Below are 1153433 nucleotides of genomic sequence, written 5' to 3' on the forward strand. Positions count from 1 at the left end.
CTCCTGCATTCACCTTGTTCACGTTTTGCTCATCGTCTTGAATTTCCATCTCCCGTATTCCCCGTCTTTTCTCTCAACCCATGGAAAGGAGCACAAGTGCTGCTGAAGAGCTTGTTGCTTGAACCAGTGTTCAGGTAGTTATTCATAATCCTGCATGTAGTTTTCTATGTATTGTGAACATCAATGCAGCTTCAGTCCTGCAGCAAATAAAGCAATCAGTTCTAACCAAAAAGTCGAGATGTAGGCACTTTGGCAGACGGATGTTAGCATGAAGTTACTGGGATGCCAGTGATAATTTCGTTAAACATTATATGGGCCACTCATATAGGTATGGAAGCAGTCAAAGAAGTTTGGAGCAGCTCTGGAAGCAGAAGATTTGACACATTGGAACATGAATTGTCCGTTTTGGAACAGCTTAGTAAAGGTCAATGAGTGAAATATAGGCATATGAAGAAAAGCTGTTCCTTATTTTACTTTACAGAGCACCATTTGACTGTGGCAGAACAGTTCTGCGGAAGCCTGCAAAGCAAGTAAAATTTATGGCAGGAAAAATTTTCACCCACCCGAATTTAGCAAGAAGCTACGAAGGAAACCTGTACAGGTTTCTTGGAAACAACCAATAAATTACATAAGGGATGTGACAAGTAAGTGTGGCCAAGAAAAAAAAAATAAATGCTTTCCGTGAACATCGCTCACTCTATGTTGATAGGCTTATGTTAGTGCCACTGAAGTTCATTTTTTGCATTGAGAACACGCAGTTATTATATAGTTTATGATTTATTTTTTCTTTTAATAATAATGTCAGCCCATGAAGGGCCATTACAGGAGTGCAAGATACAAACACATACAATAAAATTTCAGTATGACAACAAAAAGCAAGTAAATGAAAAACTGCAGACGTCTAAGCAGAGATGCGAATCAGTTTAGATTCTATGCACCTTACAAATCCCCCCCCCCCAAAAAAAAGAAGTATAACAACCAAAAATGAACAGATACACGTTTTGCAAAGTTACGATATACATATTAGTTAGCGGCAAAACGAATAACGTGTACACATTGTAAAACCTCTTCAACGCATGAGGCTGACATGAGAGTCGGAAGCGCATTGAAATCTGCAATACCTCTCGGGATAAAGCTGTACTTATAACAGTCATTTCTGACTTGAGGGGGTGTGATGTACTGGCTATGACGATGTCTGGATATCTCATTTGTGGAGATTTTGTAGTACTTATGTTTGTCGACAAGCAAGTGACCAATAATGATGAGGTGAATATGTTTCAGTCGATCATACCTGGTGCGCAAATCTAGCGGAGGTAAGTCGGCAAGCTTACAAAGTTCAGTGGGGCTTTGACAGTAGCGATGCTTGTGTAATATGAGCCTTGATGCTAACCTCCGGATTCTATAATTTTTTTTGTTGGTTGAATTTAGTGTAGGGATCCCATACAGTTTCAGCATACTCCATGATAGGATGTATTAAGGATTTATAGGCTAAAATTTTTACCTCAGGTGCCGACGCAGTTATATTGCGCCCTAGGCTCCAGAGCGCTTTGCTAGCCTTATTACATATAGCATCAATGTGCTGATCCCATCTGAGGTGAGAAGTGAACAATATTCCTAGATACTTATGTTTATCGACTCTGCTAATAGTTTTACTACTTATATTGTAAAGATAATGCAAAACTTTTTTCCGTTCTCGTTACGGACATAACAACAGATTTAGCTGCGTTCAGTTCTATTTGCCAGTAGTGCCACCATTTTTTAAAACTTTTTCAGATTAGACTGTCAATTGGCCTGATCATTACTATATTGAATTTTATTATACATCACACAATCATCAGCAAAAAGTCTGACAGGAACACTAATATTACTGGGCAAGTGATTTATAAAGATTAGGAATAAAACAGGACCTAACACACTTCCTTGCGGAACGCCCGACACAACACGCGAATGGCGTCATGTGCACCACGCGAAATCAACGTATTGTTCTCTAGAAGAAAGGTCAGATGAAAACCACTCGATGATGGTGCGGCTTTGAAATACGGAATTAATCTTTGTAATTAACTTCGGATGGGACACTTCGTTGAATGCTTTCGCAAAGTCGAGGAAGATTATGTCGATTTGACCACGGGAGTTTAACGTTTCAGAGAGGTCATGTAGAATTTCAACGAGTTGGAAGGTTGCTGAGAACTCTTTTCGGAAACCATGCTCTCCAGGAAAAAGCAAGTTGTATTTTTTCAAGTGACAAACTAATTGTTTAAAAATAATTTGCTCGAGGAGCTTAGAACACGCGCGTGTAATAGAAATTGGTGTATAATTTGGCACTTCTGCAGTACTGGCACTTTTGTGTGTAGGTATGATTTTTGCGCGTTTCCATGCTACCGGGAAGCAACCACAATAAACAGAGGACTGAAAATTTCTAGTTAGGTATTTTGTGTTCCATTCTGCATATCTACGCAAAAACTCATTTGGAATGCCGTCAGAACCAGCACTTATCTTAAATTATTCAGCAAGCGATTTAAAACACCTTGTTGATTGATTTCAATGACTGCAATAGGTGGCCTAGCAGCTGTGTTGGCTACATAAGGTGTATGGCCATTATGTTTCGTAAAAACGGATGTAAAGTAAGCATTAAAATTATCAGCTTGAATTGCAGCAGTACTATAGGATTCTGAAGATAACGCTTTTGTGGATGGGTTGACGGAACGCCAGAACTGCGGTGCCTCTTTAAGGAACATCGTGAGTGAGTGTCACATTATAAAACTTGTCTTTACATTCTTTTATAAGGCATTTCAGGTCTTGGCTCATGTGTTGAATTGAGATCTCCTTATCTGGGGTTGGATACATCGAGTAGTCCCCATGTTTCCGCCTTAATCTTCTCTTTACATGTATAACTTCCCGTGTAATCCAAGGATATTTCCTTTTCATTCTTTTATTGCACTTTGTAATTTTTAATACAATCCATGACCGTTGCAGAATAGTAGTCCCATAAATCATCTGTACTAGTATTCGCCTCAAAGAGATGAAGAAAATGGTCGACTGAATGCTCTAAAAAGTCTAACACACCAACATCATTAGCAGAGGAAAATTTCTAAAATGTTTTATAAGGGGCACATGGATATGTTTCAGGTCCTAAGCTTAGAAATACTTGCACCATTTGATGGTATGAAAAACCATCCTCCTTTTTACATATTTCTAGGTATGGTATCAAAGAATCTGACAGAAAAATTGAATCAGGTATTGATGACTTAGTCTCACAGATTCTTGTATAATCCGTCACTGCCTGGGTTACGCCTAAAGAGAAAGCTAGCTCCAAAAGGTGGTCACAACTCGAAACCTCAGTTTATCTCGGTGAAAGTGTCGGCCAATCAATGCCGGCCAAGTAAAAATCACCTAAAAGTATAATATTATTGCCTTGGTGCATGTTAGAGTCCATAAATTTTTCTAAATACAAAATAACATCGACAAGTGAGTTAGGAGCCCTGTAAATACAACCAATAAGGACTTGTCCTTGACCCAACTTAGTTTTGATCCCGACCCTTTCCATCGCTCTCTTGGATCACGAGAATAGCATACGGTACACTGTTATTCATCAAGAATGCTACGCCTCCACCTCGACCTTTCCCATCTCTTCTGACGATTGAATACCCAGGGGATGTGACCTTTGCATCACTAACATCCTTACGCAGCCACGTCTCTGTTATACCCCTAACATCCGGTTCATGCTCTAACACAATGCTCTCTAGAGATTCCAACTTATTTAGGGTACTTCTGGCATTCACAGTAATGTTAAACTTTGCCTCTTTTCTTCGCAGTTGTCAGGTGTTTCTTGCGCGAAGTGGTTGCACAAGTTTGGCCCTTTTATTTTTATCTTCATCCCAACTGAACATTACAGTATTAACTTGCAATTTCTCGAAGATCAATGCCACTTTTGCTCCACCTTTCCTATCTTCAGAAAATTAATTCCACAGCTTCTTTCGCAATTCAACAATCCTTTTAGAATAATCTGTACTTGTAATTGCAACGAATATTTATTGCCTTTCTTATTCAATACGGTGCTATTGCAAAGGTTGTGGAATACGCTTAGAAATGACCTATAACAGCGTATACAACGACCTAGGTCATGTGTGGTCTTTTTTTTCCGACAAAAAAAGAATAAAAACATGCAACATTTTCTTTAAGAATTCACGCGATAATGCGCCTTCGCATGAGTAATATAAGTGGTCTCAGACGGAAACATTGTCATCAGTACACTACCTATATTACGAATGTGCAAATTTGGGGCATGGTCTTGTAAAGGTTCGTAAAGCGAACTGTTACCAAGATAGCTCTACTTCGCATTTGTTAGGGACTGTGCACGTACTTTCTCGTTAAAGAAAGTCTTCACGAATCCTAGACTGTTTTAAATGCTGTTATCGGTCACTTGTAACCGTCATACAAAACTTTTTCACTGACATCCCATCGATTAGGTAAATTTAAAAACTTATCTAATGAAACCTATTCGTGCACAATGAATTGGATATATTCGCAGTGGCTACCATGAACAACATTCATCTAGGTACAGTGAACGCCATTTGAGTAGTGCCCTCTAGTAATTATTAATTCTTGGCAACCTACCGTTGAGATAGCAGAATATCGCAGAGTAAATGTGAAGTGACGCACTACTCGTTGCATGTTTGCCAGTATTTTACATGTTTTTTGACACACTGGTTGGAAAAAAGACATGGACGGGCATGTTGATTGCACTTGAGCTGTGGTATGCAAGTATCCCTTGTCGTGCGATGGCATCTACATTAGACGGACGGGAAGTGGTATCAATGATTGCTTGGCGAGCATAGTTACAACCTTCATAAAAGATACTGAAGTGGGTCCCTTGCCATGCATTGCAAGACTTGTTGATGCAGTCACATTCAACTGATACACGAGATTATTGAGGTTCATGCCACTACCAAATGCATTAGGGTGTGCGTGAGTACTTCCTCCTTATCTTTATCAGGTAAGGAACTTTACTTTCTATGTTGGTCGGCACGTTTTCGATGACCTGCAGCCGTGTGCTTCTTGTAAGGTTGTCTCAATTATTTTTGTCATGTGCGCTATGAGCGGTCCATATATTGTGCACTAGGGTCATGGAATAAAACAAGTTGGAAGTTGTAGCTCATCCTGTAACCTGTCCTTTTTCTTTCATACTCAAACTGAGCTATGCTCAAGCAAGACAAGAATCCATTCAACCCGCAAGGGCGTCTGCGTCAGCAGTCGTTTGGTGTGTTGCAACACCGCGTGCCCAAGAACACAAGGGTTGGACCCTCTCGCGTGTAACCATGCGCGGCTTAGCCATGTCCGGGCAAAGGGGGATCCTCGGGGTTGAGCCGATGCTGGGTGTTCGGATCTTTAAGGCCCCCCGGCGGAGGCAACACACCTCTTTGGCCTCTGCTTCACGTAGACGGACTGACTGACCCACCCGGGGGAAATCGGTAGTTGCCTTTTCCTGTCTCTCTATCCCTCCAGCTTACGTCTTTCTCTTACCTTTCATCTTTCCTGTCTTCTCCTAGCTTCCTCTTACTTCCAATATAGTCGCAGCCTAGTACAAGACGGGAAAGCCGGCGTAGAGGACGTATGGAAGCACTTTATCAGAGCAGTCAACGCGACGTCGTTGTCGTCTCTGCTTTTTCCACTCGCGCGCTACTTCAGCGTCGTTCTCATCGCCTGGCACATACCCGCAGTGACCATATAGGATGTGGCATTTGCCCTCCCCTTTGAAAAAAAGGGCATCGTCCCGATGCACCAACGTCCGAAGGCTGTGCACAGACGGTGCAAAGGTGAGGTCATGAGGAAATGTATGGCTTCATACGAAGCACATGCACAACCTCGGGCAGATGCCACCGGCGTTTGGAGCAGTTATGGCTGTCGGGGACAACTTCATAATTAACATCGCTGATGCGGCGCAGAACTGTGTACGGGCCGAAGTATCTTCGCAGGAGCTTTTCAGACAGCCCCCGCCGACGAATCGGAGTCCAGACCCACACCTGGTCACCGACGTTGTACGTGACGGGTCTGTGTCAAAGATTGTAGTGTCGGACATCGTATTCCTGTTGTACTTTGATTCGCAAACGCGCAAGCTGCCTGGCTTCCTCTGCGCGTTGCGTAAACTCCTCCGCACCAGTCTCGTCGTCACCGCACTCGTGCGGCAGCATTGCGTCCAACATGGTTGTCACTTCGCGTCCGTAAACGAGGTTGAAAGGCGTCACGCGTGTTGTCTCTTGGCGAGCCGTGTTATATGCAAATGTGACATATCGTAAAATCTCGTCCCAGTTCTTGTGGTCGACGTCGATGTACATACTCATCATGTCTGCCAGAGTCTTATTCAGACGTTCTGTCAGCCCATTGGTTTGGGGATGGTAAGCCGTGGTCTTTCGGTGAGTGGTACCACTTAGTCGCAACACGGTATCCAGAAGCGCAGCCGTGAACGCAGATCCTCTGTCTGTTATGACCACTGCGGGAGCGCCATGCCTTAGGACGACGGCTTCGACAAAAAATCACGCTGCTTCGGCTGCTGTTCCACGTTGGATAGCATTTGTTTCGGCGTATCGCGTAAGATAATCCGTGACGACGATTATCCATCTATTTCCGGCAATAGACAGTGGAAACGGACTTAAAAGGTCCATGCCAATTTGTTCGAACGGCGCTTGCGGTATCTGAACAGGATGCAGCAGTCCAGCTGGCTTGCCGGGTAGGGCTTTGCGGCGCTGGCAATCCAGGCATGTCTGTGTGTAACGTTTCACGATCGACGCAAGTCTTGGCCAATAGTACTTGAGCCTAATTCTTGCTAATGTCCGAGTGTAGCCCAAGTGACCAGCGGTCGGCTCGTTGTGACAGGCGTGTAGGACTTCGTCGCGAAGAGACGCGGGAATGACGAGTAGGTAGCTGCTGCCACTAGGTGAAAAGTTCTTTTTATACAGAACGTCGTGGCGCAAGCAGAATGAAGGCAGCCCTCTGGCGAATAACCTCGGCACGCTGCCTGTTCTTCCCTCTAAGTAATCAAAAAGAGGAACCAGTTCTGCGTCCTCGCGTTGGTGGCGTGAAACGGCGACAGTATCTAGCACGCCTAGAAAAGCCGTGTCATCATCGTCGTGCACTGCAGCCTGAACAGGAGACCGAGAAAGGCAGTCAGCATCGGTGTGTCGTTTCCCTGATTTGTAGACAACCGTGAAGTCGAACTCTTGGAGACGAAGACTCCAGCGCGCTAGCCGACCAGCTGGATCTTTTAAATTAGTCAGCCAGCAAAGTGCATGATGATCACTGACAACGGTGAAACACCGACCATACAAATATGGCCGAAATTTCAGGACGGCCCACACCAGTGCGAGACATTCTTTTTCTGTCGTGGAGTAGTTTGCCTCCGTTCTTGATAGCGTCCTGCTGGCGTAAGCAATCACTCTTTCGGCGCCGTCCTGCCGCTGTACAAGCACTGCGCCGAGGCCGACATTACTAGCGTCGGTATGAAGAATCGTAGGAGCGTCGTCATCAAAGTGTGCGAGCACGGGAGGCGTCTGCAGGCGTTGCCGTAGGTCGTGAAATGCCCGTTGCTGGTCTTCACCCCATACGAAGGGGACATCTTCTCTGGTTAGATGCGTTAATGGCCATGCGATGCGCGAAAAGTCCGCAATAAAGCGTCGGTAGTAGGCGCAAAGTCCCAGAAAACGTCGCACGGCCTTTTTATCTGATGGCGTTGGGAAATTAGCAACGGCAGAGGTTTTATCAGGGTCAGGTCGGACACCTTCACGACTGACAACGTGACCGAGAAATTGAAGTTCTTCAAAACCAAAATGGCACTTTTCAGGTTTCAAAGTTAGACTAGCTGAGCGTATTGCTTCAAAGACCGTCTTTAGTCTCCGTAAGTGTTCTTCGAACGTGGCGGAGAAAACAATCACGTCGTCGAGGTACACCAAACAGGTTTGCCATTTGAGGCCTGAGAGTACCGTGTCCATTAGTCGCTGAAACCTTGCTGCCGCAGAACACAAACCGAAGGGGAGCACCTGAAATTCATAAAGTCCGTCGGGCGTCACAAATGCGGTCTTCTCACGGTCTCTCTCATCAACTTCTATTTGCCAGTAGCCGCTTTTGAAGTCCATCGACGAAAAGTAACGTGCGTTTCGTAGCCTGTCGCGTGAATCGTCGATACGCGGCAGTGGATAAACGTCTTTCTTTGTGATCTGGTTGAGTTTTCGGTAGTCGGCGCAGAAGCGCAGGCTACCGTCCTTCTTTTTCACCAACACGACAGGCGATGCCCAAGGACTCTTAGATGGCCGAATAACCCCGTCCTCAAGCATCGTCTTCACTTGCGTTTGTATCGCCTCGCGCTCTTTCGGTGCCACACGATAAGGATTCTGCCGAATTGGTCTGGCGTCGGCTTCGGTGACAATACGGTGCTTAGTGAGTGGCGTCTGGCTGACTCATGACGTAGATGAAAAGCATTTCTTAAACTCATCGATGAGCTCAAGAAGGCTGTTACTTGGTGGGACTGATATCAACCACAGGGGCAGGCATGGCCACGGTGGCCGTCACGTGCTCCACTGAGAGGCAGTCTTGTATTGAGGTAAATTCGTCGAAGTACGCAACAGCCGTGCCTCTAACAATGTGTCCACGTTCCCTGGTAAAATTCGTCAGCAGGAGTTCAGCACGTCCGTCGTGTACGTTAATTACGGCCCTGACGATGGAAACGCCTTGACTCAGTACCAGTGCGTCGATGTGTTCAGCGACACCAGTCCCGGTGTTCAAGTTGTCGCAGATAACAGGTACGAGGGCGCAGCTTCGCGGCGGAAGCGTGACGTCGTCGTCGGCGATACGTAAGCGGGGTCGCTGGCGCTCCGCGGAGTCGACGTCGTCGGAGCTCGTAGAAAATGTGACGACGAGGTCACGGACATTAATCACTGCACCGTACTCTCTCAAGAAATCCATGCCCAATATAAGTTCCTTGCAGCACTCAAAGAGAATGACGAGGGTGGCGACGAAGGTTTCACCGGCGATTACTATCCTGGCTGTGCATTTTCCGATCGGCGTCATCAACTGGCCGCCGGCAGTTCTGATCTTGGGCCCGGTCCACGGCGTCTTCACTTTTCTCAACCTGTCGGCCAGCTTTTCACTTATTATCGAAAAATGCGAACCAGTATCGACGAGAGCGGCCACTTGGTGGCCGTCAATGAAAACGACAAGATCGGCGCTGGCGGCATCGGTTACAGGGGGTGCGGTTGGAGACGTCGGAGTTTTAGAGTCGTCGGTCGTCGGTGATGGGGGCTCTTGGAAAGCTAGACGGTTTGCAACCTCACCCCCGGAGGTCGCTGCTTCTAGTTTCCTCGGCGGGGGCAAGGGGACCTGCCCCTAGAGGCGTCAGAAAAATCGCGACGGGTCGGTGGGGTATAACGAGCCGGAGAAAGGGAACGTGATCGAGGCGTCGCTGAACCTTCTGGCCGAAAGTTTGTAGAATTGTCGTCGCAGGTACGTGCAGCATCAAACACAGGGTAATTGCAGTTGGGAAACCTTGGATACCCGGCTGCGCGGTAGCGGCACGCGCGATAAACATGTCCAGCTTCGCCGCAATGAAAGCACAGCGGCCGGCAGTCAGCGGTGCGCCACAAATCGGTCTTTCGAAGCGGGTAGCCCACAGGGGATTGGCCGTAAGACCGAGGCGCAGCGATCGGCTGGCGGCGATACGGCATAGCTGGCGGCGGCTGTGACTGGCGAAAATATGGCGTCGGGGGTGGCGGTGCTGGCTGCGTCGTAGTGGTCGACGGTGTCAGCAGCATCGAAGTCACGGGAGGTGGACGACAGACAGCTTCCGCGTAGGTTAGCCGTCGCGGCACCGCCTGCTGGTCGGAGGACGAAAAGGCCTGTCGAACTTCCTCCCGAACGATATCAGCGACAGAAGCCACCGCTGGTGCCATAGGAGAAATCCCGAGCTGCCGGATCTCCTCTCGCACAATCTCCCGGATGACTTCACGCAGAGACGTGCCGTAGCTCTCAGGTAGAACTGAAGCATTCACCGGTGAGTTCGCGCAATCATATTGGCGGTACCGTTGCTTTAGTGCCCGTTGTATAGCGGTAGCCTCCTTGGTGAATTCGACCACTGTCGTCGGTGGATTCCTCACGAGTCCGGCAAACAGTTCCTCCTTCACTCCGCGCAAGAGATAGCGTAACTTCTTTTCTTCGGCCATGTCAGAGTCTGCTCTGCGGAAAAGGCGGGTCATATCTTCTGCATACATGGCTACGCTCTCGTTTGGTTTTTGAATACGGGATTCGAGTAGGCGCTGCGCAGTGTCTCTTCTGTCGGTACTAGTGAACGTGTCTCGCAGCTGGGTGCGCAAGGCATCCCATGTGGTCAAACTTCGCTCCCGGTTCACAAACCACGTCCGCGCGCTGTCCTGAAGCGCGAAGAAGACATTAGACAGCTTTTGCTGGGAGCCCCAGTCATTATAACTGGCGACACGCTCAAATTGGTCAAGCCAATCTTGGACATCTTCAAAAGCGTCGCCATGGAAGCTTTTTGGTATCTTAGGATTCTGCAGCGTCACCTGCGATGGAGTTGCAGTAGCCATGGCGGAAGTAGGTAGACGCGTTCCAGCGGGGTCCTGCAAAGGGTTGAACTCGGGCGTCAGGCCTAGCAGGCGGCGACTGTACCGGTGAACAGGAGTTTCGACGAACGAAGGTGATTCCGTTTTCGAGGTATGGCTCCGTGAAGGGGTGCCGAGCATGAGGCAATCCTACCCAGCACTTCCACCAAGACGGGAAAGCCGGCGTAGAGGACGTATGGAAGCACTTTATCAGAGCAGTCAACGCGACGTCGTTGTCGTCTCGGTTTTTTCCACTCGCGCGCTACTTCAGCGTCGTTCTCATCGCCTGGCACATACCCGCAGTGACCATATAGGATGTGGCAATATTTACACGCAGCAAGTGTTAACATTGCGTGAATAACCAACCTAGGTTATCTCATATTTGGTTATAATGATAACGTACAGCTGGCGTTTGCAGAACCTGTTTTTACAGTCCGTGTAACGTCCCCTTGTATGGCTCCACAGTGGGTGGCTGGCGTTATTGCCGAAAATTTAGTTTATGGCTATAGTCGGATACAACAGTAGAAAAAAGGGGAGGCCCCGCCCAGATCACCGACGCGCGACGTCCGATTGCCTCCGCGACTAAAATAATCCCTCTCAAATAATTGTGCTCCCGAAACGCGCAATTCTTGGTATAAATAAAGAATCTTGCATTTTGATGACTGGTTTAGTAGAGCTCTCATATGCTACAGAACTTGCCGGATCGAGACAGAAAAATAACCCTGTGCCTTCCACAACGCTGCCCGTCGTCTGCTCTTTAGCTTCATTGCAAGTGACGAAAGTAAAAAGAGCAGCTCTGCATGGCTTTTGCGCTTGTTTACATGTACACGGCACATTTACTACTCCTGTTGCGAGCTTCAAATGAATCAGTTGATATTGAACAAGTACTTATATAAAACGATGCATTGATCACAACCATTACAAACTCAAGATGCTCGGTGTCAGGGAAAGCACAGTGTTCAATGTGATGAGGGAAGTCAAAGCTTGGCGTATTTCGGGTGGCAAACTGTCGAAGCTCTCGTAAAAGCACCTACGAAATGCGGATAAAAGAAGACGCAGCACGAAATATTACACGTGCGCGCCGAGGTCGTGTGCGCGATTGCTTTCGCCACTACGAGATACCGATGGCCGTGAAGATCACTACCGATTTCTCGAAGCGTATATTGACACGTGTGCTTATCTTTATCGGGCGACCACGTTTCGCCGCTTAACAACTGTAATCGCACAGCGACGGACGCGCCTGCATGTATCCGACGTTTCTGGAAAGTTATCGATGCTTCTACCCGGCTGTCTGTTGTCGCCGAACCTTGTGTTATCTGATTTCATCGCGTAACGCGAATGGTGTAGAACTTTGTGGAAGGCACGCGGGTCCAAACGATTAGTCTGGAACATTCGACGACTGCTCTATAAAAGCCGACGCTCTTGACCCGCTGATCAGATTTCCGACGATCGCCGACCGTGTTCACTGCTATCGTTGTGCTATAAGTGTAGCCTCTTTTTGTTGGCACAGGTTCGCCCAATAAAAGCTAGTTTTGTATTCAACCGTATTGCTGCTTTCTTCACCGTCACTACCACGTGACATCAGGTAAAGGTGCTTGTGCGTTCATGTACCGAACGCCCCCGCAAAGCCGCTATCCAAGCCCGAAGCCCGAGGACAAAACCAACATCGCCCAAGACCAGCGTGCTAGCCGCAGACTGCAAGGACTGCCCCCAGAGCACGGACTTCTACCTGAGACGACAAAGAAGATCGTGGTCAAGACAACCCCAATGGCTGCCCCAGCGTCCCCCGTTATCCTACAACAACCTCGGGACCCACCAACCTTCCATGGAGCAGCGACTGAAGACCCGGAATCATGGCTGGAGACCTACGAACGAATCGCAACATTCAACAACTGGGACTCCGACGAGAAGCTGCGGCAAGTCTACTTCGCCTTAGAAGACACCGCCAGAACTTGGTTTGAGAACAGGGAATCGACCTTGACAACGTGGGACCTGTTCCGTACCGGCTTCCTACGCACCTTTACAAGCGTCGTGCGCAAGGAAAGGGCTGAAGCTATGCTGGACGCCCGAGTGCAGCTGCCAAACGAGAACGTCGCCATCTTTACGGAAGAAATGAGCCGTTTGTTCCGCCACGCCGACCCGGATATGGCCGAGGAGAAGAAAGTCCGCTTACTGATGCGTGGTGTAAAGGAAGAACTTTTCGCCGGGATGGTAAGAAGCCCACCGAAGACCGTCGAAGTGTTTCTTCGTGAGGCGATGAACATTGAGAAGACACTCGAGATCCGGAACCGGCAATTCGATCGCCGCACGAACTATACAAACTACGCCGGGGTTCAATCACTGCCCACCGACGACCTACGCGAGACTATCCGAGCTGTCGTGCGGGAAGAGCTACAAAAGCTGTTCCCCTCATCACAGCCTCAAGTGGCTTCGATTGCCGACGCCGTGCGTGAGGAGCTCCACCAACAGCTTGGAGTAACCCCTGAATCGCCGCAGCCTGAGCCGCAAGCGATGACCTACGCCGCCGTCGCGCGCCGTCAAGGTCCCCCTCCGCTACCGCGCCAGGGCCCTGTCACGCCGCAGTTCCGTCGTCCGCCGCCGCCGCAGCCAGCACGACCACCTGTCGTCCAGCGTACCTACGCGAGGAAGACGGAAATTTGGCGCGCTCCTGACCACCGCCCGCTCTGCTACCACTGCGGAGAAGCGGGTCACGTCTACCGACGATGTCCATACCGGGAGATGGGACTGCGAGGTTTCGCCGTGAACGCTCCGCGCTCGCAGCAAGGTGAACGCCCCCGGGATATCGCCGACTACCTCGCCGCTACTCAGTGGAGCTCTCGACGACCGTCGCTTTCGCCGTCACCAGGCCGCTACCTGTCGCCGCAGCGCCGACCATACACTGGCCCAGCCCGGGGCCGGTCAGCGAGCCCATATCCGGAAAACTAAAGGCAGCAACCGATGGAGGTGCGGTTGCTGTTCGTCGAACTGACGAAGATCCTCCGCCGCCGACGAAGACGCCGAAGAAACCATCTCGACGACATAATAACGACACGCCGCCGTCCCGAGGAAGTCAGGAAGCCAAGACTACACCGACGAAAGACGACTTGACGATGCGACGTACCAGCTTCAGTTCAACACGACGCAGCCGTGATCCGACGCCAAGACCCAACTGCAATGCAAGACAAAGAACCACCGACCTCGACGTACTTCTAGACGGCCACGCAGTCACCGCCTTAGTCGACACAGGCGCCGATTACTCAGTCATGAGTGGACACATCGCCGTCCAGTTAAAGAAGGTTAAGACTGCATGGGAAGGCCCTCAAATTCGCACCGCTGGAGGACACCTGATTACGCCGACAGGAATGTGCACGGCAAGAATTACCATTCACGACCGCACTTACCCTGTCACCTTCGTTATCCTCCAACAGTGTTCACGAGACGTCATTCTCGGCATGGACTTCCTCAACCAACACGGCGCAGTCATCGACCTGAAGTCGAAGTCCATAACGCTGTCGGAAGATCATGCGATACCGCCGGAGAGCCCTCGTAGTCACCACGCCTTGAGTGTGCTCGAACATCAAGTGAGCATCCCGCCCCGCTCCAGCATTGTTATTTCGGTCGGCACCGAAACACTCGCTGACGTAGAAGGCGTCATCGAAGGTGACCAACGTCTACTGCTAGACCGTGAAATTTGCGTCGCAAGAGGGATCGCTCGACTGCACGGAGGAAACACGAAAGTGTTGATGACAAACTTCAGCCAGGAGTTCAAGCACATCAACAAGGGCACGACGATCGGATACATCGAGGAAATTCTGGAAAACAGCAATGCGTTTGTCCTCTCGGATTCCGCCGCATCTACCCCGACAACCTTAGTTCCCGAGCCAGACTTCGACATAAATCCAAGTCTGCCCGCGATTAAGCAACAACAGCTCAGAAGTCTACTTCGACGATACAAAGAGTGCTTTTCAACGTCATCAAAGATTCGACGAACCCCAGTCGCAAAGCATCGCATAATAACCGAAGAGGGCGCTCGACCTCTCCGCCAGAGCCCATACCGAGTTTCGACGCGGGAACGCGAAGCTATAAGGCACCAAGTCGACGAAATGCTGCGCGACGACATCATCCAGCCGTCCAAAAGCCCGTGGGCATCTCCTGTAGTCTTGGTGAAAAAAAAGGACGGAACCCTGCGTTTCTGCGTCGATTATCGTCGTCTTAACAAGATCACGAAGAAGGACGTATACCCGCTCCCACGGATAGACGACGCACTGGATCGGCTCTGCAACGCTAAATACTTCTCGTCAATGGACCTCAAGTCTGGCTATTGGCAAATAGAAGCCGACGAAAGAGATCGCGAAAAGACGGCCTTCATCACCCCAGACGGCCTCTACGAGTTCAAGGTTATGCCATTCGGACTATGCTCGGCGCCTGCAACGTTCCAGCGTGTGATGGACACGGTTTTAGCATGATTGAAGTGGCAGACCTGTCTCGTTTACTTGGATGACGTCGTCGTCTTCGCCGGAAATTTGGACGATCACCTGAGGCGGCTTGCGACAGTACTAGAGGCCATCAAGTCATCAGCGCTCACTCTGAAGGCGGAAAAGTGCCGATTCGCTTACGATGAGCTTTTGTTTCTAGGCCACGTCATCAGCAAATCAGGAGTACGCCCCGACCCACAGAAAACAGCTGCCATCGCAAAGTTCCCGCAGCCAACCGACAAGAAGGCAGTGCGCAGATTCCTTGGCATGTGTGCCTACTATAGGCGCTTTGTCAAGGACTTCTCACGTATCGCGGAGCCGCTAACACATCTAACCAAATGTGATGTCGAGTTCAAGTGGGAAACGCCGCAGGCCAAGGCATTTCAAGAACTCAAACGACGCATGCAGTCGCCGCCGGTACTTGCACACTTCGACGAGGACGCCGATACCGAAATCCACACTGACGCCAGTAGCCTAGGACTCGGTGCCGTCCTAGTTCAGAGGAAAGAAGGACTTGAACAGGTGATATCGTATGCTAGCCGGTCGCTGTCAAAAGCGGAAAGCAATTATTCTACGACTGAAAAGCAATGCCTCGCCATCATTTGGGCTACAGCTAAATTTCGCCCTTACCTCTATGGCAGGCCATTCAAAGTCGTCAGTGACCATCACGCGTTGTGTTGGCTAGCGAGTATAAAGGATCCTTCAGGACGACTGGCGCGGCGGAGCCTCAGACTACAAGAATACGACATCACTGTAACCTACAAGACCGGACGAAAACACTCCGATGCCGATTGCCTATCACGCGCCCCCATTGACCCGCCGCCGCAAGATGACGAAGACGACGACGCCTTCCTTGAAATGATAAGCGCGGAAGACTTCGCTGAACAGCAACGGGCAGACCCGGAGCTAAAAGGCCTCGTGGAATATTTGGAAGGGCACACCGACGTTGTCCCCAGGGCATTTAAGCGCGGATTATCTTCCTTCACGCTTCAAAACAATCTACTCGTGAAGAAGAACTTTTCACCAGTCCGCGCCAACTACCTTCTTGTTGTCCCGTCAGGACTTCGTCCAGAAGTATTGCACGCCCTACATGACGATCCAACCGCTGGACACCTCGGATTTTCCCGGACACTATCGAGGATACAAGAAAAGTATTATTGGCCGCGCCTGACCGCCGACGTCGCCCGTTATGTCAGAACATGCCGAGACTGTCAGCGACGCAAGACACCGCCGACAAGGCCAGCCGGATTAATACAGCCAATCGAGCCTCCTTGCCGACCATTCCAGCAGATCGGGATGGACTTGCTGGGACCCTTTCCGACGTCAACAACCGGAAATAAGTGGATCGTCGTGGCGACGGATTACCTCACCCGCTTCGCTGAAACTAAAGCACTGCCGAAAGGTAGCGCAGCCGAAGTGGCGAAATTCTTTGTTGAAAACATCCTGCTGCGACATGGCGCCCCAGAAGTCCTCATCACCGACAGAGGAACGGCTTTTACAGCGGAGCTCACCCAAGCCATACTGAAATACAGTCAAACAAGGCACAGGAGGACAACGGCCTACCATCCGCAGACGAATGGTCTTACGGAGCGGCTGAATAAGACCCTCGCCGACATGCTAGCGATGTACGTCGACGTCGAACACAAGACCTGGGATGCCGTCCTGCCGTACGTAACATTCGCTTACAACACGGCGGTGCAAGAAACAACACAGATCACGCCGTTTAAGCTGGTTTACGGCAGGATCCCGACAACGACGCTCGACGCCATGCTGCCCCACGTCACTGACGAAGAGAATGTTGACGTCGCTAGCTATCTGCAGCGCGCCGAAGAAGCCCGACAGCTCGCCCGCCTACGGATCAAGAACCAACAGAGGACCGACAGCCGACACTACAACCTCCGACGACGCTTCGTCGAGTACCAGCCCGGCGACCGTGTTTGGGTTTGGACACCGATACGCCGACGAGGTCTGAGTGAGAAACTATTGCGCCGCTATTTCGGACCCTACAAGGTCATTCGACGTATTGGCGCACTGGACTATGAGGTCGTGCCAGACGGAATTTCGCATTCACAGCGGCGCCGCGTACGATCTGAAGTGGTCCACATGGTGTGTCTGAAACCCTTTTACGGACGTTGACGAACTTCCTTATTTTATTGTTTTCTTTGCTACGGGTGTTTTTCTTTATTACTTTAGTTTGTATGCAGCATCGGGTCGATGCTTTTTAAGAGGGGGGTATTGACACGTGTGCTTATCTTTATCGGGCGACCACGTTTCGCCGCTTAACAACTGTAATCGCACAGCGACGGACGCGCCTGCATGTATCCGACGTTTCTGGAAAGTTATCGATGCTTCTACCCGGCTGTCTCTTGTCGCCGAACCTTGTGTTATCTGATTTCATCGCGTAACGCGAATGGTGTAGAACTTTGTGGAAGGCACGCGGGTCCAAACGATTAGTCTGGAACATTCGACGACTGCTCTATAAAAGCCGACGCGCTTGACCCGCTGATCAGATTTCCGACGATCGCCGACTCTGTTCGCCGCTTTCGTTGTGCTATAAGTGTAGCCTGTTTTGTGGGCACAGGTTCGCCCAATAAAATCTAGTTTTGCCTTTCACAGTATTGCTACTGTGTTCTTAACGTCACCACCACGTGACAATATGGTGTTATGTTTGTGCCCTGGAATTTGCCGGCGGAAGGCCAGTGCTATGGTGTGTCGACCGTGGAGGCAGCATTGATCCCCGCATGGTGCCTGCTTCGGGCACAAGACTACGTGCACGGCTCGGGTTTCCTCGCGGCTGCACGGCGTCCACGACTGAAGCGGCCACAGGATCACGGACTGCTATTCGGCCCCTCCCCGTGCCGGCAGCAGTGCAACCGCCCCCCCCTCCTTCGTCCGGCGGCGCCCGAACCACGAACGACTCCCGCTGTGCTTGGGACGGTTTCCAAAGAAGGCTGTGTTTCGACCCCGTGCCTTGCAGTTGGTTTCCTTTGTCCTATGCGAGCTATAAAACTTCCCGGCGCACCATTCTGACCGACCGCCAGATCGGCCCGACGACGCAGCCCGACGCCGCACTGAGAGCGGCGTTAGGACCACGGAGGCTGCCCGGACCCTCTCTCTCTCGACCTTGTTTCGTCTTTAGGGGCTGTCTGGGGAATCTGGGGAATAAGGGGTGTTATTTAAGCAGCTTGCAGCTGCTATGTTGGTCTCTCTCCTAATAAAGGCGACAACATGTAAACATTGTATAAAGAATTCTTCGCCGAGAAAGCTCTCCTCGTCTCTGACTCTGCGTGAAGTGGGGTCCAGACCTCCTGCCGGCCACACATATCTCGGCACACGCAGCAATGGATCTCCCATCACTGAAGCGGTGAACTGTGCGTCGCCTGCTTGTCCAGATCTGATTTAAGCATGAGAAGAGGAGCCGCAATTCGGTGCTTATCGACCGGGATGACATCGCTGAATGGTGGAATCGCTAGCTTCTAGGCGTGGAGCGCTACATGCAGAAGGCCGAAAAATATTTTCCTGGACGAGACACACTGGGTCGATTGTGTGGATAGACATCGTGGTGCAGAAGCGCGGACGCCTATACGCTCGAGCAAATGTCCTGTCGACGGGTCTGAAACTACCTTCTGGAAAAGGCCAGCGCCTGATTGTGACACACATCGGCATCGAGGATGGCTTCGTCGACGGCTGCTAAGATAGATTCCGTGGCCAAAAACAGGCAACTACCACGAAGAAATGGACGGCAATCACTTCGAGGGATGGTTTAATGTCGTTCTGCAGAACTGGCCTGCTGGTAGCGTCATTGTTTTGGACAATGCACCTTACCATTCCCGGAGAGAAAAGAAATTGCCGATGACAGCTTGGAAGAACGAAAAAAATACAGGAGTGGCTCAAAAGCAAAAACATCACCTACAGTGAAAGAATGGTTACAAAGCAGCTGCTTGAGTTGGTAGCATCTGTAAACCACGCTTTCTGAGTTACATCGTAGACAGTGCAGCTGAAAGGGCTGGTTACATTGTACTCAGGCTGCCACCGTATCACTGCGAATTTAATCCTATCGAGCTCGTGTGGGCAAAGGGGAAAAATGGCATCGCTACGGACAACAGAGACTTCAAGCTGTCGATGGTCGAAGACGTCTTGAGGGAAAAAATCACGCGTGTGACTGCAGAATACTGGAGGAAGAACATTCACCACATCTGGATACGTCTGGAAGTGACCGCACCCAACCCATCATCATCCAAGTGGGTGAAGATGACATTGAAGAAAGCGACTCCGACTGCAAGCTGTCCGGCATTGAGCCACTCGATGAAGCACAACAGCTTCTTATTAACAAAAGAACAGCCCTTATTAAGGCTACCAAAATTTTGCCGGTGGGTTCGTAGCAGCAAAGCGTTCTCCCGTGACCTATCAAGTAAATAAACAGTTCATTTGGTGACATATTTCTATTAATGGAAGCCCAATTCTCAAAAAGCAACGTCCTGCACAGATCGTGCTCAATATAAGAATTGGCATGGAAACGTGCTGAAATGCTGGAAAATCTGAATGCAAATACAGTTATCAACCCTGAATAACTATGTGGGGCCCAAAATGCCCCTTCGGGCTGCCACTGTCCAGCTTCACACGAAAAATCAGTAGTCAACGTGATAGTGAAAGCCACTCTTAGCAGCCTGCACGACAAAGCACATTGTGCTTTGCGTGCAGTTGTGCGGCCCCTATTGTTTTTTCCAGCCCGTCGAGATGAATAATGCCAACGTCAGAAGGCCCAAAATACTCTATTGAGTGGCCACCTACGAGCATGATGGGCCCTGTGATGAAACAACAGTCGTCGGGGCACGCTTGAAAGGCACCTTTAGCATCTGCACTTCAAAGCGCAGCCATGTCCATTGTAGGTGAAACAGCAGTCGTCAATGCGAAAGTGACCGCCACTTGTAGCAGTTTGCTTGCAAAAGCACATTCATGTGGTCGCATTCATTTTGCTTATAGGGCTTAGGCAAGTAATACGGATAAGAGAACAATTATCAAACATCATTAGCTTAGTGAGGCCCAAAATACTCATTCGGGTAACTATTAATAGCAGTAGTTGAGGGCACGCTTCAAAGGCACCATTAGTAGTCTGCACGTCAAAGCGCAGTCAAGCTGTCGCTATTGTTGGTGATATGGCAGCAATAAACGCGAAAATGATAGCCACTGTTGGCAGCTTGGATGCAAAGACACATTCATGCGGTGGCATTGTTTATTTTGGTTACCTGGCCCAGGCAAATAATGCGAATAAGACAATTATCAAACGTCATTAGCTTAGTGAGGCCCAGAAAACTCATTTGGGTAGCTATTATTAGCAGTAGTCGAGGGCACGCTTGAAAGGCCCGATTAGCACTCTGCACGTTAAAGCGCAGTCAAGCTGTCGCCAGTGTTGGTGATACGGCAGCAATCAACGCGAAAATGACAGCCACTGCTGGAAGCTTGCATGCAAACACAGGGGCCACGACACCGCAGCTGTGATGCCACGCTCACTTTTCATGCTTGTGCAGGTGTTGATGGCGATGCTCGGTTCACCGTCGGCCGTCGCACTGCAGCGCCGGGGTTATCCATCGGAAAATACCGGACCTAATGAAGACACCAAGCTGAATGGTTTACGTTGGATGCGCAGTCAATCGTCGAGTCCGTCATCGGATCAACCACCCGTTCTGGATACGACTGCATTACTCGGCTGGCAACATGGAACCTTATCTACAACAAGCACAGTAGTAAAGCACACCCATTTCGACAGCACTTCGGGCCACGACACTGCAGCTGTGATGCCACGCTCACTTTTCATGCTTGTGCAGGTGAGCCTAAATGGCGCTTTTTCTTTTCGTAACAACGATGTGTTCTTATTAGCGGTGTCGTGGCCACCCGATTCAATGAAGTGTTTTCGTGATTATGTCTTGAATCTATGGCGCCTTTTGCTGCTTGGGGGCGACGTAGAGGCAAACCCGGGTCCCAGGACTAAACCACAAGAAGAAAAACATGATTTTGTATCCAGCACTGTTCAGTGACTAGATTCTAATAGTATAGGTATTTTAGAATCTTCGCTGCAGAGCTTCAAATTTTGGAAGCGACTGCTGAATTGATTGTATGTTAGTATCCTTCGCATTTTTCTAGTTTTTTCCAGTTTTTTCTCGTTTTCTTGTTTTTCTGTGCCTGATTCCGTTGACTGCTGGCACGTTCGTTCATCGATGCGCAATGTCTTTTCCCTTGATTGTATCGCTCCCTTCCCCCTTCACTTCTGCCTTTCCCCTTTAAGGTATCCGTCTTCTGACAATAAAATTTAGTTGGCAGTCAGCGCTTGTGCCTCGTCCTTGATGCTTTGTGGTTGCATTTGTTTGCGCTGTTGCAGTTTTTATGTCAAGTATGCACCAACTCGCCTAGAAAGAAATTTTAAAGAATAGTGTAAGCCACTCATAAGAAAGCGTCGACAGAACGAATCGTACAACCATCCTTTTAGTATTGCCGAGATGAGAGCTGCCTTGAGCGCATGCAAGAGCTCTGCACCCGGATCTGACAGAATCATGTATGAAATGATCAAAAACTTACACAATGACACCCAAGTTACACTACTCGCACTTTTGAACACTATTTGGGCTGTAGGATACCTTCCAACCGCATGAAAAGAAGCCATTGTGGTCCCTGTATTGAAACAAATAAAAGATCTTTCCTCAGTGGCAAGTTACCGCCCAATAGCCCTCACAAGTTGCCTTTGTAAGGTATTTGAAAATATTATTAATCGGCGACTCATCCATTTCCTTGAACTGAGAAAAATGCTTGATCTCTACCAGTGTGGCTTTAGAGAAGGGCGCTCCATAAACGATCATCTTGTACGTATTGAAGGATATATCCGTGACGCATTTGTACACACACAGTTTTTCTTATCCATATTCCTCGACACGGAGAAGACGTACGACACAACGTGGCGCTACGTCATCTTGAGAGACTTATCAGAAATGGACATATATGTCAATGTGCTGAACCTAATAGAAAGCTATTTGTCGAATCGTACCTTCCGGGTAAAAGTCGGTAATGTTCTGTCACGTCATTTTATACAGGAAACTGGTGCACCCCAGGCGAGGCATGCTCAGCTGCACACTCTTTATTGTTAAGATAACACCACGTCGTGCTTCACTGCCACTAGCCATATTTTATTCCGTCTACGTAGACGATATACAAATAGGTTTCAAATCCTGCAACCTCACAGTGTGCGAAAGACAGGTATAGCAGGGCTTAAACAAAATGTCCAAGTGAGCAGACCAAAATGAATTTAAAATTAACCCCCACAAAGTTCGTGTGTTCTCTTCAAAAGAAAGAGAGGCCTGGTTCCAGATCCTTGTGTAGAACTGGGCGGACAACAAATTCCTGTCAACAAAGAGCACAAATTTCTAGGTGTTATACTTGACTCCAAGCTTACTTTCATTTCACACATAAAATGTCTTCAAGCAAAATGTCTAAAAACAATGAACTTACTTGAACTCCTATCAACCACTACATGGGGTAGCGACAGAAGGTGCCTGTTGAATCGTTACAGGTGCCTAGTTTGATCACGACTTGACTATGGTGCCGTGATTTATCACTGTGCCGCCCGAGTGCGCTAAAGATGTTACACCCCATTCACCATCTGGGTATCCGCCTGGCCACTGGCGCATTCAGAACGAGCCCTGTTGAAAGTCTACACTTCGAGTCAGATGAGTGGTCACTCCATTTTCAGAGAACGTACATCACCTTTACCTATCTTCTTAAAGTTCGCTTAAATAAGGAACATCCATGTTTCACAACCGCTAATGACTTGACGTGTGAAACAATTTTTTGTAATAGACCCTCTGGGACAGGACCTTTGTCACTGCGTGTAAGAGAGCTAAGCGAAGAAACGGATGTTCCAATTCTTGAACATCGCTTAATGCCTCCAGATAAGCTACTGCCGTCCTGGGAGTGGTAGGTGATATACTGTGATGTATCCCTTGTAGAGGTCACAAAGGAAGTTTCTGACCTCCAAATCGCGATGCATTTCCGTGAACTTCAATCGAAGTACAGCTGCTCCGAATTCTACGCAGACGCGTCAAAATCACATGCTGGCGTATCCTACGCTGCTGTGTGTTCCTCTTTTTCTAAATCTGGTGTATTGAACCCCTTAACAAGTGTCTTCAAAGCTGAAGCCTATGCTGTATTATCTGCAGTAAAACATTTAAAGAAATTAAAACTTGACAAAGCAATAATATTCACAGACTCGTTTAGTCTTGTAAAAGCGCTGATTTCTTTGCAAAAGTTTAACAAATCATGTTTCAATTGAACTTTACTCACTCTTATGCGGTATTTATTTATCATATAGACATGTTGTATTATGCTGAGTACCTGGCCATAGAGGCATCGATAGTAATGTAATAGCTGACAAAATGGCCACATCACTCACATCACTAGCTATTACTCCTACGGCTACTGTTCCTGTCATAGATCTGAAGCCTTTCTTACGTAAAAAACTGCGAAACTACTGGCAACGCATGTGGCACGCAGAAAAAAAAATAAACTGCATAAAGCCACAGCTAGGTTCAATGCGCTCCTCAACAAAATCACGGTGAACAGATGTCCTATTCTGTCATCTCAGAATAGGACGCACATTTGGCACCCAAAATTTTCTACTTACTGAAAATGAGCCTCCAAGCTGTGGTAGATGTGGTGCGAGGCTGAGCGAGCTTCATGTCCTCGTGGAGTGTCGGGAGGCCGAAGCTGAGAGAAAGAAATATTTTCCTCTGGTATACCGGTATTACATCCCTCTTCACCCGGCAATGTTTCTTGGCCAGGAACCGCTATTTAACACCAAAGCAGTCCTCCGTTTCATAAATGATGTTATCTTACATGTTACAAGTCCATTAAATTCGTAGAGCATGCTCGTTCGAGAGGATGCCACTGCGATAACTGTTTTGCACAGCACATGCCTCCAGGCCCTTGTGATTCAAGGGCTCTTTGGAGGCAATAGTGTTCTAACAAATGTTAGAATCAGATAGATTTCATACATCGTATCATTCTTTTCAAATGCATTCTAATGTTCATAGTACACGTCACATATCACAGCCATAATTTTATTCTACAGATCTTACGCAATTTAGAGCGACTATTTTAAGGCCCTTTTGCAGCCACGTCACACCAACTTCATAGAACTCATAACTACACTGCGAACTCATTACTAACAGCATGACGCTCTTTGGCCATACATGGCCCTTGCGCCAATAAACACCAAACATTCATTCATTCATTCAAGAATCCATTCATTCAATTTGCGCCTTCGAACCAGTTTAGTGTCTAAAGTGCACAATTATGCTATTATAAAGGGACATTGAAACTATTGTTTTTCTTTAAGTAAATAAAGTTTAGTATGAAGTTTCACACTGCATTATGCAAGCTTTACTCTAATATAAATTTGTCGTCTAGAATGTGAAGGATCAAAAGAATTTCCAACCTCACATATTTCCAATGACATGTAATCACTACAACTTAGAGAAAAGGCGCTACGATCTCAAAGAAAGTCGCAGCTTCTATCCACGGTTGTTGTATATAGATGCAGTACGAAGCGAGAGAATATGGTGAAATCTTAAAGCTAAAACAAACGTAAAGGCTTGTACCAACACGCTTAAACAAGGGAGAACATTTCAAGACACATTGTGCCGAAATAAAAGAAAATAAATCATGCAGCTTCACCTGCACAAAACCGCGATCTGATAGTGACGCACGCCATAGTGGGGCGAGTCCGAAATAATTTGGACCGCCTGGGCTTCTTTAACGTGCAGCTAGATCTAAGTACACAGGTGTTTCCGCATTCTGCCCCTATCAAAATGCGGCCGCCTTGGCCGGCATTCGATCCCACGACCTCGTGCTTAAAAGCCAAACACCATAGCCACTAAGCAACCACGGCGGGTACAGCGCAGAGCTGTGAAAATTTTTCCTATACCAGAAATAAGATTTTGGCCAGGTGCTCAAGAAACGGGAAAATCGTGCCCTGTCTGGCGTTGTTCACAGTGCTCTACCTCAGCAAACCGGGACATGTGCACGCGAGAACGAGAGCACCAAGTCCGGCCATGGCTGGTAAACCATATGACGATACATTAACAAAATATACAGTAACTAAAACAAAAGGACGAGTACAAATGATACGTCTCCTTCACTTCATCACTTTAACTTCACTTTATTACCTTAAAGTCCTCGGTTAGGGGGTATTACGTACATAAGGGGTGGCTTTACAAATAAAGGTTACAGAGAGTGATCTTCATTAAAAACAAATACAGTTAAGTTGTCCGCAAAAGTTGAACACGTGATGGCTTCAATGTCACGGGGAAGGCTATTGCAGTCCACTACTGTACGAAGAAAAAATGAGGCCGCAAAAGTTGTGGTGCGAGCACGTGCGTGTGCGATGGAGTAAGGATGGGACGTACGGGGAGATATGCGCGCCGGTGGGATGATATACGGTGCTTGATTGAGTGAACTGTGAAACAATTTGGGCAACAAAGAAAGACTGGCGAAGCGGCGACGCACACAAAGATTAGCAAGATCAGTATTGCGTTTCAGGGATGATTTGCTTAAGTCGTAGGAATATGAAGAATGGATGAACCTAGTGGCATGATTTTGTACAGATTCTAGTTCGTTTCTTAAGTATACCTGGTGCGGGCTCCAGATGCGCGCTGCATATTTTAGTTTCGATCTGATGAGTGATTTGTACGCGAGAAGTTTTAGGACTGATGGTGCATGACGCAAATGACTCTTTAAAAAACCGAGGGATCTGTTCGCGGATGATAAGATATTGCTGATGTGTGCGTTCCATGAAAGGTCAGATGATAAGGTGGCGCCTTGGTATGATTGAACTTGTTCGACAGTCGAGTGAGATATTAGGTATGAGAATGATAAGGGATTAAGCTTGCGTCCAAAGGAAACGAGATTGCATTTAGTGGGATTAAGCTTCATTGCCGAAGGCCACACCACTGTTGTACAAGGTTAAGGTCATGTTGGAGTGCAGTTTGATCAGAAATCTTTGTAATTGTGCAATAGATGACACAGTCGTCGGCAAATAAACGGATATGGGAGGATACATGTACGGGCAGGTCGTTAATATATATGAGGAATAAGAGGGGCGCGAGTAGAGATCCCTGGGGGACGCCGGATGTTACTGGGAGAGCTGGAACGGCTATTTTTAATTGAAATAAACTGGGAGCGTTTGGTGCGAAATGCTGTGACCCATGCGAGAAGGTTAGGGTACAAATTCAGCTGGGAGAGTTTTAGTATAAGGCGTTTGTGTTGCGCTGTATCGAATGCTTTTGCGAAGTCGAGAAACATTGCATCGGTCTGAATGCTGTGGTCGACATTAGAACGTAGATCATGAAGAAATATAAGAAGTTGGGTTTCACAAGATAAATATTTACGAAATCTATGCTGGGAAGGATAAAAATAATTGTTAGTGTCAAGGAAGTGCATTATGTGAGAGTATATGACGTGTTCCATGAATTTGCCTGGCACGCTTGTTGGAGAAATGGGGTGGTAATTTAGGGGGGATTGTTTGTTACCTGATTTGGAGACTCGAATGACCTTTCCCTCCTTCCAGTCGTCTGGTGAATTTCCTGTTTCGAGTGAAAGGGAGAAGAGTATCGAAATATACACTGCAACAATTTCTTTAGTATTTTTAACACTTTGGAGTTAATATCGCCAACACCAGCCGATGATGAACGTTTTAATTTGTCAATGAGTGATGAAATGCCAGCGACAAATATTTCAACAGAGGCCATCATTGGTAGTGTCGTAGTAGGTGGCGTAGGAAGAAGCAAGTCGGCTTTTTCTGTGTACACGGTTGAAAACGCGATGTTAAAGGTATCAGCGCAACCAGCATCGCTTATAATTCCGCCTTTATCGTTTGTAAGTGTGACGTCATGTGTTTGCTGCGGGTTTAGGACTTCCCAAAATTTTCTAGGGTTAGTTTTTAGAATTTTAGAAAAGTCATTATGATGGAATGTCTCTTTCGTTGTCCGAATTACAGTATAATAAGCGTCTTCCACAATATAGTACCTGTTTCATGCGCTCGGACTTCCATCACATTTCGCAGTACGGAAATGGCGCTTTTTCTTATTTTCCAGTGTTTTTAAGTTTTTACAGAACAATGGTTTATTTTTATTGGCAAGAAAGCTTGCCGCGGAGATGAATTTATTAGTTAGGTAAGTAATTTTGTTCTTAAGCACTAGTCAGTTCTCATTGAGAAAACGGGAACCGAGATTGAATTCGAAAACAGACGGAAAAATCTCGTAATTCATTATTAATTGCTTCATAGTTAGCCTTATCGCACAAGTGACTTGTTTGCGGGATTGCGGGATGTTGGGGACGAAATTAAAAGGGGTATGAATGACTTTGTGATCGCTGATTTCCCGTAAATATACGATAGATTTTAAGCTTTGGGGCTATTCATTAGTACAAGGTCTAGAATGTTTGAATATTCAGAAGGGAAGCGCGTCGGTTCTGTTACTTGTTGGATGAGGTCAAAGTTGAGACAAACATTGATAAATTCTCTTGCTTCGGTATTTCCTGAAGTTGGTGAAGCCTGATTGAGCCATATAATACCAGGGAAGTTGAAGTCTCCGTAAAGGAAAATATGTGCATTGGGTTGTTTTTTAGTAAGCTGGGATAATATTTATTAAGTTCGAGGGCGAAATCTGGCTCAGTTCGAGGGGACCTGTAGCATACCCCGAGTATTATAGCTTCGGGAGGGGCACGACACATTCCCCATAGTGATTCCAGTTGCGAAGATGTACTGATTAGAGAGCATGATAGTTCTTTGTTAGTGGCGATGAGTACGCCCCCACCACGTGCATTTTTGCGCTCGTGGCGAAAGATTTTAAAGTTCGGCAAGTCAGCCAGTGCCTCCGTATTGAAATGCTGTCGGGGAGCCATGTTTCTGTTAGTATCAGTACACTACTGCAGGATGATTGTACTAGATTAGACAGGAGCACGCGTTTGGGCAGAAAACTACGTATTCTAGTATAAAGCACAGAAAATGAAAGATTCGCTCTTGCGCATTTACGGTGCTGATGGCGTGGGTGCTGACGGCGACATGATCCCTACGATACCGCTCTGACAATTCCTGCTGCAGTGTGAAAGAGATATCGCTGGGCTCCAATATGCAATGTTTTGAAACGTAATGAAAATGGTACGGATTTGCTCCTAGCAAAGGTAATGAGCTGTTTTCGGGCAGTTCGAAGTGGACGCGTGAAATCTTCGCCAATGCTGATGTTTGTGCCTTCGTGCCTTTTATCCACAGCGGGGCTGGAGGCGCTGCCAAACTTCCTGAAGCATGGGTGACAGGGAGGAGGCAAACGTAAGGTTCGCTTCGGTTGGCAGCAGGCACGAAGTTTCCCGAAGTGGCAGACGAGGCTGCCAAAAAGGCAAACACGAGCAGGTCGACGATGATACGGGCAATAACCTGCATAATCAGGATTAACTGGTTAGTGGTCTGTGTGGTGGAACAGCCGCGAAGCACACAGCCTACATCCTTTTTATATAACTGACGCATTATCTTCGCGTCTTTTCCCCCCTGTACGATATAGAGTTACACAGTTCTGCTTATTTCATATCAGCAGTATCGTCTTTACATCATATATGCGCACTGAGCACATCAATACGTTCTGGATATTTCATGAGCAGTTGTTCACGGCTTGAGACTCACGAAAGCGAAGTCAAATGCGATACTTTTAGAAATAAATAGAAAAATTGTTTACCTGCGACAAACTTTGCAAACCTGAAATAAATTACAAGCTTACCAAAATGCTTCGTCCAGGTTGGTGGTGGCACGCAGTCCGTTGGCGTTCACCGTTGCGCATTACGCTGTGCTGTTAACTACGCAGCCCTCGCTTGTAGGCGTGAGAAGAACATCAAAGTATTATTATTTTCTGTCAAATACTGCTCCCTCGTAAGGAGAAATAGAAAATTTTGAGCTGTCAGGCCTACCCCGGCATATCCGCGCACAAGTTTCCCGCACTCAAATCTCGCCGTGAATTCGAATTCGCGCCGCGTGCATTTCGATGAACTGTTGTGTCGCCACCTTGAAGAGTATGAATATGGACAAAACGAAACAAAGTTCTAACATATGTCCGTCTAGCTTTATTTATATTTATTTATTTATGTTATAAGACACATGCTATTTAGAAAATACCGCCAACAATGTTTTGGTTTAGTTTCTTTGGCCCCTCGGGCCCTCCAGCATATGTCCACTGTCAGCTGGCCTGCGGTCTTCAAACAAAATTCCTTACATATTGTGGCTCAATGTTGAGGACATTGAACCTAGTTGAATGGGGTTTAAATGGAGGGACAGTATTTCATTTTGTCGAGTATTGCTACTGGGGACAAAGCGAGTATTAGGCTGCTTCTCGTGGGCAAAAGGAGCCGGACGAGCAAGTCACGAAATGCAAGAAAACGAACGGCTTGCATGATTACTAGTACAGTTTCGCTTGGTTAAACAGCGAGAAACAGCATAATTACCAACCTAACAAATACAATGGACAGCCGTCAAATCGTTGGTCAATTAGACATGTTAGTGATGAGTCAGACTTTGGTGATTCTTTTGTGTTTGTCCGTTTGTAAACGTGTTGTGCAAAGCTTCGTTTATTCGATGTTGTGCCCCCCACCTTCACCAGAAAAAAAGAAAGAAAAGCGGCGTGTTTCTGTTGAAGCGGCACATGAAAGTTATACAGGTTTACGGGCAAGCCGCGCGTGTCACGGTCACGCATATCGCTCAATAAAGCACTTACCTAATCTAAGGAACGCATGCTGCTCCTGGCGCTATCGGCATACCAGCCGCACCACTAGTGGTAACGGCTAGTGGTAGGGGTGGTAAAGGGAGTGGGAAGGACCTAGAACCTCAGGGCAATACGAGAATATATGTTATGGTTCCACACCTGCTTACTACATAAATGTACAAAGTACATGCATCTTTGGTACATCACAGTAGTCATAATGCAAAAATAAACCTATTAAAATGAACTAGTGAACTAAAAAACCAAGGCGAACCTTCAATCATTCACGAGCAGGTAGGTTCACACTCAACTGGCTCGTGGAAGAGTACGCAAGCTGTGCCAAGAATCTTAATTAGTCGAACAATTAAGGGTGGTGAATGTCACGTGCAATGCCTTAAGGAAATGGATGCAGAAGTACGGCAATAGCTGTTGCACTGTCCTTGCTCATGCTCTATCAACTGTTTAATCACTATTATTTATTTAATTTTATTTTCACATAGTGGAGCCTAATTGGTTTATCGCAGGAGTAGGTTTGTACATTGCATATAACAAAATATTCTTCTGCACAAATAAACTTCAACACCTTAAGAAGCATGATAACTTCAAAATAAAAGATACAATCAGTATAATGAACACAGCATGAATTAAGCCAACCTATACAAAAAATCCTCTAAAGGCAGTGACCTAGTTTCATCTGGGAGTAAGTTGTATTTGGAATTGTATGAGGAAAGAAGCTATACTTAAATAGGTTGGTATGCGGTTGAAATGTTGCAAGGTTAAAATTGTGGCTGTTCCTAGTAGGTTTCAATTTATCAGAAGATAGCAGTTTTTTAATGAGTAGCCTGGGGTGTTAATTACAATATGCAACAATTTAAGGCACTCACGATCCCGCCTCTCGGACAGAGGTTGTAAACCGATTTGTTGAAGTCATTATTCCAAAAATAGGAGAGTTGGAATTTCCCCTCAAAAAGGCACTACTGCCTAGAAAATCACCTACAGTGCTTATCGAATGGGTGCCGCAGTGCTACAGTAGACCTGCAAAGGCGGGGCTGAGCACCAACTTAAAAAACGGAAGGGAGGCCGGACTCTCTTGAGCCCCGGCTATCTTTGAGCACTGAGTGTGTTGATCGGTATACTATATATTGTACTACCACGCAGTACAACGATGTATAATAATGATTAATGCAGTAATAATATGTATATATAATATTAATAATAATATTAATGATTCATATCTGCTACCACATCTACATCTCCTTCCTTCGTGCCACAAAAGATGTTTATTGAATTCTTGCTGCCAAATCAATAAATGTACTTCAAGGCATTGTCGCGTTGTCTTGACAGCGTAGAATAAGACACTGTAAACGGGACTTCAAAGCATTAGCTCTTTATTGGTCGAACCTGTGCCCAGAAAAACATCTGGCACTCAAAGAACAACAACATAGCGGCGAGCATGGTGTGTCATGCGCGTCACATGGCTCGTGAAAGGTCGTACCGCAATCGCTTGTGCTATATATAATATATACATACATTCCGCAAAGTAGAACACTATTTTCATCTCGCGTTGACTAATATCTTTCTGTTGTTAGTATGTGAAATGCAGTCCACAGAAAAAGGATATACAAGTATGCATATGTGTCAGTATAATCACGCAGTATCAGAATTGACGTCAACCAAACTGTTTCTTAATATCTGCAACTATTTGTATACATGGTATTTTAACAATCAGCCTAAAAGATTGCAGATTCTTCTCCTATATGCATAGTTGGTATATAATTGTGAATCAGCAACACACTAAAACAACGTTTTCCTCTAGCATAACACTCAAGCATACAAAGCTGAAAATTTATTGTGCCTACCTGCGCGTCATTTCACATATTTAAGAGGTGAATCATTTTTCTTTGTGTACATGTGCTTTGTGCATGGGAAAACATACAATTAACCTGCAGCATGTAGTACAGCATAGCTCACCTATCTAGGTCCCTTGCTGGTACATCATCTTATAAGGGCCTTACATCAAGCGCTCTTTTATTGACATGCTAAAGTTATGAAGGCAAAACTCATGTTTCATTCGTGCTTCTCAAGCGGGAGCCCTAATTTGTCAAGAAAGCAGCAAGCTTTTATGTGTCATTTTAAAATCTTGCTGCCGAGCTCTCTTTAAAAAAGTTCCATAAAAAAATTACCGTAAAATATATGCGGTTTGTATTTACCACTGGCACATACAAATATTAAAAAGCTTTCTTGAACCTTTTCCTATGTTGCCTGAGGACTTCCTTGTGTCAATAAATGCAGAAATTGAGGCATCAGAGTTACTAATGTTAATCCTGAAGGTTTTCGTACTTTGCAATGTGACAAATAAATATGATATGCTCTTGAGCTTGGGCCATCCAACACAGTTAATCTCTTGTAAAAGTTTGAAGTTGACTCAAGATGGCCCTTAGAGCTGCCCCACTCAAACTAGATTTCAATAGAGACGTAAGCATGGATGTAAGCATACAGATTTAAAGCATTAACGCTTTATAGATGGTGCAACGTAAAGTTGTCAGGTTTATTCTTTCTAAATATAGAATGAGTGACTCTCCTACTGGCCTAATGAATCAATATAATTATCAAACACTACAACTACGCATGAAAATACGTCTGTAGTTTCTTCTCTTCCTTAAAAACAACTGTTTGTACCTCGACCCAAAGGCTTATGTTAAACCACTTACAGCGCGCCGAACACGGCATCGTCACGCTGATTCTTTAGGAGCTTATAACACCCGAACTAACCTCTTCAAGTTTTCCTTCTTCCCGCGCACTGTAACAGATTGGAACAGCCTGCCATTATCACAATTGATAAACACCTATTAAATTGAACGCATGTGTCTGTAATACTAGGGGTATTGCCAAGTCGGCAAGGTTTGTTACTGTTTTCTTTTTCTTCTTTTTACACGTGAATTTGGCTTGATACTCTCCACATCTTCCTTATTCTATTATTTTCAGTATTTTGCAAAGGGTCGCTCGTTCAACTTCTGGTATTTGTTTTTTTCATCTCTCGATAGTGGTTTCAAGTGCTCATAAGTGTGTGATACTGTTCTAATGTTACTCAAGTTGTCTTCCTTCAGTGTATGTTCTCTGAATCTTATTGGTCGTCGCTTTAATTTTTGTTTTCTTCTGATATTTACATATGTTGCATTGATTATGCAAAAAAGAAGGGAGGCGTGCAGACAGGACACAAGTGTAGAGAAGTGGACAACACGAATGCCGTGTTGCATTTGCATTTCCTTTTCATGTGTATGTGTGTATGTATATATATAAGTACAGCTGTAAATATTTATATATTCTACCCCTCCTGCTGGGACACCCATTTGGGCCTGCAGTATTACATCAATAAATAAATAAATAAATAAATAAACAAATAAACAAATAAATCAACCTCATCATCATCATCATCATCATCATCAGCCTGGTTATGCCCACTGCAGGGCAAAGGCCTCTCCCATACTTTTCCAACTACCCCGGTCATGTACTAATTGTGGCCATGTTGTCCCTGCAAACTTCCTAATCTCATCTCTCCACCTAACATTCTGCCACCCCCTGCTACGCTTCCCTTCCCTTGGAATCCAGTCCGTAACCCTTAATGACCATCGGTTATCATCCCTCCTCATTACATATCCTGCCCATGCCCATTTCTTTTTCTTGATTTCAACTAAGATGTCATTAACGCGTGTTTGTTGCCTCACCCAATCTGCTCTTTTCTTGTCCCTTAACGTTACAGCTATCATTCTTCTTTCCATAGCTTGTTGCGTCGTCCTCAATTTAAGTAGAAGCCTTATCGTAAGCCTCCAGGTTTCTGCCCCGTACTGGTACTGGTAAGGCACAGCTGTTATACACTTTTCTCTTGAGGGATAATGCCAACCTGCTGTTCATGACCTGAGAATGCCAGCCAAACGCACCCCAGCCCATTCTTATTCTTCTGATTATTTCAGTCTCATGATCCGTATCCGCAATCACTACTTGCACTAAGTAGATGTATTCCCTTACCACTTCCAGTGCCTCGGTACCTATCGTAAACTGCTGTTCCCTTCCGAAACTGTTAAACATTACTTTAGTTTTCTGCAGATTACTCTTTAGTCCCACCCTTCTGCTTTGCCTCTCCAGGTCAGCGAGCATGCATTGCAGTTGGTTCCCTGAGTTACTAAGTAAGGCAATATCATCAGCGAAGCGCAAGTTACTAAGGTATTCTCCATTTACTCTTATGCCCAATTCTACCAAATCCAGGTCCCTGAATACCTCCTGTAAACACGCTGTGAATAGCATGGGAGAGATTGTATCTCCCTGCCTGACGCCTTTCTTTATTGGGATTCTGTCGCTTTCTTTATGGAGGACTACAGTGGCTGTGGAGCCGCTATGGATATCTCTCAGTATTTTTACATAAGGCTCGTCTACACCATGATTCCGCAATGCCTCCATGACTGCTGAGGCAGTCAATAAATAAATAAGCATTCACTAAATAAAAAGTCACCATCATCATCATCATCATCAGCCTGGTTACACCCACTGCAGGGAAAAAGCCTCTCCCATAATTCTCCAACTAGCCCGTTCATGTACTCATTGTGGCCATGTTGTCCCTGCAAACTTCTTAATTTCATCCGCCCACCTAACTTTCTGCCCTCTCTGCTACGCTTCCCTTCCCTTGGAATCCAGTCCGTAACCCTTACTGACCATTGGTTATCTTCCCTCTTTATTACATGTCCTGCCCGTGCCCATTTCGTTTTCCCGATTTCAACTAAGATGTCATTAACTCGCGTTTGTTCCCTCACCCAATCTACTCTTTTCTTATCCCTTAACGCTACACCCATCATTTTTCTTTCCAGAGCTAGTTGCGTGGTCCTCAATTTAAGCAGAATCCTTTTGCTGAGCCTCCAGGTTTCTGCCCCACACGTGAGTACTGGTAAGACACAGCTGTTGTACACATTTCCCTTGAGGGTAATGGCGACTTGCTGTTCATGGTCTGAGAATGACTGCCGAACGTACCCCATCCCATTCTTATTCTTCTGATTATTTCAGTCTCATGATCCGGATCCGCGGTCACTACCTGCCCTAAGTAAATGTATTCCCTTACCATTTGCAGCGCGTCGCTGCCTATCGTAAACTGCTGTTCTCTTCCGAGACTGTTAAACAGTTTACTTTTCTGCAGATTCATTTTTAGACCCAACCTTCAGTTTGACTCTTTGGTGAGTGACCATTCATTGCAATTGGTCCCCTGAGTTACTAAGCAAAGCAATCTCATCAGTGAATCGCAAGTTACTAAGGTATTCTCGATTAACTCCTATCCCCAATTCTTCCAAATCCAGGTCTCTGAATACCTCCTGTAAACACGCTGTGAATAGCATTGGAGAGGTCATATCTCCCTGCCTTACGCCTTTCTTTATTGGGATTTTGTTGCTTTCTTTATGGAGGACTAAGGTGGCTGTGGAGCCGCTATAGATATATTTCATTATTTTTACACACGGCTCGTCTACACCCCGATTTCGTAATGCCTCCATGACTGCTGAGGTTTCAACTGAATCAAACGCTTTCCCCTAATCAGTGAACGCTATATAGAAGGGCTGGCAATATATAATTCATGTTCCTTCAAACAAATTTAAATCTTCTTTGTCTGCTGCTTTCAGTGAACTTTGAAGATCAGCGAATAAAACAAGGATTTTCATCAGATGTTTAGCGTTCTATGGAAAAGCTATGTACAACCCAAACAGCCGCTGAACAGATGCTCACGATATGTGCATGATAGCCTTTTCATTACATGCTAAATTAATATTTGATATCCAGTTTCCGTCCATTTTTGCAGTCGTCACTTTCATGGCTCCCATCTTCCTATTATGTATGCTTAGGGACATGCCTCTCCTCTCTCCACCATGGTACCATGGTGGTGGCTGTATGCATTTACTCTCGTGCATTATTGTTTGTTTAGGTTTTCTTGCAGTACCACACAGGTAGAAAGGAGACATGTTATTTTGGACATTTCATTTTGGACGACATTATATTCCGCTATTCTACATTTATAATCAAAACGAGAATTTGAGTTTCCTTTGAAAGAACTCCATAGGCAACTTGGTAGGTTTTACTATACAGTGATTTCGGGTGCTTGATGAAACATGTATTTTCTATATTCTGTCTTTTTCTACTTTGTCGCTTCATCATGTCCTATCCTTCCATTTGTATGTCTCTTCAAGCACCCAAAACTAATGCAGGTTATTGTTTCGTTATTGATACATGGTGCCCTTAAAGGCATTCAGTATAGTGCATTACATAACGGGGGAGGGGGAGTACAACCATAGAGGAGATTACAAATTAATTGTTACAATAAATAATAAAACAGTGTACAGAACCAAAATATGCTAAGATTGTTTAGCTATTAAGAAACAGAATCTACGAAATAATAAAAATTTGAAAACGAAAGTTATGCGCACAGCACAATCAAATGTTGAAAATATACATGCCCACATAGACTACGGTATTAATACAGGTAGTTATTAGTAACTCGCAAAAACAACTAAACAAGAATGTCATAAAAAGGCAACTAATTAACAGTGCGTAGCACGTTGTAAAATTTCAGTGTCGGATTCCGTGGCAATATCAGAGGAAAAGCAGTTCCATTCATCGATGGTGCTGGGTATAAAAGAGCATGAATATTGTAACCTGTGACATGGTATGCACTTGGATTTGAGATGCTGATCCTGGCATGAAAAGACGACAGGCGGTGACTGCCAGAAATCATTGGGAAGAGAAGTATGATTATGAATTTTGCCAAGCAGGCAAAGACACTTGCATTTGTGGCGAAGGGATAGTGCTCGTAAATCAGTACGTGCTTTTAATGATAACACGCTAGTGTAAGATGAATAGTCGGAAAAATATGAAGTGAGGAGCCTATTTTTCAACAAATGCAATGTCATCGAAATGTATGTCTGCCAGAGTGCCATATTAGCGTTACGTATTCGAGCTCTGTGTGGATTAGTGCAGTATAAACAATTTAAGTACGTTGTCAAGAGCATGCTTTAGGTTTCTTTTGATGATGCCAAGAGAGCGATGAACTGCTGCAAAGATGGAGTAAACATGGTGGTTTCATGTTAAGTTGTAATGTAAATGAAAACCTGTGCTGGTATTTGAATGTTAAACTGGGATCTTCGAAATAGCCGATGACTTGTGAATTAATAATGCGTTCCGTAATTTGCAAATTGTACTGGTTAATGATATTCATTGGTAGTTAAGGGGTAAGAAACATTCGTCGGATTTATAGAATGGGATGACTTTAGCCACTCGCCAGTCCTAAGAATGAACCCAGGTGTATGTCACAGAGACACTGTGACACATTCTTGACTAGCTTGTTATTAAATTGGCTATGATCTGATGCAGATGAAGTTTTTAATCTGTTTTGTAAGGTAAAAATGGCCGAGTCATTAATAACAACTTCAGACTTATCAGATTACATGAGGAAGTCAGGGCATGCAGTCATGTATTCGCAGGTGGACACTCAAGAAAACATGTCATTTTGTAACTGCACACACTGTAGCTCGGGAGCTACATCACCACCTGAATTAGGACTATGTCAGGCTCAAAATAGGGGTTTATTACGTGCCATTATCTCTGTTAATCATGATAAATCATAGCCGTAATTCTGCTGACGTGTGGATTTTAGTAGCATCTGGTATTCTCTGTCACATAATATGTATCTTTGAGATGTCTTAGAATTTTTTTCTTTTATTCGCCATTCCTTAGAGCACTTCATTTTATTTATGAGGTGCTACAGGCGTTTATTGAATGTTTTGTTGCATCTAATGCTGAGAAAAAGGACAAACGTTTTGATATGATTTGCAAAGAAGTCTCTAAACATAGCCTAGTTCTCTTAATAGCTCGAGTGTGTCTGCAAAGGGGACTAATTCAAGATTATGCCGAGTAAAGTTAGCCCTATTGTAGCACCTAATGTGTTTTGCAGTGCTTTCTTCTTTGTTGATGAGAAGTTAACCAGACCTACTGTTACTGCATGATCAGGTAGCCCGTCCAGGTGAGTAATGCTGCAACAGATGAGAGGTTCGCTCGTTGAGATGAGGAGGAGGAATAAACGCTCATTTTTGAACCAGTATCCTGGATTAAGCCCCGGTTCTACTCTAGGTGGGTGGTCTCCTCATTCCAGGAACCCTCTGGCCTTCGCTGCCTTCTTGGCTCTGGCGACCAGGCATCGTTGTTGTTCCAGGTCCTAGGAGACGAGCGTAGCCTCCCACGTTTCAAGGAGGTCTTCGCTTTCTTGTCTGGCGTTATATTCTTTCGTTGAAGGCGATGCGTATGTATCTAGATGCCACGGACGCTCGAGCATCAGGTGCGCCAAGGCGTCTGGTAAGCCGCACATTGGGCAGTGGTATCCTTGTAGCATTGGGTGTAGTCTGTGCATGATTATTCCGTATGTGTAAGTGTTGCTCCGCAGTCTTTTGAGTGTGGTACTTTCTTCTTTGGGGAGCTTTGGGTAAGGTGGTGGGTACACACTGCGTTCCAGCCTATGACGTTGAAGGATCGCTGAGTAGGTGACCGCTGAGTAGGGCACGGTCTCTGCCCCTGCTGACGAAGACCGGGCATCTTGAGAGTAGGAAGCGTTGGCTCGGTAGTTGTGGCCTCGGGCCATGGCGTGTGCCACTTTGTTCTCCTCCAGCCCCTTATTCCCAGGAATCCATGTCACGCAGGTGTAGGGGATCGGTGTGCTGAAGTGCTTCAATATCTTTAGTGCTTCTGTCGACACGCGACCCTTAGTGTAGTTCCTGACAGCTGCTTCAGAATCGGAAAAAACGACAGCTGTGTCTGTGCACGTGGTAGTTGCTAGGGCGATCACCGCGTCTTCTGCAGTCTCAGGTTTTTGTGCACAGACTGTGGCTGACGCTAGCTCTTCGCCCTGAGTATCTACTACGTTCAGAGCGTAAGCGTTTCTCTGCGGGTATTTGGTGGCATCAGGGTATCTGGTGTCTGGATCTTGCCTGTGTCTTCGCCGTACGGCATCTACTTGGCTTGTCTTCTTTTCTTGTGTTACATGGGGTGAATGTTGCATGGAATTTGTGCTATATGCACAGGGATTCGCGGATGTTTGGAGAAATTTTTTTTTCGGTCCGTGGTGGCTATAAAGTTTTCACCGTAGCTCAGCCGTTGCATCACTGATCTTCCGGAGGGCGTGAGCTTAAGTTGCTCAAACTGACTGGCTTTATGATCTTCAGCTTATTCTTGTCAAGCGTTGTGTTCGCCAATCTTGAGAAGTCTCATAGACGAAGGCGTAGATGGTAGGCCCAAGGCGATTTTGATGGCTTTGCATATTTGAATGCTCATGTTTTTCTACCTCTTATGAGATCTGGAATATTGGCGAATGTACATGACGAACAGGTTGGGAGAGTAATGAGCTGAGGTAACGTAAAATGTAGACAGGAATGAAGTAAAATATGCTATTGAGCGTGAACAGCTGCGACACATTCTGTTGTATACTTAATACCGCAGAAAATAAAATTGCAATAACGAACAGAGTAGAATGCCGAAATAGCATGTGCACTTCATTTAGAATGTTTCGAAACTCGCTTGAACATGCATAATATACATCTTGGAGGGCTGCAGTATACACATATGATAACATTCTGCTTGACCATTGAAGTGAAATGCAAATGTGCTCTAGGAATGAACGAATGTTAGTTGGAACGGCAAGAAATTATTTTTTAAAGCGATGAGAATGCCACCTTCTCTGCAGTTGCATCATTCACAACAAAAAGTGTTGTATGCAGATGTGGAAAGAAAATTTTATTGGAGGCAGCAGCGAGGCAACACCTCGACGTTCCCACGTGGGAGACTTCAGGCCCCCGTTGGCGAAACCTCTGCAGGACTGTAAATAAAATTGTTACCAACCAAAAACGGTATCGTTTAGCCACGTCTTCGTTAGTACAAGAAGAGATGTCGCACATGAACCAATGAGTGATGGAAGTGACACTTATTTTGATACCACACTTCAACCGTTCGTGCATAAGGATGACAGGTTTGTAGAAGTGTTATGGGTGTGTGGTTGCATAAGCTTTCAGGTTCCACTCTTGTAGAAGATGAAGGTTTGGCTTGTCATTCCAAAGCCATGCTCAGACAGATGCACTGCACAGTTTACTTCAGAGTCGAAACATGTGTGCCATTGTTGACGAACAGCTTGTTAATAACCAAGAAAACGAAGTTTGAGCTGTCTCATACTGAATACAAAATTTAAAAAGTTAATAAGAAAATAAATAAATCTGTCATCCCGATCGCCTATTTGCTGTTCCTAAGTGATGGAGTAGTGTAAAAGTGACATATATTTATTTCTACATATTGTACTCAACCCAACGCAACAGTAAAGAAAGAGAAAAGAAAGGAAGGAAAATGTATTTAAGTGAAATTATACAGATGGCGCATCTTTTTTTTTCAAGCTCAAGTCAACAAGATATGTACATGTGAATACGATATGTGCATGCGTTAGAATAACTTTCACCAGTCATATTATGTCAACAAGACAACAAGGTGCGCGAATTGGTTAGGCTTTATGTTACTTTTGGTATCAGGTAGCGCAAAGGTACGATGAGTAGAAAATGTTATCAAGTACACAAGCAGGGCTGTTAATGGTTTGTAAACTCTTTTCTCTAATGCTATATGTCATATCCGCGACCACGGCGACCAGGCCGGCATGGACAAGCGTAGGTTACGATCGAGCTCTTGCTTGTCATTTCACGAGCTGATAACCAGGACTTATTACAATACCGCAGTTTCTTCCATTTCGTAATCCGGCTTTGGTAATGTTCCCGTCGTTGTGTGCCGTCTCACGTCCGCCGTACGCGATGCCGGCCGGGCAATAATAGATTGACTTTTGGGTGGTACGCTCGCTGCGTGAGGGAACCCCAATGGTGAAGGGCATGGGAAAACAGTCTATTCTTACGAGGCGGGGTTCGATACACGACCTGCGATTAGCCCGAGAATTCTTAGATTAACTGCGTAGCAGTAGCGTGGCTCAATGCTTCACGCTGCCCGATTGTAGACGGTCGATATTGAAACGTGTACTTATCTTTATCGGGCGACCACGTTTCGCCGCCTAACAAATGTTATCGCAGAGAGCGGGACGCGTCTGCATGTATTCGAAATTTCTGGAAATTTATCGACGGTTCTATCCCCTGTCTGTTGTCACCAAACCATATGTTATCTGATTTCATCGCCTTACGCGAGTGGTGCAGAACTTTGTGGAAGGCACTCGGGTCCCTACGATTAGTCTGGAACATTCGACGATTGATGTATAAAAGCCCACGCGCTTGACGCGTTGATCAGATTTTCGACGATCGCCGACCGTGTTAGCCACTATCGTTGTGCTATAAGCGTAGCCTGTTTTTGTGGGCACAGGTTCGTCCAATAAAAATTACTGTTGTCTTTCACAGTACAGCTACGGTGTTCTTCAACGTCACCACCACGTGACATCTGGTGGAGGCACTTGTGCGTTCATGTACCGAACGCCCCCGCAAAGCCGCGATCCAAGCCCGAAGCCCGAGCACAAAACCAACATCGCCCAAGACCAGCGTGCTAGCCGCCGACTCCAAGGACTGCCCCTAGAGCACGGACTTCTACCTGAGACGAGCAGGAAGATTGCCACCAAGTCCAACCCAATGGCAGCCCCAGCGTCCCGCGTCGTGCTGCAGCAGCCCAGGGTGCCCCCGACGTTCCGCGGTTCAACATTCGAGGACCCGGAAGCCTGGCTCGAGACGTATGCGAGGGTCGCTGCATTTAACAGCTGGAACAGCGACGACAAACTGCGACATGTCTTTTTCGCATTGGAAGACGCTGCCAGGACGTGGTTCGAGAACAGAGAAGCCACCTTACCGACCTGGGACGTTTTTGCAGACATTCACAAGCGTTGTACGCCGAGTAACAGCCGAAGCACTACTAGGAACCCGCGTGCAGCTGCCTAATGAGACCACCGCGATTTTTACAGAAGAAATGAGCCGCCTATTCCGCTACGCGACCCGGAAATGTCCAAGGAAAAGATAGTCTGGCTACTGATGCGTGGTTTAAAGGAGGAGCTTCTCGCCGGTATGGTACGAAGCCCACTGAAGACTGTCGACGAGTTTCTTCGCGAGGCCACTAGCATCGAGAAGATACTGGAAATGCTGAACCGGCAATTCAACCGCCGCACGAATTCGATAAGCTACGCCGGAGTTCAGTCACTGGCCACCGACGACCTGCGCGAGGCTATCCGAGCGGTCGCGCGGAAGGAGCTACAGAAGCTGTTCCCGTCATCACAGCCTCAAGTGGCTTCGATTGCCGACGTCGTACGTGAGGAGCTACAGCAACAACTCGGAGTAGCCCCTGAATCGCCGCAGCCTCAGCCGCAAGCGATGACATACATCGCTGTAGCCCGCCGTCACGTTCCCCCACCGCGCCCACGGCAGGGCCCAGTGACGACACAGTTCCGTAGTCCACCACCACAACCGCCGCCCGCACACCAACACGTCACCCCACGCGGCATGCCAAGGAAGACTGATGTTTGGCGCGCCCCCGACCACCGTCCGCCTTGCCATCACTGCCGAGAAGCCGGGCACATCTACCGCCGATGCCCATACCGGGAGATGGGATTCCAAGGGTTCGCCGTTAACGCGCCGCGACCACAGATTGGCAAACGACCTCGCGATATCGCAGACTACCTCGCCGCCACTCAGTGGAGCCCTCGACGACCATCACGTTCGCCGTCACCCGGCCGCTACTTGTAGCCGCAGCGCCGTCCATACACTGGCCCAGCACGGGGCCGCTCTGCGAGCCCATATCCGGAAAACTAAAAGCAGCAACCGATGGAGGTGCGGTTGCTGTACGTCAAACTGACGAAGATCCTCCGCCACCGACGAAGACGCCGCAGAGACCATCTAGACGACATTATAACGACACGCCGCCGTACCGGCGAAATCAGGAAGCGAAGATTACACCGACGAAAGACGAATTGACGACGCGACGTTCCAACTTCAGTTCAACACGACGCAGCCGGGATTCGATGCCAAGACCTAACTGCAACGCCAGACAAAGAACCACCGACCTCGAGGTGCTTCTGGACGGCCACGCAGTTACCGCCTCAGTGGACACAGGGGCTGATTACTCGATAATGAGTGCACACATCACCGCCCAGTTGAAGAATGTTAAGACCGCATGAGAAGGCGCTCAAATTCGGACCGCTGGAGGACACCTTATCACGCCGACTGGAATCTGCACGGCAAGAATAACCATCCACGACCGGACTTACCCTGCCCCCTTCGTTATCCTCCAACAGTGTTCACGAGACGTCATTCTCAGTATGGACTTCCTGGACGAACACTGCGCAATCATCGACCGGAAATCGAAGTCAATAACCCTGTCGGAAGATAAAGCGATGCCGCCGGAGAGCCCTCGTAGTCACCACGCCTTGAGTGTGCTCGAAGATCGTGAGCATCCCGCCTCGCTCCAGCATTGTTATTTCGGTCGGCACCGAAACACCCGCTGACGTAGAAGGCGTCATCGAAGGCGACCAACGTCTACTGCTAGACCGTGACCGTGTCGCAAGACGGATCGCTCGACTGCATGGAGGGAAAACGGAAGTGTTGCTGACAAACTTCAGCCAGGAGTTCAAGCACATCAACAAGGGCACGACGATCGCGTACATCGAGGAAATTCTGGAAACCAGTAACGCGTTTGTCCTCTCGGATTCCGCCGTATCTACCCCGACGACCATGGTTCCCGAACCAGAATACGACATTAATCCAAGTCTCCCCGTGATTAAGCAACAGCAGCTCAGAAGTCTGCTTCGACGATACAAAGGCTGATTTTCGACGTCATCGAGGATTCGACAAACACCAGTCGCCAAGCATCGTATAACCACTTAGGAGTGCGCTCGACCACTCCGCCCCAGCCCTTACTGAGTTTCGCAGCGAGAACCTGAAGCTATAAGAGAACAAGTCGACGAAATGCTGCGCGACATCATCCAGCCGTCGAAAAGCCCGTGTGCATCCCCTATTGTCCTGGTGAAGAAAAAGGACGGAACCCTGCGTCGATTATCGTCGTCTGAACAAGATCGCGAAGAAGGACGTATACTCCCTGCCACGGATAGACGACGCATTGGATTGGCTCTGCAACGCTAAATACTTCTCGTCGATGGACCTCAAGTCTGGCTATTGGCAAATAGAAGTCGACGAAAGAGATCGCGAAAAGACCGCCTTCATCACCCCAGACAGCCTCTACGAGTTGAAGGTTATGCCATTCAGACTGTGCTCGGCTCCTGCAACGTTCCTACCTGTGATGGACACGGTTTTAGCAGGATTGAAGTGGCAGACCTCTCTCGTTTACTTGGATGGCATCATTGTCTTCGCCGGAAATTTCAACGATCACCTTAGGCGGCTTGCAACAGTACTAGAGGCCATCAAGTCATCAGGGCTCACTCTGAAGCCAGAAAAGTGCCGATTTGCTCACGATGAGCTTTTGTTCCTAGGCCACGTCATCAGCAAGTCTGGAGTCCGCCCAGACCCGCAGAAGACAGCTGCCATCGCAATGTTCCGCAGCCAATCGCAAAGAAGGCAGTGCGTAGATTTCTTGGCATGTGTACCTACTACAGGCGATTTGTGAAGGACTTTTCATGCATCGCTGAGCCGCTGACACAGCTAACTAAATGTGATGTCGAGTTGAAGTGGGAAATGCGGCAGGCCGACGCATTTCAAGAACTCAAACGACGCATGCAGTCGCTGCCCGTACTTGCGCACTTCGATGAGCACGCCGATGCCGAAATACACACTGACTCCAGTAGCCTAGGCCTCGGTGCCGTCCTTGTCCAGAGAAAAGATGGACATGAACACGTGATAGCTTACGCTAGCCGGTCGTTGTCAAATGCGGAAGGCAATTATTCTACAACCAAAAAGGAATGCCTCGCCATCGTTTGGGCTACAGCGAAATTTCGCCCTTACCTATATGGCAGGCCATTCAAAGTGGTCAGCGACCATCACGCGTTGTGTTGGCTAGCTAACTTAAAGGACCCTTCAGGACGGCTGGCACAGTGGAGCCTCAGACTACAAGAATACGACATCACTGTAACATGCAAGTCCGGACGAAAACACTCGGATGCCGATTGCCTATCACGCGCCCCCATTGACCCGCCGCTGCTAGATGACGAGGACCACGACGCCTTCCTTGGGATAATAAGCGCGGAAGACTTCACTAAACAGCCACGAGCAGACCCGGAGGTAAAAGGCCTCTTCGAGTATTTGGAAGGGAACACCGACGTTGTCCCTAGGGCATTCAAGCGTGGGTTATCTTCGTTCACACTACAAGACAACGTACTCGCGAAGAAGAACTTCTCGCCAGTCCGCGCCAACTGTCTTCTTGTTGTTCCGTCGGTGCTGCGTCCAGAACTACTGCACGCCCTACATAACGATCCGACCACTGGGCACCTCGGTTTATCGCGGACGCTATTGAGGATACAAGAAAATCATTACTGGCCGCAGCTAACCGCCGATGTCGCCCGTTACGTCAATACATACCGAGACTGTCAGCGACGCAAGACACCACCGACGAGGCCAGCGGGATTACTGCAGCCGATCAAGCCTCCTTACCGACCTTTTCAGCAGATCGTGATGGACTTGTTGGGACCGTTTCCGACATCAACTTCCTTAAATAAGTGGATCGTCGTGGCGACGGACTATCTCACCCCCTTCGCTGAAACTAAAGCTCTACCGAAAGGCTCCAGAAGTTCTCATCACCGACAGAGGAACGGCTTTTACAGCAGAGGTCAACCGAGCCATTCTGCAGTACAGCCAGACAAGTCACAGGAGGACAACTGCCTACCATCCGCAGACGAATGGTCTCATGGAGTGCCTGAACAAGACCCTCGACGACATGCTAGCAATGTACGTCGACGTCGAGCAAAAGACGTGGGATGCGGTCCTGCCGTACGTAACATTCGCTTACAACACGGCGGTGGAAGAAACAACAGAGATCACGCCATTTCTGGTTTACGGCAGGAACCCGACAGCGACGCTCGACGCCATGCTGCCGCACGTCACTGAAGAGGAAAGTCTTGACGTCACTACCTATCTCCAGTGCGCCGAAGAAGCCCGACAGCTCGCCCGCCTGGGTATCAAGAACCAGCAGAGGACCGACAGCCGACACTACAACCTACGACGATGCTTCGTTGAGTACCAGCCCGGCGACTGTGTTTGGGTATGGACCCGGATACGCCGACGAGCACTCAGTGAGAAAATACTGCGACGCTATTTCGCACCCTACAAGGTCATCCGACGTATTGGCGCACTGGATTATGAGGGCGCGCCAGGCGGCATTTCGCATTCACAGCAACGCCGCGCACGATCTGAAGTCGTCCACGTGGTGCGCAATAAACCATTTTACGGACGCTGACGAACTTCCGTATTTTGTTGTTTTCTTTGATACGAATACTTTTCTTTATTACTTTCGTTTGTTTGCAGCATCGGGTCGATGCTTTTTTAAGAGGGGGGTATTGACACGTGTACTTATTTTTATCGGGCGACCACGTTTCGCCGCCTAACAAATGTTATCGCATAGCGCGGGAAGCGCCTGCATGTATCCGAAAATTCTGGAAAGTTATCGATGCTCCTATCCGCTGTCTGTTGTCGCCAAACCTTATGTTATCTGATTTCATCGCCTTACGCGAATGGTGTAGAACTTTGTGGAAAGCACGCAGGTTCCCACGATTAGTCTGGAACATTTGACGATTGATGCATAAAAGCCGACGCGCTTGACCCGTTGATCAGATTTTCGACGATCGCCGACCGTGTTGGCCGCTATCGTTCTTCAACGTCCCTGTGTTCTTGAACGTCACCACCACGTGACAATATTGTAAATTTGTCGTCAAAGTGAACATATTTGAATTTCGCTTGATTTCGCTCGCGTAAATGCTTTTAGTGACTAGCTGATTCCTTGGCTGTTACCAATCAATGTTCCCCAGATGCTCCTAGGTCCAAGCCTGGCCCGGACCCAAGTCAGCAATTGCTTGCCCTCCCCAAGCGTCGTCGTGACCGCGTTTGGCAAATGCGGCTAACAACTCTTCTTGTTTGGCCAGCGCTAGTAGAAGACTCATGATTTGTCAACAATTAATTTAGCGTGTTGATGGTACGTGATGCGTCGGTCGCGAACGAATCGCAGCTCTGTTGATATGCGCGTTTATTTTTTCTTATGGTGTTACACAGTAGGTGCGATTGCGATCACTTTATTCCAACGGTGGTGCTTAAAGCCAATACACACAAACACACACAGACGCATACATATATATATATATATATATTTTCCTGCGACGTCGTCGGCGATAGAGCAGGCAGGCGAGATCGAGGTGCCGTACTCACTAGGGCCGTTCCTTGCCGTGCTGCACGTACGCTATCACCGATGGGTCGTTTGTATGGACGGTAGGTAATAATAATAAAAGTTACCCCGAGAAAAATATTCATGCGACATACTGGTCCTGTGGGTAGGTTCATGTTTTCCGAATGGCACCGTATGTATGACTCGGTCGAATTGACACGTACAATTGAGAGGCTCTCGTGAGATATGCTCGCCATACGACATGGCGATGAAATGCTGTTTAGTATTTTTCTCGCACACTACAATAAACGAACTTCCTTTAAGCGTGTAGACGAATGATGAGCGCGGCATATATGCACAGTACCGTACATATTCGCCTGAAGAAGAAGATTACAAATGTTCACATGGTATTCACATTTTGTTAATTTAGTGATGAGATATGTGGGCCGTATGGACGTTTTGCGTGTAGTATAATACGCAATGTAGGAATGAAGTATTAAGAACACAACAACCAAATTTCTTGTCAAATGGCCAACCGAGTAAAATTTGCTTTTCAAATGAACAAACATGGCCCACATGAATGTCACATGCAGATTTTACAACTGACCTACCACATTTTTGAGTTACATACAGCTTGGGTATGCAAGCCAGTTTTAGAACATGGCTTAATTAGCAAAAATTTGCATAATCTTGAGAACAGCCACAATGCATTAGAGGGGCAGCCTTAGTTACTGTACACATTGCACTTTGCATAATCTGCACACTGCAGAGCACGTTGCATAATCTCTTTTGTACTCTCTGCATGCATGCTGCATGCAAGCTCATGTTTTCGAGAGTGCAACTAAGAAGGAAAGTGTTTGTTTTCTGTTAGGATGATGCGCTTCGGTGGCCAAGAGCAGAAACATGGAAATTATAGCATTTCTTTTAATATAGCTGCATTGGACCAGCAGGACCTACCTTTCATATCATGATTAAGGCAAGGCAGTAGGCACCTGACATAATCCACCGAATGTATCATCCAGTCTAAGTAATTGGTGAGCAAACTTCAATACCATGAGTGGCCAGTGTGCATTAGCTTTGGTATGACAGGAACAGTCTTGACTATACCAATGTGCATAAGGGGCACGAGTTGGCTCTGTTTGAAACCGCTTGGTGTGTCATCCTCTCACGTCCATGTCGTTTTTTGTTGCGCAATATCATTTGTGCATTAGTTGTCTCTGGCTTGCTCATTATAATAATGGTTCCATTCATAGTATCAACTGAACAGCATTACATAAAATATTAACTTATTGCACTAGAGTCTGAAGTGTGTTGGTTAGGCATGCATTTAATTATACTGGATGAGTGAGAGGCATATGAACACACTCAGTGCTGTTTTCCAACAGAGATTATTCAATCTATTGAGCAACCTGATTTTAAACCTTCGCATGTGACTCTTCAAGTCAATGCACATACATTTGCCCACATCTACTGTTTGTTCTATATTGATTTCTTTTTTACGAATAATCCCTTGGATTATATGAGATATTACAAGTCACGTGAAACATTGAAGGCCATATTAATGAAAACAATATGTCCTTTTAAAACAAGAAGCATAGACAGGCCATCAAAATGACAGCAAAAGTAAAGAATAAATTAATTGTTGGTTTAAAAAAAAAGCCTAATAAATTTGTAACCCAGGATGGAGGAGATACTACCTGTGGTGTCTACGATTTAGCTAGTGGGGAGGCCTGAATGATCGGCTGAACAAAAAATTTCACTGGTAAGGCACTTTGGAGGCCATACCACACAAAACTACCACTTTTTCACAGCTGTACTGATGGTTAAATGCTTCTACACAGTTTTAATGTGACAACTCCATCTGTCTGAGAAAATATATGATTAAATCACCCATGACATGTCTCTTGGCTCTTGAAAGTTGAGCTCCAAGACTGGTGTGGTGTGTATATCACCCACAGTAAGCAGCAGACTAGCAATACCAGACTAACAAGGGAATCACCCATTGCCATCACCTCTGACAATTTAGTCAATGGAGTTAGAGAGCTCTTCTGAATCACCTTTCTAACAGCGGAGTAACACTATTCCATATTTGAAACAACACAATTGGGTTTCTCTCACTGACCCAAATACCTCAAATGGATCCCGGCACATATGGGAGAAGTAACCACGAATGGTCCTCCCGACCTCAACGAGAAGGCCCACTGAGCCGCACGAGAACTGAGCCACCGCGGCTCGGAAAGTGACGGCCCAACACCCCGCAACCCCCACGGAAGGGGGAAGGACTGCGGGGAGACGACGACGATGAAGTAGCGATACAAGACGACAGGGAAAGACTGGTTACGAACCACGACATACTGACCCAATATACGAAATAAAGAGAATTATACCCACAGCCCCACAAACAATTCAAGAGGTCTCACTTGAGAGTTCTTTAGTTCTTTATTTGCATAATAATCAGGTTACAAATGGGGATTATACATACATACAGAGGGAGGTCCCATAGTCAATAGACTGTACAGGGGACCTCCCATTACAAATGAGTAGGATATATGAATACAAAGCAGCTATATGCAAAGACAAAAGACACCATGTTAAGTTAGTCACTAGCTTACGCAGAAACATATTGGAGAAGGTTGTAAACAGAAAGTTCCGAAACCCAGTACATTTAAACAGAGTAAATTCAACACAATATCCAGATGCGAGCTGCAAGTTCTGCAAGCTGGAACACGCATACATGGCACACATCTTATGGAAGTGCACACAGATCAGATCAATATATAGAGGACAAGATAGAACCGGACCTTCTCGAGGAGCGATGGCCAAGCGCTCTGACTAGCTCGAAACTACACAACCAGCTATGGGCTATACAGAGGGCCCGGGCAACGATTGAAAGGCTATGCCTCAAAGCACATAATGCCCGGGGTGCCTAAGCCCGGGCTGGCAACCTCGCAGGTCCTTTTTTTATTAAAGTTTGTTCCGTAAGTCTGTCCTTGGTTTTCAAAATTTACCTACCTAAACGCCATGTGCACCTTTAGAGGCATGTCTTATAGAGATACATTGGCAATTTAATGTTTCCACCATAGATGCTAAAAAGTCTCAATAGACAAAATGCTACTCGCTGACAGACGCTTCATTAAAAAAAAAACATTTGCCCTTTTTACACGCAATGCTTTGTTGAAGGTAACATTCGGAGCAAGTGAAAAGCACAATTAGGCCTATAATTCCCTACCTGTAATGATCCCTTGTACAAACTTGCTGTGAAACAGTATTACATGAAGCTACACTCACTCTCTACAATTGCAAAAGATTACTCTCTTCATTCAGGCAGCAGTGACATTTCTTTCCATTCATAATAAGTGAGTCAAAATGCCTATGCTCACATTTTAAAATGAGATATTTCCTGATGATGAATTGCAGTTAGGAATACTGCGTCCTTGACAGTGCTGGCAAAATTGATGCAGCAAAGGCTGTCAAGTTTGAACGTAAAAGCATGTATCGCATCGGAGCGAACTTTTCGGGGTAGAAAGACGGTAAGTGAGCTTGGTACAAGAGGTGCGGGTAGATACATGTTCTTCATGTTGTTGTGTGGTTTGTTATCTGCCATGGCATTGAAAAGGCCAGAGATGTCTCCCGGTATCTAGTGTAAGCAAACATTAAAAGTGAGTAGTTGCGAAGGTAGTTTATCTTCTGACAAAGCAATGTGGCTTTACTGTCTTGCTTCAGTTGTTAAAAGGCACTCTAGGAATTGGTGTCTGTCTGTATTTGGGCGGTGTTGATAAAAATGAGGCTGCCTCATTGTTGTCATCAGCCCTGTTCTGCAGACTGTTCTCATGTATGGTATGAAGCTCAAGTAGAGTTGCAGACATCCATTGTATAGTCCTTATTTTTATCAAGAGAGAAATAGTTGAGGCTGAATCATACTATGCTTCCATCTCCTGAATAAGCAGCATCTACACAAAATACATTGGTCCAAAGGAACATCAGTGTACAGCCGTACCATGGCCTTAAGTCTGTTCTTGCACCCAAGCAATCAGAAGTAACAGCAACATCATCATCATCATCATCAGCCTGGTTAAGCCCACTGCAGGGCAAAGGCCTCTCCCATACTTCTCCAACTCCCCCGTTCATGTACTAATTGCGGCCATGTTGTCCCTACAAATTCTTAATTTCATCAGCCCACCTAACTTCCTGCCGCCCTCTGCTACGCTTCCCTTCCCCTGAAATCCATTCCGTAACTCTCAATGACCATCGGTTATCTTCCCGCCTCATTACGTGTCCTGCCCATGCCCCCCATTTCTTTTTTTTGATTTCAACTAAGATATCATTAACTCGCGTTTGTTCCCTTACCCAATCTGTTCTTTTTTTATCGATTAACGTTACACCTATCATTCTTCTTTCCATAGCTCGTTGCGTCGTCCTCAATTTAAGTAGAACCTTTTTCGTAAGCTTCCAGGTTTCCGCCCCGTACATGAGTACTGGTAAGACACAGCTGTTATACACTTTTCTCTTGAGGGATAACGGCAACCTACTGTTCATGATCTGAGAATGCCTGCAAACGCACCCCAGCCCATTCTTATTCTTCTGATTATTTCAGTCTCGTGATCCGGATCCGCAGTCACTACCTGTCCTAAGTAGATGTATTCCCTTACTACTTCCAATGCCTCACTACCTACCGTAAACTGCTGTTCTCTTCCGAGACTGTTAAACATTACTCTAGTTTTCTGTAGATTAATTTTTAGACCCACCCTTCGGCTTTGCCTCTCCAGGTCAGTGAGCATGCATTGGATTTGGTCCCCTGAGTTACTAAGCAAGGCAATATCATCAGCGAATCACAAGTTACTAAGGCATTGTCCATTAACATTTATCCCCAATTCTTCCCAATCCAGGTATCTGAATACCTCCTGTAAACACGCAGTCAATAGCATTGGAGAGATCGTATCTCTCTGCCTGACGCCTTTCTTTATTGGGAAATGCAGTGGCATTTCTTTATGCCACTACAACATGCAACGTCCTTAATTCACATGATCCTTCACGTTGGATTAGCAATGCTGCCATGGTGTTCACCTGAGCATGTTTGTTTGCGAACAGCGGGAGAGCAGTTATTGCCCTCATCACGTTCTGAATAATGACCTCAATCTGGTCCCTCTGCTTCAGTGAGAGCCAGTAAAACTGAGCCTGATAAATAATATTTGGGTTGAGTACAGACCAAAGAACATTACCGGCTACTTCGGTACATGCTGTTCCACATTTAGAAGCAATCTTTTATATCAAGTGGAAGGCTCACATTGGTGTCTTCTTTATTTTTGCCTAGCCTATATGAACTGGTTCCGGATTTGCAAACATCGAGACCAAGTATCTGTACTTCTATTTCTTGTAACAAGAACCAGTGCCGTAGCCAGGAATATTTTGGTGCGTGTGTGTGTGTGTGGTGTGTGTGTCGGGGGGGGGGGAGGAGAGCCGGGGAGACATAAGACGATGTCTGCACATTGTCTTATGCCAGGTAACCAGAAATTTTTGGTTCGGGGGCAAGGGGTTACGTTACTGGTGTCGAGCACGCTGCAAGGCAATGCTGGTCTAGTCTGCTGTGGATGGAAACGCCTCTCTCAAACAAATTGCCAAGAATTGTTAGAAAGCTGTACTGTGGGTCCTTTTCCTTGCAGCAAGGTGTGTATTGTCACGTGGTCGTGACGTCAAAGAACACAGTAGCAATACTGTGAAAGGCAAAACTAGCTTTTATTGGGCTAACCTGTGCCCACAAAACAGGCTACACTTAAAGCACAACGAGAGCGGCGAACACAGTCGGCGATCGTCGAAAATCTGATCAGCGGGTCAAGCACGTCGGCTTTTATACAGCAGTCGTCGAATGTTCCAGACTAATCGTTCGGACCCGCGTGCCTTCCACAAAGTTCTACACCATTCGCATCACCCGATGGAATCAAATAACACAAGGTTCGGCGACAACAGACAGCCGGGTAGAAGCATCGATAACTTTCCAGAAACTTCGGATACATGCAGGGTCCCGCGCTGTGCGATTAAATTTGTTAGGCGGCGAAACGTGGTCGCCCGATAAAGATAAGTACACGTGTCAGTATTGTCCAAAATGAGTGATGCACAAATCATGTATGTCGCTGCACCTATTGCTGCCTGAAAATGTGAGCCACTATGCAGGAACACACCAGTACTAGGTGGTAGTGCTAGTAAATTGACATAATTAGCAAGGCTTCATTTTGCATAGACAAAGCTAAATGTCATTTTTGATTAAAATGGCTGTGACATATCAGTAGGCTTTGTTTTTTGTGGCTGTTATCTGGTTTTCATGCAGCGCCTGCATGGGCTGTAGTATTCTTGGATCCCTCTGACAATAAACATTTGCTTGTGAGTACTTCTTGCTAACTTTATTATTGATTTTCTTCTGGATACTCAGATCACCGTCTTTGCAATGTGGCCTCTGGCTGTTTCAGTTCTTAAAAATGCAGACTTGTATAATATGTTAACATATCTAAAAAGAAGCAGTATACACACTGAATACTAGAATTATAGAAAGCCACTGCTGTAAAATTAATGGTCAATCTCGGAAAGAGTGAGCTGAATTGGCGACAATGAATCATTTACTGAAGCTATAAAACCTGCTTTTCTGAATAACTTTTCCTAGACAAATACAACAATATGTGCGTCATGTTTTACAAGAATTCATAATATCTGAAACATATTTGCTTTGAAAATTTGTCCCAGGTGCCACAAGCACACTTAATGTAGAAGCTTGAAAGCAATACAATGACAGCCACACACCTCTACAACGTGGAATAAAAAAATGCCAGGTGGTAGCACACTGCTCACCGAGTTAAAATACAAACACATGTTGTCATTTGTTGAAATTGCTCTTTATTATTAAAAGTTCAATTCAGAACAAGTTACTGCATAGTGTAATAATGTTAACGTTGGTTTACATATCACATGCCCCTCTGCGGCAACAAAATGTTGCACATACGCAATTAATCATGCATACCCTCCAACGAAGAGTGAATTTTCTGGATCGAAAGTGAGTGAATAAAATGACATGTGGCTCATTTCTAGTTGCAGGTAAACTTGATGGCTGATGGCACTAAGGGCAAGCAGTAGTAGTATAAACTTTATTTCTCGTAGTGGTTTCGGCGGTCTGTGCGTCTCTCAGTCGAGGGTTCCACTGGTCTCTGTGGTACGCTGGGGTTGGTCGAAAAGATCTCTCTGGCTCTTTACATCTTCACTAGTAAGCCAAACATCCCACTGCCTGTTACTTGGCACTTGAGCCGTAAGGGGCGAATAGGAATTCGAAGGCTGTAGTTCATGTTGGTCATTTACACGCTGGTCATTTGGCAGCAGCATCATCCGGACGTGAACTCGTATCTCACGAACGCCGCTTCCATTTTTGAGCTATCTGCTGCTGTTACGGCGCCTGTCGGCCTGGCTTTCCTGGGGCTTGTGAAGATTGCTGATCACCGTGCCTCCGTCACAACCAGCCAGCATTCTGTTGCTCTGCACATGCCCAGACGCATCCACACCAGGCGCGGAATGGACTAACCTACGATGTCACCAGGATCTCCGCGCCACCTTGGGCCATAAAAGCGGCGGCCTCACAGTGAAACGAGTCACTTGGCGGCAGCAGCAGCTGGACGTGAACTCGTCTCTCCCAAACGCTGCTTCCATTCTTCAGGTTGGTGTCGCAACCCTATTCCGTAAACCCGAGCTCTATTTTCTGAAGAGCGCTTTCGCTGCGGCCATCTTGCATTTGTTAGTCTGTGTTCGTAATGTCCGTGTTATTCTGTTTTTTTTGGCGTACGCTTGTGACACCATGACATCGTTGAGAGATACTATATGTACTAAATGTAACGCGAACTTCAATGCTGATGAATGCTCAATGTCTTGTTGCGAATGTCTCAGGGCCTATCACTTAGGCTAATGTGCAGGGATTTCCGAATCCACGTTCGAGTCAAAGGAAGCAGAGCAAAAAAGCTATGGAAGTGTCAGGATTGCCGTAAACATTGCAAAACTGGCAGCTCAAGTCAGAAAGAGAGCGATGATTCTACTATTGCGAAGACGACGAAGTGTGGCGACGGGTAGGATGGGCTCCACATGTGCTCCCCACAGAAGCTACATTTTCGGCGAAATCACATCGGCGTCCAGATTCTACGTAATCATCGTGTTCCTGAAGTCAGCTAGAGCACTTTAACACCGAACTTGAGGGTGTAAGTGCTATATTTTGCAATTTAGGGCCACACCAACTTTCGATGCGGGGCCGCCCCGCTAAACCCACTTCGCTAGTGGCGAGGCCCAGCAAAAGCTTCGGCCGCCGCACCGCTGCAGATGGCAAACACGCTGCTCAATACCGACGCCGACAAAGCCCACCAATTGTCCACCCGGGCTCTGGAGGACGAGGACATGGAAATTCGCGAATCCCAAGGATTTCTTCCGGCCGCTGAGGAGAACGAAGAAGACAATGAGCCTTCGATCAATGTTACCAGTTGTGCCCGTCGTCGTCGGCTGCTGACACGCTCGACAACGCCCCAAATTTCCCGAACGCCACCGAAGCCCGTTCTCTGCCAAAGCCGACCGGCGATGCGCAAGCCCCGACAACCCCCCCCCCTTCCTGCCGATGATCACAAGTTGCTGGTTCGTCCACGGAACGGCCTGCAGCTCAACAAGGTGAGCCCAGGGAAGTTAGTAGACGCCATCACAAATGAGGCAAAGCTACAAATCGACTTCACCGGATTCGAAATACCCATTGACGAAGACTAAAACATCCTTGTTCTGAGCACTGCCTCAGAAGCTACGGCTTCAGCACTAAGCAAGATGTAAAAATTACAATTGATGCAACAACATATGATACTGCATCATACGGAATTTCCCCCGATAACTCTTGCAAAGGGGCAATATACAACATCGATCACGACACCACGCCCGAAATGTTACTTAAACGCATTGAATCTCCCGGATACGAGGCGCTAATATGTAGAAGACTTGGAAGCACAACCACCATCGGGATCACATTCCTGGGAAAAACAGTACCATATTACATCGAAATTTCTGGCCTTCTTCTGCGGTGCTACCTCTACAAGGGAACCGTGCCACATCGCCGAACCTGCAACGAGACAGGCCACACAGAGGACGTCTGCCCGCGGCCCCCCGCCACACCCAAGTGCAGAGAGTGTGGCACTTCGCTAACAACGGAGCAGCACAAGTGTCACCCTCGGTGCTATCTGTGCGGCGGGAATCACCCGACTGCAGCGAAAACCTGCCCCAACAGGTTCCTGCCGCCCGTCAACCGCCGGAAACCGCAGCAGACCCTGAGAGCAGGCCACGTGGCCACGTGGCGAGCGCTCAGCATCCCGCAAGTCGGGGTCCCCGAAACGACGCGGAGCTGTCCAGGGGACGAGCAGTTCCAGGCCGCGTTGCGGTTCCGGTTCCAGGCGCAGGACCTCATCGCGACGACGGACATCATCCCATGGCAGGACCTCGAGCCGTGGTCGTTCCCCAAGCGGTAGGAGGGGAAGCAAGGGAGCAGCGCAGGTCACGCAGCCGGTGAGCTGGGCACAGGCTGTTTCTCCCAAAGCTCGTCGGCCCCCATCCCCCGTTGACACAGAACTGGCACAGGCACACGCCCAGATTAGGCGTGCCACTGAAGAAAACGCAACACTCAAAGCAGAAATCACTAGCGTACACGCCTAATTCGTTGCACTTAGATGAATTGCTTGGAAGAAATAGCACTACCCCTACACAAAACACTTCAACCCCAACCCGGAGAAGCGGAAACGGGAAGAGCAGCCAGCTCACACAGTCACTTCAAATCTGAAACCGCAACGAGCATCCGCGCTGCCCACTGCACCGCAGGGAGTCATACCCGTCCAATATGCCACTGTCGAGAAGGTAGAAGAGGTAGTAGCAAAGGCAATTCAGAGCCTTCAGAGATTGCTATATGCAACTATGCAGCAACAACTCACAGCTATACAACAGTCAGCAGCACAGCAACAATTCGCAACTCAAGAACAACACTATAACCTTCAGTTGGTGGAACGCATCATGAGGCTAGAGGAACGCATACTAGCACTGGAAGCTCGTCAAAGCCGGCGCCCCAAGAAAACAGCTCATCAGACCCTACCAGAATTGCCCGGTTCTCTGGGATACCCAGAACCCCATCTTGTGCACGCATCACCACCCCTTGATAACCAAGATGGCTCCTCCTGAACATATATGCAGTAAGCGGGCGGGCTCCCCAGGCGAAACCACGGTGTGGCAGTGGAAATGCCGGGGCTACAAGAACAAGTATAGATCACTGATACAATACACCGCTGCATCAACAAGACCACCTGAAATCATCGCACTTCAAGAAACGAACACACACGTCCGCCTATCCGGATACGTCACATATGGTACCGATACAGGCGACAGCCTTCACACCCTGGTCAGTAAGAAGCTAGCGGCCGTTCAACACCATCTCCAGCAATCCGAATCACTTGTCATTCTGCTCGAAATTATCCCACAGGCAACAAAGAAGGGTCCATGTTTCTTCTAAACGTCTACTGTCAGCCGAAAAGTGCGCCATCGGTCCTCAAACTGGTTTTGGAGCAAGCCACGCACGCAGCAGGCAATCTTCCGCTTCTAATTGTGGCGACTTATAATGCAGCCGACCCCCTCTGCGGTTATGCGTACACCAACCCCAGGGGAAACATGCTTCACAAAGTTATTGTGGACATGGATCTCACACTCGTCAATGATCCAAGGAACAGCACGAGGCTCTGCACAAGTTTTCAGACACGAACCCCTAATTAATTCTCACCAGAATTATCCCCCAAGCTTGCTGGACCAATCTGGATGAGTACCTAGGCAGCGACCACGCGCTGCTAGCCACCGCTCTTCATGGGCTCGAATACAAGGGCAGGATAAGAACTGCTCGCCTCACGGATTGGACCAAGCGGCGGGAGATAAGAGAAGAAAGAGCTGTCAACGAACAGAGCTAACAGCGTCAGTCAATTAGGGACGGGATCGCTCAGCTTCACCAAGATGTGAAGGCGCACACCAATATGCTTAAAACATTCACCACCACTCCGAGCATCGACGCTCGCTTGCTCCACATGTGGGAAGCACGGCGTAGCCTGTTGAAGCGTTGGAAAAGGCAAAGATTAAATCGCAAGCTCAAGTGGCGAATAGCACTACTCACACAAGAGGCTACGGAATACGCTACCACGTTATGCCGTGTGAATTGGCTATCCCTCTGCGACAGCCTGAGAGGAAGTCTGAGTACTTCCAAGACGTGGAAGTTATTCAGGTATTTAATCAACCCAGCCAGCAGCGAAACGGAATCCCACCACAATAAGGCCCGAGTAATTCACCAATTTCCTAGAAACGAGGCGGACCTCCTTTTGACTCTCAAAGCCCAGTACTTCCCCACCCGGCCATCGGAGCCTCTGCCACCCTACACCGGCACCCCTAACGAGCTCCTAGATGAGGACATTCATCTACGTGAAGTAACAGCGGCGATAATGTGCTGGAGACGCCACACAGCCCCGGGAATGGACCAAATTACTAATAACGCACTTGTAAATCTTGACAGCCCCTCGCTACTAGAGCTTACTGCTCATCCTAACGAGGTATGGAGGGAAGGAAACCTTCCCGAGGACTGCAAAATGGCCGAGGTTTGTCTGATACCAAAGCAAGGCACGCCATGGGCCATTGAGAACCTACGGACGATCTCCCTCACTTCGTGTGTAAGAAAGCTACTAGAGCACATCGTTCTCAACCGGCTACAACCATTCCTGGAGGACCCGGCGAAACTACTAACAACAATGATAGGATTCCTTCCACACCTCTCAACTCAAGACATCCTACTTCAGCTGAAAGAAGAGGTGATTGTACCAGCGACACGCAACTCCCCCACGGCTACCCTCGCCTTAGATCTTAAGGGGCGTTCGATAACGTCAAGCATACAGCAGTCTTACAGAGGCTTAACGCGGGTGGCTGTTGGGCCAGGACGTACTCCTATATCAGAGATTTCATCTCAGATAGAAAAGCCATCCTAAAGGTCGGGGACAAAGCCACAAACCCCTTCCTACTGGGCGGGCGCTGCACACCACAGGGCGCAGTGTTACCCCCTCTCCTTTTCAATATCGCCCTAAAAGGCCTACCGCCGCTCCTCGGTAACATCCCTAATGTCGTCGGCCTACATGCCGACGACATTACCATCTGGTTGTCCACAGGGTCCATCGGGGAGATGGAGAATCGCTTGCAGGAAGCTGCAGACGTGGTGAGCGACTATGCTAAGTCATGCGGGCTAAGTCAAGCAGGCGATGGGCCTGCCGATCAGTACGTCCACAGAACTCCTACTACGACTAGGTGTGCACAACACGGCTGAGGAGCCGACCGAGGCACATTTAACCAATCAGGGAACAAGGCTGGCTGTTACGGAAGCGAGGAGGTCTATTCTTTTACGCCTGGGGCTCTCTGCCCCTCTGAGCGATCCGCCGCCTCAGACTGTGAGCTTGCCCCATGCCATCCGGAGAAACATCACCGTACGTCCTCTACCTCACAATATGCATCCAGTCCACCACACAGAGCGAAGGGAGGCCCGCGCCCTGGCCATACACGAGCGATACGGGACTTTACCCTCAACAGCCTATGTGCACGCGGCTTCTTGCCCCAGACTCGCAGCGACAACAGCCACCATAGTCGTCAACAAAGAACATCGGAGCAGCATTTCGCTCACACGAAACAATCCCCTCCAAGCCGAGGGAACGGCCATAGCCCTCGCGCTCTCCCAAACAGAGGTTGAAGTGATAGTGACTGACTCCCAACAGGCGTGCCGTAACTTTGCTAGCCGCAGAATTCATCCCACTACGTTCCGGATCATCACTCAAAATCCGCCAACGAGATCAGTCATGATCATCTGGGCGCCAGCTCATCAAGGCATTCCTGGCAACGAGGTCGCCAACCACGTGGCTCGAGATCTGACCCACAGAACAGACACCGAGGAATCTGAACCCGAGCGCATGCACCCTTTAATCTCGTACTGAGACATCACACAACACTACAAGCTAACCTGCAGAACATATTGCCGCCAGCATTGCGAGAACACAAGTCGACCGCCACATCCCAACTGCGTTTAAAAGAGCCGCCACACCGCAAGCGTCAAGAAAAGCACCGCAAGGCAACGCTGGGCCGGTGCTGACAGACCGGCGGCTCGTGCGCGAGAATCGGACTGGCACGCGACAGCAGGCGACAAAGAGGAGAACGACGTTAGAAGTAGCGAAGCTCAAGCGACGTTTTGTTGACGGGCACAGGTTCGCCCAGAATAAACTAGTTTTCATAGAAACGGCCGTCGTGACTGTTGGTTACATATCTGGTGGAGGTGCGGGGTATGACTTCAAGCCCCACACGCGCCAGGGAAGGTAGCCCGGATCCCCGAAGTTTGGAGCCAACGGAATTAACGCCGGTCCACCAACGCACGAGCCGCCGCATACGAGGTGAGGCCCCCGAGTTTGGTCCTCTCGCCGATTCACGAAGGGCAGCAGCAGCAGTCAGCCTAGGTACCAGTGCGATGGCTACTCAAGTGATGCCTCCTCACGTAGTCGTTGATTCACCCCGGACGCCAGAATCCTTTCACGGAGACAAATTCGAGGATGCCGAGGACTGGCTCGAAAACTTCGAGCGTGTCGCCAGATGTAACGGTTGGGACGAAACAAGGAAACTCCGGTATGTGTACTTCGCCCTGGAGGAATCTGCGCGCACGTGGTTTCAAAACCATGAAGCGTCGTTATCATCGTGGAACGACTTCCGACGAGAGCTGCTTGCTACGTACTCTAGCACGGACCGCAGAGAGAGGGCAGAAGCCGCTCTTCAGGCGAGGAACCAGAGAAACAACGAAAGTGTGACCATGTACTTTGAGGATATGACCCACCTCTTCCGCCGAGCTGATCCAAACATGGCTGAGGACAAGAAATTGCGGCACCTAATGCGCGGTGTGAAACAGGAGCTTTTTGCCGGCCTGGTTCGTAATCCGCCCCGCACGGTAGCCGAATTTCGATCAGAGGCGACGACGATGGAGAAGACGCTGCAGCAGCGTGCGAGGCAGTACAACAGAGATGTAAGCCTCGCATCATTTGACGTTGGGTCAGGAGCCCTCTCCAACAACATGGACATCCTACGCGAAATGGTGAGGTCCGTCGTAAGGGAAGAGCTGCAGAAACTGCAGCTGGCTCAAAGCCCTCCGCCAGTGTCCTCACTTGCCGATGTCATACGCGAAGAAGTCCGGCAAGTAATTTGTGAGCCAGAGCCTCAGGTACGGCCCCGCGCACAGCCAGAGCGTCAGCCGCGGATATCGTACGCTCAAGCTTTACGCCAGGACCTAGGACGCGCCGACTTTGGACGAACGGCCACAATACCCCAGATACTTCCTCGCAATGTGCCGCCCATGGCAGAAGGAAGGCCACGTAAAAGCGATGTATGACGCACTGCAGACCGGCGTCCCCTTTTCTACCACTGTGGAGAGGCTGGTCACCTATACCGGGAATGACAGTATCGCCGAGTAGGACTGCGTGGTTTCTCTGTGAATGCACCTTGCCCTCGAAATGGTGAGCGCCCTGATGAAATCGAAGCATTTTTGTCCACACGCCAAACTATTCGAAACCCCCCGCAACATGAACCTCGATCGGCAGCGCCCATGCGTTATAGGTCGCCCAGTCCGCGCCCCTCTTCCATTTCACCGAGGCGTCGCTCACAAAGTCCGCGACGGGAAAACTAGAGCCAGCGACCTGTGGAGGCAAGGCCGCTGATTCCCGGAACACCGAATGCCCTCCATCGCCAATCCGACAAGACGACGGCAGTGACGAACCGACGAACCAGCGCAGTGATGAAGCCGTTACTTCTGAGTTGCGCGTCATCATCGACGACTTCGAAGTGACTGCGTTGATAGACACTGGTGCGGACTATTCAGTTATTAGCAGTGTACTCGCCAGAAAATTGAAAAAGGTATTGACCCATTGGACCGGACCCCCAATACGTACAGCGGGGGGACACTTAGTCGACCCCGTTGGAATGTGCACAGCAAGAATCGGCATTAGAGGCTTTACATACGTCAGCAGCTTTATTGTTCTCCCTGAGTGTTCCCGTGAGCTTATACTGGGCATGGACTTTTTGCAAACGAATGGCGCAATTATCGACTTACAAGAATCACGCGTGTTGTTTTCCACAGAAAATGCTGTTACCATTTCTGATACAGAACAGCCACATATTTCCTCTCTCCGTATTGTGAATGAACACGTGACGGTGCCGGCACGGTGCAGTGTGACTGTCGTTGTAAGGAGCGACGTATTCCGCGACTATGAGGGACTTGCAGACGGAAATATCGGGCTGCTACTGGAAAAGCAAATATGCGTGGCAAGAGGCCTAGTTCACCTGCGTAACGGCTGCGCGGACGTCCTCTTGACTAACTTTGGCAATGAGGCACAACACGTGGCGAAGGGAACAGTCATAGCGTCTCTTCATGACTATGTACAGCTCGCGGATGTGTCAACCCTCCATGCAACATCACCAGCTTCTGTCACTTTAGACAGTGTCCTTACCTCTATCGACATTGACCGAGAGCTGTCATCACCACAAAGAGATAAGATTGTGAGCTTGGTCACAGAGTTTGCTGAATGCTTTTCGACTTCATCGAAAGTCCGCCGTACTCCCGTCGCAAAACACCGCATTGTGGTCGAAGAACCTGCAAGACCAGTGCGCCAACACCCGTACCGAGTGGCTCCAAAAGAAAGAGAAGCGATAAGAAGTCAAGTACAGGAAATGCTCAAAGACGATGTGATACAGCCATCCAATAGCCCGTGGGCATCTCCGGTAGTCCTGGTCAAAAAGAAGGATAACACCCTACGATTTTGTGTTGATTACAGGAAACTCAACCTCGTCACGAAGCGAGATGTTTATCCACTCCCACGCATCGACGACACCTTGGACAAACTACGCAATGCTTACTTCGTCTCTTCTCTGGATCTCAAAAGCGGATACTGGCAGATAGAAGTGGACGAGCGAGATCGCGAAAAAACAGCATTTGTGACACCGGATGGTCTATACGAGTTTAAGGTGCTCCCATTTGGTCTGTGTTCTGCGCCCGCCACCTTCCAGCGGATGATGGACACTGTTCTCTCCGGACTGAAATGGCAGTCGTGTCTCGTCTACCTGGATGATGTGGTGGTCTTCTCCACTACATTCGAGCAGCACATGCAGCGACTGAGAGCAGTTCTGGATGCTATTCGCACGGCGGGATTGACCATAAAACACGAAAAATGCCACTTCGGCTTTCGCGAGCTCCGCTTTCTCGGATACATTGTCAGTGCTGAAGGCGTCCGCCCCGATCCTGAGAAGATCATTGCAGTAGAAATGTTTCCGAAGCCAAGAGACAAAAAAGCTATTAGGCGTTTCCTGGGACTGTGTGCCTACTACAGGCGTTTCGTAGAAAATTTCTCTAAGATTGCCGAACCACTCACGCGACTGACAATAGAAGATGTCCCTTTTGTGTGGGAGAAGGAACAAGAAGACGCCTTCTCTGAGCTACCACGACGTTTGCAGAGTCCTCCTATACTTGCCCATTTTGATGAAAATGCCGAAACGGACATCCACACCGATGCGAGTAACGTTGGTCTCGGTGCCATACTTATTCAGTGGCAGAATGGAGAAGAAAAAGTTATTGCCTATGCGAGCCGTACCTTATCAAAAGCCGAGACAAATTACTCAGCTACAGAAAAGGAATGCCTGGCGGTTATATGGGCCATCAGCAAGTTCCGGCCATACTTATATGGCAAACCGTTTCAAGCAATCAGCGATCATCATTCATTGTGCTGGCTGGCGAACCTCAAGGACCCTTCTGGAAGACTCGCTAGATAGAGTTTGCGTCTGCAGGAGTATGACATCACGGTCGTTTACAAGTCCGGTCTCAAACACAATGATGCTGATTGCTTATCACGTGCACCAATCGAATCTACGTCACCTGAATACGAGCAAGATTTCCCATTTCTTGGGGCTGTAAATATGGCGGAAATGGCTCATCACCAGCGTACAGATCCGGAATTACTCCTGCTCATCGAGTACCTGGAGGGTCGACAAGTGAAAGTGCCCCGAGTTTTCGTCCGCGGATTGTGTTCGTATGTCATCCGGAACAACTTCATCTACAAACGAAACTTCGAGCACACTGGTGAGACGTTTCTACTTCTCGTACCATCATCGCTGCGAGCTGAGGTCTTAGAAGCTTGCCATGATGATCCTGCAGCTGGCCACTTGGGCGTTAGTAGGACTCTGGCGAGAATCCGCCAGAAATATTACTGGCCGAAGTTGATGAACTCAGTGCAGCACTATGTCAAATCATGCCGAGATTGTCAAAGACGCAAAACACCGCCACTCAAACCAGCAGGTTTTCTGCAACCGATACAGCCACCAGCAACACCCTTTGAACAAATAGGAGTGGATTTACTTGGACCATTTCCCGTATCAACGTCAGGAAAGCGGTGCATTGTTGTAGCAACCGATTATCTGACTCGGTATGCTGAGACATCTTCTCTTACAAAAGGAACCGTCATTGAAGTGGCTCAGTTTTTTGTCACACACATAGTGTTACGACATGGCGCACCTAAAGTACTCATAACAGACAAAGGAACAGCTTTTGTTGCCCGTTTGATGCAGTCTGTTATGAATCTAACACATACTGCTCATAGAAAAACCACAGCGTACCATCCGCAAACAAACGGCCTGACTGAACGGCTCAATAGAACGCTCGCTGACATGATCTCAATGTACGTGGACATCGAGCATCGGACATGGGACAGTATTCTACCGTATGCTACCTTTGCGTATAATACTGCAGTACAAGAGACGACACATTTCACGCCATTTGAACTTGTTTACGGTCGGACAGTAACAACGACCCTAGACGCGATGTTACCTGTAAACAACAGCAGTGAAGACGACCCTAACGTTAGTGAGTACGTAGAAAGGGCAGAAGAAGCACGGCAGTTGGCAAGGCACCGTATCATACAACAGCAAAACGTCGACGCAAACCGGTACAACCTAGGGCGAAGAGAGGTACAGTACAACCCCGGAGACAAAGTGTGGGTATGGACGCCAATACGTACGCCCGGTCTTTCGGAGAAGCTACTGCGCCGTTACTTTGGCCCCTACAGAGTATTTCGCCGGCTAAGTCCCTTAAAATAGAAGATGTCCCCTTTGTGTGGGAGAAAGAACAAGAAGACGCCTTCTCTGAGCTACCACGACTTTTGCAGAGTCCTCCTATACTTGCCCATTTTGATGAAAATGCCGAAACGGACATCCACACCGATGCGAGTAACGTTGGTCTCGGTGCCATACTTATTCAGTGGCAGAATGGAGAAGAAAAAGTTACAAAAAGAATACAGTATCAGTATCTAGCAAGTTTTTATTTCACATTTTTCATCAATCATTAATGACAGGTCAGATACCCCAAGATTGGAAAACAGCCAAAGTCATACCCATTTTCAAAGACGCTGACAAGAACTTAACTGAGAACTACCGACCGATATCACTAACGTGCATATGCTGCAAAATGATGGAACATATTATTGCATCTCATATTTACCAACATCTAGAATCGAACAACTTCTTTTTTCATAATCAACATGGTTTCAGGAGAGGTTTGTCGTGCGAAACGCAACTGCTTGAATTTACGACAGATTTACATTTTAACATGGACTCAAACCTTCAAACTGACAGCATCTTTCTAGATTTTTCTAAAGCTTTTGACCGCGTAGCTCATTGTCGCCTGTTTTTGAAGTTATCATCATTAAAACTTAATTCACTAACACTATCCTGGCTTCGAAATTTTCTTTCTAACAGGCAGCAGTTTACTTTCGCTAACAGCTTCTCCTCGCCCCTTTCAGATGTTTCATCCGGTGTACCACAAGGAAGCGTTCTTGGTCCCTTACTCTTTCTGATATACATTAATGACATACCCAATAACTTATCATCATGCATGCGCATTTTCGCTGACGACTGCATTATCTATCGTTCTATTAACACCTCCGATGACCACCTTATCCTCCAAAATGATCTTAACGAAATCACTAATTGGTGTGACACCTGGCTAATGACTCTAAACTCATCAAAATGTAAAGTGATGTCCTTCACCCGCAAACGCAATAACTTGGACTATTCTTACTGTATTAAAAATGTCCCATTATCTCGGACCTCATCATTTAAATATCTAGGCGTTAATCTTTCAACAAACCTCTCCTGGACTTCCCACATTACTACCATCTGTGCCAGTGCTTCTCGATCACTGGGTTACCTGCGACGTAACCTTCGGAACTCACCTCCACTTATCCGCAAACTGGCATATCAAACATTTGTTCGCCCTCGACTTGAGTTCGCCGCTCCAATCTGGTCTCCCCATCAAAATTACCTAATTACCATGCTGGAATCAATCCAAAATAGAACCGCACGTTTCATTTCCCGAAATTATAACTACCGTTCTAGCGTAACTCAAATAAAGATTCACCTATCACTTCAGCTACTAAGTAATCGTCGCGACATAGCCCTTTTGTCATTATTTCATAAATACGCCCACCACACTAACAAACATTCCTTACACCTAGAAACGCCATCGCTCACGTCGCACAGATTATACAATCATCATAGCTTCACGCGCATCTATGGTAAAACAGAAGCATTTAACTCGTCTGCAATTCCACGTGCCATTCGGCTCTGGAACAACCTCCCCGACAACATAGTTTTGGAAACTGACCGTGATAAATTCAAGAGCTCACTGAACTCGCTTAACCCATGTTAACCATTAATATCACACTCACTGCTCTGTATTATTTCTTTGCCTTTTTCTTGCAGTGTTATACGTTGTTACTAACTTATATTGTTCCTTTTTATTGTAATCATATGCAGCTTTATGTAGCTAATATGTTTCATGACTTTTAGGCTGTGCACTTGGCTGTTTTCACTTGTTATTGTTGTTAATTGTATGTACTTGATTGTATGCCCCCCTTACTCAATCCCCAAGAAGGGGCCTTGTAAGGTATTTTACAAATAAATAAAAATAAATAAATAAATTACGAGGTAACTCCTGAAGGCCAAGTCTGCTCCACACGACGCAGGACTCGCCCAGAGGTCGTACACGTAGTACGAATGAAGCCTTACCATGAAAGGCATTGACAACCGGAATTTGCACGTACGATCAAGCCTAGCACCAGCCATCCCCTGACCACTGTCCTTTTAAAGCAGTTGGCTTCTCTATAGGCCTTTTCTACGCATCGGGACGATGCTTCTTCGGAGGGGGCTAATGCCGCCAGCATTGCGAGAACACAAGTCGACCGCCACATCCCAACTGCGTTTAAAAGAGCCGCCACACCGCAAGCGTCAAGAAAAGCACCGCAAGGCAACGCTGGGCCGGTGCTGACAGACCGGCGGCTCGTGCGTGAGAATCGGACTGGCACGCGACAGCAGGCGACAAAGAGGAGAACGACGTTAGATGTAGCGAAGCTCAAGGGACGTTTTGTTGACGGGCACAGGTTCGCCCAGAATAAACTAGTTTTCATAGAAACGGCCGTCGTAACTGTTGGTTACAATATGCACCCCCACACAAGTCACTACCTAGAGAGCAGGAGCGATTCCTCCGAGCTCTACAGGTTAATACATTACCCCACCCAACCAGAAATCACCTCATAGCTCATACACAATTCTCTCCGCAATGCCGCTCCTGCGCAGAGCCCAGGTCCCTCAGGCACATAGTAGGGGGTTGCAGAGCGGCACCATTATATCCTCCGAACCCTTACCCCACTAACGAGCTTTGGGAGAGAGCGTTGGCCAGCTCCGACCTCTAGGAACAGCAACGGCTGATTGCGAGGGCCCAGGACGCGGCCCGAGCTCAAGGCATTCTGGAATGAGGACGCCTCTCCAAAGCTGCATTCTCCCAATAAAAATGTTTATTCTCTCTCTCTCTCTACTATTGCCACCGCGCTACTTGACATAAACCGAAAGCTTCATGAACTGCTTCCTCTGAAGAAAGTCGTTCAAGACATGGAAGAATCCCTGAACATGATGGCCAAGAAATATGACACCATTGTTTCTGATGTTGCGAGGCTCAATGGTGAAATTAAGGACCAGAAAAACAGAATGTCCAAACTTGAGGAAATCGGTGCCTACGCAGAAATCAAAAAAAGTTTCTTGTGCCGTTAACGACCTGGAATACGACAGTAGGAAACTAAACATTGGACTTCACGGCATCCAGAAAAAAAAACACAACGAATGTTTAATGTCTGAGGTTAACGCTGTTACGTCAAACCTTCAGCTCGCACCATTAACTGAGCAAAGCGTATCTTGGATCCACCGGTAGGCCTTTAACTCAGATAAGATTCCTGGAATCCTCGTACGCTTCTCGAATCAATCGACTAGGGATCAATGGCTCGATAAGCATAAATATTTGCCAACAGTTCAGAACGGCGCGTACATGATGGAAAACCTAACTACGCAAAACCGGGCCCCACTGAAGTTGGCTAAAGCTTGGGCGCATGAGCACGATTTTTGCTATGCATGGTACCGAAATGGCAATGTTTTCGTCCGAAAAGAAGAGGGCGATCGTGCGCACTTACTAAAATGCCCCAGAGACCTTCCCAAACTTGTTCGTGAATTCCTGCTGACTCTATTTGTATACGTCAACCATGTCTTATGATGATTGGGTGTGCCCTTATGACTTGTTTAAATACTTTGGGCCTACACACAGAAATGGAGTAAATTGCGTCCATTTGAATTGTCAGTCTGCTTGGAATGTACATGAGCTCGACGTATTTCTTGGCAGTCTAAGCGTCTCTTCGATTTTATCATGTTGTCAGAAACGTGGTAGCACCAAAACTTGGCAGTTTGGCAACCTCCGAACTACAGATGCTTCGCGCTGTCTAGGACGATTACACGTGGCGATGGAGTTAGTATTCTGGTTCGCGATGAATTAGTAGTGCAGCGTATTGAAGGTTTCTGTACTGTGACCGAAGATTTGAGGTCCTTTCAGTTATATGTTCAAATTTATTGGTTACTGTATGGTATAGGCCGCCTCATGGTAACATTGAGCATTTATTTCTGTTCATTGAAAACTTCTTTACTTATATCTCTAATAATCACTATGAAGTTATTTGGGGTGGCGACCTTAATATTGACCTACTTGCATTAACCCCCTTGTGTCGTGACATGCTACATTGCTACGGTTTTTCAAATGTTATCTCGGTGCCGACAAGAGTGACCGGCCCCACGCCACCTGTATCCATTTATTTATTACGAATTTCGCCGAGTGCAAAACAAAAGCTGGTGTCTGTTCTTCTGTTTTGAGTGATCACATGCCAATTGTTTTCAGTGTAAACCGTACCATTAAAAGATGTTCCCTATGTGAATTTTCCACTTGGCTAATTACCCAATTGCGAATGCAGAAATTTCGTGATGAACAGCGACACATTGACTGGAGTTCAGTTTTTCAGTCAAAATGTGCTAACTTCGCGTATGAAACTTTCTTGGGCATTTTTTGTGGGCTTTACGACCGGCATTTTCCAACTCGTACTAAAACAAAGCGCTCCTCAAAGATAAGCAAACCGTGGATCACGGCAGAACTATTCCAAGAAATAAAAGAAAAAAATAATAGTCTATATAACAAGTTTATCGCGCCCCGTGACATGGCAGATCTAGACACGTTTAAGAGATACTGTAATAAACTTAATAAACCGCTGCAGCTTGCTAAGATTCGCTAGACTAACAAATATTTCGAGTACTGTTCGAGCGATAGTAGGAAAGTATAGAAGAAAGTCAATTCGCTACTCGGTCGTTCAAATGAGGCCCTACTCCCAGTTATTATTAAGAAATACGGGGTTGATATTAGCGCTGAAATGTTACCTGATGTTTTCAATGATTATTACACCAACGTTAGTACGTTGCGCACAAATATCAGTGTTCGCCATTATATTAAAGCCGCGCCTCATGACACCATTTTTCTCCGGCCGACTGATGAAGGTGTACTTATGTGCATTTTTTTCGAATTTAAAAGATAGTAGCCCGTGCGATATAGATAACCTGCAGATGAAACCTGTTAAATATGTTCTCGATGTAATTGTCCCACTGTTAACGCATATTTATAACCTTCCACACGCTAGTGGTGTCTTCCCATGTAGAATCCAAGCTGCAACAGTGTTACCTTTCTTCAAGAAAGGTGACAAAACAGCTATGTCCAACTACAGGCCAATATCTATACTCCCGATCTTTTCGAAAGCTTTAGAAAAAATAATTTTTATCCGTGCATCTAACTTCCTTGAAACTAAAAACCCCCTCACTGACTCGCAATATGCCTTTCGCAAACACAGATCGACTCAGCTTGCACTTCTTCAGCAGAAAGAATACATTTTACAAAATTTTGAGAACCGGCAGCTTAGTTTAAGGGGTATTTATTGACTTTAGTAAGGTATTCGATTCCATCAGTCATGAACTATTAATAAATAAACTTATCTACTTAGGTATCCGCGGTGTCGCCTTTAAATTATTTCAGTCATACTTGCAGCACAGATGCCACTATGCGTTCATTAACAACAAATCGTCCAACTTTGTTGTGTTACGGAACGTGTTCCCCAGGACAGTATCCTCGGGCCTCTTCTGTTTAATCTTTACGTCAATGATCTCGTTAATATTGATCCCGATGCCAAATTAATAATCTATGCCGACGACACTACTGTCCTATTTTCGTCCAACGATGCTCCGGAGCTAGTGCCAGTGACTAACTCTTGTTTCGAAAAAATAAACTTATGGTCTCTAGAAAATCGTCTCAAGATTAACGCTGAAAAAACAAAGGCAGTTTTATTCCAACCGAAGAATAAGAACACCTGTCTTTGTAGGGACGTGGTGTTAGGGTCTTCTAAAATTGAACTCGTCCCTTCTGTGAAATCACTCGGGGTCTTTCTCGATGAAAATATGAGCTGGAGCGATCACATTGATTTTCTTGCAGTCAAACTCTCCCAAATTACCTGACGCGTTTTTTCTATTCGCTACATGCCTTGGAAGATTAAAATGTTAATTTATAATGCTTTGTTTGCGAGCCCCATTCATAATTGCTGCCTTATTTGGGGCACCACATCTGTTACAAATATTAACCGTTTGCTTGTAATACAAAACAAAATTGTTCACATAATTAGTGATATACCCTTTGACTCCCCATCTGAGCCACTATTTAAAAAACTTCAGCTAATTAAAGTCAGTGATATGTTTAACTACCGCCTTGCTCTTGGATAACTAAGAGACACCAAGCAGAACTTAAGCGTTGTTTCATCTCTGGCTAGATCAAAAGACAACATCCCATGTTATAACACCAGTTCCCCGTGGCGCATGTGCGTTCAACCTATGGTAACCAAATTACTTGTTACACTCTCCCCACTCTGCTGAATAACCTCAGATATGCGTCCATCAATGTACCTAATCGTTCTGGCAGAGAACTGTATAAAGTTTAATTCCCCAAGAATTGGGTTTAACCATGTACCTAATATTTTTCTTTTTAAGAGTTTTGTGTATCTATATATCTATATTGTTTATTTTCCGAGCTGTTTCATTTGCGAAGCAAAATATTTAAGTGAGATCTATGTACTATATGCCATTACTCTCTTTTCTTTCTCAATTTTCGTTGTTCCTCAGTCCTTTCTTTTTCTTCTTTTTTTGTCGCTCCTTGCTGTCTGCTACCTTTTGGACCTTCTGGTTGTTAGGAATAGTCAAGTTGTTGTTGTAGCAGCTTTTTTCCTAATTCATTGGCACTTTGTACCACTTGTTTTTATGAATAAATGTATTATTATTATGACTAAAGGTATTATTATTCTTATTATATGTTACATGAGCAAGATTTGGCAGCTCCCCGAACCAAGAACACGTGCCTTCATAGAATACAGGATGTATCTTACTGAGTAATTATAGGTGTAGATATCTGTTAGTCTGTACACAGCGCCAATCCCTGGCCTGTTCTCTCATAAGGTTGGGGTGCGGGTGGCTGTATTTTTGTCTCTCTTTTTCCTGGTTTTCGAAGGTATCATATTGGTCAATGGGGATTTCTTCAAAGGACAGACTAGTGCTCGGATGCTCATTGCTCGAGCAGTTCGGTCCGCCCTCTCATTTCACTCGAGTCCAAAGTGCGCCGGAAACCAAATTACCTCATGGTGCAATTCTGTGAATTTTGCATGGGATGGTACCCGTCATGAACGAACACCATGTTGCCTTAGAGTCCATCACTGGCAATGCAGATTGTTTCTTTAGCTTCTGCATCTCAAAGGGCCAGTGCAATGGCTGCTGCCTCTATGGTGCAGGTTGAAGGGTGGCGAACGGAGGTCGTTATCGCTGTGGACCATTTGAAGGCCACTATTGTGAATTTGACTGTTACCACTCTGCACACATCTGTGTAGTATATGTCTGGATTTCTTTCATATTTCTTTTGTAAAGCCTTTGATCGCGCTTTTCTTCGGCTTTAGTGGTGTTGCATGCTCATATGCATTGGGGTTGGGCAAACTAGAATTTTTTCTCTTGTTTGTCTGGGTAGCAAAACAGGTTTTTCCCAGCCATACAGCGTCTTCAGGGGATATCTCACCTTTTGCAACAGGGCCAATGATGATGGCCTACATAACAAGGAAATTGTTCTGTCGAATTCCGACGTTCTCTCTGTGGCGTGACCACTGCCGTGGCATGTTGTTCATATGTGTTGTGAATACCAAGAGCCTCCAGCTTTTTGGCGCTTGTGTTTTAGGGAGCCGTAGCTGCCCTGATGATGGAGCTCACTTGAGTCATTTCAACCTTATTTAGTTTTTGAAAGGCGAGGCTATAGGTCACCCAGCTAATAACGAATGCTTGCACAACTCTGACCGCCTCCGCTTCTTTGAAGCCTTTCTGTTGTTTCGTGACTCTGTGGATCATTCGTGCCACATTCCTTATTATTTGTGTTAATGTATCTAGGATGTGTGATGCCCTGCCCTTGTCTTGGTACAAAATGTCAGAATAAATTCAAGCATGTAGACACCAAAGGCAACAAACAAGAAAGAGAATCGAGATTGGCTGCGTGCTTTCGTTTAATGCAGTGAAACGTAACTAAAGTCAAAGTATGCATTTACACGACATCTGCGCATGTAAACGTTACTAAAATACCTGAAAGCCTGGCCTAGTAGACACATTCGCAGGCCTCTTTAAATTTATTCTATTTATCCGTTACATGACTATGAAAACGCAGTTAGTGTCCGCATACAGAAAAAAAATTGCGCGCTGTAACTGCCTGAAACTGCGACTTCGTTACCTATTTTGAGAAGTATGGAAGTGACTCCGGGAAAGTTTCTCTTTGCCGCAAACGCTTCACTTGTAAGCAAGTTCTTCCAATCTTGAAAGACGTGGTGCTGCACGGATTTCATGCTGCACGCATGGATTGGTGCCAAACCACTTGTTAAGCATGCACATGCATCTTTTGGAAGACGCGGACGTTGTTTTCTGCCAAACCACAAACCACAAGTTATGCATGCACATGCTGCTTTTGGCAGAGCGCGATCGTGGATTTCTGCCAAACGACGTGCTAAGCACGCCCATACTACACTTTTTAGCATCCGCGCATGGATTTGTGCCAAACCACATGTTAAGCATGAACATGCATATTTTGGTAGACGCGGACGTTGTTTTCGGCAAAACCACAAGTTATGCACGCACATGCTGCTTTTGGAAGAGCGCGCACGTGGATTTCTGCCAAATGACGCGCTAAGCACGTCCATGCTGCTTTTTTCGCCCCCGCGCATGGATTTGTGCCAAGCCACTTGTTAAGCATTGATATGCATGTTTTGGCAGACGGGGACGTTGTTTTCTGCCAAACCACAAGTTATGGATGCACATGGTGCTTTTGGCAGAACGTGCATGTGGATTTCTGCCAAACGACATGCTAAGCACGCCCATGCTGCTCTTTTTAGCACCCGCGCATGGATTTGTGCCAAAGCACTTGTTAAGCATGCACATGCATCTTTTGGTAGACGCGGACGCGGACAAGTGGTTTGGCACAAATCCATTCGCGGGTGCTAAAAAGAGCAGCATGGGCGTGCTTAGCACGTCGTTTGGCAAAAATCCACGTGCGCGCTCTGCCAAATGCAGCATGTGCATGCATAACTTGTGGTTTGGCAAAAAACAACGAACGCGTCGACCAAAAGATGCATGTGCATGCTTGACAAGTGGTTTGGCAAAAATCAATGCGCGGGTGCTAAAAAGAGCAGCATCGCCGTGCTTAGCACGTCGTGTGGCAGAAATCCACGTGCGCGCTCTGCCAAAAGCAGCATGTGCATGCATAACTTGTGGTTTGGCAGAAATCAATGTCCGCATCTCCCAAAAGATGCATGTGCATGCTTAACAAGTGGTTGGGCACAAATCCATGCGCGGGTGCTAAAAAGAGCAGCATGGGCGTACTTAGCACGTCGTTTGGCAGAAATCCACGTGCGCGCTCTGCCAAAAGCAGCATGTCCATGCATAACTTGTAGTTTTGCAGAAAACAACGTCCGCGTCTACCAAAAGATGCATATGCTTGCTCAACAAGTGGTTTGGCACAAATGCATGCGCGGGTGCTAAAATGAGCAGTATGGGCGTGATAAACACGTCGTTTGGCAGAAATCCACGCACGCGCTCTGTCGAAAGCAGCATGTGCATGCATAACTTGTGGTTTGGCAGAAAACGATGTCCTCGTCTACCAAACGATGCATGTGCATGCTTAACAAGTGGTTGGGCACAAATCCATGCGCGGGTGCTAAAAACAGCAGCATGGGCGTGCTTAGCACGTCGTTTGGCAGTAATCCACGTGCGCGCTCTGCCAAAACAGCATGTGTATGTAAAGCTTGTGGTTTGGCAGAAAACAACGTCCGCGTCCACCAAACGATGCATATGCATGCTTAACAAGTGGTTTGGCACAAATCCATGCGCGGGTGCTAAAAAGAGCAGCATGGGCATGCCTATAGCGTCATTTGGCAGAAATCCACGTGCGCGCTCTGCCGAAAGCAGCATATGCATGCATAACTTGTGGTTTGTCAGAAAAGAACGTCCGCGTCTACTAAAAGATGTATGTTCATGCTTAACAAGTGGTTTAGCACAAATCCATGCGCGGGTGCTAAAAACAGCAGCATGGGCGTGCTTAACACATCGTTTGGCAGAAATCCACGCGCGCGCTCTGCTGAAAGCAGCATGTGCATGCATAACTTGTGGTTTCGCAGAAAACATTGTCCGCGTCTACAAAAAGATGCATATGCATGCTAAACAAGTGGTTTGGCACAAATCCATGCGCGAGTGCTAAAAAGAGCAGCATGGGCGTGCTTAGAACGTCGTTTGGCAGAAATCCACGTGCGCGCTCAAAAGCAGCATGTGCATGCATACCTTGTGGTTTGGCAGAAAACAACTTCAGCGTCTGTCAAAAGATGCATATGCATGCTTAACAAGTGGTTCGGCACAAATCCATGTGCGGCTGCTAAAAAGAGCAGCATGGGCGTGCTTAGCACGTCGTTTGGCAGAAATCCACGTGTGCGCTCTGCCGAAAGCAGCATGTGCATGCATACCTTGTGGTTTGGCAGAAAACAACATCCGCGTCAACCAAAAGATGCATGTGCATGCTTAACAAGTGGTTTGGCACAAATCCATGCGCGGGTGATAAAAAGAGCAGCATGGGCATGCCTAGCACGTAATTTGGCGATCCACGTGCGCGCTCTGCCGAAAGCAGCATGTGCATTCATAACTTGTGGTTCGTCAGAAAAGAACCTCCGCGTCTACGAAAAGATGCATGTGCATGCTTAACAAGTGGTTTAGCACAAATCCATGCGCGGGTGCTAAAAAGAGCAGCATGGGCGTGCTTAACACATCGTTTGGCAGAAATCCACGCGCGCGCTCTGCCGAATGCAGCATGTGCATGTATAACTTGTGGTTTCGCAGAAAACATTGTCCGCGTCTACCAAAAGATGCATGTGCATGCTTAACAAGTGGTTTGGCACAAATCCATACGCGGGTGCTAAAAAGAGCAGCATGGGCTTGCTTAGCACGTCGTTTGGCAGAAATCTATGTGCGCGCTCTGGCATAAGCAGCATGTGTATGCAAAACTTGTGGTTTTGCAGAAAACAACCTCCGCGTCTACCAAAAGATGCATGTGCATGCTTAACAAGCGGTTTGGCACAAATCCATGCGCGGGTGCTAAAAAGAGCAGCATGGGTGTGCTTAGAACGTCGTTTGGCAGAAATCCACGTGCGCGCTCAAAAGCAGCATGTGCATGCATACCTTGTGGTTTGGCAGAAAACAACATCCGCGTCTACCAAAAGATGCATGTGCATGCTTAAAAAGTGGTTGGGCACAAATCCATGCGCGGGTGCTAAAAAAAGCAGCATGGGCGTGCTTAGCACGTCGTTTGACAGAAATCCACGTGCGCGCTCTGCCAAAAGCAGCATGTGTATGTATAGCTTGTGGTTTGGATAAAACAACGTCCGCGTCAACCAAAAGATGCATGTGCATGCTTAACAAGTGGTTTGGCACAAATCTATGCGCGGGTGCTAAAAAGAGCAGCATGGGCGTGCTTAACACATCGTTTGGCAGAAATCCACGCGCGCGCTCTACCGAAAGCAGCATGTGCATGCATAACTTGTGGTTTGGCAGAAAACGATGTCCGCGTCTACCAAACAATCCATGTGCATGCTTAACAAGTGGTTGGGCACAAATCCATGCGCGGGTGCTAAAAACAGCAGCATGGGCGTGCTTAACACATCGTTTGGCAGAAATCCACGCGCGCGCTCTGCTGAAAGCAGCATGTGCATGCATAACTTGTGGTTTCGCAGAAAACATTGTCCGCGTCTACAAAAAGATGCATATGCATGCTAAACAAGTGGTTTGGCACAAATCCATGCGCGAGTGCTAAAAAGAGCAGCATGGGCGTGCTTAGAACGTCGTTTGGCAGAAATCCACGTGCGCGTTCAAAAGCAGCATGTGCATGCATACATTGTGGTTTGGCAGCAAACAACTTCCGCGTCTGTCAAAAGATGCATATGCATGCTTAACAAGTGGTTTGGCACAAATCCATGCGCGGGTGCTAAAAAGAGCAGCATGGGCGTGCTTAGAACGTCGTTTGGCAGAAATCCACGTGTTCGCTCTGCCGAAAGCAGCATGTGTATGTATAGCTTGTGGTTTGGCAGAAAACAACACCCGCGTCTACCAAAATATGCATGTGCATGCTTAACAAGTGGTTGGGCAATATTCCATGGGCGGGTGCTAAAAAGAGCAGCATGGGCGTGCTTAACACATCGTTTGGCAGAAATTCACGCGCGCGCTCTGCCGAAAGCAGCATGTGCATGCATAACTTGTGGTTTCGCAGAAAACATTGTCCGCGTCTACCAAAAGATGCATGTGCATGCTCAACAAGTGGTTTGGCACAAATCCATGCGTGGGTGCGAAAAAGAGCAGCATGGGCGTGCTTAGCATGTCGTTTGGCAGAAATCCATGTGCGCGCTCTGCCAAAAGCAGCATGTGTATGCATAACATGTGGTTTTGCAGACAACAACCTCCGCGTCTACCAAAAGAAGCATCTGCATGCTTAACAAGTGGTTTGGCACAAAACCATGCGTGGGTGCTAAAAAGAGCAACATGGGCGTGCTTAGAACGTCGTTTGGGAGAAATCCACGTGTGCGCTCTGCCGAAAGCAACATCTGCATGCATAACTTGTGGTTTGGCAGAAAACAACATCCGCGTCTTCCAAAATATGCATGTGAATGCTTAACAAGTGGTTGGGCACAAATCCATGCGCGGGTGCTAAAAAGAGCAGCATGGGCGTGCTTAACACATCGTTTGGCAAAACTCCACGCACGCGCTCTGCCGAAAGCAGCATGTGCATGCATAACTTGTGGTTTCGCAGAAAACATTGTCCGCGTCTACCAAAAGATGCATGTGCATGCTTAACAAGTGGTTTGGCACAAATCCATGCGCGGGTGTGAGAAAGAGCAGCATGGGCGGGCTTAGCACGTCGCTTGGCCGAAATCCACGTGTGCGCTCTGCCGAAAGCAGCATGTGCATGCATAACTTGTGGTTTGGCAGAAAACAACATCCGCGTCTACCAAAATATGCATGTGCATGCTTAACAAGTGGTTGGGCACAAATCCATGCGCGGGTGCTAAAAAGAGCAGCATGGGCGTGCTTAGCACGTCGTTTGGCAGAAATCCACGTGCGCGCTCAAAAGGAGCATGTGCATGCATAACTTGTGGTTTGTGGTTTGGCAGAAAACAACGTCCGCGTCTGCCAAAAGATGCATATGCATGCTTAACAAGTGGTTTCATACAAATCCATGTGCGGGTGCTACAAAGAGCAGCATAGGCGTGTTAGCATGTCGTTTGGCAAAAATCCACGTGCGCGCTCTGCCAAAAGCAGCCTGTGCATTCATAACTTCTGGTTTGACAGAAAACAGCGTCCGCGTCTAGGAAAAGGTGCATGTGCATGCTTAAAAAGTGGTTTGCACAAATTCATGCGCGGGTGCTAAAAAGAGCAGCATGGGCGTGCTTAGTACGTTGTTTGGCAGAAATCCACGTGCGCGCTCTGCCAAAAGCAGCATGTGTATGTATAACTTGTGGTTTGGCAGCAAACAATGTCCGCGTCAACCAAAAGATGCATATGCATGTTAAACAAGTGGTTTGGCACAAATCCATGCGCGGGTGCTAAAAAGAGCAGCGTGGGCGTGCTTAGAACGTCGTTTGGCAGAAATCCACGTGCGCGCTCAAAAGCAGCATGTGCACGCATACCTTGTGGTTTGGCAGAAAACAACTTCCGCGTCTGTCAAAAGATGCATATGCATGCTTAACAAGTGGTTTGGCACAAATCCATGCGCGGGTGCTAAAAAGAGCAGCATGGGCGTGCTTAGAACGTCGTTTGGCAGACATCCACGTGTTCGCTCTGCCGAAAGCAGCATGTGTATGTATAGCTTGTGGTTTGGCAGAAAACCACACCCGCGTCTACCAAAATATGCATGTGCATGCTTAACAAGTGGTTGGGCACAATTCCATGGGCGGGTGCTAAAAAGAGCAGCATGGGCGTGCTTAGCACGTCGTTTGGCAGAAATCCACGTGCGCGCTCTGCCAAAAGCAGCATGTGTATGTATAGCTTGTGGTTTGGGAGAAAACAACGTCCGCGTCAACCAAAAGATGCATGTGCATGCTTAACAAGTGGCTTGGCACAAATCCATGCGCGGGTGCTAAAAAGAGCAGCATGGGCATGCCTAGCACGTCATTTGGCGGAAATCCACATGCGCGCTCTGCCGAAAGCAGCATGTGCATTCATAACTTGTGGTTTGTCAGAAAAGAACGTCCGCGTCTACCAAAAGATGCATGTGCATGCTTAAAAAGTGGTTTAGCACAAACCCATGCGCGGGTGCTAAAAAGAGCAACATGGGCGTGCTTAACACATCGTTTGGCAGAAATCCACGCGCGCGCTCTGCCGAAAGCAGCATGTTCATGCATAACTTGTGGTTTCGCAGAAAACATTGTCCGCGTCTACCAAAAGATGCATGTGCATGCTTAACAAGTGGTTTGGCACAAATCCATGCGCGGGTGTGAGAAAGAGCAGCATGAGCGGGCTTAGCACGTCGCTTGGCAGAAATCCACGTGTGCGCTCTGCCGAAAGCAGCATGTGCATACATAACTTGTGGTTTGGAAGAAAACAACATCCGCGTCTACCAAAAAAAGCATGTGCATGCTTAACAAGTGGTTGGGCACAAATCCATGCGCGGGTGCTAAAAAGAGCAGCATGGGCGTGCTTAGCACGTCGTTTGGCAGTAATCCACGTGCGCGCTCTGCCAAAAGCAGCATGTGTATGTATAGCATGTGGTTTGGCAGAAAACAACGTCCGCGTCAACCAAAAGATGCATGTGCATGCTTAACAAGTGGTTTGGCACAAATCCATGCGCGGGTGATAAAAAGAGCAGCATGGGCATGCCTAGCACGTCATTTGGCGGAAATCCACGTGCGCGCTCTGCCGAAAGCAGCATGTGCATTCATAACTTGTGGTTCGTCAGAAAAGAACGTCCGCGTCTACCAAAAGATGCATGTGCATGCTTAACAAGTGGTTTAGCACAAATCCATGCGCGGGTGCTAAAAAGAGCAGCATGGGCGTGCTTAACACATCGTTTGGCAGAAATCCACGCGCGCGCTCTGCCGAATGCAGCATGTGCATGCATAACTTGTGGTTTCGCAGAAAACATTGTCCGCGTCTACCAAAAGATGCATGTGCATGCTTAACAAGTGGTTTGGCACAAATCCATACGCGGGTGCTAAAAAGAGCAGCATGGGCTTGCTTAGCACGTCGTTTGGCAGAAATCTATGTGCGCGCTCTGGCATAAGCAGCATGTGTATGCAAAACTTGTGGTTTTGCAGAAAACAACCTCCGCGTCTACCAAAAGATGCATGTGCATGCTTAACAAGCGGTTTGGCACAAATCCATGCGCGGGTGCTAAAAAGAGCAGCATGGGTGTGCTTAGAACGTCGTTTGGCAGAAATCCACGTGCGCGCTCAAAAGCAGCATGTGCATGCATACCTTGTGGTTTGGCAGAAAACAACATCCGCGTCTACCAAAAGATGCATGTGCATGCTTAAAAAGTGGTTGGGCACAAATCCATGCGCGGGTGCTAAAAAGAGCAGCATGGGCGTGCTTAGCACGTCGTTTGACAGAAATCCACGTGCGCGCTCTGCCAAAAGCAGCATGTGTATGTATAGCTTGTGGTTTGGATAAAACAACGTCCGCGTCAACCAAAAGATGCATGTGCATGCTTAACAAGTGGTTTGGCACAAATCCATGCGCGGGTGATAAAAAGAGCAGCATGGGCATGCCTAGCACGTCATTTGGCGGAAATCCACGTGCGCGCTCTGCCGAAAGCAGCATGTGCATTCATAACTTGTGGTTCGTCAGAAAAGAACGTCCGCGTCTACCAAAAGATGCATGTGCATGCTTAACAAGTGGTTTAGCACAAATCCATGCGCGGGTGCTAAAAAGAGCAGCATGGGCTTGCTTAGCACGTCGTTTGGCAGAAATCCACGATCGCGCTCTGCCAAAAGCAGCATGTGCATGCATACCTTTTGGTTTGTGGTTTGGCAGAAAACAACGTCCGCGTCTGCCAAAAGATGCATATGCATGGTTAACAAGTGGTTTGATACAAATCCATGTGCGGGTGCTACAAAGAGCAGCATAGGCGTGTTAGCATGTCGTTTGGCAAAAATCCACGTGCGCCCTCTGCCAAAAGCAGCCTGTGCATGCATAACTTCTGGTTTGACAGAAAACAGCGTCCGCGTCTAGCAAAAGGTGCATGTGCATGCTTAAAAAGTGGTTTGCACAAATTCATGCGCGGGTGCTAAAAAGAGCAGCATGGGCGTGCTTAGTACGTCGTTTGGTAGAAATCCACGTGCGCGCTCTGCCAAAAGCAGCATGTGTATGTATAACTTGTGGTTTGGCAGCAAACAATGTCCGCGTCAACCAAAAGATGCATATGCATGCTTAACAAGTGGTTTGGCACAAATCCATGCCCGGGTGCCAAAAAGAGCAGCATAGGCGTGCTTAACACGTCGTTTTGCAGAAATCCACTTGCGCGCTCTGCCAAAAGCACCATGTGCATGCATAACTTGTGCTTTGGCTGAAACCAACGTCCGCGTCCACCAAACGATGCATATGCATGCTTAACAAGTGGTTTGGCACAAATCCATGCGCGGGTGCTAAAAAGAGCAGCATGCGCATGCCTATCACGTCATTTGGCAGAAGTCCATGTGCGCGCTCTGCCGAAAGCAGCATGTGCATGCATAACTTGTGGTTTGTCAGAAAAGAACGTCCGCGTCTACCAAAAGATGCATGTGCATGCTTAACAAGTGGTTTAGCACAAATCCATGCGCGGGTGCTAAAAACAGCAGCATGGGCGTGCTTAACACATCGTTTGGCAGAAATCCACGCGCGCGCTCTGCTGAAAGCAGCATGTGCATGCATAACTTGTGGTTTCGCAGAAAACATTGCCAGCGTCTACAAAAAGATGCATGTGCATGCTAAACAAGTGGTTTGGCACAAATCCATGCGCGGGTGCGAAAAAGAGCAGCATGGGCGTTCTTAGCACGTCGTTTGGCAGAAATCTATGTGCGCGCTCTGGCAAAAGCAGCATGTGTAGGTATAACTTGTGGTTTTGCAGAAAACAACCTCCGCGTCTACCAAAAGATGCATGTGCATGCTTAACAAATGGTTTGGCACAAATCCATGCGCGGGTGCTAAAAAGAGCAGCATGGGCGTGCTTAGAACGTCGTTTGGCAGAAATCCACGTGTGCGCTCTGCCGAAAGCAGCATGTGTATGTATAGCTTGTGGTTTGGCAGAAAACAACATCCGCGTCTACCAAAATATGCATGTGCATGCTTAACAAGTGGTTGGGCACAATTCCATGCGCGGGTGCTAAAAAGAGCAGCATGGGCGTGCTTAGCACGTCGTTTGGCAGAAATCCACGTGCGCGCTCTGCCAAAAGCAGCATGTGCATGCATAACTTGTGGTTTGGCAGAAAACAACATCCGCGTCTTCCAAAATATGCATGTGCATGCTTAACAAGTGGTTGGGCACAAATCCATGCGCGGGTGCTAAAAAGAGCAGCATGGGCGTGCTTAACACATCGTTTGGCAGAAATCCACGTGCGCGCTCTGCCAAAAGCAGCATGTGTATGTATAGCTTGTGGTTTGGGAGAAAACAACGTCCGCGTCAACCAAAAGATGCATGTGCATGCTTAACAAGTGGCTTGGCACAAATCCATGCGCGGGTGCTAAAAAGAGCAGCATGGGCATGCCTAGCACGTCATTTGGCGGAAATCCACATGCGCGCTCTGCCGAAAGCAGCATGTGCATTCATAACTTGTGGTTTGTCAGAAAAGAACGTCCGCGTCTACCAAAAGATGCATGTGCATGCTTAAAAAGTGGTTTAGCACAAACCCATGCGCGGGTGCTAAAAAGAGCAACATGGGCGTGCTTAACACATCGTTTGGCAGAAATCCACGCGCGCGCTCTGCCGAAAGCAGCATGTTCATGCATAACTTGTGGTTTCGCAGAAAACATTGTCCGCGTCTACCAAAAGATGCATGTGCATGCTTAACAAGTGGTTTGGCACAAATCCATGCGCGGGTGTGAGAAAGAGCAGCATGAGCGGGCTTAGCACGTCGCTTGGCAGAAATCCACGTGTGCGCTCTGCCGAAAGCAGCATGTGCATACATAACTTGTGGTTTGGAAGAAAACAACATCCGCGTCTACCAAAAAAAGCATGTGCATGCTTAACAAGTGGTTGGGCACAAATCCATGCGCGGGTGCTAAAAAGAGCAGCATGGGCGTGCTTAGCACGTCGTTTGGCAGAAATCCACGTGCGCGCTCTGCCAAAAGCAGCATGTGTATGTATAGCATGTGGTTTGGCAGAAAACAACGTCCGCGTCAACCAAAAGATGCATGTGCATGCTTAACAAGTGGTTTGGCACAAATCCATGCGCGGGTGATAAAAAGAGCAGCATGGGCATGCCTAGCACGTCATTTGGCGGAAATCCACGTGCGCGCTCTGCCGAAAGCAGCATGTGCATTCATAACTTGTGGTTCGTCAGAAAAGAACGTCCGCGTCTACCAAAAGATGCATGTGCATGCTTAACAAGTGGTTTAGCACAAATCCATGCGCGGGTGCTAAAAAGAGCAGCATGGGCTTGCTTAGCACGTCGTTTGGCAGAAATCCACGATCGCGCTCTGCCAAAAGCAGTGTGCATGCATAACTTATGGTTTGTGGTTTGGCAGAAAACAACGTCCGCGTCTGCCAAAAGATGCATATGCATGCTTAACAAGTGGTTTGATACAAATCCATGTGCGGGTGCTACAAAGAGCAGCATAGGCGTGTTAGCATGTCGTTTGGCAAAAATCCACGTGCGCCCTCTGCCAAAAGCAGCCTGTGCATGCATAACTTCTGGTTTGACAGAAAACAGCGTCCGCGTCTAGCAAAAGGTGCATGTGCATGCTTAAAAAGTGGTTTCCACAAATTCATGCGCGGGTGCTAAAAAGAGCAGCATGGGCGTGCTTAGTACGTCGTTTGGTAGAAATCCACGTGCGCGCTCTGCCAAAAGCAGCATGTGTATGTATAACTTGTGGTTTGGCAGCAAACAATGTCCGCGTCAACCAAAAGATGCATATGCATGCTTAACAAGTGGTTTGGCACAAATCCATGCACGGGTGCCAAAAAGAGCAGCATAGGCGTGCTTAACACGTCGTTTTGCAGAAATCCACTTGCGCGCTCTGCCAAAAGCACCATGTGCATGCATAACTTGTGCTTTGGCTGAAACCAACGTCCGCGTCCACGAAACGATGCATATGCATGCTTAACAAGTGGTTTGGCACAAATCCATGCGCGGGTGCTAAAAAGAGCAGCATGCGCATGCCTATCACGTCATTTGGCAGAAGTCCATGTGCGCGCTCTGCCGAAAGCAGCATGTGCATGCATAACTTGTGGTTTGTCAGAAAAGAACGTCCGCGTCTACCAAAAGATGCATGTGCATGCTTAACAAGTGGTTTAGCACAAATCCATGCGCGGGTGCTAAAAACAGCAGCATGGGCGTGCTTAACACATCGTTTGGCAGAAATCCACGCGCGCGCTCTGCTGAAAGCAGCATGTGCATGCATAACTTGTGGTTTCGCAGAAAACATTGCCAGCGTCTACAAAAAGATGCATGTGCATGCTAAACAAGTGGTTTGGCACAAATCCATGCGCGGGTGCAAAAAAGAGCAGCATGGGCGTTCTTAGCACGTCGTTTGGCAGAAATCTATGTGCGCGCTCTGGCAAAAGCAGCATGTGTAGGTATAACTTGTGGTTTTGCAGAAAACAACCTCCGCGTCTACCAAAAGATGCATGTGCATGCTTAACAAATGGTTTGGCACAAATCCATGCGCGGGTGCTAAAAAGAGCAGCATGGGCGTGCTTAGAACTTCGTTTGGCAGAAATCCACGTGCGCGCTCAAAAGCAGCATGTGCATGCATACCTTATGGTTTGGCAGAAAACAACTTCCGCGTCTGTCAAAAGATGCATATGCATGCTTAACAAGTGGTTTGGCACAAATCCATGCGCGGGTGCTAAAAAGAGCAGCATGGGCGTGCTTAGAACGTCGTTTGGCAGAAATCCACGTGTGCGCTCTGCCGAAAGCAGCATGTGTATGTATAGCTTGTGGTTTGGCAGAAAACAACATCCGCGTCTACCAAAATATGCATGTGCATGCTTAACAAGTGGTTGGGCACAATTCCATGCGCGGGTGCTAAAAAGAGCAGCATGGGCGTGCTTAGCACGTCGTTTGGCAGAAATCCACGTGCGCGCTCTGCCAAAAGCAGCATGTGCATGCATAACTTGTGGTTTGGCAGAAAACAACATCCGCGTCTTCCAAAATATGCATGTGCATGCTTAACAAGTGGTTGGGCACAAATCCATGCGCGGGTGCTAAAAAGAGCAGCATGGGCGTGCTTAACACATCGTTTGGCAAAAATCCACGCACGCGCTCTGCCGAAAGCAGCATGTGCATGCATAACTTGTGGTTTCGCAGAAAACATTGTCCGCGTCTACCAAAAGATGCATGTGCAATCTTAACAAGTGGTTTGGCACAAATCCATGCGCGGGTGCGAGAAAGAGCAGCATGGGCGTGCTTAGCACGTCGTTTGGCAGAAATCCACGTGTGCGCTCTGCCGAAAGCAGCATGTGCATGCATGTGCGTGGCATCGCTTTAGACCTGATTAGGTCATATCTGCGTCATAGATGCCAATTTGTGCAAATTAATAACATTTCATCCCAAGTTAAACCAGTTTATATTGGCGATCCGCAGGGTAGCATTTTAGGCCCTCTTCTTTTTATTACCCTTATTAATGATATTGTTAATGTAGATTTCGCCACCAAGTTTATTTTATATGCTGATGATGCAACCGCGTTGTTTTCCTCAAATAATGCTATAACACTGCTTACAGTTGCGAATTGTGTGCTTAAGAAATTATATACTTGGTCTCTCGAAAATGGGTTGAAAATAAACACAGAAAAAACTAAAGCAATTTTATTTCAAGCCAAGAATAAGAATGGTCTCCTGAAGGATGACATTATACTTGGCTCTTCAAAAATCATGCTCGTGAATTCCATTAAAACCTTAGGTGTTTTCTTTGATCATGACATGTCGTGGAACTGTCATACTAATTTTTTAACAAACAAGCTTTCTCAAGTTTCAGGCCTTCTTTTTACTATTAAACAGATTCCACAGAAGGTAAAACTTCTGCTCTATAACTCTTTATTTGTTTGTCACCTAAATTACGGCTGCCTGGTTTGGGGCACAACATCTGCCACTAACATTAATCGTATCTTTCGTCTACAAAAAAGAGCCATTCGTGTTGTGTGCAAAGTGACATTTGACTTTCAACTAATTCATTATTTAAAGACTTAAAGATACTTAAAGCTCCTGATCTCTTGAATTTTCGCTTAGCGTTAACATATGGTAAGGAATGCCAGAAAAACATTAACCACGTCAGGTCTATAGCCAACTTGACACGAAATAGAAGCTATTATGCTACAAGATTTCCGGAATATTGGTTTGTGCCATACCCACGTACCAACTATGCGAAACAAAAGCTCTCATATACTTTACCGCATTTATTAAATAAGTTAATGAACGATGGTATTGATGTCTTTTCTTGCAGTAAAAACAAGTTAATCAATTACTTTGGTGCCTATTAGCCTTTAACGTCTGTATAAGTAGGCTTCTTTTTATTGAGTTATGTATTTTTTCTATTGCTATCTGCTGTATGTACACTTGTATGAGAACGTTTACTGTTTTCTTTTTTTTTGTTTTTTTTTTGCCATGTGTTTGTTTACTGCTGCTGCTGTCACGAGAAGGATTAAGGACTAGTCAAGTTGCTCTTTTGTAACTTTTTTCCTTATATACTCCATAAACTTGCATATTTATGGAGATAAATTCATTCATTCATTCAACATGTGGTTTGGCAGAAAAGAACATCCGCGTCTACCAAAATATGCATGTGCATGCTTAACAAGTGGTTGGGCACAAATCCATGCGCGGGTGCTAAAAAGAGCAGCATGGGCGTGCTTAGCACGTCGTTTGGCAGAAATCCACGTGCGCGCTCTGCCGAAAGCAACATGTGAATACATAACTTGTGGTTCGTCAGAAAAGAACGTCTGCGTCTACCAAAAGATGCATGTGCATGCTTAAAAAGTGGTTTAGCACAAATCCATGCGCGGGTGCTAAAAAGAGCAGCATGGGCGTGCTTAACACATCGTTTGGCAGAAATCCACGCGCGCGCTCTGCCGAAAGCAGCATGTGCATGCATAACTTGTGGTTTCGCAGAAAACATTGTCCGCGTCTACCAAAAGATGCATGTGCATGCTCAACAAGTGGTTTGGCACAAATCCATGCGCGGGTGCGAAAAAGAGCAGCATCGGCGTGCTTAACACGTCCTTTGGCAGAAATACATGTGCGCGCTCTGCCAAAAGCAGCATGTGTATGCATAACTTGTGGTTTTGCAGACAACAACCTCCGCGTCTACCAAAAGAAGCATGTGCATGCTTAGCAAGTGGTTTGGCACAAAACCATGCGCGGGTGCTAAAAAGAGCAGCATGGGCGTGCTTAGAAAGTCGTTTGGGAGAAATCCACGTGTGGGCTCTGCCGAAAGCAGCATCTGCATGCATAACTTGTGGTTTGGCAGAAAACAACATCCGCGTCTTCCAAAATATGCATGTGCATGCTTAACAAGTGGTTGGGCACAAATCCATGCGCGGGTGCTAAAAAGAGCAGCATGGGCGAGCTTAGCGCGTCGTTTGGCAGAAATCCACGTGCGCGCTCTGCCAAAAGCAGCATGTGTATATATAGTTTGTGGTTTGGCAGAAAACAACGTCCGCGTCAACCAAAAGATGCATGTGCATGCTTAACAAGTGGTTTGGCACAAATCCATGCGCGGGTGATAAAAAGAGCAGCATGGGCATGCCTAGCGCGTCATTTGGCGGAAATCCACGTGCGCGCTCTGCCGAAAGCAGCATGTGCATTCATAACTTGTGGTTCGTCAGAAAAGAACGTCCGCGTCTACCAAAAGCTGCATGTGCATGCTGAACAAGTGGTTTAGCACAAATCCATGCGCGGGTGCTAAAAAGAGCAACATGGGCGTGCTTAACACATCGTTTGGCAGAAATCCACGCGCGCGCTCTGCCGAATGCAGCATGTGCATGTATAACTTGTGGTTTCGCAGAAAACATTGTCCGCGTCTACCAAAAGATGCATGTGCATGCTTAACAACTGGTTTGGCACAAATCCATACGCGGGTGCTAAAAAGAGCAGCATGGGCTTGCTTAGCACGTCGTTCGGCAGAAATCCACGATCGCGCTCTGCCAAAAGCAGCATGTGCATGCATAACTTATGGTTTGTGGTGTGGCAGAAAACAACGTCCGCGTCTGCCAAAAGATGCATATGCATGCTAACCAAGTGGTTTGATACAAATCCATGTGCGGGTGCTACAAAGAGCAGCATAGGCGTGTTAGCATGTCGTTTGGCAAAAATCCACGTGCGCGCTTTGCCAAAAGCAGCCTGTGCATGCATAACTTCTGGTTTGACAGAAAACAGCGTCCGCGTCTAGCAAAAGGTGCATGTGCATGCTTAAAAAGTGGTTTGCACAAATTCATGCGCGGGTGCTAAAAAGAGCAGCGTGGGCGTGCTTAGTACGTCGTTTGGTAGAAATCCACGTGCGCGCTCTGCCAAAAGCAGCATGTGTATGTATAACTTGTGGTTTGGCAGCAAACAATGTCCGCGTCAACCAAAAGATGCATATGCATGCTTAACAAGTGGTTTGGCACAAATCCATGCACGGGTGGTAAAAAGAGCAGCATAGGCGTGCTTAACACGTCGTTTTGCAGAAATCCACTTGCGCGCTCTGCCAAAAGCAGCATGTGCATGCATATCTTGTGGTTTGGCTTAAACCAACGTCCGCGTCCACCAAACGATGCATATGCATGCTTAACAAGTGGTTTGGCACAAATCCATGCGCGGGTGCTAAAAAGAGCAGCATGCGCATGCCTATCACGTCATTTGGCAGAAGTCCATGTGCGCGCTCTGCCGAAAGCAGCATGTGCATGCATAACTTGTGGTTTGTCAGAAAAGAACGTCCGCGTCTACCAAAAGATGCATGTGCATGCTTAACAAGTGGTTTAGCACAAATCCATGCGCGGGTGCTAAAAACAGCGACATGGGCGTGCTTAACACATCGTTTGGCAGAAATCCACGCGCGCGCTCTGCCGAATGCAGCATGTGCATGTATAACTTGTGGTTTCGCAGAAAACATTGTCCGCGTCTACCAAAAGATGCATGTGCATGCTTAACAACTGGTTTGGCACAAATCCATACGCGGGTGCTAAAAAGAGCAGCATGGGCTTGCTTAGCACGTCGTTCGGCAGAAATCCACGTGCGCGCTCTGCCAAAAGCAGCATGTGTATGTATAACTTGTGGTTTGGCAGCAAACAATGTCCGCGTCAACCAAAAGATGCATATGCATGCTTAACAAGTGGTTTGGCACAAATCCATGCACGGGTGCCAAAAAGAGCAGCATAGGCGTGCTTAACACGTCGTTTTGCAGAAATCCACTTGCGCGCTCTGCCAAAAGCACCATGTGCATGCATAACTTGTGCTTTGGCTGAAACCAACGTCCGAGTCCACCAAACGATGCATATGCATGCTTAACAAGTGGTTTGGCACAAATCCATGCGCGGGTGCTAAAAAGAGCAGCATGCGCATGCCTATCACGTCATTTGGCAGAAGTCCATGTGCGCGCTCTGCCGAAAGCAGCATGTGCATGCATAACTTGTGGTTTGTCAGAAAAGAACGTCCGCGTCTACCAAAAGATGCATGTGCATGCTTAACAAGTGGTTTAGCACAAATCCATGCGCGGGTGCTAAAAACAGCAGCATGGGCGTGCTTAACACATCGTTTGGCAGAAATCCACGCGCGCGCTCTGCTGAAAGCAGCATGTGCATGCATAACTTGTGGTTTCGCAGAAAACATTGCCAGCGTCTACAAAAAGATGCATGTGCATGCTAAACAAGTGGTTTGGCACAAATCCATGCGCGGGTGCGAAAAAGAGCAGCATGGGCGTTCTTAGCACGTCGTTTGGCAGAAATCTATGTGCGCGCTCTGGCAAAAGCAGCATGTGTAGGTATAACTTGTTGTTTTGCAGAAAACAACCTCCGCGTCTACCAAAAGATGCATGTGCATGCTTAACAAATGGTTTGGCACAAATCCATGCGCGGGTGCTAAAAAGAGCAGCATGGGCGTGCTTAGAACTTCGTTTGGCAGAAATCCACGTGCGCGCTCAAAAGCAGCATGTGCATGCATACCTTATGGTTTGGCAGAAAACAACTTCCGCGTCTGTCAAAAGATGCATATGCATGCTTAACAAGTGGTTTGGCACAAATCCATGCGCGGGTGCTAAAAAGAGCAGCATGGGCGTGCTTAGAACGTCGTTTGGCAGAAATCCACGTGTGCGCTCTGCCGAAAGCAGCATGTGTATGTATAGCTTGTGGTTTGGCAGAAAACAACATCCGCGTCTACCAAAATATGCATGTGCATGCTTAACAAGTGGTTGGGCACAATTCCATGCGCGGGTGCTAAAAAGAGCAGCATGGGCGTGCTTAGCACGTCGTTTGGCAGAAATCCACGTGCGCGCTCTGCCAAAAGCAGCATGTGCATGCATAACTTGTGGTTTGGCAGAAAACAACATCCGCGTCTTCCAAAATATGCATGTGCATGCTTAACAAGTGGTTGGGCACAAATCCATGCGCGGGTGCTAAAAAGAGCAGCATGGGCGTGCTTAACACATCGTTTGGCAAAAATCCACGCACGCGCTCTGCCGAAAGCAGCATGTGCATGCATAACTTGTGGTTTCGCAGAAAACATTGTCCGCGTCTACCTAAAGATGCATGTGCAATCTTAACAAGTGGTTTGGCACAAATCCATGCGCGGGTGCGAGAAAGAGCAGCATGGGCGTGCTTAGCACGTCGTTTGGCAGAAATCCACGTGTGCGCTCTGCCGAAAGCAGCATGTGCATGCATGTGCGTGGCATCGCTTTAGACCTGATTAGGTCATATCTGCGTCATAGATGCCAATTTGTGCAAATTAATAACATTTCATCCCAAGTTAAACCAGTTTATATTGGCGATCCGCAGGGTAGCATTTTAGGCCCTCTTCTTTTTATTACCTTTATTAATGATATTGTTAATGTAGATTTCGCCACCAAGTTTATTTTATATGCTGATGATGCAACCGCGTTGTTTTCCTCAAATAATGCTATAACACTGCTTACAGTTGCGAATTGTGTGCTTAAGAAATTATATACTTGGTCTCTCGAAAATGGGTTGAAAATAAACACAGAAAAAACTAAAGCAATTTTATTTCAAGCCAAGAATAAGAATGGTCTCCTGAAGGATGACATTATACTTGGCTCTTCAAAAATCATGCTCGTGAATTCCATTAAAACCTTGGGTGTTTTCTTTGATCATGACATGTCGTGGAACTGTCATACTAATTTTTTAACAAACAAGCTTTCTCAAGTTTCAGGCCTTCTTTTTACTATTAAACAGATTCCACAGAAGGTAAAACTTCTGCTCTATAACTCTTTATTTGTTTGTCACCTAAATTACGGCTGCCTGGTTTGGGGCACAACATCTGCCACTAACATTAATCGTATCTTTCGTCTACAAAAAAGAGCCATTCGTGTTGTGTGCAAAGTGACATTTGACTTTCAACTAATTCATTATTTAAAGACTTAAAGATACTTAAAGCTCCTGATCTCTTGAATTTTCGCTTAGCGTTAACATATGGTAAGGAATGCCAGAAAAACATTAACCACGTCAGGTCTATAGCCAACTTGACACGAAATAGAAGCTATTATGCTACAAGATTTCCGGAATATTGGTTTGTGCCATACCCACGTACCAACTATGCGAAACAAAAGCTCTCATATACTTTACCGCATTTATTAAATAAGTTAATGAACGATGGTATTGATGTCTTTTCTTGCAGTAAAAACAAGTTAATCAATTACTTTGGTGCCTATTAGCCTTTAACGTCTGTATAAGTAGGCTTCTTTTTATTGAGTTATGTATTTTTTCTATTGCTATCTGCTGTATGTACACTTGTATGAGAACGTTTACTGTTTTCTTTTTTTTTGTTTTTTTTTTTGCCATGTGTTTGTTTACTGCTGCTGCTGTCACGAGAAGGATTAAGGACTAGTCAAGTTGCTCTTTTGTAACTTTTTTCCTTATATACTCCATAAACTTGCATATTTATGGAGATAATTTCATTCATTCATTCAACATGTGGTTTGGCAGAAAAGAACATCCGCGTCTACCAAAATATGCATGTGCATGCTTAACAAGTGGTTGGGCCCAAATCCATGCGCGGGTGCTAAAAAGAGCAGCATGGGCGTGCTTAGCACGTCGTTTGGCAGAAATCCACGTGCGCGCTCTGCCGAAAGCAACATGTGAATACATAACTTGTGGTTCGTCAGAAAAGAACGTCTGCGTCTACCAAAAGATGCATGTGCATGCTTAAAAAGTGGTTTAGCACAAATCCATGCGCGGGTGCTAAAAAGAGCAGCATGGGCGTGCTTAACACATCGTTTGGCAGAAATCCACGCGCGCGCTCTGCCGAAAGCAGCATGTGCATGCATAACTTGTGGTTTCGCAGAAAACATTGTCCGCGTCTACCAAAAGATGCATGTGCATGCTCAACAAGTGGTTTGGCACAAATCCATGCGCGGGTGCGAAAAAGAGCAGCATCGGCGTGCTTAACACGTCCTTTGGCAGAAATACATGTGCGCGCTCTGCCAAAAGCAGCATGTGTATGCATAACTTGTGGTTTTGCAGACAACAACCTCCGCGTCTACCAAAAGAAGCATGTGCATGCTTAGCAAGTGGTTTGGCACAAAACCATGCGCGGGTGCTAAAAAGAGCAGCATGGGCGTGCTTAGAAAGTCGTTTGGGAGAAATCCACGTGTGGGCTCTGCCGAAAGCAGCATCTGCATGCATAACTTGTGGTTTGGCAGAAAACAACATCCGCGTCTTCCAAAATATGCATGTGCATGCTTAACAAGTGGTTGGGCACAAATCCATGCGCGGGTGCTAAAAAGAGCAGCATGGGCGAGCTTAGCGCGTCGTTTGGCAGAAATCCACGTGCGCGCTCTGCCAAAAGCAGCATGTGTATATATAGTTTGTGGTTTGGCAGAAAACAACGTCAGCGTCAACCAAAAGATGCATGTGCATGCTTAACAAGTGGTTTGGCACAAATCCATGCGCGGGTGATAAAAAGAGCAGCATGGGCATGCCTAGCGCGTCATTTGGCGGAAATCCACGTGCGCGCTCTGCCGAAAGCAGCATGTGCATTCATAACTTGTGGTTCGTCAGAAAAGAACGTCCGCGTCTACCAAAAGCTGCATGTGCATGCTGAACAAGTGGTTTAGCACAAATCCATGCGCGGGTGCTAAAAAGAGCAACATGGGTGTGCTTAACACATCGTTTGGCAGAAATCCACGCGCGCGCTCTGCCGAATGCAGCATGTGCATGTATAACTTGTGGTTTCGCAGAAAACATTGTCCGCGTCTACCAAAAGATGCATGTGCATGCTTAACAACTGGTTTGGCACAAATCCATACGCGGGTGCTAAAAAGAGCAGCATGGGCTTGCTTAGCACGTCGTTCGGCAGAAATCCACGATCGCGCTCTGCCAAAAGCAGCATGTGCATGCATAACTTATGGTTTGTGGTTTGGCAGAAAACAACGTCCGCGTCTGCCAAAAGATGCATATGCATGCTAACCAAGTGGTTTGATACAAATCCATGTGCGGGTGCTACAAAGAGCAGCATAGGCGTGTTAGCATGTCGTTTGGCAAAAATCCACGTGCGCGCTCTGCCAAAAGCAGCCTGTGCATGCATAACTTCTGGTTTGACAGAAAACAGCGTCCGCGTCTAGCAAAAGGTGCATGTGCATGCTTAAAAAGTGGTTTGCACAAATTCATGCGCGGGTGCTAAAAAGAGCAGCATGGGCGTGCTTAGTACGTCGTTTGGTAGAAATCCACGTGCGCGCTCTGCCAAAAGCAGCATGTGTATGTATAACTTGTGGTTTGGCAGCAAACAATGTCCGCGTCAACCAAAAGATGCATATGCATGCTTAACAAGTGGTTTGGCACAAATCCATGCACGGGTGGTAAAAAGAGCAGCATAGGCGTGCTTAACACGTCGTTTTGCAGAAATCCACTTGCGCGCTCTGCCAAAAGCAGCATGTGCATGCATATCTTGTGGTTTGGCTTAAACCAACGTCCGCGTCCACCAAACGATGCATATGCATGCTTAACAAGTGGTTTGGCACAAATTCATGCGCGGGTGCTAAAAAGAGCAGCATGCGCATGCCTATCACGTCACTTGGCAGAAGTCCATGTGCGCGCTCTGCCGAAAGCAGCATGTGCATGCATAACTTGTGGTTTGTCAGAAAAGAACGTCCGCGTCTACCAAAAGATGCATGTGCATGCTTAACAAGTGGTTTAGCACAAATCCATGCGCGGGTGCTAAAAACAGCAGCATGGGCGTGCTTAACACATCGTTTGGCAGAAATCCACGCGCGCGCTCTGCTGAAAGCAGCATGTGCATGCATAACTTGTGGTTTCGCAGAAAACATTGTCAGCGTCTACAAAAAGATGCATGTGCATGCTAAACAAGTGGTTTGGCACAAATCCATGCGCGGGTGCGAAAAAGAGCAGCATGGGCGTGCTTAGCACGTCGTTTGGCAGAAATCTATGTGCGCGCTCTGGCAAAAGCAGCATGTGTATGTATAACTTGTGGTTTTGCAGAAAACAACCTCCGCGTCTACCAAAAGATGCATGTGCATGCTTAACAAATGGTTTGGCACAAATCCATGCGCGGGTGCTAAAAAGAGCAGCATGGGCGTGCTTAGAACGTCGTTTGGCAGAAATCCACGTGCGCGCTCAAAAGCAGCATGTGCATGCATACCTTATGGTTTGGCAGAAAACAACTTCCGCGTCTGTCAAAAGATGTATATGCATGCTTAACAAGTGGTTTGGCACAAATCCATGCGCGGGTGCTAAAAAGAGCAGCATGGGCGTGCTTAGAACGTCGTTTGGCAGAAATCCACGTGTGCGCTCTGCCGAAAGCAGCATGTGTATGTATAGCTTGTGGTTTGGCAGAAAACAACATCCGCGTCTACCAAAATATGCATGTGCATGCTTAACAAGTGGTTGGGCACAATTCCATGCGCGGGTGCTAAAAAGAGCAGCATGGGCGTGCTTAGCACGTCGTTTGGCAGAAATCCACGTGCGCGCTCTGCCAAAAGCAGCATGTGCATGCATAACTTGTGGTTTGGCAGAAAACAACATCCGCGTCTTCCAAAATATGCATGTGCATGCTTAACAAGTGGTTGGGCACAAATCCATGCGCGGGTGCTAAAAAGAGCAGCATGGGCGTGCTTAACACATCGTTTGGCAAAAATCCACGCACGCGCTCTGCCGAAAGCAGCATGTGCATGCATAACTTGTGGTTTCGCAGAAAACATTGTCCGCGTCTACCAAAAGATGCATGTGCAATCTTAACAAGTGGTTTGGCACAAATCCATGCGCGGGTGCGAGAAAGAGCAGCATGGGCGTGCTTAGCACGTCGTTTGGCAGAAATCCACGTGTGCGCTCTGCCGAAAGCAGCATGTGCATGCATAACTTGTGGTTTGGCAGAAAAAAACATCCGCGTCTACCAAAATATGCATGTGCATGCTTAAAAAGTGGTTGGGCACAAATCCATGCGCGGGTGCTAAAAAGAGCAGCATGGGCGTGCTTAGCACGTCGTTTGGCAGAAATCCACGTGCGCGCTCTGCCGAAAGCAGCATGTGCATACATAACTTGTGGTTTGGCAGAAAACAACGTCCGCGTCAACCAAAAGATGCGTGTGCGTGCTTAACAAGTGGTTTGGCACAAATCCATGCGCGGGTGCTAAATAGAGCAGCATGGGCATGCCTAGCACGTCATTTGGCGGAAATCCACGTGCGCGCTCTGCCGAAAGCAGCATGTGCATGCATAACTTGTGGTTTGGCAGAAAACAACATCCGCGTCTACCAAAATATGCATGTGCATGCTTAACAAGTGGTTGGGCACAATTCCATGCGCGGGTGCTACAAAGAGCAGCATGGGCGTGCTTAGCACGTCGTTTGGCAGAAATCCACGCGCGCGCTCTGCCAAAAGCAGCATGTGCATTCATAACTTGTGGTTTGTCAGAAAAGATCGTCCGCGTCTACCAAAAGATGCATGTGCATGCTTAAAAAGTGGTTTAGCAAAAATCCATGCGCGGGTGCTAAAAAGAGCAGCATGGGCGTGCTTAACACATCGTTTGGTAGAAATCCACGCGCGCGCTCTGCCGAAAGCAGCATGTGCATGCATAACTTGTGGTTTCGCAGAAAACATTGTCCGCGTCTACCAAAAGATGCATGTGCATGCTTAACAAGTGGTTTGGCACAAATCCATGCGCGGGTGCGAAAAAGCAGCTTGGGCGTGCTAAACACGTCGTTTGGCAGAAATCCATGTGCGAGCTCTGCCAAAAGCTGCATGTGTATGCATAACTTGTGGTTTTGCAGACAACAACCTCCGCGTCTACCAAAAGAAGCATCTACATGCTTAACAAGTGGTTTGGCACAAATCCATGTGCGGGTGCTAAAAAGAGCAGCAAGGGCGTGCTTAACCAGTCGTTTTGGCAGAAATCCACGTGCGCGCTCTGCCAAAAGCAGCATGTGCATGCATAACTTGTGGTTTGGCAGAAAACAAAGTCCGCTTCTGCCAAAAGATGCATATGCATGCTTAACAAGTGGTTTGATACAAATCCATGTGCGGGTGCTAAAAAGAGCAGCATAGGCGTGCTTAGCATGTCGTTTGGCAAAAATCCACATGGCCGCTTTGCGAAAAGCAGCCTGTGCATGCATAACTTCTGGTTTGACAGAAAACAGCGCCCGCGTCTAGCAAAAGGTGCATGTGCATGCTTAAAAAGTGGTTTGCACCAATCCGTGCGCGGGTGCTAAGAAGAGCAGCATGGGCGTGCTTAGAACGTCGTTTGGCAGAAATCCACGTGCGCGCCCTAACAAAAGCTGCATGTGCATGCATAACTTGTGGTTTGGCAGAAAACAACATCCGTGTCTACCAAAATATGCATGTGCATGCTTAACAAGTGGTTGGGCACAATTCCATGCGCGGGTGCTAAAAAGAGCAGCATGGGCGTGCTTAGCACGTCGTTTGGCAGAAATCCACGCGCGCGCTCTGCCAAAAGCAGCATGTGCATTCATAACTTGTGGTTTGTCAGAAAAGATCGTCCGCGTCTACCAAAAGATGCATGTGCATGCTTAAAAAGTGGTTTAGCACAAATCCATGCGCGGGTGCTAAAAAGAGCAGCATGGGCGTGCTTAACACATCGTTTGGCAGAAATCCACGCGCGCGCTCTGCCGAAAGCAGCATGTGCATGCATAACTTGTGGTTTCGCAGAAAACGTTGTCCGCGTCTACCAAAAGATGCATGTGCATGCTTAACAAGTGGTTCGGCACAAATCCATGCGCGGGTGCGAAAAAGAGCAGCATGGGCGTGCTAAACACGTCGTTTGGCAGAAATCAATGTGCGAGCTCTGCCAAAAGCTGCATGTGTATGCATAAATTGTGGTTTTGCAGACAACAACCTCCGCGTCTACCAAAAGAAGCATCTGCATGCTTAACAAGTGGTTTGGCACAAAACCATGCGCGGTTGCTAAAAAGAGCAGCATGGGCGTGCTTAGAACGTCGTTTAGGAGAAATCCACGTGTGCGCTCTGCCGAAAGCAGCATGTGCATGCATAACTTGTGGTTTGGCAGAAAACAACCTCCGCGTCTGCCAAAAGATGCATGTGAATGCTCAACAAGTGGTTTGGCACAAATCCATGCGCGGGTGCTAAAAGAGCCGCATGGGCGTGCCTAGCACGTCGTATGGCAGCAATCCACGTGTGCGCTCTGCCGAAAGAAGCATGTGCATGCGTAACTTGTGGTTTGGCAGAAAACAACATCCGCGTCTACCAAATATGCATGTGAATGCTTAACAAGTGGTTGGACACAATTCCATGCGCGGGTGCTAAAAAGAGCAGCATGGGCGTGCTTAGCACGTCGTTTGGCAGAAATCCACGCGCGCGCTCTGCCAAAAGCAGCATGTGTATGTATAGCTTGTGGTTTGGCAGAAAACAACGTCGGCGTCAACCAAAAGATGCGTGTGCATGCTTAACAAATGGTTTGGCACAAATCCATGCGCGGGTGCTAAAAAGAGCAGCATGGGCGTGCTTAGCACGTCGTTTGGCAGAAATCCACGCGCGCGCTCTGCCAAAAGCAGCATGTGCATTCATAACTTGTGGTTTGTCAGAAAAGATCGTCCGCGTCTACCAAAAGATGCATGTGCATGCTTAAAAAGTGGTTTAGCACAAATCCATGCGCGGGTGCTTAAAAGAGCAGCATGGGCGTGCTTAACACATCGTTTGGCGGAAATCCACGCGCGCGCTCTGCCGAAAGCAGCATGTGCATGCATAACTTGTGGTTTCGCAGAAAACGTTGTCCGCGTCTACCAAAAGATGCATGTGCATGCTTAACAAGTGGTTTGGCACAAATCCATGCGCGGGTGCGAAAAAGAGCAGCATGGGCGTGCTAAACACGTCGTTTGGCAGAAATCCATGTGCGAGCTCTGCCAAAAGCTGCATGTGTATGCATAACTTGTGGTTTTGCAGACAACAACCTCCGCGTCTACCAAAAGAAGCATCTGCATGCTTAACAAGTGGTTTGGCACAAAACCATGCGCGGTTGCTAAAAAGAGCAGCATGGGCGTGCTTAGAACGTCGTTTAGGAGAAATCCACGTGTGCGCTCTGCCGAAAGCAGCATGTGCATGCATAACTTGTGGTTTGGCAGAAAACAACCTCCGCGTCTGCCAAAAGATGCATGTGAATGCTCAACAAGTGGTTTGGCACAAATCCATGCGCGGGTGCTAAAAGAGCAGCATGGGCGTGCCTAGCACGTCGTTTGGCAGCAATCAACGTGCGCGCTCTGCAAAAAGCACTATGTGCATGCATAACTTGTGGTTTTGCAGAAAACAACATCCACGTCTACCAAAAGATGCATGTGCATGCCTAACAAGTGGTTTGGCACAAATCCATGCGCGGGTGCTAAAAAGAGCAGCGTGGGCGTGCTTGGCACGTCGTTTGGCAGAAATCCACGTGCGCGCTCAAAAGCAGCATGTGCATGCATACCTTGTGGTTTGGCAGAAAACAACTTCCGCGTCTGTCAAAAGATGCATATGCATGCTTAACAAGTGGTTGGGCACAAATCCATGTGCGGGTGCTAAAAAGAGCAGCATGGGCGTGCTTAGCACGTCGTTTGGCAGAAATCCACGTGTGCGCTCTGCCGAAAGAAGCATGTGCATGCGTAACTTGTGGTTTGGCAGAAAACAACATCCGCGTCTACCAAATATGCATGTGAGTGCTTAACAAGTGGTTGGGCACAATTCCATGCGCGGGTGCTAAAAAGAGCAGCATGGGCGTGCTTAGCACGTCGTTTGGCAGAAATCCACGCGCGCGCTCTGCCAAAAGCAGCATGTGTATGTATAGCTTGTGGTTTGGCAGAAAACAACGTCGGCGTCAACCAAAAGATGCGTGTGCATGCTTAACAAGTGGTTTGGCACAAATCCATGCGCGGGTGCTAAAAAGAGCAGCATGGGCATGCCTAGCACGTCATTTGGCGGAAATCCACGTGCGCGCTCTGCCGAAAGCAGCATTTGCATGCATAACTTGTGGTTTGGCAGAAAACAACATCCGCGTCTACCAAAATATGCATGTGCATGCTGAACAAGTGGTTGGGCACAATTCCATGCGCGGGTGCTAAAAAGAGCAGCATGGGCGTGCTTAGCACGTCGTTTGGCAGAAATCCACGCGCGCGCTCTGCCAAAAGCAGCATGTGCATTCATAACTTGTGGTTTGTCAGAAAAGATCGTCCGCGTCTACCAAAAGATGCATGTGCATGCTTAAAAAGTGGTTTAGCACAAATCCATGCGCGGGTGCTAAAAAGAGCAGCATGGGCGTGCTTAACACATCGTTTGGCAGAAATCCACGCGCGCGCTCTGCCGAAAGCAGCATGTGCATGCATAACTTGTGGTTTCGCAGAAAACATTGTCCGCGTCTACCAAAAGATGCATGTGCATGCTTAACAAGTGGTTTGGCACAAAACCATGCGCGGTTGCTAAAAAGAGCAGCATGGGCGTGCTTAGAACGTCGTTTAGGAGAAATCCACGTGTGCGCCCTGCCGAAAGCAGCATGTGCATGCATAACTTGTGGTTTTGCAGAAAACAACATCCACGTCTACCAAAAGATGCATGTGCATGCCTAACAAGTGGTTTGGCACAAATCCATGCGCGGGTGCTAAAAAGAGCAGCGTGGGCGTGCTTGGCACTTCGTTTGGCAGAAATCCACGTGCGCGCTCAAAAGCAGCATGTGCATGCATACCTTGTGGTTTGGCAGAAAACAACTTCCGCGTCTGTCAAAAGATGCATATGCATGCTTAACAAGTGGTTGGGCACAAATCCATGTGCGGGTGCTAAAAAGAGCAGCATGGGCGTGCTTAGCACGTCGTTTGGCAGAAATCCACGTGTGCGCTCTGCCGAAAGCAGCATGTGCATGCGTAACTTGTGGTTTGGCAGAAAACAACATCCGCGTCTACCAAATATGCATGTGAATGCTTAACAAGTGGTTGGGCACAATTCCATGCGCGGGTGCTAAAAAGAGCAGCAAGGGCGTGCTTAGCCAGTCGTTTTGGCAGAAATCCACGTGCGCGCTCTGCCAAAAGCAGCATGTGCATGCATAACTTGTGGTTTGGCAGAAAACAAAGTCCGCTTCTGCCAAAAGATGCATATGCATGCTTAACAAGTGGTTTGATACAAATCCATGTGCGGGTGCTAAAAAGAGCAGCATAGGCGTGCTTAGCATGTCGTTTGGCAAAAATCCACATGGGCGCTTTGCGAAAAGCAGCCTGTGCATGCATAACTTCTGGTTTGACAGAAAACAGCGCCCGCGTCTAGCGAAAGGTGCATGTGCATGCTTAAAAAGTGGTTCGCACCAATCCGTGCGCGGGTGCTAAGAAGAGCAGCATGGGCGTGCTTAGCACGTCGTTTGGCAGAAATCCACGTGCGCGCCCTAACAAAAGCAGCATGTGCATGCATAACTTGTGGTTTGGCAGAAAACAACGCCCGCGTCTGCCAAAAGATGCATATACATGCTTAACAAGTGGTTTACCACATATCCATGCGCGGGTGCTCAAAAGAGTAGCATGGGCGTGCTTAACACGTCGTTTGGTAGAAATCCACGCGCGCGCTCTGCTCAAAGCAGCATGTGCATGCATAACATGTGGTTTTGCAGAAAACAACATCCGCGTCTACCAAAAGATGCATGTGCATGCTCAACAAGTGGTTTGGCACAAATCCATGCGCGGGTGCTAAAAGAGCAGCATGGGCGTGCCTAGCACGTCGTTTGGCAGCAATCAACGTGCGCGCTCTGCAAAAAGCACTATGTGCATGCATAACTTGTGATTTTGCAGAAAACAACATCCACGTCTACCAAAAGATGCATGTGCATGCCTAACAAGTGGTTTGGCACAAATCCATGCGAGGGTGCTAAAAAGAGCAGCAAGGGCGTGCTTAGCACGTTGTTTGGCAGAAATCCACGTGCGCGCTCTGCCAAAACAGCATGTGTATGTATAGCTTGTGGTTTGGCAGAAAACAACGTCCGCGTCCACCAAACGATGCATATGCATGCTTAACAAGTGGTTTGGCACAAATCCATGCGCGAGTGCTAAAAAGAGCAGCATGGACATGCCTATCACGTCATTTGGCAGAAATCCACGTGCGCGCTCTGCCGAAAGCAGCATGTGCATGCATAACTTGTGGTTTGTCAGAAAAGAACGTCCGCATCTACCAAAAGATATATGTTAATGCTTAACAAGTGGTTTAGCACAAATCCATGCGCGGGTGCTAAAAACAGCAGCATGGGCGTGCTTAACACATCGTTTGGCAGAAATCCACGCGCGCGCCCTCCTGAAAGCAGCATGTGCATGCATAACTTGTGGTTTCGCAGAAAACATTGTCCGCGTCTACAAAAGAAGCATGTGCATGCTAAACAAGTGGTTTGGCACATATCCATGCGCGGGTGCTAAAAAGAGCAGCATGGGCGTGCTTAGAACGTCGTTTGGCAGAAATCACGTGCGCGCTCAAAAGCAGCATGTGCATGCATACCTTGTGGTTTTGCAGACAACAATCTCCGCGTCTACCAAAAGAAGCATCTGCATGATTAACAAGTGGTTTGGCACAAAACCATGCGCGGGTGCTAAAAAGAGCAGCATGGGCGTGCTTAGAACGTCGTTTGGGAGAAATCCACGTGTGGGCTCTGTCGAAAGCAGCATCTGCATGCATAACTTGTGGTTTGGCAGAAAACAACATCCGCGTCTTCCAAAATATGCATGTGCATGCTTAACAAGTGGTTGGGCACAAATCCATGCGCGGGTCCTAAAAAGAGCAGCATGGGCGTGCTTAGCGCGTCGTTTGGCAGAAATCCACGTGCGCGCTCTGCCAAAAGCAGCATGTGTATGTATAGTTTGTGGTTTGGCAGAAAACAACGTCCGCGTCAACCAAAAGATGCATGTGCATGCTTAACAAGTGGTTTGGCACAAATCCATGCGCGGGTGATAAAAAGAGCAGCATGGGCATGCCTAGCACATCATTTGGCGGAAATCCACGTGCGCGCTCTGCCGAAAGCAGCATGTGCATTCATAACTTGTGGTTCGTCAGAAAAGAACGTCCGCGTCTTCCAAAAGATGCATGTGCATGCTTAACAAGTGGTTTAGCACAAATCCATGCGCGGGTGCTAAAAAGAGCAACATGGGCGTGCTTAACACATCGTTTGGCAGAAATCCACGCTCGCGCTCTGCCGAATGCAGCATGTGCATGTATAACTTGTGGTTTCGCAGAAAACATTGTCCGCGTCTACCAAAAGATGCATGTGCATGCTTAACAAGTGGTTTGGCACAAATCCATACGCGGGTGCTAAAAAGAGCAGCATGGGCTTGCTTAGCACGTCGTTTGGCAGAAATCCACGATCGCGCTCTGCCAAAAGCAGCCTGTGCATGCATAACTTCTGGTTTGACAGAAAACAGCGTCCGCGTCTAGCAAAAGGTGCATGTGCATGCTTAAAAAGTGGTTTGCACAAATTCATGCGCGGGTGCTAAAAAAAGCAGCATGGGCGTGCTTAGTACGTCGTTTGGTAGAAATCCACGTGCGCGCTCTGCCAAAACAGCATGTGTATGTATAGCTTGTGGTTTGGCAGAAAACAACGTCCGCGTCCACCAAACGATGCATATGCAAGCTTAACAAGTGGTTTGGCACAAATCCATGCGCGAGTGCTAAAAAGAGCAGCATGGACATGCCTATCACGTCATTTGGCAGAAATCCACGTGCGCGCTCTGCCGAAAGCAGCATGTGCATGCATAACTTGTGGTTTGTCAGAAAAGAACGTCCGCATCTACCAAAAGATATATGTTAATGCTTAACAAGTGGTTTAGCACAAATCCATGCGCGGGTGCTAAAAACAGCAGCATGGGCGTGCTTAACACATCGTTTGGCAGAAATCCATGCGCGCGCTCTCCTGAAAGCAGCGTGTGCATGCATAACTTGTGGTTTCGCAGAAAACATTGTCCGCGTCTACAAAAGAAGCATGTGCATGCTAAACAAGTGGTTTGGCACATATCCATGCGCGGGTGCTAAAAAGAGCAGCATGGGCGTGCTTAGAACGTCGTTTGGCAGAAATCCACGTGCGCGCTCAAAAGCAGCATGTGCATGCATACCTTGTGGTTCGGCAGAAAACAACTTCCGCGTCTGTCAAAAGATGCATATGCATGCTTAACAAGTGGTTGGGCACAAATCCATGTGCGGGTGCTAAAAAGAGCAGCATGGGCGTGCTTAGCGCGTCGTTTGGCAGAAATCCACGTGCGCGCTCTGCCAAAAGCAGCATGTGTATGTATAGTTTGTGGTTTGGCAGAAAACAACGTCCGCGTCAACCAAAAGATGCATGTGCATGCTTAACAAGTGGTTTGGCACAAATCCATGCGCGGGTGATAAAAAGAGCAGCATGGGCATGCCTAGCACATCATTTGGCGGAAATCCACGTGCGCGCTCTGCCGAAAGCAGCATGTGCATTCATAACTTGTGGTTCGTCAGAAAAGAACGTCCGCGTCTTCCAAAAGATGCATGTGCATGCTTAACAAGTGGTTTAGCACAAATCCATGCGCGGGTGCTAAAAAGAGCAACATGGGCGTGCTTAACACATCGTTTGGCAGAAATCCACGCTCGCGCTCTGCCGAATGCAGCATGTGCATGTATAACTTGTGGTTTCGCAGAAAACATTGTCCGCGTCTACCAAAAGATGCATGTGCATGCTTAACAAGTGGTTTGGCACAAATCCATACGCGGGTGCTAAAAAGAGCAGCATGGGCTTGCTTAGCACGTCGTTTGGCAGAAATCCACGATCGCGCTCTGCCAAAAGCAGCCTGTGCATGCATAACTTCTGGTTTGACAGAAAACAGCGTCCGCGTCTAGCAAAAGGTGCATGTGCATGCTTAAAAAGTGGTTTGCACAAATTCATGCGCGGGTGCTAAAAAAAGCAGCATGGGCGTGCTTAGTACGTCGTTTGGTAGAAATCCACGTGCGCGCTCTGCCAAAACAGCATGTGTATGTATAGCTTGTGGTTTGGCAGAAAACAACGTCCGCGTCCACCAAACGATGCATATGCATGCTTAACAAGTGGTTTGGCACAAATCCATGCGCGAGTGCTAAAAAGAGCAGCATGGACATGCCTATCACGTCATTTGGCAGAAATCCACGTGCGCGCTCTGCCGAAAGCAGCATGTGCATGCATAACTTGTGGTTTGTCAGAAAAGAACGTCCGCATCTACCAAAAGATATATGTTAATGCTTAACAAGTGGTTTAGCACAAATCCATGCGCGGGTGCTAAAAACAGCAGCATGGGCGTGCTTAACACATCGTTTGGCAGAAATCCATGCGCGCGCTCTCCTGAAAGCAGCGTGTGCATGCATAACTTGTGGTTTCGCAGAAAACATTGTCCGCGTCTACAAAAGAAGCATGTGCATGCTAAACAAGTGGTTTGGCACATATCCATGCGCGGGTGCTAAAAAGAGCAGCATGGGCGTGCTTAGAACGTCGTTTGGCAGAAATCCACGTGCGCGCTCAAAAGCAGCATGTGCATGCATACCTTGTGGTTCGGCAGAAAACAACTTCCGCGTCTGTCAAAAGATGCATATGCATGCTTAACAAGTGGTTGGGCACAAATCCATGTGCGGGTGCTAAAAAGAGCAGCATGGGCGTGCTTAGCACGTCGTTTGGCAGAAATCCACGTGTGCGCTCTGCCGAAAGCAGCATGTGCATGCATAACTTGTGGTTTGGCAGAAAACAACATCCGCGTCTACCAAAATATGCATGTGCATGCTTAACAAGTGGTTGGGCACAATTCCATGTGCGGGTGCTACAAAGAGCAGCATAGGCGTGTTAGCATGTCGTTTGGCAGAAATCCACATGCGCGCTCTGCCAAAAGCAGCCTGTGCATGCATAACTTCTGGTTTGACAGAAAACAGCATCCGCGTCTAGGAAAAGGTGCATGTGCATGCTTAAAAAGTGGTTTGCACAAATTCATGCGCGGGTGCTAAAAAATTGGAGGACACTTAAGCTTCGCCTTCAAGAGTGGAACGCGACAGCGTTACCATTGACCCGCCAAGGGGTGTAAGACAAAGCGCTACGGCGCAGGGATCACTTACGAGGCGCCCCGCATCGGACTGTGCGCCCACCTATCACACGGAGAGCGTCGAGCAACGCAGCGTTCTGCGCGGCAACGAAACGTGCGCCTGAGCAAACGGAACGAACCAAAGAACTCGGTGTCTCGGAGGGGGAAACGATCTACGCCAGCCAAACGTCGTGATCGGCACGGGCAGAGAGATGGACAGATAGTAATCTAAAGAAAGGAACGGCGCTCGATTCTGCAACCCGCGTGGGAGCACGGCGAAGCGTCGCCAGGGGAGAGGGAGTCGGGGCCGCAACGCGCCTGGCACCGGTCCGCGCACAGCACATCCCCAATGCGCACATGGCGCGCCACCTGTCGGGGCAGCGCCGTACATTGAGAGGAGGGGTCTTCTGTGTTTGCCGCAAGATGGCTCTGCGTGTGCGGTAAGCGCAGAAGAAATGTAGCGGAAACGTACTTCGCTATTCGTGTAAATGCGACTTCTGTAAGTTACGTGCTCATAATTACCGATATACACCGCAGTATAACATTCTACGGCACGTTTTTAAGGCAACACCGCGTTCACTAAAAGCGCGTTTGTACCGATTTCACGCATCGAACTCGTGGCTGAGTGGTAGCGTCTCCGTCTCACACTCCGGAGACCCTGGTTCGATTCCCACCCAGCCCATCTTGGAAGTTGCTTTTTATTCATGAAATACCTGCCATGATTTATCGCTCACGGCCAACGCCGCGGACGCCGACGCCGACACCCGACACCGACGCCGACGACACCGGCTTTTCTGCGACACGAGCTCCTTAACGCTATCGCGTTAAAAAGAGCAGCATGGACGTGCTTAGTACGTCGTTTGGCAGAAATCCACGTGCGCGCTCTGCCAAAAGCAGCATGTGTAGGTATAACTTGTGGTTTGGCAGCAAACAATGTCCGCGTCAACCAAAAGATGCATATGCATGCTTAACAAGTGGTTTGGCACAAATCCATGCACGGGTGCCAAAAAGAGCAGCATAGGCGTGCTTAACACGTCGTTTTGCAGAAATCCACTTGCGCGCTCTGCCAAAAGCAGCATGTGCATGCATAACTTGTGGTTTGGCTGAAACCAACGTCCGCATCCACCAAACGATGCATATGCATGCTTAACAAGTGGTTTGGCACAAATCCATGCGCGGGTGCTAAAAAGAGCAGCATGCGCATGCCTATCACGTCATGTGGCAGAAGTCCATGTGCGCGCTCTGCCGAAAGCAGCATGTGCATGCATAACTTGTGGTTTGTCAGAAAAGAACGTCCGCATCTACCAAAAGATATATGTTAATGCTTAACAAGTGGTTTAGCACAAATCCATGCGCGGGTGCTAAAAACAGCAGCATGGGCGTGCTTAACACATCGTTTGGCAGAAATCCACGCGCGCGCCCTCCTGAAAGCAGCATGTGCATGCATAACTTGTGGTTTCGCAGAAAACATTGTCCGCGTCTACAAAAGAAGCATGTGCATGCTAAACAAGTGGTTTGGCACATATCCATGCGCGGGTGCTAAAAAGAGCAGCATGGGCGTGCTTAGAACGTCGTTTGGCAGAAATCCACGTGCGCGCTCAAAAGCAGCATGTGCATGCATACCTTGTGGTTTGGCAGAAAAGAACGTCCGCGTCTACCAAAAGATGCATGTGCATGCTTAACAAGTGGTTTAGCACAAATCCATGCGCGGGTGCTAAAAACAGCAGCATGGGCGTGCTTAGAACGTCGTTTGGCAGAAATCCACGTGTGCGCTCTGCCGAAAGCAGCATGTGTATGTATAGCTTGTGGTTTGGCAGAAAACAACATCCGCGTCTACCAAAATATGTATGTGCATGCTTAACAAATGGTTTGGCACAAATCCATGCGGGGGTGCTAAAAAGAGCAGCATGGGCGTGCTTAGAACGTCGTTTGGCAGAAATCCACGTGCGCGCTCAAAAGCAGCATGTGCATGCATACCTTGTGGTTTGGCAGAAAACAACTTCCGCGTCTGTCAAAAGATGCATATGCATGCTTAACAAGTGGTTTGGCACAAATCCATGCGCGGGTGCTAAAAAGAGCAGCATGGGCGTGCTTAGAACGTCGTTTGGCAGAAATCCACGTGTGCGCTCTGCCGAAAGCAGCATGTGTATGTATAGCTTGTGGTTTGGCAGAAAACAACACCCGCGTCAACCAAAATATGTATGTGCATGCTTAACAAGTGGTTGGGCACAATTCCATGCGCGGGTGCTAAAAAGAGCAGCATGGGCGTGCTTAGCACGTCGTTTGGCAGAAATCCACGTGCGCGCTCTGCCAAAAGCAGCATGTGTATGTATAGCTTGTGGTTTGGCAGAAAACAACGTCCGCGTCAACCAAAAGATGCATGTCCATACTTAACAAGTGGCTTGGCACAAATCCATGCGCGGGTGCTAAAAAGAGCAGCATGGGCATGCCTAGCACGTCATTTGGCGGAAATCCACGTGCGCGCTCTGCCGAAAGCAGCATGTGCATTCATAACTTGTGGTTTGTCAGAAAAGAACGTCCGCGTCTACCAAAAGATGCATGTGCATGCTTAAAAAGTGGTTTAGCACAAATCCATGCGCGGGTGCTAAAAAGAGCAGCATGGGCGTGCTTAACACATCGTTTGGCAGAAATCCACGCGCGCGCTCTGCCGAAAGCAGCATGTGCATGCATAACTTGTGGTTTCGCAGAAAACATTGTCCGCGTCTACCAAAAGATGCATGTGCATGCTCAACAAGTGGTTTGGCACAAATCCATGCGCGGGTGCGAAAAAGAGCAGCATCGGCGTGCTTAACACGTCCTTTGGCAGAAATACATGTGCGCGCTCTGCCAAAAGCAGCATGTGTTTGCATAACTTGTGGTTTTGCAGACAACAACCTCCGCGTCTACCAAAAGAAGCATCTGTATGCTTAACGTGGTTTGGCACAAAACCATGCGCGGGTGCTAAAAAGAGCAGCATGGGCGTGCTTAGAACGTCGTTTGGGAGAAATCCACGTGTGGGCTCTGTCGAAAGCAGCATGTGTATGTATAGTTTGTGGTTTGGCAGAAAACAACGTCCGCGTCAACCAAAAGATGCATGTGCATGCTTAACAAGTGGTTTGGCACAAATCCATGCGCGGGTGATAAAAAGAGCAGCATGGGCATGCCTAGCGCGTCATTTGGCGGAAATCCACGTGCGCACTCTGCCGAAAGCAGCATGTGCATTCATAACTTGTGGTTCGTCAGAAAAGAACGTCCGCGTCTACCAAAAGATGCATGTGCATGCTTAACAAGTGGTTTAGCACAAATCCATGCGCGGGTGCTAAAAAGAGCAACATGGGCGTGCTTAACACATCGTTTGGCAGAAATCCACGCGCGCGCTCTGCCGAATGCAGCATGTGCATGTATAACTTGTGGTTTCGCAGAAAACATTGTCCGCGTCTACCAAAAGATGCATGTGCATGCTTAACAAGTGGTTTGGCACGAATCCATACGCGGGTGCTAAAAAGAGCAGCATGGGCTTGCTTAGCACGTCGTTTGGCAGAAATCCACGATCGCGCTCTGCCAAAAGCAAGCATGTGCATGCATAACTTGTGGTTTGTGGTTTGGCAGAAAACAACGTCCGCGTCTGCCAAAAGATGCATATGCATGCTTAACGAGTGGTTTGATACAAATCCATGTGCGGGTGCTACAAAGAGCAGCATAGGCGTGTTAGCATGTCGTTTGGCAGAAATCCACGTGCGCGCTCTGCCAAAAGCAGCCTGTGCATGCATAACTTCTGGTTTGACAGAAAACAGCGTCCGCGTCTAGCAAAAGGTGCATGTGCATGCTTAAAAAGTGGTTTGCACAAATTCATGCGCGGGTGCTAAAAAGAGCAGCATGGGCGTGCTTAGTACGTCGTTTGGTAGAAATCCACGTGCGCGCTCTGCCAAAAGCAGCATGTCCATGCATAACTTGTGGTTTGGCTGAAACCAACGTCCGCGTCCACCAAACGATGCATATGCATGCTTAACAATTGGTTTGGCACAAATCCATGCGCGGGTGCTAAAAAGAGCAGCATGCGCATGCCTATCACGTCATTTGGCAGAAGTCCATGTGCGCGCTCTGCCGAAAGAAGCATGTGCATGCATAACTTGTGGTTTGTCAGAAAAGAACGTCCGCGTCTACCAAAAAATGCATGTGCATGCTTAACAAGTGGTTTAGCACAAATCCATGCGCGGGTGCTAAAAACAGCAGCATGGGCGTGCTTAACACATCGCTTGGCAGAAATCCACGCGCGCGCACTGCTGAAAGCAGCATGTGCATGCATAACTTGTGGTTTCGCAGAAAACATTGTCAGCGTCTACAAAAAGATGCATGTGCATGCTAAACAAGTGGTTTGGCACAAATCCATGCGCGGGTGCGAAAAAGAGCAGCATGGGCGTGCTTAGCACGTCGTTTGGCAGAAATCTATATGCGCGCTCTCGCAAAAGCAGCATGTGTATGCATAACTTGTGGTTTTGCAGAAAACAACCTCCGCGTCTACCAAAAGATGCATGTGCATGCTTAACAAATGGTTTGGCACAAATCCATGCGCGGGTGCTAAAAAGAGCAGCATGGGCGTGCTTAGAACGTCGTTTGGCAGAAATCCACGTGCGCGCTCAAAAGCAGCATGTGCATGCATACCTTATGGTTTGGCAGAAAACAACTTCCGCGTCTGTCAAAAATGCATATGCATGCTTAACAAGTGGTTTGGCACAAATCCATGCGCGGGTGCTAAAAAGAGCAGCTTGGGCGTGCTTAGAACGTCGTTTGGCAGAAATCCACGTGTGCGCTCTGCCGAAAGCAGCATGTGTATGTATAGCTTGTGGTTTGGCAGAAAACAACATCCGCGTCTACCAAAAGATGTATATGCATGCTTAACAAGTGGTTTGGCACAAATCCATGCACGGGTGCTAAAAAGAGCAGCATGCGCATGCCTATCACGTCATGTGGCAGAAGTCTATGTGCGCGCTCTGCCGAAAGCAGCATGTGCATGCATAACTTGTGGTTTGGCAGAAAACAACATCCGCGTCTACCAAAATATGCATGTGCATGCTTAACAAATGGTTTGGCACAAATCCATGCGGGGGTGCTAAAAAGAGCAGCATGGGCGTGCTTAGAACGTCGTTTGGGAGAAATCCACGTGCGCGCTCAAAAGCAGCATGTGCATGCATACCTTGTGGTTTGGCAGAAAACAACTTCCGCGTCTGTCAAAAGATGCATATGCATGCTTAACAAGTGGTTTGGCACAAATCCATGCGCGGGTGCTAAAAAGAGCAGCATGGGCGTGCTTAGAACGTCGTTTGGCAGAAATCCACGTGTGCGCTCTGCCGAAAGCAGCATGTATATGTATAGCTTGTGGTTTGGCAGAAAACAACATCCGCGTCTACTAAAATATGTATGTGCATGCTTAACAAGTGGTTGGGCACAATTCCATGTGCGGGTGCTACAAAGAGCAGCATAGGCGTGTTAGCATGTCGTTTGGGAGAAATCCACATGCGCGCTCTGCCAAAAGCAGCCTGTGCATGCATAACTTCTGGTTTGACAGAAAACAGCATCCGCGTCTAGGAAAAGGTGCATGTGCATGCTTAAAAAGTGGTTTGCACAAATTCATGCGCGGGTGCTCAAAAGAGCAGCATGGGCGTGCTTAGTACGTCGTTTGGCAGAAATCCACGTGCGCGCTCTGCCAAAAGCAGCATGTGTATGTATAACTTGTGGTTTGGCAGCAAACAATGTCCGCGTCAACCAAAAGATGCATATGCATGCTTAACAAGTGGTTTGGCACAAATCCATGCACGGGTGCCAAAAAGAGCAGCATAGGCGTGCTTAACACATCGTTTGGCAGAAATCCACGCGCGCGCTCTGCTGAAAGCAGCAGGTGCATGCATAACTTGTTATTTCGCAGAAAACATTGTCCGCATCTACAAAAAGATGCATGTGCGTGCTAAACAAGTGGTTTGGCACAAATCCATGCGCGGGTGCGAAAAAGAGCAGCATGGGCGTGCTTAGCACGTCGTTTGGCAGAAATCTATGTGCGCGCTCTGGCAAAAGCAGCATGTGTATGCAGAACTTCTGGTTTTGCAGAAAACAACCTCCGCGTCTACCAAAAGATGCATGTGCATGCTTAACAAATGGTTTGGCACAAATCCATGCGGGGGTGCTAAAAAGAGCAGCATGGGCGTGCTTAGAACGTCGTTTGGCAGAAATCCACGTGCGCGCTCAAAAGCAGCATGTGCATGCATACCTTGAGTTTTGGCAGAAAACAACTTCCGCGTCTGTCAAAAGATGCATATGCATGCTTAACAAGTGGTTTGGCACAAATCCATGCGCGGGTGCTAAAAAGAGCAGCATGGGCGTGCTTAGAACGTCGTTTGGCAGAAATCCCCGTGTGCGCTCTGCCGAAAGCAGCATGTGTGTGTATAGCTTGTGGTTTGGCAGAAAACAACATCCGCGTCTACCAAAATATGTATGTGAATGCTTAACAAGTGGTTGGGCACAATTCCATGCGCGGGTGCTAAAAAGAGCAGCATGGGCGTGCTTAGCACGTCGTTTGGCAGAAATCCACGTGCGCGCTCTGCCAAAAGCAGCATGTGTATGTATAGCTTGTGGTTTGGCAGAAAACAACGTCCGCGTCAACCAAAAGATGCACGTCCATGCTTAACAAGTGGCTTGGCACAAATCCATGCGCGGGTGCTAAAAAGAGCAGCATGGGCATGCCTAGCACGTCATTTGGCGGAAATCCACGTGCGCGCTCTGCCGAAAGCAGCATGTGCATTCATAACTTGTGGTTTGTCAGAAAAGAACGTCCGCGTCTACCAAAAGATGCATGTGCATGCTTAAAAAGTGGTTTAGCACAAATCCATGCGCGGGTGCTAAAAAGAGCAGCATGGGCATGCTTAACACATCGTTTGGCAGAAATCCACGCGCGCGCTCTGCCGAATGCAGCATGTGTATGTATAGCTTGTGGTTTGGCAGAAAACAACATCCGCGTCTACCAAAAGATGTATATGCATGCTTAACAAGTGGTTTGGCACAAATCCATGCACGGGTGCTAAAAAGAGCAGCATGCGCATGCCTATCACGTCATGTGGCAGAAGTCTATGTGCGCGCTCTGCCGAAAGCAGCATGTGCATGCATAACTTGTGGTTTGGCAGAAAACAACATCCGCGTCTACCAAAATATGCATGTGCATGCTTAACAAATGGTTTGGCACAAATCCATGCGGGGGTGCTAAAAAGAGCAGCATGGGCGTGCTTAGAACGTCGTTTGGGAGAAATCCACGTGCGCGCTCAAAAGCAGCATGTGCATGCATACCTTGTGGTTTGGCAGAAAACAACTTCCGCGTCTGTCAAAAGATGCATATGCATGCTTAACAAGTGGTTTGGCACAAATCCATGCGCGGGTGCTAAAAAGAGCAGCATGGGCGTGCTTAGAACGTCGTTTGGCAGAAATCCACGTGTGCGCTCTGCCGAAAGCAGCATGTGTATGTATAGCTTGTGGTTTGGCAGAAAACAACATCCGCGTCTACTAAAATATGTATGTGCATGCTTAACAAGTGGTTGGGCACAATTCCATGTGCGGGTGCTACAAAGAGCAGCATAGGCGTGTTAGCATGTCGTTTGGGAGAAATCCACATGCGCGCTCTGCCAAAAGCAGCCTGTGCATGCATAACTTCTGGTTTGACAGAAAACAGCATCCGCGTCTAGGAAAAGGTGCATGTGCATGCTTAAAAAGTGGTTTGCACAAATTCATGCGCGGGTGCTCAAAAGAGCAGCATGGGCGTGCTTAGTACGTCGTTTGGCAGAAATCCACGTGCGCGCTCTGCCAAAAGCAGCATGTGTATGTATAACTTGTGGTTTGGCAGCAAACAATGTCCGCGTCAACCAAAAGATGCATATGCATGCTTAACAAGTGGTTTGGCACAAATCCATGCACGGGTGCCAAAAAGAGCAGCATAGGCGTGCTTAACACATCGTTTGGCAGAAATCCACGCGCGCGCTCTGCTGAAAGCAGCAGGTGCATGCATAACTTGTTATTTCGCAGAAAACATTGTCCGCATCTACAAAAAGATGCATGTGCGTGCTAAACAAGTGGTTTGGCACAAATCCATGCGCGGGTGCGAAAAAGAGCAGCATGGGCGTGCTTAGCACGTCGTTTGGCAGAAATCTATGTGCGCGCTCTGGCAAAAGCAGCATGTGTATGCAGAACTTCTGGTTTTGCAGAAAACAACCTCCGCGTCTACCAAAAGATGCATGTGCATGCTTAACAAATGGTTTGGCACAAATCCATGCGGGGGTGCTAAAAAGAGCAGCATGGGCGTGCTTAGAACGTCGTTTGGCAGAAATCCACGTGCGCGCTCAAAAGCAGCATGTGCATGCATACCTTGAGTTTTGGCAGAAAACAACTTCCGCGTCTGTCAAAAGATGCATATGCATGCTTAACAAGTGGTTTGGCACAAATCCATGCGCGGGTGCTAAAAAGAGCAGCATGGGCGTGCTTAGAACGTCGTTTGGCAGAAATCCCCGTGTGCGCTCTGCCGAAAGCAGCATGTGTGTGTATAGCTTGTGGTTTGGCAGAAAACAACATCCGCGTCTACCAAAATATGTATGTGAATGCTTAACAAGTGGTTTGGCACAAATCCATGCGCGGGTGCTAAAAAGAGCAGCATGGGCGTGCTTAGAACGTCGTTTGGGAGAAATCCACGTGTGGGCTCTGTCGAAAGCAGCATCTGCATGCATAACTTGTGGTTTGGCAGAAAAGAACATCCGCGTCTTCCAAAATATGCATGTGCATGCTTAACAAGTGGTTGGGCACAAATCCATGCGCGGGTGCTAAAAAGAGCAGCATGGGCGTGCTTAGCGCGTCGTTTGGCAGAAATCCACGTGCGCGCTCTGCCAAAAGCAGCATGTGTATGTATAGTTTGTGGTTTGGCAGAAAACAACGTCCGCGTCAACCAAAAGATGCATGTGCATGCTTAACAAGTGGTTTGGCACAAATCCATGCGCGGGTGATAAAAAGAGCAGCATGGGCATGCCTAGCGCGTCATTTGGCGGAAATCCACGTGCGCGCTCTGCCGAAAGCAGCATGTGCATTCATAACTTGTGGTTCGTCAGAAAAGAACGTCCGCGTCTACCAAAAGATGCATGTGCATGCTTAACAAGTGGTTTAGCACAAATCCATGCGCGGGTGCTAAAAAGAGCAACATGGGCGTGCTTAACACATCGTTTGGCAGAAATCCACGCGCGCGCTCTGCCGAATGCAGCATGTGCATGTATAACTTGTGGTTTCGCAGAAAACATTGTCCGCGTCTACCAAAAGATGCATGTGCATACTTAACAAGTGGTTTGGCACAAATCCATACGCGGGTGCTAAAAAGAGCAGCATGGGCTTGCTTAGCACGTCGTTTGGCAGAAATCCACGATCGCGCTCTGCCAAAAGCAGCATGTGCATGCATAACTTGTGGTTTGTGGTTTGGCAGAAAACAACGTCCGCGTCTGCCAAAAGATGCATATGCATGCTTAACGAGTGGTTTGATACAAATCCATGTGCGGGTGCTACAAAGAGCAGCATAGGCGTGTTAGCATGTCGTTTGGCAAAAATCCACGTGCGCGCTCTGCCAAAAGCAGCCTGTGCATGCATAACTTCTGGTTTGACAGAAAACAGCGTCCGCGTCTAGCAAAAGGTGCATGTGCATGCTTAAAAAGTGGTTTGCACAAATTCATGCGCGGGTGCTAAAAAGAGCAGCATGGGCGTGCTTAGTACGTCGTTTGGTAGAAATCCACGTGCGCGCTCTGCCAAAAGCAGCATGTGCATGCATAACTTGTGGTTTGGCTGAAACCAACGTCCGCGTCCACCAAACGATGCATATGCATGCTTAACAAGTGGTTTGGCACAAATCCATGCGCGGGTGCTAAAAAGAGCAGCATGCGCATGCCTATCACGTCATTTGGCAGAAGTCCATGTGCGCGCTCTGCCGAAAGAAGCATGTGCATGCATAACTTGTGGTTTGTCAGAAAAGAACGTCCGCGTCTACCAAAAGATGCATGTGCATGCTTAACAAGTGGTTTAGCACAAATCCATGCGCGGGTGCTAAAAACAGCAGCATGGGCGTGCTTAACACATCGCTTGGCAGAAATCCACGCGCGCGCACTGCTGAAAGCAGCATGTGCATGCATAACTTGTGGTTTCGCAGAAAACATTGTCAGCGTCTACAAAAAGATGCATGTGCATGCTAAACAAGTGGTTTGGCACAAATCCATGCGCGGGTGCGAAAAAGAGCAGCATGGGCGTGCTTAGCACGTCGTTTGGCAGAAATCTATATGCGCGCTCTGGCAAAAGTAGCATGTGTATGCATAACTTGTGGTTTTGCAGAAAACAACCTCCGCGTCTACCAAAAGATGCATGTGCATGCTTAACAAATGGTTTGGCACAAATCCATGCGCGGGTGCTAAAAAGAGCCACATGGGCGTGCTTAGAACGTCGTTTGGCAGAAATCCACGTGCGCGCTCAAAAGCAGCATGTGCATGCATACCTTATGGTTTGGCAGAAAACAACTTCCGCGTCTGCCAAAAATGCATATGCATGCTTAACAAGTGGTTTGGCCCAAATCCATGCGCGGGTGCTAAAAAGAGCAGCATGGGCGTGCTTAGAACGTCGTTTGGCAGAAATCCACGTGTGCGCTCTGCCGAAAGCAGCATGTGTATGTATAGCTTGTGGTTTGGCAGAAAACAACATCCGCGTCTACCAAAATATGCATGTGCATGCTTAACAAGTGGTTGGGCACAATTCCATGCGCGGGTGCTAAAAAGAGCAGCATGGGCGTGCTTAGCACGTCGTTTGGCAGAAATCCACGTGCGCGCTCTGCCAAAAGCAGCATGTGCATGCATAACTTGTGGTTTGGCAGAAAACAACATCCGCGTCTTCCAAAATATGCATGTGCATGCTTGACAAGTGGTTTAGCACAAATCCATGCGCGGGTGCTAAAAAGAGCAACATGGGCGTGCTTAACACATCGTTTGGCAGAAATCCACGCGCGCGCTCTGCCGAATGCAGCATGTGCATGTATAACTTGTGGTTTCGCAGAAAACATTGTCCGCGTCTACCAAAAGATGCATGTGCATACTTAACAAGTGGTTTGGCACAAATCCATACGCGGGTGCTAAAAAGAGCAGCATGGGCTTGCTTAGCACGTCGTTTGGCAGAAATCCACGATCGCGCTCTGCCAAAAGCAGCATGTGCATGCATAACTTGTGGTTTGTGGTTTGGCAGAAAACAACGTCCGCGTCTGCCAAAAGATGCATATGCATGCTTAACGAGTGGTTTGATACAAATCCATGTGCGGGTGCTACAAAGAGCAGCATAGGCGTGTTAGCATGTCGTTTGGCAAAAATCCACGTGCGCGCTCTGCCAAAAGCAGCCTGTGCATGCATAACTTCCGGTTTGACAGAAAACAGCGTCCGCGTTTAGCAAAAGGTGCATGTGCATGCTTAAAAAGTGGTTTGCACAAATTCATGCGCGGGTGCTAAAAAGAGCAGCATGGGCGTGCTTAGTACGTCGTTTGGTAGAAATCCACGTGCGCGCTCTGCCAAAAGCAGCATGTGCATGCATAACTTGTGGTTTGGCTGAAACCAACGTCCGCGTCCACCAAACGATGCATATGCATGCTTAACAAGTGGTTTGGCACAAATCCATGCGCGGGTGCTAAAAAGAGCAGCATGCGCATGCCTATCACGTCATTTGGCAGAAGTCCATGTGCGCGCTCTGCCGAAAGAAGCATGTGCATGCATAACTTGTGGTTTGTCAGAAAAGAACGTCCGCGTCTACCAAAAGATGCATGTGCATGCTTAACAAGTGGTTTAGCACAAATCCATGCGCGGGTGCTAAAAACAGCAGCATGGGCGTGCTTAACACATCGCTTGGCAGAAATCCACGCGCGCGCACTGCTGAAAGCAGCATGTGCATGCATAACTTGTGGTTTCGCAGAAAACATTGTCAGCGTCTACAAAAAGATGCATGTGCATGCTAAACAAGTGGTTTGGCACAAATCCATGCGCGGGTGCGAAAAAGAGCAGCATGGGCGTGCTTAGCACGTCGTTTGGCAGAAATCTATATGCGCGCTCTGGCAAAAGTAGCATGTGTATGCATAACTTGTGGTTTTGCAGAAAACAACCTCCGCGTCTACCAAAAGATGCATGTGCATGCTTAACAAATGGTTTGGCACAAATCCATGCGCCGGTGCTAAAAAGAGCAGCATGGGCGTGCTTAGAACGTCGTTTGGCAGAAATCCACGTGCGCGCTCAAAAGCAGCATGTGCATGCATACCTTATGGTTTGGCAGAAAACAACTTCCGCGTCTGTCAAAAATGCATATGCATGCTTAACAAGTGGTTTGGCACAAATCCATGCGCGGGTGCTAAAAAGAGCAGCATGGGCGTGCTTAGAACGTCGTTTGGCAGAAATCCACGTGTGCGCTCTGCCGAAAGCAGCATGTGTATGTATAGCTTGTGGTTTGGCAGAAAACAACATCCGCGTGTACCAAAATATGCATGTGCATGCCTAACAAGTGGCTGGGCACAATTCCATGCGCGGGTGCTAAAAAGAGCAGCATGGGCGTGCTTAGCACGTCGTTTGGCAGAAATCCACGTGCGCGCTCTGCCAAAAGCAGCATGTGCATGCATAACTTGTGGTTTGGCAGAAAACAACATCCGCGTCTTCCAAAATATGCATGTGCATGCTTAACAAGTGGTTGGGCACACATCCATGCGCGGGTGCTAAAAAGAGCAGCATGGGCGTGCTTAACACATCGTTTGGCAGAAATCCACGCGCGCGCTGTGCCGAAAGCAGCAGGTGCATGCATAACTTGTGGTTTCGCAGAAAACACTGTCCGCGTCTACCAAAAGATGCATGTGCATGCTCAGCAAGTGGTTTGGCACAAATCCATGCGCGGGTGCGAAAAAGAGCAGCATGGGCGTGCTAAACACGTCGTTTGGCAGAAATCCATGTGCGAGCTCTGCCAAAAGCTGCATGTGTATGCATAACTTGTGGTTTTGCAGACAACAACCTCCGCGTCTACCAAAAGAAGCATCTGCATGCTTAACAAGTGGTTTGGCACAAAACCATGCGCGGGTGCTAAAAACAGCAGCATGGGCCTGCTTAGCACGTTGTTTGGCAGAAATCCACGTGCGCGCTCTGCCAAAAGAGCATGTGTATGTATAGCTTGTGGTTTGGCAGAAAACAACGTCCGCGTCCACCAAACGATGCATATGCATGTTTAACAAGTGGTTTGGCACAAATCCATGCGCGAGTGCTAAAAAGAGCAGCATGGACATGCCTATCACGTCATTTGGCAGAAATCCACGTGCGCGCTCTGCCGAAAGCAGCATGTGCATGCATAACTTGTGGTTTGTCAGAAAAGAACGTCCGCATCTACCAAACGATATATGTTCATGCTTAACAAGTGGTTTAGCACAAATCCATGCGCGGGTGCTAAAAACAGCAGCATGGGCGTGCTTAACACATCGTTTGGCAGAAATCCACGCGCGCGCTCTCCTGAAAGCAGCATGTGCTTGCATAACTTGTGGTTTCGCAGAAAACATTGTCCGCGTCTACAAAAGAAGCATGTGCATGCTAAACAAGTGGTTTGGCACATATCCATGCGCGGGTGCTAAAAAGAGCAGCATGGGCGTGCTTAGAACGTCGTTTGGCAGAAATCCACGTGCGCGCTCAAAAGCAGCATGTGCATGCATACCTTGTGGTTTTGCAGAAAACAACTTCCGCGTCTGTCAAAAGATGCATATGCATGCTTAACAAGTGGTTGGGCACAAATCCATGTGCGGGTGCTAAAAAGAGAAGCATGGGCGTGCTTAGCACGTCGTTTGGCAGAAATCCACGTGTGCGCTCAGCCGAAAGCAGCATGTGCATGCATAACTTGTGGTTTGGCAGAAAACAACATCCGCGTCTACCAAAATATGCATGTGCATGCTTAACAAGTGGTTGGGCACAATTCCATGTGCGGGTGCTACAAAGAGCAGCACAGGCGTGTTAGCATGTCGTTTGGCAGAAATCCACATGCGCGCTCTGCTAAAAGCAGCCTGTGTATGCATAACTTCTGGTTTGACAGAAAACAGCATCCGCGTCTAGGAAAAGGTGCATGTGCATGCTTAAAAAGTGGTTTGCACAAATTCATGCGCGGGTACTAAAAAGAGCAGCATGGGCGTGCTTAGTACGTCGTTTGGCAGAAATCCACGTGCGCGCTCTGCCAAAAGCAGCATGTGTATGTATAACTTGTGGTTTGGCAGCAAACAATGTCCGCGTCAACCAAAAGATGCATATGCATGCTTAACAAGTGGTTTGGCACAAATCCATGCACGGGTGCCAAAAAGAGCAGCATAGGCGTGCTTAACACGTCGTTTTGCAGAAATCCACTTGCGCGCTCTGCCAAAAGCACCATGTGCATGCATAACTTGTGCTTTGGCTGAAACCAACGTCCGCGTCCACCAAACGATGCATATGCATGCTTAACAAGTGGTTTGGCACAAATCCATGCGCGGGTGCTAAAAAGAGCAGCATGCGCATGCCTATCACGTCATGTGGCAGAAGTCCATGTGCGCGCTCTGCCGAAAGCAGCATGTGCATGCATAACTTGTGGTTTGTCAGAAAAGAACGTCTGCGTCTACCAAAAGATGCATGTGCATGCTTAACAAGTGGTTTAGCACAAATCCATGCGCGGGTGCTAAAAACAGCAGCATGGACGTGCTTAACACATCGTTTGGCAGAAATCCACGCGCGCGCTCTGCTGAAAGCAGCATGTGCATGCATAACTTGTTATTTCGCAGAAAACATTGTCCCCGTCTGCCAAAAGATGCATATGCATGCTTAACGAGTGGTTTGATACAAATCCATGTGCGGGTGCTACAAAGAGCAGCATAGGCGTGTTAGCATGTCGTTTGGCAAAAATCCACGTGCGCGCTCTGCCAAAAGCAGCCTGTGCATGCATAACTTCTGGTTTGACAGAAAACAGCGTCCGCGTCTAGCAAAAGGTGCATGTGCATGCTTAAAAAGTGGTTTGCACAAATTCATGCGCGGGTGCTAAAAAGAGCAGCATGGGCGTGCTTAGTACGTCGTTTGGTAGAAATCCACATGCGCGCTCTGCCAAATGCAGCATGTGTATGTATAACTTGTGGTTTGGCAGCAAACAATGTCCGCGTCAACCAAAAGATGCATATGCATGCTTAACAAGTGGTTTGGCACAAATCCATGCACGGGTGCCAAAAAGAGCAGCATAGGCGTGCTTAACACGTCGTTTTGCAGAAATCCACTTGCGCGCTCTGCCAAAAGCAGCATGTGCATGCATAACTTGTGGTTTGGCTGAAACCAACGTCCGCGTCCACCAAACGATGCATATGCATGCTTAACAAGTGGTTTGGCACAAATCCATTGCGCGGGTGCTAAAAAGAGCAGCATGCGCATGCCTATCACGTCATTTGGCAGAAGTCCATGTGCGCGCTCTGCCGAAAGCAGCATGTGCATGCATAACTTGTGGTTTGTCAGAAAAGAACGTCCGCGTCTACCAAAAGATGCATGTGCATGCTTAACAAGTGGTTTAGCACAAATCCATGCGCGGGTGCTAAAAACAGCAGCATGGGCGTGCTTAACACATCGTTTGGCAGAAATCCACGCGCGCGCACTGCTGAAAGCAGCATGTGCATGCATAACTTGTGGTTTCGCAGAAAACATTGTCAGCGTCTACAAAAAGATGCATGTGCATGCTAAACAAGTGGTTTGGCACAAATTCATGCGCGGGTGCAAAAAAGAGCAGCATGGGCGTGCTTAGCACGTCGTTTGGCAGAAATCTATGTGCGCGCTCTGGCAAAAGCAGCATGTGTATGCATAACTTGTGGTTTTGCAGAAAACAACCTCCGCGTCTACCAAAAGATGCATGTGCATGCTTAACAAATGGTTTGGCACAAATCCATGCGCGGGTGCTAAAAAGAGTAGCATGGGCGTGCTTAGCACGTCGTTTGGCAGAAATCCACGTGCGCGCTCTGCCAAAAGCAGCATGTGCATGCATAACTTGTGGTTTGGCAGAAAACAACATCCGCGTCTTCCAAAATATGCATGTGCATGCTTAACAAGTGGTTGGGCACAAATCCATGCGCGGGTGCTAAAAAGAGCAGCATGGGCGTGCTTAACACATCGTTTGGCAGAAATCCACGCGCGCGCTCTGCCGAAAGCAGCATGTGCATGCATAACTTGTGGTTTCGCAGAAAACATTGTCCGCGTCTACCAAAAGATGCATGTGCATGCTTAACAAGTGGTTTTGCACAAATCCATGCGCGGGTGCGAAAAAGAGCAGCATGGGCGTGCTAAACACGTCGTTTGGCAGAAATCCATGTGCGAGCTCTGCCAAAAGCTGCATGTGTATGCATAACTTGTGGTTTTGCAGACAACAACCTCCGCGTCTACCAAAAGAAGCATCTGCATGCTTAACAAGTGGTTTGACACAAAACCATGCGCGGTTGCTAAAAAGAGCAGCATGGGCGTGCTTAGAACTTCGTTTAGGAGAAATCCACGTGTGCGCTCTGCCGAAAGCAGCATGTGCATGCATAACTTGTGGTTTGGCAGAAAACAACATCCGCGTCTAGCAAAAGGTGCATGTGCATGCTTAAAAAGTGGTTTGCACCAATCCGTGCGCGGGTGCTAAGAAGAGCAGCATGGGCGTGCTTAGCACGTCGTTTGGCAGAAATCCACGTGCGCGCCCTAACAAAAGCAGCATGTGCATGCATAACTTGTGGTTTGGCAGAAAACAACGCCCGCGTCTGCCAAAAGATGCATATACATGCTTAACAAGTGGTTTACCACATATCCATGCGCGGGTGCTCAAAAGAGTAGCATGGGCGTGCTTAACACGTCGTTTGGTAGAAATCCACGCGCGCGCTCTGCTGAAAGCAGCCTGTGCATGCATAACATGTGGTTTTGCAGAAAACAAGCTCCGCGTCTACCAAAAGATGCATGTGCATGCTCAACAAGTGGTTTGGCACAAATCCATGCGCGGGTGCTAAAAGAGCAGCATGGGCGTGCCTAGCACGTCGTTTGGCAGCAATCAACGTGCGCGCTCTGCAAAAAGCACTATGTGCATGCATAACTTGTGGTTTTGCAGAAAACAACATCCACGTCTACCAAAAGATGCATGTGCATGCCTAACAAGTGGTTTGGCACAAATCCATGCACGGGTGCTAAAAGAGCAGCGTGGGCGTGCTTGGCACGTCGTTTGGCAGAAATACACGTGCGCGCTCTGCCAAAAGCGCCATGTGTATGCACAACTAGTGGTTTGGCAGAAAACAACGTCCGCGTCTGCCAAAAGATGCATATGCATGCTTAACAAGTGGTTTGGCACAAATCCATGTGCGGGTGCTAAAAAGAGCAGCAAGGGCGTGCTTAACACGTCGTTTGGCAGAAATCCACGCGCGCGCTCTACCGAAAGCAGCATGTGCATGCATAACTTGTGGTTTGGCAGAAAACGATGTCCGCGTCTACCAAACGATGCATCTGCATACTTAACAAGTGGTTGGGCACAAATCCATGCGCGGGTGCTAAAAACAGCAGCATGGGCGTGCTTAGCACGTTGTTTGGCAGAAATCCACGTGCGCGCTCTGCCAAAACAGCATGTGTATGTATAGCTTGTGGTTTGGCAGAAAACAACGTCCGCGTCCACCAAACGATGCATATGCATGCTTAACAAGTGATTTGGCACAAATCCATGCGCGAGTGCTAAAAAGAGCAGCATGGACATGCCTATCACGTCATTTGGCAGAAATCCACGTGCGCGCTCTGCCGAAAGCAGCATGTGCATGCATAACTTGTGGTTTGTCAGAAAAGAACGTCCGCATCTACCAAAAGATATATGTTCATGCTTAACAAGTGGTTTAGCACAAATCCATGCGCGGGTGCTAAAAAGAGCAGCATGGGCGTGCTTAGAACGTCGTTTGGCAGAAATCCACGTGCGCGCTCAAAAGCAGCATGTGCATGCATAACTTGTGGTTTGGCAGAAAACAACTTCCGCGTCTGTCAAAAGATGCATATGCTTGCTTAACAAGTGGTTGGGCACAAATCCATGTGCGGGTGCTAAAAAGAGCAGCATGGGCGTGCTTAGCACGTCGTTTGGCAGAAATCCACGTGTGCGCTCTGCCGAAAGCAGCATGTGCATGCATAACTTGTGGTTTGGCAGAAAACAACATCCGCGTCTACCAAAATATGCATGTGCATGCTTAACAAGTGGTTGGGCACAATTCCATGTGCGGGTGCTACAAAGAGCAGCATAGGCGTGTTAGCATGTCGTTTGGCAGAAATCCACATGCGCGCTCTGCCAAAAGCAGCCTGTGCATGCATAACTTCTGGTTTGACAGAAAACAGCATCCGCGTCTAGGAAAAGGTGCATGTGCATGCTTAAAAAGTGGTTTCCACAAATTCATGCGCGGGTGCTAAAAAGAGCAGCATGAGCGTGCTTAGTACGTCGTTTGGCAGAAATCCACGTGCGCGCTCTGCGAAAAGCAGCATGTGTATGTATAACTTGTGGTTTGGCAGCAAACAATGTCCGCGTCAACCAAAAGATGCATATGCATGCTTAACAAGTGGTTTGGCACATATCCATGCACGGGTGCCAAAAAGAGCAGCATAGGCGTGCTTAACACGTCGTTTTGCAGAAATCCACTTGCGCGCTCTGCCAAAAGCAGCACGTGCATGCATAACTTGTGGTTTGGCTGAAACCAACGTCCGCGTCCACCAAACGATGCATATGCATGCTTAACAAGTGGTTTGGCACAAATCCATGCGCGGGTGCTAAAAAGAGCAGCATGCGCATGCCTATCACGTCATGTGGCAGAAGTCCATGTGCGCGCTCTGCCGAAAGCAGCATGTGCATGCATAACTTGTGGTTTGTCAGAAAAGAACGTCCGCGTCTACCAAAAGATGCATGTGCATGCTTAACAAGTGGTTTAGCACAAATCCATGCGCGGGTGCTAAAAACAGCAGCATGGGCGTGCTTAACACATCGTTTGGCAGAAATCCACGCGCGCGCTCTGCTGAAAGCAGCATGTGCATGCATAACTTGTTATTTCGCAGAAAACATTGTCCGCGTCTACAAAAAGATGCATGTGCGTGCTAAACAAGTGGTTTGGCACAAATCCATGCGCGGGTGCGAAAAAGAGCAGCATGGGCGTGCTTGGCACGTCGTTTGGCAGAAATCTATGTGCGCGCTCTGGCAAAAGCAGCATGTGTATGCACAACTTGTGGTTTTGCAGAAAACAACCTCCGCGTCTACCAAAAGATGCATGTGCATGCTTAACAAATGGTTTGGCACAAATCCATGCGGGGGTGCTAAAAAGAGCAGCATGGGCGTGCTTAGAACGTCGTTTGGCAGAAATCCACGTGCGCGCTCAAAAGCAGCATGTGCATGCATACCTTGTGGTTTGGCAGAAAACAACTTCCGCGTCTGTCAAAAGATGCATATGCATGCTTAACAAGTGGTTTGGCACAAATCCATGCGCGGGTGCTAAAAAGAGCAGCATGGGCGTGCTTAGAACGTCGTTTGGCAGAAATCCACGTGTGCGCTCTGCCGAAAGCAGCATGTGCATGTATAGCTTGTGGTTTGGCAGAAAACAACATCCGCGTCTACCAAAATATGTACGTGCATGCTTAACAAGTGGTTGGGCACAATTCCATGAGCGGGTGCTAAAAAGAGCAGCATGGGCGTGCTTAGCACGTCGTTTGGCAGAAATACACGTGCGCGCTCTGCCAAAAGCAGCATGTGTATGTATAGCTTGTGGTTTGGCAGAAAACAACGTTCGCGTCAACCAAAAGATGCATGTCCATGCTTAACAAGTGGCTTGGCACAAATCCATGCGCGGGTGCTAAAAAGAGCAGCATGGGCATGCCTAGCACGTCATTTGGCGGAAATCCACGGGCGCGCTATGCCGAAAGCAGCATGTGCATTCATAACTTGTGGTTTGTCAGAAAAGAACGTCCGCGTCTACCAAAAGATGCATGTGCATGCTTAAAAAGTGGTTTAGCACAAATCCATGCGCGGGTGCTAAAAAGAGCAGCATGGGCGTGCTTAACACATCGTTTGGCAGAAATCCACGCGCGCGCTCTGCCGAAAGCAGCATGTGTATGCATAACTTGTGGTTTTGCAGACAACAACCTCCGCGTCTACCAAAAGAAGCATCTGCATGCTTAACAAGTGGTTTGGCACAAAACCATGCGCGGGTGCTAAAAACAGCAGCATGGGCGTGCTTAGAACGTCGTTTGGGAGAAATCCACGTGTGGGCTCTGTCGAAAGCAGCATCTGCATGCATAACTTGTGGTTTGGCAGAAAACAACATCCGCGTCTTCCAAAATATGCATGTGCATGCTTAACAAGTGGTTGGGCACAAATCCATGCGCGGGTGCTAAAAAGAGCAGCATGGGCGTGCTTAGCGCGTCGTTTGGCAGAAATCCACGTGCGCGCTCTGCCGAAAGCAGCATGTGCATTCATAACTTGTGGTTCGTCAGAAAAGAACGTCCGCGTCTACCAAAAGATGCATGTGCATGCTTAACAAGTGGTTTAGCACAAATCCATGCGCGGGTGCTAAAAAGAGCAACATGGGCGTGCTTAACACATCGTTTGGCAGAAATCCACGCGCGCGCTCTGCCGAATGCAGCATGTGCATGTATAACTTGTGGTTTCGCAGAAAACATTGTCCGCGTCTACCAAAAGATGCATGTGCATGCTTAACAACTGGTTTGGCACAAATCCATACGCGGGTGCTAAAAAGAGCAGCATGGGCTTGCTTAGCACGTCGTTCGGCAGAAATCCACGATCGCGCTCTGCCAAAAGCAGCATGTGCACGCATAACTTATGGTTTGTGGTTTGGCAGAAAACAACGTCCGCGTCTGCCAAAAGATGCATATGCATGCTAACCAAGTGGTTTGATACAAATCCATGTGCGGGTGCTACAAAGAGCAGCATAGGCGTGTTAGCATGTCGTTTGGCAAAAATCCACGTGCGCGCTCTGCCAAAAGCAGCCTGTGCATGCATAACTTCTGGTTTGACAGAAAACAGCGTCCGCGTCTAGCAAAAGGTGCATGTGCATGCTTAAAAAGTGGTTTGCACAAATTCATGCGCGGGTGCTAAAAAGAGCAGCATGGGCGTGCTTAGTACGTCGTTTGGTAGAAATCCACGTGCGCGCTCTGCCAAAAGCAGCATGTGTATGTATAACTTGTGGTTTGGCAGCAAACAATGTCCGCGTCAACCAAAAGACGCATATGCATGCTTAACAAGTGGTTTGGCACAAATCCATGCACGGGTGGTAAAAAGAGCAGCATAGGCGTGCTTAACACGTCGTTTTGCAGAAATCCACTTGCGCGCTCTGCCAAAAGCAGCATGTGCATGCATATCTTGTGGTTTGGCTTAAACCAACGTCCGCGTCCACCAAACGATGCATATGCATGCTTAACAAGTGGTTTGGCACAAATCCATGCGCGGGTGCTAAAAAGAGCAGCATGCGCATGCCTATCACGTCATTTGGCAGAAGTCCATGTGCGCGCTCTGCCGAAAGCAGCATGTGCATGCATAACTTGTGGTTTGTCAGAAAAGAACGTCCGCGTCTACCAAAAGATGCATGTGCATGCTTAACAAGTGGTTTAGCACAAATCCATGCGCGGGTGCTAAAAACAGCAACATGGGCGTGCTTAACACATCGTTTGGCAGAAATCCACGCGCGCGCTCTGCCGAATGCAGCATGTGCATGTATAACTTGTGGTTTCGCAGAAAACATTGTCCGCGTCTACCAAAAGATGCATGTGCATGCTTAACAACTGGTTTGGCACAAATCCATACGCGGGTGCTAAAAAGAGCAGCATGGGCTTGCTTAGCACGTCGTTCGGCAGAAATCCACGTGCGCGCTCTGCCAAAAGCAGCATGTGTATGTATAACTTGTGGTTTGGCAGCAAACAATGTCCGCGTCAACCAAAAGATGCATATGCATGCTTAACAAGTGGTTTGGCACAAATCCATGCACGGGTGCCAAAAAGAGCAGCATAGGCGTGCTTAACACGTCGTTTTGCAGAAATCCACTTGCGCGCTCTGCCAAAAGCACCATGTGCATGCATAACTTGTGCTTTGGCTGAAACCAACGTCCGCGTCCACCAAACGATGCATATGCATGCTTAACAAGTGGTTTGGCACAAATCCATGCGCGGGTGCTAAAAAGAGCAGCATGCGCATGCCTATCACGTCATTTGGCAGAAGTCCATGTGCGCGCTCTGCCGAAAGCAGCATGTGCATGCATAACTTGTGGTTTGTCAGAAAAGAACGTCCGCGTCTACCAAAAGATGCATGTGCATGCTTAACAAGTGGTTTAGCACAAATCCATGCGCGGGTGCTAAAAACAGCAGCATGGGCGTGCTTAACACATCGTTTGGCAGAAATCCACGCGCGCGCTCTGCTGAAAGCAGCATGTGCATGCATAACTTGTGGTTTCGCAGAAAACATTGCCAGCGTCTACAAAAAGATGCATGTGCATGCTAAACAAGTGGTTTGGCACAAATCCATGCGCGGGTGCGAAAAAGAGCAGCATGGGCGTTCTTAGCACGTCGTTTGGCAGAAATCCACGTGTGCGCTCTGCCGAAAGCAGCATGTGTATGTATAGCTTGTGGTTTGGCAGAAAACATCATCCGCGTCTACCAAAATATGCATGTGCATGCTTAACAAGTGGTTGGCCACAATTCCATGCGCGGGTGCTAAAAAGAGCAGCATGGGCGTGCTTAGCACGTCGTTTGGCAGAAATCCACGTGCGCGCTCTGCCAAAAGCAGCATGTGCATGCATAACTTGTGGTTTGGCAGAAAACAACATCCGCGTCTTCCAAAATATGCATGTGCATGCTTAACAAGTGGTTGGGCACAAATCCATGCGCGGGTACTAAAAAGAGCAGCATGGGCGTGCTTAACACATCGTTTGGCAAAAATCCACGCACGCGCTCTGCCGAAAGCAGCATGTGCATGCATAACTTGTGGTTTCGCAGAAAACATTGTCCGCGTCTACCAAAAGATGCATGTGCAATCTTAACAAGTGGTTTGGCACAAATCCATGCGCGGGTGCGAGAAAGAGCAGCATGGGCGTGCTTAGCACGTCGTTTGGCAGAAATCCACGTGTGCGCTCTGCCGAAAGCAGCATGTGCATGCATGTGCGTGGCATCGCTTTAGACCTGATTAGGTCATATCTGCGTCATAGATGCCAATTTGTGCAAATTAATAACATTTCATCCCAAGTTAAACCAGTTTATATTGGCGATCCGCAGGGTAGCATTTTAGGCCCTCTTCTTTTTATTACCTTTATTAATGATATTGTTAATGTAGATTTCGCCACCAAGTTTATCTTATATGCTGATGATGCAACCGCGTTGTTTGCCTCAAATAATGCTATAACACTGCTTACGGTTGCGAATTGTGTGCTTAAGAAATTATATACTTGGTCTCTCGAAAATGGGTTGAAAATAAACACAGAAAAAACTAAAGCAATTTTATTTCAAGCCAAGAATAAGAATGGTCTCCTGAAGGATGACATTATACTTGGCTCTTCAAAAATCATGCTCGTGAATTCCATTAAAACCTTAGGTGTTTTCTTTGATCATGACATGTCGTGGAACTGTCATACTAATTTTTTAACAAACAAGCTTTCTCAAGTTTCAGGCCTTCTTTTTACTATTAAACAGATTCCACAGAAGGTAAAACTTCTGCTCTATAACTCTTTATTTGTTTGTCACCTAAATTACGGCTGCCTGGTTTGGGGCACAACATCTGCCACTAACATTAATCGTATCTTTCGTCTACAAAAAAGAGCCATTCGTGTTGTGTGCAAAGTGACATTTGACTTTCAACTAATTCATTATTTAAAGACTTAAAGATACTTAAAGCTCCTGATCTCTTGAATTTTCGCTTAGCGTTAACATATGGTAAGGAATGCCAGAAAAACATTAACCACGTCAGGTCTATAGCCAACTTGACACGAAATAGAAGCTATTATGCTACAAGATTTCCGGAATATTGGTTTGTGCCATACCCACGTACCAACTATGCGAAACAAAAGCTCTCATATACTTTACCGCATTTATTAAATAAGTTAATGAACGATGGTATTGATGTCTTTTCTTGCAGTAAAAACAAGTTAATCAATTACTTTGGTGCCTATTAGCCTTTAACGTCTGTATAAGTAGGCTTCTTTTTATTGAGTTATGTATTTTTTCTATTGCTATCTGCTGTATGTACACTTGTATGAGAACGTTTACTGTTTTCTTTTTTTTTTGTTTTTTTTTTTGCCATGTGTTTGTTTACTGCTGCTGCTGTCACGAGAAGGATTAAGGACTAGTCAAGTTGCTCTTTTGTAACTTTTTTCCTTATATACTCCATAAACTTGCATATTTATGGAGATAAATTCATTCATTCATTCAACATGTGGTTTGGCAGAAAAGAACATCCGCGTCTACCAAAATATGCATGTGCATGCTTAACAAGTGGTTGGGCACAAATCCATGCGCGGGTGCTAAAAAGAGCAGCATGGGCGTGCTTAGCACGTCGTTTGGCAGAAATCCACGTGCGCGCTCTGCCGAAAGCAACATGTGAATACATAACTTGTGGTTCGTCAGAAGAAAACGTCTGCGTCTACCAAAAGATGCATGTGCATGCTTAAAAAGTGGTTTAGCACAAATCCATGCGCGGGTGCTAAAAAGAGCAGCATGGGCGTGCTTAACACATCGTTTGGCAGAAATCCACGCGCGCGCTCTGCCGAAAGCAGCATGTGCATGCATAACTTGTGGTTTCGCAGAAAACATTGTCCGCGTCTACCAAAAGATGCATGTGCATGCTCAACAAGTGGTTTGGCACAAATCCATGCGCGGGTGCGAAAAAGAGCAGCATCGGCGTGCTTAACACGTCCTTTGGCAGAAATACATGTGCGCGCTCTGCCAAAAGCAGCATGTGTATGCATAACTTGTGGTTTTGCAGACAACAACCTCCGCGTCTACCAAAAGAAGCATGTGCATGCTTAGCAAGTGGTTTGGCACAAAACCATGCGCGGGTGCTAAAAAGAGCAGCATGGGCGTGCTTAGAAAGTCGTTTGGGAGAAATCCACGTGTGGGCTCTGCCGAAAGCAGCATCTGCATGCATAACTTGTGGTTTGGCAGAAAACAACATCCGCGTCTTCCAAAATATGCATGTGCATGCTTAACAAGTGGTTGGGCACAAATCCATGCGCGGGTGCTAAAAAGAGCAGCATGGGCGAGCTTAGCGCGTCGTTTGGCAGAAATCCACGTGCGCGCTCTGCCAAAAGCAGCATGTGTATATATAGTTTGTGGTTTGGCAGAAAACAACGTCCGCGTCAACCAAAAGATGCATGTGCATGCTTAACAAGTGGTTTGGCACAAATCCATGCGCGGGTGATAAAAAGAGCAGCATGGGCATGCCTAGCGCGTCATTTGGCGGAAATCCACGTGCGCGCTCTGCCGAAAGCAGCATGTGCATTCATAACTTGTGGTTCGTCAGAAAAGAACGTCCGCGTCTACCAAAAGCTGCATGTGCATGCTGAACAAGTGGTTTAGCACAAATCCATGCGCGGGTGCTAAAAAGAGCAACATGGGCGTGCTTAACACATCGTTTGGCAGAAATCCACGCGCGCGCTCTGCCGAATGCAGCATGTGCATGTATAACTTGTGGTTTCGCAGAAAACATTGTCCGCGTCTACCAAAAGATGCATGTGCATGCTTAACAACTGGTTTGGCACAAATCCATACGCGGGTGCTAAAAAGAGCAGCATGGGCTTGCTTAGCACGTCGTTTGGCAGAAATCCACGTGTGCGCTCTGCCGAAAGCAGCATGTGCATGCATAACTTGTGGTTTGGCAGAAAAAAACATCCGCGTCTACCAAAATATGCATGTGCATGCTTAAAAAGTGGTTGGGCACAAATCCATGCGCGGGTGCTAAAAAGAGCAGCATGGGCGTGCTTAGCACGTCGTTTGGCAGAAATCCACGTGCGCGCTCTGCCGAAAGCAGCATGTGCATACATAACTTGTGGTTTGGCAGAAAACAACGTCCGCGTCAACCAAAAGATGCGTGTGCGTGCTTAACAAGTGGTTTGGCACAAATCCATGCGCGGGTGCTAAATAGAGCAGCATGGGCATGCCTAGCACGTCATTTGGCGGAAATCCACGTGCGCGCTCTGCCGAAAGCAGCATGTGCATGCATAACTTGTGGTTTGGCAGAAAACAACATCCGCGTCTACCAAAATATGCATGTGCATGCTTAACAAGTGGTTGGGCACAATTCCATGCGCGGGTGCTACAAAGAGCAGCATGGGCGTGCTTAGCACGTCGTTTGGCAGAAATCCACGCGCGCGCTCTGCCAAAAGCAGCATGTGCATTCATAACTTGTGGTTTGTCAGAAAAGATCGTCCGCGTCTACCAAAAGATGCATGTGCATGCTTAAAAAGTGGTTTAGCACAAATCCATGCGCGGGTGCTAAAAAGAGCAGCATGGGCGTGCTTAACACATCGTTTGGTAGAAATCCACGCGCGCGCTCTGCCGAAAGCAGCATGTGCATGCATAACTTGTGGTTTCGCAGAAAACATTGTCCGCGTCTACCAAAAGATGCATGTGCATGCTTAACAAGTGGTTTGGCACAAATCCATGCGCGGGTGCGAAAAAGCAGCTTGGGCGTGCTAAACACGTCGTTTGGCAGAAATCCATGTGCGAGCTCTGCCAAAAGCTGCATGTGTATGCATAACTTGTGGTTTTGCAGACAACAACCTCCGCGTCTACCAAAAGAAGCATCTACATGCTTAACAAGTGGTTTGGCACAAATCCATGTGCGGGTGCTAAAAAGAGCAGCAAGGGCGTGCTTAACCAGTCGTTTTGGCAGAAATCCACGTGCGCGCTCTGCCAAAAGCAGCATGTGCATGCATAACTTGTGGTTTGGCAGAAAACAAAGTCCGCTTCTGCCAAAAGATGCATATGCATGCTTAACAAGTGGTTTGATACAAATCCATGTGCGGGTGCTAAGAAGAGCAGCATGGGCGTGCTTAGAACGTCGTTTGGCAGAAATCCACGTGCGCGCCCTAACAAAAGCTGCATGTGCATGCATAACTTGTGGTTTGGCAGAAAACAACATCCGTGTCTACCAAAATATGCATGTGCATGCTTAACAAGTGGTTGGGCACAATTCCATGCGCGGGTGCTAAAAAGAGCAGCATGGGCGTGCTTAGCACGTCGTTTGGCAGAAATCCACGCGCGCGCTCTGCTAAAAGCAGCATGTGCATTCATAACTTGTGGTTTGTCAGAAAAGATCGTCCGCGTCTACCAAAAGATGCATGTGCATGCTTAAAAAGTGGTTTAGCACAAATCCATGCGCGGGTGCTAAAAAGAGCAGCATGGGCGTGCTTAACACATCGTTTGGCAGAAATCCACGCGCGCGCTCTGCCGAAAGCAGCATGTGCATGCATAACTTGTGGTTTCGCAGAAAACGTTGTCCGCGTCTACCAAAAGATGCATGTGCATGCTTAACAAGTGGTTTGGCACAAATCCATGCGCGGGTGCGAAAAAGAGCAGCATGGGCGTGCTAAACACGTCGTTTGGCAGAAATCAATGTGCGAGCTCTGCCAAAAGCTGCATGTGTATGCATAAATTGTGGTTTTGCAGACAACAACCTCCGCGTCTACCAAAAGAAGCATCTGCATGCTTAACAAGTGGTTTGGCACAAAACCATGCGCGGTTGCTAAAAAGAGCAGCATGGGCGTGCTTAGAACGTCGTTTAGGAGAAATCCACGTGTGCGCTCTGCCGAAAGCAGCATGTGCATGCATAACTTGTCGTTTGGCAGAAAACAACCTCCGCGTCTGCCAAAAGATGCATGTGAATGCTCAACAAGTGGTTTGGCACAAATCCATGCGCGGGTGCTAAAAGAGCAGCATGGGCGTGCCTAGCACGTCGTTTGGCAGCAATCCACGTGTGCGCTCTGCCGAAAGAAGCATGTGCATGCGTAACTTGTGGTTTGGCAGAAAACAACATCCGCGTCTACCAAATATGCATGTGAATGCTTAACAAGTGGTTGGGCACAATTCCATGCGCGGGTGCTAAAAAGAGCAGCATGGGCGTGCTTAGCACGTCGTTTGGCAGAAATCCACGCGCGCGCTCTGCCAAAAGCAGCATGTGTATGTATAGCTTGTGGTTTGGCAGAAAACAACGTCGGCGTCAACCAAAAGATGCGTGTGCATGCTTAACAAATGGTTTGGCACAAATCCATGCGCGGGTGCTAAAAAGAGCAGCATGGGCATGCCTAGCACGTCATTTGGCGGAAATCCACGTGCGCGCTCTGCCGAAAGCAGCATTTGCATGCATAACTTGTGGTTTGGCAGAAAACAACATCCGCGTCTACCAAAATATGCATGTGCATGCTTAACAAGTGGTTGGGCACAATTCCATGCGCGGGTGCTAAAAAGAGCAGCATGGGCGTGCTTAGCACGTCGTTTGGCAGAAATCCACGCACGCGCTCTGCCAAAAGCAGCATGTGCATTCATAACTTGTGGTTTGTCAGAAAAGATCGTCCGCGTCTACCAAAAGATGCATGTGCATGCTTAAAAAGTGGTTTAGCACAAATCCATGCGCGGGTGCTAAAAAGAGCAGCATGGGCGTGCTTAACACATCGTTTGGCAGAAATCCACGCGCGCGCTCTGCCGAAAGCAGCATGTGCATGCATAACTTGTGGTTTCGCAGAAAACGTTGTCCGCGTCTACCAAAAGATGCATGTGCATGCTTAACAAGTGGTTTGGCACAAATCCATGCGCGGGTGCGAAAAAGAGCAGCATGGGCGTGCTAAACACGTCGTTTGGCAGAAATCCATGTGCGAGCTCTGCCAAAAGCTGCATGTGTATGCATAACTTGTGGTTTTGCAGACAACAACCTCCGCGTCTACCAAAAGAAGCATCTGCATGCTTAACAAGTGGTTTGGCACAAAACCATGCGCGGTTGCTAAAAAGAGCAGCATGGGCGTGCTTAGAACGTCGTTTAGGAGAAATCCACGTGTGCGCTCTGCCGAAAGCAGCATGTGCATGCATAACTTGTGGTTTGGCAGAAAACAACCTCCGCGTCTACCAAAAGATGCATGTGAATGCTCAACAAGTGGTTTGGCACAAATCCATGCGCGGGTGCTAAAAGAGCAGCATGGGCGTGCCTAGCACGTCGTTTGGCAGCAATCAACGTGCGCGCTCTGCAAAAAGCACTATGTGCATGCATAACTTGTGGTTTTGCAGAAAACAACATCCACGTCTACCAAAAGATGCATGTGCATGCCTAACAAGTGGTTTGGCACAAATCCATGCGCGGGTGCTAAAAAGAGCAGCGTGGGCGTGCTTGGCACGTCGTTTGGCAGAAATCCACGTGCGCGCTCAAAAGCAGCATGTGCATGCATACCTTGTGGTTTGGCAGAAAACAACTTCCGCGTCTGTCAAAAGATGCATATGCATGCTTAACAAGTGGTTGGGCACAAATCCATGTGCGGGTGCTAAAAAGAGCAGCATGGGCGTGCTTAGCACGTCGTTTGGCAGAAATCCACGTGTGCGCTCTGCCGAAAGAAGCATGTGCATGCGTAACTTGTGGTTTGGCAGAAAACAACATCCGCGTCTACCAAATATGCATGTGAATGCTTAACAAGTGGTTGGGCACAATTCCATGCGCGGGTGCTAAAAAGAGCAGCATGGGCGTGCTTAGCACGTCGTTTGGCAGAAATCCACGCGCGCGCTCTGCCAAAAGCAGCATGTGTATGTATAGCTTGTGGTTTGGCAGAAAACAACGTCGGCGTCAACCAAAAGATGCGTGTGCATGCTTAACAAGTGGTTTGGCACAAATCCATGAGCGGGTGCTAAAAAGAGCAGCATGGGCATGCCTAGCACGTCATTTGGCGGAAATCCACGTGCGCGCTCTGCCGAAAGCAGCATTTGCATGCATAACTTGTGGTTTGGCAGAAAACAACATCCGCGTCTACCAAAATATGCATGTGCATGCTTAACAAGTGGTTGGGCACAATTCCATGCGCGGGTGCTAAAAAGAGCAGCATGGGCGTGCTTAGCACGTCGTTTGGCAGAAATCCACGCGCGCGCTCTGCCAAAAGCAGCATGTGCATTCATAACTTGTGGTTTGTCAGAAAAGATCGTCCGCGTCTACCAAAAGATGCATGTGCATGCTTAAAAAGTGGTTTAGCACAAATCCATGCGCGGGTGCTAAAAAGAGCAGCATGGGCGTGCTTAACACATCGTTTGGCAGAAATCCACGCGCGCGCTCTGCCGAAAGCAGCATGTGCATGCATTACTTGTGGTTTCGCAGAAAACATTGTCCGCGTCTACCAAAAGATGCATGTGCATGCTTAACAAGTGGTTTGGCACAAAACCATGCGCGGTTGCTAAAAAGAGCAGCATGGGCGTGCTTAGAACGTCGTTTAGGAGAAATCCACGTGTGCGCTCTGCCGAAAGCAGCATGTGCATGCATAACTTGTGGTTTTGCAGAAAACAACATCCACGTCTACCAAAAGATGCATGTGCATGCCTAACAAGTGGTTTGGCACAAATCCTTGCGCGGGTGCTAAAAAGAGCAGCGTGGGCGTGCTTGGCACGTCGTTTGGCAGAAATCCACGTGCGCGCTCAAAAGCAGCATGTGCATGCATACCTTGTGGTTTGGCAGAAAACAACTTCCGCGTCTGTCAAAAGATGCATATGCATGCTTAACAAGTGGTTGGGCACAAATCCATGTGCGGGTGCTAAAAAGAGCAGCATGGGCGTGCTTAGCACGTCGTTTGGCAGAAATCCACGTGTGCGCTCTGCCGAAACCAGCATGTGCATGCGTAACTTGTGGTTTGGCAGAAAACAACATCCGCGTCTACCAAATATGCATGTGAATGCTTAACAAGTGGTTGGGCACAATTCCATGCGCGGGTGCTAAAAAGAGCAGCAAGGGCGTGCTTAGCCAGTCGTTTTGGCAGAAATCCACGTGCGCGCTCTGCCAAAAGCAGCATGTGCATGCATAACTTGTGGTTTGGCAGAAAACAAAGTCCGCTTCTGCCAAAAGATGCATATGCATGCTTAACAAGTGGTTTGATACAAATCCATGTGCGGGTGCTAAAAAGAGCAGCATAGGCGTGCTTAGCATGTCGTTTGGCAAAAATCCACATGGGCGCTTTGCGAAAAGCAGCCTGTGCATGCATAACTTCTGGTTTGACAGAAAACAGCGCCCGCGTCTAGCGAAAGGTGCATGTGCATGCTTAAAAAGTGGTTCGCACCAATCCGTGCGCGGGTGCTAAGAAGAGCAGCATGGGCGTGCTTAGCACGTCGTTTGGCAGAAATCCACGTGCGCGCCCTAACAAAAGCAGCATGTGCATGCATAACTTGTGGTTTGGCAGAAAACAACGCCCGCGTCTGCCAAAAGATGCATATACATGCTTAACAAGTGGTTTACCACATATCCATGCGCGGGTGCTCAAAAGAGTAGCATGGGCGTGCTTAACACGTCGTTTGGTAGAAATCCACGCGCGCGCTCTGCTCAAAGCAGCATGTGCATGCATAACATGTGGTTTTGCAGAAAACAACATCCGCGTCTACCAAAAGATGCATGTGCATGCTCAACAAGTGGTTTGGCACAAATCCATGCGCGGGTGCTAAAAGAGCAGCATGGGCGTGCCTAGCACGTCGTTTGGCAGCAATCAACGTGCGCGCTCTGCAAAAAGCACTATGTGCATGCATAACTTGTGATTTTGCAGAAAACAACATCCACGTCTACCAAAAGATGCATGTGCATGCCTAACAAGTGGTTTGGCACAAATCCATGCGAGGGTGCTAAAAAGAGCAGCAAGGGCGTGCTTAACACGTCGTTTGGCAGAAATCCACGCGCGCGCTCTACCGAAAGCAGCATGTGCATGCATAACTTGTGGTTTGGCAGAAAACGATGTCCGCGTCTACCAAACGATGCATGTGCATACTTAACAAGTGGTTGGGCACAAATCCATGCGCGGGTGCTAAAAACAGCAGCATGGGCGTGCTTAGCACGTTGTTTGGCAGAAATCCACGTGCGCGCTCTGCCAAAACAGCATGTGTATGTATAGCTTGTGGTTTGGCAGAAAACAACGTCCGCGTCCACCAAACGATGCATATGCATGCTTAACAAGTGGTTTGGCACAAATCCATGCGCGAGTGCTAAAAAGAGCAGCATGGACATGCCTATCACGTCATTTGGCAGAAATCCACGTGCGCGCTCTGCCGAAAGCAGCATGTGCATGCATAACTTGTGGTTTGTCAGAAAAGAACGTCCGCATCTACCAAAAGATATATGTTAATGCTTAACAAGTGGTTTAGCACAAATCCATGCGCGGGTGCTAAAAACAGCAGCATGGGCGTGCTTAACACATCGTTTGGCAGAAATCCACGCGCGCGCCCTCCTGAAAGCAGCATGTGCATGCATAACTTGTGGTTTCGCAGAAAACATTGTCCGCGTCTACAAAAGAAGCATGTGCATGCTAAACAAGTGGTTTGGCACATATCCATGCGCGGGTGCTAAAAAGAGCAGCATGGGCGTGCTTAGAACGTCGTTTGGCAGAAATCCACGTGCGCGCTCAAAAGCAGCATGTGCATGCATACCTTGTGGTTTGGCAGAAAAGAACGTCCGCGTCTACCAAAAGATGCATGTGCATGCTTAACAAGTGGTTTAGCACAAATCCATGCGCGGGTGCTAAAAACAGCAGCATGGGCGTGCTTAGAACGTCGTTTGGCAGAAATCCACGTGTGCGCTCTGCCGAAAGCAGCATGTGTATGTATAGCTTGTGGTTTGGCAGAAAACAACATCCGCGTCTACCAAAATATGTATGTGCATGCTTAACAAATGGTTTGGCACAAATCCATGCGGGGGTGCTAAAAAGAGCAGCATGGGCGTGCTTAGAACGTCGTTTGGCAGAAATCCACGTGCGCGCTCAAAAGCAGCATGTGCATGCATACCTTGTGGTTTGGCAGAAAACAACTTCCGCGTCTGTCAAAAGATGCATATGCATGCTTAACAAGTGGTTTGGCACAAATCCATACGCGGGTGCTAAAAAGAGCAGCATGGGCGTGCTTAGAACGTCGTTTGGCAGAAATCCACGTGTGCGCTCTGCCGAAAGCAGCATGTGTATGTATAGCTTGTGGTTTGGCAGAAAACAACATTTGCGTCAACCAAAATATGTATGTGCATGCTTAACAAGTGGTTGGGCACAATTCCATGCGCGGGTGCTAAAAAGAGCAGCATGGGCGTGCTTAGCACGTCGTTTGGCAGAAATCCACGTGCGCGCTCTGCCAAAAGCAGCATGTGTATGTATAGCTTGTGGTTTGGCAGAAAACAACGTCCGCGTCAACCAAAAGATGCATGTCCATACTTAACAAGTGGCTTGGCACAAATCCATGCGCGGGTGCTAAAAAGAGCAGCATGGGCATGCCTAGCACGTCATTTGGCGGAAATCCACGTGCGCGCTCTGCCGAAAGCAGCATGTGCATTCATAACTTGTGGTTTGTCAGAAAAGAACGTCCGCGTCTACCAAAAGATGCATGTGCATGCTTAAAAAGTGGTTTAGCACAAATCCATGCGCGGGTGCTAAAAAGAGCAGCATGGGCGTGCTTAACACATCGTTTGGCAGAAATCCACGCGCGCGCTCAAAAGCAGCATGTGCATGCATACCTTGTGGTTTGGCAGAAAACAACTTCCGCGTCTGTCAAAAGATGCATATGCATGCTTAACAAGTGGTTGGGCACAAATCCATGTGCGGGTGCTAAAAAGAGCAGCATGGGCGTGGTTAGCACGTCGTTTGGCAGAAATCCACGTGTGCGCTCTGCCGAAAGCAGCATGTGCATGCGTAACTTGTGGTTTGGCAGAAAACAACATCCGCGTCTACCAAATATGCATGTGAATGCTTAACAAGTGGTTGGGCACAATTCCATGCGCGGGTGCTAAAAAGAGCAGCAAGGGCGTGCTTAGCCAGTCGTTTTGGCAGAAATCCACGTGCGCGCTCTGCCAAAAGCAGCATGTGCATGCATAACTTGTGGTTTGGCAGAAAACAAAGTCCGCTTCTGCCAAAAGATGCATATGCATGCTTAACAAGTGGTTTGATACAAATCCATGTGCGGGTGCTAAAAAGAGCAGCATAGGCGTGCATAGCATGTCGTTTGGCAAAAATCCACATGGGCGCTTTGCGAAAAGCAGCCTGTGCATGCATAACTTCTGGTTTGACAGAAAACAGCGCCCGCGTCTAGCGAAAGGTGCATGTGCATGCTTAAAAAGTGGTTCGCACCAATCCGTGCGCGGGTGCTAAGAAGAGCAGCATGGGCGTGCTTAGCACGTCGTTTGGCAGAAATCCACGTGCGCGCCCTAACAAAAGCAGCATGTGCATGCATAACTTGTGGTTTGGCAGAAAACAACGCCCGCGTCTGCCAAAAGATGCATATACATGCTTAACAAGTGGTTTACCACATATCCATGCGCGGGTGCTCAAAAGAGTAGCATGGGCGTGCTTAACACGTCGTTTGGTAGAAATCCACGCGCGCGCTCTGCTCAAAGCAGCATGTGCATGCATAACATGTGGTTTTGCAGAAAACAACATCCGCGTCTACCAAAAGATGCATGTGCATGCTCAACAAGTGGTTTGGCACAAATCCATGCGCGGGTGCTAAAAGAGCAGCATGGGCGTGCCTAGCACGTCGTTTGGCAGCAATCAACGTGCGCGCTCTGCAAAAAGCACTATGTGCATGCATAACTTGTGATTTTGCAGAAAACAACATCCACGTCTACCAAAAGATGCATGTGCATGCCTAACAACTGGTTTGGCACAAATCCATGCGAGGGTGCTAAAAAGAGCAGCAAGGGCGTGCTTAACACGTCGTTTGGCAGAAATCCACGCGCGCGCTCTACCGAAAGCAGCATGTGCATGCATAACTTGTGGTTTGGCAGAAAACGATGTCCGCGTCTACCAAACGATGCATGTGCATACTTAACAAGTGGTTGGGCACAAATCCATGCGCGGGTGCTAAAAACAGCAGCATGGGCGTGCTTAGCACGTTGTTTGGCAGAAATCCACGTGCGCGCTCTGCCAAAACAGCATGTGTATGTATAGCTTGTGGTTTGGCAGAAAACAACGTCCGCGTCCACCAAACGATGCATATGCATGCTTAACAAGTGGTTTGGCACAAATCCATGCGCGAGTGCTAAAAAGAGCAGCATGGACATGCCTATCACGTCATTTGGCAGAAATCCACGTGCGCGCTCTGCCGAAAGCAGCATGTGCATGCATAACTTGTGGTTTGTCAGAAAAGAACGTCCGCATCTACCAAAAGATATATGTTAATGCTTAACAAGTGGTTTAGCACAAATCCATGCGCGGGTGCTAAAAACAGCAGCATGGGCGTGCTTAACACATCGTTTGGCAGAAATCCACGCGCGCGCCCTCCTGAAAGCAGCATGTGCATGCATAACTTGTGGTTTCGCAGAAAACATTGTCCGCGTCTACAAAAGAAGCATGTGCATGCTAAACAAGTGGTTTGGCACATATCCATGCGCGGGTGCTAAAAAGAGCAGCATGGGCGTGCTTAGAACGTCGTTTGGCAGAAATCCACGTGCGCGCTCAAAAGCAGCATGTGCATGCATACCTTGTGGTTTGGCAGAAAAGAACGTCCGCGTCTACCAAAAGATGCATGTGCATGCTTAACAAGTGGTTTAGCACAAATCCATGCGCGGGTGCTAAAAACAGCAGCATGGGCGTGCTTAGAACGTCGTTTGGCAGAAATCCACGTGTGCGCTCTGCCGAAAGCAGCATGTGTATGTATAGCTTGTGGTTTGGCAGAAAACAACATCCGCATCTACCAAAATATGTATGTGCATGCTTAACAAGTGGTTGGGCACAATTCCATGTGCGGGTGCTACAAAGAGCAGCATAGGCGTGTTAGCATGTCGTTTGGGAGAAATCCACATGCGCGCTCTGCCAAAAGCAGCCTGTGCATGCATAACTTCTGGTTTGACAGAAAACAGCATCCGCGTCTAGGAAAAGGTGCATGTGCATGCTTAAAAAGTGGTTTGCACAAATTCATGCGCGGGTGCTCAAAAGAGCAGCATGGGCGTGCTTAGTACGTCGTTTGGCAGAAATCCACGTGCGCGCTCTGCCAAAAGCAGCATGTGTATGTATAACTTGTGGTTTGGCAGCAAACAATGTCCGCGTCAACCAAAAGATGCATATGCATGCTTAACAAGTGGTTTGGCACAAATCCATGCACGGGTGCCAAAAAGAGCAGCATAGGCGTGCTTAACACGTCGTTTTGCAGAAATCCACTTGCGCGCTCTGCCAAAAGCAGCATGTGCATGCATAACTTGTGGTTTGGCTGAAACCAACGTCGGCGTCCACCAAACGATGCATATGCATGCTTAACAAGTGGTTCGGCACAAATCCATGCGCGGGTGCTAAAAAGAGCAGCATGCGCATGCCTATCACGTCATGTGGCAGAAGTCCATGTGCGCGCTCTGCCGAAAGCAGCATGTGCATGCATAACTTGTGGTTTGTCAGAAAAGAACGTCCGCGTCTACCAAAAGATGCATGTGCATGCTTAACAAGTGGTTTAGCACAAATCCATGCGCGGGTGCTAAAAACAGCAGCATGGGCGTGCTTAACACATCGTTTGGCAGAAATCCACGCGCGCGCTCTGCTGAAAGCAGCATGTGCATGCATAACTTGTTATTTCGCAGAAAACATTGTCCGCGTCTACAAAAAGATGCATGTGCGTGCTAAACAAGTGGTTTGGCACAAATCCATGCGCGGGTGCGAAAAAGAGCAGCATGGGCGTGCTTAGCACGTCGTTTGGCAGAAATCTATGTGCGCGCTCTGGCAAAAGCAGCATGTGTATGCACAACTTGTGGTTTTGCAGAAAACAACCTCCGCGTCTACCAAAAGATGCATGTGCATGCTTAACAAATGGTTTGGCACAAATCCATGCGGGGGTGCTAAAAAGAGCAGCATGGGCGTGCTTAGAACGTCGTTTGGCAGAAATCCACGTGCGCGCTCAAAAGCAGCATGTGCATGCATACCTTGTGGTTTGGCAGAAAACAACTTCCGCGTCTGTCAAAAGATGCATATGCATGATTAACAAGTGGTTTGGCACAAATCCATGCGCGGGTGCTAAAAAGAGCAGCATGGGCGTGCTTAGAACGTCGTTTGGCAGAAATCCACGTGTGCGCTCTGCCGAAAGCAGCATGTGTATGTATAGCTTGTAGTTTGGCAGAAAACAACATCCGCGTCTACCAAAATATGTATGTGCATGCTTAACAAGTGGTTGGGCACAATTCCATGCGCGGGTGCTAAAAAGAGCAGCATGGGCGTGCTTAGCACGTCGTTTGGCAGAAATCCACGTGCGCGCTCTGCCAAAAGCAGCATGTGCATTAATAACTTGTGGTTTGTCAGAAAAGAACGTCCGCGTCTACCAAAAGATGCATGTGCATGCTTAAAAGGTGGTTTAGCACAAATCCATGCGCGGGTGCTAAAAAGAGCAGCATGGGCGTGCTTAACACATCGTTTGGCAGAAATCCACGCGCGCGCTCTGCCGAAAGCAGCATGTGCATGCATAACTTGTGGTTTCGCAGAAAACATTGTCCGCGTCTACCAAAAGATGCATGTGCATGCTCAACAAGTGGTTTGGCACAAATCCATGCGCGGGTGCGAAAAAGAGCAGCATCGGCGTGCTTAACACGTCCTTTGGCAGAAATACATGTGCGCGCTCTGCCAAAAGCAGCATGTGTATGCATAACTTGTGGTTTTGCAGACAACAATCTCCGCGTCTACCAAAAGAAGCATCTGCATGATTAACAAGTGGTTTGGCACAAAACCATGCGCGGGTGCTAAAAAGAGCAGCATGGGCGTGCTTAGAACGTCGTTTGGGAGAAATCCACGTGTGGGCTCTGTCGAAAGCAGCATCTGCATGCATAACTTGTGGTTTGGCAGAAAACAACATCCGCGTCTTCCAAAATATGCATGTGCATGCTTAACAAGTGGTTGGGCACAAATCCATGCGCGGGTCCTAAAAAGAGCAGCATGGGCGTGCTTAGCGCGTCGTTTGGCAGAAATCCACGTGCGCGCTCTGCCAAAAGCAGCATGTGTATGTATAGTTTGTGGTTTGGCAGAAAACAACGTCCGCGTCAACCAAAAGATGCATGTGCATGCTTAACAAGTGGTTTGGCACAAATCCATGCGCGGGTGATAAAAAGAGCAGCATGGGCATGCCTAGCACATCATTTGGCGGAAATCCACGTGCGCGCTCTGCCGAAAGCAGCATGTGCATTCATAACTTGTGGTTCGTCAGAAAAGAACGTCCGCGTCTTCCAAAAGATGCATGTGCATGCTTAACAAGTGGTTTAGCACAAATCCATGCGCGGGTGCTAAAAAGAGCAACATGGGCGTGCTTAACACATCGTTTGGCAGAAATCCACGCGCGCGCTCTGCCGAATGCAGCATGTGCATGTATAACTTGTGGTTTCGCAGAAAACATTGTCCGCGTCTACCAAAAGATGCATGTGCATGCTTAACAAGTGGTTTGGCACAAATCCATACGCGGGTGCTAAAAAGAGCAGCATGGGCTTGCTTAGCACGTCGTTTGGCAGAAATCCACGATCGCGCTCTGCCAAAAGCAGCCTGTGCATGCATAACTTCTGGTTTGACAGAAAACAGCGTCCGCGTCTAGCAAAAGGTTCATGTGCATGCTTAAAAAGTGGTTTGCACAAATTCATGCGCGGGTGCTAAAAAAAGCAGCATGGGCGTGCTTAGTACGTCGTTTGGTAGAAATCCACGTGCGCGCTCTGCCAAAACAGCATGTGTATGTATAGCTTGTGGTTTGGCAGAAAACAACGTCCGCGTCCACCAAACGATGCATATGCATGCTTAACAAGTGGTTTGGCACAAATCCATGCGCGAGTGCTAAAAAGAGCAGCATGGACATGCCTATCACGTCATTTGGCAGAAATCCACGTGCGCGCTCTGCCGAAAGCAGCATGTGCATGCATAACTTGTGGTTTGTCAGAAAAGAACGTCCGCATCTACCAAAAGATATATGTTAATGCTTAACAAGTGGTTTAGCACAAATCCATGCGCGGGTGCTAAAAACAGCAGCATGGGCGTGCTTAACACATCGTTTGGCAGAAATCCACGCGCGCGCTCTCCTGAAAGCAGCGTGTGCATGCATAACTTGTGGTTTCGCAGAAAACATTGTCCGCGTCTACAAAAGAAGCATGTGCATGCTAAACAAGTGGTTTGGCACATATCCATGCGCGGGTGCTAAAAAGAGCAGCATGGGCGTGCTTAGAACGTCGTTTGGCAGAAATCCACGAGCGCGCTCAAAAGCAGCATGTGCATGCATACCTTGTGGTTTGGCAGAAAACAACTTCCGCGTCTGTCAAAAGATGCATATGCATGCTTAACAAGTGGTTGGGCACAAATCCATGTGCGGGTGCTAAAAAGAGCAGCATGGGCGTGCTTAGCACGTCGTTTGGCAGAAATCCACGTGTGCGCTCTGCCGAAAGCAGCATGTGCATGCATAACTTGTGGTTTGGCAGAAAACAACATCCGCGTCTACCAAAATATGCATGTGCATGCTTAACAAGTGGTTGGGCACAATTCCATGTGCGGGTGCTACAAAGAGCAGCATAGGCGTGTTAGCATGTCGTTTGGCAGAAATCCACATGCGCGCTCTGCCAAAAGCAGCCTGTGCATGCATAACTTCTGGTTTGACAGAAAACAGCATCCGCGTCTAGGAAAAGGTGCATGTGCATGCTTAAAAAGTGGTTTGCACAAATTCATGCGCGGGTGCTAAAAAATTGGAGGACACTTAAGCTTCGCCTTCAAGAGTGGAACGCGACAGCGTTACCATTGACCCGCCAAGGGGTGTAAGACAAAGCGCTACGGCGCAGGGATCACTTACGAGGCGCCCCGCATCGGACTGTGTGCCCACCTATCACACGGAGAGCGTCGAGCAACGCAGCGTTCTGCGCGGCAACGAAACGTGCGCCTGAGCAAACGGAACGAACCAAAGAACTCGGTGTCTCGGAGGGGGAAACGATCTACGCCAGCCAAACGTCGTGATCGGCACGGGCAGAGAGATGGACAGATAGTAATCTAAAGAAAGGAACGGCGCTCGATTCTGCAACCCGCGTGGGAGCACGGCGAAGCGTCGCCAGGGGAGAGGGAGTCGGGGCCGCAACGCGCCTGGCACCGGTCCGCGCACAGCACATCCCCAATGCGCACATGGCGCGCCACCTGTCGGGGCAGCGCCGTACATTGAGAGGAGGGGTCTTCTGTGTTTGCCGCAAGATGGCTCTGCGTGTGCGGTAAGCGCAGAAGAAATGTAGCGGAAACGTACTTCGCTATTCGTGTAAATGCGACTTCTGTAAGTTACGTGCTCATAATTACCGATATACACCGCAGTATAACATTCTACGGCACGTTTTTAAGGCAACACCGCGTTCACTAAAAGCGCGTTTGTACCGATTTCACGCATCGAACTCGTGGCTGAGTGGTAGCGTCTCCGTCTCACACTCCGGAGACCCTGGTTCGATTCCCACCCAGCCCTTCTTGGAAGTTGCTTTTTATTCATGAAATACCTGCCATGATTTATCGCTCACGGCCAACGCCGCGGACGCCGACGCCGACACCCGACACCGACGCCGACGACACCGGCTTTTCTGCGACACGAGCTCCTTAACGCTATCGCGTTAAAAAGAGCAGCATGGGCGTGCTTAGTACGTCGTTTGGCAGAAATCCACGTGCGCGCTCTGCCAAAAGCAGCATGTGTAGGTATAACTTGTGGTTTGGCAGCAAACAATGTCCGCGTCAACCAAAAGATGCATATGCATGCTTAACAAGTGGTTTGGCACAAATCCATGCACGGGTGCCAAAAAGAGCAGCATAGGCGTGCTTAACACGTCGTTTTGCAGAAATCCACTTGCGCGCTCTGCCAAAAGCAGCATGTGCATGCATAACTTGTGGTTTGGCTGAAACCAACGTCCGCATCCACCAAACGATGCATATGCATGCTTAACAAGTGGTTTGGCACAAATCCATGCGCGGGTGCTAAAAAGAGCAGCATGCGCATGCCTATCACGTCATGTGGCAGAAGTCCATGTGCGCGCTCTGCCGAAAGCAGCATGTGCATGCATAACTTGTGGTTTGTCAGAAAAGAACGTCCGCATCTACCAAAAGATATATGTTAATGCTTAACAAGTGGTTTAGCACAAATCCATGCGCGGGTGCTAAAAACAGCAGCATGGGCGTGCTTAACACATCGTTTGGCAGAAATCCACGCGCGCGCCCTCCTGAAAGCAGCATGTGCATGCATAACTTGTGGTTTCGCAGAAAACATTGTCCGCGTCTACAAAAGAAGCATGTGCATGCTAAACAAGTGGTTTGGCACATATCCATGCGCGGGTGCTAAAAAGAGCAGCATGGGCGTGCTTAGAACGTCGTTTGGCAGAAATCCACGTGCGCGCTCAAAAGCAGCATGTGCATGCATACCTTGTGGTTTGGCAGAAAAGAACGTCCGCGTCTACCAAAAGATGCATGTGCATGCTTAACAAGTGGTTTAGCACAAATCCATGCGCGGGTGCTAAAAACAGCAGCATGGGCGTGCTTAGAACGTCGTTTGGCAGAAATCCACGTGTGCGCTCTGCCGAAAGCAGCATGTGTATGTATAGCTTGTGGTTTGGCAGAAAACAACATCCGCGTCTACCAAAATATGTATGTGCATGCTTAACAAATGGTTTGGCACAAATCCATGCGGGGGTGCTAAAAAGAGCAGCATGGGCGTGCTTAGAACGTCGTTTGGCAGAAATCCACGTGCGCGCTCAAAAGCAGCATGTGTATGTATAGCTTGTGGTTTGGCAGAAAACAACATCCGCGTCAACCAAAATATGTATGTGCATGCTTAACAAGTGGTTGGGCACAATTCCATGCGCGGGTGCTAAAAAGAGCAGCATGGGCGTGCTTAGCACGTCGTTTGGCAGAAATCCACGTGCGCGCTCTGCCAAAAGCAGCATGTGTATGTATAGCTTGTGGTTTGGCAGAAAACAACGCCCGCGTCAACCAAAAGATGCATGTCCATACTTAACAAGTGGCTTGGCACAAATCCATGCGCGGGTGCTAAAAAGAGCAGCATGGGCATGCCTAGCACGTCATTTGGCGGAAATCCACGTGCGCGCTCTGCCGAAAGCAGCATGTGCATTCATAACTTGTGGTTTGTCAGAAAAGAACGTCCGCGTCTACCAAAAGATGCATGTGCATGCTTAAAAAGTGGTTTAGCACAAATCCATGCGCGGGTGCTAAAAAGAGCAGCATGGGCGTGCTTAACACATCGTTTGGCAGAAATCCACGCGCGCGCTCTGCCGAAAGCAGCATGTGCATGCATAACTTGTGGTTTCGCAGAAAACATTGTCCGCGTCTACCAAAAGATGCATGTGCATGCTCAACAAGTGGTTTGGCACAAATCCATGCGCGGGTGCGAAAAAGAGCAGCATCGGCGTGCTTAACACGTCCTTTGGCAGAAATACATGTGCGCGCTCTGCCAAAAGCAGCATGTGTTTGCATAACTTGTGGTTTTGCAGACAACAACCTCCGCGTCTACCAAAAGAAGCATCTGTATGCTTAACAAATGGTTTGGCACAAATCCATGCGCGGGTGCTAAAAAGAGCAGCATGGGCGTGCTTAGAACGTCGTTTGGCAGAAATCCACGTGCGCGCTCAAAAGCAGCATGTGCATGCATACCTTATGGTTTGGCAGAAAACAACTTCCGCGTCTGTCAAAAATGCATATGCATGCTTAACAAGTGGTTTGGCACAAATCCATGCGCGGGTGCTAAAAAGAGCAGCATGGGCGTGCTTAGAACGTCGTTTGGCAGAAATCCACGTGTGCGCTCTGCCGAAAGCAGCATGTGTATGTATAGCTTGTGGTTTGGCAGAAAACAACATCCGCGTCTACCAAAAGATGCATATGCATGCTTAACAAGTGGTTTGGCACAAATCCATGCACGGGTGCTAAAAAGAGCAGCATGCGCATGCCTATCACGTCATGTGGCAGAAGTCTATGTGCGCGCTCTGCCGAAAGCAGCATGTGCATGCATAACTTGTGGTTTGGCAGAAAACAACATCCGCGTCTACCAAAATATGCATGTGCATGCTTAACAAATGGTTTGGCACAAATCCATGCGGGGGTGCTAAAAAGAGCAGCATGGGCGTGCTTAGAACGTCGTTTGGGAGAAATCCACGTGCGCGCTCAAAAGCAGCATGTGCATGCATACCTTGTGGTTTGGCAGAAAACAACTTCCGCGTCTGTCAAAAGATGCATATGCATGCTTAACAAGTGGTTTGGCACAAATCCATGCGCGGGTGCTAAAAAGAGCAGCATGGGCGTGCTTAGAACGTCGTTTGGCAGAAATCCACGTGTGCGCTCTGCCGAAAGCAGCATGTGTATGTATAGCTTGTGGTTTGGCAGAAAACAACATCCGCGTCTACTAAAATATGTATGTGCATGCTTAACAAGTGGTTGGGCACAATTCCATGTGCGGGTGCTACAAAGAGCAGCATAGGCGTGTTAGCATGTCGTTTGGGAGAAATCCACATGCGCGCTCTGCCAAAAGCAGCCTGTGCATGCATAACATCTGGTTTGACAGAAAACAGCATCCGCGTCTAGGAAAAGGTGCATGTGCATGCTTAAAAAGTGGTTTGCACAAATTCATGCGCGGGTGCTCAAAAGAGCAGCATGGGCGTGCTTAGTACGTCGTTTGGCAGAAATCCACGTGCGCGCTCTGCCAAAAGCAGCATGTGTATGTATAACTTGTGGTTTGGCAGCAAACAATGTCCGCGTCAACCAAAAGATGCATATGCATGCTTAACAAGTGGTTTGGCACAAATCCATGCACGGGTGCCAAAAAGAGCAGCATAGGCGTGCTTAACACGTCGTTTTGCAGAAATCCACTTGCGCGCTCTGCCAAAAGCAGCATGTGCATGCATAACTTGTGGTTTGGCTGAAACCAACGTCGGCGTCCACCAAACGATGCATATGCATGCTTAACAAGTGGTTTGGCACAAATCCATGCGCGGGTGCTAAAAAGAGCAGCATGCGCATGCCTATCACGTCATGTGGCAGAAGTCCATGTGCGCGCACTGCCGAAAGCAGCATGTGCATGCATAACTTGTGGTTTGTCAGAAAAGAACGTCCGCGTCTACCAAAAGATGCATGTGCATGCTTAACAAGTGGTTTAGCACAAATCCATGCGCGGGTGCTAAAAACAGCAGCATGGGCGTGCTTAACACATCGTTTGGCAGAAATCCACGCGCGCGCTCTGCTGAAAGCAGCAGGTGCATGCATAACTTGTTATTTCGCAGAAAACATTGTCCGCGTCTACAAAAAGATGCATGTGCGTGCTAAACAAGTGGTTTGGCACAAATCCATGCGCGGGTGCGAAAAAGAGCAGCATGGGCGTGCTTAGCACGTCGTTTGGCAGAAATCTATGTGCGCGCTCTGGCAAAAGCAGCATGTGTATGCAGAACTTCTGGTTTTGCAGAAAACAACCTCCGCGTCTACCAAAAGATGCATGTGCATGCTTAACAAATGGTTTGGCACAAATCCATGCGGGGGTGCTAAAAAGAGCAGCATGGGCGTGCTTAGAACGTCGTTTGGCAGAAATCCACGTGCGCGCTCAAAAGCAGCATGTGCATGCATACCTTGAGTTTTGGCAGAAAACAACTTCCGCGTCTGTCAAAAGATGCATATGCATGCTTAACAAGTGGTTTGGCACAAATCCATGCGCGGGTGCTAAAAAGAGCAGCATGGGCGTGCTTAGAACGTCGTTTGGCAGAAATCCCCGTGTGCGCTCTGCCGAAAGCAGCATGTGTGTGTATAGCTTGTGGTTTGGCAGAAAACAACATCCGCGTCTACCAAAATATGTATGTGAATGCTTAACAAGTGGTTGGGCACAATTCCATGCGCGGGTGCTAAAAAGAGCAGCATGGGCGTGCTTAGCACGTCGTTTGGCAGAAATCCACGTGCGCGCTCTGCCAAAAGCAGCATGTGTATGTATAGCTTGTGGTTTGGCAGAAAACAACGTCCGCGTCAACCAAAAGATGCACGTCCATGCTTAACAAGTGGCTTGGCACAAATCCATGCGCGGGTGCTAAAAAGAGCAGCATGGGCATGCCTAGCACGTCATTTGGCGGAAATCCACGTGCGCGCTCTGCCGAAAGCAGCATGTGCATTCATAACTTGTGGTTTGTCAGAAAAGAACGTCCGCGTCTACCAAAAGATGCATGTGCATGCTTAAAAAGTGGTTTAGCACAAATCCATGCGCGGGTGCTAAAAAGAGCAGCATGGGCATGCTTAACACATCGTTTGGCAGAAATCCACGCGCGCGCTCTGCCGAAAGCTGCATGTGCATGCATAACTTGTGGTTTCGCAGAAAACATTGTCCGCGTCTACCAAAAGATGCATGTGCATGCTCAACAAGTGGTTTGGCACAAATCCATGCGCGGGTGCGAAAAAGAGCAGCATCGGCGTGCTTAACACGTCCTTTGGCAGAAATACATGTGCGCGCTCTGCCAAAAGCAGCATGTGTATGCATAACTTGTGGTTTTGCAGACAACAACCTCCGCGTCTACCAAAAGAAGCATCTGCATGCTTAACAAGTGGTTTGGCACAAAACCATGCGCGGGTGCTAAAAAGAGCAGCATGGGCGTGCTTCGAACGTCGTTTGGGAGAAATCCACGTGTGGGCTCTGTCGAAAGCAGCATCTGCATGCATAACTTGTGGTTTGGCAGAAAAGAACATCCGCGTCTTCCAAAATATGCATGTGCATGCTTAACAAGTGGTTGGGCACAAATCCATGCGCGGGTGCTAAAAAGAGCAGCATGGGCGTGCTTAGCGCGTCGTTTGGCAGAAATCCACGTGCGCGCTCTGCCAAAAGCAGCATGTGTATGTATAGTTTGTGGTTTGGCAGAAAACAACGTCCGAGTCAACCAAAAGATGCATGTGCATGCTTAACAAGTGGTTTGGCACAAATCCATGCGCGGGTGATAAAAAGAGCAGCATGGGCATGCCTAGCGCGTCATTTGGCGGAAATCCACGTGCGCGCTCTGCCGAAAGCAGCATGTGCATTCATAACTTGTGGTTCGTCAGAAAAGAACGTCCGCGTCTACCAAAAGATGCATGTGCATGCTTAACAAGTGGTTTAGCACAAATCCATGCGCGGGTGCTAAAAAGAGCAACATGGGCGTGCTTAACACATCGTTTGGCAGAAATCCACGCGCGCGCTCTGCCGAATGCAGCATGTGCATGTATAACTTGTGGTTTCGCAGAAAACATTGTCCGCGTCTACCAAAAGATGCATGTGCATACTTAACAAGTGGTTTGGCACAAATCCATACGCGGGTGCTAAAAAGAGCAGCATGGGCTTGCTTAGCACGTCGTTTGGCAGAAATCCACGATCGCGCTCTGCCAAAAGCAGCATGTGCATGCATAACTTGTGGTTTGTGGTTTGGCAGAAAACAACGTCCGCGTCTGCCAAAAGATGCATATGCATGCTTAACGAGTGGTTTGATACAAATCCATGTGCGAGTGCTACAAAGAGCAGCATAGGCGTGTTAGCATGTCGTTTGGCAAAAATCCACGTGCGCGCTCTGCCAAAAGCAGCCTGTGCATGCATAACTTCTGGTTTGACAGAAAACAGCGTCCGCGTCTAGCAAAAGGTGCATGTGCATGCTTAAAAAGTGGTTTGCACAAATTCATGCGCGGGTGCTAAAAAGAGCAGCATGGGCGTGCTTAGTACGTCGTTTGGTAGAAATCCACGTGCGCGCTCTGCCAAAAGCAGCATGTGCATGCATAACTTGTGGTTTGGCTGAAACCAACGTCCGCGTCCACCAAACGATGCATATGCATGCTTAACAAGTGGTTTGGCACAAATCCATGCGCGGGTGCTAAAAAGAGCAGCATGCGCATGCCTATCACGTCATTTGGCAGAAGTCCATGTGCGCGCTCTGCCGAAAGAAGCATGTGCATGCATAACTTGTGGTTTGTCAGAAAAGAACGTCCGCGTCTACCAAAAGATGCATGTGCATGCTTAACAAGTGGTTTAGCACAAATCCATGCGCGGGTGCTAAAAACAGCAGCATGGGCGTGCTTAACACATCGCTTGGCAGAAATCCACGCGCGCGCACTGCTGAAAGCAGCATGTGCATGCATAACTTGTGGTTTCGCAGAAAACATTGTCAGCGTCTACAAAAAGATGCATGTGCATGCTAAACAAGTGGTTTGGCACAAATCCATGCGCGGGTGCGAAAAAGAGCAGCATGGGCGTGCTTAGCACGTCGTTTGGCAGAAATCTATATGCGCGCTCTGGCAAAAGTAGCATGTGTATGCATAACTTGTGGTTTTGCAGAAAACAACCTCCGCGTCTACCAAAAGATGCATGTGCATGCTTAACAAATGGTTTGGTACAAATCCATGCGCGGGTGCTAAAAAGAGCAGCATGGGCGTGCTTAGAACGTCGTTTGGCAGAAATCCACGTGCGCGCTCAAAAGCAGCATGTGCATGCATACCTTATGGTTTGGCAGAAAACAACTTCCGCGTCTGCCAAAAATGCATATGCATGCTTAACAAGTGGTTTGGCACAAATCCATGCGCGGGTGCTAAAAAGAGCAGCATGGGCGTGCTTAGAACGTCGTTTGGCAGAAATCCACGTGTGCGCTCTGCCGAAAGCAGCATGTGTATGTATAGCTTGTGGTTTGGCAGAAAACAACATCCGCGTCTACCAAAATATGCATGTGCATGCTTAACAAGTGGTTGGGCACAATTCCATGCGCGGGTGCTAAAAAGAGCAGCATGGGCGTGCTTAGCACGTCGTTTGGCAGAAATCCACGTGCGCGCTCTGCCAAAAGCAGCATGTGCATGCATAACTTGTGGTTTGGCAGAAAACAACATCCGCGTCTTCCAAAATATGCATGTGCATGCTTAACAAGTGGTTTAGCACAAATCCATGCGCGGGTGCTAAAAAGAGCAACATGGGCGTGCTTAACACATCGTTTGGCAGAAATCCACGCGCGCGCTCTGCCGAATGCAGCATGTGCATGTATAACTTGTGGTTTCGCAGAAAACATTGTCCGCGTCTACCAAAAGATGCATGTGCATACTTAACAAGTGGTTTGGCACAAATCCATGCGCGGGTGCGAAAAAGAGCAGCATGGGCGTGCTTAGCACGTCGTTTGGCAGAAATCTATGTGCGCGCTCTGGCAAAAGCAGCATGTGTATGCAGAACTTCTGGTTTTGCAGAAAACAACCTCCGCGTCTACCAAAAGATGCATGTGCATGCTTAACAAATGGTTTGGCACAAATCCATGCGGGGGTGCTAAAAAGAGCAGCATGGGCGTGCTTAGAACGTCGTTTGGCAGAAATCCACGTGCGCGCTCAAAAGCAGCATGTGCATGCATACCTTGAGTTTTGGCAGAAAACAACTTCCGCGTCTGTCAAAAGATGCATATGCATGCTTAACAAGTGGTTTGGCACAAATCCATGCGCGGGTGCTAAAAAGAGCAGCATGGGCGTGCTTAGAACGTCGTTTGGCAGAAATCCCCGTGTGCGCTCTGCCGAAAGCAGCATGTGTGTGTATAGCTTGTGGTTTGGCAGAAAACAACATCCGCGTCTACCAAAATATGTATGTGAATGCTTAACAAGTGGTTGGGCACAATTCCATGCGCGGGTGCTAAAAAGAGCAGCATGGGCGTGCTTAGCACGTCGTTTGGCAGAAATCCACGTGCGCGCTCTGCCAAAAGCAGCATGTGTATGTATAGCTTGTGGTTTGGCAGAAAACAACGTCCGCGTCAACCAAAAGATGCACGTCCATGCTTAACAAGTGGCTTGGCACAAATCCATGCGCGGGTGCTAAAAAGAGCAGCATGGGCATGCCTAGCACGTCATTTGGCGGAAATCCACGTGCGCGCTCTGCCGAAAGCAGCATGTGCATTCATAACTTGTGGTTTGTCAGAAAAGAACGTCCGCGTCTACCAAAAGATGCATGTGCATGCTTAAAAAGTGGTTTAGCACAAATCCATGCGCGGGTGCTAAAAAGAGCAGCATGGGCATGCTTAACACATCGTTTGGCAGAAATCCACGCGCGCGCTCTGCCGAAAGCTGCATGTGCATGCATAACTTGTGGTTTCGCAGAAAACATTGTCCGCGTCTACCAAAAGATGCATGTGCATGCTCAACAAGTGGTTTGGCACAAATCCATGCGCGGGTGCGAAAAAGAGCAGCATCGGCGTGCTTAACACGTCCTTTGGCAGAAATACATGTGCGCGCTCTGCCAAAAGCAGCATGTGTATGCATAACTTGTGGTTTTGCAGACAACAACCTCCGCGTCTACCAAAAGAAGCATCTGCATGCTTAACAAGTGGTTTGGCACAAAACCATGCGCGGGTGCTAAAAAGAGCAGCATGGGCGTGCTTCGAACGTCGTTTGGGAGAAATCCACGTGTGGGCTCTGTCGAAAGCAGCATCTGCATGCATAACTTGTGGTTTGGCAGAAAAGAACATCCGCGTCTTCCAAAATATGCATGTGCATGCTTAACAAGTGGTTGGGCACAAATCCATGCGCGGGTGCTAAAAAGAGCAGCATGGGCGTGCTTAGCGCGTCGTTTGGCAGAAATCCACGTGCGCGCTCTGCCAAAAGCAGCATGTGTATGTATAGTTTGTGGTTTGGCAGAAAACAACGTCCGAGTCAACCAAAAGATGCATGTGCATGCTTAACAAGTGGTTTGGCACAAATCCATGCGCGGGTGATAAAAAGAGCAGCATGGGCATGCCTAGCGCGTCATTTGGCGGAAATCCACGTGCGCGCTCTGCCGAAAGCAGCATGTGCATTCATAACTTGTGGTTCGTCAGAAAAGAACGTCCGCGTCTACCAAAAGATGCATGTGCATGCTTAACAAGTGGTTTAGCACAAATCCATGCGCGGGTGCTAAAAAGAGCAACATGGGCGTGCTTAACACATCGTTTGGCAGAAATCCACGCGCGCGCTCTGCCGAATGCAGCATGTGCATGTATAACTTGTGGTTTCGCAGAAAACATTGTCCGCGTCTACCAAAAGATGCATGTGCATACTTAACAAGTGGTTTGGCACAAATCCATACGCGGGTGCTAAAAAGAGCAGCATGGGCTTGCTTAGCACGTCGTTTGGCAGAAATCCACGATCGCGCTCTGCCAAAAGCAGCATGTGCATGCATAACTTGTGGTTTGTGGTTTGGCAGAAAACAACGTCCGCGTCTGCCAAAAGATGCATATGCATGCTTAACGAGTGGTTTGATACAAATCCATGTGCGAGTGCTACAAAGAGCAGCATAGGCGTGTTAGCATGTCGTTTGGCAAAAATCCACGTGCGCGCTCTGCCAAAAGCAGCCTGTGCATGCATAACTTCTGGTTTGACAGAAAACAGCGTCCGCGTCTAGCAAAAGGTGCATGTGCATGCTTAAAAAGTGGTTTGCACAAATTCATGCGCGGGTGCTAAAAAGAGCAGCATGGGCGTGCTTAGTACGTCGTTTGGTAGAAATCCACGTGCGCGCTCTGCCAAAAGCAGCATGTGCATGCATAACTTGTGGTTTGGCTGAAACCAACGTCCGCGTCCACCAAACGATGCATATGCATGCTTAACAAGTGGTTTGGCACAAATCCATGCGCGGGTGCTAAAAAGAGCAGCATGCGCATGCCTATCACGTCATTTGGCAGAAGTCCATGTGCGCGCTCTGCCGAAAGAAGCATGTGCATGCATAACTTGTGGTTTGTCAGAAAAGAACGTCCGCGTCTACCAAAAGATGCATGTGCATGCTTAACAAGTGGTTTAGCACAAATCCATGCGCGGGTGCTAAAAACAGCAGCATGGGCGTGCTTAACACATCGCTTGGCAGAAATCCACGCGCGCGCACTGCTGAAAGCAGCATGTGCATGCATAACTTGTGGTTTCGCAGAAAACATTGTCAGCGTCTACAAAAAGATGCATGTGCATGCTAAACAAGTGGTTTGGCACAAATCCATGCGCGGGTGCGAAAAAGAGCAGCATGGGCGTGCTTAGCACGTCGTTTGGCAGAAATCTATATGCGCGCTCTGGCAAAAGTAGCATGTGTATGCATAACTTGTGGTTTTGCAGAAAACAACCTCCGCGTCTACCAAAAGATGCATGTGCATGCTTAACAAATGGTTTGGTACAAATCCATGCGCGGGTGCTAAAAAGAGCAGCATGGGCGTGCTTAGAACGTCGTTTGGCAGAAATCCACGTGCGCGCTCAAAAGCAGCATGTGCATGCATACCTTATGGTTTGGCAGAAAACAACTTCCGCGTCTGCCAAAAATGCATATGCATGCTTAACAAGTGGTTTGGCACAAATCCATGCGCGGGTGCTAAAAAGAGCAGCATGGGCGTGCTTAGAACGTCGTTTGGCAGAAATCCACGTGTGCGCTCTGCCGAAAGCAGCATGTGTATGTATAGCTTGTGGTTTGGCAGAAAACAACATCCGCGTCTACCAAAATATGCATGTGCATGCTTAACAAGTGGTTGGGCACAATTCCATGCGCGGGTGCTAAAAAGAGCAGCATGGGCGTGCTTAGCACGTCGTTTGGCAGAAATCCACGTGCGCGCTCTGCCAAAAGCAGCATGTGCATGCATAACTTGTGGTTTGGCAGAAAACAACATCCGCGTCTTCCAAAATATGCATGTGCATGCTTAACAAGTGGTTTAGCACAAATCCATGCGCGGGTGCTAAAAAGAGCAACATGGGCGTGCTTAACACATCGTTTGGCAGAAATCCACGCGCGCGCTCTGCCGAATGCAGCATGTGCATGTATAACTTGTGGTTTCGCAGAAAACATTGTCCGCGTCTACCAAAAGATGCATGTGCATACTCAACAAGTGGTTTGGCACAAATCCATACGCGGGTGCTAAAAAGAGCAGCATGGGCTTGCTTAGCACGTCGTTTGGCAGAAATCCACGATCGCGCTCTGCCAAAAGCAGCATGTGCATGCATAACTTGTGGTTTGTGGTTTGGCAGAAAACAACGTCCGCGTCTGCCAAAAGATGCATATGCATGCTTAACGAGTGGTTTGATACAAATCCATGTGCGGGTGCTACAAAGAGCAGCATAGGCGTGTTAGCATGTCGTTTGGCAAAAATCCACGTGCGCGCTCTGCCAAAAGCAGCCTGTGCATGCATAACTTCCGGTTTGACAGAAAACAGCGTCCGCGTCTAGCAAAAGGTGCATGTGCATGCTTAAAAAGTGGTTTGCACAAATTCATGCGCGGGTGCTAAAAAGAGCAGCATGGGCGTGCTTAGTACGTCGTTTGGTAGAAATCCACGTGCGCGCTCTGCCAAAAGCAGCATGTGCATGCATAACTTGTGGTTTGGCTGAAACCAACGTCCGCGTCCACCAAACGATGCATATGCATGCTTAACAAGTGGTTTGGCACAAATCCATGCGCGGGTGCTAAAAAGAGCAGCATGCGCATGCCTATCACGTCATTTGGCAGAAGTCCATGTGCGCGCTCTGCCGAAAGAAGCATGTGCATGCATAACTTGTGGTTTGTCAGAAAAGAACGTCCGCGTCTACCAAAAGATGCATGTGCATGCTTAACAAGTGGTTTAGCACAAATCCATGCGCGGGTGCTAAAAACAGCAGCATGGGCGTGCTTAACACATCGCTTGGCAGAAATCCACGCGCGCGCACTGCTGAAAGCAGCATGTGCATGCATAACTTGTGGTTTCGCAGAAAACATTGTCAGCGTCTACAAAAAGATGCATGTGCATGCTAAACAAGTGGTTTGGCACAAATCCATGCGCGGGTGCGAAAAAGAGCAGCATGGGCGTGCTTAGCACGTCGTTTGGCAGAAATCTATATGCGCGCTCTGGCAAAAGTAGCATGTGTATGCATAACTTGTGGTTTTGCAGAAAACAACCTCCGCGTCTACCAAAAGATGCATGTGCATGCTTAACAAATGGTTTGGTACAAATCCATGCGCGGGTGCTAAAAAGAGCAGCATGGGCGTGCTTAGAACGTCGTTTGGCAGAAATCCACGTGCGCGCTCAAAAGCAGCATGTGCATGCATACCTTATGGTTTGGCAGAAAACAACTTCCGCGTCTGCCAAAAATGCATATGCATGCTTAACAAGTGGTTTGGCACAAATCCATGCGCGGGTGCTAAAAAGAGCAGCATGGGCGTGCTTAGAACGTCGTTTGGCAGAAATCCACGTGTGCGCTCTGCCGAAAGCAGCATGTGTATGTATAGCTTGTGGTTTGGCAGAAAACAACATCCGCGTCTACCAAAATATGCATGTGCATGCTTAACAAGTGGTTGGGCACAATTCCATGCGCGGGTGCTAAAAAGAGCAGCATGGGCGTGCTTAGCACGTCGTTTGGCAGAAATCCACGTGCGCGCTCTGCCAAAAGCAGCATGTGCATGCATAACTTGTGGTTTGGCAGAAAACAACATCCGCGTCTTCCAAAATATGCATGTGCATGCTTAACAAGTGGTTTAGCACAAATCCATGCGCGGGTGCTAAAAAGAGCAACATGGGCGTGCTTAACACATCGTTTGGCAGAAATCCACGCGCGCGCTCTGCCGAATGCAGCATGTGCATGTATAACTTGTGGTTTCGCAGAAAACATTGTCCGCGTCTACCAAAAGATGCATGTGCATACTTAACAAGTGGTTTGGCACAAATCCATACGCGGGTGCTAAAAAGAGCAGCATGGGCTTGCTTAGCACGTCGTTTGGCAGAAATCCACGATCGCGCTCTGCCAAAAGCAGCATGTGCATGCATAACTTGTGGTTTGTGGTTTGGCAGAAAACAACGTCCGCGTCTGCCAAAAGATGCATATGCATGCTTAACGAGTGGTTTGATACAAATCCATGTGCGGGTGCTACAAAGAGCAGCATAGGCGTGTTAGCATGTCGTTTGGCAAAAATCCACGTGCGCGCTCTGCCAAAAGCAGCCTGTGCATGCATAACTTCCGGTTTGACAGAAAACAGCGTCCGCGTCTAGCAAAAGGTGCATGTGCATGCTTAAAAAGTGGTTTGCACAAATTCATGCGCGGGTGCTAAAAAGAGCAGCATGGGCGTGCTTAGTACGTCGTTTGGTAGAAATCCACGTGCGCGCTCTGCCAAAAGCAGCATGTGCATGCATAACTTGTGGTTTGGCTGAAACCAACGTCCGCGTCCACCAAACGATGCATATGCATGCTTAACAAGTGGTTTGGCACAAATCCATGCGCGGGTGCTAAAAAGAGCAGCATGCGCATGCCTATCACGTCATTTGGCAGAAGTCCATGTGCGCGCTCTGCCGAAAGAAGCATGTGCATGCATAACTTGTGGTTTGTCAGAAAAGAACGTCCGCGTCTACCAAAAGATGCATGTGCATGCTTAACAAGTGGTTTAGCACAAATCCATGCGCGGGTGCTAAAAACAGCAGCATGGGCGTGCTTAACACATCGCTTGGCAGAAATCCACGCGCGCGCACTGCTGAAAGCAGCATGTGCATGCATAACTTGTGGTTTCGCAGAAAACATTGTCAGCGTCTACAAAAAGATGCATGTGCATGCTAAACAAGTGGTTTGGCACAAATCCATGCGCGGGTGCGAAAAAGAGCAGCATGGGCGTGCTTAGCACGTCGTTTGGCAGAAATCTATATGCGCGCTCTGGCAAAAGTAGCATGTGTATGCATAACTTGTGGTTTTGCAGAAAACAACCTCCGCGTCTACCAAAAGATGCATGTGCATGCTTAACAAATGGTTTGGCACAAATCCATGCGCGGGTGCTAAAAAGAGCAGCATGGGCGTGCTTAGAACGTCGTTTGGCAGAAATCCACGTGCGCGCTCAAAAGCAGCATGTGCATGCATACCTTATGGTTTGGCAGAAAACAACTTCCGCGTCTGTCAAAAATGCATATGCATGCTTAACAAGTGGTTTGGCACAAATCCATGCGCGGGTGCTAAAAAGAGCAGCATGGGCGTGCTTAGAACGTCGTTTGGCAGAAATCCACGTGTGCGCTCTGCCGAAAGCAGCATGTGTATGTATAGCTTGTGGTTTGGCAGAAAACAACATCCGCGTCTACCAAAATATGCATGTGCATGCCTAACAAGTGGCTGGGCACAATTCCATGCGCGGGTGCTAAAAAGAGCAGCATGGGCGTGCTTAGCACGTCGTTTGGCAGAAATCCACGTGCGCGCTCTGCCAAAAGCAGCATGTGCATGCATAACTTGTGGTTTGGCAGAAAACAACATCCGCGTCTTCCAAAATATGCATGTGCATGCTTAACAAGTGGTTGGGCACACATCCATGCGCGGGTGCTAAAAAGAGCAGCATGGGCGTGCTTAACACATCGTTTGGCAGAAATCCACGCGCGCGCTGTGCCGAAAGCAGCAGGTGCATGCATAACTTGTGGTTTCGCAGAAAACACTGTCCGCGTCTACCAAAAGATGCATGTGCATGCTCAACAAGTGGTTTGGCACAAATCCATGCGCGGGTGCGAAAAAGAGCAGCATGGGCGTGCTAAACACGTCGTTTGGCAGAAATCCATGTGCGAGCTCTGCCAAAAGCTGCATGTGTATGCATAACTTGTGGTTTTGCAGACAACAACCTCCGCGTCTACCAAAAGAAGCATCTGCATGCTTAACAAGTGGTTTGGCACAAAACCATGCGCGGGTGCTAAAAACAGCAGCATGGGCCTGCTTAACACATCGTTTGGCAGAAATCCACGCGCGCGCTCTCCTGAAAGCAGCATGTGCTTGCATAACTTGTGGTTTCGCAGAAAACATTGTCCGCGTCTACAAAAGAAGCATGTGCATGCTAAACAAGTGGTTTGGCACATATGCATGCGCGGGTGCTAAAAAGAGCAGCATGGGCGTGCTTAGAACGTCGTTTGGCAGAAATCCACGTGCGCGCTCAAAAGCAGCATGTGCATGCATGCCTTGTGGTTTTGCAGAAAACAACTTCCGCGTCTGTCAAAAGATGCATATGCATGCTTAACAAGTGGTTGGGCACAAATCCATGTGCGGGTGCTAAAAAGAGAAGCATGGGCGTGCTTAGCACGTCGTTTGGCAGAAATCCACGTGTGCGCTCTGCCGAAAGCAGCATGTGCATGCATAACTTGTGGTTTGGCAGAAAACAACATCCGCGTCTACCAAAATATGCATGTGCATGCTTAACAAGTGGTTGGGCACAATTCCATGTGCGGGTGCTACAAAGAGCAGCATAGGCGTGTTAGCATGTCGTTTGGCAGAAATCCACATGCGCGCTCTGCCAAAAGCAGCCTGTGTATGCATAACTTCTGGTTTGACAGAAAACAGCATCCGCGTCTAGGAAAAGGTGCATGTGCATGCTTAAAAAGTGGTTTGCACAAATTCATGCGCGGGTACTAAAAAGAGCAGCATGGGCGTGCTTAGTACGTCGTTTGGCAGAAATCCACGTGCGCGCTCTGCCAAAAGCAGCATGTGTATGTATAACTTGTGGTTTGGCAGCAAACAATGTCCGCGTCAACCAAAAGATGCATATGCATGCTTAACAAGTGGTTTGGCACAAATCCATGCACGGGTGCCAAAAAGAGCAGCATAGGCGTGCTTAACACGTCGTTTTGCAGAAATCCACTTGCGCGCTCTGCCAAAAGCACCATGTGCATGCATAACTTGTGCTTTGGCTGAAACCAACGTCCGCGTCCACCAAACGATGCATATGCATGCTTAACAAGTGGTTTGGCACAAATCCATGCGCGGGTGCTAAAAAGAGCAGCATGCGCATGCCTATCACGTCATGTGGCAGAAGTCCATGTGCGCGCTCTGCCGAAAGCAGCATGTGCATGCATAACTTGTGGTTTGTCAGAAAAGAATGTCTGCGTCTACCAAAAGATGCATGTGCATGCTTAACAAGTGGTTTAGCACAAATCCATGCGCGGGTGCTAAAAACAGCAGCATGGACGTGCTTAACACATCGTTTGGCAGAAATCCACGCGCGCGCTCTGCTGAAAGCAGCATGTGCATGCATAACTTGTTATTTCGCAGAAAACATTGTCCCCGTCTACAAAAAGATGCATGTGCGTGCTAAACAAGTGGTTTGGCACAAATCCATGCGCGGGTGCGAAAAAGAGCAGCATGGGCGTGCTTAGCACGTCGTTTGGCAGAAATCTATGTGCGCGCTCTGGCAAAAGCAGCATGTGTATGCACAACTTGTGGTTTTGCAGAAAACAACTTCCGCGTCTGTCAAAAGATGCATATGCATGCTTAACAAGTGGTTTGGCACAAATCCATGCGCGGGTGCTAAAAAGAGCAGCATGGGCGTGCTTAGAACGTCGTTTGGCAGAAATCCACGTGTGCGCTCTGCCGAAAGCAGCATGTGTATGTATAGCTTGTGGTTTGGCAGAAAACAACATCCGCGTCTACCAAAATATGTATGTGCATGCTTAACAAGTGGTTGGGCACAATTCCATGCGCGGGTGCTAAAAAGAGCAGCATGGGCGTGCTTAGCACGTCGTTTGGCAGAAATCCACGTGCGCGCTCTGCCAAAAGCAGCATGTGCATGCATAACTTGTGGTTTGGCAGAAAACAACGTCCGCGTCAACCAAAAGATGCATGTCCATGCTTAACAAGTGGCTTGGCACAAATCCATGCGCGGGTGCTAAAAAGAGCAGCATGGGCATGCCTAGCACGTCATTTGGCGGAAATCCACGTGCGCGCTCTGCCGAAAGCAGCATGTGCATTCATAACTTGTGGTTCGTCAGAAAAGAACGTCCGCGTCTACCAAAAGATGCATGTGCATGCTTAACAAGTGGTTTAGCACAAATCCATGCGCGGGTGCTAAAAAGAGCAACATGGGCGTGCTTAACACATCGTTTGGCAGAAATCCACGCGCGCGCTCTGCCGAATGCAGCATGTGCATGTATAACTTGTGGTTTCGCAGAAAACATTGTCCGCGTCTACCAAAAGATGCATGTGCATGCTTAACAAGTGGTTTGGCACAAATCCATACGCGGGTGCTAAAAAGAGCAGCATGGGCTTGCTTAGCACGTCGTTTGGCAGAAATCCACGATCGCGCTCTGCCAAAAGCAGCATGTGCATGCATAACTTGTGGTTTGTGGTTTGGCAGAAAACAACGTCCGCGTCTGCCAAAAGATGCATATGCATGCTTAACGAGTGGTTTGATACAAATCCATGTGCGGGTGCTACAAAGAGCAGCATAGGCGTGTTAGCATGTCGTTTGGCAAAAATCCACGTGCGCGCTCTGCCAAAAGCAGCCTGTGCATGCATAACTTCTGGTTTGACAGAAAACAGCGTCCGCGTCTAGCAAAAGGTGCATGTGCATGCTTAAAAAGTGGTTTGCACAAATTCATGCGCGGGTGCTAAAAAGAGCAGCATGGGCGTGCTTAGTACGTCGTTTGGTAGAAATCCACGTGCGCGCTCTGCCAAATGCAGCATGTGTATGTATAACTTGTGGTTTGGCAGCAAACAATGTCCGCGTCAACCAAAAGATGCATATGCATGCTTAACAAGTGGTTTGGCACAAATCCATGCACGGGTGCCAAAAAGAGCAGCATAGGCGTGCTTAACACGTCGTTTTGCAGAAATCCACTTGCGCGCTCTGCCAAAAGCAGCATGTGCATGCATAACTTGTGGTTTGGCTGAAACCAACGTCCGCGTCCACCAAACGATGCATATGCATGCTTAACAAGTGGTTTGGCACAAATCCATTGCGCGGGTGCTAAAAAGAGCAGCATGCGCATGCCTATCACGTCATTTGGCAGAAGTCCATGTGCGCGCTCTGCCGAAAGCAGCATGTGCATGCATAACTTGTGGTTTGTCAGAAAAGAACGTCCGCGTCTACCAAAAGATGCATGTGCATGCTTAACAAGTGGTTTAGCACAAATCCATGCGCGGGTGCTAAAAACAGCAGCATGGGCGTGCTTAACACATCGTTTGGCAGAAATCCACGCGCGCGCACTGCTGAAAGCAGCATGTGCATGCATAACTTGTGGTTTCGCAGAAAACATTGTCAGCGTCTACAAAAAGATGCATGTGCATGCTAAACAAGTGGTTTGGCACAAATTCATGCGCGGGTGCAAAAAAGAGCAGCATGGGCGTGCTTAGCACGTCGTTTGGCAGAAATCTATGTGCGCGCTCTGGCAAAAGCAGCATGTGTATGCATAACTTGTGGTTTTGCAGAAAACAACCTCCGCGTCTACCAAAAGATGCATGTGCATGCTTAACAAATGGTTTGGCACAAATCCATGCGCGGGTGCTAAAAAGAGTAGCATGGGCGTGCTTAGCACGTCGTTTGGCAGAAATCCACGTGCGCGCTCTGCCAAAAGCAGCATGTGCATGCATAACTTGTGGTTTGGCAGAAAACAACATCCGCGTCTTCCAAAATATGCATGTGCATGCTTAACAAGTGGTTGGGCACAAATCCATGCGCGGGTGCTAAAAAGAGCAGCATGGGCGTGCTTAACACATCGTTTGGCAGAAATCCACGCGCGCGCTCTGCCGAAAGCAGCATGTGCATGCATAACTTGTGGTTTCGCAGAAAACATTGTCCGCGTCTACCAAAAGATGCATGTGCATGCTTAACAAGTGGTTTGGCACAAATCCATGCGCGGGTGCGAAAAAGAGCAGCATGGGCGTGCTAAACACGTCGTTTGGCAGAAATCCACGTGCGAGCTCTGCCAAAAGCTGCATGTGTATGCATAACTTGTGGTTTTGCAGACAACAACCTCCGCGTCTACCAAAAGAAGCATCTGCATGCTTAACAAGTGGTTTGACACAAAACCATGCGCGGTTGCTAAAAAGAGCAGCATGGGCGTGCTTAGAACTTCGTTTAGGAGAAATCCACGTGTGCGCTCTGCCGAAAGCAGCATGTGCATGCATAACTTGTGGTTTGGCAGAAAACAACATCCGCGTCTACCAAAAGATGCATGTGCATGCTTAAAAAGTGGTTTGATACAAATCCATGTGCGGGTGCTAAAAAGAGCAGCATAGGCGTGCTTAGCATGTCGTTTGGCAAAAATCCACATGGGCGCTTTGCGAAAAGCAGCCTGTGCATGCATAACCTCTGGTTTGACAGAAAACAGCGCCCGCGTCTAGCAAAAGGTGCATGTGCATGCTTAAAAAGTGGTTTGCACCAATCCGTGCGCGGGAGCTAAGAAGAGCAGCATGGGCGTGCTTAGCACGTCGTTTGGCAGAAATCCACGTGCGCGCCCTAACAAAAGCAGCATGTGCATGCATAACTTGTGGTTTGGCAGAAAACAACGCCCGCGTCTGCCAAAAGATGCATATACATGCTTAACAAGTGGTTTACCACATATCCATGCGCGGGTGCTCAAAAGAGTAGCATGGGCGTGCTTAACACGTCGTTTGGTAGAAATCCACGCGCGCGCTCTGCTGAAAGCAGCCTGTGCATGCATAACATGTGGTTTTGCAGAAAACAAGCTCCGCGTCTACCAAAAGATGCATGTGCATGCTCAACAAGTGGTTTGGCACAAATCCATGCGCGGGTGCTAAAAGAGCAGCATGGGCGTGCCTAGCACGTCGTTTGGCAGCAATCAACGTGCGCGCTCTGCAAAAAGCACTATGTGCATGCATAACTTGTGGTTTTGCAGAAAACAACATCCACGTCTACCAAAAGATGCATGTGCATGCCTAACAAGTGGTTTGGCACAAATCCATGCACGGGTGCTAAAAAGAGCAGCGTGGGCGTGCTTGGCACGTCGTTTGGCAGAAATACACGTGCGCGCTCTGCCAAAACAGCATGTGTATGTATAGCTTGTGGTTTGGCAGAAAACAACGTCCGCGTCCACCAAACGATGCATATGCATGCTTAACAAGTGATTTGGCACAAATCCATGCGCGAGTGCTAAAAAGAGCAGCATGGACATGCCTATCACGTCATTTGGCAGAAATCCACGTGCGCGCTCTGCCGAAAGCAGCATGTGCATGCATAACTTGTGGTTTGTCAGAAAAGAACGTCCGCATCTACCAAAAGATATATGTTCATGCTTAACAAGTGGTTTAGCACAAATCCATGCGCGGGTGCTAAAAAGAGCAGCATGGGCGTGCTTAGAACGTCGTTTGGCAGAAATCCACGTGCGCGCTCAAAAGCAGCATGTGCATGCATAACTTGTGGTTTGGCAGAAAACAACTTCCGCGTCTGTCAAAAGATGCATATGCTTGCTTAACAAGTGGTTGGGCACAAATCCATGTGCGGGTGCTAAAAAGAGCAGCATGGGCGTGCTTAGCACGTCGTTTGGCAGAAATCCACGTGTGCGCTCTGCCGAAAGCAGCATGTGCATGCATAACTTGTGGTTTGGCAGAAAACAACATCCGCGTCTACCAAAATATGCATGTGCATGCTTAACAAGTGGTTGGGCACAATTCCATGTGCGGGTGCTACAAAGAGCAGCATAGGCGTGTTAGCATGTCGTTTGGCAGAAATCCACATGCACGCTCTGCCAAAAGCAGCCTGTGCATGCATAACTTCTGGTTTGACAGAGAACAGCATCCGCGTCTAGGAAAAGGTGCATGTGCATGCTTAAAAAGTGGTTTCCACAAATTCATGCGCGGGTGCTAAAAAGAGCAGCATGAGCGTGCTTAGTACGTCGTTTGGCAGAAATCCACGTGCGCGCTCTGCGAAAAGCAGCATGTGTATGTATAACTTGTGGTTTGGCAGCAAACAATGTCCGCGTCAACCAAAAGATGCATATGCATGCTTAACAAGTGGTTTGGCACATATCCATGCACGGGTGCCAAAAAGAGCAGCATAGGCGTGCTTAACACGTCGTTTTGCAGAAATCCACTTGCGCGCTCTGCCAAAAGCAGCACGTGCATGCATAACTTGTGGTTTGGCTGAAACCAACGTCCGCGTCCACCAAACGATGCATATGCATGCTTAACAAGTGGTTTGGCACAAATCCATGCGCGGGTGCTAAAAAGAGCAGCATGCGCATGCCTATCACGTCATGTGGCAGAAGTCCATGTGCGCGCTCTGCCGAAAGCAGCATGTGCATGCATAACTTGTGGTTTGTCAGAAAAGAACGTCCGCGTCTACCAAAAGATGCATGTGCATGCTTAACAAGTGGTTTAGCACAAATCCATGCGCGGGTGCTAAAAACAGCAGCATGGGCGTGCTTAACACATCATTTGGCCGAAATCCACGCGCGCGCTCTGCTGAAAGCAGCATGTGCATGCATAACTTGTTATTTCGCAGAAAACATTGTCCGCGTCTACAAAAAGATGCATGTGCGTGCTAAACAAGTGGTTTGGCACAAATCCATGCGCGGGTGCGAAAAAGAGCAGCATGGGCGTGCTTGGCACGTCGTTTGGCAGAAATCTATGTGCGCGCTCTGGCAAAAGCAGCATGTGTATGCACAACTTGTGGTTTTGCAGAAAACAACCTCCGCGTCTACCAAAAGATGCATGTGCATGCTTAACAAATGGTTTGGCACAAATCCATGCGGGGGTGCTAAAAAGAGCAGCATGGGCGTGCTTAGAACGTCGTTTGGCAGAAATCCACGTGCGCGCTCAAAAGCAGCATGTGCATGCATACCTTGTGGTTTGGCAGAAAACAACTTCCGCGTCTGTCAAAAGATGCATATGCATGCTTAACAAGTGGTTTGGCACAAATCCATGCGCGGGTGCTAAAAAGAGCAGCATGGGCGTGCTTAGAACGTCGTTTGGCAGAAATCCACGTGTGCGCTCTGCCGAAAGCAGCATGTGCATGTATAGCTTGTGGTTTGGCAGAAAACAACATCCGCGTCTACCAAAATATGTACGTGCATGCTTAACAAGTGGTTGGGCACAATTCCATGCGCGGGTGCTAAAAAGAGCAGCATGGGCGTGCTTAGCACGTCGTTTGGCAGAAATACACGTGCGCGCTCTGCCAAAAGCAGCATGTGTATGTATAGCTTGTGGTTTGGCAGAAAACAACGTTCGCGTCAACCAAAAGATGCATGTCCATGCTTAACAAGTGGCTTGGCACAAATCCATGCGCGGGTGCTAAAAAGAGCAGCATGGGCATGCCTAGCACGTCATTTGGCGGAAATCCACGGGCGCGCTATGCCGAAAGCAGCATGTGCATTCATAACTTGTCGTTTGTCAGAAAAGAACGTCCGCGTCTACCAAAAGATGCATGTGCATGCTTAAAAAGTGGTTTAGCACAAATCCATGCGCGGGTGCTAAAAAGAGCAGCATGGGCGTGCTTAACACATCGTTTGGCAGAAATCCACGCGCGCGCTCTGCCGAAAGCAGCATGTGCATGCATAACTTGTGGTTTCGCAGAAAACATTGTCCGCGTCGACCAAAAGATGCATGTGCATGCTCAACAAGTGGTTTGGCACAAATCCATGCGCGGGTGCGAAAAAGAGCAGCATCGGCGTGCTTAACACGTCCTTTGGCAGAAATACATGTGCGCGCTCTGCCAAAAGCAGCATGTGTATGCATAACTTGTGGTTTTGCAGACAACAACCTCCGCGTCTACCAAAAGAAGCATCTGCATGCTTAACAAGTGGTTTGGCACAAAACCATGCGCGGGTGCTAAAAACAGCAGCATGGGCGTGCTTAGAACGTCGTTTGGGAGAAATCCACGTGTGGGCTCTGTCGAAAGCAGCATCTGCATGCATAACTTGTGGTTTGGCAGAAAACAACATCCGCGTCTTCCAAAATATGCATGTGCATGCTTAACAAGTGGTTGGGCACAAATCCATGCGCGGGTGCTAAAAAGAGCAGCATGGGCGTGCTTAGCGCGTCGTTTGGCAGAAATCCACGTGCGCGCTCTGCCAAAAGCAGCATGTGTATGTATAGTTTGTGGTTTGGCAGAAAACAACGTCCTCGTCAACCAAAAGATGCATGTGCATGCTTAACACGTGGTTTGGCAGAAATCCATGCGCGGGTGATAAAAAGAGCAGCATGGGCATGCCTAGGGCGTCATTTGGCGGAAATCCACGTGCGCGCTCTGCCGAAAGCAGCATGTGCATTCATAACTTGTGGTTCGTCAGAAAAGAACGTCCGCGTCTACCAAAAGATGCATGTGCATGCTTAACAAGTGGTTTAGCACAAATCCATGCGCGGGTGCTAAAAAGAGCAACATGGGCGTGCTTAACACATCGTTTGGCAGAAATCCACGCGCGCGCTCTGCCGAATGCAGCATGTGCATGTATAACTTGTGGTTTCGCTGAAAACATTGTCCGCGTCTACCAAAAGATGCATGTGCATGCTTAACAAGTGGTTTGGCACAAATCCATACGCGGGTGCTAAAAAGAGCAGCATGGGCTTGCTTAGCACGTCATTTGGCAGAAATCCACGATCGCGCTCTGCCAAAAGCAGCATGTGCATGCATAACTTGTGGTTTGTGGTTTGGCAGAAAACAACGTCCGCGTCTGCCAAAAGATGCATATGCATGCTTAACGAGTGGTTTGATACAAATCCATGTGCGGGTGCTACAAAGAGCAGCATAGGCGTGTTAGCATGTCGTTTGGCAAAAATCCACGTGCGCGCTCTGCCAAAAGGAGCCTGTGCATGCATAACTTCTGGTTTGACAGAAAACAGCGTCCACGTCTAGCAAAAGGTGCATGTGCATGCTTAAAAAGTGGTTTGCACAAATTCATGCGCGGGTGCTAAAAAGAGCAGCATGGGCGTGCTTAGTACGTCGTTTGGTAGAAATCCACGTGCGCGCTCTGCCAAATGCAGCATGTGTATCTATAACTTGTGGTTTGGCAGCAAACAATGTCCGCGTCAACCAAAAGATGCATATGCATGCTTAACAAGTGGTTTGGCACAAATCCATGCACGGGTGCCAAAAAGAGCAGCATAGGCGTGCTTAACACGTCGTTTTGCAGAAATCCACTTGCGCGCTCTGCCAAAAGAAGCATGTGCATGCATAACTTGTGGTTTGGCTGAAACCAACGTCCGCGTCCACGAAACGATGCATATGCATGTTTAACAAGTGGTTTGGCACAAATCCATGCGCGGGTGCTAAAAAGAGCAGCATGCGCATGCCTATCACGTCATTTGGCAGAAGTCCATGTGCGCGCTCTGCCGAAAGCAGCATGTGCATGCATAACTTGTGGTTTGTCAGAAAAGAACGTCCGCGTCTACCAAAAGATGCATGTGCATGCTTAACAAGTGGTTTAGCACAAATCCATGCGCGGGTGCTAAAAACAGCAGCATGGGCGTGCTTAACACATCGTTTGGCAGAAATCCACGCGCGCGCACTGCTGAAAGCAGCATGTGCATGCATAACTTGTGGTTTCGCAGAAAACATTGTCAGCGTCTACAAAAAGATGCATGTGCATGCTAAACAAGTGGTTTGGCACAAATCCATGCGCGGGTGCGAAAAAGAGCAGCATGGGCGTGCTTAGCACGTCGTTTGGCAGAAATCTATGTGCGCGCTCTGGCAAAAGCAGCATGTGTATGCATAACTTGTGGTTTTGCAGAAAACAACCTCCGCGTCTACCAAAACATGCATGTGCATGCTTAACAAATGGTTTGGCACAAATCCATGCGCGAGTGCTAAAAAGAGCAGCATGGGCGTGCTTAGAACGTCGTTTGGCAGAAATCCACGTGCGCGCTCAAAAGCAGCATGTGCATGCATACCTTATGGTTTGGCAGAAAACAACTTCCGCGTCTGTCAAAAATGCATATGCATGCTTAACAAGTGGTTTGGCACAAATCCATGCGCGGGTGCTAAAAAGAGCAGCATGGGCGTGCTTAGAACGTCGTTTGGCAGAAATCCACGTGTGCGCTCTGCCGAAAGCAGCATGTGTATGTATAGCTTGTGGTTTGGCAGAAAACAACATCCGCGTCTACTAAAATATGCATGTGCATGCTTAACAAGTGGTTGGGCACAATTCCATGCGCGGGTGCTAAAAAGAGCAGCATGGGCGTGCTTAGCACGTCGTTTGGCAGAAATCCACGTGCGCGCTCTGCCAAAAGCAGCATGTGCATGCATAACTTGTGGTTTGGCAGAAAACAACATCCGCGTCTTCCAAAATATGCATGTGCATGCTTAACAAGTGGTTGGGCACAAATCCATGCGCGGGTGCTAAAAAGAGCAGCATGGGCGTGCTTAACACATCGTTTGGCAAAAATCCACGCACGCGCTCTGCCGAAAGCAGCATGTGCATGCATAACTTGTGGTTTCGCAGAAAACATTGTCCGCGTCTACCAAAAGATGCATGTGCAATCTTAACAAGTGGTTTGGCACAAATCCATGCGCGGGTGCGAGAAAGAGCAGCATGGGCGTGCTTAGCACGTCGTTTGGCAGAAATCCACGTGTGCGCTCTGCCGAAAGCAGCATGTGCATGCATAACTTGTGCTTTGGCAGAAAACAACATCCGCGTCTACCAAAATATGCATGTGCATGCTTAACAAGTGGTTGGACACAAATCCATGCGCGGGTGCTAAAAAGAGCAGCATGGGCGTGCTTAGCACGTCGTTTGGCAGAAATCCACGTGCGCGCTCTGCCGAAAGCAGCATGTGCATACATAACTTGTGGTTCGTCAGAAAAGAACGTCTGCGTCTACCAAAAGATGCATGTGCATGCTTAACAAGTGGTTTAGCACAAATCCATGCGCGGGTGCTAAAAAGAGCAGCATGGGCGTGCTTGACACATCGTTTGGCAGAAATCCACGCGCGCGCTCTGCCGAATGCAGCATGTGCATGCATAACTTGTGGTTTCGCAGAAAACATTGTCCGCGTCTACCAAAAGATGCATGTGCATGCTTAACAAGTGGTTTGGCACAAATCCATACGCGGGTGCTAAAAAGAGCAGCATGGGCTTGCTTAGCACGTCGTTTGGCAGAAATCTATGTGCGCGCTCTGGCATAAGCAGAATGTGTATGCATAACTTGTGGTTTTGCAGAAAACAACCTCCGCGTCTACCAAAAGATGCATGTGCATGCTTAACAAGCGGTTTGGGACAAATCCATGCGCGGGTGCTAAAAAGAGCAGCATGGGTGTGCTTAGAACGTCGTTTGGGAGAAATCCACGTGCGCGCTCAAAAGCAGCATGTGCATGCATACCTTGTGGTTTGGCAGAAAACAACTTCCGCGTCTGTCAAAAGATGCATATGCATGCTTAACAAGTGCTTGGGCACAAATCCATGTGCGGGTGCTAAAAAGAGCAGCATGGGCGTGCTTAGCACGTCGTTTGGCAGAAATCCACGTGTGCGCTCTGCCGAAAGCAGCATGTGCATGCGTAACTTGTGGTTTGGCAGAAAACAACATCCGCGTCTACCAAAATATGCATGTGCATGCTTAACAAGTGGTTGGGCACAATTCCATGCGCGGGTGCTACAAAGGGCAGCATGGGCGTGCTTAGCACGTCGTTTGGCAGAAATCCACGCGCGCGCTCTGCCAAAAGCAGCATGTGTATGTATAGCTTGTGGTTTGGAAGAAAACAACGTCCGCGTCAACCAAAAGATTCGTGTGCATGCTTAACAAGTGGTTTGGCACAAATCCATGCGCGGGTGCTAAAAAGAGCAGCATGGACATGCCTAGCACGTCATTTGGCGGAAATCCACGCGCGCGCGCTGCCAAAAGCAGCATGTGCATTCATAACTTGTGGTTTGTCAGAAAAGATCGTCCGCGTCTACCAAAAGATGCATGTGCATGCTTAAAAAGTGGTTTAGCACAAATCCATGCGCGGGTGCTAAAAAGAGCAGCATGGGCGTGCTTAACACATCGTTTGGCAGAAATCCACGCGCGCGCTCTGCCGAAAGCAGCAAGTGCATGCATAACTTGTGGTTTCGCAGAAAACATTGTCCGCGTCTACCAAAAGATGCATGTGCATGCTTAACAAGTGGTTTGGCACAAATCCATGCGCGGGTGCGAAAAAGAGCAGCATGGGCGTGCTAAACACGTCGTTTGGCAGAAATCCACGCGCGCGCTCTGCCAAAAGCTGCATGTGTATGCATAACTTGTGGTTTTGCAGACAACAACCTCCGCGTCTACCAAAAGAAGCATCTGCATGCTTAACAAGTGGTTTGGCACAAAACCATGCGCGGTTGCTAAAAAGAGCAGTATGGGCGTGCTTAGAACGTCGTTTAGGAGAAATCCACGTGTGCGCTCTGCCGAAAGCAGCATGTGCATGCATATCTTGTGGTTTGGCAGAAAACAACATCCGCGTCTACCAAAAGATGCATGTGCATGCTTAAAAAGTGGTTGGGCACAAATCCATGCGCGGGTGCTAAAAAGAGCAGCATGGGCGTGCTTAGCACGTCGTTTGACAGAAATCCACGTGCGCGCTCTGCCAAAAGCAGCATGTGTATGTATAGCTTGTGGTTTGGATAAAACAACGTCCGCGTCAACCAAAAGATGCATGTGCATGCTTAACAAGTGGTTTGGCACAAGTCTACGCGCGGGTGCTAAAAAGAGCAGCATGGGCGTGCTTAACACATCGTTTGGCAGAAATCCACGCGCGCGCTCTGCCGAAAGCAGCATGTGCATGCATAACTTGTGGTTTCGCAGAAAACATTGTCCGCGTCTTCCAAAAGATGCATGTGAATGCTTAACAAGTGGTTTGGCACAAATCCATGCGCGGGTGCGAGAAAGAGCAGCATGGGCGTGCTTAGCACGTCGTTTGGCAGAAATCTATGTGCGCGCTCTGCCAAAAGCAGCATGTGTATGAATAACTAGTGGTTTTGCAGAAAACAACCTCCGCGTCTACCAAAAGATGCATGTGCATGCTTAACAAGTGGTTTGGCACAAATCCATGTGCGGGTGCTAAAAAGAGCAGCAAGGGCGTGCTTAGCCAGTCGTTTTGGCAGAAATCCACGTGCGCGCTCTGCCAAAAGCAGCATGTGCATGCATAACTTGTGGTTTGGCAGAAAACAAAGTCCGCTTCTGCCAAAAGATGCATATGCATGCTTAACAAGTGGTTTGATACAAATCCATGTGCGGGTGCTAAAAAGAGCAGCATGGGCATGCCTAGCACGTCATTTGGCGGAAATCCACGCGCGCGCTCTGCCAAAAGCAGCATGTGCATTCATAACTTGTTGTTTGTCAGAAAAGATCGTCCGCGTCTACCAAAAGATGCATGTGCATGCTTAAAAAGTGGTTTAGCACAAATCCATGCGCGGGTGCAAAAAAGAGCAGCATGGGCGTGCTTAACACATCGTTTGGCAGAAATCCACGCGCGCGCTCTGCCGAAAGCAGCATGTGAATGCATAACTTGTGGTTTCGCAGAAAACATTGTCCGCGTCTACCAAAAGATGCATGTGCATGCTTAACAAGTGGTTTTGCACAAATCCATGCGCGGGTGCGAAAAAGAGCAGCATGGGCGTGCTAAACACGTCGTTTGGCAGAAATCCATGTGCGCGCTCTGCCAAAAGCTGCATGTGTATGCATAACTTGTGGTTTTGCAGACAACAACCTCCGCGTCTACCAAAAGAAGCATCTGCATGCTTAACAAGTGGTTTGGCACAAAACCATGCGCGGTTGCTAAAAAGAGCAGTATGGGCGTGCTTAGAACGTCGTTTAGGAGAAATCCACGTGTGCGCTCTGCCGAAAGCAGCATGTGCATGCATATCTTGTGGTTTGGCAGAAAACAACATCCGCGTCTACCAAAAGATGCATGTGCATGCTTAAAAAGTGGTTGGGCACAAATCCATGCGCGGGTGCTAAAAAGAGCAGCATGGGCGTGCTTAGCACGTCGTTTGACAGAAATCCACGTGCGCGCTCTGCCAAAAGCAGCATGTGTATGTATAGCTTGTGGTTTGGATAAAACAACGTCCGCGTCAACCAAAAGATGCATGTGCATGCTTAACAAGTGTTTTGGCACAAGTCTACGCGCGGGTGCTAAAAAGAGCAGCATGGGCGTGCTTAACACATCGTTTGGCAGAAATCCACGCGCGCGCTCTGCCGAAAGCAGCATGTGCATGCATAACTTGTGGTTTCGCAGAAAACATTGTCCGCGTCTACCAAAAGATGCATGTGCATGCTTAACAAGTGGTTTGGCACAAATCCATGCGCAGGTGCGAGAAAGAGCAGCATGGGCGTGCTTAGCACGTCGTTTGGCAGAAATCTATGTGCGCGCTCTGCCAAAAGCAGCATGTGTATGAATAACTAGTGGTTTTGCAGAAAACAACCTCCGCGTCTACCAAAAGATGCATGTGCATGCTTAACAAGTGGTTTGGCACAAATCCATGTGCGGGTGCTAAAAAGAGCAGCAAGGGCGTGCTTAGCCAGTTGTTTTGGCAGAAATCCACGTGCGCGCTCTGCCAAAAGCAGCATGTGCATGCATAACTTGTGGTTTGGCAGAAAACAAAGTCCGCTTCTGCCAAAAGATGCATATGCATGCTTAACAAGTGGTTTGATACAAATCCATGTGCGGGTGCTAAAAAGAGCAGCATAGGCGTGCTTAGCATGTCGTTTGGCAAAAATGCACGTGGGCGCTTTGCGAAAAGCAGCCTGTGCATGCATAACTTCTGGTTTGACAGAAAACAGCGCCCGTGTCTAGCAAAAGGTGCATGTGCATGCTTAAAAAGTGGTTTGCACCAATCCGTGCGCGGGTGCTAATAAGAGCAGCATGGGCGTGCTTAGCACGTCGTTTGGCAGAAATCCACGTGCGCGCGCTAACAAAAGCAGCATGTGCATGCATAACTTGTGGTTTGGGAGAAAACAACGCCCGCGTCTGCCAAAAGATGCATATACATGCTTAACAAGTGGTTTACCACATATCCATGCGCGGGTGCTCAAAAGAGTAGCATGGGCGTGCTTAACACGTCGTTTGGCAGAAATCCACGCGCGCGCTCTGCTGAAAGCAGCATGTGCATGCATAACTTGTGGTTTGGAAGAAAACATTGTCCACGTCTACGAGAAGATGCATGTGCATGCTTAACAAGTGGTTTGGCACAAATCCATGCGCGGGTGCGAAAAAGAGCAGCATGGGCCTGCTTAGCACGTCGTTTGGCAGAAATCTATGTGCGCGCTCTGCCAAAAGCAGCATGTGCATGCATAACATGTGGTTTTGCAGAAAACAACCTCCGGGTCTACCAAAAGATGCATGTGCATGCTCAACAAGTGGTTTGGCACAAATCCATGCGCGGGTGCTAAAAGAGCAGCATGGGCGTGCTTAGCACGTCGTTTCGCAGCAATCAACGTGTGCGCTCTGCAAAAAGCACTATGTGCATGCATAACTTGTGGTTTTGCAGAAAACAACATCCACGTCTACCAAAAGATGCATGTGCATGCCTAACAAGTGGTTTGGCACAAATCCATGCGCGGGTGCTAGAAAGAGCAGCGTGGGCGTGCTTGGCACGTCGTTTGGCAGAAATACACGTGCGCGCTCTGCCAAAAGCGCCATGTGTTTGCACAACTAGTGGTTTGGTAGAAAACAACGTCCGCGTCCACCAAAGGATGCATATGCATGCTTAACAAGTGGTTTGGCACAAATCCATGCGCGAGTGCTAAAAAGAGCAGCATGGGCATGCCTATCACGTCATTTGGCAGAAATCCACGTGCGCGCTCTGCCGAAAGCAGCATGTGCATGCATAACTTGTGGTTTGTCAGAAAAGAACGTCCGCATCTACCAAAAGATGTATGTTCATGCTTAACAAGTGGTTTAGCACAAATCCATGCGCGGGTGCTAAAAACAGCAGCATGGGCGTGCTTAACACATCGTTTGGCAGAAATCCACGCGCGCGCTCTCCTGAAAGCAGCATGTGCATGCATAACTTGTGGTTTCGCAGAAAACATTGTCCGCGTCTACAAAAGAAGCATGTGCATGCTAAACAAGTGGTTTGGCACATATCCATGCGCGGGTGCTAAAAAGAGCAGCATGGACGTACTTAGAACGTCGTTTGGCAGAAATCCACGTGCGCGCTCAAAAGCAGCATGTGCATGCATACCTTGTGGTTTGGCAGAAAACAACTTCCGCGTCTGTCAAAAGATGCATATGCATGCTTAACAAGTGGTTGGGCACAAATCCATGTGCGGGTGCTAAAAAGAGCAGCATGGGCGTGCTTAGCACGTCGTTTGGCAGAAATCCACGTGTGCGCTCTGCCGAAAGAAGCATGTGCATGCATACCTTCTGGTTTGGCAGAAAACAACTTCCGCGTCTGTCAAAAGATGCATATGCATACTTAACAAGTGGTTCGGCACAAATCCATGCGCGGGTGCGAAGAAGAGCAGCATGGGCGTGCGTAACACGTCGTTTGGCAGAAATCCATGTGCGCGCTCTGCCAAAAGCAGCATGTGTATGCATAACTTGTGGTTTTGCAGACAACAACCTCCGCGTCTACCAAAAGAAGCATCTGCATGCTTAACAACTGGTTTGGCACAAAACCATGCGCGGGTGCTAAAAAGAGCAGCATGGGCGTGCTTAGAACGTCGTTTGGCAGAAATCCACGTGCGCGCTCAAAAGCAGCATGTGCATGCATACCTTGTGGTTTGGCAGAAAACAACTTCCGCGTCTGTCAAAAGATGCATATGCATGCTTAACAAGTGGTTTGATACAAATCCATGTGCGGGTGCTACAAAGAGCAGCATAGGCGTGTTAGCATGTCGTTTGGCAAAAATCCACGTGCGCGCTCTGCCAAAAGGAGCCTGTGCATGCATAACTTCTGGTTTGACAGAAAACAGCGTCCGCGTCTAGCAAAAGGTGCATGTGCATGCTTAAAAAGTGGTTTGCACAAATTCATGCGCGGGTGCTAAAAAGAGCAGCATGGGCGTGCTTAGTACGTCGTTTGGTAGAAATCCACGTGCGCGCTCTGCCAAATGCAGCATGTGTATGTATAACTTGTGGTTTGGCAGCAAACAATGTCCGCGTCAACCAAAAGATGCATATGCATGCTTAACAAGTGGTTTGGCACAAATCCATGCACGGGTGCCAAAAAGAGCAGCATAGGCGTGCTTAACACGTCGTTTTGCAGAAATCCACTTGCGCGCTCTGCCAAAAGCAGCATGTGCATGCATAACTTGTGGTTTGGCTGAAACCAACGTCCGCGTCCACCAAACGATGCATATGCATGCTTAACAAGTGGTTTGGCACAAATCCATGCGCGGGTGCTAAAAAGAGCAGCATGCGCATGCCTATCACGTCATTTGGCAGAAGTCCATGTGCGCGCTCTGCCGAAAGCAGCATGTGCATGCATAACTTGTGGTTTGTCAGAAAAGAACGTCCGCGTCTACCAAAAGATGCATGTGCATGCTTAACAAGTGGTTTAGCACAAATCCATGCGCGGGTGCTAAAAACAGCAGCATGGGCGTGCTTAACACATCGTTTGGCAGAAATCCACGCGCGCGCACTGCTGAAAGCAGCATGTGCATGCATAACTTGTGGTTTCGCAGAAAACATTGTCAGCGTCTACAAAAAGATGCATGTGCATGCTAAACAAGTGGTTTGGCACAAATCCATGCGCGGGTGCGAAAAAGAGCAGCATGGGCGTGCTTAGCACGTCGTTTGGCAGAAATCTATGTGCGCGCTCTGGCAAAAGCAGCATGTGTATGCATAACTTGTGGTTTTGCAGAAAACAACCTCCGCGTCTACCAAAACATGCATGTGCATGCTTAACAAATGGTTTGGCACAAATCCATGCGCGGGTGCTAAAAAGAGCAGCATGGGCGTGCTTAGAACGTCGTTTGGCAGAAATCCACGTGCGCGCTCAAAAGCAGCATGTGCATGCATACCTTATGGTTTGGCAGAAAACAACTTCCGCGTCTGTCAAAAATGCATATGCATGCTTAACAAGTGGTTTGGCACAAATCCATGCGCGGGTGCTAAAAAGAGCAGCATGGGCGTGCTTAGAACGTCGTTTGGCAGAAATCCACGTGTGCGCTCTGCCGAAAGCAGCATGTGTATGTATAGCTTGTGGTTTGGCAGAAAACAACATCCGCGTCTACTAAAATATGCATGTGCATGCTTAACAAGTGGTTGGGCACAATTCCATGCGCGGGTGCTAAAAAGAGCAGCATGGGCGTGCTTAGCACGTCGTTTGGCAGAAATCCACGTGCGCGCTCTGCCAAAAGCAGCATGTGCATGCATAACTTGTGGTTTGGCAGAAAACAACATCCGCGTCTTCCAAAATATGCATGTGCATGCTTAACAAGTGGTTGGGCACAAATCCATGCGCGGGTGCTAAAAAGAGCAGCATGGGCGTGCTTAACACATCGTTTGGCAAAAATCCACGCACGCGCTCTGCCGAAAGCAGCATGTGCATGCATAACTTGTGGTTTCGCAGAAAACATTGTCCGCGTCTACCAAAAGATGCATGTGCAATCTTAACAAGTGGTTTGGCACAAATCCATGCGCGGGTGCGAGAAAGAGCAGCATGGGCGTGCTTAGCACGTCGTTTGGCAGAAATCCACGTGTGCGCTCTGCCGAAAGCAGCATGTGCATGCATAACTTGTGCTTTGGCAGAAAACAACATCCGCGTCTACCAAAATATGCATGTGCATGCTTAACAAGTGGTTGGACACAAATCCATGCGCGGGTGCTAAAAAGAGCAGCATGGGCGTGCTTAGCACGTCGTTTGGCAGAAATCCACGTGCGCGCTCTGCCGAAAGCAGCATGTGCATACATAACTTGTGGTTCGTCAGAAAAGAACGTCTGCGTCTACCAAAAGATGCATGTGCATGCTTAACAAGTGGTTTAGCACAAATCCATGCGCGGGTGCTAAAAAGAGCAGCATGGGCGTGCTTGACACATCGTTTGGCAGAAATCCACGCGCGCGCTCTGCCGAATGCAGCATGTGCATGCATAACTTGTGGTTTCGCAGAAAACATTGTCCGCGTCTACCAAAAGATGCATGTGCATGCTTAACAAGTGGTTTGGCACAAATCCATACGCGGGTGCTAAAAAGAGCAGCATGGGCTTGCTTAGCACGTCGTTTGGCAGAAATCTATGTGCGCGCTCTGGCATAAGCAGAATGTGTATGCATAACTTGTGGTTTTGCAGAAAACAACCTCCGCGTCTACCAAAAGATGCATGTGCATGCTTACAAAGCGGTTTGGGACAAATCCATGCGCGGGTGCTAGAAAGAGCAGCATGGGTGTGCTTAGAACGTCGTTTGGGAGAAATCCACGTGCGCGCTCAAAAGCAGCATCTGCATGCATACCTTGTGGTTTGGCAGAAAACAACTTCCGCGTCTGTCAAAAGATGCATATGCATGCTTAACAAGTGGTTGGGCACAAATCCATGTGCGGGTGCTAAAAAGAGCAGCATGGGCGTGCTTAGCACGTCGTTTGGCAGAAATCCACGTGTGCGCTCTGCCGAAAGCAGCATGTGCATGCGTAACTTGTGGTTTGGCAGAAAACAACATCCGCGTCTACCAAAATATGCATGTGCATGCTTAACAAGTGGTTGGGCACAATTCCATGCGCGGGTGCTAAAAAGGGCAGCATGGGCGTGCTTAGCACGTCGTTTGGCAGAAATCCACGCGCGCGCTCTGCCAAAAGCAGCATGTGTATGTATAGCTTGTGGTTTGGAAGAAAACAACGTCCGCGTCAACCAAAAGATGCGTGTGCATGCTTAACAAGTGGTTTGGCACAAATCCATGCGCGGGTGCTAAAAAGAGCAGCATGGACATGCCTAGCACGTCATTTGGCGGAAATCCACGCGCGCGCGCTGCCAAAAGCAGCATGTGCATTCATAACTTGTGGTTTGTCAGAAAAGATCGTCCGCGTCTACCAAAAGATGCATGTGCATGCTTAAAAAGTGGTTTAGCACAAATCCATGCGCGGGTGCTAAAAAGAGCAGCATGGGCGTGCTTAACACATCGTTTGGCAGAAATCCACGCGCGCGCTCTGCCGAAAGCAGCATGTGCATGCATAACTTGTGGTTTCGCAGAAAACATTGTCCGCGTCTACCAAAAGATGCATGTGCATGCTTAACAAGTGGTTTGGCACAAATCCATGCGCGGGTGCGAAAAAGAGCAGCATGGGCGTGCTAAACACGTCGTTTGGCAGAAATCCATGTGCGCGCTCTGCCAAAAGCTGCATGTGTATGCATAACTTGTGGTTTTGCAGACAACAACCTCCGCGTCTACCAAAAGAAGCATCTGCATGCTTAACAAGTGGTTTGGCACAAAACCATGCGCGGTTGCTAAAAAGAGCAGTATGGGCGTGCTTAGAACGTCGTTTAGGAGAAATCCACGCGTGCGCTCTGCTGAAAGCAGCATGTGCATGCATATCTTGTGGTTTGGCAGAAAACAACATCCGCGTCTACCAAAAGATGCATGTGCATGCTTAAAAAGTGGCTGGGCACAAATCCATGCGCGGGTGCTAAAAAGAGCAGCATGGGCGTGCTTAGCACGTCGTTTGACAGAAATCCACGTGCGCGCTCTGCCAAAAGCAGCATGTGTATGTATAGCTTGTGGTTTGGATAAAACAACGTCCGCGTCAACCAAAAGATGCATGTGCATGCTTAACAAGTGGTTTGGCACAAGTCTACGCGCGGGTGCTAAAAAGAGCAGCATGGGCGTGCTTAACACATCGTTTGGCAGAAATCCACGCGCGCGCTCTGCCGAAAGCAGCATGTGCATGCATAACTTGTGGTTTCGCAGAAAACATTGTCCGCGTCTTCCAAAAGATGCATGTGCATGCTTAACAAGTGGTTTGGCACAAATCCATGCGCGGGTGCGAGAAAGAGCAGCATGGGCGTGCTTAGCACGTCGTTTGGCAGAAATCTATGTGCGCGCTCTGCCAAAAGCAGCATGTGTATGAATAACTAGTGGTTTTGCAGAAAACAACCTCCGCGTCTACCAAAAGATGCATGTGCATGCTTAACAAGTGGTTTGGCACAAATCCATGTGCGGGTGCTAAAAAGAGCAGCAAGGGCGTGCTTAGCATGTCGTTTGGCAAAAATGCACGTGGGCGCTTTGCGAAAAGCAGCCTGTGCATGCATAACTTCTGGTTTGACAGAAAACAGCGCCCGCGTCTAGCAAAAGGTGCATGTGCATGCTTAAAAAGTGGTTTGCACCAATCCGTGCGCGGGTGCTAAGAAGAGCAGCATGGGCGTGCTTAGCACGTCGTTTGGCAGAAATCCACGTGCGCGCGCTAACAAAAGCAGCATGTGCATGCATAACTTGTGGTTTGGGAGAAAACAACGCCCGCGTCTGCCAAAAGATGCATATACATGCTTAACAAGTGGTTTACCACATATCCATGCGCGGGTGCTCAAAAGAGTAGCATGGGCGTGCTTAACACGTCGTTTGGCAGAAATCCATGCGCGCGCTCTGCTGAAAGCAGCATGTGCATGCATAACTTGTGGTTTGGAAGAAAACATTGTCCACGTCTACGAGAAGATGCATGTGCATGCTTAACAAGTGGTTTGGCACAAATCCATGCGCGGGTGCGAAAAAGAGCAGCATGAGCCTGCTTAGCACGTTGTTTGGCAGAAATCTATGTGCGCGCTCTGCCAAAAGCAGCATGTGCATGCATAACATGTGGTTTTGCAGAAAACAACCTCCGGGTCTACCAAAAGATGCATGTGCATGCTCAACAAGTGGTTTGGCACAAATCCATGCGCGGGTGCTAAAAGAGCAGCATGGGCGTGCTTAGCACGTCGTTTCGCAGCAATCAACGTGTGCGCTCTGCAAAAAGCACTATGTGCATGCATAACTTGTGGTTTTGCAGAAAACAACATCCACGTCTACCAAAAGATGCATGTGCATGCCTAACAAGTGGTTTGGCACAAATCCATGCGCGGGTGCTAGAAAGAGCAGCGTGGGCGTGCTTGGCACGTCGTTTGGCAGAAATACACGTGCGCGCTCTGCCAAAAGCGCCATGTGTTTGCACAACTAGTGGTTTGGTAGAAAACAACGTCCGCGTCCACCAAAGGATGCATATGCATGCTTAACAAGTGGTTTGGCACAAATCCATGCGCGAGTGCTAAAAAGAGCAGCATGGGCATGCCTATCACGTCATTTGGCAGAAATCCACGTGCGCGCTCTGCCGAAAGCAGCATGTGCATGCATAACTTGTGGTTTGTCAGAAAAGAACGTCCGCATCTACCAAAAGATGTATGTTCATGCTTAACAAGTGGTTTAGCACAAATCCATGCGCGGGTGCTAAAAACAGCAGCATGGGCGTGCTTAACACATCGTTTGGCAGAAATCCACGCGCGCGCTCTCCTGAAAGCAGCATGTGCATGCATAACTTGTGGTTTCGCAGAAAACATTGTCCGCGTCTACAAAAGAAGCATGTGCGTGCTAAACAAGTGGTTTGGCACATATCCATGCGCGGGTGCTAAAAAGAGCAGCATGGGCGTGCTTAGAACGTCGTTTGGCAGAAATCCACGTGCGCGCTCAAAAGCAGCATGTGCATGCATACCTTGTGGTTTGGCAGAAAACAACTTCCGCGTCTGTCAAAAGATGCATATGCATGCTTAACAAGTGGTTGGGCACAAATCCATGTGCGGGTGCTAAAAAGAGCAGCATGGGCGTGCTTAGCACGTCGTTTGGCAGAAATCCACGTGTGCGCTCTGCCGAAAGAAGCATGTGCATGCATACCTTGTGGTTTGGCAGAAAACAACTTCCGCGTCTGTCAAAAGATGCATATGCATACTTAACAAGTGGTTGGGCACAAATCCATGTGCGGGTGCTAAAAAGAGCAGCATGGGCGTGCTTAGCACGTCGTTTGGCGAAAATCCACGTGCGCGCTCTGCCGAAAGCAGCATGTGCATTCATAACTTGTGGTTTGTCAGAAAAGAACGTCCGCGTCTACCAAAAGATGCATGTGCATGCTTAAAAAGTGGTTTAGCACAAATCCATGCGCGGGTGCTAAAAAGAGCAGCATGGGCGTGCTTAACACATCGTTTGGCAGAAATCCACGCGCGCGCTCTGCCGAAAGCAGCATGTGCATGCATAACTTGTGGTTTCGCAGAAAACGTTGTCCGCGTCTTCCAAAAGATGTATGTGCATGCTTAACAAGTGGTTTGGCACAAATCCATGCGCGGGTGCGAAGAAGAGCAGCATGGGCGTGCGTAACACGTCGTTTGGCAGAAATCCATGTGCGCGCTCTGCCAAAAGCAGCATGTGTATGCATAACTTGTGGTTTTGCAGACAACAACCTCCGCGTCTACCAAAAGAAGCATCTGCATGCTTAACAACTGGTTTGGCACAAAACCATGCGCGGGTGCTAAAAAGAGCAGCATGGGCGTGCTTAGAACGTCGTTTGGGTGTAATCCACGTGTGCGTTCTGCCGAAAGCAGCATGTGCATGCATAACTTGTGGTTTGGCAGAAAACAACATCCGCGTCTTCCAAAATATGCATGTGCATGCTTAACAAGTATTTGGGCACAAATCCATGCGCGGGTGCTAAAAAGAGCAGCATGGGCGTGCTTAGCACGTCGTTTGGCAGAAATCCACGTGCGCGCTCTGCCAAAAGCAGCATGTGTATGTATAGCTTGTGGTTTGGCAGAAAACAACGTCCGCGTGTGCCAAAAGATGCATATGCATGCTTAGCAAGTGGTTTGATACAAATCCATGTGCGGGTGCTACAAAGAGCAGCATAGGCGTGTTAGCATGTCGTTTGGCAAAAATCCACGTGCGTGCTCTGCCAAAAGCAGCCTGTGCATGCATAACTTCTGGTTTGACAGAAAACAGCGTCCGCGTCTAGGAAAAGGTGCATGTGCATGCTTAAAAAGTGGTTTGCACAAATTCATGCGCGGGTGCTAAAAAGAGCAGCATGGGCGTGCTTAGTACGTCGTTTGGCAGAAATCCACGTGCGCGCTCTGCCAAAAGCAGCATGTGTATGTATAACTTGTGGTTTGGCAGCAAACAATGTCCGCGTCAACAAAAAATTACCGACGATTACGTTACTTCCTAATGCGAAATTTGAGCGCAGCAGATAAGCTGTTTCACCTTTTCGATAGATTGAGGCAAAGAAATCGAGCAACACATGTATGCGCTATCACAGAATTTTTTTTTATATTTCCCGTACTCCTGGATCATCTCGACGGCGGCGACGGTAAGCTTCTGCTTCGGCGGCACGCACCTCTGGATTCTGACGGCGACGGCGCTGGGCCTCTGCTCTGGCAGCTCGTTTAGCAGCAGCAGCAGCAGCAGCAGCAGACGGAGGACTTCCATCGGTCGTCTCGCTCATGGCTCAGAAAGAACTGGCAGATAATTTCGCAGTGGCGAACGGCAGCGGCAATTTCGGCTCGGGCGGTGCACATATACAGATCCGCCGCCACCGATCTGGCTCTCTGATTGCCACCGCACAGGGGTTGCATTGGAGGAGGAGGGAAGAAAGGAATTAAGTTCGAGCCGGCGCTTTGACAACCGGAGACTCGCAGGAAGAGGGGGGAGGGGGCGGCGTGTACACCCAGCGGCAAACGATGGGGGCAGAAGCGCGCGCAGCAAGCGGACAACACGATAAAGGGAGGAGGGAAGAGATAGCAGCGACTGACTGATGCCGCTGACGCCGATACAGGGGGGGGGACCCTTTCCTCCTCTTTCTGCATGGCGGCGACGGTGTTCTATGCAGTCACGTTATCTTGACTCTCTAGCGGCGTCAGCGGCATCCAGCGGTATCAGTCGGTCGCTGCTAGCGCTGGGGGGATGAAAGGGGGGCGGAGCTGGTTACGAGGCCGACGACGACGCGAAACCCAGGAACGGACGCCAAAGAGCTGCGCTCTAAAAGATGCATATGCATGCTGAACAAGTGGTTTGGCACAAATCCATGCACGGGTGCCAAAAAGAGCAGCATAGGCGTGCTTAACACGTCGTTTTGCAGAAATCCACTTGCGCGCTCGGCCAAAAGCAGCATGTGCATGCATAACTTGTGGTTTGGCTGAAACCAACGTGCGCGTCCACCAAACGATGCATATGCATGCTTAACAAGTGCTTTGGCACAAATCCATGCGCGGGTGCTAAAAAGAGCAGCATGCGCATCCCTACCACGTCATTTGGCAGAAGTCCATGTGCGCGCTCTGCCGAAAGCAGTTGTGCATGCATAACTTGTGGTTTCTCAGAAAAGAACGTCCGCGTCTACCGAAAGATGCGTGTGCATGCTTAACAAGTGGTTTAGCACAAATCCATGCGCGGGTGCTAAAAACAGCAGCATGGGCGTCCTTAACACATCGTTTGGCAGAAATCCACGCGCGCGCTCTGCTGAAAGCAGCATGTGCATGCATAACTTGTGGTTTCCCAGAAAACATTGTCCGCGTCTACAAAAAGATGCATTTGCATGCTAAACAAGTGGTTTGGCACAAATCCATGCGCGGGTGCTAAAAAGAGCAGCATGGGCGTGCTTAGAACGTCGTTTGGCGGAAATCCACGTGCGCGCTCAAAAGCAGCATGTGCATGCACACCTTGTGGTTTGGCAGAAAACAACTTCCGCGCCTGTCAAAAGATGCATATGCATGCTTAACAAGTGGTTTGGCACAAATCCATGCGCGGGTGCTAAAAAGAGCAGCATGGGCGTGCTTAGAACGTCGTTTGGCAGAAATCCACGTGTGCGCTCTGCCGAAAGCAGCATGTGTATGTATAGCTTGTGGTTTGGCAGAAAACAACATCCGCGTCTACCAAAATATGCATGTGCATGCTTAACAAGTGGTTGGGCACAATTCCATGGGCGGGTGCTAAAAAGAGCAGCATGGGCGTGCTTAGCACGTCGTTTGGCAGAAATCCACGTGCGCGCTCTGCCAAAAGCAGCATGTGTATGTATAGCTTGTGGTTTGACAGAAAACAACGTCCGCGTCAACCAAAAGATGCATGTGCATCTTAACTAGTGGCTTGGCACAAATCCATGCGCGGGTGCTAAAAAGAGCAGCATGGGCATGCCCAGCACGTCATTTGGCGGAAATCCACGTGCGCGCTCTACCGAAAGCAGCATGTGCATTCATAACTTGTGGTTTGTCAGAAAAGAACGTCCGCGTCTACCAAAAGATGCATGTGCATGCTTAAAAAGTGGTTTAGCACAAATCCATGCGCGGGTGCTAAAAAGAGCAGCATGGGCGTGCTTAACACATCGTTTGGCAGAAATCCACGTGCGCGCTCTGCCAAAAGCAGCATGTGCATTCAAAACTTCTGGTTTGGCAGAAAACAACGTCCGCGTTTGCCAAAAGATGCATCTGCATGCTTAACAAGTGGTTCGGCACAAATGCATGCGCGGGCGCTAAAAAGAGCAGCATGGGCGTGCTTAACACGTCGTTTGGCAGAAATCCACGCGCGCGGCCTGCCGAAAGCAGCATGTACATGCATAACTTGTGGTTTAGCAGAAAACAACGTCCGCGTCAATCAAAAGATGCATATGATTGCTTAACAAGTGGTGGTGCACAAATCCATGTGCGGGTGCTAAAAAGAGCAGCATGGGTGTGCTTAGCACGTCGTTTGGGAAAAATCCACGTGCGCGCTCTGCCAAAAGCAGCATGTGCATGCAAAACTTGTGGTTTTGCAGAAAACAACCTCCGCGTCTACCAAAAGATGCTTGTTCATGCTTAACATGTTGTTTGGCACAAATCCATGCGCGGGTGCTAAAAAGAGCAGCATGGGCGTGTTTAGCACGTCGTTTGGCAGAAATCCACGTGCTCGCTCTGCCAAAAGCAGCATGTGTATGCATAACTTCTGGTTTGACAGAAAACAGCGTCCGCGACTAGGAAAAGGTGCATATGCATGCTTAACAAGTGGTTTGGCACAAATCCATGCGCGGGTGCTAAAAAGAGCAGCATGGGCGTGCTTAGAACGTCGTTTGGCAGAAATCCACGTGTGCGCTCTGCCGAAAGCAGCATGTGTATGTATAGCTTGTGGTTTCGCAGAAAACAACATCCGCGTCTACCAAAATATGCATGTGCATGCTTAACAAGTGGTTGGTCACAATTCCATGGGCGGGTGCTAAAAAGAGCAGCATGGGCGTGCTTAGCACGTCGTTTGGCAGAAATCCACGTGCGCGCTGTGCCAAAAGCAGCATGTGTATGTAAAGCTTGTGGTTTGACAGAAAACAACGTCCGCGTCAGCCAAAAGATGCATGTGCATCTTAACAAGTGGCTTGGCACAAATCCATGCGCGGGTGCTAAAAAGAGCAGCATGGGCATGCCCAGCACGTCATTTGGCGGAAATCCACGTGCGCGCTCTACCGAAAGCAGCATGTGCATTCATAACTTGTGGTTTGTCAGAAAAGAACGTCCGCGTCTACCAAAAGATGCATGTGCATGCTTAAAAAGTGGTTTAGCACAAATCCATGCGCGGGTGCTAAAAAGAGCAGCATGGGCGTGCTTAACACATCGTTTGGCAGAAATCCACGTGCGCGCTCTGCCAAAAGCAGCATCTGCATTCAAAACTTCTGGTTTGGCAGAAAACAACGTCCGCGTTTGCCAAAAGATGCATCTGCATGCTTAACAAGTGGTTCGGCACAAATGCATGCGCGGGCGCTAAAAAGAGCAGCATGGGCGTGCTTAACACGTCGTTTGGCAGAAATCCACGCGCGCGGCCTGCCGAAAGCAGCATGTACATGCATAACTTGTGGTTTAGCAGAAAACAACGTCCGCGTCAATCAAAAGATGCATATGATTGCTTAACAAGTGGTGGTGCACAAATCCATGTGCGGGTGCTAAAAAGAGCAGCATGGGTGTGCTTAGCACGTCGTTTGGGAAAAATCCACGTGCGCGCTCTGCCAAAAGCAGCATGTGCATGCAAAACTTGTGGTTTTGCAGAAAACAACCTCCGCGTCTACCAAAAGATGCTTGTTCATGCTTAACATGTTGTTTGGCACAAATCCATGCGCGGGTGCTAAAAAGAGCAGCATGGGCGTGTTTAGCACGTCGTTTGGCAGAAATCCACGTGCTCGCTCTGCCAAAAGCAGCATGTGTATGTATAACTTCTGGTTTGACAGAAAACAGCGTCCGCGACTAGGAAAAGGTGCATGTGCATGCTTAAAAAGTGGTTTGCACAAATTCATGCGCGGGTGCTAAAAAGAGCAGCATGGGCGTGCTTAGTACGTCGTTTGGCAGAAATCCACGTGCGCGCTCTGCTCAAAGCAGCATGTGTATGTATAACTTGTGGTTTGGCAGCAAACAATGTCCGCGTCAACAAAAAATTACCGACGATTACGTTACTTCCTAATGCGAAATTTGAGTGCAGCAGATAAGCTGTTTCACCTTTTCGATAGATTGAGGCAAAGAAATCGAGCAACACATGTATGCGCTATCACAGAATTTTTTTTTATATTTCCCGTACTCCTGGATCATCTCGACGGCGGCGACGGTAAGCTTCTGCTTCGGCGGCACGCACCTCTGGATTCTGACGGCGACGGCGCTGGGCCTCTGCTCTGGAAGCTCGTTTAGCAGCAGCAGCAGCAGCAGACGGAGGACTTCCATCGGTCGTCTCGCTCATGGCTCAGAAAGAACTGGCAGATAATTTCGCAGTGGCGAACGGCAGCGGCAATTTCGGCTCGGGCGGTGCACATATACAGATCCGCCGCCACCGATCTGGCTCTCTGATTGCCACCGCACAGGGGTTGCATTGGAGGAGGAGCGAAGAAAGGAATTAAGTTCGAGCCGGCGCTTTGACAACCGGAGACTCGCAGGAAGAGGGGGAGGGGGCGGCGTGTACACCCAGCGGCAAACGATGGGGGCAGAAGCGCGCGCAGCAAGCGGACAACACGATAAAGGGAGGAGGGAAGAGATAGCAGCGACTGACTGATGCCGCTGACGCCGATACAGGGGGGGGGACCCTTTCCTCCTCTTTCTGCATGGCGGCGACGGTGTTCTATGCAGTCACGTTATCTTGACTCTCTAGCGGCGTCAGCGGCATCCAGCGGTATCAGTCGGTCGCTGCTAGCGCTGGGGGGATGAAAGGGGGGCGGAGCTGGTTACGAGGCCGACGACGACGCGAAACCTAGGAACGGACGCCAAAGAGCTGCGCTCTAAAAGATGCATATGCATGCTGAACAAGTGGTTTGGCCCAAATCCATGCACGGGTGCCAAAAAGAGCAGCATAGGCGTGCTTAACACGTCGTTTTGCAGAAATCCACTTGCGCGCTCGGCCAAAAGCAGCATGTGCATGCATAACTTGTGGTTTGGCTGAAACCAACGTGCGCGTCCACCAAACGATGCATATGCATGCTTAACAAGTGCTTTGGCACAAATCCATGCGCGGGTGCTAAAAAGAGCAGCATGCGCATCCCAACCACGTCATTTGGCAGAAGTCCATGTGCGCGCTCTGCCGAAAGCAGTTGTGCATGCATAACTTGTGGTTTCTCAGAAAAGAACGTCCGCGTCTACCAAAAGATGCGTGTGCATGCTTAACATGTGGTTTAGCACAAATCCATGCGCGGGTGCTAAAAACAGCAGCATGGGCGTGCTTAACACATCGTTTGGCAGAAATCCACGCGCGCGCTCTGCTGAAAGCAGCATGTGCATGCATAACTTGTGGTTTCCCAGAAAACATTGTCCGCGTCTACAAAAAGATGCATGTGCATGCTAAACAAATGGTTTGGCACAAATCCATGCGCGGGTGCTAAAAAGAGCAGCATGGGCGTGCTTAGAACGTCGTTTGGCAGAAATCCACGTGCGCGCTCAAAAGCAGCATGTGCATGCACACCTTGTGGTTTGGCAGAAAACAACTTCCGCGCCTGTCAAAAGATGCATATGCATGCTTAACATGTGGTTTGGCACAAATCCATGAGCGGGTGCTAAAAAGAGCAGCATGGGCGTGCTTAGAACGTCGTTTGGCAGAAATCCACGTGTGCGCTCTGCCGAAAGCAGCATGTGTATGTATAGCTTGTGGTTTGGCAGAAAACAACATCCGCGTCTACCAAAATATGCATGTGCATGCTTAACAAGTGGTTGGGCACAATTCCATGGGCGGGTGCTAAAAAGAGCAGCATGGGCGTGCTTAGCACGTCGTTTGGCAGAAATCCACGTGCGCGCTCTGCCAAAAGCAGCATGTGTATGTATAGCTTGTGGTTTGACAGAAAACAACGTCCGCGTCAACCAAAAGATGCATGTGCATCTTAACAAGTGGCTTTGCACAAATCCATGCGCGGGTGCTAAAAAGAGCAGCATGGGCATGCCCAGCACGTCATTTGGCGGAAATCCACGTGCGCGCTCTACCGAAAGCAGCATGTGCATTCATAACTTGTGGTTTGTCAGAAAAGAACGTCCGCGTCTACCAAAAGATGCATGTGCATGCTTAAAAAGTGGTTTAGCACAAATCCATGCGCGGGTGCTAAAAAGAGCAGCATGGGCGTGCTTAACACATCGTTTGGCGGAAATCCACGTGCGCGCTCTGCCAAAAGCAGCATGTGCATGCATAACTTCTGGTTTGGCAGAAAACAACGTCCGCGTCTGCCAAAAGATGCATCTGCATGCTTAACAAGTGGTTTGGCACAAATCCATGTGCGGGTGCTAAAAAGAGCAGCATGGGCGTGCTTATGCACGTCGTTTGGCAAAAAATCCACGTGCGCGCTCTGCCAAAAGCAGCATGTGCATTCAAAACTTCTGGTTTGGCAGAAAAGAACGTCCGCGTTTGCCAAAAGATGCATCTGCATGCTTAACAAGTGGTTCGGCACAAATGCATGCGCGGGCGCTAAAAAGAGCAGCATGGGCGTGCTTAACACGTCGTTTGGAAGAAATCCACGGGCGCGCCCTGCCGAAAGCAGCATGTGCATGCATAACTTGTGGTTTGGCAGAAAACAACGTCCGCGTCTATCAAAGGTGCATATGATTGCTTAACAAGTGGTTTGGCACAAATCCATGCGCGGGTGCTAAAAAGAGCAGCATGGGCGTGCTTAGCACGTCGTTTGGCAGAAATTCACGTGCGCGCTCTGCCAAAACCAGCATGTGCATGCATAACTTGTGGTTTTGCAGAAAACAACCTCCACGTCTACCAAAAGATGCATGTGCATGCTTAACAAGTGGATTGGTACAAATCCATGTGCGGGTGCTAAAAAGAGCAGCATGGGCGTGCTTAGCACGTCGTTTGGCAAAAATCCACGTGCGCGCTCTGCCAAAAGCAGCATGTGCATGCATAACTTCTGGTTTGGCAGAAAACAACGTCCGCGTCTGCCAAAAGATGCATCTGCATGCTTAACAAGTGGTTTGGCACAAATCCATGTGCGGGTGCTAAAAAGAGCAGCATGGGCGTGCTTATGCACGTCGTTTGGCAAAAATCCACGTGCGCGCTCTGCCAAAAGCAGCATGTGCATGCATAACTTCTGGTTTGGCAGAAAACAACGTCCGCGTCTGCCAAAAGATGCATCTGCATGCTTAACAAGTGGTTTGGCACAACTGCATGCGCCGGTGCTAAAAGAGCAGCATGGGCGTGCTTAACACGTCGTTTGGCAGAAATCCACGCGCGCGGCCTGCCGAAAGCAGCATGTACATGCATAACTTGTGGTTTAGCAGAAAACAACGTCCGCGTCAATCAAAAGATGCATATGATTGCTTAACAAGTGGTGGTGCACAAATCCATGTGCGGGTGCTAAAAAGAGCAGCATGGGTGTGCTTAGCACGTCGTTTGGGAAAAATCCACGTGCGCGCTCTGCCAAAAGCAGCATGTGCATGCAAAACTTGTGGTTTTGCAGAAAACAACCTCCGCGTCTACCAAAAGATGCTTGTTCATGCTTAACATGTTGTTTGGCACAAATCCATGCGCGGGTGCTAAAAAGAGCAGCATGGGTGTGTTTAGCACGTCGTTTGGCAGAAATCCACGTGCTCGCTCTGCCAAAAGCAGCATGTGTATGCATAACATGTTGTTTGGCAGAAAACAACGTCCGCGTCTGGCAAAAGATGCATATGCATGCTTAACAAGTGGATTGGTACAAATCCATGTGCGGGTGCTAAAAATAGCAGCATGGGCGTGCTTAGCACGTCGTTTGGCAAAAATCCACGTGCGCGCTCTGCCAAAAGCAGCATGTGCATGCATAACTTCTGGTTTGGCAGAAAACAACGTCCGCGTCTGCCAAAAGATGCATCTGCATGCTTAACAAGTGGTTTGGCACAAATGCATGCGCGGGTGCTAAAAAGAGCAGCATGGGCGTGCTTAACACGTCGTTTGTCAGAAATCCACGCGGCCGCCCTGCCGAAAGCAGCATGTGCACGCATAACTTGTGGTTTGGCAGAAAAGAACGTCCGCGTTTATCAAGAGATGCGTATGATTGCTTAACAAGTGGTTTGGCACAAATCCCTGCGCGGGTGCTAAAAAGAGCAGCATGGGCGTGCTTAACACTTCGTTTGGCAGAAATCCACGTGCGCGCTCTGCCAAAAGCAGCATGTGCATGCATAACTTGTGGTTTGGCAGAAAACAACGTCCGCGTCTGCGAAAAGATGTGTATGCATGCTTAACAAGTGGTTTGGCACAAATCCATGTGCGGGTGCTAAAGAGAGCAGCAACCTAGGGCGTGCTTAGCACGTCGTTTTGGCAGAAATCCACGTGCGCGCTCTGCAAAAAGCAGCATATGCATGCATATTTTGTGGTTTGGCAGAAAACAACGTCTGCGTCTACCAAAAGATGCATGTGCATGCTTATCAAGTGGTTTCGCACAAATCCATGCGCGCGTGCCAAAAAGTGCAACATGGGCGTGCTTAGCACGTCGTTTGGCAGAAATGCAAGTGAGCGCTCTGCCAAAAGCAGCATGTGCATGCATAAGTTGTGGTTTTGCAGAAAACAACCTCAGCTTCTACCAAAAGATGCATGTGCATGCTTTACAAGTGGTTTGGCACAAATCCATGCACGGGTGCTAAAAAGAGTAGCATGGGCGTGCTTAGCACGTCGTTTGGCAGAAATCCACGTGCGCGCTCTGCCAAAAGCAGCATGTGCATGCATAATTTGTGGTAAGTTTTATACGCTCGCCGACAAGAATAACAGGATTAAGTGAAACTCTGATTGATCTTTGTGTAATTAGTCATGATGAAAGTGATGTTATACCTGGCACTTTTTCAGTCGATCTGACTGATCACTTACCTGTATTTTGTATCTTTTCTGTTCCAAAGACAAAATACATCCCGCTCGAATTCCCCAAGTACCTTATCGTAGTTTTAATCAAATGAGTCTCTCTGCTTTTCACTCGATGATCGAGTGTGTTGACTGGTCGGATGTTTGAGGAAGAAAATGGAAGCATTTCATACGATATCTTTAAACAAAAAGTTAAACGTTGCTATGAAGAAGCTTTTCCTTTGCGTTATGCGAAAAAAGCACATAAAAAATGTAGAACACCATGGGTAACAAAAGAGTTATTTCAAAGAATAAAAGCCCGTGATATTATGTACCGTCAATTTATTAATCTAAAAAAATATCTCTCTTCTAATTGAATATAAGAAAATTCGAAACAAGTTAAACTCTGATCTCAAGAGAGATCGATGTGAATATTACAAGATTAGGTTTATTGCTGTTTCTCATGACCCCCCAAAAAATTTGGAACGCATTACGATTGCTTATTAGTCAACAACAGAACAGTATCCCTGGTACACTAATTACTGATGGTATCGAATACAGTAAAGAGACTTTGTCAGATAAATTCAATTCACACTTTTTATCTTCAGGCGCATATTCATCTTCCAGCACTCAGCTAGGTGCACAGAAATATATATCCCCTTGCATTAATAATTCTATATTTATGTCTCCTTGCAGTGAATTAAGAGAAACTCTTTCCTTAAGAAGCTAAATAAAAATACTGCTGCCGGTAATGATGACACTAAAGCTACTCCAACTATTTTCGTTGCTTACCTTTTATTAGCACCATTGCAACATATTTGCAACAGAGCATTATCAAGAGGCATTTTCCAGTTAATATGAAAATAGCTAGCGTTGCGGTCTTGCACAAAGGTGGTCCTTTCAATAATCTTAACAATTATCGACCGATTTCGGTGTTACCTTTATTCTCAAAGGTTTTAAAGCACATAATAAATATAAGACTAGCCAAGTTTCTTGATGAACATGAATTCTTATCAAGGAACAATTCGGCTTTCGCGAAAAAAAAATCTACAGAAACAGCTTTACTTAGTATCAAAGAAAAATTAGCTAAGGATATTGATAGCAATGTGTTCACCCTAGGAATTTTTTAGACTTCCGAAAAGCATTTTACTCGGTCAAGCATAATATACTGTTTGGAAAATTACCACATTACGGCATTCGAGGGGCAGCTCTACAATTATTACGCAGTTAGTTAACAGACAGGCTGCAGTATACGTTCCTCACGGGTATAAATCTTAGCTACAGCCTTTGAAATTCGGTGTACCACAAGGTTCTATACTCGGTCCACTATTTTTTATTATCTACATAAATGATATCGGGCCAGTACCACAAACTTCCTCTACAGTTCCGTGTGCTGATGATACCAGCTTGTTTTTCTCTGGCAGCCGTTTAAGAGATTTAGAAACCGCGGCGAACGAGTGGTTGATATCGCTTTCATACTAGCTTGAGTGTAACCTGCTAGAATTAAACGTTAGTAAAACTAAATATATTTTATTCAAAGGCAGAAATAAACGCGAAGGTTATACCATTTCTGTTAGACTTAAAAATAATGACATCGAGCGTGTCCCGTTGTTTAAATTCTTAGGTGTACTTTTTCATGAAAATCTCAGTTGGACGCCGCAAATCAACAAAGTACATGCCAGTATGTCTAGATCAATTTCTGTCTTATAGAAACTTAGGTCTCTGGTACCAAACTGGCTAAAGCTCCAGTTATATTATTCACTAGTTCATTCTCATCTCAATTACTGTCTCTTAATCTGGGGTACGACTTCAGGAACGAACCTTAAAAGGTTAAAAATTGCAGAGAAGAGAGCTGTTCGCTGCATAGAAAATCTGGAACCAACTGAACACACTGCGCCATTTTTAACAAGCTTAAATTGCCTACTGTTAACCAACTTATTATTCTGAAGCCCGCCTTGTATATTCTCAAGGAAATTGGAAATGAATTGAGTAGTTATATGGCTCAGTGCTACCCTACTAATGTTCCCTATAATCTCCGACACGAGCGATTTAGAATACCGTTATTCAGAACCATTTACGGTAATGAAACATTGCTCCACTAACCTAACCTCCACTAACCTAACCTAACCATCTCCGCAACAATAGTTATATCCACGAACTTACTGAAAAATGTACTTCTATCCACAGTTCAAAGAAAAATGTTACAATGTACTTACTATCTGGTACTGTGTCCTAAATAAGTTCTTGAGTTAAAAAAAACCTTTTTATTGTTCTATAACCTCTGTGGTCTGCTGCGTTTTCTAACAGTTATACATTGCTAGGAATGGTTATGTTACATTTTGTATAACGCTTGCAGAAACTTTGTACTTTTTAATATGTTGCCATTTATGTACGCGTTTGTTCTTGTTATGGGTTATTGCTGTTGCATTATTGTGTAGTTCCGTTACTCAATTTAAGGTGCCTAATCGCGATGTTACTTCTGTTCATGAAAATCTTTTTGTGGTGCTTTAATGTACAAAGCCATTGTTTTTCTTCTTTTATTCGCACTGCTTCTGAGCAAATGCATGGGTGGAGGGACCTTAGTCAGGCAGAGTTCATCTGCCTTTAGTCCTTTCAACCCAGGCAATGCTTGTCTGAATAAACAAACTGAAAACTGAAACTGCAATTCTGCACCATGCCGATACATCCTGTTCTTGGGCAATGCCAGCGCACCTCTAGAACCACAAAGACGACCGCAATACCAGGGCGAAACGCATCGAAGGCCCGTCAGCTGCCGCATGATCACATGCTGCCAACGAGCAATCTAGCCAACCTAACCTATATATATATATATATATATATATATATATATATATATATATATATATATATATATATATATATATATATATATATATATATATATGCAGTGCACAGACTGGTACCCTAGGTAGGCGCTAGGACTCGCAAAATCTATAGTGTTCTCCACAACTTTGATGAGTACCAGGCCACCAAACTCCTTGCCCTGTGCACGTTGCTGTCTATCTTCATGAGCCTAGATCCTGATGCAGCCAGTGGTACCATGCTGCTATTTTCAAAGGCCACCACTAGGTGAAGCGCCAGGGCCCACCCAGGTCAAAGGTCATCGGCTTGGTCCGATACACAAACGACAGTAAACTTCTATTCGTCAGGACTATGGATTAGATTAGTAAATTTTATCTAACCGGTACCAATTTGTAACTACTAATGAACTTTCTTCTCCGTGATCGCTAGTAAGGTCCGGTGTGCCACAGAGCTCTGTATTGGGACCAATTTTATTCCACCACAAACATGGCTCCACAGAATAGTTTTGTTTGAAAACAGATGTGAGTGCATATGCTTGTATCGGACAGCGAGAACAAGTAGGAATCAGTAAGCAACGTCAAATACATGCAATCTGGCTTAAAAAACAAAACTGGTCAGTATTTTGTAATAGTTTTCTTTTGTGTGAAACACCTTCACCCTTGAAAAGTTCCTCGTTCTAAAAAGGTTAATATAGTGAAATATAGAAATATTTGGATTAATTTGAGTTATCACCTGGCCCAAGGAATTTCTAGTGGCAGCCTGTCTCGATCTCGCAATTCCTGGCACTCCCCAATATAGAGCATGCCTTACTGGTGCAGTGGTCAAGTGCTCTGCAGCTGTAGGAAACCGAAGGATAAGGGTTCATTGCACAATTTATGGCATTTCCAGATTTTTAACTTAGTACCATCTCTATAATATGTCGACACTATGCCACTAGACCATTGCTGTGCTGCAGTCATGATAATATTAATTAATCATCGTATACACAAGCTATACAGCTGGTTAGGCAAAATTTTGAACTCCGCGAGGAAGACGGGACGTGAACTGAAACATAGGCGCACACAAAGCACAGGTTTCCGACTGGTTTTATTTTGTGAAAGCGGAGAATATATAAGGTACTTCAAAGTAGTAAAACAAGGAGCAATTGCAAATAATTCGTGCACGCGGCAGTGACGAAAAATATTAAGGCCATGTATGCGTTAAGAGTGCAGGAGAGTGTTAATGTGCCCATCTAAGACTTTAATTCTTTCCTTGAGAATCTCCTCTTGCAGTGCAGGAGCTGTGACAACAAAAGCTGCCTGCCTTATCTGGAACAGAATAAATTCCTTTCGAAGGCAAACTCAAAAACAGAAAGAGAAGTCATCAAAACATTCCACATTGCTAAAACGTGTGACAACTAAGTTATCTCACCTTCTTGATCCCTATCAAGGAAAGAAAGATAATTCTTAGATGGGCACATTGGGACTCTACTGCGCTCTTAATGCACAGGTGGCCTTGCTATTTTTCGTCGCTGCGTCGTGCACAATTTCTTTATGAATGTTCTTTGTTTTGCCATATTGAAGAACCTTATAAACTATCTGCCTTTACCAAACAAAGCCAGTCGGAAGTCTACACTTTGTGCATGCATCTGTGTTTTTGTTCATGTCCTGTCTTCCTCGCACAGTTTAAAATTTTGCTGAAGCTACGAGCTGACTAGCCCAACAACATGCCTTACTTCAGTGTACAGGTGGGCTTGGTGGTAAAGCTATACAATGCCAGCTCAAGTGACCCCCATGTGCGTCTGCTCTTCCGTGTTCTCATGATGTGGCTCAGCCTTGAGTGCATGTGTAGTTTCAATACTGGCTACTATATTTTAACTACTAATATAATTTCTATCTTCAACTTCCAGCCAGACAGCGTACCTCATACTACATTCTGAACATTGCTGCAGTCTAGCAGCATTTCTGTCTAATGCACTGGCCTATACCACCAAATGCCTGAAATATGAAAAAAATCATGTAGATTCCAAACACAGTGGGAATTTATGTTACAGGAGGCATATTGAAGGTAAATGACTACATAGCATTGGTTCATATCTTCCAAACATTGCAGTGTTGACCAATGTGTTTGTGTATGGCGAGTGGTTGCATATATGACACAACCTTTGTGAGGAGAGTACGAATGCAAAGGCATGGTTGCTTTGCCGCTTTCCCAACACTTTGTGGTGGCTGCTGTTTTGACGAGTGGAAAACTTCGCTTATGCAGTATGCGCAAATTGGCACGTGCCTATTCTAGGCCCATCTCGTAGAACGGGTATGTGTCACTGCGACACAAGTATACAAGCCTTGCATGTAGTATTAAGTGTCATATGTCTCTGTGCATACACCTCTTGTCAACGTTCTTCACTAAACAAGCAGATGTCACCTTCATCTTCACTGCACAGACAACAGTTACACGTGATAAGGTGGCCTCCCTGCATAACATGCCTGTGACATCTGCTACTGCTAGCTTGCCAAGGCAAATACGCTTTCCATCATTTGAATTGCAACAATGCATTAAATATGAATGTTTCATAGATTCCGATTGACTACTTTACATAGATTTTAACATGTACGTTGGATCTACATGATTCCTTTTTGTACTCCAGTGAAGAAACATTACATCATAAGGGTAGTACTATGTTGCGCAGTGACCATGTTGTGCTAGCTGCTACAGTGAAGGGGACTTATAAATGTGAACGAATCCCAAAGGTGGTGCATTCTAACAAAGCACCTCGAAGTCCAGCCACAAAGGAAGAATGGGAGAGACTGACATGCTCTCAGTTTGATAAGCAACTTGTATATGCACACATGCCTGACACGTATTATGCTCTGTAATACACGTGCCGCTATCCCATACACACAGCTATGCATTGGCGAACAAGAAGTATGTGCGCGACAGTGGTCAAACGGTTAGAGTGTCAGGTTGTTATGCTGGGAGGCAGGTTCGGGCTTACTGTAACATTTTTGTTTTCAATGCAGAAGACCGAAACGAGTAGGGACGTAAAATTGCCTACTGCAAAGTGCTTGACATGAAGAAATAATTCTTTGCATTAAAAATGCCCAAATCTAGCACATGCAAGTGTGCATTCCCACATACCTGAAATGTTTTGAGGTGCAGCACATTGCAAATGCAGTGGCTTTGCCACAAGGTTGACATGTATAACAGTAAAGAGCGTAGCAACGATGGTAGCTTTTCCACATAACCAAGGTGCATTGCGGTGCAGCACATTGCCACAGCTGTGGCTTCCACAGAAAGCTAAGGTGCGTAATGCTGCAGGATGATGGAGCATGTTTTCAAAAGACACAACATAGAGGCTCTTTACATGCACTTCAATCATTTTATGAGCAACTGAAGTGGTTGTGAATGTCGCAACGATAAGCTGAAATGGGTGAATCCCAAACTCTTTGTAACATAACATCTGAAAGAATTAGTTGCTACGAGAGAACAAGTGAGATTAATCTGGCATGCTATGCATGCATGTGTAGCTTAATGGGTAAAGAATTGGGCCGCTGCACTAAGGACCCAGATTAACGACCGGCCATCAGGCACGTTACTAACTATTATTGAGCCTATCTGACTGGATGTACGAAGAAGCCAGGAGACAGATCATGGTAATGCTTTGCACAAGAGACAACGAAGCTGAACCCACGTTTTCTGCCTTGTGCTTGCAATGCTCTACCAAGTCAGCTTCAAGGGCAGTTGTCCCAATGTCAATTTTCTTGGATAGCTGCGCATGTGTACTAAGCATAGCCCTGGGAGTGCTAGGCAGCAGCACTCACAGTCATGATGGCAGATGTGAAGTATCCTTTAAAACACCCACATTAAAGAGAACATGATCTTAGAAGCTGGCTACTGGCTAATAAACACTCGTTCTCTGCCATGAGGCACCAAGGCAGCCTAAATCAAAACATCTGTATCTCATGAGCGAGCGAATCAGGGGAATCACGCAGCTTAATTTTTTGTTTATAACAAGCATGTGATGGCAACAGACAATGAAGCAACAGTGGCTATATAGAAAAATGGGTTAGAGCTGACGACAATCATTGGCAGCTCACACTATAATGCTTTCTCTACCATTTATTGTCTCAAGACATCTGGCAGCAAATCTTCTGGATTCTTCTTCTACTATGTCTTTTGCAACTGAAATTTTAAATGTTTGTTATACTTCATGGCAACTTAGAACACTTAAATGGTGAAGCATCTCCATACCTTACATTTGTTGACCAGCTTTGTCACCTTTCTAGAACAATAACTCTCTGGTGTGATACATCACTCAAACAACTACTGATTAAATCTGCCTTTAGGTGGGCAGTACCTGCATTAGACGCAGCAGCGTACCGTTTTAGCAAACGGATATACATACCACGCTCAGACAGAGCAAACCAAACAAACCAACAGCGACCAATACTTGTGTCCATTTGTCTTCAACGAGGCAGAGACAGGCCAGGTCTCGATAAACACAACAAATATAAGGTGTACGCAGAGGAAATAAGCAGAAGCTGTAAAGACAAATACGCTTTCGTTATCTCACTGCAACGAATGAAAGCCTCTGACGCCGCTACCGCGGTCAGTGCGAGCAGTGAGAAAGGTAATTAAATGCAGCCATTCGCTGCATGGGTAAATAAGAGGGGCATAGCGTAGTCATCCTATAGAGATGTAGAAAAATAGACTTAAGAACGGGATAAATATCACAGGACGACATTCACACTAGTTGAGTGCATGCATTGCTGGCGCGTGGAAGCTGTCGCTGTTTTTTTTTTTCGCATCGGTGCAACGCGTAGGAGCTGCAGTAGTAATTGTTGAAGGCACGAACGAATAAATTATCCTGCGATCAATGCGGGACCTGCGACAAGCGTTTCGCGTTCCTTCGAATTTCGAGATCACATCCACCACAGCTCGAATGCGCAACCGGTTTTTTTACGTGTCAGCAAGAGAACGGGTAATCGCACGACACTTACCGTTGCTCCAAGTACGTCGCGGTAGCACCTGCAGCTGGGCAACAAATGTCATCAAGTCCTGGCCCACCGCAGTGTCCACAACTTGAAGCTTCTAAGCATTCGCCAAAAACAAAAAAGGGGGCCACATCATGCATACAGTACGCGCGCGAACGAGACGCGAGCCATGCCGTCCGAGTTCGAGAATAGTTATTTCATAAAAGCACAAACAATGTGACGTCACATCCGGTAAAGTCAACTTGTCCTCCTTTCTCACCTTCTTTCAGCTAACGCATGCGCACTGACCACAGAGCCCTCGGGGGCGATGTTCAGGTCGGGAACCTAAGTAGGCGTCGCCACCCGTATTTCGTTCTTGCGCTGTCTAAGGCTTACCAAACGTCTTATCGTTGTAAGAGTGGTGTTTTTGGTGTTGTAGAACGGTAATTCACTGATGCAGAAGAAATAATTTTTCCCTTTAGTGTCCCTTTAAGCAAGCACCGGAGCACCGTTTCGTCATGGGAATGACGGTATATGTTACAGTGTTATGTTAAAGTGCATGTTATATGTTACAGTTATATGTTACATTTCTAGTACACTGTAGTATATGTGTCTGCGAGGCTCACGTTGGCTGGTGTTGTAAGAGGCTTCGTCTAAAGCGTGGATATGGCTACACAAATAACGCGTTCCCAAAGTAATATCTTCATGAAATGTTTCCATTCACGCATATTACATCTTTACTCATCTACAACGCATGACCAAGAGAAGAAAAGCAAGAACAGACGACAAAATGTTTCAAAGCGAGCGCGAATCTTGTCGTCTGTCCTCCAACTTTAGCGGCCCGCTATACTTTTTACGTATCATATAATAGTACATGCAATAACAAGTTCTCATTGGTAAAAAAAATATTTATGTAATAATAAAGGTAACACAGTTTTTTACGCGCTGTTGTAGCAGGAAATGAATCATCGTGACAGACGGAACGGTGCTTGCCAGGCGCGTCTTCAAGGTGTCCAGGCTCTTCGAGAACGTTGCCAATCCGAAGTCACAATATACCGGCATTCCCATGTATACCACAGCGCAGCAGAGCCAGATTTCCCTCTGGTAATGTAGTGAGAACCTCTATGGAACACGCCACGGCGTCGCTTAGAGCAAGCATCGCGCCTTCTCAAAAATCCCGAAACGATCCTGTCCCTAGGCACCTAGCATTATGTCACGTGAGGGATTTTTGTACGACATATATACGCACGCCCTCCAAACAGGGCTCGACGTGGCTCGACTGGCAAGCGCGGCCCTCAACGAGCGTTTCTTCGTGTTGGCCGCACCTCCCGCATTTCTTTATTGTCTAATTTCGCAGCTCAGAGGTACACACACATATATGTGGTTTGTTTCTTGCTGTACGATTTGTGAAGTGAAAACGGTAACTAATGCAGCGCCGCCCAGCAGTGTGCCTGCTCGCTTTCCGTAAAGGAAAAGCCAGCAGACGCGTTTCTGGGGCTGCCCGCGCAGTAATGTATAACATGGTGCGTACGAGAAATGACAGCAGAATTTGTTATATTGGCTGTTGTGTCAAAGCTTGAGGCACTTCCTTGAAAGGGGCTTTTTGGCGAAGTACCTATAGGCATCATGCTTGTCCGTGACGGAGAATGCATAGTTCGATAGAAGAGGTCGCATGAACGGCATAGAAACTGCTTCGATGAGTTTCAGCCTGTGCGGCTCGTCACTGTCCTCGCATTTCAACAGGTTAAAGCCACAGAGAGCAGGAACTGCACGTTCTACAAGACTAGTGAGGGGTTTCTCAAGGGCACGATTTTTCTTTAGTGCCTGTTCTGCAAATGTCCGCAGGTACGTGTCAAGGACAAATATGAGCTGGTACGAAGGATAAAGCAACCCACCTCGATCTTGGCTTCGAGTGAATGTCAGGAGTGGCTGATTTGTTACTGGCTTTGTGCAAAAAGCTACACAGTTTTGCAGTTAATTTGATCTGTTATAACACGAGCAACGTAGCCTCCAATGTACACTGTCGCGGAAATCTGAAGGGTGGGCAAGTGCAGAGGCAGGAACGTAGTGTTCAGCCGTTCTAGAGCAGTTATTGCAGTTTTTGCAATTTCTGACCGCGGCTGCACTTGTTCTGCCGGTCTTTTTCGAAGCAATGCAGAGGACATTCCGGCAGTCTCGCTGTGAGCAATCTGGGAAGGTGCATTTGAGGCAGCAATTCCTGTTTTAAGCACTTTCTCAAGTCCTGAAAGGGCTGCACGGACATCCAAGGTATCACTGCAACCCGAAGACATACGCAATGTCCCAAAGAGAGATTCTATGGGGTCACTGTTAAATTTGCGCGTAAGCACGAATGAAAACTTCTCAATACTCAGCAGGTACTTGATGCATGCCACAGTTGAATACGTAGTGATGATAAATGCTTCATATGCTTCGTTAGTCAAAAACCCCTTCGGATGGCTACGTCTCTTTTTCAAATCCCCCAAGTACATCGGCATAGTAGCTTCAAGCCACTCGAGCCGGTCATCAACATCATCATAATGCCGGGCATCTGCAAAGTTCTGACGAAGCTGCTGCGTTGTGTTGCTTGCCCAAGCAACAGAAAGACCCCGTTACAAAATCGGCCCGACGTCTCTGGCCGACTGCAAAATGGTTGGCCCGACCTCGGCGTCCGATGGAGGCCCGGTATCGGGGATCGACACTGGCCTCACGTCTAACGACTATCGGCAAGCGACTTAGGCCCGACCACTGTAGCCGAAGTGGCCGAGTGCACACTGAACGCGGGCCGACTACGACCCAACATTTCGTAAGCACCGGTTTGCCGTTGGCCACCTGTCGGGTGCGGACGGTTTTTTAAAATTTTGTTATTAGAAAACACATCAGATTTTTCTTTTTTTTTTGCTTCGTGTTGCGTTTTCAGGTCAACGATATACAGTTTATTAGAGGAGTTTAACTCGCGCTGAAAATTAATGTACGCGATATGCGCGTAATTCTCATGTGAAACATAATTAAACACCTCTAATTCTCTGTAGTCGTTAGTGTAAATACGCAACATGCAACAAAACAAACATGTGAACACAATGTTTTCTCTTTTTAGGTATTTATTTTGCAATCATAAAATACATTAATTTTTTTGTGCACCAGTGTTAACAATTTGCAAGTAGTCTTTGTTACCTGAAATAGTATGATACAGCTAAAGGACCGCGCTGGTCTGCTGTGAGTTTACCATACTGCCCGGGAGGCTCTCTTTCAGCCGTTCACGTGTTCTTGAGTCTGAACGATATAGCAACCGGCATTTCTCTGTCACCGCCGAGAGTAAAGCTTGGATAGTTACAGTGCTCATAAAAACCGAAACAAACGAACAAACAAATATAGTAATGAATAACTCTGTGAACCATGCAGATGATTTATATTGGACCTTTTTCACAGTCGTGTGCAAGAAATCTCAATCCTGACACAGCCACACACAAAATAGTTATTTTGTCGTTGCACATGCATGTAATGAACATATACTGTGCACTTTCAGTGAAAATTAGTGCGTTCAACTTCTGCGACGTGATTCACGCTTTAGAGTCACCCAAGGAAACATGAGGACAGGAAGGATAGATTTACTGACTTGGCTCACAATATCATTGCAGAAAATCAAAAAAAACATCCAAGCAGCGCGATAAATAAATACAACACATTGTTGCACAACAAAATAGCACGCAGACTGCCACAAGACAAATGTATAGGTACACATAACGTCGAGACCGCGACACACAATGGGATGTCGATACTAGGCTGCAGAAAATGGCACTTTCCAGGAAGAGCTTGTCGAACAGGTGCAAGAGCTCAAAAATGAGCTAAACAGGGAGCGTGATGCACGGGAGGTAGTTGAAAAGAGACTTGAAGCAGCCGAGGAAAAGCTGAACAGGGCCGCCATTGTGAACTAGAATGTGCGTGACAGTGGAACGCAGACCTCCGACGCGACATGCGAGGGAGTGTCACCAGCGTACGTGGAATTAGTGCAGCGTGATGAAGCGTTAGCTAGAAAGAGCGGCAGCTACCTCGAGGCCGCCGCGCGGAAAAAGCGCGGAGCCCAGGGGACAATGCCCCTTGTCGAGTTCAAATCACGCGGAAAAGGACAAAAGGAAGCTGGGAGAGGTAGGAGAGAGTGAAAAGGTGATAATCGCCGGCGACTCAAACATGGCTTAACATAAGAAGCCAACAAACACTGACACCGAGGACAACATAGGGGAAATTACATGTGCTTAATAAATGAAATAAGGAAACGATAAATAATGGAAATTAAAGTGGATGAAAAAACAACTTGTCGCGGGTGGGAACCTAACCCACAACCTTCGCATTTCGCGTGCTATGTTCGGCCAATTGAGCTACCGCGGCGCCGTTTTCCCATCCAATTTCTTGGGTATTTATGTGTCCTAGTAGAACATGGCTAGTTGCTCAAAATCAATTGTGGAGAGGGTGAAAGGCGATAAAAAAGTGGCGGTAGGGATATTTCCAGGGCGGACACTGGGTTCTGTCATGGGGCGAGCAAAAGAAAAGCTCGCAGAAAATGCCCACGTGCGCAACCTTGTCATAGTAGCAGGTGGGCTAATTGACGTCCTAAACAAGAAAGGGACAGGACTAGCCCAGCGCTTGGCCAAGGGGTGGACGACTTGCGCGAGCTATTTCCTCAGGTGCAGGTAGTGATGTGCACGGTACCGGAGGTGCCTGTACGTGACAGTCACGTACAAAGAGCCGTAGTGGCTGCTAATGAGGCCATATTGAACATGAGCCGAGAGAAGGGCTTCGAGGTTGTCGAAGTAAACAGGGAAGTGAGAAGTTGTGGTGGTTTTAAACAAGATGGGATCCACTTCAATTACAGGGTAGCACGAGAAGTGGGCTGGCGACTTGGTGGTCGCGCTGTTGCTTTCTTAGGGGGCCCGCGGGTGCTCAGGAGATCAGAGTAGGTAGTAATGAAGAAGGTCCCCTAGGGAAACATCAGAAGAGCATCGCCGTCAATAACAGAAAAAGGAGGAAAGCAAGAACAAGAGCTCGCCATGCAATAGGCTACATGAACATGCAGGGCGGCAGGAGAAAGGAAAAGTGGGCAGAGATTGAGGAGCAGTTACATAGAGAACAAATAGGGGTGTATGCGGTTACAAAAACGCACCTTAGAGACTCAGAACAGCCGCCAGTTATTGAGAATTATGTTTGGGAAGGGGGTGCAACAGAACTAAGTCGGAAAGAAAGGGAGAGGGAGTCGGAATGCTCATTCATCAGGGAGCCAAATGGAAAAGAGTAAATTCACAATGTCAAGAGCATCTTTGGTTATCAGGTACAATGAGTGGGAAAGAAACTTGGCTGGGAGTTACGTATTTGTGGACCGGAAAAAATTGCACAGAGAAGAATATAGAGTTAGTGTAATGCATAAGCGCTGATATTGAGGGTTTCGGGAATGATGCTGAGATTGTCCTATTAGGTGACATGAATGCCCACATACAGGATTTAGATGGCTATACCGACAATAATCGGAAGTCAATGCTAGCCCTTTGCAAGCAACGTATAACCTCGTGATCGTGAATACAGGGCCTAAGTGTGAAGGACAGATCACGTGGGAAGTGGGAAACCGGCAATCGACCATTGATTACTGTCTGATGACAGAAGGAATTCATGATAAGTTGAGAGAAATGGTCATGGATGAGGCAGTATAGGGAGTGACCATAAACGCATCATTTTGAAAATGGCATATGTAGTTGGGAAACACAGCAAGGAGCGCAAAATGGCCAGTGCAAATTTGAAGGCTGAGCAAATAGCAAATATAGTCACCAGAGTCGAGGAAGAAATTGGCAAATGGCCAAGTAAAGAGTGGGAATATGGTGAGCTTCTAAGTGTAATGACGACAGAAATGCGGAAAGAGAAACAGCATGTTCGTTGGAAAGGAACAAAGAAACCTAAAAGCTGGTGGAACAGGGAGATACAAGAAGCGATCGCAGAACGACGGAAAGCATCTCGAGAGCACAGGCAGCAAAAGGAGGCGCAGTTGCCGCAGGATGAAGTAACCAGTAAATGGGAAATATACCGGGAGAAGAAGTCTATGGTTCAAATACTGCTGCAAGCAAAAATAAAAGGTGAAAGTGAATGTTGGTTGTGAGAAATACCTGAGATAAAAAGGCCACACCTAGAATATTTTGGGACCACATAAAATTATTAGGCAAGAAGTCAACAACAATACAACATATCCTTGACGAAGATGGAAACAAACTGGACGGGGAAGCGACAATAAATTCCATCCGAAAAATAACAGTCGAATATTTCCAAGGCGATGACGAGGTTGCATTAGAAGAAAAAAAAGAGCATGAAAGAGACTGAAGTAGAAAAGGATCTGGTGCTGACAAATTTCAACTGGAACCAAGCGGAAGAGAAAATTCCTGAGCGCAGAGCCACAGGGCCAGTCGAGGTTCCCATTAGGACCTCGGCTAGGACCAAACTAGGCCTAACTAGGACCAAAAAGTAAGGAAGCTCTGGTGAAAGCAGTTGAAAAAACTGTAAAACAGACGAATGTAAGACAGTTGGCAACAAAGTAGAATGAATTTAATTTATAAAGGCAAGGGGGAGAAAGACAGAATTCAATCGTATAGACCGTTGACGATTACATCGCTAATATACAGGCTAGCAATGCAAGATATCAAATTAAAGCTTCAAGCTTGGGCAGAGTATAACGGCATTTTGGGAGAACTTCAGAATGGCTTCAGAATAGGTAGTCATTTAAAGAACTTACTTGTTCTTACTCAGTGTATTGAAATATCAAAAGCAGAAAGCAGACCGTTATATGTGGCCTTTTTTAGAAATTACAGGAGCCTATGACAAAGTACACCGCAACATTTTGTGGGATATTCTGAAAGGGGAAGGCTTAGGTGACAATTGTCTACAGCTTTTGAGAGAGATTTACCTAGAAAATACCATTTGAGTTAAATGGGAAGGGATGAGAAGCGAGGAAAAAGTTCATATAAACAAGGGACTGAGGTGCCCTTTATCCCCGCCGCTGTTTATGATGTACGTGATGAGGATGGAGAGGACGCTAGAACGAAATAATATCGGGTTTAATCTCTCATACAAACAGGCGGGTACAGTAGTAGAGCAGCAGCTCCCAGGTTTATTTTATACGGATGACATTGTGTTGCTAGCTAACAAGCAAAGTGATTTGCAACGTCTGTGTACAGGAAGGCAACAATTTAGGTTTGAAATTTAGTGTTAGAAAATCAGGTGTTATGGTATTCAATGAAAACAGTGAACAGACAGTGGAAATACAGGGCCAGGAAATACCCCGGGTAACAGAATATAAATACCGTGGTATATGGATAAACGAGGGCAATAGATATATGGGAACACAGGAAAAAACAATAACAGTGAAGGGGAAGAGAAATCCAGCCATAATGAAGCACAGAGCGCTATGGGGATACAACAGGTACGAGGTCCTCCGAGGTATGTGGAAAGGTGTAATGGTTCCAGGACTTACTTTTGGAAATGCGGTTGTTCGCTTCAAATCAGAGGTAGAATCAGGACTCGATGGGAACCAGAGGTCAGTGGGTCGCCTCGCATTGGGCGCTCACGGGAAGACTACAAATGAAGCTGTGCAGGGTGATATGGGCTGGACTAGTTTTGAAGTGAGGGAAGCTCGCAGTAAAAATTGAGTATGAGGAACGCCTGAGGAATATGGAAGAAAGTAAATGGGCAGGGAGAGTGTTCAGGTATCTGTACAGGAAAAACTATGATTCACAGTGGAGGAAAAGAACTAGGAAGCTTACCAGCAAGTGTGTGGCCTGTAAGGTGTGCAACACAGCAACAAAAACGGTCAAGCGAAAAGTCAGAGAGGCTGAAATATTCTCATGGGTGGTGGCAATGGAAAGGAAACCTGCCATGAGTAACTACTTAAGAGGAAAAAAGGAGATTGGGAAAGAAACAATTTACGATAACTCAAAGGGAAGCTGATTACTTTTCGAAGCGAGATCGGAATGCCTTAGAACACGCACCTATAAAGCGAAATATAAGAAGGAACAAGAAGCATGTGGTTGCTGAGGCAAAGCTAGGGAAACTATGGGGCATGTTTTATTAGAATCTGAAGACGATTTAGGCTGTCGATTTAGGCACCAATGGCCTCCTTGAAGCCCTTAGGTTCAGCGGGAGCAGTGGAAAAGTAAACATGTCCGGCAATAGGCATTAGGAAGAGGCGATTGGAGGATTGGTGGACGAAAAGTAGGGAAACGACAAAAAACGGAGACGTACAAAAGCAAAGTTAGCAATATGGGGTCAGAAAAAAATTGGAGGACGCTTAAGCTCCGCCTTCAAGAATGGAACGCGCTAGCGTTGCCGTCGACCCGCCAAGGGGTGTAAGACAATGCGCTATGGCGCAGCGATCACTTACGAGGCGCCCCGCATCGGACTTTGCACCCACCAATCACGCGGTGAGCGCCGAGCAACGCAGCGTTCGGCGGGGCAACGAAACGTGCGCCTGAGCAAGCGGAACGAACGAAAGAACTCGGTGTCTCGGAGGGGGAAATGATCTGCGCCAGCCAAACGTCATGATCGGCACGGACAGCCGGGCCGCTACGCGCCATGAAGGCCGACGCGATCATGGGGCTGACGCCTCGATGGGATCGTACTCTATCTCGCTTGGGAGTACCACGCAGACGCATGACTCTTCGCAAGCAGCTCGGCACATATCGCAGGGGACGCTTTCCCACCAGACACGCTACGGCGCAGCGATCACGTCAGAGGCGTCCCGCATCGGACGCTGCACCTAGGAATCGCGCTGTGAGCGGAAAGAGGAGCTGCGTCGCCTAAACACGAGAGTTCGAGTGTCGCACGCTGGAAGTTGGAATGGGAGAGAGCGAGAAAACTTATTGAACGCAAGGGTAGTGGGGCATCCTGGCACCGGTCCCCGCACGACTCGAAGGGGAGAAGCGGGCGAGTGGCGCGCCATGTGTCGGGGCCGCGCCGCACATTGCGAGGACGGGGCCTTCTGTGTTTGTCGCAAGATGGCTCTGCGTGTGCGAAGAGCGGAGAAGAAATGTAGCGGAAATGTACTTCGCTACTCGTGTAACTGCGACTTCTGTAAGTTACAGGCTCATAATTACCAATATACACCGCAGTATAACTTTCTATGGCAACTTTCTAAGGCATCATCGCATTCACTAGAGGCGCTTTTGTACCGCTTTGAAGCAGCGGACTCGTGGCTGAGTGGTAGCGTCTCTGTCTCGCCCTCTGGAGGCCTTGGTTCGATTCCCACCCAGCCCATCTTACAAGTTGCTTTTTTCTTTATGAAGGGCCTCCCGGGATTTATCGATCACGGCCAACGCCGCCGACGACACCGGCTTTTCTGCGACACGAGCTCTTTAAAGTTGTCGCGTCAAATTTGGGCGTGAGAGTTCATAGTATTTTTTTTTATTTTTTATGGTTTAACTTAGGTAGGACATTAGGCAGTATAATAGCAAGAGCTTGGTCGCGCAACCCACCGCCCCGTTCCAAAGGGGACGCATAATAGCCCGTCCCTGCTTTCCAATAGCCTCTTCATTCCTTCTGGGAGAGGGAGATGCGACAGCGCAAGACAACCACGGTTCTCCCAGACTTTGCCTTTTTTTTTCAGGCGCCTCCTATGAGCGCGTCGCCGTTTCCTTTCGGTGTGTGTGTGTTGTGCATGTGCGCGCATGCGTATGTATAATCAAAATATGTATTCTATATTTTGCAGGGATTGGTAGCTCTATACAAATATGTATATAGCTTATGTATACAATAATTTCGATGCGTCGAACAGTACTTTGGGTGCTATGTACGTTAGCATGTAGGTTCTGTTTTCTTTTTTGGGAGTATTGTCTAAATATTGTTTAATCTTGTTTTGTTTCCTTTTGCACTTGCTCATTATTCTATAACTGTTATTACCGTGTGCAATTATTTTTGTTTTAAATGTCTCGCCGTAAAGGCTCTGCCAAGCGAACGGGGGCTGCGGCTTTGTCAATCTGTATCCGACAGCGTTTTCTGCGCCTCCTCTCTCTGTACCTTTACAAGGCAGAAATAAATCATTTGAATTTTAATAAATATTTATCGTCAAAGCATCACGTCTATATGTGCACGAAGTTCGATATGTGCGTGCACGCACAAACAGTGAATACGCTTTCCAGGGAGCTTTGCACGAGAATGGTAGATACGCTTCACAGGAGACGGCGCTTGAAAAAACACTCATGATATACCATCAATTTATTAATTCTTAATTGCTTGATTGTTGAATGTCATTAGTGCATTGAGCAGAAATTGGAAGAATTTGATCTAACTCTAGTTCTTCCCAGTCAAATCCACGTCGACAGCAGAAATGCTCCATTTTATCATTTTCATTATATGCATGCAGGCTTAATTATTCTTAGACGAAGGGACAACAGCTACAAAAATTGCGGATTTTGACATCTCTTCAGAATTCGGCTTCGTATAATCGCTTCTTCCACCCTCCCCAATGAAAGCATCCAACTGAAATGTTTCCTAGGACTGTACACTTCACGAGTCGCTTGCGCTTATAATCGTTTGACGATTTGCTGTGATGCGACAGGGCCATTTACAATTAACACGCCGTTCACAAACAATTTTGCTTGAATCTTTCCGCAGCGCAGATATGACTATTACGAGAACAGTCTAATGCAATATCCACTTGATTAAATTTTGTTCCCCGTTAAATGGTTACGTTCTCGATAGTTTAACTACAAAAAAAGAAAGCAATAATGAACGATACAATAGTGTTGCAAACATATCCGTTTTTGAAGTATTGAAATCTTGTGCTTTTTGGTAAAGCAAATGTAATACTTACGCGATATGTCTTCTTCTTGCGACTTGCACACAGGTCCCCACATACTCTTGCTCTAAAATAGTGGTCGTTGCATGCGCCCCCGCATATAGGGCGAAAATAAATTTGATTCTGATTTCATAATTCAATCTAATTGCTAGAGTTCGATCAGTCCAGAACAAAACACAGAACCATCCTTTAGCCGGAAGATGATCTAACTGCCAGATGCACTGTCACTAACGTCTGTATGTGATGGTTGCTGTTTTTCCTCGTGTGATGAACCTCCGTCAACGCTTTTGTATAGCTGGTCTATATTACGTCATTATATATATTCGTCCGTCAACATTTGTTACGCAAAAGCAACAACAACGAAAAATTGCTGCCTCACTTCTTCAAAGCACTGCGCAGCCTGTCGGAACGTACTGACGGGTGTGAACGCATGGCCTGAAGACTCAATCTCAAAGTGTTGTTCAATTGCTGCCTGAACCACTCGTGAAGACTTTTCGCGCCTCGGTACTTTGTTATTGTCGCTTTTCTTGTGACCGATGACAAGACATTAAATTTGGCGGTATCTGCAAGATAAAAGCTGCATCAACACAGCTTCTTAAATATACAAATTGGCTCAGCGGCTGTCGGACAGTGTGCATGGTCCCTTGTGGCACGTCACTAAAAAACCAGTTAAACACTTAGTGTACGTGCACAAAATGACGTGACCACTAATATAACGTGAGAGGGGACTTTTGGTCTCAGAAAAAAACTATATATATATATATATAATGACACGTGTACTTATCTTTATCGGGCGACCACTTCTCGCCGCCTAACAATTGTTATAGCACAGCGCAGGACGCGCCTGCATGTAAAAGAAGTTTCTGGAATGTTATCGATGGTTGCGTCCACTGTCTTTCACCGCAACTTCTGTTATCTGATTGCATGTGTACGCGACGCGAATAATGTGGAACTTTGTGGAAGGCACGCGGGTCCCCGCGATTGCTCTGGAACATTCGGCGACAGATGTATAAAAGACAACCCGCTTGACCCGCTCATCAGATTTTCGACGACCGCCGATCGTGTTCGCTGCTACCATCATTCTTTGAGTGTAGCCTGTTTTTGAGGGAACAAGTTCGCCCAATAAAACTCTCGTTTCGTTAATCACAGTTTTGCTGCGTCCTCAACCGTCACTACCACGTGACGTCTGGTGGAGGTGCTAGTGCGTTCATGTACCGAACGCTCCCGCAAAGCCACCATCCAAGCCCGAAGCCCTAGGACAAAACCAACATCGCCCAAGACCAGCGTGCTAGCCGCAGACTGCAAGCACTGCCCCCAGAGCACGGACTTCTACCTGAGACGACAAAGAAGATCCTGGTCAAAACAAGCCCAATGGCTGCGCCAGCGTCCCCCGTTGTCCTACAACAACCTCGGGACCCACCGACCTTCCATGGAGCAGCGACTGAAGACCCGGAATCCTGGCTGGAGACCTACGAACGAATCGCGGCTTTCAACAACTGGGACTCCGACGACAAGCTGCGGCATGTGCACTTTACCTTAGAAGACGCCGCCAGAACGTGGTTTGAGAACCGGGAGTCGACCTTGACAACATGGGACCTGTTCCGGAGCGGCTTCCTGCGCACCTTTACGAGCACACTGCGCAAGGAAAGGGCAGAAGCTATGCTGGACACCCGAGTGCAGCTACCTAACGAGAACGTTGCCATATTCACGGAAGAAATGAACCGTCTGTTCCGCCACGCCGACCCGGATATGCCCGAGGAGAAGAAAGTCCACCTTCTCATGCGGGGTGTGAAGGAAGAACTTTTCGGCGCAATGATACGAAGCCCACCGAAGACCGTAGAAGAGTTCCTTCGCGAGGCCACCAGCATCGAGAAGACCCTCGAAATGCGGAACCGGCAATTCAAGCGCCGCACGACGTCTACCAAATACGCAGGAATTCAATCACTGGCCACCGACAATCTGCGCGAGACTATCAGAGCGGTCGTACGGCAACAGTTGCAGAGGTAGTACCACAGGTCGCAGCCTCAAGTAGCCTCAATCGCCGAAATCATCAAAGATGAGCTTGAGCGATCGCTTGGAGTCCCTGAGCTGCAACCAGAATCCCCGCAGCCGCAGCCGGAAGCTACGACCTACGCCGCCGTCGCCCGCCGTCAAGGCCCCCCTCCACTTCCCCGCCAAGGAGCTATGACGCCGCAATTCCGTCATCCACCGCCGCCAGCCCATCCACCCGTCGCCCAGCGCCGCTACGCGAGGAAGACGGACATTTGGCGAGCCCCCGACCACCGCCCGCTCTGCTATCACTGCGGAGAAGCCGACCATGTGTACTGCCGATGCCCATACCGCGACTTGGGACTGAGAGGGTTCGCCGTCAATGCGCCGCGTCCACAGCTTGGGGAGCGCCCACGTGACGTCGCCGATTACCTAGCCGCCGCTCAGTGCGACTCTCGACGACCGTCCTGTTCGCCGTCACCAGGCCGCTACCTGTCGCCGCAACGCCGTCCATACACTGACCCAGCGCGGGGCCGGTCAGCGAGCCCATATCCGGAAAACTAAAAGCAGCAATCGATGGAGGTGCGGTTGCTGTTCGTCGAACTGACGAAGATCCTCCGCCGCCGACGAAGACGCCGAAGAAACTACCTCGACGGCATAACGGCACGCCGCCGTCCCGACGAAGTGTGAAAGCAAAGAATACGACGACGAAAGACGACCTGACGACATCCCATACCAGCCACAGGTCAGCGCAACACAGCCGTGATCCGACGCCAAGGCCTAACTGTAATGCAAGACAAAGAACCACCGACCTCTACGTGCTTGTCGACGGCCATGCAGTCACCGCCTTAGTCGACACAGGGGCCGATTACTCCGTCATGAGTGGACACATCGCCACCCAGTTGAAGAAGGTTAAGACTGCATGGGAAGGCCCTCAAATTCGGACCGCTGGAGGACACCTGATTACGCCGACTGGAATCTGCACGGCAAGAATTACCGTTCATGACCGGACTTACCCTGCCACCTTCGTTATCCTCCAACAATGTTCACGCGACGTCATTTTCGGCATGGACTTCCTAAACCAACATGGCGCAGTCATCGACCTGAAGTCGAAGTCGATAACCTTGTCTGAAGATCAATGGATACCGCCGGAGAGCTCTCGTAGTCACAATGCCTTAACCATCCTCGAAAGCCAAGTCAGCATCCCGCCTCGCTCCAGCATTGTCATTTCCGTCGGCACCAAAACACCTGCCGACGTAGTACCTAGGGCTTTTAAGCGCGGATTGTCTTCGTTCACTTTACAAAACAACCTGCTCGTAAAGAAGAACTTCTCACCAGTCCGCGCCAACTGCCTTCTTGTTGTTCCGTCAGCGCTGCGTCCAGAAATACTGTACGCGCTACATGACGATGCAACCGCTGGGCACCTTGAATTCTCCCGAACGCTGTCGAGGATACAGGAAAGGTATTATTGGCCGCGCATGACCGCCGACGTCGCCCGCTACGTCAAGACATGCCGAGATTGTCAGCGACGCAAGAGACCACGGACAAGGCCAGCAGGATTACTACAGCCGATCAAGCCTCCTTGTCGACCTTTTCAGCAGATCGGGATGGACTTGTTGGGACCGTTTCCGACGTCAACATCCGGAAATAAGTGGATCGTGGTGGCGACGGACTATCTCACCCGCTTCGCTGAAACTAAAGCTCTACCGAAAGGCAGCGCAGCCGAAGTGGCGAAATTTTTCGTCGAGAACATTCTGCTGCGACATGGTTCCCCAGAAATCCTCATCACTCATCACCGACAGAGGCACAGCGTTTACAGCAGAGCTCACCCAAGCCATTCTGCAGTACAGCCAAAGAAGCCACAGGAAGACAACTGCCTACCACCCGCAGACGAATGGTCCCACGGAGCGCCTGAACAAGACCCTCGCCGATATGCTAGCAATGTGCGTCGACGTCGAGCACAAGACGTGGGACGCGGTCCTGCCGTACGTAACCTTTGCTTACAACACGGCGGTGCAATAAACCAGAGAGATCACGCCATTTAAGCTGGTTTACGGCAGGAACCCGACGACGACGTTCGACGCCATGCTGCCGCACGTCACCGACGAAGAGAATCTTGACGTCGCGACCTTTCTCCAGCGTGCCGAAGAAGCCCGACAAATCGCCCGCCTACGGATCAAGAGCCAGTAGCGTACCGACAGCCGACACTACAACCTCCGAAGACGCTTCGTCGAGTACCTGCCCGGTGACCGTGTTTGGGTTTGGACCCCTATACGCCGACGAGGACGGAGCGAGAAGCTTTTGCGTCGCTATTTCGGACCGTACAAGATCATCCGACGTGTAGGCGCAGTGGACTATGAGGTCGTGCCAGACGGCATTTCGCTATCACAGCGGCGCTGCTCACTACCTGAAATAGTCCACGTTGTGCGACTCAAGCCGTATTACCAGCGTTAATGAACTTTGGGACTTCGCGTAACCGACCCTTGGACTTTGTTTCTTTTCGTTGTTTTGTTACATTTCTTTAATAAATGTCCTTTGTGTTTCGCTCTCTTATATTTGTAGCATCGGGACGATGCTTTTAAGAGGGGGGTAATGACACGTGTACTATCTTTATCGGGCCACCACTTCTCGCCGCCTAACAAATGTTATAGCACAGCTCAGGACGCGCCTGCATGTAAAAGAAGTTTCTGGAATGTTATCGATGGTTGCGTCCACTGTCTTTCACCGCAACTTCTGTTATCTGATTGCATGTGTACGCGACGCGAATAATGTGGAACTTTGTGAAAGGCACGCGGGTCCCAGCGATTGCTCTGGAACATTCGACGACAGATGTATAAAAGCCGACGCGCTTGACCCTCTCATCAGATTTTCGACCACCGCCGATCGTGTTCGCCGTTACCACCATTCTTGGAGCGTAGCCTATTTTTGAGGGCACAAGTTCGCCCAATAAAACTCTCGTTTCGTTAATCACAGTTTTGCTGCCTTCTCAACCGTCACTACCACGTGACAATATATACATATATGTATCTATGTATATATATATATATATATATATATATATATATATATATATATATATATGTATATAACACGAATTGATGCCGCACGGAGAAACAGGAAACGACGTATAAAAGGGGGTGCTCGCAGGGCGCAATTTATGTCTCGTTACTGCAAACTGCCGTCGCAAAATGCAGTGAAAGGATGAGTGCCTGCACAATTACCCCTTGTTACAGTGACTTCTTTGTCACCGTCGGCGATGACGGTTTCTGTCCCCCATGCGACGAAAGTTATTCGGCAGGCAGCACTTCAGAAATACCCGTAATAGAATCGAATACGGCGAAGGCACTGTGCGACGATCCTCCGGGCGACTTCGAAGGCCGCTCGCTTGGCACGCCTGCACATCACCGCCGATCACAAGGTTTCGATTAATACGCCGTAACCATATTGATGCGGCACTAAGAGCGTTTTAATCCGGGAGGATAAAGGCGGCGCGAAATGAACAGCGAGAACTCCCAGCTCGCGCGCTCTTGCGCACGGTGAAATGTCAGCGTTAGATACAATAAAAGAAAAATAGCACACGTTATGTTCATGTCACGAACCCGATTATAATGCGAGGCGCGTTCCAAGGCTCGAAATTTCGGGGAAAAGAACTCGCGCTATATTCGTGCAGATATATAAAGTGCGTATCTTTCGCGTATCGCCTCTTCTCTGGCTCAGGTGCTCTCACGCTGCACAACCTCTCCCATAGCCGGTGACACTGGTAGCGGCACGTAAAGAACACCTCCTTTTATAGTAATGGTATTTCATTATTTCAATGGTCAACTTACGCCAGCATTCAGGCGCTCCGGCTACGTACGTGTGTCTTTGTGTGCGGTTGTACCCATGCGCTACTTTATGTCATTAATTACAAATACTTATTTAGGCGTAAATCTCCGTTAACGCATTATGGTATATGTTTTTATCAATGAGACGTCATTTCGGACGTTCGGTGGTCTCGATTTGTCACGTACCATCGCGCTCAGTACGAGCTACAGCGCGCGACCCTTTTACCACGCGCATTCGCGTTGTAGCTCACATTGAGCGCGATAGTGCATCATAGCCCCATATAGTAACCAGAAAACATGCATATTCTAACGCGGAAACCGAAAGTTCGATCACGTCCAACGGCTTTTTTTTCGTATATGTGCCAGCTAGAAGAAGTGCATAATATCTACCGGACGTTCATATATAAAATATCCCCAATGAGACTTCCGACGGATGCAGTTTCGTATACTGAGGCAGTACTTGCATGAGTCATATCTTCTATTAACCACCTGTCGCACCATTGCTGTGAACAGTTAATGTCATCCTAGAGTCTTGAATAGATGTGCTAGTAATTGTTCGATAAATGACGCAGTCGTCTGTGAACAAACGAACGTTGCAAGGCACGTGCAGAGGTAGGTCTGGCGCTTCCAGAAGAAAAGACCAACTTGGTCTGAGGAGACAACTCGCCACTGTGTTGTTCTGAGGCACTTATCAACAAGGGTCTACGAGCATATGCGGGGCAAGGAACTTCTGAGACTATCTAGCAGAAGCACTCTATGTGCATATGTCGGTATTCAGAAGAGAGATGGGCTTCACAAAACTGGCCTTACTGTCAAGTCTTTTTGAAGGTCGTAGACAGCTTTGAGATGCGAAGATGATATTATAATGGCGAAGCTTTATTTTAGATGAGGGCTATAGGTTGCGTGGGCGCTTGCATGCAGCGCGCAGTCTGCCATTTGGGAAGTGGTGCCATTGTCCAGAAGGCCCTTCCTCTTGCGCTGGAAGGAGACGTCGGGCCGACCGTTTTCGGAAGTCGGGTGGCCAGTGAGCCCGGCTGCCGACTATTTCTCAACAATTGGCCAATCATTGGCAGTCGGCTATGGTTGAATGGGTGTATCATGAAGAACAAACCAACGGTAAATGTGCTTCATGAATGTAATACAAGGGCCTGCATTTGCAAATGATACGCTGCAAGTGTGACCCGCTTGTTCTTTCAGGTGCTCCAAGGCAGCAGTTACAGCAGGAGACAGCACCTGCAGGGCCCTTCCGACATCCATTTTTTCAATATCGTTTGGGTAGGCATGCGTGCGACTGAGGTAGCGCACTGGCCTTACTGTCAAGTCTTTTTGAAGGTCGTAGACAGCTTTGAGATGCGAAGATGATATTTATCCTTTTGGCCCGATGTCATGGGCCAAGAACTGGGAGCGCACATTTTTCACAACATGGCAGGGATCAAAGCTTAGGAAAAGGGGTCGCTCAGGGTCAAAGGGATGTTCAATCCGATAAGTGAGACAGCCATATCCCAGGAGCTTAAACGCATGCACATTTACTTTGTGGTTCGTAATTACTTGATGGTTACTTTGTGGTTCGTAAGTCCGTAACAAGCCTTGTGATGCGAAACCCACAAGTTTCCACTTTCTTCATGGTGAAGAGAACGAGCTTGTGGAGTTGAGCGTCAGTCAGCCCTTTGGTAAAAAAAGTAGCCTACCGGGACTCTCTGAGACGCGGACAATCCGCTCATCACAAAACACATGAGCGAGTTTGCTAACATACTATCCTTGTGGTCTGCCGAGCCAAGGTCTGCGTGGCCAACAAAACAATCTTGCTGCTTGTAGTACTACAGTTTCTCTTTCACTCACATCTCGTCAACGATGAGAGAGCACACCCTGTACTGGGGTGCCTGCAAATTGTGGCATTGTGTTTTTAGCCATGCTTCAACAAGTTTTGTGAAGCCCATCTCTCCATTCTGAATACCGACATATGCAGATAGATTGTTTCTGCTAGGTAGTCTCACAAGTTTCTTGCCCCGCATATGCTCGTAGACCCTTGTTGATAAGTGCCTCAGAACAACACAGTGGCGAGTTGCCTCCTCAGACCAAGTTGGTCTTTTCCTCTGGAAGCACCAGGCCTACCCCTGCACGTGTCTTGCAACGCTCGTTTGTTCACAGACGACTGCGTCATTTATCGAACAATTACTAGCACATCTAATCAAGATTTCAGGAGGACATTAACTGTTTACAGCAATGGAGCGACAGGTCGTTAATGAAACTTAATCCTAAGAAATGCAACTTGATGGTATTTTCTCGTAGGCGCGACCAATTTCTTTACCAATACACAAATAATAACGTTCCCGTGTGTGCTGCGCAGTCTTGAAGGTGTTACTATATTGTCACGTGGTGGTCATGTTGAAGAACACAGTAGTAATACTGTGAAACAAAAAACTAACTTTTATTGGCGAACCTGTGCCCTCAAAAACAGGCTACACTTATAGCACAACGATAGCGGCGAACACGGTCGGCGATCGTCGAAAATCTGATCAGCGGGTCAAGCGCGTCGGCTTTTATAGAGCAGACGTCGAATGTTCCAGACTAATCGTTCGTACCCCATGCCTTCCACAAAGTTCTACACCATTCGCGTCACGCGATGAAATCAGATAATACAAGGCTCGGCGACAACAGACAGCGGATAGAAGCATCGATAACTTTCCAGAAACTTCGGATACATGCAGGCGCGTCCCGCGCTGTGCGATAACATTTGTTGGGCGGCGAAACGTGGTAGCCCGATAAAGATAAGTACACGTGTCAATACCCCCCTCTTAAAAAGCATCGACACGATGCTACATGCAAACGAAAGAAAAACACCCGTAGCAAAGAAAACAACAAAAATAAGGAATTTCGTCAGCGTCCGTAAAAGGGTTTAAGGCGCACCACGTGGAACACTTCAGATCATGCGCGGCGCCGCTGTGAATGCGAAATGCCGTGTGGCACGACCTCATAGTCCAGAGCGCCAATACGTCGGATGACCTTGAAGGGTCCGAAATAGCGTCGGAGTAGTTTCTCACTGAGTCCTCGTCGGCGTATCGGGGTCCATACCCAAACACGGTCGCCGGGCTGGTACTCGACGAAGCGTCGTCGGAGGTTGTAGTGTCGGCTGTCGGTCCTCTACTGGTTCTTGATCAGCAGGCGGGCGAGCTGTCGGGCTCTTTCGGCGCGCTGGAGATAGGTAGCGACGTGAAAGTTCTCCTCGTCAGTGACGTGCGGCAGCATGGCGTGGAGCGTCGTCGTCGGGTTCCTGCCGTAAACCAGCTTAAACGGCGTGATCTGTGTTGTTTCTTGCACCTCCGTGTTGTAAGCGAAGGTTACATACGGCAGGACCTCATCCCACGTCTTGTGCTCGAGGTCGACGTACATTGCTAGCATGTCGGCGAGGGTCTTGTTCAGGCGCTCCGTGAGACCATTCGTCTGCGGATGGTAGACAGTTGTCCTCCTGTGACTTGTCTGGCTGTACTGCAAAATGGTTTGGGTGAGCTCTGCTGTAAAAGCCGTTCCTCTGTCGGTGATGAGGACTTCTGGGGCACCATGTCGCAGCAGGATGTTCTCGACGAAAAATTTCGCCACTTCGGCTGCGCTGCCTTTTGGTAGAGCTTTAGTTTCAGCAAAGCGGGTGAGATAGTCCGTCGCCACGACGATCCACTTATTCCCGGATATTGAAATCGGAAACGGCCCCAACAAATCCATCTCAATCTGCTGGAATGGTCGGCGAGGAGGTTCGATTGGCTGTAGTAATCCTGCTGGCCTTGTCGCTGGTGTCTTGCGTCGTTGACAGTCTCGGAATGTCTTGACGTAACGGGCGACGTCGGCGGTCAGACGCGGCCAGTAATACCTTTCCTGTATTCTCGACAGCGCCCGGGAGAATCCGAGGTGCCGAGCGGTTGGATCGTCGTGTAGAGCATGCAGTATTTCTGGACGCAGCGCTGACGGTACAACAAGAAGGTAGGTGGCGCGGACTGGTGAGAAGTTCTTCTTCACGAGCAGGTTCTTTTGTAGCGTGAACGAAGACAACCCGCGCTTAAATGCCCTAGGGACAACGTCGGTGTTCCTTTCCAAATACTCGACGAGGCCTTTTAGCTCTGGGTCTGCTCGTTGCTGTTTAGTGAAGTCTTCCGCGCTTATTATCCCAAGGAAGGCGTCGTCATCCTCGTCGTCTTGCGGCGGGGGATCGATGGGGGCGCGCGATAAGCAGTCGGCGTCGGAGTGTTTTCTTCCGGACTTGTATATTACCGTGACGTCATATTCTTGCAGTCTGAGGCTCCACCGCGCCAGCCGTCCTGAAGGGTCCTTTAAGTTAGCTAGCCAACACAACGCGTGATGGTCACTGACGACTTTGAATGGCCTCCCATAGAGATAAGGGCGGAATTTAGCTGTTGCCCAAATGATGGCGAGGCATTCCTTTTCAGTCGTAGAATAATTGCTTTCCGCTTTTGACAGCGACCGGCTAGCATACATCAAGTTCTTCTTTCCTCTGGACTAGGACGGCACCGAGGCCTAGGCTACTGGCGTCAGTGTGGATTTCGGTATCTGCGTCCTCGACGAAGTGTGCAAGTACCGGCGGCGACTGCATGCGTCGTTTGGGTTCTTGAAATGCCTTGGCCTGCGACGTTTCCCACTTGAACTCGACATCACATTCGGTTAGATGTGTTAGCGGCTCCGCGATGCGTGAAAAGTCCTTGACAAAGCGCCTATAGTAGGCACATATGCCAAGGAATCTGCGCACTGCCTTCTTGTCGGTTGGCTGCGGGAATTTGGCGATGGCAGCTGTCTTCTGTGGGTCGGGGCGTACTCCTGATGTGCTGATGACGTGGCCTAGGAACAAAAGATCGTAAGCGAAGCGGCACTTTTCCGGCTTCAGAGTGAGCCCTGATGACTTAATGGCCTCTAACACTGTCGCAAGCTGCCTAAGGTGATCGTCGAAATTTCCGGCGAAGACAACGACGTCATCTTAGTAAACAAGGCACGTCTGCCACTTCAGTGCGGCTAACACTGTGTCCATGACGCGCTGAAACGTTGCAGGCGCCGAGCCCAGTCCGAATGGCATGACCTTGAACTCGTAGAGGACGTCTGGCGTGATGAAGGCAGTCTTTTCGCGATCTCTCTGGTCGACTTCTATTTGCCAGTAGCCAGACTTGAGGTCCATCGACGAGAAGTATTTAGCGTTGCAGAGCCGATCCAATGCGTCGTCTAGCCGTGGAAGGGGGTACACATCCTCCTTCGTAATCTTGTTCAGTCGATGATAATCGACGCAGAAGCGTAGGGTTCCGTCCTTTTCTTCACCAGGACTACAGGAGAGGCCCACGGACTTTTCGACGGCTGGATGATGTCGTCGCGCAACATATCGTCGACTTGTTGCCTTAGCTTCACGTTCTCGCGTCGAAACTCGGTACGGGCTCTGGCGGAGTGGTCGAGCGCTCTCTTCGGTTATTATGCGATGCTTTGCAACTGGTGTTTGTCGAATCCTCGACGACGTCGAAAAGCAGTCTTTGTATCGTCGGAGAAGACTTCTGATCTGTTGCTACTTACTCATAGGAAGACTTGGATTCACGTCGAAGTCTGGTTCGGGGACTATGCTCATCGGGGTAGAAACGGCTGAATCCGAGAGGACAAAGGCATTGCTGGTTTCCGCACTTTCCTCGATATATGCGAATGTCGTGCCCTTGTTGATGTGCTTGAACTCTTGGCTGAAGTTGGTTAGCCTAACTTCCACTTGCCCTCCGTGGAGTCGAGCGATCCCTCTTGCGACGCAAATTTCACGGTCGAGCAGTAGATGTTAGTCGCCCTCGATGACGCCTTCTACGTCAGCGGGTGTTTCGGTTCCGACGGAAATAATAATGCTGGAACGCGGCGGGATGCTCACTTGATCTTCGAGCACACTCAAGGCGTGGTGACTACGAGGGCTCTCCGGCGGTATCGCTTGATCTTCCGACAGCGTTATTGACTTCGACTTCAGGTTGATGATTGCGCCGTGTTGGTTCAGGAAGTCCATGCCGAGAATGACGTCTCGTGAACACTGTTGGAGGATAACGAAGGTGGCAGGCTAAGTCCGGTCATGAATGGTAATTCTTGCCGTGCAGATCCCAGTCGGCGTAATCAGGTGTCCTCCAGCGGTCCGAATTGACGGGCCTTCCCAAGCAGTCTTAACTTTCTTCAGCTGGGCGGCGATGGGTCCACTCATGACGGAGTAATCGGATCCTGTGTCTACTAAGGTGGTGACTGCGTGGCCGTCGAGAAGGGCGTCGAGGTCGGTGGTTCTTTGTCTTGCGTTACAGTTAGGCCTTGGCGTCGGAACACGGCTGCGTCGCGTTGACCTGTCGCTGGTACGTGTCGTCGTCAGGTGGTCTTTCGTCTGCGTACTTTTTGCTTCCAGACTTCGTCGGAACGGCGGCGTGTCCTAATGTCGTCGAGGTAGTCTCTTCTAGTCTTCGTAGGCGGCGGAGGATCTTCGTCAGTTCTACGAACAGCAACCGCACGTCCATCGGTGGCTGCTTTTAGTTTTCCGGATATGGGCTCCCGGACCGGCCCCGGGCTGGGCCAGTGTATGGACGGCGCTGCGGCGACAGGTAGCGGCCTGGTGATGGCGAACGCGACGGTCGTCGAGAGCTCCACTGAGTAGCCGCGAGGTAGTCAGCGATATCGCGAGGGCGTTCACCTTGCTGCGGGCGCGGAGCGTTGACGGCGAAACCTCGCAGTCCGATCTCCCGGTATGGACATCGTCGGTAGACGTGACCCGCTTCCCCGCAGTGGTAGCAGAGCGGGCGGTGGTCAGGAGCGCGCCAAACGTCGGTCTTCCACGGGTAGCTGCGCTGGGCGATGGGTGGGCGTGCTGGCGGCGGCGGCGGCGGTGGTCGACGGAATTGCGTTATTATAGGGCCCTGGCGCGGTCGCGGAGGAGGACCTTGACGGCGTACGACGGCGGCGTAGGTCATCGCTTCGGGCAGGGGTTGCGGTAATTGAGGTTGCACCTCCGGAACTCCAAGCGACCGCTGATCCTCATCTTTGACGATGTCAGCGATCGGGGCCACTTGAGGCTGCGACGACGGAAAATCTTCTGAAGCTCCTCTCGTACGACTGCCCTGATAGCCTCGCGCAGGTCGTCTGAGGCCAGTGATTGAACTCCGGCATAGTTTGTAGAGTTGGTGCGGCGGTCGAATTGCCGGTTTCGCATCTCGAGTGTCTTCTCGATGCTAGTGGCCTCGCGAAGAAACTCGTCGACGGTCTTCGTTGGGTTTCGTACCATACCGGCGAAAAGTTGCTCCTTTACACCACGCATTAGTAGCCGGACTTTCTTTTCCTCGGACATTTCCGGGTCGGCGTGGCGGAATAGGCGGCTCATTTCTTCTGTAAAAATCGCGGTGGTCTCGTTAGGCAGCTGCACTCGGGTTTCTAGTAGTGCTTGGGCTCGTTCTCGGCGTACGACGCTTGTGAATGTCTGCAGGAAGCCGCTTCGGAAAAGGTCCCAGGTTGTTAAGGTGGCGTCTCTGTTCTCGAACCACGTCCTGACAGCGTCTTCCAATGCGAAGAAGACATGTCGCAGTTTGCCGTCGCTGTTCCAGCTGTTAAATGCAGCGACCCTATCGTACGTCTCGAGCCAGGTTTCCGGGACCTCGAATGTTGAACCGCGGAACGTGGGGGGCTCCCTGGGCTGCTGCAGCACGACGAGGGATGCTGGCGCAGCCATTGGGGTGGACTTGGTGGCAATCTTCCTGCTTGTCTCCGGTAGAAGTCCGTTCTCTGGGGGCAGTACTTGCAGTCGGCGGCTAGCACGCTGGTCTTGGGCGACGTTGATTTTGTCCTCGGGCTTCGGGCTTGGATCGCGGCTTTGCGGGGGCGTTCGGTACATGAACGCACAAGCACCTCCACCAGATGTCACGTGTTGGTGACGTTGAAGAACACAGTAGTAATACTGTGAAAGACAAAACTAACTTTTATTGGGCGAACCTGTGCTCACAAAAACAGGCTACACTTATAGCAAAACGATAGCGGCGAACACGGTCGGCGATCGTCGAAAATCTGATCAGCGGGTCAAGCGCGTCGGCTTTTATAGAGCAGTCGTCGAATGTTCCAGACTAATCGTTCGGACCCGCGTGCCTTCCACAAAGTTCTATATCATTCGCGTCACGCGATGAAATCAGATAATACAAGGTTCGGCGACAACAGACAGCGGATAGAAGCACCGATAACTTTCCAGTAACTTCGGATACATGCACACGCGTCCCGCGCTGTGCGATACTTTTTGGGCGGCGAAACGTGGTCGCCCGATAAAGATAAGTACACGTGTCAATATCTAACGACTTATCCTGGCGAACACACTTCAGTAACATCATTTCATCTGCTAACAAATCGCTGGGTTTTCTCAAGCGTCATCTAAAACATGCCCCCAAACCTGTTAAACTACTAGCCTACCAGTCGATAGTCCGACCGAAACTGGAATATGCACCCGCCATATGGAATTCACACCAAACAAATCTCATCAATGCACTCGAAGCCGTTCAAAACCGCACCGCAAGGTTCATCCATTCCAATTATTTATATGATGTGAGCATATCTTACTTAAAGAAAGAATTGAATTTACTTCCCCTTTGTACGCGCCGGCGCACTGGGACCCTTTCACTTTTCCGTAAGTTTTATCACAGCTCGCTTAATCAACCACCCTATATCCTCCCCGCAGCCCGAATATCTCATCGTACACGGCACACTTTTCAAGTGGGCCGCCCTCGCATGCGCACTGTTACCTTTTCCGCCTCATTTTTTTGCCATGCCGCTGCATATTGGAACAACCGGCCCCACCAAATCGCCGCCATCATTTGCCCTTGTACGTTCATGGAGGGTGTCACTGCACACTTTTCACAATGACAATGACTTGTGTTAACAGACTTATATGCTCGTGCAACTTTAGTTTGTATTATTTAGGTCTATGTATTTGCGCTGACGTATGTAACACTTTAGCTCATGTAGATTTTTGTTGTTTGCATATTCAGTTATGTATTATGCAAATTATGTACTATTGTATTTCCATCCCTTATGTAATACCCCCATCAAGGGGTTTTTAAGGTAATAAAATGAAATGAAAAAGAAGAGAAAATGAAGTTTCTGAACTTGTCGAGCAGAAAAAACGCAGCAGGTTGCTTCTCCGAGGCTGCCTTTCTTATGTAACAAATTTTATCCGTAAGGCTGTCCTCTTTCAGGCGATTCAGCTCCAGGTTATATCTGTCAACTCTCTGTCGAAGTTGCTGGATTTGTACCTTGAGGTCTTTTTTTTCCGCTTCCATTTTGTCCTTTCCGCAATAAGCAAGCTTGGTGGCGCCCTGCCATCCACTTGGACACTTCGATCACACTTCGCCTTGTCTCCGCAATACCGGGTGTCGCACTGGCCCGCCGGCTCATGCGCGCAAAATGACACCTCCATGGAAGCGTCTTCTTTCTCCTCAGACATTGGTTTCTCAGAAAATAAAGATGGCAGGAAGATCGATGGGGTCGCGACAGCTTGAGAAGCATGCGTCTGTAGAACAACGGTAACACGTGCTCGCTTGATTACACTTGATAAACTTCTCTCCTGTACAGCCTTTGGCTGAAGATGACGGGGGTAATCGTCGAACACGGACGGCACAGTACCCTTCTTGAGCCTTCGTCTCTTGCTTTCGATAAAATCTTCTTGCTTAAAGTGCCGGCTACAAGCCTTTGGGTAGCAGGATGAGTCGTTTGGGGTCCATCCGTCCCGCCGGACTGCAGCAAGCCATTTTTGCCTCAACTCCCAAGCCCGACGGCAAGTCGTGAAACGCTATCCCAGCGGTTTTCTTCTTCTCGTCAGACTTGCACAGAGGCACATAACAGTGTGCCATTTCAGATGAAATGCGTTCACACAGAAAAAAAGCGCACAGTGAGGACGCACTCGAACAGAACCAATGCTCTCCTCTGACAACGTCTGAGAGAAAAAAAAATGCGAGAGGATCGCGCCAGCGGCGGGAGCTGGTTAGATGGATGAATGTTATGAGCGCTCACTTTGGAACGGGGCGGTGGGTTGCGCCACCAAGCTCTTGCTATTATACTGCCTAATGCCTAGGTTAAACAATAAAAAAGGGAAGAAAAAAGACTGTGAACTAGCCCACCCAAATTTTCTGATCCCCTATTTCGAATTGTGCTTTTGTACGCCTCCGTTTTTTGTCGCTTCCATACTTTTCTTCCACCAATCCTCTAATCGCCTCTTACTAATGCCTATGCGGACATGTTTACTTTTCCACTACTCTCGCTGAACCGAAGTGCTTCAAGGAGGCCAGTGGCGCCTAAATCGACCGATGGGTAGATATCTTCACATTCTAATAAAACATGCTCCATAGTCTCCCTAGCTTTACCGCAGCAAGCACATGCTTCTTCTTTCGTCTTATATCTCGCTTTATAGCTGATTGTTCTAAGGCATCCCGATCTCGCTTCGAAAAGTAACGAGCTTCCCTTTGAGTTATCATCAATTGTTTCTTTCCTGATTTCGTTTTTTTCTTCTTAAGTAGTTACTCATGGCAGGTTTCTTTTCCATTGCCGCCACCCATGACATTATTTCAGCCTCTCTGGCTTTCCGCTTGACCTTCTTTGTTGCCGTGTTGCCCACCCTACAGGCCGCATACTTGCTGGTAAGCCTCCTAGTTCTTTTCCTCCACTGTGAATCATTGTTTTTCCTGTACAGATACCTGAACACTCTCCCAGCACATTTACTTTCTTCCATATTCCTCAGGCGTTCCTCATACTCAACTTTACTGCGAGCTTCCCTCGCTTCAAAACTACTCCGGCCCATATCACCCTGCACAGCTTCATTTGTAGTCTTCCCATGAGCGTCCCATGCGAGGCGACCCACTGACCTTTAATTCCCGTCGAGTCCTGATTGTACCCCTGATTTGGCTGGTTGGATGGCTGGATGGAAGGTAGGAGCGTCCCCTTTGAAACGGAGTGATGGCAGTTGCCACCATGCTCAGATTTTTATTTTACCTTTGTTTTTTGTTTACCTGTGTTGTGTTATTAAAATTCTTGATTTTCTTTAAGTACGTCTTCCTACCCTTTTAACCTTATGTCACCTCTCTCCTTTTGAGCCACCAATCCTCCAATCGCCTTTTGCTAATTTCCACAACATATTTATATACATGGCTATTGTTATCTCTGAACCCTAGGGCCTAATGAAGCGTGACTGTGGCCGCATCGACATCGGGATTCATTCATTCATTCATGCATTCACAAAACTTTATTAGAGTCATAAAGTCCGGTCTTTTCAGACCGAGGCGGGCCGCGTCCACGTCGGCACCGCCAGGCCAAGCCTTATGGCGTCATCGTGGACCCTCTGGACAGCCCGTAGTTGATCTTGGTATGAAGAGCTTGATATCATCTTTTGCCAGTAAAGCCATTTTTATTCGGGGTTGGCGAGAGTCGCGGGACAGCCTGCCAGCATGCGTCTGATGTCAATGATGCCATCGCACACGTTACATTCTTTCCTCATTTCTCTTTCGGGGTGAATTTTATTTATGAAATACGGAGTGGGGTACGTCCCGGTTTGCAGTAAACGTAGCGTGACTGCCTGAGCCCTGTTCAATTTCACGTGTGGCAGTGGGAATTGCCTACGCTCCAAGTAGTAATATTTAGTGATGTCGTTGTAAGTTAGTAAGTGATATTTATGGTCGCCGGAATGGTAGTGAGCGTCGGTTCGGTTCTGACCGGCACGGCAAGCAAGTCCTCGTGCCAGGTCGTTCGTCACCCCGTTTAGGTTGGGCCGAGTCTCGTCCACTTGTCCCATATGTGCAGGAAACTATCGGATTTCAGCTTTGATAGTTTCGACCATGTCGATAATTTTAACCGCAGTCCCCGCGACATAGCCTTTGTCAAAGCTCTTAATTGCTGCTTTGGAATCGCTATAGATAAAAGACCATTTACGGTTCCTGATGGCTAGTGCAATCGCGGCTTGCTCCGCCACCGTGGAATCCTTATTGGAGATGGTGACGGCGTCCCGTACCTGACCCGGCTGTCTACCACTACGGCCGTGTAGGCCTCTTTGCCTTTGACCCAGGTAGCGTCTACAAGGGCCGCCTGTTGTCCTAGCTGTTCAATTTCTTTCAACAAAGCTTTCGCTCTCGCTTTTCTCCTGCTAACATTGTGTTCCGGGTGCGTATTTCTCGGGAGGGGGGTGGTTCTGATCGCGTTTTTAAGGTTTGCGCTTAATTCTACCTCGGATTCCTTCGGTTTCATCGATCTATAGGGGTCTGTCCCTATCGCTTTGAGTATAAGCCTGCCCGCTCGCGTGTTCGTCAGTCTTTCCTGCTGCGCCATCTGTTGCGCTTCCGCCATCTCTTCTATCGTATTGTGCACGCCTAGGTTCATGAGCTTCACGTTCGAGGTGCTGATGGGTATACCTAGAGTAGCCTTGACTAATTTTCTGATCATAGTGTTGAGCTTGTTCAGCTCCGCCTGCGACCATTTAAATAGACCTGCCACGTAGGTGAAGTGACAGAGAGCGAAAACGTGCGCTAACCTTAGAGCGCTGTCCTCACCCAGGCCTCTGCGTCTGTTGCTGATTCTCCTTAGTAACCTGATGACTTGGTCCGTCTTGTTTGAAATGTGTTGGATGGAATTGAGGTTCGTACTTCCCGCTGCTATGTGGAAGCCTAAAACTGTAATCTCTTTCACCTGCTTGATCGCGGATCCGTCGTGACAGCGTAAGATAATCTTGGGTTTCTCCCCGTGGACGTAGCCCCTGGGTCTTCGACCCCTGCGCCGATGTTTTAGGACTAAAAGCTCCGACTTTGCAACCGAACAGTTGAGTCCCATCTCGCCTAGCGTGCTCGCCACGGCGTGTATGCTCTCCTACGGTCTGGTCTCCGTTTGGCCTACGTTACCGTTGGCGCTCCATATGGTTATGTCATCGGCGTATATTGCAAAGTGTATACCTTCTATACTCTCCAGTTTCCTCGTGACTCTGGTCATTGCTAGATTGAATAACATGGTCGAAAGTACGGCCCCTTGCGGGGAACCCCTGTTTCCCAGGTTCATCACCTTTGATTTTAGTTCTCCTAGCGTGAGGCTTGCTTGCCTACCGCCCAGAAACTCCTTGACTACGCTGAATAGCCTCTCGCCCAACCCCAGCTCGGACAGGACCTCGAGGATGGCCTTGTGCTCTATGCGATTAAAAGCTTTTTCGACATCTAGTCCCAGAATTGCTCTCGCGTGCACCGGGTTAACGTGTATGAGCTGGTGTTTGATCAGGAGCATGGCGTCCTGAGTCGATAGTCCGGGGCGGAAGCCGGTCACGTTATACATGAGTATGTCATTTTGCTCGACGTATTTAGTGAGTCTGTTGAGAATCACGTGTTCCATAGCTTTACCTATGCACGATGTAAGCGAGATTGGACGTAGGTTATCCAGATGAAGCGGTTTACCCGGATTTGGTATGAGGATGGTGTTGGCTCTCTTCCATTCCTTCGGATAGTCTCCTTTTCTCCACAACTCGGTGAAATGATCCGTCAAGAAAGTGATAGACTCATCGTCTAGACTCATTAAGAGCTTATTGGTAATACCGTCTAGTCCGGCTGCCGATCTCCTAGAGAGACCATGGAGGGCAGCCTTTACCTGATCCTCGGTGAAATCGCGGTCCATTTCTTTGCACGGTCCTCCCATGTACTCCACGCATTCGTCGCTATCGCCCGGTTGTTTGAGCAGGAGATATTTGTCCGCGAGCTGTCTGATGACTACCTCCCGAGTCGTGTACTGGCTGACTTGATGTACTAGTTTTGTAATTGCCGTTCTCTTGTTTGACTTAGTGTCGCTCTCGTTCAATAGATGTTTGAGGATGTTCCAACTGCCTCCATGTTTGATTCTGCAGTCTGCCAAGTGGCAAACTTCGTCCCACTGCTGTTTCACGAGCGTTCTCGAATGCGCATCGATCTGTCTGTTTAGCAACGCTATCTTTTTCCTGAGCTTTCGGTTCAGTCATTGCGTTTTCCATCTTTGCAGGATGGATTGTTTGGCCTCGATCAGATGCGCGAGCCTACTGTCTATGCTCTGTATGTTTTATTCGGTCTTAATTTCTTTAGTGGCCTCGCTGAGGTCCTCTTCTAGCTGGTTGATCCAGGTCTGGAAGGACTGTCTGCCCGCTTCTATCGGTTCCAATTCTAGTCTCTTCGCTTTAACTTTCCTAAAAAGGTCCCAGTCTGTCCACCGCAAGGTTCTAGTCTCTTGTTTCGGCATACCTATACCTATGTGTATGATATAGTGGTCGCTGCCTAGATCGGTGCCCAAGTTTTCCCAACTAGCTTGTTTCGAGTTGTTGACAAAAGTTAGGTCGGGTGTAGAGTCCCTGCACGTGGACGTGCCACAGCTGGTGGGGAAAGCCGGATCTGTGATCAGGCACAGTCCCAGGTCCGTGGCAAGGTCCCACAACTCCTCACCTTTCATTGTATTCCAAGCGTATCCCCACGCTTGGTAAGGGGCATTAAAGTCCGCTCCGATGAAGAGCGGGAAGCTCTTTGCGACTGCGAGTGCCTTGTTGAAAAGTGCCCTAAAGCTTTGTTTCTTGTAGGTGGGACTGCTATAAATGTTTAGGCAGAAGATACTCTGCGCCCTGCCCTTGTTCCTTTTGAGTAGGACTTCTACTAGGATATACTCGATTTTAGTCAACCCGAGATGGATAGCGTGTACGATAAAGGGTAGCTTTTTGTCAACGAGGGTGGCCAATCCCCTCCCGCAATCTTTTTCTCTACATACCGATTTGTACCCGATTAGCTTTACTTCGTCCGCTAAAGTTTCCTGCAGCATACTTACTTTTGATTTGACTCCCATCGATCTAATTAATTGGCGCAGCGATGCCTTTTTGTTGAGGAATCAGCGACAATTCCACTGCCACACACAAAAACTGTAGGCGATATCCATGGTTATTGGATGGGCTAATTTTGCTGTTACCCGCGATCGATCTCTTTGGAGAGCCCCCTGACGTTCCGGAGAGCGATCTTACGCTTTCTGATCTATCGGCAAGAATTCGTCGTCGTCGCATCTCGTTTCGAGTTTCTTGAATCGCTGTTCGGCCGTTAACCTCCATTTCCATAGTTTATCCACCTTAAAGTTAGCCCTTTCCGTCGTCTCTCTAATTTCTTTGATTACCTCTTTCAGCTCGCTGAGGACTGAGAAAACCGAGTCAGTTTCGGGGATTACTGCTCTTTTTTTCGGGGCGGGGGAGCTATCTCCCTCGCTTGGTTCGTTGCTTTGACCTACTGGTCTGGCTACTGCTATGCTGGCAGGGCTCGCCTTAGCCTTCTTTTTCAGTTCTACTACCTGTTTGGTCAGCTCTTCGCTAGCTTTATGCAAAGAGTTTACCTTTCTAATCAACTGTTCTACTCTGGCCTCATTGCTTTCAGCCACCGCCGGCGTAGTGGCGCCACCGATCATTTTCACCGTACCTTTGACTTTATCCGCCCAGGCGGTCTCAACTGTCGGCTTGGCACCAGGTGTTCCATTTTCTAAGCGCTCCTGCGCTCCTCCTGACTTGGAGCGGCTTCTCTCCCTCGTGGCCGATCGTGACCGTACCACATAGGGTGTTTAAAATCTCTGCTTGTACGCCTTGTCTCCGGTGGGATGGTCTCCTCCGCAGAACTTGCACTTGGGCGTGCAAACGTGGTCCGCTCGTGGGTTGAGGGCTCCACATCCTCTACACTGAACAGAGTCCGGCGTGGGGCACACGTCCGAGCGGTGTCCTACCCTCCGACAAGCATATATCAAATTGTTTCCTGTAGAGATAACATCTCAACAAGGTCGGCCAGTAGCGCACAAAGTTTGGCACTCTCAGTCCACCGAAGAGGACGACGACTCAGCCCGACGTCTTGATGCCCTTGGCGGCCAAAGCGAGTGGGTTGCGCTCATGCACGATATTCCTTGTGATAGTGGACTGGGAGTCCCTGATGTCGACTCGTCTAATCACTCCTTTGCACGTGGCGTGCGGGGCTGTCTCGTACTCACCGACTTCGTACTCCGTTTCCACGATTTTGAAGGACTTGATTCTCACGTACCTTGCCGCATGGTCTGGTTCAGGCGTTCTCAGCACGACATTTTGTGTGAAGTTGGGGCACACCATGTCTTCACTTGCTTGCTCTGCCGTTAGGCCTGAAGCCTCGATCACTGCAGTTCCGATAGCGGTGGCACTTACTTTGCTCAAATTTAGTCCTCCTCGTGGCCTGATTATAATCTTCCGATGCTCCTCGGGCAGTTCGGGCATCCTTGAGGCCTTCACTATACGATTCTTGATCGAGCCGGTGTTGGTGGCGGGTCCCTTGTTGCCGCCGGTAGCGGCGTCTCCGCCAGACGCTTGCGACGTACTTGGCGTCGCGTTGACCGCGTTGCTGCTCTTCTTTCCAGCACGTGATCGTCGTCCGGTGGCGACTTGCCAACCGAAATCTTCCTTGTTGTTGTCTCCTCCCACTTCCATACGGGAGTCTGCCATGTCCGCCTGGCCCATTAGGGCGGCAAGGCCTAATGGGCACTGCTCCTCGCTAGGGTTAGCTCCGCATGTAGTGGGATGAAGAGAGAAAGTCCAATAAAATTGTCAGAAATTGGTTCCCACCTCGAAACTTCGTATCAGTCGAGTCTGGGCAACTTCACGAATCTGATGATGTGCTTAAAATTGTCGTGCCTCGAAAAATTGGCCAGCGGAACATCAAAAATACGGAGCCGATGTCAGAGACGTGTCTGCTCCATGCTTTTCTTCTTCCACATCGGGATTGATACCATTACATTTTAGTATGAGGTGTTCCATTGTTTCTACATATTTACCACACACAGTACATGTGTCTTCTTCTTCGTTAAATTTCTTTTTCTAGCTCCGCGTTCTAAGACATCCTGATCTAGCTTCAAAGAGTAGGGCACTGCCTCTTGAGTTATCATAAAACGCTTCCTTCCTGATCTGCTGTTTCCACTATCGATATAGTTCCACACTATGATTCTTTTCCATTCAATTTATCCAATCTTTACCTTCCGCGTTTTTAACCTGTCGTTTCATGCTCTGTCTTTCTCCGTCCTCGTGTCTGACATACTTACTGGTTAGCTTCCTAGTTTATTTCCGCTATTGTGACTCAACACTCTTTCTGTATAGGTATTTAAATACCTTAGCTACCCACTTGTTATCGTCCCATTTCCTCAGGCGTTTTTCATATAGGATTTTACTTTGAGCTTTCCGGGCTTCGCCCGATGCCCAGCCCATAACCCCCTGCGCTGCTTCGTTTGTGGTTTTCCCGTGGGCACCTAGTGTTAATCTTCCCACAGCTTTCTGACTTACTTCTAGTCTCGACTGAACCTCTGCCCTTAAACACAGGACCGCATTCCCGAAAGTAAGCCCCCGCACCATTACTTCCAAATAGCTCTCAGTACCTTATACCTATTGTACCCCCACAATGCCCTATGTTTCATTATCCCGGCATCTCTTCGCCCTTTTACTATGAGAGACTATTCGTGCTTTTCCGCGTACATGCGCCCTTTGTTTTTCCATACCCCGATATATTTGCATTCGGCTACTCAGGGTATTTCATGGCCTTGTATTGTAAGCTCATGATCAGTTGTATCGTTGAAAAGCATCCCACCGGACTTTGCTGCACTAAAACTGAAACCTAAACTGTCTCCTTCGTCTCCACAGTAATTAACCAGAATTTGCAAATCTTCCTGGCTATCTGCCAACAGTACAATATCGTCCGCATACATTAAATCCGGTAGTCGTTGATCAACAACCTTTCCGCCTAATCTGTACGACAGATTATACCCTAGAATGCTTCGTTGTAACCTTCTTTCCATACTTATCATATAAAGCATGAACAGCAGCGGTGATAGAAGACAACCTTGCCTTAATCATTTGTGTACCTCGACAGTTGTCGTACTCTTGATTCCTTCCCATGTTATTTCAACATTATTTTCTCGAGATATTTCCTGTTGGAAATAAATTACCTCATGACCGATACCTCCATCTTTTAATATGCCCACAGGAGTTCCCTGTTCATGTTGTGGTATGCACCGCTTATGTACAGGAAGCCTAAATACAGAGGTCCATTTTCCGCCGTAGCTATTTCTATGCACTCGGTAAGCACAAACAGGCTATCATCTAACCGCCTACCACTTCTGAACCCATTGTGAAGTTCTCTGAATATTCTATTATTTTCTACCCATGACTGCATTTTTAATTTCACCGCCTGCATCGCCAGCCTATATATAATGGATGTTATCGTAATTGGGCGGAAGAATTTTATGATCGTCTTATCGCTTTTGCTGTTATAAATAAAATTCATTTTACTTTGTTTGCAGCTGTGCGGAATTTGCGTATTTGTTATGACTGCCTCCAATGCTTTTATTAGCGTTTCCTAGCTTCTTGGGTCAAGTTCATTAATTAACTTGATTGGCATTTCGTCTATCCCTGCAGACGTGCATTTTGGAACATTTGCTTCCGCCTTTTTCTACTTAAGATTGGTCAGTTCTAAGCTGTTTTACCTTGGGCTGTCCTGTGTTGCTCCCTCATTTGGTGCGATTATTTAACCTATCGTCTTTCCTAAATGACTCAGCTATAACTGAACCAATGTAGTTCACAGCGTCATATCCCTGTAAACATTTTCCCTCGGCATCGTGAATCTGTTCCTGCTTTCTGCGATTCGCTTTACCCAGCCAGTTTACAGGGTTCCAGAATTTTCTTGACCCCCCATTAGTTGCATCGCGAACTTCAGTCAGCCAGTGATCACAAGACTGCTTTATTTTAGCTTGAACGAGGACCTGCACTTGTTGTTTCTTTTGTCGATAAGATTCCCATTTTTGGCCTATTTCCTCTTCAGATAACTTCGCCCTCCTTGCTTCTCTGTGTTCCCGTGATGCCAACCGTCGCTGTTCGATGGCCTCTCAAATTTCCTTATTCCACCAACTTCGTGGCTTCCTCTTTCCTCTCCACTGGTTTACCGCTTTTACTTCTTTTATTTTCGTACTAATGAGTAGTTCTAACTGATTATAATCCGACCTTTCCATGGGATGTTTCTCTATTGCTACCTCTATGGCGGCCGCTATTCGCTCGTCATTTAATTTTGCGTACTCTTTTTGACTTCCCTGCATTTCTCTTTTGAGCATGGCTCCCAAATGTAGACTAATACGCTTATGATCACTTCTGAGGCTGTACTTCCCCTCTTCGTCTATTTTCATTATTGCGAGCTTGCTGTGTAAACCCTGCGACATTCAGCAGTAGTCAATGGCCGTTTGTCTGTAACGGGACTCCCACGTGATTTGTCCCTCACACTTAGTTTCTCTATTTAATATAACTAGGTTGTGTCGCTCACAGAAGTCTAGCATCAACTTCCTATTACAATCTGTGTATCCATCCAGACCCTCGATGTGGCCATTCATGTCACCCAGTAAACAAATATCGGCACCTTCTCCAAACTGCTTTATATCGTCATCGAGACTAGAATCTTGTTCTCTTGCCTGCATTTGTCCCCTGTCCCAAATAAACTACTCCTAGCCATGTCTTTTTACCGGCAATTATACGTGATACCCAGACATGTTCTTTGCAAGTTAACTTTATTCTTTGCCAATTTGTTCCTTGATATATCAGCATACCTACTCCTCCTCCCTTCCTCTTCCTGTTGTTTGTACAGAGGTGACAAAATTTTCAATAGAGCGACTAATAAAAATAAGATCAAGCATAGTTTCACTATCTACGTGTAAGCGCGTCGGCTGTGTCAAAATTTGTTGGACATTATTTCTTAGCATAATATCAATCAAGTAATCGACATTCTGATCGTAACTGTAAGCAGCATAATCCCAGTTAACACCAGGCAGATTGAAGTCACCAACTAGAAGTATTTTATCCTGTGAAAAAGACGACATATACTCATAAAGGTCATTTAGGAACTGGGTAGGTTACTCAGGTGCGCGATAAACAGCGAATAATAAAAAGGATCGCCCGCAACAGCGAACGTTTATGCTGATACTTTCGTCGTTTTCAATCTGCCGAAGTAGAAAAGCAGGTATGCAATGTTTGACTAGTACAGCTACACCGCCTCCTCTGGAAGGCCTGTCACGTCGAAATACGTGATAAGAAGGTGGAAAAACGCTTGTGCTATCAATGTCATCGTGCAGCCAAGTCTCAGTAATCACAACATGTGGATCGTAACTTAAAAGGGTAGTCTCAAGCTGGGCAGTTTTGTTCACTACGCTGCGCGCGTTGGTGTTTAAAACCCGTAGATTCTTCGTAGTCGAACTAATTGATTGAGGGGCGGATCTTTGACGAGTATTTAATTCTATTCTGGAGTTTGTGTTTTCGTCCCACATAAACAATTTTCCATCTACTCGTAGCTTATCATTAATAAGGTTTACTTTCTTACCTAGTTCTTTTTCGCTTTTCGCACTCCCCCACAAAAGTTTCCGCCTTCTGTGCCTGTCCAGAGAAAAATCATTTTGAACTGCAGTTTTCGATCCTTTCAGCTTGTATGCGTTTTTCAATACTTGCTGTTTCTCGTTATAATCTTGAAAGCATATTATAACTGGCCTATTTTTGCCAGGTTTGCCCAACCGATGAATTCTCCCTACCGAGTTGCAGGTAACATTAAGTTTCTGTGAAAAGATGTCCCTGAAGACTTTTTGCTTCAGATCGTTAACAGTTTCGGCACTGCCTTCTTGTACCCCCAAAACAATCAAATTTTACCGCCTGCTGCGGTGCTCTAGGTCAATGATTTTTTATGCAGAAGATTCACCGATTGTTCAAGAGATGCAACGCGAGCAACTTGTTTATTGATTTCGTCGAAACGTAACGCCATAACTGACATTAACTTTTCCATCGTGCTTTGCTGAGTCCTAAGTGCCGCCGCTTCAGCGGTAAGTTTGTGTTGCCCTTCCAACAGTTCTTTCAGAAGGTCTGCAGTCTGTGGGTCAGGGTTCAACTCTACGTCGCCACAAACAAGAAGCTGGCACACACAATATACACTGTACGCTATGATAACGCACTGTTGTGGGCATGGCACGTCTGATACACTGCGGCAATCACTTCTAAGCATAGTAAAGTATGAACTAACCTGCACGATACAGAAGCTTCCCTTTGATAACCCAGAGGGAAGCTCATTACTTTTCGAAGCGAGATCAGGATGCCTTAGAACACGCACCTATAAAGCGAGATATAAGAAGGAAGAAGCACGTGCTTGCTGCGGTAAAGCTAGGGAGACGATGGAGCATGTTTTATTAGAATGTGAAGACATCTGCCCAGCAGCCAATTTAGGCACCACTGGCCTCCTTGAAGCTCTTGGGTTAGCGAGAGCAGAGGAAAAGTAAACATGCCCGCAATAGCGATTAGTGAGAGGCGATCGGAAAACTGGTGAAGGAAAACTAGGGAAACGACAAAAAACGGAGACATGCAAAATCAAAGTTCGCAATAAGGGGTCAGAAAATTTGGTTGAGGGAGTTCATAGTGTTTTTTTTCTTTCACCTAGGTAGGACATTAGCCAGTATAATAGCAAGAACTTGGTGGCGCAACCCAACGCCTCGTTCGAAAGGGGACGCTCATAACATCCATTCAACTAGCCGGAGCACAATAATAAAATAAGCAGCTGCCGAGCAATGTATTTTATTGAGCATGATCCCTCGCGCATAGATTTTTACTCTGACAAAGAGCGTGTCCAACGTTGTACCTGAGCCGATCAGTGTGTACCATAGCGACCACAAGGCTATTGTCTCCACCATCAAGGCCAAAAAATAATGGCCCACCAATGAAGACAAATAACGACCACTGATCAAGATAATAAATGTCCGTGCGTACCTCTGATCGAAATTCCGTCACCTCTGTGTCGCGTGCTGAACAGCTTCGCTGGTCGTCCATTTTCACAAAGTGGAATGGCTCATGAAATTTATGGTTATGTGTATTGTCTTTTTACATTCTCTATATAAACTTCTGTTGTATTTCATATGCAATTCTTGCGTTCTGTTTGTTCTTCTTAAGTTGTATGCCCACTCCCCTCTGCGATGCCAATAGGCATTGAGGTAAAAAAATTAAGAAAGAAAGCTTGACGCTACCGATATAAAAATATCATTCTGTAAAATTAGTGGCATGATCGTGAATACTACAAACGCACATGACGCGTGTAATTTTTGGCAACTTGCTAAATTCATGTAAATACTGAGAAAGATTATGGGTACACCAAAGATGCATGTTACACAGCGACTACACATTTATTAAGCTAAATTCAGCCTCTGGAACATGAAAAACGATGAGAGGAGTCATTATGCAGCAGACTTTGTTTTCCGCTCTAAATTTCTCATTGTAGAAAGATGTTACCCCCTCCATACAAAGTTACCCTATTAAATTTCTGTCTGTGGGGTGCCTGTTTCTATGTTTCCCTTGTCTCACGTGTAGGTAGCGCCAGAATAGAACACGCGCTGGACCTAAGCGGCCGCTCTCGAGGTCCCGCTGCACCACGGCTGGCCAGCCTAAAAAACAGTAGCCACTGCAGCTACATGACTGGGGCTCGCCCTGCGGCTCCCAGGGCGAGCCCCAGTCATGCCCTCCCCGGGTGAGCCCCAGTGAGCGAGCCCCAGTCGTGCCAGCGTCAGCGCACCGACTCGAGTGACGTGGCCTCACGCAGTCCGGCAGATTTCCCGCGATTGCAGGGTGGTTGGAAGTGGTTGTCCATCCGGTTCATCCAGCTGGACAACCACTTCCTTCTCAACAAGGTTCCAGGCTCTGGCTGCCACCTCCGGCCCCGACTTCTACGACGACTTGCGGGCCGCCGTCCTTGCTCACTATGTTACCTCGAGCGCTCAGTCCCAACCGCTCTCGCCATTTGAATTGTTGCGTAATCCCGCGTCTTGTCGTCCCACATCGCCTGCGTCCACCCGTGCCGATCGTCAGTACACGCCGGCCCCAGCATCAAACCTCTCCTCCGTCCGCGAGCCTCCAGCTCAAATGCAGCTGCGCGACGACTCTTTCCAACGAAGTCACTGGGCCAAACGCGAGCGCTTTCGGCTCGCGTTTGGCCGCAAGCTGCCCGCTTTCCGTTCGGGGGCACTTGGCTCATCACCGATACAGAGGCTCGCCCACCGGCTCCGCTAGGCTCAAATTTCACTCTCACAGGCACAGTGACGCCCCAAGCACAACCTTTGCACTCAGCGACCACCGAAATCCTGATGCTATTGGCTTTCCAGATTTCAGCGCAAGCAGCAGCGGGCGGGCCTTCCGATGTTCTGTGCTCACACTTTCCGCAGATGCAAGGCCTAGCGAAGTTTTGCAGGAGCCGCTCTACCGTCTGGGTTTCTTCAGCTTGAGAATCACTTCTACGTCACAAAATTAATGACCAACACTTGCGTTATCTCCACGCAATCCCCCAGCTGCTTGACGGTCTACTTTTGGAGCTCCAACTTCTACAGGCCCAGGCATCTACGAGAACCTGCGGCAGGTCACGATTTCGCACTGCAGTACCACTGTCGCTGCACCTCTCTCACAACCTGCGCTGCCTGGTACATCTCTCTCGGATGGCGTGAACCCGACACTACCAACGACGACACCATCTGCACACTTTACCTATCGCCTCCAAATCAGGCGAAGAGAAAGGTGGGCTCACGTGCAGGTAGCGCGAGAACACTCTAGCGCTCCCGACCGGAGCGATCGGGGTGTCGTCCGCGATCCCACCGTGCCTGGCCGGCGCCGCCTCCCGCGCTGCGCTGCGCTCGTCTAGTCCGGGTCACGTGGTCAGGTTTTTGCTCAAAACATAGCCACTTGAATAACTTCAAATATGTTCTAGAACAGCATTCAACCGAAATGGGCCATGATTTTTCCAAGTTTTTTATACACAGGTCAGGCACCATCAAAATATTTCGTTTTCCAACATATAGGCAGGATCACAATGCGAAATATTCCAATGTAGGCGCGTGGCTGTGATGGCGCACACTACACAAAGGCACGTGGTCCCCATGGCATCAGTTCACTTCGTTATTTTTCAAGTTGCACAACTTCTCACTCGCACTGACAAGTCGTCCACTTCACTCGCGCTGAAAAGCCTTGAAGTTCCATAGCTTCTCGCCTGCACAGACACAACATAACACGCAGTAAATAAAAGATGAGTGTGCACTGCCGTAGCAACCATCTAAATTGCTGCTATAACAATAAAAACCAGATGAATCAGATATCACAGGTTCCAAGCAAGCCTTATGTTAAACTATGCGTAATCTCCTGCGATCTCAATAAAAGAAAGAAATATCACGCACAATTAAGCGCTAGACGGCGAGGTCGAAAAACGGGGTAATTTAGTGCGTCTTGGCACAGCGAAAACGGGGCACACGGCGCTTTTTCTCTGCAGTCATCCAGCTTTACGCTCACGCGTAATGCAGCATGAGCTTGTTGTCACATATGTAAGAGCTGCCAGGATGTTTTCTTCTAGTTTTCAGTACGGCGGACAGTACTTTGCTGAGTAGTTCTGAGCTATAAACAAAACTTACACTTTACTATTCATTTCACCATGTTAACTTTATTTCAATGCCCCGAATTGAAGTGTGGGGTGCACCGTGGGTGATGATCATTGAGGGACGCCGTAGCAGAGCACCGCTATCTTTGGCTTAAGGTTGCATGTGCCGAGGAGAAAGTGGGTTGAAGAAGAGGAAAAAAATAACCTCTCAAATCAGCGACTGGTATATTTCTGCAGTCGTTTGATATTCGTTTTGTGAGTGATCAGTTCAAAATGCAATGATGTCGTTGCAGTGGAAGCTTGCCACAGTTACTCGAGAAACAAGCCAGGCCCATTTGACGGACATCGGATCTAAAAAAATGTAATCGAAAGGTGGCCGGGTAATAAATACGTTTCACTCAGTGCCAGTAAATGCGCCGCTCTTATTATGTACTTATTTTATCCATTATGTAGCTTGGGGTTAATTATGGCGTCGCTCTTAAAAGGAAAATGAAGTGGCCCTGAAATTGACTGATTGCCGTGCGCTTCTGTGAAATAAGATGGAAGGACGCCGCCGACACTGTCGTCCTTGTATTGCGTCCAATTTCACGCGCTGCAATTAGTCAATATTCAGACAACCAACTCTTATAGTGGCTTAGAACGACAGACAGCTGAGCTAGTTGGTAAGGATTCAATATGCAAAAAAGAAGTGAGGCGTGCAGACAGGACACACGAGTTGAGAAGTAGACAACACGAACGCCGTCTATCAACTGAAGGGAGCACTGAGGCGAAAAAAGAAAGAAGACACAAAACTCATCTGCGCATGCTCAGGAATGGTAACACCACGTGTCAGTCGGGTACACGTGTCGGTCTACGCGAGAGATAACTGTTAAGGGACTTAATCTCTTCCTTATGCAAAGTAATCGAAGGCTGACTCACGCACGCACTTCCACCATTATAGATATGCCATGCCTCTACCATAAGACGCGTATCTTCATTCTTATGCCTGTAAAATATCGCGCATTCATCTAACTCTGGCGTGCAGTTACAATCTCGGCAATGTAGCGAAAGATGAGAAGGCGATCCAGCGGTTAACGACCTTTTATGTTGCATTAGCCTGTGATTGATACACCGTCTCGTTTGCCCTACGTAGAACTGGCCACAACTAAGGGGAATTTTATAAAGCACACCCATACGACAGTCAGTAAAACTGTTGTTCTTATTGTGCTTCACTGGACAAATATCTGTTCGTTCTTGCCTTTTACCCGCTCCTTTTTATTCTGTACGGCAGCGCATATCTTACTTAGCTTATTGGCAGCAGTCAAAGCAACATTAACATCATATCTACTTGCAACTTTTTTAAGCCTGTGCGACACTGAATGAATATACGGAATAGCCACTACTCTTTTTTTGCTATTACTGCTTTCCGTAATCACGTCCGTCCCTCTCGAAACCGACTTCTTTAGGCGCTCAGCCACAGTGGCCACCGCTACACTAGGATAACCTGCTTCTAATAGGCGCCGGACCTGCGCATAAAAACTGGTGCTCATTTTGTGCATGCAGGATCTGGTGAGAGAAGACTTAAGGCACGACATGGCAATTCCGTTTTTTACTACTTTGGAATGCTTGGATTGAAAGTTTAGCAACGGCTTCGAAGATCTTGGTGAGTACTGCCAACAAACATGATTTTGTTCGAAGATCAAGGAAATGTCAAGAAACTGAATTACGCGTTGCTGAGGAAATTCCTTGGTAAATTTTAATCCACCCCATAAAGTTTAAGTTGCTCACTTACTGAGGTAGCAGCGGAATCAAATTCTTCCCTATTGCAGAAAATCAGATAATCATCAACGTAACGAAATATCTTGATAACGCTATCACCTAAGGCTTTCTCTAAGCAGTTGTCAACCTTACTCAGGTAAATGTTGCTAAGAATAGGGGCAACCTTTGAGCCAATACAAATGCCTGATTTCTGTAGAAAAACGCCATCTCTCCACCCAATCAGCGTCGACTTCAAGTACATTGAAAGAATTTCTAGAAAAGCTCCCGTGGAAACACCGCATCTGTCAATAAAAGCCGACTCTTGCACTTGTTCTTTAATGCACTCATTTACGGAATTTAGCAACCCATCAAGCGGCAAGGAATAATACAGGTCTTCGATATCCATACTAAAAGCTGCACAATCACCAGGATTTTCCTCTCTCAAATACTGAACTGGTGCCTGAGAATTACGTAAGCAAACGGGGTCTGAAAAAACTAGTGAAGCTAAGCAGTTCTGTAGCTAACTAGCGACAAAGACCTGCCACGTCCCTTTCTCTGACACTATAGCACGAAAAGTAATTTCTTGTTTATGGGTCTTGGCCGAGAAAAACAGTTCTAAGGTGAGGGATTTAGCTTTCGTGACATTACAGACAACCCTATCAAGATTATGTCTTGACAAGAGGTCAACCGCACGTTGCTTAAGTACTGAAGGCTTGAGTTTTACTGGCTGCAAATTCTTTTCTATGGCTGAAATCGCTTTTTCTGAAAACATGTCGTCTGGCATAATTACGAAATAACCTTCCTTGTCAGATATTACTGGTCTAAGTTTATGCTCAACAAGGTAATCAACTAACGGTCGGACAGGGTCAGGCGTCTTAAAATGAGAATTTGATTGTTTAATGCTAGCAATGCAATCCGAAATACAGCGTGAGCGTTCTTCTTCCGGGACGAACCTGGTTATGCAGCGCGGTATGCTTAAAACGTCCACGGGCTTTATGTTAAACTTAAAACAATGCTAGGACCTAAAGCAAGGGTTCTTCTATGGCTTTCATTTACGATGGCATCTCTAAGAATCAGTGTGTTATTTGACGGTGAATTATTAGAAAGGTGTTTCCTCTTACTTTGTTGAAGCTCCGGAAGATTCATCAGTAAGATCTTTATGAGGGCTAGTTCGTTCATATTTAGAACTGAGGTGAAGCAGCGCGAAATAGTAAGAAGGAAAGGGAAATAGTAGAAGCCTTTCATATAAGAAAGGCAGGCGATAAATGTGTAAGCACTCCCTCTCTTGCCTTGTCGGGAAACGAAATCACATTTTTGGAAGAAAGATTAAAATGTTGATTTGCAGATGTTCTTGCGACTGATGTGCGCATGCCTATGCTGAAGAAGGTATAAATGTCCGGTGAATTTCAAATAAACTTCCAGTTGGCAGTCAGCGCTTGTCTGTGGTATTTGTTTCCTTGTGTCCTCGTCTTTTTCGGGCTGTTTCACCTCAGTTCGAAGATTCATCCTCCATAGGAAGTCCGCGTGTTGCACGGCTAACTTATTCCAATCGGTGTAGGGGCGGTTCCAATAGCGACCGTCTCCCAGGGCCGCGCAACAGACCCTAAGACACTCCTGGTAGAACCTAACTTGGCGCTATGATTCAGCGGAAAGAATAGCTCCAATCCTCTTGGCATGCCCAGTTGATGGTTAAAGGAAGCCGCACATCATTTGAACTTCCAATGGGATGAGACGATTACGACTAAACCACGACATGGCTTTAGCGCGGAACATACATATCGCAATTAAGGAAGCTAACGAAGCATGATTGTGCAGATAAGTAGGGGAACATAAAAAAGGGCTCAGAGTACTAGAAATGAAGCTTAGAACGACGGAAAGCCGAGCTAGTTGGTAAGGATTCATTATGCAAAAAAGAAGTGAGGCGTGCAGACAGGACACAAGAGTAGAGAAGTGGACAACACGTTCGTGTTGTCCACTTTTCTACTCTTGTGTCCTGTCTGCACGCCTCACTTCTTTTTTGCATAATGAATCTGATAGTGGGCCCTGGAATCGTAAGTGTTTTCGGAAACTGTTGTTCAACTCTTAAATTACTTTCTTGATTGCCCGTTATGCTGCGCGGCAATCACCGATCAAATTTCCGTCGTAGCTCCACCCCTTTTATAGAGGCTAGAAAGGTTCCCCTAGTGTCGGGAGCGGGCGCCCTTACCCGAAACGCCGGAGAAACCAGTTTGGATGCTTGGCGTTGTAGTTGCTGCGCTCCTCTGCAGCGGGTTATCTTAGTTATCAGGTGCAACAAGCGGGGGAAAAACTTGGCTGAGCGTTACGTTTTTTGTAGACCGCAAGTAGTTTAACAACAGATAATAATAATAATAATAATAATAATAATAATAATAATAATAATAATAATAATAATAATGTTTATTGCCACAAAATATACAAACAACACAAGCAGGCCGGTCTAAGCCTTAGTTGGCTTGTAGGACCGTGCCTATGAATATGATAGACAAGGCAAAAAAAAATATACATAAATTGATGAGACATGAAGGAAAAAAAATAAAACGAGTGGCAGAAAATTGAAAAGAACAAGATAAAATTTGGTTATCTACATATAACAAAAGTTGAAGAGGTAAATATTGCGATGCAAAAAAAAATGTAAATGAGGTTAATTTTACTATAGCTGTTTAAGAAGTGTTTGAGCGTGCTTTTTGATGTCGCGTTAAATATTTCTTCTGGTAATTTGTTAAATATGACAGGCACATAAGCACAGCGTCTGGCCGCGCCATACCTTGTGGCTGAACACGGAACTACATAACGGACATGTTTTCTAAGCTCCCTTGTGGCGGCACTTTTTTGTTTGAAAGCGGAATCCCAGAAATGTTTAACGACAACTGTTTCTATAAGTAATGAATGGAAGTTCGGTAGACTAAGTTCACGGAAGATATTTGCAGATGTTACTATTGGGGAATTGTATGCAACATACTTAAGAATGTTTTTTTTTTAATCCGGTCTACCCTGCATCTCCAACGATCAGAACAAAAGCCAAAGACTGCAATGCCGTATCTCAACACACTGTAACCTAGGGCATGTGCTATAATCTTTTTTTTACAGAAAAGGGCGCAATACTTTTGATATTAAAGAACAGCCACGCTACTGACGTCAGTTTAGAACAAATAAGTGATAAGTGATGTTGCCACGATAAATTACTATCGAAATAAATTCCGAGATATTTAACACAACCCACGTATGGAATTGGCGCACATTTACAATGAACACAGTCTGACTGACGCAAGTAGAGAGGCATGTTAATAACTGTAGTCTTAAGTGGGGAGCGAAAACAAACAAGTTTTGTTTTTTCGGGCCTTTACAACAATTCCATTATTAGAAAACCAAAGCATTGCTTTGTACACGTCATTTTGAAGCATATCAGTGGACGTTTTATAAGAAAGGTGTCTCGCTAATAATACAGTGTCGTCAGCATACTGGAATACTGAACATTTCGAAATTACCAAAAGAAGTCGTTAACGAAGATATTAAACAACAATGGCGACAAAATGGACCCCTGAGGAACTCCAGCTTTTACCGGCAGCTTAGAACTAAATACGCCCTTATCGTCGGTAGAGACCACTTGAAATCTGTTGCTCAAGTAGTTTTCGAGAACCTCGTAAAAAGGCCCACGAAATCCCAAGAAATGCAGTTTACTTAACAAGATTTGATGATTCAGGGTGTCAAACGCTTTCGCTACATCTAAAAATTATTAGCGCACATGAGAAAAGATTCTGATCGAATGCCGAGAACAGTTCATCTGAAAATTCTTCAAGCAGTGCCACAGCACCACGCCCTGAAATAAAGCCAAACTGTCGATTGGTCAGGATAGAAAATTTGTTAAGAAAAGAAATCATAGTGTCGAAAAGAAATTTTTCTAAGACCTGAGCAATAATCGGCAATATAGAAATTGGCCGATAGTTTTCAATACTATCTTTCTTTCCTGACTTGTGTAGTGGTACAACAACTGCAGTTTTTAAGCATTCTGGTATTTCGCCGCCTTCCAAAAAAACATTCAGTATATGCAGGATAATATCTGACAGCGCATTGAAATTCCTTCTGATGGCGTGTAAAGAAATTCCATCATATCCAGTGGGCTTGTTAGGACGGAAACAGAAAATAATTTCTTCCAGATCACCCCTCAAAATTTTCGGAAGAAACGCCGACGCAGATACGGAATGCCCTAACGGCGGAGTGCTTGTATATGGAGAGACGGCCCTTTGGGACGCTTTAACAAAGTGCCTGTTGAAAGCATCAGCCACTTCTGTGGGAGGTTGTTGAAAAGCACCGAAAATAGACCGGTTATTGGAACTCACTCCTCTGATACGATTTACCAAAGACCAAGTTTTCCTAACATTATTTGAAGATTGTTGGAATTTATAAAAAAAGTAACGGCGTTTGGCGGCACGCAGAAGAGCTACAACTCTATTTCTTGCCGACTTGTATTCTAATCGCCGTCCTTGGTTTCTGGGATTTCTTTTGCAGCGTTTCCACAAGTTGTTTCAATACGAAATGGAAGCAAGAATTTCCGTGTTTATCCAGCAGTGACCCTTTCTTATCGGCTTTGCTATCAGCCGTGTGCAACGTAATTTAATATTTTTCATTTGCATACAGAACCTTTCATATACTTTGCCCGAAGATTCTTCTTAGGTTAAGGATGCCCAGTCAAACGAAACGATATGGTTATCAAGCTTGGATTAATAATAATATTTGGGGTTTTACGTGCCGAAACCACTTTCTGATTATGAGGCACGCCGTAGTGGAGGACTCCGGAAATTTTGACCACCTGGGGTTCTTTAACGTGCACCTAAATCTAAGCACACGGGTGTTTTCGCATTTCGCCCCCATCGAAATGCGACCGCCGTGGCCTGGATTCGATCCCGCGACCTCGTGCTCAGCAGCCCAACACCATAGCCACTGAGCAACCACGGCGGGTTCAAGCTTGGATTGATTAACAGTAGGGACAAGGCGTTTACGCTGCCCAGATCCAGTTTCCACCGATGACGTTCCAGACGCGTCTGGTAAAACAAGACGGCATGCTACAAAATAGTGGTCCGCCATCCGTTGTAGAATAGTACATGACCTAAATGAACAGCTGGGAGCTCTGACCGCTATGTGATCTAAACAATATTGCACTAGCTATAATTAACTAATTCCGCTCTAGTAGGAGCTGCAATTGTACATTCCAGACCATAAGCGGACAACGTAGATAAATAATCACAAACAGTCACTTTTTCAGGGCATAAAATATTGATATTCAAGTCTCCGATCAAGCAATATTGGTTTACTGAGCTCCACTGCCGCAGAGCTTCTTCAAGCTCAACAAGAAACCGTGAAAAGCTGCATGAGTGTGGTCGATAAATCGATAAGAAATGGACAGAAAATGACCTCTTACAAACTTTGACCATCATAGATTCGGCATGTACAAAAGATGCGTCTCCAGAAGAAACTTCACAGTTGTCGTTTACATAGAGAGCAATGCCTCCGCCACGACGCCCGCTTCGTGTGACAAAATGTGCGGAAAAGCCCTGCAAGGTAGACGTATCTAGGCAAGCCTGGGAAACATTGATTTATGTAATCACAAATACGTCTAGCATGTTAGCTGCCGATTCAGCCAGAAATTTAAATTCGTCCCAGTATTTACGCAGACTTCAAATATTAACGCTCACAATGGTAAAATCTTCATCAGAACTGCACGAAAATTCTTTTTTAGATGAACTGATGTCCGGTAGTTCACTGAAAGAAAAAGGCATGTTGGCTAAGCAATGTTTTCCAGGTCTGCTTGTTTACCAATTCGAACAAGAGACGCTGTTTCATTCTTTTTCACGAAGATCTTCCCTCCTTTCCTCCAACAAAACTGATAACCCTCCTCCTTTGCCTTCTTTCTCGCTTTCCAGAAGAGATCTCAGTTAACTTTGGTCAAGGTATCATGGAAGTAGATCTTTGGAAATGATGCACTTTCACGTAGTTTCTTCAGTTTTCCCCGCGCTTCAAGCCATTTTTCCTTCCAACTTACAGATTTAAAGCGCACCAAGACCACAGGTGTACCACTTATTTTGACTTTTAAGCGGTGTACGGCTGCAATATCGACAGACGAAAACACCGACAGGTCCAGATTTGCTGCCATTTGCGTGATTGTTTGTATTAGGCTTTCATTACTTTTAACTGGCAAACCGTGGATCTCAAGATTCTTTAGTCTCTCGTACTGCTCACTTTCATTTTGGTTTTCTTCTAGCTTTTGTATTACTATGCCTGAGTTAACACCGTTGTTTTCAGAGCTTCCAGTTCAGCGCAATCAGACATTTGACGTTCCTGGATGACCTGTTGTTGTTTCAAAACAGAATCATAGTTCTCTCACAAAAACGACACCGATCTTTCTAGTTCCTTAACTGATTTCGATACAACCTTGAACACTTCCTGCAGCAATAGGAGAGAATCAACCTTCTTACGCAGAATCGGCGACGATTGCAAACTTTTTCTGATTTCCCTTAGCTCATCCAACAGTGAAGACTCAGAACCACTGTTTTCCTCCAGTTCAGCCTCTGTGCAGCTGTTTAGTTTCTTGTTGCTTCTGCACGTTTTACAGACCCACGCATCTCTCTTAGCATGCCCCACAGTAGTGAAAGTGTTAGCTGCTATTCCAGAACATGACTGTCCTAGATGATACGAATATTTGCATTGAGCACACGACTTTAATTTTCCATCAGGAGGCAGAGCCTTATGACAGGAAATGCAGCTCTCATCTTTTCCCATTGTACAAGCAAACTAGTTAGATAATATAAACATATGCTAATATACACCAGAAGGGAAACTAATCTACAATACAGGCGTTAGAAGGGAGAAAACTGTTCGTTGAAGGAATTCTTGTCGAAACCCACACAGCTAGTATCGCTCACCAGGCGAAGCGCAGAAATCGTTAATGGCGCGACGTAACTGTCACTGGAATTGGCAGCTTGTGTCGCCTTGCAGAGAGCAGTGTAGAGCGACTACTATGACGAGCAGGGGGGCGAGGCAGGCACTTTTACGTTGAGAGGCAGCCCGCAGCAAGCAGAGACGCACGCACACTAGCGTTGCCCGAGGTAGCTGAGTGCTGCAGTAGTTTTGCGGAGAAAAAAAATAAAAAGCGGTGCGCGTGCTTACTGGTTGACCAGGAGAGGACGTCATATAATAATAATAATAATAATAATAATAATAATAATAATAATAATAATAATAACAGAGAGTAGTAACAGAGAAGAATAAAGAGTTAGTGTAATGCATAAGCGCTGATATTAAGGGTTTTAGGAATGGTGCTGAAGTTATCCTATTAGGTGACAAGAATGACCACATACAGGATTTAGAAGACTATACCAACAATAACGAGAAGTCAATGCTAGACCTTTGTGAGCAACATCACCTCGTTATCGTAAATACAGGGCCTAAGTGTGAAGGGCTCATTACGTGGGAAGTGGGAAACCGGCAATGAACCATTGATTACTGTCTGATGACAGAGAGAGATAGAGAGAGTCGACTTTTATTGAGCCCTTGGCAAAGGTTGGTGCGCGCTGGCACCAGACGGGGTGGAACCTTCTTCTCAGGTCCCATATGCGTCCAGCAGTTCCTGGCCCCTAGTCGCCAGAAGGAATTCATAAGTTGAGAGAAATGGCCATTGATGAGGAAGGGTATATCAGCATAGGGAGCGACCATAAGCATAAACAAGTCCCATTTTGAAAATGGGATATGTAGTTGGGAAAGAGAACAAGGGGTGGCCAAATGGTCAGTCCAAATTTGAACGCTGAACAAATAGCAAATATAGTCACTAGAGTCGAGGAAGAACTTGGCAAATGGCCAAATAAAGCGCGGGAATATAGTGAGCTTCTAAGTGTAATAACGACAGAAATACGGAATGGGAAACAACATCTACCTTGGGAAGGAAAAAACAAAGCAACCGAAAAGCTGGGGAACAGGGACATACGAGAAGCGATCACCGAACGACAGAAAGCATCCCGAGAGCACAGGCAGGCAAAGAAGGCGCAGTTGCTGCAGGATGAAGTAGCCAGTAAATGGGAAATATACCGGGAGAAAAAAGTATATGGTTCAAATACTGGTGCAAGCAAAAATAAAAGGTGAAAGTCAACCACTTTCACCTTTGTTGTCCACTTCTCCACTCTTGTGTCCTGTCTGCACGCCTCACTTTTATTTGCATAATGAAAGTGAACGTTGGTTGTGAGAAATACGTGAGATAATGAAGGCCGCACCTACAATATTTTGGGACCACATAAAATTATTAGGCAGGAGGTTAACAACAATACAAAAACATATCCTAGACGAAGATGACACAGACTATAAATAGAAGCGGCAATAAATTACGTCCGAAAAATAACAGGCAAATCTTTCCAAGGCAATGACAAAGTTGTAGTTGAAGAAAAAAAAGAGCATGAAAGAGACCCAGGTGGAAAACGACCTGATGATGACAAATTTCAACTGGAAGAAAGCCGAAGAGAAAATTCCTAAGCCCACAGCCACAGGGCTAGACGAGGTTCCCGTTAGGCTGATAAATGAACTGGGACCAAAAAGTAAGGAAGCTCTGGTGAAAGCAGTGGAAAAATTTTTAAAAGATAGACGAATACCAGACAGTTCGCGACAAAGCAGAATGAATTTAATTTACAAAGGTAAGGGGAGAAACATAGAATGCACTCGAAGAGACCCTTGACCATTACATCGGTAATATACAGGCTAGCCATGCAGGCAACCAAATTAAAGCTTTAAGCATGGACAGAGAATAATGGCATTTTGGGAGAACTTCAGAATGGCTTCAGAATAGGTAGGCGTTAAGATAACTTATTTGTTCTTACTCAGTGTATAGAAATATCAGAAGTAGAAAGCGGACCGTTGTATGTGGCCTTTTTGACATTACAGGAGCCTATGACAACGTAGACCGCAACATTTTGTGGGATATTCTGGAACAGGAAAGCTAAGGTGACGATTGTGTACAGCTTTTGAGAGAGAAAATGCTAAGAAAATGCCGCTTGCGTTGAATGGAAAGGGATGAAGAGCGAGTAGAAAGTTCATATCAACAAGGGACTGAGGCAGGGGTGCCATTTATCCCCACTGCTCTTTATGATGTACATGGTGAGGATGGAGAGGGCGCTAGAAGGAAGTAATATCTGGTTTAATTTATCAAACAAACAGGCGGGTACAGTAGTAAAGCAGCAGCTTGCAGGTTTATTTTATGCGGACGACATTGTGTTGCTAGCTAACAAGCAAAGTGATTCGCAACGTCTGGCTAATATCTGTGGACAGGAAGGCAACAATTTCGGTTTGAAATTTAGTGTTAGAAAATCAGGTATGTTATTCAATGAAAACAGTGAACAGACAGTGGCGATACAGGTTAGGCAATACCTCGGGTAACAAAATAAATATACCTTGGTATATAGATAAACGAAGTCAAGTCAATATGGAAACAGAGGAAAAAACAATAACAGTGAAGAGGAAGAGAAATGCAGCCACAATGAAGAAGAGCGCCATGGGGATACAATAGGTACGAGGTGCTCCGAGGTATGTGGAAAGGTGTAATGGTTCCAGGACTTACTCTTGGAAATGCGGTTGTTTGCTTTAAATCAGGGGTACATGGGTACTCGATGGGAACCAAAGGTCAGTGAGACGCCTCGCATTGAGCGCTCACGAGAAGACTACAAATGAAGCTGTGCAGGGGGATGGGCTGGACTAGTCTTGAAGTGAGAGAAGCTCGCACAGGGTGCCTACCAAGTTGACACTTCCAAATTCCCTGAGTTTTCCAGGTTTTCCCTGAGTGAATTTGCAATATTCCCTTAGTGACACACAACTTTGTTTTATGTCAACACGCGCTCCCTACATCATTTCGCCCAATGGTGTCACTCTCTAGTAAGCATGTTAAAAAATAAATAAAAAACTTAGTCCAGTTTGAATAGTAAGGAGTAGTGTTTATTTTATTCAAAAAGAAAACATAAGGGAGGGGTTAGTAAAATGCACAGCGAATAAAATATCTTCGAAAGAAATAGTAAAAACCATTGCAAATTGAGTCGAACGTTCTCAAATACGAATAAGAGATGCATGCGGAATATTTTCCAATATGAGCTATTTCTATCAACTGATAGCAAGCTAATTGGTATGAGGCCCGAACTTTATCACAAGTGAGATTATCTCGCAACAGCTGGTAAGTCAACCTCAACTCTCCTGACGTACTCTCAACTTGCACACAACACCTCAGTGTTGCATTTCACTGTTTTAAAGAGTTCCTTGTTTTTTGCTTGGATGAGGCACACCTGCATCTCGGCATCAGCGAACACTTTGCTTTTAGAGTGCAAGCTCCTTCAAAAAAGACATCGCATGCTTCCTTTCCTGTTCATTTCTGAATGCGTAGGTCCTTGTCTTCTTGTTCTCCTTCGGCAGCGCGTTTGCCACACGGACTATTTGAAGCATCCTCCTGTACAATTCTACAGTCAGCGTCCGATTTTTCGGACTCCCTAGGAACCACGAAAACGTCCGAAAAAATGAATGCGTCTTTTACAGCCCTTAATGATTCAAATCTCCACAGCCACGTCTGAAAAAGCTCCAAAAGCCGGCCTGTGACAGGAGATGGCGGGTGCACGCGTGTATAATTAAGGAATACATACTGTGCCCCGTGACAGTTGCCCCTTCCCACACTTGTTATGCTTAACAGCGTAACATTCCTGTAATAAGGCGAAGCTGACTTTCGGGAACCGGCATTATGCAACGCCTCGTGCTTTCCGAACTTCGAAGCCAATCGCGATGACCACAAAGGCGGTATCGATGCCATTGCTGACAGCGGCGAATTCTTTCAATGAAAAACACAACACAGAACGGCAAGAAGCTTATTACCGAACCTCGAAGCAGCTAGGTGGTGGCTACGGTGGTGGCTACGGCTGTAGGCGGATCTGCGTGCGAGTGTGCCGGGACGAGGCGACGAGGTCATCAAAATGACGGCGGTGGTGGTTTTGATTAATGCCGTTTCGGACCTGCGGTTACGGCAAAAATTCCGGAAAATCGGACGGTGAAGCGTCCTTGTGCCGAGATTTTAGACGTTCTAATACATTGACCCTATGAGGTATGTAGTTGTGCCGCGAAGCCGTCCGAATTATCTGGCGTCCGGAAAGTCAGCCAATTGTACTCTGGCAACTCCTCCAGCCGACGCGGCGTCTCAGACCATTAGTTACAATTCCTCTCTGTTGCTCGAGCCAGCATTACCGCGACTTTTGTTCCCTTTCAATAAAATTACAGATAATTTTCCCTGATAGAAGCACAAATTCCCTGAGTTTTCCCTTAGTTTTTCCAGACTACTAAAAATTCTACAGAATTCCCAGCTTTCCTGGTTGGTAGACACCTTGGTCGCAGTAAAATTGAGTATGAAGAACGACTGAGGAATATGGAAGAAAGTAAATGGGCTGGGAGAGTGTTAGATCATTATTCAAGGCGATACCATGGCATTTGTAGGATTCCACTGTTTCCACAGTGACGTCACCAATCCGATAAGAAAAGCGAAGAGGGTGATGACGACGGGTAAACGAGACAAGTTTGCATTTATTAGAGTTGAGTGTCATCAGCCAAACTTCGCACCATTCTTGTACCCGGTTAAGGTCGGATTGAACAGTTATTTGGCCAATGATGGTATTGTCTGCGCGGTAAATAACGCAGTCATCGGCAAACATACGGAAATGGCAGGACACATGTAAGGGTAAGTCGTTATTGTAAATTAAGAAAAGAAGGGAGCCAAGGACGGACCCCTGTGGTACGCCTGATGTGACGAGTGTAATGTTTGAAGCGCGGTTATTAAATGAGACATACGGTAAGCGGTCAGTTAAAAATTTCTCAAACCATCTTAGGATATCAGGATGGAAATGCAAACGAGAAAGTTTTAGTAATAGGCGTTGATGTGCGATTTTGTCAAACGCTTTCGTCCAAAATTATGGCACCTGTTTGTATGTTACGTTCAAGATTAGCATGAACATTATGAAGAAATAGTGCAAGCTGGGTCTCGCAAGAACGGCCTCTACGGAACCCGTGATGTGACGGATGAAAGATGTTGTTAGCGTCTAGAAAGTTCATAATATGAGAGTAGATTACATGCTCCATGATCTTGTAGGGAACACTTGTCAATGAGATGGGGCGGTAATTTAGGGGAGAATTTTTGTTGTCCGATTTGTAGACTGGAGTAACCTTCCCCATCTTCCACTCGTCTGGCATGGTGCCTGTGGAAAGCGACTGTGAAAATAATAAATATAGAAACTCTGCAGAAATGTATTTCGTGTTTTTTGTAGTATAGAGTTACTGTCATCGATGCCAGATGTTGAACACAACTTAATTTTCTCTATCACAGGTAAAAGCCCACGTACTGTGAATGTGATGGCTGACATGTTGCATTATATATTTGTGGTTGGCGGGATTGGAAGTGTGTCCATTTCATTATTGAAGACTGAAGAAAACGCGTTGTTGAACATATTAGCGCAGGTTAAAGCTGTAACTCATTCACCCAGCTCGTTAGTAAGATTATTGATACGCGCTTCTTTCGTGTTTATCACCTGCCAGAATTCTCTTGGATTAGTAGGCAAAGTGTTTGGCAGGACATAGTGAAAAAAGATTCGCTTGGCATCTCGAATTCCGATTAAATACGCAGCTTCGACAGCTTAATATTTCTCTCACGCAACTGAGCTTGTCTTAACTTTAGCGTGGCGACAAAGGCGCTTTTTTATTTTCTAGTCGTTTTAAGGATCTCGTAAACCATGGTTTTTGTCGATTCGATCGAGTGGTTATCCTGGGAGTAAATTGGTCGTTAGTTCACATAGTTTGTTTTTTAAACAGCCAGTTATCATGAATCGAATGGTGATTAAATTCATCTGCAAAGGTAGAAAAGAATGCTTTTAATTCAGTATTTATAGCGCCATAGTTACCTTTGTCATAGAAACAAATTATCTTCTCGTGTATGTCGCGTGGTGGGGGAGCGAAAGTGAAGGCAGCATGAATAACTTCGTGATCACTAAGCTCACGAAGATATGTAAGGGATGTTAAGCTTTTAGGATAAGTGGTTAGTATAAGATCCAAAATATTGGCAGATGTCCCCGACACACGGGTTGGCTCCAGTACTAGCTGTGTTAAATTGTAATTTAAACACACTTATATAAAGTCACTCGCTTCAGTTTGATTTGTTAGTAAAGCAGTGCCATTGTGCCAGTTAATGTCGGGAAAATTAGCCTCCTAAAGGAGAATAATAGGATTGGGATGCTGTGAAGTAATTTCACTTAATATGTTGTTCAAGAGATTAGAAAAGTCCGGTTGATGGTGAGGGCGTCGATAACAAACACCTAGCAGTACTGTTTGTGGGGAACATTGACATTTTAACCACAGCGTTTCCATGTGGCTGTCAATGTTAACTCGTGTGCACGGCAATTGTTGGTTCACCGCAATCGGAACTCGTCCGCCACGTGCGTCCCTCCGATCGCATCGATAAACGTCGAAGTTGGGAAGATCGGCCAGGACTTCTGCGTCACTGATTTCTTTTGTAAGCCACGTTTCTGTTAGTATCAGTAAGTTACTGGCAGATGATGACATAAGGTTTGACACGTGCTCACGCTTTGGCAGAAAGCTGCGTAGGTTCGTGAAAATTACTCAAAAGACAGATTATTATGTGGGATGGGAGGGCGAGTTCTTATATTCGTGGGATAATGCGATTGCTATGCTGTTTCTTTGATGGTCTGTGATGTCTCGTCAAATATGTAGCGTTTAGTACCTATGTGCAATGTTTTGTAACGCATGAAAAGCGAGCGGATTTTGCTTTCGCAAAAGCAACAAGGTCTTGCGGGCGTTCTGTACAGCCGACACTGTGTTCAGTGCCTTTGAACTTACGGCCATTTGATAGGACAGTCTCTTTTGTCTTAAAGTACGTAAATTTAACAATTATAGAGCGAAGGCGCCCAGCGGTATGCCTCCCGAGACGACGTGCTTGCTCAATTTTGTTTGTATCTATGTTAATGTTAAGGTGCTGAGAGCACAGCTGGATTACGGCTTCTTCAGACAGGGAGAATGTTTCCGAGGGATTAGTATCAGAAACACCATAAAAGAATAGGTTATTTCTACATGACCGGTTTTCAGCGTCATCCATACGCCGTTCCAAGCAAGTGGCCAGGTCAGTAAAGTTAGTAGTTTCTGCTTTTACGGCTTCGATTTCATTTCGCAACGGGATGATGCTTTGGCAAAGTTTTTTCCACTACTGTCATTCAGGAAGTCAAATCGGACACCATCTTATTCGTTGCCAATAGTTGGTTCTTAATGCCTTTCATTTCTGCGATTATTTCTTTTTGGCCGGCTGATAGATTTTGCAGCTCTTTTAGTACAAGGCCAGCACTATCGGGACCCGGGTTAGACTCGTCGTCTCCTGACAAGAGAAGCAAGGACCGAATGGCACAAACACTCTCAACAGCAAAAGCGACACAGCACCGGGGGCTCGGCAGCTGCACCAGAAGATAATTGCTAGACTTCTTTGCGAAAAGAGAATACTTGTTACCAACCTGCGTGGCGAAGAGCAACGGGTTAGTTGTCTGCATTGAGGTACAGCAACCGAGCCCACACAGCGGTGTCGACAACCGCAGCAGCTTTATACTTGGCGGGAACCCTAGTGCCCGTGCCCATGGGACCTCCCACAGGGAATCCAGCATCGAGATGTCGCATGGGGGCGCTGACACAGATGAGGTCGCACAGTCGATTTCTATCGCGTAGGCGCCAGATGGCGTACAAGGTGACCACGTGCCGGTTTCATTGATGAGGGGCAGCAGCGCACATTCCACTGTCGTGTTGATAACCGGAGTTATCGGTGATGACAGCTGCTCGCAGGTGACGATAGCTACGAGAACCTGCGTGGCGAAGAGTAACGGGTTAGTTGTCTGCATTGTGGTACAGCAACCGAGCCCAGAAAGCGGTGTCGACAATCGCGGCAGCTTTCTACTTGGCGGGAGCTCTAGTGTCAGTGCCGATGGGACCTTCCACAGAGAATCCAGCATCCAGATGTCGCATGGGGGCGCTGACACAGATGAGGTTGCGCAGTCGATTCCTATGACGTAAGTGCCAGATGGCGTACAACGTAATCACGTGCCGGTTTCATTGATGAGGGGCAGCAGCACACATTCCACTGGCGTGTTGATAACCGGAGTTATCGGTGATAGCTGCTCGTGGGTGACGATAGCTACGAGCACCTGAGTGGCGAAGAGCAACGGGTTAGTTGTCTGCATTGTGGTACAGTAACCGAGCCAAGAAAGCGGTGTCGACAATCGCGGTGTCTTCAAATGCCTCCCGCAAAGTATAAAACTTGGCGGGAGCCCTAGTGTCAGTGCCGATGGGACCTCGCCACAGGGAGTCCAGCATCCAGATGTCGCATGGTGGCGCTGACACAGATGAGGTTGCACAGTCGATTCCCATGGCGTAGGCGCCAGATGGCGTACAAGGTGACCACGTGCCAGTTTCATTGATGAGGGGCAGCAGCACACATTCCACGGGAGCACACATTCCACGATAACCGGATTTATCGGTGATGACAGCTGCTCGTGGGTAACGATAGCTACGAGCACCTGTGTGACGAAGAGCAACTGGTTAGTTGTCTGCATTGTGGTACAGCAACCGAGCCCACCACAATAGGGGAACAATAGACAACAATAGGAACAATGGCAACATCACAATAGGGGAACCGAAAATTTGGTTGTGGGAAATCATAGTGTTTTTCTTTCTTTTTTTATTGTTTACCCTAGGCAGGATCGACATTAGGCAGTATAATAACAAGCGCTTGGTGGTGCAACCCACAGCGCCGTTCCAAAGGGGACGCTCATAACATCCATCCATCCGGGTCTGTCACTGACGGCAGCCGAAAGAATGCAGATACAAGTCGCCTGTTTTGCGTAACACGTGCACAGATAGAATTTACCTTGTCCCTGCCTTTACGTTGACACCGTAGTACCATGGCCTGGTGCAATGCAACGTGCTGAACTTTTGTGACAATGCCTTGAAAAAAAAAAGGCCAGGTTTCGTTCTCCTTGCGCGTGAAAAATGCGCGTAAACTTAGCCTTCCAACTATTTAGCGAGAAGGTACTAAAGGGGATTTTTTTCTATAAAGGTCATCTGGACAGGCACTTTGGGACAATGAGCCGAGGAAGAGCTTGTGAAGTTTATGGAAAGGTAATGATTTGTAATGACTGAAGAATACCATCGAGAGGCCTCCGACCACACTCACCAAGAGCAAAGTTTTTTGAAGAATTCATTGTATTCCTTGAAGAATGGGAAGAATACGCTGCCAACCATAGTGGTGGATTTCCTAGCCCAGGAACTGCCCTTGGACTGCGTGTGACCACAAAAATCACTCTGTTTCTTTTAGACTACTTAAGTAGCTCACTAGGCTACAAGTACTTGTTAACGGCTAATCTTAGTCTGGACAAGATGGAAAATACCTTAGGTGTCGTAAGGCAATCATTTAGTTGTAACGACCATCCTTCACCTGAACAGTTTTTAATAACAATAAACAGCCTGTCACTCTACAGTCTGGCAAGCCCTCCTAAAAATGGGAACTCACCAGGAGGCTTTGTAGCCGCACTCTTAAAGCTATCTGATGTTGGAAAACGAAAGGCTGACTACTTAACAGAAATTATTGGTGAACAAATGGCAATTTGGAGTGTGCAGAATTTGTGTTAGAAACACAATTAAGGGAAGCAACTGAATCATGACAACTGTGTCGAAAAGCACAATGACAGTAGGTTGGTATATTACGTAGTTGGCTATGTTGTCAGAAAGTCTTCAAAAATATTTCCGTGCCCAGAGTGTGTCTCTTGCCTTCGTATTTTGCCCCTACAAGCGAAACATTATGGAAACTCCATATTAACAAGATAGCTTCATCATGGAGGCTTGATCTACCCTTTCAAAGCTGTTGAGGAGCTTGTTTCTAATGCTGAGGGCACATTTACTGTGTATTTCATAAGGAATCAGCAAGTGGAGTGCAGTCAGCATGGGCAGAGCTTGACAACAAACATAATTAAGTTCTATGCATTGATGAGGCTGCACGTCCTTGTAAAAGCAAAGAACATGGAACGGAACACACAAAGGGAAAAGCAGACGCTCCTGAAAATGAGGCGATGCCAGTAGAACGATAGTCGCGAAAATGCTCACTCTTTTTGCACATACAATTCCTTCGTTGTGCAATAATAAAAAAAACTTGTATGATAGGCTTTGAAAGCGCTCATCACTGCTTTTGTATACAATAGTGCGCAAAGCTGTAATAAACTATACGCACGAGACGAACAGAATGCATTCTCCACATTTGTGGGCTGATTGGTGTCGCTTCTCCTGTCGAAAGAAAAAAGACTCCGTTTTATTAGAACGACAGAAAGCTGAGCTAGTTGGTAAGGATTCATTATGCGAAAATAGAAGTGAGGCGTGCAGACAGGACACAAGAGTTCGTGTTGTCCACTTCTCTACTCTTGTGTCCTGTCTGCACGCCTCACTTCTATTTTTGCATAATGAATCCGTTTTATTACAGCTGCTTGCGTAGCTTTCATCCCTCAGGTTAAAATGGCAGTGCAACAGAGACGAAGACGAGATACACAGAAACGCATGACAAGCGCACTTGTCTGTATTTCAGTTTCACTGCCTTTTGAACCAGCTATGGGCGAACTCACCCAAAACAAAAGTTTCGTTTCATCGGTCGTCGCGATAAGCGTGCTCGCAAATTTTGTAAGGTTGACGGGACCTCATATATTATTGCGTGCCTGTTTTCTCAACTTGCAAACAGTAGCGACCGGCGGAAAGCGCCGATCACTTGCGAGCGTCTGCTGCGCGCCGGAGCCCACAAGAGCACCCGCCTTGGGAGCAGCCAGGTGACGCTTATTTTTCGGGCACAGATACTTTACGAAATGAATTCCTCAGTAATCGAACATTGTTCCTGGCATAGCAAGGTCGCGATGACTGCGTATTGCCAAGTTTCCTGCTCTCTAATTACCGCTGGTCGCTTTTTATTTAGCATATTTGAGACGCACAGTACACCCCCCCCCCCCCCATGTGCAGCAGTAGTAACAAAAAAAGAGTAGTGGCTATTCCGCACATTCATACAGTGTCGCAGAGGCTTAAAAATGTTGCAAGTAGATATGATGTTAATGTTGCTTTCACTGCTCCCAATAAGCTAGTAAGATATGCGCTGCCGTACATGCAGAGGAAAAAGGAGCAGGTAAAAGGCAAAAAAAGAACTGATATTTGTTCAGTGCAGCACAATAAGAACAACAGTTTTACTGACTGCCGTATGGGTGTGGTTTATAAAATTCCCTTTAGCTGTGGCCAGTTCTACGTAGGGCAAACGGGACGGTGTATCAATCAGAGGCTAATGGAACATAAAAGGTCGTTAACCGGTGCATCGCCTTCTAAACTTTCCCTGTATTACCAAGATTGTAACTGCACGCCAGAGTTAGATGAGTGCGCGATATTGTACAGGCATAAGAATGAAGATACGCGTCTTATGGCAGAGGCATGGCATATTTATAATGGTGGAAGTGCGTGCGTAAGTCAGCCTTCGATTACTTTACATAAGGAAGAGATTAAGTGCCTTAACAGTTATCTCTCACGTAGACCGGCACATGTACCCGACTGACACGTGGTGATACATCCCATTCCTGAGCTTGCGCAGATGAGTTTTGTCTATTTATTTTTTCGCCTCAGTGCTCCCTTCAGTTGATAGTCGGCGTTCGTGTTGTCTACTTCTCCTCTTGTGTCCTGTCTGCACGCCTCACCTCATTTTTGCATAATGGAACAAGAGGAAGGCCGCACATATATATATATATATATATATATATATATATATATATATATATATATATATATATATATATATATATATATATATATATATATATATATATATATATATCTTGTGAGACGAGGTTTAGGCAGCCAGTCTCTTCTTTATTCTCTCGAGTGAGAGCCCCACCACCAGGGTCCAAAACGGTGATGATGAGTATGTACAGGTGAGAATATGAGGCGTATGAATAATGCTCACACTAATTTCCCCGCACGCGCAAGCGGCCAGCCAGGCCGTGACTTAGCCAGGAGGGGAACGCCGAACGAATCGTTTTAGGCGCGAAACGTGAACGATCTCCGAACCACGACAACGATGGTCGGAAGAAACGTCTACGGGAGTAACGCGATAGCTCACGGGGGATGTTTGTTCGTTAATAATATAAGGTCCAAGAAAGCGGGATTCAAACTTCTCGCACAAACCGGGTGTACGAATGGGCGTCCAAAGGAGCACTTCCTCTCCAGGACGAAAGGAGACGTCGCGACGAGAGATGTCGTAACGTTGCTTGCGATCTAGCTGACTGACTTCTGTGTTGAAGCGAGCGCGTTGACGGCATTCCTCAAGTCTCGAGACGAACTGTTCGGGTATACTGGCCGAGGTGTTAGCTGGGGCATTGAAGAAAGCGGCGTCGATGGTGAATGTCGGGGAACGGCCGTTAACTAGGTAGAAAGGTGAGTATCCCGTAGTTCGTTGGATAGCGGTGTTGTGAGCAAAAGTCACGAAAGGTAAAAGTTTGTCCCAGTTGTCGTGGTTTGGCCCGATATACATGGATACGGTGTCTTCACTTTTCGCAATCGAGAACACAAGTCAGCACTAATAACGGAAAGCGATGCACCTGTGTCAACCAAGGCTTCGATTCGGACACCTTCAACACACACCAAAAGTACATTTGACGGGCGCTCCGGAGGAGTTTCACGTTGTCCAAAAGATGCAGCTTTCCCTCCTGAAGCTGTACCATTTAGTTTTCCGGGCGGTGATCGGAGGACGAAGTAGCCGGTCGTAGAGGGGAAGAAGAGCGCCGCATCGGTGATGGAGAGCGACGACGCGGGAAACGCAATGAACCGGCAGTGTGGAAGTCCTGAGGAGATGGGGAACGTCGTGGATAATAATCGTAGTCAGAACGCCGACGTCGTGGTACAGGGCCAGAAAACTGATCCCTTTCAAAGCCGTCATAGCCACGTCTTTCATCTTGTTGACGGCGTCGGCAAAACCTGGAAATGTGGCCACGGATGCCGCAGTAGTAACAAACCGGTCGAGGTGGGCTCCATGCGTTATAAGACGGAACAGGCGATGGTCTTGCAGTGATAGGATTCAGGGACATGTGCGGTGCAGGTGCCTGTTGTGGTGGCTGCTGGGAGGGTGGCGCTATAGAGGCAACCTGAGCGTACGTTGGCGTATGGATAGGGCGCGGGCTCGTGATTTGCGGGCAGGTCACGGCAGCTAGCTCTTCCCTCACGATATGGCGTAGGCCGCGACCAGGGGGCATCAGATGGACCTCAGGAGGGTTTGGCGAAGCTTGGGCGTGCAGTTCCTCACGGATAATGGAGCGAATCAAAGCACGGAGCTCGCTGTCGTTGGACGCCTTGCAATCAGACGTGTCAGGGTGTAAGCGGAGCATATGAAGGTCATCGAGACGCTGACACGTGCTGATGATGTCGGCGACGGTAGTGGGATTCAGCACTACAAGAGCATTGAATGCCGCAGTCCCAGTACCCTTGAGCAGGTGGCGCACACGGTCACTCTCTGCCATCGAGGTGTTCACGCGGCGGCAGAGGGCGAGGACGTCCTCTATGTACGAAGTGTAGGACTCGCCTGAGTGCTGAACACGCTCAGCAAGCTTCTTCTTAGCGATATCGGAGCGGACAGACGAGTTCGCGAAAATCTGGCGTAGATGGTGTTTAAAGATGCTCCAGTTGACCAAATCGAGCTCATGATTGGAAAACCAAGTTTTCGCAACTCCGGTTAGGTAGAAGGCGACGTGAGCAAGTTTTGCTGATTCGTTCCAGTGGTTAAAGTCACTCACGCGCTCGTATAGCTCCAACCAGTCTTCAACGTCGTCGCCTGGAAGCCCAGCAAAGAGCGGTGGATCCTTCTGAGGGGTGGTGACTGTCCAAGAAGGGGTTCCCGCAGGAGTAGGCAAGGTGGATGTCGTGGTACTGGTCTGCTGGTCTTGCGACATGGTTGAGTGCAGTTGGTAGAGGCGGCGACCCGAGCGAAGCTCCAGGGATGTAGCGTAGGTGAAGCTGGAGAGAGACCGGGAGCGAGAGGGCGAAGGAACCGGACAGCACACTCCACCACTTGTGAGACGAGGTTTAGGTAGCCAGTCTCTTCTTTATTCTCTCGAGTGAGAGCCCCACCACCAGGGTCCAAAACGGTGATGATGAGTATGTACAGGTGAGAATATGAGGCGTATGAATAATGCTCACAATATATATATATATATATATATATATATATATATAGTAACAGATACGAAAGGCACGGACAAGAAGAGAAGAAAGAGACGACGAAGAGAACGAGAAGTTTGAGAGGCCGGGCTGCGCTGCGATCACGCTACCTCTACGTCTTCGTCCGATCTTCCGGCGAAGGGACGCGCATCTCTCAGTTGTAGAACGGAACTGGTCGGCGCAGCAGTTGGAATGGGCCGTTGTTCGTCTGCGTCGTGGGACATATTCAACTCCGGTGGATTCGGTGGGAGTCCAGCAAGGCGACGGCTCCGTCGAAGAACTTGTGGTTCAGCCTCCGTATTCGGGTGTCGATTACCCAGCACCTTCCACCACAACTGTTACGATGAGTTGCGAAGAAATGGATTTATTTACAGGAGATGGACGATGTTCGGCGTTCGTGTTGTCCACTTCTCTACTCTTGTGAATGTCTCGATTGACGGAATACCGACCATGGCGTTAGTTGATACTGGGGCGACTGTGTCTGTGATGAGCCTCGCTTTCAAAAACCGGCTAGGCCACAAAGTTACGTTTTCTTGGAACGACGATATTACCTTTCGTGGAGTAGGCGGCGAGTGGCTTCATCCCCTTGGTGTTTGTGCTGTGAGTGTTTTGTTGGCTGGGAAAGTGTTTGTGTCGGAATTTCTTGTTCTTTCTCGTTGTTCGCACGACGTTATTCTTGGTATCGATTTTCTTGAACAATGCGGCGCTTCCGTGGACTGTGGTTGTGGCGAAATCTCATTGAACAAGTTATTTATATCAGCACATTCCGAACAAAGCTTGGGTGGTGAAGACGGGGACACAGACACACTCGGTGTTCTTGATGAAGTGATTGCACCATCGTGGTGCCTGACGCCCGTTCGTGTTTCTACAACTACTGTTGATGCTGATTGTGTTGACCTTGTGATTAGGCCTCTCCGCATAAACTGTGCTAAAAAAATATACTTGTGCCCTGCTCTGTCGTGTGCATGACGAAAGGAGTCGCCACATTGTGGGCGCTGAACTGTTCCGCCACGCCGGTTGTCCTTCCTCGCGGTATGAAAATCGCTCTTTTCGATGAAGCCGCATGTAGCTCAATAGCGGCACTAACTACGGACGTCTCTACAGCTTGCTCTCCTTGCGATAATCGCCATTCTGAAGAGCTAATGCTTGGCATGATCAGCAAGGCTCCCGGTACATCGGAACGGCAAGCACTGGTACAAGTCCTTGCCAGGCATGAGGCTGCATTCGACTTCACGTATGGAGATGCACCCCTTCATTTACCGTCGTCCCGCGCTCGTCACAGAATACATACCGGCTCAGCACACCCCATCCGCCAGAAGCCCTACCGAGTGTCATCGTCCGAGCGCAAAGTTATTGCCGAGCAAGTCAAGGAGATGATGAACAAAGGTGTCGTTGAAGAGTCATCTAGTCCATGGGCAGCCCCAGTAATCCTGGTCCGAAAAAAAGATGGCTCCTGGAGATTCTGCGTGGATTGTAGACATCTAAACGCAGTGACGAAGAAGGATGTCTATCCACTCCCGCGAATCGATGACGTCATTGATTGCTTACACGCTGCTTCTTACTTCTCAACCATTGATTTGCGATCGGGGTATTGGCAAATACCTATGGACCCTGCCGACAAGGAAAAGACCGCTTTCATGACTCCACATGGCCTATTCGAATTTAATGTTATGCCTTTTGGCCTTTGCAATGCTCCTGCCACCTTTGAGAGATTCATGGACACAGTACTACGTGGTCTTAAGTGGGAGATATGGATGTGTTACCTCGATGATGTTGTAATCTTTGGCCGCACGTTTGAAGAACATAACGAACGTCTCAGCCTCGTTCTCGACTGCATTGAGAAAGCTGGACTGGTCCTAAACTCAAAGAAGTGTCGGTTCGGCGGACGTCAAACACTGGTCCTGGGACACTTAGTCGACAAGGATGGCGTCAGACCCGATCCTCGTAAGATTGAAGCAGTGAGCTCCTTCAAGCCGCCGCAGTCAGCACGAGAACTCCGCTCATTCATTGGCCTATGTTCGTATTTTCGTCGTTTTATTCCTCGGTTTGCCGACATCGTTTACCCGTTGACAAGTATTTTGCGACAAAATGGATCCTTCAATTGGACACCAGAGTGTGACGCATCATTCTCTCAACTGAAGTTTATACTAACGTCAGCACCCCTATTGCGTCATTTAGATCCATCTTGCCCGACTGAAGTTCACACTGATGCTAGTGGAATCGGCATAGGAGCGGTGCTTGTACAACGTCACAGTGGCGCAGAACATGTTGTCGCATATGCCAGCCGTTGTCTGAGCAAATCTGAACGCAATTATACGGTTACGGAACAGGAATGCCTGGCAGCCGTTTTCGCCGTACAAAAGTTTCGATGTTATCTTTACGGTAGACCATTCAAGATTATCACCGACCATCACTCTTTATGCTGGCTGGTCGGTTTGCGTAATCCCTCTGGTCGCCTCGCACGTTGGGCGCTGCGCCTTCAGGAATACGACTTTGTGGTATCGTACAACAGTGGCCGTCGTCACGCTGACGCAGACTGCCTCTCTCGGATTCCTCTTGCGACTACCGACTGCGATGCTGAGAATTTTGACGACTGTCTCGCTGGTGTTACTCCTACGTTCCCTGACGCGGCAGACTTTCAGCGAGAACAACGGGATGATGCTACCCTTGAGCTGCTTTTTGTCGCCGCCCGTACTTCTAAAGGCAGCGGTCGCTTTACTGTCCGTGATAAATTGCTGTACAAAACTAATTACTCCGGGCATGGAGCACGTTTTCTGCTTGTCCCCGAGAGTCTTCGCTCCGACGTTCGACGCGCCATGCATGACGATGTGACATCCGGCCATTTCGGCTTCGTACGAACGCTGCACCGCACGCAGGAGCGCTTTTACTGGCCCAAGATGTACGAAAAAACCAAGCGCTATGTCGCTAGTTGTGAAACGTGCCAACATCACAAGCGACCGACCACCGCAGCCCTGGGTCCCCTTCGGCCATTGACACCGCCCAGTACGCCGTTCGAGCAAGTAGGCATTGACCTTTTGGGTCCATTCCCGTTATCTAACAAGAACCGCTGGATAATTGTCTGCGTAGACCATCTTACACGGTATGCAGAAACTGCAGCCATACCGTCTTCCACCGCTGCTTGCGTGGCGGTCTTCCTGCTCCATTCCGTGGTCCTTCGTCATGGCCCACCACCTGTCATCATCAGCGACCGTGGTCGCCAGTTCACGGCTGATGCCATTGAAGAGTTACTTCGTTTGCGCACTTCACAGTTCCGTCATTCCAAGCCGTATCATCCACAGTCCAATGGCCTCGTTGAAAGGACAAACAGAACGCTGACTAACATGCTTGCCATGTACGTCTCCTCCAATCATAAGAACTGGGACGACGTGCTGCTTCATCACTTATGTATACAACACGGCGAAGCACGAAACCACGAACTATAGCCCATTTTATCTCCTGTATGCAAGGTTACCGCGAAGCCCTCTGGACACTTTCTTACCCTTCGTTCTGCACAGTGATGATTCCGTATCGAAGACTTTGTGTCTCGCCGAAGAAGCGCGTCGAATAGCTCGTCTTCGTACTCTGGCCTCGCAGTCGTTCGAAAGAGCAATACGACGACCGTCACGTACAAGTATCGCTGTACAAGTATGCAAAAAGGTGACTCAGTCCTTCTTTGGACACCGCAACGCAAGCGTGGATTGTACCAAAAGTTCTTGTCACAATATTCAGGCCCATTTGTAGTTGTGGACCGCCTGAGCGAACTCACTCATGTCATAGCTCGCCTACTGTGCAATGGTCGGCGATCAAGCAGAACTCAGCTGACTCATATTGCTCGCCTGAAGCCTTTCTACCCTGCTTGTCCATCCTGACTCGCCCCACGGGCTTCGTCTGCTTGCGGGGAAATGTAACAGATACGAAAGGCACGGACAAGAAGAGAAGAAAGAGAAGACGAAGAGAACGAGGAGTTTGAGAGGCCGGGCTGCGCTGCGATCACGCTACGACCATCGTCCATCTCTAGGAGAGCACGTTGTTGGGCGAGTCGGTCGTACGTACTTAAAGAAGGAAATTGCGATAAAAAAGACACGGACGAGTAAGGACATGGACGAGCGCCCGTGCATGTCCTTACTCGTCCGTGTCTTTTTTAGCGCAATTTCCTTCGTTAAGTAAATCGTCCATCTCCTGTAAATAAAACCATTTCTTCGCAACTCATCGTAACAATATATATATCATTCATGAAAGCGTGGCGGTAGACCAAAAGCATGGACTATTATCAGAAATCATGAAAACCTGAGATATACCGGCAGCTTCAAGAAACAGCGGCGGAAGACTCCATCTCTTACTCCTAGCCTAAGCAGATGTTCTAGCCTTTATGACCTCAAAGCCTCATGCTAGCGTGCGGGACGTGGCCGCCCAAGTACCAGTTTCCAAGTCATCAGTTTGGAGGATTCTAAATGACGGCGTTTCACCTGTACCACTCTAACCAGCACCAACGCTTAGAAGATAGGAACCTGTAGAATCATATAGATTTCTCTAATTGGGTCCTCACATAAGCCCATTATTCACCGGACTTTTTGAGCAACATCATGTGCGAAGATGAAGCCAGAAAAGTACGCATTTGGGCTGGTTGGTTTATGATTACGAGCAATAAAAAACAGCGCTAAACAACAGGACGAGTGAATGGACACAGACAACAGCGCTGACTAACAACCAAAGTGTCTTTATTCTTTCAGTCAGCATGTATATGCTCCGCCGCTACCTCAAACCACAGAATCAAAAGAATTGGGCATGCGCAGGGGGGATAGCAATTAATGTGATAGGAAGCCAATCTCCTTCGGAAGGAGAGAAATAGAGGGGAGGCTTACATATGCTTCGCCGCTAACATGAATGTGGAAAGCTTCGGAAAAGATGAAGCCAATTTTCGCAGAAACACCTAGGTAAATTTGCATAATGCACACTATCAGAGCTACTCCAATCTACATTGGGTAAGGTGCAATCGGCACCAGTGCCAGTGGTCGCTCAATGTGTTGTTTGGAATTTACGCCGGTGCTATAATCGGTTTCAACTTCTTGGATCACACACTGACTGGATAGCATTACGTGAACAAAATCCTTGAAGGAGCAAAGTCCCACTGTCACGTCTTCGACTTCTGTAGTATCAGCAAGATGAGGCACCCGCACACAGCAGCAGCCGAGCACGAAACTGGCTGGATGCAACTTTTCCTGCACAATAAATTGGAAGGCATGCACCTGTAAATTGGCCGGCTAGGTCACCTGACCTCTCTCCAGCCGATTTCTTTCTTTGCGATTTTGTGAAAGATCATGCTTACATGATCGAGACACACATCTGATTAGTTCAAGGCAAGGATAACGGACGTCTGCTGCAGTATTCCGGCGTTGGTCGTCAAGAAAGGTACTGAAGATGTGATAAAATGGACACAATACTGCGTAGCTACAAAAGAAGACCTATTCGCATAGGTCCTCCTATGGAACGGAGCTTACAAATTCATAGATAATAAGGGCACACTGAAATCTGTTTTCTTTCTTTCTTCCTTTTTTTTTTGCACTGACATGTTGATTGTCAGCACGGCTCATTTAGAAGTGGTATGTTTACTTTCTTGATCGATTTTGCCTTTTTCTATACACGTCGGTCGCTTCCCGGTCAGTTTATTTCGCCTTTATTTTTCGACACGAACCTGTCTTTGCAGCACGTACACACCTTTATGAAAAATATAATGGTCACTTTAATTTGTTTTTGGTCCAAAGCAAGTTTCTGGGGCGAAATATAGCTCCGCGTCACTTTTTCGATGCCGTGCGAGCAAAGCTGTGATTTTGAAACATTCTATGCCTATTAGATTTCTTTTCGCATTTCGTGCGTGAGCAGCGCTTCGGCCACGTTATCAAGGTGCTTGTGTTATTAGTGTGACCAGTCGGCCATGGGAGACGGATAAGTGCGACATATAAATGAGAGAAAGGAATAGCTGCGAAGCCGCGAAACCTGCTGTTGGTGCTCCTTCCATACCATTATGTCTCTTCGGATTTGCGACAGGCAATGCAGTTGCTTTCAATCAGCTTATTTGATGGCATTGCTATATGGTGCGGGTAGGAGCGCCCTCACATGGTATTTTTCATACTTCGTGAGGTTTCTTTGCCAGTCAGAAAAAAATTGTCTTCACAAGTTCAACCATGTCCCATCGCCACATGCATAAACCTCATCGCAATCAACTCCTGTCAGCCTCGGATAGTCACACACTACCTCAAACAGGGAATAGTTGCTCCCGAAGTTCAAGTCTTCCTGGGTGGCCTGGAACCTTCATGGTGACACGTCAAAAGGATGTACAGGATAATGAAGTCTGAGAAAGGGCGGCAGGCACGTAGGTACAACGACTGGCTTTGGATCCTGTGCAACGAAGGCAAGGATCAGGTTGTAGGCGGCCGAGAATTCGCCCAGTCCAAAAGGATTGCCAAACAAGTGACTGAATTCCTTTGGCAAAGGTCAAGAATAGGCCTTCCAAAGCGAAGTCGACGAAACATTCAGCCAACAAAAGTGACACTACTCGGTGATGTTGTGCTCCCAGACGACGTTAGGAGTCTACTTCAAAAAGGAACGAAGTACAGCTTTGAGCCGCCGTCCAAGAAGCACCAGCTCCTCGCTACGGCCCGGCGAATGGGAAACTGCGCTGGCGAGACAGAGCGGGATCGAGCTACCAGTGACGCGGTGGATACCCTTCTTCGGACCGTGCGTTCGAAATCCACCCCTAACCCACCCTTCAAGAAGTTAACGGGCTTCCTACGGCAAAATGACCTCGTCGCGGTACAGTTGGACAAGGAGGATGGCTTCGTCATCCTTTCCAAGGGAGCGTATGGAGAGAGGGCCATCAGCGCAATTGAGAAGAATTTCAAGGCCTTGGATTTCAACCACAAAAAGCAAAAAACCGATGCGATCAAGATGCTTGAAAACTTCAACCTGGATGCTCTTCGGAAGACGACCGACAGGGCTGAGGTAGGTGTCTTGGAAGTTTTTTTCTCCGGCAAGACCCAGAAACCTGATTGCCCCTTTAGGGCTATTGTCTCTGAGAAGAAGACATGGCAGATGCAAGCAGGGCACTACCTGAAGCGCCATTTATGCCAGTTACCCCTGGATGAGCCTTTACTTGTGCGGAGCTCTAGAGAAGTCGTGCTGACTTTAGAACAAGGAACTTGGAGCAATGCGTACGCGTTTTCACTGGACGTTGAAGACCTGTATTATGCGATTCCTCATGACGGAGTGCTCAGTGCCATTAGGAACAAAATCGAATACTTTGGTGAAGTTAGGTTCAGTTGTGCAACAGGAGTGAACAGTGGCCAGTTTTTAGAACTGTTAAGCTTTTATCTTCATTCCACTGTCGTTAGTTTCAAAAACCAACAATATGTACAACGCAAGGGCATTTGCATTGGATCGTCGCTCGCTCCCATTCTTTCAGACATCTTTCTCAGCGCCTTTGACAAGTGTGTAAACAGCATGCTGAATCAGTCATGTGCTCCTTCCATAATGAGGTACGTCGATGACTACCTGGTGGTTGTTAACGACGTTCCAGGGTCTAGGCTAGATGACACTGTAGAATCGATAATTAACACATTTAGAAATGCATCGAAGGCTCTAAACTTCACGTACGAAAGGCCTTGTGATAACAGCATTCGCTTTCTGGACCTCAATCTCACTCTGATGAACACGCATGTCTGTTTCGAATACCAGCCGAGGTTGAACAAGCAGCTAATTTCATACGACACTGCGCACTCCAAGTTAGTAAAACGAGGAGTTGCAATGACTTGTCTAAAAGAAGCGCTAAACAAATCTTGCAACCCCAAAATCGAAATCAGTTTCAATAACCAAGTTTCAAGGCTACGCCTAGCCGGTTTCCCTTCAGTATTGATCTCTAGCGTTTGCGATAAGCTTCTTCAAAAGATCAAACAGGCAAGAGAAGGCACTAACACAAGAAAGCCATTTGATAGGAAGAGATTACATGTGATTCCTTATTGGCACAGGGTGTCCCACAACCTCAAGAAGGTGGCACAAAGGCACAGTATCAATCTTCTCTTCAGTGCACCATGTAAGCTGGCCAAGATATGCCCTATGATGACAAAATCAAAACCCGAACCATGCTCTAAGAAACATGCAGCGCAGTACACTGCTTGCAAAAGTAATGTCGTATATGAGATACCCCTAAGTTGCCAACAGGTTTATATCGGTCCAACCGGACGGTGTTTTAATGAAAGGGCGCGTGAGCACAATTGGGCCGTAAATAACAATGCGGGGGGCCATCTGGCAGAACACTGTAAACGTCACAATTGTCGTCCGTATCTTCGCGACACCAGGTTTCTGGCACGGTCTAGAGATAGACTAGAACGGGAGATATTAAAAGCTTTTTACATTGCAAAGGCCGAGGGCACGTGTATTAGTTGCCCTTCAGTGACGCTTACCGAAAAAGAGATAGCTTTTCTAATGAGATAGGGAGGTCGTGATGTCACGATGGGCCATTCTTGCTTGCATCCATTTAAAGTCCTGTTTCGTCAAGAAACATTTAGTTGGAAGTAGCGCCTTGTCCGTCGTACATGTTGTTCTTTTAGTCCGCGGCTTCGTAGCGCTCTTTTCATCAACTATGCAAAACCAACTCGCCCACATCAAGCTTCTGCTGCTTCAGAAAAAAATTGTAAGCAATTATTAGTATGTCACTGAAAACGCCGCAGTTAGATGTCATTTTTGGGGTGGCTACAAATGCCTCATTGACAATTTGATAATTAAGACAGTACTTCTCCAGTTAGATAATTAATTGAAATTACTGAATGAAATCTCAGTAACGAATAAACTACTGGCAGCTACGCTGTACTGGAAACAATTTATTTATTTATTTCACGTACTTTCAGGGCCCGAAGGCGTTACAGAATGGAGTGGAGTCAAAAACAAAAGTAATGCAGTAAAAATACAAACAGAAAGTATTAACAAAAATATTAACAAAAGGCATTCTGAACAGCGGTCTTGAAGTTGGTAGAGTCAGTGATGAATGTGATCGATGCGGGACAGCGATTCCAGTCCGTGCTTGTCCTAGCGATGAATGAGTCACTGTACGGGTTTGTACGGCACAACGGCACCCCGACTTTAGGGCTGCGGTCAGTGCGGGCCGAAATATAAGACGGAAGGGTAAGAAGGGTTTCTTTTAAAAGGGGTGTGAAATGAAAAACTTTGTGAAAAAGGGAGAGATGGGAACATTTGCGGCGTGATGAAAGATCAGGTAGGTTAAGAGTTCATTTCATTGAAGAGATACTTGCATAGCGAGAATAATTAGATAAGACAAAGCATGCACCGCGGTTATGAATACTTTCTAGAGTAGAAACTAATGAAGACTGAGTTGGATCCCAAATCGCTGAAGCATACTCCAATTTGGAGCGAACAAAAGTTTTGTAAAGAGTGAGCTTCAGGGAAGAAGGGGCAGAGCTAAAATTATAGCACAAGTAACCAAGCATGCCGTTAGCGTGATTATTAACATAGGTAATATGCGAGTGCCAAGAAACGTTATTTGATATGTGAAGGCCGAGATACTTGTAAGAGGTAACTGACGTCACATGTGCACCATTAATGAAGTTTGTGTGCGTGGCAGCGTTACAAGATATTCGCATGGCCTTGCATTTATTTGAATTTAGTTGCATGCACCAATTAGATCACCACTCAGTTACGCGGGAGGTCGTCCTGCAGCTCTTGGGAATCTGAAGTATTAGTAATGTTACGGTAAAGAACACAGTCGTCCGCGAAAAGCCTTATGGAAGAGCAAAGAACGCAGTTCGGAAGATCGTTAATATAGATTAGAAAGAGAAGTGGAGCCAGGCTGCTGGTACGTTAGAAAACCGAGAATTGCAGTGATTAGCATTTACAAACTGCATCCGGTTAGAAATAAAATGCACTACGTTTTCTTCGCGTAACACAACTGCTCTTTTTTTAAACCCATGGTGTAGTACACTTTGTAACCGAAATGAGGTCAAGCCGGATTAAATCGAAATTATAATCAACAGCAGTCATGCGCAGCGGCGCTTATACTCAGACTCACAGAAAAAGAAATAGAAAGAGAGAGAGAGGCTTAAGTTTCGCCAGAGAGGCAAAGCAGTATTAGCGACAGCCAAGTATGCGACAATTACAGAGGAAATATTACGCCACCAAGAGGACTCAGACTGTGAAATTGAACTGTCTCCCACTATGAGGTCTTGTATATACTCATAGAAAGTCGTCACTTTAGCGCTCAATTCTCTCAGGTGACATGAAATCTTTTCAACAGTAAGATTATATATATATATATATATATATATATATATATATATATATATATATATATATATATATATATATATATATATATATATATATAAATCCCCCGTTATCCTACAACATACATTAAATTCTCAGTTTTTCAACAACCAGTATGGGCACAACAGTACTCCCTTCAGCCACTGAAAGCCGTGTCGGTGCAGTAGTTGTTCTGTGTATATACCTGCGTGCATAGACGGATAGCTTTCATTTTCCAGGGACGGGGGCTTCGGCCCGACTAGCTTTTTGAACTCCATATATATATATATATATATATATATATATATATATATATATATATATATATATATATATATATATATATATATATATATATATATATTGTTGCGCGTTCTAAAACAGTTCTATTGAATTAAATAAAAGTTGAAGCACAATTCAGCAATGGTTATGCCTGCTGGTTGCTACACAAAACGCTCGACCTAGGCCGCTTCGCGCCATGTTTTCCTTATCTTTCAGGGCGGTTATACTGACACGTGTACTTATCTTTATTAGGCAACCACGTTTCGCCGCCTAACAAATGTAATCGCACAGCGTGGGACGCGCCTGCATGTACCCGAAGTTTCTGGAAAGTTATCGATGCTTCTATCCGCTGCCTGTTGTCGCCGAACCTTATGTTATCTGATTTCATCACCTGACGCGAATGGTGTAGAACTTTGTGGAAGGCACGCGGGTCCGAACGATTAGTCTGGAACATTCGACGACTGCTCTATAAAAGCCGACGCGCTTGACCCGCTGATCAGATTTCCGACGATCGCCGACCGTGTTCGCCGCTATCGTTGTGCTATAAGTGTAGCCTGTTTTTGTGGGCACAGGTTCGCCCAATAAAAGCTAGTTTTGTATTCCACCGTATTGCTGTTTTCTTCACCGTCACTACCACGTGACATCTGGTGGAGGTGCTTGTGCGTTAATGTACCGAACGCCCCAGCAAAGCCCGAGGACAGAACTAACATCGCCCAAGACCAGCGTGCTAGCCGCAGACTGCACGGACTGCCCCCAGAGCTCGGACTTCTACCTGAGACGACAAAGAAGATCGTGGTCAAGACAACCCCAATGGCGGCCCCAGCGTCCGCCGTTATCCTACAACAACCTCGGGACCCACCAACCTTCCACGGAGCAGCGACTGAAGACCCAGAATCATGGCTGGAGACCTACGAACGAATCGCGACATTCAACAACTGGGACTCCGACGACAAGCTGCGGCATGTCTACTTCGCCTTAGAAGACGCCGCCAGAACGTGGTTTGAGAACAGGGAGTCAACCTTGACAACGTGGCACCTGTTCCGTAGCGGCTTCGTGCGCACCTTTACAAGCGTCGTGCGCAAGGAAAGGGCCGAAGCTATGCTGGACGCCCGAGTGCAGCTACCAAACGAGAACGTTGCCATCTTTACGGAAGAAATGAGCCGTTTGTTCCGCCACGCCGACCCGGATATGGCCGAGGAGAAGAAAGTCCGCCTACTGATGCGTGGTGTAAAGGAGGAACTTTTCGCCGGAATGGTAAGAAGCCCACTGAAAACCGTCGAAGAGTTTCTTCGTGAGGCGACGAACATTGAGAAGACACTCGAGATCCGAAACCGGCAATTCGATCGCCGCACGAACTCTACAAACTACGCCAGGGTTCAATCACTGGCTACCGACGATCTACGCGAGACTATCAGAGCGGTCGTACGGGAGGAGCTGCAGAAGTTCTACCCAAGGACGCAGTCCCAAGTGGATCCAATCGCTGAAATCGTCAAAGAAGAGGTTCAGCGATCGCTTGGAGTCCCTGAGGTGCAACCACGATCACCGCAACCTCAGCCGGAAGCGATAACCTACGCCGCCGTCAAGGTCCCGCTCCGCGTCAACGTCAGGGCCCAGGTACGGACACACTGGCGTCAAAACGCGCGCGGCACGCCGCCGGTGGCAAGAACGCCGCGCGGCAGAGAGGCCACATCGGTTGTGCGCGCGGCGGCCGCCGTGGAGTCACGTGACAGCGCTGATCTCGCCTTGTCTCGAACTGCGCAGGCATAGGCGCGATATCGCGGTTGTCGCGCGCTTTTTCCTTGCTCGGTTAGCAGATACCAGCTCCTCGTCCCTCGTCATCTACCGCGCTGATCGCGTTGATTCCTGCAATGGCAGATGCAGACGACGACGTTCTGACGACGCGCTGTTTGTCGCGGCTGGCTCGGAGCGCTCGGTCGTCGATCGCGGTTCCGCCGCCGCCGCTGGAAGTTAACTTCGGCAGCAGCCAAGAGGTGGCGCTTAGGAGAAAGCCCGGACGTCTCTCATTGGTTCGCGGCCCGCGGCAAGCCGCCGAAAATGGCTCCTCGACCCATCCTCTGCGCGGCAGACCAAACCGCTTCCGCGGCAGGTTTCGCGGCACGCGGCGCGCCGCCGGCGGCGTGCCGCGCGCGTTTTGACGCCAGTGTGGCCGTACCTTAACGCCACAATTCCGTCGTCCACCGCCGCCGCCGCCAGCACGGCCACCCGTCGCCCAGCGCAGCTACGCGAGGAAGACGGACATTTGGCGAGCCCCCGACCACCGCCCGCTCTGCTACCACTGCGGCGAAGCCGGCCATGTGTACCGCCGATGCCCATACCGCGACCTGGGTCTGCGAGGGTTCGCCGTCGATGCACCGCGCCCTCGGGAAGGTGAACGCCCTCGCGACATCGCCGACTACCTCGCCGCTACTCAGTGGAGCCCTCGACGACCGTCCCGTTCGCCGTCACCAGGCCGCTACCGGTCGCCGCAGCGCCAACCATACGCTGGCCCAGCCCGGGACCGGTCAGCGAGCCCATATCCGGAAAACTAAAAGCAGCAACCGATGGAGGTGCGGTTGCTGTTCGTCGAACTGACGAAGATCCTCCGCCGCCGACGAAGAGGACGAAGAGACCATCCCGACATAATAACGACACGCCGCCGTCCCGACGAAGTCAGGAAGCCAAGACTACACCGACGAAAGACTACTTGACGACGCAACGTTTCAGCTTCAGTTCAACACGAGGCAGCCGTGATCCGACGCCAAGACCTAATTGCAATGCCAGACAAAGACACACTGACCTCGACGTGCTTCTCGACGGCCACGCAGTCACCACCTTAGTAGACACAGGAGCCAATTACTCCGTCATGAGTGGACCCATCTCCGCCCAGTTGAAAGTTAAGACTGCGTGGGAAGGCCCTCGAATTCGGACCGCTGGAGCGCACCTCCCCACGCCGACTGGAATCTGCACGGCAAGAATTACAGTTCATAACCGCACTTACCCTGCCACCTTCGTTATCCTCCAACAGTGTTCACGAGACATCATTGTCAGCATGGACTTCCTGAACCAACACGGCGCAATCATCGACCTGAAGTCGAAGTCGATAACGCTGTCGGAAGATCGTGCGATACCGCCGGAGAGCTTTCGTAGTCACCACGCCTTAAGCGTGCTTGAAAGTCAAGTCAGCATCCCGCTCCGCTCCAGCATTGTCATTTCCTTCGGCACCAAAACACCTGCCGACGTAGAAGGCGTCACCGAGGGTGACCAATGTCTATCACTAGACCGTGAAATTTGCGTCGCAAGAGGGATCGCCCGACTGCACGGATGAAAAACTAAAGTGTTGCTGACAAACTTCAGCCAGGAGTTCAAACTCATCAAGAACGATCGCGTACGATCTAGGAAATTCTGGAAACCAGTAATACGCTTGTCCTCTCTGATTCTGCCGCATCTACTCCGACGACCATAGTTCCTGAACCAGACTTCAACATGAATTCAAGTCTCCCCATGATTAAGCAGCAAGAGCTCAGAAGTCTGCGCCGACGATACAAAGGCTGCTTTTCGACGTCATCGAGGATTCGACAAACACCAGTCGCAAAGCATCGCATAATCACCGAAGAGTGCGCTCAACCACTCCGCCAGAACCCTTACCTATATGGCAGGCCATTCAAAGTCGCCAGCGACCATCCCGCCTTGTGTTGGCTGGCGAATTTAAAGGACCCTTCGGGACGGCTGGCATGGTGGAGCCTAAGACTGCAAGAATATGATATCACTGTAACCTACAAGTCCGGACGAAAACACTCTGATGCCGATTGCCTATCACGCGCCCCCATTGACTCGCCGCCGCAAGATGACGAGGACGACGACGCCTTCCTTGGCATATTAAGCACGGAAGACTTCGCTGGACCGCAACGAGCAGACCCGAAGCTGAAAAACCTTGTCGAGTATTTGGAAGGGCACACCGACGTTGTCCCTAGGGCAGTTAGGCGAGAATTGTCTTCATTCTTGCTTCAAAACAACCTACCCGTAGAGAAGAACTTCTCACCAAAGCGCGCCAACTACCTTCTTGTTGTCCCGTCAGGACTGCGTCCAGAAGTATTGCACACCCTACATTACGAACCGACCGCTGGACACCTCGCATTTTTGCGGACACTATCCAGGATACAGGAAAGGTATTATTGGCTGCGCCTGACCGCCGACGTCGCCCGTTATGTCAGAACTTGCCGAGACTGTCAGCGACGCAAGACACCACCGACAAGGCCAGCCGGATAACTACAGCCAATCGAGCCTCCTTGCCGACCAATGCAGCAGATAGGGATGGACTTGTTGGGACCCTTTCCGACGTCAACAACTGGAAATAAGTGGATTGTCGTGGCGACGGACTACCTCACCCGCTTCGCTGAAACGAAAGCACTGCCGAAAGGTAGCGCAGCCGAAGTGGCGAAATTATTTGTTGAGAACATTCTGCTACGGACATGGCGCCCCAGAAGTCCTCATCACCGACAGAGGAACGACTTTTACAGAGGACCTCACCCAAGCCATGTTGCAGTACAGTCAGACAAGGCACAGGAGGACAACTGCCTGCCACCCACAGACGAACGGTCTTACGGAGCGCGTGAACACAACCCTTGCCGACATGCTAGCAATGTACGTCGACGTCGAACACAATACCTGGGATGCCGTCCTGCCGTACGTAACATTCGCTTACAACACGGCGGTGCAAGAAACAACACAGATCACCCCGTTCAAGCTGGTTTACGGCAGGAACCCGACGACGACACTCAACGCCGTGCTGCCGAACGTCACTGACGAAGAGAATCTTGATGTCGCTAGCTATCTCCAGCGCGCCGAAGAAGCCCGACAGCTTGCCCGCCTACGGATCAAGAACCAGCAGCGTACCGATAGCCAACACTACAACCTCCGACGACAGTTCGTCGAGTACCAGCCCTGCGACCGTGTTTGGGTTTGGACCCCCATATGCCGACAAGGACTGAGAGAGAAACTATTGCGACGCTATTTCGGACCCTACAAGGTCATTCGACGTATTGGCGCACTGGACTATGAGATCGTGCCAGACGGCATTTCGCATTCACAGCGGCGCCGCGCACGATCTGAAGTGGTCCTCGTGGTGCGTCTTAAACTATTTTACGGACGCTGACAAACTTCCTTATTTTGTAGGTTTCCTTGCTACGGGTGTTTTCATTTATTACTTTCGTTTGCAGCATCGGGTCGATGCTTTCTAAAAGGGGGGTATTGACACGTGTACTTGTCTTTATCGCGCGACACGTTTCACCGCCTAACAAATGTTATCGCACAGCGCAGGACGCGTCTGCATGTAGCGGAAGTTTCTGGAATGTTATCGATGCTTCCATCTGCTGTCTGTGACCGAACCTTGTGTAATCTGATCGCATGTGTGCGCGACGCGAATAATGTAGAACTTTGTGGAAGGCACGCGGGTCCCAGCGATTACTCTGGCATATTCGACTGATGTATAAAAGCCGACGCGCTTGACCCGCTGATCACATTTCGAAGATCGCCAACTGTGTTCGCCGCTGTCGCCGTTCTTTGAGGGCAGCCTGTTTTTGAGGGCACAAGTTCGCCCAATAAAACGCTAGTTTCTTATTTCTCAGTTTGGCTGCTTTTTTCACAGTCACTACCACGTGATAATATGATAAGTATGGAAAGAAGGTTACGAAGAAGCATTCTAGGGTATATTCTGTCGTACAGATTAGGCGGAAAGGTTGTTGAGCAACGACTACCGGGTTTAATGTATGCGGACGATATTGTACTGTTAGCAGATAGCCAGGAAGATTTGCAAATTCTGGTTGATTACTGTGGAGACGAAGGAGACAGTTTAGGTTTCAGTTTTAGTGCAGCTAAGTCCGGTGGGATGCTTTTCATCGATACAACTGATCAGGAGCTTACAATACAAGGCCATGAAATACCCCGAGTGGTCGTATACAATTATATCGAGGTATGGATAAACGAAGGGCAGATGTACACGGAAAAGCACGAACAGTCTCTCATAGCAAAAGGGCGATGAGATGCCGGCATAATGAAACATAGGGCATTGTGGGGGTAAAACTGGTATGAGGCACTGAGAGGTATTTGGAAGGAAGTAATGGTGCCGGGGATTACTTTCGGGAATGCGGTCCTGTGTTTAAGGGCAGAGGTTCAGTCGAGACTAGAAGTAAATCAGAAAGCTGTGGGAAGATTAACACTAGGTGCCCAAGGGAAAACCACAAACGAAGCAGTACAGGGGGATATGGGCTGGGCATCGTGCGAAGCACGGGAAGCTCAGAGTAAAATCCTATATGAAAAACGCCTGAGGAAATTGGACGATAACAAGTGGGCAGCTAAGGTATTTAAATACCTATACAGAAAAAGCGTTGACTCACAATGGCGGGAAAGAACTAGGAAGCTAACCAGTAAGTATGCCAGACACGAGAACGGAGAAAGACAGAGCATGAAACGACAGGTTAAAAACGCGGAAGGTAAAAATTGGATAAATTCAATGGAAAAGAAGCATAGTGTGGAAGTATATCGATAGTGGAAAGAGCAGATCAGGAAGGAAGCGTTTTATGATAACTCAAGACGCAGTGCCCTACTCTTTGATCCGGATGTCTTAAAACGCGGAGCTATAGAAAGAAATTTAACGAAGAAGACACATGTACTGTGTGTGGTAAATATGTAGAAACAATAGAACACCTCATACTAAAATGTGATGGTATCAATCCCGATGTCGATGCGGCCAGTCACCCTTCCTGAGGCCCTAGGGTTCCGAGATAACAATAGTCATGTAAATAAATATGCGGTGGAAATTAGCAAACGGCGATTGGAGGATTGGTGGCTCAAAAGCAGAGAGGTTACATAAGGTTGAAAGGGTAGGAAGACGTATTTAAAGAAAATTGCGAATTTTAATAACACACAACACAGGTAAACAAAAATAAAAGGCAAAATCAAAAGCTGAGCATGGTGGCAACTGCCATCACCCCGTTTCAAAGGGGACGCTCCTACCTTCCATCCATCCATCCGAAGAGTGTGACATCGTATAGAGGATTGCTCGCGGACGCTCCTGTGCACGAGGCTTCAGCGACGTCGTTCGTAGCTATAGTACTCTTTTATCTTTATTAGCTAGTGTTTCGAAGTGCTTTCTTTTGCATGGAGTAGAAAGCAAATTTTGAATTCTTGGTAAGAGTAGTAAATGTACTGGCTTTGTGTAGGTCTGGCACCTCCCCCGTTAGGCCTAGGTGGTAGCTATTTGATAGGCTTATTTAATTCTTTCAGCTAGCTCTTCGGATTCTTACATGGGGTAGGGAGTGCTAATTTTTAAATTTTTGTTTGGGATAGCGGTCGAGGTCGGCTTTGCTCGAGTGATTTGGCGAACTTGCTCGCTGGGCCTAGGGACGTAGGCCTAGCGATGAAACCGAAGAATGTGAAGGCCGCGGGGGACGAAGAGCAAGTGCAGTGCGACGAGTGCCTGCGATGGTGTTTCCTTGACGAGACTAAATTCCAGAATTTAGCAGACGCGGAGGGGCCTAGCTTCACGTGCAGGCTGTGCGAGGGTGTCAGGGAAACATTCCGAAAATTGGAAGCAAATCGTGCAGCCAAGTTCGAAGAGCTTAAAGCAGGCCTGAGGGAGGAGCGGGAGAAGGGGGTAGCACTGCAGGCGAAAGTCGACCATTTGGTCAAGGTGGAAGTGGTCCAGGCCGCGCAATTAGTCAGGACAGTGGCTGAGCTTGAGGAAGAGAGGGAAAGGAGCGCTGAACTGAAAAGGCGGCTCGTTGTGCTTGAGACGCGGGCAGCGGCGAATGTCGGGTCAGGACATGAAAGCGGTGGCAGAAACTCAGAAATTAGGGCAGACCCTACAGGCGAAGTGGGAGGCAGGAAGCCAGAGCAAGCGGTCATCAGCTCGCCGCCGGTGAATCGGCGTAGTTATGGTGAAGCAGCGCAACATGCCCCGAGTGAGGCGACGCTGCAGCCACAGGGGCGCCAGCAGGCGCGAAGGAAGGGGCCGCAGACGCAGGATGGAGGCGAACGGTTCGCACACAGAAGGGTCCTGCTGATAGGGGACTCAACGTGGGGAGAGGGCGTGATAGCAAGAATGAAGGCGCACGGGCGAGTACAGGTAGAGGCGCAAGCAGACAAGGGCATGGCGGAAGCAGTGACTAAGGCGCGGGAAGTGGTAGGGGACAGCTTGGTCATTATGCATGCTGGGCTCAATGGTCGTGCTTAAGGGGAGAAGCCAGGACCTTGAGAGGCACATTGAGACTGGGCTTAGAGAGGCCCCCAGGAGGGTGCATGTGACCATATGCACTATACCAGAGGTGCAGGGCCAGATTTACCAGATAGAAAGGAGGGTGGTTGAGGCCAATCGGGTCACTAGAAGTCTGAGCCGACGACTCGGGTATAGCGGGATGGAGGTCAACTGGGACGTGTACGGAGCCGGCTCCCGGCCTTTTCTGCAGGATGGCAAGTCACTACAGTGGTGCCACCGGCAAAAGGATAGGGGGCAGGATGGGCCGCCAGGCAGCAGCTTATTTAGGAGGACCCTAAGCTCTGAAGGAACCAGTGTAGGCGTGGACGATTCGAGGCAGGAGCCACAAACAAGCAAACATCGGTACTGTAGGAGAGGCGACAGGAATAAGCACTAGAGCCAAATTAAGTCAGACATAGGGTTCACTAATATGCAAGGTGGCAGAAATAGGCTAAAATAGGAGGAAATCGAAGAGCAACTAAGGCAGGAGAACTTAATGGTTCATGGGTTTGTAGAGACACATCTTAGGGACATGGAACAATCGCCGTGTAACCCTGAATATGCATGGGACTACTGCAACAGAGTGGAGGGTAGCAGAACCGCGGGGGAATTGGAGCATTCATTCACAAAAATACAAATTGGCAAAGGGTCAAACAGCAATGAAAGGAGCATTTATGGCTGAAAGGAAAAGTAGCAGGGGCAAAAACACTTCTAGGCATTGTATACCTTTGGACAGGATCAACTACTAAAGAGGAAAACAAAAAATGTTGGACTGTATAGCAGCAGACATGAATGAGCTAGGAAAAGGATGTGAGATAATTGTATTAGGAGACATGAATGCGCATGTTGAAGATATGGATGGGTACACAGACTCCACAGGTCACATGCTGCTGGATATGTGTGAGAGGCTTAACTTAGTTGTCTGTAACTCTACTGAGAAGTGTGACGGGATCATAACATGATAGGTAGGGGGTCGACACTCGGCAATAGATTATGTGTTAATGTCACATAGGATGTACGATAGATTAGGAGCCATGATTATAGATGAACAGGGCTCCAGAAGTGTAGGTAGCGACCACAAACTTATAAAGTTGTGTTTTAAGAGGGAAACTAAAGCACAAACGACGCGTGAGGAAATGCCAGATGGGATTGTTTACTCAGAAGACCAAGTGGAAATAGCGACCAAGCAAATTGAAGAGGAAATATCAGAGGGTACTGAAACTGATTGGACTTACCCAAAGTTAATGAGACTACTTGAGCGTGAGGTAGGTAAGGCGCGAGTCAGGAAAACAAGGCAAGGGATACGAAAACTCAAGAGCTGGTGGGATGAAGAGATTAAGGAGGCCATAAAGAAACGTCAGGAAGCCTCCAGGGAACACAGGTATTCCAACAGTAAGGGAGAACCTGAAGCAGAAGTAGAGAGGAAGTGGGTAAACTACATAAAATGCAAAAGGGAAGCATCCTATTTGATCAACGAGAAAAATCAAGACAAAAGGGTCTTAATGGCTGTCAGAAACAAGCAATAAAAAGATAAACAGGCAGCTAGGAAATTCTGGCAACATCTGAACTCCTCGGGTAATAGGACAAGCGTAGAGCAGAGATATATAGTAACAGCTCAAGGTACTCGGTTAGAAGGAGCGGAGGCAATGGAGGATATAGGAACCATGATGAGGGAAAAATTTACAGAACAGAGAAATGGTACATGCAGTATGTCGGAGAGGGATAGCCCGGTTAATCCACTGCTTTCGCTTGGACAAAGAGAGTGGGAAAGGGCCGAGAAGAGGGTCCCAAGTAGCACATCCACAGGCCCAGATGGTATTCCAATTATGTTAATAAAGAAATTTGGCCCAAAATCTAAGAAAGCATAAAGGGAGCTGGTGAGCAAAATGTCAATGGATGGTAACATACCTGACGAATGGAGGCTAAGTAGGATGATAATTATATATAAGGGAAAGGGGGACAAAGTTGACATAAATAACTAGCGGCCTATAACAGTAACGTCAGTGGTTTAGAGGGTGGTCATGTAGATTATAAAGGATAGACTGCAGGCATGGGTAGAGAACAAGGGGGTGCTTGGAGAGCTAGAAAATGGGTTCCGGAAGCATAGGAGGCTAGAAGACAATCTGTTCTCACTAACACAGTGCATTGAAATAGCTGAAAAGGAACACAGACCCCTATGGCTGGCTTTTTTGGATATCAAGGGAGCCTATGACAGTGTACTTCAAGAGGGCTTGTGGGGCATTCTGGAAACTTTAGGAGTGCAAGATGGAGTAACCAATTTCTTAAAAGATATCTATAAATGTAACCGGATGATCATACAATGGGAAAAGCAGGTTTCGGGGCCTGTAATGATTCGGCGGGGGCTTAGGCAGGTGTGTCCATTGTCACCTCTGATGTTTGTGCTGTACCTGCAAGGTTTAGAGGCCAAAATACGGCAAAGCGGACTCGGCTTCAACCTATCATCTTTCAAACAAGGAAAATTGATTGAACAGTCATTACCAGGACTGATGTGTGCGGATAATATTGTATTAATCGCTGACAATACAGAAGATCTGCAGGGATTGATGGAGATATGTGGTACAGAAGGAGACCAGATTAGGCTTGAAGTTTAGCAAAGAAAAATCAGCAGTCATGATTTTTAATGATAACATTTACGGCGAGCATACGATACAGGAGGCCACGCTTCAGATATTCGATAAATACAAGTATCTTGGGGTGTGGATAAATAATGGCATTGAGTATCTGACAGAGTACGAAAAATATGTAACGACTAAAGGTAACAGAAGTGCAGTAATTATGAAGAGTAGGGCACTGTGGAACTACAATAGGTAAGAGGTAGTACGAGGGATAAGGAAGGGGGTAATGGTTCCAGGCCTGACTTTTGCCAACGCGGTTCTATGTATGAGAGCAGAGACCCGGCAACAGTTGGAAAGTAGGCAACGTAGTGTGGGTAGGCTTGCTCTGGGAGCACGTGGTAAGACACCAAATCTTGGGGAGCACGGGGAGCGGAGATGGTCTCCTTTCAAGGGCAAAGAGGCTAGTAGCAAGGTAGCATTTGAGGAGCGATTGAGAAAAATGGGGGAAATGTGGTGGGCTAGGAAGGTTATCAGTTACTTATACACGAGGAATGTTGACACAATGTGGAGGAAGCGAACTAGAAAATTGTCAAGCAAATATTGGGCAGCAGTGGGGGGACAGGTAAGGAATCCTCCGTCAACGGTTAAGGAGACAGAGGGGTATGTGGAAAACAGAGATGCAAACCAAATCAGCATTAGAGACATACAGGACATTTAAGCAAGAAATAGCCAAAGAAAATATTTACGAAAACTCTAAGGGAAGCTCAATGTTGTTTGAGGCCAGGACAGGTGTACTGCGGACTATCGGCCCTAAAACGTACCGAGCCAGATACCAGGAGATGGACTTGTTGTGCGGGACGTGTGGAGAGGAAGAGGAAACGGCTGAAACCACTAGAGGGTGTTGGCTGAATACCTGATACTTGCTTGTGAACAACTCCACCCTGCAGTTGAATGTAACGGGGAACTATTCAAAGCATTTGGTTTTAAAGGCACTGAAAGCAAAATAGACTTTGAAGAGGTAGAAATAACTAAACGGAGGCTATCTGATTGGTGAATAATGCCAACGTAAAAGCAACGGAGTAAATACATAGGTATGCATTCATTTAGTACCATTCAAGGCTAGATGGCGCGCGCCGCCGCCACCCGATGCAAAGGGTTGAGCATCAATCATCCATCCATCCGAAGGTGGCTGAGCTTTCGTGGCGGATGGTTGTGGTTTTTAGGGCTCCGTGGCGGCGACGAAATCATAAGTATTTGTGCATGCTTTGAGCTTGCTTCTGCTTTTGCTTTCCGGTTTTGTTTAGCCTTTAAATAATAATTGGGTAGTTTTCTTTCTTTCTTCTTTTTCTCTTTTTTCAGTCCCTCTTTTTTACGTGCGCGCGGGTGTGTTTCGTGTACATTTGGTTTTGCAGGATAGTCGGAGCGCCCTTTCGCACCCCGTGCTGCCACACAGGCAACCGGGTGGGACGTTAAGTGTTTATAGCCTTTAAATAGTAGTTTGGAAGTGGCAAGACTAATAGCTATTAGTGGTTATACTTGTGTGTGTTGGTAGGAAACTGAGGGCGTGGCCGCGTCGTTGAACAGGTGCGAAAACGTGTCATACCTTAAGCGACATTTGAGGATTTAGATCCTGTGCGTATCGGTTTTTGCTAGAAGGCATATGCTCTGCATTATTATAGTAATATAGTATTATAGCATTTGCAGTAGAAAACGCCGGACAATACATGGGAAGTTGTAGCAGCAGCAGTTGCATTTTCAAGCACGCATTTAAGCAAACTTCCTTGGTTTCACAGGCTAGCTTCATCGGGTGTCCCTTGGATAGCTCCGGTGACTACCTGGCTCGTCATCCTTGCATCGTACACGTGCCTGCGCGGCACTGACTACCTTGATCTCGGTGCGCACTCCGCTGAAACCACCCCCAAGCTGCACTCTACGCAGTCCGGATTCCTGCCATAAAGCCGTCCCGACGAGAGCATCACTGTTGTAGCAGCAGCGGTTGCATTCTCAAGCACGCATCTAAGCAAACTTCTTGGTTTCACAGGCTAGCTTCCTCGGCTTTCCCTTGGATAGCTGCGGTGACTACCTGGCTGGTCATCCTTGCATCGTACACGTGCCTGTGCGGCACTGACTGCCCTGCTCAGACACGCTTATGGACCACATCGTACCCAATCTTCCAAAAGTTCGTCCCGGACCAGGACGAATTTTTCTTCAACTATGAGGCTTTTCTTTCGAGGAACCAGTATGGGTTTCCGTTGTAGCAATTGCTACGAACGGGTGGATTTCTGACCTTCCCTTTATTCACTATTTCTCTCCACCTTGCGGGTTTCCGCAGAACTACTACGTCAAACTCCTGCCTTTGCTTCGTGTTGTTGACAAATTCGACTTCGCCCTGCCATCTGCTGGCCGCCTGGTTAGCTCGCATGGGAGAGCGGCTGCCCCGGAAAGGCGGTGGTGCCGGGTTCGAGTCCCGGACCAGGACAAATTTTTCTTCAACTATGAGGCTTCTCTTTCGAGGAACCCGTATGGGTTTCCTTTGTAGCAATTGCTACGAAAGGGTGGATGTCTGATTTTCCCTTTATTCATTACTTCTCTCCACCTTGCGGGTTTCCGCAGAACTACTACGTCAAACTCTTGACTACCCTGCTAATCTCGGTGCGCACTCCACTGAAACCACCCCCAAGCTGCACTCTACGCAGTCCGGATTCCTGCCATAAAAGCCGTCCCGACGAGAGCATCACTGTTGTAGCAGCAGCAGTTGCATTCTCAAGCACGTATCTAAGCAAACTTCCTTGGTTTCACAGGTCGGTTGCTTTTATTACTCTCGATATTTTTTTAGAATTTCTCAAGTCCTGCAACTGCTGCTGCTACTGTTGTTGCTGCTATCATTTTTCTCTGCTTCTGTGCTCACATTGTGTTCACTATTTACCCATCCTCGTAATGCCGACAAATGCTGAACTTTGTCAGCAAATGGACAAGCTAGAAGCTATATTCAAGCATCGGTTGAATGAATTAGTCGACCGGTTCGTTATTAGCATACAAACTAAGCTTCAGGACACAAGATTAGACGTCGGTGCAATGAAAACTGAAGTTGGTCGCATGGATGACAGCCTAAAGCTTCTAAACGAAATAGTCGAGACAACCGATCTCAACAGCTTGAGTTATCTGCGGCAAACCGCGTTCTGAAAGCAGAAAACGACGCCCTTCAAAGGAAAGTCGCAGACCTTGAGCAATACTCAAGATTAAATAGCTTAGAAATAAAGGGGGTACCCTGTACCCAGGGGGAGGATTGTACTGCAATCCTGACTGCCATCGCCGACAAAATCAACTGCACAGTCTCAGCCCCAGATGTCGACATAGTTCATCGAGTACCAGCAAAGTCTGGCCAAAAGAATATAATCGTGCGGTGTTGCTCTCGATAAAAAAAAAAAACTGAATTCATGAAGAAGGCGCGAAAGGCCCGACTGAATAACCGAAGTATAGGGTTTTCAGGAGAGCACTCGCAGGCGATATTCATCAATGAGCATCTATCGCTAGACAACAAGCGTTTATTTTCCAGGACGCTTGCCTTAAAGAAGGAAAAAGGTTGGCACTTCATCTGGACGGAAAACTGTCAGATCAAAGTGCGGAAATCTCCCGATAGTCGGGTATTTCACATCGCTTCTGATTCTGATCTATCTATCATTACCTAACTTTGCATAAGGCTTCCAACTTTCAAGTTTTAAATTCTGTCCAATGGCTACGTACTTTTTACCTGAAGAACTTGAGGCTTATTTTTCATCGCACTGCCGTTCACTAATCCATTTCAATGCGCGAAGTCTGCAAAAAAAAAAACATGGATGGCATCGCAAATTTTTTGTCATCTACTCGTCATAATTTCTCTGTTATTTGCGTTAGTGAAACCTGGCTCTCCGCATCCCACAATAACTTGTATTGCTTTCCTTCGTACTCAGCCGAATACAACTACCGTGATAACAGTAATCATGGTGGTGCTGCTATTTTTGTGTCCTCAGAGTTGCGTTTTCACAGGCGATCTGACTTGACACTTAACGTGGTGAACTGTGAATCTGTCTGGGTCGAATTTCATGATACATTCTTTTCACAAGATAAGAAAAACCTAATAGTTGGCTGCATCTATCGTTCACCCTCATCATCTGGAAGCGCGTTTTGCTTAGCCCTAGGTAATTTGCTACATAATTTAACATTCGAACAGAAAAATGTCATTATCATGGGCGATATTAATATTAACCTTTTAGATACATCCAACACACTACTTAATGATTACGTTAGCTGCCTCAATGGTTCGGATATGAAAACCTAATTACTCTTCCAACTCGTTGTCTCACGGATAAACAGGGCATTCTTATCGACCACATAGTATCCAATCTTCTTACTAACCCTGACTGCGGTGTTGTCGAAGCTTCAATAACCGATCATTACCCAACATTCGTGCGCTTAACTTCTACTCCTCGCATTACCGATGCAAGCTTCACCAGAAAGAATTTTAATTCGTCAATTTTTATTGAATTAATTTCCGCTTCAGAGTGGTCCCCAGTAATGGTATGTGATAACCCTGAAACTGCCTATAATAATAATACATTCTCACAAATAATTTCTAAAGCCATTTCAGATTCCACGGTACTAATGAAATGTAAAAAAAAAACGTTTTCAGCTACTCGTAACCATGGTTATCCACCAGTTTGTTAAATTGCTTAAGGAAAAAAGATAACCTTTACAGAAAAACAAAAAACAGCCATTTAACACAGCACTTCACGAAAGGTATAATAAATATTCTAACTTACTAGGAAAACTACTCAAACAGGCTAAACGACATATTATGAAAATGAAATTAAGTCTGCAGTTAATGATGTCAGAAAGCAATGGAAAGTATTAAACTCTTTTTTAGGTCGGTCGAATCATAATTGCGAAATAACTATGATACAATCGGGGGATCTTCTCCTTGATAATCCCTTGGACATTGCAAACTCATTCACTAATTTCTTCTGTGCAGATAATGAAGAGTGCGAAGATTCATTGACCGAGACTTACCCCCGTATGCCCCATAGCTTTTTCCTTCATCCCGCAACACCTGAAGACATAGTCACAGTCATTTCCAGTCTAAAAAATACAGGACCTGGTGTCGATAACTTCAGCCCATCTCTCATAACAATGATAGCGTACCTAATACCTGAAATATTCTGTCACATAGTGAACCTTATCTTTAAAACAGGAATCTATCCAAGTTCTTTGAACAAAGCCAAAATAATCCCTGTTTTCAAGAAGGGAGATAAGCGTCTAACATCTAACTACCGTCCTATAGCTATACTTTCATTCTACCGTAAAATTATCGAAAAACTAATCGTAACACGCTTATCAAGGTATTTATCAAAATTTTGCATCCTATCACCAAATCAATTTGGGTTTTGGGAAGGTTACTCAACTGATTTGGCATTAATATTTCTAACAGACAAGATTCGGCAGGCAACTAACACTGGAAGTTTCGCTGGCGCATTATTTATTGACCTTTCTAAAGCATTCAATTCACTTGTTCATAACATCCGTTTTGCTAAATCAGACACTATTGGTATAACTGGCCTGGCACTGCAATTACTACGTAACTATTTGAAAGATATAGAATACACTGTATCAATCTCGAGCACTCACTCGCACCCTAAAACAACTAACATTGGTGTACCAGAAGGATCTATATTAGGGCCTCTCTTGTTTTTAAAATACATTAATGACCTCGCAAAGTACTTAAAGTCCTCTGACTGTATCCTTTACGCTGACGATACTACCATCTTATCCTCCGACAAAAGTCTCGATTCATTGATGTGTAAGCTTAATCACGACGCGGCAAATAATGTAACCAGGTGCCAAATAAACAGACTACACATTAATACTGCCACATCTAACTTCGTCATCTTCTCAGCCAAACAAAAACACATCTCAGTGTATCCATCGCTAACCTTTGCTTCCAGTGTACTTTATCCTACTGATAGTGTACTGTTCCTTGGCGTCGTATTAGATAAACACCTAAAATTTGACGAGCATGTTTTATCCTTAACAAAGAAGGCAGAATATCGAATTAGAATAATAATTAAAGTTCGCAATTTCTTTAATATGAAGACACTCATCTCTTTTTACTACGCTTTTATTCGCACGCATATTAATTATTGCATATCATCATGGGGAAACACGTATCCCACACACTTATCTCCACTACAGCATACCCGAAATCAAGCAATTTGCATCATTACACGTAGCAGCTACACATCGGAAGCATCTCCATTGCTCAGATCTAACGGCATTTTATTGTTACAGAAACTAAATAAATACTCAATCGGAATACTTGTTTATAGATCTGTTAACGGAAAGCTCCCATTCCCTATAATTACTACCAGCCAGTATCCATATTCCACGTTTACCCGTTTCGCTTCTACCAACATCTATTTACTACCAAAACCTAGAACTAATTATGGTAAATTTACTACTAATTTTTCAGTCACACTACTTTGGAACTCATTACCATGTCTTATGAAGATATTCGCTCATTTTTACACATTCAAATCAAACTTTCGTAACTTTTTGCACTCATTATAACAATTTGATCGTTATCATTATATTAAGTGCTTTGTGCCGTTAAATATTCTACAGCGTAAGCTAGTGACTAACTTAATATGGAGTCTTTTGTGTTTGCATATAGCTGCTTTGTATTTATATATCCTACTCATTTGTAATGGGAGGTCCCCAGTACAGTCTGTTGACTATGGGACCTCCCTCTGTATGTATGTATAATCCGCATTTGTAACGTTTTATTATGCAAATAAAGAACTCTCTCAAAGAAAGCCGCTAAAGCGTGAAGTGTGCATGCGGTCCCTAAAAGCAGATGAGGGGACAGAGGAGAATGGAACCGAGTCAATTGCCACACACAGTGATGTCGATGCTAGGCTGGAGAAAATGAAGGCTTTCCAGGAAAAGCTTGTCAAACGGTTGAAGAGCTCAAAAATACTCTAAATAGGAGAGTGATGCACGAAAGGCAGTGGAAAAAAGCCGAGGAAAAGCTGCACAGGGCCGCCATTGTGAACGAGAATTGTCGTGACAATGGAACACAGTCACCCAAAATAACAGGAGAGGGAGTGCCAGCAAAGTGTGTGGAATGTGGGCAGCAGGGTGACGGGTTAGCTGGAAAGAGCGGCAAGTCCGAATCACGCGGAAAAGGAGAAAGGGAAGGAGAAAGGTAAGAGAGTGAAATGACGATTATCGCCGGCGATTCAAACCTAGGTAGGTGCTCAGAAACAATTGTGGAAAGGGTGAAAGACAATAAAAGAGTGGCAGTAGGGACATTTCTGAGGCGGACGCTAAGTTATGTCATGGAGCAAGAAAAAGCAAAGCTCGCGGAAAATGCCCATGTGTGCAACCTTGTCATAGTAGCAGGTGGGCTAAATGACATCTTAAATAGGAAAGGCACAGGACTAGCCCAGCACATGGCGAAGTGGGTGGACGACTTGCACGAGCTGTCCCCTCAGGTGCAGATCGTAGAGTGCACAGTGCCAGAGGTGCCTGTAAGTGACAGTCAAATACAAAGAGCCGTAGTGGCTGCTAATGAGGCGATATGGAAAATGAGCCGACAGAAAGGCTTCGAGGTTGTCGAAGTAAGGTGGTGGAAGTAAGGTGTGGTGGTTTTCAATGAGACGGGATCAACTTCAATTACAGGCTTGCACGAGTAGGCCAGAGTAGGTAGCAACGAAAAAGGTCCCCTAAGGAAACCTCAGAATATGATCACCGTCAATAGCAGAAAAAGGAGGAAAGCAAGAAAGAGAGCTCGCCATGCAATAGGCTACATAAAGATACAGGGCGGCAGAAGAAATGAAAAGTGGGCCGAGATTACAGTTAAATACAGTAAATGCAGTAGAATGAATTTAATTTATAAAGCTAAGGGGGAGAAAGATAGAATTCACTCGTGTAGACCACTGACCATTACATCGGTAATATACAGGCAAGCAATGCAGCGAATCCAATTAAAGCTGCAAACATGGGCAGAGAATAATGGAATTTTCGGAGAACTTCAGAATGACTTCAGAATAGGTAGGCGTTTGGATGGTAACTTATTTGTTCTTACCCAGTGTATTGAAATATCAAAAGTAGAAAGCAGACCGTTATATGTGGCCTTTTTAGACATTACAGGAGCCTATGACAATGTAGACCACAACATTTTGTGGGATATTCTGGAAGGGGAAGGCTTAGGTTACGATTGTCTACAGGTTTTGAGGGACTTACCTAGAAAACATCGTTTGCGTTTTATGGGAAGGGATGAGGAGTGAGGAGAAAGTTGATATCAAGAAGGAACTGAGGCAGGGGTGCCCTATATCCCCATTTCTGTTTCTGATGTACATGGTGAAGTTGGAGAGCGGGCTAGAAGGAAGCAATATCGTGTTTAATCTCTCATAAAAACAGGCGGGTACAGTAATAGAGCAGCAGCTTCCAGGTTTGTTTTATGCGGACGACATTGTGTTGCTAGCTAACAAGCAAAGTGATTTGCAACGTCTGGTTAATATCTGAGGACAGGAAGGCAACAATTTAGGTTTTAAATTTAGTGTTAGAAAATCAGGTGTCTTGTTATTCAATGAAAACAGTGAACAGACAGTGGCAATACAGGGCCAGGAAATACTTCGGGTAAGAGAATATAAATATCTTTTTATATGGATAAACGAAGGCAATAGATATATGGAAACAGTAAAAAATACCAACAGTGAAGGGGAAGAGAAGTGCAGCCATAATGGAAGCACAGAGTGCTATGGGGATACAATAGATACGAGGTGCTCCGGGGTATGTGGAAAAGTGTGTGGGATGTCATGTCAGCCGAAGGACGAATCCCAACATAAAAACGTAACGCTTCTTTATTCGACTAACGATGGCAGCGGACGGGCATACCAACGCTACGTTCGTCACAGTAGCGGAAGGTAGAAGGCCGTCTTTCTCAGCCAGGCAGCCTGTTTTTTATAGCCACTGTCGGTGACGCATACCTCGGGTGACGTGGCGGTGGCGCTATCTTTTATCGACCATGCAGTGCAGCGTGAAACTGTGTTATGCCGGGCCAGATGATAAGAAGACGGAGGGTGCGCAGAAGTATGCGCGGAGTGTGTCGCCACAGGTGTAATGGTTCCAGGACTTAGTGTTGGAAATGCGGTTTGCTTTAAATCGGGAATACCATTAGGACTCGATGGGAAACAAATGTCAGTGGGACGCCTCGCATTGGGCGCTCACGGGAAGACTACAAATGAAGCTGTGCAGTGCAACATGGGCTGGACTAGTTTTGAAGCGAGGGAAGCTCGCAGTAAAATTAATTATGAAGAACGACTGAGGAATATGGAAGAAAGCAAATGGGGTGGGAGAGTGTCGAAGTATGTACAGGAAATACATTGATTTACAGTGGAGGAAAAGAACTAGGAAGCTTATCAGCAAGTATGCGGCCTGTAGTGGGGGCAACACAGCAACAAAGAACGTCAAGCGGAAAATCAGAGAGGCTGAAATAATGTCATGGGTGGCGGCAATGGAAAAGGAACCTGCCATGAGTATTTACTTAAGAGGAAAAAACGAAATCAGGAAAGAAACAATTTATGATAACTCAAATGGAAGCTCGTTACTTTTCGAAGCGAGATCGAGATGCCTTAGAATATGCACCTATAAAACGGCATATAAGAAGGAATAAGGATGTGCTTGCTGTGGTAAAGCTAGGGAAACGACGGAGCATGTTTTATTAGAATGTGAGGACGTCTGCCCAGAGGTGGATTTATGAATGAATGAATGAATGAATGAAGGAATGAATGAATGAATGAATGTTTATTTCATCTTGAATACACTTTCAAGAAAGGTGCAGGGGCAAAAGGCGCACAGCGCCTGACAGGGGCCCCTGTACCCCCAGTATACGCTTTTATTATACATTATTTAGTGGTAGTTCATTGGCAGTGAGCGGACACACATAACGTTACATATTTTAACACATTGTACACGAGTTTACACAAACTGAGAACAGAATTGACAAAATTATTGGGTTACAGTTTGTTTACTAATATAGACGGTGAAATAAGAAAAAATGTTCCCCTTTTCCCCCCTCTTCCCCTTTCCTCTCCCGGTTCACAGGCAATAACGTACAGGTTATACAGGTAAATTACCATAGTACACTAAAGTGCAGCATATGACCATGAACATGTACGTGTCCACGTAAAACAGAAAAACAGGAAAAAAGCGGGTTATAATATATTTATGTTGCAAAAATCACGCTCTCAAACACTGTGTTAGTAACAATTCCTTCACATGGTTTTTGAAGGCGTTTCTAGTCATACTGAAATCAATGTTATCTTCTAGCTTATTTAGGATTGTTAGTACTTGGTACCTGGCTGTTTGTTTACCATACTTGGTCCTTGTGTTTAGGGTCCGTTTTCTTTTTAGTCTCATATCGTAAGGAGCTTCATTAATGTTTTCGTGTATATATAGTGCATTTTATATATATACTGTAGTAGTTTAAAATCGTAAACGTCGTTAGCTTTAAGCATACGGTATTTAAAAAATAGTGGTTATGTGCTTAGTTCATGACATGGTCCCTGATAGTTTTCATAAATGCGCAATATTTTCTTTTGTAGAATAATGAGCCTGTTGTAGTTAGCTTTTGTTGTGGTGCCCCATACCAATATGCCGTAGGATAATCTGGAGTAGAATAGTGAAGTATATAAGTTTTGTTTCAGCCAAATAGGTATTAAGTGTGCAATTTTATACAAGCATCCAACAGATCGGGAGAGTTCGGTAGCTAAATAATTATTGTGTACATATCATGAAAGGTGCTCTTAGAACCAAACACCAAGAAACTTTTGCTCCTTAACCCTGGTTATCTGTTGCCCTTCAAAAGTTAAAACTATTTCTCTACTTCGTGGTTTCTTAAGTGCACGAAATATTATGTACTTTGTTTTCGCTGTGTTAAGCTGCAGCCTATTTTTCGGGAGCCAGGCCGCGAGGGATGCAAGGTAAGTGTTGGCCCTTCTTTCTAAATCTGTTAAATCTGTGGAATTAAAAAAGGTATTAGTATCATCGGCATACATAATAAGTTCAGGAGAGTTGGGTATAGTTACAATGTCATTAATGTAAACAAGAAATAAAAACGGTCCTAATAATGACCCCTGTGGAACTCCTTGTGTTAACTTTAGCTGTGATGATGTGGTGTCTTTTATTTGCGCGATTTGATAGCGGTCACTTAAGTAGTTTTTAACGAGCTCTAGTACAACTCCCCGCACACCATATCTAGACAGTTTGTGCAGTAGGATATCGTATTTTATTGAGTCAAATGCTTTTTTTAAGTCGAGAAATAAACCAGGTGTTAATTTTTTACTGTCAATGTTTGTAAGTATGCTATCTTTAATATAGCACAACGCTTCTTCAGTTGATCTATTTTTTTGAAATCCATATTGGCTACTAGACAAGATTTTATGTTTGTCAAAAAAAGAAATTAGCCTTTGGTTAATCACACTTTCAAAGATTTCGGACAAAATGGGGAGCACCGATATCGGTCGGTAATTTGATAAATTATTTCTATCACCTCCTTTAAATATAGCTCTTACTCGTGCTATCTTAAGTTTATGTGGGAAAACACCGGTCGTTAGCATGAGATTAATAATGTGAACAATTGTCCCCGAAACAAAGTGAGATATTTGTTTTAATTCTTCGGAGCCAATTTCGTCAATTCCAGGGGCGACGTTACTTTTCAGCAGCCTTATGGACGCTTCCACTTCAGTAGGAGATGTTGGTTGCATGAATATTGTTTGTTCTAACATGGGTATAGCTGTAATATTAGTCTCACAATCAGTGGCATTAGGCTCTTCATAACATCCTGCATTTATGAAATGGGCATTCATTGAGTTAGCCAGATCCTCACCACAAGCAGTTCTACCATTTATAGTCATTTCCTTTATATCACCAAACTGTTTTTTTTTCTATTTCTTAATGCATTTCCCATTTCCCACACCTTCTTAGGGTTGTCATAAATCCTCTCAAATTTTGGCGTGTAGTAATTATTTATAGCTTTTCTTAAATAATTGTTCAGAGAATTTCGGATTTTTTTTTTTTTGCATCTACGAAACACTTCAGGATCCCGGCAGCCACGGAATTCGTGGTATAATTTATTCTTATCCTTTATACGTTGATATAGATATTTGTTTATCCAAGGCTTTCTGTATTTTTTTATTTCTACGCACCACGATTCTCTTGAATGGAAATGCTTTGTCAAAACAGCTATAGACCATGCGAAAAAACATAACTTATGCAATGTCGACATCGCTCTGCTCTAATATAACGCTCCAGTCCTGCCCTTGAATTAGGTTAACGAATGCCTCGCGTGAGCTATCATTGAAGTTTCGTAGAAATGATACCTGCTCATCAGCCTCATTTTTATATCGAGTAGTTAGTAGAAAGAGTGGCAGATGGTCGCTAATATTGGAAGAAAAAACACTCGGTTTTATATAATCTGCACTGAGGTTTGTTATACAGACATCCAATAACGTAGCACTGTGTGTTGTGATTCTAGTGGGTATATCTATATAATTTTGACAGGCATACGTTGACAACAGGGTCGTAAATTCTCTAGAGTACGGGTCTGAGGATTTCAGGTCAATATTTATGTCACCGATAATGACAAATGTGCCCCTATTGAAAGCATTGTCACATAACAGTGTCTCAAAGAAATGAAGAAAATTTTCTTTTTTTCCTAGCGGTGGCCTATAGACAACTACTGCTAGTATCTTGCCAACGAGTAAGGCTAAACATTCCACATCGTCATTCATGACGGATAGGTGAGGCAGCTTCTCACGTGTAAGTGTGTCCTTAAAATATATAGCAAGGCCCCCTCCCTTCCTTACGCTACGGCACAAATGCTCAGAATGGTACCCAGGTAGACACGGTACTTCATTTCCGTGAATCCTAGTCTCTGTGAACATTAGCACGTCAAATGATACAGTACAGGAGCCTAGAAAGTGGGTAATGTCGTCAACTTTATTGCTGATGCTCCTGCTATTGATATGCAGAAAGCAAAAATTATTTTTGGAGAGAGAGAATTTAGAATTAAAAGCATCAATCGTGTAATAATTTATCTCATCTTCTAGCACGGCCATGACAAGAATGAGGGCCAAAAATGCTCAGACGACGCTACGCTCGAAAGTAAGCCACTATGAATGCGCAGCCGTATCAGCACATATCTTACTCAGATCTGTTTGTGTGGCGACACGGATTACAGGCGAGCATTCATCTCTTCTTGCCAAAATTTTCCCGCCGTTTGTCCAGACGAATTTCCAGTTTGCAGCTTTCTTTTTTGGGATTGCGGCTGAAAGCAGCGCCTTATTAGCTTGCGTGAGATTCTCGTTTACGTAAACAGGCGTCTTCGTCGTACTTCCAAGCACTGAACTGTCTATCCTTTGTTTTCTGCATTCAGACAAGAACGCGTTGCGTTTGCTCCGTCGCACAAAATGAGCAATAATGCTCTGTGCACCCTGCTGCGAACTACGTACCCAGTGACACGTATCAAAATCGGCTTCTTCGACAATCTCACCCACGCTTTTCCCAATTTTTTTTTATTGTGTTCACTGGATCTTCCCCCGCCAGTGCTCCTCTTATTTCTACATTATTGAGGCGCTGGTATTGCTCCAGTGCTTCACACTTCTGAACGAGCCTTTCGTTTTCCGCTTCCACTGCGCTATTCTGGTTTACAATGTCATGATTTTCCTTCCTGAGCTGTTTTATGTCATCTGCTATGCTTTAGTCACCACTGGCCTCCTTGAAGCCCCTGGGTTCAACAAGAGCAGTGGAAAAGTAAACATATCCGCAATAGAGATTAGTAAGAGGCGATTGGAAGATTGGTTGTGGGAGTTCAGAGGGTTTCTTTTTCTTTTTTAAGCCTAGGTAGGACATTAGGCAGTACAATAGGAAGAGCCTGGTGGCGCAACCCACCTCCCCCAAAAAAAGGGGACGCTCATAACATCCATCCATCTATCCATCCAGTATTATTAAGATCACGAATGAGAACATTTGTGCGCTTGTTTATACACTAGGAGAGATCACACTGCTGCTTCCACAAGTAAACATGTGAAAGTCGTGAAGCTATCAGAACTGATGTATTCTTTTTCTACATGAACGTGATGCGCGACTTCACTACTGCAAAAAGAAATGCCCTACGGTAAACCAAACTGAAGAGCAAGAACATTTGGAACCAACAAGTACGAAATATAAGTGAATTATCATGTTTGCAACCCTTTAATACAATAAATTCTGTACTCTCACTACATTATACCAAAGGCTTATTCGGTTTTGTGGACGAAAGAAGTTGCTGGCAGACTAAAAAAAAATTGAGTATATATACTGATTAAGGCTACTCAGTCATCCATGGCCAGGGCTACAATAAGATTAAAAATGTGACGCACGTTCCGATATCGTTCTCTCTTTCTTTTGTGGTTGTGTGTGTATAATGACGGCCTCGCAACTAAAGGTTTATTTAGGAAACAGCAACGGAGGGTCCTTACTGCCCATATGTAATGCAGGATCTAGTTCGTTAACTTTTCTCTGCCTGTTACTTAATGAGACAATTATTATATAACGACTCAAGCAGCGGTGTTATACGACTCACCGTTATTTCCGCTGTCAGCCTCAGCAGAATACAGCTCCCGTTTCCATACAGACGTGTTCCGTATGGCTCATGACTGAAATCTAGCTCTCGGGCTTACATGTCCACTTGCAAACACATCGCTTCACCCAAGTTAAATAAGGCGATACGTCAAGCGCAATAAACTAGTTTTAGCAACAGAGAAGCAACCAGTCTAATTGTACAAACAAATGAATTCGTGTCACCATACATTCGAAAATACCGGTAAAACTTAAAATCCAGGCCAAAGGTCACGTGGAATATCCATGATGCTGAACACTATTTGCGTTTATAATGACAAACAATAAACTTACTAATTAAGAGTACCAAACCTAATAAGCAATGATAATTTTGTACTCTTATTTGTGGAATAAATATGCTTTGATAATTGTAGAAGAAAAGTGGTACGATAAAATTGTGCTTATTATGGCGCCTCTAGCGGGAGACATTGAACTAACGCAGGCATTCTTTAAGTGGTTTTACTATGCTTGTTTGATTAGCAGCGGCGCGCAGTCAATTTTTTCGCCATCTGTGGCCATTTGTTGAACTTGAGAGTGTGATCACACTTGAGAGTGTGATCGCGCACTTGGATTGCCTCGCATCGGCGCGCCTGGCTACGCAGCTACGGCAAGGAACATTCAACTCTCAGTGAAGCAGACTTATATCATGCAAGAATGTGCTTCTACTTTTTTTGTGCTGATCTAATGGCTATAAAAATATAACAATTATGTTTATAGATATCGAAGCATCTTGAAACACTATCAATAACAAAGTATGACGCGGCATCTGCCAAGGCATCTGTGAGTGAGTCAAGCGAGCGCGCGCTGTCGCACATCTTTGTGGATGCATACCGCTATTCCTCACGAGACACGGCAGGTGCTAGGCGGGAGGATGCGAGCTTGCATGCATCCGCAAGCGTATGTGCGGACTCGCCTTGAGCTCGACCAGTTTTGTTTACACCAGGCACGCTAGAAATGAAACGAGCAAATCTGGCTGCTCTTTAGCGGGGTCCATTCTAAGTGTCCGGCGGCGTGCATGAACTCGGGCCACTCCTGCTGCTTATCGACGCCGACGGTATAGCCAGCGAGCAAGCCAAGCGAGCGGGCGATCGCTGGGAAACGGAGGCTTAGCTCGCTGGCCGTCAGATCAGAGGCCAACGGCACTGGTAATAAAGCATCTATATTCGTCAACACAATCAACGTCTGCACATTTATGTCACTCATAAGTTAGAATAGAATTAGTCTTCCCGACACCGTTGCTAGCGCTGAGAAAACACGTCAGGCAGGCGCACCACTTTGCAGAGACGATTGCAGCGGTGGCTGCGCTGACTGCTTGGGAGTAAAAAACCTCCAACGATTTACCATATCGTGCAACGTTTTATAACATGCACACTTTGGAGGTCACTTTATGGGTTATTTCGTGTGAGAAACAAATTTTAGCCGATTTTTGTGCCACTGTCACCGGTGCAGGAGGTCGGTGTCACGATCATGGAGAAAAAAGGACACTGGGACGACTGGAGCGGCGAGAAACTCGCTCGCAAGGCCCATCCCGATGGCAGCACAAACTTGCGACGTAGCGTTTTCTCGGTTGTTTACATTCCTTTCTTGATGTCGATGTCGCGAAGTGCTGCGTTTTGCGGTTGGCTGCACGCACATACTTTAAAATTGATATTGAACATGTTCATAAGCTGTATTCGCCGTTTATATTTTGCAGACGATGTGTGTGCCCACACAAATTGATCTCACACGTTAACTCGACTGCGAAATTTTGTGTCAGCACTCCTTTAGTAACTGAAATCGAGGGTTCAACGGAAGCCCATCTGGTCGGGATGAAGCATTGAAGAATTAAAACAAAGGACACCAACCAACAGAAGTGCTAAAAGATGAATAAATTCATTGAATTTCAAAAATGAATTTATTCATTTTTTAGCACTTCTGTTGGTCGGTGTCCTTCGTTTTATTTTTTCAATCCTTTATTAACTGCTCAAGATTTCAATGCACCGAAAAACAAATGCTGCAGAAATGGTGACCCTCCAATTTAGTGCAGAAATGTAAATGAACATGAACACTCCTATACCTATTGTTGTCAAGCACTAGTTCTGGCTATTTTTGGAAGCTTCCCAAGTTTTTTGGTTTTATCCTCCACATTTCAATTTTCTTTGGCATTTTGATGCATTCGCATTGACACGCAATGGTGCAGCAGGTTAGCCATGATCGTTTCTTCGTGATCTTCGAAGGGTAATTGATGCATGTTGGTAACATGCCAACAGTAAATTAGAAATCTTACTGTTGATCGTTCCGGATAAATAGCAGACTTCAAGATAGAAGTCTTCAATTTCATGCTGAAAATCTTGCAGACATAATCAGATTATTATTATTTCTTGCCAATAGTAGGCTCTCTGGTTTCATAACAACCAACAGTAGATGAATGCCAGCATGCTCAGTTACAATCAGCATGCAATCAGTTAAAATCAATAATAACATTAATCAATCAATCAATAATATATGTAACGTGCCTAGGAACAAAACTGAAGTCTGACTGCTGGTACACAGAGAAAGAAAAACAGAGCAGGTAAAAATGTAAAACAAGTACAAGCAGAAGTTATCAAATAAAAAATTAAACAAAGAAAGAAAAAAAGAACTGGATAAACAGCTACAAAGTGAGCAACAACACAGCAATAACACACAATTAGGCGACACAGTGCACATACAAAATAGAGAAAAACTATGACAAGACAGGAGAAGACTGCAACTTTGAAAGATGTCCACATGGAGAAAATTACTTTTATATAGACGGCATTCTGTGGAAAGGTGTCTACTGAAAGAAGCAGGAACGTGGAAGGGTCTACGTTGCCTGATAGTAGTGGTAGTAGTAGTAGTAGTGGTAGTAGTAGTAGTAGTAGTAGTAGTAGTAGTAGTAGTAGTAGTAGTAGTAATAATAATAATGATGACGATGATGATGATGATGACAATTCATGATTCGTCAGCGCAACGATGAAACACGGACAAAAAAGAAGAGACAATCACAGGCACTGTCTACAAACTGAAGTTTTAATGCCCACACGTGGATAACATGTACAATGCAGAAGCACCAAAGCAAGAAAACTAAAACCTGACACCAACACCTTGTGCAGCGGTAAACACGATGATTTGAAAAAGTTAAATCTATCCTTTCTTGGAGTGATGGAGGGCTGACATTCGTGGGCATGCTGGTAGTTGATAGTGCGCATGCAAGATAGCTGAGGCTTTTCACATCCATAAGCATGCACACGAATTCGTAAGTCAGCTGCCCATCACTCTGACACAGGGTGGACTTTTTAAATCAGCTGTGATCACACATGAGCTGAGTAATGCTGCTAGACAAAGGATGGAGAGAAAAACGAAAACAAGTCAACATACAGTTTGAATGCTCATGACAAATGTGACTACATACTTTCCCCTACGGTGGGGTGCAAGATGGCTCAGAACTACCCCTGCAGCCATCTTGCGCAAAACAGCGGAAACTCCAAACCAGTCGCAAAAAGCTCGGAACATTGCCGGAGTGACGCTGTTTGGTCTACTCTCCTATTCTACCACTGCGGGGTTAACTAACGAAGAGCAATATCAACACTGCTGTGATAACAAAGTCCAGCCTCTCCAAAACTTTTATTATATAGTGCTAAGGTACACCACCTCATTGTCTAATACATGCACAGAAGGTTGGCTCACATACGTGGCACCCATAGTGCTTCTGAATAGACTTTGGTTTGAAGTAGTGCCTGTTATGTCCATTTATACTTCTCATGTGTTTTTTTAACGTTAGAGTGCACTGTACTTCGTATAAGCATTGCACAATTAGTAGAGCTTAGTAGAATCTTGATGATACGAACCTTTCGGGAGGGACAGCATGAAAAATTTGCCTCACCCGAAATTTGCAACACCCATAAACTAATATATCTGTACATTGTATGCGGCAACGAAATGGCCGGCTTAATCAAAATTTTATATTTCGCAATTAATTTATTTTGTGCGGATTGAAGAATCTGCCGGCGCCAACTGCTCACGTGTTTTGACATCCCCTAGGCCTCACCCTCTTGCCACTCGCAACGGTTTGTCAGTGGTGACGCTCCACTTGCAATGGTTTGCGGTAGGCTGCTGACGTCATGACGTGGCCGCTGTCGGCAACTCTCGGCGGCAGCGTGGTTCTCTTGCCTACAGGACATCACTGGGTGCGTACGTGATTCCTCTCGTCTGCCGACACCTTTGTGACTAGGACTTGAGCTTGCGCATGGTGCCTTTGCCAGTGCGGGGAGCACATACTTTGTGTTGATCTTATCCTGATGTTAAGCTGAAGAACGGGTGCCTAATGCTCGTGCAAGGTCATACCCCGCTGAGCCGCACTTATCAGAAGCCCAAGCCAAAGGAGACTGCCCAAGCTCTCACGAGTAGGCCCAATGGTTATTGCGAGAGCAAGTAGCACAGCCGCCGGAACTTCTCCTAGTGGAGTATCCCAGCCTGTGCTCTCGCAGTGACGTGCATGGGCGCCCTCCGTCTGTATTTTCAACCTTGGAGTGGGATTCGTTTGATTTCGACAACGCACTGGGACCAGGCATTTGTACAGTGTCGGGCACCGCTGGAGACAATAAACAGTTTCCATTAACTCAGGGCAATACTGCGTCTTTGCGTGCATCGCTTGGTAGCCCCTTGCGGCCTAAGCTTGCGCGCAGCGGTGCGCTAGAGGCAACGACTGATGCAGCCCCTGTGTCTCGCTAAGCTCGAACTCGCGGTGGTCGGTACTCCTGTGAGACCCTAAGACCCCATAATTTCTACAATTTTAAGACCTTCCTTTATCTCATGCTGAGATATTATGAGATGCAGGAGAATTTTAGAAAATTACACTTTGTTACTGGGTTGTCTTTGAAATTAGCAAGAAAATCTAACTTTAGGAGGTGCTATGGCACCATTGATCGCAGGGTTTACCACTGACACAGCGCTGCCACCTTAAAAACATCACAAGCATGAGAAATTGGACTTCAGAGAGCCTCAGCAGCATATTTCTCCATGCAAAAATAAAAGCTAGAAATGCAGGCAAGTAAATTAAAAACAAGTGTTGCGACTATGTATTGTAGTCCCGTGGCGCTAGCTTCTATGTCATTTCTTTGAGAGGAGGGGGGGGAGGTATGTGTGGGATCAGAGTCAAGGCGGAGTGATGCTGGTGAAGGTGGCAACAGACAGAAATGCGACTGCCAGCGTATTGAAGCAGCCGCTCTATTGGCATCACAACATCGAGTGCTTGGAGCGACGGGCACACAGGCGTCTCCTTACTGACTCCACCGAGAATTGCACAGTGGCTCAGTTGTTGATACTGTGATAAGAGCGAGATGTAGGCAAACAATATGTTTATAAAATATTTACAAAGAAAGCTAGGGCAAGAGAGGATGTCAGATCTGGCCCACGTACGAGCAACCTCATTATCATCTTCATCGCTCTGCCAAACGTTGCGTTCATCCATGTATCGATCGCTCTGTAACATCACCCTCCGGTGGTAGAAGCGTCATCCTGGCGCTTGCTACGAAGGTGAGGAGCTAGAAGCGCAATAGGGCTTCAGCTTGGAAACGTGAACAACATCAGTTCATAGCGAGGAGGTTGAAGAAGCAGGGCCCAGGGGTATAATCTCGTAATGTTTGTCACTGAGTCGACGCAGCACCTTGTAGGGCCCGGTGGAATGTGGGAGGAGCTTCTCTGATGGCCCAACGTGGCGGCATGGCGACCATAGGAGGTCCAGAGAGCCAGGCGTGAAGTGCACACTTCTGTGCTGGCTATCGTAACGGTACTTTTGGGAGTCTTACAAAGCACAGAGTCGGTCATGGGCAAGTTTACGAGCTGCACGGGCTCGACCAACGACGTCACTAGCGTATTCAGGAGGCGAGTGAGGAGCCAACGAAAGGAGAGTCTCGAATGGCAATGCAGGATGTCGGTCAAACAGTAAATAAAATCGGGAATATCCAGCGGTGTCCTGCCGTGACGAATTGTATGTGAAGGCAACAAATGGTAACATGCTCTCCCAGTCACGGTGATCAGGTGAAACATACATGGCCAGCATCTCCGTTAGCGTTCATTTCAGGCACTCGGTCAGTCCATTCGTCTATGGATGATAAGCAGTGGTGAACTTATGTTCAGTGGAGCAGGAACAAAGGAGGTCATCTACCACTCGTGAAAGGAAGTACCTCCAGCAATTTGTGAGGAGCTGCCGAAGGGCGCCATGATGTAGAATTGCGTCGCGGAGGAGAAAGTCAGTGCGATCTGTGAAACAGCTTGTCGGCAATGCCCAGATGATTGCGAAGCATATGCCACAATCTGTCGCAACTGCAACCCATTTATTTCCCGAGTTGGACGTAGGGAAAGAGCCTAGAAGGTCAAGGCAGATGCAGAAGAATGGATCTGCAGGGATATCAGTCAGCTTTAGCTGGCTTGCAGGCTGAAAGGCACTTGCAGCATGGGCAGCGTTCACAACCAGTGACGTAGTGGCGCACACAACAGTACATGACAGGCCAGAAAAACCGACGCTGGATGCCGGTGTATGTACGCGAGACACCTAGGCGACCGGCAGTTGATATGTCGCGAAGCTGGTACACGCTGGAGCGTAGATGGCGATGTAGGATAAGCAGAAGCTCTGGGCCATATGAGCTCAGATTAGGACGATACAGAATGTTGTTGTGCAGCTCAAACAGGCGAACAGAATGGTTTGGTGATGGAGCAGTTACACGGTCAATGATGAGGCACAAAGATGCGTCTAGTCGCTGTTCGGAGGATATATCATCCGAAGGAAGGATGGATCGTACGCAGGCATCTGAGTCTGGGTCAATGAGGTCAGGAGCATCGACAGGGTGGCGTGACAAGCAATCTGCATCTTGGTGCAATCGTCCAGATTTGTAGTGCACAACAAATGCGTATTCTTGGAGCCGTAGTACCCAGCAGACGAGACGTTCTGACAAATCTTTGAGAGACGAGAGCCAGCAGAGGGCATGATGTAATCACAGAAAAAGATTGGCCAAACAAGTAAGGTCTAAATTTGGTGATCGCCCACACTACAGTCAGGCACTCGCATTCAGTGATGGAAAAGTTCAGTTTTCCGTTCGGATGATGAACGAAGGCGATTGGCGTAGGCAATGACACGTTCCTTGCCATGCTGCTTTTGGCTAAGGACAGCCCTAATTCCATGACCAATGGCATCGGTGGAAAGTTCTGTAGGCGATGAGGGGTCAAAATGGGCCAGTATTTGTAGCGTAGTCAATAGACGGATAAGGGCAGACAGCAAAGCTGCTTGTTTGGCCAAACTTTGGCCAAGAAGAACGTTCCCCACACGGAAGGAACGTTCTTCTTAAAGAATTCAGTGAGAGGGCAGGTGATGTGCGCGAAGTTCCGGACAAAGCGATGAAAGTAGGAACATAATCCTAAGAAACTCCGGATGTCATTGGCTGAGCACGGCACGAGAAATTGTTGCACTGCTCACACCTTGTTGGGGTCTGGTTGAGCACCGGCAGCACTGACAAGGTAACTGAGCATAGTTTGGCGTCACCCAAAACGACACTTGGCGGAGTTCAGTTGAAGATTGGCTGGATAGAAGATGGCAAGAACGGCCGATAAACGAGTTAGGTGGCTGTCAAACGTAGGCGAGTAGACAATGACATTGTCTAAATAGCACAGACAGATGGACCACTTATATCCCCGCTGCAGAGTCCATCATACATTCTAAAGTTGCTGGGGCATGACACAGTCCGAACAGCATGACCTTGAATTGGTACAGGCCATTTAGTGTAATAAATGCAGTTTTTCGTGGTCCGTAGGGTCGACTGAAATCTGTTAATAGCTGGACTGAAGGTCAAGTGACAAAAAATATTGGCCTCCATGAAGGCAGTCGACGGCGTCATCGATGCAAGGAAAAGAGCAGACGTCTTTACGGTTACTCTGTCCAAACTGCAATAATCAACGCAGAACAGCCGCCATTCTTTTTTTTTTCATGAGAATGACAGGGGAGGCCCACAGGCTCAACGAAGATTCGATGACATCTTTTGTCATAATTTTGTTGACCTCATTCTGGATGATGACGTTCCTGATGGCATTTGCAATATGAATGCAATCGTATAGGGTTGGCGTCACCAGTGTTGATTCGACGAGTCACGGCAGATGTTTGGCCTAGAGGGTGACCGCCAAAATCAAAGATGTTCCGATAGGATGCCAGAATACGGTAGAGATCTTGAGCTTATGCCTGGGTCAGATCAGTAGCAATCATATTGTTATAGCCATCGAGAGACGAAGGAGCGAAGTTGGCAGAGCAAGAAGATGGCGAAACATCTGCATCCAAAGTGGCAATGTTGCAGGGATCAAGCGCGGAAATGGTGGCCAGCAACATGCCTTGCAGGATAGCCTTAGTAAACAGGCTGACGTTGATAAGGGGAATGACCACTGTATTCTTAGTAATGGAAACAATGGTGTGAGCAAGGGCGACATTGCGGGCTAACAGAACGTCGATAATAGGAGACAAGATGTAGTCGCCATCGGGAATATCATGTGAAGACATCAAAGTAATGTATGTAGCAGCTTGACGCGGCAAGCGAATGTTATGGCAAGCGCATAAGCGTGATGGTATGTCAGCTGGAATGTCCGGAAGATGGGGCAGCTCAAACTTAAGAGCACCGTTCGCACAGTCAATTAAGGCAGAATGACTGGACAAAAAATCTAAGCCGAGACTTAGGTCATGGTGGCACTTCTCAATGACGGCAAATTGGACTGAAGTCCAACGACCAGCAATGCAGACAGAGGCGGTGCACACCCCAAGAATGGCAGGAGTCCCTCTATTGTCATATGGGGGGGGGGATCCGTTTCAATCAGGCTTAAAAAATCGCATTGAGAAGATAGAGAAAATCCACAAGGTTCATTCTTTCTTGGTATTATCATTCTGACCCTGTTTCTGAAATTCTTCGATTGCTTGATTTGCCTACACTTGCTCAACGCCGAAAATTGGCTAGATTTAATTCTTGTTATCAAAAGGCCACTTCAATATTGACACCACACCCTATCTCCATCCGCCGCCCAAGCCTTCGACAACTACTTCTTTCCCTTCGAAATAAATGTTTCTACTACTACTAGCGCGCGAGACGCTAACACGCGAGGCAGACTGGAGCTGGCGCAAAGCAGCAGGCGCGCAATCTGTCGCTGGCCTCTGATTCGTGCCCAGCTCGCTCGTCTTGTTGTTTCCGAAACTGCGTCGGTCGAGATATGCGACGGTCTGGGGATGTGAGGGAGCGGTAGGTGTGAGCACTTTATGAAGGCGACGACGAAGATCTGCACTCATCACAGAGATGTGCAGCCCAGTGTCGATGAGCGCAGAAATAGTGACGCCATCAACATCAAAGTCTAGCAAGCCTCGTCTTATCAGCAGCATCCGAAGTGGATTTGTTCTCTGGACGCTGCACTGCTTAGTTTTCCTGATATACAAGTGCAGGACTAAAGGGGGACAACGGGCAGCGAGGCTGCGGTGAGCGAGATGGCGAGCAACGGCTCGGAGGCGAGCCTGACTGGTGACCATGTGACCAGTCGTTCCCTAACGATGGGGAACGACTATTTATCTTAGTGGGAGCATCGGTGTTGGGGAAATACGACTGGGTTGAAGGTGGGAAGCGGCTGCTGTCCGAACGGCGGCAAGGGGTAAATGGCGTTCGAGGCGGCGAGGACCAGCAGGTGGCAGAGTAACGGGTGACGTGGCTGATACGGTGACAAGTAACTCTCCACGTAGCAGGGTCACGAGATCGAATAGCAAATCACTGCTGTCAATAGTATGAGGCCAGACGCCATGAAGTTTGTGTTGGGCTGGCCACAGTACACGCAGACTGAATGCCCACGTTGGCGAGCTCCTGCCGGACAATGGCTTGGACGAATGGAGTTGTAATCGAGCTCGAGTCACCGGCGTGAACTAGGGCTGGGGTTACGGCCTCAAGTTCGCGGCGTACAATCCGTGTCACCTGATCTGGTGGAACTGATGGCTGTGCTGCCACGTGGTCTCTGTAAGAGGACATTGCCGCCTTGCTGGGAAAACGGGCAAACACATGGCCAATGAGCCGGCTTTTAGCCTGCTCAAAGCGCCGGCAATCTTTTGTAATACCGTCGACTGTAGAGAAATTTTAACATTAAAAGGTTGAAGGCATCATCAGTGATCCCTTTCAAGATATGCCCAATCTTGTCCTCCGGCAACTCAGCATTGGCCTTTTGACATAGTGATAACACGTCTCCAATGTACGAGACGTAAGATTCTGTAGACGTCAGCGCACGTGACGTGAGCACCTTTTTCGCAGCGACCTTCTGGCCAACAGGCTTCCCGAACAAGTCACATAGTTTTTCTCTGCAGATGTCCCAGCTCCTGATCTCCGCTTCGTGGTTATCGAACCATACTTTAGCAGTGCCTTTGAGGTAGAAAATAAAGTTTGGCAACATCAGGGTAGGGTCTCATCAGCTATTAGCACTCGCGCGTTCATACTCCAAGAGCCAGTCTTCGCCATCTGCTTAACCAGAACCACAGAATGTGCCAGGATCCCAGGGTTGCACCAGCACGACCGTTGAAGTCGCGGGCGCTTACATAGGCACCACGTTTTCTGCCATTGCGGACAGATATCCAACATGACGGCCGCTGCAGAGTGCCATTGCAAGGCGTGACACACCCTGCCCTTCGGCCAAAGTGTGACAGAGCCGAGATGTAGGCAAAGGATATATCTACAAAATATTTAGATGTGACTTGCAGACATTAGTTACGAAGAAAACTAGTGCAAGAGATGTCTGATCTGCCCACGTGCAAGCCACCTCGTCGTCGTCTTCATCGCTCTGCCAAATGTCGTGTTCATCCATTGTTGCATCTGGGTCGCAAGCCCCAAGGGTAGCGTTGGCCTGGCGGCCTGGGGCACAGCTGGAAGCATCCGAAGGTCCTGGCAAAGGATGAGTCGACTGCTAACAGAACAACTTGTTTATTATAGCATCGCAAAAGAGCGGCCGGTCAGGTCGACCAATGTGGAGAAAACAGGAGACCACGTTACTCGACGGAAGAAATCGAAGCATCTCTCTTGGCGTCCGGGTCAGCTGTGTTTTTTACTCTCGGAGTGGAGGGCAAGAAGGAACGCCTCGATAGAGGCGCACGTGACGGCGGCGCCCGGTCACGTTGTGACAGGAAGTGACGTATCCGCCGGGGAGGCGCCGGTCAGACCACCTCGCTTCACAGTTGGGGAGCTCCTCTCCCCGGCTGCCGCGCTTTGACAAGCGTGGGCACCAACATGCACACACACACACGTACACACACGAAGAGACGTGGCATTGAAACATGCCTGGACGCGCTTGGAGGAGGCGTTGGGACAGCGCTGAACTGGCCTAAATGTCCGCCGCTGTGAACGAAGCCCCGGCGTCCATTGCATCCGCGCCGCCTATACCGCACGTCTGAGGCGAAACGTAACAGACCACCCCGCCGGGAGAATGAGATCCCGATGGTCAGGGGACTGCATCCGCTGTTCGGAGGGATGTCGCTCGATGATGCTCATAACCGAAGTCGGTCGTCCCTCGGCGTTTCTTGAGCGCAGCGCACCGAGAAGGCCTCGTTGTCACTTTCAGGTTCACAAAGGACACTGCAAAGTGACTTCGGGAGAGTTGCCGTTTTTTTTCTCGTTCCCAGCAAGCGTTAGAACTACGCCGAAACTCAACCGCTCAGTCAGCAAGCACGAAACAACCCTCACTAAGCCATGCCAGGCTCTTTCCCCTTTTATACTACTGCCTAGTTCCTTACAGTAGTCTAGCAGCACTCAGAACGCGTCCACAAATTGGAAAATCACTAGAAAGCACGTCATGACTTTGAAACACTAAACAAAAGCAATATGTTAAAAATCCTCCCTCAGGAAGAATACATCAGTAACAAACAACTTTGAGGTTGATTCCTACGTTAGGGCCCTCGACTTAAACCATCGGCATTACCGTTGAGATTTTTGTAACGCACCTCAAAGGAATATTGTTGCAAAGCGAGGCTCCAGCGCAGGAGGCGGCCATTTTTGGAAGAGATGGTCTGCAGCCATTGGAGAGGGCAGTGATTCGTCTCGAAGCATGCGAAGCGGAGACCGCAGCGAGCGACCGTACACCAGCTCAGCTGGCGAAAACCCCGTAGCCGCATGCGGCGCGGTCCTTAATGCAAACATCACCCCAGGCAGACACAGCTCCCAGTCAGTTTGTTGTTCAAAACACAATGCTCTCAACACGCACTTCATGACGGAGTGGAGCTTCTCAACGGGATTCGACTGTGGGTGGTACACTGAGCTGTGTAACAGCTTTGCCCCACACCTTTCGAGAAAGGCTGTCGTCAAAGCGATAGTAAACACTGTGCCCTGATCTGACTGGATTTCCGCAGGAAAACCAACTCCCGCAAATATGGAAAGTAGTGCCTTGACTATCTCAACTGAGCTGAGTTCTTTAAGCGGCACTGCTTCAGGGAACTTTCTCGCTGGGCAGATCACAGTCAAAATGTGTCTGTACCCCGTGGTTGTTACCGGCAGAGGTCCCACTGTATCAATAACGAGCCGTCTAAAAGGCTCCGTAATGATAGGTACCAATTTCAACGCGCCCTCGATTTGTCCCCTGGTTTGCCCACCCGCTGACAGGTGTCACATGTCCTCACAAAGTGTTCTGCGTCACGAAAACATCCTGGCCAATAGTACTCTTGCAAGAGACGGTCCTTAGTCTTCTTAACTCCTAGGTGCCCGGACCACGAACCTCCATGCGACAAGCGCAACAGATCCTGACGGTAGCACTGAGGCACGATCAGCTGATCGAACTCCACTCCCCTGCGGTCTAGATAATTCCGGTACAGGACCCCACTTCTTTCCACAAAATGAGCATTTTTCTTGGCGATACCTTCCTTGACATTGCAGCGCATGTTTTCTAGGCTGCCATCATTTTTTTGCTCAGCTATCAAAGCCGACCGGCTGACTTTTAGCAAACTATTAAGTCCACCTGACGTAGGCGCGATGAGCAAATCTGCAGATAGCTCTTCTAACTTTCCCGTGTCGGGCATTTCCTCTCCAGTATCTGATGCCTTCAACGCTACAGGCTCAATTTTATTCAGTTCGGACGTGCTCTGAATATCAGCTTGCTGCGCCTCCGACCCTTTCTCATTGTTCGACAACGTCGGCCCCGCAACTACCGCCTTTGCAGCGAGCTCCCGAACTCTCGATCTAGTTGAGGCCTGAACGCTAGCCTCACCAAACAAAAGCCCCTTCTCGCGCAGGAGGTGATCGGACCTGTTCGAAAATAGGTACGGGTACTGGGGGGGGGCAGCATAGATGACACTGCGGCCTCCATCTCAAGAGCTCCGAAAGGTCCTTCAATAAGCACTTTAGCTACGGGCAGACACACGCTATGAGCTTCCATGGCTTGCTTGATCCATGCGCACTCGCCCGTGAACATATCGGGTTCTACGTAGGAGGGGTGAACTACATCCATTGTAGCTGCGGAATCACGAAGCACTCGGCACTCTTTCCCGTTCACGAGGTCTCGCATGTAAGGCTCCAGAAGCTTCATGTTCTCGTCAGTGCTGCATATTGACAAAAACACGACTTTTGTTTTTGTTTCTGGACACTGCGCCGAAAAGTGACCCGGCTTCTGGCACGTATAACACACGCGCGCTTGCCTCGTCCCGAACCGCTCTCAGCGTTCGGCTTCGGCTGCCGCCGTCTCCTTCCGTTCGGTCGGACTGCTTTCCCTCGCATCCGCACTACGTGTGTCCCCCCTTGCTCTCATGGGTGTGAACTTCGGCCTCTCAAACTTGGAACCAAATCCACCCTTTTGACCGTCCTTAGCTCCGCGAGCCCGACGCGTCACAAACTCCTCGGCTAGATCGGCGGCTTTAGCCACCATACTAACGTCTTGTTTATTATAGCATCGCAAAAGAGCGGCCGGTCAGGTCGACCAATGTGGAGAAAACGGGAGACCACGTTACTTGACGGAAGAAATCGAAGCCTCTCTCTTGGCGTCCGGGGCAGCTGCTTTTATACTCTCGGAGTCGAGGGCAAGAAGGAACGGCTCGATAGAGGCGCACGTGACGGCGGCGCCCGGACACGTTGTGACAAGAAGTGACGTATCCGCCGGGCCGGCGCCGGTCAGACCTGCACGCTTCACAGTTGGGGAGCTCCTCTCCCCGGCTGCCGCACTTTGACAAGCGTGGGCACCAACATGCACACACACACGCACACACACGAAGACACGTGGCATTGAAACATGCCTGGACGCGCTTGGGGGAGGCGTTGGGACAGCGCTGAACTGGCCAAAATGTCCGCCGCTGTGAACGAAGCCCCGGCGTCCGTTGCATCCGCGCCGGCTATACCGCACGTCGGAGGCGAAACGTAACACCATGTATCAATCGTTCTGTAATGGTATCGTTCTATGCAGCGCAAAAAGCAGTTCGACACAACCAACATTGAGCACATTGTAAGGTAATAATCTTCGGGCCGGGACTTCTGAAAATTCGTATCATCCTGAAATTCATTATGAGAACAAAGAAAAACTGCGCAAAAAAGAACTAGACAGAGAAAGAACCACACGACACAGGCGCAGACTAAGAACTGGTTTTATGCTCCAACGCCACCTTCCTACAAACAGAACGCATGCGCACCAACCGCAAAGGCCAATGCCGCTATCATGTGGTCAAGCCTAGAAACGCCAACTCCTTGCGGTACAAATGTATGGAAGTCTCGCTAACACATTTATCCGGCCCTAATCTCGCCATTTCTAAAGCTTCGATTACTTCACGCTCTTTCTTATCACTTGCGCGTCCGACAATCTTAGTCCTGCCGAAAAGTGGGGTACAACCATTGCCGTCATGCCTGCAGGTCTTGCAATGCTTAGGAAGATGCTGTCCTCTAGAATCATCTAGTGAATTGGCATGTTCTAATAATCTAATATTAATGCAGCGGCCTGTTTGTCCAACGTACACGTTGCCACAACTCAGCGGAATCTCATAGATGACATTCGCTCTACAAGGCACAAACTTGTTCCTGTGGTTAGTGCTGCACTCGATTTTCTTTTTCCTATCAGGTCTAGCTAAATTGCACAGACTGGACAGCTTACAAGGTGACGAAAAGAGAACCTGTATGCCGAATTTACCCGCGACCCTCTTCAGGCCGTGCGAGACCCTGTGGACATAGGGCATAACTTCATACTTCCTCCTTTCCTGTGGATCCGCCCCACGAGGCTTTGAACTTGGTCGGAAGGACTTCAACAGGGACTCGGCAACAGCCCGAAGAAGGGCCAACGGAAAACCGGCCGACCGAAGGCGATCAGCTTGGGCATCAAAAATAGACTGAACCTTGTGTGGACAGGACTTCACTAACGAAGCCCTGAGGCACGTTGACGCAATCCCCCTCTTGACCAGCTTCGAATGGCTCGAGTTGAAGGGTAGAAGTGCTTTTTTCGACCTAGGCATGTACGCCCAGCAGAGGTGGTCGGGATCGTTAAAAAATAATTTTAAGTCTAAGAATTGCAAGCAAGAGTTTTCAGGAAGTTCAATAGTAAAATTAAAACTGGCAAAGGCAGACTTAAAGGATGTTAAAACCTCCGATGCCACCTGTGTTAAGTTATCGTTGTAGTCTAAATTTAAAAAAATTAAAAAATCATCGTATCGGAACACACGAACGATGCGGTCGTCAGAAAGTACCTGCGCTAGCGAGCGGTGAAGTTCGGCTAAAAGGATCTCAGATAAAACAGGGGCTACACACGACCCGATGCAGATGCCGCGTTTTTGCACATAAAATTTATCCTAAAAACTCACAATGGTTGAAGAAAGATATGCCTTAAGCAACTCTAGAACACCTTCCACAGAAATACCACACGCATTCTGGAATGACACAGCACCAGATCGTTCAATACAGTTCCGGACTGCGCAGTACAGGTCTTCGTGGGGAAGGGAATAGAACAGCTCTTCAATGTCAACAGAGAAGCCCGAGTTAACAGCAGAAAGGTTATCCCCTAGTACTTGCGCCACACGGTCTGAGCTGCTGAGCTTGTACGGATCGTCAGGTGCCAGGCTTCCCAGATGGCGCAGAAGGTACTGACTGGAACCAGTTTCCGGAACCAGTTTCCGTAACGATGGCTCTGAAAGGGCACTCCATCTGGTGGCTCTTGGCACTGAAGAACACTGAGAGCACAGTGACCTTGTTTTTCACCACTTCACTTTTTAGCCGATCGAGTTTCAGATCCCTTAATAGTGCAACCGCCTTTGCCTTCACTTTAGACGGATTCAGATCTACAATCCTAAAGTTCTTTAAGACAGCTGTCATGGCCTTATCACTAAAAAGCTTCTGGGGTAAAACCACAAAGCCTCCTTCCTTATCGGCCGTCATCAAAGCGAGATCAGAGTTCCTAAAAAAGCTTGCCACCGATGTCACCATGGAATTTCCTTTCTTCGTGCCTTTGAAAGTATTGCGGATCACATCAACGCATTCTAAATGGCAACGTTCTTTCTCTTCGCTTGAACTTTGTCAGCAATCCTATGCGCCGTCGCTAAAGCCTCGTGCTTGCACAGAGAGACTTCCAGGCTGAACTTCGGTCCCCTGCTGAGGAAACTCTCAACTTCTTGTGGAACGACCGCCCCTCCAAGGTATAACACCGGAACAGCACCAACCTGCTTTCTGGGGGCCTTGGGTAAACTCCGTCGCCGCGTGTTCCAAAGGAACTCGGCACATGACTGGGCCAGGGCCTAGTAACCCTTGAGAGCCCGGAAGCCTGCAGGACCCGTTCCCTTCAAGCTGAAGCACAGACGCCGTAGCCAGTCTTGCAACAGGCGGACGTGTCTCCAGCATTCACTTCTCAGAATCTTTGCAATTCTTTTCCAGTGTCCCTCGGAACAGCCAAGGATCCCAAAGATGCCCAACACCTCCGGCGGGCACATATTCTTGCGCAAGCAGAATCCTAACCACCTGGCCTCGCAAGTTTTTGCAGCGATGAGGCTAGTGCACACAGCGCTCTGATCCTCGTAGGAAAGGGAACACAGAAAAGAGCCCCAAGTAGAATTCATATCAGCCATGATCTTATCATCGAGATACTACTGTATTAGCAACGTAGTAGCGAAGGTTTCTTTGTTTAGGCTGATGAAGTCTGGTCTATAGATAAAGCGATTAGCATATGCAGAGCAGACTCACCAATTGTTTTGACCTTCTTGCCAAGCTCCCGCAGGCCATGGCTTGTATGCTCAAGGTCCAGCAAGTATTCACCTGCCCGCTGCTCGAACAACCCTGGCACAAGGAAGCATTATGTACTATATTTCCTGTTTCTTGAACATCTATAAATGCAGTCATGATGTTTGGCAAGTGGCACTAGATGCACTGCCATGAAGCCTTCCAACATCTTAAAAGAAAGATGACAGATTACACACACACGTACAAAAAAAGAAGATAAGCATACGGAGGAACAGTCAGGGACAGACGTTGGCACCCATTGCCTACAGATTACTCACAATGCGGTACAGAAGTTGGCAGATTGGCAGATTTTCAAGAATTTGAGTCAGACTAAGCAAAAAGCAACTACTCAGTACAGGCCAACTACACAATATTGTCATCTCCAATTATTACATTGGATAATAATCCTAAGCGTGAACCCTAAAGGGCTGAATGACTGCCTTGCTGACCATCCAACCCACAGGCTCATTACTCTGGTAGTTTCCCCAACACTGAACAACGACAAAAAGTTTGTGGAGTCTCAAACATGCTCTTGGAAGAAAGGAACGACAATGCAGTAATGCAAAAATCAAAAGGGCACTTATTGCGCCTTCTATATACCAATCTAGCCAGCCAAATTACCACCACAGCAGGGTATCGAGGGTATATATTTGCCCCATGCTGGACACCAACAGCTAGTCGTTCGCATATGTAGTCAGGCGAACGGTGGCCCGTTCTAACGATCATGTCTGTTCATTCCAGTGCCTTGCGCCGAAGTCTTTGACAGGACGGCCTCACAGAGTGCGCCGGCGGGGAACACGACATGTCCGCTCGTGCCACCAACCCCAAAGCCAAAGAGGAAGGAACTGGTTACCATCACGCCCGAGGATCTACGTCGTTGGGTAGAGCTACCATTAGCACCCTCTCTATTACAACTGCACAACTACCAGCGACATACATGCAATGCAGGGAAGCCCGATTCCAGGAGAAGCAAGAGCCATGCGGGGAAAACATTCTCTCTCTTATAGCTGCGCAACTACCGGCGACACACGTGCAATGCAGGGAAGACAGATTCCAGGAGACGTGCGCGCCATGCGGGGAAAACAGGGGGCGAGAGAAAGCCGACCATCCCCACAAGTTCTGGCAAAAATGACCTCGCTGCACCCATTGCTGTGAGAACAATTTTTGGCAATGAGGAAAAAAAGCATCACTTCTTGCAAGCCAGTGGGCATTGTGAAACAGCACAGCACAAATGGAGCCACCCATTAACCCATATAAGGCCAAAGGAAGACCGGTGCTCATCGATGGTACCACTTGTTTTCTACTGTATGGCGGCTTCAGTGGAACAACTTAAAGCAACTTCAAAGGCCATGGTCTAAAGTGGCTTCAGCTGCGCAGTACTCGGCTCCCGCTCCTGTATGTCGATGCACAGCTCCAAAGGGTTTTAACGCACAAGTTAATCCTCAGCTGACACAACTCTAAATAATGTCATCATCACTCGCCGAGTATTTAAGGAGCTAGCAATGCATCGAGCATTCCATTGGGCACGGTGGAACAGCCGAAATGGAGCCACCCGTTAACCTGTTCCTTTACCTGGTGCAGGTTGGTGACGTTCCGCTTACGATTGCAAGATATCCAACAAAGTATTTCTTCTGCTCTTCCCATACCTCACTATTCTCAGTTCAACTATATGAGGCTGTTTCAAAGTAACCAAACTACTACTGATATGCGATGATGTAGAAAAGGATCCTGGCCCAGATGACATAAACGAAAAACTGTCGCCACACCTAGCTTTTGTTGTCAAATCTATAACTGTGCACATTGACTCCCACTAAGATGTGCTCGGGATAATGCTTAATGAAGTTTAAAAAAATCGATGTAGCACTGGAACAAACTGCATCAAATATTAACACAAGGCTTGCTGCCATCGAATACCGCGTAGATAATTTGGACCAGTGTCGTAATACTGGTCTGCAGCAAATTGTTTCTGACGCAATCCGAGACAAAAATGCCGAGCTGCACAGCAGGCTAGACAATTTTAAAGGTCATTCTCGAAGCACCAATCAAATCTTCTACGGCTTAATTGATTCATCAAGCGAATCCTGAGCTCAATCACAAAAAAAAATTGTGCACTTTTGTTAAGCTCATTGGGAACCGAACTTTTGCCTGAAACTATACCGCGAGCACACAGGCTTGGTACATCCATGTCTAACAAAAACCAGCCCATAATTGTGAAATTCTCTTATTTTAAAACAAGGGATGCTATTTTTTCACAGGTTCAGGAATTGGTGCAGGGGTAGATTTTTGTAAGTCAACCCGCCACTCAAGGAAGAAACTCATCGATTATGAAAAGGTAAGCAGGCAGCAGTTGCAACACAGTAGGCTGTTTATAAATACAATTTTTTTACTCACTGCAACCAAACCAATAGCATCCGCGAGGTTGCTCAAATAACAGATCCTGCCATCGTCCAAACAAGCATTCACACATCAGTTTCTGTCAACTCGCAAAACACATAGCAACCTTCGATAAAGACGAATCAAGCAACTGATGATAACATATCATTTGCTATTACTAATGCAAAAATTGTGATCAACAAGCACAGTCAGTGACTTATCTTCTATCATTAATGACTGTCTGTAGAGGTTGTCGTATTGACAAAAACCTGGCTGTCGAGCAAAATTAACGACAGTGAAATTCTTCATTATATGAATCATTTTAAATTTGCAAGTCTGATCGCAATGAAAGAAAAGGCAGTGGTGTGCAGATTGGAACATCAACAAAATATTATTCTCAAGGTCTTCCTATCGACTGCTCATTAGAGCTTCTATGCACATGCACCCACTGTGAACACAAAGATCCGATTATTTGTGCCTGTTACCACTCTCCTCAGTCTTCTACGTTCTGCGATTTTCTGCACCACACCCTGAACAACGTTATTGTTAGGCACGCGAATTGTGCCATTTTAGTCCTGGGAGATTTTAATTTTTCAGATCTATCATATGGAACAGCATTAATAGCACAGTTGTCAGACATCACAGCATTAATTAACCTTTGTTATTATTTCAATTTCGCTGACTTAGTAAAAGAACCTATGCGGACGATTTCCTCTTCCCTTAATCTGTTGGATTTGATCCTCACAACACCAGGCGCATTTTCCACTTTAATTTATTTGCCCAGGTTGAGTGAATATATCATTCTTCATTCCTATTACAGCGAAAGCTGTGTATAACTAACTTTTCGTAGTTCTTTTGGTGTCCGGCAACAGAAACGGTCTTGGCGATTTCTAACAAACCCATACACAATGGGTTTCATTATTTGCTTTGTGTGGGATCAGGTACGGGTACAGTGCGGCAGCACAGATGTCAAAATGTGGAAAAGATTAGAACTCTCGCTGTGAAAAATAGCATGACATCTAGGTTATCGCAGTATAAAAGCAGCGCTAAATCATATCACATATCAGTGCTAAAAACAGCTCCGTTATTGATGGGGCGGATATGTACATGTATAGTTCATACACCCGAAGAACAACGTGCGTACTAGGAGCGCTGGAGGGAAAAGCAACGAGATTGTAAATGGCGCCGGCGGGAAACGATTACCGACGAAGAACATTACCGCGATGCTGAACGAAAAGAAAAATCGCAAGCCCACGCAACCATTTCATTCTGTGAAGATGGAATGGCAACGAATACAACGAATGTGATAAGCCTCCATCAGTAACTTGATAAGCCTCCATCAGTAACATAAAAAAGAAAGGCCAAGACTATGTTGGTGACACTTCCATTAGGTTGTTTCAATCGGAAATAGATTTTTTTGATAATTGGTTGCCCCGGTAGGCTGATGAGTGTTCTTGTTTGCTGCGTTCTGCGCATGTTCTATTTGTCTATATATGCCCACGGGCTGCCGTGAATAAACCTGTTGAACGTTACCGCCTGTGTCGTTTATGTGTTCTCTTCCGCTGTCCCCGTCTTTATTTGCAGTCAATATGATATGCAGCAAACACCAACTAGGCCAAAATAAAGTTCTTTTTAGCACTGTTTCTTCTACCATTCATCTGTTTGCCAATGATTATGTCATTTGCCGCAAGATAACTAACCCCGAAGATACTTTCTTACTTCAGGCAGACCTTGATAATGTGTCGTCCTGGTGCAATCATTGCCTAATAAATTAAAGGACATGAAATGTAAAGTGATGAGAATTTTGCATTGCAATACTGCTAGACCCTTTCTCTACAAAATTAACAATTTGATACTCTCTCCCATCACTTCTTATACATACTTAGATACATAACAAACAATCTCTCATGTCAGACACACACTGAGTGTGTCGCGCACTTGGTTTCTTGCATCGTAATTTTTCTTGTGCTCCTGTTTCCTATATAAACTACCCGTAAGATCCAAACTACAGTATGCATCATCAATCTAGGATCCACATACAGCGCACCTAAGCTATTTACTAGAAAGCATTCACAATCACTCAGCGTGTTTCATTACATCAAATCATTTCCACCATGCAGTGTTTTTGCCATGAAAGTTCAACTCAACCTACCAGAATTGTAGAAGCACAACTACCTGTCTTTTCCATAAGGTATACAGTCGAAACCAAATATATCAAACCCACATATAACGAATTATTGTGCATACCAAATAGCAGTATAATCTACCTCGAAAATGTTTCTATAAAATGTTTATTTTATATATCGAATTACCTATACATCGAACTTTTTTTGTGATCCCCTTAAGATTCGATATATCCGGGTTTGACTGCACTTCGCAGATTGTTAGCTGAAATAAGACCTGTTCAATAATAATAATAATAATATTTGGGGTTTTACGTGTCAAAACCACTTTCTGATTATCAGGCACGCCGTAGTGGAGGACTCCGGAAATTTTGACCACCTGGGGTTCTTTAACATGCACCTAAATCTAAGCACACGGGTGTTTTCGCATTTCGCCCCCATCGAAATGCGGCCGCCGTGGCCGGGATTCGATCCCGCGACCTCGTGCTCAGCAGCCCAACCTGTTCATCCTGGCTTCTTTTTACGCATAGACCACTAGCTTAAAGTGCTAAAGTACTTAAAGTACTAAAGGTACTTAGTACTTGCGTAGTACTTAAAGTACTACACTTTATTTTATTTAATTCCTGCTGACGACAGGCCCTGAACAGAACCCCCTTTTTTATGTCATCGCCAACAATCCTAACCACAAACCTTCCCAAAATCTTTAGTATTGTATAATGGAAGTGGCCCACTCCTCTATGCAAGCCAATAGGAATTGAGAGTATTAATGCGAATAGCATCCTTTGCCTACTTCAGTGGTTTTGAGCCTGCCTGCGTGCCTGCCTGCCTGCCTGCCTGCCTGCCTGCCTGCCTGCCTGCCTGCCTGCCTGCCTGCCTGCCTGCCTGCCTGCCTGCCCGCCCGCCTTTGTTATACCGCCTTTGTTCTTCCATCGATATCATTCCTTCTTCATCATTGCATCGTCCCTATATCAGTATCATACGGTCATCATGCCGCCACACTAATGGGCAACCTTGGCAAATGAGCACCATAGCACAGTGGTATGATATTGCAGCATTTATCATATAGCTGAAGCAATGAAAGTTTCAGAATTACATCTACGTGTTAACTAAATGTGATTTCCGAAATACGGTGTGTCGCGACATTGCTCAAATGCTATTGGCGCTACCATCGACCGTCATCGCCAAAGGAGTTCCAATGAGCGCAGGCTTATGAGAGAGGAAAGAAAGCCGCTCTTGCTTGTTAACATCTGGTCAGCCAATCTGCAAAATTGCACAAGCCCGCTGGTATATTTGATAGCGATTAGTAAAGCGAAAATGAGACATCCACCCAATCGTAGCAATTGCTACGAAGGAAAGCTCGAAAGAAAAGCTTCGCAGTTTTTTTTAACTGCGAAGCTTCTCTTTCTTTTCCGCAGAACTATTACGTCATATTTAATAGTGCTTCGTGAATTTATACTGCGCTTCATGTAAGAACAATCTAGGGAGCAAGAGTATGTGTCCATCGATAACGTGCATATTAACCGTTTGAGGGTCAAAGACGTGAATATGCAGCGCCAGAAACATATCCCAAATGGTCAGTGCCGTATATTTACTACGTTGTCTGTATGTTTGAAAAAAGGCCAATCTTTCAACACTCTGTTGCCCAGCAAGTACTGTCACCTTGTATGGATTGTTAGATACGAGACATTTTCCTGAGCCTCCTTCGAGTTCAGCAGACCACATCTAATCGCACCACAGCAAATTAAGGAGCGCAGAAGCACGGATACCACATTCCCGAGGCGCGGCACGTGCAAACAAGTTGGCGTCCCCCACCTCGAATGCCGCAGGTGGAGCTATTCACTGCTTGACTCTTCCCGAAAGTGAAGCGAGAGCCTGGCACTGTTGCAGGTAAAGTGGGTCCCGAACACGGAATAAGACATTTAGGAGGTGAAACTCCCGTCAGCGCGAGCGAACGCGGGCGACCAGATAAGCTCACAACTGTTGTATGAGCCGACGGGGCCGTATACAGTGGCGGCGCCATGCGGCGCGTCGTAGAAGCCGCAGCGAAAAAAAATGCAGCACCCGGGCAGGAGGCTCCGGCCAAAGGAGGCATTGCTCCGGCGCGCTCTCAACGGCGGTAATTTCTTTTCAGGCCGCCAGGCGCCGCCAGCACGATAACGGCTCCGCGGGCTTGTGACCTTTTTTGGTCGCCGCAAACAGCGGAGTTTCCACTCCCAAATATTTCTTGCTCCGTGGTCACGAAGCAAGACGGCTGTAATGCACCGTGAAAACCTGGCAGCGTCGCCTCCGTCCGCTTATTGTGACAGCGCATTGCAAGTCAGCAAGGCAAGACCGCAGGGAGAAGTAAGCCCTCGGACAATTGGGGACCAAGCAGCGACCCTCTCCGCCGGGTGTGACACCATCGCACGGGCGCCTACCATTGGCCGAAAATGACGACACCCGAGCGGGCTCGCCGATTGGCCGAAAATGGCGTCACCTGAGCGGGCTCTCCCATTGGCCGAACGTGACGTGTCTTTGAGACACCGAAGGGCTTAAAACACGCAGACCGGGAGCATTCCCAGAGAGCATTCCTTCATTGACCTCTTTCGAGCTTCTTGCCCCGGGCCGCAGCGTCCGAGTTGCTGCCGGCCCGTAATGACTTCACGACTGTTAATTGACTCTCACTGTGAATAATGTAAATAAACGTTCCAAGTTTTTCATCCTGACATCCTCCTCAACTCTTACAACTGGTTACCAGCGGTGGGATCTCCTCCAAATGCTACAACTGGTGGCAGCGCTGCGGATCAACCTTCGTCGAGAGAAATCCTGAGGAACCCGGAACAGCGAAAGAGAGCCTTCGTCCAAAGTAGTCCTGAGGAACTGGGAGTAGCGAAGAAGAGCGAGCCTTCGACCCAGGGAGTCCTGAGGAACCGGGAACAGCGGACCAATGAACCGGATGGCAGGGTGCTGCAACCGTAAGTGAGCGCGTGGTTTTTTTTTTCCTTTTTGATTCGCAAGACTTCAAATCTTGTGTGTTCATTGTGATAGTTCTAGGAATCGGGAATTTGTTGCATTGGTGTGTTTGCACAAATTAATAAAGGAAAATAGTTCTGACCACCAGTCGGGGCAGCTGCCCTAAATCTTAGAAGGTTGACGAGGTGAGACTTGTTGGTGTGCGACGATTTGGGAGTTGAGGCGGACGAACAGATGAAAAAGCCAGCTATCATAAAGGCGACTCAAAATAGTGGCAATGATGATAAAAGCATTGAGCTTGCTTGGGAGGTGATACAAGAACCACGGGAGCGTGAGCGTCGTGAACGTGAGCGTCGCGAACGTAAGAGTGAGCGTAAGCGTCAAGAACGCGAGAATGAACGTGAACGTGAGTATCAAGAACGTGAGCGTGAGCAAAAGCACGAGAAAGAGATAGCAGCATTGGAAAAACAGTTACAATATTTTCAGCAGTTAAAGGAACAAAGACAATGCCTGTCTGAAAATTCTGTAGGTAGTACAGAGCAAAAGAATGAGGAAGTATCTGCCGAATTTTCGCCAAAAGCCGACGAGAAGAGTACTGCCTGTGAGATTGGCTGCACATTCATAGGTAAAGGGAAAGGGCTAGATGCTAACGATGCCTTAGTGGCAACAGAGGCCGTTAAAGGCTAGAGTGAGAGCGAAGAGGTGCTGTGCCAACAGAGGACTGTAGAGACAGCTAGGCCAGCTGCGAACAAATTGGCACAGTTACCGCGCGTGTGCGTCGCATCTCATGGTATCGAGGTCGTTAACGAGGTACAGGGTACTGTTGACCCGACAGACGCGAGCACCCATGTCAGGTCAGATCTGCTTGCCGAAGTGAAGTGCCAGCTGGACGATGCAGTTGAGGGCAGCTCTCAGGATTGCGCGCTACGTAGCTCGAGAGAAGATAACTGCATTGTTCAGGGATTCGTGCGGCTCTCCACCAGTCTAGTTAGCCAAGAGAGGGCTGATTTACTTATTAATCACTCAGACTGTGCGGGTAAGAGAGCGATCCGGGCCGATGAAATGTGTAACGGCCAGCACGAGGCGCGAGGAGACGGCATGAAAGAGAATTCAAAGAGAAAGCGCCGCAGAAAGAAGCGCCGTAAAGATCGGAATGCGGTGGCTAATGTATCGAAGCCAAAGACGGCGACAGGCGCGAAAAGACAGGGCGCGGAGAAAAGAAAGGTGCGGTCGTCGTTGACGATGTTGACGCACCCAACACGTTCGAGCCGCCAGTCAAAAGGAGACCGAGAAGCATGTTCTGCACGGACGCGGACAAACGGCACGGGGCAGTTAAATTCCTCGGCGTTCCGTCGTTCTTTTCGAAGCTCAGCGTGTAGTACAAAGAAGCGCAAGGAGGCAAGACGAGACCAGGTGGGGAGTAGCGACACGGTCAATCGAGGTCGTGATGAAAGCGGGGCGCCAGGACGCAAATTGGCAGGGGACTGTAACGTCTTGGGGGAGCTGATAGTGAGTCAGCCCTTTTGTTGTTCTTCGGTAGCCAGAGTAGCTTTCAAACCGCGACCACCTCGGGTACGGCTCAAAGTATGAGTCAGACGTAAGCATTTGGAACGGGAGGCCAAGAGAGCTTCCGTAGAAGTAAAACGTTCTGTTTTGTTTTATTTTTTTGAGAATCGGATAATTTTCGCCATTTAAGTTTCTTTCAATATGTAAAAGTATGAGCTTTGTTTGTGTTATTGTTCGAGAAGCTCCGAGATTGGAAAGATGAGTTTTATGTAAGCATGTAGTTTCGCGAGATGTTCATTAATAAGTATATTCGCAACTTTCACCGCCTATAGGTGGCGCTACTCGAAATTCAATATGGCTGTCGTTAAGGGGATCGTGCAGACGCCACCGGCTATTGTACACGCTGCATCGGATCGCATAGTGTTTCCGGCCGCAGCGTGGTATTGTCATGTCTTCATTTCAAAGACCACTGACTCTGGGATGTATTATGACCCACATCGGGGGTTCAGAAACGCGTGTTCGGTGACTGGTTGAAGGTGAAGAAGTGTTGAACGCAGGACACATCATTTGCTGCGGCTTGAAAGAATGCACAGTCTCGTAGTACACCGTCCAAGGATTGTGCCTGCAAACATCACAAGTGCGGCAGAAACCGCACGAGCTGTGGTTCGAATTTAGGAGCGACGAAACCATAAAAATGGGTACATGTGCTATTTACTGGCTTTGTAATTTTTTTTTCTTTCGAGTCCCTCGCCGAATAGGCTTCAGTGGCCGCACTTCAGGAAATTAAAACAGCTCACTGCGTTTACTGCAGAGGCGTGAGCGGGGCCCCAACGCTCCGTGAAAATGAATTACTTGCTGCTGGTGCGTGTGGCATGGTTTACGTGTACTACATATTCGTCGTCCACTCTTAGTTTGAACACGCGAGCACATGGCTGCGCCCTTCAGCCTGCAAGTGCGTCTGACACATGTGCGTTTCCAGGCAGACTGGTTTATGCGTAAAGGGACCACGAGTTGCTGCTTCACGTCGTCTGCATTTTTGCTACGATGCGCGGCTGTGAGCACCGCTACACGTTAAGAGGGGCCCCGTGTACTGCCACGGCTGCGGTGTCCGAACCCTTGCCTCGCGTTGCCTGGCAAACTATGCTGCCTTTATGCGCTAGTAAACAAAGGGTATTCGCTCGCATTCATTTGCTAAAGCATCGTCTATGCAGTCGTACAGCACATGGCACACGTTTAATGATGCCGAAAAGCTTATTTCATCGCCGTAGGATCATTACATCGATTTGGTCATTCTCCGATGAACCGTAGAACTCGATTCGCCTGCCCACACCTCAAAAGTGGTTCTTCCAGTACTTACATGAATATTTTTTTGGAGCCCAGATGCAAAAAGCCGCTAAGAAAATACTGCACGAAGGCAGCACGAAAGGAAAAAAGATACACAATGAAACGGGAGAAAGCGCAATACGTCACGTTTATTCACATAACATGAAGAGTGCCTGTCCTGCATTGGCGCAACAATTTGTTTTTTCTTACAGGGCCACTGCTCTTGCAAAGCAGGCAAGCAAGCAGGCAACACGGGCTGTGAGCCGTACCTGATTGTGCATATCCTCACCAACCAGCATGCACAAAAGTTTGAGGAACTTCTCTTCTATGAAGTCGCATTCAGAGACTGGGACAAGTTAAGAATTTACAGAGCTGATGAACCATTTGAGTGCTCAGCTAGCAAAAATTTATAAGGACATGTTTGCTGTGAGTTCAGCACAAGCAGTTAGAATTTGTGCCGAGACTGCTGGGCAAAATAATACACAGTGCCAAAGAGAGCGAATGCTCAGAATAACAGGAAGTAAGTGCCACACGTTGTAGATTTGCGCCATCACCAACAAACAGCTGGCAAAACAAAATTGAAAAACTGCTGACGCAAAACTTCCAAGGAAACGACGCCACGAGATATGGCAAGGCGTGCGAGAAGCCAGCTCTCGAAGAGTATGCACTTAACACATTGTTTTTGTGACAGGCTTCCCAATGCGCAATTTCACTGCGCACTCCTTTTTCATTGGTTCCTCGCAAGGAAACGAGTGAAGGCTTACCTCGCCTTTGACTGCACGGCGTGTGCACTGAGGCACACAGCACATTTTGTTGCTTTTGTACGTCTTGCCCATTTCATCAAACACATAACCCGTCAAAACAGTGTCACTGCGAAAGGCAACCTGTGCCTCAGCTGCGTAGATGACTGCAGAGCTCCGAACTACCGCTGTAAAAAGGGACCCCAGTCAAATACAAAACAAAGGCTCCAGCGCACCACACTAACTGAACACGGGCGACGCGGCTACGAAACGCGGGCATCCCCTCGTTGAGGCTTACGACGGCTGCCGCATGGCGTCGCTACCATCTGTGAAAGTTGCGAATAGGCTTTCTTTTTTGTGTGTGCGAGTAACCTGAGTGTCAAGGTTATCTGTGAGAGGCCTATGGTAACGCACGTGTGTATTAGTTAACCTTCTTTCTTGTGCGTTTTTTGATTTTCTAAGGTTAACCGCCTAGGTTTTCAGGAAGTGCATCATTTGCACTGAGAAGCGTTCTTAGTTCCATTAGCGCGTGTCCTGTGTGGACGGAAGGAAGCATAACTGAGGTTCTTAGCGCACGAAAAGGGACGAAAGACAGTGGCGAAACGAGGACGAGAAGGAAGCAGATTTATGACTGGGTTGCTCGTGTGTGTTGAGGGCAGCCGTATTCTGACTTCTCTAGTTAGCGTGCATGTAACTAGTTATAGAAGACGCATCATTTTAAGGTTTCTGCGGAGTGCGTAAGCCCCGCAAGTTTAATTGCTCGCGTAAGTTACATGTCCTGTAGGGACTAAAGGAAGAAACGTGAGTAAGCATAATAAAAAGTTTGCCTACGACGCAAGTACGCGTTCTGATTGGTGACCACAAGGCTAGCGCGCTTGTGATTACGTACTTGTGAAGTTGACCAGACTGCTCAGTGGCATTAATACGTGCGATAAGTACGCCACTGCGATAGGTTGGAAACATGCTGTTCGTGTAGTTAGGCCACTTAAGTTATGTTCGGCTGTTTTCATTGTTTGTTTGCAACGGCAACGACCCATTGTTTTGCTACAACAATGACACTCTGGTCTTGTCGGCATTCGGGGAGAAATGGATAGCGGTTGGGAAAGGTGGTTGGAACTGCTTTGTCAAAATTGGGGAAATAAAAGATCAGGGTTCATTTTGACTCAGTAATAGCCTGGCGAGTCAGGGGTGAATAGCCTGCGCTTACACGGGGTGCAGCGCTGTGTTGTTTTGTTTGTTTGACGTACGTTCTCCAGGGCCCAGGATGCCGAAGTTCACCAAACGAGGCTCGACACCAGTACCCTGCAGGTTCTTTCAGCGTTCCTCATGGCCAGCGAATTGATTTCAGCGGCCATTCCGAACTTCCGGGGCGAGGACGAGCTGTTAGATACGGGACATTTTCCTGAGCCTCCTTCGAGTTCAGCAGACCACATCGAATCGCACCACAGCTAATTAAGGAGCGCAGAAGCACGGATACCGCATTCCCGAGGCGCGGCACGTGCAAACAAGTTGGCGTTCCCCACCTCGTATGCCGCAGGTGGAGCTATTCACTGCTTGACTCTTCCCGAAAGTGAAGCGAGAGCCTGGCACTGTTGTAGGTAAAGTGGGTACCGAAGCAAAGCGGCTGTAATGCACCGTGAAAACCTGGCAGCGTCGCCCCCATCCGCCTATTGTGACGGCGCATTGCACGTCAGCAAGGCAAGACCGCAGGGAGAAGTAAGCCCTCGGACAATTGGGGACCAAGCAGCGACCCTCTCCGCCGGGTGTGACACCATCGCACGGGCGCCTACCATTGGCCGAAAATGACGACACCCGAGCGGGCTCGCCGATTAGCCGAAAATGGCGTCACCTGAGCGGGCTCTCCCATTGGCCGAACGTGACGTGTCTTCGAGACACCGAAGGGCTTAAAAGACGCAGACCGGGAGCATTCCCAGAGAGCATTCCTTCATTGACCTCTTTCGAGCTTCTTGCCCCGGGCCGCAGCGTTCGAGTTGCTGCGGGCCCGTAATGACTTTACGCCTGTTAATTGAATCTCACTGTAAATAATGTAAATAAACCTGCCAACTTAGAACGACAGAAAGCTGAGCTAGTTGGTATGGATTCATTATGCAAACAAGAAGTGAGGCGTGCAGACAGGACACAAGAGTAAAGTGAACAACACGAACGCCGTGTTGTTCGTGTTCGTGAACGGCGTTCGTGTTGTCCACTTCTCTACTCTTGTGTCCTGTCTGCACGCCCCACTTCTTTTTTGCATAACGTTTCTGGGCTAGTGCATGAAGTTTCAACCTCGTTTCCTGGCTCATCTACTGCATGCGCGACAGCTTGCTTGCTGGCATTCCTGTTCCAGTGACATGCTTGCTTAAGCTGATCTATGGTTGGAATTAGTAGCTTTCCCTTGCATACTTCGGATAGATTACCTTTTTTGTGGCAATAGTGGCAAACATCACGAATGTGAGGACAGTTGCATAGTGTGTGTCACCACAGCGGTACCAAAGATCATGGTTTGCATGAGGAGCATGGGTAGCATTAATTGCTGCAGGTGACACTCTTGAGTAGGAAAGAGAGTTCGACGCATCATGTTTCACAGATTCCATAGCTAGCGCCAACATTACTGCGGATTTGAATATGAGGTTAGCGTCCTCGACTAGCCTGGTTTCGAGGAAACATTCCAAAATCGCAGTGTTCCAGAGCTTCTTGAGTGTAGCCATAAGTCGCTAACCGATTCACCCTTGTCGCAGATGTGAAAGTTGAACTTGATGCGACCCACCACGAGTGAAGGTTTCGGCTAAAATTGGTTGCTGAGGGTTTCTAGCCAAATAGTCAGAGTAGTTTCCGTAGGCTTTGCAAATGCAAAACTCCGCAGGATGGAGTATGTCCTGGAACCACCGCAACTCAGACAGAACAACGCTTGTTCGTTGGCGCGCCGTTGTCATCGAAAAACTACTCCATTTATTTTAAATACTCTTACCATGACTGGATGTGGGGCTCGTAGAGCACAAGATAACCATACCTTGGCATGTTACAATTACCAGTTGACCCTCATCGCCAAAATTGTTACGATTGTCCTCGAAGAGGTGCCTACCATATTCATTCGAAGCTTGTGCTGCTACTGCCGGTGAGCTGGCGCGCGCACTGCTTTTATTCAGTGCATCGGCACAGTCAGCTTTAAGTGGCGCTAGTTTTCAGAAGTGCTCGCAAAAACTGATGTCTATGTGATTTCTAATCTCTCAAGGGATTGCCGCTAGATCCTCGCACATTTATTGCTCACAGGGATGCGATTACATCTGTTCACAAGTGGTTGCTGGTATATACAAATGATGCCACCATATACTAACGACGTTGCCATGCCTGCATTTCTTTTATTGAAACTCGTGGAAACTGATTGCCCTCGTTTACAATGAGCAATCATACAATGACTGACTCGTTTAGTTTTTGTTTGGTTCACAAGTCCTGCCGCCTCACCAAACCGCTGAGAATTTCACGTTATCCGGAACCCTGAAGTGTCTGACACCAAGTACACTGCTTGTATTTTTCTGTCACAGCTCCTCTGCATCACTGACACGCAAAACACTCATCGGTCATTTTGAATCTATGCCCGCAGCCACTTGCCTACAATCTTTGGGACAGTAATTTGTACATCATAATGTTCATACCAAGGCCCTCACCTCCTTCTTGTCATTCCTAAGACCTTCCGCTAGACTGTTATAATGGAGCTTCCCAATGCACCCGCCGCCGGACATCTCGGCCTATCTCGTACTAACAACCGAGAATGGAGCCACTATCTGCACAGCGTTACATCGCTGCAAGAATTCATCCCTGCTCTCCGCTGGTTACTTGCAGACACTTGACATTCCGGCCAAGCCATTTCGTTTAGTCAGCTTGGATCTCCTGAGCCATTTTCTGGTATCTATGTCAAGGAAAAAGTGAGTGGCTGTTGCTGCAGTCTACACACGCCCCCCTGTCCACTTCCACTTCTGTGGCGACTTTCCTACTACACAATGTCATCTTAATGCATGGTGCTTCTGACCAAGTGTTTGCAGACTGTGGCCGCACCTTTCTGTCTAAGGCAACTGATGGCATCACGAGCCTGTCCTATCTAGCTTACTATCTCCTACAATTTACAAATCAGCTGTGTGATATAGTGATTTGACCACACCCTTACAGAAATGCTTGCCAAATATGTTTCAGCTGATAATCATGACTGGGACCTTGCTTTCACTTACAACTCTTCCCGTTTTGACACTGCCCGTTATTCTCGATTCTACATGTTGTACCACCAAGAAGCTTCTTTGTACTGCGAAAAAATCTTCTCGAGAGATACATGCGCACTCTGCGCCTCCTAATGCATGGGTAAGCAAGCTGTCGTGCACTCCTCTTCATTGTGGCAGACCTTTGGTGGGGCCCCAAAATGTCATTTCTATCGTTATGCCAAAGTGACAGAAGAAGAGGAGGACGAAGTATACTTTGGAGTTGCTCAGTGTCGGCATGACAACCCTTCTCCCATTTTCATCAATCAGCCCTTATGATGAAAAGGTAAACAAAAACGAAAAAAGACGTTCCGTCTTTCTTTTACTTTGGTCGGCGTAAGGCCCCGGGTTTTTGTCTGCCTTTTCATCATGTTTCTTCCCGACCAGACGGGTTTCGATGTATGTCAATTACTGACACAAAAACTGGGATGACATTTGCCCTTTTATCACATACGCCCACAATACTGCAAAGCATGAAACCACCGGCTACAGCCCCTTCTATCTTCTTTATGTTAGACCACCCCACAGTTTCCTTGACAATATTCTGCATTTTACTCATAATAATAATAATAATAATAATAATAATCATAATATTATTATTATTATTATTATTATTATTATTATTATTATTATTATTATTATTATTATTATTATTATTATTATTATTATTATACCTTTATTTGTGTCCCACAAAAATACACAACGCGGGAGACCTGCAGTAAAAGCTGTCAAGAATGACAGCTTGACAGAGCCGCACGCCCCCATACACTGAACAGCTACACGACATTGTTTCTTGAGCGAAAAAAGGGCATACAATACATGGTCACATTTGAAATTGCACTTCCGGAAAGTACAATATAACATACACAAATTGTGATGGAATAAGGCAAGGTGAAACGCACATTACAAGTTCACTCATGTAATAAAACAACACAATCAACGATGGAGGAGTTGCAAAAGAAACATAAATGTAGTTTCCCTTATTGGCAAGAAATAACAGAAATACACATACAATGATAGTGAAGACAAGCAAAACAGGTAAAGCAAACATAGTGAATTGCAAAAGGAAGGTGGTAACCAGTCCCTAACCATTGTTAGAATCGGCCTGCAGCTATTTTAGCCCGCTGCACGTGTTCCGATCCAACCGGGACGGTGGCGCACTTCAGAGAACTGCGGATAACCGGCAGCCACGTGGCAAGGGGTCAGCTCAGGGGAGTTATCGAGGGGAGGTAATTGGCGGAACCTCCCCATGCGCTTTTCGAGACATCAGACAATGTGCTACCCGGTCGCGGCACCCAGGACGGCTCCGAGTTCGACGAAGCAGGCTTTGTGCGCAACACGACAACGCCGCCCTGTTCTGCTATGAGTGGGGGAGTTGCCGCGGGAACGCCGACGAAGGCTCCTTCCCAAGCGCCGACCAAGACGCAAGACAATGTGCTACCCGTTTGCGCTACCCGGCACGGCTTAAGAGTTCTGCGAGGCCCCTCTGACGTAGGCTCCGGACCATTACACCTATGTGTGTTTGTGGCACGTGTATGTGAGCCCTCCTCCTCCAAAAGGGCGGGTCATCTACAATGACGTCGAACAATGACGTCGAGCGGAGTGCTTATGAGCAGCGATTGTCAGCTGCTAGAGTGTGCTCGTTGTCGTGCTCGAAATGTACTCGTGAGCTGTGTGCTCGTAAGCTGTTTGCTGTATGCTCGTCTTGCGGGCTCCATTTAGGAGTCACGCTAGACTGTCGATGTATCTCATGTTCAAGTGTAAATAACATGTAAATAAATCCTACTCTCCTAAGTTCCGACGAAGAGTCAAGCTTCTTCCTACAGCTACGACTGACAAATCTTACATCTGAATGGCAGCGGTGAGATCGTCAGCTACAGCTCGTAGATCGTCCGACAACTCTAACAAATGGTGGCAGCGGCGAGATCGTACGACGAATCTTACACCATATACACTATTATGGATAACGGGGTAGAGAAAACTTGGCTTACAGAAAAGAAAGTTAATGGCCTAGAATTTTCTTAAATACAGTCAAAGTTCTTTTAATGTTGCATCTTCAAGTTTAACATGTTTATTATTTAATCTATTAAGTAACCTGGGCAATTTGTTCTGTAGTGTCTGTAGACCATACACTGTTTTATTAAGTTCTCACTTTCCAGGGCATCGTGTTACGTGTCAGGCGGGCAGAAGTGTTTTACTGTAGGTTGGCTAGACGTTGTAAAAAGGAGCTATTATTTATTTTCGTTTTTAAATGCTTTGCATAGGATATGTTCGAACGATATGGCAACTGGGATTACATTGTACTTGTCAAGAAGATCCTGTGTATGAGAGTAAAAGGGCAAATCCTCTACTATTCTATGAAGCGACTTAGCGTGGAAGCTTGGACTTGTTAGGGGTTCATTAGAAAAATGACACAGTGCAAAAAGGACAGGGACACGAGAAACAGCGACACCCTCACAGCGCTGACTTACAACAGTTTACTCATGAAGCCATGAATGAATAAATATATAGGGTACTACCATGCACAATATGTGAAAGGTCACCACCATTACGGCTATCAATATGTGAATGAAGCTATCATTATCATCACTGCAAATGATGCTCCAGGTTTTTTGCCGATCATTCACATATTGCACATGGTAGCACCCTACATAATTATTCCGACTGCATGCGCCATTTGAGTTCTTGAAATGTGTCAGCCTGCAGCGTTACCCACTTGAACTCGACATCACATTAAATTAGATGTGTTAGCGGCTCAGCGTTTCGTGAAAAGTTCCTGACAAAGCGCCTATAGTAGGCACACATGCCAAGGAATCTACGCACTGCCTTTTTGTTGATGGGCGGCAGGAACTTTGCGATGGCAGCTGTCTTCTGCGGTTCGGGGCTGATTCCAAATTTGCTGATGACGTGGCCTAGGAACAGCTCATGGTAGGTGAAGCGGCACTTTTCTGGCTTCAGAATGAGCCCCGATGACTAGATGGTCTCCAGTACTGTCATAAGCCGCCTACGGTGATCGTCAAAATTTCCGGCGCAGATGAAGATGTCATCCAAGTAAACAAGACATGTCTGCCATCTCAATCCTGCTAAAACCATGCCCATCACGTGCTGGAACGTTGCAGGCGCCGAGCACAGTCCAAATCGCATAACCTTGAACTCAAAGAGGCCGTCTAGCGTCATAATGGTGGTCATTTCGCAATCTCTCTCGTCGACTTTTATGTGCGAGTAGCCAGACTTGAGGTCCATTGACGAGAAATATTTAGCATTGCAGAGCCGATCTAACGCGTCGTCCATCCGTGTGAGGGGGTATACGTCCTTCTTTGTGATCGTGTTCAGCCGACGATAATCGACACAGAAACATAGGGTTCCGTCCTTTTTTTCACCAATGCTACAGGAGATGCCCACTGGCTTTTATATGGCTGAATGATGTCACCGTGCAGCATTTCATTGACTTTTTTTTAATAGCTTCACGTTCTCGCGTCGAAACTCGATAAGGGCTCTGGCAGAGTGGTCGGGTACACTCTTCGGTTATTACGCGATTCTTCGCAACTGGCGTGTTTCTAATCCTCGATGACGTCGATAAGCAGTCTTTGTATCATCGGAGAGGGCTCCTGAGTTGTTGCTGTAGACTCAGGGGGAGACTTGGATTTAGGTCGAAGTCTGGTTCGAGAACTACGGTCATAGGGCAAATGCGGCACAATTTGAGAGCACAAACGCATTGCTGGTTTTCATAACATCCTCGATGTATGCGATCATCATGCTCTTCTTGATGTGCTTGAACTTCTAGCTGAAGTTTGTCAGCATCACTTTCGCTTTCCCTCTATGCAGTCGAGCGATCCCTCTTGCGACGCAAATTTCATGGTTGAACAGTAGACATTGGTCTGCCTCGATGACGCCTTCTACGTCTGCGGGTGTTTCGCTGCCGACAGAAATGACAACGCCGAAGGGAGGCGGGATGCTGTCTTGGTTTTCAAGTACACTCAAGGCACGCTGACTGGAAGTCCTCTTCACTGGTATCAGTTGGTCTGCGGACATCGTTATCAACTTCGACTTTAGGTGAATGACTGCGACATGTTGATTCAGAAAGTCCATGCCAAGAATTATGTCATGCAAGCAGACTTGGAGAATAACGAAGGTCGCAGTGTAAGTCTGGTCATGTACGGTAACTCTTGCTGTGCAGATTCTGGCCGTGGGCTGGACCAGTGTATGGACGGCGCTGCAGTGACCGGTAGCGGCCTGGTGACGGCGAACGGAACGATCGGCGAGGGCTCCACTGAGTAGTGGCGAGGTGGTCGGCGATATCACGAGGGCGTTCACCTTCCCGAGATCGTGGTGTGTTGATGGCGAACCCTCGCAGTCCCAAGTCGCGGTATAGGCATTGGCGGTACACATGGCTGGCTTCGCCGTAAGGGTAGCAGAGCAGGCGGAGATTGGGGGCGCGCCATATGTCAGTCTTCCTCGTGTGGCTGCGCTGGGCGATGAGTGGGCGTGCTGGCGGCGGTGGCGGTGGACGACGGAATTGCCCTGGCGTGGTCACGGAGGGTGACCTTGATGGCGGGTGAAGGCAGCGTAGGTAGTGTTTCCGGCTGGGGCTGCGGAATTGTGGTTGCACCACAGGAACTTCAAGCGATCACTGAACCTCTTCTTTGACGATTTTGGCGATTGAGGCTACTTGAGGCTGCAACCTTGGGTACAATTTCTGCAGCTCTTCCCGTACGACCACTCCAATAGCCTCGTGCAGTTCGTCGGTGGCCAGTGATATAACTCCAGTGTAGTTTGTAGAGTTCATGAGGCGGTTGAATTGCCGGTTCCGTATTTCAAGTGTCTTCTCGATGCTGGTGGCCTCACGAAGAAACTTGTCGACAGTCTTCGGTGGGCTTCATATCATTCCGGTGAAAAGTTCTTCCTTCACACCATGCATGAGCAGGCGGACATTCTTCTCCTCAGACATTTCTGGGTCGGCGCGGCGGCATAGACGGCTCATCTCCTCCGTGAAGATCGCGATGGTCTCACTAGGCAGCTGTACTCGGGTTTCTAGTAGAGCTCGGGCTCAATCTTGGCACTCTTCAGCACCTGCAGCATAGTCGGGCAGGGCACGACGGCGGATACAACAGTTGGGAACGAGGAGTGAAGTGACCGAAAGCAGAAGCAATGAGCCTGCATCAACTGCTCGAGTTCCTGCCGATGCCCGGGAAGCCCGCCATTCCTTGGATGCAGTGGCACCGCCTTTTCAAGAATTATATCCTGGCATTGGGGAGCGACGCCCACCCGCCTGCGCATCGTAAAGCTTTGCTACTGCACTACTTCTGTACTGAAGGCCAACGCTTGTACTACACATTGGCGGAGAAGAAACTGTCGACGCCGCATGCAGAGGAAAAGGATAAAGGCGGCACGAGTACGATGCAGCAGTGGCTACGTTGGACGCTTACTTCACTTCTAAAACGAAGGTCGTCGTGGAGCAACATAGGTTCGGACAGCGCATCCAACTGCCTGGGGAGACCGCAGCAGCGTTCGCATTGCGTTGCGCGAGCTGGCATTGAGTTGCAACTTCGGTGAGCAAGTTGACGATTTCATTCGCGACCAACTTGTAGCGAAAACGAGAAACCATGTTTTTCGGGGATGCCTACTTCTAGAAGGCACTTCGCTTACTCTTGAACGTGCGCTGGCTATTGCGAACAATAGTGAAGAAGCTACAACCTACTCGTTTGAGCTGCAGTCATCGGCTGTGAGCATTCAAAAGGTGGAAAAACGTCAAATTCCATGCCGTACAGAATCCTGATTACGCTATTGCAGCAGCACAAGTCTTGTTTTCGTTGTGGGTCTTCGCAGCATCTTGCAACTTACAAGAAATGCAAGGCACAGAATAAAATATTCGGAAAATGCGGCAAACGAGGACATCTTCAGCGTGTCTGGAAGAGCGGCATGCCAAATGAGGGGGCCCTCGCGGTTCGCGAAGTCGATACCTGCAGTAGAGCCAGCAATTTCAACGTCTTGCTTCTCACGCTGCCGATCAAAGCAGGAATACACATCCAAGTCCTCGTGCCAGATGTGCCTATATGTTTCCTCGTAGATAAAGGCTCTGCTGTCTCAATTATGTCCACCGTCACGTATTCAACGTTGAAATGCCTTTCCATGCAGCCGACATGAGCGTCACTTTACAATTTTTCTAGGCGCAGGATAAGCACAGAGGGGTGTTTGAGAGCGCCAGTCGTCTTTCAGGGTCCACACGCCGACATACTTTTTACGTCATCAACGACGCCACTCACATCCTTGGCGTCGACGCCATCGAAGCACTGCGACTGCACATCAACGGTATGTCATTGCAATGCACCCACATTACACAAGCGCCACAAGGCCTTGATCCGGAACTGTTTTGTCAGTTTTCGCACTTGTTTGATGGAACTGCTGTTCTTTAGACTGAGAACTGTATTACCGTATTTACTCGAATCTAGGCCGACCCCGATTCTATGCCAACCCTCTAAAGTCCGAAGCCCACAAAAAATATATAGAAACAACAACATTACCTTGAATGTAGGCCAAACAAAAAAAGCTAGGACAGCGTTCACAAAATGCAAACAGCATTTATTGAATCTGAATATGCAGAGCTCATTCAACGTCGTCGTCGCTGCGAGACTTGTTGCTGCGTTCCTTGTCACTGTCATCTTCAAACAGTGCACTATCTTCGGTACCGTCAAGCGCATTAGATATGCTGCACATTTTAAAGGCACGCACGATCAATGTACCTGCGATGTCGTCCCACGCTGCAGCTACTCAGCCCACCAGCTGCGATAGCGATGCACGTTTGATGCGGCCCGTTGCCATTAGCATGTGGTCTTCTTCAGTCAACTAGTCCGTGTAATATTTCCGCAGATGATCCTTGAAAGGTTTGTTGATGCAGACATCAAGTGGCTGCAACTGGCCCGTCATGCCACCCTGTATGACAGCGAGGTCCGTGTTCGCTTGGGCGAGCGCAGCCTTCACACTGTCGGTCAAGTGCCCATGGTAAGAGTCGACGGCAAGGAGCGAGTTCTTTGTCAAAAGGACTCCTGGACGCCATCGCCACACAATCTTAGCCCACTCTTCCACCATTGCACCCGTCATCCAGCCGTTCTCATTTGCCCGCACAATGACATTTCCTGGGAAAGTTTCTCGAGCACGCAGTGTCTTGCTTTTAAATATCATATAAGGAGGGACTTTATGTCCATCAGCTGTGCAGCACAGCATCAGAGTTGCGCGCTGCTTTTCGTAGCCCGCAGAGCGTACCTTCACCTCCTTGGCACCCTTTTCATTCACGGTGTACGCCACTGGCATATAAAGATACACAGCCGTCTGGTCGGCGTTGCCGATTTGCCCAAGGTTGCAGCCTGCAGCTTCTCTTTTTCGCAGCACATAGCACTGAAAAGTTTTTCGAAATCGCTTGGCAGCTTCTGGGTGATTAAAGTGCGAAGTCAGAGGCACTTCATGAATTCAAAGTGCTTCATGAATTTCTCAAGCCAGTCCCGGCTGGCTTTGAAATCCTTTGGCATTAGGCCTCGCTCCCTCGAAAGTTCCCTAGCTTTCGCTTGGACCACTTCTGTTGTCACTGGAAGGGCAGCTGCTCTCTGCGTCCAAACAAAGTCGGCCAAAACTGTCTCCAGTTCGTGGTGACGGCCTTTCTTTGGTCCGCTAAATGCTATCCTGGTTGCGGTGCACGCAAAAAGCTGCTGTCGTTGTCCCCTCCAACGACGGACGCTTTTCTCGTCGACGCCAAAGTCCCGCCCGGCTTGAAGGTTCAACGATGCCTCTGCGGCTATCACAACTTTTCGCTTGAAAGTAGCACTGTAGTGGCATCTCTTGCTTAGTGCCATCACGATGAAACCACGCCGCGACACCGATACGAACAACATGACACAGGTCAATATGGCGACCTCGCTTGTGTACGGTTGGCTACTGGCACGTCTAGTAGCGGCTGCGATACTGACTTTTCTAGATGACGCTAACTATGCACCATATTTAGCAGTTTCATTGAAAAACTGGCACGTTTTTTTTAAATACTCGAACCTAAGCCGACCCTACAGTTTGGAATATGATTATTTGAAAAAAAACTATAGGCCTATAGATTCGAATAAATGTGGTAGTTATTTCCCCTTCATCATCATCAGCAGCCTACTTTATGTCCACTGCAGGACGAAGACCTCTCCCTGCGATCTCCAATTACCCCTGTTCTGCGCCAACCGATTCCAACTAGCACCTGCGAATTTCCCAATTTCATCGCTCCAGCTAGTCTTCTGCCGTCCTTCACTGCGTTTCCCTTCTCTTGGTACCCATTGTAACCCTAATGGTCCAACGGTTATCTAACCTGCGCATTACATGACCTGCCCAGCTCCATTTCTTTTCTCAATGTTAATAAGAATATTGGCTATAACTGTTTGCTCTCTGGTCGAAACCACTCTCTTTCTGTCTCTTGACGTTATGCCTAGCATTCTTTGTTCCATCGCTCTTTGCGGGGTCCCTAACTTGTTCTCAAGCTTCTTTGTCAGTCCCCAAGTCCTTGTTCCATATGTCATCACTGGTAAAATGCACTGATTGTACACTTTCCTTTTCAATGATAATGGTAAGCTTCCAGTCCGGAGCTGGCAATCCCTGCGGTATGCGATCCAACCCATTTTTATTCTTCTGTGAATTTCCTTCTGATGATCAGGATTCCCTGTGATTAATTGACCTAGGTAAACATACTCCTTCACAGACTCTACAGGCCGACTGGTGATCCTGAACTCTTGTTCCTTTGCCCGGCTATTTATCATTATCTTTGTATTCCGCATATTAATCTTCAACACCACTCTTAAACTCCTCTGTTAAGATCTTTAATCATTTCTTGCAACTCGTCTGCATTGTTGCTGAATAGAACAGTGTCATCAGTAAACTGAAGGTTGTTGAGATATTCGCTGTTGATCTTTACTCTTAAGCCTTCCCAGTTTAATAGCTTGAATACTTCTTCCAAGCACACGGTGAATAGCATTTATAGCCTCCTTTATAGGTATCTTCCTGCTTTTCCTGTGTAGAATTAAGGCAGCTGTAGAACCTCTGTAGATATTTTCCAAGGTATTTACGCAAGCATTGTGCTGTTTGATTACGTAATGCCGATATGACTGTTGGTATCTCTACTGAACGAAATGCCTTTTCGTAATCTATGAAAGCCACATAGAGAGGCTTATTATTCTCTGCGGATTTCTCCATAACCTGATTAATGACATGGATGTGATCTATTGTAGAGTATCCCTTCATGAAGCCAGCCTGTTCTCTTGGTTGACTAAAGTCCAGTTTGCCCTTGTTCTATTGGAGATAATTTTGGTGAATATTTTATATAATACTGGGAGTAAGCTAACGGGCCTATAATTTTTCAATTCTTTAACGTCTACCATTTTTTTGTTTAGCATAATGTTTGCATTCTTCCAGTTTTCTGGGACCCTTCCAGTCAATAGAATAGAGCCGCCAGTTTTCTAAGCAGTATGTCTCCTCCATCTTTGATTAAATCGACTGTTCGTTCATCTTCTCCTGCCACTCTTCCTCGTTTAATATCTTGAAAGGCTCTTCTGACCTCATCGCTAGCTTTAGGAGGAGTTTCTGTATCCTGTTCATTACTGTTTCTAATGGAGGTATCTTGACTCCTCTGGGTACCGTACAGGTCAGTATAGAATTCTTCTGCTGCTTTTACTATACCTTTGTGATTGCTGATGATATTACCCTGGTTATCTTTCAGTGCATACATCTTGGTTTGCCCTATGCCAAGTTTCCTTCTCACTGATTTCTGGCTGCGTCCATTTTTGACGGCTTCTTCAGTCTTTATCACGTTATAATTTCGAATATAACTTATTTTCGCCTTGTTGATCATTTTTGACAGTTCCGCCTATTTCCCCTTCATGTACTGGAAAAAGAAATATAGAACTGGAATTATGAGAAATGTACTCAAGATCAATGATCGGCATGCTGTTAGCTCCAATATTAATAAAATGTTTGTTAAAAGCATCTGCAAGTGATTTGTGCTTTATCTCAATGCCATTTATTTTCAAGCTATGTATCTTTTCAGCAGGAACATTGTAACTTAACGGAGACTGCAGGTTTTTCCATGTAACAACCAAACATGAATTCAAAGAATTAAAGGTATTGAAACAATGCTCGCGCCTTGCCATTTTTATATCTTTGTTTAAATGATTCCGAATTTTTTTAAACAGCAGAAATGTTCTCGATCTTTGGCCTTTATGAATTCAGCGTATAAAGCATTCTGTTTGCATATTCGAGCAGATAGCTCAGGAGAAATCTAGGACTTATGTATTTCATTTTTTTGTTTAGCACACTTCAACAGAAAACAAGCATCTTATGTTGTTTTTAAGAGGCTAAAAATACTTCATAAGCATCATTTTCATCTTTAGATTCGAATACAGTATCCCAGGATGTATGCAGGATTTTGGTACGAAACATGGAAAGATTTTGTTCAGTTATTGGTTGAATAAAGTGTGTAGATTATTATTCCTTATTCTGTAGATGACCCTTGAAACATAATAATATTGACATATGGTCACTCAAATCTGACATGAATACGCCACCTTTAAGTGAATCTGGACTTATATTTGTTATGAATACATCCATTAGAGATTACATATTCTTGGTCACTCTGGTTGGTGATAGTATTCAAGCATGCATTGTATTTTAATAGCGTTTCAAGCATGAGTTTTGGTGAATCATTTTTCATCATGTTAATGTTGATGTCCCCATCAAAAATTATGTCCAATTTGCTGCTATTAGTGAACGCTAGAAAGGTTTCCAAGTACTCAAGAAACTGAACCATGTGGAGGGTGACAGCAAACAGAAAACACTGTGTTATGAAATTTTAGTCAATAACTCATAGTCCTGAGTTTTTTTCCCACTATAATGGTTTTCTAGTTAAGATATGCACAACCCACCACCACGACCGGTTGGCCGATTCCGATAGAAAGTGTATAATGGAAGCTGGAAAACATTAACATTAGTAAACCATGTGTCTGTCAGCCTAATAACGTAAAATGATTCTTTCGTTTGTTCAATGAGTTGTTGCAGGTCATTTTTTTCGTTGAAAAAAGAGAGGGTATTTAGGTGAAAACAATTTAATGCCTTGAGAAATGTTGCTTCTAAATGACAAGTAAAAGTGTGCAGTAATACGTAAGGCATATTATTATTGTTTCAGTTTAGCTGATTGTCTTACACAGTTTATCGTGGTCACTAGAGTTGGAAATGACTACCGCATTTGCCTCATCCGTCTTCTGCACCAGAACCTTGTTGTTGTGCCATACATACTTGCAGTTGCTTGTTTTGGCCCAGCGCTTCGTTTCGAACAAGGCGCATGTGCTTTTAGTTAAGTTCTCCGACAAAAACATTGTCATTTTTACTGGACAGTTTTTATTATGCAAAAAAAAAGAGGTGAGGTGTGCAGACAGGACACAAGAGTAGAGAAGTGGACAACACGAACGCCGACTGTCAACTAAAGTGAGCACTGAGGCGAAAAAAAGAAAGAAGACACAACAAAGACAGAAGACTTTTCTTGCATAATGAACCCCTCTTTTTTGCATAATGAATCCTTAACAGCTAGCTCAACTTTCTGTCTTTCTAAGACAGTTTTTCCTGCTTTGCCACCATTTCCTGCTTTGCCACCATTTATCCCTGATAGCCTAGTTGGCAAAATGACAGATTACGTCGGGTGTCTTACCTGCCTTGAAAGGGAGGTGGTGGGTGGCCACTACATCACTTTCCAGAACCTGCGGCCACTTGTTTAGGACACTAAGCTTATTTATTTCAAGGAGCAAGTTTTCATTCTGTACCGGCTTAATACCATGAAATTCAAGGTGGCACATGCCGACTCTTTTCTGGCCCACTCTCTGGTGTGCTGAGGGAGCACAACGCATAGTTCAGGTTCATATGCTGGCGTCCCAGGACCACTGTAAGATAAGCTATAATTCACAATATAAGACTGTGTTGTACAACAAAGAGAACATAGTATGGCTTTCGACACCACTTCGCAAGTGCTGCCTGTGCCAGAAATGTCTGGCTCGTTACATGGGTCCTTTTATCATCACCGATCACCCAAGTGATGCGACCTATTCTATTGCTTGTATCGTGGCTACCGTTCTAAGAAAACGCAGCTTGTTCACGTTGCCCATTTGAAGTGCTTTCATCCACGTGACTCCAAGTGCCCATAACAGTTACTCACCCAGCGGTCTAGCAACAGCAAGGAGGGAAGCGGAGGACGACGAAGTGCACTTGTCTTCGGAGCGGCTCAGTGTCAGTACAGCAACCTTTCTTCTCTTTTCATCAATTAATCTTTAAATAAACGAACCCCATCGTAACAGTACGTTTTTTAAGCCTTGGCTTCCCTGGTTTCCTTGTTTGTTTCTTTGTATTCTTGTGAGCAAAGAGAAATTGAGCCCTTCAATTGTCTTTATTCTTCTTGCTCAGTTGTCAAGCTATCTTCATGACACACTGGTATTGTTCACTCAGATAAATTAACTCACATGTAAAGTAACAAGTCTTTTGTATTAAAAAATGCATCCTTGTTAGCCACCTGTCACTAGCACTATTCGACAAAGAACTTGACTTCTTTACAACACCTGGCTTGCTTTTACTGACCCACATTTGTCACCTTTGATCTGCACAAGCGGAAATGCACTTGTTGCTTCCTGTATTTCTGACTTTTTTTAATTCGTTCATGATTCTCCCTGATAATTTAATTTCCTTGAAGTAAAATAAAATTGTGGTGAGTCAGTGCCTCTGTTCATGTGCTCCAGTACCCTTCATTGCGTATTGTGCAAGCACAAGAAAGTGCGTCCGTACCAATTCACCCAACACTATGTTCTAATAAAACCAAGCTTCATCATAGTAAAGCTTAATGAGACAGAGAGTAAATGGTATGAGGTACCTTTTGGCAACAGGTGGTGATGGGGTGTTTTTGCTAGCTGCCGTAAGCGCTGTGTTCGCTCATGAAGGAACTGTTCAAATGCCTGTGTTTCTACAAACCACTGTAGGAACATCTGGACACCTCGTGACGATGGGGAACGCACAAAGGCATCATGCTGAAAGAAAAGAGACTGATTTATAAATAGCCATGGCACAAAAAAGGACAAGGCCTTGCTTCACAAAAGATACGGTAGTTTGAATGCTCTGCATGCAGGGAGGCCAATAAATACATGCCTGAATTGCATGTATAGCATGAATGTCTGAAATGCATGTATTATGCATGACTGAAAGTCATGCATAATAGTTTGCTATTGTTACGAGTTCATATGTTTCTTAAAAAGAAGCCTGCCTCATGGGCTGGCAAAACCAAACTATCACGCCACCTGATATAAGTGGGTCAACCACATGCCTCCTGGTGGGACTGCCTGTGCAGCTCCATCTACGATCATAACACTCCTCCCCCCCAAAGTTCTTGTCTACATCGAGTACCTCTGTGACTGAAGTCATGTATAATAGTTTGCTATTTTTACGAGTTCATATTGTCACATAGTAGTGATCGTGAATAAGGCAGCAAAACTGCGACTGATGAAACTAGCGTTTTATTGGGTGAACCTGTGCCCTCAAAAGCAAGCAGCACTCAAAGAACAGCGATAGTGGCGAACACAGTTGACGATCGTAGAAAATTTAATCTGCCAATCAAGCCTCTTGCGCAAATGGACGAGACAGAACGTTACCAACTCTAACCCGGAACATGTGATTGGAGAGGTAACTGAATCACGTTCAGCAAGTTACCTCAAGCTCCCATTTCAGACAGATCACGGAGGATTCCAAAGCACCAGGTTGTGTCGTATGCCTTCTCCCTATCTAAAAATACTGACGAGAAAAAAACTGTTTGTGGACAAAGGCATCATGGATATTTGTCTCAATGCGGACAAGGCGATCAATTGTGGATCTACCCTCCCTAAAACTGCACTGTAAGGGATCAAGTATCTTGTTGCTTTCAAGAAAATGGATGAGGCGACGGTTAATCATTTTCTCAAATAGTTTGCATAGACAACTTGTCAGAGATATAGGCCTATAACTGTTGGGTGAGGAAGGGTGCTTGCGCTCTTTGAGAATAGGGATTATCATTGCTTCTTTCCAGACGGAAGGAATGTAGCTGGCCGAGAACATGGAATTGAAGAGTGACAGTAGTGTTTTTTGGGTTTCAGGGTGCAAGTGTCTGATCACCTCATACATTATTCTGTCACTTCCTGGAGCGGACTTGTTTCAACAGTTCAGTGAGGCCTGGAACTCGGCCATTCTAAATGGAAGATTGTATACTTCATTGGAGATGCCTTTCTGACCCAGAGTCAGCTGCTCTGCTTGTTGCTAGTATTTTAGGAATGTATCTCTGTAAAGCCTGGTCCTCAAGAGTATCTGCTTGTGTGTTTACTAATGGTAGAGGATGAGTTTCGTAGTCTTTTATTTTGTTTACCCTGTATAAGAATTGATGCCGGAAATGTATATTTCCCAACTGTCCCTTTTGGCACGGCGGCGCATCCTTCTACCTTCTGATTTATTTTTTTAAAGCTGATAAGGTTTTCGGTAGTTGGAAAGTCACGGAGCTGATTCCAAGGCTTATTGCGTTTCTTTCGCGCTTCCTTACAGTCATCGTTCCACCAGGGAACACGTCGTTTAATAAGCGATGCATTTGTTTGCAGGATACACATTGACGCTACGTAGACAATGAATGCGGTTAAATCTGACACTGCATCGTCAATATTAAGCCCACGATTATCATCCCAGGTCATATATGTCAGCCCTCTGTATCGCTGCCAGTTCGCTGAGTCAGCTTTCCACTGAGGTGCATGTGGAGAAAATTCGTCCCGTTTCCTTAATTTTAAAACAATCGGGGAATGATCACTCCCGTATGGATTCTTATGTACTTTCCACTCCAAGTACGGCACGACTGTACCTGAAACAATGGTTAAATGTATAGATGAAAATGTCTTGTTTGCGGCTCTGTAATAAGTTGGCTCCTTCATATTTAGCAAACATGCACCTGTACTTAAGAGGAAGTTTTCAATCAGACACCCTCTGGCATTACATCGAGAGTCCTCCCACAAGGTATGATGAGCATTTAGGTCTCCAACGGCAATGTAGAGTTCCGGTAGTTGCACAATAAAGCTTTCAAATTCACTTTTGGAAAGTTGACAGTTGGGAGGAATGTATAAAGATGCACTTGTCAGCAGCTTACTAAAAAGCACTGCTCTGACTGAAACTGCCTCTAGGGGCATTTTAAGCTGCAATTGCTAGCAAGCAACACTCTTATCTTCTATTATTGCCACACCGCCCGACGAGGCAAGGGCCTCGTTGCGGTCTTTTCGGAAAATGGCATACTGCCGGAGAAAGTTGTTTGTGAAGGTTTAGGATGTGCTTCTTGGCCACACAGCACCTTTGGAGTGTACTTATGTAAAAGTCGTCTAGGTTGTGGAGTAAACCCCTGACATTCCTATTTAAAATCTGTGTGCCCATATTATATGTGTTTTGTGTTGTGTGTCTAGAGATATAGATTAGATTAGCTCCCGAGACCTTTCCAGGCCCCTGGATACTGGATTTTTCTTTCTTCGTGGCGTGCTTGAGAGAGCTGCGCTATACCTTGGGCATCTGAGACGCCAGAGTTGTGCTGGTATCCATCACCTCGTCTGAGGCAGTGGATACTGCCCGTGCGGCGGGCACTTTCGTGGGAGTGTTGGGCCGATCTCTACGGGCAGTGGCCCTGGGTCCAACAGGCCCAATGGTCTGCTGGTTCTCCTTTGCGGGGGCCGGAACAGCGCTGGCTGTTCCAGCCGGGGGGGGGGGGGTTAATGGCGTGACCACAGTCACACTCCGTGTGACTTGGACGGCCGCCGAATGATGTAGTGCTGCCCCCTGGCGCGCCACATCGGTGAAGGGGGGACTTGACTGGTTGTGGAGTGAGAAATGCTTACGTGCCATGGGAACAGATAGATTGAGTTTTACTTTCAGTTCTATGATTTGTTCCTTTTTTTTCCACAAGGGGCACGATCGCGAGTAGGCGGGGTGATCATCACAGTTCGCACAGTGGTTTTCTTAAGTACACAGAAGCATGTTCAGAAGAACTACACTTAGCACAAGTAGCACGTCCTCTGCAGCTCTGCGACCCATGCCTAAAGCGCTCACACTTGAAGCATCGACGCGGATTTGGGATATACGACCTGCCGCAAAGCTTACAGTAACCAGTTTCTAGTGTTTCAGGTAGGCTGCAGGTTCCAAAAGTAATGCTTATGTGTTGAGTAGGTATTTGCTTGTCGTCTCGCCTCAATGTTATCCTTTGTACTTTCACTACGTTCTGGTCTTGCCATCCTTCAAGTAGTTCGCTTTCACTCACTTCGAGAAGGTCCTCTTCCGAGACGACCCCCCGCACTGTGTTCATTGATCTGTGTGGGCCCACTGAGACTGGAATTTCTCCAAATGCTGCAATTTTCGAGAGTTTGTCATATTGTGCTTTGTCGCAAAGTTGAGTTCGAGAAGATCGCCACTTCCCATCTTCGTTACTTTATAGCCTAGACCAATTGCTTCCGTGAATAATTTTGCTACAGCAAAAGCTGAAATAATTCTGACTGTTTTGGTATCGTGCTGACCGTGTACAACGTGGTACTTGGGAAAAGATTGCTTTGGTTTCATGAAAAACGTGAAAGTTTCATCGGTGCGCGCCCTCTTGAGGGAGCGATCAGGTAATGGTGGAAAGTCGCTTGCCATATAGTGCTGGAAATTTCGGCGGCGATGGTGGCCACCCACCATCGAGCCCAACATGGGGACGCTACAAGGTTGGAAGAATACCTGAAGATGCCAGCCATGCATCGCCGCTATAACCTAATATAAAATACCCAAGATTAGATAATTACACCAGGTTAACCCTTGCTGCCCAGAATATGGAACTGAGGAAAAGTGATAAGACAGGAAAGAAGAACCAGAGAGAGAGAAAGGAAAAGATTGAAGAGGGGGACAGGGAAGGCGACTGTTGATTTCCTCCAGTTGGGTCAGTCTGGAGGTGCCGTCTATGTGAAGCAGATGCCAAAGAGGTGTGTTGCCTCCGCCAGGGGGCCTTAAAGGTCTAAACAGCCGGCATCGGCTCAACCCCCAGGATCCCCTTTTCCCCAGACACGGCTAAGCCACGCACGGCTACACGCGGGAGGGTCCAACCCTCGTGTGCTCGGGTACGTGGTGTCGCAACACACCAAACGCGTACTGACGCAGACGCCCCTGCGGGTTCCGCAGAATCAGGGACCTGTGTAATAATGGCGAGCGACAACACTTCAACTTCATGGTAGGTGGCAAGTTTCAGAACTTGTAAAATGAAGTGAATGCAAAATCATTCTAAAAGCAAACGGGCAGCATCATCTCAAAAGAGAAACACTTATCTGCCCGTTTGCTTTTAGAATCATTTTACATCCAATCAACAAGATGCACGATAGGCAGGACGTGGGGTAATATTCCCCGAGATATACACCCTCACGCTGCACCACCTCACTTATAAATAGCCGCGCGCCCATGTTTATCTCTTCATTGTGATCAAGGGACCCGTACGGGGCCCGAAACGTCTGTTCTTTATTTTTCTTTCATTCTTGGCGAGTGCACGTTTTTTGGCACCATTATGTTTCTTCGCCAGACGAGTTTTCGTCGAACGCTTGACTATGTGGTAGCATTGTAGTTTCACTGGAGCAGTTCGCAGTCCAGGGGCTAGTGTGTCCGTGAACAGATGACAGCATGCAATACAGTATCAGCACATTCCTCTTGATGCAGCTCAGATAAATCAGCTCCACAGGAGCATCAAACGATCCGTCGGCGGTAGGGAAACAGGTGACTGAAACACAGGTTGCAGATAACGGAGGCACAACTGTATTTCTGGACGCACAAAGGACACTTTCATGATACGGTGGGCTTTCCATAAACACAGCCAAAAAGCTCATACCTACACTAATTTCTCCCATTCTGCAGTCAACAGTGGCACCACACAAGTTTCAAAAACCAAGGCGCAAGATTACATCATGGGTAAAATGAGGGAGAACGGCGAACTCTGTGTTAAATATTTGGCCAGCCAAGATAACGTCCACCTTGCACACCCTGACAGGATGCAACAAGTCGCCACTCACTCTGCGAAACGTATCGGTACAGTCCAAGCAAAACATCACTTTTCGTCCTAGGAGACTTTTGAATGCAAGACTTGTCACTGAAATGGTTGCTCCTGTGCCCACTCTGGCCATTGTTGAAACTCTGTCAATTAGGACAGACACCTGACTCTTAAACATACAAATGGGTGGAGGTATCCCTGTCGACATCGAAGACTGTCCAGCGACCTCACCTTCAACGGCCAAGCTGACTAGTTTTCCGAAGGTGGCAACAGGTAGCAATGCTGTGGGGATGGTGAACCGCTTATACGAGGAGTTGGTGGTGGATTAAAGCTGAAACCGAATGCTGGAGAACGGTTCCACAGCATCCGTGTTTTCAAGGGCAAGTACATTTCAACAAGCGGAGTGCGATACCGGCTGGACGTTGTCGATCGGTTGAACCTCGGCGGTGACTGCAGTACCTGGACATGTGACCCAAGTCACCGCAGCTATGGCACACAGGTCGATAAACTGCTCCTCGAAGTGCTCAGCCACGGAAGGTCACGTAGCACAGTAAAGGGGCTGAGCTTGCCGCACAGGAGGAACGTACAGCCTGCATGCAAACCTGACAACGGAATCAACATGTTTCCCGCCTATAAGTAAATTGTAGGCATCTTCTGCAATTCCATTGAGGAGATGTCCGGCTTGTTCTTCCTCAGACATCTGTGAATTAACTACTTTGTACAGCTTGAGGATCTCTTTTATGCCTGTAGTGCACATTTCTCCAGGAGCTTGAGTTCTTTGAGCTAGTGTTCACTCCGCGTGCTTCTGTTTGGCATAGGAGTCGCCAAAACACTTCTTAATTTCCTCAACAAAGCACTCCCACGTTGCTAGGGAGTCTTCATGATTTTCGCACCACGTCAGCACTCTATCGCTCAGAAACAGTGCGACATAGTCAAGCTGAGTGACAGAGTCCAAATGGTTGTAACGGCTCACCCTGGCATAATGCGTCAACCACTCGTCGGCATGTTCGCCCAATTTTCCCGTGAACAAGCGCGGTTCCATGTAGTGCTGCACAGGTACAACCAGCGTTCACATTTGAGCAGGCTCCGCTGGCACTGGTGTTTGTTCACCTCCATCCTGAGACATGGTGTATGCCACTGGCGAGAGACTGCCAAAGCGGAGGCTCCAGCGAAGTTCTAGATGTTGCCACTCCATCGTATGTTCAATCGTACTCCGCATGCCCCACTACTACGTAATGCCCACGAAAGGCATTGATTGATAGGTCAGGTAAAGTAGTCGAGATGGCCTTGATCAGCTGAGTGCCTGTCGAGATTCAGCTAGCCAGCCACGTGTTGTCTTCCCTCCTCGTCATCCATTTTGCATGCCCCACATCCTGTCAAGGCGTAAACCTAGCACACATGTATGAGCGTCACAATATAGACACTTGTACTTGATTATCTTTCTCGGGTTACCATGTTTCACCATCTAACAAATGTTATCGCTCAGCGCACAATGCGCCTGCATGTATCGAAAGTTTCTTATTGTTATCGATAGTTTTATCCACTGTCCTCACTGAACCTTGTGTAATCTGATTGCATGTATGCACAACGCAAATTGTGCAGAACTTTCTGGAAGACACGCGGGCACCATTGATTATTCTGGAACCATCGATGACACAGGTATAAAAGCCGACACGCTTGCCCGGCTGATCAGATTTCAACAATTGCCGCTATCGTTGTGCATTGAGTGTAACTTGCTTATGTGGGCGCAGGTTCGCCCAATAAGAGGTTAGCTTCGTCATCCACGTTTTTGCGACTGTTTTCTTCATCATCCCTACAACGTGACACCTGAGTAAGTTGGCTGGCATACTTAAAGGACGTTTCAGGACGCCTCGCACGATGGACTGATGCACTAGGAATTCGACATAACTGTCGTCTACAAGTCCGGACGGAAGCACTCTGATGGCAACTGCTTATGACATGCCCCCATTGACCCGCCGCTACAAGATGACGAGGATGACGATGCCTTCCTAGGTGCAATAAGCATGGAAGGTTAGAACTTTTTGTTGGCGAGTTAGTGCATATTAGCAAACAGTTTTATAACTGTTTGCTGATAACTGTAAGAAGAAGTCGCAGTTGTGCTCGGTATTAAAAAGGCAACCCGCCGCTAATATCCTGAATAGCGCTCTAGGGCCCCTCCTGAATAGCGCTATAGGGCCCCTGTTTTTGACGATGCGACACTGGTGGAGGCGCTGGAGCCAGCAACCCCATGCGGGCATGAGGTTGCAGGTTGCTGATATGACTGAGGCAAAGAAGGACCGTCACCTTATGTGGGGAATTAAGGAACGGCTGTTTGCTGGTCTTGTACAAAACCCACCAATAACGGTCGACGAATTCAGCAAAGAAGCGAGTGTCATTGAGCAGGCACTTCAGCAATGCCGCCACCAGTTCAACTGCCAGCCAAAAACACACCAATAAGCTCCGTGGCTCAGATTGTTGACCCCACTTCTCTCCGGGACATGATTCGTGACATCCTGCATGAAGAGCTGCGAGCCCTTGGCATTCCTCCTACGAAGTCGCAGGTTGTTTCCGTTGCCGAATTCATGCGCCAAATGTTGCTGCAAGCCTTCTCCTCCCCAGCCCCACGCCCAGAAACACAGACACCAACCTATACCGACATGGTCCGACGTCCTAACCCTTCACCTCTGGTAGCACCATTTCAGCCATGGCCCGCTCCCGTGCCATGGTGGCAATGGAAGTCTGTGAGACGACCTCCAGTTCGCCATACCGACTTGTGGCGCACGGCCGACTGTCGACCACTGTGCTTTCACTGCGGCGAACCAGGCCACACTGCCCACTACTGCCCCCATCCAGACGCTGGAGTCAGCTCCTTTTCGCCTGCCGCTTCCGTACACTTCGACGACCTTCGTGCCCCGCACAGTGATCAGCTGTCGACCAGCCAGGAAGCTTCACCATGTCATCGCTGGTATAGTCCACGTCGCCTGTGCGTTACACTTCCCCAAACCGACAGAGTTCACCACTGACGTCGGCAGGAGTGGTCGCTCCCTTAGTCCGTGCCGGCGAAACTGACGGCAGTGACCTCCAGGGAGAAGGCTGCCCTTTGCCAAGACGCAAAAATACCCCCCCGCTCCCAATGAAGATGACATAACGATGATGACTACTCACGCCAACGAAGAAATGATGACGACGAATATTCACGCCGCCGACGTTGCCCATGCCGATTTCAGCATTCTGGTGGATGGATATCACGTCACCGCACTTGTTGACACTGGCACAGACTTCTCAATTATGCGGCAAGAGCTGGCCACCGTACTATCAGGCCTGAAGTGGCAAACATGCTTGGTCTATCTAGACGACGTAATAGTGCTCTCAGCTACATTTGAGGAGCACTTAAGCCGGTTACTCACTGTTCTCCAAGCCTTACGCTCTGCTGGCCTGATGTTAAAGCCCGAGAAATGTCATTTTAGTTTCAGTGAGCTGTGCTTGTGCGGCCACGTCGTCAGTCACGATGGTGTACGAACTGACCCAGCCAAAAATAGACGCTGTGGCAAAGTTCCCCACACCATCCGACAAGAAGGCAGTGAGGCGCTTCTTGGGGCTGTGTGCCTATTACTGACACTTTATTGCAAATTTTTCATGTATTGCTGCGCCGTTAGCATGCCTGACATGAGAGAACGTTCCTTTTAGCATTTAGCGAACTACGCCAGTGCCTGCAAACGCCTCCTGTTCTTGCGCACTTCGACCAAGATGCCGCTACAGCACTTCACACGGATGTGAGCAATGTTGGTCTGGGTACCGTAGTGGTGCAGTGGCAAGACGGCTCCAAAAAAAGTAATCGCCTAAGCTAGCCGAACTCTCTCTCGCACGGAGGAAAACTATTCAACTACCAAGAAGGAATGCCTCGCCACGGTGTGGGCAGTTATCAGATTTCGCCCGTATTTGTAAGCCCATTCATTCAAGGTTGTCAGCGATCATCATTCTATTTGTTGGCTAAATAACTTGAAAGACCCGTCTGGCGTGCTGACGTCTTAGGTTTCAGGAGTTCGGCATGACCATCATTTACAAATCAGGAAAGTAGCACACCAACGCCGACAACCACTCTAACCGACTGGGAGGCAGCCCTTAAGAGCGGCGACCTCTCAGAGCAACTACGGGCTGTCCAGAGGGCCTGCGACAGGGCGGAGGACCACGATCTTCCGACCCCGACGTGGGTGCGGCCCGCGACGGCTACGGGGACTCCCTGAAAAGGGAGGTACCCTAACGCCGGTTCCTCAGGACCATTCATAAAGTTCTTTGTCTGTCTGTCTGCCTCTCGCTTCTACCACGCGCGTGTCACCTGTTACCGCTGTCGGACGGCTCCTAGGTTTTCTCGAAAGGTGAGGTTTTTTCGACCCCGCCAACCCAACCTTGTGTTAAGGCTCCCTTTAAGTCTGTTAGGACTCACTTCGTCGCGCGATTGGGGCCTTTTACGCGCTCCTTTTGCATTTCTGGACAATCTCGTACCGTGAACTGGCCGGCCGGCTGACGGCCATGGCCGCCTATGTACGCGGCCATGCCTAAACGTGAGGCTCTCCAGGATGAGCAGATGTCCGGGCGATACTCCCCTAGTGGGGTCAAGACGCCTCGCTCGGACGGTTCAAACGAGTCAGTCTTTTCTGCTGAAGAGTACGCGTTAGTTCGTGAAGCCGAGATACCTGGACGGGACCACGATCCGGCTGGAAGGGATGTCTCCACTACCGCGCTTTTACCCCCTCATGTTGCTGTTGCTGCTCGCAGTTCCCCGCCTTCCATTTGTGGCATCGCGGTTTCCACTGCACAATTGGATCCCGAACAACGGATTACCGCCTCTATCCATCGTATAGTCGAGAAACAAAAACAAATCACCAGCTTGATTTTCCATCCCTCTTTCAACGTACCGAACGCTCACCACTCGCAAATTGTATTCTGCCTGGCTGAGATATTGCAGCAATGTTCCGATGTGCGCGCAATTGCTGCCCATTAGTCGGGACGTATCGACGAGTTGCGGGACCAGCTGCAGCAGGCGAGGCGCCTTGCTGGTGATACGCTGGCGGCTCCAGCGCCTCCTCCCTGCCAGCCCAGGACAATGCGGCTGCGGCGCATCTTGGAATGCAGGCTGCTCCGCTGATGACCCAGCAGCCCCCAACGAGGGCTTCAGCAGAGGTTCAATTCAAGTTTATTTGCTTCTATACATGTACAGATGACAGGAGTACAGACAAAAGGCCATATGAATTCGGCTTGACGGGGTCTGTACCCCCTACAGAAATGGCACTGTGCACAAGAAAGAGAACACAAACATACAATAATGGATAAACGAGAAAAAAAGTGAACATTAGTGAACATTGTATAACAGAAATACATACGGGTAAAAAAATCAACAATAGAATGCTGCAAGAAATTATATTACAGAAAGCGAATAGTATAAAATGATACAAATAATACAGCCTTGAAATTCACATCTATAAATAATAAGTTATTGACAAGCAGAGAAAATTGGTTAAGCATTCATGGCGTCAGTGTATACCACAGCAAAAAAAAGTTCTACAAATTGACCTGGACCCGACTGTACTTCCTCCACGACACGGTGCACTCAGGCGAGAGCACGATTTTATCATGTTTCTGACCCCTATTGCTCCATCCGCCTCGCCTGCACGCGATGTCGTGGCCCTTCTGAAGGCAAATATAGACCCGATCACTGAGGGGATAGGTGACGTCTCGATGCGCCGTATATGCCACGGCATCACAGTTCTCACCAATTAGCAACACTCCTTCGAACATCTTAAGGCTGCAATCGAGAGGAACCCGCTAACTCGTACAGCAATCTCCATCAAGGTAGCCGAAAATCGACAACCACATGTTCGCATTTCAGGCATCGATCTTGACGTACCCGCTCATGGCTTCATCGCTGCCATCAATGCGCGTAATCCATCTGTCCAACTCGACCCTGAATCCTGTAAAGTGCGGGTCTCTTTCCGCGAACGCTCCGGTAACTTTACCCACATCCTTGCCGTCGATGCAGCCTCTTTCCACTCCCTTACCACCTTCGGATGGTTAATCATTGGATGGACTTCGGTTACGGTGCGGGAAGATTTGCATGTCCCCACCTGCACCTACTGCTTGACATACGGGAACTCTAAACGCGTCTGCCCGCATAAGTCGGACCCCTCGCGAATAGTGTGTGCGAAGTGTCCCTTGGGGGCTGCGTGGTGACTCTTCTCATTTATACCTCCTGCCGTCAGATGCATTTGCCTGCTCACTATCCCTCGGTTTCCGGACCTGACGATAGTGTCGGTTCCCCATGGCGCAGCTTTTTCCCCCTAGGGCAGGTGCGTACGCCCCTCCCTCCTCTTCCACCTTCCTTCATATTCTGTTGCTCCCCATATCCCTCTTTTCTTTCTTGTGGTTTCATTCTCTCTATTTGCTTCCCTTATTTCTTCTCTCTCTCTCTTTCCTCGATTTTTCCCTTTTATATGTCAAATTTTGTCTCTTCTTTACTCTGTTCAGTCTGCGTTCCTTCATTTCTGCCATCTCCGCTCCTATATTCATCTTAATGCTCTCTTCCCCCTTCTCATATACTCTCACCCATGACCCATTCCACACCTATTAAGTTTTTGCAGGCAAATCTGGTGCATTCCCGACAATCAACATTGCTGTTGTTGGACTTTATTCAGCAGCAGCACCACACTGACTTCATCATTTCTGAACCATATACACGAGGCAACTCTCTTCCGCACCTACCTCACATGCACATCACTTTTGCTTCACCAGTTGCTCCGCGTCTGGCTCTCTTAGCACCTAACATACATATGATCTTTTCCTAATTCATTCCCATGCTCTCTATGTCATGGTCTCCTGTGTCGCCCCTTCTGTCTCTTTCGTCATCTTCGCAGTTTACGCTGCCCCTCACGAACCACTGGAACCCCTTTTTGATGCCTTACAGGCTCACCTGCCCTGTATCACTCAGCCATTTCTGGTGATGGCGGGAGATTTTAATGTCAAACGCTTACTGTGGGGCCCAGTGGAAGGAGATATCCGGGGCGCGCAGGTCGCACAATTTGGTGCCGCAAACCACTTTAAAGCATTAAATGATCCATGCTCGCCACCTACCTTTCAATCCCACCTTGCGGAGAGTTGCATCGGTGACTCATTTGCATCGGTTCCTCTCGCCTCATGCGGCTATAGCTGGTCGGTAGACGAGTCCGAAATGCTCTCCGACCACAAATATACCTTTTTTCCCTTTTTTGGCCATACCAAACCTCGCCATAAACGCTTAACCAAATCGACATCTCATCTCCTGCAGTCACTCGTCACTTCTTAATGGTTTTTGGTGGTACAGCGCAGACGACTTTGCTATCACCCAACGCAGTCGATTTGGTTTTAGCCAAGTTCTACACTCTCTTTGATCAGCTTTACCATCTCCATTCTCGCTGGAATAAGCCGCGCCCCTCACTGACTAATTCTTGGTGGACTCCTGAGCTCACTGTCGAACGCAAACGCATTCGTGCTCTCCAGCGTCGGTGCTTCGAACGCACCACTGACCCTCTCCTTCGACAGACGTTTAAGGCTCAATATTAAGATGCCCATGCCAACTACAAAACAACAAAATGAATATAAACCAGGCCAAATCTGCTGCCTCCAAATCTATCTGCTCCGATCTTTCCAAACGCAATCTTTTCGGCCTTCCTTTTTGCATCTGCTTTGACAAACTCTCTCGCACCAACCAACTCCCCTCCCTCCTTTTACCCGATGGTCGTTCCACATGCAGCGTGCTTGATTCTGCCCGCTTTCTTCTTACTGTTCACATTTCTAAAAACTCCCCCTCAACAGATGATGGCGACCACGGCCGCTTGCGTACTATAACCGACATGCCTTACTCCTCCAGGACTATCGACCTCCCTTTCACCATCGGCGAGATTGAACTTGCCCTCAATTCAGGCAACACCAGCGCTGCCCCAGGCCTTGATGGACTGACTCTTCTTATGCTCAAAGCGCTTTTTTCCCATGACCCATCCTTTTTCCTCTTCATTTTTAACCAATGTCTCAATCTATCTTACTTCCCAGCTCATTGGCGTACCCAACCGACCGCGTACCAAACCCAACCGACCTCATGACTCTCCTTCATCTTACCGTGCTATTGTTATGAATTCTTTATGTAGCAAAATTCCCGAACGTCTTCTGAATTCCCGGCTCTACTTTTTTTCTCCACTCCAATAACCTACTTCATCCGTGTGAATTCGGTTTTACGCATGGGAAGAGTACGTCCACCGCTTTGTACCGCCTTCGAAAAACGTTAAAAACCTACAAAGACCTGAAACAGCATGCCATTCTCATCTGCCTAGACTTCAAAGGGGCTTTTGACAGTGTTTGGCACCCGGTCGTTCTCCACTTTTTACGTTCACACAGTTGTCCTTCTAACCTGCACTAACTCCTAAAATCCTTTTTAGAGCACTGCATGGTCACTTTACGATCGCAGGCTGGTGAGGTGTCTACCTACTTTGGGCAGCCCTCAAGGGTCACCCCTCAGTCCGCTGCTGTGGAATATTGTTATTTACGGATTACTTGACCTCCCCTTTCCCCCGGACGTGGTTGTGCAGGCCTGCGCCGATGACACTGTTATCGTGCTCTCTGCAGCCAATCGTCGTGCCTTAGAATCTAAGGCATCTCTCACTCTCAATCTTATTTTGACCTGGGCGCAGTGCACTAAACTGACAATCAGTACCGACAAATCCTCTTTCCTCTACTTCCCCAATAGCCACTCCTCTTCCTCTTCACACACCCGTCTTCCCATTGTTCGCCTTAACGGTTTCACCCTCAAATCTCAGTCGAGTAATAAAATTATTGGCGTCGTCTTTGACACACATCTTACCTTTAACGCGCACTCAACATACATCCGTACTAAAGCAGACCTTCTCTCTTCCCGTCTTCTCCCGTTCCTTCGAATGCACTATTCGATGCCTCCCTCCGCTCTCCGTCTCCTCTATAATCAGGTTCTGCTTCCTTCCATAACATATGCTCCTCCTGTCTGGTGGCCGACTTTTCTTACGCCACAGTTTAAACTCAAAATTATCTCTATCCAACTTACTCTCCTTTTTACAATCACCGGTGCTTTTCGTACGACGCGTACCTCGTCTCGTCAGGTTTGGCTAATGCACTAGCGCTCCCCATTTACCTCGACCGCTTAAATGCAAACTTTTCTTCATTCGCGCTCAAGGCCCTTACCTTTTACGGCCCTGACACCTATCATCCGACACTAGTCCAATACCCCCTGAACCCTTGGGACTGTCATCCCAGCCTCAAATCTCGTTTTTTCTTATCACCGCCTTCAACTTCTAGAGATACCCTGTGTTACCGCTCTGCCAGCCTACCACCTGTATACTGACGGCTCATATACTTCCCACTCTGCTGGCGCTTCTTTCATACTTTATAATCCAACTGGCCATATCACTAAGGTCGGCAAGTTTAAACTCATCGGTGCCACTTCTTCTTACACCACTGAAAGTGTCACTTTACTAGAGGCACTAGCCTACATACGGACTCTGCCTCATTTTACCCCTTTGCACATTTACACCGATTGTCTGTCATTGCTCACTGCATTGGACACTTTCAGAACCAGCAGTACATATGTCCGGGACATCAAGCAGCTCCTCCTTTTCATTTCTACCTGGCGACGGGTGTCTCTTTTTCATGTGCCGGCACATCAGGGCGTCGATGGCAATGAGATGGCGGACTTCCTTGCTAATCCCGCCGCCTCCCATGGTGTTTCTCGGTTCCTCCTTGCCACTCCTTCTTGCATAAAATCTAAGATGCGTGCCTATTCCTTCGCCCAGTGGAATGCTCATTGGACGCGAGAGAACAGTGACACTGGAGTTTTTCAATGGATCAAAAACATTACTCGCATTTCCCCTTTCTTCCCGCCGAAAAGACCCATCGTTCACCTCATCACCGCTCATGGCCGCTTCCCTTTTCACTATTTCCGCTTTCATCTCTCACCTACCCGTAATTGCACATGTGGCACTCCTTGGTCAGACTTGCTACATTATTTCAACGACTGCCCTCTCACTTCTCATATTACTCATCTCCTTAAAGATAGTCACCAGACTACCGTGACACCTGATCTTTATAACTCTCTTCTTACCAACCAACGAAGCCGGGCACTCCTTATTCGTCTTTATCACGTCATCTCTTCGTTCACTTTTCCTGACCCCTCCTAACATGCTCTTTCCTTCAGCCATCCAGATTTCTTCATTGGTCTTTTCCTTCTCTATCCTTTTCTCGTTCCCTCTCCTCTTCCTCCCACCTTGCTCTTCGCCTTTCGCTGTATAGTGTCCTTAGTTATGCCAACTAAGGTGGAGCTCGTCTCCGGGGACGCTATAGACAGAATGCCTGACCTCCAGACTCAGTCCCCTTCGTTTTCCCTCCTTTTCCTGTCTGTCTTCTCTGCAGAATGCTCAATTACTGAAACTGCTCTGCTACCGCTTTCAAGCCTCTTGCAAACATTCAGTCGCGCAGATATTCAGTAAAGTGGCCCCTGCACTCTGCTTCTGCTGCCTGGCGCATTGTCGGACCTACCTGAGACCTCCGATCACATGTACCAGATGTGAGCTTCAGCCCATACCAATGCGTCAGTCAACGGGGAACCACCTACCAAGTGTCAGTCCGTCTCCAGCCTCCTGCAGCCCGGCTCAACCAAACATCTGCTCCTGCTGTCCGGCATCCTGCTGGACCTGCCTAGGCCTCCTCAGGCCCTGCCCTCTTCTGCCGTCCTGATTTTGTCTTCTTTCCTTTTCTCTTGCTCTCCCTTCTCTCCCTCAATTTCTCCCTCCAACTTTGCTCCGGCTCTGTGGCTTAATAAAAAACTGGTCGGAATCTCGAGTCGCCACATGCCGTGCCTATGCAGACCTATACTTCGTGTTAACTCCTGCTCCCTACTTCTCATTTATATTCAATTTCTGCCGGCTTACCTCGGTTTCTTTTTCTTTCTACAATAGGCTTTTCTTAAATTACAATTTGGGTTTCTACCCCTCTTCATTTATTTTCGATTGGCTTAAACCTGCTATACCTTGGTGGTGCAAGTTTCCCTCAAATTTATTTAGGTTGTTTTTGTAACTCGAGGGGCTTAAAGATACGCCTCTCGCGGTCACCCGTCGAGTCCGCAGGTAACAATGAGGTGGACGTAGATGCTGCATTTTTGGGCGTCGTCGACACTCACTATTTCACAGGAACCCTGAGATGCTCCCACTAATTAATTTCTTGGAAGGTCGAAGGAAAGACGTTCTGCGACTCTATGCCAGGGGGAACTGCCGTCGTTTTGTCTCCGCAACGATGTTCTATATAAGAAGAACTTTTTCTGCCAGTGGCAGCACGTACCTGTTTGTCATACCGGCATCACTTCGAAAAGAATTACTAAAAGCACGCCATGATGAAACCACCGCAGGTCATCTAGGCTACACGAGAACAGTGTCCCGACTCCGACAGGAGTACTACTGGCCGAAGCTACCAGCTGCTATAAAACATCACGTACAAACATGTGCAGACTGACAAAGATGCAAAGCGCCTCCCGGTAAGCTTGCAGGTCTCTTACATCCGGTCAAGGTACCAGGCCAGCCATTCAACCCAAGTTGGAATAAATTTGCAGAGGGGTTGAAATCTGGGCCAGTTGATATATACTTGAAGGAAAAAACCAGTCAAAAAACATAAAGGACAAGAGGAGAGATTCACACTACAACGACTGGTCGTTGTGGTGTGAACCTCTCCTCTTGTCCTTTGTGCTTTTGACTGGTTTTTTCCTTCATGCATGGAATAAATTTCTTGGGCCCATTTCCAACTTCTAGAGCTGGCAACAGATGGATCATTGTTGCCACCAATTACCTGACGCGCTAAGCGGAGACGCGAGCTACACAGTAGGGCACAGTAGCTGAAGCAGCTCACTGTTTCATTAACAACATCGCCCTTAGGCATGGCGCCCCAAAAGTAGTCATCACAGACAGGGAACTGCTTTTACTGCCGAACTTCTTGACTCGCTTCTCAGACTCAGTGGTACAAGCCACTGGAAATTTAAACAATCGCTTACCATCCCCAGACGAACTAACTAACCGAGCATCTTAATAAGACCCTCGCACTCATGCTATGCATGTATGTTGACATAGAACATAAGAACTGGGGTCAGATTTTGCCTTACGTAATATTCGATAACTGAGGTTTTTTAGGGCACGAAAAGGAACGAGAGATGGAGGCAAGACTACAGAGGCAAGCGCTGTGTCCGCATCTTGCCTCTGTCTCTCGTTCCTTTTCGTGCGCTAAAAAACCGCAGTTATGGACAGAGGCAAGACTACAGAGGCAAACGCTGTGTCCGCATCTTGCCTCTGTGTCTCGTTCCTTTTCGTGCGCTAAAAAAACCTCAGTTATGGAATACCAACACGCCCTAACCTATGCTTTTTCAAGTAATATTCGCCTACAATACCGCTCGACAGTAAACTATTGGAATGACACCATTCAGCCAGGTCCACGGTCGCGAAGCCACGACAACGCTGGATGCCATGCTGCCGCACGAGTTTGACGAACTACGTACCGAAGTTGGCAAATTTACTCAGCATGCGAAAAAAGCCAGACAGCTTGCCCGCATATGTATCTGCATTCAGCAAGATAAAGGTGCAAAACGGTATGATCTTCAACACAGGTTCGTTTTCTACATTCCCAGTGACAAAGTATGGGTCTGGATACCCATATACCATTGTGGACTCTCCGAAAAACTCCTAAGACCGTACTTTGGGCCGTACAGAGTGATCCGCCACCTGAGCGACGTGAATTACGAAGTCGTTCCTGACAGCCACAGTAGCTCCAGTCGCCGCAAGCACTTGCCCGAAGTGGGGCATGTGGTACGGATGAAGCCATACCGGTCGAAATAACTTTTACGTTTCTTGTTCTCGTTTTTTGTGTGTGAGATGTACTCTGTCCCATTGTCTGGATTAAACTGCGCATCAGGACGATGCTTCCTTTGGAGGGACGAAAATGCCGCACCAGTACTCCGATGAAGAAGAGGACAACGGGAGTAGGCATGAGTGTTTTTGTCAAGGCGCAGTGAAGAAGTCGCAGCTGCGCTCGGTATTAAAAAGTCGACCCGCCGCTGTGCCTCCTGAATAGCGCTCTACGACCCATGTTTTTGACGTTGCAACAGTATAGGTTAGATAAGGTGGAAAATAAAATAATGCGAAACAGCGTACATCATCAGACCCTGCAATAACTGTTAAACCCATAGGCAATATGATTGTCACCTGTTACCTTGTCTGGCTTTTCCCTAATTGTACAGCCCTTTCTGTGCAAAATTGGTAACTGGAAGCAAGAGCCGCAAGGAGTTGAGAAATTAAGCAATCTACAAAGAGAGAGCCAAGGCAACAGCCAAACAGAAAGGACAAGTGAAAATTAACAAAATTAAAAGTTGCTTGTGAAAATATTTATGGATCAACATCCTTTTATTTAAAAAGGAAGTAGAGAAAACGCCGTTGGAAGTGGAAAATAATTCCGTGCGTTTTTAATGATGCTTCTACAGTTATCAGTCGAGCTGCCTGACGTAGCCATTTCTCTGCTGTGCTAATATGGGTGTTTTTCTTACCTTCCGCGGTGGGCGCAGTACGTCTAGAACTGCAGCATCTTGCACTCTACGCAGTTGTACGGGACAGGTGACCACGCATCGTTATGCAACTTCCCAAATAACAACACGAGTCAGTTTTGGCACTTAAATTGGTAGAGCAGTAAACGAGGAATCCAAAAGAACTGTGATTTTTCCGCAAACATATATATTTCTTTATAATTCTTCCTGAGGTAATTCAAAAAGCACTACTAGAAACCTTTTTTTTTACACTTTAGCTTGTTCCTTTGTTCTTGGCAGAGTTCTTCCTGTGCTTCCGTCACGCACGAGTCCATTTGATGTGGCTCCTTGTTTGCCAAGTAAAGGAGAGGTGTAGTGTATCTCACAGTTGTACCTGTGAAGTACACCTTATTTCAATTCTCTTTTGCAGGCTTACGAGTCTCTATGGTAAATGGTGGGCATTATTCACATTTGTACTAGCAGAGGCACCCCGGGCCCCTCGCCCCTCATTTGCATAGAAAAGTTACCTTGGGTTGGGCTACCTCCCGAAAAAGAATCCTGGGTACGTGCCAGACTTAAGTTATTCTACCAGCGCTGAAAAATTCTGCGACTCTGTCGCTTTGTCCCTTTTATTCGTTCTTGCTTTTTTCTTCTTTTGTTCTCCTGCTATATTTGTAGCATTTGGATCACGGTGGAAGAATAAACTAGGTGTCTGAACGGCGCCGCCTCTCCAGCGGGCGACGTTGACGACCGCCGGTTCGTGTTTTCAAGGAGTGCCGTGAGATGACGCTAGCGGTTTAGAGGGTCACCAGGCAGCGCGTAGGAGTGCGGGTCTGCGGCTTGTTGAGATCGATGAGAGAATGGAGGCCCGCACAGTGTTGATGTGCAAGTCTGTTCCTAAAGAAGAGCTGCAACATTCAAACAGGTTGGTAACAGTCGAGGACGTGAAGTCTTTTCTACAGCACGTGCACAATATCAAATTTTGCGCTGGTGGACCAAGCACTGCTGAATACCCTCAAGCAGAAATAAAGAGTGCCTTCATCGATATTAGCAGCAAGTGGCGCCACAAGAAATGTGAATTCTTCCTGAGTGCGGATGTGTCAGTTTGCCAAAAATGCATCGGGTTGTCGGACACTCTGCGAATCCACCAAACACGAGCACTGAAGAAGAAGAGCACTTTAAGGACAGCTAGCGTTCATGTTTCTCGTTCCCAACAAAGCAGTGAAAGACTTGCTGCTTTGCGACGTGCAAATTATGCCCTGAAGAGAGAAAAAAATCGCCTCCTTAATCGTTTTAAGGATCTTTCTTCGGAGCTAAAGGAAGCCCGTGAATGCTTGCAAAAAGTTTCCGAGGGAGAGCTCGAGACCAAACTTTGCAAGCTTCAACTTCCGAATGTACAGCTAACTGCTATCAAGGAATGCTTAGCGGCAGCAAGGCTTGCCAACAAGAAAAATCGTCGCTACACTGAAGAATGGCTGCTTAAGTGCCTCTTGTTGCATATAAGGAGCCCATCAGTGTACGCATTCTTACGAGAGAACAATGTGCTCCCTCTTCCATGTGTGACGACAGTGCGGAAATATCTAAGCATGATCAGGCTGAAATGTGGATTTGACAGCAGGTTTTTTGCTGCATTTAAAAGGAAGATGGCGACCAAAGACGAGTATCAGCGCCACGGTATCTTGGTTTTCGACGAAATGCGTGTCAGAAAGGAAATGCGTGTGCACTCGAAATCAATGACTTATTTAGGGTTCAGCGACTTTGGTGACGGTGCAGGGACCAGTGATGACCTTGCTGACCACGGACTCGTGTTTGCCTTCTGCGCATTTGGAGACCAGTATTCTCAGCCGATTGCAGTGTTCGCAAGCAAAGGGCTAACAAAAGGAACAGTGCTTGCACAGCTTGTTTTGAAAGCTGTCTTTATGCTGGAGGAGGCTGGGGCTTTAGTTGATGCAGTGGTGTGTGATGGAGCAGCCACAAACCGCTATATGTGGAAGGAGTTTGGTGTAAGTGGTAGTCTAAACTGCACCAAAAGCTCCTTCACGCACCCTGCTGATGAGAAGCGCAGCATTTTTGTTTTTTCAGATGCTCCGCATCTTATGAAGTGCGTTCGGAACCGTGTGCATGCCCCGAAAGTTTTGAACTTCCATGGTGGTCGTGTCCAGTGGGCACACTATGATAAGCTGTTTGTTGAGGACAAGAAGCAGCCTGGACATTTGCGTGTTTGCCACAAGCTCACGTATGCTCATGTGAATCCTACGAATACTGAGAAAATGCGAGTAAAGCTCGCTACCCAGCTCTTCAGTCGAAGTGTTGCCAATGGGTTGCTCATGTGAATCCTACGAATACTGAGAAAATGCGAGTAAAGCTCGCTACCCAGCTCTTCAGTCGAAGTGTTGCCAATGGGTTGGAGCTTTACTCACAGAGAAAAGCAACTGGAGTGGAGAATGTTAAAGGGACAGTGGAATTTACATTGAAATTTAATGATTTGTTCGATGCACTGAATCGCAGCCATCCTAAAGAAGGCATCACAGCGGGAAGCAAGGACTTGAAGGTTCTTGCCTCTTTCTTGCACTGGTTAAACAAGTGGGAGGGAGAAGTGGTGGCCGGAAGGATATCCCGCGCACATTTTCTCACAGAGCAGACTGCAGCAGGTCTGCGAGTCACAGTTTTGTCGGCTTTGGAGCTGACGAGATACTTGCTCAAAGACTGTGGCTTTAAGTATGTCTTGAGTGGAAAATTTAACCAAGATGTACTGGAGCGTTTTTTTTGGGACAATCCGCCAAGCAGGAGGTCAGAATGACCATCCCTCCTTGCCGACTTTTCTTTAGCTGTACAATATGCTGTCAGTGTACAGTTTAATTAAGCCACCAAAGTTTGGAAATTGCGAGGTAGAGCGAGCTCGAGAAGCACATGTGCTCACTTTGGCCGATTTGAAGCTTGCCTTTCAGGCAGGTGAAAAACGAGACTCGTCTTCAGGAGTTGAAAGCCAAAATGGATGGTCTGGTTGTCGCTGAAATTGAGTGTGATGAGGCGTTTGTTGAGATCTACACAGAGCCAGAAGCAGTTGATTGCATTGTGTATTATCTTGCTGGGTTTATGTGCAGGAAATTGCTCAAGTACTCAACATGCTCAGTGTGCCGGCAGAGCCTTGTAGAAGAGACTGAGGTTCAAGCTCAGCCTGTGAGCACACTTGTGAATTGTAAAACGAGAGGTGGGCTCCTGCACCCAAAGATAAGCATTTTTTCTTTGCTGCAGATGGCTGAAAAAGAGTTTCAGCAATATACCACGCGCAGGAATGCGTATGAGCTGACGGTAGATGCTATGCTAGAAAAGCATACCTTCTCCTTCCCATGCAAGGACCACAAAGATGACATCATGGCGAATCTGCTGCACTATTATATAGCCATGAGGATGACGCAGGTTTGTAAACAAACAACGATAGACCACAAAACAAACATGCAACATCTTAGGAAGCTTTCAAAGCTTGTCTAAGCTGGGAAACAACCTTCAGGGTTTGTAGAGCTACTTCCACGTTTGTTGCTGTGTGAATGAGGCGTGCACTGGTGTGAAGTAATAAAAGTCCCTTTTGTGTGTCCCCGGCTGTCTTGCGTGAAAATTCAAAAGCACTGCCCGCAGAGTTTACCTGGCGTGCGTGTGCGCTTGCAGGAAACACGCAGAATCTGCAACGCAGAGCATTTTGGAAAGATGCGGCTACCCGGAGTTCGTCAGGGGCCATAATTTTCGCTTATATACGAAGTTGCAAAGCAAGATATCTACTTCTGACGAATAATGCAGAAGAAAAAACTTGTACCAAGAAAAATCACCTTCAGTGAGCGGGATCTCGTTTATATGACATACGTGGCCAGAGAGTCTAGACATCCAAATCTCTCAGGCACGGATTTGTAAGGGTTTTGCATCCGACAATAGCCATAATGTTTTACATTTGCACCGAAGTTGAGCACTAGTAAGCGCGCTGTCTCTATACTTGACTCTTATGAGCTCGAATCAAATTCAGGTCTGGATAGCGCTACTAAGCTCAGATATTTAAGAGGATATACCAATGGTTGCTTCCCAAAGGCTCGACAGACACTTAAATTGGTACACAGGCATTTACGGGGCAATTTACTAGCGATTCTTCTACGCGCGCGCATGTTTCAGGGGCGCCGCCGCCTTGCCCATAGCCTCCTTTATTATTAGTCCCTGGCAAGGAATTGGGACCGCACATTCTTTATAATGTGGCACTTGTCGAACGCGAGGAACAATTTTCGTTTTGGATCCTCAGGGTGCTGTGTGCAATGGCTCAAGCTTCCACCACACAGAAGTTGAAATGCAAGGACATTGATCTTGTGATTGTCAGACACAATGCGCACAATCTTAAAGCCTATTACTTCAACTTCCTTTATCACAAGCTTTATCAATGGAAAGAGATCCTGTCCAGTGCAATTCCTTGTAAGAAAATACCCAACAGGTATTCGAACATGCACCGACAACCCTGTTAGCACAAAACAAAGAAGTGAGTTGGCCAAAACAGGTTCACCAGTAGCTGTTTCTTGAACTCTATTTCCCAGATCAACTTCTCCCACAAACGCGTCTCTTTGTTTGTTGTACTGCAGTCTCTGTTGAATCCGCATCTCGTCCACAACTAAGGAGCACACTTTAGCTTGCTCGGCTTTTAGGTTGCTTACCTCCGCCTGAAGACGTTGTTTGACAAGGGAGGTGAACCCTACCTCGCCAGTGTTTACTCGTAGGTATCTCTGTAGGGTTGACCGGCTTGGCAGCTTCAGGATGCCTTCTTTGCGGATATGCTCACAGGCGCGGGTTGATAGATTTCTGAGAATAATGCAGTGGCGCACTACTAGCTCAGACCAGGTAGGTCTGGTCTTACTGAAATTCTTGATTTGATCGACGGGAATGATTGCACCCAAGTGCTTCTCGCCCGCCGCTTTCACAACACCAGCAAACGCAGCGATATTGCAGTCCTCTTTCAGTCGCCTGAGCTCCTCCTTATACTTGTCTACAGTTCGTTTGAGTCGCTCTATTTGAGTTTTCATGTCACGCTCTTTTCGTCGCCACTTCTGGCGTTCCACGACAAACATCGAGCTGCGAACATCTACCTGGGTCGCTTCGTCTTTCGAACTGCAGCAGGGCTCGACGTGGAGCCGATCATCACCACTTGCAACATCCATGCTCGAGGAGTCAAGCACGGGGGACGATGCAGTCGGTAGCGGAGAGTCGGCAGTGACATCGCGAGGCAGGCAACTTGCAGTAGCACGGACAAGGGACGTGGAATGCAAAACGGCAGCCTCCCGTTTTCTCAAAACAGCATCGCTCCGGGACTTCTTCGCAGGTGGTTGCATATACTCTGGAAAGCTTCCTAGTCTTGCATCCTTCCTTGTAGTCGTCAGGGAGGAAATGTTTGCTGCAAACGACCGAATAGCGTGATGTGGTATTCGGCACCCAGTCCTTTCTGGATATCACTTGCAGCCACTTCACTCTTAAGTCGTTGTCACTAGGAATTTCATGGAACGAAATTCCTGGCACTTCCCGCTTCGCGTCTGATTTGCATCCCGGCACACAGCAGCATGACATAGCTCTTGGCGCACGCGAAACGCTGCGTAAACACAACGCAAACAATGCGCCGACTGATCGCCGCAGCCCGCACACCCGCACGTGCCTTGGATGGATGGATGGAAGGTAGGAGCGTCCCCTTTGAAACGGGGCGATGGCAGTTGCCACCATGCTCAGATTTTTATTTTGCCTTTTATTTTTATCTGTGTTGTGTGTTATTGAATTTCTCGATTTTCTTTAAATACGTCTTCCTACCCTTTTAACCTTATGTCACCTCTCTGCTTTTGAGCCACCAATCCTCCAATCGCCTTTTGCTAATTTTCACCGCATATTTATTTACATGACTATCATCTCTGAACCCTAGGGCCTCAGGAAGGGTGACTGCGGCCGCATCGACATCGGGATTGATACCATCACATCCTACTATGAGGTGTTCCATCGTTTTTACATATTTACCACACACAGTTCATGTGTCTTCTTCTTCGTTAAATTTCTTTTTATAGCTCCGCGTTCTAAGACATCCTGATCTAGCTTCAAAGAGTAGGGCACTGCCTCTTGAGTTATCATAAAACGCTTCCTTCCTGATCTGCTGTTTCCAGTATCGATATAGTTCTACACTATGCTTCTTTTCCATTGAATTTATCCAATTTTTACCTTCCGCATTTTTAACCTGTCGTTTAATGCTCTGTCCTTTTTCGTCCTCGTGTCTGGCATACTTACTGGTTAGCTTCCTAGTTCTTTTCCGCCATTGTGAGTCAACGCTCTTTCTGTATAGGTATTTAAACACCTTAGCTGCCCACCTGTTATCATCCAATTTCCTCAGACGTTTTTCGTATAGGATTTTACTCTGAGCTTCCCGTGCTTCGAATGATGCCCAGCCCATATCTCCCTGTACTGCTTCGTTTGTGGTTTTCCCGTGGGCACCTAGTGCTAACCTTCCCACAGCTCTCTGATTTACTTCTAGTCTCGACTGAACCTCTGCCCTTAAACACAGGACCGCATTCCCGAAAGTAAGCCCCGGCACCATTACTCCCTTCCAAATGCCTCTCAGTACCTCATACCTGTTGTAACCCCACAATGCCTTATGTTTCATTATCCCGGCATCTCTTCGCCCTTCCACCTTTTGCTATTAGAGACTGTTCGTGCTTTTCCGTGTACATCTGCCCTTTGTTTATCCATACCCCGAGATACTTGTATTCAGCCACTCGGGGTATTTCGTGGCCTTGTATTGTAAGCTCCTGATCAGTTGTATCGTTGAAAAACATCCCACCGGACTTAGCTGCACTAAAACTGATACCTAAACTGTCTCCTTCGTCCCCACAGTAATTAACCAGAGTTTGCAAATCTTCCTGGCTATCTGCTAACAGTACAATATCGTCCGCATACATTAAACCCGGTAGTCGTTGCTCCACAACCTTTTCGCCTAATCTGTACGACAGATTATACCCTAGATTGCTTCGTTGTAACCTTCTTTCCATGCTTATCATATAAAGCATGAACAGCAGCGGTGATAGAGGACAACCTTGCCTTAATCCTTTGTGAACCTCGACAGTTGTCGTACTCTTGATTCCTTCCCATGTTATTTCAACATTATTTTCTCGATATAGTTCCTGTAGAAAATCAATTACCTCATTACCGATACCTACAGCTTTTAATATGTTCCACAGGAGTTCCCTGTTCACATTGTCGTATGCACCACTTATGTCCAGGAAGGCTAAATACAGAGGTCTATTTTCCGCCTTAGCTATTTCTATGAACTGGGTAAGCACGAACAGGCTATCATCTAAGCGCCTACCACTTCTGAACCCGTTCTGAAGTTCTCCAAGTATTCTATTACTTTCTACCCATGACTGCATTTTTAATTTCACCGCCTGCATCGCCAGCCTATATATAACTGATGTTATCGTAATTGGTCGGAAAGATTTTAAGTTCTTCTTATCACCTTTCCCTTTATAAATCAATTTCATTTTACTCTGTTTCCAACTGTGCGGAATTTGCTTATTTGTTATGACTGCCTCCAATGCTTTTATCTGCCAGCCCTGGGGAAGGCGGCGCTGCCAGCCTTCCCCAGGGCTGGCAGTGCCGCCCCGCGGAAAAATTCGGCAAAGGGGCGTTGCCTTCAGACGGCGCTTTAGCAGCCTTTGAGCAGGCACAGAAAAATAGAGGAGGCTATGCCTTGCTAGCTGCTGCGGTTGACCCCCCTAGAGTTACTGTATATGCTGCGGTAGCACATACAGTAACTCTAGACCCCCCCAATGATCCGCGCCATCTGCCGAGAGATACGTAAACCACGAGCGAAAAAGTCGTCGGCGCGGCAGCCTCGTTCAGACACCTAGTTTATTCTTCCACCGTGATTTGGATTATGCTTTTTAAGAGGGGGCATTGACACGTGTACTCGTTTATTTCTCGCGGGGGACCACATTTCACCACCTAACAAATGTTATCGCTAAGCGCGGAACGCGCCTGCATGCATTGGAAATTTCTTGAATGTTATCGATGGTTCTATCTGCTGTCTGTTGTCACCACACCTTGTGTAATCTCACTGCATTGTGTAGAACTTTCTGGAAGGCACACGGGCACCAGTGATAATTCTGGAACCTTCGGTGACTCGGGTATAAAAGCTGATATGCTTGCCCCTCAGATCAGATTTCAAAGTTTGCAGACTGTGTTTCGCCGCTATCATTGTGCTTTGAGTGTAACTTACTTTTGAAGGCACAGGCTTCCCAATAAAAAGTTAGTTTCTTCATTCACATTTTTGCGATTGTTTTCTTTATCGTCACTACAGCGTGACAATATTATTATCCGTGAAGTAGACAGCAGCAGTTGCCTCTCCAATCTGGTTCATTTGGCCCAGAAAACTTGAACCGGTTACCTTACTTCAAACTTGAGTCACATGCTGTGGATAAGAGGTTGAAAGAAACTAACAGCATGAATATGTAAAGAAGCGACAAGGCTTACAAAGGTAGAGTAGAATTAATGAGTAACTGGATTTATAAATGTTCACAATGCTAATGTGCCGACTTGTATGAGGGCTCTTTTCTGTATGTCTATGTAAAGCTGTATTACGATTTTTCATAATTCTGTAACGATATAGCAGCTGCTAGAGCAAGATAGCAAGGTGGACGAGTTAGGTAGAATTCATCGTACTTTTGGTTACAGTGCAATAGGAACATGGATAAAAGGAAGAAAAACACGAAAACACGGCGTTGACTCACAAGTGATATTTTGTGCAGGAAGTTCACACACACATACATAGAAAATGAAGCATAAAAGCATCTGCACGTGCACAGCACACATAATACACTTCAATAATGTACTTATCACGACTGATATAAATGGCGAAATTCTTTCTCATGAAGAATACAAATACAAATACCCTTATTTCAACATCAGGGATGTTAGGGGTGCACCCAAAAAGCCTATGACTGCCTTGACAGATGGGCGCACCCCCCTACATAAAAACCGGCAGCAACAGAACACGGACAGAACAATAAAATAAAAGACTACAGTGCATAGGTAAACATCATATGCAATAAAAATGAGTGAACATCCTCTTGCAATAACAAATAAATGAAGGTGGCAGAATTAACCCGAAATGCTCAGGAACACTAAAGAATGCAAAACGAAGAATAACAATAAGAAAAAGAGAGAAAGGTGGCACAAACTTGCAGTAAAAACAAAAAGCAAGAAGAAAACCGTATCAGTAGGTCTTCAGTGCTCATTGCGCTGATTAAGAAGAGTTGGAATTATATGTCTGAGCATTTGACGACCGTAATTAGTACGAAAGGATGGCACATACCAGACGTCGTTGTTACGTGTTGGGTAGTAATTAGCTTTGGGCCGTAAGTTAGCTGTGTCATCAAAGAATTCATCATAATTTTTCTGTTTTCTTTCATGCCTTTTACTTAGCAATAAATTATATAGGTCATTAATAGGTGTTACTTTTAATGATGTGAAAAGAGGTTGAGTGTGAGCAGTAAACGGGGCATTCGTAATGATACGAATGACCTTTTCTGTATTTTCTGTGACCTATGGTTCACTGTGACCTATGGTTCACATATACATGTGGGCGCTGTACTTATATTATTGGGTACGGTATTTCAATAGCCTTTCTCGAGTTGTCTTATTTGGATTCTTCATTTGTTTCATGGCGTGGTAATGTGTTTGTACAAAAATCTGGTGCTTGCATAGGTTTATGTGTGGCACCTATTATCAGTGACACTGTTATGGGATTTACAGTTGAAACCAGTTATATCGAACAGGAAAAAAAAAACCGCCTATCAGTTCGATATAGGGCATACTCCGATATAAGCCCGCTAAAGAACTGGGCAGCATGAAAGCACATACCATTTATAAAAGCACTTTATTTATGAAACTAGCTTAGATTTGCATGAAATAGTCCTGTATTTTCCTCTGCTTGGGACAATTTCGCGGATTGTGACACACGCGCTTTTTCACATTGTCTAAAGAGTCGGAACAGCTGAGGCTGCAACTTTCCACATTTACACAGAAGCGCTGGACCAGAATGAGTGCACCGACCACGTCAGATGATTTCGCCAAAGGATCGTCGTTGCTTTCCTCATTGTGCCCACTATCATTTGTGCTCAGTACAATGTCGGCAATGTAGTCTTCATTTTCGGGCTCTCCTACGGTTGCGACACCATCATCCGTACTCACAACACTGACTCGTCCACCGTTGATTCGTCAGCGGCTTGCAGAAAGCCTCCAAACTCCAAGCTCCAAACTTCGGCGACACCGGCAACGGCTTCGTCACACTGATCAGAATTTTCAGTCACCACTGGGCACGTGGAAGCCGGCACGTCTGAAGCAATTTCGGATGAACCACTTGCACACAGCTACCTTAACGTCACTGTGCATACGTGTCGGGAGCCACAACATCGGGTCACGAGTTGGTTTGTTTTATTCTTATTCATCTTATTCTTCCTTGACGATCATGCTGAGAGTGCTCTTAAGAATCTCACACGCTGCAGCAGCATATAACTTCTCACTGCATTCAACTCGATTGACAATTTAGAGCTTCAGAGCAAAAGGCAAATTTGGTCGCTTCGCGCTAGCCATCACGGCAGCACAAGTGGGAGAAGGCCCACAAGGCGCAAACACAATGAACCAGAAAAGCAGCGAGACCGCTTTCACTTCCACCATCTTGCACGATGAGAGCACAAGAGCCTCTGATTGCCTGTCTGAGCAAGTGCTGCGGGCGGGCCATGATCATTTTGTCGTGTGAGCTACACTGGCTGAGGTTGAGCAGTCTCGTGTGGCTCCGGGGAAGCTGTGCTGCACATGCGCGAGGAGCAGTGACGTCACACAGCGCACAGCTGGCGCGCCGGAGCCGCCGCTGTGCGCGTGTCGCCGTTCTGTGCATTCCAGAGGAGTGAAATCATAGCCATGGCAGACGCACTGGTGCCGGCGCGTGCCCAGCTGTGCACCTCCATTGCGCAGTAGCCAAGTCTGACGCTGCGCCGGAGCTGTTTGATAGCGCCTCTCATTTTGTGCGCATGCGCGGAGGTATCAGTGGGGGTATACATATAGCAAGGCATTTGCCACTGTGGTATAGCCGTGGAGAAGGAGAGCGAAATTGCTGCTCAGTGGCGCGCGGAAAAGCTTAAATCATCAGATCCCGAAGTACTTGCCTGGTAATTAGCGGTTGAGCGTAGGAAGAACGAACAGAAGAAGGCTAAATGTGCTGTGGAGACACCGGAGCAAAGAGAGGATGTCTAGCAAAGCGGCGTAGCCAGGAGGCTGAGCAACGTGCCTCAGCTCACGCTCGTATATCCTGGCATAGCCGAGCTAAGCCACTGCTAATTTTTTTTACGGCGCTTGACGTTCCGATATATCGGGGAGTTGCTGCTATTTTTATTCGATGTAAGAGGAATTTTTGCTTTTTATACTCATTGTAACTATACTGTGTTCAGAAATTGTTCAATATACAGGATAATTTGATGTAAATGGGTTTGATATAGTTGGGTTCAACTGTACAGCATTCGGATAGTGTTTTCTGCCCCTCAAAATTGACAGCAACCTGTTCGCAGGTGCACAGACAGAAGGAGAGAAAGAAAATATTATTGCAGTATCAAGCACACAGCCCCGTTCATTCCTTGTGCCAGGGGAGTTGTCTACAAGTTGCCATTATGCTGTGGTGCATTGTACATTGCCCAAACCAGACAATGCATTAATTAAAGATTGGGAGAGAAGGTTACTTGGTGACGTTGAGGTGGTTGTGTGCAAGTGGTTAATCCGAAATTGCTTCAGATGTGCTGGCTTCCGCATGCCCAGTGGTGACTGAAAATTCCGATGAGTGTGACAAAGCTGTTGCCGGTGTCACTGAAGTTTGGAGTCAGCTGTCGGAATTTCACCACTAAAGAAATCGTGTCAAAGCCAGCCTTTAATGCACAAAATAAGCATTTATTCCTGATTCCCGAGCACTGCCATTACCTCTACTTGCGAAGGCACGCTTTCCGGCATTACATAGTTGTGCCCACAAGAAACTTGAATGTGATCAAACTAAGAGAAGCAAAAAGACGTGCAGTAATTCCGTATGTACATAAAATGGTCCATGGCTTAAAGAACGCTGGTTCTAAGAATGGCGTAGAAGGTAGGACACATCTGCTCTAGAGTTGATGAAATTTTAACAGATAAGCAGGCAAACGGCAGGTGTACAGTGAACCAGGTCAGCAAATACATCACATGTGCAAAAAGAGTGGTGTGTGTCATTTCTCTATTGTGTGGTAACGAATATGTTGGACAAATTAAGTGCTGTGTTAATGCTCATCTAAGCACGATTCCCTTGATAACGTCACTAAACATTGCTGCATATGTGACAAGAACACAAGAACTATAAGAAAAAGAAGGTTCAATGCAAACCACTCTTCGACAAAACAACAATTCTATTTAGGCACAGTGATCAACTTGTGCGTGAGCTCATGCAAGCCTTCCATATGCCTATCAGCGGAGATAAGTGTGTCAGTCAGACTTATGCCTGCTTCCCTGATAGAGAGTTTCAGTTCTTGGCCAACTCAATTGGGCACACAGGGTAACATGTGATGTTCAATATTGTCGCGGTACAACGCGGACAGAACACAGGGAGACGTTCTTCACAAACAACAGGACAATCTGTTCAAAAACAAACAGCGCAGCGGCACGTCTTCTTCGTCGTCACCTAATCTCGCTCTGACCCACCAGGCAGAGTCTTGTATGGTCTTGTCTTGTGCCCCAGACAGTGGCGCATACCCACTATGGGGGATTGGCCAAGAAGCAGGTGGTTTTTTGTATGCTTAGCAGTAAAGCCAAACTAGATTTAAATTGTGGAGCGTGAGCGCAGCGACACGTCTTCTTCGTCGTCACCCAATCTCGCTCTGACCCACCAGGCGGAGTCTTATATTGTCTTGTCTTGTGTCCCAGACAGTGGCGCATACCCACTATGGGGGATTGGCCAAGAAGCAGGTGGTTTTTCGTATGCTTAGCAGTAAAGCCAAACTAGATTTAAATTGTGGAGCGTGAGACTAGAACTGTAATTTAGATGTGTGATGAAAATATTGTGAAGAATTTTGATAAAATAAGTTAACGTAAATAAATGAAATAATAGAAAATATTGATAAATTGAGAAAGTCAGCAAGGTACTCTTTTGGTATCTCTAATAAAATTGTACAAATTGCAAGAAAAGCATCCCTGTGGCTTGATCCCAGTGAGGTCGCACCAAAAGAAAGAATGGTTGGTGAGGTTAGCGATAGCCCAAGTTTGATGAATGAGTGTACTAATAACTTTCTTTGTCTTACAAAGCGGCGGCAGGAGAGAAAATAATGTTCGATAGTTTCAGGTGCACTGCAAAAAGAACATAGAGGGGACAAAGCGAGACCAGACCTGTGTAAGTAATAATTTAGAGGAGGTATACGGCATCTCAATTTCGTAAAAGAAACTTCCAATTGTCTTGAAGGACACCAACTATTATTCCATGGGAAGCCAAGATGGTGGAAATCAGAAGACGGTGTTAGTATGGATGTTGCAGAGTTTTGGGATATAGCGAAATTTCTGTACCTAGCCGTGGTGACATAAGCTGATGTCGGCAAAACAGATATGATAGGGCCGTTGAGGGATTTCGATAGAATAAGCTCCAAAATTGACGGCACACAAGAATAAATACAGACAGGACAAGGCGCTACTTGCAACTGTTTATTGAAATGACAAGTGGCTGATTATATAGCCATGAGGAGAGGAGAACGAAAAAAGAGGGACACTGAATATGTGAATGCGCACGTGCGAGAACACTGAAGATAAAGGGAAGCACGCTTAATCTAAATATAAAACTTATCTAAAAACATGCTTTCATTCGTGTATATGTTCAAAGACGGGGTACTGACACAGTTGTCCCCTCTTTTCTTAATCTCGTTGGCCTCCAATAATTCACGTGCAACAGAATCTTTACTTTTATACATGATTGTCGTATCATGAAGCCTCGCTTCACATACCTGTTCATCCTCATTTCCGCAGGCGTTGCAATGGAGCGGCAAGTTGGAACCATATCCATTTTTCAATGAAAGCTTATGCTCCTGCAGGCGTTCATTAATACATCGGCCAGTTTGGCCGATATACTCTTTTCCACACTTCAGTGGAATGTGGTATACTACCCCTTCTTCACACTTAACAAAAGGGTTCGTATGTTTAATAGAGCACCCTACTTTTTTAGAGTCATCCGGACCAATCAGGTGGCACAAAGTAGCAAGCTTTCGCGGCGCGGAAAAAACCACAGGAATTTTGTATTTCACGGCGATGTGTTTCAGATTATGCGCCACTTTATGAGAATATGGAATCACCACCGCTTTAGCTTTCTTTTCGACTGTTTGACCTTCTTCACTTCTTTTTCTTTATTTTTTCAGTTTTTTCAATAACGCCTCCGAAACTGCGCTTAAAACCAAGCAAGGAAAGCCAGCCTTCCTCAACTTCAAAGTCTGGTCGTCAAAGCTTGCTTGTGCCTTATGACAGCACAATTTTTTCACCACGGATTCGAGGCACATAGTAGCAATTGCTCGTTTAACAGTCTTGGAGTGTGTAGACTCATACGGCAACACCTCCTTGTGGGCACGGGGTCGGTACATCCAGCAGGAGCCTTCGTCAGTAAGGGTTATGTCAAGATCTTAACACTGCAAGCTGTTATCCTTGGCTAGTTCGAAAGTAAAATCTAAGCCTTTTCCTTGCTGTTTAAAATCAGTTAAAATGCCCTGCACAGTATGCGAGTAAGTCATGGAAGATCGTTCAGTCAGTAAAATTTAAAAATCGTCAACATACCTAAAAACCTTGAGCACTTTGCCTCCGTCAAACACCTTCGATAGCGCTCTGTCGATGCCCGCAAGGAAAATGTTGCAAAGTATGGGAGCCACGCACGAGCCAATACAAATTCCTTTCCTTTGCACATAAAAGTGGCCTTGAAAACACACAACTGTTGAGCACAAATAAAACTCCAAGAGTGCCATGAAGTTATCCACGGAAATTCCTGCGGTATTCTGAAAGGATACCTGCCTGTTCATCTCAATGCAGCTCAGGACGGCAGCTAACAATTCTTTTTGCGGTATAGAATAAAAAAGGCCAACAACATCTATTGAAAACAAGCATCCTATCGAATGGGACTCACGTAGAAAGGCTATGACGTCAAAACTATTCTTTACCATGAATGGGTCATCTATAACCAACGTGTTAAGCTGCTTTAGAAGATAGTGGCTAACGTTGTTTTGCCAGGAAGCTCTTTCACTCACAATACATCTGAACGGTATATCATCTTTGTGCGTTTTTGCAGTAAAGAATACATTTAAACAGTTTTTTCTGCATTTGTGGACGCTATTAGCGAGCTTCTGTAGTCCAAGGTCTTCACACAAAGATATGGCACGGCTCTTTTCCTTACTTGGCTTGAGTTTCGTTACCTTGAAATTCTTCTGGATGGCTTGTAGAGCCTTTTCGTTAAACATGCTCAACGGCATGGCCACGAACCCTCCTTCTTTGTCGGCCTGCAGGAGTCGAAGGTCATTATAGTTGAAAAAATTCACGATACGTTTAGTGGGGGTTCTTGGACGAGTTCCTTTCTTAGACACCGTTCTGGTCAGGCTGTCAACTCCGTCCAGCAGACACCTTTCCTTGTCCTCTGGTGCAGCTTTGTTGGAAATCCTTCTTCAAGGAAAGAAGTTCATGTCCCGGGATCCTGGGCTCGGAGCTGAACTTGGGGCCTTTCTTGAGGACGTCGACGATGTCTTCCGGGATGAAGGCTCCCCCGAGAGCTTGCAGCGCCGTGCTGTTGGCTTCCTTGGTTTCGCCTCCTTTAGGAAGAATGGGTAGGGTCTTACGCCAAAGAAATTCCGTATTCTGAGCTGCAAGCTTTCGAAGGGACTGCAGCTTAGTACTTGCAATGTGCACTGGATCCAGCGAAAAACATACCAGGTGAAGCCAGTCGTAGAGCAGGCGGACCTGTCGCCATATCTCGGATCGTAGTATCCTGCACATTCTTTTCACATGGCCAACCGACGGTCTAACGCAACCGAACAGAGTGGCGAATTCTGTCGGTACAAGTCCCTTCCTAATGCAGTATCCTAGGGTTCTCGCTCGGCACGTCGCAAGGGCGATATGACAGACCACCACCGAAGGATTCGGCGCACTGGAAGGCACACATAGAAAGGGGCCCACTGTAGAAGAAAGGTACTGCAGTAAAACACGTTGTGGGGCTAGTTGGTGCATAGCTTTCGATAGAATAAGCGCCAAAATTGACGGCACACAAGAAGAAATACTGTCTGTATTTCTTCTTGTGTGCCGTCAATTTTGGCGCTTATTCTATCGAAAGCTATGCACCAACTAGCCCCACAACGTGTTTTACTGCCGTTGAGGGATGTTCGTGCGAGTGAATCGGCCATTTCATTCAAGTGTAACCCATGATGTCCCGGTACCCAAAGCAAACATACTTTCCATAAGTACGGAGGTACCATCGAACGAAAGGTTCTTTGAATTCTTGTATCTAAAGATGCAGTCAGTGCTGCACATACAGATAGCGAGTCGGTCACAATAACAGCTAATGGGTCGTTTTGTGGAAGTTTTCGTAACGCTAATATAATCGCTAATAATTCTGCTTGAAATATAGGTGTGAAATCGGGAAGGCGAAGCGAGTAAGACCACTGTAGAGATTCAGAGAAGATCCCCACTGCAGCCTTCTCATTCCACACAGAAGCGTCAGTGGCTATTACATTTTCAGTGGTTAGTTGGTATAGGTGGTCGTTTAAGATATTAATTAAATCTCGCCTTGGTAACAGTTTAGCATGATTCGGAAATATGTCCTCGAACTCAATTTGGAGGTCTGTTAAGTGATTATTTGAATGACAAACTTGGCGTATTGACACATCCAATTGTTGTAACTGTGCTTGCACAAATAATATCTGGGGGCTGTGGAATCTTGACCACGATACCTGAAAAACCTCAGATGGTTCAGTGATAAAAGCATATTGCGTACGCCTTTTTGAGAACTCATAAATTTTTAAATATGTCTCAACCGTAAGCATTCGGAATGTGCAATCTAGGGTGGGTATATGGGCTTCCTGATATAAAACAGTGTTGGCAACAAATCTAGGAAGCCCGAGGCATGACCGTAGAGCTTCTCTTTCTAAAAGTATGAGAGGTTTAATTTTGTAGGCGAGGCCACCGGAAAAAATTACGCAGCAAAATTCTAATATGGGCCGAACATACATTTTATATATGATCAGTAAGGTATGCCTGCGTATCCAGAGCAGCGGTGGCTGAGCCGGCGGAGTCCGTCAGTGCTCTTATCGTCGTCGTCGTCTGCATAGAATACACGCGTCATTTGTCCCTCCCTACGAGAGCATCGTCGCGATGCTAGACAAGAAATGTCAGTTGCAGAAGTAAAGGCCGCTAGCATAGTTATTCGCTCACATACGGCTTCATGCGGACAATATGCACAAGTTCAGGACGGTGTGTGCGGCGCCGCGTACAGCTCGGATTATCGGGAACGACCTCGTAGGTGACATCACTGAGTTGCCGCAATACCCGATATGGTCCGAAGTAGTATCGCCTTAACAGTTTCTCGGAGAGGCCTTGTTTCCATACGGGTGTCCATACCCATACTCTGTCGCCAACTTCATAGGTAACCATTCTACGGTGAAGATCATAGCGGCTTGCGTCGTAGTCTTGCTGCTGGCAGATCCGCCAGCGCGCGAGCAGCCGAGCTTGTTCTGCGCGTTGTGTAAACACATCGGCGTCCGTATCAGCATCATCAAAGTCGTTGGAAGCATCGCATCCAGCATCGTTCGCACATCTCGTCCGTGAACAAGGGTGAACGGAGTCATGCGCGTCGTCTCTTGTTTTGCCGTGTTATATGCAAAGCTGATATACGGTAGGATGTCGTCCCAATTTTTATGTTCGACATCCACGTACATTGATAGCATGTCTTCAATGGTTTTGTTTAGGCGCTCTGTTAACCCAATGGTTTGCGGACGGTAGGTGGTTGACTTTCGATGGGATGTTCCACTTAGTAGCAAGACGTGATCTAAAAGTGCAGCTGTAAATGTGGTCCCTCGGTCTGTTATTACGACGGTTGGCGCGCCGTGTTGCAACACCACATGCTCAATGAAAAAGCGCGCTACCTCGGCTGCTGTGCTGCTCTGGATTGCCTTTGTTTCAGCGTAACGTGTGAGATAGTCGGTTGCGACGATAACAAAGCGATTGCCTACAGTAGAAGTAGGAAATGGGCCCAAAATATCCATTCCGATTTGATCAAATGGTCTTCGAGGGACCTGGACGGGTTGTAGGAGGCCGGCTGGTTTCGTCGGAGGCGACTTGCGCCTCTGGCAGTCGAGGCAAGTGCGAACGTGATGTTTCACGGCGGTGGTAAGTCTCGGCCAGTAGTACCTTTGCTGCACTCTGACTAATGTTCGCGTGTAGCCTAAGTGACCAGAAGTCACCTCGTTGTGGCAAGCTTGAAGTACTTCCGTACGAAGAGCTGCAGGAATGACAAGCAGATAGGGAGACCCGATCGAAGAAAAGTTTTTTTTGTAAAGGACCTTGGCCCGTAAACAAAACGACAACAGTCCTCTTGCAAAAACTCCAGGTGGTTTCGCAGATCTTCCCTCCAAGTGATTGATTAGTTCAAGCAACTCAGGATCGTTCCGTTGTTGTTGCACGATGGCGGATGTGTCCATAACACAAAGAAATACTGAGTCTTCTTCTTCAGGCGGAGCAGGTGACTCTGTCGGCGATCGAGACAAGCAGTCAGCATCCATGTGTCGTTTCCCCGACTTGTACGTGACAGTCATGTCAAACTCTTGCAGCCTTAGGCTCCAACACGCCAGTCGTCCAGAAGGATCTTAAGGTTTGTCAACCAACCTAGTGAATGGTGGTCGCTGATAACTGTGAAGTGGCGGCCATACAAATATGGGCGAAATTTCATAACCGCCCATACCACGGCGAGGCATTCTTTCTCAGTTGTGGAGTAATTAGCCTCTGTACGTGAGAGTGTTCTACTTGCATAGGCAAGCACTCTTTCTGTGTCGTCTTGCCGCTGCACAAGAACAGCTCCCAAGCCAACCTTGCTGGCATCAGTGTGGAGCAGTGTAGGAGCGGTCTCATCAAAGTGAGCAAGCACTGGAGGTGTCTGGAGAGCACGTTGTTGGGCGAGTCGGTCATACATACTTAAAGAAGGGAGTTGTGCTAAAATAGACACGGACGAGTAAGGACATGGACGGATTGCCTAAGCGCACATGCCAAGAACGTTCTCTCTTTCTTATACAAATTGATACTAGAATCGCTTACGCATTCATCACCTGACTTATCAATGTAAAAAGCCTCTGCGAGTTCACGTGCTACCTGGTAACGACTGCGCCTTAAGATTTTGGTTCTAGCCAGCAAAGGCTGGCATGCTTTATCAGGCGTAGCCAAAGGGCATGCGCCACAATGTAATGGCAAATTTGACCCTTTTTCGTTAACCATAGAAAGCTTATGTTCCCTTAGTCGTTCATTTATACAACGGCCCGTCTGGCCAATGTAAACTTTTCCACATGTCAGGGGAATTTCATACACAGCCCCGACCGAACACCTGACAAAAAGGGTGGCGTGACGTTTCGTGCAGTCTCGCACGCTTTCCTCGCCGGAGACAATCCGGGAGCACAAAGAGGCCAACTTGCGCGGGGCAGAAAATACCACTGGCACACCGTAGCGATTGGCTACATTCTTTAGGTTGTGGGAGACCCTATGAATATAGGGGAGAACCGCCGGTCTGGTCTTCGGTTGACCGCCACCTTCTTGAGGTGTTCTAGGTTTCAAGCTTTGCAGAAGCTTCTCTGCCACAGCAGCCACGACGGAAACGGTAAAACCAGCCTTCTGTAACCTGCCAATCTGATTGTTGAGGCTGTCCTTTACCAGGTGAACACATGATTTCTGCAGGGCTTCCTTCAGGCACAGCATAACAATGGCGCGTTTTACCGTCTTAGAATGAGCGGACTCAAAAGGCAACAGGTCTTTCCGGGCTCGTGGCGAGTACATCCAATAATATATTTATGTTCTTTCTGAATAAAATCAGTCGCGAGTTTGCGCCCGTCCATGTCCTTACTCGTCCGTGTCTTTTTTAGCGCAATTCCCTTCTTTAAGTGTGTCTGGAGACATTGCCGCAAGTCGTTGAATGCGCCTTCGCCTGACGAGAGCAACATCGTCTCTCGTCAGGCGAGTTAACGGCGATGCAATGCGCGCAAAGTCTGCAATAAACCGCCGGTAATAGGCACAGAGGCCGAGGAAGCGCCTGACAGCCTTTTTATTGGGTGGTACGGGAAACTGCGCGACGGCTGCAATTTTTTCAGGATCCGGCCGGACACCTGCGGGCTGACGACGTGACCGAGAAACTGCAGTTCTGCGAAGCAAAAGTGGCACTTCTGCGGCTTCAGGGTGAGGCCAGCAGACAGTATGGACTGCAGAACAGCTTCAAGCCGTTCGAGCTGTTCTTCAAACGTTGCGGAGAACACGATGACGTCGTTGAGATACACTAAGCAGGTTTTCCACTTCAAACCCGAAAGTACAGTGTCCATGAGGCGTTGGAACGTAGCAGGGGCAGAACACAAGCCGAAAGGCAAGACTTTAAATTCGTATAGGCCGTCTGGCGTCACGAACGCAGTTTTTTCACGATCTCTCGGGTCTACTTCGATTTGCCAACATCCGCTTTTTAAATCCATTGAAGAGAAGTAACGTGCCTGTCGAAGCCTGTCGAGTGAATCATCTATACGGGGAAGTGGGTATACGTCTTTCTTTGTTAGAGGCGTCTGACCGACGCTGGACGTCGACACAAAGCAGTCGTTGAACTTGGCCAATAGCGTAAGAAGGCGCTCTCGTTCGTGCTGCGACAAAGCAGTGCTAATGTCAAGTACAGGAGCTGGGTCTTGCGTAGGCGCTTCTTCGAGTAGTGAACAGCAGCCATGAACATCCCCAACGGCGTCAAAATAAGCCACAGCTGTGCCCTTGGGAAGGTGCCGTCGCTCTGTGCTAAAATTTGTTAGCAACAGGTTTGTGCGCCCGTCGGTGACATTCACGATTCCTCGTGCGACCGAGATACCGTGAGTAAACAACAACGTGGTTATTTGGTCGGCAACTCCTTCGCAATGAAACGGTATGTCACATGCTACCGAAACAAGGGCACACGATCGAGGGGGGATGACGACGTTGTCTTCTGTTAGACGAAATGAGTTCTGCTGCGGCGATAAGCAATGGACTAAACCGGAGCTCTCATAAAGCGTCACCTTGCGGTCCGGGATGTTAATTACGGCGCCATATTCTTTTAGTCCATTCCAATAATCAAATCCTTGCAGCATACAGGAAGGACGATGAAAGCAGCCACAAAAGAAGAATCCGCGATGTTAACTCTAGCAGTACATCTTCCAGTAGGCATCAGTAATTGGCCACCTGCTGTCCTTATGTGAGGTCCCATCCATGTTGTCTTTACTTTCTTCAGGCGGAGGACGAGTTCCTGACTCATTATAGAGAAGTCAGCACCCGTGTCGACTAACGCTGTCACCGGCTGCCCATCCACGAAAAGATCAATGTCGGCGCTCACAATTTCTACAGTGTTTATGGGCTTCACGTCGTTCTGCAGCGAGAATTTTGGGGGTTTTTTAGTGTCTTGCGGCGGGCCTGCAACCTTGCCCCCAGAGGTCACCGCCTTCAGTTTCCCGACGGGGGCTGGACGACCTTCGTCCTCGGAGCTCCGCAAAAGTGCGTCCAGTGGATGAAGCGATCTGACGTGGAGGGGTTGGAGAGCGCGACCGACGGCCAAAATCGGACCGATCATTGGGCACGGATTCGTCATTCGGGTGTGCTATTGGGGGTCCCTGAAAAGCAGCGTCGTCGCGGCATAGCATGGCGTCGTCATTTGCACATTGACCATAGGACCATGGACGAAGAGGTCGAAATGATGTGTCACGATGCCAGCAATGACGCGAAATATGGCCGGTGCCTCCGCAGTGAAAACAGAGTGGGCGCCTATCGACAGTGCGCCATACATCGGTTCTCCGAAGTTGCGGCCGTCCGTAGCGTCGTTTTGCGGTAGTGACCAAGACGCACCGAACGACGGCTGGCGGTATGACTGAAGCGGCGTAACGGCTGCGCACTTCGAAGCCTCCTCTTGTGGCGGCAACCAAAGAGTGGCTGTCAGAGGTTGGTGGTACGGCGATGTGGTTGCAACCGGTGGTGGACATCGGACAGCGGCGGCGTAACTCAGGGGTCGCTGGAGGTCTTGAAGATCGGTTACCGGGAACGCCTGCTGGATTTCGTCACGCACCACTTCGGCGATTGACGCGACGGGTCTATCAAGTGTCGGTGTCATGATCTTTTGAATTTCCTCTCTGATGAGCTCTCTGACCAACTCACGCAAGGAGTTCTGACACTCGGCAGTCACTGCGGCGGCATTGATTGTAGTGCCGGCGGACAGTCGATCGTATTGCCTGCATCTTTGATGAAGGGCCCGCTCAATAGCCGTAGCCTCTTTCATAAACTCAGCGACAGTGACTGGTGGATTGCGCGCAAGCCCCGCGAACAACTGCTCTTTTACACCTCGCATGAGGTAGCGCAACTTCCTATCTTCGGCCATTTTCGGGTCGGCTCTACGAAAGAGGCGGGCCATGTCCTCGGCGAACATTGTGACCGACTCATTAGGTTGTTGCACGCGTAGCTCCATCATTTGCTGGGCGCAGTCGCGTCGGTCGGCACTCGCAAAAGTTTCCGTGTTCCACTGTCGAAAGTCATGCCAGCTCGTGAGGCTACCCTCGCGGTTCTCGAACCACGTACGGCCACTGTCGTTAAGGGCGAAATAGACGTGGGAGAGCGTTTGCTGCTCAGTCCACTGATTAATCTGTGCGACGCGTTCATACTTGTCCAGCCAGTCTTCAATGTCTTCGAAGACTGCACCGTGATAGCGATCGGGAACCAGCGGATGCAGAATGGTTACCTGTTGTGGAGTGGGAAACAGACTGGTTTGGGTTGCTTGTGGTGGACTGGTTTCGGCCATTGCGAGATGTGTGCAGCTCCTGGAGAGAGGTGGTTGAAGAGCGGTGAATTTCGGGGCAAGGCCTAGCAGTCGACAGCTAAAGCGATGCACGGGTGTCGTAACTGGTGACAGTGCGTCCGGGCTAGATGAACAACTCCCAGAAGGACTCCGACGCATCAGACGCGGTCAGTACCCCGCACCTCCACCAGTGTCGCGGTACAACGCGGACAGAACACAGGGAGACGTTCTTAACGAACAACAGGACAATCTGTTCAAAAACAAACAGCGCAGAGACACGTCTTCTTCGTCATCACCCAATCTCGCTCTGACCCACTAGGCGGAGTCCGTTAGTGCTCCCATCGTCGCCGTCGTCTGCATAGAATACACGCGTCAATATGATAGCCTTGTTTCATTCTGTTTCAGTTTTTCTATTTATTCGTGCATGTGTCTGGAATAAACTTCAGTTGTGAGTTAGCGCTCGTCCTTCTTTTCTCAGCTTGTCCTTGTGACCTTGCACAAATTTTTGCTGTATGCATTTCAACCAACTCGCCCAACTTCTACTCCCCTATAGCTGTGAAACCAATCCTTAGTTATAATTCTAGCCAATCTAAGATTATAAAGAGAGCAGCAGCAACTACTGTACTGAATGCACCACTAAATAAATCTTGTCAAAGCCAGCCTTTAATGCACAGAATAAACGTTTAGTGGATGCTGGTTTCCCGAGCACTGTCACTACCTCTATTTGTGAAGGTGTGCTTTCCGGCATTAGGCAAGTGTGCCTATAAGTAGAGCACCTAACTTTATGCGGTGGAAAATTTGAAATTCTGCAAATTAAGATAGAGGAATCTTCAAAATTCAGCGGCAACATTGAACATACATAAGGTACATGTAACAGTTTATTTATTAAGAACTTTCAGACTCCAAACATGCTTGTATATTTAAAACTGAAGGAAACTGTTGTGGCTGGGCATCAGATGATGCTTCGTACTCTCTTCACTAAAAGAATGGCGTTTGTGGGACACAATGTCACCATAGCGACTGAATGATCTTTCTGCGTCAACAAAGTTGATTGGCATTGACAGGTATTTAAGGGCAATGGAAGAAAGCGTTGGAGTGAGCTATTCCATCCCTGCCCAGAAAGCCAGAACATCAAAATCTACACCTGGATTTTCTTGTTTTGAAAGAAATGGCGCTAAGTCCCTGTCACTAGACTTGAGTTCTTGGGCAGACTTGAGGTACACTTGCCATTCAGGAGCTAGTGCTGGTGACTCTTTCCCAAGTCCAGGCACACCTGTAAATTCTGACCTCTTCTCTGAGAGACTCCCAACTTGCAGAGGATCCAAGCACCTCACACTCTTGAAGAACTTCTAAGAGTCAGATTTCTCCAAATGTACTAGTGCTGTGCTAGCTGCTTTATTCATTGCAGCCTTCATTTTGTTTGCAATCCGATGGGCCTCATTATCTACAATGTTTTCTTTCTTCAGTTGTGTTTGAAAATCTCCCTGTGCAGCTGCTTCCAAATATCCCCAGAGTACAAACAAAGCATTGTACGCTTTATGACAGGCTACACGCTGGCCCTCACATGCTTTCAGCAGGCTGGCAACTTTTTTACCAAATACTTCAATGCACCACATGCTGTAATTAAGCTCGGTTGAGGGCTCATTCAAAAGTTCCAGAAGAGAATCAATGCATGCAGTTTCTCCATACCTTTCATGAACTTGCCTTAGCAAAGAAGGATAATATTCAAAGTATGAAGAATGCTTCTCAACAGCTTCAATCCACAAATTCCACCTACTTTTGACAGCTGCTGGAGGTGTTTTGGCACACTGAATCCGGCACTTTGAGATTTACAGAAAGCTCGCTTTCTATTCGACAGCCGGAACGCCTTCTTCATACAGGCGACAAATTTGTCCTCTAAGGGAAAGGATACCTGCAATGTACTGCCTACAATGTTTACTGTATGGGCTACACATGTAATGTGAGCAGCACCTTTGCTATGCAAAAAAGGTGAGGCGTGCAGACAGGACACAAGATAAGAGAAGTGGACCTTCGCACAGTGGCTTTATGCACTCATTAAATGATTTCACCAATAAGCAGCGTTATCGCTTACAAAGCCTGTTACGTCCTCGAATTCAATTCCGTACTTCGTCAGTGTTCTTGTTATAATACGGCCTATCACAGACAAGTTCACTTCATCCACGAATTTAACTTCCACAAGTACAGGTTGTAGCGAGGCACTCGAATTTCTGGCTGACTGGACGAACAACACATTCACAACCGATTTTGATTGGTCATCGGTGGTTTCATCGGTAATTACCGACACCGTGGTACTACCTTGAAACATAGCTTTCAAAGCTGTCTTGTGCTTCTCAAACAAAAGTTGGTGGCGGAGCGCATAAGATCCAGGCACTGAACCGCTGTTCCAAATGTGTGTCTGCAGAAACATTCTCAGTTTCGGATTGTCCACCATCTCTAGGGCAATATTCACAGATATTAACACATCCAGGAATTTGAGCACAATGTCGTGCCTCGCCTTGCCAGTGGTGATTGCAGATTCCAGCGTTTGCAGTCGGCTTTGCTTTCTCGGCATTTCTGAACCCCCCGCACCGTCTTCTGATGATTCCTCGCCACTTCTTCGCTTGGAAGAGTCTCTTGCTTCTGCAATCTTACGATGACGGTTGCTCTTGATGTGCTCGTCAATAGTTGACTTGCACCGATGGTCAACTGCTCTCGCACAAACTCGGCAAAAAAGGACTCCTGCATCTTCGTAAAAGCTGGCGTTCTTGTAATCTGGAGCACGTTCTTTGGCTGTCTTGCTCAAATGAGATCCTGTGAGAGCCTTCTTGATTACCAACTCGAAAGACAAAGCAAACGGTAAGATGACGCACTTTCTGTTGAAGCAAAAGTTGGATGGATTGAAGACTACGGCTACGGCTGAGCCCTTTGATTCGGGTGGCGGCTGCGCCACTTAGCCAATTTTTCCATAAGACGAGAATATTTTAATCTGAAATTAAATTTCTTCATCAGTAAAAGGTGCCGAGGCAATATGATGCCTCTTGCTATTAATTATTAAGAAAATACTACTTTTCCATCACCTTTGGCAGCTTTCACTTGATCTGTCATTTTTGAGACGCGTAGCGCCATCTTGTGAAAACTGCGAGAAACAGCGTTTCACTGCTGCTTCAAATGGAACTTTATTTTTTTTAAATCGCATTTCAGCGACAAAACATCAATTCCATGATTTCTCGCAGAATCGTGGAAAGCTAGGGCCTCTACCCATAAGTAACTTGAATGTGATCGAACTAAGCGAAGCAAAATGACGTGCAGTAATTTCGTATGTACATAAAATGGTCCATGGCTTAACAAACGCTGGTTCCAGGTATGGCGTAGCAGGTAGGACACATCTGCTCTAGAGTTGACAAAATTTTAACAGATAAGCAGGCAAAGGGCCAGTGTACAGTGAACCATGCCAACAAATACATCACATGTGCAAAATGAGTGATGCATGTCATTCCACTGTTGTGTGGTAACGAATATGTTGGACAAACTAAGTGCTGCGTTAATGCTCGTTTTAGCATGAGTTATCTCTACAAAGGGCTGTGCTGCTGCATCTTCCTGTGCATTACAAATCATATGGCTGTGTTCCCATCTTTAATGAAACTTCTATTTATCTTGAAACATGCAAGCCAGATGGCAAGAGAAATAGTAGGAGCACACAACATAAAGAACATAGAATCCAAATGAGACAACTCAAGAAAGGCTTCTATCATAATACCGCACCCAATTATATAAGTACCTCACCCATATGTATAAGTGAACCATCAATCCTTCATCACAAGAAAGAATTTCGCTATTTATATCACATCATCGAAGCGTACCATGTGTCCTGCACATATCTGGGTTTTTTGGACTTCAGGTCCTATATATGTGCATGTGAACTTCCTGAATAACGTATGTGAGTGAGCGCCACGTTATCATGTTTTTCTTCCTTTTGTCTGTGTTGCTGCTGCGCTGTTACCAAAAGTATGATAACAGCTGCTAGTTTCATAGAAAACAACCAAATACTATTGCCTGCAAAGACCAAGCAGGATAAGACAAGCCCGGCTGATCAGTCTTGACTATGACGTAATAGTTCTGTGAAAACCCGCAAGGTCGAGAGAAGTAATTTAATAAAGAGAAAATCAGACATCCACCCGTTCGTAGCAACTGCTACAAAGGAAACCCATACGAGTTCCCCGAAAGAAAAGCCTCGCAGTTGAAGAAAAATTCGTCCTGGTCCGGTACTCAAACCTGGGACCACCACCTCTCCGGGGCAGCCGCTCTACCATCTGAGCTAACCAGGCGGCCAGCAGATGGAAGGGCGAAGTCAAATTTGTCGACAAATCGAAGCACAGGGAGGAGTTTTGATGTTTACGTCAAAATTGCGTCAAAACTCTTGCCTGTGCTTTGAATTGTTGACAAATTCGACTTCGCCCTACCATCTGCTGGCCGCCTGGATAGCTCAGATGGTAGAGCGGCTGCCCCAGAAAGGCGGTGGTCCCGGTTTCGAGTCCCCGACTAGGACAAATTTTTCTTCAACTGCGAGGCTTTTTTTTTCGAGGAACCCATATGGGGGTTTCCTTTGTAGCAGTTGCTATGAATGGGAGGATGTCTAATTTTCTCTTTATTAGAAGTCTTGACTATGCAGGACAAGAGGCTCACTTGAAAAGTAGATTCCTTGAGGTCATCTGACAGGGTGATGTGCTGGTCACAATGTCCCACCAGCTCAACAAACAGACGAATGAAGGCCTCTGTGATCATCATGTCTCGCACACAGCCCGTCGGATCTGCACATTCGCCACCAGTCAGAGTCACAAGCTGTATCTAGTCATCTAGCTGAACATTTCCTAGTCTCATGCTGTCATAGAAAACTGTTCAGCTGAACCAGCATCCTCTTAGTTTATTAGAACAATGATTACACAAGGCCTGCACATCTCCACTTGTAGGGAGAGTGAAGAATCAGACAGCAGTAATACTGTGAGTAAAGAATTCTTTAACGCTTTATTGGGCACGACAATACGAAAGCTGTTCCAGCACAGAGATGAAAGTGCTTGCCAAAGACTTATGCACCATCAATGCAGAATGCACAACGGCATCTACTATTTATTTATTTACATTATTTAGCCTCAGTGCTTACAGAAAGCATTATACAGCTTAGATCACTTCTAACGTAACCGTTAATAGTGCAGAAGTGGCTACAACGCAGCCCTTTCCGACTCCCGTTTACCCTTCCACAGAACTCCATGTATATGCATACCACTTACAGTGCAGCTGCACGAGAAGAAACTCTGGTTATAATGTGGCTTCCATGGGAAAATCCTGCTGACAGGCATGGTAGCAAGCATACCTCTTAATGAGGTGTGCCAGCCGATGGGAGCGGAGAGCAATGAGGGTAATTCGGAGGAGCAAGCAAACAAATAAATGGGGAAACAAAAAACGGCGGCACAGCGATTCGGGCACTTGGTGGCTGCCTAGGCGACAAAGAAGCCTTTTACTCAGCTGCTTATCAGTGGTGTGCTCTTCACTGAATGTGGCTTCAGTTCCTGTGCGTGGTATGCATGTTGTCATGCTATGCAGATATGAAGCGTGCGACTCGACTGCTGTCAGTTTAAGCACTGTTCCATAAATTTCATTTGGAGCTATTAGGCTTTATGCACACTTGTGAACTTCCGCTGCTGTGTGTGCACATATAGACTTGGTAGGCGTGCGCAGTATTTGCCGCAGCTGATCGCCTGAGAAACCAAACTCCGCTTCACATGCATTGCTGTCAGTTCCGACCATGCATGTGATCACATGCGTAATCTCTATGTAATTGTCTACGGGTTGTTACGTATTCGACGGCTAGACGCCGAGGGCGGCAGGACGACCGGCCCAAGGAACAGACGACTCACGCAGTGCCAGGAAGATAATGACGTTTATTCTTTCAGCGACGCGCTTTTTGAGCGCTAAGCAGCCAATCAGAAAAAGGAAGATATCGCAGCAAGCGGGGCAATCTTATCTGCAGATTACAACGTAGAACGCGACCAGCACCGCGAATGTTACAGGGTACAAACATATCATGGGCAAGCTTCCCGTGACGGCATGCTGCCCGACACCTCTGCCGGTTAGGCCAAACCAGCATGCCTCGTCGGCAACCACAGTTGTGATTTGGTGCCAAGTCAATGAAACACATTGCAGTGGCTGTATGGCACATGGAAAGTGGGGATACCTTGATAACAAAAGCGAGGGCACAGCCAGCACTCTAAGAGTGGCAACTTGGTCAGCAGTCGCCATGTTTTCAACACCTTGCATGTGCCAATCAGTCCAAGAAATAGGACGAGACACTGTACTGCATCTGAAATTTCGGTCATTTTTCTTTAATTATTTTATTACTTTGTCTGCTTCGCGTGAAAACCATGGGTACTTGGACATTCCCCTTTCAACGTTCGTAAATTTAAACAGATGCAAAACTCCTGGTCGCATGCTTAGATTCTTGGACGCGCATGGCTGCTTGATCTACATGTTTTGCACACGTGCGGCCTTTGAACACTGTTCTTTTGGTTATAGTGCGGTACCATTTATAGTGCAGATATTTGTGATTCCAGCGACTTATGCTATAAGCAGTCTATGCTGTAGAGGGGAGAGACTAAGATATTGTCAGGAATGGCGTACATGATAAAAAACACAATAGAACAAAAGTGATGGTAACAATATCGTGAGCTCAACACATGCCTGACTTTCACCTTCATCATTGCCACATATCATCATCCATTGTACATCGTCATCTGTATATCTCATCACCAGCAGCACAGCTTGGTTCTCGTGGTAGTAGCACGAGCTCGGAGAGAATAAAGCAGTTTCTTACAAGTGGTGGAAGGTGCTTTTCGTTCCCTAAGACCTCTCGCATGTTCTCACTGGAGCTCCGCTCGGGTTGCCGCTTAACACCACCGGCCATGCTCGCTTCAGCGAATCCAGGCATGTCTCTCACCGCTGCTCCACCGCAGCCTTCGCCTTCCGTCATGACCATCAACAGCCGCCAGCACGACCCCCAGTTCTTCGCTGGTTTACGCGGGGATGACATAGAGGACTGGCTCCAATACTACAATCTCGTAAGCGACTTCAACAAGTGGGACAGTTCACAGAAATTGCAGAACGTCCCGTTCTACCTGTCCAATGTCATAAAAACCTCGTTTCGGAACCATGAGCCAGATCTTCCTGAATGGGCGACATTCACTCAATAGAAATGATGTTAAACAGCGCGAATAAAACAAGGACACGAGGAAAAAAAATACCACAACAGCTTCTGCAGATTTTCGGTGCCCAAGCTGTTTGTGCCAAGGCCGCGAAGAAGATGCCTGGTGAGCGCATCCAGTTCGCTGGGGAATCGTACACCTCATACATTAAGGATGTGCTTGCACTGTGCAAGCGTGTGAATGCCACCATGTCCCTGAGCAACTGAAAACGCCACATTATTAAAGGCATAAACACCGTCGCCTTCAATGCCCTTGCTGCGCAAATTCTTGCTGCCATCCAGGATGTGATAACCACTTGCCAGCGACTTGAGAAGATCCAGTCCCTTCGGTTATGCACCGATACCAGCTCCGACATTCGTCTCCCTTAGACTATGGACTTGCACATGCTGATCCGCAACATTGTCCATGAAGAGTTTCATGGGCGGTGCTCTTCCTGCGTTCCGCAAAGTACCGTCCCTTCTCCAGCGACCAGCTTGTGCGACATCATTCGGCAAGAGGTCACGACCGCATCACATCTACCATGCTCCGACGTCCCCTGCACTCGTCAGGTACCAACATAAGGCAACATAGCGGTGCTCTCCAGCAATTACCGCCCCTCTGCCTACCCAAGGGGGCCACCTTCCAGTGGCTTTGTTATCGCTGTTAATGCGTGTACAGCATTACTACTCAGCTCAGCGTCCTGCCAGGCCCATTTGTTACTACTGTGGCTGTCGAGGGCACATCTCCCGATTTTGCTGAAGGCGTCAGCAGGAAGAGCAACGTGGCTACACTCCCGAGGAACGTACAAGCATCCATCCAGAATTGGGCTATCAGCGCACATCCTACCACTCCTCTTATCATCAGTCACCTTCTCCTTCCTACTCTACTGATATGCCTATGAATTCTCAAGAATCTCCCCGCAGGTCCTTCTCCACATCGTCATTCGGTGTTGCCTCTCCGACCCACTTCTCATGTCATGAATGCCCTCGTGAAAAACTCCTCGATGCAGTTTTAGGAGGGGCACTGCATCCACTGGAAAGCCTACAATTCCTCCGGAGCAACAATCGAACTTGTTGTCAGTGTTTATAGAAGGTATATAGGTGGAAGCTCTCGTCGATACAGGCGCTGACATTTCGATTCTTTGTGCTGACTTTTGTTCTCGCCTTTGAAAATTGACCATGCCTTACTCCGGCCCTTCTCTTCGTGCAGCGACCAACGCTATTATTTGTCTAATCGCACAGTGTACAATTCGTGTGTCCATAGACGGAATTTGTCACCTCATTGTTTTTGCAGTATTTCGTGAGTGTACCCAAGAACTCATCTTGGGGTGGAACTACTTATCTTCTGCATCTGCTTCTATCTCTTGTCGTCAGCGCCTCACACAAATGAATACCATTGGCTCTACCTAATCACAAAGAAAGTATTCACCTCGTTACCTTCTTCGATTATGTTGTTTGGACATCTAGAGAAGAGATTATAAGTGTCAACTCCTGCAAAAGGATAGAAAGTTGGGCGAGTTGGTATGGTAACATGATCTTGGATTGTAGTGTGAAGGGGCACGGACACAGACTAGAAGCAGACAGGCACGTCCTGTCTGCTTATAGTCTGTGTTCGTGTCCCTATATTAAGCTTCGAGCTACAATCTAAGATCATGTCAACTCCTGCAACATTGTAGATGGCGATTACTCATTCTACCCTACGGTCATACCTTATCTCGAGGGATTCTGATTACCCCTGGGCTTATTTGCTTCTCTGAGGGGTCTGCATTTCTTACCCCCTTAAATAAACTCCCGAACCCCAACCGTTGCCTCGTGGATCAACTGTCACTTGCGCTGTTCACAGTCATTCCATTACAGTTGTTCTTTCGACAGTGTCACTGAAGTCAAGATGGCCGCCAAGTAATGCCTCTTTCACATCATTGTCGGCAACCGTGAGCCCCGATATAATGCCTGCCCAGAGTCAAGATCTCCTCATCCTATTGAACAAACCGTTCCTTGTTTGGCATCAATTTGCTCGTCCTCGGTATGACTACCACCACTACTCACCGAATACAGACTGATGGCTCCCGCATAGTTCAGCAGCACCCATATAATGTTTCTTTTACGGAGCACAAAATCATAGAGGTAAAACATATCAGACATGCTTAGACGAAATATCATACGTCCTTCCTCGAGTCCCTGGTGCTCCCCAGTTGTCCTAGTGTAGTAGAAAGAAAGCTTAGTGCATTTTTGCGTCCATTAACATGCACTGAACAAAATCATGCACAAAGATGTCTCCCTGCCATGTATCGATGATGCACTAGATTCGCTCCATGGCGCCGAATATTTTTCTAGCCTTGATCTTAGATCAGGCTACTGGCAAATACCAATGTCCGAATCCAACAAAGAAAAAGCGGTGTTTGCTACCCCTGATGGGCTCTACGAGCTCAATGTGATGCCTTTTGGACTCTGCAATGCACCTGCCACCTTTGAACGCATGATTGATAATGTCTTGCGTGGTTTGAAATGAAAAACCTGTCTGTGCTACCTCAATGACAATGTAGAGTTTTCAACCACGTTCACACAATATTTGCAATGTCTTGATGAAGTCCTTGACTGTCTTAAAAATACTGGCTTGCAGCTCAACACAAGAAAATGCAGTTTCGACAGGAACACCATCAAAGTTCTGGGGCACTTAGCAAAGAAGGTATTCGACCTGACCGTGAGAAGCTTACTGCCTTCATCAAATTTTTCCGTTCGCTGTGTCAAAAAGACCTGCGCAGTTTTCTCGGACTTGCTTCTTACTTCCGGCGCTTCATACACAACTTCCCTGCACTTGCGTCCCTGCTCCATCAACTTCTCGCCGGTAATGTGCCCTTTGTTTGGTCCGACGAATGTGAACGTGCTTTCCTGACTTTGAAACATGCCTTGACATCGGACCCAGTACTGTCCCACTTTTAACCGACCGCGCCCACCATTCCTCACACCGACGCTAGCAGTCATGGTCTCGGTGCCATTTTACTGCCATGAGACAACCCCTGCCGCGAACAGAGTAATTGCTCACGCTAGTCGTACACTAATCACTGCAGAGAAGAATTACACCATTACCGAGCAGGAATGCCTTGCTGTTGTTCAGGCAGTGCAAAAATTTCACCCATATCTTCACGGCTGCCATTTTACAGTCGTTACCAACTCTAATGTACTGTGCTCGCTTTCATTGCTAAAGAACTTATCACGTCACCTTGGTCACTGGGTGCTTCGCTTACAGGAGTACGAGCTCCTTCTGGCTCTTTACAACTTCTGCCTTGTCCCGCTTCACCTTTCATAGTAGTTGAAACAGACTTGTACAGTCCTCTTCCCACGACCTCACATGGCAATCATTGGATTGTTATGGCTGTAGACCACCTAACACGCTAAGAGGAGGCAGCACCTCTACCATCAGGGACTGCTGCTGAAGTCACCTATTTCTTTCTGGAAACATTTTCTTATGCCATGGCACTCTGCGTGTTCTCCTCAGTGACTGCAGCAAGGTCTTCCTCTCTCCAATTCTTACCAAAGCTCTGCGCGCCTCAAATAAAACTCACAAATGACTTCTAGTTACCATCTGCAGACCAATGGCTTGACGGAGCATTTTCATCAAACCCTCTACAACATGATTGCAATGTCAATCCACCCCGACCCTACGAACTGACATACCATTCTGCCATTCATGACATTCACCTATAATACGGCAACACAACATACCACCGACTTTTCACCTTTCTTCTTCATCTAATGCTGTTCACCAAGTTTTGTTCTTGATGTATCATTCCTTTCGACTCCTGTACCCCCAGCAGCTCCTTTCTTGGAACAGTTTCTGTCTAGCCTCGCAGACTGCCATCACTTCGCCCGCCTTAACACTGGCATCGCCCAGAATGCTCACAAGTCTTGTTACGACTCGACTCACCATGCTGTGACTTTTTTCTTTTGGTGACGAAGTTCTTCTTTGGACTCCTGTGCACATTCCTGGCTTATGCAAAAAATTTCTGACGCACTTTATTGGAGCTTACATGGTCATTGAGCAGGCATCACCTGTCAATTACCGCATCTCGCCCTTTAAGACGCCGTCCAATCACCGTTGTGTGGGACAGAGATAGTGCATGTCTCTCATTTAAAACCATATACTCAACACATTTCATAATACTTCCGCATGGCAAGGCGGCCGCTTCCACAGCGAGTGGGAACAGTGTGAGTACAACACATGCCTGACTTTCAACTTCATAATCTCCACATATCATCATCCATTGTACATCTTCATCATCTATATATATCATCACCAACAGCATAGCCTGATTCTCGTGGTAGTAGCACGAACTCGGCTGGAATAAAGCGGTTCCTTACAGTGTGAAAAAATGACACTGTAGCGCCACGAAACAGCGCTTCTGTGCGCAATGCCAAGAGCGCATGCGTGAGGAACCACGTGACTTTTCTTCGTGAGCTTCGGAGTGAATAAAAGTTCAGTTGTTGTTTGGGATGCGTGGTTGCTTATACTCGCTTAGCTCAGCCTAGCTGCGCGTTCCAACATTGGTGACCTGGACGTGATAAGCAGCCACTGGGGCTGAGCATCAATGTCGCTATGACTTCGACGTTGTCGACGGACTCCACGACTATGAAATCGACGTCCACCACGGATGCTACGTCGACAGTCTCTTCAGTCGATGGTAAGCTGCTGACCTATGCATTACGCGCAATCAACTCAGATACGGGTGCACACGTGGCACGAGAGCTCCGTCAAATGTCGTACATCGCAGAATTCACGACGGATATATGCCATGTCAGTGGGAAGGACAATGCAGCGGCAGATGCTTTTTTGCGCAGCCCAGTGAACGCCATCAGCCTACCGAGCGGCAATGACTTCACTGCACTAACAACGGCTCAACACAGCGACAGGGAGTTGAAACACCTACTGAAGTCCACAAACAGTGCCTTGAAGATGCAATGGGTGGATGGACCGACAGGATCTGTATGCTGTGACATGTCCACAGGTAGGGCCAGGCCGTTCGTGCCCCCCAATCTTCGCTGCAACATTTATGAATTGCTGCACGACCTCTCGCATCCAGGGATTCGAGCCACTCAACGGCTGTGCACGGCTAGGTTCGTGTGGCCCGGAATAAACCGGGACGTCTGACATTGGAACCGAGAGTGCCTATCATGTCAGCGCTCCAAAGTGCAGCGCCATAATGTGACCCCCTTAGGATCCTTCCCCGAGCCGGACACTCAATTTTCCCATGTGCATTTGGACCTTGTGGACCATTGCCTTATTGCCAAGGGCAAAACTATTTACTAACTTGCGTCGACTGCTTCACGCAGTGGCTGGAGGCCATCCCCATCCCAGATATGACTGCCGATACTGTGGCTGGCGCTTTCATCTACCACTGGGTAGCGCGATTCAGAGTTCCATGAACAGTGACAACGGATTGCGGAACGCAATTCGAGTCTGTCCTATTCGGGAACATCACACGGCTTCTAGGAATCATGCACATCAGAACAACAGCCTACCACCCCATCAGGAACAGTATGGTGGAAAGGTTCCATCGCCAGCTGAAGACTAGCCTGACAGCAACTTCAAGTCACAGTTGGGTAGAGGCGCTACCCCTAGTTTTATTGCGAATTAGGACGGCTCTGAAAGTGGACATTGGCTGCTGCTCAGCTGAACTCGTATATGGCACAACACTTTGCCTTCCGGGGGAGTTTGTCACTGACAATGAAAACACAAATGCCCAGGCCAATAACGATTATGCCCTGGGACTGCGGGACATTGTGAGCAAGCTATGCGCTGTCCCTCCACGTCTGCCGGCACCACGGCTTGTGCACGTCCACAGTGATCTTTCCTCCTGCTCCCATGTGTTTGTAAGGCATGATGCCATACAGCGTCCACTCCAGCCCCCGTTTGATGGGTTGTTCAAGGTGGTGAAACGAGGAGAAAAGCACATCACGATCGACCGAGGTGGCCGTCACAACGTGGTTTCGCTTGACCGCATAAAACCAGCACACGCAGACAGTAACAGTGAAGTGCGTGCATCATCTCGAGTTCCACAGCCACAAGGACTACCAGCAGACCAGACTGAACCGGCCCAACCAGTCGTCGAAAGGTTCACGTGGAGTGGACAGCAGACAAGACCTCCGTTGCGAATGAACTTATGAACCGCAGCTCATTATTCACCCATTCACAAAGGGGGGAGTATTGTAGTGCTGCGAAACGATGCTTCCATGTGCAATGCCAAGAGCGCATGCGCAAGGAACCAGGCGACTTTTCTTCGTGAGCTTCGGAGTGAATAAAAGTTCGAATGTTGTTTGGGACGTGTGGTTGCTTATACTCGCTTAGCTCAGCTTAGTAGCGTGTTTTAACAACACTTTAGTAAACATAGTGCAGCAAAAATCACAGAGTAACAAATAAATAACACATGGAACAGACTAAATAAGTAGGTGTGTGTAAGGATTTCTTTTGAGATATGTGTTACATGGCTGCTTTTCCAGGGAAAATGCCTTGCAAGGCCCTTTTAACCTGATCGCTACTTGCAGAAGGAGCCTATGTATCCTGTCCATCACTACTTCCACTGAAGGTTGCGTGGACGCTTTTGGTACTGCACAGGTCAGTATAGAATTCTTCTGCTGCTATTACTATATCATCAGTATGACTGATGGCATTACTCTGCTTATCATTCACTGCATACATCTTGCCCTGTCCCAAGCCAAGTTTTTTTTTTTCGACTATATTCATGCTGCAGCTGTTTTTTACTGCTTCAGTCGGTTTAATTAAAGATGGAGGAGATAATATGCCTGAAAGGCTTGCAGCCCTTTATCACAATTCCTCACTTCAAGTGTACCAGAGAGCTGGACAAATGTCAACATTATACTAATTAATAAGAAGGGAGACATTAAAGAATTACAAGCCCATTAGCTTGCTTTCAGTATTGCATAAAATATTCACCAAGATGATTTCGAACAGAATCAGGGCAACACTTGACTTCAATCAACCAAAAGAACAGGCTGGCTCCAGGAAGGGATACTCTGCAATGGATAACATCCATGTTATCAATCACAATATTGATAAATTTGCTGAGTAGAATCAACCTCTCTGTATGGCTTTCATAGATTATGAAAGGGAATTTGATTCAGTAGAGAACCAGCAGTCACGGAGGCATACATGAATATCTTAGGAAATATCTACAAAGATTCCACAGCTACCTTGGTTCTCCACAAGAAAAGTAGGAAATTACCTATCAAGAAAGGGGTGAGGCATGGAGACAGAATTTATCCAATGTCATTTACTGCATTCGCAGTCGAAGTATTCAAGCTACTATACTGGGAAGGCTTAGGAGTGAGGATCAAGGTAGGATATCTCAACCTACAGTTCACAGATGACAATGTCCTGTTCAGAAACACTGGGGATGAATTGCAAAAAACGATTGAGGACATTAACCAAGAAAGTGCAGAAGGGTGGGGTTGAATATATATATATATATATATATATATATATATATATATATATATATATATATATATAGTGGGTTGAATATGCAGAAGACAAACGTAATGTTCAATAGCCTGGCAAGGGAACGAGAATTCAGAATCGCCAGTCAGCCTCTGAAGCATGTACAGGAGCATGTTTTTCTAGGTAAATTACTCACCGGGGACCCTAATCATGAGAAAGAAATTTACAAGAGTAAAAATGGGTCGAAGTGCATATGGCAGGCATTACCAAATCCTGACTGGGAGCTTACTACTGGCATTGGAAAGAAAAGTGTACAATCATTGCATTCTACCGGTGCTAACAATGTGTAGCGGTGGCGTAGAGGTGCAGTGGTGGCGTAGAGGTGCAGCAGTGGCGTAGAGGTAGGACACCCGCCTCGCGTGCAAGAGGTCCGTGGTTCGAATCCTGGTGCCGCGCAATTTTCCACCGGATTAAAGAAAAAAATGCGCGTGTTGATAAAATTGCATTAACAGGCCTGGAGTGTGGCCTGATACCGGTGACCAGAACCGGTAACGCACTCCCTCACCAGGGCAGGATTGGCCACCCTGGTGCAGTACTTGGCCACAACCTCCAATATGAATACAACAATCAAACCCCGGCCCTCAGTCCCCAGCAGCTGTGAAGCAACTGACCACGGCGGCCGTCAGACCTGCGACACAGCCTGGATAGGCCGCCACTGGAATATGAACATGGCAACGTTCAACGCTAGAACGTTATCTAGTGAGGCGAGTCTAGCAGTGCTGTTGGAGGAATTAGAGGGCAGTAAACGGGATATAATAGGGCTCACTAGGAGGCCAAAAGAAGCATATACAATGCTCCAAATGGGCACGTCCTGTGCTACCGGGGCTTAGCAGAGAGACGAGAACTAGGTGTTGGATTCCTGATTAATAAGAATATAGCTGGTAACATACAGGAATTCTATAGCATTAACGAGAGGGTGGCAGGTCTTCTTGTGAAACTTAATAAGAGGTACAAAATGAAGGTTGTAAAGGTCTACGCCCCTACATCCAGTCATGATGACCAGGAAGTCGAAAGCTTCTACGAAGACGTGGAATCGGCGATGGGTAAAGTCAAAAACAAAATACACTATACTGATGGGCGACTTCAATGCGAAGGTAGGCAAGAAGCAGGCTAGAGACAAGGCAGTGGGGGAATATGGCATAGGCACTAGGAATAGCAGGGGAGAGTTATTAGTAGAGTTTGCGAAACAGAATAATATGCGGATAATGAATACCTTCTTTCGCACGCGGGATAGCCGAAAGTGGACGTGGAGGAGCCCGAACGGCGAGACTAGAAATGAAATGAACTTCATACTCTGTGCTAACCCTGGCATCATACAAGATGTGGACGTGCTCAGCAAGGTGCGCTGCAGTGACCATAGGATGGTAAGAACTCGAATTAGCCTAGACCTGAGGAGGGAACGGAAGAAACTGGTACATAAGAAGCCGATCAATAAGTTAGCGGTAAGAGGGAAAATGGAGGAATTCCAGATCAAGCCACGTAACAGGTATTCGGCTTTAACTCAGGAAGAGGACGTTAGTGTTGAAGCAATGAACGACAATCTTGTGGGCATCATTAAGGAGTGTGCAATAGAAGTCGCTGGTAACTCCGTTAGACAGGATACCAGTAAGCTATCGCAGGAGACGAAAGGTCTGATCAAGAAACGCCAATGTATGAAAGCCTCTAACCCTACAGCTAGAATAGAACTGGCAGAACTTTCGAAGTTAATCAACAAGCGTAAGACAGCTGACATAAGAAAGTACAATACGGATAGAATTGAACATGCTCTCAGGAACGGAGGAAGCCTAAAAGCAATGAAGAAGAAACTAGGAATTGGCAAGAATCAGATGTACGCGTTAAGAGACAAAGCCGGCAATATCATTACCAATATGGATGAGATAGTTCAAGTGGCTGAGGAGTTCTATAGAGATTTATACAGTACCAGTAGCACCCACGACGATAATGGAAGAGAGAATATTCTAGAGGAATTTGAAATTCCACAGGTAACGCCGGAAGAAGTAAAGAAAGCCTTGGGAGCTATGCAAAGGGGGAAGGCAGCTGGGGAGGATCAGGTAACAGCAGATTTGTTGAAGGAAGGCAGGCAGATTGTTCAAGAGAAACTGGCCACCCTGTATACGCAATGCCCCATGACTTCGAGCGTACCGGTATCTTGGAAAAACGCTAACATAATCCTAATCCATGAGAAAGGGGACGACAAAGACTTGAAAAATTATAGACCAATCAGCTTACAGTCCGTTGCCTACAAAGTATTTACTAAGGTAATTGCAAATAGTATCAGGAACACCTTAGACTTCCGTCAACCAAAGGACCAGGCAGGATTACGTAAAGGCTGCTCAACAATCGACCATATTCACACTATCAATCAGGTGATAGAAAAATGTGCGGAATATAACCAACCTTTATATATAGCTTTCATTGATTACGAGAAAGCGTTTGATTCAGTCGAAACCTCAGCAGTCATGGAGGCATTGCGGAATCAGGGTGTAGAGGAGCCGTATGTAAATATACTGAGAGATATTTATAGCGGCTCCACTGCTACCGTAGTCCTCCATAATGAAAGCAACGAAATCCCAATAAAGAAAGGCGTCAGGCAGGGAGATACGATCTCTCCAATGCTATTCACAGCGTGTTTACAGGAGGTATTCAGACACCTGGATTGGGAAGAATTGGGGATAGGAGTTAATGGAGAATACCTTAATAACTTGCGATTCGCTGATGATATTGCCTTAATTAGTAACTCAGGGAACCAACTGCAATGCATGCTCACTGACCTGCAGAGGCAAAGCCGAAGGGTGGGTCTAAAAATTAATCTGCAGAAAACTAATGTTTAACAGTCTCGGAAGAGAACAGCAGTTTACAATAGGTAGCGAGGCACTGGAAGTGGTAAGGGAATACATCTACTTAGGACAGGTAGTGACTGCGGACCCGGATGATGAGACTGAAATAATCAGAAGAATAAGAATGGGCTGGGGTGCGTTTGGCAGGCATTCTCAGATCATGAACAGAAGGTTGCCATTATCGCTCAAGAGAAAAGTTTATAACAGCTGTGTCTTACCAGTACTCACATACGGGGCAGAAACCTAGAGGCTTACGAAAAGGATTCTACTTAAATTGAGGACGACGCAACGGGTTATGGAAAGAAGAATGATAGGTGCAACGTTAAGGGATAAGAAAAGAGCAGATTGGGTGAGGGAACAAACGCGAGTTAATGATATCTTAGTTGAAATCAAGAAAAAGAAATGGGCATGGTCAGGACACGTAATGAGGAGGGAAGATAACCGGTGGTCATTAAGAGTTACGGAATGGATTCCAAGGGAAGGGAAGCGTAGCAGAGGGCGGCAGAAAGTTAGGTGGGCGGATGAAATCAAGAAGTTTGCAGGGACAACACGGCCACAATTAGTACATGACCGGGGTAGTTGGAGAAGTATGGGAGAGGCCTTTGCCCTGCAGTGGGCGTAACCAGGCTAATGATGATGATGGTGCTAACATATAGGCCATAAACTTGGAGGTTAACAAGGAAAATTGAGAACATGTTAAGGACTACACAAAAAGCTATGCAACGAAGAATGTTAGGTGTAACGTAGCTAACGTAAAAATGTAAAAAACTTGCAAACATGGCCCAAATCGAAAAGATTTTGTTACTTTGATGCGTTTTCTAGTTCACACAGAAACTTAATGGGAGATGCTTCTCAAAGAACATTTCTTTAATATTTGTAGTAGAGATATGAAAATACACCTACTTATAGAGTATTTTAAGCAGATTTCAAATATGTCATTTGTTTCTGTGTAGCTGCTATAGTTCTTGAGTTAAGTCCTCCACAATGGCAAAATAGAGTGATTTTGAGGGCACTTTATTATGTAATAAATTTTTGCAAAATATTTTGTGCTGCAGCTTATTTAATTATTTTTATACTGTAAAGTGCTGATATCTATTCAAACAGCGTGTACAATTACTGGAACTTCAAAAAAAAAAAACAAATTAGGACACTCCAACAAATATTTTTTCACAATCACATTAATTAACCTTGTACACTTACGACTGTCTTGACGTAATAGTTCTGCGGAAAGCTGCAAGGTGGAGAGGAGTAATCAATAAAGAGAAAATTAGACATCCACCCTGACGTAGCTAAGTGCTGCAAAGGAAACCCATACGGGTTCCTTGAAAGAAAAGCTTCGCAGTTTAAGAGAAATTTGTTGCGATCCGGGACTCGAACCCGGGACCATTGCCTTTCCGGGGCAGCTGCTCGACTACCATCTGAGCTAAGCAAGCTGCTAGTGAAATTTGGCATACATACTCTTGAAGATATGTACAATGCTATTATCCACTTGAAATTGCAATATCTCCAAGCAGTAAGTTGCAAACGTACATGGTCATATTTGAGAGAATTGAGAAAAAAATTAGTTGATGTGTTTTACTTTTTTGCATAGTTTCAATAATTGTATACACTGTTTGGCTAGATATTGGCACTTTACGATCTACAAAGTGCTAAACAAGCTACAGCACGAGGCGCTTTGTGTAAATTTACTACATAAAAAAGTGCGGATAAAGATGATTATATTTTGCCATTGCGCATCACATATCTCTAAAACTATAACAGTTACACAAAAGGTAGTGCCATATTTGAAATTTGCATAGAAAACGCTATACTTCACTAAATTTTGAAACCTCTAATACAAATAATAAAAAAGTTGTTTCAAGGAGCGTCTCCCCTTAAAAAAAGTGTTGAACATAGAATGTTCTTTTTGCAAAATTTATGCAAAATATTATCTTACTACATGAAACACAAAGAGAAGAAATAAAAAGTTATATAAACAATAAAAGAAAACTCATTTTCAATAAATAAAATAAAAAAGCTCCGCTTAAAATTTCTGAAAATTATTTGGCTGGAAGTCTGCTTATGTCGGTCTGAACGTTGGTGCGATATGTTTGCTCATTTGCTTTATTCGTAAAATATAAGAGGCCAAACAGGCCTATGTTGAGCGTGTTGGTTTTAGTGCCGTGATGACTCGTTTCGGCTTGTTAACATTTACTTCCTTTTAAAGAAGGAAAAGCAACGGCTGCCACAAATGAAGGAAGGCTTACCCAGGTTTCTTATTGTGGCAGGAACAGAGAATGTGTTTTCTGCATTGTTTTCCAGATGCAAGAGAGAAGAAACTCAACATACTTCAGGGTGCTCGAACAAATTTATTACACGTCCTTTGCAGTTAGTATTTAAAAGGGTTTAATCACCGTCAGCTAACTAGCGGCAGTTATCGCAATGGACAGTTCTCACAAAGCGCATGTACGCTTGACTGATCGCGGGCACACATCCACACATGCCATGACTGAATTCTTGGCGCATGCGGCACTGACCTCACTGACTTCTACTGACAATGCTCCTTATTGGCTACATCAAGCACATGAAGCAAGGCCACATTCTCAATGTTGCCACTAAGTTGGGAGACCATCTCACGTGCCGACTGAATGGAGGCGGCACTTCCTGACCTCAGGTTGTGCAGGGAAGCTTGGTGCTCAAGCAGCCCACCCACACCATCACAGGCGTTCTTCCCACGCCCGGTAGCGGAAAATATTCATCTCGCGGATGCATACTTGGAGTGGCACAACTCATACAGTTGGTACCCATTTTAAAAATGGCTTGTTCCACCATTGCTGACGTATGTTATGTGACAGTAGATGGGTACTTTTTCATCTAAAACTTCATGCACTCTACCTAGGGTGTAGCAGACGTGCATGATGCATGTCATTGCTTATGACAGTGAAGCTGTGTGTTGCTTCCATTGTCATGGCAACACAGGTGAAAATGGAGATATATTTCTTGTGCCAATGGTACGATTGTGTTTCATTTGAGAGGAGAGTCCAGTTTTCCACAACATCAAAATGCAGAACAATATGCCCATGCCACTCACACTTCTTTGCCTCGCGAATATCCGCGGCTTGAGTACGGCGTATGTATTTGTGAGGAATCCACTTGGTTACCCATTTGCCGAGCTCTTTCACAAAAAGGATTGGAGACAACGTCTTCTTCATCAAGTCACCACTTTCCTAAGCAGCAAATGTGTCCACCTTCTCGTCGACCATTTCCAGACTGGCCAAAGTAACGCTTTCACTCCATGGGCAGCGCTCGCATTCACCCAACATACAATCTGCGGTTGGGGAGCCGCAAAGGCACAATGCTTTCATGCCTTCCAATGAACTTTCTATGCTGGTTATGTCCCAAGCATGGAGATACAAAGATTGGCATTAATGCAATGCTAAATGCAAATGCAAACCACCATGACCCTTTCAATCTCTGCCTGCTTTCTCTTTCCGTAAGATCGTCTGCTGCATTTGTGAATCAAAGATGGTGGCTTCAATGGTGAAACATCAGAGGAAAGATGGATGTACCTGTTCAAGTTGTCAACCACTTCTTCTTCCTGAAGGAATACCTCGTCTGCTTCAGCGCGGGTGTCACTACATGAAGACGGGATTTCCTTGAGGCGCGTAAACCAGTGCTGGCAGAACTCGTCGGGGGGGTCATGAATATACTCAGTCTCTGGCAGTAGCTTCCACAGGAAGGCGACATCTAAAACGCTTATGTAATGAATATTCTTTATAGCTATCTTCTTCTTGTGATTGCGTAAATAATCGGCTCAGAATACTCGGACCGAGCTATGAACTGCATGTATTGCGTGTAGTGAACAGCTAGACCAAGTCGAAATGTTTATACTGAACAGCACCACATTCTGTTGTTTTTTCTGCGCCGCTGTCATGACTGAGCCTCCAGAACATCTCACGGTTTCATGTTCTACGAACAAGGCCTTCGAAAAAGCTTCACTGTGAAAGTGTGTGGCCCATGCTCGTTATCGAAGGACACGTGACCTTGGCTGTTCTCGGCATGGGAAAGTGCATCAGCAAGGTGCTGGCAAAACGTAATAAATTAGGCAATATAGGCAGCCTTTGGCTCAGTCATGCCACACTGCACTCTTTTTGACATCTGAAACACCGAGGTGAAGGTCGAGGTAACACGAGAAGGCATTATCTGTGAGTGTCGCGGAAAACATGTGATAACCAGAAACTAAATAAACAATTCAGGAAATGACTCAGAGAAGCTTTTAGAAAGGCACAGTGTGACGCATGCGATGTTGCCAAAGGAGGTTCAGGATCCATTGCATGTGGGGGATGGGGGAGCAGGCAGTGAAGTAGCACCTCCGTAATGCCGCACCTGCTTATTATGGGAGCGCTCTGTCGCTAATGAATCAGCCTGCCATGGTGCCGCTTACAGGTTATTTACTGTGTGCACCAGGCAGGTTTTGGCAATGTCAGCCACAACACACACTCGTGGTGTCTCGCATGCTGTTTACAAGCAAACAATGGAGGCGTAAGTGTGATGCCCACAGAGGTTGTAGGCTGCAAACTTGGTACATGTTAAAACTTTAGAGGGCAGCGACGGGGACCCCTGCACATGCTATATACAAATTTTTGTTGAAAAACTATTGCTTCGCACTTCCTCTCAGATAGAATTACAGGTTTGCTAACATCAATGTTGGATCCCACCTGTTGTTGTCGCGCGCTCGCTCATACATCGCAAGCCAGTCCTCAACGTCGGAATTGTCCGTGCCACAAAATGTCCTCGGGTCCTGCAGGTGAGTGAGGATGACCATTGGCACAGACCCTGGAGTTGTCAGTTGTGTCGGTTGATCTGCCGTTGTGGTAACAGGTAGACGACATTCGCTCTGAAGTTTCGTGATTGTACTCCACACAGCCACCAAGATCTTGCAGGAAGAAAGCAGGCCCACGAGCGTAGAATAATGTATATTTACAAGCGATATATATGGTGCTCAGGCAACAGCCAGAGTCTTCTTCCTCTAATTCGTGTCAGATTCTTAGTTCTCTTCAGCCTAACAATATCAAGAGCGAGTGTAGCTTGAAACTCATTTAAATTCAATTTCAAAATATGTGTGGCCAGTAAACTTCAATGTGCAGCACCCCACGACATCTGAAATCAATGTGACGTGGCTTGCAAACATTTGAGACCAAAACAACAACATCCTTCCAACTTGAGGCAAAACGCAAGAAAACGCGAGGGCAAGAGGAGAAGGCAACGAAGACACAGTGCTACTGACAACCGAATTTTCATTGCATATAGCTACCGCATATATACCATTGTACAACTGGCAGAAAGAAGCCACTGTTGCACATAGATTTCTTTTTGGCAAAATCATTCACCATAGGCCGCTACCGCGATAGGAACATGATTTATTTTTTTGACAGTGACACAGATGGGCAACTCCACGTTTGACTAGTGTGCTACAAGCACACCGTGTTGCTTGAACTCTTGCTCATCCCGGGACATGGACTAAAAAAAAGAAAGGATTCAAAATTTGGGTGCCTGGTTTGTGTCAGGCAATTACCGCAGGACTATTGGGGTGGAAAGTATAAAAGAAAAATTGGATTGGGAGCATTTAGATAATCGTCGACGCAAGTTGCGATTGCAATTCTTTCAGGCTATTTACCATGGTCGTGTCGGGATTAAAAATACAAAATATTTGCTTGCACCTCACTATGTCTCAGACAGAGTTGATCACATGTTCAAGGTAGGGGAAATCACATGCAAGACTGATTTACTTCGATTGTCTTTCTTTCCTAGAACAATCTGCGAATGGAACCAATTGCCATCAAACATTGCCTCTGTTATGTCTAATGATGTTTTCTTTTCTATGTTAGCATAACCGCGTTTAAGTTTGTGCCAATGACATGTGTATTTTGTGACTGATTGTGATTAGTGGTCATTTTTATTAGTTGTGTGACTGACACTGTATGTATTTCTATATCTTTTTTGTGTATATCCCTCCCCCCCCCCACTGTAATGCCTGTTAAGGCGCTGTGGGTAATAAAGTAAATCGATAAATAAATAAATAAACCAATTTGAAACCCACATTATTATTGGAAATGGATATCTTATAAATTTTTACCGTAGCTATATGTGTGAGCTATTGAAGTGTAATCAGTTTGTGTAAATATGTATGTGTGAGTTAGTATATATGTGAGTATATGTGCAAGAATATGTGCATGTCACCTGTATGTGCTGTTAATGGCTATGTTTTATGATTAATCTGTTTCATCCCCTGAACGTCACCACTACTAAAAGCTTCCAGGTTGCCTGTGCCCAGTCAAGCTGTCCAAAAACAGCTTTTTGCCCAGGTATCCCTACCAGAAATGTGTATTTTTTTAGGAAAATAAAACTTAAGCTGTGTTTAAAAGCCATCTCGTACAGTAGGTGAGCAAAATGAGAACAAGGTAAAAGCGGGAGACAACGTTTGGGCAAGTGGACTTGTCTTTTTCAAGGCGACATATGCTTTCCTTAGCACAGTATATATGGGTAGGGCTCTTCTATTCTCCAATTAATGCTACGTGTGAGAAGGAAAGCAAAGGACGCTTACCTTGTTCCTTTATCTTCCGAGGAATCCTACCTATAACACTGTGCCGAGGAAAGGATATGTCGCCTTGAAGAAGACAAGTCCAGTTGTCAAAACGTTGGCTAGCCGCTTTTACCTTTTTGTTGTTTTGTTCATCGTCTTGAATTTCCATCTCCCGCCTTCCACCTATTTTCCTTCATAAAGTAGGGTAGCACGATATTTTGCTTCTGTGCATGACTCGGTTGAGCATGGCCGTGCGCATCCTTCCTTGGCGGTAATAATCTACGGTGGACTTAAAAGGCTAGCCGACTTCGTTCGCCACTGCTGGCCGTTCAGCACCATGCCAGCGAGTGTCTGCGAACGAGTGAGATGCGTTCATGTTTGCCTGTTCACGTGCGACACTGTGCACGTTAATTTATTTAGCAGGTGAATGTTTACAGCAGATTATACAGCTCATAAAACTACTAACCGTACTGTGTCTAGCTGTCCTATATTTCACTATCACAATCAATGCTTCACATTTCTAGCACCATGGCCACTGCACAGCATTTTTTGCAAAAAACCAGAAGAAATTCCTGACGTTCTTCATCACTGTTGGGAAGACATATGCTTTTGGGAAGAAATATAAAGAACAATTTAAAAAAAAATTTATTTCATAACATACCTACCAATCAATAACGATAATGAAGTCCTATCTAACATGTCCTTCAGCCTGCCTTCACTATGTATGACTGCGTAGCATTGTGATCCAAACAAGTGACTTGCTTGTATGTATTTCAAGGAAAGTCATTTCACAGTTCATTGACAACTCTTAAAGAGGATGATGATGATTATAATCATCATTATCAGCCTCGTTACACTCACTGCAGGGCAAAGGCCTCTCCCACGCTTCTCCAACTACCTCGGTCATGTACTAATCCTGGCGATGTTGTCCCTGCAAACTTCATCTCATCTGCCCACCTAACTTTCTGCCCCCCCTGCTACGCTTCCCTTCCCTTGGAATTCAGTTCGTAACCCTTTATTACCATCGGTTATCTTCCCTCCTCATTACATATCCTGCCCATGCCCCCCATTTCTTTTTCTTGATTTCAACTAAGATGTCATTAACTCACGTTTGTTCCCACACACAACCTGCTCTTTTCTTATCCCTTAACGTTACACCCATCATTCTTCTTTCCGTAGCTCACTGCATCGTCCTCAATTAAGTAGAACCCTTTTCGTTAGCCTCCAGGTTTCTGCCCCGTACATGAGTACTGGTAAGACACAGCTGTTATACACTTTTCTCTTGAGCGATAATGGCAACCTTCTGTTCGTGATCTGAGAATGCCTGCCAAACGCACCCCAGCCCATTCTTATTCTTCTGATTATTTCAGTCTCATGATCCGGGTCCGCGGTCACTACCTGTCCTAAGTAGATGTATTCCCTTACCACTTCCAGTGCCTCGCTACCTATTGTAAACTGCTGTTCTCTTCCAAGACTGTTAAACATTACTTTAGTTTTCTGCAGATAAATTTTTAGACCCACCCTTCTGCTTTGCCTCTGCAGGTCAGTGAGCATGCATTGTAATTGGTCCCCTGAGTTACTAAGCAAGGGAATATCATCAGCGAATCACAAGTTACTAAGGCATTCTCCATTAACTCTTATCCCCAATTCTTCCCAATACAGGTCTCTGAATACCTCCTGTAAACACGCTGTGAATAGCATAGGAGAGATCATATCTCCCTGCCTGTTGCTTTTCTTTTTTGGGATTTTGTTGCTTTCTTTATGGAGGACTACGGTAGCAGTGGAGCCGCGATAGATATCTTTCAATATTTTTGTACGGCTCGTCTACACCCTTATTCCGTAATGCCTCCATGACTGCTGAGGTTTCAACTCAATCAAACGGTTTCTCCTAATCAATGAAAGCTATATATAAGGGTTGGTTATATTCTGTACATTTCTCTATCATCTGATTGATAGTGTGAATATGGTCTATTCTTGAGTAACCTTTATGAAATCCTGCTTGGTCCTTTGGTTGACAGAAGTCTAAGGTGTTCCTCATTCTATTTGCGATTACCTTAGTAAATACTTTGTAGGCAACGGACAGTAAGCTGATCGGTCTAATTTTTCAAGTCTTTGGCGTCCCCTTTCTTACGGATTACGATTATGTTAGCGTTCTTCCAAGATTCCGGTACGCTCGAAGTCATGAGGCATTGCGTATACAGGGTGGCCAGTTTCTTTAGAACAATCTCTCCGCCATCCTTCAACAAATCCGCTCTTACCTGATCCTCCCCAGCTGCCTTACCCCTTTACATAGCTCCCAAGGCTTTCTTTGCTTCTTCCAGCATTACTTGTGGGATTTCACATTCGTCTAGAATATTCTGTCTTCCATTATCGTCGTGGGTGCCACTGGCACTGTATAAATCCCTATAGAACTCCTCAGCCACTTGAACTATCTCATCCAAATAAGGAATGATATTGTCACGTGGTGGTGACGTTGAAGAACACAGTAGCAATACTGTGAAAGACAAAGTTAACTTTTATTGGGTGATCCTGTGCCCACAAAAAGAGGCTACACTTATAGCACAACGATAGCGGCGAACACGGTCCGCGATCGCTGAAAATCTGATCAGCGGGTCAAGCGCGTCGGCTTTTATACAGCAGTCGTCGAATGTTCCAGACTATTCGTTGGGACCCACGTGCCTTCCACAAAGTTTTACACCATATGCGTCACGCGATGAAATCAGATAACACAAGGTTGAGTGACAACAGACAGCAGATAGAAGCATCGATAACTTTCCAGAAACTTCGGATACATACAGGCATGTCCCGCGCTGTGCGACAACATTTGTTAGGCGGTGAAACGTGTCGCCCGATAAAGACAAACAAGTACACGTGTCAATATTGCCGGCTTCGTCTCTTAACGTATACATCAGATTCTTGCCTATTCCTAGTTTCTTCCCATTTGTTGGGCGTGTTGGTAAATTGAAAGCATATTTAGCGCCAGCAAACAAGGACGGAAGGGAGACGACAACACAATGCGCTAACTTCAACAACTTGATATTCAGGAAATACACCTATATAACCCATGCACAGTGGCGCCACCTTATCCAAATTTTACCCATCCAAAAAAGCCGTCTCCTTATCTAACAGGTAGATTGAAGAGGCACTAACACACGTGTCTCTATTTCGCCAGATAGCCTGAGCTGGCGGAATAGAGAGGTGGCGAATAGAGAATAGAGGTGGCGCCACTGTGCATGGGTTATATAGGTGTATTTCCTGAAAATCAAGTTGTTGAAGTTAGCGCATTGTGTTGTCGTCTCCCTTCCGTCCTTGTTTGCTGGCGCTAAATATGCTTCCTAGTTTCTTCTTCACTGCTTTGCTTCCTCTGTTCCTGAGATCATGTTCAATTCTATCCATATTATACTTCCTTATGTCAGCTGTCTTACGCTTGTTGATTAACTTGGAAAATTCTGCCAGTTATGTTCTAGGTGTAGAGTTAGAGGCTTTCTCGCATTGGCGTTTCTTGATCAGACCTTTCGTCTCCTGCGATAGCTTACTGGTATCCTGTCTAAGGAGTTACCACCAACTTCTATTGCACACTCCTTAATGATGCCCACAAGATTGTCGTTCATTGCTTCAACACTAAGGTCCTCTTCCTGAGTTAAAGCCGAATACCTGTTCTGTAGCTTGATCTGGAATTCCTCTATTTTCCCTCTCACCGCTAACTCGTTGATCGGCTTCTTATGTACCAGTTTCTTCCATCACCTCCTCAAGTCTAGGCTAATTCGAGTTCTTACCATCCTATGGTCACTGAAGCGCACCTTGCCGAGCACGTCCACATCTTGTATGATGCCAGGGTTAGCGCAGAGTATAAAGTCTATTTCAGTTCCAGTTTCGCCATTCGGACTCCTCCATGTCCACTTTCGGCTATCGCGCTTACGGAAGAAGGTATTCATTATTCGCATATTATTCTGTTCTGTAAACTCTACTAATAACTCTCCCCTGCTATTCCTAGAGCCTATGCCATATTCCACCACTGACTTGTCTCCAGCCTGCTTCTTGCCTACCCTGGCATTGAAGTCGCCCATCAGTATAGTGTATTTTGTTTTGATTTCACCCATCACCGATTCCACATCTTCATAGAAGCTTTCAACTTCCTGGTCATCATGACTGGATGTAGGGGCGTAGACCTGTACGACTTTCAATTTGAACTTATTAAGTTTCACAACAAGACCTGCCGCCCTCTCATTATTGCTATAGAATTCCTGTATGTTACCAGCTATATCCTTATTAATCAGGAATTCGACTCTTAGTTCTCGTCTCTTCGCTAAGCCCCGGTAGCACAGGACGTGCCCACTTTTGCACTGTATATGCTTCTTTTGTTCTCCTAACTTCACTGAGCCCTATTATATCCTCTTTACTGCCCTCTAATTCCTCCAATAGCACTGCTAGACTTAAGGATGATGGCGCCCCTCAAGGGACACAATGCAGTGCAATGCCACAACCACAATGAAACCATCGCAGGCACGTATCTTTCATCATGGTTGCACTTCATTTTAAGCAAGCACCAACAACATATCCTCCTGCAATGCCAGTCTAAGTTGGTAGCTTTCCAGTACTAACCTGATTTCTACGCCACCTCTGGAAACCTGTACATCCATGTTCTGTGAGGAAGAAGATTGATACGCTAGAAAGCGTGACTGCCATTGCGTGGCTCCTACCCAGTTACCCATATTAGGTTGGGACTTTCTCTCCACACATCATGCGATCATCGACTGCGCTTGCACCAAAATCAAGGCATTTCTGTTTTTGACAGATATCACTGACCACGAGGATCCTTGTCACAAAATCACCGTTTGCGAAGAGTACTGTGCCTGTAGATGACGGCACAGTACTCTTCGCACCAGCCATACTCTTAGTTCGCCACCGATCACTACCACTGCCGTTCTCCGTCCTCAAGTTCAAAACTGGTGCCTCTCTCACGTGCGTGTCAAACTCATCAGCCAAACAAATTACTTTACGCCGCTGTGAAAGCCTTGGCAAAGCGTTGCCACTGGCCTCATCTTCAAGGAGCGTAGGTTAGGGCGTGTTGGTATTCCATAACTGAGGTTTTTAGCGCACGAAAAAAGACGAGAGACAGAGGCAAAACGCGGACACAGTGTCTTGCCTCTGTTTCTCGTCCCTTTTGTGCACTAAAAACCTCACTCATCTTCAATATTTGACACGATGGACGACTCCACGTACCTTGCCACTCTCGAGGCATTGCCTCCACATTCATTGCTGCATTCTTTCACGCCAGCTATTGATAGTGACTTTACGATGACACAGCGTGATGAACTCCTTTACTTGCTACAAGCAACATCACTCGGCTGCACAACGACTGTTTCTCACAGTATCGACACTGGGAGCCATGCACTCATTCAACAGCGTCCCTACCAAGTATCGGTGACTGAAAGATGTGTTATCGATGACCAGGTGAATGATATGCTCAAACGCCTTGTTATCCAGCCTTCTAGCAGTCCCTGGGCATCACGAGTTGTCCTAGCCGAAAAAAAAGAAGACAGCACCATACGATTTTGCATTGATTATCAAAGGCTTAACAAGATTACCCAAAAGGATGTATATACCCGTTGCCACGTATTGACAACGCACATGACTGTTTGCAAGGAGTGGAGTTTTATTCCTCCTCAGATTTCCGCTCTGGCTACTGGCAGGTGCCCATAGCTGATGCTGACTGTTCCAAAACCGCGTTTCTAACACCAACCGGCTTGTATGAGTTCCCTGTACTGCCACTCGGTCTGTGCAACCCGGCCGCCACCTTTTAACGTATGATGGATTGCAACCGGCTCGGCCTGAAGTGGCATACTTATCTCTACTACTTCGATGACAGTGTATTTTCCCCAGATTTTCCTACCCATCTTCACTGTTCACATCAAGTTTTGAACTGTCTCCGGAATGCTGGTCTGTAGCTTAACTTGAAAAATGCCTACTTGCAGCTTCAAAACCCACTATATAAGGTCATGTTGTCTACAAAGAAGGTACTCTTCCTGATCCTGCTAAACTTCGCGCCGTAGCCAAATTCCCAAAGCCCACTAACTTGAAAGCACTGCGCAACTTCATTGGCATATGCTCCTGTTTTCAACAATTTGTTCACAATTTCTCTACTGTGATTGCACCCCCTAAACCAGCTTCTTCAAGGCAACAATAAACTTCCTACTTGCTCGGAAGCCTCCAATGATGCCTTTATGACTCTTCGTTGCCTACTTACATTACCGCCAATCTTGCGCCATTTTGATCCAAGCGCACCGATAGAACTTCACACTGACGCCAGTGGTGTCGGCTTTGGTGCCGTGCTCGCACAACGCAAGAACACTAATGCCGGATACGTGGCTGCTTATGCCAGTCATGCCCTCACAAAACCTGAGGCCAATTACTCAGTAACAGAAAAAGAGTGCCTGGCCATCGTATGGGCTCTTCAGAAATTTCGCCCATATCACTACGGTCGACCTTTTGACGTGGTGACGGATCATCACGCTCTTTGCTCATTGTCTAACTTCAAAGACCCATCAGGCCAGCTCGGTCAGTGGGCCCTCCGAATCCAGTAATATGATATCCGTGTCGTCTATCGCTCTGGACTGTGACTCTAACGTCGATGCGCTCTCGTGCTTCCCAGCTACTTCGGACGCGAGTACTTCTACCTACAGTCATGATATCTCACCACTTGACATCCTGGATATGGCCTCGGAGCAACGAAACGACACATGGATCATCATAATATACTATGTTTTATCAAATCCTCCGGCAGCTTCGGTGCCTCGAGCGTTACACCAACAGGTGCAGCATTTCACTATCCGCGACGAGCTTCTATATCACTGCAAATACTGCAATGATGGCTGCACATGGCTCTTAGCAGTGCCCCGCCACTTTTGAAAAGATTGATGCTCCGCTTTTCACTCTGACTCGCAGTGTGGTCATGGTGGAGTTACCACAGAGCGGTCACAGTGAATAATATCATAGGCTTCGCCTACAATAATATCGCCCTGGGATGTACAACTTCATCCACAAATATTTACGCTCCTGCATTGCCTGCCAATGATGCAAATGTGTCCCACATCCCTCCATCGCATCTCTCCAGCCACTTTTTTGGCCAGCCCACCCATTTGACTGTGTCGCCATTGATTTATACGAGTATATTGATTTATACTGGCAACTGATGGATTGTCGTCACCGTAGATCATCTGACACGATATGCTGAAACTGTCGCCTTGCCTGCTGCATCATCGAAGGAGGCCTCGTTCATTCTAAACAACTTTGTTCTCCGCCATGGCACACCTTGTGAACTGTTGAGCGATTGGAGTCGCATATTCCTCTCGGACGTCCTACAGTAGCTCCTACTGAATGCCAAATTATTTGCCACACCACTACTGCTTATCCTCCCCACTAATGCCTTAAAAGAACATTTCAACAGAACTCTTGGTGACAAGCTATCCATGTATGTTGCGTTTGATCATTCGAACTGGGATATTGTACTTCTGTTTCGTCATATGCGCATATAACACTGCCTCTCAAGCCTACAACCGGATTCTCACCATTCTTTCTGCTTTACGGCCGCCATCCCTCCAGCACCATTCATACGGTTTTCCCGTACCGGCCGGACCCTGCTGAATGCTCACCTCTTTCTACGGTGGCTCAGTACACCAAGAAATGCCGACAACTGGCTCGTTCTTTGAAGTCTGCTCAACAGTGTCGCTAAAAAGAGCATAATGACCTCAACCCACTCCCTCGCCCCTTCCACATCGACTCACTCGTGTTGTGGCTTTGGATCCCACCTGTTGCTGGTCCTGGCTTTTTGTCCAAGCTCCTTCCGAACTACCACAGGCCCTACCACGTGGTTGCACGAAGATCCCCAGTTAATTACGTGGTCGAACCCGTATTGCCATCTTCCGATCTCCGTCGTCGCAGGCGAGTAACTGTGCACATTGACCGGCTCAAGCCGTATTACAATCCGCTCACCTCTTCCTAGGTCGCCAGGATGGCTACTCTTCAATTCCAGGGGTCATTGTGAGGAAGAGGATCAGCGCGCTGAAAAGCCCGGTAGCCCCCCATCGCATGGCTCGTACCCAGTTCACTCTTTGGCTGCGCCCTACCTGCTGGTGCTGCATTTGTCGATGCTGCTCTACAACCCGAATAAACCACTTCTACAGTTCATTTATGTGATTTCAAGGTCTGGTAATAAAGAAAAGAAAGCAGCTGCTGTCATGCAGCGGTTAAAACACCTACTTTGCAAACAAAAAGCAATGAAGATAAAAGAATTTTTTAAATATCTGCTCAGTGGTATTGTTGATGTATGATGCTCTCTATGATGGCTGTCGCCATTACCCCTCAAGAGACCTTGATGACCTCGACTTGTCATGAGCATAATATACAGTTTGTTTAAGCGCTCAAGCATGCACAGAAAAAAAGAATGGAGAAAGCACCCACAACAGCACTTCACTCAGAATTTAACACTTGTCATGAGCAATTGTCACTTTTTGGCTTATGACAAAGCCACTTCGTTGTGGGTTTATGAACGACTTGAGACTTGCAGAGTATGCCAAATGGTGTTTTTCTTTTTTCTCAGCATAGACGGCAGTAGTATCTCTTTTGCTGAGTGACATTTTCCATACTCAGTGGTGATGAAGAGCCAGGGAAGCTTGACTGTCACAACTACATGAAGTCAACAGACAATAAATCTAAGTAAACTAAAGCAGAAATTACCTACAATTTTAGCTGAAATGCAGAAATAAGGCAATTAGAAATGAAAGTGGATCTAAAAACTCATTTTTACTCTTCACACTGCACATACATTCTTATAGTGAATGGATTTGCATTTTATCCAAATAGTAGTTTTATCATTTCATGCAGAATTATTGCATGCTGGCATGCCGAATAGGCTGCAGCAGATTCAGCTCCAACAGATGGCAAACTGTTTGTTTGTCCACTTTTCCTTTATCTATTTATTTAGTGATTTATTTCCCATTCTTTCAAGGCCCGAAGGTATTACAAGGAGAAGAGGGGATCGTTTTGGCCCCTCACCAGTCATGTTCTTGGCCAGGCTGAGTGCAGTGCAAAGAGAGTGCCGCAGCTTCTTAGGCACCACATCTCGGTTGTCCTCGTCCTCACACAGCAAGGTGCCCCGATCAACATCCACCACCAGCACCTGCATGAGAAACACGCTCAGGCTTTGTGGCTTTTGCCATGTGTAGCAAAAGATAGCAATCCAAGTGCTGAGGATCTTGTTCACACTTTCTTGCAATAAAACCCCTGAATGGACAATAACGCCACCAGACAGCACAAGTTTCCAGACTTTTCACAGATATATGAAGCAGGCTTTGACATTATTCAAAAGACAATATGATTTATTTTTCAAATAACTAGCTTCAGCTAGTTATTGCAACTCAGTGACACCTTAAATAGGCAATTTGAGAGCGATGCCACCAACAACCTTTTGAATCATTCTTCTGGTGTACCATGCATTCCCTTGCAGTGCAAGAGAATGTCACCAACCACAGTGCAGTATACTCTTGTTCTATGTTCCACATTAGCACTCTTAGCTCCCAAAATATGTACCACACTGTGTCGAATCTTTAGTCTTCACACTGCATGTACATTTTCATACTGCATAGATTCACATTCTATCCAAATAATTTTATCATATTACGTGGAACCATTGCAGCAGCCTGGGCATGTCTCTGGTGTAGACCCACGTGGCATGCGCGGCATTGAAGTCACCTAGGATAAGTAGCGCATTATGACCTGCTAGATGTTTGCTCTGGTGAACGAGGTGGTCGAGGCAGCCCAAGTTTCGTTTTGGAGAGGTGTTGAGGACCAGGGGCGTAGCCAGGGGGGGGGGGGGAGGCTTATGGGACTTCAGCCCCTCACCCCCAAAATTTTTGTATCCTGTCATGCACCCCGACCAAAACAACCCTTGGCATCGAAAATCGTTGGGTATTTTGACTAGAATGTCTATTTCAAGATCGAAAAGACATTTCAGTGTGAAAATTGCGATCTCGTACCGGATTTTGCAGCAATGTCCATTCACCGGAAGTTACATGACGCGAGGAATCCCAACCGAACACAAAGTTTCAAGGGCACTTTGATGGCAAGCAGGCTTGTTGTGGCATATCGCGGAGGCCACAGAATCTACGGAGCATGGGATTTAAATTCCGGAAGTTTGTGGGTTTAATGTTGTTATAAACATTTGACGAAAAAGGTGCATTGACTTTTCTAAAGTCGTACATCAGACCATACAACGAGACAAGCCAAATCAACACACTATCAGACAAGTTGACAAAGCACATGGTGAGGCCCCATGAGATGAAGCGTTGTGGTGGTTCATTTGTGCCGTCATGTCACAGAAAAGAATATCAACATGTCTTTTACCTGCGTCAAAGCATCCATGTCAAGATACTAAAGCCAGCAAAGATATCTACATTCTTATTTATTTTTCTACTTTGACTTTTATTCGCGGGGACACATTGAGCCTCTTCAATTTTTTTTGTTTTCGCTACCCGCGGGCTGCCAGAGCAAGCCAAAGCGCAAGCGTTTTTCTCGTGTGGCCCCGACCACAGCGTGGCGCACTTCAGTGAGCGTTCGTTTTTCTTTGGCCGAGTGGATTTTCGCCTGGCAGAGTTTTATAGGCTTTCCGGCTAGCAGACAAGAAAAAACAACAGTCGCTCGCCACCATCACTGTGGGCACTCGACGGATTGCAACATGTTCACTTGAGCGTGACCTCTCCGGATAGTCTTGTCTCACCGGTGTAGGATACCAAGCAGCATGTGTATTGTTAAGAACGGCCAGCTGCAGTGCAAGTTTGCCAGCCAGTTACGCCAGCGGTGGTAACCTCATCTCGGAACGCCGCCGCCAACCTCTAGCCTCGTCGCCGTTGCGAGTGAAGGAGTTCGACGAAGCAGGCTTTGTGCTGAAACCGCCAACCTCTAGCCTCGTCGCCATTGCAAGTGAAGGAGTTCTACGAAGCCCGTCTGACGTCGGCTCCGGACCTTTACACCTGTGTGTGTGTGCGGCACCTGTATGACAGCCCTTATCCTCCAAAAGGACGGGTATTCTTGAATGACGTCGAACTATGACGTTGAGCAGAGAGCTTATAAGCAGTGATTGTCGGCTGCTGGGTGTGCTCGTTGTCGTGCTCAAGATGTACTAGTGAGCTGAGTGCTCGTTGTCGTGCCAGAAATGTACTAGTGAGCTGAGTGCTCGTTGTCATGCTCGAAATGTACTCGTGAGCTGTGTGCTCGTAAGCTGTTTGCTGTATATTAGTCTTGCAGGCTCCATGTGAGAGTCACGCTAGACTGTCGATCTATGTCTGGTCTAAAATGTAAATAACGTAAATAAATCCTGTTCACTGAGTTCCTCTATACGACTGTCAACTCCTTCACAAACGGTGGCAGCGGCGAGATTGTCCGACAACTCTGACAACTGAATGGCAGCGGTGAGATCAGCCTATGGCTCGTAAATCGGCCTACGACTCGGAGACAGCAACGGCAGCTGACGGACGTTGGCACATGGTGACCGACCGGTATCCTGATCAAGTTGGAGGCGACTTGGAATTGACCACCTCTTGCAACTGACTGGATACGGCGGAGAAGGACTGGCGATATGGTGCTGCTTCAGTGGGTAAGCGTTTGGTTTTGGCTGTAAGGTTTACCAGGCTTCAATTTCTCTGTGTTTCTGGATTTGATTCGCTGGGATCTTTTACTTGTATTTTGATTTGCGTGGGTATCGCAACAAGTATTGTTTGACAGCAGAGCCAAAGCTTAAAGTAGCAACCATGGTCAAACACATTGTTTGACGAGAGCTGACCTGTTGTGGTTGTGTGAGGAGATCGAGGTAGACGTAGAGGAGGACTTGACGGAAGCAGAAATTCGTAAGACAATTCTAGAAAGTAACAATGATTCGAAATTCATAGAACAAATGAGTAAACGAATTCTAAACAAAAAACGGGGACAGGAAGCAATTAGGCAAGAGCAGGAAGAATTTAAGCAAGAACAGGAAAATGCTAGGCAGGAACTGAAAAGAATTTCTCAGGAAGAAGGCCTAACAAATGTAACGAGGCAGTACATTGATGCATTGAACGAAGAGATTCAAGGTTTGGAGCAGGAAATCGAGCGAAGTCAAGAGCGGCTTGAGAAATCTGTAGGCTGGACGCAGCGAAAGTGGGAGGAAGTAGAGAGCAGATTTCAGTCGAAAGCCGACAGAAGTAGTAGTACCAGTGAGAGTAGCAGCACGTTCACAGGTGAACTCGAAGTGCTAGCAGGTAATGATGCCTTAGTGGAAACAGAGGCCGTTAAAGGCCAGAGTGAGAGCGACGAGGTGCTGTGGCAACAGAGGACTATAGAGACAGCTAGGCCAGCTGCGAACAAATTGGCACACTTACCGCGCGTGTGCATCGCATCTCATGGTAGCAAGGTCGTTAGCGAGGTACAGAATACTACGGATTTGACAGACGCGAGCACCCATGTCAAGTCAGATCTCCGTGCCGAAGAGAAGTGCCAGCTGGACGATGCAGTTGAGAGTAGTTCTCGGGATGGCGACCTCCGTAGCTCACGAGAGAACAACTGCATTGTTCAGGGATCGGTGTGGCTCTCCGCCAGTCTAGGTAGCCAGGAGAGGAATGATTTAGTTAAGGATCATTCAGACTGTGCGGGTAAGAGACCGATCCGGGCGGACGAGATGTGTGACGGCCAGCACGAGGCGTGAGATGACGGCATGAAAGAGAGTTCGAGGAGAAAGCGCCGCAGAAAGAAGCGCCGAAAAGATCGGAATGCGGTGGCTAATGTAGCGCAGCCAAAGACTGCGACAGTCGCAAAAAGGCCAGGCGCGAAGAAAAGAAAGATGCGGTCGTCGGTGACGATGTTGACGCATCAAACACGTTCGAACCACCGGTCAAAGGGGGACCGAGAAGCATGTTCTGCACGGACACGGACAAAGGGCATGGGGCAGTTAAATTCCTCGTCGTTCCGTCGTTCTTTTCGAAGCTCAGCTTGTAGTACAAAGAAGCGCAAGGTGGCAAGACGAGACCAGGCGGGGAGTAGTGACGCGGTCAATCGAGGTCGTGATGAAAGCGGGGCGCCAGGACGCAAATTGGCAGGGGACTGTAACGTCTTGGGGGAGCTGATAGTGAGTCAGCCCTTTTGTTGTTCCTGGGTAGCCAGAATAGCTTTCAAACCGCGACCACCTCAAGCACGGCTCAAATAGTATGAGTCAGTTGTAAACGTTTGAAAAAGAGAGGCCAAGAGAGCTTCCATAGAAAGAAAACGTGTTGTTTTGTTTTATTTTTGAGCATTTGAAGATTTTCGCGATTTGAGACTAGGATTTCTTTCAATATGTAAGGTATGAGCTCTGTTTATGATTTGTTTGAGAAGCTCCGAGAGTTGAAAGACGCGTTTTAAGTAAACCTGTAGTTTAGCGAGTTGTTAGTTAATGAGTAAATAGGCTTTCCTTTTTTTGTGTGTGAGTAACCTGAGTGTCAAGGTTATCGGTGAGAGGCCTATCGTAACGCGCGTGTGTTTTAGTTAACCTTCTTTTTTTATGTGTTTCTTTTATTTGCTAAGGTTAAGCGTGTAGATTTTCAGTAAGTGCTTGATTTGCACTGAGAAGAGCTCTTAGTTCCTTTAGCGCGTGTCCTGTGCGAACGGAAGGAAGCAGAAGGTTTATGACTGGGTTGCTCGTGTTGCTCGACTGGGTTGCGACTGGGTTGCTCGAGGGCAGCCGTATTCTGACTTCTCTAGTACGCGTGCGAAGAGCTAGTTATTAGAAGACACATTTGTTGAAAGGTTCCTCTGTGTTGCGTAAGTTACGCAAGTTTGGTTGTTCGTTTAAGGAACGTGTCCTGTAGGGACTAAAGGAACAGATGTGAGCAAGCGTAATGAAATGCTTACGTACGACGCAAGTACGCATTTTGAATAGAGACCACAAAGCTAGCGCGTTTGTGATTGCGTACCTGTGGAGTTGGCCAGACGGTTCAGTGGCAACAGTACATGAGATAAGTACGCCACTGAAATAGGATAAGAACAGGCTGTTCATGAAGTTAGGCTGCTTACGTTATGTTCGGGTACTGTTGGTTAAGAGCCTTCAGTTTGATTCTGCGTAAACCTTTACTCTTGTGCAGCACGACAGTCAGATCTGGTTAAACTCAGGGGGAACGTGAATGCTCGCTTTGGCGGCACAACATTTTGGGGCAAAATTTGTGGTTTCCCAGTTGAGTGACTTGCACTGAAATTTTGATAGGAAGCCTGGTAGGTTAACAGCTAATTCCGGGCGTTTTAACGCTGAGCGGTATTGTGTTGCCGGGTCGACTCTTCTGTGCCAGTTGTTGTGAGATGGTTGAGGGCATTCCAAGTGCGCAGGGGTTGCAGAGAGCAAAGCCATCGTCTTGCTCGCCAGCCATTCTCTTCCTGCCCAGCGGTTGCCAGCACTGGACAGTCGAGATTTCCCGGCCCATGGAGGCGCTGTTAAGAACGGCCAGCTGCAGTGCAAGTTCGCCAGCCAGTTACGCCAGCGGTGGTAACCTCATCTTGGAATGCCGCCGCCAACCTCTAGCCTCGTCGCCGTTGCGAGTGAAGTTCTACGAAGCCCCTCTGACGTCGGCTCCGGACCTTTACACCTGTGTGTGTGTGCGGCACGTGTATGACAGCCCTCATCCTCCAAAAGGGCGGGTCATCTTGAATGACGTCGAACTATGACGTTGAGCAGAGAGCTTATAAGCAGCGATTGTCGGCTGCTGGGTGTGCTCGTTGCATGCTCGTTGTCGTGCTCGAGATGTACTAGTGAGCTGAATGCTCGTTGTCATGCTAGAAATGTACTAGTGAGCTGAGTGCTCGTTGTCGTGCTAGAAATGTACTAGTGAGCTGCGTGCTCGTCGTCATGCTCGAAATGTATTCGTGAGCTGTGTGCTCGTAAGCTGTTTGCTGTATATTAGTCTTGCGGGTTCCATATGGGAGTCACGCTAGACTGTCGATATATGTCTGGCCTAAGATGTAAATAATGTAAATAAATCCTGTTCACCGAGTTCCTCTCTACGACCGTCAACTCCTTCAAGTGGTGGCAGTGGCGAGATCGTCTGACGACTCCTACATCTGGTTGACAGCGGTGGGATCGTCCGACCAATCTAATAGTATGCTTCTCTGTGGACCAAGCGTCTCATGTTTTCTGGGATATTCCTTCGATAGCCACATTATAGGTGCCCAGAGTAGGCGTTCGATTGGGCCAACATGCTTTCCATTTAGTTTTTTTTTTCAATTCGATGGCCTCGCCCCACAAAAGAAAAAAGGATATTGTTGCGGCGGAGCGAACTGTCGCATGGTGAAACTCCAATTTTGTTACTTCTTCTTTTGCAGAATGTAATGGCCCACGGATACTTCAGTTGCCGGACACTCTTATTACACCCCTGACACACACGTATTCTAAAGTATTTTAGGTAAGCGGACATCTACTGGAAAGGTGTTCAAGCGCAGTGACACATGATAAAGGAGGATCTCCCTTAAGGCAAAGTTCCTTAGTGGGAAAGGAGATCGAACATCTACTTTTTGAATGGAAAAAGAGTTACTTTTGCACGCAGCATGCACAACTCATCAATAGAAGGAAACCTGCCGCACAACTACGGTGCCCCATAAGTATATTTTTACCTTGCGAAAATTTTAAAATTTTTAGCAGTAATGCAATTTGTCAAACAGTGAAGATTTACTCTAGCTATGCTCTCAAACACTCGCATCACGTCGCTAGTGCAATCATGTTGAACTCCGGTAATGTAATTTCCTGCGTCATCTTTGGCGTGCTAGCATCGTGAAACCATTGTTCGTTGTGGACGTAGGCCCACCTTCCGCGGTAGGCAGCTCGAGAGGACACTGCCGAAGCAGTCAACATGAAACATGCTCATGATGAGTGGACATTTGATGCTTTCCACTTTCGCCTTGCCTCCGTTTATCTCATCTTCAGGAGATCCAAAAGTGACAAGCGTCAGAGTGACCTCAACTCTTGCTTCATCGCTTAGGATTTTCTGATCTGTGAATCTGTGATAACACAACATGTTTGTTTGCTTTGTCTGACGCATTATATACAGTGACCTTTTCTTAGGTACATAGATTTATTGGATACTTATAAGTATATTTAAATATCTTGTTGCAAGGTTTTTTGTATATACCTGCAGTGAACTTTATTTCCAGCGACACTTTTCTGCCCTTTATCAAGCTGTATCTTCGCATTCCTAATGCACGAGAGTGAGTCAAATGAAAGTGAGCCAACCCGCCCCATGCAGCAATAATGGTTCGTTTCATTATCTGCGAGGCATGCACGTAGCACACAGGCATCTCTCATTTACAAAAGTGACACGGAGGTGTGAGGATAAATGTTCTTTATTTGTTCTCATGCACTGGATTGAACATGGTTGCGTGACATACTGGATGCGCGAAAAGTTGAACAGCATGATATTGTGCGAGTTTTGACAGCTGAAGGCATTTTCCAAAAAGAAATTAGTGGCCGTATGGCTGCCATGTATGTTGAACATTGCATTTCATTGGCTACTGTGAAGCATTGGAGTAAACTGTTCAAAGAAGGACGTGAAAGTTGCAAAGACAATTTAAGACCGGCCAAAGCCACCATGCAATCACCCCTAACATAAATGCAAAGGTTGATACACTGATTAGACAAGAACAGAGGATAAGCATCGATGAACTGGCAGGGCATGTGAACATCAGTCAAGGTTCGGTTCACACCCTGATTCATGAATATTTTGGCCACTGGCTCTTGTGTGTGCAATGGATGCCCAAGATTTTGAACCACCACCAAAAGACGGAGAGGCTTGGCACTGCCTTGACTCATCTGATCCGGTGTCACAATGAGGGTGATGACTTCTCGTCTGCAGTTGTGACGGGGGACGAATCATGGTGCCATTATACTACGAGCCTTAAACACGATGGCAAAGCTTACAGTGGAAACATTGGAATTCACCACTCCCAAAGAAAGCAAAGGCCGTCATTTCCACCAGAAAGGTGTTGTTGACTTTACTTTTTTGATCATCAGGGGCCATTACTGATCCAATTTGTTAAACCTGGAGAGACTATAAATCGTTTCCGATATTGTTAAATGCTGGATCGGCTGCGTGTCGCAATCAAGAACAAACAACATGGAAAATTGACAATTGGGGTCATCTTGCTGCCCAACAATGCTCGTCCCCATGTCCCTAATGTGGTTAACACAAAACTGGCAAGGTTCAAGTGGGAAACGCTATAACATCCTCCATACAACCCAAACTTGTCGCCTTGCAACTTCCACATTTTGGGGCAACTGAAGAAACAGCTCAAGGGAACCAGATTCGTGTCGGACAATGGCTTGAAAGAGTCAGTTACAGACTTTTTGAAGCAAAAGCCCAAGGAGTTTTATGAGATGAGAGTCACACAACTCGTTAGTCAGTGGGACAAATGTCTAAATCCTCATGGAGACTACTTTTAAATAAAGTACCCTGTTTGTCATATATTTGCATTTGCTCATTTTCATTTGACTCGCCCACATATATTTTGTACAACTCCTGTTTCCTACATGTGCTTTCTGTTGCGACTATAATTTCGGTGCAATTACTCGCAATACACGACTGGAGACAGCTGCTCCTATGCAATACATTGGAACAGCGTCATTGAGATTTTTCCCTGGCCATTGCATTTGTACAAAAATGTAAATAAGGTTCTTGAATGACAAAGCTTCATTAAAATATTTGTCCTCAACTTGTTCATTTCATGGCCTTTACATTTTTCATATCAGCAGCATGCACTGCTTTACTGGTTTCAAACTGATATAGTTATAAAGTTCGTGCGATATTTTTTTTACTTGTTAAATAGACAAGAAACATGGAAGCATTGATGTCAGTTATTGCGGGTACAATTTTTGGGACATACAAGTATAGTATTTTATGAAAAAATACATATTTTACTTGTCTTGACAGTGCGTAGCATTTAAGAATTTGTTTGCAGCATCTTCGGCACTGGCAATGAAGTTATTATTCATATATTTGATCCCTTGACAAATTTCATAAGAAGGAGGCCGAGCTGCAATGTGAGCCCCTCCCCCCCCATCGAACATAATTTCTAGCTGCGCCACTGTTGAGGATGTACAGGCAGAGTTCACCCAGGCCTATAGGCAAATCTCTATAAGGACATGGTCGATGTCGGGGTCGTGAGGATATGGTTGAGCATTGTCGGATGTGTACTTGTCAGAATGGCTGTGCATGTTTCTTGGTCAGTGTGCAGATGCTAGCCTGGAAGGGTAAGTTGCACGCCTGTTTCCTGCAGAGCCACAGTTGGTTGATTGGCAATGTATTGTTGCAGCGTCCGCCATTTCCAAGCAAAGCCGCGACAATTCCACTGCCAAACATTAATAAGTGGGTGTTGCTATTCACCGAGCTAAGCCATTTTGCTCATTCTGTGCAAACTCCTGCAGGGATGCTTTGCATTGGGGATAGACGCTGGCTTTCGAGTGTCACTGGTCCTCAGCTGAAAATGCATCGTGAATGAGCGTTGTGATCTCCCGATGGAAGGTATCAAAATGGGAAACTATTTCCTCACGTAATATGAGCACTTACTGTCCTAGAGAGTTGACAGTTGACTCGATTCTGTCTACTCAAGCATCAACATAGTGGATCTCTGATGGTATCTAAGTTTGAAAGTCTTCGCTCGTACTGTAAAAGCTCATTATTTCGAATTTCGTGGGGATGCTGCAAGAATTTGAATTATACAAAATTCAAACTAATGAAAGTTGGAGAAAAAAATTGCTCGGTTAAGGCATGTATATAGTCTGACGTGACGTGAGCACGCACACACACGCTACGTCACCTTGGCGTGAACAACTTGTCTATACTTTGAATTACTGGCACAGCCAACGCAACCAGACGTGGCTTACGTGGTCCGTCGTGCCCGACGTCGAGATGACTCTTGCTTCATCCGCACGTTCGTCACGCTGACTGGCACAGAGAAAAAAGAAATGTAGCAGTTTCACCCGAAAAACGAAACATCGATTGCAATAGCAAATTAGTGGACAGCTATAGGAAGTAAGGATACTAGTAGTTTTATCTGCCGTATAAACTTGTAAACATTTGCTCACTATCTAAATTAACAACCATGGTGTCACGCGCACACAGGTAAGCATGAATACATCTCACTCAATGACCATGGAAACTCACTGATGCTGGAGTGAGGAAACGCGGCAGTAGCAGCGAGCATATTGATTTTCGTACAGCTCTAGCTTCAACGTGAAACGCAGAAAGCACATTGCATACGAAGCTACTGGCACTACGCGCACTCTGCAAACATAGATCGCTTTGAAGATGAGGCCCACGCGAGCGTGCAGTTTGGCCACGTCGCAGATCGCTTTCAAGATACGGCGCTCGCGTGATCACGCTGTAAGCAGCAGCCACCAGAGAAGAACGTCCCCCCTCTCGCTCACCCTCGTGTGTAACAGGAGAGGGCGCACTCTCCCCGCCTTCCTCACTTACGCACGCGAGGTTGAGCCACATTTGCCGGCTCACCCTCGCATGCTTTTGCTCGCACGCAGAGAACAAAGCACGCGGCGACGGTGTTATCGTCCTTGCCACTGATGGAAAAAGCAAAGCTGCAGGGCCTGCACGGCGACGCTGCCAACGTGCTCCCACGCACTAGCACTCTCCCCGTCCACTATGGCGCAGAGTTCGAATTATTGGTGGTGGTGCAAATTGCAGTGTGAATCAGCGGGATGTACTACAGACTGTTTTCAATACATTGCTGGACAGACTGCGGCTGATACTTCGAATTACCCAAAATTTTGAATTAACGAGTTGTGAATTAACAAGCTTCTACTGTAGTCATCTCAATTGAACTGGGCTCATTTCTGTTACTTCCAACGGGCGATGTATCAGTGTCGGGATGTGGGCAGGAATCGGCGAGGCGCCCAAGTTGAAAGCATACATCGCACACTTCGGCAAGGTGGTAGTATAGAGAGCAGCACATACGTCTGACACCAACATGCGTGGTAGCCCGAACCTGATGAAGATATCAATTAAAGCATCGATCCTTGCTTCAGCTGTCATGCTTCTCATCGGTATTGCCTCAATCCACTCTGTTTCAACTTCCACCAGTACCAGAAACATGTCGCACCACCGGACCCACATAGTCCACATGCAGCCTTGACCATCCCTGTCCCAGTTACGGCCACAGCACTGGCTGCAGTGCCGCAGGCATAGCACAGGCTTGTGTAAAAGTTTCACATCTGTGCACTAAACATTCAATATCTGCATCGATTCCTGCATACCAAAATATGGTCCTTGCGAAGCTCTTCATGGCAGCTATTCCAGGATGTGTCTCATGTAACACGCCCAGCAACCGTGACACTGCATCTTTTGGCACTACTACCTGGTGATCCGGGTAGGCAAGCTCTTGGCATACGGTCAATTCATGTTTTTCCTGAATAAATGGTTGGAAGTGCTCTTCTGTATCTGCCAGGTATGTCGGCCACCCTTCTATAATCCACTGCTTGACTTGTTGCAATAAGGAATCATTTTGAGCAAGATGCGCTAGTACCGCAGCTCTGAATGATGTGATTTCTAGGTCTTGCGTAAATATAACATACTCCGGTGCTTCCATCTGGCAGTAATCCTGTACTATTGTGGGGAGTGGCAGACGACTCAGAGCATCTTGTGTTGGCGTCATTGACACCCTTCTGATATATCAATTCGTACCAATAGCTACCCAGCAATAAAGCCCAATGCTGGATGCGGGCCATGGCCATCTGGGGAATGGCTTTATCGGGTCTAAATAGTCCTGTCGGTGGTGTGTGGTCCATGACAAGTTTGAACGAGTTCCCATACAGGTAGTCTCAAAACCGAGTTACACCGTATACTAGTACCAATGCCCTCCTTTTCTAATCAAGAGTAGTTTCTTTCCGTTTTCGCCTGTGTGCGAGGCTTGAACCTGATCGAGTAATCGACCCCTCCAATCCTATGTGACAAAACTGCACCTACACCAACCAGTGATGCGTCACATTCCACATAAGGTAGCCTACTTGGATCAAAATGCATGAGAAACTTAGCACTTCTCAATGATGTCTTTGCTCCCTGGAAGGCCTGCTCCTGATGACTTTCCCATTGCCAATTCACATCTGTTGCAAGTAGTGTGTGTAATGGTGCCTACAAGGCGAATGTTCGAAGCAGGAATTTATTGTACTAACTAAACAGCCCTAGAAATGCTTTCAGTTCATTCACCGAGGTGGGATTTGGGGCCTTGAATACCGCTGCCACATAGTCCTCTTTCGGTCAGAGGCCCTTTTTGTCAATGCAGTGCGCTAGAAACATCATTTTTTTCTGCCGAAGCTTACACTTGTCTTGGTTTTGCCAAAGGCCATGCTTCCTTAGTCTTTGTAGTACTAGCCCTGGTATTGAGCAGTCTCCCACATTCTCGGCTATCACAATGTCGTCCAGGTAGACCTGCATTCCAGGAATACCACGAAGTGCGGCTTCCATGCGCCTCTGAAAAATTCCTGGTGCTGAGCAAATGCTGAAAACCAGGTGGTTAAAGCAGCACAGGCTCTTGTGCATGTTGATTAGTGTGAGACTCTTCCATTCCTCATCTAATGGCCTCTGAATGTAGGCATCTTGATGTTTGACCATGCCGAAAACTTCTCCACTGTTGAGACTTGCAAAATACTTTGCACCCTTGACAACGAGTATTGCTCTGTCTCGGTCGCGGCGCACCCCATGAAATGAAAATTCCTACACAGTTGCCCCAGCCGTTCTTCTTGACAACTGGAACCACCGGTGATGCCTATTTAGACACTGTGACCGGCAACAACACATCTTCCCCCACAAGCCGATTGTCCTGAGTCACTGGCAAAGCACGCACGAGAAGTATGTGAAGAAGACGATGACGCCCGTCAGCAAAATCGAGAATGGAACTCTGACGCAAGAAGCACGTGAAGCACATGAGGAGAAATTAACAGAAAGGAGAGGAAGGTGCAAGAGTGGGCATTGTTAACATAGACAAAGAGCAGGGCAGAAGCATCTCCAGCTGTGTTCTGGAGACGGGAAGCGGCAGCTTCGAGGACTATGGACCGGGCTACGGACGCCCGGAAGTTGGCCAGCAATAGTTCCAGCTCCTAAGCCCTGACTACGTCGCTGTGACTGTGCTCCACAGCCCCAGTCTAGCCCCCCGATGCCGTGACCGGCCGCTGTCCCAAGCCACGGAGGCAATCGCCTCGTCACGTCCGCAGCACAACAGCCGACGGGCACAGACCGCGTCCTGTGCCATGCTGGTCCCAGTAGAGAACAACATCCCCGTCGGTCACAACAGAGGTCTGAAGCCTATGCCACGTTGAAACTACACAGGCCAACCTACTACACAATGCCGGGCCGACGTCCGCCACTACTGGTGACATTAAGAAGGTTCTATTCCTAAGGACCATTTGTTACTGTGATAGTTGTTATAGGAATAGGATATAGCTAGTACCTAGTTTCATTTTTTATATGTATAGCTAGTTTTATAAATTTCTTGTGTTTGTATAGGGTTTATTATGTGTGAGTTTACTTTGCTGTTTATTTGGTTTGGATTAGAAATGTTCCTTTGGATAAATGTTTTTTAATTTGCTTGCACTGTGTCTGCGTCCATTTCTGGAGCGCTGAAATCTGTGACGATCGGTGAGCCTGCCAGGATTTTCCTGCCCCGTAACGAATTTTGGTAATCCGGAAATGGAGTGGGACAAAGCTTTAGCCTTGGTGAAGGAGTTAGGGTTTTCTAAAGACAAAGCGCTAAAATTTTAGAACAACAAAGAGAAGCTGTTCAAAAGGAATGTGAGGTCGAACGTGCCAAAGTGCATGCTAGAGAAAAATAAATTTTAGAACTGAGGTTGGCGCAAGCAACAGAGTGTCATCACGATGACGAGAGTGTGGCATCAGTGTCCTCCTCTGGCTCGTAGTCTCCAAAGGCCAGAAAAATATGTCCGTGAAAGCTAACGGCACCTTTCGACGAAAAACATGATGACTTGGATGCATACTTGCATCGTTTCAAAAGGATAGCCCTTGTACAAGGCTGGGATCGGAGCGAATGGGCCACAGCCCTAAGTCTTTGCCTGACCGCCTCCGACTCCCTAGATTATGACGAGGTTAAAAAGGCAGTATTACAAAGATTCTGAATTACAGCAGAAGGTTTTTGTGAGATTCTGAAACTGCATGCCAGAAAATGCAGAAACGGGAAAACAGTTTTGTGTGCTCCCGGTCAAATTATTTAGACCGGTGCATGGAAATGGCCAATATCATGAAGACATATGAGGGGGTTTGTGAAAGCATGGTTACGGAGAAATTCCTCGCGCGTTGTAGCCCTAATTTAAGTGACGACGACATAGCAGAGCATGCTGATAAGTTCCTAGAAGCACAGGGCATAAAGAACATAGGAAGATTAAAGGACGGGGTGGGCGAAATTCCCAGTGCTAATAGTTACAAAGGTACAGAAGCCTTCCTTAAAATACAGCTAAGGTGTTTTCTTTCTAATTGTACAAGGCATCGAGCAGTCAACTGCCATGTAGGTAGAAGTAGCTTCCAGGCACGAGGATTCTGTGAAACATGCAACAGAAATGGGTATAGCACAGAGCAGTGTAGAGTGCGCCCAAAAGATCGAGTCGCAGCTCTTGTTTGGCTAAAGAAACCACAAATGCCGACATTGCTAGCGGAGCAAGAGCACTGTCTTCTGCTGCGGATCAACATATGTCGGTTGTAGAAGGAGAAATAAACGGCAAATGAGTGTCTGTGCTTTGTGACACAAGCACAAGTATGGTATTAGTCAGTAGAAGCTTAGTAAAAGACAGCGTGTTAACTTGTATAACAACATTAGCGATCTTTGTAGACCGGACAAAGAGGTGGCTTCCTGAGGCCAATGTTGTGGGAGATACACCCTATTACTCGGGCCCAATAACTGTTAAGTGTTTCGAGCCACCCTTGTACAACATCATCTTAGGAAACGTGCCTGGTGTGCGAGGAGTTGATGAACACATTTCACAAGACAAATTGAAGTTTAACAGAGAGAGTAAGCCGACAGGGCATAACACCAAAGAGTCACGGAAGGCAGAGGTTTTGGCTGGAGTACAGGCAGTCGCAACGGGTAGTACAGTCGAAACCCGCAATAAAATTCCGCAACAATAATATTCTGGTGACCACAAAATACCTTTGCAGCCTTAGAGAACACTCATAGGATTCAATGCATTTCATACCTCTCAACAACGAAATGTCGCTGTACTACAATACTGCATCAACGAAATTTGCCGGAACATAACCCCGCATATCACCTACTTGCTTAGAGCTAGTAGGCTCGAAAATGTGCTGAAATGTGATTGCTTTGCACTAAAATTGCATAAAATACCTCCGCATCACACTTGCATGGGCACCATCATTCTTATTTGCAAAAACAATCAGGCGCCAGTAGCGATTGCGTGCGCTGGAAACACGTCATGGCCGCCATCTTATTTGTTGATCGCCCGTTCGATGCGGCAGGAACGTTGCTACCGACATGTGACAACGATTTTTGCACACCTTAGTGCAGTGCGTAACATGTGCCTCGATGATAAAAATGCAGCACAAACAAGGAAATCCACATCCCACCAATGTCGAATTGTTTATGGCGCTTGAGATGGCGGTCGAAGCATCGAGTGCCATGCACCAAGCACTGATTGAGCGACCGCCCAGGAACATGCAACCCTCACTTCAAGAACGCTGGTTTTGGTGCCACCCAACAGGCATCGCAGGTGGATTCGGCACTGGACTTAGATTTGCGTGAAGGGGCCGTAATATCGATCGATCGCCTTCAGGTATACGAGGTATGTAACAGAATGGATAACTGGGCTACTTGGTTTTCTTGCATCTTGAAACTGTAAATGCGCACAAAGACGAGAACAAAGAGAGTGGACAGGACAAGGCGCTTGAAAAGTGCATCGTCCTGTCCACACTTTTTATTCATGTTTTTGTGCGCTTTTATAGTTTCAAGATACGAGATATGATCAATTTGCGCTCGGAACTAGACGCGTAGGTGCCTAGGAGCAACAGCGTGCGCAGGAGAAATGCTGCTGCACGCTTGGAGAACTGTTGATTTGTGTCTGGCACGGAAAATCTCACAAAAGTGATCGCACCTCTGGAAGCAATTGATCAAGAACACTGCTCCACGGCAGTGCTGCCGTGCTGATCAACTCATGTGGTGGATTTCGTACCATCGGCAATGCGGTTCTATATCCCAGAGCAAAGCTTGCCAAAGTAGTCTAACGGAATTTTGACACTAAAGTTCCATTCTGTGAAGCATTACCTTTCTGTGCTGTCTTTTTTCGTGTTTCCAGCCGATTTCATTATTGTGAGGTTTGAGTGTGGTATTGAATAAAGGCCCTTTATTCACCCAAGCAGCAAAGAGAGGACAAGTCTCTGTGGCATGCATTTAACCGAATCGGCCATGTACCAATGAGGGAAGAGAAGCAAGCCACCGTACAGTATGAAATAAAAGGCGATCTTTTGTATAGGAGCCACCTAAACGGCACATGCAAGCTGTCAATGCAGCTAATGATTCAAGTCAAGCTTCAGCAAAGTGTGTTGAGTCTGGAATAAAAGAGAAACAGCGTGAGACAGGACGAGCGAGTACAGAGCACTACACCTTCACGAGAATAGTAGTACAGTAAAACGTCGTTAAACCGTACCCGGCCAAACAGTAGTTTCGTTTTTAAAGTAGTAAAGTAAAATCCTCGACTCAGCGACCATTGAACATAATGCGTTTTGTATCCGCATAAACCGTACCAGCTTATTGCGTACGTATCGGTTAACGCATAGCGTTTCCAGTTTTCGTTGTGCAAACACGGTGGTGCGTCGTCTCCATCGGGCGGCCCGGACGAACAACAAGCCTCAGAGATCAGAACAACTACCTCCAAGCGCCCTGTGAGTTTGCATGTGAAGCCACATCAACATCAACATCATTTCGGCGGTCCACACCAGAAGGAACAAAGGTAGAGGGAGAGGAAGCTCAGATATATATTAGGTTAACAATAGAGGCAACATTTGCAGAACCAGTGGGTAGCGAAATGGAGAACAATGACAACAGCAGGACAGAATTAGAGGAAGAGTACAGAAGGATGACAAGTAAGGAATGGGACAGAATTGAACACAAGGTCCCCGTGGGAACAGCGACAGGACCTGATGGCATACCTATGAAATTGATAAGCATATTAGGCCAGAAAAGTAAATTAATATTACGACAACTTATTGAACAAATAGTAGTAGGGGGAGATGTTCCACAGGACTGGAAATCAAGCAGAATGATATTAGTGTACAAAGGTAAGGGAAGCAAGGACAACATTAAATCCTACAGGCCAATAACTATCACATCAGTCATATACAGAGTAGCAATGCAGATGGTGAAAAAGCGAATGGTGGAATGGGCAGAACGTGAAGAGATCTTGGGAGAACTGCAGAATGGATTTAGAAGGAACAGACGGCTAGATGATAATTTATTTGTTATAACACAGTGCATAGAGATAGCGACAGCCAGGCAGAAACCGCTATGGATAGCTTTTTTAGACATTAGAGGAGCCTATGATAATGTAAACCCAGAAAAGTTATGGAGCCAGTTGAGGGAATATGGTCTAGATAGAAAGATGATTGAGTTCCTACAACAAGTTTATACAGATAATGAGGTAGAGATAACATGGGAGGGGGAAACTACAAAGCCAGCTAAAATAAGAAGAGGTCTCAGGCAGGGCTGTCCATTGTCGCCTCTGCTGTTTATGATTTACATGAGCCAAATGGAAAAGAGACTAGAACAGAGCACAATAGGAACTGACATAAGCTATATGCTGGAAGGGCAGAAGGTAGCTCAAGTACTAGCCGGACTGATGTATGCAGATGATATTGTACTGCTTGCTGACACCCAAGTAGAGCTACAGGAACTAATGAACATATGTGGAGAGGAGGGAGAAAAATTGGGACTGCAATTCAGGAGAGAGAAGTCTGGGATAATAGTTTACAATGAAGAAAGGGGGGAACCATTGGAAATACAAAGCACTAAGATTGATCATGTTGAAAAATACAAGTATTTGGGCATATGGCTAAACGAGGGCAAAAGTACTTGGAAGAACAGGAAAAAATTATGATTGAAAAAGCGAAAAGGAACTCAGCTGTAATGAAACATAAGGCACTTTGGAACTATAATAGGTACGAGGTGGTTAGGGGCGTATGGAAAGGGGTTATGGTACCTGGCCTCACATTCGGAAATTCAGTACTGTGCATGAAATCGGAAGTTCAGGCATGCATGGAAACGAGACAGAGAAGTGTAGGCAGGTTGGCCTTAGGAGCACACGGGAACACCCCTAATGAGGGAGTGCAGGGGGACATGGGATGGACGTCATTCGAAGGTAGAGAGGCAATAAGTAAACTAAAATTTGAACAGAGACTCTCAGCACTGGAGGAAAAAAGGTGGACAGGAAAAGTATACAAATATCTGTACATGAAAAGTTTGAACACAAAGTGGACACTCAGAACTAGGAAGCTGAGGAATAGATACCTACAGCCGAGGGAGGGGGTCCAACGTGGTTCTAGTGTGGGAAAGGAGGTGAAGGAGACGGAAAGAAAAATGTGGGAAGAAAGAATGCTCGGAAAGCCAGCGCTATCAATGTATAGGTCACAAAAACAGGAGATTAAGAGAGAGCTCTTATTTGATAACTCGCGGGGCAGCTCACTATTATTCGAAGCTAGGACAGGGGTTTTGAGAACGAAAACATACAGGGCTAAATTTGAAGACGTGGACCTTCGGTGCACAGCATGCGGAACCGAAATGGAGACCACTGAGCATATAGTGCTGAGATGCACAGACCTTCGCCCAACCCTGGCAGAGGGAACAGTGGCAGATATGGAAGGGGCATTAGGTTTTCCCGGGGAACGAGGGCAAATAGACGTGAAAAGAGTGGCAGTAACGAAGGGGAGGCTAGAGGATTGGTGGAGGAAGTCAAGGGATAGATAATACCATAAACCGGGGAGATAATGGTTCCTCTACTGTTTTAGATAGTTATTTTGGGGGGAGGAGGGGAGTGAAAACTAGGTTAAGGAAAAGAGGATATAAAGAAAGGGGAAAAAGAATAATAATAATAAAATAGGAAGTGGAGCAAAAGGCTAGGTGGCGCCAGCCGCCGCCCGTTACAAAGGGTATAGCCGCCATCCATCCATCCATCCATCCATCCGTGCCAGAGCAATTGGCCAGAGAGCGTTGTGGTGTCGCGCAAGCAAGGGCTTGCGTCATGCCGAAGCTCAGATAAAAAAGAAGCCGGATGCTCAGCATAGACGAAAAATTAGATATTGTTCATGCTATTGAACATGACACAAAGAAGAGTCGGTGCTGGCACGCGACAGGGATTTGCTGTTGACTACGGTGTGTTGCATTTGGAATGCGAAGAAGTTGCTCGGCAGCGCTGCTGCGACCGACTAAGAGATGTCGGCTATGAGGTTCAACTTTTCGCCATCGTTGCCTCTGTTGTTGCCGAAGTGTTGGCTAGCAACAGTGATGAGGACGATATGGAAACCGGCAGCACGGGAGATTCAGGCCCGATTGTGGCAGAAGCTGTGCGTTACATCAGCCTCACGAATGCAATCGTCGCGATGAGAACAGCACCCCACAATGAAAAAGGCGCCCCGCAACTTCTGCAGTGCTACCGCGCGTGTGCACAGACAATACGTAACGTCAACGAGGAATCTGCCGTGCGAGTGTTTGCCGAGGAAAGTGGGGCTGGCTGAAAAGCTGCCTCGCAGCTTCAGTAACTTTGAGGCTGCTGTCGTTGCTGCTGGGCCGCCGCGGCATCAAACGAAAATAACACTTTTGTCGCGCGAAGTGAATAAATACTGCACGTCATTTTCCCCTTTCATCGCACTCTCTCTGAGTTGCGTTTTTGACAGGTAAGTGGTCGATCTCATGCTATTTTGTTTAAACAGTACTACCGTTTAGTACATGCTTTTTCTGAGCTCCGGCCAACTATGGTTTAACGAGGTTTCACTGTATTGGCTGCAGAGGAACCAAGTGCACGATAGAAACACTAACAAAGAGGCCAGGCATTCATAAAGACGCGAAGTTTGTCGGATTGTGCAGCAGCTATCGACACTAAAATTCTGGAAAGGCTGATAAAAACGTGTAGATAACAAACAAGAACACAGTGAAACATGGAGGTGAAGTTTTCAAGCTGTATTAACTAGTTATTGGAGTGACAAGAGGTCTCCTTCCAGTTGTTATGCAAGTGAGGCTGAAGGATATGTAACGTAGCAGCTTGGGTAATGTTTCACGGAGCAGCAGTGCACAATGTTAAAAATGATTTTGATGTCCTTGCGATGTGATTATGCATAACTTTGTGTATTGTGAAGTGCATTTAGGAGATAATACGTTTGGTGCCGTCAGGTGATGTATAGACAGTGAACCCTTAGCGCAGTGTTGTAACCATGGCTTGTGAACTTGGTGTGACAAGTGTGAGGTGTGCGATGAGCAGTTTTTTTTGTGTGTGTGTGAAAAGGACTCTTCAAATGGAAGCCTGCGTCATGAGTCCCTGGAAAAGCACACGCAAGAAGCACGTGAAGAAGACGACACCGATTGGCGAAATGGAGAATGGACGCGAGAACTATGTGAGGAAAAATTAACAAGGAGAAGAAGGCGTAAGAGTGGACAACGTTGACGTTGACAAGAAGCAGGGCAGAAGCATCTCCAGCTGAGTTCTAGAGACTGGAAGCAGCAGCTTCGAGGAATACGGACAGGATAGGTGACACTCGAGGGTTGGCCACCAACAGCTCCAGCTCCAGAGCCCGGCTACGTTGCCGTGGCTGCGCTCCGGGGCCCCAGTCCAGCCCTACGCTGCCATAACCGCCCACTGTACTGTGCCACGGAGGCCATTGCCTGGACATGTCAACGGCACAACACCTGACAGGCCCAGACTACACCCTGTGCCACGCTGGTCTCGGCAGAAGACGACATGCCTGCCCATTTCAACGGAGGTCCGACACCTACGCCGCGTCAAAACCAAACAGGCCAATGTGCTACGCAATGGCGGTTCGACATCCGCCACTACTGGTGACGTTCAGAACATTATACAATGAAACCTCATTACTATGAATACCGCATTTACAAACTTTTCAGATTTACATACTTTTCAGAAATTCCCTGTTGAGTTCTTATAGTTTCGGTGCAAAAACATTCCAGTGCTACGAATTTCAGAATACTGAACTTTTCAGAATAACGCTTGTTATTCAGTTACCCTGTGATATTAATGCCTCAGTACTACCAACCAATATTCCGAAATCTGGAGATTCTTAGATTTCCGTGTATCCTTCATGGCAGCCTTAACTTCGAAGGTCATGCCATCACTGACTCAGCAAAGCGACGAGCTTTGCTGGTGGCCTTGCTACCCAACAAAGCTGTCAAGGTGCTACAAGAGCGCTGCCACCTGACACCTGTGAATGAGCTTGGATACTGACTCCACGTCAAAAACACAGGACGCAGGACGAGGATGCGAGAAACAAAACCAGCTCTGTATTCAGAGACCACAAGAGCTAAGGGGCCAACTTTGTCTTCTTTCCAAAAAGGAGCGGAGTTGCTGCTGGTATCCCTCAATTCATTTTCTTCTGTTTCTTTGCTATGCTTTAGTCATGACAATACAATGACGTTGTCAAGCATATGTGAAGGTACTGTGTGCCGAACATGAATGAAATATTGGCAAGGTACATGTTCTTCATGTGGGTACAGAATGAAGGTGAGACCATGCAACAGTTCACAGCGCATATACGTCACCTGGCCGGGAGCTATAATTTTGGCACCCTGCAGGAATGCATATGGGATAGCATTGTATGCGGTGTGTGCGACGAAGACGTGCAGCATCACCTACTTGTGACTCGCACATTGATGGATGCGACTAAGGTGTAGAGGGCCTCCCAAGCATCCACGTCATCCACCTGGCACCTGGATGGCCGTGCCATGTAGCAGACGACGGCGTGTTGCGGTCCAGAGAACGGATGTTGTGGTGCAAGGGTTTGGAAAACCTGAGACGGCACCCGAGAAAAAAAATGTGGGCGAGCGGAGGCAACGACGCACTGGGTTTTGCGAACACATGTTCCACCCAGAAAAGTGTCTCCTAGCGATGTAGGTCTGTCTCTTCTTTCTTTCAACCTTCTTTCTGCACACACCTCTTTCTTTCGTGCTTCTTTCTGTGGCCGTACTAGCTATGCGCGCGGTAAAATGTAACCTCCGCACTCGCGGTGATGCCACACGGTCGCACTTTGCACTTTCCAGACGGTGTCATTTATGCGTGCTTGTGCTTTGACATAGTTCAGGTGTCCACCTCAAATGAGACAATTGTGGTGTCCATGGCGAGAAATGTGAAAAACAAACAACAGACAAGAAACATTGCGCCTTGGAGGTGGCACGGAGCTACCTTTCTGTCAGTAGTTTTCTTGGCTCCAGCATCTGTTTTGTGTGCGTCACTCTGATTATACGGTGCTTCAGTGGTGCGTGGTGGCGGAATCTATGGGAAATAGCAACAGCACGTGCCGAGAGCCGTCGAGAGCGACATTTTTGTGGATAGTTCATATGGTGGCAACTTATGAACTGATGGGTTGAGGAGCAGAATGGTTAATTTTTGGGCTTTCATTATAACGATTTATCAGAATACCTAACAATTTGCTGCAGTCCCATGAAGTTCGTTCTACAGTCTACACTCGTTACAATGGACCCCCATACAACAGACTTTCTGATATAACGGACTATATTTCAGCCTTAGTTTGTTCTACCTATTATATTAACGCAATGAAGTTCTCTTTTAACGGAATGCGCTACAACGGGCTATTGGCTACAGCGGATGAAATCAGCATAATTTTTGTCAAAATCGGGCGTATAAAACAAACTTATGCCGTGTTGACACAGGCTGCCAACTGACTTGCGAGGGTCAGCCGACAATCGCGGCTCAATATCTTGGGTGTGTGAGAAGGAGGAAAGTGGGACGGAACTCTTTCGTGCACGAGGCACGGGGGACACAAGTGGCTGCTGTTAACAGCACGGCCGCGCGGGCACTGTGCCTTGAAAGCGGTCTGCAATGTGGACAAAGTGCAGTGCCGGCAGCTTCGTATGTGCTGTGCTTTCTATGTTTAGTTTGCATTGAAGTGAGAGAGAGCACGAAGGTAAATTCGCTCGCTGCTGCGCTTATGTTGCTCAATTTGCAATTGCAATCGATGCTTTACCTTTCAGGCGAAACTGCGACTTTTTGTTTGTTGTTTACTTGGGACGTTCGTCACTCACTCTTTGCAATAAAGTTGTTAGACATCACGACAAACGTTTTATAAGTCAGGCATTTCAGATATTACGGACTTTGGATAACACGGACGTTTTTGTTGGATTATCAGGGTCCGCTGTAACAAGAGTCGACTGTATCGAGATGTCGCTGTATTCCTAAAGACCACTTGTTACTGGGATAGTTGTTCTAGGAACAGTATATAACCAGTACCAAGTTTCGTTTTTTTATATCTAGCTGGTTTTATGAATTTTTCGTGTTTGTGTAGGGTTTATTATGTGCGAGTTTAGTTTGCTGTTTACTTCGTTTGAGTTAGAATTGTTTCTTCAGACAGATGTTCTTTAATATGCTTGCGCTGCGTCTGTCTATTTATGGAGCGTTGACACCTGTCACCGACAAATGACACGTGACGCTGGTCTACTTCCTCTAAATACATTGAATTGAGGGCATATGGGACCATTTGTGCTTTACAACATTGTGGTATAGCCCCTTTCTTCAAACGGAGACTGACCGGTGGTTCCTTGCATCATCTAAGACCAGGGGCAAATGTGTCACTGAATTCTGCAAGTAGGCATTGCGGGCCCTCACTTCTGGCCTCTGCCTTGGCTTTTACATGTGTGACAGGGTTGGTAGCTAGTACTGGGATGCCGAATTCATTGAAACTTCGGATGACGTCATGACCACACAGTATCAGATCTGCCCAACCGACGAGGCTGCTTTGCACAGGAGTGTTCCCAAGTGTTGCTGTCATTTCCAGTTGCCCCTTAACAGGCAGCGTCCCAAGGAAACAAGATAGCTTCATTGCTGTTGCCTGCAATGAAGGCTACTGGTTCAGCATCCTCATCAGCAGTAGCATCAGCATATTTTATGTCCACTGCAGGACGAAGGCCTCTCCCTGCGATCTTCAATTACCCCTGTCCCGCACCAACCGATTCCAAGCAGCATCTGTGAATTCCTAATTTCATCACCCAACCTAGTCTTCTGCCATCCTCGACTGCGCTTCCTTTTTCTTGTCACCCATTCTGTAACCCTAATGGTCCACCAGTTATCTAACCGACGCATTACATGACCTGCCCAGCTCTATTGCTTTCTCTTAATGTCAAGTAGAATATTGGCTATCCCTGTTTGCTCACTTCTTTCTCTTAATGTTATGCCTAACATTCATTGTTCCATCGCTCTTTGCACGGTCCTTAACTTGTTTTCTAGCTTTTTTGTCAGTCTCCAAGTTTCTGACCCATATGTCAGCACCGGTAGAATGCACCGCATTTCCAAATGCGATGGCAGTTGTTGGTTTGGTGAGAGAATCCACCACGATGGCCACAGGGCTGGCAGTCACCAGTGGTACTCCCAGTCAGCTGGCCCCTTGGCAGGCCGCATGTCGTCCGTACATAGTTTGTACTTTGGTCAAGCTGTGATTCATGTTGAGGTACTTCAAAAACACAACCTTTGGAATTACACTCACCGGCGACCCAGTGTCTACCAGCATGATCAGAGGAACTCCATTCCAGCTCAGCTTGCGTAAGATTGGCTTCATCCTGGTTCCACTCATCGATGCGACTAAGGCGTACAGGGCCTCCCAAGCATCCACGTTATCATCCTGGCACCCGGAGAGAGCGTACACTCTTTGCTTTCTGTCGGCCCTGTGGAGCCTTGCTTGGCATACCCGAGATAGATGTCCCCACTTTCTACAGTTGTGACAAACCGTCCGAATGCGACAACAGTTGTCGGCTTGGTGAGAGAATTCACCAGAACGGCCACAGGGCTGGCAGTCCCCAGTGTTTCTCCCAGTCAGCTGGCCCCTTGGTAGGCTGCATGTTGTTCGTACATAGTTCGTAATTTGGTCGAGCTGTGATTCATTATTCTGCATGCAATGAGTGTCTGTGACAGCTTGTTCGCCCGATATGGTGAAGTCTTCCGTTTCTTGTACTTTCAATGTGCGAGTCACGAGTCAGTGGTGCCGCACAGCTTCGTTACGCACGCTGCATACAATGCTATCCCGTATGCATTCCTGCAGAGTGCCAAATTACAGCTTTTGGCCAGGTGACATATATGCGCTACGTACTCTTACACGGTCTCACCTTCATTCTGTACCCACATGAAGAACATGTAGCTTGCTAATATTTCATTCACATTCAGCGCGTAGTAACTCTGCAAATGCTTGACAACATTGTCGTATCTAAGTTCATTCACAGGTGTTGGGTGGCAACACCCGTGTAGCACCTTGATAGCTTTGTTGGGTAGCAAGGCCACCAGCAAGGCTCGTCGCTTTGGTGAGTCAATGATGGCATGACCTTCGAAGTACACTTCCAGCCCTATCTGGTAGGTTTTCCAGGCTCCATCCACTCAGCTAAACTCCAGTGGCCGGACGGGCACTATCACAGGGTGACAAAGCAACCGAGAAGCAACTGCCCCAAAGCAACCGCGCATGGTTGCTTCGGGGGTTCACCTAACTTGTTGCATGATTATTCCTTCAATCTCATCCTCATTGCCACTGTTACATATCGAACCACATGCCAAGTCAAGAACAATGAAAATGACAGTGCTTATTCAGTGCTCCGTGTTCGTGTTTAAGTACTCTTTTGCCTCTGATGTCACCAGACAACATAGCATGTGCGTCTATACTGTTTATCACGGTAATGTGCGTGGCTAATAAATAAATAATAATACCTTTATTCATAAAAACAAGTGGTACAAAGTGCCAAGGCATTAGGAAAAAAGTTGCTACAAAAGCAACTTGACTGGTCCTAAACCACAAGGTCCAAAAGGCAGCAGACAGCAAGGAGCGAGGAAAAAAAAGAAGAAGAAAAAGAAAGGAAAGAGAGCAATGGCATGTAGTACATAGATCACACTTAAACAATTTGCTTCGCACATGAAACAGCTCAGGAAAAACAAACAATATACATATATAGACATACAAAACTCTTAAAAAGAAGAAGATTAGGTACATGGTTATACGCAATTCTTGGGGCAATAGAAATTATACAGCTCTCTGTCAGAACAATTAGGTACATCAATGGACGCAAATGTGAGATTATTCAGCAGAGTTGGGAGAGTGTAACAAGTCATTTGGTTACCATAGGTTGAATGCACATGCGGCACATGCCAGTATTCTGGATACCTGGGGTTATAACACGGGATGTTGTGTTTTAATCTAGCCAGAGATGAAAGAAGGCTTAAGTTCTGTTTGGTTTCTTTTAGGTATCCAAGAGCAAGGCGGTAGTTAAACATATCACTGACTTTAATTACCCAAAGTTTTTAAAATATGGGCTCAGATGGGGAGTCAAGGGGTATATCAGTAATTACGCGAACAATTTTCTTTTGTATTGCAAGCAAACGGTTAATATTTATAACAGATGTGGTGCCCCAAATAAGGCAGCAATAATGAAGGTGGCTCGCAAACAAAGCATTATAAATTAACATTTTAATCTTCCGAGGCATGTAGCGAATAGAGAAAATGCGTCCAGTAATTTGGGAGAGTTTGACTGCAAGAAAATCAATATGATCACTCCAGCTCATAATTTAATCAAAAAAGACCCCGAGTGTTTTTACAGAAGGGACGAGTTCAATTTTAGAAGACCCTAACACCACGTCCCTACAAAGACAGGCATTCTTATTCTTCGGTCGAAATAAAACTGCCTTTGTTTTTTCAGCGTTATTCTTGAGACCATTTTCTAGAGGCCATTCTATGCAACCATTTTCCTCCATAGAAGGTGATTTACAAACATTCCCACAAACATCACAAGGGCCATCATGATTTTTCAAAGCATTCGGGCTCATAATATGGGGGCATCCATCGGTGTACAGACCTCATAGGCGTCGAGCCTCAGTTGTATTGTGGGCAACTCCTCAGACAGAGTTTGCTGGTGGGGCGACATGTGAGACTACTTTGTATTCACGATTGTCTAACTGAATGTTGGTGATGGCATGCAGGTGAACAGCCATTTCTTCATTTGATGTGCCGACAATGGCAATGTTCTACATAGCGTCAACCTGCACGATATCCTGGGTAGAGGTGATTGTATGGTAGCCACCCAGTGTGAGGAGTACTCCTGCAACGATTGGAGTTGATCACCACAAGAAAGCGAGACCTTCATGCACAGGGTAGATCACCTTGTAGTGATTCTTCAGTAACGTGGTGGTTTGTGTGAATTGTGACGTGATTTGGCAGGAACTTGCTGTGGGTTGTCTTTTGGTTACTGCAGGCAGTGCTGGAGCCAGTCGAAAACATCTTTGTGAAGGCATGTTAGAGTTTTCAAGTTCCATGGTCACGGAACAAAGCGGCTGCAGCAAGAACAAGCCCAGTGTGTCACCACCAACCCAGCTTCGAGCCAAAGCGGGCCGGGACACGCGGCTCGCCGTGCCAACAGCGACGCCTCAGGGGCCCTGGCTGGGGATAGGGAGTCAAAGTGCATCTGTGATTTTTGCGAGCAGCTGCTGAGCATGTCTGCTCTCAACGAGTGCAGGTGGTGTCCTCCCCGAATGCGAAAACGCTCGTGCATTAGGTGCGCATCAAAGAACCCCAGGTGGTACGTGGGGTTCTTTGAATCCGGAGCCCTTTACAATAGCGTCTCTCATAACTCAATCTGCAGTTTCAGAGAAAACACCACAATTTTTTTTAGCTCAAGTTTTTAATGCATTCATAGATGTGCATTAACACCGCAAGCTGGGCGTGTTGGTGACCGAACATGTTCCTATGGATGAGCAGCGCAACCCGAACGAAGGACGAGAGGAAGTGCGCAATACGAGCGCAGATTAACAACTAATTTATTATTTCTAGCAACGGACTATAATACACAGAAAATGTAAACACGTGTAAAGTAACGTTTACAAGGGTGTTAGCCTATCTTGCCATTCAAAATATCAGTTTCTTTATCCTTCAGAGTGATAGAAGTCTGGCTGACGCATGCACCTGAGTTCACATGTATGAAGTAGGCCTCTACAATCTCGTGGTTAATTTGATACATATTTTTAGACAAGATTTCTGTTTCTACAATGCGCGGCCAGATTAGAACCTGTTTCATTTCTGATCGCACCTTGGTGCTCCCTAAGGCGGATGTTAAGGCAGCGTGCCGTCTGCCCAAAGTACATTTTGCCGCATAAAAGTGGAATGACGTAGACCACTCCCACCGAGCATGCCACAAGCTGCCCCGAGTGTTTGACGCGGCATGTAGCTTTGGACGCCTGTTTAGGTCTGTTGACAAGATTGCAAATCTTGTTTAAGGAGTTCTTTGCTGAAAAGACTACTTTAACACCATATTTCATGGCTTTCTTTTTTAACCCATGCCCCATCTGATGTACATAAGGGATGACTGCGTACTTTTTAACTTTTTCGATCTGTGTTTGGGGTGCTTCCCCTTTTTTTATTTTCTTCACTAGCCCTTCACATATTGACACGATAACAGATTTAGGAAAACCGGCCTTCTCTGGACAATTGAGTTGTTATGAAGAGCTCAGATTGGCGAGGTGGTGGCATGACTTTCTAAGTGTGGGACCCAAACACGTCATAGCAATTCCTCTTTTTACAAGTTTTAAGTGTGCTGAGGCAGAGTTTAGAATTGGTTTGCTTGTCCTGGGATTATATTGCCAACAAATATGCTGCGCTGCTAATCTTAACTGCAAATACAAAAATTGAATTTCATTATTACTGGGCAGTTCATGAGCAAATCTGAGACCCATTCCTTCTCTATCAAAGGCAGCGAGAATATCTCCAATATCTTTGGAACTGTTTTGAGAGCGGATAACTACCAGGTAGTCGTCAACAAACCTGAAGCACTTCATCAAAGTTCCTGCCAAGACGCTCTCGAGTGCCCGGTCAACAGTGCCAAGAAAGATCTCGCTAAGAATTGGTGTGACCTAAGAGCCAATGCTCAAACGTCGGTGAAAATCAATGACGTCATCAAGGAAGCAGAGGCACGTGGTTCATTTGAATCCACGCAGGAGAGAGTCAAGCATGCGCTCGAAGGTAGCAGGGGCATTACACAGTCCGAAAGGCATCACTTTAAATTGGTAGAGACCATCTGGGGTGATGAAAGCGGCCTTTTCGCGATCTCGTTCATTAACTGCGATTTGCCAGTAGCCAGAGCGCAAATCAATCGACAAAAAATAACTGGCACTGTGTAAGCAGTCCAGTGCATCATCAATACGTGGATGCAGATACACGTCCTTTTTGGTAATCTTATTAGGGTGACGGTAATCGACACAAAATCTCCAAATGTTGTCCTTCTTTTTAACCGGAACGACAGGTGATGCCCATGGACTGCAGGAAGGCTCGATAATATCTTTGGAGAGCATTTTGTCCACCTCCATTTGGATCACCTGGCGTTCAGTCACAGACACACGGTAGGGCCGCCAGTATATAGAAGGAGCATCACCAGTATGGATTGGATAGGTGACGACACAGGTTCGACCTAGCGGGCGATTGCCAAAATCAAAGATGTCTTCATAGGACATCAGAATGTGGTGAAGGGCGTCAGCGTAAGCAGGTCGTAAATCAGTAGCTATCATTGGTGTAAACTTGTCGTTGCGTGAAGTAGGAGGGGCAGAGGCTGCAGCAGTGTCGAATCGTGGTTCGGGCGTAAGAGCAGCCATTCCACAGTCTTCCAAAGGGGACAGAACAGCGAGAGATACACCTTCAGGAAGCACTTGCAGACACGAACCAAAGTTTAGAAGAGGAATCCATGCTTGATTATTGACGAGAGTTACAATTGAGCTTGGTAGCGCTATTTGACGTGCCAAGAGGACGTCACAAAGTGGGGACACCACGTAAGGACTGTCTCGAAGTGGTGGAGAAGGTGACATGAGGACGGTAAGTCGCAGCATCAGGTTGCAGTCGAACAAATTCAGTAGAACGAAGTCGGGACTTGTGGTCGTCGGTCGGGTCGGCAAAGTAATGGGGCAGTTCAAGGCGAAGGGTGCCAGTTGCACAGTCAATAAGTGCTGAATGGGCAGTCCAGAAAGTACATTCCAAGAATCACTTTGGGGGATACTCGGCCAGTACGGTGAACAGGAATAACACTGGCCGGTGGGCAATGGTAACGTGCACATTCCATCACGGCTGTTGTACTGTCATTAGCTACTTGGACGGCAGGCGACTCGGCAGGTGTCGGGACTTTACAGAGACGGCTATGAAGATCTGATCGCATAACCGACACCCGAGTGCTAGTATCGATTAGGGCTTCAATGATACATCATCAACAAAAATTTCAACAAGGTTCGGTCGAGCAGTAGGGGTCAGCAGAGGTTTTGAAGTCCAAGTCGTCAATGTAGCCACACCTACAGGGGCTGCATTGCTTAGTTTCCCGAGAAGCGGCCCACGTAGGATGGGGACAAGGGACGACGAGGTGTGGCCGAACGGGACTGATGGCAATGCGGTGAGGGCGAGCAGCTAATGGTGTTTCCCCGAGGTGGAAGGCCAGCATGATATGGTTCAGAGAGGGGCGATAGAGGCCGAGGGCCTCGGTCGAAGTGGCGATCAGCATATGGTTGAGGCGAGGAGTACCAGTGGCTACTACGGCGGGAGAAGTGACCGACCCGTAAGCAAGCAAAGCAAATTTGCCTGTCATCCAGTGTGCGCCACTCAGAGTGGTTCCGATGTCGATTCGGGAATGACTGTCGAGGTGCAGCAGAGGCAATGACAGGAGTGGTAGGGGGGACGTGGGCGGACGGCAGACTGGATGTAAATGTTTGCAATTTCTTGGTGGACAACCACTAGAAAAAGCGAGATGGTCATGTTGTCATGCATATTTATTTATTTATTTATTTAGTACCCACAGCGCCCATTCAGGCATTACAGTGGGGGGGGGGGGGTACAGATGAAAAACAAGCATCAAAATTGCAGGTTTGCATAAATTTGTGTAAGTCAACAACACATTATTATAGGCCGACAAAAAAAGAAAGAAAAGCACAAAGCTAAGTTGCACACAGCCATATCGGAAACAGGCACGTTGCAGATGTCACATGTAACATTGGGAAAAAAAAAAAAGAGAGTACATAAAGCACAATGATTACAGAGACTCACAATGAAAAGGCAAAAAAAAAGCAAATTGAATAATAAGTTGGAAAAAAAGAAACAATGCAGTGATTAAGATACCGTGCGACAAGGTAAAAAACAAAACAAAAAAAGGCACTAAAAGAAAATGTCATTTGCAGCTGGGATTGTTTATAGGTCATGATGATTGCAAGACGTACACGGGATATTGAACAAGCGTTAGCGATCAAAAGATTCTATTGCTTTTAATGCAGAAAAGAACTTGTTAGGACAAGAAATTCGTACAATTGAGGAAGGAAGTCGGTTCCACTGACTGATGGTCCTTGGGAAAAACGAGCTGCTAAAGGCCGATGTATTACATTTGTATTCTCTTATCTTCTGTTCATGATCTTTGCGTGCTGATGTGTAGTGAGGCTGGTTTATGTACACGTCACGCGGAATTCGAGTATGAGAGTGATATATGCTGTGCAAAAGCTTCAGTCGAAACGACGCTCTTCGGTGCTGGAGAGATTGCCAGTTTAGCATTGCCTTAGATTTAGTTGCACTAAACTGCCTATCATACATTGCTATATCTAGTACATATCTTGCCGCCATGGACTGAACTTTTTCTAGTTTTTCTTTGTTGGTTACTGATGAAGGATCCCACACAGGGCATGCGTATTCGAGCGCAGATCTTACATATGATTTATATAGTAGCTCCCGGGTTTGTTGTGGAAACGCACGTGTATTTCGTCGTAAAAATCCCAAGCTCCGACAAGCTTTGCCTACGGTATAATCCACATGCCGATTCCATGATAAAGAAGGGGCAGAAGTAAACGCCTAGGTATTTATATTCTCACACCATTTTTACTGGACAGTGGTTTATCGTATATTCAAATTTTCCAGGATTTTTTTTTCTGGAGAACCTCATACACACCGTTTTCTCGAGATTCAGTTTCATTTCCCATCGCTCACACCACTCGTGTATGGCATATAAGTCGTTTTGAATTACGAAGCAGTCACTTTCAGATGTAACCTTTCGGTATAATATGCAGTCATCTGCAAATAACCTAATATGGGACTGTACATTTTCGTTAATGTCATTGATATAAAGTAGGAAAAGAAGGGGCCCCAGAACTGATCCCTGAGGTACCCCTGACGTTACATTACTTATTGCAGATTGTTCGCCGTTTACGACTACATATTGTCGCCTCTCGCGTAAATATTCGGCGATCCACGCAATAACTTGGGGATTAATATTAAAACTGGTTATTATCTGCAGTAACAGGTAATGTGAAACGGTGTCGCACGCTTTTTGAAAGTCAAGAAAAATACAGTCGACCGATGATTTGTCGTCCAGGGCTGCCGCTAAGACATGCGTGAACTCTACTAGTTGTGTGACGCATGATAATCCTCGCCTAAATCCATGCTGATTTGGGTTAAATAAAGAATTACTATCTATATGTTTGACTACTGCAGTATATAAAACATGCTCTAGAACTTTACTGCACACAGAAGTTAGTGAAATCGGACGGTAGTTATTAATAATGTTGCGCGGGCCATTTTTATGTATAGGAGCAACCGATGCCATTTTCCAATCAGCCGGAAGTGAACTGTGTTCCAAGGATTTCTCAAAAATAATTTTCAAATACATTGACACTATATGAGAGCAGGACTTCAACATAAAATTGGGTAAACAGTCAGGGCCCACAGCTTTTGCACAGTTTAAATCACGAAGCAGTAATTCAATGCCCCAAGCTTCGATCACTATTTTAGGCATGGGTGTGGATTCGTGTTTTAATAATTTCAGATCTTTCCGATAATCTGTTGGGGCAGAGAACACTGATGTAAAATAAAGATTGAACAACTTGGCCTTTTCTGTGGCGTCGCAAATTGTAACATCGCCATCGGTCAATGCGGGGATAGAAATGTTGTCTTTTTTATTTCGTTTTATATGCTTCCAAAGTTCCTTCGGACTTTGCTTTATCTTACTTTCTATTGTTTTAAAGTAGGCTGATTTTGTTTGGACTGCAGCGTTGTTCACTTCCCGCGTTGCCAGTTTTAGTTTACAAAAGTTCTCTTTAGAAGGGTATCGTTTAAATGAACGGTAAATCCTTTGCCTACGCTTCACTAAAACATTCAGTTCTTTAGTGTATCATGGCTTACTTCGATTACGCCTTCTAGTCAATACCCATGACGGAACAAACCGGTTGCGCAGTTCAAAGATTTTTTCTTTAAATAGAACCCATAGGTTTTCCACGAAGTACTCATCCGCAAGTGTTTCGAACACAACGAAATATGCTTCCAGTGAAGCATTGATTGATTGGATATCAGCCTTGGCGTAATTGTACATGCACCGATTCTTCTCACTGTAAACGCTTACATGTTTCATACTTATTTCGCTTAGCACGACGTCATGATCACTTATCCCTGGCAATATTTCAGTGTTCTGGACCATTTCTGGCATATTTGTGAAAAAAAGATCTAGGATATGACTTCCTCGCGTAGGTTTCAGCACAGTTTGTCTTAATGAAAGGAGGTTCATGAAATCGGCAATTTCAGATGTGAAGCTAGGGGAGCTTCCGGAGGTTATCGGCTGTTCATTCCAATTGAGATTAGGCAGATTGAAGTCCCCACCCACAATGACGTAATCGGATGTGATTTTTGTAGTTATGGCAGTGAAATGAGACAATTCCCTGGCTGAACCAATTGGTGGCCGGTAAAAGGAGCAGACTGACAGGGATTTGCCATTCGGGAGTTTCAGCTGACACCAAACAGCTTCACTCCTATCTTCCATAATATTTACGCGTGTAGAAGGAATGCGCTGGTCTACCAAGATAAATACACCACCTCCGTGGTGATTTCTATCTTTTCGATAAACTGTAAAGTTATCAGGAAATACTTCAGAGCTTGCTACGTCTTCATCGAGCCATGATTCAGTGCCAATAACTACACTAGGTTTGACCATGTGCACTAAATTGCTGAAAGCATCAACTTTGTTTTTAATGCTCCTACAGTTGACTACCAAAAAGGAAAGTGAAGTCGATAAGGAGTTATCGGGTCATTTGCACGGCACAACCTTGTCTGAAAGGTCATCACAGGCGTACTTGATGCAGTCTATGTAGAGTGTGTCATGCCTTAATTGCACACGTGCGTCCTTACTTTTGTGTTCCTGAGCAAATCGCCACAGGTTTCGCCTTCTCTTGCGCACTGGCTCAGAAAAATCTTCCGACATACTGATACCTGTATCTTTCAAATTCTTGGCCTTTCCTAAAATCAAACGTTTTTCTTTCAGAGACCCAAACCTTGCGATCAAGGGTCGTGTTTTCCCTTCTCGAAATTTTCCAAGTCGATGGGCTTTTTCGATCGACTCAGGGTTAACTTGCAATTTTGTTGCACATACTTCCTTCAAAAGCAATTCAGATGATGACCAAGATTCGCGAATATTTGTATCAGGTATGCCGTAGAACACGAGGTTGTGCTGCCTACTACAATTTTCAAGATCATTGACCTTATTTTGCAGCAGCTGTATCACCCCGTGCTGTGCGTCATAGTGTGCGATACACTCAGTAACGGCGGATTCTAAGTTTGATAATACTGACATTTTTACTTCAATTGACGACACACGTGTAGTCAAATCATTTATAGCTGCCTTCTGTTCCGCTTGATTCGCCTCAATAGTATTAAGCTTTCGAACAATCACATTTTGCCCATCCAAAATTTTCTGTAGTGTCACATCAGTGTTAGGGCCAGGATTCATTTCAATATCACCACACAGTATTAATAATAAGAAATAAAAGGCATAATGACGCAACAACAAAATGCGATGCTTTGAGCGGTTTCTGGCGTCGGAATGCATACGTACACAGTTATACAGGCTCCGGGGTGGAACCGGCACGATAAGAACTGCAAATGTTCTACATGGTATACATTCACTAACCTGCACGAGAAGCAGAACATGCGTGAGCGGCATTGCCATAGCACTGCCGGTTCCACGCCCCAGAGGGACACTGCAGTCTGCCGCCTTTTGTAGGCCGGTGATAGTAGCTGTAAACCATGGTTCGTTGACTGTGGCTGGACATACGCCGGATTCCACTGGAGTAGACGTCACCGGTCCACGATCGCGTGCGTTGAAGATTTCGTCGTTGTTGCATGCGAATACTTCGGTGAAGTTGGCCATAATCCTGTGGTTGTCGCATTCGTGGCCTGTTGAAAGCGCTCTGGAACTACATGCAACCTGCACGAGAAGCAGAACATGCGTGAGCGGCATTGCCATAGCACTGCCGGTTCCACGCCCCAGAGGGACACTGCAGTCTGCCGCCTTTTGTAGGCCGGTGATAGTAGCTGTAAACCATGGTTCGTTGACTGTGGCTGGACATACGCCGGATTCCACTGGAGTAGACGTCACCGGTCCACGATCGCGTGCGTTGAAGATTTCGTCGTTGTTGCATGCGAATACTTCGGTGAAGTTGGCCATAATCCTGTGGTTGTCGCATTCGTGGCCTGTTGAAAGCGCTCTGGAACTACATGCAACCTGCACGAGAAGCAGGTTGGGGGCAGTGAGAACTTGGAGCCATAGCCTCAAGTTCGCAACGGATGACTCGCGTCAAGCTTGGCGTTGTAGGCGAATGCGACGCCGGAGGGTCATTGCAGGAAGAAGTGGCAGCCGTATTCGGAAGTCGGTTGAAGCATTGTACGATGCGTTTGCTCTTCACTTGCTAAAAATTCCGGTGTTCCTTAAAGGGACACTAAAGTGAAAAATGATTTCGTCTGCATCAGTAAATTACCGTTCTACAATACCAAAAACACCACTCTTACAATGATAAGCCAGAAAATGCGCAAGAACAAAATACGGGTGGCGACGCCTACTGGCATCTTCTAGGGCTACTAATTATATATAGTGGTACAGATTGACTACATTGTGTTCCAAAGGAACCAAATATTAAACATGGTAAGTTTTGGGAACTTTTATTCAGCCAACGCGGCCAAAATGCGAAAACATACTTTGGAATCCCTGACGTCACGCTGACATACCGGCACTGGGGTTACGGCACGAAATTCAAATACTGATACTTGGACCTTCATTTTCTCATCTAATAATCAAAGTATTTTTTCGAAATGACTGCCTGCAGGGTTTGCAAACAATACTCCATTAGTCTAAACTGATTTATCGTTTCGCTTTAGTGTCCCTTTAAAGATGGACTCAACCATTGAGCAGTTCCTGCAAAGCAGGAGGTTGAACGCATCGTCCGCGATGCCCTTTAAGATGTGTCCGACCTTATTGGCCTCCAGCATGTCCACGTCCGCTTTATGGCAGAGAGCCAGAATGTCTTGAATATACACGATGTACGATTCGGTTGATGTCTGGGCATGAGACGCTAGCTCTTGCTTGGCCTCCATTTGACGTCCCACAGGTCTTCCGAAAAGGTCACGTAGCTGTTCCTTGCAGGAGTCCGCCGCCGCACTGCATTCCGACAACACGACGCGACCCGACGCAGCGACGCCACAAAACACGAAGCCGTGACCCTACACCACAAATTCGATGGTGCAGCTGAAGGCCACAACAGCACCTTGCCACGAGGCTTCCACCCGACGCAGCCGCGACCGTGTGAAGCGACAGACCACACAGTCGGTGACCAACGGACATCGAACGCGAACATCAAGTGCTGACTTACAAATTACCCTAGATGGACATCCAGTGGCTGCACTCGTCGACACCGGGGCCGACTACTCCGTCGTTAGTGGACGATTTTTGTCACAACTCAAGTCAAAACCGCATGGGAAGGTCCTCAAATACGCACAGCAGGAGGCCACCTCATAACCCCAATGGGAAGATGCACTGCGCGAGTGGCTCTTCACGGTCACACCTACCCTGTGAACTTTAGCATCCTACAGCACTGCTCTCGCGACGTAATCCTCGGAATGGACTTCCTGAACAAAAACGGTGCGGTGATCGACCTGCAGACGAAAAGCATAACACTGACGACAAAATGGTCAGAAAGAATGCAAAGCAATCATTATCATCACGCCGCGTTCGCCATCCTCGACGATCAAGTGAGCCTCCCGCCATCATGGGACTCGTCGAAACAGACACGTTCTCAAGCGGCAATGCGATTGTTGAAGCGAACTTGCAGCTGCTTCTGGATCGCCAAATTTGCGTCGCATGCGGTGTCATCTATCTGCGTGAAGGCAGAGCGGCTGTGCTAATAATCCATTTCAGCACGGAACACAAGCACCTCAACAGGGGTACGACGGTCGCTTTTTTGGAAGTGTTCGCCGAAACAAGCGACGTATTAGCGCTCTCCGAGTCGTCCCATGAGGCGTCATTGATGGTGACTGATGAGGTGAACTTCCGACATTAACCCCACCCTGCCTCAACAAAAGCAAGAAAAGCTACGTTGCCTTCTTCTGCGATATTCCAAATGCTTTTCAAAGTTGTCGAGGATCCGGCAAATGCACATAGCGAAGCATCGCATTATAACCGATGAATTGGCTCGCCCCGTCCACTGAAGTCCCTACCGCGTTTCAGCGCGAGAACGTGAAACAATCAAGACACAAGTTGAAGAAATGCTTCGTGACAATGTTATTCAGCCATCCAAGAGCCCGTGGTCTTCACCCGTGGTGCTTGTAAAGAAGAAAGACAGTACCCTACGATTTGGCGTCGATTATAGGCATCTCAACAGCATCACGAAAAAAGACGTCTACCCGCTTCCAAGAATCGACGACACGTTAGATCGACTGTGCGGTGCCAAGTATTTTTCGTCGATGGACCTCCGGAGCGGCTACTGGCAGTTGAGATCGATGAGAGGGACCGTGAGAAGACTGCCTTCATCACGCCGGACGGTCTTTACGAATTTAAAGTCATGCCATTCGGACTACGCTCAGCGCCGGCGACATTTCAGCGTGTCATGGACAACGTGTTGTCTCGGCTGAAATGGCAGATATGCCTCGTATATCTCGATGACGTAGTCGTTTTCGCATCCACCTTCCACAAGCACCTTAACAGGCTGGAGACCGTGCTAGAAGCAATTACGGCGTCGGGACTCACTCTGAAACCAGAGAAATGTCATTTTGCTTACGAAGAGCTCCTGTTCCTCGGTCATGTAGTTAATCGCAAAGGCGTGCATCCGAACCCCAAAAAGACAGCAGCCATAGAAAGTTTCCCGATACCCAGTGAAAAGAAAGCTGTCCGTAGATTTTTGGGGCTCTGTGTGTATTACAGGCATTTTGTCCGAGATTTCTCTCGAATCGCAGAGCCTCTCACTCGCCTTATGAAAGCCGACGCGCAGTTCACATGGAAGAAGCCCCAAGAAGACGCATTTCGCGAATTTCAAAGACGCTTGCAGTCACCGCCAGTACTCGGGAATTTCGACGAGAGCGCTGACACCGAGATCCACACAGGTGCAAGCGGCATAGGACTCAGTGCTGTGTTGATTTAAAAGAAGAACGGCCTGGAGCGAGCCATCGTCTACGCAAGCAGATCCCTGTCGAAAGCCGAATTGAACTATTCGACGACCGAAAAGGAATACCTCTCTGTCGTTTGGGCGGGCACAAAATTTCGGCCGCATCTCTACGGGAAGCACTTCAAGGTCATCAGTGACCACCAAGCTCTGTGCTGGCTCGCTAACCTGAAAGACCCGTCAGGTCGCCTCGCTCGTTGGAGCCTGCAACTACAGGAGTTCGACGTCACCGTTGTGTATAAGTCAGGCCGAAAGCACGCAGACAGCGACTGCCTTTCGAGAGCCCCTGTTGAATCCGCCCCGCCCTGCGACGATGACGACGATGTCTTCCTTGGGCCCAAAGCTCTAACACCTTCGCACAAGATCAACGTGCCAATCCTGATCTACGCTGTGTGGATCAATATCCCGAAGCGAAGACCGATTCAGTGCCAAAGGCATTCAGACGTACACTTTCATTGCTGTGCCTGCACGACAACGTGCTTATGAAAAAGAACTTCACGTCATACAAAGCGGCATATCTACTCGTCGTGCCAGTCAAGCTAAGGCAAGAGATTTTAGAAGCGTCTCACAATGAGCCGACAGCAGGGCATCTGGGATTCACTCGAACTCTCAGAAGAATTCAAGAGAAGTACTACTGGCTGGGCCTGAACGCAGACGTCGCACGCTACGTGAAAATCTGCCGAGATTGCCAACGTCGGAAAACACCGCCTACAAGGCCAGCCCGCCTCCTGCAACCACTCGAGCCACCATGGAAACCATTCCAGCAGATAGGCATGGATCTGCTTGGCACCTTCCCGACGTCTACTTGCGGGAACAGGTGGACAGTGATAGCAACAGACTATCTGACGTGCTATGCCGAGACAACGGCATTAGCATAGGGAAATGCAATTGAGGTCGCCGGATTCTTCATAAAGAACATCATTCTTCGTCATGGTGCACCCGAGGTCCTTATTACGGACAGAGGTACGGCATTCACAGCTGAACTTACGCAACAGATTCTGCACTTGAGCCACACAAGCCATCGGCGCACTACAGCGTACTACCTGCAGACAAAGGGCCTTACGGAGCATTTAAACAAAACCCTTGCTGACATGCTCGCCATGTATGTCGATGTCAGGCACAAGACTTGGGATGAAGTCCTTCTGTACGTGATGTTCACCTACAACACCGCGCCACAGGAGACAATGTAGATGACGCCATTTGAGCTTGTCTTCGGTCGCCAAGTCGCTACGATGCTTGAAGCGATGTTACCTCACATTGAAGATGACAACATCCGTGCAGACATTGCAGGCTTCCTTCAATGCGCCGAGGAAGCTTGCCAGCTAGCCCGAATGCGTATTAAAGAGCCGCAAAACGTCGACGCCCGACTCTACAACCTACGACAACGAGACCAAGAGTATGTACTTGGTGACCGCGTTATGGTGTAGACACAGCTTCGTCGCCGCGGGCTTAGTGAGAAGCTCCTGCATCATTATTTTGGGCCCTACAAGATAACTCGACGACTTGGACCGCTGGTTTACGAGGTTGTGCCCGATGGAGTGACACAGTCACAGCGACGTCGCGTGCGACCTGAGATGGTGCACGTCGCGTGCCTCAAAAACTGTTTTGAGTGTTAGCGGACTAACAGACATTCTTTTTTTCGTTTTCCATGGTTCATTGCATGCTTACAAGTTTCTTGTTTTCTTTAGCATCGGGGCAATGCTTTTTCACGGGGGGGTAATGCCACGTGCGTTTATTTCGACTTGCGACGCGACCGGCATCGCTTGACGCGTCTCGATCATGGACACGAAACGTATAAATACGGGACCACAGCTTGCGCTGGCTCAGTCTGATGAACGCCCCTGACGCGCTTGCTGCTTTCGCCGTCACCGCGTTGTTCGCTTGATTTAGGGCACAAGTTGGCTCATTAAACTCTCTTTAAGTCTACCGCCGACGCAGTGTCCCTTTCTGTCTGCCTGTGTGCCAGGCAGCTCCCCGTCACCTACATGACAATATACAGTTACGAGGTTGTAGTCAGGGTACCACCATTTACCAATCGACGAGACACTTCAACCTCCTCTCACCTCACAACGTCCTTTCGTCCACAGCGGCACAAACTCGTACGTGACAGTACGTTCTCGGAAAACACAATTTTTCGGTCCCAACGTTCAGTACATTGCCAAACTGCAATCCTATGATACGTTTTCCGAGCGCTAGCCACCATGTAAACAAGAAAATGCGCAAGGCACGCCCGATCGAGAACAGTATATGGCTGCCCACCACACCAGCTCACCGCAATACTCGCCCGCCCATCTATTGTGAAAACGGCAACGCGCACTCAGTTTCTAATTTCGGCACCTGCAAATTTTCTCCGGGCTCATCGTACGGAGCATTCACAGCTATCACCACCTATCCTATTGCGATAAGCATCTTTGCCTACCTGTTTCACAACGTGTGATGCTGTCGGAAGCGTAGCGCATGCTTCTAATAGGCGATAACCGAAACGCGTCGCCGTTCCCTGCTGCCGAGTGCGATAGTATATGTTTTCTGACCGCTAGATCCCATGTGAACAAGAAATGGCACGAGGCACTAGCGGTTGAGAATAGTATATAGCCGCCCGTCTCACATAAGCACGATGGCGCACAGTTTCTCATTCCGCTAACAGCAAATCTCCACGCGGGTTGTCACACGCCGCATTCACAGCTATCGCCGCCAAACCTACTGCGATAAGCATTTTCACCTGTCTTATTTACAGCACGTGGTGTGTAGTGCCATTCATAGCGTACTGCAAGCTTTTAGTAGGTGATAATCCAAATGCGCTACTGTTCTCTGCTGCAATCAATGCGATGTGGGCATCCCGTTTCGCTTCGGCGGCATCCAGTGTCACCCACCAGCTCGATTTCGTTTTGGTTTCCCGCCGCCCTCTTAAAACGCACAACAGGAAAACAACACAAGGTGCCTTGGCCCGCTGGAGCACCACCAGCTCGATGCACATCAGCATTTTGCTCCGCAACGATCCGAGCAACGTACGTACATTTTCCTAGTTAGTATGTCTTTCTCACGGTTTTTCTTAAAATGTATGAAGGAGGTCCTACTATTCGGTAGAACCTCCTTCATACATTGCTGTGCTGCAGCTGTACTGCAGCACAGCATCTCCTCACAGTGTCATTGTGGACAGGGCTCATTCTCCGCGTGGGCACGGCACACTTCCTAGCATTCTAGTACACCATGGGTGTGTTCCAATTCTGGGCAGCATTGGAGAGTCTAGGTAGACAGCTAAGAAGACAGTTTTGAGTCCAAGTAATGGAATGCGTCTGGAACCATCTGGAAGACTTGGGAAAAATGTCTCTGCGATGTGATGCCACCTTGTGGCTACAGGAGAAAGCGAGGAAAGGTATGTATTACCTCTGTATTTTAACTCTTTGCTTGTGTTAACGTATGAAAAACAGAGTGTAGCTTACATTAGCCACACAGGAAAGCATGATGGTGTTTCCTTGTGCACCAGACTACCTTCCCATAAAGTATCCAGGCATTCTGCTCAGCCATCTTGTTTAGATTTTGTTTGGGCAGTAAAGTTGCTTGCACCATTTTCTTTTGATGCTGTCTTTGCAAAGCTGTCTTCTTTGACAGCTTCATCAGAATTAGAACAAATCTTAAGATGGCAACTGTCCCCTTACATTGCCATCTATTGCAAGTGTTGGAACGTAGTCTATATTGCAACTATGCCATAAAAAAAGATGGTGGGTGCAGAGAGTGTTGCCAAGAGGCCATACATTGTGAATATCGCACATATAACACAGAAAGTAAGGGTTTAGCTCCAACATGCAGCAAGTTATCTTTTCGTGCACTTTCATTTCCACAACAACTAGTATATCTATGCTTCAATCAAACGTAACTATCAATTTCCCTTATGCTTCCTTTGGCTTCATTGCCTGTTTTCTTCATACTACCTCCAAAATGAAGAAATTGAGTGACGCCTTTGAGCCCTGCACTGCAGCCTTATCCTCTGAGCCATGCGTTGTGCATGTAGTTGCACACCTGTGTTCAATCACATGAGGGACACCTTTAGGCACAGAGATGATTGTACTCACATCATTGTCGGAGCAGGCAGCATAGCCTATGAAAGCAGCACTTGCATAAGCAAGTCAACAGTTGCCCTATCCCAAAAGGAGTCACAAAAGGAGTGCAAAAATTTTACTGCACCAGTGAAAATTACTGAGGACAGATGCTTGGCAAGTGCTGTCGAACGAGGAGAAACGCACCTGTCCCGAGAGCAGCTCAAGCGCAGTGTGGGCTAGGGCGGCATGCACCCCGAGCAGGTATGGCTCGGCTGAAGAGCACAGGGCCAGCAGGCTCTTGGGCACCAGGGGCACTCGTACGTGCGGCCACCGGAAAGGGTACGTCAGGCACTCCAGGGACTCGAGCCAGCCTCGCACCAGCCTGGTGGTCAACAGCTTCCCTTTATTACCAAAGCCACTCATCCAATGTGCAACAGTCTGTTCTGCAACCTCCTCCCCCACTCTTCACCTTCGGTTTTTCTGGTCAGCACTATGGGGTGAATATCTACATGCATCAAAACTAAGCAGTACTACTAGAGGCAAGGGCAAGAAGGCCCTCAACAATACTAGTAAGGTTGTTAAACATGACCACACTGGGCAAAAATTTGAAATGCTTGCCACCTCAAAAAACAAAGAATTCAAAAAGCACCTGTGTTTCCAGACTTTATTAAGACCTGTCTCCTTGAGTTGTGCTACCTTCCTGCAGAACAAGTAGTTTGTAATGTACTGAAGTGGCATATTTATAGAGGCGCTCACTTCTACATTGTCCCACCTGTCCATAGCGGTGGCAATTGACGTATTTGCACGATTCTACCAAGCCTCCAAATGTAATGCAGTTATATTAACTCCCAAATATAAAAAATAAATAACTTGGTGCCGATTCTACTGCATACATCAAGTAATGAAACCTTAGTCGACATGTACCATGTTCAAATGATTTTATGGAAGATACAAAGGCACACAGGCATGCGTGAAGCTTAATCTTAGCAGCTTGTCGCTATCGGAGTCTGATGACACCTCCTTTTCGCTCTCTACCAACCACAGAAACTCATCTTCATCTGATGCATTAGGAATGCCACACCTTATGAAGGCTCGCACAACCATCATCTGTGGGAGGGCATTCCACACACTGTGGACCCACATTGCGATGTCTCTGAACGGCCGCAAATCGACATTAAAAAAGAATGTCAGTTCAATTGCAGTGCACCTAGCTACCTTGCACTGAGCACTTTTTTTTAAAGAATCGGTTTCGTTTTTTATGTGAAGGCATGCAAATTTGAACACACTCTTTATTTTAAAAAGGTGCACATTAGAATTATGCAAGTATGGTACACATCACAGAGACCTCGTACATAACATGCTTCGTGGCATTCAACAAAACAGTAAAGCTGTTTTATTGTGATAGCAACTATATATGCATGCTCGAGATGTGTTTGTGCCATCGCCATTGATGTTGTCATGTTATCATAGTATCCACACATAGCCAATGCATGGAGGGCTCAAAGGCCTCCAGTGACGCATAACAGCAACCAAGTCATGTGGCCTGGTCTGTGAGCACCCGATTCTAATAATCCCAAAGCGTAGCTTAAGCAGCTGCTGAACAACAGTTATTTAAGCTACAGAACAGCAACAGTTGGTGCAAAATTAACAGACTAGAAGAAGGGAAAGTGCAAATCAGCCAAACATGGGTGCACCCAAGCTTAGCAAGTCTTGTGACGCATGTTTCCCAATGGAGTTAAAGACAGCAGAAGGCAAGGTGAAGGCATTGGGTAATGTCAGCTTACACATGACAATATAACTGCACAATCACACTATTGGTTACTTTGCTGGCTTTTTTTAAATGTACATATGCTGCTTCTATACACAAAATAATAGGAGTTGACAATCTATCTGGCCTCTGGGAAATTGTGCAAACCTTTGCTAAAGAGCCTGCCCTTCACCAATCTGCTTATGTGTCTTGATGATGATGATGTCTGGGGTTCTTATGGCACAAGGGCCACATCGGCAAACAGTACCAGTGCCCTGATGAATGTCACAATGTATATAATGCTCAAACATTTAAACAAGAAGCCAATGTGTTATTTAAAATGATTTATGCTTACTCTCAAGTTGCCTGCTGTGAAATTAAACCTGGATTTAGTTGAATCAAACTTACAGCTGAAAGCTCTAGTAAATGAAAATTCTTTTAACTTGAGGTTTGTGTTTTAACCGCCTATCTTCACACTCTCTACTAACCGCAGAAAGTCACCTTCATCTGATGCATTAGGAATGCCGCACTTTGTGAAGGCTCGCACAACCATGCATCGTCTGTGGGAGGGCATTCCACACACCGTGGACCCACATTGCGACGTGTCTGAACGACCGCAAATCAAGACATTGAAAAAGAATGTCAGTTCAATTGCAGTGCACCTAGCTACCTTGCACTAAGCATTTTTTTTTTTAAGAATCGGTCTCGTTTTTGATTTGGAGGCATGCAAATTTGAACACACTGCTGCAGAAGCCATTGAGAAATCAACGCAAACGTTAGCATCTAAATATGACCGACTTCTGGCAAAATCAAGCAATCGGGAGAGTGACATTGAAAAAGACAACAGAAGAACTAAGCAGAAGGCTGTCAGAATAGAAAATTCAATTAGGTAATTTAAAACAGAATATTGAGAGCACTCAGCATTATTTATAATACAAGAACGTTAAAGTTCATGATGTACCTATTTCTACGAATCGGGATTCGTACCAAGTCCTAACTAATCTGAGTGACAAGCTCAAGATTGAAGCGCCAGAATGATGGTCACTGGAAGCTATCCACAGGATCAAAGTCCTACAGGATAAGATTCCACCTATCACAGTCAGGTTCACTGATCAGGGCATAAAAAACCTGTGGTTATCAAGGAAAATCATGCTCAAGAATGAAAATATGATGCCAAATCAAAAGCGGTTGTTCTGGCGGTGTTGGAAGCTCACACGACAGAAAGCTAAATTTGTTTGGTTGCGTAATGGCAATATTTTAGCAACAAAGTAGCATTTGTGTTGTCAATTTCCCTGTTCTTCTGTTAGTGTCTGCATGCCTAAAATTCTTCTAACAAGGGAGTAGCTATAATTGGTTGATTCCTACAATGCCCTGCAAAAGTTGGTTCAATGGCTTGTTTGCAGTCATGAGAGAATGAGATGCTCAACTTCAGCAAACATTAGTGAAAGCATATTCCTTCAAGAAATAAGCATACTTATAAACATCAGAAACACAGTGAAGTTGAAAGAGCGTAGGTTAGGGCGTGTTGGTATTCCATAACTGAGGTTTTTTAGCGCACGAGAAGGGACGAAAGACAGTGGCGAGACGAGGACTCAGCGCTGTGTCCTCGTCTCGCCACTGTCTTTCGTCCCTTCTCGTGCGCTAAAAAACCTCAGTTATGTGATAAGTTATGTACTTATTTGGTGGTTAGGCTGGATGCAGCCATCACTGATGTGATTGTACTAACCGAAGTAAACAAAAAAGCATCCAGATAGACTTCACGGGCCTGGATGGGTATTACAGATACATGCTATGCAGGGAAAGCCGCAGAGGAGGAGGCATCTATGTATGTGAACAGCGATTGGTTATGCAGTAGGAATAAAGTTAATTTCATTTCTGGAGAAGTAACATTCATTTCTATTACTAAAAAGAAAGTCCTGTGCACATTGTGTGCCATTTACAGGCCAGCAAACTTGAATACCAGTGCTATTTGGGATGAACTGAACCCTTTTATCAAACGATACATGAACGAAAAACAGTAGGTGCTCATAGTTGACCTTAATATTGATATTTCCCAAGAACCTAGAAAGGTAGTATAGCAAATTACCTTGACATTCTTGTGACTCTTGGACTTATAAATGTAATAAAGGAATACACCAAAGAATACAGTAGAATCTCATTAATTTGAATTCCAAGGGGACTGGAAATAGAGTTAGAACTAAGAAGAGCCTCTTTAAATATAGCACCCGATAAATTGTGCGGTACAGTGCACAATACCAAAACTGTCACTGGGCTAACATTGAAAAAGCCTTTCATCCATCATCCCATGTCGTCACGCGTCAGAAGGAGCCTGGGTTTTGTAAGAAGTGCACATGTGAGAAGATTGCGCCTTTTGCACCATTTGATATGGGTGCGAGGGTGAGCCGAGAAGGATAGTGGCTTAATGGACGCCATCTTCCCGCATGCACAGTGAAGGAGATAGCATGGCAGAGTGCGCACCACAGGGGCTCTCTCCTGCTTCTTTTAAGCCAGATAGGAAAAGAGGGCACTTGCTCAAGTTCAAGTCTCAGCTCCTCAGACGTCTTTTCTCATCATTCTTATTTATTTATTGCACGCAACATTACAATTGGATTGGTTTTGTCCAAAGCAGTCCATGGGAGCGAGAAATATTGTTCTAAATAACCATTGCCAGCTGGTAATTCTAGCATTGCATACGGGGGAGCTGCACTTTACACTGAAAAGAATGTTGCATGCACAAGGCATTCTGACATTGACATTTCTCTGCAGTTTCCAGAAGAGGGTTATAGCGCTGAAAAAACACAACACACAGCAAGCGAGATGGGACAGTCGCAACTTCCAACTGTTTATTCACCGCATATGCGAAAGAATATAAGGACAAAAAAGATGGGTAGCAAGAACCACACATGCGCACGAGGTTTTTACAAAAAGCGGATAAAGATAGGTGAGGTATACACGTATCTCACACCCGTGTATCTAAAAAAGCAGTTTCATTCTTATAAATGGAGATAGATGGCGCGCTAACACAATCGCTACAGTTTCTTTCAATATAGAAGGCCTCCAACCGTTCATGGGCTGTCTGGTCCTTACTTCTGTTTAAAACCTTTGCTTCTTTCAGCCTTGCCACACACTTAATCTTCCTTTCTTCTCCGCAGGCTTTACAATGATGCGGCAGATGAGAACCAGTGCCATTTTTTAAATCCCAATTATGTTCCGCTAATCGGTCGTTAATACAACGGCCGGTTTGTTTGTCCGATGTAGTTCTTTCCGCATATGAGTGGTATCTGATATACGACTCCCACGGCACATTTAACAAGCGGAGCTGCATGTCTCTTTTTACAGTCAGTTTTGTTTACCTCGTTGGGATCAGTTTTAACGCACAAGCCAGCCAGTTTCATTGGTGCGGAAAAAACCACAGGAACCTTATATTTTGTCGCTACATGCTTCAAATTGTGCGCTACCTTATGGGTGTACGGGATGACAACCGGTCTACTTTTGCTTTTGGGGGCGTCATCTTGGTCGCCATTCTTTGTACTTTCTTTTTTAAATTTTCGCAGCAAGGCTTCAGCTACTCCGGTTAAGATCGAGGTTGGAAAGCCTGCTTTTTTCAACTTCCGAATCTGGGTGTGAAAGCTTTCCTCTGCCTTATGGCAACAAGATTTCTTCAGCGACGCTTCCAGGCACATCTGAGCAATGGCGCGCTTTACTGTCTTTGAATGGGAGGAATCATAGGGCATTAGTTCTTTTTGCGCGCGAGGGCGATACATCCAGCAAAAGCTTTGGTCATTAAGGGTGATGTCAATGTCTAAAAACTGCAATCTGTTGCCTTGGGCAAGCTCGTGGGTGAAGTCCAAACCTTTTCCAATAGTTTAAAACCAGATAAAACTTCTTCCACTATTCGTGGGTAACATGAGGAAACCTGTTTCTTTAAAATAATTAAAAAATCGTCAACATATCTAAAAGCTTTCAGCACTTTGGCTTCGTCGAAAGTATCCGCCAGTGACCTGTCCATCTGCGCGAGAAAGATGTTACATAGCACTGGAGCTACGCAGGAACCAATGCAAATTCCTTTTTTCTGAACAAACAGCTGGTCTTCAAATAATACCACCGTGCAAGACAAGTAGTACTCTAACATTGCCAAGAAATTCGCAACAGAAACACCGACAGAGTTCTGAAAGGAAATCGCCCCATTCTTTTCAATGCACGACTGTACAGCGGCTAATAACTCAGTCTGTGGGATAGAATAGAACAGATCAACAACGTCAATGGAAAACATATAACCTGAAGACTTATTGTCATTCAAAAATTTGACAACATCAAGAGAGTTCCTGCAAGAAAATGGGTCTTCGACATCTAAACCATTAAGTTGCCTTAGCAGGAAACCACTAACATGGCTCTGCCAAGCCCCTCTTTCACTCATGATACATCTGAACGGTATTCCTTCCTTATGTGTTTTCGCCGTGAAAAACGTGTGTAAGCTATTTCCTTTACAAAGCCAAATACCTTTAGCAATTCTGTCCAAGTCAATACTTTCACACAGAGAAACTGCATTAGATTTCAGCTTTCCCAGATTAACCACAGTCTTCCGGAAATTCCTGTGCACAGCTTCGTGCGCCTTCTCGTTGAACATACCAGACGGAATGATGACAAATCCGCCTTGCTTGTCCGCTTGAGTGAGTCGCAGCTTCTGGTCGGCGAAGAACTCGATGACTCTTTTGGTGGTTTGGTTTTGGTGGCAAGAACCACACATGCGCAACTTCGTGCGCATGTGTGGTTCTTGCTACCCATCTTTTTTTGTCCTTATATTCATTCACATATGCGGTGAATAAACAGTTGGAAGTTGCGCCTGTCCCGTCTCGCTTGCTGTGTGTTATGTTTTTTCGGCGTTATAACCCTCTTCTGGAAACATGTACCAACTAGCCCCCCAACAAGTATTACTCAGTTACCTTTCTTCTACAGTGGGCCCCTTTCTTTGTGTTACTTCTGCAAGACCACCGCCTCTTTCAGTGTTAGGCAGTCATATCGCCCTCATCTCCTGCCGCGCTAGGAAGGTGGGATTCTGCATAAGGAAAGGCCTAGTCCCACACGAGATTTCTTGCCTGTTTGGTTCTACCAGACCTTCACTTGGCCACGTCAAGAGGATACGCAGAATTTTACGTGCGGAACTGTGGCATCAAGTACGTCTTCTGTACGATAGGCTGCAATGGATATGTTTTTCCGAGAACTCTGCGAACATTGCAGGCGTGAAACTTCAGTCCTTCAGGCGGCTCGCCGCCCAAACTAGTGAATTCCTGTGGAAAAAGATATTGCTGGTATTATCAAAATGTGTTGAAAGAAGAAACCAAGACAGCAGCATGGCGCTCAGGGTTCTGGGGGGCACTAGTATCCCGGATGATGTAGTTGCTGTCCTTAGGAAGGGCCCGAAGTACAGCATGGAGCCTAGGATTCTAGGGCATGAGCTACTTTCCTTGAATCGAAGGATTGCCGGTAAAGCTGACCCAGAGGACCAGGAAAGGTGCTTGCTCGACAGCGTGGACAGCCTCAACAGGACCGCGCCCATCAACGGAGCTAGACATGAGTTGACCGCCAAAAGAGTCGTCAAGTTCTTCGTCGACCAGAAGCTGCGACTCACTCAAGCGGACAAGCAAGGCGGATTTGTCATCATTCCGTCTGGTATGTTCAACGAGAAGGCTCATGAAGCTGTGCACAGGAATTTCCGGAAGACTGTGGTTAATCTGGGAAAGCTGAAATCTAATGCGGTTTCTCTGTGTGAAAGTATTGGCTTGGACAGAATTGCTAAAGGTTGCTTTGTAAAGGAAATAGCTTACACACGTTTTTCACGGCGAAAACACATAAGGAAGGAATACCGTTCAGATGTATCGTGAGTGAAAGAGGGGCTTGGCAGAGCCATGTTAGTGGTTTCCTGCTAAGGCAACTTAATGGTTTAGATGTCGAAGACCCATTTTCTTGCAGGAACTCTCTTGATGTTGTCAAATTTTTGAATGACAATAAGTCTTCAGGTTATATGTTTTCCATTGACGTTGTTGATCTGTTCTATTCTATCCCACAGACTGAGTTGTTAGCCGCTGTACAGTCGTGCATTGAAAAGAATGGGGCGATTTCCTTTCAGAACTCTGCCGGTGTTTCTGTTGCGAATTTCTTGGCAATGTTAGAGTACTACTTGTCTTGCACGGTGGTATTATTTGAAGACCAGCTGTTTGTTCAGAAAAAAGGAATTTGCATTGGTTCCTGCGTAGCTCCAGTGCTATGTAACATCTTTCTCGCGCAGATGGACAGGTCACTGGCGGATACTTTCGACGAAGCCAAAGTGCTGAAAGCTTTTAGATATGTTGACGATTTTTTAATTATTTTAAAGAAACAGGTTTCCTCATGTTACCCACGAATAGTGGAAGAAGTTTTATCTGGTTTTAAACTATTGGAAAAGGTTTGGACTTCACCCACGAGCTTGCCCAAGGCAACAGATTGCAGTTTTTAGACATTGACATCACCCTTAATGACCAAAGCTTTTGCTGGATGTATCGCCCTCGCGCGCAAAAAGAACTAATGCCCTATGATTCCTCCCATTCAAAGACAGTAAAGCGCGCCATTGCTCAGATGTGCCTGGAAGCGTCGCTGAAGAAATCTTGTTGCCATAAGGCAGAGGAAAGCTTTCACACCCAGATTCGGAAGTAGGAAAAAGCAGGCTTTCCAACCTCGATTTTAACCGGAGTAGCTGAAGCCTTGCTGCGAAAATTTAAAAAAGAAAGTACAAAGAATGGCGACCAAGATGACGCCCCCAAAAGCAAAAGTAGACCGGTTGTCATCCCGTACACCTATAAGGTAGCGCACAATTTGAAGCATGTAGCGACAAAATATAAGGTTCCTGTGGTTTTTTCCACCCCAAAGACACTGGCTGGCTTGTGCGTTAGAACTGATCCCAACAAGGTAAACAAAACTGACTGTAAAAAGAGACATGCAGCTCCGCTTGTTAAATGTGCCGTGGGAGTCGTATATCAGATACCTCTCACATGCGGAAAGAACTACATCGTACAAACCGGCCATTGTATTAACGACCGATTAGCGGAACATAATCGGGATTTAAAAAATGGCACTGGTTCTCATCTGCCGCATCATTGTAAAGCCTGCGGAGAAGAAAGGAAGATTAAGTGTGTGGCAAGGCTGAAAGAAGCAAAGGTTTTAAACAGAAGTAAGGACCAGACAGCCCGTGAACTGTTGGAGGTCTTCTATATTCAAAGAAACTGTAGCGATTGTGTTAGCACCCCATCTATCTCCATTTATAAGAATGAAACTGCTTTTTTAGATACACGGCGTGAGATACATGTGTACCTCACCTATCTTTATCCGCTTTTTGCAAAAACCTCGTGCGCATGTGTGGTTCTTGCTACCTATCTTTTTTTGTCCTTATATTCATTCGCATATGCGGTGAATAAACAGTTGGAAGTTGCGCCTGTCCCGTCTCGCTTGCTGTGTGTTGTGTTTTTTCGGCGCTATAACCCTCTTCTGGAAACATGCTCTCAACTAGCCCCCCAACAAGTATTTCTCTGCAGTGTTGTGGGCCTGTCTGGACTGAGATTTATGAATCACAGTTAAATCTGCCATGAGATTTGATTGTTGCAGTGATGTATGGGTCTCGTTCAACCTCATATCAGCAGTTTTGTTCAGGATTTGACCGCATAATTTAATTGCACAATAATAGCAGTACGACAGTCATTAAGGGTGATGTTAAATAGATTTGACTGATCTAGACTCCTGTCTTTGTTATGAATGTTTCTTGTTTTACCAGCTAGGTCTATTCAAGCCATGGTAACCCACCAACACACGTTTCTAACCACAGCAGTACAATTATTGATCACGTGTGTTGTCCGACAATTTACAATATGAGACTGCAACGGTGCTGAATGCTGATATCAGTGACCATTCCTCTGTTTTGTTCACCATGTCCAATTCGAAAGTGAAAACTGAAACGAGAAACCATGAATGGACAGTACTGTCCTGTTCCATTTTTCTTGATTACTCATCCGGCATTGCCAGGATCCCAGATTATGTTTCAAATAGTGTGCCAATAAGACGTACAACTTTTTAGCCAACGCACTTTCAGATGCACGAGCACATGCGACTTCTACACATGAGGTAATGTCCAAGCACAGTGAACCAAGAGATCGATGGGTTACCAGGGCTTTGCAACAGTCAATTAAAAGTAAATAGAATATGTACAAGAAACTTAAAGAAGTCTTTTTATCTCTCACTTCGAGAAAAGTATAGAGAATGCTCCTGCACTTTTAACAGGACTCTATTTTCAGCAAAAAAAAAAGGCTATTTTGCAGTGCAGGTGCATTGTATGGCAATGTTTCTAAAAAGAACTTGAAATCTTTCAGACAAACACTCAGACAGACAATTAAAACATATTGTGCCGCACAAAATAATGACGTCCACTTTAGCCGATATATGCAATGCATTCAGTAACTACTTTTCACTGATTAAATCCATAGCAAACACGAACTACAATGCCACACATATGGCTTGTATGCAATCATCACTATTTCCTTATCCCACATGTGATGCAAAAATATATGATGTCAGATCAGGCGTATGTAGTACACAGCATATAGGATTGCTAACCTTCTGAAGCTGACCATATTGTTACGGTGCATTTGGACAGGACCGTGCACACAAGAGGAAGACGAAGATGTAAACTGTGTCCTGGAGCTGTGACCTTTCTACCAACCTGCACGATTACCACTATCTTTTCCCCATATAAATAGTTCTAAATACATTTGTACATCGAGAAGAAGAGCACGGAGCAGACACATCTCTCACATCGGCTCCGTCTTTTTCGATGTTCCGCTGGCCAATTTTTCGAGGTACGGCAATTTCAAGCACATCATCAGATTCGTGAAGTTGCCCAGACTCGACTGATTTGAAGTTTCGAGGTGGGAACCAATTTTTGACAATTTTATTGGACTTTCTCTGTTCATCCCACTACTTGCGGAGCTAATTCTAGCAAGGAGCAGGGCCCATTAGGCCTTGCCAGCCTACATGCCAGGCAGACATGGCAGACTCCCGTATGGCCTCCCCAGAAGCTTCATTATGATGAAGATTTTAAACAAGTGCCATAAGCTTTGGAAAATGTGTGTAAGTATTTATCTAAGTATCTATTTCATTTGTTCGTCGAGGGAGGGTGTATCGGACACGTGTAGTGATTGTACCAGCAAGGATGCGCATTGGTGATGCGCACTATGTACAGCGCGCTAGCTCATGTCTTTATAAGTCGCACTCTCAATAAACATGCATTCATTTCCTGCTCTAGCTATGCTGCTGTCAGCATCTGTCAAAGATTGGAGTATGATTACTTGCACTCTCCGAACCGGAGGGGATGGGGCGACAAGAAACCCACCCCGCAAGCATTTATGGATGGTTCGACTGCTGACCAGCAATAAGGTCCATGCCTGATCGACTGTGGACCAGATGAATGAGACGGGAAGAGATGTAAAAACACACACTCAATTTAATAAAATGAAATCAGGCCAGTGACATGATAAAAACAAAAGAATAAAAAAACTGCAAGCAGAAGGTGCAAAGCTTCGCAGTAGGCATGCAGGTCACACACAACACACACTCTGACATGACACAAAGCCCCACCATCTAGAAATTTCTAACACTCGTGAAATAAAATTTTTAAAAATTACGCGACACAAATGAAAAATACATGCAACCATAAACGTGGCAAACACTACACTAACTGAACATACAAAAATCAACATGCGATCATGCGAGTCCGACGGAAAGTTCTGAGAGCAGAGTGGAACACAAGGCTTATCCGTGGGGTGCTCGCCGAGATGCCAATCTGAAGAAGTGTCGGGCTGCTGGTATCTTGCAGCCAAAGATCTTGACGGACTTGCACCGTCTGTCAATCTACCAGCGAAGACTTTGGCTTGGGGGTTTCAGCCTGCAGACCACATCTTCAGCTGTCTCTCGTTGCATGATCATGCTGCTCCGTGTCCCAAACCATTCTCCCCGCTTGCCCCGGCTAGCTTGTTCCTCGTCACACTCTGGCGACCCACGTGACCAACCGGTCCAGCGAGCTCAGGAAAAGTAGGGAGCTTGCCTCTCTACCACCGTGTAAGCGGTGCTGCAGCTGCGGCGGCAATGGCGGCCGTGTCGAGATGGGCGCGGGCATGCACTTTGTGACACCACCCTGATGACAAGAATGTTGTCTTAATAGCATTCCAAAAACTGGCACACAGTTGTGCATGCACACCCGAAGGAGACGCTCCCTACTGACTTGAAGGTCATGTGCGCAATCACGTTGTTGTTTGGGTCACTATTCGTGGAAGGTCTCACACAAATTACTTGGCCACACACATCGCCTACTCGTCCTAAGCCAGTCGGCACACTCCACAGCGGAATTAAAATGCCAGCTAAAACAAAAGGACTTAAAATCAACTGCTCAAAATCAATGTGATAATGTATTGTTCCCCTTAGGCCTTGTGAGTACTGGCGCAAAAAACTGCCGAGCCGGTACACACGCTCGACATGCAACACGTATCACACACACAAAAAAGTGCACAAATAACAGATCTGTAAATTAAAGGGCAGAAAAATCAAGCGCTTTTCTTCAATCGTACTCACTCGGGTCGCATTCCTGCCATCCCCCGAGCTGTCCAGATGCAAAGGTGGCGAGACACGTGCCTGCTTTTGGCTCGGTGATTGGGTTTACCCTGACCTGTGCCAGGTCCTCACCCAAGCGCAGCACGACCAACCAGGTGCTACGAAGGACGCAGCTCAGTGGAACCTGCCATAGATAATATCTCGATTGTGTTCTCGTTCGCGGCGATGAGCGATGCCCCGCGACCACCAAGCTCTGTCGACGCCACTGTGACCTCTGCGTCGTTTTGTGCGGCCCATTCCTCACTCTCTGGAGTCTGCCAGCGGTTCACACCACGTGCCTTCGCAGTGTGTGGTAACTCGCGAGCCTACGCCAAGCCACACACTTCGCCGCCTCTCTCGGCTTGCGATGTCGGCACAACTTGCCTGTGCGACAGCTGACGTTTTTCGTGGCCTGCCTCTGACCATCATCACCCAACAAACCGTCTGATTTTCGAATCCCCGGACTCTCTTTCGCTTCGAGGGCCCTGGCAGCCAATGGCTGAGGCACGAGCAAGGATTGGTGCTGGACATCAGCCTCAGCAAGGCTTACTCCAGAGAGACAACGTTCCACCGCTTCGGTGGTTGGGCCCCACAGGCCATCTGAGTCATTGTCAACACATTGTTACTTCACGCACAACAGTGCAATCTCCCTCTCCAACTTGAGGACGCGCTGGGAAGACCATGCCCAATCGCCCTCATCGTTAGGACTCTCGTTTGCTTCAAGGGCCCCGGCAGCCAATGGCTGCGGCACGAGCAAGGATTGGTGCTGGACATCAGCCTCAGCAAGGCTTACTCCAGAGAGACAAGGTTCCACTGCTTCGGCAGTTGGGCCCCACAAGCCATCTGAGTCGTTGTCGACACACTGTTCCTTCACGCACAACAGTGCAATCTGGCAAGTTCGCGCAAGATTCAACTACGAATGCAGCTAGCGACGGCACCAAGAAGAAGTGAAAGCAGTTTTTGCTGCAGGACAAACTGGACGTATTGCAGGAAATTGATGCAGGGAAAAAGCAAATCAACGTGTGCAGACAATGTGGCATTGCCACATCGACAGTCTGTTTTGAAAGCCCAAGACAAGATTGTCAAGCTTCACCGGGAATCGCAACTTGCTCCTACGAGGAAACAGCTGCGACTAGGAAACTTTCAAAATGTGAACCAAGCTGTTCTCATGTAGTTCAAAGATGCCAGACTGCAAAACATTCTCGAGGCCCAATGCTCCAAGAAAAAGCATGTGAATTTGCCGATGCATTTGAAGTAACTGGGTTTGATGCCAGTGCAAGTTAGCTTTTTTGTTTCCGCCAAAGGAATGGAATAACTTGGCAGGTAGTCTCAGACGAGGAAAAGGCTGCTGACAGGGAACGTGCAGATTCCTGGCACAATGATTGTTTTCTGGAGGTGGCTGAATGGTACTTTGAAGACAATATTTTCATTCTGAACGAGTCAGCATGTTTTTATCAGCTCCTGCCAGACCAGACGATGCACATAAAAGGGCAGCAGTGCAAAGAAGGGAAGAAGTCACATCTTCGCATATCAGTCCTGCTCTGCTGCAATGCAAGTGGCACGAAGAAAATTAAACCGCTCTTTATCGGCAAGTACGCAAAGCCTTGCCGATACCTGCTCCTTTTTCCTCTGTACGGCAGCACATATCTTACCTAGCTCATTGGGAGCAGTTAAAGCAACATTAACATCATATCTACTTGCAACTTTATTAAGCCTGTGCGATACTGAATGAATGTATGGAATAGCCACTACTCTTTTTTTGCTATTAATGCTTTCTGTGATCCTGTTCGTCCCCCTCGAAACTGATTTCTTTAGGCGCTCAGCCACAGTGGCCACTGCTACATAAGGATAACCTGCTTCTAATAGGTGCTGAACCTGCGTATTAAAACTGACGCTCATTTTGTGCATGCAGGATCTGGTGAGAGACGACTTAAGGCACGACATTAGCATTAGTATTAGCATTAGCATTATTAATAGCAAGAAAAGAGTAGTGGCTATTCCGTACATTCATTCAGGGTTGCACAGGCTTAAAAAAGTTGCAAGTAGATACGATGTTAATGTTGCTTTCACTGCTCCCAATAAGCTAGGTAAGATATGCGCTGCCGTACAGAGGAAAAAGAAGCAGGTAAAAGGAAAAAAAAGAACAAATATTTGTCCAGTTAAGCAGAATAAGAACAACAGGTTTACTGACCATCGTATGGGTGTGGTTTATAAAAGTCCCCTTAGCTGTGGCCAGTTCTACGTAGGGCACACGGGACGGTGTATCAATCAGAGGCTAACGGAACATAAAAGGTTGTTAACCGGTGGATCGCCTTCTAATCTTTCCCTACATTGCCAAGATTGTAACTGCACGCCAGAGTTAGATGAACGCGCGATACTGTACAGGTATAAGAATGAAGATACGCGTCTTATGGTAGAGGCATGGCATATTTATAATGGTGGAAGTGCATGCATGAGTCAACCTTCGATTACTTTACATAAGGAAGAGATTAAGTGCCTTAACAGTTATCTCTCACGTAGACCAGCACGTGTACCCGATTGACATGTGGTGTTACCATTCCTGAGCATGCGCAGATGAGTTTTGTGCCTTCTTTCTTTTTTCGCCTCAGTGCTCCCTTCAGTTGATAGTCGGCGTTCGTGTTGTCCACTTCTCTACTCTTGTGTCCTGCCTGCACGCCTGACCTCTTTTTTTGGATAATGAATCCTTACCAACTAGCTCAGCTCTCTGTCGTTCTAACTTTTGCCATCTTGCACGACGAGGGCACAAGAGACTCTGATTGGCTGTCTGAGCAAGCGCTGCGGGTGGGTCAGGATCATTTTTTGCAGGGGGGTGTTGAAGGCTCGTCTAAGGTAGCACGGTCACGGTAGAGAGAGTGGTTGGATAGAGTTGCGCAAACCGGGTCTCCCTGCCATTGCGAGGGAAAGCCAACTTCTGGGGGCACTTTCCCGCCACTTGACGTTCAATATATTGGGAGTCGCTGCTATTTTTGTTCGATGTAAGCGTAATTTTTGCTATCTATATTCATTGTAACTATAGCGTGTCCAGGAATTGTTCGATATATAGAATAATTCAATGTAAACGGGTTCGATATAGTCGGGTTCGACTGTAACAAGGTTTAACTGTGTACCCATGGCTATGGCCACTCCGTTGACCTCCGGGATAACGATAGCGTGCTGTAGGTTTTGGAAGGCAGCATGAAAGGAACAAGGCTTTCATTCTGATACTTCTTTGATGCAGGCTCAGCACAATTTTCTGCTAAAATGCAGACTCTTGGTGCAATTTGGTGCAACTGCTCCACCACTGAACACGGCATGACCATGACAACTGGCTGGCCCATTGAACATACAGTTTACCTGCCCAGGGTTTGTTCACAGTATATCGCACTGTTTGAAAAGAAGCTCAGGTACTTGTAGCCATTTGCAAAATTTTCTTTGACTGAGCTAAAATGATCCAAACTAAACCAAAGACAAGTCTTGAAACTAAACGTGTGCCTGATGTCAGCTGTAGGCTACAATATGATTTCTACACAGGTAAATATGTATAACGTGCTCTTAGTCATGGTCTGAGCTCAGCCTCAGTAGGTGCTTCAGACAGTCCCCAAGTTATGTCACATCAAGTAAGGTTTTTTCAACAAGTGGCCATTTCATTGGTTGCACTCTTACAGCAACTCAAAAGTACAGCATGTGGCAGGTACAGCAAGCAGTGCATCTGCGGCCACCATGATTAGGGCGAGCACCCACCTGCTGTCCTCAGAGACCAGAATGATCCTCCTCTCCAGGATGAGCGATGACACAATCCGCATTAGCACGAGCGGCTCCAGCATTGCAAGCAGGGGTGTCAGTCGTGCCTGGATAGTCCGGAAAAAAAAGAAGAGCTGGTAACAAAGCTGGCACTCCCTCAGCTAACATCATCACAGCTGGTGCTCCTTGGCTGCCAGTTCAGTGCTGGCTAGAGTTATCATTTTACTGGTTGCAAGAAATGTGCTACAAACACAAGCCCTCCAAAGGAAGCAGAGGTTGTGGAAGAAGTATATCTCCTTCATTTATAGCCAATACAGTGTTAGCTACCAAATGTGGTTTATAATGCAACTGTTACTGTCGAAAAGCTAGTGGAGTTTATTGGTGTTTTGTTCCATCACAGCCATGGCTTGGAACTATAACAAGTAGTTTGCAAAAGAGAACATAATTAAATTCACAAACAAGATTGTGGGTGTTGACCTCAATTTGAAGTGCCAACCAACCTACTCAGGAGATCTTAAAAGCAGAAAAGATTATGTGCTGCACAAAAGTTGTGTAAGTATAGCATCAATACAATGACAGATAAAAAGCTGACATTCCTGACAGTCTTGTGAAGGGCGAGCCTTGTGATTTTGGTCCTTGTTTCATGCTACGACACGCATTAGGTTTTTAGTTTCCTTTTCGTTTCTTTATGTCTGTTGTCCAGATAAGACAATGCATCTGTCATATACCAGTCATAGCAGCAACAACATGTAGCAAGTTCGGTAATGAACTAAGAGTGCCAGACAGACTAGGAGTGGCAAATCAAGTGCAAGGATTGTTCACAGTAATCACTACAGGGGTGTGTGTCATATAGTGCAAGCAGGTGCGGCGAAGACCAGGTAATCAGGAGGCGCAATAAGGCAGCTTTAGCAGTACCATATCTATAATGCTCGCACCCCCCATATCGGCCATCAATAATAATTTTTTTCTTTCCTGCATTGTCGCAGCGGCTTCCTAAATTGCCGCAGTGGCTATCATATGCTTGTTGCAGCTGGTGATGATGATAATGCACGGCAACTGAGCACACCACAACCGAGTGCATGCAACCACAATCCAATCCAATTCAAACTACAAGTGGCGAGCTCTTCACAAGTTTGTGAATGTTCCGATTTGCATGAGGACAGCTAACACTCACATCGTGTGTCTTCATGTCACTTCACCAGAGGGCGACATGCACACTATGCAGCTGTTTTCAAGCTGAAGGGGAACATCAATGTCGACTATGCTGACAAGGCTTGCAATGAGAAAATGATAAGCGGCGTCTGCATTGGCTCTCTGAATGGGTTGGCCCAGAATCAGATTACTTATTCATATAGTGACTCCAGGTTCAGATACTGTCTGCAAACAAAAGGCCTTTGCAATTCCTGTTAGTGTGGAACTCGTGCTGTTGTTACAGGGGTAAATTTAAAATGCTGCTGGGTTGTAATACGAGGGTTATTCAAAAAGAGCTGTTTGGTCCCAATATATATATATATATATATATATATATATATATATATATATATATATATATATATATATATATATATATATATATATATTCATTAGCAAAAGTCTTTATTGGCGGGTTTAGTTTAGTACAAGCCTACGTCACTTCTATATATGATCATGATCATGATCATCATCAGCCTATTTTATGTCCACTGCAGGACGAAGGCCTCACCCTGCAATCTCCAATTACCTGTGCCAATCCTGCGCCAACCGATCCTGCACCAACCGATTCCAACTAGCGCCTGCGAATTTCCTAGTTTCATCGCCCCACCTAGTTTTCTGCCATCTTTGACTGCACTTCCCTTCTCTTGGCACCCATTCTGTAACCCTAATCGTTCACCGGTTATCTAACCTATGCATTACATGACCTACCCAGCAACATTCTTTTCTCTTAATGCTAATTAGAATATTGTCTATACCCGTTTGCTCTCTGATCCAAACCACTCTCTTTCTGTCTCTTAACACTATGCCTAACATTCTTCGTTCCATCGCTCATTGCGCGGTCCTTAACTCGTTCTCAAGCTTTGTCAGTCTCCAAATTTCTTCCCTATATGTCAGCATTGGGAAAATGCACTGATTGTACCCACTCCTTTTCAATGATAATGGTAAGCTTCCAGTCAGGAGCTGACAATGTCTGCCGTATGCGCTCCAACCCATTTTTATTCTTCTATGAATTTTCTTCTCCTGATCAGGGTTTCCTGTGATTAGTTGACTTAGGCAAACATACTCCTTCACTGACTCTAGAGGCTGACTGGTGGTCCTGAACTCTTGTTCTCTTGCCAATCTAATCATCATTACCTTTGTCTTCTGCATATTAATCTTCAACCTCACTCTTAAACTCTCTCTGTTAAGGTCCTCAATCATTTGTTGCAACTCATCTCCAGTGTTTCTGAACAGAACAATCTCATCTGCAAACCGAAGGTTGCCGAGATATTCGCCGCCTATCCCTACTTCTAAGCCTCCCAGTTTAATAGCTTGAATACTTCTTCCAAGCACGCAGTGAATAGCTTTAGAGAGATTGTGTCTCCTTGTCTGACCCCTTTCTTTATAGGTATCTTCCTACTTTTCTTGTGAAGAATTAAGGTAGCTGTGGAATCTCTGTAGATATTTTCCAAGATATTTACGTAAGCGGCCTGTACTTCTTGATTCGGTAATGCCTCTATGACTGATGGTATCTCTACTGAATCAAATGTCTTTTCATAATCTATGAAAGCCGTATAGAGATGCTGATTGTACTCTGTGGATTTCTCAATTACCTGATTGATGACATGGATATGATCCATTGTAGAGTATCCCTTCATGAAACTTGCCTGTTCCTTTGGTTAACTAAAATCCAGTGTTGGCCTTATTCTATTGGAGATTATCTTGGTGAATATTTTATATAGTACAGGAAGTAAGCTAATGGGCCTATAATTTTTCAATTCTTGAATGTCTCCCCTTTTGTGGATTAGTATAATGTTTGCATTCTTCCAGTTTTCTGGGACCCTTGAAGTCGATAGACACTTTGTATAGAGAGCCACCAGTTTTTCAATCATTATGTCTCCTCCATCTTTGATTAAATCGACTATTGTTCCATTTTCTCCTGCCACTTTTCCCCGTTTCCTGTCTTGGAAAGCCCTTCTGACTTCATTGTTAGTTATATGAGGAGTCTCTACAACCTGTTCATTACTGCTTCGAATTGAGGTATCATGGCTCTTCTGGGTACTGTAAAGGTCAGTATAGAATGCTTCCACTGCATTTACTATACCTTCGAAATTGCTGATGATATTACCCTGCTTATCTTTCAGTGCATACATCTTGTTTTGTCGTATACCAAGTTTCCTTCTCACTGATTTCAGGCTGCGTCTATATTTTACAGCTTTCTCAGTCTTTGTCACGTTACAATTTCGAATATCTCTTTATTTTTGCCTCGTTGATCAGTTTTTACAGTTCTGCGAATTTTATCTTATCTCTTGAGTTGGACACTTTCATTCTTTGTCGGTACTTTATTAGGTCCTTTGCTACTTGAAAGAGCTTGCCTACTGGTTGCCTTGGTGCCTTGCCTCGCATGTCAATCACTGCCACTGAGGCTAGCCTAGTTACGGTTTCATTCATTACCTCTATGCCATCTTCATCTCACTGCTCTAAGGCTGCATATTTGTTTGCCTGAATTTGTCTGCTTGTACCTTTACTGCATCTAGGTTGGTCTGTTTCTTCTTTACCAATTTTACTCTTTCTTTCTTCAAACAGGTGAATCCTAGCCGTCACTAACCTATGATCACTGCACTTTACCCTACCTAACATTTCTACATCCTGCACTATGCTGGGATTGGCAGAAAGTATGAAATGAATTTCATTTCTTGTTTCACCATTATGGCTTTCACAGGTCGACTTTCTGTTGCTACGCTTCCCGAAGAAGGCCTTCGTTACTTGCAGCTTATTCCTTTCTGCGAATTCTACAAGCATCTCTCCTCTAGCGTTTCTAGAATCGACGCCGGAGTTGCCAATTGCTTGTTCACCAGCCTGATTTTCCCCACTTCTGCATTGAAGTCACCCATTACTACAGTATACTGAGTTTGCACTATCTCATTGCTTATTCAACATCGTCATAAAACTGATCTAGTTCATCATCACGTGAGTAGATGCTGGAGCATAGGCTTGTACTACCTTTAATCTATACTTCTTATCAAGTTTTATTACAACTACCCCTACCCTCTCACTAATGCTTTAGAATTCTAATGCTCTAATGCTCCAGAGTGGGCATGGATCCACGACAGGAATGATGGCCTCACGCATCCTTTTGTTCATTCCACAGTTATTCGGTGCCCTGGTCCTTGGCTGGGAACGTCATGCTGTCTCTCGTCACGGTGGAGCGCACTACAACGGTTCGTTAACCACGGAAGCAAGTTTTTAAGACATCTGTGCCTCACCTGCCTCATCTTATCCTGGCGACTGCTGCTTGCAACCAAATGAGATGCTCCCTGTCAACCAGTGCCTCACCGGCACGGTACAGTTGGTGACCCTTGCGACAAAGCTGCGATGGCGGGTGCTTTCCCAGCTTCCATGTCTCCGTACGCTGCCGCCCTCCTCTGGCAGGGCGGTTGCGGGTCACCTGTCACCTGATGTGCACTGCGCATCTTCAACGTCTTCGGCTGCGCCGATAGCGAGTCAGCTTAAAGCCGGCACTCCGAACGAAATCTTCAGTGGGCATTGACGCACGACAGGAATGATGGCCTCACGCATCTTTTTGTTCATACCACAGGTCAGTTGCATTTCCACATCAAGACTAAAATCCGATGATCCATTTGTAATCGTGCTTCCATGCCCAGAAGCAGTGCTTGGTCCTTTTTGTTCTTTGTTATTGCTTTTGTGCGGTGACGTTGAGAGTAATCCCGGTCCTCCGAGAGAACAATCAGATAGTACATTATCTGAAGTTCTGAAAACCTTACGCGATTTGAATCAAAGGTCTAAAAGAATGGAGGACAACCAAAAAGCAATGCTGGACACTATTACAGAGTTAAAAACGCATCAGGAAACGGTGGCTGAAGCGATATCTGAAATTAAAGAAAGACTTGCGACGGTAGAAAATCAGACTGGTAGTTTTGAAATATGGCAGCATGAACTCGGTGACGTGCGTGAAGCGGTTGGGAATATAGCAAAGGACGCTGCATTCCTACGCTCCCGACTGGATGATGCAGAAGACCGCTCTCGTAGAAATAATCTACTTTTTTATGGTTTAACGGACATCACCACCGAATCCGCTGTTCAATCGGATGAAAAGATACTGGACATTCTAACAAACATTCTAAGCCTCAGAATAACTAGTGACAGCATATCGCGTGCACATCGTATTGGTAGATTCAGTTCAGGGAAGTCTCGTCCGTTGATAGTAAATTTTGCTGCCTATAAAACGAAGGAAGAAATATTGTCGAACCGCCCCATGCTAAAAGAAATGAGTATCGCTGTTAGCGAAGATTTCAGTCCCGCTACACGTTACGCCAGAAAAACTCTTACTGAATACGGAAAAAGTCAGAATGTACCATTTAAATTAACATATAAGAAGCTACTAATTGGTAAAAAATGCTATGTATACGACGCAGCTGAGCAAAAGGTCTGTGAATTGAAGCCGTTAAGTAGTACCTCAGATGATGCCACGGCATCTGTTCTATCCTTAAGATCAGGCCGCAATGTTCTAACAGCACGCCCATAGGATAACGCGAGGGGTAGGGACCTCGATCCTGTAATATCAAGACTACCGGTTTTTTTTACTAATATTCGTAGCTTCTTACCGAAAAAAGATGATCTCTGTAGCCTAATAAATGATTGTGATGCAGACATAATTGCATTAATCGAAACGTGGTTGACGAGTAAAGTAACAAACTCTGAGTTATTCTACTGTAATAAAAAGTATAATATTTACCGTACAGATCGCACTAACACACTAGGCGGTGGTGTTTTAATTGCTGTTAATGAATGCTTTGACTGTTTCCCTGTAGCCATATCATGTAACATTGAATGTGTATGGTGCTGCATTTCTGTAAATTTCAAAAAGGTTGTGATCGGTGTTTGTTACCGACCACCATCATCAGCCCCGACTTTTTGCGATAGCATGTACGATTGCTTGTGCCAGATAACTGTTCGCTTCCCCGGAGCGCCAATATTACTTATGGGTGATTTCAACTTCCCGAATATTTCCTGGTCAAGCACGTGTCCTCTATTAAATACAACTTCCGCAGAATCGAAGCATTTTGTAGAGATATGTGCTGATTTCAACTTGGTTCAGGTAGTTACTTCCCCTACACGTGTAACGAACACCACATCATCTCTTTTAGATCTTGTTTTAACATCACCAACAGATATCATATCTAAGGTTACACGCTCACCCTGCTTGAGCGACCACGACGTCTTGCATTTTTCCATCAGCCTGGCAATTCTACCATCCCAAAAGAGTATTAAAACCATTCGTGATTATAAAAATGGCAACTTCACCGCTATCAACTACGAACTTGCTCTTTTCCTTGATAATTACCTGCCTAAAGTTGCTGAGCGCTCACTGGATACTAACTGGAATATATTGAAAGAAAAAAATTCACGATCCTGTTAACAAGTTTATTCCGAAGAGGCGTGTTTTTTCGAATAACAATGCTTCATGGTATACTAAATCTTTGAAATGCCTATCTAACAGAAAAAAAACGTCTTTTTCGCACAGCTAAGCGGATGGAAAGCCAGGCTAAATGGTCTGCTTACAAAGAAGCTGCCTTGGCCTACTCATCTGCGATAAAGAATACAAAATTTTCTTTTTTCAATAATACCCTTCCGAACATGCTCATAAATAATCCAAGAAGCTTCTGGAATGTAGTAAGGCCTAGTGCATCGAAAATCATATCACTTAGCACGTCTTCTGGTGAGCCTATACCTCGGCAGCACTGCGCAATGATATTAAATAATGTATTTATAAGAGCTTTCACTCCCTCAGCACATGATAACGACCTTCCAAGGCTACCATGTTGCAATTTTTTTCCTATGGATCCCGTAATTTTTAACTCTATTGGCATAAAAAAAATAATAGACACTCTTAAACTTACGCCTTCTTGTGGAATAAATGAAATCACGACGAAATTTCTAAAAAATACTAGTGAGTATTTCTCTATCATCTTAGAGAGCATTTTTTCACAATCGTACCTGTCTTCATCTTTGCCTCATGACTGGAAAACAGCAAAGATTATTCCTATCCACAAATCTGGCGAAACTGATCAAGATCCTTTAAACTACAGGCCCATATCGATTACTTCAGTACCGTGCAAAATTATGGAGCACATCATATTTTCTAACCTCGTCTTTTTCTAACCTCTCATTTTTGGATTTTTCTAAAGCTTTTGACAAGGTTAAACCTGTACTGCTACTACACAAACTAAGCGCACTCAACATTGACCCGGGAGTACTCAGCTGGATCCAATCGTTCCTTTCTTCTCGTTCCCAATTTGTTGTAACTAATGACTCCACATCTCACGCGGCTCCAGTTGAATCCGGTGTTCCACAAGGGTCTGTTCTTGGTCCTCTTTTATTTTTAATATATATTAACGATTTACCTGATAACATTTCCTCACAAATTTGTTTATTCGCTGACGACTGTGTTATATATCGAAAAGTGACTAATGCATCTGATGTAGCTACCCTTCAATCCGATTTAAATAACATATCTAACTGGTGCCTCACTTGGTGCACGGAACTCAACAGTAATAAATGCAAATCTATGTGAATTTCTCGTTCTAACACAACTTGCCCTACCTACGCCCTTAATGACTGCCCCCTTCAGTCTGTTACATGCTACCATTATCTTGGCATTCATATAACTAACGATCTTTCTTGGAAGCAGCATGTACAGTATGTAGTATCTAAAGCTAATCGCTCCTTAGGATATTTGAAGAGAAATTTTTCGCTTGCGCCAGTTTTATTAAAACGGCTGTTGTACACAACATACGTCCACCCCCAATTAGAATATGCCTCATCCGTTTGGGATCCTCATCAGATCACACTAATTAACGAAATTGAATCAGTGCAAAATCGCTCGGTTCGTTTCATCTTAGCTAACTACCATCGCACTGCTAGTGTTACATTAATGAAGAGTACCCTTCAAATTTCATTATGATCTCTTCGCAGAAAAGAATCGCGCATTTCCCTTTTTCATAAAAACTACTACCACAACGCATCTCTTTGCCCTCTTTGGATCCAACCTGCGCCTTATTATTCGGCTCGTCGTGATCACGTACATAAAGTTAACGTACCCCGTCATAACACCGTCGCATGCTCACAATCATTCCTTCCTAGGACTGCAGTCGACTGGAATAATCTACCTACATCATAAGTAAGCATCAGTGACACCACTCTTTTTAAGAATGCACTAATCAACATAAAATAATGTATGGTGGCAAATGGCATAATTATGTACTTATTCCTGAACATTGTCTGCTTGCTAAAGTGTATTCGTTCTGTATTTTTCATGTTATGTAAGTCTGTTATTTGTTATGAATGCATTACTACTTTTTTCACATTGCTTTTGTTCCCTGGAAATTCCTTGAACTAATCCTGCATTTTTTACTCTTCGAATGTATTCTCGCTCCTCCCCTCTGCAATGTACAATTATGTACCTTGAGGGCATCACAAATAAATAAATAAATAAATAAATTCATCAATGTTGCCTGCTATGTCCTTATGAATTTGGAATCCTACCCTGTATTGCTTCTTATCTGGGAGACCTCTATAGCAGAGGTCATGACCGTTAGCCTTGTTTAAGCCTCTCCACTTCTAATCTCACTAAGGCCGATGATATCCCAAACAATGTCTGATAGTTCCTCAAAGAGTCCTGCTAAGCTAGCCTCACTCGACAGAATTCGAGTGTTAAAGGTCAACAGGGTCAGTTTACATTGGTGGCCTGTCCGAACCCAGAGATTCTTAGCACCCTCTGCTGCGTTGCATGTCTGACTGCCACCTTAGTCACGTGCTCAGCAGCTGCTGGGGACTGAGGGCCATGGGTTAATTGTAGGAATCATGAGGGAAGTAGCAGTTGACTACTGCAACAAGGAGGCCAATTCCTGTTCTGGTCAGGGAGTGTCTTTGTTGAAGCTTTGTGGGCCTTCCTAACTTGGTTGTACCTAAATTAGTACAGCCCCACTCGCTCTTGGCATCTTTTGCCGGTGTCAGGTGTCACTCCAAGCCTGGAGATTTAGTACACTGGAGGAAGCGAAAGTCGAGCTCACCATCTTCAAAAAATATTACATATATTTCATACGAGGATTCGAACTTCCAACTATGGCAAACGAGCATCCGACATAGGCGGTGAGGCTACCTTATCGCAGAGAAATTCAGCCCAGAGAGTCTTACATGCCTAAGAGATGCCTTGATTTACCTGCTATCGGCAAATGTTCCTGATCGTCATAGGTTGGACAATATAGTGTCAATTATCAGTGGTCCTAACATCGTACTTTTGGATTCTCATGCACGCATGTGGCCATGAACACGCCTAGGTACACTATCTTTTTGTCAAAATTGAACAGCACTTAAAATGTGTGTGCAAAAGGAAAAGTAAGAAAAAGGAAAAAGGTTTCAGCGCTTATCGAGAAGTGCCGAGCCGCTTACACATGGAAATGTAGTTTTCATATGCAGTCGAACCCGACTATATCGAACCCATTTACATTGAATTGTTTTATATATAGAACAATTTCTGAACACGGTATAGTTACGAGTATATATAGCAAAAATTACGCTTACATCGCTTACACATGATGTATTTGGTGACATGGCTCACTGTACACGTGCCCTTTGCCTGCTTATCTGTTAAAATTTCGTCAACTCTAGAGCAGGTGTGTCCTGCCTTCTATGCCATACCTGGAACCAGCATTCTTTAAGCCATGGACCATTTTATGTACGTACGGAATTACTGCACGTCTTTTTGCTTTTCTTAGTTTGATCACATTCAAGTTTCTTGTGGGCACAACTATGTAATGCCGGAAAGCATGCCTTCGCAAGTAGAGGTAATGGCAGTGCTCGGGAATCGGGAATAAATGCTTATTCTGTGCATTAAAGGCTGGCTTTGACACGATTTCTTTAGTGGTGAAATTCTGACAGCTGACTCCAAACTTCAGTGACACCGGCAACAGCTTCGTTACACTCATCGGAATTTTCAGTCACCACTGGGCATGCGGAAGCCAGCACATCTGAAGCAATTTCGGATTAACCACTTGCACACAGCCACCTCAACGTCACCAAGTAACCTTCTCTCCCAATCTTTAATTAATGCATTGTCTGGTTTGGGCAATGTACAAAGCACCACAGCATAATGGCAACTTGTAGACAACTCCCCTGGCACAAGGAATGAATGGGGCTGTGTGCTTGATACTGCAATAATATTTTCTTTCTCTCCTTCTGCCTGTGCACCTGCGAACAGGTTGCTGTCAATTTTGAGGGGCAGAAAACACTATCCGAATGTTGTACGGTCGAACTTAACTATATCAAACCCGTTTACATTGAATTATCCTGTATATCGAACAATTTCTGAACACGGTATAGTTACAATGAGTAGAAATAGCAAAAATTCCACTTACATTGAATAAAAATAGCAGCAACTCCCTATATATTAAACGTCAAATGCCGTAAAGTGACCCCAGAAGTTGGCTTTCCCACGTGGCAGTGGGAAAACCCGGCGGCGCAGCTCATCCACCAGCTCTGCCTACTGCGGCCGTGCCACGTCGTGCAAGCCATAGACACCCCTCTGCAAAAAATGATCATTGTCCACCCACAGTGCTTGCTCAGACAGCCAATCAGAGGCTCTTGTGTCCTCGTCGTGCAAGATGGCGCAAGTGTGAGTTGTCTTGCTGCTTTTCTGGTTCATTGTGTCTGTGCCTTGTAGGCTTTCTGCCACAGTGTTGCCGTGATGAAGCGGCAGAATTTGCCTTTCGTCATGAAGCTCGAAATTATAAATCAGGTCAAACACGGTGAGAAGTCGTATGGCCCCGCAGTGTGCAAGATTCCGAGGAGCACTCTCTGCACAATCTTGAAGAATAAGGAGGAGATTAGGGCTAAAGTGGCCTAACTCGCAAACTGGTGCCCGTGGTGCCCGATGCGTAAGCACGGCCGTGTACAAATGGTTCATCTGAAATTTCTTCAGACGTGCCGGCTTCTGCCTGCTTGGTGATGACTGTAAATTCTGATGAATGCGACGATGCTGTTGCCGGTGTTGCTGAAGTTTGGAGTGAGCTGTCGGAATTTCAGGAAGCTGTTGACGAATCAATGGTCGATGACTTTGTGAGTGCAGATGATGGTGTTGCGACCACGGGAGGGCCCGAAAACGAAGACTGCATTGCCGACATCATACCGAGCAAAAGTGAAAGTGAGCACAATGAGGAAAGCAACGGCGGTCCTTTTCCTACATCCTCCGAAGTGATTGGTGCGCTCACTAGTCTGGTGCTTCTGTGCGAGTGCAGAAGGTTGGGGCCTCATCTGCTCCGACTCCTTGGACAATGTGGAGAAGTGCGCGCGTTGCAGGCAGCGAAATTGCCCAAGAAGAAAATACAGGACTATTTCATGGGAAACTATGCTAGTTTCATACTTTTATGACATTCAATTCTTTAGCAAGCTTATATTGAATTATGCACTATATTGAACTGATGGGTGTTTTCTTGCAAGTTCGATATAGCCGGGTTCGACTGTATACCGAAACTTTCGGCTGGAACGACCTATCCAACAACATCGCTGTCATTACGTCTTCATTCACTTTTGCGGAAATTATTACAAATAACTATTTATTGTATGGAACACTATAAGTCATCTGAATGCTTGTTCCCACCCCTTATGTAACACCCTTTGCGGGTCTTTAAGCTAATAAAATGAAATGAAATGGTCGAAGACACCTAGACACTGTCAAGGTCGTCTGCTTTACACGCGGCTCAGAACCATATTGTTCTGGCAGCCTGTCTTGCCACTCTTAGTATTTACTCAGGAGCGAAAGTTTCGGTATATATGCAAACGATGGCCAGTGGCAGGCAGACATGACAATAAGTGGACGGCTGCAACTCCGCGGATACACGACTCGGGACTCCTCGGTAAGCGCTGTATGGGAAACTATGCTAGTTTCATACTTTTATGACATTCAATTCTTTAGCAAGCTTATATTGAATTATGCACTATATTGAACTGATGGGTGTTTTCTTGCAAGTTCGATATAGCCGGGTTCGACTGTATACCGAAACTTTCGGTCCCAGGTAAATACTAAGATTGGCAAGACAATATGGTTCTGAGCTGCGCTTAAAGCAGACGACCTTGAGAGCGCCTAGGTGTCTTTGACCTTTCTACATGTTTGGACATCGCTTATACCAGAGCTAATGAGAAGAAATGGGGGAACGGGCCCTTTAGCTTGCCGGGAGCACTTCATACCCATACACTAGGAAGTCAGGAATGCTGTACCTCATTTAAGCTACAGCATTGTCATCTGCTATCAGTCACACATGGTTTGTACACTCTGCCCATGGAAGCGAGTGATGATCCTGTTTTCGCTGCGTTCGCAATACAATTCCCGGGAACACAAACAGAAATATGCAAGACCGAATAAGTGCAAATCTAGACGAAAAGTATGGATGCAAATGCGACCGTTCTGACGTGATGAAAACCTGTGTGTTAACTTTACAAGTGGTGCTGCTACGTGCTTTTACATTTTTCTTTGTGTGAATACTGTAAAGCCTTCTCATCACTTTTCTGTTCCTTTGTGCAAGGAAAACCCATCTCTGCAGCGCGCCTCGTAAGTTACTGCAGATAAATTCTTGAACATCTGTAGTGTTATAGAGTGTACAGTGCTAGCATCTGTTCGGACATTAGATTTCCCGAATACCTTTTCGAGATATGTATAAGCCATACCTAACATCTGCACATGACGCAATGACATTGTAAAAAAAAAAATAGACAAGATTCTCTTTTTGTAAGGCTACACACATAGAAATTTGCTTATACAGATCACGCAAACATATTTGGGGAATCTAATGCTCGAATAGATGCTAGAACTGTACACTCCATAAGACTACAAATGTTCAAGAATTTATCCGCAGCAACTTATAAGGTTCACTGCAAAAATGGGCTTTCCTTGTTGATGCAAAATTTCCATACAAAGGAATAGGGAAAAGTGAAGAGAAGGATTTACAGTATTCAAAAGCATGTAGTGACACCACTTGTAAAGTTAACACACAGATTTTCATCACGTCATAACGGTCCATATTTGCGTCCATTCCTTTCGTCTACATTTGCACTTATTCGTTCTTGTGTATTTCCGTTTGTGTTCCCGGAAATTGTATTGCAAGCGCGGCAGAAACAGGATCATCAATTGCTTCCACACACAGAGTGTACAAACCATGTCTGACTGAGCGCAGATGACATTTCTGTAGCTTAAATTCCTGACTTCCTAGCGTATACGTCTGAAGTGCTCCCGGCAAGCTAAGGGGCCTGTTTCCCCCATTTTTTCTCATTAGCTCTGGTATAAGCGATGCCTAAATATTGTAGTACCACTGACCAAAAACTAATACCACGGACCAAGAAATGGTTCAGGACAACCTTAACAGCATTAAGGAATAGTGCCACGATTGGTTAATGGAACTTAATCCTGATAAATGTAAACACCTGTCTTTCCACCGCCGCCATCATTCGCTTGATTTCCCATATGCAATAGCCAATATCCCTGTACATTCTGTCCTATCATACAAATACTTAGATGTCACCCTGAACGATTTGTCCTAGGCCCCACACATTACTAATGTAATTTTGTCTGCTAATAAGATGCTTGGATTCTTGCGTCATCTCCGCCGTGCCCCTTAACATATAAAATTACTAGCATACAAAACTCTCGTCATATCGAAGTTAGAATACACATCACTGATTTGGAACCCGCATCATGCCTACTTTATTAATGCACTTGAATCACTTCAAAACAGAGCAGCCCGATTTATTCACTCTTCATATTCATACGACATCAGTGTATCATGCTTGAAAGCGGAATTGGGTTTATCACAACTTTCACTCCATTGCCGTATTGCCAGTCTTTGCTTACTTCACAAGTTTTTCCACAGTTCACTATGCTGCACACCCTACATTGTCCCGACAGCCCGCATATCTCACCGTATGCGACATCCATTTCAAGTTTCCAGACCATGTGCCCGCACTGTCACTTTTGCCGCCTCATCTTTTTCCCATGTTGCAGCAGGATGGAACGACCTATCCAACAACATCGCTGTCATTACGTCTTCATCCACTTTTGCGGAAATTATTACAAAAAACTATTTATTGTATTGAACACTATAAGTCATCTGAATGCATGTTCCCACCCCTTATGTAACACCCTTTGCGGGTCTTTAAGGTAATAAAATGAAATGAAATGGTCGAAGACACGTAGGCACTGTCAAGGTCGTCTGCTTTACGCGCGGCTCAGAACCATATTGTTCTGGCGGCCTGTCTTGCCACTCTTAGTATTTACTCAGGAGCGAAAGTTTCGGTATATATGCAAATGATGGTCAGTGGCAGGCAGACACGACAATAAGTGGACGGCTGCATCTCCGCGGATACACGACTCGGGACTCCTCGGTAAGCACCGAAACCTTTTTACTTTTTCTTCCTTTTTTTTTCACCCATGCTTTAGGTACTGTTCAAATTTGCCAAAAATATATTGGGCATCTAGGCGCATTCATGGCCACATGCATGCGTGAGAATCTGAAACTATGTTAGGACCAGTGAGAATTGACACTTTATTCTCCAACTTATGGCGATCAGCAGAACCCGCCGATGGCAGATAAATCAAGGGATCTCTTAGGCATGAAAGATCTACGAAAAGGGCTTAGACATACACTACTGACATACCTTGCACATAATTTCTAGTGACAACACTATAAAATGTAACTTTTCTACATAATGACTGTTAACTTCTAAGCACTTTTCTTATCACTGCGCCAGTGTCTTTAAGTGCCTCTGCATAGAAGTTCACCACCTGGGAATTGAACCAGTTGACAATGGCGGTCCTCAGTTTCTCGTTGTCTTCAAACCATTGTCCCCCAAGCCACTGTTTCTAGTGCAAGAGTCACTTGGAGCAAGGTCGGGGCTGTAGGGTGGGTGATCAAAAAGTCCCCAGCCGAAACCCTGAACCTTCTCCTTGGTTCGGGCAGCAGTGGGAAGATGCGCATTGTCATGGAGGAGGACAATTCCAGATGACAGTTTCCCACGCCACCAATTTTTGATCCCACGTCTCAGTTTGGTGAGTGTTTAGCAGCATACGTCAGCTGTAACTATGGTCCGACGTTCCATGAAATCAACCAAAAGAATGCCCTTTCTGCTCCAGGAAATGGTAGCCATGATTTTCTGACTCGAGTAAGCAGATTGCTTGAATTTTTCCGGTTCAGGTGAAGAGGAGTGGTGCCACTGTATTGACTGCTGCTTTGTTTCTGCAGTGGCGTAGGATATCCAAGTCCCGTCACCTGTAACAATGTGTGAAAACAACTCATGTCCGTCTTATTGGTAGTGGTCCAGAAACGCTCCTCCACTTGACATTCTTTACTGTTTGAGTTGGTCGGTAAGTATTTTTGGTAGCCACCTTGCACACATTTTGTGATATCTGAGCTTTTCAGTTACAATCATGCAATGTGTCCAACAAGAGGAAATTTATCATCTAGATGGCTAACTGTCAGTCGTCAATCTAATCGCAATTCCCGGTCCACTTGTTGAACAGTTTCATTGGTCTGGATGCTGGGCCTGCCACTCCACTCTTCATCATGCACATCATTGTGCAGCCATTTTTTAAGTCGCGACACCATTTTCTGACCTTTCGTTCATTCCTCACTGTAGGCCCACAAACTAGGCACAGCTCCCTATGAATTTGAGAAGGTGATGATCCTCTTATGCAAAAATCGAATTACAGCTTGCACTTCACAACAGGCGGGAGCAAAAATTTTCGCGGACATTGTCGTCTGCATTCCCTGAGACGCAGACGACTACTAGGCCAGAACAATGACTTCATTACCTCTGTGAAGAATTAACTGATGGTGCTGCACAAATAGAACTTTATTCTGACGTGTAAATATTTAAATATAAGCAAGAGTGGCAAGAGTGGGCTCGGTAGCATCGCCCGGAGCACTGACTTACTTCATACTGTTCTTTGTACAGATCCAGCTGGGGTTACGTGGATGCAGCGCTGGTTCCTTCCCTGCCTCGGCAAAGGCGATGGCGTCAATGGCGCCGATCACACGACAACCCATTTCCACTGCACTGGGCGCATATATGCCGCCAGCATTGATACCGGCGTGCTCACGTCACGTGGATTTAGGGCCGGCTGAGTCACACCTGGATCGCTCATTTGGCTCACCAGCGACCCCTGGAACATCGGTAAACCAGCTTAAAAGGAAGCCCAGCAGCCGCGCGCAACTCAGTGGGCTCGGTAGCATCGCCCGGAGCACTATGACTTACTTCATACTGTTCTTCGTACAGGTTGGTAACAAATGGCATTTTTGTGCTTGCGTTAAGAGCAATGATGTCTGTCTGGTAGTGCTGCCGAGCCCACAGTGCGCACTGCTTTGTTGTTTGGAATCATTTCGTGTCATTCTCATGGTATTGCAACGGAGTGGTGACGTAGAGCAAAATCCGGGCCCCGATAAACTAGATGAAATATTGCGGGCTGTAACTGAAATCCGAACTTCACACTTGACCTTAGAAACTGGTCTAGAAAATGTGCAGCACAGGCTTTCACTAATTGAAGCGACCCTCTCGTCACTCAGGCAATATCACGAGAAAGTTGATAAGTGTGAAGCAGCTGTGCACGCTATGCGCAGTGAAGTAGCCCAAATGACTAGAAAAATTGAAGAGCTGGAAAATAGGAGCCGCCGCAATAACCTCGTCATATATGGCGTGAAAGAGCACGATAAGGAAAATCCTGCAGCCTTGGAATCGTTTGTAACAAAAGATATACTGCATAATATTCTAGACATTAAGGTCAGAACTGTGGAACGTGTACACCGAATTGGCTTAAAAAAAGCCTGGTCGAGATCGACCTATCATACTACGCTTTTATGGCTTTACCGAAAAAAATGACAGTACTTCGCAACTGTTTCAAATTGAAAGGAAAAAAAACTTCAATTTCTGAAGACTTTTCCGTTGACATTCGTGAAATACGCAAAAAGCTATGGCAAGCCGCGGCAGGTAGTCGGGATAACGGCAATAAAGTCAACCTACATTTTGACAAATTAAGGATTAATGAAGACCTGTACGTCTGGAATAATGATCAGAAAAAAATGGAGCCACTGCACCGCTCGAAGCCCCACGTGACAGCAAACGCTAGCACTTCCAATGAATGACAAACAAAGTACTGCACGGCTGGCGTTACTGTGCTTTAATGCGAGAAGCATTGTCAATAAACTTGAAAAATTTGAGGAACTGCTGCTGTTGTATGGCCCAGATGTAATCGTAATTACAGAGACGTGGTTGAACTCGGATATCCATGATCCTGAGGTGGTTCCTCCCTCCTATGCATTTCTGCGCACAGATCGGGACGGTCGTGCTGGAGGCGTTGCTATTGCTGTTAAGCAGCATTTGTTTGTCCACTGAGAAACCGGCATTACTGATCATGAGAGCGTCTGGTGTACAATAAAGGTCAATGATGTCAATTTACTAATAGGTGGCGTTTACAGGCGACCAGGCGCTCCGGACAGTTACCTTGTAGAACTGTACGACTTCTTATATAACCACACCAACCAAAGAACGAAATTATTTCTAGCTGGAGACTTTAACTTAGGAGGCATTGATTGAAATACCTTGTTAATCGGCAATAAAGAAGTCAAAAGTTGTGATCTTCTTTTTGATATCATGCAGACTTTTTCGCTAGCTCAACTTGTGCATGAACCAACTCGCGTCCAAGGGCAAGTGTGCTTAGTATTAGACCTTGTCTTTGTGTCCACATCTTTAACCCCTGAAGTTAGCATAGAACTGGGTATATCCGACCATAAAATGATTTTACTGACGGTAGACGATCTTGGCACGGGTGCAAGGCCCTCTAGTACTGACACCAGAATTTTGGTTAAGGATTACACAAGGGCTAATGATGAAAGCATTATTGATTTTTCAGGAATTATGGAAGATGATTTTGACGATGGTACGTTGGACGCCAAGGACCTATGGTTAAAATTTTAAAAAATGGGATTTCGCACTGTGAAAGTAATTTTATTCCTACCAAGCTGAAAATGATAAAGCGGAGGTCGCCGTGGATTACAATAACTATCATACACTTCAAAAGAAGGGTTCAAAGGATGCGCAAGAAAAAACATAATCCCACTATGGTTAGTCAGCTTTCACGAGAACTGAAAGAAAGGTTAAGAAGCGCGAGAGATAACTTTTTTTCTAATACTTTACTTGAGTTCATGACAAATCAGCCTCGGAAATTCTGGCGGTATCTGTCAAAACCGGAAAGTCCTCCAATCAAATTGGAAATTGCCGGTATAGTGGTTGAGGATGCGCGTACAATTGCTAACTCATTCAATACATATTTTCAGTCGGTATTCTCCCGTGCCCACGCCCCTAATATGCCCTTATCAGAGTATGACTCTGCAATGCCTGAAATCCTGATAGCAGAGTCCGGCATTTTGAATTTGCTGCTACAGATAGACGTTAAAAAATCGCCTGGCCCTGATAATTCATCAAGCACTTTCCTCAAGTGATACGCGGGTCAGTTGTCCCGCTTCCTGCATAAAATTTTCAGTGCATCACTTGAAACGGCAGTGCTTCCCGTGGACTGGCTGTGCGCTGTGGGGTTCTCCTCCGTGCTCTTAGGATAAAGGAACGACAACACAGTAGTTCAAACAATCACAAGGGCATTTATTGCACCTTTCATAGATTAATGCCTGCTAGCCGAGTTGCTATCCACAAAACATGCCGATGGGCGCGTGACAAATCTAGAAGTCCGACTCACTGCGACCGGATAGCGAGCGAATATGTTCGCCCCATGCTGGATCCCAACGCCTGGTCGTTCGCGCGTACTGTCACGCGAACGGTGGCGCGTTCGAAGCCAGCCACGCGAGGCGGTCTCGCAGAAGCATGGGTCGGCGCGCGGGACGTCCACGCTGGGCGACGCAGTAGTCGGAACGAGCAAGCGTCGCAAGCGCCGACGCGCCCTGCTGGCAAGAGCCGCCGTAGCTGTCGGTGACCGCCGGCTCTTTTGTCCGCCGCCGAGGGTTGTGAGCTGGATACAGGAGGCCGCCGAAGTCGCTGCGCCGAACTGGCCACAGCATCACCATCGCCCGGGGTGGCTCCATCGTAGTCCGGGGCAGCAGCGCAGACGATGTGCAGGTGACAGCAAGCCAGGGGTGACTCCAATCACGCTGCGTACACTCAACACACTCGACAAACACTAAAGTAGTGCAAGGGAGAGGAATTCTGCATGCGCATCGCCCACGTGGTACGATGTTCAACTCGGCTAGCAAAAGATCGGGCAGCTACTCAGATGCTAAGTTCATGTGAACCAAGCTCGCTTCCTTGAGTCGAACGGGTAATTTCAATTCGTGCGAGGCTAACTAAAATGAGGGAAGCAAAGTGCAACACCTCAACGCCACGGTCCACCAGGTTGTGTCCCTCCACGTGCGACAGGCAGCTTCGTAAAGCCTTAGGCCTAAAGCGTCGCTACCCTGACAACAACCTGCATCCAAAAACAACACCCAAAATGAGCGCAAAACAGGCAGCCGCGAGGAGGCGTCAGCTCTGTTAGGTGGCCCTACTCCGCTCGGTGCACACAGCATCCGAGTTGACGGCGCCCACCGTCCCAGACGGTGTTTGAGTGCCCAGTGCCAGGCCGCAATACCAGTCATGCCGTAGTGGCACCCGTGGCCCGCGGCCACCCGGCTCCCAGAGCCGCGACTTCATCAGAGTCAAAGAGATAGAAGAAGCTATTTACATAAGAAATTCGGACCACCCACGAGGCTTCCGTACTCACTCGCTTCAGGCTTGCCAATGCTACGTGGGTGTTAAGTCTCGCTCTCCCAGGATGCAGACCACGTGGCTCGCGTACCGACGAATGTGATTAAAAAACACTTGCGAAGAGGCTTAGTATGTTGACATATTCAAACACACTACAGCCACTGTCACCTCTCTCAAGAAAGTACGCCGCCAACGCTAGCGATCAAAATCCACGCTAGCCCTACGCTTCGGTTCAAACAAGTCTCGAACGAAGCAAAACTGTTAAATCTATCGTCCGATGCCCCAAGAGGTCCACGTTGGGCAGCCAGATGTGGGATCTCTCCTCCCGTACTCTTGGGACAAAGGAACGACAACACAGTAGTGCAAACAATCATAAGGGCATTTATTGCACGTTTCATAGATCAATACCTGCTAGCCGAGTTGCTATCCACAAAACATGCCGATGGGCGCGCGACAAATCTAGAAGTCCGACTCACCGCGACCGGATAGCGAGCGAATATGTTCGCCCCATGCTGGATCTTAATGCCTGGTCGTTCGCGCGTACTTTCACGCGAACCGTGGCGCGTTCGAAGGCAGCCACGTGAGGCGGTGTCGCAGAAGCATGGGTCGGCGCGCGGGACGTCCACGCTGTTTGCCGATCTCCCGGGAAAGAGCCAGCCTGTTCTCCCCTGCGCCCCCAAGTAACCCTCCCGTGAGGCGGCGTTAGCAGCGCAACACTCGCGCCACCTCTCGTACTGCGCCCCAACCACGTCGACCGCCGCGGGCATTACGCAGGCAACGCGGCGAAGCCGGATTACAAGAGATGCGCCATGCGGGAAAAACATATCAGGGGACGCGGGGCGTCGCGCATCCCCACAGCGCAAAGGTCGTGCCAATTCATAAAGGTGGGAACAAGCAGCTTCTTGACACATACAGGCCAATATCCCTAACCAGCACATGTTGCAAACTAATGGCACATATAATAAATAAAGCTATCGTAACTTCTCTAAATATTGTAAGGCAGTTTGTCGTGTGCGTATCATGGACACGCATGCTTATATCGCCTTCAGTTTCCCTACCACGGTTGCGCTTTAAAACCACGGCGCTGCAAGTTTGCTTCAGAGACTTTCCTTTCTTTCCCTCTTCTCCGCCCTTAAACTGGCTCTCTTAACTACTACACGCAGAGACAAAGAAACAGCGCGCGCTTTAGATCCTATAGATGAGATGAATATTTACAAATATTATTAGGGTTATAATTATATTCGAGTGCTGATTGCCATGTTATAGTTTGTTAACGAAGCTTCCCCTCAAGTCTAAATATTGTAAGGCAGTTTGTCGTGTGCGTATCATGGACACGCATGCTTATATCGCCTTCTGTTTCCCTACCACGGTTGCGCTTTAAAACCACGGCGCTGAAATATTGCTTTCCTCTCCTTCCTTCTTCTCCGCCCTTAAACTGGCTCTCTTAACTACTACACGCCGGGACAAAGCAACAGCGCGCGCATGCGATCCCATAGATGAGATGAATATATATATATATAGAAAAGCATCAGTCATAGCTCTCGAAGTATAGCCTTCTGAGCCGTTTCCTTTTTTTTATTTTTTTTTCTTTGAAAGAAGTCCTATTAGGGTTATTATAATTACACGAAGGTATTTCGCCCTCGCCAGCAGCAGTACTTGAGATAGCTATTCCGGCGGCTAGCTTCCCACGCTATGCGTGCCGCCCTCGCACCTGTTTAAGCTTTTCCTAGACGCTAGAGCTATACTATGCCTGCGCAACCTTGAGCGATCGGAAAGCGTGTTTTCCACGCTTGGCCGGCGGAGAGGGGAGGCTTCGTTCCGGCCGCGAAGCTCTCCACATCTCCGTAAGGTGCCTGGTGGTGGTCTCGTGCTGACGATGCCCTCTCGGTGAGTGCATATTTCCCCCCTCATCTTTTAAGAGATTCAATACATACAAACATTTGTCTCGCAAACCAGATTTATTTCAAGAGAATTTTCCACGTCTCAATAATTTCTCTCGTCGCATTCGAGTGCCGATTGCCGTGTTATAGTTTGTTAACGAAGCTTCCCCTCAAGTCTAAATATTTTAAGGCAGTTTTCCTAGTCTCTAAAGCCGCTCGAGTTCACGCTGCTCCTCTGGCGGCCATATTTCCAAGAAATTATGCCTTCCAACCACTCGACTGCCACCAAAATCGACTGTCGCGGACAACATCAGTACCTTTCCACATAAGTATGAGGCTCAGAGCAGGAGCTAAGGCGCTTGAAAGTAACCGCTGGCTTGACGAACCAACCGACTGAGCTACCTTTCCGGGCAACATTGAAGGATCACGAGTTCAAATCACAAGTTATGTTCCTTTTTTCCCCCCTTTTTTTTTCTTTCTTTTTAATGTCTTTTCCTTCATTTTATCACTGTACGGAAACAATCCTAAAAAAAAAATTATATATCCTCAATTATGTGTGGCCACACAAGTGCAGGTCATAAATACCAGGTTCTCTAGCCGAGTGCCATCCATGCGGTATAACCGAGCTCAGATTGGCCCACCTTGACTGATCAAATAGGGCACCACTGTAGGTTAAATGAGGCGTACAACTCCTGCGGGACCCGCCGTGGTTGCTCAGTGGTTATGGTGTTAGACTGCTGAGCACGAGGTCGCGGGATCGGACCCCGGCCACGGCGGCCGCATTTCGATGGGGGCGAAATGCCAAAACACCCGTGTACTTAGAATTTGGTGCACGTTAAAGAACCCCAGGTGGTCGAAATTTTCGGAGTCCTCCACTATGGCGTGCATAATCAGAAAGTGGTTTTGTCACGCAAAACCCCATAATCCAATTTTTAAATTAATTCCTGCGGGGACGGTAGAGTATCCGTCTCCAGTGCAAGAGGACCGTGATTCAAATCCCGGTGCCGCGCAATTCTCCACCGGAAAATACAAAAAAAAAAACGTGTGTTGAGAAAATTGCACAAACAGGCCTGGAGTGCGGCCTGATCCCGGTGACCAAAACCGGTAACGCACTCTCTCACCAGAGCAGGATTGGCCACCTTGGTGCAGTACTTGGCCACAACCTCCTATATGAATACAACAATCAAACCCCGGCCCTCAGTCCCCAGCAGCCGCGAAGCAACTGACCACGGCGGCGGTCAGATCTGTGACGCTGCAGAGGGTGCTAAGAATACCTGGCTCTCGACAGGCCGCCATTGGAATCTGAACCTGGCAACATTTAACGTTAGAACGCTATCTAGTGCGGCGAGTCTAGCAGTGTTATTGGAGGAATTAGAGGGTAGTAAATGGGATATAATAGGGCTCGGTGAGGTTAGGAAGACAAAAGAAGCATATACAGTGCTAAAAAGCTGGCATGTACTGTGTTACCGGGGCTTAGCAGAGAGACGAGAACTAGGAGTCGGATTCCTGATTAATAAGGAAATAGCTGGTAACATACAGGAATTCTATAGCATTAACGAGAGGGTGGCAGGTCTTGTTGTGAAACTTAATAAGAGGTACAAATTGAAGGTGGTACAAGTCTATGCCCCTACATGCAGTCATGATGACCAGGAAGTCGAAAGCTTTTATGAAGACGTGGAATCGGCGATGGCTAAAGTCAAAACAAAATACACTATACTGATGGGCGACTTCAATGCCAGGGTAGGCAAGAAGCAGGCTGGAGACAAGTCAGTGGGGGAATATGGCATAGGCATTAGGAATAGCAGGGGAGAGTTATTAGTAGAGTTTGCGGAACAGAATAATATGCGGATAATGAACACCTTTTTCCGCAAGCGGGTTAGTCGAAAGTGGACGTGGAGGAGCCCGAATGGTGAGACTAGAAATGAAATCGACTTCATACTCTGCGCGAACCCTGGCATCATACAAGATGTAGACGTGCTCGGCAAGGTACGCTGCAGTGACCATAGGATGGTAAGAACTCGAATTAGCCTAGACTTGAGGAGGGAACGGAAGAAACTGGTACACAAGAAGCCAATCAATGAGTTAGCGGTAAGAGGGAAACTAGAGGAATTCCGGATCAAGCTACAGAACAGGTACTCGGCTCAGGAACTCAGGAAGAGGACCTTAGTGTTGAAGCAATGAACGACAATCTTGTGGGCATCATTAAGGAGTGTGCAATAGAAGTTGGTGGTAACTCCTTGGACAGGATACCAGTAAGCTATCGCAGGAGACGAAAGATCTGATCAAGAAACGCCAATGCGAGAAAGCCTCTAACTCTACACCTAGAACATAACTGGCAGAATTTTCCAAGTTAATCAACAAGCGTAAGACAGCTGACATAAGGAAGTATAATATGGATAGAATTGAACATGATCTCAGGAACAGAGGAAGCCTAAAAGCAGTGAAGAAGAAACTAGGAATAGGCAAGAATCAGATGTGTGCGTTAAGAGACAAAGCCGGCAATATCGTTACTAATATGGATGAGATATAGTTCAAGTGGCTGAGGAGTTCTATAGAGATTTATACAGTACCAGTGGCACCCACGACGATAGTGGAAGACAGAATAGCCTAGAGGAATTCGAAATCCCACAGGTAACGCCAGAAGAAGTAAAGAAAGCCTTAGGAGCTATGCAAAGGGGGAAGGCAGCTAGGGAGGATCAGGTAACAGCAGATTTGTTGAAGGATGGTGGTCAGATTGTTCTAGAGAAACTGGCCACCCTGTATCCGCAATGCCTCATAACCTCGAGCGTACCGGAATCTTGGAAGAACGCTAACATAATCCTTATCCATAAGAACCAAAGGACCAGGCAGGATTCCGTAAAGGCTACTCAACAATAGACCATATTCACACTGTCAATCAAGTGATAGAGAAATGTGCAGAATATAACCAACCCTTATATATAGCTTTCATTGATTACGAGAAAGCGTTTGATTCAGTCGAAACCTCAGCAGTCATGGAGGCATTACCGAATCAGGGTGTAGATGAGCCATATTTAAAAATACTGGAAGATAATTATAGCGGCTCCACAGCCACCGTAGTCCTCCATAAAGAAAGCAACAAAATCCCTATAAAGAAAGGCGTCAGACAGGGAGATACGATATCTCCAATGCTATTCACAGCATGTTTACAGGAGGTATTCAGAGGCCTGGAGTGGGAAGAATTGGGGACAAAAGTTGATGGAGAATACCTTAGCAACTTGCGATTCGCTGATGATATTGCCTTGCTTAGTAACTCAGGAGACCAATTGCAATGCATGCTCACTGACCTGGAGAGACAAAGCAGAAGGGTGGGTCTGAAAATTAATCTGCAGAAAACTAAAGTGTTGTTTAACAGTCTTGGAAGAGAACAGCAATTTACAATAGGCAGCGAGGCACTGGAAGTCGTAAGGGAATACATCTACTTAGGGCAGGTAGTGACGGCGGATCCGGATCATGAGACGGAAATAATCAGAAGAATAAGAATGGGCTGGGGTGCGTTTGGCAGGCACTCCCAAATCATGAACAGCAGGTTGCCATTATCCCTCAAGAGAAAAGTATATAATAGCTGTGTCTTACCAGTACTCACCTACGGGGCAGAAACCTGGAGGCTTACGAAAAGGGTTCTGCTGAAATTGAGGACGACGCAACGAGCTATGGAAAGAAGAATGATGGGTGTAACGTTAAGGGATAAGAAAAGAGCAGATTGGGTGAGGCAACAAACGCGGGTAAACGACATCTTAGTTGAAATCAAGAAAAAGAAATGGGCATGGGCAGGACATGTAATGAGGAGGGAAGATAACCGATGGTCATTAAGGGTTACGGACTGGATTCCAAGGGAAGGGAAGCGTAGCAGGGGGCGGCAGAAAGTTAGGTGGGCGGATGAAATTAAGACGTTTGCAGGGACAACATGGCCACAATTAGTACATGACCGGGGTAGTTGGAGAAGTATGGGAGAGGCCTTTGCCCTGCAGTGGGCGTAACTAGGCTGATGATGATGATGAACTTATCTGGAAGAAAATAACCTATTATACTTCAGACAACACGGCTTCAGGCAAGGGCTTTCAACTGTAACTCAACTTTTAGAAATTATACACGACTTTGCTGTAACAATCGATTCAAGACTGCAAGCTGACGCAATTTTTGTCGATTTTTCGAAGGCATTCGACCATGTTCCACACAGTTTACTAATCTTCAAACTCAAATCAATTGGTATTAATCCCAAGACTGTTTCATGGATCGAAGCCTACCTCTCGAATCGGTCCCAGTTTGTTTGCGTAAAAAATACTGAATCGGACTATCTTGATGTTCTTTCTGGTGTGCCACAGGGATCGGTTCTGGGGCCAACTCTTTTTCTTTTATATATTAACGACTTGTATACATGTGTGGAACCAGGGGTTACAATAAGGCTTTTTGCGGATGACTGCGTCATATACACAAATGTTAGAACAGCCGATGAACAGACAAAACTTAAGTCTCTATGAAACAATGTTGCCTGGTGCAAAAAATGGGGCATGCAAATTAACACACAGAAAACCAGGTGTATGACTGTAACACGTAAGAAAGAGCCCTTAAATTTCACATATAAACTAAGTAATACTTCCTTGGAACGAGTAGACTCATTCAAATATCTAGGTGTCACAATAACAAGATCGCTGAAATAGGACGTACATATCAATAATGTTTGCGCACGCACGTTCAAACAACTCGAATTTTTACGAAGAAAGCTAGCAACAGCCCCCACCTAGGTGAAATTAACTGCTTATAAAACTCTGGTTAGGCCGATATTAGAATACGGCAGCATAGTATGGAACCCGCATCAAAAGTACTTAAACTTGGCATTAGAAAAGATCCAAAGCAGGGCGCTCCGATTCAAAAGTATTCAAGGTACGACAGCGTAATTGCGCTTCGCACACAAGCAGGCATACCGACACTTGCTGCTCGGAGGAGGTTGGCCTGTTTGAAGTTCCTTTACCTTCTTTACCATGACCTGATAAACTTAACAAAATCCGACTACTTGGTGCCACCCGTACGTCGCTCCAGTCGAACTAACCATGATAAATGTATCAGACCAGGGTGGTTGCTTGGGCTAGTTGGTAATTCATGATCAAAAATAACGTACAGCGCAAAGGACCAGGACAGCGATAGACGACATACACAGCGCTGTGTATGTCGTCTATCGCTGTCCTGGTCCTTTGCGCTGTACGTTATTTTTGATCAGACCATTCTTTTCGCGTTGCGACACACTAAAATACTCATTTTTCCCTTCAACAATACATCTGTGGAATTCCCTGCCAAGTGACATCGTTTGCTCACAATCTGTGCATTCATTCGTGTCGACACTCGAATTGCACTTCGAGTCATTATCGAAATGATGACCGCATTGTGGTCGTCTTGGCTGAGCGTTCCTCAAAATTATCAATGACGTATTGCCATGCCCCAACTTCTTTCACTTGCCGGTGTCCATCTGTTCTTTCGTACTTCTCTGCGCTTGGTTCTTGCGCACGTCTGATAATATATATTACACTTGACACTGTTTGTACATTACACGGCACACCCAAATGCATTTTTTCCTGTATTAACTGCTTCTTACACTTTACATGGCGTACGCACTGTATAGGTTGTTTTTGTTTCCTTGTATTTACTTATTGCTGACATAGCGCGGTCGATTGTAACCATTGCTTTATTGTTTGAGTTTGCTGCAAACCCCCTGTATAACAAAGCGCCTGTACTGTTTGTATGTCCACTCCTGTATGAGCCTCTCAAGGCTTACAGTATTGATAAATAAAAAAAATCTTAGTTTTTGAATAACCTTCGTATATTGTTTGAGCTTACAGTGGTTGCTGTGAGAACCGCAATCTACAACTGCTTCATAATTCGTTTTCTCTTTAGCATCTAGAACTTGCCTTGGAAAATTTTCCCCGTGTAGTGATCGCAGCCCCCAACTTTGGATCAATTTTCTATAAAAAAAGTACAAGCATTATGTGAGTAAATACAGTATATATTGTGACGCTCTTACGTGCATAGTGGGTTCACGCCTCAACAAACAGTATACGGGGGCACCGAAGAGTGGTGAACGAAGAAGACGACGTGTGGCTGGCTAGCTGAATATCGACAGGCACTCAGCTGATCAAGGCCATCGCATCTAACTCTACCCGGCTTCAAAGTAACGCCTTTTGTGGGCGTAACAGAGTGGTGGAGGTGCGGGGTACGACACAACGTACCACGGAGTCGCAACATCTAGAACTTCGCCGGAGCCGTCGTCTTGCCGGTCTCTTGCCAACGACCTTCCCTATGGCTCAGGACGGAGGTGGACAAATGCCAGCTTGTTTCACCTGCTCAAAGGTCAGCGCCAGTTGCACCTTTGCAGCACTACATGGAACCACGCTCGTTCGCGGGAAAAGTGGGCGAAGACGTCGACGAGTGGCTGGCGCACTACGCAAGGGTGAGCCGCTACAACCGTTGGGATTCTGTCACTCAGCTTGAATATGTCGTACTCTTTCTGAGTGAGACAGCGCTGATGTGGTATGAAAACCACGAAGGCTCGCTAACAACGTGGGAGTGCTTCGTTGAGGAAATTAAGAAGTGTTTTGGCAACTCCTACGCCAAACAGAAACGCGCCGAGAGAACACTAGCTCAAAGAGCTCAAGCTCCTGGGGAAACATGCACTATATACATAGAGGAAATCCTCAAGCTGTGCAAAATCGTAAATTCGCAGATGTCTGAGGAAGACCGTGTTGGACATCTCCTCAAAGGAATTGCCGAAGATGTATCCAATTTCCTCATAAGCCAGGAACACGTTGATTCCGTCTCAGATGTCGTGCGTCATTGCCGTACGTTTGAGCTAGACGTTGAAAACACGTAGCATTGTGCCAAAATTTGGACGCCTGGCGAATGTGAGAACCGTTGCCAGCGTTGATGAGAGCCCGTCTGCCGATCTTTCGTCTACCATACGGCAGATCGTGCGTGAAGAACTGCTGCGGCACCAGGAACTTGCACGCGACGTCATACGACAACCTGATACTTATTACCCGCAACACATGGCGCCTGCCGCACCCTGCGCTTCCTGGCAACCACGGAGACCGACCGTTCCTCCTGTGCAGCAGGCTCAGCCGCTTTGCTCTGCTACACGACCCCCCATGGCTGAGCGCTTCGAAGGGCAGTTCATCGATCGTCGTTTACCTGTGTGTTATAGCTGTGGCGACTTGGGTCACATTGCCAGGTACTGCAATCGCCGCCAACCACCGAGGTTCGACCGATCGACGATGTCAAGGCGGTACCGCGCTCCCCTGGGCGAAACATATTCGCCCTCACACACATAAACTTGCCTCACCAGCACCCGGAGCCGCTGCGGAACCGTTCTCCAGCATCCGATCGCAGCTTGACACCACCACCCGCTCCTCGTGTAAGCCGGTCGCCCTCTCCGCGGCGTCGATACCCGTCGCCAGCTCCGGAGAACTAGCCAGCGCGGCTGTTGGAGGTGAGGTCGCTGGACAATCTTCGATGTCGACAGAGATACCTCCAACCATTTGTATGTTTAAGAATAAGGTGTCTGTATTAATTGACGGGGTTTCATCCATGGCCTTAGTGGACACAGGAGCAACCGTTTCAGTGATGAGTCTTGCGTTCAAAAGCCTCCTAGGACGAAAAGTGATGTTTCGCTGGGACCGTGCACCGATACGTTTCGCGGAGTGGGTGGGGAGTAGTTGTATCCTGTGGGCGTGTGTAATGTAGACGTTACCTTGGGTGGTCAAATATTTAACGCGGAGTTCACTGTTCTACCTCATTCTACGCCTTGATTTTTTGAAACTGTGTGGTGCCACCGTCAACTGCAAAACTGGTGAAATCAGTGTACGTACGAGCTTTTCTGCTGCATTTATGGAAGGACCACCCTATCGTGAAAGTGTGCTTTGTGTATCCCGGGATACAGTTGTGCCTCCGTTATCCGCAACGTGTGTTTCAGTTGCCTGCTTCCCTACCACCGAAGGAACGTTTGAAGCTACCGTGGAGCCCATTCATCTGAGTTGCATCAAGAGCACGGAGTAAATAAGGAGGTGAAACTCCCGTCAGCGCGAGCGAGCGCGGGCGACCAGATAAGGTCACAATTGTTGTATGCGCCGACGGGGCCATATACCGTGGCGGCGTCATGCAGCGCGTCGTAGAAGCCGCAGCGAAAAAAAAAAATGCAGCGCCCGGGCAGGCGGCTCCGGCGCGTGCGCTCTCAACGGCGGTAATTTCTTTCCAGGCCGCCAGGCGCTGCCAGCACGATAACGGCTCCGCGGGCATGTGACTTTTTCTGATCAGCGCAAACAGCGGAGTTTCCACTCCGAAATATTTCTTGCTCCGTGATCAAGAGGAATGTACTGATACCGTATTGCACGCTGTCAGTTGTTCAGGGACGCACTAACTTATGGGCCTTAATCTGTTCGAGTGAACCTACAATACTGCCACAGGGTCTGAAACTTGCTGCCTACCATGAAGATCAAGTGCTATCGCTCGCCATTCTTACAGAGGCCCTTAATTCTGCGGATGAGCGCCATTTCGTTAATGCCTGCCCTGCGGCGCACTCCTCATTTCTGACTACGTATGGTAAACAAGTCACTCAGCACTAAGCAGCGTCACGAAGTGGCGAATATTCTGCTAAAACATGCCCGACTGTTTGACTTTTTCCAGCAAGAGGGGCCACCATTGTTTCCTCCTTCTCGTATACACCATAGGGGATCTGCCCAACCGTTGCGACAGAAACCGTACAGAGTCTCACCATCGGAACGCAAGGTTATCAATGACCAAGTCCACGAAATGCTAAATAAGAATGTAATCCAAGAATCCTGTAGTCCGTTCGCCAGTGATTCTGGTTAGAAAGAAAGATGGTACATGGCGATTTTGTGTTGACTACCGCCACCTTAACACCATTACTAAAAAGGACGTAAATTCTCTTCCGCGTATTGATGATGCTGTAGCGGCAGCAGCATTGGCGTCGCGAAAGGGATGACGTAGACGCTCGCGTCTACATCTACGCTGGATCTTCGAACGTTGACACGACAAACAGCAGCGAACCCAGTCGCGAACTTGCGCGTTTAGCCGAGGCCAAACGAAACGACTGGAAAGGAGCTTCTGTGTCGCGCGTATGCCAGGGTGCGACAGGTTGTGCACGGTTTCGAATAGACGTCGGCGAAGGGATGCCGGAATGTATGGTCTAGGTGTGTCGTTAGAAGTGTCGCAGACGACGGATGTACCATCTGGGGTCACAACGACGTCTTCCAATTTCAGGGACGTTGAAGAATTCCGGAGTGTACGAAGTTCAGTGTCGTCACGCTGTTGACTGGCGAGTAAGTCGGCCTCGATGATGAAAGGTTCCGATGTCAACGTGGAAACGACATTGACACGACTGAGGACGTCGGCTGGAACGTTGTCGGTGCCCTTGATGTGGCGGAACGTTGTTGTAAACTCGGAGATGTAGGAAAGGTGTTGAATCTCGCGGGGCGAGTAACAGGACGCCGAACGATTCGTTGCGTGCACAAGGGGCTTGTGGTCCGTCAAGACAGTGAACGCACGGCCTTCGAGGAAATGGCGAAAATGCTTGATAGCCAGGTAAACAGCGAGTAATTCACGGCCGAACACGCTGTAGCGGGACTGCGCAGGCTTCAGCTTCTTGGAGAAAAAAGCGAGTGGACGCCACGCATTGTCGATGAATTGCTGCAGAACGGCACCAACGGCGGTGTTTGAAGCGTCAGTCATGATGGCAGTGGGTGCGTCTGGCTTTGGGTGTCTAAGCAGCGTGGCGTCGGCGAGGGCAGACTTGACTCTTGTGAAAGCGTTGGTGGCCTCTTCACTCCACTGAAGCACTTGTTTGCGTTTGTTTACCAGGAGAGCGTCTAGCGGAGCCATAAGTCGTGCGCACTCGGGAATGAATCGGCGGTAGAAATTGACAAATCCGAGAAATTGCCGAAGCTTGGTGAGTGTGGTCGGTCGGGGAAGGTTTTCGATGACGCGAATCTTAGACGGCAGAGGTCGAATGCCGTTAGCGTCGACGATATGACCGAGGAATTCGAGTTGACCGAATTCACTCTTGGCGGCGTTGATGACAATTCCTTTACTGGCAAGGCGTGAAAACAATAACCGCAAGTGGTGAAGATGTTCTTCTGCCGTAGAGCTTGCAACGAGAAGGTCGTCAATGTATGCTAAAACGAAAGGCAAACCTCGGGTGACGGAATCGATGAAACGCTGAAAAGATTGGCCCGCGTTCCGTAAACCGAAAGGCATGCGGAGAAATTCGAAAAGACCGAAGGGTGTGGTGATGGCGGTCTTGGGAATGTCTTCTTCAGCGACCGGTAGTTGATGGTAGGCGCGAACGAGATCGATCTTAGAAAAGATCGTCACACCGTGCAACGCTACCGTGAAGTCCTGAATGTTCGGTAGAGGGTAGTGGTCAGGAACTGTGACGTTGTTTAGTGCCCGGTAATCGCCGCATGGGCACCAGTCTCCCGTCCTTTTAGGCACCATGTGAAGTGGTGATGCCCAGTTACTGGAGGAAGGGCGGATGATGCCAAGTTGCAGCATGTGTTCGAACTCCGCGCGAGCGATCTTGAGTTTCTCCGGGGACAAACGCCGGGGTCGGAAATAGACTGGTGGGCCAGAGGTGACGATGTGATGGCACACGTCATGTTGCACCGGTTGCGTCCAGTCCGGCAGGCGCGTCAAAGTGGGAAACTCGCGTAGGAGCGCGGCGAAAGGTGCGTCCAACATGGCAGAAATAGGCGCTATGGGCGATGTGCCTGATGATGGGACGCCGGGAACGGATAGCTGGGTCACGGAGTCGATGAGACGGCGTCGTTGGATGTCCACAAGGAGTCCGTAGTTATGCAAGAAGTCTGCTCCAATGACTGCATGACAGACGTCTGCGACCAGGAAAATCCAGCGGAACGCTCGTCGAAGGTCAAGGTTTAGCATGACGGAGCGTGACAAGAAAACTGGAATCCTGGTGCCGTTGACGGCTTGCAAAAACGAGACAGGCCTCGCCTTTCGGTCGGAGAGCTGGGCGGGGAGAATGCTGACGTCAGCACCTGTGTCGACTAAGAATCGTTGTCCCGTAACTCTGTCCGTCACGTAGAAAAGGCGACGTGTGCTGGGCCGGACCACTCGTCGCCGTTAGAGGTCGGCCGGCCTGTTTCCCTGCCAAGCGCAGGGACGCCGACAGTGACGAGCGTCGTTTCCAAAACGGCGGTGGTAGTAGCAAACGCCAGGCGCTGTAGTTGAGGTTTCATTTTGGGTGCCCGTGCGTCTTGATCTGCTGGAACTACGGCTGCGTGGGCGACGAGACGCGCGGCGATGCTCCGCTCCACAGATGATGCGTTCCAGGCACTCACACAAGGAATCGAGCGGAGCTTGCACTGCGGAAGAGCAGGGAAGAGTTTGCAGAGCGGTTGTATTGTCACCCGGAGACGGTGCCGTGGCTGCGATGGTTGGGGTGGCTACTTCCATGACTTTGTCGGCCAAAGCGGCAAGTCCGGTCAGGTCCATGGTAGAGGCTGTCGCCAGGACCATCTGCACGTTAGCCGGGAGTCGTTGCAAAAACAGTTCGCGCAACAGCGTGTCGTCAATGGATCTCGCGTTGTTTCCGAGCAGCTGGCTCATTCGGCGAAGAAGTTGACTAGGGCGTCGGTCGCCGAGTTCTTCAGCGGACAGAAGCTGCTGGATATGAGAACGTTGTGAAGCTGCTGTGCGCTGTAGCAGTGCTGCCTTGAGATCGTCATAGGCGGCGGCAGACAATGGGGAGTTCAGCAAATCTGCTACCTCGTCAATGGCGGCGGGCGAGAGCGCTGCGACGGCGTAATGGAACTTCGAGGCTTGAGAGCGGATACCAGCAACTTGAAATTGCGCTTTGGCCTGAAGAAACCACGCCGAAGGATGCTGGTCCCAGTACTGTGGGAGGCGGACAGCGATGGCGGAACAGGAGGGCTCACCGCGATCCTCGGAAGAGTTCTGGCCTTGAGCTCTCGTAGCGTTGGTCTGGTCCATGGTCGTCTCTACCACAGGAGCGTATGGCAATATCACGTCCGGGTCACCAAACTGTGGAGATGAGCGACCACGTAGACCGTTAAAGTCTCGGGCTCTCGCAGGAGAGGAAGAACCGACAGTCCGTCTCTTAGCGTAGCATTCTTTTTAATGATCTCCTTCGGAACGCTAGCCTGTGCCGGAGCGCCAGCCGCTCGAGCCTCATGTAGACGCGAGCGTCTACGTCATCCCTCGTGCGACGCCGATGCTGCTGCCGCTACAATGCTATTGACTGCCTCTCATCAGCGTCTTACTTTTCGTCTGTTGACTTGAGGTCGGGGTACTGGCAGATTCCTATGCACTCCAATCCAATCCGTAACCCTTAATGACCATCGGTTATCTTCCTTCCTCATTACATGTCCTGCCCAGGCCCATTTCTTTTTCTTGATTTCAACTAAGATGTCATTAACTCGCGTTTGTTCCCTCACCCAATCTGCTCTTTTCTTATCCCTTAACGTTACACCTATCATTCTTTCCATAGCTCGTTGTGTCGTCCCCAATTTAAGTAGAACCCTTTTCGTAAGCCTCCAGGTTTCTACCCCGTAGGTGATTACTGGTAAGACACAGCTATTATACACTTTTCTCTTGAGGGATAATGGCAACCTGCTGTTCATGATCTGAGAATGCCTGCCAAACGCACCCCAGCCCATTCTTATTCTTCTGATTATTTCCGTCTCATGATCCGGATCCGCCGTCGCTACCTGCCCTAAGTAGATGTATTCCCTTACCCCTTCCAGTGCCTCGCTACCTATTGTAAATTGCTGTTCCCTTCCGAGACTGTTAAACATTGCTTTAGTTTTCTGCAGATTAATTTTTAGACCCACCCTTCTGCTTTGCCTCTCCAGGTCAGTGAGCATGCATTGCAACTGGTCCCCTGAGTTACTAAGCAAGGCAATATCATCAGCGAATCACAAGTTACTAAGGTATTCCCTATTAACTTTTATCCCCAATTCTTCCCAATTCAGGTCTCTGAATACCTCCTGTAAACACGCTGTGAATAGCATTGGAGAGATCGTATCTCCCTGCCTGACGCCTTTCTTTATTGGGATTTTGTTGCTTTTTTTATGGAGGACTACGGTGGCTGTGGAGCCGCTATAGCTATCTTTCAGTATTTTTACATACGGCTCATCTACACCCTGATTCCGTAATGCCTCCATGACTGCTGAGGTTTCGACAGAATCAAGGCAGAAAGCTGGGCTAGTTGGTGTGTCATCATTATTCAAAAGACTAGCGCAAAATAGCAGGGACAAAGACAGAGAAGACGACAGGACGAGCGCTAAACATCAACTGGTTTTTACTGCGAGCGAAGGTACATATATACATTTCGTTGGTGCATGCGCACACAGTGTTAAAACAGTACAATCACATTCTAATCAAAATGTGGCAGACTGTTCTGTAAGTACATTTTTTTTCTTTTTTGGACAAGGCAAGTGAAGCTGTGCTGACACAGTTATCACCTTCCCTGTCAATGTGACGCCTCACAAATCTCGTGCCCCCAGCTTGTGCCTCCCCTACCAAGCCCACACGTGGTGTCAAACGCCGGCACGCACTCGCATCGCTTACAGTGCATGGCCAAATGGCCGCCCCCCGCTAATGAATCTACCAGCGTTCGGTGCTCTCGTAGCCGTTCATTTAGGCAGCGGCCAGTCTGCCCCACGTAGCATCTACCGCATGAGAGCGGTATGCGGTATACGACCCCAACAATGCAGGGTACAAACTTGCATGCATGTTTTATGGCGCAGACCGGTTTTTTCTTCCCGTTTACGGCTTTGCACATGTGCACCAGCTTTTCGGGGGCAGTGAACATCACGTCCACGCCGCACTTCTCTCCAACTTTTTTAGCACTCGTCCTGTCGTCTTCTCTGTCTTTGTCCCTGCTATTTTGCGCTAGTCTTTTGAATAATGAATTTCGACAGAATCAAACGCTTTCTCGTAATCAATGAAAGCTCTATATAAGGGTTGGTTATATTCCGCACATTTCTCTATCACCTGATTGATAGTGTGAATATGGTCTATTGTTGAGTAGCCTTTACGGAATCCTGCCTGGTCCTTTGGTTGACAGAAGTCTAAGGTGTTCCTGATTCTATTTGCGATTACCTTAGTAAATAGTTTGTAGACAACTGACAGTAAGCTGATCGGTCTATACTTTTTCAACTCTTTGGCGTCCCCTTTCTTATGCGTTAGGATTATGTTAGCGTTCTTCCAAGGTTCCGGTACGCTCGAGGTCATGAGACATTGCGTATACAGGGTGGCCAGTTTCTCTAGAACAATCTTCCCACCATCCTTCAACAAATCTGCTTTTACCTGATCCTCCCCAGCTGCCTTCCCCCTTTGCATAGCTCCCAAGGTTTTCTTTACTTCTTCTGGCATTACCTGTGGGATTTCGAATTCCTCTAGACTATTCTCTCTTCCATTGTCGTCGTAGGTGCCACTGGTACTGTATAAACCTCTATAGAACTCCTCAGCCACTTGAACTATCTCATCCATATTAGTAATGATATTGCCGGCTTTGTCTCTTAACGCATACATGTGTGCATGGTATTTTTGGCCAATAAAGCACAAATTGCAACAACAACACGACAAAAGCTTATCTTTTTTGTAATTACTTTCTGGGAAGGTCAATTTTGTACATCTCGTGTTTTTCTAATCGCATGCTTGGAGACACGCTATACTCTTCTTTTGTATATAGGGCACATGTTACATTCAGGTGCACGTTACATTTATCTGCCCTTTTATTTTCTGACTTGAAAAAGCCAGCGAAAATTGGGTGCACGTAAAATTAAGCAGCGTGGCAGAATCATGTATATACGGTAACTGGTACACCAGGCCTTGCAGTTTTCACAGCCTGGCAATATCTTAAATAATTCAGGTCAATCTGAGGCAACATTAGGCCAAGCAGTGCTTACCCAGTCGAATTTGTCATCAAGAGGCCGGGCAGTGGTGACACCTTCTTGTCCCTGTGGTAAAAAAAAACAAGAGCTTTAGAACACTAGCTAGAGCTACGCATCATAGTGCAGCAAGAATGGTGATATAAAAAAAATTTCACAGCTCAAGCGAGAAGGCTTAAAAATGTGGGTTTTCCAGATAAATTTATACTGAACCAGTTTGTCATCTCTTCTAATAAAATGGAAGGTCAACTACATGGTTACCTCAAAGAGGTTGTTGAGTAGTGTCTCTTTCTGGAGGCACGATTTTCTTTTGGTTTTTTGAGTAGTGTACATCCTGTAAAAAAGTGCATAAGAATTTATGTGATCTTGTTCTCCCAGTTCCATTGTACCGGTCTCATTTCTCTAGCGGAACATGGCGAAAAGTGCTGAAATGTGTAAAAAGCATGCCTGTGCATCCGGGGGGTGAAAACTTTCTTTAAATTGCATGCAGGCATTTTGCCAGTTAAGATATGGCTTTCTGAAGTGAGCTTCTTCGTTCCATATGGGGGTGACCACTGATTCTTGTGCCGGAAACCAGAAATGATTGAAGATGTGTTCCTTGAATGCTGCGATGACATGTTCTTCTGGGATGTCCTGCAAAGGACCTTGAAGAAGGATTCCCCTTTGGCTGCACAGGGAATAAGGTACCTAATGGTTGACAAAGAGGATAGTTTTCCTTATGATATTGCTATGTTATTGGCTCTGCATAGTGTTTGGACATCACACATAGCTGTTCGTCCTGAAGATGTTGATGCTTGTCCTGCTACAGAGTACTTTCGCGAGTCTCTCATTTTATTTCTGGAAATGGAAAAAGCGCAAAAGTGCAAAACCGATTGGGTGTCCCGTATGGAATTTTTGTTACATATGAAACAATTGTAGCATGTGTATTTGACATTACATAGCTATTATATACCACTGCAATAGAAAAAAAAAGTGTCAGTGGCTTAATGGTTTCGATACCAGGCCTCTGTGCTAGAGGTTCCGTGTTGAATCCTGCCGTCGGACAATTTAAACAATGCTTGCTTAATTATTTATTATGCAGTACATGGTTGAAAATGACTAGTTTAGGCAAATCAATGTACTTCCCATAATTCCCATGTTGGCATAACCGCTCCTATAGCAGCTCCCGTAGACACTAGTGCCAGAGTTCCGGCTAGTAATTATTGTATGTGTAACGAAGAAGAGTAGCCTGCCTGCGCCACAGCACCATTGCTACCGGCATGAGCTCGTGGTTGCTGTCCTTCGCCGAACGCTTGACTGCTACCCGTTCGCGCCTGTTGCTAATCAATCTCTTAGCAAGTGGTGGACGTGCTGGGTTTCGACCAGGGGCCGTATTCTGTAGCGGCTCACTTTGGAACCGGTTCGGTCTGGCTGCTGCCATTGGTCGGCGCTTCGCTGTCGTCATCCCTGGTGGGCGGGACGGCAAATTTTGTTGACGTCACACAAGTTGTCAATCATCTGGAAAGGAACCGGTTCCCTGCTACAAGAGGAACCGCGGAGAAGTGGTTCACTCGAGGGTCGCGCGCGGTGGCGAGCATGATGCCGAGGGTCGCTAGGGCAACCGTGGCTGCCGGCTAGACTCGCGCCAGCTGACGAGCCGGCATCTAGACGAGACGAGACAGAGACGGCAATGGCGGCTCCTTTGGTTGTGCTGCTGGCGAGCACCGAAAGACAACGACGCGACGAGAGGCTACGACGCGATGCGTTCGGCATGGCCGAAGAAGAGTTTCGAAGGCATTTTAGGCTCTCCAAAGACATAGTGTGACGTCTTTGCGATGAGGTGGAAGAACATCTCGGACCTCAAAGATTTCATGGTGTCGACACTACGATGAAAGTGCTGTGCGCGCTGCGGTTTTTTGCCACCGGGAGCTTTCAACAGTGCGTCAGGAATGAAGAAGCGATTGCACTGTCGCAGTCTTCGGTCAGCCGGATCATTACAGCCGTTGCCAAGGCCATTACGGTTGTGGGCAAAGAAAAAGGATGGGTTAGATTCCCATCCACGGCGCAACAGAAAGCCGCCGTCAGCTGTGCTGGCCCAACACACACGACGCCTTTGCTAGGTAGGGGTGCTCCTCGACAAATGAAACGAGTATTTCGTGCTGCCTCGCTGAAACATGAGGACCCAGCCGCCTGTCCTTGTGCGACGACATCGTTTCGGTTAAGACGTGCGAACAAGTCCAAAACGTAAACAAAGCAAGGCAAGTTGTTTGCATAACGTATGGCACACCACCTAGCGAATAAATAAGAAGGCAACACAAATAAAATTACAACTCCCAGTAGCCGTCTGCACCGCAAGCTCACATTTATTACTGAAAATTATATTTGCAAGTGTTCTATATAAACCAATGTTTTTTTATCAAACCAGCAACATCCTTCAATTGCTATACCGTCCCCCAAGTACAAACAAACATGATGACGTGATCTTCCGGCAGATCGCCGCTAGTTGATTGGTTCCCCTCACGCTGCCCCGTTCCACTCTTTCTCCGAGTGACGTAATCCAGACGCAACAGCCAGACCGAACCGGTTCCAAAGCGAACCACTACAAAATACGGCCTCAGCCTGGAACTTCAGAGTCGCACTCTACCCCCCATCATGCCCGACGACGCATGCACTCCTCCAGCTCCTCCAACGGCACCGGCCACCTTGGTTTGTGCCAGTGCCTTGTGTCAGCGAGATCCCCCTATCTTCTCCGGCACAGATGACAAAGACGTTGAAGATTGGATCTCATCTTATGAGCGAGTGAGTGCCCATAACCAGTGGGACGATGTTACCAAGTTCAGAAACGTCGCACTCTATCTTACGGACGTTGCGAAACTATGGTTTCTAAACCATGAGGCCGACCTCACTTTGTGGTTGGTCTTCAAGACCAACTTTACCCAAGTTTTCGGTCGGCCAGCAGTAAGAAAGCTTCGTGCAGAACAATGTTTGCGCACACGATCCCAAGAGACCGGAGAGAACTTCACGAGCTACATTGAAGACATTGTTGACCTTTGCAAACGGCTGAATGCGTCGATGTCAGAGGAGCAGAAGATCAAACATATAATGAAGGGTATTCGGGACGATGCATTTCAAATGTTATTATCGAAGAGTCCTCACACTGTCGCTGAAGTGATAGAATTGTGCCAGAGTTACGACGAGTTGCGCAGGCAATGGCTTCAAACCCGACATCCCACCCCGCCCGCAGACTCTCTGTCAAGCCTTGGAGTCGACGACAACCATGCTGCTCTGTTCGTAAAAATTCAGGAATTCGTTCGCGCAGAGGTCGCCCGCCAGCTATCTTTGATATCTTCTGTCCAGGAACCTTTGCATCCTACGATCCGCGACTTCATTAAAGAGCAAGTATCTCAAGCCGTTCCTCCAGCCGCTGAGCAAACACCAGTCACGGCACTTCTCACTTACACTGAAGCAGTTTGCCGATCTCGTCCACAAACGCCCTTGCCACCCTCTATGCATCGACCACCGACATTTTTGCCGCCATCTATGCCGCTTCACGACCGATGGCATTTTCCTCCTATGCAGCTACCTGACCGACAACATTTTCTGAATCCTCAAACATGACTCGGACCTTACCTCCCACCAGTGGCGCACCTTCGATGACAGCCCAATATGTTTTGCTTGCGGCGGTGCTGGTCACGTGGCGCGCCATTGTCGTCGTTGCATGCTTTCTCTTCAGAACATTCGGTGAGCGCCATCTTTCCCTGCTCCGTTTTCCTTTTCGCCTTCCAGCTTCCTACCTCTTCCTTTTCCCCTGACCGCCCAACCGCCTCTACCCGCCGCTCACCATCTCCCCGTCGTCGCTCGCTTTCTTCGATGTGGCGCCGTCCCGTGTCCACCGAGCAGGAAAAGGGATAGCCGCAGTTCCCGAGGCACGAACTGCGTCCACGTCGCAATGCCCAAGTCCTCATCCCTCCCCAGCCTATGTAATTGAAGTTTCTGTTGAAGGAATCGCCGTCCTAGCACTTGTCGAAATGTTGGCTCCTGCATTCACCTTGTTCACGTTTTGCTCATCGTCTAGACTTGTCAAAGGCATTTGACCGCGTGCCACATGCAAATCTAATTGAAATTCTTAAAACACTTGGATTACCAGAAAATATAGTACACTGGATTCAAGCTTATTTAGCGAATCGTGTTCAGTTTGTAGAAATCAATGGTGTGAAATCTAATAGCCTGCCTGCTTTATCCGGTGCACCACAGGAGTCAGTGTTGGGACCCCTGCTGTTACTTATCTATGTAAATGATTTTGCTAAAAATTTGGATCTTAATGTGCAGGTGAAATTGTTTGCTGATGATTGTGTCATTTATTTCACTGTAAGGAGTTCTTCATGCCAGGATACACTTAAAAATAGTCTTTGTAAACTCGCGGACTGGTGCGACGACAGAGGAATGCAAATAAATTTTTCCAAAACAGTGTCAATGACAACAACACTGAAACGAAAACCGCTATTTTATACTTGCCACGTTGGCAATCAGAACCTTGAATCAATTACCTCTGTTAAATATTTAGACATAACAATTCACAGAAGCCTCAAATGGGACACCCATATTAACAACATATGCAACAAAGCTTTCAAAAAAGCTTGCTTTCTACGTAGAAAGCTAAAGAAGTCCCCTTCATCTGTCAAGCTGCAAGCTTATCGTTCCCTCGTATGCCTAGTCCTAGAGTATGCTTCCATAGTGTGGGACCCGTTCATTAAGAAGGAAATTGACAAACTTGAACTAATTCAACGCCTGGCTGCACGGTTTATTTGCTCTGATTACAAAAGATCTTCATCAGTTTCTGGCATGTTAGGCCAACTTGGACTGGATCCGCTCCACGTGCGCCGTAAAATCGCCAGGTTGAATTTTTTTTACTCGTTTCATAATGAAACAGGCTTAGCAAATGCCACATATATTACCTATGCTCCACAAAGGTCGTCGCATATTTTTCATTCTCAAGTAGTTCAGTCATACTTTGCTCGAACTAAAATCTTTCAGAAATCATTTTTTCCACTTACGAGTGAGGAATGGAACCATTTATCGGAATGTGTCGTTGTTTCATTTGAAAATATGTTGATAAAGCATCTTACTTAACCCCTCTCCTGCTCGGGCAGCATTGCTGCCTGCAGTATTGTGTAAATAAAAATAAATAAATAAAACCTTTCATGGACCATCGTCTGAAGATCCAGAAACCTGGCTCGAGACATATGAAAGAAGTGCGACTTTCAACAACTGGGATTGTAACGACAAGCTGTGGCATGTATACTTTGCCTTAGAAGACGCCACGAGAACGTGGTTTGGGAACCGGGAGTCAACCCTGCCAATGTGGGACCTGTTCCATAGCGTCTTCCTGCGAATCGTTACGAGCGTCGTGCATAAGGAAAGGGCCAAAGCTATGCTAGAAGCCCGAGTACAACTACCCAATGAAAACATAGCGATCTTCACCGAGGAGATGACACGCCTGTTCCACCACACCGATCCCAAAATGTCCGAGGAGGAAAAGCTTCGCCTACTCATGCATAGCGTCAAGCAAGAACTTTTCGCCGGAATGACACAAAATTTACCGAAAACCTTCGAAGAGTTTCTTCACGAGGCCACGAGCATCGAGACAACTCTGGAAATGCGGAACCGGCAATTCAACCGCCGCACAAGCCCAGCAAACTATGCCGAAGTTTAATCATTGGCCACCGACGACCTACGCGAGACAATTAGAGCAATCGTGCGAGAGGAACTTCAGAGGATGTTTCGAAGATCCCAGCCTCAGGTTCCGTCGATTGCAGATGACGCGAGAGGAGAAATCCAGTGGTCACTGCAACTTCCCGAAGGCCAGCCAAAGTCGCCACAGGCTTAGCATGAAGCGATGAACTACGCCGTGGTCGCCCCCCGTCAAAGTAGCACTCCGCGCCAGAGCGCTGTAACGACGGAGTTCCGCCGTCCACCCACCCATCATCCAGCGAAGCTACCCAAGGAAGACAGACGTCCACCGTGCCCTTGACTACTGCCCGCTCTGTTACCACTGCGCAGATGTGGCTCATGCCTACTGCCGATACCCATACCGGGAGATGGGACTGCGAGAGTTCGCTGTTAACGCGCCGCAACCACAGATTGGCAAACGACCTCGCGATATCGCCGACTACCTCGCCAGCACTCAGTGGAATCCTCGACGACTGTCCCGTTCGCCGTCACCACACCGCTACCTCTCGCTGCAGTGCCGACCATACAATGGCCCAGCCCGGGGTTGGTCTGCGAGCCAATATCCGGATAACTAAAAGCAGCAACCCATGGAGGTGCGGTTGCTGTTCGTTGAACTGACGAAGATCCTCCGCCGCCGCTGAAGACGCCGAAGAGACTATCTCGATGACATAATGACACGCTGCCGTCCCAACGAAGTCTGGAAGCAAAGAATGTGCCAACGAAAGACGACCTGACAATGCCACATACCAGCCCCAGGTCAACGCAATGCAGCCATGATGTGACGTCAAGACCTAACTGCAACGCCAGACAAAGAACCACCGACCTCGACGTGCTCCTCGACGACCACGCAGTCACCGCCTTAGTGGACACAAGGGCCGATTACTCCGTGAAGAGTGGACACATCGCCGCCCTGTTTAAGAAAGTTAAAACTGCATGGGAAGGCCCTCAAATTCGGACCGCTGGAGGACACCTCATTACGCCGACAGTAAAAATTACCGTTCATGACCGGACTTACCCTGCCACCTTCGTTGTCCTCCAACAGTGTTCATGAGACATCATTCTCGGCATGGACTTCCTGAACCAACATGGCGGAATTATCGACCGGAAGTCAAAATCGATAATACTGTCAGAAGATCAAGCGATACCACCAGAGAGCTCTCGTAGTCACCACGCCTTGACTGTGCTCAAAGATCAAGTGAGCATCCCGCCGCGCTCCAGCATTGTTATTTCCGTTGGTACGGAAACACCCGCTGACATAAAGGGCGTCATCGAGGGCGACCAGCATCTACTACTCGACCACGAAATTTGCGTCGCAAGAGGGATTGCTCGACTCCACGAAGGGAAAGCAGAAGTAATGCTAACCAACTTCAGCCAAGAGTTCAAGCACATCAGCAAGGGCACAAAAATGGCGTACATCGAGGAAATTGTGGAAACGAGCAATGCCCTTGTCCTCTCAGATTCTGCCGCATCTACGTCGCCAACCATAGTCCCCGAACCAGACTTCGGCGTAAATCCAAGTCTCCCCATGAGCAAGCAGCAACAGCTCAGAAGTCTTCTCCGATGATACAAAGACTGCTTTTCGACGTCATCGAGGATTCGACAAACACCAGTAGCAAAGCATTGCATAATAACCAAAGAGTGCGCTCACCACTCCGCGAGAGCCCTTACCGAGTTTCGATGCGAGAACGTGAAGCTATTAGGCAACAAGTCGACAAAATGCTGCGGGACGTCATCCAGCCGTCAAAAAGCCCGTAGGCATCTCCTGTAGTCCTGGTGAAGAAAAAGGATGGAACGCTACGTTTCTGCGCCAATTATCGTCAACTGAACAAGATCACGAAGGACGTATACCCCCTTCCACGGATAGACGACGCATTGGATCGGCTCTGCAACGCTAAATACTTCTCGTCGGTGGACCTCAAGTCTGGCTACTGGCAAATAGAAGTCGACGAGAGAGATCACGAAAAGACCGCCTTCATCACGCCAGACAGCCTGTACGAGTTCAAGGTCATGCCATTCAGACTGTGCTCAGCGCCTGCAACATTCCAGCGCGTCATGGACATGGTTTTAGCAGGGTTGAAGTGGCAGACCTGTCTTGAGTATTTGGATGAAGCCGTCGTCCTCGCCGAAAATTTCTACGATCACATAAGGCGGCTTGCGACAGTACTTGAGCTCATCAAGTCATCAGAGCTCAACTCTGAAGCCGGAAAAGTAATGCTTCGCTTACGATGAGCTTTTATTAATAGACCACGTCATCAGCAAATCTGGAGTGCACCCCGACCTGCGGAAGACAGCTGCCATTGCAAAGTTCCGCAGCCCATCGACAAGAAGGCAGTGCGAGATTCCTTGGCACATGTGGCTACTACAGGCGCTTTGTCAAGGACTTTTCATGCATTGCTGAGCCACTAACACATCTAACCAAATGTGATGCGATGTGGTACTTGCACACTTAGACGAAGATGCCGATACCTAAATCCACACTGACGCCAGAAGCCTAGGCCTTAGTGCTGTCCTAGTCCAGGGGAAAGACAGACTTGAACGGTTGATATCCTATGCTATCCTGTAGCTGTCAAAAGCAGAAGGCAATTATTCTACAATTGAAAAGGAATGCCTCGCCATCATTTGGGCTACAGCAAAATTCCGCCCTTAGCTATATGGCAGGCCATTCAAAGTCATCAACGGCCATCACACATTATGTTGGCTAGCTAACTTAAAGGACACTTCAGGATGGCTGGCGAGGTGGAGCCTCAGACTGCAAAAATATGACGTTACGGTAATCTACCAGTCCGGACAAAAACACTCTGATGCCGACTGCTTATTATGCGCCCCACTTATCCCCTGCCGCAAGATGCCAAAGACGATGCCGCCTTCCTTGGAATAATAAGTGCGAAAGACTTCACTAAACAGCAACAGGCGGACCCGGAGCTAAAAGGCCTATTCGAGTATTTGGAAGGGAGCACCGACGTTGTCCCTAGGGTATTTAAGCACGGTTTATGTTTGTTCACACTACAAAACATCCTGCTCGTGAGGAAGAACTTCTCACCAGTCCACGCCAGCTACCTTCTTGTTCCGTCAGCGCTGCATCCAGAAGTACTGCACGCCCTACATGACGATCCAATCACTGGGCACCTAGGATTCTCCCAGACACTGTTGAGGATACAGGAAAGGTATTACTGGCCACGTCTGACCGTCGACGTCGCCCATTACGTCAAGACATGCCGAGACTGTCAGCGACGCAAGACACCACTGACAAGGCCAGCAGGATTACTACAGCCGATCGAACCTCCTTGCCAACCATTTCAGCAGATAGGGATGGATTTTTTGGGACCGTTTCCAACGTCAACATCCGGGAATAATTGGATCGTCGTGGCGACGGACTATCTCCCCTGCTTCGCTGAAGTTAATGCTCTACCGAAAGACGGTGCAGCGGAAGTGGCGAAATTTTTTTTTGCCGAGAACATCCTGCTGCGACATGGTGCCCAAGAAGTCCTCATCACCGACAAAGGAACGGCCTTACAGCGGAGCTCACCCAAGCCATTCGGCAATACAGCCAGACAAGCCACAGGAGAACAACTGCCTACCCCCCGCAGACAAATGGTCTCACGGAGCGCCTGAACCAGACCCTCGCCAACATGCTAGTAATGTACGTCGACATTGAGCACAAGGCATGGGATGCGGTCCTGCCGCATGTAACCTTTGCCTACAACATGCCATTGCAAGAAAGAACACAGATCACGCCGTTCAAGCTGGTTTATGGCAGGAACCCAATGACGACTCTCGACGCCATGCTGCCGCATGTCATCGATGAAGAGAATCTTGATCTCGCTACCTATCTCCAGCACGCCAAAGAAGCCTGACAGGTTGCGAGCCTACGGATGAAGAACCAGCCGCGTATCGACAGCCGACACTACAACCTCCAACGACGCTACATCGAGTACCAGCCTGGCGAGACTGTGTTTGGGTTTGGACACCGATACAGCGATGAGGAATGAGTGAGAAACTATAGCGACGCTATTTCGGACCCTACAAGATGATCCGTCATATTGGTGAAGTGGACTATGAGGTCGTGCCAGACGGCATTTTGCATTCACAGCGGCGATGCGCACAATCTGAAGTAGTCTGTCCATTTAGTGAGTCTTAAGCCATTTTGCGCACGCTGACGAACGTCCTTATTGTTTTTTCTCTTTGTTATGGGTGTTTTTGTATATTACTTTCATCTGCTTGCAGCATCGGGTCAATGCTTTTTAACAGGGGGGTATTGACACATGTACTTGTTTATCTTTGCCGGGTGATCGCTTGTCATCACCTAACAAATGTTATCGCACAGTGCAGGATGCGCCTGCATGTATCAGAAGTTTCTGGAATGTTATCGATGGTTCCATCTGCTGTCTGTCACCGAACCTTGTGTAATCTGATTGCATGTATGCACGATGTGAATAGTGTTAAACTTTGTGGAAGACACATGGTTCCCAAGAAGAAGAAGAAGAGGCTGCGGCGGCAGCGGCCCATTTTATGTCCACTGCAGGACGAAGGCCTCTCCCTGCGATCTCCAATTACCTCTGTCCTGTTTGAAGTAGTAGTTCAGCACGAATAAAACCACGGACACAAGGAAGACAGACTAGGACAAGCGCTTGTCCTTGCCGCGTGGTTGGTGCCGCGCGGAGCACGAGCACGCCGGGACGGACCGAAACGTACGGCCACTTGGTTGGACGAAAAGGGAATGCCCCTTCTTTATTGGGCCCGAACATATATAGAGACAGACACACACAGGTCACAGGGGGCGCCACACTCTGGTGGCAGCCTAACAAACGGGGCTGAACTGTGGCGACCTCTACATCTCCCCCCTTGAAGCATTGGAGGTTAGACTGGAGAGATTCAGGAAGCCAAACACGTCAAAAGTTTCACAAGTTCAAACGGCGCGGCGGAGCAATAGGCCGGCCGTAACGTGTTCGTGGCACACAGTCACTGCGGTCCCTGGCTGCAGAGGACTGTTGCACAGACTGTCCGAGGGGGACCGTTGATTCCACAATGTTGGCAGGCCGAGGCTCCTGACAGCGAACTTGCTGCAGTGGTGGTGGTTCTTCCCCGGACGCATTAGGCCCAAAAGGCACTAGGTGACACCGGTTGCACTCTAGGGTGCCACCTCGCTCCGTTTCGACCACGTAGCTTCTTGGTCTTTGCCCCGGACTGAGGACCGTAGCCTGCACTTGATCAGGTCGCACCCAGACACGCTGACCTGTTTGGAGTGGCGATGAGTCTCAAGCTTCATGATGCCCGTTGTAGTTGTCAGCCTGCTTCTGCTTGTAAGTCGCATCCTTGGCGACGACTTCTTTCATTGGGGGCCAGTTGGGACATAGCTGGGAGCCTTGCTTAGGGACTCTAGTTCTGAGTTGAAGTCCCATCAACAGCTGGGCTGGTCTAAAGCCGTTGACTCCTGGAGTGTCCCTATAGCTGAGCAGAGCCAGATAAGGATCCTTTGACTTGCGAAACAGGTCCTTGATAGCCATCCTCTCCACCTCTCCGTTCGATTGAGCGTAGTCTGGACTGCTGGTCCTGTGGTTAAAGCCGTATGACGCTGCAAACGCCGCGAACTCTTGCGACGAGAACGGTGGGCCGTTGTCTGACCTGACTTCTTGCGGGATTCCATGGCAGGCAAAAATGGATTTGAGAGCGTCAATGACTGCCTGAGCTGACGTGCTTCTCAGGGTCACCACCTCAGGGAACCTTGAGTAATAGTCCACCAGCAGGATGAACGTCTGGCCGTTGAGGTGGAACAAGTCCATTCCAAGGAATTCCCAGGGATGTCCAGGTAGGGCCGTGGAGAGCAGGAGCTCGGCAAAGTTCACGCGGGTGGAAGCGCACTGTTCACAGTTGGCAACGAGAGAGGCGATGTCAGTCGAGATACCGGGCCACCAAACTGGCTCCCGAGCTAGGGCTTTGGTCCTGTTGATGCCCTGATGACCTTCATGCAACAGCGTCAAGACTGCTGGCCGAAGGGACGATGGGATGACTATCCGGGCGCCTTTCAGCAGAACACCGTCGCAGACAGAGAGCTCGTCTGCCACCGAGGTGTACTTTGAGAGGTGCAGTGGTATCATGGTCTTTTTAGGCCAACCATTCTGGCAGTAGGAAGCGAGGGCTTTGCACTCGCCATCGGACTCTTGTGCCTGTCGCCCGTCTGTAGGGCTGAGTGGCAAGACTTCCGACGTGCAGCCGACTACCTGTGCTGCAAAAAGTTCGATAGTGTCTAGAGGAGTGGGTGGCTTGTAGGTGATGCGCGACAATGTATCGGCTGTGGCTAGCAGCTTTCCTGGCACGTGCAGCATACGGAACTGGTATCGCATGGTCTTCAGCCGTAGTCTCTGAATACGAGGCGGCAACATGTCCAGTTCCATCTTGCCCAGAAGTGAAACGAGTGGCAGGTGGTCAGTCTCGACGTCGAAGGGGATGCCACGGATGAACTCGTCGAACCTTTGGATAGCCCACGTCGTTGCCAAAGCTTCTTTTTCAGTCTGGCTGTAACGCTGCTCGTTATCGGTCATTGACCTCGAAGCGAACGCGACTGGGCGGCGCTCTCCTGAGGGTTGCGTCTGTAGCAAAACTGCGCCGAGGCCGAATGAGCTTGCGTCTGCAGACACCGTAGTGGCGTACGACGGGTGGTACTTGGCCATGCACCTGTCTGACGTCAAGAGTTCCTTGATTTTCTCGAATGCTGCCTTTTGCTCGTGCTGCCACACCCAACTCGCAGACTTGTTCAGTAAGGCTCTGATGGGAGCTGTGACGTCCGAGATGTGTGGCAAGAACCTGGCAAGATGGTTCACCATTCCGAGCAGCCTTCTAACGCCGGCGACGTCCGTTGGAGCTTCCATGGCTTTGACTGCTTCGACCTTGCCCGGATCTGGCCTGATGCCCTGTGCTGAGACGACCACTCCGAGGAAGGAGACCTCGGATACCCCAAAATGACACTTGTCCTGGTTCAATGTGATACCTGCTTTTGCAAGGCGAGATAGCACCTGGCTCAGTCTGGCGTCATGTTCCTGGCGGGTGCGTCCCAAAACGAAAATATCGTCTATCATATTGGCGACTCCTTCTTGGCCCTCCAGGATTCTTGCCATCTGCTCTTGGAAGTACTCTGGTGCGGAGGTGATGCCAAAGGGGAGGCGGCAGAAGCAGTATCGGCCATATGGGGTGATGAATGTCGTAAGCTCTTGGGAGTCTTCAGAGAGCTTCACCTGGTGGAAGCTTGCGGTCGCGTCCAGCTTCGAAAAAACTGTTGCATCGCCGAGGAGACCACGGACTTGCTCGACAGTTGGCAGAATATGTCGTTCGCGGAGGACGACTTTGTTTAGTTGAGTCAAGTCGACGCAGAGGCGGTAGGAACCATCGCCTTTCCGGACGACGACGAGACCCGAGCACCATGGTGTTGGCTTGTCGACCCTACGGATCACGCCTGCGCTTTCCAATTTGTCCAGCTCGCGGTGGACGATCTCGAGCAGCGGGATGGGGATTCTGCGAGGTACGCTTAGCGAGAAAGGTACGGCATCGGGTTTCAACCGGATGTTGTACTCGTCCTTGAGAGTGCCCAATCCATTAAAGAGCTCAGCGTGCAGCGTCGCTTTTGAAGTCTTGAGTTGATCAAGAAACCGAACTACTTGGAGGGCTTGGAGCGCTAGCAGTCCCACAAGAGGCACAGTGAGAGACTGGATCACGTAGAGACGCTGACAGCTTGTTTTCCCGTGCCGCCGAAGTCGTTCCACATACGAGCCCAGCACGCGCAGTGGCTGTCCTCCCGGGCCAGTGAGCAGAGTGTCGACTTGGTCGAGTTTGACAGGCAAGGTAGGAAAGTCGCTGGGAACAGCAGATACTTCGGCTCCGGAGTCGACCTTGAACTGCGCTGTGTAGTCGTCAACGGTGACGTCGACGAACTTTGCCGAGGCGGGCGTCGCGACGGCGTGCAGGTGAACGGAGCTGAGCTTGTACTGCTTGAACTTCCGCGAGCGGCATACTTCGGCAAAGTGGCCTTTCTTTTTGCAGAAGTTGCAGGTGGAGCGACGGGCCGGGCAGTCTGAACGTCGATGAGGCGCGCGGCCGCAGAATTAACATGTGGACGGCTCGCGTGAGCGCTCTGCTAGCGGCTGAGGCGAACGAGGCTTAGCGGCGGAGCGGCGGCGAGAGGGGAACTTGTTAACTTTTGTGGCGTCGAGGTTGAACTCGTGGGAGTGGTCGTTGCGGTTCTGGGGCAACGCCTTTTCCCTGTCGGCGTCTTCGGATTGACGGGCTTGTGTCCAAGCGTCCTGGAGTGTCAACTTCGCGTTCCGGCACAACTGGTCCGAGAGACGGGAGTCGCGGAGGCCGACGACGAACCGGTCGCGTACGAGCCTTTCCTCGACGGCAGCTGACTGATAGTTACAGCGCTTAACCGTCCTGCGCAGTACATACGTGTCGACGCTTTCGTCGGGTAGCTGAACACGTCTGTGGAACCGTGACGATTCGTAAAGCTCGTTTGTCGGGTGCACGAAGTGCTTAGTGAAGCGGGTGGCAACAGCTTGGTATGAAGCGAGCGACTGGGCGTCGAGCGAGAAGGTCTCGAGAAGCAGGCGGGCCTCCGGGCCCATGCAGTACAGTAGCGAGCGTATGTATACGTGCATGTCTTCCGACGCTTGCGTCAGTCCTGAGACCGCTGCGTAGTCTTCGTAGCGGCTGAGACATGTCGCCCACGTTGGCGGGTTCGCGAAGTCGAACGGTGCCTGCGGCTGGAAGTTGACGCCGTACAGTTTCGGTGGCTCGCCGGTCTCGAGGGACATCTTGGTGCCTTCCTATGAGGTGAGGGCTAAGGCGGGAGAGCGTTATCCGGCCACTTCATGTCGCGTGGTTGGTGCCGCGCGGAGCACGAGCACGCCGGGACGGACCGAAACGTACGGCCACTTGGTTCGACGCCTCCTTTGTTAAACTATGCCCACAGAACACACTATTGGCCTCGAGCTCCACCACTGGAAATGCTGGCGCCACCGTCGGCGTGACGTGCTAGGAGGCATCACGTGGACATAGCGGCCGCGTCGGCTGCTTCGGGAGCGCCGAAGCGAGCTGAAAAGGAGTTAAAATCCCCTCGTACGCTGCGGTCCTCATTTAGTGACGAAATTTTCCCGCTTCGAGTGTCTCCTTTACAACGCTTGAAAGCACTACAATAGGTAGTGGCTGCTTTTGAAGGCGCGCAAAATAATAGGCTACCGCTCGGTGCCGCAGGGCCGGACGCACGTAACGGAGGCAAGTGTCAGCCTTATTCACACGTCCGCAGGACAAGAAGCTGCGTGAAGCTTGGCTCGCGAAACATAAAACCCGCAAACAGTCATCGGCTACAACTCGGGTATGCAGCAAGCACAGACGCGAGGAAGATTTCTGCTACGGCGCCCGGTCTGCGATGTTCTGAAAACGCGCACTGAGACGCTCGCCCGAGCCCGCTGCCCGACTAATGTCATGACGGTGTGATCTATGAATTTGTCGATGCTATAGATACTGACAAGTTCAGTGGAGTGGAAAGGCAGCGGTAAGAAGCACATTTAAAAAAAGCATGGCATATGGTCATGTTTGTGTTATGAATTAATGCACTGGATTACAAAAAAGGAGCAGCGGGAAATTGCACGTTGAGAGCACCGATAAACATACAGTGCGACGCAACTCGAGAAATAATATTGAAAGGTCAAAGAATTTACAAGAAAAAAAGATTCAATCGTCGCGACGGCACATCACAGTCCCCGTAGGCGTCGAAGTCTCTACAATGAAATTATTTTTGAACAGCTCTGATAGCGCCGACGCAACAATGGTTGCTTGTATACTGTCAAATGCTCATATTCTGCGGCCTAACGCTCATGGCATGGTGCGAAAACGCGCGTGCGGAGAAAGCGAAACAGTGCGCGGACAAGCATGCAGACGCGCAGTCGGTCGCTGCGAATCTGCGCGATCGCTGCATTGAGGCTTCGTTCTATTAGGCTCCATTTAGTTATACAAACACTATAAGAACATATTTCACATAGTTTGCTCTCAGCGTTTACCTACCTTTCACGCAAGAAGCCGGTTCGGGAGACCCCATCGCGGCTACCGCGCTCAGTGGCGTTCACGTATTCGGTAAAGAGATAGCGTCTGTAAACGATTCTATGCTTTCAGTTTGCCCAAGATTATTATTTAGACAGTAAAAAACTTCTCTCGTTTCGAAAGTACTTACAGAAACGTCCGGGAGAGCTCGCGCGTGGTGTTTTCAGTGAGCGCTGACAGCAAAACCTATGAGGAGCGCGCCGCGTGATCCCTCATACTACGCAAGCGAGGCGCTTCCGATAGATGGCGACTCCGTAACTCCTCGCCGCCAATACAAATTTACAGAAGAGAAACTGTACCTTCCACAGTGCTACGGAAATAAGCATAGCGGTGGCGTCGTGAACTACAGTATGCGACCACAGGTGGCGCTGTACAACAGGAAACGGATTGATTGATGGTGGTGTGGTTGGGAACGGTCGTGGCACGCGGACGCTCCTGTGGACGAGGCTTCAGCGACTTCGTTCGTAGCTAAGTACTCTTTTATCTTTATTAGCTAGTGTTTTGAAGTGTTTTCTTTTGCATGGAGTAGGGGCGCAAATTTTTAATTTTTGGTAGGAGTAGGAAACGTACCGGCTTTGTCTAGGTCTGGCGGCTCCCCCGTTAGGCCTAGGGGGTAGTTCTTTCAGCTAGCTCTTCGGATTCTCACATGGAGTAGGGAGTGATAATTCTTTGTTTTTGTTTGGGATAGCGGTCGAGGTCGGGTTTGCGTGAGTGATTTGGCGAACTTGCTCGTTGGGCCTAGGGACGTAGGCCTAGCGATGAAATCGAAAAACGTGAAGGCCGCGGGGGACGGGGAGCAAGTGCAGTGCGACGAGTGCCTGCGCTGGTGCTTCCTCGACGAGACTAAATTTCAGAATTTAGCAGACGCGGTGGGGTCTAGCTTCACGTGCAGGTCGTGCGAGGGCGTCAGGGAAGCCGTCCAAAAACTGGAAGAGAATTGGGCGGCTAAGTTTGAAGAGCTTAAGGCAAACCTGAGGGAGGAGCAGGAGAAGCGGGTAGCACTGCAGGCGAAGGTTGAAAATTTCGTCAAGGTGGAGGCGGCCCAGGCCGCGCAGTTGGTGAGGACTGTGGCCGAGCTTGGGGAGGCGAAAGAAAGGAGCACCGAACTGCAAAGGCGGCTCGACGCTCTTGAGACTCGGGCAGCGGATAATGTCGGGTCAGGACACCAAAGCGAGGGCGAAGTGGGAGGCAGGGAGCCAAAGGAAGCGGTCGCCAGCTCGCCGCCGTTGAATCGGCGTAGCTATAGCGAAGCAGCGCAACACGCCCCGAGTGAGGCGACGCTGCAGCCACAGGAAGCCGGGAAGCAGGGAGAGGTAGGAGAGAGTGAAAGGGTGATTATCGCTGGCGACTCAAACATGGCTGGGTGCTCAAAAGCAATTGTGGAGAGGGTGAAAGGCGACAAAAGAGTGGCGGTAGGGACATTTCCAGGGCAGACACTGGGTTCTGTCATGGAGCGAGCAAAAGAAAAGCTCACGGAAAATGCCCACGTGCGCAACCTTGTCGTAGTAGCAGGTGGGCTAAATGACGTCCTGAACAGGAAAGGGGCAGGACTAGCCCAGCGCTTGGCAAAGGGGGTGGACGACTTGCGCGAGCTATCCCCTCAGGTGCAGATCGTGGTGTGCACGGTGCCGGAGGTGCCTGTGCGTGACGGTCACGTACAAAGAGCCGTAATGGCTGCCAATGAGGCAATATGGAAAATGAGCCTAGAGAAAGGCTTCGAGGTTGTCGAAGTAAACAGGGAAGTGAGAAGTTGTGGTGGTTTTAAACGAGATGGGATCCACTTCAATTACAGGCTAGCACGAGAAGTGGGCTGGCGACTTGGGGGTCGCGCTGTTGCTTTTTTAAGGGGGCCCGCGGGCGCTCAGGAGGTCAGAGTAGGCAGTAATAAAGAAGGTCCCCTAGGGGAACATCAGAAGAGCATTGCCGTCGATAACAGAAAAAGGAGGAAAGCAAGAACAAGAGCTCGCCATGCAATAGGCTACATAAACATGCAGGGCGGCAGAAGAAATGAAAAGTGGGCAGAGATTGAGGAGCAGTTACATAGAGAACAAATAGGGGTGTATGCGGTTACAGGAATAGGGTGTATGCGGTTACAGAAACGTACCTTAGAGACTCAGAAGAGCCGCCAGTTATTGAGAATTGTGTATGGGAAGGGTGCAACAGAACTAAGTCGGAAAGAAAGGGAGGGGGAGTCGGAATGCTCATCCATCAGGGAGCCAAATGGAAGAGAGTAAATTCACAATGTCAAGAGCATCTTTGGTTATCAGGTACAATGAGTGGGAAAGAAACTTGGCTTGGAGTTACGTATTTGTGGACCGGAATAAATTGCACAGAGAAGAATAAAGAGTTAGTGGAATGCATAAGCGCTGATATTAGGGGTTTCGGGAATGGTGCTGAGATAGTCCTATTAGGTGACATGAATGCCCACATACAGGATTTAGATGGCTATACCGACAATAACGGGAAGTCAATGCTAGACCTTTGCGAGCAACACAACCTCGTGATCGTGAATACAGGGCCTAAGTGTGAAGGACAGATCACGTGGGAAGTGGGAAACCGGCAATCGACCATTGATTACTGTCTGATGACAGAAGGAATTCATGATAAGTTGAGAGAAATGGTCATCGATGAGGAAGGGTTTAGCAGCATAGGGAGTGACCATAAACGCATCATTTTGAAAATGGGATATGTAGTTGGGAAAGAGAGCAACGAAAGCAAAATGGCCAGTCCAAATTTGAACGCTGAACAAATAGCGAATATAGTCACTAGAGTGGAGGAAGAAATTGGCAAGTCGCCAAGTAAGGGGTGGGAATATGGTGAGCTTCTAAGTGTAGTAACGACAGAATTACGGAAAGAGAAACAACATGTTCATTGGAAAGGAAAAAAGAAACCGAAAAGCTGGTGGAACAAGCAGATACGAGAAGCGATCGCCGAACGACAGAAAGCATCTCGAGAGCACAGGCAGGCAAAGAAGGCGCAGTTGCCACAGGATGAAGTAACCAGTAAATGGGAAATATACCGGGAGAAAAAGTCTATGGTTCAAATACTGGTACAAGCAAAATTAAAAGGTGAAAGTTGGTTGTCAGAAATACGTGAGAAAAAGAAGGCCGCACCTAGAATATTTTGGAATCACATAAAATCATTAGGCAGGAAGTCAACAACAATACAACAACATATCCTAGATGAAGATGAAAACAGACTGGAAGGAGAAGCAGCAATAAATTACATCCAAAAAGTAACAGCCGAATCTTTCCAAGGCAAGGACGAGGTTGTATTTGAAGAAAAAAAGAGCATGAAAGAGACCCAAGGGGGAAAGGAGCTAGTGCTTACAAATTTAAACTGGAAGAAAGCGGAAGAGAAAATTCCTAAGCGCACAGCCACAGGGCTAGACGAGGTTCCCGTTAGGCTGATAAATGAACTGGGACCAAAAAGTAAAGAAGCTCTCGTGAAAGCAGTTGAAAAAACTTTAAAAGATAGACGAATACCAGACAGTTGGCGACAAAGTAGAATGAATTTAATTTATAAAGGTAAGGGGGAGAAAGACAGAATTCACTCGTATAGACCGTTGACCATTACATCGGTAATATACAGGCTAGCAATGCAGGCAATCAAATTAAAGCTTCAAGCATGGGCAGAAAATAATGGCATTTTGGGAGAGCTTCAGAATGGCTTTAGAATAGGTAGGCCTTTGGATGATAACTTGTTTGTTCTTACTCAGTGTATTGAAATATCAAAAGCAGAAAGCAGACCGTTGTATGTGGCCTTTTTGGACATTACAGGAGCATACGACAACGTAGACCGCAGCATTTTGTGGGATATTCTGGAAGGGGAAGGCTTAGGTAACGATTGTATACAGCTTTTGAGAGAGATTTACCTAGAAAACACTGTTTGCGTTGAATGGGAAGGGATGAGGAGCGCGGAGAAAGTTCATATCAACAAGGGACTGAGGCAGGGGTGCCCTTTATCCCCGCTGCTGTTTATGATGTACATGGTGAGGATGGAGAGGGCGCTAGAAGGAAGTAATATCGGGTTTAATCTCTCATACAAACAGGCAGGTACAGTAATAGAGCAGCAACTCCCAGGTTTATTTTATGCGGACGACATTGTGTTGCTCGCAAACAAGCAAAGTGATTTGCAACGTCTGGCTAATATCTGTGGACAGGAAGGCAACAATTTAGGTTTGAAATTTAGTGTTAGAAAATCAGGTGTTATTGTATTCAATGAAAACAGTGAACAGACAGTGGAGATACAGGGCCAAGAAATACCTCGTGTAACAGAATATAAATACCTTGGTATATGGATAAACGAAGGCAACGGATATATGGAAACACAGGAAAAAACCATAACAGTCAAGGGGAAGAGAAATGCAGCCATAATGAAGCACAGAGCGCTATGGGGATACAATAGGTACGAGGTCCTCCGAGGTATGTGGAAAGGGGTAATGGTTCCAGGACTTACTTTTGGAAATGCGGTTGTTTGCTTTAAATCAGGGGTACAATCAGGACTCGACGGGAACCAAAGGTCAGTGGGTCGCCTCGCATTGGGCGCTCACGGGAAGACTACAAATGAAGCTGTGCAAGGGGATATGGGCTGGACTAGTTATGAAGTGAGGGAAGCTCGCAGTAAAATTGAGTATGAAGAACGGCTGAGGAATATGGAGGAAAGTAAATGGGCTGGGAGAGTGTTCAGGTATCTGTACAGGCAAAACATTGATTCACAGTGGAGGAAAAGAACTAGGAAGCTTACCAGCAAGTATGCGGCCTGTGGGGTGGGCAACACAGCAACAAAGAAGGTCAAGCGGAAAGTCAGAGAGGCTGAATTAATCTCATGGGTGGCGGCAATGGAAAAGAAACCTGCCATGAGTAACTACTTAAGGGGAAAAAACGAAATTAGGAGAGAAACCATTTATGATAACTCAAAGGGAAGCTCATTACTTTTCGAAGCGAGATCGGGATGCCTTAGAACACGCACCTATAAAGCGAGATATAAGAAGGAAGAAGAAGCATGTGCTTGCTGCGGTAAAGCTAGGGAAACGACGGAGCATATTTTATTAGAATGTGAAGACGTCTATCCAGCGGTCGATTTAGGCACCACTGGCCTCCTTGAAGCCCTTGGGTTCAGCGGGAGCAGTGGTAAAGCAAACAGGTCCGCAATAGACATCAGTAAGAGGCGATTGGAGGATTGGTGGAAGAAAAGTAGGGAAACGACAAAAGACGGAGACGTACAAAAGCACAGTTCGCAATAGGGTATCAGAAAATTTGGACGTGGTAGTTCATAGTGTTTTTTTTTTTTCATTGGTTAACCTAGGTAAGATATTAGGTAGCATAGTAGCAAGAGCTTGGTGGCGCAAGCCACCTCCCCATTCCAAAGGGGACGCTCATAACATCCATCCATCCATCCGGAAACGGGGTTTTGCACACGCTTTACCAGGTGTTCTGTGGCTTTACTGTGTTTCTGGCTGCTGCGCCTCGATCGTGCTCCCGCCAGTTTGGTTGCTGTGTGGCAAACGTAGCGCCTACGTGATCGTGCTCCCGCCAGTTTGGTTGCTGTGTGGCAAACGTAGCGCCTACATATATATATGTAGGCGCTACGTTTGCCACACAGCAACCAAACTGACGGGAGCACGATCGAGGCGCAGCAGAATACATGTAGCGCTGAGTCATATCGAGTTAAGGCACACTCTGAACTGACTATTTAGGGCATCCCGAGCGGTTTTTCGTTTATTACGCCGCCGTTACCCAGAGTTGTGCCGCCGCGCTTCAGCTGTTTCATTTCGTGTAGGGCTACTGACAGAATGCGGTTTCCAGGTGGCACGATGGCCTCGACTGGAATAAACGCACACGACACCAAAGATTGAGTAAGCCTGAAAATATTTTATTTGCATTTTACAAGTACAACAAAAAGCACACGTCTACGCATCCACACAAACGCGGTTACATAGTCAAGAACATAGTCAAGAAATGGCTCATTAATAAGGGTAGCACAAGCGCACAAGAAAGAAGACCTAAGCTACAAATCGTATGGTCGGCTGCTATGTATAATAATTTCCCTGTCGCCGCGTGTCACTTTTATACAGCATCTTTACAGCACTACCAGGCTGGGTAGTTTGGCCGAAAGAACGCAACAGCTTACGGCCGTCAGCTGCCTCTTCCTTACGGGTGTCATAATTATCCTAATCTCAGCATCAACGTCGTGCAAGTCCGCATACAGGCATCTGTATCTGAACCATATGTGCCAGCTTAATACATGTGTAGTGAAATTATGATAACCACTGCGTCTTATCAAACGTATTGGTTTTGCAAATGCGCATTACAGCTGACGGAACGACATACTGTAAGTGAAGCACAAGAGAACAAGGACAAAAGGAGGGTACAACACTTGAAGAAATGAAGAATTAATAGGCGTACAGCAAACAAGCGATGACGGAGAACACACAATGATGCATCGGGTGTTCTGTGACATCGGTTTGCGTATACTTACGGTGTTATGGAGATCAACGGCATAAAAACGTACCTTCAAGCGTACTCCCTCAACCTCCGCCGCATTCATTATGATAATCAACGTCTAAACAAAATGAGGCACTATTTTTTGCCAAGAGTAGACCTCTTTACAGCAAGTCTATGTAATGACACGCAGACGAAACCAGCATGCTTTCGAAAATGTTTTACCGGTTTTACCGCCGTAGTATTCGAACGCCAACGGCCAGGAAACACATCGATACCAATAGGCTGTCGGCTGTCGGTGGTTAATCAAGTACAAAAACCTTGACGCTATGACTAAAAAGCAGCTTCAACAATCAAATTTAAAAAAAATCAACTGCCTATTTGCCTGAGGTAACAAAACATCCTTAGACACCTCGATTGTTTATGTCAATGGTTTGTGTAAAGTAAAAAATTCAGCATGTTCAGCGCCCCTAGCAGAGAAAGCATAAATTAAAGTATTCGACCAAATTACAGTAGCTCCACTTGCGCGCTTACGCTGAAACGCGCCTCGATTGATTTTTCGCCCTCTGTGGCCATTTGTTGAACTTGAGAGTGTGCGGGGCCTGCTATGCCTGTCAGTTCCGGCGCCACGCAATGGGACCGCCGCGGACGCCTCGGTTCACGCGCCGCTCGCATCGCGGCGCTGCTAGCTGCCACTTCAAAGCAAAATGGCCAGTCAAAATTTGAACGCTGAACAAATAGCAAATATAGTCACTAGAGTGGAGGAAGAAAGTGGCAAGTCGCCAAGTAAGGGGTGGGAATATGGTGAGCTTCTAAGTGTAGTAACGACAGAAATACGGAAAGAGAAACATGTTCATTGGAAAGGAAAAAAGAAACCGAAAAGCTGGTGGAACAAGGAGATACGAGAAGCGATCGCCGGACGACAGAAAGCATCTCGAGAGCACAGGCAGGCAAAGATGGCGCAGTTGCCACAGGATGAAGTAACCAGTAAATGGGAAATATACCGGGAGAAAAAGTCTATGGTTCAAATACTGGTGCAAGCAAAATTAAAAGGTGAAAGTGAAAGTTGGTTGTCAGAAATACGTGAGAAAAAGAAGGCCGCACCTAGAATATTTTGGAATCACATAAAATTATTAGGCAGGAAGTCAACAACAATACAACAACATATCCTAGACGAAGATGAAAACAGACTGGAAGGAGAAGCAGCAATAAATTACATCCAAAAAGTAACAGCCGAATCTTTCCAAGGCAAGGACGAGGTTTTATTTGAAGAAAAAAAGAGCATGAAAGAGACCCAAGGGGGAAAGGAGCTAGTGCTTACAAATTTAAACTGGAAGAAAGCGGAAGAGAAAATTCCTAAGCGCACAGCCACAGGGCTAGACGAGGTTCCCGTTAGGCTGATAAATGAACTGGGACCAAAAAGTAAGGAAGCTCTCGTGAAAGCAGTTGAAAAAACTTTAAAAGATAGACGAATACCAGACAGTTGGCGACAAAGTAGAATGAATTTAATTTATAAAGGTAAGGGGGAGAAAGACAGAATTCACTCGTATAGACCGTTGACCATTACATCGGTAATATACAGGCTAGCAATGCAGGCAATCAAATTAAAGCTTCAAGCATGGGCAGAAAATAATGGCATTTTGGGAGAGCTTCAGAATGGCTTTAGAATAGGTAGGCCTTTGGATGATAACTTGTTTGTTCTTACTCAGTGTATTGAAATATCAAAAGCAGAAAGCAGACCGTTGTATGTGGCCTTTTTGGACATTACAGGAGCATACGACAACGTAGACCGCAGCATCTTGTGGGATATTCTGGAAGGGGAAGGCTTAGGTAACGATTGTATACAGCTTTTGAGAGAGATTTACCTAGAAAACACTGTTTGCGTTGAATGGGAAGGGATGAGGAGCGCGGAGAAAGTTCATATCAACAAGGGACTGAGGCAGGGGTGCCCTTTATCCCCGCTGCTGTTTATGATGTACATGGTGAGGATGGAAAGGGCGCTAGAAGGAAGTAATATCGGGTTTAATCTCTCATACAAACAGGCAGGTACAGTAATAGAGCAGCAACTCCCAGGTTTATTTTATGCGGATGACATTGTGTTGCTTGCAAACAAGCAAAGTGATTTGCAACGTCTGACTAATATCTGTGGACAGGAAGGCAACAATTTAGGTTTGAAATTTAGTGTTAAAAAATCGGGTGTTATTGTATTCAATGAAAACAGTGAACAGACAGTGGAGATACAGGGCCAAGAAATACCTCGGGTAACAGAATATAAATACCTTGGTATATGGATAAACGAAGGCAACGGATATATGGAAACACAGGAAAAAACCATAACAGTCAAGGGGAAGAGAAATGCAGCCATAATGAAGCACAGAGCGCTATGGGGATACAATAGGTACGAGGTCCTCCGAGGTATGTGGAAAGGGGTAATGGTTCCAGGACTTACTTTTGGAAATGCGGTTGTTTGCTTTAAATCAGGGGTACAATCAGGACTCGACGGGAACCAAAGGTCAGTGGGTCGCCTCGCATTGGGCGCTCACGGGAAGACTACAAATGAAGCTGTGCAAGGGGATATGGGCTGGACTAGTTTTGAAGTGAGGGAAGCTCGCAGTAAAATTGAGTATGAAGAACGGCTGAGGAATATGGAGGAAAGTAAATGGGCTGGGAGAGTGTTCATGTATCTGTACAGGCTTACATGCTGTACAGGCGTACAGGCTTACAGGCTGTACATTGATTCACAGTGGAGGAAAAGAACTAGGAAGCTTACCAGCAAGTATGCGGCCTGTGGGGTGGGCAACACAGCAACAAAGAACGTCAAGCGGAAAGTCAGAGAGGCTGAATTAATCTCATGGGTGGCGGCAATGGAAAAGAAACCTGCCATGAGTAACTACTTAAGGGGAAAAAACGAAATTAGGAAAGAAACCATTTATGATAACTCAAAGGGAAGCTCATTACTTTTCGAAGCGAGATCGGGATGCCTTATGACACGCACCTATAAAGCGAGATATAAGAAGGAAGAAGAAGCATGAGCTTGCTGCGGTAAAGCTAGGGAAACGACGGAGCATATTTTATTAGAATGTGAAGACGTCTATCCAGCGGTCGATTTAGGCACCACTGGCGTCCTTGAAGCCCTTGGGTTCAGCGGGAGCAGTGGTAAAGCAAACAGGTCCGCAATAGACATCAGTAAGAGGCGATTGGAGGATTGGTGGAAGAAAAGTAGGGAAACGACAAAAGACGGAGACGTACAAAAGCACAGTTCGCAATAGGGTATCAGAAAATTTGGACGTGGTAGTTCGTGTTTTTTTTTTTCATTGGTTAACCTAGGTAGGATATTAGGCAGCATAGTAGCAAGAGCTTGGTGGCGCAAGCCACCGCCCCGTTCCAAAGGGGACGCTCATAACATCCATCCATCCATGCCTACGGCCACTATGTTCGTACGGACGCTCCTGTGGTCGAGGCTTCAGCGACTTCGTTCGTAGCTAAGTACTTTTTTATCTTTATTAGCTAGTGTTTTGAAGTGTTTTCTGTTGCATGGAGTAGAGGCGCAAATTTTGAATTCTTGGTAAGAGTAGCAAACGTACCGGCTTTGTCTACGTCTGGCGGCTCCCCCGTTAGGCCTAGTTGGTAGGAGGGACCATAGAGTTTCTCACTATAACACCTAGAGGGTAATCTGGCGCCACCGTCTATGGGAGTTTCTTAAGGGGGCACCGTGCCTTCTTGGGAATGACGGGATATGTGTCTGCGAGGCTCGTGTTGGCTGGTGTTGTAAGAGGCTTCGTCTAAAACGTGGATCTGGCTACGCAAATAACGCGTTCTCAAAGTAAAATCTTCATAAAATGTTTCCATTCACGCATATTACATCTTTACTCACCTACAATGCATGACCAATCGAAGAAAAGCAAGAACAGACGACAAACTGTTTCAAAGCGAGCGCGAACCGTGTCGTCTGTCCTCCAACTTTAGCGGCCCGCTGACACTTTTTACGTAACATACAATCGTACACGCAATAACAAGTTCTCATAGTTAAACAAAACATAATTTTGCGTAATATTAAAACCAAAACAACTTTTGACGTGCTGTTCTAGTAGAAAATGAATCAATGTGACAGACGGAACGGTACTTGCCAAGCGCGTCTTCAAGGTGTCCTGTCTCTACGAGAACGATGCCAATCCGAATCCACAATATACCGGCATTCCCATGCATACCATAGCGCAGCAGCGCCAGATTTCCCTCTAGGTAATGTAGTGAGAAACTCTATGGGAGGGACCATAGAGTTTCTCACTATAACACCTAGAGGGTAATCTGGCGCCACCGTCTATGGGAGTTTCTTAAGGGGGCACCGTGCCTTCTTGGGAATGACGGGATATGTGTCTGCGAGGCTCGTGTTGGCTGGTGTTGTAAGAGGCTTCGTCTAAAACGTGGATCTGGCTATGCAAATAACGCGTTCTCAAAGTAAAATCTTCATAAAATGTTTCCATTCACGCATATTACATCTTTACTCACCTACAATGCATGACCAAGCGAAGAAAAGTAAGAACAGACGACCAACTGTTTCAAAGCGAGCGCGAACCTTGTCGTCCGTCCTCCAACTTTAGCGGCCCGCTGATACTTTTTACGTAACATGTAGTCGTGCACACAATAACAAGTTCTCATAGTTAAACAAAACATGTTTTCGCGTAATAATAAAGCTAAAACAGCTTTTCACGTGCTGCTTTAGTAGAAAGTGAATCATTGTGACAGACGGAACGGTACTTGCCAAGCGCGTCTTCATGGTGTCCTGTCTCTACGAGAACGATGCCAATCCGAATCCACAATATACCGGCATTCCCATGCATACCACAGCGCAGCAGCGCCAGATTTCCCTCTAGGTAATGTAGTGAGAAACTCTATGGGAGGGACCTATTGATAGGCTTAGTTAATTCTTTCAGCTAGCTCCTCTGATTCTTACATGGGGTAGGGAGTGATAATTTTTATTTTAGTTTGGGATAGCGGTCGAGGTCGGCTTTGCTTGAGTGATTTGGCGAACTTCCTCGTTGGGCCTAGGGACGTAGGCCTAGCGATGAAATCGAAGAACGTGAAGGCCGCGGGGGACGGGGAGCAAGTGCAGTGCGACGAGTGCCTGCGATGGTGCTTCCTCGACGAAACTAAGTTCCAGAATTTAGCAGACGCGGAGGGGTCTAGCTTCACGTGCAGGTCGTGCGAGGGCGTCAGGGAAGCCGTCCAAAAACTGGAAGGGAATTGGGCGGCTAAGTTCGACGAGCTTAAGGCAGACCTGAGGGAGGAACAGGAGAAGCGGGTAGCACTGCAGGCGAAAGTTGACAATTTCGTCAAGGTGGAGGCGGCCCAGGCCACGCAGTTAGTAAGGACCGTGGCCGAGCTTGAGGAACAAAAAGAAAGGAGCCCCGAACTGGAAAGGCGGCTCGACGCGCTGGAGACGCGGGCAGCGGAGAAGGTCGGGTCAGGACAACAAAGTGCTGGCAAAAACTCAGAAAGTAGGGTAGAACCTACAGGCGAAGTGGGAGGCAGGGAGCCAGAGCAAGCCGTCCTCAGCTCGCTGCCGGTGAAACGGCGTAGTTATAGTGAAGCTGCACAACGTGCCCCGAGTGAGGCGACGCTGCAGCCACAGCGGCGCCAGCGGGCGCAAAGGGAGGGGCAGCGGACACAGGCTGCAGTCGAACGGTTTGCACGTAGAAGGGTCCTGGTGATAGGGGACTCCAATGTGGGCAGGGCCGAACAGGGCGTGATGGCGAGAGTGAAGGCGGACGGGCGAGTACAGGTGGAGGCGCAAGCGGGCAAGGGCATGGCGGAAGCAATGACCAAGGCGCGGGAAGTAGCTGGGGTCAGCACGGAGAGCGACAGCTTGGTCATTATGCATTCTGGGCTCAATGACGTGCTTAAGGGGAGAAGCCAGGACCTTGAGAGGCACATTGAGACTGGGCTGAGTAAGCTTAGAGAGGCCTCCGGGAGGGTGCATGTGACCATATGCACTATCCCAGAGGTCCAGGGCCAGGCTTGCCAGGTAGAAAGGGGGGTGGTTGAGGCCAATCGGGTCATTAGGAGTCTGAGCGGACGACTCGGGTACAGCGTGATGGAGGTCATCAGGGACATGTACGGAACCGGCTTCCGGCCTTTTGTGCAGGATGGCATTCACTACAGTGGTGCCACTGGCAAAAGGATAGGGGGCAGGATGGGTCGCCAGGCAACAGCTTTTTTAGGGGGACCCAGAGCCCTGAAAGAAGCAGTGTAGGCGTGGACGATTCGAGGCAGGAGCCACAAACACGCAAACATCGGTACTGTAGGAGAGGTGACAGGAATAAGCGCAAGAGCAAAATTAAGTCAGACATAGGGTTCATTAACATGCAAGGTGGCAGAAATAGGCTAAAATGGGAGGAAATCGAAGAACAACTAAGACAGGAGAACTTAATGGTTTATGGGTTTGTAGAGACACATCTTAGGGACATGGAACAACCGCCCTGTAACCCTGATTATCCATGGGAATACTGCAACAGAGTGCAGGGTAGCAGAAAGGGTGGGGGAATTGGAGCACTCATTCATAAAAATACAAATTGGCAAAGGGTCAAACAGGAATGCAAGGAGCATTTATGGCTAAAAGTAAAAGTAGCAGGGGCGAAAACACTTCTAGGCTTTGTATACCTTCGGACAGGATCAAATGCTAAAGAGGAAAACAAAAAAAATGTTGGACTGTATAGCAGCGGACATCAATGAGCTAGGAAAAGGATGTGAAGTAATTGTATTAGGAGACATGAATGCGCATGTTGAAGATATGGATGGGTATACAGACTCCACAGGTCACATGCTGCTGGATATGTGTGAGAGGCTTAACTTAGTTGTCTGTAACTCTACTGAAAAGTGTGACGGGATCATAACATGGGAGGTAGGGGGTCAACACTCGACAATAGATTATGCGTTAATGTCACATAGGATGTACGATAGATTAGGAGCCATGATTATAGATGAACAGGGCTCCAGAAGTATAGGTAGCGACCACAAACGTATCAAGTTGTGTTTTAAGAGGGAAACTAAAGCACGAACAACGCGCGAGGAAACGCCAGATGTGATTTTTTACTCAGAAGACCAAGTGGAAATAGCGGCCAAACAAATTGAAGAGGAAATATCAGAGGGTACTGAAACTGATTGGACTTACCCAAAGTTAATGAGACTATTTGAGCGTGAGCTAGGTAAGGCGCGAGTCAGGAAAACAAGGCAAGGGATACGAAAACTCAAGAGCTGGTGGGATGAAGAGATTAAGAAGGCCATAAAGAAACGTCAGGAAGCCTCCAGGGAACACAGGTATTCCAAAAGTAAGGGAGAACCTGAAGCAGAAGTAGAGAGGAAATGGGTAAACTACATAAAATGCAAAAGGGAAGCATCCTATTTGATCAACGAGAAAATCAAGACAAAAGGGTCCCAATGGCTGTCAAAAATAAGCAATAAAAAAGATAAACAGGCAGCTAGAAAATTCTGGCAACATCTGAACTCCTTGGGTAATAGGACAAGCCTAGAGCAGATGTATATAGTAACAGCTCAAGGTACTCGGTTAGAAGGAGAGGAGGCAATGGAGCATATAGGAACCATGATGAGGGAAAAATTTACAAAACAGAGAAATGGTACGTGCAGTACGTCGGAGAGGGATAGCCCGGTCAACCCACTGTTTTCGCTTGGACAAAAAGAGTGGGAAAGGGCTGAGAAGAGGGTACCAAGTAGCACATCGGCAGGCCCCGATGGTATTCCAATTACGTTAATAAAGAAATTGGGCCCGAAATCTAAGAAACCATTGAGGGAGGTGGTGAGCAAAATGCTAGTGGATGGTAAAGTACCTGACGAATAAAGGCTAAGTAGGATGAGAATGATATATAAGGGAAAGGGGGACAAAGCTGACAAATAACTACCGGCCTATAACAGTGACGTCAGTGGTTTACAGGGTGGTTATGCAGATTATAAAGGACAGACTGCAGGCATAGGTAGAGAACGAGGGGGTACTTGGAGAGCTACAAAATGGGTTCCGGAAGCACAGGAGGCTAGAAGACAATCTGTTCTCGCTAACACAGTGCATTGAAATAGCTGAAAAAGAACACAGACCCCTATGGCTGGCTTTTTTTGGACATCAAGGGAGCCTATGACGGTGTACTTCAAGAGGGCTTGTGGGGCATTCTGGAAACTTTAGGAGTGCAAGATGGAGTAACCAATTTCTTAAAAGATATCTATAAAGGTAACCGGGTGATTATACAATGGGAAAAGCAGGTTTCGGAGCCAGTGTTGATTCAGCGGGGGCTTAGGCAGGGGTGCCCATTGTCACCTCTGATGTTTATGCTGTACCTACAAGGTTTAGAGGCCAAAATACAGCAATGCGGACTCGGCTTCAACCTATCATTTTTCAAACAAGGAAAATTGATTGAACAGTCATTACCAGGACTGATGTACGCGGATGATATTGTATTAATGGCTGACAATGCAGAAGATCTGCAGGAATTAATGGACATATGTGGTACAGAAGGAGACAGATTAGGCTTGAAGTTTAGCAAAGAAAAATCAGCAGTCATGATTTTTAATGATAAAATTTGCGGCGAGCATAAGATACAGGAGGCCACGCTGGAGATAGTCGATAAATACAAGTACCTTGGGGTGTGGATAAATAATGGCATTGAGTATCTGACAGAGTACGAAAAATATCTAACGACTAAAGGTAACAGAAATGCAGCGATTATGAAGAGTAGGGCACTGTGGAACTACAATAGGTACGAGGTAGGTAGTACGAGGGATGTGGAAGGGGGTAATGGTACCAGGCCTGACTTTTGCCAATGCAGTTCTATGTATTAGAACAGAGACCCGGCAACAGTTAGAAATTAGGCAACGTGGTGTGGGTAGGCTCGCTCTGGGAGCACATGGCAAGACACCAAATCTTGGAGTGCAGGGGGATCTGGGGTGGTCTTCTTTCGAGGGCAGAGAGGCTAGTAGCAAGATAGCATTTGAGGAGCGATTGAGAAAAATGGGGGAAATTCGGTGGGCTAGGAAGGTTTTCAGTTACTTATACACGAGGAATGTTGACACGAGGTGGAGGAAGCGAACTAGAAAATTGACAAGCAAATACTTGGGCAGTAGCGGGGGACAAGTAAGGAATCATCTGTCAAGAAAAAGGTTAAGGAGACAGAGAGGGGTATGTGGAGTACAGAGATGCAAACCAAATCGGCATTGGAGACATACAGGACGTTTAAGCAAAAAATAGCCAAAGAAAATATTTACGATAACTCTAAGGGAAGCTCATTGTTGTTCGAAGCCAGGACAGGTGTACTGAGGACTAAAACGTACCGAGCCAGATACCAGGAGATAGATTTGGTGTGCGAGGCGTGTGGAGAGGAGGAGGAAACGGCTGAACAACTGATACTTGCTTGTAAACAACTTCACCCTGCAGTTGAATCTAACGGGGAACTATTCAAAGCTTTGGGTTTTAAAGACAGTGAAAGTAGAATAGACCTTTGAACAGGTAGAAACAACTAAACGGAGACTATCTGATTGGTGGATAATATCAACGCAAAAGTAAAGGAGTAAATGCATGCATATAGAACCATTAAAGGCTAGGTGGCGCGCGCCGCCGCCGCCCGATTCAAAGGGTTGAGCCTCAATCATCCATCCATCCATCCATGCCGCCGCTGAGAACGTTGCTGAAACATACGCGCCGCGCCCGACTTGCGCAGCTCACGTTGGTTGTCGAGTTACATATTGCACTATAATTTATTTAGTTCGTCCGGTATGTTAACGAAACACTGCTCAGGTGCTTATAACCTAAATATTTATTGTGATACAAGCCATACGATTGCGTGACATAGCCGCCGCGTTAGTAGCTAGCAATTTTGTGTGTTCGTTCAGGTATTCCGATGTAGACTAGCTACTAGCCAAACGCATCGATTGTCACTCACTGAGCTCGGCAAAAACGTAAAGCGTAATAGCCAGAAACTGCACTTGTCCTCGATTTTGTAATTGCCCTGCTTTTTCAAAAGCTTTCGTTGCCAAGGCCCAAATTTTCTCACAAGTCAACCACATGGGACATTTACCAATCGAACATTTATTTGCAGTAGTTATCTAAACATGTCAAGAATGCTACAGTTCACACGGCATATGCTACAGTTTTAGCAGCTTCCGTGACAATGGCTTCTTTGCATATAATTTGGCAACTGAATTCTTATCTGTAATATTAAAAGCATGGTTAGACAGCAGTGGCTTGATGAACTTGCGGCACAAGAGTTCAAGGAACACCTTCCTGTGGTCAGGCTCTTCGTTCTTGCACATCAAGACGGGGACGTCCACAAGCACATTAACAGCATGTTCTACACTGGTTTCGAGCGCTTTGGAAATGAACTTCCTGTGAAACAACATTATGTCAACAAACCGCCTGAGACCTATCAAGACGGACACCAACTCTTTGGTTGGATATTTCAGTCCACCACGGTCTTGGTACGCAATGAGCCCGTCAACAGGGGCATTGGTCGTTGGTTTTTCGACAAGTTGAATACAACTCTCGCAGCTCAGCCTTTCTGACAAGGCTCTGGCTAGATATCCACCAATCAGGGCAATACTAGCCACTTCGGGGTTGGGGAGCCATGGTGTAGTGCACAGGTCCCGCAATCTATTCTTTGCTGCTGATGGGAAAAAAAACTTTGCTTGTACAGCTGCGTTTCTGAGTGTCTCCACTGGAAACTGCTGCATCAGTACGGAATGAGGTTGAGCTGTTCACATTGCTTCGAACTGATGCAGATACAATACCAGTCTTTAACATCTTCTCAAGTCCGCAGAGTACAGTCTTCACATCCATGGCATCATCTCAACCTGCTGTCGTTCGAAGGAAACCGAACAGTGCCTCAATCGGATCACTTGAGAACTTTCGAGTCAAAACAAATACAAACTTCTTTTCCTTCAGAAGAAAACGAATGCATGCTACATTCGATGTTGTCGTCAGGACCAGTGCTCGGTATGTCTCACTGGTAAAGAAATTGTCAGGGTGGCTCTCCTGTCTCAGCCTTTCGATATAGTTAAGGAAATCGGTCTCTAGCCACTGCAACCTCATGTCATCAACATCACTGAAATGCCGGCTGTCAGGGTCATTCCTGTGGACATGCTGCTCTGTGTTGCTGACATCCATCAGCGCAAACCACTTGTGCATAAGCGACATAAATTCAACAGTTGGGCCCACTGACCTGAACTCCAAGTCACAGGCGTGACCAGCCTGGTCTTTCAAATACTAGAGTGCAGCAGTAACTGGCGGAGAGAAGATTTGCACTGTGTGTCTCACACTCATCTTCTCAATATTTGATGGATATAGGTGTTTCCGTGTTAAATATCGTATTGGCTTCACAGTTGAGCCTCGCTGCATTCTGTACAGTTCTTTCAAAGGAGCTGACGAAATTTGTTTTTTACCACCTATGTCCTTTGCAAGAAATTGTGATCTGACATTCTTAATTATGTAAGATTGGTCAAAAGCAAGATAAAGGAGTCTTGAAGGATCCGCTGGATGTGGAGCAGACATTTGAGCCGTTCCCTTGCTTAATATGTCCATGGCAGCGACGTTTGTCTTGTGGTTATCAGTGACAAGACGAACTGTTTCAAAACCGAGTTCCTCTGTCTTCTGGACAATGTGACAAATGGTCTGCGCGAGCTCGGCTCCTGTGCAGGCTTTAGTAAAAAAGTACCCAACAGGTCGTCGAGCTTGTCGAGAGGCCACAAAGCAAGAAACAAAGCAATGAATTTGCTAACTGGTCGCTGTCACTTGGTATCAGATGCTCCAGATCAATGCTCATATTGACGTCACCAACAAAAGCATCTCTTTGTTTATTATATTCAAGCTTTTGCTTGATGTGCATTTCGTCTACTACCAAACTGCACACTTTTGACTGCAATTTTGTAAGACCCTGAAGCTCTGTTTTGAGCCTGCAGCGAACCAGAGGGCTGAAGCCAATTTCCCCAGTTGCCGATCCAATATACTTTTGCAAAGTATTTCTACATGGTAAACGCAGAAGATGTTCAGTCCGCAGATATTCATAGGCCTTGGTCGAGAGAGTAAAACATCTTTATTCATAATATCTGAATGGCGAGAGCAATGTGGGAGGAACCCTCAGTCCAGGGTCCCTAAGATGATTCCGGCGATGTTTCGAGCCCGTTGTATCACTGCTCGGAGGACCTCGGGAGAGATTTCTCAGGATCACGCAGTACCTCACGGTAGTTTCAGACCGCGTTGGTCTCTTCCTACCGTAATTGATGACTTGGTCCACAATGAATACAGCCTTTGCCTTGTTTTGGTATGCATTGGCTACAACGCCCACAAAGGCACGCACATTGCAGTCATCCTTCAGCTTGCAAAGTTCTTTGTAACTTTCAACTGTGTTGCAACCTGGCGATCTGTAACCGAAGGGCTTTCTCTTTGGCTCGCTGTTTTCGGCGATCTACGAAACTGCTTGAACTTGCGGTCCTTTCCGTCTGAGTTGAAAATGTTCGCTTCGCAAACGCCACTGTTCTGCAAGTTAACGGTTCGGTACGCACCGCCGTCGCTACAGTATACTGTGCCAATCAAAGGAAGAGATGCGTTCGAGCATGCTGGCCTGTTAGCTGGTGCTAAGGCTGGTCGCGCAACTACTGACGTCGCGACGCCAGGGCAGCCAGGTTCTTCATTCTTGTTGAAGGTAGTAGCAGTTACTGCTTTCCGTTTTTTGCTAGCCTTCTCCTGGCCACAGTCGAGCTGCACAGTGCGCTTTCGACTACTTGCATCACTACGTACCTTGGCAGGTGCAGGCTTCATGTACGAGGGGTAGCACGTGAACACGCTGGGCACCGCTCCCTTGTTTAATTGTCGGATTTTAGTATTCTCCCGAAAGTCCGAGGCAACGAAGTGCTTACAGCAAACGACGGAGTAATTAGATGTTGTATTCGGCTCCCAGTTCTTTCGTGAGATCACCTTTAGCCATCGTTGGCGCAACTCGAGGTCGGCAGCAATCTCGTGGAATGATACTCCATCATCCTTCTTTCTTGCGATTGATGTGCACACAGCAGTACCTCATGCTGAACACTGTCTGTACACAAATCAGAAGCAAATCAAACTTCAGAGCATCTTTCTACGCACGTTGACACCAGCGAACAAAACATTGCTTTGTTTACCTCGCGCCACGAGTCCCGCAAGCCCGTGCACGGCCGAGACGGACGGGACACTGTAGTGTCAGCCGGCAGCGCCACGAGCGGCAAGCGCCGGCATATGGGAAAGAGCGACAGGAAAGGGTGTGATTGAGCAGGAGGGGCTCTTTTGACAGGCATAGTTAAATAAAGGAGGCGTTGCTTGGTTGTACGAAAAGGGAATGCCCCTTCTTTATTGGGCCCGAACATATATAGAGACAGACACACACAGGTCACAGGGGCCGCCACACTATGGTGGCAGCCTAACAAACGGGGCTGAACTGTGGCTACCTCTACAGTCCTAGCCTGTCTTCCTTGTGTCTGTGGTTTTATTCGCGCTAAACTACTACTTCAAATATGGACGACCAACTAGCCCAACAGTCAACTCTTATACAACAGACAACAGTCTTCTACCTCTGTCCTGCGCCTACCGATTATTTGAACGTGCTTTTATCACTGGCTTTACTCAACAGTAAAATATAACAAAAACAAAGACGTTTCGCTACCCATGCGGGTGGCATCGTCAGTACACAAATGGCAACAAACGAGAAAATAGATCCCATTTATGTGTGATACTGCCGTAAACATCCGGCAGGAGGCCACGGTTAGAATTGCATGTAGTTTGACTGTGACGGATAAACCATCATTCCACAAATTTTCTTGGGCCCCATCAGTGTTCCCCTGCTACCGTGGCTACATTAACAAAATCTAACATGTGTACTTTTGTTAAACAATGATCCACCAGTTCCGTCTTTGCACGTGTGGCATGGGTGGCTTTCGTAGCATCCCTTAAGTGTTCCTTGAGTCGAGTTCAATGTTGCCGCCCCATCTCGCCAATGTAACTGGCACCACAGTCCGAGCAGTCAACCATGTAGACGACACCACTTCATTCATCCAGAGGTGTGTGGTCCTCTTCGGGAACACGTTTGCCATTGTGTATGATGGTTTGAACACAGTTCGAACACCCAAAGGCTGTAAAGCCCTGTGCACTGCGTCTGATACACCGCAGACATATGGAATGCACACAAAGGAAGCCGGCCTTTTGGCTCTGCTAACGCGGGATCACATCACCAACTTCAGTGAGGTTATGGAAGCAAGAGCGAAGGCAGAACATCTCGAAAGGGAAAAGTACACACATGACCGCAACAAAAAATTGACTACCTTGCTCCCCAGTCTACCACAAGAAAATTTTGAGGCTACAAGTGTGCACAACCTTTCTGAAAAACTGCTGTCACAAGAGCAAGTGAGAGTTGTGTCGAAAGGGATGAACTTTGCTATCGCACCGCAGTTTATTCCAAAACGCGATATTATAGTAGAAACGGAAGAATGTTTCCATCACAAGAAAAATACTGCAACTGTAAGCTCTGCTGGTAGCCGCATCGTGAACATTTTGGCAAATGCATAGACACTTCAGTCCAACTGAACTAGTAAAGAGCGTGCTGGGCTTGATAAGACAAACCCGGCAATAAGAGACATAAGAGACATAATAAGAGACAAAGCCAGCAATATCATTACAAATATGGACGAGATAGTTCAAGTGGCTGAGGAGTTCTATAGAGATTTATACAGTACCAGTGGCACCCACGAGGATAATGGAAGAGAGACTAGTCTAGAGGAATTCGAAATCCCACAGGTAACACCGGAAGAAGTAAAGAAAGCCTTGGGAGCTATGCAAAGGGGGAATGCAGCTGGGGAGGATCAGGTAACACAAGATTTGTTGAAGGATGGTGGGCAGATTGTTCTAGAAAAACTGGCCACCCTGTATACGCAATGCCTCATGACCTCGAGCGTACCGAAATCTTGGAAGAACGCTAACATAATCCTAATCCATAAGAAAGGGGACGCCAAAAACTTGAAAAAATATAGACCGATCAGCTTACTGTACGTTGCCTACAAAGTATTTACTAAGGTAATCGCAAATAGAAGCAGGAACACCTTAAACTTCTGTCAACCAAAGGACCAGGCAGGATTTCATAAAGGCTACTCAACAATAGACCATATTCACACTATCAATCAGGTGATAGAAAAATGTGCGGAATATAACCAACCTTTATATATAGCTTTCATTGATTACGAGAAAGCGTTTGATTCTGTTGGAACCTAACCAGTCATGGAGGCATTACGGAATCAGTGTAGACCAGCCGTATGTAAAAATACTGAGATATCTATAGCGGCTCCACAGCCACCATAGTCCCACATAAAGAAAGCAACAAAATCCCAATAAAGAAAGGCGCCAGGCAGGGACATACGATCTCTCCAATGCTATTCACCGCATGTTTACAGGAGGTATTCAGAGACCTGGATTGGGAAGAAGTGGAGATAAGAGTTAATGGAGAATACCTTAGTAACTTGCGATTCGCTGATGACATTGCCTTGCTTAGTAACTCAGGGGACCAATCGCAATGCATGCTCACTGACCTGGAGAGACAAAGCAGAAGGGTGGGTCTAAAAATTAATCTGCAGTAAACTTAATGTTTACAAGTCTCGGAAGAGAACAGCAGTTTACGATAGGCAGCGAGGCACTGGAATTCGTAAGGGAATACATCTACTTAGGGCAGGTAGTGACGGTGGATCCGGATCATGAGACGGAAATAATCAGAAGAATAAGAATGGGCTAGGGTGCGTTTGGCAGGCATTCTCAGATCATGAACAGCAGGTTGCCATTATCCCTCAAGAGAAAAGTATATAATAGCTGTGTCTTACCAGTACTCACCTATAGGGCAGAAACCTGGAGGCTTACGAAAAGGGTTCTACTCAAATTGAGGACGACGCAACAAGCTATGGAAAAAAGAATGATAGGTGTAACGTTAAGGGATAAGAAAAGAGCAGATTGGGTGAAGGAACAAACGCGAGTTAATGACATCTTAGTTGAAATCAAGAAAAATAAATGGGCATGGGCAGGACATGTAATGAGGAGGGAAGATAACCGATGGTCATTAAAAGTTACGGACTGGATTCCAAGGGAAGGGAAGCGTAGCAGGGGGCGGCAGAAAGTTGGGTGGGCGGAAAGAAGTTTGCAGGGACAACACGGCCACAATTAGTACATGACCGAGGTAGGTGGAGAAGTATGGGAGAGGCCTTTGCCCTGCAGTGGGCGTAACCAGGGTGATGATGATGATGATGAAAGACGAAATGAAGGGTCGACCAGACGCTATACCATCGACTCTTTTCGTCCGACGGAGCGATGCCGAAAGCATACGGGTTGATAAAAGTTCACAAAGACTGTGTCGCGGATATGCAACTTGTCTATGCTTTTCGTAGAAATTTTGAAGCCACCTGTGGAAGAGAGCAGGTTCACAGTCAAGAATTAGAATTTGTTACTGCGGTATGTCAGCAGCAGCTTTGGGATGAGGATGTTATGGTATCTTGCAATGTCGTGTCCTTGTTCACGAATGTGCCGATAGCGTTGGCTACGGATATTATTGAGAAACGCCTGCAGGATGACTGTACGTTAGAAAGCCGCACTTCTGATTGTTGACGACATCATGATTCTGTTTAGGTTCTGCTTGAAGCAAACATATTGCCACCTGGTGTTTTGAGCCAGCGCTGCGAGCCCAGCAAAAACGGCGCAGAAGACGATGAAGTCAAAGGGCACGCGCCAGCTGGAGAACCGTCCTTTTTGTGTCTGACATTTTCGTGTCTGGCAGCTGATACTGCTGCTTACTCTTGCCTTAGCGCGTGACAAAGTGGTGGAGGTGCTGGGTAATCTAATCTATCCACCTAACCCCTCCGAGCAGCAGGAGCTTCAGCACCGTACCGGTGGTTACGCCTGTACACTGCGCCAGCAGAAGGATCCGTGGACAAGCCCCCGAGTTTGGCCTCCTCCCAGCGAAAATGGCAGCTCAGACCACCCCAACCGGTATGGAAGGCACAACGCCGATTTATTGTATGCTACTCAATCCACGAACGCCAAATCCATTCCACGGCACCATACATGAGGATGTTGAAGATTGGCTGCTGCACTATGAACGTGTTGCCGCGTTCAACAAGTGGGATGACGCAGACAAACTGAAAAACGTATATTTCAGCCCTAACGATGGTGCACATGTTTGGTATGAGAACCATTCAGATGCCCTAACTTCATGGGCGGAATTCAAACGCCGCATTCTTGAGACGTATGTGAGCACTGATCGCCGAGAGCGGGCTGAACGTGATCTCCAGTCCCGTATACAAATGCTGAACGAGGGTGTCGCAATGTACGTTGAGGACATGACACGTCTCTTTCAACGAGCCCACCCCAGCATGTCGGAAGAAAAGAAGGTGCGGTACCTGATGCACAGAGTGAAAGAGCAGCTGTTTGGCGGTCTCATGTGCAGTCCTCCCAAGACTGTGTCAGCATTTCTTTCCGAGGCCATCACCATGGAACAGACTCTTCGGCAGCGGACACCATCATACGAACGCCAAGTGAACACTGCCTCACCTGTGGACTTCTTTGGAGCTCTTGGGGGCCACATCGATTTCTTTCGAGAGCTCATTCGTTCCGTAATCTGCAACGATTTCCAGAAACTGTTGTTACCCTCACAGCCATTGCTCAGCTCCTTGTCCAGCGTTCTCCGTGATGAAGTCCAGCATGCGCTAAGAGAAGCACCGTTCAACACAGAAGCTCGACCGCTAAGAAATGACAGCCCCCGTATCCACGCCTTCCCAGAAGTTCACAAGCGGCACCAGATGCCTGGCGAGTCAATTGACCAGTTTATGACAGCTTTACCCGTCTTGGCGGACAAATGCGACTTCGGAGAATTCAAGCAGCGCCTCATCAGGGACCGGTTCGTCGTGGGCCTGCGGGATGAAAAACTTTCCGAGTCGCTCCAAATGGATCCCAAGCTGTCTCTCGCAACAGCTCTGGCGAGGGCCCGCCTAAAAGAGACCGTTCAGCAGCAGCAAGAAGAACTTCGAAACTGCAACGAAGTCCACGGATACACACCGTGCAAGCCATGTGAGGACGTCAATGTCGACGCAGTGGGCTACCGCAGGAAACCGCAACGCAGCAAGGAAACCCGGCCGACATCAGCTCGTTCCGAGGGACCGTGCATCTTCTGCGGAGGCAACTCGCACCCAAGGACAGCCTGCCCAGCGAGAGGTCAGAGGTGCTTCAACTGCGGCTTAAAGGGACACTTCGGCAAGGCGTGCCTCAAAGGGACTTCTCCAGGCTACCAGCGAAAGGTACAAGTGTCGTCTGTACAAAAGGACAGTGGGGAGGTTTTTTTGGGCGCGGTCGAGGCGCCTCGCGCCAATGCGCGTTACGTTCAGGTATTAACTCCGTGCCTGTTTTTGCAAAGGTCGACTCAGGCGCAGAAGTGTCCGTAATTCCAGCATCATTTCCGGGACTTCCCACGAGCTTGGAAAAGGCCGCCGAGGTCTTGACTGGCGCTAGCGTTGACCGCTTAAATGTTCTGGGCAAGTTTCAGGCGGATGTATTTTGGAGGGGACAAACTTCGCGCCAAACGTGTTATGTGGTCAGTCCTTTGCGCCATGTACTGCTGGGTTCGCCGGCTCTCGAAGCGTTGGGAGTTATCAAGTTCGTTGACTCTGTGGCTCACAAGGAACCCAACTACGAAGTTTTGTGCCCTCAGGTTTTCAACAACTTGGGCACTATGCCGGGGGAGTATACAATAAGGCTTAAATCTAATGCTGTTCCAGTTGCAATAAGCGCACCGCGCAGAATTCCTATACCGCTTCAGGAGCCTGTAAAACGAGAACTCGAGCAGATGGAACAAATGGGCGTCATTCGTAAAGCCGAAGAGCCAACAGAGTGGTGTGCCGGCATTGTACCTGTACAAAAGCACTCGGGAGATGTAAGGATCTGCGTAGACCTTACGCAATTGAACAAGTTTGTCTTAAGAGAAGATACACATTGCCTACAGTCGACCAAGCACTGGGCTCTCTTGCTGGTGCAAAATGGTTTTCCAAATTAGACGCGAATTCAGGTGCGACTCAGCAAGGCCTCAGAAGTGCTGACCACGTTCATAACACCGTTTGGGCGGTACTGTTTCACTAGGTTGCCATTCGGGATTACATCAGCTCCAGAGTATTTTCAAAGAAGAATGTCTGAAACCCTGGCAGGCCTTCCTGGCGTCGTTAACCTGATGGACGATATTCTCATTTTTGGCGACAGCAAAGCGCAACATGACTCTAGACTATCGAACGTCTTAGCTATGCTGGCCCAGTCTAACGTTACCTTAAACAAAGCAAAGTGCGTGTTCGGTGTTCGAAGCATAAGCTTTCTGGGCCATTTACTCGGCGAGGAAGGCGTACAGCCGGATCCGGCCAAACTCAGAGCCATTAAAGAGCTGAAAGCACCCTCTGATATATCGCAATTACGCAGCGTTCTGGGCATGGCCAACCACCTAGGCCGTTTTTTGCCGAACTTGGCGCAAACCACTGCCCCGCTACGGGAGCTTTTGCAGAAAGAGACCGACTGGGCTTGGGGCCCTGCTCAGAACACGGCTTTTGAAAGCTTGAAATCTCTTATCTGCTCAGCAAAGTGCATGGCTATGAACGATCCACGCCTTCCCACGATTCTTTCGGCGGACGCCTCGTCTTACGGTCTCGGTGCCGTCCTTTTCCAGAAACAACGCAATGGCGAGCGCCGGCCGATAGCGTTTGCTTCAAGGTCACTGACCAAAACTGAGCAGCGCTATGCGCAAGTGGAAAAGGAGGCACTAGCGTTAACATGGGCTGGCGAAAGATTCGACGAATACATAAGAGGTATTGAGGTGACGCTTGAAACAGACCACAAACCTCTCGTTTCGTTGCTTGGTAAAATGCCTATTGATGTGTTGCCGCCAAGGGTTCAGCGATTCAGAATGCGGCTGATGCGGTATCACTTTAACATTGTGTACGTTCCCGGTAAAAGCTTGATAACGGCGGACGCTTTTTCAAGAGCACCGACGAAAGCAGATAAACTAGCCGGTGAACTTACCGTCCCGGAAGTGTCGTCTTTCGTCAAAACATGTGTGCAAGGGCTTCAAATGGGTGACAATTTTGTTAACAAAATACGCGATGTGCAAAAGACTGACGTCGTTTGTCAAGCCTTGCTTAATTGTGTCGCCAAGGCTGGCCAAAAAAACCAAAGCTTCCTTGCTACTTAGTTCCGTACTGGCAGGAAAGAGCACTAATTGCCGAATGCAATGGCATGCTGCTGAAAGGGACCAGACTGGTGGTACCTCAGTGCCTAAGAAAGGAAGTACTAAAAAAACTACATGATGGACATCACGGAATCACGAGAACTAGAGCTTTGGGAAAGGAATTGGTCTGGTGGCCAGGCATCGGCGAACAACTTGCGCGGCAAGTGAAAAAATGTGCTACTTGTGCGCGCTTTGTCAACCAAAACTCGGAGCCATTGATTTCAACCCCAACGCCAAGTTTCGCGTGGGAACGAGTTGGGGTCGACTTGTGCTTTATTAACAACTGTCATTATCTTGTCGTGGTCGACTACCTGTCACGGTATCCGGAAGTAGCCCTCCTTCCCTCAACAAAAGATAGGGCGGTGATAGAAAGGCTAAAAAGCATTTTTGCACGCCATGGCATCCCGGAGACCGTAGTGACACACAATTGACCACAATTTTCTTGTACAGAGTTTGGTAAGTTTGCACATGATTATGGCTTTGGTCACGTCACTACTAGCCCTAGGTACCCTCAGGCTAATGGGGAAATTGAACGTATGGTGCAAACAAATAAGCGCCTGATCCTTAAATCTAAGGACCCGTACCTGGCTCTGCTTGCCTACAGGGCAACCCCAGGCATACTGGGCCCTAGTCCGGCTGAAATCCTCATGGGCCGGCGTCTTAGGACAAGAGTTCCAATGGCGCCGCAGCTGCGTGGTCCAGTACAGGCACCGCTGCTTAATCTTGCGGCCAAAGACAGTGCCAACAAGAAGCTATAAGCACGGTACTACAACAGGCGCCACAGAACCCGAGAATTGAACAAACTAAAAGCTGGTGATTCCGTTTGGGTAACGGACATGAAGACTAGAGCAACGGTGTTAGCCACAGCCGCTACACCGCGGTCCTACATAATACGCACCCAGGATGGGAGTACGCTGCGGCGTAACCGACGAATGCTCAACCACTTGCCAGAACAGAGGAAGGCAGAAGGCAGCCACGAGTTTCCAAACGAAAGTGATTCATCCGAATTGGTTTTTACGAACAGGGAGTCACCCGCTACCTTAACGGATTCGTTACCTTTAGCATCGGGGGCTCTTTTCCCTTGCTGGCGTTTTGGACTACAGTCGTCTCCTGTCTTTCGTCGATCACGCACTGATAGCGGCGGCGCCGATACGACAGTCATATTCGCAAGCTTTGAGGCAACCTGCACCACCTCCCTCCCCGTTTCGCACCGCGTGCCCAGCCATGCTAGAGTCCGTCTAAGCGGCCTCATATTACCAGGACCACCAACAGGCCCCAAAGAAATCAGATGTGTGGCGGGCACCTGATCGCCGTCCCCTCTGCTTTCATTGTGGCGAAGCTGGGCATGTCTACCGACAGTGCTCCTATCGAGAGCTCAGACTACGCGGATTCTCAGCAAACTCGCCGCGACCTAGGTTCGGCCAGCGTCCTCCTGAAATTGAAGAATACGTTGCCAAGCAGCGCGGATCTCCATCAGCTCGACACCAGTCACGGTCCCCTTCGCCACGGCGGTTTTCTCCGTCTTGCCGTACGTATTCGAGCGTGGTGCAGGGTCGGTCGCCCAGCCCACGCCGGGAAAACTAACCACAGCGACCTTTGGGGGTGAGGCCGCTCAGTCTGTACGTGCTCAAGGACCCCTACTGACGCGTACGCGGACCGACGATACATCAGCGACGACAGTACCTGCTGATCACGGATGAAGAATTTCTTTGGACATTCCTGTATTGCTCGACAGTCGTGAATTGACTGCTTTAGTGGACACTGGAGCAGATTATTCTATAATCAGCGAAAAAGTGGCCACCCTTCTGAAGAAAGTGACCATGCCTTGGAATCAAACGCCACTTCATACAGCTGGTGGGCACATCGTCATACCACTCGACATGTGCACGGCACGAATACAGATTCGTGGCTCTACGTTTGTTGCCAGTTTAAGCATTCTCCCTTAGTGTCATCGAGACCTAATTGTCGGCATGGACTTTCTCAGGGAGCACGGAGCTGTCATCAACATTCGACAACGCCTCGTCACTTTCTCGACAAAGAGCGCCACAGCGACGACCAACATCATCCACCCTCGAGCATCTCTTCGTGTCATCGATGACGCTGTGACGTTACCACAGCGTGCAAGTGTCGTGGTTCAAGTGGCATGTGACAAGCTCGTACACAGTGAAGCGGTCACAGAAAGCAATTGCTCTCTCCTGCTTTCTCATGGTGTTTGTGTAGCAAGAAGCCTTATCGGTCTCCATGATGGCCACTGTGAGGTTCTTGTCACGAACTTCATCTACGAACACCGGCACCTTTACCCTGGTACTCTCATGGCCTATGCCGACCCGATTGCCGATGTCACTGAGTGTTTTGTTTCCGTGGCAATCGGCACTGTTGAAGCACCTGTATGCAACGTCGACATTAGTCCAACGCTTCCCGAAGAGAATAAACAACCACTGCGCGAGCTGTTGCTTGAGTTCCACTCTTGCTTTGCACGGTCGTCGAAGATATGTCAAACTTCGGTTACGAAACACTGTATCATCACCTATTACGACTTTCCCCCCATACCGCAGTAGCTTTATTGTGTTTCCCTGACCAAATGACATGCGATTGAAACGCAGGTGAAGGAAATGCTTCAAGACTTCAAGACGGTGTAATCCAGCCTTCATGCAGTCCCTGGTCATCGCCAGTCGTTCTGATGGCACACTTCAATTTTGTGCTGACTACCGGAAGCTAAACAACGTCACAAAGAAAGACGTGTACCCGTTGCCTCGTGTCGACGATTCTCTGAACAGGCTGACGCGCGCGAAGTATTTCTCCTCTATTGATCTGAAAAGTGGCTTCTGGCAAACTGAAGTAGATGAGCGTGACTGCGAGAAAACTGCTTTCGTGAGTCCGGACGGCCTTTACGAATTTAGAGTACTCCCTTTCGGCCTCTGTTCTGCTCCAGCCACATTCCAGCGAATGTTGGATACCGTTCTCGCTGACTTCAAATGGAAAAGCTGCCTCGTCTATCTCGATGACGTCGTTGTCTTTTCGGAAACTTTTGACGAGCACCTTCAACGCCTTCGGAATGTACTCGAAGCCATTCGATCGGCTGACCTTACACTCAAGCCAGAGAAATGCCATTTCGGTTATGAGGAACTGAAGTTCCTTGGTCACGTCGTAAGTGCAGCAGGTGTTCGGCCCAATCTTGAGAAGACTGCTGCCGTAGCAGCTTTTCCCGCTCCAACTGACAAGAAAAGTGTCCGACGATTTTTGGGCTTGTGCGCATATTATCAATGCTTTATCGAAAATTTTTCGAAGATTGCAGAGCCGCTATTTCGCCTTACGCGTGACGACACGCCATTCCTCCGGACTGATGAAGAACAGACCGCCTTTGCGGAGCTACATCGATTGTCTTCTGGCATGCTCGGTCACTTTGATGAGGATGCTGACAGAGAAGTACGCACTGACGCCAGCAATATCGGTCTCGGAGCTATCCTAGTGCAACGGCAAGATAGAACTGAACGAGTTATCGCCTACACAAGCCGCACTCTTTCACGCGCCGAATCCAATTATTCCACCACAGAGAAGGAGTTCCTTGCGGTTATTTGGGCTACCACAAAGTTTAGGTTGTATATCTACGGGCGGCCATTTAAAGTTGTGACCGACCATCACGCTTTGTGCTGGTTGACCAACCTCCGAGACCCTTCTGGACGATTGGCATGTTGGAGTCTGCGACTCCAGGAATATAACATCACCATCGTATACAAGTCAGGCAGAAAACATGAAGATGCTGACACGCTATCACGAGCACCTGTTGAATCTCAGAATCCTGACGAGGAAGACGACAGCGCCTTTCTGGGAGCCCTCAGCGGGCCGGATCTGCTCGCTAAACAGCGATTGGACGCTGAGTTAAGACCCATCATCGATCACTTAGAAGGTGGCATTGCGTCCATTCCTCGCCCTATTTCGCGACGGTTGTCGTCATTTTGCCTACGAGGGGGCATCTTATACAAAAGAAACACAGGTGCCGGCGACAAACCACATCTTCTAGTAGTACCTCAAGCCCTTCGCGACCACATCCTATTAGCCTGCCACGACAAGCCGACATCTGGTCATTTGGGCTACTCAAGGACTCTGGACAGGGTACGGCAACTGTACTACTGGCCTAGACTGACTGCTAGCGTCAAACGCTATGTGAAAGGATGCCGTGAATGCCAGCGTCGCAAGTCACCACCCTTCAAGCCTGCAGTCCTTCTACAACCCATCGACCCTCCGCATACGCCGTTTGATCAAGTTGGAATGGACCTTCTTGAAGTCTAGGGTTTGACGAAAACTCGTCTGGCGAGGAAATAACATGGCTGAATAAACGTACACTCGCCAACTGAAAAAATAATATTCAAAACACTGATTGACGTTTCGGCGCCCAATACGGGTGCCTTGATCACAATGAGCGAATGCATGGTGGTCTTTATTATATATGCATCGGAAGACGTAATGCGCTTGCGTACAACTCAGGGAGGGGTCCCCGTGTCCGGTTTTGAAGACCTTCTTGAACCATTTCCCCCGTCTTCCTCCGGCAATAAGTGGATCATTGTTGCAACTGATTACTTGACGCGTTCCGGTGAGACGAAGGCACTACCAAGCGGGAAAGCATCTGAAGTTGCCAATTTTTTTATGCATAACATTGTGCTTCAGCATGGCGCACCGTCATTCATCATCACTGACTGAGAGATGGCATTTACGGCGAAGCTTCTGGACGACATCTTCAAGCTGAGTTACACGAGTCATCGAAAGGCCACTGCATACGACCCTCAGACTAACGGCTTGACAGAAAGACTAAACAAAACATGATCTCTATGTACGTGGATGTGCAGCACAAAATGTGGGACGAAATTCTGCCGTACGTAACGTTTGCGTACAACACTGCCATGCAGGAAACTACACAATTCACGCCATTCTGCCTCGTTTATGGTCGAGATGTCCAAACTATGCTACACGCCATGATTCCGTATGAAGATACCGACCTGCTCGACCAGTTAGCTCCTGACGTCGAGGAGTACATTCATCGCGCCAAGGAAGCACGTCAACTGGCCTATGTGCACATAAGACAGCAGCAGTGTGCAGATGCAATAAGGTACAATCTCCACCATCGACAAGTTACCTATGAGCCTGGTGACCATGTTTGGGTTTGTACACCCATTAGACGGCGAGGCCTCAGCGAGAAACTCCTGAGCAAGTACTTTGGACCATACACGGCCTGTAAGCGACGTGAACTATGAAGTGATTCCAGACGAAGACCTGCCATCGCCTAAGCGCCGTTTACCATGCGCAGAGACTGTACATGTCGTCCGCCTCAAGCCGTATTTTACACGGTGATGTGAAGTGTACTAGTGAAACAACCTTTTTTTTTTCTTTTGCTGTCGTCGCGACATCCGCCAAAGAACTGCGAAGCGTTTTTTTGTTTGTTCCCAACCACAGAACACATTTTTCCGTATGCATTTACGTACGAGTGCTAGCGTGTTTCCTTTTTCTTGTCTTACCTAATTTGTGTACTTTCCGCGTACGTTTTGTGTTTGAGTTTTGTGTTTGTGTTTGAGCCAGCGTTGCGTGCCCAGCAAAAACGGCAAAGATGATGAAGTCAAAGATCACGCGCCAGCTAGAGAACCGTCCTTTTTGTGTCTGACATTCTTGTGTCTGGCTGCTGATACTGCTACCTAATCTTGCCTTAGCGCGTGACAATATTTCACGTTTGCCGGAGCCATATATCATCAGATAGAAGGCGTCCCAATGGGCAGTGCTGTTTCTGTAATCGTGACTGATCTGTTAATGCAACCCATGGAAACGGCTGTGATGACGTCCTTGCCTTTCCCTGTCAAAATGTACAGTCACTATGTAGATGACACTTTTGTCATTGTCGAAGAGAATAACCTGCATGCAATGCATGAGGCGCTTAATGTCGTCCATCATGCCGTTCAATTTACATGCGAGACAGAAAATAGTGGCAGCCTAGCCTTTCTACATGTGCTGGTGCGTCAGAGTGAAGGAGGTTCAGTGGAGACAAACAGAAATTGCAAATTTTGCGATAGCGGGAGTGTGCTGAGTTTTGACTCTCACCACCCTACAGAACACAAACATGCCATGGTACGTACGCTCCTGTCTTGTTGCGATGCACTGTCGTCAGCGCAAACATTGAGGGAGCAGAATTAAGTAATCTTGCTGCTTTTTTGCATAAACGGAGTTACCCCTAGCGCTTTGTCAATGATACGCAACGCCGCATGCAGAGACCCCACGAGAGCAAGGCCGAAAGGCCGGCTTCTTTTGTGCGCATTCCGTATGTTCGCGGTGTATCAGACACAGTGCACAGGGCTTTACGGCCTTTGGGTGTTCAAACTGTGTTGAAACCCTCGTACACATTGGCAAACGCGTTCCCGAAGCCAAAGGAGCACACACCTCCGGATAAACAAAGTGGTGTCGTCTACATGGTTGACTGCTCTGACTGTGGTGCCAGCTACATCAGCAAGACGGGGCGGCGACGTTGCACTCGACTCAAAGAACACTTAAGGGGTGCTACGAATGCCACCCATGCCACACGTGCAAAGACGGAACTAGTGGATCATTGTTGAACAAAAGGACACATGTTAGATTTTGATAATGTAGCCACGGTAGCACAGGAACACCGATGGGGCGCAAGAAAACTTGTGGAATGATGGTTTATCCGTCAGTCAATCTACATGCAATTCTAACCGTGGCCGCCTGCCGGATGTTTACGGCAGTATCACACATAAATAGGATGTATTTTCTCATTTGTTGCCATTTGCATACCCACGATGCGACCTGCATAAGTAGCGAAACGCCTATGTTTTTGTTATATTTTACTGTTGAGTAAAGCCAGTGATAACAACACGTTGAAGTATGAGTTCCTGTGGCTTTTGGAACATTTTCGCCAACCGATTCCAACTAGCTCCCACGAATTTCCTTATGTCATCGCCCCATCTAATCTTCTGCCATCCTCGACTGTGCTTCCCTTCTCTTGGTACCCATTCAGTAACCCTAATGTTCCAACGGTTATCTAACCTGCGCATTACATGACCTGCCCAGCTCCATTTTTTTCTCTTAATGTCAATTAAAATATCGTCTATAACCGCTTGCTCTTCGAATGAAACCACTCTCTTTCTGTCTCTCAACACTATGCCTAGCATTCTTCGTTCCATTGCTTTTTGCGCGGTCCTTAACTTGTTCTCAAACTTCTTAAGTCCAGTGTTGCCCTTATTTTATTGCAAATTATCTTGGTGAATATTTTATATACTACAGGAAGTAAGCTAACGGGCCTGTAAATTTTCAAAATTGCATTATAACGTCGCCATTTTCATAGATTAGTATAATATTTCCATTCTTCCAGTTTTCTGGGACCCTTGCAGTCAACATACACATCGTATAGAGAGCCGCCAGTTTTCCAAGCATCATATCTCCTCCATCTTTGATTAAACAGACTGTTATTCCATCTTCTCCTGCTGCTCTTCCCCGTTTCATGTCTTGCAGAGCCCTTCTGACCTCATCGCTAGTTATAGGAGGAGTTTCTGTATCCTGTTCATTGCTGTTTCTAAGGCAGGCATTCTGACTCTTCTGAGTAGTGTACAGGTCAGTATAGAATTCTTCTGCTGCTGTTACGATACCTTCGAGATTGCTGATGATATTACTCTGCCTATCTTTCTGTGCATACATCTTGATTTGTCCTATGCCAAGTTTCCTTCTCACTGTTTTCAGGCTGCGTCCATTTTTTTACTGCTTCCTCAGTCTTCCTCAGTAAAACTTCATTTGGGCCTAGTTGGTACATAATTCTGAACATAACGTTACAGTGCAAACACCTAAGACGAACCACAAGAAGAAAGACACGACACACACTGGCGCTGACTATCAACTTCTTTTTTTCCGTTCATCGTCGATGCATATATATACCTAGGCCACTCAACCGCGCAGGCGCAGAGAATACATTATTGATGTCTGCCAGCTTATCGCATGCGCAAACGTAGGAATTCAAATTCTGATGGGTGCGGGGACAAAGATGTATCACTGATGCAATTATTGCCTTGTCTTTTAATGTAATAGGCCTCTAAGGCAAGCCGTGCATGTTCATTCTTGCTTTTGCCAAGAAATAACGTCCAATCAAGTTGCGCCTCACAAATGCTGCAAGGGTTTATATGCGCAACAAGGTAGGCTCCTCTAACTACATTTTTGTTTACTTTTTGCGCATGTTCCCTGAGTCGCTCATTGACGCAACGCCCTGTCTGGCCAACGTATGTCTTACCACATGAGAGTGGATTGCCATAAACCACGCCGACAGCGCACGACACGTATGAGGCACCATGCCGAATTTGGCATCCTCTCTCCGCAGGTGCGGATGCCTTCGCGTGAAACGCGAAGGCCTGCGGTGGTCCCTTATATACATGAGGTGACCCATCCACTCAAGAAAGTTGCTTGCAGGCACGGTGTTCCTTTGGCAATTTCTGCGCCAAACAAGCTTTCAAAGCTATGTTCCCGCACCTGCGGAGAGAGCAGAGGAGGATGCCAAATTCGGCATGGTGACTCATATGTGTCGTGTGCTGTCGGCGTGGTTTATGGCATTCCACTCTCATGTGGTAAGACATACGTTGGCCAGACAGGACGTTGCGTCAATGAGCGACTCAGAGAACCTGCGCAAAAAGTAAACAAAAATGTACATAGAGGAGCGCACCTTGTTGCGCATATAAACTCTTGCAGCAATTGTGAGGCGCAACTTGATCAGACGTTAATTCTTGGCAAAAGCAAGAATGAACATGCACGGCTTGCCTTAGAGGCCTATCACATTAAAAGACAAGGCAATAATTGCATCAGTGATACATCTTTGTCCCCGCACCCATCAGAATTTGAATTCCTACGTTTGCGCATGCGATAAGCTGGCAGACATCAATAATGTATTCTCTGCGCCTGCGCGGTTGAGTGGCCTAGGTATATATATGCATCGACGATGAACGGAAAAAAAGAAGTTGATAGTCAGCGCCAGTGTGTGTCGTGTCTTTCTTCTTGTGGTTTGTCTTAGGTGTTTGCACTGTAATGTTATGTTCAGGCTTTCTCACGTTATAATTTCGAATATCACTTACCGTATTTACTCGCATATAACCCGCACCAAAAATTGAAAAAATGTGTTTAAAAAGTGGGGGTGCGGGTAATACGCGAATATTCCGGAGAAGGGGGGCTCGGCGGGTCGGCTTCACGGCAACGCGCGGCCTGCCGTGCAGAGTCCGCATCCCCATCGACATCAACGTGTGTTGCAGTGCATATTAATATTGCACCAACCTTTTGACCACCGAAGGCCAGTATGGACTGAAAGAAGACCACGTGGAAGCGGAGACCATGGAGCATATCGTTTTGCGGTGCAGAACACTTCGTCCGGACATTGCCGAAGACGCGGCGATAGATATAGAGGGTGCCCTGGGATTTGCAGGGGAGGACGGACGTGTGGATGAGAGAAGGGTAGTGGTGACAAAGAGTAGGTTGGAAGATTGGTGCAGAAGGGGCTAGGGACGAGTGAGTCTATAAAAGAGGGACAAATTACAGTTCACAATACGAACAAAATTACGGGGGAAAAAAAAGGGGGGAATCCTAGGCTAGGGGGCGCAAGCCACCACCGTTACAAAGGGCTAAGCCACTATGATCCATCCATCCAGCCAACAAGAGGCCAACGCAGGTCACAGCCAGATCCACATCCATAGTCTGTTTAGTCCCACGCCAGCCACGCGTTTCGCATGCTTTGCATACGCTTTGTTCAGACGTTGATGGGCCTTGAGTAAGGTGCCGTTTCTTGTACGCCCAGTTTGCACAGTTCGCCAGCCTTGTCTAGGCATCATGAGTGTGTCTCGGCGGCAATCATTCACGGCGAAGGAGAAACTCAGGATCGTCGCCGCTGCTGAACAAATCGGCAACAGAGCTGCTGCGAGAAAGAACGATGTCGACGAATCTTGCATTCGCGACTGGCGGAAGAAAAAAGACTCTCTCGAAGCTGCGAACAAGGACAGGCGAGCGTTTCGCGGCCCGAAGACTGGCGCGTACCCTCACCTCGAGACGCAGCTTGCAAAATTCATCGAGGAGCAGAGGAGTCGTGGCCACGCTGTGTCTACAGAGATGGCGCAGATGCAAGCCCTGAAGCTGGCCCGGGAAATGCACATTCCACGCGAGTTTCATGCGAGCCGCGGATGGCTGCAGCGCTTTATGGCCAGGCATGGATTTTCGATGCGGCGGCGAACTACCATGTGCCAGCGGCTTCCCGACGCTTACGAGGAGAAGCTGCTCAACTTTCAACGTTACGTCATCGGACTGAGGAAAGAGCGCAACTACTTGCTATCTCAGCTGGGAAATGCTGACCAAACGCCAGTATATTTCGAGATGCCTATGGACACGACCCTGGAAAAAAAGGGCGCAAAATCTGTTAGTGTGCTGACTGGCGGCAACACCAAGCTGCGCTGCACAGTGATGTGTGCTTTGGCCGACGGCACCAAACTGCGCCCGTATGTAATATTCAAGCGCAAGACTCTACCGAGTACACCACTTCCCCCAGGAATTGTTGTGCGAGTGGAAGATAACTCGTGGATGAACAGTGACCTCGTCATTGACTGGATTCAAGCAATCTGGGAAAAAAGACCAGGTGCCTTGTTGGCACGCCGTTCGATGCTGGTGCTGGATTCGTTCCGAGGCCACTGCACTGACGCGGTGAAAGCTCGCCTCGCTGACAACGGCACAGACCTTGTCGTAATACCTGGCGGCATGACTTCCATGCTCCAACCACTCGACGTGTGCATCAATAAGCCTTTCAAGGCTCACGTGAAGCGGCTATATGCCCAGTGGATGGCCGATGGCCTTTACGCCCTTACGCCGACGGGACGCGTGCGAAGGCCAGATATTGCACTGCTGTGCCAGTGGATCGTAGATGCATGGGGGATGATCCCGGCCGACATGGTACGCAAGAGTTTCAAGAAGTGTGCCATAAGCAACAGCCTAGATGGTACCGAAGATGATTACGTCTTTGAGAGCGGCGATGAAGCCTCAGACGGCAGCAGTGAGAGTGGCGACGATTGACAATTGAACGACAGCACTGACAACGTTGCGGCAGTCGTTTTCAAATATATTTGTTTTGAAAACTAAAATGGTGACTGTTTGCTCAGTTGTAACTTCCTAGTCCTCATTTTTTCAGGTAAGTGTGCGGGTTATACGCGAGGATATTTTTTTTTATTTCATGGGGTTCAAAGTTAGGGGTGCGGGTTATATGCAAGGGCGGGTTATACGCGAGTAAATACGGTATTTTCTCCTTAATTATTTTTGACAGTTCCACAAATTCTATATGATCTCTTGAGTTGGACACTTTCATTCTTTGTCATTTCCTTTGTTACTTGGGAGAGCTTACCTACTGGTTGCCTTGGTGCTTTACCTTCCACTTCAATTGCTGCTTCTGAAGCCAGCCTAGTTACAGTTTCAATCATTGACTATATGCCATCTTCATCTATCTGTTCTAAGGCTGCATATTTGTTTGCAAGCACCAGCATGAATTTGTCTGCTTTTACCCTTACTGCCTCTAGGTTAGGTTTACCTGCTTCTTCTTGACCAATTTTACTCTTTCTCTCTTCAAATTGAGGTGCATCCTAGCTCTCACTAACCTATGACCACTGCACTTTACCCCACCTATCCCTTTTATATCCTGCACTATGCTGGGATCAGCAGAGAGTATGAAATCAATTTCATGTCTTGTTTCACCATTAGGGCTTTTCGAGCTTTGCAGCTCATTCCCTTCTGTGAATTCTACCAGCATCTTTCTTCTAGTGTTCCTAGAATCGACGCTGTAGTTACCAATTGCTTGTTCACCAGCTTGCTTTTTCCTCACTTTTGCAATGAAAAGTTGCTCTTTACTACAGTACATATACTGAGCTTGCACTTTTCTCATCGCTAATTCAAAATTTTCATAAAACTCATCTGCTTCATCATCATCGTGACTGGATGTTGGAGCGCAGGCTTGTACAACCTTTATTCTATACCTCTTATTAAGTTTGATTAGGACTACTGCTACCCTCTCATTAATGCTGTAGAATTTGTCAATGTTACCTGCTATGTAATTATCGATTAGGAATCCTACCCCGCATTGCTTCTTATCTTGGAGACCTCTATAGCAGAGAACATGGCCGTTAGGCAGCAGTGTATAAGCTTCACCAGTCCTAATCTCACTAAGGCCAATGATATCCCAAACAATGTCTGATAGTTCTTTAAAGATTCCTGTTAAGCCCTTGAAAAACAAGGCCCTGGAGGCACGCGCTGTACAAAACGACTATCACAGCGGCATCCTCTGGAAAGAGGATGTGCTACGAATTTAATGGGCTTATAACATGTAGGACAACATTATTCAAGAAATTGAAGACTGCTTGGGTGTTAAAAAGCGGTTCTTTACCAAGAAACATAGCCGGGTGAAGAGGGACGCAATAGCAGTATGCAGGAGAAAAATGTTCAGCTTCGGCTTCTCGACACTCCAGGAGGACGTGGAGGATGGTCAGCCTCTCACCGCAGCTACCACAGGTTGGAGGTTCATCTCCAGTAAGTAGGAAATTATGGGTGCCAAATGTGTGTCCTATTCTGAGATGACAGAATAGCACATCTGTTCGGTGTGACTTTGTTGTGGAGGGCCAGAAACCTAACTGTGGCTTTATCACGTGCAGCTTATTATTTGTTTCCGCGTCCCAAAAGTGTTGCCAGTGGTTTTGCAGTTTCCGTTGTGAGAAAGGTCTCAGATCTGTGGCAGTGACAGCAGTGGTAGGATTAATAGCTTGAGATGAAATTGACGTGGCCATCTCGTCCGCCAGAATGTTACCCTCGATGACCCTATGGCTAGGCACCCAGCATATAATGACATGCTGGTTATATATATATATATATATATATATATATATATATATATATATATATATATATATATATATATATATATATACGTTACACAGGTTATAATAGAGCTCAATAGGTACTGGAGTTTTGTGCTTACAGAGTGACATCAAGGCTTTCACAACGCTTGGGGAGTCTGTATATATAACTGCTTTTTCCAGTTTTGATTTCCTTGTTTCACAGCTGACAATAGTGCCTTGGCCATAAAGATACTTGTTTCCGGATGCAGCACACCGGATTACGAGAAGGATGGACTGACGGCTGCATAGGATGCCCCAGCATTTGAATTCGAAGCGTCTGTGTAGAACTCTGTGCAGGAGTGCTTGTACTGGAGTTCTAGGAAATGCATTCAGATTTCGACATCTGGTGCGTGCTTTGTGACTTCTAGAAAGGATATGTCACATTATACAACTCCCAAGGAGGTAAGAGCTTGGTTGGATGCATTAAGCGATGCTCGAGGAGTGGGACATGCATTCCATCGCTAAGCTCTCTCACTTGCAGCGGGAAAGGCTGTCTTACAGAGGGACGATTATGAAAAAGTGTAGCACACATCCTATCATTAACAGTATTAAAACAAGGATGTTCATGATGAGAGTGTATTTTGAGAAAATATGTGAGGCTGATGTATGTTCTCTGCAGATGGAGTGACCATTCATTTGATAATGCGCATAAGTTTTCAATAGGGCTTGTCCTGAAAGCTCCAGTGGCTAAGTGTATACCTTTATGGTGGACAGGATCTGGCATCTTTATAACCATAACTCATACCCGTGAGCAACTACCTCAATGGGTGCAGCATTCTCTCACAATGCATTTCTTTAAGAATGGCTGCATAGTACTACCACACCAAGGATCGTTGTCACAATAAAAATGAACAACCATCTGTATTCCAATGTGCACATTTGTTGAAAATGGCTTGACTGTTTAGAGCAGACTACACAATACATTTGTTGGTGCACTTTTCTCCTCCAATTAATAGGACATGCATGCTCTGTGTACCCTTTTATACATCACACTGTGTCTCATTCTTCTTACATTGTCAACTTGCAGGGAATTCCACAGCATCCCTCTCTTAGGACATGCTGCATCACATGCCGAGATGCTGGGCAGTGCGAAGTGCACTCATCAGCCGAACTATTACATAAACATGCTGCATGCCTCATGGGCGGTGGAATTGGGGCTGGAGGCCAGCGATCAAGTTTGGGAAGGAACACGTTGCACGCTTTAATTCTTCTAGTGTGAGTTTCGATTTATTTAAGCAGTCACTTTGCTCTTCGCCTGCCGTGAATGGAGGGCACGCAGCACCAAGACCAAATCAGCTACATGTTCCAACTTTTCCCAATGACAGACACAGTGTGATAGCGCCGACAGGCGTCGTTCAGTGTTTGTTATCAGAAGCGGCTAAGCAACCGCAAGCGTGTATAAGAAGCACGCGCTGTTCCGAATAAAGCATTCTCTGTTCCGGAGCCCGCTGGTCTTCTTGCTCGTCACGCTGTACGCCTTGGCGCGTCCCCATCCGCACGTAGTACACAACACATGGCGACGGGGGTGGGACCGACGCAAGTGGCTTCCCGGGACCGTAGCGGATGCTGACAACAAGCGCGGCAGGCAACCAGGCCAGGGCGGCGGAACCTCGAGGAAACGGCAACATGTCAAAGGTGGGAAGAATCGATTGCTTTGACGAGAATGCCGAAAGTTTTGACTCGTACGTGGAACGAGTCGAGTTCTTTTAGCCGTATTCTTGACGGTCGTAGGACCGAAATCATACGAAATACTGAAAAAACCTGCTCGTACCCGATGCGCCGTCCAGTAAAACGTACGATGAAGCTAAAGCGGTTCTGAAGAACCATTACAGTCCCCGGAAAGCCATCTTAGCGGAACGGTGCAGATTAAACCACCGCGTACAGTTTGAACACGAAAGCGTGACAGACTTCATACTCCAGCTGAAAAATTAAGCCAGAAGTTACGCATTCGGTGACTTTCTTGACCAAGCCTAGAGGGACAGGCTCGTAGCAGGGCTGCGATGCGCGGACACCCAGCGGGAGCTGTTTGCGGCTGACGCCGGGGTTTTGACCTTTGAAGCGGCTTGCAAAATTGCTCTGAACCGCGAAATGGCATCGAAGCAGTCGCAACAAATTAAGTCTGAGGAAACAGCTCGTCAGACGGACCTGACAGCGGAAAGCAGGCAAATAGGCAAGCTCTCAGGCCAACAACGTCCCGTCAGAGAGAACCGCAGGTGAGGAGTTGCGACAGAACCAATAGAATGTTTCCGATGTGGAAAAAACCATTTGGAAAGAACATGTCGATACCGCAGGTACAAGTGCCACAACTGTGGCACGCAAGGTCATCTCAGGGCGATGTGCAGGCGGGGAACCGAACCACACAAAGAACTAAATTGGGTGGACGACTCCACGGAAGAATCGGATAATGATTTGCAGATTTGTAGTATCACCAGCAACAAGTCCGCGTATTATGTTACCGTGGATGTAGAGGGCCACAACATGACCATGCAAATAGACCTCGGCGCCTCAGTGACGGTGATGCCAAAGGCAATCTATCAGCAGAACTGGGCGCACCTGCCCCTGGAAGCGGTGGCTGATCCGTTAAGAACGTACACGGGCGAGCTTGTCCCAGTTCGGTCGACGTGCAAGTAAAATACAACAAGCAGACTTGCGTCCTTCCCCTGATAATGGTCGATGATGCAGGAAAGCAGTGGTCATGCCTATTGGGAAGAAACTGGCTGAGTAGACTAAACATAAATTGGAACGAAGTCGCTGCCATAAGGTCAGTAGACATTGTCACTGAGCTGAAACAGAAATTTGCGCCTGTTTTTTCGAAGCAGTTAGGACCAATTTCCGGGTTCAAAGCACAAATACTAATAAAATCGGACAGCAAACCCATGTTCTGCAGAGTACATCAGGTACCTTTCGCTCTTGTTGAACCAGTGGGAAATAAGCTGGATACTTGGGAGGAAGCCGGCGTCGTGAAGCGGGTAACACGGAGCGATTCGGCAACACCCTTGGTCGCTGTGCCAAAGGACAGAGGGGCAGACGTCCGGTTGTGTGGTGACTATACTCTCTGTGAACCCCGTGCTGAAAACAGAGCATTACCTGCTTCCGCTACCAGAAGACTTGTTCGCAGCTTTAGAGGGCTTGAGTGTTTTTTGCGTTTTGGATCTAGCCTCTGCATACCAGCAAGTAGAGCTATGTGAAGACTCCAAGTCACTCTTGACGATAAACACGCATAACGGGCTCTTCCAATACTAGCGTCTGCCCTTTGGCATTGCAAGCGCTCCAGCAGTATTCCTGTCGCTTATGGACAGAATTCTCAGTGGTATTCCTCACGTAGGGTGCTACAATGATGATGTAATCATTGGGGGTACCACAACGTCGGACTGTCGCGAGCGGCTAGAACAAGTACTCCAGCGGTTTCAGGCCCACAATGTAACTCTTCAAGAGGAAAAATGCAAGTTTTTTTCAAAGGGAAGTTCGGTACCTGGGCCACCAGATATCTGCAGCCGGCATCCAGCCTTTGGGATCAAAAGTTAAAGCAATTACGGCTGCGCCAGAACCCTCAAATGCAACGGAATTGAAATCATTCTTGGGCATGGTGACCTTTTTTTATTCCAAGTTCCTGTCGAACTTGGCGACCGTGGCAGCACCGCTGTACGCTCTTTTAAAGAAGGGCCTGCGGTGGCACTGGTCCAAAAAATGCGCTGCTGCTTTCCACAAAACAAAGAAGCTGCTCACGTCGAGCCCCAGTACTCTGCTACTACAACCCAAAGCGACCACTTGTACTCAGTTGCGATGCATCCCATTACGGACTGGGCACAGTGATTTCGCATGTGCAACCAAACGGGGACGAAAGGCCCATTGCGTTTGCCTCTCGAACATTGTCGGCAGCGCAACGCACGTACTCGCAAATTGAAAGAGAAGCGTTGGCCATAATATATGGGTTGAAAAAGTTTCATCGATATCTGTACGGCCGCCGTTTTACGCTTTTCACGGACCACCAGCCATTACTCGGCATTCTAGGTGCCTGCAAGCTGATACCAACTTTGGCCGCTGCACACATGCAACGATGGGCGCTTATCTTGGCGGGATATCGTTACGAGCTTAGGTATCGGAAAGGGTCCCAAATGGAAGTGCCCAATGCGTTATCGAGATTGCCACTTCCAAGTCAAGCAAAGGATGAAGAGGCCGATTGTTTGGCAGTTTTTGAAACGACGCTGCTGTCAGCCAGAGATGTCGCCAAGGCTACCAGACAGGACAAAATCCTGTGCAAAGTTGCTGAACTTACGCGTAGTGGATGGCCACTGCAAGTAGAAGCCGAGCTACGACCATACCACACCAGACGAATGGAACTATCGCTAGAGCAAGAATGCGCGACATGGGGTAGCAGGGTCGTTGTTCCGCCCAAACTGCAAGAATATGTGTTGGCATTACTGCATGCAGAGCACCCTGGAATAGTCCGAATGAAGATGTTAGCTCGCGGCCTAGTGTAGTGGCCTGGGCTTGACGCAGCCATCGAAACCGTCGTGAAAAGTTGCAAAATCTGCCAAACAACGCAGAGTAGCTCTCCCCGCGCCCCTTTGGAACCCTGGCCATTTCCCGCTCGCTGCTGGCAAAGAGCACAAGTTGATTTTTTTTCGAGTGCGAAGGTGCTTCATTCTTGCTGTGAGTTGACTCTTATTTGAAGTGGATTGATGTCTTTCACATGAAGTCGACAACAGCCTTGAACACCACTGAACGGCTTCGTACCCTCTTTGCTGCATGCGGGTTGCTGGAACAGCTAGTGTCAGATAATGGCCCACAGTTTACGACACGAGAGTTCAATGCTTTTCTCGAGTCATGGGGAGTGCGTCACACGTACAGCCCACCTTATCACCCGCAGTCTAATGGAGCAGCTGAGAGGTGTGTGCAAACAGTAAAGAAAGCCTTGCGTAAGCAACTACTCCATGATAGCACTTGCGGCAGCCACAGGACGCTGCGAGAACGCCTAGACCATTTTTTGCTTGCCTATCGGACAACCCCATGCGCAGTAACGGGCCGCTCACCAGCCGAACTGTTTCTAAAAAGGGAACCGCGTACAAAGCTGTCGCTGCTAAAGCCATCATTTCAAGAAGACATGCTAAAGGGGCAACAAAAGTCCAAGGGTCAATGCGACCGAGGTCGCTCTCCATGGCGCTTCTTCACGGAACGGGACTGCGTCTACGTTAAAACGGTCACAGGGGAAAATAGTGAAGGTCATTAGCCCTGTCACGTACTTGGTGGACACGATGAGCAAAGTGCATTTCGTTCACGTTGATCATCTGCGTCTGGCCAGTTATTCCCAGCACGCAGATACGTCTACCCCATGCCAGTCATCCCAGCCAACCATTCCAGAGCACCTGCCGTACGCGGGCCCCCAGACAGTCCCGGCGGGTGTGCACGAGCGGGGCCAGCCCGTGGAGGGAGACCGTCAGCCAATGGGTCAACGAGAGCACCTTCAAATAAATCCAGAGGATGAGGCAACCGTTCAGCCCACGACCCCCTCCACCAGCACGGCCCCTATGCCAGGCACCCATCCAGCCCACGTCACCCGAGCCCCCTGCCGTACCGCGTAGAAGTTCACGACAGCGGCACCAACCTGTTCGTTACGAGTCGGAGGACTTTCGCAAAGGAACTTAATTTGTGGGGAAGGAATGTGATAGCGCCGACAGGCGTCGTTCAGTGTTTGTTATCAGAAGCGGATAAGCAACCGCCAGCGTGTATAAGAAGCACGCGCTGTTCCGAATAAAGCATTCTCTGCTCCGGAGCCCGCTGGTCTTCTTGCTCGTCACGCTGCGCGCCTGGGCGCGTCCCCATCCGCACGTAGTACACAACACACAGGTGCTTGCTAAATTGCAAGTTGGGCCAAAAGTTGGTACAGTTAAACCTCGATATAACAAAGTCATCAAAATGGCAATTAGCTTCTTTTTATCAAAATGTTGTATTAAAATTCAACCTTTCTTGCCAAAAAGTACAGTCGCTAGTCTTACATGGAAGGGGCCACAAAATTTTGCAAATTAGCGGGCAAATGAAAAAAGCAAATTTGAATGAGAAATCAATTCAGTTTGAGAGGCAGTGAGGAAAGATACGGTTTCGTGCAATGTCAATGATATTTTCACATTGGCAGTACAAATTTAGTGAAGCCACCCACACACTCGCCTCCACTTGGCCCCCATGGAAAGTGCTACATGCAGTGGGACGACGCTATCACGTAAAGCCCCGGCAGGGAAGAGGAAATGCTTCGTTTGTCTCTTGATTCGATGCGTGCCCGAAACTTGAAATTATACAACCCCCAGTACTAAACACCGAAACAACGCACATGATGCCATGCCATTTTGGCACGCCCAGCCTTTTACACACACGGCAGACTAACTCTGACACAGAGGGTGCAGGCCTCATATGCAGCTCAGCTGTGCTGACAGCCATGCCTTACCTGCCCTCCTCCCCCCCCCCCCCCCCTTCCGTGCCAATACTGTAAGCTCACTGCTCTCCCCATCTTTCTTGGTTTGCACGAGAAGACGACACTCATCTGGGCCACACCATACTTCTTGGCTCACCATCATATGCTTTCACACACACTCATTGCAAACAGCGCGCAGGGCTCAACAGGATTTTATCGGACTTAGACTTTACACAGAACATGACGCTGCTCCACTTTGGTGGCTGCTCTTGGTTGTGCGGTGAAATTTGAGAGGTGAATTTGCAAGCAGCTGCAAGTAATTCAACCATTTGACCATCTGTGTCCGTGGAAGTTTCTAGCTATTGTCTCGGTAGTCCTTTACGATGGCAGTAAAATTTCATTATATTGAAATCGGATATTGTGGGCTTACTCTACGTCACCCTGCGCGACGTCGGTAAATCGCCCCAAAAGGGGGCTTCATGACACGACATGACAGCGTGCGGAAATAGACCTAATGCAGGTTCAAACAACAAGCCGGAAGACCTGGCCAGCTCTTGACATACGTATGCAGATCTCTCCCAGGAACATGAGACGTCCATGACAGTTAATGCAGTTATTGCCCAGAATAGTACGCCAGTAAATACAACATGGCGCTTAAACGCACGGAGCACACTCGGCACCCCCTATGGCAAGGGAAGGCAGGTTCCGCACAGCGTTGACAATGGTTTGCACATGCGGGACTAGATTGTTTGCAGACACTACCTGGCACTTACTGCCACCAACTTTGGTCAGCGATGGTTCAGACACACAGAATGTGACGCGACGAGCGCCTGCAACCACCACAAAGGCAGAACGCAGAGCCACTCGGCAAGCCACGCTCAAACAAGCTGGCAAAGCATGTGAAAGTCCCAAGGTCGGGGGCGTTGAGGATACAAATAGATGGTTGCTCACGTACCTGCTACTTTCCTCTCGTGACTGGTGCTCGTCCTACTCGCTGCTCGACTCCCCACTTGCCTTGACAATGGTCCCCAGTTGAGGCGTGCTCTTCCCTACGTCACGCCCCATGATTCATTCGGAGGGCCGCGTAGCATGATGCCTCGGGACGCGACTGCAGCGTCCCGTGGCATCAATGGTGCAGAATCGATGGACAGGCATTGGGGATTTCCTCACACTGACAAATGAGCCCAAAGCCAGAGGCACAGCAATGACTGCGCCCGGCAGACCAAAGGAACTCCCACAGTGTACACATACATTGTTACATTAAGGTTCTAAATACGTGGTGTTCCACGGACAAGAATTGATGCAAAATTAAATCCTGGCATGAGTGATGCCAGCAACAGCGGCTTGTGCAATGTGGACAGGCTGTCTTGATACAACAGTGCAGAACCACACATATGATGCTAAGCAGTGTCTTGTTATAAGTGGCTGCACTTTATGGCATCAAGCTTATCAAGCAATGCAGTGTTGCCTGCATTAGTGCAGTAAATGCTCAGTAACTGAAACTCTAACATCTTGAAGTATTGTTTAAGGCAAACTATTTTTCCAGCTATGGTTCCAACCCATATGTTTTTCACTTTTTTTCTCAAAAAGTTATCGTGCCGGACAGCGGGTATCTCAAAAACTCAACTTTGAAAATACTAGAAAAGAAGGCAATGAGGCAGCGACCCTACCACTCGCTTTTTACCAAACAGCAGCTAGTTGGCCGAGCCAGACAACACGTTGGGACACGCTACCCGCTTGTGCTTCCCTCTTCTTTCTATTTATCACGACTAGTGCGCATTTGCTCGGCTGCTCACTGCCACTTTGTTGTGGCTGCCACGGGTGCCTCTGTTTCTGTGACATGTGTAAACCTGGCCTTGAAAGTCATTGAGAACAAAGCTTTAGCTACCTTTGTGCAGCCTCCAAAAGCTTTCCTTCGTTACGTAGACGGCTGTTTCCGCGTGATCCACAGGTCAGAAGTGCAACCGTTTCTGGACCACCTGAACTGTATTGAACGGTCTATCGAACTAACGGCTGAAGAACAAAGCAACGGACGAGTTGCCTTTCTTGATGTCCTTGTTCAACGATCCTTCAGAGGCTGCTCTACAGTCCTGTCGTATGTGTTCCTTTGTATTCGTCTTTAGCGCTTTTTTTATGAACTGTCAAGCCCACATATTTGGGCAAGTATCTCAGCTTTGCCTCAATGCATTCCAAGGGACAGAAATGCTCTGTGGTGGCTTCTTTGATCAAGCATGCATCTTGTCTTTGCTCAGATGAATCCGCATGAAGGAGGGAATTCAAAAAAATGGAAAAAATGATCTCGCGGGTAATGGCTACCCTCGCCAACTATCATATTTACACGACTGTGAACAACTCGAATGTAAGTCGACCCCCCCATATCGCGTGAAAGGGAAAAAAAAAAGAAGAGCATACCCGAGGGCGCATTCGATAACGCAAATTTATTAGTAGCTGGCATGGTCACTGGACTACTCGTCTTAACTAGTGCTGCCATCGTCAGCGCTGTTACGTCGCAGCACGTCGTCGTCCAGCGAAATTCCACATTTGGCAAACGACTGCACCACGATATCTTGTGGAACGGCAGTCCACGCCGAAAGCACCCAACCATATGAAGCCGTCAGGGAGGCTCTTTTGACAGGTCCGGTTGGCATAAGTTCGCGGTCTTCTGCCGCCAGCCACTCGTACTCACGGTGGAGCAGGTCCTTAAAAGGCGAAGATCCAGGCTTGTTTCATGACCATGTCGCACTTCACTGGCAGGGACCAATCACGAATGTCAGCGACGTATGCCGCAAGCTTGGCCTTCAGCTTCGGAAAGCATCCAGACTTCGGCACGTGGGAGATTCCTCACTTGCCGTCACAGGTGAAAATTTGACTTCGCTGCAGTCGCCACTCTCGCACCACCCATTCAGAAACATCGAACTTGCGGCCCGCTGCGCAGTGATTTGTTTCTTCGGTGTAAAGAATGGCAGCCCTCTTGACCGCTGCTGTGAATGAGTGCCTTTGGAGCACTCATGATGACTGAAGAAGCATGGAAGTAGCACATAGCCGGCAGTCAAGTCAAACGCGTCAAACTAATGCCCTCGGTCAAATTATAGAGAAAAACCCATAAGCGGTGTCTGCTCTTCAGGGCTCTTCCATGAACTACCGATCCTCCCTGCAAGCGTCGCCGTTCTGAGGGTGCCGCCACGAATGGAACAGCGGTGCTTACATCAACTATCAACACCCCCCCATGAGTGTTGTGTGCACTCTAAAACTCTCAAAAAAGTTGGAAAACCCTTCCGAAAAGCGAATAAACACGCGGGATAGCAAAAAGCTACGGGTAGGGACATAGAGCAAGCATAAAATTGTAACTACGTTGTAGACCCCATTGGTCTCGCTTTTTTTGGCGGTGCCATGGTTTGGTTTTGATTGTAAGTCGACCCTCCCCCCCCCCCCCCCACTTCAGATTTTCAAATTTAGCAAAATGGGTCGACTTACAGTCGCGTAAATAAGGTACTACGTTAGCAGTAACACCGCTCCATAGAGCCTCCCAGAACCAAACCGACTCATCGTATGAAGACTGCACCCATTCCCTATGCTCCCGGCATAAGCGAAACGCTGGAAAGAATTTTAGAGAATTATGACAAACAAGTCATACACGTGGCATCATACAAATTAAGAAGCCAACTGGTCCGAGTGAAAGACCCATTGGAATGCGGAAATTATTCTGGAGTGATATAGAAGATACCTTGTCAAGACTGCCATGCATCATACATCGCAGAAACAGGAAACTTCAGACGACGTATCAAGCAGCACCAAAATGATGTAGCTAAGGGACACACCACTGCCAATACACTAGCTGAACATCACCTTAACATGGATCACAACATTGAAAGAATTCAGTGACTTTCATCGACACAAAAAAATCATTATCAATCGTGTTACACTTACACTCTTACACTTAATCAGACACGTGGAAATCTACCAGAAATATACACTAGATTGCTGCGCCCTCTACTACATATATAAGGCACGGCCTAATTTGTCTCGCTTTTGTTTAGTTTTTTTTTTCAAAGTTTGGCGAGTTTTTGTTTGCTGCCAAGAATAAAATGTGCACCCCTCGCCAGATGGTGTTCCGTCGAACCCTGGACTACGAAGCAGCTGTGTGCACAAAGTCGATCTTTTTCCTTCTCAGTTAGGGCACTGTCAGTGACGCATCAACACACAGCGTATTAATTGTTATCTTGGGCAAGATGACCAGTACTTTTGAGCAGGCGTGATCAGCCCACACATTGAACCCAAACCAGGCCAGCATGAGAGCCCACAGCGTTTCGGCAAGATCACGTCTAGATAAGATTCGCCCACTTCATACTCCAGCATAATGCGTGAGGCACAAATGCTGCATCAGTCGTGGCATCTGCTCAAAGGCATGACAATTACACACTTTTGTAGTTTCAGTTTTTAATGTTATTGTCCAGAATTCATTATGATGCAGAGAGTAGCAGCGTCAGCTTTTTATGTTTGAAAACGGCTACCGTATTTTATATAACCTGCACCAAAATTGGCGAAATGTGTTTAAAAGGTGGGGGTGTGTGTTATCTGCAAATATTCAGGAAGGGAGGGAGCAGGGGGGAGGGTTGGCTTCATGGCAACGTGCGACCTGCCGTGCGGAGTCCGCATCCCCATTGACATCGATGTGTGTTAAGCCAATAAGAGGCTAACACAGGTCACAGCCAGATCCCCATCCATAGTCCTATCTGACGCTTTCCATTTTTTTTTTCATTTATTATACTGTCAGCCCCATTTGGGCTATTATCGCGTGGAAGAAAAAAAACAAACATACTCAAAAACTAAAGTACTCCCTATACAAACAATCTATGCATGCTCTTCAAGTTGGGTGCCCTTTCTTGTGTGCCCAGTTTGCAAAGTTGGCCAGCCTTGTTTAGGCATCATGCGTGTGTGTCAGTGGCAAGCTCTAACAGCAAAAGAGAAACTGAATATCGTAGCTGCTGCTGAAAAAATCTGCAACAGAGCTGCTGTGAGAAAGCACGACGTCAATGAGTCCTGCATTCATGACTGACGGAACAAAAAAGAGTCTCTCAAAACTGCGAACAGGGACAGGAAAGCATTTCGCGGATCGAAGAATGGCACATACCCCACCTCGAAATGCAGGTTGCCAAATTCATTAAAGAGTGAATGAATCATGGCCTCGTTGTGTCAAAAGAGATGGTGCAGATGGCAGCCCTGATGCTGGCCTGGGAAATGAGTTTCGTGCAAGCCGTGGATGAGTGCAGCGTTTATGGCCAGGCATGGAGTTTCGATGCGGCGGCAAACTACCATGTGCAATTGGCTTCCCAACATGGAGAGAAACTGCTCAGCTTTCAACGTTACGTCATCGGACTTAGGAAAGAGCACAACTACTTTCTATCTCAAGTAGGAAGTGCTGACCAAACTCCAGTGTATTTTAAGATGCCGATGGACATGAATCTGCAAAAAAGGAGCTCAAACTCTATTAGTGTGCTGACTGGTAGAAACACCAAGCTGCACTGCACAGTGAGGAGGTGAGCTTCGGGCAACGGCAGTAAACTGCACCTGTGCCTGATATTCAAGGGCAAGGCACGACCAAGTACACCACTACCTCCAGGAATCGTTGTGCTGGTGTAAGACAATTCCTGGATGAACAGTGACCTCATCAATGACTGGATTCGAGCAATCTGAGAAAAAAAAGACTAGGTGCCTTGTAGGCGCACCGGTCGATGCTGGTGCTGGACTCCTTCCGAGGCCACTGCACAGGGAACGCTCGCCTCACTGACAACCGCACAGACCTTGTCATAATATCTGGTGGCATGACTTCCATGCTCCAACCATTCGACGTGTGTCTCAATAAGCCGTTCAAGGCCCACGTGAAGTGACTATATTCCCAGAGGATGGCCGACGGTCTTTACGCCTTCACACCAATGGGATGTGTGTGAAGGCCAGCTATTGCACTGCTGTGCCAGTGCAATAGCTGTGCATGCGTGGGGGGCAATCGCGGCCAACATGGTGCACAGAAGCTTCAAGAAATGTGCGTTAAGCAACAGCTCAGATGTTCCCGAAGACAATTACGTCTTTGAGAGCCGCGACGAAGCCTCGGATGGCGGCAGTGAGAGCAGCGACGATTGACAGAATCAGACAACAGCACTGACAACTTTGCAGCAGTTGTTTTCAAATAAATTTGTTTTCAAAACGATATGATGACTGCACAGTTGTAACTTCCTAGTCCTTATTTCTTTGGGTATGCGTGCCGGTTATACGCGAGCATTTTTTTTCCTTAGGTTCAAATGCAAGGGCAGGAGTACGCGTGAAAATACGGTATGCTCAGATGAGTGGCTTCAAATACTGAATTGGGATCAATCGTCTTGACTCTATGCAAAGCCTGGCACATTGCCAGTAATGGTGTTGCCCATAGATGCCAATGTCTTCGGTGCCTATGCACGCAAAAGTGACCAAAAATATTACTGCCGTTATTCTGGAAAAGCTCCACATGTTCAATGTGCTGCCACATTTGTTGTGATTTTGCTTATCTCGAAACTCCACTTCTCTTGGGATTTTTTTCCCGGTATTTACAGCTTTATGCAAGCATGTGTTTACTGTAGAGTATGACGTGTGGACTCACCAGGGAGAAGCGCACTAGCCTGCACCCAGGCAGGGGCAGGCTCTGCTGGGCAAGTGAGGCCAGCAGCTCAGTCCACCCTGGCTCAGGCAGACGCTGCAGGGGCACCTCCAGGTCGGCCAGCAGCTGCACAGGGAATTAGTTGAGCTCCATGTCAGCCAAATCTGCTCCCACCAATTTTACTCAATTGTGCCTCCGAGTCAATGGCTCGCTTCTTCTCAGAACAGTATCTGTCATGCCGTAGGTCATAAAGATGACATGACATTGGCGAGAATTGTATTGGTGCATTGGTGTATTGGCAAGCCAGAGAAGCCTTTGCTTCTCTGGCTTGCCATTTAACAGTTTTTACAAACACGCAATAGCAGAACTGCTAACAGCCATAAACTCCAGCCTATTCTTATCAACTGACAAATCAAATGGCTGCTTAGCAGCGATTGTGTTGCACTGCTATGCAAGAGATCACAGGATCAAATTTTGGCCGTGCCAGGCACATTTCGAAAGGGGCGAAATGCAAGAACACCCCTGTACCGTGCATTGGGTGCACGTTAAAGAACGCCAGGTTGTCAAAATTAATTAAGAGTCTCTCATTACTGCGTGCTTAATAATCAGATTCTGGTTTTGGCATGTAAAACCCTGCAATTCAATGAATTTTTTAACAGCAACAGTACAATTGTTTTGCCTTTAATCAATCTGCTTATATTTGAGCAGGCCTACTGACCAGAGCAAATATAATGCAGTCTACTTACCTCCTTAGGGCACCAATTATTTCAGTTTAGTAAAAATTTAGTTCGACCACATCTTGAATCTTCAGAATAATTAAATAGTGGTGCGCGAATACTTGAATATTCGATGTCGAATCGAATAGCATACATTCTAATAATTTGATTCATGAATTGAATATCTAATATTTGATTTCTTGAATACAGTAAAATCTCGTTATATGACCACCATATTAACAAACTTTTCAGATTTACGATTTTTTTTTTAAATCCCCGCCAAAATGCCTATATTTTCAATGTAAAAAAACATTTAGTACTACAAATTTCAGATTACTGAATATTTCAGATAATGTGCGTAATTTAATCAGGTAATCACCAAGATGCTTCGTTATTACGAAGTCCTGTTGAAGTTTTGGTACCGAATGCCTGAGGCTTACACCTATCATCATCATCTGCAGCAGCAGAAGCCATGCACAGGGGAACCCGTTTCAACGGGTACAGCCCCAGCAGCATCGGCATCAGCATGAGCGGTGCGTAAGTTATTTTTAAACGAGAACTAGAGAAGGGACAGATTAGGAAACTAGAAAGTAAACAGGGAAAATATAAACCGAAAAGCTGGTGGGACCGAGAAGTTAAGGAGGCCATAGAGCAACGCAAAGAAGCGTGCAGAAAACACAGAGCAGCGAAGAAAAGGGGAGCCACACCAGAAGAGGTGGAGACAAAATGGGAGGATTACCTTGCAATGAAAAGAGAAGCATTGGCATTAATTCAAGCCAAGATAGCAAAAGTTGGGGTACAGTGGATGTTAGAGATACGAAAAAAAGACAGAAATGCCTCTAAGAAATTTTGGGAACACATAAGGCAACAGAGTAAGAAGACAGAGGTGGTTCAGCACTCACTGACCACACCAGAAGGAACAAAGGTAGAGGGAGAGGAAGCTCAGGAATATATTAGGTTAACAATAGAGGCAACATTTACAGAGCCAGTGGGTAGCGAAATGGAGAACAATGACAACAGCAGGACAGAATTAGAGGAAGAGTACAGAAGGATGACAATAAGGAATGGGACAGAATTGAACACAAGGTCCCCATGGGAACAGCGACAGGACCTGATGGCATACCTATGAAATTGATAAGCATATTAGGCCAGAAAAGTAAATTAATATTACGACAACTTATTGAACAAATAGTAGTAGGGGGAGATGTTCCACAGGACTGGAAATCAAGCAGAATGATATTGGTGTACAAAGGTAAGGGAAGCAAGGACAACATTAAATCCTACAGGCCAATAACTATCACATCAGTCATATACAGAGTAGCAATGCAGATGGTGAAAAAGAGAATGGAGGAATGGGCAGAACGTGAAGAGATCTTGCGAGAACTGCAGAATGGATTTAGAAGGAACAGACGGCTAGATGATAATTTATTTGTTATAAAACAGTGCATAGAGATAGCGACAGCCAGACAGAAACTGCTATGGATAGCTTTTTTAGACATTAGAGGAGCCTATGATAATGTAAACCCAGAAAAGTTATGGAGCCAGTTGAGGGAATATGGTCTAGATAGAAAGATGATTGAGTTCCTACAACAAGTTTATACAGATAATGAGGTAGAGATAACATGGGAGGGGGAAACTACAAAGCCAGCTAAAATAAGAAGAGGTCTCAGGCAGGGCTGTCCATTGTCGCCTCTGCTTTTTATGATTTACATGAGCCAAATGGAAAAGAGACTAGAACAGAGCCCAATAGGAACTGACATAAGCTATATGCTGGAAGGGCAGAAGGTAGCTCAAGTACTAGCCGGACTGATGTATGCAGATGATATTGTACTGCTTGCTGACACCCGAGTAGAGCTACAGGAACTAATGAACATATGTGGAGAGGAGGGAGAAAAATTGGGACTGCAATTCAGTAGAGAGAAGTCTGGGATAATAGTTTACAATGAAGAAAGGGGGGAACCATTGGAAATACAAAGCACTAAGATTGATCATGTTGAAAAATACAAGTATTTGGGCATATGGCTAAACGAGGGCAAAAAGTACTTGGAAGAACAGGAAAAAATTATGATTGAAAAAGCGAAAAGGAACTCAGCTGTAATGAAACATAAGGCACTTTGGAACTATAATAGGTACGAGGTGGTTAGGGGCGTATGGAAAGGGGTTATGGTACCTGGCCTCACATTCGGAAATTCAGTACTGTGCATGAAATCGGAAGTTCAGGCATGCATGGAAACGAGACAGAGAAGTGTAGGCAGGTTGGCCTTAGGAGCACACGGGAACACCCCTAATGAGGGAGTGCAGGGGGACATGGGATGGACGTCATTCGATGGTAGAGAGGCAATAAGTAAACTAAAATTTGAACAGAGACTCCCAGCACTGAAGGAAAAAAGGTGGGCAGGAAAAGTATACAAATATCTGTACATGAAAAGTTTGAACACAAAGTGGACACTCAGAACTAGGAAGCTGAGGAATAGATACCTACAGCCGAGGGAGGGGGTCCAACGTGGTTCTAGTGTGGGAAAGGAGGTGAAGGAGACGGAAAGAAAAATGTGGGAAGAAAGAATGCTCGGAAAGCCAGCGCTATCAATGTATAGGTCACAAAAACAGGAGATTAAGAGAGAGCTCTTATTTGATAACTCGCGGGGCAGCTCACTATTATTCGAAGCTAGGACAGGGGTTTTGAGAACGAAAACATACAGGGCTAAATTTGAAGACGTGGACCTTCGGTGCACAGCATGCGGAACCGAAATGGAGACCACTGAGCATATAGTGCTGAGATGCACAGACCTTCGCCCAACCCTGGCAGAGGGAACAGTGGCAGATATGGAAGGGGCATTAAGTTTTCCCGGGGAACGAGGGCAAATAGACGTGAAAAGAGTGGCAGTAACGAAGGGGAGGCTAGAGGATTGGTGGAGGAAGTCAAGGGATAGATAATACTATAAATCGGGGAGATAATGTTTCCTCTACTCTGTTAGATAGTTATTTTGGAGGGAGGAGGGGAGTCAAAACTAGGTTAAGGAAAAGAGGATATAAAGAAAGGGGAAAAAGAATAATAATAATAAAATAGGAAGTGGAGCAAAAGGCTAGGTGGCGCCAGCCGCCGCCCGTTACAAAGGGTATAGCCGCAATCCATCCATCCATCCATCCATCCAGCGTATGGTCATGTTCGGACTCTCTTACTACGTCGTAGGCCTAGCGTCACCACGTTGATAGCAATCGGCAGGAGCTGCGAAGTTACCGGTGATATGATTGTGTTGTACGTTTGCTTTGCTGGATGGATGGATGGATGGATGGAAGGTAGGAGCGTCCCCTTTGAAACGGGGCGATGGCAGTTGCCACCATGCTCAGATTTTTATTTTGTCTTTTATTTTTATCTGTGTTGTGTGTTATTGAATTTCTCGATTTTCTTTAAATACGTCTTCCTACCCTTTTAACCTTATGTCACCTCTCTGCTTTTAAGCCACCAATCCTCCAATCGCCTTTTGCTAATTTCCACCGCATATTTATTTACATGACTATCATCTCTGAACCCTAGGGCCTCAGGAAGGGTGACTGTGGCCGCATCGACATCGGGATTGATACCATCACATTCTACTATGAGGTGTTCCATCGTTTTTACATATTTACCACACACAGTACATGTGTCTTCTTCGTTAAATTTCTTTTTATAGCTCCGCGTTCTAAGACATCCTGATCTAGCTTCAAAGAGTAGGGCACTGCCTCTTGAGTTATCATAAAACGCTTCCTTCCTGATCTGCTATTTCCAGTATCGATATAGTTCTACACTATGCTTCTTTTCCATTGAATTTATCCAATTTTTACCTTCCGCATTTTTAACCTGTCGTTTAATGCTCTGTCCTTTTTCGTCCTCGTGTCTGGCATACTTACTGGTTAGCTTCCTAGTTCTTTTCCGTCATTGTGAGTCAACGCTCTTTCTGTATACATATTTAAACACCTTAGCTGCCCACCTGTTGTCATCCAATTTCCTCAGACGTTTTTCGTATAGGATTTTACTCTGAGCTTCCCGTGCTTCGAATGATGCCCAGCCCATATCTCCCTGTACTGCTTCGTTTGTGGTTTTCCCGTGGGCACCTAGTGCTAACCTTCCCACAGCTCTCTGATTTATTTCTAGTTTCGACTGAACCTCTGCCCTTAAACACAGGACTGCATTCCCGAAAGTAAGCCCCCGCACCATTACTTCCAAATAGCTCTCAGTACCTTATACCTATTGTACCCCCACAATGCCCTATGTTTCATTATCCCGGCATCTCTTCGCCCTTTTACTATGAGAGACTATTAGTGCTTTTCCGCGTACATGCGCCCTTTGTTTTTCCATACCCCGATATATTTGCATTCGGCCACTCGGGGTATTTCGTGGCCTTGTATTGTAAGCTCCTGATTAGTTGTATCGTTGAAAAACATCCCACCGGACTTAGCTGCACTAAAACTGAAACCTAAACTGTCTCCTTCGTCCCCACAGTAATTAACCAGAGTTTGCAAATCTTCCTGGCTATCTGCTAACAGCACAATATCGTCCGCATACATTAAACCCGGTAGTCGTTGCTCAACAACCTTTTCGCCTAATCTGTACGACAGATTATACCCTAGATTGCTTCGTTGTAACCTTCTTTCCATGCTTATCATATAAAGCATGAACAGCAGCGGTGATAGAGGACAACCTTGCCTTAATCCTTTGTGAACCTCGACAGTTGTCGTACTCTTGATTCCTTCCCATGTTATTTCAACATTATTTTCTCGATATAGTTCCTGTAGAAAATCAATTACCTCATTACCGATACCTTCAGCTTTTAATATGTTCCACAGGAGTTCCCTGTTCACATTGTCGTATGCACCACTCATGTCCAGGAAGGCTAAATACAGAGGTCTATTTTCCGCCTTAGCTATTTCTATGCACTGGGTAAGCACGAACAGGCTATCATCTAAGCGCCTACCACTTCTGAACCCGTTCTGAAGTTCTCCAAGTATTCTATTACTTTCTACCCATGACTGCATTTTTAATTTCACCGCCTGCATCGCCAGCCTATATATAACTGATGTTATCGTAATTGGTCGGAAAGATTTTATGTTCTTCTTATCACCTTTCCCTTTATAAATCAAATTCATTTTACTCTGTTTCCAGCTGTGCGGAATTTGCTTATTTGTTAAGACTGCCTCCAATGCTTTTATCAGCGTTTCCTTGCTTCTAGGGCCAAGTTCATTAATTAACTTGATTGGAATTTCGTCTATCCCCGCGGACGTGCATTTTGGAACATTTGCTTCCGCCTTTTTCCAGTTAAGATTGGTCAATTCTAAGCTGTTTTCTATTATGCTATTCTGTGCTGCTCCCTCACTTGGGGCGATTACCCTATCGTCTTTCCTAAATGACTCTGCTATAACTGAACCAATGTAGTTCACAGCGTCATCTCCCTCTAAACAATTTCCTTCGGCATCGTGAATCTGTTCCTCTTTTCTGTGATTAGCTTTACCTAGCCAGCTTATATGGTTCCAGAATTTTCTTGACCCCCCTTTAGTTGCATCGCGAACTTCAGCCAGCCAGCGATCAGAGGACTGCTTTATTTTAGCCTGGACGAGGACCTGCACTTGTTGTTTCTTTTGTCGATAATATTCCCATTTTTGGCCTATTTCCTCTTCGGATAACTGCGCCCTCTTTGCTTCTCTGTGTTCCCGAGATGCCCACCGTCGTTGTTCGATGGCCTCTCTAATTTCCTTATTCCACCAACTTCGTGGCTTCCCCTTTCCTCTCCAGCGGTTTACTCTTTTTACCTCTTTTATTTTTGTACTAATGAGTAGTTCTAACTGATTATAATCCCACCTTTCCATGGGATGTTTCTTTATTGCTTCCTCTATGCCAGCCGCTATTTGCGCTATTTGCGCGTCATTTAATTTTGCGTACTCTTTTTGGCTTCCCTGCATTTCTCTTTTGAGTAGGGCTCCCAACTGTAGACTAATACGCTAACAATGAGTTCTCCTGCCCCCTGCGTTAAAAACAAGCAATATCAGTTTTTGCTCGAAGAAAAAGTGGACATTTTGATGCAGCTGAATGCTGGAAGAAAGCAAGTCGACCTATGCAGGGAGCGTGATATTCCCCCGTCAACAATGGCAACGATGCTCAAGGATCGGGAAAAGATCATGAAATTGCATCGAGGGTCACAGCTGGCTCCCTCAAGAAAATGCTTGAGGCTTGGCGACTACCAGAACGTCAACAATGCCGTCATCACATGGTTTAAGGATGCTAGACAAAACGATGTGCCCTTGTCCAGCCCAATTATTCAAGAGAAGGTGCTACAGTTCGCGGCTGCCTTGGACATCTCTGGTTTCGATGCAAATGCCGAATGGCTTTACCGCTTCCGGCAAAGGAATGGCGTTGCATGGCAGGTTGCTTGTGGCGAAGAAAAGGCAGCAGATGTCGAGAGTGCAGTTGCCTAGCGGAACGAGCGCTTTCAAGAGATCATCGAGCCTTTCTCTTCAGACGACATTTTCAACGGCGATGAAACGGTGTTCTTTTATCAGTTGTTGCCTGATAAAACAATGAATTTCAAAGGTAACAGGTGCAAGGGCAGAAAGAAATCCCGTCTCCGCGTATTGGCTCTGTTCTGCGGCAACTCCACGGACACAGAAATACTCAAGCCGCTAGTTGTTGGCAAGTCTGCTAAGCCGCGCTGCTTGAAAAATGTCTCGTTGCCTTGCGACTACCAACCCAACAGAAGAGCATGCATGACGCGAGAATTGTTCACTCAGTGGCTGCTGCAGCTCGATGAAACAATGAAGAAAGACAGAAAAATTCTCCTCATGGTTGACAATTGCTCAGCGCATATCGTGAACGTGCCATTGAGCAATGTGCAACTTGAATTTATGCCCCCAAATTGTACTTCTTTGCTCCAACCTTTGGACCAGGGCATTATCAGATGTGTGAAAACCGAATTTTGGAAGCGTCTTCTGCAGCACCTCTTGATCAATATTCGACTGAAGCTGCCCACACAGGTAAACATCTGTCAAGCTGCAGAAATGCTTACAGGGTTGTGGTGGAATGTGAAGACAAGCACAATCACCAACTGCTGGCGAAAGGCAGGCCTTTTAAAGGCTTCACCTACGCCACAAGACTGCAAGGACACAGAGGAGTTCAACCCAGAACTGTGGGAAGAGCTTACCGAGAAACTCACCATCGAAACTGCGGTGAACTTCGATGATTACATTGACAGCGACAGTGAGGCAGATACACCCACGGAGCTCACCAAAGAAAACATTGTGAATAAAGTGCATGAGCAAGAAGATTGCAGTAGTGATGAAGACGATGCCGACACTGGATCAACAAACGAAGAGGAAGAGACTGTTTCCAGCTCGGATGTTTTAGTTTTTCTAGAAAAGGCGTGATCATTCCTCAGGCGCTGTAAAGATGCCCCTGATGACGTTCAGAGGAAGGTCGAGGATGTGGAGGCATTCGTCCTGCAGCGCTTGCTGTCTACTCACCAGAAGAAGATTACAGACTTCTTCAAGCAATAAATTGTAGTTAAACTGTGTCCAGCATTCTCGTTTATTATTTACGTACGAAGACGCGCATCTGCTGCAAAGGCATGTAATTTTCGTTGTTGTGTTACCTTAATGACATGAAAATATTGGTTTTTCAGTACTACAATAATTCAAGCTAACGAATTAAATTTAACGGTCCCGTGAAGTTCGTTGTAACGAGATTCTACTCTATGTTATTTTTCACATATTGGTACCTCCAGTGAATGAATAACCCAGCTGTGGTCATTGCCTTGATGTGCGCAGCATTCCCACAGCAAGCAAGGTTCAGTACAAGGTTCACCCAGGTCGACTACATCTATCTAAACGATTAATGCGAAGTGGACAGAGAGAACTACAACAGCAGCGCGTATGGAAAGCAGAAGAGCCACCGGAAGAGGTGATTAGCCACCGGAAGGCACACTGGTCGCATCGAATACGCAGGCTCTGTTCATGCACACAGATTTGCGCAGTTTGGAGCTCTCTACCCACACATGAGCACACAGATGAACTTGACACATGTGCTAGGTGCAGGCTGGTCGACCGCAGACCCGAACGCCGCTTCAACAACCGTTGATCTAATCGTACGCATGATTTCACAACCGATCACTGATGAGCCACCCATAGGTATATACTAGCGGCAAGCTCTCTGCGACTGTTTGTGGCCTTTTAGCGCATCATCTGGCGGCACATTTTCATCACATTCACACCAATGCCTCCTCTAAAAAACTATGCCTGCGATGGTCACTTGCTCAAACGATATTGAGCAACAAAAAACTACACGGACGTAAGAGAAGACGACACACCAAGCGAAATGAGCGCTGATTATTTAATATTCGTTGCACTTGGTGTGTCGTCTTCTCTTACATCCATATCATTTTTTGTTATGCAATATTATTTGAGTAACGGATTACCAAATTGCCCGGAATGCTGCTCTCATGTCACTTGCTTTGCCATTGGAGGTAAGCCGCTGCGCAATGCGAGCGGGTGCCGTGTAGTGGTGCTCTTGACCGTACCGCCAAAGCTGGCAAGAGCCAAAGTGACGCTGTTGGCAGCGTTTTTAACTCGTGTACAGCGTCACGTCGCTAGCATGTTGGAGATGAATTTGCCCAATGCTGGCATTCTCGCCACCGATGCTCAACCAGGCGTGCTATTTTCACAGTCACCAAATAGTTTTGCAAGAGGCTCGCTTGTGGGCACAAGTTCGCCCAAATAAAGGCTACTCTTTTCCCAAGTCACCTCCTCTCTGTGCCTACTGACAAAGACCGTCCCACAATGTGACAATACGTAGCATGAATGTCATCTGCTGAAGCAAAGGTCACGGCAGGCAAGGGCGGGAGTACGTAGTCTGCTTGAGTTACCACAGCGCGGCAATGCGCTGCTACTTCCGCAGGTGTTTTGCAAGCATTCGCCGTGAAAGGTTCTAGTGAAATGGGCCAAGTGGCAAGGAGGATAACAGAAAGGGTAGGGCAGCACTTTTGTGGATCACCTCACAGGCATAGCTTTTATTTCGAGGAGACAATGGCCACACCATGCTGAGGACTAATGATATGGTTACCGAATAAACTCAGATCTATTCACAGCAGTCATGTGACCCTCAGAAAGTCAACAAAAGCGAGTGCACGCGATGGCCGTTGCATGTTCTCGACCGCCACCTTTGCAAAGTACCGCACAGTGTGCCCTCGTTCCGAGAGCCATTAGCAGGCACATAACAGTCTCTTTTCATAGCTTTGAGTGGCCAGTCACAAGACTAATTTTGGATTTACATGGTGAGCTCAAAAATATCACGTGACAGCACATTGACCCCCAGCTGCAGACACATTTACACGGGCGGCAGTTGGAAAAGAAAAGAAATAAGGGGGGGGGGGGGGCAGGTTGGCCTTCTCAGTTTGAGAACTCCTCACCGTTGGTGCCAACCGCGGTCAATTCGTGCAGTGCCGATGTGACTTGATGCACATTCCCCACTTTGGGCCGTTCCACAGTGTGGCCTTAATTAATGAGCGAACGTTAACCCACAGAAACCATCTGCCATAAAGATGCAAGAAAATTGAAAGCAATACCTTCTAAGCAATAGAAGATTGCCATTAAGCATAGCCTGGCCCACTACGAAACCGACAACTCCATTAGCACTTAGGACAACTTTACACACTTCAGAAGGAAAAAGCACTTAATTTTATTTGACAGATATTCCACTGATAAAAAATGTTTTCTAGACCTCTGTATGCAAAATGATTTGTTATCAATGCAGGCCTACCGATTTGGTGTTCCCTTTAATAAGGGTAGAGCATACTACGCATTTCTCATTTTTCAGTACCTAAGTTACTGTAGGCTAGCAAGACTCTTGTTAAGTAATGTGATTAGTAGTCTCCTAAGCACATGCAGCACTGTGTTTTGCACAAATTATGTAAGCATAAAAGCTTGTGTTAAATGTTCTTATATTCGATATTCCATTTATTATTCGGCTTTTTTGTCTTGATGTGATATTCAATTCAAAATCTAGCATTTGGTATTCAAACACACCTATAATTCAATGTAGAACATATCAAAATTTTTCAGTTCATCAGCGACTTTTGTCCCATTTGCAAAATATGGATTCGATATGTGGACTCTCTACAGGCATGATATGAGAAAATCAGCTATTTCATGTCCAGCATGCTGAACCACCTGAAAATTTGCCTAATGTCAAACATTGTCAAAAACAGAAAACGAAATGGTGAAAGAATCAAATTTGCTACATTATGACAGACTGGCACCAAGGAAAAACACCTCGATGTCCAACTATTTTCATTAAAATGCTTTGTATGTACTCAAGGACTGCGTTCATAGGCCGGCATAATTTGAATGCAAAGGTACACGGAACGGTGATGCCAGGAGCGGGGCCGCACTTGCTTGTTTAATGATGCTTGCCAGACAAGGACATGCATGAGATTATAGAAGCATAAGCTATCACGAGGAGTAGCGACAAGTGTGTTGGTATTGTGTCTGTCAAATTGCTTGATAAAGATACGGACTTTTAGCAGTGCAATGTTCTGAATGGTGCCTTTGTGCACGAGTGTACAAATTGACAAGTTTTCCCGTGAATAAACTGAAGTCGGAGCATCAGTGTGTTTATGTCTCCCTTTCATCCGCGCATGCTAGTGCTAAAATGTTGTCCATAAGTAAGGTGTTTGCTTGAGTAGCACTTAGGTGTTTGGTTGAGTAGCACTCAGGGTAATATCCAGCTTGTTATACAATAAAACCAAGCGGATATCTGCTACCAAGAGGCAGCACACTGAGACAGATGCACATTTTGTCATACATCTAAAATTCACAGATAAATCAAGAACTATATATTTTAAGATTGTACTGAAAACCAAAATCCATGGTAACTTGTATGCGAACCCGCCGTGCTTGCTTAGTGGTTATATAGTATCGGACTGCTAAGTGTGAGGTTGCGGGATCAAATTCCAGCCATGGCAGCTGCATTTCGATGGAGGCGAAATGCGAAAACACCCATGTACAGTGCTAGCGGAATTAAACGTGTCAATTTAGGCCTAACTAATGCGCAAACTTTCATTTCCACCGGCTGCAGTTCGTGACACATTGACGTAATTTTGGCGCGTACACTTAGATCAGAGTCCGCGTCACCTTTGGTGACCCCATTCCTAGCGACATGACATGGTATCCTTGAGTACTTTGCACATATGCAGGGTTCTACTAAATGCTCCCTGTCGCATTTCACTCCGTGAGCACTGCACTTAAATTTAGGTACATGTTAACCCGTTCCAGGTCGATTTTTTTCGCCATATGCGACCGCCCAGGGTCAGTTTTTTTTATTGCAGATTTAAATTCTTCAGAGGGACCTATTTTGAATAAAAATTACTGTAATTTTGCAGGGTGACCGTAAAGTAAGAAAAACATGTTTTGCATTGGTATATATGTACTGTTTATTCATGAATAACAACATTAAAAACAGGAAATTAACTTATAAGAATGAAAAAAATTGATGCATTATTGTACATATAGCTTAAAGGCCTAGAAAAATGCGCACAGGAGAATATTTCACAAGTCTCAGACGCTCCTCCTAGCTCTTACATACATTTACATTTACTTACATTTACGTCCATAGCGTAATCGAACTGCGTAGGTGAGTGCACTCAAGAAAAGTGTGTAGTTGTGTGCGAGTCAGAAAAGCAAAACCTATGATAAACTTCCGCTAATCCATCTCATCGCCAACCAGAGGCAATTAGTTTTCGCGAGTCTCCAAAAAACGGAAATGCATGCACGGTGGCATCCTTCGTATGCGCAACCCTCTGAGCAATAAACAAGCGAGTAACAGGGGGTAGCCCTTTGAGCGATTAGTAACGAGATAGTCATCAGTTTTGCGAGTGCAAGAAGCCGAAACTGCCCGTGGAAGAAAACCGAAACTAACCACGGTGCACCTGCATGTGCAAGCGGTAGTGGACACGCCGGAGCAAACAAATCATGCAACGGAAACAGAGAGAAAGAGGTGCAAGGAAAAAATTCCTAGTATTCCCGCATAATGGCAGCACATGCCAAGCAAAAGAAGGTTAGGAAATTGGCACGCTTTTTAAACGTACAGACGGAGCCAAAAATATATGGTATCGACCATTTTTTACTTGTTCACAGCGCCGCATATTTACGTCATTGACCCTGAAAGAAGAACCCCCAATGGTCCTAATTATTCTGGAGTTCCCCACTACGACGTGCTTCATGATCAAATAGTGGTTTTAGCATGTAAAACCCCAGAATTTAATTTTTTTTTTCAACTTACAGGGTTTTACGTACCAAACCATGTTCTGATTATGAGACACGCCGTAGTGGGGGACTCCGGGAATTTGAGCCACCTGGGGTTCTTTAACATGTACCTAAATCTAAGTACATGGGCATTTTCGCATTTCGCCCCCATCAAAATGCGGCCGCCATGGCCAGGATACGATCTCGCAACCTCGTGCACAACATAAATGCACAGAACAAAAGAAGTAATTCTTATGACAGACAACGCAATGCAATTAATGCAAAACCAAATTCAATCTATTTTGAGCCAGGTAATTGGGGAGACACAATTCAACACGCTATCAACAGGAAGAACAGGCAGCACACCTTTTCCTCGCATCAAATGCCCTTACTACCTCAACCAAAGTCTTTTCTGAACATTTCAACTTGTCCAATAGGTGATGCCTAAAATGTGGCAGCCCTCACATGTTTCTGCCTCTGCAGTCACTTACGGTGCATGCAGTTTGCAAAAAGCACAGCCTTTGAGATGTGTTTATTCTGTCACTCAGATTTATTCCCCACCCATTCTGCTTTACGCAGCCACTTATTAATCACCTTCTCCTTTTGGGAGGCAGTTGGAGCCCTTACAAAGAACACATATCCCGCAGTCAAAATACACTGGAACCTCATTTATACGACTATGAGGGGACCACGCAAAACTGTCGTATAATTCGGGCATCGTATGATCGAAAAACCAAGAATATAGGCGGTGATGCTCAGTCTTGTCCAAGAAACAGACTGCCTGAATAAGCCTTCGAAACGAACCTGCACTGCTCCAAGGAAGGTAGATTAAATCCTTTTTATTTTAAATGGCAACCAAGCATTTAATTGGAGGAGGTGTGAGCAAATCTTATTCTCAATATTAAAAAAAAATCTGTGATCTCTTTGTGGACATTTACCCAATCGCAATGCATCAGCTTCCTCTCGAGAGCTGGAACATCTGGCAGCAAGTCGCCGACATCGTCGCATGCACACAAACTGCAAAATGTTGTCGACACCACGCAACACATCGGCATCTGTCGGAACGGACATGTACCGTATTTACTCGAATCTAACATGCACTTATTTTTCGATAAAACGGGTCCAAAAATTGTGTGTGCGTTAGAATGCAGTATGACCCGAAATCTGTATTACGTTATCATCCTTGGCATTTCAAAATGGCCACCTTGTACGTGCTTCGAGCCTCGCTGCAGTAGCTTCCTCCATGTGTGCTTAGGTTAGTCCACCGTCTGTCTTTTCCGTTTTCTACGTTTGCTCTATGAGCATGAAAGTGCTGACTGCGAAGACATGCTGAGTGCTCATCACGATGCCCCAATTAAAAGGAAGGTGATCACATTTGCGGAGACGGGTGGAAATCAGGCCGCATCACGGGCGTTCGAAGTTCTCGAAACTTGCATGCGGGACTGGCACAAACAGAAGAAGCATTCTACTTCGGCGGCTGCTGCGTAGGCATGGCCACATGGCTCCTATCTTGCAAGCGATCTGCGATGGAAACAGTCTATGCATGTATAGTTAGAAGAGCACAAGGTACTTACAGATGTCCAACATGGTTTCAGACATAGGTTTTCTACATGTACTCAATTATTGGAGACTGTTCACGATCTCGCACAGGCGATTAATGAAGGGAAGCAAATAGATATTGTGTTCGTGTATTTTCGTAAAGCATTTGATAAGGTGTAACATAACAAATTAATCCATAAATTAGGGTACATGTATTATATAAAAAATGAACAGATACTTAGTTGGATCAGAGCCTACCTTACTAACAGACACCAATTCGTAACCTTAAACAATACTTCTAGCAATGCACAGGTTGCATCTGCAGTCCCTCAGGTGTCCGTTTTGGGACCACTTTTATTTCTATTATTTATTAATGACATAGTCGCAGAACTTTCAGTTTCTGTGAAACTTTATGCAGATGACTGTATTTTGTATAAAAAGATATCTTCTGTTGATGATCAGGTGCGTCTAAATAATGACTTGACAAAGGTCATTGCTTGGTGTGAACAATGGCAAATGTCTATTAACTTTGAAAAAAGCTTTTTATGAGAATCACACATAAGAAAAAAACCTCTTCAATTTGCATATGATGTTGACAACGTATCTCTATCAGAGGTAAGAGAGTACAAATATTTGGGCCTATGGATAACCAATGAGCTTTCCTGGACGAAGCACACAGATACTGTTATTGCAAATTCTTTGCGTAAACTGTTTTGCGAGGAGCTCACTGAAATCATCTGCGTCTAGTGTTCGTTTACTGGTGCACAATTCCTACATTCGTCTGTTGGAATTAAAGCCCCTCCATCCACGCGCCACCGCCGCTTTCTTAAGTAGCGACAACCTTTGTTGTGCGCCGCTTTTCCCCTCACACCAAATCCGGTTCCGGCGTTTCCGCTTCCTGGAGTTGCGCTGCGGGAATTTCCGCTTTGACTGCTGTTAGACGATGGTGAGACGCCCGCGCGTGCTTAGCAGAGCTGTGGCAGTCACCATAAGAAGAATGCAAAGGGGACAAGCTGTTTTGTTCCACTGAAGTAGTAGTTCGCGGTCACTGTTTTCTAAATGCACGAAAAACGGCAGTGGTATCCAAGCGCCCAGGCACTACATTCCACTATACGTTGTCGCTCATGCCACTACCGGTCGCAGGTTGACGCGAAGCAGCGAGCACGAGCAGATCGCTGGTTACATACAATAGGCGGTGGTTCTTGGATGGAATTGCATTCACAGTTTCAACCGCAGCTGGTGTAATTAAAGCCTCTCCAGCGACGCGAAAGTAAACAACGCTAAAAAAGGTAGCGTCACTTCCACTCGGAACAGGAAGCTGCAGCTACGTAAGTTCCGCTTGACGCCGGAAGCTAAGGGGGTGAGTGGGAGAGCAGCGTGGAGGAGGAGGGCAGCTTGGCGGTACTTAACCTGGTCGGCGGAAACGTGTATGGAGGGGCTTTAGTTGGAATATGCCATAATTATTTGGTGCCCATTCACTTTACCAATATTAAAAAACTGGAACGAGTACAGCATAAGGTAGGTTTGTTTTCAACTCATACGGCTGTGCTTCTGTTGGTGAGCTCATAAGACGCAGTTGATTACCCCCGGTGACTGTGCGCAACCGTATCTACCGATTAAAGTTCCTCTTTCAACTTGTAAACGGCCATTATAAGGTTAACACTTCCAAGTTCTTTGCTTACTCATCAGGCTATAACACGAGACGAAGGCATTCTTTATCAAGAACCGCCATGAACGCATGGAATAACAATTTCAAATATTCTTTTTATTCCTAAGACAATAACAGACTGGAATAATCTTAATTCTGATATTGCTACCCGGAATTCCTTATCAATGTTTGAAAAATGCTTGCAAATGTTATAAATTTGTGTGAGTTATTTGCTTGTATGGTATGTATTCTTCACCAATGTTTGAACATGCCTGCATATCTGATGAATTTTGTATGCGTTTACATGCTTGCATATTTCTATGTATACCCACCCTGCTATGATCTGATTTCAGGATCGCAGTATCTATAAATTAAAAAAAAAAGTTGGATACAACTCAGGTCTGCAGTGAAGCCCCGCCCGCACCCTTATAACCGGCAGCCACTGTTCCTCCTTGAGACTGCAAATAGTTCGTACTTCAAACCTTCCCTGTTACCTAAATAAGGCGATAACGACAAAAATTAATTTATAACGCGTAATTTTGTATGTTTTCATGGATCTATTATAGCAGAATGGTGAAAGCCAAATTATTTATTGAACTGAAATAAAACGCTTGCTTCATTGTAACTACTTACTGTCAAGTTTCAATTCAGTTGGCAGTGAAGTTTCATGGGTAAAACGGGCTCAGCAGTGAAATGAACTGTACCGCGGACTTTTGAAGAGTGAAATGCTCAGACTCCACACACTTTGTCCATGTCTGTTGCACACCTCATCACTTCCATCGATAAAAAGACTCTTCAAGAACAGCACACACTCTGGAGGTATCAAGCATAGAGTTTCCTACAGAAATTACTAGAGGGAACTCTGGCACTAGTGTCTATGGGAGCTGCAATGGGAGCGGTTGTCCCAGCATGGGAATTATGGGAAGTACATGGATTTGCCTAAACTTCGTCTTTTTGGCTTCAAACAGCTTTGTGACTTTGTAAACGTGTCATTTTCAACAGTATATTGCGCAATAAATATTTAAATAAACATCATTAAAATTGCCCGACGGCAGGATTCGAACACAGGGACTCTAGCACAGAAGCCTGACATTGAAACCACTAAGCCACGAACGCATGTATCGACAAGCGAATGAAACGCCCTTATGAATTTATTGCGGGCATGCCAGTGCCTTGGGACGCTTGGCGCGTTTCGATTTGGCCACCTGGATAAGCTCAATCGTTGCAAGTAATAGCTATTGTACGTGTTCCCGGCATCTTCTGCACTTCGCAGAATATAGATTGCGCTGAAATATACGACAATAAAATTTATATAGCGTGCTATACAAAGCTACAAGAACGTCTGAATCCACAAGCACGAAGATCAGACAAATCCATGTACTTCCCATCATTCCCATGGTAGGAAAATGACTGCAGCGCCAGAGTTCCCTCTAGTAAAATTTCTGTAGGAAACTCAATGGTATCAAGTACGACGCCATTTTGAAATGGCCACATGACAACCATTTTGTTTGCGTCTGTGATTGACTGGCGGAGTAAGAACCCCACATGGTTTGTGTGCCTTGGTTGCCAACTGCAGTTTTTTAACTCAGAAGGGTTTGGGTGCGAGCTAGTTGGTACGGATCATTCATATTTAAAAGAGCGCCAAAAAACACGGACGAGGGAGGACACAGGACGAGCACTGACTGCCAAAAATACCTTTATTGAAGCTTGCGCAAACATATACAATTCGCAACGGGCATAAAAAGAGTAAAAGAAGAAAGGGAAGGCGAGCCATTGTCGGTCAACTCCTGCTGCGCATGCGTCAATAACATTAAACAATACAAATGTAACCATACACATAGTGGACACAGGCCAAAATGATTAGCTTCTAAGGAACTTAGCTTCTTTATCACAAAGAGCTATGGAAGGAGAACTAACACAGGTGGCTCCTAACTGACACATTAAAAATGCCTCAAAGATTTCTCTGGCCATCTGATTGCTGTACCTTTTCAACACACATGTGTCGTCCAGGAGTGGTGCACAGCCACACTTTGCACAATGAATAGCCAGATTACTGCCAGTCTTAATCTTGACACAGTGCACATGCTCACGCAAACAATCATTGATACAACGTCCTGTTTGCCCTATGTAAGTGCAGCCACAAAAGGTGAGAATGGAATACACTACATTGGTACTGCAATCTACAGGCTTGGCGACATGCTGCTTATTGCACAGTCCAGGTGTTCTCCGGCTTTCGTTGACTTTTTTGCACAACCTTCCCAATTTGTTAGGTGTGGTAAACACCACCTTTACACCGGCCAGGCCTGCGGCTTTCTTGATGCGATGGGACACACTATGTATATACGGGATCGCAACAGTCTTGGTTAAGTCATCAACCGCTTCACGCTGTTTCTTGGGGGAATGAACCTCTTGCAATAAAACTTCCGTCAAGGATGACAGCAGTTCTGCAGGATAGCCACTTGCTTTAAACCGCTAGTGCTTTAAAGTGGTATCCTACTATAGGCGCACCCCACTGTGTTCTTGTCGCTTAGTTCACGTTACTCCAGTGGTCTGATAAAAATTTTTCCCAGTCATTGAGTGAGGCGTGTTTGCATTTGTTTGTGCATGCGATATCATGCTTGTTAATTTAGTTGGTAAGCAAATGTTTCAAAGTTTATACAGCCCTTAAAATTACAATCCTTACTTTTCGTATAGCTGTCTACTATACTATTGCAATTGCATTTGATGTCTGTCTGTCTACTGCTATTGCAATTTATGCTTCGGCTTTCGGGCGAAACTGCGACTTTTTTTATTTATCGCAACTTTAGTGCACTGGGGAGTAAATCTTTGTTTTTCCAAATGAGATAAAGTTGTATTTCTGAATGAAGTAACGAGGTGCGCGGTACTGCAAAGGACTTTTCTTTCTTTAGGTCACTACAAACAGGTGCGCGTTACGATCGAGGGCACATTATAATTGGGTAAATAAGGTAAATCGTAATGAATGGACAGTTGGCAAACAAGTTCTCACTTGTCGTCGTCTGTTGTGGAGACAGCTTTCCTTGGGCGGTATTCCTGGGCAATCCCTTTTGGACATAGTATCACTTTCGTGACATTTTACATGACTCAGCACTGAAAGCCAAGCTCATTATAACCGTATACTTCGAGGGCTTTGGTGCTGGGACAAGCAGTCTCGCAAAAGCGAAACTATTTCCGTAAATGATCGCACGAGATCATGCCAGCTTCGAGCTTGTTTGAAATGAAGTAATTCTGAAGAGGCTGCACAACCGTTTCATTCGGGGACGGTACCAGGCCACTACAAGGTCCACAGAGCCCTTCCGACCGGCCTCACACTTAAAGAGGGTCTCCCCCGCTAGTCCTGCCATCCGCAAATTGTCGACGTCAAGCCGAGCCACGGCAGAGTTTCCCTCCTTCTTGGCTATCAAAATCGCTCGTCTCTCGAATTGGGCATCGTATCGCATGCACTACATTGCCATAACATCATGAATAAGTGGAATCGAAACGCAAAAGACCACAGGGTACCCATAACACAAGTACCATAGAATAAAGAACCAACTTTAGAGAAGGGAAACTTTACTTTCCATAGTGGTATGAAAGAAATCCGCCGTTCTGCCTGAAAGGCAGAGCACCAATTGCGATAGCAACTGGAATACTAACTAGCTCGTACCCAAACCTTGCTTGCGATAGCAAATCAGCAGATACGAAGTAAGGATAGTAGTTTTATTGGCCGTATAAACTTGTAAACATTCACTTACTAACTAAATTAACAATGATAGAATGTGTAAGCATGACTCAACGAGGACATAGAAAGAAACAGACACACAGAGACAGCGCTGTCTCTGTGTGTCTGCTTCCTCCTACATCCTTGTTCAGTCGTGCTTACACATTCTATTATGGATTCAAACCAACTAGCCCGACAATGTGTTTTAACTAAATTAACCAGCACGGCGTCACGTGCGCACAGGTAAACATGAACACGGTTTTTCATGGTTATGGTTACTCATTACTCTCATTACTAAATGAACATGGTTGATGAGCGCGAAAACTCGCTGTGAATATTCTGCAGTGAGAAATTGCGGCAGCAGCAAGGGAATTGACCTTCATGCATCTCTCGCTTCAGCATGAATGAAACGTCGATAGCACATCGCACAGAAAGCCACCGGCACTACACGCACTTTGCAAACATCGCAGATCGCTCTGAAGATGAGGCCCGCATGGGCGCGCACTTTTGCCACGTCACAGACCGCTTTCAAGACACACGAGCACTGGCAATGCGTCCCTACAGCGTCTGCCAAAGGCGCCTACTACATCGTCCGCAATTCACATGGCCAACGCCGTAATAGATGCCGCAGTTGTGTCCACTGTGTACGGAGTGGTGGGCGAGGAAGACATCGAGGCACCATACCAGCCGCCGGAGAATGCCCCTCCTCCCGCGCCTCACCCCCTTGCTTCGCGCGCCACAGGAGAGGGCACGCATCCAGTTCGCGTTCCTCACTCGCACATGTGAGATTAAACCGCCTTCACTGTCTCACCCTCACACGTTTCCACTCATACAGAACCTCACGGCAACGCCAACAGCAGAAATGTGCTTGAAGTGTCCATATAATTGCTATCGCAATAATAAGAAGCGGCAGCGCATGGAACTTACAAGCAGACCTGACAGATAGCACTGCTCAAACAAGTAGCGGGACTATGGGAAGTCAGCGCTAGATCTTTGTGAACAACAACATAACCTCATTATCATGAATACAGAGCCTAAATGATGGGCAGACCATGTGAGAAGTGGGAAACCGGCAATCCACCATTGATTATTGTCTGATGGCATAAGGAATTCATGATAAGCTGAGAGAAATGGTCATTGACGAGGAAGGGTATTGCAGCACAGAAAGTGACCATAAACGCATCCTTTTTGAAATGACCAGACATCAGCACTTGTCAATGCCAACGAGGAAAAAGTCTGCTTTATTTTCTTGGGGCATTGTTTTTATGACCCTAGATCACAGAAGAAGGGGAAGGGAACATAGGGAGGGGAAAATGACAGCCACCACATACTCCCGTGGTAGCCGCCACACGCTATGTGTGTGCTGACATCAGAACAATCTTCTTCCACCCCCACCCACTCCCTAAGTGGAGAACTGCTGGGGAGGCCTTTGGAACCAAGTGGACCTTCTCAGAAGTGGAGCGGCATCTGAGGGCGGTAGGTATGTAGATGCAGGCGAACCTGCTGCAGGTGGGTCCTCTCATTCTGGACGGCCCGTGGTGCTTTCCGACCGGATGTCGGTGGAACGATGGAATGGCGAATTGGCCAATGAACTGTCCGAAAGACGCACCTTGACTTGGTCCTTGACTAGGCAGCATAGGAGTCGCTTGCACGCAAACATGACAACTTTTTACGAGCCGCTCTATGTCTGCATCAATCTGCGGATACTAAAACAATGAGTAGGCTAGTGTTTTCATTGCCCCGATTCCTTGATGTGCATCGTGCAACAGACAGGTGTAGCATCACTGTTCTTGCCTCGATGGCCACCACCACATGATGGCCCCAGTACACGAGTCCGTGACTAATAGTCAACTCATCTGTTCTGTTAAAGAATACTTTTAAAGGCACATCCTGTCTCGCCAGGTGCTGTGGCCAACCACCCTGTACCCCCCCCCCCATTTCTGCACCTTGCCTAACTCTCTATCATTCGAAGTCAAGGCTGCTAGCTGTTTGGCCGAAATAACCCCGTCGTTGAGGCTGTCCGTGAGAAGGACATACAACTGTCGCCATCTTCAGATATATCAGGAAGTGTCAATGTGGTCACTGGAACCCAGCTGAGTGCGTCAGCTGGAACCTTGCCGTCCTTGTGCTGCATGTTGTAGCTGTAGGAGCTCAAGATCAGGGCCCAGCGCTGGATCTGGCCTGCAGCCATGGCAGGCACAGGCTTGTCAGAATGGAAAAGGCCCACGAGCCTTTTCCATTCTGTGGTCTGCTATCAAGGTGAAAACTCTGCCGAACAGATAGGCACGAAATTTGAGCACACCAAACACCAATGCGAGGGCTTCCCGCTCCAACTGTGAATAGTTACGTTCCGCTTGGGTGAGTATGTGGGAACGGAAACCAACCGGGCGTAACACATACTGGCCAACATCATGCGACAGTGCCGCGCCGATTCCCGCTGGCAATGCGTCACACTTGAGAATTAATGGCTTGTCGCCGCCGAAATGAGCTAGCCACTCAGCATCCTTGAGCCTTGTCTTTACCTCGTCAAAGGCTACCTGTTGCGGCCGGCCCCAGCACCATTTGACATTCGTGCGGACAAGCTCGTACAGGGGTGCCATCACCAAGGACGCATTCTAAAGGAACTTGTGGTAATAAGAGACCAGTCCCAAGAATGAGCGCCGTTCCGCTGCGCTTTGCGGCTCCGGTAGGAGCTGAGGGGGACTTTGAGATGAAACACTTGGGAGGTTTATTTTACATTATTTACAGTGAGCGTATATTAACAGTCTTAGTCATTACGGGCCGGCAGCAACTCAGATGCTGCGGCCCGTGGCAAGAAGCTCGAAAGAGATGAATCAAGGAATGCTCTAGGAATGCTCTGGGAATGCTTCCGGTTTGCGTATTTTCACCCCTTCGGTGTCACATTCGGCCAATGGGAGAGCCAGCTCAGGTGACGCCATTTTTGGCCAATCGGCGAGCCCGCTCGAGTGTCGTCATTTTCGGCCAATGGTAGGCGCCCGTGCGATGGAGTCACACCCGGCGAAGAGAGTCGCTCCTTGGTCCCCCTGCGGTCTTGCCTTGCTGACTTGCAATGCGCCGTCACCATAGAGGGAAGGGGGCGACGCCGTCAGGTTGTCACAGCGCATTACAGCCGTCTTGCTTCGGGACCCACTTTACCCGCCACCAGTGCCAGGCTCTCGCTTTACTTTCGGGAAGAGCCAAGCAGTGAATAGCTCCACCGGCTGCACACGAAGTGGGGTCCGCCAACTTGTTTGCACGTGTCGTGCCTCAGGGAGGCGGTATCCGTGTCTCTGCGCTCCTTAATTAGCTGTGGTGCAATTTGATGAGGTCTGGGGAACTCGAAGTAGGCTCAGGAAACGGTCCCGTATCTAACACTCCTTGACTTCGAGGATTGCATAAACATTTTCAGTTTTTGGCTGCATCCCAGCAGCACTTATTCTGTGACTCAGGAAGTCAACTTCCGGTTGGCGAAATTTGGACTTGTCTGAATGCAAACGCACTCCCGACACTTCGAACCGCTTCTGTACTTTGCGAAGTGTGGCGCAATCCTTCTTTTTTTCTGCAACAATGACATCGTCGTGATAGACTTGCACCCCTGGGAAACCTTGCAGTATCGCCTCCATGCGGCTCTGAAACAACACTGGTGCTGCCGAAACCCTGAATGGTAGTCGAGTGAAACAGAAGCGCCCCTTCTGCATGTTCAAGGTCGTAAGTAACTGAGATTCTTCACCCAAAGGAAGCTGGTTGTACACATCATGAAGGTGAATCGCAGTAAACTTCCCCTACATTTAGTACCATAACGATTTAGTTCTATAACGTAGCAAGGAAAGAGGATACTGCACTGTAAGACAGGCTTGGTTCTCTGTGACCCTGAAATCCCCACGAAGCCTCATGCAACCGTTGCGTTTCACCACTGGAACTATCGGTGCAGCCCATTCGGAGTGTGGCACCAATTTGAGAATGCCACTTTCTATTAGCCAATTAATTTCCGCTGCAACTTGGGAACGTGACATGTACGGCGTTGACAAGCTTTGCAAAACCTTGGAACAGCAGTTTCCTTTAGGCGAAGGTGGGCAGGAGGACCCTTGATAAGACCCAGACCTGTTTCAAAAACCTCGGGAAATTCTCTTAACAGGTATTGGACAACTTTTTTACAGAATCCATGATGAAGGATTTACCTTTGGCTGACACGTTGAAAACTGCTAAATCCAGTAGGTTGAATGCTTTGATCAGGTCTCGGCAGCACAGGTTGGGCCCTTTGCATCCAAGGACAGTCAAGGTGCCTGCTACAGAACGCCCTCCGATGGATACGTTGAGCTTCAAATGCCCGTGCACCGGAAGTTTCCCGAGAAAACAAGTTTAACTCAAGAGATGCAAGTTAAGGTCTTGGAGCTTAGGCCAGACCGCCCAATGTCTTATATACGTTGTCAATGTTATCATTGAAACGAGTCACCCCGTGTCTACCTGCATGGTGACCAGCACTCTGCCCCACTCCAACATACGCACCAGCGGCTTGACGGTCTCGAGGGTGCCAACGTAGTCCGGCCATCAGCACCGGCGTCATCATCCCTAAGCCCCAGCATACCGATGTCCTAGTCTATGTTCTTGGCACGGTAGGCAATTTATCTGTGCAAAGGAAGCTCACCCTCACCAGGTGCCCACATTAACGCCACTTGTAGTATACAGATGAGTAGAAACACTGTTTCTGCGCTGTGTCCCTGACGTTGAAGCATGACCCTTGAAGCATGACATTCAGCACACCTTCCTCGGTGCGCCTTTCTCTGTCACCGCATCGCATACACATCTTCATTCGATTTGGCCACACCTATCCTTTTTTCGTTATCATCATCATCATCATCATCATCATCATGGTTATGCCCACTGCAGGGCAAAGGCCTCTCCGATACTTATCCAACTACCCTGGTCATGTACTAATTGTGGCCATGTTGTCCCTGCAAACTTCTTAATCTCATCCGCCCACCTACTTTCTGCCGCCCTCTGCTACGCTTCCCTTCCCTTGGAATCCATTCCGTAACTCTTAATGACCATCAGTCATCTTCCCTCCTCATTACACGTCCTGCCCATGGCCCCCCATTTGTTTTTCTTGATTTCAACTAAGATATCATTACGTCGCGTTTGTTCCTTCACCCAATCTGCTATTTTCTTATCCCTTAACGTTACACCTATCATTCTTCTTTCCATAGCTCATTGCGTCGTCCTCAACTTAAGTAGAACCTTTTTCGTAAGCCTCCAGGTTTCTGCCCCGTATGTGAGTACTGGTAAGACACAGCTGTTCTAAACTTTTATCTTGAGGGATAACGGCAACCTGCTGTTCATGATCTGAGAATGCCTGCCAAACGCACCCCAGCCCATTCTTATTCTTCTGATTATTTCAGTCTCATGATCCGGATCCGCAGTCACTACCTGTCCTAAGTAGATGTATTCCCTTACCACTTCCAGTGCCTCACTACCTATCGTAAACTGCTGTTCTCTTTCGAGACTATTAAACATTACTTTAGTTTTCTGCAGATTAATTTTTAGACCCACCTGTATCAGGCGCGTGCATGACTGTGCGCCTGTTCCTGACATGCGCGCTACGGTCGGCCCGTTATCACTCGGTCGGCTATAAAAGCAAAACTTCCCAATAAACCTGCGTTCTTCTTGTTCTGGCTATCTTGCTGTTGTCACGTTCTTCGCGGCACGCATACATGGCGTCAGAAGTGGCTACGACGGTCTAGCTTCGGCAGCGGTGGAGTACGAAGCATGGAACGGCTGCAGGCACCGGAGCTAGCCCCTGCGTCTGGCGGGGAACGCCTCGGCATCGTGAAAGCGTTTCAAGCAAAAGTTTGAGCTCTTCCTGCAAGTAACGGAAGTGAAGGACCAGCCAAAAAGTGAGACTTCGAAAGCTGCACTTCTGCTGAGCATCGCGGGTGACGAGGCGCTCGATGTATTCAACAATTTCAAGTTCGAGCCGAACGAGAGCAAGGATGACTACAAGACCTTAATACAAAAGTTCGACGCCTACTGCACAGAAGTGACCAACGAAGTGCATGAAAGATACCTGTTTCGCACGAGGACCCAAGCGGAAGGAGAACCGTTAGAAAAATTTTTATGTGACTTAAAGAAACAAGCCTCGCAGTGCAACTTTGGAGCATCGCACGACTCACTGGTAAGAGACCAAATTGTCTTTAGTACCAACAACGCTAAGCTACGGGAGAAGATGCTTCGTGAGAAAGAGCTGACGTTATTGAAAGCGGAAAATATGTGCAAATTGCAGAGTCAGTCGCACAACAGAATGAGGTGTGGCACAAAGCAGACGGCTGCGTCAATGCCATTTCGAGGCGCACAAACGAGAGCAAGGTTGGCGGGGAACAGTTGCAGTGCAGGCGTTGTAACCGCAAGCACAGACCGAAGCAGTGCCCAGCATTTGGAAAAAAATGCTATGTGTGCCAAGGTGTCAATCACTTTGCTATATGCTGTAGGAAGTCGACAGAAGTGAGTGAAGTCAACAAACTTCAAGAGAGCGACTTTGATATCCTAGATGTCTGCAGTAAAGGTGGAAAAACCAATGAGTGGACTGTAAAAGCTCAAGTTAATGGGCAAGGAATTTCCTTCAACATAGACACGGGATCACAAGCCAGCCTTTTGCCGTTTTCAGTCTATCGGAAACTACCATCAAATGAACTGCAGCCGACAAGCACAGTGCTGCGGGCGTATAACGGTGGTGTCATCACGTGCTTTGGGACAGTGTCGAAAATTGTGCGTGTCGGAAATGCACACACTCCGGTGAAATTCTTCATTGTAAAAAATGGTCGACAGCCCATACTGGGACTAGAAGCCAGTGAGTCCTTGGGACTGGTTCACCGTACTGTGGATGCTGTGAACGCGTGAAAACTTGGAAGCAAAGTTAGCGGGCACCACGTACTTCAGCTGCTTGGATGCCAACTCTGGCTACCATCAGATAGCTTTGGATGAAAAAACCTCGAAGATATGTACTTTCTCGTCGCCTTTTGGAAGATACCGATTTTTGCGTCTACCGTTTGGAATATCGTCTGCACCAGAAGTGTTTCAACAAACAATGACTCAAGTTCTAGACGGGCTACCGGGCGTACTAGTATATATGGATGACATTTTGGTGTGGGGTTCAACGCGGCGAGAGCACGACGAGCGCCTAGTAGCTGTCCTGAAAGCAGCCGCAAAAGCTGGCTTAACTTTTAATGCACAAAAGTGCAAGTTCGGCGTCACAGAAATCAAGTTTCTTGGTGACATAATAACCTCAAATGGTATATTACCGAACCCACAGCTCGTTAAAAGCATGATTGAAATGCCTCAAGCAAGCAAGCCAACAAGCAAGCCCGATGTTCAACGCATGCTGGGAGTGTTAAACTACTTCGGAAAATTTGTGCCGCGTCTGTCTGAACGAACAGTGTTGTTGAGAGATCTTATCAAGTCTCGCTCAGATTTTCAGTGGACTGAAAACCACGCTAGGGAGTGGAAGAGCGTAACACAAGATCTGGCCACAGCTCCCGTGCTTGCTATTTTTGATGCTCAAAAGGAAACCAAGATTTCGTGCGACGCTTCACGGGATGGTGTAGAAGCAGCTCTGCTGCAACGTCACAGCGATGACTGGCGACCTGTAGCATATGCATCACGCGTTCTCACACAGGCAGAGCAGAGATACGCTCAGATTGAAAAGGAGGCCCTTGGCATTTGCTTAGGATGCGAAAAATTCCATCAATTCGTCTACGGGTGAAAGCTACTCATTGAAACTGACCACAAGCCACTCGTGTCGATAGCGGAAAAAGTAATTGATGATATGCCGCCCCGACTGCAAAGATTTTTTCTTCGTCTGTTCAGGTATGACTTTGTTTTACGCTACATTCCGGGAAAGAACCTAGCTCTGGCTGATATGTTATCACGATCCACTGCTGATGACTGCTGCAGACAAGACACAAACATGAACGACGTGGAAATTCACGCAGTGCAGTCTCTAGGTTACATGGTGACGCCAACGACAGAGCGCGAATTGCGGACATAAACTGCGCGTGACAGCTACCTGCAGGTAGTGGTGGAACGTTTGTCAAGGAGCCAACCCGTTGAGGGTGAACTCAAGCCTTTTGCGCAAGAACTATCTGGTGTGAATGGGGTACCTTTTAAAGGCTCCAAAGTAATCATACCCCAGAGCATGCGAAAGAAGATATTGTCCAGAATTCATGTGGGACACCTTGGGGTTCAAAAGTGCAAAGAGAGGGCACGCCGCCTTGTTTTTTGGCCAGGCCTTAACAGTGAAACTGTAGCGCTACATGCAAGCTGTTCAACCTGTAAGAAATATGCTTATGCGCAAGCAAAATAACCTCTACTGATGCGGTCAGTTCCCAGATGCCCGTGGTACAGGGTTGGAGTAGATATATTTTTCTTTGCTACCGACTCCTACCTTCTCGCTTATGATGCCTTCTCGAACTTTCCAGAGGTCCAACAACTCCAGGACACTACCTCAAGGACTGCGATAGCTGCACTAAGCGCTATCTTCGCAAGATATGGCGTCCCGTTAGAAGTTTGCACGGACAATGGTCCTCAGTTTTCGAATTCTTACTTCGCCATGTTTGCACGAAACTATGACTTTTCACATGTAACTTCTAGTCCTCATTACCCGCAGTCAAATGGGTTGGCAGAAATAGGTGTACAGATTGTCAAACGCATCTTGAAAAAAACCCAGGAGTCCGGGGACGACTTCTGGCAAGGACTACTGGCTTATCGCTCAGCTCCACTTGAGGATGGGCGATCCCGTGGTGAACTGTTGCAAGGGAGGCGCCTGCGCGCCAATCTTCCAGACTTCCATGAAGTGCCCTGCACCGAGGTGAAAAAGCACTGCCAGCACGCACAAGGCAAACCATTGCCGAGGCTTTCTCGAGGGGACGTAGTACGGCTGCGAGGAACGAGAACGTGGTCCCGGAAAGCGAGGGTAAGAGGCACGCAAACTCCAAGGTCCTACCAGCTGGTAACTGAAGATGGGCAAGTTCTGCGGCGCAACCACAAACACCTCATACGAACGCATGAGCCGTATCCTGAGACAAGCAGCGAAGACGGGGACGAAACAACCGAAACGAGCACGCCTGTCGACAACCCTCAGGTACCTGCAATGCATTCTTCGGCCGGATCAACATCGGAGCCTTCGGAATCGTCACGAACGACTGATGGGGCAACAACAGTGCACAGTCAACACAGAAGGAAGGCCAACACCGGATTCTGTGCTGATCCCAGCTCCGAGAAGATCGTCCCGTAACACTAGACCCCCGACACGCCTTCGCTATGACGAGGCATTTAATCAAATTGCTTAACTGATGTCAAGAGTCTGTTTTGTTTGTTCACACGAAAGGATGTATCAGCCGCGTGCATGACTGTGCGCCTGTTCCTGACATGCGTGCTACGGTCGGCCCGTTATCACTCGGTCGGCTATAAAAGCAACACTTCCCAATAAACCTGCGTTCTTCTTGTTCTGGCTATCTTGCTGTTGTCACGTCCTTCGCGGCACGCATACACCACCCTTCGGCTTTGCCTCTCCAGGTCAGTGAGCATGCATTGCAGTTGGTCCCCTGAGTTACTAAGCAAGGCAATATCATCAGCAAATCGCAAGTTACTAAGGTATTCTCCATTAACTCTTATCCCCAATTCTTCCTAATCCAGCTCTCTGAATACCTCCTGTAAACACGCTGCGAATAGCATTGGAGAGATTGTATCTCCCTGCCTGACGCCTTTCTTTATTGGGATTTTGTTGCTTTCTTTATGGAGGATTATGGTGGCTGTGGAGCTGCTATAGATATCTTTCAGTATTTTTACATACGGCTCGTCTACACCCCGATTCCGCAATGCCTGCATGACTACTGAGGTTTCGACTGAATCAAACGCTTTCTCGTAATCAATGAAAGTGATATATAAAGGTTGGTTATATTCCGCACATTCTTCTATCACCTGAATGATAGTGTGAATATGGTCTATTGTTGAGTAGCCTTTACGAAATCCTGCCTGGTCCTTTGGTTCACGGAAGTCTAAGGTGTTCCTGATTCTATTTTCAATTACCTTAGTAAATAGTTTGTAGGCAACGGACAGTAAGCTGATCGGTCTATAATTTTTCAAGTCTTTGGCGTCCCCTTTCTTATGGATTAGGATTATGTTAGCATTCTTCCAAGATTCCGGTACACTCGAGGTCATGAAGCATTCCGTATACAGGGTGGCCAGTTTCTCTAGAACAATCTGCCCACCATCCTTCAACAAATCTGCTGTTACCTTATCCTCCCCAGCTGCCTTCCCCCTTTGCATAGCTCCCAAGGCTTTCTTTACTTCTTCCGGCGTTACCTGTGGGATTTCGAATTCCTCTAGACTAGTCTCTCTTCCATTATTGTCGTGGGTGCCACTGGTACTGTATAAACCTCTATAGAACTCCTCAGCCACTTGAACTATCTCATCCATATTAGTAATGATATTGCCGGCTTTGTCTCTTAACACATACATCTGATTCTTGCCAATTGCTAGTTTCTTCTTTCCTGCTTTTAGGCTTCCTCCGTTCCTGAGAGCACATTCAATTCTATCCATATTATACTTCCTTATGTCAGCTGTCTGACGCTTGTTGATTAACTTCGTAAGTTCTGCCAGTTCTATTCTAGCTGTAGGGTTAGAGGCTTTCATACGTTGGCGTTTCTTGATCAGATCTTTCGTCTCCTGCGATAGCTTATTGGCATCCTGTCTAACGGAGTTACCACCGACTTCTATTGCACACTCCTTAATGATGCCAATAAGATTGTCGTTCATTGCTTCAACACTAAGGTGCTCTTCCTGAGTTAAAGCCGAATACCTGTTCTGTAGCTTGATCCAGAATTTCTCTATTTTTCCTCTTACCGCTACCTCACTGATCAGCTTCTTATGTACCAGTTTCTTCCGTTCCCTCCTCAAGTCTAGGCTAATTCGAGCTCTTACTATCCTGCAGCACACCTTGCCGAGCACGTCCACATCTTGTATGATGCCAGGGTTAGCGCAGAGTATAAAGTCTATTCAATTTCTAGTCTAGCCATTTGGGCTCCTCCACATTCACTTTCGGCTATCCCGCTTGCGGAAGAAGGTATTCATTATCCGCACATTATTCTGTTCTGCTAACTCTACTAATAACTCTCGCCTGCTATTCCTAGAGCCTATGCCATATTCCCCCACTGGCTTTTCTCCAGCCTGCTTCTTGCCTACCCTGGCATTGAAGTCACCCATCAGTATACTGTACTTTGTTTTTACTTTACCCATCGCCGATTCCACGTCTGCATAGAAGCTTTCGACTTCCTGGTCATCATAACTGGATGTAGGAGCGTAGACCTGTACAACCTTCATTTTGTACCTTATATTAAGTTTCACAACAAGACCTGCCACCCTCTCATTAATCCTATAGAATTCCTGTATGTTACCAGATATGTTCTTATTAATCAGGAATCCGACTCCTAGTTCTCGTCTCTCCGCTAAGCCCCGGTAGCACAGGACGTACCCGCTTTTTAGCACTGTATATGCTTCTTTCGGCCTCCTAACTTCACTGAGCCCTATTATATCCCATTTACTGCCCTCTAATTCCTGCAGTAGCACTGCTAGACTCACCTCACTAGATAACATTCTAGCGTTAAACGTTGCCAGGTTCATATTCCAATGGCGGCCTGTCCGGAGCCAGGGATTCTTAGCACCCTCTGCTGCGTCGCAGGTCTGACCGCCGCCGTTGTCAGTTCCTTCGCAGCTGTTGGGGACTGAGGGCCGGGGTTTGATTGTTGCGTTCATATAGGAGGCTGTGGCCAAGTACTGCACCAGGGTGGCCAATCCTGCTCTGGTGAGAGAGTGCGTTACCGGTTCCGGTCACTGGGATCAGGCCACAGTCCAGGCCTGTTTATGCAATTCTAACAACACGCGGATTTTTTTTTAATCCGGTGGAAAATTGCGCGGCACTGGGATTCGAACCACGGACCTCTTGCACGCGACGCAGGTGTTCTACCTCTACGCCACCGCTGCACCTCTTCGTTCTCATCTGCCAGCGCTATTTCTTTGGTTTCATTTCTGGTCAGGCCCGTTTGCGGTAAAGTTGCCAATGTACACTGGAGCTTTGCAACCAGCATACAGTCCTATCTCACAGCATTCTGTCCAGATTGTCTCCAAAATTGCACGTGTTTGCAATCTGACGAATGGCCAGAAGAAATTTTTTGAATGGCTCATTTTGCAATTGGCTGCACGTCAAGAACTTGTATGACTGGGCTATCTTGCTGGGCTCCGGTGAAAAGTATTGTTACAGAAGGGCAATAATATTTACAACAATACAATACTCGCTGTACGAAAATTTGTTCACCTTGGCTGACGTGCAGCGTCCGGCATTCAGTACTGCAACGAACAAAGCCCAGTTCTTTTTCTCATTTGCAACGCCATGGCTCTCGAAGAATGGCTCCAGACAAACTTGGTATGCTGGCCATTTATCGGTGCCCTCGTCAAATGGCAGTGGGCCTGTATAGTTGGCCATTGCGGTTTCCTGGTGGTGTTCGTCCGATCATCCCATCCCTATCACCACTGAAGTGACCAGAACGACAGAAAGCTGAGCTAGTTGGTAAGGATTCTGTTGTAGCTTCGACGGGGCGGCCGGACGAAAGGGTTACGGCATGAGGCCTAAACGGCCGGGGCGCGCAGCGCCGCAAGAAAAGAGCCGGACTGCTCCAGTCGGGGACCAGACAAAGAAAAATGAATGTTTATTTCTGAGGAGGCAATTTACAGGAGGCAGTTACAGCGTTTGGCGCTGAGTGGCGCCCTGATGTAAAGATATTGTACTGTTAGCAGATAGCCAGGAAGATTTGCAAACTCTGGTTAATTACTGTGGGGACGAAGGAGACAGTTTAGGTTTCAGTTTTAGTGCAGCTAAGTCCGGTGGGATGTTTTTCAACGATACAACTGATCAGGAGCTTACAATACAAGGCCACGAAATACCCCGAGTGGCCGAATACAAGTATCTCGGGGTATGGATAAACAAAGGGCAGATGTACACGGAAAAGCACGAACAGTCTCTAATAGCAAAAGGGCGAAGAGATGCCGGGATAATGAAACATAAGGCATTGTGGGGTTACAAGAGGTATGAGGTACTGAGAGGCATTTGGAAGGGAGTAATGGTGCCGGGGCTTACTTTCGGGAATGCGATCCTGTGTTTAAGGGCAGAGGTTCAGTCGAGACTAGAAGTAAATCAGAGAGCTGTGGGAAGGTTAGCACTAGGTGCCCACGGGAAAACCACAAACGAAGCAGTACAGGGAGATATGGGCTGGACATCATTCGAAGCACGGGAAGCTCAGAGTAAAATCTTATACGAAAAACGTCTGAGGAAATTGGATGATAACAGGTGGGCAGCTAAGGTGTTTAAATACCTATACAGAAAGAGCGTTGACTCACAATGGCGGAAAAGAACTAGGAAGCTAACCAGTAAGTATGCCGACACGAGGACGAAAAAGGACAGAGCATTAAACGACAGGTTAAAAATGCGGAAGGTAAAAATTGGATAAATTCAATGGAAAAGAAGCATAGTGTAGAACTATATCGATACTGGAAACAGCAGATCAGGAAGGAAGCGTTTTATGATAACTCAAGAGGCAGTGCCCTACTCTTTGAAGCTAGATCAGGATGTCTTAGAACGCGGAGCTATAAAAAGAAATTTAACGAAGAAAAGGACACATGTACTGTGTGTGGTAAATATGTAGAAACGATGGAACACCTCATAGTAGAATGTGATGGCAGCAATCCCGATGTCGATGCGGCCACAGTCACCCTTCCTGAGGCCCTAGGGTTCAGAGATGATAGTCATGTAAATAAATATGCGGTGGAAATTAGCAAAAGGCGATTGGAGGATTGGTGGCTCAAAAGCAGAGAGGTGACATAAGGTTAAAAGGGTAGGAAGACGTATTTAAAGAAAATCGAGAAATTCAATAACACAGAACACAGATAAAAATAAAAGGCAAAATAAAAATCTGAGCATGGTGGCAACTGCCATCGCCCCGTTTCAAAGGGGACGCTCCTACCTTCCATCCATTCCATCCATTCATCCAAAACCGAAACCAGAAGTTACGGATACCACAGATTCATTATGCAAAATAGAAGTGAGGCGTGCAGACAGGACACAAGAGTAGAGAAGTGGACAACACGAACGCCGACTATCAACTGAAGAGAGCACTGAGGCGAAAAAACTGTTACTACTGGTCTATTACTGGTTTCGTTATCTTGACGATTACCTGATTTTCTGCAATATGGAAGAATTAGATTCTGCTGCTACCTCAGTAAGTGAGCAATTTAAACTTTATGGGGGAGGATTAAAATTTACCAAGGAATTTCCTCAGCGACGCGTAATTCATTTTCTTGACATTTCCTTGATCTTCGAACAAAATCATGTTTGTTGGCAGTACTCCCGAAGATCTTCGGAGCCGTTGCTAAGCTTTCAATCCAAGCATTCTAAATTAGTAAAAAACGGAATTGCCATGTCGTGCCTTAAGTCTTCCCTCACAAGATCCTGCATGCACAAAATGAGCGCCAGTTTTAATGCGCAGGTCCGGCGTCTATTAGAAGCAGGTTATCCTGGTGTAGCGGTGGCCACTGTGGCTGAGCGCCTAAAGAAGTCGGTTTCGAGAGGGACGGACTTGATTACAGAAAGCAGTAATAGCAAAAAAAGAGTGGTGGCTATTCCGTATATTCATTTAGTGTCACACAGGCTTAAAAAAGTTGCAGAAGGGCAGCGGATTGGGCGAGTTGGTGTTGCATGGTAACAATAAAATTCACACAGCGCTAAACGAACGGGACCAGAAATCGAGTGGGTCTTTCATGGAACTTTTATCCTTTTATTTAGAGAATACCTATGTAATGTGGGAAGATAAAGTATTCAAGCAAAAGCCGGGGGTGTGTATTGGTGCCAAAATTGCCCCAATACTTAGTAACATTTTTCTAAGTTTTGTTGACAGGAAAGTAGAGAATGACTTAAATGGAAGGTTTATTCGAATTTTCCGATACGTGGACGACTTCCTAATTTTAGTTAAGTCTAAGGGAGCTGAACGTGTGCCTGACTTACTCGATGTTTTTTCTAAGCATGGGTCTGGACTGAGCTTCACACATGAGATCCCACAGAGCAACGTCCTGCAGTTCTTGGATCTGAGTTTGACCTTTTTGTCTAACCATGTATGCTGGCGATACGCTCCCAGGAGTGAAAAACCACTTGTAAACTACGCGTCTTGTCACTCTAAGCTTGTTAAATTCGGAATTGTAACAGGATGTATTGGTATGACAGTCAAAAAATCATGTACTCATCAAATGTCGAGTAGCCTGTTAGTCCAAGCCCAGAGATGCAGAGAGGCCGGTTTTCCAGATTCTGTAATTGTGGCTGGTGCTAACAAGATTACAAAAATGCTGAAATGTTCGGAACAGCCCAAAGAAAATGTCACGGGGAAAAAAGTTGTTGTCATGCCTTATGAGCATGCGTTCTCACATCGTTTTAAGAGAGTAGGGGCCAAGTATGCTGTGAGGGTCGTTTTTTCTGCTCCGATGAAGCTGGGAAAATTAGGGGCAGCAGTTCAGAGGAAGCAGGAAGGCGTTAAACGGATTGCTGCATGCAAGGTAAATATGTCAATAAGTACATCAGTTGCAAGAAGGGCGCTGTCTACCAAATTCCTTTATCTTGTGGCCAAACTTACATAGGCCAGACAGGCCGTTGCATCAATATTAGACTAATGGAGCATGCCATTTCATCAGACAAAAAAGACGCTAACCTGGCAAAGCATTGCAGTATTTGTAAATGCGTACCTTTCTTTGACGATACAAAATTGTTATTTTTTCATTGTGACAAGACTACCAGACAAGTCGCTGAAGCATTTCATATCATCAGAAAATCTAATAGTTGCGTTAGCAAAACAGCTTTAATCTTGTCAGCGAAAGAAATGGCATTGCTGCATAAAGGGTAGATTGCAAGGCAGGTACAGCGCGTGCGAATGTTGGCTGTCCGGAGCTTGTATCTAATCATCGATGTATGACCGGGCGCATGCGTGCCCAGTTTTGTATGTATAAATGTTGACTTCTTACTTCAAATAAATCAGTTGTAAGTTCAGCGCCGTGTTTGTCTCCTCCTCATTCTGGTCCCGTTCGTTTAGCGCTGTTTGAATTTTATTGTTAAAAAAGTTGCTAGTAGATATGATGTTAATGTTGCTTTCACTGCTCCCAATAAGCTAGGTAAAATATGCGCTGCCGTACAGAATAAAAAGGAGCAGGTAAAAGGCAAAAAACGAACAGAAATTTGTCCAGTGAAGCACAATAAGAACAACAGTTTTACTGACTGTCGTATGGGTGTGGTTTATAAAACTCCCCTTAGCTGTGGCCAGTTCTACGTAGGGCAAACGGGACGGTGTATCAATCAGAGGCTAATGGAACATAAAAGGTCGTTAACCGGTGGATCGCCTTCTAATCTTTCGCTACATTGATGAGATTGTAACTGCAAGCCAGAGTTAGATGAATGCGTGATATTGTACAGGCATAAGAATGAAGATACGCGTCTTGTGGTAGAGGCATGGCATATCTATAATAGTGGAAGTGCGTGCGTGAGTCAGCCTTCGATTACTTTACATAAGGAAGAGATTAAGTGCTTTAACAGTTATCTCTCGCGTAGACCGGCACGTGTACCCGACTGACACGTGGTGTTACCATTCCTGAGCATGCGCAGATGAGTTTTGTGTCTTCTTTCATTTTTCGCCTCAGTGCTCTGATCAGTTGATAGTCGGCGTTCGTGTTGTCCACTTCTCTACTCTTGTGTCCTGTCTGCACGCCTCACTTCCATTTTGCATAATGGAAGAATTTGATTCTGCTGCTACCTCAGTAAGCGAGCAATTAAACTTTATGGGGGAGGATTAAAGTTTACCAAGGAATTTCCTCAGCGACGCGTAATTAAGGTTCTTGACATTTTCTTGATCTTCGAACAAAATTATCTTTGTTGGCAGTACTCACCAAGATCTTCGAAGCCGTTGCTAAACTTTCAATCCAAGCATTCTAAATTAGTAAAAAATGGAATTGCCATGTCGTGCCTTAAGTCTTCCCTCACAAGATCCTGCATGCACAAAATGAGCACCAGTTCTAATGTGCAGTTCTGGCGCCTATTAGAAGCAGGTTATCCTAGTGTAGCGGTGGCCACTGTGGCTGAGAGCCTAAAGAAGTTGATTTCGAGAGGGACAGACTTGATTACAGAAAGCAGTAATAGCAAAAGAAGAGTAGTGGCTATTCCGTATATTCTTTCAGTGTCGCACAGGCTTAAAAAAGTTGCTAGTAGATATGATGTTAATGTTGCGTTCACTGCTCCCAATAAGCTAGGTAAGATATGCGCTACCGTACAGAATAAGAAGGAGTGGGTAAAAGGCAAAAAACGAACAAATATTTGTCCAGTGAAGCACAATAAGAACTACAGTTTTACTGACTGTCATATGGGTGTGGTTCATAAAATTCCCCTTAGCCGTGGCCAGTTCTACGTAGGGCAAACGGGATGTTGTATCAATCAGAGGCTAATGGAACATAAAAGGTCGTTAACCGGTGAATCGCCTTCTAATCTTTCGCTACATTGCCGAGATTGTAACTGCAAGCCAGAGTTAGATGAATGCGCGATATTGTACAGGCATAAGAATGAAGATACGCGTCTTATGGTAGAGACATGGCATATCTATAATGGTGGAAGCGCGTGCGTGAGTCAGCGTTCGATTACTTTACATAAAGAAGAGATTACGTGCCTTAACAGTTATCTCTCACATAGACCAGCACGTGTAGCCGATTGACACGTGGTGTTACCATTCCTGAGCATGCGCAGATGAGTTTTGTGTCTTCTTTCATTTTTCGCCTCAGTGCTCCCTTCAGTTGATAGTCAGCATTCGTGTTGTCCACTTCTCTACTGTTGTGTCCTGTCTGCACGCCTCACTTCTATTTTGCATAAAGTGACCAGATGTCAGCACTCGCCAATGCGATGCGCTGCATGCGTGCTGACATGAGAAAAATTTTTTAAATAGGACATGTAGTTGGGAAAGAGCAAAAAGGGCAGAATGGCCAGTCCAAATTTGAACACTGAACAAATAACAAATATAGTGACAAGAGTTTAGGAAGAACTTGGCAAATGGCCAAGCAAAGCATGGGAATATAGATTTTCTAAGTGCTATTACGACAGAAATATGGAAAGACAAGAAACGTGCTCGTTGGAAAGGAAAAAGGAAACTGAAAGGCTTGTGGAACAGGGAGGTACAAGAAGCGATTGCCCAACAACAGAAAGCATCACGAGAGCACAGGCAGGCAAAAAAAGCACTGTTGCAGTAGGATGAAGTAGCCAGCAAATAGGAAATATACCGGGAAAAAACGTCTATGGTTTAATTACTGGTGCAAGCAAAAAAAGGTGAAAGTGAACGTTGGTTGTCAGAAATACGGGACAAAAATAAGGCCGCACCTAGAATATTTTAGAACCATATAATCTTATTAAGCAGGAAGTCTGGAACAACATATCCTAGACAAGATGGAAACAAACTGGAAGGGGATGCGGTTTCAAGTTACATTAGAAAAATAATAGCCGACTCTTTTCAAGGCAATGACGAGGTTATATTTGAGGAAAAGAGCATGAAACAGAACCAGATAGAAAAGAAGCTGGTGCTGACACATTTCAACTGGGAGGAAGCTGAAGAGAAAATTTCTAAGCGCACAGCCACAAAGCTAAACAAGGTTTCCATTCGGCTGATTAATGAACTAGGACCAAAAAGTAAGGAAGCTCTCTTGAAAGCAGTAGAAAAAAACCTTAAAAGATTGACGAATACCAGGCAGTTGGCGACAAAGTAGAATGAATTTGATTTACTTATTTCCTATACTTTCCTTACGAGCTGTAACAGAGTGGGAGAACATTTGAGAGTGGGAGAACAAGGGAGGACACAGGAGAAGCACTGACTGCCAACAACACCTTTATTGAAGCCTGCGCAAATATATACAATTCGCAATGGGCATAAGAGAGTGAAAGAAGGAAGGGAAGGCGAGTCATCGTCGGTCAACTCCTGCTGCGCATGCATCAATAACATTAAACAATACAAAGTTAACCATCCGTACCAACTAGCTCGCACCCAAACCCTTCTGAGTCATCATATTAAACACATTTAGACAAAGAGCCTTTCCAGCCTCTGCTGAAACATTTTGGCTGAGTTGCGTCCTATGAACACATTGGCGTCAAGTCTGTTCCATTCAACAATGGCTTGAATGAGACATGAAAATTTGAATGTATCAATCCTTAGCCTAAGGCTGAATGGCATGAAGGTGATTTGTACGAGCCGATACTCGTATTGGACATCACAGACATAGGTCTGGATCTATCTTCAAAGCTCATACAGGAATTTCAGCCGCACTATTTTTATTCGCTGAGACAGGGGTTTTAGACTGGCCCTGTCAAGGAGAGCAGTCACGGATTGTTTTCTGTCTTAGCACGTAAAAATGAACCTGGCCGCTAGCCTTTGGACTCTAGAAAGAGTCCAAAGTTTAGTAATTTCAGTTTGACTGTGAGGGTCCCAAACGATACCTGCATATTTCAGTGCTGGCATTACTATAGTTTAAATGCCACAAGTCTTACATCAGGAGTGGCATTTCGTAGCCTCCTTTTTAGGAAACCAAGCTTACGTTGCGCAGATCCACAAATGTACTCAATGTGTTTGCCCCACCTCAAGTTATCGGTAATAGTGATTCCGACATACTTTACATGCTTGGAGCGCTTGATTCTTTCTGGTTAATGACATATGAATATTGCAGGGGGGTTTTCTTATTTGTAACTGTCATACAGGTAGTTTCTTCAAAATTAATTTTCATGTCTCATGTAGCACACTAGTCATTGATAACTTTTCAAAGATTCAAAATTCTTTGGTCTCTGACACTTTTCACACAACAAAACAAAACGCTGTCATCCACAAACAATCTCACATCAACCATTAGATGGACACCAACTGCAATGTCATTAATATACAATAAAAATAAGACAGGCCCCAAAACTGACTCTTGCGGCACACCAGAAGACACGGTCAATGTAGATGAACGCCTTCCAGATATTTCAATAAATTGGTACCAGTTATGCAAGTAGGCTGGAAACCATTGGGCATGGAAACCATGCCCAATAGGGCCCTTAAGGGATAATAAATGATGATGATGATGATGAATTACCTGAGAAAAAACACCAAGGTGACACATGTTTTAAAAATCAGTTTCACATGACACACCCTGTTGTTACGTTTCGCCTACGACGCGCGGTATAGCCGGCGCGGATGCAACGGACGCCGGGGCTTCGTTCAAAGCGGCGGACATTTTGGCCCGTTCGGCGCCGCCGCTACGCCTCCCCGCCAAGAGCGTCCAGGCATGTTCCAATGCCACGTGTCTTCAAGTGTGCGTGTGTGTGTGTATGCATGTTGGTGCCCACGCTTGTCAAAGCGCGGCAGCCGGGGAGAGGAGCTCCCCCAACTGTGAAGCGAGGAGGTCTAACCGGCCCGGCGGATGCATCACCTACTCGTCTCAACGTGCCCGAGCGGCGCATCACGTGCGCCTCTGACGAGGCGTTCCTTCTTGCCCTCAACTGCGAGAGTATAAAAGCAACTGCACCCGGACGCCAAGAGAGAGGCTCCGATTTCTTCAGTTGAGTTACGTGCTCTCCTGTCTCTCCACTTCGGTCGACCTGACCGCCCGCTCTTTTGCGATGCTAGAATAAACAAGTTGTTCTGTTACCAGTAAACTCATGCTTTGCCGGGACCTTCGGATGCTTCCAGTTGTGCCCCAGGCCGCCAGGCCAACGCTACCCTTGGGGCTTGCGACCCATTTGCAACAACTCGTGCCAGCGGTGCGATTGCAATAACAGGTGTCAGCACTGAGATTCCAACACTGTCGAAAGCCTTTGGCAGGTCTATTGTAGCCATATCTATTTGCTGCCGGGATTTAATTGCTTTTGCAAAGCTATGTAGTGTTTTGAACAGTTGGGTTACTGTTGACAGCCTTTTTCTAAATGCGTGTTGCTTGCTGTAAAACCCAGCAGTAAATAAATTTACCCAGCAGTACATAAATTTATAAAGATAAGGGGGAAAAAGATAGGATTCACTCATATAGAATGCTGACCATTACATCGGTAATATACAGGTAAGTAATGCAGGCGATTGAATTAAGGCTGCAAGCATGGGCAGAGAATAATGGCATATGGGAGAACTTCAGGATGGCTTCAGAATCGAAGGCGTATTATATATATCTCAGCGTATTGAAATATCTAGAGAAGAAAGGAGACCATTATATGTGGCCTTTTTAGACATTACCGGATCGTATGACAATGTAAATCGCAACATGCTGTGGGATATTCCGGAAGGAGAAGGCTTAGGCGATGATTGTACATAGCTTTTGAGAGAGACTTACCTAGAAGATACAATTTGCATTGAATGGGAAGGGATGAGGAGGGAGCAGAAAGTTGATATCAACAAGGAACTGAGGCAGGGGTGCCCTTTATCCCCACTGCTTATGATGTACATGGTCAGGATGGAAAGGGTTCTTGAGCTAAGTAATATCGGGTTTATTCTCTTGTACAAACAGGTGGGTACAGTAGTAGAGCAGCAGCTTCAAGGTTTGTTTTATGCGGACGACATTGTGTTGCAAGCTAACAAGCAAAGCAACATGCAACATCTGGCTTATATCTGTGAACAGGAAAGTGAGAATTTAGGTCTGAAATTTAGGGTTAAAAAATCTGGTATTATGGTATTTAACGAAAACAGTGAACAGACAGTGTCAATACAGGGCCAGGAAATACACTGGGTAAAAGAATATAAATAGCTTGGTATATGTATAGACGAAGGCAATAGATATATGGAAATGCAGGAAAATACAGTAACAGTAAAAGGGAAGAGAAATGTGGCCATAATGAAACACAGAACGCTAAGGGATACCATAGGTTCAACGTGCCCTGGAGTATGTGGAAAGGTGTAATGGTTCCAGGACTTACATTTGGAAATGCGGTTGTTTGCTTGAAATCAGGGGTACAATCAGGACTCGATGGGAACCAAAAGTCAGTGGGACGCCTCGCATTGGGCACTCACGGGCATAGAGTTTCATACAATAATTACTAGAGGGAACTCTGGCGCTAGTGTCTATGGGAGCTGCAATGAGGGTGGTTGTACCAGGATGGGAATTATGGCAAGTACATGGATTTGCCTAAACTTCGTCCTTTTGGCTTCAAACGGCTTTGTGACTAAGTAAACTCTGCATTTTCAACAATGTACTGCGTGATAAATAATTAAATAAACATCATTAAAATTGTCAGGAGGCAGTATTCGAAGAAAAGAACTCTAGCACAAAAGCCTGATATTGAAACCATTAAGCCACGAACGCATGTATTGACAAGCAAAAGAAATGCCCATATGAATTTATCGCAGGCATGCGAGTGCCTTGAGATGCTTGGCACGTTTCAATTTGGCCACCTGGACAAGCTCAATTGTTGCAATTATTAGCAATTGTGCATGTTTATGGCGTCTTCTGCACTTCAAAGAGCATAGATTGTGCTGAAATTTACGATAATAAGATTTATATAGTGTAATATATAGTGTAATATTAATAGACTTTGCAGAACAGAATAATATGCGGATAATGAATACCTTCTTCGGCAAGCGATCCCGGAGGAGCCCGAATGACGAGACTAGAAATGAAATAGACATTATCCTCTGCGCTAACCCTGACATCATAACAAGATGTGGAGGTGCTCAGCAAGGTGCGCTGCAGTGACCATAGAATGGTAAGAACTCGAATTAGCCTAGACTTGAGGAGGGAACGGAAGAAACTGGTACATAAGAACCCAATCAATGAGTTAGCGATAAGAGGGAAAATAGAGGAATTCTGGATCAAGCTACAGAACAGGTACTCGGCTTTAACCCAGGAAGAGGACCTTAGTGTTGAAACAATGAACGACAATCTTATAGGCATCATTAAGAGTGTGCAATAGAAGTCTGTGGTAACTCCGTTAGACAGGATACCAGTAAGCTATCGCAGGAGACGAAAGATCTGATTAAGAAATGCCAATGTATGAAAGCCTCTAACCCTACAGCTAGAATAGAACTGGCAGAACTTACGAAGTTAATCAACAAGCGTCAGACAGCTGACATAAGGAAGTATAATACGGATAGAATTGAATGTGCTCTCAGGAACGGAGGAAGCCTAAAAGCAGGAAAGAAGAAACTAGCAATTGGCAAGAATCAGATGTATGCATTAAGAGACAAAGCCGGCAATATAATTACTGATATGGATGAGATAGTAGTTCAAGTGGCTGAGGAGTTCTATAGAGATTTATACAGTAACAGTGGCACCCACGACAATAATGGAAGAGAGAATAGTCTAGAGGAATTCGAAATCCCACAAGTAATGCTGGAAGAAGTAAAGGAAGCCTTGGGAGCTATGCAAAGGGGAAAGGCAGCTGGGGAGGATCAGATAACAGCAGATTTGTTGAAGGATGGTGGGCAGATTGTCCTAGAGAAACTGGCCACCCTGTATACGCAATGCCTCATGACCTCGAGTGTACCGGAATCTAGGAAGAACGCTAACATAATCCAAATCCATAAGAAAGGGGACGCCAAAGACTTGAAAAATTATAGACCGATCAGCTTACTGTCCGTTGCCTGCAAAGTATTTACTAAGGTAATCGCAAATAGAATCAGGAACACATTAGACTTCTGTCAACCAAAGGAGCAGGCAGGATTACGTAAAGGCTACTCAACCATATTCACACTATCAGTCAGGTGATAGAGAAATGTGTAGAATATAAACAACCCTTATATATAGCTTTCATTGATTACGAGAATGCGTTTGATTCAGTCGAAACCTCAGTAGTCATGGAGGCATTGCGGAATCAGGGTGTAGACGAGCCGTATGTAAAAATACTGAAAGATATCTATAGCGGCTCCACAGCCACCGTAGTCCTCCATAAAGAAAGCAACAAAATCCCAATAAAGAAAGGCGTCAGACAGGGAGATATGATTTCTCCAATGCTATTCACAGCATGTTTACAGGAGGTATTCAGAGCCCTGGATTGGGAAGAATTGGGGATAAGAGTTAATGGAGAATACCTTAGTAACTTGCGACTCACTGATTATATTGCCTTGCTTAGTAACTCAGGGGACCAATTGCAATGCATGCTCACTGACCTGGAGAGGCAAAGCAGAAGGGTGGGTCTAAAGATTAATTTCCAGAAAACTAAATTAATGTTTAACAGTCTCGGAAGAGAACAGTAATTTACGATAGGTAGTGAGGCACTGGAAGTAGTAAGGGAATACATCTACTTAGGGCAGGTAGTGACCGCGGATCAGGATCATGAGACTGAAATAATCAGAAGAATAAGAATGGGCTGGGGTGCGTTTGGCAGGCATTCTCAGATCATGAACAGCAGGTTGCTATTATCCCTCAAGAGGAAAGTGTACAACAGCTGTGCCTTACCAGTACTCACGTACGGGGCAGAAACCTGGAGGCTTACGAAAAGGGTTCTACTTGAATTGAGGACGACGCAACGAGCTATGGAAAGAAGAATGATAGGTGTAACGTTAAGGGATAAGAAAAGAGCAGATTGGGTGAGGGAACAAACGCGAGTTAATGATACCGTAGTTGAAATCAAGAAAAAGAAATGGGCATGGGCAGGACACGTAATGAGGAGGGAAGATAACCGATGGTCATTAAGAGTTACGGAATGGATTCCAAGGGAAGGGAAGCGTAGCAGGGGTCGGCAGAAAGTTAGGTGGGTGGATGAGATTAAGAAGTTTGCAGGGACGACATGTCCACAATTAGTACATGACCGGGGTAGTTGGAGAAGTATGGGAGAGGCCTTTGCCCTGCAGTGGACGTAACCAGGCTGCTGCTGATGATGATACACTATGACTTCTGCGTCGAATATATTCAAGGATCCGAGAATGGGTGGTGCAGACTATTTAAGCCGACTGTCTAGTGTCACTGAGTAGTTTATCGGCTACACATGCTAAGTGCGTGGTGTCAAATCGCAGTCACCTAGACTGTTGAACTCTTCACTTATTCTGTGTTATCCACTATTTGAGTGTATCCGCCCTTACCTTGATCACTACTTCATCACTCTTTAACGAGAGGGAAGTGTGGCAAGAGGACGGCACTTAGAAACTTGTGGTTGGTGTGCGGGGCTGAGAAGAATATACAAAGCCACAAGAACATCTGAATCCACAAGCACGAAGATCAGACAAATCCGTGTACTTCCCATCATTCCCATGGTGGTACATCGACTGCAGCGCCACAGTTCCCTCTAGTAATTATTGTATGAAACTCTATGCTCACGGGAAGACTACAAATGAAGCTGTGCAGGATGATACAGGCTGGACAAGTTTTGAAGTGAGGAATTAAGCTCACAGTAATATTGATTATGAAGAACGACTGAGGAATATGAAAGAAGTAAATAGGCCGAACGAGTGTTGAGGTATCTGTACAGAAAACACATTGATTCGCAGTAGAGGAAAAGAACTAGTAACCTTGCCAGCAAGTACGCGACCTGTATGGTGAGCAACACAGTAACAAAGAACGTCTAGCGGAAAGTCAGAGAGGCTGAGATAATCTGTTGGGTGGCGGCAATGGAAAAGAAACCTTCTATGAGTAACTACTTAAGATGAAAAAAGATGAAATCAGGAAAGAAACAATTTTTAGATAACTCAAAGGGAAGCTCATTACTTTTCGAAATAAGATCAGGATGCCTTAGAACACGCACCTATAAAGCCAGATATAAGAAGGAAGAAGAAGCATGTGCTTGCTGCGGTAAGGCTAGGGAAACGATGGGGCATGTTTTATTAGAATGTGAAGATATCTGCCCAGCGGTCGATTTTGGCACCTCTGGCCTCCTGAAGCCCTTTGGTTCATTGAAAGCAGGAGGAAGGTAAATACGTCCACAATAGAGATTAGTAAGAGGTGATTGGAACATTGGTGGAAGAAAAGTAGGGAAACAACAAACAAGGGAAGAGTACAAGAACAAAGCCTCCAATAGGGGTTCACAAAGTTTGGTAATAGGAATTCATCGTGGGTTTTTTTTTTCCCTTTATTTATTGTTTACTTTTTTAACAGAGGTAGGACAGTGGGCAATATAACAAAAGCTTGGTGGTGCAACCCACCAGCTCGTTCCGAAGGAGATGTTCATAGCATCCATCCATCCTTCCGGAAATGAAATTTTTTTTTAAGTGCTAAATCCAGTATGACCGCTCTGTACTGGTACTGTACGCTGGTTAGCACTGTGCTCGCCTTGGTTGTCGCATAGCTGGTGTGTTCTAATTGCCAAGAGACCAAAGAGCCTCTACTGACACCCATACAAACAAGCCACAAGTGAGTGAACAGAATGTGCAACTTTACTGGCAGAAGACAAGCTGTGCACCTTTTCGTACAAGAGCAGAAATAAAATTTACATGTCAAGATATGCTGGAATCTTTAATGCGAGCTCGTAAACAGCTCACCTCCGCTGTCACACATGGTAGCCTGTTATCAAGCAACAACAAACAGCGCAAGCAGATTTGACAAAGTGTCCCACCTGTTTGCACCGACAGTCACCGTTGAAGATGAGCAACTTGCATTGCGAAGCAATCGGATGATGCAGGCATCTGCTGCTGCAGCCAACATAGCGACATCGACTACCCGGCATTTTAGCGTTACCTCCTTTTGAACCTGCACATTACTTTTTGTTCTTTCAGGGGCTTCTAATGTGTCGCACACACTTGGCCCCCCACATTCGCTCAATATAGACATGGTCGGCTTTGTGGGAATTTTTGCAGGCCTTTCTAGCCACATGGCTATCAACTTCATACACTTCAGGCCATGTAAGCACGTATGCTAGTCTCCATTCCTGCCATATCACGGTCAAGGAAGGCCACAAGCACACTTTGCCCATGGCTGTAGCAGGAAAGGACGAACAGGGAGCATCAATCATGGTGTGCGTATACTAGTAGTCTATGCCGCTGTGCGGACTGCAGGAGCATATACTTACCTCGAGAGACTGCTTCCCAATGCAACTGACCAGGCCCCCACATCCGAGAAATGTAACATGGAGACCACAATCAAGTGGGGTAGCGAAACCAGATTCTGCAATCAATCACTTTTTTACTTGGCACAAATTGAATTTAACAAGGTCAGGAAGCTGATTAAGGAAGGGCAAAGTGACGGAACTCTTTTTGCCAGCGTTGCCCATGCTTGTTCAGAGGTTGCAGGTGCATCTGAACACAAAGAATTTCTTTTGTTGAGGTACCTGGATGAGTCGGCCGATATCCGTGCTGGTGGAATGATGCCTGAAGCACTTTTCAGTCTTGACACAGTCCTCCGTAGACTTGATATCTCATCCAAATACTTCAGCATCCATTTTGTTCATGGTGTAAAAGCTTTGCAAATTTGGCTACAGATTCGCACCAAGAGTCTTGCCAATAAGTTCAATCAGCTTGAAGACATTCTTTTTCTTCACAAGCCTCATATTCTTGCCATAACTCAAACATGGCTTACACCTAATATTAATGATTACAATATTATTCCACCTTCCCACAAAATAATAAGATGCGATCGCGAAGGATGAGGAGGGGGCGTGGCTATAATAGCAAAAAAATGAAGTACAATATGTCGAGCTTGAGGGCATTTGAAACCATGAAAGTGTCTGGTGTAAAATCAATTACAAAAATATTTCTACTTTGTTTGGCTTACTTACTATGGTTTGACCAGTCCTTGAGTACGCTAAAGATATTGCACAAGTAGAACGAATTCAGCACCTCGCTGCTCGATTTATTGCATCTGACTATTGGTCTTCTTCATCTGTTACTGACATGTTGCAGCGACTGAATCTGGAACCCCTCTGTGCCTGCTGAAAGATTGCGAGACTAAAAATGCTTTATTTGCTCTATCAGAACCAAATTCGTCTGCCGTGCGAAACTTATCTTTCCCACGCAGAACACAGGTCTTCTAGAATTAACCACTCGAATGTTATCCGCCCGTACTTTGCGAGGCCGAAGATGTTTCAGAAGTCTTTTTTTCCGCTCACAATTAAAGAGTGGAATTGTCTGCCAGCGTCTGTTGTTGATTTTACAAGTGTAGATTCCTTTGTGAAATCTTTGTCATTGCACTTAATGTAAACCTCTCCTGCCAGGGCAGCATTGCTGGCTGCAGTATTTTGAAATAAAATAAATTTCGGATGAACCACTTGTACACGGCTGTGCGTACGCGTTGGGTGCCATGGGCACCAAGTCACGAGTTTGGCCGCTTTAGCCCTAATGCGGGGACATACGACTTCTTGCCGTGTTTAACCTGATTTATGATTTCGAGCTTCACAACGAAAGGCAAATTCTGCCGCTTTATCACGGCAACACTGCGGGAGAAGGCCCACAAGGCGCACAGACAATGAACCAGAAAAGCAGCGAGACAACTCGAACTTTCACCATCTTGCACGTCTAGGGCACAAGAGTACCTGATTGGCTGTTTGAGCAAGCGCTGCGAGCAGGCCAGGATAATTTTTTACAGGAGGGTGTTGACGGCTCGCACGAGGCAGTGTGGTTACGGTCATTGCTAAAGATCTCTGTTATGTTTGCTTGATGCTAAATAAACGGTGTGACTTGGAATGCATAACGAAAAGGTTTATGAAAAGTTAGCAATCCGTTGCATATTATTCACTATTGCCTACTGATTTGGTGGATTGTACAGGTGCAACAGTGTGCTGCAAGGCTCAGTGGTTTAACTTGCTGATCAGTCTCCTTATGTTGAATTCCAATGGCGGAGTCGGAGCAGCCGACGGACTCCGCGAGCGAGCACTCGACTCTGGCGCAGAGCAACGCCTCCAGATCCGCGAGTGGAACACAACCTGCGCCGCCGGAGCAAAGCGGAAGCGGAAGTTCTATCACCGAGTTACCCAGGATACCTTGCGTGCTGTCATTTCATTCCGCTGTTTGCTCCCAGCACCGCTGCACCAGTCACTTGTCTCTTCAGCGCCGTTCACCTGTTGTTTATTTAAAAGCGCGGAATGCATATCTCGCCAAGCGTGCAGCAGCTTTTGCTTCCTCGCGAGTCGTGACCAGTGGCGCCTCCTAGCAGACAAACGTGGTAAAGGAAATACGTCACGCAGAGTTCCGGTCCACTCCGCCGATTTTGGCGGAGCATCTTTTTCTGCTCCACGGACTGACTCCCGCTCTGAATCCCCTCCGACTCTCTCATTGGAACACCTTACTCCCGCCCTCACTCTGCCATTGGAACAAACTTGCTCCGAAACGAGCACAAAAACTTGCTCCGACTCCGCCATTGGAATTCAACATTAGACTGTTGTCACTCAGATCAAGTCATATAAATGAGTTATCTTTTATATATCTTAGAAACAATGTGCGCGACAAACACTATGGATTTTAAAAAGAAGTATTAGTTTATTTCATGTGCCACACAAAACATGGAGTGAGAGAGAAAGTTGCTTTAAGCAGCTTGACGAAGTTCTCACCCCCTCTATATTGTACATGGGTCAGCATTGTGTCGCGGACCTAGTGAATGATGTCTCACGTGGTCAACTACATACAATTAATTGAAATGGGCAGATATGCGAGTTATAATCACATTGAAGAGAAGTACGAAAGAAAAAATTACAATAAATATCCGGTGCATAAATTCTCTTGATTCATTTCATGGTGCAGAAATTTTAAAAAATTCTTTATTTGACCATAAGAAATTGTGCACACAGAAAGAGCATACAGAGAAAATAGAATACGCTATAAAATCCGTCATTTTTTTTTATAGTCAATCAACTATAAATCATTTGTTCAATTTAATTTATTACGCACGCAGCACTACAAAGTGCGGCTCGCAATCTGACTTTCTTATGGTGTAGTAGAGCAGTGTAAAATGAAGCCACCATCGCATTTCCCCCAATGTTATTTGGATTGATGCTGTGCAAAATTCCTGATTGTATGCATAGTTACTTCAGCAGCAGGGGCGAGACAAACCGCTTTATCACACCACTTAGCCCAGGTGCCTTTTATGCCACCCTGTTACTTCATCATTGCACCATAAGCCAAAATCGCAGGGCTGCATAGCAAGGTAACTGGTTCTTAATTTGAGGCAGGTTTAAATTTTAACACGCAAAAGTGGACTTTTATGAACACTTATTGTCCAATATAAACACATGCAATAATGGTTGGGACTAGGCAGCAATTAATGTAATTGGAGAACTTATTGCGTTGTTTCTTGTAATTTTTTTTTGGCAAATGATGATGATCATCATCATCAGCCTGGTTATGCCCACTGCAGGGCAAAGGCCTCTCCCATACTTCTCCAACTACCCCAGTCTTGTACTAATTGTGGCCATGTTGTCCCTGCAAACTTCATCTCATCCGCCCACCTAACTTTCTGCTGCCCCCTGCTATGCTTCCCTTCCCTTGGAATCCAGTCCGTAACCCTTAATGACCATCAGTTATCTTCCCTCCTCATTACATGTTATGCCCAGGCCCATTTCTTTTTTTTGGTTTCAACTAACATGTCATTACCTCGCGTCTGTTCCCTCACCCAATCTGCTCTTTTCTTATCCCTTCACGTTACACCTACCATTTTTCTTTCATAGCTCATTGCGTCATCCTCAATTTAAGTAGAACCCTTTTCGTAAGCCTCCAGGTTTCTGCTCCGTACGTGAGTACTCGTAAGACACAGCTGTTATACACTATTCTCTTGAGGGATAATGGCAACCAGCTGTTCACGATCTGAGAATGCCTGCCAAATGCACCCCAGCCCAATCTTATTCTTCTGATTATTTCAGTCTCATGATCCGGATCTGCAGTCACTACCTGTCCTAAGTATACGTATTCCCTTACCACTTCCAGTGCCTCGCTACCTATCGTAAATTACTGTTCTCTTCCGAGATTGTTAAACATTAATTTAGTTTTCTGGAGATTAATTTTTAGACCCACCCTTCTGCTTTGCCTCTCCATGTCAGTGAGCATGCATTGCAGTAGGTCCCCTGAGTTACTAAGCAAGGCAATATCGTCAGCGAATCGCAAGTTACTAACGTATTCTCCATTAACTCTTAGCCCTAATTCTTCCAAATCCAGGTCTGTGAATACCTTCTCTAAACACGCTGTGAATAGCATTGGAGAAATCATATCTCCCTGTCTGACGCCTTTCTTTATTGCGATTTTGCTGCTTTCTTTATGGAGGATTACGGTGGCTGTGGAGCCGCTATACATATCTTTCAGCATTTTTACATACGGCTCGTCTACACCCTGATTCCGTAATGCCTCCATGACTGCTGAGGTTTCGGCTGAATCAAACGCTTTCTCTTAGTCAATGAAAGAACTCCTCAGCCACTTGAACTATCTCATCCATATCAGTAATTATACTGCCGGCTTTGTCTCCTAATGCATACATCTGATTCTTGCCAATTGCTAGTTTCTTCTTTCCTGCTTTTAGGCTTCCTCCGTTCCTGAGAGCACGTTCAATTCTATCCATATTATACTTCCGTATGTCAGCTGTCTTACGCTTGTTGATTAACTTCGAAAGTTCTGCCAGTTCTATTTTAGCTGTACGGTTAGAGGCTTTCATACATTGGCATTTCTTGATAACATCTTCCAGTAAGCTATTACCAGTACCAGTAATACCAGTAATACCAGTAAGCTATCGTCTCCTGCGATAGCTTACTGGTATTTTGTCTAAGGGAGTTACCACCCACTTTTATTGCGCACTCCTTAATAATGCCCATAATATTGTCGTTCATTACTTCACCAGATAGGTAATCTTCCTGAGTTAAGGCCGATTACCTGTTCTGTAGCTTGATCCGGAGTTCCTATATTTTCCCTCTTACTGCTAACTCATTGATCAGCTTCTTATGTACCAGTTTCTTCCGTTCCCTCCTCAAGTCTAGGCTAATTCGAGTTCTTACCGTCCTGTGGTCACTGCAGCGCACCTTGCCGAGCACGTCAACATTTTGTATGATGCCAGGGTTAGCACAGAGTATAAAGTCTATTTAATTTCTAGTCTCGTCTTTTGGGCTGCTCCACGTCCACTTTCCTCTATCCCACTTGCGGAAGAAGGGATTCATTACCCGCATATTATTCTGCAAATGGTAGGTTACAAATTATGTCTGTCCATAATTCCAGTAACATTATCGAGCCTTTTTAAAATTTTCACAGTAAAAGAAAACTATGGTCTACTAATATCTATTGGTTTTAATTGCTTTTGTTGCCTCATTATATTCTTTGTACACATTATATTCGTCCAACGATAATTTGGACTCGGTAGGTTCTCCCTAAGAACCTGAAACATAGAGACATATAGGTGAATCTAGACCGAAAATAAATGTTTTATTGCACAAGTTGACGAAGCATTTTAACCTGTGTGTCGCTGCACACACATATGCTTACATGTCAGCTAACCAACCGCACATGAACACATGCGACAGATTAGTTTTGCTTCCAAGTCACATGCAGTATCGGTTTCTGAAGGCCGAGTGAATGAAAAATTGATTTTTGAGCTGCACAAAGTAATTCCCTTTATTACACAAAAAAGTACACATATGTTACAAGCAATACCACTTCTACAACTATTAAGGAAAAGTTTACTCTTCTGTTTTGAGTACTGAGGCCTTGAGCACTGATGGCACAGATGTGGTGAGAAAGTCATAAAGGTAACAGGCAAAACATGGGCACTGATATTTCCTGCCTGCTCTGACATGTGTTGAGTGCCAAGCAAAGAGACTGCGCCAAAGCTCCCAGAGCAACAAGGGGCAGGAGGAAGCAATAAGGTGATGTCCTTAAGTAGAGAGATTCTAGGGAGATAATTAATGTGCTGACTGGGTAAGTCCCACTCCTGCTAATGGAAATTATCAGGTAGGATACGTTTTGTTGTTTACTGGCCTTTTCTATGAATCCTGCAGAATGTCCTCAAAGTAATTATTACTGTGTTATTATACTGAGCACGTGCTGGTGGGCGAGTTATTATGCATGATTACAACGAAGGCACCAAATAAAACAACGGACAAAGAAAGGAGACACGAGACAACCACGTAGGCGCACTAACAACTGAGAGTTTTATTGAGCGTTTTAAACCAGGTGTGCTATCATTCCACATGTTCATGGCATATCTCACAATCTGAAAAAAAGTAGGCAAACGAGCTAGTGTTCTGGCTTTTTTCAGGTTTTACACTCTAAAACGTCTCGGTTTGATCTGTGCCAAGGTGAATGCAGGACATCGGGAAAATAAACAGGAGCGCGCAAAAAAACATGGGCAGAAGCATGTCGGATGTGTTAAGAAAGTAGTTTATTCGGTTTCCTTGTCGTGTGGTTCATCATATGTAGGCCAAACGGGCAGATGTCTGAATGACAGATTGCATGAGCATCGATATAAGATGGAAAACCTGATCTCTGGTCATATAAGTGCACATTGTAAGGCTCATAAGTGCATTCCAGATTTTTATAGAACCTGTGTTTTGAACAGAGCTGCTGATCAACTGAAAAGGGAGATACTGGAAGCGCTTGAGATCAAGAAGCGTGGTGATGATTGTATCAGTTGTGGGGTTCTCACACCCGTGCTCTTGGGACAAAGGAACGACAACACAGTAGTGCAAACAATCACAAGGGCATTTATTGCACCTTTCATAGATCAATGCCTGCTAGCTGAGTTTCTATCCACAAAACATGCCGATGGGCGTGCGACAAATCTAGGAAGTCCGACTCACAGTGACTGGATAGCGAGCGAATATGTTCGCCCCATGCTGGATCCCAACGCCTGGTTGTTCGCGTTCACGGTCACGTGAACGGTGCCGCGTTCGAAGGCGGCCACGCGAGATGGTCTCGCAGAAGCATGGATCGGCGCACGCGCGGCACGGCACGTCCGCACTGCTTGCTGTCCCGAACCAAAGAGGAATCGCCTTGTCTTTTGGCACCCAAGTAACCCCGCCTGTTGGCGGCGTTAGCGGCGCAACACTCGCGCCATCTCTCGTACTGTGCCTCAACCACTCTGACCGCCGCGGGCGCCAGGCCACGCGGCGAAGCCGGATTACAGAAGACGCGCTATGCAGGAAAAACATATCAGGGGACGCACGAGAGTCGCGCATCCCCACACAGTGAAGCCTCAGTTTCCCTTTCGACAAAAGAACTGGCGTATCTTGGGAGCGGCACTTAGAAGTTGTTCTGTATTGTGGTTTCCTTGTGCGATGCAGATGATGGCCCTGTTTCTTCTTGTTGTTTTGATCCTCGACAGCAGCTATTTATTCCTGTGTAAAGAAATAAAATGCTCAGTTGTTAGTGCGCCTACGTGATTGCCTCGTGTCTCCTTCCTTCGTCCGTTGTTTTATTCGGCGGCTTCCTTGTAATCGTGTTATTGTAGCTGAATGCCTGGCATGAATTTAAAGCGGTCACCTTGTATGTGTGTCGCTAAGCGAAAAATGTAAACAAAATATGCACCTTCCTGCCTCTATCCTGATATCATAATCTCAACTCTTAAGAGTGTTTCAGTATGTTAATTAGCTACTACTTTCTGTCTAACACTTCATTAAAGGTGTACTGGCATATTACTCAATACATAATACAATCGAAAACATGAACTCAACACTCCTTTAATGTGAAGTGTTACATTGTTTTATTTATCCTGTTCTCCTGTAATAATCTGAAAGATATGCTATTTTTGTTAAACTTTCTTTTTCATAACTGCGAGTCGACCTAGTTGGAACAGATTCATCTGTAGAGATATTTTTTACGGCAAGAACCCACAAGCAAGAAATTCCATTTAGGCCAATTGTGTCCAAGCGAGGGTGTGGGCAGGTTCTAGCCACGGAGTTCCTGAAAAAAATGTTGAATTCCCTAGAAGTACAGGATCCATACTTATTGAAAAACTCTGAAGGCTTTGTGAATTGTCTGGCATCAGATAGTACAAGCTGCAGCTGGGGATTCAGCATAGATGTTCAAGATCTTTACTATTCCTTACTGCATGGGCCCCTAATGGGCAGTGTTAAAGAAATGAGAATGTCGAGGTGTCATTACGCAATATGTGCGGCATGGCCGTTGAATCCTTTCTTGAACTTCTGCATTTTTATTTAGCGAATACACATGTAGGATTCTGTGGTAAAACGTATATACAGGCAAGGGGTGTGTGCATCGGGTCAAAGGTAGCTCCCATCCTAAGTAGCATTTTTTTGGGAAGCATAGACAAAGAGTTGGCCAAAGATTTAGAAGGTGTAGTAAGTAGGGTATACAGATATGTCGATGACGACTTGATTTTAGGCTGTCATGTAGACAAGGGTGCTTACAGGAATAGGGTTGTAGAGGCCTTCAATTCTCTGGGCAAGGGCTCAACATTTACTTCGGAAGTACCGGTAGATAATAAGCTACAGTTTCTTGACGTCAAGTTACAATTCCTACCGGAACATGTGCGTTGGTCATTCTCACCCCGAGCTGGAAAACCGCTAATGAACTATGCCTCAAACCATTCCAGGCTTGTGAAGAATGGGATAGTCATTTCGTGTTTCCGGTCAGCGTTGTTGAAGTCATGTCACCACACTATAAAGATCGCATTTTTTGAGCAGGTTGATAGGTTGAGAAAGGCTGGGTACCCGCTCGCTGTGATGCTGGCGTTGCGCGCTAGACTAATGAAAGAACTTAAAAAGGATAAAGGACAATGCACAAAGAATCAAAGGCAGAAGGATGTAGCTTCCAAGGTTTCAGTGATTCCGTATGTGCATGGCCTTTCACACAGACTTATAAAGGTGGCTGGTAGTTATGCAGTAAAAGTAGTATTTTTGGCAAAAAACAAAATAGGTAGTGTGTGTTCTAAGGTTAAAAAGAAGTTCGAAAGTAAGGATGATGTAAAGAAAGAATGCAGTGTTGACCATCTGCACAAGAACCAATTTGTTGTTTGCGCGAAGAACATTGTTTATCAGATTCCTATGACGTGTGGTCATGTGTATGTAGGGAAGACTGCGAGATGCATTAACACGAGGTTAAGGGAGCACTTGTCTAGTCTGAAAGGTCGCCCTAGTATGCATTCGGCAATGCATTGCCAAGAACATGACTGCTCACCTTGTCTTAGTAGCACAGACATTTTGTATAGGCATAGGAATCAAACCGCTAGGGAAATTGTGGAAGCGCACTGGATTGAAAAACAAAAAGAAAAATGCATCAGCCATCCTTCTGTTTCATTGTTGGATAAAGAAAATTCGCGTCTATCATCACATCTTTAACGCATTTTATTGTAAGTGGTTGTTTTATGCACCTTGCTGTTTTTATGTTGACCGAGTGGCTTTTGTCCACGTCTTTTTATTACGAGTGTTATATGTACTATTGACGTGCTCTCTTGACTTGATCGCGCAGAACTGCGGGTATCATATGCGCTATAGGCATCATGCTCTGTTGACTAGATCGCGCAGATCTGTGGGTATTTAAGCAGGTGGTTCTTCAAAAATAAAACCAGTTGTTAGAAAGCGCTCGTCCTTGTGTCGCCCCTATTCTTCGTCCCTGTATGTTTGCGCACAAAAAGTTTTAAGATGTTTCTTTTTCAGATTCAGGAACTGGCTAAAGAAGGCGGAACAAATGCGACCACCTGCACAAAAAGAATACTGCGCCACATCTTGACAGATTTTCTTGCTTGTCAGTTTTCGTGGCAAGTGAGAAAGGAGAAGCATTCTTTCTCTCAGATGAAGCATTCATCATGCATTACCTGTAAGTAATTCAGCCTTTCAATACATGCAGCTCATCATTGATGCGGAAACATAAGATGGCCTATTGAGTGAAAGAGCCGCTATTTCTAGCAGCGAAATGGCACTTAAATTCTCATTAGCTGCAGTGCCACGGCACGTGCATGCTGTGTTAGAATCAGTTATGTGTTCTGTTATGTATGCGCGACGCCACATGAGCGAGGTGGCGCCAACAGCGTCTGTGTCTGCACCGTGGATCCCGTGATACACGAAGCCTATATAAGAGGCGTTCGCTGAATAAAAGGGGCTCCCCTCGATCACCCGAACGACAGCGTCCTTCCTGACTGCGTTCTTGGGACACATGGTCTCAACCCGACATGGTGTCAGAAGCTGGTGAAGAATCTTTCCTCTTAATGACGCAGCAAAGAGCAATGATGTCAGAGAAGCCATCAATGGACCTGTATGAGCTCTAGCAACTGTTACTGCTGGACTGTGACCGCATGTCAGAGTGGCCGACATGGATCGAGCACTTCGACGATTACCAGTTTGTGACGGGACTCAATGAATGCACCAGGGAAGCCCAGATTCGCACGCTACTCTACACAATGGGACGGCAAACTCGTGAGGTCTTCAGTACGTTCGGGCTGTCAGAGGAAGAGGCTAAAGACTGTGAAGCCGTAAAGAAAAAATTAGACGGACACTTTGTGAAAGAACGCAACATTGTTGGTGGGCATTGGTGGGCTTGGCAGCAGCATTATTCAAAAGACTAGCGCAAAATAGCAGGGACAAAGACAGAGTAGACGACAAAATAGCAGGGACTTTGTCCCTGCTATTTTACATTAGTCTTTTGAATAATGATGACACACCAACTAGCCCAGCTTTCTGCCTTGATCGCTTGGCAGCAGCGCTTCGGGAACGATGCTTCAAAATCCGTTCTGCGTCTCGGTGCAGGTTCTTGCTGCCCTGATCACAGTATGGTCACCACACCGTGCTTGCACATCTGACAGACTTCATTGCCACAATCTTGGTGACAGCGTCATCAGGGTATCAGTGGATGGTAACATGCGCGAGATCAGCGAGAACATCACGTCTTTCGTCCTGACATCTGTGCTTGCACCTTCATCTGTGACGTCTCATCACGTGGGACTTCCAGCACCTTTAAAATGGGTCGCACTGCAAGTTGCCTCCTGTGGGCTTGGCAACAGCACTTCGGGAACGACGCTTCAAAATAAGTTCTGCTTCTCAGTGCAGGTTAGTTCTTACTTACCTATGAAGTGCTATCGTAGTGACAACCGTTTCCTGATGCTGCTGCCATGCCCAATGCTGTTTTCTGATATGCTTCTGTTTGTGTTTAATCTTTTATCATGTGGCGATATTGAGGCAAACCCAGGTCCAACCGAGAAGGATCTCTTGATGAAGCTACTTGATGGGCAGAATAACATGATGACCACTATGAATAGCCTATTATCGAATCAAAATAGAATGGAATTATATATAAGAGATATGAAGAAAAGACTAAGCAGTTTAGAGGCTAACTCGTCTGTTCTGCAATCTATAGAACAAGAATTTACAAATGTGAAGTCATCTGTCGCTACTTTGCAAACACAGGTGTCATATTTACAGATTAAGTTAGATGACCAAGAAAATAGAGGTAGACGGAACAACCTGATTGTCTACGGGATACAGGAACATGACAACGAAACAACAGATAGCCTAACAAAAATACTACAATATGATCTTTTCAAGGATAAGCTGGGACTCAGTGTTAGTGGCATGGAGAGGTGTCACAGACAAAGGCAAAAAGAGCAGAAAAGGCCGCCCAGTGATAATTAAATTCTTCGATTATTGTGCGAAACTAACCATTCTCAGGTCTTGTTCAAAGTTAAAAGGAACAAACCTTTCCGTAACAGAAGACTTTTCATTCAGAGTGGACAAATACGAAAAAAATTATGGCTAAGTGTGAAACAGGAAAAAGAAAATAATGCTAAGGTGAAGTTGTTCTTTGATAAGTTAAGCGTGGACAGCGTAATGTTTGGCTGGGACAAATCTAAAGATAAGCACTTTAAATTTACTAAAGAGAAATGAATTGACAAAATAAGCAGTAGGCCCTTCACAATTCTTAACATGAATTGCCGCAGTGCCATGAATAAGACGGTCCAGCTTGAGAGCATGCTTCCTTCACTAGACCCCGACGTGGCCCTACTAACCAAACTTGGTTAAGCGATGATATATTTGACATTGAATTTGTACCAAAGAATTATAAAGTGTTATGTAGGGACCGGGATAGAAGAGGGGGAGGTATTGCTGTACTGTATAAATCTTCCATTATGCTGCAGACAATGCCTGATGTTCCGGATGTAGAAAACACATTTTGTAAATTATATGTGAATAATTTTACATATATCCTTGCAGCTTTGTACAGACCTCCTAACTTCACTGTTGATAACTTGAAGCGCTTGTCAACTTATATGCATTCATATGTAACGCGAGAAGATAAATTAATACTAACCGTAGATTTCAACCTGCCAAATATCAATTGGGAAACTTTTTCTTCGTATTCGATTCAGAGTGCAGAAAGTTGTATGACTGATATAGCTTTTACCTTTGATCTACTACAAATTGTGAAGAATTTCATAAGAATTCAAAACGATTCAAGGGCCATTCTTGATTTGTTTTTGGTAAGTGGCACCATAAACGACTGCATCTCATGTACAGTAACATCTGGTATTTCTGATCACAAAGCAGTTATACTGACGTTGAAAAGTGCTTTAATCAATCAAACCAATAAGGTTCCATATTTTCCAAATTTTTCAAGAGCACAGGATGACTGTATTATATATGCGCTAGCTTTTAGTTACGATCACTTTCAAGGCCTTGATTGTAGTGTAAACAACCTCTGGCTTTTTTTTCAAAGGCCTCATTTTTGATTGTGCGAAAAGCTTCGTTCCTAAAATAGTGAAGAAGTCCGAGCGCCGCAATCCATGGATTATGCGGGATATGTTACAGATGAGGCGGAATCTTAAGCGATTACAAAAGAAACGCGCCATAATAAAGGACAGTGTAGAACTGAAAGCCGGTATTGATAACTTGTCCACAAAACTTCATGAAAAGATTGTCAAAGATAAAGAGCATTATCAAAGCACATTACTACCAGACTTTATCAGATCCTCCCCCGAGAAATTCTGGAGGGTTGTGACACAGGCCCCTTCGTCTTCCGACACCATTTTTATAAACGATGAAAGTGTGTGGGATGAGAAAACTGTGTGTTCTGCTTTTAATAACCATTTTAGAGTGCATTCACAAGTGATGATGGCTGTTTACCATGCTTTTCTACTGAACTGCCTTCCCCTCCCGACATTGTTATTTCAGAAGAGGGTATTCTAAATTTATTGTTAAAGCTTGATATTAAAAAATCTACAGGGCCAGATGATATTCCGAACTGTTTTCTAAAGCGTTATGCTGAATGGTGTGCAAAATACTTGTACATTCAATTTGCAAAGTCAGTCAACGAAGGATCACTACCGGAAGACTGGAAAATTGCTAGAATAAAACCTTTACATAAATCGGGGGATAAATCTCGCATCAAAAATTACAGACCGATTTCATTAACATCAACATCTTATAAGCTCTTAGGACATATAATTCATAAACATATAACTGGTTTTCTAGACGAACATAATGTTTTCACAAACATGCAGCATGGTTTTAGAAGTGGCCTTTCGACAACTACTCAACTAGTCGAAATCAGTCATGACTTTGCTAGCACTGTAAACAAAGGAAAACAAACAGACGATATTCATGGATTTCAGCAAGGCGTTTGATAGGGTGTCTCATGCTAAATTGCTTCATAAGCTAGGAGCTGTGCTTAAAAATGATAAAATATTAGCATGGATTAAAGCCTATCTTACAAACTGCCATCAGTTTGTTACTGTAAATAAAACAACCTGATATAGCTGCTGTCAATTCTGACATCCCACAGGGATCCGTTCTTGGACCCCTTTTCTTTTTTTTATATATAAATGATATTGTCACTAACCTCTCTGTTAAAGTCAGGCTTTACACTGACGACTGCGTTCTGTACGATGAAATAACAACAGAAGAAGACCAACTCAGGTTAAACAGGGACTTTAATAAGGTAGTTGGGTGGTGTAAACAATGGCAAATGTGCATTAATTTTGAAAAGACAGTATATATGCGGATAACTAAAAAAGAAGCCACTGCTATATCGCTATGGCACAGAAAATGCTTTTTTGTGAGAGGTAACGTAATGTAAGTACTTTGGCTTGTACATAACAAAGGATCTTTCCCGGTCAAAGCACCTTGACACAGTGATAGCAAACTGTCGCCGCAAGTTTTTTCTAAGATACGTATTAAAATCCTCCACACCAACAGTACGTCTATTGGCATACGAAACACTCGTTCATCCCGTTTTAGAATATGCTGTAGTTATATGGGACCCATTCACTAAAATCGATATTGGAAAGCTAGAAAGCTTACAGAAAAAGGCAGTTCGATTCATCTACAATACATATGGGCATAGTTCTATTACTAACCTTTTATCTAGGAGTGGCTTACCTTCTATAAGTGATAGAAATCGTGTATGTCGTTGAACATTCTTTTTCCAACTAATAAATGGTCCCTACAATATCGACACATCTCACATTATCACCTATACAACACGTTACGCTACCAGACAACGACACTCACTAGCTGCAACTCCATTTACAACACGTGACAACTGCTTCAAATATTCAGTTTTTCCTAGAACTATAGTAGATTTGAATAAACTGGCTGATAAAACTGTTACACAGGACTCATTGTCACTTTTTGAGACATATCTTTAATAAAAAAAATTTTTTTTTGCACTTGCTGAGATTGTTAGATTGAGATTGCACTGTTTGACTGTATGATTGGGAAAGATCGCTGAAGTAACATTGAAGCGCTTGTTTTTGCGCCTGTTTTTTGCGTTTGTGTGAAGAATTTTTTGAGTGCACTTCCCCATTTTTGTATTTATTTTGTTTTGTAAACTTACTCGTGTACCACGCTGCTAAGATCTTATTTAAGATTGCAGTATTTATAAATAATAAAAAAATTGTGTATGAGACTGTCTGCTTTCACAGACGTGGTCAAAAGCCAGGAGAGTCTGTAGACCAGTTCGTCACTGCGCTACATGTCTTGGCGGACCATTGTGACTTCGGTAGCCTGAAGGAATGGATGATCCGAGACAGACTTGTTGTCGGGCTCCACAACGTAAAGCTCTGAGAAGCTCTACAAATGGATTCGCAGCTCATGCTTGCTACAGTGCTGGCAAAGGTTCACTTAAAGGAGAGCGTCCAACAGCAGCAGTGTACTTTACGGGGAAATGACGGCCAGTCATCAGAACTTTGAGACCAAGGCCCCAACGTGGACGTTGTGGCTCAACAGAGATGCCGGCAGCACGACCAGGTGCGTCTGCAGGTTAAACTACCGCCAGCACGGCCAATGCGGGAGGAACGCTGCCGCTTCTGCAGTGACGACGCCCAACCCATGACTGCGTGCCCGGCTAGAGCTACCAAGTGTCACCACTGTGGCAACAAAGCACACTTTGCTAAAGCCTGTCTGATGAAAGGGACTACTTCCACCGAATGAAAGGTAGACATTTCCGCCGTTAATCAGGAAACAGGAGAGACTTTCGTCGCAGCAGTAAGCGCTAATGGGAAAGCACAATTTTTTCAGGTACGCATAAATTCTGTGCCAATTCTTGCTAAAGTAGACTCGGGGGCAGAAGTGTCCGTGTTACCTTCAACGTTTCCAGGATTACCAACCCGACTAGCGAGGGCGGATGTAGTTTTGCAGGGTGCCGGAGGCAGTAAACTGAATGTGCAAGGCAAATTTGAAGCCGAGATCGATTGGAAAGGGAAAACATCCTATCAAACATTTTACGTCATCAATCCATTGCGCGACGTCTTTCTAGGATTGCCAGCACTAGAAATCTTGGGAATCGTGAAATTTTCTGATGCAGTCACGTCAGAAAACTTGCAGTATGAAGCACGTTTTCCAGATATATTTCGTGGTCTGGGAACAATGCCCGGCCAGTATACAATCAGGCTACAACCCGGTGCTATCCCACATGCCATAAGCGCTCCATGCAGAGTACCAATTCCTCTCAGGGAGCCACTGAAATGCGAAATAGAGAGAATGGATTGTATGAGCATAATTAGAAATGTGGATAACCCCGCTGAATGGTGCGCGGGTATAGTTCCAGTCGTGAAGCCATCAGGGGACCTGCGATTATGTGTAGACCTTGCCAAATTAAATGAGTGTGTAAATTGGGAGTGTTTTACATTACCAACGGTAGATCAGGCTCTTGGTTCACTGTCGGACGCAAAGTGATTTTCAAGACTTGACGCTAACTCGGACTTCCACCAGGTGTGACTGAGTAAGGATTCGGAATAGGTAACGACATTTTTGACACCATTTGATAATTGTTTCACTAGACTACTGTTTGGAATTACTTCTGCTCCAGAATACTTTCAAAAAAGAATGTCGGAGATCCTATGTGGCCTTCCGGGTGTTGTTAACGTTATGGTCGACGTACTAGTGTTTGGCGAAACAAAAGCTCAGCATGATGAGCAGCTAAGTGAAGTGATTACACGGCTAGCAAAAGCAAACATGACATCGAACAAAGAGAAATGCTTGTTTGGAGTTAAGCAAGTATGTTTTTTGGGCCATATTCTTAATGAAAATGGCATTTATCCTGATCCGGCTAAGATCAGTGCTATCCAAGATTTGAAGCCACCTAAAACGCAACTGAGCTACAAAGCCTCCTAGGCATGGCCAATCATTTGGGACGCTTCCTGCCACATTTAGCTGAGGTCACTGCTCCTATACGCATTCTTTTTCACAAAGATAGAGACTGGCTTTGGGGCTGTGATCAGGAAAAAGCGTTCCAAAACCTCAAAGATCTCATTTATTCAGCACAGTGTATGGCGATGTAACACGCTTCACTACCAACAATTTTTTCTGCTGATGCCTTTTCTTTTGGTCTGGGAGCAATTTTGTGTCAAAAACAAAAAGATGGAGAACGCAGACCAGTTGCGTTAGCGTCTCGTTCGCTAACTAAAGCCGAGCAATGCTACTCCCAGATTGATGGCAATTAATGCTATGCCATCAAGAATTAAATATTTTCACTTACGGCCGATGTGATACAGTTTTTCTGTTGTACACGTTCCCGAAGAATTGCTCATCACTGCAGACACTCTCTCATATTCTCTGTTAGCTCACAAATCTGTCAAGCTACTTGACGGTCTTTGAAGTTACAGCCTACTTGAAAGCTTGTTTATTGGGCGTAGAAATAGGAATGATTTTTTGACAAGGGTGAGAGAGGGTCAAGCAAGCGACGTAGCGTGTAGAAGCCTGCGGAAACTGTGCATTGCAGGTTGGCCGAAGAAACAAAATGTTCCTGGCAGAATCGAAGTGAATGCACTTCGGTTCTGCCAGGAAAATTTTGCCAGGAACATCAACGTAATGACGTTGATGAATGGGCTGTTGCTAAATGGAATGAGGGTAATCATTCCTCAATCTCTTCGAAAAGAAGCACTATGTAAGCTGCATGATGGTCACCAAGGCATATCATGATGCCGTAGTGTAGCTAAAGGTTCCATCTGGTGGCCAGGACTTAGCACTGAAATAGCGTCTTTCATGAAACAATGTGGTGTTTGCGCAATGCATGCCCTTGACAGGATCGAACCAATGATGGCATCGCCAACACGCTCTAATCCATAGGAAAGAGTCAGTGCATATCAGTGTCAAATTAACAAACAACCGTATCTCGTCGTAGTAGATTATCTTTCACGCTACTCAGAAGTAGCCATTCTTCTGTCTACACAGTCTGCCACTGTGATATACAGACTAAAAAGCATTTTCGCTAGACAAGGTATTCCTGAATGTATGGTGACCGACAATGGACCCCAGTTTGTGAGCACGGAGTTTGAGCAATTTGCCAAATCATACGAATTCCGACATGTCACCTCGAGTCCAAGGCACCCTCAGCGAAACGGAGAAGTGGAGCATATGGTACAGATGGTTAAGCATCTTATTTTGAAATAAAATGACCCTTAATTTGGCCTTACTAGCTTATAGAGCAACGCCTGGTGTCTTAGGAGTCAGCCCAGCGGAGATCCTAATGAATAGAAGGCTCAGGACTCGAGTCCCAATGCTGCCTGAGCACCGTACTCTGGGACTGTGCGCCCCGAAAAAAGTGGTGGATAATGACCGGAAGGTCACAAAGAGGCAGAGCCGCTACTTTGATCGACGTCACCGATCTAAACATCTCCCCATGCTGGAAACAGCGATGTGGTGTGGGTGACTAACGTCAATACAAAAAGTACTGTGCTCGGAGCAGTGCAAACCACGTTCATACCGTATTCAGACGGAGAGCAGGGTCAAAGTTCGACGAAATAGGCGTATGCTCAACAGTCTTTCGAAAGATGAGATAAACGGTGGAAGTTACGAGTTTCCAGATTGTCAGGAACAGCCCAGCAGTGTTGCATTGAATACTAGAACAGGCAACAAAGGGAACAAATCTTGGGTGCCCCTGACTCAGAAGGAAACAGACACTAACAATTCCCAGACTAAGACTGTGACGACTACTAGGTCCAGTAGAGTAGTTCGAAAACCCACCAGGCTGGGTGTAGATGAGTGATGTATGAAGTGATATTGTTTTTGTGGTCCTTTGTTGATGTGTATCCAACCTGCCGGCCCTCACATGTAATTGTATAAATGCTTGAAAAGAGAGATGTGTTGGAATCAGTTATGTGTTCTGTTATGTACGCGCGACACCACATGAGAGGAGCGGCGCCAACAGCATCTGTGTCTGCATGGTGGATCACGTGATGCGCGGAGACTATATAAGAGGCACTTGCTGAATAAAAGGGGCTCTCCTCGATCACCCAAAGGACAGCGACCTGACTAAGTTCTTGGGACAAGGGGTCTCATCCCGACACGTGCTTCATCGGAGTAGAGTGGATGCGAGGCAACACCTGCTGCAGCACCGGATGTTGCATGAGGGGAGAAGGCATCACTGCGATGCCATGTCATCCTCGCTTTTGCTCTCGCATGCCAGTGATATCCAGCTTTCCTTGTCCATGCAAGCTTTCACCAGCATTCGAACTTTGCCTTGGTAATAGCCATACCGAAACCAATGTATAAAAACTCAGAATTCAAAAAGGAAAACGCTGGCAATAGTGAGTTTCGAACCTAAGACCCCATGCTAAAACGCCAATTGTATTACCGGATGGATGGATGTTATGAGCGTCCCCTTTGGAACGGGGTGGTGGGTTGCGCCACCAAGCTCTTGCTATTATACTGCCTAATGTCCTACCTAGGTTAAACAATAAAAAAAGAAAAAAAAGAGCACTATGAACTCCCACAACCAAATTTTCTAATCCCCTATTGCGCACTGTGCTTTTGTACGTCCCCGTTTTTTGTCGTTTCCCTACTTTTATTCCACCAATCCTCTAATCGCCTCTTACTAATGCCTATTGCAGACATTTTTACTTTTCCACTGCTCTCGCTGAACCCAAGTGCTTCAAGGAGGCCAGTGGCGCCTAAATTGACCGCTGGGTAGACGTCTTCACATTCTAATAAAACCTGCTCCATAGTCCCTAGCTTTACCGCAGCAAGCACATGCTTCTTCTTCCCTCTTATATCTCGCTTTATAGGTGCGTGTTCAAAGGCATCCCGATCTCGCTTCCAAAAGTAATGAGCTTCCCTTTGAGTTCTCATAAATGGTTTCTTTCCTGATTTCGTTTTTTCCTCTTAAGTAGTTACTCATGGCAGGTTTCTTTCCCATTGCCGCCACCCATGAGATTATTTCAGCCTCTCCGACTTTCCGCTTGACCTTCTTTGTTGCTGTGTTGCCCACCCTACAGGCCGCATACTTGCTGGTAAGCTTCCTAGTTCTTTTCCTCCACTGTGAATCAATGTTTTTCCTGTACAGGTACCTTAACCCTCTCCCAGCCCATTTACTTTCTTCTATATTCCTCAGCCGTTCTTCATACTCAATTTTACTGCAAGCTTCCCTCACTTCAAAACTAGTTCAGCCCATATCACCCTGCACAGCTTCATTTGTAGTCTTCCCACTGTGCTACCCACTGTGCTAAACCAGCGCCTCCTAGGTAGCGAGCCTGTGCACTCTGCTTTATGGCATCATGCTACTTGAACTGAAATTTTCATTGCCAAGCCCGGCGTGACGAATGCGATGATATAATAATTTATTTATTTACATACCTACTTCACCCATTGGGCATTACAGTAGGGACAGATAATCAATATATAATACAAGATTGCACACTTTTAAAAAGGTTAAACACTTCAGACCATGGGTACAATACTAATCATATATGTGTTACATTCTGAGGGAGCGCATGAGACAGCACTAAGAACAAGTTTCGCCCAGGTAACAAGATACACTCATTAATACAGCACGCTGGCTAACATTGCAAAACATGAACATCAAAGAAAGTTTCAAATGGCGAGTGCATTTTTATCTACAAACATATGCTTGGAGAGCAGTGGGGAATGTGACATCAGAAGCAACTTCAATTAGTTCAGGAGGCAGCAGGTTCCATTTGTTTGTTGTACAGGAAGAAAGGAGTTTTGGAATATTGTTGTGCGTGCGCATATTTCTTTTATCTTCAGTAAGTGGCCGCGACACCCGGATATGTATGTTGGTGGTTAGTCTCTTTGTTTAGTGGTGTGTGATTGAAGACAGTATCTCGAAGGAAAGAGAGGCGGGAAACAACACGGCGTAGTGAAAGGTCTTTCAAACATATGTGCTGTTTTATTTCTGTGATGCTGCTTGGAAATCAGTAAATGCCAGTTATGAAACGGGCCGCATGTTTCTGTATCGCTTCTAAGCTATTGACAAGAATTTGTGTATGCGGGTATGCAACAGACGCGTATTCGAGAATCGGGCGAACATTGCTTAGGTAAAGTGTTCTCTTTACATCTAGTGGTGCATGCCTAAAGTTTCATTTAATAAAATTAAGTACTCGCTCTGCTTTTAAAGTGATGCTTTGAATGTGACGATTCCACGTCAGATCGGCGGAAAATGTGACACCTAAGTATTTAGCTTCACTTGTTTCTATAAAGGGGGACCGTTGATAAAGGGGGACCGTTCAAGTAATACTATGTAAGGATTGGTTGCCGCTTGCGGGTGAAACAAATATGCTTACATTTTGAGACGTTGAGGGACATAAGCCACCTGTCACACCATGAAGAAATTTTATTTAGGTCTGTCTGTAATACTACTCGGTCGGAATCATTATTAATTTCTCTGCAAAGGACACAATCGTCTGCAAACAGCCGGATTTTCGAGGTGATTCCTGTGCCAATGTAATTTATATATATAAGAAATAAAAGAGGACCTAAGACGGAACCCTGCGGAACACAAGAAGATACGCATACATATTCTGATTCTGTGCTATTAATTACCACTCTTTGTAAACGACCTGTCAAGTAGTTTTTGAGCCAATAAAGAATTTTTTCTGGTGAACCAAGAAGTGAAAGCTTATGAAGTAAGAGAACATGGGACACTTTGTCAAACGCTTTCTGGAAATCTAATAGTATGCAGTCTGTTTGTAAACCTTTGTCAAATGATGTGAACATGTCATGGGTAAATTCCACTAACTGAGTTACGCATGAGTGACCAGCTCTAAACCCATGTTGGTAAGGAACAAAAAAGCTGTTGTTTTGAAGGTGGGTAAAGATGTTAGTGTAAATTATGTGCTCCAGGGTTTTGTAACACACAGATGTTAAAGATATAGGTCCATAATTCATGACACTGTCACGGGGCCCGCTTTTATGAATCGGAACAATGTCGCCCATCTTCCAGTCTTCAGGTAATTCTGAGGTTTTAAGGGATTTGTGATACAGTACTTCGAGATACCTTGATATGATATGTGCGCAGGATTTCAAAACAAAATTGGGTATCCTATCTGGACCTGGTGCTGAGTGTGGTTTTAATTTTTGGAGAAGGCTGACTATTCCAAAGTAGTGAATAGCAATATACGGCATATCACCAAGCGCATTGCTCAGGAAGACTGGAAGATGTTGAGGTACTAACGTGGAATACAGAGAAACAAAGTAATCATTAAAACAGCTTGATTTATCTCAATCATTAGTAACAGCTGCACTATTGTGGATTAACGGAGGGATACCAACATAGTCTTTACTGTTTGATTTCACTAGTTTCCAAAGTTCCTTTGGATTTTCTTTAATTCTAGAACCAAGAGAGTCAAAATACCGCTTTTTCCTTCAGTGATTTTCATCTGGATTTCAGAACCAAGTTGTCGAAGCTTAGAAAATTGCAGTGGATCGAGCTTTTCTCTATACCATTTGAATATACGATTCCTCTTATTAGGTAGTACCTTTATGGGTTTATCAAACCAAGGTTTATTTTTTCGGTGTTTTTTCACAGAAAGAAGCTTAGATGGAATGTGCAAGTCAATGAGCTGTAAAAGTTGTTCCTTGAATAGCAGCCATACCTTGGAGACAGATACAGTGCTGCTTTGTTCTGAGAAAGTATCGAAGTTTGACTCAAGCGTTTCAGAAATACGAGAGTAATTCCCGCTATCAAAGAAATAAGACTTTTCTGGGTTTCAGTGGCGGTATGTACGGCTTGGGGGGGAGCAACGAGACGGGCAATCACTGCATCATGGTCGCTTATTCCGGGAACTATGGAAACAGATTGCAGCAACAAAGGAGAGTTTGAAATCAGATCTAAGGTGGAAGCGGCATTGCCATGGCGCCGTGTTGGTCCCTCCACGAATTGATAAAGACCATGGATTGCGAAAAGATAGTAAAAAGCCAATGAAAGGGATAAGCACAAAGGAAGTACTGGCAGCTTATTAATCCACTGCGCATCTGGCATATTAAAGTCACCACCGACGAGAAAGTAATCAGTTGAGACTGTACGTAATAAATGAGAAAGGGTATGACTGCTGTTGTTATTAGGCGGACGATAAAATGCTCCAACTGTAAGCTGTTTGCTATGTTCTAGAACAACTTTGCACCAAACAGATTCACAGCTGTTATCCCCCAAGTCAACTACGAAACTTAGCAAGCTGTGCTTGACCAGAACAAAAACGCCCCCACCGTGTGTATTGCGGTCTTTGCGATAGGCCATGTATCCCGCAGGAAATATTTCAGAGCTGGAAATCGATTCATCTAACCAAGATTCAGACCCGATAACAATGTCAGGGCCAAAAGATGATACGAGCCCTGTTAACTCGTCGGTTTTGTTCTTGACGCTTCGGCAATTGATAAGCATAACGTTTATTAATGAAGGACGGCACGGCACATGCTTAATGGGGCGGCATCGGGGAATGCTGATGGAACCGTTAACTTCAGTAACAGGGATTGCTCGACGCCGTTCATGTTCACTTTTTTTGTAGCACGATATCACTATCAGCGTCGTAAATGAAGTTTCGTCTGTTCATACGAAGCTTATCGTGCCTTAGTTTGTACGTGGAGGACCGAGCCTTTGCAAATTCGAAGTTTCTTGCGGGCTAAGCGTACTGAACGAGAGAAGTCTTCCCTGATGGAAATGTCACTTATCTTCAACTTCAGACCCGCCCCCAATACCGCATCTTTATCTTTGAATCTAACAAAGCGAACAATTATGGGGCGGTCTTTATCTTCACTGTAAGTGCCTAGTCTATGCACTCGATCAATATTTAGTGGGTCAAGCGATACACCTAGCTTAGCAGAGCAGAACGCAACAACAGTTTCTTCGGATTGCTTCCAGGTTTCCAATGGGTTATCTTCAAAACCAAAAAAGAGAAGGTTGTTCCTTCGTAACCTATTTTCGGAGTCATCCGTGGAAGCTTTCAAAGCAGCTATTTCTGCAGACGGCACTTTCGAAGCAGCCGAACATCACCATGGCTTACTCGGGAGCATCCCCATTACATTCTATGGCAGTCGGGCAAGGTAGTATGACGTCATGGATCGAAGTGCACCAGCTTTGTGCTATCTAAGAGGCATTGGCCAAGTGTCCCAACATGCTCGCTTGCCCCTGAGGAGTTCATCATAACTCCAAGGAACGCTCAGCGGCATTCAATTGGACATTAATGCTTTCATATTCATAACTCAAAAGAAGTGCTTAGGTGTCCTCAGAATTTTTTTGTGTAACTACCTGTAGGACCTGTTAATATTTCTGCCTGTAAGAAGTAAAAGCATGCAGTCTTTATAACTACATTGCCTTCAAGGTGTTAGTTCATATCATGCAAGTGGAATAGCAGGCAACCATACTGTTAAATAAATAGCAAAATTGATTTTTATTAATTTAACATTTTATGCCCTAATTCAGTATCCTTAACTTCTATTTGCTAACTTTCTTTAAAATAGTTTTGCTCAAATACAAAGTATATGTAGCCTTACATAAGTTTAAATAGATAGAATGTGGTTGGAGTGGCAGTGTGCACCTTTTGCATAATGTATAGATCTGAGTATTTGAAGTACCACCAAATTCTTTTGTATGATTTTTTATTGATTTTGTTGTTAACATAGTTTTATTGTGAGAAAGCTTGAGATATAGTAATTTGAATTAGTAAAGCCAGGGCGCAGAAGACCAGGACTCAAGAAGAACACAAACGACAGGCCCGACGCCTTTTGCGTTCGTTTGGGTTCTTTTTGAGTCCTGGTCTTCTGCGCCTTGCCTTTACTAATTCAAGCATGAACCAACTAGCCCAAGCAAGAGTTTTACTTGAGAATAGTAATTTGCTTACTGCATGAATAAACAAATGTGTTTGACTGTGAAATGATTTTTTTTTTCCTATATTGACAAGATCTTTATTTAACATAGGCACCATCCAGACTGGACATTAGACAGGCGAGTTTGCTGTAGAAACAGCGATCCGGGAGTGGCTGCATCACGCTCCTGCCAGGCATAGAACTGCCATTTCCAAGGTAATTCATCTGCATGTGTCACAATGCTTTAAACATTTTTCTCCATTTGAAGCCAGCTATGACAGGCATTGCTACAGTATGAAAGCAGAGTTGAAAAAATGAACTTTTTCTGCGGGTTCACTGCAGCAGCAATGAGATCCTCTCAGCAATAAAGTACCCTCTCAGCAGCAAAGCGTGAGAGGTGCATTGCACTCAGGCTCTCCAGTATTAAAGGGGAAGTAAGTATCACACAATTGTCTAACAGTAATTCTTTATACAGTAATATCCAAATAACAGTGTAAGCTTAGCTCAGTCCCCAGCGGCTGCGAAGCAACTGACCATGGCGGCGGCCAGACCTGTGACGCAGCCGAGGGTGCTAAGAATACCTGGGTCCGAACAGGCCGCCATTGGAATTTGAACCTGGCAACGTTTAACGCTACAATGTTATCTAGTGAGGCAAGTCTTGCAGTGCTATTGGAGGAATTAGAGGGCAGTAAATGGGATATAATAGGGCTCAGTGAAGTTAGGAGGACAAAAAAAGCATACACAGTGCTAAAAAGTGGGCACGTCCTGTGCTACCGGGGCTTAGCGGAGAGACGAGAACTAGGAGTCGGATTCCCGATTGATAAGGATATAGCTGGTAACATACAGAAATTCTATAGCATTAATGAGAGGGTGGCAGATCTTGTGAAAATTAATAAGAGGTTCAAATTGAAGGTCGTACAGGTCTACGCCCCTAGATCCATTCATGATGACCAGGAAGTCAAAAGCTTCTATGAAGACGTGTAATCGGCGATGGCTAATGTAAAAATGAAATGCACTATACTGATGGGCGACCTCAATGCCAGTGTAGCCAAGAAGCAGGCTGGAGACAAGTCAGTGGGGGAATACAGCATAGGCTCTAGGAATAGCAGGGGAGAGTTTTTAGTAGAGGTTGCAGAGCAGAATAATATGCGGATAATGAATACCTTCTTCCGCAAGCGGGATAGCTGAAAGTGGACATGGAGGAGCCCGAATGGCGAGACCAGAAATTAAATAGACTTTATAGACTTCTGAGTGGAAAATTGCTAAGGTAGTGCCTGTATTTAAGGCGGGAGATAGAAATTCGCCTGCTAACTACCGTCCTATTTCCTTAACTTGCGTTTCTTGTAAATTACTTGAACATATCAGCGCTTTTCATGTCTACAGCCACCTTGAGTCCAATAATTTCTTTTTTACTAATGAACATGACTTCAGGAAAGGGTTTTCATGCGATTCACAGCTATTGGAACTTACAACCGACCTACATTTTAGCATGAATAACAACAAACAATCCGATTGTATTTTCCTCGATTACTCAAAAGCCTTTGGCCATGTCGCTCATTGTCGTCTAATCTTGAAATTATCCTCACTCCGGCTAGACTCGGTAACTCTTTCATGGCTACGGAATCTTTTGTCACTTCGCCAGCAGTTCACAGTTCGTATTCACCCCCTTGCTATGTCGTTTCCGGTGTTCCACAAGGCAGCGTTTTAGGACCCTTGCTATTTCTAATATACATCAACGACCTGCCTACTGACATATCTTCTTCCATCTGTCTTTTTGCTGATGACTGCGTAATTTAACGTACCATTAATGCTATCGACGACCACATCGCACTTCAAAACGAGCTCAAAAATGTTTCTGATAGGCGTAGTACCTGGCAAATGCATCCTAATGACTCTAAATGTAACATTATCACTTTTAGCCGTAAGCAGGTCAATTCTGAGTTCACCTACTTTCTTAACTACTCTCAGGTCACGGAAGCATCTCCATATAAATATCTCAGAGTTCACCTCGCTCCTAACCTGTCCTGGGCATCCCACGTCACTGCCATTTGCGCCAAAGCCTCACGAACTTTGCGGTATTTACGAAGAAACTTAAACGCCCCAACCAGCATCCAGAAGCTTGCATATGTAACAATTGTCCGGCCCCAATTAGAATTTGCAAGCCCTGTGTGGTCGCCTCATTACAAATATCTAATCAATATGCTAGAAGCCGAACAAAACAGAGCAGCACATTTTATTTCTTGCGATTATAACTATTCTCATAGCGTAACTCAGATTAAACAAGATCATGACATCATTTCACTTAAAACTTGCCATTGCATCGCACTTCTCTGTTTGTTCCACAAGTATGTTCATGGTAATAGGCTGTCTCCGCTACCTCTCGAAAGGCCTTTGCACATGTCAAAGCACCTCCATAACAATTTCAGTCACTCGCGCATCTTCGGTCACACATTAACCTTCAACAGCTCTGCGCTTCCGCATGCCATTTCTCTGTGGAACAATTTGCCTGATACTATCGCTTCCTTAACAAACCATGATTGCTTCTGCAACCAAGTCAGCAGTCATCTTTCAATAACACCCTTTTAATCTGTTCACCGACTTATTGCTTTTCATTGTTATTTCTCAGTTGCATTCTGGTTTGTACTGCGTATCAGTTACATTTCAAAAGTATGCTGTATCTCTTGTTTTTTAATGCTTTGTATTAGAAATGTATAAGTGCCACTCACAACATGTTTACTAGCTCTTATAGTACTGTTTCCGTTTATACCCCCCTTACGTCATGCTCCTACGGGGGCCTGTGAGGTCTTTTGTAAATAAATAAAAAAATTAATAAATTTTGTTGTTAAGAGGTACTAATTCCATTGGATCCTATGGGCATTCGCCGGGGATATGCAAATATTTCCTTGTCCTGAGAATTTCGTTGTCCCGGGGTTCTGTTATCGTAGGTTTCAAATGTGTTTCTTTTTTGTTAAACTGTTCGAGATTGGAACATTTTGCCATTGAGCATATATATACCACATCAAATGATGCCTTTTTGCATGCACTGAAATAATTTGCTCTTGTACCATGTTAAGTCTGCAACCTCCCTGCTGTAACATTCTACAGGGAGATGCAGGTAACTTATAAATAAAATAAAGATCACTCCTGGTGTTCTGTGACAAAAAAATATCACAAAGGTGCCAGTGACAAATCGTATTCATCAAGTCACATCCATGCGAGAGAGGCCACCCCTGTCTCATAATGTTCCTCGCAAATGTCAGTACTCAGCTGAAGTTCCATGTACAACTCACTAGCTTTCCATGTTGTGGGGATGCGTGACTCTCACGCTTCCCCTGAGATCTAGTTTTCCCGCATGGCTCGTCTTCTGCAGGGCGGCTTCGCCCGCCGCGTGGCCTGGCGCCCGCAGCGGTTGGAGTGGTACAAGCGCGGTGCGAGAGATGGCGCGAGCGTCGCGCCACTGCGGGGTTACTTAGGCGCGGGAAAGAAAGGCGCTGGGGCTTTTTCCCGGCGGGTCGGCTAACAGCGAGGACGTCCCGCGCGCCGACCCATGCTTCTGCGAGACCGCCTCGCGTGGCCGCCTTCGAACGCACCACGATTCGCGTGACCGTACACGCGAACGACCAGGCGTTGGGATCCAGCATGGGGCGAACATATTCGCTCGCTATCCGGTCGCACGGTGAGTCGCACTTCTAGATTTGTCGCGCACCCATCGGCATGTTTTGTGGGTAGCAACTCTGCTAGCAGGCATTGATTTATGAAAGGTGCAATAAATGCCCTTGTGATTGTTTGCACTACTGTGTTGTCGTTCCTTTGTCCCAAGAGTACGAGAGCCAGAGACCCCGCAATGTTTAATTCTTTACTTAAGGTGAAGATACAGCCAAAAACGTGACAATTATGGCATTGAAAACGGCAGCCGTCATTGCTGTAGCCTACCTAACTCGGCACCCCCATTTTCATAACCCAGGAGAGCCAGAATTCTACAGAATTTCCACCAACAACGTTCACAAAAAAATAACTTTTCTGGAAAGCTGGACTCATCAAGTAGTGCAACATTCATACTGTTACGTGTAGCTGGAGCCCAATACTATATACAACTTATTTACGGGGAAGCTAACGGAAGGCCAAAATGGCGACGCTATATCAAGCGGGGCCCTCGTCGTCTTCTTTCTCCTCAATGCAGCCTCACTGTGGCGGCTGTTCCGTAGCATCACCCCCGACAGTAGAAGCACCGTCCCGGTGCTTAATCTACACATTCACGGTGAAAGGTGTCTGGTATGGCTTTAGTCTCGCCACGTGAACGATGCCACTTGCAGCCGATGATGACGCTGACAGGTCGGCAGGGATGACTTCATATGTGACATCGGTCACTTGTCGCACCACACGGTATGGGCCAGTGTAGCGCGACAACAGCTTTTCGGAAAGGCCCACACGTTGAATGGGTGACCAGAGAAGCACCAGAGAACCCGGAGTAAAGTGCACGTCACGATGGTGGCAATCATAGAGGCGTCTCTGATGCTCCTGTGAGGCCTCGAGACAGGTGCGGGCGAGCTGGTTGAACGTGTGGCCCAAGGCAACAAAGTGCCCAAGGGCAACGCGGGTTCTCAGCCATATAGGAGATATGCTGATATGAGCCCATATGCTGATTGCCTCATACTTGCGACATAGGTCTCAGTTTGTTAGTATTGCCGGTGAATGCTCCCAGTTGAAAGCGGTAGCTTCCGGCGTTCCGCAAGGGAGCATTTTGGGTCCGTTTCTTTTTGTTCTTTATGTCAATGATATTGTCCACATCGACAGCACTGCTAAGTACATAATTTACGCAGATGACACCAGCTTGTTTTTTTCGGGTACTTCAACTGCTGATCTCGCAAATCGAGCTAATAAAACCTTAAAAGAAATAAATACTTGGGCGGCTGATAATCACTTAAGAATTAACGTTAGCAAAACTGCAGCAGTCATGTTTCACCCACGTCACAAACACTTTGAACCTCCTCTAATTGAATTAAACAATACCAGAATAGAATTTGTGCAGTCTGTGAAAACTCTGGGCGTTTACTTTGCAGCAGATATGTCGTGGAATGATCATATTAATTACGTAGTTCAGAAACTTTCCAGAACAGTTGGTATCATGCGCCGCAATTGCTTTAATTTTCCTACATCAGTTAACTTGTTACTTTACCACTCTTTGTTCTCTTCCATAGCCAACTACGGATGTATGGTGTGGGCAACAACAACAGCTGGAAACATTAACAAACTCACTGTCTTACAAAAACGTATTATACGCATTGCATGTAAAGTGCCGTATTTCTTCCACACTGCAGGCCTTTTCCATCAGCACAACATTATACAGATGAAGTCCATGTATAACTACAGACTGTGCTATAAATATAAACTCGCCATGATGAAAAATGATGACTCTTTGCTTAGACTTGCTGGGTTAGAACAGAGCAGAACTGTGTATGATACCCGCACAACAGAACCTTGGAATCTTAAGAAATGCCGCACAAACTATGGCAAACAAATGTTGCAGCATACCTTACCGACACTTCTGAACCATTTGTACTGCTATGAGAATATTGATTTATCTAATATTTCTCTGAAAGAATTGCCCCAAATGTTCGTGTAGTTTTGTACTGTACAAGTACAATGTACAGCGTACTGAACGTGCATGTCTCATTCTCTGTACCGAACGTACGTGTTTTTTTGTTTGTTTTTTTGTTTTTCTCCTCACGTTTTGTTTGCTGTTGTACTCCGCCGCCGTCAATGCTGCACTGTAAGAGGAAGCCAGGACCTCTCAAGCTGTCTATACAGCTTTTTCCCTGGCTGTCCTCGCAACACCAGTTGCGGAAATAAACCTTCAAACCTTCAAACCTTCAAACCTAGAATGGTGAATAGCCGGCGGTGTCGTGACGCGATGAATTATACGCGAATGTCACATATGGTAAGTGAAGATCTCAGTCGTGGTGGTCGGTCGCAACATACTTTGAAAGCATGTCGGTGATGGTCCGGTTGAGGCGCTCCATGAGGCCGTTGGTCTGTAGGTGCTGGGACGTGCTAAACTTGTGCTTTGTCGAGCAGGAGCGGAGGATGTCCTCGACGACTGCCGACAGAAAGCTGCGGCCACGGTCAGTGGGTAATTGGCGCGGAGCACCGTGCACTAAAATGATGTCATAGAGCAGAAAGTCAGCAACGTCAGTAGCACAACTTGTCGGAAGGGCTCTGGTGGTTGCGTACCGTGTAGCATAATCAGTAGCGACAGCGACCCATTTATTTCCGGAGCCCAAGAGAGGAAACGGTCCAAGAAGGTCTAGACCAACACGGAAAAAGGGTTTCGGTGGGATGTCGATCGGCCGGAGACATCCAGCTGGAGGTGTGGAGGGCTTCTACCGGCGCTGACAGGGCTCACAAGCGGCAACGCAGCACCGCACAGAGTGGGCGAGACCCGGCCAAAAGAATCGACGGCATACACGGTCGTATGTGCGCGAGACGCCCAAGTGTCCAGCCAAGGGAGCGTAGTGAAGTTGTTAGAGGACAGTCGAACGCAAGTGTGATGGAATTACGAGCAGAAGGTCAAGGCCGTGTGGATCGAGATTGCAGCGGTATAATGTCCCCTCCTTAGGGAGAAACATCTGGAGAGAGGTGTCGCCAGGCGTTGACTCCAGATGGTCAATGAGGGCTCGTAATGAAGGATCGCGGCGTTGCTCGTTGCCGATTTCAAGCAACTGTGGCACAGAGAAAACGCAAGCGATGGCGTTCGCATCAGTCGGTTTGTCGACGGGGTAGCGGGACAAACAATCGGCATCCTAGTGCAAGCATCCCGTCTTATATACCAAGGAGAAGGTACATTCTTGCAAGCGTAACGCCCAGCGAGCGAGTCGTCCCGTGGGGTCCTTGAGCGAGGATAGCCAGCAGAGCGCATGGTGATCAGTGATGACACAGAAGGGGCGTCCGTACAAGTAGGGACGAAACTTCGCAACAGCCCACACAAGAGCGAGGCACTCGTGTTCTGTGATTGAATAATTGCGCTCAGCGGGTGATAGAAATCGGCTGGCATAGGCTATAATGCGATCATGTCCACGCTGGCGTTATGCTAACACTGCTCCTATGCCGTGACCACTGGCATCAGTTCGAACTTCCGTTGAGGCAGACGGGTCAAAGTGGGCCAGAATTGGAGGCGTAGTAAGGAGAGTAGTGAGCTGCGAAAAGGTCAGGTCCCCAAGAAAATGGGGCGTCTTCCTTCAAGACGTCGGTAAGAGGACATGCGATTGTCGCAAAATCCTTCATAAAGCGTCTGAAATAAGAGCACAGCCCTACGAAACTACGAACGTCCATGGTAGACTTCGGAACAGGAAAGTTCGTAACGGAGCGAATTTTGTCCTGATCAGGTCGCATGCCTCTGGCGTCCACGAGGTGTCCAAGGACGGTGATTTGGTGGCGAGCAAAGTGACATTTTGACGAATTCAACTGGAGGCCGGCGTGGCGGAACACGTCAAGAATCGCTGAAAGACGGTCTAGATACGTGTCAAATGTGGGCGAATAAACGATGACGGTCGTCCAGATAGCACAAACAGGTGGACCACTTGAACCTATGAAGCAAAGAGTCCATCATTCGTTCGAAGGTGGCGAGCGCGTTACAGACGCCGAAGGGCATCACCTTGAACTGATAAAGGCCGTCAGGGGTAATCAATGCAGTCTTCTCTAGGTCCATGTCGTCGACGGATATCTGCCAGTAGCCGGACCGTAAGTCAATAGAAGAAAAATAGGTGGCACCGTACAAGCAGTCTAGAGCGTCATCAATACGTGGCAAAGGGTAGACGTCCTTTTTTGTGATTTTGTTCAGGTGGCGATAATCTACACAAAAACTCCACGTTCTATCTTTCTTTTTGACAAGTACGACGGGAGAAGCCCAGGGACTACAGGAAGGCTCGATAATGTCCTTTGCAAGCATCTTTTTGACTTCCTGTTGGATAACAGCTCGTTCGGACGCAGAAACACGATATGGACGTCGGTGAATAGGGTTCGCTTCGCCAGTGTTTATGCGATGGGTCACAACGGACGTTTGACCAAGGGTCGATTGTCAAAGTAAAAAATGTCACGATAGCCATCAAGAACGCAGCAAAGGGCTTCATTTGAATTCGTCAAAATGTCACTTCGCTCGCCGCCAAATCACCGTCCTTGGACACCTCGTGGGCGCCAGAGGCGCGCGACCTGATCCGGACAAAATTTGCGCCGTTACGAACTTACGAACGTAGTCCCGGTAGAGGTGCTACCGGGGCTTAGCGGAGAGACGAGAACTAGGAGTCGGATTCCTGATTAATAAGAATATAGCTGGTAACATACAGGAATTCTATAGCATTAACGAGAGGGTGGCAGATCTTGTTGTGAAACTTAATAAGAGGTACAAAATGAAGGTTGTACAGGCCCACGCCCCCACATCCAGTCATGATCACCAGGAAGTCGAAAGCTTCTATGAAGACGTGGAATCGGCGATGGGTAAAGTCAAAACAAAATACACTACACTGATGGCCGACTTCAATGCCAAGGTAGGCAAGAAGCAGGCTGCAGACAAGGCAGTGGGGGAATATGGCATAGGCACTAGGAATAGTAGGGGAGAGTTATTAGTAGAGTTTGCGGAACAGAATAATATGCGGATAATGAATATCTTCTTCCGCAAGCGGGATAGCCGAAAGTGGATGTGGAGGAGCCCGAACGGCGAGACTAGAAATGAAATAGACTTCATACTCTGTGCTAACGCTGGCATCATACAAGATGTGGACGTGCTCAGCAAGGTGCGCTGCAGTGACCATAGGATGGTAAGAACTCGAATTAGCCTAGACCTGAGGAGGGAACGGAAGAAACTGGTACATAAGAAGCCAATCAATGAGTTAGCAGTAAGAGGGAAAATAGAGGAATTCCAGATCAAGCTACAGAACAGGTATTCGGCTTTAACTGAGGAAGAGGACCTTAGTGTTGAAGCAATGAACGACGATCTTGTGGATATCATTAAGGAGTGTGCAATAGAAGTCGGTGGTAACTCTGCTAGACAGGATACCAGTAAGCTATCGCAGGAGACGAAAGATCTTATCAAGAAACGCCAATGTATGAAAGCCTCTAACCCTACAGCTAGAATAGAACTGGCAGAACTTTTGAAGTTAATCAACAAGTGTAAGACAGCTGACATACGGAAGTATAATATGGATAGAATTGAACATGCTCTCAGGAACGGAGGAAGCCTAAAAGCAGCGAAGAAGAAACTAGGAATTGGCAAGAATCAGATGCATGTCTTAAGAGACAAAGCTGGCAATATCATTACTAATATGGATGAGATAGTTCAAGTGGCTGAGGAGTTCTATAGAGATTTATACAGTACCAGTGGCACCCACAATCATAATGGAAGAGAGAGTAGTCTAGAGGAATTCGAAATCCCACAGGTAACGCCGGAAGAAGTAAAGAAAGCCTTGGGAGCTATGCAAAGGGGGAAGGCAGCTGGGGAGGATCAGGTAACAGCAGATTTGTTGAAAGATGGTGGGCAGATTGTTCTAGAGAAACTGGCCACCCTGTATACGCAATGCCTCATGACTACGAGCGTACCGGAATCTTGGAACAACGCTAACATAATCCTAATCCATAAGAAAGGGGACGCCAAAGACTTGAAAAATTATAGACCGATCAGCTTACTGTCCGTTGCCTGCAAAGTATTTACTAAGGTAACCGCAAATAGAATCAGGAACACATTAGACTTCTGTCAAGCAAAGGACCACGCAGGATTCCGTAAAGGCTACTCAACAATAGATCATATTCACACTATCAATCAGGTGATAGAGAAATGTGCGGAATATAACCAACCCTTATATATAGCTTTCATTGATTACGAGAAAGCGTTTGATTCTGTCGAAACCTCAGCAGTCGTGGAGGCATTACGGAATGAGGGTGTAGAAGAGCCGTATGTAAAAATACTGAAAGATATCTATAGCGGCTCCACAGCCACCGTAGTCCTCCATAAAGCAAGCAACAAAATCCCAATAAAGAAAGGCGTCAGGCAGGGAGATACGATATCTCCAATGCTATTCACAGCGTGTTTACAGGAGGTATTCAGAGACCTGGATTGGGAAGAATTGGGGATAAAAGTTAATGGAGAATACCTTAGTAACTTGCGATTCGCTGATGATATTGCCTTGCTTAGTAACTCAGGGGACCAATTGCAATGCAGGCTCAGTGACCTGGAGAGGCTAAGCAGAAGAGTGGGTCTGAAAATTAATCTGCAGAAAACTACAGTAATGTTTAACAGTCTCGAAAGAGAACAGCAGTTTACGATAGGTAGTGAGGCACTGGAAGTGGTAACGGAATACATCTACTTAGGACAGGTAGTGACTGCGGATCCGGATCATGAGACTGAAATAATCAGAAGAATAAGAATGGGCTGGGGTGCGTTTGGCAGGTATTCTCAGATCATGAACAGCAGGTTGCCATTATCCCTCAAGAGAAAAGTTTATAACAGCTGTGTCTTACCAGTACTCAGGTACGGGGCAGAAACCTGGAGGATTACGAAAAGGTTTCTACTTAAATTGAGGACGACGCAACGAGCTATGGAAAGAAGAATGATAGGTGTAACGTCAAGGGATAAGAAAAGAGCAGATTGGGTGAGGGAACAAACGCGAGTTAATGGTATCTTCGTTGAAACCAAGAAAAAGAAATGGGCATGGGCGGGACATGTAATGAGGAGGGAAGATAACCGATGGTAATTAAGAGTTACAGAATGGATTCCAAGGGAAGGGAACCGTAGCAGAGGGCGGCAGAAAGTTAGGTGGGCAGATGAGATTAAGAAGTTTGCAGGGACCACATGACCACAATAAGCACATGACCGGGGCAGTTGACACCGTGTTTACTCGAATCTGACGCGCACATTTTTTTCGATAAAACGGGTCCAAAAATTGCATGTGAGTTAGAACCGAGTACAAGCCTAAATCCACGTTACCATATCGCCATCAGCATTTGAAAAATGGCCACCTCGTATGCACTTCTAGCCTAGCTGCTGTAGCTTTCCTCATGTGCATACATACCTCTATGTATGTGTCACCAGGCACTGGTGTAACCTAGTCTACCACCTGTCTCCCCATTTTCTGTGTTTATTCAATCAGCACGGAAGCGCCGACTGCGAAGACACGCCGAGCCCACCATGATGCCGCATTTAAAAGGACAGTTATCATGTGCATGGTGACGGACAGAAATCAGGCCACATCACGGCGTTCAGAGTTCCCGAAACTTGCGTGCGGGACTGGCACAAACAGAAGGAGAAAGTTTTCGCCAGCAAAGCAACAAGGAAGGGTTTGAGTGGACCGAAGCAAGGCTGCTTCGCCGAAATAGAAGAGCTGCTCGTGGAATACGTGCAAGAGCAGCGAGTGGCACAGCAGCCTGTGACGACCGATTTGCTCAAAGTACGGGCAATCCAGTTAGCCCTACAGAAAGGGCTAACTGGATTCAACAAGAGACCTGGCGGCAGTTTGGGTCTGCGTGGGATGCTTGTGCTCAAAGCGTTCAGGAGTCACCTAGTCACCAGAAAGATATCATAGACTTCATTGTACCAGTACCAGGGATTAGTGACCATGAAGTAGTTGCAGGTACTATTCGTTGCAGAAAAATAGAATTTACCAAAATGCGGCCGAAAAAGGTATTCTTTTATGAAAGGGGTAATTATGAGGCTATTTCTAATGAGTTAAATGATTTCCTGCCTATATTTGCGCATTACAGTTCATTTAGTAGCATCGACAGTCTGTGGGTCATATTCAGAGATAAACTGCTTTCATTGACCTCAGATTTCGTTCCGTCTAAGGTGGTTTCGACTAAGCGCCGCAAGGATAAACCCTGGATTAATAAGGATTTACGTTCATCAATTCAGAAAAAATCCCGAACTTACAAAATATATTGCAAAACTAAAAACCCAAGCATGTACAAAAAGCTAAGGGATATCAGCACAAAACTTAAAAGCGAATTGAAGGTTGCGAAGGATGCATATCTACAAGCCTTAGCAGATAAACTAAAAACAAATCCCAAAGAGGTCTGGCGGTATATTAAGAGCAACAAGAAGGATGACACTGGCATCCCGGCCATCACAAATGATGGTAACCTAATTAAAGAGGACAAAGGAAAAGCAGAAGTATTCAACAAGTATTTTCATTCAGTTTTTACAAAGCCATGTAGCATTGCTATTTCTTACACACCGACACCATTACCGGAAATGGAAAACGTTGCCGTGAGCAAGGAAGGAGTGGAGGCTTTGTTGTTTAACCTAAACCTGCATTCAGCCCATGGACCCGATGGAATTTCTAATCATGTTTTGAAACAATGTTCGAGACAGATAGCACCTTTCTTAGTAATATTATTCAACAAGTCACTAGATAATCAAAAACTGCCCGAAGATTGGAAGACAGCCAACGTGACTCCGATATTTAAAGAAGGTGATCGTACACACGTAGGCAATTACAGGCCGATATCTTTAACTTCCGTTTGCTGTAAGACTCTCGAACATGTCCTGTACTCTAATCTGATGAAACATTTTCAAACAAATAACTTTTTCACTTCGGCTCAGCATGGGTTCCGCTCTGGTTTTTCGTGCGTAACACAACTAACCGAATTCACTCATGACATTGCACTCGGCCTCGACCATGGTGAACAGATAGATGCACTCTTTCTTGATCTGCGGAAAGCATTTGATGTCGTCCCGCACAATCTACTTTGCTTAAAATTATCATTCCTAGGCCTTCCTGAACATATTTTTGGCTGGATAAAGGATTATTTACACCTGCGCAAACAGCAAGTTGTTCTTAATGGGGTAAACTCGGCTCCAATGCAGGTGCTATCGGGAGTGCCTCAAGGCTCTGTACTTGGGCCTCTTTTGTTCCTAGTTTATATTAATGATTTAGTAGTAGGCCTTAATTCAACAGTTAGACTGTATGCCGATGACTGCGTCATGTATCGTGCAGTGAAATGTTATGCCGATATGTCTGTCTTACAGGACGACCTTGAAAAAGTTTCTATTTGGTGCAAGCAGTGGCAGATGATTCTGAATACTGGTAAATGCTACCATGTGCAGTTTACAAAGAAAAAGAAAAAATTCCCCAGTTCCTATTGCCTAAATAATATTGCACTCAGTACCGCTAAGGATGTTCAGTACCTCGGAGTTACGTTTTCTGAAACGCTTGACTGGACTAATCATGTTAACTCAATTAGCGCGAAAGCTTACCGTCTTCTTCACTTTTTCCGACGAAATTTTAAGCATTCTCCTTCATCACTGAAGGCAACCTTGTATTTAACAAACATCAGGCCTATTCTAGAATATGCATGCGTTATCTGGGATCCATACACTATAAACCTCACAGAAAAAATAGAACGCGTCCAAAAGCAAGCAGCACGCTTCGTAACAGGAAATTATAATTTTACTACCAGAGGATCCAGAATAAGGGAAGGGTTGGGTTGGAAAACTCTTTCTTCACGCAGGAAAATCCTAAGATTCAAATTCCTTTACAATATATATAAAAGTAAAACTGGTATCGACAAAACACTGTTCATCAAGGAGCCGCATTACGTTTCATCTAGGAGAGACCACGCTAACAAAATTAGAGCTTATCAGTGCCGTACCAATGTGTTTAAGTATTCATTTTTTCCTAACACGATTAGCGATTGGAATGAGCTCCCTAATGAAGTGATGGCAGCTTCTAGTTTTGAAAATGCTATTGAGAGTCATATTCTTTGATTGTTCTGTTATTCATCTCTGCACATACGCTACTTTTTTTTTCTGTTTTGTTAGTTAGTTATTTTGTCACTCACTTTGTTTTGTACTTTGTTAGTTTCTATTCCGCTTTTGCGAATTTCAGTGCTTAAACTATGTTCTATTTACTGATGTATTCTTTTGATGTTGCTGAATATGTTTCCATTGTGACCACCTGTATTTTAACCCCCCTACGATAATGCCGTACAGGCGATGTAGGTATACCGAATAAATAAATAAATAAATAATGTGGAGTGACTTCATAGCGAGCAGGTGCTGGCTATCAAATTTTATGAAAAGAAAAGGCTTTTCTATTCGAAGGTGGAGAGGGATATGCCAAAGATTGACCGAAGAATATAAAGAGAAATTGCAGTTTTTAGCGGTCTGTTTTGAAGTTGCACCATAGAAACGGCTACCACTTTGGACAGATTGGAAATGCCAATGAGATGCCGCTCTACTTTGACATGCCTGCCACCACAACCGTTTAAATAATAGGGGTGAAGCAAGTGCACGTTTTGTTTTCCGGCCACAAAAAAACTAGTCACCGCATTGCTTCGTTGCACTGTGGATGGGCACAAGCTGCCCTCGTATCTTATCTTCAGACGGGAGACACTCCCGAGAGAAATCGTGTTTCCAAGTGGTGCGATTGTGTGCGCAAATGAAAAAGATCAGATGACCATGGACTTGGTCGCTGAGTGGGTTGATAACGTTTGGCGGAAGAGACCTGGCGGCAGTTTGGGTCTGCGTGGGATGCTTGTGCTCAAAGCGTTCAGGAGTCACCTAGACCAGCGCATCAAGGACAAGCTGGCTGCATGGAACACCGACCTTGTCGTGATACCCGGCGGCATGACATTGCAACTCCAGCCGCTCATGTTTGTTTGAACAAGCCAAAATGGCACTGACAAGCCAAAATGGCTTGTCAGCGGCTGCCATAAATTCACACCCGCCAATAAAATTGGCGTTCTGTACTTGAGTACGCTTGTATCTGCTGGGATCCTTATACGTGTCAGTTAGTCGATTTACTTTAAAAAATTCAGAATAGGCGGTTCGATTCGTTCTTGGTAATTGCGACAAAAATCTCAGTATTACCAAAGGCAAGCATAGACTTCATTGGCAAGATCTAAAGGACAGAAGAAAGTGCATCAGACTCAAATTTTTTCACAGTGTTTACTATTCTAAAGTAGGCATTCACAGGAACAAATATATTAAATTACCATCGTACAATTCCCGTAGAAGAGACCATGCCTTGAAACTCCATGAATTTCCTTTTAAAGGTGACACCTTGCGTTATAAATTTTTTTATAGGACCACGAGGGAGTGGAATGCTCTCCCATCAAATATTGTTTGTATACAATGTAATAAAACGTTTTACCGCGCTTTGTGTGTTGAAATGAGTGTCAATTAATGTAGATATGTATGTACCCCCTTGCTGTAATGCCTCCTAAGGCGATACAGGTACTCAATAAATAAATAAATAAATAAAAATGAAGCGTGCCTCGCTGCAGGACTTTGCTGGATAGGTGAAAGATGCGTGGTGCACAATCCCGTCTGCCATGGTCAACAAGGTCTTTAAAAAGTGCGGGATTTCAAATGCCCTGGATGGTGCCGAGAATGAAATGCTTTGGTCTGTTGATAGCGATAAGGAGTTGTCTTATAACGATGACGAGTGATATCCATTGCCCCACACGACTCACACCAGCGCAGTTGAAACCTTGGCAGCAAGGTACCCCGCTTACATTTGCATTTTTATTCATCATAACTTTAGTGTAACGGGAATAAATCTGTTTTTTCCAAATGAAAGAAAGTATTATTTCTATATGAAAGCACGAGGTGCACGGTATTGTACTCTTTTTATTTTTTTGGTCATGGAAAACGGGTGCTCGTTACAATCGAGGTTTTCATATTTTTTTTAATTTTTTGGTCACAGAAAACGGGTGCACGTTACAATCGAGGGCACGTTAGAATCGAGTAAATAGGGTAATTCATCTTATGGGTAAACAGCTGACCTTTCTAAATGCTTGTTCCATGTCATGATACCACATCATTCCAAAATGTGCCACTACTTCAGGGTATGTGCCACTACTACAGGAGGTATTCAGAGACCTGGATTGGGAAGAATTGGGGATAAGAGTTAATGGAGAATACCTTAATAACTTGCAATTCGCTGATGATATTGCCTTGCTTAGTAACTTAGGGGACCAACTGCAATGCATGCTCACTGACCTGGAGAGGCAAAGCCAAAGGGTGGGTCTAAAAATTAATCTGCAGAAAACTACAGTAATGTTTAACAGTCTCGAAAGAGAACAGCAGTTTACGATAGGTAGTGAGGCACTGGAAGTGGTAACGGAATACATCTACTTAGGACAGGTAGTGACTGCGGATCCGGATCATGAGACTGAAATAATCAGAAGAATAAGAATGGGCTGGGGTGCGTTTGGCAGGTATTCTCAGATCATGAACAGCAGGTTGCCATTATCCCTCAAGAGAAAAGTTTATAACAGCTGTGTCTTACCAGTACTCAGGTACGGGGCAGAAACCTGGAGGCTTACGAAAAGGATTCTACTTGAATTGAGGACGACGCAACGGGCTATGGAAAGAAGAATGATAGGTGTAACCTTAAGGGATAAGAAAACAACAGATTTGGCGAGGGGACAAACGAGAGTTAATGATATCTTAGTTGAAATCAAGGAAAAGAAATGGGCATGGGCAAGACACGTAATGTGGAAGGAAAATAACCGATGGTCATTAAGAGTTACAGAATGGATTCCAAGGGAAGGGAAGCGTAGCAGAGGGCGGCAGAAAGTTAGGTGGGCGGATGAAATCAAGAAGTTTGCAGGGACAACATGGCCACAATTAGTAGATGACCGGGGTAGTTGGAGAAGTATGGGAGAGGCGTTTGCCCTGCAGTGGGCGTAACCAGGCTGATGATGATGATGAATTCAGGGTTCCATTCAAGATATCTGTGTTGCAAGCTTGCCCTAGCTCCCTACTGCATTTTATTTATGTATTTATTTATTTATTTATTACAAATACCTACAGCGCCTGAGTTGGGCATTATCATAGGGGGTTAATTACAAACATAAAGGTGAACTTCGCGAACAACGGCATCGTATCATCTGTGGTATTAAAAATACAATCATTGTATTTAGTAAAGAAAGCCAAAACATCCAATGCTAACAACATCCGATAATAAAATTTGTTACACAATGCATAAAGCAGCACACTGCAAATTGTCTAAATTGTCAAATTGTCTAAAAAAGATTCATGTAAAGTTCTCTATGGCAGATGAAAAATTGGGTGCAGACGCTATGTCATCCAGGAGCAAATTCCACTCTGCAATTGTTCGCGGAAAGAATGAAAACTTAAATACATTAATAGGACTTTGGTAGGCCCTTATTTTCTTGGAACTGTCGTGTCTTTCAGACTGATAATGAGGTGGTTTGAAATATATGTTCTTATCGATTCCTGTGTTACTGCTAGAAGCATTATACACCTCACTAACCAAACCTGCGCACATTCGAGATGCTGCTCTATCTTGCATTCCAGCACACTTGGGAATGGAGGACATGCAATTTTTTCCCATTGACCTGTATTAAAATCCATTTTTCTCCCCACTCGAACACATCCATTTAAAGCCCTACCTTGTGGTAGAAGGCTGGAGCAGATGCTCTGGTGGCTAGGCACAGCACCACGGGGGTCTCTGGGCACGCCATAGGGGCTCCTCCTCTTGTGATCCCCTGCAATTGGTGACCACAGATGCATTGCAGATGGCTGAAGCACCACTCAAACAGTTAACCAGGCAGCCACCTAGCAGGCCTCAAACTTCTACAATTCTGGAAGATGAATGCCAAGTTAATGTGTCGTGTGCCAACCTTGTCGAATGTGTGCACATGTTGACTTCGTGCCTTGGTCAACGGGGCCTTAGTGCCCTTGAATTAAATACAATTATTATTGCCCGCTTTTATTCCTCTGTAAACATCTCTGTAAAGCATAGCTTTCTCTCTTCTCTCCATTGTGTCCCGGACAAACTGCAATCTTTTTGTTGTCCTTTATATGTATTAGCCCTTTATATCTCTGCCGTCAAGGACAGTTCAGCCACATATAAAGTGTCATGTCATGTTATCACCATGAAGCTGTTGCCTCGTCAAGCTGCAATATTTATGGCTTTTTGTTACAGTGACTATCTTTCCACTATAAAGAAATAAAAATAAAATTCATACATTAAGTCGTGGATATTACATTATATGCATAAGGGGGAACATATTCAATTCAACTGTTTTAGGGGGGACACGGCTTTTGCATTGCGGGAAATAGCCAAAAAATCGATTTTTTGAAAATCACATGTTCAGTTTTTATAACTCTTTTTCTATCTGATTCCCAAATATCATCATTGTAAACCACATAGAAGTGCTCTAAAAAATTAGTTTTATCAGCCATGGTGGCGAAAAATCTTGCAGAAATCAAGAAAGAACAGCATTTTTCAAGCCATAATATCTCCGGAACGGTGCGAACGAGCGCCGTCATCTTGGTCTCGTAGGAAAGCGCATTTTTCTGTCTTCAAATTTGCAACTTCAGCTATCTCCTCCATGCAGAAACAAGCACACGAAAAGCAACTTATTCAAGGTCATGCCGGAGTCTGTGATTGGCCGTGCCCGCCATGTGACTCCAGCACGGTTCTCTATTGGTGCAGCTCTCATGTCGTCTGCTCGGCTCTTTGCACTTCACGGGTCTAGACAGACGCCACTTGCCGTCATATCATTTCAACATGTCAAAACGGGCGCTATGCGGACATCACAGTAGCGTGGCCAATCCCTATGCTTGTGGACGTAAAAAGACTCAAGAAGATCACAAGCGTGCATTTGCATCTGCTAAATTATAAATATTGCAAGTGCAGCGGTAATAGGTACTTTAATAGATTCCCCGTGCGAACTGTACAAACAATGTCTAACCGATCGCACACGCATGCGCTGCAGCTTGAAGGAGGCGACGTATAGGCGCTTTCCAACCATGGAGAAAGGCCGCCTTCCAAGGAAGCCTTTCTTACACGTGGCTCAGCACCATTGTAGCGGCCCGTCTCCCCACTCTAAAAATTTGCCCTTTGAACTCTGCCTCTGCCTAGGCATCCTTCTCTCATTTGGCGCCTCAGTCTTGGGCGGCGATTCAGTATCAGTTCCATCTCGTTAGAAATAACTTCTCCGATGTGTGAGACAGGCAGCCGAGATCGTGAGTTTCGTGTAATGCCTTGAACATGCTACTAGTGAATTCCCGGTAAGCGCTGAAAGTTCTCATTTCTTCTCATTTTCGTTTTCTTCATCATCATCATCATCATCATCATCATCATCATCATCATCATCATCATCATCAGCCTGGTTACGCCCACTACAGGGCAAAGGCCTCTCCCATACTTCTCCAACTACTCCGGTCAATTACCCCAGTTTCTTTTTTTAAATTAGCGTAACTTATGCTCGAGCCGCCCATCGCTGCAACCAGGCAGTTCGTGAAAAGCGGGCGGTCGTCGCGATCAGTCACAAAATTGCATTTACGCTGAAACCGCATGGTGCGGTGTAGTTTGCATGTGCCCTCTGACTGTCCAAATAGGCAACCAGCAACTGGCAACATGCATCAGCGAGCTGGCAGCCTCATTTGCTGGCGACCAGCAAAATTTGCACGCCGTGCCAGGATTTTGTTATTACATTTGCTCTCTTATTAGTTAGCTCGAGCGGTTCGCATGCGCCGGCATCCTCACTTCGGTTTGGGGATGCGACGTCTGTTGAAAGCTGGAAAACATTCGGCAGTGCACTGAGCAATGCTGTTCGAAGTTGGCAACTATCGCCAACAGCAGACGACACTAGCATATTTTTGTCGATGCAGGTTGAAGCTTATGCGTCATGGTGAAAATGCAAATCTTGCACTGTCACATTCTGCGCTGCATGTGTGGCGTTGACGTGGTGACCCACCTTTGGAACACTGTTCAGTCGTCTTACCTGTGCCGCTTTTATTCTTTTTTTTTTTTTATTGCTACCGCATAATGTTGTGCAACATACGTCACTATGTGCTTGACTGTGTACGACGCGATGGCGTGCTTTTTGTAGCTGTGCTAGCGAAAGCTTGTGTCGTGGACAAGCGACACACCACCACTCCTCGGCTGGATGAAGCACCAGCGCGGAAGAAATGGGAAGCGACCCCATCCCGAGTCGAGTTCTGAGAATCCTCCGTCGCCCTCAGCATCTCAGCTACCAGACAGGGACCGAGAGTTTGCCCCCTCGAACACATGCAGCTCTCGCCTGTGTCTTTTGTAGAAAATAACTTCAGTCTGTTTTCTGCCACCAACCGATGCGCACTCCTTTCACGGATGGGACCAGACCCCGTACATAACACTGGCGACGAGGTAGGAGTTGCGAAGCGGATAAGTTTTCGAAGTTAAGGCCATGGCTACAGGACAAATGCACGGCGCTTTTGAGCCTTTCATGAGCAAATCATGGGAATCATGGACCCAGTGCCTCGACCTTTACTTCGTGGCGAGCAACAAAGCGAAGAAGCGGGCACTTCTCCTCACACTTTGTGGAGCCGACAATTTCGAACACTGTGTGCGCGCTGATAGCGCGCACACAGCTTAACAGCCAGTACGTGTTTCAAAGACATGACCAACAGCCAGACTAGTCAATCAGCAGCTACAGTGTGGCCCTCAGAACCTTGACAGTCGACTGAAACTTCGGAGCGCTGCCTTTGGCTACAATACTGACGGCGTCACCTGACACCCAAACGACCGCTTCAGCGGCGAACCCAACTATGCTGCCCCAAGATAACATGCTCCGGGACAGGTTCATCCGTGGCATCTGGGACGAACATCTTCCGCAGAGACTGTTAGCAGAAAAAGTCTGGACTTAGCCCTGTCAATGGAAAGTGCGTCAAAGCATCAGCGAGGAATCAAGGGAGTGGAAAACTCGGGGGAAATTAACAGGATGTTGCAAATCAAGCCAGGAGGTAAGCATACGTAAGCATGACATTGTTGTCGATGTGACAGCTTGCACGACCCTGAAACATTAAAATTTAAGACAGCCGAGTACCGTTTCTGCTCCAAGGAGGGTCACGTCGAGCGTGCCTGCCTCTCAAAGAAAAGGAAAAACATGAAACCACACTCCGACAACAAGCAGCTACGGGCACACAGTGTCAACCCACCACCTGTCAGTGCTGCACACAGTTAGTGTACGTACACACTGCGCCAAGTTCCTTGTGGATTTGAGAGTGAAGGAAAAGCCAGTCCAGTTTGAGGTGGACACAGGTACGGCATGCTCCCTGATAAGCGAGGACAAGGACTACAGAATGCGGAAGAAAAACATTCCGTAGCTTTCATGCGAGCCATTCGATTTTTGCACATGGTCAGGTAAAGGATTATACGTCCCGGGCTCCACACAAGTTCGTGTGAGGTTGAGATCAAAGGACTATCTGCTGCCTTTGTTGGTTATGAAGGGCACCGGGGGCAACCTCCTAGGAGGAGATTGGTTTTCGACACGTCACGTTCAGGTGAAGGGGATAAACCACGTTGGAGAGCCAGCACTAGAAACTACAAAGGTCCTGGGATATCATCAGAAGCCAACAAACACCGACACCAAGGACAACATAGTGGAAATTACTTGCGCTTAATAAATGAAATAAAGAAACGATAAATTAGTGGAAATGAAAGTGGATGAAAAAACAACTTGCCACAGGTGGGGAACTATCCCACAAGCTTTGCGTTTCACGTGCGATGCTCTGCCAATTGAGCTACCGCAGCACCATCCAGTTTCTTGGGTATTTATGTTTCCTAGCAGAACCCTGGGAGTATTAGCCAGTGTCACTACTCACAGAGCTTGGCAGCGGACATGGAACGTCCTTTTTGCCACAGGCGTCACGAGAACGTGATCTTTTTGGTTGAAGGCAACTGGTCAATAGAACCAGACATGCTACCTACACATTCTACCCACCTTCGTCCCAGAGCGTAGCTGGGCCGCCCTCTTCGGCTACGTGTCCCTTCTCCCATTGGCCACGTAGCTGAGCATGCACTTTTGTGCATCTTCTGCTTTCATAGAGTATTCTTTTTATTCGTATGCTCTTATTTTCTATCTTTTTTTCTTTATTTCTGCCATCAACTCCTCGTGACTTCTTGTTTTATTCTTCTGCTTTTTCTTCTTCTTTCTTCCTTTATTGGCTCATGACATATTATGCCCACCTTCAAGAGTTTTTTGATATGAAATACTGCTTCTTTTTCATTGTATAGGATGTTTCTATCGTCTTCATATGTCGGTCTAACATTAACACTTGATGCCTTCCACCATTTTTGTCATTTGCACCACTGGGTACCATCCCCACACATCACTTTACTTCACTTATTCACTGCACTGTACACATCATCAAGTTCACTATTTCACACAAAAAAGTCATTGTCCAATACTCCTAAACCACAACACTTCTAGAGTAAACTGTTATAACAGTTGTCACGCCATGTACTATGAAGTTCTACTCATAAAATCTGCTCCAACATTTTCTCTTCCCTTGATGTATTCTACATGGAAGCTATATTCTTGAAGCGCAAGGCTCCATCTCACCACTCTGGAATTAGTTAACTGTGCTTTATTTCAGAACTTGAGGGTTTGGTAATCTGTCTGCACCCTAAAATGTTTTCCATACAGGCATATGTGAAACCGTTTGACTGCCCATACAAGAGCTAAACATCCTTCTTTTTTTCCGTCGAGTAATGCTTTTCCCTTTTGAGCAATTGTTTGCTTGCATAGAATACTGGGTGTAATACATTGTCATTTTCTTGTAGCAGCAGTCTCAAGTGCTTTCTCTGATGCATCTGTGCACAAAACAAACTCTCTTCCCAAGTTGGGGGCCACCAGAACAGGAGGATTGGCCATGTGCTGCTTCAGTGTTTCACACGCATCCTCTTGCGCTTTTGTCCATTTCACTGTATTGCTTGCACCTTTCTTTGTTAATTCCACCAAAGGATCAGATCTCCGCATAATGTGGAATGAAGTCCCTGTAGAACCATGTCAATCCCAGAAAAGACTGTACTTCTTTCTTGTTCTTCGGTGGGTTTGCTTCTTGAATCTTCTCTAGTATGTCCTCTTTTGTCGAAATGCGTCCCATGTCTAATTTGTGTCCCAAAAATGTCACCGTGCGAAAACCAAATTCACACTTCGTTGGCTTGGTGGTCAGCTTGGCTTCCTGTAACGTATAAAATAATCCTTCTAATGCATCCTGGTGCTCTTCCACAAGTGTCTGTCACCCCCAAAATATCGTCAATATAATGTTTCACACTTATCAGACCGTGAAGTACTTTTCTCATGAGTTTCGTAAATACTGAAGCGGCATTCTTTAGTCCAAATGGCATGTGCTTGAATTGAAATAGCCCATTTGTGCTTGAAAATGCCACCTTTTCTTTGGATGTTTTCTCCATGGGTATTTGCCAGTACCATCTTTGCTAAGTCAAGCTTTGAAAAGAACTTATTTCTTGCCACCTTTGCAAAAACAATGTCCACTCTTGTTATTGGCTCAGAGTTAGATACTAATACGCTGTTTAACCTCCTGAAGTCCACACAAAGCCTATTAGAGCCATCTGGTTTTTTTACAACGACCAGGGATGCATTGTAAGCTGATGTAGACCTCTCAATGATGCCTTGACGTAACATCTTGTCAACTTCCTTCTCAACAGACTCTTGAACCACTAGTGGCAATGGGTATTGTTTAAAGTACACTGGTGTGTCCGTGGTGCATTCTAACTTGCACTCAATAACATTATGAGAACAAAGAAAAACTGCGCAAAAAAAGGGCAAGACAGAGAAAGAACCACACGACACAGGCACAGACTAACAACTGGTTTAATGCTCCAATGCCACCTTCCTACAAACAACAGAACGCATGCGCACCAACCGCAAAGACCAATGCCGCTATCATGTGGTCAAGCCTAGAAACGCCAACTCCTTGCGGTACAAATGTATGGAAGCCTCGCTAACATATTTATCCGGTCCTAATCTCGCGATTTCAAAAGCTTCGATTACTTCACACTCTTTCTTATCACTTGCGTGTCCGACAATCTTAGTCCTGCCAAAAAGTGGAGTACAACCATTGCCGTCATGCCTGCAGGTCTTGCAATGCTTAGGAAGATGCTGTCCTCTAGAATCATCTAGTGAATTGGCATGTTCTAATAATCTAATATTAGTGCAGCGGCCTGTTTGTCCAACGTACACGTTGCCACAACTCAGCGGAATCTCATAGATGACATTCGCTCTACAAGGCACAAACTTTTTCCTGTGGTTAGTGCTGCACTCGACTTTCTGTTTCCTATCAGGTCTAGCTAAATTGCACAGACTGGACAGCTTACAAGGTGACGAAAAGAGAACCTGTATGCCGAATTTACCCGCGACCCTCTTCAGGCCGTGCGAGACCCTGTGGACATAGGGCATAACTTCATACTTCCTCCTCTCCTGTGGATCCGCCCCGCGAGGCTTTGAACTTGGTCGGAAGGACTTCAACAGGGACTCGGCAACAGCCCAAAGAAGGGCCAACAGAAAACCGGCCAACCGAAGGCGATCAGCTTGGGCATCAAAACTAGACTGGACCTTGTGTGGACAGGACTTCACTAACGAAGCCGTGGGGCACGTTGACACAATCCCCTTCTTGATCAGCTTCGAATGGCTCGAGTTGAAGGGTAGAAGTGCTTTTTTCGACCTAGGCATGTACGCCCAGCAGAGGTGGTCAGGATCGTTAAAAAATAATTTTAAGTCTAAGAATTGCAAGCAAGAGTTTTCAGGAAGTTCAATAGTAAAATTAAAACTGGCAAAAGGAGACTTAAAGGATGCTAAAACCTCCGATGCCACCTGTGTCAAGTTATCGTTGTAGTCTAAAGTTAAAAGAATTAAAAAATCATCAACGTATCGGAACACACGAACGATGCGGTTGTCAGAAAGTACCCGCGCTAGCGAGCGGTCAAGTTCGGCTAAAAGGATCTCAGACAAAACAGGGGCTACACACGACCCGATGCAGATGCCGCGTTTTTGCACATAAAATTTATCCTGAAAACTCACAATGGTTGAAGAAAGATATGCCTTAAGCAACTCTAGAACACCTTCCACAGAAATACCACACGCGTTCTGGAAAGACACAGCACCAGATCGTTCAATACAGTTCCGGACTGCGCGGTACAGGTCTTCGTGGGGAAGGGAATAGAACAGCTCTTCAATGTCAACCGAGAAGCCCGAGTTAACAGCAGAAAGGTTATCCCCTAGTACTTGCGCCACACGGTCTGAGCTGCTGACCTTGTACGGATTGTCAGGTGCCAGGCTTCCCAGATGGCGCAGAAGGTACTGACTGACCGCGGCTTGCCAGGAACCAGTTTCCGTAACGATGGCTCTGAAAGGGCACTGCATCTGGTGGCTCTTGGCACTGAAGAACACTGAGAGCACAGTGACCTTGTTTTTCACCACTTCACTTTTTAGCTGATCGAGTTTCAGATCCCTTAATAGTGCAACCACATTTGCCTTCACTTTAGACGGATTCAGATCTACAATCCTAAAGTTCTTTAAGACAGCGGTCATGGCCTTATCACTAAAAAGCTTCTGGGGTAAAACCACAAAGCCTCCTTCCTTATCGGCCGTCATCAAAGCGAGATCAGAGTTCCTAAAAAAGCTTGCCACCGATCTCACTATGGAATTTCCTTTCTTCGTGCCTTTGAAAGTATTGTGGATCACATCAACGCATTCTAAATGGCAACGTTCTTTCTCTTCGCCTTGAACTTTGTCAGCAATCCTATGCGCCGTCGCCAAAGCCTCGTGCTTGCGCAGAGGGACTTCCAGGCTGAACTTCGCTCCCCTGCTGAGGACACTCTCAACTTCTTGTGGAACGACCGCCCCTCCAAGGTATAACACCGGAACAGCACCAACCTGCTTTCTGGGGGCCTTGGGTAAACTCCGTCGCCGCGTGTTCCAAAGGAACTCAGCACATGACTGGGCCAGGGCCTGGTAACCCTTGAGAGCCCGGAAGCCTGCAGGGCCCGTTCCCTTCAAGCTGAAGCACAGACACCGTAGCCAGTCTTGCAACAGGTGGACGTGTCTCCAGCATTCACTTCTCAGAACCTTTGCAATTCTTTTCCAGTGTCCCTCGGAACAGCCAAGGATCCCGAAGATGCCCAACACCTCCGGCGGGCACATATTCTTGCGCAAGCAGAATCCTAACCACCTGGCCTCGCAAGTTTTTGCAGCGATGAGGCTAGTGCACGCAGCCCTCTGATCCTCGTAGGAAAGGGAACACAGCCTGTTGTGTGTCACTGTTGTGTGTCCCTGCCGTCGTGGCAAGCCCGGACTCGCGCACTAGTTAGCTCCATACTAGCCCCAAGTGTGTTTTTTTCTGAGATTATGTCTATTTGAGTGTTTCTTTTATGTTTTCTATTTTCTTCTGTTTATTTTAAGCCTTTTTTTTTGTTCCATTAAAAGTTTGTGTGTGTTCAAACCAACAGCTTTGTCCTCAATTGGGTTCTCGGAGGCTCCGCCTAAGAGAACCGTTAAAACCTTTGAGCACACGAACCGCTGTCCATATTTGGGCATCGCAAACGCATAGTGCTTTCCGAGCTTCGAAGCCAATTGCGAGGACCACAAAGGCGGAGTCAATGCGATTGCTGACAGCGGTGAATTATTTCAATGAAAAACACAGTGCCCAACGGTGAGAAGCTTAATAGTGAACGTCTAAGCAGTTAGGCCTAGCGTTGCCGCAGTGGTGGCTACGGCTTCCAGTGGATCTGCGTGCGAGAGCACCGGTTCCAGGTGGCGAGGTAATCAAAACGGCAGCGGTGGTGGCTTTGATTAATGTCGTTTTGGACTTGCGGTCACGGCAAAAGGTCCGGAAAATCGGACGGCGAAGGGTTCTTGCGTGCGAAATTTCAGACGTTCTGATACAGTAATTCTATGGGGTATGTGGTGGTGTTCGCGAAATCGTCCGAATTATCGGGCATCCGGAAAGTCGGTCGTTGACTGTACACTGGCAACTCCTCCAGCCGACGACAGGGCATCAAAGACGATCCATTACAATTCCTGTCTGTTATTCGAGCCAGCATTACCGTGACTTTCGACCCTTTCAACAAAATTATCGCTAATTTTCCCTGATAGAAGCACAAATTCGCGGGTGAAAAATTCAGGCTTGCTTGTGGCACTCTCTGTGTGCAAACAATAATGCTGATAGGTAACGGTCCCAATCCCCAGGTCTTTCTTGACACATCTTCTTTATCATGTTCTTCAATGTGCCATTAAATCTTTCTACCAGGCCGTTCGCCATAGGATGATACGGCGTTGTGAGCAACTACTTTATCGAGAGCAACCTGTTGAACTCCTTCATTAGGTCAGATGTGAAGTTGGATCTCCGGTCACTAAGAATTTCTCGGGGAAGACCATACCGAGAGAACATCTCTATTAGAGCCTCGGCAACCTGAATTGAATCTATGCCTTTTAAAGCAATGGCTTCTGGATATCTTGTCGCCATATCGACCATCGTGAGAACATAGCGGTTTCCTTTTGCTGATACCGGCTTTATTGGTCCGACGATGTCTATCGCTACTCTCTGAAATAGCATATCAATGGTTGGCAAATGTTACAGGATTTTATATATCTCTTTACTTCTTTACTTTGCTTTGCAACATGTATCTTTGCTCTGCAACATGTATCTCCAATGCAAACGATTACTGTGTCAGTGCTCCTTCTGTTGTACTCGGGAAAAAAGAACTTGATTATCTCAGGGCAAACGGGTGTGTCGAATCAGCTAGGTAGAGCGGGAAATGAGCAAGATTGCACTGAGTGACGTAAAAAAGAGAGGGAAAAGTTTTTTCTTTTTTCTTATTTTGGTTTGACACCAATGATGACTGTTGCCTAGACCAAGGAAATATGTTTGAGTGGTCCTGCGCACTAGCAGCCCCCCACTCCCTCCCCCTGTGTACCATAAAGCCCTGTTTTCCATGAATAAAATTCAGTTGAAGTCCGGCGTTCGTGTTGTCTATCTCTTTTCGTCCTTGTTCAATTGTGCGCTGGAACGATGTTTCATATTGCTAATCATAACCAACTAGCCCAGCTGTCCATACTTACTTTGCTTTGTAGTCCTCGCCAGAAAGATTCTTCTGTGATCCTAGCCACCGTTCTTTCTATGCCTTGGTGCCCGGCCATGATGCTGTTGTGTCCCAAATTCAAGACCGTCCGTTGTAGTGGTTTAGGAACCACCAACTGCATCACTTCTCTGCCCGAGGTAAACTTACACCTCCTGCACAACAATCCACTTTTCCTCTGGAATTCAAAAATGGTTCTTCCTCTTTTATTTGTTGTTGACTCTCCTTGCTTTTCAAAGCAGGCTTGTAGGGAATCATCCTTTCTTTGCATTTCCGCAAATTCTGTTGCCATCAGTGCAAGTACTTTGGTTGTAGGTACCTTCAGTGCCTTCAATGTTCGCTGAGTACTTGATCTTGTAGCTACCGCCAACGAAACTGCTGGACTATCCTCTGTAGTCTTAATTTTTTATATCGCCATGTTAGGATCATGGTCTTGCTGTTTCTCTTTCGCTTTTCCCATGTCGGTGCAGCTGCTCTTCCACTTGATGTCAGGGTCATCCATGCTTCTTACCCCTGGTAGATTGCCCAATATAAAATCATATAGCGGCTTATCTAAGCACTTCACTATCAGCCACCTGGAGAAGTAGGGAGTAGAAACTTGAATTCTGGCCTCAGATAAATGCCTAGCCGTGCTGTCGACCAGGATAACCGCCGCTGTTTCTCCTGTTAGTTCTTGCTCCCGAACCTAACTCCGTTTCACCAAGGCCGTGTTGGTTCCACTATCTCGAAGAACCAAGACTCGCATTCCATTGATCTCTCCGTCAACTACAGGAAGACCCAGTGACAGCCTCGTCTTTTCGAATGCGTCCTTTTTGTCCGAGACCATGGTTTTCGACGCATGTGTATCCTGGGTATCCTTGGTCGATTCTTGCGATGATGCTACCTTTCCACCACTTAGGGAAACCACGCCAGCTGCCTTTTCTTGGTTCTGTAGTCTGCAGTCTTCTGTGCAGTGTCCTAGTCTCTTGCAGTGCTGACAAATGATATGCGCCTGGGGTCGGTTCCCTCCTACACAACAATCTACTGCACGATGACCGACGCGGTTGCACAAGAAACATTAAGTACCTTAGGTATTGCACCTTGCATAACTTGGATTACGTCATTGTCTCCTTTATGAGTGTTTTCTTCATTTTTACTTAAATTCTTCAAGCCTTGCACTTCCAGAAATTGGTCAGCAGATTCAGCAAAGTCATCTAGATGTTTTAGTGAACATTCTTTAAGAAACACATTGAGTTTTGGGCTACAACAAGTCAAGAACTGCTTATTCATAATGCGCTCCCTGAGTCCTTCATACGTGTTCTCTGTGTTTGCCATTTCTATCCATCTATCAAAATAATTTACCAAATGGAAAGCGAACTGTTTACCAGTCTCTGATTGTTCTGGTTTACTATTCCGGAATTTCTCACGGAATCATTCTGCAGTTAGCCTGAATCTCTGCAGTAATGCTTTCTTGACTTTGTCGTAGTTCATTGACTCAGATGCTGGCATTCTTCTGAACACGTGTTTGGCACAGCATAGCCTTAGCCGGTTTTGCGCCATTAAACCCCATTTAACTATCTTCTGAACACGTTCAACGCTTCTCCAACTAAACAAAAACTAAGTGCTGTCGCCCACTCGGATCACTCCCAGCCTTGTCCCAAAGCGATTCTTTCAAAACGATGCAGATAAGCATCAAGGTCATCTCTCTTATCGCACATCATATTGACCGCAAATAAAGAGAAGGACAGTGGAAGAGAACACATAAACAACCTGGGCGGTAACTTTCAACTGCTGGGGAGCATGAACAAAAGTTAACAAAAGATGAATTAGCGCACTTGCCTGCGCACTTCTTTTTAAGGAGATAAAGATTCTGGGGAGAAGCCAGGTCCAAAGTGCACGCGAACTGATGGAGGCTTATCACATAAAAAAGAAAGGCCAAGACTGTGTTAGTGACACTTCCATTAGCTTGTTTCAATTGGAAATAGATTTTTTTTATAATTGGTTGCCCTGCTAGGCTGATGAGTGATCTTGTTTGCTTCGTTCTGCGCATGTTCTATTAGTCTTTATATGCCCACGGGCTACCGTGAATAAACCAGTTGAAAGTTACCGCCCATGTTGTTTATGTGTTGTTATGTTATGTTATGTGTTGTTATGTCCCCGTCGTTATTTGCAGTCAATATGGTATGCAGTAAACATCAACTAGGCCAAACTGAAGTTCTTCTGAAGCATCTCTCTTATCGTCAAATGGAGCCATTAATTTTCGCGGACAAATTGTCCTTGTTCTTTGTGTCTCCATTTCCGAAGAAACAGACGATCTGTCCGCGTCATCTCTTCCGATAGACACATCGGCCAAACGCAACTTTAACAACAAAATTTCTTTTTCCGCTTCGCGCACTTCTCAAGCTTCTTTTTGTGCTCGATCAAAAAGGCTAAGCGATTCTTCGCGGTATAGTCCCACAGAATTGGCTATCCCCAACAGGTTCTCATAATCCGTGTTCCTGCGAAGTGCGAGAACGAGTATTCAGGAACTAAATCCTGGCAGGCTTGCCAATATTTTGTAGCGGTCTCAGGGTGGTAAACACGATGCAAGGAACGTTTGAGTAAGGAAAAGCCTTGATGGGGCATGAGCATAAGAAAAATACATATATCCAGAAAGCACGCATTGGCAACCCAATGGCAAAACACTAACATATGACAAACTATATACAAAGCTAGTTAATTGAAAATATTGTCTTAAGTCCTCACACACGACGTATTATGAAGTTGAAAATATTTACACAAAGTCTATCGACGTGGCCACGTAACTTCGTTACTGCTGCTTCCGACGATACGTCGTTGGGCCCGCCGATGCGTCGTGGACTCGACGTCGCTGCGTCCGACGTTCAGTCCACAGTTGGCCTGGTCAGGGGGTCACAAGGGCGGAGTGACCTAGGCGCCTGGATTGCCCGGTCAACTCTGCAAGCTGCGCATCGTAGTCGCAGGGAATCCAGGAAGCAGCACCGTCAGCCTGTTGCTGCGGCTTCCGGTGGGAGGTCCACTCAGCTCGCGGGTCGTGGTTGCGGCAGCTGAAGAACTGCTTCCACTGGGTTGCCGCCATCTCCGCGATCCACCCGTCCTGTTCGGCCTCCAGCCCCTTCTCCCCGCCTTCGTCCCAGAGCGTAGCTGGGCCGCTCTCTTCGGCTACGTGTCTCTTCTCCCATTGGCCACGTAGCTACCCGTACACTTTCACACTTCTCTGCTTTCATAGTGTATTCTTTTTATTCGTATGCTCTTATTTTCTTCAACGAAGAAAATATCTTCGAAATATCTTGATAACGCAATCACCTAAGGCTTGAACAGCTCCAGTGCCTATTAGAAGCAGGCTATCCTAGCGTAGCAGTGGCCACTGTGGCTGGATCTTATTTTCTATCTTCTTTTTTCTTTATTTCTGCCATCAACTCCTCGTGTCTTCTTGTTTGTTTTTTTTTCTCATCTGGTTTTTTTTTTCTTTTTTTCTTCCTTTATTGGCTCATGACAATGACGCAATGGTGCCTTAACTAGCAACGTACGATTACAAGTTGGTGTACAGGCCTAGCTTACTGCACCAAAATGCGGACACTCAAAGCGGACTTCTACTACCGGCACAAGTTGATGAGCCTTATCTTTCGGGAGACGTGCTCGTGTTGGCTACCATGCCCAGCTTCGAGCTTTCGCCACGTCAACTAGCACGAATGGCTCGAGAGGACTCAGTGTTGTCCCAAGTGCTGGAGGCTGTCTCAAACGGTGAAGTTCATAAACTGCCAAAAGAACAGTTTTCATCGTGCCGGAAACTGGAGACTGAGCTTTCAGCGCAGGAAGGGTGCCTTGTTAGTGGCTCCCGGATGGTATCTCCAATAAAGGCGAGAAATTACCTTTTTAAACTTGCACCTGCAAACCACCGCGTAATTGTGGTCATGAAGGCATGAGCACGAAGGTACTTTTGGTGGCCAGGCATTGACGTAGATATCGAACGGCTCGTTAGCAACTGCAACTTGTCAACACCAAATGGCACCAGCCAGGGCACCAGTGGCTAAATGGGAACGCACAAGGACGCCTTGGGACACAGTTCACGCAGACTTCGTTGGTCCCGTAGAAGGCAGAGTGCTGCTAATTGTTGTGGACGCATACAGCATGCTCCATGCGCAATACACAGTCTGCCACATTGTTTGAGGAACTCCAGAACCTTTTCGCAGCTTTTGGACTCCCCAAAAAGCTTGCGACTGATAACGCACCATCCTTCGTTTCCGGAGACATTGGGAGCTTCCTAAAGAAGAATGGGGTGACCCACGTAACAAGCGCACCGTATAACCTTATAATGAATGGCCAAGCAGAAAGGATGGTTTTTGAAACAAAATGAGCATTAGCCGAAAACAAGGATGGAACATTCGCGTGTAGGCTGGCCCAGTTTTTCCTAAAGCAACACACCACCATCTGCACATCATTGGGCGAAATGCCAGCTGCACTTGTGTTCAGGCATGAGCTGGATACAGCTCTCACGCAAAAGCGAACAAAATCCATACCAACTGCAACAGGGACACAAAGACAAGAGTACTCACTGTCGAACAAGCAGTTTTCTTTAGAAACTTCAGAGGGAACCCGATCTGGATGGAGGGAATGGTTCTGGAAAAGCTAGGTTACAGATTGTGGCTCATCAAAGGCCCTAACAGGTTAGTGCAATGTGACCACGTCAAGCCCGGTGCTTCAAGGCACCCCACAGAAGATTCGGAAACACAGAATAAGGGCTGTACGCTAACTGCGAGCAGTGTCCCGCTCCCATTAGGCTGAGGATAAAAGCACATGACTCCATGTTGTCAGAGGCCACTCTCTCAGGAACGCTGGAGCCTTCGCAATCATCAGTGACGAAACCAGAGATTGGCACTGCCCCTGAGACCGTGCCAAACATGGCTGCAGAATCATGCCTGCAGCAAGAACAATGCCCTCCAGATTGCTGCAGTGATTCCATCTGAGACAGGAGGAAAGTGTTGTGCACAAGCGACGCACCACAGCTCCTCAGTTGGACAAAGCACCAGTGCGAACGAAACAGGAAGCGACCCCACCCCGAGTCGAGTTCCAAGAATTCTCTATCACCTCCAGCGTCTCGGCCACTGGACAGGGACCGAGAGTTTGCCCCCTCGAACACATGCGGCTCTCGTCTGCGTCTTTTGTAGAAAATAAACTCTGTCTGTTTTCTGCCACCAACCACGCGCATTCCTTTCACGGACGGGGCCAGACCCTGTACGTAACAGCTTGCAAGAATGCGCATACACGAACACACAGGTGTACCTTGTGGGATTCTCACACCCGCTCTTGGGACAAAGGAACGACAACACAGTACTGCAAACAATCACAAGGGCATTTATTGCACCTTTCATAGATCAATGCCTGCTAGCCGAGTTGCTATCCACAAAACATGCCGATGGGCGCGCGACAAATCTAGAAGTTCGACTCACCGCTACCGAATAGCGAGCGAATATGTTCGCCCCAAGCTGGATCCCAACGCCTGGTCGTTCGCGCGTACGGTCACACGAACGGTGGCGCGTTCGAAGGACGCTTTGTGAGACGGTCTCACAGAAGCATGGATCGGCGCACGCGCGGAACGTCCACGCTGCTTGCCGATCTGCCACCAAAGCCTTGTGCTCCCGCGCCCAAGTAACCCCGCCGGTAGCAGCACAACACTCGCGCCATCTCTCGCACTGCGCTTCAACCACATCGACCACCGCGGGCGTCACGCAGGCCACACGGCGAAGCGGGATTGCAGGAGATGGTAGCTATGCAGGAAAACAAGATATCAGGGGACGCGCGAGAGTCACGCATCCCCACAACCTAAGCCAATGAGCGAGGGACTTGTTGCAGCAACAGTGTAGCACACTGAAGCACCGCAGCGTTATTAACATACTCCTATACAGATGGTTCTATTATCATGGAATACAGCTGTGTTGATCGACAAGTCACTTCATCACCGAGCACGCATGTGAATTTTCAACAATGGCTTGTTGATTTAGTTGCACATTACCACTGAGGTCTTTTTAGTAGCTGTCAAGTTAATAGTGAGCCTACAATTGATTACATAATGTAATATGGCATCGCACTTCGTAACAATGATGTAACACCGAATGATACACTGATGGCTCTAGAACAAAAGAACACGTGGGCGTGGGCGCTGTAACGGAACATTGGGAAAGATGTATTCATTTGCCACAGCATGCCTCTGTCTACACAGCTGAAGTCTATGCGATATGGACTGTCGTTAAAAAGAACATCACTGAAAAACAGGAAAACACAATCCTATACACCGATTCATTAAGCGCACTGAGGGCTCTTTACATGAAATCTGAATGTGAACCCCTGATAGGGGATATTTTAAACATGGTAACTTTAAACAAATACGGCAGCTCAGTTAGGTTTTGCTGGGTACCAAGCCATGTTGATATACCGGGTAACGAAGCAGCTGATAGGTGTGCATCAATGGCAGCGCACAAATACATAACAAACACAATGCTTCCATATAAGGATGGTATCACTGCGATTAGGAAGCCCTTGATATAAAAATGGCAACAAGAATGGGATCATTGTATAAGCAACAAGCTACATCTTACTAAACCCGTAACTGGTGATTGGAAATCATGCACTCACCAACAACGGTTCTATGAGGTGATCCTGTGTCAACTTCGGATTGGACGCACACATTTAACGCACAACTTTCTCCTCCGAAAAGAAAACCTGCCAACTTGCGAAAAATGCAATGAACCTCTTACGGCGATACATATCCTTATAACATGTCCACACCTTGAAACACAGCGACGGAAGCTTTTACACAACCTGTATAAATTACATGTACCTTTACACCCCGCCCTATCACTGGCAGATGACCCGCTAGTGCCACTTACTAACCTATCCCACTTTTTAGAAACAACTAGTTATCTACATGAACTATAATGCAATGCAGGTTTACCTGCTCTAACCTTTCATTTCCTTTTGTCTTGTGTCTGGCATAACATGGCCTTAGTTGTCTTTGTGCCATTAAACCCCAACCAACCAACACCGAATGAACGTACAGGAGCGCTGTGCGACACACACAGAGAAAGTATTTGTTGATTCTACGTTACATCATTGTTTCAAAGTGCACTGCCATATTAAATCATGACTTACCAACTAGCCCACCAATATGTCTTAAGCAATTGATTACAATTATGACAGACATAAAAGTGATATGTACATATCATAGTTACTTCTTTGGGCAGAGATGCTTGTCTGATATGTTTTCAAGAGAAGAATGTTTGCATGAAAACAAATATTAATTCATATTGCCGAAAAGGCACCCCATATAGGTGTGAATTCACGTTATGTTTCCATTTCTTGTTGGTGCTAAAAGTGTCCCTGCAAACACAGGTAGTGTTATGTCATTCATGCCTTCAGAGATGACAGAGGTTTATGGGGGCACACAAGGCAGCAATGCTTATGCATAAAGGCCTGGCTGGCCAATCTGCTGCCCCTTCACTATTTATCTATACCTCTATCAGCATTTAAACAATGTACAGCCTGTGGTCAAAGTGAATACAGGCATGCTTGCTCTCTCAGCAATGGCGAAAATCAAGGATGATTGCCTTGAGACAGTTTGCTGCTGTCAACATCTAGTACGCATGCATTCTCTTTTTATTATTTTCCCTAGATAAAGAAGAAGCTTGCGCAGGATGCATGAAGTCAGTGAGCTATAGCAAAGTAATGTTATTTGATTGCATTGGGCATGGCCCAAATGTCATTCATGTAGTGACAACCTAGCTAGCTAATGCACAGCTACATTAAAAAGAAAGAAAAGTGCCTAGGCTAACAAACAGGTGCACAGTACCTGGATTTCATCTCAAAGCAAACCAAGATTATCAAGCGACTATATAGATCTAGATTAAGGGGACGCAAGCACTGAGGCCCCCTAGTACTTGCGGCCTCAACGATTGCATCCCCCTGATAATAACTCTCTAATAAGATTTGCAATGAGTGCAGTGATCTTGCATGCGAAATGGTTGACGTAGTAAGTCATTTTATATTGGCGTTTCTTAATCAGCAACTGCTTAAACAGGTACACGACAATGAAATGAAACGCTGGCTCATATGGTGCACAAGACACAAGTAGGCGAGAACATTTGCCATGCCTGCTGTAACACCAATTTCAACATGCAGTAGCTTGCAGGCAATGAATGCATGTTCATTATGTCAGTGCAACTTGCACTTACCTCTAATGAAAGCACAGAATGTCTGCATTGTAGACATTAGTTCATTAGGACCATGTGTGGTGCAGCACAAAAAAGTAGGGGAATGTTTATTACCACTTTTTATTTTCGTAACCTACAGACAGTTTCTTGGGTGGAGCTTTGTGATGAATTCATAACATTTTCTGTGTAAATCTGCAATGCAGATATGTTCTATTATCTAATCACATAAAAGGACACTAAAGCAAAACAATAAATCAGTTTAGATTAATGAAGCATTGTTTGAGAACCCTGCAGGCAGTCATTTAAAAAAAAATAGTTTGATTATTAGATGAGAAAATGAAGGTTCAAGTATCAGTATTTGAATTTCGCACCGAAACCCCAGCGCCGGTATGTCAGCGTGACGTCAGGGATTCCAAAGTATGTTTTCGCATTTGGGCCGCGTTGCCCGAATAAAGGTTTCCGAAACTTGCCATGTTTAATATTTGGTTCCTTTAGAACACAATGTAGTAAATCTGTACTGCTGTATATATTTAGTAGGCCCTAGAAGATGCCATCAAAATACAAGATGTCACAGCCCCCAGGCGCGGGAACTTAAGTAGGCGTCGCCACCCGTATTTCATTCTTACGCCTTTTCTGGCTTAATGTCTTATTGTTGTAAGAGTGGTGTTTTTGGTGTTGTAGAACGGTAATTTACTGATGCAGAAGAAACCATTTTTCACTTTAGTGTCCCTTTAAGTAGTCGAATGAATGCAGGTAGCCCCATAAGCACTGTGAAACGGAACACAGAAATTTACAGTTAAGAAGCCATAGTGACTCGCACTGTGCTGGACATAACATAGAAAAAAATGAGTAGTGGCAAATTGGGTGCACATTTCATCTGTCATACAAATCCATATTTTACAAGTACTCTTTCACTCATTCTCGTATTGTTTAGAGTTGCACGAACCTTACTGCAGCATTCTCTGTGGAGTAAAATAATCTTGCAAGTCACAGCTACTTGTTCACTCTATTAACAAATACTAGCCCTCAGGCTCTCCTGTATTCCTTCACACATGCCACAATAGCATGGCTGTGTTCAATAACCTCTTTCCATTCCACTGAAATGAACATGGCATATATTTGTTACCAAAATATGCCCTGAAGCATAACTATTTATCATTCTTTAAGCCTCTGAGAAGTAAGGATGGATGTTCAGCCTTGCTGTTGTGGCATTTCATAGGTTCTAACCCACCGTCATATTTCTAAGCAAGCAATGATGAAATATTATAGTCAAGCCATACCATTAGCACAACTGACATATTGCTTCCCCAGGGAGTCTCACTGCCACCTCCCCAATTTCGTAAATACCTAGATATGTTGACAACTTAGACATGTTGAAGTTAACTGCACAGCCTATGTTTCAACACGACAAATAAGCCAGATTAACCCAACAGCCCTTACATCATTCTCTTAATCACTTGAAATACTAACTAGCACATGGCATGTAGTCCTATTATATTCTGTTTGTATGTTTGGTGAATTGCACAAATCATTTTTGTCGCCTTAACAGCCTAGATGATGCTTTCTTTCTATTGTAACAATTAAGGAACAACCTTACTTGGGGCATTGCTATGAGAACTATAACTAGCTTCACAGTAGCTCTGAACATGTACCCTCAGACCACATCATAGACATGCTTCTACAGATACTAGAGGCTGGCCACAATTAGCATAATTTTGAAATTTAGATGAACAGGGTGTGAATTCATGTGTATCAAATAAATTTCTGTTCCATTGAGAGGCTGTGTATTTGTGTGCGATATAGTTATCAATTCACTATACTTATGGCAGAAGAACAGAATACACAAAACAACAAAATCAAGTTCTCTCTGAAAAGCTGCTTTTTGCCACTATTATATGCAGCAAAGTAAGACTTCCGCAAGCACAAATATGGCTTGTATATTGTGCATTGTATAAGAAGTAGAGGTGGGCGAATGTAAATTTTTTTCAAACACGAATTGAACAAAAACAGTAAGTATCAAATAGTGAAATAGATTTTTCTTTTGCTCAACTTATTATTAGTCCTACCCATCGCTCCACTACCACGGCAAATATCCTTGATCTTGTCCTAACAAATAACCTGGACGTTCTTTCTGCTATACTGCATTTAAATGGTTTATCCGATCACAACATCATCATGCATCACGCATCCATTTACTGAAAAGAAAACTATTATTAAGCGAATTCATTGCTACATTCGCGCGAATTTTGAGATGATTAACTCAGAACTACATATCTTCCCTGAGAACCTCCTGGCTCAGTGTTCATCATGCACAATTGAACTAAACTGGCTGGCGTTCAAAACCACCTTGTTTCACCTTGTTGATAAGTATGTGCCAATCATCACCATCCGACATCATAAAAATTCACCTTGGTTCACACATTGTCTTCGTCATCTTAATAATAAGAAAAAACGCTTGTACTGCCAAGCAATGACCACACGTCTCCTGTCATCATGGAACAAGTACAAGAATTGCAATAAAGAGTATCAGTCCCTGCTTAGAACAACCCGTCGTAATTTCTTCAGTCACGACCTGTCTACTATGTTAACCAATAATTCTCATAGATTCTGGCGCATTATCAATCTGAGTTCCTATCCTGATATAGTACTAATTAATGCTGATGGACAACCAATCACTGAAATTGAGTGTTTGCAGCTTCTGAACGATGAATTTTCATCAGTGTTCACCAATGAAGATATAACTTCTTCACCAATATTAGAGCCATTGCCTAACATTTCCATGCCAGAAACTGTCATCAGTGAATCTGGTATTCTTGCCCTGTTGAATAACCTCAAAACTACTACTAGCTCTGATCACCTTGGTTTCAATAATAAGATACTTAAAAACGCTTCTTTAAACATTTTTCAAGTGTTATCAGCCCTGTTTTCACAATCATTATCATCTGGCATTATTCCTCATGAGTGACGAGTAGCCAAAGCAATACCAATATTTAAATCGGGTGATCGCTCTGTCCCACTTAACTATCGTCCTATCTCATTAACTAGCAACATATGTAAACTTCTCGAGCCCGTCATACATACACAAGTCCTCAACTACCTAGAAAACTACGATATCATCTTCAAGTACCAGTACGGCTTTCGCAGGGGTTATTCATGAGACACGCAGCTTGCCGGATTTACTAACAATATATTTTCCGCATTTAACGAAGGATTCCAAGTTGACGCAGTGTTTCTTGACTTCTCTAAAGCTTTTGATCGCATTCCTCATCACAGGCTTCTAATCAAATTAACACACTTAAATATTCACCCAAACGTCCTTGCATGGATTAAAGATTTCCTCTCCAACAGACAACAATTCACTTGTGCTAATGGCTGTAACTCTTCTTCCATTCCTTTAACATCTGGAGTCCCCCAGGGCAGCGTACTTGGTCCTCTACTTTTCTTAATTCTTATTAATGATCTACCCAAAAGTGTCTCATCTCGAATTCGATTATTCGTAGATGATTGTGTTATATATCGTAATATTAGTAATGACGCTGACCGACTTTCCTTACAAACTGATCTTAATGCATGACCGCTTGGTGCTCCTTGTGGTTAATGTCTTTAAATATGTCTAAAACCAAGCTAATGTTATTTACCAACATTTCCACTCGACTTCCTACCACCTACTTTCTCAATAATGCTAGATTAAAACTTGTGCTAACTTACAAATATCTTGGCCTTCATCTTCAGTCTGACTTAACTTGGCATTACCATATCAACACAGTCTTAGCATCAGCTAACCGAGCACTCGGTCTTCTTAAGCGTAACCTCAAGCACGCACCTTCATACTTAAAAAAACTTGCCTATATCAAGCTGATCTGCCCAAAAATTGAATATGCTTCTGCCATGTGGGATCCCGATCAAGCATACATAATCAACAACATTGAATCTCTGCAAAACCATGCTGTTCGCTTCATCTTTTCCGATTATTCATGCTTCACCAGCGCCACATCATTAAAACAATGTGCCGAGTTGGAATCACTATCACGTCGATGCCAGTTTGCTCGCCCAACCTTATTTCATAAACTTTATCACCATTCCACGCTTCACGATGACTTCTTTTCACCACCCCCTGCAGTTTTCCCACGCCGTTACCACGGTAACAAAGTGAAACGCATAATGTGCCGCTCATCGCTCTACGCAAAATCAGTTATTCCTCGCACAACAATAGAATGGAATAACCTACCATCATGCATAGCTACTGAAGTTAACTTACCATCTTTCCAACCCTTGTTGTAAGAAAACGGTTAGTGGTAGCAGATTAGTTATTACTTATTGTTATATGCACATATTACTATATTATGTAAAATGTTCTTGTGTTTTCATGATTAAGTGCATATACCCCTTGTTCATATCTATTTATTTTATGTTCCTTGAGTGTGTGTTTATTTCATGTAGTTTTATTTCTTGTGTATATTTAATGTTTGTGCCTCCTCCCCGTGTAATACCCTCACGTGAGGGCCCTTAGGGGTAATGTAAATAAATAAATAAATAAATAGTGACACGACGACGTAAGTACTTGTAGTAGCAATATTTATTTCCATTTATGTAGGTACTACATATTAACCAACTAGTGCAAAAGAGAGCTAACTATTGGGGACAAAGCAATATTTATTTCCATATATTGAGGTACTACATCTTAACCAACTAGTGCAAAAGAGAGCTAACTATTGGGGACAAAGAATAAGTTTGAAATGCAAGGCTACTAATTGTTATATTAAAAAAAAAACTACTCAAATAGTCTATCAACAAATTTAGAGCCTCGTTGCAAAGAAGCTTTCCAAGAAAGAATGGCTGCTGTATGAAGAGCTTCCAAAAATGCACAATAAATTGTTACCAAAAAAACATGAAAGTTGTAGAAAAAAATAAACCTAATGAAGGACCAATGTTTTGCAGACACATGTAAAAGGACTTGTTGCAAGGAAAACAGCACGGACTTGTCGCATAAAAGATAAATTTGCTAGATCAAGAGATGTATGGTTGGCTTTCACACAAAAAAAAACCTATGGGAAAGTTTTGTGCCAATATGGCTAAAAGGTACTTCCATCAACGCCTCTGGAAGGCCACATATGCTGTTCACATGCAATTACTTGTCACATATTCACTGTTACAAAACTTCCAATTTATATATTGACACAAAAGCCTCCTCTAATCACGGAAAAAGAATAGAATTGTCATATAGTATACATAATATTTAGAACATGAGGGTACCATTTTTCACATTACACAAATATTCATGAAAAACAAAACTGCAAGAAACAGCATAACACTTTGGCATAATTGGTAATTGATTATGTCAATGAGTTTCCCATTTCATGTGGCAAAGTTACATAGGGCAGATGGGATGTGACATCTGTGATTCTGAGATGCGTTATTGTATCTGGGTACAAGTATTATATTATACAACTGATCATTGTGGGAATAAAGAAATAACAGGCATTGACCCTTTCAAGTCAAAATTGCATTGAGCATCATGTTTATGTGCCCATATATGTGTACCCCATGAACCGCTACTTTAAGTTATGACCAGTGTCATGTCATTCTTGTATGTAATTGTGGTTTTACACAATACACCTATAAAACTTTTGATAAGCATCCTAGTACATTTCCTTGTATTTGCACACAGGCTTTCTGTTGCAACACTCTCTTCCTGCCAATGATAAATGCTGCAGTCAGTAAAATAGAGCTTTAGATTATTTCCTAAACTGCTTTCATTCCAGCAAGTAGACGCCGAGCAGACGCTGTGCCGCAAGTGAACATATATGACGGCGTTCATCCTTGCTGTTTATTAAGGTGGCTGCAAGGTAAATGGAGGGAAAGTACAGGTAAAGTGAAGCTCCACTGTCGCATACATGTAAACAAAGGTTATGGTTATGGCGCCAAACATCTTTTGCGTCAATCCTCCAACTATGGAGCATGTACTGACAGGATAGAAAGCAGACACCAAGCAGACAATGCGGCTCGATGAACACATCTTAAGGGGCGTTCAGCCTTTCTGCACTCAGCTAAGGAGCCCAGCAGCTTCCCCAGTACTGCAAGGAACTACTGAGATGGAGTACAGCTCACAGAACACATTGTTAGCTTGAAAGGTTGGTGTCGTGTTCCAGGGCTTCTGTGAATGAAGAGGCAGACTGAACTTGAAACGTTTTATTGCATGGCAGCAACTTAACATAGCAGAATGACAGCCAAGGAATTTAAGGACAAAAAGCACACCACAGCTTGGCGGCCAGCGATTATATACACATAGTGGGCAAGGGTGATGTGATCGCAATATATGGCCTGTGTGACAGAAAAGGAAATGCCATTACACATGTACACGTAGGTCAGCAGCTCTACAAGTGTTGTCATTTCGCTGGCATGGACAATCGGTCTCATGTGGCACGTTGCAAACGGAGCGAAGTGTGGCGCCACTGCCTTGCTAATCTGGAGATAGCGTGAAACAGCGCATCGGTGATGCGTAGGTGTGATTCACAGAAGCCACCGCCAACAAAACTCCCAGACATTGCGTGCTACTCTGGCACCATCTCGTAGCTACCGTCACTGCACTTCGCTTTTATTCTCACACTTTCACCATACACTCCTTTGCCTTCTGCCTCATGGTTCTGTTACACCTTCCTCTCCTTTCCTCCTCATGCCTCTTCTCACTTGCCGCTTTTTTCATCTCCCACTGCCATGCTGCATTCGCTCTCATCTTTTGCTGAACAGGTTCTCTTGGTTAAACTGAGAGAACGAGTGGCAGCCGCGTCCTTGTCTAGTCATTCCTTCTGTGTCCGTGTTCCTTAAGTTCTGCTGCTACAATCCTTAAAGAATGAAACAACTAGCCCTATACTGGCCTCGCGGATCGCACTTGACAGGATCAAAGCGTCCGCTGTCCAGTTAGATAATGGGTTGAACGCAGTTGAACATTTAAGACAAACTTTAATTACACTAAGGAGGTCATTTAAGCAAGTCAAAAATACACAAAATGTTCAGTTTTAGCCCGTAAAAAAGTGGTCTTGTCTCTAGGGCCAGTGGGGCAAGTCTGCCTGTCCCACGCTTTTCCAAAAGCGGTTTCCATCACCGTGGCCATGCCCCAGGCCCGGGAAACGTCACCCGACACCTCGAAGCGTCGTCACAGGGTCACTTCCAGGAACTTGGAAGGAGTGGGTCCTTTCTCTCGTGTACAGCTCGGAGTCCGCAGGGGGTCAGTGAAAGAGAAAGCAATAAAAGTAAGGAAGGCTCGCTTCCCTCTTGAAAGAAAAGTCTGGCCATGCATTCGCGATGCGCACAGAACACTCCCTGTCTGGTGTCTTTTGTTGTTAAGACGCCACCAGTATATCACGGTGACAGCAAACGCACAACTTCTGTTGTTGGTCGGAAGAATGTTTTCATGACCCCCATCTTTGGCTGTTTTCAGCTCGACTTTGCACACCCTTCCATCTGAACTGGGCAGGCTTCGTGTAATCACTCCAATGGGCCAGTCGTTGCGGGTTGCTTCTTTATTCTTGAGTAGAACAACGTCGCCTTCTTTGAGGTCGGGCTTTGCTGCTTGCCATTTTCGGCGTTCCTGCAAAGTAGTGACATACGTTGTGCACCAGCGCTTCCAGAACTCATCAGCCAGGTTTTGCACTAGACACCAATGTCGTTTGTAGCGGTTAATTGTGTCTAACTGCCCAGTTGTTATAGATGCGCTTCCGTGTTTTTGGGTTAAGAGTGTCGCCCAAGTTAGGATTGTGGGATCTTCGGGATCAGACGAACTGGGAGTTATGGGCCTGGCATTAATGATGGCCGCAACTTCTGCCAAAAAGGTTGCAAGAATGTCATGCGTGAGCCACTGATGATGTGACAGCAAGAGCATTGAGTCAAGAATGCGGCCAGCAATGCCGATCATCCGCTCCCATGCATCGTCCATATGGGACGCGTGCGGTGGATTGAATATCCATTTGCAGCTGCTGAGGAACTTGCCTATTTGTGAGCGATGAATGCCCTCTGTGCTGATCCCAAGTTCTCTACACGCTCCGATAAAACTGGTCCCGCAGTCAGAGCGTATTAGCTTGATAGACCCTCGTACTGCTAGGAACCTTCGGAAGGCATTAATGAAACTCGACGTATCCATCGATTCGACCAGCTCAATATGCACTGCTCGAATGCTTAAGCAAGTGAACATGTGACTGCACAGCACTTGATGTTTGCAACATCACCTCTCGTTCGTCGAGAGGCAATCATCCAGGGACCGAAAACATGAATTCCAACCTTTGTGCAAGGAGGATCTGTGCTGATTCGGTCTGCTGGAAGGTCAGCTATCTTCTGGTCATGAAAGCACCCTCACAGCTTCTTGTATGAAATGCATGCTTGCAGCACGGATGAGATGCACCTTTTACCTCCGACGATCTAATACCCAGCAGCTCGTACAGCTCCTTCTGTGAAGTGCCGGCCCTGGTGTTGCACGCATTCATGGTGGTTGCGTACGAGAAGAGTCTCCACATGGTGCCGACTCGGAATTAAGAGAGGGTGTTCCTCATAGTCCAGAAGGTCGCTTCTGTTCACTTGAATATCACTTTGAATATAACTTATGAAGTGTACCAAATGTGGAACTTATGTTAAACCCACCCCTTATGTAATACCCCCTCCGGGGGTCTTTAAGGACAATAAACTGAACTGAACTGAACTTGTAATTTAGCAGTTGCGATTGCGCTCTCATGATCTTCTTGAGTACAAACGAAAACCTGCGAAAACTAATATAAGTGCGAATGTAGAGGAAATGTATGGGTGCGAACTATGACCTTTTTTTACATGATGAAGATCTGTATTGTGAACTTTGCTACTGTTGTCGCTACATTGTTTTTCTAATGATGTGCGTGATACTGTAATCTTTTGCATCATATTTTCTCTTTCTTTCGCATGACAATTATTTTTCCCTGCGGTACAGAATCTATACTTTTATTCGTGTTTCGAATAATAATAATGTGCACGATGCACTCACTTTGATAGCAGAAAGAGGCATCTCAGTAGGTACAATCGGCAGCGCGCTTCGGAAGTTATTGTAGCTTATTACATGCCTAAAAAATTTGTCCGCGATAGAAGTGTTTTCCTGATCGTGATGGGTCTCTAAATATAGAACAATTTCTAAGCGGATCTGGACTCGTAATTTCGGAGCCGCACGTGTGCAGGTGACACGGCGGAATATTGCTCAATGGTTCCAACATCATGGTTTTGGAGTTACCCACACGCATGCGGCCATGAACCCGGCTAGATATACGATACATTTTTGGCAAACTTGAGCAATACTTAAATGTAGTGTGAAAAAAAAAAAAGAAAATGAGAAGAAATAAAAGCTTTCAGCGCTAACCGGTAATTCATTAGAAGTGTGTTCAAGGCAGCAAAATGTTCTCAAGATATCGCTCTGAAAGTTTTATGGAAGCATCAGGGAGACATTCTATATATTTGTGGCAATTTTCATCAAAATCCATAAAGAAATAAGGAAGTTGTTTTTCAAAGCCACATCCCCCTTAAAGGCAACAATTGTGTCTCTCTCAGTCAATCCTTTCCATTTTTATGTTGTTTGGGCTTGCACTTCTTGAGGCAACAAGGAATGCAGGTGTTATTCATCCTGCCATGTGTGCCACCTTAGTGCAGAGACCGTTGTTGCATGATCAGATCCAACCACTTGTCCATTATTCCACACTTGATGAGAAAAAGGCCTGATGAGACTGCATCCTTCATCAGCTGTTTTTCTCCTGAGATGAGTGTCAGCAACACTGATATGTTAACAGTCTGTTAACATGCTAGCATATTTTTGTTCTTCACATTGAAATAATTATTACCACTGTCTTGTAAACTTACCAGTTTTTGGTGTTTTCTTAATTATTTCGCTGTTTGTTTACCTGTACTAGAATTCATTTTTCTATACACTATTCATGTATCTTGACTGCAGTGGGGAATAAGCATGTAGCGCTTAGCACACTGCCACCGCTGCGGTGCGAGACCCGAGCTCGAGCTGCTGATGCCAAGAGTTAGGACTAGTCATTAAGAGCTACTTGAAATCCCTCAAACAGGCTTCAATAAACCCCCTTTCATTTAGTGGAAGTGCTGGGTAACCTCAAAAATTGGAACTCCGAACCCGAACGCTACCCACTGCTGCGACCATGCCTGACGAAACCTCCCGGGAAGATACACCACAGCCCCCAGCAGTGATCGTTTCTGGCGTGTTGTGCCAGCGCGAAACTGCCATCTTTAGCGGCACCGATGATCATAACGTGGAGGGTTGGTTGTCATCATACGAACGGATGAGCCAGCACAAGTGGGACGATGCCATCAAGCTGCACAATGTGCTGTTTTACTTAACCGGCATCTCGAACCTCTGGTTCCGAAACCACGAACACCATTTTAAAACATGGAGAGCATTCAAGACAAGTTTCGCAGAAGTGTTCGGGCGCCCCGCTACGCGCAGGGTTTACGCTGAACAATGCTTATGTGGGCAGGCGCAACATCCCGATAAAACTTTCACAAGTTACATCGAATATGTCATTGACCTAAGCAAGCATGTGAACTCGTCAATGGCAGAACAGGACAAGATAAAACACGTTATAGAAGCCATTGATGAGGATGCCTTTCAAGTGTTGTTAGTGAAGGATCTGCATACCGTGGGGGGGTGGGGGGCGAAGTTATCAATCTGTGCCAAAGTTGTCATGAGCTATGGAAACAATGCACCTTAGCTCGGCGCCACCATCCAGGGAAGATTCGCTAGCAGCATTGGTTATTGGCGACAACCAGACAACTTTGCTGACGCACATAAAAGAATTTGTGCATGAGGAGCTCGCACGACAGCTCTTCATTTTCCCAACCATGTAGCAGCCTTCTCAATATTTGACTTCAGCGATCCGACAAACGATTCAAGAGCAAGTGACCAAGGCTCTTCCACCTACGTGTCACTGACATATGCTAAAGCCTCATGTGCCGGGGTTCTCTCCTCCGCCTTCAGCGCCTCGCCCACCGGTGTTCTCTCCTCTGCCTTCACCTCGCCAGCCGGCAGCGCCCTTTTTCAGTGCATAGCAGCAGGGTAGGAATCCTTGGCGCACTGCTGACAACCGCCAAGTATGCTACGCCTGCGGTACCCCGAGACATGTAGCACGCTTCTGCCGCCGGCGCTTGCCGGGCTTCACGGGCACCAAGTGCCCAGCTAAAGCTTCCGACTATTTCGTATGCATCAACAGCCGCCACCAGAATTCCACGCTGCTGATGAGATACCAGCTCCACAGTCAGAGCTCTATGGTACTCGTCGCTCGCCTTCCCCTCATCGGCGCTCACTTTCACTCATGCATCGTAGGCCCAGCGCCAGTGCTACTGAGGCAGAAAACTAATTTCTGCAGTTCATGATTCACAAACTGCGTCGTCGTCAGAACATCAAAGTACTCGTTTTTCCCCTGATAACGTTATTGAAGTGTCCATTGATGGTATCAAATCTCTTGCTCTCATCGATACAGGTGCTGCTGTACCCGTGATTAGCAAAAAGCTTTGTCGTGCATTACGGAAAGTGAACATGACGCCTTCGGTACTATCGCTTAGAACAGCCAGTGCACAACAAGTTCGGCCTGTCGCTATGTGCACTGCCAGGGTGCTGATGCGAGACATTTTGTATTCAACTGATTTTTTTGTGCTAACTTGCTGCTCCCACAATGCGATTCTCGGTTGGGATTTTCTGTCGTGCCATCATGCCGTCATTGACTGTGCACATTCTGAGGTTCAGTTCTCCGTTCTGTGCGATTTGCCATCTCATGACTTTCAAGTTCATGTTAACAGGATCCCTGTAGCTTCAGATACTGACCTTCCTCCTCACAGTGCTGTATTTGTCCCTCTTTCATGCACATCGCTTGCCGACGCGACAATCATGTTTACACCAGCTCCGATCTTCAGTCGCCGCCAGCCTATATTGTTGCCTTTTGCCCTCTACAGGGTTCATTATGGTGCTGCAGAAATACTGGTTTCTAACCCAAATTCGTACACTTTGGCTTTGCACTGTGGTGAGACTATTGGTACCATCCAGGCTGTGGACGCTGATGTTATTGTGCCCTGTTGCCGACAACGTGGATACTGCTAACATAACAGCACCAACACCCCATGTGCCATCTAACCGAATATCAATGGACGTTTTATGTCACTCCATTGCTGATGACCTCGAGCCGACCCAATGCGAGTAGCTACTTACTCTTTTAAATGATTTTCACGCCTCTTTTGACTTGAACCAAGCATCATTAGGCCCCACAAGTACCGTCTCTCATCACACTGATATGGGACATCACGCAACATTATACCAGCGTCTGTACCGCGTATCATCCACTGAATGTCGTGTCATCACCGAGCAAATTGAAGACATGCTTGAATGTGATGTTATCAAGCCCTCCTGCAGTCCTTGGTCGTCTCCCATTGTACCATTTCGTTTCTGTGTGGGGTATCGTCACCTCAACAAGATTACACCAAAAGTCCACCCTCTACAGAATACCGCATATAGATGACGGCCTGAATTGCCTACATGGTACCTTAATTCTTTTCTTCTTTGGACTTGCGATCGGGCTATTGGCAAGTCCTGATGGATGAGTCCAACCGCTCGAAGACAGCTTTCATTGTGCCTGATGGCCTGTATGAGTTTACGGTAATGCCATTAGGCCTGTGCAATGCACCCGTGACATTCGAAAGGATGATGGACAATATCGTGCGAGGCCTCGAATAGAAGACAGGTTTGTGTTATTTAGACAATGTGGTAGTTTTCACCCCTCATTTCAGCACTCGCTTCTCTCGTCTATGCAAAGTTCTTACTTGCCTTGCCACCGCCGGCCTTCAACTTAACTTGAAAAAGTGTCCCTTCGGAGCCCGCAAGCTGATCATACTTGGCCCTGTCGTTTCCAAAGACGACGTCCTTCCCAACCCTGGCAAGCTTCATGCTGTTGCAGAATTTCTGCGGCCGACTACAGTGAAAGAGCTCAGAAGTTTCGTTGGTCTTTGCTCTTATTTCCGTCACTTTGTGAACAATTTTGTTTGCATCACTGCTCCCGTGACAAAGCTCCTGGCTGGCCCTGGTGACCTTCATGATTGGACTCTGGCATGTGACCAAGCATCCATCACTTTGCATCGTCTGCTTACCTCACTGCCTGTTCTATGCCTCTACGACCCAAGTGCTAGTTCATACGGACGCCAGCAGCATTGGTCTTGGAGCAGTTCTTGTGCAAAGCAAGCCTGGCTTCCCGGAATATGTGGTTGCATATGCGAGCTGTGCCCTCATGAAGGCACGAACCAATTATTCTGTCACAGAAAAGAATGTTTGGCTATAGTTTGGGCCTTAAACAAATTTCGCCCTTACTTGTGTGGCCATCCGTTCGACAATGTGACAGACCACCAAACATTGTGCTGGCTTGCATCAGTGAAAGACTCATTGGGGCATTGGACGATCGGCTCTTTGGCTCAAAGAATTCGACATTCACATCACCCATTGCTCCGGCTCTCAACATTATGACGCAGATGCGCTCTCCCGATCACCCATGCGATCTGACAAAATGCCACCCTCATCTATGGAGTGCCCAGTTGCTACACTTGCCATTACTGACATGCCATCTGAAGAGAGAAAAGATCCGTGGATTGCGTCTCTCATTGATATTCTCAGCAGTTCTTCAACGGCTACATGGCTTCGAGCCCTTCATTGCCAAGCCACCCATTTCGTGCTATGGGACGCCATCTTGTACCGTGTAAACTATCAGCCAGACAGTTGCAAATAACTGCTAGTCATCCCTTGCCATTTACGTTCTGACATATGCACATATTTCCCCGCCAACCCACAACAAGCTCATGCTGGCATCCTGAAAACCTATGAGCGGCTCCACCAGAAGTACTACTGGCACGGTATGCATTCTTATGCCCACAAATACATTCAGTCAGTGCAGCCTGTCAGTGACGCAAGACATCTCCTCATACGACAGGCCCTCTGCAACCTTTACCGTGTCCTGCATGTCCTTTTGACTGAGTTTATGGGCCTCTTCTATGCACTTCTAACGGATATCGTTGGATAATTGTCGCAGTAGACCATCTAACAAGATACACCAAAAGTGCTGCACTTGCTTCGACTACTGCTCATGATGTCACCACGTTTATCTTACAGCAATAAGGGGGGACGTGGGTCCTAAAAATTTTTTTTCTTACTGTTGGTTGAATCTTTAATAAACTCCACTGTCTGGGGTAATTTTTCATGGTGATTTCAGATCTGTAATTAGATTTTTGATAGCTGTAGCATTTAAAAAAATATTGAGGTCTGAAGTCAAATTAATTTCAAACTCGTTACGGGACTTTTTGATGATTAGGTCTTGCTAAAGCAAAAACTAAATGCATGACACCATTGCTAAAGACCTACTGTAGGAGGTGATGCTATTTTTATTCATTTGGAAGCATTTTGCAGACATGAAAACAATCTTGCATTTATTATGAACATTCTTTACTAATTAGCAGCGATTACTATACCTGAATGTAATTTTCATGACGGTGCAAGAGTAATAAAAATAGCATCACCCCCCAAATCATTTCAATACGAATAAAGTGATACCACCCTTGTCATTTTTAGCCAAAAGCAACCAAGAAAAAACACCCGTAAGGAGGAGTACAGTGTGCAAAAACATCGAACTGAAATAAACGCATTTGAAGTTTCAAACAAATGTAGCTTTTGCTGAAGTGAATCTACAGCAATACAAATGGCACCATTTTGAAGCTCTATGTTTTGTAAGAATGGCCATACTAAATGTGTGACTGCACACTCTCAAAATAATAGCACGCTGGCCACTGAACTAGCACAAGAAACTTTATTAGGCACCATGCTCTACAAAGAGCATTGTGCCTGGGTTTCAAACCGAAGTGTAGAACTCTGTGTGGGCATGAATATAGTTCCAGTGTTGTACATGCAGGCTGCCTGATTGATGGCAGTCTCCATTACAATCAGTGAAGCTTTTTTTTTTTTTTTCATTTGGTAGAATTGACCATGTTGCTGAATGAAGGCTCTGAGTGTAAGTAGCCTTCCAAGTCATCTTCACCTGACAGTGGCTGTGGAACTTAGGATCAGAGAGCCAGTGATAGATATGCAGCTGCTAGGTGCTTTCCAGAATTTTAATTTTGTATGATGCCTCGATCACTTCTGCAGCCAGGTGTGTGCCAGCCCAAGGGGCCTAGTGCACAGAACTCATGATGAGGTTCTCTTTATGAAGGGGTGGTATGATAGATATTGTTACGAGCTATCGTGACAATATTGTTACGTGTGGAAAGACACAGAGTAAAGAAGCTATATACAGGTTATTTACACTGGAGCCAGATCGCCAGGCCGACACTCGCTCGCAGCAAAAGGCACAGACCCATTTCGTCGTCGTTCTCGTGGCGGCTCGTACCTTCAACATCACTCGATGATATCGTAATACTACCCCCCGGCGGCAAAAGCGCCGTCACGGTGCTGTTAAATATCCAAGGCGGGTGGAGAGTTGTAGGGTTTGAGTCGGGCGACGTGGACAATGTCACTGGCTGTCACAGTGGAGGATGTAGTGGGCGTGGCTAGAGCGATTTCGTAGGTGACATCGGTTACTTGGCGAAGCACGCGATATGGGCCTGTGTAGCAGGAAAGCAGCTTTTCACAAAGCCCAACTTTACGTGATGGTGACCAAAGCAACACGAGGGTGCCAGGCACAAAATGGACATCACGGTGACGGAGGTCCTAGCATTGCTTCTGTTTGCCTTGAGAGACTTGTAGACGAGTGCGCGCAAGTTGGCGAGCATGGTCAGCATGGGCGATAGCATCACAGGCATAAGCGCTAGTTGAAGCTGTGGTGGACGGAAGCACAGTGTCCAGTGGTAGCAGTAATTCGCGGCCATACAAGATGTAAAACGGGGAAAAGCCAGTAGTTTCGAGAGAGGAAGAGTTGTATGCAAAGGTAATGTAAGGTAGAGCCAGGTGCCAGTCACGGTGGTCGTCAGAAACGTATTTGGATAGCATCTCTGTAAGGGTGCGGTTCAAGCGCTCAGTGAGGCCGTTCGTTTGGGGGGGGGGGGGGGGTAGGAGGTGGTAAATTTATGCCGTATTGAGTGGGCACGCATGATGTTGTCGATGACTTTGGCCAAAAACGTACGGCCATGGTCTGTTAGCAATTGACGCGGAGCACCATGCTTCAAAAAGATATCATGTAGGACGAAGTCCGCAACATCAGTTGCGGAAGAGCGCGGGTCGCGTAGTCCGCAGCGACTGCAACCCACTTGTTTCCTGATGTCGATTCCGGAAATGGGCCGAGAAGGTCTAAGCCTACACGATGAAAGGGCTCGGCAGGGATGTCGAGCGGCTGCAGGTAACCAGCAGGGAGCTGGGAAGGCTTCTTGCGTCGTTGGCAAAGGTCACAAGCGGCGATGTAACATCGTACGGAACAGGCAAGGCCTGTCCAGAAAAAACGGCGACGTACACGGTCATAGGTTCAAGATACGCCGAGGTGTCCTGCTGTTGGTGCGTCGTGAAGTTCTTGTAGAACGGTTGAGCGGAGGTGCTTAGGTATGACAAGTAGGAACTCAGAGCCGTCCGGATGAAGGTTACGACAGTACAGAGTACCGTCGCGGAGGACGAAGAGGCGTAGAGTGGCGTCGGCCGGAGAGTGTTCAAAACGGTCTATGAGTGCTCTGATGTAGGCGTCACGACATTGCTCGTCGGCGAAATGAAGCAGCTGCGACACAGAGAATACACAAGTTGCACTGGTAATGTTGGAGGAGTCAGGGTCGTCAACAGGGTAACGCGACAAGCTGTCAGCGTCTTGGTGCAAGCGGCCAGACTTGTAGACCACGGAATATGAAAATTCTTGTAGCCTCAAAACCCATCGGCCAAGCCGGCCTGTAGGATCCTTTAGCGATGAGAGCCAGCAGAGAGCATGATGGTCAGTGACTACGGAAAAAGGGCGACCGTAAAGGTAGGGACGGAACTTCGCAACCGCGCAGACTACAGCAAGGCATGCTCGTTCCGTAATGGAATAGTTGCGCTCCGATGGTGTGAGGAGGCGGCTTGCATAAGCAATAACATGATCCTGGCCACACTGACGCTGGGCTAAGACGGCACCTACGCCATGACCGCTGGCATCTGTACGCAATTCTGTAGGGGCATCAGGGTCGAAGTGGGCGAGAATGGGTGGTGAGGAGAGAAGAGTGACGAGACGAGAGACGGCGGCGGCTTCTTCAGGGCCCCACAAGAATTGTACGCCTTTCTTCAATAGATTAGTCAGGGGTCTAGCAATTGCCGCAAAATCTTGAATAAAACGATGAAAGTACGAGCATAGCCCGACAAAACTTCAAGTCTCGGACAACGCGAGTTTTGTCGGGATCAGGCTGTACTCCGGAAGCGTCAACGAGGTGGCCCAGAACAGTAATTTGGCGGCGGCCGAAACAACATTTGGACAAGTTAAGTTGCAGGTTCGCCTTTCGAAATACGTCAAGTATAGCTGTTAGACGCTCAAGGTGAGTGTCGAACGTGGGCGAGAAGACGATGACGTCGTCTAGGTAGCATAGACAGGTGGACCATTTGAAACCACGGAGCAAGGAGTCCATCATACGCTCAAAGGTGGCAGGGGCATTGCATAATCCAAACGGCATTACTTTAAATTGGTATAGGCCATCAGGTGTGATGAACGCGGCTTTTTTTCTGTCCATATCGTCAACAGCAATCTGCCAGTATCCAGAACGAAGATCAATGGAAGAGAAATAGCTGGAACCATGGAGGCAGTCAAGGGCGTCGTCTATACGTGGGAGCGGGCAGACGTCCTTCTTAGTAATGTTGTTCAGATGGCGGTAGTCTACACAGAAGCGCCACGTGCCATCCTTCTTTTTAACCAACACTACAGGTGACGCCCAGGGACTGGAAGACGGCTCAATGATGTTTTTGTCTAGCATTTTGTTGACTTCACTTTGAATTACTCGGCGTTCAGACGCAGAAACTCGATAAGGTCATCGGTGAATAGGAGTAGCATCGCCAGTAAGAATCCGATGCTCGACCGCGAGCGTCTGGCCTAAAGGGCGATTGTTGAAGTCGAAAATGTCTCTGTAGGATGATAACACTTGGTAAAGGTCTTCAGCCTGCGCAGAAGACAGGTCTGTTGCAATCATTTTCTGTATCTTGGGGTCGGCGGCCAAGGCAGGCATGATGGGCCCCCTAAGCTCGCAAGAAGCATCGGTTGATAATGTTGCCACGTGATGGTCGCCGAGACAATCAACGTTGGCAAGGCAAATACCTTACGGTAGAATTTGCTTTGCTAATCTAAAGTTACAGATAGGTAGGTAAGTGCGGTTCGCCGCACTTTCCTAAACTGCGTCCCCCCTCAATGTATTTACACGATTGTAAGTCGGCCTCTTTCTTTAAATTTGAAAATCTGAAGTGGGGGTCGACTTACAATCAAAACCAAAACATGGCACCGCAAAAGAAAAAAAAAAAAGCGAGACCAACGGGATATCAGGGGAGCTAGTACGTATTTCCAATTTTATGTTTGCTGCTGTCCAGTGCCAGGCAACCATCCTCGCGTATGGCTGCAAAGCTAGGCGTCAGCTGTTGCTGCTGTCCACTGCCAGGCAACCATCCTCGCGTATGGCTGCGAAGCTAGGCGTCAGCTGTTGCTGCTGTCCACTGCCAGGCAACCATCCTCGCGTATGGCTGCGAAGCTAGGCGTCAGCTGCTGCTGCTGTCCACTGCCACGCAACTATCCTCGCATATGGCTGCGAAGCTAGGCGTCAGCTGTTGCTGCTGTCCACTGCCACGCAACCATCCTCGCGTATGGCTGCGAAGCTAGGCGTCAGCTGTTGCTGCTGTCCACTGCCACGCAACCATCCTCGCATATGGCTGCGAAGCTAGGCGTCAGCTGTTGCTGCTGTCCACTGCCAGGCAACCATCCTCACGTATGGCTGTGAAGCAAGGCGTCAGCTGTTGCTGCTGTCCACTGCAAGGCAACCATCCTCGCGTATGCCTGCCAACCTATGTCAGGTCATACAGGAGCAAGTTTGCACAGCTCTGCCTTCTGCCCGCACGACGTCGCCGGTGCTGACTCCCATTGACTATAGTGCAGTAAACGCACCACTCAGGTATGCCGAGGTTCTCACAGCCACCATCTCAGCCCGCTGTACCATTCCCATCATAGATGCCATTGCGTTCAGTTCCTCACTTTGTTCAGCCGAGGTGCCCACACAGAAGTGGACAATGGTGCACTCCTGACAAACAGCCAGTATGTTATGTGTGTGGTCTACCTGGCCACGTTACATGATTTTGCCGTTGCCGCGCGACATCCTACCGCCATAGCTTCGACTCCGATCCCTATTTCACCGTATCCGTTGTCCTCCGCACTGCAAAGCCATGGCCAGCCAGATGTCTTCATATTCGGACTACCACCCTTTTGTTGACTGCCATTCGCCATCGCCTCGACACTTTCGTCGCTCGCTTTCGTCGATGTGTCATTGTCCCTCTACGCCGAAATGGGAAAAAACATCGCCGCAGTTCCACAGGCACGAACTGCATCACGCACAAAAATACCAAGGCCTCTACCTTCTCCAACTAATGTTATTGGCCCATATGTGGGTGGCGTCGCTGCACTCGCCGACACTGGTGCCGCAGTTTCAGTTATTAGTGACAAGCTTTGCTGTTTGCTCAGAAAGGTTATGATGCCACTGTCAAACGTATGCCTTCGTACTGCTAACGCAGACCACATCACACCGGAGGCTCCAAGTACTACTCGCATTATGATTAACGGCCTTCTGTACACCGTTGAATTTTTGGTGCTGTATTCTTGTTCCCAGAATTTTATTTATTTATTTATTTATTTATTTATTTATTTATTTATTTATAGATACTGCGATCTTTTACAAGATCTTAGCAGGGTGGGAACATACAAGTACATTCATAAAAACATACAGTTCAAGCAATCATGCCGACGCTTGAATTCAAAATGGCAAAAGGACAAAATGCATGAAGAAAGGAGCAAATAAAGTATGTGCGGTTGATTCATGAATGCAGGTGCGCCTGAAAATGGGATAAAGAATTTTGTGTAACGACTTTATCAGGAAGTTTATTCCAATCAACTATTGTTCTTGTAAAATAAGTGTATTTGAAGCAGTTGTTGTGCGGTGTTAACGGCGTTACTGATAGGGAGTGTTTATGACGAGTAGCATAACCAGTTAAAGGTGTTAAGATGTGTGAAGTATCAATATGGTAGTGGCCATTCATTAGTTGAAAAAAGAATTTTAATCGGGAAACACAATTTTGTTCTGTAATCGATGAGAAGCCACTACGTTTAAGGAGATCTGTTATAGAAGTTCGACCGTAAGAATTGTAGATGAATCGGACAGCTTTCTTTTTAATTCTTTCTAATTTCTCAATATCTGTTTTTGTGTAGGGGTCCCAAATGATTATTGCGTATTCTAAAGTAGGATGAACTATTGTATTATATGCCAGGAGGCGGACAGTTGGTGTGGAGAATTTCAGCGACCATCTGAGGGTGAACAATTTGCGAAGACAATTAGCCATTACAGTATCAGTATGTTTTGACCAGGAAAGATTGTGGGATATGTGTACACCGAGATATTTATAGTGAGATACTTCAGAGATATAAGTGTTCTGGGCAAAATAGTGGAAGAGAAGAGGCTTTTTTCTTAGTGTTATTCTCATAAAGACGGTTTTTTCATAGTTAATAGGCATTTGCCATTGATGGCACCATGCAACTATTTGGCCAAAGTCACTATTTAGCCTGATTTGATCTTGAGGTGAGTCAATTTCATCATATAGTACACAGTCATCCACATAAAGTTTAATTTTTACAGACAGATTATTGCCAATGTCATTTATATAAAGCAAGAATAAAAGAGGACCCAGCACGGATCCCTGCGGAACGCCAGAGGCAACAGGTAATGTGTTGGAGGAGAGAGAGCGTAAACTTTTATTTCAAATCAACAAGATTTGAGTCCGGCGTCTTTTTAGTGGGTCTGGGCACCCGCCGCGGACGCGGTTCCGAGACCTTGTCTCGAAGCGGCTTCCTCGGCTCGCTGGACGGCCCAGAGTTGTGCTGTCAGGTCAGAGCTGAGCAGTGCGGTCATCCAGCGCGACTGAAGGCTGGCGGTGGAAGAGACGGAGGGGTCGGCACTGCCCGACTTGTTTGTTAGGTCCCGACACTCCCATAACATATGATTTAGTGTGGCAACCTCACCACACGATGTGCATCTGTTTGTAGTGTACATGTCTGGATACATGGCGTGCATGAGTCTGGGGTTTCTGTAAGAGTCTGTTTGTAATTGTGTTGGAGGAAGTCTGGTTTATTTTAACGTATTGGAAACGGTTGGTTAGGTACGCCTGGTATCCATTTAAATAGCTTATCATTTCTAAGTATAAAACTTAATTTGTGAAGTAATTTGCTGTGGGCTACTTTGTCGAATGCTTTACTGAAATCCATGAATATAGCGTCGGTTTGTTTTCTATTATTTATTGTGTTGGCAAAATCGTGAATTATTTCTGCTAACTGAGTGGTTGTGGAAAAGCCCTGCCGAAATCTATGCTGAGCATTTGTCAATACGCAATGCTCATCAAGGAAACCGATTACATGCTTATAGACTATGTGTTCAAAAATTTTGCATGTTGTTGAAGTCGGGGAAATTGGTCGATAGTTTTTTATGCAATTCTTGTTTCCCGATTTGTGTAGGGGTTTGATTATTGCAGTCTTTCAGTCATCCGGAAGGATGCTATCCTGAAGTGATTTACTAAATAAAATTTCCAAGTGTTTCGCACACCACTCGGCATGACGTTTTAAGAAAGTGTTTGGTATGCCATCTGGACCGGGGGATTTTTTTCATCAATTTTTAACAGTAAGTGACGTATAGAATTCTCAGAAATAACAATATCGGGAATGGGAGGCAAATCCATGTAAAAAGAGGGCAGACAACCGTCATCCGCTGTGAATACACTACTGAAATGATTGTTAAAAGCAGAACATACAATCTGCTCATCGTGTACACTCTCACAGTCTATTATAAACATATCGGACAGGGAAGAAGAATGACTCATCGTCCTCCAGAATCTCCCTGGAGACGTTTTCATGAAACTAGGAAGCTGTACATTAAAGTAATTATGTTTGTCATTTATGATCATTTGTTTTAATTTATTTGATGCTTCCTCAATGACCCTTTCGGAAGTGGAACTAGTTTTCAATTTTGCGAAATTTTTAAGCCGTTTAAGCCTGCGTTGCTGGCGCAATGTCTCCCGGGAAATCCAAGGATTCCTACGCGTAGCCTTCCTCGCAATTTTTGGGACAAACTGTTCTATACAGTTGAATATAATGCCTTTAAATAGAAGCCACAGATCATTCATGCTAGCTGTGTTATTTTTAAAGTCGTCCAGATGAAATGCTAGTGTATCAATTACAGACGCGTCATCTGCACGAGAAAAATTAGGGTAATATTGAATCTTGTCATTTTTACTACGAGGGGCACATTGCAACAACAATACCACTGCTTGATGATCTGAAATGCTGCCTGTGACCATACATGAGACATCACGTTGTATATTTCTACTCACAAAAAATAGATTGAGAACTGCATTTGAATTTTGTGGGTTCTAGTGAAATCCTTTACTACCTGTAATAAGTAAAAATTAAAAGCAATATCGATCATCTCACTATCAATATTTGTGGTGGAGCGGGACGTGAATGTGCTCCAGTCGACATTTGGCAAGTTAAAATCGCCGGTTACGATTAGTTTATCTGCTTGTTTTATATGGGTGTACATATATTCTCCTAAGCATTCCAAGTTTGTGACAGGCGAGTTAGGGGGCCTGTATACGGCACCAAGAATGTATTTGACGTTGTTAATACAAAATGTGCAGAAAACACTTTCTACTCCAGAGGTGTCTGGCATTCTTAAGATTTTAAAGGAATGTTTAAAAAGAATAGCTACGCCCCCTCCTCTTCTATCACGGTCTTTTCGCATTATTCTGTAGTTTATTGGGACAAATTCGCTATCACATATATCTTCATTTAACCACGTTTCCGTCAATACGGCAATATCGGGGTCAAGCGAGCAAAGGATGCCTTCAAGCTGTTCTACTTTGTTGACAACGCTGCGGCAGTTAAGGTTTAAGATGGTGAATGGTGATTGGAAGTGTTAGCACGTCATTTGCTCCTTCTTTTTATCTTACAGCGCTTGTCCTTTTCTACATCCCACACAAACATTTCACCATCAATGCTGCATTTATCAAAAACTAGTTTAACTTTGGAGCCCTGATCACGTTCTTCTTTTGAGCTTTGCCATAATTTTTTTCTTCTCTCCCAAACTTTCAAAGAAAAGTCCTCTGTTATAGAAAGCGTTGTCCCTTTAAGCTTTTTGCACTCTTTTAGCACTGAACTTTTATCGCGATAGTCCAAGAATCTTAGAATCACGGGGCGTGCTTTTTTCTTTTTCTTTCCTAGCCTGTGACATCTTTCTACATTATCAATAGTAAGTCCAAGCCTTTCCTTGAAAACATCTTTTTTGTCACATTCAAGAGACTATCGTTCATCTCCCCGTCTTGTTCATTTAGGCCATACACGATCAAATTGTTTCTTCTACCTCTGCTTTCTAATTCATCGACTTTACATAGCAAGCTGGAGACATTATTTTCCAAATCAGTTACTTTTTTTTTTACATTAATAACGTCTGTTTGCAATAAACGTAAAGTACTCAGTTGAGCTTCCAAGCTAAGCATGCGTTCTTTTAAATCAGCTATATCTGTTTCAATTTTACTCTGTTTAGCCAGTACATCATTGATAGATTTTTTATTTTTATTTTATTTCCAATACTGTTAGCCCTTGCGGGCTGTTACAGGGGTGGGGGAAAAAATTTTTCCACAAACACGTAACACCAGTTCCGCAATAATCAAACAATGCATTCAGCAAACACATGACAGTTTACGCTCAAATGATTCAGTTGTGGGCGTTTCAATAAATACATCTGCGTCAAGTTTGTTCCAATCAACTATAGTTTTCACAAGAAAGGAAAATTTGAAGGCATCAACACGCGGCACATAGGGCATTACAACATGAGGGTGAGTTGTACGTGGGGACACTCGTCCAGGGGGACGCAAGTATAGTCTGGAGTCCAAATTGAATTTATTATTATACATTTGGTACAAGAATTTCAACCTGGCTATTTTTCTGCGCGTGGCCAGTTCGGGCAAACCGGCACGAGATAATAACGCAGTTACAGACTGCGTCCTTTGATAAGCATTAAAGATAAACCTTGCGGCTAGTCTTTGAATTCGTTCCAGTTTATTTATCAAGCCTACTTGGTGCGGATCCCAGACTATACATGCGTATTCCAGTGTAGGCCGTACTACTGTTTTGTACACCTTGAGCTTTACCTCGGGTGTAGCATCTTTCAACTTTCGTCTTAACAGACCGAGTTTGCGTTGAGCAGAACCACATATCTTTTCGATGTGTGCGTTCCAATTCAAATTGTGCGTGATTGTAACCCCGAGATACTTAAGCTTACTAACATGTTGAAGTGGGCTATTATTTATTCTGTAAGAAAAAAGCAACGGGGTTTTCTTGTTAGATACAGTCATGTAAGCTGATTTATCGAAATTAATTTTCATGTCCCACGTAACACACCAGTCATAAATTCTTTGCAAGCTTTCGTTCAACAACACTTGATCCTGGACATTCTTAACACGACAGTAAATAAGGCAATCATCTTGTGGCCATGATAGATGGCCTTTGGCCATCTATCATGGCTAGATAGATGGCTACTTTGGCCAGATAAAAGTTGCGACAACATTTCCTTATCCGTTGGGCCAGGGTTTGACTCAACGTCGCCACATTCTAAAAGACTCATTTTGAACGGTAGCAAAGCTCTCAAAGCGCTTTTTACGGTCGTCAGTCTACTACGCAAACGACTGTGTGGGCAACACAGCAGCAGCAGGAATCGATTATCGGATCGGATACAGTACGAGTTGTCCAAGTAACGTACCTGTGCAAACAAGAAGCGTTTAGGCAATATGCTGAAGCTGCTGCTGCTGCATTGCCCACTGTCGGGGCGCCGGAACGACGGAGCTTTTGTACTGATGAAGCTTGACATCACTGATCCGATGGCATCCCCTGTTGGAGTGGCCATGCTAGGAGCATCCACAGGAGTGCACAGAATTGCCAGATGAAGAAAGTGCGCAGGAAATTTACACCAGTCATACGCCTGGACGATAGGGCAGGACCATGACGAATTGCCGGCAACAACTGCGTGTTCAACCGGTGCAAGGCACGCCATGCCCTGGTGACGAACGGCATGACCAGCGAAGAAATCTAGGAGCTGTGCAAACAAGAAGCTTTCAGGCAACATGCTGAAGCTGCTGCTGCTGCACTGCCCACTTTTATTTCGGGCTGGGACTTTCTTTCCGCTAATAAAGCTGTAATCAACTGTTCTTGTGCTGAAGTGGAATTTCAAGCGCTTTGCAACGCCCGGCTTCTTGATGCTCGTGAACTGAAAATAAAGTATTTGCTGACGAAGATATAGCAACTTCGCCACAGTCCTCTGCCTTTGCCATGGTGTCGTGCAATATTGTTGCAAATGCAAATGTCAGCATTGTCATTTGTTGAGCGTGTTGGTAAACGGAAAGCATATTTAGCGCCAGCAAACAAGGACGGAAGGGAGACGTCTCCCTTCCGTCCTTGTTTACTGGCGCTAAATATGCTTTCTAAATGCAAATGCATTTTTTTACACCATCTAACATTTTAGTCCATCGCAAGTGTTCCCCGCTGCTTTTCCCTCCTTTAGAAGTTGATGTCAGCAGACTGCTCGTTTCCAGCCAATTCCCAGATAGCCACTAACATCCAATAGATGTAACGGATTGATCCAAACATCCAGCAAAAAATGGTATGTCATATGGACATCCTGTGCAGTTCCCTATTTTTGTGTTTATATTGTTTGTTAAAAAATTAAATTATGGGGTTTTACGTGCCAAAACCACTTTTTGATTATGAGGCACGCCGTAGTGGGGACTCCGGAAATTTTAACCACCTGGGGTTCTTTAACGTGCACCTAAATCTAAGTACACGGGTGTTTTCGCATTTCGCCCCCATCGACATGCGGCCGCCGTGGCCAGGATTCGATCCCGCGACCTCGTGCTCAGCAGCCTAACACCATAGCCACTGAGCAACCACGGCGGCTATATATAGTTTGCAAACTTACTCATGCACCAAGCTGCTAAGATCTTGTTTAAGATCTCAGTATTTATAAATAAATAAATAAATAAAAATCCTTTGCATGCACATACATCTAAGGGGTGTACAATGGCATCAAAGTTTTGGATGTATCCGTTTAGTTCGTTCATCAGACGTACAGCAGACGAAATTTCAGATGTCCATGTAACGTCCTAAAGTTTGTATTTTTCTTTTTGCAATTATTGACTTTTGTTTCTGACTTTGGAAAAGTAATTGAAAAAACAAGGTACAATACGTTTGGGAATGCACTGATTTATACACATAGTAGAAAAAACTGCATGAAAATTATATAAGGCACACCACCAATCTTCTTTAAACAGTGGCAAACTTCCCGTGTGAAAGTTGTTGCACGGCCTCCGACACTTGGACACCCCATCTCAGAGGCCATGTGCGTCGAAAGCATGCTCGAAAGCAAGGAGCTGGAAGCATGCCACAAATTTTTCACTAAAGAAAATGGTGTTTAAAGACGTCAAAAAAGTTAAATGACTTAAAGAGATGTTGCGCAGCATTATTGTCCAATTGTCAATTATTCTCACAGTCGCGTGCCTGTCATACGTCATCATAAGCGCAGGCATTGCAATGGCACAGCAAGCAAGCGTATGCAGGCATGTGTGAGCTTGTGTTCCAATGCTGGTGCTGAGCTTTCTCTATGGCTGAGCAGTGCTGCTCTATGCTGTGCTCCCTGATGGGCTGCAGAAGATAGCGCCTACCTTTCCGTTCTCACAACGAACTACTTTTAGGGTGCGGTGCTGATGTTGTGGCACTTCATTTCTTATTCTCGCCATGTCTGCACTGGTGTCCGGTCGTCAGCAGGCACATGGCTTTCAAAGTATGTTGGTGGTTTGTTTTTGCACTTGCTTCTCTTTTATGCCAGTAATGGGTGCTTAGCATGGGCAGAAGAGCTGATGCACAACGCAAACGCCCAGCGGTTTCGGTAATACCCTTTAAGGCATGTCGGTGGTGTTTCTTCTCGGAATATTATTAAACTGAGCCAATTGGTGCATAGCTAAGACTAGTTTGAACAGCTGAAATGCAACCCGAAACAAATGGTGACAGAGAAGCAGCGTTCTTGTCCCATATTTCAGTTCAGCTTCTCATACTCGTCCTGGTCTTTCTTGCACTGTATGTGCTTCTCGCGGTCCGCAAGTTCTGTGCACAATGACACGACAGTTTCAGTGGTTCTGGCACACGTTTTCGATAGTGATGCTCGATGTTATGAGGTAGTCCTCGTTCATGCATTGCTTTTGTTCTATCTTCCAGTGGAGGTCTTTTGTAATAAGGGCTGTCTGTAGAGGTACGCGATATTTTGCATGCTTTGTTGCTCCTCTGTATGTTTACATAGCTCCTGTGTGCAGTATTACGTGCTTGTATCATTTGTACGCACAAGCCATGTACTTTCACATGTTCTTGAAGAGTCTATCTTTTTGCACATTTTATAAAGCTTTGCTGTGCTCTACTGCTTGCAAGGACAAATTTTACTGTCAGTGGTACTATTTAAGCAGATGTTTTAGATCTGCCTCCATGATAAAGATGCTATAGGTGTGGATTTATACTTTGGGATTTTAACCTAATCACTGAATTTAGAGAAGCTGAAAACCGGTTACTTTAGGCATCTTAAGCTACCTTGTATGTCTTAGCCACGCATTCAGAAATGTGCCTTAACTTGAAGCCTATGCTTGATTTGGTCGAGATAAAGTCCGACGCGAACACATCCAAGGAGAGATGGTGAGTGTCTTGGGCACGTTCACACCTGTCATTATAGTGAAATTCAAGCATGGGCTTCAAGTAAGGATGAATATCTAATGCGGAGTAAGTAATAAGCGATGTGTTTGCATTGTTGTAAAGATTCTGTCCTCTTTTCCAGGTTTGGGATGCTCAAGCCAGCCAGCAAAAGTAATCTTCCAAGTATGATTCACCCTCCAGCCCCACATAGCATTGTACCGTGTGCCTTTAGAAGTGCCAACAAATTTTCTTCCTCTTTTGAAACTGATAGCGGTCTAACTTGTAGTCACAGCAATGAGTACAAAGCTAAACCTCACTATCTTCAGCGCCCAAAAATAATGTTCCCTTTGAAGTGGCAACCTTAAGATGAGCACTCACTGCAACATGTTTCGCTGGTAGTACTGCTGCAGGGGCCAATGCAATTAACCACTGCTGCTATGTTGAGCCCAGTGTATGAACACCAACCTGATAACGCTACAGAGATGTAGATGTAGCAGCTTGTCTCCAGCATCAGCTGAATCAATGCTTTGGCATTTCATGGCACCTGAATGCATTTTAAGTAGTGCTGTATGTTTTCAAAAATGTGACAAATATAGAAGCCTGTTACCTGACGTCAGGCTGAGTGTACGGAAAACAGTGAGGCGGCTCAAAAGGAAAGGGATGGTTTGATACTGCTACAAGTGGCTCAGCACTCTCAGCAGCATGGTGTGGTCCGATACCAGTGCATTTGATTGACTATACTCGCAGACAACTTTTCTTGGCTACGAAGCGAAGGCTACAGAAAGTAAGCGCGCTTCTTTCACCGCTGCTGGAAGTAATCCTGCAGTGTTGTTCACGTTTTCTTACGTGGCAAATAGAAAACAATATTCTTTTTGTTTTGTTTTTTGTTTTTTACCGCACCTAATTTGAAATGATACATGATATTCACCAGTCAGCCATTGGTATTTTATTTAAGTTTGCTTTTCCAAATTTTTCGCACACCCGGAACCGTCGCACGTTTTGCACATTAAATGCATAATGGCGCCCATGTCTTTTGGCGAGTGTTTGTCGCTTGCTGTCCCGCCAATCTACTCTTTGAGAGGCCGTGGACCATCTTCAGCAACAAAAGAGTGTTGAAGCACACGCACACACACACACACACACACACACACACACACACACACACACACACACACACACACACACACACACACACACACGCGCGTGTGCGCACATGCACGCACGCAAAGTGTTTGCAGCGTCTGCGCAGAAGCCAAGCGAATTCAAATGCACATTGAAACCCTCGGCATGTACAAAGGAGTGAGCAAGTGAGCTGACTGCTGCACTGGCTCTACCAACGCCAGCATCGGTTGCACATCAAAGTCCTAACAGATGCCATAAGGCTGGCTGTTCAGAACTTGGGACATATCGGATGTGAATAAACATTGACTCACACCGAGTTAATTGTATCTACATTTACCAAAGAGGTTGTGCGAGGTTTGCGAAACTGAAACAGGTGCCGAGCACACCCAAACTACATCGCGTACGAATACAGTCATGTGCGGAAGCTCTGCCCTCATAGCTTTCACTTCGTAGCCAAGTTGTCTGCCAGTATAGTGCATTCCAAGTGTACTGTGGCACCAGGTAACGACTAACTACAACTACACTGACATTACTTATGATCCATGAATCTACACACATATTGGCTGTAGTCTCACTCGCATGGAAATATGGTGTAGTTATCCAACATGAATAATTTATAGAGCTCACCATTTTTGTACTTATACTGCAAGCTTACTTATTCGAGGAAAACGACTTCCTCGTTATAACAGTCTTCATTTCTAAGAGTAAGATCATCATCATGATCATCATCATCAGCCTGGTTATGCCCACTGCAGGGCAAAGGCCTCTCTCATACTTCTCCAACTACCCCGGCTTTGTATTAATTGTGGCCATGTTGTCCCTGCAAACTTCTTAATCTCATCCGCCCACCTAACTTTCTGCCACCCTCTGCTACGCTTCGCTTCCCTTGGAATCCATTCCGTAACTCTTAAAGACCATCGGTTATCTTCCCTCCTCATTACGTGTCCTGCCCATGCCCCCCCATTTCTTTTTCTTGATTTCAACTAAGGTGTCACTAACTCGCATTTGTTCCCTCACCCAATCTGCTCTTTTCTTATCCCTTAACGTTACACCCATCATTCTTCTTTCCATAGCTCATTGCGTCGTCCTAAATTTAAGTAGAACCCTTTTCATAAGCCTCCAGGTTTCTGCCCCATATGTGAGTACTGGTAAGACACAGCTGGTTATACACTTTTCTCTTGAGGGATAATGGCAACTTGCTGTTCATGATCTGAGAATGCCTGCCAAACGCACCCTAGCCCATTCCTATTCTTCTGATTATTTCATTCTCATGATCCGGATCTGCGGTCACTACCTGTCCTAAGTAGATGTATTCTTTTACCCATTCCAGTGCCTCGCTACCTATCATAAACTGCTGTTTTCTTCCGAGACTGTTAAACATTACTTTAGTTTTCTACAGATTAATTTTTAGACCCACCCTTCGGCTTTGCCTCTCCAGGTCGGTGAGCATGCATTGCAGTTGGTCCCCTGAGTTACTAAGCAAGGCAATATCATCAGCGAATCGCAAGTTATAAAGGCGTTCTCCATTAACCTTTATCCCCAATTCTTCAGAAATCCAGGTCTCTGAATCCCTCCTGTAAACATGCTGTGAATAGAATTGGAGAAATCGTATCTCCCTGTCTGACACCTTTCTTTATTGGGATTTTGTTGCTTTCTTTATGGAGGACTAAGGTGGCTGTGGAGCCGCTATAGATATCTTTCAGTATTTTTACATACGGCTCGTCTACACCCTGAATCCGTAATGCCTAAATGACTGCTGCGGTTTCGACTGAATCAAACGCTTTCTCGTAATCAATGAAAGCTATATATAAGGATTGGTTATATTACGAACATTTCTCTATCACCTGATTGATAGTGTGAATATGGTCTATTGTAGAGTGGCCTTAACGGAATCCTGCCTGCTACTTTGGTTTACAGAAGTCTAAGGTGTTCCTAATTCTATTTACAGTTACCTTAGTAAATACTTTGTAGGTAACGGACAGTAAGCTGATCGATCTATAATTTTTCAAGTCTTTGGAGTCCCCTTTCTTATGGATTATGGTTATGTTAGCGTTCTTCCAAGATTCCGATACGCTCGAAGTCATGAGGCATTGTGTATACAGCGTGGAGAGTTTTTTTAGACCAATCTGCCCACCATCCTTCAACAAATCTGCTCTTGCCTGATCCTCCCCAGCTGCCTTCCCCCTTTGCATAGCTCCCAAGGCTTTCTTCACTTCTTCCAGCGTTACTTGTGGGATTCCAAATTCCTCTAGACTATTCTTTCTTCCTCTATCGTCATGGGTGCCACTGGTACTGTATAAATCTTTATGGAACTCCTCAGCCACTTGAACTATCTCATCCATATTAGTAATGATATTGCCGGCTTTGTCTCTTAACGCATAAATCTGATTCTTGCCTATTCCTAGCTTTTTCACTGCTTTTAGGTTTCCTCCGTTCCGGAGAGCATGTTCAATTCTATCCATATTATACATCCTTGTGTCAGCTGTCTTACACTTGTTGATTAACTTAGAAAGTTCTGCCAGTTCTCTTCTAGCTGTAGGGTTAGAGGCTTTCATACGTTGGCGTTTCTTGATCAGATCTTTCGTCTCCTGCGATTGCTTACTGGCATCCTGTCTAACGGAGTTACCACCGACTTCTATTGCACACTCCTTAATGATGCCAATAAGATTGTCGTTCATTGCTTCAACACTAAGGTCCTCTTCCTGAGTTAAAGCCGAATGCCTGTTTTGTAGCTTGATCCAGAATTTCTCTATTTTTCCTCTTACCGCTACCTCAGTGATCAGCTTATGTACCAGTTTCTTACGTTCCCTCCTCAAGTCTAGGCTAATTCGAGCTCTTACTATCCTGCAGCACACCTTGCCGAGCACGTCCACATCTTGTATGATGCCAGGGTTAGCGCAGAGTATAAAGTCTATTCAATTTCTAGTCTAGCCATTTGGGCTCCTCCACATTCACTTTCGGCTATCCCGCTTGCGGAAGAAGGTATTCATTATCCGCACATTATTTTGTTCTGCTAACTCTACTAATAACTCTCGCCTGCTATTCCTAGAGCCTATGCCATATTCCCCCACTGGCTTTTCTCCAGCCTGCTTCTTGCCTACCCTGGCATTGAAGTCACCCATCAGTATACTGTACTTTCTTTTTACTTTACCCATCGCCGATTCCACGTCTTCATAGAAGCTTTCGACTTCCTGGTCATCATGACTGGACGTAGGAGCGTAGTCCTGTACGATCTTCAATTTGTACCTCTTACTAAGTTTCACAACAAGACCTGCCACCCTCTCGTTAATGCTATAGAATTCCTGTATAGTACCAGCTATATCCTTATTAATCAGGAATCCGACTCCTAGTTCTCGTCTCTCCGCTAAGTCCTGGTAGCGCAGGATGTGCCCGCTTCTATTGCACTGCATATGCTTCTTTCGTCTTCCGAACTTCACTGAGCCCCTGACGGACAAGCGCCTTGTCCATCGTACTTGTTCTTCTTTTAGTCCGCGTCTTTGTAGAGCTCTTTTCTTCAATTATTATATTCCATTCTAATTCCCATTCTATAGCCCTGTAATTCCTGCAATAGCACTGCTAGACTCACCTCACTAGATAACGTTCTAGCGTTAAACATGCCAGGTTCAGACTCCAATGGCGGCCTGTCCGGAATCAGGGATCCTTAGCACCCTCTGCTGCGTCGCAGGTCTGACTGCCGCCGTGGTAAGTTGCTTCGCAGCTGCTGGGGACTGAGGGCCGGAGTTGGATTGTTGTGTTCATATAGGAGGTTGTGGCGAAGTGCTGCACCAGGGTAGCCAATCCTGCTCTGGTGAGGGAGTGCGTTACCGGTTCCGGTCACTGGGATCAGGCCACACTCCAGGCCTGTTTATGCAATTTTATCAACATGCGGATTTTGTTTTAATTTGGTGGAAAATTGCGTGTCACCGGGATTCGAACCACGGTCCTCTTGCACGCGAGGCTGATGTTCTACCTCTACGCCACCGCTGCACCTATATGTTAACAATGTGTTAAAACTATTTTTTTTTTATGCAGCAGCTGTGTTCCGAATTCTTCTCCTTTATGGAGAAGCTAATTTGGCACACTTTGCTGCAGGGTGATGCCTGCTTCTCTTATAAAATTTATCATTGTACTAACGTATTGGTGGTTTTCAGATTGTTTTTCCTATATCGCTCTTTTGGCCCTTCAGCTGTTGCTCTCCTTTATGTTTCACTGCATTGTTTCTATTTTTCTTTCTTTTGCTGATACAAGGCTAGTCGACTAGTACTTCTATGTTTTCATATGTGAATACAGCTTATGTTTTTGTTCATGAGAATTAAGACTCATCATCATCATCATCATCATCGTCGTCGTCATCGTCATTTCATCATTTATCATTCCCTTAAGGGCCCCATGTGGGGTATTACATAAGGGGGAGGCAAAACAATAATACAAACATCGAATGAATAATCATGTACAAAGCAAAAAAAAGGCAACAACTGAAAAGACACTAAAAAGAACAGGTTTTTGCATAATTAGCTGCAAATATGGGTGGTTAGTAACTCTCGAAATTTCGAAGAGTTTCGCTCCACAACAATGGATTCCGGGAGCGAGTTCCATTGTTCTATTGCAGAGGGAAGGAAGGATTTGTTAAAAGCGTTTGTAGAACCATGAAGGCGTTGGATACATAAAGAATTGAATAGACGATGTGATGAGCGAATGGGTGGAAATAAAAGTGAGGAACGAAGGTCAGGAAAGTTATAGTACAATTTATGGAATAGGCAGAGCTGCGAAATTATACGTCTTGATGCTAAAAGGGGTAGACCAATGGATAACTTTAAGTTAGTAACGCTGATAGTGTTGTCATAATTCGATAAGATAAAGCGGGAGGCACGATTTTGAGTAGCTTCTAAAGTGTCAGTTAAGTACTTTTGATGTGGATTCCAAATTGAAGACGCGTATTCTAATTTGGTACGGATGAAAATTTCATATGCTAGTTTACGAATCGACGGAGGAGACAAGGATAGGGATCTTTTAATATAGTTAAGGGATCTTGAAGCATCGGCTGTTATTTGTTGGATGTGGTTCGACCAATTTAGTTTGTTAGTGATGATAACGCCAAGGTAGAGGTAACTGTCGACCTCGGATAAATTCACAGAGCCCAAACAGTATAGAAATTTGGATGTAGAGCATTTACGCGATACATGCATTAACTTGCATTTGGAGACATTTAGTTCCATCATCCAGCTTGAGCACCACTTGTCAATAGAATTTAGGTCATTTTGCAGAATGGATTGGTCAGTGTTAGTAGTGACACGACGGTAAATAACACAGTCATCGGCGAATAGACGTATTGTGGATGATATGTCTGTTGGGAGGTCGTTAATGTATATTAGAAAAAGGAGTGGGCCGAGGACAGATCCCTGTGGTACACCGGATATTACTTTGGTAGTATCTGAACAGCGACCGCCAACACAGGTGAACTGGAGGCGATCTGTCAGGAAGCAAATGATCCATGATAGGATTAGTGGGTCGAGGTGAAGGCATGAAAGTTTGGACACTAGTCAGTGATGAGGGACGCGGTCGAAAGCCTTTGAAAAATCTAAGTAAATTACGTCAGTCTGAAATGAAGAATCTAAGTTTAGGTGGAGATCTGTGGTGAATTCAAAAAGTTGTGTTTCGCATGATAAACCTGGACGAAAGCCATGTTGTTTGCTAAAGAAAAAATAATTTCTGTCGAGGTGGGAAGCTATTTGGGAATAAATGATGTGTTCTAAAAGTTTGCAGGCAATACATGTAAGTGAGATCGGGTGATAGTTGGATGGGTCGGAGCGCTTACCAGATTTAAAAACGGGGGTTACTTTGCTTAGTTTCCAGTCTTTGGGAATAGTACCCTCGCTTATAGACTGGATAAAAATGATTTGTAATATCTGGCTAGAAAGGACGTTAGTGCCTTTTAGTATCTTCACCGGTATGTTGTCAGGTCCGGGGGAGCTAGATATGTTAAGTTTATTGATTAGGCTTGCGATTCCTTCAGCAGTTACATCAATGGGAGGCATTTCAGTGCCGCAAAATCTTGGTAAAACAGGAATGTTGGTGGAAGATTCACAAGTGAAGATGGAAGAGAAGTATGAATTGAAGACGTCAGAACGCTTTTCAACTGGAACATGGGACCCATTAGGATTAGTTATGGTAATGTTATGCGATTGATTTCTACTTGGTGCGAGTATTTTCCAAAATTTTTTCGGGTTTACACGGATGATATTGAGAAGATCCTGGTGATAAAATATTTTCTTAGAAAGCTTCAGAAGGCTGTTGTACTTGCGCAGGCAGGTGAAATACTTCTTCCATTTAGGGGCGGAACCACATTTTTTTGCCACTCTGAAAAGGCGCTTTTTCTTCTGTGCTAGTTTTTTTAGTTGGTTTGTGTACCAAGGCTTTCCCATGACACCACGAATACACACAAGGGGTACGTGCTTATTGATTAAGCTGAGTAGCTTATGCTTGTACAACAGCCAGTTTGTATCAACAGACCTTCTGAAGGCAGTTGCTTTGAGGTATTCAAAAAAAATATTCAGTTCACTGTTAATTATGGAAAAGTCAGCTTTTTTGTAGTCCCGAATTAGTTTTATTGAACGCTGTTTGACTGGAACTGGGATTTCCAAATTGAAAAGTACAATACTGTGATCACTCAGCCCATTGACACATGCTATAGACTGAATGTATTCGGGTTGGGAAGTGAGGACCAGGTCAAGGGTGTTTGAGCCACGTGTAGGTAAATTTACTGTTTGTGTAAGGTTGAAGTTTAAGGCTAAATCAAGGAAATCTTTTGACTGGCGGGATGATGCTGTTAGAGTGTCCCAGTTTATATCCGGAAAGTTAAAATCACCACAAATAATATAGTTAGCACGTAGGAATTGAGAGGATGCATCTAAAATGACAGTGTTAAGTTCGTCGATAAAGGAAGGGTCACAATCGGGTGGGCGATAACATGATATGAGAATGCACGTGCATGTGGGCATGGATATGTGCACACAAAGAATTTTGCGAGTACAACTGTTAGGGAGCTGGTAACAAGGAATGCTGTTTTTCGTGAAGACAAGAATGCCACCACCCCTTTGTTCCCTCCTATCGCGTCTGTAAACAGTGTAGGGGGAATCTGCATGTAATAGCTCAGTGCTATCTATGTCAGGGGTTAACCAAGACTCAGTGAAAATGGCCATGTCTGTGTTATTATCCTCGAGAAGGGCTTCAATGGTATCTTTTTTTGACATGCAACTGCGAACATTAGCCAGTATAACAGAAAGTATGCGATTGCGTGATGTTTCAAGAGGGTTTAGTAGCGGCTGGGAGGGAAAGGAGAGTGCTGGGCAAGCCTGAAGTGATGGCTAGGATTTAACTTGTAAAACTGAGTCTGATTGCACATCATATAAAAATTGTCTATCATTCATCTGAAGTTTATCGAAGCGTATCTTGAAAGTGGAGGCGTTGTTTTGTTTCGCATAGGCGTACAACTTTTTCCTTGCAAGCCGGACGCGCGATGAAAAATCTTCCCGGATAGAAATTGCCGTACCTTTAAGCTCTGGCCCGGCAGACAGAATACTACACTTATCTTTGTACCGCGCAAGTTTTACTATAATTGGTCGGTGTTTACCGGCCTGGAAACGGCCAAGCCTGTGTGCGCGTTCTATGTCATTTTTAGTTATGGAAATTAGAAGTTTATCTGCACACAGTGAAATAACGCGAGACTCTGATTGCTCCCAAGTTTCATCATGCGCATCCTCAACACCGAAAAAAAGTAGGTTGTCCCGGCGAAGGCGGTTTTCAGAGTCATCGCATTTCTGTACGAGGTCGTTTATTTGGGAAGTGAGTTTAATTATTTCAGTATTGTCACTAGATGCAGGTATCGAGTAATTTGATTTATCAACGTCTACAATTTTCTCAAGGGCGTCGACGCGGGTGGATAGACAGCCGACCTGGTTTTCAATGGTGGCCTGTGTAGCACGAATTAGAGCGAGCTCAGACAGAACGGTGTTCTGAGAGGTTTCTAAACGGAATAGGGCGCTAGCAATGGATTCAAGGGATACCGGAGTGGGGATGTCATTAACAGGACCGGGGTTAAGCTCAATGTCCCCAGAAAGGGCTAGTAAAAGGAAAGTGAGGTGAGCATTCACACAAAATGAACATAGCAAGTGGCACAAAACTTTCCGATTGGCATCAAATGTGTCAGAGGGGCACGACACCGCAATAAACATTCGGTCGCTAGAACGAACACATCTTGCACAAGGTAGGTAACTAACCTGCGCATACAAAGTCGGCATCATGACCATGCTCGGTGCGGTGGCGTGCCCCAAGTGGACCCAAGACGGAGGCTGCTTAAGTAGAAGTAGCGAGTCTACCACGCCGGAAGTTGCTCGCTGTGGCCAGGTGGAAAGCACGGTTTGGGTTAGAAGTGGCGGGCTTGAGGCTGAGATGGTTTCTTGGTCCGAAGGCAGGGGAAGTTGGCAGGCGATGACATTCCAGTTGCGAGTAAAAGATGAAGGGCAGGTTCCACCAAGAAAGGCAGCCGAGGTGATTGACGATAGCAGCAGCACCTGCGCATACAAAGTCGGCATCATCACCATGCTCGGTGCGGCGGCGTGCCCCAAGTGGTCCCAAGACGGAGGCTGCTTAAGTAGATGTAGCGAGTCTCCCACGCCGAAAGTTGCTCGCTGTGGCCAGGTGGAAAGCACGGTTTGGGTTAGAAGTGGCGGGCTTGAGGCTGAGATGGTTTCTTGGTCCGAAGGCAGGGGAAGTTGGCAGGCGATGACATTCCAGTTGCGAGTAAAAGATGAAGGGCAGGTTCCACCAAGAAAGGCAGCCAAGGTGATTGACGATAGCAGCAGCGCCTGCGCATACAAAGTCGGCATCATGACCATGCTCGGTGGGGTGGCGTGCCCCACAATGGTGCCATTTGTGTTTTATTTTACTGGAGAGAATGCAGCTAATACTGTGCTGTGAGAAGTGTTCCTTTGCAAGCGTTGCTTTTAATGTCTCATTTTATTTATCCTTTAGTATGTTTATGCTTAGCTGTTATGCATATGTGGTATTTTTGTATTGGTTCGTGCATTAAGTGCTCATTGTGCCTTTCAGAAACAAAGAGATGGCATTATGTTGTACTTTTACTGTTCACTTTATTTTCATGAGACAGCTGCAGTCTGCCATTGTATTTCACTGCAAATATTGTGTACATAATTACGTACTTGTCAAATGGTTGGTACCAATAAGAAGTTTCATGATAAAAATTCTGGTGGTGACAACAGAGTTTTTCTTCGCTTAGTAACAGTGGCACTTTGATTTATTGTCCCAAACAGTCCAGGACTGTCTGAGAAGCTGCGTACGCCAATAATCACTGGCTGTAGTAGCGTCTCAAGCAGTCTGGGGCAGTCTGGGACAACAAATTGAAGAGGCCCAGTGCATGCATGCATGATGAATAAAAGAAACAGCCAAGTATAGTACAAGGCACATCCAGTGGATATGTATTAGATGTTGCAGCTACAGCCATATGTAGTACAATGGATGTCCTGGGGACGTAAGTGTGGTTAATATGGATATCCATTAGATATAGTAAATATCTATTGGATGTTGTGCATATCTATTAGATGTAATAAATATATCTACAGGATGTTGTGAACGTCTATTAGATGCAATGAAGAGGGAAGATAACCAATGGTCATTAAGGGTAATGGACAGGATTCCAAGGGAAGGGAAGCGTAGCAGGTGACAGCAGAAACTTAGGTGGACGGATGAGATTAAAAAGTTGGCAGGGACAACATGGCCACAATTAGCACGTGACCGGGGTAGTTGGAGAAGTATGGGAGAGGCCTTTGCCCTGAAGTGGGCATAGCCAGGCTGATGATGATTATTAGATGTTGCATATATCCAGCCCTGACATCCACACAAAGTACTATTTACATGTTCTGGATGCATTTGCGATGATCCATAGTACTTCCATACAATGTTTTCTGGATAAATCTGGATGTCTAATGGACGTACTGAATGTCCAAGGTGTACCATATTATGCACATCTAATGGATGTATCTGGCTATCTGGGTTGTCATGTCACCTTCACTTGGCTTCATGGGGAGTGCGTTTGCAGCGTCCAGTGTGTCGACCCTACTGTCATCATTGACATGCCAACTAGTTCCATAGCCACTCATGAGCGTAGCTGGAGTGACCTGTAACCCCGTGCAAGAACCAACTTCGCCCAATGTCCTAGATAGCTTTGTCACCAACACGTTGACTATTTCCCAATGCGCCCAGCTTCTACCCTTTCTAGACAAGGTCCGTTCTTGCCACTGCCAGCATGCTTCCTTGGGCGACATGCAACTGTTTGTCATCGCATTGACACAGGCGCCAGTGTGCCACTGCGACAAAGACCATATAGTGTATCCACGACTGAGCGCTGTGTTATCGACGAAGTAGCTGACATGCTCACAGCCTTCGGATAGGCTCTGGGCACCTCCAGTTGAAAAAGACGGCTCGATTCGATTCTGAGTAAAATACCGTCGTCTAAAAAAAATAACTCGTAAAGATGTTTACCCTCTAAAGAGAATTGAGAACGCCTTTGACTGCCTACAAGGTGCAGAGTTCTTCTCTTCTATCGACTTACCGTATTTACTCGCATAATGATAGCACTTTCTTGTCAAAAAAATTTACGTAAATTCAGGGGTGCGATCATTATGCAGGTTAAATTTCCTGCGAAAAGAAAAACAAACTTTTTTTTTTCATCCCACATTTGCTGTGGGATGACAACAGGTCAACAAGCAGGCGGCTGCCGCTGAACAATGCGGGACACCAAAACAAAAATGACGGCCAGTGGAGCAAGCCAAACGCATTGAACGCGATTTTTCTTCTTGTGAGTTCATGACGCGCATTGAAACAGTTTCTTCTGTATCAGTAATGAATAATATCGCAGATATTGAAAAGTTTGCGGCAATAACGCAGCCATGTCCACTTTGAGGGGACAGAAACAGAGGTGGGTGCACTTAGCTGCCAGTGACATAGAAACACATGGCGGGCATGCTGCAGAAACTGCGGTATTTGTCATACGGCACGTTTCCACTAAGGGTAGGCAAATATCTTAGCTGTGTTACATGCGTCGGCGTATGAATAGGGTACACTGCTAACGTATCAGTGTAAACGTGGCCACTATCATTGTCACTCGCAATTTGTTGCGTGCCCACGAGTGCAGACGAGAAGAATCGAAAGGCGCCTTTTTTGTTGTTGTTCTTGACCAAAACCATTATGAAGCCTACAAATAATAAAGCCGAGGTAAGTTTGGTTGTAGTTTTTTTGTTTTTTCTTGGAAGTGCGGAAAGTGATTAAAGGAATGAAATGGAGCATCTGCTAAAGAATGTTTGGTGCATGCAGACTGCTTGGTATGTCTTCAAGAGTCGTTCGCGTGGCATTCAACAGATGGTAAGCGCGATCATGATTAGTTAGACTTGGCACACAACATATTGCTACGACAAGTTTGGGGAGCGATCATTACACGGGAAACAACAACAACAAAAAAGAATTTTGATGACAAAATTTAGGGGTACAATGATTACGCAAGTGCGAACATTATGCGAGTCAATACGGTACGCAGCGGCTATTGACAAGTCCCCATGGCACCTGACGACCAACCTAAAACGGCCTTTATAACACCACATGGCCTATACGAATATCGTACCATGCCGTTCAGGTTTTAGCAACGTCCTTGCAACATTTGAGTGTATGATGGACAACCTTTTGTGTGGTCTCAAGCGGAAAACATGCCTCTGCTGCTTAGATGATGTGATTATTTTTTCACCCTATTTTCTCACCCATCTCTGTAGGCTAGAGGAAGTGTTGGGGAAGTGCTTCATTCAGGATGTTGCATCCATCACCGCCCTTGAATCAGCTTCTATGGAGTCACTTCTACAACTACACCTGGCCACCCACTTGTGACGTTGCCATCCAAGAGTTGCGTCGTCTACTAACTTTGCCGCCGATACTGCATCACTTCAACCTTACAGCTCTGACCAACACCAGCAATGTTGGACTCAGCACTGTGCTCGCACAGCGCAAATCTGAATTGGATGAGTACGTTATTGCCTAAGCATGCCACACCCTCACCAGAGCAGAGACAAATAATTTCATTACGGAGAACGAATGTTTGGTCATAATCTGGGCACTTAGTAAATTTCGACCATACCTCTATGGCTGCCCCTTCGACATAATTACAGACCACCAAGTGCTTTGTTGGCTATCCACGTTGAAGGAACCCTCAGGCTTGTTAGCTCACTGCACCATCAGGCTTCTCACTTCAAAATGCGGGATGGCCACCTCTATCGTCAGAACTACCTCTCTGACATTCGTAAGTGGTTGCTGGTCCCACCTCACTATCTTAGTGGTGAAATATGTTCTGCCTTCCACGCTGACCTACATTGTGCACATGCAGGTGTATTCAAGACATACACCCGGCTTCGCTCCAGGTTTTATTGGCATGGCATGTACACCTTTGGGTAGTACATTCGATCGTGCCCTCAGTGCCAACACCGCAAGGCTCAGGATGTCTCTATTCCACTCCAGTCAATCCTGTGCCCTGTCAGGCCTTTCTATCACATTGGCATTGACCTGTATGGACCCCTCCTAAGCACAGTTTCCGGAGATAGTCGTTGCCATCGACCATTTGAAGTGATTCGCGGAAACAGCCGCCCTGCCTGCTGCCACAGCTCGTGATATAGCATCCTTCCTCCCGAAAAACTTCATTCTCCGTCACTGCACACCTCGCAAACTTTTGGGCGATAAAGGATGTGTGTTCCCCTCTGAACATCATGATGTTCCCAGAACATCATGCTGGTCATCACCAAGCTCGCGCAAGGACTTTAGAGACAAAATATGGCAGTCTCCACACTCCACACTATACACAGATGCCGCGCAGTACTCCCAAAAAGAAGCCATGACGGCCAGCGTTGTCGACCATAACCTTCAAGAGGTGGTCGCGATGACGGTCTGTACTGCCAGCGCCGTCGTAGCGGAGGAGACAGCCATCGCCTTGGCCATCACCTCTAGTCTGACCAACGAGTACGTAACAATTATTACTTATTACTGACTCCCAGGCAGCTTGCCGTAGCTATGCGAAAGGCAGAATATCTTCGATCGTTCACCGACTCCTCAAACAAGCCTCCCAATTCCCGGACGTTGAATTAGTATGGACTCCAGGACACGAGTCCCTCCGTGAAAATCAGCGTGCACACGCTGTGGTCCGAGCTCATGCCTCCCAGGCGCCACAAGAGAGGGATACGGCTGCATCTATGGAGCCCATACCTTTACAATACAACGCCACACTGCAGCACCACAGATGGAACAGACAATACCCACCTCCACACAAGACCCTCTTACGTGAAGACGCTGTAACACGGCGACATTTACAAACCAATACATACCCCCATTTAAGCAGACTACACGCAATACACCCTACACTATACTCATACAAATGTCCCCTTTGCAACGACTACGCCTCCCTATATCATACAACATGGGCAAGCACCCAGGTCAAGGCAGCCCCCCAAATACCCAACCCCACACCCGAGCAGTGGGAGGCCGTGCTGACTAGTTCGGACCCTCGTAACCAGCAGCAACTGGTGCGGCGGGCCCGGGAGACAGCAAGAGCCGCAGGAGCCCTGGACTAAGGGCGCCTCCTGCACAAGCAGAAAGACACCTGCTTTTCCTTTTTTTTTTTTTTTTGAGTAAATGTTCTTCCTCCTCCTCCTCCTCCTCCTCCTCTCTGAAGTCGTAAATGCTCGCCTAGCTGAATGTCATATCGTTCATCGTCGGCGTATGAATAGGGTACACTGCTAACGTATCAGTGTAAACGTGGCCACTATCATTGTCACTCGCAATTTGTTGCGTGCCCACGAGTGCAGACGAGAAGAATCGAAAGGCGCCTTTTTTGTTGTTGTTCTTGACCAAAACCCTCAGGCTACCATCGCTTACCATCCTCAAACTAATGGTCTGATGGAAAGATTTAACTGTACCCTTGACGACATCCTCTCAAAATACGTTGCCCCTGACCACACTGATTAGGACGTTATTTTGCCATTCATCACGTACGCTTACAACTCTGGAGCCCTCACAAAGTTTAATTGATCAACGCTATCGAAGCAGTGCAAAATCATGCTGCTCGCTTCATTCATTCTTCTTATTCATATGATATCAGCATGTCATCCCTTAAAAACGAATCTGGTCTGCCCACTCTTTCGTCTTGCCGCAGGATCGCCACACTATCACTTTACCACAAGTTTTATCACAGTTCTTTCAGCCAACCACCTTACATCGCTCCCGCCACGCGCACTTCCCCCCGCACAGGCCATCCACTTCAAGTCACCCAACCCTGTTCTGGCACCCCAACTTTTCTGCATCATTTTTTTGCCGCGCAGCTTCAGAATGGAATGGCCTTCCCCACGACATTGTTTCAATCACCTGTCCATCACGTTTTGTTCAAAGTGTATCCATGTACCTGTCTTGTTAACAACCTGCGGCATTAGTAACATCTTTGTACAACCCACCCCTTATGTAACACCCCCTTGTGGGGTCTTTAAGGAAATAAAGTGAAGTGAACACTGCACCACAAGCAACCCATAAACTTTTTGCCATTCTTCCCCTCGTGTGGCCGCAAACCTCAGACTACACTCGACACCATTCTTCCATGAACTTTAAGAAGGGGTACCAGCGAAACACAAAGGACGCGCACACAAGGAAAAGGTGTTAGACAAGGATGGACGCTGTCCGTCCGTGTCTTTTTTTTGTGTGCGTGTCCTTTGTGTTTCGCTGGTACCCCTTTTTCAAGTTCATCATGCACCAACTGGCCCAAGAGCTTGCGCTAGAGCTTGCGTACAGACCTGACCCATCCAAATATATGCCCATCTCTGAAGCTGCCTGACGTGCTGAGGAGTGACGTCACTTTGCGCATTCCTTTACTACGGTCGACCAATGGCATAAAAAAATCTCAACGTGATGCGCGGGAGCCCTCCTGGACATCTCTGTAAGTACTCTCAAAACAAAGAAAGTTTTTTACTGTCAAAATAATAATATTGGACAAACAGAAAGCACAGAATGGTTTATGGACACTACCTTCTTACCAAATACGCACAGTGAACATCCACTGCGCACGGTCGCCGCAATGGAGTCAACTGAACCAACTTCTTGCGTGAAAGGTCAGCAATCGCAGAGAGAGAACTATGTGAAATATGTTCTTATAGTGGGCTGTCTGTATAACCAAATGGAGCCTAACAAAATGAAGCCTCAATGCAGCGATCGCATGGGTTCATGATAAACAACTGCATGCTTGTCTGCGCAGAATGTTTCGCTGCGAGTGCGCTTTCGCACTGTGCCATGAGCTTTAGGCCGCAGCATATGAGCATTTGACAGTACACAAGCAACCATTGTTGCGTGGCCACTATCAGAGCTGTCGAAAAATAATTTCGTTATAACTAGGGATTTCGATGCCTACAACGGTGACTTGTGATGTCCTGTCGCGATGATTCAATGTTTTTTTTTCTATATTCTTGGACGTTTCAATACAATAATTTGTCAAGTTGTGTCACACTGTAGGTTTATCGATCTTCTCATCGAGCAATAACCCACTGCTTCTTTATCTTAATCCATGTGCATTTTGTTGTTTGGGGCTACACAAGCATGAGCATATGCCATATTTAACGTGATGTTTATCATTCCTTTCCATTCTAGTGAACTTGCCAGTATCTAGCATCAACAAGTTCATAGACCAATGCTTCATGACATTAGCTGGGCAGTGTGCGTGGGGAAGCATCTCATCATCGTCATCAGCCTGTTTTATATCCACTGCAGGACGACGGCCTCTCCCTGCGATCTCCTGGCAGTGCAGGTGGGGAAATGTCTCAGTGTGCGTGTTCTGCCACTCACCAAAGATCGCAACCCCAATGCTGTATCAGAAATCTTCCTCACAGAAGTGCTTGCTGCACACATAAGTAGTAGCCTATGGCTGCTTGCCAGTTCTAAGTTTCGCGATCCAAGGTTCGCGCAGCTTCTTGTCCTGCGAGCATGCGTGAAGGATGACACCAAGCTTCGTTGTGTACGTACGGCACTGCGGCACCGAGCAGTGGCCTAAGAGGTTAGACGCCGTCAAAAGGCAGCCACTACCTATTATAATGCTTTCAAGTGTTGTCAAGCACACACCCGAGGCAAGAAAACCTCCCCATTTCATCACAACCTCAGCGCAGGTGGGAATTTAAACTTTCGTTTTTAGCTCGCTTCGGTGCTTCCGAAGGAGCCGACGCAGCCGCTGTGTCCACATGATCTCTCATACCACATCACGCCAACGGCCGCGCCAGCTTTTCCAGTGGTAGAGCTCGCCCCCAATAGGATCATTTCGCATTCATAGGCAGGAGTCTAAATACAGGCCCCCCCCTCCTCCCCACTCCTGGCCCCCAATTGATGCAAGTTACTGCAGGGAAATGTCAGCTGCGACAGGGCATTAGCGCAACTGCTGCAAGCTTTGCCAGGCTTCTAGGCTGGGGTGCTACATAATCACGCAACAGCTTCTTCAATGAATCAGCCAAATGGCAAAGAAAGGCGTCCAGCCTTTCGACAACAGTGCACCGAGCTGCCTACACCATACGGACTTTACCCAATAGAGCACAAGATCCTCATTCGTCCGGCCTTTCCCATGGAATATCATGATGATATTTTTGGGCACTGGCTCGTGCCTGAAGACGACATAGGGCGGAAGCTTGCTGTGCACGATACTCTCAGCCCATGCACATATGCCTCAGTGTTGCGTTTCACTGCTTTAAAGAGTTTATTTTGTTTGGATGAGGGACATGTGCATCTCGGCATCAGCCAACACTTTGTTTTTTGAGCTCAAGCTCCTCGAAAGAAGCGGCGGCACAGTTCCTTTCCCATTAGTTCCTCAATGCAATAATTGCAATAATTGCTATTGCAATAAAACAAAGCTGTCCAAACAGAAGAAAATATGAAGATAAAGTAGGAGTAATCACTAAATGTAAGCCCCGAGATATTTAATCCAGCCCTATCTCACCTTGTGTGTCTGCAAGCAGTGGAAAAAGGTCTTCTCACCATTCTCCCGGACTAGTGTAAAGTAGAACAGGCACCTGCATCAGAAAAGGCACAGCCCACCTATATCAAGTCTTATTGTGAATACCTAGAAAGCAAGCTATGCAACAAACCAAAACAGCAATGGGCACTTGCTCCTGTGCACTCACAGCCTGGTTGTCTTAGGCTGCTTTGGCCTAAATGCAGCACCAGGCTCATCATGTGTCAGTGACCAACGTGGTACAATAAGTCTGATGCCATACTCGCAGAACAACTCTGCTGGAAATCAGAAGAAGGCTCACAAGCCGGACCCATCCTGAATTCACTAATCATCATCATTAGCAGTTTCTTTTTAATGTCCACTGCAGGACGAAGGCCTTTCCCAACAACTCCAAATGTTCTCGCCTTGTACCAGCCAGGGTTTGTACAGAACATTGGACTGAAAATTCAAGGTCAATTCAAGGATTTCAAGGATGCTAAAGGGCTAAATTCAAGGAGGGGGAAACCAACCTTATTTGTGCACATATACACTGAAAGATTGTAAAACATTCTTTGAGTTGCAATTTCTCACAGCTGAGCAGCTGCTGACCTGGACACATGCCTCAAGCTCTTTAGGGGACTTTTCAAAATTTACTTTTTTATTGTAATGATGTTGATCGCCTTCTGGCATGATGGTAGTAATGTCCGACTTCCGCTAAAAATACAAACTGTGTTAAAGGGCCCCTGAAACGGTTTGGACAAATTTTGTAGACGTGTAGGGTACAGCTTAAGTAGAACATTCACACCACAATTTAAGTGAAGCGTTACGTATTAATGGAGCTACAAGCGATTACAAGTTACCTTCCTCCCTAGCCATGCTTTTCCTCCTCAACTCGTTCGCCGAGCGGTCGGGGCTAAGCTCCGTCTTCACTGGTTCTGTGTCACGATGCGACGTCACATCGTCCACTTCCGGTTGTTTTGGAGCCCGCCCCCGCCCGCGAGAAACCTCTCCGCTAGCCGTTTGGCCGTCGACCCCAAGCGAGAGCTATCGAAGCAGTGTGCATTGCTAGCATTCCGTCGTAGCACCGAACGTGTCTGGTATTGCGGCAATCACACACTAGCAGAACATTTCGACGGAACGGTAAAGGCATAAACTCAAGGTGATGAAGGAACTTTAGAGTAGACAAACGTGAGCTGCCTGATCGGTCTCCACGGTCCAGCCACCCGTTGGTGCAGAGTTTAACCAGCCAAATAACGAGCTAACATTGCTCTAACCAAGTGTAAAACGTTTTAAACATTTACAAAAACAATGTGTTAATGATTACACTCCTGCGAAAAATTTACACCAGCAGCAAAGAAGAATACATTTTGTTACTGCTACTGTGTGTGGTTGTGATATGCCACCAGGTGGCTGCACCGTGCAGAACATTCACATTTTCGCTTCTGTTCATCCCCTGAAACGACACGCAAGGGGACACGGCCAGGCCCTGTCCCCTTGCGCTTGCGTTTACCCTAATACCGGACTCGCGAAACGCAATTGCGTTAGTAATCTTCCGGTGTAAAGTGACGGCCGCAATTGCACAAATCCTGGCGCCCATCGGATAGCGGCTGTCCAATGCGCTGCAGCCAGTCCGCTCGTCTACTGGCTTGCAGAAGGACACGATATCGCAGCTTGACATATTGCCAGTCGCTACGTTTGCAGTCCACAACGCAACAAAGTCGAATCATAGCGCTCGCGAAAAGACAGACCGACACTGACTGCGGAGCTCTCGTCAAAGACGGAGCACGTTGTAACACAAGCAGACGACACTTGCTGTGTGCCAGAAGTGCTCAAGTGTACTGAAAAATTGTTCTGTGGATTCTCTTTATGTTACTTTCTTTTTATAAAAACAAATTAACTAACATTTCAGCTATTACAAACATCATTTGTTTACCATAAAGTTGGAAAAATTATCGATCACGCGCCCTGGTCAGCCAATCGGATAGCTCGCCCCTCTGACGCCATATGGGCGATTTCCGTCATATGGGTAGGGGCGGCTTAAAATTCCGCCGAGCAGTGTGCTGCGATCGGCAGCGATGTGCATTTTTAAAACCTTATAATAAATTACACGCTTTACGCGGAGCACTTAGATGTGTCAATTAATGATCAGAAGGACCTACTCTAACGGCTCAGTACGTTTGTAGAAATTCGTCAAAATCATTTCAGGGTCCCTTTAAAGCCAAATGGCTGATAGTTATTTTCTATCAGGCATTTACAGAACTGAGGGGTTGGAAATGAAACCATGATGGCTGCGAAGAGAATGAACTAGCCAAACAACAAGAATTATGGTACGGCTTGGTTGCTTCATCTGGCTTCATCTAGCTCCACGATGGCAATAGCAGTTTCAACAAGCCTGTTCGTTGGTAGACGTAGACACACCACATTGCATTGCTCAGCAACGCTGAAAAGAAAATATCTAGGATCGTTTCTTGATGGAAAGCTACAGTCTATGTCATAACCCCAATGTGGAGTTCTTTTGTCAAATGTTTAAAGGTTGGCCCTCATCCCAGTTTTTAAGGAATTCAAGGAGGTGTACAAAGCCTGGCGATAGCTAACCAAATTTTATGCCTGAAAATTTCCTAATTTCATCACATCCCCTAGTGCTCTACCATCCTCGACTGCACTTCCCTTCCCTTGGCAGACATTCTGTGACCCCAATAGACCATCTGTCCTATGCATTACCTGGCATGCCCAGCTCCATTTCTCTCTCTTAATGTCAACTCAACTATGGGATACCTCTGTTTGCTCTCTAACACACAGTTTTTCTGTCTTTTAACATTATGCCTACCATTTTGAATTCACCTATACACAGCAATAGCTCTTATTCTGTCAGCTTATAAGTTTTCATGCCACGGTATCCTGTCCGACCTAGGTACCACACTCGGAGTTGAGAGTCTCAATATTAATGCTTTGAAAGCTTTGTACGAGAAAAGAGCAAGAACTGGAGGAGTATGAGAAATGCATTTTTGTTAGTACTGGTGGACATCATAAAAGTGCTTTATATTGTCACATGGTAGTGACAGCGAAGAAGGCAGCAAAACTGCGAATGGCGAAACTAGTGATTTATTGGGTGAACCTGTGCCCTCAAAAATAGGCTATGCTCAATGCACAACGATAGCAGCGAACACAGTCGGTGATCGGCAAAAATTTGATCAGTGGGTCAAGCACGTCGACTTTGATACATCAGTCATTTAAGGTTCCTGAGTAATTGCTGGTGCCCACGTGCCTTCCAAAAAGTTCTACACCATTCGCGTCACACATACATGAAATCAGATTACACAAGGTTCAGTGACAACAGAGAGCGGATAGAACTATCGATAATTTTTAAGAAACTGCTGATACATGCAGGTGCATCCTGCACTGTGCGATAACATTTGTTAGGAGGTGAAACGTGGTCACCCGATAAAGAAGAACAAGTACACATGTCAATATAATATCTAGAAGCCACTAGTAATAAAAAAAAAAAGACGAAAAGAACTGCACAGCACAGTGCTCACATAATGACAGCATGTAAATGACCCCTACAAGACAACCAGGAAGAGTTAGCGGGCCAAAACTTGGCACAGATAGCACCCCTAAATACCCATGGTGGTTTCATTACTGTCATTAGCACACTTAGAAGTAGCTTCTGAAGGATGGTAGCGTGAATTAGCTTGTTTTCGGACATGAAGCTCAGGTACCTTCAGCTCCCTGATAAAAGAATTCACAGTGAAGGTGTAGCAGCACATCACAAAGGTTGTGGTGTTTCCCATATATTTCAAAAGAACGAAGTTGAGGTTATGCTGTTTTTGGCATACACTTGAGATTTCGGAGGCTTCCCATGGAGTTATCCAAACTTTTTGTTAAAACATCTTTCGATTGGGGGGGGGGGGGGGGGGGGCACCATGCACCACCCGTTGTCCGATCGATATGAAATCAAGGACTGTAACAGCAGTTTACAAGTCAAATTGTCCATTGCCTCATCACATTCATTGCCTACGACACAGCTCTGTTCACCACATCCCAACTCGTGTGCAGCTTTTGTCGTTGGCACTGGCCTCAACCTGGTCCTACAAAAGAAGACACAACATTCTTTTACGCTATTTGTCGCCATGCAAAGGCAAATAATTGGTTCCCGCATACTGCAAATGAAGTGCAAAAAACAGGGAGAGATGAAGGGTACAACACATAGCTGTATGTCTGTCCATGTTTTTGTCCATGTCGTACCAACACGGCCCAATTTCTACCCTCCCCTCAATTTATTTCAGCACTAGAATGTTATTACCAGCAAAGTGGATGGTGGAAGGACAAATATACAAAAAATTTCAACGATCATTACAATACTCCATAATGCGAAATTTGAGCGCAGCTCTATACGTGTTTTCATTTCGCGATATATTGGCTGACGCGGACAATCTGTCCTGTGCGGCATGTTGCAAACGGACGTGTGGGCACAATTCATGGCATTCGCCGCAGACAGACCACCGCTCAAGCAGCACTTTGTTTCCATATACGTCAAACCCCGTTACAACGAACACCACATTAACGAACATTTCAGATTAACGAACTTTTAAGAAATCCCATGCCGACTGCTTATATTTTCAATGTAAAAATATTTCACTACTACGAACTTCAGAATAACGATCGTTATTTAATTTCCGTGTCATCTTAACAACACCTCAGTACTACGAACTCATATCCCGAAATGCGAGGATTCTTAGATTTCAGTGTATCCGTCACGGCAGTCGGAGCACTAAGCTAGCAGACGACGCAGCGCGAAGAGCGGGCGCCTTGCAACTTGCTTCCCGGAAAAACCTGAGATGGCGCGGAAGGAGAAAGATGCGGGCGGGGACTTTTTTTTTCCCCCCTTCTCCGTTGCGGAGGCAACGACGCACCAGGTTTTGTGAGTGGAGAGGCGGGAGCATGGGCTCGTAAAACCTGAGACGGTGCGGCAGAAGGAAAAAAAAATTTGTAATTAACGCTGGAGTGGGCCTTTTCTTTTTTTCCTGTTGCGGAGGCAACACCACATCACGTTTTTCTTGCTTGTTTTCTCAGTTGTTCGCGTGCTGTCACCATTATCAGGCCTGCCCATCTTGTTTTTCTTCTGGTTATAGAAGTGCGCGCCAGCGTTCGCGTTGCCATGAGCTCAACAACTCTAACCACGGCGAAGAAGCGAAAGCAGTTTTCTTTGAGCGAGAAAGTAGACATTCTTCGCGAGATAGAAGACGGGAAGAAACAATCCGTCGTGGCTAAAGAACGTGGAGTGGCGCGGTCGACGATCGCCACGATTCTCAAAGATAAAGAGAGAATCTCAGCTTGCCCCATCAAGGAAGCGACTGCAGCTCGGCGATTTCCAGAATATTGACGCAGCAGTGCTGACTTGGTTTAAAGCACAGAATGTGCCCGTGTCAGGCCCAATGCTGCAGGAGAAGGCGCGGCAGTTCGCTGCAATTCTTGAGGTCACTGGCTTCGAAGCGTCTTCTGGCTGGCTCCACCGTTTTCGCCAATGAAACGGCGTAAACTGGCAGTCTATGTCTGGCGAGGAAAAGGCAGCAGATGAAGCAGCAGCAGCCACGTGGAGGGAGGAAAGCTTCCACGAAATACTCAAGTCTTACGCAGCAGCTGATGTTTTTAATGCAGACGAGATGGCCTGCTTTTATCAGCTGCTCCCGGACAAGACAATGAATTTTAAAGGAGAACAGTGCAGAGGCGGCAAAAAGTCGAAGCTTCGCGTCACCGTGCTGTATTGCTGCAATGCAGATGGCACTGAAAAGTTGAAGCCTCTGGTGATCGGGAGGTTTTCGAAGCCGCGCTGCATGAAAAATGTAGTGTTGCTGCCGTGCCAGTACAGGGCGAATCAGCGTGCCTGGATGACCCACGAGCTCTTTTCCGAGTGGCTGCTGATGGTAAACGAGAAGATGAGGAAGGAGGGCGGCACATTTTGATGATTGTGGACAACTGCTCGGCGCACATTGTCAGCATACGGCTCACAAATGTGCGGCTCGAGTATCTGCCGCCGAACTGCACATCAGTACTTCAGCCACTGGACCAAGGTATAATAAGGAGCGTGAAGTCGCACTTCTGGAAGCGCCTTGTTCAGCGGCTGCTCATCAACCTACGCCTGCAGCACTCGACAGCCATCAACGTCCGACAGGCTGCGGAAATGCTGACAGGCGCATGGTGGAGCGTCACGTCCACCACCATCCAAAACTGCTGGAAGAAGGCCGGCCTGACTATCACAGATGGCCAACCACAAACCGATGAACCGGCAGCGGAGGACAGTTCGAGCGAGCTTTGGAGCGAGGTGGCCGAGCAGCTAGCCGTCGATCCTTCAGTCACATTTGACGACTATGTCCAGTGTGACGACGTGACGTGGACCTCAGCGGAGCTTACCACTGATGACATACTGCAGAGCGTCCAGGGCACGGCGACTCAAGATGAGGAATGCAGCGACGACATGGACGATGACGTTACGGCAGCACCCGAAGACCGCGACGAGTCCGTGTCGGCCACAGATGCGTTGGACTACTTGCGAAAACTCCGCATATTTATAGCCAAAAGCAGCACAGCGACCGAAGGCGTGCATAAGAATGCGGACGGTCTGGAATCGTTCGTGCTGCAGAGTCTGTGCTGCGCCCGTCAGAAGACGATCACGGACTATTTCAAATAAATGTGCCTTGTCTGTCGATCACGTGTGCATTGTGTGAGAAACGAGTTCAAGGAGGTACCGCTTCAAAGGTAGGACGTTTACGTTACTGAAATGCTATTATTATGGCTAATTTTTGGGCTTTCAGTATAACGATCTTTCAGAATAACGAACATTTTCCCGCGGTCCCCTGAAGTTCGTTATACCGAGATTTCACTATGGTATCGGTGGCATCATCGGTGAACAGATTACCTGCGCCACTCTGGCACCATCTGGTAGCCATCGTCACTGCACAGCCTGTCTTCCGGAGCACTACGCTTTTCTCCTCACACTTTCACCATACCCTGTTCCTCCACTTTCTGTCTCAAGGTCCCACTGCACTTTCCTCCTTCACTTTCCTCCTCATGCTCTCTTTGCTATCAGCATCTTTCATTCCCCGCTGCGCTCCGCATTTGCCCTTTCATCCTTCGCTGTGCTCATGAACTCGGTTACACTGAGGACACCGGCACCGATGCTCACCGCAGGAATGGGAACCTAGGACCTGTGCTCTAAAAAAGGCCCCTGCACACCTGTACAATCACACCAAGCTGCTTATAAGCATCTGACACTCCAAAAAGAGATTCAGTGCGCGCATATGAAAGCTTTCTTTTTTTTATATGAAACGCTGCCATGATCTATGTACCTTACGACTCCTTGCCACACTTGTGCACTCAAAAACTTGCAGCCACCACATGGTTTAAATTGAGCAGGTAACAAACGTAAGTCAAACCTTTCAAGACGTCATTGTGCTGTTGCAACCAGTTACACAAGTGACAAAAAGGTTTTCCTTTGTCATTTCCCTTTCAACAAACTTCCTCCACCCTGCAAATTTCTACAAAATCAATTTACTGTATTGAGTGTACCTGTGCTTTGAGCTATCCATTAATTTGGCCTTGCCTTGCAACCTGCTAGCATTGTGGTGAGCTCAGATGGTAAAGTGAGCATTCTGAAAAACCCCTGGTTTGATCCCCAGACCAGGATGAATTCTTCCATTGCAAAGCTTTCTTTCTGAGAAACCTGCGCTAGTTTCCTTTGCAGCTTCGTGCTATTGTTGGGTGGATGCCAATTTTTTTCTTTTTTTCCCTTGCCACTAAGCTTAGTGCGCTGTTGACATAACTGGCTTTTTTACTCATAGTTGCCTTCTTTCTTCTGGACTGCTCAGTTATGGACACATTCACAGCCCTCTTTTGCCAAAGAAATTGTTAGGCAAGAGTGAAGCACCTTTCAAGAAAAAAGTGCTCCCTGAGATGAAATGTCTTATTGGTTCCTGTCATGCATCCCGTAAAAGCAATGCAAGGAGTTTTAGAATTTTAAAAGCTTGCAGCTTCACCCATAATGAGAAGCAGTGATGCAAGAGGTAGCATCATATTGCGTGCAGTAAGCTCTGCTCTGATTTGTGCAGTAGCAGTTTGAGTTCTCAGGTGTGCACAAGCTCAAGAGAACGTAATGAATTCAATTGGTAGTCCAAGCTGTGGTGGCGTCATATAAATTCTTCCACCGCAGTGCTAGTTTATGGATACGCTGCAAGGCCCAGTGCTACACTTTGCTGTAGCATCAGCAATGTGGCTGCGATGTAAAATTTGACTGGCAATCTGCAAGTACGGAGTTGGAATCCTAATGTGTGGAACTATTACTTTTAATTTTTATAAACTTCTCGCATAGCACCTTGGCATTTTGGTGACCGACACCAGTGAACCTTGGTGGACGTGAAAACAGTAGGGCAGTGATTCGTCGCTGTAAAATTAAATTGTAGTGTTCAGCTTTTTAAAGCAACTTATGCGCAATGAGAAACACCATAGCGCCAGATTATTTTCAACCAACTAAGGTTCTCGTGCCCACAGTGTGGCACATTCCGCCCCTCATCAGCGCCCGCAACCAGGATGTGGCGAACGTGACAAATCATCATGGTTATCGAGACTAAACTTTGGAAAGGAGAAATAAAACCGCAGCGCTAATAAAAACTCATTGGTTGGGTAGGTTAGCGCTTGTTGTGTCGGCAGCGGCAGCCAAGCGGGGGCCCGGCGCCCAGCGAACGCGCGGCGAACGTCGGACGCAGAGAGGGAGACGCGGAGCCAACTGCTCCTGATGAAACCCGGACAAAGGACTGAGCCAGCTAGCGGCCATTTATTACAAAAAAGACTACACACGCCAGAAGGCACCTCCTGATTGGTCCAAGCTCGTCACATGACCGAAGGGAGGTGCGCCATCTAGCTAAACTACTATGGAACATAAATGTATGATAACACGGAGATCGCGCAGGGGGAGACACTATACCACATCATCCCCACCTGGAAACAAAGTAAGCATACAGTGAAACGCGCACACAAGGCACGCACTTAAGTCCAAGGACAAATTCAGTTCGTTCCCGCCCAAGTTCATACACACGCGCACCAGTCTTGGGCACCAAAACACAGGCAGTCAGTCAAAACAAAATCCGACAAGGAACACGGCACAAGACTCGCCGCACCGCAACAGGGAACACATTTTATACCTGTGTTAACGAAACATGTGAACTGTCTCCTAAATGTCACAGCGAGGCCCCTAGCCGTGGCATTTCGAAGACTGCAATACGCTCTACATTCAAGAAACATAATCATCGAGCCACGGAGGCCGTTTTTTGTCACGATGAGGACGTGTGCGTACCTCAGAAGAACTTTGGGGGTTGCGACGCGTATCGGTCGACTTCGAAGACCCAGTCGTCCCACTACTATTTCCCTCCCCCTGGTTGGAAAATTGAATGTGGTTGTCGCTCAAAGCTGGACAGGGTTGCCCAGGAAGCTCCTCTCGACGTCCCAACAAGTTTTGGGAGGCTACCGATTCCCCCACGGAATCAGAAACGATTGCTGACCGTGTAGACTCGGAAGTGATACAGTCAGACGAACTACCTAACTGAAGCTTATGACTATGAGAAAACGATGTCACGACAGACAAGTCATCGGAATGACTATCCAGGTTTGAATATGAGTACAAAAAATCTTTATCAGTTGTGGACAATGTACTATGTTTTGAATTATCTACTACTGTGGTTAACTTAGATGCATTCCACGTCTTCCCATCACTGAGTACAAAAGTGGATGGTTCTACCTGGGCTTTCACTGTGCGAGGTTTACTGTACTTGAAAAATCCTTTCTTGGCAAGTTTTACTTTGACGGCGTCTCCCACCTTGATACGAGTTGCCTGAGCACCTCTACGTTTGTCTACATACTGTTTAGTTTGCCGCTGTCTCTGCGAGACTCTCTCGCGAACTTGAGGAAGAAAACTGTCCTGAACCACTATACGCTTATGCAACCTAAATTTGCTAATATCTAACTTTGAACGAGGTTGACGACCACGAAGTAGAAAAGCTGGGGAGAGACCCGTTGTAGCATGTGGCGTAATCTTATAGGAACCCAAGAATTCTGAAATGCTTTTCGAAGCATCTCGACCTTCAAGCCTAGCTACCAGCAGGTGTTCCTTAATGACTCGGTTGAACCTTTCTATTTGACCATTTCCCTGAGGATAATAGTTGGAGGAGAAAAAATGAGCGATTCCCTTTTCCTTTAGGTAATCTTGGAATTGTTTTGAAACAAACTGCGGACCATTGTCCGTAACTATAGAGTCTGGCAACCCTTCACAGCTGAAAGCCCAGTCAAGAAGCTTAATGACATCATCTTCATCTGTGGAGATGGAATTAGTACCAAGTACTTCTGGCCACTTTGAGTAGTAATCAACTAGAGTGACTAGCTACCTAGGGTAGGACGTATTTAATGGGCCAATGATGTCCATTATCCCTCAAGAGAAAAGTATATAATAGCTGTGTCTTACCAGTACTCACCTACGGGGCAGAAACCTGGAGGCTTACTAAAAGGGTTCTACTCAAATTGAGGATGACGCAACGAGCTATGGAAAGAAGAATGATAGGTGTAACGTTAAGGGATAATAAAAAAGCAGATTGGGTGAGGGAACAAACGCGAGTTAATGACATCTTAGTTGAAATCAAGAAAAAGAAATGGGCATGGGCAGGACATGTAATGAGGAGGGAAGATAACCGATGGTCATTAAGGGTTACGGACTGGATCCCAAGGGAAGGGAAGCGTAGCAGGGGGCGGCAGAAAGTTAGGTGGGCGGATGAGATTAAGAAGTTTGCAGGGACGGCATGGCCACAATTAGTACATGACCGGGGTTGTTGGGGAAGTATGGGACAGGCCTTTGCCCTGCAGTGGGCGTAACCAGGCTGTATGATGATGATGATGATGATGTCCATTCCCACTTTCTGCCAAGGCCCGCTTGGCCATTCGACTGGCTGCAATGGCTACATGAGGCTTTGCAGACTTGCCTGCCAGCTTACATACATGACAATGCTTTACATACTGTTCAACAGTGCTATCCAACTGGGGCCACCAATAGCGTTCACGAAGAAGCTGCTTGGTACGTACTATGCCCTGATGATTTTCATGTGCCAGCTGTAGAAATGTAGGTATTAGAACACTGGGTATTACGACACAATCACCATGCATGAGTAATCCATCCACAAAAGACATTTCTTCATTTACATGAAGAAATGTAAAGCATTGTCTATGTTTTTTTTAGAAGGCCAACCCTCTGCTAGGCATTTACTGACCTTCTGAAGACGAGTTTCATCTGTGCTCGTTGCAAGTTGCACTGTTTCCTTGTCAACGACCGATGTAACTAAGAATACTATTTCTTCCTCGTGAACTACATTCTGAGAATCTTTTACTGGAAGTCTAGACAAGGCATCAGCTACTAAATTTTTTGATCCTTTGCAATATTCAATCTGAAAGCTGTAATACAGGAGCCTGGCTGACCATCTCGAAATGCGAAGAGGTCGACGACCTGAGTCGCCAGCGGACAGTAATGCAACTACTGCTTGATGGTCAGTTCGAAGAGTGAACTGTCTACCCCAGAGGTAAACATGCCATTTTTCACACGCGAACAGACATGCTAGCGCTTCATGCTCTCCTACAGAATACTTTCGTTCAGCAACCAACAAAGTTCTAGATGCAAATGCTACAGTTTCTAGCTTAGAACCATACGGTAGTTGTAACACAGCACCAACACCAACATCAGATGCATCAGTCGTGACTACCACAGGCAATTCAGGGTTGAAAATCTTAATGACAGGGGAACATGTAAGACGAGCTTTCAACTGATTGAAGCTACGTTGTGCATCATCAGACCAAGCAAAATTTTGCCCTTGCCTGAGCATGAGGCGAAGCGGTTCTACAAGTTCTGCATAGTGATCAATGAACTTGGCATAGTAACCAGCTAATCCTAAGAAGGATTGCAATGACTTAATATCTGTAGGAGCAGGCGCATTCAGGATTGCTTTTACCTTGCTCTCCGTAGGCAAAATGCCTTCAGCTGAAATTTTATGGCCCAGAAAAGTCAGTTCTCTCACAGAGAAGACACATTTTTCATTCAGTTTCATACCACTGTTTGAAATGCAAAGCAAGATTTCTCTTAAGTTAGCATCATGCTCAGGTTTTGTCTGACCCCATACTAAAATGTCATCAAGTTAACAGACAACATTCTTACAACTCTGCAAGATTTGTGACATCATTTTCTGAAACATTGCTGGCGCGGATGCCAAGCCAAAGCAGACATGCTTGAACCTAAATAAGCCTTCATGAGTTATGAATGTAGTGAGACCTCTATTATCTTCTTCCAGTAATAGCTGATGATAAGCAGATGCTAGATCCAGCTTAGAAAAATATGTGGCACCATGAAACATTTGTAATAACTCTTCTACGTGCGGCAAAGGATACCCATCAATGAAATTGCCTTATTTGGTTCCCGTAGGTCTACACAGAGCCGGATGGCTCCATCCTTCTTGCGCACCACAACGAGTGGAGACACCCACTCAGAAGCCTTGACACGCTCGATGACGTCGCAGTCCTCGAGACGTCGCAGCTCATTTGTAACCTGGTCACGGAGAGCCAGGGGTAGTCTGTGCAACTTTGAAGATACTGGTTTCATACCTTGCCGACGATGTATATTCGGTGCACGAAGATTTTTGACGAGACCCAACTCGCCACTGAAGAGGTGATCAAAACCCGGAGGCACACCTGTGGGGCTCTGTACTGGAGGAAGCGAAGCCAGGCAACATGTCAGCGATGTACCGTCGATTTGTATTCCCAAGCGCTAGATAGCGTCAAGACCCAACAGTGATGTTCCCGTAGACGTTACGTGGAACGTGACTGAGAACGACCTTTGGAAAAACTGAAAAGTGGCTTGGAAAAGGCCTTGAATGTCGATGCGTTGCTTGGAGAAATTCCTCAAGTCCACTGCTGTTTTTGACAGTCTGTGCTGTCGACCAAAGTGCTTTCTAAAATCTTTGGCCATCATCAATGAGGACAGACGCTCCTGTGTCCACGAGCAGCCGCATGGCGACGCCGCTAACTACGACTCGAACTTGCAAATCCTTTTTAGTTTCAAAAGTGCTTACCATCAAGACAGACGCGGACAGCTGTCCTGCGGAAGTTGACGAAGACAGCGTCCCTGCGGAAGAGACGTGCTGAACAGTACGGGTTTTTCGGCATACTGATGCAAAATGGCCCAACGTGTGGCAGGCGTTGCACCGCCGGTTCCTTGCTGGACAATTCCTGTACGTTGCAATATGTTTCGTGCTGCCACACCGATCGCATGAACTACGGTCGAAATTAGGGTCTTTCTTCGCATCCTGTGCTTCATTGCGGGTCCCAGAGGAGCCTCGTGGAAAATGGCGATCATCTGGGCGGCCTCCTGGAAGACGTCGGCCATCTTGGCTGCTCCTCGGAAGAAGTCGGCCATCTTCATGGCCTCCCGGACTACATTGGCCATCTTGGCGGCTCCCTGGAAGAAGTTGGCCATCTTGGATCGTCAACGGAGCGCCAGGTTGAGCTGCCTCGATCCTTTGTATTTTTTCGGAGTCGAACGCGCGGTTCGCTTGATGCAGGGCTTCTAAAGAGCGTCCAATTTCTTCTGCCTTGTCCAGGGACAGGTTTTCGCCATGAGCTAATAACTTTTCGCGAACGCTGACGTTCGCTACCCCATGTATTATTTGGTCTCGGACGCACTCATTGTAGGTTGTGCCGAAGTTGCCCTGTACCGCCTTCTCCTTCAGTGCGGTCACGAATTCCAGGAATCCTTCTCCCTCGAACTGCCTTCGACTGGTGAATTCGTGCCTCTCCACCAGAACATTTGTTGACGCGGCGAACAGCCGGTCAAGCCACTGCAAGAGTTTCTGGAACTCTAACGCTGGCGGGACCGCATCACTTGACGTTGACGCTGCGCCGGTTGACTGCCTTGCTGCTTCGCTTGACGCTGATGCTGCGCCGGTTAACTTGACGCTTCCTTGCTGCTTCCTGCTCCTCGTCTGCAAAGTACTTTCATTGTCTCACGCCCGAGAGCGCTGACGAGCGCGGACGCTCATCGCGCGTCCGTCCAGTCGCCACCGCCGGCCGCTTCGACGTGGGCCTGAAAATTTTTTTTCCATCGATACCATGGAATTAATGGTGGCCCGGGCAATTCAAGAAAAACGGGAAGGTTAGCCGTAAAAGAAGCCATGCCGGGTAGCGTGCAGGAGACAGTGCAGGAGACAAGCCAGAGCTCGCAGCAGGAATGGGGCGAGGAAGAGCAAGGGGGGCGAGAAGACCTAGGCTCGGAAGTCTCACGACGCCAAGTGCGTCGGCGGCGTTTGCATGTCGTGCAGACACAGTAAGGGTCACTTCACTTACGAAGCTTGGTTTCCCGGGGCTTCGGTTGGAACCGCAGCAGGAATCCCATCCTCGTCGCCATAAGATGTTGTGTCGGCAGCGGCAGGCAAGTGGAGGCCCGGCGCCCAGCGAACGCACGGCGAACGCTTGACGCAGAGAGGGAGATGCGGAGCAAACTGCTCCTGATGAAACCCGGACAAAGGACTGAGCCGGCTAGCGGCCGTTTATTACAAAAAAGACTACACACGCCAGAAGGCACCTCCTGATTGGTCCAAGCTCGTCACATGACCGAAGGGGGGTACGCCATCTAGATAAACTACTACGAAACATAAATGTATGATGACACGGAGATCGAGCAGCGGGAGGCACTATACCACAGAGCTCTGCTACAGTGCACAAGAAAATGCCTCAACCTGCGCTCACACAAGGGGGGCGGCGCAGTGGCTTTGGCGTAGCACTGCCCGGCTGCAGCGGCTGCATTTCAACGGGGGCCAAGTGTAAGAAAGGCCCACGTACCATGCATTGGGAGTACAATGAAGAACCCCAGGTGTCTAAATTATTCCAGGGTCCCCAACTACGGCATGCCTCATAATCATATCTTGGTTTTGGCATGTACAACACCAGAATTTAATTAATGTATAATTAATAATGCAAGAAAAACAAGTTTGCATTCCAAGGCACTTCAGAACATCTAAAACCAAGATTGCAGCCAACATCACAGGACAAAAGATGTTTGTTTTGTTATCTTTGCCATCCTCATGGGAATGACAAAGCATAGAGCCAACACAGATTGTACTCATCTTGTACATCTGCTCTGCAATATATTGACCCGTGTACTTATCTTTATCGGGCAACCACGTTTCGCCGGCTAACAAATGTAATCCCACAGTGTGGGACACGCCTACATGTACCCAAAGTTTCTGGATAGTTATCGAAGCTTCTATCCGCTGTCTGTTGTTGCCGAACCTTATGTTATCTGATTTCCTCACCTGACGAGAGTGGTGTAGAACTTTGTGGAAGGCACGCGGGTCTGAACGATTAGTCTGGAACATTCGACGACTGCTCTATAAAAGCCGACGCGCTTGACCCGCTGATCAGATTTCCGACGCTATCGTTGTGCTATAAGTGTAGCCTGTTTTTGTGGGCACAGGTTCGCCCAATAAAAGCTAGTTTTGTATTCCATCGTATTGTTGTTTTCTTCACCGTCACTACCACGTGACATCTGGTGGAGGTGCTGGGTAAGTCCGGTCATGATTGGTTATTCTTGCCGTGCAGATTCCAGTCGGCGTGATGAGGTGTCCTCCAGTGGTCTGAATTTGAGGGCCTTCCCATGCAGTTTTAACTTTCTTCAACTGCGCGGCGATGGGTCCACTCATGACAGAGTAATCGGCTCCTGTGTCCACTAAAGCGGTGACTGCGTGGCCATCGAGAAGCACGTCAAGGTCGGTGGTTCTTTGTCTGGCATTGCAATTAGGTCTTGGCATCGGATAATGGCTGCATCAAGTCGTCTTTCGTCGGTGCAGTCTTGGCTTCCTGACTTCGTTGGGATGGCGGCGTGTCGTTATTATGTCGTCGAGATGGTCTCTTCGTCCTCTCCGTCGGCGGCGGAGGATCTTCGTCAGTTCGACGAACAGCAACCGCACCTCCATCGGTTCCTACTTTAAGTTTTCCGGATATGGGCTCGCTGACCGGCCCCGGGCTGGGACAGTGTATGGTCGGCGCTGCGGCGACAGGTAGTGGCCTGGTGACGGCGAACGCGATGGTCGTCGAGAGCTCCACTGAGTAGCGGCGAGGTAGTCGGCGATATCGCGAGGGCGTTCACCATGCTGCGGGCGCGGAGCGTTGACGGCGAACCCTCGCAATCCAAGGTCACGGTATGGGCATCGGCGGTACACATGGCCGGTTTCGCTGCAGTGGTAGCAGAGCAGGCGGTGGTCGGGGGCTCGCCAAATGCCCGTCTTCCTCGCGTAGCTGCACTGGGCGACGGTGGGCGTGCTGGCGGCGGCGGCGGTGGTGGACGACGGAATTGCGGCGTTACAGAGCCCTTACCGAGTTTCGCCACAAGAACGTGAAGCTATAAGAGAACAAGTCGACGAAATGCTGCGCGACGACATCATTCAGCCGTCGAAAAGCCCGTGGGCATCCCCTGTTGTCCAGGTGAAGAAAAAGGATGGAACCCTACGTTTCTGCGTCGATTATCGTCGTCTGAACAAGATCACGAAGAATGGCGTATACCCCCTACCACGGATAGACGACGCATTGGATCGGCTCTACAACGCTAAATACTTCTCGTCGATGGACCTGAAGTCTGGCTATTGGTAAATAGAAGTCGACGAAAGAGATCGCGAAAAGACCGCCTTCATCACCCCAGACGGCCTCTACGAGTTCAAGGTTATGCCATTTGGACTGTGCTCGGTGCCTGCAACGTTCCAACGTGTGATGGACATGGTTTTAGCAGGATTGAAGTGGCAGACCTCTCTCGTTTACTTGGATGACGTCGTCGTCTTCGCCGGAAATTTCGACGATCACCTTATGCGGCTTAGAACAGTACTAGAGGCCATCAAGTCATCAGGGCTTACTCTGAAGCCAGAAAAGTGCCGCTTCGCTTATGATGAGCTTCTGTTCCTAGGCCACGTCCTCAGCAAGTCTGGAGTCCGCCCAAACCTGCATAAGACAGCTGCCATTGCAAAGCTCCCGCAGCCCATTGACAAGAAGGCAGTGCGTAGATTTCTTGGCATGTGTGCCTACTACGGGCGATTTGTCAGGCGATTTGTCAGGCGATTTGTCAAGGACTTTTCACGCATCGCTGAGCCGCTGACAAAGCTAACTAAATGTGATGTCGAGTTCAAGTGGGAAACTCCTAGAGGCCATCAAGTCATCAGGGCTTACTCTGAAGCCAGAAAAGTGCCGCTTCGCTTATGATGAGCTTCTGTTCCTAGGCCACGTCATCAGCAAGTCTGGAGTCCGCCCCAACCTGCATAAGACAGCTGCCATTGCAAAGTTCCCGCAGCCCATTGACAAGAAGGCAGTGCGTAGATTTCTTGGCATGTGTGCCTACTACAGGCGATTTGTCAGGCGATTTGTCAAGGACTTTTCACGCATCACTGAGCCGCTGACAAAGCTAACTAAATGTGATGTCGAGTTCAAGTGGGAAACGCCGCAGGCCGACGCATTTCAAGAACACAAACGACGCATGCAGTCGCCGCCCGTACTTGCGCACTTCGACGAGCACGCCGATACCGAAATACACACTGACGCCAGTAGCCTAGGCCTCGGTGCCATCCTAGTCCAGAGAAAAGATGGACATGAACATGTGATAGCTTACGCTAGCCAGTCGTTGTCAAAAGCGGAAGGCAATTATTCTACAACCGAAAAGGAATGCCTCGCCATCGTTGGGCTAAAGCGAAATTTGGCCCTTACCTCTGTGGCAGGCCATTCAAAGTGGTCAGCGACCATCACGCGTTGTGTTGGCTAGCTAACTTAAAGGGCCCTTCAGAACGGCTGGCACGGTGGAGCCTCAGACTACAAGAATACGACATCACTAACATACAAGTCCGGACGAAAACACTCAGATGCGGATTGCCTATCACGCGCCCCCATTGACCCGCCGCCGCAAGATGACGAGGACGACGACGCCTTCCTTGGCACAATAAGTGCGGAAGACTTCGCCGAACAACAACGAGGGGACCCGGAGCTAAAAGCCCAAGAAGAGTATTTGGAAGGGTACACCGACGTTGTCTCTAGAGCATTTAAGCGTGGATTATCTTCGTTCACGCTTCAAAACAACCTACTCGTGAAGAAGAACTTGTCACCAGTCCACGCCAACTACCTTCTTGTTATTCTGCCGGCGCTGCGTCCAGAAGTACTGCACGCCCTACATGACGATCCGACTGCTGGGCACCTCGGTTTCTCCCGGACGCTATCGAGGATACAAGAAAGGTATTACTGGCCTCACCTAACCGCCGATGTCGCCCGTTGCGTCAAGACATGCCGAGACTGTCAGCGACGCAAGACACCACCGACAAGGCCAGCGGGATTACTACAGCCGAGCAAGCCTCCTTACCAACCTTTTCAACAGATCGGGATGGACTTGTTAGGACCGTTTCCGACATCAACATCCGGAAATAAGTGGATTGTCGTGGCGACGGACTATCTCACCCGCTTCGCTGAAACTAAAGCTTTACCAAAAGGCAGCGCAGCCGAAGTGGCGAAATTTTTTGTCGAGAACATCCTGCTGCAACATGGTGCTCCAGAAGTCCTCATCACCGACAGAGGAACGGCTTTTACAACAGAGCTCACGCAAGCCATTCTGCAATACAGCCAGAAAAGTCACAGGAGGACAACTGCCTACCATCCGCAGACGAGTGGTCTCACGAAGCGCCCGAACAAGAACCTTGCTGACATGCTAGCAATGTACGTCGACGTCGAACACAAGACATGGGATGCGGTCCTGCCGTACGTAACATTCGCTTACAACACGGCGGTGCAAGAAACAACACAGATCACGCCATTTAAGCTGGTTTACGGCAAGAATCCGATGACGACGCTCGACGGCATGCTGCCGCACGTCACTGACGAGGAAAATCTTGACGTCGCTACTTATCTCCAGCGCGCCGAAGAAGCCCGACAGCTCGCCCGCCTGCGAATCAAGAACCAGCAGAGGACCAACAGCCGACACTACAACCTCCGACAACGCTTCGTCGAGTACCAGCCCAGTGACCGTGTTTGGGTTCGAACCCCTATACGCCGACGAGGACTGAGCGAGAAGCTTTTGCGTCGCTATTTCGGACCGTACAAGATCATCCGACGTATTGGCGCACTGGACTATGAGGTCGTGCCAGACGGTATTTCGCTATCACAGCGGCACCGCTCACGACCTGAAATAGTCCACGTTGTGCGACTCAAGCCGCACTACCAGAGTTAATGAACTTTGGGGCTTCATGTGACTGACCTTTGCACTTTGTTTCTTTTTGTTGTTTTGTTACTTATGTTTAATAAGTGTCCCTTTTGTGTTTTGCTCTCTTATATTTGTAGCATCGGGACGATGCTTTTTAGAGGTGGGTATTGACACGTGTACTTATCTTTATCGGGCAACCACGTTTCGCCGCCTAACAAATGTAATCGCACAGTGTGGGACACGCCTACATGTACCCGAAGTTTCTGGATAGTTATCGAAGCTTCTATCCGCTGTCTGTTGTTGCCGAACCTTATGTTATCTGATTTCCTCACCTGACGCGAGTGGTGTAGAACTTTGTGGAAGGCACGCGGGTCTGAACGATTAGTCTGGAACATTCGACGACTGCTCTATAAAAGCCGACGCGCTTGACCCGCTGATCAGATTTCAGACGCTATCGTTGTGCTATAAGTGTAGCCTGTTTTTGTGGCCACAGGTTCGCCCAATAAAAGCTAGTTTTGTATTCCACCATATTGCTGTTTTCTTCACCGTCACTACCACGTGACAATATTGTCTAAGCATCTGCAGGTCCCTACAATCACAAGAGCAGCAATAAAGATGGAGCGAGCAAAAATCTCACCTTTCAGGTGAGGCAGCATGTTGAGAGCCAAACTCTTGCGGCATACAGAGATGGGCAATCACCACAGGGTCATAGCCAGGACAGTCTGTCTGCGAAATAATGGGGAGCACATGATGACAGCTGCCAGAAAGAAAACCACTGGTAAGGCCCAAACCTGGTGCACGTGCCACTTTACGCTATGTCTCGTGCCCACTCAACCAGCGGTAGCACCGATGACACTGCTGCTACAGTTTAACTAGTACCTTTGCATTTAACACTCAAATCAGTAATAATAAAGAACACAGCTCCTCCACCACCCTAGTTGCACTTGCGAATGAGAAATTCACTTGTTAGCCCTCAAACAGGTGCAAAAATTAAGTATAATGAACAGCACCTACTGGTATTTAGCGTCAAACTAGTGTCACCTTTGTTTTGACCCAGTGAATTTTCCACACTGGGATATAATAATGTTACAAATTATGTTTATTTACAAGGTGAAACGAGTTCTGAGAGGAAGCTACAAGCCAGGCCCAGCCGGTGCAGAGTACCCCGAGATCACGAGCGCACTCTCTACTACTTCTTTCTCTGCCTCAGTCACGCAGTGCTGCGACATTTTCCCCGAGGGCAGACGAAACTCGCTGAGTGAGTTAAAGGGACCTGTGATGGTACTGCTTGAGACTGGCCACGTGAACAACTTGTGTCGCACGTGTACGCCGATTACTTGCCGTCACTTTAGCGATGACATAGTTCACATCACTCAAGCGGCTGAGTATAACGAATGGTCCCGTGTAAGTGGCGAGAAACTTGCGGTACAATCCCGTTTTGCAAACAGGTGTCCACAACCAGACATAATCACCGGCAGTAAAGCCGACGGGGATATGCCACACATCATAGCGAATCTTGCTGTTGCCTTGTGAGGACAATGTCTTAAGATGCGCCAGTCGACGTGCTTCCTCAGCACGACACAGAGTTTGGGTGGTGGAAGAATTTTCTTGGCACAATAAAGGTAGAATAGTGTCCAGAAAGCTCTGGGGGGAGCGCGTGCGTACAGCAAAAATAATGGCGCATATCCAATAACTTCGTGCTTGGCACTATTGTACGCGTACATTACAAAAGGTAAGACAACATCCCAATTCTTGTGGTCCGCAGTGACATACATTGATAACATGTTGGTAAGGGTTCGATTCGTGCGTTCTGTGAGGCCATTGGTTTGTGGGTGGTAAGGAGTGGAATGACGATATGCAGAACCGCAAAGCCGTAAAAGTTCTTAAACGACATTGGCGGTGAATTGCCGTTCACGATCACTGATGACAACCCGGGGAGCGCCGTGACGGAGTATGGCGTGATGCAACAAAAATGAAGACATGTGCTGCAGTGGCAGATGGAAGTGCCGCCGTTTCCGTGTAGCGAGTAAGGTAATCTACGCATACTATAATCCAGTGGTAGCCAGCTGACGTCCAGGACGGGAGTGGGCCAAGCAAGTCGATGCCGACTTTTTCAAAGGGTAACATCGGTGGCCTAACTGGTTGCAAATAGCCTGCTGGAGCTGTCATAGTTTGCTTGTGGCGCTGGTAAACAGTACAGCTGGCAACATACTGTTTCATTGTTTTCCAGAGCTTGGGCCAGAAAAATCTTTGTCGAAGTCGGTGTAGTGTGCGGGTAAAGCCAAGGTGCCCGGACGTGATATCGTCATGCATGGAACGAAGGACAGCAGGGCGCAGGTTTTCGGGCACAACTAGAAGCAATGGGGCATCATCAGCTGAGTAATTTCTTTTGTACAGCAAACCATTATGAAAAGTAAACGGTGTTGTTCCTGCTGGCTCACGTGCAGCTGCTTGTAGGGGTTTCAAGGTAGGGTCGCAACGTTGCTCGCTCTCGAAGGTAATCAGGTCTGGAAAGTTGGAAGAGATCCTGGCTAGGTAGTCATCGAAGTCATCACCTCAGCTTTAGTGTGTGGCGAAGGGAGACGGGATAGGCAGTCAGCTTCCATGTGACAGCATCTGCCCTTGTAGTTAACGGAAAAGCTGTACTCTTGAAGGTGCAAAGCCCAGCGGGCCAATCGGCCAGAAGGGTCGCTCAGCCCAACGAGCCAACAGAGTGAATGATGGTCAGTCACTATTGTGAATGCACGGCCATGAGATACGGACGGAACTTCTGAATGGCAAAGACGACTGCTAGGCACTCGGGTTCAGTAACGGTGTAGTTTGTCTCCGCTTTTGTAAGTGTCCAACTAGCGTAGGCAATGACATGCTCACGGCCACCACAGAGCTGAACAAGCACAGCACCAACACCCGCACCGCTGACATCAGTATGCCCCCCCTTAGCTCAATTCACTCCTCCGGATCAAAATGTCACAGAACCGGTCCAGAAGTCAACAAAAATTTCAGCTGTTGAAACGCCGACTTGCAGTCAGCAGTACACAAGTATGGGGTGTCTTTGTGAAGGAGAGACGTGAGGGGAGAGGCAAGCGTGCGAAATTTTTGATAAAGTGCCAGAAATATGAACAAAGGCCCAAAAAGCTTCGCAGATCTTTCACCATGTGTGGCTGTTGGAAGTTGTGAACCGCTGCTATCTTTTTAGGGTCTGGTCGTATGCCATCTTTGTCGACCAGAAAGCCTAGTACGAGGGCTTGATGCTCACTGAAATGACATTTCTTCGAGTTTAAAATAAGGCCAGCTTGCTGGATACAGTCAAGAACGACCGACAGGCGCCGATTGTGCTCATGAGATGTCCGGCCATAGATAATGACGTCGACTAAATAGCACATGCAAATTTCCCATTTGAGTCCGCAGAGCACAGTATCCATAAATCGCTCGAATGTCACTGGAGCGTTGCATAAGCCAAAGGGCCTAACGGTGAACTCAAAGAGACCGTCAGGTGTCACGAAGGCTGTCTTCTCCTTGTCTGAGGGGTGCATAGGAATTTGCCAATATCCTGACCGTAAATCAACAGAAGACAAATACAACGCGGAGTGGAGGCAGTTGATGGCGTCGTCTATTCGTGGTAGGGGGTACAGGTCTTTCTTTGTGACAGTGTTTAGGTGGCGATAGTCCACACAGAATCTCCATGAGTTGTCTATTTTCTTGGCTAGGATCACAGGAGCAGCCCAAGGGCTACATGATTCCTGGATCGCTCCTTTCTGTAACATTTCTTCGACGTGCTCGGCGATGACTTTGCTCTCTGAAGGTGAAACGCGATAGGGCTTCTGATGAATTGGCGTCGCTTGCCTTGTATGGATGTGGCGTTGCATACGAGACGCTGGTGGTGTATCGGACGCTTGTTGGCCTTGAGCAAAATCAAACACTGTGGCGTAGCGAGCGAACACTCCTTCAGGCAGACACTGCTCACTAGAAGACAGTGACTTGTTAATCATGCGCTTAATGTCAGCAGAATTATCATGGTTGGGATCGGGGTTGGATTTCTTTTCGGCAGTTGACATTTCGACCGTTCCGATGCTGACAATGGCTTGTTCATCAAAACTTGCCAGTTTAAGCCCTAGTGACAACGTTATGGATTGGGTTGAAACGTTCACTGTCCACAAAAGAGTACAGCCATCAGTGGTGACAACGAGGGAGCGAGGGACTATCACATTTTTCTTGAGCGCATTGTTATAATCTGGCTCGGCTAAACCACAACAAGAACCTGTACGAGGGCGAGAAGTATTGACAGGTACAAACATTGCAGTCTGAAGGGGCAAACACACATCTTGCGACACGGAGAGAAAGTCGGTGTCATCACTGGTGTTATCTGTCATTTAAGTTCGCGTGTCGTGGCGAAGAGAAATAGCGCCATTTTCACAATCCAAAGTAGCCCCCCAACTCACGCAAGAAATAAATTCCAAAAATAATGTCATGCGTTGTACATGCAAGCACAGTAGATTCACTTCGAAATGTCTGGTCCCCTATCGTAACTGAAACAGAACAGACCCCAAGTGGGCATAACATTTCCCGCCAACTCCGCAAAAGGTAGCGTTCCAATCCCAAGAAAACAACTTTTTGCCCAAGACGATTTTTGAAGGACAGGCTCATAACAGAAACTGCCGCCCCGGTGTCAAATAAAGCAAAAGCACTCACATTGTCAACTAAAACACACACTTTCTTTTTAAACAATTTTACACAAGGGGGTCTTGAAGATGAACATATTGCAGCCTCACCCCCGTCGGCTGCACCAGCTAGTTTCCTAGCGGTGGTGGTGACAACGAGCGACGACAAGGTGATGGAGAACGCCGTTGTCGTGTCGGTGGTGGTGTGAGGCCGCGATCGGAAACAGGGGAGTCACTGCGGTTCACGCATCCCTGCTGCAGCCACTGGAAGGAACTGGGATACGGTCAGGGCTCATCACCGGGCACGCAGGGTGTATAGGAATTAAACCGTGAAGCACGCTGCTGGTGGCGGTGGCAATACCTAGCAATGTGTCCAGGCGCACCGCAGCTGTAGCAAATGCGGGAGTTGCGGCTTGTCGTGGGTGACACCGATGACATGGTTACACGCGGTACTGCAGTACACGCATGATGCATAACTCGTTTCAACGGTGGCAATACATTGTGTCACTATACTGATTGAGTGCTAACACATTACTATTCACAATCTGAGCAAGGCTGGGAGCCTTGTTCGTAACGTAAATAGTTATTTACGTTTCGGCTCCCCCATGGGAGCCGAAACGTAAATAACTATTTTAAAGGAGTACTGACACAAAAAAAAATCCACGTGGTGTTTTCTGCTTTAATAAGTAGTTAATAACCCAGTAATCGCGGCACGAAACCTCATTTACTTCAGAGCGCGACAGGTAATTATTTGCAGTCTTTTTTGTAGCGACCAGTCGAAGTTTCGGTTCCAGAGAGCAACGAGATGGGGCAAACGGGAGTGTAAACAAAGTGGTCACGTGTTCGCAAAAAGCCATGACGTATGGTCTTGCGACTGCCGCATCAGACGGACGGCCGCAGCCAATGACAGCGCCGGTAGCGTGAACGTCATGGCCACGTGGTAGACCCGGCGGGGCGGGGCCGGCGAGCAGGCGCCTCGCCGCTCCGATCATGTCTGTTTTTTTTCATTTTTTATTTTTCTGGTCGAAACGCGGGCCTCTTTCGCCGCTGACCACGGCGCATAAATGGGCTACAATTAAAAAAAACGTTGTGCGAAATAGTAAATCGGTGGTGTGATTTCTACTCGGACGCGGTAAGCGCAGACGCGCCAGCAATCGTCTGTATACGAAGCGGCTCGCCTGACTGGCCTGTTTACTCATCGCTACTAACGGCTCCGGGAAAACTAACCGTATTTTCACTTAAGAGAAACATCAATGTTCGGGCATTGATTGTGCTGACGAATTTAGGCACTTTATTACGAGCTGCGGACGCATCGCAGGGACCCTCGGCCCCGTAGACGGCCGGCGAGCTAGGCCTACATCGTCTCCCAGCGATCGCAAGCTCGCTTGGCATGCTCGTTCGCTTCTGTTGGCGCCAAAGAAATCTAATGTGCTGCAATTTAAGCGTGACATAACTGTGTACACGTTGTGCCGACTAACATAGGCGCTTCGTTATACGAGCTGCAAACGATCCTGTCACAAGCGCAACCGGTGTCGGAATCGATGGGCCAGCGAGCTATGCCTGCCGGCTCTTGGCCATCGGCGGCTGTCAACGGATCCGATACTGCTAACGCGGCCTTGCGGAAACACGTTTACAGTGCTCGCATAGACGTGTTTATATTGTCATCGTTTGTATCAAACAAGATAGCTGTGCAAATACGGTTGCTTTCACTTTCTGTTCGAACTTACGCAGGATTCCGAACTTCCACGCAGGGGCGCCGGTTCTGGGCCGCCGCTCGCTCAATTGTACCATGTGTCTCGAATCGCCGCATGCGGCAAGTCGCACACGACGCGCCGTACTACAGATCGCACGGAAAATCGCGCCATGTGTCTCGCGCTTTAGGCGTGGCCAATCACTTAGCGACTCGGATATTGCGGCCGGCGATGGCGAGGACGAACCTCAACAAAACCCTCGCATCGGCCACAATCAATGGTAAGACACAACAAATCGGCGTTGAACGTTGTGGCAGCGCAGTCAAGCTGATAGTGTGGGAAATATCCCGATGGACACGACAAAAACTGCAGTTGCAGCGACACGGAGAGCGTCCCACTACGAGTACAACATCTACAACAAGCAACAACAGAGGAGAAGAGCACATGTAAGCCGCATGGCAGCCAACGAAAATTCGTGACGTAGCCACATGACGTAGCGTTTTCTTGGCTATTTACAATCCCGGTTGATGTCAATGTCGCGAGGTGCTCTGTTTTGCGGTTGGCTGGGCGCACGTGCTTTAAAATTGATTTTAAATATGTTCTAAGCGATATTCGCCGCTGATATTTTATAGACGATGTGTGTGTGACCAACTAAATCAATCTCAGAAGTTATCTCGACTTCAAATTTTTGTGTCAGTGCTCCTTTAAACCATTTTTGTCGGTGTCCAGACCTCTTCCTTTTAAGTCGTCAAGGTAACAAAGACAGGTGGTCCATTTGTAGCCTCGCAAGAAGGGAGTCCATCACAAGTTCAAATGTCGCAGGAACATTGCATAGGCCAAAGGGCATGACTTTGAACTGATATAAGCCATTCGGCGTGATGAAGGCCGTCTTCTCGCAGTCCATTTCATCAACTGAAATCTGCCAGTAGCCAGATCGGACATCGATGGATGAGAAGTATTAGCTCCGTGCAAGCAGTCCAAGGTGTCATCGATGCGTGGTAGTGGGTAGATTTCTTTTCGCATGATCTTGTTTAAGTGGTGATAATCGACGCAAAAACGCCAGGTACCATCTTTCTTTTTCACGAGGACAACAGAGCCATCAGCCCCCCAAGGGCTAGCTGATGGCTCAATGACCCCTTTGCGAAGCATTTTGTTCACTTCTGATTGGATGACTCGACGTTCAGCATGCGATACCCGATAGGGATGCTGACGAATAGGATTCATGTCTCCAGTGTTTATACGGTGGTGAACAACAGACGTTTGGCCTGTCGCAGAAATCAAAGATGTCACTGTACGATTCAAGCAGGAGACGTATGTCCGTGACCTGTGTAGACGTGAGGTCAGGTGTAATCATTTGCGCGAAGTCATCCTTTAAGGAACCAGAGCTGTGAGTTGCAATTGGTGCTAATAAGCCACTCTCGGCATTCAGACTTTCAATGTCAAATTCGGACCAACTAGAAACGCTGGCCAAGAATATGCCCACCGGAATCACTTGAGGGCACAGGCTGAAATTCAGAAGCGGTAGAATGACGTCATTATTAGTAACCATGATCAACGTATGTGGAACAGCAATGTTCCGGTTCAAAAGCACGTCGATGATGGGGCGAAGCACATAGTCACCATCAGGAACCTGTGGCTGGGCGGTCAAAGTGACGTAAGTAACTGCCTCGGGTGACAGACGCACATCGTGAAGCGAGCACACGTGCGGTGGGGCGGCGCTTGGAGCATCGGCGAGTTGAGGCAGTTCTAACTGAACAACACCGGTCGCGCAGTTGATGAGAGCAGGATGCATGGATAAAAAGTCCAATCCAAGGATAACATCATGAGGGCAGCAGTCAATCACAGCAAGGAGAACAGAAGTAGGTCAGCCGGCTATACTTAAAGGTGCAGTACACATTCCAAGAACAACCAGCAGGCTGTCGTCGGCCATATGAAGCACTCGGGCAGCTGCTGGGGTGAGAACCTTTAAACATCTATGTAGGCTAGCACTCATCAGAGATACGCCGTCTATTTTAACGTCAATTACATTTCTCCTTGAGGGCACAGACAGAGGATTTGCATCAGTAGTTGGCAATGCAGCACCACATCCGGGGGCTGCATTTCCTAGTTTTCCGAAAGAGTGCGGCCAAAAGCCACAGGAGAGGAAAGGCGATGTGGCTGCGGGGAATGGGATGGTGGGCGGCATATTTGCGGTGAACGAGATTGGAGTCCGTGTGGCGATGGTGAGCGACTGTACCACGTGTTTTTGGCAGAGTTGTTGGCGGTGTTAGACTGGTGGGCTGTGGGCGACAGATTGCGGGCATTTCCACCAAAACAGCTCAGGCTGGTCGGCGTGCGAGGTGTTGAGGGCCACGAGTTGCGACAGTATCGGGCGACATGGCCAATGCAGCGACAGGTGAAACATATCAGCTGGCCATCCTCAGTTCTCTATTCAGTCGGGTTGCGATAAGTCTGAGAGAAATGTCGGAGTGGAGCAAAAATTGTAGAAGGGCGTTTGTTGGCTCTGGGGTTAGCGACAGCACAGACAGAATGTAGGCTAATGTTTTCAAGTTCCTGGCGAACGCTGGCTTGTACGAGGAGAAATGAAAATGTGGTAGCATCAGTGCTACGCGAACAGAAAGCTGCAGGCACCATCGCATCCAGTTCACATCTAACAATTTGCACCACATTCTTTGATGGTGACGTACGCTGCTGTGCGGGTTGATCTTCACACGTCGACGTTGTGGCAGTATTGGGAAGTCGTGCGAATGGTTGAAAAATTTCTCTTTGCATTGGTCCCAGCTGGTTTGCTCCTCTTCTTGGTCTTCGTACAACACCTTTGCCGTGCCTCTGAGGTAAAACAACAGGTTAGCTAGCATAAGCGTAGGGTCCCAATTGTTGATTCCACTCACGCATTCGCACATAGCCACCCACTCCTCAATGTCGGCGCCATCGGTCCCGCAGAAAGTTCCAGGATCCTTAGGTTGCACGACAGCTGAAGGTGACAGCGATGTATCATGCGACGGTGACGTAGGAGGCGGCAACAATGTTGATCCCGAGTGCTGACCGTCGTTCATGGTGCGGATGGTGATGCGACGTGCACTGCAGAGCTCCGTTTTCAGCCGTGGAACCCTGCACCTCTCACCAATATGTTACAGGGATGTTGGGAGGATAGAAGATTGTATTTACAATATATATACAAAATAAGTGAGATTAGATAAGATGGCTAACCACCAACACGCAGGAGCCAGCGTCTCCAATGTTCTTCCTCCTCTCTCTTCTTTCATCTTTCCGTAACAATATTTTTCATCACTGTAAAGCAGCACATTCCCAGTGCCACTTACCTAGTTACCCAAGTTGGCATCAAAGACGTTCATTGAAAAGCAACACTGTCATATATAAGAGGCACACGGCGCAGAAAGAAAGGAAGAGGACGATGTGCACGTATCGCTCCGAATGGCAAGCCCTCGAGGCGCGTGACTCGAGCTGTGATTGAGAGAGAAGCGGTGCTGAGCTGGCATTATCGATGTGGCTTTTGAGTTTTGAGTGTAATTAAAATCTATTTGCTGTGCTGCCCTGTGTCTCCCAACCCCATGTCTTGCAACATCCGCACGCCCCTGAGATCGGTGACACGCGACAATTGGCGATCCTGCCAGGAGCCATTTCAGGATTCTTTCCAGGATCCGTTCTGGGATACGTTCCAGGATCCGTTCTGGGATACGTTCCAGGATCCGTTCTGGGATTTGTTCCAGTAATCTATTTCAGCCCTGTCACTGATGTTGGTGGTTTAGAGATAGAGTGGGAACGTTTGGTGGCGATAGCTGAAGATTTAAACCTGTCAAATGACAAGACGATGGCGTTCTTCGAAAAGCAACATGAACGTGCGAAGAGCACAAAAAAGAAAAAAAATTAGAATTGAAGATAAAACTAGCGGAGATGGGCGCAGGCTCTCATGATGGCATGAGTATACCCAGATCGACGTTATCCGACTCACCTTCTTCCAGCCCAAGGCCGATTTGCCCTAGGAAATTGATGTCACCTTTCAATGAGCGGAGTGATGACCTGGATGCATATTTGCGTCGGTTTCAAAGAATAGCAGTTGGGCAAGGCTGGGAGAGGAGCAAGTGGGCTAATGCTTTAGGCCTGTGTTTAGTGGGCAAGGCTCTGAGTGTCTTTGGGCGTATGCCAGCAGAGCAGCTTAAATTAGACTATGACAAAAGGAATTCTTCTTGGGCAAGTTGGTGCTTAGATTTCCTAGGTATACATTGTGGCGCAAAATACATTTAATGAAAAGGGACAAAAGGAAGGAAGACAGTGAAGCGCCAAGACAGTTGGCGCTTGACTGTCTTCCTTTTTTCTGTCCCTTTTTAAGAAATGTATTTTGCACCACAAAGTATACCTAGGAAGACTATGACAAGGTGAAGAAAACTTAATTGCAAAGATTGAGGTTGACCGCAGTAGGGTTCCGGGAGAAGTTTAGGTCATGTAATTAAGATTCAGCAAAAGGCAAGCAGTTCGCCTGTCATCTAACAAATTATTTTGAGAGACGGATAGAGCTGTCCGAGATGGACAAAATGTATGAATGGGTTCGCGACAAAGTCGTAGGTGAACAATTTCTTGCCAGGTGTAGCAGCAGTTTGGCGATATTCCTTAAAGAGAGAAAACTACAAACCGTGGAGCAGATGGCAGAACACATAGCTCAGTTTGTAGAGGCACAAGGATTGAGAAATTTGGGAAAGGGTGACAAAGATGCGCACGCAACAGCAGTAGCAGAGATGAAGAAACAGGGGCAAATTAGTAGACAAAGGGGACACCAGAAATGTTTTCTATGTAGCCGGTTCAATTCAATTATGGGGTTTTACATGCCAAAACCACTTTCTGATTATGAGGCACGCCGTAGTGGAGGACTCTGGAGATTTCGACCACCTGGGGTTCTTTAACGTGCAACTAAATCTAAGTACACAGGTGTTTTCACATTTCGCCCCCACTGAAATGCAGCCGCCGTGGCCAGGACTCGATCCCGTGACCTCGTGCTCAGCAGCCCAACACCACAGCCACTGAGCAACCACGGCGGGTATGTAATTGGTTAGGTCATTTAGAGGTGAACTGCCAAGTGAGAGGTAAAATATTTACTTATTTATTTTACAATAACCCTAAAGGCTCTCTAGGGAGGGTATTACATAGGGTAAAGGTTACATCGGTGAGGCAAACAGTGCGTAAATGTAAATACAATAGAAAAACAAAACTGGGACAAAATTACAGTGCATCAACGTATATAAAAAAAAAAATAGAAATAGTTATCAGTACAGCAACTGTAAATGACTTGTAAAAACTATGACAACGTCATGGAGGCTTTGGTTATTGGAGCATTAAAAAAAGTTCTGTTTATAGATCAGAGAGTTAAACGTGATATATTAGGTATGCATGGTATTGCGTAGAGCGTCTGAATTTCGAGGCATTTGTTTCGGTGACAATGTGCATTGGCAGATTATTCCACTCTTTCGCGGTGCGAGGTATAATTGACTGACCAAATGCGAGGGAATGACACATGATGCATTTGACTTTGCAAGAATGATCCCAACGTGGAAAAATGGCTGAGGGTTCACACATGAACTTGTTATGCAGAGATACGTGATAGTAAAGCTTATGGAATAGCGTTAAACGAGATATATTACGGCGAAGGGACAAAGCTTCAAGCTCAGCGTGATGTTTTAATGCTGTTACACTGGTTTCTCGTGAATAATCTGAAAAGAAGCATACAGCACGGTTTTGCAGGGCTTCTAAGTCAGTTATTAGGTATGTCTGATGGAGATCCCATATGGCTGACGCGTACTCTATTCTAGGGCGTATTACTGTTGTGCACACCAATTTGTGTAAGTGTACGGGAGCACGTTTGAGGTTATGTTTAAGGAAACCAAGTGAACGGTTTGCAGAAACGAGGGCATGGTTAATGTGAGAATTCCACGTCAAGTTAGGGGTTAGGTGTACGCCAAGATATTTATAGCTGGAAACTTGTTCAACAAGGCTGTCGTTTAAGATGTAAGATGTTGATGTTCGGGGTGCCTGATCAGTAAAAGACATGAATTTAGTTTTAGCAAGATTTAGAGGCATTAGCCAAGTTGAACACCATACGTTTATTGCGTTTAGGTTAGATTGAAGAATGTCATGATCACAGAGTGAATATTATGATATATGATGCAATCATCAGCAAATAGTCTGATATTGGACTTGATGCGCTCTGGTAGATCATTAATATAAATTAGAAAAAGTAGGGGCCCAAGCACACTTCCCTGTGGTACACCAGATGTTACGGGGACTAGAGATGAGTTGCGAGTGTTAACCGATGCAAATCGCATCCTGTTAGAAAATCTTTTATCCATGTGACCACAGTAGAGTCAATGTTCAGCTGTGTAAGTTTGTGAATAAGTCGACGATGAGGGACACAGTCGAATGCTTTTGAATAATCTAGGAATATGGCATCTACTTGAATTCCGGTGTCTATTGATGAATGCATGTCGTGAATAAAGCCAGCGAGCTGAGTGTCACATGAATTGCCTCTGCGAAAACCGTGCTGCTGCTTAAATATGAGGTTATGTTCTGCAAGGTAGTTAATGACCTGGGAGTGTATAATATGTTCGACTAATTTACAGATGTTACTTGTTAAAAAAACTGGTTGATAGTTAAGCGGTGAAGAATGATCCCCAGACTTGAAGAATGGCACTACCTTAGCCACCTTCCAATCGTGAGGGATAACGCCTGTTCGTAGTGATTGTGAAAATAAGGCGAACAGTATTGGGAAGATGCCTGAGGCTATATTTTTTTGAATTGTTTTATTTAAGCCAGTATTATCAGCGGAAGATGAAATCTTAAGATTAGTAAGGAGAGAATAAATTCCAGAATCTGTAATTATTACTTCCAGCATAAACCAATCAGTGCAAGTCATGATGGCTAACGGTTCTAAACATTCGCGTGTGAATACCAATGAAAATGTTTCATTCAGTAGTTGGGAACAATCAGTGTCAGTTATTGCTGCGCCGTCATGATCAGTAAGGACGATGTCAGGATTATGCTTGGGATTAATGACACGTCAAAAGTGCCGAGGGCCAGTTGTTAACATCGATGACAGGTCCCGTTTATAGTTGAGTAAACTTTGGTATTCTTTGTCACATGCTTTGTACGGACGCCAGGATTCAGATGATCTATTTCTGTCAGCTTGCCTGAATAATCTTTTTTTCTTGTTATTTAGGCGACGAAGGTTTAGCGAAAACCAAGGAGCAGTGTTATCGGATTTTATGGAAATGATTGGGATGTATTTATCTATGAGATTAGTGAGTGCGTTTTTAAGTAGTAACCAGTTTTCTTCTACTGTCCGACACAAGTAATCTCTCAGAAAGTCAACAAAAAAAAGCGATAGTTCATTGTTAATACGATCAAAGTTAGCTCTTTTGTAACACCTAATCTCCTTGCTGATAATTTGCCTTTTGATAGAGGAAGGAACAAAGCGACCAGTTAAAACATCATGATCGGATAGATCACTAATATGAGTCATTTCAGAACATATATCTGGATTGTTCGTTAGGATCAAATCAAGAATATTAGAAGAGTGCGCAGAACATCGTGCCGGGCTTGAAATTAACTGGGTTAGACTGAAATCGAGAAACACTGGAGGAACGCATGGGACTCTGACTGTGTACTATAGGTTGACTGAGTGGACCATGCTATGTCTGGGAAATTAAAATCAGCAAAAATGATTACAATAGAATGTGGAAACAGATGAGTAAGTTCGATAAAAATGTGATGAAATTCTGCTGTGAACCAATGAGTGAGGTCTGGTGGGCGATAAAGGACACCAAGAGTTATGTTACTCGATCTGAATTTAAAACTAGTCACTATGCATTCAAGGAAAGTGTTAATAACCATGGGCACTCCAATATACTCTGTTTATTGCAAGGAGGACACCACCACGTCAGCGATTTTTCCTATTGCAACGAAAGCTATTAAAATCAGTTGAATATGTTTTCATTAGGAATAGCATGATTCAACCAAGTTTGAGTTAATGCTATTACTGTGGCCGATATTGAGTCGATTAGTGAAGCTAGTGCGACATTTTTAGAAAAACGCTTCTAATGTTAGTGAACAAAAAGCAGCAACCGTCCTCAGTACTAATCATACTATTTGTTAATGTTTGTGGTGTTTGTGGAAGCTTAGGTGAAGTTGAAAGGTTGGTGCCATGTCAAACTGGAGACACAACCGGGGAAAGAAGCTTCGCACAATTTGCTTGAGTGTCCCATATGTACACTTCCTTGTTTATTTTTAGTTTGTTAAAGACAAGGCTTACACGGTCTTTTTCTTTCGTTATGGTTTTTGAGAACTGCCATAGTTTACGTCTTTTATGGCGAACCGCCTCGGAGTAATCACGAGAAATGCCAAAGTTAGTATCTTTCAGCTTGTGGCCATTACTAAGCACTGTTTCGATTTCTTTTTCATTGAAAAACTTTACAATAATTGGTCGAGTGTGTTTATTTGAAAATCATCCAAGGTGATCCGCACGTGCGATTGAAGCTGTTGATACTCCTAGTTGGTCTTTGCAGAATTTAGTTACTATTTGCTCGGACGTTTCTCAGACTTCCAAATCATCCGTATCTTGTATGCCATAAAAGAGAAGATTAGAGTGCCTCGAGCAGTTTTCCAAATCGTCTATTCTGTCTTGCATCATCTATATATCATGCTCGCTGCTGCTGCAAGACTGAGGCGACACTCCTGATGCAAATTTTGATTCTAAATCCTGGATTTCATTTTGCATTTTTGCTAGATTAATGTCTTGGCTTGAGATTGGTCTCTCTGAGCAAAGTGACTCAAGTTTAGCTTCAACTTCATGTACGCGTTTAGTTAGTAATTCAAGATAATTTTTTAGTCCAATGTGTATGTGTAACACTTTGTTCACTGATTCCAACAAGCTAGAATTACTGTACTCGCTTCCAAGCATTGTACGGCACTGAATACTATATGTCAAGCTTTTCTTGTGCTTTGGTCATTGGACCCAGATTCACTTCAATGTCTCCACCTAGCAATAACATGCGCCAAAGATACAGATACCTATCTTGAAAGCAATCTGCGATGGAGACAGTCTAGGCACTCCGTGTTGTGTTCTTGTCGCTTAAGTTGCGTTGAAGCGACAGGCCGCACAAAGGTCAATTCACTAGCTCCTGCTATCGCACTTCCTCACTCCAACGTTTTGATCAAGAGTTTCCGCGTTCATTGAGTGAGACATGTTCATGCTTGCTTGTACATGATGCCATGCTTGTTAATTTGGTTAGTAAGCCAATGTTTAAAAGTTTATATGGCCGATAAAACTACTATGCTTACTTTTCATATAGCTTTCTGCTAATTTGCTATCACAATCAACGCTTCTCCTTTGGTGCAAAACCAACTTTTTCTATTTATTACAACAGTGAACACGTGCACATTGCAATCGAGGGTGCATTAGAATCGAGTCAATACGGTAAACAGTGCATTTTGTTGCCACAGCCTGTTAAACAGCCAGGCTGCTCTCCTTATGAAGACCTTCTGACATGGGTTCGATTCCACTCAGCACTTATTTAAAGGATTTTTTTCATCACTGTAGAGCAGCACATTCTCAGTGCCACTTACCTAGTTACCTAAGCTGGCATCAAAGCTGTTAATTGAAAAGTGGCACACATTACTGGGACCTACCCAATGATCTAAGTTGGCATCAAAGAGGTTTATTGAAGACCATTGATTCATTGAAGTGGAATACACCCAGCCCTTCAAGTCGGTGTTTCTACGAACAGCAGTACCTGCCTGGTCCTCCATCTACAGTGACCCATGTCGGCAAGAAATAGGTACATTGAAGAGCGGCACATACACACACAATGCCATATACTCATTGACCCAAGTTGGTCCGATGGTTGGTTTCGAACACTGCTACCTAAGTCCAGCTGCTTGATCTGCTATTTATTCCACCACTGACAACCCAGTGACTCAAGTAGGCAGAAAAATGGTTAGATTCAAAGACAGACCGACAGACAAACACACATGCACCCACCCAACCACCTGTCCGTCCGTCCGTACTTACATACATACATACATACATACATACATACATACATACATACATACATACATACATACATGCATGCATGCATGCATGCATGCATGCATACATACATACATACATACATACATACATACATACATACATACATACATACATACATACATACATAGACCCTGGAATGTGCATGAAGTACCCCAATAATCCTAATGCATTAAAAAATGTTAAAGCTTAGGTGTAGCAAAATAAAGAAGACAGATACAAATGGAAGGCTGAATATGACCCTTGGGACATTTCTTTTGGTCCAGACACACAAATGAGGTTAGCTGTTTCGAACAATCACTGAAGGCAAAGGAACTTGGCAATGTTGTCCCACTTTCAACATGCCTGTTGGTCAATCCTCAAAAAGTTGGAACGATACTATGCAAGCAAGTCTACAGATGCCCAAAAATCTTGTTTTTGAAGCAGCGCGCTTTCACTGCAATCACGACTGAAACACTTTGAAAAATTCGTTAGCGCCAACAGCACCTGACCAATGGTTCACAAGCAGTGACGCGAGGAGCACGTCACAAGGATGGTGTCACTCAAGCTGGCGGCACTTTCTTAGCAGATGACATCCAGTGAGGAGCACATTGACTGAAGCTGCCATTCACATGGTGCAAAATAGCGTATGCGTGGTTTTGTTGTTTCTGCCTTTTTTTTTTTGTGTGTGGGGTTGTGCTTCAGTCGAAAGAGGGCGCTGCTCAATGGCACCGAGGGGAAAAGGGGACTGGATTAAAGGCTGACCAGGCCTGGTCTCCAGGCCATTTGCACATGTAGGCAGTGCAAGCACCTTCCGTCATTCGACCAATTTCAAGCCAAATTTCTATATAATACGGTCTTGAAAGAGCAAGTGAAACATGAAACAGATAAGTCAGTACAATGTATTTTTACGCAAAACCTGCATCTCACATGCGCCCTCCCGTGTGATCAAGGGAAGCCACAGGCTGTTTCAGCATCACAAAAAAAGAAATGCATGTGAAGCAAAGTCGCACCACAGCATCACCATCGCACAATCCCTACTTGCACGTGAAACAGGCGTTACGTGCTAGTGCTAGGGGTACGTGGCGGTGCCACAGCTAAGTTCAAATAACTGCGCAGGCCCAAAAATCAGGTGCCCCAAAAAATCTGTTGTTGACGGTATTTAACATTTTGCTTCGCTATAACCGATATCTAGTCGAATCATGAATTTCTGATTTCATTATAGGAGAATATTCCACCTAAATACCATATATACTCATGTAATGGCCGCGTAAAAGACACACCCGTGTAAAAGTCACACCTGAAACTTTGTAAAAAAAGTCCCCCCAAAAATATATTTAAACATTACCTGTGTAGCCATACACGGGTAATTTTTAATATACGTGAGAAGGTTGGCAGTGTTATCTGTTAAGCAATGTAACAATTCCGTAATTTTTTTTTTTCTTTATCGGTGGCAAGACGAGGCAGCCGTGCTGATCTTTTGGCACTTCTAGGCAGCAAAAGTGCTGCCTCCAATAATTAGCGGCTGCCTCAGAGACACTCTTGTCACTGGTCTGTGGGGCATCGCCATTTATTGCAGCTAGCAGGTATGTCGTGCTATGGGAATTGCCAAGAAAAGCCAGAGCCAGTACAAGCGAGTACTGTAGTTCAATAATGGCAAGTACCACCGAAAATATTTACGGAAAAAAAAAATGTCTTTTTCTCTGTGTAATGGCTGCACCCCTGATTTTACCCTAAATCTCGGGGAAAAAACACCTGTGGCTATTGCACCAGTACATACAGTAAAGCGTGACCAAGGAAATTTTAAATTTACTTCTTTATAACCGACAATTCATTATATCCATGTTCGTAATTTTGGCCCTTTCAGGGTCATTGACGTAAATATACAGCACCGCGAACGAGTCCAAAATGGTTGGTGCCATACATTTACGGCACCGTCTGTATGTTTAAACTTTCCTAACTTTTTCTTTCCTGGCATGTGCTGCCACTCAGAAGGGTTTGGGTGCAAGCTAGTTGGCACCAGATCATTCATATTTACAACAGCGACAAAAAAGACACGGACAAGGGAGGACACAGGACGAGCGCTGACTGCCAACACCTTTATTGGAGCCTTCACAAATATATGCAATTCGCAACGGGCACAAAGACAGTGAAAGAAAAAGGGGAAGGCGAGTCATTGTCGGTCAACTCCTGCTGCGCATGTGTCAATAACATTGAACGATATAAAAGTAACCATAACATGGTGGACACAGGCCAAACTGATTAACTTCTAAGGAACTTCAGTTCTTTATGATTTCGAGGTTTGACATTCACAAGAGAATTGCCGAAAAACGGCCAAATCCGCTTCCTTGACCTTGCACTACACCTCCAGGAAGGGCACATGTGTTGGATGTATGCCCCGCGTCCCAAAAAACACCTTCTCCTCTACACATCCAACCATTCTAAAGTGGTGAAGCGCTCCATTGCCCTAGGGGCCCTTAGAAATGCGGTCGATCGTTCTTGCCCCCACTCGATGTCCAGCAGCCTCTCTAATCAAGTCCAGCGGCTTAAGGCAAGTGGCTATCCTGCACAACTGCTGTCATCCTTGGTGGAAGTTTTATTGCAAGAGCCTCGTTCCCCCAAGAAACAGCACGAAGCAGGTGACGACTTAACCAAGGCTGTTGCGATCCCGTATATACATGGAGTGTCCCATCGCATCAAGAAAGCCGCAGGCTGGGCCGGTGTAAAGGTCGTGTTTACTGCGCCTACAAGTTGGGAAGGATGTGCAAAAAAGCCAACGAAAGCCGGAGAACACCTGGACTGTGCAATAAGCAGCATGTCGCCAAGCCTGTAGATTGCAGTACCAATGTAGTGTATTCCATTCCCACCTCTTGCGGCTGAACTTACATAGGGCAAACAGGATGTTGTATTAATGAACGTTTGCGTGAGCATGCGCACTGTGTCAAGATTAAGACTGGCAGTAATCTGGCTGTTCATTGTGCAAAGTGTGGCTGTTCACCACTCTAGGACGACATGTGTATTGAAAAGGTACAGCAATCAGATGGCCAGAGAAATCTTTGAGGTATTTTCAATGTGTCAGTTAGGAGCCACCTGTGTTAGTTCCCCTTCCATAGCACTTTGTAAGAAAGAACTTAAGTTCCTTAGAAGTTAATCAGTTTGGCCTGTGTCCACCATGTTATGGTTACTTTTATATTGTTTAATGTTATTGACTCAGACCATGCTTCACACCATTATCGGATATTCTATCCCTTTTTAAGAAGTACAATGAAATCTCGTAACTACAAACTTAATATTACCCATTTTTTCACATTAATGAAAATTTGAAAGTCCCTAGCCGAAAGCCTATTTATATGTGAAAATGTTTTAGTATATTACAAATTTAGAAACACTGAATATTTCCAAAAAAACAAGCGAAATTTATGCTTTCTCTGTATCAGTAGCACTTCAAAATAATGAATTTGTAACCTGGATTATCACGCATATCTGCAAATTACAAAACCATAAAGAAAGGGGCACCACCATCAGCAGCAGATATTTCTTGTCGGCTGGGGTTATAAACCAGACTTATTGACATTGCCTGCAGCTATCATAGCCTGCAGAAATAAAATCTACCCCCAGTAGCACCATAGGCACTGTGAAGGCCGCATGATCATACACATTGCATGTTCACAACTGTGACAGTACTGAAGCATTGGGGAAAAAAAGATTGTGGTCGAAAAGTAGGTTTGCTTAGAACACCACCTAAACCAGAGATGGATCAGCCCAAACAGGCGAATAACACAAGAAAATTGATAAAACTCATGGACACTTTGGGGCTTCAGTAACCTTTGGCAGCAGTGATGTAGCATGTTCAGATATGCAAAAATTATGTAAGTGCTTGCTGTGCGATTAACTGACAGTCAGCAACATTATCAGCGATTTTATGTGTAGTGGTTGCAATGGCTCAAGGTGCATTATCTATCCTCACACTGCTGCATGGTTATTGTGTGGTAGCCAACTCAAGAATCCCTGGGTCATCATCACTGCAGTGTCATCCTGCTGCAGAGGCTCACAACTTTACTTCAATGGCTGTCGGCACAGTGACATATGTGACACACACTTGTGAAGTGTAAACAGATTGAGGTCTGTACGAGCTCCGAGGGCACCAGGCAGGAATGATATAAACGCAAGTTCCAACTACTACTATGGTCTTCATAATTGACATAAACCATATTTGAAACAGAACAGCGTGGTTTTAACGGGGACAAGGAGGAAGACACGACACGGAAAAGCGCTGACTGGCAACTGAAGTTTATTGCTTGGAACGAAGAATGTATAACAGCTCCAACCAACAGGAGAAACCAAAAAACATACATATATTCACAGTCAATCATACATGCCACACTGAACAAGGGACATAACTGTAATCATCATATTCCCCCCCCCCCCTTAATATGCCAGTTCTTTGGACGTAATCGATAAGGAGGGGCTACTGACTCATGCGTTTTTTGACCAGGTGATGTGCACTGCTTCGATGATTTCAAGCGTTAGTTGGTTACTATGTTTACTTAAAACTTGTGTTCGAGCGAAGCCATTTTGGAATACAGCCGGGCAACACATCGGAGGTCAACCGCGTAGAACCCGTACATAAACCCTTTTGCGGATGTGCTGCTTGCAGATTTAGGCGATTCCTGCTGTTGACTTTAGTTTTTAAAGCCAATTTGTGTGTTTTTGATACAATCATATTTCAAAATATGAGTGATCTTTAGTGGTCCCATGAGATTCACTATACTCAGCTTTCACTGTACTCAATAGTTGTGGAATCTCTACACATATTCACTAAGCTATCCACATATGCTTTCTGTACTCTCTGACCACATAATGCCCCCATGACAGTTGCTAAAACGAACATCTTTTTGCGATTCATGAGGGCCACATTGATAGACTGGCTATACTTTGGAAACATGACAATTTCAAGACTGGTGACATAATAGAGGTGATCCATTGTTGCATATCCTTTCCTAAAGCCAGCCTGTTTTCTTCATCTATTAGAGTTGTGTGTCGACTTCATTTTAATACAAAATTATTTAAGTGAATATCTTTAATAACAATGAAAGCAAGCTAATGCATATATAGTTCATCCGGGTGGCCCTAATTTGCAATTCTTTGTCTACCCCCATGCTGAACATTTTGTTAACACAAGCCCAGCCACTTGAGGCAAAGCCTGCCGCAGCAGCTTCACGTACCTCCTTCGGATAGCGGTGCAGCACATCAGGCTGGGGAGACATGCTGGGGTCGATGCACCGGTAGCCGATCAGCAGCACAAACTCAAAGAGCTTCTCTGCCCCATCGCCACAGCTGTCGCACGACGCACTGTACGTGTATGCCTGCAGTGCAATAGTCACCAGGACACTTTTCAATCAAGCACTCAGTTAACATAGCGACTGAGCCACACCTTGTGAAGCATTTTCTTGACAGTAGTCGCAAACAAGAAAGTCGTTACATATATATATTGCACTCAGACCTCGAGCCATCGTGCCACCTTTGCACTTGCCATCTTGATGTTGACATCATCATTGTTCCTTGCTTTATCATTGTCGTCCTTGTTGTCAGACTGACTGTGAATGTTTCACCTGAGCAACTTTCTCGCAAGGCCATTCATAGCCTAAAATGAATTTTCACTTCATGCAACATGTTGCACTGCCCCAGAACATGTTTGCTGAGAAAAAAATAGAACTTCAGAACATATTAATATCAATAAAAACAAAGAAAGGAGGGCACAATGTACGCAATGCAACCTCTCCTTTTTTTCTCTCTCTCTTTTTTTTTACAAAACGAGTACTGTACAAGTGTCACTAGGCCCAATGTCCCAGTAAGAAAGAAACATGCTGCCTATTCGCCACGACATCAAACTATAGATGGCAGTCGGCACATTAGCATGGATAGGTAAAGACATATTTGCAGACTCAGGCGCTCGCTGTATCCGTGTGATTGCTGCATTGAGCCGTCATTGGCTTCAGTTACACAGATAGCATACAACGGGAATAACATCGTATTCTAGCACTTGGCACTTTGGTATGGCGCCAGAAAATCGCTCAATATGTTCCATCCTATTGCTCGCATCACACATGACCTTCAGCGATATGCTGGAATATACTGAATATTTTTCTAGCAGCATATCAAAGTACCATGAGCCACAACTCATTTTCGAGGCAATGTCATTTCTTTATAGTGGAATCAGAGCAACCTCAGGCACAGCTGCGACTTGTCGTGTAACCATTAAGCAACAGTCAGTATTATGTCCCTAAGATTATGTCCTGTGATATGACATGGGAGCTTCTTTTTTTTTTCCTCTGCTCAGTGACCAACGTGCTGCCTCATAAATGTTTCGTGGTATCACAACAGTTGCAAAATGATTAACATATTGCCTCAAGAAGTCACTAAAATGCAGTATTCACTTCTCACGCTGACTACCTCATTTGTTTAAAATTATGCTAAATGTTCTTTTTTTTAGTGCGTAAATTATCTCAGTTCGACAGCGGTGCACACACAGCACGAATCTGATCGCCATTCATTCTTTGCCTTCGCAGTGCTACAGATCGCATCAGATTATCACAGCCCATCTTCGCCGAAGACTGCCACGCGTTCATCGGACGGTGCGCCTGTGCTGAAACCTTGGTCCCGTGACTACCTCTACAGCAACGCCCCGAAGACAACGCACGCTATAAAAGAGGTCGGCAGCGGTGCACACACAGCACGGATCTGATCGCCATTCATTCTTTGCCTTCGCAGTGCTACAGATCGCATCAGATTATCACGGCCCATCTTCGCCGAAGACTGCCACGCGTTCATCGGACGGTGCGCCTGTGCTGAAACCTTGGTCCCGTGACTGTCCTCTACAGCAACGCCCCGAAGACAACGCACGCTATAAAAGAGGCCACACAGGCTGCATTGCACAGTTTGGCAGCGGTGCACGCACAGCACGGATCTGATCGCCATTCATTCTTTGCCTTCACAGGTGAGGAATTTTGTGCCACAAATTTTGTAAATCCTTGTAGTGCACTGCTGCCGAACAATCTACTGTTGTTGCCTGTGCTGTATTGTGCATGTGCTTTCATGTCTAATGGCGGGAAAAGATACTGGAAAGAGCACTGTAAAAGGGGGTGGCGTGCCTTCGGAACAGGACACGACAAAAGATTTGCGTGAGATGACAAGGGCTCTTGAGAATTTGAGGCGTGATTTCCGGGAAGAAATGCGGGAGCTTGAGAAAAGTGTGTCTTACTGCACTGATATTTGCAATGATGTCAAAGATACTACTAATGAGGTCAAAAACTTGAGGCTTGAAATGCAGGAATTGCTCAAACAGAACAGTGAACTGAAAGGCGAAAACGCTCGGTTATCACAAAGATGTGAAGAGCTCGAGCAATACCAGCGCCTCAACAACCTCGAGATTAAGGGTGTCCCGGATGGAAAGGACCCGCTTGCAATAACAAGCAAAATAGGCGAAAGTGTAGGTGTAACCATTGACACCATGGTTGACATTGACACGTGTCACTATGTGCGTACATTCAATGCTGATGTCAAGAACATAGTTGTTCGCTTTGTCAGACGAAATCAGCGGAATGAGCTGTTATCAAAGTGCAGAAAAAAGAAGATAGACAGCTCTATGCTCTGTCTTGAAGGAACAACCCCGGTTTTTGTGAACAAACACTTGACTCCAAAAAACAAGTCACTGCTTTCAAATGCGATTAAAAGGAAAAAGGCTGCCAAATGGAAATTTGCCTGGACGACTGGAGGCAAGGTGCTTGTACGTAAAGGTGAAGACTCTGACATAATTCACATTGCTCATGAAAGAGACTTAGATAAAATCAATTGTTGAAGACTAAATTGAATGTGATTTAATTGCCTTTCCTGTTCATGATGATGAACCCAGAGGAGGACAGCAGATACTACACAGCTGACGCTTTTAATCGTGAGTTTTCTTGTGGAAAGTTTTTTTCTGCATTACATGCAAACTGCAAAAGCATTCGACCAAAGGCAGATGACATTTCTGTTTTTTTGCATTCGTTATCAGTTGACTTCGATATTCTAACCTTTACTGAAACATGGCTTTCAGATAATGACACAAAACCAAACTTTCCAGGTTATTGGTCTGAACATCTTTGTCGTAGGCAAAAAAAGGGTGGAGGGCTGGCTATCTACTTTAAGAATACCTTTTCTTATGAACTGTTTAGTGATTTCTCGGTAATGAATGCCAATTTTGAATGTTTGTGTTTGCGTATCGACAAAATAGTGGTGGTCGCTCTTTATTGCCCTCTGCTAGGGGCACAAACGTTGTTTCGTAGTTTGTGGACTTACTGTTGGCTTCCCCTGTCTTTTCAAACGCATCTTGCATTATTATGGGGGACATCAATATCGACTTAAGTTTTAATGATGCTTACGTTGAAAATTTTGAGACACTGTTATCTACGTATGGCTTCGCAAACCATATAAATAAACCTACAAGACTTACAAAACAAACTGCCACTGTTTTGGATGTTTGCATAACAAACTTCAGTCCACGAGACGTCTTCAGCGGAATATTTTCATATGATCTTAGTGATCATCTGCCAGTTTTTTTTTATTTTTTTCAATTACTAAGCACTATGACAAGCCCTATATTAACAGAGAAGGTAGACGAGCCATAAACCTTCCAAGACAAAAAGAATTTTTCCACTTGGTCAGTCTGATCGACAGGAGTGAGGTTTACAATGACGAAAATGCAGACAACGCTTACGAGAAATTCTTTTCTTTACTACACGCTTTATACAATGCTGCATTTCCTGTATTACAGCCGTCCGGTCGTAATAGAAGAAAACACAAGAAACCGTGGATTAATTCAGAGCTTCATCACTGTATCAAAATAAAAAATAAGTTATTCCATGATTTTATCCATTCACGGGATCCAAATACATTCACAGAGTTTAAGAAGTATCAGAATGCTTTAACGACTGAGTTAAGAAAAGCAAAACAGTACTACTATCAGAATCTTTTTGAGAGCATATACAATAATCAGCGACAAATATGGGAGGTTATAAACTCGCTCACTTCAAGAACAAAAGCTAGGGATAGGATTACGCAGCTCGTAGTTGATGGTAAAACACTCATCGGTGAACGACTAGCTAATACAATGAACACACATTTTGTAGATGCTGGCTCCTACAATACCATGAGCAAAACAGTCCGCGACGACAGTATGCCACTAGACAGCATATTGAATCACTCTCTTTTCCTGAAACCTACTGATCCTAGTGAAATTTCAAGTATAATTGGCAAGCTAAAAAATAATACAGCTCCAGGGGTGGATGAACTTCGTCCAAATGAAATAAAATTAATATCACCTTTAATATGTGAAGTTCTTAGCTACATAATTACCTCACTCTAACAACAGGCGTATTTCCTAAGCTATTAAAAATTGCCAAAGTCACCGCAATTTTCAAAGGAGGTGATAGAAACAATTTATCTAACTACCGACCTATTTCAGTACTTCCTACACTATCTAAAATATTTGAATGCGCCATTCATGAGACGCTAGTTTCATTTTTAGAAAAGCATCAGGTGATAACTCAATGTCAATATGGCTTTCGCAAGCATCGGTCGACAGAACACGCTCTCGTACACATCAAAGACAGGATAATCGAAAACATGGAATGTAGAAAATATACACTAGGTTTGTTTTTAGACATTCAGAAAGCTTTTGATTCTATACAGTTCGATTTATTACTTAACAAATTATCAAGATAAGGTGTCCGAGGTATTGTACTAGATCTTCTAGATGGTTATCTGAATGATCCTTATCAGTTGGTGAAAATTAATGATGCGGTATCAACACTCGCGAAGCTAAAGCAAGGAGTACCACAAGGATCAATATTGGGCCCATTACTATTTCTTGTCTATATCAATGACATTGTCAAAATTGGTAGTTCTGCTGAAACCATAATGTATGCTGATGATGCCAATGTCTTTTTCTCTTCGCATAACCTACTGACACTTGAATCCTCTGTAAATGACTACCTTGTTCATCTTTCAAACTGGTTTAAGCAGAAACAAGTTAAGATTAAATGCCTCAATAACAACATATGTCATATTTCGTCCTCCCAACAAACCTCTACACCACAAACTTAACGTGAAATTTGAAAACACCCTTATAAAACAAGTTCAGACACAAAAATTTCTCGGGGTTTGGTTTCAGGAAGACTTGAGCTGGTCAGTGCACATTAGAAACCTAAGTGTAGATCTTGCCCGCACAGTTGGATGTCTATACCGGATATCCGCGCTCATGCCACTCTGGCTGAAAAAGAAGATTTATTATTCACTTTTTTATTCCAAATTAACCTATGGCTTAATGGTTTGGGGCACTACTACGGAATACAATTATACTAAACTTATTACTTTGCAGAAGAAAATTCTGCGCTGTTTTGAGTCTTATTATGGTAATGCACAGGACTTAAGAACCGCTCCTCTGTTTAGGAAACACGGCCTCCTAAAGGCAGACCAGTTATATTATTTAAAAGCGCTGCAAGTAATCCATCAGAAGAAACTATACAGAATTATGGATTCTGAAAACGCTGAATACCTTTTGAGGCACCGAAAACACCGAACACCAAAAATCCGAACAAGTGATGGAAGGCAAACAATGGCGTATCAAATACCTGCAATCTTAAACAAATTTGAAGGTAAGCTAAACTTTGAATGCAAATTAAAAGCATTTAAAAGCCAACTTAGGGAGCTATTGTTATCTTGCCAATTTAACTATAGCCAAAATTGAAGTGTTTTTCATATTTTACTGTCTTCTCACAAAGGATACATAAAACTCTATATAACACAAAATGACTCTAGCAATTGCTTTTATCTTACTTTTGTGTCGTTTCAAGCAACATTATTCAGCTTCACTGACAATTATATTTCATTCGTATGTTTTTGTACAACAGCTGTTTGTGCTGATTTATTCAAGTAAATTGCTTAGCGTCCTATTATGTATGATTTGTTATGTGTCATTTGTGTGCAACAGTATATGCAATACGTTTGTGTACAGGTGTCAAATGCTGCATTTTTTTTAACTTTATTTCCTTTGTTTCTAAGATTTGTGTTGTATCTGTAACCGCTGGAGACTGTTTAGGGTCAGAGGTCTTGTCAGGCTCCATCAGCCTTTAGCTTCTGTTCCTGCATCAGGCTCTGTTTTCGTCTGATGCTGAAATAAAATAAATAAATAAATAAATCATATTGACACGTGTACTTATCTTTATCGGGCGACCACGTTTCGCAGCTTAACAAATGTAATCGCACAGCGAGGGACGCGCCTGCATGTATCCGACGTTTGTGGAAAGTTATCGTTGCTTCTACCCGGCTGTCTGTTGTCGCCGAACCTTGTGTTATCTGATTCCATCGCGTAACGCGAATGGTGTAGAACATTGTGGAAGGCACGCGGGTCCGAACGATTAGTCTGGAACATTCGACGACAGCTCTATAAAAGCCGACGCGCTTGACCCGCTGATTAGATTTCCGACGATCGCCGACCGTGTTCGCCGCTATCGTTGTGCTATAAGTGTAGCCTCTTTTGTGGGCACAGGTTCGCCCAATAAAAGTTAGTTTTGTGTTTCACAGTATCGCTACTGTGTTCGTTGACGTCACGACCACGTGGCATCTGGTGGAGGTGCTTGTGCGTTCATGTACCGAACGCCCCCGCAAAGCCGCGATCCAAGCCCGAAGCCCGAGGATAAAACCCACATCGCCCAAGACCAGCGTGCTAGCTGCCGACTGCAAGGACTGCCCCCAGAGCACGGACTTCTACCTGAGACGAGCAGGAAGATTGCCACCAAGTCCACCCCAATGGCAGCCCCAGCGTCGCCCGTCGTGCTGCAGCAGCCCAGGGAGCCCCCGACGTTCCGCGGTTCAACTTTCGAGGACCCGGAAAGCTGGCTTGAGACGTACGAGAGAGTCGCTACCTTTAACAACTGGAACAGCGACGACAAACTGCGATATGTCTTCTTCGCTTTGGAAGACGCGGCCAGGACGTGGTTCGAGAACCGAGAAGCCACCTTAATGACCTGGGAACTCTTCCGAAGCGGCTTCCTGCAGACATTCGCAAGCGTCGTACGCCGAGAACGAGCGCAAGCGCTATTAGAAACCCGGGTGCAGCTACCTAATGAGACGACCGCGATCTACACGGAAGAAATGAGCCGTCTCTTCCGCCACGCCGACCCTGAAATGCCCGAGGAGAAGAAAGTCCGGCTGCTGATGCGTGGTGTGAAGGAGGAACTTTTTGCCGGAATGGTACGAAACCCACCGAAGACCGTCGACGAGTTTCTTCGCGAGGCCACCAGCATCGAGAAGACACTCGAGATGCGAAATCGGCAATTCGACCGCCGCACGAACTCTACAAACTACGCCGGAGTTCAGTCACTGGCCACCGACGACCTACGCGAGACTATCCGCGCTGTCGTGCGGGAGGAGCTACAAAAGCTGTTCCCATCATCACAGCCTCAAGTGGCTTCGATTGCCGACGCCGTGCGTGAGGAGCTCCAACAACAACTTGGAGTAGCCCCTGAATCACCCCAGCCTGAGCCGCAAGCGATGACCTACGCCGCCGTCGCACGCCGTCAAGGTCCCCCTCCGCGACCGCGCCAGGGCCCTGTCACGCCGCAGTTCCGTCGTGCGCCGCCGCCACTGCCAGCACGACCACCCGTCGCCCAGCGCACCTACGCGAGGAAGACGGACATTTGGCGCGCTCCTGACCACCGCCCGCTCTGCTACCACTGCGGAGAAGCGGGTCACGTCTACCGACGATGTCCATACCGGGAGATGGGACTGCGAGGTTTCGCCGTGAACGCTCCGCGCCCGCAGCAAGGTGAACGCCCCCGCGATATCGCCGATTACCTCGCCGCTACTCAGTGGAGCTCTCGACGACCGTCGCGTTCGCCATCACCAGGCCGCTACCTGTCGCCGCGGCGCCGACCATACACTGGCCCAGCCCGCGGCCACTCTGCGAGCCCATACCCGGAAAACTAAAAGCAGCAACCGATGGAGGTGCGGTTGCTGTTCGTCGAACTGACGAAGATCCTCCGCCGCCGACTAAGACGCCGAAGAGACCATCTCGACGACATAATAACGACACGCCGCCGTCCCGACGAAGTCGGGAAGCCAAGACTACACCGACGAAAGACGACTTGACGACGCACCGTTCCAGCTTTAGTTCAACACGACGCAGCCGTGATCCGACGCCAAGACGTAACTGCAACGCCAGACAAAGAACCACCGACCTCGACGTGCTTCTCGACGGCCACGCAGTTACCGCCTTAGTGGACACAGGGGCCGATTACTCCGTAATGAGTGGACACATCGCCGCCCATTGTGTCCAAAAGTGGACACATCGCCAAGAAAGTTAAAACTGCATGGGAAGGCCCTCAAAATCGAACCGCTGGAGGACACCTCATTACGCCGACTGGAGTCTGCACGGCAAGAATTACCGTTCATGACCGGACTTACCCTGCCACCTTCGTTATCCTCCAACAGTGTTCACGAGACGTCATTCTCGGCATGGACTTCCTGAACCAACATGGCGCAATCATCGACCTGAAGTCGAAGTCAATAACGCTGTCGGAAGATCAAGCGATACCGCCGGAGAGCCCTCGTAGTCACCACGCCTTGAGGGTGCTCGAAGATCAAGTGAGCATCCCGCCTCGCTCCAGCATTGTCATTTTGGTCGGCACCGAAACACCCGCTGACGTAGAAGGCGTCATCGAAGGCGACCAACGTCTACTGCTCGACCGTGAAATTTGCGTCGCAAGAGGGATCGCTCGACTACACGGAGGAAACACGAAGGTGTTGCTGACAAACTTCAGCCAGGAGTTCAAGCACATCAACAAGGGCACGACGATCGCATACATCGAGGAAATTCAGGAAACCAGCGATGCGTTTGTCCTCTCCGATTCTGTCGCATCTACCCCGACGACCGTAGCTCCCGAGCCAGACTTCGACATAAATCCAAGTCTCCCCGTGATTAAGAAGCAACAGCTCAGAAGTCTGCTTCGACGATACAAAGACTGCTTTTCGACGTCATCGAGGATTCGACAAACCCCAGTCGCAAAGCATCGCATAATAACCGAAGAGTGTGCTCGACCACTCCGCCAAAGCCCTTACAGAGTTTCGACGCGAGAACGCGAAGCTATAAGACACCAAGTCGACGAAATGCTGCGCGACGACATCATCCAGCCGTCGAAAAGCCCGTGGGCCTCTCCAGTAGTTTTAGTTAAGAAAAAGGACGTAACCCTACGTTTCTGCGTCGATTATCGTCGATTGAACAAAATCACGAAGAAAGACGTATACCCCCTCCCACGGATAGACGACGCATTGGATCGGCTCTGCAACGCTAAATACTTCTCATCGATGGACCTCAAGTCTGGCTACTGGCAAATAGAAGTCGACGAAAGAGGTCGCGAAAAGACCGCCTTCATCACGCCAGACGGCCTCTACGAGTTCAAGGTTATGCCATTCGGACTGTGCTCGGCGCCTGCAACGTTCCAGCGCGTCATGGACACGGTATTAGCAGGATTGAAATGGCAGACCTGTCTCGTTTACTTGGATGACGTCGTCGTCTTCGCCGGAAATTTCGACGATCACCTCAAGCGGCTTGCGACAGTACTAGAAGCCATCAAGTCGTCAGGGCTTACTCTGAAGCCGGAAAAATGCCGCTTCGCTTACGATGAGCTTCTGTTCCTAGGCCACGTAATCAGCAAATCTGGTGTCCGTCCAGACCCGCAAAAGACAGCTGCAATCGCGCAGTTCCCGCAACCCATCGACAAGAAAGCAGTGCGTAGATTCCTTGGCATGTGTGCCTACTACAGGCGCTTTGTCAAGGACTTTTCACGCATCGCCGAGCCGTTGACACGTCTAACTAAATGTGATGTTGAGTTCAAATGGGAAACGCCGCAGGCAGACGCATTTGAAGAACTCAAACGACGCATGCAGTCGCCGCCGGTACTTGCGCACTTCGACGAGTACGCCGATACAGAAATCCATACTGACGCCAGTAGCCTAGGCCTCGGTGCCGTTCTAGTCCAGAGGAGAAACGGAGTCGAACAGGTGATAGCTTACGCTAGCCGGTCGCTGTCAAAAGCGGAAGGCAACTATTCTACGACCGAAAAGGAATGCCTTGCCATCGTTTGGGCTACAGCTAAATTTCGCCCTTATCTTTATGGCAGGCCATTCAAAGTTGTCAGTGACCATCACGCGTTGTGTTGGCTAGCGAGTATAAAGGATCCTTCAGGACGACTGGCGCGGTGGAGCCTCAGACTACAAGAATACGACATCACTGTAACCTACAAGTCCGGACGAAAACACTCCGATGCCGACTGCCTATCACGCGCCCCCATTGACCCGCCGCCGCAAGACGACGAGAATGACGACGCATTCCTTGGAATGATAAGCGCGGAAGACTTCGCTGCACAGCAACGGGCAGACACGGAGCTAAAAGGCCTCGTCGAATATTTGGAAGGGCACACCGACGTTGTCCCCAGGGCGTTTAAGCGCGGATTATCTTCCTTCACGCTTCAAAACAATCTACTCGTGAAGAAGAACTTTTCACCAGTCCGCGCCAACTACCTTCTTGTTGTCCCGTCAGGACTTCGTCCAGAAGTATTGCACGCCCTACATGACGATCCGACCTCTGGTCACCTAGGATTTTCCCGGACACTATCGAGGATACAAGAAAAGTATTATTGGCCGCACCTGACCGCCGACGTCGCCCGTTATGTCAGAACATGCCGAGACTGTCAGCGACGCAAGACACCGCCGACAAGGCCAGCCGGATTACTACAGCCAATCGAGCCTCCTTGCCGACCATTCCAGCAGATCGGGATGGACTTGCTGGGACCCTTTCCGACGTCAACAACCGGAAATAAGTGGATCGTCGTGGCGACGGACTACCTCACCCGCTTCGCTGAAACTAAAGCACTGCCGAAAGGTAGCGCAGCCGAAGTCGCGAAATTCTTTGCCGAAAACATCCTGCTGCGACATGGCGCCCCAGAAGTCCTCATCACCGACAGAGGAACGGCCTTTACAGCGGAGCTCACTCAAGCCATTCTGAACTACAGTCAGACATGGCACAGGAGGTCAACGGCCTACCACCCGCAGACGAATGGTCTTACGGAGCGGCTGAATAAGACCCTCGCCGACATGCTAGCGATGTACGTCGACGTCGAACAGAAGACGTGGGATGCCGTCCTGCCGTACGTAACATTCGCTTACAACACGGCGGTGCAAGAAACAACACAGATCACGCCGTTCAAGTTGGTTTATGGCAGGAACCCGACGACGACGCTCGACGCCATGTTGCCGCACGTCACTGACGAAGAGAATCTTGACGTCGCTACCTATCTCCAGCGCGCCGAAGAAGCCCGACAACTCGCCCGCCTACGGATCAAAAACCAGCAGCGTACCGACAGCCGACACTACAACCTCCGACGACGCTTCGTCGAGTACCAGCCCGGCGACCGTGTTTCGGTATGGACCCCGATACGCCGACGAGGACTGAGTGAGAAACTACTGCGACGCTATTTCGGACCCTACAAGGTCATCCGACGTATTGGCGCTCTGGACTATGAGGTCGTGCCAGGCGGCATTTCGCATATATTCACACCGGCGCCGCGCACGATCTGAAGTGGTCCACGTGGTGCGCCTTAAACCCTCTTACGGACGCTGACAAACTTCGCCATTTTTGTTCTTTTCTTTGCTACGAGTGCTTTTGTTTATTACCTTCGTTTGTTTGCAGCATCGGGTCGATGCTTTTTAAGAGGGGGGTATTGACACGTGTACTTATGTTTATCGGGCGACCACGTTTCGCCGCTTAACAAATGTAATCGCACAGCGAGAGACGCGCCTGCATGTATCCGATGTTTGTGGAAAGTTATCGTTGCTTCTACCCGGCTGTCTGTTGTCGCCGAACCTTGTGTTATTTGATTCCATCGCGTAACGCGAATGGTGTAGAACATTGTGGAAGGCACGCGGGTCCGAACGATTAGTCTGGAACATTCGACGACTGCTCTATAAAAGCCGACGCGCTTGACCCGCTGATTAGATTTCCGACGATCGCCGACCGTGTTCGCCGCTATCGTTGTGCTATAAGTGTAGCCTCTTTTGTGGGCACAGGTTCGCCCAATAAAAGTTAGTTTTGTGTTTCACAGTATTGCTACTGTGTTCGTTGACGTCACGACCACGTGACAATATCAAAACCCAAAGTCTACAGAATCAAGTTAGCTGCTTCTGTACCTCATCAAATATGCATACCAGCATTTACATTCATTGCAATAACAGCACAAAGGGACTTTAGAGGATATGCATGCCGTACATGCCCATGTAAACAAACAAGCAGTGGCTAGCAGATGGTGTCTGGTGCAATCCACACTGTGCGTGATTCAGCCAGTGTCTGCCAGGAGGTGGCTCCATTTGATTTCGTGGCCAGTGCACTGGGCATTTTTCAACTCATGGCAGTTAACCTTCTCTATGAAAATTGATAGAATTGTTCTGAATAAAGGCACTGAAGTAATGAAATTGGGAAGAAATGTTATAGAAATAACAAGTAGAACCAAATGGTCATACATTTGTGCTAAAATAACAGGTGGCTAAATTAATTTCCTTCAATGTTCACAATGCTATTGGAAGTTGTGGGGAGGCTCAACACTTACATATCCTCCGATGTTTCCGCCACAGGGCTCCCACGTATTCTGTAATTTGGCTTCCAAATATAGGTCCTTAAATATATTGGTTAAAATCATGTGCAATCATTACGGAAAGTCCGAATCCCACCCTGCCCAATCCGTGTCTATGCAAGAAGTGCAAGGGCTTAGATATACTTTTGTACATCAGGGTATGCCTCACCTGTGAGGCAGAACGTGATGGCTAGGACAGTAGGACACAATCTCTAAAGAATGAACTTCTGCTAAATATATAAGAATATTCTCAAAGGGGGGACCCGGGTCTTTGGGACTGAAAATCAGCTCAAATTCGAATTTTCAATTTCTATTTCTGCGTTCCTAACACGTTTCCACACCTATCTCCGAAATCTGGTTACAAAATACCACCTAGTTCTTCCGTTACCATGATCTAAAGATGCGAATCTGCAAGCGTTGCCCTTTAAATTGGGGACAAATCATGCCCGATTTTCGTCGCGCCTAACTAGGTAATTATGCGTGCTGCCAGCACCATTTTGGTATCATTCGAAAGCTCATGTTTCTGGCTTTCTTCATTCATCGGTCAGCAACATTGCCAGCGCTGTGGTCGTGAAAAAAACAAGAGAAAAAGAAATTCGCGGTGCACACTATTATTGGCCAGATTGAGCATGTGACCAAGATGGCGAGTCATGATTGGTTACAAGGACCACGAGTGCTCAAACGATGAAAACAGCCGCCATTTTGTCTTAGCCTCGCAACTGCGATTCTGAATATGCTGGAGGTCTGATAACGTTTCGTTTCGTGAATCATTATGGGGCGGAAACATACGAGACGCAATAAACTTCCGAAAGCGTTTCCATCGTCGCAGTCCGCACAGGATACCTGACAGCTCACCGCTGAAGTCATACCGCTGCTGAACGTCGACGCCTGAACTGCTTTGCCGGATCACGCATATACTGTGCACACCCCAGTTACACTCGCGTAATAGAGATAAGAGCACACGAGAAAGCTACACTCAATGAGATTGCACCTACGACGGCCAGGGAGTGAATAATTCAGTGTTTTGTTGAAGATCCGACCGCTGATACTGCAGCAGCCTCGGTCGTGAAGCCCGCTGCTCCATACGCTGTCGTCGGACTTGCAGCAGTGAACAATCTTCTCGGCGTTATCACGTGTAATAGTTGCGGTGGTTCTGCTTAGCTGCTGCAGAGTGATCAGGGTTACGGTCTCGCTACTAAACTGACTGTGGTTTGCGAGATCTGCGGTGAAGTTGTGTAGGGATGGAGCTCACGGGGAATTGAGGGCCCGAAAACGTGTAATCCTTTTGAAGTGAACATAGTTGCAGTACACGCTATCTCGTCGACCGGCAACGGCCACGAATTATACCTAGTGCCTACTGATGGCTTTTGGTGCCATTTTTTTCAAACTTTCTTTCAATGTATCGTTGTGAAATGGTTTTTGTTGTTTTCTCAAAACCACAATTTTGATGATGCCGTATTGGAAGTGCATTATCTCTGCTTCTACTAGTGTTAGCACTGTAATCATTTTTTTTTATCAGAAAGGCAAAGCTGTGTAGAGGGCAAATAAGCAAAATAATGTTGTTGCATTTATTATAAAATGTATTTAAAATGTTTCTTTTTTAGCAGCTAGATAGATTTCTCTCACTGAAGTTTGCAATGTTCTCATTTGATATAAAATTGGGTTACAACACCATACTTGCTTATTTGCACTCTTTGTTAGTTCCACATCATTTTCGTATGTCGATAATTATTATGCCATGTCTAGTTTGGTAGACACCTCACTTCGAAGCACATTATGCAATAAAGCTGAATTTCTTCAATTTTTCGAAAGTTATATACAGTCTGCAAGAAAACTGGATGTATATTTAAAACTAGCACATTGAAATAAATAAACTCAGCGTTTCATCAAAATTGACAAAGAATAAAAAGAAGCTTTCACACAAGAAACTTTTCAAGAAAGTCAAGAAATGGAAATGCCTTTGAAGTTATATTAGCTACATATTTCAGACATACTTCGCCGCAAGAAGTACTTCAATGTGTTCGGCAGAAGTGGAGTTATTGGCAATTGAACATCCTATGCACGATGCTTCTGCCCCTTTGTCAATGACTTGCACTGCGAAAGCTACGGTGGAGTGGGGCGTGCCCACAATGCTCCGCCTACTGAACGTGACCATGTTGCGCAATTTAAATGTGGTTTTGGATGTTAACGTGGATGCCACTACTTCCGACTTTAGTCAAAGTCGGAAGTCGCATCAAGCACGGTTGTCGTTGGCAAGCCACAGTGCTCTCAGCCAGCAGACACATCACGACACTCTACAGCGGCCGCAATATCTACACTATGTAGTAGACCACAGCTACACGCAGATGCAGCACATATGCGCAGCATTTCCTTTGTGCATGACAGGGCTTGTGTGCCCACTCGCACTCATGTGCTCCAGTCTGGCTGTGCTGGCAAGCATGCATGTGGGCTGATTAAGTTTTGTGTGGTTCTAGGCTATTTGAGTTTCAAAAGAAGACAAAATCAGCAAGACCTGGTGGCTCCGACAACGATAAGCAGTGTGGCCAAAGTTCACTTCCTATGAGGGTGGCCGTGGCCGAGTGTGAGCAAACAATCAGCTTCTTCTAGAAGTATGTAAATTATTATAGAAATTTGAAAGTAGATTTTCACTTACGGCGAGTGTTTAACTGCATTCTCTGTTGACATAAAAGATTTGTTTTATTCTTTGCCACATGAGGGTTTGCTGTCCAGTGTTGAAGCGGCAATAAATGAGCACGGCGCTGTCCTTTTTTTTAACGCTTGTGGTGTTAGCGGGGCAAGGTTTTTAGAGCTTTCATCATTTTATTTGATGTCCACTTTTGTTGAATTTGACAATAACATTTACCTGCAGGGTGTTTGCATAGGCTCATGAATAGCGCCCGTATTAAGTGACCTGTTTTTAGCTCAGTGTGACAAAGCTCTTTCTGTGTGGATGGGCGACTTGGGCATTGTAAAGGTTTTTAGATATGTAGATGTTTTTTTTTTGTATTTTTAGATGGATCACTACTTGATCCGGCCACCAGTTCTTGTGTAGATTGCTGTTTTGACTGTTCAAACCCTGCCGTTGACAGTATTCTTGCCTCATTCAATGAGTATTATAGGCCACTTACGTTCACCACTGAATTTCCTGCGCAGGGCAATATCAGATCTTTAGACTAGCGTTTGCATTTCAAAGCTGAACATGTGTGTTGGGTTTATGAGCCCAGAGCTAATAAGCTGCCCTTGAGGTACAGTTCTGCACACTCAAAATTCGTAAAAAGAAGTATCGTACGTTCTTTCATGTCATGCGCTCTCTCTAAGTCATGTGCTCACATGCTGGATGAAGGCCTTAGTAAGCAGGTGGCTCGTCTGGAAGCAGTAAACTATCCGAGATATCATTATCTCGGTTGCTGAAGGCCTGCATCGTCGAAGGAAGCTAACTTCCCACATGAGCGATGAGCAGAGAGTGGATGACGAAAGAGAGAGGAAACAAGAAAGGGACAAACGAAAGGTGGCTATAATTCCCTACTTTCATAAGGTTTCCCACAAACTAAAAAATGTTAGGCAACGTTCTGGTGTAAACATTGTTTTTACAGCACCTAACAAACTCTTGAGGTTGAGTGTGCTGAGCTGTCCCATGAGGAAACGAAAGCCTGGTTGCGCTACCGCCCACAAGGATGCTATTGTTACATGCACTCGCAACGTGGTGTATAAGATTCAACTTTCGTGTGGGAAGTACTACGTGGGCCAGACGGGCAGATGTTTAAACGTGCGTCTGGCGGAGCATATAATAAAGTGAAAAGCATCGCAATAGATGGGCTTCTGGCTGCCCATTGTAGAAAATGCGATGCGAAGGCACCATGCTTCCCTCTCTTCAAACAAACTGTTGTTGTCTATCGCCACAGGAATAAGATTACGAGGGAAATTGTTGAAGCAGCTAAGATAGCCAGAGCAGGTGACGATTGTGTTAGCATGTCGTCTATTCTTTTATGAAAGAAAGAGCTTGAATTTTTGGGCATAGTAGTCACATGACTGCTTTTCCTCCTTCCCTTCAGGGTATCTGTTGCAGTGGCATCCCGGTGAGTATATATACACTCACCAGCTGCAATAAAATAATTGTTGAAAGTTAGCGCTCGTCCCCTGTTTCTGCTTGTCCCTGTGTCATTCTTGCGCTATGTATCCCAGTTTGTGTGTATCCCACCAACACGCCCAAACTTCTTCCCTGCTAAAGTATCATATGTCTTCTCAAGATCAAAGAATACAGATAGACAGCATCATCATCATCATCATCATGAGCCTGGTTACGCCCACTGCAGGGCAAAGGCCTCTCCCATACTTTTCCAACTACCCCGGTCATGTACTAATTGTGGCCAGGTTGTCCCTGCAAACTTCTTAATCTCATCCGCCCACCTAACTTTCTGCCGCCCCCTGCTACGCTTCCCTTCCCTTGGAATCCAGTCGTTACCCTTAATGACCATCGGTTATCTTCCCTCCTCATTACATGTCCTGCCATGCCCATTTCTTTTTCTTGATTTCAACAAAGATGTCATTAACTCGTGTTTGTTCACTCATCCAATATGCTCTTTTCTTATCCCTTAACGTTACACCCATCATTCTTCTTTCCATAGCTCGTTCCGTCGTCCTCAATTTAAGTAGAACCCTTTTCGTAAGCCTCCAGGTTTCTGCCATGCAAGTGAGTACTGGTAAGACACAGCTGTTATACACTTTTCTTTTGAGAGGTAATGGCAATCTGCTGTTCATGATCTGAGAATGCCTGCCAAACGCACCCCAGCGCATTCTTATTCTTCTGATTAGTTCAGTCTCGTGATCCGGATCCGCAGTCACTATCTGCCCTAAGTAGACGTATTCCCTTACCACTTCCGGTGCCTCACTACCTATCGTAAACTGCTGTTCTCTTCCGAGACTGTTAAACATTACTTTAGTTTCCCGCAGATTAATTTTTAGACCCACCCTACTGCTTTGCCTCTCCAGGTCAGTGGGCATGCATTGCAATTGGTCCCCTGAGTTACTAAGCAAGACAATATCAGCGAATCGCAAGTTACTAAGGTATTCTTCATTAACCTTATATCCAATTTTTCTCAATCCAGGTCTCTGAATACCTCCTGTAAACACACTGTGAATAGCATTGGAGAGATCGTATCTCCCTGCCCGACGCCTTTCTTTATTGGGATTTTGTTGCTTTCTTTATGGAGGACTACGGTGGCCGTGGAGCCGCTATATATATCTCTCAGTATTTTTACATAAGGCTCGCCTACACCATGATTCCGCAATGCCTCCATGACTGCTGAGGCAGTCAATAAATAAATAAGCATTCACTAAATAAAAAGTCACCATCATCATCATCATCATCAGCCTGGTTACGCCCACTGCAGGGAAAAAGCCTCTCCCATAATTCTCCAACTAGCCCGTTCATGTACTAATTGTGGCCATGTTGTCCCTGCAAACTTCTTAATTTCATCCGCCCACCTAACTTTCTGCCCTCTCTGCTACGCTTCCCTTCCCTTGGAATCCAGTCCGTAACCCTTACTGACCATTGGTTATCTTCCCTCTTTATTACATGTCCTGCCCATGCCCATTTCTTTTTCTTGATTTCAACTAAGATGTCATTAACTCGCGTTTGTTCCCTCACCCAATCTGCTCTTTTCTTATCCCTTAACGTTACACCTATCATTCTTCTTTCCATAGCTCGTTGCGTCGTCCTCAATTTGAGTAGAACCCTTTTCGCAAGCCTCCAGGTTTCTGCCCCGTAGGTGAGTACTGGTAAGACACAGCTATTATATGCTTTTCTCTTGAGAGATAATGGCAACCTGCTGTTCATGATCTGAGAATGCCTGCCAAACGCACCCCAGCCCATTCTTATTCTTCTGGTTATTTCCGTCTCATGATCCGGATCCGCCGTCACTACCTGCCCTAAGTAGATGTATTCCCTTTCGACTTCCAGTGCCTCGCCGCCTATTGTAAATTGCTGTTCTCTTCCGAGACTGTTAAGCATTACTTTAGTTTTCTGCAGATTAATACACAGTTATTGCTACTGTGTTCTATCCCTACTGCGTGATATCTGGTGGAGCTGCTTGTGCATTCATGTACCAAAAGCCCCTGCAAAGCTGTGATCGAAGCCCAAACTATGAAGACAACGCCAGTGTAGCCGCGGACCATCGAGCTAGCCACAGACTACTGAACCTGCCCCAGGAGCACGGGCTTTTACTCAAGAAAACCAGGAAAACCAAGGTCAAATCAATGGTGACGATGGCAGACGCAGCATCCCCACCAGCCAAAGGAGCCACCTATATTCCGTGGATCCTCGTCGGACAACCCCAAAATCTGGTTTGAGACCTTCGAAAGGATCTCGACATTCAACAACTAGAATGCTGAGGAGAAGCTGCACCATGTTACTTCTACTTGGAAGACACTGCGAAGACGTAGTTTGAAAACCGACCGTCCACCCTAACGACATTGGACGTGTTTCGTAGAGGCTTCCTACAGATGTTCACAAGCATCGTGCGCAAAAGCACACTCAAGCCAGCTCTAGTAGAGGTCCGGATGCAGCTACCAAATGAGAATGCTGCGATTTTCACCGAGGAAATCACTCAGCTATTCTGCCACACCAACCCCGAAATGTCAGAAAAAAATGAAGGTTCTTTTCCTTATGCGCACTATAAAGCAAGAGCACCTCGTAGGACTGATGCGCAACCTGCCGATGACCATAGCCGAATTTCTGACATAGGCGTCATCAATTTAGGAAAGCACACCAGACAATGCAACTGGCGCTTGATGCCAGACTGCGCAGAAGCCCATGCAATCTGCTCCAACAACCTGTGGGAAACCATCCGGTCTGTCGTGCGCGAAGGACTATGGAAGATGTTCCAATCGTCACAACCTCAAGTGGCATCAATTGCTAACTTCATGTGCAAAGAAATTCATCAGTGAATGAGAGCTCCTGAACCGCTGTAGTCTAAGCCAGAAACAATGACCTATGCCACCGTTGCCTGCCGTCATGTTCCCCTCCACACTCACGTCAAAGCCTCATGATGCCACAATGCCAGATGCCACCACCCATTGCTGCTGCACCGACCTCCCGTTGGCCTGCACAATGGCCCGAGGAAATCGAACCTGTGGCACACCCCCGACCACCACCCGCTGTGCTACCACTGTAAGGAAGTGGGCCATGTCTACTGCCAATGCCCATACTGCCAGATGGGACAACAAGGATTCAGCACGAGCGCATCGTGCCCACAACAAGGGGAACAACCACGGGACATTGCTAACTACCTGGCAGCAACTAAATGGAGACCACAATGATCTTCCAGTTCACCTTTGTCTGACCTACTTTTCACCTCAGCGACGACCGTACACATGCCCAACCTATGACTGGTCAGTTAGCCCATATCCAGAAAACTAAAGGCGGCAAACGATGGAGGTGCAGTTGCTGTTCATCGAAATGCCGAAGATCCTCCACCACCGTCAACATCGACAACGAAGCAACAACATGCCATTATCCAGATGAAGCATCGAAGCCAAGACTACGTGACCTACAGAAGACCTGACTACGAGACGTAACATCGAGGTAATGTGACACAGCCATGACCCGATGCCACGGCCTAACTGCAATGCAAGACGAAGAACCACGACCTCAACATGCTTCTCGATGGCCACAAAGTCACAGCTTTTGTAGACACAGGAGCAGCCTATTCTATCATCAATGGATCATTTGCTGCCAAGTTGAAGAAAGTGAAGACAGCATGGGATGGCCCTCAAATCAGGACAGCTGGAGGACAGCTGACAACGCCGACTGGAAACTGCATGGCAAAAATTACCGTTCATGACCGGACATACCCTGTGTGCGGGTGATCGCTCTGCAGGCGGCTAGGGCTGAAGGCGAGCTCCAAATCTAGCCCCACACAGGCGCTCCGTGGTGCTCCCCCACCCTAGCACGGGACTCGCAGCTACATCGGGTTCAAACGAATAAGGTAACCAGTGGGGTCAACTGCAGCAACGTTTATTGCTACAAGAAATAAAAAACACTGACAGAGGGAAGTCCTCTCCGTAATAAGTAATAATAGGCTGGCCTCATTGCCCGGGATTGTCAGGCAAACGAGGTCACTCACGGGTTCCGACAGGTACTCCAGTCTGGCAGGTTAGGGGTCTGGCATCAGAGAGAGGGTGTCCCCCAGTGGCACTGTTTTGTACCTTTTTACCTTTGCAAGGGGAATGTCCTCCTCGCCTGTCGCATATCGTTTCACAAGTTGGGGCAGAAGGGTGCGTGCGTCACGAGAGGGAGGGAGAAGTGGAAGAGGGCGTAGTGCGCCTCTCTCATGTCTATGCCAGCTCTCGACGCGAACCGCGACGACGTAGGGGAAGATGGGTGCGACATCCTCCTCCCCTTAAGAAGCCCCCTGTGCCTTGACGCTGGCACCTAGGTACGCCCGAGGGGTTCAAGCGCCCGTCTGCAAAAGTTCCCGCCAAGGCTCGTGACCAAGGCAGCATTGCACACGCCTGCTTGAGCGTCGGGCTTGCGTTGCTGTAGCCCTGAGCTGACAGATACTTGATGCCGACTTGAAGGTGCCCTGTTATCGGCACTGCTTAAGCTTGCGAGGCGGGATCGTAGTCCGGGCTCAAAGGTGGCTCTCCGTGCTGTGCCCCAGGCGCAAGCCGGGGAGGTCACCTGCTGGGTGCTGGGTAGTGGTTCCCGCAGCTGCAAGGCCAGTGTGGCGCTGTCAGTGCCGCAGGTGCTTCAGTTGTGCCCGCAAGTACTGCAGACAGTTCGCATGGCCATGTCTTGTTTCCTGCTTCAGGAAATTGGATTAGTCCACTGCATGGAATGACACTGTGATAAGCAGCATGACTGGCCAGATCTGGGAACACCGTCAATGTTTGTTACGAAGGGAATGGTCGCCCGCATCAATGATTCCCAGCACAGGATAATCACAGCACTGGCCCTCGCAAGTCTTTGGTCAATGCACACACCACATGCAAACGCGTTGAATTGTTCACGCCACATTCCCATCATGGCTTGTGTGGTTACATGAAGACTGCAGCAACGACTTGTCGTCACTACTCGGCGCTCTGCTGTCGCTAGACGTTCACTTCCTGGCCAGAACAAGGTGCCAGCATGGTGCGGCTCTGTGCTCACGTGGTAAACCGCATGGCCGGGACTTACGAATGGTCCTCGCAGTCATCGCACCACAAATATAGCAGTTGGATCACTTCTGCCTGCTACGTAAGTTGTAGAGTGGCTGGCGGCTTCTGGCTGCTCTCTCTCACCAACCGCAGTTGAGGGAGGGTCTGATCTTCATCCCACTACTCATCACACAGCACATATCATTTCAGGTTGCATATGTGTACCGGCCTTTCATGTTCTCGAGCCGGTAAACAAGTGAGGAAACCTTCTCTCACACTTGACACGACCCGGTCCACATCGGTGCCAGTGAGGCAGTGAACTGCTTGCTAGAATCGCTGAGAACGTGCTAGCGTCGAAGCACCAGATCCCCTACTTCACAGTGCACCCTCTGATGAGAGCGGTCATGCTGTGCCTCCTGTTGTGCCCTAGCAGTGAGAAGATTACGGCATGCTTTGTGTAAAGCTTCCGTCATCTTGGCATGTGGGTGCGTCACGTATTCAGCTCGTGCTGTCGGCGCGACTGGTATTCTGCTGCGATCCGCGAGAACCCTATCCATCGGATTTGGCAGCTCTCTCCCCAGGTTGAGAGAAGAAGGTGCATACCTAGTCAAGCGGTTCACTCTCGACTGCAATGAAAACCCGTCTCTGGAAGGTACGTACCCCAGTCCTTATGCCTTTCAGAGAATGCGACAAGCGCGTGCTTAATGTTATGATTGACTCGTTCAGTGGGGTTCGACTGAGCATGGTAGGTTGTTGCTTTCTTGTGCTTAATGCCAAGTGCAGCGCACAAGTCAACGAAAACCTTCGCAGTGAAGCGGGACACATTGTCCGTCATCAACTGCTCTGGGAAGCCACACCTGTTGAAAGCCTCCATCAGCTTATCCATGATGCCTCATGCCATCCGTTTTCACAAGGTGAAAAGTTCTACCCATTTACTGAAGTGATCCGTGACTACCAGCAAGTATTTGTTCCTGCTCGGCGTGGTGGGATACGGTCCCATGACGTCACATGCCGCAATTTGCCAGGGAGTCTTGCTGTCGATAGGCTGCATTAGGCCAGGCGGTTGTCCACCTCGGGGCTTCATGCTTTGGCACACATGACACGAGCGGGCGTAGCGAATCACGTCCCGTTTCATGCCTGGCAAGGTAGTGAGGCAACACAACATAAGTCTTGGGGCTGCTCGCATGCCCAGCAATGCACGAGTCATGAAAGTAGCGCAGCAGTGCTCCTCTCAGTGTGCATGGTATCACCACCTTAAACGCCTCACTTGTTTTGCCCTAGGTGGAAATATACCTCAGCAGGACGCAGTCGGAATTCAGCGATAAGCTGAATTCCGACGGCGTCCGAGCTGAAGCGATAAGCTCACAGCTGTTCCTGAGCGCTCCGCACTGACAGCAATACCAGCTACCTCCATGTGTGTGGCGGCCGCGCAACTCAACTCCTGGAGCTATTTTGAGCACCTTTCAGCAAAACGGGTCTTTCTGATGAGCCTCGAACAGCTCCTCTCTACTGAAGACAACTCCTGAGGAACTGACGTCTATGTGGTTCACACGCTCACCCAGGATCGACGGTTGTTCCGCATTTCTTACTTGGGCTATGACTAGCTTTTCTCCCTCGCCTCTGACTGGCGCAGGCAAAAGTGCGCCAGCTGCGGCATTGCTTTTTCCTTTGCGGTAGCGCACGGTGAAGTCGTAACACTGCAGCAGCAGTTCCCAAAGCGTCAGGCGGCCACTCAAGGCTCCCTCAAGCGCTCCAGAGCTCAAGTGCTCCCTCAGGCTCCCTCAAGCACCTCAACCAAGTGAGAGCCATGTGCCAGTCTCAATTTTGAATGCTACTCCATCAACGTAATGTAATGAGCATGTGCCACCCTCTCAGGCATAATCTTCGTTGACTTGCCAGGCTCGGTGGTCTGTCAGGCTCGGTAGGCAACATTGGTCACCGCACCAATAAACACTGGCGAGCACAGCTGCTCGGCGGTCAGTCATCGTTCATCATCACCACGTTGCCGAGCGTCTGTAACGGAGGGTGCCTTGAGCCCTCCCTTGTTCACAAACCCGGGTGGATTGTGACACTGGTGATGAGTACCCACAGATCGTCCAGCGCCTCCGCGAGCGGCAGAACACCACCCGTTGCTGCCGCCGTGCCGCTGTACGAAAGGCTCGAGCCATTCGAGGGAGATGGGTCCGCCTGGTCAATTTACGAGCAGCAAGTCCATGTGTTCTTCTGGGCAAACGACACACCCGAGGCCAAACAGTGGGACATTTTCCTGACCAGCTGCGGGACTCGCGTCTTAAGTCTCCTGCTCGACCTTCTCAAGCCAGCCATGCCACATGTTAAGATGCTGGGTGAGCTGCTCACCATACTGCGCTCGCATTTCAACCCAGCACCATCCACACTAATGGAGCGTTTCCACTTCAACAACCAGAGCCACCGGCAAGGAGAGACCCTCGGGCAGTTCATTGCTGCTCTACAAGAGTTAGCGAGTGCCTGGGCCTTCAGCAGCAGAGCAGCGGGCCCAACTGGACTTGCTGCTCCAGCCCCGTTTTTTCAGCGGCATCAACAACCCCACCATGCATACGCAACTCCTGGAACTTCCCGACCATTCGCTCGACGACGCCTTCAAGGCAGCGCTAACAATGGAAGCTGCCGCCAAGGAAGCCAGCGAGATTGCCCGTATGACTGGCTCACCCGTGTGACTGGCTCACTGTCGGGGGAAGCAGCAGTCAACAAGTTGGCAACAAAGGGCAGTACCTGCGGTCGCTGTGGTGGTGCCCACTCCCACTCACAGTGCCAATTCTCTCAAGCACAATGCTTCATGTGCGGGAAAACTGGGCACCTAGCATGGGTATGCTGAAGGGGGAGGACGAACAACAGACAGCACCAGCACCAGCCTGGTTAGGGCCCAAGTACCACACAATCCAGCAGCCAGGGTAGCCGTCACAAGGGTACACGGCGGGGGCGTGCGGCAGCAGGCTCAAGTTCTTCCACGGCCAGGCTTCACATCATGGCCGAGGACCCGCCGATTTTGGACATGTAGCACACAGGCTTTGTTCCGTTGTCTGTGCCGCCATACATGCTGATCGTTGAAGTCTGTGGGCACCCCATTTCCATGTAGCTGGACACAGAGGCCAGCGTGTCGGCCATGGCTGGGAAACTCTTCAAGCGTACTTTCCCCGGCATCTCCGTCGAGGCTTCGGGCGTGATGCTGCGCAGCTACTCTGGGCAGCTCTCCCAGGTCCAGGGTCAGGCACAGGTCAGCGTTCGCTTTGGCGATAGGGAGGCAAACCTTCTTCCCTTTTACTTAGCGAAGGGCTTGTCGCCCGCGCTGCTTGGCAAAAACTGGATTCATGCACTGGGCGTTCGTCTGCCACAGTACCAGGAAGCCAGCCTGCATGCAGTGAAAGACGTCCCCAGCCTCCTGACCGAGTTAAAGTCCCTGTTTCAGCCAGGTGTGGGCACATTCGCCCGCACGATGGCTGGTATCTATGTACCTGAGGGAGCCCAGCCACGTTTTTTCAAGCCTCGCCCACTGCCGTTCGCCCTGAAGGACGGGGTCACCCAAGAGCTGCAACGGTTACAGCAAGAGGGCATCTTTGTGCCCATCAAGACGTCTGAATGGGCCGCTCTCATTGTACCAGTCCTCAAGCGAGACGGCAGTGTCAGGATCTGCAGGGATTCCAAGGTTACCATCAACCCTGCTGCTACCGTCGAGAAGTACCCATTGCCCCAGATTAAAGATCTCTGGTCAGCGTTGTCCGCTGAACAGAAGTTTACCAAGCGCGACCTCAGAGATGCTTACAAGCAGCTGGTGTTCCAGGATGCCTCCCAGAAGTATGTCACAATATCGACAACTTTGGGGCTCTTCCAGTACACGCGCTTATCGTTTGGCGTGGCCTAGGCCCCAGCCATATTTCAGATGGAGATGGAAAACCTCTTCAGGGGCATGAGGCACGTGGCGGTGTACTTGAACGGCATTCTGGTTACTGGTAGCAACGACGGGGACCACCTGCAGAACCTGCACAACGTCCTGGCACGACTGCAGGACGCCGGTCTCAAGCTCAAGCTGGAAAAGTACATTTTCCTGGCCACCAGTGTTGAGTACTTGGGAGATGTCATTTCCCAGGCTGGCCTAGCCCTGGTTCCACGCAAAGTTGATGCTGTGCTCAAGGTACCTACGCCCCAGAACCAGAAGGAGCTTCAGAGCTACCTTGGCCTTATCAACTTCTACAGGAGTTTCCTGCCGAACCTGTCAGAGCATCTACAGCCGCTCCATCCTCTGCTTAGAGATGGTCAGCAATGGGTCTGGAAGAAGAAGCAGGACCAGGACTTCTAGCGCAGCAATGAGCTAATCACCAAGGTTCCAGTGCTGGTACGATTCGATCCTGCCAAGCCTGTTGTCCTGATCATAGATACGTCGCTGTACGGCGTGGTAGCCGTCCTGGCGCCCCAGGACAAGGATGGCCAGGAATGCCCTGTGTCGTTTGCTTTTCATCGGCTTCATGCTGCACAGCAACGCTACAGCCAGCTGGACAAACAAGGAAGGCCTGGCCCTCATGTTCAGTGTCGAACGCATCCACCAGTATCTGTGGGGCAGGAAGTTTGAGGCGGTCACGGGCCACAAGCTGCTGTTGGGGCTGCTGGGGCCTGACAAGGCAGTTCCTGTGCAGACATCACCTCGAGTGGCTTACAATTACAAGCTGGTTTACCGTCCGGGAAAGGACCTGGGACCTGCTTATCTCCCAAGCCCCCTGCCAGAGGTGCCTGATGCTGTTCCAGAAGCTGCTGAAGCGTTCATGCTGGAGCAGGCGTATCCGGAAGTACTCTCCAAATCAGCAGTATTGCAAGTGACCAGCTGGGACCCAGTCCTGTCTCAGATGGTCAAGGAGGTGTCCCGTGGGGAGGAATTGGTTCAGCAGGCCTATAGCCACAAGGCCACCGAGCTGAGCTTGCAGCAGGGCTGCCTACTGTGGGGTTCCCGGGTGGTGATCCCACAAAGTCTCTGATCCAGGATCCTGCAGTTGCTGCATGTGGTTCATCCTGGCATGGAAAAGACCAAGATGGTGGCCAGGTCCCATGTTTGGTGGCCTCACCTGGATCAGGACATGGCTCACATGGTGCAGAGCTGCCAAATCTGCCAGGAGCATCAGAAGGCCTCAAGTCATGTGGAAATCCCCCCCTGGCCGTTCCCACAGAAACCCTGGTCCCGCCTGCATGTGGATTTTGGGGACTCTTCAAGGGCCATTACTTCCTGGAGGTGATGGACGCCTTTTTGACACCTGTCACTATTCCATCAGCAGGCGCAACCATTGCAGCACTACAACAGGTCTTCGCCACCCAGGGGTTGCCGGACGCCATCGTGTGCGACAATGGTCCTGCTTTCGTCAACACAGAGTACCTGGCCTGGCTGACGAACGGAATCCACCGGATGATGGTTCCACCTTACCACCCTGCTTCAAACGGTGCAGCCGAGCAGGTGGTGCAGACCATCAAGGACAAGCTCAAGAAGAGCCAGACTGGGGATTTCTGGACGCAGATTGCCCGGATACTATTCCAGTATTGGACTACACCCCACGATGTCACTGGCAGTGCCCCCTGTGAGCTCCTGCTGCATCAGATGGTCAAGACTCTCTTGGACATCTTGCATCTGGACCTCCGATCCACAGTGCTCCTGAAGCAGCTGAAGCAGAAGCTGGCTGCTGACCGAGGGTGCCATCCCGGGCCTTTGCCGGAGTTCGGAGCCCCAGTTTTTGCCAGAAACTTCCGTCCTGGCCCACCCTGGTCTGCCAGACAGGTAGTGTCTCCTGCCAGCGCCTCATCGCTGCTCGTCCGCATGCCAGACGGGGCCACGTGGCACAGACACGTCGACCATATTAGGCCTCGCCTCGGGACCTGGCTAGCACCCTCGACTGCCACTTCAGAGTTCCAGCCCGTAGGAGGACTAGTGGCAACACTAGTTGCTTCTAGTGGAGCATCGCCCACCTTGGAGGCGGCAAGCGTTGCCAGGGGTGCGGTGCGTGTTGGGCTGGTGTCAAGTCCGGCACCACTCACAAGGCAGACCACTGCGGACCCTCCGGACGGAGCGAGGCTGGCTCAGGCAGCACCCGGTGTTGCCACACCCCGCCCGTCAATACCGGTGCCCAGGCGCGAAGGTACTCAACCGCGAAGGCCGCCGGACCATTACTCACCTGGATAGCAGGCACCACGAACTTCGCTGGGACAGCAGCAGAGACTTATGCTGTGAATTTGGATGTTTGTTTTGTTAAGTTAACAAACTGGGGCTAAGGGGGTGTAACAAGCATGTGCTGCCCCCTCAGGCATAATCTTCCTTGGCCTGCCAGGCTCGGAGGTCTGTCAGGCTCTGTAGGCAACATTGGTCACCGCACCAATAAACACTGGCGAGCACAGCTGCTCGGCGGTCAGTCATCTTTCATTACCACCACGCTGTTAAGCGTCTGTAACGGAGGATGCCTCGAGCGCTCCCTCGTTCACGAACCCAAAGTTCACGCTCCCTCGTTCATGAGCACCAAAGGGAAAAGGAAATTATAGAATTGAAGATAAAGCTGGCAGAGATGGGTGCAGGCTGTCATGATGGCACGAGTATTCCTGGATCGGCATCATCCGGCTCACCTTCTTCCAGGCCAAAACAGATTTGCCCTAGGAAATTGATGGCACCTTTCGATGAGTGGAGGGATGACCTGGATGCATATTTGCATCGGTTTGAAAGAATAGCAATCGGGCAAGGCTGGGAGAGGAGTGAGTGGGCTAACGCTTTGAGTCTGTGTTTAGTGGGCGAGGCTGTGAGTGTCTGTGGGCGTATGCCAGCAGAGGAGTCATTAGACTATGACAAGGTCAAGAAAACTTTATTGCAAAGATTCAGGTTGACCACAGAAGGGTTTCGAGAGAAGTTTAGGTCATGTAAGCCTGAAGATTCAGAAACAGGCAAGCAGTTCGCGTGTCGGCTAACGAATTATTTTGAGAGATGGATAGAGATGTCCAAGATGGCACAAAACGTATGAAGGGGTTCACGACAAAGTTGTGGGTGAACAATTTCTTGCCAGGTGTAGCAGCAGTTATGCAATATTCCTTAAAGGGACACTAAAGTGAAAGATAATTTCTTCTGCCGCAGTAAATTACCGTTCTAAAACACCAAAAACACCACTCTTACAACGATAAGACGTTTAGTAAGCCAGAAAAAGCGCTTACTTAAGTTCCCGCACCTGGGAGCTGTGACGTCTTGGATTTTGATGGCATTTTCTAGGGCCTACTAATTATATATAGCGGTACAGATTGACTATGGTGTGTTCTAAAGGAACGAAGTATTAAACATGGCAAGTTTCGGGAACATTTATTCAGCCAACGCGGCCCAAATACGAAAACATACTTTGGAATCCTTGACGTCACGCTGACATACCGGCGCTGGGGTTTCGGCGCAAAATTCAAATACTGATACATGGACCTTCGTTTTCTCATCTAATATTCAAACTATTTTTTTGAAATGACTGCCTGCAGGGTTCTTAAACAATGCTTTATTAGTCTAAACTGATTAATTGTTTCCCTTTAGTGTCCCTTTAAGGAAAGAAAACTACAAACTGTGGTGCAGATGGCAGAACAAACAGATCAGTTCGTAGAGGCACAGGGATTGAGAAATTTGGGGAAAGGCGAAAAAGATGCGCACACAACAGCAGTAGGAAAGACAAAGGACCAGGGGCAATGAGTAGACAAAAGTGACCTCAGAGATGTTTTCTATGTAACCGGTTAGGTCATGCAGTGGTGAACTGCCGAGTGAGAGGTAACCGTCACGAAACGATCAAGGCAGAAAGCTGGGCTAGTTGGTGTGTCATCATTATTCAAAAGGCTAGCGCAAAATAGCAGGGACAAAGACAGAGAAGATGACAGGACGAGCGCTAAACATCAACTGAGGTTCTAACTGCGAGCGAAGGTACATATATACATTTCGTTGGTGCATGCGCATACAGGGTTAAAACAGTACAAGCACATTCTAATCAAAATGTGGCAGACTGTTCTGTAAGTACATTTTTCTTTTTTGGACAAGGCAAGTGAAGCCGTGCTGACACAGTTATCACCTTCCCCGTCAATGTGATATGCCTCAAAATCTCGCGCCCCCACCTTGTGCCTCCCCTACCAAGCACCACGTGGTGTCAAACGCAGGCACGCACCCGCATCGCTTACATTGCATGGCCAAATGGCAGCCCCCCACTAATGAATCTACCAGAGTTTGGTGCTCTCGTAGCCATTCATTTAGGCAGCGGCCAGTCTGCCCCACGTAGCATCTACCGCAAGAGAGAGGTATGCGGTATACGACCCCAACAACGCAGGGTACAAACTTGCATGCCATAAACCATGCATGCAAGTTTGTACCCTGAATTGTTGGGGTCGTATATCACATACCTCTCTCTTGCGGTAGATGCTGCGTGGGGCAGACTGGCCACTGCCTAAATGAACGGCTACGAGAGCACCAAACTCTGGTAGATTCATTACTGGGGGGCTGCCATTTGGCCATGCACTGTAAGCGATGCGGGTGCGTGCCTGCGTTTGACACCACGTGGTGCTTGGTAGGGGAGTCACAAGGTGGGGGCGCGAGATTTGTGAGGCATATCACATTGACGGGGAAGGTGATAACTGTGTCAGCACGGCTTCACTTGCCTTGTCCAAAAAAGAAAAATGTATTTACAGAACAGTCTGCCACATTTTGATTAGAATGTGCTTGTACTGTTTTAACCCTGTATGCGCATGCACCAACGAAATGTACATATGTACCTTCGCCCGCAGTAAAAACCTCAGTTGATGTTTAGCGCTCCTCCTGTCGTCTTCTCTTTGTCCCTGCTATTTTGCGCTAGTCTTTTGAATAATGACGTCACGAAACACTGGTGGTTTGCCAGTTGTGCTAAAGGAAAGGTCACAAGGCCGACGAAATGCAGGACTAGGTCCGTGGATAAGACTGCATGTATCATGAGGTCAAGAGAGGACGTACAGATGGAGCAGGACATGCCTGTAGTGGAAGACGAGGTACAAGGACGCAAGGTTACGGTCTTGAGAGACACGGGAGCCAATACCGTTTTAGTGAGGAGGAGTCTAATGTCACCAGAAAGCATGACCGGGTATTTTAAACCAGTAATCTTGGTAGATAAGTCCGTAAAATATCAGCCAGAGGCACGGATTTAAATATCAACACCCTTTTTACAGGACTAGTCGCAGCTATATGTGCGGAGGACCCCCTTTATGATTTGATTGTGGGAAATGTACCGGGGGTAAGGAGGGCAGACAAGCCTGACCCAAGTAGGAAGAGGACAGGGAAGGATGCGGAAGAGAAAGAACATCCAGAAACGTAAAAAGAAGGCATGCAAGAGACAGACATAGTGGCGGCAGTAAGAACACCAGCAAGCAATAGGAATACCAAACCTCTAACAGCATTGCAGGTTACAGCCATTAAGAGATTAGGTATAACGGCTGCAGAGTCAATACGAAAGTGTGAACTAAAGATAGCAGAACTGGTGCATAGGAAAATGAGTAGGACAGTGGTGGAGTTTACAAAGAAGAATAACCTATTGTATCGGAAGTGTGTGTTTAGCTTAGGTAGGGAAGTACTACAGTTGATGGTTCCAAAGAAACTCAGGGATACAGTACTGAAGATAGGGCACAATAGTGTAACCACAGGTCACCAAGGAGTAAAGAACATGTTAGAAAGGATCACAGAAGAGTTCTTTTGGATCAGGGTGTAGAGTGATGTGAAATGGTATGCGAAATCATGTGAGGTATGCCAAAAGACGGTGGCTAAGGCATGTGTAAGAAAGGAGATAGAAAAGTGGAAGAACGAGGAGAGGAGTAGAGTTTGCATGGTAATTGCCGACGAGAATGACCACGGGGACATGCACACTTGTATTGATAAGAAGACCATGAGGGTAGAGAGTGTTAGGTTGAACCAAGCCCTAGAGGCAATACAAGTAGATAAGAGATCAATAATAACGTACAGTGCGAAGGACAAGGACTGCGATATACGACATACACAGCGCTGTGTGAAATAGATAAGAGAGTTGATTCACAAATTCGAGGAACTGTTTTCAGATCTCCCAGGGTGGAGATAAGTAGTGCAGTGCGAGCTATAGTAGTAGTAGTGTGGATTTCATGAGTAGGGCGTTGGAGTGATGAAATGTCAAGAGTGTAACACAGATGATTAAGTGTGAAAATAATGAAAATAATGAATTCGCAAACATCATCAATTGTGCATGTTGTGAAATGTGCGTGACAGTGTGGTGATGGGTTGATGGGTTGCGAGCCATGACGACAAAAGAAAAAGCACCAAAGTCACAGCTGGAGAGTCAAATTCGCCACCATGAAAATTGACAGAAAGCAGTTTAAAAAAAAAAAAAAAATTCCTGAAAAGAGGGCCCATGTTATATGTAAGAGGCATGGGGCACAAAAAGAAAAGGGCGATGTGCGCGATATGCACGAGCCCTCGAGGCGCGTGACCTGCGCTGTGGTTGGGAGAGAAGCACTGCTGAGCTGGGATTATCGACACGGCTCTGGGCCAAGAAGGTTTGAGTGCCAGCTTCGTACTGGCAACGGGAGCCATGGAGGTTCGGACTGGCCCGTGACGCTGGCTATCTAGGGTGTGGCCGTCGACCTCAGCGACGTTCGAGCAAGGCTCCCTGGACCTGCAGCCTCCCACGGCACTGCCGGGCACTCCAGGAATTGGATCCCCCTTTTTCGGTAGACCAGCACACTCCCATGGGCACCTCGTCAGCACTCGGAGAGGTAGCGGCGGAACCCGGTGGTAGGCCTAACCAGGAAGGCCGGAGTGCGACGTCACCAACATAGTTCGGGCCACCGACACCCGAGATGGAGGAGCTAGCTGGTCAATACCAAGGTAACGAAGCTTGCGGAGTCGGCAGGAGCACCGACTGGGACCAAGAGCTGACGCGCATCGTACTTGGAGAGACATGCGATGACGGAACTTTGTAAGAGCGTTCCTTTATGTTAATGTGCAGCCATAAGCCAGGGTTGCGAGACTTTCGTGCGAAATGCACTAAGGACGTAAGTAGGCGAGGATAAGGACATTGTTTTGGATCGGGCATTGGACATTGTTTTAAATTAGGATTGACCTCAAGAATTTGAACAATTCTCTGGAACGAGACTTTCGAAACGAACTCAGAGAAATAAAAGCTAATTAAAAGTTTACTGATGACAAATTTGATGATATGGTAACTAATCTGAAAGCAGTCCTAGAAGAAAATAAATGCTTGTGCACTGAAAATGACAACCTAAAGTCACGTTGTGATCAAATAGGAAATCAAACGAAATCGAACGAGTCTCGAATCGTGGACTGCGAACAGTACTCGCGAAACGCCAATATAGAAATAAAAGGAATATCAGTGAATGCTAACGAAAAACTGATGGAAATTATGATGAAGCTTGGTGACTGTATTGGGGAACCCATATCACCGTCTGATATTGACGTGTACCACCGGGTTTCAATACCAGTAAGCCAAACTAAAAAGAGCATTACTGTCCAGTTTGCACTCCGAAGGAAACGAAATGCTGTGCTGGAGAAAGGAAGACGAAAGCGACTAATGGCTAGTGAAGTTGAGTTTTCTGAATCTGTTCCCATTTACGTCAATGAGCACCTGTGTCCTGAAAGGAAGCGCCTCCTTGCACAGGCCATTGCCAAAAAGTGTAAAACGAACTGGAAGTTTGTTTGGGTGCGTGATGGGCACATTCATGCCCGCAAATCTGAAAACAGTGCCAGACTAAGGATCACTAGCTCGAATGATTTGAATAAAATGAGCTAAAAACATGGATGCCGCCATGAGCTGCCTCGAACTTCCTTCTATCGCAGATCTAGATAGCATTTACTGTGAAAATAGCGTTGCTGTTTTTCATATAAACTGTCATTCTGTGTGCAACAAGGCTGATGAAATACATAGCCTGTTTACTTCCCTTAACTTTTTGTTCCATGCAATAATGTTTACTGAAACCTGGTACCACGATGATTCAACATACTTTGTCCTAGACAATTATACTCATTTTGCTAATAAGAAGCAAACTCGAAGAGGTGGTGGTGTATCCCTGCAAATTGTGAATTCGCTTCAAGCAAAAATACTTGAGAAATTCACATTCTGCACTCCGGACTGTGAAGTGTTAATTGTTCAGAGTGACAAAAATATCTTTTGTTTGTCTACCGCCCTCCAGATGGAAAACTTGAAATTTTTTTTTTTCAGCGTTAGAAGCACTCTTTGATTATGTGTCTATAAATGAGCATGTGCTATACCCTTCCGGTGATATGAATATTGATAGGCGAACCGCGCCACCAGAGCAGACAGAATTTGCTTCTTTATTTGATTCTTACACTCTTGTGAATGTAATTACTGTACCAACGCGCGCAACTTGTTCCACTTCCAACTACTTTAGATTTAATTACCACTAACAATGATAAAAGCACTATAACTTCCGGAACTTTGATAACTGACATCAGTGATCATTTTCCAGTATTTGCCTTTATTGCTAATACCAACCCTAAAGATGCTTCTGAATCACCGGTGTCTTATTATCGCTGCCTTGATTCAAAATCCCTCGACACCTTTCGTAATGGAATATGTACAGCCAACTTCTCCCATATATTGTCGCTACCTGACGCAGATGTTGCGTATGATGCACTAATGATTGTGTTAAACTAAATATATCAAAACTGCTTTTTTTAAAAATGCTGCCGCAAACGAAAATCGAAGAAACCATGGATTACGAATGCCTTATTGAAAAAAGTTTAAAGAAGAACGAAACTATATGCGCAATTCATTAAATCCAAGCATCCCGTGAAATTGTCTCAATATAAGAAATATCGCAATAACTTGAACAAAGAACTACGTCAAGTCAAGCATGAATACTTCAGCTATTCGTTCTCAGATAATTTTAGCACGAACCCTCAGCATCGATGGCATCAACTAGGTAAACTGCTTGAACGTCGCTACAACAGTGGTCCAAACTGCATTATGCGCGATGGTGCTGTGCTGACAGGGCAGGATCTCTCAAATGCTTTTAACGATTTCTTTGTGAATATCACAAATACAGCAAGCTCGCCTTCTAATTCAACAAACACATCAATTCACCAAGCACCAGGAGTCTCGATGTCGATGTTTATGTCCTCTACAAACGAAAATGAAATTTCTGTATTCAGTAATCTTAAAAACAGGAGGGCTTTAGATATTAACGGTTTTCAAATAAAACCTCTAAAGTATGTAATTAATTTGTTAGCTTCAATCTTAACATACATATTCAACCTTTGTCTCAGTAGTGGAGTATTTCCTAAGCAGATGCAGATTGCAAAAGTTATCGTGATACACAAAGGAGGCGATACCTCTGAATTGTCAAATTATAGGCCGATTTCAATTCTACCGGTAATTTCTAAAGGCATAGAAAAAATTATTCACACTAGAATAACTAATTTTTTTAGATAAGCATTCCGTTTAGTCGAGTGATCAGTTCGGGTTCAGACCAAAAAGATCCACTGAGTTGGCACTGCTCAAGCAAAAGGAACTCATTATAAATGCATTTGAAGACAAGCTCCTTGTCCTCGGAATTTATATTGACTTTTCCAAAGCCTTTGATTTAATCAATCATGACTTGTTAGTAAATAAACTAAACCACTATGGTATAAGAGGGATTCCTAATTCTTTGATACGGTCATACCTTCAACATCGTAAACAAATTGTAGCACACAATGATGCTCTGTCTGATGGCCAATACATAAAATCGGTCGTGCCGCAAGGCAGCATCTTAGGCACCTTGTTGTTTTTAGTTTACTTAAATGATATATTTTACGCTAAGCTACCAGTGAACCTTAGTGCCTACGCTGATGACCTTACGGTGCTCATTACAGGTAGTAAAGAAAATGACATCCTCTACAGGTAATGAATTTTTGCAATACATGTGTCAGTGGTCGCAGGAAAACTACCTAAAGGTGAACACAAGCAAAACTAAAGCCATGGTATTTCGAGCGAAAAACAAAGTTGTAAAAGATATTATGCTTGGGTTTGGGGACAACTATATTGAAATCGTACGCAGTATCAAATGTCTGGGAGTAACCTTCTCGGAATCGCTTAATTGGGATGCCCAAATTAATAACATATGATCAAAAATGAACAAAGTGAATGGGGTACTATGTCATCAACGGTATGTACTATCCACAAGAATTAAACTATTAATCTACAATGCTTTCTTAGTTCCAATACTTAACTATTGCCGCACTGTCTGGGGCACAAGTACGAAGCATAATTTATCCAAGATTATTGCTACTCAGAAACGTGCGATAAGATTAATTGCTAACATACCATGGTATGCCCACACAGAAAGCTTTTATTCCACGTTTAACATCATTCAAGTGCCTAACCTTTATGCCTTCAGATTAATTCTTATGTGCAAGAATGCTATTAGAACAAACAACGCAGATATGTTAACACTATTCAACCTTCAAAGCCATGTGCCCATGTACAATGTATGCCGTTGCATGGCTTGGTCTACACCATTTTGTCGGACTGTGTACCGATTTCAATCAAACGCTTATAAACTTCCCTGTTACCTTAACACACTTGAACGTAATAACATCTCACAGGAAGAAATATTCAAAAATAAGTTAGTGTTTTGCCGCTCCTGCACTAAAGTATGGTGTTCCATTCTGTTTTTTGTATGTCATGCTATTGTTTCTTACATCACACAATGTTAACAAATGCACTAAGGCTGTTCTCAATTTTGTACGTATGTTTTCTTACTGATCCCTACTGTATTTTTGCCCTTGTACATTCACAAATTTTGCAATGTATTCCAATGTTTCTAGTATTTTTCTCCGTTTGTCATGACTAAGCTGTTTCCTCGTCATGCTGTCATGTTTTTTCAAGCCGCTGCATGCGGCTTTTGCTCTTTCGTCCGCTCTCATTCTGTATTCTGTGGAAAGAGAGAAATAAAGAGTATTATTATTATTATTATTATTATTATTATTATTATTATTATTATTATTATTATTATTATTATTATTATTATTATATTTTGGCTATGCAAGTGTGGAGTTTCATTTTTTTTTCACAATTGAGTTTTGATATTTCCTTTTCGAGTTTTGACTTTTCTATTTCGAGTTTGGGTAAATTAAAATCTGTTTGCTGTGCTCGCCTGCGTCTCCCGACTCCATCCCTTCCAACATCCGCACGGCCCCGAGATCAGCGACACCAGCCAATATATTGGAAAATGAAACCATGTATAGAGCTGCGCTCAAATTTCGCATTGGGCAGTTTCGTAATTGTTGGTGAATTATTTTGTTTCGTAAGTGTGCTTTAGTTTTTTTTTACTCTCGCATTCGTAGCATCGGGACGATGCTTCTTTTAAGAGGGAGGCATTGACACGTGTACTTGTTTATCCTTTTTCCAGGGACCACATTTCACCCGCTAACAGGTTAAAGTTAACACTCAGCACAAGACATGCCTGCATGATATGGAACTCACTCGAATGTTATTGCTGTTTCTCTGTTATGTATGTTCTCGTCGAACTTTTAGTTGTCAGAGTGTATGCACGACACAAATTGTGTAGTACTTTCTTGAACGCACATGAGCACTAGCAATTACACTGGAACAGTCATGTATAAAAGCCGATGCGGCTGACCAGTAGATTATATTTTCGACACTTGCTGACAGTGCTTGCCACTATCGTTGTGCTTTGAATGTCACTTGCCTCTAGGGGCACAAGTTGGCCTAATAAAGAGTTAGTTTTGCGATACACAGTTATTGTTGCTGTCCCTACTAGGTGACACATGCACAACAAGACTGATCTCAGACAATAACGAGGTGGTGTTCCATTGTGGACCTAGCCAAGGGCTGTTGCCAATGGCTGGATGGTGCCAGACAAGAGCAATGGGCTCAACATTTTGCCAACAGTGCTCAATATTTGCTCGCATAAAGAAGAAGCTTTGACCTGAACAAACACATAAATGGTACTTTTGAGCATCTGGAGGTCACAGCATTCGTAACAGTAGGCAAAAGAAAAACACTTGCAGTGATGCTAAACAGAAACATGCAGGATGCTATGCAAAAAAATTTTGTAAACTACAAGTTTCCTCCAAAGAAATAAAAATGAGGAATTAAATTTGTGGGATGGGAAGCTAAGTGCATTTATAAAGCTTATATTGGGAACAAAGAAAAAGTCTTTCTGGCCAAAATGCATGAAGATGGTGATCCACTGTCACTGAAAAAGGCATGCTTTTAAGGTTGATTAAGACTTTTTGATATTCTTTGAAATCATGAAGAAATGTTGGTGCCTTTGCTTCATTCTTTCTTGGTGTAGTTGGTCTTTTCAACTTGATACTGAAAGCAGATTTGCATAGAGGTCTTCTCAAACAATACTTGCTATTGTCAAAGCTTGGATGAGTCGGCAAAGCTGCTGCACAATAACCGCATAACACGGCCTCTCAGAACAGAGCCAGCTGTTCTTGCAGTGTTCGCGTTGTGGAGCAGGTCATGGTTAACAGCAACGCTCAGCCCTCAATGCACCACACACCTGACCATCAAGAAGTGCACACCCGAAAGTGAGGCACTCACCCTTTTGATGGACCTGACATAAACCAGCCTCTTCTGGACGTCCTTGATAGACACCTCGCTGCTGCTGTCCGCTGCAAAAGTGGAGAAGAGCCAATTCAATACAGTGATCAACAGAGCATGATGCAACCAAGTTTCTGGTAGCCTAACAAGTGCAGCTATGAGTGTGCATGCTTGCAACTACAGCAACTGAGAGTCGTCAGCAAAACTGGTTTTGCCAAGAGCAGCATGGCTAGTCTCCCAGACTGCAGGAAAAGTGTACGGACATTCAATAAACAAGTTACTTCACAGACTTCTTTCTGAATATAGACAGATTATCAATGAACCACACACTTGGTGAAGAATTTCACTACTCGGTGGCAAAAAGTTATGTAGCAGTTGACTATACAAAACGTACGTATCTGCAATGCAACTACATTCTGCCACTGCCTGCGCAGTGCCTCAGCTGCCCATCCATAGTACACCTCTGGAGGGACACTGCAATGTATTACTGGAACAAGCTCGATAGTTTCTGCGCTCATAACACGCACTGCAAACAAATCAGCAGGAAAAGAGTAATCATTCTCAACACACCCTGACCTGGCTCCAAACGGCAAGGCAGCCAGCACCAAATTGCTGCAAAACATCTTGTTTATTTCACTCATTGGCCTTCCAGAGAGTTACGCTGCACCACCTTCTTATTTGGGATTTGCAAAGTGCGCAAAAGGCCCAGCTAACATGAAATTTACAGTGACATGACTCCTCATTGTATTTGAATATTGACACGAAGTAAGCCGCCCACTACGAGTCCCAATCGCCAGAAGTCAGCTGCCCACTAAAGGCATCATCATCATCATCATCAGCCTGATTACACCCACTGCAGGGCAAAGGCCTCTCCCATACTTCTCCAACTACCCCGGTCATGTACTAATTGTGGCCATGTTGTCCCTGTAAATTGCTTAATCTCATTCGCCCACCTAACTTTCTGCCGCCCCCTGCTACACTTCCCTTCCTTTAGAATCCAGCCTGTAACCCTTAATGACCATCGGTTATCTTCCCTTCTGATTATATGTCCTGCCCATGCCCATTTCTTTTTCTTGATTACAACTAAGATGTCACTAACTCGCATTTGTTCCCTCACCCAATCTGCTCTTTCTTATCCCTTAATGTTACACCCATCAGTCTTCTTCCCATAGCTCGTTGCGTCGTCCTCAATTTAAGCAGAACCCTTTCCGTAAGCCTCCAGGTTTCTACCCGTACATGAGTACTGGTGAGACACAGCTGAGTTATACACTTTTCTCTTGAGGGATAATGGCAACCTGCTGTTCATGATCTGAGAATGCCTGCTAAACGCACCCCAGCCCATTGTTATTCTCCTGATTATTTCAGTCTCATGATCCGGATGCGCAGTCACTACCTGTCCTAAGTAGATGTATTCCCTTACCACTTCCAGTGCCTCACTACCTATCGTAAACTGCTGTTCTCTTCCGAGACTGTTAAATATTACTTTAGTTTTCTGCAGATTAATTTTTAGACCCACCCTTCTTTGCTTCTCCAGGTCAGTGAGCATGCATTGCAGTTGGTCCTCTGAGTTACTAAGCAAGGCAATATCATCAGCGAATTGCAAGTTACTAAGGTATTCTACATTAACTCTTATCCCCAATTTTTCCCTATCCAGGTCTCTGAATACCTCCTGTAAACACGCTGCAAATAGCACTGGAGAGATCGTATCTCCCTGCCTGACGCCTTTCTTTATTGGGATTTTGTTGCTTTCTTTATGGAGGACTACGGTGGCTGGGGAGCCACTATAGATATCTTTCAGTATTTTTACATACGGCTCGTCTACGCCCTGATTCCGTAATGCCTCCATGACTGCTGAGGTTTCAAATGAATCAAACGCTTTCCCGTAATCAATGAAAGCTATATGTATAAGGGTTGGTTATATTCCGCACATTTCTCTATCACCTGATTGATAGTGTGAATATGGTCTATTGTTGAGTAGTATTTACTGAATCCTGCCTGGTCCTTTAGTTGACAGAAGTGTAAGGTGTTCCCGATTCTATTTGCGATTACCTTAGTAAATAGTTTGTAGGTAACGGACAGTAAGCTGATCGGTCTACAATATTTCAAGTCATTGGCGTCCCCTTTCTTATGGATTAGGATTATGTTGGCATTCTTCCACGATTCCGGGACGCTCGAAGTCATGAGGCATTGCGTATACAGGGTGGCCAGTTTTTCTAGAACAATCTGCCCACCATCCTTCAACAAATCTGCTGTTACCTGATCCTCCCCAGCTGCCTTCCCACTTTGCACAGCTCCCAAGGCTTTCTTTACTTCTTCCGGCGTTACTTGTGGGATTTCAAATTCCCCTAGACTATTCTCTCTTCCATTATCATCGTGGGTGCCACTGGTACTGTATAAATCTCTATGGAACTCCTCAGCCACTTGAACTATCTCATCCATATTAGTAATGATATTGCCGGCTTTTGTCTCTTCACGCACACATCTGATTCTTGCCTATTTCTAGTTTCTTTTTCACTGCTTTTAGGCTTTCTCCATTCCTGAGAGCATGTTCAATTCTATCCATATTATACTTCCTTATGTCAGCTTCCTTACGCTTGTTGATTAACTTAGAAAAGTTCTGCCAGTCCTATTCTAGCTGTAGGGTTACAGCCTTTCATACACAGGTGTTTCTTGATCAGATCTTTTGTCTCCTGTGATAGCTTACTGGTATCCTATCTAACGGAGTTACCACCGACTTCTATTGCACACTCCCTAATGATGCCCATAAGATTGTCGTTCATATCTTCAACACTAAGGTCCTCTTCCTGAGTTAAGGCCGAATACCTGTTTTGTAGCTTGATCTGGAATTCCTCTATTTTTCCTCTTACCGCTAACTCATTGATCGGCTTCTTATGTACCAGTTTCTTCTGTTCCCTCCTCATGTATAGGCTAATTCGAGTTTTTAACTTCCTATGGTCACTGCAGCGCACCTTGCCGAGCACGTCCACATCTTGTATGATGCCAGGGCCAGCGGAGAGTATAAAGTCTATTTCATTTTTAGTCTCGCCATTCGGGCTCCTCCACATCCACTTTCGGCTATCCCGCTTGCGGAAGAAGGCATTCATTATCGGCATATTATTCTGTTCTGTGAACTCTACTAATAACTCTCCCCTGCTATTCCTAGAGCCTATGCCATATTCCCCCACTGACTTGTCTACAGCCTGCTTCTTGCCTACCCTGGCATTGAAGTCGCCTATCAGTATAGTGTATTTTGTTTTGACTTTACCTATCGCAGATTCCACGTCTTCATAGAAGCTTTCGACTTCCTGGTCATCAAGACTGGATGTAGGGGCATAGACCTGTATGATCTTCAATTTGTACCTGTTATTAAGTTTCACGACAAGACCTGGCATCCTCTCGTTAATGCTATAGAATTCCTGTATGTTACCAGCTATATCCTTATTAATCACGAATCCGACCCCTAGTTCTCGTCTCTCCGCTAAGCCCCGGTAGCACAGGACGTGCCCGCCTTTTAGCACTTTATATGCTTCTTTCGTCCTCCTAACTCCACTGAGCCCTATTATATCCCATTTACTGCCCTCTGATTCCTCCAATAGCACTGCTAGACTCGCCTCACTAGATAACGTTCTAGCATTAAACGTTGCCAGGTTCAGATTCCAATGGCAGCCTGTCCGGAACCAGGGATTCTTAGCACCCTCTGCTGCGTTGCAGGTCTGACCGCCTCAGTGGTCAGTTGCTTCGCAGCTGCTGGGGACTGAGGGCCGGGGTTTGATTGTTGTGTTCATATAGGAGGTTGCGGCCAAGTATTGCACCAGGGTGGCCAATCCTGCTCTGGTGAGGAAGTGCGTTACCGGTTCTGGTCACCGGGATCAGGCCACACTCCAGGCCTGTTTATGCAATTTTATCAACACGCGGATTTTTAAAAAAAATCCGGTGGAAAATTGCGCGGCACTGCGATTAGAACCACTGTCCTCTTGCACGCGAGGCGGATGTTCTACCTCTACGCCACTGCTGCACCCACTAAAGGCACCGATTGGCAAAGAGAAGACGACAAAGGGCATAGTTGTGCCCCGGGGATTTTTGGGTGTTGGCCATCATTAAAAGAAGGCTGTTCTGTTTGGGCGACTCCGTCTTAGTTATCTTCGTGACATTTTACTGGTGGAGGTGCTGGGTTCATACTACCATTGCCAGAGACGTAGTGTACCCCTGACACGTCTCCAGTGAGTAGTCTGGGAGACATTAACCCTGTGCACATACGTACAAGCTGCCATCTGCAAGGGCTCCAATCTGAGCATGGTCTTTTGCCCGAGCGTATCCGGATGATGAACCCGAGCCCACTGCCTTCTGCTGTGGCTGTTGTGTCGGCGCAGTTGATCATCAACCAGCTGCAGGCGCCGATTGTATTCCACAAAGATGTTACTGAAGACTTGGAAGATTGGCTAGACCATTTCGGGCGGGTCACCGAATGCAATGGATGGAACGAAGACCGTATACTTCGTGCTCCAAGACTCTGCGAGGACGTGGTTTCATAAGCATGAAACACGTGTGATGAATTTCGACGACAGCTGAGCAGACAGTGCAACATATACTCCGCGCTCCAAGACTCTGCGAGGACGTGGTTTCATAAGCATGAAACACATGGGATGAATTTCGACGACAGCTGAGCACCACATACTCCAACACGGACAGGAAAGAGAGAGTGGAGTTGGCAATACGGGCAAGATTCCAAGCCCCGAATGAAAGCGGCACCACGTATATTGAAGACATGGCTCAGCTTTTGAGACATGTGGATGCCTCAATGGCCAAAGACAAGAAGGTCTGATATCTGATGCGAGGCGTGAAGCAAGAGATTTTTGCTGGGCTTATTTGAAATCCACCCGCTACACTTGCAGACTTCCTTGCTGAAGCGACAGCAATGGAAAGGGCCCTCTGGTGAGTGCCCTATGGTGACATGGTGAGCGCCCTATGGAGATAGAGAACTTCATCGCGCGTCGTGGTAATTCATTCGAGCAGTGAAGGCACGAGCCCTGTTCTTCATCGCCCGCTCAATGCCGATCACCCAGTCCCGTGTTTCCTCGAGACGCTCATAGGTGTCGTTCGCCCAGCCCTACAAACCCAGAAAACTGAGTGAAGCGACCTCTGGAGGTGAGACTACTGACACCTATTCAACATTCAGGCACATTCCGGTAATCAACGACAAGTTGTAACATCGGACATATTGGTTACCATATAAAACGAAGAAGTCACCACTTTAATTTACACTGGTGCTGACAGCTTGGTTATGAGCAGAGAGCTTGTGTCAAAGTTAAAGAAAGTTTTTACACAGTGGACTGGACCTCAGATCCGTATTGCTGGAGGTCATATACTAATTCCCATGGGAAGAAGCACTGCTCAAGTAAATATTTGCAGATTACCGTACGTCAGGGTCTTCGTTATTCTGCCCAGTTGCTCAAGGGACTTGATACTTAGCATGAACTTTCTACAGGCGAATGGAGCCCTAACGAACCTGGAAAAATCGAGTGTGACATTCTCTACAGTGAAAGCCATAGCAAGCGACGCTGGCAACAAGAAGCACACCGGAAATGCCTTGCGCATCGTCGATGACAGCATAACACTACCGCCAAGAAGCAGCCTACTGACCCTGGTAACGTGCGACAGATTCAACGGCTATGAGAGCATCGCCGAGGCAAACATTTCGTTAATGCTTGAGCAGAACATCTGCATTGCACGGGGCCTCGTCCAGCTTCAGAATGGACACTCATTAGTCCTGCTGACCAACTTCAGCAACGAATATCAGCACTAACCGCATGCCACAGCTGTCGTTTTTCTCTATGAAATTGCTGCCCTCATGGATGTCACCTCGCTCGGAAGTGCTTCGCCTAATTCATTGGAAGCAGTCAACCTGCAGTCAGTCAGTCTTCGCCTTTTAAGGACCTGCTCCGCCGTGAGTACGAGTGGCTGGCGGCAGAATACCGGAAAATTACGCCAACCGGACCTGTCAAAAGAGCCTCCCTGATGGCTGCGTGTGGTTGGGTGCATTTGGCGTGGGCTGCTGTTCCACAAGATGTCGTGGTGCGGTCATTTGCCAAATGTGAAATTTCGCGGGACGACGACGCACTGTGGGACTGTAGCAACGATGATGATGGCAGCACTAGTGAAGATGAGTAGTCCAGTGACCATGTCAGCTACTCATAAATTTTTGTTATCGAATGCACCCTTGGGTACGCTCTCCTTTTTTCTTTTTTTTCCTGTCGCACGATATGGGGGGGGGTCGACTTACATTCGAGTCGACTTACAATCGTGTAAATACGGAAAGTCAGGTATGACTCTGTCGCTGTCTGCGCATGAGATGCCGGCTTCTTCTTTGCTGCTGCCTTTCTACCTGCAGACTTGCCAAACAGGGAACGCATCTTTTCCTTGCATGCATCCCAGCTCCCAATTTCATTTTCGTTATTTTCCAACCACACCTTCGCTGCTGCTGCACCATCAACTTTTGTATGTTTTCCACTGTGAAATAAACCACTAACTACAATGCCCCGATGCCACATTATCGGTTATAATGATGAAGTCTGGCTGCTGGGTGTCCGAGCTGAAAGGTAGTGAGAGGCAAAATCCTTGAGAAGAAAAAAGAAAATGAGAAATTTGAGCTGCTGCACGATGGGCCGCTGCTCCAACAGCCACCGTGTGCTCATTTTCCAGCCATCTCCACCCGGCTCTCTTTCGTCGCCCTTCGACACCTCTGAACACGAATGGGCTGCGCCCATAGCTCTACACCGCCCTACCCTCCGAAGCATGAATGAACCATGCCAACTGCGCCGCTCGCAGATTACTCGCATGTTGCTCATGGCTCCTCATTGAGCACAGTTCTGTGAACAGCTTAATCGCTTGCATTCGTCGTTGGCTGCGTTAAAGTCGTTTCTGGCCACGCGGTTTCTCAGCTTCGCTGACTCGCTGCCGCTTTGAGGTAAAAAAATATGTTTTCCAACATGATCGGCTCATCCCAATGATTGTTCTTACTCGCACGCTCGTACAGGGGTAGCCAGTCCTCTATGTCGGCATTGTCAGTCCTGCAGAATGTGCCTGGGTCTTTTAGCTGAGCCAGGACAACCCTGTCATTGCAGTCACCTCAGTGGGTGCCGAGCCCTCTTCAGCCATTGTGGAGAAAGACAAGCATCGGCTGCTGCAGAGCTCCGTTGTACCATGTGGGTGCCCCACACCTCCCACCAAAATGCCATGCAGATGAGAGTAGCCAAAAGTGATAGGAAATTGTATTTATGATATATATACAGAGAGAGATGGCTGCAGGCTAAATGGCAGAACAACACGAGCGCTACTCTGATCATCATCTTCACCGAATTTCTGGCGCATTTGTCCATGCTCGGCAGGATGCGTGCTTCAGTGCACAAAAATAGCGTGTAACAATATTTTGTGCACTATTGTTACTTCAAAGGTAAAGAGAAACTGTTGCGGCAGGCGTACATTCAAACATGTTTTTCATATCTAAAAAAGCATACAGATCACCAACTTATTGTTTCAAGCTCAGTTTAGAGCAGGCTGTTTTAGGTCGGACTTGGGATGGTTTAAGACAAAAATAGTCCAGCAACAGTGCGCTGCAGCCGAGGAACGAGTGTTGGCGCGCATCAGAGCTTCTGTCCAGTCGTTGCGTGCCTTTTTCCTCCAACCAATGCGAAACGACGCGTTCGCTTGTCGGCACGTGCTGAAGGGTGCCGACGCATGCCGCTGCTGGGTGTTAACCGTGCAAAACGTAGATGGGACACAAGATGAGAAGAAGACACCGCGAGCGCTGATTGCTAGAATAGCAGCTTGGGTTTGTTGGTTTTTTATCCTGGTGTTAACGGCACAAAACGTAGATGGAACACGAGACGAGAAGATGACACCACGAGGCAGCGCTCGTGGTGTTGTCTTCTCGTCTCGTGTCCCCGGTCGAGCTCCTATCAATTGTAAAGAACATTGCAAGATGTGTGCCTGAGGATGAAAAAAGCTCGTGTATTTCAGAAGGAGTAAATTCTCTCGCGGGGAAGTGGTCAAAGCAGAACCAGCAGCTGGATGTTAAGAGAACCGTCGAGTACCTCAAGTAGAATTATCTGGTTGATCTGGTTTTAATGATTTCTGATAAAGAAGGTAGTTGTGCTGTTCTGCCCAATTCGTCATATCGTCAGAAAGCGAGGAAAGCTGCTGCAAAAAATTTTACCATCATGACGTGCACTGCCGCTAAGCTCAAAAAGCTAGCGTTGGGTCTGTGCGATAGGTGTAACCTGAAAAATCTTGGTTTGGCTATCAAGGGTGCGAAAAGCAGAGTGCTCAGCATTTTATTCTTTGCGAGAACCCATAAAAAAGACGTTCCTTTCCGAGCCATCGTATCTGAGCGTGATACATGGTAGGGGACTGTCTCTAAGTTTCTGCAGAAACACTTCTACTTGCTCAGAATTGAGGACCCATTCATGATAAAGAATTCCGAAGAGCTTATCGCATTTCTTCGTGATCAGGAAGACTCGAGGGAATCGTTGTTTCCGTTTTCCATTGACATTATTGACCTATTTTATTCCACTCCACAAGATAAATTGCTTTGTGCTATTAGGGATTCCACTGATGACTACGGCCCAGTGGCTTTTCAGAACGCATGTGGCGAAAAATGTGGACAACTTTATAGAAATTCTTCGTTTCTATCTTCCATCGACCATCATTAATTTCGAAGGAAAAAACTTCATCCAAAAACACGGCATGTGTATTAGTTCCTGTACTGCCTCTTTATTAGGTGACATCCTTTTATCATATTTTGACAAGCGAATTGCTGAATGCCTTGCCATAACTTACTTGGCTAAGATTTTTAGATATGTTGATGACTATGCCAGTTTTTTAAAAGGGGTATCGAGGGGAGGGGGTTCAACTGCAGTGAACCATGTTCTTGAAATTTTCCGCGAGAGCGCCTTTGGGTTGAGTTTCATTTTTGGATTACCTTCGCATGGATGCCTGCAGTTCATAGACATTTGCATTGTTATTGCTGGATCCTATGCATGCTGGAGGTATCGGCCTCGCTCAAAAGGTATTTTAAACTACCAGTCTGCTTATTCAAAGCTTGTCAAAAGGGGAATAGCAAAAAACTGCCTGCGTGCTGCTAAGCATGAATGCAACTTAACATGCTTTTTCAGCTGCTAAGACTGCACAGAGCAGGATTTCACTGTGAGATGGTCACCTCGGTGCTAGAAGCCCTTGCCAAGGAAGCACAGGGCCCATCAGAGCTCCACCCAAGCGAAGAGACGCAACACCGGAGACCTGTTGCGCCCCCCCCACCACCTCATACTACCACCAAATCTCTCACCGCCTCAGAAAGATGGCTGAAAAATGTTAAGTCCCGGTGGTTTTTACAGTGCCCAAGAAAGTGGCGGGCATGTGCAACATGGTGCAGGGAAGGAAGAAAAGGAATGAATGCAGTATCACGCACGTTGACAAGTTCGTCCCATGCACGATAGGGTAGTGTACCAGACACCCCTCTCATATGGCAACAGCTACATAGGCGATGAGCAAAACGAGAACAAGGTGAAAGCAGGAGCCAATGTTTCGACAGGTGGACTTGTCTTCTTCAAGGCGACGTATGCTTTCCTCGCCACAGTATGTATAGGTGGGGTTCTTCTAAAGGGGAGAGGGTGTAAGGCGGAAGGGTACGGCAACGAGGGAAGGTGTGTTAGTGTGTCGAATTCAGAGTAAAGGAATGCTGTGCACAAGGCCAGGACCACCCTCCCATCTGTCAACCCCGTGTCAATCACCTCTGACACGCCGGCTGAAAAAAAAAAAAAAAGAGGAAAGGAAAGGGAAGAAAAAGAGAAAAAACAGAAGAAAAAAAAGTATACGGCAATACACCAAACTAAGTGTTGTTGCCTATAGCTTGAAATCTAGCATAGCGAATAGATTCTAAAGTTCCCTTTGAAATGTTTATGCCTATTGGTTGCAATGTCTTGAACTTATGGATAAGGTATGGTTCTCTGTATTTTCTTTCTCGTTCGGAACGGAAATTTCACTGTAAGATGTAGAGTTTAAGTTCATCAAAGTTATGACCTAGTTGGTTGAAATGCTCGGCGACGACGACTTTGGGAAGCTTTTTAGCTGTGTCCGCGCAATGTCCGCTTAATCTGACGTTCATTGATTGTCCTGTTTCACCTATACATATATTGTTTCTTACAGAAGGAACATTCAAGCATATAAATCACATCCGAACTTGTACAAGTGAAGCTAGATTTGACCATGTGTATAACTATTTGCGGTGCTTTTAATTTTAATGTCACTGTGAAGGTGCCTGCAGCTCTTGCACCTTGGGCGACAACATGCTTTTATTACAGGGGAATGCTGTTGGCTGACTTTTGCGTGCACTAACGTGTCTTTAAAGTTCCTGTTTCGGCGATAGGTAACCCTAGGTACATCCGGGAACGCTTTTCTCAGATGCTCGTTACTTGATAATATTGGGTGGTATTATCGTGGGATGTTGTTTATGTTTGGGAGTGCATTAGAACATTTTGTTATGAAGGCCGGCGGTCTGTCAGACTCTAGTGTGAACTGTTTCTTTGCCAATTCCGACTGTTTCTCCAATCTTGACGCAGCATCATAAGCTCTATCGAGAGCAACTTGGGGATAGTTCCTTTCTGCTAGCGTTGTTTTAAGGTCATTTAGGTGGTGGATATACAGTAAACTCTCAGTTGTGCGAACGTCGGTTTATCGAATATTTCAAAATAACGAACTTTTTAAATATCCCCAGCAGTTTTCTTATAGATTCTATGCAAAAATGTTTCACTTTAACAAATTTCGGAAAAGTCAATATTTCAGTTTAACGAACTCGCTCAGAGGACCAAGGCTTATTTTTACGATCAGAACCGATGCCCGCTCTCATCAAATCGCCGCTCCAGCGGCAATGTAACGTCGCTGGCGCTACAGCGCCCCTGGGGTAAAGCGGCGGCGCGGAAAACGAACGGCAACGAGGCATGGCCTCCGAGATTGTCTATACAAAACGAGCAAGCATGTAATCTCGGAGGCCACAAACAAAGTAACATCGCTGGCGCTTACAACGCCGCCAGAGCAAAGCGGCGATCTGTCACACCACAAACCACGTGGTGTGTGTTTTTTTCCGACCGGCTAGTCGTGGCATGGTCGTCGTCTCTTTCTTTCGAAGAAGAGGCTAAGTAGACGAAGAAGAGGCAACTGCCGAGCCAGTTTCAAGCCCTATAACTCTAGCTGAGGTTGTAGGGTACATTGGAAAGTTGAGAGACTTTGCGTCTCAACAGCAAGCTGTGCCAGAAGAAGTGTACAAAAACATTGACTCTTTGGACAGTTTTGTTACTTCCTGTGCTTTAAAAGTACAAGTGCAGAAGAAGATTACAGATTTTCTTTCTAATGAGAAAGGCAGCATTATAACTGTTATGAACCTTGTACTTCTTGATACTGTAAAAATTCCATTTCACACATTTCTAACACTATGTATGCCATGTCTTATGTTGGTCTAGTGAATATTCAGTTTAGTGAACTTTCAGTTAAGTGAACTACTTCCTTCGGTCCCTTGAAGTTCACTCAAGTGAGAGTTCACTGTAATCGTGGTCTTCGCTGCAGATTCTTCTTATTCGTTTCGCTTGTCCGACAAAAATTCCTTGCTTGAAATGTCGCGGGTGATGACTGTTGTACTCTAAATATTGCTGGCTATCCGTAGGCTTCCGGTAAAGTGTCGTTCTCAGTTTTCCATTTTCTATGTAGACCGTCGTGTCCAGGAAGTTGATCCGACTAGGTGAACAGTAAATTTAATACTCGGGTGAAAGCGAATGAAATGGCTAATTAAGTCGGTTAAGGCGCTTGTGCCGTGTTCCCATATTATAAATATGTCGTCAATGTAATGAAGATAGGTGTGGGGTTTTAAAGGGTGGGATTTCAACAGGTCTGCTTCAAGCTGTCCCATGAAAATGTTCGCATACGTAGGAGCGAAGGCCGTACCCATGCTTGTGCCGAAAGTTTGCATGTAGTGAATAGAATAGAATTCGAAATAGTTGAGCGTTAGAACTAACCTAAGGGGCGATAAGTAAACTTCAGGAGCATGCGCTTGGGGATTGATTGCAAGGGATCTAGAAACGGCTTCCATTCCTTCACTCGTGGGAATGTTGGTGTAAAGGGCAGAAACATTCAAAGTGACTAGAATAGCGCGGTCGGAAAGGATTTGGTTGGCGTTGATGCCGTCGATAATTCGAAAGAAGTGTGGCATGTCTTGAATGAAAGATGGGAAGGTGGTGGGGATGTTTGACAGGTGGTGACTTAAGAATTTAGATAGTGACTCAGTAGGTGTGTTATTAGACACAATAGGCCGACCTGGGATTTCTGCTGTAAATATTTCTTTGACTTGAACTTTATGTATTTTAGGAAGATAAAAGCGGCCTGCTTTTTTGTTCTTAGGCATCATGAAGCAATATTCAGATTGCGTGATTAGTTCCCTGGACAGGAGCTCCACTATTGTGTTTATCAGAATATTGCTGTAATCTAAAGTTGGGTTAGAGTCGAGTTTTCTGTAATAGGTGTGGTTGCTCAGTTGTTTAGAGGCCCCATTCTTGTACTTTTCTATAGGCCAGATTAGGATACTGCCGCCTTTGTCTGCTGGTTTTATTACAATATCCTTCCCTTTCGCAAGTTCTTTAAGGATTTGGTGTTGAGCGGGGGTCAAATTTTTGCGTTTCCGGCAATGCCGCGCTGACTCTAGAATTTCCTTTGATATCAGTTTTATGTATAAATCCAGTTCTGGGCACTGATCGGTTTCCGGTGTCCACGTGCTAGGTGGTCTAAGAGTGTCTCTATCTTCTTTTCCTACATCTGGTCTACCGAAAAAGTACTCCTTTATGCACATGCGTCGTGAAAACTCTTATATCTTTAGGGAGTTTGTATTCGTTTACTACGCTGTTCGTCAGACAGAACGTTAAGACCACATCTCAGGAGATCAACTTCTTCAGGGCTTAGACTCTGGGATATGTCTACTACATTGCTGCAGTGCTCTGGATGCTCGCCTGTAGGACTGTCGGTGGAGCTACGTGCTGCAGATGTTACATTAGTTTCATTAGGTGGATGTGCAGCTCTAATATCTTTGCGCTGGTATTTATCTAGTAATTTTTCCTCCTTAGTTTGGACGAATTGTTTAAGTTCTCTTCTTTCCAGTTCAGATAACTTTATGATGTTGAGTTGATTAGCAATTATCATAAGTTGTTCCTTGCAGTGTTCTTCGAGAATGACAATAAGGGAGAGCGATGCATTTTCTAGGACAGCATTCCACTTTAATAATAGCCTGGAGGGTAAAGAATCGAGGGTGCATCTAACCTTAATTCTGAGACCTTTTGGGATTTTCCTCTGTTTAATGCAGCTAGTGTAAGTTTTTAGGTGAAATCTGTAATTTGTTTGTTTTGAGACAAGTTTGCGGGATTGGAGGAAACCGCAAGATTTATTGTTGCATGTGCTATCCCTAGTGCGGGGTAGTCATTTCTGTTTGGTTCGGGCCTACCTCCGGGGCGAAAAATCTTCAGGTGGTGTCTCTCCAAAGCTTCCCAAAGCTGTCGCCGAGCATTTCAACGAACCAGGTCCTAACTTTGATGAACTTAAACTCTACATCTTACAGTCAAATTTCCGTTCTGAATGAGAAAGAAAATACAGAGAATCATACCTTATCTATAAGTTCAAGACATTGAAACCAATAGGCATAAACGTTTCAAAGGGAGCTTTAGAATCTATTTGCTATCCTAGATTTCAAGCTATAGGCAACAACACTTAGTTTGGTTTCTTGTCGTATCCTTTTTTCTTCTTTTTTTTCTTTTCTCTTCCCTTTCCTTACCTCTATTTTTTTTTTTTTTTCGGCAGGCGTGTCAGAGGCCATTGACACGTGGTTGACAGACGGGGGGTGTGGGGGGGTGGCCTTGGCCTTGTGCACAGCATTCCTTTACTCTCAGTTCCACAGGCTAACACACCTTCCCTCGTTGCCGTACCCTCCCGCCTTACACCCTCTCCCCTTTAGAAGAACCCCACCTATACATACCGTGGCGAGGAAAGCATACGTCGCCTTGAAGAAGACAAGTCCACGTGTAGAAACGTTGGCTCCTGCTTCACCTTGTTCTCATTTTGCTCATCGTCTTGAATTTCCATCTCCCGCATTCCCTGTGCTTTCCCTGAACAGCTACACAGGGCAGATGGGACGGTGTTTAAAGGGACCCTGAAACGATTTTGACGATTTTCTATAAACGTACTGAGTCGTTAGAGTAGGCCCTTGCGATCATTAATTGACACATCTTAGTGCTCCACGTAAAGTGTGTAATTTATTATAAGGTTTTAAAAATGCACATCGCTGCAGATCGCAGTACACTGCTCGGCGGAATTTTAAGCCGCCCCTACCCATATGACCGAAATCACCCATATGACGTCAGTGGGGCGAGCTATCCGATTGGCTGACCGGGGCGCGTGATCGATAATGTTTCCAACTTTATGGTAAACAAATGATGTTCGTAAAAGTTGGAACGTTGGTTAATTTGTTTTTATAAAAAGAATTTAACATAAGGAGAATGCACAAGAAAAATTTTTCAGTATACTTAAGCACTTCCGGCACACAGCAAGTGTTGTCTGCTTGTGTTACAACGTGCTCCGTCTTTGACGAGAGCTCCGCCGTCAGTGTCGGTTTGTCTTTTCGCGAGCGCTATGATTCGACTTTGTTGCGTTGTGGACTGCAAACGTAGCGACTGGCAATATGTCAAGCTGCGACATCGTGTCCTTCTGCAAGCCAGTAGACGAGCGGACTAGCTGCAGCGCATCGGACAGCCGCTATCCGATGGGCGCCAGGATTTGTGCAATTGCGGCCGTCACTTTACACCGGAAGATTACTAATGCAATTGCGTTTCGCGAGTCCGGTATTAGGGTAAACGCAAGCGCAAGGGGACAGGGCCTGGCCGTGTCCCCTTGCGTGTCGTTTCAGGGGATGAACAGAAGCGAAAATGTGAATGTTCTGCACGGTGCAGCCACCTGGTGGCATATCACAACCACACACAGTAGCAGTAACAAAATGTATTCTTCTTTGCTGTTGGTGTAAATTTTTCGCAGGAGTGTAATCATTAACACATTGTTTTCGTAAACATTTAAAATGTTTTACACTTGGTTAGAGCAATATTAGCTTTTTCTTTGGCTGGTTAAGCTCTGCGCCAACGGGTGGCTGGACCGTGGAGACCGATCAGGCAGCTCACGTACATCTACGCTAAAGTTCCTTCATCAGCTTGAGTTTATGTCTCCACCGTTACGTCGAAATATTCAGGTAGTGTGTGATTACCGGAATACCAGACACGTTCAGCGCTACAACAGAATGCTCGCAACGCACGCTGATTCGATAGCTCTCGCTTGGGGTCGACGGCCAAACGGCTAGCGGAGAGGTTTCTCGCAGGCGGGGGCGGGCTCCAAAACAACCGGAAGTGGACGATGTGACGTCGCATCGTGACGCAGAACCAGTGAAGACGGAGCTTAGCCCCAATCGCTCGGCAAACGAGTTGAGGAGGAAAAGCATGGCTATGGAGGAAAATCACTTGTAATCGCTTGTAGCTCCATTAATACGTAAGACTTCACTTAAATTGTGGTGCGAATGTTCTACTTAAGCTGTTACCTACGCGTCTACAAAATTTGTCCGAACCGTTTCACGAACCCTTTAAACATCAGACTGCAGGAGCACCACGCAGGGGTAGAAGGATTGGCAGGAGGTGGCAAATTGGCTGACCATTGTCATCACTGTCGTAATTGCATGCCTAGGTTCCACGACACAAAAGTCTTGAAGATGTTTGCGTCACAACTCAGCCGAGAAATCTATGAAGCATACTGTGTAAAAATGCAATCTGGCAGCTGCGTAAGCAGCTCTTCAATGTCACTTAGTGAAAGAAGAAGAAACTTATTTATTTATTTAGTGAAAGAGAGTTAAATTATTTACATAGATATTTGTGCCGCTCATGCCTGCATGACAATGTCGAGTGATGGTTGTCCAATGATTATCAAGTGTGATTATGATACATGTTTAAAGGTGTGGCTTTGCTGGAGTAAACCTGAGTTGAAGTTCCGCGCTTGTCCAGTGTGTTTCCTTTCTTTGCCCGTTGTCATTTGCGCGGTTACATAATGGATTCAAATATCAACCACCAACTAGCCCGCCTTTCTCTGTTACTGTACAGTACCCAAAGCAGCCACAATACCTCCATTCGAAGTAGTAATGAACAGGTTACAGAGGCTCCTTCTATAACTAGCGATGAAGTTGGAAGGGCCTTATAAGACATGAAACGAAGAAAAGCTGCAGGAGAAGATGGACTACCAGTCGATTCAATCGAAGATGGAGGAGAATCTCCAAGAGAATGAGGGTAACACTGGACTTCAGTCAACCAAGGGAACAGGCAGACTTCAGGAAGGGATACTCTACAAATGATCACATCCATGTGATCAATCAGGTTATCGAGAAATCTGCAGAGTACAATAAGCCTCTCTATATGGCTTTCATAGATTACGAAAAGGCATTTGATTCAGCAGAGATACCAGCAGTCATAGAGGCATTAGGTAACCAAGGGGTACAGAACGTTCACATAAATACCTTGGGAAATATCCACAAAGGTTCTACAGCAACCTTAATTCTACCGAAGAAAAGCAGGAAGGTACCTATAAAGGGATCAGACAGGGAGACACAATCTCTCCAGTGCTATTCACTGCATGCTTGGATGAAGTATTCAAGCTATTAAACTGGGAAGGCTTAGGAGTAAGGATCAACGACGAATATCTCAGCAACCTTCAATTTGCAGATGACATTATCCTGTTCAGCAACACTGGGGACAAGTTACATCAAATGATTGAGGACCTTAACAGAGAGTATAAGAGTGGGGTTGAAAATTAATATGCAGAAGACAAAGATAATCATGAACAGCTGGGCAAGGGAACAAGAGTTCAGGATCGCCAGTCAGCCTCTAGAGTCTGTGAAGGAGTGTGTTTACCTATGTCAATTAATCATAGGGAATCCTGACCATAAGAAGGAAATTCAGAGAATAAAAATGGGTTGGAGTGCATACGGCAGACATACTCAGATCCTTACTGGAAGCCTATCATTATCATTAAAAAGAAATGTGTACAATCTATGCATTCTACCGGTGCTGACATATGGGGCAGAAACTTGGAGACTGACAAAGAAGCTCGAAAACAAGTTAAGAACAGTGCAAAGAGCGATGGAATGAAGAGTGTTAGGCATGATGTTAAGAGACAGGAAGAGAGTGGTGTGGATCAGAAAGCAAACAGGTATAGCCGATATTCTAATTGACATTAAGAGAAAGAAATGGAGCTGGGCCAATCACGTAATGCGTAACCATTAGGGTTGCAGAATGGGTGCCAAGAGAAGGGAAGCGCAGTCAAGGACAGCAGAAGACTAGGTAGGATAATGAAATTAAGAGATTCGCAGGTGCTAGGTGGAATCGGTTGGCGCAGGACCGGGGTAATTGGAGATCACAGGCAGAAGCCTTCACCCTGCAGTGGACATAAAATAGCCTGATGATGATGAAGTGTATTAAATTGAGCAGAAAGGTCTTTCGACACAATGTTTTTAGTTTGCATTTAATTCAGCCGTGAAATTGGAAAATATTGTGGTAAGCAATAGGACGCTCGCACCGCCACTTTCAAATATTTTTTTGTCTTGCTGGAACGCTTTTCGGGAATAAAATTTTCAGTTCCATGCAGTTTGAATATTCCTACATGACATATTGAAAAATAACACACAAAACAAAACTGTCAAGTGGACATACAAGTTCAATCTTTGGTGGAATCAGTCTAAATGGATTCAACTATACTCGTTTCTAAATAAAACGTTTTAATGTCAGCACCCTCTGTTTCTTTAGTGAAACCTCGTTATATTCATGGAATTTTCTTGGCACTTGAATATTTTTGCAAGTGGCTCGATTGTTTCCTGTTGAAACACTAGGCACAAAGGCACAGTCTGCCCAATATTTTGATGTATGGCAGAGACCCAATGCTGCCACTGGACACGGTCCACAGTCACCGAGAACGGGACAAAAGTTCAGCTACTGTGCATTGGAGTTCAGTAATGTGGAAAGTTGGGCTAGTTGGTGGTTAATCATCATACCTTGCTGGTGAAGCAGCGCACTGACACGGACACAGTGAAGACTCTGTGTCCATGTCACAGTGAAGTGTCATCTTTTCTTGTGTGTCTTCACTGTGTCCGTGTCAGCGCACTGCTTCACCAGCAAGGTATGATGTGTACTGGAGTGCTAACGGCTGCAAAGGGCTTGCAGTTCACAACAGGAATGTCTCCTCGGCTATGGTAGGGGAGACAGCAGGGAAGGAATGTCATCTGAGGATGCTAGTCGAGGCAAAAGCAGACAGTAAAGCTCACCCCCTGGCAACGGCAGAGCAACATGTCAAATTTTAAAAATTTGCCCTAGCAAAGAACCAATTTGAAAAACTTGTGTGATAAAATGACGCTTAAGAATTTCCAGGGTACAATTGAAATTTCTGGAAGGGCACAAAAGGAATGATGCAAAGGGAGCAAGAACTACTCTCAACACCACAAGCACACAAGTGACTTACCCTGTTGTGTCTCGCCATCAGCACCGTCCCGCCTGTGCTTCTGGGACTGCTGCTGCCGGGCCAGTGTGAAGGACTGCCGGATGGCATCTCTGATCTGCAAATAATCCAGACACATCTGATGGGAGACTGGCACCCAGGCAGCTCTTTACAAACCACTACAGACCAAACATCCATTGAGGACAAATGACATGCATGCCAGGGACTCACCTTGAACACCACGTCAGTTTCAACTACCAAGTTTCAATGAAAAGAGTTGTTTTATGCACTTCTTTGGATGAGTGTTGTACACAACCTCTAGGTACATGTTATGATCCCACCTTTGGTCCTACTAGGCAATTCCTACTACTAACTAAAGCCTTGTTACTGATTAGATACTCCCTTCGAGAAGTTTTGTAAGTACACTCAACCCTCATTATAATGAAGTTGAAGGGGAAGCCGAAATCACTTCGCTATATCCATTAATGTCATTTACTGCAATATATGCGTAATGGGGTGGACAATTGTAAACACGAAAATAAGAAGATGGCTCTGCGGCCCACGGAATTGCTACACAGCCACGCGTGAAATGAAATTTGAATAAAAGAACAAAAGAATGTTCAGAATGTGCAACACACAACTTAGCACCTGATGACAGAGGCTTTAGAGAGCTGCCTACTGTTCCATCGTGATGGTCTTTTGCGTCGACTTTCCATCTGGCTCGTCACGGTCCAGCAGCATGTGGCACACAACCCAGCACTCTGCTGTGTGATCGAGGAGGCAAGCAAACTTTGCCACACTGGCTTTGCTCGTCTGGCTCCGAGATCGCATCAATGCCAATGCGATCTTGGAGGCCATGCCCAGCTACCAGCCCACGCGGTGTTGCCGCAGGGAGAAGTGAATCCACGGCCTGGGCAAGGTATAAGTATCAGTGGTGGCAAAGCTCCCAAAAAAGCCCATACATCCTGCATTAGCGGCTTATGGAGGCATGGAAACGCCATCTACATTTCGTGCTGCCCACTCAGCAGGACTCTTTAAGGAGCTACCAGGCATTGTTTGGGATATCATTGGCCTTAGTGAGATTAGAAGAACTGGTGAGGCTTACACAGAGCTGAATAACAGCCATGTCCTCTGCTATAGAGGACTCCCAGACATGAAGTTATAAGGGGTAGAATTCCTAATACATAAGGACATAGGGGGCAACATTTAACAAATTCCACAGCATTATTGAGAGGGTAGCAGTAGTCGTAATCAAACTCAATAAGAGGTATAGATTAAAGGTAGTACAAACCTGCGCTCCAACATCCAGTCACGACGACGAAGTAGATCAGTTTTATGAAGATGTTGAATTAGCAATGAGAAAAGTGCAAACTCAGTATACAGTAGTACTGGGCGACTTCAAGTCGAAAGTGCGGATAAAAAGCATGCTGGTAAACAAGCAATTGGCAACTACTGTGTCGGCTCTAGAAACAATAGAGGAGAGATGTTGGTAGAGTTCGTGGGAAGGAATAAGCTATGAATAATGAACACCTTCTTCAGAAAGCATCGCAACAAAAAGTGGACCTGGAAAAGCCCTAATGGCCTAAACAAGGAATGAAATCGATTTCATACTTTTTGCCAATCCCAGCATAGTGCAGGATGTAGAAGTGTTAGGCAGGACAAAAGCAAGTGATCATAGGTTAGTGAGGTCTAGGATTAACTTGAATTTGAAGACAGAAAGAGTAAAATTGGTCAAGACAAAACAGGCCAACCTAGACGCAGTAAGTATAAAAGCGGACCAATTCGGGCTGGTACTTGCAAACAAATATGCAGCCTTAGAATGGCTAGATGTAGATGACATAGAGGTAATGAGTGAAACTGTAACTACGCTGGGCTTTAGAAGCAGCACTTGAAGTGGGAGGCAATGCACCAAGGCAACCAGTATGTAAGCTCTCCCAAGCAAAGAAGGACCTAATAAAGAAACGACAAAGAATGAAACGGTTGAACTCAAGAGATCAGGTAGAATTCGCGGAATTGTCAAAACTAATCAACAAGGAGGAAATAAAGGATATTCGAAATTATAATGTAACAAAGACTGAGGAAGCAGTAATAAATGGACGCAGCATGAAATCAGTGAGAAGAAAACTTGGCATGATGATGATGATGTGTGGTGTTTTGTGGCGCAAGGGCCAGGTTTGGCCAAAGAGCGCCATGACAAGTGATAATGTTGACGATGTATAATGGAAGATGTGACTTGGCTGTAAAGTGGCCTAAAAATAGTCACTGTAAAGTGCGTAAAATCTACTTGCTATAAAATTATGGCGATGACAAATGACAGATACTATGAACATTAAAATCCATCGTAAAAGAATGACGCAGAACAGAAAATATATGAAATGGTAAAAATACCTGGAGCACTGTTGCCTCGCCGGAGCCCTTGAAACACAAGGGCCTAGAGGCATGTGCTATACGAAAGAACTATCACAGCGCCATCCTCTGAAGAGATGAGACGCTACGAACATGTGGGGCTAACAACATACAACACAACATCTTTCAGATAACTTAGGACTGCGTTGGTGTCAAATAGCGGTTCTGGGCCGAGTAACATTACTGGATGAAGGGGAATGTGCTGCCAGTATGCTAAAGGAAAATGTTTCTTTCTTTCCGGCACTCCAGGAGGACGTGGAGGACGGTAAGCCTCTCCTCGCATCTACCGCAGGTTGGAGGGTCATTTCCGGCGAGTAGAAAATTATGGGTGCCGAATGTGTGTCCTATTCTGAGACGACAGAATAGGACATCTGTTCGGCGTGATCTTGTTACAGAGGGCCAGAATCCTTACTGTGGCTTTATCACGTGGAGCTTATTATTTGTTTCCGCATCCCATAGGCGTTGCCAGTGGTTCCGTAGTTTCCTCCGTAAGAAGGGCTTCAGATCTGTGACAGGAACTGCCGCGGTGGGATTAGCAGAATGCGATGCAACTGACGTGGCCATCTGGTCCGCCAGAACATTACCTTCGATGCCCCTATGACCTGGCACCCAGCATATGATGACATGCTGGTTACCTATATACGCTTTAGACAGAACGGAATAGAGTTCATTAATTACCGGATTTTTGGGGTTAGAGAATGACATCAAGGCCTTCACAACACTAAGGGAGTCCGTATATATGACTGATTTCTGGAGTTTTGATTTCCTGATATGCTTCACAGCCGACAATAGTGCGTAGGCCTCAGCCGTAAAGATACTAGTTTCCGGATGCAGTACATCGGTTTCCGAGAAGGATGGACCGACGGCTGCGTAGGACATCCCGTCATGTGACTTCGATGCGTCTGTGTAGAACTCCGTGCAGGAGTGTTTGTGCTGGAGTTCCCGGAAATACATGTGGATTTCAATCTCTGGAGCGTGTTTTGTAACTTGCATGAAAGATATATCGCATTGTATCAGCTGCCACTCCCAAGGAGGTAGCAGCTTGGCTGGATTCATTAGGCGAAGCTCAAGGAGTGGAACATGCATTTCATGACTAAGCTCCCTCACACGCAGCGAGAAAGGCTGTCTTACGGAGGGACGATTATGAAAGAGTGTAGCACATGTCATCTCGTTAACGGTATTATAACACGGATGTTCAGGATTAGAGAGGACTTTCAGAAAATATGTTTGGCTGATGTGTGTTCTCTGGAGATGAAGTGACCACTCATTTGATTCTGCATATAAACTTTCAACGGGACTTGTCCTGAAAGCGCCCGTGGCTAAGCGGATACCTAGATGGTGAACAGGGTCTAGCATCTTTAGCGCACTCGGGGCGGCAGAATGATAGATCACAGCACCATAATCTAATCGCGACCGAATCAAGCTCTTATAAAGATACATTAAGCACTTCCTGTCACTACCCCACGTAGTCTGGGATAGAAGTTTCATTAGGTTATTGTTTTCAGACATTTTTCTTTAATATGTTTAATGTGGGGGACGAAAGTGAGTCTATAGTCAAGTATAATACCTAGAAATTTGTGTTTTTTGTTTACAGGTATCTGTTGTCCACATAGTTCTGAGCAAGGATCTGGGATCAGGCCTCTTTTTCTTGTGAAAAGAACACAAGTACTTTTGTTAGGATCGATCTTAAATCCATTTTTGTCTGCCCACATTGACACTTTGTTCAGGCCATGCTGTAATTGTCTCTTGCAGACTGCGAGGTTACAAGATTTGAAAGCTATTTGAATGTCGTCCACGTAGACAGACTAAAAGACGGCCGGTGGTAATGAAGCGTGAAGCGTGTTCATCTTCACGATAAAGAGCGTGCAGCTGAGCACGCCTCCTTGGGGTACACCAGTTTCTTGTGTAAAAGGACGTGAGAGGACATTTCCGACTTTTACCTGGAAGGTACGAGTGGACAAATAGTTTTCTATTAGGAATACTAACATATTACCATGGATGCCCATTTCTGACAGGTCTCTCAAGATTCCGTAGCGCCACGTTGTGTCGTATGCCTTCTCCATATCGAGGAATATGGATAGGAAAAGCTGTTTGTGTACAAATGCGTCACGGTTGTTTGCTTCAATATGTACAAGGTGATCAGTTGTGGAGCGCCCTTCCCTGAAGCCACACTGATAGGGATCAAGCATTTTTCTCTGTTCAAGGAAATGGATGAGTCGCCGATTAATAATTTTTTCAAATAGTACCTTACAAAGGCAACTTGTGAGGGCTATCGGGCAGTAACTTGCCACGGAGGAAGGATCTTTGCCTTGTTTCAAAACAGGAACCACAATGGCTTCTTTCCATGCAGTTGGAAGGTATCCTGCAGCCCAAATGGTGTTGAAAATTGTGAGCAGTGTAACTTGGGTGTCATTGTGTAGGTTTTTGATCATTTCATACATGATTCTGTCAAATCCCGGTGCAGAGCTCTTGCATGAGCTCAAGGCAGCTCTCAACTCGGCAATACTGAAAGGGCAGTTGTACGATTCATTCTGTAGACATTTTCTTTTGAGTGGCTTACATTCTTCTATTTGCTTATATTTCAGAAAGGATTTCGAATAATGTTTTGAACTTGACACGCTCTCAAAGTGCTCCCCAAGTGAGTCTGCCTAGTCTTGCAGCGTATCCCCCTGTGTGTTTACCAGAGGGAGTGAATATCAGAAGGGGCACTCCAAAGGGTGTAAACTGTTCTATGCTGATAACGCGCGTGCCATTCGTTACTGGAAAGTTCTGGGCTCGCAACGATAAAGAAAGTAAACGCATCAAGGCAGATGACGATTATTTTTGTGTGGCAGAAGGGGCAAGCCAAAGGGTGTAAACTGTTCTTAGAGTGAAGGGTGTAAACTGTTCTTAGAGTGTAGCTTCACAAAGAGTGACGTCAGGGCCTCTCCTGAGTTTCCTTCCTCCGTGAGTTGACCCGTCCAACAAAACCTCCAACAAACCATGCTGTGACCGTAATCACAATGATGATAGTGAGAGCATTTTTCACGAATGGCCACCTAGTAGCGGCCTCTCGAACTGGCGTGCGGCTTCTTGCAGCCAGTTCCATAGCCAAACCCGGTCAAAATCGTTAAAAGCCAAAATGGCGGTTGGAACGCATTGCCTACTTTAGCCCAGGCGGGTTCGGGTGGCGACGCATCATGCGGGAACGTTTTCACAGCTACTACGTAACAGCGGGGTTCCTTATACATTGGATCCTATGGAAGCTATGCCGGGACCGGATGAAAACGACGTAGCAGCCGGGAAAACGCAGCAGTGAGGAACGTAACAGCGGGGTTCTACTGTATTACAAGAAGGCATTTGATTCCGTAGAGATACCAGCAGTCATTGAGGCACTACATAATCAAGGAGTAGAGGAGGCTTACGCGAATGTTTTGGAACATATCTAGATTCCACAGCTACCCTAATTCTCCACAGGAAAAGTATGAGGATACCTATAAAGAAAGGAGTCGGAGAAGGAGACACACTCTCTCCAATGTTATTCAGTGCGTGCTTGATGGAAGGAGTATTCAAGCTATGAAATTGGTATAGCTTATAGGTAAGGATCAATGGCAAATATCTCGGCAACCTTCGGTTTGCAGATGACATTCTTCTTCCGCATGGCAGAAGTATTACGCAGTCGAGAAAGAATATGACAAGTTAAACTCTCAAACTAAACACGTTTCTTTCTAGCACTTCACCAGCTATGCTACAAACTAACCCGAAGCGATTTTGGAAAACTATTAATCCTAATCAATCGAAGGAGATTTCACTTAACAATAGCTCCGACTTCCAATCACTGAGATTGATGTTGCAGATCTTCTTAACACAACGTTTAGTTCAATTTTACTAACTCGTCGTCCACGGCAGTAGATGGTATCAATGCCAAAGTACTAAAAAATACTAAGCATGTGTGTAGCCTGTTTTTATCACTCATATTCTAGGAATCTCTTAACAACACTTCAATTCCACATGACTAGCAGGTGGGCAAGGTCATTCCAGTCTTCAAGAAAGGAAGCCAATAATCACCGACTAACTACTACCCTATTTCCATAACAAGCGTGTCTTGTAAAATAATGGGACATATTTTATACTCGCATATTGCTAACTTCGTAACATCCGTCAATTTTTTTCACCCTCCCAAGTCAACATGGTTTCCACAAAAATTATTCCTGTGACACCCAACTGGCTCTTTTCTTGCCAGACTTAATTTTAAACAGCTTGTAACGTCCCGACTGACACAATATGTTTCTATATTGAAAAAGTGTTCGATAAGGTCCCTCATGGTTAATAAAGTTATCTCGTCATAACATTCATCCTTGTGTTCTAAGCTGGATTCGAGGGTTTTGACTAACCGTCAGCAGTTCGTATACGCTAACTCACACTCTTCATCCTTAACACCCGTGCTTTCAGGCGTACCTCAAGGTACCGTACCTGGTCCCCTCTTTTTCTTAATATACATCAATGACCTGCCTTGTAATATTTCTTCTCATATTCGACTCTTCGCAGATGATTGTGTGGTTTACCGAGCAGTTACTAACGTTACCGACCATTTGGCGTTGACCTATCGCGCATACAAAACTGGTGTAACACTTGGCTCATGTCATTAAATGTAGCTAAAACTGTGTTAATACCTATTCATCATCGTTGTAATTACGATATGCCTAATTATAGCATCAATAACATGCATCTTGCAACAACTGATTCATTCAAATATCTTGGTGTGTACATCTCGCGTGTTTTAAGTTGAACCTGTCATGTTAACCACAAGAAATTCTGCTAATCATACTCTAGGTTATCTACGCCGTAACCTTTTCCCCACTCCTCCCTTTATTAAACAACTTGCTTTTCTAACCTTTGTGCAGCACAAGCTGGAGTATGCCGATGCTATTTTTGACCCTCACCACAATAACCTTATTAACGCCCTCGAGTCGGTTCACAACCGCGCGACAAGATTTATTCTGTCAACTTATCGTACAATTCAAGCATCTCAGCACTAAAAGCCCAAATAAACTTACCCTCTCTAGCCTCACGCCGTAGAATAGCACGTCTTGACCTTTTTCATGAATTTTTCCATTCTTTACCTTTTGACAACCCATACAAAGAACACATCGCATTGCCCACACCAATCACTCTAACACAGTACGTATATCCCCCACAAGCCCATACCGTGACTTTTCAGCAGTCATTTTTTCTGTGCACAACACGAGACTGGAATGGCCTGCCCACCGAAGTTGCCACTATCATTGACCCACTTGCATTCATACGACTGATCAAAAATATCCCTTTGTAATTTGTAGTATCTTTCTTTGTCACTAACCCCCTACTCCCTCATGTAATGTCTTAACAAGAGACCTTTGAGGAAATAAATTGTGAAGAAGACGCGCCTCACGGCACAGCCGCATCGCCAACGCGCGGCTCGGCTTTGCTCGTGCTGTTGATTACTGTCATCTTTTTGGACAGTGCTTCGGGCTGTCTCGCCATTCCCGGTCGCTGCGCCTTTGTGTTAGGAGCCGCCAATAAACCTCTTCTCAATTGGTGGAGGTGCTGGGTACTCAAACCCCGTCGCTTGAAACCCTGGAGCTGCGATCAAGAACGCTATCGCCCGCCATGACCGACAGCTCATCCCAAACGGCGCCGACGCCATAGTCCGTCACTTGCAACGGCGTTCCACGACAACAGGACCCCAAGATCTTCAGCGGTGCAGACGACGAAGACGTAGAAGACTGGCTGGCGTCATATAAACGGGTGAGTGCGCACAAGGGGATGATCCAGCGAAGTTAACCCACGTCATCTTTTATCTGATCTGGTGTTGACCAACTTTGGTTTCACAACCACGAAAGTGACCAACCCACATTGTCAATCTTCAAAACAACCTTTACGGAAGTGTTCAGCCGACCCGCTGTTCGCAAGCTGCGCGCTGAACAACGCTTGCGCGCCAGAGCACAGCAGATGGCAGAAACGTTCACGAGCTACATTGAAGACGTCGTGGACCTTTGTAAACGAGTCAACGCCGCAATACCCGAAGCTGAGCGAATTCACCATATACTGAAGGGCGTCGATGACGGCGCATTCCAGATGCTCCTAGCCAGGAATCCGCGCACTGTGTCCAAAGTCGTCAGCCTATGCCAAAGTTATGATGAGTTAAGGAAGCAACGCGCTTCGACTCAGCGACGACTTGGAGGCAAGCCTTGACAACATGTACGACCCATCCTCATTCTTTCAACGGGTGAAGGACTTCGTGCGTGAGGAAGTTGCCCGCCAACTTTCTTTAGTCCCCTTCACTCAGGAGCCCACCTCCCATCTTCCAAACACGCTCCGCACTCTTATTTCCGAAGAGGTCTCCCAAGTTGTCTCTTCCGCACACCATCAGCCGCCTGCCGCCGCGAATCCTAACTCTGCGCTGGGAGTGCAGCCTGTCGCCACGCCTCTCGCCTATGCGCAGCCAGTCCTGCCTGTGGCCGCGCCTCTTACGTACGCGCAGGCAGTACGCAGGCCTCCGCCTGCATCTTTTGCGACCCATTCCCAACCCTGCCACCGGAAGCCCATGCTGCATCTTGGACCGCACCTAGAGCTAATCCTTGGAGGACGCCTGACAATCGTCCCATCTGTTATTCTTGTTGCACTCCCGGACACGTCGCCCGATATTGCCGCCGTCGGCCTCAAGCGTTCGGCGATGCCTCTCGGCCCTTCCAGTATGGCAGCCAGCCCTTTCGCCAATACGCTGTTCCTTCCCCCCAACTGTGTGCTCGTGCTGACCTTCCAGAATTTCTTTCGCGTCACTCACCATCCCCTCGGCGACGCTCGCTCTCCCCAGTGCGTCGGCGACCTGCACCAACTGACCAGGAAAACTGAACGTCGCAGTTCACGAGGCAAGAACTGCGCCCCATTCGAACTGTCTAAGTCCTCGCGCCTGTCCTGCTAATGTGGTCGAAATTTGTGTAGAAGGTGTTCCTGCAATCGCTCTTGTGGATACCGGCGCAGCCGTTTCTGTGACAGCCGCCAAACTGTACCGTTCACTGCACAAGGTGACCAAGCCACTTTCTGGACTATCGCTTCGTACGGCAAGCGCGCAGCACATCACTCCGCACGCAGCCTGTACTGTACGTGTGTTTATTCACGGCATTGTTTACATAGTCGAGTGTATTGTTCTTCCCACCTGCTCGCATGACGTCATCCTCAGATGGGACTTCTTATCCTGTCATAAAACCGTGATTGACTGCGCACGCGCCGAAGTTGAATTTTCCCCTTGTGATGCACCCTTGCACGAAGACTGTGACCGCCCTTCTAAACTTACCATGCGCGAGGACACAGATATTCCACCTGGCTCCTTTGCCCTCGTACCCGTCTCTTGCGATGCCATCACTGATGCAACGGTCCTCTTCACACCGTCCGACGTCTTCATGAGCCGTAAATCTGTCCCACTACCCTTCGCAACACTTGACATGGCCGGCGGCTGCAGTAATATATACTTTTGCAATCCCCTCTGTGCGCCTATTACGTTGCTCGTTGGTGAATGCCTTGGCTTCGTGGAACTCCTCGACTCTTCGTCTTTGGTTGACGTCCCCGGAGACTCTTTTGATGTCGACTCTGGCCAGTCATCATCGATTTCCGCGCTTGAGGAGACATCCAGGGATGTATTTTCGAGTGCCATTGCCGATACCTTCACACCTGCCGAACGCGCCGACTTTCTTGATCTCCTGCACCACTTTAGAAGTTCATTCGACGTTTCACAACCTAACTTGGGCCACACATCGGAAGTGCAGCACTACATTGATACCGGTTCACATCAGCCGTTACGTCAACGAGCGTACCGTGTCTCTGCCGGAGAGCGTCGTGTCATTACCACCCAAGTCGAAGATATGCTGCGCCGTGATGTTAGTCAACCTTCGCACAGTCCCTGGGCATCTCCTGTCGTTCTCGTTCGCAAGAAGGATCGGTCTATTTGCTTTTGCGTCGACTACCGTCGGCTAAATAAGGTAACTCGCAAAGACGTCTATCCTTTGCCGCGCATCGATGACGCCCTCGACAGTCTTCAGGGAGCAGAATTCTTCTCGTCCCTTGACTTGCGTTCAGGGCACTGGCAGGTACCGATGGCCGCAGCCAATCGCCAGCAAACCGCATTCATTACGCCTGACGGCTTATATGAATTTAACGTAATGCCATTTGGGCTTTGTAATGCCCCTGCCACCTTTGAACAACTCATGGACAGCACGCTGTGTGGCCTCAAGTGGTCTACATGCCTGTGTTACCTCGACGATGTCATGGTTTTCTCGCCTGATTTTTCGACCTACCTGCTCCGCCTCAGACTTGTTTTGACCTGTCTAACGAAAGCTGGCCTCCAACTCAACCTCAAGAAGTGCCACTTCGCCGCGCGAGAGCTCACCATTTTAGGCCACGTTGTGTCCAAGCACGGCGTTCTACCCGATCCTGCAAAACTTTGAGCACTCGCTGAGTTTCCGAAGCCTCAGACCATCAAAGAACTTCGAAGCTTTGTGGGCCTATGCTCATATTTCCGACGCTTCGTTCGGAATTTCGCATCGATCATGGCGCCATTGACTCAGCTTCTGCGCGGTGACACCACCCTCTCCTCCTGGTCCCCTGCATGTGACTCTGCCTTTGCTACGCTGCGCTGTCTTCTCACCTCCCCACCTGTTCTTCGCCATTTCGACCCGTTAGCTGCAACTGAGGTACACACAGATGCCAGCAGGGTCGGTCTCAGCACCGTCCTCGCCCAAGGAAAACAGGCTACCCCGAATATGTAGTCGCCTATGCGAGTCGCACGCTCACGAAACCTGAGGCCAATTACAGCGTGACCGAAAAAGAGTGCTTGGCCTTAGTATGGGCACTTGGCAAGTTCCGACCATACCTGTACGAGTGCCCATTCGATTTGGTCACAGATCGCCACGCGCTTTGTTGGCTTGCCAACTTGAAAGATCCCACTGGCCGCCTAGCCCGTTGGGCATTACGCATCCAGGAGTACGATATTTATTTATTTATTTATTTATTTACACAATACTGCAGGCAGCAATGCTGCCCAAGCAGGAGAGGGTTTACAAAAGATGCTTTGTCAACATATTTTCAAATGAAACATAAGAAGTGCATGCAACAACACATTCCGGTAAATGATTCCATTCTTCGCTCGTAAGTGGAAAAAATGATTTCTGAAAGATTTTAGTTCGAGCAAAGCATGACTGAACTACTTTAGAATGAAAAATATGCGACGACCTTTGTGGAGCATGGGTAATATATGTGGCATTTGCTAAACCAGTTTCATTATGATACAACGAGTAAAAAAAATTCAACCTGGCGATTTTACGGCGCACGTGGAGCGGATCCAGTCCAAGTTGGCCTAACATGCCAGAAACTGATGAAGATCTTTTGTGATCAGAGCAAATAAACCGTGCAGCCAGGCGTTGAATTAGTTCAAGTTTGTCAATTTCCTTCTTAATGAACGGGTCCCACACTATGGAAGCATACTCTAGGACTAGGCGTACGAGGGAACGATAAGCTTGCAGCTTGACAGATGAAGGGGACTTCTTTAGCTTTCTACGCAGAAAGCAAAGTTTTTTGAAAGCTTTGTTGCATATGTTGTTAATATGGGTGTCCCATTTGAGGTTGCTGTTAATTGTTATGCCTAAATATTTAACAGAAGTAATTGATTCAAGGTTCCGATTGCCAGTGTGGTAAGTATAAAGTAATGGTTTTCGTTTCAATGTTATTGTCATTGACACTGTTTTTGAAAAATTTATTTGCATTCCTCTATCGTCGCACCAGCCCGCGAGTTTACAAAGACTGTCGTTAAGTGTATCCTGGCATGAGGAACTCCTTACAGTGGAATAAATGACACAATCAGCAAACAATTTCTCCTTGACATTAGGATCCAAATTTTTAGCAATATCATTTACGTAGATAAGGAACAGCAGGGGTCCCAACACTGACCCCTGTGGTACACTGGATAAAACAGGCAGGCTATTAGATTTCACACCATCGATTTCCACAAATTGAACACGATTCGCCAAATAAGCTTGAATCCAATGTACTATATTTTCTGGTAACCCAAGTGATTTAAGAATTTCAATTAGATTTGCATGTGGCACACGGTCAAATGCCTTTGACAAGTCTAGGAATATAGCGTCGACCTGCAGGCGGTCATCAATGGCACTGGCAAAGTCATGTACAATGGATAACAATTGAGTTGCGGTTGAAAACTTTCTACGAAAGCCATGCTGAAAATCAACAAAAAATTTATTCGCTTCCAAGTGGTGAGATATGTGATTAGCGATAATATGCTCCAAGAGCTTACAACATGTGCTTATGAGGGAAATAGGTCTATAATTGTTAGGAGTAAGTTTATCACCAGATTTAAACACTGGTATTACTTTGGCCGTGAGCCAGTCTTTCGGTACAGAGCTCTGTTTAAGAGATGCATTAAAAATAATGTATAGGAATTCAGAAGTTAGTTCTGAGTAGCGTCGAAGAAAGTTGTTAGGCAAACCATCGGCTCCAGGCGATTTTTTACGTCAATATCAAGCAACATAGTAAGAATTCTTTCACGACTAATTGAAATGTCAGGAATTGATTGAGATGTAGATAGCGTATACGACTTATCATGGGCGATGAGAACTGAAGGTGGAGTGAATGCTTTATAAAATGTGTCATTTAATTCATTGACGATATCATTAAGATTAGAACTTACGCTGTCGTTTATTCTCAGCTGCTGAACACTACAATTACAGTCAGACAGGAAACGCCAAAACTTGTCTGGGGAGCTTTTTAGGAATGTAATCGTAGTCTGATTATGAAATTTGTCGCGGGCGTCGCGAAGCTTGATGAGTAAAGCATCTCTTAAAGAGCGGAGTTCGATACTCTGAGGAAGCTTATATTTGCGTTTGAGCTTTATTCTACGTTTGAGATGAATGATTTCACGAGTGATCCATGGATTATGACGTTTAGTTTTCTTTCTACGCATCGGTACGAATTTATCGATACAATACTTAACAACAGGGTTAAACTTGTCCCAGAGAAGCATGACGTCATCATCACATTTGAATTCATCGAGGGAAAGGTGTAAGCAATCCAAGACGGATTCGCCATCAGCTGATGAAAAATCTAGAAAGAACTGCGTGATGGGTGTAGCTTGGTTGTTTTTTTGTATTTCTAAGTCTACATGTACAAGTTTGTGGTCAGCTATACCTTCAGTTAAGACAACAGTAGGGTTGTCCGACAAGCCTTTGATAAAAACAAGATCAAGAATTGATTGGGTGAGTTCTGTGACGTGTGGGATGTAGTACAATCTGTTTAAGATCATGAAAGAACATAGAACCAAGAAGAACGTGTGCACTGTCAGCATCATGAGAGCCAGAGATTGATAACTGTTCCCAATCAACGCAAGGTAGATTGAAGTCACCGGCCATCAGAAATTTATGATTAGGTCGGAGCATGCGCTCTAGGTAGACAGCAAGGGATTCCACGAATGACACTGGGCATTTGGGAGGCCTGTACACGACACCGACTAAAGTAGAAAAATCTCGATATTTAACGTCACACCAAATGCTTTCATGCTGTGGTATGTTTGGAAGCTGGACACAACTTACCTCCCTTTTTGTGATCAAGGCAACGCCCCCTCCACGCTCAGTACGGTCATGTCTAATTATTTTCTGGGATGGCGGAATTATTTCGGAGTCATTTGTCTCCGATGTCAACCAAGTTTCTGTGACTGCCAAAATGTGTGGGTCATAGAGGATGAGGATATCTTCCAAATGGGTTGACTTGTTGGCAAGACTTCTTGCATTAAGCAAGATAAAACGGAGCGTCTCTGTTTGCAATCAAGGACCAACTCTAGGGAAATTAATTTGAGGTAGCATAACTGGCCGCGAGGTGGCCTCATCCCAAACGTAAACGCTATCGTCTACCCGAAGTCGCTCATAGTCCAGAGAAACTTTGTGGCCTTTAGCTTTAAACTGTTTGCCATGTTGCCATAGTTTAGAACGTTTATTTAAGGTAGCCACACAAAAGTCGTGGCTAACAGAAATGGTTGAGCCTTTCAGCTTTAATGAATTGTGTAGGACGCGCAATTTCTCATTGTAATTAAAGAAGTTCATTATGACTGGTCTATGTTTATCAGGCCGTTTTTTCCTATTCTATGCACCCTTCCTACGGTACTGACCGATAATCCCAGCTTTACACGGATTAGGTCTTCAGTAATTGCGTGCTTTAAAGTGCTCGGACTTTCATGATCAGATTCGCGTTGTATACCGCAGCGGGGGAACACACTCCGATGCAGACGTCCTGTCTCGTTCACCTTTACCTCTAGACTCGGCCTGCAGAACAACTTCCGCACACTCCATGTCATCTCTCGACATGGACTCCTTTGCCACCGCACAACGTCGTGACCCATGGATCGCTTCTCTTTTCGACTATCTATCTGGATCATCGACCATCCCTGTATCCCGAACCAGTTCATTTTGCCATTCGTGACCAGCTGCTCCACCGACGCAATTACTCTCCTGAAGGCCGTCGGTGGCTTCTGGTGATTCCCCGCAGCTTAAGGTCACAAATATGTGCCACTTTCCACAACGATCCGCAGTGTGGCCACGCCAGAGTCTTCAAGACGTAGACGACCGAATTTGACACCGCTTTTACTGGCGCGGCATGTACAATTTTGTACAAAAGTTTGTTCGGTGCTGTCTTGACTGCCAACGCAGCAAATCGCCGCCTTTACGCCCGTCTGGTGCCTTGCAGCCGCTCCCGTGCCCTGCCACACCCTTTGATCGCGTCAGCATCGACCTATACGGCCCGCTTCCTATGACGCCAGATGGCAATCGATGAATCGTAGTTGCTGTTGACCATTTGACACGCTACGCCGAAACTGCTGCTTTACCAAGTGCTACAATGCGGGATTTAGCCTTTTTCGTCCTACATCGCTTCGTGCTTCGACACGGCGCACCTCGAGAACTCCTCAGCGATCGAGGTCACGCCTTCCTCTCCGAAGTCGTCGAAAGTTTGCTCTCGGAATGCCGTATTATTCATCGGATAAGCACGGCATACCATCCCCAGCATAACGGGCTCACAGAGCAATTTAACCGCACACTTGGTGACATGCTGTCGATGTACGTGGCATCTGATCATGGTAACTGGGACCGCATCCTTCCATTCATCACGTTCGCGTACAACACCGCGATATAGGCCACTACGGGATTTTCACCTTTCTTCCTCCTGTATGGCCGCGAGCCTACGCATACCATCGACACGCTCCTTCCATACCATTCTGATGCCTCCGAGTGTCTACCTGTGTCCGACGTGGCCCGACAAGCCGAAGAATGCCGCCAGCTAGCGCACTCTTTTACGGCAGAGCAACAGCAGCGCCAGAAAGAAAACCGCGCCGACACGCTTCCGAACACCACCTACGCTCCAGGCGTTCTTGTGTGGTTGTCTGTCCCTTTCCAGACTCTGGGGCTTTCCTCGAAACTCGTCCCAAAATTCAAAGGGCCTTACCGAATCTTGGAGCAAACATCTCGGGTGAATTTTCTAATTGAGCCATTGTCACCACCTGAAGACTTGCGCCGGCGTGGACGTGACATGGTACACGTCTCGCGTCTAAAGCCCTACCACGACTATCTGCCTCCTGATTCTTAAGGCGCCACGATGGCTCTTTTTGTCCGGGGGGAGACTGTGAAGAAGACACGCCGCGCGGCACAGCCGCATCACCAACGCTCGGCTCCGCTCGCACTGTTGATTACCGTCGACTTTTCGGACGGTGCTTCGGGCTGTCTCGCCGTTCCCGGTCGCTGAGCCTTTGTGTTAGGAGCCGCCCCCCCCCCCCAATAAACCTCTTCTCAAAATAAATAGACATTGTCCTGTTCAGCAACACTGGGGACAAGTTACAACAAATGATGGAGGACGTTTAATAAAGAGAGTATAAGAGTGGAGTTGAAGATTAATGTGAGAAAACAATAATGATCCATAGCCTGGCAAGGGAACAAGAGTTCAGGATTGTAAGTCAGTCTCTAGAGTATGCGAAGGAATACATTTACCTATGACAATTACTTACAGGGGACTCTTATTATGAAAAGGACATTTACAGAAGAATAAAATTGGGTTGGGACGCATACGGCAGACATACTCAGACCCTTACTGGAAGCCTACCATTATCACTAAAAAGAAAGGTGTACAATCAATGCATTCTACCAGTGCTAACATATGGGGTAGAAACTTGGAGACTGGCAAAGATGTCGGCTTTAAGCTTGCCCCACACTTTTGGCTATCTTATAGGATGCCCTCGACTAAAGCCCCTCCATCTACACACCAACGCCGCTTTGTCATCGAAAACGTGTATGGAGGGGCTTTACTCTTAAGAGCTGGTGCCAGCTTCTTTTCTCCTCTTCTAGGAGTTGTAAGCAAGCCGGTTGTCGGAGAAGAGCAGCGTTTATTGCTGGTGGGACACTAGTATATATGGGAACAGGAGCATGATGTCACAGGTCACGATGCCGCGTTGCTGGCAGCTCTTCCACATCTTCCTCCTTCTTTTCTTTAACAATTAGTTCAACGTCTCTCAGGCAATGGGTACAGACAGGGCTTGCGGCATTACCGTGTGCTTCGTCGTAGGTCTGGCAAAGGTGGCTCAACGTTGTGGGATTCTCAACCATACTCTTGGGACAAAGGAACGACAACACAGTAGTGCAAACAATCACAAGGGCATTTATTGCACCTTTCATAGATCAATGCTTGCTAGCCGAGTTGATATCCACAAAACATGCCGATGGGTGCGCGACAAATCTAGACGTCCGGCTCACCGCGCCCGGATAACGAGCGAATATGTTTGCCCCATGCTGGATCCCAACGCCTGGTCGTTCGCGCGTACAGTCACGCGAACGGTAGCGCGTTCGAACGAGGCCTCACAGGACGGTCTCGCAGAAGCATGGATCGGCGCACTCACGGAACGTTCGTGCAGCTTGCCGATCCCGAACCAAAGAGGAAGTGCCTTCTCCTTTCCGCACCCAAGTAACCCCGCCGTGAGGCAGCATTAGCAGCGCAACACTCGCGCCATCTCTCGTACTGCACTTCAACCACACCGACCGCCGTGGGCCCCAGGCTGCGCGGCGAAGCAGGATTACAGGAGACAGGAGCTATGCTGGAAAACACCGTATCAGGGAACGCGTGAGAGCCGCGCATCCCCACATCCCCCCAACCTTAAATCACTACTTATTCCGGTGAAACATGTGACACGGTCTAACATCAACCCGTGCTTCGCGAACAAGATAGTACATGCAACAGTGGCTGCCCTGAGGAAATGTCCACACACTGTCCATAGCATGTGAGCCGACATTGTCCTTGGATACACCGCTGGCGTCCACCGGTCATAGCAGCAGCTTTGCAGACTCGACGGCACGATTCCAGGCCAGGACTCCGGAAATGGCGATTCAGTAGTCGGAATGAGCAAGCGTCGCTCGCGCCGATGCGCCCTGCTGGCGAGAGCCACAGTAGTTGTAGGTGACCGCTGGCTCTTTTCTACGCCGCCGAGGGTTGCGAGCTGGATACAGGCGGCCGCCGAAGTCGCTGCACCGAACTGGCCATAGCATCACCATTGCCCGGGGTGGCTCGATCGCAGTCCAGGGCAGCAGCGCAGACTATGTGCAGGTGACAGCAAACCAGGGGTGGCTCCACTCAAGCTTCGTACACTCAACACACTCGGAAAACACTGAAGTAGTGCAAGGGAGAGGAAGTCTGCATGCACATCGCCCACGTGGTGCGATGTTCAGCTCGGCTAGCAAAAGATCGGGCAGCTACTCAGATGCTAAGTTCATGTGAACGAAGCTCGCTTCCTTGAGTCGAACGAGTAATTTCAATTCGTGCGAGGCTAACTAGAATGAGGGAAGCAAAGTGCAACACCTCAACGCCACGGTCCACCAGGTTGTCTCCCTCCACGTGAGACAGGCAGCTTCGTTAAGCCTTAGGCCTAAAGCGTCGCTACCCTGACAACAACCGGCATCCAAAAAACAACACCCAAAATGGGTGCAAAACAGGCAGCCGCGAGGAAACGTCAGCTCTGTTAGGTGGTCCTACCCCGCTCGGTGCACACAGCATCCGAGTTGACGGCGCCCACCGTCCCAGACAGTGTCGGAGCGGCCGGTGCCAGGCCGCAATACCAGTCAGCCCGTAGTGGAACCCGTGGCCTACGGCCACCCGGCTCCCAGAGCCGCGACTTCATCAGAGTCAAAGAGATAGAAGAATCTATTTACATAAGAAATTTGGACCACCCACGAGGCTTCCGTACTCACTCGCCTCAGGCTTGCCAATGCTCCCTGGGCGCTAAGCCTCGCTCTCCCAGGATGCAGACCGTGTGGCTCTCGTACCGATGAATGTCATTAAAAAAGACACTTGTGACAAAGCTTAGCATGTTGATAAGTTCAAACACACTACAGACACTGTCGCCTCGCTCAAGAAAGCACGCCGCCAATGCTAGCGATCAAAATCCCCGCTAGCCCTACGCTTCGGTTCAAACAAAGGTCTCGAACAAAGCAAAACTGCTAAAGCTATCGTCCGATGCCCCAAGAGCCCCACGTTGGGTGCCAGATGTGGGATTCTCAATCGTACTCTTGGGACAAAGGAACGACAACACAGTAGTGCAAACAATCACAAGGGCATTTATTGCACCTTTCAAAGGTCAATTCCTGCTAGCCGAGTTGATATCCACAAAACACGCCCATGGGCGGCGCGACAAATCTAGAAGTCCGACTCACCGCGACCGGATAACGGGCGAATATGTTCGCCCCATGCTGGATCCCAACGCCTGGTCGTTCGCGCGTACAGTCACGCGAACGGTGGCGCGTTCGAAGGCGGCCACGCGAGACAGTCGCGCAGAAGCATGGATCGGCGCACGCGCTACACGTCCGCGCTGCTTGCCGTCCCGAACCAAAGAGAAAGCGTGTTCTCCCTTGCGTCCCCAAGTAACCCTGCCGTGAGGCGTCGTTAGCAGCGCAACACTCGCGCCATCTCTCGTATTGCACTTCAACCACGCCGACCGCCACGGGCCCCGGGCCACGCGGCGAAGCCGCACTGCAGGAGACGAAGCTTTGCGGGAAAAACAACATATCAGGGGACGCGTGAGATTCACGCATCCCCACAACGTCTGGGACATCAGACTCTAGAGGATCGTGTGGTTGTGAGGCCATGTCGCGTAGATGCTCTGAGGTCCACCTGATCTCCCGGCCGTCTTCCATTTTCAGGATCACTGAACGTGGTGCTTCCGCTGGCCTCAGGAAGATGGCAGGTGCCCAGGTCTTGTGAAGAGTGTCGTAGGCTGTTACCTGTTACCCCTGCGATAGGGGGGGCAGCTGTCTGGAGCCGCGGTTGTAGTAGATTTTCTGGCGCTGACGTATTTCCTGCAGACGGCGATGAACAGCTTTGCAGGGCACCGTCTCTGGCACCAGGTGCCTTGTGGGTACTGGGAGCAGGGTTCTCGTCAGTCGCCCCATGAGTCTCTGCGCAGAGGACTTCAGCACCGCATCCCTGGGGGTATTGCACCGCTCAAGTAAAGCCATTTGGAAATTGGGTGTCCTATACAAGCATTTCTTTAGTAGTTTCTTAACCTCTTGGACAGCCCTCTCAGCTATTCCGTTAGAGTGCGGGTAATACGGGCTCGAAGTTACGTGTGCGATACCTAATGTGCTCAGAAACTCTTTGAATTCCGCGCTGTGGAATGGTGGGCTGTTATCACTGCACAGCTTTAAGGGAAGTCTATGAACAGCTAAAATATCCGCACACCATGATTTCAGCAGTTTTGCAGTGACGTTTTGGAATTCACTTAGCTCAAAAATGAAAAAATAAAGGTTGATTATGGCAAACTGTCGGCCGCCCTAAGAGAACAAGTCCATTCCTACAGGTTCCCAGGGTAAACTAGGCAGTTCGTGACACCAAAACCAGCCTCTTCGGGTTCCGCGATTGATGCGTTTGGCAGACCTCACAAGCTCTACAGTACTATTCAATATCCGCGGACATGTTGGGCCAGAACATAATGCTTCTCGCTCGTTCTTTGATTTTATCAGCTCATGAATGTGCAGCGTGAAGGAGGCTCAATATTTCTGCTCTCTTCGAGTGTGGAACGATTATCTTTTTGCTGCAGAACAGTAGGCTATCCTGGGTGTGTATGTTCTCCCGGTATGACCAGTAGGGGCGCACAGCTTCCGGGATGTCACATTTATCGTCCAGCCAGCTTGTTTCCACATATCCTCGTAGCTTGAGCAGGGTTGGATCGCTATCAGCTGCTGCAAGGAGGTCTTCGTTGCGTGCTTTGGAAGCAGAAACAAAATCGAGCACATTTACTTGAAACTGTTTGGTCTCTTCAGCCATACACACTTCGCTCGAAAATCGTGACAAAGCATCCGCAAGAAATAGCTCATTGCCCCGCTTGTAGATAACATTGATGGGATACCACTGCAAGGTGAGCCTTATGCGTTGCAAACGAAGGGGGCACTGGTGCAGCTGCTTCTTGAAAACTGACACCAAAGGACGATGATCGGTTTCGACTATTACTTCTAGCTGGCCCTAAATGTAATCGTGGAATTTCGTGCAGTCATGCACAATCGCGGGCGTTTCTTTTTCAATTTGCGCATAGCGCTGTTGTGTGTCCGTGAGTGATCGAGACGAAAAAGCGACAGGGCGGCCTTCTTGAAAAAGCACTGCACCAACACCGAATTGGCTCGCGTCGACTGAGAGGGTGACACTTTTTATGGATTGAAGTAGGATAGCACAGGTGCTTGCGCCAAGGACTGCCACAATTTTCTGAAACTTTTTTCCTGCTGTTCGGTTCACACCCATGCAATGTCTTTGCGCAGTAAGGTTTGCAATGGGGCAGTAACGCAAGACATGCTTGGAATGAATCACTGTACGAAATTAATCGTACCAAGAAACACTTGTAGCTCCTTGCTGTTCTTGGGCACCAGCATTTGCAGGATGTCTTGCACTCGTTGCGGGTCTACTTACAGGCCCTCTGCACTGAATATGTGGCCCAGGTAACGCACCTGGGGCTGAAAGAAAATACAATTCTTGAGGTTCAATCGTTCAGTGTGTTCTTTACAGTATGTCAACAAGAGTTTCAAGTGGTAATCATGCTCTTCTTTAGTCCTTCCCCAGAGCAGTATGTGGTCCCTGACTACTGCTACACACGGTAACCCTTCTAACAGGCGGTGCATTGCTGCTTGGAAAATCTCTGAGGCCGAGGGGATGCCAAATGGCATTCGAAGAAACCGATAGCGACCATACGGCGTGCTCATAGTGCAGTTTTTAGCTTGACTCGAGCAGTTTAATCTACCAAAATCCAGAAGCCGCATCAAAAGTTAAAAAAAAAACAGCCTCAGAAAGTCGCGGAACTCTGTCCTCTATTGTTGGCATAGGATAGTTCTCGTGCAACAGTGACTTGTTTAGCTCTGTTGGATCCAGGCAAATGTGTACTTTGTCCTTTTTCACTACTGTGATCATTGGACTGGGTTATTCTGTAGGGTCAGTTACCTTTGTTATTACTTTTTGGTCTTCCACATGCTGTAGGGCCACAGCGGCTCTTCTAGCTGGCACAATGATACCCACGGCACCGGGCTTGAGCTTCATACTGTACTCGAAGTCCCTTAGCTGGTCAAGCCCTTTGAAGACTTCTGCAAAAGACTGTGCTGGGAGGTAAATATGTTCACATTCAATGCTCTGCAAGCGGCTGATGAACCCCAAACGTACCGCTGCTGAGCCACTCAGTGTTACCGGCACATTCTGCCCTACAATGAAAAATGTTTTTTTATGAGATTTGTTGTTCGCTGAAAGTAACAGCGGTACTTTTTCATTCGATGCAGTTTTGTGTCCAAAAAATGTCGTAAGCTTGACCCAGCAGGCTTCTGTTGGCTTATCTGGTAGCGTCTCAATGTCTCGTTTCGAAATAACGCAGCAGTTTGCACCCGTGTCTAATTTGCACATCAGCGGTGTGTCTTCAATATTGACATGTGTACTTATCTTTATCGGGCGACCATTGCATTTCAATTGTCTGTTGTTATGGTATGCACCGTTAGTTTCCAAGAAATAGCCCTTGTCTGCTTCTAGACGCAGCTCACGCAAATCTCTGCGTCTCTGAACCACGTCTCGTGAAGTTTCCGAGAAATAGTCCTCGTCTGGTTCTAGATGCAGCCCACGCAAATCTCTGCGTCTCTGAACCACGTTTCGTGATGGCAGCGGCGTCTTGCATACTTGGACAAAATGGTTCTGCCTGCCGCACTGTTTGCAAGTCCTCCCGTTCGCAGGGCACATTCCGCTGCCATGTGTCTGGTAGCTGCATTTACTGCAGACGTTTCTTTCACTTGCTACTGCATGAACTCTCATTTCCTGAGTGGTTGCAGCTGCTTCGCCTATCTCGCGAAACTGCTCTTTCCCTTGCTCATGGGCGCGACAGATATCGACAGACTTCTGATACGAAGGGTTTTCAGCGATTAACTTTTCCTGCAAATTCTTGTCTCGAATGCCCAGAATAATGCAGCTGCACAGCATGCGATCTTCTAGCACTCCAAATTCACAGTTTCTAGCTATTATGCGTAGTTCGGTCAACCATTCACTGAAGCTCTCTCTTTCCTTTTGGTGATTCGAAATGGAATTCCTGCAAGGTTACGTTCGTTTCAGGCTTGTAGAAATCTTCAAAATTCTGTAACAAGATGTCGACGTCGTTTTGTCTTCTGCTTCAAACTTGAACGTGCTGTACGCCTTTCTAGCCTCCTCACGAATCGTTACTAGCAACGTGGCTGCCTGCACATCTTTGCTTTGCTTGCTAAGCTGAGTGGCAGTAGAAAACAAGGTAAACTCACTTTTCCAAGTTTGCCATCCAAGCCAAGCATTGCCTCATGTGTCCAAGGGCTTCCGCAGTGGAAGAAGGGATGCTGGCGTCGACATGCCGACTAGGGAACGCTGCCACCTTGCAAGCAAGCCGGTTGTCGGAGAAGAGCAGCGTTTATTGCCGGTGAGACGCTGGTATATATGGGAACAGGAGCGTGACATCACAGGTCACGATGCCGCATTTCTGGCAGCTCTGCCACATAGGTGGTGATGGTGGTGCTAGGTGAAAAAGTGGTATTTCTGCTATGAGCAAGCACGTGCCACACAGCGCCTGTCGGGGATTGGGGAACGAAAGAATGGAAAAAGGCAGATCGCGTCAACTGCCTGTGGCAGTTGGATCAGGCAGAATTTATTAAAACTTCTTTCTGGGCGAGTTGGTGCATGCTAGACATAAAAATTGTAACAGCGCAAACACATGCAACCACAAAGTATCAAGGACGAGACACAAGTGCTGACTGTCAACTAAATTTTATGGACGGAAGACGGATACCTTATATAAGGGGAAAGGCAGAAGTGAAGGGGGAAGGGAGTGATACAATCGGGGAAAAGACATTGCGCATCGATGAACGAACATGCCAGCAGTCAATGAAATCAGGTGCAGAAAAACAAGAAAACGAGAAAAAACTAGAAAAAGGCGAGGGATACTAACATCCAATCAAATCAGCAGTCGCTTCCAAAAATTGAAGCTCTGCAGCAAAAAGTGATACACAAGGCGTGCTTACGCACTTGCTGCCATATTTCTGTATGTGGAACGCTTCCAAACTGATGCTTGCCGATGCGTCGGCACTCTTGCTGGGAATCTTTGTCTCTCCCAATCGAGCCTCGCATCCTGTGCATTCAATTATGTGTGCGACCAAATGTGCGTACTTGTCCTTTAAGTTACTTAAATTTCGGGCATGTTCCCAAGCGTTCATTAATGCAGCGGCCGGTTTGACCGACATAAGCCTTTCCACACTTCAAGGGAATGGTGTACACCACTCTTGAACACTTGATGAACGGCTTCTCATGTTTTAGCTGACAACCTCTTTCTTTAGAGTTGCAGATGCGTGGGCATAACTGTGCCAGCTTGTTGGGTGCCGAAAAAACGACGGACATCCCATGCCTTCTTGAGACTGTGCGAAGTCTTGTGCAGGTACGGCACAACCAAAGGCTTGTCGGTCTTCCGACGGTCATCTTTTTTTCGTGTTCCCAGTTTTAGCTTCTGAAAGAGGGTCTCAGACACAGCAATCAAGACCGAATGGGGGAACCCCACCGCCAAAAGTCTGCTGGTTTGATTCTCAAAACATTTCTGCATTAGGTGCGGGCACGACTTCTGAAGGAACTCTTGAAACTCACGGGAGCGGACAAGACGAGAAAGAAGAAGACAGCGGGCTCCAAATGTGCGCACGCTACAAGAAGCAATAAAAAAATGAAGAATCTTGATTTCGTTCGCATCGAATGCAGTTGTCTCGTCTCATTTCTGCGACAGAGACGATTCCAAACAGTGTGATGCTATAGCTCTTTTTACAGTTTTGGAATGCGCTGAATCATATGGTAACAAATCCATTTTTGCGCGAGGGAAGTAGCCCCAGCAAACGTGCTTTTCATGAAAGGTTAGTCTAAGGTCTAAAAACTGTAAAACATCTTTTTTTTTTTTTATTGCGATAAAGACTTGCCCTTAAGGCATAATTCTTGGAGTGTATATGTGTATTCTATGTGTGCTGTGAGGCCGGCGTGTGTGTGTGTGTGTAAAGGTTTTTAGGTACGTAGATGACATTTTAGTGCTTTTAAAAAAGCAGACGGCCTTCACCTACTTCTCTACAGTAGGTAAAGTTTTAAACGCATTTGACAAGCATGCACTTGGGCTCAATTTCACCCACGAACTACCTGACGCAGATGTTTTACACAACACAGGCCTGTGTGCTGTGAGGCCTGTGTTGTGTAAAACATCTGCGTCAGGTATTTTGTGGGTAAAATTGAGCCCAAGTGCATGCTTGTCAAATGCGTTTAAAACTTCGCCTACCGTAGAGAAGTAGGTGAAGGCCGTCTGCTTTTTTAAAAGCACTAAAAAGTCATCTACGTACCTAAAAACCTTTAAAACAAACCCCCCCAAAAAAGACCTATCTAAAAGTTTATCTACTTTTGCTAAAAATATATCACAAAGAATTGGGGCCACGCTGGACCCAATGCAGATACCGTTGCACTGCAAAAAAGGCAGGTTGTCGTAAACAATAAAAGTAGATTCCAGGTAAAACTGCAATAACAATATAAAATTATCTACTGACAAGCCTGTTGAATTCCGGAATGATACTTCGCCATTTGCTTCTATGCATTCTCTAACAGCCAACAAAAGCTGATCTTAAGGCACAGAATAAAACAAGTCTTGTAGATCTATGGAAAAACCAAAGCCAATGTTATGTGTGCTCTCAAGAAACAGCGCGACATCCGTAGATTTCTTTGTTAGGAACGGATCATGCAAAGCAAGTGTTTTGAGATGCTTTTGCAGAAACTGACTAACGTTTATTTGCCACGAACCTTCTTCACTAACGATAGTCCAGAATGGAATATCTGGTTTGTGGGTCTTGGCTGTAAAAAATGCGTTTAGGCTACTACCTCTGCTATTAGCAATATCCCTCGCAAGTTTGTCAAGATTTAATTCCTTACAGAAGTTAATAAACTTGATCTTGACCCTAACGGCACTCTTCTTAACAGGCTCAAAATTCTTATTGATGGCCAATTGCGCTTTTTCATTGTACATTTTCTTTGGTAGAACAACAAATCCAGTCTCTTTGTCTACTTGAACAAGCATAAGGTTATTTCTTTTAAACAAAGAAACCATGCCATTTAACACATTTTATGATTCTGCGCGTCAAGAAAATTTGGTGAGCACTTCCGCAGACAGTCTATACTCTCAAAAGGCAGCGGTCCCGGTCCTCTTCATTTCTTGCTTTCATGGCCAATTTTCTGTTCCTTGCAATCAGCCCATGGGCTGAGACACCAGGCTCCAATCCATATTTTGGGCCCTTCTGCAGGAGACGTGTTACGTTCTCAGGCAGGGAAACGTTTCCAAGGACGGTTACACTCCTTTTAGTCGCCTGTGTTATGTCCCTGTTACTTAAACAACACAGCAACAGATTCAGAAGGCACCTCCAATGGTACTCCGTGAGTTGAGCAGCTGTTTTCATCAGCGACGCTAGCTTTCTAGCGACGAGCCATCTGGGGTGGTCAACGTAGCAAACCAATCGAAGCCAATCTTGAAAAAGACGAACTTGCCGCCACAGTTCTGACCGCATCAATCTGCACAGTCTTTTAATGTGTCCCCACGACGGTTTTACAGGGCCAAAGAGAGCACTTACTTCATCTGGGACGAGGCCCTTACGGATACAGAAGGCGTAGCGTCTTGCCTGGCATGTAGCGTTCACGATGTGGGTCAGTAAAAGGTCAGTGATGCGAGATGAGGGAAGACCACAGAAGGAAGGGCCCACGGAACAAGAAAGGTACTTCATTAAAACTTCTTTCTGGGTGTGTTGGTGCATGCTTGACATAAAAATTGTACCAGCGCAAACACATGCAACCACAAAGTAACAAGGATGAGACACAAGCGCTGACTGTCAACTAAATTTTATTGACGGAAGACGGATACCTTATATAAGGGGAAGGCAGACATGAAAGGGCTTTTTTCTAGTTTTTTCTCGTTTTTTTGTTTTTCTGCACCTGATTCCGTTGACTGCTGGCACGTTCGTTCATTGATGCGCACTGTCTTTGCCCCTAATTGTATCACTCCCTTCCCCCTTCACTTCTGCCTTTCCCCTTATATAAGGTTTCGCGCTGTTTCTTGAGAGCACAGATAACATTGGCTTTGGTTTTTCCGTAGATGTACAAGACTTGTTTTATTCTGTGCCTCAAGATCAACTTTTGTTGGCTGTTAGAGAATGCATAGAAGCAAACGGCGAAGTATCATTCCGGAATTCAACAGGCTTGTCAGTAGATAATTTTATATCATTATTGCAGTTTTACCTGATTTTATTGTGTATGACAACCTGCCTTTTTTGCAGTGCAACGGTATCTGCATTGGGTCCAGCGTGGCCCAAATTCTTTGTGATATATTTTTAGCAAAAGTAGATAAACTTTTAGATAGGTCTTTCTTATGGGGGGGGGGGGGGGTCGTTTTTAAGGTCTTTAGGTACGTAGATGACTTTTTAGTGCTTTTAAAAAAGCAGATGGCGTTCAACTACCTCTCTACAGTAGGTGAAGTTTTAAACGCATTTGACAAGCATGCACTTGGGCTCAATTTTACCCACAAACTACCTGACGCTGATGTTTTACAGTTTTTAGACCTGAGACTAACCTTTCATGAAAAATACGTTTGCTGGGGCTACTTCGCTCGCGCAAAAAAGGATTTGTTACCATATGATTCAGCGCATTCCAAAACTATAAAAAGAGCTATAGCGTCGCACTGTTTGGAATCGTCTCTTCAGATGTCATGCCCACACCTAATGCAGAAAAGTTTTGAGAATCAGGCCAGCTGACTTTTGTCGGCGGGGTTCCCCCATTCGGTCTTGATTGCTGTGTCTGAGACCCTCCTTTAGAAGCTAAAACTGGGAACACGAAGAAAAGATGGCCATCGGAAGACCGACAAGCCTTTGGTTGTGCCGTACCTGCACAAGACTTTGCACAGTCTCAAGAAGGTAGCCAACAGGCATGGGGTGTCCGTTGATTTTTCGACACCCAACAAGCTGGCACAGTTATGCCCACGCATCTGCAACTCTAAAAAAAGAGGTTGTCAGCTAAAACATGAGAAGCCGTTCATCAAGTGTTCCACAAGAGTGGTGTACACCATTCCCTTGAAGTGTGGAAAGGCTTATGTCGGTCAAACCGGCCGCTGCATTAATGAACGCTTGGGAACATGCCCGAAATTTAAGTAACTTAAAGGACAAGTACGCACATTTGGTCGCACACATAATTGAATGCACAGGATGCGAGGCTCGATTGGGAGAGACAAAGATTCTCGGCAAGAGTGCCGACACTCATCAGTTTGGAAGCGTTCCACATACAGAAATATGGCAGCAAGTGCGTAAGCACGCCTTCTGTATCACTTTTTGCTGCAGAGCTTCAATTTTTGGAAGCGACTGCTGGTTTGATTGTATGTTAGTATCCCTCGCCTTTTTCTAGTTCTTTTCTAGTTTTTTTCGTTTTCTTGTTTTTCTGCGCCTGATTCCGTTGACTACTGGCACGTTCGTTCATCGATGCGCAATGTCTTTTCCCCCAATTGTATCACTCGCTTCCCCCTTCACTTCTGCCTTTCCCCTTCTATAAGGTATCCGTCTTCCGTCTATAAAATTTAGTTGACAGTCAGCGCTTGTGTCTCATCCTTGATACTTTGTGGTAGCATGTGTTTGCGCTGTTAAAATTTTTATGTCGATCAGGCAGAAGTCATGGGGAAGGAATCGGCAAAAGGCAGGCGCGTAGATGGTGACTGTTATTTTTCTCTCTTTTTCTCATGTATCCTACACTTCAGGCGTGACAAGAAAGAGCGGCAAGGAGATAAGTGGGACCTTCTGGTGGGAAAAAGCGTTCAGTGCAGTGGCTGCTTGAACGGCTCACCTTTGCACAGTTTCTTTGGCAATGCGCTTCTTGTTCGCGAGAAATCCGCTTTAGAAATGCATGGGCTATCCAGCCAGCAAATTTTCACCTCCTACAGACCTTCATATTTACACCCAAGTTGGACGTCCTACTTACACTACTTGAGTTCATATTTTGTAGAATTAATCTTGAGAGAGTGCGCGTAAGTATTATTGAGGCTGCGTTTCTTTGTTTCAAGAGCTCGTCCGTGCTTTCGGATCTATTGAAATTGACATGTTAATAGTGCGGTCTGGATTAAATGCCTTGTGGTCTTTGTGGCTGTTAATGTGCAAGAGTTCACATGCCAAAGCTTGTCGGGCAAGAGAATTAAGAGAGTGAGTGCATCGTGATTTGCATGGAGCACCGATGTGTGCATGCAATGCCCGTGGCGTGCTATATTCGTGCGCACAATGTATGTACAGTGTGGTCGGGCGGACGTGCATAAGAAAATATGAAGACTAATTTTGCCCCGCTTGCGTCAGATATTTGCAACGTTTATTTTGAGGCCAAGTAACGCGAGACTACATGTGCTTGTACAATGCGCATTTAGTGTTTGTGGTGAAAAATTTTGCATTTGTCAGAACCTGTTTCTAAGCACAATGCTTAAAGGGTTTTGAGAGCCCACAAAACATCTGGTTCCATATTCAGCAGCTGAACAATATTTACACAAGTCTGTGATGGTGTGGATGGTGTGGCCGCGATGAGGCGAAGATGAAACGGCATTTGTGACGTGGATTATGCAGCTGTGACGCAACAACGAAAATGCGTGGCCATGAGAGCGAGAGCTGCGTGCGGCTAGAAAGCATTGAGTGTGGAATGGTTCAGATGGGAGCTTGCTGACCGGTGGTTCAAGTTGCGGCTTTTTTTGACCGAGTGTCCTGCAGCTATGCAGACCTGGTGATGTTTGCTCTGCGCTTGCGGCTCACCTGGCAGCCAGCAGTGTTCCCGGCCTGGGACCAAAGAGATACCCGCCTGCGGACCAGGTGATCCGACGTGCCCGCAGCTTGCAGCAACAGTGGCTGGCTAGCCACTGACCTGTGCTGCAGCGGCTTGGTGTTCTGCCGGCCTGCTGTATGCTTCTACTACTGCCGAGTCACGGTCTGGTACAAGCTACCTCGAGAGGTGCTAGACTTCCGACTGCATCGCCCACGATAACCGCCACGCCAATCACGATGACACTCCTCCGAGTAGGACAGTCGATGTGTGCTTTGGCATGTTAGGGATTCCAGACATTTTAGACACTCACAATTATCATTGTTCAGTTGTTTGTTGAGTGTGTAAATCATTGCGTTTGGGGAATATAGTATGTGTTGTCCATACAAATCACCTGACTTCCATGTCACTTATTAAGGATCCTGGGCTTACTTTATCTATCTTGTCACAAGGTCAAATTTCTGAAACTTACATAGTACACGTCTTTATTTCAGATGCCAGAGTGGGACCATTGCAGATGCAGTCAAGTGACCTGGCTGCACAGTTCTCTGATGAACGTACAAATGCAATTCAAGGAAGGACATTTTCAAATGCCCATAAAAGACTGTCATTGATTATTTTATGTTTCACCCTACCACTACCCTACTCTTACTACATTTCACAACAAAGTTTTCCAATTTCTCTTTTGTCTGTATCAAAATATTTCCATAGAACTCCACAAAACCAACTGTAGTGATAATTTGTGTACAAAATGCTAGCCTTCTATAGAGGGCTTTAACCCTTTGAGGGTCAGTGACGTAAATATACGGCGCCGCGAACAAGTCCAAAAATGGTCGATGCTATTTACGGTGCCGTCTGTACGTTTAAAAAGCGCAGAAATTTCCTAACTTTTTCTTTTCTGTCATGTGCGGCCACTATGTGGGAATGCAGGAAATTTCTTTCGCACGCCTCCCTCTTTTTTGCATAGTTTGCCTTAGCGCTAGTTCGCTACCGTGCGTCTATATATGCTACCGCTCGTGCATTGGAGCGTGCGCGCGGGTAGCGGCTTGGGTTTTGTTTTCGTGGGTGGTTTCGGGTTCTTGCGCTTGCAAAACTGATGGCTATCTCGTTACTAATCGCTCAAAGGGCGATCGCTTGTTTCTTGCTTGTTTAGTGCTCACAGGGGTGCGTATAGGAAGGATGTCGCCGTGCATGCGTTTCCGTTGCTTTCCTTTTTGCTTTTTTAGAGACTCGCGAAAACTAATTGCCTCTGGTTTGAGATAAGATGAAGATTAGCAGAAGTTTCCCACACGTTTTGCTTTTTTGACAGTCACACAACCGCACAATTTTCTTGAGTGCGCGCACCTATGCAGTTCGATTACGATATTAGTGTAAGAGCAGGAACATCCGACTCGTGCGAAATATTCTCGTGTACGCATATTTTACGCCTTGAACTATAACAATGCATCATATTTTTTATTCTAAGTTTATTTCTTTTTTTTATTGTTGTTATTCATGAATTAAGAATAGATATATACCAACGCAAGATATTTTGTCTCGCTTTACGGTCATCCTAGAAAAATTACGGTAAATTATTTTTATATAGATACCCAAGATGAATTGGAATCTGCAATAAAAAAATCGACCCTGGGCAGTCGCATAATGACAAAAAAAATTGACCCTCAAAGGGTGAAGATGTAGGTGCATGCATGAATTAAATAGGAAATCATATAGGATGCCTCCTTTTAAGTAACGGTATCTTTTTTTAAAAATTTCTGTTGCAGATAGCAGCATTCCACTTCATCTGGGTTACTTTTAACAGGTAGACATTATTTTCTAAATGACTAGTAGTGCAGAAGTTGCGAATTGACAAAATCATGCCAATTATATTTTTAATTAATAACTTTAGTGCATCTGTTGCAATTATGAAAATGAGCCCATTAACATGCAGTACCTATTCAGTTAAAGCCAATTTTGTAACTAGTACTTGTTGAAGATTTATGTCAAATTATGTGGTAAAAATGCCTTGGTGTCATAGCTATTTTCCTGTGCACTGCAAATATATGTTATGGTCGAGGAAAGTCATTAGGACACCAACTGATTTTGCTGACTTTGACTACGCATATCTTGAAATTGATCCTAGTTACAAAATTAGTTCTAAATAAATAGATGCTGCATGTCGACAGACTCTAATTCCGCCATTACAACATGTGTCCTAAAGTGATTACCGTATTTACTGGAATCTAGGCCGACCCCGACTCTAAGCTGACCCCCAAATATCCGAAGCCAGAAAAAATAAAAAAAGTTACCTCGAATGTAGGTTGAACAAAACGGTGAGGGCAACGTTCACAAAATGAAAACAGCATTTATTTAATATGGACATGCCGAGCTCACTCTACATCATCATCGCTGCTAGCCTCGTACGCGTGCGGACGCATGCAAGCTCACATACATGTGCCTGCCCATGCATGCACAAGCAGTGCTGCATGGCTCGTACGCATCGAAATGCAGAGCGATCTCAGTGAACAACTCCTCTCTGTTATCACTGCTTATCTTCCTTAACGTTGTCATCGCCTCATTGCAACAAATGCAAAAAGCATCTCCCGTTGCCCCCTCCAATGATGGATGTTTTTCTCGTCGATGCTGAAGTCCCGCCCGGCTTAAACGTTTGATGATGCCTCTGTGGCTAGCACAACTTTTCGATTGAAAGCAGCACTGCAGTGGCATCACCTGTTTGGTGCCATTACAATAACGCCGCACCGCACGCGGTACAACCTACTGATCCTACTGAACTCTTGACCTGCACAGATGTCCCTCGCCCAGCACGCCTGATCTAATTCAACTGTTTTGCCAATAGGGACAGAATGTACGGGCAGAGTGGCGCTAGTTATAACCTGTTTGCTGTCGTCTGTTTCTGCATTCTTTTCCAACGCTCGTGCTGCCATTTCGGCAGGCACAATTCGCTTGTACTGGTGATGAACGAATAAATTAACAAATATAAAAATAAAACTAAATTTGCTTATGTTTTGCATTTGGATAGTGAAATTAGAGGTGGAGGAGCGGTGCAAGAAAGGTAAACAACAAGCATAGGTGGCAGCTGCACTGCTAGATGGCATAACTGTCCCTTTCCTAGCCTACATAATTAAGAGACGGAAAAAATTATTTTTAAAAATTCATAAACTAGCTTCCTTGAATTGATTACAGTTACTGCTGTGCGGTAATGAAAGGCAGAGAATGCGGTGAAAGTATTCACAAGTAATTCCTGTGCCCAATCTATGCAAGCAATTGGTCGAGTTTGTTTCAACGAAAGGTAAGCATAGGTTCTTTTTAATATTGTTTGATGTCTAGGTGAGTTGAAAGCTTGAAAAAGCAACCGCAATGCTTTAAAACGTGCTACACTACAGGCCTTTTGTCACGGAAATTTTTAAAACTACAAAGTTAGCTTTTCTGCGTGGTACAGCGGCAGCATAACGGTGGTGCGAAAGATATGATAGATAGAAAGATATGTATGCAGTTAGGCTGTATGCATAATTCTCTTTTTGAACTCACGACACATTCACTGGCAACTTGTAAGAGTGCAAATGAGTGCTAATCATTCTGTTGTCAAACGTTACGGTGGTTTCCAGTTGCTAAAAAACGCAGAAGCGAACTTTACAATGTTTCCAATGAAACTTTTACACAATTTGCTAACTTTACAAACAATGTGACTTAATGTGAAAGATCTATGTGGTTTGCTACTGGGTGAAAAAAGGCAACAAGAGCGGCTATTTAGTACTATTTTAGAGAGCAGTGGGCTACATGCACCAACGTTTTTCAGGTTCAGGCAGTCAACTTTTGGAGCCAGGTGACCGATGAAAGCCTAGTGACATCACTGTCATTGTGTTCGCAAAAATCATCAACTATGCAAGCAGTTCGTCGCAACACAACAGCCGTCATTGTAATTACACCGCCGCCCCAGTCAACCGTACAGTAGCAGACAAACAGGTTATAAAAGCGACACCAATGGCGAATGGTTGAATGAGAGTCCGCAACCGGTTCCCACAGAATCCATGTATCTGTGCAGGTCTGGAGTTCCGATAGGTCGTGGATACCACACAAGTAAAAAATGGCGACGTCACTCGTGTACTTCAGTTGGCTACTGGCGTGCCTATTAGCGGCTGCGATACTGACATTCCTAGGTGGCGCTAGCTATGCACCACATTTATAATTTTCAATTACAAACTAGCTCGTTTTTTAAATCCTCGAACCTAAGCCAACCCTAGAGTTTGAATATGATTATTTGAAAAAAAAAAAAAGCTATCGGCCTAGATTTTAATAAATATGGTAAAGAAAAAGATAACTGGCTCAGTGAAATGCTTCTACACTCGCGACCTGTCCGCTGGTGAAGATAACCCATTTGAAGAAGTGGAAGATGCTGGTACCTGTGACAAGGGGCCTTTAAACAATCGACACAAGAAGAAGCATCCGGTATAAAATGCTTTATCAGCGAGGAGGAAGGAGGCCTCGAACCAGCGCGCCGCACCGCTCTTTTCCTTACACTGGTATGTGCGGATTTCATTTTCTCCCAGCAACAGCTTGGAAAGGTAGCGGTTTAATTGTGAATTAGTGCAATTCTGTCTGGGATTTCTGCAATGTCAGATGACTCAAAGTCAACAGGCTACCACTCGGCTGCACTCGGCTGCAAGAATAGCTATAGGAAGCAAACGTGAAGTGCATCCTTTGCCGCAGCGACTTTGTGGACACCGCCGCTGCGATAGCAGAGAAGCGTCGCTTTGTATTCCCAGCATAAACAGAAAGCACTTGATGACATCGCGTGTATGTTCAGAAGGTTTTGTTCCCAGTGAGCACTTGTCAACAAACTCGGAACTGGGCACCCATGATCAAATTGTGACATGAAAGAAAGGTGCATTTTCGAGTCGGTCAACTATTGCAAATGGATGAAGTTGACTATTCCTTCGTGCACGCATGTTAAACTTATTCTGTTCAAATGTGTTGTAACATTATCATGCTTGGCAACCAAGATTCTGGTGGAAGTTGACCGAGGACATATAATGAAAACAGTATGTGCTGACTAAGAAATGAAGGTGGGTTCTGTTGCATTCTGTGACCAAAGGCATGCTGCCATGTGCCAACAGGCCCTAGTTCACATGGGCTCTCCCATGCTTCCGAATCTCGCTGGCAAGCTGTCGACGCTGCTCATCACGCGCTGTATTACTGAAGAAAATAAAGTTGCTGTTGCAAAGAGTAGTTGTTTGTTTTCCAGCTCTCTCAAGTAGGTGAAGTGCCCTTGCTTGCACAGGGCCCCATTCGAAACCTAAGAGTGTGCATAATCTTTCAACGCGTCGCATGTGTTTGGTTAATTGTGGCTTACGCACAACCACTATCATCAGCTCATGTTATACATGCTAACAGCCCTTTTAACAGAGTCATTTTGCAATTCTTTATTTTGTAAAGCTTGACGCTCGGGTGCCAGATAAACAATGCTTAGAAAATCGTACTGCGAACATTTAAGGACCACAACATTTGGCAATGTGTGCTTCCTTGGAGCTTCGCAGTTGCATAGATTTGGATGTACGCTGGTGCGACACACCGCATGACATATGGCTTCACCTCTGACTGTTGTCGTTTTAGTGATATTAAGAGTTCAAGGCTAGACATACAATAATAACACATTGCATGTATACGTTACGAATCGACACGTGATATTAAGACATGATGTGATATTAAGAGTTCAAGGCTAGACATACAATAATAACACATTGCATGTATACGTTACGAATCGACAATGTTCAGACTTGACTCGCCCCCTATTTCGATTGTGGGCAGAGCTGCGGGAGCGCCTCTAGGCCTGTCGCCATTCTATATTACGGCTGCATCAAAGCTAAAAGCTTAGTGACAACACGCTAAGAAGTTTCGCAATCCAAACAACTTGTTGAGACCTCTCGGGAAAGTGTGAAAACTTGCCACTTGTCATCAACAGCACTCACCGTGCTCCTTCCAGCACGATCCCACATACCAGCATGGCAACGCACAATAGACGACGCTGTGATCACAAAATGGCGATGCCCTCCATAAAATGGTCTCCTCAAAAAAGAAGCCGAAATACAAATACCACCAAAGAAACGCTGGCCACAGACAAGCCGTGCTGTTGCAGTCATGGGGAAGTGGTTGGCCCGCGTGTCGGCCGAATGCGGCCACAATAGTTTAACCTGCGGTCGTGATGCCAGCCCACTATCGTCAGCAAACGGGCTGGCCCCTTGCAAAAAACCAAGCCCGGTCCAACTCACATGGCCGAGATTGAACCATCTACTTTTTAACTAGCCATAGGCGTTGGCCCACTCTTCCGCCAAGCTCACTTTTTTGCTTGGGGTGGCGGGTGGCGTACAAGTGGATGCACTAATCTTTTGCGCCTGCTTGCTTAGCTGGCCAGCATGGCGCAGCCAGGCCAGAGAGAGCTGTTATTAAAGAAGTGTGATAGTGAGCTGCTGCTTGTGCGCAGGTGCACAGCTTTGCACAGTGGTGAGAACGACCAGTGTTGATTGATGACGGAATCGACGCGGCAACGCGGGAGTTTTTGACTGCCATGGCGAACGAGTGCTGAACCCTGCAGAAAGCGATGTACGTGGGGCGCAACAATCAGATATTTTTTGGTTTTGGAGATGAGTGTAGTTTGTTTACCCATTAGCAGGTCAATCTCACTTCATTAAAACGAGGTTTTAAATACATGGATCTCTATGGGGGTTTCAAGGGAATTTCCTTTACTTTGTTATACACATTATTTCGTTATGTCCAATTTGTTATAATGAGGTTCGCCTGTACCTATCTATGCAAAGCCTAGCAAACACGGAACCAGAAGCGAGACCCAATGTTTCAACAAAGATGGTTTTCTTGAAGCACTATGAGGGAGATCTGAGTGTCTCAAAGCTTTCTCCATGTCAGCCAGATTTCTACCAATGGAAACAGCCATGGCACAGGGCTCATCATTGTGTACTCACAGGCTGGATGGCACATGATGGCTGGTGTTTGCATCAGGCACTTGACCTTTGCATCCACACACATGGCGACACCCATGGCGACACTCATGGCTTCAGAGCTGACCAAATCTCCAAAAGCAACTTTTAACTCTTGTAAACTAGAAATAATTATGCAAGCGGTCATTTTCCTTCACATTATATAAAGTATGAAGACAAATTACTGCTATTTTTAGTTCAGTTGTCAATTTTAGGAACTTGAGCATAAAACAGCAAACTGTCGGTATTGTTCACCTAGTAAATGACAATTAATCGGCATTTTTAAGGTAATCATTACAAGCCAAATGACAGACTCATTTATTCAAATAATTACTAAGTATAGATACTGTCGAACCCACTTATAACAATATTCAAGTGTCACGAAAATTCCATTATTATATCTGATAACTGTTATACAGTAGAAGGATCGACATTTGGGCAAGTTGGTACTGGTTGAAGCATCTTGAAGGGGCAGCGCAATAAGACGAAGACAGAAGGCAGGAACACAGTGCTGTCCTGTGTTCGTGCCTTCTGTCTTCGTCTTATTGCGCTGCCCCTTTAAGATGTTATACACTAACTGGTTTGCATGAAAAAAAACTCAAAATAGGGCGATGGCAGAGCTGTTGTGAGAAAAACTAACATCCAGCTGCTGATTGTGTTGACTCGTTTAACTGTCCAACTCTGCTTCCTGTGCGCTCCAATTGTGTGTAACAAGCCGCCGCTGTTGGCGTTGAAGAATGGCACTGCTAAAACTGCAAAGAGCGGTTATGGTGGGCAAGCGATATGCAAGCTCTGCGGAGGCATCGCTTTGGTGGCCCCAAAAGGCGCCTTTTAAAAATGCGAGAAGGTTGTAGGGGCATCAGGAGACTTTATGTGGTTGTCGATTGATCTTGCGTCACCAAAATCTGATGAAATTGATGATTCATGTCGTTTTTTTGGTACTGATGTCATTGCTGTCCAGCTCCGGTGCCCATTTGCAACTTCTTGGATCACTGAGCACTTTACTAGGGGGAGGCTGCTTGTACGAAGGATAGCATATCAGAACACACAGGGCACAACTCCCTTCGGCGTTGAAGAATGGCACTGCTACAACTGCAAAGAGTGGTTATGGTGGCTGCTGGCTGATCTTTGAATTTTCTTTGAAATCAGATTGAATGAAGTGCTTACTGCACACAATTGAATAATTCGATATAGAATTAAGCTCACAATCCTTGGATGAAATCACCTTGATCCACTCTTGACGAAGCTCGAGATCAGCAGGGATTTTGTGGAACGAAACACCTGGGTCCCTCTTTTTTGCACTTGAGTGTGCACATAGGTATAAAGCAGTACCACATGATGAAAAGTGGTCATCACAAACACCAAGGTCGACAAGTACAGTAAAAGCCCAATTAATTCACAACTTGTTAATTCAAATTTCAGATAATTCGAAGTAGCCGCCGCGGTCCATCCAGCAATGCATTGAAAGCAATATGTAACACATCCCGCTAATTCACACTGAAATCCGCACCATCACCAATAATACGAACTCCGCGGCGTCGTGGACGGGCATGGTGGCTAGTGCGCTGGAGCACTTTGGCAAAGCCGGCATCGCCGTGCGGGTTTGCTTTTTCTATCTGCGGCCCTTTGTTTAGGCCTGACTGGAGAGAGACGCGTTTGCACCTGGCCAGGCATGGCCAACACCACTGTTGCGGGTTACTTCTCTCCCGTGAGGTTCCGCACAAAGCTCAAAGGTGATAAAATCATCATTGTATGCTGTATGTGCGAGCAAAAGCGAGCGAGGGTGAGCCAGCGTACGCAGCTCAACCTCGCGTCTGCGAGCGAGGATGGCGGGGCAGATGCGCACTCTCTCCTGCCGCGCACAAGGCATAAGGGTAAGGCGGAGGGAGGGGACTTTCTTCTCCAGCGGCTGTAAGGTCCCTGACCTTAGGCGGCTGCTGCTTACGGCATGGCCATGCAGGCGCCATATCTTGACAGCTAGCTGCGACATGGCCAAAAGGCGCACCCGCGTGATCCTCATCTGCAAAGCGATCTGTGATGTTTGCAAAATGTGTGTAGTGCCGATAGCTTCATATGCGATGTGCTTACTACGTTTCGTTCACGTTGGAGTGAGAGCATACAAAGGCCAATTCGCTCACTGCTACTGCAGCGATTCCTCACTCCAGCAAGTTTTCACAGTCATCAAGCGAGATGTGTTCATATTCATCTGTGAGCACATGACACCATAGTTGTTAATTTAGTTAGTAAGCAAATGTTTACAAATTTGTACGGCCGATAAAACTACTATCCTTACTTCATAAAGCTATCTACTAATTTGGTATCGCAATCAATGCTTCACTTTTTGGGTGAAACTGCGACATTTGTTTTTTTTTCCATGCCAGTCGGCGCGATGAACACGCGGATGGAGCAAGAGCCATCTCAACGGCGGGTACGTCGGACCGCATTGGCCGCGTCTGGTTACGTTGGCTGCGCCAGTACTTCGAATTATAGATGCTATTCACGCCAACATGACATAGCATATGCACACATGCTTGCACCACGTCAGGCTATATATGCGCTTGAACCGAGCGATTTTTTTCTCCGACTTTCATGAGTTCAAATTTTGTATACTAATTCGAATTTTTGTAGCATCCCTGCGGGATTCAAATTAACGAGCTTTCACTGTAGATGTTTCTTGTACATAGCGACCACGGTAAACAAAGAGTGCGCATATACAGCCAAGGGGCGAACCACGCTGCTAAACATGTACTCAGGCGGTCAAAATGGCTTCAAGCATAGTGCCAACCATCAGTGCCACGGCAGGCAAATCAGGTCAGGGAGAGGGTGACGAGAGGGCTTGAAGGGCCAGCTGCAGCCTTTCTGATGGGTACCTAAAAGATAGAGGCGTTGGTGTCAACGTAGTTGTCGAGAATGCTGGGCAAAGTTCCCTGAACCCATTTCTGCTTCGCCTCCACGTCAAGCAAAGCTCCCTCACCAGTGACCGCTTTGTAAACAATGCCGTGCCTCACTTTGAAGCCCTGTACCCAGCTGCCACCTGGCTAGAAGTCCACACTGTTCATGAGTAGGGCAAACTGCTTCGCCTTTGTGGCCAGGATTGGCCCGGTAATGGGCAAGTTCAAGGCACGGTCACTGAGAAACTACTCGTAGAGAACCTCTTCCACCTCCTTATAGGCACATTGTCAAACGAGTTTGCACCCACTGTCTAACAAGCAGTTTTCTTTGTTGAACTTCTCTGCCAAGCAATTCATTGTCGACACTGTTTGTTCCGATAGTCCATACTTCTTCACCAAGTCACCGTCATGTGTGGTGCGCGACATGGCGCGGTGATCGGGACGGTCAGGAGCAGACGACAAGGAGAGTGCGCGCACCGAGGCAAATTCCGTGCTGGAAGGTGAAAAACGACAACGCCGAAGAGCGTTCGGCACGTGAACGCGCGGCGCAAGAAAAACAACTAAAAGAAGAAAAGCAAACCAATTAGGTAGAACCACGGGGCATCAGGCAGCCAATCGGAGAATGCCTAATCGGCCAGAAAGAAGAAAAACCGTGGTGCGCTGGCAGAACAGGGGAGACGCAGAGGAGACGCCGGGGAGAGCCAGGAGAGTTCCAGGAAGCGACGGCAGGAGGAGGTCAACCACTGGAGCGGGCGTTGAAGACAAACCGTCGGGTTCCGGACCCGAGCCACCAGGACTTCACCCGACCAGGGCCTCCTGCCAACCTGTTCCTGTGCGTCGCTCGTCTACCCGAGCGTGCCGCCAGCTGCTCAAGGCCGGTGAGCGTCTGTGCTTGGGGGTACAACGAGAACAGTCGGGCTACGGGCCCGAGTTCTACGCCAGCTGCCCAGCCAGAACGCTGCCCCAGTCTCGTGCCTCCTGCTGCCAGAGGCTGGCGTTCGAGCTTCTGTGCCCGTGGGCAGGACAAGAGCAGTCGGGCTACGGGCCCGAGCTCTACACCCAGCTGCCCGGCCAGAACACCGCCGCCGTCTGCTCGTGCCACCGAGCCGCCTGGTTTACTTCTCCGAGACAGAGCTGGCCAGCTCCGGTCGCCCGGTCAACCAACTTAAACCACGACCTTTGGTAAGACCGGCGCCACTCCTTTCACCAGCTTGTCGCAGCTTCGCAGCTTCGGGACTGTTATGTATCCCTGCCATCGTGGCAAGCCCGGACTCGCGCACTACTTAGCTTCATACTAGCCCCAAATGTGTGTCTTGATGTGTATTTGAGTGTTTCTTTTATGTTTGCTATTTTCTTCTATTTATTTTTCAGCCTTCTTTAGTTCCATTAAACGTTTGTGTGTGTGTGTTCGAAACGAACGGCTTTGTCCTCAATTGGGTTCTCGGAGGCTCCGCCTAAGAGAACCATCAGAACCTTTTGAGTACACGAACCTTTGTCCCCATATTAGGGTCATCCCAGTCACACACTTTTTTACCCTCTTTGCAGTCCTTCACAATACTGGCCTTCATTTCCGAATCTATAGCAGTGCACTTTCTTTTCACAGCCAACGAAGTGCATTGGCAATGATCAGCGGGCAAATCAGCCATCTTCCATTTTGGCGTCAGGTCAAACGAAGCAGAGAAACCACGCAGCCAGGAGCAACTTCGACACAACCAATAAACACTAGCACAAGTGACTTAGTTCGTTCGCAGAATTGTGCAGATTGAGGGGCAAGCGAGCAATCTGCGAGCAGTGCAGTTGATGCGGTCCATTCGTGTTTCGGAGGATGGTGCGGCATGGAGCTATGGGCACAGCCCATTCATGTTCAGAAGGGTGGAAGGGTGATGGAATAGAGGTACGCAAGGCTGGTGATGCGAAGAAGCCCAGATAACAAGTTCTATTGTATGAGTGTGTAGCGGCTATTGTAGCGGCAGGGAGAGTGCAGCAGCTCGACTTTCTTTTTTTTTTTCTTTTCAAGGATTTCGCATTCCATTACCTTTTGGCACGGATACCCAGCAGCCAGACTGGATTCTTATAACTAATGATGCAGCGTGGGGGCATCGTAGTAAGCGGGTTATTTCACTACATAAAACATACAAAAAACACAAAAATTGACGGAGCAGCAGCTTCTCATTGTTATGACCCCCCCCCCCCCCCCCCCATATATTGCTAAAACCAGTATTATTGTAAGTACTGTAGCTGTACTGTACTAGCAACAAAATGCATGTAAGCACAACATTTGGTTTACTACTCTTATTCTACATTTTATCACAGCTGTAGTGACCCTGCAAGCACAGCTTTCAGCTGATTCCTAAAGCCCGCCAAATTCTGTGGGTTCCCAGTTTGTGGTGGACTCTCTTGCGCCCTTTTCTGTTGTTTCCCTTGCATGGCTTTCACATCTCCTGCAATACGGCTTGCTCACATGGCTAAGCACCGCCGGTGGTCGATGCAGTTGCAAATAGTGCTAGAGATAGTGCAATAGAGCAAGGGGATGGTTACTCGGGCACACAAGGGAGTAGCCTTTCTCTTTGGTTTGGGGTTGGCGAGCTGCGCGGACATTTGACGTGTGCACCGAGCGCGGTACCGTTTCCATGACTGCATAAGGAAATGATTAGGCACTGCTGCCCATTGTGGGGGCAAACACATTCACATGCTGTCCTGTCGCAGTGAGTCTAACTTCTTTGATTTGTCAGCGCCCATCGGCATGTTCTATCAGTCGTGATTTGGCTAGCTGGCATTGGTGCAAGAAAGGTGTAATAAGTATCTTTGTGATTATTTGCACTACTGTGTAGGCATTCCTTTGTCCCAAGAGCACGTTTTAGATCCCAGAAGATTTATTGTACCTCGATAGAGTTTTAAATGTCATATGCCTGTCAAAAAGCATGGGTATAGTATCGTTAATCGCAGTGCAAACAAGAAACAGGTAAGCACATGAAACAAGCAAGGAGTGAGAGAAAATCTCCGCTTGTAAAAAAGGCAATTAGAAATGAAGGCAAGCCTAAATTTTAATTGAGACTATGACAGACAACCAAAGTTCTAGTAAGTCTAGATGAACCTGCAAAACAACTTTCTTCCAGAACCACCTGGTTCCACCACACAGCTCTGTACAAAGCATCCAAGGTTCGACATCTCACCTGTGATGTGACACCCCGTCGAGTTCCTGGTGAAAGTGTTCCAGCTTCAATGATACCAGATATTGGAGAGCTCTGCAAGAGACACAGCCACTCTCAAAATGCAGCAAAGTATTTTCCAGCACAATAAGACTACTATGCAATGCAGGCAAAGGAGGAGTCTTCAAGTGCTCTGTGCAGAGAAGCTAGCTTCCAAAGTTAGATTTCAACAACACCACCTTAACAATGCTAGGTAGGCACGAGTAAACACTGTGGTAAGACATGTTTTTTGCCGCAATTGAACACTCACAAAAGGAAGACACATAAAGACAACACAGGCGGCACTTCCAACTGATTTATTTTGGGCTGTGACCCAAGAATATATATATACATACACGCATGCGCTAGCTGTTCACAGATCTACATTACCCAGCGGTCAAACAATCTAGTTTCTGATTTATAGAGCACGATAGATGTATCACTAATGCAATTTGTTCCTTTCTTTTTTATATAGTAGGCTTCCATCAGCTCACGTGCTGTTTGAAATCTACTTCTGCCAAGAATTCTAATCTCAGAAAACCGTGGTTTGCATATGCAGGCCTTGCAATGCGCAGGCAAATGTGCCACGCCATCTTTCATTAGATTTAGTTTGTGTTCCCTGGCTCGTTCATTTATGCAGCGTCCAGTCTGTCCTATATAGGACTTGCCGCACTCAAGGGGAATTTCGTGCACCACGCCTGTAGCACATCTCCCACAGGACGTGCTATGCTTCTTGCCACAGCCTTGCGAACCGATCTCCTCGCGTGTGGTTTTCGAACAGAGTCGACCCAGTCTGACGGGGGCAGAAAAGGCAATGGGTACATCATACCGGCCTGCCACCTTCTTGAGGTTATGGGAAACCTTATGAACATAAGGAATGACTGCAGGTCTTACGGTTCTGGCTCTTTCTTCCTCCCTTGTGGCGCTGGTACCTTTAACTTTCTGTAGAAGGCTTTTGGTGACTGAGGTCACCAATGAGTCAGGAAACCGTGCTTCTTTCAGTCGCTTAATCTGATTATTGAACGAGGCCTGCATCATGTGTGTGCACGATTTTTCGAGGGCAGACTCCAGGCAGAGCATAGCAATTCCACGCTTCACAATTTTGGAATGGCGTGAATTATACGGTAGCAACCCTTTCTTGGCACGTGGGAAATATTGCCAACAAGCTCGTCCATCATAAAAGGTTAATCTTAAATCTAAAAATTGCAGGGTGTTACGCTGTGGCACTTCATGCGTAAACGAAAGCCCTTTACCATTGTCCCTAAACATGTTTAAAATATCATCACAGCGCTTCAATGAGCCTTGTCTGTTAAAAAGGATTAAAAAGTCGTCCATGTATCTAAAAAAAATTTTGAAATGTTTAAAGTGCTGTCCCGTTTAAAAGCCTCTTCGAGCAGGCGGTCAACACTAGATAAGAATATGTTGCACAGCAGCGGCGCAATACACGAACCAATGCAAATGCCGCGTTTTTGCAAGAAAAGCTGTTTGTCAAAGGAAATAAAGGTACTATTAAGATAGGCTTCCAATAATGTTAAAAAGTCCTCAAGCATAACACCAGCTGCATTTTGAAAAGCTATGATGCCACTTTCTTCTATGCACATCTTTACGGCAACAAAAAGTGCATCATGTGGAATTGAATAAAACAGATCCTCAACATCCACAGAAAATGCATTGCCTATGGACTGTTTGTTTCTTAGAAACTGCACTATGTCTTGTGAATTGCCTGTCGAGAAAGGGTCATTTACTTTAACAGTTTTTAGCACCTTTAGAATGTGCCTACTAAGTAACAACTGCCACGTTCCCCGTTCCACGTTTGCTCACGATGCTCCTAAACAGCACACTGGGCTTGTGCGTCTTTGCACTGAAAAATATGTTTAGCGCTGTAGCTCTCAGATTGTTAATATCTTTGGCCAACTTGTCCAAGCTGAACGCCTTACACAGCCTGACAACTTCGCTCTTTACTTTTGATCCAGATTTCTTAATCTGTACAAAGTTTCTGTTTACAGCCTCTGCAGCTTTCTTATTGTACATTCCTCTAGGAAGTACCACAAAACACCCCTCTCTGTCTGCTTCCAAAATAACTAGGTTATGATCTCTGCAAAACGTAACAGTCTTCTGCATAACAGCAGCATCACGACTTGACCTACACCCTGAAACTCTTTTTTTCTAGACTGTCCACACCATTAAGCAAACATCTTTCTTTGTCCTCCTGGGGAGCTTTCTTAGCCACATTTCTTTTAAACGCTACAAGTTCATGCACAGGAACGCTGGGCTCAATGCTGTACTTAGGTCCTTTCGTAAGAAGATTTGTGGCATCCTCAGGAATGCTGGCATTTCCCAGCAGGTCTTTCCCATTTCCCAGCAGGTCCCAACCTTGGTCTTTGATAAAAAGCTGCTTCGAGAGCTCAATTTACACGCATAAATAGCATAAACTCCAACAGACTATCTGTAAAATTTGGTGTACCACAAGAATTACTTGGACCAACATTATTTTTATTATACATTAATGATATTGGAAATATTGTTACGGTGAAGGAAGAAGTTGAATTGGACTAGAGGAAGACGAAGTCTAGCAGTTGCCTGAACGCCATATACACCAGTTGTAAATATACATTATTTTACACTTGTGGGCCTGCTTTCTTCCCGCAACATTTTGGTGGAGGTGCTGGGTACAATCACGGAACTTCGCAGCAGACGTCATCTACCTGCCGCCACAATGGCAAATCAATCGACACAAGCGACAACGCCTCAGCAGCCCGTGCCAACGGTCATTCTCACTCATCCACGGGACCCGGGGACATTTTGTGGCACAGACAACGCTGACGTCGAGGACTGGCTTAAGATGTACGAGCGAGTGTGCGACAACAACAGGTGGGAAGTCTGCAAAGAAAAAATGTCAGACCTGTTTGACAGACCTGTCGGTCGTCAGCTGGCAGCAAAAAAAGAACTCGCATACTGCGCTCAGATGTCCACAGAATCCTATGTCATGTACATACAGGACGTGCTGGCCCTCTGTCGCAAGGCTGATAACAACATGACCGAGGCAGACAAGATCGGTCACATACTGAAAGGTATTGCAGACGATGCCTTCAATCTCGTGGTGTGTAAGAATTGTGCCACTGTGGGTGCAATTATAAAGGAGTGCCGGCGCTTCGAACAACCGAAGGGCCGCCGCGTCGATCAAATTTTCGACCGACTACCCAATACCGCCCCGACATCTTCTTGCGTGACCCGCCGCGGTTCATTCAGCCCACAGGACCGGAAGATATCACGCGCATCGTTCGCCTTGAGCTTGAGGCCATGGCTCCGGCTCCAGTTCGTTCTGACTGTTGGGAAAGCGTGCCCGCAATCTCCCTTATACAAGCGGTCGTTCGGGAGGAAATAGCAAGTTTGGGCATTCCATCTCTCTGCTCGGTCCGCCATACAAACACCTATCAGATTTCTCCGGCCGCTCACTCCCAGACGCAAAGCTTTCAGCCACTCTGTCGCAACCCAGCTGACTGGTGGACAGCGGATGATAAACCCATCTGTTTTAATTGTTCCGCTATTGGACACATCGCCTGTCATTGCCACAATCACTGGTCGTCGCCTCCTCGGTGGTCGTATCCAAGTCACTACCGCCAAGTACCAGACAATCGTACTTTCTCGCCCTATACGCCGACTAGGAACATCAATGCCGACAGTGCTCCACCAAGATCCAGCCGCTCCCCGTCTCCGCAAGGTCGTAGGTCCCGTTCACCTCTCGTTCACCGCTCTTCGTCCCCTTCTGCAACCGGTTGCTTCGCTTCAGGAAACTAGGCGGTGCAGCTCCCGGAAGTGAAGCTGCAACTCCGACCCGGCCCCCAAATCCCCTGTTGACCCTGCCTACATGTGGAAACCTACTGGACATTGAAGTTGACTATTGGGGGCCATTATACCATTGTTCTATTTATCGTCCTTGAACACTGTCCACACGACCTAATTCTCGGCCTTGACTTCCTTTCAAACACTCTGCCCAAACTGACTGCACCACAGGTGTTGTACAGTTGGATCTGCCGCTTTCTGCCGATGCAACAACTTGTGCTTCACACCGCTTATGTTCTGCTGAGTTTGCAAGGCTGTCTCCACAGGTGACTACAAATGTCCTCCTGACGCCCTGTCCTCCTTTACCTGATGGCGAGTACGTCGTGTCGCCGCTTATTGACCTGGTTTTGTCGCGCAATATTGCCCTACCGAGCATCTTAATCCAGATCCGCGAAAAGTGCGCTCGCGTGCCCATCCTCAATTTTGGATTTCCGTCGCATGTGCTGCCACACGGTATCGCCATAACGCATATCACTCTTTTGGAAGAATTTGAGATTTCTTCTTTGACCTCTGAATCCTTCCTCAGTACCAACGGACCTTTGTCATCCACTCCTTCGTACTCGACGCCTGCGGACGATGTTTCTAGGATGATCGCCCTAGATCTTCCTTCCGAGCAAACAACAGGTCTTCGTCACCTCCTGTCATCTTATCGGGACATCTTTGATTTGGACGACCGTCCACTTGGCCAGACATCTGTTGTCACGCATTGCATCAACACCGGTGACGCCAGCCCCATTCATAGGCAGCCCCCCATATCGTGTCTCCGCAACAGAAAGGGCCATCATACAGAAAGAGGTAGACAGGATGATGGACAAGGACCTCATTGAACTTTCCAGTAGCCTGTGGGCATCATTGGTTGTCTTAGTAAAGAAAAAAGACAACTCATGGCGCTTATGCGTTGACTACCGTCACCTCAACAGGATAACAAAAAAGGATGTTTATCCGCTGCCTCGCATTGATGACGCCCTTGACTGCCTTCATGGATCCCAATACTTTTCATCAATTGACCTCCGCTCCGGCTATTGGCAGATTAGCGTCAATGAGATGGACCGCGAGGAAACCGCCTTCGTCAGACCGGACGGTCTGTATCAATTTAAAGTCAGGCCCTTTGGATTATGCAATGCGCCAGCTACATTCGAGCGCATGATAGACTCTCTTTTGCGTGGCTTGAAGTGGTCTACATGCCTCTGTTACCTCGACGATGTGATTGTGTTTTCGCCGAACTTTGAGAGCCACCTGCGGCACCTCACAACCATACTCTCCGTGTTTCGCAGGGCTGGTCTTCAGCTAAACGCCTCGAAGTGCCATTTCGGTCGCCGTGAAATTAACACGCTCGGCCCCCTCCCCCATCTCGTAAACGCCGCCGGAATCCAACCTGATCCACAGAAAGTTCACGCCGTGCGAAATTTTCCTGTACCTTGTTCAATAAACGATGTCCGTAGTTTTCTGGGCTTATGCTTTTATTTCCGGCGATTTGTAAAAAATTTTGCAGACATCGCTCAGCCTCTCACTGACCTTCTTAAGAAACATGTCTTTCTCTTGGCTTACAACTTCCCCAATTTTGTCACACTTTGACCTTTCTGCGCCCACTGAAGTACGAACCGACGCAAGTGGTCATGGCATGGGCACTGTCCTCGCTCACTGTCAACAGGGCCAAGACCGTGTCATCGCTACGCTAGTTGCCTTCTTTTCACGCCCGAGCGAAATTTCATTTTGTTACCTCAAAGACCCACGAGAGGCATTACATAAGGGGTGGGTACATATATTTTGGTGAGCGAGTGTTAACACAACGAAACATGACTGGTAACATTATTGGCAAAGTTGGATGAGCACGTGATGGCTGCGATGTCGTTGGGTAGGTCGTTCCAGTCTGCTGCAGTACGGGAGAAAAATGATGTGGCAAAAGTGGTAGTTCGGGCACGAGGTCGGGAAACTTGAAGCGGATGACAAGTGCGATGAGATATGTGGGCTGGAGGGACGATGTAGGGTGCGCGACCTAGTGAACTATGGAAAAATTTATGAAACAAGCAAAGGCTGGCAATGCGGTGACGAAGTGATAAGCGCAATAAGTCGGATTCAGCTTTCAAAGCTGACACACTGGTGTCGTAAGAATATGATGAATGGATGAATCTGGCTGCTCTGTTTTGGACTGATTCGAGTGCATTTATAAGGTAAGCTTGGTGTGGGTTCCAAATGGGTGAGGCATATTCTAATTTTGGTCTGACAAGGGATTTGTACGCTAATAATTTCACATGTTTAGGGGCTTGGCGGAGATGACGTCTTAAAAATCCAAGTGTTTTATTAGCGGATGAAATGATGTTCGTAACGTGTGTACTCCAGGACAAGTCGCCACACAAGGTAATGCCTAAGTACTTGTACGATAGAACCGGTTGTACAGGGACGTTAGCTATGACGTATGGGAAATGAAGTGGGTTACGGCGACACGTGAAGGACAAGATATTGCATTTTTGAGGGTTAAGTTCCATTAACCAATTGGCACACCATTCCTGAATGCGGTTAAGGTCGTCTTGAAGAGATGTTTGGTCAGAAGCGTTATTAACCTTGCGATAAATTACACAATCATCGGCGAACATGCGAATATTACTAGAGACATGCGTTGGTAAATCGTTAATATAAATTAGAAACAGAAGCGGACCGAGGACAGACCCTTGCGGGACACCTGACGTTACTGGGATAGGACTGGAGTTGTGGTTGTTAACGGTGACGTACTGTGAGCGGTTAGTCAAGAATTCTTCTATCCATTTAAAGATATTAGAGGGAAGGTTCAAATATGAAAGTTTTAGTAGTAGGCGTTTGTGAGGAACCTTGTCAAACGCTTTTGCATAGTCTAGAAAAATAGCATCGGTCTGTACGTTAGAGTTAAGATTAGCCTGCAAATCATGAATAAGAATGGCCAGCTGTGTTTCGCATGAGAAGCCTTTTCGAAAACCGTGTTGCGCAGAATGAAAAAAGTTGTGACAATCGAGAAAGCTCATGACATTGGAGTAGATGACGTGTTCCATGCTCCATTACTGAGAAAGAATGTCTCGCGCTCGTACGGACGGTCGCGAAATTTCAGCCCTACCTTTTCGGTCGCAGTTTCTGTGCTGTAACCAATCATCACGCCCTCTGCTGGCTTTCCTCTTTGAAGGACCCAACTGGACGACTTGCACGTTGGGCACTGCGTCTACAAGAATATACATTTTCTATTATGTATAAGTAGGGTGCCTGCATAAAGACGCTGACTGCCTGTCCCGCAATCCCGTGGATCAACCGGAAGATACTGATGCAGACTTGGACATCAGTGTTCTATCCCCCTCCAGCTTCCTCCATATTGGCGACGAGCAGCGCAAAGATCCTGTTCTTCGAACATTTATGGAACGCCTAAGCTCCTCGCCCAATGATCTGCCCCTCCAGATGTTCACCTTGCACGATGGAACTTTATACCATCGTAGTGTTCGTAGCGTCGTAGCGTCCTCACAGCTTGGAACTCCTCCAAGCACTTTCGACTCGCCATGCTCCAGCAACTTCACGATGCTCCTACTGTAAAGCAGTGATTTGGGCTTGTTGGTAAGACATTGTGAGGTTTGTGGCGCGTTAAAAAGACAAGGACGTCCTTGTCTTATTAACGCGCCACAAGCCTCACGATGCTCCTACTGGTGAACATCTGGGCACCACTCGTACATATGACCACCTGCGTTGCCGCTTCCGCTGGCCCGGCATATATCGCTCTGTGCACCGTTGTCGCTTCTTGCGGCCTGCGTCAGCGCCGGAAGATGCCTGCTATGCCTCCCACTGGTTTGCTTTAACCAATTAATATCTCTACAGAGCCCTTCTTCCGTGCGGGCTTAGACCTCCTTGGCCCCTTTCCAATTTCCATCAAAGGCAACAAATGGATTGCTGTAGCAACCGATTATGCCACTAGATATGCCATCGCACGAGCACTACCAACCAGCTGCGCTACAGATGTCGCCGACCACTATACGACTTACTATACGACGCCATCCTGCACCACAGCGCCCCTCGCCAGTCGCTGACGGATTGCGGTCGCTACTTTCTATCGAAGGTCATCGATGATCTGCTCCGCTCCTGTTCTACAGAACACCAGCTTGCTACCGCATACCACCCTCAAACGAATGGCCTCACTGAGCGACTCAACCGCACGCTAACTGAAATGCTGGCCATGTACGTTTCCGATGGTCACCGCTACTGGGACGTCGCTTTACCATACATCACTTTCGCATACAACTCGTCCCGTCATGACACTGCCGGATTTTCACCATTTTACCTTTTGTATGGCCGTGACCCCACCGTGCCCTTTGACACGTTGCTAGCTTCCGCAGTACAATCACCCAGCACTGGTTACGCTCGCGATGCTATTGACTTAGCCGCCCAGGCCCGAGATGTCGCCTGTCATCGCCTCACAGTCTTGCAAGCTTCTCAAAAGCGACGCTACGACCTTCGGCACTGAGACTACCATTTTTCACCTGATTCCCTTGTCCTTCTCTGGACGCCTTCACGTCACGTCGGCTTGTTGGAAAAACTACTTTCCCGTTATTCTGGTCCGTACCAAATCTTACGCCAACTGTCCAATGTGACATACGAGATCGCCCCAGTCGGTCAGCCTTCAGTGCTTCCCAACGTCCTCAGTGCCTCCCAACGTCACCAGCGATGTTGTTCACGTCGCCAGGCTCAAGCCCTATGTCCCTTCATTAAGTGAGGCTCTATAGTTTGCACCGGGACGGAGCTAGTCCGCCGGGAGGGTGATGTTATGGTGAAGGGAAGGAAGAAGTTGAATTGGACTAGAGCAAGACGAAGTCTGGCAGTTGCCTGAATGCCATATACACCAGTTGTAAATATACATTATGTTACACTCGTGGGCCTGCTTTCTTCCTGCAACAATATTAACAAAAATATAAGGTTAATTTTATATGCAGATGACACAAATGTATTTTTCTCAGGTGCTGAGGTAAAAGAGGTATTTCATCTAGCTAACGAATGGCTAACAGGTCTGGATTTGTGGCTTCAATCTAGCAGACTCCAATTAAACATCAGTAAAATGAAATACTCTTCCGGCCTCGAGGAACCCACCCCACTGTAAAATTAGATTTAAAATTTCAGAATGTTACCATCGAACAATCTCTATCAGTTAGATTTTTGGGGGGTGACATTTTAAGAAAACCTTTCATGTATGCCTCACGTTGACAAGTTCCGAAGTGAGCGCCAGCTCACTTCGACGGTACACAGACGGTTTACATGCGGGAAAAGTTTTTCGGCTCTTGTAGCACGTGTAGTGGTCTTCATCAGCGGGCCATCCGCACGTTACTCGTAACAGCAGCCGTAAAGGTGGCGAATTCCGTCGGCTACATGAGACAGGTGCTTTCTCTCTGTGCGCGAGGGGGAGCGCAGCGTCCTGGCGTGTGTCGGGTTTCAAACACATGAAAACTTTACACTTGCACTGCATTATGGTAGGTGCATGTTGGCTGTTTCACAACACACAAGCGAATAGAAAATTAGCAGTGGTTTGTGACCAAACCTGCGTCAAGGGTGGGAGATGAACTTGTACCTTCCGTTCAGCGTGCTAACATGAAGGAGCTAGCAATAAATCAAAATCCAGGTTTGGACGAGTTCATGTATTCATAAGGTCTTCCAAGACCAGTTACCATCCATCCGCCCGCACCCGTCCCGCCTTTGTGCATTCGTTGCCCCGACCTTTTCGCGCTGCGTTTAGAAAGCCTGCCAGCAGACAGTCGTGCTCTCACTCATTCACGTTTTGTTGATAAACTCTGGTAGTAATCGTCGTCACGGAAGTGTTAGAGCACAGCACTGTTGTTCTTGAGCGCTTGAAATTCTTTTGATTCACAGCAGCCTCCCACTTGGCTGCAAGCTTCTTGTCTTGCGGAGAGTAATGGAAAATCGTCGCGGCCGCTGGTGTTCATGCAACTGCAGGCTGCACAGAACGCCGGCATGATCGGCCCACCACTTCAATTGATGCTGCGCACGTCAACTACCACTCTACATACACACAAACAAAGGAATGCAGGCTCGAGCGAGGCAGATTATGAGGGCACACACGCAGAAACAAGCGCGGTCAGGCACGGTCGCGGAGACTACGAAGGAGCGGAACACCAGTGTTGACGTCACTACACCGCGGTTTCCGGTCTCCGCTCGCATCGCCAGCGTCAGCAGCAGCGTGCGGCGCACGATGGGGGGCAGGGCGACAGCCCAATTTTAACCGGCGATTACATCATAACTAAGTGAAAAATCCCGCCCAAAATTTTACGTGCATGGTTTATAGGGTTTCCGCATCCGTCTTATTGAATTCGACAGACTCTTCAGCTTCCCTTTAATTCGAAATCCACGGGGATGCTACGAAAATTTGAATTATATGAAATTCGAAATAAAGAAAATGAGATAAAAAGAATTGCTCGGTTAAAGCACATATATAGTCCGACGTAACGTGAGCGCTTGTGTGCACACGCTATGTCATGTTGGTGAGAATGTCTACAGTTCGAAGCACTGGCGCATCCAACGTAACTGGACGCAGACAACGTCGAGATGGCTCTTGCTCCATCTGCGCATTCGTCGCACCAACTGCGCCACAAGACATTCATTTGAAGGAATGCCAGCTGTTTGTGCGCAGGCACTAGTAAGAGTGGGCGTGGAAGAGAAAATCTGGGGCTTTTGCTCCTTGAATATATAGTCTGCCTAGGCACTATTGAAGAGGTTTCTTAGCACGCATTGTATGCATTTGTCCCCTAGACAAGCCGGCATTGCGGAGTGCGGTCGAGTTTGTTTATGCTCTGCTGCTGACTGTCCACGCTGTGAGGCAGTGGACACGGACGCCCCATTTGGTGATGGCTGTGTCTGAAGGGGCAAGGTTCTCTCTGGTGTTGTATAAGTTGCTGGTCACTTTTTTCGTCGCGACAATAGACTGGATTTTTTACAAGCACTGCTCCAGGAGGGCACATGTAACCGGCAAACGGAGGCCTCAGGAGAGCACCTGAGGTTATACTAAATCAGGTGGCGCAGGGGTAGCGGGGGGATCAAAGCTGGAAGCAGGGTGGCCCGTGGGTTGGGGCTGCAGAGGCCGCAGCATGCCAGGGGATGTTCGCATGAAAAATTGGCCGTCAGCTATCGTTGACAGCCAATCTTATATACACACCCTGGTACACGCAGGCCTCAGCAAGCCCAACCTACGGACCAGTTCGGGTTCTAGCTTTCATGTCCTGTTGCCGCTTTGGTGTCCTCGAGGCACCACCAATAATGCAAAATAATGACACTTTGTTACAATTAGTAAAAAACACAATTGAATAAATAAAGTTACGTGCAGCCGCCAAATTGTGACGCTAAATTCAGCACTACTGCGCCCCGCAACTTCAGCAACACTAGTCAGAACTTTGCCTGTGAAGGTACATCGGACAGAGTTTCTCGTGCCTGCGGCACTAGTGCTGAGTCAGTCATCATCACCGGCGGCCTTTCAGCCACATGCACTCAACTGCGGTTGCTAAGGCGCTCTGCCTTCTACATATTCAATATTATTTGGCTCGGGCTCTACTACAGTCACTACTGCTCCCACAGGAACATTTGTGATGTTATTTACAAGGTTCATCCATAAGGCGCGAGAAAGCTAAAATCCGCCACGACTGACTTAGCCCACTGCTTCACCTATTTTATCACGCCAGCAGCCAACGCCCTACCGTAAACAAATTCAACCCCACTCCGCAATGCCGGCATGCCTAGGGTCAAACGCCTCCTCCTCCAAGAAACCTCTTCCATAGTGCCTAGGCAGTGTCATATATTCAAGCAGCAAAAGCCCCCAGATTTTCTCTCTCGCACCTGTGCACAAACGGCTGGCGATCCCTCGAACATCTCGTGACTGTGCAAAAAAAGAAAAGGTGCCCTCGCCGCTTCGCCGATGGTTGCAGGCAGCAGTTCAAAGTAGTCCGCGGGTAGGGGATCGTTCTGCGCATGCTCCAAAAAGAACAGCCAACGGCAGGCACATCGAAGTTTTGAGGGGACGGCATTTCGACTGCACAGCATGAGCAGCGTAGCGTGACTGGCCGCAGGCAAAGCGTGCCGACGTTCGCTGCAGGAACAAGAGCTGGGCTCTAAAATGCACTCTCGAAATGCATCACAACCTGCTGCGACGTCGGTATCCATTGTACTTTCATAGATGCACCGGCTGCACACTGCTGAGTTCCAGTGTAGACATAGGCGGCGTCCAAACACGTATCCCAGCAGTGCTTTCCTTTGAGTAATAGCCACGAATTTGAAGGCTATACTTTTTGGTATTGCGAGCACCAATAAACGTCACGGCCGTCTTATTATAGACATTACCTGGTGCCGCTTCTCGGCAGAACACCTAGTAGAACACCTAGTAGAACACCTCGATGACCATAGCCTCCAAGACATGCAAAAATGAAAGAAAAAAAGACGCAGTTTCGCCGAAAGGCGAAACATCGATTGCGATAGCAAATTAGCAGATGGCTGTACGAAATAAGGATAGTACTTTTATAGGCCATATGAACTTGTAAACGTTCACTTGCTAACTAAAATACTAAGCATGCTGTCAGGGCGCACAGCAAACATGAACACATCATGCCCGATGATTACGGGCACACGCTGTCAAAATGGTGGCATGAGGAAACGCAGCACAGCAGTGAGCTAAGTGACGTTCGTGCTGTCTAAACGCAGATCGCTCTCAAGATACGGCCCTGCGACCGAGAGCAGCCGCCACCTGTGCAGTTGCAGCCAAAGAGAACCTCCCCCCCCCCCCCCCCCCCCCGGCACGTTGCAACGTTGGGTGCCTGACGTAAGAGAAGAAGATGGCTCGTTTCCTCTTCGAATTCATCTCTTTCACGTGGGTGGGATGAAGCCGCGATCGTCGGCTCCCCTCGCATGCTTTCACCTGCTCACCCTTGGACGGAACCTTCGCGGTATTGCCGACGGCAGAAATGCACTTGGAGTGTTCATATAATTGCTATTGCAATAAATAAATTAAAAAACACGTAACGCCACGTCCGTGTTTATATCTTGAAAGTCTTGAGTGAGGGAGAGAACTGACCTGCAACAGACGGCCGCAGATGGAAAGAGCAAAGCTGCGCAGCGACAATCGTAGCCAACGCGCTCTCATGCACTAGCACTCTCCCCATCCACGATAGCGCTGAGTTCGAATTATCGGTGACGGGGCGGATTTCTATGTGAATTAGCGGGATACATATTGCTTTCAATACATTGTTGGGTGGACCGCAGCGGCTACTTCGAATTATCCGAAATTTCGAATGAATGAGTTGTGAATTAATGAGCTGTGAATTAACTAGCTTTTGCTGTAGAACGTGTATATTTGAGCTTAGGTCACATTAGTGCTTTGTATGAGGATAACCTTATTAGGACAGTTGCAAATGAGAAATTGTGTCGTAAGAACCCCAGCATGTGATTAGCATATTAGCACCAAGGTATTTGTATGAAGTGACACTTATCAGTGGCGTAATATTTGGGGAATTTACTACTGGGCTAGAATTAGTTGAATGTAGTGAGTGAGATACACATGCATTTGCACTTGGTTACGTTGAGCTTCATTAACCAGTCGGAGTACCAAGAAGAAATGTTCTACAAATTTTTTTGCAGCATTGCATTATCAGAAGAGTTAGTGATAGCCCGATAAACAACACAGTCGTCAGCAAACAGTTTGAGAATAGATTGAATTTTAGTAGGGAGGTCGTTAACATAGATTCGAAGCAACAGTGGCCCCAGAACATAGCCTTGTGGTACGCCGGAGGCCACAAGAGTAAGTTTGGAACTGCAGCCATTAGCAAACACAAATTGTGAGTGATAGGAAAGGAAACATTTAATACAGTTGATGATGTTGAGATTGATGTTAAGCTTGCTTAGTTTATAGAAAAGTCATTAATGTGAGACACAATCAAAAGCCTTAGCAAAATCTAGTAAAATGCAGTTTATCGTGAGGTTAGAATGAAGAGCTCAAAACAAATCATGAGTAAAGGACAAGAGTTATGTATCGCAGGAGAAAAATTTCCTAAAATCGTGTTAACAGGAGTTGAAAAATGAATTAGATTGAGAAAAATTCAACCAAAGTTGAGTATATCATAAATACTTGTTTAGCGCAATAGAATGGACACAAGTGTCCGTTGTATTGCACTAAACAAGTATTTATGGATCCACACCAACTAGCCAGCCAACGCATTGTGTTGAGCATATCATATGTTCAATTAGTTCAGATGGGACACTGGTTAGTGATATAGGATGACAGTTCGAAGGTGAGTGACCACTACCTGATTTATGCACGGGTGTGATTTATGCAATTGTGTGGTATGCTGCAGAACTACAATGACTGTGAAAAAATTTCAGAAAGAATGAAAGATGAGAGTATGGCAGTACCCTTCAGCCAATTTAGAATTTATACCATGAAGCGCTGAACAAGCTGGTGTCTTCAAGTTCTTAATCAAGGAAACAACACCATCATAATCGAGAGAGAATACATGGGAGTAAAGCTTTTTCCACAAACAAATGGGTAAGTGGTTGGTGTTCTGTCAGAAAAAAAAAAAAAGCGGTGAAAACATTGTTCAGCACATCACAACAGTCCTCATTATTAACAGGCATGTCGTCGTGGTCATAAAGTTCAATTATGTTGCTCGTTTTACTGCCACCTATGTTCCAAAATTTCTTCAGAGTGTGTTCAAGAAAGGAAGGCCAAGTATATTGAAAAAGTTGGCTGCGGTTTAGCTCAGCTAACTCTGAATATGCAAAGCGAAAGCTTAGTTTAGCCTGGTTAAGTCTTGGTTTCACTTGGTTAACCTTTGATTTAGCTGTAATTATTATACTTAGGTATACAATCATCGTTAAGCCAGGTATGACGGCTGTGCCTAGGTCGGTGGCTAGACATGACCCTGATTAGGTTTGGGTAGACATGCATCATTCGACGGTGCGACGCCTGTTGTGGCATAGGGAAAGCGCAAGTGCTACACATGCAAAGAGACACCGTGAACATGCGCAGCATCAAACCACAAACGGACAAGGCACGAACGCGGTCGCTACATTGATCTTGATGGTGGACGAAAGCCTCCCACGCAACACTCGGAGATGACCAGCCTGGCCTCACTCTCATCCATGGCCAAGCTCACACTGACTAGGCTCGCACGGCGCTCGTCTTAGCCAGGCGTGCGGCGAGTCACGTGGTCGTGACTTGCCATGACTACGCACACCTCGTCGTAGTCGTGGGCGACCGAGTGGTCGGCTGAGCTCGGCTTCGCGAGTCACGTGACGCGTTGCCAAGGCTACAGCACAGGTGTAGTCAAATGAAGGTCAAACTGCTGGCAACAGCGAAACTCGGTTCGAAGCGATTGGTAAAGCTTTCGCTTTCAAAAACTTTTCTTTTGCGTCCAATACTGCTCGATTGTACTCAGCTCTGACGTAGGCATTGCAGAGCTCAGTAGTAATGTTAGGCTGCTGAAACAACCTTCGCTTTTTATTTACCAGACGTTGGAGCTGGGCATTAAACCAGGAAGACAGTGAGGTACAGGTGATACCTTTTTTGGAATGTGCTCATTAATGAGTGAGATTAGTTTCCTTTTGAACAGATACCAATTTTCCTCGACTGTATGTGCATGGAAGTTAGGAATATAGTCAGCAATGAAAAGTTCTAACTCACAGTTAATGCACTTCGTAATGCACTTTGTGTTAATGCAATTCTTGTAGATAGACTAGATTAGTTAGTCTGCAAATTATACTGAATAACACAGTGATCACTCAAGCCCGGTAGACAGATGAAATCAAAAGCAAGAGGAGGTGTAGTGGTATTAAATCCAGTATGTGTATATATCGGGTAGGGTTGAGCACAAGTTGAGTCAGGTTGAAATGTAGGCACAGTGATAGAAAATCCAAGCACTGTAATGAATTATCACGTAAAGATAATTGGATTAGTTTGCCAATAATGGTGGGAAAATGAAAGCCATCAGCTAGAAACACCAGAATGAATGGAAATGTAAAGCTAATGAGCTTAGTACATCATGAAAGTCAGAGCAGAAAGTATTAGATGCAGTGGGCAAGCAGTAGCAGGCACAAAAAATCATGTCCTTATAACCTACTGATACTTGTGCGCACACTATTTCTAAAGGTGTTGTGTGGACAATGGTATTGGATTTTATATAATCACAGTAATCCACACCAACGCATGTGGCCTATGCCTCGGCGCTGTTTTATTCCAAATGAAAGATGGATTTTAAAGGGTTATTGCTTATGCTAGTTGGTCGCTGTCAAAAGCCAACTATTCTTCGATGGAAAAGGTATGCCTTGCCATCATTTGGGCTACCACGAAATTCCACTCTTACCTTTATGGCAGGCCCTTTAAAGTCGTAAGCAACCACCACACCTTGTGTTGGCTGGCAAATTAAGAGGGCCCTTTAGGAGTCAGAGACTCCAGGAATTTGACTTAACTGTCGTCTCCGAATCCGGACGTAAGCACTCTGATGCCAACTGCCTATCACACGCCCCCCATTTACCTACCACCGCAAGACGACGAGGATGACAATGCCTTCCTAGGAACAATAAGTGTGGAAGGCTTCGCTGAACAATAAACAGACTTGGAGCTAAAAAGCCTTGTTGAGTATTTGTAAGGCAAAACCAACGTTGTCACTAGGGCTTTGAGGTGAGAATTGCCTTCGTTTTCCCTGCAAGAAGACGTCCTCGTAAAGAAGAACTCACCAGTCCACACCAACTACCTTCTTGTTCCATCATCAGTGCGTCCAGAAGTACTGCACGCCCTACATGTCTATCCGACCGCTGGGAACCTCGGATTCTCCCGGACGCTATCAAGGATATAAGAAAGAATACCATGACATACCATGAATAAAATATGGCACCAGGAGTAGGGTTTACCTCGGAAGACGAAATAAAAGTGGCCCTACAAACCAAAGTGTTCGCCCAATATCAGCACTCAGTGACCCGCACATCGCAGGTACTCGTGTTTCCGTGAATGCAGAACTTAAACTGGACACAAAAGGCCTCGAATGCTTGCCACGTGTATGAGGAAAATGACAAGGCACACACAGTGAGAACATAAAATCAGCTACCAGCACAAGAAGCAACTTAAACACCCGCAACCAACGTGCACATGTCAGCAAAGCAGCGCCGCTCACTTGGCGCAAAGCTCAACCGCAGCGCCCTCACAGCCCTTAGGAACAAGTCGTGCCCAGCTCAAGAGGAATTTCGAAACTGAAAAAGTACCTATAAATGTTGCGACAACCAGCACTATAATCTTTGACGACGCTACGTGGAATACCAGCCCGGCGACTGTGTTTGGGTTTGGACTTCGATACATCGACGAGGACTTAGTGAGAAACTGTTACGACACTACTTCGGGCCCTACAAAATCAGCTGACATATTGGAGCACTGGACTATGAGGTCATGCCAGACGGCATTTTGCAATCACAGTGGTGCCGCGCATGACCTGAAGTCGTTGACCTGGTGCCCCTTAAGCCTTTCTATGTTCGCTGATTAACTTAGGGACTTCCTTTCTTTGTTGTTTTGTGAGACATGTGACCACTTTTCACCATCTAACAAATGACATCGCTCGGCGTAGGACGCACCTGCATGTATCGGAAATTTCCTGAATCAAACCAGTTGTAATGGAATTTAGCTGTGTGCACAGAGTCGGAAAGCAAACTAGCAGTGCTATGGCCAAGTCAAATGCTCCAAATGTGGAACTAGCGCTATTTACATCATCATCATCATGAGCCTGGTTACGCCCACTGCAGGGCAAAGGCCTCTCCCATACTTCCCCAACAACCCCTGTCATGTACTAATTGTGGCCATGTTGTCCCAGCAAACTTCTTAATCTCATCCGCCCAACTAACTTTCTGCCGCCCCCTGCTACGCTTCCCTTCCCTTGGAATCCAGTCCGTAACTTTTAATGACCATCGGTTATCTTCCCTCCTCATTACGTGTCCTACCCATGCCCCCCCATTTCTCTTTCTTGATTTCAACTATGATGTCATTTACTCGCGTTTGTTCCCTCACCCAATCTGCTCTTTTCTTATCCCTTAACGTCACACCCATCATTCTACTTTCCATAGCCTGTTGCATCGTCCTCAATTTAAGTAGAACCCTTTTCGTAAGCCTCCAGGTTTCTGCCCCGTACGCGAGTACTGGTAAGACACAGCTGTTATACACTTTTCTCTTGAGGGATAATGGCAGCCTGCTGTTCATGCCTGCCAAACGCACCCCAGCCCATTCTTATTCTTCTCATTATTTCAGTCTCATGATCCGCATCCACAGTCACTACCTGTCCTAAGTAGATGTATTCCCGTACCACTTCCACTGCATCGCTACCTATTGTAAACTGCTGTTCTCTTCCGAGAGTGTGAAACATTATTTGAGTTTTCTGCAGATTAATTTTTAGACCCACCCTTCTGCTTTGCCTCTCCAGGTCAGTGAGCATGCATTGCAATTGGTCCCCTGAATTTCACATCACTTCACTTCACTTTTATTTTCCTTAAAGACCCCTCAATGGGGGTATTACATAAGGGGTGGGGTTTACAAATGTGCATTTTAATTGGTGGCCACATGAGTTCAGTGAAGAATATTAGTAATAAGCTTATCAGCAAACGTCGTTGAACAGGTGATTTCAGTTATGTGACAGGGCAGGCCGTTCCAGTCGCTTGATGATCGGCAAAAGAAGGACGCAGAGAAGGTTGTAGTTCGGCTGCGTGGACGGGTTACTTGCAAGGAATGCCCTGTACGCAGGGAATGGCGAGGGGGTGGGGCCAGCACATATGGTGCATGGTGGAGTGAACTGTAATAGAACTTGTGAAAGAGGATTAACGAATCAATGCGACGCCGGGATGATAGCGTGTTTAAGGCGGACTGTGCTTTAAGTAGTGATACGCTAGTGTTATAAGAATACGAAGAATGAATGAATCTTGCCGCACGATTCTGAATTCTTTCAAGTGCATTGATAAGGTAAGTTTGATGTGGTGACCAGATGGGGGATGCGTATTCAATTTTCGGACGTACGAGCGTCTTGAATGCTAGTAGTTTGACGTGTTGCGGTGCATGACGCAGATGGCGTTTTAGGAATCCCAGTGTTTGGTTAGCAGAAGCAGTAATGCGCGTTACATGAGCAGACCAGTCTAAGTCGTATGAAAGGGTGACGCCGAGGTATTTAAATGTGTCCACTTTTTCTAAGGTAGTATTAGTAATATTATACGGTGAGTATAAGGGCTGATGGCGGAGAGTGAAGCACATTACTTTACATTTATTGGCGTTAAGGGTCATTAACCAGTGGTTGCACCAGCCTTGCACTTTGTTGAGGTCATTTTGTAAGATACTGTGGTCAGAGTCATTAGTAATTGTGCGGTAGATGACACAATCATCAGCGAACATACGTATTTGAGAGGAAACATTAAGGGGAAGGTCGTTAATATAAATAAGAAAAAGTAGGGGGCCTAGAACACTACCTTGTGGGACGCCAGAAGTTACAGGGAGTGGTGCGGAGGTGCGATTGTTGACATGCACTGACTGTGATCGGTTAGTGAGAAATTCAATAACCCAATTTAAGACGTCAGGGTGCAGGTTCAGCTGGGAGAGCTTGAGTATTAGGCGTTGGTGAGGTAACTTGTCAAATGCTTTAGCATAATCCAGAAAAATGGCATCGATTTGGGTGTTAGCATCAAAATTAACGTGTAAGTCATGGACGAACATAGCAAGTTGCGTTTCGCACGAGAGACCTTTACGAAAACCATGTTGGGATGGGTGAAAATAGTTGTTAGCGTCAAGGAAGTGCATAATTTGGGTGAAAATGACGTGCTCCATTATCTTGCAGGGTACGCTGGTTAGGGAAATCGGTCTGTAGTTAAGAGGCGAGTTTTTATTACCTGATTTGTAGATTGGAACGACCTGCCCTTCCTTCCATGTGACGGGGATGCTACAGGAGGATAAAGACTGTGAGAAGATTAATCTAAAGTACGATGCGCAGATGAGTTTAGTATTTTTAACAGTTTAGAGCAATTACTAAGCAAGGCAATATTATCAGCGAATCGCAAGTTACTAAGGTATTCTCCATTAACTCTTATCCTCAATTCTTCCCACTCCAGGCCTCTGAATACCTCCTGTAACAATGCAGTGAATAGCATTGGAGAGATCGTATCTCCCTGCCTGAAGCCTTTCTTTATTGGCATTTCGTTGCTTTCTTTATGGAGGACTACGGTGGCTGTGGAGTCGCTGTAGATATCTTTCAGTATTTTTACATATGGCTCGTCTACCCCGATTCCATAATGCCTCCATGACTCCTGAGGTTTCAACTGAATCAAACGCTTTTTCGTAGTCAATGAAAGCTATATATAAGGGTTGGTTATATTCCGCACATTTCTCTATCGCCTGATTGATAGTGTGAATATGGTCTATTGTTGAGTAACCTTTACGGAATCCTGCCTGGTCCTTTGGTTGACAGATGTCTAAGGTGTTCCTGATTCTATCTGCGATTACCTTAGTAAATACTTTGTAGGCAACGGACAGTAAGCGGATCGGTCTACAATTTTTCAGGTTTTTGGCGTCCCCTTTCTTATGGATTAGGATTATATTAGCATTCTTCCAAGATTCCGGTACGCTCGACAGTCGCTTCGAAATTTCTTGCGAGCAAATAGGCTGACAACTCACCACACTGAATGAGAAAACAGCACCTCTTGCTTACACCGCTAAACCAAACCATGCTATCAAAGCAACATGTCGCCTTGTGGCATAACATGTGTCATGATCAACTTCAGTTCTTCCGAGCTAGTTATCATTCACTGTTACCATGCCTGCGGACATAAGTACATTAGGTAGAACATTCCTGCTGTTTAAAGCATTAGTACGCTAAGGCTCCGGCAGAAAACTAAACTAACCAAACTAAATAAAGCTGAAGCATACATCACTATAATTTATTAAAGCACCTGCCTATACCATGTACACTGTGCGATTTGAAATGCCCGCATATTATTTCAAATATATAAAAAAAAAAGAAATGGTCTACTCGCCAGGAAGAAAGAACTCGTGACGAGTTAAGTGTTTTGAAGAAACTGGCAGTCACCGTTTACAAATGCACAAGTTTCTTATCTATGTCGCTCTCCGATACGCATCTGCGTCTTTTGGAAAATGATGAAATTATACATAGCTGTTTTTCCACCGTGATGAAATGCACAATGGTACACAGCAAAAGTATTTCGAATTTATTTATTTTTTTCCAGGCTTGGGCACAGCAGCACCATGAAAATTCGAGAACTACAAGGCAACTTTCAGTGTGTGTTGTTATAGGAGAACCTGTGTCGTTTCAAGCAGTGGCGTAGCCACAGGGGGCTGACCAAGCTTCACGTCCCTCTACCCCGAAATTTTTTTAGCGGATGCCCTGCTTTCATTTATGCCTGGCACGCGGCCTATGAACAAAAGCACATACCCTTCGAACACCCACCCCAGAGAAGTGCGAGATGGTACATGCTTTTCAGCAGACCAGGGGTCTGCTCAAGGTAATAGTTGTATTATTATGTGCCAAGCATGGGAAACTTAACAGAGAATGATGCAACCTTTGCTCCCCCCCCGCCCCCATCCTTGAAAAAAAATCCTGGCTATGCGCCTGGTTTCAAGCCTGAACCTGGATCGGCCAGTTCTTGATGTGGCCGCTCGGTGGAGAGCGACAACGTGGAGTTGCAGTTGGGAAGGGTGCAACAGAACTAAGTCGGAAAGCAAGGGATGGGGAGTCGGAATACTCATCCATCAGGGAGCCAAATGAAAAAGAGTAAATTCACAATGTCAAGAGCATCTTTGGTTATCAGGTACAATGAGTGGAAAAGAAACTTGGCTGGGCGTTGTGTATTTGTGGATTGGAAAAAATTGCACAGAGAAGAATAAAGAGTTAGTGGAATGCATAAAAAAATGGCAGCAGTGGCGTGAACAGCACGGGATCATCCGCATGGAGTGACAGCAATGTCTTTTTGCTGCAGGCTCGGTAATCAGTTCATTCTGATCATCCGTCTTCTATCTACGTCCTGGGCGTAGCTACCTGCCACGTGCGGTCAAGTTTCGCTCTTCGGCCGCTACCCCAAGCAAAGCGCTGACCACAAGAGGACACATGCGGATTGTTCCTAGCTGCTGGTTTGCTGAAACATTTTGACGTCATCAGCGAAAAGGCTACAAATACCAGGACCTTGTTGGGCACCGACCAAATGGCAGCAGTGGCGTGAACAGCACTGGATCATCTGCATGGACTGACAGCAATATCTTTTTGCTGCAGGTTCGGTAATCAGTTCATTTTGATCATTCGTCTTCTATTTACGTGCTGGGCCTACCTGTCACGTGCGGCCTACCTGCCACCTGCCACGTGCGGGCCTACCTGCCACGTGTGGGTAGCGGCCCTTCGGCCGCTACCCCGAGCAATGCGCTGATCACAAGACGACACATGCGGACTGTTCCTAGCTGCTGGTTTGCTGAAACAATATGACGTCATCAGCGAAAGGCTACAAATACCGGGACACTGTTGGGCACCGACCAAATGGCAGCAGTGGCGTGAAGAGCACTGGATCATCCGCATGGACTGACAGCAATATCTTTTTGCTGCAGGTTGGTGACATCTGTTTACTCCTTTTGTAACTTTCACTAACTTGAAATTGTGCCACGCCACTGCCGCCATACGATAGCATACCAGTGTTTGTTGTAACTTACTGTTGGTCATCATGGCAAAAATAAGCAAAGAATTGGTATGTGCCCTTGAGGACCTGAAGAGAGAAATTAGGATCGACCTCAAGAATTTCGAAGATTCTCTGGAACGAGACTTTCGAAATGAACTCAGAGAAATAAAAGCTAATCTAAAGTTTACTGATGACAAATTTGATGATATGGTAACTAATCTGAAAGCAGTCCTAGAAGAAAATAAACGCTTGCGCACTGAAAATGACAACCTAAAGTCACGTTGTGATCAAATAGGAAGTCAAGCGAAATCACACGAGTCTCGAATCGTGGACTGCGAACAGTACTCGCGAAACGCCAATATAGAAATAAAAGGAATATCAGTGAATGCTAACGAAAAACTGATGGAAATTATGATGAAGCTTGGTGACTGTATTGGGGAACCCATATCACCGTCTGATATTGACGTGTACCACCGGGTTTCAATACCAGTAAGCCAAACTAAAAAGAGCATTACTGTCCAGTTTGCACTCCGAAGGAAACGAAATGCTGTGCTGGAGAAAGGAAGACGAAAGCGACTAATGGCTAGTGAAGTTGAGTTTTCTGAATCTGTTCCCATTTACGTCAATGAGCACCTGTGTCCTGAAAGGAAGCGCCTCCTTGCACAGGCCATTGCCAAAAAGTGTAAAACGAACTGGAAGTTTGTTTGGGTGCGTGATGGGCACATTCATGCCCGCAAATCTGAAAACAGTGCCAGACTAAGGATCACTAGCTCGAATGATTTGAATAAAATGAGCTAAAAACATGGATGCCGCCATGAGCTGCCTCGAACTTCCTTCTATCGCAAATCTAGATAGCATTTACTGTGAAAATAGCGTTGCTGTTTTTCATATAAACTGTCATTCTGTGTGCAACAAGGCTGATGAAATACATAGCCTGTTTACTTCCCTTAACTTTTTGTTCCATGCAATAATGTTTACTGAAACCTGGTACCACGATGATTCAACATACTTTGTCCTAGACAATTATACTCATTTTGCTAATAAGAAGCAAACTCGAAGAGGTGGTGGTGTATCCCTGCAAATTGTGAATTCGCTTCAAGCAAAAATACTTGAGAAATTCACATTCTGCACTCCGGACTGTGAAGTGTTAATTGTTCAGAGTGACAAAAATATCTTTTGTTTGTCTACCGCCCTCCAGATGGAAAACTTGAAATTTTTTTTTTTCAGCGTTAGAAGCACTCTTTGATTATGTGTCTATAAATGAGCATGTGCTATACCCTTCCGGTGATATGAATATTGATAGGCGAACCGCGCCACCAGAGCAGACAGAATTTGCTTCTTTATTTGATTCTTACACTCTTGTGAATGTAATTACTGTACCAACGCGCGCAACTTGTTCCACTTCCAACTACTTTAGATTTAATTACCACTAACAATGATAAAAGCACTATAACTTCCGGAACTTTGATAACTGACATCAGTGATCATTTTCCAGTATTTGCCTTTACTGCTAATACCAACCCTAAAGATGCTTCTGAATCACCGGTGTCTTATTATCGCTGCCTTGATTCAAAATCCCTCGACACCTTTCGTAATGGAATATGTACAGCCAACTTCTCCCATATATTGTCGCTACCTGACGCAGATGTTGCGTATGATGCACTAATGATTGTGTTAAACTAAATATATCAAAACTGCTTTTTTTAAAAATGCTGCCGCAAACGAAAATCGAAGAAACCATGGATTACGAATGCCTTATTGAAAAAAATTTAAAGAAGAACGAAACTATATGCGCAATTCATTAAATCCAAGCATCCCGTGAAATTGTCTCAATATAAGAAATATCGCAATAACTTGAACAAAGAACTACGTCAAGTCAAGCATGAATACTTCAGCTATTCGTTCTCAGATAATTTTAGCACGAACCCTCAGCATCGATGGCATCAACTAGGTAAACTGCTTGAACGTCGCTACAACAGTGGTCCAAACTGCATTATGCGCGATGGTGCTGTGCTGACAGGGCAGGATCTCTCAAATGCTTTTAACGATTTCTTTGTGAATATCACAAATACAGCAAGCTCTCCTATTAATTCAACAAACACATCAATTCACCAAGCATCAGGAGTCTCGATGTCGATGTTTATGTCCCCTACAACCGAAAATGAAATAATTTCTGTATTCAGAAATCTTAAAAACAGTAGGGCTTTAGATATTAACGGTTTTCAAATAAAACCTGTAAAGTATGTAATTAATTTGTTAGCTCCAATCTTAACATACATATTCAACTTTTGTCTCAGTAGTGGAGTATTTCCTAAACAGATGCAGATTGCAAAAGTTATCGTGATACACAAAGGAGGTGATACCTTTGAATTGTAAAATTATAGGCCAATTTCTATTCTACCGGTAATTTCTAAAGGCATAGAAAAAATTACTCACACGAGAATAACTAATTTTTTAGATAAGCATTCCGTTTAGTCGAATGATCAGTTCGGGTTCATACCAAGAAGATCCACTGAGTTGGCACTGCTCAAGCAAAAGGAACTCATCATAAATGCATTTGAAGACAAGCTCCTTGTCCTCGGAATTTATACCGACTTCTCCAAAGCCTTTGATTTAATCAATCATGACTTGTTAGTAAATAAACTAAACCACTATGGTATAAGAGGGATTCCTAATTCTTTGATACGGTCATACCTTCAACATCGTAAACAAATTGTAGCACACGATGATGCTCTGTCTGATGGCCAATACATAAAATCGGGTGTGCCGCAAGGCAGCATCTTAGGCCTTTGTTGTTTTTAGTTTACTTAAATGATCTATTTTACCCTAAGCTACCGGTTAACCTTACTGCCTACGCTGATGATCTTATGGTGCTCATTACGGGTAGTAGAGAAAATGACTTACCCTCTAGAGGTAATGAGTTTTTGCAATACATGTGTGAGTAGTCGCGGGAAAATTACCTAAAGGTGAACACAAGCAAAACTAAAGCCATGGTATTTCGAGCGAAAAACAAAGTTGTAAAGGATATTATGCTTAGGTTTGGGAACAACTATATTGAAATCGTGCATACTATCAAATGTCTGGGAGTAACCTTCTCGGAATCGCTTAATTGGTATGCCCAAATTAATAACATACGATCAAAAATGAACAAAGTGAACGGGGTGCTATGTTGTCAACGGTATGTGCTATCAACAAGAATTAAACTATTAATCTACAATGCTTTCTTAGTTCCAATACTTAACTATTGCCACACTGTCTGGGGCACAAGTACGAAGCATAATTTATCCAAGATTATTGTTACTCAGAAACGTGCGATAAGATTAATTGCTAACATACCGTGGTATAGCCACACAGAAAGCTATTATTCAGAGTTTAACATCATTCAAGTGCCTAATCTTTATGCCTTCAGATTAATTCTTATGCACAAGAATGGTATTAGAACAAACAATATAGATATGTTGACACTATGCAACCTGTGCCCATGGATAATGTATGCCGTTGCACCGCTTGGTCTACACCGTTTTGTCGGAGTGTGTACTGATTTCAATCAAGCGCCTATAAACTTCCCTGTTACCTTAACACACTTGAACGTAATAACATCTCACTGCAAGAAATATTGAAAAATAAGTTAATTAGTGTTTTGCTGCTCCTGCACTAATGTATGGTGTTTCATTCTGTTTTTGTATGTCGCGCTATTGTTTCTTACATCACACAATGTTAACAAATGCACTAAGGCTGTTGTCAATTTTGTACGTATATTTTCTTACTGGTCCCTACTGTATTTTTCCCATTGTACGTTCACAAATTTCGCAATGTATTCCAATGTTTCTAGTATTTCTCTGCGTTTGTCATGACTAAGCTGTTTCCTCGTCATACTGTCATGTGGGGCGTAATGGGTTTTTTTTTTTTTTTCAAGCCGCTGCATGCAGCTTTTACCCTTACGTCTGCTCTCATTCTGTATTCTGTGGAAAGAGAGAAATAAAGATTATTATTATATTATAAGGGTTTCGGGAATGGTGCTGAAATTGTCCTATTAGGTGACATGAACACCCACATACAGGATTTAGATGGCTATACCGACAATAACGGGAAGTCAATGCCAGACCTTTGTGAGCAACATAACCTCGTTATCGTGAATACAGGGCCTAAGTGTGAAGGACAGATCACGTGGGAAGTGGGAAACCGGCAATCAACCATTGATTACTGTCTGATGACAGAAGGAATTCATGATAAGTTGAGAGAAATGGTCATTGATGAGGAAGGGTTTAGCAGCATAGGGAGTGACCATAAACGCATCATTTTGAAAAAGGGATATGTACAGGGTGTCTACCAAGTTGACATTTCCAAATTCCCTGAGTTTTCCAGGTTTTCCCTGAGCACCTTTGCCAAATTCCCTGAATGAGCCAGAACTTTGTTTTATGTCAAGACAGGCTGACACCATGTTGCCCGATGCTGTCACTATCTAGTAAGCATGCTGAAACAAAAAAAAAAAACTTAATCCAGTTTAAATAGTAAGGATTAATACCTATTTTATTTAAAAAGAAAACAGAAGGAAGGTGTTAGTAAAATGCACAGCAAAAGAAATGGTAAAGCCCATTCCAAATTGAGTCGAACATGTTCAAATACGAATAAAAAGGAGATGCATTCATAAGTAAATATTTTTTAATATGAACTATTTCTATCAACTGATAGCAAGCTCATCTGTATGAGGCCCTGAACTTTGTCACAACTAAGGTTCTCTCTCAGCAGCTGGGAAGTCGACCTCAACTGTCCTGACATACTCTCAGCCCGTACACAACATCTCAGTGTTGGGTTTCACTGCTTAAAACAGTTTATTTTGATTTGAATGAGGGACACCTGTATCTCAGCATCAGCCAACACTTAGTTTTTTTAGCTCAAGCTCCTTCAAAAAGGCGGCGACACCCTTCCTTTCCCGTTAATTCCTCAGTGCGTCGGTCCTTCCTGTTCTCATCCTCCTACTACCACGCTTTCACCACATGGATCATCTGAAGCATTCTCTTGGTCAGTTGTACAGTCAACGTCCGATTTTTCGGATTCTCTAGGGGCCGCAAAAACATCCGAAAATCGGGCAGTCCAAAAATAATGAATGCCTGTCTTTAACTGCCCTTAAAGGCTCAAATTGCCACAGGCACGCCTGAAAAAAGAGAGAGAGAGAAAATGATAAATGAAAGGTAGGGAGGTTAACCAGGACTGAGCCCGGTTGGCTACCCTACAGTGGGGAAAGGGAAAGGGGGACGGAAAGATTAAAAGAGAAAGTCCACTGGGGATATCAGTCGGTCACTCAGTCCGGATCACAGACCCTGACTCAATCCGGTATCTTTCAAATATTGCAGCAGCACTTTTTTGTGGCCTTTTGTAGCTGCGATATGCGAGGCCATGGTCCCAAGATCTTGTTCAAGGTGGATGGCTTTCCATCTAGCTGATTGTGAGCTGTGCAGAGGTCTTGCCTTTCATCTTCAAAAGATGGGCAGTAGCACAGTAGGTGTTCTATGGTTTCCTCGACACCGCAGGCATTGCACTCGACACTAACAGCCATTCCAATCAAAAATGTATATGCACTGGTGAATGCGACGCCCAAACGTAAGTGGCACAGCACTGTTTCCTCATTTCGCGGAAGACCTGGTAACAGCCGCAGTTGCATAAAGGGATCGAGGGAATGCAATCGATGTTGAGTGAATTCAGGTGTGTGCCACTTCTCCAATGTCAAAGAGTGCGCTAGCTTGTCTGTGTTGGGCTGCATCGGTCCGCGATAAAGGTATAGAAACAAGGGTTGCTCCTTCGTGTGCTTTCCTAGCAGCTTCGTCAGCGAGGTCGTTGCCGGAGATACCGCAATGACCAGGCAGCCACTGAAACACGACGTCGTGTCCTTTCGTGATCATGTGATGGTGAATTTCTCGTATCTCCGACACGAGTTGTTCACATGACCCGCGACGAAGAGATGACAGAAGACATTGTAAGGCCGCCTTTGAATCGCCCCAAAAAGCTCTTAAGGCGTGCCACTACACTTACTAGGCATATCGGTGCTCGTACTGTGACAGGAGATGGGGGTGCACGTGTGTATAATTAAGGAATACATACTGTTTCCCGTGACAATTGCCCCTTCCCACGCGACGAAGAGATGACAGAAGCCATTGTAAGGCCGCCTTTGAATCGCCCGAAAAAGCTCTTAAGGCCTGCCAGTACACTTACTAGGCATATCGGTGCTCGTACTGTGACAGGAGATGGGGGTGCACGTGTGTATAATTAAGGAATACATACTGTGTCCCGTGACAATTGCCCCTTCCCACGCTTGTTATGTTTCGCCGCCTAACACTAATGTACTGAGGCGAAGCTAACTTTCGGAGACTGACATTACACAACGCGCTGTGCTCTGCGAGCTTCAAAGCCAATCACGAGGATTACAAAGGCGGAGTCGGTGCCATTGGTGATAGCGGCGAATTCTTTCAAAGAAAAACACGGCACCGCACAGCAAGAAGCTTAATAGCGAACATAGAAGCAGCTAGGCCTAACGTTGCCGCGGTGGTGGTTACGGCTGCCAGCGGATATGCGAGCGAGAGTGCCGGTTCGAGGCGGCGAGATAATCAAAATAGCGGCAGTGGCGGCTTTAATTAATGCCATTTCAGACCTACAGTCAGGGCAATATACATTGACTATATGGAGTACGTGGTGGTGCCGCAAAGCCGCGCAAATTATCGGGCATGTCCGAAAAATCGGGCGTCTAGAAAATCGGTCGTTAACTACTCTGGCAATACATCGTGCCGATGACACGGCGTCAATGACTATTCGTTGCGATTCCTCTGTTACTGGAGCCAGCATTAACACGACTTTCGTTCCCTTTCAATAAAGTGACAGCTAATTTTCCCTGATAGAAGCACAAATTCCCTGAGTTTTCCCTGAGTTTTTCCAGACTGTTCAAATTCCCTGAGAATTCCCGGTTTTCCTGGTTTTCCCGGTTGGTAGGCACCCTGATGTAGTTGGGAAAGAGAGCAAGGAGAGCAAAATGGACAGTCCAAATTTGAACGCTGAACACATAGCAAATATAGCCACTAGAGTTGAGGAAGAACTTGGCAAATGGCCAAGTAACGAGTGGGAATATGGTGAGCATCTAAGTGTAATAACGGCAGAAATAAGGAAAGAGGAACAACATGTTCGTTGGAAAGGAGAAAAGAAACCGAAAAGCTGGTGGAACAAGGAGATACGAGAAGCGATCGCCAAAAGACAGAAAGCATCTCGAGAGCACAGGCAGGCAAAGAAGGCGCAGTTGCCGCAGGATGAAGTAACCAGTAAATGGGAAATATACCGGGAGAAAAAGTCTATGGTTCAAATACTGGTGCAAGGAAAATTAAAAGGTGAAAGTGAACGTTGGTTGTCAGAAATACGTGAGAAAAAGAAGGCCGCACCTAGAATATTTAGGGACCACATAAAATTATTAGGCAGCAAGTCAACAACAATACAACAACATATCCTAGACGAAGATGAAAACAGACTGGAACGACAAGCGGCAATAAATTACATGCGAAAAGTCACAGCCGAATCTTTCCAAGGCAATGACGAAGTTGTATTTGAAGAAAAAAAAGAGTATGAAAGAGACCCAAGTGGAAAAGGAGCTGGTGCTGACAAATTTAAACTGGAAGAAAGCGGAAGAGAAAATTCCTAAGTGCACAGCCACAGGGCTAGACGAGGTTCCCATTAGGCTGATAAATGAACTAGGACCAAAAAGTAAGGAAGCTCTGGTGAAAGCAGTGCAAAAAACTTTAAAAGATAGACGAATACCAGACAGTTGGCAAGAAAGTAGAATGAATTTAATTTATAAAGGTAAGGGGGAGAAAGACAGAATTCACTCGTATAGACCGTTGACCATTACATAGGTAATATACAGGCTAGGAATGCAGCCAATCAAATTAAAGCTTCAAGCATGGGCAGAGTATAATGGCATTTTGGGAGAGCTTCAGAATGGCGTCAGAATAGGTAGGCGTTTGGATGATAACTTGTTTATTCTTACTCAGTGTATCGAAATATCAAAAGCAGAAAGCAGACCATTGTATGTGGCCTTTTTAGACATTACAGGAGCCTACAACAACGTAGACCGCAACATTTTGTGGGATATTCCGGAAGGGTAAGGCGTGGGTAACGATTGCCTAAAGTTTTTGAGAGAGGTTTACCTAGAAAATACCGTTTGCGTTGAATAGGAAGGGATGAGAAGCGAGGAGAAAATTCATATGAACAAGGGACTGACGCAGGGGTGCCCTTAATCCTCGCTGCTGTTTATGATGTACATGGTCAGCATGAAGAGGGTGCTAGAAGGAAGTAATATCGGGTTTAATCTCTCATACAAACAGGCGCGTATAGTAGTAGAGCAGCAACTCCCAGGTTTATTTTATGTGGATGACATTGTGTTGCTAGCTAACAAGCAAAGTGATTTGCAATGTCTGGCTAATATCTGTGGACAGGAAGGCAACAATTTAGGTTTGAAATTTAGTGTTAGAATATCAGGTGTTATGGTATTCAATGAAAACAGTGAACAGATAGTGGAGATACCGAGCCAAGAAATACCTCGGGTAACAGAATGTAAATACCTTCGTATATATATATAAACGAAGGCAATAACAGGAAAAAACCATAACAGCAGGAAAAGAAAAGCAGTTATTATGAAGCACAGAGCGGTATGGGGATACAATAGGTACGAGGTCCTCCGAGGTATGTGGAAAGGTGTAATGGTTCCAGGACTTACTTTTGGAAATACGCTTGTTTGCTTTAAATGAGGGGTACAATCAGGACTCCACGGGAACCAAAGGTCAGTGGGTCGCCTCGCATTGGGCGCTCACGGGAAGACTACAAATGACGCTGTGCAGGGGGATATGGGCTGGACTAGTTTTGAAGTGACGGAAGCTCGCAGTAAAATTGAGTATGAAGAAGGGCTGAGGCATATGGAAGAAAGTAAATGGGCTGGGAGAGAGTTCAGGTATCTGTACAGGCAAAACATTGATTCACAGTGGAGGAAAAGAACTCGGAACCTTACCAGCAAGTATGCGGCATGTAGGGTGGGCAACACAGCAGCAAAGAAGGTCAAGCGGAAAGTTAGAGAGGCTGAATTAATCTCATGGGTGGCGGCAATGGAAAAGAAACCTGCCATGAGTAACTACTTAAGAGGAAAAAATGAAATCAGGAAAGAAACCATTTATGATAACTCAAAGGGAAGTTCATTACTTTTCGAAGCGAGATCGGGATGCCTTAGAACACGCACCTATAAAGCGAGATATAAGAAGGAAGAAGAAGCATGTGCTTGCTGCGGTAAAGCTAGGGAAACGACGGAGCATGTTTTATTAGAATGTGAAGATGTCTACCCAGCGGTCGATTTAGGCACCACTGGCCTCCTTGAAGTCCTTGGGTTCAGCGGGAGCAGTGGTAAAGCAAACATGTCCGCAATAGGCATTAGTAAGAGGCGATTGGAGGATTGGTGAAAGAAAAGTAGGAAAACGACAAAAGACGGAGACGTACAAAAGCACAGTTCGCAATAGGGGATCAGAAAATTTGGCCGTGGCAGTTAATAGCGTTTTTCTTTTTTTTCATTGTTTAACCTAGGTAGGACATTAGGCAGTATAATAGCAAGAGCTTGGTGGCGCAACCCAACGCCCCGTTCCAAAGGGGATGCTCATAACATCCATCCATCCATCCATCCATTAAGAATTATACGTTTTATATCTCAGTGTTTTGATGTATTATTCGCATTGTGTACACAGATGCTTTTGCTATTATAATATTTTTGTGTATCGATATTTGGCACACACAATTACCAATGTATGAGTTGTATTTCTGTGTTGATGTCTTTTTTTTTTGTGATTACTCCTAATGCTCTAAGGTGCAGAAATGTAGAACTGTAAATAAATAAACATTAGGGCAACCTTTTTTTGTTGTTTCTGAATGCCGACAGCCCACATTTCTTCATGGCAGTTCTGAGTTACGTAACGAATACAGAACCACAGACATAAACTAAAAAAAAAAATTACATTCATGGCTAAAATTGCTGTTGCCGTTATAATGACATTTGAGTCTAGCAAATTCGTCGTCGTCAAAGTGAATGTGCCCCTACCCAAAACCATTGCCTATTCTGTTCGACATGGCATTGCAACAAGTCGAAGCATTTTCGCTAGCGAACGCTTTCAATTATGTAACCAAAAGTGGCTCATGCATACGTACTGACGTCAGCAGATATGCAAATTTTGCCATGAGTCGGAGAAATACCAACCATGTAGTGGAGCTCCCGAGGCTTTGCGCAGCTGCGACTCGCACCGGGTTCGGCATAGATGTGCTCGTCACTTAGGCTGCGCCGCATCCCACCGCTGACGTACACGTCGTCGTAGTCGTGGGCGACCACCGAGTCGTCGGCCGAGAGCGCCGTGCCGCGCCTGCTGGCGTTCGGCCACACGCGCTGCTTCATCTCGGTGTAGACATCGTGAGCGAACGTCCGCGGAGGCTTGATCGGCGCGGGCGGCTGCTGCATGGAAGTTCTCGGCGGGCGCGACGTGCTCAAAGCGTCGTACTGGCGGGCCCGCTGAAGAACCGACGCTCGCTTGTCACAAACCGCGCCTCCGGATTCGGAACGGTCGTCGCTTCCCGTCGGTTGCTTCCTCCCGAGACGGTTCGAGGCAGCGTCCAGCAGCTGCGGCTCGAACCTGGCGCGCAGCTTCTGCACCACTGAATCGGCGCGCGACGTTAGCACCGGCGTGGAGCGTTTCACACGCTGCGGTCGCCTCGGTGTCGCAGCCGGCTCGGAAGGCGCTCCACGTCGAGCACTCATGCCGCGCTGTCACCAACGCCAACTGGGAAACCTCAGCACGCATGCATACACGCTCACTGTACCCAACTATAACCGAGCAAAAACAATGCCATATGCACTGTGGAGGAAGGAAAGCGTTCTGTTTTGCAGGTGTTCTTTATAGCCAAACCACAGATGGCCAAACCGCTAAAACCATCGCTGCTAGAAACTGCTCAGGTAAAACTCCGCCTGGTAGCGGCGCGAGAACGTGACCCTCTGCAGCCTCCTCTCGCGAGGTGGCGCTGCCGCCTCTCGCGAGGCGGCAGCGCCATCTCGCCAATCGCCGAATCTAACAGCCGAATCTTTCCAAGGCAAGGACGAAGTTGTATTTTAAGAAAAAAAGAGCATGAAAGAGACCCAAGGGGGAAAGGAGCTAGTGCTTACAAATTTAAACTGGAAGAAAGCGGAGGAGAAAATTCCTAAGCGCACAGCCACAGGACTAGACGAGGTTCCCGTTAGGCTGATAAATGAACTGGGACCAAAAAGTAAGGAAGCTCTCGTGAAAGCAGTTGAAAGAACTTTAAAAGATAGACGAATACCAGACAGTTGGCGACAAAGTAGAATGAATTTAATTTATAAAGGTAAGGGGGAGAAAGACAGAATTCACTCGTATAGACCGTTGACCATTACATCGGTAACATACAGGCTAGCAATGCAGGCAATCAAATTAAAGCTTCAAGCATGGGCAGAAAATAATGGCATTTTGGGAGAGCTTCAGAATGGCTTTAGAATAGGTAGGCGTTTGGATGATAACTTGTTTGTTCTTACTCAGTGTATTGAAATATCAAAAGCAGAAAGCAGACCGTTGTATGTGGCCTTTTTGGACATTACAGGAGCATACGACAACGTAGACCGCAGCATTTTGTGGGATATTCTGGAAGGGGAAGGCTTAGGTAACGATTGTATACAGCGTAATTTTGAGAGAGATTTACCTAGAAAATACCGTTAAATTTGCATTGAATGGGAAGGGATGAGGAGCGCGGAGAAAGTTCATATCAACAAGGGACTGAGGCAGGGGTGCCCTTTATCCCCGCTGCTGTTTATGATGTACATGGTGAGGATGGAGAGGGCGCTAGAAGGAAGTAATATCGGGTTTAATCTCTCATACATACAGGCAGGTACAGTAATAGAGCAGCAACTCCCAGGTTTATTTTATGCGGACGACATTGTGTTGCTCGCAAACAAGCAAAGTGATTTGCAACGTCTGGCTAATATCTGTGGACAGGAAGGCAACAATTTAGGTTTGAAATTTAGTGTTAGAAAATCAGGTGTTATTGTATTCAATGAAAACAGTGAACAGACAGTGGAGATACAGGGCCAAACAATACCTCGGGTAACAGAATATAAATACCTTGGTATATGGATAAACGAAGGCAACGGATATATGGAAACACAGGAAAAAACCATAACAGTCAAGGGGAAGAGAAATGCAGCCATAATGAAGCACAGAGCGCTATGGGGATACAATAGGTACGAGGTCCTCCGAGGTATGTGGAAAGGGGTAATGGTTCCAGGACTTACTTTTGGAAATGCGGTTGTTTGCTTTAAATCAGGGGTACAATCAGGACTCGACGGGAACCAAAGGTCAGTGGGTCGCCTCGCATTGGGCGCTCACGGGAAGACTACAAATGAAGCTGTGCAAGGGGATATGGGCTGGACTAGTTTTGAAGCGAGGGAAGCTCGCAGTAAAATTGAGTATGAAGAACGGCTGAGGAATATGGAGGAAAGTAAATGGGCTGGGAGAGTGTTCAGGTATCTGCACAGGCAAAACATTGATTGACAGTGGAGGAAAAGAACTAGGAAGCTTACCAGCAAGTATGCGGCCTGTGGGGTGGGCAACACAGCAACAAAGAAGGTCAAGCGGAAAGTCAGAGAGGCTGAATTAATCTCATGGGTGGCGGCAATGGAAAAGAAACCTGCCATGAGTAACTACTTAAGGGGAAAAAACGAAATTAGGAAAGAAACCATTTATGATAACTCAAAGGGAAGCTCATTGCTTTTCGAAGCGAGATCGGGATGCCTTAGAACACGCACCTATAAACCGAGATATAAGAAGGAAGAAGCATGTGCTTGCTGCGGTAAAGCTAGGGAAACGACGGAGCATATTTTATGAGAATGTGAAGACGTCTATCCAGCGGTCGATTTAGGCACCACTGGCCTCCTTGAAGCCCTTGGGTTCAGCGGGAGCAGTGGTAAAGCAAACACCCACGAAACAGTGTTAAAAACTTCTTGAAACGGCTACAAACGGCTATAGACGTCTTGGTCTAAGATAAGACTGAAAATAGAATTTCTTCTAAACATAACCTCAGCCCTTGGAATATGCTCGTATATATTCTATCTGCGGCAAAACCCACTACTGGTGTCACGAGAGTGTCTGTTTTGGTAAATGCATTCAGAATGTCTAACTCAAGAACTTTTCTAGATCTTTTTGTCTAAAAGTGCATAAAATGCCAAACGACGTGTTAAATGTGCGGTTACCGTCGGCCGTCGGCGTTAGCGAATAAAAGACGCCACAGATAAATCGAACTCGTTGGAAGCAACATAAGTTAATTGGCTTTAATATTAAGTAATTTCACACCAGAACTTCAACAATCAAGGGCGTGTTATTTTTTTCCATACGGGGCGCGCACACGACGCCTGTAAAACATTCTATGCTCGCGCAGCAGGTATTTACAGCAGCAGGAGTGAAACGCCGGTGTTGCACAGCGGCTTCAGAGAGCCACCGCGCTGCGATCACTTCGGCGGCACAATCCAAATTTATCGGACATCTCATTCTGTGCTGGAAACACTGGGAGGCAGGAAGTTTGAAAAAACGGCCACTGGCGCCCGCTATGTCTCGGTCGTGGGTTCGTTATCCAGTTGTGCGTCATTCTAAGCCGTTCTGTACATTTATACTGGATATTAACAGGAGTCATTTAACTGTGCTGATGCTGTGTGCCGTGTGTTTTGCATCAGTGCTTCGTGACATCGGTTGTATTGCGTGTTTTCGCCGACGGCTTACTACCACAATGGCGGAATCTGCGTTCGCCGCCTTCGTGTCTCGGTGCGTCTTTGTACGTCGCACGTTCGGATAACACTTTTTCCGGTAAGTGAAATACATTGCGCTTCGTTTTTCATCAACAATGTGAATATATTTAGGTGTTACCCGCGACAATTCTTGATACATGGGCTCTTCTGCCCTGCGAGTTTTCGTCATTACTTCTATACGAGGGTTCTGCTTGTGTTCAGCCGTTCAGCACTACCGCGCTCCACGACTTCCGCAACAACAGTCAGAACTTTGCCCTGCTTGTTAGCCTGTGCTTAACGTAGCACGAGCCAACCGAAAGGAGTGCATTCAAAGACGACACGCTGGCTGTAATGCTGAACCATACTGAACTCGCCCTATTTTGTGTCCTTTTGTTCTTACGTGTGCGCGCGTGTGTGTCAGTGACTATGCAGTTTGTAGCGTTCCCACTTTATAGCAAAACAAAAAATATAACTGCAATGTTTTCTTCATCTATACAATTCCAAATTAAATCGTCTGCTGATGTACAAATTTCACTTGTGTTTTGTTCTAAATAAGCAGCAAAACCTTTAACCTAGTAGGTGCTTCATCTGGGAGTGAAATCACGACAGCTTGGTATTTATTAATGAATGACTGTGACTGGGGGTCACCTTATTTGTAATTGCAAATCTGCCTTTCAACTGACTTGATGCTATCTTATTTTGTCCCTTTCACTCTATAGACGGCTGGACATCCTTCTTGTACCTTGGCGCTAGCTGGATGACGGGACCTCATCATGATCAGTGTAAGCCAATGTACTGTACCCTCTCTGGTCCTCCCAGTGCTTTTTATATGGGTTAAGGCCAGGGAGCGCTTCGTGGTAAAATAGCTAGTTGGTGTCTCACAAACGGCCATTTTTTTTGCACTGGTCCATTATAAGCTGCCACTATTATAACCAATTTCTCAGTGCCAGTGTACATACACAGTTCTACTAATAATTAGTTTCCCTAAGCCTTACAAAATTTACCTGTAGGTAGTCATTGCTATCTAAGAACTCACAAATTAACTCTGCTGTGTCATAGAAGTATTCCATACATGAGTAAACATTTTCTACAGCAGTGTACATTACACCTTGCTTCCCTAATGCACAAATGTATTCAAGCCAGTATTTGATTAGTTTGCTATTCTAAATGTTTTCTGTGTGGTTTAGTTTCTTTACAGGAACTTACTGTACAGCATCAGCAAGCAGTCTAATTTAAGATTTATGTGTGCTGTAAAAAGTGTGCTTTGCCGCTAGAATTGATAAAACATGGGCCAAGGCTTCCATACAAGGACAAACTTCAATTTCGCTGTACCACCATCAGCACTTGGCTGGCGCTTGCAAAATGAATCACATCAAGTAGCTTGTGCCAGGCTTTTTTAACCTTATTGTGAGGAGATCACAAAGTGATCTGTGGAGGCGCCTGCGTCTGAGATATAGATTGCGCTGCAACATATGTGCGTGCAAAACAGGCATGATGCTGAGGGTTCCAGCAGTTTGCAGAGGTGCTTTTAAAATTTTGTCATAACTGCCATTTTACCTGTGCTGTTTTTTATCACCTATTTCAATAATATCATTGGAGGTGTTATCAGAATTTATCAATCTATTTGCCCTGGCCCATTAGCCTGCCACATTTGCCTTTTCACTAGGTGGGCAATTATTCTGCATGGACCATTACTTGAATACACCTTTTTGTGTGCAGTGGCTTCTCAGTTGCAAGTCAGCATAGATGCTCAGAATTACCTGAGGCTATAGATACACTGATGAATTTGCCACCTACACGAATCACTTTGCACTTTCTCACGCAAACAGCATGTCAACACTTCCAAGTCAGTGGGCAATGTTATCGTTTGATCACATCATTAGATACTTTCAACTTTGTATGACGCATCATCCAAGGTGTTGCGTCATTTGTGTGAGGTATTGCCCGAAGCCAATTAGGGTCACATGAAAATATATCAACAAAAGTGATTGATCCAGCTAGGAGTGTTGCTTTGGAACGCTACTTTATCACCAGTCCTCCTTTGCATGCTACCTGCTTACTCTGTACTGTGTCATGTTTAAGTTTGAAAGAAAGGCAACAGCTAGGCAGCACAAAATGCCAAACTTGCTTTTAGTTCAACAATATAAAACGCTATTTAACTTTTTAATTAAGTTAGTACATCATTTACCTGCAGAGTGAATTACTGTTTTAAACTGATTATATTTTGCAGGAAGCTTCTCCGACTTGTTTGACAGGTTGATAAGTGGCTTTTTAGCCACAAAACACCATACAATAAATTAAAGGCTGACTTTGACTCTGCTATGCAATTTAATGACTATATGCCAGGAACAGGTCTCTGAGTTGTGGCACTGGCTAACACTCCCAGCGTTCTGCTAGGACACATAAATACCCAAGAATGTGGATGGGAAAACGACGCCGCTGTAGCTCAATTGGTAGAGCATAGCATGCGAAATGCGAAGGTTGTGGGTTCAGTTCCCACCTGCGGCAAGGTGTTTTTTCATCCACTTTAATTTCCATTATTTATCGTTTCTTTATTTAATTTATTAAGCACAAGTAATTTCCCCTATGTTGTCCTTGGTGTCAGTGTTTGTTGGCTTCTTATGATAGGAAATATACAGTACTAGTCATTTTAAACATCATCGCATACATACCTTAAGATACCCGTAATTTAAGAGAAAGGAGTGCTTAAATTTATTTTTAATGTGAGCCAAACTTCTTACTTAGCAAATATTGCTAATTGAAGTTCCAATTTCAACATTCCCATTTCCTCCCTTGCCCTTTTTTTCTTGTTCTGTGCAGGTATTGCTTTCCTATGTCTACAAGAACCATCACGCGTGGCCTGTGACAGCAAGCTTTTGTGGGCAGCCAGTGCTTTCCTAGGAAGGCTGGCCTACTCTGGCAGCGGCGGCAATCATCTTCAAGATTTATCCATGATCACCTTTGCTGCTATTCGTCACTCTTGTTAATTACACTTTCTGCATCTTTTCTAATTTATTAGGTAATAAAGTATGAGTATGTGACATGGTGTGAAGTTGATGCCTTGCTGCATTTTTGCTTGCAATCACCTTTTATGCATGAAAAGCTCATCATACAGTTTATGAAAAAAATAACAGCATATTATGATTTATCTTTCAGTTCTTGTAACATGCAACGTACAAGGAATTCACTAATGGATAGTATGCCGAAGAACTCGCCATTATTTCTGCGTGATGCTGTGCAAGCATGTGGCGTTACCTTACAAGAGGCACCCAGAAAGTAAGTTACAATTTACCTTTAAATGAAGCAGGGACATCAGAAAAATATATTTATATTGCTAGTTAGAGTGGTTCGCAGAGTGTTTTTCCAGATGTGTACTATCCTTTATTTCGTAACTCATTGCAGCACAGTGTTCTGTTTCGTATACTGGTGGAAGGCTATTGTGCCCCCTGTAGCTGAAACCAGGATGTAATTTTTGCCTGAACTGCAGCATCACTGACAAAATTTTTCTTTGCTAGAAACTATTTGAATTTGGTGGAGACCCAGCAGGGCGAAGTTTTGTCAATAATGACGTGTTTCACGCAGAGATGTTGTTTACGTCAATGAGTGAACATTGGAATTATATCAGCATACAATACAGATCTTGTTTTATTTGCAAAATAATTCTGAAAGGTGGCATTCAATTGATTGGTCTAATTAAAAAGCACAAATTGACCAATGAGGCTGTACTACACTATTCCCATGGTTCACATCTGGAAAAACTACCTCTGTATCACGCTATCCGACAATATAAACTTTTTTTTCTGATGTCCATGCCTCGTTTAAAATAAATTGTAACTGTGGGCGAACGTCGTGTTACTGTAACAGCTGCCGCAAAAATTTGAGGGAATGTCTAATAAAATTCTGCAGTTGTTCTTGTCAAGCTGTCCATTAGCCAACGTTTAGCGTACCGTTAGCAGGGCTTACTGAAGTACTTCTAGACGTCCATGGCTACAAAATGTCTTGATCAAGACAGCTACTAGGCTTTTGAATTAGCCGTTCAAGACATCTTTTAAACATCAAATAGCTGCTTGCGTGTTTCATGGGCAGGTCCGCAATAGACATCAGTAAGAGGCGATTGGAGGATTGGTGGAAGAAAAGTAGGGAAACGACAAAAGACGGAGACGTACAAAAGCACAGTTCGCAATAGGGTATCAGAAAATTTGCACGTGGTAGTTCATAGGGTTTTTTTTTTCATTGGTTAACCTAGGTAGGATATTAGGCAGCATAGTAGCAAGAGCTTGGTGGCGCAAGCCACCGCCCCGTTCCAAAGGGGACGCTCATAACATCCATCCATCCATCCAGGCGGCAGCGCCACCTCGCGAGGCGGCAGCAAATACTTGGGCAGTAGCGGGGGAACAAGTAAGGAATCATCTGTCAAGAAAAAGGTTAAGGAGGCAGAGAGGGGTATGTGGAGTACAGAGATGCAAACCAAATCGGCATTGGAGACATAGAGGACGTTTAAGCAAGAAATAGCCAAAGAAAATATTTACGATAACTCTAAGGGAAGCTCATTGTTGTTCGAAGCCAGGACAGGTGTACTGAGGACTAAAACGTACCGAGCCAGATACCAGGAGATAGATTTGGTGTGCGAGGCGTGTAGAGAGGAGGAGGAAACGGCGGAACACCTGATACTTGCTTGTAAACAACTTCACCCTGCAGTTGAATCTAACGGGGAACTATTCAAAGCCTTGGGTTTTAAAGACAGTGAAAGTAGAATAGACTTTGAACAGGTAGAAATAACTAAACGGAGGCTATCTGATTGGTGGACAATATCAACGCAAAAGTAGAGGAGTAAATACATAGGTATGCATGCATATAGAACCATTAAAGGCTAGGTGGCGCGCGCCGCCGCCGCCCGATTCAAAGGGTTGAGCCACAATCATCCATCCATCCATCCATCCAGGCGGCAGCGCCAAAAAGAAATTTACCGAAGAAGAAGACACATGCATAGAGTTTCCTACAAAAATTACTAGAGGGAACTCTGGCGCTGCAGTCGTTGTCCTACCATGGGAATGATGGGAAGTACATGGATTTGTCTGATCTTCGTGCTCGTGGATTCAGATGTTTTTGTGGCTTTGTTTATTACGCTATATAAATCTTATTGTCGTATATTTCAGCGCAATCTATATTCTTCAAAGGGAAGAAGACGCCGGGAACGCGTACCATTGCTATTAATTGCAAGGATTGAGCTTGTCCAGGTGGTCAAATCGAAACGCGCCAAGCGTCTGAAGGCACTGGCATGCCCGCGATCAATTCGCAAGGGCGTTTCATTCGCGTGTCGATGCATGCGTCCGTGGCTTAATGGTTTCAATATCAGGCGTCTTCGCTAGAGTCCCTGTGTTCGAATCCTGAAGTCTGGCAATTTTAATGATGTTTATTTAATTCTTTATTACGCAATACACTGTTGAAAATGACGCGTTTACAAAGTCACGAAGCTGGTTTGAAGCCAAAAAGACGAAGTTTAGGCAAATCCATGTACATCCCATAATTCCCATGCTGGGACAACCGCTCCCATTGCAGCTCCCGTAGACACTAGCGCCAGAGTTCCCTCTAGTAATTTTTGTAGGAAACTCTATGGGCACATGTACTGTGTGTGGTAAATATGTAGAAACGATGGAACACCTCATACTAGAATGTGATGGTATCAATCCCGATGTCGATGCGGCCACAGTCACCCTTCCTGAGGCCCTAGGGTTCAGAGATGATAGTCATGTAAATAAATATGCGGTGGAAATTAGCAAAAGGCGATTGGAGGATTGGTGGCTCAAAAGCAGAGAGGTGACATAAGGTTAAAAGGGTAGGAAGACGTATTTAAAGAAAATCGAGTAATTCAATAACACACAACACAGATAAAAATAAAAGGCAAAATAAAAATCTGAGCATGGTGGCAACTGCCATCGCCCCGTTTCAGAGGGGACGCTCCTACCTTCCGCAGACCGGGCGGTCAAGAGCGGTCCTGTGCACGAGGCTTCAGCGACTTCGTTCGTAGCTAAGTACTCTTTTATCTTTATTAGCTAGTGTTTTGAAGTGTTTTCTTTTGCATGGAGTATGGGCGCAAATTTTGAATTCTTGGTAGGAGTAGTAAACGTACCGGCTTTGTCTAGGTCTGGCGGCTCCACCGTTAGGCCTAGGTGGTAGGAGGGACCTATTTGATAGGCTTATTTAATTCTTTCAGCTAGCTCTTCGGATTCTTACATGGAGTAGGGAGTGATAATTCTTTATTTTTGTTTGGGATAGTGGTCGAGGGCGGCTTTGCCTGAGTGATTTGGCGAACTTACTCGTTGGGCCTAGGGACGTAGGCCTAGCGATGAAATCGAAGAACGTGAAGGCCGCGGGGGACGGGGAGCAAGTGCAGTGCGACGAGTGCCTGCGATGGTGCTTCCTCGACGAGACTGAATTCCAGAATTTAGCAGACGCGGAGGGGTCTAGTTTCACGTGCAGGTCGTGCGAGGGCGTCAGGGAAGCCGTCCAAAAACTGGAAGGGAATTGGGCGGCTAAGTTCGAAGAGCTTAAGGCTAACCTGAGGGAGGAGCAGGAGAAGCGGGTAGCACTGCAGGCGAAAGTTGAAAATTTCGTCAAGGTGGAGGCGGCCCAGGCCGCGCAGTTAGTAAGGACCGTGGCCGAGCTTGAGGAAGAAAAAGAAAGGAGCGCCGAACTGGAAAGGCGGCTCGACGCGCTGGAGACGCCGGCAGCGGAGAAGGTCGGGTCAGGAAAACAAAGTGCTGGCAAAAACTCAGAAAGTAGGGTAGAACCTACAGGCGAAGTGGGAGGCAGGGAGCCAAAGCAAGCGGTCGCCAGCTCGCCGCCGGTGAATCGGCGTAGCTATAGTGAAGCAGCCCAACACGCCCCGAGTGAGGCGACGCTGCAGCCACAGGAAGCTGGAAAGAGCGGCACCTACCTTGAGGCCACGCGGAAAAAGCAGGAGCCCAGGGGACAATGCCCTTTGTCGAGTCAGAATCACGCGGAAAAGGACACAGGGAAGCAGGGAGAGGTAGGAGAGAGTGAAAGGGTGATTATCGCTGGCGACTCAAACATGGCTGGGTGCTCAAAAGCAATTCTGGAGAGGGTGAAAGGCGACAAAAGAGTGGCGGTAGGCACATTTCCAGGGCGGACACTGAGTTCTGTCATGGAGCGAGCAAAAGAAAAGCTCACGGAAAATGCCCACGTGCACAACCTTGTAGTAGCAGGTGGGCTAAATGACGTCCTAAACAGGAAAGGGCCAGGACTAGCCCAGCGCTTGGCGAAGGGGGTGGACGACTTGCGCGAGCTATCCCCTCAAGTGCAGATCGTGGTATGCACGGTGCCGGAGGTGCCTGTGCGTGACAGTCACGTACAAAGAGCTGTAATGGCTGCCAATGAGGCAATATGGAAAATGAGCCGAGAGAAGGGCTTCGAGGTTGTCGACGTAAACAGGGAAGTAAGAAGTTGTGGTGGTTTTAAACCAGATGGGATCCACTTCAATTACAGGCTAGCACGAGAAGTGGCTGGCGACTTGGGGGTCGCGCTGTTGCTTTTTTAGGGGGCCCGCGGCCGGTCAGGAGGTCAGAGTAGATAGTAATGAAGAAGGTCCCCTAGGGGAACATCAGAAGAGCATCGCCGTCGATAACAGAAAAAGGAGGAAATCAAGAACAAGAGCTCGCCATGCAATAGGCTACATAAACATGCAGGGCGGCAGAAGAAAGGAAAAGTGGGTAGAGATTGAGGAGCAGTTACATAGAGGACAAATAGGGGTGCATGCTGTTACAGAAACGCACCTTAGAGACTCAGAAGAGCCGCCAGTTATTGAGAATTATGTTTGGGAAGGGTGCAACAGAACTAAGTCGGAAAGAAAGGGAGGGTGAGTCGGAATGCTCATCCATAAGGGAGCCAAATGGAAAGGAGTAAATTCACAATGTCAAGAGCATCTTTGGTTATCAGGTACAATGAGTGGGAAAGAAACTTGGCTGGGAGTTACGTATTTGTGGACCGGAAAAAATTGCACAGAGAAGAATAAAGAGTTAGTGGAATGCATACGCGCTGATATTAAGGGTTTCGGGAATGGTGCTGAGATTGTCCTATTAGGTGACATGAATGCCCACATACAGGATTTAGATGGCTATACCGACAATAACGGGAAGTCAATGCTAGACCTTTGCGAGCAAAATAACCTCGTGATCGTGAATACAGGGCCTAAATGCGAAGGACAGATCACGTGGGAAGTGGGAAACCAGCAATCGACCATTGATTACTCTCTCATGACAGAAGGAATTCATGATAAGTTGAGAGAAATGGTCATCGATGAGGAAGGGTTTAGCAGCATAGGGAGTGACCATAAACGCATCATTTTGAAAATGGGATATGTAGTTGGGATAGAAAGCAAGGAAAGCACAATGGCCAGTCCAAATTTGAACGCTGAACAAATAGCAAATATAGTCACTAGAGTTGAAGAAGAACTTGGCAAGTGGCCAAGTAAGGAGTGGGAATATGGTGAGCTTCTAAGTGTAATAACGACAGAAATACGGAAAGAGAAACAACATGTTCGTTGGAAAGGAAAACAAGAAACCGAAAACCTGGTGGAACAAGGAGATACGAGAAGCGATTGCCGAACGACGGAAGTCATCTCGAGAGCACAGGCAGGCACAGAAGGCGCAGTTGCCACAGGATGAAGTAACCAGTAAGTGGGAAATATACCGGGAGAAAAAGTCTATGGTTCAAATACTGGTGCAAGCAAAATTAAAAGGTGAAAGTGAACGTTGGTTGTCAGAAATACGTGAGAAAAAGAAGGCCGCACCTAGAATATTTAGGAACCACATAAAATTATTAGGCAGCAAGTCAACAACAATACAACAACATATCCTAGACGAAGATGAAAACAGACTGGAACGACAAGCGGCAATAAATTACATGCGAAAAGTCACAGCCGAATCTTTCCAAGGCAATGACGAAGTTGTATTTGAAGAAAAAAAGAGTATGAAAGAGACCCAAGTGGAAAAGGAGCTGGTGCTGACAAATTTAAACTGGAAGAAAGCGGAAGAGAAAATTCCTAAGTGCACAGCCACAGGGCTAGACGAGGTTCCCATTAGGCTGATAAATGAACTAGGACCAAAAAGTAAGGAAGCTCTGGTGAAAGCAGTGGAAAAAACTTTAAAAGATAGACGAATACCAGACAGTTGGCGACAAAGTAGAATGAATTTAATTTATAAAGGTAAGGGGGAGAAAGACAGCATTCACTCGTATAGACCGTTGGCCATTACATCGGTAATATACAGGCTAGCAATGCACGCAATCAAATTAAAGCTTCAAGCATGGGGAGAGAATAATGGCATTTTGGGAGAGCTTCAGAATGGCTTTAGAATAGGTAGGCGTTTGGATGATAACTTGTTTGTTCTTACTCAGTGTATCGAAATATCAAAAGCAGAAAGCAGACCGTTGTATGTGGCCTTATTGGACATTAAAGGAGCATACGACAACGTAGACCGCAACAGTTTGTGGGATATTCTGGAAGGGGAAGGCATAGGTAACGATTGTCTACAGCTTTTGAGAGAGATTTACCTAGAAAATACCGTTTGCGTTGAATGGGAAGGGATGAGGAGCGCGGAGAAAGTTCAAATCAACAAGGGGCTGAGGCAGGGGTGCCCTTTATCCCCGCTGCTGTTTATGATGTACATGGTGAGGACGGAGAGGGCGCTAGAAGGAAGTAATATCGGGTTTAATCTCTCATACAAACAGGCAGGTACAGTAATAGAGCAGCAACTCCCAGGTAATTTTTATGCGGACGACATTGTGTTGCTCGCTAACAAGCAAAGTGATTTGCAAGGTCTGGCTAATATCTGTGGACAGGAAGGCAACAATTTAGGTTTGAAATTTAGTGTTAGAATATCAGGTGTTATGGTATTCAATGAAAACAGTGAACAGATAGTGCAGATACCGGGCCAAGAAATACCTCGAGTAACAGAATATAAATACCTTGGTATATATATATAAACGAAGACAATAACAGGAAAAAACCATAACAGCAGGAAAATAAAAGCAGTTATTATGAAGCACAGAGCGGTATGGGGATACAATAGGTACGAGGTCCTCCGAGGTATGTGGAAAGGTGTAATGGTTCCAGGACTTACTTTTGGAAATACGCTTGTTTGCTTTAAATGAGGGGTACAATCAGGACTCGACGGGAACCAAAGGTCAGTGGGTCGCCTCGCATTGGGCGCTCACGGGAAGACTACAAATGAAGCTGTGCAGGGGGATATGGGCTGGACTAGTTTTGAAGTGACGGAAGCTCGCAGTAAAATTGAGTATGAAGAAGGGCTGAGGCATATGGAAGAAAGTAAATGGGCTGGGAGAGTGTTCAGGTATCTGTACAGGCAAAACATTGATTCACAGTGGAGGAAAAGAACTAGGAAGCTTACCAGCAAGTATGCGGCCTGTGGGGTGGGCAACACAGCAACAAAGAAGGTCAAGCGGAAAGTCAGAGAGGCTGAATTAATCTCATGGGTGGCGGCAATGGAAAAGAAACCTGCCATGAGTAACTACTTAAGAGGAAAAAACGAAATCAGGAAAGAAACCATTTATGATAACTCAAAGGGAAGCTCATTACGTTTCGAAGCGAGATCGGGATGCCTTAGAACACGCACCTATAAAGCGAGATATAAGAAGGAAGAAGAAGCATGTGCTTGCTGCGGTAAAGCTAGGGAAACGACGGAGCATGTTTTATTAGAATGTGAAGATGTCTACCCAGCAGTCGATTTAGGCACCACTGGCCTCCTTGAAGCCCTTGGGTTCAGCGGGAGCAGTGGTGAAGCAAACAGGTCCGCAATAGACATTAGTAAGAGGCGATTGGAGGATTGTTGGAAGAAAAGTAGGGAAACGACAAAAGACGGAGACGTACAAAAACACAGTTCGCAATAGGGGATCAAAAAATTTCGACGTGGTAGTTCATAGTGTTCTTTTTTTTCTTTTTTGATTAGTTAGCCTAGGTAGAATATAAGGCAGCATAGTAGCAAGAGCTTGGTGGCGCAACCCATCGCCCCGTTCCAAAGGGGACGCTCATAACATCCATCTATCCATCCATCCATCCATTTTTTTCCAGTGACTCTAGGTTGGCCTAGAGCACGGCAGGTGTTCTGTGGCACGGCCGTCTCAAGGGGTGCGCGCGCTCACGACCTTTATACAAAGGTCGTGGACAGGAGTTTCCTTGAAATGTTTCATATACTAACCCTATGGCTTCAGATGAGAGCACACACCGTCCAAGAGAGAAATATGCGAGGCTCGGAAAAAGAAAAGCAAGCGCAGACCAACAGTGACGTGTCCGGTTCGCACATATAAAAGGGAAGTCAAGTTGGCAGGCTTTTCTGCTCATTGTTAAGATCGGCGAATTCGGACCTTGGGAGGATTCTTAAAAAACCAGCGTAAAGGCGGATGAGTCGGAATTCGAGACATAATTCGACACGCAGCTGAGGAATGCCGTTCGCGGAAGCAGCGGCGACAATGGCGTCGTCAGGTAGCCGAGTCAGGAGACGATACCCCCTATTCCTGACAATGTGGCGAGAAAAAGAAAGCAATGAATATGGCGGCATTGAAACTTATATGAATCCGCCGCGATGGCTCAGTGGTTGGAGTGCTAAGCTACTGAGCCATTTCCATGAAGGCGAAATTCTAGAGGCCCGTGTAATGTGCAGTGTCTGTGCACGTTGAAGTACGCCAGCTGGTCGAAATTTCCAGAGCCCTTCACATTGGCGTCCCTCATAGCACGAGTCGCTTTGGGACGTTAAACCCCCATAAACCATAAACCATTCCGTTAACCTTCGCATTAACTAAATTCTTTACCAGCACTTAACTTCGGCATGGACTATGAGACATGCAAGAAATTGACCGAAATACGACCTTCGGCATTTCAGACCGCAACATCTGTCATTTCCCTGTCATACCTTTCAGGAACGAGAGTGATTGGGCCTTTGATGCTTCTATGGTTCGAATTTTTCTATAAAAACTCCGTTCACGTGTGAACTTATTGGCTGACATGTAGATAAACCATTTGCTTTTTGTTTTCTTTCGTTTCGATGAATCGTTGAACAAGAAGCAGCGGAAAAACAGCACGAAACCAGGCGATCACCGCCCGCCGCCGCAGAAGCAGGCGGGCAGAGAGCGGTCCCTAGCGCGCAGTTAGGGTGCCTCGATGCCAGCGCCGCCGTTCAGGGTGGTGCCATTCTTTGACCGCCCCCACGCCGCCTGTTTCTCGCTGCGACGCCATATTGAATCACGGCGGGCGGTCAGAGTGGTCGCAGTTGATCGGTGCTAACAGCTGAGCTTGCGTTGTTCGAGGCACTCGCTGGTGGTTCAACTTGTTTAACACTGTTCGACTGTATGACTGACAAGCTTGTCAAGTCCACTGAGCCATCATGACGGGCTGTTGTGTGCCAATGTGCTCCGGGTCAACACGTAAAGGCCTGCGTTGTTTTCGCTTCCCCCGGGACTCGGAGCGAAGAAAGAAATGGGAAGCTCAAGTAAAGCGGGATCGGTGGAACGCAACTGACAGCTCATATATCTGCGAGGTGAGTTGCAAAACAGTAAAGTCTTATTGATCCGTATTTTGCAATTAAAGCAAACTCGTGTGCGCCGCTGTTGCATAGGCAGCGTATAGGTACGCGCATACGTACGGGCGCGAGCGTGTTTTTCGTTTTGAACTTAGCTTTTCTACGCGAGTAGTGCCCTGATTATAGAGTCGGACGAGGGTGATTTTGATTCGCGGAATATTTAACACTAGGAAAAAATCGTAACGTCGCACACCTGTTTTATATTTTCACAGAAAGCACTGGCGTCTCCTTTGCAAAGTTCGCGTCGCTATTGTTTAGACAGCAGAGTTACTTTTACGTTAAGCTAAAATAGACGAACCAAAAGTTAAGTGCTCGTTATTTGCTACTGAAGGCACGCACTGCTTCATCTGGAGAGTGCGGCTGTTGTGCTGGTGCCACTCGAAGCCCTGCGGTTTTCTTTGAGATCTCAATAGATAATTGCGGCTCTCATGTCAAAGTGCATACAGGATTTTTTTTTATTGGTATATAATTGCATCGGTGCTATCCGAAAGCGACGTAGCCGATGTTATGATCGCGGGCATATTTGCACTACTCTATTCGTAAGCAGACCTTTGCGCTGCATGTTCGTTCCCGATCGTGGTTGCTATTCCGTGACGGAGCTAAATACCTAAGCAGGATGTACTCATGTGAACGTGCAGCTAACGCCCATTATGGGTCAAATTTTTCCTGAGCTTTCTGGCTCGGCGTCCGTCGTAGCCTGCGCGTTGTTTGGAAATGTGCGAGGTTCGGTAATACAGCAACATTTTTTATGAACATTTCCTGTTAAGCACCTTAAATAACTGGTTATTTTTCACAAGTATTTTTGTATCAGCCCAAGCAAACGTGAATAATCACATTTGGTGTTTTATTTATTTTTTTACCTCCACTTTGAAGAGGACCAGCTTGAGAAAAATCGGCAGGATGGACGCCGCCTGTTAAAGTCTACAGCTCTGCCCACGCTGTTCGACTTTAGACGTGAGTAATAATTGTAGTGGAGCGTAATATTTCCGCGATTTGCAGTTATTTCAATAAGCATTGAGACATGTCTTTTTTTATTTTTATTATTCAGCTCAACCTAAACGAAGGAAACTCCCTATGAGACGAACTGCCGAATGTGGACCTGCTGGCGAGGAAGGCACCAAGTCCTCCTCAACACTTGCTACAGACGCTGACCAAGAAGACTCCGCAGAACTGAGTCGAGATAGTACCTCTTCTTTCGAAGAAAATGCAGTCGAGCATGAGAGCAATGAAGATATTTCCTCGCTCTCTGTATGTGAGCTACGAAAGGCTCTGCAAGATGCGAAAAAGAAAAACACTGATTTGCAACAAAACTTGTCGACATCAAAAAAGAAGTTAAAGACTGCTGCCAGGAGAACAAAGCGGTTAGAAAAAGACCTCTCAACGCTGACCAAAAATCTGGATTTCTTGAACGAGGACCAGAAGGCTGCCTTGAAGAGAAAGAGCCGGAAAGGCAGTGCATGGAGTGCAGAAACCATAAAGAAAGCGCTGCAACTCAAATTTGCTTGTGGCTCTGCAGGCTACGACTTACTTTTAGAACAGGGCAATCCTCTTCCCTCACGAAGAACACTTTGCAGACGACTGCAGCACCTCTCATTTAAGCCCGGCGTTTTGATTGATAGAGTAAATATGATGAAAGTGAAAGTGGCCGCAATGTCAAACATTGAAAAAGACTGCGTCATATGTCTCGACGAAATAGAGATTCGCAAGGGTGTCGAGCTAGACCGCAGTGGTGACGGCTTCCTTGGCAAGGTGACGCTCCCTGAAACCGACCGAGCAGCAAACCATGTACTCGTCTTTATGGTTGGGGGCCTAAACCTAAACACCCGCTGGAAGCAGGTGATTGCTTATCACTACACAGGTGCTTTTGTCAAATGGAGAGAAGCTGAGAGATTTTGTCGTCCATTTAATCAACCTTTGTGCAGACATTTCTTTGCGTGTGCTGTGCGTGACATGCGACATAGGGAGCTCCAACCGTGCTATGTGGCGGAACTTAAACCTGTCAAGCTCCCGCTACTCTGTCACTAGATGCACTGTTCCCCACCCATGTGACAATTCTATGTCATTGTTTTTATGCCGGATCCTTCACATGTACTAAAAAATATTAGAGGGCACCTCGTGCGAAAAGATCCCATGAAACTTAGTGAAGAAATAGTTGCAAAGTACAATTTACGCAGCAGTGACGTGTCGATTAAGTACATAGAAGCAGTCCTAAAGATGGACTGCTTCTATGTACTTAATCCTGAGTACCGTGCACATTTCCAACGGCCACTTCACAAAGATGAAGGTAGGGGTAGCTGTTCAGTTATTCCGGGAAGCACCTGCAGCTATAAGGTACTTTGTAGAGCGTATGAAGCTGCCGTCCGAGGCTGAAACAACAGCCTGGTTTTGTGAAGTAATTTTCAAGTGGTACACAATCATGACTGCACGACACCCTGTTGTTGCTCTGAGCTTATCAAATGAAAGCAAATATGAAGAGGCTATTTCAACGCTGAAACTCGCTGTTGAAGTCATTGAGAGCTTAGGCATTGGCATCAAAAAGGTCTGGAAGCCATGCCAGGCAGGGGTGCTAATGTCCACTGCTGTAGTGCTTCAACTGCATGAATTTCTGCTAAAGAAATGTGGCTATGTATTTTTCTTGACAGGACGATTGGCCCAAGATTGCCTGGAGAACTTGTTTTCGGTCATCAGGATGATTTCTCCTGTGCCCAGTGCACATGATGTCAAAAATGCGCTCAGAATTGTGTCAGTTAGCCGGTTCCTCACGGTACCTAAGAACTCTGGTTATGAAGCTGACGACAGCAACTACTTAGTGGATTTCTTCTCTGCAGAGATTCAAGAAGTGCAGAAAGAATTTCAAGAACCCTCGTACGATGATGAATGCACAGAGGGCGAGCCATTGTCTCTTGTAGAAAATGACATCATTGCTCACTTGGCAGGGTATTTGGTGAAGCCTTCTATATCTACTAACAAACCATGCTCCGCCTGTACTGAGACCCTGATTGCTGATGAGGCGTCCGATGAGCATGCTCTTGTGCAGCTCAAGGAGTACAATCAAGGTTCTAGAAATTTGGTGTATGTAAGCCATACGGTACTGCGCTTTGTTTCTTCCTGTGAATATGTCTTTAAGAAATTTTCACAGGAAAATGATGTTTGTCATTTGGATCACCCAATCAATACATTGACGAGCCTTATTGAGCGATCAGTTTCTCTGCCACCTAGTGAATGCGCTGACCACCCAAGCGTTATGAGAAAACTGATGTGCCGTTTTGTGGTCATGCGACTCGTATCTACCTCCGCAGCTCCGCCCCTTATTTCCAGCTGACGAAGGCGAATAGGGACACCCTAAACACGATGCTTCGTAAGGCAACGAAACAAGCCCTGGGCATGCCCGTATACTCGTCCACGCAAAAACTGCTTGACATGGGCGCCCACAACACGGTGGAGGAGCTCATCGAAGCCCACCTCTCTAATCAGGGAATCCGGCTCAGTCACACGGAACACGGACGAGCCGTCCTACGCAAGATAGGATGGCAGATCGAGCCAGTACCCATCAAGAAGGCCCTTCCGGAAGACTGGAAAACGATCATTCAGACAAAACCCCTTCCCCGGAACATGACGCCGGGCAAGGATGACGGGAGGCGCACCGCGCGAGACAAAGCCCTAGCCCGTAAGCTGGAAGAGAACCCCAGGGTCCTCTACGCGGACGCCTCGCTCCGAAAACACAGTGACCGTGCAGCCGTGGTGGTTACTTCAAAAGACAGGTTGATCGTCAGCGCGTCCCTGAAGACAACAGACCCCGCAGTTGCCGAAGAAGCGGCCGTGGCCCTCGCACTCGCACAGCCGAGCGTGGACACCGTAGTCACCGACTCAAAGACAGCCTACTGAAGCTTCCGCAGGGGGGTAATCTCCTCCGCGACCCGAGCCATTCTAGCCAAGCACAAGCCTCCGGGAAGAGCCATAGAGCTCATGTGGGTCCCGGCTCACTCGCAGGTAGCAGGCAACACCATCGCCGACTACCATGTCCGACAAATGTCAATCCGGGCCGAGCACGAGCCGGAAGAGCTACCGCACCCGGTTACCAGCTTTCGGGACATTACCCGGATGTACTGAGAAGAAAGGTGCAGACTGCCAGAAACGCACACCAAACTCACCAGGCAACAACAGACGATCCTGCGTCGAGCGCAGGCGGGATCGCTTGCGCATCCCGTACTGATGAACCACATGTACCCTGCGGAATACGATATGCTCTGTCCTTTTTGCAGAAGAGAAAAGGGCACCCTGCCGCACGTCTTGGCAGAGTGCACAGAACTGAAGACCCCCCCTCCTCCCCTTCCCACCAACACCCCAATCCCCAACCCCTTGAGCGATGGGGGACCTTGTTATCCAGCCCCGCCCGACCGATTCAGCTCGCGCTGACGGACAGGGGCCAGGAGCTGCTGGAAACATATGGGTCCCGTAACTAGGGAACCACCCCGTCTGGTGCCTGCGTGCATCACCCATTTGTTTCGGGCCCAGTAAATGTTGCTTCATCATCGCTGGATGAACGAGCCTGATGATTCAGACGACGGTTATGGCAGCAAGACTGTGGCTGGCGTGAACTTGTCGTAGAGTACCTTGCTTTAAATCTTACACCACTCCGTAAATAGCTGCTTTTTTACCACTGACTTGCTGGCTTATCTTATAGTTTGCATCTTTCTTCATGCTTTGTTTTCATGTTTGTTGCAAAGGTAACACCACAGTGCACGTAGCAACTTTCTGCCCTATGTCTTCCTCGCTTATGTGGAGATTTGCATCTTTTTCCATGCTTTCTTTTATGCTTTCCTTTTAAGGTTAAACCCCCCTGTACATACCCCACTTATCTGTCCCTCTGTCTTGCTTACTTGTATTGTAGTTTGCGTTTTTTCATGGTCGACTGCACTTGACATTAAATAAACAATTTGCACTGTTTTTTTGTTTTGTTGCCTTTGCTGTCTGTAAGGGGTGAGGTTGACAAGCTAGGTTACATATTGTTCTGCAGCACTAGCAGCTCAACCTTTAGGGAGCAGTTCAATTCAATTCAATTCTTTATTCAACATCGTCATGAGGATGTTGGGTGCATCGACAAAAAGCCAGAAGAAAGGCTTGACAGAGGTCGACGCACCCTACAATGACTTGGCAACAGTATCGCAGTGTATCATACAGCATGTGTAAAGCATTCGCAATAACAACATTGACACAAATGAAACGGTATTTGAACATTACAGGCAAAAACAAAAGCAAGCACAAAGCACTATGACATAAGTGTCAGCAGTACATAAATTAACATCAATTCACAGCGTGTTATTTAACGTCTGTGGAAGAATGTAGCTAAGCATTTGGCCACCATAATTCGTTCGCGTTTTAGGCACAACCACGTGAAGCCAGTGCGGGTAGCATACTTAAGTTCCTTGCATTTCAAGATTGCCAGGTCTAACATGAATGTATTACTCTGTCTTATACTTGTTTTATACCGCCTTAACAGTAAATTTTCATGCAGTTGGGGAAGGGGGGTGATGCCAAGTGACGCAAAGATCGGTGCGGTATGTTCAAATCTCGAAGCATTAACAATATTTCGAACAATTCTCTTCTGAAGCATGTGCAGCCGTCTGATATTGGTAAATGACGTGGTGCCCCAGACCAAGATACAGTAATTAACGACTGAAGAAAACAGTGCATTGTACAGCATTTGCTTAACACGCTTCGGTAGGAAATATCGCAGTCGGGACACGATACCAACAACCTTTGACAACTTGCCCCTGAACATTTCAACGTGATCGTCCCACGATAAATTTTCGTTAAAGAAAACACCAGACTTTTGACCACGGGAACTATTTCAATGGACGACGAACCCATTTCTAAGCAGATCTGTGGAGTAGAAGCAATCTTGTTACGAGGCCTAAATAATACAGCTTTACTTTTTTTGTGTTTATGATTAGCGAGTTCGATTCAGACCATTCATGAAGTCGGCGCAGACACTCTGCGGCTTGCTGTTCAAGATCTCGTACATGTGCTGCTCGGAAGAACAGAGTGGTATCATCTGCGTAGATCACAAATGTTGGGATCTTACTTAAGCAGACTATGTCGTTGACATAAAGGAGGAAAAGCAGAGGTCCCAGAACACTTCCCTGGGGAACGCCAGAAGAAATATGTTTAACATCTGATAGTGCGTTGTTCACTGTTACTTGTTGGACGCGAGAACTGAGGTAGGATCTAATTATGTCAAGACATTTTCCGCGAAAGCCATAGTGTTCGAGTTTCGGTAACATTGTTTGGTGATTGATGCGGTCAAACGCTTTCGAGAAATCGATGAAAATACCAAGAGTGAAAAGCTTTTGCTCAAAGGATTCTAAGATTAGTTCTTTTTGGGTTAGAAGTGCAGTCTCTGTCGAAAAGTTCTTCCTAAAACCGTGCTGGCTTGGCGTTAGTATATTAAATTTCCCACAGAAACTAGACATTCGCGTATACAGTATCTTTTCAAAACACTTTGAGAAAATCGGAAGAATAGAAATTGGGCGATAGTTTGATAGGTCGTTTTTGTCTCCACCTTTATGAACAACGGTTACTTTAGCAATCTGCATTCGTTTAGGGAACAGTGCATGTTCGAGGCAACAATTAAAAATATGTTCTAGAACTGGGCTTACTATATCGGCTACATATTTTACTGGCTGAATCTTAAGGTCATCTATGTCCCGTGAGCTACTGTTGCGGAGGGTCAAGAGGCAAGCTTCGATTTCGCTGGTGTCTGTTGGCATCAAGAATGCAGTGCAATGCAGTGCAGTTAAGAATGAATGCAGTTATTTTCAACATCCTAGCCCATCACCACCCAATTTTGCAGGCAAAATAGGAATTGCATGCACAGGCATCGTCAAAACTACAGCTTTTTACTAAACCTTTTCTGGTCGATTGTTTTTCACAAAGCATAAATTTTCAGTCTGTTACCTTTATTTCGGATTTAAAATTGTTAGGAAAGAATTACTGCAGTTATTTAATGACCTCAAATTCACCCTTTTTTGTGTAGGTGTACAAGCATGATTTATATATGAGTACAGATGGGCATGAATAAAATAAATACAATGAAAAATATATGCACAAATGCGCTTCACAAACGGAGGAATCGTAGCAGAACAACCGGTGTCTATGTCCAGAGCGCAAGCGAAGCCTGCATATGAGCGCACGCAAGAACGCTCGGTGGTTGTGCGCCTGTCAGAAAAATAAAACTAGTGGAAAACTTGCAGTAGTGGTTTATCCTACCGCCAATGAGGTGCAATCAGTTTTCATGGGCCTCGTGAAAGAAAACGCAGGCGCAGTGGCAACGTTGGTATACGCGGCATCGTTTGTATGTACCAGCGCCAGCCTGTAAACAGATGTGATTGCACCCCTGTGGGCAATAAACAGGCGAGGAACTTGCAGTTACACTTTGAAAGATTAAAAAGCAGACAGGTTGTCTTTGCGAGCAAAACAAACGGAAACAGCTCGCGCGACCGAAGCGAAACCAACCGCCGCGCGCGAGCGGCTGATGACGCGCGGCTGTTATTATAGCGCAGGAATTGAAAAACCAAAAACCACGTAGAAAAAAAAACAATTTCTTCCACTCGCACGGAGCGGTAGCACCTGCTGGGCAACGGATCTTTAAAATGATAGCCTGTTTAAAATGATAGGCAACTGACGGCTCACTAATTGTTCAACCTCGAGCACTCGGGGCCCTAAAATTAATTCGTACAATTACGTCTGCGACCCTCGGATGTTAAAACGGCTATTATGAGTAAAAAGATGCGCAGTGCAATATTGATAAAAAGATTGTTCAAATCAAAGCACTCGAAGCGCGCGAGAGCATGAACGGCGCCGTTACGAACGCTAGCGCAGCCGATCCTGTGTGCTAATATGGCGGCGCCGTTGAGGTTGTCTCCACCCTGAACGGCGGCGCTGGCATCGAGGCACCCTACGCGCAGTAGGGTCGTCGCGCCCCTGGCGGCGGGGAAAGGCGTAACTCTTGGGGAAAAACTCCCATTGCTTCCGCGGCGAATGCGAAGGCCGTAAGAAGGAAAGCGCGCGCTCCCCTAGAGACCGGCCGTGCCTAGAGTGACTGTATATGCTACCAAAGGTAGCAGAGTTGCGCGTAGGTCCGCCATCTTGCCTGGGAAGCAACCAAAACTATGCGGCGAAGCCGCACTCTGTTTTTTGCAGGCGACATGCCTACCGTATCGTCGATCGACCGCGGACGATTTTACATCGCTTGTGGACTGCTTTTCCACCTAATCGCAAACAAAGTGCATCGAAACAACTGACTGAAAAGATCGTCAAGAAAAAGGCGCCGAGATCGGCCCCCACCGAAGCTTAGGCCAAGCGTATCCGCCGAGTCCGTCTGGACGTTCTCGGCGCGTCTAGGCTCAGGCATCAAGAAGTCTAACAAGGATAAATCACCATATTTCAGCTTTCGCATCAGTGTTCTTAAATAAACAATTTTTTATGTTTACAGTGATAGCACAAGTAGCGATGAGCGCCGATGTGACGCGTCATAAACACAGGTATATATGTGCTGTCGCCGAAGGCTCACAGCCCTAGCCTGCGCTTCTGTGAGGAAGATCTATGAACAGACAGACGTGTCAACTGAAAGGCATCACTGAACTAAGGAAACGTCGCATATCCTTCGCTTGAAGAACAAAAAACGGCTTTCAAAAGCGGTAGCAACAGCCTATACAGCGCCCTTTGGTAGCATATACAGTAACTCTAGGTTGGCCTACAAAGTCGTTGGATGGATGGATCGATGTTATGAGCGTCCCCTTTGGAACGGGGCGGTGGGTTGCGCCACCAAGCTCTTGCTACTATGCCGCCTAATATCCTACCTAGGTTAACCAACGAAAAAAGAAAAAAAAAACACTATGAACTACCACGTCCAAATTTTCGGATCCCCTATTGCGAACTGTGCTTTTGTACGTCTCCGCATTTTGTCGTTCCCCTCCTTTTCTTCCACCAATCCTCCAATCGCCTCTTACTAATGTCTATTGCGGACCTGTTTGCTTTACCACTGCTCCCGCTGAACCCAAGGGCTCCAAGGAGGCCAGTGGTGCCTAAATCGACCGCTGGGTAGACGTCTTCACATTCTAATAAAATGTGTTCCATCGTTTCCCTAGCTTTACCGCAGCAAGCACATGCTTCTTCTTCCTTCTTATATCTCGCTTTATAGGTGCGTGTTCTAAGGCATACCGATCTCGCTTCGAAAAGTAATGAGCTTCCCTATGAGTTATCAGAAATGGTTTGTTTCCTGATTTCGTTTTTTCCTCTTAAGTAGTTACTCATGGCAGGTTTCTTTTTCATTGCCCCCACCCATGAGATTAATTCAGCCTCTCTAACTTTCCGCTTGACCTTTACTGCTGTGTTGCCCACCCTACAGGCGGCATACTTGCTGGTAAGGTTCCTAGTTCTTTTCCTCCACTGTGAATCAATGTTTTTCCTGTACAGATACCTTAACCCTCCCCCAGCCCATTAACTTTCTTCCATATTCCTCAGCCGTTCTTCATACTCAATTTTACTGCGAGCTTCCCTCACTTCAAAACTAGTCCAGCCCATATCCCCCTGCACAGCTTCATTTGTAGTCTTTCCGTGAGCGCCCAATGCGAGGCGACTCACTGACCTTTGGTTCCCGTCGAGTCCTGATCGTACCCCTGATTTAAAGCAAACAACCGTATTTCCAAAAAGTAAGTCCTGGAACCATTACACGTTTCCACATACCTCGGAGGGCCTCGTACCTATTGTATCCCCATACCGCTCTGTGCTGCATTATGGCTGCTTTTATTTTCCTGCTGTTATGGTTTTTTCCTGTTATTGCCTTCGTTTATATATATATACCAAGGTATTTACATTCTGTTACCCGAGGTATTTCTTGGCCCGGTGTCTCCACTATCTGTTCATTGTTTTCATTGAATACCATAACACCTGATATTCTAACACTAAATTTCAAACCTAAATTTCCTGTCCACAGATATAAGCCAGACGTTGCAAATCAGTTTGCTTGTTAGCTAGCTACACAATGTCGTCCGCATAAAATAAACCTGGGAGTTGCTGCTCTATTACTGTACCCGCCTGTTTAAATGAGAGATTAAACCTGATATTACTTCCTTCTAGCGGCCTCTCCATCCTCACCATGTACATCATAAACAGCAGCGGGGATAAAGGGCTCCCCTGCCTCAGTCCCTTGTTGATATAAACTATCTCCTTGCTCCTCATCCCTTCCCATTCAACGCAAACGGTATTTTCAAGGTAAATCTCTCTCAAAAGCTGTAGACAGACGTTACCTAAGCCTTCGCCTTCCAGAATATCCCACCAAATGTTGCGGTCTACGTTGTCGTAGGCTCCTGTAATGTCCAAGAAGGCCACATACAACGGTCTGCTTTGTGCTTTTGATATTTCAATACACTGAGTAAGAACAAACAAGTTATCATCAAAACGCCTGCCTATTCTAAAGCCATTCTGAAGCTCTCCCAAAATGCCATTATTCTCTGCCCATGCTTGAAGCTTTGCTTTGATTGCCTGCATTGCTTGCTGTGTATTACCGATGTAATGGTCAACGGTCTATACGAGTGAATTCTGTCTTTCTCCCCCTTACCTTTACAAATTAAATTAATTCTACTTTGTCGCCAACTGTCTGGTATTCGTCTATCTTTTAAAGTTTTTTCCACTGCTTTCACCAGAGCTTCCTTACTTTTTGGTCCTAGTTCATTTATAAGCCTAACGGGAACCTCGTCAAGCCCTGTGGCTGTGCACTTAGGAATTTTCTCTTCCGCTTTCTTCCAGTTTAATTGGTCAGCACCAGCTCCTTTTCCACTTGCGTCTCTTTCATGCTCTTTTTTTCTTCAAATACAACTTCGTCCTTGCCTTGGAAAGATTCGGCTGTTACTTTTTGGGTGTAATTTATTGCCGCTTCTCCTTCCAGTCTGTTTTCATCTTCGTCTAGGATATGTTGTTGTATTGTTGTTGACTTCCTGCCTAATAATTTTATGTGATTCCGAAATATTCTAGGTGCAGCCTTCTTTTTCTCACGTATTTCTGACAACCAACGTTCACTTTCACCTTTTAATTTTGCTTGCACCAGTATTTGAACCATAGACTTTTTCTCCCGGTATATTTCCCATTTACTGGTTACTTCATCCTGTGGCAACTGCGCTTTCTTTGCCGGCCTGTGCTCTCGAGATGCTTTCTGTCATTCGGCGATCGCTTCTCGTATCTCCTTGTTCCACCAGCTTTTCGGTTTCTTTTTTCCTTTCCAACGAACATGTTGTTTCTCTTTCCGTATATCTGTCGTTATTACACTTAGAAGCTCACCATATTCCCACTCCTTACTTGGCCACTTGCCAAGTTCTTCCTCAACTCTAGTGACTATATTCGCTATTTGTTTAGCGTTCAAATTTGGACAGGCCATTGTGCTTTCCTTGCTCTCTTTCCCAACTACATATCCCATTTTCAAAATGATGCGTTTATGGTCACTCCCTATGCTGCTAAACCCTTCCTCATCGATGACCATTTCTCTCAACTTATCATGAATTCCTTCTGTCATGAGAGAGTAATCAATGGTCGATTGCCGGTTTCCCACTTCCCACGTGATCTGTCCTTCGCATTTAGGCCCTGTATTCACAATCACTAGGTTATGTTGCTCACAAAGGTCTAGCATTTACTTCCCGTTATTGTCGGTATAGCCATCTAAATCCTGTATGTGGGCATTCATGTCACCCAATAGGACAATCTCAGCACCATTCCCGAAACCCTTAATATCAGCGTTTATGCATTCCACCAACTCTTTATTCTTCTCTGTGCAATTTTTTCCGGTCTACAAATACGTAACGCCCAGCCAAGTTTCTTTCCCACCCATTGTACCTGATAACCAAAGCTGCTCTTGACATTGTGAATTTACTCTTTTCCATTTGGCTCCCTGATGGATGAGCGTTCCGACTCCCCCTCCCTTTCTTTCCGATTTAGTTCTGTTGCACCCCTTCCCAAACATATTTCTCTATAACTGGCGGCTGTTCTAAGTCTCTAAGGTGCGTTTCTGTAACCGCATACACCCCTATTTGTTCTCTGTGTAACTGCTCCTCAATGTCTGCCCACTTTTCGTTTCTTCTGCCGCCCTGCATGTTTATGTAGCCTATTGCATCACAAGCTCTTTTTCTTGCTTTCCTCCTTTTTCTGTTATCGACGGCGATGCTCTTCTGATGTTCCCCTAGGGGACCTTCTTCATTACTATCTACTCTGACCTCCTGAGCGCCCGCGGGCCCCCCAAATAAGCAACAGCGCGACCACCAATTCGCCAGCCCACTTCTCCTGCTAGCCTGTAATTGAAGTGGATCCCATCTCGTTTAAAACCACCACATCTTCTCACTTCCCTGATTACTTCGACAAACTCGAAGCCTTTCTCTCGGCTCATTTTCCATATTGCCTCATTAGCAGCCACTACGGCTATTTGTACGTGAATGTCATGCACAAGCACCTCCGGCACCGTGCAACCTCATCTGTGTCAGCGCCACCATGCGATATCTGGATGCTGGATTCCCTGTGGAAGGCCCCATCGGCACTGACACTAGGGCTATCGCCAAGTATAAAGCAGCCGCGATTGTCTACACCGCTCTGTGAGCTCGGTTGCTGTACCACAATGCAGACAACTAACCCTTTGCTCTCCGCTACGCAGGTTGGTAACAAGTATTCTCTTTTTGCAAAGAAGTCTAGCAATTATCTCCTGGTGCAGCTGCCGAACCCGCGGTGCTGTGTCGCTATTGCTGTTGAGAGTGTTTGTGCCATTCAGTCCTTGCTTCTCTTGTCAGGAGACATCGAGTCTAACACGGGTCCCGATAGTGCTGACCTTGTACTAAAGGAGCTGCAAAAACTATCAGCTGGCCAAAAAGAAATAATCACAGAAATGAAAGGCATTACGAACCAACTATTGGCAACGAATAAGATGGTGTCCGATTCGACTTCCCGAGTGACAGTAGTCGAAAAACTTTGCCAAACCATCATCCCGTTGCAAAATGAAATTGAAGCCGTAAAAGCAGAAACTGCTAAAATTACTGACCTGGCCACTTGCTTGGAACGGCGTATGGATGACGCTGAAAACCGATCGCGTAGAAATAACCTAATCTTTTATGGTGTTCCTAATACTAATCCCTCGGAACTATTCGCCCAGTCTGAAGAAGCCGTAACCCAGCTGTACTCTCAGCACCTTAACATTAACATAGATACAAAAGAAATTGAACGAGCACATCGTCTCGGGAGGGATACCGCTGGGCGCCGTCGCCCTATAATTGTTAAATTTACATACTTTAAGACAAAAGAGACTGTCCTATCAAATGGCTGTAAGTTGAAAGGCACTGAACACAGTGTGGGCGAAGATTTTTCTAAGGCTGTGCAGAACGCCCGCAGGCACCTTGTTGCTTTTGCGAAAGCAAAATTTGCTCGCTGTTCATTGCGTTACAAAACGTTGCACATAGGTACTAAACGCTACATATTTGACGAGACATCACAGACCACCAACGAAACAGCATAACAAGCGCATTATCCCACGAATATAAGAACTCGCCCTCCCATCCCACGTAATAATCTGTCTTTTTCAGTAATTTTCACGAACACACGCAGCTTTCTGTCAAAGCGTGAACACGTATCAAATCTTATGACATCATCCGCCAGTAACTTACTGATACTAACAGAAACGTGGCTTACAAAAGAAATCAATGACGCAGAAGTCCTGGTCGATCTTCCCAACTTGGACGTTTATCGATGCGATCGGAGAGACGCACGTGGCGGAGGTGTTATGGTTGCCGTGAACCAACAATTTCCGTGCACACGAATTAACATTGACAGCCACTTGAAAACACTGCGGTTATAATGTCAATGTTCCCCACAAACAGTACTGCTAGGCATTTGTTATCGACCCCCTCACGATCAACCGGACTTTTCTAATCTCTTAAATAATATATTAAATGAAATTCTTTCAAAGCATCCCAATGCTATTATTCTTTTTGGAAACTTTAATATTCCCGACATTAACTGGCACAATGGCACTGCTTTACTAACAAATCAAACTGAAGCGAGCGACTTTATAGAAATGTGTTTAAATTACAATTTAACACAGCTAATACTGGAGCCAACCCGTGTGTCGGGGACATCTGCCAATATTTTAGATATTATACTAACCAGTCATCCTGAAAGCTCAACATCCCTTACATATCACAAAGTTATTCATGCTGCCCTCATATTCGCTCCCCCACCCAGCGACATGCACGAGAAAACAATTTGTTTATATGACAAAGGTAACTACGAGGCTATAAATACTGAAATAAACGCACTCTTTTCTACCTTTGCAGATGAATTCAACAACCATTCGATTTATGATAACTGCCTGTTGCTTAAAACAAACTGTGTGAACTAAAGAACCAATTTATTCCCAGGATAACCATTCGATCCAATGGGCAACCATTCGATCCAACCAAACCATGGTTTGCGAGATCCTTAAAACGACTAGAAAATAAAAAAGCGCCTTTATCGCCACGCTTAATTTACGGCAAGCTCAGTTGCGTGGGAGAAATATTGCGCTGCTGAAGCTGCGTACTTAATCGGAATTCGCGATGCCAAGCAAGCATTTTTCACTATGACCTGCCAAACATTTTACTTACTTATCCAAGAAAATTCTGGCAGGTGATAAACCCCAAGGAAGCGCGTATCAATAATCTTACTAACGAGCTGGGTGAATCGGTGACAGATTTAACCTGCACTAATATGTTCAACAACGCATTTTCTTGAGTCTTCACTAATGAAATGGACACACTTACTCCCCCGCCAACCATAAATACACAATGCAAAATGTCAACCATCACATTCGCAGTACGCGGGCTCTTACTGATAGAAAATATTAAGTTGCCTTCATCATCTGGCATCGATGACATTAACTCTAAACTACTAAAAAACACGAAACACATATCTGCAGAGTTTCGCTGTTTATTATTTTCACAGTCGCTTTCCACAGGCACCATGCCAGACGAGTGGAAGATGGGGAAGGTTACTCCAGTCTACAAATCGGGGAACAAAAATTCTCCCCTAAATTACCGCCCCATCTCATTGACAAGTGTTCCCTGCAAGATCATGGAGCATGTAATCTACTCTCATATTATGAACTTTCTAGACGCTAACAACTTCTTTCATCCTTCACCGAACGGGTTCCGCAGGGGCCGTTATTGCGAGACCCAGCTTGCACTATTTCTTCATGACGTTCATGCTAATCTTGACCGTAACATACAAACAGACGCCATATTTTTGGATTACGCGAAAGGGTTTGACAAAATAGCTCGTCAACGCCTATAACTAAAACTTTCTCGTTTGAATTTGCATCCTGATATGCTAAAATGGCTTCAGGAATTTTTAACTAAGCGCTCACAGTATGTCTCATTTAATAACCACGCTTCAAACATTACACTCGTCACATCAGGCGTACCACAGGGGTCCGTCCTTGGCCCCCTTCTTTTCTTAATTTACATGAACGACTTACCCTTGCATGTGTCCTGCCATATCCGTATGTTTTATATAATAATAATATTTGGGGTTTTACGTGCCAAAACCACTTTCTGATTATGAGGCACGCCGTAGTGGAGGACTCCGGAAATTTTGACCACCTGGGGTTCTTTAACGTGCACCTAAATCTAAGCAGACGGGTGTTTTCGCATTTCGCCCCCATCGAAATGCGGCCGCCGTGGCCGGGATTCGATCCCGCGACCTCGTGCTCAGCAGCCCATATGTTTTGCCGATGACTACGTTATTTACCGCACAGTCAATACCATCCCTGACCAAATAACTCTTCAATGTGACCTTAACCGCGTACAAGAATGGTGTGATGTTTGGCTGATGACACTCAACTCTAATAAATGCAAACTTGTCTCATTTACCCGTCGTCATCATCCTCTTCATGTTTCTTATCGGATTGGTGACATCACCGTGGACTCAGTGGAATCCTACAAATACCTAGGTATCACGTTGACTAATGATCTAACCTGGAATGAGCATGTTACTAATGTTATTTCATCGGCTAACAAAACATTGGGATTTCTAAGACATCACTTTCGCCTCGCTCCATTGCATGTAAAACTGTTAGCCTATAGATAATTGGTAAGGACGAAACTGGAATACGTATCTGCCATCTGGGATCCGCATCAAGCATATCTCGCCAATGCCCTCGAGGCAGTTCAAAATCGCGCCATCAGGTATATTCATTCCACATACTCTTACGACGTCAGCATATCAACCTTAAAAAAAAGAACCTTCCTTATCGCTTCTATCCCTTAGTCGCCGCATTGCCACCCTTTCCCTCTTCCACAGGTTCTACTATTCGACGATTAATCGACCACCATACATTGTTCCTCCAACGCGTCTGTCACGACACATTGGCCATCCCCAGCAGGTAGCACAACCACATTCACGCACAAATACATTTTCAGCCTTATTTTTTTACCAAGCATTTTAAGACTGGAATGGCCTTCCTCATCAAATCGCTGCCATCACTTGCTCTTCACAATTTGTTCAAGATGTAACAACTTTTTATCGACAGAATTGAATGCATTATAACACTTGTTTGTACATGTTGTATTCCCACCCTTATGTAATACCCCTACTACGGGGTCTTTAAGGAAATAAAATGAAATGAAATGAAAATTAACTTGATTGGAATTTCGTCTATACCCGCGGACGTGCATTTTGGAACATTTGCTTCCGCTTTTTTTCCAGTTAAGATTGGTCAGTTCTATGCTGTTTTCTATTATGCTATCCTGTGTTGCTCCCTCATTTGGGGCGATTACCCTATCGTCTTTCCTAAATGACTCTGCTATAACTGAACCAATGTAGTTCCCAGCGTCATTTCCCTCTAAACAATTTCCTTCGGCATCGTGAATCTGTTCCTGCTTTCTCTGATTCGCTTTACCCAGCCAGTTATATGGTTCCAGAATTTTCTTTACCCCCCTTTAGTTGCATCGCGAACTTCAACCAGCCAACAATCAGAGTACTGCTTTATTTTAGCCTGGACGAAGACCTGCACTTATTATTTCTTTTGTCGATAAGATTCCCATTTTTGGCCTATTTCCTCTTCAGATAACTGCGCCCTCTTTGCTTGTCTGTGTTCCCGTGATGCCAACCGTCGTTGTTCGATGGCCTCCCTAATTTCCTTCTTCCACCAACTTCATGGCTTCCTCTTTCCTCTCCAGCGGTTTACTCCTTTTACTTCTTTTATTTTGTACTAATCAGTAGTTCTAACTGATTATAATACCACCTTTCCATGGGATGTTTCTCTATTGCTTCCTCTATGGCGGCCGCTATTCAATCGTCATTTAATTTTGTGTACTCTTTTTGACTTCCCTGCATTCCTCTATTGAGCATGGCTCCCAACTATAGACTAATACGCTTATGATCACTTCTGAGGCTGTACTTCCCCTCTTCGTCTATTTCCATTATTGCGAGCTTGCTATACAACCCCTGCGACATTAAGCAGTAGTTAATGGTCGTTTGTCTGTTAGGGGACTCCCACGTAATTTGTCCCTCACACTTAGTTTCTCTATTTGCTATAAATAGGTTGCGTCGCTCACAGAAGTCTAGCATCAACTTCCCATTACAATCTGTGTATCCATCCAGATCCTCGATGTGGCCATTTATGTCACCCAGCAGACAAATATCGGCACCTTCTACAAGCTGCTTTATATCGTCATCGAGACATTTCACTCCAGGATGGATGGACGGAAGGTAGGAGCGTCCCCTTTGAAACGGGGTGATGGCAGTTGCCACGATGCTCAGATTTGCCACCATGCACAAACGTTGCTCGCACCGCCCGCCTTCAGGCCGACAGTGTCGCGCGCGCCACCCCACGGGCGCGACAGAAAGGGGCCAGGTGCCGCGGCGGAGTTTGACAACTGAAAATAATCTAGTAACGTTGGCTAAAACCACAGAGAAAGGAATACAAGAGCGGACACTCCCATACAGCCCAGCGGATGGATGGATGGAGGGAAGGTAGGAGCGTCCCCTTTGAAACGGGGTGATGGCAGTTGCCATCGTGCTCAGATTTTTATTTTGCCTTTTGTTTTTATTTACCTGTGTTGTGTGTTATTGAAATTCTCGATTTTCTTTAAGTACGTCTTCCTACTGTTTTAACTTTATGTAACCTCTCTGCTTTTGAGCCACCAATCCTCCTATCGCCTTTTGCTAGTTTCCACCGCATATTTATTTAAATGACTATTATTATCTCTGAACACTAGGGTCTCAGGAAACGTGACTGTGGCCGCATCGACATCGGGATTGATACCATCACATTTTAGTATGAGGTGTTCCATTGTTTCTACATATTTACCACACACAGTACATGTGTCTTCTTCTTCGTTAAATTTCTTTTTATAGCTCCGCATTCTAAGACATCCTGATCTAGCTTCAAAGATTAGGGCACTGCCTCTTGAGTTATCATAAAATCTTCCTTCCAGATCTGCTGTTTCCATTATCGGTATAGTTCCACACTGCCTATTTTCCATTGAATTTGTCCAATTTTTACCTTCCGCGTTTTTAATTTGTCGTTTAATGCTCTGTCTTTCTCCGTCCTCGTGTCTGGCATACTTACTGGTTAGCTTCCTAGTTCTTTTCCGCCATTGTGAGTCAAGTTCTTTATGTATAGGTATTTAAATACCTTAGCTGCCCACCTGTTATCGTCCAATTTCCTCAGGCGTTTTTTGTATAGGATTTTACTCTGAGCTTCCCGTGCTTCGAACGATGCCCAGCCCATATCTCCTTGTACTGCTTCGTTTGTGGTTTTCCCGTGGGCACCTAGTGCTAACCTTCCCGCAGCTCTCTGATTTACTTCTAGTCTCGACTGAACCTCTGCCCTTAAACACAGAACCGCATTCCCGAAAGTAAGCCCCAGCATCATTACTCCCTTCCAAATACCTCTCAGTACCTCATACCTGTTGTACTCCCACAATGCCCTATGCTTCATTATCCCGGCATCTCTTCGCCCTTTTGCTATGAAAGACTGTTCGTGCTTTTCCGTGTACATCTGCCCTTTGTTTATTCATACCCCGAGATATTTGTGTTCGGCCACTCAGGGTATTTCATGGCCTTGTATTGTAAGCTTCTTATCAGTTGTATCGTTGAAAAACATCCCACCGGACGTAGCTGCACTGAAACTGATACCTATGTGAACCCCTACGTCAACCCCAAGACATTACATGCTGTAATGTCTTGGAACATATTTTAAAATCCGTTACACAGTTCACTGAGGCAAACAATGTCCTCCATCTATGCCAACATGGCTTCAGGACTGGTCTGTCTACCGTTACCCAACTCGTTGAGATACTACACGATTACGCCAAAGCAATTAACGACCAGAAACAAATAGATGTAATTTACCTAGACTACTCAAAGGCCTTCGATCGTGTCTGCCATGCTAAACTACTTCTAAAGCTTAAACATATACTAGGAGATGGGCCAATTTTTCGTTGGATTAGCAATTACTTATCTGACCGCCGCCAGTTTGTTCACTTAGGCTCCGACGCTTCGGAACCTGCACCAGTACTTTCTGGTGTACCCCAGGGTTCCGTTCTGGCCCCTATCCTGTTTCTTTTGTTCATAAATGACATAACTAATCAGAGTGAACCCAAAATTAGGTTATTTGCAGACGATTGCGTCCTTTATAGAGAAGTACTAAACCGGCAAGACCAAATTAGTCTTAACAAGGATTTTTCTATCATAGTCCAATGGTGTGAAAACTGGCAAATGGCCATCAACTTCGATAAAACAGTTTCAATGTCAGTAACAAAAAAGAAATCCAAGCTTACTTTCTCATACGGCTGTGATAATACTATACTTAACACTGTCACTCAGTACAAGTACTTGGGCGTTATCATATCATCAGACTTAGGATGGTCGGCTCATGTAGAGCACGTAGCAAGCAAAGCGATGCGAAAGATTATGTTCTTAAAACGGGCCCTACGATACTCTACGAAGGAAGCCAAGCTCTTGGCCTATGTTACAATCATACGTCCTGTCTTAGAATATGCGAACGTGGCGTGGTTTCCCTTTGCCCACAATCAAATCGCTACTCTTGAGGCTGTCCAGCGAAAAGCCGCGAGGTTTATCTGCAACCGATTTCGGCGCACTGACTCGCCTACTCAAATGCTATCCGAGATCGGCCTTCACACACTAAGCAGTCGTGCGATGCTGTACCGACTCAAATTTTTGTATCTCATCCTGCATAATAAGGTTCATGTGGATTCTAACACCTATATTTCCTATAACACAACCAGAGAAACCCGTCACAAGGATCACTTTAAACTCCAAGAATATTCTTGTACTAACAATACACTCAGCTTTTCGTTCTTCCCGCGAGCTGTTCGCGATTGGAATGCTTTAGCCCAGACGGTAGTCGCACAGCCCACTGTTGACAAATTTGTTGAATTTGTTGGCCCAACAGTACTGTCAATCACAACAAATGATGTTATCAACATTGTCTTTATCATTGTATTAATTACCAAATGTTTTTGAAAATGTGCGATGTGAAATTATGGATGATACTATCAATTGTATAACCATATGCTTATCCTTCTTTTCTTCCTTCTTGTCTCTTTGCAAAACATTCATATGTAATTGAAATAAGCTCTTTGTGCGTTATGTTTTTGCCATACTTATTGCTGTTAACATATGTCCATGAAACTCTACACTTACTAAGTACTCTTTTGTATTCTTATGCCTGTACTACAATGTCTACAGATCCTTCTAACCCACTCCTGTAAAAATCCCTGATGGGATTGACAGTAACGCAAAATAAATGAATAAATAAATAAATAAACCGTCTCCTTCGTCTCCACAGTAATTAACCAGAGTTTGCAAATCTTCCTGGCTATCTGCTAACAGAACAATATCGTCCGCATACATTAAACCCGGTATCGTTGCTCAACAACCTTTTAGCCTAATCTCTACGACAGATCATACCCTAAATTGCTTCGTTGTAACCTTCTTTATATGCTTATCACATAAAGCATGAACAGCAGCGGTGATAGCGGACAACCTTGCCTTAATCCTTTGTGTACCTCGACAGTTGTCGTACTCTTAATTCCATTCCCATGTTATTTCAACATTATTTTCTCGATATATTTCCTGTAGAAAATCAATTACCTCATGACCGATAATTTCATCTTTTAATATGTTCCACAGGAGTTCCCTGTTCACGTTGTCGTATGCACCGCTTGTGTCCAGGAAGGCTAAATACAGAGGTCTATTTTCCGCCTTAGCTATTTCTATGCACTCGGTAAGCACGAACAGGCTATCGTCTAAGCGCCTACCACTTCTGAACACGTTCTGAAGTTCTCCGAGTATTCTATTACTTTCTACCCATGACTGCATCACCAGGCTATATATACCTGATGTTATCGTAATTGGTCGGAAGGATTTTATGTTCTTCTTATCACCTTTCTCTTTATAAGTCAAATTCATTTTACTTTGTTTCAAGCTGTGCGGAATTTGCTTATTTGTTAGTATACTGCCTCCAATGCTTTTATCAGCGTTTCCTTGCTTCTTGGGCCAAGTTCATTAACTAACTTGATTGGGATTTCGTCTATCCCCGCGGACGTGCATTTTGAAACATTTTCTTCCACCTTTTTCCAGTTAAGATTGGTCAGTTCTAAGCTGTTTTCTATTATGCTATCCTGTGTTGCTCCCTCATTTGGGGCGATTATCATATCGTCTTTCCTAAATGACTCTGCTATAACTGAAAAAAATGTAGTTCACAGCGTCATCTCCCTCTAAACAATTTCCTTCGGCATCGTGAATCTGTTCCTGCTTTCTGTGATTCGCTTTACCCAGCCAGCTTATATGGTTCCAAAATTTTCTTGACCCCCCTTAAGTTGCATCGCGAACTTCAGCCAGCCAGCGATCAGAGGACTGCTTTATTTTAGCCTGGACGAGGACCTGCGCTTCTTTCTTTCTTTTGCCGGTAATATTACCATTTTTGGTCTATTTCCTCTTCAGATAAGTGCGCCCTCTTTGCTTCTCTGTGTTACCGAGATGCCCACCGTCGTTCTTCGGTGGCCTCCCTATAATTATCTTATTCCACCAACTTCGTGGCTTCCCCTTTCCTCTCCAGCGGTTTACTCCTTTTACTTCTTTTATTTTTGTACTAATGAGTAGTTCTAATTGATTATAATCCCACCTTTCCATGGGATGTTTCTCTTTTGCTTCCTCGATGCCGGCTGCTATTTGTGTTATTTGTTCGTCATTTAATTTTGCGTACTCTTTTTGACTTTCCTGCATTTCTCTTTTGAGCAGGGCTCCCAACTGTAGACCAATACGCTTATGATCACTTCCGAGGCTGCACTTCCACTCTTCGTCTATTTCCATTATTGCGAGCTTGCTATACAACCCCTGCGACACTAAGCAGTAGTCAATGGTCGTTTGTCTATTACGGGACTCCCACGTGATCTGTCCCACACACTTAGTTTCTCTGTTTACTCTAACTAGGTTGCGTCGCTCACTGAAGTCTAGCATCAACTTCCCATTACAATCTGTGTATCCATCCAGATCCTCGATGGGGCCATTCATGTCACCCAGCAGACAAACATCGGCACCTTCTCCGAACTGCTTTATATCTTCATGGAGACACTTCACTAGAACCTTGTTCTCTTGCCTACATTTGTCCCCTGTCCCTAAACAAACTACTCCTAGCCATGCCTTTTTACTGGCAATTGTACCTGATACCCAGACATGTTCTTTGCAAGTTAACTTTATTCTTTGCCAATTTGTTCCTTGATGTATCGGCATACCTACTCCTCCTCCCTTCCTCTCCGTTGTTGTTCTATTGCTCCCTACCCAGACGCAGCCTTCAATAAGCGGTGGGTCTTCTAGATCCCTTAGATGTGTTTCGCGTAGCGCCTATACATGTACTTCTTCGTCCTTTAACTGCTGTTCTATTTCTAACCACTTCGCTCTCTTTCTACCGCCTTGCATGTTTATGTACCTGATCCTGGTGTTAAATTTCTTTGTAGTTTTCTTCCTGGACCTCCTAGTCGCCATTTTATTGGCGTCAGCCTCTATTGTTACACTTTCCACACTGTTTCTACCTACCCCTACGCCCTGAGACCCAGTGGACCCCCTAAAATAAGTACTGCCCGACATGGCAGGCGCCAGCCGATCTCGGCTCCTAGCCTTCCATTAAAGTGTATGCCATCTCGTGTAAAGCCTCCGCCAAAGCCTGCTCTATGCACTTCTCTGTTTATGTCCGCCACTTCAAATCCTTTCTCCTGGCTTAGCTTTCTTATCTCACGATTAACAGCAACAACGTCCTTGGCAATTTCTCCATTCCGTCCTTGTACCTCCGGCACTGTGCATACCACGATCTGGACTTGCTGTGCTATCGCCCTTAAATCGTCAACTCCCTCCGCTAATCTTTCCACTACTTTTGCGGCTTCACCATTCAAGACATCATTTAGTCCCGCCGCTACCACTACCAAATTGCGCTCTGCAACATTCTCAGAAAGCTCGCTTCTTGTTGCTCTCAGTACTGCGTCCATTGTCCCGCCTGGGAACGTCCCGACTGCTACCCGCTTATCACCCTTTGCACGCTCCATTATAGCTCTTTTGCACCTCCTCATATTTGAATCACCACCTATAAGTACTAGGGCATTCCCTCCTTCCCTCCTAAGTTCCAGGTTATGCTGCCTCTTATCATTGGCTATGATTTCATTCCTTGGGGTTAGCTTTTTTCCCTCCTCTCTTCGCGCTCGCTGGCACCCCTGTGGCTGCAGCGTCGCCTCACTCGGGGCGTGTTGCGCTGCTTCACTATAACTATGCCGATTCACCGGCGGCGAGCCGACGACCGCTTGCTCTGGCTCCCTGCCTCCCACTTCGCCTGTAGGGTCTACCCTAATTTCTGTGCTTTTGCCACCGGCTTGGTGCCCCGACCCATCATTCTCCGCTGCCCGCATCTCAAGCGCATCGGGCCGCCTATCCAGTTCTGCTCTCCTTTCCCTCTCTTCTCCAAGCTGGGCCACAGTTCTTACTAATTGCGCGGCCTGGACCGCTTCCACCTTGACCAACTCGGCGACTTTCCCCTGCAGTGCTACCCGCTTCTCTCGCTCCTCCCTCAGGTCTGCTTTCAGCCCTTCGAACTTGGCTGCCCAATTTCCTTCCAGTTTTTGGACTGCTTCCCTGACCCCTTCGCACAGCCTGCACGTAAAGCTAGACCCGCGTCTGCTAATTTCTGGAAACTGGTCTCGTCGAGGGAGCACCAGCGCAGGCACTCGTCGCACTGCACTTGCTCCGCGACCCCCGCGGCCTTCCCTTTCTTTGGTTTCATCGCTAGGCCTACGTCCTTAGGCTCAACGAGCAAGTCCGCCAAATCAATTCGAAGAGCTAGCTGAGATAGTTAAATAAGCCTATCAAATAGGTTCCGCCTAGCACCTAGGCCTAACGGGGGAAACAGGCAGACCTAGACAAAGCCGGTACGTTTACTACTCTTACCACGAATTCAAAATTTGCGGTCCTGCTCCATGCGAAAGAAAACACTTCAAAAACACCAGCTAATAAAAAGAAAAGAGTACTTAGCTACGAACGAAGTCGCTGAAGCCTCGACACAGGAGCGTCCGCGGCATCCACCCAGCACGTTCAAGTTTTCGCGGCCTACTCCGGATGGATGAATGGATGATTGAGGCTCAACCCTTTGAATCGGGCGGCGGCGGCGCGCGCCACCTAGCCTTTAATGGTTCTATATGCATGCATACCTATATATTTACTCCTTTACTTTTGCGTTGATATTATCCACCAATCAGATAGTCTCCATTTAGTTATTCCTACCTGTTCAAAGTCTATTCTACTTTCACTGTCTTTAAAACCCAAAGCTTTGAATAGTTCCCCGTTAGATTCAACTGCAGGGTGAAGTTGTTTACAAGCAAGTATCAGGTGTTCAGCCGTTTCCTCCTCCTCTCCACAGGCCTCGCACACCAAATCTATCTCCTGGTATCTGGCTCGGTACGTTTTAGTCCGCAGTACACCTGTCCTGGCTTCAAACAACAATGAGCTTCCCTTAGAGTTATCGTAAATATTTTCTTTGGCTATTTCTTGCTTAAACGTCCTGTATGTCTCCAATGCCGATTTGGTTTGCATCTCTGTACTCCACATACCCCTCTCTGTCTCCTTAACCTTTTTCTTGACAAATGATTCCTTACTTGTCCTCCCGCTACTGCCCAAGTATTTGCTTGTCAATTTTCTAGTTCGCTTCCTCTACCTCGTGTCAACATTCCTCGTGTATAAGTAACTGAAAACCTTCCTAGCCCACCGAATTTCCCCCATTTTTCTCTATCGCTCCTCAAATGCTATCTTGCTACTAGCCTCTCTGCCCTCGAAAGAAGACCATCCCAGGTCCTCCTGCACTCCAAGATTTGGTGTCTGGCCATGTGCTCCTAGAGCGAGCCTACCCACACCACGTTGCCTAATTTCCAACTGTTGCCGGGTCTCTGTTCTAATACATAGAACTGTATTGGCGAAAGTCAGGCCTGGTACCATTACCCCCTTCCATATCCCTCGTACTACCTCGTACCTATTGTAGTTCCACAGTGCCCTACTCTTCATAGTCGCTGCACTTCTGTTACCTTTAGTCGTTAGATATTTTTCGTACTCTGTCAGATACTCAATGCCATTATTTATCCACACCCCAAGGTACTTGTATTTATCGACTATCTCCAGCGTGGCCTCCTGTATCTTATGCTCGCCGTAAATGTTATCATTAAAAATCATGACTGCTGATTTTTCTTTGCTAAACTTCAAGCGTAATCTGTCTCCTTCTGTACCACATATGTCCATTAATTCCTGGAGATCTTCTGCATTGTCAGCCATTAATACAATATCAGCCGCGTAGATCAGTCCTGGTAGTGACTGTTCAATCAATTTTCCTTGTTTGAAAAATGAGGTTGAAGCCGAGTCCGCTTTGCTGTATTTTGGCCTCTAAACCTTGTAGGTACAGCATAAACATCAGAGGTGACAATGGGCACCCCTGCCTAAGCCCCCGCCGAATCATTACAGGCTCCGAAACCTGCTTTTCCCATTGTATAATCACCCGGTTACCTTTATAGATATCTTTTAAGAAATTGGTTACTCCATCTTGCACTCCTAAAGTTTCCAGAATGCCCCACAAGCCCTCTTGAAGTACACTGTCATAGGCTCCCTTGATGTCCAAAAAAGCCAGCCATAGGGGTCTGTGTTCCTTTTCAGCTATTTCAATGCACTGTGTTAGCGAGAACAGATTGTCTTCTAGCCTAATATGCTTCCGGAACCCGTTTTGTAGCTCTCCAAGTATCCCCTCGTTCTCTACCCATGCCTGCAGTCTGTCCTTTATAGTCTGCCTAACCACCCTGTAAACCACTGACGTCACTGTTATAGGCCGGTAGTTATTTATGTCAGCTTTGTCCCCCTTTCCCTTATATATCATTCTCGTCCTACTTAGCCTCCATTCGTCTGGTACTTTACCATCCACTAGCATTTTGCTCACCACCTCCCTCAATGCTTTCTTAGATTTCGGGCCCAATTTCTTTATTAACGTAATTGGAATACCATCTGGGCCTGCCGATGTGCTACTTGGTATCCTCTTCTCAGCCCTTTCCCACTCTTTTTGTCCAAGCGAAAGCAGTGGGTTAACCGGGCTATCCCTCTCCGACGTACTGCATGTACCATTTCTGTTTTGTAATTTTTCCCTCATCGTGGTTCCTATATGCTCCATTGCCTCCTCTCCTTCTAACGGAGTACCTTGAGCTGTTACTATATACCTCTGCTCTAGGCTTGTCCTATTACCCAAGGAGTTCAGATGTTGCCAGAATTTTCTAGCTGCCTGTTTATCTTTTTATTGCTTATTTTTGACAGCCATTGGGACCCTTTTGTCTTGATTTTCTCGTTGATCAAAGAGGATGCTTCCCTTTTGCATTTTATGTAGTTTACCCATTTCCTCTCTACTTCTGCTTCAGGTTCTCCCTTACTTTTGGAATACCTGTGTTCCCTGGAGGTTTCCTGACGTTTCTTTATGGCCTTCTTAACCTCTTCATCCCACCAGCTCTTGAGTTTTCGTATCCCTTGCCTTGTTTTCCTGACTCGCGCCTTACCTAGCTCACGCTCGAATAGTTTCATTAACTTTGGGTAAGTCCAATCAGTTTCAGTACCCTCTGATATTTCCTCTTCAATTTGTTTGGCCGCTATTTCCACTTGGTCTTCTGAGTAAAAAATCACATCTGGCGTTTCCTCGCGCGTCGTTCGTGCTTTAGTTTCCCTCTCAAAACTCAACTTGATACGTTTGTGGTCGCTACCTATACTTCTGGAGCCCTATTCATCTATAATCATGGCTCCTAATCTATCGTACATCCTATGTGACATTAACGCATAATCTATTGTCGAGTGTCGACCCCCTACCTCCCATGTTATGATCCCGTCACACTTTTCAGTAGAGTTACAGACAACTAAGTTAAGCCTCTCACACATATCCATCAGCATGTTACCTGTGGAGTCTGTACCCATCCATATCTTCAACATGCGCATTCATGTCTCCTAATACAATTACTTCACATCCTTTTCCTAGCTCACTGATGTCCGCTGCTATACAGTCCAACATTTTTTGTTTTCCTCTTTAGCATTTGATCCTGTCCAAAGGTATACAAAGCCTAGAAGTGGTTTCGCCCCTGCTACTTTTCCTTTTAGCCATAAATGCTCCTGGCATTCCTGTTTGACCCTTTGCCAATTTGTATTTTTACGAATGAGTGCTCCAATTCCCCCACCCTTTCTGCTACCCTGCACTCTGTTGCATTATTCCCCATGCATAATCAGGGTTACAGGGCGGTTGTTCCATGTCCCTAAGATGTGTCTCTACAAACCCATAAACCATTAAGTTCTCCTGTCTTAGTTGTTCTTAGATTTCCTCCCATTTTAGCCTATTTCTGTCACCTTGCATGTTAATGAACCCTATGTCTGACTTAATTTGGCTCTTGCGCTTATTCCTGTCACCTCTCCTACAGTACCGATGTTTGCGTGTTTGTGGCTCCTGCCTCGAATCGTCCACGCCTACACTGCTTCTTTCAGGGCTCTGGGTCCCCCTAAAAAAGCTGTTGCCTGGCGACCCATCCTGCCCCCTATCCTTTTGCCAGTGGCACCACTGTAGTGAATGCCATCCTGCACAAAAGGCCGGAAGCCGGTTCCGTACACGTCCCTGTTGACCTCCATCACGCTGTACCCGAGTCGTCCGCTATGACTCCTAATGACCCGATTGGCCTCAACCACCCTCCTTTCTACCTGGTAAGCCTGGCCCTGGACCTCTGGGATAGTGCATATGGTCACATGCACCCTCCCGGAGGCCTCTCTAAGCTTACTCAGCCCAGTCTCAATGTGCCTCTCAAGGTCCTGGCTTCTCCCCTTAAGCACGTCATTGAGCCCAGAATGCATAATGACCAAGCTGTCGCTCTCCGTGCTGACCACAACTACTTCCCGCGCCTTGGTCATTGTTTCCGCCATGCCCTTGCCCGCTTGCGCCTCCACCTGTACTCGCCCGTCCGCCTTCACTCTCGCCATCACGCCCTGTTCGGCCCTCCCCACATTGGAGTCCCCTATCACCAGGACCCTTCTACGTGCAAACCGTTCGACTGCAGCCTGTGTCCGCTGCCCCTCCCTCTGCGCCCGCTGGCGCCCCTGTGGCTGCAGCGTCGCCTCACTCGGGGCGCGTTGTGCAGCTTCACTATAACTGCGCCGTTTCACCGGCGGCGAGCTGAGGACGGCTTGCTCTGGCTCCCTGCCTCCCACTTCGCCTGTAGGTTCTACCCTACTTTCTGAGTTTTTGCCAGCACTTTGTTGTCCTGACCCGACCTTCTCCGCTGCCCGCGCCTCCAGCGCGTGGAGCCGCCTGTCCAGTTCGGCGCTCCTTTCTTTTTCTTCCTCAAGCTCGGCCACGGTCCTTACTAACTGCGCGGCCTGGGCCGCCTCCACCTTGACGAAATTGTCAACTTTCGCCTGCAGTGCTACCCGCTTCTCCTGTTCCTCCCTCAGGTCTGCCTTAAGCTCGTCGAACTTAGCCGCCCAATTCCCTTCCAGTTTTTGGACGGCTTCCCTGACGCCCTCGCACGACCTGCACGTGAAGCTAGACCCCTCCGCGTCTGCTGAATTCTGGAACTTAGTTTCGTCGAGGAAGCACCATCGCAGGCACTCGTCGCACTGCACTTGCTCCCCGTCCCCCGCGGCCTTCACATTCTTCGATTTAAACGCTAGGCCTACGTCCCTATAGGCCCAACGAGGAAGTTCGCCAAATCACTCAAGCAAAGCCGACCTCGACCGCTATCCCAAACTAAAATAAATAATTATCCCTCCCTACCCCATGTAAGAATCCGAGGAGCTATCTGAAAGAATTAACTAAGCCTACCAATAGGTCCCTCCTACCAACTAGGCCTAACGGGGGAGCCGCCAGACCTAGACAAAGCCGGTACGTTTGCTACTCTTACCAACAATTCAAAATTTGCGCCTCTACTCCATGCAACAGAAAACACTTCAAAACAGTAGCTAATAAAGATAAAAAAATACTTAGCTACGAACGAAGTCGCTGAAGCCTCGACCACAGGAGCGTCCGTACGAACAGCTTACGACACGGCGGATCAATCTGTAGTGTCAAACTGTCGATCCATCCATTCGCAGCGCCCCCTGGGCAATGCAAGAGCCCCATTTGAGCGTTGGCCGGTTGGTATCGCGGGACAAGACCGAGCGCTCTGTTCACGCGATGGATCGATCCGTCGCTCGTCGCTGTCGCGCACAAGATCGCTTTATGGGGTTTAGCCTTGAGCACCCGTCTGCCTGTTTTCCTATTTTTTTTTATTTAGCTTGGTGTGGTGGGCTCCAGGCGAATTCGTGCGTTCCTTATTAACTTCGACATGGCACCGCTGCACTATGATGGCCATAGCTGCACTATTGGACTATGGCAAGGTGATAAATTTTGTTCGATAGTCTGCGACGCAGTTTAAGCAACTATAGGCTTACGGCACGGCACCTAGGCTAGACTTGTGACACAGTTAACGAAAAGCAGCGCGGCCGTCGTGGCGCAGTTAATTTGAATTAATGAATGGTATTGGGAGATGTTTGCAACGCTTACTATGAGCCCCAATACTTATTTGGGTAGTCTTTGGGCACGCTATAGTCACACAGGGTGCTGTGACGCAGTTTCGCGTATACTGAATCTTACTGCGACAAGTTTTGGCGCTTTCTCTGGCCCCCAACATTAGTGTAACTAACTTCGTTAGATTTTGTGGTACTTAATTTTCAAGCGCCGTGAGCCCGCCTGGCGCCGTGACGCGGTTAGCGAAAAGCAGCTCGGCCGTGGTGCCCAGTTTCGCGCTTTAATGCACTGACTAGACGAGTTCCTGGCGCTTTCCCTGACGCCCAACATTGATGAAAATTATTTTCGGTACTCTTTTTTTTGTTACTTATGAGGCACGCTCGCCGCGCCTTTCGTGATGCAGCAAAAAGTAGCTCAGCCGTGGTGACAGTTTTTTTTTGGCGCGTACTGAATCTTACTGCGACAAGTTTGTGACAACTATGGCCCCGCAACAATTTTAGCCTTCTTTCGGACTCACCCTTGTCGAAAACGCGACGAGCAACTGTCAAGAGGGATAACACGGGAGTGTGTTGCTTGCGCCGGCAGAACGCGCAAAAGATGACGTCAGGGAGCTCAAACGCCAGGAACCCGTAACTCGAAAATTCTGTCTTCTGAACGGCACCCACGCATTTGTCTTGAGTGCGAGTAGAAGGAATTCTGCGAGCCTCCAGCATGGTCTGGCTGAGAGCCTGTGTTGTGGCCGCCTCTGTGTATTCGTAGCGTACTATATCGCGTCGGTTCTAGCCAAGTTCTGGAAATGCGCAGTAGCCCGTGTATTCGTACCCGGGAGGAGGGGCCGGGTAGGAGGGGAATGCTTGGAAATAGAATGTTTTCGTGGTATGTACGGTGTTGTTTGGGATGAGTCGGGTATATACTACGCCATGCGTGAAATACAAACTGCTTTTGTTTGTAATGCCAGCCATTCACCGCTGTCGCAGGCTTCGCCTCTACACGCATTATTCTTACATGTTAATGCCAAAATAATACTTGCTTGTAATTTAATTTTTTCAGCTGACGTCGTCTGGTGGAGCTTCTTAAGGAAACTACTGCTGCTTACCTGGTGCCACAACGTTGGATGAATGCACAGAAAGCCCGTACAACGAGCATTTATAAAGAATAAAATAAGCATTTCCTCATTTCACAAGGCGTCTTGCGTCTTTATGAAATTGCACGTGGCACATGCTCGATGGAGGCTTGTGAAGATCGTTCGCGATCACTTTAATAATAAAGCGGTTGCGCGCGAAGAGCGCGCGCGGTTGAGTTGTAGAAGCAAAAAAAAAAAACAAAAAAGGGACAGCAGCGGAGCCGGCGTGACGCGTACCAGCTAGTATTCGAAAGCGGAAGTCCTGTTGAGGCATTAACGCTGACGGCTTGGTGCGCTGCAGTCAATTGGGCCGCAAAGGGTGATAAGCGGGTAGCAGTCGGGACGTTCCCAGGCGGGACAATGGACGCAGTACTGAGAGAAACAAAAGGCGAGCTTTCTGAGAATGTTGCAGAGCGCAATTTGGTAGTGGTAGCGGCGGGGCTAAATGATGTCTTGAATGGTGAAGCCGCAAATCTAGTGGAAAGATTAGCGGAGGGAGTTGACGATTTAAGGGCGATAGCACAGCAAGTCCAGATCGTGGTATGCACAGTGCCGGAGGTGCAAGGACGGAACGGAGAAATTTCCGATGACGTTGTGGCTGTTAATCGTGAGATAAGAAAGCTAAGCCAGGAGAAAGGATTTGAAGTGGCCGACATAAAGCCTAAAGAGAAGTGCATAGAGCAGTCTTTGGCGGAGGCTTTACACGAGATGGCATCGTCTTTAATTGAAGGCTAGGAGCCGAGATCGGCTGGCGCCTGGTAGGTCGGGCAGTAGCTTTTTTAGGGGGTCCACTGTGCCTCAGGGCGTAGGGGTAGGTAGAAACAGTGTAGAAAGTGCAACCATAGAGGCTGACACCAATAAAATGGCCACTAGGAGGTCCAGGAAGAAAACTACAAAGAAATTTAACACCAGGATCAGGTACATAAACATGCAAGGCGGTAGAAAGAGAGCGAACTGGTTGGAAATCGAGCGGCAGTTAAAGGACGAAGAAGTAGGTGTATACGCGCTATGCGAAACACATCCAAGGGATCTAGAAGACCCACCGTTTATTGAAGGCTACGTCTGGGTAGGGAGCAATAGAACAACAACGGAGAGGAAGGGAGGAGGAGTAGGTATGCCGATACATCAAGGAACAAATTGGCAAAGAATAAAGTTAACTTGCAAAGAACATGTCTGGGTATCAGGTACAATTGCCAGTAAAAAGGCATGGCTAGGAGTAGTTTGTTTAGGGACAGGGGACAAATGCAGGCAAGACAACTAGGATCTAGTGAAGTGTCTCCAACACGATATAAAGCAGTTTGGAGAAGATGCCGATATTTGTCTGCTGGGTGAAACGCATGGCGACATCGAGGATTTGGATGGATACACAGATTGTAATGGGAAGTTGATGCTAGACTTTTGTGAGCGACACAACCTAGTTATAGTAAATAGAGAAACTAAGTGTGAGGGACAAATCACGCGTGAATCCCGTAACACACAAACGACCATTGACAACTGCTTAGTGTCGCAGGGGTTGTATAGCAAGCTCGCAATAATGGAAATAGACGAAGAGTGGAAGTGCAGCCTCGGAAGGGATCATAAGCGTATTAGTCTATAGTTGGGAGCCCTGCTCAAAAGAGAAATGCAGGAAAGTCAAAAAGAGTACGCAAAATTAAATGACGAACAAATAGCACAAATAGCCGCCGGCATAGAGGAAGCAATAGAGAAACATCCCATGGAAAGGTGGGATTATAATCAATTAGAACTACTCATTAGTACAAAAATAAAAGAGGTAAAAGGAGTAAACCGCTGGAGAGGAAAGGGGAAGCCACGAAGTTGGTGGAATAAGGAAATTAAAGAGGCCATCGAACAACGACGGTGGGCATCTCGGGAACACAGAGAAGCAAAGAGGGCGCAGTTATCTGAAGAGGAAATAGGCCAAAAATGGGAATATTGTTACGTCCAAGCGCGTAAAAGGGACGCGGGGATCAAGAAGAGAATGGAAGAAGAGAACGAAGACGGTGCATCACATTCAAGAACGCTTTTACTGGCCCCGGATGCGACATTCGGTTGAGTTGTATGTCGCCAGCTGCATACAGTGCCAACGTCGGAAACGCCCAACCACTGCCCCATCTGGTCTTCTTCAACCTGTGCCGCCTCCCAGCTCACCCTTTCGGCAAGTTGGAATTGATCTGTTAGGCCCTTTTCCTCGGTGATCTAAGGGGAACCGCTGGATAATTGTCTGCGCCGACTATTTCATGCGCTATTGCGAGACGGCGGCTATACCATCAGCCACCGCCACCGAAGTATCGTTCTTCTTACTTCACGCTATTGTTCTGCGACATGGACAGCCTGGTGTTATCATAAGCGACCGGGGCCGTCAATTCACGGCGGATATCGTGGAATAGCTTGTGCGTTTATGTAACTCGCACCTCAGGCACTCGACGCCGTATCATCCGCAAACGAACGGCCTCACTGAGCGCACTAATCGAACAAGCACAAATATGCTTTCCATGTATGTTGCGTCCAATCACAAGAATTGGGATGAAGTTCTGCCGTTTATTACTTACGCCTACAACACCGCCAAGCACGAGACAACCGGCTACAGCCCCTTCTTCCTTCTATATGCTCGGCCGCCCCGGTATACGCTCGACACTGTCCTCCCTTTTTACCACCACGACAATCCTACGGTCGCCGATACGCTATGCCTCGCTGAAGAGGCTCGGAGACTTGCGCGTCTGCGGACTTTGGCATCACAAGAAAACTCCAAAGCCCACTATGACGCAGGACATCGGCCTGTTCGATATCACCCTGGTGATCTCGTTTGGCTTTGGACTCCTACAAGGAAGCGCGGTTTGTGCCAAAAACTGCTGGCAAACTACGAGGGACCGTATATTGTCATCGAGAACGTCAGCGAAGTGAACTATACTCTCGCGCGCCTCACGAACACTGGTAGACGTTCTGCTAGGACACAAGTCGCGCATGTCGCACGGTTGAAATCATGCACGCCACGACAAGCTAGCTGACTCGCCCAGTGGGCTTTGTCTGCGACGAGAGTATAGGTTACGTCCAAGCGCGTAAAAGGGATCCGGGGATCAAGAAGAGAAGGAAAGAAGAGAACGAAGACGGTGCAGCGGCCATTCCTGTTGTTCGTAGCCTGCCGTTTCTGCTCTCGCACGCCTAAATAAACCTCTTTTCCCCGTGCTTGTAACAAATTGGTGGACGATGCGGGGTACACCTCGTAACCACGGAGCCTACGGTGCTACAACTTCGCCGAAGCCGTCGACTTGCCGGACTTCCGCCACCCTCACCTGACATGACTGAATACGCCTGCCAGATTCCCGAAGGTTCTGATGCGGCTTCAAGACCAGCACCTGGCGTTACGTGGCAATACTACCGGGTGCCACTCACTTTCGGAGGAAAAGCCGGAGAAAATGTCGACGAGTGGCTCACGAACTACCGAAGGGTGAGCCGATCTAACGGTTGGAACTCGACCGCACAGTTGTCCAATGTTGTGTTTTCCCTTACCGACACAGCGATCGTCTGGTATGAGAATCACGAAGACACGCTCACTCCATGGGAGCTTTTCGTAGAGGAGCTCAGAGCGTGTTTTGGAGACTCTAGCGTAAAAAAGAAACGCGCTGAGCAAACGCTTTCGCAAAGAGCTCAGATTCCCGGCGAGACCTGTACGACTTATATCGAAGAAGTGCTGAAACTGTGTAAAATAGTCAACTCTGAAATGCCTGAAGATGACAAAGTTGGACATTTGTTGAAGGGAATAGCCGAAGACGTCTACCACTTTTTGATCGGCAAAGAAAGCTTGGATTCCGTGTCTGACGTCATTCGCCACTGCAGGACCTTTGAGACGCTGAAGATGCGACGGATAATACCGAAGTTCGGTCGCCTGGCTAATGTCACAACGGTGGCAAGTGTAGACCCGAGCTCGTGTGTTGACCTTCCATCAACAATACGGCAGATTGTTCGCGAAGAGTTGCTCCATCGGGAAGAGATGTACCGTTGCACACCCGGCATCACTGGTGCGTACTCACCACAGGAGATGAGAAACACGGCCGTTTCGACTGCATGGCAAACCACGGTTCACTCAGCGACCGTCGAGTATAGGTCTAACCCACAAACGAGAGGGACCATAAGCTATCAAGATCATGACTAGGACCAACGCCCTCGCCGCACGCACGCCTCCCGGCGGCCGGTGCCTAGCCATGATGAATGGGACCCACCTGCTGGCTATGCAGTCGACAGCAACATGCGTGACTACATGGAAGAACATCGAAATGTGCGGCATTTGCCGGTGTGTTTCCAATGCGGTGTCGCGGGCCACTTAGCGAAATTTCGCAATCGTCGCCCAACAACGTGGAATCGTCGATCGGTGTCTTCAACAAGGACCACACCTCCTACGAGGACGACTCAACAGCCATACACCACCTCTTGCTCAGCTGGCGTCCCTCCTGGCAACGATTACTGGCAGAGAAGCTTCCGGAGCCACTCGCCGGCATCTGACAAGAGTTTGACGCCACCGCCAACTTCTCGTGCACCTCGTTTACGTCAATCTCCATCGCCAGTGCGCCGCTCCGCCTCGCCTTCACAACCAGAAAACTAGCTAGCGCGGCCGATGGGGGTGAGGTCGCTCGACACGTGCTATCGACAGAAATGCCCCCTGCAGTTGTTTTGATTAAGAACAAAGTGCATGTACTTGTTGATGGTGTTTCTACAATGGCTTTAGTGGGTACCGGAGCAACTGTATCCGTAATGAGTCTCGGTTTTAAAGGTCGGTTGGGGCGCAAAGTTGTATTTCCGTGGGACCATGCTTCAACGTATTGTGGAGTGAGCGGCGAGTCGTTGCGCCCTGTTTGTGTGTGCACTGCTGAAGTATCCGTGGCTGGTGGAGTTTTCACGACGCATTTTGTAGTTATTCCCCGATCGACGCACGAAGTGATTTTGGGCATCGACTTCTTGCGCCAGTGTGGTGCGACCGTTGATTGTCGCACGGGGGAAGTTTGTGTCGATGGCCATGTTTCGTCCGGGCTCTTAGAGGAGACTTGCAGTCAAGGTGAACTCTGTGTCTGCAGATACTGTTGTGCCTGCGTCCACCTCTGTGTGCGTGCCGGTTGTATGTCGCGGTGAAGTTCCAGACAGTTTCGATGCCTCCGTAGAGCCAATGCATCTAAATTGTGTGAAGAAGAACGTTTTTGTCCCTCATTGTGTGGTGTCCATCGGCAACGGGCGTGCTGGCTTGTGGACGGCCAACTGCTCGGGAAAACCCGTCCTGCTTCCAGACGGCTTGAAACTCGCCTACTTTACGGAATACACGTCTTCGTCCGTAGCCGTACTAACAGACCCGCCGTGTGAACCTGCTGACCTTCGCCACGTCTCAGACAAAAAGCTTCTGTCTATGATAAACAAGTCGCTCAGCACAAGGGAGCGCCGTACCTTGGTGGAAACGCTTTCTAAGCATCTGTCAGTGTTTGACTTTTCGCAGCCGGACAAAGCGTTCTCGATTCCCGAGTCACGAACGCGCCATAATATCGATACGAGATCTGCGCGCCCGATCAGGCAAAAACCTTATCGGGTCGCCTAACGAGCGCAATATAATCGAGAAACAAGTGAGTGACATGATGAAAAATGGTATAATACAAGAGTCCTCGAGTCCTTGGGCAGCTCCGGTCATACTCGTCAGAAAGGAAGGTGGTAACTGGAGATTTTGCGTCGATTATCGAATATTAAACGCCGTGACTAAGAAGGATGTCTACCCGTTACCCCGGATTGATGATGCAATTGATTGCCTTCATTCGGCCTCTTATTTTTCTTCAGTGGACCTGCGCTCCGGATATTGGCAAATCCCGATACACCCAGCAGACAAGGAGAAAACAGCCTTCATAACCCCGGATGGATTATTCGAATTCAATGTGATGCCATTTGGGTTGTGCAACGCTCCAGCAATCTTTGAAAGGTTCATGGACACCATTCTGCGTGGGTTAAAATGGAACATCTGTATGTGCTATATTGACGACGTTGTTATATTCGGGCGCACATTCAATGAGCACAATAAGCGCCTGGATATTGTCCTCGGCTGCATCAAAAACGCCGGCCTGGTTCTGAACTCCAAGAAATGTAACTTTGGTGACCGTCAAACCCTTGTGCTGGGTCATCTTGTTGACAAAGACGGTATCCGACCTGATCCCCTCAAGACGGCAGCTGTTGAGGCATTCAGTGCACCGCAGTCAGTGAAGCAACTTCGTAGTTTTCTGGGTCTTTGCTCTTACTTTCGCCGATTTATTCCTGGTTTTGCTGACGTCGCTTATCCTCTGACAAATCTGCTACATAAAGACGCACGGTTTGAGTGGACACCAGAGTGCGAGTCTGCGTTTCGTCAGTTGAAGTTCCTGCTGACCTCCCGACCTATCCTTCGCCACTTCAGTCCTACTGTGTCGACAGAAATCCACACATGGCGTCGGTCTGGGTGCCGTCTTGGTCCAACGTTATGACGACCGTCAGCACGTGATTACTTATGCAAGCCGCTCATTAAGCAAACCTGAACGAAATTACACGGTGACAGAGCAAGAATGCCTCGCTATAATCTTTGCAGTTCAGTGATTTCGCTCGTGCTTCTACGGACGCCCATTCCTAGTCGTCACCGACCACCATTCCCTGTGTTGGCTCGTGAACCTTCGCGACCCTTGTGGTCGCCTTGCGCGCTGGGCTTTGAGGTTGCAGGAATATAACTTCACTGTTGCCTACAAGAGTGGCCAAAAACATGCTGACGCAGACTGCCTTTCCCGTATGCCGCTTACCACGACGGACTGCGACGCAGACGATTTTGATCATCTCGTCGCTTCTGTGACATCCGCTTTTCCAGATATCGATGCGTTCAAAGCAGAACAACGGAGAGACACCAAATTGGAGCCACTCTTCACTTCTGCCCCATCATATGCAACAAGCAGCTACTGTCTACGTGATTGGCTCCTGTGCAAAAGGAACTATTCAAGCACGGGTGCACGCTTCCTTCTAGTGGTGCCGGAGCGTCTCCGACCAGCAATCCAGCAATCAGGCTATGCACGATGATCCTACCTCCGGTCACTTAGGCACTGTGCGCACCCTTCATCACATTCAAGAACGCTTTTACTGGCCCCGGATGCGACATTCGGTTGAGTTGTATGTCGCCAGCTGCATACAGTGCCAACGTCGGAAACGCCCAACCACTGCCCCATCTGGTCTCCTTCAACCTGTGCCGCCTCCCAGCTCACCCTTTCGGCAAGTTGGAATTGATCTGTTAGGCCCTTTTCCTCGGTCATCTAAGGGGAACCGCTGGATAATTGTCTGCGCCGACTATTTCATGCGCTATTGCGAGACGGCGGCTATACCATCAGCCACCGCCACCGAAGTATCGTTCTTCTTACTTCACGCTATTGTTCTGCGACATGGACCGCCTGGTGTTATCATAAACGACCGGGGCCGTCAATTCACGGCGGATATCTTGTAATAGCTTGTGCGTTTATGTAACTCGCACCTCAGGCGCTCGACGCCGTATCATCCGCAAACGAACGGCCTCACTGAGCGCACTAATCGAACAAGCACAAATATGCTGTCCATGTTTGTTGCGTCCGATCACAAGAATTGGGATGAAGTTCTGCCGTTTATTACTTACGCCTACAACACCGCCAAGCACGAGACAACCGGCTACAGCCCCTTCTTCCTTCTATATGCTCGGCCGTCCCGGTATACGCTCGACACTGTCCTCCCTTTTTATTACCACGACAATCCTACGGTCGCCGATACGCTATGCCTCGCTGAAGAGGCTCGGAGACTTGCGCGTCTGCGGACTTTGACATCACAAGAAAACTCCAAAGCCCACTATGACGCAGGGCATCGGCCTCTTCCATATCACCCTGGTGGTCTCGTTTGGCTTTGGACTCCTACAAGGAAGCGCGGTTTGTGCCAAAAACTGCTGGCAAACTACGAGGGACCGTGTATTGTCATCGAGAAAGTCAGCGAAGTGAACTATACTCTCGCGCGCCTCACGAACACTGGTAGACGTTCTGCTAGGACACAAGTCGCGCATGTCGCACGGTTGAAATCATGCCCGCCACGACAAGCTAGTTGACTCGCCCAGTGGGCTTTGTCTGCGAGGAGAGGTATAGGTTACGTCCAAGCGCGTAAAAGGGATCCGGGGATCAAGAAGAGAAGGAAAGAAGAGAACGAAGACGGTGCAGCGGCCATTCCTGTTGTTTGTAGCCTGCCGTTTCTGCTCTCGCACGCCTAAATAAACCTCTTTTCCCCGTGCTTGTAACAATATTATCGACAAAAGAAACAACAAGTGCCGGTCCTCGTTCAGGCTAAAATAAAGCAGTCTTCTGATCGCTGGCTGGCTGAAGTTCGCGATGCAACTAAAGGGGGGTCAAGAAAATTCTGGAACCATATAAGCTGGCTGGGTAAAGCGAATCACAGAAAGCAGGAACAGATTCAAGATGCCGAAGGGAATTGTTTAGAGGGAGATGACGCTGTGAACTACATTGGTTAAGTTATAGCAGATTCATTTAGGAAAGACGACAGGGTAATCGCCCCAAATTAGGGAGCAACACAGGAGAGCATAGTAGAAAACAGCTTAGAACTGACCAATCTTAACTGGAAAAACGCGGAAGCAAATGTTCCGGAATGCACGTCCGCGGCGATAGACGAAATTCCAATTAAGGTAATTAATGGACTTGGCCCAAGAAGCAAGGAAACGCTGATAAAATCATTGGAGGCAGTATACGAACAAATAAGCAAATTCCGCACAGCTTGAAACAAAGTAAAATGAATTTGACTTATAAAGAGAAAGGTGATAAGAAGAACATAAAATCCTTCCGACCAATTACGATAACATCAGTTATATATAGCCTCGTGATGCAGTCATGGGTAGAAAGTAATAGAATACTCGGAGAACTTCAGAACGTGTTCAGAAGTAGTAGGCGCTTAGATGATAGCCTGTTCGTGCTTACCCAGTGCATAGAAATAGCTAAGGCGGAAAATAGACCTCTGTATTTAGACTTCCTGGACATAAGCTGTGCATACGACAACGTGAACAGGGAACTCCTGTGGAACATATTAAAAGATGAAATTATCGGTCATGAGGTAATTGATTTTCTACAGGAAATATATCGAGAAAATAATGTTGAAATAACATGGGAATGGAATTAGGAGTACGACAACTGTCGAGGTACACAAAGGATTAAGGCAAGGTTGTCCGCTATCACCGCTGCTGTTTATGCTTTATATGATAAGCATAGAAATAAGGTTACAACGAAGCAATGTAGGGTATAATCTGTCGTAGAGATTAGGCGAAAAGGTTGTTGAGCAACGATACCGGGTTTAATGTATGCGGACAATATTGTACTGTTAGCAGATAGCCAGGAAGATTTGCAAACTCTGGTTAATTACTGTGGAGACGAAGGAGACAGTTCAGGTTTCAGTTTTAGTGCAGCTAAGTCCGGTAGGATGTTTTTCAACGATACAACTGATCAGGAGCTTACAATACAAGGCCATGAAATACCCCGAGTGGCCGAATACAAATATCTCGGGGTATGGATAAACAAAGGGCAGATGTACACGGAAAAGCACGAACAGTCTCTCATAGCAAAAGGGCGAAGAGATGCCGGCATAATGAAGCATAGGGCATTGTGGGGATACCACAGGTACGAGGTACTGAGAGGTATTTGGAAAGGAGTAATGGTGCCGGGGCTTACTTTCGGGAATGCGGTCCTGTGTTTTAAGGCAGAGGTTCACTCGAGAATAGAAGTAAATCAGAGAGCTGTGGGAAGGTTATCACTAGGTACCCACGGGAAAACCACAAACGAAGCAGTACAGCGAGATATGGGCTGGGCATCATTCGAAGCACGGGAAGCTCAGAGTAAAATCCTATACGAAAAACGTCTGAGGAAATTGGACGATAACAGGCGGGCAGCTAAGGTATTTAACTACCTACACAGAAATAGCGTTGACTCACAATGGCGGAAAAGAACTAGGAAGCTAACCAGTAAGTGTGCCAGACGCGAGGATGACGAAAGACACAGCATTAAACGACAGGTTAAAAACGCGGGAGGTGAAAATTCAATGGAAAAGAAGCATAGTGTGGAACTATATCGTTACTGGAAACAGCAGATTAGGAAGGAAGCGTTTTAAGATAACTCAAGAGGCAGTGCCCTACTCTTTGAAGCTAGATCAGGAAGTCTTAGAACGCGGAGCTATAAGAAGAAATTTAACGAAGAAGACACATGTACTGTGTGTGGCAAATATGTAGGAACAATGGAACACCTCATACTAAAATGTGATGGTATCAATCCCAATGTCGATGCAGCCACAATCACGCTTCCTGAGGCCCTAGGGTTCACAGATAATAATAGTCATGTAAATACATATGCGGGGGAAATTAGCAAAAGGTCATTGGAGGATTGGTGGCTCAATAGCAGAGAGGTGACATGAGGTTAAAAGGGTAGGGAGACGTATTTAAAGAAAATAGAGAATTTCAATAACACACACACATGTAAATAAAAGGCAAAATAAAAATCTGAGCACGGTGGCAACTGCCATCACCCCGTATCAAAGGGGACGCTCCTACCTTCCATGCATCCAACCATCCGCTGGGCTGTAGGGGAGTGTCCGCTCTTGTACTCCTTTCTCTATGGTTTTAGCCAACAGATTATTTTCAGTTGTTTTCAGCTCCGTTTCTACCTCCCTCTACACCCTGAGCCGCAGTGGGCCCCCTAAAAAAGCTACTGCCCGACCTGCCAGGCGCCAGCCGATCTCGGCTCCTAGCCTTCCATTAAAGTGGATGCCATTTCATGTAAAGCCTCCGCCAAAGCCTGCTCTATGCACTTCTTTGTTTATGTCTGCCACTTATTCAATGGTGCTTTAAAGCGCCCTCTGTCCTGAACTGGGTAGTACCAAGCTCGGTCGTCTGCTTCGGAAAGCAGGTTTACAATATGAACCTGCCACTTTCGGTTTTGTTGTACCACGGCTTGCAGCGAATATCGGGCGCCGAAGATTTTTTCAAGGGTGGCAGGCTGCGTAAAGGCAATAAATTATGCAACGCCGAATACGTGTGCGCCGTTCAAGAAATAAGCGGCGAGGTTTTAGCGCGGTGTCAATCGCAAGTGAAGCGAGTCGCGTACGAAGTTGAACTTCAGGTAAGGTTGGCACGCTGCTGGATTCAGGCGCACAAACGCGAGGAAATGCTTGCTATAAATGTATTCACAGCAGCGATAAGCAGATATGTGTACGGAACTGCTTGAGCGCACGATCATACGCGCCGTGACGGCAGCGGTGATCGACATGCCGAGAAACGGCGGGCCTCCTGCAATCTTTGTTGACTGCATGCCGCTAGACAAGTAGTTACGCCTGCACTATAGTAGCGGCCAACTGTCCCTTTAGCAAGTGATAAATAACTGATGAAATGAATATGAGCTCGCAGTAACGTACGTGCGAATCGCGCTGCTCGCTTGATGTAGCTTGCTTGATTTACCTTGCCCTTCAGCACGACGGCCTAAAGTTCACAAGGGCAGGATGCCCCCGGAGGTGAACGACACAACCTGTAGGCCCAGCCCTCGGAGCAGCCGATGTCCTGCCTATCGATGCGAAGGACAACTGCAATGACAGCTGCGAAGCTTGCAAGACGGGGACGATAAACTTATTCAGTGACATCCATCCTTGTAGGCATAACCCTTGAAGTGAACAGAACATAGAATGCACACTTATCGCGCCACCACAATGATGACTGCTCCATAGCTTACAATGATGGGATAGCAACTCTCACCCAAAGGCTGATCGTGCAGGCCTAGCCCTTGAAACCACCAACTCTGCCTTACAATATTCTGCGCCTTCATCATGATGGGCACTCCAAGGTTTGTGAGGCTGAATTCCGAGGTCTTCCCATCTGAAATTTGGAAGCTTTGCACTTCAAGCTGCCAGCACTGTCGCAGCAGTATTAAGGATGGGAGGAACCGCGAGGATCACTGATGTTAACCACCAATTATGTAGAATCCTTGGCTGTGCACTCACGAGTGCCCTAGGGACCGAAAAGACTGAAATACGGGACATTGAGTGGCTGAGAACTTTGGTAATATTCTTGCACACTGACATAAAAGAAATCACTAAGAAAAGTGATGGAATACTTTCATCTATGTCACTAATGGCTGTTACGTTCAGCTTAGTTTGCTTATATCTGCAATTGATGCTATAGTTGTTGAACAAATAGACCACCAGATTCACAACACTATTTATCTGGATGAACAAGAGTGACGTAGAGGCTTGTGAATACCTTGAATTGGACATCTACTACAGTAAAGTGAAGCTCGAGGTCTGATTGACCAAATTAGACAAGAAAGCATTGTACACATCGGCTATGCCAACCGGGATTTTAATAAGTAGGCCGTAGAGCTGGGTTTATTCACATGACGAGAGGATGCCCGTTGATGAAACTAGGTAACTCGTTCTAAAGAATGCTGCAAAAAATTAACACTACTTGATAGCGATATTCTCAGACCAAATAGATGCATTGCAGAAGCGACAGTCATAGCTCCAAAAGCACAGAAACTCGCAGAGGTGAGTCTGAATTTGTGCCACAAAAGCCATTCTGTTCTCTGTCAGTAGGTCTGCCATGCTATGTCGGTCAATGGGTGCTGTGTCTGCCATGAAGACGGCGACAGCTTTCCTTTAACTGGGACTGATAATCCATCTGACACCACTTGCGAAGAAATGTTAAACGTGTCATAAAGACAAAAACGCAGAACAAGGGGGGTGGGTATGAAGCTTGAAGAAAAATAAGACAAGAATTGTTTAAGATAAGGTGTGGCAGTCGGGATCAGCACCAGAACAATAAGTCAAAGGAAAGTTGTTTGCACTTTCGTGTGTTTATCAGACGGACAGACGTAATACTGAAGGCATCAACAAGAGCACAAGAATGAAACAAAGGCACTTGGCAGCTTGGAAAGACAGAATCACGCACTCGAATGCAGAAAGATCGCGGGAAACAACTCAAGCACCCGAATGCAAGAAAAGAGCAAAAATTATACTTTATGTTAAAGAAAGGATTTCTTTTCAAACACAAGGTTAAAATAACACTGCACCACTGTACAATACATAAAACATTATAAACAGCTCTAAAATTACATAGCTGTGCAAACTCGACAAAGCCTGAAATGAATGGAATAAAATTTGTTCCTTGTGAGCAAATCAGGATGTGTGGCTTGGATAAGCTGAATGTAGGCAGTTTTGACTTGGAAGGAAGGTTATTAATTAGTTAAACTACTATAATAATATTTGGGGTTTTACGTGCCAAAACCACTTTCTGATTATGAGGCACGCCGTAGTGGAGGACTCCGGAAATTTTGACCACCTGGGGTTCTTTAACGTGCACCTAAATCTAAGCACACGGGTGTTTTCGCATTTCGCCCCCATCGAAATGCGGCCGCCGTGGCCGGGATTCGATCCCGCGACCTCGTGCTCAGCAGCCCAACACCATAGCCACTGAGCAACCACGGCGGGTAGTTAAACTACTATAGTGGTGACTGAGATAGGGGTTCGGCAATGGGAAAGAAACGGACATTTGTGTGCAGTAGTGTGAAGTTAACGTGGGCAGAAGTGCAATGTGTAAATTGGGTAAATTTGGGGCAGAAATACTGAGATATAAATTGCACTGGTATTGCACTGAGTCAGATTATCATGATAGTAAGCAAAAGCCTGCCCTTTAATTTGCATAGATCTTGCCAGACAGCCTGCCAACACTTGCATGGCTGTCGCACTGCTGCATGCCTCGGCAAAGTCAGATGGCTGCACAGTGGGTTTTGTGGCGGTGCATAGAGAAATGCTGCATGCGATAAATGCCATGTATATAAGGCAGCCATTTAGCTCTATCCACGAGCAGGCATATCTGTATTTTATCACTGTGCGCAAGTTTATTGTTGACAGATAACATATGCTGTGCATAATGTAAAGCATGTCGTTGCATTCATGCTGGACGGCAACAATGTGTTTCAGTTCTACGTTGCCCCCGCCCCCTCCCTTTCGGTCTTTGTCTCGAGAAGGAATGCCTACTTCTTGAGTGTCCATGACATAGTCGATGCTACTTCAAGCTTCAACAATTCTTGTGCCAGTTACAGCTATGCAAGGCAATATTTGCACCAACAAAATCTTACTTAGCTCCTTCAGATTTTTCAAATAAAGTACTTTACCAAAAAAAAAAAAAAAAAAAAAAAAACTATGCCCAGCGGCTATCCCCCTTCGACTTTTCTTTGACATTTACAACACTTCCTCAGACCATAAATGCTTATTCAAAGCACCCAAAAAGCTTTAGGCTGGGCATCTTCTGCAAAGTTCCAATTGAAGAGGTAGTGACATGATATCTTCAATTACTCATTCTTCTTTTCTTGTCGTTAAATTAAGGCTGTAGAGCTCTAAAAAAAAAAAAAAAAAAAAAAAAAAAAAAATAGTACCAAGCTTTGGAGTGGCGTGATTTAGTGTAATCTAGGGTCGGTTTTGGCTTTGTTTTCTAGGAGGATACTGTGCATTGACATCGCAATACAGTATGTGGTCACGTGAGAGAAGGACATTGCGACGTTTTGACATTCTCTTGGAACCTCCGGCTTGCTTGGTCGACTTGTGTGCTGCTACTCGTGAAAGCCAATCTTGCAGCATAGCGGACGACTGAATGAGCCAGAGCGAGTGTCGTAACATCACAATGTCCTGCTCCCATATGACCATAAGATGTCGTGACATCAGGGCATAATATCATCCTGGAATACGAAAGTGGCAATAAAGAAGCTACTATATTAAACTGTTTACTGCGTTTTGAGAGTTCCCCCCTGTAACGCTGTCTGTCGTCTTCTCTCCATCCATCTTCAGCGCTGTTCAATTCTCTTGTTAATGTGCACTAACCAGCTCAGTTAAGCCCACTCGTGCAGTGTGTGCTGCCAAGCGCCTTTTTAACCCTTTCCATGCCACATTATTACGCTGATGGGGGTGACGATTGTGTTTTGTGGCGCAAGGGCCAAGTATGACCAAAGAGCGCCAGGCCAATGTGAATGTGTTCAATGTGAAGCTATAAATTACGAACAAGGGATGTGACAGGGCTGTAAAGGGGCTTAAAGATGGTAGAATACATGTAATAAAACTATGACAATGAATATGAAGCGTGCCAAGGACGCGAACGATACATTGTGAAAGAATTGTAATGCGCTAAAATTGGTCACAGGCTAAATATTCCTAAAAGCACTACTGCCGTAACGGAGCCCTTGAAGCGCAAGGACCTGAAGGCGCGTGCTATACAAGGACTACTATCACAGCAGCATCCTCTGTACAGAGAATGCGCTACGAAACCTTTGGGCTATTAACATGCAAGACCACATCTTTCAAGAAATCAAGGACAGCTTTGGTGGTAAAAAGGGGTTCTTTACCAATAAACATAGCAGGATGGAGAGGGCGACAATAACGGTATGGTAGAGGAAAATGTTTCCTTCTTTCTCTTTCGGCTTCCCCACACTCCACGAGGACGTGGAGGACTGTGAGCCTCTCACCACATCTACCACAGGTTGGAGGCTGCTTGCCAGTCAATAGAAAATTCTGAGTACCATATGTGAGTGCTATTCTTAGTCGACAGAATATGATGTCAGTTCTTCGTGATTTTGTAACGGAGGGCCAGAAACCTAACTTTGGCTTAATCAGGTGGACCTTATTATTTGTTTCGCTGTCCCACAAGTGTCGCCAGTGGCTTCGCAGCTTGGTTCGCAAAAAAGGCTTCAGATCTGTGGTAGGAATAGCAGTGGTAGGAATGATAGCTTGTGATGTAATTGATGTCGCCATTTAATCTGCCAGCGCATTATCCTCGATGCATCCATGGCCAGGAACCCAGCATATTATTACATGTCTACGAGCTGAATAAGTATTGCACAAGTATAATTAGAGCTGAATAAAAACTGGACTTTTGTCTTTTCTTAAGGACATTAGTGCTTTTGCGACACTTAACGAGTCCGTAAATATAATTGCTTTTTCTAGTCTTATTTTCTTTATGTGTTTAACCGCAGACAGTACTGCATAGGCTTCATTCATTTCATTCATTTATTGATACTGTCAGCCTTTCTCAGGCTATTACAGGAGTGGAAAATCTAATAAATTTACATTCTAAACAAGGTACATACATTTCACAACTACGATATCGACACAAAAAACAAATGAAAAATATCAAACAGTAGATAAGAAAACGCATGCAAGTGCTGAGGCACAACTATTACATTGGTGTACTACGGTCCATGTAAGATTTCAGGCATTCTAGAAAGGCATCGAGGGGCTTAATATTTACAATGGAATCAGGCAGCATGTTCCATTCTTTAATAATACGAGGAAAAAAACTGTACATAAAACAATCGTTATAAGAACGCGGCACAGGAATGTACATGGAATGGCGATGTCTTCATGTCTCATTAGGGTGTACTGTAAAATATGGTGATGTGTTGATATTCAAGTGGCCATGAATTAAAAGGTAAAGAAACTTCAGCCTATCTACCTTAGTGCAGTATTCTAAACTTTTAAGGTCTGCTAATTTACATAATTAGGTTGGTGAATCAGTTCGGCGATATTTATTGAAAATAAAACGGGAAGCAAGTTTCTGAACTTTCTCAATTTTTAATTTGTTAGACGCAGTGTAAGGATCCCAAACAATTTTGCCATATTCAATTACAGGTTTTACAAGGGTGTTATAGGTGAGTGTTTTTACATCGGGAGTTGCATTACGGATTTTTGTGTCTTGGTGCCCAAATTGCTTTGCGTGCCTTGGAGCATACATTATCTAAGTGTGTATTCCAGTATAGGTCAGAAGTGAAGGTTAAGCCGAGATACTTATGCTGATGGACTCTATTAACTGGTTTACCTGCAATGGAGTAAGGGTATATCATTATATTTTTCTTTCTAGTAACAGACATAATTACGGATTTGTCAGAGTTAAGCACCATCTGCCACTTAGCGCACCAACGTTCTATTGCATGCAGATTAGCGTTCAATTTTTCTTGATCAGTTGGGGTCCTAATTGTTTTGTATACGACACAGTCATCAGCGAAAAGTCTGATAGGGACCGTGATAGCTTTTGGGAGGTCATTTATGAAAACCAGAAATAAAAGGGCGCCCAAGACACTTCCCTGTGGAACACCTGAAACCACAGGGGAAGAAGACGATTGAAAACCTTCGAGGTGTACGAACTGTTCACGGGAGGTCAGGTAAGAAGAAAACCAGTGTGTTATTTTAGAGTTCCTGAATATAGCATTAATCTTTAGCAGCAACTTTGGATGGGATACCTTATCGAATGCTTTTGCAAAGTCAAAGAATAATATGTCAGTTTGGCCACGGCTGTTTATTCGCTCGGAAAGATCGTGAGCGGTTTCTATGAGCTGGGTAATTGTAGAAAGGCCTTTTCGGAACCCATGTTGAGAAGGATGAAGTATGTTATTATTTTCAAGATATTCCATAAGGTGTTTAAATACAATATGCTCAAGCAACTTAGAACATGTACAAAGGAGAGAAATTGGTCGGAAATTATTGACAACCGATGAAGAACCACTCTTATGGACCGGAATAACTTTGGCATATTTCCAAGCGGACGGGAAAGAACTCGAGGTAATAGATATTTGAAAAATTTTTGTGAGGTATTTGGCAACCCACTCTGCATATCTAAGCAGGAATTCATTGGGGATTCCATCAGGGCCTGGGCTTTTCTTTACAGCTTTTCTTTAGAATTGAAGCAGCAAGTTAAGCACTCCTTGCTCTGTGACTTCTAAGTCTTGAACTGGAGGGCAGCCAGGCGCGTCTGCTACTTTTGGTGACAAGCCGTCGTCAGAAGTCAAGACGGATGAAAAAAACGAGCTAAGGTTTTCAGCTCTTTCTGCATTATTTATTTCTCCATTTTTTCGAGGCTTTGAAGGAGTAACGTAGCGCCAAAATTTGGTAGGTGCCTCTATTAAAAATTTTTTTAGAGTTACATTGTAGAACTTGTCCTTAGCCACCTTGACAAGATGCTTGAGTTGCTTACTCATTTGGCTAATGGCACTGCTATCGCCAGGAACAGACTTCATCTTCTTTGCCCTCCGTTTTCTTTTTAATTTCCGCTTCATGTGTATGATTTCTCTTGTTATCCAGGGATTCTTCTTCCTTGTACATTTTTAAAGCTTGGGAATAAAGTGCGTAATACAATGTTCCACCATGTTTGAAAAGTAGGCCCATAATTTGTCTACGGTAGCACCATTATCGGCAAGATGCATAAAATCATCAAATGAACCCTCGAGGAATTCCAACACACCAATGTCGGCAGCGGCTGTAAAGTTTAGAAACGTCTTACGTTGACTATGCGAACGATATGGCACCATATCTAAAACCATTATTACAATTTTGTGATCAGATATACCTTCCCAGGGTTCGCAATCACAAAGATGTGGTAGCAGTTCTGAGGATAGAAAGACTAGGTCTAGAAGTGATGATGTTGTTTCGCATACTCTGGTGTAACCTTCTACAACTTCAGTTAGGCTATAACAAAATGCAAGCTCAATTAGTTCTTCACAGCTAGGCATATCCGTTGCACTAAAGGAGAGAATATTCCAGTCAATTCCGGGAAGTTAAAATCACCTAAGAGTAGAATTGAGTCGTCCTGTTTTAAATTCCTGTCCATGAAATTTCTTAAGCTAACAAGCGTGTCTACAGCGGAGTTTGGGGCTCTGTGCACACCACCTACTATCACCGAGTGGTTATTTAACCTAACTTTTATCCATACCGATTCAATGTTACTTGGACCATCTAAAACAGAAAATACTATACCGCTTTTGACCATTATTGACACTCCACCCCCTCTTTCTATCCGATCTCTTCTTACTATTACATAATTTGGCGGCGTGACTTCCTCGTCCGATACATCTTGATGAAGCTAAGTTTCAGTTATTACTAGTATATGTGGTTCGTGTTCCGAGATAATGCTTTCAATGGCGGTTGCTTTGTTTACAATGCTTCTGGCATTTATATTTATCGCCTTAAAGCCTGCGTTGGGAGAATTATTGAGTCACACTTGATCGTTTTCTGCAGGGGTATGACACTTCACTCTCCGAGTGGTTACTTCATCCCAAATGTAAAGGTCGTCGCCAATTTTAATCTTATCGAAAAGTAATTTAACTTTCATGCCATTGCTCCTCTCCACATCTGACGAATTCCACAGCTTTTTGCGGATATCAACTCTTTTAAAATAGTCCTCTGATATGCTTGTTTGACTACCTTTGAGCTTGTGGCAGCTCTGCATAATTTTCATCTTATCTCTAAAATTATTTAGCTTCAAAATAACAGGACGGTCCTCGCCCGGCGTTTTCTTTCCTAGTCTATGGATTCATTCGATAGAGTTAAGTTTGTGTCCGAGTTTTTCTCCGAATATATTGTCATTTACCTTCTTCAGCAAGATATCTTCAGATTCACGCCCTTCCTCTTTTACACCTCGAATTATGAGGTTGTTGCGACGAGATCGGTTTTCTAGATCGTCAAGCTGCCTGGAGATACTATTCATTGTCAAGCCGTGACCTTCCGTAGCAGTTTCTAAGTCGTCAAGCCTTTTGTGTGTTCCGTCAAAGCTCTGCAGTTTGTTTTCAATAGCCTGAAGCCTGGTTTGTATTTCAAGAATGCGTGACTCAGACGATGTTTGGTTTTGCTGAATTTCCGATATTTTGGACAAAATTTCTTTCTGTGTGCTGATTAGTTCAGTAAACATTTTTTCAGTAACAGGGCCGGGATTGGATTCAATGTCTCCAGACAGCTTGAGTAAAAGAAGTGAAATCGAAAAACAGTCACACACATAATTGAGAAACCCGTGTGGACACGGCAGCACTAGTATACAAGGGTTATCACTACGGAAGCCATACTTTTCATCACCAACCTGCACCGGTAGAGGTACGTTTGGTGACATTGTCGCGGCCGTGCCGCCGTGTCCACTGATGCAGGAGCTTGCAGGAGCGCCTTTTATGTGCACTGGTCTTGCTGTCCCGTGATGGTGTGGTGACGTCAGCGTGCCCGAAGATAGTGCGCCGTAGTCCTTATCCACGTGTGGTAGGCGGAAAATGTCGAAGCCGGATGAAGATGCGCAGAACGAGCTGCATCCATGGGGCTATTGCGCAGCGTTGATTCCGTCAAGGGGCAGGCAGCATCCTTCAGCAGGGAACGATGCCGATCCGCCAGAAACGAAGAGCAAGCAGCCAGCGAAAACCTGCACCGGTAGAGGTACGTTTGGTGACATTGTCACGGCCGTGCCGCCGTGTTCACTCCACTGCGGTAAAGATACTTGTATGGGGGTTCAACACACCTGATTCAGAAAAAGAGGAGCCAACAGCCGCGTATAAGAGACGCCAACATGCGATCTTGATGCATCGGTGTAGAACTCAGAAGAAGAGTACTTTGATTGCAGTTCATGGAGATGCATCCGAATTTCCAGCTCTGGTGCGTATTTTGTAAATCTTACGAAAGACTGCCACTCCCACGGAGGTAGCTGCTTCTTTGGAGGCATTAAGGGATGTTCGAAGAGTGGGACATTCATTTGCACGCTAAGCTCCCTCACACGCAGTAAAAACTGCCGCCTCACTGAAGGTCGATTATGGTACAGTGCAGTTAACGTTAAATCGCTAATGGTTTTGGAACACGAATGTTCAAGATTAGCGTGCACTACCTGTCTGGTATAATATGGCGTGGACACTGGAATCCTGGCTTCAGGAAGGTACCTTACTGTGCTGTCTACAAGAGTGAGGGCCGACGTTTCCCCTGTAAGATCCTCGTCCTTCACCAGGCTTCTCCGAACCAAAACTGTGTTGGCTCCGCTGTCTCTAAGCACCAATACAGGATGGTCCCCTATTTGCCCAACCACCACCGGAATTGCTGCTTTTGACTTGGGTGCTCCACTCACCACCTCATTTCCCAGTGGCGTTTGTTCTGCTTTTAGCTGTGGAACTTCAGATGGTGTGACAAGTTCTGCCCGAGAGTCGACAACGCATGCAGCTTGGCCTTGCGTTCTATACCGACACCCATCCACAGTGTGTCCTCTCCTCTTACAACTCTGACACACAGTCTGTGTCTTTTGAGCAACGTTACTGGTCCGACAGTCAGCTGCACGGTGTCCCACCTTGCCGCAGAGAAAACACCTTACTGGCGCCTTAGATGCACCGCCATATGTTCTTGGTTTTGCCGCATCTGTCTCTGGGACCTCCTGTGTCTGCTCCCTCCCCTTACTCATATATCTCAGCCCCTGAGCCTCGAGGAATTGGTCTGCAGTGTCGGCAAACTCTTCCAATGAACACAACTTCCTTTCTTTCAAGAATTTTTTCGTCTATCTTTTCTTCCTCTTTTCCCTCTTTAGCGTGATGAAGAGTACCTGATACTTTGTTTGCCCCCGCCTTATGTAATGCCTCCGGGCCTTTAAGGCTTCAATAAATGAAATGAAATAGTGACAGCTTTGAGCTGCAACATGCTAAAAATAGCTCTGTGACCAGCTTGTCACGCACCCCTTCAAAACTCTTTTCCGTGTTGGACATATCGATCCACCTATCGAAATAGTTGGTCAGCCTGCAGGAAAACTGCTTAGCGGTTTCAGAATCCTCGGGTTTCGCGGTGCGAAATCTGCTGAAAACCTTCTGCCGTAAGCCTGAATCATTAAAGGAGTGCCTTCTTAACCTTCTCGTAGTCCATGGACTCAGCAGCCGGCATCCTTCTAAACACATTCAGCGCCTCCCCGACTAAGCACATACTCAATGCCGTGGCCCATTCACTACGCTCCCAGCCTTGCCCCAAAGTTATCCGCTCGAATCGTTGCAGATACGCGTCCAAATCATCTTTTTTTGTCATCAAAGGGAGCCATCAACTTTCTTGGACAAACTCGGGCCGGTCTAGGAGATTCGGTACCAGCTGACGAACGCTGATCATCGTCCGTGATCCCCTCATAGCCTCCTGCGATATGCGCCTGTTTCCACAAAATGAACTCCTTCTCTCGTTCTCTCCCTCTTTTCTCCTGTTCTGCCTCGCGAGCTCTTCTAGCCTCTCGCTCTTCTGCCTCGCGAGGTACTTCGCGAGCATCCGCGCGTGCTTGCGCCCTTTCCTCTCTCTGCCTTTTGGCCTCTTCTTCCTTGCTTAGCCCTAGCTTGAGCGCAAGTTCTAGCGTTTTTGCCAAATCCATACTTTCAGCCGTCGAGAGATTGGAAAGATCTGAGACAAAGCAAAAAGAAACAAGGAAATGAATCCTGGCAGGCTCGCCACTTGTCTTTGTCACGGATCTCCTCCGGAGAACACTCTGGCCGAAAGAATGGACTAGGCGACAGGTGTACCCACCCCACACAGATGCACATTTAATATAACCCACGCGACACGAACAACAGCATGCAAGCCTAACAAAACTAACACACAAGATACAAAAACTATCAGTACACACGAACCGGTAACACTGCCACTAGCGTCCCATTGAGAGTGGTTGGCGTTCGTGCTCACGTCTGGTTCGGTGCGGATGTGGCGTAGTGTGGGTCCCGTAGCCCGCGTCGGAGTGGCGTTCGACGTTCGAGGGCTGGCGTCGCTGGAGGCGTCGTTGGATGCGTCGTACACGCTCCCGGTCCAAGCGCCCGTGGAGGTGTGGCCGATGATGTTGGCGTTGGGGCACCACCCCGAAGGGTGGCAACAGCGGTAGAGACACCCCTGGCCGTAGCGGATGGTGGCGTCCTCCGTGAACTCCCCGAAACGGGCTCAGGAACGGCAGGAAGTCTGCGGTGCAAAGGCGTAGAACACGAGCACGCCGGAGCAGTAGCCGGCGTCGCTCTCTTCCGGTCGAACCGTCCCTCACCCGCCGAGTCTCCGCTGCTTTCTTCTCCCCCCCCTGTGTCTCGCCCTTCCTCGCCCTTTTATAGCCTTCTTGTTAGTCCACGTAATCCTTCTCTTCATCTGCTTCTCTTCTTCACCAATCATCGCTTTCCATCTCACCGGATACTTCTCCACCAATTATCTCTTGTCACCTCACAGAGAACTTCTTCTTTATCTTCTTTCGTCTTCGGTTAATCCACGTCATTCTTAACGCCATCCTCGTCGTCTTCTTGAAACCTTTCTTCGTCTACCATTTTATTTTATCTTCCCTCTTATATGTGACACTCCCCTCCTCCTTTATGCGCAAACCCTTCCTCGACCCTTGTCAACCTTTTAGCAGTGACCACATGCCGTGCAATGTGCAAGAGAACTCACGTTTGCTCTGGACCACCGTCTTGTCCTAGCTGGTGTTCATGCCCTGTTTGCGCCGTGCTTCCCATCTTCCCGACATTCAAGAAGGATAATGAAGATTATGTGCTCCGAGCTGTGGCGACAGATCAGACACCTGCAGAGCTGCCTGCGCACCTACTCCGCTTCGTTAGTGCCTGGACAGAATGGTGACCCCATTTTCCGAACGCTGAACCGTGAGGCTACAAGGACTTCGGAATTTTTGTGGAGCATGTGTCTTAGAAATATGTATGCGTTGAAGAAAGCGCAAGTGCGACAGCAAGTTGCACCAAAGCAAGTTACCCGCATCGGTGAGTGTGACTTGCCTGAAAGGGTTGTAGCAGTGCTAAGCCGTGATCCTAAGTTTTGTATCGAGCCTAAAGAAGAACCGGTACGAATGCTGTCTATTGTCGGAAATGTGGCCGCGGCAGCCGGTTCAGAAGAACACGAAAAAAAAAAAGCTGGCGTTCGTGTTGTCTCTCTCTTCTCGTCCTTGTTCATTTGTGCGCTGGAACGATGTTTCATAATAGAGTGTTTTAGTTGAGCGTGTTTACGCTCCGCTAAGCAGTTAAGCGGAGCGGAAGCGCGAATGCGCTTGCGCCATCCGCTTAGCCGTAAGCGGGATAGCGGAGCGAGGAACACGGTCCGCTTAGAAGCTGCCTGAGCGGAGCGTGCAGCGCAGCACTTTGGCTAGCGTTGGTGTCAGAACGGATTGGATTGGATGCAGAAAGCAGGCGCGCTGGCTAACACGTGGCGTTCCCCAACACGGCGCTTTATTTTCCATTGGATAAAATGGACCGGTAACGCATTACAAGCGCAGGTCTAGATACTTCATGGAGAAATAAGTTATATATATATATATATACACATATACGTTTTACTGTATAAGAGTGATCATAAAGTGTTTTTATTTTCTTGCATTACCCTGAATTTAGCCAGGGGGCGCTGCAACCACGAAAGGTCCGCTCCGCAACGCAAAACGTATAACTAAAACGTGAAAATCGCCCGCCGCTCCACTGTGGCTTAGCGGGGCAGCTCGGAGCGGAGCGTACCGTAAACACGTTCAACTAAAACACTCTAATGCTAGGATCCTTTTCCCAGAGCACGCGATTCCACGCGGTTTGAATAACATGATGCCGGAATACTTCTAGTGTCCTAGCGTTGATCTGGCGTGACCGCCCTTTTTCATTAGCTTCGCGACTATCATTGGAAGAAGGAAGGGTACAAAAGATAGGTAAATTGTCGCTTACTTCTACAACCAACACTCCAGCAACGCAATGCGGCGGGTGTATGTTCGTCAAGCAGATATCAAGCAAAGTCGCAGTCTGCGCAGTGAGACGGGTTGCCTTAGAAATAACATTTTTGCAAGCAAACGATTTCGCTAGTACTGTTAACTGACGTGACGATGCATCCTGAGATAACATATCGATATTCACGTCGCCCATTACCACAAATGGAAAGCCAGTGGGACACAAATATTCCAGCACGTCTTCCATGAACTTGGCAAATCCAGATTTAGTCCCAGAAAGTGGTCGATAAACGACCACAGCAAATGCTTTTTCTGGGCGTATCATAAGGCACTCTACAACCTCGTTAATAATGGAAAATTGGGAGATAACTTCATATTTTAATGACTGCTTAACGTAAATAGCCACACCACCTCCTCTTCCTAAAGGACGCACTAGGCCATTGTAAATATAGTTTTCAAAGTATGGTGGATCTTCACCTACAGATAGCCATGTTTCAGAAAACAATAGCAAGTCAAAACTAAATGAAAAGGAGCCAGGGATATCAAGGATCATGTCTGTCTTGTTGCGTATGCTGCGTGTGTTTAGATGAAAGGCCTTGATGCACCTGCGCGCATCCCGAAGTAGACTATTCAAGGAATGGCTGTCATGATAATCATCGCTAGGCGTTGTTCTAACAGCGTTTATGAAACTTGCGAGCGTCTCCGAATTTGGGCGTGTTCAGATACCGCGTTTATTCTCCAGTAGTTCCGCCTGCTTCTGCAATCATCTTATCGAGGTCGTTAGCGTTTGATTTTCAGTACAGGCGAGCCTTCGTTTCTACGTGAAAAGACATTGCCCCCGATGTCCAAACAAATTTCCACCGCATTTCCTTCTTTCTCTGTATAGCTGACCAGAGAAGCTGTTTGCCGTGTTTCGTCAGATGTTCATTGACATATACTGCAGAGGACGTCTGGCTGCCCAAATCCTTGCTATCGGTTCTGACTTTTTTTGACTTGATTAAAACAGCAGCCTTCTTTGTCCTGCGCACAAATTGGACAATTATATTACTTTGGTCATGACGAGCAGTCGGTACTCTGTGACAGATATCGACGTCATCGGCAGTTATGTCTTCTTGAATGAGAAGACCGATTTTCTTAACTGCTGCAAGTGGTTCAACATCAGGAGGAACACCCTTAATTTCCAGATTATTTGAGCCCTGATATTGCTCAGCCTCCTCTATCCTGCGGTGCAGTCTATCATTTTCAGCTCTGAGCTCTTCGTTTAGCCTCATTACTGACTGAATATCTTCTCTGAGATCTTTCACTTCCTTCAAAGTATCTTTTATATATCGAAGTTCCTTTCTCAATTCACGTCGTAAGTATTCTATGGCTTTGGCGGTATCGCGCGCGTCCTTAGACATAGTTAGCCAACACAAATGAAATCACTAGCAAAGCATAAAAGACAAGAACAGTACGTCCGGCAGCAGTGCACAGCTTGCGATGTTTAACTGCTGCAAATGCAGCTGGAAGTTTCTCACCAGAAAGAGGCGTAAATTTAGTGTGCGATGCCAAAGTGCACTGCTGCCGGACTGTGGACGACGACTTTCTTACAGCGTCTTTATGTAGCAGCGGTGAACCGTTGCCCTCTGGTGATGCGCAGCTTTCGTCGTCGATGCAGGAAACACGTCCCGCTATGCCAGTTCCGGGGTATCAGGCAGCATCAGCGATGTGTTGGCAGAAGGCGTATCTGAAAAAGGCGTAGATTTAGAGCGCGATGCCAAAGTGCACTGCTGCCGGACTGTCAAGACAGTGTGAGACACACTGCCTGCTGGTCTCTTGTGCTGTAGTCTTATTAGAATATATAGGGAACAGACAGTTATCAACTTATTGAAAAGAACTCCTCTAATTGACACTGCCCCGAGGGGTGTCTGTAAAGCTACGTGGCGACAAACTACAGACTTGTCTGCAAGGATTGCTACACCGCCGCACGAGGTGTTAGCCTCATGACGGTCCTTGCGGAAGATTGTGCACTGGCGAAGAAAGTTTGTTTGTGTGCGTTTTAGATGTGTCTCTTGAGCACACAGAAACTGTGGATTATATTTGCGTAGGAGTTCTCTAATATCGTCTAGGTTATGAAGAAGTCCTCTAACATTCCATTGTAGTATTTGTCTATCCAATATGCTACTTTTGTTCAGTGCTGGTAGTTTAAGAGACGAGGATTAGCTCACGGGCCCTTTGGAGGCGCCTTGACGGGAGTCTTTTTTCTGGAGCGGTCGAAAGGTGCTCACGGCTCCTTAGGCGGTGGTGGCGCCGTCTGGCTGGTCGTTGTGTCCATCGCCTCTTGCGAGGCGCTGGACACGCGCTCTTCCGAGCGCTTTGTTTGACGTGAAGGCCTCGGCACGTTGGACGGGGCCTTTGAGGCCAGCTGCCCGGAGGTGGATGGCCCCTTCTGCTGAGTTGGCGGAGCAGCTCTCGCTGCTCCGCGAACTGCGGCAATGGGGGTGAAATGCAAAGACACCTATGTGCTGTGCATTTGGCGCACATTAAAGAAACCCAGGTGGTCAGAATCGATGCGGAGTCGCCCACTACGGCATGCCTCATAATTATATGATTTTGGCACATAAAACCCCAGACTTCCTTTATTCTGACCATATGTGGCTAAAGTAATTTTAAAACCTCATTTGGCAACGTGTTTTACCTGCTCAGAAAGAATAAATTTGCTTCTTCTTGCGCTGTCCCACGGATTATGCGTTGCCATCGTTCAAAAGCCTGACTAAGCACTGAGACAAATATTGGCTTGTCCGTAGCATTGCCAGAAAATGGAAAGTACTGTTTATGAGCTGAGCTTGTCTTTAGCAGTTTTTACCAAAAAGTCACGGATGAACCTAGCTCGTCGAAGGCACGGAAAGTGTTAAACATCCCACACAAAGTGTACACATATATCATTTCTGTATCAAGTAGGGAAACACAAGCTGTACACCTGACAAGTATTATTTGTACAATTTAAGGAAAGCTAAGTCTACCAATCTTGCTAGAAAGCACCCCTGAAATGATGTATGTCAGCAATCCAAAACTAGGCAGCAAGGACTAAAGCCTAAGAAAGCAAGGCACGCGGGGAAAAATTTTGGGTAGCTCGCAAGGAAACTATGGGTACTATGGGTACTAAACTATGGGTACTCCTATTCTATTGCTGTGGGCACAGCAATAGAATAGGAGCGGAGCAGATCACCGACGACCTTCGATAGAAAGTAGCAGCTCCGATCTGTGAGTAACTGGCGAAGGGCTCTGTAGTGCAGGATGATGTCGTGTAGTAAGAAGTTGGTGACATTTCTAGCGAAGATGATTGGCATTGCTCGCATGTTGGTATATCGTTTGGCATAAACTTTTGCTACAGCAATCCATTTGTTTCCTTTGATGGAAATTGGAAAAGGGCGAAGAAGGTCGAGACCCACACAGAAGAGCTCTGTAGGGATATCAATCGGTTGAAGCGAACCAGTAGGAGGCTTAACAGACATCCAGCACTGACACAGGTCGCAAGAATCGAAAATAATGGCGCACAGAACGATAAATGCCGGGCCAGAAGAAGCAGCACCGCAGTTACCGCAGCACCGTAAGTACGAGTAATGCCCAGATGTCCAGCAGTAGAGCGTTGTAGAGTCACCGGAGCACAGCCAGTCGGATGTACGTTGGAACGACTAGGAGGAGATCCAGGCCATCATGATGAACACTACAATGGTATAAAGTTCCATCGCGCAAGTGAACATCCGGAGGAAAAGGTAATTTGGTGAGGTGCTTTGGTGGTCCATATGTGTTCGAAAAACAGGATCTTGGCCTTGCTCGTCGCCAATATGGAGAAAGCCGGAGAGGGACGGAATGCAGATGTCCATGTCAGTATTGGTATCGTCTGGTTGATCCACAGGATTGCAGGACACGCAGTCAGCGTCTTCATGCAGGCGCCCTGACTTGTACAAAATAGAAAAGCTATATCCTTGCAGACACAATGCCCGATGTGCAAGTCATCCAGTCTAGTCCTGCAAAGGAGAGAGCCAGCAGAGGTCATGATGGCCAGTCACGACACAGAAGCTCCGACCGAAAAGGTAACGCTCAAATTTCACAACCACGCATACGAGCGCAAGGCATTCCCTCTCAGTAATGGTGCAATTGCGCTCGAGCATGGAAAGAAGGCGAGTGGCGTAAGAGATGAAATGGTCATGACCCTGTTGATGCTGAACTGTTGATCATGACCATGATGCTGAATGAGGACAGCACCTACGCCACGACCACTCGCATCAGTTCGTACTTCAGTGGGTGCAGAAGGGTCAAAGTGTGACAGAACCGACGAAGTTGTACGCCACTCAGTCAGAATAGCGAAGGCTTTTTCTTGCAGTGGCCCGCAAGAGAAATAGACATCTTTCTTAAGCAGGTCAGTGAGAGGGCGAGTGATGTCAGTAAATTTTTTCACAAACTGCTTTAAATAAGAGCATAAGCGCATACTAAAACTGCGGCTATCTTTTGTTAAACAAGGTACACAAAAATTTCGCACAGCATGAACTTTCTGTGGATAAGGTTGGATTCCTGCGGTCTTTATGAGATATCCAAGCATGGTAATTTCAGGGCGACCGAAATGGAACTTGGAAGAATTTAGTGGAATGCCAGTACTGTGAAACACGGAGATGGTCATAAGGTGCCACAGGGTCAGCGAAAACACAATCACGTCCATTTAAAAAAAACTTTTTGTGCGAAAACAAACAGGGACGAAGAAGAGGAGCAATACAAGGATGAGCGCTTTCTAACAACTGGTTTTATTTTCGAAGAACTTCCTGCTTAAATACTCCCAGATCAGCGCGATCTAGTCAACAGAGCACATCTATAGAGCATATGACACGTGAGGTAAAATGCCGTGCACCAAAGCCACCCGGACGATCACATCGTCGAGGTAACAGAGACGTGTTGACCACTTCAAGCCACGCAAGAGACTCATCATGCGCTTGAATGTAGCTGGTGCGTAGCATAATCAAAAAGGCATCACACTGAATTTGTACAGACTATCCAGTATGACGAAGGTGGTTTTCTCGCGGTTCATCTCATCTATGCTAATCAGCCAATACCTGGAATGGAGGTCAATTGAGGAACAGTATTGGGATCCATGAATGCAGTGAAGGGTGTTGTCTATGCGAGGCAGTGGATAAATAATTTATTTTGTTATCTTGTAGAGGGGACAATGCCGAAGCACCTCGAGTAGTCTTTCTTCTTTACTAAGACAACCGGTTATGCCCACATGCTAAATGATGGTTGAAGGTTTGCTGATGATTGAATGATGTTTAATGAAGGCTTAAGGTTTAATGATGTCTTTGTCTATCATATTTAATTACTTCCATCATCTTGGCCTATCATCTTGTTGACCTCTTTCTGTATGATGGCGCTTTCGGCTGCACAGGCACCATATGGCCGCCTATGAATGGGGCTGGCATCACCAGTGTTAATGCGATGCATGGCAACAGATGTCTGACCAAGAGCACAGTCTACAAATCAAAGATATCCCAATAAGGCGACAGAAGGTGACGAAGAGCTGTTGTTTGCTTGGAAGGAAGATCAAGGGCAATCACCTTACAAATGTTACCCGCAGGCATCGAGGATGTAGGAGTAAGTGACAAAGGCCCGTTGGTGCTGAGGAGGGATTCAGAGGCCAAAGAAAAGATCTCAAAGTCTTCCAAAGGGTTAAAAATCTAAAATTGAGCATGGTCGTGCGAGCGCCATTTTTGAGGATCTGGGTTATAGTGCTCAGTTCAACAATATTGCGCGACAAGACCACATCAGTCAGCGGCGACACGACGTACTCACCATCAGGAACGAGAGGACAGAGCATCACGAGCATATTCATGTTAGCTTGTGGAGACAGCCTTGCAAACTAAACATAACCTTGTGATGCACAGGTTGTAGCGTCGGCAGGAAACGACATATCCAACTCTACAACACCTTTGGAGCAGTCAATTTAGGCAATGCGTTTCGAAAGGAAGTCAAAGCCAAGAATGTGGTCATGCAAACAGTGCCCAAGAACGATAAAAAGCTATGGTATAACAACCCCCAATGGTCAAACATGGTACAAAAATTATTGGATTTTACGTGCCAAAACCACTTTCTAATTATGTGGCACGCCGTAGTGGAGGACTGCGGAAATTTAGACCACCTGGGGGATCTTGAACGTTCCCCTAAATTTAAGTACACGGGTGTTTTCGCATTTCGTCTCCATCGATATGCGGCTGCCATCGCCGGGCTTCGATCCCGCGACCACGTGCTCAGCAGCCCAACACCATAGCCACTGAGCAACCACGGCGGGTGGTCACACATGGTATGCACATTCCAATAACAGGTGAAGTACTACCATTGGCGACTTGCACAGTACGCAGTACGGTGGTCATCATACCCTTTTCGAGCCTTTGGCGGCCAGCAGCGCGCATAACTGAAAGCTGCGCTCCTGTGTCAACAACAGGTGTAATAGGAACACCATCAACTTCAACGTCCAATAAGTTTACGGGATTGGAATATAGGAATACGCAAGGTCAACACAAGATTTGTGAACTGGGCAGAGTCAGCTTCTCCTCAGGGAGCTGCACCGCCTAGTTTCCCGAAGGGAAGCAACAGGTTGCAAATGGGGACGAAGAGCAGTGAATGAGAGGCGTAAGATACCGACGACCTTGCGGAAACGGGGAGCGGCTGGACCTTGGTGGAGCACTGTCGGAATTGATGTTCTTAGTCAGTGTGTAGAGCCAGAAAGCGCGATTGTCTGGCACTTGGCGGTAGTTAGTCGGAGACGACCTCCGAGGAGGCGATGAACGGCGGCTGCGGCAATGACGGGTGATGTGTCCAACACCAAAAGAATTAAAGCATATGGGTCTATCGCCCGCTGTGCGCCAGTCAGCTGGGTTGTGACTGAGTGAAGGAAATCTTTGCGTCTGCGTCCTCCTATTGCTTACCACAATGTTACGATTTTACGGCCGAATTAAATGCGAACTAAAAATGCTGTCGAAAACCTTTTCTGCTCATTTCAGTACACTTCACAGTAAATTAGTTCCATGCCCTTTTTTATGCTGTGCACAAACTAAAAATATGTAAAAAAATTGCAAACATCGCCCAAATCAGAAATATTTTGTAACTTTGATGCGTTTTCTAGTTCATACAGAAACTTAAGGGGAGATGGTCCTCGACAAAAACATTTCTTTAATATTTGCACTAGAGATTTGAAAATCCACCCACTTATAGAGCATTTTAAGCAGATTTCAAATATGCCATTTGTTTTTGTGTAGCTGCTATAGTTAAGTTCTACACAATGACAAAATAGAATGATTTTGCGAGCACTTTATTATGTAATAAATTTTTGCAAAACGCTTTGTGCTGTACCTTATTTAGTTCTTTTTGGACTGCAAAGTGCTGATATCTATTCAAAGAGCGCGTACAATTACTGGAACTTCAAATAAAATTTTAGGACAGTTCAACAAATTTTTTTCAATCACATGAAATTAACCTTGTACACTTACAATTGTCTTGACGTAATAGTTCTGCGGAAACCCGCAAGGTGTAGGGGAGTAATTAATAAACGGAAAATTAGACATCCACCGAGACGTAGCTAAGTGCTGCAAAGGAAACGCATACGGGTTCCTCGAAAGAAAAGCTTCGCAGTTTAGGAGAAATTCGTCGGGATCCGGGACTCGAACCCGGGACCACCGCCTTTCTGGGGCAGCCGCTCTACTACCATCCGAGCTAACGAGGCGGCCAGTGAAATTTGGCATACACTCTAAGAAAAAAAGGACTAAAAGGGGTATGGAGGTTAGTCCTTTTGGGGACTAACTGATTTGCCACAACCATTAGTCCTTTTGGGGACGAACTGACACGGGATGAACTGTTACTCCCCGTGCGCTTACTCCTTCGGTGACTAACAGTTGCCCTTGCCCGATGCTCCTCAAGGGAGCAACGGTAATTCGTTCCGATGCTCCGCAAAGGTGAAATTAATGAAATTAGGCATTTATACCCTAATTAAAAAATAATGAGCTGAAAAAAACCTTCCCGACAGTAGGATTCGAACTCGCATCATCTCGCTCACAAGTCAGGTATTCTAACCACTTCACCACGCCGCTGTTTTTTTTCTTTCTTTCACGGTATTTATTACAGTAGCAACAACCCGATATTCACCAGTTGTGCATAGTCAGAGAATGAAGAGCACAGTGATAGTGACTCAGAGAAAAGGCATCGTTCATACTGTGGGTAGAAATGTGGTTTCACTTTAGAAGGGTGATAAGGATAGGCACTTCACCAAAATGGGGTACCAGTCCGGCTGGGTATCAAGTTCATCATAAACCTGCTTTAGGTGTAGGGTCATTTGGATGAAATTCACCCTTGTAGGTACAACCGTTTCGGCGTTTCGGTCCATCATTCGCGTTTTCCACAAACTGTGCATTCCGATGAGAGAAAACATATCGGAAGGTGCACTATTATCAGCGGTCGGCAGCAGGTATCGCAGGGTATGAGCGTTGATGTCAAAGTCTTTTTTTAAAAGTCCGTTGGAGGGCATCCCAAAATAGTATGGCGTCGGTGCAGCTAATAAAACAATGTTCAATCGTCTCTGGCACGTCACAAAGGCGACAGTTAACAGAAGAGACAGATACCCTTTTTCTGTAGCCATGTTTTAACCGGTATGGTTTCACGATGAAGTTTATAAAAGAATGTTTTGCAGCAAGGGGATATATACATTTTACGAACTCGCTTTAGAACATCGTGACCTGGCCATTGAATGTATAGTGATCGGTAAAATGGAGACGGAAAAAGCATGGACAATAGATCTTTGTATAACGTTTTACGCGAAACAGAGTACAAGTATTCAGTGGAAAACCGAACTGTCACGAAACGAATCGCCAAGTAAACTTCTTGCATGAATCCCCACAAGCATAAACGCGAAGAAAAATTCGAAGAAACGATTAAGTCGGGTAACGCATTAACGAGTGTGACTTGCATGAATGACCGAAGTATAGGATGCGATGTATCGCCAAAAAAGAAGAAACGAGACACTATTTGCCGCACATAAAGATGTGCTAAACCCAGCCCTACTTCACTAACGGGCCTGAAAATATTGTCTCGCCTCATGGGCTCAAAAGTTGAAGACCATACGAAGGTTGCAAAGATTCGGTGAAAGCGTTAGATGTAGAGCCTGGCACAGTGTATAACTTGCAATACATAGTAAATTTTTGTTGCCAAGAACTTATTGCAGGCCTCGGCTTTCCCAAAAATAGAAAGTCGGTGTGGAACGAATGTCTGGGCGTAACTTTGCAGGGCCGAAACTTGGTCTTTCCAATAGTGTGCGCCTAATTTATATGCGTCTAGCGGCACGCCGAGATACTTTGGCGGGACACTGGTCCAATTAACGCCTGCAAACTGTTCTGGTGTATAGCACCATGAGCCAAACCATAAGCCTAAGTTTTTTGCGAAGTTCATTCGTGCTCCTGATACGCTGCCAAATTCCTCTATTGTTGATATTACCTTTTCAACACTGGACTTATCCGTGCAGAAGAACGCTAAATCATCTGCACAAGCTATGACTTTTACTTCATTACCCAGTATATTGAAACCATGGATGTAACTCGACTGAATTACGCTTAAGCATGGCGGTTCCAGATAAAGGGTGAATAGTAATGGGGACATAGTGCCTCCTTGTTTTACCGAAGAGCAAATGGAAACGGGTTTAGAGAGCTGGCCATTAATAACTAAACGAGTAGTAAAACCCGTACAGCAAAGCTTAACGCCTTTAAGCACAACGGAGCCAACATTGGCATGCTCGAGAAGTGTAAATAAATAGGAGTGACTGACATGATCAAAAGCTTTAGCAAGGTCTACCTGGAGCACTGCAAGCTGTTCAGTGGAACCGTAACAGTATTGAAGGAGTGTACGGGCGATATGTATGTTGGTTTGAATGGATCGGCCCCTAATTCCACACGTCTGATGGGAACCAATTAGAATTGACATCGCAAATTGCAATCTATTCGATAAAACTTTTGCAAAAATTTTATAACCCACGTTTGACAATGTGATTGGTCGGTAGCTTTCAACAGAACGCAGTTTCTCCTTATCTGAAGTTTTTGGAATTAAAACTGTGTGGGTTTTGCAAAAAGATTACGGAAGGGCGTCTACCTCTAAACTTGTAATAAAAATGTCCAATAATATGGGACTGATAATTGATTTGAAAGCTTTGTAAAATTCACAGGAAAGTCCATCAGGACCGGGTGTTTTCGACAGAGGCAGCTGATCAATAGCTAGCTCAATTTCCTGTATCGTAAGGTTATCACTAATGAATGCACAGTCATCATCCTGTAAAAGTTTTACAAGAGACACAAAACTCTCTAAAACTTTTGCATCGTGATCTTCGGGCCGACCACTAAACAACACACTGTAGTAAGTTTCGAACTTAGAAATTATGTCATTCGTATTTGTTAGAAGACTACCTTCGGAGTATATTTCCGGAATTACTTTGGAAATAGCGTGACGTCTCTCGTCAAGTAAAGTTTGACGTGTTGGTTGTTCAGACTGCAGAGTACGCCTATTTCGAGATCGAACTCGCGCACCTCTGTAACGCAGTGCGTCATACTTTTGCAACTCACATTTAAGATTTTCTATGTCAACAATGTAAGTGCCTGGCATTTCGCATTCCATCTGATAAAGGTTGTGTAGGCTCTTAAGAAGTATTGTTTCTTCATTCTTTCTATAGAATGCTTTCAGTGATCCAATTTCTTTAGCCACTGTACGAACCTCTTGTTTAAAGAGTTCCCAAGCTGCAAATAACGGCAGGTCAGTAGAAAGAGAATTTTTTAGGGTCATGCGCACGCGATTAATAAATTCCTGATCTTTTAGGAGCTCAGAGTTAAGCTTCCAGAGCGCCCACTGTGGTCGGAAATTGGTTACAGATTTCTCACCAATCTTTGCGATAACCAAGCAATGATCAGAGAACGAAACTGGGATAGTAGTGCAGGACAGTTCCCGCGAGAGCAGGGATGAAGAAACATAGATCCGATCAAGGCGGGCATAAGAGCGACCTTGAGTTCGTGCATAAAAGCGAGCTCCCTGTCCCGACACTCCTCTATCAATGAGCCCTGCATTTTCTATTAGGTCAGATAAAACTTCACCACTCCTGTCCCGCTGAGTGGTAATGCCGCTTCGATCGCACGGATCACATACACAATTGGAATCTCCCATTAACACAATGCAACGATCACAGTCCATTAGACCACGCACAGTATCAAATAAGACAATTCGTTTTGCAGCGTCATTAAATGCATAGACGTTAACTAATCGCCATGGCATACCCTGCAACACAAAATCACAGCATATATATATCGACCTTCAGTGTCTTCATGGTAACTAAGTGCTGAACAAAATAGGCTCTTTTTCAGAAACTAAGCAACCACGGCGGGTAAGTGCTTTGTTCTCACTCTTCCTTATGGCATCAGCAGCAGGTTTTAGCCACAAGTATGTGTTCGAAGCTAATTGTGATTTCTTTCTAGCAACACATTTCCCAAGCTGATTCAAACTTTCTTTAATATCTGCAATATAAGGCAAATCGTTCAACAGACGCTCTTTGTATTTCTTTTAAATAATATTGCCCACTCATCTGGATACCAATCGTATCCTTCTTGCAATGTCGCGTAGAAAAGAAAATCTCTAACCTTAAGCGTCTTTAGGTGACACATGTCCGTGGGGCAGCGCCGCCAACATAGTGGATGAAAGGAACTCCTCTGAAAAAGCGACCGTTCGGAACGCAGTCTTCTTCTTCCTCCTCCCTTCACCACGCCGCTTGGTTGACAAGATGGTATATTTAGAGATGGTTAAGCATGGGAACGCAAGGGCGGCAATATGAAAGCGACTCCATATTTTGTGCAAGCTATGCAGTGAGAGTCTAACGTTGAGTGTACTTGCAACCATAAGCGACTGCGAAAAGAAATCAGCCCGAGTATTCTTAGGGTGATTTAAACTGAGGCACTACGCCATGTATACGTGCAGCGAGCTCAAACGGCGCACCGAAGACGACAGAGAAGGCCAATTTCTCTGTCGCTTAGCGTGTGCCGTTTGAGCTACACATCGCTTCAGTTCGCAACCTCCTTGGAACGGAAGGAACTTAGGTACTACTGACCAAGAAAATCTAGCCGTCTATCAATGACTTGCGCGTTTAATGTGTATCGCTCACTTATGGGGTGCGCACGAAGGGCATGGCTCTTCACATTTCCGTTTTAAGTTTCACGTAATTTTCTCACGAAGAGGCAAGGTGCTGCTTTGCATGTAGTTCAATAGACAATGCACGAACTTCGAACCATTCACGATTTATAGACAATACCGTTTTCGCCGCATCGCTCCATGACACGGACGAAAATAGCGAAGTGCCTGGGGAGTAACTGCTGCCGTTCGTCCTCCCATTGCTCTCTTTCCTACCACTTACTCTCCGAAATTTGCACACGGCGCGCACATTCATGCAGTTAGTCCTTCGAGGGACGAAAGCGCCCTTTTTAGGACTAACAGCGCAGTTACTCCCGTTTTCCCCGGGATTTGAAGATATGTACAATGCTATTATCCACTTGAAATTGCAATATCTCCAAGCAGTAAGTTGCAAACGTACATGGTCATATTTGAGAGAATTGAGAAAAAAATTAGTTGATGTGTTTTACTTTTTTGCATAGTTTCAATAATTGTGTACACTGTTTGGCTAGATATTGGCACTTTACGATCTACAAAGAGCTAAACAAGCTACAGCACGAGGCGCTTTGTGTAAATTTACTACATAAAAAAGTGCGGATAAAGATGATTATATTTTGCCATTGCGCATCACATATCTCTAAAACTATAACAGTTACACAAAAGGTAGTGCCATATTTGAAATTTGCATAGAAAACGCTATACTTCACTAAATTTTGAAACCTCTAATACAAATAATAAAAAAGTTGTTTCAAGGAGCGTCTCCCCTTAAAAAAAGTGTCGAACATAGAATGTTCTTTTTGCAAAATTTATGCAAAATATTATCTTACTACATGAAACGCAAAGAGAAGAAATAAAAAGTTATATAAACAATAAAAGAAAACTAATTTTCAATAAATAAAATAAAAAAGCTCCGCTTAAAATTTCTGAAAATTATTTGGCTGGAAGTCTGCTTATGTCGGTCTGAACGTTGGTGCGATATGTTTGCTCATTTGCTTTATTCGTAAAATATAAGAGGCCAAACAGGCCTATGTTGAGCGTGTTGGTTTTAGTGCCGTGATGACTCGTTTCGGCTTGTTAACATTTACTTCCTTTTAAAGAAGGAAAAGCAACGGCTGCCACAATTGAAGGAAGGCTTACCTAGGTTTCTTATTGTGGCAGGAACAGAGAATGTGTTTTCTGAATTGTTTTCCATATGCAAGAGAGAAGAAACTCAACATACTTCAGGGTGCTCGAACAAATTTATTACACGTCCTTTGCAGTTAGTATTTAAAAGGGTTTAATGACCGTCAGCTAACTAGCGGCAGTTATCGCAATGGACAGTTCTCACAAAGCGCATGTCCGCTTGACTGATCGCGGGCACACATCCACACATGCCATGACTGAATTCCCGGCGCATGCGGCACTGACCTCACTGACTTCTAATGACAATGCTCCTTGTTGGCTACAGCAAGCACATGAAGCAAGGCCACATTCTCAATGTTGCCACTAAGTTGGGAGACCATCTCACGTGCCGACTGAATGGAGGCGGCACTTCCTGACCTCAGGTTGTGCAGGGAAGCTTGATGCTCAAGCAGCCCACCCACACCGTCACAGGCGTTCTTCCCACGCCCGGAAGCGGAAAATATTCATCTCGCGGATGCTTGCTTGCAGTGGCACAACTCATACAGTTGGTACCCATTTTAAAAATGGCTTGCTCCACCATTGCTGACGTATGTTATGTGACAGTAGATGGGTGCTTTTTGATCTAACACTTCATGCACTCTACCTAAGGTGTAGCAGGCGTGCATGATGCATGTCATCGCTTATGACACAGAAGCTGCGTGTTGCTTCTATTGTAACAGCAACATAGGTGAAAGTCGAGATATGTTTCTTGTGCCAATGGTACGATTGCGTTTCATTTGAGAGAAGGAGAGTCCAGGTTTCCACAACATCAAAATACAGAACAATGCGACCATGCCGTTCGCACTTCTTTAGGCCTCGTGAATCGCCGCGGCTGGAGTACGGCGTATGTATTTGTGAGGAATCTACTTGGTTACCCATTTGCCGAGCTTTTTCACAAAAAGGATTGGAGACGACGTCTTCTTCATCAAGTCGCGACGTTCACAAGCAGCAAATGTGTCCACCTCCTCGTCGACCAGACTGGCCAAAGTGACGCTTTCACTCCATGGGCAGCGCTCACATTCACCTAACATGCAATCTGTGGTTGGGGAGCGGCAAAGGCACAATGAATGAATGTATGAATGAATGAATGTGTGGTGCTTACTGGCGCAAGGGCCAGGTATAGACCTCAGACTCTGCCCGGGCGGCGCTGCGAAAAAAGCCGTCACCAGCGTCCCCATCGGAGCCTTGGCGCGAACTGAGTAGTGCAAGGAGAGCTGTCCGCAAGCGAAGGTGCATAGGCCACAATGGACCCCTCTCTTTCGTTTGTGTTGAGGCGCGGTTTCCTAAAAATCAAGGACCTGGAAAGCTTCTTCCGCCCAACCACGCTTCGGAAAGGAAGCTCTGCAGAGCGAAGTACGTGCACAATACAAAATAAAGTCTCAAGTGTTATTTCGGCGTGCTGCAACTCGGAAGTACAGAGAGCATCAGGTTTTTCAGTATGCATATCAGCATAAAAATCTAAGCATTTCAAATTGGTTCATATTGAAAAGTCCTGAACACAAGACTTAGGTATCTCCTATATATATATATATATATATATATATATATATATATATATATATATATATATATATGTATGTATTTTATGTTTTGTCTCGCAATTATTTACAGAGAGTATCCTTTCATAACCTTTTCCAGGCCAGCAAACAGAATACGTTTTCCAAGGCAGCAAACGGCGTGAGATCATAACGAAAGCAGCTTCCTACAGTGCCTATGCGCTGTATCTTTCTTTCTCACAGGAGCTACAGCATCGCTTGTACCTTAATTTGAACTTTTCGCAGACGCTTCGAGCAACAAGCGCGCACAAATAAATGTAAATATACGCGACATTTTTTTTTGTTTACACACGTGCGTTACTTAGCAATTACTCGTCCAGTGGTCCTACAGCAGCTTCATTGCTCACATTTGAAAAACGTAGTCGAGCAGGCTCAGCGCATTGCGAAGCGTGCTTGTATCGGCGCAGGACACACAAGATACCGAAAGTAGAAATGAGCTCGCCATACAACGATGCTCTAGAACAGGATTTTGAATTCACAAACGAACCAAAATGTTTGGATAAGCTGATCTGCCAAATCTCTCCGTTCCCCTTGTTGAGTCAAGCGGAGGCGGACGTCTGTTAAAAGGTGGAGATATCGATGGTACATAAGCAGGATGGTTCGCAACGTTGTTTTTTCTGTTACCAACGAAGTGGCAGCTGCAAATTCTTGAGTTTTTGCTTGGTTACCACGGTCCTCCGTCAGGGCTACGCAACACCATTACAGAAGTACAAGATCGTCGCACTTTCTCATGCGAAACGGTGTGTTGTGGGGAATGCAAGTAATCCGATTACCCAACAGGTTGAACCAGACCGTATCCAGCGCTCTCGCCTTTCCCCTTCATACGATCGCGATGGAAATCGGTAATACTGAACGTTGTTATTCCGTCCTTCACGTTCATCGCAATTTACAACACAACAGTAGCGTCGATTGCGGCGTTTCTTCGTAGCGCGCGGAGCTATTGCGGTCGCCGTCGTTACCGCCATCAGTCTGAAAAGTTAGCCAGCAAGCGCTTTATGGCAGTTCGGCACCGCGTCCGACTACCGTAGAAATTCATAGCTCTCTGTCTGGGCGCTAAATGCGCAAAACACTCGCAATAGGGACCAAAATCTAGTTAAATTTTTCTTTCGCCATCGCTAGCTGCATAGGCAACTTAGCAAGGGAGTCGGGCTTCGCACTACTCAATTACTGCCTCTTGGCACAGGCAGGTGGCGCTACGCGTCTTGCAAAACTCCAGAGTCTGACGTCCATGGCCAAAGAGCGCCAAGCCAGTGTTGATGAATTTGCAGTGGAGTTATGACTTCTATGAAGTTGATGTGACGTGGCTGTGAAGGGCCTTAAAATATGGTCGCTCTAATGTGCATAAAATCAATGTGCCATAAGTTTATGGCAATGACGAAAGACGTGTACTATGAGCATTAAGGTGCATTACGAAAAAATGATACCATATAAAAATGTACAAGATCCTAAAATTCACTACAGCACCACGGCCTCGTTAGAGCCCTTGAGACACAAGGGCCTAAGGCACGTGCTATACAAAACAGCTATCACAGCGGCATCCTCTGGAAAGAGGATGCGCTACGAGTTTAATGGGCTTATAACATGTAGGACAACATCACTTAAAAAGTTAGGACTACTTTGGTGTTAAAAAACGGTTCTTTACCAGGGAAAACACGGGGAATGCGGGAGATGGAAATTCAAGACGACGAGCAAAACGTGAACAAGGTCAAAGCAGGCGCCAACGTTTCGACAAATGTACTTGTCTTCTTCAAGGCGACGTATGCTTTCCTTGCCACAGTATATATAGGTGTGGTTCCTCTAAATGGGAGAGGGTGTAAGGCGGGAGGGTGCGGCCACGAGGGAAAGTGTGTTAGCGTGCGAATTGAGAGTAAAGGAATGCTGTGCACAATGCCAAGGCCACCCCCCCCCCCCCCCCCCCGTCTGTCAACCCCGTGTCAAGGGCCTCTGACACGCCGGCTGAAAAAAAAAAAAGAGGAAAGGGAAGGGAAGAAAAAGAGAAAGAACAGAAGAAAAAAAAAGGATACGACAAGAAACCAAACTAAGTGTTGCTGCCTATAGCTTGAAGCTTAGCATAGCGAATAGATTCCAAAGCTCCCTTTGAAACGTTTATGCCTATTGGTTGCAATACTTTGTACTTATGGATAAGGTATGATTCTCTGTATTTTCTTTCTCGCTCAGAACGGAAATTTGACTGTAAGATGTAGAGTTTAAGTTCATCAAAGTTATGACCTGCTGGTTGAAATGCTCGGCGACGACTTTGGGAAGCTTTTTAGCTGTGTCCGCGCGATGTCCGTCTAATCTGACGTTCATTGATTGTCCTGTTTCACCGATATATTGTTTCTTACAGAAGGAACATTCAAGCATACAAATCACACCCGAACTTGTACAAGTGAAGCTAGATTTGACTTCATGTGTATAACTATTCGCGGTGCTTTTAATTTTAATGTCACTTTGAAGGTGCCTGCAGGTTTTGCACGTAGGGCGACAACATGCTTTTATTAAGGGGGAATGCTGTTGGCTGACTTTTGCGTGCACTAACATTTCGGCGATAGGTAACCCTAGGTACATCCGGGAACGCTTTTCGCAGACGCTGGTTACTTGATAATATTGGGTGGTATTTTCTTAGGATGTTGTTTATGTTTGGGAGTGCATTAGAATATTTTGTTATAAAGGCCGGTGGTCTGTCAGACTCCAGTGTGGGCTGTCTCTTCGCCAATTCCGACTGTCTCTCCAATCTTGATGCGGCATCATAAGCTCTATCGAGAGTTGCAATCTGGGCTTGTTGGTAATGCATCTTCAAGGGGAGTATGGTAGCGCGATTCAGACAGGACAAGAGAAGACACAAAGGGACACAGACAGCGCTAACTTCCAACACTGCTTATTGTCGAAAACCAGGTCGTACTTATACACTCAGACAACGTGGGTCACAGCCACGTGAACAGATTAACAATCAGAGCGATACATTTTGTGATATGTTCAGCCATGCGCAAAAATTTCAGTTCTTTTTCAGAGAGAGCCAATGATGGTTTGCTGATACATGAATCCCCTAGGGCATCAATCTGCTCGGCTTCTATTATAAGTCCAGTGAGTTCGCACTTGTTTCTACCGGTAATGATTGTTGATTCGAAGAGAGGGGAGCACTTATGTTGCTTACAATGAAGGGAGAGAAACCCATCTGATACAAGTTTGTCGACTTTATTTTTGTGTTCGCGCAGTCTATCATTAATGCATCTGCCCGACTGTCCGACGTAATACTTGCCACACGATAAGGGTATACGATATATAATTGAAGTCTTACATTGTCTGAACTTCTTCCTGTGTTTAACTTGGCAGCTAGGGGCACTTTCTTTCTTTTCTGGTCTTGTTTTCCTGCACAGGCTGAGCAACTTGGGGATAGTACCTTTCTGCTAGCGTTGTTTTAAGGTCATTTAGGTGGTGGATATAATCGTGGTCTTCGCTGCAGATTCTTCTTATTCGTTTCGCTTGTCCGACAAAAATTCCTTGCTTGCAATGTCGCGGGTGATGACTGTTGTACTCTAAATATTGCTGGCTATCCGTAGGCTTCCGGTAAAGTGTCGTTCTCAGTTTTCCGTTTTCTACGTAGACCGTCGTGTCCAGGAAGTTGATCTGACTAGGAGAGTGGTGAGCAGTAAATTTAATAGTCGGGTGAATGCGATTCAGATGGCTAATTAAGTCGGTTATGGCGCTTGTGCCGAGTTCCCATATTATAAATGTGCCGTCACTGTAACGAAGATAGGTGTGGGGTTTTAAAGGGTAGGATTTCAGCAGGTCTGCTTCAAGCTGCCCCATGAAAATGTTCGCATGCGTGGGAGCGAATGGCGTACCCATGCTAGTGCGAAAGTTTGCAGGTAGTGAATAGAATCGAATTCGAAATAGTTGGGCGGGAGAAATAACCTAAGGAGCGATAAGTAAACTTCAGGAGCGTGCGCTTGGAGATTGATTGCGAGGGATCTAGAAAGGGCTTCCATTCCTTCACTCATGGGAATGTTGGTGTAAAGGGCAGAAACATCCAAAGTTACTAGAATAGCGCGGTCTGAAAGGATTTGGTTGGTGTTGATGCCGTCGATAATTCTAAGGAAGTGCGGCGCGTCTTGAACGAAAGATGGGAGGGTGGTGGGAATGTTTGACAGATGGTGATTTAAGAATTTAGATAGTGACTCAGTAGGTGTGCTGTTTTTAGACACAGTAGGCCGACCTGGGATTTCTGCCATAAGTACTTCTTCGACCGGAACTTTATGTATTTTAGGAAGAAGATAAAAGCGGCCTGCATTTTTGTTCTTGGGCATCATGAAGCGATATTCAGATTGCGTGATTAGTTTCCTGGACAGGAGCTCCACTATTGTGCTTATCGCAATATTGCTGTAATCTGAAGTTGGCTTAGAGTCGAGTTTTCTGTAATGGGTGTGGTTGCCAAGTTGTTTAGAGGCCTCATTCTTGTACTTTTCTATAGGCCAGATTACGATACTGCCGCCTTTGTCTGCAGGTTTTATTACTATATCATTCCTTTTTGCAAGTTCTTTAAGGATTTGGTGTTGAGCGGGGGTCAAATTTTTGCGTTTGCGGAAATGCGGCGCTGACTACAACTTCCTTTGATATCAGTTTTATGTATAAATTGAGGTCTGGGCACTGTTCGGTTTCCGGTGTCCACGTGCTAGGTGGTCTAAGAGAGTCTCTATCTTCTTTTCCTACATCTGGTCTATCGAAAAAGTACTCCTTTATGCGCATGCGTCGTGAAAACTCATATCTTTAGGGAGTTCGTATTCGTTTACTGCGTTGTTCGTCGCACAAAACATTATACCACGTTTCAGGAGATCAACTTCTTCAGGCCTTAGACTCTGGGATATGTCTGCTACATTGCTGCAGCGCTCTGGATGATCGCCTGTAGGACTGTCGGTGGAGCTTGCTGCAGGGGTTACATTAGTTTCATTGGGTGGATCTGCAGCTCTAATATATTTGCTCTGGTATTTATCTAGTAATTTTTCCTCCATAGTTTGGACGAATTGTTTAAGTTCTCTTCTTTCCGGCTCAGATAACTTTATGATGTCGAGTTGATCAGCGTTGTTCATAAGTTCTTCCTTGCAGTGTTCTTCGAGAATGTCAATGAAGGAGAGCGATGCATTTTCTAGGACAGCATTCCACTTTAATAATAGCCTGGAGGGTGAAGAACCGAGGGTGCATCTAACCTTAATTCTGAGACCTTTTGGGATTTTCCTCCGTTTAATGCAGCTAGTGTAAGTTTTTAGGTGCAATCTGTAATTTGTTTGTTTGGCGACGAGTTTGCGGAATTGGAGGAAAGGCGAGATTTGTTGTTGCGATCCCTAGTGCGTGGTAGTCATTTCTGTTTGGTTCGGGCAGACCGCCGGGTCGAAAAGTCTTCAGGTGGTGTCTTCTTACGCTTAATTTTCTTGTCGAGGCCTGCACCTATGTCTGTATGTCTATCTGTCTGCGTATCGGTTTGCTTATTAGTGTATGTAGCTGTTTGCGTGAAGGCTTCGCGGGTGGTGTGGTGGAACGTGCGTGTGAGCTGGTGTTGAAAATTTCAAGCGTGTCTTTCTGTGTTGAAGATAATTGGGAGGCATGATTTATTGGTGTTGTAGGTTGCGTCGATTTAAAAGAGTTCCTGAGCCTGTACTTGATGTTGTTAGCCATTACCTTGACGCCAAAAAAATTGGGGTGTAGTAATGTAGGTTTAGAATGCCAGGGTAGGCAAGAAGCAGGCTGGAGACAAGTCAGTGGGAGAATATGGCATATGCTCTAGGAATAGCAGGGAAGAGTTATTAGTAGACTTTGCAGAACAGAATAAGATGCGGATAATGAATACCTTCTTACGCAAGCGGGATAGCGGAAAGCGGACGTGGAGGAGCCCGAATTACGAGACTAGAAATGAAATAGACTTTATGCTCTGTGCTAACCCTGGCATCATACAAGATGTGGGCGTGATCGGCAAGGTGCGCTGCATGGGCCATAGGATTGTAAGAACTCGAATTAGGCTAGACTTGAGGAGGGAACGGAAGAAACTGGTACATAAGAAGCCGATCAATGAGTCAGTGGTAAGAGGGAAAATAGAGAAATTCCGGATCAAGCTACAGAACAGGTATTCGGCTTTAACACAGGAAGATGACCTTAGCGTTAAAGCAATGAACGACAATCTTATGGGCATCATTAAAGAGTCTGCAATAGACGTCGGTGGCAACTCAGACAGGATGCCAGTAAGCTATCGCAGGAGACGAAAGATCTGATCAAGAAACGCCAATGTATGAAAGCCTCTAACCCTACAGTTAGAATATAACTGGCAGAACTTTCCTAGTTAGTCAACAAGCGTAAGACAGCTGGCATAAGAAAGTATAATATGGATAGAATTGAGCATGCTCTCAGGAACGGCGGAAGCCTAAAAGCAGTGGAGAAGAAACTGTATGCGTTAAGAGACAAAGCCGGCAATATCATTAGTAATATGGTTGAGATCGTGCAAGTGGCTGAGGACTTCTATAGAGATTTGTACAGTACCAGTGGCACCCACGACGATAATGGAATAGAGAATAGTCTAGAGGAATTTGAAATCCCACAAGTGACGCCGGAAAAAGTAAAGAAAGCCTTGGGAGCTATGCAAAGGGGGAAGGCAGCTGGGGAGGATCAGGTAACCGCAGATGTCTTGAAGGATGGTGGGCAGATTGTTCTAGAAAAACTGGCCATTCTGTATACACAATGCTTCATGACTTCGAGCGTACCGGAATCTTGGAAAAACGCTAACATAATCCTAATCGATAAGAAAGGGGACGCCAAAGGCTTGAGAAATTATAGACCGATGAGCTTACTGCCCGTTGCCTACAAAGTATTTACTAAGGTAATTGCAAATAGAATCAGGAACAGCTTAGACTTCAGTCAATCAAAGGACCAGGCAGGATTCCGTAAAGGCTACTCAACAATAGACCATATTCACACTATCAATCAGGTGATAGAGAAATGTGCGGAATATAACCAACCCTTATATATAGCTTTCATTGATTACGAGAAAGAGTTTGATTCAGTCGAAACCTCAGCAGTCATGGATGCATTGCGGAATCAGGGTGTAGGCAAGCCGTATGTAAAAATACCGAGAGATATCTATAGCGGCTCCACAGCCACCGTAGTCCTCGATAAAGAAAGCAACAAAATCCCAATAAAGGCGTCAGGCAGGGAGATACGATCTCTCCAATGCTATTCACAGCTTGTTTACATGAGGTATTCACAGACCTAGATTGGGAAGAATTGCGGATAAGAGTTAGCAGAGAATACCTTAGTAACTTGCGATTCACTGATGATATTGCCTTGCTTAGTAACTCACGGGACGAACTGCAATGCATGCTCACTGACCTGGAGAGGAAAAGCCGAAGGGTAGGTCTAAAAATTAATCTGCAGAAAACTAAAGTAATGTTTAACAGCCTCGGAAGAGAACAGCAGTTTACGATAGGTAGTGAGGCACTGGAAGTGGTAAGGGAATATATCTACTTAGGACAGGTAATGACGGCGGATCCGGATCATGAGAGGGAAATAATCAGAAGAATAAGAATGGGCTGGGGTGCGTTTGGCAGGCATTCTCAGATCATGAACAGCAGGTTGCCATTATCCCTCAAGAGAAAAGTGTATAATAGCTGTGTCTTACCAGTACTCACCCACGGGGCAGAAACCTGGAGGCTTACGAATAAGGTTCTACTTAAATTGAGGAAGACGAAACGAGCTATGGAAAGAAGAATGATGGGTGTAACGTTAATGGATAATAAAAGAGCAGACTGGGTGAGAGAACAAACGCGAGTGAATGACATCTCAGTTTAAATCAAGAAAAAGAAATGTGGATGGGAGGACATGTAATGAGGAGGGAAGATAACCGATTAAGGGTTACGGAACGGATTCCAAGGGAAGGGAAGGGTAGCAGAGGGCGGCAGAAAGTTAGGTGGGCGGATGAGATTAAGAAGTTTGCACAGACAGCATGGCCACAATTAGTACATGACCGGGTAGTTGGAGATGTATGGGAGAGGCCTTTGCCCTGCAGTGGGCGTAATTAGGATGATGATGATGATGATGATGATGGATCACATCGACGTTTTCGTGTTGGTTTCCAATGTCAAGAAGAAAATCAATGAGCTTACGTGTCCCTAGTGCGTTAGCTAGGAGTGTCGCTGATTGTTGAATAAGTGGCCTGTGTTTGAGATACTGGGAAGTACTGTTGTCAGGGTGATTTCTGCGTTTGGTCTGTTGGTGTACAAATGGTTTATGAGCGTTTTCATGGCCTCAACTTTGTTGTCACCGGTGTCGTGGTTAAGGTCATTAGTCCCGAACTGGATGACGAAATGTGTGATGTGCTTTGGTGATGCAGCAGTGAGATCTCGGATGGTGTGTGTTGTGGCGCAGCTCTTAATGCTAATGTGAGCTGAGTGTTGGCCTGGTGGCAGGTGTTCGTGCATGTACTTGTAGTGACTGTCTCAATTAGTGCTACGTGTGACAAGGAAAGCAGAGGGTGCTCACCTTGTTCCTTAATCTTCTGTCGGTAGAAATCCAGGGAAAACACGGGGAATGCGGGAGATGGAAATTCAAGACGATGAGCAAAACGTGAACAAGGTGAAAGCAGGTGCCAATGTTTCGACAAGTGGACTTGTCTTCTTCAACGCGACGTGTCCTTTCCTCGCCACAGTATATATAGGTGGGGTTCTTCTAAAGGGGAGAGGGTGTAAGGCGGGAGGCTGCGGCAACGAGGAAAGGTGTGTTAGCGTGTCGAATTGAGAGTAAAGGAAACAGTAGGAATTGGCGAAGAGGCAGCCCACTTTGGAATCTAACAGACCGCCGGCCTTTATAACAAAATATTCTAATGCACTCCCAATCATAAACAACATCCTAAGAATATACCACCCAATATCAAGTAAGGAGCATCTGCGAAAAGCGTTCCCGGATGTTCCTATGGTTACCAATCGCCCAAACAGGAACCTTAAAGACATGTCAGTGCACGCAAAAGCCAGCCAGCAGCATTCCCCCTTAATAAAAGCATGTTGCCGCCCTGGGTGCAAAACCTGCAGGCACCTTCAAAGTGACATTAAAATTAAAAGCACCGCGAATAGTTATACACATGAAGTCAAATCTAGCTTCACTTGTACAAGTTCGGATGTGACTTATATGCTTGAATGTTCCTTCTGTAAGAAGCAATATATCGGTGAAACAGGACAATCAATGAACGTCAGATTAAACGGACATCGCGCGGACACAGTTTTTTTAAGATTCAAGATTCATTTATTTCTCCAAGAGAAAAAGGCCGGGGACAAAAAGCTGCCTTGAAGCAGCTTGACGGGGTACGGGGTCCGTTTACAAAATGGCAGCAGTGAAGGGAAAAAGTACAATTTCACATAGATTATGAATCAAGGAACCATACACAATACAGAATTACAATTAAACCTAATGCAATACAAAGTAAAATTCAAATGTACAATGCACTGAGAAGTAACAAAAAAGCATAATACAGCGGTATAGCTGAAACAGAAGGATTAAAACATAATTGCATTTTAACACTAGGATATAATATGTGAAGTTCAAACAATACATAGTAGTATTTCTTTTTATACAATGGCAAAAAAACTATTAGCCTAGTTTGGGTTTGAACCCACCACATGCTCAAAAAAATTGCTGAACAATTGTTTTCCTGTTTCGGTTCATATTTTCTGTATACCATTCGTTTGTGTTAAGGGTGTTCGGGACCAGGAAATGCAACATTTGGGAGCCATACGTTGTGCGAAGTCGGGTTAGATGCCATTTCTCTTTGCGTCTGGTGCTTGTAAGAGTGAGCGTTTGTGTCACCGATGAGAGTTGGATTATGAACTTAGCCCGAGGTAAGCTCAAGTTATTCAAGGCGCGAAGAATGGTAAATGACACAAGATGATGAATGGGAGATATTCCATGTTTAATAAACAGTGGTCTTGTATGAGCTATATAATCTGAGCCAGAAACTATGCGGATAGATTTTTTTGCAGAAGTAGTAGTTGGTTTAGATGCGCGCGAGCCGCAGTTCCCCACACAAAATGACAGTAGCTTATTTGAGAATGAAATAATGAATGATATATTAATTTTTTAACTTTCACGGGAAACAAGTCGCGACCTCGTGAAAAAGCTCCTACAGACTCCGACAAGCTTAAAGAAAGATGAAGGGAAGTGATCAGCCCATTTAAGATGTTCGTCGAGTATTACGCCAAGAGGTTTATATAACGATTTAGATGGCGTAGTCTCCAATAAGCAGTGGGATTGATGGGGTTACTTTCCGATTTATCGAAAGAAAAATAACCGCCTTTGTTTTGTTATGATTAATCTTTAAACTGATTACATGTGACGAGTTATGGAGGCTTTCCAATATGACGTTCGCTTCAAATTGGAGTTCATTCGATGAGTTTCCAGATAAAGATAAACTAGTGTCGTCGGCATATATTATAAATTCAGCCTTCTTGGAAATATGGACAAGATCGTTTATATATACGTTAAAGAGGAACGGACCTAAGATACTGCCCTGCGGTACTCCGCATCTTATATATTCAAAACTGGAGCTACAACCATCAACACATACGGATTGCTGCCGTTTTTCAAGGTATGACCTTATCAACTTAAGCGGATTGCCTCTTATACCGTATGCATAAAGTTTATCTAAAAGAATGTTACGATTAATGCAGTCAAGTGTTTTGCTGAAATCGACAAAAATGCCCAATGTTAGAAGTTTATTTTGAATGTTTTGCAAAATTAGTTCTTTTTGTTTAAGTAGCGCAGATTCCGTACATAAGCCTTGTCTAAAACCAAATTGTGAATCTGTAAAAAGGCGATTATCATTAAAGTAAATTTCCAAACGCTTAAGCAAAGTTTTTTCTAGTGCTTTCGAGAAAATTGGCAGAATCGTTATTGGTCGATAGTTGCCCATGGCTTGTGTCGTCTCAGATTTGTGAATAACAATCCCTTTGGCTAGTTTTAGTCTGTCTGGGAAGGCAGAGGAAGATATCGATAGGTTAAATATATACGATAAGTGAGGTGCAAGAAGGTCAGCTAAAAATTTTATTGGTTTTACTGGCAGACCCTCTGCGTCAAGGCTGGAGCTATTCTTCAAGGACATTAGTGTAGCAAAAACTTCAAATGGGTGCGTACGGTGGAGGAAAAAGGAATCAGGTGTCTGAACAGAAATTATGCAGGTAGCATCTTTGTTGTAGTCTGTTTTAGGGATACCAATAAAATGTTTGTTAAAGCTCATTAGTTCAGTACCCATTAAGGTTGCACCGTTCTTGTTAAGACCTCCTATAGAATTGGAGGGCTTGGGCATGTTAAGGACTGCGTTTATTGTTTTCCAAACTAATTTTGCATCACAGCGGCCGTCTTTCTCAAATATATTCGTATAATATTCCTTATGCGCCTTGCGCAACTCGCTGTTTAATTTATTTCTGAACTGTTTGAAGGCAGTCAGGTCGGCCAAATGTCGGCTGGATAAAAATGTTTGAAACATCTTGTCTTTCTTTTTTATCTGTTTATAAAGAGACGGCGTAATCCGCGGTTTTCTCATTTATTTAGTTGGCGCTCTGTGGACCACGGGAAACATGCATCATATATTTCACGAAATTTATAAATATAAATTTATAGTACAAATTGCGGACCAGTCAGCACTGTTTATCATTTCTCTGAATTTATTAAGATTTGTGTCATTAATCGACTGATAGGTAGTAAAGGCTTTTCTAGTGAAAGTTGAAAGTTTTTGTACAACCGACACAAAAATTGGACTGTGGTCGTTAAGGTCGGACGACAATGTACCAGCGCATTCGACAGTTGTGTCTACATTCATGCCGTATAAGTAATACTTGTTGGGGGGCTAGTTGGTGCATGTTTCCAGAAGATGGTTATAGCGCCGAAAAACAACACACAGCAAGCGAGACGGCACAGGCGCAACTTCCAACTGTTTATTCACCGCGTATGCGAATGAATATAAGGACAAAAAAAGAATGGTAGCAAGACCCACACATGCGCACGAGGTTTTTACAAAAAGCGGATAAAGATAGGCGAGGTACACACGTATCTCACCTAACTAGATACACGTGCGTGAGATACGTGTGTACCTCACCTATCTTTATCCGCTCTTTATCACCTATCTATACGCTATACCTTCTTCTGGAAACACGCCGCATAAATCTATAGTTGTCTGGCTGGAAGTCGTAATTTTTGTGGGAGACACTATTACGTTTGTAAAACCATTGGATTCAATTAAGTGACGTGTAATTATCTGCAGCTATATTTATATTGAAATCGCGACCCATGAACACTATATAACGGTTAATAGAACAGAATTCTAGAAATTTGTTTGCATAATTGAGAAACTGGTCACTGTTCCCGCTCGGGGGCCTATACACTACCGATAAGATGTGATGGTTATGACGTAATGTGATAATTTCATAGTTATTTGTTATAACTGAAAATTCATCAAGCTCGAATGCGTAACAAGATTTAATATAAACTTCCAGGCCGCCACCGCGGGTCCCTCTGTTCAAGAAAAAGCGAGAGAATGATTCTAAGATCATTTTCTTGTGCGCACCATGTTTCAGTAAACATAAAACAATCAAAAGATACCGGAAGATTATGTATCAGCTCATCTAGTTGTTCGTGTTTATGCCTTATTGAGTGCATGTTTAAATGCAACGCTGAGAACAAGCCTTTCTTTTTCATACTAGATCCCAGTTCAGAAGGGCAAACACGTTCAAAATACCGACTGACTGTCATCAAGAAATGATAAGAAGAATAAAGTACGTGACCATACGGAAAGTGGTTGGCAAACGCAACATGTGTAACTGCAAGGCCGAGTTCTTGCTGACATATGGAGATATCTCTGGTATGGTAACAATAACCACGTGGGACTGTCATTTTGTACAATATAAACTTGGGCAATCAAACTGGATGCTTCTTCACGACTAAAACTGTTTAGTGCCACAACCTTAAGCACAGAGACAACAACGTAATATGACGCAATTCGTTTTGGGTACAATATAGTTACAAGGGATGTACGAGGGTATGACAAAACTTGTACAGAATAAACATGTCGCACTGCAAGCAGTGCGCTTGGTTTCAGAAGCATAGACATGCGACATGTTTTCAAACGTTACCGTTTCTGAGCCAGTGACACCTTTTGCTTTAGTCATTATCTGATGACGCAGTGAGCCTCGCAATGTCCTCTCTGCATGCAATTCTGATTGTGGGCGTATCGTCGGTTTGACGAGCAAAGATTTTACCTTTGCGCACCCAAACATGCTTCCATTTGGCTTGGCGCTTCTGCGCAGTTGCCTCGCCCAGAATGCGCTTGAGCTCAGGGCAAAGGTGCTCATTAACAAAAATTCGCATGTCAGAATCAAAAGCATGGTCAGAGCATACCAATTTTGCAGCGCGCGCTTTATGAAGAAAAGCGTCACGGACCTGCCTCCGATTGAACTGCACAAGTATATTTTTTATTGCGGAGTTTGCTGTCGGGACGCGGTGAATTACGTCAATGTCAGTTGTCAAAATAGAGGCATTCACTATTGCTGCAATTCTACCTATTATCTCAGTTAGGTTCTCTGGCATGTTGCAAGGAACACCTCTAATTTCGACATTTGTGTTTCGAGAGTATTGTTCGGCATGGAGGAGGCGACTTTCATGAGCCTTCAACTGCTGTGCAAGGTCACTGCACCGACTTTGAAGTTGAACGTTCGCCTCTTTCAGTTCTTTGTTCACTTTCATTTTATCGTACTCTTTACTAATGAACGTCAGGCTGTTCTTCACCTTCCTCATTTCTTTCCGAAAAATCTCTCTCAAATATATCTCTAAAATCTTTGAACTCTGCATAAAGTTCATGTTTCAGTTCCTCGAAAAGAGCCCTTATTTCTTTAGACGTTGCAATGAAAAATACACTGTGGCAGCAGGAGCAACAGCAGGAAACCAAACGAAAAAATACATTCAGTAAAACAGAGCAGCACAGACCTGCGTGGAAGAAGCACACGATTGCGAGTACGTCGTCGCTGTTTTCCGTTGACGCTGCGGCCAAAATGAACCTTGAGCGGGAGCGCTCGCCGCTCCCGCTCAAGATTTGCTGTCGCTACCGCATGTTGGGTGGGAGAGGATATTAAGTAAACTCACAGTTTTTAGACATCTTGCTTTTATCATCAGCCTGGTTACGCCCACTGCAGGGCAAAGGCCTCTCCCATACTTCTCCAACAACCCCGGTCATGTACTAATTGTGGCCATGTCGTCCCTGCAAACTTCTTAATCTCATCCGCCCACCCAATTTTCTGACGCCCCCTGCTACGCTTCCCTTACTTTGGAATCCAGTCCGTAACCCTTAATGACCATCGGTTATCTTCCCTCCTCATTACATGTCCTGCCATGCCTTATTTCCTTTTCTTGATTTCAACTAAGGTGTCACTAACTCGCGTTTGTTCCCTCACCCAATCTGCTCTCTTCTTATCCCTTAACGTTACACCTATCATTCTTCTTTCCATATCTCGTTGCGTCGTCGTTAATTTAAGTAGAACCCTTTTCGTAAGCCTCCAGGTTTCTACCCCGTAGGTGAGTACTGGTAAAACACAGCTATTATACACTTTTCTCTTGAGGGATAATGGCAACCTGCTGTTCATGATCTGAGAATGCCTGCCAAACGCACTCCAACCCATTCTTATTCTTCTGATTATTTCCGTCTCATGATCCGGATCCGCCGTCACTACCTGCCCTAAGTAGATGTATTCCCTTACCACTTCCGGTTCCTCACTAACTATTGTAAATTGCTGTTCTCTTCCGAGGCTGTTAAACATTACTTTAGTTTTCTGCATGTTAATTTCTAGACCCACCCTTTCTGCTTTTCCTCTCCAGGTCAGTGAGCATGCATTGCAATTGGTCCCCTGAGTTACTAAGCAATGCAATATCATCAGTGAATCGCAAGTTACTAAGGTATTCTCCATTAACTTTTATCCCCAATTCTTCCCAATCCCGGTCTCTGAATACCTCCTGTAAACACGCTTTGAATAGTGACACGTGTACTTATCTTTATCGTGCAACCACGTTTCGCCGCCTAATGCCCCAACCACTGAACATGAGCATGTCTTCTCCTCGAAGAGCCAATGGAAATTATTGTCCAGGTTAGGTCACAGGCCTCCAGCAGCACGTGTCATACGGCCAGGTGACGAAACTTTGCTGATATGATGAGCTGCGTGATCAGCTATGTTAAGCCGAAGAAACTTGATGTAGAAAAGGTCTGCGTGGAAGAAGCACATGATTGTGAATACGTCATCGCTGTTTTCCGTTGCCGCTGCTGCCAAAATGCTTAAAAAGCTTCCCAAAGCCGTCGCCCAGCATTTCAACCAAAAATGTCATAACTTTGATGAACATAAACTCTACATCTTACAGTCAAATTTCCGTTCTGAACGAGAAAGAAAATACAGAGAATCATACCATATCCATTGCAACCAATAGGCATAAACGTTTCAAAGGGAGCTTTAGAATCTATTCGCTATGCTAAATTTCAAGCTATAGGCAACAACACTTAATTTGCTTTCTTGGCGTATCCCCCCTTTTCTTTTCTTTCTTTTTTTCTTTTTTGCCCCTTTCCTTTTCTCTTTTTTTTTTCAGCCGGCGTGTCAGACGCCCTTGACAAGCCGGCTAACATGCGTGCATTGACAGACCGGGGGGTGGGGGTGGGGGGGTGTTGCCTTGGCCTTGTGCACAGCATTACTTTACTCTCAATTTGCCACGCTCACACGCCTTCCCTCGTTGCCGCATCCTCCCACCTTACAACCTCTCCCCTTTAGAAGAACCCCACCTATATATACTGTGGCGAGGAAAGCATACGTCGCCTTGAAGAAGACAAGCCCACTTTTCGAAACGTTGGCTCCTGCTTTCACCTTGTTCACGTTTTGCTCAGGTTCTTTACCAAGAAACATAGCTGGATGAAGAGGGACGCAATAATGATATGCAAGAGAAAAATGTTTCTTTCTTTCAGATTCGGCTTTCCGAAACTCTAAGAGGACGTGGAGGACGGTCAGCGGTTCATTTCCAGTAAGCAGAAAATTGTGGGTACCAAATGTGTGCCCTATTCTGAGGCGACATAATAGGACATCTGTTCGCCGAGATTTTGTTAGGGAGGACCAAAAACCTAACTGTGGCTTTATAACGTGCAGTTTATTATTTGTTTCTGCGATGCACATGCGTTGCCAGTGTTGTCGCAGTTTCTTTTTTAAGAAAGTCTTCAGATCTGTGACAGGGACAGCAGCTGTAGGAAGAGTGGTTAGTGGTGTGAGTGATGTGGCCATTTTGTCAGCTAGTACATTACCCTCGATGCCTCTATGGCGAGGTACCAAGCATATTACTACACGTCTATGTGATAGATAAATATTACATAAGAGCAAGTAAAATTCAGTGAAAACGGGATTTGTGTGCTTTTGTAAAGAAATTGACGCTTTTACAAGACTTCAGGAGTCTGTAAATACTATTGCTCTGACGAGTCTTCATTTATTTATACGTTTTACTGCAGACAGAACTGCACAGGCTTCTGCAGCGAAGATACTTGTCAACGGGTTCAATACGTCAGATTTGGAAAAAGAGGGACATACAGCAGCATAAGATACACCAGCATGTGATTTTGACGCATCCGTGTAGAATTCTGAGCACGAGTACTTCGATTGAAGTTCGCAAAAATGCATAGCGATTTTGAGGTCAGGTGCGTGCTTTGCGACCTCTACAAAGTACACGTCACTGTCTATCACCTGCCACTCCCAGGGCGGCAATGGCTTAGGTGGAGGCATTAGGCGATGTTCGAGAACTGGAACATCCATTTCTTCGCTAAATTCTCTTGCACGCAGTGACAAAAGAAGTATCATGGACGTCTATTACGAAAAAGTGTTTCGCAGGTCAAGTCGTTTACAGTTGTGGAACACGGACGTTCTTTATTAGAGCGCACTTTGGGAAGAAATGTGAAGCTGATGTATGTCTTCTGAAGATGGAGTGACCAATTATATGACTCTACATAGAGACTTTCGACAGGGATTGTTCCAAATGCGCCAGTGGCCAGGCGGATGCCCATATGATGAACGGGATCTAACATATTTAGCGCGCTCGGTGCGGCAGAGTGATATACTACGGCACCATAGTCTAATCGGGTTCGAACAAGGCTCCTGTAAAGATTTGCTGTCGCTACCGCATGTTGTGTGGGAGAGGATTTTAAGTAAACTCGCAGTTTTTAGACATTTTGCTTTAATCATCAGCCTGGTTACGCCCACTGCAGGGCAAAGGCCTCTCCCATACTTCTCCAACAACCCCGGTCATGTACTAATTGTGGCCATGTCGTCCCTGCAAACTTCTTAATCTCATCCGCCCACCTAATTTTCTGACGCCCCCTGCTACGCTTCCCTTACTTTGGAATCCAGTCCGTAACCCTTAATGACCATCGGTTATCTTCCCTCCTCATTACATATCCTGCTATGCCCCATTTCTTTTTCTTGATTTCAACTAAGGTGTCACTAACTCGCGTTTGTTCCCTCACCCAATCTGCTCTCTTCTTATCCCTTAACGTTACACCTATCATTCTTCTTTCCATATCTCGTTGCGTCGTCGTTAATTTAAGTAGAACCCTTTTCGTAAGCCTCCAGGTTTCTGCCCCGTAGGTGAGTACTGGTAAAACACAGCTATTATACACTTTTCTCTTGAGGGATAATGGCAACCTGCTGTTCATGATCTGAGAATGCCTGCCAAACGCACTCCAACCCATTCTTATTCTTCTGATTATTTCCGTCTCATGATCCGGATCCGCCGTCACTACCTGCCCTAAGTAGATGTATTCCCTTACCACTTCCGGTTCCTCACTACCTATTGTAAATTGCTGTTCTCTTCCGAGGCTGTTAAACATTACTTTAGTTTTCTGCATGTTAATTTCTAGACCCACCCTTTCTGCTTTTCCTCTCCAGGTCAGTGAGCATGCATTGCAATTGGTCCCCTGAGTTACTAAGCAAGGCAATATCAGCAGCGAATCGCAAGTTACTAAGGTATTCTCCATTAACTTTTATCCCCAATTCTTCTCAATCCCGGTCTCTGAGTACCTCCTGTAAACACGCTGTGAATAGTGACACGTGTACTTATCTTTATCGGGCAACCACGTTTCGCCGCCTAATGCCCCAAACACTGGCACGCGCCGGAAAGCTTCGGCGCGCGCCGAAGGGTCAAATGCGTCAAAGCGTCGGTCGGAAACGCGGCGAAGCGGAACGTCGCGAAGCGATTATGTCTACTGCCGATGCTAGAAGTGTGCCGACGCGCGGCGAAGCTGCGCCGGCGTGCACCAATGAGAGGCTGCGACGAGTCGCAGGCGTCAACCAATCGGAGGCTGCGGAGCCTCCCGCTGCTAGGCCTATGATGGCCGCCCGTACGAAGGCGCCGGCACCAACGATCGTCCGAGTTCCTTGGGCATACGACGCGCGCGACAGTGTTCCTGAAAGACAGTGTTGTAATAATATGCCGACGACGACACGACCGACGACCGTGGGTTGTGGCAGTGCGACATGGATCCGAAGCGACTTCGAACGACGCCGACTAATCCAACCTGCCCACTGGGTTCCGCCGGGCTCAGTGCGATCGTCTGCTAAAACAGCCAACCGAATTACAATTACCGCAACGTCTGTGCTTGTTGTGTGTGTATTTTGTTGTGCTCAAAACGAATGGAAACATGTTTACGAGTTCCAAATTCTGGATAATCAGCACTCGCCTATCGCCGATGTTGTTTACGTTACGCGTAGGCCTAGCGGGTCCATCGAGTTCGTAACTGTCGAGTGAACGGAGGCCAGCTAAGAAACTCTATCGAAGGAAGTGAATTTTCAGGTCCGTTTAGTGCTGAAGTGATTTAAAATATGGCACTCCAGACTTCGTGTGATGTGGTGAATGAACCGCGTGCAAGTTGGGTTGGTCAACCGCGGCGTGTTTCGTGTGGTGTCGGTTGACTCAAGTTTCACGGGCAAGCTCTGCGCTGTTTCCAGTGGTAAAGATAACTCCCGAAAGCGAAATACACTAGTAGCCGAACTATTGGAAGTACTTACATAATCAGCCGTGCCGCCTGTTTCAGCTGACACTGCGCTCTTCTATTCGGCATGTGAATCCAGTTCAGTACAAGTTCACTGTACTCATTCACTTACTTCTTTCAAGTGCGTCCGTCTTTTGGGCTAGTTGGGGATAATTCGCTCGTGTAGCAATCAAGAACACTGACGTACTGAAGCATACGTGACAACGCAGTCATGTTTGAGTCAGTGTGTCCTTATAGTTGAGCACTGCAAAAAGAAATTATCTGTTTGCAACGTGTGCCCTGTGTGCAGTGCATAGCAGGACCTGCATCATGCAAGACCTATGCATGTAGCAGCGTATACGATGATTGCTTCGATGCCCGCTTGAGAAGGAGCAAGTACTGAGTCAACGAAACTGTAATTGACTTTTATCTCACTTTTTGCTTATGGAAAGTGTAGATGGTGTGAGTGCATTGTGGGGAAGGTGAAGAGGTGTCATCAGTGTTTTGTGCAGTCGGTATGCTTAAACTGCTGGAATCCCTTCAGCTTCTACTAAAATGTTTCTTGCTGCGATACTATAAATTGTAGTCAGGACAAAGATCTACTCAAAACCAAGTTACTAATGCATCTGCACAGAATGTGTCCGATTAACAAGTTAACACTCCCATAACAACAATATGCCGATGCACAGCATATGTGCTTACAATAAATACATACCATAAAGGTGAATGACTGGGCCTACAATATCAAACTTTGTAGTAGCACCGTAAAAAGTGCTGCCATGCGTATCAGCCACAACGAAACTGCTGCACGTCCAACCTTCTTCCTTGGAGGCACCTCTATAAAGACTGCTCGGGCCCTTCCAATTCTGGATGTAACATTTAGCTCTTCTGTCAACTTTTCTGCATATGTCACCAGCACTGTATGTAAGCACAGGCCCATTCTTGCGTTTGTGTCCCGTGTCTCCCTTCCCTGATAACCTAAGGTTTTCCGAGCACTCTACACTTCTATCATTCTGTCACGACTTGAGTACTGCTCATCAGTATAGTTCCCGTACCAAACTCGCGACGCTGACAAATTTAAGCTTGTTCAGCGCCGGACAATACGCACCCTTTACTCCCGTCTTTTCGGTTGTCACAAGCTCATGCCAGTCTTCGAGGATTGCCTCAAACCCCCCAAGTAGCACACCCTGCAATACCAGCGCAACATTGCACTAGTCTGTACTGCAGGGTGCTTGACGACTCTCTGGACAGCACTAATCTTTCTTCAGTTCGTCTGAACAAGTGGTCAGCACAGCCTGAGCCCTCATCGCGCCTCTATGGCCCGACACCACAACTCCAGGATTATATCTGGCATGCAGAGCTTTCTCTCCCCCCTCCTGGCGATTTGGATTCTCCTTCTTTGGAACCAGACTGAATTGGCACTCCTGTGTGTTGTGCACCTGTCGAATGTGTGCGTGTGTGCCGTGCTGTGTTATTGAGCAAGTGTTTGTGCACGTGGAGGGGAAGGAAGTGTCTCCTGCATCCTGCAAATTCCTGCTCTAGATGGCTGGTTATCAGATGCTCTAACATACAGGCATCAGCCTTCTTTTTAGTCTAGTGTGCCAAGTTGCCACTAAGATTATTATTTATTGTTATTATTATTATTATTAGAATCCACTTTGACTACATTGATTGTGTTGCAGCCAGCGTGACACAATTCAATATATTTCTGGAGCGTTGTGGACTCTCTCTTCTAAAAAGAGTGCCAAAGATGTAGGTCTTCTTTATGAAAGTAGTGGTGTTGTCTCGAACACTACTGATGCCTTTGCAGAACATTTCTGTTTGCTATATGCTGTGAAATATGCTTCAAGTAATCTTCCTTCTCAGTCGGGCGCAGTGTATGCTAACAGTAAATGAAAACATTGTTTCCAAGTATATGAAGTGCCTTAAACTTTCCCTTTCTTGTGGTGTTGATGGCATTTCCTCCACAGAGCTTAACCCTTTGAGACGCTGTCTACACAATTGGGCACAGCAGGAGCATGCATCAATAGCAAAAGCACCGATGAAAGTGATAGTATTTAAAATGTGTTTCATACATCTTGAAACACTTATTATTGGAACTGTGCTGCAATTTGAATAACGTGCAGAATGTTTTAGCAAAATGAGTGGGAAGGTAGACGGCTTGGTGTTGTTACTCTGTGTCAGTGTGTTGTATGTATTGGGTTCACTTCTTTCATTGTTTTTTACAATGTCGTGCACCAGCCATAATTTTCAAGTGGCTGGATAAGTGCTTTTCAAGCTTTTCAAAACACGAAATAGTACATGTTCTCATATTTTGTGTTCCTGTAGTGAGTTTTCGCATGGAGTCGAAATTTTGGAAACTTGACAAAACTCGCTAAACAATTGAAAATTCTTAATATTTGCTGCAGCTGTACACTTTCTACGATTCTGAGGATGCAAGAGATGTGGTGAAAGCAACTTTTCAGTCAACGGGATAAAGTGGTGTCTGAAAGGGTTAAGGCCTATGGATGCATACTTGTTCCTCGTTCTCACAAGCATCTTCAATAGTTCCCTAAAGTCTAGTACCTTTTCTAGCACTCGGAAGGTAGCATGAACATTGCCCATGCACAAATCAGGTGCTAGATGTGCAGTTACTAACTGCCGACCTATATCTATCCTCTTCAGCGCGTCAGGTGTTTGAATCGATATGGGATTCCTCGCTTTCTGTTAGTGCTAAGAGCATTTTAATAAATGAACAGCATGACTTTGTGTGCCGACAACTTAAAGCTATTTCAGACTGTCAACAGTGTTTACCACTGCATCAACTTCCAAAAAGACATTTTTTCCCTCTCAAACTGGTGCAGAAACAATAAGTACTCTTAAATGCTTCCAACACTATGGTATTAGGTTAGTTGCACAAAACGCACCATGTGAAATTTTGATACACCTTACGTGATGCTCCACTGCTTAGGGTCGATGAAATGAAAGATCTTGGTGTGTACTTCGACAAAATGCTAAGCTTCTCTCCACATAGATAATTACACAAGATCTTGGAATTGCATGATTTCCGCTCACTTGTTATGTTTCTGAAATTCTGCTGTGTGCCTCCAACTACTAGAGTGCGCCTCTGTATGATGGGGGTGCAATTAGCAAATCTAATTCTGACCTCATTGAACGCATCCAGAATAAATTGATGTCTATCTTAAAGCACCACTTTTGCCATTCTGGCGACCACAGTTGAGCCTTCTCAAATATACTTCAACTCGCACCTCTAGATTCAAGTCTTAATTAATCACACCTTTTCTTCCTGTATAAGGTGGTCCATGACATTATACATTCCTTAAAGCGTCTTGATCATATGCATTTGTTTGTGCCGCAACAGTATACCAGGTAGCATTCCACATTCGTTGCCTGGGCTTGTTACAAGATTGTGCTAATAAGACTCGACTCCGAAACATACTTCAGAGTTCATTTCCTGTGTTTTGTGTATCTGTAGATAATCACGTAGGATTACCTTCGTTTTAATTTCCCGCGTTTCCTTTTTTCCCTATTTGTTTCTCTATCTTCCATTTTTTTGTCTACTAAATTCATGTTTTCTGTGCATTTTGTCTCACATAGTGCTCGTTAAGTGCGCCAGTACAAAGGCTCTCTAGCTGTTCCTGGGCACTACAATAAAAAATTGAATGATTGATTATTATCGTAGTATAAAATTGTGCTTTTTAAGTATGTACTACTATACTATGTCAGTGCAGTAGCTCTTGTGCAATTAAAAAAAGGGCATGAATTAGGAAGAGAGAGAGAAAATGATAAATGAAAGGTAGGGAGGTTAAACAGGACTGAGCCCGGTTGGCTACCCTACACTGGGGATAGGGGAAGGGGGACGGAAAGATTAAAAGAAGAAAAAGTCCACTAGGGATATAAGTCGGTCACTCAGTCCGGATCACAGACGCTGACTCAATCCGGCATCTTTCAAATATCGCACCAACGCTTTTGTGGCCTTTTGTTGCTGCGATATGCGAGGCCATGGTCCCAAGATCTTGTTCAAGGTGAACGGCTTTCCATCTAGCTGATTGAGAGCTGTGCAGAGGTCTTGCCTTTCATTTTCAAAAGATGGGCAGTAGCGCAGTAGGTGTTCTATGGTTTCCTCGACACCGCAGGCATTGCACTCGGCGCTATCAGCCATTCCAATCAAAAATGCATATGCATTGGTGAGTGCGACGCCCAAACGTAAGCGGCACAACACTGTTTCCTCATTTCGCGGAAGACCTGGTAACAGCCGCAGTTGCATAGAGGGATCGAGAGAATGCAGTCGATGTTGAGTGAATTCAGGTGTGTGCCACTTTTCCAATGTCAAAAGAGTGCGCTAGCTTGCCTAAGTGTTGGGCTGCGTCGGTCCGCGATGAAGGTATAGAAACAAGGGTTGCTCCTTCGTGGGGTTTCCTAGCAGCTTCGTCAGTGAGGTCGTTGCCGGAGATACCGCAATGGCGAGGCAGCCACTGAAACACGACGTCGTGTGCTTTCATGTTCATGTGATGGTGCATTTCTCGTATCTCCGACACGAGTTGTTCACATGACCTGCGACGAAGAGATGACAGAAGACATTGTAAGGCCGCCTTTGAATCGCAGAATATTGCCCACCGATTAGCCGGTTGGTTATTAATATAGTCAACGGCACCTCGGAGGGCAACAAGCTCCAAACCGGTCGATGTTGTCAAGTGAGAAATATTGTATTGGATGCTTAGTGATCGTGATGGTATAACCACTGCGCTGGTGTAGCTGGTCTGAGTGGAAGAACCATCCGTATATATGTGGACTCGATCAAAGTAGAAAGTGTGCAAACAATCCAGAGCTGCTTGCTTCAAGGCCAATGTAGGCAGGTCAGTCTTCTTTCTTATCCCTGGAACCATAAGACGCACTTGAGGTTGTTTTAAACACCACAAAGCTGAGGTTGAACGTGCTGAAGGTGTGGAGCACGATGGTAAGGAGGCACGATGGATGCTGACCTTGTTAGAGAAGAACGCCTGTGGTCGTCGTTCTGGCATGAATTAAGAAAGTGCAATAATATGCTACGTGCCTGATCATATGCATTGTGCTATTAATTTCTTCTGAGTTCTAATAATGGCTGGCTACTGTATGCAGTGTTGTGCAATAAAATAATATGCCACAGCAATTATTGCGTGCCTCGCAGAACAAATTGAATATATCTTTCTCAGTCAAAACATCATAGCAGGCTAAAAACAATAAACTGCAATTTTTCTTTTTGTGGTGAGGAAGTGTATAAATTGTGAAAATAACCTGTTTATATATTTCTTATACTATGCAAATGAGCTGCTCTCATACATTCGAATAAGTGCTTCAATAGTACGACTTGGCAAAGGGCAACGAAAGACTCCAATTAAAACCCTCTAATTCTCAAGCTTGTGTTATCTGACGGTATGTCATTTCATTATTGTAAAGAAAGGCAAACTTGATATGTTGAAACCAGTTACAATAGAACATGGCCCTTACACTGTGAAAATGTTTTGTAGCAATACACTCAATGTGAAGGCCTCCGGATGCGGTGTTGATGCATCAAAACAACCTAGAATAACAGAGGTGCTCCATGGGCTAGATTTGCCAGAATCAAAAACTGGGGGGAGACAAGATACGAATTACATACATTTTAGCTATTCTAGTTTTTTTGTGAGTGCTACAGGTGTTTCAATTCTGTTGTGATTTTCTCAGAAGCCACTTTTTCACGTTTCTCTCATGCACCAATAAGCATAATTATATTGACACGGATGCTTTATCTGTATCCGGTTACTGTATTTCAGCGGCTAAAAAATGTTAAACGTTATCGCTCGGTGCAGGATGCGCCTGAACGTATCGGAAGTTTCGCGAATGTTATCGATGGTTCGGTCTGTTGTCGACGAACCTCGCTAATCTGATTGCATACGCGACACGAATTGTGTTGTAGTTTCTGGAAGGCGCGCGGGCACCAGCGAATAGGCTGCAACTTTCGACAACTGACGTATGCAAACCGACGCGCTTGACCCGCAGATGAGATTTTCTACGATTGCCGACATTGCTCGCCGCTATCGTTGCGATTGAGCCGGCACTATTTATTTACCGTCCCTACTACGTGGCAATATTTCCAACACAGATTTTTTCAGTTATACAATGCACACCTAATTCTTACATAGTTGGCTGTGCAATAAGCTACCAAAAAATGAAATGGTACAACAGTTTTTGATATATGGCATCGTGGTGCAGGTGTTTGCAAAGCGATCTTGCAGACAGACGACGCGCGAGCGCTGATGTCGATATTTTGTACACGATTGTTACTTCAAAAATAAAAACAAACTGTTGCGGCAGCTGTACATTCATTATTCAAACGTGTTTTTTATATCTAAAAGCACATACAGATCACTAACTTATTGTTTCAACCTTAGTTTACAGCAGGCTGTTTTAGGCCGGACTTTGACGGATGAAGACGGAATAGTCCAGCAACAGTGCGCCGCAGCTGAGGAGCGAGCTTCGGCGCGCGTCGGAGCTTGTCTCCAGTGGTTGCGCGCCCTTTCCCTCCAGCCGAAGCGAAGCGAGGCGTTTGCTTGCCAGCGCGCGCCGAAGCTTTCGGCGCGTGCCAGTGGTTGGGGCATAACAAATGTAATCGCACAGCGTGGGACGCGCCTGCATGTATACGAAGTTTCTGGAAAGTTGTCGATGCTTCTATACGCTCTCTGATGTCACCGAACCTTATGTTATCTCATTTCATCACCTGACGCGAATGGTGTGGAACTTTGTGGAAGGCACGCGGGTCCGAACGATTAGTCTGGAACATTCGACGACTGCTCTATAAAAGCCGACACGCTTGACCCGCTGATCAAATTTCCGACGATCGCCGACCGTGTTCGCCGCTATCGTTGTGCTATAAGTGTAGCCTGTTTTTGTGGGCACAGGTTCGCCCAATAAAAGCTAGTTTTGTATTCCACCGTATTGCTGCTTTCTTCACCGTCACTACCACGTGACATCTGGTAGAGGTGCTTGTGCGTTCATGTACCGAACGCCTCCGCAAAGCCGCGATCCAAGCCCGAAGCCCGAGGACAGAACCAAAATCGCCCAAGACCAGCGTGCTAGCCGCAGACTGCAAGGACTGCCCCCAGAGCACGGACTTCCACCTGGGACGACAAAGAAGATCGGGGTCAAGACAACCCCAATGGCTGCCCCAGCGTCCCCCGTTATCCTACAGCAACCTCGGGACCCGCCAACCTTCCATGGAGCAGCGATTGAAGACCCGCAATCATGGCTGGAGACCTACGAACAAATCGCGACATTCAGCAACGACGACAAGCTGCGGCATGTCTACTTCGCCTTAGAAGACGCCGCCAGAACGTGGTTTGAGAACAGGGAGTCGACCTTGACAACGTGGGACCTGTTCCGTAGCGGCTTCCTGCGCACCTTTACAAGCGTCGTGCGCAAGGAAAGGGCCGAAGCTATGCTGGACGCCCGAGTGCAGCTACCAAACGAGAACGTTCCAATCTTTACGGAAGAAATGAGCCGTTTGTTCCTCCACGCCGACCCGGATATGGCCGAGGAGAAAAAGTGCGCCTACTGATGCGTGGTGTAAAGCAGAAACTTTTCGCCAAAATGGTAGGAAGCCCACCGAAGACCGTCGAAGAGTTTCTTCATGAGGCGACGAACATTGAGAAGGCACTCGAGATCCGAAACCGGCAATTCGATCGCCGCACGAACTCTACAAACTACACCGGGGTTCAATCACTGGCTACCGACGATCTACGCGAGACTATCAGAGCGGTCGTACGGGAGGAGCTGCAGAAGTTCTACCCAAGGACGCAATCCCAAGTGGATGCAATCGCTGAAATCGTCAAAGAAGAGGTTCAGCGATCGCTTGGAGTCCCTGAGGTGCAACCACGATCACCGCAACATCAGCCGGAAGCGATGACCTACGCCGCCGTCGCCCGCCGTCAAGGTCTCCCTCCGCGACAACGCCAGGGCCCTGTAACGCCGCAATTCCGTCGTCCACCGCCGCCGCCGCCAGCACGCCCACCCGTCGCCCAGCGCAGCTACGCGAGGAAGACGGACATTTGGCGAGCCCCCGACCACCGCCCGCTCTGCTTCCACTGCGGCGAAGCCGGCCATGTGTACCGCCGATGCCCACACCGCGACCTGGGATTGCGAGGGTTCGCCGTCGATGCACCGCGCTCTCGGGAAAGTGAACGCCCTCGTGACATCGCCGACTACCTCACCGCTACTCAGTGGAGTCCTCGACGACCGTCCCGTTCGCCGTCACCAGGCCGCTACATTTCGCCGCAGCGCCGACCATACACTGGCCCAGCCCGGGGCCGGTCAGCGAGCCTATATCCAGAAAACTAAAAACAGGAACTGATGGAGCTGCGGTTGCTGTTCGTCGAATTGACGAAGATCCTCCGCCGCCGACGAAGACGACGAAGAGACCATCTCGACGACATAATAACGACACGCCGCCGTCCCGACGAAGTCAGGAAGCCAAGACTACACCGACGAAAGACGACTTGACGACGCGATGTTCCAGCTTCAGTTCAACACGACGCAGCCGTGATCCGACGCCAAGACCTAATTGCAATGCCAAAGAACCACCGACCTCGACGTGCTTCTCGACGGCCACGCAGTCACGGCTTTAGTGGACACAGGAGCCGATTACTCTGTCATGAGTGGACCCAGCGCCGCGCAGTTGAAGAAAGTTTAAACAGCATGGGAAGGCCCTCAAATTCGGACCACTTGAGGACACCTCATCACGCCGACTGGAATCTGCACGGCAAGAATAACCATTCATGACCGGACTTACCCTGCCACCTTCGTCATCCTCCAACAGTGTTCACGAGACGTCATTCTCGGTATGGACTTCCTGGACCAACACGGCGCAATCATCGACATGAAGTCGAAGTCAATAACGCTGTCGGAAGTTAAAGCGATGCCGCCGGAGAGCCCTCGTAGTCACCACACCTTGAGTGTGCTCGAAAATGAAGTGAGCATCCCACCTCGCTCTAGCATTGTTATTTCGGTCGGCACCGAAACACCCGCTGACGTAGAAGGCGTCATCTAAGGCGACCAACGTCTACTGCTAGACCGTGAAATTTGTGTCGCAAGAGGGATCGCTCGACTGCATGGAGGGAAAACCGAAGTGTTGCTTACAAATTCAGCCGGGAGTTAAAGCACACCAACAAGGGCACGACGATCGCGTACATCGAGGAAATTCTGGAAGCCAGTAACGCGTTTATCGTCTCGGATTCCGCCGCATCTTCCCCGACGACCATGGTTCCCGAAGCAGACTACGACATTAATCGAAGTCTCCCCGTCATTAAGCAACAGCAGCTGAGAAGTTTGCTCCGACGATAAAAAGGCTGCTTTTCGACGCCATCGAGGATTCGACAAACACCAGTCGCCAAGCATTGCATAATCACCGACGAGTGCGCTCGACCACTCCGCCAGAGCCTTTACCGAGTTTCGCTGCGAGAACGTAAAGCTATAAGAGAACAAGTCGACGAAATGCTGCGCGACGACATTATCCAGCCGTCGAAAAGTCCGTGGGCATCCCCTGTTGTCCTGGTGAAGAAAAAGGACGGAACCCTACGTTTCTGCGCCGATTATCGTCGTCTGAACAAGATCACGAAGAAGGACGTATACCCCCTCCCACGGATAGACGACGCATTGGATCGGCTCTGCAACGCTAAATACTTCTCGTGGATGGACCTGAAGTCTGGCTATTGGCAAATAGAAGTCGACGAAAGAGATCGCGAAAAGACCGCCTTCATCACCCCAGACGGCCTCTACGAGTTCAAGGTTATGCCATTTGGACTGTGCTCGGCGCCTGCAACGTTCCAACGCGTGATGGACACGGTTTTAGCAGGATTGAAGTGGCAGACCTGTCTCGTTTACTTGGATGACGTCGTTGTCTTCGCTGGAAATTTCGACGATCACCTTAGGCGGCTTGCAACAGTACTAGAGGCCATCAAGTCATCAGGGCTTACTCTGAAGCCAGAAAAGTGCCGCTTCGCTTACGATGAGCTTCTGTTCCTTGGCCACGTCATCAGCAAGTCTGGAGCCCGCCCGACCAGCAGAAGACAGCTGCCATTGCAAAGTTCCCGCAGCCCATCGATAAGAAGGCAGTGCGTAGATTTCTTGGCATGTGTGCCTACTACAGGCGATTTGTCAAGGACGTTTCACGCATCGCTGAGCCGCTGACAAAGCTAACTAAATGTGACGTCGAGTTCAAGTGGGTAACGCCGCAGGCCGACGCATTTCAAGAACTCAAACGACGCATGCAGTCGCCGCCCGTACCTGCGCACTTCGACGAGCGCGCCGATACCGAAATACACACTGACGCCAGTAGCCTAGGCGCCGTCCTAGTCCAGAGAAAAGACGGACATGAACACGTGATAGCTTACGCTAGCCGGTCGTCGTCGAAAGCGGAAGGCAATTATTCTACATACGAAAAGGGATGCCTCGCCATCGTTTGGGCTACAGCGAAATTTCGCCCTTACCTCTATGGCAGGTCATTCAAAGCTGTCAGCGACCATCACACGTTGTGTTGGCTAGCTAACTTAAAGGACCCTTCAGGACGGCTGGCACGGTGGAGCCTACAAGAATACGACATCACTGTAATATACAAGTCCGGACGAAAACACTCAGATGCCGGTTGCCTATCACGCGCCCCCATTGACCCGCCGCCGCAAGATGACGAGGATGACGACGCCTTCCTTGGCATAATAAGCGCGGAAGACTTCGCCGAACGACAACGAGGGGACCCGGAGCTAAAATCCCTAGTCGAGTATTTGGAAGGGCACACCGACGTTGTCCCCAAGCGTGGATTATCTTCGTTCACGCTTCACAACAACCTACGCGTGAAGGAGAACTTCTCACCACTACGCGCCAACTACCTTCTTGTTTAGTAAAGTAATGAAGGGGGCTAGTTGGTGAACGTTCATAGTTATATTGCGCTCAGTTTTACAAACACGATATTAAGGAAGGACAGGACGTGGACGGACGCAGCGCGAACTAACAACTGTTTAATACTGTTAAAGAACGCGCTTATATACAAGGAGATATGGTGCGGGGGGGGTACATATAAAAAGATATGATAAGGTGACGGCAAATGATCATAGTTTGAGTCAGGCATACATCGTTCACATGCACCCGTTCGCCGTGGCAAACTCGACCTCAGCTTTGATAAGCGCGATGGACGGAGTGCTTACGCACATCGTTGCCGTCCCATCCTCCCGAACGAACAAGTATCATGATTCTTTTTTACCCCGCACAAGTGTAGACTGGAACCACCTTCCTGCTTCCATCATTCAGATCACAGATGTAACTTCATTCAAAACAGCAGTCTACCACGCTATCGCTTAACGTTGCCTGCATACCATTGTCTGCATATTACATTGCTTTGTATGTACCACTCCCTTCTGTAGTGCCTTAGGGCCTTGAAAGTATGTATAATAAATAAATAAATAAATAAATAAATAAATAAATAAATAAATAAATAAATAAATAAATAAATAAATAAATCTCTTTTTCTTTAGCTATCGCGAGCGCCTGCCATATTTCTCGCTCCGTTTTTGTTTTTAATGTTCCAATGACTGCGGTGCTTTCTAGTAGCGGGGAGCATTTGCATTGTTTGCAATGTGCGGCCAAGTTGCTAGGTGCTGTCAGAAGCTGGCACGTGTATTTGTGCTCCAATAACCTATCATTCAGACAACGTCCAGTTTGCCCAATGTATACTTTCCCGCAAGCTAGTGGGATTTGGTAAACAACTGAAGTAGCGCATTCCAAGTACTTTTTCACGTGCTTAGTCTGACAGACCGTAGCACTAGGGTCGGCCTCTGTGGGTCCTGTGTTCACCCTCTTGCATATGCCTTTTAGTTTTAGAGCGCAGCTCTTTGGCGTCCGTTCCTGGGTTTCGCGTCGTCGTCGGCGTTGTCGTCGGCCTCGTAACCAGCTCCGCCCCCCTTTCATCCCCCCAGCGCTAGCAGCGACCGACTGATACCGCTGGATGCCGCTGACGCCGCTAGAGAGTCAAGATAACGTGACTGCATAGAACACCGTCGCCGCCATGCAGAAAGAGGAGGAAAGGGCCCCCCCCCCTGTTCTTGTGTGGCGGATAGGGTGCTCTTCAGTTGCCGACGCGCCGGTTATTTCACGTAGGCCCCGGCACGTCGACGAATACGTGACCACCTTCCCACGGCTAGACCTGGTTCTTAGCGCTGCGGAAGCGAGGGTATCATATTGTTTGTGTCGGCATCGGCGGCGTTGTCCCTGAAACCAACTCCGCAGCTGGGGTTGACTCACTATCGGCGTCAGCGGCATCAGTCAGTCGCTGCTATCTCTTCCCTCCTCCCTTTATCGTGTTGTCCGCTTGCTGCGCGCGCTTCTGCCCCCATCGTTTGCCGCTGGGTGTACACGCCGCCCCCCTCCCCCCTCTTCCTGCGAGTCTCCGGTTGTCAAAGCGCCGGCTCAAACTTCATTCCTTTCTTCGCTCCTCCTCCAATGCAACCCCTGTGCGGTGGCAATCAGAGAGCCAGATCGGTGGCGGCGGATCTGTATATGTGCACCGCCCGAGCCGAAATTGCCGCTGCCGTTCGCCCTGTGCGGTGGCAATCAGAGAGCCAGATCGGTGGCGGCGGATCTGTATATGTGCACCGCCCGAGCCGAAATTGCCGCTGCCGTTCGCCACTGCGAAATTATCTGCCAGTTCTTTCTGAGCCATGAGCGAGACGACCGATGGAAGTCCTCCGTCTGCTGCTGCTGCTAAACGAGCTGCCAGAGCAGAGGCCCAGCGCCGTCGCCGTCAGAATCCAGAGGTGCGTGCCGCCGAAGCAGAAGCTTACCGTCGCCGCCGTCGAGATGATCCAGGAGTACGGGAAATATAAAAAAAAATTCTGTGATAGCGCATACATGTGTTGCTCGATTTCTTTGCCTCAATCTATCGAAAAGGTGAAACAGCTTATTTGCTGCGCTCAAATTTCGCATTAGGAAGTAACGTAATCGTCGGTAATTTTTTGTGGGGTGGAGAACAGAACTTGAACATAATGGCGCTGGGCTGTCTTTTTTATCCTAAGTGACAAGCCTTGGATGTAAGGCAACACCACGCGTTTTTTAAATTTTTCCTGTGTTTTCTGCCTTTTCCTGTTGGCTCTGATTTCGGGCAACATGTTTTCGCAGATTTGCACCACCATGCTGTTCGGGTACCCACTGTTTCTTAAGTGGCTTACTTGCAAATCGATGCTCTCCCTCACAGCATAGCGGCATTATTTTTCAATTGCTTGACTGATGCAAGCCTTGGCGATGCAGAGGATGCAGAAGCGATGCAGAATCAGCAGAGGACCGACAGCCGACACTACAACCTCCGACGACGCTTCGTCGAGTACCAGCCCGGTGACCGTGTTTGGGCTTGGACCCCTATACGCCGACGAGGACTGACCGAGAAGCTTTTGCGTCGCTATTTCGGACCGTACAAGATCATCCGACGTGTTGGCACACTGGACAATGAGGTCGTGCCAGACGGCACTTCGCTATCACAGCGGCGCCGCTCACGACCTGAAATAGTCCACGTTGTGCGACTCAAGCCGTACTACCAGCGTAATGAACTTTGTGGCGTCACGTAACTGACCTTTGGACTTTGTTTCTTTTCGTTGTTTTGTTACTTATGTTTAATAAGTGTCCTTTTGTGTTTCGCTCTCTTAAATTTGTAGCATCGCTACGGCGGCCGCATTTCGATGGGGGCGAAATGCGAAAACACTCGTGTGCTTAGATTTAGGTGCACGTTAAAGAACCCCAGGTGGTCAAAATTTGCGGAGTCCTCCACTACGGCGTGCCTCATAATCAGAAAGTGGTTTTGGCACGTAAAACCCCAAATATTATTATTATTATTATTTGTAACATCGGGACGATGCTTTTTAAGAGGGGGGTATTGACACGTGTACTTATCTTTATCGGGCAACCACGTTTCGCAGCCTAACAAATGTAATCGCGCAGCGTGGGACGCGCCCGCATGCATCCGAAGTTTCTGGAAAGTTATCGATGCTTCTATCCGGTGTCTGTTGTCGCCGAACCTTATGTTATCTGATTTCATCACCTGACGCGAATGGTGTAGAACTTTGTGGAAGGCATGCGGGTCCGAACGATTAGTCTGGAACATTCGACGACTTCTCTATAAAAGCCGACGCGCTTGACCCGCTGATCAGATGTCCGACGATCGCCGACCGTGTTCGCCGATATCTTTGTGCTACAAGTGTAGCCTGTTTTTGTCGGCACAGGTTCGCCCAATAAAAGCTAGTTTTGTATTTCACCGTATTGCTGCTTTCTTCACCGTCACTACCACGTGACAATACCAGTGGAGAGATCGTATATCCTTGCCTGACGCCTTTCTTTATGGGGATTTTGTTGCCTTCTATATGTTTATGGAGGACTACGGTGGCTGTGGAGCCGCTATAGATATCTTTCAGCATTTTTACATACGGCTCGTCTACAGCCTGATTCCGCAATGCCTCCATGACTGCTGAGGTTTCGACAGAATCAAACGCTTTCTCGTAATGAATGAAAGGTATACATAAGGGTTGGTTATATTCCGCACATTTCTCTATCTCCTGATTGATAGTGTGAATATGGTCTATTGTTGAGTAGCCTTTACGGAATCCTGCCTGGTCCTTCGCTTGACAAAAGTCTAAGGTGTTCCTGATACTATTTGCGATTATATTAGTAAATAGTTCGGAGGCAACTTACAGTAAGCTGATTCGTCTCTAATTTTTCAAGTCCTTGGCGTCCCCTTTCTTATGGATTAGGATTATGTTAGCGTTCTTCCAAGATTCCGGTATGCTCGAGGTCATGAGGCATTGCGTATACAGGGTGGCCAGTTTCTCTAGAACAATCTGCCCACCATCCTTCAATAAATCTGCTGTTACCTGATCCTCCCCAGTTGCCTTCTGCCTTTGCATAGCTCCCAAGGCTTTCTTTACTTCTTCCGGCGTTACCTGTGGGGTTTCGAATTCCTGTAGACTATTCTCTCTTCCATTGTCGTCGTGGGTGCCACTGGTACTGTATAAATCTCTATAGAACTCCTCAGCCACTTTAGAAATCTCATCGATATTAGTAATGATATTGCCATGTTTGTCTCTTAACGCATACATGTGATTCTTCCCGATTCCTAGTTCCTTCACTGCTTTTAGGCTTCCTCCGTTACTGAGAGCACTTTAAATTCTATCCATATTATACTTCCTTATGTCAGCTGTCTTGCGCTTGTTGATTAACTTCGAAAGTTCTCCCAGTTCTATTCTAGCTGTAGGGTTAGAGGCTTTCATACATTGGCGTTTCTTGATCAGATCTTTCCTCTACTGCGATAGCTTACTTGTATCCTTTCTAACAGATTACCACCGACTTGTATTACACACTCTTAATGATGCCCACAAGATTGTCGTTCATTGCTTCAACACTAAGATCCTCTTCCTGAGTTAAAGCCGAATACCTGTTTTGTAGCTTGATCTGGAATTCTTCTATTTTCCCTCTTACCGCTAACTCATTGATCGGCTTCTTATGTACCAGTTTCTTCCGTTTTTTCCTCAGGTCTAGGCTAATTCGAGTTCTTACCATCCTATGGTCACTGCAGTGCACCTTGCTGAGCACGTACACATCTTGTATGATGCCAGGGTTAGCGCAGAGTATAAAGTCTATTTCATTTTTTGTCTTGCTGTTCGGGCTCCTCCACGTCCACTTCCGGCTATCCCGCTTGCGGAAGAAGGTATTCATTATCTGCATATTATTCTGTTCCGCAAACTCTACTATTAACTCTCCCCTGCTATTCCTAGTGCCTTTGCCATATTCCCCCACTGGCTTTTCTCCAGCGCGCTTCTTGCCTACCCTGGCATTGAAGTCGCCCATGAGTATAGTGTACTTTGTTTTTACTTTACCCATCGCCGATTCCACGTCTTCATAGAAGCTTTCGACTTCCTGGTCATCATGACTGGACGTAGGGGCGTAGACCTGTACGATCTTCAACTTGTACCTGTTACTAAGTTTCACAACAAGACCTGCCACCCTCTCATTAATGCTATAGAATTCCTGTATGTTACCAGCTATATTCTTATTAATCAGGAATCCGACTCCTATTTCTCTTCTCTCCGCTAAGCCCCGTAGCACAGGACCTGCCCGCTTTTTAGCACTGTATATGTTTCTTTGGCCCCTAACTTCACTGAGTCCTATTATATCCCATTTACTGCCCTCTAATTCCTCCGATAACACTGCTAGACTCGCCTCACTAGATAACGTTCTAGCGTTAAACGTTGCCAGGTTCATATTCGAATGGCGGCCTGTCCGGAGCCAGGGATTCTTAGCACCCTCTGCGGCGTCGCAGGTCTGACCGCCGCCGTGGTTTTTTGCTTCGCAGCTGCTGGGGACTGTGGGCCGGGGTTTGATTGTGTTCATATAGGAGGTTGTGGCCAAGTACTGCACCAGGGCGGCCAATCCTGCTCTGGTGAGGGAGTGCGTTACCGGTTCTGGTCACCGGGATCAGGCCACACTCTAGGCCTGTTTATGCAATTTTATCAACACGCGGACTTTTTTTAATCAGGCGGACAATTGCGCGGCACCGGGATTCGAACCACGGACCTCTTTGCACGTGAGGCGGGTGTTCTACCTCTACGCCACCGCTGCACATTTTGCTTTAAAATATTTTATATGTGAGATGAAAGTAAGCCTCGAGTCAAGTATCATACGTAGGAATTTGTGTTCATTGCTCAGAGGTATTTGTTGTCCACCCTGTTCTACACAAGGATCTGGGACAAGGCCTCTCTTTCTTGTGAAGAGAACACAATAAGTTTTGTAAGGGTTGATTTTAAATCCATTTTGGTCTGCCCACATGGACACCTTATTTAGGGCCTGCTGTACCTGTCTGTCACATACTGTGAGGTTGCAGGATTTGAAACCTATTTGTATATCGTCTACGTAGACGGAATAAAAAATAGCCGGTGGCAGTGAAGCACGAAGTGTTGTCATCTTAACAATAAAGAGCGTGCAGCTGAGCACGCCGTCCTGGGGTACGCCAGTTTCCTGTACAAAAGGACGTGACAGTACATTACCGACTTCTACCCGGAAGGTACGATTCGATAAATAGCTTTCTATTAGGGTTAGCATATTTTCTTGAATGCCAATTTCTGATAAGTCCCTCAAGATGCCGTAGCGCCACGTTGTGTAGCATGCCTTCTCCATGTCGAGGAATATGCATAACAAAAATTGTTTGAGTACAAATGCGTCACGTATATATCCTTCAATACGTACAAGACGATCGGTTGTGGAACGCCCTTCTCTGAAGCCACACTGATAGGGATCAAGCATTTAGCTCAGTTCAAGGAAATGGACAAGTGGCCGATTAATCATTTTTTCAAATGCCTTACAAAGGCAACTTGTGAGGGCTATTGAGCGGTTACTTGCCACTGAGGAAGGGTCTTTGCCTTGTTTCAATACAGGGACCACAATGGCTTCTTTCCATGTGGTTGGAAGGTATCCTACAGCCCAAATAGTGTTGAAAAGTGTGAGTAGTGTAACATGCGTGTCATTGTGTAAGTTTTTGATCATTTCATACATGATTCTGTCAGAGCTCTTGCATGCGCTCAAGGCAGCTCTCAGCTCGGCAATACTAAAAGGACGGTTGTACGGTTCATTCTGTCGACACTTTCTTGTGAGTGGCTTACATTCTACTATTTGCTTATAATTGAGGAAGGATTTTGAATAATGGGTTGAACTCGACATGCTCTCAAAGTGCTCCCCAAGTGAGTCTGCCTGATCTTGCACGGTAACGCCTTATGTGTTTACCAAAGGGAGTGAATATGTTTGTTGCCCTCTTATGCTATTAACCCCGTTCCAGACTTTGGCCTCATCTGAGTACGAGTTGATACTCGATAAAAAGTTCTGCCAACTCTCTCTTCTGGGCTGTCGGCAGGGTCTCCTGCCTTGGGACTGTACTTTCTTAAAGTTTACAAGATTCTCTGCAGTGGGAGAAGCGCGTATCAATCCCATGCTTTTTTCTGTTTCTTGCGAGCGATTCCACATTCCTCGTTCCACGATGGGACACGCGCTTGCATGCCAAGCCACTTACTTCAGATATGCATCTAGATGCGGCATCTATCATGAAATCAGTAAAATACTCCACTGCAGCATCAATTCCTAACGAAGACATGTCAGCCCATGAGATACTAGTAAGAGTTCGAAATTTCTGCCAATCAGATGTATCAATCTTCCACCTAGGAGCCTGGGATGGATATTCGTTTTCTTTAGGTGATCTCAGCACTATGGGGAAGTGGTCGCTCCCGTAAGGATTGTTGGTAACTTCCCATTCAAGTTCAGGCAATATAGACGGGGAAACTGTGCTAAGATCAATTGAAGAAAGGGTTCTGTTTGCAAGACAGTAATATGTGGGTTCCTTCTTATTCAACAGTCACGCACCAGAAGAAAAAAGGAACTGTTCACCGAGACGACCTCGGGCACCTATTCGAGAGTCGCTCCACAGGCAGCTGTGCGGGTTGAAATCGCCAAGAACAACATAAGGTTCTGGCAATTCATCTATAAAGGACTGAAATTCATGTTTCTTTAATTGGTAATGTGGGGGTATGTAAGGCGAGCAAATGGTGATGAGTTTGTTTAGGAGGACAACTCGAACCGCCACTGCTTCAAGGGGCCTTTGTAGCTGTAAAGCTTGACACGCTATACTTTTTTTGACTGACAATGGCAACACCACCTGATGATGCGACGGCATCATCGCGATCTTTGCGAAACATAACATACTTTCGGAGAAAGTTTGTGTGTTTGAATTTTAAGTGTGTTTCCTGTAAACACAGCACTTTTGGATTGTGTTTGTGGATGAGTTCTTGCACATCATCAAGGTTTCTATGAAGACCTGTGACGTTCCATTGAATGATTTGTGTATCCATATTTAAAGTAAATTTGTGCTGAGTATAACGAAACAGAAGTGATGCCTTAGGTTAGAGAGCTCTTTCCAGACCCTGTAACGGGAATTTTGCCCTTTTTGGAGCGTTCGAGGGAGCCTCGCCGCCCCTTAGGCACTTGGTGCGCCGTGAGGATGGGTATTGTGTACATTGCTTCTTGTGAGGCACCGGACACGTGCTCTTGCGAGCGAGAAGTTTCCTGAGAGAGTCCCGCCTTGGAAGGCAAAGCCCCTGCGCCCACCAACCCGGAGGTCGATAGGGCTGCCTGTGGGATTGGGCTACGCCGGCTATTGCCAGCGCTGGAAGGGGCCGGGGAGCCTGAGGCAGCCTTGGGTGCGCCCCCCTTCGGGGTTGATGGTCCCTTCTCCTGGGTTGGCGGAGCAGCGCCAGCTGCAACCGCCGCGGGGGCAGATGGCGTAACTGCCGACTCAATGCTTGTGGGTCGTACAGCCGCCGGATGCCGTTGTGTCGCTGCCCCCTGACGCGTCACATCGGCAAAGGTTTTCTTGGGAAGGTATGAAACACGGCTGCGTGCCTCCTTGAATGATATATTCTTTTTTACTTTGATCGTTACAATTTCTTTTTCTTTTTTCCAGGATGGGCCCGACCGCGAGTACGCGGCGTGCTCCCCATCACAGTTTACACAGTGGAGAGCGTTCTCACAAGCTTCAGAGGTGTGTTCATGCGCACAGCATTTCAGACAAGTTTGGCAGCCCCGGCAGCTCAGCGGACTGTGGCCAAAACGCTGGCATTTGAAACATCGGAGCGGATTTCGCACGTACAGCCTGACACGGAGCTTGATGCACCCAGCCTCGATTGACTCGGGCAAGACACTCGAACCAAAGGTAATTATTAGGTGCTTTGTTTGAATCTCTTTGCCGTTCCGCCTTATCTTAATTCTTCCGACATTGATTACATTTTGCTCACTGAAGCCTTCCAGGAGTTCCGCTTCAGTGAGCTCCAGCAAATCATCATCCGACACAACACCACGGGTGGTGTTCATTGTACGGTGCGGGGTTACTGTTAAGTAGTTCTCCCCAAATGGCACTAGTTTCGCTAGTTTCTCATATTGTTTCTGATCGCGGAGCTCCAAGAGATGGTCACTGCTTGCCATCCTCGACACCTTGTAACCTGGACCAAGAACATTAGTCAAGGACTTTGAAACAAGGAACGGTGAAATGGTTCGCACTGCTTTGTTTGACTTTCCAGAGTGAATAACGTGGAAGCGGGGAAAATTCTGGATTTGGTGTCCGAAATACTGGAAGACATCTTCAGTCGCCCTCGTTTCTGAGGGTGATCGGGAAGGGGGGGGAAAGAAGTTTCCATGAAAATATATAAACATTCGGCAACAGCGCCGACCGCCCACCACGGAGCCTAACGAGGGGACGCAGCAGAGCTCGCATACAAGTCTGCACGACCGCCAGTAGTACGCCGTCACTATAACCAAATATGGTGTACCCAAGGTTGGATAACCACACAGAGTTAACCCTTGCCGCCAAGGAGAAGGACGTAAATGGAAGAGAGAAGGAGACAGGAAAGATGAAAAAGGCAACAGAGAGAGACGAAGATCGAAAAGGAGGACAGGAAAAGGCGACTGCCGATTTCCCCCAAGTAGGTCAGCCTGGAGGTGCCGTCTACGGGAAGCAGAGGCCGAAGAGGTGTGTTGCCTCTGTCGGGGGGCCTTAGCGGTCCGAACACCCGGCATCGGCTCAACCCCCAGGATCCCCCTTTCCCCGGACACGGCTAAGCCGCGCATGGCTACACGTGGGAGGCTCCAGTCCTCTTGTGCTCGGGTACGTGGTGTCGCAAACACCCAACACCCGCTGACGCAGACGCCCCTGCGGGGAAAAGGCACAATGATTTCATGCCTTCAAATGAGATATCTATGCCGGTTATGTCCCAAGCGTGGAGATACAAAGATTGACATTAACGCAATAAACGCAAATGCAAACCTCTTGTGGTGCGAGCAGCACCCATTTGGACGCAGGCTGTAAAACTTTTACAAGGCAATGGCACTTTCAGGGCGAGCTGCATTGAACATCTCGAACATCTCACGGATAGAGCGTGCCATAAACCACTTTGAGATGTGCTCTCTCTGTCCGTCCGCGATGACTGACACAACGTCCTTCTTGTTCGTACTCTGCCAAGAGCACCCAAGTTCGTGCTTGGCGAAGTAGTCGAGCACAGCTTATTTATCCGACGGGCTTAAACTTAACCTTATGCATCGATGAAAATTTGATCACATTCCATGCTTCTCGTGTCAATTTCGGGTGTTTCTGTGCGTGTACATTGTGACAGCTAAGATTGCCTGTTGAACGCATTTGTTTTTAACTTCTGGTGGCACGATGGTTAAGAGACGGAGACACTCTCGATGGGACCTTCAAGCCTCGTATGCTTGCTTCAAGCTGTTTAACCAGCCAGCACATGCACGACATTCATTAACGATTGTTAAGGTGTACTGACGCTCCCATATGCAGCGCTTTAAGTTGAATCTATCTTCATCACCATGACTCTTTCAATCTCTGCCTAGTTTCTCTTTCCGTAAGATTGTCTGCTGCATTTGTGATTCGAAGATGGTGGTTTCAGTGGTGAAACACCAGTAGCAAGATGGATATACCTGTTCAAGTTGTCCATCACTTCTTTTTCCTGAAGGAATACCTCGTCAGCTTCAGTGCGTGTGTCACTGCATGAAGACAGGATTTCTTTGAGGTGCGTAAATCAGTGCTTGGCAGACCTCATTGGTGTCACAAATATACTCAGCCTCTGGCAGTAGCTCCCTCAGGAAGGCAACATCTAAAACGTTTATGCAACGAATAATTTTTATAGCTATCTTCTTCTGACTGCGTAAATAAACGACTCAGAATACTCGGACCGAGCTATGAACCGTATGCATTGCGTGCAGTGAAAAGCTAGACCGAAGTCGAAACGTTTATACTGAACAGCACCCCACTCTGTTGCTTTTTCTGCGCCGCTGTCGGGACTGAGCCTCCAGAATATCTCACGGTTTCATACTCTACGAACAAGGCCGCCTAAAGAGCATCACTGTGAAAGTGTGTGGCCCATGCTCGTTATCGAAGGACAATGTCCGACCAGTGACCTCGGCTGTTCTCGGCACGGTAAAATGTATCAGCAAGGTGCTGACAAAACATAATAAATTAGGCAACTTAGGCAGCCTTTGGCTCAGTCATGCCACACTGCACTTTTTTGACATCTGAAACACAGAGGTGAAGGTCGAGGTAAGACAAGAAGGCATTATCTGTGAGCGTCGCGAAATACATGTGATAACCGGAAACTAAAACCAATTCAGGAAATGACTCGGAGAAGCTTTTAGAAAGGCACCGTTTGAGTCGCATGCGATGTTGCCAAAGAAGGTTCAGGATCCACTTCCCGTGGGGGATGTGGAGTAGGCAGTGAATTAGCACCTCCATAATGCCGCACCTGCTTATTATGGGAGCGCTCTGTCACTAACGGATCAGCCTGCCATGGTGCCGCTTACAGGTCATTTACTGTGTGCACCAGGCAGGTTTTGGCAATGTCAGCCACAACATACACTCGTGGTTCTCGCATGCTGTTTACAAGCAAACAATGGACGCGTATGTGTGATGCCCATAGAGGTTGTAGGCTGCAAACTTAGTACGCGTTAAAACTTTAGAGAGCAGCAACGGGGACCCCCTGCACATGCTAGATAAAAATTTTTGTTGAAAAACTATTGCTTCGCACTTCCTCTCAGATAGAATTACAGGTTTGCTAACATCAATGTTGGATCCCACCTGTTGTCGCACACTCGCTCATACAACGCAAGCCAGTCCTCAACGTCGGAATTGTCCGTGCCACAAAATGTCCTCGGGTCCTACTGGTGAGTGAGGATGACCATTGGCATAGACCGCGGAGGCGTTGTCAGTTGTGTCGGTTGATCTGCCGTTGTGGTAACAGGTAGATGACATCCGCTCCGAAGTTCCGTGATTGTACCCCACGCAGCCACCAAGATGTTGCAGGAAGAAAGCAGGCCCACGAGCGTACAATAATGTATATTTACAAGTAAATATGGTGCTCAGGCAACAGCCAGTCTTCTTCCTCTAGTTCATGTCAGATTCTTAGTTCTCTTCAGCCCAACAATATCAAGAGCGAGTGTAGCTTGAAGCTAATTTAAATTGAATTTCAAAATGTGTGGCCAGTCAACTTCAATGTGCAGCACCCCACGACATCTGAGATGAATGTGACGTGGCTCGCAAACATTTGAGACCAAAACAACAACATCGTTCTAACTTGAGGCACAGCGCAAGAAAACGCGAGGACAAGAGAAGGCAGCGAAGACACAGTGCTACTGACAACCGAATTTTTATTGCACATAGCTACCATATATATACCATTGTACAAGTGGGAGAAAGAAGCAACTGTCGCACATAGATTTCTTTTCGGTAAAATCATTCACCATAGGTCGCTACCGCGATAGGAACATGATTTCTTTTTTTTTTGACAGTGACACAGATAGGCAACTCCAACTTTGACTACTTTGCTACAAGCAGACCGCGTTGCTTGAGCTCTTGCTCATCCCGGGACATGGACTACAATGATGTGTCGCTGCTGCTGCAGCACTGCCAGTCTTCCTTGGCTGTTGATATTGGCAGAACACTGTTCGCGTCATGCTCATGCATTTTCCTCTCAAGAGCGTAACAATATTTTACGTTCACTGCTGCTCTGTTCTTACAGAATATCTTCACAAGGATCGTACTTTATGGTCTAAATAGTCCAATATAATAACTCTTGGCACTTTTACTTCCCGGGTTGTTAAGAAGAAAATGCAAAGTTATCTGCTGCCAAGGCAGCCCTAGCCTAATACTTGTATCGGTGCCTGTCGGCACTTCTGAAAGCAGCTTTCCCGGCAGGGTTGCCATGTAGGGGTTGATTTGAGATGCCCATGCCTAAAAGTGGTTGGCCAGGTCTAGTATGGCGGTGACTTCTGTCTGCAGAGAATCGTCGCTGCTGGATGGCGAAATGAGGAAGGTGAGGACATGACGCAGCACGTGTAGTAACATAGGCAAAGCTAAACATCTAGAAGACGAACTACGGACACGAAGATTGCGCGCTAGCATTCGTGCCACAGTTTTGTTCGATCACATGATAAGCTGACACATGACATATAGCCTTATATTACTGTTAACCTTCAGGATGCAAACTGTAGAAGTGGTTTTATTATCAACCTGAAGCAAACTTCAAACCCACATTATTGTTGGAAATGGATATCTTATAAATTATTACTGTAGGTGTACCTGTGAGGTATTAAAGTGTAATCAGTTTGTGTAAATATGATATATGTGGGTGTTAGTATTTATGTGAGTATATGTGCAAGAATATGTGCATGTCACCTCTATGTGCTGTTAATGGCTATGTTTTACGATTAAGCTGTTTCATCTTCTGAACGTCATCACTACTAAAAGTTTCCAGTTTGCCTGCGTCCCCTCAAGCTGTTTAAAACAGCTTTTTTCCCAGGTATCCCTACCAGAAATGTGCATTTTTTCTGGAAAAAAACTGAAGCTGTGTTTAAAACCCGTCTCATACGGTAGGTGAGCAAAATGAGAACAAGGTAAAAGTGGGAGCTAACGTTGAGACAAGTGGACATGTCTTTTTCAAGGCGACATATGCTTTAAAGTGGGAGCCAACGTTACAACAAGTTGACTTGTCTTTTTCAAGGCGACATAGGCTTTCCTCGCCACAGTATATAGTTTATTTATTATTTTATTTACATTACACTGCAGGTCGTGGGGCCCAAGCAGGAGGGGCAAGGTAACAAATAAAAAATACGCGTACAAAAGGCAGACTTGCAAAATATGAAACTTAAGAAATGAAACAATATAGCACGAAACACCAATGTTACTTAGGAAATGCTAATAATATGAGTTTGAATTGATTCAGGGTAGTTCAGGTGATGGAAAGGGATGAGGTTCCATTCTTCTATAGTTATAGGAAAGAAAATTTAAAGAGGTTTGTCCAGGCAACGTAACGGGAGAGAGCGAGGGGTTGGGAAGGACGGGTTTTCCGGGATGCAGAAAGAGTTATGTATGGACTAGGATCTAAAGAAAATTTACGGTATAGGAAGGAGTAAAGGAACTTCAGACGTATTATTTATGGCTTCGTTTGAAGGGTGTGAAAACCATTTGTCCGCAGTAATTCAGTTATAGACTCTTCTCGGCCATATTTGGAAAAAATAAAACGTATGGCTCTTCTCTGTATCCTTTCAAGGGCGTTAATGTTCATTTTGGTAAACGGGTCCCAAATAACGCACGAGTATTCCAATTTGGGTCGGATAAACGTGGTATAGGCTAATTATTTTACGTCATGGGATGCATGTTTGAGCTTATGACGAAGTAGACATAACATTCTGAAAGCAGAAGAGGCAGTAGCAGCATTGTGGCTATACCAATTTAGGTTGTTAGTAATTGTGATTCTAAGATACTTGTACTTGCTCACTTCGGCCAACGGATCTTGGCCAATAGATTAAGAAAAATTCAGGGGTAGTTTTTTGTTTGTTATACGTAGAAGCGCAGATTTGTCTGAGTTAAGTTTCATTCCCCACTTGTTGCTCCCCTCAAGAATGTTGTGTAAGGCAAAATGAAGAGATAGTTGATCAATAACTGTATTAATATCATTAAATATTATACAGTCGTCTGCGAACAGACAAATATTGACAGGGGCCTCTATTACGTCAACTATGTCGTTACAATATAGTAGAAATAGTAGTGGACCAAGCACTCTGCCTTGAGGCACGCCAGAGGTTACTGAAAGAGAATCGGACTGCTGCCCATCAATCACTACATACTGTTTTCGACGCGTAAAGTAAGCAGAAACCCAGGACAGGATAAAGCCAGGAAGACGAAGGAATTCTAATTTAAAAATTAATTAGTCATGAACAACTACATAAAATGCTTTTTGAAAATCCAAAAATATCACATCTACTTGGCCAGCCTTGCCAAGGACAGAAGCAAACAAATGTATGACTGGGCTTAATTGGGTGGCTGTCGAGAGCCCCTTCCTGAAGCCAGCTTAAGAAATTATTAGTGTAGTCAGCAACAATGTGTTCAATTAATTTACAAGAAGAGGATAATATGAAAATCGGTCGGTAATTCGAGACTGAGCTTGGGTCACCTTTTTTAATATAGGGACAACACATGCTACTTTATAATCGAGTGGAAGTACCGCGGAGTGTAGAGAGGCCTGAAAGATTACTACAAGGAAATTACTTAAATGTTCCACATAACGCCGGAGGAAGGTGTTGGGAATGCTGTCTGGGCCAACAGATGATTTTACTTGTAACCGGAGGAGCATGTTAAGTACACCTTGATGAGAAATGTTAAAGTCAGAAGAGCAGGACGGTGAAGTTTGGGAAGAGGGTTCAGTTGCCGGGGAGAAGACGCTGTGGAAGTGGTCGTTTAAAAGGTTAGCAACAGCCTTGGGATCAGTTATTGGAATGCTATCGTGGATAATGTTCGTTATGGATTCACTCCGTTCCTTAATAATGTTCCAGAACGTGTGGGGACCTTGCTAAATAAAATTTGGTAAAGTGTTACTGAAATAATTTTTTTTTGCTTCTGCAATTACCTCTGAAAGAGCGACGCGAACACTGGTTAAATTGTCAGTAGCTGGGCCTTTCTTTTTAAGGCGTTTGGCTTTACGTTTTAATTGAATAGTGCGTCTATTTACCCATGGTGTATGTTTAGTTGGCTTTTTAAGTATCGCTAAGTATGGACAGCTGGGCTAGTTGGTTATGATTAGCATTATGAAACATCGTTCCAGCGCACAATTGAACAAGGACGTGAAGAGAAAGACAACACGAACGCCGGACTTCAACTGAATTTTATTCATGGAAAACAGGGCTTTATGTACACAGGGGGAGAGAGTGGGGGGCTGCTAGTGCGCAGGACCACTCAAAAATATTTCCTTTGTCTAGGTAACAGTCATCAGATGTGTCAAACCAAAATAAGAAAAAAGAAAAAACGAAAAAACTTTCCCTCTCTTTTTTACACCACTCAGTGCAATCTTGCTCATCTCCCGCCCTACCTAGCTGATTCGACACACCCGTTTGCCCTGAGATAATCAAGTTCTTTTTTCCCGAGTACAACAGAAGGAGCACTGACACAGTAATCGTTTTCATTGGAGATACAAAACGCTTCAAAAATTTCCCAGTTTTTCTGATTGCTATATTTGCGCAACACACGTGTTCGTTCGAAAAACGCCTTGCATGCTGGCTTGTGCGAGCAACGGCGAATGTGGTCGGCTAAGTTTGTTAGGTACACACACACATACACATATATATATATATATATATATATATATATATATATATATATATTTATATATAACAAACTTCCTAACACACACACACATATATATATATATATATATATATGTTAGGAAGTTTGTTAGGTATAAATTGATCAATTCAAAATAAACACATTGCTTTAAACTTTTCCCAAAGTTGCAGGATGTCATTCTGGCAAAATTCAGAAAGACAAGAATCAAGATCATCTGTTATTCGCACATCATCAGCCTGCGCAAAATTTTTCACAATCGTAGGCGCATGCGTGCCACGCGCGTGGTTAACATTAAACGGGAACGATACAACAATAAGTTCATGGTCAGAGAGCCCAGGTTAGATAGATACGGAATAATCGGAAAAGGAGCGTTCAAGAAAGACAAGGTCAAGGAATGAACCAGGACCATTGCCAAATCTGGTAGGTTCACGAACTACTTGTGCAAGGTTGTGGTCGAGCATCATGTCAAAAAGCACATTTGCGTCGAGAACAGAAGCGGCACCTGACATAATACGATCTCAGTCAATGCCCGGCAAGTTAAAATCGCTAACCACTAATACCTTATTTCTATTGAACTGTGCCATCTGTTCATTTATATTAAATAAATAATCGGGGCCAGAGTCAGGTGGTCTGTACACCGCACATAAAACAAAAACATGACCATAAATACTCAATTTTACGAAAAGACTTTCCGCGTTACTTGAATCTGATAACAGAATGGCCTCCACGGACGACTTCACAACAACAGCCACCGCCTCTAGAAGTCCTATCTCTACGAATTATCCTGTAGGCAGGCGGGATTATGTCCTTGTCGCTAATTTTGCTATGAAGCCACGTTTCCGTTGTAACTGCAACGTGTGGCGAGTGCGACAAAAGAATTGATTCAATTTGAATTGTCTTATTCACGGTGCTACGTGCGTTAATGTTTAGTAATCTGATAAGTCTCTCATTGACTGGTCAAACAGAATGTGGAGCAGTACGGGAATTAGAGGCTATCTCGCGTTGGTTTGTTTTTTCATTCCAGATGAACATATCATTGTTAATGCGCAGCTTATCATGCTGAAGTAAAACCTTCGTTCCGAGCTATTTTTCATGCTTGGCACTTTCCCCATAATAGCTTACGCTTCTTCAAAGTGACCTGCGAATAGTCATTTTTAACGAAAATGTTCGTTCCTTTCAGTTTAGAAACATTTTTCAATATTGCTACATTCTCATTATAATCCTGAAGAAACATTATGACCAGTCTTTTAGGGTCAGTCCTACCAAAACTGTGAATACGGCCAATGGAAACACACTTAACACCTAGCTTATTCTCGAGCGTTTCTGTAATTACATTGCGCATTAGATCAGATTCAGTCTCATTTGGCTCTTCAAGGATACCATGAATAACTATGTTCGAAAGCCTACTTCTATCCTCAATATCAATGAGCTTGCAAGCGTGAGTGTTCAATGATTCTTGAAACTTCTTTACTGTGTTTTCAAGGCCAACCCCAGCCAGCCGTATCAGATTTAAGTTCAGATAGCTGAGCTTGAAGCCGTTGAAACAGTTCTCTTGTTTCAACTATCATCTTACCGTTTTAGTTTTCAAGCCCGCTAGTTCCTCTCGTAGCAAATTTTGACCGTCAAGAACTTTATGCAATAAATCGGCGTTAGTGGGTCCATGATTAGCTTCAACATCCCCACAGGGCAACAGTTTTAAACATGAAAACACTGGCGACATATTTTAGAACACTGTCGTGGGCATGGCAGTACTAGCAAGTATATATAGGTAGGGTTCTTCTATTCTCCAATTAGTGCTACGTGTGACAAGGAAAGCAGAGGGCACTCACCTTGTTCCTTAATCTTCCGTCAAGACGATGAACAAAATGAGAACAAGAACAAAGCCGGAGCCAACGTTCTGACAGGTGGACTTGTCTTTTTCAAGGCGACATATGCTTTCCTTAGCACAGTATATACAGGTAGGGCTCTTCTATTCTCCAATTAGTGCTACGCGTGACAAGGAAAGCAAAGGGCGCTTCCCTTGTTTCTTCAACTTCCGAAGAACCCTAGCTATAATACTGTGCCGAGGAAAGAATATGTCGCCTTGAAGAAGACAAGTCCACTTGTCAAAACGTTGGCTAGCCGCTTTTGCCTTTTTCTTGTTTTGTTCATCATCTTGAATTTCCATCTCCCGCCTTCCACCTATTTTCCTTCATAAGGTAGGGTAGCATGATATTTTGCTTCTGTGCATGACTTGGTAGAGCACGGCCGTGCGCATCCTTCCTTGGCGGTAATCTACGGTGGACTTAAAAGGCTAGCCGACTTCGTTCGCCACTGCTGGCCGCTCAGCACCATGCCAGTGAGTGCCTACGATCGAGTGAGATGCGTTCATGTTTGCCTGTTCACGTGTGACGCCGTGCACGTTAATTTAGTTCGCAAGTGAATGCTTACAGCAGTTTATACAGCTGATAAAACTACTAACCATACTGCGTATATCTGCCCTATAATTCGCTATCACAATCATTGCTTCACATTTCTAGCACCATGGTCATTGCACAGCATTTTCCGCAAGAAACCAAAAGAAATTCCTGACGTTTTTCATGACGGTTGGGAAAACATATACTTTTGGGAATATAAAGAACCATTTCAAAAATCATTATTTCATAACCTAGCAATCTTACAATCCTAGCAAGCCTAGAAATAGCTAATGATAATGGAGTCCTATCTAACATGTCCTTTGGCCTGCCTTCATTGTGTATGACAGCGTAGCACTGTGATCCAAACATATGACCTGCTTGTATGTATTTCAAGAAAGACATTTCACAGTTCATTGACGACCCTTAATGAAAATGATGATGATGATGATGATGATCATCATCATCAGCCTAGTTACACCCACTGCAGGGCAAAGGCCTCTCTCATACTACTCCAACAACCCCGGATATGTACTAATTGTGGCTATGTCGTCCCTGCAAACTTCTTAATCTCATTCGCCCCCCTAACTTTCTACCGCCCCCTGCTACGCTTCCCTTCCCTTGGAATCCAGTCCGTAACCCTTAATGACCATCGGTTATCTTCCCTCTTCATTACATGTCTTGCCCATGCCCCCCATTTCTTTTTCTTGATTTCAACTAAGATTTTATTAAGTCGCGTTTGTGCCCTCACCCAATCAGCTCTTTTCTTATCCCTTAACTTTACACCCATCATTCTTCTTTACATACCTCGTTACGTCGTCCTCAATTTAAGCAGAGCCCTTATCGTAAGCCTCCAGGTTTCTGCCCCGCACGTGAGTATTATTATTATTATCATTTGTTTTGAACACATATACACATATACACAGGTAACAGGAAAGGGAAAGCGAGGAGCAGGCTGGCAACTGCCACCGGAAGGGGCACAACGCCTGCCTACTCTTCTGAAGGGAGGGGACAGCAACCCAGAAATGGAAGATAGGAAGGTGGGGAGGAAAAAGGAAAGAGGAAAGGGGAGCAACAGGACAAATCTAAATACCAAAGTAGAACACTGCAACACGACAAATCTAAAGACTAAAGTAGAACTCTGCAGCCGGAACTAAAGTGACGCCGCGTCGAACAGCCTCCACAATTATCAACCACATCCATGGCTAGTTCGCTATGCGGCTAATTGTGTTCTCCACGATGAGTACTTGTAAGACACAGCTGTTATACACATTTCTCTTGAGGAATAATGGCAACATGCTGTTCGTGATCTGAGAATGCCTGCCACACGCACCCCAGCCCATTCTTATTCTTCTGATTATTTCAGTCTCATGATCCCGATCCGCGGTCACTACCTGCCCTAGGTAGACGTATTCCCTTACCACTTCCAGTGCCTCGCTACCTATATTAAACTGCTGTTCTCTTCCGAGACTGTTAAACATTACTTTAGTTTTCTGCAGATTAATTTTAGACCCACCCTTCTGCTTTGCCTCTTTAGGTCAGTGAGCATGCATTGCAATTGGTCCCCTGAGTTATTAAGCAAGGCAATATCATCAGCGAATAGCAAGTTACTAAGGTCTTCTCCATTAACTTTTATACCCAATTCATCCCAATCCAGGTCTCTGAATACCTCATGTAAACACGCTCTGAATAGCGTTGGAGAGATCGTATCTCCCTGCCTGACTCCTTTCTTTATTATGATTTTGTTGCTTTCTTTACGGAGGACTACGGTGGCTTTGGAGCTGCTATAGATATCTTTCAGTATTTTTACACACGGCTCCTCTACACCCTGATTCGGTAATGCCTCCATCACTCTGAGGTTTCGACAGAATCAAACGCTTTCTCGTAATCAATGAAAGCTATATATAAGGGTTGGTTATATTCCGCACATTTCTCTATCACCTGATTGATATTCTGAATATGGTCTATGGTTGAGTGGCCTTTACGGAATCCTGCCTGGTCCTTTGCTTGACAGAAGTCTAAGGTGTTCCTGATTCTATTTGCGATTACCTTAGTAAATAGTTTGTACGCAACTGACAGTAAGCTGATCGGTCTATAATTTTTCACGTCTTTGGCGTCCCCTTTCTTATGGATTAGGATTATGTTAGCGTTCCTCCAAGATTCCGGTATGCTCGAGGTCATGAGGCAGTGTCTATACAGGGTTGCCAGTTTTTCGAGAACAATCTGCCCACCATCCTTCAGCAAATCTGCTATTACATGATCCTCCCCAGCAGGCTTCGCCCTTTGAATAGCTCCCAAGGCTTTCTTTACTTCTTCCGGCGTTACTTGTGGGATTTCACACTCCTCTAGACTATTCTATCTTCCATTATCGTCGTGGGTGCTACTGGTACTGCATAAATCCCTATAGAACTCCTCAGCCACTTGAACAATCTCATCCATATTAGTAATGATATTGGCGGCTTCGTCTCTTAACGCATACATCTGATTCTTGCCTATTCCTAGTTTCTTCTTCACTGCTTTTATACTTCCTCTGCTCCTGATAGCATGTTCAATTCTATCCACATTATTCTTCCTTATGTCAGCTGTCTTATGCTTGTTAAATAACTTGGAAAGTTCGGCCAGCTATTTTCCAGCTGTAAGGTTAGAGGCTTTCATGCGTTGTCGTTTCTTGGTCAGATCTTTCATCTGCTGCGATGGCTTACGGGTATCCTGTCTAACGGAGTTTCCACCGACTTCTATTGCACACACCTTAATGACGCCCATAACATCGTCGTTCATTGCTTCAACACTAAGGTCCTCTTCCTGAGTTAAAGCCGAATACCTGTTCTGTAACTTGATCCGGAATTCCTCTATTTTCGCTCTTACTATTAACTCATAGATCCGCTTCTTATGTAGCAGTTTCTTCCATTACCTCCTCAAGTCTAGGCTAATTCGAGTTCTTACCATCCTATGGTCACCTTAGACTTCTGTCAGCCAAAGGACCAGGCAGGATTCCGTAAAGGCTACTCAACAATAGACCATATTCACACTATCAATCAAGTGATAGAGAAATGTGCAGAATATAACCAACCCTTATATATAGCTTTCATTGATTACGAGAAAGCGTTTGATTCAGTCGAAACCTCAGCAGTCATGGAGGCATTACGGAATCAGGGTGTAGATGAGCCATATATAAATATACTGGAAGATATCTATAGGGGCTCCACAGCCACCGTAGTCCTCCATAAAGCAAGCAACAAAATCTCAATAACGAAAGGCGTCAGGCAGGGAGATACGATATCTCCAATGCTATTCACAGCGTGTTTACAGGAGGTATTCAGAGACCTGGATTGGGAAGAATTGGGGATAAAAGTTAATGGAGAATACCTTAGTAACTTGCGATTCGCTGATGATATTGCCTTGCTCAGTAACTCAGGGGACCAATTGCAATGCATGCTCACTGACCTGGAGAGGCAAAGCAGAAGAGTGGGTCTAAAAATTAATATGCAGAAAACTAAAGTAATGCTTAACAGTCTCGGGAGAGAACAGCAATTTACAATAGGCAGCGGGGCACTGGAAGTCGTAAGGGAATACATCTACTTAGGGCAGGTAGTGACGGCGGATCCGGATCATGAGACGGAAATAATCAGAAGAATAAGAATGGGCTGGAGTGCGTTTGGCAGGCATTCCCAAATCATGAACAGCAGGTTGCCGTTATCCCTCAAGAGAAAAGTATATAATAGCTGTGTCTTACCAGTACTCACCTACGGGGCAGAAACCTGGAGGCTTACGAAAAGGGTTCTACTCAAATTGAGGACGACACAACGAGCTATGGAAAGAAGAATGATAGGTGTAACGTTAAGGGATAAGAAAAGAGCAGATTGGGTGAGGGAACAAACGCGAGTTAATGACATCTTAGTTGAAATCAAGAAAAAGAAATGAGCATGGGCAGGACATGTAATGAGGAGGGAAGATAACCGATGGTCATTAAGGGTTACGGACTGGATCCCAAGGGAAGGGAAGCGTAGCAGGGGGCGGCAGAAAGTTAGGTGGGCGGATGAGATTAAGAAGTTTGCAGGGACGGCATGGCCACAATTAGTACATGACCGGGGTTGTTGGAGAAGTATGGGACAGGCCTTTGCCCTGCAGTGGGCGAAACCAGCCTGATGATGATGATGATGATGATGATATGGTCACCTTAGCGCACCTTGCCAAGCACGTCCACATCTTGTATGATGCCAGGGTTAGCGCAGAATATAGTCTATTTCAGTTCTAGTCTCGCCATTCGGGCTCCTCCACGTCTACTTTCGGCTATCCCGCTTACGGAAGAAGGTATTCATTATCTGCATATTATTCTGTTCTGCTAAGTCTACTAATAACTCTCCCCTGCTACTCCTAGAACCTATGCCTTATTCCCCCACTGACTTTTCTCCAGCCTGCTTGTTGCCTACCCTGGCATTGAAGTCGCCCATCACTATAGTGTATTTTTTTATATTACCAATCGCTGATTCCACGTCTTCATGGAAGGTTTCGACTTCCTGGTCATCATGACTGGATGTAGGGGCATGGGCCTGTACGTCCTTCAATTTGTACCTCTTATTAAGTTTCCCAACAAGACCTGCCACGCTCTTGTTATTGCTATAGAATTCCTGTATGTTACCAGCTATATCCTTATTAATCAGGAATTCGACTCCTAGTACTCGTCTCTCCGGTAAGCCCCGATAGCACAGGACGTGCCCGCTTTCTGGCACTGTATATGCTTCTTTTGTCCTCCTAATTTCACTGAGCCCTATTATATCCCGTTTACTGCCCTCTAATTCCTCCAATAGCACTACTACACCTAAGCATGATGGTACCCCTCAAAGGACACAATTCAGTGCAAAGCCACATACACAATGAAACCATCGCGGCAACGTGTCTTTCACCATGGTTGCACTGCATTTTAAGCAAGCACCAACAAGTCCTCCTGCAATGCCAGTCTAAGTTGGTAGCTTTCCAGCGCTAACTTGATTTCTACACCACCTCTGGAAACCTGTACATCCTTGTCCTGTGAGGAAGAAGATTGACACGCTAGAAAGCCCTACTGCCATTGCGTTGTTCCTACCCAGATACCCATATTAGGTTGGGACTTTCTCTCCACACATCATGCGATCATCGACTGCGCTTGCACCAAAATCAAGGTGTTTCCGTTTTTGACAGGTTATCACTGACCACGAGGACCCTTGTCGCAAAATCGCCGTTTGCGAAGAGTACTGTGCCTGTAGATGACGGCACAGTACTCTTCGCACCATCCAAACTCTTAGTTCGACACCGATCACTACCACTGCCGTTCTTCGTCCCCGAGTTCAAAACTAGCACCTCTCTCACGTCCGTGTAGTACCCATCGGCCAAACCAATTATTTTACGCCGCCGTGAAAGCCTTGGCACAGCAGAGCCACTGGCCTCATCTTCAATATTTGACACGATGGACGACCCCATTTATTTTGCCCCTCTTGAGGCATCGCCTCCACATTCACTGCTGCATTCTTTACGCCAGCAATTGCCAGTGACTTTACGATGACACAGCGCGATGAAGTCCTTCACTTGCTCTAAGTAACATCACTTGGCTGCACAACGTCTGTTTCTCACACTATCGACACTGGGAGCCATGCACCCATTCGACAGCGTCCCTACCAAGTATCGGTGACTGAAAGATGTGTTATCGATGACCAGGTGAACAATATGCTCAAACGCCTTGTCATTCAGCCTTGTACTGCTGCCTGGGCATCATGAGTGCCTGGGCACCATACGATTTTGCATTGATTATCGAACGCTTAACAAGATGGCCCAAAAGGATGTATACCCGTTGCCACGTATCGACAACGCACTTGACTGTTTTCCAGGGGTAGAGCTTTATTCCTCCTTAGATTTACGCTCTGGCTACTGGCAGGTGCCCATAGCTGATACTGACTGTTCCTAAACCATGTTTCTAACACCAGACGGCTTGTATGAATCCCCTGTAATGCAACTCGGTCTGTGCAACACGGCCGCCCCCTTTGAACGTATGATGGATGGCAAGCGGCTCGGCCTGAAGTGGCATACTTATCTCTGCTACTTCGATGACGTTGTATTTTCCTCAGATTTTCCTGCCCATCTTCACTGCTTACATCAAGTTTTGAACTGTCTCCGGAATGCTGGTCTCCAGCTTAACTTGAAAAATGCCAATTTGCAGCTTTGAAACTCACTATATAAGGCCATGCTGTCTCCAAATAAGGCATTCTTTCTGATCCTGCTAAACTTCACCCGTAGCAGAATTGCCAATGCCCACTAACTTGAAAGCACTGCGCAACTTCATTGGCAGACGCTCCTGTTTTTAACAATTCGTTCACAATTTCGCTACTGTGATTGCACCCCTAAACCTACTTCTGCAAGGCAACAATGAACTTTATACTTGGTCGGAAGCCTCTGATGATGCCTTTACGACTCTTCGTTGCCTACTTACGTCTCCGCCAATCTTGCTCCGTTTTGATCCAAGCGCACCGACAGGACTTCACACTGACGCCAGTGGTGTCGGCTTTGGTGCCGTGCTCGCACAACGTAAGAACACTAATGCCGGATACGTGGTCGCTTATGCCAGTTGTGCCCGCACAAAACCTTGGGCCAACTACTCAGTAACAAAAGAAGAGTGCCTGGCCATTGTATGGGCTCTTGAAAATTTCGCCCATGTCTCTACGGTCGACCTTTTCACGTGGTGACGGATCATCACGCTCTTTGCTCATTGTCTAACTTCAAAGACCCGTCAGGCCACCTCGGTCGGTGGGCCCTCCTAATCCAGTAATGTGATATCCGTGCCGTCTATCGCTCCGGGCTCTGACTCTGACGCCGATGCCCTCTCGTGCTTCCCAGCTACTTCGGATGCCAGTACTTCTACCTACAGTTATGATATCTCACCACTTGACATCCTGGACATGGCCTCGGATCAACGAAAAGACACATGGATAATCATAATGTACGATGTTTTGTCAAATCCTCCGGCAGTTTCGCACCTCGAGTGTTACGCCGACAGGCGCAGCATTTCACTATCCGCGACGAACTTTTATACCAACGCAACTATTGCAATGATGACGGCACATGGCTCTTAGTAGTGCCCCGCCAACTTTGAAAAGACTGATGCTCCGCTTTTCACTCTGACCCGCAGTGTGGTCATGGTGGAGTGACCACAGAGCAGTCACGGTGAATAATATCGTAGGCTGCGCCTACAATAATATCGCCATGGGATGCACAACTTCATCCACAAGTATGTACGCTCCTGCATTGCCTGCCAATGATGCAAATGTGTCCCACATCTCTCCATCGCACCTCTCCAGCCACTTTCCTGGCCAGCTCACCCATTTGACTGTGTCGGCATTGATTTATACGGGTATGTTGGTTTTTACTCGCAACCGATGGATTATCGTCACCGTACATCATCTGACACGATATGCTGAAACTGTCACCTTGCCTGCTGCATCAGCAAAGGAGGCCGCTTCGTTCATTCTAAACAGCTTTGTCCTCCACCATGGCACACCTCGTGAACTGCCGAACGATTGGGGTCGCATATGCCTCTCGGACGTCCTACAGTAACTCCTATCTGAATGCCAAATTATTTACCACACCAGTACTCCTTATTTTCCACACCAATGCCTTAACAGAACATTTCAACAGAACTCTTGGTGGCAAGCTATCCATGTATGTTGCGTCTGACCTTTCAAACTGGGATCTTGTACTGCTGTTCATCATACTATACGCATATAACACTGCCTGTAAAGCCCACAACCGGATTCTCACCATTATTTCTGCTTTACAGCCGCCATCCCTCCAGCACCATTCATAGGATTCTCCCGTACCGGCCGGACCCTGCTGAATGCCAACCTCTTTCTACGGTCGCTCAGTACACCAAGAAATGCCGGCAACTGGCCCGTTCTTTGAAGTCTGCTCAACAGTGTCACTAAAAGAGCAAATAACCTACATGAAGTCAACAGACAATAAATCGAAATAAACCAAAGCAGAAATTAACTACAATTTTAGCTGAAATGCAGAAATAAGGCAATTAGAAATGAAAGTGGATCTAAAGAGTCATTTTTACTCTCCGCACTGCACATACATTCTTATAGTGAATAGATTTGCATTGTATCCAAATAGTAGTTTTATCATTTCATGCAGAACCATTGCATGCCGTCAATATTGCATGCCGGCATGCCGAATAGGCTGGAGCAGATTCAGCTCCAACTGATGGCAAACTGTGTTTGTCCACTTTTCCTTTATCTATTTATTTAGTGATTTATTTTCAATTCTTTCAAGGCCAAAAGGTATTACAAAAGAGAAGCGGAGATCGTTTTGGCCCTTCACCAGTCATGTTCTTGGCCAGACTGAGTGCAGTGCAAAGAGAGTGCCGCAGCTTCTTGGTCACCACATTTCAGTTGTCCTCGTCCTCACACAGCAAGGTACCCCGATCAACATCCACCACCAGCACCTGCATGAGAAACACGCTCAGGCTTTGTGGCTTTTGCCATTTGTAGCAAAAATAGCAATCCGCGTGCTGAGGATCTTGCTCAAACTTTCTTGCAACAAAACCCCTGAACGGACAATAACGCCACCAGACACCAAAAGTTTCCTGACTTTTCACAGATATATGAAACAGGCTTCGACATTATTCAAAAGGCAATGTGATTTATTTTTGGATTAACTGGCTTCACCTAGTTATTGCAACCTAATGACACCTTAAAACGGCAATTTGAGATCGATGCCACCAACAACCTTCTGAATCATTCTTCTGGTGTACCATGCATTCCCTCGCAGTGCAAGCGAATGTCACCAACCACAGTGCAGTATACTCTTGTTCTGTGTTCCACATTAGCACTCTTGAGTTAGCGGTAAGAGGGAAAATAGAGGAATTCCGGATCAAGTTACAGAACAGGTATTCGGCTTTAACTCAGGAAGAGGGCCATAGTGTTGAAGCAGTGAACGACAATCTTATGGGCATCATTAAGGTGTGTGCAATGGAAGTCGGTGGAAACTCCGTTAGACAGGATACCCGTAAGCCATCGCAGCAGACGAAAGATCTGATCAAGAAACGCCAATGCATGAAAGCCTCTAACCTTACAGCTAGAAAATAACTGGCCGAACTTTCCAAGTTATTTAACAAGCATAAGACAGCTGACATAAGGAAGAATAATGTGGATAGAATTGAACATGCTATCAGGAGCAGAGGAAGTATAAAAGCAGTGAAGAAGAAACTAGGAATAGGCAAGAATCAGATGTATGCGTTAAGAGACGAAGCCGCCAATATCATTACTAATATGGATGAGATAGTTCAAGTGGCTGAGGAGTTCTATAGGGATTTATGCAGTACCAGTAGCACCCACGACGATAATGGAAGATAGAATAGTCTAGAGGAGTGTGAAATCCCACAAGTAACGCCGGAAGAAGTAAAGAAAGCCTTGGGAGCTATTCAAAGGGCGAAGCCTGCTGGGGAGGATCAGGTAATAGCAGATTTGCTGAAGGATGGTGGGCAGATTGTTCTCGAAAAACTGGCAACCCTGTATAGACACTGCCTCATGACCTCGAGCATACCGGAATCTTGGAGGAACGCTAACATAATCCTAATCCATAAGAAAGGGGACGCCAAAGACGTGAAAAATTATAGACCGATCAGCTTACTGTCAGTTGCGTACAAACTATTTACTAAGGTAATCGCAAATAGTATCAGGAACACCTTAGACTTCTGTCAAGCAAAGGACCAGGCAGGATTCCGTAAAGGCTACTCAACCATAGACCATATTCAGACTATCAATCAGGTGATAGAGAAATGTGCGGAATATAACCAAACCTTATATATAGCTTTCATTGATTACGAGAAAGCATTTGATTCTGTCGAAACCTCAGCAGTGATGGAGGCATTACGGAATCAGGGTGTAGACGAGCCGTGTGTAAAAATACTGAAATATATCTATAGCAGCTCCACAGCCACCGTAATCCTCCATAAAGAAAGCAACAAAATCCGAATAAAGAAAGGAGTCAGGCAGGGAGATACGATCTCTCCAACGCTATTCAGAGATGAATTGGGTATAGAAGTTAATGGAGTAGACCTTGGTAACTTGCGATTCGCTGATGATATTGCCTTGCTTAGTAACTCAGGGGACCATTTGCAATGCATGCTCACTGACTTGGAGAGGCAAAGCAGAAGGGTGGGTGTAAAAATTAATCTGCTGAAAACTAAAGTAATGTTTAACAGTCTCGGAAGAGAACAGTATTTTACAATAGGTAGCGAGGCACTGGAAGTGGTAACGGAATACATCTACTTAGGGCAGGTAATGACGGCGGATCCGGATCATGAGAGGGAAATAATCAGAAGAATAAGAATGGGCTGGGGTGTGTTTGGCAGGCATTCTCAGATCATGAACAGCAGGTTGCCATTATCCCTCAAGAGAAAAGTGTATAATAGCTGTGTCTTACCAGTACTCACCTACGGGGCAGAAACCTGGAGGCTTACGAATAAGGTTCTACTTAAATTGAGGAAGACGAAACGAGCTATGGAAAGAAGAATGATGGGTGTAACGTTAAGGGATAAGAAAAGAGCAGACTGGGTGAGAGAACAAACGCGAGTGAATGACATCTTAGTATAAATCAAGAAAAAGAAATGGGCATGGGCAGGACATGTAATGACGAGGGAAGATAACCGATGGTCATTAAGGGTTACGGACTGGATTCCAAGGGAAGGGAAGCGTAGCAGGGGGCGGTAGAAAGTTAGGGGGGCGAATGAGATTAAGAAGTTTGCAGGGACGACATAGCCACAATTAGTACATATCCGGGGTTGTTGGAGTAGTATTGGAGAGGCCTTTGCCCTGCAGTGGGCGCAACCAGGCTGATGATGATGATGATTAGCACTCTTAGCTCCCAAAATATGTACCACACTGTGTCGAATCTTTAGTCTTCACACTGCATGTAATTTTCATACTGCATACATTCACATCCTATCCAAATAATTTTTACATTTTACGTGGGACCATTGCAGCAGCCTGGGCGTCTCTCTGGTGTAGACCCACGTGGCATGCGCGGCATTGAGGTCGCCTAGGATGAGTAGCGGATTATGACCTGCTACATGTTTGCTCTGGCGAACGAGGTGGTTGAGGTGGCCCAAGTTTCGTTTTTGGAGATGTGTTGAGGACCAGGGGCGTAGCCAGGAGGGGGAGATGCTTATGGGACCTCAGCCCCCCACCTCCGAAATTTTTTTATTCTGTCATGCACCCCGACCAAAACAACCCTTAGCACCGGAAATCGTTCGGTATTTTGAGTAGAGTGTCTATTTCAAACTCGAAAAGACATTTCAGCGTAAAAATTGCGATCTCGTCCTGTATTTTGCGGCCATGCCCATGCAGCGGGAGTCACATGACGCAAGGAACCCCAACAGAACACAAAGTTTCAAGGGCACTTTGATGGCAAGCGGGCTTGTCGCGGCATATCGCGGAGGCCACGGAATCTACGGAGCACGGGATTTAAATTGCGGCGGAATTTTGTGGGTTTAATGTTGCTATAAACATTTGACGCCAAAGGTGCATCGACTTTTCTAAAGTCGTACATCGGACCACACAACGAGACATACCAAATCAACACATTATCAGACAAGCTGACAAAGCACACGGCGAGGCCCGATGAAAGGAAGCGTTGTGGTGGTTTATTTGTGCCGTCATGTCACAGAAAAGAACATGTTTTTTACCTGCGCCAAAGCATCCACGTCAAGATACTAAAGCCAGCAAAGGTATCTACATTCTTATTTATTTTTCTGCTTTGACTTTTATTCGCGAGGACACGTTGAGCCTCTTCAATTTTTTTGTTCTCACTACCCGCGGGCTGCCAGAGCCAGTCAAAGCGCAAGCGTCTTTCTCGTGTGGCCCCGACAACAGCACGGCGCACTTCAGTGAGCTTTCGTTTCCTCTGGCCGAGTGGATTATCACCTGGCAGAGTTTTATAGGCTTTCCGACTAGCAGACAAGAAAAAACAACGGTCGCTGACCGCCATCACTGTGGGGACTCGACGAATTGCAACGTATTCGCTTGAGCGCGACCTCTCCGGAAAGTCTTGTCTGACCGGTGTAGGATACCAAGCTGTATTCGTTTGCTTCTCTGTGGACCAAGCGTCTCATATTTTCCTGGATATTCCTTCGATAGCCACATTATAGGTGCCCAGAGTAGGCGTTCGATTGTGGCCAACATGCTTTCCATTTAGTTTTTTTTCTTCAATTCCATGGCCTCGCCCCACAAAAGAAAAAAAGACATTGTTGCGGTGGAGCGAACTGTCGCATGGTGAAACTTCGATTTTGTTACTTCTTTTGCGGAAAGTAATGGCCCACGGGGGGCTTCAGTTGCCGGATACTCTTATTACACCCCTGACACACGGGTATTCAAAAGTATTTTAGGTAAGCGGACATCTACTGGAAAGGCGTTCAAGCGCAGTGACACACGATAAAGGAGGATCTCCCTTAAGGCTAAGTTCCTTTATGGGAAAGGAGATCGCACATCTACTTTTTGAACGGAAAAAGAGTTACCTTTGCACACGGCATGCACAACTCATCAATAGAAGGAAACCTGCCGCACGACTACGGTGCCCCATAAGTATATTTTTACCTCGCGAAAATGTTAAGATGTTTAGCGGTAATGCGATTTGTCCAACAGTGAAGATTTACTCTAGCTATACTTTCAAACACTCGCATCACGTCGCTAGTGCTATCATGTTGAATTCCTGTAATTTGATTTCCTGCGTCGTCTTTGCCGTGTTAGCATCGTGAAACCATTGTTCATTGCTGGCGTAGGCCCACCTTCCGCGGTAGGCAGCTCGAGGGGACACTGCCGAAGCAGTCAACATTAAACATGCTCATGATGAATGGACATTTGGTGTTTTCCACGTTCGGCTTGGTTCCATTTATCTCATCTTCTGGAGATCCGAAAGGGACAAGCGTCAGAGAGACTTCAACTCTTGCTTCATCGCTAGCGTTTCGCTGAGCCATGATGTAAATGCACAGTTCTGTCACGCCATCCTAATTGTGCGAATAAGACATTCAATAAAACGCGTTACGCCTGCACGCATGAAAGAAGTGACAAAAAGACGTGAAAAAGGACGACAGAAACGTGGCCAGCACCAGAATAAACAGAATGCACAGCTATTAAAGTAGACTGTAGCATAGCCAAACGCCGACTGTACATAGTTGCTGGACCAATTTAAATTGCTGCTAAGAGTGCAAAAACGCGCATCGAATAAACTAATATGTGCATGATAAGCCATCAACAATGAAAAAAAATGTTTTTGGGTTCTGCAGCAGCTAACTGTAATCCAATTACGCAGATTTAAAAAAAAAAATGTTTTCTATCTTGCTGCTCTAACAACCAGCGCTATATTTCTTTCGGCGGTCATCTGAGGAACCATGTAAGGAAGTAGTGCGGTGCCATGTGTCATCAGCCCAACTACTTTCTGCAAAGGGTCCTGAAGGACCCTTTGCAGAAACAGACAGACAGTTCACGGTCACGATGCGATAACATCGTGACCGTGAACAGCATGTTGTATGTGCGAGTGAAGCGTGGGGGGCGGTAGTGGCATAGCTGAGCCGACGATGAGGGCTCAGTCTTGTGTGCGCAAGGAAAAAAAAGGGGGAAGGAAGCATGCCGCCTTCCGTCGCAGGCAATACATCAGGGGGAGTGGAAGGAGAGGGGGGGGGCTTCGGATTTTCTGATCTGTCAATCTGTGATTACGCAACACGTTTATTTTCTTTGTTTGACGCATTATTTACGCGGACCTTTTCTTAGATACATAGATTTATTGGATACTTATAAGTATATTTAAATATCTTGTTGCGAGGTTTTGTGTATATACGTGCAGTGAACTTGTGTTTCCAGTGACACTTTTCTGCCCTTTATGAAGCTGTATCTTCGGATTTCTAATGCACAAGGGTGAGTCAAATGAAAATTAGCCAACCCACCCCATGCAGCAATAATGGTTCGGTTGACTATCTGCGAGGCATGTACGTAGCACACAGGCATCTCTCATTTACAAAAGTGACACGGAGGTGTGAGGATAAATGTTCTTTATTTGTTCTCATGCACTGGATTGAACATGGTTGCGTGACATATTTGATGCGCGAAAAGTTGAACAGCATGATATTGTGCGGTTTTTGGCAGCTGAAGGCGTTTTCCGAAAAGAAATTAGTGGCCGTATGGCTTGCCGTGTATGTTGAATATTGCATTTCATTGGCTACTTTGAAGCGTTGGAGTAAACTGTTCAACGAAGGACGTGAAAGTTGCAAAGACGATCTAAGACGGGCCAAAGCCACCGTGCAATCACCCCCAACAGAATTGCAAAGGTTGATGCACTGATTATACAAGAACAGAGGATAAGCATCGATGAACTGGCAGCGCATGTGAACATCAGTCAAGGTTCGGTTCACACCATAATTCATGAATATTTTGGCCACTGGCTTTTGTGTGTGCAATGGATGCCCAAGATTTTGAACCACCACCAAAAGACGGAGAGGTTCGGCGCTGCCTTGACTCATCCGATCCGGTGTCACAATGAGAGTGACGACTTTTCGTCTGCAGTTGTGACGGGGGATGAATCATGGTTCCATTATACCACGAGCCTTAAACACGATGGCAAAGCTTACAGTGGAAACATTCGAATTCACCACTCCCAAAGAAAGCAAAGGTCGTCATTTCCACCGGAAGGGTCTTGTTGACTTTTTTTGATTGTCAGGAGCCATTAATGATACAATTTGCTAAACCTGGAGAGACTATCAACCGTTTCCGATATTGTTAAATGCCAGATCGACTGCGTGTCGCCATCAAGAACCAATGACATGGAAAATTGACGATGGGGGTCATCTTGCTCCCCAACAATGCTCGTGCCCATGTCACTAATGGGGTTAACACAAAACTGGCAAACTTCAAGTGGGAAACGCTATAACATCCGCCATACAACCCAAACTTGTCGCCTTGCGACTTCCGCATTTTGGGGCAACTGAACAAAAAAGCTCAAAGGAACCAGATTCGTGTCGGACAATGGCTTGAAAGAGTCAGTTACAAGCTTTTTGAAGCAACAGCCGGCGTTTTATGAAATGAGAGTCACACAACTCGTTAGTCAGTGGGACAAATGTCTAAATGCTCATGGAGACTACTTTTAAATAAAGTACCCTGTTTGTCATATATTTGCATTTGCTCATTTTCATTTGACTCGCCCTCATATATTTTGCAGAACTCCTGTCTTCTATATGTGCTTTCTGTTGCGACTACAATTTCGGTGCAATTACAATACACGATTGGAGACAGCTGCTCCCACGCAATACATTGGAACAAAGGACAGCGTCATTGAGATTTTTCCCTGGCCATTGCATTTGTACAAAAATGTAAATAAGATTCTTGAATGACAAAGTTTCATTAAAATATTCTTCCTCAACTTGTTCATTTCATGGCCTTTACATTTTTCATATCAGCAGCATACACTGCTTTACTGGTTCCAAACTGATATACTGCTAAAGTTCGTGTGAGATTTTTTTACTTGTTAAATTGACAAGAACCATGGAAGCAATGATGTCAGTTATTGCGGGTACAATTTTTGGGACATACAAATATAGTATTTTACGAAAAAATAAATATTTTACTTCTCTTGACAGTGCGTAGCATTTAAGAATTCGTTTGCACCATCTTCGGCACTGGCAATGCTGTTATTCATGTATTTGATACCTTGAAAAATTTCATAAGGAGGAGGACGAGCTGCGATGCAGCTGCAAAGGCCGAGCTGCTTTCGTACAGCTCTCGCTTCAACGTGAAACCATAGAGAAAGGGACTGAACAAGAGCGGACACTCGGCGAAAATTGGAAACAGGAAACACGTCACCAGCACCAGCAGTGCAACTGCTGGTGCTGGTGACGTGTTTGACGTGTTGACGTGTTTGACGTGTTTGACGTGTTTGACGTGCTGGTGACGTGGTGACGTGTTGGTGACCAGCAACTGCAGTGTAAATCAGCGGGGTGTGCTACAGATTGCTTTCAATACATTGCTGGACAGACTGCGGCTGATACTTCGAATTACCCAAAATTTTGAATTAACGAGTTGTGAGTTATCTAGCTTTTACTGTAGTCATCTCAATTGAACTGGGCTCGTTTCCGTAACAATTGAACTGGGCTCGTTTCCGTTACTTCCAACGGCAGATGTGTCAGTGTCGGGATGTGGGCAGGAATCGGCGAGGCGCCCAAGTTGAAAGCATACATCTCACACTTTGGCAGAGCGGTAGTATAGAGAGCAGCCCACACGTCTGACACCAACGTGCGTGGTAGCCCGAACCTGATGAAGATATCAATTAAAGCATCGATCCTTGCTTCGGCTGTCATGCTTCTCATCGGTATAGCCTCAATACACTCTGTTTCAACATCCACCAGTACCAGAAACATGTCGCACCACCGGACCCAGATAGTCCACATGCAGCCTTGACCATCTCTGTCCCAGTTACGGCCACAGCACTGGCTGCGGTGCCGCAGGCATAGCACTGGCTTGTGTAAAAGTTTCACATCTGTGCACTAAACATTCAATATCTGCATCGATTCCTGCATACCAAAATATGGTCCTTGCGAAGCTCTTTATGGCCGCCATTCCAGGATGTGTCTAATGTAGCACGCCCAGCAACCGTGACACTGCTGCTTTTGGCACTACTACCTGGTGACTCGGGTAGACAAGCTCCTGGCATACGGTCAATTCACTTTTTCCTGAATATATGGTCGGAAGGGCTCTCCTGTATCAGCCAGGTATGTCGGCCACCCTTCCATATTCCACTGCTTGGCTTGTTGCAATAAGGAATCGTTCGAGTAAGGTGCGCAGCACTGAATGGTGTGATTTCTAGGGCTTGCGTAAATATTGTTGCGTGTGGAAAGACACAGACAGAAGAGGCTATTTACAGGCTATTTACACTGGAGCCAGGCAGCCAGGCCGACACTCGCTGTCGCCAAGCGCACCGACCAACTTAATCGTAGTTCTCGCGGCGGCTCGTCTCTTGAGCATCGCTCGATAATATTGACACGTGTACTTATCTTTATCGGGCAACCACGTTTCGCCGCCTAACAAATGTAATCGCACAGCATGGGACGCGCCTGCATGTATCCGAAGGTTCTGGAAAGTTATCGATGCTTCTATCCGCTGTCGGTTGTAGCCGAGACTTATGTTATCTGATTTCATCACCTGACGCGAATGGTGTAGAACTTTGTGGAAGGCACGCGGGTCCGAACGATTAGTCTGGAACATTCGACGACTGCTCTATAAAAGCCGACGCGCTTGACCCGCAGATCAGATTTTCGACGATCGCCGACTGTGTTCGCCGCTTTCGTTGTGCTATAAGTGTAGCTTGTTTTGTGGGCACAGGTTAGCCCAATAAAAATCTAGTTTTGCCTTTCACAGTATTGTTACTGTGTTCTTAACGTCACCACCACGTGACATCTGGTGGAGGTGCTTTACGTCCATGTACCGGATGCCCCCGACAAGCCGTAATCCAAGCGCGGACCGCAAAGACAACACCAGCGCCGTTCCGGAACATCGAGCAAGCCGCCGTCTTCAACAGCTGCCCCCGGAGCATGGACTCCTACCTGAGAAGACCAAGAGGATTGTGGTCAAGGAAACCCCAATGGCAGCCCCAGCGTCCCCCATCGCGCAGCAGCCGCCCAGGGAGCCTACAACGTTCCGCGGTTCAACATTCGAGGACCCGGAAACCTGGCTCGAGACGTATGAGAGGGTCGCCGCATTTAACAGCTGGAACAGCGACGACAAACTGCGTCATGTCTATTTCGCCTTGGTTCGAGAATCGAGAAGCCACCTTGACGACGTGGGACCTTTTCCGAAGCGGCTTCCTGCAGACCTCCACAAGCGTCGTACGCCGAGAACGAGCACAAGCACTACTAGAAACCCGAATGCAGCTGCCTAATGAGACGACCGCAATTTTTACAGAAGAAATGAGCCGCCTATTCCGCCACGCCGACCCGGAAATGTCAGAGGAAAAGAAAGTCCGGCTACTGATGCGTGGTGTAAAGGAGGAACTTTTCGCCGGTATGGTACGAAGCCCACCGAAGACTGTCGACGAGTTTCTTCGCGAGGCCACCAGCATCGAGAAGACACTGGAAATGCGGAACCGGCAATTCAACCGCCGCACGAATTCAACAAGCTACGCCGGAGTTCAGTCACTGGCCACCGATGACCTGCGCTAGACTATCCGAGTGGTCGTGCGGGAGGAGCTACAGAAGCTGTTCCCGTCATCACAGCCTCAAGTGGCTTCGATTGCCGACGTCGTACGTGAAGAGCTCCAACAACAACTCGGAGTAGCCCCTGAATCGCCGCAGCCTCAGCCGCAAGCCACATACGCCGCCGTCTCCCGCCGTCAAGGTCCCCCTCCGCGACAACGCCAGGGCCCTGTAACGCCGCAATTCCGTCGTCCAACGCCGCCGCTGCCGCCAGCACGCCCACCCGTCGCCCAGCGCACCTACGCGAGGAAGACTGACGTTTGGCGCACCCCCGACCACCGCCCGCTTTGCTATCACTGCGGAGAAGCCGGGCACATCTACCGCCGATGCCCATACCGGGAGATGGGACTCCGAGGGTTCGCCGTTAACGCGCCGCGACCACAGATTGGCGAACGACCTCGCGATATCGCCGACTACCTCGCCGCCACACAGTGGAACCCTCGACGACCGTCCCGTTCGCCGTCACCAGGCCGCTACCTGTCGCCGCAGCGCCGACCATACACCGGCCCAGCCCGGGGCCGCTCTGCGAGCCCATATCCGGAAAACTAAAAGCAGCAACCGATGGAGGTGCGGTTGCTGTTCGTAGAACTGACGAAGATCCTCCGCCGCCGACGAAGACGACGAAGAGACCATCTCGACGACATAATAACGACACGCCGCCGTCCCGACGAAGTCAGGAAGCCAAGACTACACCGACGAAAGACGACTTGACGACGCGACGTTCCAACTTCAGTTCAACACGACGCAGCCGTGATCCAACGCCAAGACCTAACTGCAATGCCAAACAAAGAACAACCGACCTCGACGTGCTTCTCGACGGCCACGCAGTCACTGCCTTAGTCGACACAGGGGCCGATTACTCCGTAATGAGTGGACACATCGCCGCCCAGTTGAAGAAAGTTAAGACCGCATGGGAAGGCCCTCAGATTCGCACCGCTGGAGGACACCTCATCACGCCGACTGGGATCTGCACGGCAAGAATAACCATTCATGACCGGACTTACCCTGCCACCTTCGTTATCCCCCAACAGTGTTCACGAGACGTCATTCTCGGTATGGACTTCCTGGACCAACACGGCGCAATCATCAACCTGAAGTCGAAGTCAATAACGCTGTCGGAAGATAAGTCAATGCCGCCGAAGAGCCCTCGTAGTCGCCACGCCTTGAGTGTGCTCGAAGATCAAGTGAGCATCCCGCCTCGCTGCAGCATTGTTATTTCGGTCAGCACCGAAACACCCGCTGACGTAGAAGGCGTCATCGAAGGCGACCAACGTCTACTGCTAGACCGTGAAATTTGCGTCGCAAGAGGGATCGCTCGACTGCATGGAGGGAAAACTGAAGTGTTGCTGACAAACTTCAGCCAGGAGTTCAAGCACATCAACAAGGGCACGACGATCGCGTACAGCGAGGAAATTCTGGAAACAAGTAATGCGTTTGTCCTCTCGGATTCCGCCGCATCTACCCCGACGACCATGGTTCCCGAACCAGACTACGACATTAATCCACGTCTCCCCGTGATTAAGCAACAGCAGCTCAGAAGTCTGCTCCAACGATACAAAGGCTGCTTTTTGACGTCATCGAGGATTCGACAAACACCAGTCGCCAAGCATCGCATAATCACCGAGGAATGCTCTCGACCACTCCATCAGAGCCCTTACCGAGTTTCGGCGCGAGAACGTGAAGCTATAAGAGAACAAGTCGACGAAATGCTGCGCGACGACATCATCCAGCCGTCAAAAAGCCCGTGGGCATCCCCTGTTGTCTTGGTGAAGAAAAAGGACGGAACTCTACGTTTCTGCGTCGATTATCGTCGTCTGAACAAGATCACGAAGAAGGACGTATACCCCCTCCCACGGATAGACGACGCATTGGATCGGCTCTGCAACACTAAATACTTCTCGTCTATGGACCTCAAGTCTGGCTATTGGCAAATAGAAGTCGACGAAAGAGATCGCGAAAAGACCGCCTTCATCACCCCAGACGGCCTTACGAGTTCAAGGTTATGCCATTCGGACTGTGCTCGGCGCCTGCAACGTTCCAGCGCGTGATGGACACGGTTTTAGCAGGATTGAAGTGGCAGACCTGTCTCTTATACTTGGATGACGTCGTCGTCTTCGCCGGAAATTTCGACGTTCACCTTAGGCGGCTTGCAACAGTACTAGAGGTCATCAGGACTTACTCTGAAGCCGGAAAAGTGCCGCTTCGCTTACGAGGAGCTTCTATTTTTAGGCCACGTCATCAGCAAATCTGGAGTCCGCCCCGACCCGCAGAAGACAGCTGCCATAGCAAAGTTCCCACAACCCATCGACAAGAAGACAGTGCGTAGATTTCTTGGCATGTGTGCCTACTACAGGCGATTTGTCAAGAACTTTTCACGCATCGCTGAGCCGCTGACGCAGCTAACTAAATGTGACGTCGAGTTCAAGTGGGAAACGCCGCAGGCCGACGCATTTCAAGAACTCAAACGACGCATGCAGTCGCCGCCCGTACTTGCGCACTTCGACGAGCACGCCGATACCGAAATCCACAGTGACGTCAGTAGCCTAGGCCTCGGTGCCGTCCTAGTCCAGAGAAAAGATGGACATGAACACGTCATAGCTTACGCTAGCCGGTCGTTGTCAAAAGCGGAAGGCAATTATTCTACAACCGAAAAGGAATGCCTCTCCATCGTTTGGGTTACAGCGAAATTTCGCCCTTACCTATATGGCAGGCCATTCAAAGTCGTCAGCGACCATCACGCCTTGTGTTGGCTAGCGAATTTAAAGGATCCCTCAGGACGGCTAGCACGGTGGAGCCTCAGACTACAAGAATACGACATCACTGTAACATACAAGTCCGGACGAAAACACTCAGACGCCGATTGCCTATCACGCGCCCCCATTGACCCGCCGCCGCAAGATGACGAAGATGACGACGCCTTCCTTGGAATAATAAGCGCGGAAGACTTCGCCGAACAACAACGAGCGGACCCGGAGCTTAAAGGCCTCGTCGATTATTTGGAAGGGCACACCGACGTTGTCCCCAGGGCATTTAAGCGCGGATTATCTTCCTTCACGCTTCAAGACAGTATACTCGTGAAGAACTTCTCACCAGTCCGCGCCAATTACCTTCTTGTTGTCCCGTCCGGACTTCGTCCAGAAGTATTGCACGCCCTACATGACGATCCGACCGCGGGACGCCTCGGATTTTCCCGGACACTATCGAGGATACAAGAAAAATATTATTGGCCGCGCCTGACCGCCGACGTCGCCCGTTATGTCAGAACATGCCGCGACTGTCAGCGAAACAAGACACCGCCGACAAGGCCAGCCGGATTACTACAGCCAATCGAGCCTCCTTGCCAACCATTCCAGCAGATCGGGATGGACTTGCTGGGACACTTTCCGACGTCAATAACCGGAAATAAGTGCATCGGCGTGGCGACGGACTACCTCACCCGCTTCGCTGAAACAAAAGCACTGCCGAAAGGTAGCGCAGCCGAAGTGGCGAAATTCTTTGTCGAAAACATCCTGCTGTGACATGGCGCCCCAGAAGTCCTCATCACCGACCGAGGAACGGCCTTTACAGCGGAGCTCACTCAAGCCATTCTGAAATACAGTCAGATAAGGCACAGGAGGACAACGGCCAACCACCCGCAGACGAATGGTCTTACGGAGCGGCTGAATAAGACCCTCGCCGACATGCTAGCGATGTACGTCGACGTCGAACACAAGACCTGGGATGCCGTCCTGCCGTACGTAACATTCGCTTATAACACGGCGGTACAAGAAACAACACAGATCACGCCGTTCAAGCTGGTCTACGGCAGGAACCCGTCGACGACGCTCGACGCCATGCTGCCGCACGTCACTGACGAGGAGAACCTTGACGTCCGTACCTACCTCCAGCGTGCCGAAGAAGCCAGACAGCTCGCCCGCCTGCGGATCAAGAACCAGCAGAGGACCGACAGCCGACACTACAACCTCCGACGACGCTTCGTGGAGTACCAGCCCGGTGACCGTGTTTGGGTTTGGACCCCTATACGCCGACGAGGACTGAGCGAGAAGCTTTTGCGTCGCTACTTCGGACCGTACAAGATCATCCGACGTATTGGCGCACTGGACTATGAGGTCGTGCCAGACGGTATTTCGCTATCACAGCGGCGCCGCTCACGACCTGAAATAGTCCACGTTGTGCGACTAAAGCCCTACTACCAGCGTTAATGAACTTTCGGGCTTCGCGTAACTGACCTTTGGACTTTGTTTCTTTTTGTTGTTACTTATGTTTAATAAGTGTCCTTTTGTGTTTGGCTCTCTTATATTTGTAGCATCGGGACGATGCTTTTTAAGAGGGGGTTATTGACACGTGTACTTATCTTTATCGGGCAACCACGTTTCGCCGCCTAACAAATGTAATCGCACAGCATGGGAGGCGCCTGCATGTATCCGAAGGTTCTGGAAAGTTATCGATGCTTCTATCCGCTGTCTGTTGTCGCCGAGACTTATGTTATCTGATTTCATCACCTGACGCGAATGGTGTAGAACTTTGTGGAAGGCACGCGGGTCCGAACGATTAGTCTGGAACATTCGACGACTGCTCTATAAAAGCCGACACGCTTGACCCGCAGATCAGATTTTCGACGATCGCCGACTGTGTTCGCCGCTTTCGTTGTGCTATAAGTGTAGCTTGTTTTGTGGGCACAGGTTCGCCCAATAAAAATCTAGTTTTGCCTTTCACAGTATTGTTACTGTGTTCCTAACGTCACCACCACGTGACAATATCGTAATACTACTCACCCCCCCCCCCCACTCCCGGCAGCAAAAGCATCGTCATGGTGCTGTTATATATTCAACGCGCGTAGAGAGTTGTAGGGCTTGAGTCGGGCGACGTGGACAATGTCACTGGTTGTCACAGCGGAGGACGTAGGGGGCGCGGCTAGGACGATTTCATAGGTGACATCGGCCACTTTGCGGAGTGCGCGATATGGGCCTGTGTAACAAGAAAGCAGTTTTTCACAAAGGCCAACTTTACGCGAAGGTGACCAAAGCAATACGAGGCTGCCGGGCACAAAATGGGCATCACGGTGACAGAGGCCGTAGCGTTGCTTCTGCTTGTCTTGAGACACTTGTAGACGAGTGCGCGCAAGTTGGCGAGCGTGGTCAGCATGGGCGATTGTATCACGGGCATAATCGCTACTTGAAGCTGTGGCGGACGGAAGCACAGTGTCCAGTGAGAGCAGTAATTGGCGGCCATACAAGATGTAAAACGGGGAAAAGCCAGTAGTTTCGAGAGGGGAAGAGTTGTATGCAAAGGTAATGTAAGGTAGAGCCAGGTGCCAGTCACGGTGGTCGTCAGAAACGTATTTGGATAGCATCACTGTAGGGTGCGGTTCAAGCGCTCAGTGAGGCCGTTCGTTTGGGGGGGGGGGGGTAGGAGGTGGTAAATTTACGCCGTATTGAGCGGGCACGCATGATGTTGTCGATGACTTTGGCCAAAAACGTACGGCCATGGTCTGTTAGCAATTGACGCGGAGCACCATGCTTCAAGAAGATATCATGTAGGACGAAGTCCGCAACATCAGTTGCGGAAGAGCGCGGGTCGCGTAGTCCGCAGCGACTGCAACCCGCTTGTTTCCTGATGTCGATTCCGGAAATGGGCCGAGAAGGTCTAAGCCTACACGATGAAAGGGCTCGGCAGGGACGTCGAGCGGCTACAGGTAACCAACGGGGAGCTGGGAAGGCTTCTTGCGTCGCTATCAAAGTTCACAAGCGGCGATGTAACGTCGGACGGAACGGGCAAGGCCCGGCCAGAAAAAACGGCGACGTACACGGTCATAGGTTCGAGATACGCCATGATGTCCTGCCATTGGTGCGTCGTGGAGCTCTTCTAGATCGGTGGAGCGGAGGTGTTTAGGTATTACAAGTAGGAACTCAGAGCTGTCCGGATGAAGGTTACGACAGTACTGAGTACCATCGCGGAGGACGAAGAGGCGTAGAGTAGCATCGGCCGGAGAGTGCTCAAAATGGTCGATGAGTGCTCTGATGTAGCTGTCACGGCGTTGCTCGTCGTCGAAATGAAGCAGCTGTGATACAGAGAATACGCGAGAAGCATTGGCAATATTGGAGGAGTCAGAGCCGTCAACAGGGCAACGCGACAAGCTGTCAGCTTCTTGTTGCAGGCGGCCAGACTTGTACACCACGGAATATGAAAATTCTTGTAGCTTCAAAGCCCAGCGACTAAGCCCGCCTTTAGGATCATTTAGCGATGAGAGCCAGCAGAGAGGATGATGGTCAGTGACTACGGGAAAAGGGCGACCGTAAAGGTAAGGACGGAACTTCGCAACCGCACTGACAACATCAAGGCATTCTCGTTCCGCAATGGAATAGTTGCGCTCCTATGGTGCTAGGAGGCGGCTTACATAAGCAATAGCGCGATCCTGGCCACGCTGACGCTGGGCTAAGACGGCACCTACGCCGTGACCGCTGGCATCTGTACGCAATTATGCAGGGGCATCAGGGTCGAAGTGGGCGAGAACGGGTGGTGAGGAGAGAAGAGTAACGAGACGAGAGAACTGCAGTACTGAGAGAACTGCAGGCTTCTGCAGTACCCCACGAGAATCGTACGCCCTTCTTCAAAAGATTGGTTAGGGGTCTAGCAATTGTCGGAAAATCTGGAACAGAACGACGAAAGTACGAGCATAGCCCTACAAAACTTCGAACGTCTGCGGCTGTTTTCGGAACCGGAAACTCTCTGACAGGGCGAGTTTTGTCGGGATCAGGCTGTACTCCGGAAGCGTCAACGAGATGGCCCAGAAGAGTAATTTGCCGGCGGCCAAAACCACATTTGGATGAGTTAAGTTGCATCTTCGCCTTTAGAAATACACCAAGTATAGTTTTGAGACGTTCAAGGTGAGTCTCGAAGGTTGACGTGAAGACGATGGTGTCGTCGAGGTAGCAGAGGCATGTGGACCATTTGAAACCTTGGAGCAAGCAGTGCATCATACTTTCAAAGGTGGCATGGGCGTTGCATAATCTTAACGGCATTACTTTAAATTGGTATAGGCCATCAGGGGTGATGAACGCGGTTTTTTCTCTGTCCATATCGTCAAGAGCAATCTGCCTGTATCCCGAACGAAGATCAATAGACGAGAAATAGCTGGAACCGTGCAGGCAGTCAAGGGCGTCGCCTATACGTGGGAGCGGGTAGACGTCCTTCTTAGTAATGTTGTTCAGATGACGGTAGTCTACACAGAAGCGCTACGTGCCGTCCTTCTTCACAACCAACACCACAGGTGACGCCCAGGGACTCGAAGAAGGCTCAATGATGTTTTTAACTAGCATTTTGTTGACTTCGTTTTCAATTACTCGGCGTTCCTACGCAGAAACTCGATACGGTCGTCGGGGAATAGGCGTAGCATCGCCAGCAAGAATCCGATGCTTGACCGCGAGCGTCTGGCCTGAAGGGCGATCGTCTATGTCGAAAATATCTCGGTAGGACGACCATAGTTGGCAAAGCTCTTCAGCCTGCGCAGAGGACAGGTCCGTCGCAACCATTTTTTTATATTGGGATCGGCACCCGAGGCTGGCGCGAGGGGCATGCCAAGCTGATAACGCTGCCACGTATTGGTCGCCGAGACAATCAATGGTGGCAAGGCAAATACCTTGCGGTAGAATTTGCTTTGCCAATCCAAAGTTACAGACAGGCATGCGAGTGCGGTTCCCAGTAATATTAAGTATGCTGTGAGGCACTGTAACGTCATACCTTATTGGAATGTCGGGCAGAGGTGTGACGAGGTACTCGCCATCAGGAACTGCTGGGCAAGACAACAGTAGGCTATTGACTTTGGCTTCAGGCGAAGAAAGCCGGTGGGACGTAAGCAGCAGTGGGGTGCGTCAGAAGGTTCTGCGAGCATCGGCAACTCAAGGCGAAGGGTACTGGAAGAGCAGTCAATAAGGGCAGAATGTGCGGAGAGAAAATCGAGGCCGAGAATGAGGTCGTGGGGGCAATGAGCAATTACGGTGAAGAGGAGAGGAGTGTCGCGGCCGGCGATGCTGACTCGTGCCGTGCACATGCCGATGATCGGCACAGTACCGCCATCCGCAACGCAGACAACGCGTGCCGACGCTGGGGAGCTTTTTCAGTCGTCGTCGGAAGGCAGCACTCATAATAGAAAGATGTGCTCCTGTATTGATGAGTGCCGTGGCAGGATAGCCGTCAACGTCAACGTGAAGAAGGTTTTGGTTCGTGGGTAACGTGAGCAGAGCATTTGAGGGCAGGGTCGACAATGCAGCTTCACCCCCAGAAGCTGCAGTTCCTAGTTTTCCGACTGGATCCGGGAGGCGATAGGCGGCGAAGAGAAGCGACGGGGTTGGGGCGAACGAGACTGATGGCGTCGAGGTGAGGGCGAGCGGCTGTAGCGAAGGCTCGGAGCAGGAACATCAGCGGCAGTGGATTCGTTGTGGGTGGTATAGGGAACGGAAGGTCCATAGGTGCGGGAATAAGCGGCGGCGTATGTCCGAGGAGATGGTGGCCATCGGTTGCGGCAGTGACGAGCGACGTGGCAGATGCGACAGCAGTGGAAGCAGATCGGCCGGTCATCAGGGGTACGCCAATCAGACGGGTTGCGGCGAGATGTGGCGGAAAAGGACTGCTGAGGACGAGGAGGGCCGCTGGAGGACTGACGAACGCTGGATTGAGACGTGGAACACATGGAGTTCAGACCCATGTTCTCAAATTCCTCTCGGACGACGGCCTGGATCATCGCAATGGTGGTTGCTGGCGGATCGGGAGGCGTCGTGGAGAAAGCTGGCGAACAGGCGGCCTCGAGTTTGCGGCGAACAATACGGGTGACGTCGTCACAAGTGGTGGTCTGACGTGGTCGACCCTCACATGTCGACGTAGCAACCGTGTTGGGTAGCCGCGTGATGTGGTGTGTGATACGGCGGCTCTTAGCTTGTTCAAGGCGGCGTCATTCTTTGATGATGGCGTCAACAGTCAAGACGTTGCCGAAAACAAGCAAATCGAAACCGTCGTCGGCGATGCCTTTTAGAACATGCGACACTTTATCTGTTTCGGACATAGTATCGTCAGCTTTGCGGCATAGAGCCAATACGTCGAGGATGCAGGAAACGTATGGCTCCGTAGATGACTGAACACGAGACGCAAGAGCCTTTCTCGCGGCAGCCTTGCGCCCAATGGGCTCGTCTAACAGTTCCCGTAGCTTCTAGTGTAAACTGTCAAACTGGTTATCTCGTCATCATGCGTTTGGTGCCACAGGCGTGGGGTGCCGCCGAAATAAAAGATGACATTGGCGAGCATAATCGTTGGGTCCCACCTGTTATTAGCACTGGCGTGTTCATAGAGCTTGATCCAGTCGTCAACATCCTGTCCCTCCAGGCCAGAGAACACACTTGGGTCGTGATGTGGCGCGACCGTGACGAATGGAGGAGTGGACAAGCCGAAGCCGTTTCAGAGGGGGGCGTGTCAGCGGGAGGCATGGTGACAAGCTTGGTGTGCCGACCACTTCGGAGTTCTGCAGTGAGGACGGGGGTCGCTGACCTCCACCAGAATGTTGCGTGTGGAAAGACACAGACAGAAGATGCTTCCAGAAGAGGGTTATAGCACCGAAAAAACAGAACACACACGCTATATTAACCTCTGCCCTCGAGCTTGTCCAAAATAACTCTGTCCGCTTCATTCTAGGAAACTACAGTCGTACTGCCAGTATCACTTTAATGAAAGAGTCCCTACAGCTTGCGTCACTCGCCTGCCGCCGCAAGTTTTCCCGCCTATGTCTCTTCCACAAGATATACTACAGTCCTGCCCTACGCAACGACCTTATTCTTCCTCCATCATACATTTCCCCTCGTTTCGATCATGCACAAAAGGTGGGAATAATGTCGTGCTTAACTCAAACATGTTATCAATCATTTGTACCCCGCACCTCACAGGACTGGAACCACCTTCCTGGAGCAGTCACGTCCACTGTTCAATATTCCCAGTTTCATAATGTTTTAAACACAAGTGTATTGCAATGTAACTAACCAACTATGTAATTATATTTGTTATCGTTCATTTGCTTGAATTTTTGTTGCTTCACGTTTCAGCTAACATTGTATTAGCAGAAGAAAAACCTGTATAGTGTCTTTTTTTATGTTCCACTCCCCTCTGTAATGCCTCTGGCCCTGAGGGTAATACTAATAAATAAATAAATAAATAAATAAATAAATAAATAAATAAATAAATAAATAAATAAATAAATAAATAAATAAACGAGACGGGACAGGCGCAACTTCCAACTGTTTATTCACCGTATTCACCGTATTCCAACGTATTCACCGCGTTTATTCACCGCGTACAAGAAAAGATTGGTAGCAAGAACCACACATGCGCACGAGGTTTTTACAAAAAGTGGATAAAGATAAGTGAGGTACACACATCCCTCACGCACGTGTATCTAAAAAAGCAGTTTCATTCTTATAAATGGAGATAGATGGGGCGCTAACACAATCGCTACAGTTTCTTTCAATATAGAAGGCCCCCAAGAGTTCACGGGCTGTCTGGTCCTTACTTCTGTTTAAAACCTTTGCTTCTTTCAGCCTTGCCAAACAATTAATCTTCCTTTCTTCTCCGCAGGCTTTACAATGATGCGGCAGATGAGAACCAGTGCCATTTATTAAATCCCGATTATGTTCCGCTAGTCGGTCGTTAATACAACGGCCGGTTTGTCCGATGTTCTTCTTTCCGCATGTGAGAGGTATCTGATATACGACTGCCACGGCACATTTAACAAGCGGAGCTGCATGTCTCTTTTTACGGCCAGTTTTGTTTACCTTGTTGGGATCAGTTTTAACGCACAGGCCAGCCAGTTTCTTTGGGGCGGAAAAACCACAGGAACCTTATATTTTGTCGCTGCATGCTTCAAATTGTGCGCTACCTTATGGGTGTACGGGATGACACCGGTCTACTTTTGCTTTTGGGGACGTCATCTTGGTCGCCCGTCTTTGTACTTTCTTTTTTCAATTTTCGCAGCAAGGCTTCAGCTATTCCGGTTAAGATCGAGGTTGGAAAGCCTGCCTTTTCCAACTTCCGAATCTGGGGTGAAAGCTTTCGTCTGCCTTATGGCAACAAGATTTCTTCAGCGACGCTTCCAGGCACATCTGAGCAATGGCGCGCTTTACTGTCTTTGAATGGGATGAATCATAGGGCATTAGTTCTTTTTGTGCGCGAGGGCGATACATCCAGCAAAAGCTTTGGTCACAAAGGGTGATATCAATGTCTGAAAACTGCAATCTGTTGCCTTGGGCAAGCTCGTGGGTAAAGTCCAAACCTTTTCCAAGTAGTTTAAAACCAGATAAAACTTCCTCCACTATTTGTGGGTAAGATGAGGGAACCTGTTTCTTTAAAATAATTAAAGAATCGTCAACATATCTAAAAGCTCTCAGCACTTTGGCTTCGTCGAAAGAAGATGCTATTTACGGGCTATTTGCACTGGAGCCAGGCAGCCAGGCCGACACTCGCTCGCGCCAAGCGCACCGACCAACTTCATCTTCGTTCTCGCGGCGGCTCGTCTCTTGAGCATCGCTCGATGATATCGTAATAATATAACATACTCCGGTGCTTCCATCTGGCAGCAATCCTGTGCTATTGTGGGGAGTGGCAGACGACTCAGAGCATCTTGTGTTGGCTTCATCGACACCCTTCTGATATATCAACTTGTGCCGGTAGCCACCCAGCAATAAAGTCCGAACCACCCTTCCATAATCCACTGCTTGACTCGTTGCAATAAGGAATCGTTGAGTAAAGTGCGCTAGTTCCGCAGCTCTGAATGGTGGGATTTCTAGGGCTTGCGTAAATATAACATACTCCGGTGCTTCCATCTGACAGTAATCCTGTAATATTGTGGGGAGTGGCAGACGACTCAGAGCATCTTGTGTTGGCGTCATCGACACCCTTCTGATATATCAACTCGTACCAGTAGCTACCCAGCAATAAAGCACAATGCTGGATGCGGGCCGTGACCATCTGGGGAATGGCTTTATCGGGGCTAAATAGTCCTGTCGGTGGTGTGTGGTCCATGACAAGTTTGAACGAGTTCCCACGCAGGTAGTCTCAAAACCGGGTTGCACCGTATACTAGTGCCAATGCCTCCTTTTCTAATCAAGAGTAGTTTCTTTCCATTTTGGTCTGTGTGCGAGGCTTGAACCTGATCGAGTAATCGACCCGCCCGATCCTATGTGACAAAATCGCACCTACACCGACCAGTGATGCGCCACATTCCACGTAAGGTAGCCTACTTGGATCAAAATGCATGAGAAACTTAGCACTTCTCAATGATGTCTTTGCTCCCTGGAAGGCCTGCTCCTGATGTCTTCCCCACTGCCAATTCACACTTTTTGCAAGTAGCGTGTGTAATGGTGCCTACAAGGCGAATGTTCGAAGCAGGAATTTATCGTAGTAACTAAACAGCTCTAGAAATGCTTTCAGTTCACTCACCGAGGTGGGCTTTGTGGCCTTGAATACCGCCGCCACATTGTCCTCTTTTGCTCAGAGGCCCTTTTTGCCATGCAGTGCGCTAGAAAGGTCTTTTCTTTCTGCCGAAGCTTACATTTGTCTTAGTTTTGCCAAAGGCCATGCTTCCTTAGTCTTTGTAGTACTTGCCTTAGTATTGAGCAGTCTCCGATATTCTCGGCTACCACACTGTCGTCCAGGTAGACCTGCATTCCACACTCCGTGGTTGCTCAGTGGCTATGGTGTTGGGCTGCTGAGCACTAGGTCGCGGTATCGAATCCCGGCCACGGCGGCCGCATTTCGATAGGGGCGAAATGCGAAAACACCCGTGTGCTTAGATTTAGGTGCACGTTAAAGAACCCCAGGTGGTCAAAATTTCCGGAGTCCTCCACTACGGCGTGCCTCATAATCAGAAAGTGGTTTTCGCACGTAAAACCCTAAATATTATTATTATTATTAGACCTGCATTCCAGGAATACCACGAAGTGCGGCTTCCATGCGCCTCTGGAAAATTGTTGGTGCTGAGCAAATACTGAAAACCAGGCGGTCAAAGCTGTACAGACCCTTGTGCATGTTGATTACTGTGAGACTCTTCCATTCCTCATCTAATGGAACCTGAATGTAGGCATCTTCAAGGTTGAACATGCTGAAAACTTCTGCACTGTTGAGACTTGCAAAATAACTTGCACCCTTGGCAGCGAGTATTGCTCTGTCTCGGTCGCGGCGCTCCCCATGAAAAAAATTCCTACACAGTTGCCCCAACCGTTCTTCTTGACAATTGGAACCACCGGTATTGCCCATTTAGACACTGCGACCGGCAACAAAACATCTTGCCCCACCAGCCGGTTGTCCTGGGTCACTGGCAAAGCACGCGCGAGAAGTATGCGAAGAAGACGATGACGCCCGTCAGGGAAATCGAGAATGGAGCTCTGATGCGAGAAGCACGTGAATCACACGAGGAAAAATTAACATAAAGGAGAGGAAGGCGTAAGAGTGGGGCATTGCTGACATGGACGAAGAGCAGGGCAGAAGCACCTCCAGCTGTGCTCTGGAACGGGAAGCGGCAGCTTCGTAGACTATGGACCGGGCTACGGACGCCCGGAAGTTGGCCAGCAATAGCTCCAGCTCCTAAGCCCCAACTACGTCGCTGTGACTGCTCCACAGCCCCGGTCTAGCCCCCCGATGCCGTGACCGGCCGCTGTCCCAAGCTACGGAGGCAATGGCCTCGTCACGTCCGCAGCACAACAGCCGGCGGACACAGACCGCGTCCTGTGCCATGCTGGTCCCAGTAGAGAACAACATCCCCGTCGGTCACAACAGAGGTCTGAAGCCTATGCCACGTTGAAACCACACAGGCCAACCTACTACACAATGCCGGGCCGATGGCCGGCACTACTGGTGACATTAAGACGATTCTATTCCTAAGGACCACTTGTTACTGTGATAGTTGTTCTAGTAATAGGATATAACTAGTACGTAGTCTCATTTTTTTCATGTAAAGCTAGTTTTTTTAAATTTCTTTTGTTTGTATAGGGTTTATTATGTGTGAGTTTACTTTGCTGTTTATTTGGTTTGGGTTAGAATTGTTCCTTTGGATAAATGTCTTTGGATATGCATGCGCTGTGTCTGCGTCCATTTTTGTAGCGCTAAAATCTGTGACATTGGTGAGCCTGCCAGGATTTTCCTGCCCCGTCACGAATTTTGGCAATACGGAAATGGAGTGGGACAAAGCTTTAGCCTTGGTGAAGGAGTTAGGGTTTCCTAAAGACAAAGCACTGAAATTTTTAGAACAACAAAGAGAAGCCATTCAAAAGGAATGTGAGGTCGAACGTGCCGAAGTGCATGCTAGAGAAAAATAAATTTTAGAACTGAGGTTGGCGCAAGCAACAGAGTGTCATCACGATGACGAGAGTGTGGCATCAGTGTCCTCCTCTGGCTCGTAGTCTCCAAAGGCCAGAAAAATATGTTCGTGAAAGCGAATGGCACCTTTCGACGAAAAACATGACGACTTGGATGCATACTTGCATCGTTTCAAAAGGATAGCCCTTGTACAAGGCTGGGATCGGAGCGAATGGGAAATAACCCCCAGTCTTTCCCTGACCGCCTCCGACTCCCTAGATTATGACAAGGTTAAAAAGGCAGTATTACAAAGATTCTGAATTACAGCAAAAGGTTTTTGTGAGGTTCCGAAACTGCACGCCGGAAAATGCAGAAACGGGAAAACCGTTTTGTGTGATCCCTGTGAAATTATTTAGACCGGTGCATGGAAATGGCCAATATCGTAAAGACATATGAGGGGGTTCGTGAAAGCATGGTTAGGGAGAAATTCCTCGCGTGCTGTAGCCCTAATTTAAGTGTGCTTTTGAAAGACAGGAAGTTCGGCTCTCTTAACGACATAGCAGAGCATGCTGATAAGCTCCTAGAAGCACAGGGCATAAAGAACATAGGAAGATTAAAGGACGGAGTGGACGGAATTCCCAGTGCTAATATTTACGAAGATCCGGAAGCCTTCCTTAAAATACAGCTAAGGTGTTTTCTTTGTAATTGTACAAGGCATCGTGCAGTCAAATGCCATGCAGGTAGAAGCAGCTTCCAGGCACGAGGATTTTGTGAAACATGCAACAGAAGTGGGCATAGCACAGAGCAGTGTAGAGTGCGCCCAAAAGATCGAGTCGCAGCTCTTGTTTGGCTAAAGAAACCACAAATGCCGAGATTGCTAGCGGTGCAAGAGCACTGTCTTCTGCGGCGGATCAACATATGCCGGTCGTAGAAGAAGAAATAAATGGCAAAGAAGTGTCTGTGCTTCGCGACACAAGCACAAGTATGGTATTAGTCAGTAGAAGCTTAGTAAAAGACAGCGTGTTAACTTGTATAACAACATTAGTAATCCTTGTAGACCGGACAAAGAGGTGGCTTCCTGAGGCCAATGTTGTGGCAGGTACACCCTATTACTCGGGCCCAATAACTGTTAAGTGTTTCGAGCAACCTTTGTACAACATCATCTTAGGAAACGTGCCTGGTGTGCGACGAGTTGATGAACACATTTAGCAAGACAAATTCAAGACAAATTTAACAATGCAGATAGAGTAAGCCGACAGGGCATAACACCAAAGAGTCACGGAAGGCAGAGGTTTTGGCTGGAGTACAGGCTGTCACAACGGGTAGTACAGTCGAAACCCGCAACAATAATATTCTGGCGACCCCAAAATATCTTCGCAGCCCTAGAGAACGCCCGCAGGATTCAAGGCATTTCATACCTCTCAACAACGAAATGTCGCTGTGCTACAATACGGTATCAACGAAATTTGCCGGAACATAACCCCACATATCACCTACTCGCTTAGAGCTAGTAGGCTCGCAAATGTGCTGAAATGTTATTGCTTTGCACTAAAACTGCATAATATACCCCCACATCACACTTGCATGGGTGCCATCATTTTTATTTGCAAAAACAATCAGGCGCCAGTAGCGATTGCGTGCGCTGGAAACACGTCATGGCCGCTATCTTATTTGTTGATCACCCGTTCGATGCGGCAGGAACGTTGCTACCGACATCTGACAACGGTTTTTGCACACCTCAGTGCAGTGCGTAACATGCGCCTCGATAATAAAAATGCAGCGCAAACAAGGAAATCCACATCCCACCAATGTCGAATTGTTTATGGCGCTTGAGGTGGCGGTCGAAGCATCGAGTGCCATGCACCAAGCAGTGATTGACTGAGCACCCAGGAATACGCAACCCTTACTTCAAGAACGCTGGTTTTGGTGCCACCCAACAGGCATCGCATGTGGATTCGGCGCTGGACTTAGATTTGCGTTAAGGGGCCGTAATCTCGATCGATAGCCTTCAGGTATACGAGATATGTAACAGCATGGAGAACTGGGCTACTTGGTCTACTTGCATCTTGAAACTGTAAAAGCGCACGAAGACGAGAACAAAGAGAGTGGGCAGGACGAGGCGCTTAAAAAGTGCATCGTCCTGTCCACGCTTTTTATTCTTGGCTTTGTGCGCGTTTATAGTTTCAATATACGAGATACGATCAATTTGCGCTCGGAACCAGACGCGTAGATGGCTAGGAGCAACAGCGTGCGCAGAAGAAATGCTGCTGCATGCTTGGAGCACTGTTGATTTGTGTCCTGCACAGAGAATCTGACAAAACTGATCGCACCTCTAGAAGCAATTGATAAAGAACACTGCTCCACGGCGGTGCTGCCACTGCTGATGAACTCATGTGGCGGATTTCGTACCATCGGCAATGCGGTCCTATATCCCAGAGCAAAGCTTGCCAAAGTAGGCTAACGGAATTTTGACACTAATGTTCCGTTCTGCGACGCATTACCTATCTGTGCTGTCTTTTTTCGTGTTTCCTGCCGATTTCATTATTGTGAGGTTTGACTGTGGTATTAAAGAAAGGCCCTTTGTTCACCTAAGCATAAGATTTGCACCCCCACAGTTAGCTGAGCAGCAAAGAGAGTAAAAGCCTCTGTGGCATGCATTTAACCAAATCGGCCATGTGCCAATGAGGGAAGAGAAGCAAGCCACCGTACATGAATTAAAAGGCAATCTTTTGTATAGGCGCCACTTAAGCGGCACACGCAAGCTGTCAATGCAGCTAATGATTGGCATATTGACTCTGGAATAAAAGAGCACCAGCGTGAAACAGGACGAGCGAGTACAGGGTACAGAACAGAGTACTACACCATCACGAGAATGGTATTGGCTGCAGAGGAATCAAGCGCAGGATAAAAACACTAACAAAAGAGGTGTTTTGGCCATGCATTCATAAAGAGTGCTGCAGATATCGACACAAATATTCTGGAAGCGCTGATAAAAATGTGTAGATAACAAACAGGAAGACAGTGAAACATGGAGGTGAAGCTTTCAAGCTGCATTAACTGGACTAATTCCAGGTGTTAGGCAAGTGAGGCTGAAGGATATGTAACGTAGCAGTTTGGGTAAAATTTGACGGAGCAGCAGTGCACAATGTTAAAAATGATTTTGATGTTTTTGCGATGTGATTATGCATAACTTTGTGAATTGTGAAGTGCTTTTAGGAGATAATGCTTTTGGTGCCGTCAGGTGATGTATGGACAGTGAACCCTTAGCGCAGTGTTGTAACCATGGCTTGTGAACTTGGTGGGACAAGTCTGAGGTGTGCGATGAGCAGTTTTCTTGTGTGTGAAAAGGGCTCTTCAAATGAAGGCCTGCGTCATGAGTCCCTGGAAAAGTACGCGCAAGAAGCACTTGAAGAAGACGACGCCGAATGGAGAATGTAAATGGAGAATGGACGCGAGAAGCACGGGAGCGCTGCTCTCTTCAACACTGATGGCCCTTCAGGACGCAGGATGCTCACTATCCCTGCATTGGCTACCGGCACACGTGGGAATCCCGGGCAATGAAGAGGTGGACACTCTTGCAAAAAGTGCCCACCACTCAAGCGTCCCCCACAGCCCTGCTGTAACGGCCGCAGACTTCTCGAGACACAGGCAGCGCCGGCACATGATCGCCTGCCACCTGGACAAACGGGTATCCCTGGGCCGGCCTCCACGGCCTCTTCCACAGCATGGCGCCCTACGAAGGGATGCCTCGTTGCTGCTCCGATTGCTAATTGGCTGCTACTGGACGGCAGCCCGCCGGCACCGCCTTAGGAAAGCCACCTCGCCAGCCTGTGCCTCTCGTGGTGAACCAGAGACTCTGGAGCACCTCCTGCTGGCCTGCCCTGCTCACCTGCAGCAGCGCGGCTGACTTCTGCAAGAGTTCCACCACCTGGGGCTCCCATGTTCACGATAGGAAGATATCCTCTTCACCTGTCGTAATCAGCTACAGGCCTTCGTAAGTGTCGTCGAGTACCTCGACTCGTCGGGGCTCTCGGCGAGACTATAGGAAATTTCTACAAGGACGGATGGCCTAACGGTCATCCCACCACCTCGGCCTTCCTGATCCGCCACTACTTCACTTCTACTGGGCCCCCTCCTATATGGCCTACCTCCAGCCTACTCTTCTGATCGATCCCACTAGGCCCTACCGGCCGGGCTGCTCTGATGCTGCTGGGACGACCCTTTACCTTTCTCTCTCCTACCCCCTCTTTCTTTTAATCCCGTCTCCGCCTCCCTGCTGGCGCTTAGCCGTGCTCCTGCGCGGGTTGCAGAAGATAGTGCCAGCCTTTCCTCTTTTCCCACAAGAACCACTTCTCTCTCTCTGAGGGAAATTTAACAAGGAGAGGAAGGCGAAAGAGTGGACAATGCTGACGTTGACAAGGAGCAGGGCAGAAGCATCTCCAGCTGGGCTCTAGAGACTGGAAGCAGCAGCTTCGAGGAATACGGACAGGATAGGTGACACTCGAGAGTTGGCCAGCAACAGCTCCAGCTCCTGAGCCCCGACTAAGTTGCCGTGGCTGTGCTCCGGGGCACCGGTCCAGCCCCACGCTGCCGTAACCGGCCAGTGTACCGTGCCATGGAGGCCATCGCCTGGCCATGTGAACGGCGCAACACCTGAATTGCCCAGACTACACCCTGTGCCACGCTGGTCCCGGCCGAGGACGACATGCCTGCCCATTTCAACGGAGGACCGACACCTACGCCGCGTCAAAACCAAACAGGCCAGCGTGCTACGCAATTGCGGTTCGACATCCGCCACTATACTGGTGACGTTCAGTACATTATATAGTGAAACCTCATTACTATGAATACCGCATTTATGAACTTTTCAGATTAGCATACTTTTCAGAAATTCCCTGTTGAGTTCTTATAGTATCAGTAGAAAAATATTTCAGTGCTACAAATTTCAGAATACTTACCTTTTCAGAATAACGCATGTTATTGAGTTTCCCTGTGATATTAATGCCTCAGTACTACCAACTAATATTCCGAAATCTGGGGATTCTTAGATTTCCGTGCATCCTTCATGGCAGCCTTAACTTCGAAGGTGATGCCATCACTGACTCAGCAAAGCGACGAGCCTTGCTGGTGGCCTCGCTACCCAACAAAGCTGTCAAGGTGCTACAAGAGCGCTGCCACCTGACACCTGTGAATGAGCTCGGATGCTGACACGACGTCGAAAACACAGGACAAAGGACGAGTGTCTGAGAAACAAAACCAGCTTTGTATTCAGATACCACAAGAGCTAACGGGTCAACTTCGTCTTCTTTCCAAAAAGGAGCGTGGTTGCTGCTGGTATCCCTCAATTCATTTTCTTCTGTTTCTTTGCTATACTTTAGTCATGACGATACAACGACGTTGTCAAGCATTTGCGAAGTTACTACGCGCCGAACGTGAATGAAATATTGGCAAGCTAGATGTTCTTCATGTGGGTACAGAATGGCGGTGAGACCATGCAATAGTTCGCTGCGCATATACGTCGCCTGGCCGGGAGCTATAACTATGGCTAACTATACCATTACTAGTTCTTCCCCCATCCCCCCCCTCGTGCGTACTGTCTGTTTGTCCCCCTTCTCTCTTTACCTACGTCCACTTGCACGAGCATCGGGATCATGCCGTTTTTTTTTCAGGGAAAGCAAATGCTACCAGGTCACCAGGTGCAGCGAGCGCGAGCCAGCATTCAGGAGAAAACAGGAGAAATTGTTGTTGGGTCAGCCATCTTCTCGGCTAGTGCTCGTCTCTGCCGGTGCAGTACTTCTCATAAAGACCTTTTCTAGCACGTGACACTACGATAGACTCGGCTGTCATTGTGCTACTCGCGCACAAGGAACAACACTTTTACATTTTATTTACAGGCACTGGAGAAAATTATAAATGGTGCTCAGAGGGCAATGGCGTGACCGTCGCAAGACCACCGCACCTATATGGATCGGAAACGGTTCTAACAAGGAACCATTTCAAGCAAATCATCACAGTAATTTCTTATCTTTTCTTTATATCTTCCAACACATCAAATTTAGGTTATAGGAATATTCCCCCTACAATTACGGAAGAGTTGCACCACTATAATTTCACGGTGCTGTGACCTGACTCCGCACTAGAGCGAATCAGGAACTGAAAGGCTGCATGCTATAGCAACTGTCGTTATTGTAGCCGAGGAAGACGTCTCGTATTCCTTTGTTTGAATACTACGCCAGCGGCTGTAGCAATTTTCATATTTTTGTGTCTTACTGCGCGCAATGGACGCAAATTTCTTTTCTGGTAGGTTTCCAGCAGCACAAGAGTAGAACTTACCCCCCTTGACAATCACATAGCTCTGGAGGAAAGAAGTACTCCTTAGTAATATCTTCACAAATATTTGCTTCAAGAATTAAAGAGGCGTTGAAAAACACGCTATCTGAGTTTACTGTCTAAACACATTTTATAACTAAAGTGCAAAATAGGTTAGGTAGCACGTTAGCATGTTCACGATACCAGCCAACTTTATTTTTGTACGAAGAGGTTGAAGGTAGAATGGGAACAAAACAACAACCGTAATTAAGTGACCTGCATTTCATTCATTATATGCCATCTGGCGGAAAACTGCCAGACTAAGAAGCGATGAAGTAAAAAACGCGAGGCGCAGGCTTCCCAGCTAACTCGCGCTTGTGGTATCACTGATTTTGATCTGTTGTCGTTCACGGGGCTCGGCTATTGCTGCCTGTCTTTTTCTTTAATGCGCTGCCACAGGCAACAACCAGGTTTATGTATCTATCGCAATGAATTCTGTGAACTCGTCATGAAAACTCCGATTATAGAATGAGAGCTTTGCTTCAACAACCTGAAAGCACTCACTGAAGCTGATAAATTCCCGGGAATATACCAATTGATGCAATAGTTGCATCGCAAAACGCTTTTTACTGGCCAAAAAAAGATTCATAAATATGAACTTCTCTATAGCCTCTCATTCTTCAAAGATCAGTCGTAATTTAGAACGGGTTTTCCGCCGTAAGTAATGCTACCGCTTGCATCAGAAGGTCGGGCTAAGTGCTTAGAGCCTATTTCCACGGGAATGTTTACAAAGATGGCTTCTATGATTATTTATTCGCGAAAAAAGACGCTCTCCCTTAGAAAACCCACTTCTTTGCAGGGGCGGCCGCTCTTAAGAGGTGTGGGAAGTTGCGTGTTCGTGAGATTCTATAGCATTTGATCTACAGTAATAATCGTGATGACGAATGTAGTGTTGTGGCACAGCGGCCAAGTGTGGCGAAAGAGCGCCAGGTCAATAATAATAAATTCGATGTGGGACGATAAATGCGCGAGGTGGATGTGGCTTGGCTGTAGAAGGGCCTGTAATAGTCGCTTTGAAGTGTGTGAAACCTCCACGAAATAAAATTATGGCAATGAGTAATGAAGCGTACTATGGGCACACGATATACATTCTTAGAGAATGACCGTGTCTTAAAGTATGTCAGAGGCAAAGTATTTCAAGAAGCACTACTGCCTTAACAGACCCCTTTAAACGCAAGGACCTGGAGGCGTGTGCTATATAAAGCTACTATCACAGTGGAAGAGAGGATTAAGGAGAGATAATAACAGCGCAATTCTTAGGCGCCCGTTCCTGCTGCGAGTGTCGGCGATGGCGTTATCCGGCGGCGTAACCGAGCGAAGGATCTTGAAGCCAACGCGGGTAGCTGCGGGGTTATGAAAGACGCGAGGACGGAAGCGGAGATGGGGGTGCAGCGGAACGATGAAACGGAAAGCTGAGGAAGGTATGGTGAAGTGCGTTTTAGCCTCGAGAAGGACTTACAGAGGTGCTGCAAGCGCCGCTCGCATGACACCAGGGCATGACACCTGTCTTCTGCTGTTGCAGTTCTGCAATGCTTCCGCTTGTTCGCTCTCGTTCCCTATGTTTGCATGCTTATGACGGTCGTCTCAAATATATCTCACGTCGCCTTCGTTTGCTAAAATATATTCGGAGCGCTTAGTTCCTAGACAATATATTTCTCAAAGGTGCCAGCCAGAGGAACTAAGACGAGTAAACTGCGGGCTTTTCATGCGCGCATGTATACTTTGCTGCGGTACCTAACGTGAATAATAAAAGCATAAACGCAAAAACTAGGCACATACGAATCCAGTCAAGATACCATACCTGCCATCATGCAACAAGTGTATCCCAAACGCTAGATATGGACTTCTGGAGCATGTACCTTGGCTTTAACCCGCTGAAACATGTTTTTTTTTTCACGACGAGTAGTTAATTCATGGTATACTATCGAATTTTTGCATTTCTTCGCATAAATGCTTGGCAGTAAGAGGACTTATCAACAATGCCGTTCAGATTCTACGAGCACCCACTTGCTTCTTTATCTGCATTTCAAAATTAGGCCGTTCATCACCGGTAAAATTTAAGTGGTGATAATTTGAAGAAAGCTAATGGAGGCTTACAGCTGTTTGGACCATACGGAATGTGCCAACATTTATTCCTTTTCTGTGCTACGCGTTCATTATAGCAATTTACTGATGTTTGTTACTTGAGGAACAGACATTATCAATCTGCTTGACAAAGTGACACAGGCTACTCGTCCCAAAATCTTGAGTGGAATACGCCTTTTGAAACATGTGGCTCCATCCAGAAAGAAGCCGAAGCCTTCGTCATTAGTAATAGGGGACATATTGACGATATCTGCATTCCCCGGTTGAGGTAAAAAAATCAAGTGAATTCATGTGAGGCTTGTGGTGTCTTCCTTATGAGGCGCGCACTCAAAGTTCTCTTTCATGTACTGACGCAGCGAATAGTTCTCAGTTTGTATAATTAAAGGACACAGGATCAAGACATGGTGAGGGAGGTGTTCCAATTTTCATTTTCAACGCAGCCTACGCTGCGCAGCAGTGCCTTGAGAATTGGTTAAGCATTGCAATGGGAGCTGTAAAAACTGCTTCATGGTTTCGATTCGAAGTTGTAGTGACTGAATGAATGCGTGTTGTTTAGTGTCGCAAGGGCCAGGTTTGGCCAAAGAGCACCGAGACAGTGTTAGTGATCCCGCGGTGGAATGATGAGTTCTGAGAAGTTTATGTGACGTGGCTGTAAAGGGGCCTGAATATAGTCGCTGCAAAGTGCCTAAAATCTACGTGCAATAATATTATGGCGATGACTAATGACGAGTACTGTGAGCCTTACACTGAATTGCGGAAGAATGATATGATATACAGAACATCAAAGATGCAAAAAGTAGTTACAGCACAACTGCCTCACCAGACCCCTTGAAACACATGGGCCTGGAGGCACGTGCTATACAGTACGACTATCACAACAGCTTCCTCTGGAGAGAGGAAGCACTACGAATGTATGGGACTAATAACATGTAAGAGAACATCTCTCAGGAAACCTAGGACTGTGTCGGCATTAAAAAGCAGTTCTGGACCGAGAAACATTATAGGATGAAGAGGAATGTGCTGCCGGTATGCAACGGAAAAATGTCTCGTTCTCTCAGATTCGGCTTCCCGACACTCCAGGAGGACGTGGAGGACGGTCAGCCTCTCCCCGCATCTACCACAGGTTGGGTCATTTCCGGTGAGTAGAAAGTTATGGGTGCGAAATGTGTGTCCTATTCTGAGACGACAGAATAGGACATCTGTTCAGCGTGATCTTGTTGCAGAGGGCGAGAATCCTAACTGTGGCTTTACCACGTGGAGCTTATTATTTGTAGAAGGATTGAAATCCGGGCCAGTTGGTACATACATGAAGGAAAAAAGCAGTCAAAGAACACAAAGGACAAGAGGAGAGGTTCACACCACAGGTGGTGTGAACCTCTCCTCTTGTCCTTTGTGTTTTCGACAGGTTTTTTCCTTCAATTATTATTTGTTTCCGGGTCCCACAAGTGTTGCCAGTGGTTCCGCAGTTTTCTACGTAAGAGAGGCTTCAGGAGGGTTGCAACGTGGGCTTGTTGGTAATGCATCTTCAAGGGGAGTATGGTAGCGCGATTCAAAGACGGGACAAAACAAGACACAAAGGGACAATAAACAGTGTTGGAAGTTAGCGCTGTGTGTGTCCCTTTGTGTCTTCTCTTGTCCCGTCTTTGAATCGCGCTACCATACTCCCCTTGAAGAGGCTTCAGGTCAGTAGCAGGGACCGCAGCGGTAAGAGTAGCTTGAGATGTAATTGATCTGGCCATTTGGTCTGCTAGAACATTTTCCTCAATGCTGCTATGGCCAGGTACCCAGCATATAATGATATGCTGATTAGATATGTATGCTCTACACAAAACGGAGTATAGCTCAATAAGTACAGGGTTCTTGTGTTTACAGAGTGACTTCAGGGCTTTTGCGACGCTTAGAGAGTCTGTATATATGACTGTTTTTCGATGTTTTGATTTCATTATATGCTTCACTGTGGAGAATAGTGCGTGGGTGCAATAGTGCATAAATATACTACTTTCCGGGCGCAGTGCGCCGGATTCTGAAAAAGATGGGCCGGTGGCTGCGTAAGAAACCCCTGCGTCCGACTTGGAAGCGTCCGTGTAAAACTCAGTGGAAGAGTACTTATACTGGAGTTCTAAAAAATGCATCTTAATATGTGGCTCTGGCGCATGTTTCGTGACATCTACAAACGTCATATCACTGTCTATGAGCTGCTACTGCCATGGCGGTAACAGTTTCGCTCGAGTCATACGGCAATGTTCTAGAAGTGGAACACCCATTTCCTCAATCAGGTTCCTCACACGAAAAGCAAACGACTTCCTCACTGCAGGGCGGTTATGGAAGAGCGTAGCAGCGGCGATATCGTTTTTGGTTGAATAACAAGGATGTTCGATGTTCGCTTGTACTCTTAGAAAGTATGTAAAAGTGCTATATGACCGCTGCAGATGAAGTGACCACTGATTTGAGTCTACGTAGAGGCTCTGGATTGGACTTGTCCTGAAAGCACCGGTCGCGAGACGGATACCCAGATGGTGGATGGGGTCTAGGATTTTTAATGCACTTTGTGTTGCAGAATTATATATTATTGCTAGCCAATCGAGGCGGGAGCGAAAAAGACTGTTATATAAGTTCAGAAGGCACTTTCGATCACTACCCCATGTAGTGGTAGTGTGTGACAGAAGCTTGAGAAGGTTCATTGTTTTCAGACATTTTATTTTCAGATTTTGAATATGAGTAATAAACGTGAGCTTTGAATCTAAAGTGATTGCCAGGAATTCGGCTGCTCACAGAGAGTTGGTCTCCCTTGATCGTAATAGTAGGCAGTGGTGCTACCCCTCTCTTGTTTGAGAAGAGTACGCAGATACTTTTTTGGGTGTTTATTTTGAAGCCATTCTCATGTGCCAGTTTAGACAATTTGTTTATCCCAAGCTGCACTTGTCGTTCGCAGACAGCAATATTGCATGGTTTGAAACTTAGTTGTACATCATCAACCTAAACGGAATAAAACATTGCGCGTGGAACGACTGTGTGCAGGCTGTTCATTTTTACAATAAACAGTGTGCAACTAAGTATGCCCCCATGGGGAACACCAGTTTCTTGGGTGAATGATTTAGATAAGACATTACCAACTTTTACGCGAAAAGTGCGGTTAGACAGATAGCTTTCAATTGTGTTTAGCATGTTTCCGCAGGCGCCCATCGCGGAAAGATCGCGAAGCATCCCGTATCGCGATGTCGTGTCGCACGCTTTTTCTAGGTCTAGAAACACTGTAAGTAAGAACTGCTTATGAATGAACGCATCTCTAATGTTTGCCTCAATTCGGTCAAGGTGATCTATTGTCAACCTTACCTCTCGGAAACCGCATTGAAGGGGTTCTAGTTTGTTGTTACTTTCCAGGAAGCTGATTAAGCGCCGGTTTACCATTTTTTCAAAATCTTTGCACAGACAGCTTGTTAGCGCTATTGGGCTGTAGCTGCTGGCTAAGGCCGAGTCTTTCCCTTGTTTAAGTGTGGGCATGACTATAGCTTCTTTCCAGGACGATGGGATATATACCGCCGCCCACATGGTATTGAAAAGAGACAGAAATGTTTCCAGTGCTTCAGGATGTAGGTGCCCAATCATTTCGTACATGATAAGATCGCCACCTGGCGCCGAGTTGTTGCAAGAAGCGAGAAACGCCTTAAGTTCCGCCAAAGTACATAGGCATCAAAAGCATCACTCGATGACCCTTTGCGGTTTAGGGGATGCTGCTCCTCGCCTTATTTGTGTCTTAGAAATGTTTCTACCCGCCGTGGTTGCTCAGTGGCTATGGTGTTGGGCTGCTGAGCACGAGGTCGCGGGATCGAATCCCGGCCACGGCGGCCGCATTTCGATGGGGGCGAAATGCGAAAACACCCGTGTGCTTAGATTTAGGTGCACGTTAAAGAACCCCAGGTGGTCGAAATTTCCGGAGTCCTCCACTACGGCGTGCCTCATAATCAGAAAGTGGTTTTGGCACGTAAAACCCCAAATATTATTATTAGAAATGTTTCTGTATAGTGCGATGCACTCGAGATATATTGAAAGTGTTCTCCTAGAGAATTCGCCTGATTTTTCAGGCTATCACCTTGGCTACTTACTAACGGAAGGGGATGTGACTGCCGACCTATTAATTTATTTACCCTATTCCATACTTTCGTTTCATCAGTGTACGAATTGATACTAGAGAAGTACCTATCCCAGCTTTCTCTGTTTGCACGTCGACGTGTTCTCCGGCCTTGTGAGTTGACTTGTTTGAAATTAATAAGGTTTTCGGCGGTTGAACAAATTCAAAGCAATCTCCAGACCTTATTTTGATTTTGTCGTGCTTTACGACATTCGTCGTTACAACATGGGATGCGAAGTTTACTTGCCAAACCGTTAGTTTGCTTGATACATTTAGTTGCAACGTCTATAATAAAACCTGTTAAATATGCCACAGCGTCGTCTACATTAAAACCACCAATGTCATCTCTGCCTAAATACGTCAGCTCTCGGAACAGTTCCCAGTTGGCTGAGTTCATGCTCCATCGCGGAAAACGTGACGAGCATCCATCATCTTTCGTTAGGTTTAAAATAATTGGAAAGTGGTCGTTCCCAAAGGAGTTCTTCAGAACCGTCCACTCAATACACGGAATTAGTGTACTCGATACTATACTTAGGTCTATGGATGAGTACGTGTTATGTGCCAAACTGTAGTACGTTGGCTCTTTCTTGTTAATTATACATGCTCCTGAAGAGAAGAGGAAGTTTTCAATTAGGCGACCTCTCGCATCACAACGAGAGTTTTCCCACAGAGTGTTATGTGCGTTTAAGTCGCCGACAATTATGTAAGGCGCCGGAAGTTCATCTATATAGTTTTGAAATTCTGTGAAGTTGGTAATTAGGAGGAATGTATATATGGCTAATAGTGACTAGCTTGTTAAACAACAGCCCTCGGACAGCAACTGCCTCTAGGGGCGTACGGAGTCTTAATTCCCGGCAGGTAACACCTTTGTCAACTATAATAGCCACACCCCCGGACGACACGACTGCGTCCCCACGGTCTTTACGAAAAATAGCATACTGTTGGAGAAAATGAGTTTGCGAATGTTTTAGGTGCGTTTATTGAAGACACAGCCCATTTGGGCTATATTCATGTACGAGTTCTTTAATGTCGTCGAGGTTATGTAGATGTCCTCGCACATTCTATTGTAGCATTTGTGTCTCCATTATAAAAAAAGAGTGTTGTGTGCTGTGCGTTTAAGAGGCGAGGATTAGCTCACGTGCCCTTTGGAGGCGCCGTGACTGGAGTTTTGTATTTTTTTAAGCGGTCGACAGTGGCTCGCCGCTCCTTAGGCGCTGGTGGCACCGTCTGGCTTGTAGTTGCGTCCATCGCCTCTTGCGAGGTGCGTTTGATGTGAAGGCCTCGTCTTCGTAGACGAAACCATTGACGCCACCATTCCGGAGGTAGATGGTCTGTTCTGCTTGGGCAGCGGAGCAGCGCTAGCTGCAGCCGCCGGGAGGGCGGGGGGGAGGGGGCAAGGATGGCGTCACTGCCGCCTTACTAGGTGTGGGTCGGACAGCTCCGGAAGCTGTTCTTTGGCAGGTATGCTACCCGCCTGCCTGCCTCTTTGAACGATAGGTTTTCCTTAACTTTTATTGTGACTATCTCATTTTCTTTTTGCCATGACGGACAGGACCGCGAGTACGCGGCGTGCTCCCCATCACATTTCACGCAGTGTGGAGCATTCTCGCAATTCTCAGGTGGGTGTTCTTGGGCACTACATGTAGCGCAAATCTGGCGGCCTCGGCAGTTCTGTGAACTATGGCCAAATCTTTGACAGTTAAAGCGTCGGAGAGAATTGGGGATGTACGGTCTGACTCGGATCTTTATGTACCCAGCCTCAATGGTCTCAACAATGGATGCGAAAGTTAGGATAAGGTGCTTTGTTTCAATCTCCTTGCCATCGCGCCTGACCTTTATTCTCTTGACATTGATCACATTTCGATCGCTCCAGCCCTCCAGCAGTTCGGCTTGAGTCAGTTCTATGAGATCGGCATCGGAAACGACTCCGCGGGTGCTGTTAATTATGTGGTGCGGTGTGACCATCACGAAAAGCCTTCCGAAAGATACTAATTTAGAGAGTTTTTCGTGCTGTTTCTTTTCACGAAGTTCTAAAAGGAGATCGCCGCTTGCCAACTTGGAGACTTTATAACATGGGCCAAAAGCTTCAGTAAGTGTCTTTGCAACCAGAACAGGTGAGATCATTCTCCCTGTCTTTTCGTTTCTCTCTGAATGTATTACATGAAATCTTGGAAAATTGTCAATGTTTAGGCCAAAAAATTTGAAAACTTCTTCGGTGCGCCCTCGTTTATGAGGGCGATCAGGAAATGGTGGAAGAGTACTTGCCACAGATATATGCGAAAATTCGGCAGGGCCGCCAGCCACCCACCGTGGAGCCCAACAAGGGGACGCTGCAGGACCGTGAAAAGACATGGCCTGTATGCACCAGCTGTACGACACTACTATAATCAAAACTGCAAGCCGCAACTTTGTCGCTGACCAGGTAGTCCGTCTGGTAAGGGAATCCCAATGTTCTGGTTCCGGAAGAACCTCGCTTAACATATCGCAATGGGAGCAGACTGAAACCCGACCTTGTCATCGAGACTGGTGACGATACTATGGTAGTAGGCACAGCTATTGTGTGCGACGCCAATGTAGGGGCCTTTAAATAACGCGAGAAGGCTTCCGAGTTTGCTGTTTGCAAACTCGGAAGCCTTCTCGATACGGTGTGTATCGGCTTTTCAGTTGTCTGAAAAGTTGCTTTCATGTGCGGAAGTGCTCATGTGGACTGGTTTATGGTGCTAGAAATCGCATTTTTTATCCTGCTTGGGTAGTGCTTTTATAGTATTTCTTTTTGGCGAAATCACTTAATCTGAACATGCGCTATGTTTATATGGTGGGTTTCTGGCGGATTCAAAGTGACAATGCCATATTTTTTTTATCATGTCTATGGGCTCTTGGACAGATTTTTTTTTTATCTGGCGAAATTAGATTCTGTGAACCTGCCGGCTCTAGAATCATCTGGGCGTACCTGTCTAGCACAATCATTTCTGTGAGCCTCCTTCATAAAAAGGGACTACTGTGGGGGTTATTTTGCACCTTGGCGTCCCAAAGAAATCACATTTTGTGAACCTGCCGGGATAGTTCTTCTGTCGTATTCCTTTTTAGCGAAATCACTTAATCTGAAAATGCCCTATTTTGTGTATGGTGATCTTTTGCGGAATCAGTTAAGGTGAACATGCCTACATCTTTTTAAATCATCTCTGTGGACTCTTGGACATGTTTTATTTTCTATTGCCGGTGAAATCACATACTGTGAACCTGCCGGCTGCTGTTGAAATCGCCTTAGCGCACATGTCTAGCACAATTATTTCAGTGAGTCTCCTTCATAAAAAGAGATTACTCTGGGAATTCTTTTGTACCTTGGTATCCCGACGAAATCACACTTTGTGAACCTGCCGGGATAGTCCTTTGTCGCATTTTGTTTTGGCGAGATTACTTAATCTGAACATGCCCTATTTTGTATATGATGATTTTTCTCGGAACCACTTAAGAGGAACAAGCCCTAATTTGTTTCATTATCTTTATGAGCTCTTGGACAGATTTTTTTTATGCGACAAAATCATATTTCGTGAACCTGCCGGCTCTCTGGATGAAGTCGCCTTGTCGTACATGTCTAGCACAATTATTTCAGTGAGTCTCTTTCATAAAAAGAGACTACTCTGTGAGTTTTTTTGTACCGTGGTATAGTGACGAAATCACATTTTGTCAACTTGCCAGGATAGCCCTTCGTCGCATTTTGTTTTGGTGAGATTACTTAATCTGAACATGCCCTAATTTGTGTTATTATCTCTATGAGCTCTTGGACAGATCTTTTTTATGCGGCGAAATCGCATTTCGTGAACCTGTTGGCTCTCTGGGTGAAATTGTCTGAACATACATGCCTATAACTATTACTTTAATGAGTCTCCTTCGTAAAAATGAACTACCATACGGTTTGGATGACACCAGTGGCCACAGCAGCGCTTTGTGTAGCGGACGTTTTGGAAGGACCAGCGTTTAGTAGGTAGCACCCAGCGTATGTTTGCTATTACTATCCAATGCAAGCCTTCCCAACACATCCTATGAACAAACTACCTAGGTGAAACCTATTGTATTCTTGTGTTTGTGCATCTTTTTTCCTGCATAGACATGTTTAACTTTTAAGACATAAGAGCAAACACGCAATATTAAGTGAAGATGAAGTTAACATGGGAAAAAAAGACCATGCAAAGTCTCCGGAACGCAATTGTGACTACAAGGCTACAACCATTTTCTAAACCCACCTAAACTGATTAAGCTACATCTAAGGGCGCTAGCACTCAACTATGACAAGTCAGCTCTTCAATATCGCAGAATCCATCCTAAGCTCTTTGCATACCATGTTCCTTGTACCATAAATAAGCCAATCCAAATGAGAACTTCGGCACATCGAAGCTCCTGTTGAGAAAAGTATACCGAGACGCTTGCTCGCATGATGTATGCTTTAAAAGCCCCTTCATTGGCGTCGCACACAATAGCTGTACTTACTACCATAGTATCGTCACAAGTCTCGATGACAAGGTCGGGTTTCAGTGTGGTCCCGTTCCGAGATGTTAAGGGAGGTTCTTCTCGAGCAAGAACATTGGGATTCTTTTCCCGTACTAGATGAACTGCGGGGTCAGCGACAAAGTTGTGCCGTGCAGTGCGTAACAGATGAAGAGATTCACATTCGTGCAACGTATGGATATCTGTTTCCGGTTTCTCATTGTATCACCGACATAACACAGATGTAGGGTCTCGGCTACGATTGTTAGTGGCATACCCTGTTGGACGAAGATTCGCCCGAAGACGAACAGCCCTGACAGGATCACCGTCCTCTAAGAGCTTGGAGTCATGGTACAAAAAAGAATTAGCTGTATAGACTGTTGATGGTGTGCAAGTAAGTCATTGTTTGAGTATTGATATTTTATTGTAACGACCATTTATGTGATTCTCTCTTAAAAGTACTTTCTACTGATTTTATCTACGTTATATCGGACCTAACACCGAATGGAGCTGGAGTTCTGAACGTACCGTGGCGCGACCTGGCGACGGTCAGCGAAGTCGGCAGGGTAGTACGGAGAATACGCCGTCCCGTAGAGTAACGCGGGCCTCGCTCGTCTTGTGACTTCTTTTGAGTTCTGTGCGTAGTTCTTGCGCTCGAAAAGTGTTCGACACATAAGTAGGGTGGTGCGCTTTACCGAATCCAACACAAGTAATGGAATGCGGGCGCTTTTTGTCCTATAAACTGTGCTAAAGTCGGGCGGACCAAGCGAGTTGGAGGGAAACTCAAGGCGAGCATACGCCAGACTACCCCTAAGCATTGTCGCCGCCTTTATTGATGCGTGGCAAATTGTCGCTGGCAAACACGCTGAAATTTTCAACGCGCTGTGGGACAACTTGGTGTCGAGCGCAAAAATTGGCTGGGTAGTATGCAAGTCAAAGTTCTTCGTGTTAAGTTGCCCTACCACCAGGCTGAATATAGCCGGTCTCCCTTGTTATGTGTGCATGTTCAGGCTTCGTTTTCTTGTTTCTTTTTTTGTTCTCTGTCGGAAAAGGCACCTGCGTTCGCTGAGAGTAAGTACCCTGTGGGCAATCTCGCCGGGAGGGCGCCCCAAAATTATTAGCTTTGTATGAGACTGCGCACAAGAACTGCCGCATCAAGTCGACACCGACAGCTGGACACCGCCCCCTTCATCGTCGTCGTCTTGCCTCTACATAAGGAATAGCCCGGTCTGGGATTCCTTCACTGGGCACACCGGCTGGCAGTCCAACAACATCGCGATGAATCCATTCCTGCTTTTCGCGCAGGTTAGTAACAATTATGGTTCTATTCGAACGAGTGATCGCTGTTTCGTCCAGCTGGTGTGCCCTCACAATTTGTGTACATTATTTTCGCACTTACGGAATGTTTTTGTTGCTCTTCTCATGCTCTGCGGAGACGTTGAGTGTAACCCTGGGCCCGCTACTACTGAGGAACTGCTTCGTCAGCTACTCGAAGGGCAGAAAACCATGCAAAAACGGTTGGGTGCAATAGAAGTTCAGTTAAAACAGGTGGAAGAATCTATGTCAACTGTAAAAGAACTAGGCTTTAAGATTGCCGGTTTGGAAAGCACTGTCCAAAGTCTTGAAAGGAAACTGGTCGACCTTGAGGATAGAAGCCGCCGCAATAATCTTATCTTATTTGGTATTAGCGAAAAGGTGTCTGAAACGTCGGCAACACTTTCTGAGACAGTGGTGAACCTATTTCAGGACAAGTTGGGCGTACGGGTCTCCTCGATAGAAACAATCCATAGGCTAGGGCGCAAACAAGCAAACAAATCTCGGCCAATAATTCTTAAAATGTTCAATCACTGCGAAAAAGTGAATATACTTAAGAATTCTCATAAATTTAGGGGAAGCGAAATCTCTGTGTCTGAGGATTTTTCCGCTGTTACAAGAACAATTAGAAAAAACCTCTGGGCGATTGCAGCTGAGGACAGAAAAGAAGGCAGGAAAGTGAAACTTGTATATGATAACATTAAGATAGATGATGACATGTTTCAATGGGACAGCACTTTGATGAAAAGGGTTCCAATTGTTCAAGAAAGTCGCAGTGTAAAACGAACACAATGAATAAATGATTGCCCTAAAAGACGTTCCGGTGCATCAATGTCAATGCCCGAAGTCTAGCGAACAAATTAACTGACTTAGACAGCATTATCTTAGCACATCACCCTCACGTTGTAGTGGTGACGGAAACATGGTTACATCCAGATATTTATGACAGCGAAGTAACACCGTGTAGTTATAATATTTTCCGGAGTGACAGAAACGGTCGCGGTGGTGGCGTCGCAATAATATACAAAGAATCTCTGCGAGTGTCAAGGTTACCAAACATTGACGGGCTAGAAAGTGTAATAGTTAAAGTATTCCTAGAGGAATTCCATTTAATAATTGGGGGATTTTATCGGCCCCCGAGCTCCAATAATACATTCGTAGAAAAGCTTAATGAATTCTTATGCCAAAATGAAATCCGTTCTGCTAACTTGTTGTTGACAGGGGATTTCAACTTTCCGTCAATAAATTGGTTAACCGATACTCCAGAGGCTTTAACTAGTGCCTGTCAATCATTCCTCGATGTGGTGCTCTTGCATAATCTGACTCAGCTAGTCACTGAGCCCACCCGCGTACAAAATTGCTCACAGTCAACTCTGGACCTCTTCCTTGTTACCGCCAACCTGCTACGCCGTAAGCCCAATGTGGATGTCTTAGAAGGAATTTCAGACCACAAAATGCTAAATCTAACCTTGGAACTGCACACTACACCTAAGCTTCAGAAGAAAGAGATAGTTATTCCCTTGTTCTCACGCGCAAGTGACGTCGATATTTTAGATGAACTATACAGTTCGTTTTCTTCTTTTTCTGGTTTGTATGAAGCACAGAGTTGTTCTGTTGAGCACATGTGGGCCTTCTTCAAAAACTTAGATCACCGATGCATAACTGATTTTGTGCCAAGAAAACGGAAAATAGTGCGCAGCAGCAATCCATGGATGACAAAGGACATTGCGCGTCTGGGGCGTAAACTGAAAAAAGCAATACGTCAGCACACAAAACGTCTTTCACAGACCACAGCCGATAAGATTGCCGCACTACGCCAGTCGTTACGGGACTATATCAGTACTGCTAAACACTATTTCCATACTGTGCGTATGAAAAACTTTCTTCTGTTATCTCCAAGTAAGTTCTGGCGATATCTCGCGCCACGCAAGAAATCGGTTCTTGGCCTCTCTACAATAGCGCGACTACGTACGACAAGTTAGAAATTGCACAAGCGCTCAACCAGTACTTCAGTTCGGTATTCACACATGACGACGGTTTCGCACCACAGTCCTATTCCATGGTTGATTTACCTCCAATCACTGACATTTGTGTAACTGAGGAAGGCGTGTTAGCTCTTCTGCTCAACATAGACACCAAGAAGTGGCCAGGTATCGATGAAATACCCAACACCTTTCTTGTCCGTTATGCTGAGTGGTGTGCAAGGTACTTAACCTTAGTTTTTAAGAAATCGCTAAAACGCTCAGAGTTGCCATCAGATTGGAAATTCGCAAAAATTACTCCGATTCCTAAAGAATGAAACCCGTCAACACCTTCTTCCTACAGGCCGATTTCTCTCCTGTGTACTTCCGTAAAGCTGCTAGAACACATCATCTGTAAACACATAACCAATTTTCTCGAGGAGAATCACGTTATCGATAACCGACAGCATGGGTTCCGTCGCGGTCTTTCCACTATTACTCAACTGATTGCAACTGTCCACGACCTGGCAGCAGCATTAGATAGGCAAAGTCAAGTCGATATCATTTTTCTTGATTTCGAGAAGGCGTTCGACCGCGTATCACATCATAAATTATTGTTAAAATTAAAACCCATATTAAAACACGACTGCCTTCTCTCGTGGATTGAAGCCTATCTTTCGCACAGGCGTCAAAGTGTAGTTGTCGATGGTGTCCTTTCTGATGCGGTCCCAGTGGATTCCGGTATTCCGCAGGGCTCTGTCCTAGGTCCCCTTTTCTTTCTAGCGTTCATTAACGACATTGCTGAAAACATACATGTTAAACTGCGACTGTTCGCTGATGATTGTATAATTTATCAAGAAATTTCCAGTCCTGACGATCAACTTCTTTTAAGCGATTCCCTATCTACAATTGAAAACTGGTGCTCGACGTGGCAAATGACTGTGAATTTGAAAAAGACCGTAGCAATGACTGTCACACCTAAAAAGAATCCCTTAAGTTTTACATATCGCATAGCCAACACACCTCTTTTAGTCGTAAATACTTTTAAATACTTAGGAATTCACATAACCTCTGATCTTCGATGGAATGCACATATCTCGTATATCGAAAAAAAAAGCCCTAAAACAACTGCATTACTTGAGGAGAACACTAGCTAAAAGCTAGTGTTCTCCTCAAGAAATAAAGCTTTTAGCCTATAAAACCTATGTACGACCGCTATTAGAATATGCTGCGGCAGTATGGGATCCCTGGACCGAAAGTAACAAAGTGAAACTAGAAAATGTCCAACGCAACGCAGTCAGGTTTATATTTAATTGTTACAGCTGGAATATAAGCCCAACAGCCCTGCTGCACACCGCAGGACTCGAACAGTTGGACATCCGACGTCACCGCGAACGACTAAAATTATTTTACTTATATTATCATAATAAAATAAAACTAGAGGAAGGCATTCTAGTTGAGCCCCTTACCCACCGCCCTACGCGTTCCTATCATTCCAAAAAAGTCGGCGCAATCTTGTGCAAAACAAATGTTTTTAAATACTCTTTTTTTCCCCACACAATTCTTCAATGGAACGATCTGCCTGGAAACGTGGTCAGTTCCGAAACGGTGAACTTGTTTTTACAAGCCCTGAATGAACAATAGGGCACACATGCAATTTTCTTGAGTCGAGTGTTTTGTTTTTTGATTCTACTGTGTTTTGCACTCCAGCCGAGTCTCGTTGTTTGCTTCTTTTGTTGCAATGTACGTTTTCTTTGTTCCTGTTATCTCTGTACCCCACTCCTGCCTAAGGCTTGTAATACAGGCCGGCAGTATTTGCTAAATAAATAAATAAATAAATAAATAAATAAATAAATAAATAAATAAATAAAATGAGAAAAAAGCACTATTACCCTAACAAAGTCCTTTAAGCGCAAGGACCTGAATACGTGTGCTTTACAAGGACTACTATCACAGAAACATCCTCTAGAGAGAGGATGCGTACGGTACTATTGAGCTATTAACATGCAAAATCACATCATTCAAGAAACGTAGGTAAGCGTTGGTGGTAAAAAGGGGTTCCTTACCAAGAAACATACCGGCATGGAGAGGGAGACAAACCAGTATGCTAGCGAAAAATGTTTCCTTCTTTCTCTTTCGGCTTCCCGACACTCCACGAGGACGTGGAGGACGGTGAGCCTTTCACTACATCTACCACAGGTAGGAGGTCCGTTGCCAGTAAGCAGAAAATTGTGAGTGCTATATGTGTGTCCTATTCTGAGTCTACAGAATAGGACATCAGTCAGTCTTATTTTTGTAACGGAAGGCCAGAAACCTATCCTTGGCTTAATCAAATGGAGTTTATTATTTGTTTCATTGTCCCACATGCGTTGCCAGTAGCTTCGCAGTTTCATTCACAAAAAAGGCTTGATGTCTGCGGCAGAAATAGCAGTGGTGGAATTACCAGCTTGGGGGGGGGGATGTGTAATTGATGTGGCTATTTGGTGGGCCAGCACATTACCTTCGAAGCATCTAGAACCATGGACCCAGCATATTGTCACATGTCCACGAGACAAATAAATATTGAACAGGAGAGAGTAAAGCTCAATGAAAACATTAATTGGTGTGTTTTAAGGACTTTAGTGCTTTTACAACCCTTAACGAGTCTGTGAACATTATCGCTTTCTCTAGCTTTAGTTTCTTTATGTGCTTTACCGCAGACAGTACTGCATAGGCTTCTGCAGTAAAGATGCTTGTGTGGGGATTCAGTATACCAGCTTCAGAAAAAGAGGGTCCAACAGCCGCGTAAGACACGGCAACATGCGATTTTGACGCATCGGTGTAGAATTCCCAATAACAGTGCTTTAATTGGAGTTCATGGAAATGCATTCATATTTTGAGCTCTGGTGCGTATCTTGTAACTCTTACAAAATATATATGACATTTATCACCTGCCAATCCCAAGGCGGTAGCTGTTTCGCTGGAGGCATTTACCGGTGTTCGAACAGCGGGAAATTCATTTCCACTCTAAGCTCCCTCAGACGGAGTGAAAAAGGTTCTCACAGACGGTCGATTACGGAAAAGTGCAGTGCATGTCGAATCGTTAATAGTTTCACAACACGGATGTTCAGGATTAGAGTGCACTTTGAGGAAATATGTAAAGCTGGTATATGACCTCTGCAGATTGAGTGACCATTCATTCGATTCTACATATAAGCTTTCAATGGGGCTAGTTCTGAATGCACCTGTGGCCAGACTGATAGCCAGATGGTGGACAGGATCCAGCATGTTTAGTGCACTCGGAGCGGCAGAGTTGTATACTATGGCGCCATAGTCTAACCGTGATTGAATGAGGCTATTTTAAATATTCATTATAGACTTCCTGTCGCTACCCCATGTTGTGTATGTTAGTATGTTCAGTAAGTTTATTGTTTTTATACATTTCGCTTTGAGATATTTTATGTGTGGGATAAGAGTAAGCTTAGAGTCCAGTATTCTACCTAGGAATTTGTGCTCTTTGTTGACAGGTATTTGTTGTCCACACAGGAGAGACACCCTGTGTTCCAGACCCGGCCTGGTTCCAGACCCCATGCACGGGTCTGCAACCAGGCCTTTCTTTCTTGTAAAAAGAACACACGAACGTTTGTGGGGGTTGACTTCAAACCCATTTTCGTCTGCCCACTTAGATATCTTGTTCAAGCCCTGCTGTACTTGTCTTTCGCACACTGTAAGGTTACAGGATTTAAAACCTATTTGTATCTCATCTACGTAAACGGAATAAAATATTGCTGGTGGTAATGAAGCACGGAGTGTGTTCATCTTAACAATAAAGAGTGTGCAGCTGAGCACACCTCCCTGGGGTACACCAGCTTCCTGTATAAATGGATGTGGGAGTACATTCCCGACTTTCGCGCGGAAGGTACGATGGGACAGACAACTTGCTATCAGGTTCAGCATATTGCCACGGATGCCCATTCCTGACAAGTCTCGCCAGATCCCATACTGCCACGTTGTGTCGTACGCCTTCTCCACATCGAGGAATATCGATAAAAAAGACTGTGTACAAACGCGTCACGAATATTCCCCTCAATGCGCACGAGACGGTCAGTTTGGGACAGAGCCTCTCTGAAGCCACACTGATCAAGTATTTTGTTCATGTCAAGGATATGTATGAGTCGCCGGTTAGTCATTTTCTCAAACAGCTTACAAAGCAACTCGTGAGAGCTAACGGGCAGTAGCTTGCCGCTGACTAAGGATCTTTACCTTGCTTCAAAACGGGGACCACGATCGCCTCTTTTCATGCAGGTGGAAGATATCCAGCAGCCCAAATAGTGTCGAAAAGTGCAAGTAGTGACAGTTGTGTGTCAGTGTGTGCGTTCTTAATCGTGTCGTACATTATTCTATCAGGTCCCGGTGCAGAGCTGTTGCATACAATCAAGGCAGCTCTCAGCTCGGCAATGCAGTCCCGGTGCAGAGCTGTTGCATACAATCAAGGCAGCTCTCAGCTCGGCAATGCAGAAAGGACAGTTATATGGTGCGTTTTGTGGGAATTTCAGCTCAAATACCTTAAGTCCTTCTATTCGTCTGTACTTCATGTAGGATTTTGAGTAGTGGATAGAGTTTGACACACGCTCAAAGTGCTCGCCCAGGGTGTCTGCCTGTTTTCCAAGATATTCCCTCTATCGTTCACCAGAGGCAACGGATTTATTTCCTGCCCTTTTAGCTTCCCTACGCCATTCCAAACTTTCGCCTCCTGTGTGTACGAAGATATATATGAAGGGAGCGTCACCCAGCTTTCTCTCTTCGCCTGACGTTGTATCCGCCTTCCCTGCGATTTCATGTGTTTAAATTCAATGAGATTTTCTGTATTGGGCGATCTGCGCAATATGCCCCATGCCTTAATCTGCCTCTTTCGCGCGTCTCTACAGTATTCATTCCAAAAGGGAACACGTCTTTTAAGTGAACCACCATTTATTTGCGGGATAAATTTATCAGCAGCAGCAATAATAAAAGCGCTAAAATATGCGACAGCATCAATACTAAAATTGTTTGTAAAATCGGGTGATAAATGAGTCGATTGTTTAAAATGCTCCGATCCCCCCCCCCCCCCGCCCCACCAGCCTCTACTAATTTCCAAATGGGAAAACGGGGAGGGTTGTCATGCTGTGTTATTAAAGCAAGGTATGGTACGGGCTAGTCGGTATTCCATGGTATCAATCGTTATTAGTTTATTGTTGTAGGGAAATGGTTACTTCCAAAAGGATTATTGATCACATTACATTCCAGATGAGGCAGAAGAGAAGCAGACACTATCGCTAGGTCTTTGGATGAATATGAATTGGGTTGGATGCTGTAGTATGTTGGCTCCTTCTTATTAAACAGGTAGGTGCCATATGTAAGCTCGAAATATTCTATGAGTCGCGTCTTGCATCGCAACGCGCGTCTCCCCACAACGTGTTGTAGAATAGAATAGAATAGAATAGAATAGAATAGCTTTATTTCCATCTACTTGATGGAGGAGGCTGCAAGTAAAAGCTGCTCGAGTAGAGGCAGCTTGACGAGGCCCGCAGCTCTACAAGTATGTAGGGTTCCGGTAGCCGATTTATGAGGTTAGAGAAATCGTTTTTTGGAGGTAACTGCTTGGGGAGCTTGGGGTAACAGCTATATATATATATATATATATGGAAGAAACCGTTACCAACTTATTGAAAAGAACCCCTCTAATTGACACTACTTCGAGGGGTGTCTGTAAAGCTACGTGACGACAAGCTACAGACATGTCTGCAAGGATTGCTACACCGCCGCACGAGGTGTTAGCATCATCACGGTCCTTGTGGAGTATGGTGAACTGGCGAAGAAAGTTTGTTTGTGTGTGTTTTAGATGTGTCTCTTGAACACACAACAACTTTGGATTATGTTTGTGCAGGAGTTCTCTAATATCGTCAAGGTTATGAAGAAGTCCTCTAACATTCCTTGTAGTATTTGTGTATCCATTATGGTACTTGTGTTTAGTGATGCGTGTTTAAGAGATGAGGATTAGCTCACGGGCCCTTTGGAGGCGCTGTGACGGGAGTTTTGTTTTTTATGTTGCGGTCGAAAGATGCTCGTCGCTCCTTAGGCGCTGGTGGTGCCGTCTGGCTGGCTGTTGTGTCCATCGCCTCTTGCGAGGCGCTGGACGCGCGCTCTTCCGAAGTATTTGTTTGACGTGAAGGCCTCGGAACGTTGGGCGAGGCCTTTCAGGCCACCTGCCCGGAGGTGGATGCCCCTGTCCCTGTCACTTGAACGCCCCCAAATGACACTAGACTGGGTAACTTTTCGAATTGTTTCAGATCATGGAGCTCCAAAAGGAGATCTCCACTTGCCATCCTTGATGCCTTGTAACCTGGACCAAGAGCGTCAGTTAAAGACATTGAAACTAGAAAGGGGAAGATTGTGCGTGCTTGTTTATCTGATTTTTCCGAGTGAATGACGTGAAATCGTGGGAAGTTGGGTCCTTGACATCCAAAGAACTGAAATACATCTTCAGTGTGCCCTCTCTTTTGTGGGCGATCTGGGAGGGGAGGGAAGGAGCTTGCCATAGAAGAATGTAATTTTCGGCAATAACGCCAGCCACCCACCGTGGAGCCTGCAAGGGGACACTACAGGGACTGTAAGAACTGTTCCTGCAAACGCCAGCAATACGTTATCACTATAACCAAATATGAGAAATCCTAGGTTCGCTATTCACACAAGGTTAACCCTTGCTGCCTGAAAAAATTGGAAGTAAGCGAAAGCTAGGAGAAGACAGCAAAGATGAAAAGTGAGAGAAAGACGACGGTTTGGAGGGAGAGAGAGAAAGGAAAAGGCAAGTACCGATTCCCCCCGAGTGGCTCAGTCCAGGGGTGCCGTCTACGTGAAGCAGAGGCCAAAGAGGCCTCCGCCAGGGGGCCCATTTAACTCCCATTGAACATTGACTGAACATTGAACATTGAGTGATGGGGCCTGGCGTCACCGCGTCTTGTCGGTTGTCCTTGAAATGTCGCACATCCCCTGCGGTGGCGCAAACCATGCCGAAGATTCATGGTACACAATCTACAATGCCGCCGTAATTTTGGCGGCTCGGCGGAACGTTGTCGCCCGTCACACAACTCGTCACACAGCCAACGCACTGACGTTCTGAGAAGGCGAAAATGACGCTGGAACTGCACGTTGGTAGTGTAGGTGAACGGGTCCCGACAGTCATATTGACGCTTGCTTCCAGTGGATGCGATGACACAGGCTGTTGCAGCCTCCACCATGTTCCCGAGTTCAACTGTGGGGGCGGGGGGTTCGGATTGACGAGTTTGGCGTGAGTTCGCCTTTCAGTCAAAACCATATTTCACGCCCCGCGAGAGGCATGTAACTTGTGCGTGCACTAACTACGGTTGAGTTTTGACTACCGCAATAAAACACATACAAAGTACTGTCACCGGTGATGTACTGAGCACCACTATCAAAAACAAAACCTCGAGTGTCGTTGGCTTATGCATATATCTTCTCGCGTTATGATGGCAATGCTGAGGAGTCCATCTTGTTCAAAAACGATAACTTATTGCAGGTTTCGTTTGAGATGGCTGCTCTGTCATCGGTGATGTATCGGAGCCGCAGTGTGCCAAGCCGAGTCAGCGTCGAGAATCGCTCGCTTTTATAGACGCAGTGTGATAGCATTTCTTCGCCACAAGCACTGCGCACTAAACAGTTGCAACACCTCCATCTGCTCGAAGTCTCATTTCTTCAATGCATATAGGAGCCCTCACCTGCCAAAATGCGATCGCTGCGGTGGGGTTACGATATCCGTCTGCTCACAGACTGATTCACAGCGAGGAATGGGACGCCCGCAAGCATGCAGCAGATGCTCACGGGGCGAGCCTCAGTCAGCATTGGGAGACAATCAACCACAACGCGAGCCGGACGTGGTCATGGGTGTTCACACGTAAAAAAAAAGAAACAACAAAGCGATTGCCAAACAAAAAAGTGAGGCGCCATCTTATCAGTGGCGGTTACAGATTAACTGCGCCGTTACTAAAATCAAACCTGTCATGGATGTGCTGGCAGTACATTAACGGCCACGTGTGCTGCAAAGACCTTTTCATGCGTTTGTTACAAGCCATTGATCGCTCGTGCTACCCAAATGAAGGTGCATCACAGAGTGAAAGAAAATAAAGCATAGTTTTGTTACCCTTCGCTTGTATCGACGTTTTCCTGCTTTCCAGCCCGCTTACACGGTAAGCGCGCGGCAATACACTTCTGTGTAATACAAGCCAATAATTGGAGGTTATTATGAACGGCAATGTTAGGGAAAATACATTGCCTACGTATTCAGAATGACTCGGAGATAACGGGAAGGCTTTACCATGCAATCTCCGTGACTTGTGTGACGATGTATTTCAACGTGCCAGCAGGCGAAGTGAAGCAGAAATATATAGTCTAATCGAATGGTATTTCTTATTCAGATCGTTTTTGAATTCAGAATTCACATTTGAATCCAGAATTCACATTTACATTCAAGTATCACCATCTGCGTTTCGCAAGACCTACTGATGGCAAACTATATGCGAAAAATACACACGAAAGATCCATACTTGAAGAACAAGAAAAAATATTTGTTCTCCAAAAGGAACCGCGCAATTACATACTAGAATGAAAGCCAACATACGGCCGCGATGCACGCTCAATCGGAGAGAGGCATTAAAGAAAATAAAAGAAAGAAACGCATCTATTTCTAAGGCATTTATACATCATATGCAATCCTGAACACCGTTTGAGCGGCGTGAACGCATATAACGGCGCGCGAAGTATTACGAATGACTCTTACGAGAAATATCGCCAGCAGTTTCAAACGATGCCACCCTGATCAAGGCCACCCAGAAGAGAGAAGGCTCCCGCGCGACCTCCTTTCTTTGGCAGTCATGTCACGGTAGTGAGATGGTTGTGTCGGAAGGGAGAGAGCCGAGCCAGCGCGAGCAGGCCACGCCGGACCCTGCGCCGCAAAGGTATTTATCCTTCTTGTCTTCGCTGAGCAGGACTTACTGCGTCTACGGCTTAAAGAAATATTACAGGGCGGCGCATGGGAACGCCTTTTTATTTCTCGTTCAGTTTTACACTCTCTTCATAATAAAGAGCACAAATCAGAAGATATAGCCCTTTAGTTGGAAATATAATGTCTCAGTGCCCTTCCACTCTGTCAAGAGGGATGACCAGCGAAGCTGTGTATGTGGGCCCCTTAATGGCAAACTAAACCTCCGCTTAGAATGACAGAAATCTGAGCTAGTTGATAAGGATTCATTATGCAAATAAGAGGTGAGGCGGGCAGACAGAACACAATAGTAGAGAAGTGGACAACACTCTACTATTGTGTCCTGTCTGCACGCCTCACCTCTTTTTTGCATAGTACACCTCCGCCACGTGTCGCGCCGGCATTGCACTATCTTCGGGATCGGCCCACGTATGAAGATTGTTTAAATCTGCTTCGTTTCCGCCTCGGGTCGGCCCATGTATGGGAAATGCTTTATGCCTGCTTAACCTTCGTCGCGGGTCGGCCCGGTATCACACTATCTTCGGGATCGGTCCACGTATGGGGAGTGCCTGATGCCTACATCACCTCCGCTGCGGGTTGGCCTGGCAATGTACTCTCTTTTGGATTTATTTTCTACACGCGGACACCATAGTGGGGAAAGTACCTCTTAACAGCTTCGCTCTAATATAGATCGAATAATTTTTCATATCCGGTTCGCACGATAGTTTAAGCGAATTTGTGTCAGTTCCTGGCAACACTTATTCAGGGGACGCTTTCACGTTGAAGGAGAAGCATAATTTTGACATGGATTAGCGTGGCGCATCGTAAGTCCAGCTTGCGAAATTGCGGCGGGTTGTTTCTGTCCGAATCTTCATCCGTTCAAAGGCAACGATGCCTGGCTTTTGATGCGCACCCCCCCCCCATTCCTGATATCACATAGGACGGCGGTCCAAATGTCCGAATGCACAGATTTCCTACTGACCCGATGTTGCGGGCAGCATGGAGGAGAGACGTTCCCCGGAAAGTCTTCTTGTCAACGAAGTCGCAGTTATAAGCATTCCTTTTCTGTATTGCTACTCTGTGTTCTCAGACAAAAAGCTTTCGTAGCGCGATTTACCCGCTGGCGGTTGCAAATGCATGATTTTGGTTACGCACGGGACCATTGTAACGCACGTGCTGGCAGCACGTGCACGTGCTGTTTCTTTCGCCGAGAGACAGGGTCGTTGAACTTTTCGGCATGCTTTTTATTGCCATTTTTTTACCAGTTTCATGCTCATTTCTTTTTTTATTTCAGCTCTGAGATATTTCCGCTCTGCCAAAGGATTAAATGAAAACTGCCTACACAGACGTCAAAACCGGAAAAGTTCTTGATGTTCCTCTGAAAACCGTTCGCCTAAAATAAGTACAGTTCCACGATTGTTTCTAAAGTGCCCCGTATATTTATGCCGACCGAAAGCATCGAGAAGCACCAGGAAAGAAAAGGATGCGCTTGGAAGCCGGTTCTTTGCAAGTGGAAATACGATTTTCAGAGTAGAGTCACGCTAGAGAGGAGGCCAAAAGCAGAATAAGTGGTTTCACCGACTTGCTCAGCGCCTTGCCAAACATTCAAAATTCTGACTTCTGGCCAATCATCAAGAAGGACCGGAAGGTTTTCTTCTTTGATTCGGCAGTCCTTTCGTCAGCGATTGTGTCGTCGGACCATGGCGTAAAAGTGTTTTTTGCGAAACCTGCCTGAGCAAGTGTGATGTGCTGCTCCCTAATAAGCTGTGTGATCTTAGAGATTCGAAAGCAGTGCTACAGATGATTGAAGTGTTTTAGAGAAGTATGTACACTGAGCCTTCTCAGAAGTTTCGTACTCTTCTGCAATTGGTAGCAACTTTACTGGACGAAGTGAGCGATGAAGATTTTGCATGCAAATTGCAACAATCGCATTTCGAGGTGCTAAACTTTTTGAAAAGCCCAGTTGATCTTGTTGTAAACAGTGCTAACCGATATCCCCCATATTTTCCGCTTTTGCCAGCGTTTGATTTAAAATTTCACCTCATGCGTACATGTTTTCGAGAAATTAGATGAATCTTAAGTTACCGCACCCTGACACATCAGAAAGCTCTGTTAGTTAAATCATGTAAGTACTGCGAAAGACCAACAGTATCTGACTCTTCCTTATGCGAAGCGATTCGTGACCACCTACAAAGTGCATGAACGGACTAACTTTACTGAGAAATCAAGTGGACCTTAAAGCATGTTTTTTATTACAACACTGTATTTGTGACTGGTGCGGTGACTAATTTACCAAAGCATGCAAAAACAACCCACGTCTTTATAATCCACAGTCTACTTTCTTCATACAAGGATGTTGTGCGCATCTTACCTGCTGCACTAAGTGATGTTAGGGTGCCGTATGACTTTCTCCGGAAGCTTAATAATGATCTGGAAGCTAGCTGTTATGATCGGAAGCTGTTAAGTTAGCAGTGGTGGCGTAGAGGCAGAACACCCGCCTGGCGTGCAAGAGGTCCGTGGTTCGAATCCCGGTGCCGGCAATTTCCCACCAGATTAAAAAAAAATCGCGTGTCGGTAAAATCGCACAAACAGGCCTGGAGTGGGGCCTGATCCCGGTGACCAGAACCGGTAACGCACTCCCTCACCAGAGCAGGATTGGCCACCCTGGTGCAGTACTTGGCCACAACCTCCTATATGAACACAACAATAAAACCCCGGCCCTCAGTCCCCCAGCAGCTGCGAAGCGACTGACCACGGCGGCGGTCAGACCTGCGACGCTGCAGAGGGTGCTAAGAATCACTGGCTCCGGACAGGCCGCCATTGGAATATGAAGCTGGCAACATTTAACGCTAGAACGTTATCTAGTGAGGCGAGTCTAGCAGTGCTATAGGAGGAATTAGAGGGCAGTAAGTGGGATATAATAAGGCTCAGTGAAGTTAGGAGGCCAAAAGAAGCATATACAGTGCTAAAAAGCGGGCACGTCCTGTGCTATAGGGGCTTAGCGGAGAGAAGAGAACTAGGAGTCGGATTCCTGATTAATAAGAATATCGCTGATAACATACAGGAATTCTACAGCATTAACGAGAGGGTGGCAGGTCTTGTTGTGAAACTTAATAAGAGGTACAACATGAAGATTGTACAGGTTTACGCCCCTACATCCAGTCATGATGACCAGGAAGTCGAAAGCTTCTATGAAGACGTGGAATCGGTGATGGGTAGAGTGAAAACTAAACATACTATACTAATGGGCGACTTTAATGCCAAGGTAGGCAAGAAGCAGGCTGGAGACAAGGGAGTGGGGGAATATGGCATAGGCACTAGGAATAACAGGGGAGAGTTATTAGTTGAGTTTGTGGAACAGAATAATATGAGGATAATGAATACCTTCTTCCGCAAGCGGGATAGCCGAAAGTGGACGTGGAGGAGCCCGAACGACGAGACTAGAAATGAAATAGACTTCATACTCTGCGCTAACCCTGGCATCATACAAGATGTGGACGTGCTCGGCCGGGTGCGCTACAGTGACCACAGGATGGTAAGAACTCGAATTAGCCTAGACCTGAGGAGGGAAAGGGAGAAACTGGTACATAAGAAGCCGATTCATGAGTTAGCGGTAAGAGGGAAAATAGAGGACTTCCAGATCAAGCTACAGAACAGATATTCCGCTTTAACTCAGGAAGGGGACCTTAGTGTTGAAGCAATGAACGACAACCTTGTGGGCATCATTAAGGAGTGTGCAATGGAAGTCGGTGGTAACTCCGTTAGGCAGGATACCAGCAAACTATCGCAGGAGACGAAAGATCTGATCAAGAAACGCCAATGTATGAAAGCACCTAACCTTACAGCTAGAATAGAACTGGCAGAACTTTCGAAGTTAATCAACAAGCGTAAGACAGCTGACATAAGGAAGTATAATATGGATTGAATTGAACATGCCCTCAGGAACGGAGGAAGACTAAAAACAGTGAAGAAGAAACTAGGAATTGGCAAGAATCAGATGTATGCGTTAAGAGACAAAGCCGGGAATATCATCACTTACATGGATGAGATAGTTCAAGTGGCTGAGGAGTTCTATAGAGATTTATATAGTACTAGTGGCACCCACGACGATAATCCCAAACGTAACGCCGGAAGAAGTTAAGAAAGCCTTGGGAGCAATGCAAAGGGGGATAGCAGCTGGGGAGGATCAGGTAACAGCAGATTTGTTGAAGGATGGTGGAGAGATTGCTCTAAAGAAACTGGCCACCCTGTATACGCAATGCCTCACGACCTCGAGCGTACCGGAATCTTGGAAGAACGCTAACATAATCCTAATCCATAAGAATGGGGACGCCAAAGACTTGAAAAATTATAGACCCATCAGCTTACTGTCCGTTGCCTACAAACTATTTACTAAGGTAATTGCGAATAGAATCAGGAACACCTTAGACTTCTGTCAAGCAAAGGACCACGCAGGATTCCGTAAAGGCTACTCAACAATAGATCATATTCACACTATCAATCAGGTGATACAGAAATGTGCGGAATATAACCAACCCTTATATATAGCTTTCATTGATTACGAGAAAGCGTTTGATTCTGTCGAAACCTCAGCAGTCGTGGAGGCATTACGGAATGAGGGTGTAGAAGAGCCGTATGTAAAAATACTGAAAGATATCTATAGCGGCTCCACAGCCACCGTAGTCCTCCATAAAGCAAGCAACAAAATCCCAATAAAGAAAGGCGTCAGGCTGGGAGATACGATATCTCCAATGCTATTCACAGCGTATTTACAGGAGGTATTCAGAGACCTGGATTGGGAAGAATTGGGGATAAAAGTTAATGGAGAATACCTTAGCAACTTGCGATTCGCTGATGATATTGCCTTGCTTAGTAACTCAGGGGACCAATTGCGATGCAGGCTCACTGACCTGGAGAGGCTAAGCAGAAGAGTGGGTCTGAAAATTAATCTGCAGAAAACTAAAGTAATGTTAAACAGCCTCGGAAGAGAACAGCAATTTACAATAGGGAGTGAGGCACTGGAAGTCGTAAGGGAATACATCTACTTAGGGCAGGTAACGACTGCGGATCCGGATCATGAGACGGAAATAATCAGAAGAATAAGAATGGGCTGGGGTGCGTTTGGCAGGCATTCTTAGATCATGAACAGCAGGTTGCCATTATCCCTCAAGAGAAAAGTATATAATAGCTGTGTCTTACCAGTACTCACATACGGGGCAGAAACCTGGAGGCTTACGAAAAGGGTTCTACTCAAATTGAGGACGACGCAATGAGCTATGGAAAGAAGAATGACAGGTGTAACGTTAAGGGATAAGAAAAGAGCAGATTGGGTGAGGGAACAAACGCGAGTTAATGACATCTTAGTTGAAATAAAGAAAAAGAAATGGGCATGGGCAGGACATGTAATGAGGAGGGAAGATTACCGATGGTCATTAAGGGTTACGGACTGGATCCCAAGGGAAGGAAAGCGTAGCAGTGGGCGGCAGAAAGTTATGTGGGCGGATGAGATTAAGAAGTTTGCAGGCACGGCATGGCCACAATTAGTACATGACCGAAGTTGTTGGAGAAGTATGGGAGAGGCCTTTGCCCTGCAGTGGGCGTAACCAGGCTGCTGCTGCTGCTCATGATGATGATGGAAGCACCTGGTTTAGGGATCATAGCACGCATATCAGACAACTCCATAAACAGAAAATTTATCTCATTCTTTTCTAAGCCGGCAAGTCTCAGGATTGTGTACCAGCATGCTGCCGATGGATCATGGCACGTGTTTTGTGGTAGACCCGGTTCACTTTAGCGCTATAGTAGTAACTAAGAACTTTGTGAACTGCGTGTACTTTCCTGAAGCAAAAAATACCGGTCCATCAAAGACACACAGAGCATCCTTTAAATTTCTGTATGAGCTGCATGAAGCTGGGAAAATGCGCTCCTAAACGGAGTGTCAACGCTTACCGTAAATGCGCTGAACCTTTCAAACATTGAATGCCAGAATGTTAAGCTTGCCCTGAACATTTTTTACTTATCCACTATTGCTGGTTTTAATACAGTTTCATTTCAGCATGAAACAGGAAGATCACAATACATCGACACTATTTTGACGTAGTGGAAGGTTGCAAATGCAAAGATACCCAAAAAATTGACCGCCTTTCCACTGCTTGGAAGAGGGGTGCAAGCGATGCTCGCGATCCGCGGCTGTTCGTTGTCGCTCCCTCACGGCCCGCCCTTTCTCGAGAGAGTTCTCGGCGATGTTCTTGGCGCCGTCTGTTCTTCGGCCGAACACAAAACGCGTGGCCCGCTCTCGCTGCCGTTCCTTCAGTGCAGCCTGCGCTTAGGCAGATTGAACCAAATGCGGCCTCCCCATCTGACTGCCGGGCCCGAACTGGCGGGTGCGAGGCGAGCGAACACGCAATCACACCCTTTTTCTCCTCTGGAGGGAGGTGATATGCCTGTGACTGGTCGTGCCTTGCGCTGCGTCTACTTCTGCATGCATATAAAACCCCGCTTCAGAGGGCGCATATGATGAACCGACAGTGGCTGAATTGGCATGGTGGTCTCTCAACCCGGAGGTCGGCCGATCGAATCCGCAGCCCGACGCGCAGCTTTTACTTTAGCAAGGCTTGAGTTTTTTCGTACGGCAGCACCAGCACCGATGCCGACACGAGTGAGGGCAACACAAGCTTCGCTTAAAAAGGACAGCAGCTTCGAGACGAGCTGAAGCGCCCAATTACATCATTCTCATGTCCTCAGCTCGAACAGTGTCGTTCACTGGTTCGACCACTGGGCAACCATCAAACATGATAATGGTCACCTGACTCGTGAAACATACTGTGCTTTGAGCCATACCACCCAGGCCTTGCACGATGTCGCCATATACTGTTTGAAAGGACCTCATTTCTGTTATGTTGCCTTGAGAAAATTTCAAACCGATAGCCTGGAGGATCTGCTTGTGAAATACCGGAAGTTGCAAGGGGCCGACCACCATGTGTCCATCAGCCAAATATGAGTGAGAGACAAAGCTGTGTTTGGAAATAGTTCATGATTTCCCTGAACTGGACATGCTGCCAGCATCAAGTGTGTCAAAGGTAGATCATTATTCATTGCAGAATCAATTTCGTGTACCAGTGACAGATTCTGGCACTGAGACAAAAGCTCCTAGGCTGCCAGCGGTAACTTATGTTGCTGGCCAATGCGCCCGTGCTGCTTTGAAAGCTAGCATGCACATCGTATAGTGAAAACCTTGTTCAGCAAGATGTAGACTTAGATAATGCAGAAAATGTCTAGACGCGGGCTTAAGTTCACACGAACCGCTGTTGTATCTAGGTGGCTTTGCCCAACGATATTAGAATGTTTCATGGAAATTGTACTGGAGAGGCTCAGGGCCTCAGGACCTTCCACAGTTCTTCAGCCTTCCGAGGCCGAAGCATGCACTTGTGGGCCTTGTATCTTCAGTCCTTGGAAATACTGAAGACCTAGATATGTTTGATTTTAGTCACTCAACAGAGGAGGAGATGGCGCTTGTCCTAAGTGCTGCTGCGAATACACTGTTGAACAATTTGTCAGGCTGAGAAAATGACAAATTTTCTTATGCCAAGAACAAATAAAAACTAAAATCTTGAGAGCTTGAATATATTGTCACGAAAAGACAATGGAAGATGTACCCGGCGTTAGCGAGGCAGACAGTTGTACAAGATGGCGTACAATAACTCAAGCCGGCGTCCTCAACTTCTGCTGCCTCTCCTTCAGTGCCCGCCTCTTGCCGAGCGCGCGTTCCAGTCCCAACTTCTTTCTCTGCGCTGGCTCGTGACACCTAGCGGCATTATTCCCCCGCCAAAAGAAAGGCATTGACCCGATGCTTACTAAACTAGAAAGTAGAAGTGTGGAAGTCGTATGAGATCGGATTGGCGCCGCCTTAACGCGCGAAATATGGCTTGAGGCGAGTAACATGCACTATCTCCAAGTGGTGCTGTCCACGCCGAGGCGACGCGGCACCGTCGGGAATGACCTCATAGTTCACTTCACTAACGCGGCGTATCACTTTGTAGGGTCCAAAGTATCCAGTAAGGAGCTTCTCAGACAACCTCTGGCGACGGACTGGAGTCCACACCCAGACTTGGTCACCTGGCTGGTACTCGACTTGCCGATGTCGAAGGTTGTAGCGTCGTGTGTCTGTACTCTGCTGCTTCGTGATGTGTATGCGCGCGAGTCGACGAGCTTCCTCTGCGTGTTGAGTAAGTTGCTCAGCGTCGGAAGTAATTGATGCGTCGGTGTCGTGAGGGAGCATAGCGTCTAGCGTGGTCTGGACCTCGCGCCCGTAGACAAGACGGAACGGTGGGAATCGTGTGGTTTCTTGAATTGCGGTGTTGTACGCAAATGTAACCTACGGCAGGACTTGATACCATGTTTTATGCTGGACGTCCACATACATAGACAGCATGTGAGCAATGGTTTTGTTTAGCGTCAGTCCGTTGGTCTACGGATGATAGGCAGTCGCCTTGCGATGCTGCGTACAGCTCAGCTAGAGTATGTCCTCTATGAGTTCGGCTATAAAGGCAGTGCCTCTGTCGGTGATGACGTGATGGGGCACCATGTCTGAGGACTATGTGATCGATAAAGAACTGGGCAATTTCGTAGGCCATGGCACGTTGTACAGCTTTCGTATCGGCGTAGTGTGTTAGATAGTCCGTGGCGACTATTATCCACTTGTTTCCGCTGGCTGACAAGGGAAAGGGTCCCAGAAGGCTCCTGCCGATTTGGTCAAACGGCGCGATAGGTGGTGCGATGGGTTGAAGTAACCCCCCGGGCTTCAAAGACGGCGATTTCTTGCGCTGATACTCACGGCAGCTTTGAACGTAACGCTTCACCGTGGTAGAAAGTCTGGGCCAGTAGTACGTCTGGCGCACTCTTGCAAGAGTGCGTGAAAATCGCAAGTGTCCAGACGTAGGTTCATCATGGCAGGCTAGGAGAATGTCATCACGGAGGGCGGCAGGTGCGAGCAATAGATACTCTTTGTCGCTGGCACTCGAGTTTCTCTTGTAGAGGACACCCTTTCTTCGGAGGCAGAAGGTCGAGAGACTGCGAGAAAGTGTCGTGGGATTGTAGCATTCTTGCCTTCTAGGTGATCGATGAGAGGGCGTATTTCAGCGTCCTCGCGCTGCCGTATGATCAAGTCAGATGCGATGAGGGCCCCAGGGAATGCGCCGTCTACGTCCATGTCCTTATCGCAAGTTTTGACGGGAGCGCGCGACAACGCGTCCGCATCTTCGTGTTTGCGGCCCGATTTGTAGACGATGGTAACATTGAACTCCTGCAGACGGAGACGCCATCGAGCAAGTCGCCCGGACGGGTCTCGTAAGTTGACTAACCAACACAGGGAATGGTGGTCTGTCACCACCTTGAAAGGGCAACCATGAGGCCGAAATTTCATTTTGGCCCACACAACCGCTAGACACTCTTTCTCGGAGGTGGAGTAGTTGGTTTCGGCGCGTGAAAGGGTGCGATTGGCGTAAGCGATCACTCGCTCGACGCCTTCCTGGTGTTGAACGAGAACAGCGCCAAGACCGATGTTGCTTGCATCGGTATGCACCTCGGTGTCAGCGTCCTCGTCAAAGTGAGCGAGGACGGGTGATTCCTGCAGGCGTTGCCGTAACTCGATGAAAGCTGCGTCCTGTTCATCCGTCCAAACAAAGGGTGTGTCTTCGCACGTGAGGCGTATGAGTGGTTCGGCGATGCGCGAGAAATTAGCGATGAAGCGACCATAGTACGCACAAAGACCGAGAAAGCGGTGTACTGCTTTCTTGTCACGAGGAGTCGGAAAAGCAGCAACAGCAGGTGTTTTGTCTGGGTGAGGCTGGACGCCGCCGGCGTTTCACGACATGCCCGAGAAACTTCAGCTCTTCGTAACCCAAGTGACACTTTTCGGGCTTTAGTGTGAGATTATCGAAGCGGAGCGCCGCAAGTACCGCCTCTAAACGCTTTAGATGTTCTTCGAAGATCGCCGCAAACACGACGTCATCTAAGTATACTAAACAGCTGTGCCACTTCAGACCCGTCAGAACAGTGTCCATCATTCGCTGGAATGTGGCCGGTGCAGAACACAGGCTGAATGGAAGTACTTTAAATTCGTACAGTCCATCCGGGGTAACAAAGGCAGTTTTTTCGCGATCTCGTTCGTCAACTTCGATTTGCCAATATCCGCTCTTCAGATCCATGAATGAAAAATATCTGGTTTGCCACAGTCGATCTAACGAATCATCGATCCGTGGAAGCGGATAAACGTCTTTTTTTGTGACGTTATTCAACTTTCTATAGTCAACGCAGAACCTAAGCGTTCCGTCTTTCTTTTTGGCGAGGACCACCGGCGACGACCAAGGGCTTTGGGAGCGTTGTATGACGTCATCGTTAAGCATTTCTTTCACTTCTGCATTAATCACGTTGCGCTCTTTCGCCGATACGCGATAAGGCACTTGTCGTATGGGACTAGAGTCGTCATACGTGATTATTCGATGTCTTGTGATGGGCGTCTGGCGTACCTTAGAATATGCGAAGCACTCGTTGAACCGAAGGAGCAACTCGGGCAGCGCTTTCTGCTTTTCCTCCATAAGGTCTGAATTGATGTCGATATTGCTGAGTGTCTGAGCTGGGTTCTCCTTCGTCATAGACGCAAAGCATTCAGCAATGTCGGCAATGGGCTCAGAGAAAGCGATAGTAGGACGACGAAATAGGTGCCGATGTTCCTGGTTGAAATTCTTCACGAGGAGCGCCGAAAGTCCACCTCGAAGCATAATTAGACCGCGGGCTGCAGATAGACCATGAGTCAGCATAAGAGAGGAATTGCCCTCTGCAACAGCTTCGCCGTCACGCAGTAGCATACGACCATACCAGGACACTTGCGCCTGGTGGTACAGTTACACTGTCGGCGTAAACGCGAAGCGCGTTACGTCAGCAATTGTCGCGGCTGTTCGCTGCTCTTTCTGTTGAAAAAGTCACTGTGCGCTCCCGGAAGTCTATAATGGCACCATACTCTCGCAGAAGTCGACGCCCAAGATGACGTCCCGAGAACAATCGCGGAGTATTAGGCAGCTGGCTGGAAACGTGGACCCACGAATTTGTACTCTGACCGTGCACATGCCCAACGGCGTTACGATATGCCCGCCAGCAGTACGAATTTGCGTTCCAGACCAAGGCGTGATAACTTTTCTAAGTTACGTCGCTAGTTTTCAGCAGTTAGAGTAGTCGGCCCCCGTGTCTAATAAAGCGCTAACGTGGCGGCCGTCGAGCACAACAGGTATGTCTAGCGAGAGTCTGTCGCTGAGTTCGGCTGCTGTCGTCGTTGAATCGTGCGTAATAGCCCGTGCTCGCGTCGGTGGGAGGTCTTCGGAAGGGCGATTATCAGAGGCTTCGCCCCCGAAGGTTGCTATTCTTAGTTTTCCCGGCGAGAGCTTGGCGATCGTTTCTGCGCTGCCATTGGAGGGCGTCTAGGAACTGGGAAGAACGCCTAGGGGACGGCGAGCGCGACTGCCGCCGCGGGAACGGTGGCATACTCTGCTGGTTCAGGTATTCTTCAATCGCCCTAGGCCTTTCGCTATATCTGGGCCTTGGTGAATCCGCGGCAAAGCTCTGCAGTCCAAGGCGGCGGAATAGGCATTCGCGGTATACGTGACCGGCTTCTCCACAGTGATAGCACACAGGCCTTCTGTCCGGGCTACGCCAGACGTCAGATTTCCTTTCGAGCGGGCGCCGGTACTCCATACGTTCGATCGGTTGCACCGATGGGAGCGGCGGGACGTATGACGCGGCGTAAGACGTGGCGGGGTCAAAATGGGTCGGAGTGGGGACAGGGATTCGCCTCAAAACTTCCGCATATGACGGCCGCTGATACTGTGCTGTCACAGGCAACGCATTGCTGCTTGAAACGGGACCTTTGATCGCTTGCTGCACTTTATTCCTCACAAGGGCAGAAATGGAATCTAGCGTGGGCTGAGGCGGGAAGGTGAGCCGTTGAAGCTCGTCACGCACCACAGAGCGATAAGGTCTCGGAGAACGTCCACGTTTCCAAAGGCAATCGCGTCCGTCAGTGAAGCAGCGTTCGCGTGCCTGTCATACGGAGCTGAGCGTTGTACCGAAGATGAAGTTGCGTTCAATTGCCTTTCATAAAGAGCTGAGCGCTCGTGTAACATCTTTTTTATCGTGGTGGCTTCGGTTAAGAATTCAGCCGTGGTTTTCGGTGGGCTTTGAACAAGGCCAGCAAATAGCTGTTCCTTAGCTCCCCGCATTAGATGGCGCAGCTTCTTTTCCTCGGACATGGTTGGGTCCACCCGACGGAAGAGGAGCGTCATATCCTCGACGTACGACGTCACGCTCTCATTCGGCAGATGAATGCGGGATTGGAGCGCCCGTTCGGCTCGTTCGCGGCAACCAGCATTCGTGTAGGTCTCCAGCAAGGCATGACGGAATCGAGCCACGACTTGATGAGCCCTTCTCGGTTCTCGTACCAAGTGCGGGCACCGTCCTCCAAGCTGAAGTAGACGTTCCTTAACTTCGCCGCGTTGCTCCATTCGTTTATCTCGGCAACGCGCTAAAACTGGACTAACCAGTCTTCTACATCGTCGAAGATATCCCCGTGGAACACTTTCGGCACTTGGAGATTTTGCAGCAAATACTGAGTTACCGTTGTGGCCGTACTATGCCTAATGGTCGGTAGTGACGTCGACGTTCCTTCCATACCGGCGTGGGGGGGGGGCGTCGATGTTGTTGCGGAGAGATGATCAAGCTCCAGAGGCGATCCTCATATTCTCCTGCTCGCCCGGTGAACAGGTGTGTTCACTAGTAGAGGACTGGTACTCCTGCTACCAGGAGGGGTTTGTGGCATCGGATGAACCGTACCCAGCAGCTCCACCAGTTTTGTCACGAAAAGACAATGACAGATGTACCCGGCGTCGGCGAGGCAGACAGTTGTACAAGATAGCGTGCAATAACTCAAGCAGGCGTGCTCAACTTTTACTTCTCCTTCAGCGCCCGCCTCTAAAAAAAATTTAAATTATGGGGTTTTACGTGCAAAAACCACTTTAGGATTATGACCCAGTGACAACACCAGGTCCCAGGGATATCCGAATCATATCCGCATATCCCAGCTCATTTGCGTACTTCCGCAGGATGTCCGTGGGAAGTCCTCCTTTTAGATGTCCTGACACGTTATCCCCTGGATATCCCGCTCGGGTTATAATGCGAACACTTAATTGATATGCATTCTTACCGTAATTTCGTGCAAAGCTTTGTCAGACCTGCTCTCGCAGTAGCTTCCTTTACCTGGATATATGTTCACTTTTAATATCAGGGGCCTTTTACAGGGATGCATGTCTCTCAAATAACCTGCCCAATATATTTTCGCCTCGTCAGGTATATAATAAACACTGCGGCCTTGAGGGGAATGTTCTAGTCGTTTCTTTGCTTTCCGATCAATCTGGCATCTAAATACGACCTCATGTTCAGCATGTGTGCAACACATTCTATTTATAGGTTCTTCCTCGAAGTTTGAAGTTTGCCGCGCTCAGATGTCGGCAGTTGATAATAAATAAAAATAAAAATCAAATTGAAAAATACTTGGACACAAATTTAAAAACAAATGCGTTTTGTCATTTATGTCGACGTTAAAACAAATTATAACTGCTGTATATATGAAGCATTTGACGTGCTGCGGTCCTGCCGTGTGCCGCTTTGTTCCTTTCGGCAGCGCGGGCTGCGTGTGTTTCGGCGTGTTCGGCCATGGTTCGGCTTTTGGCGGGCTTTTAGCTTGCCTGCGTTGTCTACGCGCGCCGCGATTGCAACACGCGTTGAAGCGAACGGCGCTGGCGTGGCCATGAGCACGTCCAAAGGTAAGTAATTTTTCACATCTTGTTCATACGCCTCCTTTGCACGCAGGACCTAAGGTGGCCATGGAGCCGTTATTTAGTCTTAGTCCTGTATGGCGTGTTGTATTCGTCCCAAAGGAGCATGACTGTATGCATGTGTTGTTTAGCTGCATAAGATCACCGCGGCACCGCGACTCGCTATGCATGGCGTTTCTTTGTAGAGTTCCCGCGCAAACTCAACTGCGGCGGAGAACGCTGGGCGGAAGCCAAGATAGCCAATTATATTGACGCGCGGCAAGTGCTTGAATTTGTTATGTCCGTACGGTTGCATGGAACTGTGGCGCCAGATATGAAAGTGTAGAATCGTAAACTTTGTGCCGAGCACAATTAGGATAAATGCCGCTCGCTTGCTGCGCTGCAAAATTGTGTACAATTTGCCAATTTTTCGAGCGCTTAAAATAAACTGGACCAGTACAGATGACTTTTTTTGCAAACACTTCCTGGTGAATCTCAGCTTGCATGACATACCAATTCGGACAGTGAAAGCTTTCACTTTTTGAAAACCGATTTTTTAATACATTTTTCTGGTTTGAAAGCCACTTCCTTTTCAAGTGCATCCTTGATTGATACGCAGGACACGACACGGGTCAGTCTGGACGTTCATTTCGGCGTCGCGTTAGAGGCGCTGTAGATGCCAGCCTCGAAGCTGCGTCATCGCAGCTGTTGTGCACGAGCTTGCAGGTGCCGTGCGAAGCAGAAATTGATTCAGACTATTCAGACGGAGAACCTGAGTTATGTGATTCTTTATCAGACCTTTTGCCGTCCTCAGCGCATGTTTCAGTGGCGTGCACGCCCCAGCATGAACTCGATGCATGTTTATCGCCTGGTGCTCTTCAACGCTCTCGTGTGCTGCCGCCGGTGATGGTTGAGTGTAGTGTAAGCGACAGGAAAACAGGGTGCCTTAAAGACCGTTTGAAGTCTTGGGCAGTTAAATTCAATGTTTCACACCGCTGTCTCACAGCGCTTCTGAAAGACCTCCGAAATTCATCTCCAGCTGTACTTACTGAACTGCCAAGGTCTGCTGTGTCGTTGCTAGGAACGCCCAGGCGAATTGAAGGAATAGTCAGTATCGGAAACGGACAGTACTACCATTTTGGTCTCGTGGGTGGCCTACAACATGCTTTGAGGGAAACGTGCACCATACCTCAACTTCTAGAACTCATTGTTAACATAGATTGCTTGCCTCTGACTAAGAGCACCAAGGCGCAGTTTTGGCCCATACTGTGTCAGTTGAAGAACGTTGAAAGTAGTGAGCCTTTTCCCATTGGTGTGTACTTTGGGCACAGCAAACCTGCAAGTAGCAATGAGTTCTTGAAGGAGTTTGTTTCAGAACTCAGTGAAGCACAAGAAGGAGGGGTATTTTTTAGGGGAAGAGTCATCGAAGTACAAATCCTTGCTGTAGTTTGTGATGCCCCTGCCCGTGCATTTGTGCTGTCAGTAAAAGGACACAGTGGATACAGCAGCTGTACAAAGTGTGTAACAGAGGGCAGGTTTGTTAATGGCCGAATGTGCTTCCCAGAACTGAATGCGGCCCCTAGAACAGATGTCAGCTTTAGGGAGCACACTGATGAGGACCACCATATTGGCACATCAATTCTTGAGAACCTCTCATTTGACTTAGTTAAACAGGTTCCTCTTGACTACATGCACTTGGTGTGCATAGGAGTTATGCATAAGCTGCTGCGGCTTTGGTTTCAAGGTCAACATTCATTCAGAATGGCCGCTCAAGTAAAAGATGAGATTTCTAGAGGAATTGAAAAGCTTGCAGCTTGTATCCCATGTGAGTTTAACCGCAGACCAAGGCCATTGAGTGAGCTAGACAGGTGGAAGGCAACAGAGTTTCGACTCCTTTTGCTTTACCTGGGGCCTGTAACTTTTTATCACCTTGTACGAAGTGATTTGCATGGGAACTTCATGGTTTTACATTGTGCAATTACAATCCTAGCTTCCCCTAGATTGTGTGTACAGTTTGTAGACTATGGTGAACAGTTGCTTCAGCACTTTGTGACCACCTTTAAGGGCATATACGGGATAGACTTTGTGTCTCATAATGTCCACGGTCTTATACACCTCGCAGAAGATGTTAGAAACTTGGGGCATCTAGACAGTTGGAGTGCCTTCCCGTTTGAGAATTTCATGAAGAAATTAAAGAGGCTTCACCGTAAGCCCGGAAAGGCACTAGAGCAGCTCTGCAGGAGAGTTAGTGAGGAGAGGGCTGCATCTACCAGTGCACAGGCTAGAAGGAAGCAGGCAGAGCCAACATTGCTTTTCCCTCATGATGACTGTCCTTTAACAGATCATTTGGAGGGCCAACAGTACCGTAAACTTGTAACACACCAATGTTTCACTTTGACTGTGGCATGCCCTAACAACACGTGCCTCCTTTTGGATGGAACAGTGATTGATGTTGTGAACATTGTGGTGGAATATCATTCTAGAGATGTGCTTCTTGTTGGTCATAAGTATTCTGTTAAACGTGACCTTTATGATTACCCTTGCTTGTCATCACTTCTCTTCTTTGTCTCTAACCCCTCTCCTCTTCATGTGTGGCCATTTTCTGAAGTATTGTGCAAGTGTGTGAAGCTTCCATTTGGCAATGGTTTTGCCATTTTTCCTCTTTTACATGTTCAATAATGTTGCCTTGGTGTTTCACTTAGAATTGTTTGCTTTTCTGGATATGCCTCTTTTTGGGAGATAAGTCAGCGAAGTCATGTTCAGTAATACTGGCAAATCTCTCCTGGCAGTGAAGCTTATAAATAGGGTTTAGACTTTCCTCTTTCTATGATAATTGTGGTTTTTATTCCACAGCACCTTGTTTCTTTTTCGACAAATATTATTTTCTAGGGATGCCTTGCTGTTCTTTTCCCAGTGATATGTGTTATTCTAACAGATACTTGGAGTATATCCCGGTATATATGTGAGCCTGTACAGTTGCTATACCAATAATTAATGTACATATGGTTGTCTCACTCTAAACTATGCTTGTAAAAGGATTAGCTATTTTCATTAAAAAAGAAGGGAACTGAAACTAAATGATTGGGTTGCTGGACTGCAATTACAGTTTAAAAATACAGTGGTTGTATTATGAGTTTGGTTGCACGGACTTGACCAAGTGGGCAGGGAATGATGTGTGAAGTCAGCAAAGGCTATGTGAATGTTGGTAGTGTCATGTGGCAACCATAACCAGTAGTTCTTCCCTTTTGCCTAAGCGAGGCTCTGTTTCTTGTTCTAGTTAAATATACCACCGCACAATTTATTATTTTTTTTGCAGTTGCTTGTATGTTGAATTTTCACACCCTGTTCCATATTGCATTCATTCCATTGGTTCAGAAAGGTGACAGTCTTTTCATGTGAATGACTACTATCAGACTACTATGCATCTTTAATTATCAGTGTAATTTCTTCCGCTTACCACTGAGCGCATATCATTTGTAAAGAGGTGAATCATGAGTTTCGCTAATGTTTATTATTTTCTTCAAAGATGGAGATTTTGCCATTGTCAAGTTTCCTGACGAAGGAGATGCTGTTGCTGTAGTACGACGCAGCTGGATACGTGGTGGAATGTGTATGTGGCCACAAAAGGCTAAAAATGTGCAAGAGATGGTGAGAAGCTGCCCTGAGCCAGGTTCAGGATGGATTCAAACCACATGTGTGGTTCTTGGTATGTATGGTAAGTTGTGCATTTTTATTAAGGAAATTTGTACCAGTTTGTTCAGCACTTTAAGGTTTGCTTTTTTTATAGATAATTATGTTTTTTTTCTAGATAATTATAAAGAAGCAAGAAATAAGCTCTCCAAAGCAGAGCTCACGTCAAACTTGGATACAGACCCTGACGAGCCAAGGAGGAGGAAGAAAAAGCGGCAGTTCGATAGCAGCTCAGATGAGTCTGTTGAGCCATACAGTCTTCCAACTCCACCAACACCTCCCAGAATGCCTTTTGCAGCCTGTGAACTGCTAAGTGGTAAGGATCTGCAATTTCAGTGCAGCTAAGGCAATTAAAAGAATGTAAAAATAGCTGTTCAACTAAGCTGAACCAAGGTTTTAGAAAGGACATGTTCTAGGTGACGGCAACCTACTGAAAATTGTTGAGAGGGAGATGTGTATCTAGTATTGCAAAGTTAATTAATCAGGATGAATTAAATTTCCCATTTTTGGTTTCATAAATACAAAGTTGGGGATCACATTAAAAGCGTTGCGTTGAAATATTTTTAACAAGGTTCCCATTACTCGTCTGTTTGCAGCATACAAAAACAGCTGCTTGACAGTGGCATTGGCAGCTGCAGTGCATTTTGTGGACATTTTTTTCAGGTCAGAAAAGACATGCTTCAATGGTATTGGGTTGGAAACAGCCTAAATTGCTGTTTCTCAGTGTGATCTACATTTTTTGACTTTTTATTCCTGAACCCTGTAATTAAAGTAAATTTTTTAATCAACCACTTTTTCAAAAGCGGAGATATTGTAGACAAGGTCACTACTCAACATTGCTGAGTTGGGTTGTTGCCTAGGACATTCCGTCTAAAGCCTTGGCATTCTAAACCATAAGCATGTGGACTGTGTCATGGGGAAATTGTGAAGAAGGGGGTGAAAGAAAGAGGAGATAAATGGGCACCCTAGTGGATGGCTGCCATGAAGTTTCAACCGTCTGTGGTTGTTTAATGTGCACTGACAATGCACAGTACACAGGGACGGGTAGCTGAGAGCCAGATCCATGAGCCACTGCAGCATGCAAAGTTTGTTTCATTTCATGGATAATAAATTCAGGGTCCAAATTTGAACTCCTGTTTTAATTTATGCAATATTTACTTGCGCAGATTCACAAGAGGAGTCTCTTCCTTGCAGTGCCGGTGCCTCGACAGCTATGTGGGTGTGTTCTTTTGCCACTCTGTCTTTTCATTTCATATTCACCTGTGGGCAACTGTGTGCTCAGTATATGTGATTTAAAGGATGCTTGGCTAGATACACTGAGGCCTGCAAATTCACCTGTATGCGAACAAATCTGCTATATAATATTACATTGCCTTAGTACCACTCTAGCGAAACACTTCATTCGCTTTGATTTGCATCTGGGGTCATTCAAATGCAAATTGTACTGAAATGCTGTAAGGTCGTTCATTGGAAGTTTTACTTCATGGCCTAATACTTTAACCACTCAACATTGAGCAAGGGTTTTGAATGAACTATTTTGGTAATATACTCACTGCTAACAAGTCATGTTCAAAAGCGTAGTACTTTGTTGCAACCAAAGCCACTACAAGAAAAACATTGGTATTTGCAGAAAAATGTTTTTTCCCTAAAGAATATGTGAGCTTCAAGAATGCAAATCTTACGTTATTATAAGGCCAGTCCTTAATGCAACCAATATATAATACTTTGGCAGTCTGGAACCATTACTTGCATGACGCCAGGCTTATTGAAAGCAGACAAAACAAGTTTCTTTCATGCATCGTTGATATGCTAGCAACTTTTCATCTTTCACTTTTGTCTTTAAATGCAACTTGTTTAGGAGCACCATCGCATCAGTCATTAGGGCAGCAGCAGTGTAATACTTAGGTCATCAGAGTTTATGACTATCTTGTTTCTGGCATTTCATTCTCAATCAGAGGTTACAATAACCTGCATAGGATTGACCAGAATTTGCTTGGAGCCCCACTACGGTGGCTCAGTGGTTACGGCACTCGACTACTGAGCCGTAGTAGCCGGGTTCGATCCCGACCGTGGCGGCCGCATTTTGATAGAGGCGAAACGCAAGGTGTCGGTGTACTGTGTGATGTCAGTGCACGTTAAAGAACTCCAGGTGGTCGAAATTTCCGGAGCCCTCCACTATGGCGTCTCTCATGGCCTGAGTTGCTTTGGGACGTTAAACCCCATAAACCAAAACATAAACCAACCAGAATTTGCTTGCATTGAGCCTTAAAACAGTTAACCATGCACATTTATTCTTGCCATAATTTTCTCACAGCCATTAAATGTATTTTCTCACATTGTTGCTACATGATCTCTGACATACCAGATCGTGTTTGTGGTGTGTATATTACTGTGTTATATTCACTATAATGCATCCTCTGATACAACTATTCATTCCGCCTTCTTTTTTTCGACTGCTGCACTGAGCCAAGCTAGGTGCTTTATTTTGCATAAATGAAAACTGCAGCCTAGCCTCACTTTCTTGAAGTATACCAAGTTGACCAACATAGGGCAAATGATCTGACAGCCGTCTGTTTGCAGGTAAAGCAGCCAAAGAAGCAACCTTTAGTGAAAAGAAGAAAGGGCCCACTTACCCAGATTTCAGCAGCTACCGGTAATGACATTGAATTTTCATTTAGTGAACCTTGGTTGCACTGTGTTCGAAGCCTAAATGCCATTAAAACACTGTGCTTTGTTGAAATTAATATTAGTCTGTTCCTGTGCTTTGGTTGGGAGGGTAAGCCATCCTAAGTGCACCTTCTTAGGTCAACATGAACACATTTCTTACGCAACAATCTGCAGGCAGCAAGGCCTCTCGTCACTGCACTGCTCCTGCTGGAACATCGCGCCACAGCAGCCAGAGTAACGAGGTTTGTACTGCTAATTACAACATAGTGCCGTATTTGGCAGTTGCAAAGCCATAGGTATAAATCAGTGGGCTACTACAGCGTGCAACGAAGTACTTTTGATGAATATAGGAGTGTTTAAGAAATAACACACTGAATGCATGTTAGGATTCAATAGACTGCATGTGTTACTCTTTAGGAACTGTGTCATCTTTTTGTAGTTTCTTTAACCTCTGTCTTCAAGTGCATGTGCAAATAGTACTGCAGACAAACGTTCCATTTCACACATGACATATTATCCTAGTTTTTATTGCATGCGTTTTCTGTGCAAGTGAAATTTGCTGTATAGTGTGCTTAAATTTTTAGAACTGATTTTTTAATGCGTTATTGCCATCAGTTCTGTGTAGCTATAAAAAGAAAGTTGCTTTTTTCACTGATTTTCATAGGTGGGCTTATCTTCATTCCACGAGCCGTCTCCTAATGCATTTCTCTCAAAAAGTAACCGGCTCACTACTACTAACATATGGGGAAACGTTCCTAGTCTCTGCGGCTGTTAAGCTTGCTTTGCTTTTGATTCCCAATCCTCTTTTTTTGTACTGCAAAGCCATAAACATTACTAATATTGCTTGTAATGATCTTTACATGTATGTTGAGGTGACTGTGCAGAAGGGTGGTATTGTCTTCCTCTGTTTGTAGGTTGCTAAAGAATCTACGCGAAGGAAGGACATGACACCAGCACCAAAATGTGACCAAAGTTAGTATTGCAAGCTCATTTGATTTGAATGCTAGCATATTAGTTTTGGACTTATTGCGTGTCCAAAGGTGGTATTCTATGGACGTCAATGCAGAGTGCATCACAAGTGCTTGACAGGCATTGCAAGTAGTGTGCACACATATTCAGGATAATTTACCTGTTATTTTGAAGCTTTTTCTTTCTGATATTAATGTGTTGTTGCAATGTCTAGGTGCACTACAGCCAGAGCTTCTAAGACTGCTTCATGGCATACGGTACCGGCAGCTTGAACATTCGTCACAATTGAACTTCCTGACATCCTGGGTGAGATCACGGATGAATAATCTGGACGATGATGTGGATAACATCGAAGTGCCACAAAACATGGACGCATTTTTGGAATTTGATGATTCGCTGAAAGGTTCAGCAGCCATGAAAAAGCAACTGGTAACTACACTTTCCTAGTTACATAACATGATTCTGCATGCCATGTGCAAAAGGCAGTGCCGAGCATTTATGTTTGAGTGGTGCTTGCTTTCAAAAGGTGTCCATGCGAGGTCACATCTGTACAACTCCTCATGCTACTGTCTGTTGAGGGAGTGTTTGAGGAGAGCATCTAACTAGTTGAAAAATATTACTTCGAAAGCTGCTTAGGGAAGCTACTTGGCTTCGTCCTCAGCGCTACTTGTAGCACTTGCTGCATTGCGTCTGTGGCTGGAAGCGGCACATAAAGATTATGGGACGGGCATATAGAGCGCTTGTATTTTGCACTACCTTTGTTGGCTTTGACTTCCTGCATGACCATGCACAGCTGATTTCTTTGATTGGGTGACCCCACCATGTCTGTAGGCTGTACCTTGTGTATCATGCAAACGTTGTTAGGTAGGGAACGCCATCATATATGCTGCCAAGTTGCTCTTGGGATGCTTTGTGCTCATCTGCATGATTTTCAAGTACTAAAGAAGCATAGTAACAGCTATGCATTTAGTAAACACCTGCATAGTACTCTGAAGAAAGCGATGACTGAAGCTGGTAAAAGGAATTTCGCCAAGCCTGGAGGCAAGACCTTGTGCAAGCTACCAAAGCAAAGGCAAGGTGCAGAGAATGCTTTGCCAAGGTTGTCTCATCAATGCGTTTCATTCGCACTTTTGTGCCAACTTTCAAATGCTGTCACATAAATGTGCAGTTGTTAATTGCAGAAACACGAAACTGGTCACAGTCATCAGTTAACCATTGCACCAAATCCCATTACCTCCAAGATATGAACATCAGTACAGAGAACATCGGCACCATTGTTGCAGCTTGTGCAGTTACTTAGTCAAGCTTTGCTGCTTAGCACAGTAATGCAGCTCTTGCTGATTAATGCGATAAACTCCCGACTCCCAATTTTTAATTTTTTTTCCATCCTATCATCTGCAGTTTTAATTTTCCTGAAGGAAGTAGTTGTAAATTAAAAACAAATGACTGGATGACATGAATATGTTCTCTTGGACATCATACCTATTTTAAGAAATGTATTTCTCTAGAAAGCTGTGGCTAGCATGGCATAGCATCAAGCTCTGGCCATTATGTAAGCGCAAGAGCCAAAACCACTTCATATCTGACTAGAGAAATGAAACTGCTTGTGTGGCAAGATATTATATAATAGAAATACTTGGGCAATCGAAATTTACTAAAGGAAGGCTTGGCACATAGATTTGTCAGTGGGTGCTTGGTAGTGTTTTTCTTGCACAGGCTTTTGTCTGTTAACTCCGTTAACTCACTATGATGCACTTTTTTTGCAGAAGACACGATGGAAGAAACTAGGGGGAACTGGCATCATAGATGCTGCAAGGAGGGTCCTGAAGGACCTGCTTTCTGATCACGTGGCTATGCACTACAGTTGGCAGGGAGGAAAAGGCAAGCGCCACTTCAGGGAGACAGCATGCTGCGAAGGGATGCTAGGTATGACCATATACATGTAATAAATTTGTTGATTTGTAAAAGAGTTTGTCACTACTAAGGTGTCATAAATTCAAAATGACTGTACAGCACCACTGTTTTTATGCACACTGCTGGTTGATAGAAAACTGCAAGTTCCATTTGTGAGGAACGGGCGCCTTAAGTTTACAGGACATGCATTATTAAAGGTAACCTTATTTAACATTTATCAAATGCATAGCAAACAAGATATGAAAGCTTTAAGCGGGCCAGAAAGAAGGAATAAGTTGCCTCTGCCCGCATACCATGACGGATAAAAGGAAGACAATGTTAGTGACGCTTCACAAGACACTGCAAAGGTCAAAATTGCATTCTTTGTTTATTCGCTATTACCGGTAGCCAGCTATTTGATAAACCACTGTGAGCTGTTAGCTCGTCTTCCCCGATGCCTGAGGTATCAAATAACTGTGCAGACTGTCATATGATTGTTTCACTCAGTGTCTAAATAAATCTTGTATAGTACGAGAATTTCATGCATATAGTTTAAACCAGTTTTTTCTGCCTTATTTTTCCATGTATCATTGTTAAATGAGGCTAGTACTAATTTCAAAAATGTATTTTCTGTCCTGATGCTACAAATTGGATGATGTGGAAATTATCTATGATTTAGGTAATATCCACAACTAGCAGGTGCTCTCAAGCCATTCGCTATCATTCTGCAGGAAGGGTGTCATGTAACAGTAAATTGAAGCGCGTATTTATTTTTCAGATGTCCTAACAAGCAGAACTACTTGTGATGGAACAGTGGCTGAAATAGAGAAAGTGACAAAGTCATGGTTGCGACACGCAAAAGAAAGAATGGAGCGCAAGACTGTTAAACACCCAGATAATGGCAGGTATGGATACAAATCTAGTGAGCTGGCACCAAAGCTTGTAGGTTCCAGTATCACTGCCTGCTTTTCCTCATTGCCAGTCCATTAATGCTTTAACAAACAACGGAGAATCAGGTGTTATCCTCTGTTTTGTGGGACTCTGTGCCCAAGAGAAAGCAAGCGTAGCAGGAGGCGGCAGAAGGTTAGATGAGCGGATGAAATTAAGAAGTTCGCAGGCATAGGGTGGGTGAAGCTGGCAAAAGACAGGGTTAATGGAGAGACATGGGAGAAGCCTTTGCCCGGCAGTGGGCATAGTCAAGCTGATGGTGATGATGATGTGTCTAGTTTACAGCTAGTAAGGCTCATTCATTGCAGTTGTAGGGGGTGCGTTTATTATGTGTCTTCGGAGACGCGGTGTGGAATCTTGCATCGTGCTCAGGTGTAACGAGCGCCAAGAGAACGGGGCAACTGCGTTGTCTTCAGGCACAGAGTAGTGTCGGCGCAAGCCATTAGCAGAACAGGTGACAGTTGATACACCACACCATCTATTCTTCACCTGACACATAGTGGCACAGGTACAGAGTGACTAATTTGGTGCAAATGTAAAAAAAAATGTCCGGTAGGGTTTAAATCATTGGCAGCATGTCATTGGCCAATGATTGTTCACAAAGGCATGTATACTCATGGTGAAGATTTGTGCCAAATGTGTCTCTTGCTGCTTTCAGGATTGTTATTGGAATGAAAACAATGCAGAAATTCTGATTTAAAACAGGATTACATAATTATCATGTGAAGTCGAAGGTTGTATTTTAAATTTACTTTGCGGAAATCACACCTACATACTTATAGCACTAGCCTCATGGAGATGTTGATGTTAACCTGCAGAACCAATGACGAAGCAGCACTTCCAACTGTCCAGGGAGAAGCAAGCATCATGGAGGAAACGTCCCACAGGCTGCTGGACATAGAAGCGGACAATGACGATTCTGACCTGTAAATTTAGCTCCATTTTCCATGTTGTATGCCATTAGTCATGGACAGTATTTTGCAAACAATCTTGCTTTGCACATTTTCTCGGGTGCCCCACATTGTACTGATTATTTTGTACTTATTGTTTATTTTTATTAAAATGGGGTAAACTGCTTCTTTTGAATTTTTTTGCATAATTGTTTCCTTGTGTTGCAGCGGTGTCTTGTGGTTCCTTACAGACTACCAAGAGCACTGGCAGTGTAAAACTATTTTTTACTGCATAATGTGTGTCCATCCCCTTGTACTTCACCTTAGCCTGTTGTCCTATTAGCGGATCACGTTACGGCTTGTTTCTCAAGTTTTATGGCTGTCCCAAACTAGCAAATGTACCTCACCTGAATACTAAAAGCCTACCAGCTCTTGCAAGTGTTCTGTAAAGCCTTAGTTTTATGCAGGATGCTGATCAAGAATGCAGTGGTAAATACCCTTCTATGGAGACCCTCCAATCAATGGTGTCGACCAGATTTTGGATTATTCCCAATTACCGCCACCAAGCTACTTGCAGTCACCTGCGATTTCATGTGAGCGGATTAATCGCGACATTGTCGGAACTGGTCGATGCCATTGGCTGAAAGGCCTCATTTGAAAGTCCTTTGTCGCTAAGTTCGTAATTATATCTACTATTGTTTTTCATTCAGATCATTCAATTCAGTTTTTATTCAGTTGACGTGTCTTTAGCATTGTATTTTCAATGTTGCCCTTTTCTTGCACATTTCCTGGTAGGCTTTTGCAATACGTCAGCAATGTTATATCTTGGCATATTACAAGCACCAATATAGCTGCCGCATTTTAATATTACGAATGCCGTGAAATTTCCTTCTGTCACAAGGTGTGCACAGATTTTGGTCTGCTTTTGCTAGCCAGAAAAAAGTTCCTGTCTTTCGACCCTCTCTTTACTGTGTGCGCCCCACTCCTAGTCAGATAAATTTTTTGTAGCAGCTAGCCTGATGCTGTTGACATGAAAACAGTGTCTATGCAATGTGTGAAACTAGTCCTTTCCGCTTCTTGTGAACTGTTATTGCATTTATTTACATCACAAGCGAGTCAATCACTGCCAATAAAAAAATGGCCTTTCTGATGTGTGCACAACCTTTGTACCCCTTTTGAATGCCAAAGCTTTACATATTTTCTTAAAATTTTATTTCTGTAAGTTTTTGACATGGTAGTTCTGTTCACAATATTGTTATAAATATGCTGTTTTGAAATCTGTTTGTCTGGAAATATCATTGTGCAGTTTACAAAATGACTGGTTACTCGTAATGAAAGTGCACATGGTATGCACAAGTTATGTGCAGAGCTTTTGATTAGTATACATGTCTGTCATATTGACTGAGAATTTTGTAATTCCTAAAATAAAATTATCTTTGATGTTGAAGCTCTCTGTTCAGCGAGGTATATATACCTCGAAATTTACTGGAACTCTATCAACACTACACTCGTATGAATAGAATTGTGACTGCTACAAAAATTATGTACTCATGTTTGCCACGTTTTGCATGCAACTTTCTTGCATTTCTAGTGACTGAAGCAACCTTCCGACATGGCATATTTGTACCCATTGTTAGAGTTGTGCAGGCAAGGCAACAATATTTCTATTTCCTTTTAACTGCTCACACTGCTTGATCTTCCTGGGTAGCTTTGGGCGCTTTTAATGCATCCAAGCTGCCTGCAAGAACACCTGTTTGTCTACAAGAATCATTTACAACTATGTCCTTGTCGAGTCCTGTAAAAATTCCCTTGGACATCCCATGCCACTCGACAAAAAGGATGAATATGTTCTCTTCAAGTCCCGTAAATATCCTCTAGGACATTTCATATTTTACCAATGTCCTCATTAAGGCCAATGAAAATCCACAGGGATTTCCTGCGGACCTCCGTGGGATACAGAAACTGCGGCCAAAAAGATATGCGAGGGATGTCCGCGGGAGTTTCTTAGCACGTCCTAGGGATATCCGCATATCCTTTCAAGATTTCCCAAGGACATCCTGTGGATGTCATTGTTGTCACTGGGGAGGCACGCCGTAGTGGGGGACTGCGGAAATTTTGACCACCTGGGGTTCTTTAACGTGCACGTGCATCTAAGTACACGGGTGTTTTCGCATTTCGCCCCCATCGAAATGCGGCCGCCGTGGCCGGGATTCGATCCCGCGACCTCGTGCTCAACAGCCTAACAGCATAGCCACTGAGCAACCACGGCGGGTCGCCCGCCTCTTGCCGAGCGCGCGTTCCAGTCCCAACTTCTTTCTCTGCGCTGACTCGTGACACCTAGCGGCAATATTTGTCGTGGCGGGATTTGTTTGGCTAGAAAACTACAGTACGAGAGACGACTCCGAAATATAATCATGGATAGTCGAGCCAAAAGAGAGAAAAGAGAAGAAAAACTAGAAATATGGCAGTGGAACTGCAGAGGTTAAAAAGAAAACAAGGACTACTACAACAATACATTAACAAGCGATTAATACCTCCGCACATAATTGCGCTACAAGAAACAAACGTAGAACCAAAATTACAAGGCTACACGTGCTACGAAAATCCGGACCAAGAACGGAAAAGGACAGCGATCCTAGTTAACGAAAGCCTCACGGCCATACAACGCGACAGCATAGCTGACACGGACGTAGAATATGTAATAGTCAAAATAATTCCGAAAAAGAAAAGAGCAGGAGGAAGCATATTCATAGTCAATGTATATAGTTCTCCTAAGCAAAAGAAGGCCAAATTTGAAGAGATATTTAGAGGAGCTAACAAAATCGAAAGAGGAAACGCGCTGGTTACATTAGGCGACTTCAACGCCAGAGAGGAAAGTTGGGGGTACAAGACATCACAAATAAAAGGCAGGACAGTAGCCGACGTGGCAGATAACTCGGGGTGCGAGCTAATCACCGACGCCGAAATCCCGACAAGAACCGGGAACAGCGTAACAGAAAATGCCTGCCCAGACCTCACCTTCATCCTGCGAACAAAACAAGCAGAGTGGGAAAACCTAATGGAAAACCTAGGAAGCGACCACTATATAATAAGAACACAAATCACGACATCAGATAAAATCAGACGGCAAATAGGCAAAGCCAGAATCACGGATTGGAGAGCCTTCAGACAGTCGGACAGCGACACGACAAGAGGGGACATCCAGTCGATATCCGAATGGGGAGAAAAATTCAAAGAACAAGTAAGGAAGTTCACGAAAGAAGTAGAACGCACGCAGCAAACACCGCACGTGGATTCTAGGCTACTAGACTATGGGAAGCAAGAAAGGGACTCACGAACAGGTGGAATAAGCAGAAATTCAACAGAAAGCTGAAAATAAAAATAGCGGAGATCACAAGGAAAGCCGAGGAATATGCGAAGCAGCTTGTGAGACAAAACTGGCAGCAGTTCAGCAATTCATTGAACGGGACCCTGAACACAGCAAAGACGTGGAGCATACTCAAAGCTCTACTAGACACGACGAAAACCACGTCAGAGAATAACAAAGCCATCCATCGACTGGTTCACCAGTACGAAGGGACGGATGAACTGCTAGAAGAAGTACGCAACAAGTGCTTTGGCGACAGCAACCCGGCCGCTTACACAGAAAGCTATAAAGGGGAAGAAAACGAAGCATTGGACAGGCCTGTAACTAAGGAATGGAATGGAATGGAAAACTTTATTGACTTTTTTAAGGCTTTAGCGTGTCGAGGCCGAAGTCTTCTTTCTTGAAGCTTGAATCCTCTTCAGCCATGGATGGGCCCCTAGTCCAGGGCTACACTGAGCCGGGCCGCCTCGCACGCGTGCACTATTAGAGCTCTTTGAGCCTCTAGCTCGCGGCTGGTGAGCCAGCTCTCCCATTGCTCCGCACTTGGTGTTTTGTGTTTGTGGAATGCCTGGTTTCTTGTACACTCCCATGTAATGTGGTATAATGTTGGTTTAGCTCCACACCACGGACAGGTTGCGCTATACTGCGTGGGGAACATCCTACTTAGTATGTGTAAGTTTGGGAAGGAGCCCGTTTGCAGTCTCCGCCATCCTGCGGCCTCCTCCTTTGTTAATGCTTTATCTGGTGGGGGATGTTGATATCTTAGCCCCTTATAGAGGTTTAATAGCTCTGAATAGCTGTTCCCGCAGTTGGTCTGTGGCCCCGCTGGGGCAGTTGATGTTCCTGCTCGGCTGGTCATCCCTCGAGCTAGGCTGCCTGCCCCTTCGTTGCCCCTGATCCCTGCGTGGCTTGGTATGCAGATAATGTTATGTGTGGGTTGTCCCTCAGCGATTGGAACTCTGCTGAGGATCTTGAACGCCATGTTACTAATTCTGCCTCTTCTATAGCTCCGGTACGCCTCTTGTGAATCTGTAAGAATATTGAGGGATATTCCTGTTCTATAACCTTCTTCTGCTGCCAGTGCGACAGCAATTTCCTCTGCCTCGGTTATGTTAGCCACCTCGGCCGTGAGTCCTGTGATTAATTCTCCTTGATTATTTACTACTATCGCTGCCGCGTTGTTTTTGTGTGCTTGTGAGTATAGGGACGCATCGGTATAGACTGTATTGTCCCGATGTCCCATCTTCTTTTCGTAATACTCTGCCCTAGCCTGTCTCCTACTCGCATGGAGGTTCGGGTCCATGTTGCGAGGGATAGGTTGTATGCGTAGTTTCTTTCTTAGTGGGTCTGGTATTGTGGCCCTGCTACTTTGTGGTTTTTCTACTTCCCGACCTAGCTTTGTCAGGAGCGCCCTTCCCGTTGTTGTATTGCTGAGTCTTCGTACTTGTGCCTTGAGCTGGCATTCTCTTAGTTCTTCAAAGGTGTTGCTGATTCCAAGTTGCATGAGTTTGTCGTTGTATGTGTTCCTTGGGAGGTGGAGAGCTGTTTTATACGTTTTCCGGAGGATGGTCTCCACTTGCTCTTTTTGGGTTTTGGTGATTGCATGGTACGGCAGTGAGTATGTGACCCGGCTGACTATCAGGCTGTTGACCAACCTGAGTGTGTCCTCCTCTTTCATGCCATATCTCTTGTGTGCCACTCTGCTAATCATTCGGCCCACCTGTCCTGCTGCTTTGTTTAGCAGGCAGATTGTGTGGCTGCATTTCCGGCTTCCTTGCAGCCACATGCCGAGGACTCTAATCATCTTTTGTTCCGGGATGTTCTGTCCTTCTAGCTTAACTAAGGAAGGAAGAACTAACTAAGGAAGAAGTTTATGCGGCAATAAAAAGAGCAACAAGAAACACGGCAGCGGGTGCGGACAAAATTAACAACGCACTTATCCGCAACCTCAGTGACGATTTAGTCGAAAAATTAGCCGACTACCTCAACAAACACTGGAGAGCGGAAACAGTTCCAGAAGAATGGAAACACGCTAAGTCATCATAATTCCAAAGCCAGGAAAGAAACTCCAAGTAGAGAACCTCAGACCAATCTCTCTCACATCATGCTTGGGCATGATATACGAGAGAGTGGTTACGAAGAGACTTCAAGACTACATGGACGAGAGCGAATTATACCCGCACAGTATGTTCGGCTTCAGATCCAAGCTGTCGAGGCAAGACGTGCTGCTGCAGATAAAAGAAGAAATATTCAGCGAAATCCCACGCTACGGAGAAAATATCATCATGGCACTCGACATCATGGCACTCGACATGACATTAACAATGTCAGTCGCGAAGCCATACTAACGGGCCTAGACAACCTGAACTGCGGCAGAAAAACACACGGCTACGTCAAAGCATCCCTGTCGGGCAGAACAGCGACCATCGGGCTAGGAGAGCTAAGATCAGACAAGTTCAGCACTCCAAACAAAGGCACACCGCAAGGGTCAGTTATCTCGTCCATCCTTTTCAACGTGGCAACGATAGGACTGGCCAAACAATTAGAGCAAATTGGGAGTATACGTCATGCGATGTACGCCAACGATATCACCATCTGGGCGGAAAAAGCTCCGTTAAGATACCAAGAACTCAAGTTGCAAGAGGCCGCAGCATGCGTAGAAACATATGTCAGTGCAAGAGGACCGGCATGCTCAACGGAGAAATTTGAGCTCCTGAGAGTACGCCGGAGACGCAAGGCCAGCGACGAGGACAAGCCCCTGAAAATCTACCTAGATTCACCAGATCCTGGAAGTGACGCAATGCAGAATACTGAGGATGTGGGTGCAAACAAACCAGCGTTGCACATGCGCCCTAGCACTAACCAAGGCTGCAGTCAACCAAGTCGCCAGAATGATAAACCGGGTGTCGAAAAGAAGATATGGCATGAAAGAGGCAGACACACTCAAGCTGATAAAAAGCCTAGTAGTCAGCAGAGTGGTGTACAGTCTACCGTACTACAACTGTGTCGAAAGCGAAATCTAGCAAATCGATACCATCCTAAGGAAAGCACTCAAGACGGCGCTTCAAACACCCCAAATAGCGTCGACCGAAAAGCTGCTAGCCATAGGGCTGCACAACAGCTTTGAGGAACTGCAAGAAGCCCAAAGGATCGCACAATTCCAAAGACTACAGCAAACTGAAACCGATAGAAGACTTCTAGTCAGGCACGGCGGCGAATCAACCCTACGAAAAGTACAAGATAACATGACGATCCCGGACGAGTACCGCAGTACCATCAGGGTAGCACCAATACCCAGAAATATGGACCCGAACCTGCACAAGGCATGCAGGGAGGCGAGGGCAGAGTACGTGCAAAGGACACTGGCCACCCGGAAAGAAATGGGGTATGTTGACGCCGCAACATACAGCTGCAAAGGAGAAAAAGGCAATACGCATAAAGTGGCGACGGTGATTGGTTCGGACCTCAGCGCGTCAATACGGAACTGCACGGTAGTTGAAGCCGAGGAAGCGGCCGTAGTTCTAGTGGCAGTGGAGGGCTATCGACTAGGCAAATCTCTAACGATTCTAACAGACTCGCAAACAGCATGCCGGAATTACATGAATGGCAGGATCGGCCGCAAAGCGCGGAACATTTTCCGCCCTAATGGCCGACCCACAGACAAGCAAAGCAAACACGCGAAAGTTTGGATACCGGGACACACGAGTGCCGAGGGAAATCTGGAGGCAGACAGGATAGCTCGAGGGTACGCAACAAACCGGGCGTCCAAAAACACTGCCGCCATAGAGGACCCAGAACCGGTAGGCCAAACATACGCTGACACGCTAAACTACTTCAGGGGCGCCATAATGAGATATCCAGCCCCAGACAAATAACTCAACAGAGAAGCCGTAATCTGGCGGCAACTACAAACGGGCACATACCCGAACCTATACACACTAAACAAAATTTACTCTACCCAATATGAGAACACATGCCCCTGGTGCGGGGACAAGCCCACGCTATATCATATCACGTGGGCCTGCCGAAAAGAAATAATCATAATAGAAAACCCGAGTGCGGAACACAGGGAGAGGATGCTTTCCAGCGACATCCCGAAAGTCCAGCAGGGGCCAGTGAGGCGTGCTGCTCGCACGGCAGCTACCCTCAGCGGGGCCTGGTCTAGGGGCACCAACCCTGCAAATCAAGATGGAAGAAGCCACCTGAAGAACCGCTAACTCCATATGTAAATAGAGCAAAATAAACGTTTTTCACCACCACCACCATCTGGCTAGGCTAAACGTGAGCGAACCTTCCCTGTAAACTTGAGTTGTATCCGACGATGTTATTATTTTCTTTAGGCACCTGTGTTAAAAAACTTCTTTTCACTTATGCTGTCTGTTTTTTAAGTAAGTCATAAAGCCAATTTTTTTCCTTGGGACACTCTAAGCGACAGTACTTTATTAGTTCACCCTTTCTTCAACAGAACTGCTAGTTGGGCGAGTTGGTACGAATTCATAGTGAAATATTTTTTCGCGCACAATTGACAAGGACACAGTGAAGGGGGACACACGAGCGCTTACTCACAGCTATTTTATTTTGAGAAAGATACAGAACATATATACCTCAGCTATCAGCGCTGAGCATGTGCAACAAGAGTGGTCAGTAAAACAGTAACAGATTAAAAACAGATTAAGAAGGTTCAACCTGTATTTGAAAAAGTAAATTCATTTTCAGTGATTACAACCGATGGTTGGCTTATGCATCTTTCAGCGCACTTTTTGATATGAAATGCTTCTGTGATTTCACGTGTTAGTTTATTTTTATCTGAAAAGTCAGTGTTAAAAAATACCGGATCACAATGACATAGATTACAGTGGTTCGACAAGTGCGAATGATTTTCTTTACCAAGAGAACGTCCATGGTTCTTTTAGACGGGTGTTTATGCACCGACCCGTTCGTCCTATGTACATGTTCCCACAGGTCAATGGAAGCCGGTACACAACACCTATTCTGCATTTTGTGAATTTTTGATCGTCTTTTAGACCGCAGCTGCATTTTTTTACCCTATTGTCTAATTTATTGGAAATAGCTTGGCACAGTTTTTGCGCCTTGTTAGGAGCGCTGAAAACAACTTCAACGCCATACCGGCTGGCAACATTCTTTAGCCCATGGGAAAAATAATGTACATAAGGTACAACTGCAAGGCGTTTTTTGTTCGTGCTAAGCCTGTTCCTTGAATCTGTGGGTTGTACACCCTTTACTATTTGTATTACCTTTTCGGCCGCTCTGACTATAATGTGTTCCGGGAATCCCACTGAAGCTAGTCTTGTTACCTGATTAGGAAAGCTTTCTTTTAGTCGGTGGCAACAAGATTTTACTAAAGCGGCCCAAAGGCAAGACACCGCAATTCCGCTTTTTACAATCATCGAATGTCCTGATTTGTACTGTAATATGGGCTTTTTTGATGTAGGGCTGTACATCCAGCATGTGTGATCGGGTAGCAATCGCAGAGAAAGAACTGTAGTTCATTTTCTTTAGCAATGTCATGGGTAAACTTAAGGCCTAGGCCACCATTCATGGAACACTTTCAGTACATTAACCACATTACAGCCATGCTCATTCCCATCAAAAATAACCAAAAAACCATCAACAAATCGGAAAATTTTTGCCAAGCTTCCTAACGCACTGTGAATACTTTTGTCTACATGAGGTAGAAAAATGTCGCTTAGTATTGGCGCTACCTTGGAACCTATACATATACCTGATTTTTGCACATACATTGCTTCATTCCAACCGAAAAACGTAGAACTAAGATAAAAGAGTAGTATTTACACAAAGCTTTCCACGGGTGCTCCGCTGTCATTTCTAAATTTTACTTCATCATTATCTTCGCAAATACACCATTTTAACATTTTTAATAGCTCTGTGGGGGGAATTGAGTAAAATAAATCTTGTACGTCAACACTACATAAATCTTGTACGTCGTTCAGATTATGCTTAAAAAAATTGCCTGCGCGCGTTCCTGCGTTCGTCGTGCGAGCCTCTCGTGGTGAAGCCGGCCCATCCCACTAGCGTGACGTCACGCCGTCGTGTGGAGGCCTTGCAGTTCTCTAGATGGCTTTGCCCAACGATACTATGACTATGACTTATAGACTATGTTCAGATGTAAAACTTGGCGAAGTTGCACGGCACCGCCACCGATTTGTGCATCCGTGGCACTGCCGTCGCACCGAGCTCCACGTTTTCTGACTGCCACTGTGACAAAGGCTGCGATACACGTGTGTGTGGCGGCAGTGCTTGCTTTTATCTCGCACAGCAGGTTGATTATCTCAATGATGACATAATCGTGCATGATAATAGTCATATTCAAAGCAAAGCATGCCGACGTGATGTGTTCCCGGCTGCAGAAGTGGTTACAAGAACGACGAGAACCGTTCCATGCATTTCTTTTGCCCTTCCAGCGATCAGCGTCTGCGTTAGACGTGGAATAGAGCCAATAAACGTGCAAATAAACAAATATAATCCAAGTCCAAGGTATGCAATGCACATTTTTACGAGCAAGACTTTCTGAAGAGCTACCTACATGTTGTCAATGGACAGACTTTCACAAGCCGCGAGGCAAGTGGTCGCTCGCTTGAGGGTGCCGTGCCCAAAGCTTTTCCAAACCTTTTATCGTACCTGCCTAAACTAGGGGTGTGCGAATATTCGAAATTTCGAATACGAATCGAATATTTTCCTTATTTGAAGCGTATTCGATTCGAGAAATGCATATTCGGAAATTCCCGATTATTCGAAGAGGGCCGAATAACGGTAGAAACGGCGAATATTCTGACAGACGGAATAACTGAGCAAGTAAGGAATTGTGGGCTTGCTCCGCATTCTCCTCAGAACATTTTTATTCACTGAGAACTTCGCATGACCAGCTCATTAATTGTATGCTCCGGTTCAGTCTATCTGCATGACGCCCGTGAGACAAGATCAGTTTCAGTTTCTTTTTACCAAGCTTTATTCTATGGCTCTTTCATAACCATATATGATCTCCTTTAGGGCTCTGTAACTATATGCGATGAAACATGTATCCTCAAAGTGTTACCTGGACAATCTTTAGATGTTTGTAAATTAAAAATAAATAAATATGTCCGAGGAGAACGTTGCATTGCCATCGGCCACTCCCGCCTTGTGTTCCCGCTTTTCTCATGTAATCGCCGGCTATTTGCTACCTGCTGCGCTGCTTCTCCTTGAGATAAACGCAAAACACGCTGACTTCGCCACTGCGCTATTTGCAACTATCTCAGTGCTGATACAGCCCTCGATCAGGCGTGTTCTCCAAGAATGGCATCAACAGCGAATGACGAGCCACCGAGCAAGCAAGAAAGCCGGAAGAAGTCTCCTTTGGCGGCACTACACAAAGGTCTCGCCGTCGACAGTTCCGTGCAAGTCGTGCGATTACGCTCTTAAGATGCCAACGGGAATGACCACTACTATTCAAAATCACATGAAAGAGCACCCCTTGTTGATGCAAGAGTACAAAAAAGAGGCCGCCGCAAACCCTCCGTTGAAGAATCAACCGAAACTGGATGATATACTTCAGCAGAGACAGCAGCCATTGTCTCAGAAGAAAGAAAACGCACCTCACCAGAATGTGGCATCCATTCATTTCTTCACAATTTCTTCCACATCAGTTCAAAGCACTGGTCGAAGCAGCCGTACAGTCGTGCTACAGTCAGGCATCTCGAACAAAATTGTCGCGTGTGCTCGTCCCGCGCATGTACAACGACGCAGGAGCAAAGGTACGACACGAGCTTCGAAAAGTACTTGAACACGGAACAAGCACTCTCGCTATTACGAGCAATATGCGGACGTCGCGTGCCAACGAGGGGTTTGTAAGCCTCACGCGTCATTTTCTTGCGGTGAAGTTCGACATGAAAAAGTTCACTTGGAACACGCGACATATGCCGGAGAGTCACACGGCTGTGAACATAGCTGCGTGATTGGAGCAGCTATGCACCGACTGGGAGATACCAATCGACTGCGTGAAGTACATCCTGCCGAACAGCGGCCGAAATATCCGAGCGGCCGCAATATCCGAGCGGCCGCAATATCCGAGCGGCTGCCAGGAGACTGCCTTGGCTCCAGCGAGCCTGCTTTGCGCACACTCTGCACCTAGTGATCAGCAATGAAATGTCGTGTACTCCGGCAATCAATAGACTCTGCAAGAAGTCGAAAGCGATTGTAGGGCACTACAAGCATACAGCCCTAATGCACACAAAAGACTGAACGATCTGCAGACGTAGCTGAACAAAGACGTGCTCTATGTTGTGTAGGATGTTGACACAAGATGGAACAGTCAGTACCTCATCCTCTCAAGGCTCCTTGAACTCTAAGAGTCCATCAGACTTGAGCTCACCCTTTCGGACACGAGCTTAGATACCTTTAACTCTGCAAGGTGAAGAGATGCAGTGGAGCTTTTGGAGGCATTGAAGACCTTATTTGACGCAACTGTGATCTTAAGTGCTGGAAAGTACCCCTCATTGCCATGTCAAATTCCAATTATTTTTGGAATGCTGCATTGCCTCGAAGATTGCAAAGGCAACTCAGCGTTTGCTAACAATCTCGTAAAATATGGCAGGACTCGTTTTGCTGAGCGCGAATTTGACGAAGTGGCCAACCTGGCCATGTTTCTTGATCCATGCTTTAAGGACACAGTTCATCAGGCGTCTGGTTAGATGATCTGACTGAAAGACATTGTAACAAGGGAGCTCCACGCAGCTGGCGTAGAACCCAGCGAGGACACTGCCATGGCAGCGTCAAGTTCGTGCCCTCTGGTAGTATCCACTGTATGGAAAGCTTTCGACGGTCTAGTGATGAACAAGGAGAACGCACATTTGGCCCCTGAGAGGGAAGTTACAGACTATACGGAAAAGCACCTTCTCGAAAGGGGCAAGAATCCTTGTGAGTGGTGGCAGTCAATTGGTCGCTTCACGTACCTGCTTTTAAGTACACTCGCTCAGAAGTACTTCGCCATCGCTGCCACCTCAGTTCCAAGTGAAAGTCTTTTCTACCGTTTGAAATGTTGTCACAGTGGATACATCGCGTTTACTTTCTGAACATGTTGAGCAATTAGTTTTCCTTCATGATAATCACTAAAAAGTTCATTACTTGACTGAGAGCATTACCTGTCATTACCTGAGCGCATATCTGTAATGAGTGTCTTTTTAACTGCAACAGCCTTGTAAAATGCAATATTATTTTAAAGAAGGCTTATAAAGCTATTGTTACCATATTTTGCAACCTTTTAATACTACGTACATATTCTATATTCGTTTCGATATTCGAAGACAGTTTTTCCGCCTTATTCGTAGTCGATTCGTATTCAAAAATTTCAATATTCGCACACCCCTAGCCTAAACCTCCACAAAAGAAGCGAGAAAGAAGGATGGATAATCTCAAATTCTACAGATCGCGCTCAAGTGCCCCTTCGTGAAGATGCTGGCAGGGATGCATGAAATGGGCGAGATACTAGTCCTCTTCCTGAAACTGTGCAAGAATTGAGTGACGTGCAGTGTGTCCCGCCACCTCCATCGTGGTACAAAGTTGAGGGTGGCGACGTGCCATTCATAACATTTTTTAAACTTGAAGTTGATAGAAGACGGCTGGAAATCGAAAAATGTGTAGAGGTAGGAAGTGAGAAAGCGGCCACGACCAGTGCTTTAGGTTGTTCAGTCGCGGCATTCTCGAGCGTTGCCACCGCCGATTTCCTGACATCGCTGATAAATACTGTACACAGGCTTAACGTTTGTCAAGGATTATTAATTAAGGGCAAAAACCAAATGTCCGGTAAATGCACGGTTGTGCGTACAGTGCCTACATAGCTGCCGAGTTGCACTCAAAGAAAAGGCAGCTGGCACAAATCACTCGCAGGCGAAACTTGATGCAAATGAAACAAAATAAACTCGAAACCTTGCAAAATAACGCCCTCAGAGCTGCGGCTGCCAGGGCTTCCTTTATGAGAAACATTGAGAGCCTAAAACAGCAACTCACAAACGAATCAATCCTAAAATCACACAAGCACTAAGTGATCTTCCACAAGTGCAACAGCTGGCATTTGAAACATCCGTGCATCAAGTGAAAGCGAAAAGCCCTCAAAGCATCAGATGCGCTAGAATGTGGGTTATGGTTTCCGGAACCGGTTTGTGTGACGTGTACGCACACTTCCTGTGTGGTACCTCGCGGAGCGTTTTTGCGCTCCGGTGGTTGATTGGGATTTGTTAAACCCGAGCGCTCGCTCGAGGATTTCGGCGGGCGCTCTAGATCGACCAGTGAAAAATGCCATAAGTGAAATAAGGGAGTGACCATGCACGAACGGTATGATCGCGTGAGCCTCAGTTTGTCGACCACCGATAAGGCAACAATGTCCCAGGGATGATAGCCACCTAGAGTGAATCATGATAAACAAATGAAACTAGTGGCGTGCCCAGGGACAAACTGTCATGTTACCGTTAGCAAGGTATATGTAAACAGGCAGCGAAGCTTCCACAGAAGCCCTCAAGTCAGCAAAATGGCGGTTACTTGCAACACCCTCTCCGTATCGGGGCACAACAGACAGCTAGCTAGCAAAATAAAATAAAAAAGTTACGTCTTCACCGGAAATCACAGTGACGTCAAGAACGTATGCTGCTCGGCGTGAATGTTTGAATTTCTTTAGCGTCTGTCATTTCGAACCTGACGCCAGCAGTTATTTTTCTTTGTAGGCGGAGGCGAGCTTGACACTCGCCTAAGCTGTAGAACCAGCGTGTCATTAAACTATAGGAGTGGTGTGTGTCTTAACGTGACCATAATTAGGATATTATTGACGGCTAATATCCAGTACGGTCCTTAGGAAGGTGATCGAATAGGATACAAATATATGACAGTACCACGGAGGTTCTAAACGCAACTTTATAATGCAACCAATATAATTGAACAAACAGAACATGTTTCAATGGATGAAAAGTACTATGGCCAGCATACAGTCGTAATGTAGCGCAACATATGCAAAACCTTTTCACAGAATCATTCGTAGTTCCGTGCGTCACCATGTATTCATATACAACAGTTCTCAGACAACATTGCCCCACATCATCATTTCTAAAACATTCGCCCTACTAATTATACTGTCCGTCGGACACTTGGAGCCTTTCTTACGGAGAGTGAACGAACATAGCAAGACGTTTCTTTGAGGAGCGTTCCGCATTTATCCTCGCGATGAAACAACGCGTCAGATGCCTCAGCGTGAACTTGCCCGATAACAAAAAGCTACGCTCACTCCTTTCGCCAACCAGCCTTTTGCGATGCCGAACTGCGCATGCGCAGTGCCCTAGCGGGCGAGGATCGAAGCAATTTGGCAGGCGCACGGCCGAACTCGGCTCTCCTCCGAGTGAGTGGAGTACGACCGGGGCAGGCGCTGCAATAGGGCGCCAGCCGTTTCTCTTAGACTCTTACAGACCGGCACATACCCGTCTTGCCGTTTAACACGGTTTATACCGACGTATATCGCGACGACGTCTGCCCGTCCAGACGTCCACTCTAGCATACATTCTCCGGGAGTGCGGGTCTAGGTACCCCAAGTTCAGCAAGGAGGAGTGGGACTCGCGTTTGCGTGACCCCGCTCTAGACAAGCAAATCCTGGCTGTCCGGCGTGCCCGTGACCTGGCTAGAACTGTCAGTCCCGACGTGGGTGTAGCCGGGTGCGCGACGACTTCGTGTCCTCGCCGGAGCTCCAATAAAGTTTTTTCACTCACTTGTCAGCCTTGCCATTCTCGCTGCCGCGTGCACAGAACGCCTTTCGAACATTATTGCCACCAAAATTTGGCGCAATGCCAATGTCGTGTCTCGTTTGCGGCTGCACTTCCCGTGACCATCTCAGCAGGACAATGCGGATTTTCCGATTTCCGTTGGTAGAACACGATCGACAGCGCCGTGAAGCCTGGATCAAGGCTGCACTTTGTGACAGTTATGTATCGGCATATGCAGTTTACCTCAGCTTTTGTCATTACTGATTCATACGAATAATCTCGACGAGGACGCAAAATGTATGTTTGAGCTAGCGAAACAAACGATCTCTGGTCTCGCGCGAACTGGGTGAGTGAAACGTGGTTTTCTTTCTTTTCTTTCTATTGTCTCTGTGCGTCCGTCGCTACAACGCCGTCATTTCGCAACATTACACAGTGCACACTTGCAGCTTCGTAAACGCTCAGCGAATGCTCGTGATGTCGGCGTAGTTATCTGTCGGAGCCAAGCTCACCTGCACTGCCGGGCTGACGTGGGATACAGTGTGCACTGTGGAAGTATAGCTGATAGTGCTAGTTAGCAATCTTTGTTAGTTGTCGTTTAGTCATTCTTGTCGGCGATAAGTAAAGAAATAGTTACTTGCACATGGCTTTTATGTTCGTTTAGCGAATTGGGATGTAGTACGGTATGTACTAAGGCTCATTTTCCTGTGCGTCATCTTCTGGAGTCGAGCGGCGCGCCTTATTGTGTAATTGACACATTTCAGGGGCGCCTTCGCTGTTGCCCAGACATCTGGACTTCATACTGTCACTTGTACGGCCACGGCGGCCGCATTTCGATGGGGGCGAAATGCGAAAACACCCGTGTGCTTAGATTTAGGTGCACGTTAAAGAACCCCAGGTGGTCAAAATTTCCGGAGTCCTCCACTACGGCGTGCCTCATAATC

General features: G+C 46.6%; 4 protein-coding genes, 2 long non-coding RNA genes and 4 pseudogenes across 16 annotated transcripts; 6 read left to right on the plus strand and 4 right to left on the minus strand.

Moving 5' to 3' along the window:
* Nucleotides 1-240897: 240897 nt before the first annotated feature.
* Nucleotides 240898-915731, minus strand: LOC142580219 (DENN domain-containing protein 2D-like). Of its 11 annotated transcripts, none has more exons than XM_075691120.1 (19): nucleotides 914936-915731; nucleotides 882133-882204; nucleotides 839284-839377; nucleotides 820666-820736; nucleotides 782441-782581; nucleotides 761429-761517; nucleotides 741504-741576; nucleotides 732718-733011; nucleotides 676634-676729; nucleotides 587922-588044; nucleotides 519418-519468; nucleotides 482577-482683; nucleotides 466628-466805; nucleotides 423701-423824; nucleotides 395187-395311; nucleotides 348622-348790; nucleotides 320400-320492; nucleotides 280502-280665; nucleotides 243589-243657 (listed from the first exon to the last, which is right to left on the minus strand). In XM_075691120.1, exons 1-18 carry the CDS (start codon nucleotides 915485-915487, stop codon nucleotides 280538-280540), a joined length of 2580 nt encoding a protein of 859 aa, XP_075547235.1. In that variant the 5' UTR covers nucleotides 915488-915731; the 3' UTR covers nucleotides 243589-243657; nucleotides 280502-280537. The 11 variants fall into 11 exon arrangements, 10 of the variants coding, with proteins under 10 accessions (XP_075547241.1, XP_075547242.1, XP_075547240.1 ...); XM_075691121.1 differs by having other exon boundaries at nucleotides 243592-243657; nucleotides 348622-348775; XM_075691125.1 differs by lacking the exon at nucleotides 280502-280665 and having other exon boundaries at nucleotides 240903-243657.
* LOC142577684 (uncharacterized) lies at nucleotides 282174-286275 on the plus strand (annotated as a pseudogene).
* Nucleotides 288587-289585, plus strand: LOC142577685 (uncharacterized; annotated as a pseudogene).
* Nucleotides 391364-392478, minus strand: LOC142577686 (uncharacterized; annotated as a pseudogene).
* Nucleotides 391364-393629, minus strand: LOC142577687 (uncharacterized; annotated as a pseudogene).
* On the plus strand, nucleotides 722211-738196 carry LOC142580220 (uncharacterized). The gene is made up of 3 exons (XR_012827653.1): nucleotides 722211-722426; nucleotides 723462-723502; nucleotides 736279-738196. It is a non-coding gene; the product is annotated as an uncharacterized LOC142580220 (long non-coding RNA).
* Nucleotides 731631-732672, minus strand: LOC142577688 (uncharacterized). The gene has a single exon (XM_075687148.1). The coding sequence runs from the start codon at nucleotides 732670-732672 to the stop codon at nucleotides 731806-731808; it is 867 nt and encodes a 288-aa protein (XP_075543263.1). The 3' UTR covers nucleotides 731631-731805.
* Nucleotides 915732-918209: 2478 nt separating the features above from the next.
* Nucleotides 918210-921634, plus strand: LOC142580218 (uncharacterized). Its single transcript, XR_012827651.1, has 3 exons — nucleotides 918210-918590; nucleotides 919231-919293; nucleotides 921332-921634. It is a non-coding gene; the product is annotated as an uncharacterized LOC142580218 (long non-coding RNA).
* Nucleotides 921635-1126185: 204551 nt separating this feature from the next.
* Nucleotides 1126186-1138816, plus strand: LOC142580222 (uncharacterized). The gene is made up of 11 exons (XM_075691132.1): nucleotides 1126186-1126321; nucleotides 1129839-1130027; nucleotides 1130121-1130318; nucleotides 1131169-1131221; nucleotides 1132583-1132655; nucleotides 1132844-1132911; nucleotides 1133584-1133641; nucleotides 1133853-1134067; nucleotides 1135405-1135564; nucleotides 1136310-1136436; nucleotides 1137298-1138816. The coding sequence occupies exons 1-11, from the start codon at nucleotides 1126306-1126308 to the stop codon at nucleotides 1137407-1137409; spliced, it is 1269 nt and encodes a 422-aa protein (XP_075547247.1). The 5' UTR covers nucleotides 1126186-1126305; the 3' UTR covers nucleotides 1137410-1138816.
* Nucleotides 1127138-1129816, plus strand: LOC142580221 (uncharacterized). Its single transcript, XM_075691131.1, has one exon. The coding sequence runs from the start codon at nucleotides 1127219-1127221 to the stop codon at nucleotides 1128989-1128991; it is 1773 nt and encodes a 590-aa protein (XP_075547246.1). The 5' UTR covers nucleotides 1127138-1127218; the 3' UTR covers nucleotides 1128992-1129816.
* Nucleotides 1138817-1153433: the final 14617 nt, after the last annotated feature.

Source organism: Dermacentor variabilis, chromosome 4 (genome assembly GCF_050947875.1).
Source record: "Dermacentor variabilis isolate Ectoservices chromosome 4, ASM5094787v1, whole genome shotgun sequence".
In the NCBI taxonomy this organism is placed as follows: domain Eukaryota; kingdom Metazoa; phylum Arthropoda; class Arachnida; order Ixodida; family Ixodidae; genus Dermacentor; species Dermacentor variabilis.

Coding starts and splice junctions, on each gene's coding strand:
- LOC142580221 (XM_075691131.1), top strand. CDS start 1,127,219: ATGGTTGAGTGTAGTGTAAGCGACAGGAAAACAGGGTGCCTTAAAGAC.
- LOC142580222 (XM_075691132.1), top strand. Junction 1,134,068..1,135,404: donor CAGCCATGAAAAAGCAACTG/GTAACTACACTT, acceptor CTTTTTTTGCAG/AAGACACGATGGAAGAAACT. Junction 1,135,565..1,136,309: donor ATGCTGCGAAGGGATGCTAG/GTATGACCATAT, acceptor TTTATTTTTCAG/ATGTCCTAACAAGCAGAACT.
- LOC142580219 (XM_075691120.1), bottom strand. CDS start 915,487: ATGAGTGCTCGACGTGGAGCGCCTTCCGAGCCGGCTGCGACACCGAGG. Junction 761,518..782,440: donor TGCACCGCTATCCGAAGGAG/GTACGTGAAGCT, acceptor ATTATTTCGCAG/ACAGACTGTCCTGGCTATGA. Junction 466,806..482,576: donor CTGGTCTCTGAGGACAGCAG/GTGGGTGCTCGC, acceptor GTTGACCACCAG/GCTGGTGCGAGGCTGGCTCG.
- LOC142577688 (XM_075687148.1), bottom strand. CDS start 732,672: ATGTTTATTGCGGTGTCGTGCCCCTCTGACACATTTGATGCCAATCGG.